Here is a 912,928-nt window from a genome sequence, read left to right as displayed (position 1 = left end):
CTATGAACAAAAATTTGATCACATCAAAGCGTATTTAAACGAAAAGAGGAGAAATATAAGGTAAACAAACCTTCCTTAAAAAATAGGTAGCTAAAAATGATTTTATTTTCATTCTTTGTGATGGCGATAACGTTTTATTTTTCTTTACGTCCTTTTTCTGCTTCTAATCTTTTTAATGTGCTATGTTATCCGTGAACTGGTGCATCAATGGCAGTGAATAATAGAATATGGAGAATAAGTGCGACTATAGAATCGAAAGTGTGGTTGTTATTAATTCCATAGTTAACAAGTGCACATAATGTAGTTCCTCTCTTGTTGCCGATACATGATTGCAGAAGAAAGATATCTAAACAACCTTTCCTTAAAAGATAGGTAGGTAAAAATTATTTTTAGCGTTTTATTTTTCTTTGCGTTTTTTTCTGTTACAATTTTTTTAATGTGCAATTTTATCCGTGAGCTGGTGCATCATAGGAAGTGAATAATAGAATATGGAGGATAAGTGCAATTATAGGTATTTCTTATTCAATTATTTGTCTTACGAAAAGCACGTTTCATTGAGTGATTAAGTTATTTAGCTTAAATATATTCTAAATCATGACATTTATGATGCCTTGTTCATCAAAAGTAGTCATCTGCTACTCACCAGATGATTTAATTTCGCATTTTATTGGATATTAAAGCTGTAAGTAGATGTCTGTGCCTATCGAATCATTAAAAAATTTATAGAGGTTTTCCTGAAGTGGTATCATTCGCGATCATGACGAATAATCTTTCAATAAAATCGTCATTTCTAAATTCGTCATACTAGGCCCAATTCATGCTAAGGATCTCCACTTCATGCATTTTCTCTGGATATTGATATAGTTCCTACGTAATTCTATTGGGTGTATCGTCCTCTCTTAAGCTTACGTAAGGGAACTGCAGTCACACCTTATTCCTATTTCAAGAATTTGGTTGAATGATGTGAAAAATGATTAGTAAACGTGTTTTAGTATTTATCATGACAACCGATTAGATTGGTCTTTAGAGTATGTTATAACGCGTCGGGGGCCCGTGTTCTCTTCTCCGCTTTTTTGTATTTACTTTGAGGTAACCTACATTGAACTCCTAATTTTATGATTTTCAATCAGAGCAATGTTTTTCTGGGAGGAAATTCTTTCATATGCTCACGCTACGTCGCGTTTATTATGCATTTGGTCTTTGTTGTTTTATTGATCTGATGGGTGTGATGTTGATAGTATTTATCAAACTACACTTATCAAACTTGTTTATTAGAAGTAACAGAAGTACTATTCATTACTCGATAAATATCCAAATTTCGAAGAGTTCGATCAGAAACTGGTATTTCTAACTATGATTTTTGAAAAGTTTACTCGAGTTCTATAATTCTTTATCAATTAAAATGTAGTTAACTGTATTTCGTGTCAACGTTATTTTGTACTTGAATTGAATAAGTTATAAACTCTGTCAGACTCATAGAAATCCATTTTATTTTTTAAGTCCCTCAGAAAAACGTTCCTCTTCATTAATATTTTATTTTCATATTGTAACCCACGTACCATACGCTCGTTTTACTTGAAAGTGGAAATATTACTTATATCTAATCTAGCCAATTGAAAAGTAAAAGATCCGTGAGTAACAAGCGGCATACAAAAAGTATAAGACCTTCCATTGCGACCAAAACAAGGTCGAAGGCCTTTTTCGGGGGGTCTAGGGGGACAGAGCCCCCCTAGCGAGCACAGCGAGTCATATATAATAGATTGGAGAGGAACAAGCACTATTTAATCGCGTTTATGGATCTGGAGATGGCGTTTTACAACGTGAATTGAACTCAATACTTGTAATCCTGAAAGAAATTGTATTCTTTTACAAGAGTTTTGGACCTGTATTTTTTACGATTGGAGTTTTTTCAGGAGAATCATCCCCAGTTTATACAATAATCAAGTAGTGGTGATAAAATTAGGCACAGCCATAAAGTTTGCATCGAGAAAGCCAGACCTAAGAAGTGGGCATCCATGGAGAAAAAATTAGCATTCCACGATTTTCCGATGATATGGGTATCAAATGAGAGTCACATAATGATCCGAAGATTCTGGTAAATATGAGTAGGATAATAGGTAGATAGATATCAGTTGAAAATGAGAGCAAGGAAAACTAAGACATTAGAATGCAGCATTAGAGAAGGAATCAAGATTAGCACGAAAATATGAAACAAAAACTGGAAGAGATGGATGAATTCTTCTATTTGGGAAGCAGGACAAATAGCGATAGGAGAAGCAAGAAATAAACTATCAGCAGAATAGCCCAGGAGAAGAGAGCATTCCCCTGAAATAAATATCTACTTGCAGCGAGAAAATAAGAAAGGAAGCAAGGTAAAAATTTACTAGAACTTACATTTTGAGCATATAGCACTCTACAGAAGTGAGGCATGGGCAATGACAGCAGCGGTAGGCTTTTGAAATGCGGTGCTACAGAATAATGATGAGAAGGGTAAATAGAATTAGCAAAGAGGATGTCCTAAGAAGAGTAGGAGAGAAGAGACACCACATAAAAATCTAAATAAGGAGACGAAACAACCCTATCGGCCATATCTTGTGAGTAAATGGCAAGAATAACAACGAAAGGCCTCGAACAAAATATATGGAACAGGTAAAGAAGGATGTGAATGAGAAGAAATACTTATGTGTGAAAGGTTAAGCTAACAGGAGAATTGAGTGGAGAGCTGCGTCAAACCAATCTTGGAATTATTGACCAGTGATGATGATGATGAGATGCGAGGAGTTCCAGGGAAACGAATTGGCCACCTACTCTGAATACGTTAAAGTCAAACCCCTATGGTTCAATTTAGGGTGAGTTCTACCCAGACATTCTAAACCCACCTTCATTTGCAATTGCTGAGTGAATTAGCAAATAAAATCATTTCGACAAAAAAATTATATACCAAGCGCTACAACATATGTATTTTTTTTAACTTGGGAAGCAGGAAAAATGGCGATAGGAGAAGCAAGAAATAAATTATCAGCAGAATAGCCCAGGCGAAGAGAGAATTCCACCGAACGAAATATCTACTCACAGGGAGAAAAATAAGCAAAGAAGTAAGGTAAAAATTTCCTAGAACTTACATTTTGAGTATGGCTCTTTACGGAAGTGAGGTATGGGCAATGCGCAATGGACAATGCACCATAATGCATTCGAAACTGTAAGCTAATCAATGCTGTAACTGGAGTTAAAATACCTCCGATTAAATGGCATGCGCGTGAGAGTGGACTCACATTGCAGGGATGAGTTAAATTTAATAATGGGGAAGTTTGAGATGAGATTACTACTTTAATAGTAAAAGTGGCCGAGAAGTAAATCGGATACATTTACAGCAGAAGAATTAAAAAAGGGCATGGCGGAGAAAATAATAAATGAAATGGAAAAAAGTGGAAGAACGTGGTCGCATAGCGGGGCAAAAGAATTCCTAACGAAATGAAAGACCAATTACGGCGAAAAACCAAGACGGAGGGAGGTTTGGTGGAAAAGGCGGGGTGAGGAAATGGAAAAGTTTCATAAGGAAGGAAAGTTTCGGGCGCGAGGTACGCCAAGAAAAAGTTTCTCTCAGCCTGCAAGAGGACAATCCACATTAAAAATTAGGCTAAGACTGGAAGGATGCAAACCGAGTATGATGAGAGTCAGATTAGGTGGAAGGAATATCTGGATTATCTGTATGACAACGGTAACACGCCGAATAGGCTGAGCTTAAGGGAGAAAAGTGTCGTCGAGGAGGATAATCCTGGACCATGGATCTTGATCGCAGAGATCGAGAGATACCTTCGCGATTTGAAGGCTTAGAAAGCGGTATAGGTGGACAATACCACGTTAGATTTTCTGAAGAATTACAGGAAGGGTGGTAGAAGGTTTTTCTTACTAGTACGCATGATTTATGAGGAAGTGTTAGGGTCGGATAATTTTCTAAAGATAGTCCTAATAGCGCAAACGAGAAAAAGAAGAAAGCTGTAGAATGCATGCATCATAAGACAATAAGCCTAGTGTCGCATGAAGAGAAAGTGTGGGCTCTAAATAAACGAATCGAAGCGATTGCAAAGGAATATTTGGGCGACGATCAGTTTGGTTTCAGAAATGGGAATTCAACCCGTGGTGCAATATCGGTAATAAAGACTCTAGTAGACAGGAATTACACAAAATATCGTCTACATATAATGTGAACGTGTATGCCTGCTACATAGATTTTAAGAAAGCATTCAATAGAGTGGACTGGGTAAAGTTTTGGACATTCTTTACAAAGTAGTCTTAGATTGGAAGGAAAATTGACTCATTCGTAATCTGTATATGGTCTAGAAGGCGCAAGTCTGGGGCATATATAGATCTATTCCTCTTACGCAACATATCGTTTTTTTGGGGATAGATATTTGATTTTACGAATTAATAATTTTATATTTCTTTTTAGAATTTGAGATTTTGGCCAAAATTTAACAAATCTGACTAGTCAACGTTTCGTTTTCCTTATAAAACTTCATCAGGGCATAGACTCACCCCTAAAAAAATTTACGGAAAATGTCGATTAGATGGAAATGATATTTGATGGAAACGCAAAGTAATATTGATTGATAATTTCATTAATTATAATTAATCAATGATATTCTTTCGACAACGGATTCAAGCATGCAAACCCTATGCACTTCCATCTAAATAAGTACCTAATGATCAGGAAATTTATCCTTCGTCCTTTTGCTAAGGTTAATAATTGTAATGCACCTAGGGCAATTTTCTATGTGACCCCCGAAGAACACAATAGTTTTATAGAGACCAAAAAATAAAAATGTTTTACATCCGGATTGGCACCGTGGGAAATGCAGCATGCTGGAAATAATGTTTGGAATCAACTACTTTGTGAAGCTAATCATTTCACCATAATTTGAATCATTATGGGTTACGTTGAGAATGTTAGCAAGTATAATTAGATAAACTGAAATGGACTTTTAATTGGGTTTGACAAATTGCACATTTGATGACATTTCAGGGCATGTCTCACCCATTGTCAAATAACGAAAGCAGACGACACATTTATGCAACAACATAGTGACGCAGTTCATGACCAGGTGGAAAAAACAAATGAATATTCCATGAAATTAAACGATGATAAAGAATCTTCTCACTTTCCTCGTTCATTACCTTAATCAATCTAAAGCTCTCTGTGTCAATCAAATTAATCAAGCACACAGGTAAGTAGTAAGTATATAGGTGAACGTTATTAGATAACTTGGACGTTCGCCCTTGAAATTTACTCACTTCACGCACATGCACCATAGTTTATTGACACTTAATAAAATACAATAGAAAGATTTCCCAATAAATAAAAAATGTTAATGAAGAGTAATGTCTTGAAAAAAATCAGTGATTTTGAAAAATTATAAAACGAGAACTCTTAAAGTGATGATTTGAATTGTCATCAACTAACAATAAGTCCTTTTCCTTAGGGTTACAACCTTGTCGCGGTTGAAAGGCTTGTGCGCTCCTAGGAGTCCTAGTGCAGCACTAGCAGGAGCAATTTCCATCTACTCCCGGTAAGGACACCAATGGGCAGAAGTGTAGGAGCCACACAAAAGGTAGTCCACGAATAGGTGTCACGTGGATTACCTCAAAAGCACTGTTGAAATGGACATTGGACTAGAAAACTATCTGTTATTTGAAAAAATGGAGTACAATCAAATGACCCTCGGAAATTCATCGAACGGGAGGCGGCCTTTAAGGGCGGGTGTCATAGATGGTAGCGAGGACGACAAGGTCCCCGAGGTTCGAATCGTGCGTAATCCTAGCAGAGACTTATCAGCTACAGCATCGAAGAAAGATGAGAAGAAGACCCAGAAGATGGAGAAAAAGAAGGTATCAATAAACTGTAATGATCACGAAACGTTATGGCAATGATGAGAGCGGGTAAGGTAGTAAATTAAAAGAGGGAGAATAGATATTTTTAGACTGTGTGAGGTAAGATGGAGGGATAGTAGTGTCTGATGTAGTACAGTGGGGGAAAGAAAATTCAGCCATGGATAGCTTTCGTATTAAACGGAAAGCTGGTTAAGAGAGTGGTAAGTATGGGGGAGGTAAACAATAGGATTCTGCCAGTAAAAACTGTGGCACGATACCCCAACCATGTGAAGGTTCAAGAGTAAAAGTCTACTGGCAACCATAGGGATGAGGAATTAAATGGGACGCATGAACAACTCGAGGAAATAATTGCGTGAGTCTTACGTGGGTATCGAAAATATAGCAGAGATAGGGGACTGGAAGGCTTCAGTTGGGATGGAAACGAAATTGGGTATTTGAATTAGGAATACAAAACGGCGAAGGAGAAAAATGTTTTGTTAAGAATATTTCCGGAGGAACATGCTATTTATCTAAATTACATGCTGTAAACATCATTATGGACTTTATTTGGTATTTGAGGCTCAAGATAAAAGAATGTGGTGAATGAAGATAAAAGTAGGTGGTCATAAACTTGAGTATATGAATCTTTTCAACTTTTTGGGCGGCACATAAGGGGAAGATAGGCGCAACACTAAGACACCAGGGAGGGAATTGCTTTAACTAAGGAGGCGTTCATTGAGGGGACGGAGTTAATGGGTGGAGCATCATGTAGAAGTTTCAAGCAAAGGTTAGAGAAGAGTTTGATTTGGAGTACAGCGCTTTACGGTGCGGAAACTTGGACGTTGGAGAAGGAGGACGAGAAAAGAAAGGAGGTTTTGGAGATGTGGGGAGTAGAGGAATGAGGAAAGTGAAGTGGGCGAAGAGGAATATGAATGATGACGCTCTAGACATGATGGGCGATGATAGAAATGTTCCAGGCGGAGGAGACAGAGGGCTTGAATGGGGTGAGAGCTAATCAGAGAGAGATGCTAAAAACCGTGTTAGAGTCATGTTAGGTAAGCGACTATAGGGGATAAAGAGAATAAGATTTACAAAGAGAAAGAAATTATGCCTTAACTTGAATGAGAGAGGGAAGTCCATGATGAGAGCGTAGATGGCATCAACAATAGTATAATGAACTTAAAAAGAGCTAAGAATGGATTCCATCATCTACCTTTCGAAATGTTCACCTTTTCAATCAATTCATCGAAACTAAACTTGCCATGTAATCAATTAATTACCGTGGTTCCCTGAGAATGTTCAGCAAGTTATGGATTCATATAAGAGGTAATATAACTCTGATTCATGAAATTGCATTAAATTCAGTTCACATCAATCAGTGATTGAGCAAGGATGGTAGCCAAGGGTATTGAAAAGATTTTAAGCCTTAGCGTCTTGGCTAACTTTGATTTAAGAAACTAATGTACAATATGAGCTAACATTTATTCTCAATGAAGCCAGAAATTCATACGGTTCCATTTGATGTTAGGCCTAAAGTTAAAGTGGGCTTTCAAACTTTAGCAGGCAGTGCAATTGAACTTTTCGGATAACACATTTAAGGAAAACGAACAGCGCAGTTAGGACATCAGGATAAGAATATATTTTGCAAAGTTTGTTATTAAGAAATTCTACGGGTTAACATAGGTTTATGAGGAGCATTAAACCAGGAAATGTAACACATCGTGGGCGAAGAGGAGGAACTTATAGATTAGACAGAAGAATTGGACAAAGCGAGAGGAGGACACCGAGATACACCTACGACGCCGACGGCAAGCGAGGAAATATTAGAAAGAGAACATGGCTAATGGATAAAATGAAGAAAAATAGGCCTCGTTACGCATTAAAGGAAGTTTTTCGACGTTGGAAGGGACACAGGCCTAGGTTTTTAGTCAAATACTCCAAGTAAACCCACCGTAAATGATAATGTAATTCCATCGGTAATGCTAATTCCATCTTCCTGCATAAAGGCCCGAAATTCAATGTCATAAAGCGATTTACTCAGTTTTGGATCATTCGCTAGACATCAACATGGTTCGCAGACGACATCAACAATATATTTATGGTTGAAATAACCTGCTTCTTTTTTTAGATATCCCTACGAATGTGTCTATTTTCCTTCCGGTCACTAACCAATCTATTCCAACTTTTCCACTATATCAAAATTGTGATTGAAAAAATTTTCCCGGCGTCCTTAAAAATTAACGCGAATGGAGAAAATGTTTTTGATGAATTGCATCATCATGAGATTCTAAAACGGTCGCCAGAGCAGCTTGTATTCATGACTGATACCGAGTTTAAAAAAAATTAATTCTACCACAGTACGTCTAAAAATATTTTTTAATCCTAAATCACTAATTCCCTATTCTTAATTAATATCAACCTCAAGGAGATCCACCATGAATGTCGATTTCGGTTGGTTGATCAAATTTTTCACGATAAAAACGAGAGGAAGATGCCATTTCATCTCCAAGAATGAAAGAAGCCCATTCATCTACTGCGGCACCATCACTTTACGAAGATCATCGTGACCCACCGCGCCGGTGGGGACCTTAGTAATGGTGATTGACATGTGGTGCCGGGTGCCCACCATGGGGTCTCCCAGTTCGGCGGTTGGGGGCGTAATGGCACGGCCGTTAGGGGAGCGCCGCGCGTGCAGACGGCGAAGGACGCAATTCCGACGCACTCGGAATCGATTGCGGGAAAGAACCCGCGCGCGCGCTAAATGAATGACGCGTGCGGGTGGCTCCAACTTGGGTGGCACTTGGCGGCAAGAAGAGAAGACACAGGGCCTTCCCAAATTGAAAGGACACGGATGAATTAGGGACGAGGACGTAAGCGATGACTCTAGTAGACGAGCGAACTCAATCATCATCGGTGGCTTTTCCGACTGATGATATATTTTGCATGGTTTTGCCTAAAGTGTGTAAATAAATTGAGAAAATACAAAATACGAAATGAAATACCTACTGATTGCACGGACAAAGAATATATATTTCCATCAGTTTAATGTTTATTCGCCGGTTTTCAGTTTACAATGCTGCTTACAATATTCGGGGGTGCCGACATATAGAAAATATTGAAGAGGCCCATACCGGGGGTCTTGCCCCGGGAAATTTTATAAATAGTGAGTTTTTAAGTTTTTTTGAAGCATTTAAGAAGAGCCATATGATCAACATTAGAATCCTGAAAACTCGACTCTCGATTACTGGACACTCCTGGGAAAATCGACAAGCCTGGCACTTTTTTTCTCCCCCATAACGAATTTTTGAGAGGGCTCGGGCCTCCGCTAACATTTGCATATCAAGAGTATTAATAGGTATGTTCATAATATGTTGTTGAATTTATAACCATCATTTTATAACACAGATCGAAAATATAGCTAAGAATACAATTAAATATTCACATACGTGTCCAGGCACGTTAAATGAGTACCCTGTCAGCTATGCTGAGCACTGGCACGCTTCATTTAGAAGTAACCTCTGCAATTTTAACTCGTATATGTCCCTGTGATCTGGAAGAACCGTCATTTTTCTATCACACCGTTCATGAGAAAGGTTCATGTAAAAAGGCACACTAATATCTCTATCCTTCCAATCACTCTCGCATAATTGAATTTCCAACTTCAATTGGGATGCATAATATCATTCATCCTACCATCTAAGAACCAAGTTCCCCAACGCCGCCGCTTTCCCAACATCAATCCATCAGTGTTGAAAATTATTTTGTAACAATTAACTCTTATATTGAGCATTATCAGCGTTGGATCCAGGATAGAGACAAGGGAGGCTTGGGGATAACCTCCCAGCAGTAGTGGGGGTCCGCACAAAAATACCATTTTATCTATTTCAAATTGGATATCCACGGGTGGGTCAACCTAGCCCCTCTCTGGATCCGCCACTGTACATTATTATTAATTATGAAGTTGAAATTATACTTTTCTCTTATTTGCTCTCGTTTTTCAAGTTTTTTTCTGATAGCATTCGAAGGTTGTCTTATTACACATATTGTTTTCATCAACAACTTCAACATCAGCTTGTTACCATCCTAATTGTATCCCAATCAATAGGAGTTCCTCAATAAAGTTACACTTTTATACGTAATTAATTCCAAAACACAAATCAAAAATAACTGATAAAGTTCGATGTAAAATTTTAAATTATCAGCTAAAGTATTGTAATAGTATCAAGTCTCTTGAAACAACTTCTGTATAACAAATTGTTCATGTGCCCTTAACGTTGTACACACTTTCGCCGAATCCTTTCCTCCGAGAAAATTTTAAAGAATTAACCCTCAGAAAGGGTATATTTTTCACCCTTCAATGAGCACTTTCCTCGGGAGTACTTTGATTAGGGAGAGACATGAGTGAATGAACCCTCCAAATACACAGGTTGTGTAAGAGTTTTCATTTTGGTAGAGTTTTCGACAGCTGTGCCCTCAGTCCAGTCCATGCCCAGGGGTTCTTTTTTCTGTCCCAAAATGACACCTTCCACATTATTTGGATGCGTACATTTTTTAATAACTTTTTGGCCCACAAATAAATATTTATTAAGAATTTTAAACATAAAATATTTTTACATTCCTCTAATGCGCAATGGAGCGGTTTCCTATTATTTTTTATTGCCTAAATCGAAAGATTATTACTCTTGGATTACTTATTTCACGCATTTATATTTTTAAATTGCGATATCTATTTTTCGTGATTAAATGAAAAGTGAAAATTTTCAAGCGCGCGAAAACGCGACGGGTAAGAATGAATTCTGGGAAAATCGCCTTGGTGCGAGGCTATAATGCAGGCTGCTAGCACGTAGCGCTTGGATTAAATAAGGATTATTAATACCCTATCAAACGAAGGAAACTTTCCGACCATAGGCAGTTTTAATAGGTGATTATTAAGAGATGTTTCCCTAAGCTCCGTGCCTCATGCATGCATTGGTAGTCTCAGAGGATGTAAAACTCCTATCTACTCGTATAGAAACTAGGTCTCTGTGACGTCAAGTGGAGTAGCATCGCATGGGCGCCAATCAGGTCTTTTTCAAATGACGTTAAAATTGACCATTAACATTCGTCTAAACTGGGATAACTAAACCAAATAATTTGTATATTATGAATACACTAATGGTGGGTAACGAATCGCATTCCATGCCTTTCGTTTTCTTTTATGAAGGAAACTACCCTATTGTTCGCAACCGCTTATAATTTGAAGACAGTTACATATTAGATATAACAAATTATTATTTTTATTGCTGGATATTAAAAAAAAACTATCTTTAAAACTTTCCAATTAAATAATTTTTTGCCTCATTCATAAATAAATATTGCGAAATTTAGTTTTTTTATTTTAAAATTCATATCAAACTAAGCTTTAAGGTAAAAAATGTTCACCGCCATATTTCTTTATTATTGACACTATAACTAGAAAATTAACTTCTTCTGTACTTGTGTACGAAAAATTTAACATTACGATCAGGTTTCATGCCTAAATGCCTACGTAACGCATTACTTTCCACTAATGTATTGAGATTACTCTGAAAATGAGCGTGACACATTTAAATCTCTGGAAGGTATTCTATCATAAGCATGACGTAATTTCCAAAATTCCTCAGAAGAAAACTCATTTACCTTTGCCTGGATTTCAACTCGAATCTCCCGATTTTGCACCAGGTGCTCTACCATTTAAATTACCGGGGCATTGCCAGGCGGGGCGCGAATATGGGAGTTCTTGGTTCGTGTCCCGGCCAAGGCAAATGAATTTTCCTCCGTGGAATTTTGGCGCTCCGTGTGCACTTTCGGGTGACATCATAAAGATATGCTGCTGCCTAATCCGCAGATATTCTTGAATAGAGCTGATAACTTCAGGATTGACTCTGTGAAACCTCTCCATATTGGAAATAAAACAATAAAACTTTTAAGTTTCACTTGTATGTACAAGTGAACAAAACTTTATAAAGCTCACTTGTCATACAAAGTTTTATTCTTTTCTTTCCAATTCTAGAATAGAGTAATTTTGTACAACTGTGGTATTAAACGTCATACACGGACTTCAGAAATCAATAATTGTCGGTAAATTTAATGAAAAGCGTCTATTCTTTTTGTTTCAGGACTTTTGTAACCGTACAGTTTTGTAGAAGAATATTCGACAATTTATAGGTGGGCGTCCTTCCTATGCATGTTTATGAAAGGAAAACCCGGAAAGTTTCGTACAGATCTCGCATAAGGCATTAGAAGTTTAAAATGCATCACGTTTTCCGAGTCAAAATCCAAATAGAAAAACAGCTTAACAGATCACAGATATAATTTGTACCACAACACGGGAGGAATGTTGAAGTAAATCTTCCCGGCGCGTTTGCAAGGTAGCGTGAAAAAGTATAGGAATATTCTGGAACCATTCCCAAACAACTGATAACATCCCATAAAATGGGCTCAGTTTTAAAGGATGAATGGGAAGAAATTATTCTGTAGGGAAAGTTTGAGTGAGCAAAGGCTGGAAAATGGAGGAGGGTATTATTCCGCGAGAAAATTAGTGTGTTCAAATTTAAAATGGCGGATTAAACGAAAACCCCCATCGATAGTGTGCACAAAAGCCACAGGTGGCACAGTTGCATGATGATGATCTCCATCGCTTACGCAGCGCCACGATTCACATTTTATCGGCAAAGAAAAGAACTAGCTCCCCGGAAAGCTCATGTTCCCCAAAGGAGGCATACTTAAACGACTAATACGGGAGCACATACTTTTTTTAGCAAATACTTCCTCCGGCACGAGCCAATGTTAAAGGACAAACAGACTTAATCTATTAAGGTGAGATAACTAAACTTTGTAGAATAAAAAGAGAAAATCATCCCAAAATGTAGGAGATAGAAGAGGAAATAGACGTTATAAAGTGCTGGCTGTAAATTGTATCGTATTATTAACTAATACATAAATTATTTATATTTTCTTTGGTGAGAATACAATACTCAAAATTAGGTTTTTTTATAACATGGAGAGGAGCAAATAAATATACCGCATGTACTATATCATAGTCATTTGCAACAACAGTAAATTCAATTGAAACTAATACTATGCGAATTAGGCTGGGAGCCGCTAATGACTCATAGGCTGCGCGCTAGGCTTAGATTGCTTGAACGATTGAGAATATATATCTTTAAGAGCAACAAGGAGAACATCATTACAGATCCCCCTATATTTCCAGGTCCGACAGAATCGATAAATTACGAGTGTCAATTTGCCGAACGGACAGATATGGGAATTCCCGAACCATAAGGACTTCACTAAATGCAAATCGTTATTTTGTTTCAGCATTTGCTTTTATATGTAAACGGCTGGTGTCCTGACACCCCCTGCCACACACCTTTTAGGCGGATTGCGGGGTAGTATATCGTTGTAATGCGGCCGAATTTATAAAAAGAGCCGCCACGATATGGTAGATTAACCTGTTTTCTAAATATTTTGAAATTGTTCTAAATCCCTCGCGGACAAGAGTTCCAAAGCTCTTCATTCAGATGATTGTTACGCTTCTATTCATATTTTATAAACTCGTTATGAGAAGCTCCACCCTTTACGAGAATGGACCCCGTGTCGAACGCTGCAATGTCGGTAGCAATAAAAATCCTACCCGGTAGATGACCCGAGAAGACTTCCTGAGTAGCAACTGACGCTGATGTCGAATCTAAACTTTGACGGGCTGCTAACGCGGTAGGTGGCCCCAGAAGCCCTCGCTCATAAGGGCTGGTCGAATCAGGGGCGCAGCCAGGAATTAAGGCTAGGGGGGGTTTTACGTGCAACTAATACTTACTGGTGTGGGGGTATTGTATACCAACCAGGGTAAGCAGGAGTTGCAGGGGCCCTCCTTCAGAAAAAATTTAAGAATTATGGTTCAAAGTGGCGAGTTTTACGGCTTCCTGAGGGATATTTGATTAATCCTAACACTATTATATAAGTAATACTGATCCATAAAAGTAAAATGTATTAAACATAAAAATTTCTCTTAGCTCTGGGGGGGGGGGGTTTAATCCCCCTAACCCCCCCCCCCCCTTCGCTGCGCCACTGCACAGTGGGCTGAAATCGAAAAAAGCTGGACAAAAGTCCAAAATGACGTTTTTTGAGATAGAGACTTCAAACTTGGCTTAAATACGTATAAATGATTGCCAACTATAGATATATGTGCCATTTTACATCAATACGATCCGTTACTGAGATACAGTGGCCCAAACATGACCAACTTTTTAAAAACACGCGCGGTCTCGTTTTTCTTCAGAAACCTTTGAATTTAAGCAGGTGGTGTTGCATTGGCATGATTTTTATGGAATAAAAAACGCAATATTCCTATGAATTGATGTTTTGCCTATACTTTCCATGAATTTTGAAGATTTTGGCTCTCATGTGACTGGTTTTACAACGCAAAATGGCGGACCCGTTTTTCACGTGAAATTTGACATAAAGTAGACATTATCTTTCGTTTACGAAATATATAACTCAGGAAATTCACATCACGGTATAAAGTAGAGATTTTTTAAGAATACTAAGCAGAAATCTTGGAAAAAAGTCTGCGACGAAGGTAATGAGAGCGATTTTTCGATCGCGAGTCAAGGCTGAGCTACACGCCGCGGGACCCTGAGGTTCGGTAACCGAGGTCGATGTTTCAAGTTTTTTGAAACTTTATTCTTGAAAATCGTCATTTTAAGCACAGAACCTAGTCATTAATGACCTAAAACACTATATTGATGACATTAGCAAGGATTTTGGATCGACCGAATTGACCATTTAACGCGTTACTCGAGTGGAAATGCTTGGGATTGGATATTTGTCGGAACCATTCCACGTATAAGAAACATGCTTCGGGTATTGAATTTGGGTTAAAAGATTGAGTTGGCATGCTAAAGATAGAGAAAAACAGAATGTTTTCCCGAAATGCAGCTACCGTTACCCTTTTCCATTTCCAACCTCGCCGTGGTGGGTCGCGCGTTTTATGACGACGCAGGTATTTAACAGATTCTTCCTCAAGGGTTTTTCCCTTTTCTCTACAAAAATACGTTTCAACGGATGGTGTAAAGAAGTGAATCAGACGTTAATAACAGTCGTTCGAAAAGGTCTTCATTCGTGGCCTCTCTGGATTGCTTTCTGTTGAATCTCGGGCAGAATTTACGCATGTCCTTATTCTGGGCTTCTAATGCCTCTTCAGATAATTGTGCCGTAGGAAGAGTCAACTCTTTTGTAAAATTACTTCTATGCGGAAGCACCGTATGTACCGTGGTTGTTATGTAATACCATAGAGTAAGTATATATACGTACTTACTCGTAAGTATATATAATACCAGGGATACATCTTAGTGAATAACTCCGCAGTTCTCTGGCAGTAGTCCGAGAAAGCTGTATTGCTGTAAAGCTGACGGCGCAGTGATTTTCCAGCCTGAATTTTGTAAGGTGAGTTTTTTATTCCTTCCATTTCAAAGATGAGTTTGTTTTAGTACATTTTCAATGAATCTTTTAATTACTTATGAATTCTTACTATGTTTGCCTCTCAGTAACCATGACAATTATGATACGTGTTCTCTAACATATATTTCTAATTTTCAATTCACCTCACCTTTCGAGTGCTTTTTGACGTACTAATGGATTCTAACTATGTTACTCGTTTTGAGTTTCATAAAGAATTATTAGAAACGAAGGGAATGACATCAGGATAAAAAATACACTTGTTGGATTTTTTGTAGCGGAGATTAAATGTTGAGAGCTACGAGTCTGCTCTTGAAGGTGTCCGTGAATTACTTAAGTTGAGATTCTGGTCTTATTACGAAAAAATGTGGAGACAATATTGCTGGAACAGTAAGATTTTATTGCTACATATTCGGATCAACAGCTATGGAGATGAATGATTTGAAGGCAATATAGAACCGACTTGTAGGTGTGACAAAATATTCTTTTGGATTATCAACCTCACATTGCTACATCCGATTTTTGTAATGTGTGCTACACATATAGTACAGGATAATTAAAAAAATTGTTGGTAAGAAAGAATACAACAAAGCTGGAATCCAGTTCAATGATGAAAATGCCTTCTAATTACGGCCAACATTCTTTACATGCCCGAGGATATCTGAAAACACTCCTTATAGAGAGAAAAGTTAGATTTCAGAATGCTTTTAGAGGAAGGATGAGGGTTTATTGTTGATATTCCACTGTCTGTATCAGAGAACACGAATGACGGCAACACCGCAAGGCGTTTCTTCGATTCCCCAGATTTGGCCGCTGATTTGAAGGGTTATTGAGTAAATGTAGACTGCAATAGGATATGTACACCATGCACTGTAAAGCAAATGTAACATTCACGCACGTTTGCATATGAAATGGTTAAATACTTCATCTAAATTATATATTTTCATAGGAAAGTGTAATGTACCATCAGAAGAAAATTAATTCTTCATAATTACAGGTATCAATGTTGACCTAATCAAACATTTTTCCATCATTCTGAGGGCAATATCAAGTGGCATAACTCTAAATAATACAGCTTTCTCGGACTACTGCCAGAGAACTGCGGAGTTATTCACTAAGATGTATCCCTGGTATTATATATACTTACGAGTAAGTACGTATATATACTTACTCTATGGTATTACATAACAACCACGGTACATACGGTGCTTCCGCATAGAAGTAATTTTACAAAAGAGTTGACTCTTCCTACGGCACAATTATCTGAAGAGGCATTAGAAGCCCAGAATAAGGACATGCGTAAATTCTGCCCGAGATTCAACAGAAAGCAATCCAGAGAGGCCACGAATGAAGACCTTTTCGAACGACTGTTATTAACGTCTGATTCACTTCTTTACACCATCCGTTGAAACGTATTTTTGTAGAAAAAAGGGAAAAACCCTTGAGGAAGAATCTGTTAAATACCTGCGTCGTCATAAAACGCGCGACCCACCACGGCGAGGTTGGAAATGGAAAAGGGTAACGGTAGCTGCATTTCGGGAAAACATTCTGTTTTCTCTATCTTTAGCATGCCAACTCAATCTTTTAACCCAAATTCAATACCCGAAGCATGTTTCTTATACGTGGAATGGTTCCGACAAATATCCAATCCCAAGCATTTCCACTCGAGTAACGCGTTAAATGGTCAATTCGGTCGATCCAAAATCCTTGCTAATGTCATCAATATAGTGTTTTAGGTCATTAATGACTAGGTTCTGTGCTTAAAATGACGATTTTCAAGAATAAAGTTTCAAAAAACTTGAAACATCGACCTCGGTTACCGAACCTCAGGGTCCCGCGGCGTGTAGCTCAGCCTTGACTCGCGATCGAAAAATCGCTCTCATTACCTTCGTCGCAGACTTTTTCCAAGATTTCTGCTTAGTATTCTTAAGAAATCTCTACTTTATACCGTGATGTGAATTTCCTGAGTTATATATTTCGTAAACGAAAGATAATGTCTACTTTATGTCAAATTTCACCTGAAAAACGGGTCCGCCATTTTGCGTTGTAAAACCAGTCACATGAGAACCAAAATCTTCAAAATTCATGGAAAGTATAGGCAAAACATCAATTCATAGGAATATTGCGTTTTTTATTCCATAAAAATCATGCCAATGCAACACCACCTGCTTAAATTCAAAGGTTTCTGAAGAAAAACGAGACCGCGCGTGTTTTTAAAAAGTTGGTCATGTTTGGGCCACTGTATCTCAGTAACGGATCGTATTGATGTAAAATGGCACATATATCTATAGTTGGCAATCATTTATACGTATTTAAGCCAAGTTTGAAGTCTCTATCTCAAAAAACGTCATTTTGGACTTTTGTCCAGCTTTTTTCGATTTCAGCCCACTGTGCACTGGGTCGAATGGGTCGGGAACAATAAAGAGTGTCACTTACCTTCTCCGAACCCGGGGATTTGGGCTGCCAGCTGGTTTCGCCGCACCCGCTGAACTGCCTCTAAAGCCATAAGGAACCGAAAACCGTCCAGGCACAATCCGATCATTTCACTTTCAACTCCGCGATTGAAATGACCGAGGACATTGCCCAGCAGTAAAGCTAGGCACTAGGACTACTAGGACGCCTGGAGTTGGCAGGTGCGCGCGCAGCCTGAACATACTCGGCATCGCTAGCTTCGTTGGCGGCATGGTAAAATCCTCGCTTGTCAAACTGAAGTTCATGGGATCAAGTCCCACGACGTTAAAATACGTCAATGACTGTGCAGGGCATTGGGATGGCCGTAGCAGCGGGAGGGTGTCCATAGCTTCAAACTCACCTGGGAACGTTTGATACACACACCTTATTAAGTGGGCCTCTTTAAAAGACCTCCCTGAAGTATACCTTATTTTCAGGGACGCTCACAGAAAGGCTGTACCTACCTCGCAGGTTAGTGATAAATAAAACCTACAGGGGTGTAAGAAATATAAGGATTTTTAAAATGTTCTGAGAAAACTAAGCACCGGCGGAAGAGGGATGTAAATTACCTTTGAGGGGAATGCGCCATTAGCATTTGCGGCGATTCCCTCGCTAAAATCCCCCCGGAATTTATATCTGTCATCGGCGCGTGTCTTTAATCGTCCACTCATTTTATTTAAAAATATAAATGAAAACGCAAGGAGCTCTGTTCACGGCAATAGATATAAATATAAGGCTAGTACTTCTTACGAGGCTTTGCCTAATCTATTTTGTCAAGGAGAATGCACTACTTGCAGCGGAAGTGGATTATTACAGCAGGGAGTAACTACTAAGGTGAGGGAACAAATGCTCACTAACAATGATCGTCAATATAGCTCAAGTGACCGCATTAGATCGGCCGCAACCACTCTCATCGTGGTGAAAATGTCATCAATGTGGTCATACTGGAGCGAAGAGGTATAGTTTTGATGACTGCTCAACAGGTAGTATTTGTAAACGTCAAATGAGTCAGATCTATTGTCGGAAATAAGGGACCGTCAAATCAACTGACGGTTGACCATTGAAATATACAGCCTCCAATTGACAATTGACGCTCATTATATTTATGTGATTGACCCCAGTGGCGCCGACTCCATGGGGCCTGAGGGGGCTCGAGCCCCCTCAAAAATTTGATACGGGTGAGAGGAAAAAATGTGTCAGGCTTGCCGATTTTCCCCGGAGTGTCCAGATATCGATATTCGAATTATCAGAGGTCTAATGTTTATCATATGACTCTTCTTAAATGCTTAAAAAACTTAAAACTCACTACTTATAAATTTCCCGGGGCATGATCCCCGGTTTGGGCCCGCCAAATATTTTTCATGAGTCGGCGTCCCTGATTGACCCACAGGTGACGGTTCCAAATCTAAAAATCTGTACTGGCCGGGTCTAGTAAGGCATACGAGCAAGATTATAAATAAGACGGGAGGGGGAGGGCTATTCAAAGAGTTCAGCTACCCTGACTGAAAAATGAACCAACTTACGAAAATGAAAAGGAGACTTCGTTGATTTCCTCTGATTTATTTCGTCCGCAAGACATGTTTCAAACCATAGAGGTCATTATCAAGCACCTGATAGGTACTGATACTTACTTGATAATGACCTCTGTGTCGTATGGACGAGATAAATCAATGGAAATCAACGAAGTCTCCTTTTCATTTTCGTGTATTAACTTCCACATAGTTTAGCCTAATACCATTGAACGAAATGAACCTACTTCGCTTCGAATGAACTCCTTCAGAAAAGAAATTCTGGACATGGCCTTGCCTTAGAACGTGTCAATTCCAAACCTGGGAGCTGAATGGAAGCTAGGGTAAGCAAACACTTGAGCGACTGTCAATTTGGTCTCAGTAAAATAAAATCAACCCGGGATGGAATATCAGTAATGACGACTCTTGAGGAGAGAAACAATATCACCAGGTAGTGCAAGCCTGGTATGTGGATTATGAAGAAGCATTACCTTAATAGTGGACTAGGTAACCTTTGGATATTCTTTAGAGATTAGATGCAGATTGGAGAGATAGGCGACTATTTGTAGTCTGTAAAATGCCCAGACTGCCCAAGTGAGAGTACCCCAAGTAAAATCACAGTAAGCAAGGACGTTGGCCAAGGTATGACATGAGGCTGTCCACTATAGCCATTTCTTTTCAATTTTCACGCCTAGGGGATGGCAAGAGAGGCTTGGAATGATTTGGAAGCAGGGGTTGAAATAGAAGGGATGATGCTTAGTAAGGTCTGCAGATGATTGGGCATTGAATAGCCAAGTCAGTGGGATGGTTTCAAACTCTTGTGGATAAGAGTTTCGAGGATTATGGAATAAGGATTGATCACAAGAAGTCAAAGTAATTTGGTTTTGTATAGCATTGTAAACAAGGAATTAAGACCTCACACATTGAAGTGAATACAGAATCAATTCAAGATAAAAGTAGGTGGTCAGGTCACAAACTTAAGCGGGTGGAGCAGTTCAACTATTTGAGCAGCACACAACAGAGGAAAATGGATACAGCAGTAAGGACATCAGGAAAAGAATTTCATTCGCAATAGAGGCGTTTATGAATAAGAAATAGCTTATGAGAGGATCTAAATGTAAGAGTTTAAAGAAAAGGCTATAGAAGAGTCTGATTTGGAAATAAGCTCTTCATGGTTTGGAACATGGACACTACAGAATGAAGTAGAGAAAATACTGGAATATGAGATGTGGGTGAGGTAGGGAATGGAGAAGGTGAAGTGGACAGAGAGCAAGAGGAACGACAGTGTGGTAGACAAGGCAGGCTTTAGAATGTGGGTGGGCCGGGGCTCACTTTGGTGGGAGGCCCACTCTTTCAAGGTGCTGCAATTTTTAACATAATAACAGGAAAGGTGTTCTACTGGTTCCATTCAAAGCTAAATTAACAGCGCCAATGAATAAAGTTTTTTTAATCAGCAGCGTTTCACATTCATTAACGCCAATGTTGATGGATACATGTTAACAAAAATAATGACCCAGCTTCACTTTGAATCCCCTCATACAGGACCGTTTTTCTGTTTTCCGATTTTGTGAGATTTACAAGTCATACCTCCATATTGGAGGAAGGCTAATGCTGGGAGAGTGGCCCAGAATCCGTGCCCCTTAGGCCCCACTTGATCCGGCCCTGCTGCTAGACATAGTGGGGGAGGAGAAGCAGCTTGTAATGAGATAATGAGGATACATAAGGTTTGGATTGATCACACAGGAGATGTCAGAAAAAGTATTACAGGGAAGAAAGATAAGTAAGCATGGCAGAGGAAGGAAGATAATAAGTCATTAAAGAGAATGATGGGGATTACATCTTACTGTGAGTTGAAAAGGGAAGACCATGTTGGAAAGGTAGAGATGCTGCGGTAATCTGAAAAATGCTCCATGTAAATCTACCTTAACCAGCAGGATACTTTGGTAATAATATTGTACTAGTGGTAGTAAGTGCCAGGTAGTACTCAAGATCCTCCTTGATCATTTGAGGTACTCAAAGCACTCAAGGGGGGATTTAAACAATGACCCCTGATTGGGAGGTATTTCTTTACTAAGCCTTAGATCATGGAATACCAGTATTTGAGTACATCTAACATACTCCTACGGTTACCTCTCAAATTGAAATTTATCGAGTATTAATTCAAAGGAATTTTTCAGGGCAGAAGTCTAGATGAGTGTGGTTTCACCTAATTTCAATGATTCCATAGTGGTCATTCAGTGCCTGAATGTACTTACACTTATTAGTACTATCAACTGAAATTCAACTACTCACATTTTCTAATTGAATTAGTAGCAATCCTGCAGATTTTTGTATGCCATCCTGAATGAGGTTTTGGTAGCTAGATTACTTAAAATATTCAGTACATTTAAGGGGGCCCCTAATTTAAGTCTATACCATCACCATGGATATGACCATTACCATTTTGCTCATAGCATTTTTATTGATGGTACAGACTTTTTTCCTAGGAGTAAAAAATTTATTCACAGAAAATGGACAGTGAAAATGGCTCAGTAAATTTAATAATATAATAATTGAAGAAAGATCAGGTACTTTTCCAGCAAACCAACTAAATAAACTATTATTTTGGGTTTCCACATGGGTTAAAATATCCATGGTATCCAACATATTGAGGTACGTCACACTCCTTGTCCTTGGGGAATAATTTCTCTTTTCTCATCAACAGTCTCTGGTGAGGAGGAAAAAGTGGATCTTGCAGCAATGGATTCATGGATCTTCTCACCTCATCGGAGACCTGGGAAAAATTTTCCATTGTGCTGATTATCTAATATTTGCAATACTGGGATCACAATAGACTATCTCACAATAAGCGTAAGCAGAAATAATATGTAATTGGGAAATGCAAAATTTTCAGCGCTAAACTACTCTGACATTCAAACACACTGCAAGGCTGACCTACTATGAAAATAAAGGGTGTAAATGCCTAACTGTAACCAACTGAAACATTGATGATCAAAATATATTAAACTATAACCAAATGATCAAAATTAGGCTTAAAATAATCTCTCCCAGGGTAATTCGATGGAAGGAAAGAAGATACATGTGACAGGAGTAATTGTTAAAAATCTTGGTCACATCTAAATACCTATGTACATATTTTATGAAAAGAGACAGAACCGCTGCAAGCCTGGCCAGGATCCAGGACAAAAGATCTCTTTGTACAATCAGTTATTGGGACAGGAACCCTTAGGGATAAGGTTTATTTGAACATGAAAAGAAAACATTTCACACAATGAAGGAATGCATTTTACTTGTGTTCCACCAAATATTTGATCAAACAACCAGACAAATTGGCAGTGATTTGATACATATTTCCACTAGAAACTACAAACAAATTAAACATCATGGTTTGTTGAACAAGATAATAATGAGAGGTGGGATATGAACATGCATTTGAGAGGTCAACTAAGACAGCCAACAGAGAGCCAGCATCAACCTTCTTCACAAAAAATGAATGGCATTGGTTTTTTTTTCCTCCATTGCCAAAGGCAATTATGTATTAGTGACACAGACCACTCCAACAAATCATACTAGAATGCCCAATTAAAAAAAGAACTCACTCCCTAAATTACACAACAAATACACATTCACACACTTCTCGGATCATGTACAGACCTGACATACACTTACACATGAGTACCACACACATATATATATAGATGTCTGACCTCTAAACGATCAGACTCTCCTTTTTAATATACCAATTAACCATTACTAGCAATTAAATCTGTGTCTATAAGGCCTCATGGTACAAAATGTTGGGAATTTTCTTTAGGGATGTCAAAATGACATACATGACATCATTTTGTGTATTTTTTTAATTGTAGAAGGCTAAGTGATGCACTTAAAGAATTGAACTGAAAACACCAATTACCAAGACATTTCATACACTTTTCCCACTTGCAACACTCATTCTTCTCAGCTTTGAATAATTTAATCTGCCTTTGTCAATCACTTTTATACCCACATTTCAAAAATTTTGAAACGTCCACATCCACTTAATGTATTGAGTTGATGACAACACTTCCATTCATTGAAGACATGATGAAAACAGTGCCTTCCCATTTTAACCATCTAAGTTCAACGCCATTCTCAAAAATGAATACTTTGATAAAGCAATCACATGGATAAAATAGTTTAAGTTTGACTAAGAGACAGCAGAACATGAGATCCTTGAAAATTTACCGATTTAAGCTTTGTTAGTGTATACCAATTAATTTTTTTTAAGGCTCTCCGGCTATTTGTCGGGAAAATATTTACATATAACTTGTCACAAAGAAAATCAAACCAAGGCAAACACACAATTATTTTCAGTATATACAGAAAATTAATGCTTCAAACCCATTACAAGTGACTCAATCCCACAGTCGCCAATTGAGACTAACAATATATTTAGTGTCAAATTGGTGAAGCCAAAATTAAGAGAGGAATTTACCACCATTCCTCAAGTATTAATCTATCACCAAAATATTACTTAAAATATTCTCAAAACCATTCCACATTAAGACAAAAAATATATCACCAAATTATTTTTAGCTTGTGATTTTGGGTAATAAGAGTGGAGAAAATTAATTTGTTCATAATTAGAGCTGCAATTCATAAAACATTTTGGACCTACTGGTATTACGCTCAGCCAACAATGCAACTGAGATCATTACAATTCATTTTGTGTTTATACAAGAACAACACATATGATTAAGGTTGACATGATAAGGCAAACTCACACTTAAAGAGGTACAAAGACCAATTCTCAAACAGCCGTGAGATCTGGCCCTACTAATACAATAACTCTGGCAAATATTCTTGTGGCATATCCCTGGGAAAATGATCAAATAATGCCTAAAGAGAAAGGTTTTATGATATTAGGTAATAATATGTTTATATACTTAGGTGATCATGTAGCATTTTATATACTATCACAATTAGGCACACGTTAAAATGAACACCACATTACATCAACAGTTTCAACTAAAGGCATATTTTTCACTTGACCATCATTCTTTCCCAAAAATATGTCAACCTTTTTTTTTGCCATTACTAGCACATTAGGGCTCCCAATTCCTATAATGAACTTTTTATTAATGAAAGTTTATTTACAAAGAAGATTTGAGTTTTGTAGGATATCACATTGATGTACAAAAATACTTTTTCAATTAGCTAAGACATTTCAACACACAAAATATCTATATTTACAAATCCAATGATCAATTGGATCTAGAATGGTGTCAGGTGGTCCAAACATCCAAATTTACCCATGCCAAACAGCTTTTTTCACAGGACTTCAAAACTGTGGCAAAGTTAAATTCTACCAACACTGGAATCGATCCTTCTTATGCTCCTTAACCATGAGCAAGTATAACCTCAAACGAGGGGCAACCTCCCAGAGGAGCAAGTTTGTTCATCACTTGAGATAAGGTAGTTTTCCACCCACCATGCACTGCCAGCGCTTCATTGAAGGAATTGCTGACTGATCACAGCTCACTATCAGTCAAATAACCTAAGCATGTGGACTTTTCCCCACTCTCTCAAGATTGTTCCTTCTTGTTCCCCTGATCCAGTAGAATAATTTTTAGTACACTCTAAGACTTTGTATCACAAGCATGGGCTAAGACTTTAATAGCTAACAACATCCACTTTGATGCACTGAGTCTATTTTTTTATCTCCCTCATTTTTGAGACCAACTTATTACCATACTAATTCCTCTACCAAAAACCCAGTTGCAAGAGGCAACTTTGCCAAATCAGGCACGCATGAGCCGTCAAACGGGAACTAATCCCCAGACCGATGCTTCGATTTGCACCTTGACCGCCAGTCTTTGTCCTCACTCTCCCACCAATCACACACTCCTTCCTCCCTATCCTCGTACACAACAGTGCACTCTGAGATTTCTTTCCGTCAAATAGGGCACACGATTGTCCAGGCTAACTTGGGGCCATTCCTTCAAAAAAATATCACTTTTCACAATTTTCCATCACTTGTAACCAAAGTTCTCCACATTTGTCGACGACAAAAACTCTCCTTCAAAACAATTTAAGAAAAAAAAAACGCATTCCTCTTAGGACTCACAGACAAATTTAACTTCAGCCAGTGGCCATTGGAAACAGAGAGGGGCCAGAACAACTTTCACAGATTCATTCTCTCTTTTTTTCCCGTTTACGATCAATGCACCTGGACTGAGACGGATAAAATTTCCATGCGCTTCTCTTTCTCCAAGAGACTTCGATAAAAAAAGAGGAGGGGTACGCAGCATATGCCAAGTTTTTAATAAGCATACATACACGCGCGCACACACACACACACTTTTGTTACGAGGGCCAGACGAGAGAGGTACACACCATTTTCAACGGGTGTAGGAGAGGAGGGAAGATCAGAGAGTAGGAGTTTTTTTTTGTTATAATTTATACAAAGGAGAAGGACCTGCCCTTGTTTTTATAAAAGGCAGACCCTCCACACATGAGTCTTTTGAAATCACTCCCATTGGTGGGGTGAGGGAGGTAGTTCTGATGGATGGGCTACTGTCGAGCTAAAAAAAGAGGGAAAAGGAACAGAAACACAGAGGATCAGTCACACTAGCTCTCTCTCCTCACTTGTAATCAAAGAAACAAAGAAAGTGGCCTTCCGTTAGAGTTTACCAAAATGGCACCCGAGGCTCCATGGAGGCACCAGGCGCAAAATAATACGACACAGGCCATCACACTGCGGGCATAGCATTAATGAAGTAAAGTGATCCAAAGTAAGTGTAATAAAATGATAATAATAATAATTGCATCAAATTTAGGAGTTGACTTGGAACATCATCATTGTAAAGCTTGGAAATATAGTGAAAGGATTCAATTTATAACAATCCAGCATAATGATTTTTACTTAAATCAATCAAACAAAGCTACTTCATGATAGTAACTGAATGCATGTTAAAAAAAATCAAATGAGAGGATTATAATTCGTATGAACTACCTATTCCAGTACACATTACTGACTGGCATGCTCATTCAAAATTTTACCCCACTACTGTTAGCTACAAAAGTGTGCACTTCGTACAGTCCATGAATTCCATGCTCTACAATGACAAACAATTAGAAAGTCAAAGAAATAAAGATGCAAACTCAAACATATTAAAAATACACATTCATAATATGTTTACAGCTATTCCACGTCACAGAGTCACATTTTTTTTCAATCCCACAAAAAAATGCCACCTTTTTTCCAATTCAGCGAAAAATGATTCAAGTGAAGCATCATTCTTCTTGAATTGTTGATATCACAAAATATTACAGCAGTCAATGAATAAAATCCAACATTAAGAATAAAAACATAAAATATTACAAGATTTACACACATCATTAGACAACAAAGATTTTATCTGGCCTCGAAGTCACCAAAAATAATATCGAAAGAGATTACTCTAGTTCAAAAAAAATTATTGGAGAGATTACACAGAAGAGGAAGGCATGGACTGTATCAGAGTTAAAAAAAATCCAGATGCAACTTCACATTAGGGCACACGGCCCAATCATGACTGTATTCTTATTTGGTATTCAAGTGATTGTTTTGCTATTGAAGGAGTCATCCAAGTTGGGTGCAGAAGGAGGAGAAGATGAAAGTGGAAAAGAAGATCTTCATCAGTCTACACAGCACCCCTTGATCACTGGGGAGATGTCTCTCATGTTGGCCCTTACCTGGCAAAACTCTTGAAAGCTGCAGATTGGGGGTTTATGCACAAAGGGACCCTATTCGTGTTTAATTGCTCCGCTATAAACTTGTGCATTTCCTCTGAAAAAGAGAAGGGGAGAAATTAATGGCTGTGCATAACTTGGTCCCACAAAATTTCATAAGGACAAAAGCATTAAAAATGAAAGGGTAACAAGCATGAATTTAAGTTTAATCCATCTACGTGATCAAGTAAATGTATAAAACAAATTTATTTTATTTATGGGTATTGTTTATGAGCATCATTCCATACATAATATCCTAACATGTTTGTACTTAATTCAGTTAGTCACACTTAGAACTGCACAAACATGAATCGATTATTCCTACTTCACTCAGCTATAGTAAGTTATAAAATTATCAATTACTATGGGTAGGAAATTTCATAGATAGTTTCAGCCAGATTGAAATGGAATCTGTTCAAAAGACCAAAACCAAACAGTATGAATTAGTGCAGATATATTACTCAAGTTAAGGAATGCTAAGCCTCAGCCAACATTGATTAACTGCTACAAAATAAGAAATTATTCTCCAGTTATGGGGAATACACAAAGAATATTAAAAAAAAAAAGGAAACTTGAAATAAGAATTTGAATTCTGGCTGAGTCACTAAGAAACGTCCATAAAAAAGATGAAGGCCATGAGGCATCTTAGCAAATACAACCCCAGTTGCCCCTATGAACTAGGACATCTGCATGAATTTTCAGAAAGGAGCAGTAATCTGATTTCAATACAGCTGAAAAGCAACCTTAACATTAACGTAACAGCAGTTTAATAGCAGACCAGCAAGATATTCACTGACTATCATGGAATTGCTCTGAGAGGGATGACCATTCCCATGGGCTTCATGATTTCAATGCTGAATTTAAATCGGACTCAATTATTCTAAAATTAATGAGCATACATCAGAATTCATTACTGATTTTACTGAGAGTCAAATTAAGCATTTTACTATGGATTACATTCAATTAAATTCATAAGCAACACAAGTTCATTATTAAATTCCATCGTAAACTGCAAGTACTGCATCTGGCGCTGGGCAAAGCCCATATTAAGCAAAATGGTACATCTCTCAATCAGCATTAACATAAGTTAAAATACAACATAGACACCAAACGAAGAAATTCACCGTAAAAAATTCATTTAAATAGGCTGTGATTCAAGGCTGAACTTGCATTACGTACAGGTTTGCAGGGATTTACTAAAGAGAAGATTCACTATGAGGAGTTATGGCTCCCAGGTGCAGCTGGAATTATTCCTGTTCATTAATTGGGGGATCTGTGTTCGAATCCTAGTCAGCCAATTACAGTAAAACCCCGTATTTGCGTTATCGGAATTTACGTTTTCCCGCAAATTGCAAGTTTTTTTCTGGGTCCCGTCATATTTCCTATCTCTCCAATGTAAATAGAACCCTGTATTTACGCCGTGTTTTTTTCGTTTTCCCGCCATGTGCATCACGACGTGCCGACTAAAAAAATTTTTTTGCGTTGTAAAATATTTAATCGCGCATATCAGCCCTTAAAACTGTCTTTTGGCTTCCTTTCGCGCATTTTTATTTAAAAATCTAAGAGAGAAAGACGTAATGAGAACTATTTTCGGGAAGAATTTGAATGTGGCGGGACAGAACGCCACTAACGTCGGAAAGTTGAACTACGTCATCTCGTTTTCTGTCAGCGGCTCAGCGGCGAAAAGATTCACGATATGAAAGTAGGTGTATTGAGCAATCGAGCTACATATGTATTAATTATAATGCAAGAACTCCTGAAGGAATGTAGACAATAATCATGTAGTCGATAATTTGATACGAGAGTTTGAAAGGAAACCAGACGTGATAAATGCCGGAACTATATAACTTGACCGACAACTGGGATCATTTGCGCTGACTTCATTCAATAGTTGCGTAGCAATTATGGGTTAATTAAATACTTAAAAAAACTTATTTAAACTTGAATTATCCCATTAAAATAGCAGTGTATCGCAAACTATTGTAACTTTAAAAAATTATGAAGTCCCATGACAGGTTGTACTACGCACTTGATCGCCGAGGAGTAGGTCAGATACTCGTGTGTTGCCGAGTTACCCTCAATTCGTACGGGAAATACAATTGATCCTGCTTGAAAATGGAAATTCGAGGTGAAAAACGGACATTTTTAATTGACGAGAAAATGAAAATTATAGAGATAGTTGATTCCCACACCGGAACCCGCATCGATTCAAACGCTGGCGACTCGAATGTTGGGACTGGCAATCCGTTCGGATTTCCAGTTTCAACATTCAATACCGTGGTGAAAAATCGCGATGCCATTGTAAAATATGCAAACCAGTGCGGACATTTATCAAAAAAGAGAATATATGTGAAGAATTCCAGGTACGAATAAATAGAACGAATTCTAAAAGAGTAGTTTTTAGGTGCAAGATCATCAAATGTCCCAGCAAATGGTGTCATCTAAAGGCCTGTTTACTTAGTACATTAACCCGTACAAGTTAATGTCTAAATTATCAACACGAAAATGCATCGTGTATTCACCCAACTTGTGCGTATATGCACGAACAGAAAATAGAACCTGTTCAAATTTGGTTCATGCATTCATAGTCGAATTTAGGGGCAGGGGTTATCATCGGAGGATCTATGGGGGGGGGGGGCCCTCCCAGACACTTAAAAATATGCAAGATTTTTAATATGGTCCGGTTATCATTGCGTTCTTTTTGTATAACGTGGTATCATTGTGCACCCCCCCCCCACTCCAGAACAAAATCCTGGATACGGCATTGCTTGTGCCCCCCAGAAAGAAATCCTGGATCCGCCCCTGATGGTCATCATTATGTTCGCTTTGTTTAGTGTATTACTCAAGGAGGCTCAATCATTTATTTCAATAAGAATAACTTTGATATAAAAATAAAGAGACTTTTGTAAAGTCATTGTTATATCTTGTTTTTAATCTCAATTAAGACAAGATCTTTTGCCTGTCAGGCCCTCTGTGCCCCTCCCAGAAAAAAATCCTGGATCTGCCCCTGCCTACATTCGTACATGTCCCGTTCCACAAAAATCATTCATGCAAGCAGAAATTAACTCGTACTTGTTAATGTATCGTGTAAACAGGCCCACAGGCCCTTGAGAAAAAGTATTTCCCCACAAGATTGGGAATCGAAGATTCCACGGCATCTATAATGGTTGGTTGGACAGATTCAAAAATAGGTACAGTCTTGTATACAAGATGGTGAGTGGTGAAAGCAAAGATGTTAACATAGAGACAGCAACTCAGTGGAAAGAATCTGAATATATTAGAGTTCTGGAAGGTTACAGCCCAAAAGATGTTTTCAGTGCAGACAAAACAGGGTTATTTTTTAATTTTTGCTGCCAGCAAAAACACTGTGCTTCAGAGGGAAACAGTGTTATGGAATAATGCTTAGGGAAGAATTAAAAAATTAACATTTCCAAAGCCAGTATATGAATTAAAGTGAAAATTCTCTATTTCCCACGATTTGCATTTTCCCGCAATTTACACTTTTTTTCTTGGGTCCCTAGAAAAGTGTAAATAAGGGGTTTTACTGTAATTTTTTAGGATGGATATAATAATAGGGAGCTTTGATGATTCACCCTTTTACCTGTCTATTGACACAGTCACTTTTTAAAACTAGGCTTTGAAAGTAATAGGCGCAAGATTTCAGAAGGCAAAAAGAAGCAAGCTTTAAAATATTTTCACCACATTTCCCCAGGATTAACTGAGAATACACCAATCATCCAAGCATAAAAGATTACCTTTGACTTGCTGCACTGAGGTAAGTTTTCGCTCCCAATGGTCGTCAAACCCATGGGGTGCAACTGGCTCGAAGTCGGCAGTGTATTGTCTCATGTTTCCAGCAACTGTATAGCAGCACTTGCACATGCAGGAATGGTATCGAAGACGACCTTCATCTAAATACGGGTGGGCTAGGGCATCGACAACAGTTATCCTCTTGTCCTGAGAAAATATAAAATTGATTATTTAATCAGCGAGCAGGCAAATTACATAGAGGACAGAACTAATAATATAGGTTAGTTTCATTACTCATTAAAATTTTACATATTGGTGAAAAAAAACCTAAAATATAAATACATTTCCACGTGAAACAAATGAATGCAGATTTGCACAAAATGCAAGGCAAAAACATTTTACATTTTTATGCATCAATACAAGATATTACTAGTCATTTGATGGCAATTAAGTGGTAATTAAAAAGGGTAAAAAATACAACTACTTATATACCTTGGTGAAGAACAACAAATTTAATTTTTTTAATGTAATCAAATGGAAGTACATACCATCTATTTTACTTGATTCCACAAATTCAAATAATATTGAGCCATACAAATTTGAAAGAATAAAAACATGTACATAAAAATAAATTGCAAAGTTCCATGCAAAATTTAATTTTTAAGGAGATATTTTTAAATCAAAGATCTCCAAGTTTGTTAACATTGCGAATACAAAAAATAATAGACACAAATTTTTGAGCAAGGAAGATAATGAAGAATTAATCATTTACTCTAAGATCTCTTCACTAATATGTAAAGAGTGTAACATAATACAAAATTCAAATCAAAATTAATTTCATCGACTCACATGAGACTGATGCCGAAGGTAGGAAATCAAATGGAAAAACTGATACAAGGGGGAAGAAAGGGGTATTTCTCAGGTTTTCATTAGCTTTGTTTACTTTACACGACAACATTGCAGGAGATTCAACAGGAATCTTCAGGCAAGACAATTCACATATTACCTAATGATTCAAATGCAGGGAGATCTTGTATGAAACATTTATGAACAAAGTGGAAATTACAAGATTCAAAAATTCCACAGGAGAAAAATCAATTGCATTGACTGGGATTTGAACCCAGATCCTATGAATTTGCACCAGATTTTCTATCACTAACAAGGGATCTACTTCCTCTGCAGATTTCTTCTGGCTTCAGAGCACAAGATGGCTTATGCTGACAGATATCTATTTGAGGCCTAAGTTTCGGGAAAAAATTTTAAAATGCATTTAAATATAGTACCCCCCCTTTACTTTTACCACCGGCATTTTTGGAAAAAGGGGGGCACTATATACAGATAAATACCGTATATCATGTCAAAAGGCAGCATTTTCGACCACATAGCACCAATGTCCTGAGGCTATAGCCACAACTTCAAACATCAGAGTACTCATCAAGGAGCATTATTCAAGCAATAAACATGAACTAGCCTGCCACCACTGGGAGTGAAAATTTATCTTTATTGAGTAGCTCGCGAGCATACTTATTGTGCAAAAATTACACAGAAGAAAAATCATTTGCCTTGCGAGTAACTCCATGAAGGTATGCTGCTGGCCAATATGCCTCCTTGAGTTTAGATTTAAGCTATGCCTCCAGAACTGCCCTGCACAAAAAGCTTCATCCATTTACAAGAGTAGTGGAAGATAAAAAAAAAACATATTTCAGGGAAAAGGTAACTTACAGGATCAAAAACGAGCATCTGGCATAAGAGATGAACTGCTTCGTGCGTGGCCTGTGAGGAGAGTGTGTAGAGAGCCGTGAGGGAAGGGGGCTTGGGCGGACGTCTCATCATATGGACTCGAGCTCCCTCGCATGCTCTCCTCATGTCTTCCAAAGATGGTGTGCCCAACAGTTCCGTGATCAGCTCCAGCTGAAAGAAATAGCAGTGAAAACAGCTTAACAACATGAAAATAAAATCTTAATACATACACTAGAGATTAGATAATCCATCATTATGAAGAGGAAAGTCCAAAAAAATGATCAAATAAGAAAATGATCAATTTTTGGTCATTTAATTAACAGTACTTTAATCGGTTTCTGTGCCATGTGCTCTCTGCAATGCCCATGGAGGAGCTCAGATAATCATTCCTGAATGAGTAAAAAGCCCTAACATATTATCTAAAGGGAAGAAAATACACGTGTCATCATTTTCTAAGCTATAATGTACATAGGCAGATTTAGGGGATTTAGATTTAGATCTAGGGGGCATGCCCCCCACACACTTAAAAATAGACTAGATTTTTAGTACGATTATTATTATTATGCTCATTTTGTTTTGTTTATAATGGAGCCTCAATCATTTAATTTCATATTAATAACTCTGGGAAGACTGGCTAATCAAATGATGATGAAATAAGACTCTGCTGTACAATGATAAAATATTTCAGAGACACATTCATTAGAAAACCACATCATTAGGCCATTTCCACTAGAGTTTTTAAAAAATCCCAATAAAAATTAGAATTTAGAAGAATAAAATTAATATTAAACTAATAATCTTTCCCAATAAGAACCTTGATGTTTTCCTCGTCTGAACTACTTTAAAATATGATCTGAGCCCTGACTCAATTTTCATTCACCGATTTTTAAAACCTGAGAATTTAACCCTTGAATAAAAATTACAGTGGTGCTGAAATTAATGTGCTGCATAACTTTTTCATGGGAAAATAACAGAGACTCTAACTATCTACAACACGTTAAAAGAATCATGAATGACTTTTTAAATACCACAGACAATACTACATGTAATGCCATTAAACATTTGAATCGCCACAGATCTAGAATTTTCAAAAATCTAATACAATTGCAAGCAATTTTTTTAAAACTTGGCAAAAATAGTGTGATAAAAATGTCTCTTGTTACGCATACTGATGATTCAACAAAGAAGTTGAACTTTAACGGTCTTAGGAGAAAAACAAAAGGAGTTTCTCCGTAGCCATTCATAAACAGTACAATTAATATAGTAGAGAAAAAAATTTCAAATCCACAACTTTTTGGCAATAAAAATAATATTTTAAATTTAGGTCCATCAAAATATCAGGAACAAAAAAACCCACCTGTTGAATAGGACTCTGCGCTTGGAATAGTATTCTTCGGCCGAGAAGTTCGCCAAAAATACAGCCGACACTCCAAACGTCCACTGCTGCTGTGTAATGCCGTGCACCCATTAAAATTTCAGGTGCTCGGTAATACTGCGTCACCACCTCTTGTGTCATATGCTTGGATTGGTCTGGCTCTTCTACTCTCGCAAGCCCAAAGTCACAAATCTGTAAGATGAGAAAGTAGAACAATAGATATTATCATATGTGACTCTTTCATTGATTACATTTAACTTCCAGGCAAGAATGTCCCTAATGCAGTTGTCGTTGCCAATTTGTAGCTCTCTTTACTTTCTTAAGGTACAGTTAAATCCTTTTGAAAATATAATACACAATTTACAATCCTATCATTGAAATATTCTTCAGATGACAGCTGGGTTAGGATATTAAATTTCAAGATTTTAATTGCTTTCTCTGCTGTCAGCAGAGCAAGTCATTGTAGTATTGGAGTAAAATATTTTTACCACCCTCTTATGCCAATAAAATTATGCATATTCTACATCTAGCCAGTTAATCCTAAAATATTTAAATCGCCATTATGATCAAACTGAAAACCCCAGAATTTTCAATACATCATCCCTAGAGTAAATTCATGTTTACAAAAAATACTAGAGCAAAATTTTTGCCTTACACTGATTTTCCCATTATGAAAATTGTAAAAGAGAAATAAATTACCTTTAAATCACAGTTACTGTTCACCAGAAGATTTCCTGGCTTTATATCACGATGAAGTATCCTTGCTGAATGGAGATATTTCAAACCTAAAAATAAGAAAACAAGGTCAATATTTTTCAGACTGGTGAAACATTTAATTGTAACAGTGTTGCAAAGCATTATAAAATATAGATATTTCTATGACAATTTAAGTCCAAAATATGAATCCATTGTTATTTAAGACATGTCTTAAATATCCTCTTCACAGCGTTCAAATGTAAAATAGAGAGCAAGAAGATAAAATTGGTCGAAGAAATATTGAAATTAACAAATGTATGATAAGGAATAAATAGAGTCATCAGACACTGTAACACGCAAAGAATTTCTAATTTTATGGGGGTAAAAATTTTTTTCATAAATACCTCTTAAAATTTGGTACAGGAAGACTTTTATATGGTCCGCCGTGAGGTGTTGTGGAGATACAATAATCTTGTGGAGGTCACTTTGAAGCAATTCAGTTATTACATATCTATACAAGAGTTAAGGATCAATTTATAGGGTACACAACAAACATTTTCTCTGAAATACAATACCATAAATATATATAATTGTGTACATATCAAACTCAAAGCGTTTTTCTTCTATTATAACTGAGAAAGGAGATGATTGAGGAAAAATTTTTTTTCTCCTTTTTTAGAGGATTTCAGATTTTTAATAGGTACATGAAAAACCATGTTTTTACAATTTATTCAGAAGTCTAAATCTCACTTCTCATTGTTAGTGTAGAAAGGTCCAATTACACATAACCCAGCATATAATCAATATCTCGCATCCCAGAATGTATATAATTAAAGATATAGAATGCTATAAGGATCACATCGAAACAAACAAAACTCAAAAAGGACTTTTTAAAATATTTAAGCAAAAATGTTCTTATGACTGCTTATAAATAAAATTTATTGGAATAGCAATATGATTTTTAAGATAAATACACTGACATTTCGACCACGAAAAAGATACCAATAAAAAATTTTAAGTTGTTGTAAAATCTATTTCTTTACCAAAAAACAGTATAATAATATTTTTGATGCAAAAACAGAAGCAATTTCTGACAATATATTTTGCTTCCATGACACCACCGAAGTTTTTCCTGAGGGAAAACTCCAAGATCGATATATACGATAAATAAGTTAGAGTAATTGCTAGCCATGGTCATCATTGGACTTCAAATCAAGCAAGAAAACTCTAAGATTTAATGCAATTTTAAACTTGGCAGCTTGAATTTCAGCGGGAATTCACAGGCAAGTGACGTTTATGGAAGATGATGAGCATCGTAATGATTACCCTCCCCGCTCGAGGCACGCGAGCAGACGACGCTTTCCAATAGCTGGCGCCGCCCGTGGACGACTCCGTAAGCAATATGAGCCGACAGTTAATGACGGCCATCGAGAGAGGCCAGCACTGCTGAGTTACGAAGTCCGGAAGTCAGCTGTTCACCAGCTGTGCCCCCACACCACTTCGTTGTATCTCCCCCCAACCCACAAAGGAAGCCGAAGCACTGAGGCCAGCTGCAAGGTAAACGCTTGGATACTCCCCAGCTCCAAAGAAACGGTTGCCCTGCACTCAACACACAATTATTATTCCTTAACAGGAAGAAGTAAGATAGTACATCAATTTTACGAGAAAAACTTATCAATGCAAGTTCATTACTACCGAGTGATTCGAAGAATTGTTATTGTGAGTCCTCTGTAATTGGCCTCGTGCTGTTTTTGGACTGGATTAAATAAATAAACAAACAATCTACGTTTCTATTACCAAAGGGGTTCTATCTTCCTTCATACGAAGATTTAACCAGAATCTATCACGGACACAACCGTAGTACCTAAAGAGTCTTCGAATAAAGACTTGGTCCTTGTTAAAATTACATTAACCCTTACGTGTTAATGTCTAATTGTATGAACGCGTGAATGGACGCAAAAATTCACCGCTTTCACCGCTTAACCACCCAATTTGTGCGAATGCAAGCACGGAAAATGGAACGTGTTCTAATTTGGTTCATGCAACAGTAGCGGATACAGAAAAAACTCAAGGGGGACGTAAAAGATATTTTGAGCTACCTTTGCTTTTATCGTAATGCAAAGTTTAAGAAAGTTTAATTAACTGAAAATACGCATATACAAGACAATGCCATCTCATGATAAAAAAGTTACAATTGTGGTTCTGCAATGCTGGGCAGTGCGGGCGACCTCTCAAAGGGATACAATATGCATCCGCCACTGTCATGCAATGGTATTTTTTTCGTACCGGTCCAGCAACATCTTACATGCATTCTGACATTAACTCGTATGGATTATTGCACCGTCTAACCGTACCGTAAAATATTTCTCATCCATAATATTTTAGCCACATACCATACAGGACAGTAAATGTCATAGCACATCACAGTAAATGGCATAGTATAGCACAGTAAAAAGAAAAAATCTCAACATGAAGCTTACTGAAGCTCACAAATATACACGAAGGCAACTAATCCTGAAAGTGGCATTGAATCTCAGGAAGCCGTACGCATGGCTAGAGGAAAAGAAAAACATCGACCACAGAAAGCGTACACTCAAGTGGTACGTAGTTAAAACATTAAATATGATGATTTTATACCTTCGCCATCGAGCAATGAACAGGAAAAACACTGAAGAGGGAATACCAAGCACGGCAATAAAAATAAGAACATTAGCTATAATAACATTCTATTACGCATAAAATTAGAGAAAAATGTACACGCATACGCTCATTGAACTAGGATTTTCAGTCTAGTTTCTCTCAGAGCAACTTTAGTCTCTAAGGGAAGAGTTTCAGTATCTAATGTAAGTGAAAAGTAATCCTGTGCGGCGCAGGATCGGACAACCATTTTTATCACAGAATTTTCAAAATTTAAATTCATTCTAAGTTTACGGACTGATATTTTTTAAAGCTGAACATAATTTTATATATAAAAATAAAGGAACTTCTTAAACGTTTCTCGGGCTCTGCACTATGCGAACTACAGAAGCACTTATGCATTAAAATCACCGGGGAAATCTTCAATCATTTTTTTCAGGAGTTCATTTTCTTCGCTTTTACATCAGCTCTGACTGAATTAGACAAGAAATTAAACGTTCTTCCTTAGATCTCCGACTGACTTTAATTTGCGGAAAATAGCCAGTAAAATTTGAATTTCGCGGTCCGGGACAAAGGTTTTTTTTTATGCGAGTGACCTGAATATTAGCCAAATGACCTCTGAGACGCTTCACGGTAGAAATGCCTAGAGGACATTGGGCCAACGGCTTTTTTCCTTCATTTCAGGAGGCAGGAACTGCGGTCATAACTGCGGAAGCGGAGACTTTCTAGGCTCACGTTAGAAGCTGCGAGGATGACGAGGGGTGAGGTGTCGAGGTGAATTCAAACGGGTTGGCGTTCAACCGTTTGAACGACCTTGGATATTCCTTCTAAGAGTATGAGCACAAAAGAGTGACAGTGATTGTTTCCCAGAAGGACAAAGCACAGCGTCTGATGAAGAAATGCGTCGTGATCACCGCTGCTAGAACATGATTTCTGTGCGAAAATTCGAAAACAAAACATGCACCGAGTCACGGTAAAGATGCCAATGGACATAGCGTCTAGGAAAAAACAAATATATAAACATATAAATGGATGCTATTATAACGTTCACTAGGCTTTTACACCACTTGTTTATTGCATTTCAAAATAAAAAACAGAATTTATGATTAAAAGCGGATATTTCACTGTCGCAAGGAAAAATGAAGAAAAAACAAGAACTGTCAGGAACAATGCTATGTTGAAAAATGAACGATGTTAGCAGGGAGATACATATAAATAAAAAAGAAAATTAAAGGGCGGGATTAATTCGCTTCTAACTTTCCAGCGACAAGCACAAAAGATCGTACTTGCAATATTTTTCAGTTCAAACGGAAAATCAATTCCTCTGTCAATAAAAGTACCGTTAACGGAGAGGTATTTACTAAGCATTTCAATATTTCTCAATATAAATCAGAGAAATATTACAAATCTCGATTTATGCTACCATTTTGATGATAGGTTAACTAGATCACTAACAGGCTAGAAATAAAGATAACCCTTAACTCTAGCAATATACTGGTGTGATCCATTCACCTCGTATTTTCGTCCGTATTCGGGAGTGGTAAACATGGTCTATAACATAAGTATAGCTAAATCTGACTAATTTTTATTGGCCAACGATTTCCTTTATTAGAGGGAATAAAAGAAACCAAGCCTCAGTTTATCGTAATTTTCTTGACACTGCAACGCAAGCGCTGGATTGAGTAAAATTTTATTTCAACACCCTGATATAAAGCAATAATGAAAATGAAAAAAAACAACAGTTTCTTACCAGCCAGTTCTGATGAAACTACTATATACCCCATTTCAATCAATAAAATATGAACGAATTTATAGCGGAGTAATTCAAGTACGGTCATATTGATTTCGTCAAGAATCCAGCATTGAGCATGGTTCATCGTCCACGGTTCAATAAATTCAAATACCTACATACTCCTGCATAAACGGACTCATTCACAGAGGAATACATTAGGAGGGATTCATAAAACGCGAAGAGCTCAAAAATCTGTGAGGCAATAATTAAATAATGACTTAAAATGCAGAAACAGAAATATGCAGCGCAATAACTATAACGGTGAAACTTAATTAACATCCCCACCATCTTCCAAGAAAATAAGATTGAGAAGTCACGAATGAATTAAACGATTACGTGCGGGGAGACGGAAAGAAACCAATTTCGATCAATGGATGCTGATAGAGCATGAGCAAAAAGTCGTGCATACAATGGAAGTATAACTATCCACGTATTGGCTAACAGTCAAAATTTAGCGATGAATATGAACACGGAGCTTGACAAAATGCCAACTGCTGTACTTCCCGGGTTTTCTGTCGCGTATAAACCAACTTAAGACGGCATTTTGAGCTAAAAAGCAATCAAATTATCGTCTTCCATACGAATCGAGCGAAAAATTACTGAAATAAAATTGATTCGTATTCTTGCTGACTGGATTTTTCTGGTCGGACTATAACAGTTCACATCCAATACAGCGATATATTTCATTAATAATTATCCCTTAGATAGATAGAAAGATAGACCAAAACATAGCAAAAGGACTCATTAAAGGAAAAAAATCCACCTTCACATGAAATGAATTTTTCAATCAATGATGAGGAACATACTTTCAGGCATATATCACTCTTACAATGATTCCAACCATTCGGTCAAAAAGTGAACCATTATTTTTATGTAAAATATTCATTCAAAGGATACATTTCCTGGAAGAAGTCTAGATGAGGCGGCTGAAGGATGTCTAATGCAGAGAGGACCTGAAATGAAGCCAAAGAGACTAGGTAATTTGTTTGAAAACTTGGTAAACTTGTTTGAAAATTTGGTAAAATACGTTAAAATCAGGAGTCCCACAGAAGAACTTGCAATAATGATGATAGCGAATTTTCTCATGACTGAGTGGCTACATTACTCATAAAAACCTTCCACAGGTTTCATCACAAAGGCGCTATGATTGATATCAAGGGATGTTTTCCTACAATGAAACAAGGGGACAGGGAAAAATTTAATTGAAGGGATTACAGAAATGTCATTACTCCATGCGTTACTCGTTTGACTGATGGGGAGATATTTGATTGCATTCCATGTAATTACTACCTTATTAATCAAGGAAAAATTTATTTTTAGTAGAAGTTAAACGTCATTCATTTTTTACGACGTACTTAAAGTATCGAAATAACATCACGAGCCCATTTAATATGAGCAATGGAAGTAAATATCTTACAAATTTTTATTAATATAAATAAATATAAAAATTTTAGAATAAATTTATTTTTGTATAAGATTATTAAACAATGAACCTTTACTTTGGTGATACGTGGCTCGACAAGAAAAAGCAGTCGATAAGCTTACTTACGTTGTCGTGTTTGAAGAAGCACAGCATCTTTAGTTCCCGAAACACCCGTTTGGAGGAGACAAGAGATTGGAAGACATTCGGCAGCTTTTTCAAGGCCACCCTTCGCCCATCACGAGGGTCCGTCACCGCCCTGAAATCAGGAAAAAAATATTAATTAATAAACATGCGAAGACAGATGCTTGGAAAGGAAAAAAATCGAATCTTGAGATCGAAAGATCAACAAAAATTTTTAAAGGAAGAGCGAAATCGCACAAACATGGGTTTTAACTTTAACTGATGCGGCATTCATTCAAATACTTGGTTAAGACGAAAATACGTAAATTGAGTAAAAAATAAATTTATTCGAAAAATGTAAGCATACTCATTTTGTTAAGATAAGCACGCTGCCGAGACCTAGCAATAATTATTAGGTATCGCATGTAATCGACCCGATAAGTCCATATGGATAAAACGAATCACTCATAAAAATGATAAGTCCACACGGACTGTTTTACACCTGTCTTCCTTCCCCCGCTAAATATGTGAATGAGGAAGATTGCTACTATGTAGCGTGAGAATGCAACCGTAAGCATTTCTTCCCTGTTTAGACAAACGGCGCATCTTACTTCATCATATAGAACCAACAACACTCTTCTCGCTCTACACCTTTCCCGTCTGCCAAGCATCCAACCATCATAATGCTCAGCATTCCCTCCCCATAAATTAAAGATGCATTCAGACGTTACACCACCATTGGCGACATCTAAAAACTCTACTTAAGCATGCAAAAAAATTCCAATTATCAAAAAATCCATTTATGAATAAAGAAAAAGGCAACAACTTTCAAATCCGCATAATTTTAATGGAGAAGACTTAGACCTCCGTTTCAGTTCATTCAGATATTCAACCTGAAGTATGGTGTGCATAGGTGAGGATAGAGATCACTCCGGACTAAGCAATAGTGCATGGATAACACACATTCGGGGAAGGAGGGCAGTTCCTTTCCCTTGGCCTCCTCGAATTCCGAGGGTTTGTTTTGGGGTGTCTTAAGTCTTCAGCCCGGACCCCTCTATAATTGCTCTATCGACTTGGAAACGACGCTCTTCCTGGTACCAACTAATTGTACCATACAACATTGTCGAGGACTGAAACTTATCGTATCTTTTCTTTACCCATTAAGATTTAAGTCTCCATTTGAACATATGACATAATGATAAGAGGATTTCTTTGATTCGCACCCAGAAGTATTGACCCCCTTCTATGCTTCTTCGGGGACGAGGTAAACTTTTTCAGTCCCTCAAACGCGGAATCCGAAACCCCAAAGACTTGCATTGGATTCCTCGCATTAAGAAGGGAGGGAAGGTAGAGATGGATAGTGAGGGAGAGAGAAAGAGTGTGTGTTCCCATGGGACGACAAGTCGACCCTCTCCAGTTCTCTGAACTCCGATTAAAAGTCCGGCGGAAGCAGGGAGGTGAAGCTGGGACACATGGGAGAGGGGAGAATCGAACCATCGACCCTTGGGACGATGATAGAAAATATTCTCGCACATTCTACCCCCTCCTGCTCTTTTTCATACACCTTCCCTACGCACCACGTGACCGCCGGTTTACATTCCACGGATTCCTGGCCGGGGTGCGCGGGACGGTTTGGGGGAGGGGGAAGTGGAGGGAGTAACAGAAGACAGGCGGTGGGCGCAGAGGGAATGGAAGCTGGGGGTTCGGCTATTTCCATGGATTATTTTTCATATTCATTCAAGAGAGCTAAAATGTATCAATGTCGTCAACGGGCAACCAGAAATTCATTTCAATGTTCTACAGGTGAACAATTCGCCATAGTGAGTCAACAATCCGTGGAATGGTTTGATACAGCTTTGCACTCCGCTCTCCTCTGCGAATCATATATCTGCGATAGTCGATTGATCAAATCTGCGAATCTTTTACACTGATGCAGCATTTCTCCTCTTTTACATCCCCAATGACTTGCTCTATGAAAATCATTCGGAGCCGTCCTTCACCTATCTTCTCATCCACTTGCTCTTTGACGATTGTCTCCATGAGGCCATCATACGACCGAATAGGTTTTTTTCTCCTTCTTGGTTTTTTAAGAAAATTTCTCCTTATTTCCACTCTTCTTAGCACTTCCTCATTACTTACAGGGGCGATCCATTACATATTCATCATTCTTCGGAAGCACCACATATCGAATGATCCCACTCTTGACTTCTTTAATTGTAAAGCGACTATTTTTTGTGCTCCTTAAAGCACAATAAATTCACACATCTTTGCGATTCACAGGCACACCGTTTTTAACAGATAATCCAAAATGTGACATTCATGCTTTTTTATCTATTTTACTAGCCGATTTACATTTGAAATAATTTAAAATACGATTTACAAATCTCTTCTTCTATATTGTTAAGAGTTAACTTGGCTCGCATTTCACCCTTGATGACTAAAAAATTTTTTAATTATTTGACCAAAACTAAATAACATAATTAACTCCACAAGAATAAGGTGACAATAACAATAAATAAAATAGTATCAAAAGTAATCAAATGGTTGAGGTAGGATTGAATGAAACATGATACTCCAATGTTACTCCTCACTTCCGCAAGTCGGCTTCCCAAATTGATTTTTCAACCTCAACTCATCATTTGCATGTTACCTACCCTATCTTCCTTCAATGAACCTATGATTAACGGTTAACCAATACGCCATATCTAGCCGATTATCTTTGATGTTAGACAATAAAGGAACATGATTTGCGACGGCCAATCCTTTTTTGATAAATATCAGTGCTGGTGGTAGGCCGATTTTTGAATGCCATAGTTTGAGATGACAAACATATACTGCGAACAGTCGATAATCGCAAATTTTTGGTGATTTTGGTACGCGATGACCTTTGATTATCAACGCCACTTCAACGTCAAAAATTCGTTGATAATTGATGATCAGAGCTGTTGAACACGATCGACGATATCGTGGTTTATCACCAACTGATTGACCGATACTGCCAGGCCATTGAAAATCGATTGACAAAAAATGACCACAATGCGACTAGTTAGTAACTCTATCTTGGAAGGATTGAAATGAAGTATTCAATGCAAGTTATGAATATTCTTGTATGATCTTAGGTTTTCCCGGCGTATCAGTTGCAGAAAAGTTTCTCGGGTTTTCCACCGGTTGATGTCGTCCACGTATCCCGACGTTTCGATCCGCGACTTGCTGATCATCCTCAGGGGATCTTCCGAATTCGGAATTCGGAAGAGATGAGTTGATGGCGAAGCTGGTAGTATACATGAGCGGCAGTGGAAAGATACGACTTCTTAACTCGTTCAGGTAGATTGATTATTTCCAAACCAAATTTCTGCATTTTCAGCCATGCGCGTGACTGGTATCGCGTGATTTTTTATCACGTGTTCTTCAGAATTCGGAAGATCCCTTGAGGATGATCAGCAAGTCGCGGATCGAAACGTCGGGAGACATGGACGACGTCAACCGGTGGAAAACCCGAGAAACTTTTCGGCAACTGATACGCCGGGAAAACCTAAGAAACTTTTCTGCATATGAATATTCTTATTCTTTACGATGATCAACACTATTGGTGGATAATACAGACGATGATTTCGAGTATTCGAAACAGGGGTTAAAGGAAGGCCATAATGATATATAGCAGAAAGCTAAAGGAGGGTGGGAGGGTTGAGCGGCCGGAAAGAGGGATTGGGGTGGGGGTTGGTTTTACAAGCGAAGATGGGAGAGTTCACCACCTTAAAGAGGGGCTTGCCGGACGTTCGAGATTACTAGCATTCCGGGTGACGTCACGATTTCGCTCTCGAGATGGGCGTTGCGGCTGACGCATAGCACGGACAAGCGTGGAAAATGCGAGGCCCTCTGTGGGAACGGATATGACCTCCCCCTCTCTTTCTTACGCTCCAACTATTATCATTAGTGAACAGGAGATTCCTAAAGCGTGACTGAAGCGAAAATCAAAAGGAAGAAAATCACTAAGAAAAATCAGTTAACTAAAGCAGGCAAAAAAATACATGGAAACTTTATACGCAGTCACATTCCACACAACTTTATTTGCAAAACCTCGACAGGTCTCAATAGTCAAGTGTTATTCTCGAGAGCAAAGTCGAAGTTTAACCTTATGAAGTTGTGCGGAATGTAAAATGTCTTAATACACTTTTAAGCATGTCTTTGAGGTTCCATAAAGGAAACTCGCAAACCATCGAAGATAAACTTGAGCAGGTTTTGGCCGCGGGCAGGTGTACCATAAGTTACACATAGATATCCCAAGAAGAATGATGAGTTGATGGCGAAGCTGGTAGTATACGTGAGCGGCAGTGGGAAGATACGGCTTCTTTACTCGTTTAGGTAGATTGACTATTTCCATAGCAAATTTCTGCATTTTCAGCCATGCGCATGACTGGTTATGCGTGATTTTTTATCACGTGTTATATAGAAATCTATTGCGAAAGTATGCGTAAAATTAGTTAAATTTACATATTTATTTATTCGCTGATTACCAATTTCGCCATCACTAACGATGCCCTCTCACTAATGAAACCAGTAGACAACAAATTATAGGAAATTTCACAGCCTTTTCCGTATAATTATGTTCCATTAAAATAACTGAAATGTAAATTATGGTATATTTTGATTAGCTAGCACCCTCAAGAACCCGTAACTACTTACGCAACTTGATTCTCTCTAACTCGTATTTTCCGTCACACGGCACAATACATAATCATTTATATATTAGCCCGTCTTGAAAAAAAATCCTTCAGATCAGTCCGCGTCTTTGTTGCCCTCATCTCACAAGTAAACTACACCCGTTCCTTCCCTTTTTTGGAATAAATCCGTTTTTGAAGGATTTCATCATTCTCTATTATCATAATACCTCTCCTTACCTAATTCTCAAGGGATTACGTAACCAATTATACGATTTAACACTTAATCTCAGTGTACGTCATAAAATTCATTTAAAAATTTTCCATTGAAACACTATCTGGGTAATCTTCTTAGTATTTCAAGTAATTTTCGAGGGGCTCTGCATTAACTCCCGAGCGCTGGGTCTTCTAAAGGTCGCACAATTCATCAGTAATGACGTCAGCGGCACGTGTAAACGACAAGGGTTTAGCGCTTCTGGCGCTGGGAAAGGAAGCTGCCGTCAGTATGTATACCCAAAGGGTAAGGTCGCGATTAAATTTTCAAAAGTTCGATTTTCAGGAGCGCCGAGACTTCACTGCCCCGGCGGTGGTCCAGGGGGTTAATGTGGAAGTGAATACTGGACACGCCCTGCTGGAACATGGCACTGAAAGCGAATCGCAAAAAAATAGAGCCTCGTAATCAGGTTATAAAACTCGAGCATACGCCTGGTAGAATCAAATATTTAGAACAGCTGTACAACTACAGGATACGAATTTAAATACATCACATAAGGGATATTTGCGAGAAGAAATAATTTAAATGTAGGTACTTTCCGTGATTTCAAAACGGAGAAATTTAATTCAGCAAGTTGAAATGCTTCACAACACAAGATAGTTATCAGGACTAAATACAAGCATAATACATATTGCATTATCAAAGCTATACTTTATTTCAAGTCAAACTTCTTGAATTACTAGCCTTGTAGGTCTATAATGACTATTTCGATAATGGTTACTATGAGGAATTCCACCGAATAAAACGAAGCAAAAGACTCTGCACTATAGGTGGAAAGAAATTTTATTTGATTTCTTTAAATTTAAATTCTTTATAGAATAAAAATAAATTGACATCCAATTTTAATTTTACTTACGCGAATAGTATGTGCTTTCAATCATCCGCAAGGACCGTAATTAACGCAACGAATTATATGATGACAAGTTTGAAAATACAGTAAAACTTGTCCAATACCCTATCCAGAGAATGTAATAGAGAAGAAGGGTCACTTCGCCATGAAATACGATGTCAAAATTCCAAATATTTCGCATACCTTTTACCATAGATTCTTGCGCAGGCTGCTTAAACTTCTACTGTGCAGCGAACATGGAAAAATCAAAGGGAATCTGGAGTGATTCTACTTTGCTTTACATTTGTATCGTTAAACGTAACCTCAATAAGAATGAATAGTAGATAATAGTCACTACCTACTCCAAACTAAAGAAATGTGACCTGCGGGAGTAATAAGTAAGATTGATGTACCATGCACCATGCCAGCCAATCTTCATAGGTATATTACCAATAATTATTCCTAGGTATTTAAATATTTGTTGATAAAAATTTTCACGGGTATTACAGCTGTATTTAGTGTATTCGGGGGTACCCGCGGTGTTCTGATATTGCAGTTGCCCAACGTTTCAGTAGCCGTTGCTGGTCACTTTTTCTGAGGGAATCTATCTGAAGAGATTTGAATCTGAAGGGAAGGGATCTGATTCCACAAAAAAGTGACCTTTCGCCGAGGGAGAAGGGATCGCTTATTAGAGAGTGAAACACAATGAACCACGCCAAAATAAATGCAAAATTAAAAAAAGTAGCTTGGAAGCAATATCCACTCGCATTGAGGACGTGACGTCATCAAATTATCTACAAAAATATCTATGTTCGTCGTGAGCAGCTCGATAAGTAGACGGCGAGACTAAAAACGGAAAAAAATATGGCTATTTTCATTTTTGAAACACCACCTCATTGGTCACGACTACAATAAAAACATTGTGGACGCGCTCATTTGATATAAACGACCAACTGAGGCTATCTTGAAAGAATTTTCATCTGCTTACGCCACGTTAAGTCACGTTAAGTTGTCGAGAGCATGGCTTCACTCCCCCCTTCCCTCCCCCGACAACCCCTGCCTACTGCTAGAGCGAAAGCAGACCCGGGAAGAGTTGAGTGGGTGGGTGGTTTGAAGGACTTCAGCTTCCCTTACTAAGGTTGAGGCGAAGGACTTTGCTCTTCCAGTTCTTTTTAATCTCCTCTCCTCCATGGCGAACCTAAGAAGAGAAAGAAACGGAGACTGGATGGTAGGCAAGATGAGAAGAGGAGAGGGGTATATCCTCCCCATCCTTCGCAAACACCGGGAGAGGGGGAGGGGATAAGAGACGCATTTTTTTAATTCTGGAAAATCGACTCGAGAGGGAAAAAGAGAACGCTGTCCCACCCCCTCCCTCTACCCACCCTTACCCTAAATCATGGCATCGCTATTGAGTCCGGCTGGTAACGAACAATTCTCCCGATGGAATCCTCCAAACGGGGTCTACGAAAAGAAATTCCGTCCCCGAATCTTCACCGGATGATGTCATACAGTTGCAACACGTATAGCAAATGTGCTGGTTCACATTAGTGCAAATCCTCCGTCAGCAGTCTGATGGTACGTACGTAAACGTTCAGTTAAGCATCTGTTTCACCAAATATATCGACAATATGTGAAAAACAATATAAAATATAAATAATTTGCGATTATCAATAATGATGATACTAAATAAACCGATGTACCGAAGATGATTTTAATTATTAATTAGTGTCATTGCCTTATTTCTATCAAAATTGGTGAACGATTTCAAAATTATCCTGTTGGGCCAAGTGCTGTTGGCTAAGTATAGCGAGATCCATTCTTTGGAAGAGAGCAAACAGTGAAATTCGAGCCAACTCAACAATGAATATGGTTCACTGCACAAATTGCAGACCTATTTTCACACAGTAACGCAAAGTGCACAACACATATGATTTGATTCACTTCAAAAATTACCACAAACCTATAATGCACAATTGGCTTCATTTTGTTTATGTATTCCAAAAATTAATTCTCAAGATTGATTAAGCGGATTCCTGTGTTACATAAGTTAGACACGACTCTATAATACAAATTATTGCACAATTGAGGAGATGGGAAGCCAAGGGGTATACGTGATTTATTTTTCTAAACTGAGTAAGGTGCAGAAATTGATTGAAGAAATATACAAAAACTTGGTTGCCAAGGGATACGAGCAAGTCTTTTATCTGTGCTGATTATTATTATAGTATTCTACCGATTAAGGTAGGTTTCCATCGAGTATTCAAGAAGTGATCTGGGAGCCTCCCTTTCCTTCCAGCACTGCCTTCTTTACATCTGTGCTGATATCGAGTGGAAAATAAAACGCACTACTACATATCTAGTTTACATCGTCTCTTTTCTTTACCTAATTTCTGTACCTAACTGTGTTCAGAAAAAAATATCACTTGTACCCCTTGGCTTCTCATCCAAGTAGATACGTCTTTATTATACAAATTATTGTACAATTTATTCATTCGATTTCATAAAATTTCCCCTTAAAAACAAATTTTCCCGTAAGGAGTACGAAAATGAATGACGTGCCGAAATTCATTCAGCGGAGAAATAAGACGGGCAAATCTTGGGGGGAATGGAATCCGTAGTCGTCCGAACGTAACAAAATTCATTTAGCGTCCCACTCGCCCCCGCAAATGCCGAGGACTCGGATAGACGGGATGGGATGGGGGGGGGGGGGAAGAGGAGACAAGTGGAGTGGGGGGGTGGCCATCGCCCTGCTCGAAGGTCGCACATTTGAATCCCGCTTCCAGGAATCGGTCCCCGCTACGCCCCCGCGCAAACGCTTTGAGCCCAGTTCAATCATGTCGCCAACCGCGCGACACTAGAGAAAACTTTTAATAAAAAAACCAATGGAGAAGTCATTAAGGAGTGGAATGATTTGACCTAAGGAACAGAATACAAGTTTTTTTTTATTTAAAGTTTTTCCATACCCAACATTTTTTTTGCACAAAAGATCACTCGTCTTTTTGGGGCCAACAATGCACTACTTGAAATAACATTTGATGCTTTCCCGACGAATAATGTGGGTAACCTTTTCTCGGGATTCCCACCTGGATATATTCTCCATTTCAGCCGACGTTTCAAGCTCTAACTCGGGGCTCATCCTCAGGGCTGCTGAATGAGAGTGAGCCCCGAGTCGGAGCTCGAAACGTCGGCTGAACTGGAGAATTTAACCCAGGGGGAATCCCGAGAAAAGTTTACCCACAAAAGTACTACTTATTGCTGCAGGATATACATAATTTCAATAGCTGTCGTGCAAGTATTCAAAAGTTAAAGACATGGAGACTCAAAATAGATAGTGGATACGTAACTTCACTGAATTATCGTCTACTTAAAAAAACAATTTTCAGCAAGAATTCTCTAGTTCGTATTTTTCCCCTACGTTCTTGCTGTCTCCAGTTGCAAGATTCTCGCTAATTTTTTAATGCCATAAGTCTGTATCATTTCACACATGGTTGAGTTTAAATGGGTGTCACCGACTGTTATCCTCCTTGACATACAAAAATCTCCATGCTTTATTCGCAGAAGAAAATGGTACCAATGCGTATGAAATATTCCAGAAAAATCCAATAAAATGGCCTCACGCGTGAGGTGAGCGAAGACGAGAGAAATATATAAAACCTGGAGAAAATAATTGCAGTAATTTAGTAAACGCTCACTAATACCATAATAACAGAGCTAAAATTACAAGAATTTCCATGAAACAAAGTAATTTGGCTAATTCTATGCTATTAATTACCGCACATTAAAAAACTGAAAAAAGTAAAAACTTTCACCACAGTGACCTGGAAAGGTTAGTTGCAACTCTCAGACTTCATATTTACGAGCATATAATAATAATAAGGGGAAACTTAAGAGAAGCATTATGTAATTCTTCTCGGAAATTTATTTTCGTGAAGTCTCAGCGAGATTTCCACCGGTTCAAATATATGTACGTCAAGAATGTCAAAACAACTGAATACCATCAATATAAAGGTTACTTGAAATTAAGATACATGAACAAAGATAAAATTTACGATAGTTACTGTCGACGAGACCGTAAAAACTTATGATTATTAAGTTGCTCGTCGAGCTCTTTAAAAACTATTAAAATTTATCACATGAGCACGACTGGGTAAATGCATGTGTGCATGAAAGGATAAGTAATTACGAGAAAGACGGAAAAAGAGATCCCTACAAGACATCGGCAGAGTTCATCCATAGTGATAAAAACATTCACAGAAAAATGTGGCCTTGCATTTTTTTCAAATACGAGGATTAGTGACGCACCATCAAAACTTTCACGGTATTTACAGCACCCGTATCACAGTCAACATATTTATTGCTACTTCATGCCCGTTTAAGCACTCAGATAGTCTTCTCAGGGGTCAACTTAATCATCATCAACTTCAACTACAACTAAATAAAGATATTTTAACTCCTTAAAAGAAATATTATATGCATAGGGGGAAGAGTATTTAATGAATTGAATAAATATTTAATGAAATAGGAAATATAAAATATATACCTCGAACTCAGTTAACCATAAATATTATAGAATAATAATTTTGGGTTTTGTGAAATAGAAGATGTTCTCAAGATGATCATAGGAACAATGATTCTATCTCGTGATAGAAACATTGTTCCAAATGGATTTCCGTGATAGAAAGTTCAGTTGCTCATCACATCTTGTCTTCCTTTCTCATGATAATATTATAAAATGCACTTCGCTCTCGATTACTTCACGACTAAATTATACAGATTGGAAAACTCAAGACTCAAGTATGCAATAAAATTAGTGACGATACCAAAACTTGTGAAAACGGTGTTAGAGGGTAGAATGTTAGGTAAACGAGGTAGGGGAAGGAAGAGAATAGGATTTTTAGATACGAAATAGATATTGAAAGGGGGTAGGCCTTACAGTGAATTGAAGAGGGCAGTGATGGAAGGGAAGGGAGGCTCCCAGATTGCTACTTTAGTACTCCATGGAAACCTACGTTAATCGGTAGAATACTATAATAATCACCACAACTAGATAGGATTTTGGCACGTAAAATCATTTATAAAGCATCAGAGGAATCAAATTCTAGCCTTTGAAACTGAGTAAAAGGTGTATTTAATTAGAGGCTGAAGGTTAATTCTTAATATTGAGGGATGAAGAAAATTTTCCTCAGATCGTAATGAGGAAAGATAATGGCACTGCAGAGGCGTTTTCCAATCAGATAAAACGATTTCGATGAAAATAATGGGTTTATTTTCATTTCATTACGATGATGAGTTACTTTCCCTTTTTATACGGCGCTCGAATGCTCTCATCAACGTCCTTACTCTGACTGAAAGAGAAAGTTGCCAAAAGATAAGACGGGACATGAGACGTTCCAGGTAATGCGGGAGGAAAAATAGAAATAAAATATAGAGAGAGAAATTACCTCAAAATTGTGTCAATGCCGAAAAATCGGGAGCATTGAAAGCCAATGCCCATGCTTTTCAAGGTCAGGAACAATTGGCAACCTCTATATTTCTTTCACTACCTACATCCTCAACTTTACAAATTACAAAATGGTACAGAAAAAAAGGAACCATAATAACAAGCACTAGGGATGAACGGATCCAGGATTTTTCTCGGATCCGGACTCGGATCGGATCCTTGATTTTCGGAGCCGGATCTTTCGGTTCGGATATTTTCGGATCCAAATGCATTTTCAAATTCCTGACGCTGAAATTCCCCCGATGATTGTTCAATCTTTTGGGAAGAGTCACACTATATGCCAGTCGTATTTTGCGTTTTTTTATTTTCCACGGCTGAAATTCTCCTACGTAACCTCTGCTAGAGCTTTCAAATAAAACAGTTCATGAGTAGGACAAGAATCGCATGCGACGGCGCATTAGAAGACAGAATCGGAACTCTTTCCACCCTTATGGGGTGTTGCATTCACTGAAGCTAATATTTAAAATTTCGGATCTAGATCCGATGTCTTCCGCGACTTTTGATCCGATGTATCCGATGAAGGGCAATATCCGCGGGTATTTGGATCCGAGGTATCCGATCCGACCATCCCTAACAAGAACACAAATTTTAAAAAATAAGAGCAACTTATGCCATTCCCGAGAAAGTAAAGAATCATAATATTTTAGTTCAAATGTTTTAAGACTTTCATCCACTTGCGATGGGCAGTACTTTGTGCTATTTAAATAACTTTCAAAATTCAAGACTACAACATGCGAATCTATAAAACTTGGACCAAGGATAATTCAATACAAATTACCGGTAAAAAAAAATTAGCGCCACCATCGAAATAGAAAATGAAAATGTTTCTTGACAACCATTAATTAAAATAAATTTTTGATATATCACTTCGAATTTTATGCACAATGTACATACATGAATGGATACGTAGATTCCGGTTAATTGGGACATATTGGGACTTATACACTTTGCCCCAACTAAGAGGCTGCCCCGATTAGGCGAACTATCCTATATATGGGCATAAACAAACGTTGAAATGATAGAAAGAAGACTAAAGAATGTTTATAATGCAACATAAGTTTATTAAACTGTTAATTTGATTAACAAATCAGCGAGTTTAGTTATTTTATCATCGTTATTAAGAATTACAACAATTTAGTTAAAAATATTTTTCACAGCCTCGGGCGACGCTGAATGAATGTCTTTTACTAAGTCCTATTAAAGAAAAGTCCTATCCACTTGCGGATAGTATAACAACAAGAGCTTTCAAAATAGGGTAGGAATAGGAAAATTTGTGAAAAATAGGAGTAAATCGAAGGAGGAAAATATAAAAAAATAGTATTCTGAAAACAAAAAAATTTAATTTAGTCGCGAGTATAGAGTCTATGTCGCCGACTCATGGCCCAATAAAGCGGCATGCTGTCCCAATTAATCGGAGAATACTCTGGGATATTCAACTATTGGGTTCTGTTCTTCAAGATCTGCCCCAATTAAGCAGCTGCCCCAAGTCATAAACCGTAGATATATAAGATTTGTAATATAAATACGTACTACAAGTCTTTGTCCTTATGAATGAGTACAAATAACATTTAATCTACATTACAAGTTGAGGTATTTTTATGCATGAAAAAGGTGATTTCAAACAGTTCTTAATTGAAAGTTCAAAAGCTAATAACCTAATTTTACCTAAATGTAACTCCTTAAAATAAATATTAAGTAATTTTAACGGAATGATCATCTAATCTTTAACTAACCTATTTTGGATGGTACTCGAACACCAAAGCACCCCGGAGTTAATGCCTACGACGAGAGATTCACCATGCATTAGAGGGAGGCGGTGAGGTAAAAGCGCACACACATAAGGCACAGGATTAATTCCCCACGACTACGGAATCTCCCGAACTAATTATGCGCTCCGTCAGAAAGGAAATTAACAACATCCAGCCGGGCTCGTTGGCCACGTCGGACGGCGGAAGGCTGCCCCCCGCCCTCCCACACGGTATCTCCCGAAACCCGTCTCCCAGACTCGGCCGTAGCATCAAACAAATTGGCCCTTCCCAGTGGGCCATGGCCCCTATACCTGAAAACTCCCCCGACAAAAAAAAACAACCTTCGCTGCCAGCGTCTCGTGGAAACAAAAAGTGCGGGACCGACAAAAAAATCAGAAGACGACATTCCCCTGCCTCCTCCACGTGAAGTCCTCCCAGACCCAAAGTAAAATAAATAAAAAACGCACTGGAGAACGGGTGCTTCGAAAGTTTCGCTGGGTTGACACGTCGAAGTTGACTGCTCCTAGTCGACTCTTATCAGCTACAACACTCGAACAGTGTGTGAGTGGACAGTGACTGAGAATTTAGTACGAATCAATTGAGGATCGATCTATTGGTGGATCTGTTAGATATGTTGAAGCAGTTCAACTTAGAAAGTTTTAGGAATCAATGATTATTTATATAATGTAAATGTGAACGTTGATTTCGCTAATTATGAAAAGACCTTAAAATAAGCAAAATATTTTTCTATTAGGATAGCTCCCTCATAATAGTAATAGAAATACGTTTTAAGGGTGCGACGACTACAAGGTAACTTTCACCGCTCATGATTTCTTACGTGAAAGGAAGTTTAAGAGAGGTCTCCTGTCGCTTAATATTAATGGAATTTGAATATTCATATGTTCATGATATAGAGGATTACAGAATTGATATCATCTATATTATAACCAAGGACGGTTTGTACTTCCTTGTTGACAATTAGTCTCCTACGTAGACGTGAGTATTTCAAGCATTCTAGCAGAACGTGTCTCACAGTAGTAGACGGGAGTCGAAGCTATCACAGCTTAACAATATTTTCTCACAAATGAGAAGAGATGAAAATATTTCCCTTTCATCTCCGTCACTTCTTTGTTTCCCAACTATTTCCATAACGTAGCGTTCTGACACTCTTGAGACACTTGCGCTTGTAACAGTAGAGAGATATCGCTTTTAAGCTACTATCGTAGCAGTCAACAATCGACGCGTAAAGCAGGCTTTAGAGAAAGACGCGTGCGTGTTGGACTAAAACAGACCAGATCGGCCCAACGTTTTCAACTCCGGCTGAGATACGCACCTCGTGGGAGGGTGGGGTGAAAAAATACCTCCGCTCCCCCGTCCCATCCACCCCCTCACGTGGATCCAGTCTAGACGAGAGCACTCCCCTTTTTTCGGCTTCCTTGTACCCATCCGCAGAAACGCAGACGTAAGCCTCCCCGACCATTAGGAATGCCCGTCTACCACCAAGAAGGGAGAGGAAAGAGAGTCAGGGAGGGTGGTTGGGTCGATGTGAAACATATTCTCCACCGTATTTCGATACCGGTAATTCGTCGAAAGATTGTGCCGATTATTAAAATCATTATTATTACAAGCATTCTACTGGTTCATGCAGGTTTTCATGAATCATACGAATCAGCCAGCCCCTCCCCTTTCTCGCATTAAATTCCCGTCTTCAGCTTGGCTCTGACCGACGATTTTCAATTGTTCATGTATGAGCCTAGAATGAGGAAATACTGGACATGGTGAGTGAGGAGAGGAAGCTGCGATAGTAGATACTGACAAGTGGAGTGTCCGAAAACCGGGTCTGAGATTTCAATCAAACTTTGTAGTATTGTAGTCCATCGGGAGCTATCCACGAATAAGGGGTTATATAACCAATAAGTATTTTAAATAAAGAACGCATTTAAACAATTACGGGTCAAATATATTCCCTTAGTTATAAGACTATCTCAAGAAAGAGCCGACAATAGCCTGCTATTCATCATAATTTACATGATTTTCACTGAAAATGTTATTTTTCTGCGTGGAAATCTTTTTCCGCAATGCAGCAACGTCTAATTTTTCCCCATTTTTTCTCACGGAAGCCTACTTTCAATTATTCGTTATATAACCCCATCTGTGGGGTGATTCGTAGACAGCTCCCGATGGATTACAACACTACAAAGTTTGACTGAAATTTAAGACCCGGATTTCGGACACTCCCCTTGTAAGATAACAAGGGGGCGTGGATGGAATAAACTCACTGTCAGAGGGCATACCGACAACCGTGATATCGGAAAGGATTATGGGGAAATGGAACAAGATTCAGAAAAGCAGGAAGATCAATACGCCTTACGTCTTCTTTCTGTATAATTAAACCGAGGTAATCTTGAGCATGCGTTTCAATGTATCTATGCCCTTGCTACTAGATGATGGCAAACGAGAGAAAAAATATGTAATCCGACTTCGATAACGCACACAAATTAGCACCGATGCAGACAGACCCCGTTGCTCACTCTTCGCCTTCTTTTGAAGATGAGGTTGGCGTAGAACCACTCAACTACCGCCAACTGGATTGATGATGAGATTACGAAAGGGAAACAGCCACTGTTTCTTCCACGAGGCAGGTTATCTGCGTCAGACAGATTCCGAAACTGATAAAAAGGATCCCCTCGCTCGAGGGTAACCGAGACCTAGTCGATAACTAAGTGGCCATCACCTCATACATGCATATGCCTCTCTCATGCTCACAGATGCATTCGGTTGGAGAATGTTTTCGGGCGCCCGATGTGAAAACATTTACAAAGGCAGAACTCATCGGACCCGAATGCCAAAGATAAGCGAGAGGACATCAGCACGTACATTTACTAGTGAGAACAATGGGACTGAAAACTAAAAATACGCTCCATGACCCTATTTTAATGATTCCCTTAGTCATCTTGCTGACGTTTCGAAGCTATGGAACAATGTGTCATCTGCTCTGGCCCCCCTAAGACCGAATGATACCAGTCAACCACTTTCCACCCGCATAATTCGAGGCTTAAGTTGCTTTTCACGTAACCTAAACGAGAGAAATGCATCAAATAAACCCTTTATAAGTCAAACTCCAAACGAACCAGTAGTTTTACCTCGTCAAAAAATTCACCGCGTTTGTAGCATTCCCAGGTGTCTCATCAGTTACAATCCTTAAATCAAAAATGGAGTCGTTTAAGCAATGAAGAAGTTGAGACAAAGGAGAGAAAGGCAAAGAGAAACTTCGGGACATAGTGGCCAAGGAGAGATGAATGATAGAAGAAATAAGAAAACTCGAAGATATGGACAGAAGTAGTACAAACCAGGGAGGGGATGCTGAAAATGTTTTTGGAAGGAAGATGGCTAGGCAAGCAGCGAAGGGGGCGTAAGAGAGTAGATTAAAAGATAGAATGTGAGGGAATAGACATAATAGTGCACCGAAGAGAGTAATTAAACTTGGGAGGGAGGATAGACCAGAGTGGTTCTTAAAATACAATTTATGCAAAACTATAATAATTGGTGCCATACTTACAATACTTACATACTTACTTGTTACTAATATTATTGGTGATAATCTCATTAAGTAAAAAGGTAAATGGCATTAATTTTATTAAGTATAGAAGTGAATATAATTACCGAAGAAATAAATCAACTTTGTACCAATAAATATACTGTCATGTCCCGACAACTCGGTACACACGACTGAAACGGAGAGATTGATCCGAGTGGCTAGATCAACTCTCTGAGAGGGTTGCTGGTACTTAAGAATTGAAATTCAGAGTGATGCTAGTGGGAAAGAGACATTTATTTCAGAAAATCTTACAGACTCCAGGACCCTGGAGTAGCGTAACCTTCGGCAGCGAACGAGGTCTCTTCCCGCGAGGTCCATGGATGCAAGGGTTTATATACTCTTATTCCTAGATAAGGGCGGGGGGAGATCAGTATACGTTTCTGAGGCAGGGGAAGGAGAGTGGGAGAGCTTCTCCCAAAATGGGCCTTTTAAGTTGTTCCTGAGGGTTCCAGCTGCCACAATCCCTTTAAGCTGCACTCGTCTATCCCCCTCTAAAAGCAGTGAAAATATCTATGACCCTTTTTAAAACAGGATGCGTCTATTACCCCTTTAAAAGTAATGAGGGTATCTAGAACCCTTTTTAATAGTTTCTGTCTTGACAGGCAAATGATCCGTCCAGGCATGCACGTGGTCGGCCGTCGCGACGAACCCTTTTAAAGAAGTGAGAGTGATACATTTAACTGTCACTCTTCCCAGAACAGCTGAGGGTGGCCCTTAGTGTTTTCGTCTAGGCATGCACGTGCTGCAATTCATTACACCTCCCTTCATACCGAGAGAAAGCAACAAATACCTAGTTGCTTTCTCGACATCTTAAGCTTAACGCTTAGAGACAGCGCCTCTCGACCCTGGGCGACGGCCTGGTCCTGGAGAAGACATTATTTCATTTAAACAAACCCCCTCTTCACATTGGTCCTTATCTGCCATGACCTCGTTGGAAGTGTGTACCTTATTAACAATTTTTGGTCTGAATATAATAGTAGTGCATGAGTCACCGTTTTCACAAGACCTAAGAAACCTTGGGAAATAGACCTTACAACATTTACAGCAATAGCAACAGAAAATTAATACAATTACAATTAATCCAATAATTGACATAAATGAGAGATTATATACTCTCTCGGTCTGTTTTTGTTTCCATTCTTCTTCAGACAATAAGTTCTCTACCTCTTGCACCTTATGACTTGCGTATTTTAAGTCCTCTATATTATTCACAATATGATTCAGGTGAGTATCAATTTTCATAGAATTCACCGTTTCTACAACGTTCCCATCGAGACAACAGTCATATGACAAACTCAACGGCGGAATCACATCCTTGTTGCTATAGTTAGAGTTGAACACAAACTGTGATTGGATTAAAACTTTCGGTCCGTAGCCTTTACACTTCTTAAACAACCTTAGCTTTCCAGTTCCGTTAATAAGTACGTCCACTGGGTCTTGTTTCTCACACAAAATGGTAATGGATTCTGGTCTCCCGGACACATATAACCATTCATTATTGTCCAATTGAGTCCAAAGTGTTTGGTTGAGTATGGCTACTCTTACAGAACAATCAGATGGAATTTTTCTAATTGGCTGAAGCATCTTGGCTTCGCATTCTTCATGCAAGTGCGTAGACAGAATAGGATACACTTGTTTACATACCCTCCAATACATATTAATTTTCTTACATTTAGATAAATCACTCTCAGTAAGCTTAGAATAATATCTTTTTGCAATATCCATAAAAATATATGGTTTCTCTGGTTGAATAAATAAAAATTTAAAAGCATTCAATTCAGTTCTTATAGGAAATGGAAACACTTGATAAACATTAAATTTTATGTGATCCGTTAATGGTACCTTAATCACATACACAAGAACATTGTGGTTAATAAACACATCAAATTCCATAACATTTAATAAGGCACTACTGTATGCCACACTCATAGGGAATGGAAGGGATAAGTCATTAGGTATCTCATCCCTGCTCCTTTTCATCATCTCAATTATTTGTACCGGAGTAATTACGTGTGGTTGCAATATGCCCTGTTGAGCATTCACTATAGCGCTGACTATCAAATCGTAATCCTGTTCGATTTCATGAATGATGCGGTTCAGTTGCATCATGTGTTTTTCAAGAATTAAGGTGACTGACAATAGACGGATTTTGCCCTTTAACTCTCCGTCCTTTTGATCTAACTGATCCTCTACAAGTTTTAAGTTTCTTAACAGCGCGTCTTCGTTCTCTTGTACCTCCCTAATGGTTGAGTTTACCGTCCTTAATGTGGCTTTCACTACGGTCATTTGTTCCCTGGTTAGTTTTAATATACCAGTCTGTTCAGTTTCCAATCTATTAATCTTTTCAGTGTAATATTTTGCATCTGCCTCGTCCATCGTTCCGAACAAAACCTTGCTTAATTCCCCTATAAAATTAAGAGCACCTCTTTTCATTCTCAGAGGGCTTTCTTGATTACGTGCTAATCGATAAAGTAATTGTTTTTTATTACTAATGTCCTTAATCTTAATTGGTACATAATGCAACATCTGGGTGCAATCTGTGACATTAGTCCACGTATTATTAACATAAGTTTGGCAAAAACCTATCGTAAAATTAGCGTACTTAAGTAGACTTTCGTACTTAACATCTATATCTGACAAATTCACATATGTAACAACTTTCCATTCAGAGCTATATAATTGTGCCTCCCCTTTGTGTTCGTAGTACAGCCCGGGTGAGTCCTCTATTTTCTCAATTGAAAAATCAATCTCCTTGGCGCTATCAATGCTGGTAAACAGCAGCAGGAGTCCTAGCGCTACCTCCATTTTCATTCCTGCAATGGATTAATAGAATAATTTCAGCCTATTTGCATGAACCTTCATGAGTTTTCTTTTCATTTTAATAGTCACATTGACTCCATTTACGCTAATTATTTCATAAGGTCCCACCCATTGAGTTGATAGCTTCCTCGACCTCCCTCTTCTAACAGATTCGTCATAGAGGAGTACTTTGTCCCCTTCTTGAAATAATTCTGCCTTACTTGTCCTATCGTAATACTCTTTTGACTTGACTTTTGATTCCAAGAGACCTTCTCTTGCCTTCTTATAGCAGGTTTGCATCCTTAATTTGAGGTCGGCCAGGTAGTCGTCGTATGTGTAACACCTGTCCTTTGGCTCCACCTGAAAGCATCCAGGTATATTCGGTTTCCTACCGAACATCACTTCATGAGGGGTGAGCTTCGTACATGTATGCGGCGTTGTATTAAAGACAAATACCGCGAATTTGACCCATTCATCCCAATTGGATTGATCACTAGCGATGTAGTGACGGAGGTATTCGGTAAGCGTTCTGTGGCTCCTTTCCAGAGCGCCATTGCTCTGCGGGTGAAAAGCTGTCGTTTGTATCTTTCTTATTTTCAAAATTTTGCACGTTTCTTTAAATACTTCGCTAAGGAAATTTGCTCCCTGATCAGTTAGTACGGTTAATGGCGTACCATACACGAGGACGATTTTTTCTACAAAAGCTTTTGCAATTGACGTGGCGTCCTGCCTTTCCAACGGAATAGCCAACGTGAACTTTGAGAGTTCATCCTGGAAGGTGAGAAGATATTTAAATCCGCGCTGCGTTACAGGTAGCGGGCCCACGATGTCCAAACTGCATTTCTCGAAGACAAACTCGGGTGTTGAAGTTATTTGCATCGGCATTTTGGTCTTCCTTCTCGTGAGTTTATTCTTCTGGCATGCCACGCACCTGCGGATGTATTCTTCCACATCTTCCTTCATTCCCGGCCATGAGAAGAACAATTTCATCCTCTCATACGTCCTCTTCATCCCTTGATGGCCTCCCACCGGCGAATCATGGAATTCTTTCAATATTCTCTTCTTTCTCTCTTCCGAAATCCCGTCCTCTTCTTTTCTTCCTTCTTCCCCCTCGGGCAACTGCATAGGTCCTTCAGATTCCTCCCTTGACTTCTCCCCTTCATCCTCCGTGACGTCATCTTCACTCGTGCTGTCTTCCTCCTCCCTTTCATCGAGGAGCGACATCTGGTGCACTCTGCTGAGGGCGTCGGCGTTGGAGTTTAATTTTCCTTTCTTGTACACCACTTTGTACTCGTACTCTTCCAACTTGAGTCGCCAACGCATCAATCTTGACGTAGGGTCTCGGATGTTAAAAATCCAAGTGAGGGGCTTGTGGTCTGTTACAATCGTAAATTTCCGACCGTAGAGGTAAGGTCGAAAATATTTTGTCCCCCATATTATAGCCAACAACTCCTTCTCTATTGTCGAATAGTTCTTCTCTGCCTTATTGAGGGATCTGCTTGCATAAGCCACAGGCAAATCCTTCCCAATTTCACCTTGCGACAATACGCAACCCAATGCTTCATTACTTGCATCGGTCGTCAGGATGAATTCTTTTGAGAAATCTGGATATTTGAGGATCGGCTCCGTGGTCAGAAAAAATTTCAATTTTTCAAAACTCGCCTGTTGATTACGGCCCCATTCAAATGTAACATTTTTCTTGAGCAGCTCATGTAGCGGCTTCGCTATCTTACTGAATTCGGGGATAAATCTGCGGTAATATCCCGCTAATCCAAGAAATCCCTTCAATTGCTTAGTGGTTTTAGGCAATGGGAATTCTTTTACCTTCCTGACCTTTTCTGGGTCAGGTTTGACCCCATCTTCTGATATTACATGCCCCAGATAATTCACCTCTTTTCTCAGGAACTCACACTTATCCGGGTGTAATTTCAGGTTATTTTCTCTCAATCTATCTAAAATCTCCTTGAGCTTTTCGTTGTGATTCTGCAACGAATTTCCATGAATCACTATATCATCTAAATAGATGAAACATTTGATGCCCTGTAGCCCTGATAAAACAGTATTCATCAAGCGCTGGAATGTCGGCGGCGCCCCTTTTAAACCGAACGGGGTTCGAACGAATTCGAAGTGCCCGTAAGGACAGCTGAAGGCAGTCTTCTCCCTGTCTTCTCTTTTCAAGGGGATTTGATGGAATCCGCTTGCCAAATCTAGCGTGGAAAAGTAGCGTGCCTTTCCCAGCTGGTCAAGAATCTCATTAATGTTCGGAAGCGGATACGCATCCCCCACCGAGACGTCATTCAGCTTTCTGTAGTCCACGACAATCCTCCACTTTTTCTCTCCGGAGGCATCCAATTTCTTTGGGACGACTAAAATGGGCGAATTCCACGCGCTTTTGCTCGGGACGATAATTCCATCTTGAAGCATTTTCTTCACTTGCTTGTCAACTTCCTCCTTATGTGCCTCAGGTAATCTGTATGGCTTCACGTTGATTGGTTTGGCGGGATCAATCAGAGGAGTCGGTATTGCATGCTCTATAGCGTTGGTGCACGAAAGGGTATCACCTGGCAGGTAAAATACGTCTTGGTATTTTTCCAATATATTAATGAGCTCATTCTTTTCTTCCTTATTTAAATGTCCAATCCTCAAGGAATCCATCAAGAGTTGCTCCCTTTCCAATTCTGAGCCAGCTTGATATCCTTCGAGTGCGTTTACCTCTCTAGGATTAATTTTCTCATTGTCAACCCTTGAACTAAATGTATTACTCTCACAATTAATTTCATCACCATTAATTGGCATCAATTTCACGCTTGGCACTTCTATCTGTAGGTCCTCCTCATTCGAATTTACGAGGCTCGTGATGCACTCGTTTGCTACACTGACGGTAAGTGATGCCGCCATGTGTACCCCTGGATAAATCTCCCTCTTTTCTACTATGCCCTCGCCGTCTTTCTCTGAATGACACTTGACTATCACTTCACTTCTAGCGGGTAGTGTTATGTGGGTCATTCTTCTTGCTGGCGGGCAAATTTTCTCATCTGGTCGGGAGTCAAACTTGACGATTACGTCTTGCATGGTTATCATCCTTTTCTCATAATCAATTTTTGCCTGCATTTCGCACCAAAAGTCCTTACCCAAGATCCCATCATGCTTAAGGGTAAGATTATCATCTGCGATTTGAAATTTATGGGAAGCCTCTCGGTCCTCCGTCATTAGGGTGAGACTCACGGAACCTAGAGTGCTCACTACCTCCCCCGTCACTCCCATAACTTTCATCTTTTCCCTCGGGAAGTAGTCTGTTCCTCTTCTCAATAACGATGCCTTTACTATGCTGACATCTGCTCCCGAATCCACAAGGAAGGCAAGGCATTCCCCCTCACATTCCTTGACGAAAAACGACACCGTGTCGTCGGCCTGAAGGGCGTTCACCCTCTTCACTGAGGCAACATTTTTACCCTGCCCGTTTTCCCATTTTTTCTTCCACCCCCTAGGTCCCTCGTTTCGACTCTTGGGGCGATTATCTGGGTCACTCTTGAGCATTGGGCAGTCCCTCTTCAAGTGGCCTAGGCGATTGCAACTGAAACATCGCATTTCGTTCAACGCCCTCACACCCCTTGGTTCATCTACGCTTTTCTTCAAATAGCACTTGGATAAGGTGTGGCCTACCTTATTGCAGTTTTCGCACCTAATTTTCGGGCCTGTGATTAACCCTTTGCTGCCCCTTTCTTTCTGCGATAATATTGCACTTTCCTCTTCCAGCGCAATTTCAATAGCAGTTGAGAGAAGAATTTTCTCTCCGCGGCTTCTGACAATGGTTTGTATCCTATCATTACTCAGCCCCTGTATAAAACACGCCTTAGCCAAATGATTGACGAGAGCTATCGCTCCATTTATTTCTTCATTTGTTAAATCCCTCCTAGCCGCGTCTCTCAATTCAGTTTGCATCGTGTCAATGCGACTTCCCCACGAAGCTATTGACTCAGCTACGCCCTGTTTCGAGTTAAACATTTTACATGCGTAGTAGTCTAATGTTCTTTTAGTGGAGTAATTTTCCTCCAAAACACTTTTCACTCTATCCCAAGTGTCTGTTAGATCCCTTACGATCAATTTCGACCTGGCCTCGCCAGTTACTTTAGCCTTTACAAATTTTAACAGTTTTTCGTGGTTATCGGGATGGACGAGTTCAAATGCCACATCGACATTATCTATAAATTCCCGTAACTTCCTTTTATCCCCATCGAAAGGCTGTGAAATCAATTTAATTGCCTCCATAATTCCGCAGTATTCACTTGAACCTGCTCTATTGCTACTCTCGGCCATTTTCTTGGATTTGAGATACCAAACGACAAAATAACTAGGGTGAGGAGAAAGGAATGAGTGTGACTCACCAGTAGTCTATGGGTCAGCGATCCTGCAACAGCTGTTCTCACAGCTGATTCCCCTCTGCGTCGTCTGCGGCGCTCCTCCTCCTCGAATCCTCTTGTCGTCTCTGGCTCCTGCCTCTCTCTCTGCGGCGATCCGGCCTCCCTGGCGGTGCGGCGTCTAGGCAGTCCTTTCTCGTCGGCGGCAGCGTCTCAGCTCCCCGGCGAATCTCGGCTCCTCTCAGTGACGGCAGCGGGCCTGCTCTCCGTCGTATCTCGGCGACCCACAGCAGCAGCAGCGTCTCTGCTCCCCGTGCAACCTCTGGCGTCTCACGGCGACGTCAGCTCTCCTCCGCTCGCTTTTTCTATTCGAATCTACGTCAGTCTTCTGAACGCAGAATCTACCTAGCAATCACTGTACCACACCCAAGCACCTGACACCAATAACGTTTCTATGTCATGTCCCGACAACTCGGTACACACGACTGAAACGGAGAGATTGATCCGAGTGGCTAGATCAACTCTCTGAGAGGGTTGCTGGTACTTAAGAATTGAAATTCAGAGTGATGCTAGTGGGAAAGAGACATTTATTTCAGAAAATCTTACAGACTCCAGGACCCTGGAGTAGCGTAACCTTCGGCAGCGAACGAGGTCTCTTCCCGCGAGGTCCATGGATGCAAGGGTTTATATACTCTTATTCCTAGATAAGGGCGGGGGGAGATCAGTATACGTTTCTGAGGCAGGGGAAGGAGAGTGGGAGAGCTTCTCCCAAAATGGGCCTTTTAAGTTGTTCCTGAGGGTTCCAGCTGCCACAATCCCTTTAAGCTGCACTCGTCTATCCCCCTCTAAAAGCAGTGAAAATATCTATGACCCTTTTTAAAACAGGATGCGTCTATTACCCCTTTAAAAGTAATGAGGGTATCTAGAACCCTTTTTAATAGTTTCTGTCTTGACAGGCAAATGATCCGTCCAGGCATGCACGTGGTCGGCCGTCGCGACGAACCCTTTTAAAGAAGTGAGAGTGATACATTTAACTGTCACTCTTCCCAGAACAGCTGAGGGTGGCCCTTAGTGTTTTCGTCTAGGCATGCACGTGCTGCAATTCATTACAATACGATAAATCGTAAGGAATCGCTAATTCGTACATTTTATAGCAGGCAATTCATTGGGAATCCAAGAAAGTCAACATCGAACCGCGATCTCCCTCGCAGACCAGCCATCTCTCTCTCCATTCGTCGTAAAATCAAATCATTTGAAATTGATTATGAGGTAATTGAACCAAGTGGGGGGAGCGAAGGGAGTTAGGTGAACCATCAGCCCATTACTTGAGCCAGCGTACTCGGAATGCAAATGGAGTTAAATTACCTCAGACGAGACCGAGGAATAGTTTTTACCGAGTTTTGCGGATGATACACTTGATTTATACCCAAGACGAAGACTTAAAATCTATCTTAAATCCTTCAGTGCTGTCTTTGATGAAATCAACTAGTGTCTAATACTGTGTTTACAGATTTAATGACTGATGATTGCAGCAATTCGCTACGTATTTAGGACGGGGGTTGGCTCTTTTCCAAGTCGTAAAGAAATCAGCTGGCTATCGACAGTTTTTGGCGTTAATAACGAACCTGTAGTCCCGCCAAGATTAACCAATAAAGTCATCAACCACCAAAGTGGTCATTATGATAGTTAATACTGCAATACTGCGCATGGAAATAACTAAATAACTGACTCGCAGTTAAAAATCACAATGTTACTTCTATCATTGAAACTGGTATTACCTTCGATTACCCATGAATTTAAATATAAATTATAGGGTAAACTAAACATACGAAGATAAACACTCGACAGCGATTCAAGCAGATAATAGAACATCTTGAAGGCCAATCACAAGAATTGACGATGGCTCAAACTCACTTTTCCTGACGAAAACTATCTGTTTAGTATTGCGAAAAAAGATAAAACTCTACAGACTATTAAAATTTGACAAAAGTTTTTCTTCCATATTTGTAATGAAAATATAGCGGAATAGAGAGCAACGGCAAAGCACGCAGAAGAGAACTCATTACTCTAACACGGACGCACAACATTAATCTAACTAATGGCGAGAGAATTTTCGAAAAAAAAAAACATCCATATGGTTACACACGAGCAATCAAAGAGAATTTTCCAACGAAACGTGTCGGGTTCACCGTGTGGTGTCGAGTAGCAGGAAAAGTAGGGCGAAGGCTCACACCACGGCGGCGTGCGAAGCAGTTCATCGCTCGCAGGTGGGACACACACTTGGGAGGCTTTTTTCACGCATAACAATGCAACTGACATGTTATGTGATCCCCGCATGTTTCGACGTAAGTCGGAACCAGTGCTCCATAGATAAGCCAACTAGAAAGCTCACGGCATGATGCTTACAAGGCCGTGAGACGATTTTATTTTTGTAATCCACTCATTGAAACGATATGGAAAAGCACAGACACACATAGCGGTGCTGGTAATTGATAATGCAAATAACGAGGAAAAAACTGATAACTACCATGCCATAATTACGAACAAAAAAGAAAGAAAAGATTAAGCCAAGTGAGCGCATCACTTCGCCTCGAACGGGCTATTTTAGCAACGAATTACATATTTAAAAATTAAGCAATAATTTTGAAATTTTACGCCACATAAAGACAACTATTGCCAACCTTGGCTAGCATTTAATATTAGCAGATTTTATTACAGTATTTCTACATTTGAGATTGATGCAAACATTGATGAGAGTCAACTACAAGCCCCTCGAACAAATACATGAATATTTCATGGGCAAAAAAATCGCGAAAAATGGCAAAAAAAATGACCGTTCTAGATGAGGTGAGGCGTCTTCTTACGTTATAATGCATGAGGGTTTACACACGCCGTGGGAGGTGCTGGACATTACGTAAGAAAAGCGGGAACGGAGTCTGCGTGTAAGGAGCGCAAAAGGGGTTGTGCAGGATGAGATAATTTAATTATTCTGCCTATCAAGGTAAGTTTGCATGGAGTATTAACGAAGCATTCTGGCAGTATTCCCTCCCTTTATGGACTTCCCTTTATAATTCACAACACGTTCACTCTATCATTTTATCTAAAAATGGATTCTCTTCCTTTCTCTCCTCCGTTGATCAAACATCGAAACTGTTTTCAGTATCCCCTCTACGCTCAGTACTCGCTCAATTCAAAACTCCTGCCTCCTCTATAAACTGCCTCTTCTGACCCACCATGTCCAACACTTCGACGTTCCTTCGCCGTACACCCTCTCAATTCTTCTCCATAACCACATCTTGAACGCCTCCACTCCCATCTCATCCGGAGAGGAAGGGTAAAAATGGGAGTTCTCTTCGGAGGGAGAAGCCGTTGATTTCATTCAATTTTTTTCATTTCAGGTATCAAGACGCCCTTTCCCACGCCTTCGCGTGTAAGTCCTCGGGAGAGGAAAGGGTGCCCCGGGGGCAGGAAATCCAGCGGCCGGGAAGGGGGTGGGGTGGGGGCGGGGGACGAGGGGCGTAGTGGGACGGGGGTGGAGGGGCGGTGGTCTCCCGATCAGGTGCGGCCGATATTCTTTACCACACACAAGCAATCAGAAAGGCTTCAGCGAGCTGGGGTCACAATCAAGGTTACGCTCCCCCACCTTCCCGGACTGACCCAGGACGGGTAACCTCCGGCGCATGTCCTTCCACGGTTGGAAAGGGGTCGTCCAAATGAATACGGACACGTGAGGAAAGCGAATTCTACACCCAGGCGACACGCCGAGGGCAGCGATAAGGTGGAGCTCTTTTGGAGTACAAAACCAAAATGGCCTGGTCCTATAATGTCTTTTTATTGTTGATTAAATTATTCTAATATTTTATTGCTGATATTATTATTGAAGTGTTCTACCAATTAAGTCGGTTTCCATGAAGTATTTGAGATGTACATACTCTGCAGCCTCCCCTGCTTTCATTATCTTCCCTCTTCGATTCACAAAACGGCATAACCCATTTCATTCTTCTAAAAATTCGATTCTGTTCCTTCCTCTCCCTCGTTTACCCAGCATTCTTCCGCATTAAATTATTTTCAACATCCCTTCCCCGCTCAATACTCACCAGATAGTCATACTGAGGGATTCGTGAAGATTTTCGAGCTATTTTCCTACAGCTAACCTTGTTCGCGGCGCAACCCTCATTCTCATCTCCGAGAAGGCCATGTTATCCCTTAATGCTCTGATATGGGCTAAATTATTTCATTTACATATTTTAGATCATTATAATTATTACAAAATAAAAAAAACGTCCATCCATCAAAATAAATCGCGTGTCTCGTCTTTCGAATTGCATTCCGCTTCACTCATTGAGTGATTCAATCCGAATGTTGGTTTAGATAGGTGAGGGTAGAGCTAACCAGACTTGACAAGGCTACCTTGAACTTCAAAGATTTTCGTTCGGGGTATCCAAAGGCATCACACGGGATTTGACCCCGAGAATCTCCGACAAGAAGCCCAACCTCTACCAAATAGGCCACCAATTTATCATCTCCCAGGCGCAGTTAGGCTTCCGGATTGCCCTCCGCGTCGATTCATCTTCTAGGCGACAGTTTCGTGAGTGTTGCAGCAGGAAACTTCAGGTTGTGAATTTTATATGAAGATTACAAGTTTATGAAGAATTTGAGTTTTTCCCGGCGTATGCTCTGCAGGAATAGTTGTCGGGTTTCCTGACTGGTGTACTTGGGTTGAAGGTCATGGCGGACTTATTGTTAGTCATCGAAACGTAGGGATCTGTGACCAAAATCTACACCCGGTGGGAAACCCGCGAACTATTCCTCCATGATCAAAAAAGGCTATTCGGGCTTCCATCCGGGTGGTCTCCCTCCATGAGTTTATGAAGTCTGTATTTTGACTATCACCTCAAACCTGAACACGCCTGCCGCAACGCCAGCGGAACTGTCGTCTAGAAGATAAATCGACACGGAGAACAACCCAAAAGCCAATTTGCGCCTACTGCGCCACTCTGCCGAAGACTCCGTCAATATAATCTCTAAGATTTCCTTAAGGCACCCTCTGCCACACACCTTTGTTGCTACACAAATACATGACAGAGCCTTATTGGTAGTGTAAGGGTTGAAGGGGGTGATGAGAGTGCGGAGTAAGGCGTGGGGCGGTAGGGGGTGGGGTAGAGAGAGGGGAGCGGCACTGGTGGGTGGATGGCGTCGTAGAAGGGGTGGGGGGAGGCGGGGCCAGGTGGGGACAGGTGATTCCTGTGCGCAAAGGGGGCAGACTGGGTAAGAGAAAGAGAGAAGGGGCGGAGGAGCGGGTCGAGCGGGATATCAGCGGGCCGAGGAAGAGCGAGACAAGAAATTAAGAGAGCTCATCACCCCCGCCCGATCCGAGATGCGTAAGTTGTTGAGGAAAGTGAATCTAAAGATATTCTGTTTAAGAATTAATTCTATTAAGAATGCTACACAAGATACAATTTAATTCATTTTATTTTTATTTTATCATAGCAAAAAATTGTGATAGCCTTTCATTCCTTTATGTATCAAATTAATATAATTATATTTATTCATATTCCTGATGAAGGTGTAAAAATAAACCGAAACGTTGGCCGAATTATTATATAATTGTTAAATACCAAAACTCCAATGCACTAATGAACGTTAAAAAATGAGGTGAAGAGAAAAAAAATAAGAATAATAATAAATGTAAGAGCGTATTATGGAATTACCATGAACATAAATTAACTTCCTTATTGAATTCACCCTAAAACGTTTATATAAGGCTATAACAGGAATGATACCTATAATTGTAAGCCATACCTCACATGAGGACGGGAGGAAAAAATATCTTCTATTATTTTTTCCTTTGTTTTTGTAGTTCCTTTCTCGACCGTATATTTTTTCATCTTCCCCCAGACGGTCCTTAAGTAAGCCCTCGAGACGGGTAAGGGCTTAATTGTGGGGTGATCTTTTCACGGCTGAATTTAAAATGGTCCTGTCGATACGCACATATATTTTTCGTCCGTCCCAGACCGGAGTCACTCGGACCTAAACTAAAATAAGAATGGAGCGGTCGCTAGGCCCCCATGGTCTTCAGAGTGGTGGATGGAAACTCCTCCAACCCAAGGTAGAGCAGGGAAATACCAGAGGTACCGTGTAAATCTTTTTCGACCGATATCATTGGAAGTTAACGCGTATATTGAGGGGGTTTTGAGTCGACTACTAGATGAGTTGTCACCAACCGCGAATTAAAAGGGTTTACAAGGACCACCACTCGCGTCACTGACGGAAGAGCGATCTATATTAGACATGGAAACAAGTTTTAATCAGTGATGGGAAAAGTATTTATGTAAAATTAATCGGGCTCCATTACAATTACATGGTGAAATTTGTAATTAATTAAAATTACAAGCAACTATATAAAAAAACAAACAGTACGATTAGAATTACTTTTAATTTTACTCCGGTACTTGATGCAATCGCTGTCAATATTTTATGAAACAAGTAATAACAACAGGCAAACCATCATTTTAATTAGTCTTTAATGCAATTTCTTATAATAATATCTAAAAATTTTGATTTTGGGATAAATAAATATGTTCTACTGATAATTTACACCTGTGGATGAGGCTATTTTAGCTGGAACTGCCTTTCGATTACTATAACTTTCACATTTGATTACTAAAATGTATCGATTGTTCGCACGAGCTTTGGAGTAGACTACACTTAAAAATTACTTTTTCAAGAATGTATCGCTTACAAATAAATATCACCATAGATGTAATCGTAAAAAATTAATTCAATTACTTTTACTTCGTTAAATCACATCACTGGTTAAATTAACTTATTATTAAATTAATCAGGGCTGCTAATGGAAATATATTTTTGTGGCTCGCTATTTATCAGCAAAAGAACAATTAGAATGACACAATATCGGTTCTCGCAAAAGGAATGGTGAAGGAAAAAAATACATCCAATATTTGAATGAGAAATATTGTCGGCATATATTCTTTTAAAGCTGATATTAAGTATCGAAAACATTTAATTTCCAACAAAGGGGAGACACTAAAAAGCAGCTTGCTTCCAAGAGCCGATGCTATAAATCTCTGATAAGTCGCTCGCAAGTCAAACCGACCGAAACTCCCGACACATCTGGGTCAGGCCCGAAAGTGACAGTTATGTAATTTAATCTCCTTCGAAGAAAAATTAAAGTAAAACAGAGAGACTCATCGGTTGATTCCTACTCTAGGCTAGACTTTCTAGAGATTAGGACATCACTATAAACTAGGCTTTTGTTTACGTACATAGATTTGGCAATCCGAATCAGGGATGAAAGGATACCTCCATCCGAAGTGGAAGTGATGCATATAGATGAGCCCTCACACTTATGTAAATCATACGCGAATAAGATTCGGAAAATTATAAACCAACTAACATGTAATTATAATGAAGATATTTCCATAATTTTCATTCCTCTATTTTATCAAGCCTTAAAAAAACGTACTCTGGGATTATGTCTCTATATATATATAATCGTTATAGTCATTTTAACTTGAGCGACTTGCACTTGATCCAATACCGAGTTAACAGCTGGATTTTTTTCCCGCGAGAGACAAGCAGACAGGTGAAAGGACGCGCAAAACATGTGACATAACCTTCTCAGTCTCGGAACATGCCTACCGTTATTCTTGTCTGAATTTCATATTTTCTGGTTAATTAGATATTAACAAACAACATTAACGATTGGTGTGAATCATGCTTCTATATGATGCTTTCATCGGTTAAGAAGCACTGAACTTGTTGTATTCACGACATTTCACTTAGCCAAGTGGGAAAAATATTCAAACTTCGATGTATGGTATACAAAACCCCAGGACTGAGGAGGATAAGAAGACTCGAGAAGAGCTCACCCCCTTCGCCACTTCGCTACCTTGGTTTGACAAGGTTCTAACTGACCTTCAGCTGGTTTTGAGAAAACCTTGTCAAAGTTTTAAACTGCTCTATTTCTATTATTAAAAGGAATTTATTTTTGATTTTTGGCACATACACTAGTGATCCACTAGATACACTAGTAATTATTACTTTAAGAAAACATGTTATTTATTTTATTTTTTACATGTTTATATGAGTAATAAAATAAGTAAAATGCAGTTAATACCTTGTCACACCAAATATTAGTTTTTTCTCCTTGCAGTTGGAACTTTGTCACTGTTCTAAATCTGTTATTATTTTACATAGAGGAATAAAAATTGGTGAACACATAGAGAAACATAAACTTAGTTATCTTGAGTGAAAACACCAAATTTTGCAAAAATGTCGGTTAGACCCTTGTCAAACCAAGGTAGCGACTTATCTACATAAAACTCTCTCGAGCTTATTATTAACGCCTCGTAAAAACATGTGGGCGCATACTGTCCAGCTTTTCGGGCGATGGTGCAACTACAAGGCTGTAAGCCGATTCTCTCCGCACGGCCGAAAGGAAAAGAAACATTCACGGGAAGGTGATTTATTTTCCGTCTAGTGCACAGTCGAGGGTGGAAATGGCTGAGGCTTGACACGGACGCGTTCCCCTTGTCCACCCCGCGTGCGATAAGCAAGAGCTGCGGACAATGCCGTCTCGGCCGGACAAAGGAGCCTCCCCCCCTTATCGCTCACAGCTGATCACCGTCGCGTAGACCAGCCTCCATCGTTGCGATGACGCTCGCAGGAATAAGCTGTCGAACTCGAGCCATAAAAGCCGGCAGCCAGGCAGCCTTTCCTACGAGTTAGGGACATTCGTAAAGCTTTCCGAGGATTCATTTGCATGACAATATGACGATACCGATCGCAATAAAAAATATACGAAAAAGATCTAAGAAGTACTTTTCTCGCGTTTCAACAGAAATATGCGCGAAGATTTAATACTAAAATTCCCATTAAGACCACAAAAATTAATTTCTTTGAAGTCTAGAGCTCTCAATAGAAAGAAAAAAACAAAAATTACCTCTAACTAAATCCGTCACTAAAATTACAAAAACGATTCCTACCAGGAAATGTCACGAACAGAAACTTTACGATCTTATCCACCTCTATATGTTACCATGGCTACATTGAATACGTATAATAGGAGAGAGTTAACAAAGCTATCAAAATGGCCATACGATTTCAAAATACTTGCTTAATTTAGGAGGAATGTAAGGTATGTGGAAAAGAACCGTGAATGATTAAATAAAATACGCCTAGCAAACCGCTGACAAGTAAAGGAAAGGGACAGGTTCCGATCGTAAAAAATGTATGAGAAAAAATAAAAGCAGGCATAAAATTAAGGTTGAAAAAAATTGATATTGCTTAAATTCTTACTGTTATTAGGATTCCATAAGAATTTTTCTTCCCTATCCCTGAACAAAAACAAGAAAAATGTTAAATAAAATAATTAACAACACAACAAATATTATGTACCAAAAATTTGTATGGAAATTCATAGAAATGCACTGAATTTGCCAATCATGCGCTTCAACACGTTGAAAAGAATCCCTATAATTCCCCAGCAATAGAATATTTTGCATTTTCCTCCCTGCCGAACATAAGTTTTCCCGTCTGCACCACCTGAGAATGGCAAATGCAATTTAAAAGTCGAGTTGTCATGAAATTGGGCAAAATTCAATCAACAAGGAGAATTTTAACATCGCGCACAGAGGAATTTATTCGTCCAAAAGTAGACGCTAAACTTGGCACCGAGCGCAAAGAATAATTTAAAGGAAGTATGAGCCTCCACTCCAGTGACGCACGCTTTAACGAAAAAAATCGCGTAGTGAGGACAAATAGAAATAAATGAGGAACACAGAAAGAGATTTTGAATGAGGAAAATCGAGAGACTCCATTCAGCCACATTAAACAATCTCTACATCTGCTCATGCGCCTCTTGAACTTGGCGATATTACTCTAAATGGTAAACTTAAGGCAGTGCCACAAGCGCGTAGTCCAAAATAAATATAAAACTTCTTCGTAAAAATTATAGATGTCACGTTTATGACCTCGAGAGCAAGAAGACGTCCAAATAGCAATTCCGTCGAGTACGCGGAATGGAAAAAAACAAAGTTTAACATTTGCATCGATAACTGACAAATCCATAAACGTAATAATAGAAATTGTGATACGGCAATTGTGAAAGACTTTAGCTACACCACACGGAAAAGAAATATTGATATCTCAACCCTTTTTTTTTGCTGCAAAGGCTTAAATGCGACGCATTCGTGCAGCAACCAGTGAAATGTGCAGAAATTCTGTTTCTACGCTCGCAATAAAATTCTTATTCAAATGTTCATATTTTAAATACATCTATAAACTTATAAATAAAATAATTTAATTTAATTCAATCTACATTGAAATCGAACGAACTTTGTCCGAGGCATAAGCCTTCAAACTCTGTCGAAAGATTTTTTTCACCGGATATCTGCCTTTTATCCCACAGTCCTTGAAGCAGCACTGGGTCAACGCAAACGGACGCTTGTGTCAACACGACACCGTCCCCAATGCACAAACATTTAACCCCGCTCTCTCCACGCTGAATGCGTTCGAGAGAAAACGTCATCACAGAGAAAAAAATTACACTGCTCCCGCTCGCACTGAGCTTCCGGCACGTGCATCCGGATTGATTGTAGACGGACAATTGCGCGCCACGTTTATCAAACATTTGCGTCTTGAGCATGTCTTCGTTTCCATAGAGCGCCAAGCGGGCTGGGATGACAGCTGGATTACTCAAGGCATCGACGGGTTTGCGCGGCGGGTCAATTTGATTCCGGCCCATTTAGTCGCGTTCCTTATCACGTGGCCGCACAAATGGCGAATTACACGAGGAAACGCCGGCTGCCAAGAACAGGCACCCGATGCAAATTTTTCTCCATAAAAGTATCCTTCCACAGACTGGAGCGATTTCGAAGAAATGTCAGCAAGCTTAACACATAATTCCTACTCGTGACGAGTGAAATTACTTTGCATGAGCTTCTTGAAATGATTTGAACAAGACAAAACTTAAGCAGCAAATATAGACTGTATGTTCGGGGTCCCAAGATTATTGCAATGTTAAAATATTTATATACTTTTAAATAGGTACAAGCTTATTTTTTCTTTGATATACACATTTCGAGCGAGGGACAACTGAGCATGAGACCAACGACGCATACGAGTGATTTTGACCGAAACTTGTACAGGTAAAGCATGACTTTTTTTACCGAATTAGGATAATTTTTTCCACACTATACCACTAAACTGAAGTTTGAATGTTTATTCCAATTTTTTCCTTGTCATTTAATATATGATTGTTAAACAGTTTGGTATTTAATCGTTCTTTTACAATTCTCAATAGAATCCTTTTAGCTCTTTTGTCCACAGTCAACCGCTCATAAAATATTTGGTTTAAAATCAGACGCATGATTTAAATATAATAAATGACATTCAAAAGAGATTTAGTGTCTCGACCGATAAAATATGAATTTTTGAATGCAGTCTAGTGCCCATGTGAAATATCCGCTTAAATTTAAGAAGCATGTTTTACACATAAAAATGACATTCAAAAACACTACACACACAAAGGAAACACCAAAAGAAACCTACTTGCATGCACACTTGCATTGCATTCAAGTACCCGTAGCAAATATGCAAATTTTGGGGACTCCTGGTTCGATTGGAGGTCAAGGTAATAGCGTAAGTGGAATTTTTGCACTTCCAGGGTTATTTCCGAAGGATTCACCGCAGGCTAGTCTGGAGACAGAAGAAGTGTACAAAATTTTACAGAGAGAGCAGAATGGTCGTTGCCAACCTAACAAATTATAACAGCTTGTTCGAGAGATATTACGCCGCCTCGCAGGTGATGTCTATTTTCCTCGCCTAACAAATAAATTTGATAGCTTCGTTTGGTGGTAATTATTTCAAACCACAAATATCAATTTTTTTAATAATTTGCATGAAAATGTTGAACTATCTTTTTAATAACGCACTTACTTTTCCGAAGAAATATTAACTTCCCCTCGCAATCACAAAAAAATGAATTACCATAGTAGTAAACCATATAGCATTCGAGGTTACAAAACTAATTATCAGCAAAGAAATAACATATGATTGGGTGGCAAAGTCCTGGAATCAGTAAGCAAGGGAAAGAAATTGAGATTTCTAAGAAATCAAACAGCACATGACGAAGTGGTCTTACAGGCTTTGAATTACCAATATCTGGCTTAACCCATTCGAGTAAATAGACGGCGATTCGCCGGTTTGATACGATTTTCCTTAAGGTAAAGAGCCGGCGAACTGCTGGTAGCGTCATTGTTGTTGTTGCATGAAAATTGTTTATTCAATGAATATTATCTTGAAACTAAATATCATGCGCCAAAAAGACAACTAAAATTAACCTATTAAAATCCTATGCCTATTGTCACAAAATTTCATGTTCTATAAAATAATAGGTAAATGAAAACACTGGGAAAAATATAAAAGGTATTTAGGTTAGAAATGTCCATGAAAAATTAAGATGCGAATGGGTTAGCAATTCGAAAGTGACATTCTCGAGGGTATAATTTGGATAAAATATCAGGCATTAGGGAGATATTAAACATCTGATACAAAGAGTGACAACTAAATTCACAGTAATCAAAGCCTCAGTGCTCATGCCACAAAAGGGAGTCAAATTAATGCTCTAAAAACTTAGGAAAGAGAATAATCAGAGAAACCATCCACAGCAACCCACCAACAAGTATGACTTTCAGTGCTCCCTCATCATGAGTGAGCTTATATAAATCTTAATCCCATTGCCGTTCCATTTAAAAGTATTTTTTGAGTCATCCAATAGGTATTTCATTGCATAGCTTACTTCCTCTCTCTCTCTTTCTCTCTCATCAGACTTCTCAAACGTATCACTCATTTTCCTGGCCGTTCCAATCTTATGAAACACTCGACATTTGATTTCGGTCGTAAAAGTTCCTCATCCCGAATTTCTCTCCTATCTCCCATCTCAGAGAATCTTCAGGAACCCCGAAATATATGTCACTTATTGAATTCAACTCTCGACTGAGTGGTATGGCCGCTATAATATATATTTCTATTTGCAACTATACGGCCATATTCGGAGAAAGAGCCCTTCTTTTTTCTTTCAAATTTCTTTGAACCTTTCACGCAATATTGGCGATATAATGACGATTATTATGACGGTGAATATTATGGGTAAATTTATTTATTTCCCTTTATTGTTTACTGCATAAGAGTTTGAACAACAAGAATACCCGTATTTTTCCCAAAATCTCTTCAATGTATTGACCAATAAATAGAATTTGGCAGAGCCGGAAAAGAGAGCTCGGCAAAAATGGTACACCTTCTCATATCATTTTTTTATTTGCAACACAACGTCAATGATTTTTATTCTACATTATCTGACATAAACATTAAAACTATTTGTACGCGCGACTTCGGTATCTATATCAAAACAAGAATACACACAATGCGATCAATGCGGACTACGTGGGCGGGCTGAAGAAAAGAGTGTTTTCTCCACCTCCACATCTTTGTGGCAAGGATGGGAGAAAAAGGATTTGAAAAAATTATATGGGAGAAGAAGGGGAACAGAAAGAAGACGGCGGCAATTCGGTCGGTGAGGTCGGTTGGGAGGACGGCCCGAACAGATCTCGTGGGTGGAAGGGGGAGGGAGAGGGAGGTTTGGATGAGGGAGGGGAGGGTGGTCAACAGACAACACGCGTGGAGAGAGCAAAGGATGGACCGGGGGGGAGGGAAGGGGGCAAAAAAAATTGGGTGGGTGGGGGAAGGGCCAAAGAGTGGAATTTCCGTTGGCCTTGCTCCTCCGATACCACCCTCCCCCCTCTACCTCCCTTTAAACTCACCCCTACCACACCCCCACCTCCGCCTCCAACAGCCTCTCATCTCACGAAACCACACACATCCGAAACAAACGCGTGAGGCGCTACCGAAAAGCGCGTGCATTCCCCGCAAGCCAGTTCTGACATGTCTCCGTTGCTTATGTAAAACGCATTACCTTCTGAGAACCAAAGGTCACCTGCTATCTGGGTTCTTGAAAATGCGTAACACACAAACTTCTGCGTACGAATGTGCGACTCATCTGGTTCCACTTCTTTTAAATTCTACATTGGCTATGTAAAGTTACTGTTACTGTTGGCGTTAGTTATGTTACTGTTGGCGTACCCGCAGTAAAATCGAAGATATTTTGCAAAGAACTTAAAACTTCCTATAATCATATATTGCTAAAACATATGATTTAAAAAAATTAGGCATCACCTTCCTTATTTCTCTTTGTACCATTGTAATGGCCAACCATTCAAATTGATGGTATATATATTCGCCTCATATGTTATTGAGAAATAACCTACAATTTAACTCTTTGCACGCTTAACTTTTTTATTCTGTGATTTCTATGAGTATTTCATGCGCTTATTTTTAGGAAAAATTATTGCTACACTGAAAAATTCCGACTACCCTTTAAATACTCGGCATGATCGGACCTAGGTATGAAAATATAGAAAAATTCATCAAAATAACTATATTTTTCATTCTAATATCAATTTACGAAAGAAACTATAATTCAAGCTAAGAGTTAAATAACCGATTCTGTCAAGCTTTTACGAATAAGTGGAATAAATAATATTGAGTGGCTTTAAAATTATACAATTCAAATGCTAATATAACGTCGCTGTGTTATCTACCATTCCTTTCTCAAGCTCTTCATATTCATGCGAAAATGTTTCACGCTCGACGAGCAGCCACGGAATAAAACAATTCCCTTTTAATTAATATAATATTTATACAGATAATGAAGCGGTCCTTCCGCTTTACACGGAAAATGATAGAGCCATTAGACTTATCTCCCCAACCGCCGCCATTCCCTCAATTTTATTCTTTTAATTCGTTCCAGCATAAGGGATACACTCTTTATTTTACACAACACAACCTGAAAAAAATTTGGTGCAGCATTGATGGAATCATCATTTTGTATCTCAGAGAGCCATTTAGTATTCAAGCAAAAAAAAATAATTGGTACAATACCGCACAGATCAGGAAAATGTCCTTTCAGCGGAAACCACGCCATGAGTGCACTTACCTAATGAAAAAAAAAACAAAGTCATTAAAAAATAAGAAAGGTGAGACATAAAAGAAATTTAGAACCGTTACAATGTCACATTACTGAGGAAGCGAACAGAATGTGTAATAAAATATAAACATAATTGATTAATTAATTTAGAGATTTTCTGTAACTGCAGATCACAAAATCACCCTGGATGTGATTTACTATCAACAAAACATTAGGCAGGGACTTTTGATATATTATTATACATTAATTTTTTTATGTGTATACTCTTTACGACACCTTAAGCATTAGCTACACGCGCCCGCGAGGATAGCGCCAATTCACGCTTGCGGCTTTTTTACCGAACTTTAACAGTTTTGGTTTTCCTAAATATACACTAAAATTTTAGGATATTTTAACGCATTTGGATAACTTCTAGTAATTAAAATCACTTTAAATATTTTTCTCTTTCATTTATAAACAAAAATATAGCATACTCTTATTCGAGTTTCTTGATAAATACTTTAAATATTTTTTTCTCAAGGAATCGCAGACGACAATATTCTTGGCCGAGGAAAACGTACATAAATATAATACCAAAGTGTGCCACCAGTGATCTATACGCAGTAAATGCGCTATTTAGAATTTGTGAAAAATGCAGCAAAATCCCAGCTCAGCGTATAACTAAGGGTTAAATATCCAGCGCAGATCTAGCCACTTAAATGCACATATCATGAGATAAAGTCATTTATTCCTTCAGTTGCACCACTAGAAATGGGAAACCGCGCCTATAATTTACCAATGACAAACGATTAAATGGTTCCATAAACACGAAATGTTAAAAGGAACATAATACAGTCCTCACAGCGGCGTATCGCACTTAATATTTGCAGCAAAATCACTCCGAAGTCGTGCCCAGCATGAGCAATATTAAAAGTCAACAATGTTCCAATTCACGGGAAGGGAATACGGCAACAAACTCCTCAGGAACATAAAACTCATTCTGCACAAATTTATTTTTCCTGGCCCAAACGGGATGTTTAACAGAATAAAAGTAGCCAGGAATAGGGCGATAAATCTTTCCGAACGCACTCAAAAGTACTTAAAGCGTCTGATGTAAAGAGGTTCTAAAACCTCGCCTCGGATACCCGGGAAATAAAATCCCTTGATCCTTATATGCACTGCTCCGACAACGATAATAAAAAGCCCATAAGCGAGCAGTTAATTCTTTTTTGTTTTCATTCCAGAACCGAATGAAAATTTGTAGCAAAAATCACCGCTTCCACCCGCTGCATCGCTCCCCGCACTCCTTACCATCCGCCACGCTAATTATTCCCAAGAGGGCTCCATCGCTTCGTTAGCCTTCCTCCTACAGTATTTTGCCCCATCATTGTGACCGGCAATGAAAATACGGATCGTAAAGGGAGTGGAAGACCCGACAAAGTGCGAGGGCAAAGAAGGAGAGGAGCAATATGAGATAAAGAATTTTGTGGTAGGTATCCACAAAAATACTTCGCAGAGCCCAGCACCATTCCTTCCCATCAATATACCGTCCCATTTTTGTGTCATCCGTTTTCAATTTATGGAATTTCAAATTAGAGGTATGGCACAAAAAAAAACAAAAAACTCAAAACTTGGAGACTGGTAAACACTAAAGAAAAATTATTAGAAATAAAGGAATAAAATTTTGTAAGGTTCACTATTATTTTAACATGGGCACAACCCGGGTTTCGTAACGTAGTTACATCTTCTAGTGACCTACACATGTTAAAATAATAGTGAACCTTACCAAGTTTTATTCCTTTATTTCCAATATGGAGAGGTTTCACAATGTAAAGCCTGAAGTTATCAGTTATACAAAAACATTAAATATGATTTAATGCTTTTCCGGCGAATAATGTGGGTAAACTCTTCTCGGGATTCCCACCGGGTTAAATTATCCATATTAGCCATCGTTTCAAGCTCCGACTCGGGGCTCATCCTCAGGGCTGCTGAATGAGCCCCGAGTCTGAGCTTAAAACGTTGGCTAATATGGGTAATTTAACCCAGTGGGAACACTGAGAAGAGTTTACCCACAAAAATATTCCCTTAAAATCGTAATAGCCTCTTGCAGAAACATCAGAAATCGTTAGAACACCTATTACAAAATATTTCATGAGCTCATTCGATTAGAATGACACGTAATATTTCATCTCGAACTGTAACTTCAGCATAATTGCAAGTTTTCATCTTAATGTACGTTATACCATTGATTATAAAACTTGTGCCACAGTGAAACAATAATTGTAGACAGGAATACACATGCTTATCAACCTCACACGATTAAAAAATAATCTGAGCAAATGAAACTCCAACAGTGTTTCCAATAAAATGAAATTCAATCCGCGTAGGAGCTACAAATAAGTGCGACGTTAAGTCAGTTGAGACAAAAAACGAAGGATAATAAATAAATAAGGTAAAACAACGCACAAAGTTACATCGGGATTCGAACCACACAACCTTGGCTCGGAATGAGGACTGAGTGCAGCGAAACTATTCAAGGACGCCTAACCTTTCCCGTAAAACCGGAAAGCGATACCTCGCCATACTTGGAAGAGCAAATTATCTCGACTGGATCATCGCTCTTTTGGTACACTTAGTTACACGTGAGACCAAAGGCCCGAAGGTGGGCTTGAGAATGAGAAGAAGTTACAACTCACACTGCAACTTCAAGGAGACTTGAATGAAAATGCAGATGAATTCTAGAAAACCCAACTTCATGCCTTTCAAAATTATTTAACGTCGACAAGTACTTATAAGGCGATTTACATGTCACCATGATCAAAAACGAGGCTTCGAGAATGATTACTAGCACAGAAATAAACTCAATCATAGGTATTGGCAATGAAAATAGTAGTCGATTGAATCCAACACGAGCTTTTGGGAAATAGCCAATAGGAATTTACACACAAATATCCGCGAATGCCCAACTTGGTAGAAATACAAACAATTTAGAGTGCTCATAACTCAAATAGAAGGCATGAACTGGCTCAAAACGGTATAATACTTGACACCGGGAAAGAGTAGATAAGCACTAACGATTCTGTCGCTAATCCTCCTCTTAAAGTTTAAATTTATTTAGAGATAGCACACAAACTTAATGAAATATTGGCACCTGTTAATTACTACCATGAACTATTTTCAAACTTGAGAATGCTTACTTCATTGTAAGTTGCATACTTTTTATTCATTTCATCCTTGCTTTGCTCTTGAGGGCCTGTAACCTGAGCGATCAATAAATGATACTGCTATCACTATCAATGCCTTCAAGATTTCCAAAGCCAGGAAGCTCTCCTCCATCACTACCCGCCGTAAAAATCTCAGCTCAATAGTTAGTCACACACTCTTTCGAGAATCTCTGTGCTGCCTCCTGGCTATTTGTTGATTCACTTCGAAGGGAAACGACGTATTTGAAGGAAAAACGCTAGCTGTCAATACGAAGGAAATGATGCATCTTCTTCGGCCGTGCGGGAATTCGATTTTACTTGATAACGTCTGTTAATGAAGAATGTAGGTTGATGAACGAGCATATAACAATCCAAGAAGTTTGAAAGCATAACGAAGCCGTGACGAAGGGAATCAGGGAAAATGAAAACTAGCATATTCACAAAGCAAGTTTTTATAGCATTTTAATGTAAAATTGGAGAGCAGAATTTCATACTTTGATAAGCGAATACAATACCTCGAATCTCAACAGCACTTGCAAGTGGTTTATATAATGAACGAAATAGAGCCGATCCGTATGATGGACTAGAGTGAAAGTTTTCCCACTATTTCATCAGCAGCACCATACTGGATTAAACTGGTAATTCAAAATATCCAATTTATAACTGTTAAATCACCAGTCAGCTGGGTGTATCAACTCGCTGATTATGCTTAACGACTCAAAGGTGGCCGTTAACTTGGTCATAAGCGCATCAAACTAAGGGCTGTAATATCGACAATAACAACATTACATGGTGAAGGGTAAAAGAAACTGTTCCTAGTTTTTCAAGCCCCTTTCAATGGAAGGACGGCATTCTAAGGATGGCTAAGGGATGAACTTCGATGTTTTCACTTACAACATATGCCAGAAAAAATACGGGTCCCCATAGATCTCAAATCCATTAGATTCGGTAACAACTATTAAACGGGCGCTGCGTTCCAAATTAAAATAATGAAAACTTATACTAGATAAAAAGCAAAGTAAGGGGATAGCGATTCGTAGAAAGTAAAACAAAACGCGAGGAAAACGCAAGAAAAAAATTGATTGAAAAAGAAACAAGATTTTTTTCACTCGTTCATTCAATCCCTTCAAATCCTCCAGCTTCCTTCCAATTACAATTTTGCTTCGTCCTCCTTCACGTGAATATCCCCACTTCAAAGAGTATGTTTTTTTTACTGCCGAACGTAAAATCTGAAGCCAGCGTTGAATGATCGGGTGAGATCATCCGTGAGAGCACCGCCGCGCCGACTTGGCCGTAGTCCTCTGTGGCGAACCCCAGACGCGGTTTTCTGGCCACCACCACCTCCGGTACGAACTAATTGAACACCTCGGCGCAAAAAGGCGCAGCGCAACGCATCCGTGACGCCGCGGGCATCGAGTTGAGCCGCAGGTGACGAGGGTCAGGCGCGAGGTTTCCTTTCCTCGCGTCCATCTCAACACCGCTCACAGCAGAATCCAAAGAAGCCTCTCAAGGAAGCCTCGAGGGGAACGATAAAAATAAACAAACCTTAGAATTGGTTCCACTCTGGCGGGATCAAAGCGCGCGAACAAAGATGGTTTTGAGAGACGAACGAAGCAGGCCGAGAACATCCAGGGATTGAGTAAAAAGAAGAAAACACCGTCCATCCATTAAGATCAGTCAATCTCATTCCGAGAAAATTATCGGACCATGTCCGCCAATCCCGAGAACCAAGCTGTCTTCTAGAGACAAATCTAGTTTAAGGTAGTAGAGGGCAGTACCGACACGCTAGACCTTACTTATCTAGTCTTTTTACTAGAAGTATCACTCTTTTACAACATCATCATGAGATTTACTGGGCACAGAGTAAACCCTTGTCAATATTTAACTGTTTCAAGCTCAGAAATTTAACATCTGATAAAATGCTCAAGTAAAAGTTTCATATTTAAGATGCAATTAAACGTTGAAAAGGGTTGAGTCAACCCCTAACTCTTTCACGACGATAGCGTGAGTTTTGAACAAGCAATAAGACACGATAAAAGGCCGGTCGAGTGGGAGTGATGCATCCTCCTCACGTGGGTATTCACGGAAAATGGCAAAACCAATACTAAGCCTATCATCATCCCCGCTCGCCCCTGTTCTCACGGATCCAAAATGTGGCATGCAAAAATTGGAAAAAAAGAGAAAAAATACAATATTCATCACTATAACATTCAGGTGACGCGAAAATACTTCCTAACTACAAGCCTTTCATGTGAGTGATGCCAGCCTGTTACTGGCAAAATTAAGCAGACATCCTGACACCCTGCAGTACCTGGTGGACGGAGCGAAATTGATCAAGGCCACAGGTGAAATTGATCAGTCACATAATACGTCGCGACTTATCACGAACAGCAGATTATTTGATGGCAGCTACCCGAATTTCGCGTAATAAGTCCATCACTTTCGAAGTACGCCGTCAAAAGGACTCGGCGGGCGGGCAATTGGATACTGCCAAAATACTGCGGAGGGTATGATGGAAAAAATGTAGGAGGAAATTCAATTAATTAAGCGAAGAATGGGGAGCAAGAAAATAATGATTATGGATAGAATGAAAGGGTATTCGCATTACTGCGAATTGAAAGCGGAAGCATAATTTGGAATGGGAACAAGCCTGAGTGACTTATAAAATGATTAAACATATCTATACCGGTAGAATACTTATAGAAAAAATACTAGCATCCTTATTGACCATAACAAAACGAGGATATGACATCAACGGAAAAAAGTATTCTTCTACGAACAACAAGTTGGTCTAAATTTCGGCCAAAATCTGCCAACGACAGGAAATGTTTCATAGAGAGATAGCAGTACGACGGAAAGGACAGGACTTCCACATATTTTTTTCAAAATAGTTACCAATTGTTTCAAGTTTTATTCGGCAGCTGACTTATGTCAGGAGTTATTGAGTTAAAAATTGATTGAGTCAAACAATACCAACCAACAGCATGAGAGAAAAGTCTCCTCATTGAGAACTGTAATAGTAGTGGTGTTAACTAAATTTGCAAACTCATTTTACAAAGCGCATTGGCGCAGGAGGAAATTCTGGCAAAAGGCCTTTGTTTCTTGCGCGAGCTGGGGAGGATTGATAGGCAGCGTCTGTGATGTTTTGAATACAATGCCGCCCTCAGTTCCTGCAATCGGAAACACCGCTGACCTTTATCCTTGAATTAATTCTGCATGCGATAGGCCAACTGAAACGACTACCACCAAGCCACTGATCTGACGTAAATTAAATTCACACACCATTGGATGGAGCTGCCTGGTCCCAATAAAAACCGGCCCCGTCATTTCCTGGAGGTTGATGAGTAAAACAGGACCGTCATTTCACTTGACAGGCTTCGTAGAGAAGGACCCTCAGAGGTCACAATTTCCGCCGAGTCTTTGCTGCTGGGTGGTACTAATCCAACGAGTTCACGCCAACGAGAGTACAGAGTCCTCCCAAATTAGATTTTGTCCCAAGCCTGTTCTGGAGAGGTAAATAACGCAACTTTGACACAGTATTTTTATGTTGTCTGATTCACTTAACCATGTGCGAATAAAGAACATTTTCGAGGACAAGCATATTGAAGAACCCAGAAATAAAAATCAGACAAAGGGATCCATTATTTATTTTTGATTCTTAAATTTTAAATAAATTAATGAGATTAAGACGGTTGTGGTTGAAACGCATATTGAAGTTGCTGGCGAGCAAGAGGGAGGAACAGGATTCGTAGATAGAATAAGGAGTAATATGCCTCACGCATTGCAGAAGAATGAAATTCTGAGCTTGGACGGGATCGATTGCTAAAAAACTGGTATATTAATGTTTACATTAAACGATAAACAACATTTAATGATAAATTTACGCACAAGGTTTCCTATTACACGACCCACAACATATTCCCCATGAAACTGGAAAAGAATACACGGGAGCGATGAAGGATGTTGCAAAAAGTAAGATAACATTCGCGGGCATTTCGGGTAGGAAGTCTTCGTCCACCGTCACATTAGCTGACAGCCTCAACTGGCTCGGTGCCCTGTTCAGCGGAAGAGGTGAAGACACTCTTTAATCGATTCAGCAGAATCTACAACGGGCGCCAAAACTCTAATGAATACGGACCATCAATATAAACAGCGGTCGTCACGGGAGCGACAGACGTTCACCGGGCAACGCAGGGCGCATTGCAAATGGTCTCGGAAAGAACTTACGCCACGCGGAAAGATGGAGAAACAAGACTGTTCGGAGAGCTGTGTGATACATGAGGTCAAGCGGGATGACTCTTCCTCGCCATTCGGTCCAGAATGACATAGTTTCCGTCAATGCTGTCCTATACTCATCGCAAAATTTAAGAGAAAGACATTCGTCTGAGTTTGGCCACATTAATCACCCACTGAGATTTCACCAAAAAAAGGTTTTGTAGCTTATAATAAAATTACTTTTAAGAGCGAAATGAAATTCGTACATATTTCGGAGGAAAATCATTCAGATAAATAGCCCAATTGATCCAACAATATTACTTTTACGCTGAGTTATAAATTCAATCGTTTTAGGACTAACTTCCCAAACGTTCAACGTAAATAAGTAACAAAAACTCGGGTTTGAATGCACTAACATTGTGTAATAGTTCAACTGGTTTCATTTCATGAGGATGGTGACAATACGCTGACACCATTGGTAGGCAACATTTAAAAAAAAAATTAGTGTATTAAAGGGCAGCTTGTTTTTATTTCTTTCACAAAAGCACTTACTTTACCTACTAGTACAATAATGTATTAATTCAGCTGTAGTCTCGAAAATACTATATCCTCACCAACTCATAAATCTCTTTGACGATTCCAGCATGGGGATTTGACCAAATAAAAAAGGGAACATTTATCCTCGGTTCAAGTCGCCGGCCTCAACAGATCTCTATTCTCTTAAATTTTCCACCACGGTCCCAACATTTAACACCGCAGGCAGCGTTGTGCTTAGAAACTTCCAAGTTCCATACAAATTCCTAAAGGCACTGGTAATGGATGCACCACTTTTCGCGAGATCATCCTTTCACGCGCTTCTGATGCTAAGGAGGTCGGCTTCCTGCCTTGGCAACCCCTGGAAATCGCCGACAAAAATTCGATGAATTCATATCCGAATTGTATGACTGACCAAATCACCGCCAACACAAGACATCCAAACGCATCATTCCTGATTCACAGCCAGGGGCTGGTGAATTTCCTGTACAGGAAATTGATGTCACATTGTCACACTGTCGCTTAAGTGACACCCAGCAAATTCCGGGAGGAGAAAAGGATAGATTACACCACAGGGAGTGACAAGATATCATGACAAGAAGGAAGATAACCCGTCATTCCCAAGCACTTAAGCATCTTCCATCATATAGTATTGTAAGCAAATAACTGAGATAGTACATAAACTAAACTACACAGCGAATTAAAAACAGAAGTCGGAAGGAAAGACAAGCTACTGTAATTCGCATAATTTTACACGCAAACCTACCAAAACCGGCGGAATAATTTTATAATAATAAATAAAACTATAATTAACAATTGTACGAAAATTTCCGATTAAAATAATTTATTTTTTAAAATCTAATATTGTGTTCTAAACACTATTTTTTTTTAGGATGTCGCTACGCCATTGCGATAAGAAAGAAAATTTATTGGACACAAGCGTATGATCGAACTTTGAGATTGATCGAAAGCTAGAGGACCTTTTGAAGGCAAAATTACTCCTCCTCCCCGGACACGATAAATTGTAGACGGCGTTAAGTTAAAGGTGTTATTATCAACTCAAAACTAAAAATGATTCAACTCAAAATTAGAATATTTTTTATAGTGATTATCACTTACACGATGAATCACTAAAGCAAACACATTTATTTTGCAAGAAACATAACTTAGACTAATTCCTCACCAACGGAAATGTACCTCACGGATAAGTTTTACGGAAAAATGCTATGGAATACAGCTGAACAAATAATTGTAAACATTTTTAACAAAAAATATGCTACATATCTAATCAAAACGACAGGATACCATGAATGATGCAAGTGCCGACATTTGGCAAATTAAGGGAGAAGAACGAAAATGGGTCAAGAGACCGTTTACCCCGAAATTCGAATGAACCTTGCGAGATGGAAACGGGTTCACCAATGGCAACAGGCAACTAGAAAATGACGAATGTATGTCGCAACCCATCTTGACACGCCGGGATGAAGACGAGGGGAGGCTGGGAGCGACACCACTCCCCGGCTTTCCATTGCAAAGAACGTTTCAACGCGCAGGCGCGAGGGAAAATATATTCGCGCCAAAAAAGCGTAGGTAGGACGCTCGTATCGAGAGTTAGATACCGACATTGACCTCCATTACAAACTTTCGGGCACTCCAACGAACTAATCGATTCCCCATCTTTTCGGCAGCTACCCCGCTGTTAACTACACACCTGTGGCACCGGCAAATTGTAAAGGCGGGATTATTTCGATGAATTACCTCACGCTAAAATATTTGATGGCCCAACTAGAGGGGTCTACCACCACGCCGGCTTCGCTGCCCAATTCTGGACAATAAAAAAATACCGGCCGGCAGACAGCAGAAAAGTAGGCCAGCGGCGGCTTCGTAAAAAAAAAAAAATCGCCGAAAACAGCAACTTCCAACTTCACCCGGTTTGATGTCCCACTGCTCCCGAGGATTATATAACTTTCGCTTTCTTTTTTGTCATTTTCGGCTCTTTTCAGTGAGCTCACCGCCGCTTTTGAAGCTGCCGATTCACTTATTCAAATTACATTTAAAAAACTACCATGGCCCGCTCTTACCTGCTCAAAGTCAACTGCACAGAGGCCAAAGTCAAATTTCAAATACATTAATCGTAAAATGTAGCAATGTAAACTAAATAGCTATCATGCACCACTTATTTTACTACGAGCTAATACTATCGAAGCGGTTCGTAAACAGATTAAAGCGATTGATGACTTCAGTTTAACCCTCATTTAGAGCCTTCTCGAATACGACTTTGTAATATTAGCAATCTTTTATAATATTTGTAGTCTAAAAGCTAATTAAGTGTAGCTATAAATAATCTTTGTAGCCGTAATATATCCTGCTTCACTCCATTCAGTTAAAAATTAAAGTTTTTTTCCTTGTTCCCAGTATTTAAAAACATCACATTCTCACTTTCTCTCAGCCGTTCCTAGATTTTTTTTACCATTTTTTTAAGACAAGATGTGTGAGTTCACCTAAGGATAATATGAAAATTTGACACGAAAACCAGATAATTACTATATACATACGAAGTATTTATCATGGCTTTCCTGGCTTTTTCACAACTATGGCAGATGAAAATTACTCAATGATTTTGTAAAATATTGACCAGTAATATTTTTCTGCGTTCATTTCCAAATAGTATGGCCGTAAATCCACCAAAATATTTAAACAGTAAAATTTGAAGCAAGAAAAAAATTTGAAAATCAAACAAATGGCCAACCCAAATGAGAAATTCACAAGAAATATAATAACTAATAGCCTCAGCAATACAGCTGACTCGAGTCCTCATCTAGATCCATTCTTATCAAAATACAAAACTATTGATTTTAGAACGCAATCTGCTCCCGCTTGGACACAACATTTTGATAACCGTAATTATACTAGAACGTCATGGTTAATACATTCAAGAATTCTCGAGGTGGCTGCGCAGTACTCACAAGATGACAACAACACCGAAGCCGCAACCTTAATGTAGAAACGGAGCATGGATAAAGTTAGCTTAAGCCTGAATCACACGATCATTTTTTTCGTCGCGAAAGTGATCACTATCGCGATTACAGCGCAAAATGATCGTCGGCGGCAATTGTTTTTCGCGATCGCGATCGCGTTGAGGATTCCCATCGCTATTTTTCATCACTCGTCCGGTCGCTTTTTCCGTCGCTAAAACAGTCACTAAAACCCCATATCAGCCAATCGGAACGCATTCCCCTATGGAGCGATTGCAGCGCAACGTTTGACAATTGTGGGAACGACATAAATAAACAAACACGCTATATAATTTCGTGATGTGGGTCCTATGACAACGAGCTGTGATATTGGAAATGATGCGAAAAGCGACGGCGGGAGTGACCGTGTGATTCAGAAAAATGATCACAAGAGCGATTGCTTTTCGCGACGGGAAAAGTGATCTCGATAGTGATTACTTTCGCGACGAAAAAAAATGATCGTGTGATTCAGGCTTTATGTAATATATGTCAAGAGATTGCATTTAACTTTTGATACTCCATCATGCGTCTTAAATTTGATGGAAACAAAATGCCAATCGAAATAAACAATTTTAAAACAAACGCCACTACCGCCGTAATCAGCCAATCAGACGCATCACGTGACGGAAATAGCCATTTAAATTTTTGGTCGCATGCGCTGAAGCAAAAATCGCTCTTGATCACAACTAATCTGAAATCAGAACATTCATTAAGGGATCGTCTAGGGCAGCGGTCCAAAACCTGTTTTCTTCTCCCGTACATGGATACAACTAATATTGTACCCCCAAAAATGTCACGTGCACATTTTATTACATCATTTCACTACGGATAATGACACTTTTGGTTATAGATAATAGTACAAATAGAAACTTTGTTTTAAATACCCCATACATTCTGCATACATATTACCTGGTTAAGAGATACATAGTTCCTGCCGTACGCCCTTACTGATTATTTTCAGCGTGCCCCGAATGGCAACCGCTGGCCTAGGCTAAAATTCGCAAAAATACTGAAGCGGAGTCCAGAGACACGTCCGTACTCTCCCAAAGCAAGGCGACCTCGCGGCTTCAAAATGCTCAACTATTGTTCTTCGACACTTTTCTACAGGGAGAGAGAGCGAGAGCCACCTGCCGCCACCCTCGGTTTTGAAAAAGAAATGGGTCTCGCTACCGTTCAATCGAAGCAGGCCAGTCGCACGGAGAAAGAACATTTTGCGTCGAAAGCTGAGGCAAAATGCCAGCGGCTGGAACAGGATTTACAGTAAGAGAAACCAGATGAAACTGCATGTCAGCGGGGCCATGCCAATTTTACTATTATTACATAGAGCTCCATCCATTCACCAGAGAATCTAAATACGGCTACATTCACCAGAGCATGAGAAATATTTATTCCTGCTTCCACAGCGCTAAACTCAAAAGAATTTTTCACCTATGAGATTCCGAATAAAATTTGTTTTCGAACGACGCAGGTTGTGACGTTCTATCTATCATCAGAACTTGAATAACACTTAAGATAACTAATTTATTCTAAAATGTCCATAAAAGTATTGTTAAAATGTTATAACAAAGGCAGGAAAAAAGCAATGCTCTCCTACATAAGATAATCAAGGGTATATGAAAGGCTAAATTAACTGCAAAGACTTTGTAAAATGCAATTTAATCATGATATATCCCAGTTAAAAAGACAGCACTGTTAGTATTCTGTAGCATCCACTGATCAAATTGCCCACAGGAGCTCTAAGACGCAACCAAACTAGCCACCACACAAACACGATCCCTTAAAAAAACATAAGGAATACCAGTATTCATAGTAATGAGGATACTAGGGATTCTGTGTACGTAGGAAATGCATATTAAGGGGCGCTTCGCCCCCCCAATAAACCGGTCGTAACTTGTCTTTTCTGGTGGCGGATCGCTCCATCAAAACTTACGCTGCAACCTTGAAATTTCCAGATTATACAAGGTTCAAAATACATTTTATACTATTTTAAAATTTTCCTAATTCCCAAACATGAAAACTTTGCACCTGAGAAAATTTTTAGGCGAAATTTTGAAATTTTAGATAACAGAAAATGTTGACCATAACCCTTTTTATGTACCATGAAACTTTCAAAATGATAGCATAAGTTACCATTGAGCAATAAGCCATTTAAAAAAAGAGTGGGAGGTAAGCGTTCCCTAAAAGCAAATTGGTCAAAACCTATCACTTCGGCAGGCTCTAAAATTTCGATTCCCACACGGCCGGCTGCACCGTGAGGGAGTGCGCAGACAGCTAAATAGCAAGTCCACCAGGGCGACGAGAAATCGAGGCTTTCAAGGTGACGGCGTTCATAATTCGCGACACCTTCCACCTTCTCTTTTTCCCTTTATCCTCACTTTCGGATTCAGTGAGCATGCCAACCACCACATGACTAAGGCCAGGGAGCGACCTCCACCCACACCTCAACACCCGACCAACATTGCCAAGTGCCTCAAAGGTAAGACCAACGACCTTCACCTCTCATGATCCATGTGACCTTGCTCAAAGCGTATCAGCGCGTAGCGAAGGATGCATCGGTCTTTCAAATCCCAGGAAACTCATTTCCTTTGATAGAAATGGCTAGTGAGGGCTGATTATTTTTTAGTCGCATAGAAGAAACGATTCTTTAAGGTTAAGTACCACTCCCGCTTAGGATATCGAGTTCAGACTTTATACGAGACATTATTCGAGGAAAACGGATACAACACCAACGACATTAGGAACAAAATTGCTTTAGCAAAAGAGGCATTCGTGAAAAGGAACGCGCTAATGGGAGGTTCGTTATGTAAGAGTTAAAAGAAAATATTAGTGACGGACCTGATCTGGAGATTAACGATTTAAGTAATGGAAACATGGACAAACTTACACAACGAAATGGTATGGAAAAGAATGGAGAAGGTGCAAAGGACGGAAAGAAGAAGGCACGACGAAGTGTTGGACATGGTGGGTGAGGATAGAGGGTTTATTGATGAAATACGGGGGAGACATAAGGTATGAATGGAGTGTTTACTGTGCGGAGAGGTGATGTTGAAAACAATGCTATAGAGTAGAATGTTGGGTAAACGAGCGAAAGAAAGTAAGAGAATAGAGAATTTTACGTGGGATGAAAGGGAATAGAAGTCTTATAGGGAATTGAAGAGGCAAGGACAGTGCCAGAATACCTCTCAAACATTCCATGCAAACATACCTTAATCGGTAGAATACCATAATAATAATACTCGTTCAAAACTTAAGCTTTCATCATGAAATATTCAGGGAAAATAAATCATGCATACCAAATATAAAAAGTATCTCCACTGAAATACGGAGCCAAAATTATAAAACTTGAGGTACAGGTAAGTCCATGATAAAAACACAAATGGTAATTCCCACACTTTAACTCATAACTCAACCATGGTTTCAACATATTATGTCATTTTCAAGGATATTCCATTCCATTTCCTTGAAAATGGTATTACATGTTGAAACCATGGTCGGTAGTAGAGTTTTGAATTAAAGTGTGGAAATCAGCACTTGTGTTTTTATCATGGATAAATCGAACTTCCACCAAGTCAAGCCCGAATCGATTTCATAGAGGTAAGTGTTGATCAGGGTCAAATGAATATGCTCTGAAAATATTAAGACGATACCTTAAGATTTAGACAAATGATAATTCAGGAAAAAATATTGCCCGTGTAGGAGTGATGCCTCCACTTCACGAATGGGATGAGGAACTTGTGTGTTACCTATTTAACAATCACGAAGGTAGATGGTAATCTTTTCAAGTGAAAAGGGTAGCCGTCACTGAGATTTCCTCGAGTCATTCAGCCAATTTCCATTGCTTGAACCGCTAAATTAAAAAAATGCATTCATACTAAAGCTTGCGCACCGCGTCATGCTCCCTTTTGCCCACCTAGTAATGCAGATGCCTGGTAAGGGAAAATTATAAGCATCGACTTTACAACAAAGTTGATTCAAGGGCCTTGATGTCGATGATGAACATTAAAAGTCGGACATTTAATTAATTATCGAAAATGAGCAACTGATGAGGATCTACTAGAGTTGCGACAAACGTGAGCTTTGCTTGGAAGAAGGCGAGAGTCACGGTTTATTTTTCGTTAAAGAGTGACAAGGGTTAAATTGAAATATATACAGTAGAAGGTCATCGAAAAACTCTTAAATGAAGGATGATTGACGTGGTTGAGGCCAGCACATAAATAATCATTATTGAGGTTATCGAAATTTTCTTTAAGCATTAAGCTAAATACTCTTGTCACATCGTTCGAGCTCATTTTTCGATTACCCTCGGAACATTTTCCATGCTTCTAGCGTTTATAACACACCCTTTCAACGAATCAAGAAGAAGAAAAATCAGTCACGTAATCCGATCATAAGAATTGGAAACGCAGACAATTATGAAGATTGCGTAATCGGACTTAAAAAAAATGGTGGGGAAGGACAAGTGCCGAGCTTAGGAAGTAGAATGCATATGAGTCAGGGAACCGATACAAAAGGGCAAATTAAAATGAAACAAATTTATTTAAAAGGCTTTCGGAAAAAAATACATTATAATTATACGTATATCGCCAGCCTCGGCGGCGGCGGGGAAAAGTCCTCGCCTGCTTAACAAGAGGTCGTGGGTTCGAGTCCCGCCTGGGTAGGTTGCGCCTATCCAGGGCATGGTTGTTCCTGTACGCGTAATTGTTAAATATGTTGAACACCCCGATATAAATGGCCAATATATGCTGTATTCGGTGGTTTGGGAATAAAGGAATGAAATGAATAATGTATCTCAATTTTTCCATAAAAACTCAATTTTCAAGCCATTTCCACGACAATTAAGTCCTCATTTCCTTTCCTTTTAGTCCATGGCATGTTTTACACACTCCTAACGTGTGAAACGCGAGCCTCGGTGGTCTCCAGGAATGGAACATAACAATCGTGAAAAGAAGAGAGGAATGAAGATGAAAGCGGGGAGAACCAAGAGAGAAACACCAAGAAATAAAACAGAAGAGGATCCGGCACTTCGGGAGAAACGATTCGCGACGGATAAAGGACCATGGGAGCGATATAGAGGCAGAGCGTGTGGGATGCAGAACAGAGGAGAGGAAGCAGATCTCATTCACAAAGGAACAGGTGTTGAATCCCATCCCCTTGAGTCCGTCCCTATTCCATTCACCCCATCACCCACCCACTTCAGTCCATGTCTTTCGGGACGAGGAGGCCGTCGCGGCTATTTCCCCGCGAGAACTTCGGAGCGACGCTGACGTGGAATACTAGTCCATGGAAGCAGATGAAAGACGGAGGCAGAAAAAAAACGGGCATGATTACTTCAAAAAGGACTGGTGTGAGAAGAGGAGCGAACGAGGTTGAGAATTTTTTATTTCACTCCTCCTTTTGTTTTTCCTCCCCTTCCCTGCCATCTTATTCTTATTTCCCGTCCGACCTTATGATTTTCCGTATCCGCCGGAAATGCGGAGAAGTCTGGAATGTCGGGCGAAACTTCCCGGTATATGGTGCGGGTAAACCAACTGACCTGTCTTCGAATCGGCTTCTGTGATCTGCAGTGGAAAAACTTGGTTCGAATGATTATTATTATTAAAGTATTCCACCGATTAAGGTAGTTTTCCATGTAATACCTAAGAGGCACTTTGTGAACCTCCCCTTTTTTCAAGAATTTCCCTCTTGAATTCACTATAAGACCAACTCTCTTTCATTCTATCTAAGAATCCTATTCTCTTCCTTCTTTTCCTTCGTTCACCTTACATTCAAACCTTTAACATTGTTTTCAACATCGCCTCTCCTTTCTGTACTGGCTCAACCTTCCTCAGCCTTCTGTCTCCTCAGTCTCTCCTCATCGAAAAGCAGCCTCTCCTCACCCACCATGTCCAGCACATCGTCGTTCCTCCTCCTCTCCGTCCACTTCACCTTCTCCATTCTTCCGCACACTCACATCTCGAACGCCTCCAATCCTCACTCGTCCTCTTTCCTTAAGAGTCCACATGGGAAGGAATACCAAAACTGGTAAATGGTGAAGAAAAGCTCTTTCGGGGGTGGTCCTTTATACCCATTTCGGTAAAACCACTATTCTAACACGTCTGACATTCCATTTTGCGGCTTGACCTAGCTAATATCTCATCCAATCATAGCTGGAAAAATATTCAAGGATTTGAAGGAGATCGATTCTTCGCCAATTCGTTGTACCATAAACCAGGACAACTTTGCCAGGTTTTGAAAAATATTATCTCTGACGTCCTACCTAACGAACTAAGCAAAATTTGCACCTATGTTTAGAATACATTGGCGATATAATTGACACTCCTTACAATGATACCCGTGGCACCTTTACCTTTTCTGAAAAAAATGTCCAAGTTTTCTTTTAATATTGTAGTAAGTGAATTTTAAACATTCCACATTTAATCCTTCGAGTATTCCTATGTACTTTTCCTCATAATTCTCAAAGTTCAAAATTTATTTGTTTCCATTGTTTCCTTGAGTTTCCCACTGGTTATAAAGAGTTTGTACAGTTGCCTCAGCTCCAGATGATCTTTGCCAATTATGTTTTTAATTTTTTAACGTACAAGAGTTTACTTACGTTGACATTTTTTCACACATTAGACACCAAGACTAAAGGTTTATGATGGTTTCAAAGAATAATCGTACCTCAACTTTTAAGAAAGCAGTTGAAAAAGAAAAAAAAGTGGCAAAATTGTCCCGGTTTACGGTATTTAAAAAGATCAGGTATGTTCACAACTAACGCTTTCATGCAGCGAATCAGTCAAAACACTCCAAAAAAATTAAATATTTTCTATCTTAAAATGCGATATCATAATGTCACATCCGATTTATCGATGTTTTTCGGATATCCTTGTTTTCCGATTCATTACGCCTGATCGCACAGTCATTTGCACGAACTATCGACATTTCATTGACCTTAAAATCTATCGGACGAGTCTATCACAATGATTGCTCAACACGTTGCGAAGTTCAAACGTCAGCGGCGAGCGAAAACGATTATTACGATCCTCAGTCATACTATTTAATTTCACTGAGCCAGCCACCTCAAGCTACAATCATAACTAATCTCTTCGTGGAATTCGAGATCTAATCATATTAGGATAATAAAAGGCTATAATACACATAATCTCAAAATGGTTGCGATAGGACATTAGGGGAGTGATAGATATTTTATGAACTTGATTATTTATCAGAAATTTAAAGACAATCGTATAATGGATGTCTGAGAGGGTATCAATGATACCGCCGCAGTCGACAAGAGAGATTTATCTTCTCTACGCGAAGCACATTTTTTCATAACCAATGAAGACGCTTTTAGATGACAGCTGCCCCTTCAGTTACACCTGCGGTCCAGAAAATAAATTACGAGGAAAACGAATAAAAATCTTGATTCAGGTATACATGTGATTGTTTTTCGAGTTAGATTGTGTAACTTGCTCATGGCTAAACAAACATTACATTAAAAACTTAGTCGATGCCACACACCTTTATTAGGTACAACCTAAATTGACCGGAAGTTATACCGATTAAAACTGTCTGGAATCGATAATATTTTCAATATATTTATTTAACAACGAATATACCATAATTATGTACTAGTATGGCCCACACTTGAACAGGCCATGATGGCATATACATTATTTATTTATCACATATTGCGACGCAATTGCACACGATTGCAAATATAGATATTTAATTGAGAATAAGGAAAAGGGTATTATCCGCGGAGGGGTTGGGAGCGAATGAATTGAGGGTGGGAAAGACAATGGAATACTTGCGACTCACCTGAATAATCTCGATGCAGATACTCGATGCAAAGACGATGCTTATTATCCACAGTCTATATGTATTGATATCATTTCTCCGAATATATTCTGTGTGACGTCCTTACTTCATTTCAAGAACGTGAATACAAATTTCTCAGCGCGTAAACCATCTTTCCAGAAAATATTAATTGACAGTTTAAAATTAAGGTTGTTGAATTCGCGATTTGACTGATGACACGCTCATTTTTAGGCTTCAAAAATCCATTTCTAACATCTTAACGGATAGTAGAACCAACAGCAATTTAAATACAAAATCAAGTTCGTAAACCTTGCACATTTCAAAACATAACACCATGGGATGAAATTTCAGCTATATTTGCAAAACTTTATGCAAAAAATGTAAAACTTATTTTCCTATATTCAAAACCTACAAAGCATACGAACTAACTATATCACTGCAAAGAGAATCAGAGAGACCTCATAAATTGAGGGATGAGAAAATTCATACAAATCAATTAGCTTGATGAGTATGAAAAAAACTCCATTCAGAATATCACTAACGAGTGTTAGTAGAGAGAAAAAAGGACTGTCTCGTTAAGAGTTTCGACAGGAACGAAACCCTTTCCACGGGCGACGTCCGACTGTGACCGTCTCCAAGGTCGGCGGACGCACGGAGGGAAAAAAAGACACAATAAAACAACATCGACGACGGGAAACAAACGCGTGACGGGACGTGAATTCGGAAACGGCGAGAAACAGCGAAGTGTCTGCGCGTAGCATAGAGGCGCCTTTTAAATTTCGGATGGGGGAGGGGAGCTCAATTTTCTCGCCGCTTGGCAACGAATTCGCGCAGAGCGGCAGGGAGGGAGTAAAGGGGTAGGGGGAGTGAGTGTGGAAGGCAGGAAGGACGCGGGACAAGCGGAAAAGCGCACTCAGGGGACAAGACAAAACACCTGCTTGAAGGCAAGGGCGAGACTCCGGGGCAGGTCACAGAACTCACGTCAGGATTCCCACCCTGGGTTCAAACAATGATCCTGACAATATCCCTACGTATATTGTGAAAGGCTGTAAAGAGATCTTAGCTCAACCTTTATGTCAGTTGTTTAATAACTCTTTAAAAAGTGGGGTATTTCCCACAAAATGGAAAACTGCCAAGGTGTGTCCTATTTTTAATAAGGGAGAACGAAACGACATAAAAAATTATAGGCCTATAAGTATATTGTCTGTTTTTTCAAAAATATTTGAGGGTATTTTATGTAAGCGTATTAACTTTCTATTAAAAAATCGGATAAGTGATACACAACACGGCTTTATAGCTAATAGGTCAGTAACGACCAACCTAGCTATCTTAACTGATTATGTTATGAATTCCATGGATAGCGGTTCTCAGGTGGATGCAGTCTACCTAGACTTTAAAAAAGCCTTTGATACTGTACAACATAACATATTGCTAAGCAAACTGAAAAGTATTGGCATTGCAGGCTCTTTGTTAACTCTTTTGAGTTCATTTCTAAATGAAAGAAAACAATACGTAGTGTATCGAAACGTGGTGTCTGACAAATACTCTGTTGTATCTGGTGTGCCTCAAGGCTCGAACCTGGGTCCACTTCTGTTTTTGATATTTGTTAATGACTTGCCACAATGTATCCATCATTCAAGATGCCTAATGTTTGCAGATGATGTTAAAATATATAGAAAGGTGAACAACTTACAACATTGTCTCCAGATACAGTCAGATTTAAACAGTCTAGTCACCTGGTCTCATGAAAATGGTCTATTTTTTAATGTTGATAAGTGTTTTGTTTTATCTTTTTCACGGAGAAAAAATGTAATCAAATGCAATTACCATATGGAAGAATCCAAATTGAATAGGACTAACGAATGGAAGGATCTAGGGGTCACCTTTGATAGCAAAATGTATTTCACCACACATATATTGAATATTAGCATAACTGCATGTAAACTTTTGGGCTTTATACACCGTATGTCAAAATATTTTGACTCTGAGATGGTACTTAAGACATTGTATTACTCTTATGTAAGAAGTAAGTTGGAATATGGGTCAGTTATTTGGAATCCCTATTTAAAGAAACATATTGTACTGCTAGAGCAAGTTCAAAAGAGATTTTTAAGATTTCTATATTTTGTATTACATCATGTGTATCCGCTTTTCGAGAATTATGTCTGTTATAGTGATTTGTTAAGAGTATTTGGTCTCCATACCCTGCAAAATAGAAGAACCATAAACGACCTGCTATTTCTGCATGATGTCATTAATAAGGGTCAATGTTATGAATTGCTTAAGGAAATAAAAATAATAGTACCAAATGTTAATAGCCGGTTCAAAAGAACATTTTACATATCTAAGGTTAAAACAAATTATTGTTCCAATACGCCAATACGAAGGATCTGTGTACTATATAACAAAACCTTCAATGATTTAGACCTGTATCAAAAGAAAAACTGCTTTTTAAAAGATGTTAAGAATATGTTTCGCGACTGTGATAGTATTTAGTTAATATTTTTACCATTTGTTATCATGATTGTTACTTTTTTTGTGGCTGTGACCAATTTATTTTCTATTTTTTGTAGTTATAATCATGTATTGTTCGCCCTATAATTATGTACATGTTGGGCGAACATTAAACATAATAAATAAATAAATAAATAAATAAATCCATTTTCATGCAAGACCGCGAACGAAGGAAAGAGTAGGACTGTCAAGGTTGCCCAACACATCCTCTAAACCGACAAATTACAAAGAAAATATGAAAATAAATTAATAATTAACGTTATCACTATGATTGCCAACAGGTTATCAACCGATTAGGGTCGGCAAAAGTGAAACACAATGCCAGTCACCTTTCCCTGAATTAATTCCCATTTATAAGCTCCTCATATAGCCTTCAACCCTTCACCCTATCCATGAACCTTGTTCTTAATGTCACCATTATTCACCACTGAGCATCCTTGTAGGCAATTTATTATTGTAAGCTCCCAATCCATTTTTTCATATTATAACTAGTTAAAAAGGTTTACAATTGTTATCTGTCGTGACCAATATTTTCATAAGTCAGCATAAAACTGTATACATTAAAGAATGCTTCAGTAGACGGAGAGGAGGAGGAACTACGAAGTTATCTGGACATGGTGGGTAAGGAGAGAAGGCTTCTGGATGGGATACGAAGGAGGCAGAAGCGGAGAGGGGATATTGAAAACAGCGTCAAGAGGGAATAATGTTGGGTAAACGAGGGAGAGAAAGGAAGAGAATACGGATTTATAGATAGAATGAAATGGAGCATGCCTTTTTTTTTAATTGAAGAGGGAAGTCCATAAAGGGAAGGGATAATGTCAGAATACCTCGTAAATACGCTTTGCAAACCTACATTAATCGGTAAAATACTTTAAATTAAATGGTGACATATTGGAGATTCTCTTCCTCAGCGCGTCGTAACGTACCTCTTGCTGTTGAACAAGCCATACTGCTGCCATAAGGTTAACAATCAAAGGATCTATACTTTAGTTGTTTTTTAATGTGCGCACTTAAGCTTTGTTAGTATAGATTATCAAGGTAACACAAAATGAGCTACACTATATGCAAAGCATAATGTATAATTATCTTGGATGGTAGCCTCAAACAGGTTATCCTTCGCGGCTACCTAAAATTACTTAATTTTGCTATGGTCATGTAATTTGTGTGTGGAGTAATAAAAATTTTTAATATTTATTTATTTATATTTATTATTATAAGTTTGACGCAGCCCTCAACTCGATTCTCCTATGAGCAAGTCTTTTCACCCTGACGTAGTTCTTCTCTTTCACATCCTTCATTCGTTCGATTTATCTTACTTGAGGTCTTCCTTTGCCGTCTTTGCCATCTTTTTGCCCCTATATGACTGTGTTCATCAGGCCTTCCCAGGAAACGAATTTTTATCATTTCCCAAACGTCTCCAACCGCGTTTTTCACCCTCCTCCTCAGTTACATCCGGGAGTGATCCGCAGCGAGAGAAATGAGCTAAGCCACACAGCGACGCTCACGACGCGTGAGTCACTTCGGGATGAGGAGGCTTCGGGGCTATGCACTCAACATTTAGCTCACTCTTCCAACAAGAAAAGTTTAACCTAAGCTTAAATTCTATGATTGTATAAATCTTTCCTTGCACAATTAATCAATCGAAGAGTTGATAAGAGATTATAATAGAATGTAAATCAATTTATAACATGGCCGTTCTTGTGACAGTACACTGACTCAGTCAGTAATACAACCAGAAGAATGGTGAGCATAGGTGAGGGTATAGCTCACTTCGGACTAAGGGTAGCAGGGCCAGTTTTGACGCCAAAAACTGGCGTCAAAAACACTTGAGTTATTACTATTGTTTTTAAGTGTCAATATCTCACCATATTTCAAAATAAGGCCTTAAATGTTAGAGTGGGATGCCTAAATAATTAGAAGCGATTGAATTTATCTCGTTTATTCCTTTTCTTGGTGCATCCTGCAGGCGTGACGTGAGGTCTCTCAGAGCACTAATCAAATTAATTAGCAAATTTACAGAACTAAATAATAAGAAGTTTTATTTTAAGAGTGTTACATCTTTATTATACAAAAATATAAAGCTATCGATGATTATAGATATTTAAAAACTGTCATTTTGAAAATATTCTTAATTTCAAAAAACGCAGCGGTCTCTAAGACGGTCATCTCAGATAATATACGCAGCGGCAGCAAAACAAAGAAACCCAATAGACGAAAAGGACGAATCTCTTCCGCGTGTAGGGGACGCTACCTGCCGCAGGATAGTAGTAAAATATTTCCCACGGTGTTCCCCCAACAAGGCAAATTTTTACGAGCAAATTTCGGTGGACGCGGAAGGTGCTATCGTGGGAGGGGAATGGAGTGCAGGAGGAAGCACGCGTAACTCAGAGCGAAAGCCAAAAGTTTTTGCCCCGGTCGGGGCGTCACGCAATAGTCCGTGAAAAGCGTGTGACCGAAGGAGGACACAATGCATCTGGATGCGAATAAATTAATCACGAATGAGTATTCTTTAGGCGCAGTAGCAAAAAAGGAGAGGAAAAATGCTAGCAATATATAACGTATCAAACCATGCTTATCTGACAGAACTAAGGAGAAGCATAGTCAATAGAACACAGAAAAAAAAGAGAAAATACCTGATAAATTTGTTTGACTTTTGCAGCCACTCGCAGAATAAAAGATTTTTATGTAAAGCATTTACGCATAATGCATAATATTGAAAGGGTCTGTGGTACGGACAAGGAGAAGACAGTAGCGCCAAAGGTAGAGCGAAGAAAATAACCCGAAGCATTTAATACGAAGGAAAGAAAAAGTATCTTTGTTGAATAATACAAAGTTCGGAGTTACTTGTGATCGGCGATGGAATTTATGGCTATAAAGAAAAGTACTAGCTAGGACAGCTGCTCAGGTTGAGTAACAAAAAAATACTTTTAATAATATTCCTACGAGGAAGATTATAGAGTGTAAAATAAATACATAAGCGGACTAAACTAAACCCATGTGTACTTTCCACTCTTCAGTAATTCACAAAAATAAGCGAAGAATAAAAGAAACCGCGAAGTGGTTCAAGAATTTCACTAATTGTAGATTAGGACAATTTACCATTATTGCCTACCACGAATGACTTCAATGGATGAAGCATGAACTCCACCATGAGCATCACATGTGAGACTAAGTTTTCACGGACAGTAATTTACTATTCCGTAGATTCACTCCGTCAAATTTCCTGGCACTCCCGAATGGGCCCGTATTAAGCCACGAGAAATGGATGGATCGCTTTTTCATCATCATTTCTCAATGCTCGCCCTCACAACACTTTCAGGGGCAAAAACGCCGCGAGTCCGAGGAGGCGTCTAGGGAGATCGTCTTAATACTCCCCTCCCAGATCCAAATCGAGTGAAAAAAAAGCCGATCCCACCCCCCTTCTCGTGTTCACGATGCCTCGAGAGGAGCAATGACACGGCTATCGGATTGTGAAACAGGAAGAGAGACACACGGAGAAGGATGGCTGGGCAATAAGTCTTTGGATTACCGGGGAAAGGGTAAGAACAATGCAGGCGGATGAAAATTTCACTCGAACGAAAGAAAGCGTTGGTGGAGGGGGTGCAATTACGAGGGGTAATAAGGGCAATGTAATGGGCCGCCCGCCTCCCCAAATGATACTCCGCTTTCCGCACCGCCAACTCCACCAAACGCGCCGCGCGCACCGCACGGCACGCACGGGGCGGGAATAGAGGGCGCGGAACGGCAGTCATTTGTTCGGGGCCGCCCTCACCGGACAGAAAGGGAGGGGAGTGCAGAGGAGACAAAGAGAAAGAAGATTGAGAAGCTCAGCGTAAGTACTAACCGCATGAACAATATACTGTACGTGGAGGAAGATCTAAATATTAATTAAAAAAGACATTTTCAATGTTTTCAATACATTATAAAGTTACTTTTATTAAATTTAACTAATACCGTATGGGCCATGTTTGATCGCCACGCGTGACCTTTATTATTTCAGTTATGGGGACTCACTCTCTTATGCAAGCAACCTGGTGGGGTCCAAAAGGCACCCCCATCTATTTTCCATGTTTTAAAACTAAAAGGAAAAATTATAATGGAAAACCATTTCCGACTTGATATTGCGTATTATCTTGAACTAATAACAATTAGCCATTCGTTTGACTTTTTTTAAACAATTAATACAATTATATTCAATAAACCCATAATATTAGGCAAAAATTCAAAATCTGAATACTTCAGTCCGTAATTCATGAATCCCACCATTTTCTCCAGTAATTATGCTTAATAAGGAAATGAAGTTGTAATTGCGACAATTGCAGACATGAGCCAGATATGAAGGCAACAAAAACTAGGATGAACTTAAAAAATATGTATCCTGTTTTCCCAAGGAACACAACTTGAAAAATTGGAAGTTACAGCACACTTCTGAAATTTCCACGCATTAAGCCATTATGTATATTGATGAAGAGGAAAAATTTAAACAAGGAAGAAAGATACGTATAAGAAAACAGAAGAAGTAATGGTAAGTATATTCAGCAACGTAATATTATTCAAATTGTCGGTGGGCGAGAATAGACTGCGCGGGACACAGACTATACCTGCCGCTATACTGGACAGAAATCAAAAGTGTAAGAATGGATGATATAGAGAGAAATAAAATAGCTAGGGAAACAGGACCTCGGAAGGCGTTAATCTCGCAACTGACCCGAAGAAGGAAATGCCTCCGAAATTACTGGGCGGGACACGAGACTCGAAAAAAGGCGGTAAGGTGGAACACATGGAGGGTAAGAAGGGAAAGTGATACCCAAAGACGGCGTGATGAGAGAATAGCAGGATGAACAGGATAAGGTCAACTCATAACATGAATTACAAAAATATATATTTTAAGTAACACTCATCGTCATTGACTATATTTCAAAGACCCTGCATAACAAGTTATGAAATAAAATTCAGTTACACGATGTCAAAAGAAATTTTTCTGGACGCGAATAACTACATGAATATATTCAGCCCCTAGCTGGGAGTATGATCTAATATGGCTAGCTAGATTAAAAAAAATAATAGAAAAAGTTCCTAAATAATAATTCAACAATTACTACTCAACTGACACCTTATGATCACGTTAAGTGCCGAAACTGGAATCAAGATGCAAGTACCTATTCATTATGGTGTAATAAAAAACACTTATTAATTTGCTTCGAGATAAGGCCCCACGATAAGGTGACAGAGATAGTAAATAAATAGAAGGAAGGACAAAATAAAATAAAATTTAGATATACTTAGCAATGAAATAGTCAAATGAGCCACCGAAAGAATTATCTGCCATGCTGGGATGCCGTGCAAGTTAAAGGGTATTTCATGAGAAAAGTATCCACTATAGTATCCTGAGAAGTTCTCCTTTAAAATACCACTCCTTATGATTAATTTTCTACTTCGACATGTATTCAACCTCAATTTATAAAAGTATAACTGTGAGGAGAATATAAAATATGTAATGACACTGCGTAGGTATCCGGTATTCCAAAATGAAAACAACTTCCCGACAAATTATAGAAAAAACCGGATTCAAATTGTGAACAAATGAAACAGTTCACCTAATTCAGAACCAAAATCACTAAGTAAATGTGGAAGATATTCCAGAAAAACAAGAAGAAAAGCTATAGTCCGAGGAAAGAAGCAAACCGAACCATACCTTCGACATTCCCGGTTGCATGACCCACTCTAAGGCCATGAATATCGCTTTGGTGAACAAGAGGGGCAATTACTATTGTTATAGTTCTCGATAGAAAGTTGTCGAGCTCACGCGCGACGAGAGCGGGGAGAAACGTGAACATCTTTGAATCGAACAACAATCCCAGATAGAAATAAGTTCACCCAACGATCACGTTTAAGTCTCCTTTTCTACGTAATACACTTTTCGAACAGACCTCGAGCCGAAGAATTGTAGAGGAGAAAATTAAAGGGAAGGCTCCCAAAAATAACGATTTGGAAATACGAATAAAGGAAAAGCTCCCAATGCCAACATTAATTACCATAATCCATTCTAACTAGCACAGGGATAAAGGACCAAAAACTGTTGAGTCACCATTTTCGTGAGAGCAACTTAATTCTACATCAAATGTATCGACCAGAAGTTGCTATCAAGTCCCTTGAATGTGAAAGCCTTAAGTGCGAGGAAGCAGGCCATATTCACTTTTCATAACTTTCCCTCGATTAGAAGTCACGTGCAGCTCGTGAACATTTCATTAGCAACGAAATTATTTAATTACGTCATACAGGTCTTGCTTAATTTGTTAATGATCTACAACCGTTATTAACAGTCATTAGAACACCAACTCATGACGAGTTAATACAAAGAATAATCCGTTCCAAAAGAAATTAATGCCGTAAGATCAAGTTAAATAGCATAGTCATAGCATAATTATAGCTTAAATCTCACGAGTATTGCCATCGAATGAAAGATAGGCAGTGCACACTTATTATTGAACTTACAATATGTATGCTAAAATGCATACACGTGCATGTACATTCTACACGAGTCGCTGCAAGTACGTGTTTCAAGGATTTACGGAAAAGAGCCGTGAGGATGAGAAAAAGGGAGGTGTATTCATTAGTTTTTAAAATGAATGTCGTTACCAGATCACTCGTTCAATGTAATGAAAAAATCAACTCTCAAAACTCAACTGTTTGAGTTTGCATCAGAGGAAAAATAAGTGAGGTGTATTTTATAAATCAATAAGTGGAGCTCAGTTTACACACGTGCGCGGAAAGAAAAAAATCTCAAACTCATCCTATCGGGTTTGTTTCAGACCCCGTATAAATTAATTACAGGTCATAGCGTCCGACAGATATTCCTTATTCGTACATTTCTATTACTTGAGCATGCATACCAACTACCCTCATTCATTCCATAATAGCGCGTAGCACAATTAGTTACAAAAAATGGTATGTCAACGTAAAGCCGTTTGAAATAAATAAGCTCACACATGTATAGATTAGAAAATCAGAAATAAATTCCTACAATATAAAGTGGAGGTTTTCATAGCAAATAAATGAAGAAACTTTGGTAAATTGGACAAAACGTGTCGAAACTGAGGTCGTCAAAATAAAACCTACTTCGGGGTTCACCGAAGAGATTATTCAAAGACGAATAATAATTGCCAGTTTATGATGTCACTAGGAATTAAATTTGAATAATTTTTACAGGAATACACAGTGGCGGGAAAAAACCGCATCCGATATCAGGGGAATTTATTTTCCGAATCCAGTTTGATTCCAGGGCCCAACTGGAGAATGCGAGGCAGTTTGCTACCGTGACGATCTTGCCTAAAGGCGGATAACGTGAAGGCACTCATACATCGCGATACTAAATGAAAAAAGGGCAGTAGATAGAAAGGGATGGAGACTTTGGGGAAACAGAACGTTTGCCTCGCGAGGATTAAAAGCCGCAGCTTCCTTGTGAAAATTTTCCGCTCCACTCTTCACATATTTCTCGCCTTTAAAACAGCACAAAGTGAAACCCCCCCTTTTTCTCCTCAGTGCAACCTCCTCATCACTTGCCATTACCCCCTCCAGCACCCGTTAAAATTTCTATCCCACATTTAGGGAGAGATAGGACGGAAAAATGATGGGGGAAGAGAGAAGCGAGGATACGGCCATAAATAATGTTTTCGCCCCCGACTAAAATCCAACATCCCCGCTTTACATCGGTAGAGTGCGGATAAACAACCCCTACAGCCACCTCCCATCTTTAAAATTACCACCTCCACGATCCCACCCCTCACCTCGCCCCATTGTTCTCTCCCCATGGAGACGGACTCCATTGTCCCAGAGCCTCCGAAAACTAAAATCCTTTATGAGTCTCTCCTCGGCCCTTGCTCGATTCCAAAGACGCTAGATTTCCGGCTACAAAGGGTTGAATAGGAGCGCAGAGAACGTTTGGCTTTTGCGGGCAAACATCGACTAATTACTTTAGATCATCATTCGTACACACTCAAGTCTAATTTCTTTAAAGTCGAATTTCCACTTAAGAGTTTAGTGGAGTAGGCAAACGTCCCGAAGACTCTTATAGGGGAAGAACAAGCAGTAAGCTCTGTACATGAAAGAACAAAAGTGGATATTATTAATAAAGGATTAAACGCTATTCTGTACCCAATATCAATGTGATATTTCCTAAATTAAGACTTACAGCATAGATGAGACGTAAAATATAAATTAATCACTCTCAAATTAAACCGCGAAATTAATGAAAAGGAAAATAATGAAAAATTCAAATAGAGAGATGAAGCATTTAATAAAGGATACCGAATTGAAATGCCTGCTTTTAAGGGGATCCCCCTGAGTTAACAATGAGTAATCATACTTTAGGCAATGTAAGCAATGAAATTATGGACAATTATTGACCTGGCAATGCATTAATACTTATTTTATAAAATGATAGAAAATTTTCAATTTTATTAATATTTTTACATACAACTATTATTATAGGTATACTACCGGTTAGAGCTTGATTATACGAAATAGTTTGCGAGTCATCCCAGCCTGATAGAGATAATTTAATGTTACCTATCAGTCAATATATACATCATTCCAACAGCAGCTGGGAGCATTAATATGAAAGTCAAACGTCAATTCATATAAAAACATACAGTCCTTTTCCTTGATTATATTTCCGGAACTACACATGGTGACGGGGAAACCACATCTTTCTCCAAAGCTTACAAAATTATTTCACAGAAAAAGGACAGCAAGGGTCGGGAATACACGGGTTCGGAATAAACTTTTTAGTGGGACGTCAATTTGAGGGTCATACATAAAGAGCAAGTCGCAAACTTTATCCTATAACCAGGAAATCAAAGAAAACAGCAAGCGAGAGACTTCTTCAAACATCAAAAGAAAAATGTTTTAAGAGCGGCAAGCGGTGAAGGTCCCTCGCATCCACTAGTTTGAAAATTGTCGCAGAGGAAAACGCGATAATATTTCATCCGTCGCAAAAGCTGGAAACAAATTAAAACTGATATGTGAGTACGCGCACTTGAAAGTACTTACTTTTATATGGAATAAATGGGATGGAGAAATTCGGATATGACAGCCGCAGGAGAATAAAAACTTCTGAACTGCGGGCTTTTTTATCAGCAAGTACAACACCGAGAACGATTTCATCAACTTATTTATTTTTAAGTACACATATTTATGATTAAAGGTGAAGTTTAAACTTCGAGGCTCAGGGAACGGAGGCTAGGTATTAATTATATTGATATGAATTTATTTTTTCCACTTTTTGGACAGAGTAGGGAACATTTTTACTCTCCACTGTCGATCTAGGGTTCATGGACTAAAGCCTCCCCTCACTGAGGATAAACTGTTTAATGAACTACAAATTCCGGTGAAATTCAAAAATAGAGTCAAATTAATGATGTTGACAATAAAAAACATGAGCTATTATGTTCCGAACTTAACTTGAGTACACCCTGAAATAACAACTCGGAGAAAAAGAAGTGAGCGAAGTTGCGGGTTTTCTTAATCTGAAAACCTCATCCCAGCAATATCACGCAGCGTTCGCCAGCATAATGAGAGAGATTAAACGGAAAAAATTAAATATGCAGTTTTTTTATAAAAAAAAATTATGATTAATATAAAAGGGATTATGATAATAGGGTAAAAAAGGCTCAAGAGAATTACGCATTTTTTGTATGAAAATTGTCTTCGTAAATTCCAAAACTGGCAATTCTGGGGGATAAACGAGGCCGATCATTGTTTTAAGAACTAATTTCTATCTATAATTATTTGAATATTGGAAGAAGGTATTTAATTTAAAAAAATTCGGAAGCAGGGAGTGGGAAACACATAGTAGTTTATTTTATTCACCTAGATCATTACGTAGGTCTTGATATACATTTACTTCTGGACACGTCGTCGGATTAAAAGTCTAAGTGGTAATTATAAGTCCAGGAGTAGGTTTAGGCAATAGTGTGAGCAATATGATAGGAGAGGTGGGATATAATTGCATCGCTCACGAGAAGAGAATACGGAGATTAAGCTAGTAAAGAAGGATACAAAGTCAGGGTCACATAGGAGGTAGATTGAGAGCAGAAATAAAGGGCAAACAAAATTTCACTCACAGAATTTCCGCCATCCGCTAATTATATATGCATGCAATCAAGGCCATGGAATAAGTAAAAAGGAGTGGGGAGGGAGCGAATATGAACACCGACGAGGTTTTCCCTTCATTCCGGACAAGCGCGGGCTCGAGTAAAATGTCCACCCTTATCCAACTCGTACACAAAATGCCAACCCGGACACTACCGCGGGAGTTATTTTAACCCAAAATGAATGACTGAATAGAATTTTTGCGGCCGGCAATAAAACATTTCAGTTCAAAGGCCTCACTCAATGACTCGAATACGGCATCGGAGTTCGTTCCTTACCATCCAAAGCTAAATTCCATCACGTAAGTCTCAAAATTCGACGAATTAAGCTTGAGAGTAATAATACGTAGAGACGGTAACATTAAAATTTCCGGATGTATTTCAATTTTTACCACCAAATCAAAGAGTGACAGTATTGTCATTAGCTAAAAATAATCGGCTTGATAAATGACATATCGGAGCAGTTAATGAGAACTAGGACCAAATGTCACTCTAAAACTTTCCCTTGTGAACAAACGAATATGTTGCACGTCTGATGTCAACCTACTGTAATATTGGTAAAAAAAATGGGCATGACTAAATTGGAAAATTTAATGGAAAGTAATCCATTCATTTAAATGATTCTTAAAAGCTTGAATGATAATTTTCGGGTCAGGCACCAATCATTGAATAATTTCCACCATTAACTTTTTTCACAACTTTTAACATCCCTAGAAGTTACACTAATCCTGAGTTAAAAGTGCTGATATAATTTTTACATTGTAAAGCATAAACGAGATAAATAGTTCTCCAAGCTTAAAATATTGGTAGTCCAACAAGACAGCATTTCGGTGACAAATTTCAAGGGATAAGCGACAATGTCTCATGATGGTAAACCTGATTAATCCCATGCCATCTCAACACGTTTTCCATAAGATTCGATAACTACTATCTACGTTCTTATGACACAAGTACAATTTGATATAACAATTCTATTTCTTCAAACCATATAAACCCAAAATATAAAGGTAAATATACAATTATAATTGAATAACTAATTAAATCTAGCAACGTTTGATTATTAACACATAGATTATTGAAGATTTAAAATATTTCCTCTACCATAATTTACCACTAATTGTAGAAAAAATACGATTGGAATCATATCCTTTGCTATTCATTAGGTATTCGAGTGAAACAAATTCTGTACATTGCCGCACAGGTTTGAAAACTGCGCTTGAAGAAATAACCTCACGGAAAACGAGCTCACCTGCAAAAAATTAAGAGCACCATTACCAAAAAAAGAAAAAAAAACTAGATGGAAAAAGTTTTGACCGTACAACCTATCACCTGTCAATATTTCACATTGGAAAGGGCAACCATAATATCGGGAGTTATTTTATTGGTAATGTATCCATTGATGAATAAGCTGAGTCACGAATTTATATTCCGTTTGCTTTTCTGAAAGAAATTGTGAGAATTGTTACAAAGATCTTAGTCCTAAGAATTCTACAAAAATAGATGCGAAAACATGATTTAATACTTAGGAAATATTTGATGAAATTTGGCTTTCATTCGGTACTGCTATTTCAAAATGCGATTCAAACAAAGAGCACGACTTCTCAGGTATTCATCTCATTAAGATATGAGATATGATGTAGAATGACATTCAAATCTATTGATAAAGCATAAAAATAAATAAACTATAACTTCTCATGAGAATTTCACATAATACGAAGGATATGGTAGCTCGATTGAGCGCAATGCTTAAAAATGGAGGAGGAAACAATGATATTTTCTCATACGCTATAGGCAGAAAGACAGGTATAATGAAGTGTACCGTCACTTTACACAAAATATATTTCATAAGCGAATAATTTTAAACGTGATTGAATTCTTAAAAGCAACGAATACGTAAGAGGCACTTGAATAATAATTTGATAAACCTGAACCTGATTATCCAGAAAAAAACGAAGGTATAACTGTGCGAGACGTAAAATTATAACTTGCTACAAATCTAAGGAGAAAACGCGTCATCGAATGAAAATTTTGGAGTTAAAAAAAATTGAAATAATCACTCTACTGCACTCAGATAGAGACATCAGGAGAGCGATTTTTTTTTCAAAAATTACAAGGACGACATCACCTTTAAGATGTTCCACATAATTGCAACGAAATAAAAACGTATCCTAAGTCTAGCTCGATAAGATAGCTCAAGACAAAATTTCTACGATTGCTCTAGTTCGCCACCCCGCCGAGACCCGCCTTGGCGCCGCTGCACTCGCTCGATAGTCTAGCAGACGAGGAAGAAGTGTGTGAGACGGAAAAAGTAAAAAAAAGAGGAGAGCAAAATCCATGGAGGAGTCGACGGGGGTGGGGTGAGATGGATAGAAAAAAGTAACACGACTAAAGCTAAGAAATGGGTTAATGAGGGTAAGTGCTAAAGGGTGACGGAGGAAAAACTAGGCGGATGCTTAGGGGAGGCAGTAACACCCTTTTCATGAAGAGGCCTTCATTTTAGTCGGGGAAGGCCTTCTCGCATTTTTAGAGAGCCGAACACGCTTCTTCACCCATCGCATACCTTACTTCTTCGAATCTCCAGGCCTGGGCGATTAATTTGCGCCAAAAAGAGCATAATATCTATCGTTACACCTTCTGAGGTAGCTAACAAGGTATAAATGAACCTAGGTGGCGCGAAAAAATTCATCACAAGTCATCAACTGTTAACAAGGGTCACCATTTAGGGAGTTCACTCAATGTAATAAATTACTCGAATCGACGTTTAGTTTGAACAGACAACAAAATCTAAAAATTTACTCTAATAGACAACGTCGAGATTTGTTTAAAAATATTAACATTTACCTCAATCATTAAGAAAGCATTTTTTTAAATTAAAACTGAGCAAAGTAATTAGAGTATGCGAGGGATTATTGTTAGAAGGCATTTATTGACGAAAGTGAGTGCAGACTACACACAACACGATAGCTGACAAGACAGGGATAACATATATATATGGCTAAATTAGACGAATGAAAGTAAATAGTTGAAGTAAGAGGACATTAAATCTTAATGATTATATTCTAACTTTAATCACAGAATTGTATGAAATAAACTCGTTTCGATTTCTTATCAATATTCGCTTCGATTTACAGATCAAAAATGAGTAAATAACCTGAACTTCTACAACAACCACAAAACTTGGGATATGAGTACTTTATAATAGTATATAAATACTTCGCACGTCAAAAAGCCACGGCCAGTATTGTCCTCGTGTCGTTGTACGAGAAATGGAAGATAAAAATCTTTAAGAAATGACAATAAACGTACATTCTATATTGTGAACACGATTTGTCAGAGGAAAGGCTGAAGTAAATGCTTAAGCATCTCTGTGCCTCTTTTTTTAAATTAGTAGCCATTAGCGCAGTAAAATGTTGAAATCGAAAAATAGATACCGAGAGAGACATGAAGGAATCTTACGACGGGTGGGACAAAAGGAAAGCCTCAAAAAAAAAAAAAACTTAAGAAGAAGAGGGAACAACTTTATCGCCGACATAATGAGGCATGACTGCCTGATGAAGACAATTGTGAGAGGGTAAGTGGATACGAAGAAAGGGAAAAGGAGGCCAAGAATAGTTACATAGAGTAGATTACTATGGATTTCAAAGAGAAGAAATACGAAATAAGAATAGAAAAAAGAAATATGAAAAGGTTAGCTGAGAAGGGAGAGGTACATCAATCTTCGCGTAGCTGACTTGTGAACGCAGTAAAAGCCAAAACGAAAAAAGGGGGAAGAGGATACGATAGCAGAAAAGGAGACATAGCGGACGCCATACATAAGGCGTCGCTCGTCGAGAAAGTCGGGTGGGGGAGTAGTAATGGTCATTTAAGCGTCAAGATTGGAGTCGAGAGACTGGAAGGGGCTAAGAAGGAGGGGGTTGTCTCACGGCAGATGAAGGGTCCAGGGACTTCAGTTCAAGGAGGAGAGGAGACTAAATTAAGTCAGAGTGAAGGGGCGAGGCTGCGACAAGGAAAGGGTGGGATTCTATTTAACTCCTCACCAATTACCTCCCGGTGAGGAAAGCCAATCAAGCCTGCATAAGTTATCTCAATCTCCGGACAAATTACGACCATAATCGTATTTTTTTCGCTCAAACCAAAATTCCGATTTAAACCGAGCAAAAAATGAAAAAAATAACAAAAATCAATTCAGAGAAATAGGAGTAAACTGATTTCAAAATCATCAGCGTCACACCGTTCCAGAGAAAACCTAAGAAACCATTTCCAATAGATGATCGAGTGGCTTAGTGCGAGGTGAGCTCTACCCACACCTATCCAAAGCAACATTCGAGTTGAATCACTGGGTGGTTGAATTAAGAGTAATTTTTTTGAGAAGTTACAAAATTTTGGGGTAGGTATCCTTTTTTTTACTTTTACGCAGGATGTATAAAGATCGGATTGGGAGAAGGATCTCGCGAGCATTGTTCGATTGGTTTGCATTAGGAAATTCACTAACTAATTCCTAAGTAATGAGATCACGTTCACCGTATGGAATTATATAAAATACGAATTTACACCCACCATAAGCAAAAGAAAATAAACGAGCCTTGGTTGGTGGAAGTTGCACATTAATTCAAGTATCTAAATAATTATTCCAATTTTTTCCCCGGGTCAGCGCAGCCAGCTAAACAAAGCTCGAAAAAAGCAAAACAAGCATATATTTATCGAGAATATGTAATTAAAAGTTTCCTCAGACAATAAAATAGATTATAACTTCTTGATATTGAGAGAAAGGCGGTCGTTATCATAATAGTTTACACGCAACTCGAATACCTGATTTTGTTTTCAAACGTAGGTCACTACTCATTACATTTCGAGTTGACAACTGCTTTTGCGATATTTTTCGCATATCCAAGAAGCTGAATGAATACGTTTCTTCCCAAGCCAAAAGCATTTTTTACCTATCACTCAAATTCATGAAATTATTCGCGAAATCTGACCAGAGCAACCATTCCTAACATAGAGCTATTCCAAATTAAAGGCTTTTGAAATTAATCAAAACGTGCAGAAAATTTAAAGTGATAAAATAACCTAATATCCGGCACGTGTAAAAAACCCATCACCCTTGATTTACGACAATTCTCATGAATGCTCACAGTCAGCCACGGGCTCAAAAACATAATTATAAATCAATTCTGCCATCAGCTCGATGTATATGCTCCTGCGATCGTGCAGAGGCAGAGTGGCTGTTAACCTATGAAACGGCCCCACTTCAGATGGACCGCGGTGAATAACTCTTGCATTGGCAGCAGCTGTTCTGGATGGAGAGTCGGCACGTCGTGTTCAAGACTCTCCCTCTCCCCACCAAAAGTACCTGCTCCCTCAACTCCAGAGCATCACGAGAGCATTTTTCACATTGATTCCAAGCTTCGATAACGTAATGAAAACTATCACTGCCTCTAAATTAGGCGGACAAGGCAGTCGCAATGAGTTCATAAAGTTCTTTTCTTTGGATTCAGGCTATCCTAATGAATGTTTCAGCCTCGATTCTCATCATCCCTCTTGTATATAATTTTTTTTTATCAGTTAATAAAACATTTCCAAAACTAAACCTAATAAAAAATGACGTATCATTACAAGATCTGAGGGGGGGGGTGGAATTGCGACATAAATTATTTGAACAATGTTCATATAAAGTATTACGTAGTTCCAATGTTATCCTTCCTGGAAACTGAGATAATACCATTCAAAATACAGCCAGAGGGATTATTGCTTGCAAACACACTCGGAGAGGCCCGGACACTTATCAAGACAAACAGACGGGAGGTCGCAGCCTCGGTGAATGGCACTTGACATGGCCGCAAGTACGCGAGGGGCGCCTTGAATTAGACTCCCCACCGTCCTCCATATTCAGCGACGGGTCATACAGTCTGCACGGGATGGACCGACACAGACACATTGCCGCGTGCTCACATACGGGAACGAGCGAATCAATTTCCATGTCTGAGAGGCAGAAACAAAAGGAGGCGAAAAGCACATAACGGGACATTGGAGGCCGAAGAAGTAAGAACGCGAAATACCGAGGTGCATGCAACCCAGTAAAGCGTCACCTCATATACAATTAGCAGGGTATAACGTAGAAGAAAATGGGTTATGAATACTCGCATAATTTTATCCGGAAAAGTGCATTACGATACCATGACATATTTGTATGGTTTTCAAAGATACATCTGAATCTGGATAGCGAAAAAGGTAAAAAGATTTTCGGAATCGAAAGTGTTTTTTATTCAATCTGTTCCCTTTTCGTTCGACCCACTTCTAATTCAGGATGTGCTTAGATACCGATATGAAATAATCCTGGGAGAAAAAATCAAAAGTTATCATCTACTACAATTTAAAAAAAACATCTACAAACGTAACGGGTCTCTTAAAAGATACATTTCAAATTTAAATTTAATGCTAAAAATGTCGCGGTTACTCTTTCCAGCTTTGATGCTTCACCGCGTCACTTCCAGGATGGTCCCAACTTTTCTCGACTGATGCTGGTTACACTATCAACCTATTTACGGGAGGAACACATCAGATTCCCTGTTAAAAAGGACCAGAATTGGTCGGGAAATGTTCGAACGATCCTGGCAGCGACAAACACATACGTTTTTTCCTCAACATAGATGCATACTCGCTAAATATCCTTTCATCGCTTCCCAAAAGGGCTTTCATCATCCTTGAGAGACGGTTTTATTCATCAATCGCTTCGATTCACCACCACACGTCACATCACCGTGCCTTAGGGTGATCGGATCCGTTGAGCGGCATTCCCCACCGTGGTAAGTTCGCGCGCAGCCACCAGAGCGCGCGACGATTCCCGAAAGAAGACGGACGGGTGAATGGCGAGAGTACCGAGAGTGAAGGGGCGGCGGGGGAGGGAAATTGAGGCGGTGGAGTAACAGGGCGTGATGTACGGCGGGAGAGTACGTGAGCGAGCTATCGAGGGAGAGCAGCACGGCACGTGGGTTTCGCGGAGGGCGGGAGTGGGGAGGCGGTGAAGGCGGGCGGCGGCACCGCGAGCCGCATCGGACCCAACCGGGCGGCAGAGCGAATGAGGCACGGGAAACGAGAGGGAAGGAAAGGGATCGGGTGGAAGGCTCAACTGCAGAGCCTGTCCAGTCCGGTTAACACTTGGTGGCCCCTGAATGCGCAAAACCATGGTGAGTGGGAAAGTGGCTGAGGTGGGGGAATTTCGAAGAGCTTCGGACGACTCGAGCAAAGACTCAACAATTTGGGCATCACATTAGAGGAATACAGATACAGTAGTAAGGCTATCAGGTAGAGAATCGCGTTAGCAAAGGAGGCGTTCATGAACAGGAAGGAGTTTTTGAGAGGGTCGTTATGTAAGAGTGAAAATAAAAGGTTAGTGAAGAGTTTGATCTGGAGTGTAGCGCTTTACGGTGCAGAAACGCGGACACTTAGGAAGGAGGACGAGAGAAGACTCGAGACGTTGCGGAAACGTGGACACATACGAAAGAGGATGATAGAAGACGGGTGAGGAGAGGCAGCTTTTAGATGAGATACGGAGGAGACGCAAGGTATGGATGGAGGGAGTAATTAGCGGGGAGGGAATGTTGAAAACAATATTAGAGGGTATATTGTTAGGTAAACGAGGGCGAGTAAGAAAAGAATACGATTTTTAGAAAGGGGTAGGCTTAACTTGTATTGAAGAGGAAGTACATGAGGGAAGGGAAGGCTGCCAGAATGTTTCGTAAGTACTCCATGGAGACTTACCTTAATCGGTACAATACTGAAATAATATAAATAATGTAATAATAACTTTTATAATCATGGAAAATTGCAAGTGTTTATTTCAATATGGCAAAATTTCACTCAATCACGCTTGGATCTTCGGATAATTTTGCCCAGTCCAGTTAAAACTTGGTGGCCCCTGGATGCGCAAAACTGCAGCGAGCAGAAGGGAAAGTATCTGAGGAGGGGGAACTTCGAAGCACTTCGGACGACTCCACCAAAGACATTGAATGGAGTCTGGAGTATGAAGTCCCAAGCCAAAATGGCTATAAAAATACCAAGACAAAAGGGCGACACAGCTAAAGAAAAAGAGGGAACTATTCATACTTGTATTTAAATAAAGTTGTGTCCTTGCAACACAGAAATTATCAAATAAAATTAAAAGTTTCAATAAGATCAATTATATGCTAGATATCTATTGTTGTGTAATATGCGGCACGATATATTGGACGTTCTTAATATTAGATGAGACATTGTAATATTCTACAGGATTTATTGGAAGACGACGCGTTTCGTTGTTAAAACAATGCACTTTGTCACAACAACAACGCTTGATAATGTTGTTGAAACAACGAAACCGCGTCCTGTTCCAATAAATCATTTATAAATATTGCGTGGTCTCATTTAAATAATAGATATCTATTGTTAATGATCTGTTATTGACTTGCGACGAGACTTTCGTTGCTGATTCTGTGGTCATTCTATTTCCTCAGAAGTTGACAGTGTCGCAACGATTCTGGGAAGGTTGGGTGAACACAGATTCGCCGTAGTTATCATCACCATCATTCAGCACTAATGATATAAAAGGGGTTCGCATTCAGAGACGGTTGGCGCGGAGTACTCGACTGCCGGGCGGACGGCCGGTGGCGCGCGCGGGAAGTGGGTCACTCGGCCAGACGACTTTCCCCGCGCGAGTCTTCTTCCGTCCAAGGTGCCTCACAAAAAATAACGAGACTCGCCGAGGCAGGGTTCCGCGGGCATGACTAGGGTATCGCACCCGGGAGATCGACCAAACCACCCACTCTATCCCGCAAATCTCACAAGCCTAAAGGCTGGTTTATAAGCCGACATTGACTTGTATAGAAGTGGCTCAAAAACGATACTCAGATGGCCTCGTAAAACCAAGACGGTTTTTGGCCATGACAAAGTGCCTCGGCTCCGCTACTATCTGCCTTCCTTCATTTCCATTTCTGCTCCTAGTCTTCTTACATCCTTCATTACTTGATCTCTCCAACGCAGTTTCGGTCAAAAACAATACATCGCTACCATAATCAACACATGTATTTATCAAGAGTGACAATACATTCCTTGATGCCAAGGGTTGAAAAAAAAGACTGTGGGAAAAATTTGCATTAAGAATGGAACGTGATAAATTAAAAGGGGCCAAACCGTAACACTATTCTTTCCTTGCTTGGTAAACCAACGTTAACGTGATTTATCCATGATCGTTGATTCCTTCTATGTTCAAATAGAACTAATTAAACTCCACTTATTGATAAAATGAAGGTCACTCTCGTCCTGAATCGATTCGTACTCTCTCCTCAGTTAGATTTCATCATGAGGGACAAAATTAACCGACATAGCCAAAATATCGAGAAAAAATCATCAAAAAATATACCCACACCTAAGGACACTAATGAATAGTGAAGCTGGTTTATGACCGTAACAAATTTTAAAAAGTCCTCCTGCAACAACATCGAGGCAAAATTTATCCTGGAAAGGAAAATAGACTACTAAAAAGGAGTCTTAGGATTCATTCAATTCCATCCAGTTTATTCCTAAAAAAAAAGTTATGAGACAAATAAAAATATTTGATGCTCACTAAAAACGTCTCTTTTCCTCATCCATACCCACTCAGTATCTCTTAAGTTCGATGGGGGTATGTTGATGACATGAGGCAAACTCCTTAACCAAGACCCCTTCCAGACGTTTGCATACAAAAGTGTGTGATTAAGGATTCCCCCTCTGATAATGACGCGATTTCCATTAGTCCGACGACACCCGAGCCAACAATGCGACGACGCCAAGACGTGAACAAGATCGAACATCACTTAGGAATAAAGTCTCCAGGCTGGATTATCTTACAGCTCAATGGCGGGAAATGCGCCAACTTTTTTGGCCCCTTCCTTTTTCATTAGATAATGGATTTATGTCCAGTGGCTAAGCAAGGAGATGACACACGACTTAGCGCAATTTTTTGGTAATGAAACTACCCCAGTAAATCACGAAACGAAAATATATTTTATTATCACTTGCGTTCAAGGGAAAAGGACAACTGTTTTCGTAACTAAAAAATGAGCTTTAATTTTAAGACGAAGAAAGGCATAATTTTAATACAATCCCAGAGGAATGAGAAGAAAAAGTACTACTAGTAATACCCTAGTACCACGCATCGATAACAACATACGATTTCTTTCTCCAGATCAGCATTGCATCTCTCTCTCATCATTTTCTCTAAAAACTCCATTAGCCTCTCCCGAAAACCAGCGTTCCAATCATTTTCCTCTCTTTTCACGATTTCAATACACTTTTGCTACATGTCCTTTGATAGAAATTAAATAACTGTAGTACATGAGGTTCCGTTTTTTGATCTGTCACCTACTTCTCGAGCTATTCCCAGCGAGAAATCCACGGCTTTAACCCTTTCGCGGAATTATTAACAGTTTATTTTCCGACCAAGTTAGCTATATCATAAGGGAGCTGACGTTCTACCGTGTATGACATCATCATAAAAATAAAATGAGAGAGATAGACTGTAGAATAGATAGATTCATAAGGTCGTTATTTCCACGAGACTACAACAGCAGCGTCAGGCTTTACTAATAGTTTAGTTGACTTGTATTGTAGCATGCTAACTTATGTATTTCTTGGTGCATGTTTCTAAATTTTCCTAATATTTCTAACACCATATTTAGCATGTTCTAGCTTTATAGGTAGATTGCCATCATGAGTTATCGGAAAGTTATGTTTTTGCATGTATTTGGAAGTATAATTTTGAGCATGCATAACACTTTTATGACCGAGTGGTGTGCATGTGGGAATCCTCTTGTATACTGCATGCTGGTGATTGATCACCCCCTGTCAAACACCTTAGAGGTGGCTCGCAGGGTATGTTGTAGATGTAGAATAGTTCACGTCACGAGTTGTACCGAGCGCGTCACCGCGTCTCGAATTCTCCTCGGTTCAAGCATGGGACAATAGAGGCTAGCTGTTTACACTCTCGAGGTTCCTTCCTTCAATGAGCGCTTCCCTCTGAACAAGGTAATGAGCCGACAGAATAATGACGCCAATTACTCATGAAAATTGGAGGGCAACTTTCGCGTTTCCTTTTTTATTTTAAAAATTGAAGAGAATGGCTGAATGAGGAAGATTTTTTAGTCGTCACTAATGTTTCTCTTCCATTTACAACGAATCCTTTTTACGACTTTTGATTTCTAGATCTATATGATTGAACTATTCCATCTATACCTCTTTTATATAAACCTGCCTGATTTCCCCAGAGTACATACATAAAGCACGTGACCACTCTCCAGCACATTTTTTCTCCGCGACGGCAAAATCCTACACGTGGCAGTGGCTATGGACGAAAGACAGTAGAGAATAGATATAGGGAAGTCGCTTAAAGCGACCAATCGCACGGATGACACGATATTGACGTCTCCTAAAAACCCTTCCCCGCTCACGTGCGGCGCCACGGTGGCGCTTCCTCCCCCCACCTCCTCCCTCCAATTGAAGCGCCAACCGACTTGCAGAAACCAATCCCTTTAATTCTACCGCCGCTCCCGTGACAACCAGGGAACCCTTTCCACTACCCTCCTCGCAAAAGCTACCCTCGCCCTTTCTCTCACATCCCGTTCCGGAAAAGCCAAAATTAGCCCTCTTCAACGATTATTAGGCCCCAACAAAGGGAAGTAAATAACCTTCCCAGTTAAAAGAGGGAGCTTTTTACGGGTTGAGAATGGATCGACACACAATTTCCAATCTATAGCCTTAGAGTTATTAATGATGAGATGACGATTGTTTATCAAGAAGTAACGTTGGACCTTTCAAGTTAAGTTCCGAGGGTAAAAAACTAACCACCGAGGATTTAATGCGGAAAACACATTCATTTTGTGTTCCCACCGAAAGAATTAGCTATAGTTGCCGGCAAGCTTTTTAACCAAAGCATCGACCCATAAGTAACTACTCCTTTATTGGCCGCGTTTTCCCTACTCACATAACTTTTGCTTAAGAATGAATGTAATAGTAACACAATTATACCGAGAACTTGGAGAACCTTTACACGAATTAAGACCATAGCATTTAATAACCTCCTATACAAGGCATCAACTCTGTTTAACGGAAAATTCCAACTTTTAGAAGAAAAAAAACTTTTCTAAAACTAAATTTTTCCTAACAAATCAACAACATATTACGAGACGAATAAAATATCATATAGCATCTAAATGAAAATATTAACAATTATAGTCACGTAACAAGACAGCATTTTTTTTCACTATCGTCTTTCAAGTCTTGTAATTAACAGTCAAAGTATAAGTACAATCGGAGAGAAAATTTTGTATGCGATAGGAGAAATGAGTTCGTCACGCTTCAAACTGATAAATCGAATAGAACTTAACAGCGTTGAAAAGGGCATTAAAAATATTTCGCTAATTTAACAGAGAGGAACTTTCACAGCTCATCAACTCCGCTTCTATGAGCTTCCCATATCCATTTCTGAGACTAATCACCTCAAGCAACACGAAAGAGAAAGAGACACTCATCACCTAGCAATGTAATCTATTCAGTCGCGTAACATGAAGCCTGACAGCAACTCACAGTTCACAACTAAGGCCGTCCTATTCTCCCTTCCCTTCTGAAGAAATTTGACATCGAATTAATTTGTACAACAGAACCTGTATTCTCGAATAGAATTAATGAGATGAGAACCTAACTGAATGTCTCCAAGTCAGAGCAAGTGGCCAAGAATAGTAGTGCTGGGGTATGCTTTCAGTGCGAAAGCATACCCCAGCACTCTGACGTGAGAGATTCCTCCCTAGTAGGCAAAGTCTCATCGATCAGCTATCTAAAAAAATATAAACATGATGATTCATTTAAGGGTTTACCGAAGTAGAATAGACGGCCAGTGTAGTATTCCAAGGAGACAGCTCCAATGCTTGGCGCTTAATAACTGTCAGCATAATGTAAAGCCTGCCCCTTCCAAAACCGCCTACTCACATTAAGAAAGAATACTCCCCCGATCCAATAAATCAAAACGGCCAGGCGAAGAGGAGCTTCTATTCCTGAGGTGGAACGGCAACTAGTATTTTTTGCGTCCAAAGCCCTTCTTAGATTGACACGGAATTTCCCTTCATTCCCCAAGTTGGAATCACTGAAGTACACTAAAACAAAATAATTGCCTGTACTTACGTAAACAGCGGAACAAGCGAGGCAAATGGGTAGGTATTGGTTCGAATGCTTACCTGCAAATAAATAAAAGATAATGTTACAGCGTTATTTTAGTTTGTTTCCAAAGCTATCACACAAAAACACAGAATAAAAGCAATTCATATTAACATCATCAAAAAAGACAAACCGCATCTATAAACACAATGCATACTAGGGTTAACGCGAAGGTTTCTAGGGATGCAACTCACAGATGGATTATGTAGCGGCTGAAAAATCTACAAATAATTACTTAGATTGTGAGGTTTTTCTTCAGGAGCTTATAAAACAAGACAAAATAATTTCCCTCGCATGGTAACGAAGCAAAAACTTTTTGCCCTTTTGTGAGCGAACGAAACCTCACATCAACAATGCAATTAATTAAATGAACGCTGGCCTTTCCCAAGAGGAGACGGGGCACCTCAAAAACTTACACGCCCACAGCAACTTGTTTTTAAGCTTTAATTTTCCTGGTGCATGAATAATCCCGTCGAGGCTGGCCCGGCGAAAGAAGTTGCACACTTGACGGATTCCCACATCAAAAGGGTGTCGAGATTAGAGAACGAATGAGAGGCTTTGAAAGAAATAAATAATTGCTGCTCGCGCTTTTTCAGGAAAACTTTCCTTATTTCATCCATTAATCTGGAATTGGGCGGGGTAAGGCGACGAAGGGGGGTTGAAACAAACTACAGAAGCTCTTCGGCAAATGAGTCTCGGTCGCCTCCCACCGTGGTTGTTCATCGTACCTCTTCCTTCGACGATACACGGGCCCTCGTCAACAGGCCGTTCGAGACACGAATCTCCCCGATCAATGCCTGCCCTTATATATACACGTGCCCTCAAATCATCTAGAACCATCACCCACCAGGAGGGCCACAAGAAGAAATTTTACGATGGCAAGACCAACGGCAATGAAAATGACACGATCATTTGTAAAACAGCTTTCGGTGGGTGCACGATCAGAATTATGATGGAAAGATAATTTCTTTATGACAGACTAGAAAAAAGGACAAAATAGGCATGAAATGATCGTTTACTTTAAAGAAATGATGTTTTGCTACTACCAAATATTTCGTATATAACTCTAAGACGGATATTTCGTACAACAGAAATTATGTATGTAAACTTATTGATGTAATGTATAAAAATATAAAACATTTGTTAAAAAGTATGAAATAACATCGTGCATACAAGTTACTACCACGAAGTTATACCAAATACGGTTGAAAATATACATTAAGTAATCATGGTTATACTTGAGTATGCTTGAAGTATAGGCATCATAAGGAAGTATCAACTCCGTAATTTTCGACTGTAAACATTTTCAAATAAAATAAAAAAGAGATAGCTTAATAAAAATGTACTCAATTGTAGGTATAGGCGAAAACAAAAATGGAAAATTTCAACGAATTAAAAAGGAATTATAACGAGAACAGCCAATTTTATTTCTTAAGCAGACCTGTATCTAATGGACCTACGATACTTAAGTCCTTTATTTTCTAAATACTCCCTAGAATGAAACAATTCCAACAGTTAAGACTGTAAAGCAAGGTAGAAATAGGATATGCTTCTCAGGCGAGAATAATTATAACCTCGAACACGGAGGGAGACGATGAAAATAAAAGGTTATGCCATTAAGGACAAAGCTAAATTACTATATCAATACCGAGTTTAAAATATATCCACAGGTAATTAGAAGGTTTTAGATCTACCGTGTCACTAATTACTCGCAGAGGTTCGTACGGACGAATTAGCAAGGATACAGTAAGGCAATATCTTATTCAATCCCTGGCGTTCAAATAACTGGCCGAAGAGCAGGAAAAAGGGTGGGATCCTCAAGGTGGGTTAGCTGTAAAATTAGGTCTTCCGAAAAATCGATTCCGCGTTTAATTATGAAAAAGGCATACGCCGGGTAGCAGAGGAAAATATGGCACACCGGGATAGTAACTGTTAAGACGGACATCTTTCGGATAAAACTATAAAACCTCCGGCGATATGAACGTTGTAAGGAAACGGACCCCATCGTGGGCTAAAAAAAAGTCCTTCACTCCAAAATGCCACTATCTTCAAACAACTGCAAATAAAAATGGGAGTTCCAAGCAGATAAACGTCCCCAGAGGGCTGGACTTGAAAAAGGGATTATAAAACATAAATCCCACGTCCACTCCTTTTCATAAGATTCGAAACGCAATATGGCTTAAATTAGGGCATGTTGTTTCTATAGGCATTTAAAGTCACTGATTACAAAAATGCTAAATATCCAAGAAAATTAACATTGCGAATTTTCATCAACTACTGGGATCAAGTTCTACAGAAAAATCAATTTCACTCACATTTAAGGAATGAAAAGTGGACAAAAAATAACTGCCACGACTCCGCAATCATTTAATTCATATCAAATAAAATTTCAATTAAAAATGCGTTGTTTCTTTGACTTGTCAAGAACATGGCAATGGAGGCATTTACTGCCACGAAATAAACAACCAATTATACACTTGGACGCAAGAGTTATGCTCAGTATTCAAGCCTACGGTGAAATACGGTCAATATGTTTGATGCCAACGACTATCTACTTGTTACGACGTTGACAGGTAATCCAGTATCTCAAGACTTTAAGTTATTACCACCGCTACCATTGCCTAACAAAAGGGCTTGAACTAATTACATCTTTTTTTAAATTTTGAAATAATGCACTACAACATCTTAGAGTTGATTTTTATTTTTAAATTGACGATGTTTGATTATCTCATCTTTGATTCACGGAGTGTCACCGATTACTGATGAGTTCATCGATTATAGCAAATGGAAATGATATCTGACGTAAAAAAAAACGGCACCAACAGCTGACTCATTCAAGTAGTAAGTATATGTACTATGGATAGGAACTTAAGTGCACTAAGCAGCTTAGCAATAATTCCATCATCGAAAAATCTCCACTCCAAGAGAAGAGTGCGATGCACTTGAAGGCTCGACAAACACAGCCGGAATGGACTTGTCAGCAACATTCTTCTCACTTCTTAAGGTTGTTAACCGAGAAGACGGATGATGCAGCTCGTACGCTTAACTAAAGGTATTCATTCCAATATTTAGGAATGGAGCTTTTAACCGATCTTTATACAATCATCCATTTCCCCGACGACATGAACTGACGGCCCGCACTAATTCAATCAGCGATATTTGCATGGCGTTGATTGATGACGGATCGAAAGGAAACCACCACAACGACTAGCAGTTCACCTGATTAGCACTGGGATGGGGATAAAACTAGTCCTTCTCCCATTGGCAGGCAAGAAATCATTTAAAACTGGAGCACTCAGATTCGATTACGTAACGACTTATCAATCACCATAACCGATGGAATTTTCCATTCTTTTTCCATGTAATGGTATCATACGTTATTTTTATAAGGAATACATTCAGCAGTAAATTATGCATACAACTCTAAAGTAACTATATTCATAAATTGTTTGCGGAATTAAAAGAAACTGTGGATTATAACCCTATAATAATAGTAATAATATGCCCAAGAGCATTAAAATTAAACCATGATGCGAAAGAGAAAATAGAAATACAGCGTAAAAGGGCGATACTAGGTTATTTACCAATTTCTGAGGCAACACAGTAGCAGTACTTTTACGAAAAGAAGAAACTTCAGCAACACACTCAACATAATCCAAGACATTTGAATAAAATGCATTACACTTACATTGTTTTCAGTAATTTATTTTATTTCAGATATAATACCTGCCACAAAATATGTGCCAAAGAGCATAAAGTAAGTTAGACGATCTCTGACAAACGTGGTTATTAAATGAAATATATTTAATAGAGCAGTAACTACATAAATTATCTTCCTCATAAAGGTGGCACAAATAATTTACCGACAGAAAGTTCTTGATCCATGAACTTTGATAAGGAAAAATTTTCCAAATGCAAGACCAAGATGAAGGGAATAAGAATTGGAAAACGCATTTCCAGAAACTTTTCAAGCAAAAAGGTGTACGCTATCTGAAAAGAATACAATTCCCTCATAGGCAATAAAATCAGTCAGCTCAAATTTCCTTCTTTCGCATTAAGGCAGTCGAAAGACAAAAATGAAATGAAAAGAGCAGGAGCACGGGGAAAGGAACACTAACAATATCAATTGAAGATCAAGAAGAAGAAAGAAATTCAATTGAAGTGTTCAAGTGGATTTTTCTGATAGCGCATCACTTTCACTTTTCCGATGAAAGCTCTAAAGGAAGTTTGATTTAAAGGAAGAATATTATATAAGCAGCAGAATTAATGTATGAGCGTTAGGAGAGACATCGTATAGTACGACGTCAAAGAAGCTCCAATGAAAATCTAAGCGCAAAAAAGTGAGATAAAATTTTCTCCATATTTGTTGGAACTAATTAGGAAATACATCCAACGGATTCCGACATTCTGATATTGGTTTATGACAAAATTAGAGTTGGTGCTACGTAAAATTATCGCTTGAGAATGAAGAATAGGTTATCTTTGAGCCAAATATATATATTTACATTTCCCTTTCTTAAGGTAGCTCACGATACCATTGATTAAAATTGTAATACAACCTTGGAATATTGCAAGGTCCTTCCGTTCCGAAAAGACAAATCATGCAGTAATTGATTTTTCTGTCGGGATAAATCTGTTGTATTTTGTATTGATATCCTGGCGCATTGATTGTATAAAAAGAGCTATTTCACGAAATATTTCTCTTAGTAATCAGAGTCACCATTTTTTTAAACCACCAGATTCTCAAATTATTTAATTACATGCGAAAACAAAATTTTCATATCAGAGATACATATTAATCTTCAGAAAATTCTATTCTATATATCCTAAAAATGTCGATATCTTTTTGTTTTTAACAAATTTTTCGCAAGTTTTAAACTAGTAATACGCCAGGAAATCGTATATACAACTCGTGGAGTGGGAGTGGTGCTTACAGTTAAAGAAGTTGAGAAAAAGAGAGAGGCAGCATATGGGGGAGTAATAGCGGGCTTGCGTTGCTTCGCTCCCGGGACGTGGATTAATCTTGCGGCCACGTGGGTCGACAGCTCACTTCCGCGATTCTCATTGAGCATTCAGTCGCGGCTCGTCCAGGGGTCAGATGCGCGGGAAGACTTCGACCCCGGCGGCAAAGTGCGACGCGAAAACAACACCACCCACGCCATCAATGAGTCACGATTCATTAACGATCCTCGATAAAACTATTTCCTTCGGATTTTATGGCATTTGGTTGAGTGAACGATAATCCATCGCAACAGAATCACGACTCATTCGATTCGAATTGCAAAAGTGATAGGAAAGATTCCAAAATAAATAATTAGAAAAATTCGAATCTGCGGCATTTCTTTTCAAATCGCAATATCAAGCAATTTTCCTTGTGCTTGTGAGTTAACATTGGGAATTAATAATTTGAGAAAATGAATGAACATGCCTGAAGTGCAGTAATAGTGATAGGTTGCACTCAGCACGGGGATTTATTCTATTATCATACACGGCCTTGATTCTGAAACGAATCTCTTGATTTTAATCTAATTCTGCACGAAATACTTATGAAATCCAACACGTTTGGCGTCAAAATTTTCCAATCAAGATTCATCTCAGAGCGAAATGAAAATCTATGACTGGCACAGAGTTAGGATGCATATACAGTCATGAAATCCAAGAAGACAATGCAAAATGCTCAGCTAGGGGACCGAAAACATAGGAAGGTACAACAGAAAATCATTCTCGCTTATGATTTTTCATCAAATACCACGTTGAGTTTGGGTGGGGAGTAAAAAAATAGCATACCAAATGGAAGATCTCAGATTCAAATCCCACCATATTCAGCTTTTGCCGTGCAAGACTTCAGTTTTTGAGACTGACTGCTGTAGTACGAGAAGTTGGAGAATGTGTTGAGAGATAAAACGAGGGAGGAAAAGTATGCAAACTTGACATAAAAGTTTCGTGCGTAATTTATAAAATTACTAATTCATTTTATCATGATGAAATATCACCAACACAAGCCGCAAACAATTCCCCTCGTGATGCTTTAAGTTATATCAGAGGAAAGAATGTTGAATGTTCGGTAAAGGAGAAAGGGTACTCAGATGGGATAAATAGAGGCAAGGCAGCATGCTGAGCTGACGAAGGAAATAGTCGAATAATAATGGCCTACGGCTATGAACTCTATTATCGACTTCCGCTTGAACCAACCGCAGCCGTAAGATTACCTTCGACGATAATAATATTTCCAGGCGCCAATAGTCCCTTAAGAAGATGCTGAGGAAACGGTGATGTCAAGAATGATAAGGAGAGAAGGGTGAAGGAAATGAAAGGTGAGTTCCAAGAAGTGAGGATGTGAACTAGCTGGATGCGTCTTCGCTGTAGAAAAGGATGGACTGCGCTGCATATAGGTCATCGGGAGTTTGAAAAGAAATTATAACTAGGAACGGAAATTATTAAACATCACATGTAAATACAAATTTGCATAAACTCTTAGCGGGTGGTCCATCGTAAAATATTCAACAGAGCATACCTGAGCCATAGCTATACTTCACCCACCCTTCAGTCAAGGCCCTAAGTAGGAAAACCAAAAACATTCTTTTTTGACGCTTTCTTTAAATAATTCTAACTCGAAACAGATATGTATGCAACGTCGTGAAATTGAGACATACGTTAGTGTCGGCCGTATACCAGCAGTTTTCATTCAATCCCAACAAGTTTTAACGACTGTTTTGTTTTAGGAAAGGCCGTAGCAAATGTCTTATAAAATCAACAAATAAAAAAATGAATGTGTTGTCAGGTGCATGGGAGCAGATATTGTCATAAATATGAGAAAAATTAATTTATCTTGTGAACCATAACACCACAGCAAAAGTAGGCATAATCACCACGATCAAACAACATCATTCTAACGGATCAGAGCGTAGGTCACAAACCTTCAGGGTCACAATAGGTAGGGAAGCTCGGGGAAAAGATATTTCGCCTCATCATCGCTAGTTACCACGAGCGAAACCTTAAATTTTCTGTTCTCATAGAAAATAAATACCACCATATGACAGATAGCATTTAACAGTTTTTAGCAAAAGAAAATGTTCAGGTGGGACACATTGAATTGGTTAATTCGCACCTATTCAAGGCTTTACAGCACCTCTCCTTCTGACCACCAACCCCATGGAGATAGGTCATGAATATGCGAGAAGAGGGAAATGAAGGAGGCGGAATGCGTTTTACCTCGGGCCTGTCATCCGCCGGGAACGCAAATTAAGTCTCCAGAGTAGAATAACAATGCACGGCCGGCCATAGGGCTCCGGGACTTATTGAGAAAAATTCTGTAAGAAAACACGAATATCAAATGGGATAGGGCATCAAATATTCCCGCGGATAACATTAAAAGTGAGCGATTAACCACAATTAATATTTCACGATCGATCATTCATGCCTAAAGAAACCTTATTCTCATAAAACCAAAACTTTAAAAATACTGACATGAAAAACGCTTCGGCCTAACGCGAGAAAAGCTAAAAAAAAACTTGCGAAAGGATTATGTAAATCACAAAAATAAGGGCAGCAGTGCTAAATGCCAAACGATAGCACGCGGCACCTCAAGGCAATGCGTTTTAATGAACAAAGACATAAAAATTGTCTTCGCCATTCAAAAGAATTAATGACGATCACCATCAATTTATGGGTCGTGAAGTTCAATCACACTTTCCATCTAGAAAGTGTAACCTTTTCACTCCTTAACGAGTTTTATAATCCTAACCTATACGTTAGAGTGTAAAATTTTTGATCTCTTTTTGCTTTCCAAGGAACTCAATACTCCAACGCACAAGGTTTAGCTGATGCAAAATCGGAGACACGGGGAGAAGGGGAATGTGATAAAAATAAGGGACATTTGTCTTATTGATGAATGAGATCCTGATTCAAAATCGGGTGAAGACTTTGTATAGCCTCTTTAAGGAAATGGCCAGTGTGATCTTCACATGCAACTACCTTAGCATGGGGAGCGCTCTACCCACTCCCATGGAAACCAACGTTGAGCTTAAATCATTATGTTAGACTGAGAAAAAATGTCTACAATCCAAACAATTGAAGCTGCGAATTTAAAAAAATCAATACTCCATTCAGCAAAGGTTTGAGACCCACCACTTTTTCTCCATACATTTAAAGCTACCAATGCCATAATTTCGACTTATCAGCAAAAACATATATACTACTACATGTAATATCCATTCACGGAACACAAATCAAAGCAACGGCTCTATTATGCTCTAAAATATACATAGAAACTGTTCACTACAAACTCCTGCCGAGTGGCATTGCACCGTTTTGGAACTCGGGGACTATATTGCCAAAGGCAGAGCCAAAATTGTAGAAGTACTCCTGTAAAAGTCAGCAGCTACGGTTCTAACAACCGCACCACAAGCCCATTGAGGAGGCTTGCGCGGTAGTAGATACCGGGCGCCTAGGCCGCCGTCACCTCGGGCCGCGGACCAGGGGCTCCACACCTCGTGGGAGGATACGAAGCCGGGGGCGGCATAGAGGATGGAGATGAGGCATTCCTTGGAAGGGAAGCCGTGGGACGGGGGAGGAAAAAATGGGTGGGCGGTGGGAGAAATAGGATGCTCATCAATTATTCCGGAGATGACACGGGTTGCGTCATGAGCATAGCTGCAGGTGGCAGTCTTCGCTCCGGCCAGCCTCTCCTCTCCTATCACTCAACCCTTTCCCTTCCCTCAACCCTCTTCTTCTTCGCTTTCAATTGCGCGGACCCGTGATTGTTTGAGGTCGCAGACCTGAATGAATGCCTTCAAGTTCAGGTGCATCGACACACTACGAACGGATTTTTTAACCACTACCGCCTGCTAATCTTGAGCAGCCTTATCCGATAACATTTCCACCAAATAACCACGTTCAAACGAAAATTACATCGGAAAATCCTTCTGGAACGAGAATCAACCGAGGACTTTGATATTTTTGGGTCACAGCGCAGACAACTAATTTATCCAGGTTCCTCAAGTCCCACAGAATTTTTACCTTATTTCTGTGGTTCGATTCCCGCCCCAAGGGATTTTCCGATAGCGTATTAAGGTATACATCAACACCGTTCTCATAGTAGTTTCAAAATACATAATGAAAAGTAACGAAAACTTTGCACTTCCAAAGAAATATTTAATGTACGACCTAGGTTTCGACGTGGCACGTCATCATCTGATAGCATTTGTAACATATGATGATGGGTCGTACATTAAATATTTACGTGGAATTACAAAGTTCTCTTTCCCTTTCATTATATTAAGTACATTCCTTAAAGTAACGCCCGAAACAATTAATTATATTTAAAATACATCACACACTCGAGTGATTTTAAATATCTAACTAAAATTTTGGCGCCTCTCATGCGAACGGTAAATACTATGTTCCGATCGGTAGGGTAGATTAAATAGAAATATTCTGAAAAACCTAAGAAGATACGGCAGAAATACATCCGTCAAATAATTTATCTAATTATTTACACATCAGCTTTCCTTGCATAAATCCTTGAATTTGATGTGCTCATCGATATTAGAAGCATAGAAACGAATTTTATTTTTAATGAAGCATACCAACTCTGCAACATAATCCTGAAGTTAAAGCAGCAAATGTCTACCTCAATGTAAGCCAAATTTCGTAAAACGACTGGAACAGTGATGTCGATTTTTAGAGTAAAATGTTAAAGGAGAGGTCAACAACCGAACTGACCATGAATTAACCCCAAGGTGTGGTTGCAGGGGTCAAGCCACATTGGCTCGGTCCCCCATGCGCATTTATCTTTCGTTCAAATCTCAAAATCGTGACAAGGTATTGGATTTACCGCACTACGTCTCCCGATTCCGTCGCAAATGCCTCGAGTGAAAAGGTAGCGATGGGGAAAAGGCAGAGTTTCCTACGAGCGACGAGCACAAAATACCCGGTTATTACACCGCTCAAAGAAAGAAATATTCGCAAGATTAAACGATAAGTAAAAACGCAATTACATAAATAACACAGAAATTATGACCATTATGTTAATTACCTATTTTCTGTTTAAATACTAGCTTCGGTTACCGCATTTGCTAACTGCTAAAATAAATAACTCTAGAGTTTCTTCCTAGCTATTCCACACACTAGAAATCGAAATGAAAAATTGCTGAAAATTAACAGAAAAAAGACTGAAAAAAGCAAGTTATGCCCCAGGAAACAGGTAAGTAAGTGACCAATGTGTTATTCAATTTTGAAAGCTTCTTAAATTACATTAAAAAGTGATTTTCCTTATCTTTTCTACAGACTCAGAGAGGTCCTTGCAGCACAACTGTAGCTGTAAGTATTGTTTTCTTTTGAATACAGCAGGAATGTGGCTCACAAGAATTTTTATTTTTGATGCCAAAACGTAATAACGAGTTGATGAATAGCTTTCTACCTAATTAATCCTTAAGCTTGGGTGCAATTTTTCATGATACTTTATACAGGGAGAGGCAAAAATAAATAAAAAGTTAGGAATTCAAATCACCCCACTGCCTCTCAGTGATCATTGCATTGAAATAAAATACCTCCCCTCTTTCTCATCAAGCAATATCCTCTCCTTGCTCACCATTTCTGCAACTTTCTCGATTACATTCACAAAACTTCATATCATATAATCCATCCTTCTTGGACCACATATAAAAAAATACCCATATAAATTGAAGAAACAGAAACAATGTACCGTTATGAAATAGGATACCATTATACACCGCACATGCCGCACCTCTAAAGGGTAACGGATAAAAAAATAAGAACGGGGAAAACGGAATAAAAAAATTAACACGAGCGTAATAACTTGCATCCCAATGATCAATGTCCGGGACGAATCGTGAACCACTTCGAAGTCTTTAAAATAGAGGAAGTACCGTTATGCTTGGTGTGGGGATATGACAATATTTAATCCAATAAATTCAATTTAATTTCAAGAAAACCTACAATATTATACGTTTCCTAAAAGAAAATGTCATTTCTCTCCACCGAGTGGCGAGGTGATGGTGAATACGGTGACTGAGATGATGTTGGGTAAATAATTAAAAATAGAGAGGGGAAGGAAGACCAAATGGCCCATATAATGAAAAGTAACGATCATGAGAGGATTATACTAGATTCAAGTGGATTAACATGCTAAACTGAGCAATATGGCTTTCATGAGAACTCTATTTAAACCGTATATTCAGCTGATAATGCCATAAAATGCCCAAGCATTAAGATATTTCACAGATAAACCGTCACAAATGACAGAGGCCACAAATGACACTCTTTGCTCATTTCCATTTATCAATACATACAATGCACATGCCGCATCCCTAAGAGATAAATGATTAAAAAATAAGGAGAGCGGGAAAAAAGGAACAAAAAAATTAACACTCGCGTAATAACTTGCATCGCAATGATCAATGTCCGGGACGAATCGTGGACCACTTCGAAGCGTTTAAGATAGAGGAGGTTCCGTTATGCTGGGTGTGGGGGCATTTTTTCCAGGTGAGAAAGGAAGGTGCGGGGGAGGTTGAGATCACTCCTGATGGAGCCGTTCCGATCGACGCCGGACGGGAGTCGGACCGAACACCCACCGCATATAAAACCCTCCGCCGCGGATCGCCCACATTAACGACCGAGGCGAAGCGCGTCACGAGCTGGAACATCATCTCTCAATTCTCCATGCATCTTAAAGCGGCGTCACGACTAAATGCCCGCTGCCCTCCACGCACCGTCCCCGACCTATCTAGCATCCCATCCTCTTCTCCCACCGGTTCGATCTCTCCCCTTCTACACTCACGAGAGGGAGCCACCATCTGCCATTACCCTTTCCCTCCATCCATAATTCCTCTCCCTATATCTCTCCTTTCACTCAACGCCGACTCGTAAAAAGGGACTCTCTCCGAATTTACGACTTCGCGATAATGCGATACATCGACGGGCTGATGGGCGACGCCTCATTGCGACATTGCGTTTCGAAGGCAGGACGATATGCTTTGAGTGAGGCTCTTGGATTTGAGATATTCCACGCAGCATACACGGCGTCCATACCAGCATCGCCTAAATTGGGGAAATAAATATTATATCAAAACTGATCAAGACGATGGGGCCCATGAGAAATTTTATCTATAATATTAAATGGATCGAGAAGGAGAGGGATTGAATAGAATTGAATATATTAACTTTTCAGCTGGAGTATTATACACCCAGGGGCACGGTGGGTTCACTTAAGAAATTAAATATCATATAATAACTGATCACGGCGAAGGGGCTCCCGGGAAAATTTATCCATAACATTAAATAGATTGAGAAAGAGAGGGAAAGAATACCGTTCATATCACCTTTTAATTTGGAGTATAATGGAGAGTTGATTAAAATATTGAACACAATAAGCAAGTTGACATATAAAAGAGTTTACATAATCACACACATGCACTCTTCCTCGAAACAATTTGATCAGGAATATGGAGTATCCAAGGAGTGCGTTCGCCTGGAAAATTACGTTAATTCGTATGCCTCGAACGCCATTCGAATAATAAAAACAACATGACATGCTACGTAATACTATTGTACACACATGGCGATCTGGCACATTAGGACAAGCGTTGAACTCTTAATATTCAAATTTATAGGCCACGAATAAAATTAATTAATGACTTACGCTAAATAAATACACTAATCTTTATGGAAATGAAATGCCACGAAAGAGATGAGATAGTAATTGGGTCAACGAAATAGTCTCCGAACCGTAGTTAATTCGAATAGCGTCGGCACCAGTTACAAACGTGGGCATGTCAGCGTGGACCCCGTTAAGTCCATCCATTAATGCGAAACAAATATTTATTCGGATAAATTCAATTCAACATCTATAAAAACCAACTAAATTATGCATTTTCTAAAACAAAATGCCACCTCTCTACCAAGGGGCGAGGGATGGTGAACACGGTTATTGAGAAAATGCTGATAAATAATTAAAGATATTAAGAATAGGGAAGACTGCAGGGCCCATTGAATGAAAATAAAGGGAGCTTTAATGGTCATGAAAGGAATACAATAGTATTAAAGGCTAGAGGGTTATCATTCTATACATGGATTCCGCTGATAATGTCATAGTAGGTATTAAGGTATCAGTATTGAGTTATTAGTATTGAGGTACTTCGCAAATAAGCCGTAGAGGCCACAAATGATATTCATTGTTCATTTCGATTATTCACGTACATCACTACCATTTAAGCTTATCACTCTTACTGACCAACATCAGGTCTAGAGAGTCACCCTCATAAGCATTGTACCTTAATTAACCCGCAGATTATTTTAACAGTGCTATTTCGTCTCAAATTCTCATTTCTAGCCTATAATATCTATTAGTATCGAAGCTTAGCATTCGTGTTCACGAATGTGAGGGCATCAACCTTAACCTCAACAGTCAAAACGGTCCAGCGGCGATACAGCTGATCGCGTATCCGAGTCGTAAGAATGCTGGACCACCTTACAGCGGAAGCCATTAAGGAGGGAAGGAGCAGTTCATCAAGGAGTGCCAACGCGAGAGGAACACGCTTCCCTCAACCCCTTCTCCCGAAGATGAAAAAGGGAGGGGTGGGAAAAGGTGGGAGAGGACTGGAGGACAGGGGAGGCCAGGGCCGGCTGCACACATTCAGCCCCCTTGAGGCGACAAGATTTTTGCCACCCTCCACCCAAATTCTTCCCGTAAAAATCAGGAATTCTTTTTAAGCCATTTTTCATAAAAACTGGAATTTTAGAAATGAAAAGTCATGCTATACAATGTATATATACATGTATAGCATACATTTCACACTAGCACTTTATTTCCGACCAAGGTTCCGACAATACTTATCATAATTACTTAAGGTCATCTTTTTCTATGTAGAAAATTAAAAATATTGTATCCATGAGCGGAACTTCGAAGAAAATTTATCTCATAGCCGGTCTTTTAATGAGGAGTTTATAAAATAATTACATATATTTAAGAAAAACCAGAAATTATTTGAAAAATGGCTTGCATTTGTTTGTTTAAAAGCATTTTGGAATTATTCGGGTACAATGCACTCTTTTATGTAATATAGTCCATTATAATCGCTGCTAATATCATTTCATTTTCATAAGCCAAAAATCAACATAAACATGTCAATTTATTTTACGGGTACACACTAATGTCTCTCCGAAAAATTACAAAAGAATCAAAATTAGCAACTAAAACATAGAGTGAAAGTTGCGGACATTGAAGTTGTTCCTGTTCTTCAATGCCGAAGTTTTCCAACAATTAAGGCAAAAAAAAAAAACAGAATAATAAACAAGAGAGTCGCGTGCGTCACTAGCTTCCTTTCCGAAGGTGGACGTGGCGGAAGGCCATTCTAATCGGCAGGTGAGCGCGGAGACGTCCTTCCAGGATACTTTTCGGTGCTCGGCAGACGGCGTCTGCGTCTCCCACCTGCCGCTCGGACTCCGCCTGGCGCCCCGGGTTTGGGCTCCAATTGTGGCCGCCATCCACGGGATGTTGTTTTTTTTCGGGATTAAGCGAGCATCGGCGGCACGAGCGCCCGCGGGAGGCCAGTGGCACGTGTTGGGGGAGACGGTTCGTGAGCGGGCACCTGCTCTTCCGCCGGACCTCGAATAAAAGTACGAGCGGCATCTGCACACGCCTCGCCCAACCACACGGACCTTCTCGCAGGTTCTCCCAATCCCAGAGAGAAGGATGAGAGAAGGGCCAGTTGGGAATGGAAATCATTGAGAGACAGCCTTAAGACTTCAGCTTTATATATCAGAGCTCTATATTGAGATATTTACCGGAACCTAATGCTCTATTTTACGAGAAAATGAAGTACTAATAACCTTGTAATTTTTATGCGAAGTCGCTGAGTATGAAAAGATTAATTACGTTGTACAACATATAAAATCATCATTTTCTGGCTCTATTTCGTGGAACACTAAAAGTCCATTTAAAAAATAGTTTGCACTTTTCAACACTTTCATTATCTTTTTAATGCACAAAGGGTTTCCCACGTACGGCATAATCAGGTGCAGAGGAGTTGGACTTGTTAGTAAGTTATTGTTGTCGTTATATAAATTGATATTATACCGATTAGAACGAGAAGCGAATTTAAAAACAGATAAATATGTTGTCAAGCATAAGTAGACAACTATTTTTCAAATAGATTAGTGAAGTTGTACGTTCTACACTACATTGTTCCAGAGAACGGTTTCGACAAATTTGTCATGAAATAATGATATATTATTATTGCAGCAACATCGTAGGAATTCTATCGATTAAGGTAGGCTTGCAAAGAGCACTTGCACGTCAACTAGCATGTACTCCATCAGGACATAGAATATCCCCTTTAATTCCCTTAAGGCCTATTCCCAATCATAGTATTTGTAAATCTTATTCTCTTCCCCCCAATCATCGCCTACAAAACATTCTTCCCTCCAACCCGGATTTTAGCACGGATTATGTGTTTCAATGTACGAGGAATTGATAAACATGGTGGGCGGAGTGGAAACATCTCCAACATACCTATAGAGGAGGTAACTGGGAGAAAGAGAGTTTGATAGGGGCGAGTGGGTAGAAACTAGCGGGATGAAAATGCTAAAAAGGGCGTTAGAGAGACGGATCTTTGTAGGAAAGGGGGAGAAAAATAACAAGATTTAACGACAGAATGTAAGAATACCAGTCTTACTGTGTAACTCAGTTGCATTAGTTTCGCAATATTCTTCACATAAACCAAATTTAACTGGTAAAATACTCAATCGATAATTATACTTTTTAAGGCGGGTTTGCAAGGGACAATTTCGAATCACCCTAGCCACCCTTACTCCCTTCTGCTTCAAGGCTCCATTCTCAACGAGGCCTCATTTATTTTTTAAGATAGAGAATGGGCGTAAAGAAATGAAGACCGTCAAAAGAAAAAGGACATTCCCATGAAAAGGCGAACACGTTAATACCTTATCATATATGCCATCTGGATATCGGTAATAGGTTCGAGGTAATGGACTGGTACGCAAAAATATCATATGCTTTAACTCAAACGTAATCATCCAATCGAAACATGAAAAATATGGACCTACTTGTAATCATGATGACAGTAAATTATTTTTTGAAGCAAGGACATTTTAGTACAACGATGTAAAAATTATTTTTTTTATCATGCACTCGTGCTGCAATGGCGTCATACATAACAAATGAGTGAATGGACCCGTTCGATAACGAAAACATGCCATTGATTCAAGAGGACTTTATGAGGTAGTATGCGATCTTTTGTTTCGGATGCAAATCAACTCCAGAATCAGCATGCAGATTGGATTTTCGAGCCCGCGGCAGCTTTATTCGCAACGACCTCACTCGCTAATAATTTACTACAATTATTTTACTCCAAGAGGCTTAAATAAGAACGGTGGTCTAAAACAATGACAGCCTGACTCCATTATTATTCAACAAGCGAGTCGGCAGACCGCAGAAAGGCAGTCTGATCATTAACGATGCCCTTGAATACACCGCGTCGTGCGTAGGCAGACGTTAAACAAAAAAGAACATTGGCACCTCACATTGATTTCCTCGAGATGGACGAAGGTAAGAGACGAGAAATAACCGTCCCGGCGTTATTGCTTACTCTCGAGTCTCACCGTGAGGATAAACTTATTGAACGGGGGCTCAGCGATGCTTTAACTTCCACCCCTTCATCTCGACTGGACACATAAAAGCGGCCAGGATTTCATCCGGCGAGCATATCCGTTTATGGTCACGTCGATATGGGTCACCTCGTAAGTTACAGACATAAAAATAAAAACAAGACGCCTTCTCGTCTTCTCTTTTACATCACAAAGCGGAGGTTAAAAAAGGCGATGGAAAAAGACCATCCGTCGAAGAGCGACCGGAATAAATTCACTTAGGCCCGCAGACCTTGAGGAGAACTGCCCCCTTCGGAGCCGCGGGCCGCATTGTCGTCATGCTACCTGAAAAGGAAGGAATGCCCGGGACGAGAGATAGGACGTCAGATCGGATCCTTCACGGCCGGGTTGACAAATGGGTTTAAGAGAGGTCGGAGGGGGCGCGCGAGCGTGTGTTCGCGGTGGGACAGGACGAATGGAAAGAGTAGGAACTCCCCTGGAATAGATTCGGAGACAAGACGACGGGCTCCCAATTGAGACCCACGGAACTTAAAAATCGCTCGACAAACTCACAATTCTCGAGCACCTACGAGACGTCGCATCGTATTCGAGTCACTCCTTCGGTTGGCGCAGACGGAGGGGGTGGGGGATCGTGGAGGTTGAAAGAAGGATTGGGGGGTAAAAGAAGAAAAGGCGGTTTATGTTGAGGATGTCTCGAGATGCTTGCCTTGACGAGGCGAGGAGGAGGCGAATATAAAGGCATAGGAGGTGAACTCAGAAGGGCAGGTCCACTAAGGATTAATTAGGAGGGGGTCGTTGAGCCGCATGGAAAAAATAGAATTCTACTTTGTACGCAGCTCACTCAGTAAATTTTTTAAATTGTATACTTAAAGAAACCGCTGAGAAGGAGCATTACTGCAAGCGTAAAGAGACTTAAATCATTTTAATATTATCAGTATTGTACCGATTAAGGTAGGTTTCCATGGAGAACTAAAGAAGTGATCTGGGAGCCTCCCTTTCCGTCCAGCACTACCTTCTTCAGTTCACTGTAAGGCCTACTCCCTTTCAATTTATCTAGAAATCCTATTACCTTCCTTCCCCTCCCTCGTTTACTTAACATTCTACCCTCTATCAACGTTTTCAACATCCCCTCCCTTCTAAGTACTCCTTCCATCCATACCTTCCGTCTCCTCTGTATATCATCTAAAAGCTGCCTCTCCTCGCAAACCATATCCAGCACTTCGTCGTTCCTTTTCCTCTCCAGCCTAGATAATTGACGATATTATTATTAAAGTGCTCTACCTATTAAGGTAGTTCTCCCTAGAGTACTAAAAAAGTATTCTGTCAGCCTTCACTTCTTTCAAGTAAGTACGATAATAATAAGAAATGGATAGCCGCTGAAGGTGGGGTTCAAATAAATCACAAATCGCTGAAACCAATTGCTCACGGAGAGCCAAATAATATAAAACAAAGGACGAGCAAAGGCGAGGACTTGAGCGTCTCCGCACTGGCGATTGTGATTGGAATAGGACAATAAAAACGGGAAAGCAGCTACAAGTTGGGAAACCACAGTTCAAGAATTGTATCGTTCATAAAGACAACGTCTGGGCATTGTTAAAGCTTTTAAAGACTAGTCACTTCGACTCGCTCGTTGTTTGATGCCGCTATCAACGAAGTGAGATACTTCGACATTTATTCGCTCGGAGAAGTGAGCATCAATAAAAAATCCTATTGGCTACCCATGTTCTGAATAGAGATCTGCTCATGCGAAACACAAGAGAAACGCTGTAGCAGCAATAAATTATCAGCATCAATTTCTCCTCTCTTAAATTCTCACGGCAATGTTAACGGACATTCTGATCATATTTATTAAATCTAAAATGCCTACACGAATAAATTGTATCAATTCATTTAGCGAGAGTAAATCATAGAACTCAAATTTAAATCATAGACATTTAATCGACCATGGTTTAAATTTGGACTAAAAATTTAAACCATGACTAAACATATTACTAAATATCAAACTCAAATATTATGAAATACCACAGAAATTTACCACGACTCGTAGAGTTGGAATTAGTCACGGAATTCAAATTCTGACGACAATCATTGTTTAGGTCCGATAGATTGGCAACACTAAATTCCTTCAAACAAAAGAAGAATAACAAAATTCTAGCCATTGGTGCAAAAATTCTTTTTTTTATAAATTTATCCACACACGGATAAAATCTACCGTCATTAAAGGTAAAACCGTTAAAATTACGTCGACGGAAACGAATAACTAGCATTAAGCTATTTTATGTTTCAATGATAGGAAAAGTCCACCTTCATGGTGACGAAGCTGATTTGTCTCCGCAGGCAAAAAGTATTGAATAAGGGATGGAAAGTAATTTAAAATGCTTTTATTCACAGACGTCTCTACTCAATGGACCACACGTCGGTACCAGTCCATCCAACCGCTAACAAGTCAAACAAATGAAAATAAACCGGCCTTGAAAGTAAAAAGAGATAACCCACCCCCATCCACAAAATAAAAAGAAGCAGGGAGAGAGAGAGAGAGCGACCGCTTTTTCCTTCCATTAGGATTGAAACTTGAACGAGCGGTGGGGGAGGATAAAAACATCTGCAGCTTTCTGCCACAATGAGATAGGGAGGAGGAGTCGAGCGCAAAACGGCACGAAAAAAAATAATGAAAGGGATGCTTTGAGGACGGGGAGAGAATTTTCTGCAAACTCCGGAAAGGAGCGTGGGGGCAGATGAGATCAGATGGGATGCCATAAAGGTGTCGCGAATCGAGTGGCGGGCGGCCTGCGATATAAAAGGCCAATTGCGCCAGAGCGACCGCGCGGCCTTCTCCCGGGTGGAAGGCGGGGGAGGGAGAGGCGGGCGACCGGTCGACTAAGCAGCGGTCAATGGAACATTTCTATGAAACGCCGCGTCGGGAACCTTGAGAGGGATGTAAAAACTGGAATAAAAAGAAAGAGTGGCGGGATATGGGGAGGTGGTGGGAGAGATGGAAGAAAAGGAAGGGGCGGAGGGGATTCGACTTGATTTTCCTTTTATCATCCGCGATTGGTTTGAAGATGCCGTGGGAAATGATTTGTACGCCCGTATAAATAGGTGCTCGGTCCGGAGTCAAGGGAGCGGCCAAGTGATGGGTAGGTACAGAATGCGAGGGCGTGGAAGCACGCCGGAAATCCGAGAAAGGGGAGGGGGAGGAAAAGAGTTGGGCATTGGAAGACTGGATTCCCTCATTCACAAACCCACGACACTGGGAGACAATTTCAATGGCTACTCGTCCGGCGTCTATAATCAGAACCCGAAGTTCTTCGCAGGCAAATAAATAACATCCACATGAGAGTGCCTCAGTGAAGTTATCAAGAAGGTTACGCTTCATAAACAAAGGAACAGAGAATAACTATATGTATACGATTAATATCAGAGTACGAAACTATGAGAGGCTCAATTATGATGATGGAGAGGTCACAAATTAATTTTCACAGAGACTTCGAGTTACGCTGCGGGCAAAGCCTGAAAATTTTCTGAGACACTAAAATAAACCTGAATGCCATCGAAGATTAGCATAATACGTGGATATCATTAAAAATCCCTCCCATAGATACATTTTTCCCATAGCAACTCTTTCCACTTCACAGAAAATGTTGCCGAGATTAATATCGTCCAAGTCTTGAGCGACAGTTAGCTATCACAAGATATAACTCGTAATAATTGTCAAAGTGCGAATAATATCCTTTAACCAAGAATAATAAACGCTTACTGCATTCATAGCGCCCATAAATAAAACTATACCATAAAAATTCAACTGATATAATTGGTTAGAACTGCGACTAAACGTTTTTTTGGATGGTCTTCGAACCGTCAAACTGAAATACCCCATCATTCACATATAATAATGAGCTAATAGATGATCCCAAAAAAGTCGAGAAAAAGGCTATAAAATCTTCAAATAGAAACGAATTCACTCATTTACCCAGAATCTTATCACTGACGTTAGGAAAGCTAGGATAGAGCTGCTCGGAAATACTACAATCCATGGACGTAATCAACCGCAGGCGTCAAAAGATAACCTAGTTATTACTATCACGGGGAAAATAAACCTATCAGAAGCATATTTTTCACTTGGGTTATAAATATATTTTATGAGCATTCAAAAGGTACGAAAGGGACGTATAATTCCGGACGAATAAAGTCACTTCCCTTCTGAAGGTCGGCTATTTGCCTCTCGAAGCCGTATATCATAGTTTCAACGCAGTCACGCTCATAAATTTCATTCAATATCGAAGAAAACGAACTGATAATAGGGCTTGCTTCAGAATCCATTAAAAACACATCGCTGTTTATTTGTTCAAACCATGTCATAAATATTACTCCAGAATTTTTATCACTAATAATAGGGAAGTAAAAGCAAATAGCTACATTATTGCTCAAAAGAAGTATCACAGTTGGTGGTAAACAGAATTGCGTGGAATGGGCCCATATCTCCAAAATTACCACCAAATCTCATCCCATCTCCTTAAGAACTAAGTACTTGATTACACGGCCAAAACTCACAGAAGAACAACTAGGCCCTACGTTAAGGTAAGTAAGACGCTTTTTAAGTGATCATAACCCTAAAACGAGATGAAATGTTTAACAAAAGTAATATTTTAAAATGGATGGACGAACGTATTTGCGTAATGTTCATCCCTTACATTGTAACTTATAAATAAAGACGAATTACATCAATGCACTTATGTTTTTCAACATAATTAAGCCCAGGATTGCCGGATTCCAGTAATCAGTACAAGTCCTTTAATTCACATTAAATATAGGGGTTGAAAGGCCGTGGGAAAACCTCAACATTTAACCCTGAAGAAACTCTAATTTATGAGCTTTGGAATGATCAATATGTAATGGAAACTAATTTTTTGAACAGATTGGGGCACATCAGGTCAACCAGTGTCAATTTACAATCTCTACAGCAGTTGAAATCACAGTCACACTGACTCTGCGAGAAAATACCAAAGGAATGCATTTCACAAAAAAACTTACTCTTGATTTCACACACGATTCCTAACCTAAATTCTTATAACCTTTTTCCCCTTCATCAGCAACGGCGAAAATTATCGTAAGCTAAATAGTCGATATCTGTAAACCCTTCCATCGGTAAACACAACCACGAAATCCTCTACTACTGCGCCACGTGCGTTACCTCACGTCAACCAAGATCCCTTTACCGCCCCCAGGAGGGACACCGCAAGAACAGATGGAATAGGAGGTGATGTGAGACTTTCTGATGGAGGTTGGGAAATATGGAGGTATTAAATGCCGAGGGACTAGGAAATGGCGTGTAGTTGCAACTTCTGGGTTAAAGCGATACAAGGCGGCACTCGCAGACCAATAATGTAGATTACATGAAGGAGTAGACAAAAACTGCACACAACGATGATGACGAAGCGTATGTGCTCATTGGTATGACAAGGTTCTACCTACAACTCATTTTTTTAGAAGACTTAGCTCAACCTCATAACTTTTGTTGCAGAACTTTTGTACTCATGACTATTCATTAATACTTTTGTTTTCCTAATAGTTTTATTATTTTCTACAAGAAAGCAGGGAAAATATGTCGAACTTTAATTGAACATACGAGTTCTAACATTCATCCAAATCAATCAAAACTGCGAAAATAATCTCATTACATCGGCAATCCTTTCCTTACCCAAAAACAATCACCTAAACCACGTATAAGAGATAACATATAAATATAATTTTAACATTTCAACCAGCTTTAATAATGAGCCTTCAATTGAAATACGAGTATGTTTGTCCAAATCCATCTACAACCGCGAAAGTTATCGCGACCCATCAACGCCACCAGCGAATCCCTATCCTACCTCGCCGCATGCTCTAACTCACGTCGCACGAGATCCCTTTAACATCCTAAAGAAGGGCACCGCAAAGAGGGAATGGAAGAGGACGCGAGGTGGGGGGCGGAGAGAGATGCCGGAGGGTACGTCCAAGAGGAGATGGATGAGAGGGGAGAGGGAGGGATTACAAGGGCCACTCATATCGGAGGGGTCAAGGAAACGAGCCCCGTGCTCTTGAATCGAGCGCAGGTGGGCGGAGGGGGGTGGGGGTGGGGAGGGGGAGGTCTGATGAAACGGCGGCCGGATCATTGTGTCCTCCGCCGCTGCATGGACACCGGTGTTATCTCCGGAAGGTTTCGACCGGGACGCGCACGGATCGAAGAGACGGGACCGCCCTTATATTACCCACAGACACGAGGCATCTCCCGCCCCAATAGCGCTCCAAAGGTATCCAAATGGAGCCTACCAACAAAGGCCAACAGTAAATACGTACTAATCTCCAATAGAAATGTACATGCAAACTGAAAAGAATTAGCGACACAGGAATGCTTTTAGTATCACATGTAATGGCCGTGTTACGAGTTTGAGTGATGATAGCAAACAAAAATTTTCCCAACTAAATTTTCTAGAAAAAGTCAATATAAATCAGCACTCCTAATCGTGCCCATGCACATCGAATTAATTCGAGGCCCACCAGCATTCATCACATAAATAATTTCAGATTTTCCCACTGTCGTTTTAACTGACAAGATTTCATTGTGATGAAAAAAATACTATACAAAAATTATCATTATGCAACAGAAATCGTTATGATGAACACAAAAACAGAAGAAAATGTATGTAAACAGAGAGTAAATACTTCAAGTATTAGTGCTATGATTGTGTACGCACTTGATAAATCAACAAATAGCAGCATGTTTGAAAAATCGCATTAAATCTTAAAGAGAGAACTCAAGAGTCGTACAAAACGAAAAGATGTAATGAGAGGAGTAAATCGATATAAGATTGCCAACCGTGCCAAAACGTTTTGCAATCTGGCAGACTTTCGAAGTAACTTAGGTAGTTTGGGGAAGTAAATTAAGGATTGCCTCAAAGGTGGCATGAAAAAAATTAAAAGCAGCTGAATATGTTCGCAAGAAAGTACAGCAAGAATTAGAATTAAGTTCACAGATCACTTTGGTTTAGCATGTCTGATCAAAAAATCCAAATTCACGATGTCACTATCACAATAAGTAGAAGGAAACTAAGCAAGAATTCAACCAGTGCCGAGAATGCGAGGGTACAGACTACATGATACAAAAATGGCTGCATGTAAGCCGTGGATAAAATTGACAAAATAAAAGAAATATTAAACGAAATCAATATGGAGTAAGCCACATCTCGTTATCCACGCATCGGCGATCTTTCACAAAAGAAAGATCCCAAAACTTTCGTAATAAAATCGAAGCGAGGGCTAATCATTGGAAGCACATTCGCGCACACTCATTGCGAGTCTTGAGTTTGACTGTAAAAATGGCCGACGGCGACATGTGTTTGACAGATAGTTGAAGGAAAAAGACGCGACGAGCCGGCTGAACGTCTACTTCGAGAAATCTACAGCAAACTGCATGCCGCTGGGCCGAAACTGCAAGAGATGCAAAACGCTTACGAAGTCACGCACTGCACTGATGCGAAATAAGAGCACGATGCTCACGCTGCAGCGCGGAATGCACGCGAACTTGAATAACATTCCCTGACGCAGCAGGGGCCTATCAAGTAAGCCTAACGAATTATTTCCGGCTTGCCCTTAACTCGCTTATTCTGTCGCTTAAAAACTACACACGCATGCACCATGCGGGCATAACACGCTAAAATTACGTCATCATATCATTTCGTTAAATTTAACTACATTACAAGGAGCATCCGTCACAAAACATGGTAAAAATAGTTCTAGTGAAAATTTCAAAATCGCCATCTGAACTTCTAGTGCTCTACCGATCACTGTAGAATAAACAATCACAACATAATATTTTCGGTAATCTACATCATATCCAAGTATTGCCATTGATTCAAAATCGCGGGATTGTCTGAGCGCAGAAAAATGTACATAATAATTAAATTAGAAATACCATTTCCACGAAAACACTGATGGCCATATAAACATCACTTTCAAAAATTATTTACGAAAACTTAGAAACAAACATGACTTAAATTGTTCAGTAAGAGTATAGGTGGGTTATTATGAGCGTCAAAATTCGATCTTCAGGGTGACGGCTGTAACATATTGCAACATTTCCTTTTTCCCTGTCTTCGAATGTAGTAAGTTTTATCCTAGTTTAAAGCACACGCGTACTTCTTTATCTCTTCAATCACCAACTCTGTCTTACCCGCGACCCTCCAAAGTTCTTCCTTCTCACTGGCTATGTTAAACGCCTACTCATATAAGTTTCTCGCCGTCCTACTGAGGGAAAACTATGAAAAATATTCAAAGCCTCTCACGAAGAAAGGAAATTATGGGAACAGTCAAGGAGGACATGCACTAATCTCTATAATAATAGTCGAAATGAGTAAGTTAAAATTACTTTAGCACCTTAATACGTAGTATTACTTCTAATGATCTAATAATGATGAAATCAATTTCATCATCAAATATGCTCTCTCCATTAATGAGAGGAAATGAGCAAGTCGCTGGGTAGGTAGTAGCCTACACATCTAATGACTTCATATACCTTCTGACTTGCAAGACAGTCCCCACTAAAATGAAAGCTCAAATGAAAATCATAGTCGATAGAGTTGTCATGATAAACACAGAAAATAAAAACAATAAAGGTAATTCGACGTTCACGTGTATCAGACACCCCAGAGCAAGCAAGAAGATTCTCAGAAGAATCGTGATCAACTACTTACATCAAATCGCGCACATCCTAGTGAGGTTACATTGCAATCACTACATGAATAGAGGAAAATTTGAGCTGACCACATAATTCTCCGTTAATTCCATCACGGGATAGGTGAAACCGAAATATCTCAAGTTCCTATCACTGCTAACTCATGCGCGACTTTAAATAACTGTTGATTGGGTAACTGAAGGTTTTTTTTTTACAAACGTTAGCCATCCTCGAGATTTCAAGCAACTGAAAGTGAAGGCAACTCATCAAGTGAATCTGAATAATAACGGAAAAAAATCATTTTTAATCTTCTTCTCAATACCAGCAATATTTGCATATTTCCTAGACAAATTTCAATCTTTAAAACAATATGGCTTCTTTCATTTCTTTCAATCAATGAATGACCTCATTTTATTAAAAGAATAAATTTTCGACTTGATTAACTAACTTACGACGCACTTGATGCAAGAAACTCTGCCAATTGAACGTGAAATATAACTAATAAACTCGATTATGTCACGGTTGGAATCAAGTGAAGGGTAGTTCCCTTTTTTTATTATTTCATTCAGCAACACCAAATTACCCTGAACTAAAAATATAAGTCCTCATTTCAAAGCATTAAGAAGACTGCAGCACGGAATAATGTTTGCACAAGAAACCATCTCCGCCATAAACAGAGATCGGCAAGGCATCGTACTCAATGCAAATGGGCGTAATCACGATACATAAATGAAGCGATAAATTCTAGCAATGGCTCAAAACGAAGTCAAAAATAATAAGCAAAGTTATTTGAAGGATTCTTCTGGGAAGAATCGATGAAGTGAAAAGACATAAATATTCAAAGGCTCCGGATTTAAAGTACCTTTCAAATCAGACCACAACGGAAAGCAAATCAACCGATATATACTACCTGATCGAAAATATGTAGGCGAGGAGTAACACTTCGCACTTCACCACGACGAGGCAATCCAAAAGAAAAAAAAAACAGACGACGACCGAAGGCACGGGAAATACGCTCCTCTCCAGTCCATTGCACCCATTTTGTGACTTAACAACGCCTAATGATAATATCCGGAAGAGATAAAAAAAGACAACAGCAGACGCAGACGAGAGACGGGACAGGAGCGTTCTGAGCAAAGAAGGCATTGAGACGATGAACTTTTTCGCAGCGCATTAACCTCGATGAAAGCGAAGCAATTTGGATTATGACCGAACCACCTTCCGCCAGGCAAAAAAAGTGGCAATGCTATGCTATGGCTTAACTGCGAAAAAACTTGAGTAAAAAACATGAAAGCGCTACTTCAGCAATGAATCCCGGCATAATGGTATTATTACGTGCAACTGATAAATTCATAAATAATTTCAGCAAAAAGGGAGTCTGAAACGGAGGTTTGGAGGAACATAAAAATAAGAGTAATAAAATTTAATGCGTGATAGCTTCTTTTTTCATTTATCTCCAGCAGTCAATGGCGTATTTAAACACAAGTAGGCAGTTGAAATTACCAGTAAAAAAACCTAATTTTTATCTCTGTCATTTCCAGCCCAGAAAAATATAAAGGGCCAAACAGCTTGGTTTTTGACAAAGAAATACTGAAAAGCATGGCCTCATGATTTCTTTCGAACTCTTACATCTAGCAACGAGTTTTTTCTATGGATAGTAGCGCTTCAAGGTGCGGAAACATGGACCCCGACGAAGAAGGACGAGAAAAGACTTGAGGAGCTAGAGATTTGGGCGCGGAGGAGATGGGAAAAGGTGAAGAAGACCAAGAGGAAGTGCTAGACATGGTGGGCGGAGAGAGGAAACTTCTATACAAAATACGGAGGAGAAATAAGGTTTGGATGGAGCAAGTACTGATCGCACAAGGGATACTAACAACCATAAAACGCTCCTTGTAAACCAACCGCAACCAATATCTACACACTACCCCGCAATTCGCTTCAACAGGCATGTGGTCTAACACCAGCCGTAATCAAATAAAAAGGAAATTCTCTAACACAGTTCCGCCCAAGCATTAATTAAAATCCTTTATTCTTCAGGCAAAAAACGAGTTAGCATACATATACGTTCAGATAATTTTGACAGTTGATACAAGTGCAGTGCAATGTAAACGCTTACAGATAGGTAAAAAAACAAACAGAAATTCGGCCCTTAAGGGCTTCACTTTCACGTTTTAAGCATAGAAAGTACTTTTTCTGCCCCAAAAAAAACTCAATAGAGGGCCCTCAGTACTTAGGGCCCTTGGAGCACGGGTTGCCATTATGCTTAAGTAACCAAACGTAAAAACATGAATATAAACCTCATTTGGATCATTTTGAGACTAGGAAAACATAGCTTTTCTCAATTCTGAAAAATAAGGGCCGGCCTAATGAGGATCGTAAGCAAAAGATTTATTAAAGTTCAAATCTGTAGCCTGAAAGTTCATTAGGCTGCCCCTTTGAGAGTGCACTCTTACACCACTACCCTACAATGCCAACTGAGCAGAGAGGAAGGAAAAACTGCACTTGCGGTCGGGAGTCCGGAGCGAACATATCCGAACCTCAACGAGTGGGTAAAATGGAGTGGAAAAACTACAAAAGAACGCGGGGCCTGGCGGTGCAGTGGGAGATAACGCACGCGATGTGAAGCGATGCTCGCACCCACAAAAGCCTCGCTTATAATGCGGTTTGAGGCCGAAGGGAAGTGCAGCGCATGCAAGCGGTCCAGAACACCTGTTTAATGTGCAGGCCCACTTCCTTTTTTGTTCGCCGGGCAGATGCTTTTTTATTCTGCAAGAGAGGAGGGAGCGGGGATCTTATGCCACGGGATGGGGAAATAACCTGCTCCCACGTTGATTTTTGCTTTCGGTTCGATTTAATGGACCCTGCGGGATGCGAAAAGACGTGAGAAAGAGGGGGAGGGGGACGAAAGCCAGGTGCTGGACGGTGCTCAGCCTGAACTAAAAAAAAATAATAATTTAGGACACGAATGGTAATGAGATCGGACGGGGGTGGTCGCTTCTGAACCCCGCAGCGTCGAGAAAGGTTCGCAACAGATGAGTGACTGGAGTACTGCAAAAATGCCAATCATACGCCCTCGAAATTGAAAATCTCAGACCCAAACGGGAAAACAAAACTGCAAAGATACGTAAGAAAATATCCAATGAATTCCAAAGAACAAATAAATACGCAGAATAGAAAAGAGACATCAACTAGGGAATACTCCACGATGACAAGATATGTGGACGAACGTAATCATGTATTTCATAAAACTAAACAAAATAGTTTATTTTAATGCTAATAAAAATAACTACGAATTATTCTTAATAATCTAAAATGGATAATGAATGATCTAATGACCTTTTGAAAATGATTTAAAAAAATAAGTATCTATGGTGGAAAGTGAACTTAAAGTTACTTAAGAAAACTCACTAATAATACCTTTCTGGGAAAAAAGAAAGAATATATCGATCAACCTATAGATGGTTATCATCGAAATATAAATCCTCGTGGAATAGCCATGAAGGGTATTTGAAACCATGTTACCAATAGTAAAATGTCCACGAGGAGACGTAGACAATCGTTCTCCTGCGGCAGCAACAACACCACAAGTATCAAATTAAAATGTAAAAAAATAAAATCAAGTCAACATAATAACAAGCTTAAATCACCATGCGTAGAAAAATTTAAGGCACCATCACAGAACATATTTCCTTTAATATTTGTTCTGAATTGCTCCATTATTCAGCATTCAGAATATATATAACAAAATATAAAACTATATGCAGCGCTAATCATTTGATTGCAATGGCCGTAGTAAGCTCAAACTCTATTTTTTACGTTTACGATCACTAGTTTTACAATTTTTATGAATATCTTGGTTGACATTTATTATTTTATTTCTAGGTGATTTATAAAACCTACCAATATCGTTTTATTAGAGGAATGACCAAAATCACTACCCAGTGAAAGCAACCCAACAAATTAATTCAAAATTTTACCGTTACTAGCTTGTTAAGTGAGATACATAAAAATCAAGGAGAACCAAAAGTCTGATCTGAATTTCCTGGCCCAGTGGAAAAGTTTGAAAACGAAAGCCGACAAATACCCACAACAATGTCGGTGCAAGTGATACGCTCTTTACGTCAGCACGATCATGGTCAATTAGTTTGTCAAGAGCAAATAAACAAGGAGAAATCGTGCATGCCACGCGTTGGATCAGCGAAACTCGTTCATCTACAGGAGTAAGTCGGACCCTAATGCACTTTACCTGTTCCGAAGACTATCTCTTCACTTGAAACCTATCCATGAGGTGAATTGTAAGCGACACTTAATGCACAACATTAGTAAATTCATTGGCTCCAAATTCCGCAAGTCATAACATGAAACAGCAACTTGGATGAATATCTGAAAGAATCCGTTGAATGCTAAAAGGCAACAGATCATGCCATTGATATATTATTTTTTAGCTTTTATTTTAGAAAGAAGATACACATTTGCAATAAATTTCACTGATTTTCATTGTTTTATTTAGCGTTTAAGCCGTTAAAGATTTCACGTGGAAGCCGCAGGACACCATTTCAGATTGCATTTCATTTTTTTTTCTACCGCTCGGCATTCAACCCATCTCTCATTATCGTATCCATGAGCCAGTTCCCTTCCTCTTCAATATCCTTCCCTGACACAGTCTTACACCTCACCCTATTACTAATCACGCACTTCATTCGCAACATTAACTTCCTATCTTTCACTTTCAGCAATATCCTCTTTCCGTCCACCAAGCCACCGACGACGCAGACTACAAAACAGGAAGTATTGAGACCCAAAGTATTGAGACAAAACAATTTTTCAGTTCATCTTCAATGCACCCAGAGCCATCACGTCGACTATAATTTGTAAATAGATCTGTCACTGCAATATCCACTCTTAGAAAAGTACCCAATCAAAGAAACGTATCATTATCATTAGTCAACAATCCTAAGATTGGTTTGTCGCAGCTCTTCATTCCTCTCCTGTCCGTTAGCCTTTTCAAAGTGACACATTTCTTCTCGTAGATACATCCTTTATAACCTGTCCTACGTAACTAATTCGGGGTAGTCCCTAGTCCTTCTTACCTTCCACTTTTCCTTCTATGATTGTTTTCATCAGGCCGCCGCAGAGTAGCGCCAAAAATAATACAATATATTATGAATTACCACTCGTAGGAAAAATGCTCAGCCCAAATTACAGCCATGTGGATTTGCGCCGTCTTGGTATTCTTTTCTTCAATTCCTTGATAATTTTCCTATTTGTCCATTCCATCTTAATATTTCTCTACTTTCGCATTACTGCTTTAGACGTATTCTTACCTGTTTTCCCAAGTCCTATCCATAACATATAAAGAAAATGGAATTTAAAAAAGAACAAGAAAAAGGAGCAAATAATCACTTTAAGAAACCGGCCGGGAGGAAATAACTTCGTCGGAGGTCTTACTGTTACCATTTACAGTGAAGCATAAATCCGAGAGAGATAATAAATTGAAGCAAATCCCTGTACGTTCAGAAGGATTAGGCCCAAAGATTTTACATGGAACGGAGACGCGACGCCAAAAGAGAGATTTAACCTTGAAAATGAAAGGCAGCCGTTCAAGTTGCCAATGCACCCTGGGCACAACGTTCAATGCACCTGGCGCCATTGCATGCCGCCCATTTTTTTACTTAATTATCGTATAATTTGCGCATCAGTTTCAGTGCACTTTTCCACAGAGCCAGGCAAGGCCAACGCTCTTATTTAACTTTTTTTTCTCCGACGCACAGATCAAAGAAAGATTCCTACCGTCTGCACTATCGCTCGCATCATCACCGATAGCCCTGAGGAAGACTAAATGGCCGAAGGAAAAGAGAGGAAAACGAGTAATTGCCCTTGTAAGGCTCGCGTAGTAAATGGACACGGTCACGCGAGATAATTTTTTTCTCGCAAGTATAGAAAAGCTGGTACGAACGTTGCTTCTTTCGGTAAAATGGCGTTATAACTGAAGTCAACATGGATAAGAGAAGAGATGAACATGATTAAATTTTTAAGCCCTCCTTTTTTGCCCAAACCCATGAGTAAATGGTCGCTTGCGCGTCTTACATTGACAGGATGATTTCGCACTCGAGACGAGGTTAATGACTGCAAGGCAGGTTGTTATTCCTCCCTGCCTACCCCCGTTTCCCTGAATAGGATTCGAAGCGAAAGAAAGGGAGATGATTCAACTCAAGCATTCAACCCTTACCTAGATTAACAGGAGTACGACAGGAATAGGCAGAATTTATCAGTCAGATGGCTAATAATACGTTATTTGTCACGATAAAGGGAATGATAGTGGATAACCAGGCTCGTCCGACAAAACTAGAGGTACAATTTAAAATACATACAATTTAAACAAAATCCTTTTATTTTTCCATTTAAAATTTTTCTACGTCTGAAATTAAGCGTAATTAATGCTTATGAAATGCCTCGCGTTAGCATATACTGAAGAGTAATAAAGATGGCCTATTTATTTCATTGTTTTTACGGTGAAATTAAAGAAATCACGTACAAAATACACCCTCACCCTGCACTGATACTACTTATGCTAAAATACGGACGAGACCTGATTTGCATTAGAGTAAAATTAATAAATAATTTTCATCAAAGGAAGTTCCTTCGTGTTATTCATACACGGACATTACAGCTTTTTCATGCGTAAATGACAATAGGATCCTTAAAATATTCAGCGTAATGGATACGCGCCGTCATCTCTGAACGAGGATAACCCATTGCATACCCACTGGCATCAATAATAGCCAGGACATTGTAAGATTCAACAATTTCAGCAAGAACTCACAGAAAGCTTAACCTGAAGCAACAGAGAGAACCGCAACAAGCAAGCTTGATACCCTCGAGGTACTAATTGCAGCATTATACTGCAATTACCATTTCAAGCGCCTGGTAAGTCCTGTTCTTTTCGGATTGGATTTAAGTACGGTGTACAAAATGAGATTTACATATTTTAAAGTTTCAAAGGGAGATTAAATTTAGCTTATTCCGAGAACAGAAGAGCCGACCCGCATCGGCGCAGTGAAGACATCGGGGTTGCTTCGTTTAATCCGAGGAAATTCCGGACGAAAACGAAATAAAAACACTCCACATTCCATTACTCCACAAGCCTTTCTTTTTCTCCTCTAAGCGATTTTATTGAGATCACCCGTCCTTCAGAAATGACCATAATCGGAACCTCACAAACTTCCCTCCTTCCCGACGTGAATTCAATTTATCTTATCTGGCTATAGCACCGACGCCTTGTACTCCCAGGCCTGCAAGCCCGCAAGTTGCCGGGAAACGTGTTCTCCCAAGGGCATAACCGAGTATTTGGCGACTTAGCTTCCTTTTAAGAGGGTAATTGTGCATTTCCACTCGACACGAGTGAGACCTTGGCGGGTGCAACGTGCGAGGGAGATTTTCCTTGGGAGAGAGAGGACAGCGAATCGGAATTTACGAGTGGGGTGAGAAAGAGCAACGAAAGTGGTGGAGCGAACAAGAGACAGGCGTGGAGAGGAAGTTAAGGTCGTAAGTGCTTTGACTATCTTAGCCTTCTAGGGGGCAAAGCCGTCCCTGCCGGCAAGAAGAGGCAGTAATCATGCCGATGGGGGAGGTTTTTTTTAAGTAAGAAAAAATAATAAGTTTGCTTTATACAACATAACCTTTAATTGTCGACTAGTTACAATGCACAGTATAATTGTTACGGTGGTTTCCGTGGTAATTAAATTGATGATTGTTTTTAGGGTTAGTGCCGCATCGACTCATTTTTGGTAAACGAAATTTTCGGTTGCATTCCATCTGCTGCCTGCAGCTCCAAAAAAGCGGATCGAATTTCATCGGGATGTTTTGGACCCGAAGACGGGAGCTGGAATGCGCCCGAAACTGTTGTCCACAAAAATGAGTCGACGCGACATTAACACTAAAAACAATTATCAAACTGTATAATTTTCGAGGCTAGTGGTACAAAATATATTGGTTCTCGGGAAAGTCATGCAATACGGTTGGTTAATTAATTCAATATGTTTTGTACCACCAGTCTTGAAAATATACAGTGTATTGAATCTAGTCGACGTCTAAAGGTTAAGTTGTAGATAGCATTGTCATTTTTCCTAGCTTAAAATTGAATTCTGCAAGGATAAGGCCTCAACAATTTAGTGCATAAGATTATTTTTATCGAATCCCAACGTTCTGATTAATGGCATTATATAGTTTATAGTAGAGTCGCAGGTTGCATTTTACATCACCCTTGCTTACACTCTATATTCCGCTTTTTCGGCACCCTTCCATCAAATACGGTATTCAGTATCCCCTAGCGTGAATTCTTTCCCTCTCGGACTACTGACGGTTTAGAATAATTTCCTTTTCGATAAATCGAACCATCGAAGAAATATAACACGAAGTATTTCTCGCAAAAACAAAAATGAAAATCACTGAGATGGGATTGGACGTTCAAGGATTCACTCTTGCCAGGACGGTAGGCAAGCAAATTCCGCACGTTCAAGGAGCACACACGGAGGTTACCCGTCAGCCCGGAGAGCTCACCACCTCGCCTAGTGACACTCAATTTTCCATCGTGAAGCCCCCACCAATCACGAGAGCACGGTAATGGGGCCATAATCCTCGATCTCCCACCTGCAAAGCGGCGTGCCTTGGAAACGTGCTATTACCACCGCACACGGCGTACTGTGTACTCTAGAGAGGCGATGGATTTTCTGCTGGGGTATCCGCAAATTCCATTACGGGAAACAGAAAGTGATAACTGACGAGCACGAAGTTTCAACACAATAACACCCTTAGGTCAACGCCCAACACAAGAGTGCATCACGCCGAGGAGAACGAGATCCACTGCTCCTGAGGAGGAGTAGAGAACGAAGCTTGATTCAGAGAAGAGCGCCTTTGACCCGTATTTTCCAAATAATTTAGGGAAATGGTTAACTAAATTAATGGCCATGTTGGTATTCCAAACCGTACTACACAGTTCTCACATTTTGGTATCCTCTGCAGAGGAAAAATAAAAAAAAATACGCGCGTTGGTACTAGTAAGTTGAGGAAATTATTTAATATGCTGCTAAAAATATTTCAGAGAATATGTCGAAAAGATTCGCGGCAAGCATAATTATTTACTGCATTTTATGATCAATTAATGCTATATGAACATTTCCGTCATTGCTGGGCAATTGTTATACTCACTTCAATTTTTTAGAGACTCTCTGATATGAATCATTGATATTTATAAAGTTGACATTTATTGATTCAGTGTTGAAACCCATGCTGGTCAATAGACAGCTATTAGTGGAAACTTTAAAAGGGGAAATTTGTTAAGGATACATCCTCATAAAAATATTCATCATTCCTTGAGTTCGGTATATTCATTCCAACATATTCGCTCAATCATCCATGCACGGAAAATTCAGGACAGTCTTGAATTGGAATCATGCCGTAGTCAGAGACAACGCAGACAGGCATTAATCGCTCTTCCATGCAAACTACTGGTGTCCTAGCACCCCCGCCACAGTTATTTTGACGCAGCATAAAGTAAGTATGTATACTTAGACGCTAGGTAACCTAGTTTTGCTTTTTTTTTAATCGAATAAATGTATGAACGAGTATTTTTTCATGATCGGTAAGAAAATCTGAGTTCGTACAAGAAAGAAATTGGTATAGTAGTTGTGCATTGAACAGTTTCAGAGGAATCTCCTGTACCATAAGATAGTCAAAAAACAGCAGAAGGTAAAGGAAAACTTTTTCTCCAGCTGCAGTGACGACGTCAGAGAGCAACCAGTAGTCAGATGCCCGTTTAGTCCACCTGCTAGCAAGCCCGTCACCTGGGAGGAGCCGAGGGAGGAAGATAAGTTCAAGGTGTTGTGATGACAGCGACTGGACGGCGGAGGAAGAGATGGAGGACGGCTGAGAGTACATGCACGCGTTTGATGATGACAAACGAGACAGGTGGGGTGTAGCGTGGATTGATAGGGATGAGGGAATCGGGGGCCAAAAGTTCACAGCACCCTTCAGAGGGTGCATCATTCCTGCTCGACTGGTCATTTCTTTTTTCTCGGCCTTTCGCCGGTCTTTTTTCGCGGTGCACAATTTGTTTAAAATAAGGATGTATTCTTAAAAGTTTCCAAGCACACAAAATAAACCATGGTCAACATTTTCTTAGGTCTCAAATATGAAAATTTTCCCCTCCGCGAAAAAAAGGGTGCAAAAACGTATATTTTAGAAATTCAGCCAAATGTAAACAAAGATTAACTCTTAATATGTACCCACGTTCAAATTTTTGAAATTATAATACTAATAAGGCTTGTTGTTCTTGTAAATTGTCCATTTAGAACATATTGGGGTTATAGCATACAACAGAGATCATAATATTATTAGGTAAGAATTAAAGGATTAATAATTATTTAATTATTCTACGGTTCAAGGAAGGTTAACATTGAGAACGTTATGTTTTACCCCACATAGTCTTCCCTCTCAAATAGCACTTCCGTTTCCAATCCACAATTAGACCGACATTATTTATTTCAACCGATAAATACTAGCTTCTCTTCCTTCCCCTCCCTCGCTTATCTAACATTCTTCCTTCCAGCGACCCCATCCCTATCAGTATCCCATTCAAAACACGTTGAAAAAAGACGGGTAAAGCAGGAGTGATGCGTTCGCATAAGGGCATGATCACCTCTTACTATAGCAATGGGAGCTCAAGCATCAACAACAAAAGGTCTGACCATGATGGAGCGGCAAGGGCCATTGGCCGTAACGAGGAGCCGTCTCAGCTAGGTCGCATTGTATCTTCAAGCGCCAGGTGGGGATAGCGACACTGGACCGGAAACTGGCTAATTGTATTCCATTGATTACGACGCTTGCAATGATGGTCAGGATATCAGAGCAGGTGTATACGTTGCACAAGTAAATAACGATAAGTAAGCAAAACCTCACTTTTAACAAGACTATTCGCTCAAGGCTAAAAAAAAATTGCGCAATTGAACTGAAATGATGCAAATAAGGGCCATTTGAACCCTTTCGAGCGAGTGGAAGAATTACTATACTAAGATAACAGTACTAGAATTTTATACTGAGAGGGTATGGGATGCTGTGATAGACGTCAGAGAGCCAAGTAAAGGGAAGAGATAGCGGGAAATAGTGAAAATGAAACATATCATGAAAGGTATCTTTAAAGGCACGAGATAATGATAGTAAACCATTGGGTCATTTACTATAAGAATATGGGCATACGATTTGAATTTATCTAATTTTTTCCCCTTATTATGACTCCATGCACATAGAAATACCCGAGAGTCATTACTATAGATTGACGTCCCCAAAATTGGGCATTCCATCAGGTCATCCTACAAGATTCAAGGTCGATCATCTTCATAATTAATAAAAAGCATTCCTATTGCATACGTTACTTAATTATACCGTGAATTTTAAATTACCCACGCTTACATCACACAAGAAATATAGTAAGAATAACCATATAGACAGATTAATAATCGCCTACAGTGGAAGTAAATTATTGAACGTAATACTTCAAATGCTAGATGAGTAATAGCCAGCAAGATACCTTCACCGAGAGTCAAAACGACGAAAAATATTTGAAAAATTAATTCGCATTCTATATATTGCATTATTTTCATAAATTTCAAGGAGGAAAAGATTCCATTAAAAAAGCTGATTAGCAATTATAAAGAAGAATGACATGAGCTTCTATTTAACATAATTCATGCAAAAATTAGCAAACAAATGGCTCAGGTTTGCTTATTTCCGCCAAACAGATACAAACAGGATCGGATACAATTCCTGGTGTAATTATCTCCGCACGAAAATTTCCCACAATCCAATTTATAAAATAGCATCCCAGCGCGTGTTTACATATTATGGTCCGCTCGAAAATTTCCCTTGAGGTTAATGTTTTGAAAATTTTGGAAAGGATCACACACCCTTGGGCACCATGAACTCAGGAATGTACGTTCAACGAATCATAGCATCAAAAATTAACGCATTCAGAAGTTACTGAATGCAACCACCCCGCATTTTTCATTTAGAGCCTCGGTAAATCTTCACTTTGTGTTATTAAACTCTTAATACTCCATTTCGCCACAATGCCAGACGTTTCGGATAAATTTTTTGCGGGTATATTTCACATCAGACTAATATGAGGTTTCCGAATTAAATATTCGTTTTCGTGAGGTAATTCGTCGCCTTGAATCCTTTCTCAACCACTTTTTCACCCCTCATTTCTCCTACAGACATATCTTAAAGATGTCGAAAGATATAAAAGTATGCCTACCTTACAAGAAGAAACAATGAAATAAAAGAACATAAAATCAGTATGTCAGCACAATAGAATAAGGAAAATAAGTCTACATCGAGTCAATAATTGGATTGTAAAGGTCGAGTTTCATCCATTTGACGCCTAAAATTATTCGTTAAATTATTTGATATTTGGGAAGACACTTTTCCTTAAATACACTACGGTACGAATATGTCATCAAAAACAAAATTTAGTCTATCCAATTCCCATAGAAACCAGATGAGATAATCTTCATGAAGGCATTCAGAAAGAATAAATGGGGGGAAGGAAAACCAGTCGTGAGGAGAAAATAATAAAAACTATCATTAATTATTCCGGGCCTCTCATGATTCTAATCATTACCGTTTAGGCACAAATACTTCCCCAGCGCAAAGTTACAAAAAGGTTAGTGTCATGGTCGGCTGCGGCTCTTTCAGTCGAAGCAATGCACTCCTTAAACATATTCCTTCAATAAAAGAGCCGCGTCTCAGGACGTCTGAGCTGCCGTGACCGCATTGGGAGAGACGACGTAGTTCAGTTCACCTCCCCTTCCCCCGCAGAGCACCTTGGACTGCGGTCCCCGACCTCCCGCCTAACTCACGCCGATATGCAGTCGACTCAATGGACAGCAGTCTACTCCAGACCCGAAAGGACGTTTCCTTGCGCACGCCACGCTACTTCGGTGACTTGATTAGGGCGGGGTGCCGGCCACGCTTGGCGCAGCGGTGGCAAATAGGATTCTACTGCCACTGACTTTTTCAATGCATTTGTACCACGGATTGTTTTGTTTGAGGGAAGAAAAGTTTCTCTCCGAATGATTAAAGAGCACTTATCACACTAGACAGGGCGAATTCAGTCTATTTTTCAAAACAGAAATTACTCTTGCCAATATGCCTCAAACATATAAACTATGCATCGGAGAAAACACAAAGACAAAGCATTGAATTTTGAGATATAGGTAACTACGGATAAGGGTTTATTCTTTATAAACAGAAAATTTCAATGTCGTACCTTATGATGACAAAAACAACGTGATAAAAGACTGTCCACGAGTCTCTTAACGCGACGTTCTCTTAACGAAAACCACGAAGAATGCGGTAATTGGAACACATTTCTTTTTAGCTGATTTGCGAGAAGCCTGTGGCATAATGTCTTGTTTCGACTCCAGATAGCCAAAGTCGCTCCTCACCCAAAAAGAAATTTGAAAATGACCATGCCTAAACTCTGGTCCGCCGACCACTAGTCGGTACTCCAACGGTACCGTGACCTGAAACATTTGACCTAATGTTTAAAGCGAATATTTAGATTAATTGGCAACAAAACAAAGTCCCCGATAACAAAACCCGGCCCTTTCTCAAGCACGAATGTAACAGTATAGCCCTCTACGATACTTAGCTTTCCGGTGAAGAGGGAATCAAATAGATGTTACATTTAAAAGTGTATTCAATGTTGGACATCAAAATCACGGACAATGGCGACGATTATTTAGTAATTTATATAAAATCTCGTTTCTAAAGGATTTTGGTGCCTGAAGAAAGTCATTAGACAAAATGACGGTAAGAGTACAAGTTAAATCGTTAACAGAGTTCAACACTAATCAAATTTAAAATCTAAATTTTTTCGCATTCTACTTGAAGTGAGAGAAAATTTTTCATGCATATGATACGACAGAAATTAACATAGCGGGATACGATTTTTCCGCTACTTCCAGCATCATGGAGGAATAATAAAACAATATAATACCTCTCCACAAAAACTTTCACTTCTCTCAATATAACAGACAAACAATTTGGCCTAGTTCTCTCATGTCACCCAGAGACAATTGCAAAGATAATATAAAACCTCTCGAATGGAAAGACACGCCATAATTTCCATTACATGCTCTCGTCATTAGCATACGTAAATTAAAAACATCAAACGAAGACCAACATTGTACGCGCGCGCTGCCTGTTCAGGGCGTTAGCAAAGAAAACAAACCAAAAACAAACAATCGAGATAAATGAATCCGGTCGCATTATACAAACAATACTTCATAATACCAAACGAAAACAATTAGGGAACGCATAAAATACAGCATAAAGATAGGAAAAGGAAGAGACACGAAATCCTCCATTGCGGGAGACGCCCTTTGAAGTTAAAAAAAACGCTTACATAAATACAGAGTACGTTATTAAATTAAACCAGCTCACGGTGGAACACGAACAGTTGCTTTCACAGCGATCTCCAGACTAAACATATTCAAATTCAAAGCGTGAAGCAGTAAAATAAAATAAAGACTACAAGGATGCCGCTCTACATTAACTTGTTGAGATTTTGCGGGAGAATGGCTAAGTAATCCAATGACTTCGGTAACGTGAATAATCAATAAGAACTCTTCCCTTCATATTCCACGAAATCAGATCATTCTGACTCACAAGCAGAAGTTGCTTCATGAGAATTCGGTGACTAACCCAAGAGTCACTGTCCAGCTAATTGAGGAACTACTGAATCACGCCCAACATCAGTGATCCGTATCCTTCGGATGCCGGCTTCGAGGAAACAATGAAAAGGAAGGATCATCAACCTCTCTCATTCTTTCCTCGTCCACAGCCATAATAGAACTGACACAAGCTGTACAGTTTATGTCAACCAGAACCCCAAATATCTTTGATAGATTTCTTTCCAACCAGGATGAGAAAGTAACTGTCATCGAATATCACAGAAATATTCACTAACCTTAGATGCATCAGAAGACGAGAATCTACGTCTAACACACACAAACGTCTAACACACACAAACGTCTAATATAACAAACCCAATACCAAAACAATCATAAAATGAGCCAGATGGCCCGAAACTAGTGAATGAAATACTTGTCTAGACGTTATTCCATCTAGGGTAAGCATGGAAGAGTACATCCAAAGAAAAGGGACAGAAGAAAATTAATTACGAAAACATATTGGCACTGGCGACGAATCACCATAAATGCAATTCCTGAATGATGTAGAAAAAGCATTGTTGGTAGTGTTTGCATCAATTTCTACGACTCATATAAATACAACAGAACGAAAACTGAAAATGACATGACAATGTTCCTTACAGGCTTTACCTATGGGAACGCAATTACATGACAACAAAACCCGTAAAACGGAGTAAACTTCAATCAATTTCTTAAGATCCAAGGTCGAATACCTCCCTTACTAAAAAAAATCACGCGGGTCTCTCTTTCACGCATACACCAGAGTTTACCGCACCATATGAACTCGAGCACGAAGCGAGGGAAGACCTGCAGTCCCAGCGCCTCAAAAACAAAAGAATATACGGAAAAAGATGGGGGAAAAGAAAAAAATCATGGGAGCACGGAGAGCGCAAACCTCGCTTGCATGGAGGAGGAGGGGCAAGTAGGCAAGCAACCCAAAACGTGCCCTATCTCACTTTAATCGTGAGTCCCCCAGTTTCTAGACCTTTTTTTTAAGACCTCACAAGCTGCAGATGCTACGAGTTGAAATAGTAAGCGGGAGTAGGATAGCCCTATGCGGATATTACGTGAGCGACCCAGCCTTCGCCGTGGGCAGAAGGGGGTGGGGCAAGGAAGCGATGGGTAATGGGCAAACGGAGAGGTACCTTCCCAGAAACGAAGACTACTACTCTTTTTAGCCTACTTTTTTCCCACGCTAGCGGCAGCGGCCCTATCAACTTCCCTAGGATAGGCGAGCGCCTGGCACTACTGGCTTCCGTTCCGCGCCTAGCGAAGAGGTCACGGCGAGGAAATGAAAACAGCCCGGGTCGAGTTGGAAGTGATTGTGGGTCGCGACTTGAGTTGGGACCATCGCCACGCTAAGTATTAGCGCGCAGAACTAATACCAACAACAGTTCACCGGTTAAAAAGCATGGCTCCCTGGCAATTTTGCTGTGAATTCAATCCGTCAGAATTACAAAAAAATCACAATCAACGGATAATTTACGAAACAATATACTCAATGTGTGATCGGACGAGTCAATTACCCATCACTATGATGGATGGAAGCCAAGTGGTTAGGGTGCATGACTTTTGATTACGGACTTTGCACACGATCTAGAAGTCCCGGTTTCAAATACCGGAGACATCAAACGCACCAAAAAATTCTTTATGTGCGAGCTGTCACAAGAAAAGGAACACGCCCCAACCCTAATTGTATGAATTTCACAAGCCGATGGCAGAGTCCGGGGTGAACTCTACCCTCGCGTATTCAAAGCACTATATTACTAATGAAACTGTCCCTACTGCAGCAACATTTATTCAAGTGAGAATACAACCATCGCATTAAAATAGCCACTGTAAAGTACTTTGATTGACTAAGAGTGGCGTTGATACACATCCTCATGGACGTGGAGAGAGCTTTCATGCATGGAGGTAGCATGGAAACAATAAATAAATGGGACGCATTCCATTCTTTTCCATTCATTACAATTGGAGAGGCATTAATACCTGTCAGCGGGTTCCCCCTCACGGAATATTGTTTCGCGTCGCAGTGCCCTCTGCAGGTAACACGACCGCAGCCATTCGCACCAGAACACGCGACACGCTGATATGATTTACGCCCGTGGAGAGAGCCTTGGGATCCCAGGCCGTATACGACACGTGACATAAAAGCCCGCTCACGGAATTAGGAGGCAAGACATTCGGGCGCATATACATCACGTCTGCCGGGAAACATCACTTTCGCGATGATGGCAGTGCGCCATTAAAGAGAGTTGCCAAAAAGTGCTTTACGGCCAAAAAGTAGCCATTACCACACAGAGACACTTAATTAAGATAGGAACCATTTTCAGCTGCTAAACAATTCTAATGGCTTTTATTAATTTATAATTATTTATTTAAGCATTCTACCAATTAAGGTATGTTTCCATGGAGTACTTGAAAAGAATTTTGGGAGCCTTCCCTTCCATCAAGCACTTCCCTCTTTAATTCACTGTAAGGCCTACTCGTCGTTTCACCTCCTGAATACAATTGATAATTATATTCTCGGGTTCGGCACCGGGTAAGGCTATTTTGGTCAATAACAGCTTAAATCGATTCAACTTCCATGAGATAATCATTTTACTAACCTGCAATGAAAATGAATGAAGGTTTTCCGACTTTTTACATTGATCCTCCCAAATGCTCATTTCAACGGGGAAAAGAATGTAATTTTACTCTTTAAAACAGCCATTTTCTAACGAGGCCAATGTAACTCATCCATTAGCGTAATCAAGTCATATTTTATTCCACTGTTAATCGAGATAAGGGAATTTGACTAGAAAATTACCGCCTTCCGCTGCAAGAAAAATTCAAATACGATGCTGATTATTAGAAAATGTTCAGGAACATAAAGATCCATCATAGAATGAGAAAATGAGGACCAAATGAAAGAATGGAATGGAAGGAAGGATTACCGAATTGTTAGACTGATCCTCCCAATAATTTCTTTTAAAATGGAAGCATAACTTATATTTCACTTTTTAAAACTGGCCTTAAGTATTTCAAAGAAGCCAATCTGCTTCATTCGATAGCGGACAAAGTCTTAGTTTATTCTTCTTTACATTGAGATAGGGAATTTTACCAGAAAATTACCAACTTCCGCCGCAAGAAAATCTGAATACGACGCTGATCATTGGGAAGATGTTCCGGAACATACGGATCCATCTAAGACAAAGGCATGAAATGCATTATTTTTCCATCCACGATGCACGTCACACTTTCTGGCTCGGCGGAGGTGACTCCCGAGGGCGACCGGGCGACTCACTCCTCAGGGGAAGGGGGCGACACGTCCCGGAATCCACGGGAAAGGCCCTCGAGAACACATCCACATTCATTTCCACGGGCGTTTCATAATTTATGCTCCCCCGCCGAGCCCCCCCCCCCTTCCTCACCGCTCTCTTGTCTCGTAAGATAGAGAGAAAGACACACTTGCATCGCGTTCAAGTCACCCTGCACCTCTCACGGCTGCCCTCTGACCTCTCTCTCTCTCATACAAAGTACCGTCCACCCCTCACCCTTCCTATTCTGGTCATTCACTCGCAGCAGTAGGAGTGAGCCAAATACCTTTGAGTGTGAAAATTGTACCCGAGAACAGAAATTCGAATACACATACCAGTATTCGAGTACCCATTTATTCGTGAGTGTTGATGAAATTGTCATCTTCTTAATATGACCCGTTTTTTTTTCAAAAATTTTGGACGTAATAACGCAGAAAATGCAATATAAATGATACAGAAAAGTAACATTAAAAACTACTACAATAACCAATCGGATAATTTATAACTTCAATAAAAACGATTCCGAGGACTTTTACATTAACATGTAGCTGGAATACATTTAGAACGTGATTTACTATCACGAGCTGCACTTCTAACCTGAGTATTGTTCACGTAAAAAGCTATGCATCAAATAGTTGGAAATTTTTAACCGGAAAAGAGCCACTGATAGGGATACTTGCGGAGAAAGTCCCATTGAAGGCGAGTAAAATTAGGAAATTAACTAAAACACGATTAACCAAGTTAACGACCCGTATATAATCTACAGACGCGGAAGAAATAGAAAAAACTACCATTGGGGACGAGCTCGTGGATAGTAACTACTAGAGCTCGAGGTTCGCACGCCTCCTAACCACATTTCCGGCGTCAAAAAAAACTTTCACACTCTTCATCACAGTGCGTCAAAAATTAAAGATGGCCCGAGACTTGTGGATTCAACAAAGTGTACCCGTAAAATTCCCTTTCGAAGAAATTTCTTAAGTCTCGCTCAGCAAAGAAATAAATACCGTAAGTAAAACACAAATAAACAGGCTCGATTTCGAATTTTCTCAACGACTCCTGAATCAACAAAGCAAGGAGGAAGGACACACGAAAAACTGCTATCATACGGTCGGATTCTGGACAGAAGGCAATACTTCCAAGAAATTCGGGAAAAGAAGCCTGTTAAGGGTCAATGCGGGAAAAGGAAGCCTTATGAAAACAATTGGAAAAGTGGCACGGTGGTCAAATAGCGTATCCTTATTTTCCTAACCCATTCCCAGCCCAGAGCTGGGTCCATCCGACGCATCGCTAAAGACACCGTGATGGAAAACAACGGAAAGAGAGAAAAACATCAGACCCTATGTCACCCATGTATATTTATGGCCACCTCGAAAAAAAACGAAACGCTTTGAACATTTGAAACATAAGTATTTTTTCATTAGAATCGAAAATAATTTGAAAAAAAAAAATTTCCTTTTCATTAATGTGATTTTTGGCGCTTTTGATTGTACATGGTATTCATTTAGAACCCTTACGGTTATATTGCCTTTTACTACCTAAATGGAAAATAACGAATACATTAATGTAACATTAAATTTAATAATAATTCCATGTTAAGATAAATATAAAAAATAATAATTTAATATTAAAACCGACTTCAAAGAAAAATATTTTTAATTACACGTGTTACGCATAGTATATCGTAGCAATTGAAGTTTGGTCGAGTACTAGGACACTAAATTGCATGCTTAAAGAGAGTTACTTTACCTTCATAGTCAAAATGCTTTGAGTTTAATATTTTGGCTAGAGGGACACTAGAATTTCGAATATTGGCTCCAAACGGTTCACTGATAATCTCCGTTTCCAATTGCTGGATGTTAAACATTGCAATCATGTTTTCATGAAAAACAGTTATACACGTCCATCTGAAAAAAAAACTATTTCCCATCACTAGCCTTCTGAGTCGACGGTAGGGAGGATCCGAAGAAATATTTATATTCAGACAAGCTTTTCACCCAGATTAAATTGATATTTAACCAACTTCCAAGCAGACCAATCTTCAATAAGTCTAGCATCACGATTATTCGAACTAGCTACACATCTAAAGCCTCTATCGAGCTATCCAAATTCCATAGAAATAATATCCCGCCATAAAAGATATTCTAGCATCCATATCCATTAATACCCCTTGTGAGCAACCTAATACCGGAAACTGCCACGAAAGTGTGCATTCATTCAACTGCAGGGCCTGCCACTGGCTACGGATGGGAGTCATTCGTCACTGCACCGCTGGATTTCCACGAAGCCACACTCCACTTCACAGGCCCGCCTTCAAGGACAGATTCCACCCACTCCTTCCAAATCATCCTCGCTTCACCACCACCGACGATTGCCTCTATGATCGACACGCGAGGCATGGGAAGAAAGAAACTAAAGCCACCTTCCAAAATAAAAACATAGCCGAGAGGAGGATGTCGAGTTCATTAGCTTGATTAAGGACCGTCCATCGACCCAAAATATAATGTACGCTTTTACCATTGGCCCTTTCTCCTGCCGAGACGTTCTACCCCCGAGACAAGCCTTTTCCTTCGGTCCTTTCTCTTAACGCCACTCCTCGAATCCTACGCCTGCCATTTATAACCTAATGCGTGAGCGATGCACGTGCCATCTCCGGTGGAAGTAGCGTGAGAAATCTAGCGGTATGAATGATACGGCATTATCATTGAGGGCCATTCATCTTGACTGAAGGAAGTTCGACTTTTAAATAGAGTGTGACTGAGCGGTGCCCAATTCAGCAGGTATCTCCGTCTGCATGTTCCGGGGTAATTAGGATGAGATCACGGGTAATTTTGACGACGACCCAGTGTCGCAATTTCACATATGATTTCCGTGCATTAGTAGATGAATACTTGTACAGCGAAACAAATATCTCTCATCGGCCGATCGCTTAAAAATAATTTTAAAAATCTCAGACGCTGCCGCCCACACGACAAGTAAAAGAAAAACTCCCGAAATAGCGATTAAGCATTACATAGAAAGGATAAATAATATAGCGGGGAATAATTATTTTACATTCTGTCAATCATTAACATTGTATCACAACCATTAAGCCTTTCAAAAAAATTCAAGTTTCCACTCACTCGAAAATTTTATCTCATCACTAGAAATATCAGGTCAAGCATTAGATTCCTACATAACGTCCATGGTGATTAGATGGGTGGAGCCAATTACGTCCTAAGAATTTCCTCGCCTTTTCGTAGTAAGATTAAAAACTTCTATTTTTCACCGCCGATAATCGAAATTTCTAGTCTGGTTTACACGGCGAAGCTGCTTTAACAGTCGACTGTTATGCTCGACTTGTTCGACCCGTAAAACAGGATTTAGTAATAGCTAAATGAGGAAAAAATACGAACAAATTTATCTTTCAATGATAACCCACCATTTCGAATCCCGAAGTTTGAATTGATCTTCCTCCCTCCCTGGCGCCACCGAAAACTAAAGTAAAATTTATGATGATTCCTCAAAATATTTGAGATGGTTTTGCGACTGGAATGTGATAGAAACCGTCGCTTGAGGATTTATTGCGGTGTGACGTGTTTTCTGAGGGGGTGGATCCACTAATTCGGTGTCATCCATAGGAGGAAAATTCAGGAGGGAGGAAGTTTGTCCCGTTAAATATAAACAGTCCAAAAGTAACAAAACATGGTCTCCATGAATGCCGACCTGCCCGACCAGGCTACCAACCCTTCACGGGTTCGAAAGACTCACTGTCAGTCCAGCAGTGGAGTACGCGAAAGCCTCGACGTAAAAGCCAATTGTACTCTTTTACTGCTCTCCATTGTGCTCTCCCGTCGGAATAGCCAACGTCGCACGGATCCTTCATTTCGGGCGTTAAAAAGGAAGAAAATTTCCTGGTACTCGTGAAAAGTATCCTCGCTCCCGGCTTTTGAACTACGGCTATTTTCTCACACACAAGCTTCGTTTCAGAAGATTTAAACGACCAGTTTCTCCAAACGCAAGGTCCGTACGGAAAAGAAATGCCTCCTGGGTCAGGAGTCCAATGACATCATGAAGGATAAGCAATAATCCTCTCGCGTTACTTTGGAGATGGCAGACGAAGTTGGAGCATAATGGAGAAGATATCGCCCAGATAGCAAAAGTGGAATCGAACATCCCGGCAGTTACCGAGTCACGGCCGAGTCTTGAGTCACTGTGCGGCTGAGTAAAATTCAAACTAATTTTCTTTTCAGAAAAAAATCTCCAGCAATCGTAACAATCTATAATTTGTAAACGCATCCAATATGAAAATATGTAGGCTTCTCCTTATTTTCGTTAATCCTTATATTATTTATATTCTATACATTATTTCTTTATATTATTTTCAATATAAATTCTCCTTATTCTTTGAATCAGACGACACAGCCTGGAAAATAATTGTAAACGAATAATTAATAATTATACCACAACTGATAATTAATAAATTTAAATAAATTGAGGAACTTTTAAAAATAATTAACGATAATCTATATTCTGTGGTATCTCAATTTAATACGACCGAGAATTTAAATCCATTACGGCTATGGAGAGTCTGAAACGCCAAACCATCGCATGACTAAACCACCACCAACGGCCAGAATGAGGACATTAGACATTAATTTCAGATGAATGTGACTTCCCGGGAGCGCAAGATATGGGAATACTTAGAATTGGATACAAAATCTAGATTCCTACCACTCGGTGACAATTTTGTACTCTACAAAATTACTTGCAAGGAAGAGAATATGAAATTTAGATAGAATGAAAGAGAGTAGGCCTTACTGCGAATTGAAGAGGAAAGTACATGAAGGAAGGGGAGGCTGACAAAATACTTATTAAGTACTCCATGGAGAACTATCTTGATCGGGAGAATACTTTAATAAAATATATGATTAATCCTGAGAGAGAAAAAAAGGCATGTGAAAATTCCGGCGCGTTATCTACAGGTGAACGCTAAGTTCATACCTTATTAACCTCAGCGAAAAAGAAAACATTTTCTCTCAGAATTAGGGCAAAATTACCCCCTTTCCACTTCGGAGGAGACCAAGGAATTGCAGGCTGGCCACACCTTGACTTATGGACGTTCCCGGGATCACTTTGACATATGCTCGAGCATCTGACCTGGGCAGGTACCGCGAGCGCGGCACTCGCTACGAGGCTTTTCCAGAGGGAAGGGGTTTAACGACCGATAAAATTTCCCACATCTCGTCCGCGGGTACGACACAAGCATCCCGCGATGATTTGTCGCCGAGCGGGGACCTCAATCCGCATATTTTCACCTGACAAGGTACAAAGTAACAAAATAAGTACACCCAGTGCATACTTCCTCGGGTCACCGCTGCATATGAGACCTATGACCTGCTCTATAAGTTACGGCTGCCGCAAACGCTCGCGTACACGTGAAGTTGACGATGTTCAGACACGTCGAAGCCTTGCCAAGCGAGAGAGGAAGGCGGTTTACTCCTCCTTCAACCTAACTCATCGAGAATGACACTCTGGCTATGCTGTAAATAGATAACGGAATTAGTTGTCAGCCGCCAATAGAAGTATAACCGCGGTTTCCAAAACACTGGGATAGTATGTCGTAATGAGTCGATAGTTATTGACTGATGCCTTCTAATAATTCAATTAACAAATGGATTTTTTTTTAATGGCTCAAAATCGGTTAGAGACCAGACATTTTATGTAGTAGAAAACTAAAAGCTTCGCAACTTAAAAGTTTTATACTTCCACTGAGTATTAATGCAATTCATTATGGGATCGAAGTGGAGCAACTTGAAGAATAAATAATGAAGAAATTCAGAAGTACCTTTCATTCAAAAACGTTGGACGGCTATGCTGCTCATAAAAAGAATAGGACACGGTAGATAAAGTCTATTATAAATGAGTCCATATACTTAAACTAGATTTTCCACGCCCTGGATATCAGTATTTCACATTTCTAAAGCAATTAACCGCACTTTTGCCAGCGGCGTACCTTTCCTGAGTCATCCGCAACACACTTTCAGTGCGAATATTCCGCACAAGAAAAATCATTTGCATTCATCGGGATTCAAACCCGAATATCTGAGATGAGTTCCAATCCCGGTCAATGCAAAAGATCTTTACCTCTGTATTCTTTCAATTTGTTCAAATTAAGGGTAAGTTTGAGATCCATCCGCAGCATAGCTACCACCACAAGTTTGGAGGAACAAGAATGGGAAGGCTAGCACAGGTACACTTTTGGGGCTGGTCCCTTTAAAACGCAAGAACCGGAGAAGGGTGAGAGGATGCGTGAAAAGATAACGGCATCAATTTCTTTTCTCTCAGCTGGTTTATGTACGGTCACGTTCCCACTTTCATTCTTGAAGAGAGAAAAAAAAGTTTCAGGGTAAAGGGAGAAGGAAAGAAACAGCTTTTAAGATTTCTGCGGAAGATTGAAACTTTTACATTATTCTTCCCAAAACCTAGAAAATTTCCCACTCACGTACCCTATTTTCCCATCCCTTCTTTCGTATCCTTACCGCTTGCCCGAATCACGGCTTCTAACCTTGACTCCCCTATCTACATCTAGTCTTGCGGCCGCTTGCACCAACACGATCCTTTCCCTTCCGACGAAAACCCTTTTCGTAGCCTCCCCTTCCCCGCCCCTGCTTCCCTCTCGACGTAGAGTGTATGACTTTGCTTTCCTCCCTCGCCCTGCCCGGAACTATGGAAAGGAAACCCAACCACCATTTGTAGACCCGCTGATGATATCTTTAGCACAAGTGGAAGACTAGTTACGCTCGCTTACAGTGGAGATCGAGATATCTTCGGACGCAAACACGAGAGCGACTAGTACCCAATGAACCAAAAGCGGAAACCAATTCCAAAGAAAGCAATTAAGTTCTATCTTCCCCATCCCAACATGCCAGTAATGGCATATTGTACAAATTTTCCTGATATAGAACTACACCTTCTGGTCAAAGGTTACTTTTTCGAGTTTAAGATCAAAACAGTAATGATAAAAATGTTGCATTGAAATTAATTACTCCCAACTCGGAGCAAGAACTTGTTTATCTCCATAGAGCTTCAGGCAACTAAGGCTGCCGTTAATCCCAGCCGTACGAAGGTCGTCTGGCTGGCATCACCAAGCACGTAGACGAGGGTACCTGCCCCAATGCTTGATAAGCAGAATATTGTACTTGTAAATGGCTAGCAATTCTGCCATAAGTATAATGCATACCATTTAGAAAATATGCTTGATGAGTTGTCACGTTTTTGCCGTTAGATATATCCTCCTCGTTTAGAGTCTAATTCAGTTTAATATTAAGAATATGCTTGAATAACTCACGTTTTTGCACAGTTACAATTACAGATATCGCCCACAGTCGTAAGGAACAATTACTGAAACAAGCGAGGCATATTTTGTTTAGACGGACGTAACTTATCAGTTAATGTGGGTTTTTCTGGAAGCCAGGGCTTAGATATAAACCAACATAACAGAAGAACTACGGAAATTATTTTTTTTCTTGGGTAAATATACAACCCACTTATCATCCATTGGCCATGTGCTCATTCTCGCTCTTTTGCGTTCATTCAGCTTCTCTCTCTTTATCACTTCCGATACAAAGACCGGAAGCGATAATTAAACAGTGATGCGATCACACAAATCACACCACGAGTATTCTTTCTGGGAAAACTTCAATGACAGGATGGAGGGACGAAAATATCTCGGTAACATATAAAAAACCATATTTAAATTAGTCAAAATTAAATTCTGGCAGATCAAAATGGAAAACGAGTCAGTGCACTGAACTTTTGTGAATTGAAAGTTTAGTAAGGCTCTTCGTAGCCCGGAAGGCACAAAATAGTATAACTTTCAACTTTCAGAGTACATATATTCAATATAAAATCGCAGTGATAGGTATAAACATATAGAGAATGAGAAAATGGTATAGGTAAACCATAAATACCTCAGTTATGCATGTAACAATCATTTCCATTTCCTTCGCAACTGACAAAAAATTCTAAAGAAATTTCCATATGATGGCTCTATATCCTGCCCATTACGATGTAATAATCCATTTCATCGACGAGTGCTTACCTGAAAAGGACAAAAAATAGCCATTAGTATCTATATATAAAATACAACACAACGAATAAGTATAAGATAATACAAGAGGCCAATGCATACGATGCATGAGGGGTTTTGATCGAACTGCATTGCAACATGAAGCAGGAGTTGGGTCGGGGTCTTACATAAAGGCCAATAACCTTATTGAGTTAGGAGAAACATGGGACAGATAATCAACAATGGACATGATGTAATCAGCAAACTATAATAAGAGCACGGAATAATCATTTGGCATTATCGACGAGGACGCATAAAAAATAATATAAGTATAATTCTAATGTAAATGTAGATTTAATATTTTAGCAGCATTAGTACCTTAGCTGCTAGTAGTTAAGCAGTCCCAGATGGTGAAGTACTAAGGCATAACGTGAAGTCATTCCAAAAGACGGCAGGAAAAAGACAGCTGATACAAGCCGACGACCTCTGTAACCAGAAATGGTAAGCAACTTTTTTCAAGCACACAGCCTGATTATAGTCTCCCATCTTTTCGCTCATAAGAGATACCAAAAGCGCATTCTCCTGACATCTGATGAAAGAATACTCGGCTTTAGAACCACGATCCAAAACACAAAAGATACTTTTTAACAGCGCAGTTTACGACGTGCAATGGGAGAGAAAAATCTTATTGATGCATCCGAAATGTTTTAAGATGGCCAATCACTCGTATGAGAAGAAAAAAATACATAAAGGACATCCTTACACGCCATTGACCTCTTCCGACCCGAGTAGCACAAACACGCCCTTCAACGAGTTCGTTTCTTTCCAAGAAAGAAAAAATAAGAAAATAACAAGAACAATGGCTCTACTACAAAGAAAACGGACGTCATAACAATACAACAGATACGGGGAATAGGAAAGGCAATCCTCTTTAACCAATAGGCACACACTCCCTCGAAAAAAACATCTTTATAGTTCATAACACTACGCGAGTTTAAGGGTCAGATAGGTCGACGTCCTGAATTTCTGCTGAGTCGATCAGTGTTTTGTCTTTCTTAGAAAATGCCAGAGAAGAAAGAACTCGAATGACTCATCCGCATCCGACACTAAATACTACAAAATCCCAAGAATTGTGCTAGAAATTATGTAGTTTTTCTCTTGCCCCCACTTCCATAACAATAGAATTGAATACAAAGATTACGGCAATCTAATCTAAGGGAGGTTAATGAAAAAGAAGTGTTGGCCCAGAGGTATACGAGCCACCTAGCAAGTTATAGCCACAAAAAACTTCCACCACCATCGTGCCTCACATCACACAAGAGATTTCCCTATAGTTACACTTCAGGTTAAACAACAACTGGTTACGACCTGAATAACCCTGAGGTTAAGTATACTTTTGGGAGGTGACCATGGAGAATGAAAAACGAGCGGTATCACAAAACACACAAGTGGCAGAGATCAAGTCCCTTTGATGGAGACTGATTTTGATAAACGGACCCGATAATGAATACAGCAAACACTGCGGGAAATCTGAAAGGGCGGGGGAAGAGAGACATAATTGCTCAGTTTTCTCATTGAGACGGGGAGAAAGAAAAAAAGGGGAAAGAAAAGGCATGTGCATAAGCCTTCACAAACAAACTCCGGTGTACAGGTCCGGATAAAAACTAAATAAGAAAACATGTTTAAAAAATTGAGCGCGGATGGGAAATAATGAAAAAGAGGCGACACACGATCCGTCGCCTGACCTAATTCCTCACGTATTCACCCTCCAGACCGACATCCCCCCCACTCGCCCCTCCCTCCATCCCACCTCCCCCACTTAGTACGACCTCACCCCCACTCCACGTCACAATCGATATGGCCACACACCCACGCCTCCTTCGCCCCGCCACCATTTTCTCCGGAGACGCGGAAAAAAGGATTTTTTTCTTCTCCATACTCCCCCTTCACCCTTACCCAAGCCCTTCCTCTCCAGTCCAGAACTTCCTCGAGTGAGACGAGGAGGAGCTGAACGCGGAAGGGGGTAGCAGAGTAAAACCCTTCCCTACCGACTCCTCAGACTACCGTGGGGATGCGAGATAAATTCTCTTTACTTATTTTCCCTACGCTCCTGAGGAAAACCTCCGCGATGCAAAGGAAATCTGGACGAGAAAAAAAATCCTTCCCCTCGCACCGAGATGAATACAGATGCTGCGACCCCGGGACGCTAATGAATTGCGAGCGACTTAAATGTCTCGAGCCGAAGGACCCTCGAGTACTTTTCGCTCGAGACGTCCCGATCCACATTAAAAAACGCGATGAAATGTGACGCTCGTTCGCGGAGGTATACGCATTCAAGACCGTGAAGCAGTCACGAGAACAAACAAGGCGGGATTAATTTAGTATACGAGAGCAGGAAACGGAAGGATTAACAATGACTCTCCTCGCAGATGCCTGAGGGGCAAGCGATGGAAAAGTCCTCCGTGGAGAAATATACTTCAGAAGGGAAGGAAATTAGGAAGAAATAAAACACGTCTTACGCTTACATAGAAAGGTCAAAGGAAACTCTAACGAAAGCTTACTTTCATATGGTCAACGTTTGCCCACTTGAACACAGTAACTCAAAGTTGGAGGTGGTGGGGGCGACAATGATAAGTAGAATTTGCAGCATGGAATAACGCTTATGGCTAAATGCAGACAAGCAGACGACTCCTGAGCATGGCGAGTACCTACAAAACTACCTATAATAAGACTTCATCCAATGATAATAACTTTAGGAGATCGATTCTTTTAGCTTCAGCAGGTAGAATATAGGAATAACACACAACTCGCAGGTGACTGAGAAATATAGGTGAGCAATAATTTCAATGGAAAAATATTCTCCCGAAGGGATGGAAGACGGGAAGGGAATATTGCGGCTTACATCCATAATAGAAAGGTTGAGAATTTCCGATTAAAATAAAAACCTTCCTTTACTGTTTCACATAATCATTATGTGTAAGACGACTCATTGATATTAAACTATGAAATATTAAACCACAGTATTTTCGAATCAAGACGGGCTCAGAAGGCAGAATAGGTTATTGATTCAAAAATTCAGTGAAATATGTCGGATGGTTTGACGCAGCTCTACATTCAATTCTCCAGTCAGCTAATCTTTTCACATGTTTCCCACTATATCACTTTGAAATCATTCTTTAACTGTGCAACATATTTTATTCCAGCTCTTCCTTTTCCATTCCAGCCATTTACTTGACCTTTGATGATTGTCTTCATTGGGCCAGCATGGCTCAAGATACGGCCGATAAGGTAGTTTCGTCTTCTTATCAAGATTGATTGTAATTGTGAATTAAAGTAAACCATACCGTCTATAATAGCAATTTTGCGATATAAGAACTGTACGGCCATATTTCACATCCAGATACTGACGATTTCAAAATTAAGGTTCAGAAAAAAGGTAAAATGTGATTGCCGCTCTTCTTAGCCAGAATATCAAGGGTCCACCATCCACGTACGCCCTAAGCATGATCCACACTTGGCACCTTATGTCTCGATCCTAAATTTCTCCTTACGCGTTAACTATTCCAATAGAAAAGCCTCAAATATGCTCCATTAGCACTATCTTTTTTTAATTCGAAATCGTCCTTTTCCGAGACAGGAACGGCATTATTTATAACAGCATTATTTGCCACAGTATTATTGTAACAGCATTATTCGAGAAATATAAACAATATATTTTTTATGAAAAACAAATTTCAATCCAGTAACCACACCGAAGGAGTTCTGCATGGAAGATATTTTAAAAATAAATGCCTGGTTTTAAAAGTAACATAAAATACGATTTTTTTTAATACATCTCAGATGACTTCCCTTAATAGATTCCAATATACAGCGAATTACTACGTATCTTTTCCCTTCAGCTTCAAATTATACATGATCCATTTGATGTTAAAACTTCGTTAACCGCGATCTTATGATGAAAGCCCCAAAATGAAGTTAAAGAAGAAAAAAATCATGAGACGAATGACAGTGGAGGATTATCCCCTACTTGTCCGTACGTACGATTCGTGAACTACCGTTCGGGATGCATTAAGAAATGGCGGGAAATGACTGAGAAAGAGAGCTGAGAAAATGATCGTCCATCTTTGCAAAAGATACGACATCCCAACCCTCCCTTGGGGTGGTTGCCACGGGGGTAGACCCGGATAAAAGGAGAGGCAGGGAGGCTTCGCCAGAGAGTGTCTGAGCACCGCCTCTCCCAACCCCACCCCACGACCGTTTCGCGAAGAAGGGAGATAATTAAGACGACACTCGGCGAGAATTCGAAGGGGCTCCTCCGGAGAAATTCCCATTCAAAAGGGGGACGAGGCTTCGGAAGCAAGAGGAGGAGTCTTAAGCCCCCCCGTGGCCTAACAGTCTTCAGATCACCACTCGTTTTCCTTCGACTGCATGACCGAGAAAATTAGACGAGCAACTTGAAATTATTCCAAGAAAACTAACGTTGTGATTCCTGGATTGAGATTCTAGGAAAAAGCTGGAAGCGTTAGAGCAGATATCCAAAGATAAAAATGGCGATTAAGATACGAGTTTTATTTACCGAAATAAAAGCCATTAATCTGGATTGGCCATTCCGAAACACCCCTAACCCCTAAGAATAGTGCAATGGTTCATAATAAAGTAGTAGTTCGTTCAGTACCATGTAATTTTTTACCATACGGAGATTGTCAGACCAATTTGTGCCTTCCCCTGTTCGATTTTTAGCCAAATCAGAATAATGAATCACTTATTACAACACTTTAACCATTTTTTGTATACACAAATACATTTAAAAGGAAGGCACTTTCTTGAAATAAGTCTGCTTTCAAAGCATTCAAGTAAATGGCGTTTAAAGAAGGGCGCGCTCATATTCATCAGAATCGCCTCTCAAAAAATGAGCACAGGGGAATGACACAGCGAATGATTTCCGTAACAACGGTGTTTTACGAGGGGAGAATGGTTTGATACAATCTCCGTTTTGTGTCCCGGAACGGATCATGCTGACCGAGAAAAATTCTTCACCCGGGAACAAGGTACGTCCATTCTGCTGCCCACAAGACCATTTATGGAGGCTGGCTGACAACTGAAGCCTTGGAATCTCTCGCAGGAAGGATCATTCCATCCATAAGTCCCACGAAAGAAACATCCCTCACTCGATCATGGGAAAAATAAAAAAATGGGGGAACACCGACAGAAGACCAGCCGATTTGAAACCAACCCCGCCACATACCGCCAACCCAAAATGCCGAAAGACCCACTACCCATGAGAACCTCAAGCATAGAATTCATGACAATGGCACATGATAATGCTTCAACTTTAATATCGAAATAACACAACGTTGTAAGTTTGTACTCATGTAATAGGCGATCGCTGCGCCAAAAATATGTTACCCAAAACCTTGGTTGCGGATAGGAGGTAATATTTTCTTAGAAGACGTTGTTCACCTTCAGGACCTTCAAATAACATATACTGGGAATTTCTAGCTGCTAAATCCCGCCTCTTACATCTCAAACGCCGATTTTCTCTACGATCTCAAAATTCTGTTTTCATCCACCCTTCCAATTTACAACTCCATTATTTCCTTTCCGTTTTCCAACAGCCTTAAATTTATTTTATCCACAGCAGACCATTTCCAAACCATTGATGATTTCTTTCTCCTTCACACGTCTTCAAGGTTTGTACCATTTCATCAATGCATCATGCATTGTTTACTTCATTTTTCAATATTGCCAGATAATTTTATTTTCATATGACCGAAAGTTTTCTTCCAAACTAAATTCTCCAAAGCACTTATAAATATGTTCCTTTCCACAAAGTACACATGTAACCTCGTAAATGGCGAGAAATATTATTTTGATTAATTAATTATAAATAAAAAATAATTTATTACTTTTAATTTAATATTATTTTTTCACGGAATGTAAGGATAAAATGTGTAAATAACTGAGAATACTGATTTTTGTAATTAAGCTCGGACTCTCAAATGTTTCCGTAAGAATTGGTAAGGAGGAGAAGCGCGTGTAGACCAAGAGATTCTAGTAAACATTTACAAAAGATGGAAGGTATCCGAACACGATGTTCAAGATGTGCAATAGGTGCCCTCTACTGAGAATAAACCGCAATTATACTCGTCCCTCCTCAACTTCATCAAAGAAAAAATAAATTACACCCTTAGAGAGGTAGAAACAGACCAAAGAGAAGCCAATGCCCAACCACCCGCACTGCATACCGCCAACCCCAGAAGGACTGCCGCTCACGAAAAGCCTCGGGACTCGTGGAAAAAAGAAATCGCCCGCACCCTGCCCTCCACCCCACCCACCTGGAGAATTCGCACCCGCCGAGGGACAAGAGAGGGAGCCGCCGAAGAGGACGTGATCCGAATGCGAGGTTGGCCGAAGGGGGAGGGAAAAGAAAGGTTCCGCCCGGGTAGAGAACACCACCGCGGGGAGAAAACGAGATACGCGCAGATATATGTTGTAGGGATATGGGGGGCGTATTGAATTTGGCCCCTGCCACATTCCTCGCTGGCCTCAATGGCACCGCGTCGATGAAAGCCAGAAAAAAGAAAGAGATAAGACCAGGATGTGGCACGAGGGTTGCTGAGATGGGCGTGCGAGAGTTCAGGAGAAGAGGTTTGCTCCAGAATTTATATTAGCCGATTCATCGAAGTTCGCTGGATCGATTAATCAAGGTCGAAGTACAAAATAAATAACAGCGTCGAATATGTAAGCCATATTACAAAACATGATACTGAATGTAGACTTAGGCAATTACAAATATGTATCACTAAAATATTCCATATGTAGGTTTTCATGAAATATTTTGCGAACATTCCCAGTCTGCACACCTCACACACACAAACTTCTCTCTACGTGCCGATGGTAGGCATTAATCTATTAACAATCGCAAGCTACTGTAAACCGATAATTGAAAACGTTAATACAATAAATCATAAACTAACTTCTTTACTACCGTAAGCCGGTGTAAGATGATAAATGACAGTTTTTGATTGGACTCCTGTCGACATTCAATACTCGGTGATTAGCCGATTAGAAAAAACAAACCAAGTCCTAAATTTACCAAATACAAGGACACCGCCGAATCTCGTAAACATCTAAATACTTACCAATAACCATAATAGACGTCAGAAATGGTTCATGAAATTAAGCCATTGACGGAAAAAAATTAACTCGAGGTTTATCTCGAGGTGCCGCGCCGAGGAAGAGGCCGCTCAATAAGCAAGTAGCTTCAAATTGTTTAGTACCAATGTCAAGGGCTGCAACGTGAGTATATCGCTAATAAAATTTTCTTACATCGTAAAAACCGCGCATTAAATCACCAAATTTGAATCATACTAGTCTTTTCGAAGCAATTACCGACATTTAATCATAAATGAATGCGAAAGATAGCTTTTCCAAAAAAATTATCAGCAGGTGAAATGAAGTTTCGTGATGGAGTAATCAAAGCCCGACAGCAACTATGCATGTACCTAGCCATCATAACTAACAAATTCAACTGAGCGCACCGGTTACATAATGCGAGGAAGAAGGGAACGCAGGAAGTCGAAGGCGACACAAAACGACAAGACGAAAGCTGTAATGAAAGGAGACGTTAGGGGGAATGGGCTAAAGGTGTTAAGAGATGAAGAGGTTTCGAGAGGCTGAGGAGGGGGGAGGGCATAAATGAAAGAAGCGGAGAGGGGCCTCGAGAAGCACGCGAGAAGAGAAGAAGGCGTTTGGGCGCTGCAGAACGTTATAATAACAATAAAGAGCCTTTGGTGAGCAGGCGAGAAATTTCGCGCCCACTTGGAATAGGCGGCTGCAGACGGACGTCCATCCCCCCCGCCACTTCCCCCCCGCTGTTGCCGCCGCGGGACGCGCTAAGTGCGCGGAAGCGATCCGAATGGGAACAGCCCTTTGTTTCCGCCTCTCATACACTGCTCTCATTCTTCTCTTCCGCTCCAAACACTCACCACGCGCTACCGCAACGCCTGCACGCTCCTTTACAACATCACATTGCCCTCTCACGGACCAATGTGAACACTCGGAAGCAAACTTACATCAGATGTAAAAGTTATTATACAAAAGGGGATACTTGGGATGGCGGTAAGACTTCACCCTGGTTAACTCATTGAAATAGACTGCTAGGACAGCACCTCAAATAAGATAACTCGCACTGCAATCAGCACACAACAGCCCCCCAAAAGTACCAATACGATTCGTGATGGCTTAAGTGAAAAAAGATTTTTATATTTTATTTTATTTATTTAAACTTACAAGTTCCCAAAAAAACAATAAAAATATGTTCTTCTTTGGTCTGTGAGAAAATATACTCAAATTTTGCCTTACGTTTGCTCTCTCATTAGTAACAAATTAGAAAAAACAAGCTGTAGTCACATTATTAAAATTGATACGTAATTTTTAACTATGACGTCACTCAATAAAAAGCTACGTATGCGCCGATGGAATTTTTTGTTTAAGGTTTATCATAATTTTTTTAAGGAACAAATATTCGCTAAGAACGCCACGGGTATGAGGTTAGACAAGGTTTTTGGCAATCTGGAGGCATACATTAATTCCTTGCAAAATTGCGATACGATCTCGCAAACTACGGGATTCACGCCACGAGGGCCTCGCTAATGACGGCCTCAAATACTGAGGAGCAGAGGCCCTACCTCTAAATCCAAACGAGAAAGCGTAACTGATATGTTCCGTGAGTAGAGACATGGTTGGTTTTTGCAAAAATTAATTACGTCTTCGAGGGAGGGATTTGCGGAAGCATTTTTCTTCAGCCAGCGGAGCATACCGACAGCTGTGACTATTTTAAAGTCAAGAATTTTCTGTCAAAACTTCTCAGCGGTGTATAACAAACACTCAAGCAATGGTGAATTTCCTTCACTGATGATCAGCGAAATTATTGAAAGGTGTTTAAATTCATTGAAAATTCCCCATTTTTTCGTAAATAAACCTACTTGTTTTCATGCAGAAATCTATACGCTTCGAAATCGTAGACGATTGCCAAGGTTATATAAATTATTATTGTAATCGATCTAATTCTCCAGGTTACTTGTCTCTTGATACTTAATTCTTTGATATCTAATCCATAGAAGATGGCCATATTACAACGTAATGTTATTCCGACAGGCGGTCTGTAGGACATAGTGTGCTACGGATGCTTGCGGATACGGATGCTTGCGGATACGGATGCTTACGGATATTTTCAAATAAAAGACTATTATTTACGTATCAGCATATATGATGGTGACATTTCATTGCAAAGAAAGGCACCTAATCATTTCCATTCAGTCTCAGTCCCCAAGGCATCATACCGCCCTATTTATTTCAAGCATGCTGAGGAATTGACGGGTACAATAAATCGCAACTCGCCAGAGCAACAAAAAATGTATTTGACATCGATCATGATCCACCTATCGCTTTCCAATGGAACTACTACCAAAACATTCAGGGCATGGAGGATCCGGAAGCGATCGCAGCGTGACACCAAAAATTTTTCTAGCTAGCAGAGGAAAACAAAGGATTATAGCCCTTATCACCGTGACCAGTTGCCAATCCGTCCTCTTCTACGCGTTTGGAAATGTAAATTTTGGGGGAAAACAATGGCGGCCACGTCACAGAGTGCGGTCACCGGCGTCCATCCAGCCGCTCATCCCGCGTCAAAGAGTCGTCGGCCGGAGACACTTTTCAAAACACACCCGTGTCGCGTTCTAGGGACGAGGGCATTGCATATTACCGCTTCCAATTTTGCAGGGAGTCACTGGATCTCCGCAAATTGTTTACAGTCATCCAATCAACCTCCAGTACATTCAAGCGGTGAATAGCACAACATTTAGGCAGTAGTAGTACCATAGGGACCTGTCCCTAAATTAATTGAGCTTTTCCCAAAGCATTTTGTGAAGGGGACTTTAACACTTTGTTAGTGAATGTGGGATCATTTCTTTAGGAAAACTTTTTACGTTATAAATGCATATTTCAATAAATTTGAGTGAGCCCCTACATAAAAATAATATAGTTGAAGGGCATGGTTGACAAGCATTTGTCTCAGACTCCCAGATGTAAATTTCTGGCTATGTGCCTGGCAAAAATAAACATTATCTGGACAAAGTAGAATGAAGAGGATATCATCAATTAGGTCTACTGCAGGGTTAACGGAAGGTGGTAGCGACCAAATGCAAATTACGAATTTCCAATAATTTTAATTACGACAAAAGAAACACCATTAGTGTTAATGTCCATTTTTTGGGGAAATTTTGATATGTACTCACATAAATCACGATTTACTTGATATCTTTAACCCGCTGGCGGATAAATAATGTTAAATTTCCTATCTACCAATAGGACAACGGAAATAAATATAAAAATAAATGCAATAGATAAAAAGTAATTAATGCGTAATTATTTCCAGATATTATTGAAGGAACACCTAAAAAAAAGTGTGGGTAACAAGCATTTTAACAGTTTGACTAGGCGACGACGCAACTATTATTTTACTACGACGGCGCTATGATTCCCCGTTAAAAATCAGAGCTAATAAATGGAGTAAGTGAATGCACTAAAATTTATACTTTCTAGGGGAGAGGAGGGAATACAGAAAGACGATTTTAGGAGGCGAACATATGAAACGACGATAATACCCCCCTCCAATTCCCTAATACCTCAGGTATTAACCTCAGGTATTAGAAAATAATCGTAATCATTGACTTGATTTTCCAAATTCGAGGAGTCATACAAGCACATCAGTCAAAAATTACTTTGCGTTTCGTGTACACGCCACCAGTAAATTTTTTTCCTGAAAAAGAGTTTACCGATACATCTTTCCACGAGGAGGATAAGTAAATCCCACAGAAAACCATGAATAAATTGTAAACCAACAGAAAAATCGGTCTTCATTCAACCCAAGTCAGAAATATTCTGGTCTCTATTCATGTTCTAGTTATGCTTTCAAGTCAGGATGTACACACAAAGTTCTCTAAAGCAGAGGAGTCAGAATCAGAAACTTATACAACCTTCATATTACCACCCGCGCCACTTTCTCGGTGGACCAAAGGACTAAATCGGATATCGACTTCACCTCAGAAGAAGTTGCTGGGGCTGCAAGCAAGAAAAATGCGAGGGAGCGGCAAATCCGAGCGAAGCTATCAAACTTTTCTCGTGAGACGGAAGCGTTGGCAACCCGTACATCAATGCGAATATGCAAGAGGTAAAGGCGGGATGGGAGATTGCCTTAAATTTGAGACTGGAATGCAAAAAGGAGTCTGCGATAAGGCGTAGGTAGAAGATAAGATAGTAAGTAGATAGGCGCAGGTAGCGCAGGAAAGAAAACCGGGGATTCGGAAAATGTTTCATGTAAATTTAAATGAGCTGGCAGAAAGGGCCAGGGCGGCGGAGGGGTAAATTCTTCCACTGCCAAACGGAAGGTGGCGGGTTCGAGTCCAGTCTCGGTTGGTTGCCCCTATCCAGGGCATGGATATCCGTTAAATGACATCAAAAATTCGACGTAAAAGCCAAGAAGCGCTGTTTTCGGCGGTGTGGCAATAAATAAATAATATAAATACTGCAATGAAAGAGCAATTAGAATCTATATATCTTCTGCAGCCACATTAAGTATTGGAAGTAACGGATGATCGCCGTTGCAGAAAGAAATACTTTAGTATTAAAAACATTTCTGTAATTCTCTCACTCACAATCAGTGACTCCATCCGAAGGTTCGTTTACATAGGCTAAAGTAGAGCTTACATCGAACTACGCCACAGCCATGTGAATTTCACACACTCAGGGTTGGGGTTCAGTTCTTTCCCTGGGCCACCTCGTACTTAGAGGATTTTCTTTTTAGGGAGTCCGATGGCTTCACCGCGGGATTTGAAGACGGGACCCTTAAATCGGCACCAAAGCGCTCTACACACTACGCTACCAAGCTTCCCTTTGGCAGCTTACAATGATACATATTATGATAATAATAGAGCCATTAATACTAGAGTATTTTACAAAACTAACTGATAGACAGCAGATTGATTGAGCGGGAAAGCACGAGACACTTAAATAGGTGACAAAAGAAGAACAGTCACGAGTAAAGATGCGAGAGGAAGGCATAAGAGGAAAGATGAGGAGATAAGTTTAATAACGGGGGCGCCGGGAGATTATCCAGCGGTTTCTCATTTCATTTTTATTATTTTACCAGCGAGGCTCCAAGGGAAAGGATGAGGTAGGACGCGGTGGGTGAAATATGTTCGGCTCCTCGCTTGGCGTAATGACGCGCGGATTTTTCTGGGGACACCATTATAACGACATAGCTACGGCCAACATCTGATGAAAATGGGACAAGTGCTTTAAGCCTTAACTTAATAACACTGAAGGTGAGAAATTTGCTGTTGATGGCAATGCGGAGGAAAAAATAACCTTCACTTCTTTGAATGAGGATGGGAGTTCGTCTGGATAAATTTCTTTTTCTGCATGGAAGAAGAAGTTACTACAAAACTTGTGACAATGGGGATGGCCAAGAGAAATACACCCTCAGTGTGAGTCTGAGGAAACGTGTATATATTTGCCGAGCTGTAAATTTAGAATTGATTAATAAAATAATCCGTTACTGGACGAAATTAATTAGAGCACCAACGATATAAGGCAGTTTTTTTATTTTTGGGTGGTAAAAAAGAATTAAGTCTTCGTTTTAGGCTTATTATTTCGAGTGAAGTGAATAAAAAATCGCGGTAACAAGCAGAATCCTAATCAGCGAATTGAAAAATGTATAATTTCAATTTTCAAATTCTCAAATATTTGTCCTTGGTTCTATATTCAGATCCCATTTGAAGTCATATTGGGATCCCATTTGAAGCCATAAAAAATGTAACAGTATCTCCGGCTGATCTATTAATACATTTTTTCGAAAAGACTTTAATTTATAGATTTTTAGTATCGTTTTTCCATAGGTTCGATGATTGAGTTTTTCATTACCACGATGATATTTTAAAATATGTTGCGGTGATCTTAAACTTAAGTATTGAAACAGTTTTTTTTCATAGTGATCTCATATCACTGCATCGATAATTATAATATTCACGACGCTAGTATTTGTAACCTGAACTCCTGATATATTTTAAACGAAGCGAAGCATTAATTCGTATAATCCGCAACGAAAGTTCTATATCCTAAAGATTTTCCAGAAATTAACGTCACCTTCCTGGAAATCCAGATCCCTTTTATACTCTTCAACCTTGCCCCGTCAATGTCACCTACGCATTACACGCGACGCAATCCCCTGCGGTAGACAAGGGAAAAAATAGGGGACCCTCTCCTAACCGTCCCTGCGGCGCGGCGTGAAGAGTCCCGAAGGCATGAGAGAGGACCGGCGAACCAAAAATCGTGGGGGCATGTTAAGGTCAGCACGACGCACGACCCGTGGCCGATGGGGAAATCAGGCCACGTGACGGGCATAAATCTGCCGTTCTCCGGGGGAGAGAGAAATGTGACAGGAGGGGTATGAGAGGCGTCATAGACGAGTCTGGCGTGGGAGGACACCCGTCGCGAGCACGGACAAGGGAAGGCAGATGAAGAAAGACTACAAGGGTTAGGGTTCACGCGGGAGGAATGACACACAATGGTCATTCTGAGGAAGAAATAAAAACGTCTTTTACAAGTCCGGCACGATACAACGACGTCCCTTTTGAGTGAGCACCGTTTAGGTTCACCTTGGAGCATTTCATTCTGATGATCTCCCCACTCGATGAATGCATAGATTCCAGCTATTCGACGGGAATGCCGTCACTCATAATGGCATTAACACTTTTATTAATCGCATAAGAGAGCCGAGGAGAATTGTTCCTTCGTATTTATCTCCAAAGCACTCTCGAGGCTTAATTTGAGAAACCATAGCAATAAGCAATTCCCAGCGGATTCACGCGATGCTATCCTCCAGGTTTGAACGTCAACAACCTGAATGGAAGCAATTCAAGACCGACGCAGCATCTTTCAAAATACGATGGTGGTAATAAAATAGTGATTCCTCAGAGTAATGGAAAATAGGGTACTCAGATTAAAAGTCTAAACGAAAAATATCGTAAATAAATCAGCCAGGGAAATGTTACAACTTTTTTTAAAATAAGAATATACAACGCCTGGAAATTGGCATGTCTAACATGCCTTCATAAGGGATACGAATATAAAAGCAAGCACCATTCTTTGAGAATTTGAAAATTGAAACTATACATTTTTTCAAGGCGTTTTTACAAGATTTAGTTTTCTACCACGCATTTTTATTTACTTAACTAACGGATAAAACTGAAACGAAGAAAAAATCCTTCTTTATTACCGCCAAAAAGGGGTAAACCATCTCAAATCATTGATGCTCTAATGGATTTCCTCCAGTAACGGATTATTTTTTTAACAATAGTACATTTACTTCACGGTAATTATATCGAATCCTCAAATATATTAGTTGCATGAGAGTAGAAAGCACGCATAGGTATACGATCATATTGAGAGGGGTTGAAATAACAGTGGTGTCCCTACTGTTTCACGGAAACCATTACCAACTTCTAAAATGATAAGACTAAAAGGTTGACGTACAACTAATATTTTGGAAATATAAGAAATATTTGTGCCTGTAATAGCGTAATAATCCATAATACCTAAATATATATAGTGAGGTATAACTGACAAGGCGGACCACCAAACAATCCGTCAATGCGAGGCGAACATCTGTCGGAAAGCTTTTGGTAAAGCAATGAAATCATACACGGATCACAGTGATTGCTGAGAAGTGTTCAAAATTAGAGCAAAAAATTGCTCACTGAGCCGAGTTAAAAGCAAGGCGAATCAGAAATGTGAGACGCAGCTTCACGGCCGACGTCTCACCCTCGCCTCCAACTTGAAGGGGATAAGGCTTTTGCAACGAGCCCTCTACCCGATCGAGAGAGCGGAGTGGCTCCGTGGTTTGGGTGTCTTGAGACGATGACGATGGAGAGGACGGCTGGAGGGTAGGCAGAGTGAGTCAACGTCAACCCACAAACACGGAAAATCAAAATCAATAGTTCTCGAAACGGAAAATAGAATATTTTTGCACTCTTTACATTTACACTACGAAAGATTGAACCATTTATATCAATAATTATTCCGAATGAATAAAAACAACCTATAATTTTTCAGTGAAATTTCGGTGTAAATTACGAAGGTTGCTTTTATTCATTCAGCATGAATTTTCACAAAGTGAAAGCCGAATCAATCGAATTCAGTAATTATTCCACCATATTAAATCCTATTCCCTCCTAGATTATTTACTTAGAAATTTAACGCGAACACGAAACATGCGAATCATCTAAAATATATCTTGGTGTTTTGGAGAATAAACGTACTATTTAGGGTATTAATACCATAAGCGCTTGTGGTGTGCTGCGGGCTACTTTAAAATATTACCATAGAGTAAGTACTTACTCTATGATATTACGCGCCATCAAAATATTACTGTATCTTTCCCCTTAATACACTAGTCGAGATAGAAAGACAATATTAAATAATCAAGAAAATGCATACATCTGAAACATGATTTATCAACAACTTTAAATCGAGAAGATTTCTCGGGTTTTGCACCGGTTCAGGTACTCCATGTCTCCATCCAACGTTTTGATAAGCAACTCGTCCATCGTCTTCAGGGATTCAGGAATTCAATGTTATTTGGATTCAGGATTGAGGATGATATTGGGATTCAGCATTCATCACTGGATTCCTGAATCCCTGAAGACAATGGGCGAGTTGCTCATCGAAACGTTGGAAGGATACATGGAGTAGCTGACCCTTTGCAAAACCCGAAAATTCTTTACTTCTGTTGTTCGCCAGGAAAGAACCAAACACTATATAACTATAAATCGAATTTATCACAGTCCCTCCAATCACAGAATTTGAAAAGCGACAACGAAAAATGATATACGTATTGTAAAAGAAAAGTAACTACAGTAACGTGATAACGCATTAGAATTATAACAGGCAAAAAGCCCATTTATTATCCTATTTAGTCCACTTATTACCCCTCAATCACCGTTTCAGTCTCCAAAGAAACAAAACTGTGAGTTGGACAAACGACCAGCTCTGGAAAGAAGGAAGTTATCAGTAGCGAAACAGTCAAGGCAAAAAAGCGGTAAGCTTATGAAAGCGAAAGTGATGAGGTACATTGTTCTGGCGGGAGACTGCACGGATTCAATAGCGGCGGAACGCATCGGAAGAGCTGCCAAAGCTCCGCTCGCTCGTCGACCAAGTTGTGGATTGAGTTAACGTCTGAAGGAGGAGGGTGAGGAGCTGGGGGTGGGGAGGGGAGGTGGGATAAACAGAAGAAGTACACGTTGGGGTAAAGGCGCGCGAATAAAAAGAGATAAGGGAAAAAGAAAACTTACAAGGAGATAACGAGAGCTTCTCCTCCGCAGACAGTTTGCCGGGAAAACGGAAGATGGGCCATGATGAAGGATATTCTAAACATCGGAGTCCATTCAGGGGAACGCAGGCATCCGAAAAAAGAGCGATGAGCCAGTAAAAATGGATAATTGGGGATACAGTTCTTCGCGGCTGCTGAGACGCTACACTAGCAATACTTGAGCTATCAACATTACCATTCATAAAACGTACTCCGCATTTATTGGAAAAATTCGGAGGATTCATGATCACGCCGAATGATAACTAGAAGTAAAACAAAAAAATATTGAAACATTTAAGGGCGACGTTATAAATATGATAAGTCAAGATTTGGTTTAATAAGAAAAATAACACTCTACGTGGAAACTAACATATCGGACAATTTTTTTAACGTGAACTAGTAAACAAAAATGCTTTCTTCCTGGATGGCAACAATACTTGAGTCGAGAGCATTTACTTACTAAAACCCTACTCATGCTGAAGAAAAGAAATTTTCATACTATTACAAGATAAATTCAATGAACAATAGACGAAAAGGATTATTCTAAATACTGACGAGAATGATTTAGAGAGCCGCCGAAATATAAACACTTGAAAAACCAGCCCAGTCGAAATCCCGATAAGGATATCAAGAAAAGAAACACACGTCTGAATGCTTGAATATACCACATTTTACTAATACGCGTCAGAAAATAGTCCTTTAGGTGAATGCAACGTCCATCAGTTTGATGTGGTAATTTTTGCCTTGGCGTCGTTAAGTGAATATGGTTCGGATTCTCTACCAGGTCAATTCTTCCAATTCTCCCAACACTTGAGGCCAAGTTGTCACGATATACGGCTGTTAAGGCTATCGGAATGTGGCACAAATAGAAGGTTTCAATTGCTGAAGTGGATCTAAATTAACTTTAACTTAATGCTGTAGTTACGAAATTAAGGAAAGGAAATTCCCTGATGGAAATTGCCATTTTACCGACATTTTCTTCCAGCATTTTAACTCAGAAATCACACTTAGGTACCTACTCATATTGCACAATAGATTCGAAGATATTCCCTGACATTTCCCAAGCAGCTTTTAAATTCCCTGACGTTCCCGAATTCTCGCCGACTTGTAAAATCCCTTGAACGCGTCTTTCAATTTAAATTCAATAACAAATACAAACAGCGAGTGGATGTAAAACGAATAAGAGAGAGAGAGAGTTCGTAGGAACTGGAAAGAGTCCACAGAGGAGGGAATAATGGATGAAAGAGTAGACGGTCCGTGGAATTGTCTTTTGGAGATTCTCCCGCTCGAGGCGAGCAAAAAACGACACTCCTTCACTCGCCGTGTAGATAGGGGCCGTGAATTAGGGCCCAGTTGATTAATGAGAGCGCGCTGCTCCTGAGCCGAGCTCCATCACATGAAAAGCCTGGAAATGAAACGATCCGAGACCCAAAAATCATAATTCATTGAAAAAAGCACTTCCTCCAAATGAATTAATCAGTGGATTAAGAGGTGGATTTTTTTACCGCTCTCAGGAGAAATAAAAGTCCCACTCAACTCGCTGAAAACATTATATTTTCCCTGTACTCTGGACGCATAAAAAAACAGCGAAGGGCGAATTTTTCCGGGCTGAACCAACGTTGTAAAAGGTAGGAAGAAGCAATTCCAAGCGGATTTGGAAATCATCACAACACTTTCCGAGTACACGAAGGAAATAAATGCTTCTTACTCCGATTTTGCTGCGAATGAAGTCTGGCGTAATGTAGTTTCAAATGCTACAACACTAAAATCCGAGCCGAAGGAAAGAGTTTCCACTTAGAATACAATAATAATATCAATTAACCACTAAAATCACGTTGGAATACATTCCCACTAAAAATATAATGTTCATGGCCTTTTATTTACGCTACATGTCATGTTTTCCGATTCAATTTTCATCTCCACCACCTGATAAGGCATGTCGCTTCATTTCATACATGTACTTAATCTATTCTCATTCCTCCCCTTCTCTTATTTCCACACATTCTTTTTATAGCAAATTTCAGGACACTCATTCCATTACTCTAGATTTTACACGGGATAGCTTGTCTATGACTCTTGTGTGTAATTAACACGCCTTAGTCAGGGGTGAGATCTACCTTTACCTACCCAAACTAACCTTCGGGTTGAATCACTGAGTGAGTCAGCTTGTAGATTATTTAAACATAATGTTATAAAATAATCCATATATCCATTCATCCAACACCAATCCAAGCAGACCAGGCACTTAAAATTGGAAAATACATTCCTAGAGAAGTATTTACAACGTAAAATCACGATCCAAGATTTTTCAAGTCCTTTTTCTTTGATAGGGGTGTCAATAGATCCAAGTCTGCGAGGCAAGCATTCAAACCTTTTGAATCATCTGACAAAGGTGCCCTTACCGAGAGTAATTAAGAATTACACTCACCAGTGCAACTCCAGGGGTCATATGAACGTGCAGGCCTTACCACCGCGACAAGGTCGTTACGCAAAGAAAAGCCTTCCCACAAAAATGGATATTAATTCCAGCGGTACGCAAACGTGGCTGAAAGATAGGCGACCACAGACATTAAAAAAAGAAACAAGAAACGCGACGCCTCGGCTGGCAAACATCGAGAACGTGTAAAAATGCGAGGGAAACGACAATCCCAGCGGACCGAGAGAATTCTTTGATCAAAGCCGCGTGTTCGACGGAAATGACGGGCGAAGTCAAAACCGTGGAAAATGAGAGAGGCGATTGGAGGAAGCACTTCGTTTTACGGCGAACCGCGGAGAGGATTCAAAAATGAGAACGGTGAGGAGAATGCGCGGGGATATTAAGGGAACAGGAAGAGTACAAAGGAAGCAGGAGGGAAGACGCGCCCAAGATGAGGTGGCGGTGATGAGCGAGTGGGCGGACTTGGCAAGGGCCGTGAAATTTACGAGCAGTTAGGAAAAATACAAGGAGAGGAGCATGACAGCGGCAGAAGGGAAATGAAACTGTGACGAGGAGGGAAAAAGATGAATAGACACGACGATACACGCGCGTCCAGTCGGAAGTGGGGGAAGCTTTTCGCATGAAACTTACAAACTAGTAACATTCTCCTTTGCTTTTCAATTCCGAGAGTTAGTAGGTGTTAAGGAAGCGTTAAGGAGAAAAACTTAGAACGTACTTTGAAGCATTCCAGATTTTTAAGATTGAATAACTACAGTGGTTTGTGTCGTGACTTACTACACATGCGGGGTGCACAGATTCGAATTCGGGGGATGACGGAGGCAAGGATATTTTCCTAAGATTATCCCACCCCTACTTCTAGATGAGCATTTATGCATTATTATCTACTCCTCTGGGCTCATATGTTCAGGCATGGTCCCCTCATCATCTTTTGTAAAATGAAGCTATTGATAACAGGAGACCTCTTGATTAATATTAACCTTGATACCAAAACTTATATTCATAAAGTTGTCACCGTTAATTGAAAGCTAAAAATACCGATTCAAAGTTATGATTAGTAGGTATATATAATCACTTGTACCCTAGGAACGCTGAAAATGCAACCAAATTTACAGAACTAGGTCAGTTAACCATAGAACATTGGAACTTATAGTTCTGAATTATTACAAAGCCTTGAGTAAATTAGTAAAGCAAGCCCTCTATCACGATGGGTTCCAATAACGATGGAATCGGTGTCATTTGTCATTTTCATTAAGTGTGGAAATTACCATTTGTAGTTTACATTTTATCATGGATACATCGCATTTCCACCACATCAAGCCTGAAACGATATCATGGACTTGAGAGTCAGGGATAAAATGGTGTTTTCGGAAGGAAAAGGGAATAAACTTGGGGGGATGCTCTCTTTACTCTGCAACAGATACGCGAGCACGCGACGAATGCGTGAGCTGAGAGGGGGCGGGGTAATAATGTGAAAGAACACGAAAAGGAGAGACGGCAAGGACGAAGAGGGGGGGCGTGTGTACCCCTTCTCCTAAGCACCCCCACTCTTCCACAACCCCTAAACGGCGTGCAAGACCTTTTCCGCAGCCGTCAATCCCTTCCGCACCCGACTGTTGCGCGCCACAGGGGTTACTGGAGGTTGTACCGCGAGCGAAGGAGGGGAACATGAAAAGAGGCCAGAACGATTCAGGATTTAAGAAAAAAAAATATTTTCGTTCATCGTAAACCAAAAAACGATGCTTCACGTCGCACAGTGGGCCAAAATCCAAAATAGCTGGCCAAAAGTAGAAAAATGAAGTTAGCGCAAATCAGCCAAAAACAGTTGATATTCATTATTAAGCATGTACTCTATAATATAGGATACCATACAGAGCATGGAATACGTTAATATATTTTTTACAGCTGTTTAAAGTAGAGCATTTCGGAGTGATTTTTATCGACCAAATTTTTTCCGTTGAAAATAGCTAAATTTGTAGCTTCATTACAGTGTCGTTGTTACGAATATTGGTTTCAATGTATTTTTATCCATAAAATTGGTCTTCATAAAATGAATATGGACAGTGTTTGTTTGATTTTACTTGTTAATTCATATTGTTTATAATTTTTCAAAAACTGTGTTGATTTTTCATTGAATTTCATTTTTAACGGCAATTATCGTTTGTATATACATCAGAATACACGGAGTTATTTGCACTGTGAGATAGACAAAAGCATATAGAATAATGTCCAGAATGCAGTTTTTGCGATAACTTGCGATCCTAATTTTAACAACCATATTTCTGTGAATCCACCCCGGCCGCACGGTCCACTGTGGCGGCCACGAAACGGCGGCAGGACTAAGCGAAGAAAGGATATGATATCCGTGCATAAAGACTACGGAATACTAAAAGTCCAATGACATTTGTCACTTGAATACATATTTCATGAATAATTGTCATATTGTTTTTGCACATTATACTGTAAATGGCTAAATTCAACGAACATCTTATCGCAAATAACAATTTCTTGCTATATTGGTGACTGGCAATTCTACGATTAGGTCATTGGAAGGTTCCTCGGCAGAGTTATGGCTAAAATATATTTGAAAGGATTTTCTCAGAATTTCGGATTTCCCTAAAGCATCATGGGCAGGCTGCGGTCGAGGGGTTTAGGAAGGTCATGCACGTGCAGCGACAGGCGCCCACGCCGAATGGTTGAGGATTTGCGACCCTCCGTACTTACTGGCCCGACAATGCTGGTTTTACAACCTTACCAGTAATGACTCTTTTCTACTTCCCCTAATTCATCGGTAGCTACCCCATGTTATGCTTTTTACACTTTTTTGTCTTTTTTTGCCGACCCTTACGGCCACTTGTTCCGACAAATGGAATTCTTAGTTAGGGTTTTCGGTTGTTTTTGCGTACCACATCCATCAGTTGTCCTAGAGAGAGTGTCGAGTGAACATCCACTATAACACTAGATTGATCTGTTCAACGTCAGAAGCGCTTTAAATGAGGATATAGTTACCTACTTGTTCCTGAGAACCAAAGCCTCCTTGTACCCGCCTCCGTTTCGTTGTGACTTCAATAAGTGTTCGTCGCATCTATCGAAAAAGATTTTACTTTCCATTGTAGCGAGAAGCAGTTCGAAGTTAAGCAAAATTTTTAAAATGATTCCTAGTTGTAGTCCGCAATTTTTTTTTGCTACCCATGTAAGAATGATGATAGTTCGGTTTTCGATGGAACTGATTACCTGATATTTTTTTATGTCTTTTTGATTCAAGTTTTTGACAGTGAAATTATTAGCGAGTATTTCTTCAATATTAAAATTATAAATTATTATGGTCTCTGCCACTGGTTTACATTTATGTTGCATTGCACTCAACTACTTATTATTTGCGGTGACTTTATGGTATGTACCCTTATCTGACGGTTTTACCCTTGGGTCTTCGCGCGGAGGCCGCGTGCGGACGGTAACAGTAATAAACCTAACGGTTCGCGCGCTTTCCCACTTGTGTCCCCAGATTTGTTCTTTTACTTTAAACACGTGCAAATTTTTCCAATCTAGAAATTTAATTTTCCCAAAATAAGCCGTCTAAGCGATTGGCTCGCTCATTTCTAGCCGAGTCAGTTTCCTTTCAGTATTCCTTGTCGAATTGCCGAAGGACGTCCACAGAGTAGTTGCTCATTTATGGATACAACGACAGTGACTAGTCAAGATTTACATAGTGTCGTCTTGGCAAATAGAGAGGGAACTATTCACAAAGTTTTTATACATGGAGCGGGAATCGTGAAATATGACATTCTTCCTATTGGGCAGCTTTCCGAAGAGGCATTGGAAGCCTGACACAAGGATTAGAACATTAGAAGATTAGAAAAAATCGGGTAAAACATACCAGAAAAGTTGACTTTTTGACTCAAAATTTACCTTATGCCTTATTTTACCTTAGTTGATAGCTTTAACGTTGTTAGCAGTAGAAAAAATTCTATTTTTCCCTTGATATTTCCTGAGCAGAAGATAGGCGTGCCCCTGTAGAGTTTGCTTCCCGCATCACATTCGCCTATTTTAATTGTTATCGCCCTTCTAAACAACATTTTGGCCTACATAATCCTAAATAAGTTAAATTGCACATTTAAAATACACAATTTGTAAAATGTTTCGTTAATTTACTAATATCTTAGACTCTAGCGACTTTTGGCCAGCTTTTTTCTATTCTAGCCCACTGTGCGTCGTAACTACTCAGCCAATCTGCCTCGAAATCTCTAACACAGTTAAATCTCATTACTTCTACTTAAAACTCGGCAACCAGCCAAAATGGGCATGTAGCTGGAGGTGCTAAGCGGTTAAACTATAAGAAAATGCAAGAATATTAAGTGACGCGTAGTGAGAGATTTAACAGCCAGATTTGGACCAAGCATTCTAGTTCATACAACGCGTGTACCTATGCATTTTATATTCCGTAGGAACGCTTACATATCACCAGCATCAAAAAAAAAATTGATGTGGTAAACTTGAGTTTAGAAGATAGAAATAAAAAAACTAAAATGTCGAAAATGATTTTTCAATTCAGTACGGTAGCCAGAAAAATCATACGGTAGGTTTTATCATAGAATTCCGAAGTAATAACCACACCAGCTCATAGGGAGCTAATTTACGAAAACTGTAGTCGGGCACAAGGCGAGCTTAAATCAGTTTATGAGGGAGAATAAAGTGTACATATCGTAAAAAAGATGGGAAGAACACAGTTTTGGACAAAAATGATACAAATGGGCCTCACGACGAACTGAAGAAGGAAATTTAGCAAGCACCATGTGATGTGTTTTCAGCAAAAATAAAAATTTATGGATCACCCAAAAATGAGACTGACGAGAGCAGAGCTCACCACAGACTAAGCTACAGACATGTGGATTTTGAGGTTTTACACATTCATGGTAAGGGTAAAGGATAACATCTATCGAAAATTTTTGCTATGAGGAATCCGAATACCTAGCCCAAGATTTGAAGCCGGGACCGTTTCGTCCGATGTCAAGCTCTCTACCCACCAGATCGCCACACTCCGGGGATGGGTAAATAGTAGGATTTGAGAGCCAGGATTTACGCGGCTGCCGAAACGGAGGCATCAAATGACAACCTCTGCGACAATCTAAAGAAGACAACACGGCGAAACTCAACTCGGAAATGGTTTGAAGGTGACGTCCAACTAGCATGGATAATTGGATTTGCGAAGCCAGGGATTGCTGACAGCCGGTGCGGAGTGACAGACCGAAAAGACGCCACTTAAAATATTTTTAGCACGCATTTTGAGCCCAGGGGCTTCGTGAAATATTCAAATTGAAACGAATGTTAAAACATAAGTCTACAGGTTGCCATCTTTCGGCATTTAGCCCACTAATGAATACGAGCATCAGCTTATTATAACACATGACCGAAACAAGAGACTAGTTATAAAATAGCATTTACGCCGATTAAATTATCGGCAATCAAAGAAGTAAAGCATAGCATAACCTATGTATATACCATGGATAAAATTAAGTAGTGATCACCTAAAGGAGATTACCTTAGTAATACTTAACGTATTTCAATTTAGCTTTAAGGAGGAGCCAATAATTATATGAGTAACGAATTGTCACATAAAATATTCCGCGATGGAACTAATAGTCTCAGCATAATATAGGTGAGGATGACGAAGTCATATTCAAAACCATAGAGTTAGGTAAAAAAGTCAACTTTCCTTGTCCAAGCAGCGAATTAAAGGCCTAATTTCGATGTTTAACATCAAAGGATGTCATTGATGATAACAGTATTTTCTAGACAATGTTTGCAAAACATTAAATGAAAGGAATACGTCTAACTGGGAATTAAAGAGGGAAATTCTATTTGAGAATACGGGACAGGCGGGATGTTTCGCAAAAGCTCCATGTAAACCTTCCTTAGCTACTGGAATAGCTTTCATGATAATGTGTAAAACAAAGGCCGCCGAAGATCGTGGCGCCCAAATATTGGAAATATGAACAAAGAGGAGAGAATGACGTAAAGGGGAAAGCCGTTTAAGATCTGGATATGGAGGAAAATGGAGAAGACGAAGTGGAAGGAGAGGAAAGAAAATGGTGAAGTTCTAGACATGGCGTGGAAGGAAAGAAAACTTCTAAAGGAAATAATGAGGCAGAGAGTGTGGTTGGAGCGAATATTGGACAGGGAATAATGACAACCGTGATAAATGATAGGACGTAGGGTAAAATACGGAGGGGGAAGAGGATTTGGTTCATGGATAAAATGAAGAGAAACTAGCCAAATAAAAAAGTTCAGGTATAGGCCCCGGTATTTCGTTTATTTCGTATTTCATAAACTACCTTCACCAGTAACTATTACTATTATTATTAGAGTATTCTTCCAATTAAGATAGGTTTCCACCCGTAATATACATATTAATAAGAATATGTAAAAAGTTAGTATGAAATATAACCGCATAACCTCAATTTATCTCCAAGGGATGGGCAAATTCCACAGAGTAAATCATTTGCCTTCACCAGGGAACGAACCAGGATATTTCCTCCGAGGAATTACTGTAGCTCGTGTCCACTTGCGAGAGACGCCGTAAAGTTTCACCGCTGGCTAGTCCGCGGTTGTTTCCCAAAATCCCAACTCACAGAGGCGAAGGCTACAGGAGACGAGAAGCGACAGAAAGAAGCGTGGGATGGGATCCATCCTGGGGAACAGACGGGAGGACGAGAGCTAATGGAGCATCAGCACCCAGTGCCGGACAGCGAAAACCCAAGACTTGGTCCGGAGCTGCCTGCATTTCATGCACCCACCCGGGAAGACGCTAAGACTTCGGGCCGGCCGGGTAAGAGGGATTTTCCCACACAAAACACTTCAGCCACCGTGATCCTAATTGTTTTACTCCTCAACGAGCGAGCCGCAATCGCATCAAGAATTGATGAACAATTTTCCCGCCCTGCTTTTGTGACAAAAATGGCTAGCGGAATGTGCGATGCCATAGAAAAGGGAAAATTTGCCCACTACCCCAAAGACAAGGGATCGCAAAACTAATGAGTGCATACAGACATTCACGTATGACTTAGGAGTAGAAGCACTTATTCACCTAAAATCAAATACTTTCTACAAAAAATAGCAATTTCAACAATGGAAACATTATTTTATACGACTGATCATAAGGATTCAACTTCATCTGGATACGTTTTACGCAAAATAAAGACAGATAATGCCGATTCCAGAACTAATGAAGTGAAGGATTTTTTTCGGGAGAGACTACATCAATAGATGAGATACTTTTAAAATCATGTATGAAAATATTAGCTGAATGTTCACTCGAATGATTTTCAAAAATCTTGAAAATCAAATTCTTATATAACATGCATTATCCCACGCTAACAGATGCAAACGAGATGAAAAGATGGAGATGGTGAGGTCGCAGTAATAATTGATGAGTTAAATAAATGATTTCTACTAAACACAATCTATCACTTCCTTGTCAACCTTTGGACATTTGAAAATGAATCATAGCCATTCGAACGGGCTAACATGGCTTTGATCGGTGTTTGAAAATTAGAATTCTAACATAAGAGAATTGCGTGGAACGACACGCATCAAAGATTAACGAAATTTAATAAATTTCCTTTTTTTCTTTAGCGACATTAACTTCACAACTTAGTCACAATCAAGGTTCAACAGACACTGACATAAGTGAAAGAAAAAACATGACAAGTAATACCAGCAGGTTCACGAAGTATCGTCAATTCTCCGTCCATCTACATCTACACACACACTACAAGTGATATCTTGAGTATTTAGCAGGAGGAGAGTTCTTTTATCACCAACGTTCACAGAAAAATAGGAACACTGCCCATTTATGACAAATATAAAACACGTGCATATATACTCGGGTGTAGGAGCCCCAAAAAAGTTTGCTCACTGAGAAAATAACTTGCACATAATTACCGAGCCTTAGAAATACTCCCTCACTTTTTACGAACTTCCAATCTTGTTCAACGTCATTTCGCCTGCTTACCCTTCCCTGGATCTCATGGCGCCCTTCGGAACATTTAAGAGGCAGCTTCTTAAAGTCTTCTTTTCGAGTATCTTACTTTTTTACATAGTGTTTTTGTTCATATTTATAAAACTTACAGATTTGATGTTACATTTTCAATGTGAAGGCCAAAACGACTGTTTTTGTTAAATGAAAAAAATCAGCAAAAAATAAATTAAAAAAATAAAGAAGCCGAACGGGAGCAGCAAATCAAGTAGATTTAGCATCGGGTGCCACGTTGTCCCGAAAATAAGCGGAATATACACCGAGAGATGGATGATGTATTGGCGAAGGGGGGACGGTGAGGGGGCAGGGAGCAGGTCGAACGGAACGGTGATTCGGAGAAAGGCATTGTGGGAAAGAAGAAGGGTTAGGGCCGCTGCGGAATCTCGAGGTGCGAGCGAACAAACACGCTTAAATGATGAACGGCCGTAGGGCGGGAGATTGCGGGGCGGAGTCGGACGAAATGAGGGAGACTTGTGCTTTTCGGAGCAATTGAGTGGGGGGAGAGGGAGAGGATTGAGCCGAACGAAGACAAAGGAGCGCCCGGGGACACGAAACTGAGCATCATGGGAAAGGAAAACAACGGATTCCGATAGGCGTACAAAAACCGAACAGTGGAAGACGGATAACAGGACGGACGGAAGACAGCAATGGGAAGAGAATGGGAATAGTGGGAGAGAGAGGAAATTTTTGCTTCCGCGATACGCGCAAACGTTGCCACCTTTCCCGAGCACGTGATTATAGGCTTGAAATAGATACACACAGTCGCATCGAAATCTTTTTTTTTAACTTGACGCCATTTAGGGGTTTTAATCTTCATAGGATTAAAACCCCTAAAATTCCTATTCATTCATTTTCTTATAATACCATAAGAAAAAAGGCGACACGACTCAATCGGTCCCATGAAGAAACATAATGAGGGCCATATGAAGCCAATCGTCGAAGGACAAGTGGAGAGATTGAAAGACAAAGGGCGGCCCCGAAAGAGTTACATTGGAAAGGGTCATTCTTCATGCGAAAATATTCCTATAACAGCTGACATGATAGTTAACTGATACACTGTAAATGACATGAATAAAGTGACAAGAATTCAGTGAAGCAGACATGACAGTAAAGAAAAGTAAATATGACCTGGAGGAACCATGAATGAATACCGTAACCTAAAAACTTTCAGGCCCTAAATCAGTCTCGTAAAATCGGAAGGAAACAAGATGTACAAACATACGAAGAAATGTAAGTAAAAAATGAAGAAAAAAATTTAACTGCAGAAAATCGCAGATTTAACATCACACTATGGAGGGAAGAAATATATGGTCATTTCAGAAGCCAAAGGAATATCTTGATCTGACAATCGCCGTCAAAGGAAGAATGTTTCGTGGCGATAACACTCCTTTGAACTTTCCGACGACGTGAACACAATCGTGGGCGTAGCCGGAACAAGGCTAAATCCAGTTTATGGCCGAATTAACTTCAACGCTTAAGCCTGCCAATCAAAATGACTCGGACGCAAACGCAAAGCAACCTCATTAATTGCTAAACCCTTTGGGGAAAACGGAAGATGCCTGGCCGTAATCATAATGATCGAATCAGTCTTGAATGCAGGACTACCACGGCGGACGCTAAAGGGAAAATTTTCAAACCTCTAGGAAGGAGGAATAAAAAAATAGCAGAGTGCAAGGCAACGGTGGCGCAATCAACGTCAACTTCTGACATTTCTGAACCGCACCTAAAGACGATTTAATGAATTCGCGGGATGAGGGATTTTAGATGCGAGTGCATAGTGAGCATCCAAGAGCTGAGATGATGGCTCAAAAGCAATTTGGCGAGTGTGAAATGTGTCAGAGGAAAAAAAGAGGACCCTCGACTATAAAGAAAGAGATTTGAGATAAAAGCCATCTACTGTACTGAGCATAATCTCTGAATGGGAACGTTATTCCTGCAACCGATGGTGCGGGGTGGTAAGACAGCATGAAAGTGAGACACTTTTAAGGATTTTTACTTTTTTCTCCATTTCAGAAAAAAATTTAGAGAGAAAATTGTTATTATACCCCAAAGTTACTATGAGGAGTTCATACCCACAAGCGAGAAGTCAGAGATCGAAATTTGTGCCTGCACCTAATCGAAAAGCATCTAAATAAAAAAAAGTTTTTAATTCATATGAATTCCTATTTTTGCCTAATTTCATGACTGGCATCCATCACAAAGAAAATACTCGTCAATCAGAAATGACATCCTTAGAATGTAACGTGAGATCGTCGTGTGCGATCAGCTACTTAATTTCGCAGCAAAGAAAATCTGAAAAGGTAATAAGACTTTTGCGCAAGTCAAATTACAGTGAAGCGAATACATTCACCATAAAAATAAATTCCATACATTTTTTAACCATTGTAATCAACTGTACCTTTCCACTGGCGAATGTTGTGTTAACTCACTCATTTTGCCACCTTTTCAGTAGAGGACATGCTCAAAACTTGTGAAGACTCATGGATCACACTTACCTGAAAATAGAGAGAAAGTACGGTAAGTTTTCAATTTAATCACATTAAAAAAATTATGCATATAATTTCTATTCAATAGCCACAATGTCACGCTGAAGATGAAGAGAGAATGTGGCACATCACAATTCAACAAACACATTAATGAAAACGATTTTTGCGCAATACCTAAATTAAACCATCCCTGAAATCATGAAAAGACATTTGATAGGACATGCCATTACCAACGAACTATAAAAATACTATTAGAAGAATATACCAACATTAAAATCTCTCGGAATGATTCCAATTGCTAGAATAATTTATTATGAGTTCCCACAAATATTCTCAGATTTCCTTGACAAAACCTTGTGGAGGCAGGCTTTCTTCTGGTTTGCCTACCTACTGCTACTGAAAACGTCATCAGGACCAACGTTTGATTTGCATAAAAAAATCAACGCCAACTCAAGCCCGAGATATGCCTACCCAACCAAGCTTCAACCATCTATATCAGAACGTGGAGCATAAGAATCGCAAAACAACGTCAAAAAATCAAATTTTCATATTCATGCATTCCCTGATGAAATGTATGCATTTTCTTTGCATTCATTACCCCACTTCGGGAAATAATAAAAGGGATTGTTAGGATCGCTACAAATCACATTCGGTGAATGGAATCCATTTCAAGTCACAAGGCCCTCAGCAAGTACTACTGTCCTCTATAGTCTACTTAAGTTGGTTCAAAGAGCCATAGAAGTAAGCACCACGGAGATTATGCGATGCCCTCATTAGGATACAACGAAGCGGAGAGGCGGACTGAACTAACTAAAATCAGATAATACACAAAAACTATAGAAAAACACTTTTGTCAAAGATTCGCGATAGCGGAGAGTGAAATTGGAAGGTGAATATGGGCTACAGGAGTAATAAAATAGTCCATCGTGAGCCACGAACTAACCAGATATCACACCCATTTGACTCAAGCCTACATCATGTTTTCAACATAGAGAATAAATGGAATCTCTATTTATCCATTGAAGGCTGTAGCAGGGCTAAAAAGAGCCACATTTCTATTCGCACCAATCACTCGACTGCTCGTGACTCGACAAGAATCATGGCCGCGCAATGAATAGGTTTGGCCAAAAAAGGACAATGAAGATGGAGAGATACGTTGTACTGTATCGAGAAAGTTTTTTGGGGGGGGGGGGGGGGATAAGTCATTGATCGGAATCTAAACTGAGATAATGCAGGCCTGAATTGCAAAAGAGTCAGACACTTGCCAAACAAACCTTAAAGTGGTGCGGAGACTGTAGATGCTAATTGTTATCACGCGCGATCACGTCATGCATTACATTCGTGAACATCAAAGAACAGGTACCTTCCCAACACCATTTATAAGAGGTAATGCCATTCCATGGGGAAATCTCAAAGTAAACGACATCAGTTGATCTAGAGTTAAGTAGTGAGACAATTTGTTAGAGATCCATTGATATGCATTTATGAAGCCAGCGCCGCAAGGCTTAGGAATTATATGTCAGTGTTTTCAAATGCTATTCCTGCAATAAGGAAGGAAGACAAGTCGTATCAAAGTGCAAGATTGAAGTTACAGTTACAGCCGCTGTTATAAAGAGGCTTTGAAATGGATCTGATCCATCACTACGAATGGTCCTTCATAAAATCTAAGACTTCCTCAAACATTCGCCCGAATAAAAACTTTTAGGAGGATATTAAACTCAATTATAGTGATACTATAAAGCGTTGCAACCATAGTACCCAATACTGGCAATGAATATCGTTACCATCATTTAAATCATTAAGAACCTGTGAAAGATAACCAAAGCACACCATGAAAGTGTTACCTTTTGAAATATCAGTTAATGAATTTATGTCTTCAACAGATGAAAGTAGTTGCCATAGCTGGAGTATGAGAAAAATATGAAAAGTGCCACTCTACCAACCAGGGTTTATGCAGTCTGCGGTGCCTTCATGCCTTCATATCCTCTAACCTTCATTTTAACTTCCGAATTTCCTTCCCCTTGTAAGCCATACAGTATATTTGCATATGTCCATTCTTTATTTTTAGCCTCCATAATTCCACGAAGCACATTTCGGACGAAATTTATTTCATCAAGACGAACTACTGCCAGTTACAGTATATTTAGAGTACCATTGCGATAGTAATGCCGTGACGGAAGAAACTTTTTTGGAGCAAATCGAAGCAGAAAGATACAAAATATATTACCTCAAAATTTCCCTCATTTTCCCTATAAGTACTGTCGTTATGTCTCCATTAACACACCAACAAAACGCATAACGACGCCAGCGGTTACCCCAAGAGGCAACCCAACGCAGACTTTCCCGTGACGATTGGTCAGCCCGTTCACCAACGATCGCTATAACTTCGCATACAGCTGCACCAAATACAGGAGCAGTCATTTTTGCCTCATTTCTTTCAACAGGCGGGTGCACGGAGCACCTGGGCGCACTTTCCCTCTCTATCTCTCCTCAGATATCCATCCGATTAAGGTGACACGGGTCGGCCCCTTTGCTTGAATTACGCATGGACGGCGGGTCTGCAATGAATCAACGAAAGAGAAACTGAGGGGAAAAGATCCTTTGAAGTGAAACTTCTTCGCCGACGGTGCGCAACCTAAAGGAGTGCAAATGAATTTTAAACCGACGGAGGAAGGGTGTTGTGGAACACGCCTATAAAGCCACTAGGTACAACTAGGAAAGGTTTACTATTTTTTATAAATTCTAGAGTCTTCATAGCGATTTTCCAGTATTCATTTCTTGAACAACAAAACGTTAAGTTGAAGAAAAATTTCTCGGGATTCCCACCGGGTGTGGTATTGGGTTAATTATCCTGATACCCAATACCAAACCCGGTGGGAATCCCGAGAAATTTTTCTTCAATCTTTACGTCGGGAAAACCTAAAATCTTACATAAAACGTTAAGTTGCATTACCATCACCATAGACTACTTAAACTTCACCATTTAGAGAAATTCATAAACACCGAGGAAACAGAAACATGGCTTTCCCTTACGTTAAGCATTGAAATTTGAGTTTTGTTCAAATTTTCATTCGCATGCTCGCAGTTTCGACCGCATTGTTTCTTTAAAAAAAAACCTTGTGGAGGCACGCAGGATCACCGAAAGCTTGTAGTTTCAAGCATTTAAATACAAATTGAACTAATACTGGTAATAGGAGTTTTCAAGAGTGTATCCAAATATGCCAACATGTTGCATTAATTCGAAAAAGACCTCGAAAAGGCTAGGAGAGAAGTTTTCCAAAAGCTGTTTAAAAACGGATATCTTCAACATAAACCCAGTTCAAAAGGCATTTCATGAAAGAAATTTCAACTTAAAACTGATCCATGATAATTTAAGGCATTACCGTATTGATTCAAGACATATTTTATTCAAATAATTAACCACCAAAAAATTATTTCTAACCATAATTGTCTTTTGTCGTAACTACGGTATTTATCGCGAGCTTACAGCAAAAGGTAGCAGCTAGCTGTCACATACGATTACATGAACCTGGTTCTTAGGTTAAATATTTGACTTTAAAAAGCGGCCTCCCAAGCATGCTTGGATCCAGGTTAGAGAAATAAAAGCGGAAGTTACACATCTGCTCATCAGACCAACTGGGCACCTGAATTTTTTGTATGCTTATAAAATGTATTCCACCCGTTCGGCAAGAACGTGACGGTGAAGTAGTGGACGTCACGCAATGCATTCGGGCGCTGGCAGGCGCAAACAAATGGGCGAATGCGGGGTTGTTTATGTGATAACTTCCTGCGCGAAAACCCAGGTCATTACTCCGCCTATGACGCCCCCACCGGCAATACCTCTTATAATGCATCTCCCGTATCTTACGCGTCTACCCTTCCTCGAGGCCAATACGCCTTCACGCGGACCGTAACGGCGTTCTTCACTAGAACCAGTGGCGAATAAAGAAAAAAAAACTCGAGGGAGGGCGCAAAAGATATCTTGAGCTACCTTAAATTTCACCGTAATAAAAAATAATTAAGTCCAGTGGTGACGACCAACGCCGTTCCGGCACTGGTTAAGATAAGACAATGTTCAAATAGCACTTTTATTAATATTGGTGTCTCAAAATTTCAAATGTATACCTACATTCGTAACATAAACTGAGATTTTTGTAATAAAATGTAAATTGTTGAAATAAAATTGAATAAAAAACACACAGAGTAATATTTCACTCGAAAAAAGGTAAAGGAAAGTGCGTTCCGGCACTGCTAATTTTGGCATGACATCACTGATCGAGTCACATGCAAAGTTTAAGAAAGTTAAATTTAAACTAATAACACACATATAAAAGACAATATAAATATATCTTCAAATACATCTAATGATATAAAAAAGATACAACTGCCGTTCTGCAATGCGGACGGCTCCGTAAGGGGGGGGCGGCCTCATATGTATCCGCCACTGACTGAAACCAACGTAACCCTCTTGGAAACCACCCTTTTATTAAAAAAAAACACCATCTCCGCTCCCAAGATTTCTTTCACTCCTTACTTTTCCAAAGAGCAAAGCTTAACACACGACTAATCTCTCTGGATGAATATCACTTAAACATTTGTGATAATAAGGCGGACGGGATTAGAAAGTGGGGACATAGTTCCAAGAGAACGACTAACCTGAAATCACGGCGAAAGTGTCGTTGGAACGAAGAAAAATCAGCAGTGCGTGTTGCAAGACGGTTTGAAGACAAGAGCATCGGTATTAAAAATGGGAAAGCACCACATGAAGTTATCTCAATTAGATTCGTCTATTTGAAACCTCGCCGTTGAGACGGCTCTCCTGGGGCACTGACCTCGCGACAGGTTATCCCTCATGGATCAGTGACGAAGTAACACACTATTAATGAGTATAATCGTATTATGCTTTGATTTAATTAAACAATTGTTTGACGAATCTTTAGCATTGGCATTCCATCACTCGAGTTTCTTTGCGCATTAGTGAGTATGGAGGAGAAAAGAGAAAGTGATGTGAACGAAGAGAAAAATGCTAGGCATTGCTGGTTGAGGAATTAATTGGAGATGTTCTGTGTTGGTTATGTATGAGGACAGAGAAGAAAAGAAGAAAACTAGAAAAGGTGAGAAGGACGGAGAGGAAAAGGATTAAAGGAAGTATGGGCATCGTAGGCGAGGGCGGAAAAGGTCTCAAGGAGATCTGGAAGAGACAAATTTGGTTTAGAAAGAGGGAGTACTAAGCAGGGATGGAATGCTGAAAACCATGCGATGAGGTAGGATATTGGGTTAGCGGGGACAAAGAGAACAAGATTTATAATAGCATGAGCGGAATTTAGCTACAGTGTAGCGCTTACGGCGTGGAAACGTGGATTGAGAAGAAAGAGGACGAGAAACTATTGGAGGCGTTCGAGATGTGAGTATATAGGAGAAGGTGAAGTTGACACAATGTGAGATGAACGAGGGGATGAGAGAGATAGCGAGGAAGGAGAGAAAACTTCGGAGATGAGAAATTCTATTAGGCGTACAAACCTCGTCCCGCTTTTTATTTTGTCGTAAAATTTCGTGTAGGCAAATGCCACGAACCTAAGGAAGCAAACAGTTTACTTCATATATTTACAACTTTGCAATTTCACTGGACTTTTAAATACTTGCGTTTGATATTGGTAAACCTGCGCACAGAAAACTTGCCAAATTCTTGCCTGATAAGAATTAATATTCCTGTTTTTAGGGGTGGAGACCTCCATTTATTCTAGTTCAAAAAAGGTATCGGAAGTGAGAATTTTGGCTTTACACCCTGTGGGTCCAAGACCAAATCCTGAAAGTGGGAGATATTTTTCAAAGATTACCCGATTCCTTCTTGAATGTTGCATGGAGGACACCTTAAGCTCATCACTTCATCGGTAAAAATGGGACGTCAAGCCGCGGTCTCGCTGGCGCCTTTCTTTAAGAGCAGGTTAATAATGACGACGGTTCTCTCCCCACCATTCCTTACTTATTCCTTCCCTCATGGCGCAAATGACTTCAGCTATCGGTTGTCTCCACCAAATACTAAAATACCATACGAGTTCAAATGCTAATTACTAGAAAAATATCGGAATTTCCTCTAACGGGTAGTGCTCACCAGTTCATCCTCGCGGAGAGCTCCCGTGTAAAGACCTACATTTTTTTATTTACCCCCCCGCATTTCTAAATATGATCCTTCATCCTCGGTCAATGAGACAGTTGAATTTATATAATTCCTCAACTGCGATATCAATCTAACTTATGTCTCCCAGCTGACAAGCAGTGCCTTTTACCTTTGCCGTTTACCCACCCACACTCCATTTTCATCTGTTCCATTTATCTCCATCTTCTCTTCTTTTCGCCACTGCGCTCCCTCACCGATCAGGTGTTACAATCATTCTTCTTCGCTCCACTCCTTCACTTCCCCCGCCCCCTGCCGCCTTGTTTTCCGTTTCCTCGTGACGAAATTAAATCCCCAGACGCACTCCGTGGATGCTTACTCAGGAGCGCTGTCGGTCGGGGAGCGTGGAACTTGTTTGAGGATGGTTAGGGTGAGAAGACCCCTGAATCATGAGAAACAACGTATTTCCGACTGTGCATTCGGTGCATGTCCCTCTGGCGGGAAGTAGACGGAGTCGGCAGACGCGTAGGAGTCGTCGAGTCGATCCCTTTCGCTTATTTTTAGACGGATGAATAACGACCGCAAGGTTCTTCAGCAACAACATCTGGCCTCAACCATTGATCCTCGTTAACCTTTTACTTTTCCAGCCCTTGAGCACATTCCTCCCGAGGGCCCCGTCTCATTATTTGATCGGTTTAGCTTCCGGGAATACCGGAGATTGGGTGTTGAAACGGCAAAAGTATTTTATTTCGCCCGAGTAGAAGATGCGACTTCGCTGCCATGTTTTTCATTACAGGGTTTCAAAGCTGCGATTTTCACGGCTCGATTTTTTTTAAATATTCGCCATAAAATGATTCTATAGTTTTTTTTCCATTCCACAAGACAAACATCTACCTTCAGATGCGGTCAAAATTATCGCCGTCGGTCAACGACCGCAGGATTGGTTTGACGAAGCTCTTCCCTCTATTAACCATAAAACTACCTTTTCATGCAAACGTATACCACCATTCACTTGGTCGACTTATCTCATAAAAGGTCTTCTTTCCATCAATTTGTCCTTCCATGATTGTCTTCCTCAGACCATTATGCCTCGCGATATGGCAGACTTGGTTACCCCGCATTCTTCACATGGCTGCCTGAAGACTTTTCTTTTATACTAGCTTCTTAAGGATTTCCTCATCATTCACTCTGCCCATCCATTTAAATAAATAAAGAGTGGAATGTAGCGAGAGAAGTTTTCCTTTTGTGCCAGGATTCAAAGGAATAAAGCTTGACTCCCTTGAGCAATCAAGAAATCTTTTACGCAGCATGAAAAATAAGATGATTATTCTTATTTCTCATGATGCAATTGGGTGCGATGGAACTAAATTTTTAACGCCTGTTCAGAAAGTGGATCGGCAGAAAGGAAAGTTCACAATTCCCTTTTATACATTGTCTTTTCATCTCGAGGGCGTGCCAAGTTCGCTTTTCCGTCCCCGTCGCTGGAAAATCATTCTGTAATGGTTTCCATTGTCCTCTTCGTTGGAAATCTAATTGAAATGAGCATGAAATGTTTCAGGATTACCTATAAACCAATAACTTTGACTAATTGCTGATTTAAATGGAATAGAGAGCGGGTTCGTGCAACTTGATTGAACTTTGTTCCAGACAATAGCAGGTAATATCACCACTCTCACACGCTAGGTAACACTAATGCTTGATGAAGTGATGCATTTGGAGTCGACTGAGCAGGCGTTTGGAATCGAGGTAATTACACTCACATCTAGCTTCATTTTCATCCAGCATATAAAGCTACTGAACTTAATCATTATTTATCCGCATCTTGAATAGAAAACAATTTTGAAAGCAGTTTTTTGTTCGGATACTCGTATTTATAAGGTCAAGTTTTTTTTTGCTTGATGGTAAAGCATGTATCAAATCAAGTAGCGCGATGTAGAAATATTGCTTACATAGAACTAAGGAAGAAACGACGTGATTTCGTGTCAACCGTAAATAGAATTAGAGGAAAGTGTTGGAGATTAAAAATGACGGCTTGTAAAGACTGAAGCCGGGTGGTGGTAAAGGAGAAATGTGTGGGTCACTAGTTTTAGGCTAACTATACTCTCAAATACAGCAGGCAATCCGAATGAATTCACCATTTAAAGGATGATATATGATAAATTAAAAAACAGTTTATTAGAATTAAGATTCATATAGAAATAAGAAAATAAGATTTACTTAGAACTAAGAAAATAAGACATGGTTTGATTTAAAGTCTAGGGAAAAAGAGGGGCACATCTAAACTCTTCATAAGGACACGCGATCTGTTTTTTTTTTTTCGTTTATAATTTGGTCCATTCCAAAGGAGCCGAAAATTGCACATGTATACATTTACTCTTGAGGTCTGAACAACCTTCGCAGTCACCATTCGGCACGCTCCTCTATATCTCACTGAATGGAACATCAAACGGGGGCACGCCTGGGCTCCTCGTTACTGTAATCCCTCAGATTAGAATAACGAAGAGCAAGTCGATCTCTTCCTTTAATTAGGGAAACCAGGGAACGTGGGAGGAATTCACTGAAAAATGAAAGGCGGGGTGAGATATGTGGACAGTACGTACACACATACACTCACGTTGGAGTCTCTCGCCCGTAAATATTAATATTTTTTTTGTGGCCGACTGAATTGAGTTTTACGAGGCTTTCACTTCCCGTAGAGGATCCGATTTTCCACTTTGCGAAGCGGCTTCCATGAACATAAGCATATTTACGGGCGTAGTAACCAATCCGAAAAGGAAAAACGAATTTGAGGACCTCCAAAGATGAAAGTTCGGGCAACATGGTCAGCATATGAACAATTAATCAAAGGTCATTGTGGATTGTACCACTCGAAGTTGGAATCAACCATAGACGATAGGAAAGCGATAAAGGAATTCGTGTGAGGCGATTTATAAGATTCCGGGGAGATGGATAATTATCAGTTATATTAACACCGAGGATAAGATAATTAGGGTCCTATATCAACATTTAGATGTTTCCAGGATATTGTATTGGCTATAAAACGGACACACTAAAACCGTTTAATATTACATTACACATTTTAAAAATGTACCACACAACCATTAGCATCTCAACCGACTAACTAACAGTAAAACAACATTTTTAAATTCTTCTGGCACAAAAGCTAAAAAATGTTTTCGTAAATAGAAAATAACAGAAGCTAAATTTAGAGTGATATTTTCACTTCAACACTATCGATACTCGCGACAAAATTTATTCAGCAATGCCTAGAGTTCATGTTTAGAGTTTGAACCAAAGAGTTTATGCATAGAGTTCCACTTTTCATGATTAAATTTGATAGGCTCAACACAAATGTCATCCAATATTACACAGAAACATCTTGGAGAGCAATATACATAGCCATATTTCAATTCGCACATCAACATTATAGTACTCAAAACCTCCTTAGCACCTTAAGCAAAATGATCTCCATTTGTCACCCCTAAACTTCATCTCAAGAGCGGATACACTACGTACATACTACTCCATCACAACATCTTGCAAGACCGTATTTCCAAGGAGTACTCCCCACTGAAACGGTTTTGGGACTCAGTTCGGTGTGGACTCATTTCCGGAAATGACTGTTTCAAAATGTCTCCAACTTGCCTATTAACGTCACAAATACGTACTCGGGGGTATCACTGTCGGCTAATAATATGCGACCCACTGAAGTATCCATTGCCGCCTCTCCTCTTCATCTATTTTCAAAAGTATATCATTCTTCCGAGGCATAATATGCATCGCGAAACCTGACGAAAATACAGGGCCAGAAATAGCCCATCTCAGAGCTTCCTACGAGCCTACCACATCATCAAACCATTGCCTCATCCAAGAGTTCTAACTCATGTTCTTCAATGAAATCTTTTCCATTTTCTTCATACCATTTCACCTTGTATTTCCTTTCATTCCTCCATCTCTAACGGCTTTAACATATGCTCATTCTCCTTCCTCACGCTTGAATTTAACACACGATAATTTACTTTAATGCATTAAAAAAGTTAGCCTTTCCTTACACTGCAAGGGTTTCTTCTTCCTCGTAGTATAGAGCATCTTAAACCAGCGTTTCGCTTTTCCTTACTCAGACCTCCATCCTCTATCTAAAAGTAAACCACTACCTTAGTCCAGGAATAAAAAACCTGGGCAAAGCAATTTCACTGCTGTCACCTTGACGGATCATCCAAGGTCTCGGCATTGAAATAAAACATACTTGTCCAGCAGTTCATGCCCTCCACAGTGGCATAACTACCACATTCCTCATAAATTAACACACAAAGAAGTTTTTTCCCCCACTAAATTTCTCAGTTCATTAAAATGGTTTGTAGTGCTCAGCACGGCCACTTAAGACAGCTCCGCGAATGTAATACTCCGCTCGTATCTCAGACGGAAAAGCATGGGCTGTCGGAATTTTCGGGGCATTAACACCTCACGGGCCACGGGTCGCTTTTATGAGATTGTTCGGCGGGAGACAAATCGTTGACGGGCGTCGCTTTCGCGGGTACCCGCCAGAAACGAGATTGCCGACGGGTTGAACGCACCCAGGCTCACAGCCCGTATTCCACATACCTGGTTTCTGCTTCCAGGCACGGCATTTCTCGCATCGTGGAGAGAAAAGTCTCAATCAACGGACTCGGAGAATAAGTTTTAGCGTTAATTTCGCCGCATAGAGTTTTCATTCAGAGTGACAGAGAGAATCTTAGAACCTCACCATATCTCCAGGTCCGACGAGAATGTTAAAATAAGAGAGATATTTGGTCGAACGGATAAGAAGGAATTCGATTTTCCTCGAACAAAGAAATTTAATTAATCTACGAGCAACCCAGCAGTCACATAAATCCAACGTGAACTATTTTGCCTTCTTTTGTATACGGCTAGTGTCCTAAGATCACCGCTACACGCTTATTGAGTATGCTTGCGTGGGAGTTCGGAGATGTAGAGATTTAGTTGGCTTTCAAGAGCTACTTTCAGACTGGATGGTAAGTATTCGTGCGTTCCCAAACAATACGTGATTTTACGAGAGTTTAGTTGTTGAGAGGAAATAAAGGGATTAGGAGACGGCATATATAATAATTATTATTTTTATTATCTGCAAATCGAATAACATGTACAAAAATTCCAAATTTTTTTCAATATACTTATAAGGAACAATGATGATTTAAAATTTAACTCTGATCAAAACATCAAGGAGAGAATTATTTAATGCGAAAAAAATGAAGGATTCGCGCAACAACAGTATTTAAAGAAGAAACAGCAAGCGCGATATGAGACCACAATGATGCATCACATAATATAAATTGCATATACTTAACCTACGATATCATTATTATAACATAGCAGATTATCATATCACATTTTTTATAGCAAATAATTCCTAAATACAATAATATTAAACTAATTAGGAGCGATATGTGGCGCAGAAATCTCCCATTTTAAAATTATCCGAGAAAAATGTCCTGAATTTTAGAGAATGAACTAATGTAGAGATTCAAAATGGAATAAGAAAGAAAATGACACTTGCGTAAATCCGTATCCGAAAACACAACAGGCCTAATGGGAGTGGCAAAACAATGATGTTGCTATATTTTGGGTTGATCCTTATCGAATTCTATAAAAAAATCAAGGTGAAACACTATAAAGTGGGAAGTGAGGGAGAAAACCATCAGCAAACCATCAAACCTTATTGCGAGGTTACAGTCTGAGGATACTCGTCTCCTGAGAGAGGTAACGAAGCCCAGAACAAACTCGTTGGTAGACCGCTGGAAGCGAGACTCAAAATATCAGCGAGAAGTTGAGAGGGTGCTGGAGATCATAGCTCGTGAGAAGTGGCGCTTCAGGAGTGACGGGCGTTTAAAAGAAGGAAGAGGGACGAATATGATAGGAGTGACTTGAAAGCAAACGAGGGAGCCAACGCAACGGGAGAAGTTCTGAGCGCGAGACGGACGGGGCATATGCGTGGAGGGAAGTGGGGAGAGATATAAATAGAGAAACTCACGTAAAAGTGGAATGGGGGGAAGAGGAGGGAGATGTAGGGAAGGGAGAACTCAGAGGTAATAGGAAAGCCACACGCCTAGGGACGAGAGACTAAAAATACAAGGAAGTGGGTATTAATCACGTCGGAAGGTTTTTCTCAAAAAGGGACTCTGTTAAGAGGGACACCCACTCGACCGGTCGTATAAAATCTTAATTGATGAATACGAACTCAAAGGTTATCACCTACACACTTTCAGAGAATATAGAATCTCATGAACATATCCCATATTTCAATAATTTGCGTTTGAGAAAAGGATGAGGTTACTTATTGAAGTATTAGATCGATTAATGTAGGTTTGTATGGAGTATTTGCGAAGTATTGTTGCAGAATCCCTTCCCTTCATGGGCTTCCCTCTTCGATTCACAATAAGGCCTACTTCCACAATTCTATCTACAAATCCCTTTCTCTTCATTCCTCTTCCTCGTTTACCCAACATTCTTCCCTCCGGTACCTACCGTTTTCAAAATTCCCTTGCCACTGAGTACTAGATCCATCCAAACTCTTTATATCCTTAGTATCTCATCTAGAAAGCTTCCTCTCCTCACCCAATATGTCCAGCCTTCGTAATTCCTCCGCTTCTCTCTACGCTTCATCATCTCCATTCTTCTCCACAGCCACATCTCGAAGCCCTCCCGTCTTTTCTCGTCCTCCTTCCAAAGTGTCCATGTTTCCGCTCCGTAAAGCGCTACACATTAGATCAAACTATTGACTAGCCTTTTTTTTTAACTCTTACATAACGATCATCGAACTAGCAAACGTACACGTCCTAGTCATATTCCATGTACCTCTCCACTAGGAAACTCGTTTCCGCTAGTGACTCTCGAGTTCACTTCCCTTTTTTGCAAATTGTTTAAATTTGAGATACCGGCAATCGTCTAATGTATTTACCAAGATAAATTACATATCATAACAAAAATTTTGAACTAGTAATACGAAGCCAAAGAAGACTTGCTGAGAGGGAGCGATGCGTCTTCTTAAGGCCGTTTTATTGTTCGTTCTCATTGTCAGTTGCATGCTATGAGACACAGGAAAATTGCATCGTGTGAAGTGACAATTTGCCATGTCGACTTCATAAATGCAGGAATTCGCGTTGGAAATATAACTTTGGTTTTAATTGTTATCATTCACGCTGAACTGCGCAAAAGACTATACGTCAGAATGTACATACAATATAACTGTACCAAATGGCCTTTAAAGACTTGACCACAAATGCTGATGCACACGCGATTTACTTCACCATTCTCGCCCGAGGGACGGCAAGCTATTGAGTGGCTGACCTCATTACCGTGACCTCGTGAGCTGGAGCCGAGAGGATATCACGTCACGTCGGTGCAATTCAAATAAGAAATGCATACAGGCCTTCAGCCATCTACGTCCTTCCGAACCGAATTAATCTAGGCAAATGCGCATGTGCTTTTCAAAGCTTCTTCAGCAAAGGTTATAAGATGATCGTTCATCAAAAAATCAAGGCAGAATCAAAAGCGAGGACAGCAACCACACAATAAGCCTCATTTATGGAGATAGACTCTAGGACTTAGAATAAGGAAAATCCCAGGAACTTACTCTATTAAAATATCAAGGGCGACGAGGAACTCTGGCATGAAAAATAGAAATATTATTCGAGTTTAAACAATATCGGGTAATACGATAGTTAAATTCAATATAAAATTATTACAATATGGTTGAAATGTATTCAACGTGGAGCCAAAAGGTACACATGCTAAACACGAAGCTGAATAAAAAGAGAATACCTTACGAGCTTCCGGCTAAATACGCGGGTCAAATAATTATGAGGCATCATATATTACATAATGTGATCCAACGACTATGAGTTCGCTTACCACCGATGAAATAAGTTCCTCCAGCCAGCGATGAAATTTAAAGTTATCGCTTTAAATATGAGAGCAATGGATTTAATAACCACGAGTTAGTAATATGCCCTCCAAGTTATGAGAGGGAAGATCACTTATCAAATCTTATTTACTCCGTATTGTGCGTCAAAATTTAGCAAATCTAATCAAATAACCTTTTATATGAATCATAATTTTGACGTTTAATTCTGATAATGAAGAGTGATGAATAATCCTGTGAACTATTACATATACACATACATACATTTCCATTCCTTTTACTATAAAGAATACTATGTTGACTTTCACAATAATATACATGCAAATAAATAGCCGCATTTAGCATATTGGACCATTTTCCTCCAATCCTACTCAAATTATAGCAACATGCAGCATTTCATTGCATAGCAACATTCCCGGTCTCCAAAGAATTAACTGCTTAAAGAAGCAAATCATTATGCACCAAATGATATTTCGTTCCGATCCGGAATTAAGGTTACCTCGGTCTTTCCTAAATCTGACAAACGGGCCCTGGTCTTTTACAACGATCAGTCCTCAGAATCATTTACGCACGCAACATGAAAATTCATATAAAAAAATATTTGACTACCAATTTTAACGATTTTGGGTTATCTTGTTTACTGATGTACGACTAACGCTCTGGTCACCCACCGATCAAACACTTGCGATCCCTCCTCCAATGTCTCTCATTTTCCTCCATTCCCATAAATTTTACGCGCGTGAACAAGAGTAAAATCATTCGCCAAATTTGACACACCGAAGCACTCTCAAAGGTATGTATCCACAGGCCGTGATCTTCACCGTGACCCAAAGCGAACCCACCGTGCTCCACATTGGCGAGCGCAAAAACTCCAGCTGGATGGGAGGTGGCTGAATATTTCAGCGAGCGGACGGGATGAAAGCCGTGCGCGGGGCTGCGAGGAGGAATTACGAGCGTGTGCACAGTGGAGGGAGAGTGTGAAGGCAAACTGAAGCGAAGAGCACACAGCTAAGGAGCGGGTTATAAAGGGAGGCCAGGCGTGTAAGTCCGCGTGGCCTTGCCCCTCGACCAGCCAACAAAAAAATGAGCAGCTGCACGCAGAAATACGAAAGATAGAAGGAGGAATCGGCATTAACAGGGACAAACTAACATCGCCACAGCTTAAATCCAGAGAAAACTATTTGGATAATTCTCTTAATTGATTAAAGTATTCTACCGATTTACTATATGATAGCTGATGCCAATTGGAACAAAAAGTTTTAGTGAATGTTTAGGTCGAAAGCGTAACATTTTTTTGACTGCAGAAACTTTGAGTCAAGCGCTCTGATTGGTCGCGTGTTTGCTAAGTTGCTGGATGCTCTGGACAATTTATGACTTCGAATGCTTTGCCTGCATTTGACCTGTCTGATGTCTTCGCCTAGAGCATCCGACGACAGGGCAAACTCGCGGCCAATCAGAGCGCTTGGCTCATAGTTTCTGCAGTTTAAAAATGGTACGTTTTCGACCTAAACGTCATTAGTAATTTTAAGTCCAACTGGCAGCAGCTATCATTCAACGATTTGATCGATGTATTTTTCTCTTATATAGGAAAATCCTCCAAAATCGTAGGCAGATTAATGGCTGATGCCCGATTTCGCTAGTCAGTAGGCCCTTTTCGCTTCTATAGCGTTAAGGTGTTTTACCCCGTCCAATCCCTTCCAACCGTTTCCCTACCCCAGAGGCGTCGTCGGGTTCCTTATCGCGGCGGCGCCTCTTTCCTTTTTCCTTCCTTTCCAACCCCCTCCCCGGGTGATCGGGCGAATCAGCACAATTGCTGGGTCCCTGCCCCGGTACGTTGTATCCTCGCAGGGGTCCCCTCGGCCCTCATTCTCTGGCAGCAGTTATCCAGCGTTAAAAATTAGTGACATAATTTTTCTCCACCCTGTAGAACCCGGAGAGTGTAAAGAGAACTGATAAGGATCCATAATCAACGATCAGGGTATAAAGGAAGTAGATGAAGCGAGAGAAGTGGAGAACTACAGGTACGTGGCCTTGCCCCTTGGCCAGCCACCAAAAAAACAGAGGAGTGGCGCGTGCGGATACTGAAGGGAGGGAGGGGTGTGGGGACGGGAGATGAGAAGCAGGAGTGGGGGAAGGAAGGGGTGAGGATCCGGCACGAGTGCGCGAGGGATGCTGGGAAGAGGGGAGGCCCGCGTGAGTGGCCGCAAATGAAGAGTCAGGGGCGCAGAGCCGAGATCGAGGGGGTCGTGGGGAGCGGAGACACACACGAGGCGGCGGCGGAACGGATGAAGAGGAGGGGAAGAGAGAGAGATGAATAATCAGAAGGGATCGAGATAAAAGGGAGAGATGAAAGACTCGAGAAGAGAGCCGGACACGCGCATACGACACGAGGCCACAAATGAGAGAGGGCCGGGGAGATGTGAATCCAGCATGATTCGAGTTCCGACTCATTCTCCATGAGCATTATACCGGTGAATCAACAGCCGACGCCTTTTCTGTCCAGGGAAACACCTATTCTTAAGTATATATAAAAACCAGGACATGGCAGTGACGGATTCAGAAAAAACTCGAGTGGGGGGAGGGGGGCGCAAAAGATATCTTGAGCTACCTTTACTTTCATCGTAATAAAAAAATAATCAAGCTAAATGCAGAGTTTAAGAAAGTTTTATTGAAACTAATTATGCACACATACAAGACAATTCTATGTTATAATACAAAAAAATACGATTGCGGTTCTGCAATGTTCGGCAATGCGGGCGGACCCAGAAGGGGGGGGGGGCGTGCCCCCTGCATCCCCGATATTTATCCGTCACTGCGACATGAACATATAAAGCGGTACATAGTGTCACATCGTGGACATCCTTTTCATACATTGTTCAAAAAAATAAATTTCACATGCACAGACGCGAACATGCAAAAAGCGAATCAACAGCCAAAAATGATTTTTTAAATGTACTCCTAAACAGCATCCACATTGTCGATGAGCGAGACAACTGGCAAAACAGAATAGATAAGTAGAATATTGCCACACAAAAGCACAATATATTCGTAATATCCGCGGTAAAAGGACTTATTTCTAATATATATTAGAATAGGTGAACACATAATCATATACTAAATCACGATTTCTCCAAAGATTCAGGCATGCAAAAACTGTGGAGAATGGTACTGCGGTAGAGAAATCTGTGTTAGCTTGCACAATGGGAATGATAATTTAGCTGCAAGTGAACAAGCAGAAAAAGTTTAATCCAATAAAGCAAATGGAAATGTGAAAAATGAAAATCATTATCCTATACACAAAGTCCAACTGCGGAAGAAATAATTGCCCATTTATACTAGAAAGATCAAAATAGAGCATAGAAGGACACAAATTTGAAAGGAACAAAAAGACAGTTACATTTTGATAATTCCGATGAAGTGAAAGGGAGAGTTATGAACGAGCATGTGAAGAAATATAATGGGTAGGAGCTTACTCCGGGACTCGCAAACACCGGAGAAGAAGGCGATTGGGGTGAATAACGACGCACGTCCCAACAAACACACCGATAGGGTTCTCCACTAACTCGGAATCCAGCTCTGAGCTCGCTACGGCCAGGATTCGACGGGAAAACACAGGGGATGAGAAAAGCCAACACAATGAGAGGTTTGCCGAAAGAAATCGTGGGGACGGTTGAGGTGGGGATGGCGGAAAGGTTGCAAACTCGAGGTCGAGGGGAGGGGGGAAAGGGTTGATGGGAAATGGAGAAGCAAGCGAGGAAAACAAAAGCCGACGAATTAGGCGATGGATAATCGAGAAAAGAAATAGTTTACTCTCGATCCGCAATTCATGAATTTTCGATGGAGGAATATTTTTTTTTAATCCCTCATTCATACTTCCGAGACAAAATGAAAATTCACTGGCTTATGCCTATTCGATGAAGGATAAACTACGATAATGGGGACTAACAGGGAAAGCTAGAAAAATTACAGTATCGAAATCTATGTAATCCGCCATAAACAATAAATAAACACTTTTTATTGGGTTGTTTATCCAATGTTTATATTTATACACAATAAATAATGTGTACCAATTTTTAAGTAAAACTTCTGTGTGCCTCCATCTTAAATATTGTAACTTAACAGAAGTGAGGTTTAGACAAGTGACGAAGACATAATCGACAAAATAAGCAAATGGAATATTGAGAAAAAAAAGGTTTACAGTTTTACACAGGAAAAAAATTTTTAAATAAAAATAATACTGTAAGACACATTGAGAAACGCTTCTTCTAGAGCGATTTCAGTTGACCCTCCATAACGTTAAGATCCTATGTAGGAAAATGCTTGCTTAATACTTAGCAGCGGTTCTTCAAATAGTAATTTCAGTACCTATCTTCCCCATATATTAAGGACTACGTAACAACGTACCACAAATCTAACTAACAGACAGAAAATCATCAATACAGATTGTTACAAGAGTGATACTTGATGCATAACTCAAGAGTTCATGTATAACGAGAATAAACAAAATCATGGTCACTCGCTTGGGGAAAAAATCGAAAGAAAAGTCATTAAAAAAGAAAATAGAAATGAAAAGTCAAGAGAAAGAAAGGTAAGAAAAGAGATAAAGGTAAAAGGAGAAGAACCCAAGCCACGACTTTCTACACAGAAACTATGCCCACATCTTCCGCACACGTTCCCTTGAAAATGTTCTTCGCAATGGGGATCTATATTCGTCCTGATTTCCTGGAGAGAAAAAAAATACCTAACATTTCCGAGGGGCAGGGGTGCGGTGAGTAAACCACTAATCCATAAATAAGCGCATCCGAACCCCGATTAACGCCTTCGCTTTCGACCGCCGCCGTAAAATTTAATGGCACTAATTTCATCCTCGACTTGAGAGTTCTGCTCAATGGAAATAATCCACGAGAGATATCAAATCATCACGATTCTACAGTATCTCTGTGTTACATGACGAAAAGGAGTTCCCACTTCCACTCCTTACGGTTTAAAAACCAATACTTCATTTCAAACATCCATACATTTGATATGTGTTGGGATAAAAAATTCCCGATCCCCGGAATCATGAGATATTTTTTTTATTTAAAAAGAATACAAATTCCACATGATAATTACCTACTTTTAAAAGATTCAACACGCTTATTTTCCTGAGTTAGTTGGTTATGCGACGCATTTAACTCTGACGTACGGGAAATTACATCACTAATAAATAGTTTAAAAGTTAACAAAATAAATATTGTTTCCACTGCAAATGAAAAAAATCAAATAAAACAACGCCTTAAAAACTGCCATAAAATCAAGTTTCGTAGATTTATCCATATTTACTAGACAATTCTACCAAAAAAACTGAAATTTTATTTATTAAAAAATCATATCCCCCTTACGGATACACTCGCAACTTCCCGACCAACTCATGCCGTTTATCAACCTTTACTTGTTCACTCCATCAATAAAAACTGAGTGCGGAAGGGGTATGATAATTATAGGCCTTTAAGACATGTTGACCTCTTAATAAATCCATGGAAGAATAAGCCAAGACTCAAAATAACCTTGATATTTGAATAAGACTAGATTTAGATGAAAAAATTGCCTTAAAACGAGTATTTAACTAAAACCGATCGCGCATCTGGGTAGCTCCCTTGCAAAAGCCGATATTTCAAGAGTTCCAGACCCCTTAAAAGGAAGTATCCACTACACAAACCGACCGCTAAAAAGGTCGACGACCGTAGAAACAAGACGAAATAAAAATAAACAAAAACGAAGCGAATCAGCCCGAGCGACGTGTAAAGTAAATCCCTACCTATATAAGTGGTGGCAGGGGGGAGGTTTAAGGGGTAGCGAAAAGCATGAAGTGACACCGGTACCCCTTTTCCACGAACGAAAAAAAGATTTACCACCTTTTTGAGAGTGGGACGCTGTGTCCGCGAAAGAATTAGCGGCTGAAGGGGGAGAAGAGGTGGGGGGGCAAGAACGGACGGTGTCGTGTAGGAGGGTGTGGGAGGGGTTGGAGAGTCATGTGCAAACCGGCACTCAGATCCCACCACGACCACACAACAACGCGGCGAAAAAGAAGAGACGGGAGGAGGCACAGTGGGTTTTAAAGAATTCCTCTACCCCCTAATTCTAAGAATTCCCCTTGACTATTATCCACATCTGTAATATCAAACCTGTCCTGTAGGACATTTTCCCGGGTAATAGCATTTGCTACGAGTCAATGTGGTAATACGAGGCAATCTAGCGCTGAACATGAACATAAATACGAAAATTTGGCCTAAAATGCAAAAAATATAAACTTAAAAGTGATTGAAATGCTGGTTGGAGAACGTTTTTTTCGGAATAGATTCAACATTCAATAAATAGGAGCAGGCAGGAGTGTAGGTGAGTCCTAGCCTTCAAAACATTAGATCGCAGGGTCGAGTCTCGCCTGATAAAGTTACCTCTACCAAGGGCATGGGTGTTAATGATTGTAATCGTGTGGTTAATTCTTGATAATTCCGAAGTTACAGGTCTTAATGAGCTGTTTTTGTGGCACTAGAGAATGAATATAATAATATGGTCGAGTAATTTCTTATGCAACTCTACCTTTACCAAAGATTATCTGAAATAATAAGTTAGATACTTCAGATTTGAAAAATTCCATGGTGCTAACTCCTTTGAAGAACGACAAGAATGGTTGAGAAAGAATAAATCTTAGAGTTTTTCGCACGACTTACGATAAGTTTTAATCCTTCCTTGTCGTAGAAAGCTCCACAAAAATCCCGATCGATTTCATTTAAAAATTTTCCACGACGACTGTTATCGCTCACTTCGCAAATGTGCAAGCATATTCTAGAACATCTCTTCTGAATAGAAATCAATCTATAACCACATACTGCCCCACCTGCAGCCGCGAGGACCTACGGAATGGGATAAGAGGGGAAGCGACTCACCGACCACACATCAAGGCGGCGAAAAAGAAGACGGAGGTCAGAGGGGGTGGAAAGAATTTCTTTGGGCCGTCCGGCATGCGATCGGAACGCAAAGAGGGCGAGTCAGGAAGTGGAGGAGAACGTAAAGAATTGAGCGTCCGACCGAAAGAGGAGGGCGGACATGGGTGTAGTCCACGGAAGGGGCGAGGGAAAGAAGCACAAAAGAAAACCACATCTCCAGCACACGTACAGCTTCTCGGACAGACCGCAAGGGATTGCTGACGATAAGCATCACGGATCTGGCGAGCTCGGCGCACGACTACGGACCCTCGCCGTCGAAGACGCGTGCACCACCACAGAGAGGACAGGGAATGGGGGAAGAGAGGTGTTAAGGGGTCGCTGACACGGGCGGGAAACCGCGACATTACGATTGTGACTGCGGCGCTGTCCGTGGAGGAAAAAACCTTATCGAATCCCTTGAAAGAGGGAAGGCAAAGCCTCCCAGGAATTCCAACGTCTATTTTTAAGAGCGCAAGGAGATAAATGGCCGGTCGGGGATGTTGAGCACGACAATCTTAAAAAAAAGAAATAATAAAAGCAACCATCTTGCAGGTAATTGACTTCCTGCATCCCTTTTATCACCGCCACATGAAGTCAATATGCATTTCTGCATTCTTGGACAGTAAGATGCTGAATCGGAATGAATATGATTACTTTATCCTAAATTTATTGCTTATTTTAGTAAAAAAAACTATCCGTAAAAAAAGTAAACGCCAAAAATAAATCAATGATTCGTGAGGGTGGCGGCACTATCGGTTCATATGACTGATTTCAGCGATTATTCAAAATTTACTCGCTGATAAATCTGGTGGTCTTAGCATTCATCAGGTCTTCCATTAAACAAGGTACGTAATAAACGACATTGTTATTCCTTAAAAAATATAACAAGGATGAATTCGTTACTTATTAACATAGAGGACTCAAAAGAACGTAGAGAGAAGAACCTCTTGAGAAGAAAAAGAATTGAACACGCCGTTCCCGTACGACAAGCGAAAAAGTGCGAAGTTGTATTCTTTCATTTTCAAATAAAGGAATACCAGATCCTCGATCGGAAGTACCCAGTGCATCGTTAAGGCTTACACCGTCAGATCATCGTTCCCCATGGTGAATGCATTCGCTACGGAGAGAAACCAGAATGATAAGGGTCAACACGATTTAAAGACATGCTATAAATTTAAAATGAACACATTACATTACTCAAGAGAGGCCACATTCAATCTATTTCACAACCGAGTAAATTATTTACACTTCAAAAGAAAAGGCGTGAGAAATTATTAACTCTCGACAAGAATCACATTCGATTTCTCGCATTGGATGGGCTCTCACTAGGATAATCAAGACTAATGCACTCCCACCGGACGGAGAATGCACTTACAATAGACATTTTTGACGAACTTATCCACTCGGATCTCCCATTAAATGTAATGAGGCCGATTGAAGAGAGTCACGAAAGTTTGTTGACCCGATCGTCGGCTATAAAACATGACGCATTTTTAATAGAGATTCCTCGGCTCTCTGAGGGCTCCAGGCCAATCACGCCACGCCGTCACCCACGAGAAAAAGAGATATGAGCATCGTCGATTTAAATCTATCCACGCGAGGCGATGGATCCCCGCTGACTGCAAGAGCGCAGCGCGCCGGCGCGTCAGAGCCGGTAGATGACGACGTTATAATGGCCTCCTAGATTCGAGATGACGCGAACATGAATCGAACTCGAATTGAAACGATCAAGCATACAGGCCAAGAAAAAAAGAGTGCCTGTAGGCTTGAAAAAGTGAAGCATGGTCATTAAATTAAGTATTATACCTACTTGGCAGAGCAATTTTGCACAAATTCAAGCCACCGGTTTTGAGGTGAATTCTACATCATCATCATCAGATGAATTAGGTGAAATTTCGAGTAAAATGAAAATTGGCATAAAACCCAAACCTTCAGATTTTGATTGACACGTGAATTGTGTTATATAAACGAGATTCAAGCAAAGAATGAAGAGGCAAGGATAGTGTTTTAACTAATTGCTACTACATCATCGGGAAAATGAGATTAAATTCCAGGCAAGAGGAAAATAGAAATGTGAGCCAAACTATTAAGTTTCGATGGTTACAAGAATTTATCATACAAAAAAACATAAAAAAAAAGAAAAAATAGGTAATTTTGCCGCGCTTTGAATTAAAATTTTACCCCAAGTGCATTGATAGGCGACGGTGGCTTTCAGCATCTCAACTGTGACTAAGGAGGGAGAAAGAGTCACTGATCTCCACAAAAGTATTCGAATCCCTTCCATTAGATCGAAGTTTCATCGTCGCTGTCGTTTGGCGGCGTTGAACGAAGTAGAAAATGAACTCAAATAAATTTAAGTAATAAATTTACTTTTTCACTCCCAAAAGAAAATTGATCAGATTAAAACTATAAACGCCCCAGATCTCGAGCAAAGATGTATTCGTTATTAAAAATATTCAAAAGATTAGGACTCTGAATGCTATTTCGAAAATGGAATCTCAATTACTAAGTTCAATGGTCAAAAATAGGCACATCATGCAACGCTGGAAGTAGTAACGATAGCAGACCAGAGGGGTAAAATTAGATTGACACTAACAAATTAAGGGACATATAACTCGACCAGTTCCGGTCATTACTGGGGGCTGATTTAAAATAATAATTAAAATGACCCTGATAACATCATTATTATTAATAACATCATTAGCTTGGAGTCAAATTAATTTTCCACTGCCATGAACTTGAAAATTTGAGATTGCGAGAATTACAAATGCAAGCATATACTATTTCCGCAGATATTGATTTAAAGAGGAAAAACTGTCTCGACACACGAATAATTGGAACATTATATATGAGTCTCTAATAATTAGATATGATTCCAAGGAATGAAATACATTTCCGATGGCTAAATAATTGAAATTGGCCCTAATATCGATTAATTTACTAGTTCATCATCAAGAACATGCAAGGGGAACGATCGCATAAATAAACTTGCGATACTAATCCTCGCAATTTGTAAGTTCTGCGAAATAACGCCCAATACTTTCTTTATCTTATTCTCTAGCTTAACTCCCGAAGGTTCAAACTTGTCATGAAAATAAGGCGTGAATAAAACATTCTAGAGAAACGTAACACACTGCAAAAATTAATTAATAAATAAATAATATTTATTGCAAAAAATCCCAGATGAAGGTAAATACGTATGCATTGAAACTAAGGCCAAAAATTCTGCTTTTAATTCTTAAAGACCTACACTCCAAGATACTGATCAAGGTAAAAATTGAGGTCAAGAGAAAGAAAAAAACTCAATTACTGTGAAGTTGACATTTATCGTGAGCTTACAAAGTCGACAACAACAAGCTACTAACCACCCGAGAAGGTTTCACAGAGCGGATGGCTCCAGAGCTCAGCCTCCCACGTAGTAGTAGTAATGACGGCGGTGGGGATCGGCGCGCTAGAATATGTTCCCGCCCAGACACGCCCCCGCATCGCACACATCGCGGGAGATGGCGCATTAAAAACTTCGCGCGCTTTCGAGAAGCCATTCGCAAGCCATCAATCTCTCTCTCGGTGAAATCGCAATACCACATGCAAAGCCACACCTACCACCACACCCCCCCTCCACCTCCCTCCCCACACTTCCCGGAGGAACAGTCAAGAGCGTTCTAAACATAGGGCGCCACTCTCCTCTCCGCCTCGCTAGACGTAAAAAAAGGGCGGGAGTCGAGGGGAAGGACAGAAATAGAGAGAGGAAGGGAGGGGGGAAAGGGGAGTGGGCCGAGGATTCCCCACAATGATGATCTGTGGGAAGGAGCCGCAATCAGCAAAAGAGAGAGGAAGATTTTTGTGAAATTTCCACTTCATTAGTTGTCACCGCAGAACTGAATCATCACTATCTACTGGCGACCTCAGTGGCGGCAGTGCAAAGCCCTCACCTGCCGAACCGAAGGTCGCGGGTTCAAGTCCCGCCTGGGTAGTTTGCCTCTATCCACGATATGGATTTCCTTGGGCGTAATAAGCGATTTGGAAAAGAGACAGTTGTTTTCCTGCAGTGCTATAGACCATAGCGCTCCCCCTATATCGCAGACGCGAGCGGTAGAGGACCCCCCTAGGAGAGACCGTTGCGACATGGAATTAAATAAATCCTAAATAGACTTTTCAATGCGACAAATTTATTCAGATCACACGTTTCCACAGTTATTATCATCATCAGGTACAAATTATTACCTTTCTGTCGTGTATATGCTCAGAAGTTGATGATCCAGCCCCTGAGTACTGACGTATTTAACCAAAACGTAAATAATTTGTATCTTGAGACGGCATAAACCAGCCAAATTTACAATTACATTCCCAATTTTTCGTGCCCTATTCTCATGATGGAGTAATTTTACACAATTGCGCCTAGTAATTCATGCTTATTGAAGTCAATTTTTTCATACTTGGTCACACTACATTGACATTGAATTCATGGTCCCTAACTGAATATACATTACGCAAATGCCACGTTAGCTAATTTTTGACCAATCCTAAGAAATACATTAACATACATGTAAGAAGCGGTATAATGGGTTAAATAATATGAAAAAATATTTCATACTTTCCCGGCGAATTAAGTGGGTAAACTTCTCTCGGGATTCCCACCGGCTTAGAAACTTCATTTCCGCCGAAGTTTCGAGCTCCGACTCGGGGCTCATTAACAGGGCTACTGAATGTCGTTACGATAAAACCCTAGTCGGAGCTCGAAACATAGGCGGAAATGAAGTACCTAACCCGGTGGGAACCCCGAGAGAAGTTTACCCGGTTAAATCATATGTTTGAATGCAATATGAAAGCCGAGATCTCGTAGAACTACATTGGTGCTCGATTTTAGTGACTGAAATTCCGAGAACTGTACCGTCAAAAATTATTATTATTACGCTATTATCGCCTTTCCGAAAACAAAATCGATGGGCAAAGTTGAAATTATATGAGCCATTTTCACAGTCTTTATTTAAAAAAGTTGCATAAACTATCCTTGTACTGTGACTACGCCACTGTGGCGATGTAAATGGGAATAGCAAAAAAAACACATTTTCTGGCAAGGTACCCATTCCGCACGGGCCTGGAGATGGGTGTCCAAGGGCTGTCAGAGAGCCAATGACGATCCCCCGCCCTTTCGGCTCTGTAACAAGGGTCAGCGCTTGGCATGCGCGAAGAATGATCGGCGCTCGCGTTTCAAAGCTTTGATCCGATTCGAAAGGGCGCCCTTGACTTTGACTGCAGCTGAGTTTTTCCTCCTCCGGCAAGTTCAATCAACACTTTGATCCAGATCGAATGGCCCTCGATAAAGTACTGAGCCCGAGGAAATTACTGAAATGGCACGATTCGCCAAAGCAGCACTTGCCGGCCTCGGTGGCGACGGGGTAATGTCTTCGCCAGCCAAAGAAGAGGTCGCGGGTTCGAGTCCCGCCTGGGTAAGTTGCCCCTATCCAGGGCATGGCTATTCGTACACGTATAATTATTACATTTGTTGAACGCCCCGATGTAAAATAGCCATAATGTGCTGCAATGGGTAGTATTGGAATGAATAAAAAGCAAAAATATAAAAAAGAGCCGCTCAAAACAACTGCAATATAAAAATGCGATAACAAACCGATGATATTGCTAGCATATATTTTCATAAAGATTAGCACAACTGATTTGCATAAAAAAACTCGAAAAGGAAACTGACGATAGGAAACAGTGTTATATTGCTGAGTACCCATTTCTAATGGTGTTCGATTTTATCGAAAATCCTTGACTTTATTTTTTCCTGAATTTTCCGACGAGATTAGCGAATGTCGTCACTTTTCCCTACTATCCGATAATGAGTAGTAATAAATGTTTATGATCAACGGTCAGCTTCTGAAAATTTTACAAGTTACCATAAGAAATCGACTATAACACATTATTGATACACACGATCGAAGATTCCGGACTTCGATACAACGAAGAAGACATATATCGAACATTAGTACGATGCTCCTCCTAAATCTCTCTTACATACGTTTCTTGTAAAATGTGCAGCTGAACATCGGTTATGCAATGAAAAATCGTTTGATACACATCAAAATTAGAAGAGACCACTTCATTGTCGATTATCAAAAGCGAATACGACAATTTCGATTGATCGAGCCATCGAACGAGTCCAATCGAGACGGTGAAAATGAGGGTGAGACCTCGTATCGTAGGCCAGCACTGCCAAACAAACCATCGGCGAACACCCTAGACCCACTGTCGACCCGCAGCGGCAGAGAGCGCGAGGACTGAGAGGGCGATGGGGGTTGGGTTGGGAGGGGGGGACCTAGCTTTAGAGAGCAGCAGTGGGTACGGAAATAGGTGAGCGAAAGGGAAAGCTGAGGGGAGGCGGGGGACGGAGGTGTTCCTCCCGCTGACTCAGCCGAGAGGGGTGGGAGATGCGAGGGTGCGCTGAGAATGTTGGCGTTATAGGGACCATACAAGAGCGAAGGAAATCCATCCCGAGAACGGAGATGCTCGAATCAAAAAATTAAGTTGAACGACGAAATTTAGGTACCTAGGTTACAATATTACTTTTTATTTATTTATTTTCATCTACACGAAAACAGCTCATTTAAGGCCTTTTACAGCGGGGGAAATAACATATAACAACGACTTTCACAAGCAACCATTCCCTGACTCGAACCCGCGACCTTCGGTTTGGCAGGCGAGGACTTCACCCCGCCGCCACCGAGGCCGGCAATAAATATGCCGGCGGCGGCCGGCGTGATTGATAAATACATCATAATTTACGCCTGAATATTATAACTATTCATCGAAAACCGGGTTGCTTTATTTAAAAAAATCAGTGGTATAACTAAAAGTTATCCAATCAAGAAACCTCAAAATGGAATGCCACACAGTTAAAAATGAGTAAGCGAATCAACGAAATTGTTTGTTTCGCTAGCGTCAGCTTTGATCAGCCAGAATTGTTTCTCCTCTATAATATAAGAATTAGATACTACATGAATACAGTTTGGATAATATTTGAACACCGATTATGATGCATGTAGTTTCGCTGAATTGTAACAAGAAGGAATATCAACGGCACTTCGCAACGATGGAAAACATTAGTTCAATACTGTTTTATGAAAGGCCTCAACTCCCGAGAAAAAAAAGCACGCGACGAAAGTATATTGCTTGAGAACATCACGTAACAAGAACTAAGCGATGAAACGTTGAATATCTACTAGAGGAGTGGGCAAACATTGACTTAAAATTATATAATATATTAAAACGCGCACATTTTTATGAGAACGTAGCGACTGACGGAGCTGAAGCGCAGTCCAAAAATCATTAAATTAATAGTGACCGCAAATCACTAAAACGAAGAACCGAGGCGATTCTATGAAATGAAACGGGATCATAGCTGCAATAATAAACGTACATGCGTTAGACGGTGAGCACATCCCACTCCAAGGACAATACAACAGTTATAACTTTTGAGATCTATAAGTTCGCCGTAAGTGCTTCTTCACCTTCATCTCATTTGGTCGATGAAATCAATAGAGCCAGTCAATGCGAACTTAAATTTCTAAAATGATAGCCACTTTATAACCTCAACTTGATCTTTACCTCAATAACTTATTAAGCGTGCGAGTAGAGTGTAATAGGTGAGAGAAGAGCTCAATCCTAATGTCGTAGGTGGTGTGAGCATTACAATTAGGGTAGTTAAGCCAGTGATCTTTCGTGAACAACCTAAATTAAACCATAGCACTCTGGCACTGATTTGGCTCCAGAAAACTGCCATTATTTGCAAACCTCATTCATTGCTCAAATTACTGACGGATTATTTACAAGATCTTATATAAACGTATCTACTTGAAGAGACTCGAGGCTCACATTCACTAAATCGACACAAGCCTAGCTCCGATTTCAGAAGCAGAATAGATGAGTAATTTAGTTCGCAAGGGATTTAAGTTAAAACACCACTTTACTCGCTCGATGACTGCCATGAATTTATGCAGTGGGATTTAACTAGAGAAAATCTGCATAACCGCCACGCTGAAGAATGGAAGACGCGAGCAGGTCGTCTCATGCAATTTACTGGGAAGAGGAATACGAACGACAAAACGACCTGCCCGCTTTATTGCAGAGAATCTTAACGAGGTAATCTTGATCTAACACCGTGCGGGGGAATTCCCCATTAAATAATTCACAATTAACGCTTCTTGACGTCTTCCTCACGTCAAGGAAGCCACGAGTCTCGATGTTACAAGTGACCCACATGCGAATACAATTAACCGCAAGAGAAAAGGGTTCTTGCTGGAATTTTATGAGATGCATAACAGCTGCACGTGTTGAAATGCAATTTTTTTGTCCTTCCCGTTACCATTAGACATAAAAAATAAAGCAATCTTTTGATGACAAGCTCTTCCTCGTGAGATTTCAACGACGTTCAAATTGTTCCAAGGACTTCCCGTGGAGAACCGTTAATTAACGACTAAGACTATCACAAGGTACCCTCTCGTATGCCTATGCTTCTCATTTTCAAGGAGTTAGATGTCGCCTATCACCCGAGGCTCAACGTCTTCGCCATAATTATAACTCTCCGACAACAAAAGCCATGAACCATATCACCTTAAACAATGTATAAGAAAGCAACCTCCTCTGGAAGAATAAAAATAACATTATGCTATCACAGGAAAACACCGTACAAAATTTTTTAACAATTTGGAAATAGCGTAATACTCAAATAACAATCAATTTGTTTGAATACAAGAGTTTTCCGTCAAATCTTGTTCTTAGATGCAATAAATAAAGCAGCTTTAATAAATAAAATATAAAATGTAAAATGATTAACAAATTATTGGACGCTAGACGTTAGGGATACAGATGGAATATTGAACAGCATCTTAGTTCACTGGTAATCGACTAATTGAAATTAACAGCAGGTAAACGCGCTTCCCCTCGTGGTCTCGAACATTCGAAGCGCGAATAGAATTTAAAGGTAATGTAGTACTCTTTTTATAAATCGAAATTGAACGACGCAACAGGTAGTTTTCGATGGGAGGAAATATATATAGTCCTGCAGGTAAGCTTAACTTCAATTTTACCGAGTTAAGGCAGGTAATTAAACACAGAAAATATAATAAAGAGAGCTCTGTAAACGTTCCACCGCATAACAGGTCCAGCATTTAACACAAAAATAATTAAGCTGATACGATTCTACCGTGGAATTAACAATTAAGTCCTGGACAAAGACTTGCCTCATTTTTCAGAGGCTTTGTCAGCGCCTGAATCAGCAAAAAGCCATGAACAAAAGAAACAAAAGTAACACGTATTATCCGTTTTAAACAAAATTATCATATCCTACTAACCTCAAATAACATGTGGTTAAAAACAATGATTATAAAAAAGAGAAGATTGTCGAAAAAAGACCATGCACAGGGCATTAGAACATTTAAAAATTGATTCAAGTATTACAACACATACATCTGGAGGGAAAATTATTGAATCGATATAAACGAACATACATATGAGCAGTAGCCAAAACCATCACGCCACATCAACATACACTATCATGACAGCGGGATTTAACGAAAGATAATATTTCACTGAAGCAATACTTTCTAACCAGAATTTTTAAACTCCCATCAAAATAGAGTAGAAACAAAATTATTTTAAAAAATTCGTTTGCATTTTGCAACGAAATATTTTTTTTTAAAGATTTTTATAAAATTGGACTTGCCTCGCGCTCATTGAATGAGAAGGAAACTAGCGACGACGAAAAATGAAACAACGGAGGCTCGATACACCTCGGAAACTGCGGGAAACTTCATAAACATTTTAACTTCGGATTCTAAATTACACCGCTGTTTCCTCAGTGATTGATTCCGCTATCTCCAACCCTACTTTGCCTCAGAGGGTTGAAATTTTCTTCAAGAATTCACAGAATATTAATAAAGGTATAACAACCTATCCAATGAGTCTATCCTCAACAATTCCTCCGCATCCTCCTTACTCACGACCATGAGGAAGTGCCATACATTCCTCTCACCAGCCACTCCCCAACAATTCCGACGGAGAATCTCCTCATGGCAACACAAACTTCTTTCGCGCGTATAAACCCCCCTGACACCATCTACGCCACCTCCCAACTCCCCATCCTGGCTATCCATCGGGGTTACGTGCGATATCGTGCAGCGGTCGCACATACCGCCGTGGATTAATTGTCCACATGCATAATTCCGTCGTTTATCTTCCCACGGGAACTTACGAGCATGCCTTCGCTGGGACGTATAATGCTCCATGGTTCAATTGACTAATGGATCAGACATCACCAAAGCGTGGCAATCAATTGCTTCCGATTTTACGATAAGTAGACGGTCTGCATTCTTCTCCCTGTATCTTCCGAGCGAGTGGCCATAATTCGAAATGATTTCGCAAAAACTAAGAAATCAGTTGCAACTAAGACTGGCAATGAAACTAATTCCTTCGCATTGGAATTAAAGAAATAAAGCTTTGTAAGGTTCACTGTTGTTTAATTAAGGGCACGACCTGGGTTTCGTAACTTGGTTACATCGTCAGGTGACTGATCTTGCATGCATCATACATTTATACACAAAGTACACAAGTGACAGTGAGGACATCTATCGGAAAGGAAAAGGATTATTATATATTAGTTATAATTCCTTCGCTTAAAAAATCATATATCATGATTTAATTAGATAGAAAATTGCAGGCACGTCAACCATACAAAGCTAGTACATTGCCATAGCGGATCATTATAAAGAAATAACGCTCGAAATAATATTAGGCCTACCAGAATTATCACATTTTCCAGCTTTTAAACAAATATTAAACACCAATACAAGCGGATATTTGCTTAAAGTATACTCCCATAACTGAAATGAGGTTATTTCTAAAATTACAATGGCAAACCAAAATCAATACACTTTACGCATAAGCTTTTCATTTACAAGGAAATAATAATGACCCTCCTGATACGTGCATATCACATACGATAGAGTACATATATGTAGCAAAACGTGCACTAGTTCATTTTGAATTATCAGAAATTGACAAGAAAAACCAAATTAAAATTAATGAATTCCTCAGAAAAATATAACGAGCCACCATTTAAACTTTCGGGCAGTGGTACTCACAATTATTACACAAAATAATACAAGTATTTCCGCCAAGAATCGAAAGATTTAATCTTTTACCTAATTCTATAGCTTCACAAATACATTATGATATGACCTGAAATGACGACCTGTGCCCGTTCATACTCCAAAAAATATACCCAGACCTACGATAATCATAATAGTAAATTTACTCGAAATCACATACCTTAGTTTTGGAACAATAAAATAGGAACATTTTGGGGAATCAAAGAAACAATGATATGTCAAATAACGAACAGTTAAAGTCAAAAAAATTACTAGGAATGTCAGTGCAAAGACCACTTAAAGAGTTTAATTAAGGATAGTAAAGATCAAATGGCTTCATGACGAGCGCTCGCTGATAATAAAAACGCTAAGCACCTCTCGGGAGAATCACCGCGATGTAAATACAAGTGTGGTAGACAGGGTTTGAAAACAAAGTGCTGACAACAACCACAGAATAACGCGCAACACAAAGTACGGGGGAATATGATGAATGCGATCCCCACCTCCCGTCACTCGAATCGCAAAATCTCTCCATTCCTTCGACTCGTGACTCACCAACGCCTCAATCTTCCCACCCTTTTCCCCATCTCTCCGAAGAGATCAGTCGTAAAAACATCGAAAAGGGATCTGACGGACAAACACTACCCCCTCCCACTATTCTTAGCTCCACTATCGGTCGAGAGAGGGGGGAGAGTGGAGCGAGGATAGCGAGAGCCACTCGGCTAAGCGATCGTCCTTATGAGTATTTTAAGGCATTGAAGTGGGATATCAACACAAACGGAGGCGTGAAAAAGGTACAACGACCTTTTCTTCAAATCGAACTACCTTCAAAGTGATAAATCGACAAGACGAGCGTACTCAAAGAGGTTAATTCTGATTAGGTTGGAAGAAATGTACAGATTTATTGAAAATAATGATTAACATAAAATAGGGTGTATGTTTTATATTCTGAAGAATAGAAAATTTTTCAGAAGGATTCCAGCCTCTATTTGGCAGCCTGGGGAGACACTTGTTTCCTTGAAGTTAACTTGACTTAACATGGCTCAATTTCCGGATCTATGGAGATGAGGCCTTGTCCATGAATGATCGCACACAGACATTTTAACTATAGTCTTGGCGATGGATTGCGTAGCATTTTCTACAAATTTAAACAAGAACAAATACGATAGAAACACTTCTCTATAGCCTTTGCAACCTTCGAAAAGCATCTTTACATCTATTTAATGATTGCTAGCTTATCTATGGTTTCGGTAAGGCTCGGTGCGTGGAGAAGCTTCGAAAGCTTCGACATTAGCAAATATAAATGACACCCTATCTTAAAATTTTGAATGACATCCTTTGACATTATTCTGGAGACAACATTTTAATTTACATACAATTTTCGTGAGTCGAAACTATCACCAAAAAAATCTTCATCTTACTGAATACGACCATTTGGGCACAAATCTAAGGACTTTAGGACTTTACAATAATAGGTCGGGCTCCTTATAGATGAACTGCGAACTAAAAAACTGCAATAAACATGCTTAATGGCGAAAGCGTAGCTTCCGGAATGCAATTTACCGAAAAAAATATTGAGGAGGATCGTCTTACGGAGGATAAGATGGGAATGGTTAAGAGGAGCTGTCAATTTAGTGCAGCATAAACGAGATGCGATAGCTGGCTGAAACCTTTTTTTTTTCTCCCCGACTCGCTTCCACCTGTTCTTATCTGCCTCCCTTCATCTATCCCTCGAGGAGCTCGGGATGGCCAACTCCCGTAAAAACTCCGCCCCCCACCTACCCTTTCCCTCATCCTTCCAGGGAACGCTTTAATAACCGGCCAGCGAAAAAAATTACGCTTACGAAACGTGATGAGTCCCATTTAAACTGCCACCAAGGCGCAGGGCGAGCATTTCGACGATTTTTCTGATCTCGATCTTCACTCACGCTCGAATCAATCGACGCCCTTATCTTCCAGCCAACAATGGTCAGGAAATGAACGATAACCGGCTCGGAAATAACAGCAATTTGATAACAAGGGGTGAGGAACAGCCGTATGGTGATAGCTGACTACGTACCATTACACGAAGAAAAGGATGATCCATGAATTTCCTATTTAAATTAGCTTTATCCATTATTATCGGAATAATTTCCATCCACCTCTTGTGATACACAAGAGCTTATTATTTCTGTAGTCGGGAGAATCGAGGGACGCGGAGAAGATGAAAGTAGCCTTTACAACAAGAAATGACAATTACAAAAATGACCGAGAAATTACTAACCGCGGATCAGAGTCATTTTCATGTGTTTTCTCAAAAGAGAGCCAGGGAAAACGAAGTAGAAACTTCTTTCAAATGGCAAAAATCGAGTTTTAAATATTCTTTACATCAATTCCAACAACGGATTCATTCATGAAGCGTGAATGTATAAGTTTTGATGATACCTCAACGTGAAATTTAAAGCAACTGAATGCGCTATGTTGCCCAGTACTACACTTACTTCTACATTTTTTTTCTGGATTAGTAAACCAAATTAATTCAAATTGAAATTCAAACGAAAAATAATACAATTTTAACAAGTAAATTATGCTTTTTAAAAATCAAGAACCTTTTTTCCACTAGCATTCTTTTCAATAACGAAAAACTGAAGGAAAATAAACTGAGGTACAAGTAAAAACGCCCTAAATTACGAAGGACTGCCAGCACGCATGCAAAATCCCAAAAAAATTACAGAAGCATAACGTTTTCCGGAGTCTACGAACTGGGTGGGAATGACGAAAAACCACAATATCCCAGGGCCCGGAGATTAAGAAATGCCCAAGGACGAAAATTTAAAGGTAAAAGCCTTCGAAAATTCGGAGGGCCGTGGGAGCCGGACAGTTTCGTCTCACACACGGTCCGCAGATCGTGGACCACACAAGCTCGAAGGGCGATTGAAGCACACAATTGGACAGATCCACAGCGCGGAATATATCGTTCCCAATCACGCGATCGTCACTCGACCGGGGAGGTTCCCTCGCATACGCTTACGAAAGATTCCGAAAATTCAATACGGGGATACGAAGCCAATTGATACCACGGCCACCGAAGAGAAACTTTGGAGAGAACATGTTCTTCTCATTAAAATAAAGCCAGCCGCAGGGCTTTAGCGAAATAAACCCTTTAAGGTCAACTGTGGGATTTATGTCGGATGTACGAATGAATCGAGGAGAATTGAAGATAGAAAAAGCGATCACTGAAGAATATGCGTAATTACACAACTGAAACTGCAGAAAAAATGGAAGGGCTAGTTATATGATGGGATCATAAGGCCGAGAATAAAGACAATGTCTTACTTGCTTGCAATGACTTGCTTTAAATAAAGACAATGCCTTTATTTAAAGCAAGCAAGTCTTTAAGAGTGCAGGACGCTGAATACCGTAACAGAAGGAGGGATTATTATGAGAAACAAGAGATGGATGAGGATGACTCTATGGATAAAATTAAGATTAATAAGAATTTCTCCTCATAATTGACTGGACTACAAAATACAATATGAGAAAGGACAACTTTGGTCAATAGAGTAATATCGTTACGTTGCACTTCATGTCAAGCTACTTTAAACGGTAGATAACTACCAATAATAAATAATGAAGCAATTTTCCCGTGAAACCCTCGAACAAAATCCGATGTAACACCAATAAAACCTTGACTGAAAATAAAGACTCTGCACTTACCGTAGCAAGAACTAATCGCCCGCTTCGTAACTTGCTCGCTTTCGGAGTAACCATTCATCTTAAGAATTAAGCAGCATAACACCGTTCATGAACACTCACCTGAAAGAGAATGAAAACACAATTAGCATTTTTTGTCTCGTCTGAATAAATTTCTCTAACGACAGAGACGACCAAACGAGTTCTGAAGGATGGCTTTCAAAAAGAGAATAGCAAGTCACTACCACGCTCTCAAGCCCGCGGACGCGTCGGGAAGAGTTAAGGCCACCAATTCACTAATATCACTCTAAATGCATTACAGGGAGGCCATCATTAAGGGTAGGACGTAACTCCAGACGACGTAGCTCGGAAGAGATCCAGGAGCGGATGATGACTTATTTGCCAAAAGATGTTCACTAAGGGAATGAGGTAGTTGGGGGAGGGGTTGACGTGAGGTAACAGATGTCATCAGCCAATTAAAAGCAGTGGGATCGGAATATACTACGACACCAGTTAGGAGGGAGCCGAGTCGTTTTCTTTGACTGGAGTTCATTTAGAATAAACACGACGCGCCAGCACCAAAACAACCAGGATACCTCAATTACCGAGGTCTAATAACATGATCATCAACAAGGCTTTGGGGCATTCAAATTATGAAGCTGGAAAGAAATATTAAGCATATCATCAAAGGACCTATTCAGCAACGCAAAATGCCTTTTTTTTATTCTGTACCTCATTTGATACAAGTCATTATAGGTGGTAATTGGCAGACACTGAAAGCCTGACACATTACTTTTATGCATGATTCAAAAGAAGCTTGCTTAAGCTAAAAATCACATCTGTTTTACGTTTAGCGATATGAATTCAATAAAATATACCGACAAAGCTTCCTTATCAGACGGTGAGCATCAAATCGAGGTAAAATATGAATATAAAGTTAAAACTCATATATATTTGCAGTGATTAGTAAACAGATTTTGGAGAAATGTGACAGGGATATTTCGTCACTGAAAACTCAGAGCGAAACTATAAGTTCTTCACATCTCAGTCATGGAAACAAAAACAAACAGATGATAAAATAAGTAATTACAAACCATATTGAAATAAATACTAGCAATTTTAACGATTATAAAATGTATTACGAAAAATTCCACTCGATCACGCTAGAATCTTCGAATTTAATTAAAAAATAAATGTGCGTCACAGAATTAAAATAAAATATTGCCACATGTATTCAAGGAGAGTGGCGACATACCTTGAAATGTATAAGAGAACAATAAAGACGGTAAAAAGTTTTCCACGTAAGTAAGTGTAAGCTACGCAAGTATTTATAATTCCGGGGCCCTCACAATGGACATTTCATGCCAAAGAAAAGACTTATCGTAAAATATAGGTATAAAACGAAGTTAAATCATCAAAGGAACAACTCGTGTTTCCAATTGATCAGATGCATTAGCGCACTAGTCGATCGCCGTAATCACGATGAATCGCGAGCGGTAAAAACAACTACAGCAATAAATGGACAACAACAGGCGGCCTCGAACGCGTGAAAACACAGCGGTCCGAGTGAACCACGCCGCGGGGAAACAAAAACGCTTTCCTGGAGGAGGAGGAGGATAGGAGAAAAAATAAAGGCGAGGTGAAACAAGGGGCACGCGGGCAAGGAATAAAGCGAACGAACGGATGAGGAGACCGTGCGAGCGGCAACTCCACCCAAACGCCCTCGACACGAAAAAAATAAGAAACAAAACAAACGCGATCGGCGGAAAGAACGGGAGGAGAAAATACCATTAAGCGGGGAGAGAAAAGAGACGGATCGTCGAGGTGGTGTGGGAGGAAGGAGGAGGTGGGGAGAAAGAAAATTCGAAACGGCAAATGGAGGGGGGAGGGGGATGGAGGAGGATACATTTCTGACGTAAGCTCAACGCAACGATGAGGGCGTCGGCGACGTTTTATAACTTCATATATATTGGTCGGCGGCAAACGAGGGAAACTTCAGCGTCGGCATCGATAAAGGCAGAACAACTTTTTTCGAGCGGGAAGAGGCTGTCGCATTGCTTGGGGGTCGGGATCGAATAAAACGCGTAATACATAGGTACACCCAGCCCACGTATCGTACATGGGAGAGCTAAATATTTCAAGGGAGGAAAGTATTATGGAGGTGGAAAACCGAAGGGCCCAACCCAAGAGGTAGGAGGTCTCACAGGGCGGTATAAAGGCATATTGGAGGAGATGATGGGAGAAAGGCTAGAATTGGGAATGTTAAGGCTACGAATTATAGGCGTCATAAATGGAGGAAAAAGATTTTAAGACACTGAAGGTACGCTGAAGGAACAGTTGAGGAGATATAAGCTTAGAAACGACTTCGTGGTGACAAAAGTTGATAGGAGACGATCTAAATGCACTTAACTCAACCTTAATGGAGATCGCTAGCAAACCTAAAATGTCTCGCATTAACAACATCATAATTCTATATATTACACCATTGAACGTCCCTATAATATTTATTAGGGGGATTTGAAAGAATAAAAATACAAAACCCTTAGTAAATTTAATTAGACACACTAATTACCCTCAAAGTATGACTATCATAAATAAACTCCGTAAAAGCAATCACAGTTAATAAAAAAAAAATAAATGATCTTCTTTTCCTATAAAAATTCACATGCTCCCAAGAAGGCATGAACACTGGATATCACTAATAAACTACTGTCCGGCTATAAACGTATTTAAATAGACACAATAATTACCCTCAAAGTACGACTTTCATAAATAAACTCAGTAAAAACAATCACAGTGAATCCAAAAAAATAAAACTGACCTTTTCCAATAAAATTCACATGCTTCCTAGAAGGCATGAACACTGGATATAAACGGCTATAAACGTATTTATTTACTTCCATCATATTTACACAGCATTTTTCATATTTTGCAGACACCGCGCGGCTTTGTTTTCTATCCATAGACACTCTCCTCCTCCTTTTACACCATTCAAAAATCACGTTCCTTTCAAAGGTAAACTCTCAAACACAAAGCTTCAAATAATTTTCATAGCAATGCTAGTCTGTTGCGAAAACTACGAGCCCAAACTCATCCTGGTAGACATTCGCTAATGATTAAAGAATAAAATTAACTGAAATAGGTCGCAATATGTCGCTGAATAATTTACCGAATTAACTAACGCTTCTAAAAAAGTAATAAATGATACACTGAATTGTTGACGCCTTAACATTGTAGAATTCCATTTTAATCAAGGCAAAATAACAAACTTTCCTTTCTACAACTTAACCTTCGATCTTCGACTAGTTTCCATAAACTGTATCATGAATGTATTGACACTGGTCGACAATAAATATTAAGTAGTAGAAAGCAAAGTTTGCTATTTTTCCTAACTTAATAATGAATAAATTATATATTTATGCCCATTGTAAATAGGGGGATGTGATACCCTAGTGGAAAGAGCGCTTCGTTTATGAATGGAGGGTCCTGGATTCAAATCCCGAGTGAATCCTTTGGACAACCCTAACTAAAAATACTCTAATTGACGCCCTACCCGAGTGTTCGCGATTCACAAACCTATGTCTTACTCTGGGTTGAGCTCAACAATCACCAAACCAAATCAACTTTTAGTTCGATAAATTTAGCGAAAATTACTGTTAACGATTAATTTCAATCGTTAATATTTTAAACCTCTAATCCTATGGTGGAGGTAGGGTAGGGGTTCGGAGTGCGTGATGCGATGGTTCGCAAGGATGTAGTTGGAACGGGAGAGGGAGAGAGGGGGGAAAGAGAGAGGGAAAGAAATGAAGAGAGAGGGGGGATGGTCGAAAAAGCGATCGATATGAGGAGAGCACGTGGGAATCGCCCGTGGGAGCATTCGGGGAGGGGGTCGGTGGGGGTGGGTGGGGGCTAGAGGGGGAGGCAACGCACTTAGCGCGTAGGGTTGATTACTTCGAGGCCACTCCGGCCAATCTTCGATTTATAAAAGCCATTTCCGATACGAACCCCGAATTTCATGAGAATAATCGCCTTTAGTAACATGTTTCGCTTAGCGTTGGGAAAACACTGTATACGTACACACTAGTGTTATAATCCAAGGATAGGTTTACTGCTGCCCAACACTTCTCCCTATCCTTAGGAGTTCCTTTCGCCCAAGCTTTTCCTTCCTCATATTCTTCATGAGTTCCCGCAAGTGGGAATTATTTTCACAGAATAAGCAGCGATTTCATTATTTCCGAATACGGCTTTATCACAAATTAACGTCATCAAGATAATAACCCTACTCTGAGGAGTTGCGCACCTTCTGCAAGAAGCGAAATCATGGTCGGAAATAGTAAAATCAAGTACACAGCACTCTCTCATAAAAACAGCTTTACAAATGCTTCAAAATGATATAAAATCAAGCCAAATGAGATTTGATTTGACCGTCAATCGAAAAGCATTCACGCTGATATTTTTATAGGCATGAAGCCGCACGATCACTCTTCCCATCGCAACAGACATTCTCTCTTTTATAGTCTATGGCAATTAGGCAATGAATAAAACGATACGATAAAGTTTATCTTCCCTCATTCTAATCTATTCAATCTATTCCATTCGCATAATACATTCACCACTGATAAATTTAAATTATCTGGCAAACTAACAGCAAAAACAATTTCCGCTACGGATGATTACTCTCCTACTCAATCAGGTCACCAGAATACTTAGCACGAGTTGATAAAGTTATACAACCACAGACGCTCAATTATCTGCCGAAAAGGTATAGTATTAAGTGATGGAGTAAAAAACTCTTGAAAACTACTCCAACATTTATTTCCATATCAATCCTCTGAAAAATATACCGACATTGATGGAAAATAGTATGAAAGTAACGAAATCTACTCATGACACGACACCTGCGAGGGAAAAATAAACCTCAAGGAAATTTATAAGACATCATTTGTAGATAAATATATCGTGCATAAGGTGGGCTGGGATGGGCACATGATTTCTCACTTCTGAAAACTCGCTGTATGGTCGACCACGGGTTTTATAGACTACGATCGCTTTCCGAGCACCTCCGTGAGTCGAGCAGCACGATCGGGCACGAGTACATGAAAACTGGGACGTCGAACGTTTGAAAAAGGGAACGCGGGCCGAGGAGTAATCGTCGCGCGGAGGGGAAAAACATCGGAGGCACGAAGGCGATTAGCAGTACCGCTCGACCGCTCCAAACACTTCCGAGGCGTGATGGAATTAAAACGAGGACCCGATGCTGAGGTGGAAGATCTCGGTAGGTTGGGAACGAGACGGAGAGAGCCATCGGCCGGGAGACGAAGGCCCAGAGGGAAGGGTGATCGGAAGTGTGAAGACGTGATGGAGATAGAGTCCAGTTTCCGATTCGTTCCAAAGAAATGAATCCGCTTCAAGAACGAGAAGGAACGAATAAGATAGCGAATACGACATTTTTCACAACGGCAACACCGGTGGCAAGAACTCAAGAGTGAATTCCATGTGTACAGAAAAAGGAATTATTATACATGCCCTTAAATTTATTTAACGGAAAATAATGAGTTAAAGTAACTAATCGCTCGATATTTTAACTCTTTCGGAGAGAACTTCTAATTAAGACGTGACATAATCATACCACGAGGTTCAATATTAAATATTTTTTATGGTCACAAAATAAGTTCAACTTTTTACGTAAGGATGTAAACCTGTTTCGAAAAAATCCCAATGCTACGCCATGTTTACGCAGAAGTCATAATTTTTTCTTTTGATAGTAAATAATTCTCATTATTCTGAATGTAAATATCTTCATAAAACGAAAAAAACTGGCTTAAAATTAAAGATTGCAACTTAGGTAGATCAACAGTCTCAATAATTGCCGAGTACAGAAAATTCGAAAATAGGTTCAAATCTTTAACAGAGAAATGGTCAAACCAAACACTAGTTGAATCTACTTTAATAATTCCTAAATAACTATTGACAAAGGCCTATCTATCCAGTATGAATAACCCGTAGCAAGAGAAAATGAAGACTTTTTGAAAACATCTTGGAAAAAAAAGAACGAATCCGTGAACTCAATCCCTTTGGTGAACGAGACCGTAAGTACGGGTCCGGCAGAGGAGCGATGGGCAGCAGCCATCACTAACTGGGCGTGAGAAGGAGATATCGATGAGGCGTGAAGATCCGCGGATGGGCGTGCGGAGAATCTAGCACGGGTACGAGGGCGATCGTGGGCATTGGTCGGATGGGGGAACGTCGTGTTGCCGACGGTTTAAAGAAAAGGCAGGTTTAAAAGCGAAGAAGATGAATGATGGCCAAGCTCCAGGTGATCGACTGAATCTTTGGAAGGAGGAGAGAAACGACCACCAAACTCACGGACACATCGCCTCGGTTCAATCACGTTTCCGCTTAGAGCAGATAATGTTTTCATTACGTCCGTAAATTCCAAAAACACCTCGTTATTTGTGTAGATACTTTATCCTTCTCGATGAATTTACCTCATATTGCACTTTATTTGTGAAAATACATGATTGCGTGTCATTCCAAAAGGAATAAAATCGAAAGGAACCTGGCAGAATCGGATTAGATGGCCAATGAATCAAGAAGTTTTCATACTGACAGATTGGAGATGCTTGTATAAGCACAGATTTCCAATCGCAACATTAGGGTATGGGGAGGAAGAGAAAGGGGTTCATGGACAGTATGAAAAGTAATTGACATCATACTGAACTGGATAAGGAAATGTGCGGGAATTTATCATGCCCCTAACACAATAAACTACCAGTAAAAATATGACACAATTACGATGGTGTAAAACCTCTCAGGGATAACAAAGGACACCTCTCTGACTAAGTTATTTCACCCGACGGTTGGCTGGGATATGTGACGGTAGAATTCAACCCAGACTAACAATCAGCCAATTTCCCCGAGCTAACTCGCACCTACAAGACTTCACAGACAAATGACTTCAACTTTCTTTGATCTCACTTGAGTACAAGGCAGCGATTTAACGAGGTAAGCTGAGGAAAAAATTGAAATGTCACACGCTCGTTGGGAGTTATTCCTCCGTAATCGAAGATTAGTGATAAGTGAAGATCTTTTCAACATGACTATTGACCGAGTGACAAAAACAACGAAAAAAATATTAAGAGATAGCTGAAGCTGTTTCCCAAACAGGACTAAGGATGGTCCATTTGAAAAAATATTTTGAGACAGTTATGTAAGGAACTTCGATTTGTGATCTATGAATAAATAGTACAAAGGTGTAATGGATATCTACTCATTGGTAAAAGTAGGAGTGAAATCTTTGGTAGTTGTTTGGTAAATACGGTCTTCATAGAAATTTTGCAGAATGGACTTTAGCTGAATTGGAATTCACGGATTCGATTTCCCCCGACGATCAGCCACAATATTTCAGAGGAGACCACGTTGGGCGATTAATTGCAATACCCCACCATTTGAAGGGTGTATACCTACTATCATTTTGGTGGATCTCTTGAATATTATCGACAAAGCCACCCAACAAACGAAACATTATCTAAAAACCATAGTACGCCTACATACCTTCCGCAAGGCAAGGCAAATTCATTAATTACCCCAGAGCCTAAAATTTTCATTAATTTTAGGTTATGGGGTTCCAGTCTATTGAAGTGATTGAAGGGTAAAATCTAATTCCAGTGATTTTGCTCTAAGACATATACGCGCATACACAGCTATTAAGAAAACTGCCACCACATTGACCCGAAAACTGAAAACTGACACGACTAATTTTAAGAACCATGAGTGTGGTCCAACGCCATGCTATCGTCAAGTCCACGACGATACAATTAAAATGAGCTCCACGCAAATTTTGAAAGTTCGCTACTTGCCCAAATTTATGCTGAACCGATTCAGCAATGGAGGGAAAAATACGACTGCACCATTAAACAGCTAAGACAGGGTTAAATTTAAACATTGAAAACATGATTCAGAAAAATAAATCCGACAAGAGATCATTTTATCCAACCCCCAACTGAATTCGGTACCGATAGTGAGTAGATAGTGACAGATAAAATCAAAATCGAGATTCAAGCCATCCCGGCGTGTCACTCTGGAGAACACGTAGAATATCTGGAGCTGTCGACTTTAGCGTAAGAAACGTAGGATGGCAGACGAATGACATTCCATTAGATTTCTAGGGATTTATAGATGAAAAAAGGCAATACCATTCCAAGAATTCTACCACTCATGTAGCCATTCCAGGACTCTCTATCTTTCCTCTAAAAAGGAAAAAATGCACCCCATGTCATATGCGAGACAGAAACTTCTCATGAGGATAGAGTCACAAATTTTGCAGTCGCTTCGCAAAGCTTGATTAAACTATCATTTTTACGCTTTTACTTCCTCACATAACACAGTTCTTATTTTAAACAAAATATAGCGATTGAAATTACTATAATAGAATGACCACTCGACATTAAACAGATATTCCGACTTTTCCTGACTAAAATTTCAGACGTTTTGTAACATTTATTTTACTGAATGCAACATCCATATAATTGATAAAATTAAATTCTTTTAAATATCAGCCGCAAATAAAATGCAGAAAATTATGTCTGAAAACTTTGGCGCTTAAGAGTGGAGATTCGACACTAAGAGAAGAAATAAAAAGACAATTTTTGACTGAAATAGGGTAGAAAAAGACCATAACTTAACTCCAGTCATCTTCAAGACGAGATGATGATGAGTAAAATATCGAATCCTGAATTGTAATCGAGTCCTAAACCACGGGATTGAAAAATTGTCTATTTTCTTCAACTTCATCAATGTGAAAAAGCCTCCAAGATGGGAAGATAGACTTCGGGCAAGTCAGAGCCAGAGAGAGAATGAAAATGTGATGGAGGAAACGGAGGGTTCGTGGCGAAGGTGTAAGGGTGCCGTAGGACACAGCTATGATGTGAGCGGGCGCCGCGATGTCGGCTTAGGAAGTAGGTGTGGATGCTGCGCAGCGGACCCGGCATTGTTAGATGTAGGGGTGAGGAGTGTCATAAAAATACAGCAGAGGAGGGAAAGGTGGAGAACGGCAGGCCCTCCCCACAAACACCTTCAGAATTAACGTAGCACACGGGGGAAATTGAAGGTACCCTCACAAAATGGGGAGAAGGGAGAAAATTGGCAGCGCAAGATGAGATGAAAAGTGTTGACAAGGTTTCCAAGACGTGGTTTTCCTTCTTTTACTCTATCTCTCTCTCCTCCGAGAAGATCGGCATTTTTAATGCGGATCGATTGACATTCCATTTGCGTACCGCAGAGCAAAAGACACAGAGTTTTGAAAATCGCGAAAAAATTTATTTTTTAACTTAAGTGCCCACATTAAGTCAAAATTCTTCACTGATAGAGGTTACCGTCTCGATGAAACCCATAAAAATAAACAGGAAAGATAAATGCTTACGACTGAGAGCGAGGAGAAAACGCCCATTGAATTTCCAAAAGGGAAAAATCTTTAAAACAGACGAATTCATGAAATTGACCTGATTAACCTAAATCACACTAGCCTAATTATCCAGAGGGGTATGAAATGATTACGATTTTCCATACGCATAAGCTTAAAATTTATGCATTAAAATAGAAGAAATCTTTCCACACATTACTTTTAATATGCACAAGACATATGACATGACACTTTTTCAATGACATATCATCGGCTACAAGACGGATCAGTGGATTTTTTTTTCGAAAAAAAAATATGATAAAATTCCTGTTAAATGAGATAAAGAGAAAAAATATTTACATTGATGGGATCAGGAGTTGAAGTGTGACTAAGTTCCTGCAGCTTGTATTGCAGAATAGGGTGGTTTCCTATTATTTTTGATTGCCTAAATCGAAAGATTATTACTCCTGGAGTACGCATTTCACACTTCTAGATTTTTTAATGACAATATCTATTTTTCGCGATTAAATGAAAAGTGACAAATTTCAAGCGCGCGAAAACGCGACGGCTAATTCGGAATGATGGGAAACGTCCGTGTGACGTATTTCTGGTTCCCCCTTCCGCCTTGTGAGGTGACCTTGGGGCGAGGCTTGAGCGCTGATACGACGCAGGCTGCTAACAGGTAGCTGAGTACCCTGCTAGCAGGTAGCGCTTGGCTTAAATAAGGATTATTATTCCCCTATCAAATGAAGGAAACTTTCCAAACTTAGGTATTTTTAATGTGTGATTACTAAGAGATGTTTCCCTGACCTCTGTGCCTCATGCATGCATTAGTAATCTCAGACAATGTTAAAATCCTATTTACACGTATAATAACTAGGTCCCTGTGATGTTCCGAGGAAAGGAATCGCATTGGCGCCAATTTGGCCTTTTTTAAATGAGGTTAAAATTGATCGTTGCCATTCGTCTAAACTGCGATTTCTAAAGCCAAATAATGTGTATATTATGAATACACTAATGGTGGGTAAGGAATCGCAATCAATGCATTTCGTTTTCTTTGATGAAGGAAACTACCCTATTGCAGGTTTCGGCGGCGGCGGGGTCATGTCCTCGCCTGCCACACTAGAGGTCGCGGGTTCGAGTTCCACCTGGGTAGGTTACCCCTATCCAGGATACGGATATTCGCATACGTTTGATTGTTAAGTTAAAAACCAGATGTAAAAGGTTAATGGTGCTTTATTCTGTGGTAAAGAACTAAATAAAAATAGGTTGAAGGTGAGAATGAAGCAGAAGCAATGGAGGAAGTTTAGCGGATGAGATAAAAAGGTGTGATGAGGTCGCCATGTGTATTGTTAAAGGTAATGCTGCTTAGGGCACGTTTCCATACAAGGTGTACGAACCAAAATATTCTTGGACGGATGTTATTGCCTTTTCTTAGAAAAGAAATTGAAACAATGAATTTACTATATAAAAAATATAGAGCAAAACCGCTCATTCATACCCCTATCAAGTGGACTTGCACCGTTTCCGAATTCATTACTTACATTGAATTCCTACATGATTTCGCTCTTCATATCCCCCCTAGCTCTACCTTCATTCATCCCTTTCCTTCCCGACATTCACCCTTCGATTCCCGACATTAGCATTCCCAAGCCACTCAGAATGTCCTTCAGCCTAATCCTACTTTCTCCTTATATTTTCTCGCTTACGTGACGACACTATAAAAAAGACGGTAAAAACGCTCAAAAACCAATTGATAGCGTATTCTTAGCCCGCAAATCAGGATTTTCAAAATGAATAAGAATACCTTCAAGTCGGATAAATGCACATGTCCAAAAAGAATATTGTAAAAGAGAAAAAAGTTCATAAGTCGTTTGGTTGAATGAAAACATATATTCCAAAGTATTCTTACGCACCAACGTCGAAAATCCCCACGTGAGTACTTTTCTATTTAAATAGCATTTTTATCGGAGGAAACAAATTCTCCCGATTCAATCAAAACTACCTTCACCTAATGACCACTTTGATTACGCGAAATCGCCGGGAAAAGACTAAAAATAGAACAATACGTTAGAATTCACACGCAAGGTGAGCAACTAAAACTAGAAACAGCTACACAAAACACCTCCAAGGAATGAGGTCCTTTCACATTGCTGGGCCAAACACAAAAAAGACGTACCAAGGAAAGAAATTTTCGCGGAACCAAAAGAAGCCGCTCGCAAAAAAAAACGCCCAGTCAGCGATGAGCTTGACGTAAAAAAATAGGCGAAACAATTCGATACCCTAGGGTGAGATAATGCGGCATGAGAAGGCATTATTCAAAAACCAAACATTCGCGGAACGTGGGTTCCGTGAATTATGCATTCCGGCGCATCGCTCGGATGACGCGGAACTGCACGGACGGAGCGGAAGGACGTAAGAGAAGCATTGCGGTAAATAGGATCGAGGAAATAAAGGAGTCAACAGGAGGGACGGAGGGGGTAAGAGAGAGATGGGGTTGAGAGGCTATCCAGAAGGGAAAAGGGGGTTGGGGACTTTATGGTAGGATGAGGAGAGGGAGGAATAAGGGGAAATATCCACGCCCCTGTGAGTGGAAGGCGAGTCCATGCATTCACCCTTTCGGTAGCGGAGAGGGGTACCCCCCCCCCCTCTCCCCACACCACCAACCCCGGAACCCGAAAACGCCGAAATCTGGCAACATTGCAGACGTATCGAGCGGGCAAGGCGGCACTTAGGGGGTGGCTGGAGTGTGGGGAAAGGGGAACTGGGGTGGGGTGGGGGAGAGGAGGGGAGGGGTTCACAAAGGGATAGGGATGAAAGAGCACGAGCGGTATAGGGATAAAGGAAGTCGACGAGGAACCGAGGAGAATAGGGAATCCTAGAAAAAAGAAACGGCGGAATATTACGGGAATTTAGATCGAGCGTAAACCAATCTAGATCAACGGGCGTATTTTGCACACTAATTAGAAAAAAAATGTAAAGCTGGATTTACTTTTATACAGGAAGTTTTCTGCGAGTGATATATAAGCTTGAAAAAGTGTGCTTAATTCCCTTAATTAAAGATCTTGTAGGAAAACGTAAAATTAAAACTAACTTAGACATATAAAGAAATAATTTGGCATTAAAAAAATAGTTAATAAAAATTGGTGGGACGTTAAAAAACTAAAATTTAAGGAGAAACAAAATTGCGCAGCAATCTACAAGTATATCATTGTCTATAGAAGCAGGTAAACGATTAAAAAAGTAATTAAATAAAAATAAATTTAATTCCAAGTTGGTCATTTTTAATTCTATTGGAAAACCAGTTTGCTAGGTGAAAATTGATTCTTTAAATACTTATGAAATATCGCAATCCAACTCAAGAATGACACCTCCCCTGGCGATGGATAGAACAGAAAAAGTAACAGCAGAGTCAAAAGTTTTTAAATTAATCGCGAAACGGGTCAAATGTAAAAAACTGAGAAGATAAATATGAAATGTTCTTCTTTAACAAGAGCGAAGATTCTCTGGACAACATTAAAATCCATTGATGACCAGAGTCATAATATGAAATATTACCATTGATCTTTCATGACAGTAATACGCTAACGTATTTAACCGATACCAAGAATGGTATGCTCAAATTTTCAATTAAATCGAGGACATAAAGATTTAAAATTTTGTTCTTGCGTAATTATTTTCCGTTTACAGATATTAAACAACGAGCCCTCACAAATAAAATCACTATTTAATGCTAAAACTAATGCAAATTTTATGTAAGGTTTTCGTTAGTATGACAAATATGACAACACTTCACATCGTGTCACCTGTCTAGCTAACCAGTTACGGAACTCTACAATCATGAATTTCAAATTCATCCTAGTATTGTCACCGTAGCATAGATGTGCAAAAGAAACATTAGTAAATTAATCCACCTTCCCTGAGTCGTGAAAAATAAAGGCATGGAAAAATGAGAACTTAGTTTCCACGTCAAGTACGACGCGTAGGAAAATTAAATTTGCTAAGCGTCAGGAACAGTGTTATAACTGGGGACTAGCTTCAAGAGCTTTAACTCATGCATCGACGGGGAAGCTCAAAAACCTCAGAACGTCACGTCCCTTACCAAGGTTCTGAACTTTGATTAAGGCTTCGGCAAATGGCAATAACTAACACATCTCCTCAAATCTGAAACTGAGGGGTCGTGGGAGAGGTAAAGGTTGATGAGACAGGAGGGAGATTACTCACTGAAGATCGGAGGGGTAAGTTAATCCGACGAAGATAAGGAAAACTTGGTCAGACAACGATGGTAAGGAGAACACAGAAATTAGATGCTTATCACAGGGAATAGAGAGAAGTTACAAATGAGCCCTTGAAGTAATTCCATACTGCAGCAAGGTTAAGGCCAGCGGAAAACAATGGCTGTACGACCAATAGAGCACGTTTTTTCAAAATTAAAATTAAATCATTAAGTCTACCGTTGAATTGAAAGACAGTATCGTATCAATTAGCAAAATTACTGGCAGAGATTAACGTTTCCAGCTTAACGTAGTGGAACGACGATATTGGATTGAAATGAAATTCACTTTGTACGTTCCACACTGATCATTAAATACCGACCATGGTTTCGATAACCATGTCATTATGGATTATAAAAACTTAATTGATTATTTTCCTGCAACTGCAAAGGAAAGTATATTTACTGAATGAATTGCAGCAATAAGTAGTTTCTGAGAATTATTGAAGTAAATTACCCATTCAGAATACGATATCATACAGTTATTTTGCAGTCCTGTAGGGGTACCTTTACGTTCCAAAAATATGCTTAAAGTTGTGGTCCCATTGGATGTTCATAGGCGCAGATGTATGGGAAGAACAAAGACTTTAAATCGTAATCAAAGACAATTTTCAGAAACATGAGAGAGCTCACACACCTTGCGAAAAAAGATCACGAAAGGGCTCAGAGGAGGGACTGGAGCAAACAGTGGGGCGGAAACGTGGACTCGCACAGAAAAATAGAGGAAAGGCTGTAGGGGCAGCTTCGTTCAAATGAATAAATCCATATAAAACGCACACCATTTCGAATAAAATTAGAGCAGGTTCTATTTAACATTAAGGCGACGCACTATCGTCCGTTCAGCTTTGGGTCACACGCAGTAAAAGTCTCTCACACATTCTCGCGACAAATTTTTTCGCGACACAGTTTATTAAAGATTTAAAAAACTAAAGTGCTCCAAACGTGCTGCTGAGATGACTGATAGGGTATGGTTAGTGGATGGAATTAAGAAATAAGGGTAAGCGTGCCATGGTGACGGACATTTTTTGTTACTTCGTCTCCATTCTTCCGGTACTACCGCGCCGGTTTTTTGTTTTCTTTTATTATCTGGGGCCTTCATGATAGTATACGCCTGGGCTATAATCCACCAGATTGCAGTGTAATATTCAAATTCAACGGAAGCTGTCCAAATGATTAAGGAATTATTTCCCACTTCCATCTGTATTTTTTTCAACTAGAAAAGTCTCAAGTGGATGAGGATCACACGAATTCTGCGCTCGTGTAAAACCGACGCGGTAGTACCGGAAGAATGGAGAAAATGGAACCTCAATACCGCATAAACCTACGAAGTCATATCAATTGTTACTAATAGATCACTACCAATAAAAATCATGCACAAATGGCGATTTTAGAAAGAAATTCCACTTTAATTATAAGGATTGCACACAGAATTTTTTTCTAACACAACAGAGAAATGAATGCAGAAGACAGTCAAGGCGTGTTTACCACTTGGCCCAGCAAGCAAGAGGGTTAAATCATTTGTCGGACGGAAAAACGACCTTAACCGAACTCGCAATTGATGGTATCGTTATTGATTTGCCAAACCACTGGCGATCCCAACCAACCGATTGCGCTCATCGCCCGTGATCCCAGAGAGGCAACGGGACAACACGGACGAAGAGATACACTACCCGCTCCGCTTGAGATGGGACGGGGCTGGGGCTGGTGACTTTTCCCAAGGAGAGCGTGTTGCATCACGGCTAGAGGTCGGGGAATGGGATCTTGCTTTTATATTATCTGGGGTCTTCATGATAGCATACGCCTGGGCTATAATCTAACAGCTTTCCAGTGTAATACTCAAATTCAACGGAAGCTGTCAAAATGATTTACGAATTATTTCCCACTTCCATCTATCATTTTTTCAACTAGAAAAGTCTCAAATGGATGAGGATCACACGAATTCTGCGCTCGTGTAAAGCCAAAGAGAACGTTCAATAATCCAGTTGAGAAGAAATGCCAAACATTTAGCCTTTAACCACAGTTTATATCTACGAATGGCAAACCTTGCTTCAGTAGGGTATTAGTTCGGAACTGAAAAGGAATGGTGAGAGCAGCCTTTTCGACAAGTAAAAGAGAGCGCAAAATAGAGAGCAAAAATTTAAGGGTACGGAAAGGAAAGTAAAACGCACATTTAAAAAATTAACCTAGAAAAAAAGGTTCGACTTTGTATTTGCAACATCAACAACAAGAACAAAACAATTTAAGTGAGAAGATGAAAAGTCAAGAACGAAACATTACGAATGCTTAGAAAGATTATACAACTGCTTAGTAAAAATTCTACAGGCGACTTGCCAAGATAACTTTTCCTAAACCAATAAAATTCACTTTTACTAAATTTCCCTGGTAAACTTGAAGTTATGGATTAAACACAAAATTCTAGTTCGTTTTTACAGTTGTGTTGCTCTTTGAATTCATACCGACAACCGGACCAAAATCCGTGCCTCGATAACATCAAATTCAAGAGAAGCAATGAATCAATGGAATAACTATAGCATTTTATTTATACCGTTAATTCAGTCTCACTCACAATGCATAATTTATAATCAAAGCTGACTAGATGGTAGGTGGAAATCCCACTTAATGCACGGATACGCATATTTTCAAATTCTACTTTATTACAAACTTAAGGCGCACATTCAACTCCTGGCGAATTCGCATAAAATATGAACCACACACATGACCGGATAATATAATTTCCGAGAGGCTTAGAAGCATAGAGGCACTGCTCTCCAATCCGCGAGTGGGGAATTTCCATGAAATTAGGTCAAAGCTTTTCTAAATGGGCCGAGCAAAAGAGAGAAAATACGCTCCACACTCGGCTCTCACATTTCAACTGGCAAAAAATAAAAGGACGCCCTCTACGAGTCAAGAGATACCGTCCGTTCATTGATTCCATTTATTTCCGATCCGTCGCACGCGTAGTTCAAGTGGACAGCGTCCAGCGTGCACCCGAGAAATATTCCGTCACAAAAGGACACTGGAGATGAGTATTTCACCCGACAAAACGCAGGCGGGAAGCAGGAAATTGTAATCTATGACGAAAAAAGACAGAAATATTTTCGGCAACATTCGCCCCACTCAATGGTGGCAAATAATTTAGACTCGGTTCTAACGGATATAAACATTATGCTACCGTTATTTGGCCCTAGGAAAACATTTTGAGTGTAAAATGGTAAAAAGATGGGCTTAAAAACAATGAATACGACTTGTTCACTGGGTTGACTTCAATTGATCGGAGGAGATCTAGCTCAGGGCCTAAAAATAAATAAAAACAAAATTCAATTGTATTTTCCTCCTCACCTTCACCCATGAGGTGAAAAGAAACGAGATAATGCATATTATTTTAATATAGCATGGCCACGTTCCCTGAAAATTGACACGCTGCAGCGTAGCGCGCTGCATTGCTTAGAAAGGCAATTCAGAATTTAAAACAAGACCTCCAACCCGGTCACCAAACCCATTAAACTTTTTTAAGAGATAGTCCAGCAATACTCATAATCCGCGTAACGATTGATGCCTCAATAATATTTTAAATGCTTGCTGTATTGCAGTAAGGGGAAAGTCAACTGGGAGAAGCATCTTTAACCCTCTGATGATACGATAAAGGTTTCCACTGGAGGAGTCAAAATGTAACTGAAGTCGCATTGCATTCGATCTACAATACAACGTACAGACACACGTGAAACAGCGGTAATTTTTGCCACTATGATTAATTTAAATTAATGGATAATGATACCTAAAATGTATTTTGGGCGAATTTTCTAAATTCTGATCACAATGGCTAAACATATGAGAAGTAATAGAAAATATGTCCTGGAATAAACTCTCCCAACTCAAAATAGAAAATAGGGTTCCTTCCTTCGCGCCTTTAATGACGTGGTTGTGGGATCAAATATAAAAAACAAATAACCTATCCCTCGCCGTAGCGATTCCAGCACACTCCACTGAAAAGTTATGCACGGGCTTTTCGAAGGATCCACCCAATGGAAAAATTATGCAAATGAAACATAGGGCACGTGATTATATGGACCCGTTACATATGGGTGGAAGGGCTAGGGAAAAGGACAGATGTTAACAAGGAATACAACAAAGGAACAAAGGAGTACAAACGTAGACGATGCCTTCAACCAAGAGAGAATAGGAAAAAACAAAATTCAAGTAGAGGAAAACTGCGTGTCATCCAAAACACCATGTCGGTCCTCTTAGAATTCAAAGCGACAACCGGGTCAAAATCCATACTTCGGTAAGATCAAATTCAAGAGATGCATCAATGTAATAACCATAACCTTGAATCAATGACTCAATACATAATATTGAATCAATAATTCAATTTCCCTCCTGGTTTTAACCAAATTGTAGCCAAAAAAACAAGCAGCCACCATGACTTTACACTTGAAAACATTTGAAAGCCTCTATAAAAAAATCTTTTTTCAAATCCTTGTCATATTTACATGAGTATGGTTCTAAATACTGAAGCTGACTTTCTGTTTTGATTTTTTGCTTCATACATATTCGATTTATGTATAGCTGGCTAAATTGTTCCTTCCTTCATTCTGCGCTTATTTTTTTCTGTGAACAATACTCCGCTGCACCTCATTTCAGCTTCTTCAGGTTATCTGTTTCGTTAGGTAAATCTTTTCACTAGTATATATACTTGAATCAGAGATCAGGTATGTACGCCAGAGATTCATGTTAAATAGCAAAATATCCTTATAAAATAAGTTGATTCTACTAAGGTTAAGTACATGTAATTGCACGAAATGACCACGGGATAGCTAAACATCTTCATAGAAATAGTCAGTTACCCGCAAGGACACGCCTCAGCCACGTGGACAGAGGTAGCGTGCGTATGGCTTCGCTGTGTTGTGGCATTTTATGTCCGACAGCTTGCAAAATGTCGCTTCCCTTTAGTCATCATCTCAACGGGGAAGGATGACGCTTTGTTCGCAACCTTGTTTGAAGAACTCGGCAAGATATCGGGCACTACCTCAGGAAACAAAGTCAAGGATAAATGATTTTTCCCCATGAAATGCTTACATTTAAAAAACATCTTTCGGATATATTTTGCAACAACCCCGATAGACTAAAAAAATATGCACTTAAATATTAAAAATTATGGTCACCTTGGATTTTATAATGTTCGCATGTTCATGAGCTGACCACACTCTGCTTCCCTGACCGCACAAAAGCACTTCCTCTAGCTTCATTTATAGTTAAATATTGAATTTCCCATGCACTCGGCGAAGTAACCATCACATAGGCAAACATTCTTATTCTTCTCAATATATTACCAAGATGAAAAATACTCCCTTAAAAACTCCCGCACTTAACCCACCCCATCATTTCGGTTCCAATGTTCATAACAAATTCGCTTGTTCTCCACCCAAATACCGGCTAAATTACTTTCAAAATCCACGAAAAACCCCACTTTGACGCTTTCAATGAATAGTGCACGGGTTCTATTGCTCATGAACTTCCTTTCAAGAACTATTTTTGGCACATTTTTGCGATCCAGTATTTCAATATTCTGTGAAAACATTCAAATTCCTAATTATTTATTCCACTTATGATCTAAATTATACGGCGAATGTATGATCTTAGGTTTTCCCGGCGTATCAGTTGCAGAAAAGTTTCTCGGGTTTTCCACCGGTTGATGTCGTCCACGTATCCCGACGTTTCGATCCGCGACTTGCTGATCATCCTCAGGTGATCTTCCGAATGCCGTTCTTCGAAATTTTTCCAGTATATCGGGTTACACCTGACCTCGGATGGGTGTATATATAGTGTAAAATTTTCGAAGAACGGAATTCGGAAGATCCCATGAGGATGATCAGCAAGTCGCGGATCGAAACGTTGGGAGGCATGGACGACATCAACCGGTGGAAAACCCGAGAAACTTACCTATGCGACGAATGTTCTCGAAAGCTCAGCACATCACTGATAGAATACATAGAGCACATCATGAGATAGCACTTAAAAACGAGGATTGAATTGTAATAGAAAGGCGAAAGAGGAAATATATTCCAGGGAACTATCTGCGACATCCTCTTCGAGACACGAGAAGCAGGGGAACATCAAGAGGGGGAGATGGCTGGAGGGATGGAGTGCAGAGACAATGGGGTTGGCCGGGAGATTCTCCAATGCGCCCCTGATCTGAAAAGGGGGTTGCAAACAGCGCGAGAGGCAAACGAGTTCGATGGCAGAAAATTAATGAGAAACTTTTCCCGGAACTGCCCAAACCTCTGACTGAAAGGAAGGCTGAGCGTACACATTCACGCAACGGGAAAAGATTGGGTTTCCTGTAAAACGCTCTCCCATCCCATTACGGAGACGAGAGATGAGAAGGATCCAACCTAAACGCCCTGCCTTTGACTTCGAAAATCCCCAGGAGGATAATGGATATCACGGCAAGACACCACGACCCTTTGACGACACTCGACACTTGATCGGAGCCTGCAAATCAAACTCATCGTCATGGGAACGATTCCAAGGCATGTAGCAGTAAGGAAACGGTTCATCAAAACTTACATTTGGATTATAATTCTCTACGGAAGTGAGGTATGGACAATGACAGCCGCGGAGAAATCAAGGATAGAGGACTTTGCAATGTGGTGCTACAGAAGAATTATGAGGATCAAATGGATCGACCGAGTAAGTAATGAGGAAGTCCTGAGAAGAGTAGGAGAGAAGAGAAGCCTCGTAAAAACTTTTATAAGAAAACAGAACAACCTTAAAGGACTTATCTCGAGACATGATGGCCTGATGAATACGTCGGGGGTCAAGTGGATGGAAAAAACGGAAAAGCAATATCGCGAACAAAATATATGGAACAGGTAAAGAAATACAAGAAAAAGAAGAAATACGTAGGCGTAAAATAATTGGCTGATGCGAGAAGAAGAATTAAGAATAATAATTAATTAATTATTCTCGTAGAATTTGATTGGAGAGCTGCGTCAAACCAATCTTAGGGTTATTACGGAGGCTTCCGCGGTGAGTTAATTGGTGATTATTTTTCGGGTTCATTCCGCGTTGACTCATATTTTGCGGACTACAGTTTCAGGCGCGTTCCAGCTCCCGTCTTCGGGTCCAAATTTGGACCCGAAACTGTCGTCCGCAAAATATGAGTCAACGCGGAATGAACCCGAAAAACAATCACCAATCTTAAGGGTTGTTGACCAGTGATGATGATGACACCAAGTAAGTACTCCCAATACAGAATCGGGGATTGGGTTAAGGGAAGAAGTCACCTGAAAATAAGAAATTATTGGACGCAGGTTATTACTGAATAGCATACAAGGAAGGTGGCTCAGACTTGAAAAATTATCTTTCACACTAACCTATACCCAAAGAAAATCAATCAAATGAGTATTATCGTGACAATCAAAAAATCACTTTACAGGAATAATTAAAATCCGAGACTGATCATCGAATTAAATCATTTCTATGTTATTTTTCTGACTCAAATAATTATTAAAGTATTCTACCGATTAAGTTACGTTTCCACGGAGTATCTAAGAAGAATTATGGGAGCCTCCCCTTCCATCAAGCACTTCCCTCTTCAATAATACAACAGGTGACCCAGATAATACCTGGAAAAGAAGACATGTAACTGGTAATGGTGTCACAATGATAAAAAATCACATGTAAGTCATACCAGAGGCAAAAAAGGTAGTCAAAGCCACCTAAGAAAAAATAATAATACAAAATAAGTATTTCGCTTAAACAAACCATGCTAAGCTTCACTAATTAAGCGCAGTTTGAGAGGGATTAAACAGGTCAAAGCAAGCAGCGGTTCCGAGAATCCCAAAGACTTGAAACAAATTTTGAGGGTGAAAGAGGACAAGTTTAATCAAAAGAGTCCCCCAATGAAAACTTACAGGGGAGACGACGCTATCTGCCTCCTGCGAAGGCTTAATAAAGGCGGGAGACCACGTGGAAAACAATTCAAAATTCTTGCATAACCCAAGGGCCAGTCTCACCCCGAAATCGTCCGCATTATCTCTCTCATTTACATCTGACTCAAAGTTCCAACCTCAATAGTTTCTAAACAATGGGCTTTTATGTGAGCCGCCCCGCTACAGAGGGCATGCTGCATGAATTCTCGATAGTTCGGCCACGGTGCGCGACTTCATTGTTTGTAGCGGCATACCGGGAGATTCTGACTAGACGGTAGCCGTTAAAATTCAAGCCCCCTCCATCCCACATACACTACTTCACCGAGCGTACCGTTCCCTCAAAAAGATGATGAAAAAGTAACCTAAAAGGACCCGTGACCATCGAAGTGCATCCATTGACTGGCGCGCTTGATCTTACAATCGCCTTTCAAAGAGATCCACCTCTGTTCTTACACTCATTCTATCGCTCGAATGACAAATTTAACGTGGAAATGTACACTGGTTGAAAGGCCAAATATAAGGTCACGAGGTTCATAGAGACGCGATAAAAATTTTACAGCTGGCCAAACTGCCACAATTTTTTAATGGTAATAATCCTTCCTCATTTCAGTTTGATTCGAGATTGCTTACAGTAGCACAAAGAGTCATGTATCGAGAAATATTTTCATTTTTTTATAAAAAAACACCGTGAAGGATTGCGTTAACTTGAAAATCCCGCAGATGTGATATATTATAAAAAGATTTCACAAAAACTTTCTAAAAACATTAAAAGGTGAATTACTGATCCAGGAAAACGTTTTTAGAAAGATTACGATGAAGAAAATATTATTCCTTTCATCGAGAATAAAATATATTTAACGCAATTTACGATTAAATTTTACCGCACGACTAAGATATCGATAAAACTTCGGTAGTGGATAAATATATAAGCCTTTGGGAAAAAGCAACTTTATTTGAAAATGTTTCAGTCATAAATAGATAATTACTATGCGTCAATAGTGGACCCTGTGGCTTCTTGCTATCCTTGGTCCCCGTGCTCTCGGCGACGTTGGCGATCACGTCACTTCCTACTCAGTCAGATACCTTAACATAATACTGCAAAGAGTTTCCTTAAAAGCGTCATCATTTCCCCAATTCAGATGGATATTATTTGCGAAAAATATCACCGCGAAGAGAGTGCAATTGATATCATGCAATATTAAATATATTCAGCACGACTTTTGACGGAGACTTCCGCGGAGTGGTTAAGAAGGCGCAGCTAAGTTTCTGGGTAGTCCGCTGCTTGGCTTCCGAGTTTTCCTTCGCGTCGATTAATCTTCGTGACGACAGTTTCGCCGGCGTTGCAGCTGGCGTCTTCAGGTTTGAAATGACACACCGGCGAAACTGTCGTCACGAAGATGAATCGACGCGGAGGAAAACTCGGAAGCCAAGCAGTGGCCATATTTACCACGACTTTAATTTTAGTCTCCAACGATTTTGAAGTACCGATCACACCACCATCGCAATAAATTACGTTTTCTTTTGAAACATTACAGCCGTCTGCTTGAAAATGTTTCATTCGCAAATGGATTTCACCACTGACTGGCGAAAACATATCCTTGGGTTTAGTCTCGGCGATCACGTCACTCGCCCTCAACGTGACTCACTTCCCACGGAGCGAGCGGAACCAAAAGAGCGAAGGCGAAGAAGAAACAATGTGGCCCGTTGTATGAGATTACGGTGCAAGCAGAGCCGAGGTCGGACAAGCGAAACCACGGAACCGCTCGTCGGAGAAGGAAGAACATGCCTCCACACATAGGATACAAACGGAGCTCAAAGGACCCCTGAAAGTGGTGTAAAGGATGGGAAGCAAGGAGAAAGAAGAGACATGACGAAAGTCAAATTACAAAAATGAGATTTGCCCAATTAAAAGTTCAACTTAAACTATTAGTAAAATAAGACATTGCAATATTTTCGCTGAGTTTTATTATGGCACTACGCGTTTCGTCGTTACAAACAATATCATCAAGTGTGTGTCGTTTGTAACGACGCAATCTGTGTTGTTTGTAACGAAGAAACGCGTAGTGTCATAATAAAACTCAGGGGAAATATTGCTATGTCTAATTTTACTAATATTAAGAACTTCCATATCGTCACATCGTCCCAACATCATACAAGATATTCAACTAAAACCATTACGAAACAACTCTCTAATGGTTGCCAGTTAAACATTATATACTTATTCATTTTTCTCGCCCAGGCTTCGAACCGGGAACTCTCAATTGAGTATTTTTTTACCCTCTATGCTTACGTTGATTGGTGTCTTGGAGAGCAGGTCTTGAATGATTTGAATAGGAAACTGTTATTTCAGTATATTTATTTACGGAAGGCAGTCTCGATACAGGTGCTAGTAACTTTGAGGTTGCTCAAAGCTCCGAATAATTTGCACTAAAAGAATGTAATCAGCTATGGAGAAAAAATTTATATCGCATTATACTGAATATTTATCAGCCACCTTATACATCAGTTACCAACAATAGATAAAACCAAATAATTGCAAAAAACATATTATGAAGGTATGTAAATATACTGAAACATTGGCCAAACTTTTCATTTAAATTATTCAAGACCTACACTCGAAGACACCAATGCTTACGCAGCCGCACACTAAGCCGGCCTCGGTGGCGTCGGGGTAAAGTCCCCGGCTGCTAACCTAGAGGTCGCGGGTTCGAATCCCGCCTGGGTGGATTGATCACCATCCAGGGCATGGATGTTTGTGATTGTCCATCAAGTTAATTGGAAGAGAGGACAAGAATGTCCTAAATTCGCTTGAGAAAATAAGACGAAATAATAATAATAATAAAAATAATCAAAATAATAAACGTAGAACCGTTCATACAACACTGAGTTCTTCATCAAACTGGATCCCACTACCAGTTTCGCTCCATCTTCCTTCAATATTTACAAAAAGAAAAATTTAATCTTTGGATCACTTAATACTCCAATCGTTAACATGGTCATAATAGAATATAAAAATCCATAAAAATACCTAAGTCAGTTACCTTTCATGAAGATATGGCAAAATACCCAACTAAACTTCGCCAAAATGCCATAGAAATGTTTGAGTCTAAATTGGGAAAGGAGACTCCAATTATTCCCGAAGTCACTGAGGTAGAGCGCGACGTATATCCACAAGGGTTAACAAAACTACGTCATGTAAAGGTAGGAAAAGACGACATATATAGGAAAGAGATAGAGGCACGATGAATAACGCTCTCGCTTTACAGCAGTTGCCCCTGTGATCGCCACGAAAAAGAGGGCCGAAAGAATCCCCTAAAAAAATAAACTTTTTTGGGAGATTCTCAATTCCACAAATCACGTCTCAGGACGACATACTCAACAGGGATACCTTCCCCACTCAACGATGTTTATCCAGCGAAGTAGGGGGAGTCGGGCGGCTGGGATGCGTCGGAGGAACCGGGCCAAGAGCCTGTCGGTGGGAAGGGGAAGACGGACGGAAACGAACGCTACCGAAAGAATACAAAAAGAGTGATGAGTTGTACAACGGAAGGGAGGAGGGGCGCGGGGGGGCTTCCCGCGAACCGTATCCAGACGCCCACGTCTGCGCTGGCAGACGAAGAGGAGCGCGAAAATGAAGACACGCAAAACGGGAAATTCTTCGAGAAATTTATCGGAAACTGATTTTTAAAAGCCGATTGGAATGATTTCCGGTGCTGCCGATTCAACTCTAAAACTTCCCACACAAAACTACCCACGCTTTTAAAAATGAAGACAATATGGAAAGACATTGTAGATAATAAATGTTTAATGATATTTTTTCGTTCGATTTAAAATCAGAAGATTACCTGCAGACTTCTTTGCCATTTGGCAAAAAACTTAATTGTTTTTGGGGAAAGTAGACATAAAAATTCACAATATCCCCACTTTAAAGCATAAAGAGAAAAAGACGTATAATCTCCATACGCCAACCGCTGTGCATAAAAAAAATCATAACTATATCAAGGAAATGCCCTTTCATCTTATTCTAAAAAGAATGGCTTTAACATAATACGCTGAAAAATCCCTGAAGATAGCGGCCGAGTCAGATAGCGAAAATAAGACAATAAATAACATTTTAGCCTGTTTGGAGAACACAAAAAGGGTTTATCCGATTACATCAGGAAAATCTAAAACCTAAAACCTTTTTAAAATCTAAAACGTTCTTAAAATCCAAAACCTTCTTAAATGTACGGCTGTTTCATAGATCCTTTTAGATCTTTGGGATTATTGCTATCATCGGAAAGATTTAGTACTTAGTATAGTTCTGTCTTGGTGGCGAATTATTGAGTATGATATGATATGATATGTATAGTTACTCCATAGCAGATTACATTCTTTCAGTACAAACAATTGGGAGCTTTAGACATCCTCAAAGGTACAAGCACGTACAGCAATACTGCCTTCCGTTAATAAATACATGCACTTGCTATTATTTTTAGTTATATGAGACAATGCAATATTTCCACAGGATATATTCGAACAAGACGCGTTTCGTTGTTACTTATGAAACAACATTATCAAGTTGTTGCTTTAACAAAGATATGCGTCGGGTTTTAATGAATCCTGTGGAAATACTGCAATGTCTATTTAATTAATGTTAAGAACTTCCACCACATTGTGCCTCATACCATATAAGATGCTGGTATTGTAACAGTATCGCTGGTATTAGTAAGCGTATTCAAAGAACAAGAACAATAACGTCTAAGCGATTATCTGACGAAACAGAAGGCAAATATCAAGATTTTACCAATGATTACCACATTGACGGCCGATATATGATCCTTTCACTCGGGACGAACCGCTACCCTCCTCAGGTGTCACACTTCGATGGTTATTGCCCGCCTAAAGCGACGGAGTGAAGGAAAAGAAAAAATTGAGGAGGATACAGACGAAGCCGCCCTTTTCACGAGGTGGCGATCGACAAGATATCGACGAAATGATCCGACGACAGGCTGGGCGAGACGAACGCCGATTTGCATCCAGGAGGGGCTAATCCAAGGCGTAATACCCTGGGGGATTTGCGAAAAGCGGATCAATTCCGCGGTCAATACACTCCCAAGCCAATAACATGGTGATTTTCTTTCCGATCGTCAAAATACGGAGTCCGCTAACTTCTTCCGAGTAGGACCACCAAGCCTATTGAACATCATGGATCTATATCACTCAAAACTCAACCACTTGCATTTAAATTTATCACTGAATTATTCCCTGAGTTGTTAAAAACGTTGATTATTTGAGTAAAAATAGTAAATATTTTAGATGTAATATTTAATTCGTCTTTTCATGTCTATTCTATCGAATTCCAAATATGCAAAAAGAATAAGCTTATGTGTATGAACTGCCGATGACCTCATTTCCGGTAACTCAGGCGGAAAACTGGGCCACAAAAAGCAATAAATTTTTCCATCTCTCAAAGGTTACCTCCGCGTATCTCCTTCTGGTAAATATAAAAAGGTAATAATTAGAAAAATAATACATTATATAATTCCCGGATGAGAGCCTCGCTGAGAGTGGTACTGCAATGTGATACGACCCGAAACACAAGTATGAAGATCTGATGTCGCACGTCTATTCCACGAACTCAATTATTGTATTCCACTGACCATTACAAATGGTAGAAAAAATATAATAAAAATCCTAGCCGTATTTTATTCGTATAATTTACGTCCATTATGTGCAATATAGTACTACTCAAATTAAAATCGCATGATTCAAAAATATTGCAAACTAATGGGAACCTTATTAATGGATGGACCACGGCATGATACGAGGAAGGGGGGAATTATCGTTTAAAAAATTAACATTATCGTTCCTTTCAAGCCTTTTTCTTTCCAGTCTCAAAAAAACTAATGGGGTGACAAAGCGTGCTCCTTTGATTGGAAAGGAAAAATGTTTGATACATTTATCCGCATTCATAACAATCCCCAAATCGATATCAGAGGAAGGTATTTTAGAGCACTCCGCAAGCGGCTACATAAAACACTTCCTGCGCACATGGAGTTCAAACTTACGACACCAGCAGCTCCCAATGGAAGAGGGGAGAATATAGGTCACGAGAAAAGAGACTCGAAGCAAAGGCCCTCGGTGCGAAAAGCGTCGCGAACGCGAAAAACAGACGTCCTGGCGGAAAAGATGAAGACAGCATGCGCGGCATGGGACTTTATTCCGGATTCAGTAACCGATGAGGGTTGAGTCGAGGTGAGAAAAATCGCGAGCGTGGGAGCATCAGGAGACGAAGACACGAGACGGATTCGAGGAAGCAAAGGGATGACGGAGAGAAAATATCAAAAAGAAGGGAGAGAAACGGGAGAAAAATATGAATCCGAGCATCTCGCATTGAATGAGTCACATCATCCGCTTGGCGGCGCTGGCAGCGGCGACGGGCCGCAGGGATTGAAATCCCATGAGGTTTGCCGAGATAACCAAGTGAGTACCTCGGGACTCGACGTCTTCATCCGTGCGATTCACATCATGCCGCCGCCTACGGGAGCGAGTGGCAGACGGTTTTACAACATCGGAAACACGGGTGTTTTGGTAAATGAGCAAAAAAAGGGTTCGATTCGCCATGTAACTGTGGCGCGTTGTTATTCCAAAGATTTCGAAGACACTATAAAAATGACAAAGAAAGAACAGCTAACAACACGTGTTTCAATTGCCTGGCAATCATCATTAGGAACTTAACTTATCATTTGATATTCTATTCTATGAGATATCTCCCTCGAAAAAGTTGACATTTTAAACGTACGTTTAAGTGAAAGTAGGTATATTCCGTGCAGCTGCATTTAAGCACAATCTGCATCTTTAGTTTTGATGACATTCGCAGCCATGCGTTTAATTTTTTTTTTTGACGAGTTCATACTTCCGATACGAGTGTGCATGAATAACCACACGCGCTTTCATGACTTGGAAAGAGTATGAAAAACAAAAACTGACATAAAATATTCACAGGAAGTTTGCCGTATTTTAATGTAATTCGATCGAAATAATTGATCGATGGAAGTACAACATACTTCAAGTTCCATGCTTATACCTAGGATGAAAGACAAGCGATAGGTTCCGCATGTAGTGAATCCTTTTATGACGGAGATATGAATATGTATGGGAAGGGGCAGTGACTGGTATAAATGGGGGTTAGAAACACAATGAAGAATAGACAGGGATAGCGAGGAAAATCTTGGTATGGCAGATGACCACAGGAAAAGTAGAGAGGAGACAAGGACAAGACTGTTATCGCACGGTTATTTCTTCTAGTCGGTTTGTCTTCCAAACCAACGGAAAGGATTCCGTACCGATCGGTTAGAAATGTACAAATGCGGCCCCTGTCCAAAAATGCACGGTAGAAGGTATTGGAGCATCAACCTAAAAATGAAAATAGAGACGGAATAGGCTCAGTTGGTGATACCTAAGTCTTCAGCGGTCGATTTTAATATGGTTACTGAACCCCCACGGATAAAAATAACGACTAATGCTGTCAATTTTACTGTATCTACCCCTCATTTAATTTTTTCGAGTAACCGCGGTCCTCCGGTGATTATTTGATTCCCAGAATACCAATAAATATCAACGGTCAAGCCCTCACTATATCTCTAGGCAGTCGAGGTCTAATTTCACGCGGATTATCACAATTTTTTCCAGCTATTTTCCCGATTCGGCCAGGGGTTGGATCATTTCTGATCCTCTGGTCCCTTCGTCACCTAGAACGACGGTTTTCGTGTGGGAGGGTGAGAGATGAACGACAAAGAGGGGTTGTCAAAAGAGCCTCCTGATGCACGGCTCGAGAGGGAAAAAAATCTTGGCCGCGAGAGGAAATCTGCAGAGGCTGGGTGGATGAGGGAGGGAAAACTGGGAGGAAAAAGGGCAGTCGCCTCTCTTCCTGCTAAGGAAGAAGGATCAGTAGCAGGGTGGTGTGACCCTGGAGCCAAGAGGATAGAGGAGCCGGGAGGGCAGATTAAGGGGGAGAGCGGGGATATGAGGAAAGAAAGGTTAGGGTAGGGATACGACATCGGGGGGTAAAAACATCGGGTGAACGATGTTTCCAGGCATAGTCAACACTCACTCTATAATCATCGATATACTTAAACATCAAAGTTACGGTGCTCTACGAAACAGATACTTAATGGATACATTATTTATTGTCAAATCACCGAAAAAAATGCTATTTAGCCTTTACATCGGGATTTTCATTACATTTAACAATTAAACGAAAGAGAACTTCCATTCCCTGGATAGGGACAAACTACCCAAGCAGGACTCCAACCCGCGACCTTCGGTTTGGCAAGCGAGAACTTTACCCCGCCACTAACGAGGCCAGCAAACGTACGTTCAAAACTTAGCTCAGACAATACATATAAGAAGTATTTGGCCAGCTTATACGTTATGGAAAGTTCTAAATATTCCTCGGAAATGGAAGTCAACTACAAACACACATTTACTAGCCAAGGAAGATTGGTTTCTAATCTTGAAAATTATATCATACACTGAAATAATGAATTAATAAGTCACACAGAAATTAAATATATCCCTAGCCCCTAATCACGCATGATTGGGATTGCAATGTGTATTGTCAACAACCAAGAGGCTCTCTATCTGGATTATTAGGCCACTAAGTAGATTCAAACGAAAAAAAAACATACCAGGAAAAAGAAGTCTCCTCAATTGTCTACTCTCTGTTCGCTATGAAAACTAAACGCTTTTATGAAAAATAAACGTTTATCTCGTTTCGCACAATAAAAGTCTCAAAATCAGAACAAATACAAAACCACACCTTTATCTTCAACAATTAAGTCGGATATATCTAAATACCTTCAGTAAACATCGAGTATAACGATATGCATCGATGTCAACGTGGCATTCCTATAGCTAGGGGTGGGCAAATTCCCTTGGGTGGGAGAGAGAAATGGGGGATGGAGAGAAATAGCGGAGGGGATGCGAACTACACGGCCCCAGAGGCTGAATAAAAGGGGGAGGGGAGAGACTCTGAAAAGCGGTGGCATCTTCGGTTGCCATGGTAACTGCGCTCTTCTCTCCACCGGCTGAAGGATTGGGGCGGGGGCGGAAGATGGAGAAGGCCCTATCCGATAGTCTCCCCTCTCCTTCGTACCTTACCCCTCCCGGAGAGAGAGAGCACAGTCGCCGCCGAGGGGACCGTAAAGAGTACGTAAACAACCGAATCTTCATCCCCGATTCTTCTTTCTATCCTGGAGGGAACAAAATACGACCCCCCTGCGAGCTTCACGACCCTCCGTCATGCCCGCGGAAAATTTTCGGTTAACAGCAATCCAATAACCACTGTGGATTCGCGAAACGGGGAATCCAGCGTAGATTAAAAGCTCATTTAGGACGAAAGATGCGAATTGGAAGAATCCGAGTATCACGACTGAATTAACAGTCGGGAAGATTTCCGCAGTGGTTTCAAGGATCAAATTGTCAAAAGGTAGACATTTTTACAAGTAGTGCACCATGGGACGTGACCGCGGACTTGAATATGACACAGCAATTTTACCATTCTTTCCTGCTTTTACCCTTTCTACATTGAAATTCCCTCTTTAATTTAAAAAATAAGGCCTAAATATTTCTATTTTATCAACAGAACCTAATCTCATCCTATAACTGATAACTTCAGGATTCACTTTGAGAAACCTCTCCATATTGGAAATAAAGAAATAAAACTTTGTAAGGTTCACTATTATTTTAATATGGGCACGACCCGGGTTTCGTAACGTGGTTCCTGACCTGACCTGAAAGACCTGAAGATGTCACCACGTTACGAAACCCGGGTCGTGCCCATATTAAAATAATAGTGAACCTTACACATTTTTTTTCTTTATTTCTAATCTCATCCTCTCTCCTTCCATAAGTCCTTCCCTAAAAAACAGTTTCTGCATTACTTCAATCCCTAGAACTTGATGTATCTACATCCTCCGTTTCCTCTTTATCCCATTTCTTTGTTTTCTCTCCCAATTAATCGTATCCACCACTAACCCATTTGTGTTGCTACCAGAACACTGACGACCAAAGACATGAATTGAAACCATTCGGACGTCATGGCCGCATTAACATTGTTATGAAGGAGAAGCCCGGGTGGTTAAAACTCAAGATGTCACAGATTGGTGCTAGAAACATAACAGATAACATGCACTGCAGAAAAGATTAGGGGAAGGCGGGATTATCTCCCGCTTCTTCGAATTTCATAAAGAAGTAAAATAGTAAGAGTAGAGAATAAAAACCTATGGAAATAGATAAACACGCAAAGCTTTGATTGAGAAGCTGACATAAATTTCAATTACAAATTTGATGCTTAAAAATATATATTATAATGCTTTTGACAAATGTTAGACTTCCAGAAACTGCAATTGATGTAAGGAATGGCGAAATTCTATGGTGTACATCAAAAATTAACACAAGGTTCAATTGCAACTAAGCTAAAACAAAATAAACAGTCATTAGAATATATGTGGTCATGTATATAAATCTAAAAGGAAAAACATCCTCCACTAAAAAGACCGGAATCCTCAGAATCTAAAAAAAAAGCCCTTCGTAGATACACGCAGAAAACTGAATGTTGAATGAAGACAGCGGAAAAGATACTGCGGTTGAAATAACACGTACAAATCAATCCCCAGGGCCTAGCTTGAATTCCAGCGACGACTCTTGCATTCAATTCTACACTCACAAATGTAACCCTGAGGGAAAAACAGGTTATCAATTCGTGCGAGAAACAAACTTTACTTATATAAGAGGCGCCACCCCGCTCCGCAAATTTGCAACAAAACATAATGGCTACAGGCGTCCTCACTGTAAGTCTGGGATGTTTATGGGTTCTATACACATTGTTAGATTGCACTGTTTGTATCATAATGGATGAATAATAGGATACACATGTCCGTGATCATTAATCCACTGGGAAGGAACCTTATCCTGATAATGAGACCCCCTGCATCCGAACCATCCTTCCAGGAATAACAAACAAGCATCTAATAAACGCGTCCTGTCCGCGTGACTCTCCGAATGAATTGGTACAGGGAGTAAGGGCGGCCGAGGAATAGAAATTTATAGGCGAACACGAAAGCGTCAAGGGGGAAGCGAGATTGAAATCCCGGAGCAGAGAAGCAGCGGGGCTGGTATCCATTTCATATCCAGATTCCAGCGCATCAAGAATGGTTAGCATGTAGAATAATAGACTACCCACACGAACGCACACCCGATCAGGTCTGGAAAACGACCGTTGCACCTCCTCGCGGGTGACTTCGAGAGAGCACACGTCTTCGATAAATGTCTTCCATTCCGTGTGTGAAGGGGCGGAGGGAAAATTAGCATAATATTCGCATGAAGCGATCATATGAGCGGGAGGCAGAGCTTCTATGTGCGATCGATAATGCTGCCATCACTTCGGGAGATTAAAGTGGTTAGTCTTGGAAACGGAGAATTCATTGTTATTTTCAGGTGGTTACAAATAAGCTGTTCTACTTGAACTTCATCTACTGACAGCCGAAAAATAGGCAATTCGAGTTCTATTAAACGAAAACTTCATTTGAATTTACTCATTTGCAAACAATATCTTGAGGAATACCAGTCTAAGCATACGAAAAATGTTGATTAATGCTATATTGAAGCCACGTTTTAACTAAAAATTGATATAATACTCATTTTACCATAAGAAATAACACTTTCGAAGTATTTTTCGAGTTGATAGAAGGAAATTGCGCAAATATATTATGCTACTTACAAACGGCGCTACTATAAACTAATATGGTTGGAAAAATTGTCAACTTATACAGGTGAATAAATGAATGAATCGCACACATTCTGTTTGCCCAATTTTTTTTAACCGCGATGGTAGTTGTCCAAGATGGACATTAAAAAAGTATACGTAGCATACGCGAGAGAAAATCATTTCTTTTGGTCCTCGCAGTCGCGGGCTTATCTCCTCAAGACGAAAAAAGGTCAGTGCTTCACCTTGGTCAAACGCCCGTCTGCGGATGATCAATCGAGTCGCAGTCATCCGTAACAACCTTCGAAGCGATTCGAAAACCGTTAACGGGGGAGCATCGCTCTACAGACCGACGATGGAAAAAATTGCACTCCTTCGGAGAGCGTATATACACGAGAAGAACGGACTTCCCATTCTAATCACGAGGACGGATCGCGAGGCATGGACTCGACAATCGCGCGAACAATAACATCTTTGCCATTGCACAGCCCCCAGCCGTCTTCTCTGCCTCTTCTTTTCCCCACAGATCCGAGCGCAAACGCGGGAAATAATAACAAGCCGTCCGTGGAGACGGATGAATATCACGGCTGACAACCGACCAAGTGCGACAACCACGGAGGAAACAAGAATGACAAGAGAGGAATAGACAAGTTGGAGAACCGTCCAGCGTGTAAATCCTCAATCACACAATCATTTTTTTTTCTCCTTTAGAAAAGCTTTAAGGATAGCCTAAATTATCATTATATCTTGCACGGGTGGCTCCAGCGGTAGGGAGTCCTTCATGCCTTTTTCCATATAGAGCACGTCCCTTTTTCGTCTCTGAAAATGCCATCAAAGCCATAATAAACATTTAATTGTGATAATAAAACTTAACATATGTACCAACAACTAAAGAACAACTAAAAGATGAATTGAATAATTACAAGTAAACTAACTCACGTCCAGAAGGTGGTTTCTCCGCAGACCAATGAAGGCTCTAACGCCCTACCCAAGTGACGAAATCGTCAACATCACAAGTACCGGTTTGGGAAGATGATATAAAAATGGTAACAATTAAAGCCTCACACGCAACCAGTTTGAGCGGGCCACACAAATATCCTGCTTATGACAAGATATACAAACATTCGCGTGTCCGCGACCGTTAACGGATAAAAAGATATGTTGCTAGACAAAGTGATATTAGAAAACTGAATCCTTATCACTCCTAAGTTTCATGAAATGGGGATAGAAAATTTGAGGGATCGAACCGCAGACCACCACTTTGTAGCAATCACAATTTGTAACAATTCAAAGAGGCAAGGGATTAAGATTTTTCTCCATGAATTTTGCGAGCGTTCCTAGGCTTCATTTTCTGCATTAGCTAATTTATCACGATGTAGGAAAGGTCGCAGACTCTGGTTTTCATTGGAGACGACCCGGAAAAAGATGTAACGTGACCATCGCCGATATTTCCGCGGAACAAGCAAAATAAAAAATTTATACCATGACTCCAAGGACTGATCTAAGCAGCGAGCAAAACGCGGAAAACGGAAGATGACGACTTACCACTCGAAGTCATTCAGCTAGTGCGAAAAGCGGCCGCGGGGAGGGCAGCGGAGGGGGAGGCGAAGGGAACGCAGAAGAAAAACGAGAGAGACCTCAATTCAGCAGGAAGTAAGTGTGTACCATTCTAACCCCCTCCCTCCAAAACAAGCTTCGCCGTCCGTTACTTCCGAACGGATCTCCGAACTTTTCAAAAGCCCGCAACGAAAACTCGCGTCATCCTTAAACTCGGTGAACGACACTTCGAGATACGGGGTAATTCGATTGCGGTACGGGTCGAAATGGGTTGAGGGGACGCAATACTTTTAGGAAGCGTTCAATTCCACATCTGACGGACGGTGAAGAGGCACTTTGAGGTCTTTGTGCGCGGAGGTCATTACCAGAGGAGATCGGATAGTACGCAAGGTATAAAACCCATTGGACCCAATCCTTTTGGTGTGACACAAAAAGAATTGGGTCACAGCAGAAACATCCTTTATTATAAATTGCCAACTCGGCACTATTTCTACGAGCACAGAAAAGAGGTATAAGATATACCCAAAGTAAAGCGTGAATACGAAGGACCAGAAAATACCGAACGAGATCCATTTTCTTCTCGACTCGAAGCATCATTATGACAACGGCAACAGAGGGGAGAAGCTGACTATGTTTACCAATGAATCCCCAAGCCAAAATTTGTAACAATGAAACATAACGGTTCATACGGTGGTGTAGTCAAGGTATATCTTTTCTCGGATTTCCCCGGGTTCACGATTGACGTCTCTCCGCGTTCCGATTCGTACCTCGGCTAAATTCCCGGAGGACGATGAACAATTCGGACTTCGTAACTTCGGTTATCATGAATCCCTTCACCCAGTTTCAAACCCGAGGGAGCATCCATTAAATTCACCGTGAATACCTGCTATCTGAAGGCATGGTGGGTTTGAACGTTAAAACGTAACTCCAACACCAAAAATGAATTCTCTCTCCTAGTCTTGTAAGAATGAGGTTGGATCAACTAAAAAAAAACAAGGGTCTTAAAAAGAATTACTGAATGAAGCTACAACCAACCATGAAGCCAGGGTGATTGAACTCACCCTTAATGAAGAGCAAACATCGAGTGATTGCATTCAATCATCATGAGGGTTTAAAATACTAATGCGGGCAATGAGTGAGAAAAATTAACACGAGCTAAGCGTGGGACTGAACACGAAAATGCGTTCCGCACGACCGCCCTTTAGCACAAGCACGATCGTGACGGTATGCCTCGCGGCACGGCACATTGGAGCCGGTGTCTCAGAGACACAAAAGGGGGGGCTTCCAAAAGTCCGATAAAATGGGAAGGAAACGATGACACCGAATGCGCAACGAGTAAAGTTACGTGTACGGCGCGATAATCACAAAAATACCAGCGGCTAGAGATGACACAAGCAGGTGGCGACGGCCACAATACGTGCTGACGTCCACGTGAAGGAGAAAGCGAGTTACGATCACGCACACCAAACGGTCGTCTCGCCCACGACGGCCCGCGACCGAGGCGCTGAATTTCCAGTCTTTGAAATAATAATACCGAGGACAGTCACGAAACATTAAAGTTAAAAACTACATTCCTATTCACCAAACACATCCATTCATCCATGAGAGAGAGAAAGAAATGGCCAGTCCTCGTCTACGATAACAAATTACCAAATTAACCAAATCACCAAAACTAACCTCAGAGAACTTGGAAATATAAAGAATGCACTTAACTAACCAGCTCCATCTTTTCCACATCAAGAGGAAGACAACGAACAGGATATCGGGGCAGGTGCTTACCTGAAAGTAAGGAAAAGATAAAACTATTAGTGAATGCATCTAAAAATATATGCAGGATTAAAAAATAAAAAAAAGGGAAAAAGTCAATGGAAATGTTTCATGATTCATGAAAGTAGGAATAACTTAGTAATTTCATTTGAATTTACATGCTAACGTCATTTGAATGGTCATTAAGGTAAGTTTATGGTATATAAGGTTTTACCTTTATTGAATTTTATAGGTTAAAAAGTAATGTATTTATAACAAAAAGGCTGCAAATACATTAGGTTTAAAACGAAAAAAAAACAAACGGTTAACAAAAAAACTGCATTTTGAGAAGCATTACACGGCGGTGCCAAGGCTTGCCATTTTACACGCCCATGTAGATTCCGAAATCATGGTAAACATCGAACTAAAATGAGTTAAACTGGATGAATTATGCCAGAAATAAATCGATGTAGCGTGCACAGTTGTAAAAAATATATGAATAGAGCTATAATCAAGCCGATGCAAGGTTAGAATTCTCGTCACCCCTGTTTCGATAGAGACATTACAAAAATCACCATGGGATAGGCGAGGAATTAAATGAACTAGCTCCGTTTCTTGGGCAAACAGGAAAAGTCACGTAGAACGCTGGAAAGGTCACGAAGAAGGCAAACAGTTCTGAACGCGAAAAAAACTAACCTCAAGAAAAGTTAAGCAGACCTCATTAGATGAGGGAAGAGCAGAGTTCACAAAAAAAAAGATGGGGGCAGATGCAAATACAGGGAGGAGGACGGGAAGAGCGTGGAGGGGGGAGGGCAGGGAAGTTAAAAGAGAACAGACGTCGATTAGCACAAGCAGAAGAAACACGTGACGCGCGAAACTTTTGAGATTCCACGAGAGCGTGAGACAAGAGAAAAGTCGGAGGGAAGAAGCCACTAGCGCGTCCTCGGCGAAGACTCTTCCCCAACACACCGCGACAACTCGGCCTACTTCGCTGGTCAACATTATGAGAAACCTAAAAATTCGACGGCGGTGGCGACATTTTCTTAACATCGAATCGCCACCGCTAACGTTATATTCTTCCACTTCGATTCGGTTCCACCGCAGAATTATTCTGAAATTAAAATTATTCTAAGGAAATTTGTACAATTTAAAAAATTATTTTTGTACAAAATTTGTCAATGATCAATACGAAAAATGCATTGCAAGGGTAAGAAAATATCACACTACTTTTTCAAACTTACTCATTAAATTTAACTTAATTTCCCGCGATGTTCCCATTTTCCACAATTAAAATCAAGTGAACCCTTTATCTTAGTAAGAATTTTAAAGAGGATTTCAGTTTCTTTGCAGCGTTAACTATAACATTGCTGTCTTTGCAACTGTCACTTTCTTTGTGCATATTTCGGAAAGATCAAGACTACACACGGTGCCATGAGACGGTTTCACCTACACACAGTTCTCTGAGACGAATCAAGATGTTATCTACTAAGTGTACAATAAAAATTATTGGATGTAGTAAAAGTTTTTCTCTAGGCCTGGCCATCTTTTAAGGATTCTAAACCACCGTATGTCGTCCGGGCGCACATTTTGCGGAGTGCAGCTCGAGCCCGCTTCCCTGTAAATCATCTCGACAGCGCGAACTGGATACCAACGATTATAAATTGAGTTCTAATATCAAAGAAGTGCAAAATAAAAATTTAATATCGATGATCCATCATAGTACTTATTATCCCATAATACACCATAGTATACAGTTGGAGTTTCAATATCTCATTTTCAACAGAATTGCCGCGGCTTGGTTTCGGAGTTGGCCGCGTCCACCTCTTGAGAAATCGTGTGGATCCATTCAAACCACTAGAAATCTACCGATCTCTCAGCCTAAAATGAAAGCAAATACGATGCCGAGGACCCCGCTATACCCTTACCAGAGTCAACCTTCCCCCACTTTATTTTAAGAATACAATCAGAAGGTGAATAAGCAATATGGTATTTTAAACCCATTACGAATAACTTATAATATTTTCAAGATATAACATCTCACTTAACAACCCATTTTCTTGCAAAACTTTTCATCTTGGTACCGCGAGCCATCATCAAGAAGCAAAAAAATAATTTCCTTGGAAATTTAAACAGTAAAAAACTAACATAGCCAGTATTTCTACCATGAGAAAGTTAATTAAGTGACAAAACCCAATCATCAAAGCTGACGCCACTCTTCATTCTGTGTTAAGTTACCGTCGCCATCATTATTCTTGAAGCATTTCACTCGCTGAGCTTGCTGATAGCAACTATGCTTCAACAGCAGCCTCCAACAACTTGTTAGATACCACCACAATAAACATCGCTTGCGGTTGAACAAAGCTAGAGGCATACGGCTTTCCAGACGTACGCAAAGCAAAATCATCGCTTGAATCTACTCTAATTGTCACTTGAAGGAGACCCAATTTCAGAAACTAACATTTACATAAACTAAACATATTAACGATTATTATTATTATAGTATTCTACCGATTAAGGTAGGTTTCCATGGAGTGTTCAAGAAGTGATCTGGAAGCCTCCCTTTCCTTCCAGCACTGCCTTCTTTAATTCACTGTAAGGCCTAATCCCTTTCAATCTATCTAAAAATCCTATTATTTTCCTTCCCCTACCTCGTTTCCCTATAATAACGAAATATCCCCCAGTATAATCAGTGAAGGAATGAATGAACAACATCAGCGAAAGTAGTCAGCTTCTTCGTGAAGAAAAATATATCATGCCAAACATGCCAAAACAACATTAATCATGAGATACCACTCAGCTGAATAAATGAATAATAACGCTAACCCAAGCAAAATTTATCAAGAGATGCTAGCTTCTCTAAAACGGGGAAAAATAATGATGCCTGACCAAGCACCCCTGATAACGCATATAAGGGACAGACCATAAAAGCGACCACTCAGCCAGCCGTCCAACGACATCGCAGTTCTAGGTAAAGCTAAGGCATGCGGGATTACCAATACGACCTTCAGATGGAGATTAAGGTGGCGAAAAAGGAAAGTTTCAACAAAGACAAAAAGTGAAAAGAAGCGAAGAATTGTCTACAGTAAAGAAGGTCCACTAAAAATAGGAAAAGAACAAGAAAAGAATTAAAGATAGCATTAAACCCTAGTCGCAACCAGAAAAACGACGTATGCGAAATCACAGGAAATGTGTTGGGGAATGCGAGAAAGATGGTAGACGGATGGCATGGTGAGCTCACCTAATTCGCACAGTGCAGCGAAATTCGTCTAGATATGTTAAAAACTTAGCATAAATAACTGTACAACTTACGGAGACATTCTCCATTCATTCCCGATGAATTTTCACGGTTGGCTCGAGAATCTCGAAATCTCCGAACTCCACCCAAATCCACAGCAAAGTCCCACCTCAAAACCAGCTCCAAACCCCCCTCCAAATAATACTGTTGGACAGGAGCAAGCACTTATTCGCATGATGTAACTACGTCGAAGCACGTGGTGTCTTTAGTTTACTTTTTCAGAGGAAACTGCGGGAATTCTTTCATTCATACTGTACAAAGTTAGGATGGCAGCTCGACAGTGCTTGAACGATAAAAAAGGAAAATATTTTCGCACAGCCAAAAGATGCCCAAGACCAACGGATATGAGCTGGATTGAAAACATTAGAAATTGGTAGCATCTTCACACGTTACTTAGAGCACGTCGGAAGAAATACCAACCCTACACCAAACACCCTAGAGATGGCTCACGGTACATAACGCAAATGTGCCTTTAAAAAATATTAGCAGTTCCTCTAGGAGCGGGACAGCGAATTTGTGGGGGACGGTGGTCAATGGGGTGTCGGGGTGATCATTTGGACACAGAAAGGAGGAGGATGAGAGAGAGGTAGTATAGCTGGGTAGGAGGAAAATTGCCCCGATGGCACGGCGAGCAGGAGATAAGGGCGACCGGACGAGGACTTGATGCGATGGGAAGGGCGGAGGGGGCCAAGGGAAGGAAGGGCCGACCCCGCGTGGGAGGGTTGAGAGAGCAGGGGAAAAAGGTCGAGTGGATACAGATTGGGATTCTGCGGAGGCTCGATGACCAAATGCAGGAGAAGGAAGGACGCGGTCGAAAGAAAGGAAACTAGAATAAAATATCATATCTAGCATAGCAGTATCGCCTCCCCGCCTCTCACTTCTTCTCCCCATGCGCCCGAATGCAAATCCAGAAAATAATAGATAGCAAGTCGCCTGTGGAGATAAAGGAGGTTGAAAATATCAACTCTGTTGTTGTATATTTACAACCTCCTTGGTGAAGACGGATGAATATCATGGCGGATTACCAAGCAAGTGCGACAACCACGGAGGAAACGAGAATGGCGAGAGGTAAATGGACGTGTTGAGGAACACAACCAGCAAATGTAGCCAGGGACGGTTCAAGATTTTTTTGAGAGGGCTGTAGGAATCTGCCGGAGTTTAAAGTAGCAACTGAAGTCAAACATATTCTGTTGCTTAGTGAATCTGATTAAACAATACATGGATAATATGCGAATTCAACAGCATGAAATAAATGAATATTTGCAGACGTAAAAACATTTTGAGGCGATTTTACCTAGCGCTATTTTTAGGTAAAATGAGGATGGCAACAGCCCTCCTAGGAACCTCCCCTGACTAGAGCATCCCCCGCAAGTAAGATATTCCCTCTGTTTAGCGCCTGACTCACGCGTTCGATTTTTCAGCTCATTTCGAGGGATAGCTCCAACAATTCATGATATTATCGATCAAATATGAAGTTACCTTTTTAAGGGGCAGCGATCGCGATTTTTCCACCACTGAGTGCCCTACACATCCCTATCCACCTCTTCTGTAAACGGAATTCTAACAATCAGAGCAAAAAGATCACAAAGAGCGATTTTAAGCACCGATTGAATGAAAATTGTAAACATTGAGAGAAGCAAAAAAATGACTGAAAAGGGATAGCCAAAATTACCGGATTCTTCAGAAAAAAAGAAAAACAGCCAAAAGGAAAATAACTGAGACATCAAGGAGACGCGATGACCAAATGCAGGGAAAAGAAGGACACGGATGGAAAGCAAGGAAACTCAATGAAATGTGGAGGCAAACGACTTCTAATGCGCGTCAAAAGGAAAGACATTTACGACCATAGACCGTTAGCACTTCACGCTAAGCTTCAAGGAAACTAGGAAACGCGTGGCATTTGCAAGAAAAAAACACGACGAGGTTTTAAGTAGGAGGAACAGCAACATTCAGCGCGACAAGGACAGTCAGCCAATAACAAAACCGTGACAAGCATGGGAATGGATGAATTAATTGTAAAGCAAGGTTCTAATATAAATTGCTGAAGGACGCGATAGAATAGTAAAAATATTACAATAGCGTATGCTTGAAGGTTAATCAAACCGCATTACACAGATTGATTTCTACGCTAAATTATGAATAATTTCATTTATATTCCATTATGATTCGAGAACTTATTATTTTACTACCTAAGTATTACGTACCTACTGGAAGAAATACAGACGAATATCAGCGCGCTGGCTTCCAATTTTACCTTACTAAGAACTACATTAATTCTACAACATATTACTATTATTTTCACGAACTCCCTTCATCCGTTTCCTTCCTGAAGATTTTTCTATCGAAAATAGGCTAATCAGGCTTATGCAAAGAATAGCACTTTGAAATACAGGTAGCAATGTCAACAGAAAGAAGGCGAGAAGCGTGAAATGAGCGAACGCACACTAAGGCTAAAGAAAAAAGGTGACTCGGATCGGTCTCGTTGGTGACCCTACGACGAGGAACAGGTTGCGACAAGATGCGAGCGATAACGGGGAGGTCACAGGAGTTTTCCGGCGTGGGAAAGGGTCACCGGTGGAGAGGTACGGGCGAGCAAGACTTGGTATTTCTCTAGCGAAGGACAAGAGCGGAAAGCTTTGAAGCCGGTCCCCACGAGCAGGTGGCCGAGCCAAATGGACTGAGACCTCTTTCGGACCGCCAATCATTGCCCCCATTAATAGGGTTCTCATGAGTTTCCACACAATTCGTCCTCTGAATGAACTCTTCCCTTTAATCAATTATTATCGATCACGATCACATCGATTACAATATACCTTACAATCTTCTGAATCGACCACACCGTCTTCTCTTCATTTAAAATGGGATCGCTGAAAGAGTAATTTCACTAGATCTAACAGTCAGGCAGTCAACAACACTTCATGATGCCTTCTGACAGCAACGTCATCGTAAATATCGTGTACACGGTGACTGGGGAAAATCTAATCAGTTCTTAACGCACTAAGATAGAATTCTATTATAATTTAAGTGTGAATGAGCTCGAATCCATAGATATGTGAGTCAAGGCCGGTTGAACAAATACGTTTGGTCTGAGAGTAATGATCGACAGCGTAAATATCGTACACGTTTAATATTTTCCCTCCTATCCGAAGATACCTCTGCTGATATGCTTAAATAACTAAACTACGGGAAATCAATATTTTCAAAGAAGGACCATGTATTTTCAATGGCGAAAGTGCCATGTAGGCATCAGTTACGGGAACAGAAAAGATATACAATAAAGGGAGTAATTCTAGAGAATTAAAACAAATAAAAGGAGCAAAGTAAAAGGAAACAAAAGAACCCATTGGACAGAGCAGTGGCAGAAATAACCCCGTAAAGATGCCAATAAACGGAACGAAAAAATTTAATACTTTTAGTCAAAGAGAGAGAGGGTATCAAATTTTTCCTACTTGACAAGGATACTGATGGGATATAAGCAAATTTTTTACGTAACTCAGTACTTAAATTTAGTTTCACAACCGCGTTTGACTATCTCACAGTTAGGCCTACGCCGCAATGACAAAAACAAACCACCTAAAAGCGGGTACTAGTTTTTTCAAAACAAATGACATTTCTCACGTAGCTGGAATTGCAGCTTACAAATGAGGAAGAACAGGAATGTTTTCAGCATGTACACAAGAGGACCGGAACGGCTAAGAGCATCTAGTGACGTCGACTTTTTCTGTCATTAAGTTGTACACACTCAGCGGCGAAAGCCGTTGTTTGACTTCAAGTCTACGGGCAATGGGTTGGGAATGATTAATAAACCAGTATGCTGGAGAATCCATGTCTACTCGGAAATGGAACGGAGATGGAAGCACTCTTCAAGGACGGGCAAAAAAGCACGTGGAAGATGGATATTAGCATAAGAGAATTCTATCTTCACGGCTTAAACACGCCTCTCGGTGCAATTACAATGAGAAATGATCATAGAGCATGGTACCTCAGCACCTAAAAGCATGCCAATGAAAACTAAAGGAAGGTAAATTCAGCATCCTCGAAGAAGTCGAAAATCACAAAACTGTTAAGACAAAATGTGTTTCAAAATGATTACACCGAACCACTCAAGGTGAGAGCCATCAGTCTCATCGCCTGCTACCAAAGAAGGTCGCAGTTTTACTGTTAGTCCTACAAGCTTGAGAAAATGATAAACTAAACTGTGATATTATGTAATCAATCTTGCACTCACTAAGTTTCCATTTTATAACGTCAAAAAGATAGCAAAACTTCCAGCGTTGACATGGCTTTTGTAGATCAGAGAGGGTCCTTTTTGTTTGGCCAAGCATAAATAGTTTTGCTTAATATACCTAGAAAGTCTTAAAAAAAAAAGAACAAGAGAAGACTTTTTATATTATTTGAAGCATCTTGATTTGTCAACTAAGGGTGTACGTGGCGCCTTTTAAAGTAGTTGTCAGTGTGGGGACATGTACAAAAAAGAACATACGAAGCTTCTCCGTAGTATCCCCTCCATCCTCTTCCATTTCAGGCTCTGAACCTAACTTCCGTAGTATCAAGCCGCCGTTACATCGAACAAATCCCGTCCTTCGGCTAAAGATCAGTCCCAGGTTCCCGCAATGATTTGCCGAAGGGCTTTTGAAGGTCCGCTTCAGCAGAGACGCAGGTGCACTCTGGACGACGACCGAATACCAATCGATGCACGCACTTTCGACCTCCATCATCGAGCCAAGCAGATTTTAATCGTCGAAGCATTCGTAAAAGATCACAGAAAACCAATCCACATATAACGAAGGGCAAATACTTAAAATAGATGGCAATCAAACAAAAGCAGTATGCGCAGTCAGCTAACACATTCACCATAAATTCAATTAGAGATTACCTGAAAAAAAATAATGAGTATTAAAGTTCAAAAGACTAGGCATAAATTTTAAAATGTTAGTAATGAAAATGAAACTATACTACTCGAATGATTACACCAAATAGGAATACGTCGCTTTATGCAGAAGCAAACTATTTCCGCAGAGTATTCAGGACTTACAATTAGTGGCAAGGTACAAGTGCCCACACTTACAACTGCTTTACAAGGCGACACCTACACTCTTAGCCGAAAAATCAAGAAGATTCATGTCACCTAAAGAGTAAAAAAGTAATTCATAAGGATATTTCAATAATTCAGGAATAAAATTCAGGTGTACACATAAATGACAGAATAAACGGAATCGAATAGAGGACTCATCAATCCCGTTCTACAAGTCCTTTATCCTCACAAATAACCTGGTTACAATTTACGATGCCATCTTGAAATTCTCAAGGTGTATATAGTACACCGACCGAATATATTTACCGGCGTCATGAATACGAAAATAATAAATTCAGCTTTTTCTCGGAGGTAAACTTTTTAAGCTAAAGACAAAAACTTATGCTGATTAGGGTATTCTTTACATGCCAAGATATTTTCAACATGATAGCTTAAGTTTTTAAACAGGTAAAATGCTATAAACAAAACAAAATACTACCAGGCGAGGGGGGGGGTGATAAGTCCTCCTAAGACACTGCCATGTTCATAGTATCCTTCAAAGCAAGGTCATTGGCATGGAGTCTCCCCCTGAGCTGAGTATCGTTCGAATGGTTATCACGCGCATTAAGCATTTGGAATTCCATTGCCGCTGAGAATTCCACGTCTTTCGGCGCCCTTGACGCAATCTACAGGCGCTGAATGCCTCCGCACCGCAAACGGACAGGCGGCCGACAGAAGATCGCCTAGAAATTTCCGGACTAGATTTCCGCTCCAATCACGCGAGCCATCCACGCCCGTGATTGAGCCCTGTCCGCTTTGAGATTATCTACCGACTGCTACGAGCGGATGCAAACGGATTATACCTCTAACTCCTTACTCTCCGTTTGATTTCTCTGCTGATAAGAAATTCAATTGCGACGTATTAAAAAATACGCCATATAAACAGAAGGAATAAGACAGATTATTTACTGCGCAGTACTTCCACTAAGAAACATTGTTGTGAAGAATTATTATTAAAGTATTCTACCAATTAAGGTAGGTTCCCATAGAGTACTTAAGAGGCATTCTGGCAGCCTCCCCTTCCTGCATGTACTTCCCTCTTCAATTCACAGTAAGGCCTACTCCCTTTCATTCTATCTAGAAATCCTCTTTTCTTCCTTCCTCTCCCTTGTTTACCTAGCATTCTACACTTTAACACTGGTCTCTACATTCCCTGCCCGCCAAATACTCCCTCCATCCATAGTTTCTGTCTCATCCGTATCTAATCCAAAAGCTGCCTCTCCTCACCCACCATGTCTTGCCCTTCGTCATTCCTCTTTCTCTCCGTCCACTTCGCCCACTCCATTCTCGGTGACGAATAAATCTGCCAAAAAAACTTTAACACGATCCTCAAGTATGCGTTTCTAGTTAACCTGGCGAAATCAAGCACGGTTTTTAGTTATCCTAGAACCAAAATGTGATTAAGGAAATTTTCAATCTGTCCGAAATACCCTGTGACCCAAAGGAGGGCTTAGTTTCATCCTCCTAACCTCGTTTACCCAATTTCCACGATAAGAGAACGGTAACTCGATCGGCGGGACATCCTAACTCTCGTTTCCCGTCGCATATTCCCATTAACCTCTCCATTTCTTCACCACCCGTCGATATTACTTTCAGCTTGTTACGCGTCGCCCGTTAGCTCCCAAACAAAAACGCCTCCGTGCCCGACAATCGAGGAGAGGATTCAAACGGAAAAATTCTGGCATAGCGCCATAATTACAGGCCGTAAGCTCCCCGTCCGGGAATTTCCCAGCGTTTCCACGTGCTCATAAAGCCTTCGAAAGCGATACTGCCCTTCTCTTATATGCTCACTCGAAGCGATATCGCCCAAGGAACACACCGCGGGAGATCACACACAATAGGAATACGTGGCTTTTATGAGGAAGCCAACGATTTTCGTTGAGTGGTCAAGACCTAGTAGCATGGATAAAGTGCCCACACTTAATATGCTTCAAATAATGTAAAAAGTAAAAAAGTAATTTACAAAGGTATTTAAATAGTTCAAGAATCAAAAGTGAAATTGCAGTAAAAATTCACGGGAATGAGAAAAAAATAGTATAGGAAAATGTTCCACTTGCAGCATTGAGTATGACTAAATATATAAAATTACATTTCACTTACCGGAGAAGTTTAAACGGAACCAAAGTAAAAAAACGAGAAGTGCTAGACATGGTGGACGAGGAGAGGAAAATTTTAAGCGGATGAGGAAATATGAAAGAGACAGCAGGGTTGAGTGGATTTAGTATAACAAAGGGTTCGGATAAACGATTATAAAATAGTGTCAGAGGAGAAAATGCTGGATGAGCGGAGAGGGGGGAGAAATAGAATACGATTTATAGATGCAATGAAAGGGAATAGAACTTCTTGCGTCTTGAAGAAGACAGTTCAATTTGTGAAGAGGGACAGATTAGGATGAATCGAAAAATGCTCCATGTGAACAAACTTAAATCGAAATATATACCTTTAGAGGTAACTTATGATTAATATTACAAAGAAGACTACACAAGCAAGGTGCTAGGGTAGGGACTGAGAAAAGGGAGGAAATAGACCACAGAATAGGAAATTTCAGATAGATCGTAGAAATTTAATACTACCTTATTCGTCCCCCTTCCTCATAATTCATTACAACAGATTTTATCACATTGTTTGAAGAGGTCATTCACCAACAAGTGTTCAAATCCCGTATCACTCGTCCAAAATTCTATCAGTGCATAAACCCAAATAATTGTTAGGATTCGTGACGATCGAGCTGTGTCCAGGCTAAGATGCAGACGCGAAAATGAACTCCGATTGCATCAAAACTAAGCAACAGATTTTTTTAACCACATTTTACAACTCTCGTTAGATTCGGAGGCTATAAATGGCGAACGAGCTCATTCAGATACTGCTTATAAGCGACACATTTCTCCAACGCTCACTCACTCACATTACGACGTCAATTAAACTCCTCCCTCACAAGCATTAACCCCAGGCATGCTTTAACAAGAGAGGTAGAACCCCCCGCGGCATGAGGGTTGGTAAATTGGACCACCGGGGATAGAGATCCATGGCTTGAGTATCGAAATTAGGGGGCTAAAAATATGAGTGCGAGAGCACCAAGAACTTATAACTAGGGAAAATAATAAATCAAGACTTCCCCAAGTGATTCATCACATAGGGGAGGGATTCCCAAAGTTGGTAACGTCAAAATTTTTTAAAGTGATTTAATTCTTAAGTATACGCCTAAGCGTAGAATAACGCCAGCAAATACGCTCATTATTTTATTGCTCATCCGGTAATGAAAAAAGACCACAAAGTAAGTCCTATTAAAAAACTGCGTAACACGCACAACCGACTAGTCTCTACATCTTATTTTGGGTTCCGTCATAAAATGTACGAGCATAACTAGACATTTCACAGAAAATAAATAAAAAAGTCAATTTCTATAAATATTTAAATGTAATTTATAAAAGAATAACTGGAATTTCAACACAATTATTGATGCTGGAACGAATCAGTTATCGTTTGGAAAGACAATCACCTGAACACTATTTCCACACGCTGTTGAACACAGAATAATTATTTAAAAAATATTTTCCAAATTAAAAAACTGACAAATTGAAAGAGCAGCATGAGATGTCTGAAATTTCTCAAAATAGACCACTGTCAACATTTTAGATGACAAATATTTTCTACATAAAAAATAAAATTTAAAACGATACAGTGAGTATTTAACTATCTGCGTGCCCGAGTCACTTTCATAAGTATTCTACCGATTAAGGTAGGTTTCCGTGGAGTACGCAAGAAGTGATCTGGGAGCCTCCCTTTCCTTCCAGCACTGCCTTCTTTAACTCACAGTAAGGCCTACTCTCTTATTACTATATAAATAATACCAAGAAAAATTATTCATTACGGAGAGGAGGAAGGTGTTTTCAGTGTTTGGCGCCGCCGTTGAGATGAGGGGAGGCGCCACTGTTTGGCAGGTGGGGGAGGGGAGTCCTTTCATTGGTTTGGGAGCGCGGTGGGGCGAAGGACGCACGCAGGAGGGAGGGAGATGAGGCTTAGGAGGCACAGACGGAGTGACCCTCTTTCCAGGTGACCTTAACCCGGAGACGGTGGCGGGAGAGATAGAGAGAGAGAACACCCAACGCACAGAAATGTGGGATACTTGTGCAGGGAATGAGGACAGGAGGGTGGACATATGGCAGTGAAAGCATCTCCTCCGAGGGGCATCAAAGCGAGATATAAAGGGAAAATATGGCATGATGGCGCCAGGCGCACGCTCCGCGGTCCGACACGCACTCATCTGTAGCACAGGCAGCATCTCGTATCCTCCGAACTAATTACTCCTCTCCCAGCACAATGTCCAATTTGAACAACTGAAGCCGCGGGGAATCTATCGGAGAAGTCGCCCACTGACCCAGTAGGAGCGAATTTCCTTATTTTCTGGGATACATTTTCCTTACGTAATACGAGGAGATTCGAGAACGTCAGCCTCAACGTTTTCGAGGAAATCTTCCTTTCCTCCAGGTAAAACATTGTTTAAAAAACTTCTAAACGAAAGTTAAAATTCGAAAATGATGGCATCTACTCGGAAACTCGGACAATTTACTTCTGTTTCAATAAATAGGTAACATTTAGTTTCGCAATGTTATACTTACCATGAGAGAGAGAGAGATAAATGTACAAATCAAAGGCCAGAATCATCAACCAGCATCAGAGTAAAAATAGATATGCAAAAATAGACATTATGACAACTTCATTGACAACAGATCACACACTACGATAGAATGAACATTCTTAAAATCTAAATAAACAATTCCGAATCCCGCCAAATACTTTGAAAATGGCATGATTAAAATCAGATCCCTTGCAAATTTTTCAAGGATTAGTTTGAACACGGCAACAGTTCAAAAGGATCGAAAAATTTGATCGAGAGATGCATGTATTTTACAGCACAGCAACCAATTTAAGATACAACAGTCCAATTTATTTCAATGACCGATGATCCCGCCTCTCAAAACATTGAAGGGAAAGAAATTAGAAGTGAAGCCAAGCATCAAACAAGGGCGAACCTGACACCACGAAACATTTTCATTCCAACGCGCCCAATGAGTTTTCGTGTCAGTAATTAAAGAAAGCAAATGGCACAGCGGTTGGTTAATATACAGAGTGGCTAATAACTATCCCCATCACTGACGAGATTGGAGAGGGTGATCCACAATCGAATTCGAGAAAAGTTACCAAGTGATACAATATTGACACAAATAACATGCGTTTGAGACAAGATTCAGACGAATAAATTTCATAGGTAATCTTGTGTTTGTAGGTTAAACACCAATAGCGAGCCAAAATAGGTTTGTACTCGAGATTCAATCTAAAGTTTGACCGTGAAAAATAATTTATTTTTATCATAATAAAATAAATTATATTTGCATTTATTTAATAAATTTATTTTTATTGAAAAATGATTTAAGGCATACACGTAAGTTTAATTGAAGTATTTTCGTATTCTCCCCACCAGAGTTTTAAAGGGAGTCGTTGCTGAAATTTTCAAAAATATTATACTCCATAATACTATTCAGCTCCAATAAATCCAATATAAATTAACTCCAGTAACTCCAACATAACTTACCTCCATAACATTTCTTGCGGATAATTGCTCCATGTCTAGAGCTAAATTTTACGATGAATATGTAACATGGAATATATGTTATGTGCAATAATTATGGAAAATAATTTCATTTGGCACTACGGGAGATTTCGAATCAACAACGAAATAAGCACGCAAAACTAATGAAAAAGTATTTCTGAACATCTTCCACGGTAAACGTAAAGATAGTGAGGGATACATTTCGATTATAGGCCCTTTGCTTACACGCACACTTAACAGAATGGATCCACGTGATTAAAACATGGAGCTTTTTAATTAAGTTCCCGTCATAAAATAGTAGAGGAGGCAGCGCGAGAGGTAACTGCGAGAAAGTAAAACCTTGAGACAGCGAATTGACGAGAAACAATAATGCCTCTGAATTGCAGAGGCGTGCATGCATTTTCTCTCAGCAATTTACGCATTATTCATGCAATAAATCTAAGTAACTCCAGCTCATTGAAATGCGAGACGTTAATAAGTCTTCATCATCCTAACTGTGACCAGAGATTTTCCTAGAGAGGATGATTTGTAGCTCGGAGGAGGCGGAAATAAATATCGTCCATGAAAATTGAGCAATAAAAAGCTTATTGCCAAATAAATTACAAATTCCTAAGTAACTTCAAAGACATAATTACTTCTATGGCGAATTTATGAGGTCTATCGCTAAACCTGTTGGTAAAAATATTAATTAAAAAACGTAAAACACCCTATATCAGAGAGTAAAATATGGTGCGATGTAAATTTGGAAGCTGGTACTTTCACTATTCCACACATCATCTTACTTTGAATGAAAAGCTGGCTACTGCATCGTAGGATGTTGATTGAAAAAAAACGATACCAGCCTTTCACTAGCCTTATTCGGAAAAAAGTTCATTCGCGTATATATTTCTGAGAAGCCTAAAAACTTAAGATTGAGAATCAACACCCAACCCTTTGGCTTACCTTGCAGCTTTGCTCTAGTAAGAACTTCCACAAATTTCGACAAAAGATTAAAATGCAATATGGATATAATCATTAGAGACGGTCTACTTTAATGTTAGGCTCAAGTAGAAGATAACTGATAAATATCTAAACACTATCCTGAGTAAAATAGTGATACGAACCACGAACTCATTGGTCAAAAATCACACCCTCTAATTATAAATCTTTTTCCACAAAAATAGGACGGAAGCTAACTCAAAGGGATTTCAATGACAAATTGATTTAAACAACAGTGACTTTCCTCACACTTCATAATTGTGACCCTTTAGGATGCTTAGTTTTAAACTGTGCGTTTATTTCACTCGTGAATTCTCCCTTCATTCCGGAATAGAGGCGACGATTTTTCAACAACTAGCAGAACGAAATGGCGAAGGGCAAAGGGAGCCTGCTATCGAAGAAGGCCATCGAAAGGAGATACGCCTAAAAACTGGTGCCGAACGCGCCCATCAAGGGTCGGGTAAGAAGGAAAAAAGCGGCATGAAGCGGTGGAAGGCACCAGAAAACCGCATGACGTTCAGTCGGGTCCCACCCCTATGGGCTGCTTAACCTGTTTGTTTAGATGAGCTTCTCCACTCGCACCGAGCAGAGGCAGAAAAAAATACCGCGAAAGAAGAGCGAGGCAAGGATTATCTATGAGAAACACTAAGATAATATCATTCTTGTGAACATTTTAAAATACGTGCCCCTTTTTTGTCCTCCACCTTTTTTTTTAATGTTGCGGTAACGATGTAGACCTCCCTCGATACCTACATATTTTGGGAATTGCCTTTCAAAATGCTAATATTTTCATGAGATCCAATAACGAGGCTTCAATTTCTGCCTATAGAATCTTACAGCTGGAATGAAAAGGTCACTCAGACAAAAACTTAAAATAGGTACGTCATGACGGAAGAGAAATCGTAAAAATTTAAGTGCCCAACCACACTTTTTTTAGTAATAAGTCAATCAGAGCGGTGATTGAATTTAAAATACGGCACTTGAATAGAAACGACACACACCTGACTCGAACTTTAGAACGCAAAATACACTCTCTGATTTATACATATTATATATGATTTATGAATAAAACTTATATTTTGTGCACTGAAAAGCCTCACAGATTTTATATAAAAAACATGAACTATGAATTAAGAATAATAATGTAAACAACTAAGTTTTAATACGCTTTAGTTTTATCAGAAAATTTGTATCTTAAGATAATCCAAAGGCAACAATAATTGCAGTACCAAATGACACTCAGTGGATTAAAACACAGTTGCTTGTATCCTTATTTCATAATCTTAATTCGTTTCATTTATCTTGCACACGTCCGGACAAAACGATAAATGAAGAGAGAGATTCTGCCGAACGGATAGGTGTAAGAATTCGATTTTACTCCGAGTTTTTAAAGACTTCAGTAATTCCGCCTATTCAGCAACATTCCGCCTAGCATTTTATCACCCAACAGGGTTGCTAGCTCTCCTTAAAGCAAGATAACCAGCCACAATGTCAGAAGGCAATGTTCTAATTGTTTTGAACTCTTCTGTGTTCGCGTAAAATAATTTAGTTTGGGGATCCGTATATTTAGCCTATAAAAAATCCAACGAATTAAGGTGGTTCCACATTAAGCACAAGAAGAAAACGTCATAAGATAGTTCGACTTACAGGCAATCCCTTTACGTCAGAATACTTCTTAGGAGGCTTGTAAGAAGGTAAGGCATTAATTGTGCTATCTGAAAACGCAACATTACGAATATTATAATCTCGTAGTAGTATAGTTCTGAAAAGTAATCCCTTATCGAAAAAATCGCGACTTAAATCACTTAATGAACAGAATTGATGAAGGAATGACAACCATTACCTTGGAAATGTTAAATAACATTTGGACAGAAGTTGAGCACCGTTTGGACATTTGATGAGCTACTTAGGGCGCACATATTGCAATTTATTAATTACGTAAAAAAATTATTTAGCCGACAAATTCGAAAAATAAAAAAACGTAAACTGTAGTTATTTTTTTTTTCGTTAAAGCCATACTTTAAACTGCACCACCATTTTATCATAACCATGTATATTGATCTGTTTATGTAGGTACTAGTTTTTAATCGGTTAGTCAAAGCGAAAAATCCCTTGGGGAAAAAAAAACAAAAAATCCATGAGATGGTGGAGAACACCAAAGAGGCGTATGACGTTCGGCGTCCCCCACCCCTATCGGCTGAACCTGTTTGCGTAGAGAGTCCTTCTCGCAAAGAGAGGAGAAAAAAGTAGAAAGAGAGAGGAGTGAGATAAGCGTGGGAGGAAGATGAGGTGGGGTGAGGAGGCGAAGCAAGCAACACGATCCGGCCGGGAGGTGGGGGTGTGACGGTCGCTCTCCTTCCAGTGGAGGGATGGAAGGGGTGCAGAGTCCTTCACGACCCCGGTGCACATATACCTACACTCCTAGCTTTTAATCCCCTCCCACACCACTCCCCTCCTTTATAACTCCTTGTCCGCTTAAAGCGCAAACCCCCTTTCCCTACTCCCCTCACTTGCACCGCGCCATGTTCACCCATCCACCCACCCACGAATCGCCTCACACGCCGCCACGAGTGCACGCGGATGGAGCGGTAGTGCATCATAGCGCGAAGGGAATGCAAAGAGACGGAGGGGAAGCAATAAAATGCGGACGTGGACGGACGCCCCACATAGATACATGGACATACACGCAGTGGCGTAGTGAGGGTGGGGGGATTCATAAAAATTCCGCACAACCCTCACCTATAATAGGTTAGCAATCGAGATCTTGATATAAATTTTAGGTTCATCGAGGAAAGAGTCGACGATCCTGTTTCATTCATTATTAAAAGTGCTATTAATTCTGGAATAATTTTGATCATTCATTCAGCGGTGAGGTATTGACCAAAATCGTGATGGGGGAACAACGTTACGTAAGGGAGTGACAGGAAATCCATTGGTAGTAAGAAATGGAGTAGTCCTTGCTAGGACTTAAAAAGTTAAGAACAGAGTAGGAGGAGGAACAGCCCCTGGTAACTCATTATAAAAAGTATTATTAATTCTGGAATATTTTCTTTCATGCATTAGCGGGTAGGTATTGACGAAAATCCTGATGGGGAACAATGTTAGGTAAGGGAGGGATGTGAAATTCATTGGTAGTATGAAACGGAATAGACCTAGCTAGGAATTAAAAAGTGAAGAACAGTGTAGAAAGAGGAACAGCCCCCGGTAACTCTTGAATGGCTTCCCGTAATTCTACCGCATTGGTTTACCACAACAGTCTTTCATAATAATATAGCTAATTTCATTTATGGAATAAGTTCAATAAAAACATTATTATAAAATAATATTAATACATTGGGAAAGAAGCCAGAAGACCCCTGACTGCGGTAGTTCATAATGGTATCGAGAAATAAACTGCATTTGGAGATAGATAATCAAAATAGCACGAGTTCATCGTGGCTTTGAGAAATAAACTGTATTTGAAGATCGACAATCAAAATACGAGAAAACGAACTGCTCCAGCTGTGGTAGTGATATATGTGCCTATTTCCTACCTTTCTTCCCTACTTCCTCCCTCTGATAGCAGCGTTGCAAGCTCTGTATCGCCCATCACACAATGCCGATGGCGTTACTATCTCTCTCTCGCGGGGGTAAAAATTAGCATTCCATCTCCCCAGGCTTCCGATCGAGTTCACAGAGTTTATCCGACTCATCTACTGCGTCGTTCGAGAACGCCGTCCGAATCATCTTTCCCTCTAATCCATTTCTTCTTCCTGGGATCTCTGAACCTTCCTAACCCCTCGTTTAAAACTCGGCCGCGATAGATTCCCGTTACCGTTCCTGGACTGTGATCCCATTTTTCTCCGCCTCCCTCTTTTACAATAGAACAAGAGATTTTCCGACGAGCATCAAGTGGGATTGGAATCCAGTAGGCATCAACCCCTGTGGCGTCAATCCTCTTGCACTCTCTAGTGTATTCACCTTCCTCATGCTCCTCGCCCACAAGCATTCCTCGCAACATGGTGAAATTCTCAGAATTGGATGACAATACGCAAACTTCGTTCCGAAACATGTATTTGAACCAAGCTGGATAGACTGCGGTAGAAAGCTGATCTAGTCACAAAGGGAGAGATATCTGAATAATTTCTAATTGAAGTCATTGAATGACAATACGCTCACTCCGTTTTAAACATTCCCGAGAAAATCATCGACGCAGTCATACCAGAATAATTGCTTGATGATGATAGCGGATGAGAAAACGCTTAATTCGTTCTAAAAGATATAGCCAATAAGAGTACCCAGCGGAAAAAGCTGAGATAACCACAAACGCAGAAATTCCTATATCTTCCTCGTTTCTGACTCAATGCTGAAGCCGTTGGGAAAATAAAAGAATTTAAAACATTAACAGGGTTTCGTTCCTTATCATATTTCCCTCACTTAGTGAAACCCGTAAATTTGGTGAGTTGAGGGTAGAGCTCACGACAAACTACGGCCCAAGGTATGTCACTCAAGGAAGTTTCAGGGCAGAGGAGAGGATTTACCTTGGCCACCTCGCAGGAAAACCTTCGATCAGCCTTCGAGTTTCCAACCATTTAGACTACCACGATCCGCATAATATTTCTATCAGACGCAAATTCTATAAAAGCACCGTCCACCTCGATGAATGAAAATTAGTACGAATAAGTACAAATAAATGTAAAGATTTATTGAGATCAGGGTGTCCAGCCAATCAAAGCAGAAAACTCCATGCATAATTCCAGATTTTACAACGAAATTTACAAAATTCCAGGTTAATATTACGTGAAAATGTTTGCACATTGGGACAATCATGGTGTGAAAGCAGGAGGAGGATTAACACTAAATCAACACACGCTAAATTAAAAGGTATCCAATTTGGAAACCTACATGAAATCGAATATGCAAGTACAACATTTCGCCATCTGATTCCGTTTAACCTTTTGAAAAAGAGCACGACGGAAGTGCGTGAATTATTACTCAAGTTTCCGCAAGACGTTTCAAAGAAATAATTTTCCATTCCCACATCTCACGGCGCTAACGACCTTGAAGTCGGAGCACAATATCCTATTCCAAACCCTCCCGCTTTCCGCTTGTCTTCCGGCCATGTTCGCTCTGAAACTGCACCACAGCCTTACATTTTCCCTCACGTCTAAATCACTCCAATCTCACATCTCTCCTTTGCCCTAAAGGGAGTCGAAGCGACTTTTGTAAAGTATGTAAAAACTTGTGTAAAATTTCGAGTGGTCTTGGAATTAAACTAAGAGAAATGCGAAGAAGGAAACATCACTCCTGCATCCTCCTATCAGCCAATACAGTAGGAAACCCATCGTCTTCCCAGAAATTCAAATAATTTTCAAAACGTATACTTATGACGCATTAAAAAGATTCCGTTGCCGAATCCAAGATTATACAGCCATTTTAAATTTAATGCAATTTCTTTTTGGAACAAAACAATTTGGTAACCATATACAAATCAGTAATGAATTCGTAATAGCATACTTGCATAGATTTTTCGAATACTTCCATTTATGTTACAAGAACCGAACTATTAAGTTTATGCCACCATTCCAAAAACAAATTTTACTTTCACGTAAATGAGCAAAACACATTATGACTTACAATGTGTAATGAGAATATATCTGTAAGGAAAACTAATTGAAAAAGAGATAACGTTATTTGACGCCAAAAACTACCTCTAAATACTTAAATATTCCACGTATATTTAGATCATAGCATAAAATCTACATCAGTATTTCAGTGAGTGAGAATAAAGATATGTTGAGTTAATAGAAACGATATAATTAAATTAAACTTGGTTATGTTTACTTCTTAAAAACTGCGTCCACAAGCAAGTGAATTATGAACATATATTACAAATATATACAAAATAAGTATGTTAGAAACTACTCCTCATGTAGAAATTCCCTCCTCTTTTACCAGATTTTTTTCATTTCGTGTTCCTAAGCACATGCACGACGACCTCGATTCCCCAACTAAGCTTTATTCCTTCTTCTCCTTGCCTTCAACCTTCCTCCCATTTACTTTCCTGATCATGTCCCAAGTAATCCTCCGCGACCTCGAGGCTCATCTTGGCACGACAGCAGTCGAGACGGTTCAACGAGCGCAGTCCGCGGCAATGTCCCATTAAAGAAACAGAAAAGTCTCTGATAGCGGTCTTAGCTCCTTTGACTTACAGCCAAGACACTTTTAGACAACTTGGCCGCAAAGTTATCAAGGTGAAGGCGTTAACAAGGGAAAAGCAGTTTTTTCCAACACGACTACCGAAAAGAGGTCGGGCGCCCACATCTCCTCAACCCGCTTTATGCGATTATATAATGCGTTACTTCACGAGTTCTTTTACAATAATGAATGCTTGATTCTAGCCAAAATTTTGGGGGCAGCACAAGAGAATTTAAATAACAGAAGTTACGCCTTCAACTCAAATTATAGTGAGCCTCCATTCCATTAGCATGTATACATATTTAACGCAAACTTCCGAGGAGGCAGAGTCTCCCATAAGCAGGGCATAACGCCCGCGAAAAGTACTACAGCTCAACAGAGTTACTGAGTTGAGAGGCTTTGGGAAATGTGATTAGAAGCGAAGGATGCTCCCAAACCGCGAGTAAAACGCGTGAACCGGGATTGCACGAGCCCTGTAAATGCAACTACCTTCTCCGAGCTAGCGAGAAGCATTCAGAGCACCCAAAGTAGTTTTGACTCGCAAATTACTCCGACAGGCCATGAGTCCTAAGCGTCTAACTTGACCCTACACAAGTTCTTAATCAGAGCGGAATCAACTCGCATCACTCGGATCGTGTTGAGATGACGATGATACGGCGAAAGGAGAAATGCGTAGACGTAGAGCGTTATACGATAACATTATTTATGTCCATCATCACATAAACCACAAAAGGAAAATAGTATATAACAGTTAGCAATAATGCTGCCCTTAATTTTTTTAACTGCTCAATCAACAAGTTCATTATTACAGCAACCGAAAAATACTACTTCCATTGCTTTCTTTTTCAAATACGTTAAAGTTTACAGTATGAAATATGATCGAATATATGAATACGAAAGAAGAAGTTGTTGCATCTTCCAACACTATTTTACAAATAACGAAAATTCTGGATTATCTTAAAAGGCCTTTATAGCGAGAAAGACAAGCATCAACCTCACTCTTTCCAGTACACCCAAATGTTTACACTTTCAGATACAAACTTCGTGATATGTGTTGGAAGTTATACACAGGGACGACTTTTTAATATAAAATGCTTTCATTTACTTTGTAAAACAAAGATAAAATTATCTTGGCAACTGACTCAAGGGCAATTGACGCAGTTTAATTTATAATTTGATAGGATGGCATTTTGCTCTCTTAAATAATACCCATGCCGCCTATACATATTAATTGGGTTTCACAGTGTCAGGCAACGGCAGTAAATTTCAAACCCACATTCGTTACCGGGATCGAGGTAAAAATATACTAAGTGGAATTTTCAAAATTTCATCTCAAAATATTGCGCATAAGGAAATGCAGTGCACACCAATCATGAATGTGTGAAATTTATATTCTGGAGAGAGCTCTATCCTCACACAAACAAACTATCCATATGATCGAGACATTGAGGGAGTACCTTCCATGTCAGTAACATAAGCCCATTCATTATTTTCAGGCTCGTACAAAATCAACGCGAATTTAATTTATTATTATTGAAATGGAAACTGTATCAATGGGCGAGAGGATGCTGAAAAATGTGTAACACTTATAGAGATAACGAAATAGAAGGGGTCTTTTGTTAATTGAAGAGAGAAGTTCAATTTGAGAGAGGGGACAGGCAGAGGTGATTCGGTAATTTCTCCGAGTAAGCAAAACTTAACCGGTAGAATACCTTCAATAACCGCGATTTTTGGTAAACAGAAATTTACAAATAAGTTTGATTCAGAGGTTACATAATGGACATTTGACATATTGAAACGAAAGGTAGGTAATGCACTTTTCCACAATAATATTGTTCCACGTTTCAACAAAATTATTGTGAAAAGTGCAACTACCTTTCATTTCCATAGACCTTCGCGCGTTACTATCCACAAAGTAAAAAATGCCCTTCCTTGAACAATTAAAATGGTAGATTGAAAATCGCCGACTTTTTTCCAACTTCATTTCTAACCACATTCGATACCCAACCCTGTCTCCACACCCACCTCCTCCCACCCCCTCCCCCGCACCCTCTCAAGTCCACCCCGACTGCCCCCACAAAAGAAGACGACCTCCACGGGCAGAAAAGAACGAGTCAGCAGCAGTGGACGGGACAGTTGCGGAGGCGAGGGAGGAGGATGCCGACGGCCGATGGTTACTGCCCCGGACAAGAGGGGAGAAAGAGGTGAGTGAACCAACCCAAGGGGGGATGAGGGGTCTCCGGTGGCGGGGAGAGACGTATGGGGCTGCCGCGGGAGACAAGGACACGAACCCGCGCGGATGCAGACGCGCAACGACCCGAGAGAGATGGGATGGGGAGAGAGAGGCCTCTCCTCCGACGCAGTTCCATGCGATGCACCGCGGTGCGAGAGGTTGAGAGGAGATCTGTGGGGGGAGAGGGCACCCGTGGGTGAGGGTGGAGAAATTACCGAGGAGTACTAGAATCACTGCGCTACACCCTATCAAAACACTTCCCAGAACTTTTCCGTGGCTTCTTCCCGATAGATTTACCAATCGGCTCACGATTTTTTTTCATTTTTTAGTCGATTTTAATATTATTACTATAGTATTCTAGCGATTAGGGTACGTTTCCACGGAGTACTTACGAAGTATTCTGGGAGTCCCCCCTTCCTTCAAGCACTTCCCTCTTCAAGTCACAATAAAGCCTACTCCCTATCATTACATCTAAAAATCCCATTCTTTTCCTCTCTCACACTCTTTCACTTAAAATTCTACCCTCTAACACTGTTTTCAACATCCCCTCCCCGCAAGTACTCGCTCCTTTTGTTAATACAGTGTCTCCTTCGTATCTCATCTGCCTCTCCTCACCCATCGTATCCAGATATAGTTTGAAAAATAAAGAAACTCATATTTCTCCGTCTTTAGATCCACCGCCTTCTTCTCAAGATCAGCGTTGTGATTAAATTTTGATGGAGAAGAATGGACAAAGTTAAGTGAACGGAGAGTAGGAAGTACGACAAAGTGCTGGACATGGTGGGTGAGGAGAGGCAACTGCTAGATGAGATACTGAGGAGACAGAAGATTTGAATGGAGCGAATACTGAGCTGGGAGGGGTTGAAAACAGTGTTAGAGGCGGGTATGTCGGGAAACGAGGGCATGGAAAAAAGAGAATACGATTTCTAGATAGAATTAAGAATTAAAGGGAGTAGGAATTATCGTGTACTAAAGAGGGACGTCCATGAAGTGAGGGGATACTGCCACAATCCTTCGTAAACACTCCATGTAAACCTACCTAAATCGGTAGAGTACTTTCATTTATAATGTTTTTAACTCCAGGTTTTTTAGCATTCTCTCAGAGAAGAAGGCAGTTAGCATAAAATATTTCTTCTTCTTAGCCATCGTTGCGTTTCAATCCAACGTACGCCATTAAAAATAAAATAAGAAAAGGGAAGAATCGAATTCTTTTGGCCGGGTGAAAAACCCATCAGGCAGAGGGAATGCGAGAGCTGTAAGATAGAATGGGGGAGGGAACAAGAGGCCAAGCAAGTGAATAAATATCACTGCAGCAAGTATTTATTTCCCCTCGCCAGGAGGGGGGGAGGTCAAGCGTTACTTTATCGCTCCCGTGTCGGGCGGCGGACCGTCGAGGCTTCGCACAGCCACCACTTCTGTTTCTCGGACCCACCGATTGGAAAAAGTAAAAGAGAGGGAAAGAACTAAGGCGCCATCGCTTTGGCCCATTGACTTTATGGTCGCGGAACGCTTTCGGACACTTTTTTTCAGCCCGGCCCTGCATGTCTGTCACTCTCTTGGCAAGATAAGCAGCAATCCACTCGCCACGAAGCCGAACATGATGAACGAACATTCGCGGGAAACTGGGGTCACCGGGAGCCAACGCTGGGGTGCGAGGCTTCACCAATTAAAGCAACGTGTTTGTTTATTGTTGAAGGAACCTATGAGGTGTAAGAGACTCAGTGGATTACTCAACTCCACCTAAGATCCCTTCAAAGGAGAAGGCAAAAATAGATAACAAAGCAAAAACCCTAAAACGTAAAGGGATTCTGATGGAAGAATACATTTGAACGACAAAATATTCCCAAATAATACTTTGGATGACAGTTCTTCCCAGCAAATGGAAAGATGCACCCACGAGGAATTTTGAACAAGTATTTAAGGCTTTCACTGACTGAAAATGATGATTAATCGACCAGAGGATTCCTCAAAATACAAAACTGATACATCTATCTAAATGCCAAGAAATAATACCAAGAAAATTATTTTTACATTTTTTGAAAAGAGGTCAATTGATATAATAAATCCAAATTCAACGCAAAAAAGAAACGCGCTTACAAAAATTACGTAATGATGATAAAATTAAAAGTAAAGGTCAAAACTTGCAACACGAGCGGTATTCAACGAAAACATTAGCCCTTACTTAAAGGATTGAGATGACTCTTGGCTACAGCGGCACGCCATTGCTACAAACATAACTTATACTGTAGGAAAGTAAAATATTTCAGTAAGCCCTTTTTCGTTGGGAACTAACGCAAAACTTCTCACGTCTTTCCCTAGAACCAATGAAAAATATTGCTAGCCTTTTAACCAAAGATTAATAAATCTAATCAGTCTGCTGCACCTCATATTCAACCGTACCAAGAGTTTTGCTTGTCCTTCAAAAGTAAAAAGCAACACACAACCCTTTCCTTGCAAGGTATCAGTTTTCAAAATTCATGGCGAGATGAACAAGTAAAGAAGGAAATATACAGTGGAGATTTTGATTAGGTGAAATGGCTAGTCATGGCAAAGAGTGGAGTTGAAGGTATCCTTTTTTTTTCTCCGTGGCAGAAAGAAAGCGTCGGCGGGTCGGGGGGTTAGCGGGCGGGGCGGGTGGGGATTTTGCGGGCGGATGGGCCGCCAAGTGCGAGACAGGTGGAGATGGACACAGATAAGCCCTTCTTCTTCCCCGAGTGGAATCATGGGCGCAGGGCCTTACATCCCATTTAGCCCGACCTCTTTTCAACGAAAAGAGGCAGGGAAGAAATGGTAAAAAATAAGGACAAGCAAATGGAATGGCTGAGAGATGGAGGAGAAAAATGGCATAAAAAGGAACTTCAATTACCACACAGAAAAGCGTGGAAGTAATAAATGCGGTAGGTGCACAGAAAAAAATTAAAATACGATGCATATTTACGTGTAATTCACAGGGAGGCGACATGAAAGGATGCAATAGAGCCTAAGCCACCTAATGATTAGAAATAGTGAGAAAAAATTAACAGAATACAAAGATGATTCCCATTAATTACTATGCATTAGGATATAAATTTTTATTTTCTATTGATGCCAGGACAAGCTTTCTGAAACAGTTAAAAAATGTCCAATATTCCCACAGCTTAAGGATGTGACATTCAATCCACTTATTGTGAAAAATACATAATCAACTCTTTTACAGGAACGTGATGCATGGTTGATGTAAATTTATAATATATTAATACTATTCTAGAGATCACATGAGCACGGAAAATGCACCAAATGCTATTTTTCTACACTCAGAAGCAGTAAATATAGCAGAGTTTACAAAATACATCCAAAAGAGTTTCAGCGTAGACAATGTATTTAGAAGACTAAATTTTAACATTGCTTATTATATAAAAGAATTACACACCAAAATAACAACAGTATAATATTCTAATTTATTTATTAAATAATATTTTCCGTACCACTACGAAGATTAATATCAAAATGGAACGATGACTCATCCAGCTAACGTGACTTTCACCTTAGTCACAATGAATCGATCAAGTCCCTTGACCGCAAAATGACTCATGCCATTTTCGTGAGCACCTCCTACAAACGTGAATCTTAGACGTGTGAATCACAAGAAATTCTGGAGAAAGAGCCATTGGAAATACTACGTAGCGTCATTCCAGTATACATATTTAAGGCTCCATTGAAATTAAATAACAGGTATTTTAAAAACTCTATGCACATTTCTTGCCTCAACACCATTGAGGGAGTACGGTAACCGTTTAATATGAAAAGAAGACAAGAAGAAAAGAAATGGAACAAGACGTTACTTAAAAAATATACACCACTTATACAAAAATAAAGAGCTATATAAAAAAAATAAAAAAACTGAGCACCCAAATGGCCGCAAACTCACTAAGCCAAGGGGGATTTGAGGCCACAATAAATTATTCAAGAAACACAAAAGTAGCATAACAATAAAACTCAAATGGATATTCCCTCATCTCGAGCCACCGAATACTAAAAGGCCACTTTGACAGAAAACGATGGTTCACCAAAACCATCATCGACAAGAAAGCACGACCAGAACACCCTCAACCATGAAACATCTTAAGTGATCCGTTACCTCCATCCCTGAGTAGCCATAAAACACTTCGAGACTTAAAAAAAATACGAATAAAAAGATATCGGAGGGACGGAGCGCACACTTCGACGCCAACTCTATTCCTCGCTCCCGGACGCCGTCCCGTGACATAAAATCCTTGGGCCCGAAGACCACTTAATAGCGGTCTCCCACCTCGGACGGTCCGCCGACGTCGAGAAGAGAGAGAGAGAGGAATTCGGGCACGAGCGACCTTCTCGAGACCCCTGCCGCATTCCGGCGCGACACCAGCATGGCAGATGCGCGCTGCGGGGAAGCCTAAGAGTCCCACACATCCAGGGGCCAGACGATAAAGTACGCCGCATATCCAATGCGCTTCGCTTCATTGGTTGAACAAGATTCTACCTGCAAGCACGTTTATTTTGAGAGAGAGAAAAGACTAGCTTCTAAAAAAAATCTAAAAATTGAAAAAATACCCGAGACCCACTTGCATAGGTTTATTCTGCCTGTAAGCACGTTTATTTTGAGAGAGATAAGAGCTACTTCCAAAAAAAATAAGAATTGAAAAGAAAAATAACTTAAGAGCCAATTTTATACATTTAATAAATGACACAAATAATTCAAATTCCGTTCAACTAATTTAGAGAATTCTTTTATTTTCAAATTGAAATATGGGGAGTCCAAAAAAATAAAAATTTGAATTTCACTGCATTTAACAATCTTTGACCAAATTTTCAGCGAAAACCTTTCCAAAGCAACGACTTCCGACAGCGAAGATGAAATAGATATACCTCAGCACTAAATGCGAACTTCACAAAAGTTAGGTTATCTGAATGAAAACGTGGATTTTATCGAACCTAATCAACTGCATGGATTACACCATTCATGGAAAATATGTAACTAATTTTCCAAAAACGTGGGCAAAGAATTCCGGGCGACTCAATCAAATTGAAAGCTGTACATGCCTAGTAACAATAGACTCTTGAGTTACCCTTAACATGAAATGTCTAATATTTCACAATTTGGGGGAAAAACTGCCAAGTAACATAGAAAAAACATGGTTTCTGCAACAGTTTTAGTTAAGATACGATGGTATTAAAGCGAGTGAAACTAACAATCTCGGAAACTTGAAGTACTTATAGTTCTCTTTGCCTACCCTACCGACAAGGGTGCCCACCTTTTCAACACATCAGCACAAAATATACAGAGATTGAATTGAATGTAAACATTCTTGCCTAAGCCTCTTTCTAATTTCTCCGCAAAAACAATTCATTCTTGTCTCATCCACTCCAAAATCTCAGTCAGGGGATGACTATTAATTTTTTCACAGATGTGACGAAGAATGCCCGAATTTCTCAGTCCGGTGAGAACTTGGCTTAAAGAGGAATAAATCCTCAACTTTTATGGCCTTTCAGGCAACTTCTGGAAGACGGAACAAAAGAGCGTACGGCGAAAACAAGAGTTACGTAAAACTTGACAAAAGTTAAGATAAAAAAGACAGTTGATCACCTTCTCTGCATAAAAGAGTAACAAATTTTTTTCCAGCGCCACAGAAAACTGAGCATAACGATCGACGCAGGAAATAGTCAATACCAAACACGGATGACAGAATGCTATTTGAATGAAAAACAGTAAGCCCTAGTCCAAAATATATTTGTTTTCAGCGCAACTAAGACTTAAATAAAACAACAAAATCAAATTCTGCAAAATTCAATATTTCAATTCTGTGCCATGCATGGCATTATTTAATGGCAAACTTTCACTTCTTCTCACTCCATGGATTTTATCGCAAAATACGACCACCAGGTGGTAAAACAGCATGTAGCTCACTAAATAATTATCCTACATATCAGATAGTAGGAGGCAACGTTTTTGCCTAGAAACATTCGTAAGAGCTCGAAAATTTTATGGGAATAAAACATTCCGCTAATGCTTTTCTTTCTACCTTTCAAGCACTTAACGCAGCGCCTTTGAAGTTGGCACAACAAGCAAGGCGAGAGGTATTAAAACCTCAAGCGATTCCCTTCTCAACCCTCCGTAGCCTTTTAAGAGCTTCTTTTTCCTATCAGACGTCAAATAGCGTGAAAGCATTGAAATAATACCGAGCAGACGGGTGGCCGGCCTGGGCTATAATCATGCGATAAAAGAAACTAAATGAGAAGCATTACTCCCTTGACGGAGGATACAACGCACATATCCACAAATGACTGGCGCATGGAAATAATGGATTACGAGTAAAACCAACAAGGGCAAACGAGTTGCCGAGTAAAACGATCCTCAGAAAAATGAAAGCATTCACAGTCAAAATAACACAAGAATGAAGAAGCCTTATTACAACGATAAAACTCGTGCACCTCCAGAAAAAATATAGAAGTAACATCTCAAGGTCAGACGTTGAACTATATCAAAGACGAAGGAAGGAAAGGCAATCGAAAAAATACTACTCGCTATTTTCATCGCAGCTTAGATTTCACTAAAGAGGTAAATGCGTGGGAAATTACATGTGCAGCAAGAGATTTGGAATTTATTTATTTTTTGATTCCCCGGTCGAGACAAGTAGAGAAAAAATACTATACGTCGTTCTATAAGGATTTATCAAAAACTTCAAAAATCCCACATAATAAGAAGTATATGCGACATTGTGATGAAGTTGAGTAGGGTCAATGACAAGTTACATCGAAAGACACTAACCTTCCTCTCATGAACATAGTTTTATTTTCCACCACGCTTCGTCTTAAACCACACGACTGCAAATAATTTGAAAGCCGTCAACGACTTATCCTCACTTCATTATATAAGTGACGATGGCGTGCATGAGTCGACTGCATGTTAAAAAAAGAGTAAAAGGTAAAATTAACATTCGCTAACAATACCAAAATAAACATTAAAAATAAAACACAAGCAAGCTAATACATTAATTTTGAATCAAATATATAGGGATTTTTATAATCTCCCCAACATAAACACAGTTTGAGAGCTTTTTGAGGTGATTCAACATGGTGTGATTCTGTTTGATCACTTTAATCACAATAATCCGCCCAAGTTTTACGATAATCCCTAAAGTAAATGAGGTAAAACAACCGAATGTTGACAAACCACCACACAACCCATCTGAAGGAGAAGACAAAGTAAACTTGAAAAATGTTTAACATATCTACGCAATCCCTTTAGCCAAGGGCAAAGTCTCGATTTTCCAAGCAAAGAAAACGAACTTCCTCGTCTGCAGTCCCACATACAGAACCGTCCACTTTATCGAGGATCGCGACGTGGAAAAGCAGAGAAATGGAGAAAAGGATATGAGACAGAGAGAGAAAGAGAAATGGGACGGGGGAGAAGAAGTGGAATGAGAGAAAAGAAATGAGCCGAGAGGAGGGGGTAAGGGACTTCCCCACCCCCACTCCTACGCATGCCAATGACCGCGCAGGTGGCGCCTCACCTGCTCGGGACGGTCCGAAAATGAAGCAACAAAAATACGAGTGAGGCGGAGGGTGGGAGGGGGAGGGGTGAGTGAGAAGCGAGCAGACGGACTACGCGCACGAGATACGTTTGAGGAGGTGGGGGGAGTAAGGGGAAGGGGTAAATGGAGGGAGGGGGGGGCACGAGAGTAAAGGCCGCCACAAAATGAATACGATGCTAAGCGAGACAACTGTTCCGGCGGCGAGCGTCCCACTCACACCAGGAACTTAAGTACGCATACATAGGTATTAGAATATCATTGAAGTGCATCAACTCGAAGGTTTGGTAATCATAGGTCAGGGTAGAGCTCACATTAGACTAGGCCATGAGAAAGTGAATGTCACAGTTGAAGAGTGAATATCACAATTGTTAAAGGAGTCAGTTTTATTCTGGTGTCCTTGGAGACAACGAAAAAACGACTTTCTGACAAGAAAAACGTCAATTGCAAGGATTTTCTGTTGACGAAGTACTGGCTTTCGCTGCGATTCGACTCGAGACCATTTGGTTCTTTTCTTATTGCCTCCCCCACAAAGATTGAGTCAAAGTAAGTAACCTAAATAAGGATAATAACACTACGGCTGGTAAAAGAAGCTTGATAAAGCGTTGAGGTTAACATAAATCCATTATGTATTTTATTACATAGACCTACTAGTTTGCTCTGCTTAGTAATCCAGGGCTCTCAACCAGGGCAAAAAAACAACGATAACGACAGAATAACTCATGACACGTTACAAACCTCACAGTATGCATTAAAAAATCTTTCCGTGGAGGGGGTCAATTTTTAAATGTTTTTTTTCACCAATAAGGTGGATTTCGACCCGGTTTCGAACAAAGGAATTTTTAAACATATTCCCCTTCAAGAAGAGATATAATTTTAAACATTCCAAAAATTCATCGAATTCGCTTATGTTGTAACCGCGTTTGAAACGGATGGATCATGATATGTTGTTAACGATGAATTAATATACGTTTGAAGTTTTCATGAGGAAAAAGAGTACCGCTGAAATTTAAAAAATCCTTATCTCTAATATCACATTTTGGAATCCAGAATTCTATCTACATGATCAAGTAGATACTCTATCTATAGATCAAGTAGCAACCTACGGCCCAGGGGCAGCAGGCGGTCCTCCTTGAACATTTTCCTAGCCCACGAGTTTCGCCACACATTTACAAAAGATATTTCCTACAGCAAAAGTATTGAAAATCCAAAATAATCATAAATACATTAATTTCGCCTTAATTTATTCCAAATTTGACGGTTGAAATCTAATGTGCTGCCGGCGGAGTCATGATATCTTTCCGGAGATCATTTTGGCCAGCCACCCCTGCACTAGAGCATACTTCATGTTAACAACTACACTTGTTAAAATAAGCTACTATTTACTTACTACACGGCTTCTTTATTAACCCTATCGATTTCAACAATAATGTGTTATTTTCAAGGGATCTGAGCCAGCGGGAAATCGATCGGAATAATTAAAAAGCTGTAGAGTAAGTATAAAAAACTTTCTTTAAAGATATTTAATCTACGGAAATTCCACGAAGTATCACCTCCGTCCATTAATTTACGTTAATAACGTTTGCAAAGAGCTGAGACTACCAAATCAAATGTTCTGCGTCGAGTATTCTTTAAAACCTCTTCGTGAGAAAAGAGGAGAACGACCTGGCGCAAGTCAAGAAGAAAGGCGAGTGGTATGAGGGACGGTGGTGGTGGAGCACTTGGTCTGGGAGAGAATAAAGACGGGGTGGAGAGGGAGGGTATCTCCAAGGGCGCGTGCCGGGAGGAGGGGGGTCAACCTCTCAGGAGTCGCTCGCTCAAGGGAAATGGGGAGAATGACGGACGGGGGAAATGTGAGAGATTAGAGAGGCAGGGAGGGAGCATTTAAGCTCCTTGTCCAGACGCCTCGGAGACGAGATACGGCCGCGTAAAAATGCATGAAAAAGCGCCCGTGGTGGTCCGTATACGTGGGGGTTGACGGGGACGCGGAATGGGTGGCGATATGAGGAGACGCGTGCGTTGAGGACCTTCTTCCCGTGGAAGTGGGGTCACGGGAGGTCTCTATCAGCGGGACGGATCCTCTCGGTCGATGACATTCGGAGTCACTCCACGACTGGCAAGTGGCGATGTCCTCACTACCGGCTAAAATCCTTGAGTCATTATGAACTACTAACTTGGTGTACATGGCTTACAATGACCCTGATCAACAAGTAAAATTTTCCACGAATTACATATCAGACCGCCCATACGTACATACATCCTATACATTCCAATATCATCCATTTAATACAATGGTATCGCAATCCTACTACTTAACTGCAGTCCTCCATTCCTCTCTCCCCCAAGCTAGTTCGTTTTCCCCCTTAAGGTTCTTCTTTCCCGTATCCTACTAGATCTGTGCTACGTAATTATCTCTTGGTCTTCCTCTAGGAACTTCTCCAACAATTTTTCCTTCCTTTACATTTCACGTGTAACTGCTGCGTGCCATTACGTGGCCAATTCACCGTGTTTTTCTTTGATGTACAGTAATCCATATCGTCCTTTCTTCTCCTGTTCCTCTATATTTATCCTCATTTATAACCCGATCCGTCCATTTTACCTTCAACATCCTCATCCAGCACCAGGTCTTGAAGGGTTCTTCTTCCCTGATCACTTTTTCCCATGGTCCAAGATTCTAAAACAGAGTACCACGGCCCACACGAATATTTACACGTACTGTTTCCTAGTCTCCAGTATTGTGCTCTCCGGGCATGAAAGTTATCTCTTTATCAAGAACGTCGCCCATCGCTAATTTAATCTGTTACAGAAAATTTTGGGAAGTTCATTGGGCTATTGGGAAGACTTTATCAGCAAGATTCGCCGGTAATGCACCAAATCCTTCATCAATCGTCACCGTTCCTACCATTGAATCTATTAATAAAAAAAATATGTCCATATGACAGTTCTTGCTGCAAGGCAAAGGGAAAGGACTACCACGCAATCATGGTTAAAAATGCAAGGCAAAACCTATCTCCCATAAAATACCCAAATTATATTTTCCAAGTAACTGGCAAAATCTAAGCGGAATTACGATTTTTTTTGGATAAGACAAGGTGTACGCGCCGCAGTTCTACAAAAGGTCCTTGGACGATTTCTGTTTTTGGCTCAAATTTGTAACCTCGGAAGGCTAAAATGTCAACATAAAAAAGAACACAAGGCGGCCACACAATTCAGCAATAACTTTTCCTCCGCGCCAGCAAATAACTCTCACTTGCGCGACTCTAAGAATCCGCCGAACAATCAACTGCACGTCCTGCGCAATACACAATGGCCATGGGAAGCCGCCAAACGCCAAAGAATGGGAGCCTACTTCTCTTAGAAGAGGTAAAACTTATTACTCATTTATGACGGCAAAACAACATACACAGCTTCACCATAAAATTTCCAGCATAAATATTAAGTGCTAAAGAAGACAATAGAATGAAATTTAAGAGACAATGCGCCAACTATATAAGGAGCCGATGAAACAGCTGGAGGTCGAGTTTAGACGTATCGTATGTGAATTGAATTTTATTTTTAGGCAAATCCCGTTTGACACTGAGAAACTATTTTCATGACTTATGACAATCCTCATCCGAATCTTAATACATCCAATATTAAATCTTAGTCAACCTTTAACTCTGATTCAATTAAAATAATACGATATACACTGCCTACGTATGAGCTGGCTAAAATACGGTAAAAACACAGTTCTTCATAAAAGTTCACATTAAATCCAGAGGCAATAAGAAGAATTTAGTAAATTAAACGTATTTCGTATTTAATCACACTGCTGAGTCAATTTACTAAATTTTTCAATAGTAATGCGAGATAAAAAAGCCATTCCAAATTCCGCAATTCCACATTTATATTTCGCTAATGGGAATGCATTAGCGAAGTTACGAAATAATAAAATAATGGACGCAACGATATCATGTGTTTGAGCACTTGAACGATGTTAACTAAAAGAACCCGGAAAATACCAACAGTCTTCGCCGTCTTCGGGGGATAAATGAATGACTCCCAAGGCCATGATAATCACGCATGGAACAACAATCGAATGAGACGAGATTTCCCATGGAGGTGACAGTTTTAATACACCGACATTGCGAAACCAGCGCGAGCCGAGATGCAGAATCGAACGCAAGGCATCGAGGGAGAACGTTTCCGACGCTGACTGTACTGCAGCCATTAAAACAGTCACTTAAAACGACTGGGAGCGATGAAAAACGACGGGACAGTGGGGGATGGCATACATGAGGTCAACGGGATTATAACTCACCTGCTAGGTGGCGAGCGCAGGGGGGAGGGAGAGAGAGAGAGAGAGAGAGAGGTAGGGACGGGGAAATATCCTCTTTAGCGTTCATAAGCCTCAGGCCGCACTCCGGCTTCTTGGTCGAAGGCTTGCAACGCGCAAGCATACTCCTAAGCGGAACTGAGCGGATGAAACCAACGCTTGAACACCGCAGCCAACACACTACTCATCCCAGAGAGGAGGGGCAACATTTCATGCCTTGAAACTAAGAAAAGAACGATCCCAAAACCTGCAAACGACTTTCGCTAAAGAGTCGTAAGAAAATAAATATGAGAAATTATCCTTATGAAATACAGTATCATGTAAACTGCAAAATCGAAGACCTCGGATTTAAACCCTTGATTATCGAAAGACATTTCGTAGTGAGTTGATAGGTTGCATCAAAAATTCACGCATTAAGATATAATATGCGAAAAATGATCATAAAGTAAAAGTCGAAAACTTAGAGGATGAAAATATAATAGACAAAAGCGCTAATACGGTATGATTTAGAAAAATATGTACATCCTGGTATATCAATAAAACCTCACCCTCTGTCACACCATCTACCGACAGCTAGGGAGTTTGAATAAAGGTACGAAGTCAATACATTTTGGATGAAACATTATTATTACGAATTTGATGACGTTTAAGTCACAACGATAATTATTACCGTGAGCACTAGAGCTTTAAAATATTATTTGATAGAATTCCATAAAACATTCACCGAAACGGACAGCAGCTTACTTCTAGTCCCCTCGTTAATCCATGCCTCACAATTATACTTCTTTCGGCCATTGCTCTTACCTCAACGCATGTGCCACTTATCATAGCGGTAATGTTGCGGATGTTGCATAGGATAAATGAAAAAGGAATGTAGGCAAATATGCTTATTGCATGGAGCATAACTCAATCGTATTCGAAGAACCTTATTATTCTTTAATGAAATGGCACTGGGGAACACTGGCACATAGTTTTAAATACGCTTCGTTTTTTATTTATTTATTTACTTATTTAATTTATTTATATGCACACCACCGAAAACAGCATTATTCGGCCTTTACATCAGGGTGGTTTAGGTTTTTTTTTTATCATTGGGAACATGGTCAACAGAAGAGTTACAGTTAGCTCCTTAAGAATATTTTTTTAGGACCAAAACTCGAAATCGGGCATGAAATTAACTACTTCAGTGAAATCATTACCAGTTTTTAAGCCGATCCCTAATGGCGGATAAGCGCCACTTTAAAGAGCTCACGGTGCCGGCTGCACATACGTGAACGTGGGCAGATGCAACTAGTAGCATTTGGGACCAGATTAAAAGGCCAGACGAGAGAAAAAAGACACACACGCGAAAGAAGCATTTACCCAGTGGGCTTAAAAAAAAGAAAGAAGGTAGAAAGAAAGAAAAACATACTGCGTTCCCCAATCAATCCCAGCCGTTTAAAGGGCGGGAGATGAGGATAATTAGCGCGCAGAGCAGAGCCGTTTTAAAGGGCTGCCTGCATCTGAATGGCCTTGGGCCCCAGTCACGTGTTCTCCCACCCCTCGCTCGCACCCCCCTCCTCCCTCTCTTCTCCCACGCTTTAATTTGCCCGCCATGCGCTCTCCGGAGGGACCTTAATCGCTCATCTGACACATGGATACAAAAAAAAAGGACAACGCCACCTAGTCCCTCGAAAAAAATACGAATTTTCCCAGAAAATTTTCGACGGCAAGCAAGAGCACGTGTGTGAGAAAAACACCGCGAAATGCCACCTATATCAGGAGATGGTGTTCATGATTGATATTAAAATACCCCACCGGCTTAGTGGCGGCGGGGTTAAGTTCTCTCCTGTTAAACCGAAGGTCGCGGGTTCGAGTCCAGCCTGTGTAGGTTGCCCCATCCACGGTATGCATGTTCCTGTACGTTCAATTGTTAAATGCTACGAAAACCCCGATGTAAAGGCCAAATAGCGATTTTCGGTGCAGTGGCAAGAAAGAAAAATAAATTAAAATGCAAGAACTCTGAAGTAGAACGCAATTCCTACATGATATTCAGGGGATGAAGGGAGCGTGGCAGTCTAGCGGAAAAAGCGAAGGTTCCCGTGTTTCAATCCCGGGAAAAACCTTCGAGATTACCCAAGTAAATTAAATAGACCACTAAAATGATTTTGATTAATTTACACCCCCGAGTCTAGTAGGCAGAACGCTTGGCTGTTCAGCGAGGTTACAGAGATCAAAATCTTGGGCAAAGCCTTCGGACGCCCTAAATGAAAATCCTCTATAAGCGATATGACCCAGGAAAAGTAACTGCCCCTCGTATTCTGATCGTGTGCTATTCACACCTTTTATACAAATATTGGGGTGAGCTCTACCTCAACTTACTACCCTACTCTAAAAATAAATTTCGGGTAGAGTACTGAATGAGTGATGGGGGGATAAAGGTGGACTAGCGAGTAACTGGCTCTTCACAATGTTACTTAAACTTAAAAGCCAAATCTTCGATGAAAGTTAAATTACTTCAATTCACAATATCAAGGCAGTAAGCTTCAGATCGTTATTTAACCTAATTCAGTGCTCTCCTCTTAATGCTATTCAGTCTTCAAAAATTCGCAAAGCATGTTCTCAGAATACCTAATGAAGAAACGACAATCTACTGTCAATTAAAGTAAGTTGGCAATTGGGACAGAAACTGGAGCGGAAATAAAGATTTGGCCAAGGGTAATTGTAGCCGATAAGAGTTGGTCAGCGTAATCGCCATACCTGCATGGCCAATCGTTTAGTCAACTTTGGCCAATATGAGGAATTATGATTATGTTCAAAACAGGAATTTCAACGTTCAATATAACCGGAGTAATCCTCAAATGTCCCAATGGTTCCACGTACAGTCTATCCACGATAATTCTGAGATCTCAATAAGTGCCTCAGGAAACAAAAGTACAGAGTTGAGGGTAAAGGAAAATATTTTCGGCGACACATTCTATTTTTGGTACTTCCTTCTCAATCATCCAAAATTTGAGTACGATTAGGCAATGGTAAGGAGGTTCGAATGCATTTAATCTATTTTTAAACACAGCCCGCAGTAAACAGGAGCCGTTGTCGTTCAAAAAGATACTAGATGAGAATAACGCAACGGCGACAAAAAACATGCCTTACTGACTAGTTGCAGGTAACACAGGTTACGAAAAATACTCAATCGACGTATTCATACGTATCGCATTCTGGGAAAATTCCCATGGACCCAAGACAGGAATAACAATGGGACAGAGAAGAGGAGCAGACGCACGTGAAATAGGACACCGCTTTGGTGAAAAATTTCACAGAGAAGAAGCAGTTACGAAGGTACAAGAGATGCCAGAAAGAAAGAGGAGATTACCCCACAAACCGAACTTCCCTCCGTCTTCTCCAAGCTTCAATGAGCACAAAAGGAACTGCGGATAAAACATCAGAAAAGCAACCCTGGGCAGGTATGTGCATTCCTGATTCTGTGACCTCACCAAAATACCAGCCATTTAACGTGAAAACGCCGACAGCAACAAAGTAAACCAAGCAATGGTTTAAAAATTATTTAGCCTCATGATGAGAAGAATCTCAGCATCGACTTTTGAAAAAATTATCTGATGGAAACTCTGTAAGTACCTCGTAAAATCCAAGCAGTAATAAAAAAGTGCATGAGAAAGATGATGACTTCAGCAATTTCATGAGGATGCTCCACCACATCTCTTTAGGCTTTACAGTATCTTAATGCTAAGCATATGAACAGAGGAATATACAAGCATAAATTAAATAAAACAAAGATGCAGTGCTAATGCGACAAAAGGGTGGCTACAGAAATGAAATCTCACATAAAATCAGAGTGGTAACAGACCCTAGTTACACTACTATGGAAACAATGCAAAACATATTCGATTCCACAGCACAGAAACAGAAAATAAAAGGCCGTATCGGCTGTTTTTGAGTAATTAAATAAATAATTAACGAAATGACTGGTTAAAGCACTCGGAACTAATCCAGAGGTCCCATGATCAATTCCACGCCAGTGCATACGGTATTTTCCTAGCTGAATCATTTTCACATTTCGCTCCTCGTACTTCAATTTACGGATCGCAATTTACGAATAACCTACATTTCAGAAAGACGCAGACTCCTCTAGCTAGCGGGTGACGAGGGTGAAAAACGGGACACACTGGAGTTGAATGGGAAGTGGCCACTATGGGGGAGAGAAATATGCGAGGTTGAGCCAGGGAGGATAAACTGGAGAGGGCCGGAGTTTCACTTCTCTTCTCTCTGGCCGTCCTTGTGCTGTGCGAGACGAGGGCCGCGGGAGACGGACAGGTAGCAAGCAGTCACTCACTCACGCACCCCTCGGAAGAAAAGCACGGAGGAGAAGGAAGGTCCCAAACCACTCTGGAGAGAGAGAAGGCCCCGGGTCCTTTAAAGGTAAATGGGCGGAAAGGAATTGGGGGTCGGATGTGTGTGGGAGTTTTAAAAGTGGAGGAGGACCCCGAAGGGAGACTGGAAAAATGGAAGAAAAGATGGGATTTGGTGCGCAAAAGGAAGAACCTGAGGCGAAAAACATCTCCAGGGAAGGAAGAGGCCGCAGAGGTAACAAAAGGTGAGGTATGCAGGTGGAGGGAAAGGAGCCACGCAAGAAACACGAGAAAGAGCGAGAATTTAAAAGGTCTCCCAGAAGAAGAAAAAAGAAGACAAGCCAGCGCAGCAAACGGTGGTGGGTTGGGTGGATTGCAAAATACTGCAGAACACGTGCATTGATTTTCAATTAACTTTCCTTCTCTAAATCCTTATCCGGAGCCATTGTACACGGGGGTCAGGATTAAATTTTTAGGAACAGGCGAATGAAGTATCCGTTGACGCCGAAAACGTTCTGAACACATGAGAGACCAAAAGTTGCAAAGACATTGGATTGTTACTCACCCTAGAGTTAAAAATGTAGCAGATACTATTCGCACCGAATAAATTCTGTGTTGGATGGTATAAAATACTTACCCAAAGGGTAAAGCGTTGCCGAAATATGCACAACAAATGAAACTGGAATCATATGAATATTATACTTTGCATACTATTTTACAAACTAATTACCAGCTTGAGCAAAGCCAAAACTTTCCAAACAAAATATCTTACAAAATAGCAATTCTAAATATTTCCCCAATGATAATTACATGGTGATTTAAAAACTAACGCTTCAAGACTTTAAAACCAAAAGACGTTACAGTCAATTGCAGTACATTCTAAGCAACGGAAAAAAGTAGTTAACAAAATACGGACAGATAATATACTTCTTACAATTAAATATCCATGTAATCTGTGAAGTGCTGAGGAGTCACCAAATCAGGTTCCATACAATTACTGAGGATGAATAAAGGCTTCATATTACAAACCTTCAAACCTCCATCTTCAAAGCTTTCTCTCAGTAATTTAAGATTTAGGCTTCCAGACCCTACTTAAAGATTATTGGTCTAAAAATGATAGCAGTAAGTGGGACGCCTATCTTCTAGCCGAGCTTAACTCAATAGGGAAATTTACAGCCACCCAGACGATAGCGCGAGAATAAAAAAGAGACCTGATTCACAATGTACCACAAGAGAGGCCTTTAATAGATGGAATGACATCCGTTGGATTCGGGGCATGCCAAATGCGATTCCTGAGAGGAAAAATGATAATGATAAAAATGCAAAATAATAAAAATTAAAATATGACCTTAAGTACTATTCTTATTACATTCTTTCCCAAAAATAGGTGAGCTCAAAGGTGATCGCAACTTCGGTGACGACATGATATGCCGATGAAATGAGAGTTTTCTACCGTAAGTTACAGGGCTTGCTTTGTATGTGGATTGGTATTGTGATAAGACTGGATTCTGCAGAGCAAATAGGTTATGCGTTATTCTTATCCGCATTTTTTTTCTGCTTTTACTCTTTTTTTAATTCTTGAGAAAACTTCTTAATTACTCCATGGAAACCTACCTAATTGACAGAATACTCTAGTAACAATCCTTAAATAGCGCTAAAAAGTTTCAAAAAGCATTTTTAAGGTTTTAGAATTTAATTTTTGATAACCATGCACCATATTATTATAGTAAGAAATTTATAAGGAACGTTCTTAGGAATTCGGTAGTTCTCGACTGAAACTGATAGGGAATTCCATAAGACTTCTACGGAAACTGTACACAATTCTGAATAATTCCTTTAAAAATTATAACAATATTTTAAGGAACTTCTGCACGAAAATATAAACAATTCTGAACAAAGTGTTTTAAGCATTTTCTACGGAATTTGCAAGCGGGGGACCAACCCTGACCGTCACAATACCTATTCTAAAAAAAAACCTGAAATCACGGAGAACGTTTCTCGAAGTCAAGCTTGGAGGGCAAAACAATCGGGAAAACATAACTAAAACAGAAAACCTGTTCTTGATCCAATACAGAATCTTTTTCGTCATAAGCACACGAACATGAGTAGCCAACCGCAGCAAGGCCGAACGGGAGCGATTCGCGAGGACCGACACGGAGGCAGTGAAAGAGAAGGATGAAATATTTTCGAAAGCGAGACGTCGACTGGCATTGGAAGAATAGCAGGGAGGAAAACACACGGGCGAGACGAGAAAATGATCACGAAAAGTGAGAGGCACAAAAACGGGGGGGGGGGGGGAAGGGGATAAAAAAGGCATAACAGGCGGGGCACACCCGCCATCATCCTCTTTTCCAATAAAAATAACGAGAGCGGGGTGGAAATCAAGCGACCCCGGCCGCAGAACAAGGAGGCAGACCACCGGACGGCTCCCAGGCCAAGTGGCCGCTGCCGCCTCAGGCCACGCCGAAAACGCCGTGCTGCCCTCCGCAGCAGAGAACACAGCACCTGTCCCATACGGCGGCCCCCTTCTCCACCTCCAGCCCAAACCTCACTCTCCGCACGGACAAAAAAAGCACATGCCTCCCCCGTCCATTCCCTCCAACTCTCTCGCAAACCTAAAACTTGTTGGATTGGAGATTTTAGCGTTAAGGTAGCTAGCACCCATCTATGGCAAGCCTCAACAACTATATTTGACGATTGAAGACGGTTATCTACTAATAAGTGATTAACCCATAAAAAATTTCTGTCCATGCTCATATTATGGCCTCGATTACAAAATTGGTTATTGAATATCAATTTTTTTCGACCGAAGATTGTCGACTGTTGCATGATCGACCAATGGTATATAATCGATCAACAATCAACAATTTGTTGAACATTGGGAATGGGTGACCCGTCAATAGGTTCTCCAAAGACAATCGGAAGAAAAGTCATCGATTGTCTATCGAAAATTGACTCGTGACAATCAGCTGACCATCGATGAAGTAGAAATAAGAACCAAGTTATAGGCCTTAACATAGACCAAGTTATCATCGATGCATATGATTAATTATCGACGGGAGCTGCGACCGATCGAACAAGTTACCATCAACTCCTATCACACGGGAAATAGTCCCTGTGTTGCGAAAACCACTTTTATTTGGTCATTGACAAATATTTGATCTACGGCAATCAGTAAACCATCAGCTTTTTAATAACATGTTTGGCCTCGGCCATCGAAATCGCCATGATGGATTCCAAACATCGTCAACGAAGATTTCAATGAATCGAATAAGTCAGTGTTTAGTTTACACCTCCCAAACGGGAAAGAGCACCATACACTTCGAAAACTACCAGTAAACCCCCCACATACACGTCCTTTTCTCCCCACTCCACTCCCAGCTCATCCCCCGCACCCCGTCCCCCACTCCACTTTTTTTAAAAGGACCTCGAGTGGTGCCGACATCTGCAGCAGCTGGCTTCGGCTGACAGCGGCACCCGCTAGGGGGTGGTGCCGGAGCGACTGGCCGTGGTAACCACCGAAAGGCCTCCTCCGAACGGACAGGGCGAGGAGAAGATAAAAAGGCCGCTGAGGAAGGAGGCAGCAGGGCAGTCCCAGAGACTCCTCCCGGGAAAAGAGAAGACAGAGTGGCCAGGCTAACACATTCGCGGCCCGCAAAATAAATAAACAGCATCCCGCGATTTCCTCCACTGTAATCGAGGCAAAAAGGAAGAGAAATTTTGCAAAATATTCGCGTGAACTGTACACTTCGAGAGCTAAGCACTCGTCACGTACCCGTACGGTAAAAACTAAATGTTTTCTCTCTTTCGCTTAATTAAACAAAATTAGATCACTGTATAACACCATAGGAAAAGCCATTGGCGAGTCATTCCTTGATTTTCATCGAACGCCGAAATTTTGTTCCGATAAGTTGTCATTCATTAGTCATCATTATATTAAATATCATTATGTTAAATTTCCAAACGAAGTTTTTATCGGCAAATGAATTTCCATATGATTTCCAAATGATAGTCCATATACGATATGAGGCAAAACTAATCCCTCTTCCTCGAATACTTTATACTCCATTTATCTTAGCAATGCCCCAAATAAAAGGATGCAAAGTAAGAGGACAACTGCTCTCACACTCGATGGACCATGTATTATGTATAATAGAGTTATGTTTTCATCGAAAAATAATACTTACGGCCAAATTACTTTCACCAAAACCAGACCTATCTAATGGCTTCAAAATTTATGAATTTATTCAAGTAAAGAATAAACTTCCCAGACTTTTCTTTATTCCGTACCTATCGATGTTATCCCAGCCCAAAAAGCATAATTCCACAAAATTAATTACGCACAGGTACTAGGGAGGGGGAAAACCGAGAGTTCAACAAGCCAATACAAGACCACATGTTTTGACACATGGCGTTATTGACCACAGATTAATAAAGGTGACCTCAATAACCTCAGAACACCACTTTCATACCCTTGTCTCACCAGTTTGCTTTACCACTCAATGTTCCAATTTTCGCGGTCAGAGACCAAAATATCTGCCATACATCCTAGCCGCGGCTTTAAGAACGCCGAACGCCAACGACGGTTGACTTGCCCAACCCGAGCTCTTTTAAGCATGGAAATGATATGGAGAAAAAGAGGAAATATTTATATCAATAGCCTTCGTAAAAAAAATTCATAGTCCAAAATATCCGACTTATCTACAGGTTATAAAACAGTCATAGGCGAAAGTAAATACCAAAATCATCGAAGAACATTAATTCTAGTGGTTGGTTGAACGGCATTTTCTCCATTTGCTTCCTGGTGACTATCTCCTTACTCGAAGAGGTTATAAATTTTTAAATGTGTATCCTTTTGTCCACAGACTTCACTCACAGTCTAGCACAAACATTAACCCATTACTTCTATCTCTCAATAAAATAGGATGCTTCTGGTATCCATCAAGAGATGTTCCCATACGAGAAGAACAAAGCATGACTCAAATGTGAGGAGTGTAAAGAAATTTCCCTAGGGGTAGAGACGGGTGTGAAGATGAAGAAATTTACGAATAACTGATGTCTACCTGTAAGGGTCCACACTGGAAGTAACCTGACATTTTCACCATCGTAGCTGCAAAAGCTGGGGGCGGATTTTGGGCCCTTGCAAGGGGAAACATTGTGACCTGAAAAACCACGCTGTCGACACTAAACCGGCCTCCAGTCGGCACTCAAAAGAAACAATAATATGAAAGGGGACGGACGGAATAGGAGGCCGAAAAGCATACATAAAAAGGCACGGGAGCATTCGGGGTGGTAGCAGAAAAGGGCCCGTTACCATGGTTACCGAAGGGAAACCGCATCACGGCCGACCCCAATGCAACAAAAAAAGGGCCGAGGGACGGTCACTGTAAGAAAAGTTCGACTGTCTGCGTGCAGAGGGCGCGTCCTTCGCTTTGGAGACCCAAAAAATTGAACTACTGATCGAGTCAGGACTCCAAGCATCATCATTTCGTAAGAGGAAAATAGAACTGAGACAATGCTTCATTTTCGTGGAATCATCCATATCCACTAATAATATTATAGTAAATTAAATTAAGATCATGGCATCATCAAGGGAGGGATAAATAAGAATTACATCACTTTATTCTCATTTACTGACTGAAGTAACAAAATTGAGATTATTACAATTGTGATAATGGACGTATTCGCATTACCTAACTTACTGACCGGACAGGGGAGATCTTTGATTTTTTTATTAGTCACCTGATTCTCGAGTTATCGGAAACGAAAAGTCGTTTGAAACTATGCATAGAGAAGGGGAGTAGGAAGTTATTGATGTCATTTAATGCTAATTTCCAATCACCGAGGGCGCAAAGATGCATTCCTCCGCCACAGCTAGCCCTAAAAACTATGATGGCGGCACGAGTTTATGAGTGGTCTAATTTGACATGATCAACGAGTGAGTGAGAAAAAAGAAGGGTTGCGTTTTCACGGAAAAGTATGACCCAGTCTATTCAGCACGGGGAAGTTCAATATGAAAAGGGATATAGGATGGAGTGATTCGCAAAATGATATTCATACACTAACCTTTACCGGTAGGATTCTCTAATTATTATACATTGAATACAAAATTGATTGTGAATTGCGGTTAAGAAAAACTCCCCCTATTATCGATTTAAAATTTCCCTTTAAACGAATAAATTCCCACTCCCTCTACCAAGTAAAACGACATTGGCGGCATAGGTCGCGTATTTTTTTAGGGAAAATCACTCTATTCCCCACTGTGAGCAGGTTTCTTTTCTGACTGTATGGAACTTTCGAGCAAGTTGTCGAATAAAAAACAGAGAGAACCTCTTTACTCCGCCTTCGCCTTTCCGTCGCAAAAAATTACCCGAAAAATTGATTCATCAGAAAACCCTTAAGAGCATTTTCTCGCGAAACCCATTCCGCACATCGTAATCCACTTGCTCCATTTACGGATTCGAGCCCTGAGGCAGTCCTCCGCACACGAGCCACAAGGCAGTGGGGGTAAGAAGGGATGAGGAGTAACAAGGCGGCGAATACAGGCGAGCTCGTTTTCCCAGAACCATCCTCCGAAGAAAGGAAATGAGCGAGGCTCTTCTCCGAGCGGCAGCCCAAGTTGCCATGATGGACGACAAACGCCCTCATGGGAATTGAAGGCAAACGATGAATCTGAGGGGGGTCAAAAACTGGGATTCCCACGTTTTGTACAGGACACCAACGAAGCTTGGCTGGGAGCACGATGCAGCCGAGCAAGAAATTATTATTAAAGAATAGTACAAGTTCTCCAGTTAAAATTACTACCTTAACCTTAAGTGAAGGAAGTATTTTCTCCCAGAGAATTTAGATGGCAAGCCAGGCTTGTCCCCGGTTCCAACTTGTGCTTCCCTCTTCAATGAAAATATTGGAACGAAATTCTAGGAAAATATTTGAATAATTCCGCGGCGCTGTATCCATGATTATGTATGTATTATCCGAGACGCGTCCACGCATACTACTAGTAGGTAAAAGATGTCCAGAATATTTCTAGCTCCCTCTTAAAAAGTGTACTTAACTAATACGGGGAATTCATTTTACTCGAATCAGGGATCGCCATCTGTTTTTACCTTGCGAAAATGCGAATGCAAAACTGCTGTACATTACTGCCAAATACTGAATGCGTCATTACCATTTAACCGGTGTCAAATCATTATTATGGCAACTGACACAAATATTATGAGCTTCGATGACGGTAGAATTGACTGCTCCATTAGAGGTGTATGAGATGATGATTTGACATAATTCCTCCAAATGATTCAAATAGGTTTCCGGGAGGATAAAAATAATTCTATATAATAAACCTTCGTTAATGCGTAAAAACAACCAATTAAAAAACTACATGAAAACATGGTAGGGGTTTACTCCGGCGTTCCAGTAATCGTAGGAAACAGAATTATAACTCGGAACATTAGTGACGTAAATTTTAGCGGCAACGCAGGGTAAAGAATTTCACTGTAAACACAAAATTTTTCCAATGAATATTTAATCCTTCCATCAGTATTCCTCATTAAATCACCATAGATAGTTAGGACGTCATGAGCTCCAGTATCACTAGGCTAAAAATTAACCTCACCACTATGTTCGTTCTGATCAATAGCATTACCTTGTAAGTGGATTTTCACACATGACCACCTAGCAACAGGTCCGCGTACCGCAGCCACCGCACTTCTAGAACGAACAAACGAACCATTGAACACTCGGATATCCATAAACAACGAGACGACTTTGAGAAAAAAGCTCATTGAAATAAGAGGGATGATAGAAAGGTAGATCCCAGATGAAATGATCGCAGGCAGAATGTGACGGCCTTGAAGACCGGTAGCCCGAGGGTTTAGTGCTCTCCATCGTCTTCCCCGGACGATAAAAGGAAAAATGGAAAGTAATGAAAGAGAGGTAATGATATACTCTCTCCGATAGTGCCCTTGAAGTCCCCTTGACACACGCCGACTTTCCAGGGGAGCAATAACTCTCTCCATTAGCAGGAATCGACGGTTTAAGGGACACTATAAGCGTGGGGAACTCCGGGAAAATTTTTAGGCATGGCCTTTTGATGGAACAAGCGAGCCGGCCAAAGCCAACAAGACGAGTGGGAGAGGGAAGGGAAGTGTGGAAGGGGAGGGCGTGGGGAAATTTTGAAGATTTAATTCGAGAACTGCCAACCTCAGGGGGCGTCACGAAAAAAGGATCGCCCACAGCCGGTCACGAAAGGTAGCGAAGCACCTGGAAACCAAGGAGATTTTTCGATCCGATTTCTAGAAAGACCGGCACCAAGAAGTTCACACGAGTTTTGGGAATTGATCACCAGGAGTTGCTTCCAAAGATCCAATCTCTAACTACTTAGTATGAAGAGGATGCAGAGGACTTTACCGGAAGATCAAATCAATTTTAGTAAATAAAAAATAAAAGCGGTGTAATACTTAGAACCAAAATCCAGTTAATACCGATTTAGGGTTGTGAATTCCTGTTACCATTTGGTTCCGACAAGGTGAACAATACTGGCATCATAATACGTAAGGTTGATGCACCAATGAGACGAACAACGTTCCCGGAAGAATGGATCACAAGAGATGAAGAGGCAAAATACATTCCGAGAATAATTCAAATCAGGCAATCTTTCGCTGCATGTTTAGCCACATAATAACCTGAAAGTAAACATTTCTCCAATACCATTAAATAAAAATAATGAAGTTCTGCTTAAATAAAATGAGAAGGCATATTTAACCCCAGTGCCGAAAGTGAGCATATCCACAGGCTGAAATACCATTTCCGGCTCGTCGTGAAAGGTATCCTTCACACAGGTCACACATCAATTTTAGGCGGTTAAGAGGACCGGCACGGTGCACGGCGGAAGAGGATAGATGGCTCTAAGGCGAGTCGTGTGCGCCAAAGCACACGGCAACACACAAACACGAATGAGAGAAAAGCGCAATGTCAACACTTGCTAGGTGTTCCAGGCCCGAGCATACACTTTCCCATATCGCACATCCCTCTCCTACTCCGCCGATAAGCCCACGTGATGCGCGAAGATTAGGAGGGGAGAGTTGCGCGCGGTTGCCATGTTGCGCGGCGCGGGGGATAAGGAGATAAGGCTGTTGACGCTCCGCGGCGGCGAACGTGCGGCGCTGAGCCCGCAGGCGATGTGTTTGATAGCGAAGCGTCCGCGGGGCGGGCAAATAAAGCCGGAGAGGGCGTGAGACCGATCGCAGTCCTCAAACGCTCGCCATCGCACGCACAATCGCGCAGAGGTGAGAACGCGGACTCGTTGAAGAACCACTCATAATTTGCTTCCTCAGTTCAACATGTCAATCATCTCATCACTCAATGCATAAACGAAGTAGATGTTAATTTCGCGGACGGATCATTTTATGCCTCCACTATGCTCAGTCAAACTCAAGAGAGTAAATAAAAACAAGAGCGATTTTCGGCCTCCGCAAGTGCGAGCGACTGAAAATACCACATCACGTTATCCCTAATCCGACCTTGACATAACTAGGAATATTGCTGATTGGCTAATTGGGACGACAACATTTCTTTGCATATAGTCATTAAGATTGAAAATTATAATTTATATACATTGACTATCCAAGAAATAAGGAAAGGTATAAGGGTTTTAATTAAATCTATTTATACGTATTTCATTTCCTTTTTCCATTTGCCATAGTAAAACTGATACAATATTGTATTCAGCTTTTGGTAACGGCGCAGCCATGTTGAGCGCTGTCTACATTTACTCTGATCGACGGCACCCTGATAGGGCAATTCCGACTTATAAAGTTTGATGATACAAAATAAAAACAAATAAACCATATTTAGGTAAAAACATTGGTTAACTTGGAATAAGACTCATCCATTTTATTTAGCACCCTACCTGGTCCCATTCGCACGCATAATTTGCTTCCTCAGTTCAACATGTCAATCATCTCATCACTCAATGCATAAACGCTGCTCTATTCCTCCCGCTCCCTGCTAACCTGGTTTATTTCCCTAAATCACGTTTTTCAACACCCTGCCTCTAATAACTAAGAAATTAGTACATCAAGACAAAACTAAAAACTTTGGCCACAAAAGCGATGCTTGCCTATGAGAACAAAAATGAAGATCAAACTACAATATAATGATTGCTTTGACCATGAATTCACATGATGCGCTTAATAGCCATCTGAGTACTGAGGTTTAGTCTGGAGTGAGCTTCACCCTTACCTATCCTAACCAACATTCAAGTATTGAGTGAGTGAGTGCTCCACTAACTACGAAATACATCTAAGAACGTGGTAGTTACCAGAAAAATACAAGCTAGCGAACGGAACGAGATCTCCGAACAGATGCATAAAAACAGATAGGGAGATTCTACGAGGAGAACATAGAGTGTGAAGAACATCTGAACTCAACATAACGAATAGCAAGACTGAAAACGGGTAGAAAAGAATCATGAACCCACCCGTAACAGATTTGCTGCGCTGGAAGGCTGATGATTTGCACAGTTTTGAATTTCAAACTGGTCGGACACCAGGAAACGGTGTGCGCGTATCTCACTACCTCAACGAATGAGCCCTTCCGTCGTCTCTTTGGTTCTGTTTGACGGTCAACAGACGCAGCCATTTGGACGAAGAGCAAGGGACGATGCGAGCGAAGTGTTTCGCGGGGAGGAAAGGGAGGGATGAGAACAAGACGGGGAGGAGTGAGAGAAAAGAAATGGACGCGGGCTGCGAGTAGGAAGCGGATCGGTATCTGTCGACGGCATTTACGTCACGGATATAGACAAAACACAGGCCACAGACGGCTGTAACGCGGAATCGGGTGGGGGACGAAGCTAAGGCGACACACAATCGCCGCTCCACTTTCCGCACACATGCGGCTCCGCTTATCTCCCGGTCTCCCTCCGCCTGCCGCAGCAGCTTAAGCAGCCTCCTGTCCCACTAAATAGGCCCTGTTCTCCCACTCGAATCAACCACCCATCGCAGTACGGTCCCGAGTACGTTGCGTCCCACAAGCCCTTGGCTAACCCGCACTTGTTGGAACACGCCGAGTTTTGTCATTGACAGAGAATAACTTGTTTACGCTGACTTGTACACGGTATAAAAAATGTTTATCAACAAAATGAGTAAGGTAACTGCTACTCTTCAACATGTGGTGGTTTCCCCTCGCCATTCACATCGCAGTACAACAGCCGTTACCACGCCCGTTGCGAAAGTAGTGTACCGACCAATATGGTTTACACCTATAGCAGAAAGATTGGCAAGAATGGAAAAGGGTAGCAGCTAATAAAATATATGGAACAGGTAAAGAAGGATGTTAAAGAGAAGAAAATACGTGGGTGTGAAAAGATGACCTGACTGGAGCATAGCGTGTATAGGTACGTAAAACCAATATTAGGAACGATGACCAGGGATGATGATAAAAAATAAAAATTTAAATTATTAAACATGTGAAAAAAATTCACATTTTATATGGGGATGTCGATGTCAGCGCATTATCATCAGGTTCATTACCCACCCAAGACCTTATTTCGCCGATAAAGATTCCTGCGAATTGTCCCTTGATCCTGTCATTTGGTCCAAAATTGATGAAAGTCGCTAAAAAAATTCTGTTTTATAAGTTGTCAATAATGTCTCCCAGTCGTCCTAACCTAAATAACTGCCATGAGGGCCACAAGAAAAAAATTGAATTGCATTAAGATAGAATAGGGTCCATAAAAACGAATTTCTGCATATTATCGTCACGCTAAATAATGTAATATTACATCCTGTCCCTCTGCAATTGTATAGTTCTTACAATTGCCAGTACATCATATGTGATGGATATATGATAAAACAAATATGATGGATAAGCACCATCGCACGCATCGCACTAGCAACCCCGCTCTTCAGCAGTCCACAGGTAACACCATTCGAACGAACCGGAGGATTACCCCTTGGGATCTCAATTACAGAACAGGGATGATAAACTCCGGTTGCTGGGCGGAAACTTCCGCAACATTATAGCCTATCTAGTGGTCCCAGATTGTAAACAAACAACTTTTCTATGCGAGAAACAGAAGGATTTCTTTGTCACGCTTTGTTTACACAAAATAGGATATCACTTCTAGCCCCTATAGGTAATACGTCAAACTACCGCGCTATCTCCAGCAAAGCACATACGTGCCATTACGAGATAACGTTTTCCACTCTTCGCCCAGCAGAACATTTACCAATAAACACCAAGGCAATAACAGGCAGAGGGAAATGAAGGTTTTATAGTCACCGCTTTATAATCAATGGATGTATATATGATGATTTTAAACCTCCATCAAAACACCTATGTTAAAATTAATTCCGATAAAAGAAGTCATCTGGACAGGGAATCGAACCACGGACCTAATCCTTTAGCACCAGCTGGATCAGCAGTACTCAGCGATAGATAAGAGTACGGGAGTAGATGAGTGAATCCGGTGGACGTAGCGCTAATTGATACATTGCGTTAGATGCAACGGGTATGAGAATAGTTTATACACAAATCTACTGCCGTTGTATGTAATTACAACATGGCATGGGCATACAAAGAGACGATGTGTCAAGGATGATTGATATACCTCATCATAAATGACATTCAAAATACTAACGCCAAATAAAATGAAAAACCATGATAGTTCATACCCTACTATAGCTGGTACTATACCTTCGATGAAGAACTGGACAACCCAAAAAAGGCATACTTTAAAACGAATAATGAACCAATCATCCAGCGACTAGCAAATAGAACCTAAATCGGCGAAAACCGAAGTTGTAGTCTACGATTTGGAAACTAACAACGAAGTTTACGTTAAACACATCCAAAGATAAGGGATACGGCGAGTTTCCAAACAATGTCGAAATTATCTCACGTCCTTAAATGAATAAAGGCGAACAGATTATTTGACCACAAAAGAATTGAGGTGAAAGTGGAGTTAAAAATCCGAGTTCATTCGGTTGATACACCCGAAATGAAAAGGTTCTTGAATATTTCAAAGTATTTGTCTACGTAAATACGAACATAGAAAGCTAAGGTAAGCTCACATCTTTTGCTTTGAAAAAACCACGAAGTTATAGGTTTTTGTTTCATTTCGATGAAAATGTGCAATAGGAGAATTAGTTATATAATCATATATATTTCCAAGGGGAAAACGCTAAAATTTTACGGCATCACAATAATATGACAATCCCAGAAGAATACAGAATGAATTAGAGGAGTGGCGGGGAAAAATATATGAAAATGGTAAAATGGGTCAGACAAAGACACTTTATAGGGTTATTAATCTTAATTCATGGCAAATACTTCGAGCATATCAATTTGACTGGGAAACATTCGATGTAAATTAGGAACGAGAAAAAGAACATACGGATGAGGAAATGCACTGGTTATTTTTTCATTTCCTTGTTTCACTTCGAGAAATGTTCAGCATTATTACCTCTATGCAAACATTACAAATTCAATGGACAAAGCGCACAATATTACTCTCCTAAATAAGAATATAAGAGCATAAAATAGAATAAACCTTTCTCAACAGTAGTAACACATACTATACTTTTAAAAATAATTAGGTTAATCAACTGTCAGTATCCGAAGGAGAACTAACTCTAAAACAACTATTGTATTTTCCTCCAGTTAAAAAGCTGTAATTCATCCTTCCAACCATTTGTAGCGAACAAGAAAATAAACCAACTATAAGAGACACTTAAAAGCCTCTCGCAGAGCCCAAGTACATTTGTAAATAGAAATGCCAAGGCTAACGAATACTGGATGCATGCGGCAACGGGTGTAACTAGGAGAGCCAACTCCCATCCTTCAAAGCAACCCACGCTTGAATTCTAACGCCAAACGACGTCCAGCTGCCACTATCAGTTCAAATGTCAAACACCCGAGTTGACGATTATCTCCCGACAGGCGTTCAAGGCGAGGCACGCAATATATGTGAGAGCTTTCCTATCTCCCCACGAGGAATACACATCAGCGATAAAATACATTATCGACTTTCCTTTTTTCGAAAAATAAGGAAGAATAAAGCCGCAAGCTGTCTCGCCATCAGCTGCTGCTAAGCAATTCAAATCCAAGCCTTAGTTTCTTGCACTGGCACGGGCTGAAAATGGTATCTAAACATTGCATGCAGAGGCAATTTAATTAGGATTTGAGCGGATCTCTGATTTGTCCTTTAATTGAGGGCTAAGGCCGTTTTACACGGTACACGGAATTGCGCAATCTGACGTACGTGCGAAGGCGCAATCAAAATTGCGTCGTGTAAAGCTATGAATTGCTAGAACACATGCGAGAATGCGTGGATGCGAGACGGAAAAATATCCCGTTCTAATTTCGTTCATGCATTCGCGCAATTCCACGCCATTTTAGAAATTAATGCAGCTCTAACCTGCGCAATTCCGTGCCTCCTGTAAAACGGCCTTTAGAACAAAATTCTTAGCGGAGAATTATGCAGAACTAGAGAATGATTCCGAAATGCTAATATGGCAAAAACCCGAAGAATTCCTCACATGTGACGAAGGTGATAATAGTGAAAAGGTACTCTTTTTCAGATTACCAGCTAGTTTCCAAAAACTCTCCAGTGAAATTTAGAGGAAGCAAGTACTATATATAACAAGCAGTTGAAAGAATCCTTTCTCCTTCCCTGGTTCAGCTACAGGTATTCCAGAAGAACTCCGTATTTTGACAACCGATATATCTGCTTAGGGAGATGAGCATTTTTTTCTAGCGACTATTCACTGTGAGACATCACCTTCCCAAAATATAAAAATTTTACCTTCTGCAGATGCACGGTCACGACATAGTTAGAAAAACAGATAAAAAGTAAACGGTATTGAAAGTTTTTCCAAAGCGGACAACCACAACACATTTTAGAAGCGCCTATAAATATTATGAATGAAAGAAAATTTTCAGATGGCTAACATTAACCTTTCCTCGTAAGATTACAAATCATTAATCCTATAATACTGCAGTGAATCAAATAAAAACCCAAAAATCTGTCCCTAAAAATTTTGGATGATCCGTATCTCCACCTTTCACTTCAGAAAACTTAAGCACGACTACGAGACCAAAGGAAAAATAACATTTCTAGAATTGAAGGCATGGTTTCAAAACGGCAAAGTTCCACTTCACAAGACTTTGGGATAAACAGTTTTTGTGTATGTACGCAATGTAAAATGGGCTAATAAAGCAATAGCTCCGAATTATTTTCTTTAAATGGATATTAAATACAGAAACGTATCAATTGGGACAAATCGCAATGATGACTTTTGTATCTCCGAAAATACAAATAAAAAATGGGCTTGCCCCAAAACTTTTCTGAATGGACTTCTGCTCTTCTGAAATTGACAGCTTCAATTCTTACTAGAGGGATATTTTCCTCGAGATTGGAGGAAGACGATGAAACTTTTTTCGTAAACAAAAGAAAACTACCTCCGCAAATGTTATCAAATTACGAAGTGAAGTGTTGCTGGATACCCGCAACAGCGAGTGCTTGACTGGAATTCGTCCTTGCTCCAGTTGCGGGTGCTGGCACCCAGGACCGGGGCGTGGGTGGTATGGTGGACAGATGGGGAGGAGGGGGGGCAAGGGAGCGCTCGTCCACGGCTCACTGACTTGTCTCTGGAGAGAAAACGACGCACGGAGACACGACCGGTACTGTGAGGTCAGCAGGTGTAAAGGGAGCACGACATATTTTTCTACTTCGTGGAAAAAATTCATGGAGAGGAGCGTGTTTGTTCGTAATTTTTCAGTTAAGATGATAATACAGTGCGACGCGAAGGAAATAGCATCATTGAGTTCGTTTTCGAGCGACAAGCAATGGAAAATAGCAAAATCAACATTCGTTAACGGCATTCCAACGACAAACGAATAAATGAGATTAGCTGAAAATCAAGAAGTACTTTAACCAAATTTAACACTTGTCAATAAAAATAGAATTTCAATGCTACTACAATTATTTTGGCAATGAAATTTAAAATCCATAAGTCCTTTAGGGTTATACGGCGAAAATTGTGCATTTGCAGAAAGTGTGTTGATTACGGCTTAAAAATTAAATGACTGTATCATAATAAATGATCGTGATAAATTAAAAGTAAAATATGTCAAATGGGAATGGCGCTACAACCGCTTCGATCGGCGGGAGAAGGTTACAATTAGAAAATGTAATTATATACTAATGCGCAAGGTAATTAGCGAAATTTAACTTATTCATATCGAAGAATGTACCAGACAAGGAATTATTTTGTAAACCACATGTAAAGAAAACGAAGGATTTGGTCACGACAGAACCTCCGAAGGATATTCTCGGATGTGGAAATAATTTTATTTGACATATAATGAAATGCTGACAAGATTTAACTCCATAAAACCTATAAACATATTTAAGAATGTACGAGACAAGAAATTATTTTGTAAACCACATGTGAAGAAAACGAAGGATTTAGTCACGACAGAACCTCCTTAGCATATTCTCGGAGGGGGAAATAATTTTATTTGGCATATAATGAAATGCTGACAAGAGTTTACTCAATAAAACCTGAAAACAACGAGGTAATGGCATAAGTTTAAAACAATTGAGGCGTCTCGAAAAGTAGGCAAAATCCGTCCGGTTTAGCGGGAGTAATGCATCTTGTTACCTCCCAAACATCTTTACCGCATCTCGATATCCTCATCAAAACTGCGGATGGAGCAAGCAGTAAGTGGCGTGCACACATGGACTCGGCGTGCGTTCCTCCCTCAGCATTGGCCGACGTACGAGTGTAATTGCAGAGCGATGAACTCCCAAGCGCCAAGAGTGCCTGGCGCAACTCGCGGAAATGAGCCCGCGCCAGTTTCCGGTTTCTCGCGGCAAACGAATCCAAGGCCGCGAGCGAGCAACAGCCCTTGGGATAGTGATCTCTTCCATCTTGAAAAAGAAACATGACTATTAAAAAAAACTCCTGCGTAGCGCAAAAATGCTTTCCATGTACTACGTGCTTTTTACGGTTCTACACACTACTACCCTAGCGACGTATCTTTCACTTCCGTATCCACTTCAATGGAAGCCTTTTTAGGTTCAAGTTTTTTTTTTCATTTTCAAGGCTAATTGTAAGCTCAATACAGCCTATTCCATAAAAGGATGAAACATTCACTGCGGATTTGGCTTGGTAGCGATTGCCATGGTGGCAAAGCCAGGAGAAACCTTTTCCGACTTCTTGAAAAATAAAATAGTCATTCACACAGTCATAACAGCAAACACGCGTTGCGATAACCATTTAATTTTAATTAGACTGTAAATAAAATGCATTAGCCAAAGAAAAATCAGCGCGTATATTGGTCCCAATGTTTCATGTACTACATGGACCAGAAAAAAGTATGCAATCAGCGTACACAAATCCTTTTGAAGGCATTGAACGTAATCGCACCAACTTTAACGAGTGAACGATTTTATCCTAAGGAAGGATAAAGATTAATGACTCCAATGCTTTTCTCTTAATAGAAACGTAAGCACGCCGACACCTGCATTCATTAGCACTATTTCCCATATTTTATGGGGGTTTAAGTTTGTCTTCGCCTTGCCTAGCTCCACTCTAAACACGCTACACATTGGCCAAGGAATCACGTCCTCAGCTTCTCGTTACATTTTTAAGGCATCGTGCCCACTGAGAGCCTTTCCTGCGAGTCACTGACGACGTCGTGGTGCGGCAACCTTGGCTAATGACATCGTTAATACACCACCTCAATCATCAATTTCTAAGCTCCCCTCCACAAACACGCGACTAAGATCAATTATGCAAATCCTCACTCTCCTCCATCCCTATCTCCTGGAAGACAGATACCTATTTATTCACCAGTAATTAATTCATGCCTCCATAATTTGCGTGGCTGCAAAGGAGACCCTTATTGACCACTATATCTATTTTATTTAATGTCAAATACTTATCAAGCCCAATTTCAGCACCGCTTTATATCAACGCCAACGATATTAACATTTCCATTATGCTATAAAGTTAGGTTAACGTAGACAAAGACGGCATCAATAATTTATTTATTTTTATTTATTTTTTATCGCCCCCGAAAAAAGCTCATTTAAGGCCTTTTACATCGGAGGAAATAACAGCAAACGACTATCACACACAACCATTCCCTGGGTAGGGGCAACCTACCCAGGCGGGACTCGAACCCGCGACCTTCTGTTTGGCAGGCGAAGACTTTAACCCCGCCGCCACCGAGCCCGGCTAAGTTATTATAAGTGATACCTTCATTCACAGTAAATACAGAATATATTACATCGGCAACTAATGAACACACTACTTCCTACAATCCAACCTCTGATTAAGGGTACTGTAACGTCCATAAACCCTATCGTCGATTGAATAGGGCGTTATTTCTTCAAGATATGGCAATATATATCTCACCCGATACGGGTACTTTAAAGACAAAAAGTACTCGAAATTTGCAACACCTAAATGGTTCAGTATACACGAGTCTTTTTCTGATAGGCATTCCTAACAATGTTTCATAATAAGTCGAAAAAGCATATAAATGGGGTTAAGCCTATACACGCCGAAATTTAACATACGTATAGCATTTTCAACACATCAACCAACTTCTTAAGGGAGGCGGCAATACCTTTTCATCGATTGAGGTTAGGTATAACGAGTGAGCCACAGTGTTAAACCTGTGAACCCTCCACAGAAAAATACTTACAAAAGTACACAAATTGCTTGCGGATCGCTCCGTATGATTAAAGTTAAACAAGTCCTCTGGTAAATGAAAAAGGAATTGCGGATTCATTTACTACTCGCAGATCACAAAGGAAAAATAAATCCTCTTGCCATCTGCTTTCGAAACTACAAGGAAGCTCGCGACAAGAGCAACCGCTCCCCCCTCGGAATCAGATGTTTTATGCGGTGCGTCCGTGTTTTCAAGAAGGAATTACTCATGCCTTCAGATCCAAGGTTAATGCTCGGCGTCTCCAAACGGCTGACTTGATGACGCATCCAAGCGAGTGTGTTCTTGAAAATCCTCAACAGCTTAAATGCGACGGGGGTGGGGGGAGAAGGGAATGGAGAGGGAGGGTGGGGGGAGGAGGAGATTTCCCAGCTGTGAGGAGGAACTGGAGTGGCTGCGAGGAGGAACACGTTCGCGCAGACAAGACACGAGGAAGAAGACAATTCACTTTTATCGCGGGCGGGCCACAAAAAAGAATTCGAACGGAGATAAGTCGAAGAGTAAACGACCTGCGGGAAGCATTAAGGGGGACGTCATCGAATGATCGCCGATGCGTGGCAAATTAAACAGATGAAATGAGGGCATATCGACAAAAAATACGCATACTATCGATGCATATACTGCGCGCCTACAATAGGATAGCTAAGAGAAGGGTTCACTTGTACCGATAAATTTTCTCACACGGCATTTCAACTCTGTGTACCACGGAGTGAGCTTCCTTCGGCATTTACAACGACAGCACATAATTTTATCGATTAAAAAATAAACATTTAAAATACATTCACGCACGTTCAACAGCCGTGAAATTTCATCTAGTATGCATCGCTCTATACACCACATGGCAGTAATGAGAAATATGGTACAGAGTGCGGAGAAAATTTTACCAGACAATTTCAGTGTTTTAAATGAGTAAAACCATGCACGGTTACTACTACGGTTAAAAAACAAAAACTGGAAATAAAATAAACTCTCAGGTGCCCTTACGATAAATAAACAGTAGGTTTCAATTAAATCATGCCGACATAATTAGGATGAGGAGCAACTGAAGATAGTTTCACTGATATTCCGCACAATAGACCTATTTCGAAAGAAAATAATTTGTACCAGAAGTTCACTTTCAAAGCCAAGTACCTACATCCCCCCAAGCTTTTTAACATTAAGACACCAGAACCAGGTCTATGAATACCCAAGGCTACCCAAGATACTATCGCCACTTAAATGATAATGAAACAAACACTGTGCGAGAAGAAGGCAAAATTATCGAATTGAAAATACAATTCTGGAATCAGTAAACTGAAATACTTTATTCTGACAGTAAAGGCCATAAACACGCCTTTCACTTTTAAACAATGGTGATACATAAAAGTTTTAAGGAAATACAGAGATATCATGCGGTTCATCATAAATAAGAATATCATAGCAGATAAAGACTTTAATTCGATAATCTACCTCCATATATTCATTGATGAGGTAAACCATTCATCCCGCGACATGACTGAGATAGGTGCGAGCACGCTGCCGAAGATATACGTGCATTAACACACAAAGATCAAACGATTAGATAGCTGGAATAAACTGCCCTTATTTCTGGATAATATTAAATATATGGCTTGGAGATTATAAATGATAATAATTGTCGTAAAGCGCGGAAGGCTAGAGAAACGTGGATGAAAAGCATTTGCGAAGACGTGCAAAACAATCTTAAACATGGAAAAGTAGAGGCCGCTTATAGGATAGTGAGGAACCACTTTAAGGAAAGGGGCGTAAGATGTAATACCCCTAGGGACAAAAACGGAGAACTATTGATTGAAAACGAAGAAAAAGGGAAGAGATGGAAGGAATATCTGGAAGATTTGTACAAAGGAAGTCGCCTCAGAACGAATGCTATCGAAAACGAGAGGGAAGTGGATGCCGATGACATGGGAGCCCCAATTTTAAGATCGGAATTTGATGCGGCTGTAAGAGACCTCAGGATAAATAAAGCGTCTGGCATTGATGACATTCCTGCAGAACTAATCAAAAATTCAGGAGAGAAGACGTTGAGCCAGCTATACAAAATCATTAGTGAAATGTATACGACAGGTGAGATACCAAAGGATTTCGAGAGGAACATTATAATCCCTATTCCTAAGAAGAAACGAGCGGAGAAGTGCGAATATTTTAGGACCATAAGCCTTACTACACATGCATCAAAGATACTGACAAGGATCATCTATAGAAGAATAGAACGAAAAGCAGAAGAGTACTTGGATGAGGACCAATTTGGATTCAGGTAAAACAAAGGCACAAGGGAAGCAATATTGGCCCTAAGACTGCTCATAGAAAAGAGAATGGAAAAGAACAAGCCAACATTCGTTGCGTTTGTGGACTTAGAGAAAGCATTTGATAACGTGGATTGGAGCACAATGCTTGGAATCCTAAAGGAAATTGGGGTTCTTTATAATGACAGAAGAATCATCCACAGTTTATACAAAAACCAAATAGCCGTGATAAAATCAGGGCCCAGCTGTGAAGAAGCAAGAATTAAGAAAGGAGTGCGACAAGGCTGTACATTGTCACCCGTAATTTTCAACGTTTACATTAAGGAAATCAAAGAAAAGGCATTGGGAGTGAATATCCATGGAGAAAAAATAAGCATGCTAAGATTTGCCGATGACATAGCCGTTATAGCAGAAACAGAGAAGGATTTGAAAAATATTCTGGTTAATATGGGTAGGGTAATGAGTAGATATCAACTGAAAATAAGCACGAAGAAAACCAAGATCTTAGTATGCAGTAGAAGAGAAGAAGTCAAGACCAACATTAAAATAGGGAGGCAAAAACTGATAGAAGTGGATGAATTCTGTTATTTGGGAAGCAAGATAACTAGTGACGGGAGAAGCAAGAAAGAAATTATCAGCAGAATAGCCCAGGCGAAGAGAGCATTCCACCAAAAGAGAGACCTGCTTACAGCGGGAAACTTAAATATGGATGTAAAGAAACAATTTATAAGAACCTACATCTGGAGTATGCTCCTATACGGAAGTGAGGCATGGACAATGACCGCAGCGGAGAAAGCAAGGATAGAGGCCTTTGAAATGTGGTGCTACAGAAGAATGATGAAAATCAAATGGATCGACCGAGTTAGTAACGAGGAAGTCCTAAGAAGGGTAGGAGAGAAGAGAAGCCTCATGAAAACCTTAATAAGAAGACGGAACAACCTCATAGGCCACATCTTGAGACATGATGGCCTGATGAAGACAATCGTCGAAGGACAGGTGGAAGGCAAGAATGGAAAAGGAAGACCTCGAACAAAATATATGGAACAAGTAAAGAGAGATGTGAAAGAGAAGAAATACGTAGGAGTGAAAAGATTAGCTGATAGGAGAACTGAGTGGAGAGCTGCGTCAAACCAATCCTAGGATTGTTGACCAGTGATGATGAATAATTGTAGACAAGTACCGTTTCAAAAACGTTACTCCACCAACAACTAGAGTTAGAAAGAAAATTCAAAAGACATAAAAACAAATACCTACAATTCGTAGCGATAGGAGAAGCATTTTTATGAATATCGAATTCAACATAATTAATAGGGACCTTACATAGATATGAGCTCTATGAGTGAAAATGGATAATTTAGCACGCTCAATAATCAGAATAAATATTGATTAAAGGGTTACCTAAATATTTTTTTTTTTTTAGTTTCATTGAGTTTTGGTGTTTAAAGTCCTTATCCGATCGGCTGAGGTTGTAGCTGTCTCCTTGATCGAATTAAAAGTTTTGACAAGAAAACGTTCCCAGCACTTACTGATTCTCCAGGTGGTTTCATATCAAATTAGCACACTTGTGGGAAGGTTCAGCAGCTTCGCTCCTCAAAGCGTAAGGGCAGGAGACACTTACCTGCAAAAGAAAATTAAGGTACATTAAGTAGGTACATGAGACATAAAGTCGTAGTTAATAATAATTCAAGTAACTTTCTCGTTAAAATCCATTGGGTTAAAAAATGACACTGAATACAAGCATGAAAAGGAGGACGAATTATATCATAAGACTAATTAAACTTATTTAGGGACCCTCAACAGCACACAAAATTATAAACACCAAATTGATAACATGGTACAGCAATACCAAGTATTTCTTTACCCACGCAAAGTTATTAACAGGGTATTATCGGTCAAGTCAGATGATGCTGGTCTAGAAGCGTCAAAATATTTCGTTCCCAAATTTGCAGAAAACAGCAAAGCGAACGAATACGAGCAAACAGCGATACCGGGCACAAGCCTTGCCACCCCTGCACGGAGCGTCATCGCGTCAGCTCCCCCTTTTGAGCTTAATTGATAAAGCACACCCTGGCAAACCCTTACGCTCCAACCGAATCCCCGTCAACTCCGAGGGTCTCCACCGCTCCCTGCAGCCCCAGGTACCCTGCATCACCCTTTCATCCCCCTGGGAGTAGCTTTTAAAAATGGGTGTGGCAATTATTTACTCCTAACCTTACATCAGTCACATTGTAGTCCCTTATCAAAGAGTAAATGAAAAGCACTCGGATTTTTTAAGCGCAAATCTAAAGTTCTGAATGCCGAGAGAGCAGGAAGGAAAGAGCTACAAAGAGAGGTGGGATTATTTGATGAAAAGTGACACAATAACACAGGAATATATATGCAACATTGAGACTGGCTTCACTCACGGAAAAGACTTGATGGGCAAAAAAAGAGGTTGCTTGGGAAAATCCTTTCCATCCCTGACTTTACATCGCAACCTGAGTTTTAGTTAAGTTTCACAAAATGAAACTACTAGGATGACAACGGATAGCGCCGCGGACACACGCATTTCATTTGTCTCATTTACCAATAATTTTGCGATGTGTTTTAGTGGATTAGATCATACATGACTCTCGATAACAACCTATAGCAACACTCAATTCCTCGTTGCACATTTATTATCACTTGGGAGGGAGAATGTCTTCTACTAGAAACATAATTATGGCGCCATAATACATGAAAATGGCGAAAACACAGTTATTCCTCGACCTGCAGCTTTTAATATTTAATTTATATCCAGATCCAGTGGCGTAACTATGGGGGAGGATGAGAGGATAGATCCCCCCAAAGCCTCAGAGAAATTTAAAAAAATATTACAACTATTGCCTAGTTTTGGCATAAAATAACTCCTTTTACTTTAAGTTAAATTTTGAGTGCCAAAATGATGTGAAATGTACTATCAGATATGTCATTTTTCAAAACTATTTCCCGTTTGCCTGTCCCCACTCTAGGCTCCTTCATGTCTTCCAAAGCCTATTCCTAGTTACGCCACTGACCAGATCCGTTACAAGAACACATTCAGTACCTCACATACTGTGTCAGGCCTACCGTGATTTTCCCACGATAATATCTTCCACGCAAATATATGAAATAAGGTCACATGAAGTGTTGAATAAAACTGATACTTAAGCTCAAGATATCATCGAATCCATTTGCATGTGTAGTTAACACAAATAAAATAGGGCCAAAGATTTCCTCAAGATGTCCTGAACTAAAACCTGGGATCTCGACTAATATGTAGAGCGGGATAAAAAGAAAACTCTCATAAGCAGCAGAACGCTTGGACAGCTGAAGGAGGATTATGAAATATGCATATCGAAGAAACCAGGAGGCCATTTAAAAAAAGATTAATGGGGAATTAAACGAGAATAAAAAACTTTTTTTCATCCACGACGTGTCTGTAACGTAAGAAATGATAGCAAAGGTATACCTACACACCTTCGAATGGGAAATTAAGTAGTGTGCGCGAGCCCCCACGCGGAGAAAGACATGCGCGAATAAACTATTTCGTTTCGGCACAGCACACAAGAAGACCAACACCAAAGCATTATTAATTTGCCCCCGGCGCGCCCAGCGCGTCACGTCAGAGGCAGCGTGATTCTTATTTACGAGCCACCCCAAGACTTCCGCGGAGCCCGGTGACTCGCATGTGACTCACCGGATTCGCCCGCGAAATCCACGGAGAGACTTGATTTATTAATGCACTTGCATCTCAACCGTGAGGACGCGGAGCACACCGGAGCTAAAGAAAAACGTGTTCCGCGCATTTGCGATACAAGGAACGCGTCTGCAACTTATAAAACATCACGTGTCCGACGGGATATCTTTTTTCTGCTGCACAAGGGCTCAGGTATCCAAGACAAACGAAAAATGCAGCAGAGGAGAGGGGGTGATGTATTGCAACGTGTTCAAAATAAATAAATAATGCATACATTTTCACAAGGATGAAGAATAAGCCTTGTCTTCGTGAATTTCAGTGAAGCTTGGATGGCATAAAAGACAAAAATATGTATTTCACCTACCACGTTAGACTTTAATGCTAGTAAATATCTGCTTATATGAATACTGGCGTATGAGGTTGCAATTTCCAAGATAATTTTAGCCAATAGTACCAAAAGAAAAATAAAAGGTACAAAGCGTGAACGAATCACGTGTCTCTACACGTGATAACATGGATTATGCCTTTATCATACGAGGTATTCCTTAAAAATGACATAATATTCGAAGGTTAGGGATGAGTTATACACTAAAATGAAGATCTCTCGGGTTTCCAACCGGGTAAAGTTGTTGATGGGCACCAAGTTTCGAGGGCATAACCTTTCATCATCCTAAGTGAAATCCGAATGACATGTGCAGACAGACCATGTCTATCATGTAAAATCTCATTACCATCAACCGGCTGGCACCCGAAAAGATTTCATCACTATAATCCTTGGGGAAAAACTGCATTCATGCAGAAGTACACTATACCAGCATTTAATGGCGGCTGAAAATATTAGCAAAAAAACGACAGATATCGATCTATGCATGGAGATAATGAGGAACAAAGCAAGACCATAAGTGGCAGAAAAAGTACATTCCTTGCAAGTAAAAAAAAATATAAAATTGAAGTAAGCAATATTACTTATAATGCAGGGGGTAGCTTTGGAACACTACACTGGAGCTATGCTGAGCAAATGAAAAGTATTACCATTTCTAATAATGTAAGTGAAAGTGATAAAATATATATAAAGCATAGATAAAGAACTGCATCAATTTTTATTTGAAATATTTCTGTGCTTTCCTTAAAAATAATTCTATTTGGAATGAGGGAAGTGTGGGCGTTTCTGGTAAATAAACTGTCTTCTGAACTCACTTTTCATACCACTTCCCAACCTGAACAGTATATTTGTAGAAATCATGATTAAAGATGCAATAAAAACAACGAAGACTGAGACTATAGATGTGTATGGAGGATTAATACGTGGATATCCATAATTATTTACGAAAATAGAAATTCCGAACAACTGCTTCAGGAGAGATAAATGACGCATAGGGCAATTTGGAACGTTTATCCCAGCTCTTACAATTAGATCGCGCTGATGTCACCCATATAGTGACGCAGTTACAATTCAGTCACGCAAGCAAAATGACCGTTAGGATATCCCAGCCGGAAATAATAGAATGACCCCATCTCCCACGTCGAGAAATAAAACTCGTGCGAATAAAAATGAAATAATGGAAGAGAATGACGAAGATTCCTCACGAGCCTAATCCGAAACTGACAGTGATTCACTGGGGGAGCATAGTGCACCTGAAAAAAAATGAGCGGCGCCATTTACTATTAGTTGCATGGATGAAAGTAAAGAGAAAAATGAGGAATGTCAAAAAACCAAGTCAAATGCTTCACTCAAAAACGCAATTAAAGAACAGCCCCGAAAGCTTTCAGTTCCCTTTTTAACCTTTCATATTTATTTCCACCTCACCCTGAGCTTATATAATACTAGAGTCACGCAGCTGAATAACTGAAAAAAGTACCAAATGAAAAAAATACGAAGTGACCCCCAGCGAAAAGAAGCATACGACTTCAAATGTCTAACCAACTACCTCAAATAGTAATTAGCAGTGATATAAATTTAGGTAATATTTGAAATATTTCTGCTACAGCAGATTGTATTTAACTTGCCAAACATGCAAGTACAAATTTCTATAATTTTTCCTAAATGTCCGGTTATTGGATACCACTCACTCCAAGGTTACCACCCACTGTCTTACATAAGATGCAACAAGGATACTTTCCTCTTTAATCACACAGTCAAACCAATTATGCAAAAGACAACCTAAAAGCGATTGGACAAAGAAGTAGGGGCCACCAGACAACTAGCACACAAGAATTTAGGGTATAAATATCACTAGGTGAAGAGAACTGCAGAAATACCGTTTCCATGCGTGCAAACAGAGAGGAATACTTACACCATATAACTATTTTTCTAAGAAAGAAAACTTAATGACTATTTCGCTAGAGCACCGTAATATCGTCAGCCGATACCAATACCTATAAGCAAAGATTCAATGACCACGGAATCCAACTTATTCCAATGAGAACGAATATTTTAAAAATCTCCAATAAATGTATCGATTCTTCAATTAGTTACTGCTCAAGCTAGTTATATGCGAATTGGCCAAAAGAGAAATTCGAAAAAACCCTTCCATCAAATTCTAAATGCATTCATTTAACAAGACCACATTACATGGCTTTCTGTAAAAGATATGTTTCAGTACCGCCCTTTTCCTTGTCACTTTGCGAAAGAAGAAGTTTTTAGGTCATTTCCAAAGCGTTTCGCGAGGTTTCTCCGAGATTTCAACGCTTCGACGTGCGATAATGGGAATAGAAAGGGATCCAATTACACCGGGTGGCCTGTCACGAGGCGTGTTCTCAGGGTGAAAGTGAAAACGCACATTTCACTCAGTGCACCGACAAAGAGTCTCATTCTGCGGCGAGCATCACGGGCGACCGTGGGAAATGCGTTGCAGCGGGGAATGGCCAACGGTGAAGTAACAAGACCAAAGAATATACATTACCGATTTTTACCCACCAAATCGTAGGGAAACTCAGTCGTCAAAGTACTTGCAAGACATACAAGGTTCATTCCAACTTTCCATTTGCAATTTACCTAACATTACCCTGATTTCCACACCGAAGTTCTTGAATCTCCCTGGCATTACACCAATTTCGAAGTAGTGGTTGAGGGATTTAAAAAAAAATTAGTTAGGAGGGGAGAAGTCGGCGTTACCCCGTGTCACCCTGCCAGGATGGCATCAAAATTCTCACCTCGCCGCTCGAACGCGGTAAACCTTCGCGCGTTCATCCATGATTTCCATCTAATCACTACGTCTCTGGAGATTTTTCCTGGCCATGATCTGATGTCCCTGACCGGTAGGAAGCCTGATAAATTAAAGGCACTACACGATCAGGAAGAGATCTGTGAAAGGAAAGGACGCGTTCATACATAGGAAGGACCTTATGAGACGATCGCTGTGTAAGGGTTAAAAGAAAATTCTAGGGAAGATTCTGGAGGGTAGCGCTTTACGGTGAGGAAACATGGACACTGAGGAAGGACCAGAGAATACTGATGGCGTTCGGATTGTATGGAGAAGAATGTAGAAGGTGAAGTGGATGGAGAGTAGAAGGAAAGATGAAGTACTGGACATGGTGGGTGAGGAGAGGCAGCTTCAAGATGACATTGGATGAGACAGAGGCTGTGGATGGAGTGACCTCTTAGGGGGAAGAGGATTTTGAAAACAGTGTTAGAGGGTAGAATGTTGGGTAAACGAGGGAGGGGAAGGAAGAGAAAAGGAGTTTTAGACATAATGAAAGGGATTAGATCTTACTGTGAATTGAAGAGAGAAGTCCATGAAGGGGTAAAGACTGCCAGAATACTGCTTAATTACTCCATGGGAACAATTCTTAATCGATAGAATATTTTAACTATAATAAAAACCACAACACACTATGTACCTCTTCATCATTCCGCAGCAACCGCAAGGCACAACATGAACAAATAGTTCCCCAATCTTACATTTTTATATGTAATCCCAACTCAGAAAATGGAGGGAGTCCAATAAAGAATGTTTTTTCTACAAAAATTCTTGAAGATTCTTACTTATCTTAAACAGGCAGGCAATAAAGACTGAAGACAGAAAATAAGCTTAAGTACCACAGCATTTGTAGCCGACAAGTATGATGTTAGCGTTAAACTTAACATATCGATACTGCAAATCCACTTACTTAGTTGTTGATTTTTTCTTGATCTTGTTGCTTTTATGCTAAATTTTAATGGTCCAAAATAACTTGATCTAAATTGCTGCCATTAATTGCACAAAACTACTTTGAGGACGTTTTAATCGGTACTTGTTTGCTCTAACATTAAATACTAAGGAACTGCTTGTCATGCGGTCAAACTGTTTTACATACTATAATGAGAACAAAGTATTTATAAAACCTTCGGAGAGGAATATATTTACATACCCTCGGTACATGAAAATATCTATGAGGCCAGCACCCATTTAAGTCGCCAACTGTCAAGTCAGCCGCAGAAAGTACACCTTTACGAAATAGCATGAAAAAAGACCTTCATTTCGAAAAGGAGCCCTTAATTATGGTTGTCTTCGGCCGAAGCAGCCTTGGCGTAACGCGACAGCCGCTCATGAATTCATGGCCTCTGAGCAAAAAGAGGAACAACTTCAACCCGCAGAAACCAAGCTAGTCCAGCAGTTCTGTCAAGTCCGCAAAGGGATCCGCATCACAATCATTGTCCAGAATAGGAACATGCAGAGGAGAGGGGGGCGAGCCCTTGCGAAACAGGGGTCTTGGTCAATTTATTCAGGGCTATAGGGAAGGACGAGTGGGAAGACTTGCACGGAATAGGTTTCCCTCTCTTCTCGGTTTTCTTCTCTCGCGGCAGTAGCATTGGGAATGGTGGAAAGGAAATCCTTCGCATGTTTTGAGGCAGTTTCCCAAATCTAATAAAGTCCATCAGTCCCAAGATTAGATGTACCTCGCAAATGTAATTCGTAAAAACCAATTGCAAGATATTGGAAACCAGCGCAACTGAATGAATACATAACCTATTCCAGTATTAAGACGATTTTCTTTAAAAGCTACGCTTAATTGAAATAAAATTAAGTTAATATCTTCCCGCAGTGACAGTCACAGGTAATGTGCAGGAAAAATAAATCCTCTGCAATATTATTTCTGGTAGTTTCAAAATATTGCGACCATAAACCGGAAACTTACATCTCACGCAGGGGTTGAGTGAAAAAGCAATATACTGGATTTAAATACTGATCATCAGAAACATTATTAATCTGTGGCGTAGTGAAATAACAACACAAAGGTTTAAATAGTGATCACAAAAAACGTAGGGAAAACTTAACACATAACACTTTCATTGCTATTTCCGAAAACTCTAGTAATCGGTAAAATCAGTGATAGTACATTTACATACCAATAAATATGGTTTACTTTATTCACCTCAAATCCAAACACAACATTATGATGGAACTTGCCAAACATGGTACATCTCTGTTCACACACTACATGACTCCCTCATTTCAAATCGAAACTCCAACAAAGCTTCCTCATTTTAGGCACGACAAAGGCAGCAAAAAATAAAAATTAGGGTAAAGCTTCAATGCCAGCCAAGATAATTTATACCATTGTCGATGGTTCATCATAATGCAACGAACGGAAGGTAGAAATTTGGTACAATAAGTTCAAGGAAAAGCTCATTGCTTCAGAATGCTTTTCCCTCATCCGCGCTTTATATGCAAATTGACTAGAGCAGGCGGTGAAGGGGAAACCTTACCCTTCCTTGCACTTCCTCTCACCCTCCCCGCAGTCAACGTCAATTATCACGAGGGACGGCAGACGACTGAGCGCGAAGACATACAAGGGCATCTCACAGATTTATCCTTGACGGGACGGAACACGCGTTACCATCCGTGCCAGCGTGTGTAAGCGCGTGCTTTTTTGTACGCTACGGACTTAATAATAGGAGCAAAGCACCCGCGTGGAACAAAGGCATTCACCTGCCCCGTAATTTATAAAGTGGCGGAGAAAAAAATTGGACCGGAAGCGCCCACTAGAGTGGCCAATGGCGGCGGATAACGGAAATAAAAGGGTTCGAATGCAGAGCAATAGAGAGTACCTCTTCGCGCCTTTGACTTTCGACCAATTGAGTTGGAATACTACTATTGATGGAAGCTACGATGGCTCCGCTCGTGTTTGCCCTCACAGCGTCCTTTGAGCTAAACTAGAGCTATTACCACGATAGCATTGAGCGAGTATTTCACCTTTTCAATCAAAGCTTTCATTGCAAACCAATTAAAACTACAGTGGAGAGACTCGGGGCGACGTGCCGCCGCGGAAACATCAGGAAATTGTTGCGACCTTAGGCATTCACGCTCAATATTTTTGCGTCCTCCAAGCCGCATCAAAACAAAACGTCACTTCAATGAAACATACAAGAGCGTGTGAATTAACTCGTGAACAATAACCGCCATACATGGCTAAATTTCTTCGAACATGAGGTAGAGTAAGTTAACTAGAAGGGCGTAGATAACAATGCAATACTGAAGTATATGTGAGCGATTACTTGGGGAGCTATTAAAATCTCCTTGATCAACGCCATGCAACATTTATAGCAATAATAAATATTTAGAATATTGAATATAAAAGGGTTCTATCTAGAAAGTACTGAAGATGTGCCAAGAAAAGTGGGAGAAAAGAGAAGTCTTCTAAAAACCTAACGGAGAAAACGGGTCAACTTTGATGGCCATATTATGAGGCATGATGGCCTGATGAAAACAAGAAAGGAAGTGGGGAAGAAGGGCATTGGATGGTACCGAATGAGTAACATAGGGCAAGGTTATAAATGATTGTAAAGAGAAGAAATATGTCACCATGAAAGACTAGCGGATGGGAGAGCGGAATGGAGAGCTGCGTTAAACCAATAATAGGATTGTTCACTAAGGATGATGATGATTAAATATTTATTTAAATTTCAATCACTGGTGTAGAAAAACTCAAACTTTCATCCAGTAAAATCAATAATCAATGAAACCCGCACCAATTATTTTTACACTCGTAAATATTTCTTTCATAAAATGACTGAGTCAAGTGATTTATTTCACTTCCCAACTTCCGGATTATGGCCAGTAAAAAATGTAACATCGCCAAACGTTCAACATCATATCAGTGGCAACACGGACTAAAAGTAAGATTGAAAAAAAGCCAAAATCTTTGATCCAAAATATGTTTTAATTAATTGAATATACAAATATTTATCGAAATGATATTGAAGGGGAAAACAGAATAAATCGAAGTTGCAAGAGGCTCTATGATGAGACTTTCTCTTCATTATCCACGGGCGAATACGTTTCATGAAACGCGAAAAAATAAACAACACACTAAAAAACAACTTTTACCTATGAAATTAAAGCCCACGTTCCCATTCCATTCCACATGGAATAAATACCGGTACCTCGAATGTAATATTACTAATACGTTTCACACCATTCACAAAGTTAGTCAATTTTTGGACTATAATAATGAACTGGGAACGACTTATCCGAAATCCCTAAAGCGTCTGCAAAGGAAACCATTCCTAGGCAAAATGTGTCGTTATAACCGCAATCTTTAGCTGGGATTAAGAACTCGGACCAAGACTTTCTCCGGCAGGATATAGGGGTGTTTAACTTTTAAAAGGAGGGCGAAGGAGCCAATGTTATTTCGAGGAATAAAGCGACGGTCCCTCCGCCGGAAGCGCCTTTCGGAAGAATATAACACTAAGGAAGGAGTGGGGAACGAATTAGCTTGAAATTCCAGGCAGGCAACTTCACCGCGACAAACCCACCACCCCCCTTCCTTCAACCTTGGACCACGACGTGCTAAGCGTTATGACGAGAGGCTGAGAGAAATGGAAGGGAAACGAAGGGTAAAGGCAAATTGGACAAAGGAGAAGAGGTAAGACAAATGACAAGAAAAATCTTCAGGGAAAAGTTTATTCACGTAGGAAAGACTGTCGCGTAGCGAAGTAAGCAAAAGGGAAAGGCTTTCACGCAAAAGGGAAAAGGCTGACCGCGCATGTTACGTTAATTCAAGGGATAAACAAAAGCTAAGACAGGTATATTTGATTGGTAGAGGTAGATACAGGAAGGAAGGGAGGAGAGAAACTTGGCGTCTACTTAACCAACAAAAAGCATCACGAGGACACAGGCTAAACGTCCCGTGCGACGAAAGGGGTGCGAAGTACCCTACAAATACCAACCAAAATGGGACCCTATGAGAGATATCTGCCATCACTGGGATTTGAATCAGGTCTATAACCATGGAAAACTGATTTTCAGACACCAAGCTAACCCAATCCATGACAAGTTAAGACTTCACTACCCTTGTGAAAGCGAGATTTGATGTATAATCTTCTTCTAAACAGGCATACCTCAATAAACATGGGCTATCACTGAAAAAAATGCCTTTTCAGAACCACGATGGGAATTAAGAATCATGTCAAATTTTCATTTATAAAGAAGCTCAGCGACCAGGCTCAGGTTTTTCAAGGCCATTTTCGAAGTACTCATACTATCTCTTCGTCATGACACATCATCGAAGAACATTGAAACAGCAAACTTAAAAATAATTAGTTAAAAAACGATAAATAAATTAGATTAGGAGAGACTTTTACCACCGCAATAACGATGAACATTTATCTGCTGATATAAGAAATTCAATATTTAATATTTTATCCGAAAAGCTAAACCCACTCATCAATGAGGTTCATATCTTTCTGAGAATTGAAAACGCCGTTAAAATTGGTCGAATGGACTTAAAATTACTCATTGCCACAATGAGACATGACAGCACCATTCCAACGCTGGAAAAAAATCGTATATGAAAGGTCAAAACTTAGCTATAAATCACGCAGTTTTTCCATTGCAGCTGATTATACCAGACACATTGCTGATTAAAACACGAGCTTTTATACAAAAGACTAGTTTTTACCAATATAGTGCACACCTGTCTGAAAGACACTACATTCTTGGCTGATAATGAAGAGATCAACAAACTGTAGAAAAACCTTTAAATCTGCTCGACCTTCCCTCCATGGCCCGAGATATTACTCACCCACTTATTCGGTACCTACTCCCAAAATATAACTCGTAATTCGCGCTGACCTTAAATTACTGCCCTGTCTCTCTACGACGCCGTTAATTACAAGGAGCAATTAAGCCATTGCGTACAGTAGTTCTCAGAACTGCTTTGAGAAAGGGGTTTCACCACCAAACTCCCCAGCAATCGGACTCAAATGATTCGAGTTCGAAACAAAAAGGAAAAATGGGTAAGAAGAGAGCAATGATCCCCCTATGTCACTGAAAGAGTCATCGAGTAAGACGAATGACGACTTTTAATATTTAGCTCACATTCCACTCGAGGTGATAGCCATTCATTTCCGCAAGGTTATCTGGATGAGTAAGCCGTTGAAGAAACTACAAGATTAAACCCATGTCGAAGACAACTTCATACGCACAATATTCAAACTCCTTTTTCACGTCTAAGTTCATGTGTATTCATTCTTTGACATAAAGATTTCAAAGCGAATGCGGCAGAAAAATTACTTCGCGTTAGTTAGGGAAGATATCGCAATATCTTAAGCCGCGCGTTACCCCCGAGAAAGGATAAAACTGACAGCTTTTTCAATAGAGCCTATCTCTGCGAAAATATTTATAGAAAATTCACTGGCAATCACTATCTATAAAATAATTTTCTCAGATCTTTTCGGGAAGTATGAGAAATAAATGCCGAGAATATAGTTAAAACGATGACACAATAACGAGTAACAAAAATACTTACGAGTTACTAGAGTCGCTATAGAAAAGACCCACACTTAACTCATAGGCCGATTTTTCATGGTTCAATGATACAAAAACTAAAATCCTTACTATGTTAGTAAATATATATTAAAATAACCAAATCACAAAAAACTGGAAACTCAGTAAGCCAGTAAATCCAACAGAGAAGTCCCGGGGCTAACACGACTTCAAGCCAGAGCCCGTTTCACTGGGAACCAACGAATCTCGGTGCACCATCAAACACTTCAACCCGTCATGAAATCCATAGTTTTTTCTGATTTTTACTAGATAGAATGAAAGCATAGAATCACAAATCGCCGTTCCCACTGCCGCACGAAAAATTACAGGCCGAAATTTTCCGGAATGCAGGAACAAAGACGGACTACACGAAAACGAACGGATGCCGTAAATTTTCCAACCGCTGATCGAGAAAGGATTCGAACACTTGATCCCAAAACAGCGAGAAAACGTCGCCGACACCCAATGCAACAAAATCGCAGCTCTATAGCTCCAACTCACCCTCCCCTTTACCAGTCCCCATCCCCGAACAACCGACGGCCGTGAATTGAAACGGGGAACTCGCGGGGGGGAGAAAAAAATGACGATCGTGCTCCGAAAATACCCGCAGACTGCGAGTGAGGATTTGAACACGACGGAGCTATAAAAAGGACGTAGGGGAGTAAGTGGGACGGGGTGAGGAGGGAAGGGTGAATGTAGTACTGAGAGGGATTGGCGGATTTGAGGAAATTGAAGGCGGGGGAGGAGCATGGGCGGGAAAAGGGATCGAGTGAATGGGAGAGAGACTCCCTGATATGCGAATGGACGGCTTACGGGAGGAAAGCCGTTGAAGGGCGTCGAGGAAAAAGCCCGCGTCAGAGGCGAAGGCAACTCACCACGGTGAAAGGAGAGGAAGGATCCGAAAACGCGAGTACAATGTGACTAGAGGATTTCACAAAAGTTACGAAAATTTAACCATCAAATATAGCAAAGACCAAAACTATCATTGGTGGTTCATAAAACTGAAAAAATAAACTCGACAACATGAGTAGAATGTGACTCGAGAATTTCAATAAATATGGTGACACCATAAACCATTACATAGACCCAAAACTGCCATAGATGGTTAAAAAAAACTGAACAGTGGTAGTGTATCAGTGTACATCCCCTTCTTACACATGGAAATGGAACGTGAAGAACTTCCACAAACCATTTGGAAGTATAAAGCGTAAATTTAGCTTGGCTGTCTCATTCGCAGGAGTGATTGATTAATATTTACGGAACTCTATAGTGATGGACATCTGCTGATGACGACATAATTAGCTTTGATGAAACCTAGCCCTATTTTTAGATAATCAACGTATTGTGAGATATGTTTGCAAAAGAACGCTGACTTGCCAACGAGGTGTACAGTGACAAAAAATAATACCCACCATGAAAAATATAAATAATGATTACAATTCGTAAATTTACTACTGATGACCGAAGAAAGGAAAATTATATAACACGAGTACACAACCACAGGTATTTGAAACCGCCTTTAAAGTTGCTGCACTACATGGCTAATGGTGGATAGTGGCGTGAATTGAGAGCACGATCGGTTGGCAGAAATAAAAAAGAGGATACGCACGAAGTTTCCTTTCTCCTACGCTCTTTTGAAGATGAATACATGAGATTTCTCCCAGAAAACGTCATGATTTCGCGAGCAAACAAGACTCCAGTCAATCCAGGATGGAGAAAACGGCCGGCGAATAAATAGCCATCCGAGTGACGCCGGCTGATAAGAACCAGTTGAGCGTCAATCCAGTGAGAGGTAAACTCAAACGGTGGGAAGGGGGAGATAAGGACTTTGGGCCGAAATGGCAACGTTGTCGGGGGAAAGAGAAGTCGCAGGGGGTGTCCGGGAAAGAGGTACGTAAAGCGACCCCATGGGGTGATGGGGAGGAGGTGGGAGGCGGCGGAAAGGGTCAGGGCGAGGAGCGGAAGAGTTATTAGAGGGGAGGGAAAGGGGTGCGGGTCGGATTCGAAATGGATTGGGGAGCAGGAAGGGCGTATGGCAGCTGAAGGAAAGTTGTCGGGGGCAAAACCAAGGGTTTGAGCGTATAATCGCGGAGATGTATGTACACACAAACCGTCGACGAAATTTTCGGCCTCACCCTCCCTGAGAGAACCACGTCTATCCTACACGTCCCCCTTACTTGTCACTCATAGGGCAGGAAATTTTTTTTCCCAAAATCCATTTTCGCCGTTATTATGTTAATTTTAAATTCTTGTGAGCAATGAGATTCAATGAAAATCGATGGAAATTAAAAGTACGCATGGAAAGTCACGGCTGCATGCTTTTAAAAACGAATTTCTAATGAAAATTTTAATTATCAATTAGAATGCATACCGGAATTATTCACCTCACTGCCATTAGCATGCCAATAAAGGTGATGGTAATAAAATAGAAACTTTTACAAAATAGCAAACTAAACAATGAATGCAACCTTTCATTCAGATAATATTTTTATGCTGCATCTTGATTTTAACCCAAATATAAATATGAATCAAGTCAAATTATTTTATTAAGAAACGACAAAAACTAAAAGAAGTTTTTCAAAACAGGAGAAAGAGAACGAAGATAAAGATGTGATAAGAGTGAGCAGTAGCATTTCCCCGGCGAAATACACCAATCATGTCAAAAACCTTCATTTTCAAAATTGAAAAGGATTCGTTGGTAGGAGCTTTTCAAAAATTAATACCAAAATTACACTCACGTCTAGGATCCAAGCTAAAAAATCTTCAGACAATTAAAACGATTGATTACATAGACCACAAACCCCAGATAAATCGAAGGTGAACCCATCAATTCCCTAGCTCTCTCCAACAAAACTGTCCATTAGTGAGTCATCAAATAGCTTACGAGCGACGGCTTGGTGCGGAAGTATATTGAGCTGAACAGCAGACACCCATGATTTTATCGAATCGATCTCGGAGGCACGATAAAGAGGAGAGCAGGGCCCTCCGCATCCCAACTGTTGGCTCTGACAAAGAAGAGGGCTGAGGGTAGCCGATGGGCGAGGTGAGCGCGACAGGGAGGTGGGGGAGGGCACCCTATGGGGGTGCGCATACAATGAAGGACCCCTTCACGGAGGGAGGAGGCGAAGGAGGTGATGGAGCACCCCGACACGGGAGACGGAAATGATGGAGGGGAGGGGGAGGGCGTGGGAAATGATCGCGATAGCCGCCCGTTGGCTGTGCCGTGGAGGGGGATTAGGGTGCCTGACGTGATCGGAGTATGGATTCCCCCCACGAAGATCACCACGTCGAGTCCTGCCTCCTGAATGGATGGCAAACCCGGGCCTCTGTATCATCTTTCAACGCAACTTCCTTTCCACGTCGGATTCACTTGATTAACTGGCCTACAGTACGAGCACGCTGAGTCAATTGGGTAAATTAAAAGCTAACCATATTAACCTGGCCCAACAACATAAATCTAAAACCAGCAATATCTATCTTTTTTGTCTTAATTACCCCCGAAAACAGCACAATGAGGCCTTTACGTCGGGAGTTTAAACAATCAACAACAGACGATCACACACAACCATGTCCTGGAAGGGGCAACCTATACAGGCGGGACTCGAACCCGCGACCTCCGGTATGGGAGGCGAGGACTCATCCCCGCCGCCACGGATGCCGACATCATTATCTTCATTTACCATTGCAAGAACCAGCGAAAGGATTTGAGTGATAGCGAAATGCTTCGGCATAAATTGGTAAGTGTTTTCAAATGACTAGTAACAATATGCTTGGACATTATTGCGTACAAAACAATGCAATGTCCGCAGTGACAATGAAAGGTTACTTACACCATTGTCAACATAAATACAGCTTAATGAAATATTGGGGTTGAGAGTTCACCGGTGGCCCAATTTAATAAAACAGATATGTACTTGTTTTAATTGAGTCACTAGCATTCAGTCATTTTCAAAAATAGCAAGGTATTTAAAGTTTGATCCAGATTGATCTGTGCCCTAAAGGTATTTTACACCTCATTGCTTGGCTATCGTGAAATAAAGCTTTTTATTTCCACACATTTAAATTTTACGCCCGAGAGCTACTTAATTTTAACGTCAATTTAGTCTTCTATACGAGGTCATTTTTTATAAAATGTTTAACGTATCAAGTAAGCATATATCGTTGCATGCGCAAGTTCACCACACCACGTCGTCACTCAACATACTTTCATAAAAGTTCTCGACCGAAGGAACATTAACAACATTCATCATTGGTTTCACCACTCGTACTGCAACAAACGACAAGTAGTTCAAGATGAAGTGATTATAATATAAAAGGGATGAAGAGTCCACTAAAAAGTACGAAAAAAAACTGGCAAAAAAATTAATGAATTCTACGCTTAAAAAATCACCGATTTGAAAACTATATCTCTGCATGAAACAATTCGATTGATGATTCAAATAAAGTTGCTTAAGCAATAAATACATAATTTGGTTTCCTCGTATACAAGTATCTTTGGCAATTCAACCTCTTCTGCGCAAGTCTATATATGAGTGCATTAAACTGGACATACATAGGTAAATAGGCTTGTCACAAACTAGAAAGATTAAGGAATACTAGGTTGCTTAGTCACTTCAAGTCCTTCAAGGCGGCCACCATCTGATTTGAGATGTATAAACGTATAAGGCAAGCTTTGAGTTGGGTACAACAGCGCGGAGTATGTCAGATAATAAAACCACACAACTTTATAATCGTCCTTCACTGAGCCGGAAGTACAAGCATTCGAAGCGTAGATCAATGTCCTTGGTGTAGCCATCGATAGATAGTTGCGGAGCCAATGATGCGGGTACACAATAGTGAGTAACTCACAATCAAAGAAACGGAGAACAAAAGTAAGAGGCTCGCAATAAAAAACAGTCACTTCATGAATTTTACACTGAAAACTGTTTCATAAACAAGATATAAAATCTGTAACGATTCACACGATTCCGGTTTCAGTTCAGGGTAAATATTACCCTTTTCACAGATGAATAAAAATCTGAGAGAATGTGATATAATTAAACAGGATCAGTAAGAAAAACACTTTTACAAAAGAAAAACATACAAAAAACCAGAGTGATCGAGTAGCTACGATATCATTGTAACACTAGTTTCTTTCAACATAAGAAACAAACGACAGTCACTAAAACGTTTCAGTTGACGTAAAGGCTTGTACCTACAATTTTGAAAACATTTTTTAAACCGATCACAGATGTCACTTCCTCTCTGGATAGGCGATGACGTATTGATGAACGCACGATCCATACCGCATCCCCTTTAAAACCCCTCCGCTTCAAAGAGTACTTGTTGAACAGTTCGTGGCATAGCTAATGAGGTAGAAAGCATATTAAGATTCATTAAAGCTTCAAACGCACCACACTCATACCCATGACATTCAGTATCCGCCCACTCACGAGGGTATTAAAATTAACAGCCTTTACCAATCAATCATTTCCTCGGTGAGCCAAGCTGTAGGTGATGCAGCCACTCAAAGCGCACGCGAAGATACTAAGTTAATTACGTGAACTAAGCTAAAAGGAAGGGAAATGGTTGAAAAGGTGCGCGCTGCAATTGTTTTCGGATAAAACAGGGAGTAACTGCAGCGAAGGACCAAGATATAGGGTAAAAGTATTATCGAGAAGGAATTAGGGGATGATAGATTTGGAAATAGATTTGCGATCGAAAAGTCATCGGGATCATAAGAAGTACAGAACCACTAAGAACTGAGAGTAACGTGATTCAATCTAAGTAATCCACTGTTTAAGTTTTCATAGATGGCGAAGAGTTTATACCGACAGGTTAAGTCTGTTAACCATCAACCACAACTACAAATTATCCTCGCAAAACGATTTTCTCCACTGCTTCAATTAATTCATGAGCCCGCCATTCCCACTTCTCATCACTCGTTTCCTTCCTACCATTACTGAATTCAGCATCCTAAACCATGATCCATCCACCACCGACCTGCGATGGGAAATTTGAAGTAAATACAACGAGGAATACTGATACTACAAGTATTCCACCAGTAAAGGTTGGATGACAAGAAAATATTCGCGAAAGATCCCGGCCAATAACACACAACACATTGAAATTCATTCTGAAATGGTATACTCTTTATCCTATCTACCCCGTTCCCTTACTCTACCATCCAAATCACGTGATGTGGAATATGTTAGAAGACTGGTATGTGAAACGCATGCAGATTTATCTATAGTGATAAATGTATATATCTATCTGAGAGATGCCAAGCTTCATGGACAGAAAAGAAACGTGAAACATCTTACAAAACTGAGATAACTAAGAGATTTCCACGAAAAACCATTGAAGAGCTTTCGGTTTATCAGCCTCTTCAGACACATGGGAAATTAAAAAGGTATTTTAGTGAAATAATGAATACTCAGAGTGAAACTTGTACATGGATTATGAAGTACATAAAGAGGTAACTTACGTAATTTTATTTGAAGACAGACGCGATGAACTACCGATATATCGCATCCCTTTCGATGCATAAGATAAATTTCCACTTCTCCAACCTCGTGTCGGGCAGCCGCCTCACTGATACCTTCTCTAGTACGGCATCCACGTAATTAACCCAACGCGTTGCATCCTCTCTCTTTCAAGGATATCTCTTCCCATTCTTTATCCGATGACTACTATATCTATCGTTATGATCATTAAGTCTATCTCCTCTGTTTAGATTCTCCCGCGAGCCAACATTTTCTGCAGACAATTAGGCGAGCATTCATTGGTGATTAACTCACTCGTTTAATCTTCATCAATCTTCTATTATTTACCGCACTTCCACCCAGATTTTTTTTCAATCTTTGGAATCTGAGCAGGATCTAGTGTGTCTCGTGCAAAGACGGACGTTCCGAGTAAGCAAGGGGAGGGGATGTACACACTACAGGCGTCGGGCACATCAGCGTCGATGCGGTTAAGGGGGGGAAGGGAGTTCCGGTCGGATGAGGGGCGAATAGTTAAAGCGTTGGGGACCCTGAAGTACATGGCTCGGCCTCACGGGTGGTCAGGGGGGGGGGGGGGTGAAGAGGGATCGGACAGCCGACAAAGCGGGGAAAGGGAGATGAGATGACCATTTCTCCCCTCGGCCGGGGGGGATCAGACGGAGGATATTGCCTCCACTCGAGGGAGCTCCAAGAAATTACCGGTCGCGCCCAGATCGCCCCGAACAATTCCGGCCGAATCGGAGGACATCTCACGATGACGTTTTCCGAGATGATTTTACTTCACACCCGGGCTGAAAGCACGCCTCGGCTATTATGAAGGAGTAAACGCGAAATTCCAACAGCCAAAGCTGATAATAGTAGTTCGGCTAGCCATGAAGAAGTTTGACTAATAGTGAAAACATGAATATTTTAAACTCTTGGTGAGAAACTAAATCTTCGCTTTCAAGATATTTGCTGAAGATACCTGTAGCAGACAATGTACTGATGTAGTGAGAAATATGACGCAAAGGTACTTTTATAAAATAAATCCTATATCAAAATTATATGGACATCACCGAAAATGATGAAAGGCATTTATATTTATCTCACAGAAAGCGATTTCGAAGAATCCAATTTAAAACAACGATTCTCGAATAGCAAAACTGTACCAGCACCCGGTAAACCTACTGAAATTTCAATTTGCAAAACCTGCAAAATTTAATGAAACGCTGTAAAAGTATATTTTAAGTTGATTTTTAAAATTTAGTTGCCCCCAACCCATTAAAGTCAACTAAAAACTTCGTAAGGGTGCGCTAACGACTTTGGCGACTCTAATCATAAGACAAACAAAATTCTTATCCTTTGCTGGGAATGTTTTGTCAATTTACCGTCCCAAAAAAAAACTAAATCAAAAGCGACCGAGATGTTCCAGATGATCATATTCGCTATGGTTAAGAGTTGGCAGAGAAGGTTAAACCGTCATCCAAAATAGGAAAAACGAGAGACCGCAATTCAGAGGGGCAGTTTTTATGATAGTCCTCTTGGATTGACGTCTAGCTAGCCCCATTGGATCCTTGGTCCAAACCATAGGTGGACATATATATTTTTTCCAACCTTCCACTAGCACATACTCCCCCTGTATTGAACACACCGAGGATGCGTCGTGAGCAAGACCAGATTACGGGATGACTGAGGATGCGACTTTTTTCCTCCCTTTCCTTCGCTTCCACTATAACAAGGGGTGGGAAAACACATTTATGTGGGCGGCCGTGAGGGTCGACTAAGGATGTGGCAGATGGCCGAGGAGGGTTGCAGAGCTGGTTGGGGGAGAGGGGATGGGGTAAGTGCAGGGGAGACTGGAAAGTAGGAGGGGGTGGGATGTTTGGACGGGATGCGGGGAACACGTGACTGGTTTCTGGAGCAGATAGGAGTCCTATTTGGGGAGAGAGGGCTTGAGAGGGTGAGGATGGACCGCGAGGAGGGACCAAGGTGGGAACGAGGGAATAGAATAGTATAGAAAATGATTCACACTGAAATTCACTTCACCTTTGAATAATGAGCCACAGATTATTATCGTTAAGTCAAAAGGGATTATTAATGCTAGTATCATAAAACAGCGATTGCTCGCATTTTTTTCCTTTTTCCAGTAGAGAGCATTTATTCTAGTTTACCCTCACGAGTATAGAATGATTTACGAATCAATATTCACGACAAAATTTAGGAAATGAATTCTTGGGTTTTGTTTCGCTGCGAAAATAGCACGGTACAAATTACGACAGCATTGCTGCCTAAACTCATGGCGTGACTGCTTCGCTAAATATATTACAGCTATAAAAATAATAGCGCATTATTCAACTATACTCAGTGGAAATAAAGCAGTACAATCTCTCTAAGTTCTAAGATTTAATGACGACATAAAATGAGGTAGTCCGAGACTTTGCTTTAGAGAAAACAATTTTTGCTATTCTGAGACAAATATGCCCCATAAATCATTACATATCATTGGAAGATGAACATTTTTTGCAAAATAAATACCCCGAATACACTTTAATATTAGAGAATTAAAAAAATAGAAACCAAGTGCAATGTGCATTAGAATGTGCCATCGTTATAATAAAAAAGTATTAGCTGAGAGTAAAAAAACCAGATTCCCCTTGTAAGGGCATATGAAAACCTTGTTATCACAATATTTAATTAATATCTGAAATTAAATAATAGCAGTGCCGTTTCTTTTTTAAGTGCCGTAGCATTTACTACTATTTTAAAACGATTTTCCATCAAAATAATAATCTAGAAGATTGTTACATTTTCAGATTTTAATATTTCATACTGCACTACATTTAGCATGGACAGAAAGATCGAGCATGCAGATGCTCAATAACTTGGTGAACATGAGAAGTTCTTCCAAGCGGAGTGTTGAAGGGAGGAAAACACGTTGAGTGGGCAAGGGGACATAAGTGGGGGAGGAGATTTTAGTAGGGATGCAGACAGACAGTCTGCGACTCGATGCGGTTGGGAAAGGAGTAGATGGTAGGGGTAGGGTGGCGGATGGGCGAATTGGGCCTTTAAGGGCCACGAAAACTGAGATGCCCCGTCCTGCTGGTGGATGGGGAGGGAACAGTGGCTACAACCGGGGAGGACAGCCGCATACGAGTGTTAACAGTGGGAAGGGGAAGCGAGTGGTCGACACGTGAGGAAAGTAGCACATGAGGCACCCTGAACTGGTCAACATCCGCATCTACCCCTCAATCGACGAGCTACCTCTACGGTGTGAGTGATTAGAGAGATTTCGCCCAGAAGGGAATCCATTTCCATTCAATTGCCAAAATGTGCTCCTATCCTCCTCGGTCCCGGCTAATCATATATAATCGTCGTTTGAATTTTTCACCGCTCGGTAAAGTGATATATCGTTATTGCAACTAATTCAGTGCTTCCTGACAGATCAGAAGCATGATTCACGGAAATCGCTAATGCTGTTTGATTACATTTAATTAACCAGAAAACATTAAATTCAGAACAAAAATGAAGGTAGATAAGTCCTGGGACTGAGGAGGTTATAAGTAGCAGTACTTTAACGAACACTGAAAAAAAATCTTTCCATGTAGGCTTCCGCAGAGCTTCTATTAGTGCCAACGTTCCAGTTGGCTTCAATTCACTTGGTGAAATATCATGCAGAAAAATGGAAAAATGCGGAAGGGAACCCATAAGATTCACTGCCTATAGCTGATTATCAATAATATACTATTCATTTTTTCCGAGAAGTGCCTAGAAAGTCCAAAATTTTTACATACGCTCATATGGCGATGCTGATCTGTGCATATGACAACTGTTCATTACAGCTAGAATGAAAATGCCATCGAGACAAATAAAACAAGGGAAGTTCGTAGAGCCATGATATTCATGATAAATTAAAATGTTACAAACGATACCACACTACTTATTGAGTATTGGCAAATACATTAAAGATTGAGAGCGGGGACGTTGAAACTATCACCTTACCCGAGAACGACTAAAGGCCAAAGGAGATTTCACCACAAATTAAAACATGGCCAAGAGTTTAGACTATTAGTTCATTAATTAACGAATATTGCCAGGTATAATACCAAATGTTCACCGAGGGAAATTATCAAGATTTGTTACGCGAAAATCCATGAACTTGATTTTTAGCTTAATTAGGGCTAAAAAAAGTTCCACAATCACAATTGTGAACATTTATATAATATCCCAACGCATAATAAATGCAATTAAACAAATTGAAACAAAAATAAAACAGGCCACTAGGCGGAAAATTAGTTATCTTGAAATATTGTACGTTATATAATGGAAGTGTGATAAATATTTACGATATGTTTCCGTAACCTAATTACAAGCAATTGTCGGTTTTAAAATCATTGCAAGTTGAAGTTATTTGAGTCATGAATAAGTTATTTTTCACAACATGGCAATTTAAATTTCATCGCATCAATTAAAATCACACGAAAGCCGTTAATTAAAAATGAAGTTCTTTTTTATTCACTGCAAATGAGAAATTGAAGAATCAATTACAAATTAACGCCGATAAACTCCACCCCGACCGACGCGATCAAATACCAACGACGGCGAAAGTGGAACAATTACGCCAGGGGGGAGAGGCCTCTAGACTACGACACGGTTAATTAGTCCTCTCCCCCTCCCTCCCGCCCTCCGTGATATCAAAATAGGACAGGGTTACGATACCCCTTTCACAAGAAGCTGATGATGGTACCCTCTTCACCGGGATGCGGCGCGTGGAGGCATCAAGGTCTCTGCTCGGAAATGGAATATAAAAAAAATAAGATACACGGAACCCTCATTATTTGGCTAAGCATCCACCTCACATCGGAGATCATTACGATAAGAGCTTAACGAAAAGTAGGCGCGGCGGTGAGGCCCAAATGACGTTTTCAAGCCGGTAAGAGCCAGCAGAAGTAGCGAAGCGATAACATTTCGGAGCGTATTAAGTTTCGAAAAGGGAGAATATCAATTCTAAAACTCATGCACGTTTAACAACCGAGGCGTGAAGATCCACTTCCGAAAGCCGTGAAAATTAAATTGATAATAGGAAAGGAATAGAATTTCACAGAGTGCCTGTATAGATAGGTTTCTATTCCCGAAACAATTCGATCACAGCTAAGATCACACAAGTTTTCCTCGATATCTCACATTAACTTATACAACTTCTTTTATTTATAGAGCGCGACCAAAAAAAGAAGAGGAATAAGTAATTGTGTGATATCCAGGAAAACTTATAATGGAATGCCACAAAGCTAATCAAAAGTTAGTGATTTTAGATTACACACTCTAAATTCGAATTTACTGATAAGTTACATCAAGACAATTCACATGCCACTATTACATTAAGAACAATACTCGTACATAACTACTCACTTGTCAATGCTAAATTATTTTATCGAAATACTATTGACATTATAAAATATTTCAATTTTGACCTAGTTTATCTCTTCCCTTTCTAACCACCACTCTCCGTGTATTAATCTAGTTGCCGAATAAAAGATTGGAATTAAACACAATAATGACACATTACTTCCAAGGAGAGTGTTAATGCCTTTTTTATGAATATTGTGATGATCGTAACATCGCAATATTTTACGTCAATTGTCATTAATTTATCATGAGATACGCCAAGTGGATCCATACGTGGGAAAAGATTTAATGTTTTCATACTACAATTTTCACGGTAATTAATTTCTGGAGCCTTTCCCAGGATTGACAACAGAAAAACGGGAATGAAAAGTTGGGATATCGCAGAGCTAACGACGAATGTTTTGGGGCCATTGCCAACCCCGTTACAGCACCGAATATCATCGGCCTTTTAGCGCGTCCTTGACAAAATTAGAACGCCTGATAGATACGCCGAAGTCAAAGCACTCACCTGACGAGAGAACTGGGCCGATGGGGAGGAATATGTCACCTTAAATTATGATAAATATCCCCACATTATGAGCACAACAGACAGTAGCCTACATCGCTCAACGGTGAATCAGAAAGAACACGGAAAAGAGCACAGAGATGAGCTAAAAAGCCACTATCATTACAGGTGATCCCCCAATACAGCAGGCAAATAAACTCCCCAGAATCGTAAAAATCAATATTTTATCTCAAGCTATCTTCCTTGATACATGTTCGAGTCATTACCTTGGTTCCTTGACGAGGAACACATCCAACCTAACCTCGCAGTTTTATTTCACTTTCTATTTAGCTAAATGAAAAAAGAAACTTCCATACCATAATGATGATTTGATACCGTTTCCATTAGCATAAGTCGATATAAAAACAGCCAGGCTTTCTAATAAATATTAACTTCACATTTAGGATACTATATTACAGGTCATTTCATACCCATTCAGGAAGCTTTCTTTCGACACACAAGAAGTTTCAGAATAAAACCATTAACTCATTTGCTGAACATTATATATCGATTGCATTGCACCAGAAAGTCATTTATACCGATCTATGTTCTTCATCGTACCACAGGACATTCTCAACGATAAATCTTTCAACTTACTAGTAGAGAATACGATTGAAGAACCTATAAAATTTTCCATCGGCCATCAAAACCAAGATGGGATATTCATCAGAAGCGTAACATACGCATTGTATGACACCCACATAGATAGTTACATTTATTGCTCCACTCAATAATAGCAAGCCGATATATCTTTCCATTCACAAAGGTACTTAAACCTGATATCAGATTTAAAATGAATGAAGAAGGGAGTAGGATACCCATAAATAACATAGTACCTATATTACCAATTCGCGATATTATAAAAATGTTTTTGAATAAATTCTTATTCATCGCTATAAAAAGAAATATTTTGTTTGACGAACTTTTGCCTGAGCGGTGCCAACAATACTACTCAATAGCTCATAAAGATAGTTTCAATACAACTATTATTTGACTTGAAAACATCGTGAATTGCAATCAGCCACCCCGAACACTGTTGGTAACATTTCTGATATTTGATATCTCTAATCCTGGAATTCAATTGCGATAACTTAAAAACTATTGACCCGAATAGTGACTCAGCATAGCATACTCGCCTTGTCATTCCTAGGCAATAAAAATATTAAGACGTAGAAGCTATCAAAAATGCAAACTTTTACGAGAATTCCCATTTCATCATCGTCAACTCGGCTACTCGACTACAAAGCATGAAAATGAACGACAGTAAAATCCATCCAAGCGTAGTTACTCTGCTCTGGAGCTCTATCTCGAAATTTCATTCCAATGTAGATTTCCCAAAATGCTCTTTTAATAGATGAACGGACCCTCGAGACTTGCCTGAAGCTACTGGAGGGTATAAAATGTCAAGGGGAACAGCAGGTAATACAATGATAGCCAATTAAGCTGAAAAAAATCGTTGTAGATGTAATATCTTTTTCTTCTTCACTGACGCAGTACTTAAAATGTTTTGGCTGTTAGAGCAAATGAACAAAGATTTATCTAAATAAAAATCTAATATAAGCCTCAAAAGTACCAGAGAGACACCAAGAATGAGCATCAAATTTTTTGCCGCACAATTCAAGCACTAATGAAATAACACTTGGAAATAGTTCTTAAAAAGTTGTGATTTACATAAATTCATTTACTCTGGAATTCAAACCGATGCACAATCATTGCATTACATTAATGGAAGTGAAGAATGAAATAAATATTTGGCCATAAATAACGCAACTACAGACAAAAATTGAAACTAACTACGTTTAGGTATCAAAACGCCATTTGGTTTCTTCATCGATTCTTCAAAGGAAGCACGGGTGGAATAACTCTGAGGTTTCTTGATTTAATTTTTTAAGTCTGAGAAATTTACTATGATTACCGATAGAAAACTAAATTATTGATATATATGACGCAGTGTATTGGGTTAAATAGATTGATGCTAGCATACCAACACTTACCGTACATGTTTTGGGCTACGGTATACGGTCCAACCACAACCAAAAAGGACAGTTTTGAGAAAATCATCTACAGCATCTGCTCCTCATAATCCAAAGATGGAAGACACTTACCTGAAAAAGAAAATAAAAATAATGAACAAATATGAAATTAGAAAACTTATTAATTTAAAATTTTAACAATCATCGAGCGTTACAAGATTTAAGGGAAAAATCGAAGCAATCACATAGGCCTATGAATATATGGAAGATAGAAAATGAAACAGTCAATTTAGTGAAAGCATCTTCGAATTACGTGTAAAAAGGAAAACGATCCGGAGACTGTTGGTAAATTGAAAAAATGATTGTAAGTACGGCAACTTTTTTATATAAGGCGGTAAACGCGCTAACAACAAATGCGAAGACATGAATGATCATGTTACCTCCATTTTTATTACCACTGATTTCTAAGAAACACTTTGGTAAGTATTTCTTAGAAATACTAGGAAAGTGAAGTAAGATAGGTAAAAAAAGAGAAGATAAAATCGATAAAAGTTATGCTCCTGATATAGAATATAGTAATTTATTTTTCCTAAAATACTACAATCCCTTTTAAAAGTTCCACAGCCTAATGTTTTCCACATTAGACAACAGCGGAGGCGCGACGTGTTCTTTGACGACCAAAACCGAGCAGTAATTCGCTATGATATAATTTCGGATTTTATTCAATGCACAACGACGTATTTTTATTCCGGATGAGAGAAAGATGTTCTCCGTTGGTTCTCAAGTTTCGTCAGCGCAGCCACGCCGGCACCGAGTTTCTATCCACCTTTGATTCCAATCCGTGCGTGACCATCTCTGAACAATACACCCAGCTACCATTCGATAAGTCACTAATATCCTTCGCAGTAACTCCTCCTAATACCCAACGGAGCAGAACAAATTCAGACCATGAGTACTGCGACTCAACAGGCACCGAGGTTGACCTTTAAGCAATAATGTGCTGTACGTCAGGGGGAAGAGTTGACGCAAAAGGAAGTGAAATACGACGGAGTCACTTGGGAGAGCAACTAGGTCGACCCCAAAAGACTTCGGGCGGTGGTAGGAAGAGGAGGAGGGCGGGGAAAAGCGGGAATCCATACGGAAAGTGGAGGGAGGGCCAACTGAAATTCGCTGGGAAATTGGGAGATAGAGGATGGCGGTGGTACGGAATAATGAGTATTTTTACGGGAAAAGGTTTACCAGAAAAATTCGGAAGAACACACAAACATGTACAAAGGCGGGAAGTAGGTAACTGAGTTACCGGAAACGATTACATTTTATAATATTTCCACTAGTAGATTTAAAAAAACGCAACTGTTCCTCGTAATCTACTCGATAATTTCTGAAAATTGTGGTTCCTTTCTCGATCTGTATCCCCCAGTTCAATTCGCGATAAATTTTAGCCCAAAATCGCCAGCGTCGTCTTCCAAGTCCAATTTTAGTGGGCCACACGTATACCAAACTGATACCATTACTTCAGTATGAATTATTGGTAATATGGTAGAAAGATTTTATTGGCACTACAAACAGTAGCATAATCCCATAACTAAAACACCATTCAATCGATTTCCGTGGCTTACTTACACCGTTCCGATCAATTCATTGAAATTAGTAGTGATTTAAAGGTAACTTAATGAAGTCCTTTTCAAAATTTCAATAAAAAGAAAGAAAAAGTTCAAAAATGAAAAGAGAGAAAATGACTAACCGTAGCTTCTCTTTCTAGTAATCTATCTATCTCGGAAAACGTAAATATAGTGAGACGGGAAAGAACGACGTTTTGGCCATGGAGCGCATGCATAGCATCTCCGGATGGCTGAATGGGGTGGGTGGGTGTGGGGAGGTATTTCTTTTTTCAAACCGTTACGTAGTTTCTCACGAGCTCCCAGACTGGAGGGGAAGGAGTAGTTATCATACGAGCAGCAGCCGAGGAAGCGGGTGCACCAATCTATAACGCGTCGACGAGCTAGCCGAGGGAGATGGGGAAGGGATATTCACGGAACGGAATAATGTTAACGGACGGGCATAAACGTGAAACGGTATTACGGATGAGAATGGCCCACGCGGTGCCGAACGTTAGGAATGGAAGGGGTAGAGGAGGCATGCTTTCACACCGAGAAGATGAGACCAGCTATGTAAGCATATCACAAGTCAACGAACGCCATTCTTTTCGGTCGGGTAATCTACAGTTCAAGTCCAACATTTACATAGAACCCAGATAGCCACCTCGAGAGTATTCTGCAGGGGGTGAGTTTTCATCGAATATGCAAACATATGATAAGCTTCATTTGCATTTCGTAACTATAAAAAAATTGTTCAACACGTGCCTAGTTAAAGCCGGGTATTACCTAATCGGCAGTAGGTAGGTATGGCTTCGACTCCCAGTCTAGCCAAATATTTTTTTCCATGTCGAATTTCACCCTCAGTGAAACTTTGCACCCGTGCAAGTACCTGCGCACAAAGTTACTTGTTATATGCAATGCAGCACATTACGATACCTCCACTGCACAAACGCTCAACAATCGCCCACCGAATCAAATCCGCTTATCTAGAAGCCTCGAACGCTCGTCTCCGAAGCTTGAAGAATTGGAGGTGAGCGTTTGTGCTTCGGCTGCAACCAGCTGAGCGCATTCGTATTGTTGGGATCCTAAATGAGGGGATTTGATTCGGTGGGCGATAGTTGAGCGTTTGTGCAGTGGAGGAACAGAAGACTACGCAACAAATGCACTTCTATGGGAAGCTAATTAAACCCACAGTAATGAAAATAGTAAGTTTATTAAGGTAAGCTTAGAATGAAAACAAATGAAATGAGTCAGGGTAGTCAAATACATGAAAAAAATGATTACACGGAAATTAAATTTCCAATCTTATCTTTCGTATTGCCTCATATCTCCAAATGTTATTTATTTTTTTCCTGATCACTACGCACGGCCTTCCTTCCTTCATTTTGATGTTCTCTTCCTACACCTTACAGGTTTACTTACTAACCTTTCCAATATGAAATTCTTTATCTCCATCTCCACCCCCTTAAAACCTTCACACGCCTCATGCAAACCTCTCTGTCCACTAAATTTTCGTCTCTATAATAACGTTCTCGTATCGTCCGCCACGCCTAGCACTTCCCAGCGGGTATAGAAATGAAAGCCCGCATTGCCAAGCAAAATACTAATTTTATAAAACTAATGCGATGGGTTCAAATGAAACAAATTTGAAGATTCTTAACCTTGGTACGATCCAACCGATGGGTTCTAAGAGTCATTGTCAGGGATCTGGCTGGGGTGAGGGCCCATTCTGTTGGCTACGGAGGCCTCCATGCTTACGCTCTGCAGGTCTCCTAGATTTTCGCCAATAAAAATGATCGTGGATTCACATATTATGTATTTTTTTACATGATATCTGGTTTTCAGGGCGATATTTTCGATTTCTTTCCACGATTTCGGATGGTGTTCGGACCTTAAAACCACACTCAAAAACTGCAAGCGATAATAAAATCGTGAAAATTCGTATTCACTAAAATCAAGGGCCTCTACTGTGGAGGAATGATGACAATAAATATAAAACTTCAGGGGATCAATGACTACTACATATAAGATTAAATACCAACTTGGATATTAACTTAAGTCAAAATCAAATTGGATAACTTGAAGATAAAGAGTTTATACACGTTAAAAAACGAAAGGTAAGCATTTTTAAATGGCCAATAAATTTTTTCCAAACGCTTTTCCTCGGCTTGAACATTTCACTTATTCATAGGATAGCAATCAGTAAGGTAACATAAATCCGGGTTTCTATACCCCTTTGAAGCCATGTAAGCTTATACTCGTTTTATCTGACCTTGCCTGATACTTTCACCTGGTATGCACTTATTTCTCGGATTTTAAGAGGCAATTCCCTGTTCTAGTGCTACTGAATTCAAACCAACAATGTTAGCTTTTCCGATTCAAGCCTTGCTCAGAGCTATTGGAAATAATTACTCACCACCGACTATCAGTTAAATATATTTGCATTCGCAGCGTTTACTTCTTTAAAATGTCTTGACGAACGTGCCAAATTAGCAACACACCGTAAACCTACATCATTTTGCATATTTACATGTAGAAAATAACGAACCCTAACGCACAAACAAAGGCCTTGTCGCCTTACCGTGACGGTTTCGTTCCTGACAGTTTGACTCCATTTACAGGATGGCCTTGTGGACGCTCACTATAATTGACTAAGACACTTTTAAGCCTTTAACTTTCCATAGACATGATTGACACAGTGGTATTTGCTGAGGAAACGCGATCGCATCGATTGGGGTGGAAATGTGGGCAACGCCTAGGCGTAGAATGTGACCAAGACTGCTGATTACATCAGAACGACTGAACTTTGGACTTTCAAAGACTAATGACCCAGGAGGTTGATATTTTTCAAAACTACCCGCATAGCCTGTAATTGTGATCGGTGTGCTTTAGGGACGGGACATGTATTCAAAGAGGGCGTAAGATCCGATTCCACAGCGCTAATCAAGCATACCCGATCTTATCCAAGTTTTAAAGGTTCTTCAGCGAGTGTAGAATGAGCTGCATGCTCTGTGCGCACTCATTCATAATTGCTAATGCTAATACCTCCACTCATCGTCGCTGACATGCTTTTGGCGAGGATGGAAATCTATAGGGCAGAAAATATTCAAGAGCACGTCCATTAGCTGAGAGGGCATCGAGGTTATTTGGAACATGGCAAAGACATGCTCTAAATGGCTTCGGCTTGAAACCATAACCCTTGAATAAGAAGTCATTTAATTAGTCTTCATTTCACGATCGTAATTGTATGCTTATATATTCAAGAGGGTGGGAATTTATTCATTGCCGTATTGCGCACTTAAGACAAACACGGCTCCATCAGAGTGAGGAGAGAATGAATTTGTATTGTTCATGAATATGCATAGGTCACAAATTCTAGTTTCCACTATTATTGTAAAAAGGGATAAATTCGCAATTCGATGAGCATATCAAGACATAAAAAAGCAAATATGCACCAATGATATTATCACGAATGAGATTATATATTATGAGGTAAACAATGCTAAGAACTAACGACCACACCACTGTTCAATATCCAAGGCATGGAAGTTTTAATCGAATAAAGTAACCTTTGAACTCCAACAAGTCTACTCGTTTGCCGAATATACGCTCTCCGCAAAATTCATTATCCACAGCATGCTTTTCTCAATCAAACAAACACGCCAGCCCATGATGACGGGAGGACGGCCAAACACCTTATCCCGCATGACCCCAATACCGAGGAGTAGCGTAATATGCCAGTCAGGGATCCGATACAGGTCATGCAAACACGCGTAGGTTCTCCTAATAAGCACGAATGAGAATGGACGAGAAAATTCAAAGCGAAATGGTCAGAGAGACGGAGAACGCTGTTTTTCCGCACCGCCAGTGACAACGTCAAACGCCCAGAATCCATTACCGAGCCGATAGGGCGGCAAAATGCCCTCACGCGCGGTCCTGCTCGCTTCATTAGCGATCGACAATGGCAAATGCTTCACCGGCGACGAGTACGGTGACGTCAGCCTATCCCGGCGCCGGAAACTTCGCGCGCCCGCGAACGCGAGTAGCGCCACACAAACGAGGCCACGTGCCTACGAGACGGGTAGGCGCATGCAACACGAACCCTTCCCAAAACTTTCCGCTGAGTTGGGGTAAAACAGACCTATGCGTCGCACTGATGCCGATACCGGCAACTGGTCCACAACACGACGCAAGAGTTTGCCCAGATAAGATCTAGAATCTCCAAACACTTGCTTCATCAAGATACATCCTCATTATTTTCTGCGCTATGGTTAGCACCCGTTTGCTCGATCATTGAACAATTCGTTGGCCATTGTCGTGGAGTACGGCGCGTCGCCGCACACCACAAAAATTACCTACGGTCGTCGCCGCCATTTAATGCTGCAGTCGGCGCACTAATCTAGGCAGCGCAGTAACAGAAATCTGAGGCCAAAATTGAAACCAACAGACATCTTATTCATGTTGACACTACTTTGGAATCTAGAAAATATTATGGATATAAATCCCTGAAAAAAAGTTTCAATCATGGCCTGATACTCCTCCAGAGGAATTTACTGGAAATTACATTTTCAATTGAAATAAAAAAGCACTCCTATGCTATCGACAGAATTATACTATAATTGAGGTATTTCCTATCACGAAAATGTGCATGGGGAGGTGGTAAAACACGATCGCGATTATTATTATCATGATTCCATAAGCGTAGGAATTTTTCGTAATTTCAATTTAAGTTGCATGCTCAGAGGCCAATTATCGCAATTTCCTATCCTGACTTAAGAAAATGAAAAGTACTAAGCTATCCAAAACTTCTACAGACTTTTAATGACTTCAACAAGATCAAATCTGTACTGCAGTATTATTCAAGGTGGCCATTGCCAGTCAATTTTAATCGGCTCATTTGGGTGATGGATGGGATTTTTGCAGTTAACAAGAAGGCCGGTGAAATTTCTTTAAAATCCCCGCCCCGCAGCTTAGTCAGGGCTCGATCAACCGATAAAATTACCCGAATACAATATAGTTCGCCAAACTGAAACACTTTTTATGAGTCCTTTACCCTTTTTTCGGCTGTTATAGCCATTTTCAAGGTAGTGCGTCATTTTCGACTGCATTACAACGAAATCTAGTCTGCAATAATCACATATCTGTGAAATACTAATAAGTCGAGTTATTTTGCTATACCTAGTGGAATTTCACAAAATCGTGCCCACAACCATCAAGACTTTCGACGATGGGTCCGCAGGGCATCCAATGAAAGCAAGTCAAAACATGGGGGTGAGGAATACATCATGATTAAATACTGTCGCGTACTTCCATTTCCGAAGCCACGCGTAGGTGACAGCCGAGAGGGATTAAAAAAAAAGAAACGAAACAAAAGCAACGCTAGATAGTAAATCGGAAAGACGTAAACAACGCTTTTAAGTGAGTGAATTCGGGACGATAATTTGCGAAAACGGTTAACGTCCAGAGAGGCACTGCGACCATCAATGTTGCGTGAGCTCTTCACCCTTTCCAAAACCTTTTCCCAATCCCGAGTCTTCCGCACTCCATTGAGCCAGTGCGACCGATTCGTGGAAAAAATACGAACCAAATCCCGCTGAGGAAAACCACATCAATCCGGAATGAAATGACTGTCCTTACCATTCATAGAAAAAAGAAAGATCTGCGGGCAAAACTTTTAGCGTACTGATTACTCTGACAACAAACTTTTGAACCTTTCACAATCACACGATTACAAAAGATTAAAGAAAGGCCATAGAGCAGGCATTTATTAAAATCCGAGGCTTACTTAGGCAAAAGAGGTCTCATTGAGTTACACCATTTACCATTCCCCACAACTTCAGCGGTAATATATCAAAGGAAGACACTGATACCTGAAATTTTTATCGATTCAATTTTTTTGACATATTAAATACTTAAAATAATCATTAGTATTTTCAAATTCATTAAGCCACATAATGAAAAACAAATACATGTAAACATTTTTCACAACCCAAGTCATTACAAAAGCGAAAATATTTCAACTAACTCAAATGGTTGCAAAAGAAAGAAAATAGGCCAGAACGGATGCAAAAATCGAAAAATATAAGCTAGAATCATCTCTTTTCCAAAATAAAATTCCTCATGAAAAATCTTTATCGAAACCATTAAAAATATAACGGTTAAAGAACTTCATTCCATTTTCAAAACATAAAAAGAAGCAATTACCTCAGCTAAGAGATTTTATTTTATTTTCCACGAGAAGTAAGTCACGTTTTATAAATATGATTGCTGACCTACACATAACAGAGACAATACTCTCATCCATGACCAATTAATAGCATGCCATGCAGTAGTCGGAAAAAATTGGCAAAGAGTTATTAGTGATCATAAATTCGACAGTTTAATGCTTGAGAAACAGCTCAACAGGTAACAAATTCCAGCAATTACCGTTGCGCAAAAGATGAAATGGCAATGGATAGTAATGAGGAGAATTTTATATACAAAATATACGTAAGATAAGGAATCTGAGACAGCACACCTGTAAGTACAACGAGGAAAACGAAGCGACTTTTACAGTATACTTTAACGACCCGTCAACTTTTAATGAGTACTTAGTTTTTTCCGAATCCCCGCGCGCCACTTAAAAAAAAGGAGAAGACACTTCCCCGGCGGGAGAACATTAACGACTACTGAGCATATCCACCGCCCTCCCGTGGTCATTTCTGCGAGCGTTTTTGTTCCAATATTCCTTGGCGGGGTCACACCCACCTCTACCGACGTGAATGCAAGCACGCATGGATAGCAGATATATACCTCCTGGTGCGTTGCTTTTTTTCTTCCACTAGGTTCGTCTGCGAAGAAAAGGGGCGCGGTTACTTATCAAGTACCATGGTATTAAATAAACAGGGTGTCCCATTTATCTTGACCACCCGAAATAACTTTTTGTCCAGATGCAAATTCAAAAATGTGTCCAGCAAATGTTCATTAGCCGTCAGAGGGACATTGATCAGCACGATTGCCTTCCTTGTAGCTATATTATTTACAAAGATATGAACAGCGGTATGTCTTTTTTAAATGGTACCCTAGACGTGGACGCGGTTGTGGTCCCGGGCTCAAAGTGACTTTTGTGTTATGTTTGAACTTGCTTGTCATTTGTTTACTGCTAACTCCAGTAAGTAGACGTGGTTGTGGTCCCGGACTCAATGTGACTTTTGTGTTATGTTTTGACTTGCTTGTCATTTGTTTACTGCTAAATCTAGTAAGTGGACGAGTTTCTTATGTTTTCATAACGTTGTGTTTATGTTAATGGTCCACTGTGCAACATTTTTGATTAAGTCTTTAGGAGAGGAAATGAATTGCCGAATAAAAAATATAGGGTGCCATTTAAAAAATACATACCGCTGCTCTATCTTTGTAAATAACAAAGGTACAAGGAAGGCAATCATGCTGATCAATGTCCCCCTGACGGCTAATGAACATTTGCTTGACACATTTTTGAATTTGTATCTGGACAAAAAGTTATTTCGGGTGGTCAAGATAAATGGGACACCTTTTATATCGCAAAGTAAAGTTAAGGCCGGTTTAGAAAAAAAAATAGCAAAATGTTTAGTTTTTATACTACACGTAAAACTTGCTTATTTGCTCAGAGATATAAATGAAAAAATTAATGCGTTCTTAACGTCATCTATTACTCTTCTAACCACTATCAGTAAACCGCCGCGTCATACACACCGTATTAAAATTAAACTGACCTGATCCATAGCTGCTTTTATATCCTATCCAGAGCTTATTTTTTCATTCCATACTTTTAAAAATGTTAGTGTTTCAAGCATGTCATTCTTCATCCCGAGATTTCACCTTCCGTAATTCACGGTTTGCTTTTATTAAAAAAGGATGACAATCGCATAAAGTAATGAATACGGCACTGCGCGAACGAAAATTTTCACGCTAACTGATGATCGAACTAACTGACACGATTTTCCCGTTATTTTAACAAATCCCGAACAATATTTTATTCAACGAACGCCACCATTGACGTAAGGGCACTGGAAGGTAAGTGTTACGTCAGATTAATAGATGATTTTTTCTATAAAACGGCCTTCACGCGTAAATTTCGTGAAGCGAGGACAGGAAAGGGGGCAAGGTTCAAATATGGGAGGAGGAAGGAGAGGCCAGCGTTGCACGAAGTGTGGCACGGCTGTCACAAACAAAAAAATGAAAACCATCGCTCGGGCGGCGGCTGATTCAACGCAGGAAGGAGGAAATGGGGATTATACGGGGATTAAATGGACGTCCCGAGAGGAAGAGACGACGCAAGGCACGCCCTACAAAAACTCCCCTGCACCCTTTCATCCCCGTTTCATTCACTCTACGCACGAAGAGGACCCAGTTAGAGAGGAAAGGAAGAAACAACCACCACCTAAAACAGCGAAACGAACGGAAAAAATTGGAACTATTGTAAAACACTACAAAAATGAGTACGAAATAAAACATTACAGCGATCGGAATAAAAATCATAGCCCCTCCACGTGAATAAATCAATGGTGATTTGAAATTTATAAAGAAAACGGCCAACTAAAAAGTTTAATTGATGTCGACGGCTTTCGGGAGCAGCTGCGTATTGCGCTTTGTAACGCGCAATTTCAATGAATCTCGCTGCGAAAGCCTACTTTCCAAGCTTAAAAGTTTAAGTACGAGCAGGGTCTCTTTATACCATGATATGTTTAGGTTTATTTTACCGCGTGAAAGGTAAATATCCAATTTGTAGTAGAAGAAGAGAGTACACTATGCATCACTGTACACCAAAGAAGAATACAGTGTATGGGTAACATTATGAGAGACAGCAGTTACGTGGGGAACATAATGGAAGGAATAATTGATGGTAAAGTACCGAGAGGAGGACCAAGAGATAAGTATCTGGGACAGATCAAGAAGGATAGGGGAAGATCGAGGCTTCGGCGGGTAAAAGAACTAGCTTAGGATAGAGAGAAATGGAGGGCTGCAGGACACCGATATTAGGAATGCAATACTGTGTATGTATGTAATTTGTAGGGAGGGGTTCTACTCAGCTAAGCCTTAGAATCATACATCATAAGTCATGATTAACAAATAATTCTACCGCAAAGGACTTACTTCTGGGAAGAACATCCAAACGAGCAGCGAAAAAGCATATTTTTTTATTCTTTCCCCACCGCAAGTGGCTTAGCTCTAGCGTAAAGCATTTCGGGGAGAAGAATTAAAAGGCAAGAAATAATTCATCCCATAAAGCTCGAGGAGGGAAAGATGTTCTCCCACAAGGTCGTTTACGGAGCTTAAAAAGCAGTCGCCTCTAAATGAATTGCTCCGCATACCCTGATATCCCGTATTCTTCCGAGGCTTGCTTTACGGTCATAATGATAATAATACCAAGCAGTACTTGGAAAAACTCCTTGCATTCAAGGCTAGACTAAGTATAGACGTAACTGTCCTATTCCTTAAATTCTTACTCAGGAGAACCAAGATCTTTTTGATAGCCACCGTCAAACAATCAGGAGCAGAGGCTTTTTCGCCGTATCCATCAAATATTAAGTAGGCATTTCCGCCATTAACATATCGGGTAACTAAATCTGAAATATAGTGCTGCATAATAAGAAATTCGCATCTATGGGTTAATGTAAGCTATATTTGTTGCGAAAACCAAAAAAAAAATAAGCATTACAGGAGGTCAATCATTGGAAAGGTAATTGTCAGTCAAACACCTCTAAAGGAAAACAGCGAGAATGTAAACTAGTTCCCACGTGCGACCCTTTTAGACGAGACAAATGTACAATTACTGCATTGCAGCCATTCTCGCAGTTTAGAATGCCTTAGGAAATTTGGAGCGCGAGTAACTATTTCGTATCACCTTCGTATGATTGCTCTCACCCTACCAGTCAATTCACACGATGCGATTTTCACTAAAATGCCCTGCGTTAACGCCCTAAACGTAGCAGATTATCTATCAAAACCTAAGTAATATTTAAAAACTTCTATACCTGTATTATCCACAGTCTAGTTCAACTTCATCAAAAAGAGTTCCATAAATTCACCTCCATGAGTGTTGAAATTCTAATTTAAGTTTAAATTAATTAATCCGCAATAATGTTGATGAACATTAAAACCCGTTCATGATAATTAATAATAATAATTCATCGCATCACGTACCATATTGCATTAAATACATATCGCACAGTAAAGTTGAATTTATCAAAACCTGTAGGTGGAGTACTTAAGTACCTTAATTTAAGCCAGAGTTAGCGATGGAAGCTAAAATATACAGCGGAACATCGAATTTTGGGGAGGAAATAGAAGGCATTGTAAAAAAAAGAGGCCTTGGGAGGAAAATGAATGCATTACGGAATATGAGGTCAAAGTGGTTAAGCAACAGCACCCCGAATGGGCAGTCACGGAACGGCGGTGTTAAACGGAGAAAGGCGACGTGGAAGAGTGAAAGGGAGGAGGAGCCGAAGGATGAAAAGAAGATCGTCAGGAGAGAAAATGTTGGGAAGGGCAAAGCAGAGCGAGGGCAGAACGGGACAAAGGTGAGGAAAAGGGCGGAAAATTCAAGAGGGAGGAAGGCCTTGGTAATCCCGCACGGGTTAACACTAAGACGGAGAAACTCAACGGAGCCCGAATGATACCATAAATTCCGAGGAAAAACGGGAAACATTAAAAGGGGCAGGGAGTATACAGTCTTCTCTGTTCCATATTTTTTCCAAATTAGCGAGAGTATGCAGGCGTTAAATTAGGCCAGGGCGAGGTGGATGGCTAAACATTTGCCTCTAATTAGACACGTGTACGGGCCATTTATATTTGGTAAAACAGCTACGCTATTCTGAATCGCCGACAATGAATGAGAAGTACTGAAAAAATTCATTTCATTACACCCAGGATGAATAAAACCCGTATTTCCTTACGCACAAAATAAAAAACAGCATTGCACTCTTCCAAGTAATACAGTTCCATAAATACATGATCTACATGAAATCCCACTAAACGACAAATGCATTTCCACGAATAGATACATAAAATAGTATTCTTCCTCTTCACACAGTGCTTCACTCATGGGATAAAATACAGACATGGAGATATTCAATTTGCTTTATCCTACATCTAAAATTATAGAAAGTAAATAAATAAAAGCCTCAATCCGTATCTTCAAGAAATATCACAAATGAAGTTCTCTAGGTACGACTTCACTTCCAGCACCACTATAGGAAAAAGCATTGGCAGTGGGAACAAAAACAAAAAACGCATAGCGTATAGAGAATTCGACTTTTCCAATGCCGTTTCATTAGTATTCCCACGGAAATAATATCGCTCATTAGTACATATCATTACCGTGCGTAATGCCAGCTATAATTAGCATTATGTGAAATTCGCATACAATTTCAACAGGACATATTTGGATACGTGAATGTGGTATAAAAATGTTAATATATACTTGGAGACTTATTGAAAATATTATTATTCATTTAATGCCAATATTTTTTTCCTTAGCAAAATAAGCCATTAGAGAGGAAAAATGGTAGATCATTTACAATTTTTTGGAGGTCATCGATAGCATTCACCCGCCATCAGCAGGTATTAATTGGATGGGCTAAATCTTATGAAAGAAAGGCAAGGATAATTACCGTAACATCTGACTTAGACACGAAAAATATTCACATGGTTACCACTACTAAGCTAGTATTCCAAAATGTATTCATACATAAATAAATAGAATTTTAATTCATTTGAAAATAAAAAGTAACCACTAAAAAAGCTCGGTTTCAATCCGGGAAAAAATAATTCAAACTCGTATCGCCACGAATCCAAAGGGATCATGCCGGACAATAGAATAGAATGACTTCTTTTGTCCTCCGTTGAAATGAACGGGGACATCCCGCCTGGATTAGCGTGGCTCGGCCAGAGCCAGGGGCGGCAAGGGGCTGCGTGAAGACATTGTATGCGCGATGATTCCTTCGGCACGCGATGTGCCCTGGGGGTAGAGCCGCGGGAGGGAATAAGAGCAGGCAGAATCAGGAGGGGGAGAAATAGGTACTAAGAGTTCCTAGGGGAGGGGGAGAAGAGGGAACAAGTCATGGCTGAAATTTCGCCGAGTGAGAGACACTTCCACAAGTCCATTAAAGTCACGCAGTCGTGTGTCCTCATTAAATAGGCACGTGAACGTCAGCGTCAAAGAGGCCCCCGCATACGCTTCAATTTTAGGCCGAGGCAAAGAGTATGACTACTTCCGATTTTAATTAGATGAAATAACTATCACCTCTTCCGGATTAAAAATAAATAAACCGAGGGAAGATACCGGAATCACCTCACTAGACTACGCCAGCAAGTTCGGCCCCAAACGGCTCAACCAAAACCATATGGACCGCATAACTGTAGAATTTTAATTATTTTCAAACTTCACAAATTTTAACTTAGAACTTAAACTTTTAAACAATTAGTCAAACTTAAGTGCTTGACGAAATAAAAAAACATAAAATATAGCATTAGTAATTTACCTACTCCTATCAATACTTCGATTATAGAGACACTGAAAATGCGTTTAACGGACACTTAAGTTTCCCGACCTTGAACATACACAACAAACAGGGGAAAGAAATAAGCTATTGAATACACAAGCTATAAAATATTGTTCAGCATCACATTTAAATTCGATTAGAATAGATTAAAATCGCGCATTATTATTTCAAGGGTTAAAAAAAACATACGGGGGAACTATATTTGCTGTAATGAAACGAGAAATGAAGCGAAATATGCATAGTAAATATATTACCAATAATTCCTAATATATGCCAAATAGGTATTATGTTAATAGGAAAAAAATGTAGCACCTATAAATTTCAACTCCCACAAATACCACCAATGGTTATAATATTCAGGAACTCTTCCAAGAGCATTTCGGCGCTTTATTTTAGCAAAACGAATTTCCAAGTCGTGCGCAGAAATAGCAAAAAGTACTTCATGTTGTAGTTTACTGGCAGAAGTAGCAGAAGAAATACCCATAAACTCGCTGGATACACCTTTTATAGGTGTTTAGTATCTTATGAAAGCAGGTTTCAATATACTGATCACCACCACCAAACTTATTCGGCCTTCACAAGATTCCACACCCTAGTTTAGCGCATCTCTCTTTATTTACCTTCAGCTACGACCTTGGCCTCGACCAAAACGATACTCCTTGAAAGGTTTTATTTTTCAAAAAAACTCCAGGAAATTAGTTCCTTAAATGAGCCCTATCATCTCCGTATCTTATACTCTCATCTGCATAAGCCCTCTTCATTTAAAATATTTTTCAGTTTGGTTACTGAATAAGGTACTGCCTTCATTTTTATTATTACACAGGTAACGTCTACGGGAAAATGATCGACTCTGAAATTTTGCACCGATTGTGAAAAACAATTCTCCTACGACTTTAATGCGTCGACGGCAAGAATTACGGTTGAATTCCCAGCATGGGCCCGCACTCCACACGCCGGCGAGGGAAAAAAAGAGGTCACAAGAGATAAAAGAGCAGCAATGGAGTCGTCTTCGAGCAGCATACTTAGCATTGAATAGTTTACGGTTCCCATGGCTCCGACAAGGAGATGCGTAATGCATGACGTCAGACGGCAAAACGCCGAGAGGGAGAACTGAATGAAAGGAAGACGAATTTGAGAAGTTAGGAGAATGCAGAACAATGCGAGGTGCGAACACAGAACATAAGGGACGAATTCGACCGACCCAGTAGGCAAGGGTAATGCACATGAATGTAAAAAAAAAAAGATTGGAAAATAACAATTCCCGAACAAATTGTAATAAAACACTCATATTATAAAATTTATTTTGACAGACTACCTCTCCTCACCAAAGAAAATGGACAGCCACAAAAGAATAACCATGACGTTATAATCGAGCAGTGCAGATTTCTCGGGTTTTACACCGGGTAAGGTACTCCATATCTCCTTCCAATTTTCGACAGGCACTCGCCCATCGTCTTCAGGAATTCAGGAATCCAATGCCATTTCGTCCATGCCAGGGGAGCCTGCCATGCCTGTCTGTCAGATATTCTTGAATCCTTGAAGATGATGGGCAAGTTGCTAGTCGATACGTTGGAAGGAGATATGGAGGACCTTACACGGTGCAAAAAACCAGAAATCCTCACTGCTATTGTCCGCCCGGAAAGAACAGGACATTACATCACGTAATCATCGATTATTCGATAACGGGTCGACTTCCCACTTCCAAGAACTGACAAGCCATCCGGTTGATGAGTTCACAAACATATTTAACGATTGATATCATCACAAAGAATCGTGCTAAAAGAGCAAGAAACTTTTATAAGGTTTTCACTTCGAACGAGTAAAAGATATATTAAATTTGGCCAAGTTATAAAACAGGAAAATGAAATGTGGATATTAATTACGAAAGTAGAAATTAGTAGTTTACATTAGTAAGTACTAATCCAAGCGTAAAAATACTGCAATAATCCATACTAGAGATTTACAGGTACCATAATAATAGATATTTATTTGACCACATTAAAAAAATACATCGTCGTGTGCATCTATGTACGTAAGAATGTACAACCACCACAATGTCCTCGCCTACCAAACCGAAGTCTGCGGGTTCGAGCCCCGCCTGGATAGATTGGCCCTTCCAGGACATGTGTGTGTGATCGTCTGTAGTTGATTGTTTAAACTCCCGATGTAAAGGCCTCATTGTGCTGTTTTCGGGGGTAATTGAAATAAATAAACATCGGTAATATCAATGGAACATATATCAAAGAGAGAGAGAAAGGGAAAATTTATTTTAAAAACACAGGAAGTAATATTAATGTACATAAGCGTAACTAAATTAATAGTAATGAAAAAATATTGAAATAGAACCAAGAAAGAAATTTTGAGCGGAAATGAAGATTAAACCTCCTCAAAGGGAAAGACAAAGAAAGCAAACGGGAAGGAGAAGACAAGAAAGGATATAAGGAAATCAGAAATTTCCTGAGAGAATTTTATCAATGGTCATCTGGCGGTCATTCAACCATTTAAATGCTTGATGAACATGGCAGTCGATAGCCAGATGGAAGGTTTTGGGCTAATGCCCGATGTCTGCCTCCAGGCACAATGAACCTAGCCCGAGCCACTTCATTTGCTATGCGAGATTTCGTATAAAACACTGCCGATGAAAGTGAAACTTCAAGTCTCCTAATAGCTGAAATACGTTGAATTATGGTTCTCGCGGCAAAAGAGGTGTCCACTGGGTGTCATTACACAATGATCAAAGAGTTGAAATGACTTCGAAAAGTTATCTAAAATGCACATTATAGCCAAAAAAGCGGCGCGGACATAAAATAAGGAATAGGTCAGATTTATAACTAATAATCGTTTGTCGTGAATTATTATTGGTTGAGCGAATTCCCTTACATAAGTTGAGATTTCTCAACGACAGCATATAGATCAAAGAAGAAACCGCTGAAGGAGTTTTCAAGAGAATAAAAGGCGAAACACCTATCTGGTCGGTAAAATGCTTTTTAAAAGTATCATATCCAAAGTAACCATAGTTCTAGGATTTTCTTGCGACGCATCACTTGAATTTTGAAATCGAAAGATTTTAACAATGTAAATAAAATCATCCGCTATAATTGCGACAAAAAAGGTCAGCAGAGAAATCTCACAACAGGTGAATAGTAAATCTGGATTTAATACTTCTTGCTTAGCATCAAAATGATACCGAGCGGGCAGCTTAGGGTACGTCAAGTCAAAAAAGGGCAACAGTTATCGTATTAGATTCAATATCGTAATTCAACAGAAAACAGCGACTCAACGTCGAATTACACACACCAATTGATTGCTAAGAAAATACCTTATACTTTCCCTTCTGACAATTCATAAAAGCGAAATGAAGCTGTTTTAATATTATTATCTGTAATTTTTCTTAAACCTAAATCTTTTTCAAGCATATAATTCGTGAGCAAACTATGTAGAAAATAATATCATAAACGGTACCCATTATCACATGCAACGATTGAATTTCTGGGGACTTAACTACAGGAAGATATGAAATTTTCCATGGAAGAACGATCATTTCTATGAATATAATACAATATCTATTGTCAACACTTAATTTAGGGAGCATTACAAATAATAAAATTTACCACGCATTCGCACTAGTTACGCATGAAAAATGAGCATCATTGCCATTCAGAAGACTTGCTAAAAATGGGTACACTCAGATACACAATGTTACATCCCGAGAGTTGTGAATGGGGGCGTGGTCATGCTTATAACCAAGATCATCGCCACGCTAACGAGGTCTCGAAAGAGAGTAAAAGGAGTGAATGATACCTGCACGGAACGACGGACCCCTGAAAGACCAACCAATCCCCGGGATGAATGGATGAACCCCGTAAATCTTCACGGTAAAGAAAAAGTGGCACAGAAGACAGACAAAAAACTCTCCTCAGGGCGCCATTCTCAGAGGCCGGCAATGAAAATATTTTATGCGCGAAAAGCCGACACACGACCAGGCAACTCGCTTCCCTTTTTAATACAGGATAACCGTGGAACTATAACTAGGAGAGTTGAAAAAGAATGTTTTTTGAGATGAAAAATATTCAAACGGAAACTTAATGCGCGCGGACTCTCTCTCGCTCCAAACTCATTTTTGTCTCTTTCCGTAGGGAGCGTTTTACACCCGACTGCTGATCGGTCGGCTGAAGCATACCGTGGGGTATCTTGAGGACCTGAAGGCTAGAAAATAAAACAAGCGCGTAAAAAAGCGTAGTGTCCCTCAGTTTTGATAGCTCCCTCGTGATTTTTTTCCTTGATACTAAATAAATGCATCTTATACCACACAAGCGCACATGGAGCCAATTCACAAGCGTACCTACTAATATCCTATTTTCCACGAGTTCCGTTCAACTTCCGAATGGAAATCTAAATGAGGCAAAATTAAATAATAAAAAATACTAAAACATGGTTTGGAAGAAAGAATCAAACTCATTCTGCTTGATAATTCAGATTACTTATACATTTACAACTTTTTACATTATTCAATCCATAATCCTTTTACCATTACAACAGATATTTCACCGACCAGGGTAACTTAACATGCAGCACCTAACTAACACTAGCCTATTTTTCATTCAGCATACGCACAAAAAATCACTTTGATGAAGCAGTGCATTTTCAGGAAAAGATTCGTTTATCAACATACACATTCGATTCCATACATCAAAATCCCCTAACCACATCACGCGACTGATGCCATATCACGCGAACGTCATTTCCATTTGCGAGCAGCGTGATCGCATGGAACGAAATTTATGTACTAATTCATATGTAACCTCATCTGAGTCCCTTTTCCGGCACTGATGACGACTAAATTTTAAAGCGAAAGGCTATCACCGAGCGATAAGAAGTTTGCCTAATTAGAGGAAGCCACAACTTCCTTAGCAAAATTATCACCGAAATTAACACGATGAAAGGATAAAAATCTCCTTCGTTAATAATCCTATTTCGACAGCGTCTATGCCGAACCCGATAGCCTCCCTGTAATTTATCGTAGATTGGGACAAAGAATAGGGAAAAAATGGATTGCACTCCTTAGAAAAATTTAAGGAGTAGGAGTTGTTCCGATGATTACTGCATACACGATTCATTAAAGAAAAATCTGCCACAACTTAGAGATCAATGAACAATTCGTCTCTCAAATTTTACCACGCAAAATACTCTTGGTGCGTACCTATCAAACTTATCAAGGAAACCTCGCATTTTAACTAGGGAATTTGTTAACATAAACACAGCGAGTATCTTTCGCATGAGTGATGATTCAAGAGGAGGAAGTTTGGGGCCCCATATTAACCGCTCATTCGATCAAACAAGGGATAATAGGTTTCGCATATAGCTAGTGTCCTTAAAATATAATATAGTTTATGACCCCAGTCACAAAAGATGAGAGAAGGTCAAGAAGAGGGGCTATTAAGAATGATGGGAAGGATAGAGCAGGGAGCCAGGTCACTTGACCCCAAGGGGGGCGCGGAGGAGGCGGTCCAAGAAACGGCGAGGGCAGATTAAGAACGAGAGCGGGAGGATTCGAAGAAGTAGCTTTAATAGGGACAGAGAGAATAAGACAGGCCTCAAGACTACCAACCGCAGGGCTTTCAAGTGCGGACTGAAGAGAGACACAGCTAACGAGGGCAGATACACATCCCTTCCAAATGAAAAGCCCTTGTTAACAAGAGTGATTTATTTATAATCCATTCTCAAGATTCTTTTGGGAGTATTGCCACGCCAAAATAAAACGAGAAAAGGATTTCTGAGGTGAAAAATTACATAATTTCAGGCCAGTATCTCATTTAAAAAAACTTCAACGAATTATAGTTTAAAGCACTACCTTATGCCTTCTTTCAATGCAAATTTACTTCCAGAAAAGTGCACCGATAGTAAAAACGCAATGGCTGCGGAGTTCGTTCGTATATTTTTGCGGTGTGACATGTCAGTATTCATGCCGATGGTCTCTATGACGCAAATCGGTTACAAAGCAATTATAAATTGATTTCCAAGAATAATAACATGAAAAACTAACATAATATTAAACATCGAGTATGCATCCCCTTACTGAGAGAGATCATTCTCGGCGATTCGCGATCTTTTTTCAGAAATCTCGGCGTCGGTGCGCCGCGTAGACTATTTTCGGTGTCATAGGGCGCCCACCCCTAATAGCTTCTCAGGCCAAGGAAATTTTAAAAAATCATCAACTGGAGACGCCAAGCTGTACCCGAGTATCTATTCTTTCACATCGCAAGAACATAATTTCAACCATAACTTTGATTAAATGATAATATAAAAATACTTTTTCCTATTCCACACTTCATTTTAAATAGTACGACCCGGGTTTCTGCATATCATGCTATCAGCAGGCATATCTGCATATCATACGCAGAAACCTGGGTCGTACTATTTAAAATAAAGTGTGGAATAGAACAAATTATTTTTATTTTATTTTATGATGAAGCAGTTCCACAAAGTAACGCCGGAAACCGTGACTTATATTTGATTAAATGCCTCATTGTCAATCAAATAGGAAATCAGCGGAAAGGGTCGAGCAGTATATTAATAAAGAAACGTATCTAGTAAAGAATCAGTCCCAAAAGTACCGATTGGAAACTCGTAGGAGACAATGGATTTGAAGATATGAATATAGGTATATAAATTTACATTAACTGAGGGAAAGTTTAAAATAAAATCTCTCCTCTTCCAATTAATCTCCCCTTGTTTGAAAATCCTCTTTTCGCCCTCCATGCATGATATACAATCGCAAACTCGTAACAGGATTAGCACGAAAATTTTTTCATTGACACAACTAAACTGGATTTGATCGGCAAATTCCGAACACCACCCAGAATACGTAAAAGCAAAATTAAGTCTCTCGACTCCGAGGCAGGGGTTCACGGCATGCACGTGCCATTCATCGAATTCGCTTCATTTCTTTGGGGACTTTTATCGTTTTAAAAAAAAATCATGCACGAGTTGTTTCTCGAAAAAATGAATCCGCGTAGGATAAAGGGATGTGCAGCAACACGTGACACGAATTTCAAAAGGCCTGCCTCATCCGCGCGATTTTAAAGAACTCCCAACGCGAGGGAAGTCCCGTGAGGCAGGTACCAAAATATTTTTTCCAAACAAACGCGCCTCGAACCCGCTTATATTTCTCGACAAAAATGGATCCTGCGCCGGATGTTCCACTGGCACCCAACCTCAGCCCGTGAGAAAGCGGTGAGAGTGAAAATACTGAGCCGATGCCTAACAGACAGGAAAACGTGCGAATTGTGGGACGCTTTTTGCAATCTTCTATAATCCCCATCACATCTCGCGCCGAGCTAGCGCCACGGTAATCCTGTTTATCGGCAAAAAAAAGACTAGCCACTAATAGCCGTGAACACTTTCTTCGCATCTGATGTGCCCTCATGTTTTTTGTCAGCTGCACGAGGATGTATGGAATTCAAATGTATACCTTCTCCAACCCCTAACCAGAAGCCCGTTATTCCCATGACAATGAATCTATACCCGCCAAGTAAACGCCTAATTCGAATAAATAATGGTTAAAATAATGTTTTTAGCATCAAGATATTCAAATAAAGAGCAACAGGCAATAAACAGAATAACTGAAAAAATTAATACATAATAATTTAATAATTTTTCGTTTTTCCCAGCGTTGTTGCTCCACCAAAAGTTATCTATACTACCATGTTCTTCCCCTTAGTCCTCGGAAATGTCAGCATTGTAGAATTGAATCGGCCTTTCTCTAGAGTAGTATTCAACCTAAAGTTGGCAATGCAACCGAAACGTTGCGTCTTCCACTTCAAGAAGACCAATCGTAGGGGCAAAATCCAAAAAACTTGATTTCCATGAAATAAGTACAGCCTACTATAGAACTTCCAGAAGTCATACTTGCCGGCCCATTGTTATGTATTAATTTCTTAAGCAATTTTTTTTATAGCTTGTAGCTCTTTATTTGAATATCTTGATATCAAAAACATTATTTTAACCATTATTTATTCGAATTACACGTTTACTTGGAGGGTATAGATTCTTGGTCTTAGGCATTTGATGGTCTCGGTGGCGGCGGGGTAAGGTCCTCGCCAGCCAAATCGAAGGTCGCAGGTTCGAGTCCCGCCGGGGTAAGTTACCCTTATCTAGGGCATGGGCGTGGGTGAATGTCTTTCTTTATAAAATGTTAATTCCCTCTGTAAAGGTCGTATATGTGCTGCTTATGGGGTAATGGAAATAAATAAATACTTCCACACTAATACTATTTTAGAGCATCCACTTCGCCCCTTATAAGGACGCATCATTTCCGTTGGATTGGTCATTTTCGTGACGTATATTACTCGTTTGAAACTTACTTTATCATCACGGAATTTTATGGTGTGCAGAGTAATCCCTAATTAATACATCCCAGCTAAAAAAAAATTACCTCAGAACATTTCCAAACAAGTAACTTTTATGCTTGAAATACAACCCGATGCTAACAAAATTCTTCTCTGTACGTACTCCGAAAATTTGAAGATGATTATTATTAACGTATTCCACTCATACAAGTGGATTTGCATGGAGTATTTAGGAATTATTCTGGCAGTATACCATACTCATATGGACTTCCATCTTCAATTCATAGTAATACCAACTCCCTTTCATTCTATTTAAAAATCCTTTTTTCTTCCTTCCTCTCCCTCGTTTACCCAACATTCTACCCTCCCCTTATTCAACATCCCCTCCCCGCTTAACAATCGCTCCATCCAAACCTTCTGTCTCCGAATCTACTCTGGAAGTTGCCCCTCCTCACCCACCTTGTCCAGCACTTCGTCGTTCACTCTCCTCTCCGTTCACTTACCCTGCTCAATTCGCTACACTACTCCGGCCTCAGTGGAGATAGGTTTAGTCATTGCCTGCCACTACAGAGGTCGTGGATTCGAGTCCCGCCTGGGTAGGTTACCCCTATTCAAGGTATGGATGGCCATGTACGTTTAATGATTGAGTTAAAGACCCCGATGTAAAAGGGCAATGGTACGATAGAGAAATCAATTAAAAAATTCTTCTCCATGCCCACATCTCGAACCCTGAAGTCTTTTCTCGTCCTCCTCCCTAAGAGATAACTTAATTTTTAAATGAGTAATTCGAAAACAGACAAAAAATCCGACCGGAGTGATATGTCCTCTTACGGCGATCATGATGAACCCTCCCCAACATTTATTCCCTACTCAAGTTTTCGACGCCCGTATCCCGCTGACTTGGCGGACGTCGCTCCGCCCCTTGGCGGGGAGTGAGACGGGCCAAATCCCCGTGATTCAACCACGAGGACTCGACTCTCTCACGCGCCCCAGACTGCTCACCCGCCACTCCACGCGAATGTCGGAGTCAAGGACGAGATGACGTCACGGGCATTTCGCCAGAGAGCGTGGCGAGCATGAATAAGTGAGAAAAAGCCTCTTTAAGGAAACGGCGGGCATGGAAATCATGGGCGAAGTGCAACGAGAGGGAGGAGCGGGAAGAGTGAACGATGACCCCCGAATCGGAGGCGGAGACCGCGGAAAACTTTCGCAAAACAAAACCCAATTTCTGTTCGGAAGGACAACGAAGTGATTGATGCTCGGTAGAGCTCTTAAGACCGTTTTACACGGCACACGGAATCGCGCAATCTGACGTACGTGCGAAGGCGCAATCAAAATTGCGTCGCGTAAAGCGGTGAATTGCTAGAACACATGCGAGAATGCGTGGATGCGAGACGGCAAAATAGCCCCTGTTCTAATTTCGTTCATGCATTCGCGCAATTCCACGCCATTTTAGAAATTAATGCAGCTCTAACCTGCGCAATTCCGTGCCCCGTGTAAAACGGCCTTTACTCTCAATTTCGAACTGCATTTCGCTTTCCTATAAGCCTACTTTCGGTTTTTCTTCACGCTGAACACTAAAATTTCACTATGCGACTCGGGTGCATTAGACTTTAAAGTGTTTTACTTCGCTTAACATGCTTAACTTGGTGGAATGACGTTATGAATCTACATTCACATGACACCCATTCGGCATATCAAATCACCCACCATACAATGCTCTGTAAAAATACACAAATATGCAAATCAATTAATAACTGCGAATGTACCACAAGCTTGGTAACTTTCATCCCATACATTTCGGCTCACTTTCGCTGCGTCAAAAATAAAACTCTAACCAGTCAAAACGTAAGAAAACGTTGACACGGTTTAAAAACTTCGTTTAGTATAAATACAATTATCAAATCGAAGGAGTATTATGTTTTTTGTATAATTACAATACTGAATTGAAGCGAAACATCAAAAATGTACCGAAATCAAAATATGGTGTTTTCTTTCAGAAGCTACAACACTAACTTTGCATACATGGCTGCGATTAGATGTCACCAGGAATCGAGCATCCATTTTGAACCTTGAGTAAAACGAGGGAATGGTCGCGATTGGATAGAGTGCGGCGGCGTGTGTGTGTGTATATAAAAATGACGGGCGTGGGAGGAACCGCTGGGATCACGTTGAATGGAAGACTGAATGCATTAAAGCCAATGACTTACGGGCACTCAGCATGTCTGCCCCGTCCCGGAAAAAGTGAATGGGTGACGAGGGGAAGAGCGGGAAAGGATGGGGATAAATAAAATTATATCTGTCTACGACGGCGGACGCCAACCACAGCGGCAACTTCGCGCAATGGAACGGTTCACTTTATGGGCCGCCGCACCGGATTCGCCATTTTTTCTCAACATTGGAAAACGTTAGGCCATTTTAATCCGCCCCCCATCCCCAGACAGTAAAAAAAAAATAAAAAATGAAAACGGAGACACATACGGGCGGAGTAGATACATTATTGCCCTAATCTCCGCACACTTCTAAGTTACAAATTTAAATGTGTCCCAAATATTTTCAGGTTGGATTCGAAGCGAGCAGAAAAATGTATGGGTGTGTATTGGCCTTTTACGATCCCAATGCTAAGGGCCTTTATTACCAGGAATGAATCAAAACAAATAACCTTAAAACATTCTGTACACACATAAATGGTCGTTTATGACTTTTCGAACTAGTATTTTATGCTACTATAAAGACTTACAGAACAGCGAGCATAATGTATACACTACAAAAAGTATAATCTCGATAGATTTCCTCATTTGAAAATCAAAATATGCTACATGTGAACCAGAAAATCTCAAGCGGTGAAAATGATGAGAATTACAACCGCAGTTAATTTTATTCTTGAATGAATAATTTAATAATAGCATTAGACCGTATTTGTTTACTATAGGGTAAGATTATCAACCGCGCTTTTGTACTCCAGAGTCCGTTGATATATTTATAACGGTGGTAACAATGCAAAATACCAAAGCGAAAACATGATTACATTCAAAGTAAAAAATGTTATGGTCATTAAATGAGATACAGCTGGAATAGATCATTTATAAAAAAAACTCAACCGAAATAAATAATTCAAAGCTACCGCGAGTGTGATACAAGAAAGTTATTATCACTTATGTAATATATATGACGAAATTATCTAATTTAATTTACATATGATTTCCATCCAAAAATATTACACGGTTGAGTAAGCAAATCATCTATTGACAACATCGAAAATTTGCATAATATGCAAGTCAGCCCATGAGAATGACCTAACTCTTTAACTGCGACCCATTATTTCGATTGGTAATGAACTCATCACGACATCAACTCTACGACAGCATTTCAGCTCTTTTTATAACTCTATCAAAAACTAACTACGTGTTCAAATATTTCATTAAAATTTCAAGCGTGTCGAATAGATTCTACTGATTGCACGTTTAACCTACGTGACAATTAGAATATTCCAATGCGGTAGTATTTTAAGAATGTCCTGAAGATATTTCAAGTAGACATCCAGCTGATCCTCCCAGGTCTTACAGCTCCCGAATAGATCGGGGATTAGGACCACCACTGAGGGATGTGGGAAGACCTGCCCTACCCTACCCATCCCATTTAATAAGCAACACCTTTGAATGGAGGCCAAATGAAAAGGTAGCATTCGGCGTGGAGCGGTTGAGAACAAGTGAGGGTGACGAGCAGGAGGTTCAATGGGTTGGCAGAAGCGGCGGCGGAAAAAAAACGTACGGGGGAGAAAGGTGCGGTGACAGTAGGTTGGCTCGATTGGCTCTCGGGCCGAAAAAGGTCCTGAACGATCGCATAAACCACGACACGGAATAAGACTGATGAAGAATATTAAGCCGAGAGAAAGGTCCGTGAAAAGGTAACTGCATCCAGCCCAGCCACGAAACCGTCGACGACTACACCGTTCAGCATAAAGTTAACGACATGAAAAATGAGAAGGTTAAGCAAGGTATTCAATAAAAGGTGAAACTTGGATGGGACTTGCGTTAAGGCGAGATTTACTGAATATGATGTCGCATAGAAATCAAAAGACGGCCTTGGCTTGCGAACATAGAATTCGAGCGCATAATAGCGCTTGTGTGTACATACACACACTGAAATAACTAATGTATCAGCAAAAACAAGACAAAAACTGATTCCCCTTAACATTCATATCCCCTATAGACTTTTTTTGTACATCGTACAACATTCGTTGTGTTTGCTAGTCACTTCGAGGAAACAAGCCAACAGTAGGTTTCGTCATGGAGTTCGAATAAAAGTTACCTTTAACGTTACCCTAAACAATAGACATGAAAGCGTATAATGATTACCAAACGATGTAATTTATTATAAAATGGATGATCGTAATTCCCTCACAATTTAGGTATTGAGATCACAAGACTGTTTTTAGCAGTTAACAGGAAAATAACACTAAAACTGGGAAATTTGGAAAAGAAAGAATACGCAGTCAAGTTAGCTGCTCGATAACTTTCTTTAATCAGGAGGCACTTCTTTAATCAAGGACGCAATAACTATGGCAGCAGAACTGAAAGGTGAGTTAAAATGAGCTATAGAATAAAACAAAGACAGGAGACGAGGAAAAAAGCAGCTGGAAAACTCCCCAAGGTCCTCCAGCTGAACAAGCGCCAGAAATCTAAGAAATAACCAGAAAAGTTATGATAGAACTGTGCCAAGGTTAGGGGTTCTTTTTGGAAACATAAAATATGTACTATTTACGGCATCAAGAGACAAAATTACACAAAACCTAGCTCATATTGGCGATAGCCATATGGAAATTTACCATCAAAATCAACTTATCAAAGCTATAACTGTTCTTCGACAAAATCTGAGCATAAAGTTAAGAAGCAATTAAAGTTTAAAAAATAGTACCTAAATACAACCTTAAGAGTTACTTTTTCAATTATTTAAAGATAGGATTTTTAAGTTCAGCATTCTTTCGGGCTGCATCCGCGTCCGTTGTCGAAGAACCACAACAGTTTCGCCAGCTCTCCTGCCAGCGTCCTCAGGTGAAGGATGAAGTGAAGCTTTTAGTCCTCTCTTATATAGTCAATTTTTGGCGCCAAAAAGTAATCACCGCGGAAACCTGCGTACGAATAGGATTTTTAAGTCCGCAATTAAAAAAATGATAATTCATCAGCGTATTTAGGTACTGATAAATACGAAATTACTTAGGTAACATTGAAAAACAGAAGAGCGTTCAGTGATAATAAGGAAACCGCAGTATATTCCCCTCACAACAAGGAGAACTACTAAAATTCAGCTAGTTTGACACTTGATAAAAGTAAACTAAAAAAACAAACTTAAATTAGCTACGATCACTACGTGAATAATTTAACGATTAAACGTTAACGCTCATAAAAAAGTAACGATTAAACTGAACGGTAAACTAGGTTGATAAAATCTTCACGATTCTCTTCTAAATGTCAGTCTTAGCCCAGATGACGATGTGGAAGTTTCTAATCGAAACGTTGGCCTTTAACAGCTTCACCCAGTGCCAAACCAGAGAAGATTTTATCCATAGTGTTCGCCGGGAAAGCCTAAGATCGTGAAACAAGGTTTTAACGATTACATTTAATCGTTAATTTTCAAATCGATAATCCCGAGTATGCATATGTGTACCAAAACACATGCTTGTCGGCATCAAAAGAAAAACGAACGCATCAGATGAAACCAAAACGAAAACAAAACGACCAAACAAGCATTATGGGAGAGTATCGAGTGCGGCCCCTGCTGTGAAATCATCGAGCGACATGAACTTGTGCCCGTTCAATTGGACAATAGGGTCCCATACATTTGGGGAAACACTCGATCGCAGCTGGACCGCGAAAGATGACAGCGAACGGAGCACGGCTCGGCATTCTGCCCGCCGTACACACCATTACGCAGCTTCCTGCTATTCAACTTCCCCCGGCACCCTCCTGCGCTGCCGCGGGCCACTTCCAAAAATCATACCGTACACCTCCTCCTCTGCAGGACCCCATTACTCCCGCTCAAACGATCGCATTTCCTCTTTTGCCCTGACGTACTGCTGGTTTAAATCTTACGCTACCATGTTGAGATTTCCGGTATACATGCAGAAGACTTTAGCAGGCTTATGTATTCACCATAAGGGACTGGAACGATCTATTTGAGTACTTCCCGAAAAATTTACACAGTTTTAAGAAGCGGTTGAAGAAGTAGGGAGCAAGGGCTTTTTATAATGTTTTCTATTGTTTTTTCAAATGTTTTCTCTTGTTTTTTCAATGTTTTCTATTGTTTTCTTTCATCATATGTACATGTTACCACCAGGCCAATGGCCTACTAGTAACAATTTTAATAATAATAATAACTCAAACAAAAAAATTGGCTCAGAGAATTTAAGGACCTCAGTTTTTTCGATTCGTCTGCTAAATGAGTTCTTGGGTCCCCTGCCGGGTATAAGAATTGATAGGCATTTAACCCTTGCGCCCGTTGGGAAACCCGCGAACTTTTCTAGCTTCAGAGAAAATATTTAGGTAAAATTTAAATATTTCAGTTACGAGGAAATGTTGATAAGGGTCCAATCTACAACCCTGAAATTTACTTGATGATCGTGTACGTTTTAAACAAGTAATAAGATAAAAAAACAAGACAAAATAAGAACGGTTGATCACTAGTGATGCGTCCTGTTAACCTCCCCGGTCTTGGCGTATTATATACAATACATCACCGCTTAATTTTTTCCCCGCTTGGCTAAGTGAAATGCGGTTATTGCAACTATTTCAGTATTTAATGACCGATGACAGCATCATATGGAAGCAAAGTTCACAGATAGAGCTAGCATTGTTTGTTAACATCTAATTGACCAGAAAACATGAAATTCAGCCCAAAAATAACGGCAGATAAGTTCTGGGACTGAGGAGGTTAAATCCTGCATAAATCCCTTCCCACTTGCCCCGACAAACCCCTCCAGAAACGACGTACCCTCCAGCCTACCACCCCACTAGCAATGGAACACTAAACCAAGCAACCATCCCATCCATCCCCTCCCGAAAATCTCCATTCATCTGCATCTGAGAGGAGTTGTAGTAGCAGCCAGGAATAGGGGTGGGGGGGTGTGAGAGATGATGGAAAAAGACCCCCTCCGAGTCGCTTAGCAACCGTCCACGCGCTACCCAACCCCCATCATTCCCGCAACCCAAACCAAATACGCCTCCCCCTTCAACAGCATCCCAGCCAGAAGCGTCACACACTCGCTAAACCACCCCTCTTATCCCGGAGTCGTCTCTCGTACCCTTTAGCCGGCCCCCAGAACACGTGCAAAGCCAGCGTGCATCATCAACCCGCCTTATACCCCTCCTCATTTTCTTTTTATTTTCGGGGTCGTGCGATGACGTATGCCGGCGGGAGAGCACGGTCGGGATGCTGGTGGGCTTTGGCGGGCTCCGAGAGATTTCCTTTGGCCAAATGAGCTTTGCCGCCGCCGACACGGTCCTTAACCTTTCTGGGGGCAACATTCGGAGCGGGCAACGACAGAAAGTGAGTAATTAAGATGGAGGAGTAGGAATAAGCCCACGGTGGGACCTTAGGGGACAGCATACTCCCCAATTCAAGTACGGCACGAAGAAAGGTGTTTTCACTAGTCATCGTGGTAAGGCAGAAGGTCTTACTAAAAATATTTAAAAAAAAAACAAAAAATAAAACCGAACAGTAACTTTCATTAATTTTTTTATTCATTCCATTACCACCGAATACAGCACAAATTGGCCATTTTACATCGGGGTGCTAAACAAATTTAACATTTAAGAGCAACAATTCCCTGGTTATGGATAGCCACCTACCCATGCGGGACTCGAACCCGCGACCTATTGTTTGGCAGGCGAGGACTTTACCCCGTCGCCACCGAGGCCAACGATTCAGCTCATTTATTCGATATATGAACGAGATAACATGGAATACTCCGTACATCTAACCATAGGCAGACAAAATCTGTACGAATTTTGAAAATTATCCAGACAAATGAGCCAAAACCATCAAAATGTAACATGAAAATCATCCTTCAAATCCCAAAAATTTTAAAGTCATCGGAAATACCGCAGAGATGATGCTAATAAACTTCAGAACTAAAATCCCTAATTTTCTTAGTTTTCAATACACTATACCAATTCGCACGGGGGAAAGGAATATACGGAATAAAGATAAAATAAAAAAGAAGGCGATGATACTCAACACTTTTAGCAGAGGCATAGGAAATGAAATTGATTCAGGAGCTAATAAGGGAGGGATAATAAATCGAGGATTCTTGAATAGGATCAACTATTCCGATATTAAGGTTAACGTAGAACATAAACGTTCCTTCAGACTTATTTAAACTAAAATTAATTCCCAGAACACCCAATGATAAAAAGCAAATTAAGAATGAAAGGGATGCGGATCACAGGCGCTTAAATTTGGATTAAATTCGGATAATCTGATTACGGATGGGGAGGTCATAAATTGCAAACCTGCCAAGATTAGGACAAAGACCCAAGCTTAATACCACTTAAGCGATATCCAAAAGGTGAGATTTTCCATCAGCTAAGGGAGAAAATAAAAATACGGAGGGTAAAGCGGGATGAAGCTATCAGACTTCGCCGACTTCATACCCAGCGGGTAGAACTGACGGCCACGGTTAATAAAAGTCGAAGCGTAATATACAGCATGGCCGCCAATTCCCTCTCGATCTATTGAATCGCCTGCCTAGTTAAGAAGTTGATGGGGATCTGGGGAAAACCTTCGCGATATTGCCTCGAGATACGCTGATACGCCACCTTGTCCTAATCAAATTGATGCCCGTGTACACAAGACCAATCCGGACGCAAGCAGCAAATTCTACGAGCGCGTCATTAAGAGAGGAGAAAATGCAAATCTCATCCTTAATTGAAACACGGGGAGAGTGTGACGGAGCATTGTCGTGGACTTGGCTGGGCGCGAGGATTACAGAAGGGGAAAATAAGACCCCCAGACGCCATTTATACCGGAGAGACCAGGGGATCGGGAGGAGTGGTAGCAGGGCGGGGGTGAGGTGCAGACACGAGCGGGTTCGTTGGGTTGGGGCGGGTTTAGCTGGGAGAAGTTGACGGGGGGGGGTGAGAGAGAGGGTATCAAACCAGCAAAAGGAGACGGGGAGGATGGTTGGAATGAGTGTGGGGGGGGGGGAGGAGCAGGGGGTAAGTTCGTGGAGCACGTGGTGGTTGGGCTGGGGGATGGGGGAGGCTGTCCCGGCAGTTGCTCGCCCCCGCCCCCCGCCCCATAGCGCGCTAAAAGCTTTGAGATGGTTCATCCCGCGTGTTCGTGAGGACGGCACGGCCGAGAAGGAATCGCACGGCAGACGGGGTGGCCTGATGAAAAGCAGGACTCGTGAGTGACGGAGGCAAATGAACCGGCCGGCGGCGGGGTGAGGAGAGTCGAGCAGGTCTGTCTAGGAGAGCGGAGGAAGCGCGCTGATTAGAGGTCGTCCACACGACGTAGGCAAGCGTATCAGACTTAACTGGGTGGACATTAGTCATATCCATGTCAAAAAGTAAGAAACACTTGCAACCATACCATAAAAAAACATTTCAAGAACTCCATAACCAACCGATTGTTTGTAAACCCTTGACATTAGCAATAGCGATGATATCGAGAGAAATTTACAATTCCTTCTTATTACTTGTAACTTTGCACTAGTTGCTGAAGCTGTGATCGGTTGCGTTATTAAAATACTTAGTGTGGAAAAGTTGCCAATGTACTACTTTTTCAAACCGCACTCTTTCACGACTTGCAATTACTCGGAGTAATGCTTCGACAGGTCCACAAAGGAAATATCATCATTCTTGACCTCCCCCCGAGCCAAGATCCTATGTATTTTAGACGAGAACCTTCGTAGAGAATATTTATGGTGGGGGGCCAGATTCAATTTTCGTAGACCACCAACGAATCACCGAAATTTTCAAATCTAATTAGCCGTGACGAATGATACGTACGGTCATAAAAAAGGGATGCTCCAAAGAAATAAGCAACTTAAAAGCAGCAAGCGGTTCAATAAGGTATAAATAAGAGCCGTATGGCGCCAGGCATTACTACGTCACAAGCTTGCTTTTTGTTTGGCCTGATTTTTTTAATCCCATTTCTCCGTTCATCACCTCTTCTCTGTACCGATTTTAGCAACTCCTTACCTCATAAGTCTCTTTTAACCACCTAATTTCTCTCTTATCTATTGCTTGTGTTTCCTTCCGATACTGCCATCAATTTTTCCATTTTCCCTCACATCTAAATCTCACACGTCCACAGCTCGTTCTTGACTACTTCCACGCAGTCCGCGTGTCTGAATAATACGACATCAAATTATTTGTTGAGCGTTGCAGCTGTCCCGGTAAACTATGTTCACCCCAACCAACAAGTCAACAATTTGAAAAATACTCTGCGCATTTGTCTATGTTGTGAGTGTTCAGGTTTGTCATGTTACCGGATGCTCAGGACAACTCATTCAATGCTTTGCCTGCCGGAGATCGCGATCTATTAAAAGCATCCGGCAACGGCAATCTCGCGGCCAATGGGAACCCTTCGCTAAAAGTTTCCGTAGTTAACAAAGGGTGCGTTATTGACCTAAACACCATGGGTAATTTTGATTCCTACTGGCATCGCCTATCTAGAGCTAAAATTTCGTGACAAAATTTCCTCCACCTGTATATTAAGAATGGGATATATAGCAATTAGGTAGCGCGCAAGTAGTCACGTTCAGGCTCTCGCCAAAATGCTGAGCTTGGAGCACACGTCTACGAGTTTGCGTTATTTTTGGGCTCCACGCACCCTTCTCACACACAGTACCCTGGTCATCCAGTTTCCCCATCCACCTTACTCCCCCACTCAAGAGTCTGCCTTCGCCATACGGCCCATCTCCTCAGTTCTCCTCTCACATTTCCCCAAGGCAGGCACGAGGGTGAGGAATTCGATTAGAGTCGAGGAATAAGGAACGATAATTCATCGCAAATCACGTTTTGATGGCCGAGGATACCCTCGAAAAGTCTACCTCCCACCCTCCATGGACATTTTAACTCGATATCCGCTTTTCCACGTCCACATTATTACCACAGGCACACTACGGGGTTGAGATGGGAAATGCCGTGATAGTTATAATGTCATCAAAACATAGACGAATTGCTGTGCGTAACCGGGGATATGTAGGACTGGGATAGGATATCACTGGTTTAAGTCATATAAATTGTCATATTCCCCTTATAATAAGTCATATTTTATTTGTATTTCCCGAGATAATGGTGTTAATTTCATATTGCAATTTCGCCAGCAGTACTCTCAATCCGTAGGTACTCCAGAAACCCACTCTTTCGTTATACTTTTTCCACAGTTATTATCCACTTTTTAAGAAAACGGAAAATTATTCAAAGCGTTTAATGGTGAATGACCTGCAAACATGGCATCAATTTAAAAGGCTTCTCTTCTGATGTCAATGATGACACCTCAGTGAATTCCTCTCATCAGCAGTTAAGATCACCGGTGAAATAAATATGAGCACGTTTCCCTAATCACTTCATGCACTTTACCACAAAGGTGTAGGGAAGACAACACATGTATCTTATGCAAAACTAAAGAAATCATTACAGAGACAACTACAGGATCTTCATCAAATCTTCTGGTATGTTATGATCTGCTAGCTTTTCGAGCCATTGCTTTGGTCAAACCAAGCACTACATAAAAAGCAGCCACATTCAAGATGATAAAAGTTTGCAACCTCTCGGACTTCTACTACGCAATTTCGAATTTCAGAAAGCGTGCAAAAAAAGGATCCCCCTTACATCATTTCAACATTTTGGATACCAGGCTAGCTGCAATAGCGAGATAAATGACACATTCCTAGGTTTATTAGAGATGGAGTGACATAATCGCCTCTCTTTTATTCCGACGCACGAAACTCGATATCAATCTCCATGATGTGATTTTATCGTCCGGGGTCTAAATCCACTAGATGCCCCAACTACTCCGTTCCCCTGCAAACAAGAAGATTTGTTGCCAACCACACCCGCAAGGGAACTGAGTGGAGGGAAGAAAAGAAACGGAGACAAGATAAAGAGAGATCGCCTGGTATCTTTCGCCCACTTCATTCCCCATGATGCTTTTTCCTCATGGCGAATACACCTCCCTCTTGAGGCCACCCTCTCGCCACATATTTTCTTCCATTAAACCAAACCTCCCACCGCCCACCCGTAATTACGATGGCGCATCGCGTCGGCGAATTCCCGCTGAAAATAATAAGCGAAAGCCCTATCTCGAGACGGAATGTGAGATTGAAAAAGTACTCCCTTATTTCCCCTTCGATTACCTCAGCGCTACACGCACACAAGACCCGACAGAAGAATACGATAGTGAGGAGAATCCTTGTTCTTCTTTTAGTATCTCCTTTCCAGTACCTATTGTTCACACAAAGATCTCTGGTCTGATTTATCCACTGAGCCCATGTGCTATAACCCCCAAGATTCTAGGAAAGGCGTCATCCTCATTTTCTTTTAATGACGGCTAGAAATTATTTATTCGGCGTGAATTACACACCTAAAATGACACCAGACTATTATCGATTACGTTTAAACGTTTTGCCACATTTAACATTGATATTGCCACAATATAAATTTGATCCTACAGCATTTTACAGTATTCTAGAATATACCCATAGGTACATTTGATTCAATTACAGTCAATGATACTATTTTCTTAATTTTTCACATTCAAATAACTAATTAGAGAATTCCTGAGCTGGCCACCGGGAGGTGAGAGTTTCCTTCATAATAAATCTTTACGCTTGAACCAAATAACCTTTTCAATATTAAGTTTTAATTACAGGCAATGAAGAAAATTAGCACAAAAAAGCACCCTACTGGAAAGGGAAAATATATACCAAACTTAACCACTGAAAACAACTGAAGGCAGGACAAAAGAGCGGGGTATAGGCTAACGACTTACCGCTCGAAAAAAAAAGACCGAAAAGAGGAAACACTGACGAATTGGAAGGCAGCTTGGCTCGGCGGCGGACACGAAAATGCGATAAACACGGCAACGAGCAACGTTCGCTGAAAACTAAAAACGGGAGGAGGGGAGGAAAGGGTGAGCGATACCGCCGTCGCTTCGGCACCGCAAGTTCAGCCGGGGGAGCGCAGGAAACGCGTCGTTGAGCTTGACGACGACAATCGGCCTCGTTTGTTTCCTGACGATCCGTCACGAGTTGAAAAATAAAAAAAATACAATCAAAAACCCTTCGAAGGCGACCAGCGAGCCTTTTTCTCTTTATTTTTCGAAATCATTCGCTTTTGCAGGCAAAGCGGACGAAGAGAGGGTATGTATGGAGAAAGGGGAGTGGGAGTGAAGTTCATGAACCTCGACATTAAAAAGACGAGGGAGGGAAGAGAGAGAAATTCACTGCCCTCCCGCACTCATTCATTTGGCGCTGCTCCCTCTCCCTTACTTCGCAGAAACCGCCAAAACCACCTTCCCCTACCTTAGCGTCTGGACTTCACCCGCACGCAGTAAGGACAGCCTAGGGTTAACATGCCTGGAATCAGGGATTTCGATCAAATTGTCAACCCTGAAATCCTGGAGATAGGGTACACAAATCCCAGCATAATGGAACATCACTTTATTTTGTAACTTAAGGAGGGATATTACAATTAAAGGTATTGTATACGTTAAGGTAGGTTAATAGGGAGGCAGAATAGCAATAATAATAATAATTTTTTAACATCGCCTCCCCGCTTAATAATCGCTCCAAACAAACACTCTTTCCTCTATACCTCATCTAAAAGAACCACCCTCGCCCAGCATGTCTATCCCACAGATAAGAAAAAAAACTTTACACTTAAAATTCAGGAGATAATTAAGGTAGATAAGTATGAATTTTGTGTATGCATATTTCATACTTGAATCAATGACCGTTGCCTCAAGGACTCAGAATGCATATGTCATACGTCCCCGAGAAGACAACAGAGCCGGTTTATCGATATTTCTTGCGCGTCAAGTCTTAAAAGGCCAACGTTCCGACCCCGATGCTGGAAACCTTCTCAGGGAAAATCTGCTTTATAGCGCATGGAGTTTAAATTGTCATAGGCGGGAATAAGTCTAATAGAGACATTACTAGACTTACATTAACCGCTAAAGTTTTAATAGACAACCTTAATCTACATTTTAGCTAATGACATATCAATTTTCTCGGGGATCCCGGGGGCTAGGGAGACAGCAATCCTGTGATTCTAGGTTTGAAAAATTCTCCGGAGATCGTAAAACGCAATCCCGACCGTCCATCAACAATGAAGTCTTTCCAGACACCCCCTGCCACTCAACCTACCCACATACACACACATGGAACGGAGAGGGTGACGCACCACGACTCACGGATCACGGAGACGACTTCGATCCGCCAACAGCGCCCACCCTCACCACCACCCCATCACAAACACACACCTACCCCTCTCAACGCGGAGAAAAAACACCTTCACCGACGTCCTCATTTTTTTTCCTTCCCTACCGACTTCTCCAGCGCCAGCCAGACCGGAGGGACTTGAGACGAGCTTTTTAAAGGGTGGGAGCGGAGGAACAAAAAAAATATAGATGGCGAAAAATAAAATACGCATACATAATCGGGATGCAGGGAATTGAATCGGGAAGTAGACTGATTCCACGAAGACGGAGACGAGGGAAAAAGTGGATGGACTTAAGTGGCGAGGAGGGGAGAGGAGGGGGGGACCGTCTCGGGAGACGGCTGCGAGATGGTGGAAGGAGAGTCCCTGGAAAGAAGGAGAATTCCCGCTAACGTCCGACGCTCGACCCGCAAGCTTTGCTCAAGGAATGCCCGACGGACAGCGCGAATTTAATATACACTAGCAAAACATTTTAATCTCAAATTAAGATGATGATTCCGAGTACCTTTGGAATGAGTATTTTACCACATGTATGGGACTCTAATAGAAGCTGTAGCATTTTTAAGGGCGGCGAAAAGATAAATTTTACTACGTAACTGCACATTAGAGAGAAAATACATTCGAAAGAATCCGTACGCTTCTGCATACGTACACTTCTTATTAATCCTGAACGAGCTTCACAATTCCAAGTCAGAGAAATCGGCAAGGAAAAGCACAAGAACCTCAGCTGATTTTAAGTAGTGAAGTCAACAATCATCAACGCAAAGGAAGCAAAAACATTTTGCCATATCGATGGCTAAGTTCTAACAACACGTATCTCAAAAATAGCAATTTTCATGGGAGCATAAAAAACTATTAATTTTTTCTAATTGCACGGTAAATTTAAAAACCACAAATCCATAAAACTGAAAAAGAAGCATACATTTGCCAACAAAGAGTTGTTCTTGGCTTGAATTTTTATTTAAAATGTAATTACATTTTGTTTAAGATACCTGTGTCAGACCGGCCAAATTTTGAAATACGTGTTGTTAGAACTTAGCCATCGATATGTACATTTATACTATTAAACAATTATTACATGAGTAAATTATGTTGTAGTTAAACCAAATAATTTAAGGTTACCACAAGCGGGAACAGAATGAAATGGAAAACCATATCTTTCACTAGCTTATTTTCTACTAATTGAATATAATTACTTCATATCCCATGAATACCTGCAACGGTACCGTGCCGAGAGATAGCCTCTGCTTTACAAGGAAGTTCCACTCTATTTATGGGCCTCCACAAAGCACATCATCTTCAAGAACAGATTGATGTATTAAATTCACCGCAACAACAAATGAATGATCACGATAAATGGGCACTATATCCACGAGTTAAGAAGCAAATCTATATTACTACACCGACAAACGTTGATGAAAATCGATCAATGGAAGGAAGGAAATGTATAAATATCCTCCAATCACCATCAGAAATCTGGAAATGGTGCTGCCATGATGAAAAGGAGAAGCCAGGAATAATCGAGACAAAGGATACGCCATCGACACCCATTTCTTGATTAAAGCCGGCGAAAAAAGAATGGAAAAACTGGTAAATGCAAGGAAGAAGCGAAGAAACAAGAAGAAAATCATAAACTCGCTCACTCCATTCCATATGTCGTACGTTGTTATGAAAGAGGAAGGTATAAAGTGGCTTAATAGGCTTCAAATACTTTTGGAATAATATTTAATATACATTCCCACGACAATTCTCTAAATTGGTTTTTCTACTATCATCATTAGTGCATCAGCATAATACTATAACGTAACTAATGTCGGTAACCGAAAACAATACTAAGGAAACTTTGAGCGACTTACGGGACAAATTAAGAAATGATTCACTAAGAAAGAAGTGAATCGATACACAACAATACGATACACAACGATACACGAAAATATCTTTCACTCATCAAGAAGGAAGAGAACCACAGGGGAAAGAGATTTTAAGACCTAAAACAAATTCTTCAGGGAATAATTTTATGAGAAAACACCACGAAACATAGGTCCATTTCAACTAGGGGAGGCAAAAAAGTCGAAAATATTAATTTTTCCGAATTATCTTATCAAATAAACATCTTAACTAAAGTAGCTACTTATAATACAGGTCCGCATTTGATATAATGCAAAAGTTGAATTATTCAATCGCTAATGCTAAGTCGACAGGGAAAATACGAACTGAACCACAACAACAAAGAAAATCTGAAAAAAACTACTCATCGTTTCCATTAAACGTGACGAAAACTTCAACAAATATGGTAATATGTTTATTAAATATGGAAAGGTTAAAAAAGTGACAAAATTCGCCACAAGTAGACACACGATAAAGACTCCACTGATATTGTGTCATTGTCTCCTAACAAAAGAATAAATGGTCTGGGTAGTATTCCTAAAAGAGGGCTTGCGGGGAGTTGAGAGCGCCAATGCGGCTCCAACCGAGGGCTTCGAAGAGATAATTCCATTTGAAGCACGCTTTCCAGCAGCACGGTGGAAATGTCGAGGTTAACAAAACCCTTACGCCTCCTCCAACACGGAGAAAGAAATTATTTCCTCGCCCCCACGCGACTCTCTTTCCCGAACCCTAACCTTATTTCCTCCCGCTCCGCACTGAGGCGGCCCCTGCAAAGCCGTGAAGGGCTCAGGGCATCTTCCGCAGTCACCAACACGGACAGTGGGGGGAGAACTGCGTGGGGGCAGACTAAAGGTCGCGCTTTGAGGGTTGAGCGAATTCGGGGAAAAGATGAAGAGAGGCGAGGGGGATGGAGGAGAGAGATAAGGGAGCCCATGACCTTGATGAAGGGGGACGCTGCGCGGAATTTAAGTTGAAGAATGCAAGAGGGAGGAGGAAGGGGAAAAAAAGTTAAATAAAAGATCAACGCGGAGGGAGGCAAGGTTGGAGACTGAGAGAGAGGAGAGGAGGTGGGGTGTGATGGTGAGGAGAGGGGTAGGGTGTGCTAAGGGAGCGCACTTGGCCCGGGCATCGCCCCCTTCTCCACACCCACCCCTCACCACCCGAATCCCTCATACCTCCGCTCACCCTTCTGCGCGAATTCTCGGAGCGCACAAACGCAGACGATCCCGAAATACGGGAGTTGGAGGAAATTAATACTATAACAAATGATCGACCCATAAACCACAAGTTAACTTAAAAAGAAAAACAAACTCCCGTTTGAGTACAATTTTTCTATGAAACAGATTTTCCGCGAATGAACAGGGTTTTCATGTTTCACGTCGGCGACTGCTCTAATTGCACTCTGCTGTCAGATAAAAGGTTTAGATGATGAATAAAAAATCTAGACACGTATACTTAATTCATTATCTATAAATTATGCACCGAAATTGACTGATTTCAATATCTCTATATTAATCAATCAACGGACACTTTGGAGGCAAACGCCGACGGCTTCGAGTGATAAATGGAGGAAAAATACTATTATAACAAGTGATCAACACACAAACATTACTTTAAAAACACGTTCCCAAAGAAGAAGTTTTTTTGTGGACACCATGTTTTGCACGTACGTTACCACGAAAAACAAAGGTATTGAAGCAAGAAGTCATAATTACAACTGTTCAACCCCTTATATATCTCCTTATGAGAACGTTTCTGTATTGGAACTTATTTTTACATCATTTAGAAAATAATACTTCAGGATCATACTTGTATAAACTGTCGGTTACTGCAGATGAAAGGTCCACAAAAAGGTATAAAACGAAACAATCAACTTGCACAAGTTTAAGATATTCATCATAAATTATCAAAAAATTTGGTCTCAAAATACATATAAAGAAATGGAGATTATTCTCCGTTTACGATCGAGCCCTGATGAGGGAAAACTTCATTAGTGACAAAAGTCTCAGGATAAACAAAAGTCTGCAAACTTGAGGCTCCATAGTAGATATTCCACTGACAGTGGGTACTATCTCCGAAAAAGGTGCTTCAAATCATAAACATTTTTTAAATCCATTTTAAGGCTTTAAAAATATTTTAACACCACCAAATTAAAATTAAATAACGGAAAGTTCGCAAATTTCTTCATACAAAATTAGTAGGTTCCACTGATTCCTATTTGAAAAAGCACATCATTCTATCCCACGTTTATTCATTTTTTATCATCTTAACTTTATTTCGCAATTTCCACCGAAAACTATAAGTGTAATGACCAGGAAAAATCCGATAAACGTAACGGATACGCGAACAGACTTCTTGAAGTCTATCCACTTTGTGATCACGATATAAATGTAAATAGGGACTCAGGTCCGGGGAAAGTTAACTTTGAAGGAAAATCATACACTCTCTCAAAACGTGTACCGTTTCCCCGCAAGCATTCCAACGGAATGCCGGCGAAGCCTCTGAACCCACATCTTCTCTCATCTCCGTTGATGCTTAATGCATGACTTCATCTCATTTAATCAAGCGAATGCTTCTTAGTCCAAAAATCCACGTGCATACACATCCAATAAAAAACTCTCCGCCTACTCCCAGGCAGCGTTTGGGGAAAGAGAAAGGAGAAGACGCAATCGAGCGAAAACTAATAAATCTCCTCCTCAGACGACGAAGACCTACGGCGACTCCACAGAATCGGCAAAAAACATTTTCGGGAGCGAAAAACCGATCCTCTTTAAATCTCAGAGGTAAAAAGCGACAGGCATATCGAGCGGATGCTAAATTTAAAGAAATAGCATTTTAGCAGGAGAAAATAACAATTACGCTGTGCAGACCTCTGCTCCTAGAATTTAATTATAAAGAATCCAAGCTCGAGCATCCATGAGCATAGCACTAATGAATCTGTAACTATAACATGGTAAAAAAAATTTAAAATTGGAAAAAAATATCTTTGAACGATTAAAAAAAGAAAAAATCGATAAGTAGTAGAAGTCCTCAGGTTATCCATAAACAGGCATCCATAATTTTAAAGATAACTAAAAAAGTAAAGATAAATAATAATGCTTACAGTGAGATGAAAATAATTACAAAAAAAATTTATAAGATAGTAGAATCAGTAACTCAGAACATATGCACAACAAGACAGACATTGCAAGAGGAAAAAATCATAAAACATAACTAGCATAGAATATTTGTACATAGAAACTTAACCTGGGAAAATTATTATATGAGGTGATATTATTTTCAGATATTTCCTAGAAAATATGAAAATTATTTAAATGAACCCGTTTTAATCTTTTACGTATAATATTCAAATGAATGTAAATCATCTCTTTCTATCTAAATATTTACTGGTTCGTAGAAATGGATTAAAAGCACACATTACTGCAAAAAATGCGAATTCCTACGTGCTTTTCCACGCCATGGGCAAGGTTTAAAAATGATTAATCCACGCAAAGGAAAATGAGCGCGGACTCTCCTTGCTTCGGGGACCCTTTCTCTCTCTCGTCCGCCCAAACCTTCATCAGTGTTAATCCACATCATACGGGCTTGCGTCCTTTTCTGCGGGTCCTCCCAAACCTGGCCTCCCTGACCCGACCATTAAACGTAATAATCCCCACATACCTTCACCGCTGCAGCTCAAACAAGACACAATGTAGGGACAAATAAAGTAGGGTTTCATCCTCCCCGCAATCATTTATTCGAATGAAAATAAAAGGAAAAAATAAGGCCTCCAGCGGAGGAGAACCATCAAAAATCCCACTTTATTGTCTGAGCAATGGGCACCCACACAAAAATATTCTCGGACGATAATGCTTCTCGTCTAATCTCTTCTTTTTCGACTACCCTCGAACTAGACAATATCATAGAAACTAATTAAAGGATTCGAAGCTCCCAACTATAAAAAAATAAGTCTTACATTTGACCATATCACACTATGGGTAGTGATAGTGACAAAAAATAGAACAAATTTTAAGAACTTCTTGTTTCTAAAAAGGTGCGCATTAACGAGATAGAGGAATGATATACGAAGAAATTACTCAAGGATATTTTCTGCAAGGCAAATGGATACTCAACTCATTTCAACAATGCTAATTTATAAAAATGACAACTGAACGGCAAGATTTGTCCTAAGCTATAAGACATTACATTAAAAGAAATTACCCGAAAAGTTATTCAAATTATAAAATTTATTCAAATGAAGAAAATATAGCTATGCTGAGTGAATTGCCATATGAGTCCACACACAATTTGATGAAGCCAACTCTCAAAGGCAAGGATAGCAAATCTGCTACTTACGCTTCATTTGTCCTGTAGAGCGTAAGATGGCATTCAAGCATCGACGGCATTGACCTTTCCATGATAAAACATTTTTCCTATTTCATCACCTACTCAAATACCACGCAGGCTGTCCACATTTAACGATCCTTGACCATTTACAAGGTCAAAGTTTCATACTCTCTAAACGTTTGAATTATAAACAACTATTGTTTTGAATACGTTCAAATCACTGATTCAAATGTTTTACGAAATAAAAAATGGTAACTCGACGCAAATGTCAGCCTTGATCAAGAATTGCACGAATCGAGCCTTAATCCTCTAAGGGCCTATATGTCACCTCTATCAAAATATATTTTAAAGATTAGATTTTCTTTATCCTCTTGTTTTGACCTTTTTTAATTAATGATCGAAAATTCCTGGAGTATAGGTCATATAATGCAAAAAGTTTTTGCCAACGTTTTGGTTTATTTATGATTACTTAGAGGTCCAATTTTAATGTACTAAAAAAATCCGCACATGGATATCTAAAAAACAGCTTCATATTTTTTTCCCAGGGTGCATCATTTTATTAAATTTCCCATATCACTTCTCGCTTGCACCCAATGCAGGAGTTAAGCACTATGATGGCGGCATAAAAATTAAAATTCGCGATATTACCTAGAATTGCGCTGAAACCACGCCATAATTAGGTTGCGAATCATAATAATGCTATCAAACCTAGATGCATAACTTCCAAATAAAAATACAAATACTGAGGAGAAAAAAAAAGGCCAAACCCATTTCAAATGATAGAATGAAAAGTAAGCCGATGAAAGGTTCCGATACAGGACGTTTAGTGAGGAATAAACTCAGGAAAGCGGAGTCAATTTTGGCACCGATTGAGCGTCATGGAACTTTCCCGTGGAGCGATATTCGATAAAGTGCGGGCGTAGATTGGCTGACTGTAGAGAGAAAGAGGTGGAAAAGGCAGCCACGCAGCGTGACGTGATGGAACGAGAGCGAAAAATGAATGAGGGCAAGAGAAAAACGATGCGCGAATGGACGAGTGCGTAAAAGGAAACCATTGGAATGAGAAAAGGGTTGCTGCACAAACCTTTAACATTTTCGGCATTATTGATACATTTTATTATTTATTAAAGTATTCTACACATTAAAGTCGGTTTCCATGGAGTACTCAAGAAGAATTCTGGGAGCCTGCCCCACTATCAAGCACTTCCCTCTTCAATTCACAATAAGGCCTACTTCATTTCATTCTATCTAAAAAAATCGTATTCTCTTCCTTCTTCTCCCTCGTCCACCTAACACTGAACCCTCTAACACTGTTTTCAATATCCCCTCCCTGCTAAGTACTCGCTCCATCCATACTTTCTGTCTCCTCCGTATCTCATCTAAAAGCTGCCTCTCCTCACCCACCATGTCCAGCACATCGTCGTTTCTCCTCCTCTCTGTCCAATCCACCTTCTCCATTCTTCGACACACCCACATCTAGAATGCCTCCAGTCTTCTCTCGTCCTCCTTTCTAAGTGTCCACGTTTCCACTCCGTAATGCGCTACACTCCAGATCATTGTGAGCCCATCACAACCGGTATAATATTTAATTGATAATAATAATAATCCATTTTATTATTGTCACTTAAATATCATACCGGTTGTGACGGGTTCACAAGGAGCATTTCCCGAATTACCCAAGCCTGTCTCCCATCCGAAGTTTGACTATCCTTTTCCATTCACGATCACCATTACATTCTATCTGTAAGTCCTGCTCTCTTCCTTCCTTTCCCAGCAGTCTTCACATACTCTTCCTCAGACGCGGCTTTTACCATTCTCTCTCAGCTTAGTACTCGGTCCATTGCAACAGTGAATATATTAATAATAAGCCCTGAAACAGAGATGGGAAAAGTAAAGAGCTTGTGATACAGACCGAAGCCAGGGTCTGCATCACAAACTTATACACCTCCGTAAATTTATCGTTCACTATTAGGAGAGTAATTTAAATAGATACATAACGATTAACCAACGCCCACAAAAATAAAAAATGCATATGCACTACTAAAAGGTAAATAGATACATTGATTAAAGAAAGAAATACAGAATGGGAAACGGGACGGGAAGCGGTGAATAATAGAGCCAATCCACCCTAATGCGTACATTTAAGAGTATTACCAGAACTAAAGCACCCATACAAACGCACTGGTTTGAGAGGGACCCGCTGAACATCCTAGGTAATCCCATACGCGTCAAGCCCACCGAAAACTTTCAGGCTAGGAAATCGCCGATACGCATTGTGCAGTACGAAAGGACCTTTCACTTCAGCCCATCCCGCCCACAGACTCTCAAATACGGTCTGTCGCAATCAGATAGGGATTTTCCGTAGCATACTGGACAAACGACGCAATCTAAATCCTGAACGTACTAACAATCCCTGAACTAGGACAAATACTGTTATTTCCATAATCCTCTTCCACCTGACGTTTTAGAAGCAGAACTCTTAGTGAAGCTGAACGTCCTCCCATAGCCCACGGGCCGACTATCGTACTAAGCCCACGGAAAGCACTAAATAGAGGACGCTGATTACGCCCAAAATATTTTACGATTGCACGCGCAAATATGAACAATTTCTACTTCTAAAAACAGCGAAGCTATCAATAATCATTCCCACAGTCAATAATGAAGATAAAAAAGGCAACTTATTAAACTACTTATCCTATGATTGAGTGGCCTTCAGACAGAATTTCTGCGAAAATATACGGTTGATGACTAACATTATAAAATCATAGCCTTATGGGATGAAAAACAATTGTGAAGTGAAATCCTAAGGTGACCTAAAAATTGACAACTTGAAGAGTAATATATTTTTTTATTAATTTATACACGCAGAATTTATTATCGAAGCGTACACTTCCTAAGCCGAAATTCCTGATTAAACTTCACAACTTATGTAGTAATGCCAGACGTATAATAACCAAAGCATTCCTTCCTAAAAACGATATCTGGACGGCTCTAGCAAAGTCAAGTAAACTATATAAAATATCACGATTTTTAAATATAGTCTCAGCAACAATACTGTCAGCAAGATAACACTCCTTCCAATCCAGTAACATTCACGAAATACTCCAAGCATTCATCCGTTACGACCTCAATAAACCTCATCCTCCCATCAACGTTGGAGGCGAATCAAAAATCACTACTGAAAAAAATCGAATTCAAAAGAGATACAAACAGCAGCAAACAGAAAAAAAACGGGCGCATCACTCAGGTACACGGAACAAGTGACTCACACAATCCACCGAACTCCGGAATTCCCAGGATTAAAAAAAAATGAAGGAAAACCGCGAATTTTGACCGATCCGCAGTCTCAAATTCTTTCGCCCGTCTACTTAGTGGCCCACGCAAATATTTCCCGCAAATAATTTATCACCTCCTTCCGCGGATACTTCATTTTTTCCGGGTTCCCCCGATCGACTTCTCTCTCCTTGCTAAAAACCCATAGCGGCACGGGGGGAGGGGTGGTATTGCCGGGAGGGAGGGGGCGTGTGGAAGCACTCCATATCCGGCCACCCCCACAGCCGAACGAAGGGGGCAGAAATATAAAGCAGAAACCCCCGGAACCCCTTCCTTTTCCTCACCCCTCCTCCCCTTTCAACCTTCTTCGGATATTCCCACCCTCCGATCCACCCCTCCCACCCCCGACCTTCCCACCCCATCCCACTCCCCGATGACGCGTAAAACAGCGCCGCAGGGGATCGATATGGGCGGGGAGCGGCGCGCAGTCCCCGAGAGCGCCTCGCTGCCGGCGGACCCGGCGCCTACACACAATGCATACGTATACTCTACCTACACGTGCCTTCCGATTCTATGTTTACTATAGGAATAATTTACCAGCCCTTGCTCACTATTTAGGCAAAAGAGTGCCTTGACAATTATCATTTCAGAATAATTAAATGAGAGAAAAACGATAAGAAACTACTTAAATGAATATGCTAACTTATTGTTTCCAAATATATTTGAAGAAAAAGGAAAAAAATATGGAAGGATTCTTTCGATTTCATAAACTTTACCAATCCCTTATGGGCTAATTCTTTTAGTAAGTACTCTTGCGGGCATTGCAACTCCGTATTTACTAAACGAATTGCATACAAATCTTACGCACTACTTAAACAGCGGAGTGGCTTGAAAATAATAACTTCGGACGACTTAATTGAGACACGAAACGGTTAGATTACACAAATACATTAGTTAACTTTAATCCACGTATAGTATAAGTTTATTCAGCTGGATTTTCTCTAAGCGAATCCATCATGAATATTGTATATGACTAGGAAGGAAAGGATTCCTTCCACTGAATAAAACAAAATTTATCTGTTCCCCTTGATCCGATCCTTCTAATGAAAGACTAATGAAACCAAAATGTTAGGGAAACTATGACAGCAATTTATTAGTTTTTATGATTATTTGCTTGAAAAATTAATGATTTTTATTTTAGTTCCATGTCTTCTACTAATATCATTTTTCTTCCAAAGGAAAATTTGTTCATAGCTTTTGCTTTGAACAAAACTTATTTCCGCTTCTAGGGGGCAGTTGCTCCCCCCTACGTTGGGTACGCCCATGTCCCTGGTAAAACCTGGTGCATAAGGTAGCACATGCATTTATGCGTGTAATACGGGGTGAAGTGCATGACGGGGACGAAGTAGTTTAAGTGGTTGATTTCGCTAGCTAGGGTAACATCGGGGGTGGGTGGGTCAAAATGGTTGAATGAAGTGAAAAAAGGAGGGGGAGGGGCGGGGGAGACGCCCAAAGTCGCCAAACCGTCGCCGCTATACCGCTCCCTCCACCCAACCCCCTAATACCAAGCCACCCTTCCAACCTCAGACTTTCTGGAGCAGCTCCCAAACCACTTGCCCCCACTCCACCTTCCACTAGACTAGTTGCGACTTGGGTAGCCCGTCTCATCCCTGCTTCATCCAATCCATCTCTTCTATTCGCTCCATGAAAACCACATCCCTCTCGCCACGACCCGTAATTTCCCTCACTGAAACCACCCAACCTCAGGTCAACAAATCAAGAGGTAGTATACAATGCAGCATGGCACTTTATCGATGAATTATTCTAAATTATATCATTCGTGCCTTATTCCTTGTTCTGGGGCAATTCTTCACAATCCGATAGAAATTATTTCACTGATGCGACAGCTTTACGAGTTAATTTCTCCCAAAACTTGTAAAATAAGCAAATTTGTAGCATTTTTGCAGACGAATAACAGCTGCTTGTAGATAAAAAAACAGCTGAAAACCAACTTTGAAATGTAAAGGGAATATTTCTTTCGCTTTGCTTTCATTTTTCTCTATTTCGGTGATAAGATTTCTTGCACCGAGATATGGGGAAAATACATTTCCACCACACAAAGTTTTGATACCTATTAAGCTTTGCTTGAATTTCTAAGGATAATTGAATTAGATAGTACAATTAATTTTTTTAGGACCATTTAAATCATGGCCACAATGATCTCCACCAAAAGTATCCTGAATCGTACATTAATGTAATTTAATGTTAATATATACTACTGGAAGTTAATGTATCTCAAAACCCAGACGAAATAGATATAGAACATTGAATTGCTCCAGGAATTCATATTGTACACGAATTAATAAAATCTCCTGCGTTCATTTTCCCTTCGAATCTTTTTATTGTCCTCTCCAGGTACTAGTTCAATACCCTTCAACCCTACCTCGGGTAAACGCTCCTCCCAATTCCATCTCCCAAAATCCATATTTTTTCTACTTTTTCAAGAAATAAGAACTCGACAGCAAGCTAAATTTGTACTCAAAGCGGATGTTACTGAAACAGTCTTTTTATTCCAAAAACTCGCTCATTGTTCCTTCTGGGAAGGAACTCGTAAGGTACTCAGAAACCAATCAAGGGCAAAGCCGAATGCAAGAGAGAATGGAGTTACCAGACTAATTTTAATTAAAAATTTGAAGAACTTCGCATTCAAAATTTTAAGTTTCTTGCGTCAGTAATGAGAGCGATTATGCAGAAGTAATCGGTATGCCGAGCACTAGTTATTCCTCTTCTTACAGCCAAAGAAAACTCCCAACAACTTTCTCGAATTTAATAATAAAATAAATTGAAGGTTAATAATGCCTTAATGAATGCCATCTCCGAAATTCTTTCAGTACCAAATATACTTCAGATAATTGAAAAGCATTCGAAAGGACTCTGCCAGACACCAATCCATACATTATCTTAGTCAATTATCACAGCATTTTTCCCAGCCCCCAGGTTAATACGTCATCGAATCTGAGAGAGAAAATGGACATCTAAAACATAATTATGAAGGTTTCCAGTTACTTCCGAGGGCATCTATTTTGTTGACAAAACGTTGGTCCATTACAGTTGAGACCCCGAAACTCTAAACACATTTAAACGAAAGCCAACATACTTAACGCACAAAGTAGCTGAAAACTGTAAAAAGCTTCATGACTAAGATGTTGATCCTCTAAAAAGGACGGAATAAATAGAATAAGATATCCTATCGATGAAAATTGCAAATGAATTTTTTCGGACAACTACAGACACCTTGTGGATGAGAAAAGATGACGATGGTAACGGAAGATGACGACGGTAACGCGCACGAAATCAACGCAGCGCATTGACGTCAAAGCCCCAGTCCATCGCGCTCGGTAAAAATATGATGACCATGGGAATGAGATAGAAGAATGGATCTCGCAATTGCAGCGAAATGAGAGAAAGCCAAATATCAATCCCGTGGCGAGTGGAGCCAAATTTCTCCTGGAATCTAGAATTACGTCACACGTAAAAGAGGCCGACTGGCCACAACTACGTAATGACCGCGCCACGATGAAAATCAATTATCCTCGATAACGATCCGCAAAAATTTCGAAAACACCAATTAAACAAGGCATCGCGTGTTTTATCTGATGTTCCCGGAAAATATGGGGGCAAAGGGAATTACGGCAATGAAAACCCCATCGCTGGGGTAAGAATCCCTGGCGGCTGAGAGCGAAATTGTGGTCGCGGAGCAGTTGATAATTGCACGGCTCGTAGGAAGAGCACGACGAGTCATGCTCAAAAATCCATTAAGATTCTCCTTCTCCGCACGGCTGAGACCGAAACAGAGTCTGAAACATAAAGAGGGAAACTCCTGAAGAAGAGGAAACAGTACTGAAGGAGGTACCACCTTAAACGAGATATGCACTATTCACTTTCGTAAAAATGTCATCATATATACGCTTCCCAAAATGTAGCCTAACAACATTCGCTCCGAAATATTGAAATTTCATAAGCAGTGAGCACGTTTCGTGAAAAGTCAGCTTAAAAACAGGAAATTTCAAGTAATCTCACAAGTATTAGAGCACAAAAAATGTAGTTTGCGGCTAAAATTAAGTTTAATAAATACAAGCGGTTTGAGATATGGCATGAAGTACACATCGTGATTAAAATGAAAGGTAGCCACTTCACCAACGATATACTACTTTTCGCGAACTTAATAAACTTGTAGTGTAACTGATGCCAAAATACACTTACACGGATATCATTACATGCGCAAGGACCACTATCACCCCGGCTCGTTACCTTTGTGTCATTTAATTTCTAGCGTTAATTAGGCATGAAGCCCCTATCTCTTCATTCTCCCCAAGATCCCACCTTTCTTCGTGTCCCTATCTCATTTACCAAGCACTCTTTCCTCTGACACGGTTTTCAGTGTCCGATCAGGCCTCCATACACACTCCAATCCGTCTCCTTCTCTCCTTAGCTTTCATCTCCTATCCCACTATCTTTAGAAACTCCTCGTTTCTTTTTCTTTTCTTCCATCACACTTCCTCTTTCCTCCAGGCCCACGTCCAGAACGTCTATGGCCCTTCCCATCCTCTGTCCTCATCGTCCACGTTTCCGACCCGATATAGCACAGCATTCCAGTTCGCACACTTTGTTAGCCTCTTATTTCACACAGAAACGAATTCCTATTACTATTTCCTACTCATGACGCCTATTTTCCCAACACTGCCTTCCTAATCTCCCTATCCGGTAAAACTATAGGAAATCACTCCACAGTATAAAAAGGAAACAATCTTGGTAGAGTTCGCATTTTTAACACTATTAAGCAAACAAAGCATCATCCTCGGTTCAGTGGCGCAGCGAGGGGGGGGGGGGGGTTTGGGGGGATAAACCGCCTCCCCCCCCCCCCCCCAGAGCTCGGAGGAATTTTTAAGTTTAATCCATTTTACTTTATTGGATGGATATTACTAATAGAAAAGTGTAAGGGTTCACAAAATATCCCTCAGAAAGCCGTAAAATTCACCAATTTGAACCATCTTAAAATTCTGCACTTTATTTATCTCGCACTTACCGATTATCCTGGTGGGTATTCCTTGCCCCCACACACCCCGGTACTAGTTGCACCCAAACCCCCCGCCCCCCCCCTCCCCAGCCTCAATTCCTAACTGCGCCCATGTCTCGGAGTATTTTCCTTATTCTTTCCACAGAAATAAAGGATACCTTAGTAGGAAGGACGTCAGAAAGAGAAGTGTTGGCAAAGGAGGCATTAATAAATTAAAGATCCAGAGTGTCTCAACATTATATGATGACTGGAGCTTGCAAAAAGATTTCACAAAGTGAAATTTGTCACGTGTTTCCGATTCCGCACAACAGGGAAATTTGTTAAGCAAAAGAGATGACAACCCTGACTCAGCCATCATGCATCACCGCCATGTAGGAGCTCAGTAGGGGTCAAATAATTTTTTTCCTTCCCTTCAGCCACCGTTTCGCCTTGATTTTCCACCAATGGAATTCAAGGCTAACCCTTTTTTCCCTTAACTCCCCCACTCCCTTCAAAGCCGGCGATTCTAAAATTTGATCACGGCTGGCGACGCGCGGGATAATTGCCGAACGGAAACCGCGTGGATCTGAAAATTCGATTACTTCATTGCCGTCAGTCGACATCCACTCACATTCACCGGAGTCCTTGCGAAGCGGACTCCCACTGCAATTCGAGGCCACCGCTAGAGTAAACTTACCTGAAAAACAAAGGAAAAGACAAGCGTTAGAGAAGGGATAAAACAGAATAAAGTAGAACAAATCAAATATGCATTTAACAACGGTGTTGTCAGTAGAGAGATAGAGGTGTTAAAACCCATTTAACAATTAACGATAAAATAATCAAGTCTTTATAGTAAATATCAATTATCATAATTTATTTACATAATTCAAAGTGATTAAGCCTCGTGCATAAAAAGGTATTGGATAGTAAAAGTACGTAATACGCAAGACGGAGTACAGCTGAAATAAATTCGTAGGCAACCGATTTCGTAAAAGGCTAGCCAATTCATCAAGACCTAATACCTGTACATAATATTTACTCTTCTCAGCAAATACGACCACCCCTTCTGGCACATATAATTTTAGAAACACGATCCGTACCTTCAGACCAAAGGTTGGGCGGTTATGGCGTGAGTTGAGAGAACGGTTGAGTAATGGGTGGGGAGGAACAGGATGGATTATAATTGGGTCGCATTAGATTAACACAAGGATAGACAAGGATCGGGCGGGATATCGCGAGCGGCGAGTTCCTTACGAGCGAAACTCCGGTTTCGGCGGGAGTTTGCCAACTTCTCCCGACTTCCGGTTTTTCCGCGTTCAGTGGTCTTGGTGAGATATGAGCGAGACAGCGGTGGATGTAGGTCATCAGGGGGAGAGGCATAACTAAATAGGAGGGGCAACGCCGGGAAAGTGTCACAGGGAGGGGGTGGGAGATACTGGGGGAGGAGTGAAAAAGCCATGAGGGAGCAGGGCGGGAATCAGGGAAAGTATTTCGTAAAATAATGAAAGCGAAAAAAAAACACATATGAAAATTTTTTCCCGTTATCTGGCATGACACACTTTTCGAGAACCTGCAGATGTCTGCGTCCCAATGCCATGGAAACAAAACAAAGTACCAGGTGGAGGGGAAAGGTTATATAAACGGACCAGACGTTGACAACGGCTCCACATAGATTCCGGACAAGGAAGAATAGGCTCTATAAAATAAATGCTTTGACAGTTTTGTACTTACATTTTCATTCGATAATGTCTTTATAAATTTATAAATTTCATTTCCACAGACAATTTCAACAGGGCAATAGATATCGTCATCACAATCGCACGTATTACGAATGCTATATTTCATTCACAAGTTATATAAACGTATATTTTTACAATATTTCGCCAGATTGAATAAATGGCAACAAATTAGGGCATTGATTCACGGTTTTATTTCAAAGAATGACTCCAAATTGAATAAAAACAAATACTATACTCTCGATTGATTATGTGGCCAACAAGTACTAACCATCGTACTATCATTGACATGGGAAATGGCGATTATTTATCAAAACATTTGAATTTAATAAATTGAAAGAGAATAGAAATACGTTACTGATGCTTTTATTCAAAGGAAATAAACCCACTGACATAAAACTCATTGTAAAGTACGGCATGCACCATTAATAGCATTGCCAACACGTGTTAAACTACGCACTAAACCGGTGATTACAAATAACCGTGCTTTCATAAGGTTATGCAAAGCATAGCTAATCCGATCATATTACGAGCGACACACCGCTGAGAGGAGAGAAATCCTAGAATCTCATTTCCAACTCCCAATTTGTTCCCGATATAATGAGAAAACGATGGCTACCAGCAGCCAGACATAATGGACGAGCATTTTTCCTCTCAACCCCACGATACAATTCATATGACCTTCCTCATTGTACTAACATACCAGGAGGTAAATACCTATGATCAACGGCAATTTTTGGCTTCTACGCTTGCGAAATGGGTTGAAACGGTAAAATCCAAGATCAAGAGATTTGAGCGATGATTCTGATTGGCTGACTACGACATCAGCATTAGTTTTCATGTTTATTTATTACGATAGCAAATTTATTTCCATTAAATTTAATGGATTTTTACTTCCTTCAGACTTAATGCTCACGAAAAGGGAGAATCATTATGATTTCAATAAATCAATTCCTAAATATGTATTGCATTTGCCGACTTTTTCCATTTCTCAATATAATACTGACGTTGGGGTTTAATTGTTTGCACTAGCTTCCCGTTAATGCGCAGCCACCCTAGCATTTATGCAATCCGATCGTACATACCAGTACCGTAAAATTATAGCGCATTCGTTTGGTAATTAACCGAAGTCCTCAGATTACTAGGCAAACCCTCGCACCACGTCCAAATTCTCGTATTAGGCATCTGATTATCTCTCTGTTTAGATAACTTCGATCCGATGTGACCTAAGAGCGAATATTCTCATCGTGTAAATGTAAAAAACGTTGCTTAATTATAGGGAAATAAACGACTTTAATGGTAAGTTTAATTGGTAAGAGGACACTCCAAAGCATGGTCATGATCATTAAAATCGCCACTAACGGGGATGGTAACCTCCGGTGAAAAATTGAAGCAGGCAGCATTTTTTACATAAATTCAAGGAATATAATTAACACTCGCTTGCGGCGTGATAGAAAAAGTGACACGTAAATCGGACGGGGCGAGAGTGGCCTCAATGGGGCACTGCGAGGCCGTGAGGAGGAGCACTCGCAGAGAATAAGTAGCGAAATTGTGCATAACTTCCAAACAAATAGTATCCCCGATATTCACTCAGTGACGACTGCAAGCGTACAGTTCATTATTTACGACTGCGATGAAGGCATAAATGGGAGCGCCAATTTCGGCACGGGCCTTCACGGACGAGAAGATCCATTCACTCACTGGAAGAAAAATTGAGCTCACACTTTCGGCACGTGTCGCTAAAAAGAATTCCACACGCAAATTAAGGTAGCCGTTTTTTTACGAGACAGAGAAAAATATCTTTGGCAGGAAGGGAATGTTTATCGATAAGAGCCATCATTTTTTTTACATTAATGAAGTGCGTATGAAACATGCCGATAAATTTATCTTCATCGCCCGAAAACAGCGCATTAAAGGCCTTTTCGGCGATGTAATGTAACTAAAAACAACTTTGGAGTATCACAAACATTCATGTCCTTTACAGGAGCAACCTACCCATGACCTGCGGTTTGGCAGGCGAGAACTTTGCTCTACCGCCACCGAGGCCGGCCAATTTCTTAGCTTATTTACCGTATAATTAGTGTAATAGCACTTTTTTGGTGTTTACCACGCTTATTTTGCTTTATTAGGTTACCAACCTTACTCCTAACTATGTGTCGTCGACCTAAATTCGGACAATAGTTCCACATACATATTTAGGTAGCTGCTCTAAACGAAACGAAAAGAACGTACATGGAGAGTATTCCTTCTTACATGGAGAGTATTAATCGAGAAAAACTATCGAAAGTAAACCATTATTCTTTTATAAAACAAGCACGTAAAAACAGGCGACTAGCCAATTATCCAAGCCAAAAAGCACTTTTTGAGTCCGTCTCGAGCATAATTTGCAACATTAAGATTCCAAACCTTAAGCCATCATGATCTTACATACTCGTCCTGTAAAATCACCCTTTAAATCTGTGAAAGATAGAAAGTCTTTTAACATTAAAAAACGGCATTTTATGCTTACTTACTTTAATAAAAATATACCTATATAACCAATACACGTGTTTCACCACTTTTCCTCCACCACGAAATCCTCGAAGTCGGAAGTGGCCCACGAAAAGGAACTGCTCCCCTACCCAAAGAGCAACTTCCCACGCTTGTAGCTTTAATCCGGAGCGAGCTTTACCCTCGCCTAGCCAAAACAAACTTAGGGCTGAATCACTTGGTAGATTATGTTAGATCATGGTAAGCTTATCATAACATGAAAATGGCAGAAAGGGCGATAACCAGGTTCGGTTTAATTGCAATGAAGAGCGTAATCCAAAAGTTATTTTCACTTTCAGCACGATGCTTCATGCCTATCAACAAAAGAAGCACGCCGTCTCCCACCGCGCACATCCCACACCTATTTTCCACGGCACGGCTGAGGAGAGAAAAGCCCGCAGGTACGCATTCATCACGGGTGTTGCGCAGGCAAGCACTCCCGAGACGATGAGCGAGACAAAAGAGTGGCGAGACCGAGGCCAGACAATTGCGATGACGAAGGAGGGCAGCGCGAAACGAAATCGCCCAGACCCGATTGCACGGCCGCCGAAACGATAACCCAAATCCACCCACTCCTCGCTCTCCCTCTCTCTCGACCCAGCCTCATCCTCCGGGTGTTTCAGGGACAAGGACGCCCACGACCCGGCGGCTGCTGCGAGAGCAATTGCGGCGGCCGAGAAGGTGTCGCTTGGCAACCCTTTCAGTCTACAGGCAATTAGAATGAAGTAACTGTCACTAAACCACGCAAGCTTTGAGTTTCCAAAAGAGAGGTAGTTAAAGGTAATGCTGCGATAAACTTGAATGCGAAACCTGCTAAAACCGGCGAAATTGTAAAGGGTATTTTGTTTACTTTATTTTTTATTCATTTCCAAACCACTTAAACCAGAGCTATTTGGCCCTTACATAGGGTTTTCCATAGCATTTAACAATTAAAAGTACACGAACATCCGTATCCTGAATAGGGGCAACCTACACAGGGGGGACTCGAACCCGCGACCTTCGGTTTCGCTGGCGAGGACTTTACCTCGTAGTCACAGAGGCCTGCATGAAATTTCGTTAACAAACACCCTACGGAAGAGGTAATTTGATAGCTATATATATAAATGTGGGAAGGATAGGACGGGGTGGTCAGTAAAATACTCCATGTAAATCTACATTGAACGGTAGGCAACCCAGTGAATATTAGGCAAAAAGAATAATGATATTAGCACCCTTGTGTTGGTTTATGAAGCCAGTTGGCCTATCGCAAGCTTCTCGAATGAGACTAGGGAAATAAATTTACCTGCCTTCATCTTAAGGCAATAAACGTCGGATTTTCCTGGCAGCAATATTTCAATATATTGCCATTTGATTGGTATGAATCTATTCTTCTTTAAATAATTATACTCTACAATAAGGCGATCAGCCAAGGAACGCTTGCAAATTATGTTTGCACAGAAGCAAAAGTCCCTCTCCCAATAATATCTCCATGGAAGTAGGAATGAGTTTGTGAATCGGGCGCCTAATGAGGCCAACGTGGGTGAAACGAATTTCGGGCTCCCTGAAATGACGAATAAAAAAGTCGACGTAATAATCATAACACGGGCGACTCGTCACGCTCACTTTTTATCCACCAGGTGGGAGTGTAAAACACCTTCAAGTAAAGTCGCAGAGGGAGTGAGATGAATAAAATGAAGGGCAGGTAAATTGCCCAGTATTTTTACCTCCGAGCAAAAAAAAACTTTTATTACAATTAGCATACCGGTTAAGGAAGGTTTGCAAGGAAAGAGACACACTAATGTTACTAATTTCTCCTTATATCCCTCATTCCCAACATAAATATCCTTAGTTCGGCAAAATGACGGCTAATGTTTCATCACCATTGGTCAAAAACTCAAAGATTAGTTTGAAGTAGCTCTCTACCTAACTCTCTTGTCGTATAAGAAAATTCACGTGCTAGAAATAAAAATCACTGCAAAAATGGAGATTCGATTACTTCCTAATTTATTTATTATTAAAGTATTCTACCGATTAAGGTAGGTTCCCATGGAGTGCTTAAGAAGAATTCCGGATGCCTCCACTACCATCATGCACTTCCCTCTTCAATTCACTGTAAGACATACTCCCTTTCATTCTATCTAAAAATCCTATTCTTTTCCTTCCCCTCCCACGTTTGGATATCATTCTCCCTCTAGCACTGTTTTCAACATCCTCTCCCGCTAAGTACTCCCTCCCCTAATTAATTAATGTTCGGAAAAAATTCAAGAATTTTCGCTTTTTAACTTCAAGAACTCAGCATTTCAAGCCTAATACGCCTTTGATCTATTAGTTTGCTCATGTCTCTGTGTTTATCTGTTGTAGCGAGGTCTACGCAGGACCAAGTCAGATAGCCTAGAAAACAACACAATTCACCGAGAAAACAAAAGATCTGCAGAAAATCGACGATCAATATCTTCTCCGCACGTTGCGAAAGGCCGTGCAAACGAACATAATGAGTGTAGCCCACACACGCCTCACAAAAACTAGGTCGCGTCAGATGGTAAAAATAAGATCACAATCATAAAGTTGAGGGCCGCAGACATGCGTTGGCGGAACTTACGTTCGACGTTAATGAAGAGAGGAAAGATTAAAGAAATAGAAAAATCACAGCACAAGACAGAAATAGGATCTGCTTCACAACCGGTAATTTTTTTGCAATGCGATACTAATGCGATATCATCAAGGCTACAAGGCGCTCACAAAAACTGCTCGCAGGATTAACTCAAGTAATATCTACTTATGAGGAAAAAAAATTAAGGTTCAACGATTAATCTCTCTGAACTTACTCAGATTCAAGAAGAAAATAGTGACAAAATTAATCAACTATCTCCATCAAACGGAGTCAGGAAGGTCGCCAAATCAACCGTGCGAGATGAAAAGTAATTTTCTGAGGGAACGGGTCCACTTCAAGAGGAAGATTGGAGATTTTTAATAAAGGATCGAGCACAATGGTTGGTGAAAATGAGGAAGACAATGACAAAGATAAGTCAGGGAGGATTTCCTAAAAATAAAAGAATATAACCTTGGAAGAAGAGACGTCGAGAAAAAACTAAACATCGAGTGAACAATTCCATAGCAGTCGCAGGATGGCGGAAGGGGTCACAACGTAGGAAATACCTCCGAACGAGATGTGCACGTAAAGGTATGTAATTGCACAGAAATTCGTAAAATAAAAAGTACCTAATAGTAAAGGAATTCCATCAAATAAAGTCAAGTCTCGAGAACGCCCGAGAGCATTTTTGAAATCTACTAGACCACTCCAGGTTCTCTCTTACGCTACTTCAATTGAAGAGCATATTTGTCATTTCCTATTAATTCCCTTAAAAGCTATTCGCTTCATTTGATATAGTCCAATTTTTTCTCATCCTTCCAACTGCTATGTCCAAAAATTTAGTTTTCTATAATTATAATCGGATACATTATTGGTAACGGTACGTTCATGTGAAAGTAAGCAAGAAGTATGATATCACTAACCATTCATTCTCAATTATAAGTAGGTATTTCTCCTTATAGTTATGCACATGGCGATCTGTATTCTATCTAATCATTAGCCCTTTCATTTTTTTTTCTTTTAACCGATACCCAAGTGCCCATAACTACGATCTCCATTACATGAACAACATATATTCTCCACGATACACAGAGTATTTTGAAACACACTCTCTCCTGTATAATGCTCACCATTCTCTGCATCTGTTCCCTTCCATATCCAACGTCCTCACTAGATCATCTACTCTTTCCACTCTTATCCTGAACCCAATTCCTCTCTCAGTTCTTTTCCAGGAGAGAGAAAAAGAATGAGACATTATGACGTAAACAACGTGCTTTTGAGGGCAAAAGAAGATAGTCAAAGCCTCTTCCCACAACGAGATACTTCGTTCACTATTTTCGTCCGACGGTCGTGGACGGAAAAACGAACGCTTTAAATGAAAAAGAGAAGAAATGAGAGGAAGGAGAGTGACGGAGAGAGGGGATGAGACAGGGAATAGGATTGGGTGGACCGACCTTCTTTCACTTTCGCCCTATCCTCCTCCCGTGCTGTGCGGCGATGATGGGCTTTGAATGAAGATGAGACATCGACCGCAGCGCCGCCACCTCATCGTGGGCGGGAAACGCTGATAGGAAAAAAAAGAAGGGTCGGCACAAAAAAGGGGCGGAAGGGAGGAGGGGGTGATGGAATATTTTTCGCACTGAAGGAAGCATTGGAGAAGAACGAGACAAGGTCCGAGGCAAGGTGACAAGAGAACGTCGGGGAGAGTAATTAAAGACGCACGAGCCGACACAGATTTTTTTTTATAATTTCGCCGATTGAAATATGACGTCGGGAATCGCAGAGACAAAAGGAGAGGCGAAAAAATCCATCCATCTATCCCCTCAATAAATAGCCAGCCATCCCTGTCAAGAAGCCTCTTGTTACTGATTCTCTTACTAATCGCACTTACAATATAAAAATTACATACAAAACGATCGATAAAGAATTTAAAACAGAAAGACGTGAAAAAAATTGACACACACAATATGAAGATTGATGATCATTAAATTCTATAACAATGAAGCATATGCCGTATCCTGAAAATAAAATATAATAGATGCCAAATATTAAAACATTAGAACTTTCTTTGCCCTGTTTCTGTCAGTACCAATCATTGAATTAGCAAAATATTAGCAATGGTGAAGCAATGGTGCAAGCCTTGGTCACCCTATTATCATTAATTGCATTAAATAACATTTAAAATATTTCCTTCGCATATACTTGATATTTAAAATTCGCTTGTTAAACATGCACAACTTATCGCGCAATCCACAAGTATTTATTTATTATGAAAATCTTTCCAGTAAAAATCAATTCTTAATGATTTCTAAACCAGCGTTATTCGGCCAATTGCATAATTAGGCAAGAGGAAAGAATGAAAAAATAAAATAGGATGAAAATAAGACAAAATCCATTAAAAGGTGACATAGAAGTGAAGAATTTTGAAGAGGGGATGATCGAGCGTCCAACGACACATGACCAGAAGGAAAAATGAAGTGGCATCACCGTTATACGCCGATGTGAGACAAAATGATAACTGACTACAACAACCGTCTTATTCAGTTCGAACGCAATTAACTTTACTTGATAGTACTAATACTATAAAATTTCTAACTTTTTTGTATAAGATATTAGAATTGGAATGAATCTGGCAACGCAAAAAATAACCGTAACCAATAAATTAATAAAATTTTCCCGGAAAGAAAACAACCCGTTTTCACCCACTGTATCGATTCTTCTGCCATACAATTAAGACCTGAAATCGGTCGTCATCTTCATTCCGAGATCAAGTTGACGTGAGCGCTTCGACCAGAAATAAAACTAAGCAATTCCCTCCGCCTACATGAAGCCATTCGTATTTTTTCATATGATCGGGAGAGGAAACTGACATTACCTCGTAAGCCATGGGAGAAGTCAAAGAAGGCCCATTCCCTCTTGGCAGCCAGCGTCGTTATACATTCCTCAAGACACGCGAACCAACGACGTAACGACTACTTTAACGCCCGCCTCACTCAACCGGCTCCCCGTGCCGATGCTCAAGGTGAGAGGACGGACGTATCAAGTGCCTACGCCCACTCCACACATGCTTACGATCGACAGAAAATTACGACAACTCGACGAGAATCAACTGGAGCAACGAAGCCAACGAATCCTTTTCAACTCCCTCCCTTGCGTAGTCATAACGAGCTTAAAACTCGATCCCCGGTCTCAAGTTTCAGCGGGGGTATAAGCGACACCATGGATAGAATATCTAGATATAACTCTTGCACCCAAGAGAAGAATAACGACAGCATGAACCACGAGCCTAAAACGACTACGATTTCCCCCTACCATATCGAATGAGAGAAAAAAGATTGGAAAAGGAATAGTTGAATCATAGTCGAGCATTATCCATGAAAATAAGGAATCCTCACCAATTCCCATAACAATAAACGAGGCCCTGAATTTAAAGTCACGTTCAACGACAGTACATTATCTAAAAATATACAATTATATTTTATCGCAAGATTTCAATAAACGACTTAATCACTATTAGAATAGTGATTTCACATGCACATTTTCCCGCTAGATGCATAGTTAGCTAGAAATTTATCATAAAATTCTAGCAGATGGCTGCCTCCGGATGGATACTATTGACTGAAAGATATCAATTTATAAAATACACTTAAATATATGTAAGGGCTAATTTTGGCAGAAAAAAGACCAAGCATATTTAATTTTACCACATAATAACTAAACGAACAAGTGGCACTTTTTCACTGTAGGCAGTACAATTATGTATTACCTCATGGATATATAATTAGAGTTTCGCAGGCTAGTAAAAATTCCAAATACAGGAAAAGTAACAGTGTGGACAGAAATCTGGGCAGAAACATTGGATTCCAAATCTTAGAACACGAGTATTAGAGGGCATTCTTTAAATATAGATATGCGTATAAATGGCTTATGATGATGTGTAGAGGGTGACGCGGCTGGGTACAGACGTATCCCGCAAATTTTGTAAGAAGGAAATAAAATGCTTCCCGGGATTTAAAAGCAAATCCGGAATCATTCAAACCTATGAGGATAAACGGTAAATTGGTGACGTAATAAAATGAAGGTCTTTTACCTCTTTCAAGTTGAAGAGAAACGGCGTAAATCCCGCCAAATCATACCGAGAGGCCGTTGAACTAAATAGCTTATTTAGGGCATCATTTTGTCCCACAAATCTCAACCGCATGAACATGCGTAATAAGAATAAACTCTCACACTGGTAAACTTAGTTTTAAACATATCAATTAATGCTGAACATACCACATAATGTTAGGCAACTTAAAAAGTCAGCAGCATTTCATTTGAAGATTATTCTCGCTTCATTATTCAATCACTTTCTACGCGGATACGCCCGTCTTAGCCGAGAATGAGGTCACTCATAGGTGCTGGCAGTAAAAATTAATTATAATGAGAAAAAATACCTTAGTGAAATGTAAGATTTCTCTTCGAGCAGATAGCAAACGGATAGCCTGCTGACGTGTTTACATTTCACATCACCCAAGATATGGACAGGAGGAAGGAATATTAGAGGACAACTACAAAGCTTAAAATACGAGTAATACCTCACACATACGGAGATTTTTTGTGGAAAGTTGGAAGTCGCTAGTGAACCGGGAAAAGAAAATGCTCCCCCTATACAGTTGATGAACGGTTTTTACGGGTCAAAGGCTTAATAAGAGACAAAATTTGTCGTCCCCATTAAAGCAAAAGCAAAATACACTTTTAATACATTGAATGTGAAACAATGGCGTATGCCCCTAATACTAGTAATAAACATCTTAATTTTTACCACATGTTAACTATTTTAAGAAAACTCATTAATTTATCCTAAGTATTGTATTTTAATAAAACACCAATAGCGTTAGCGCGGAAAAATCTCATCGAGAGAGTGACAATGATCTGTAAACAGAATGATTAACGGGAGCGGATGCAAAAGAAAAACAAGAAAATGAACTCATTGAATGCGATTATAAATTTTCATCCAAGACGACGCATGCTCGTTGGCTAGCGTTTGGACCCGCATCACATCAGAGGCCCTCAATTCCTCTGGCAAATCCTTCAGGGCCGAAGTGGATTTCGTCCTAAGGGAGAAGCAGGTGTCACCATTATCGCCCCTGTCATGACGCCAAATCTGGTTGGCCGAAGACGGGAGGCTATAAACGGAATGTCGAACAGCAGCGGTCAAGGCAGCGCAGGTGGACGAACCCTTGTTAGCCAAAGCCGTGATGTTAGCAATCATTACATAGAGCCTCTCCGTTTTTTCCGCGGGCATCTTTTCCAGCTACCCACGTATCCGCGGCTGGCTTGAAGACCAAATGAAAACATTGGAAGGATCAAAGAGTGGATATTTCTGACATTCATTCAAAATTTGACAAGGATTTGCATTTCATTTTTCAAATTAAGCATTATAAAATGAGGGGATATCTAAACTTCACGAAAATAAATTTAAAACTTTAGAAACAGAGAAAGCATCAATTTATTTATACGAATAGAGATGTTGATACATAAATTTTATAAGAGTCAATATAATTTTTTTTTCGCATGGATCCAGAAGACTGATAACCTCCAAGAAAAAAACGAACAATAGGCAGCGATGAATAAGGATAAATTAGGCAAATTATCAAGGATGCGTTCTGAATTAATGCCCAAAAAGTCTAGAAGGAACCGCTGAATCAACCGAAGCACACATCTAGAACAGTTCAGCAGCGCAAGATCGCAGACTAACAAGCACATCACGAGGGAATCAAATTGACACATTTTTTGGCGAGACCAATTCATTCGCGTGAAGGTTGGTACACTTTTAATCAAGACATGCAACCATAAAGGCTTACATGAGCTAAGTAGAAGGTTATTTCTAAAAATACACCTCGTGGAGAGAGTAAAAAAGCTTTCATAAATCCACCCCATCTACGAAAAAGTCGATGAAATTTCGGCAGGCCTCGAGCAATTTAATACACGAGCGAGATTACGAGAAGAGACGGAGCAAAGGCATCACCCTTCAAAAAAAAGGACCCAGGGGCACTCCCCTCCACGGGAAAAAAGGCAAGGGCCGAGGAAGGGGGGGAAAGTCGACGGAGAGTATACATTAGCAATCCGAGGGAAATGAAGATGGGTACATTTTTCCCGAGGAAACTAAGGCAGAGCAGACTCGGAGAAAAGGACGAAATAATAAAAACACGAGGAGAAAAAAATGGTTTGAGGAGGCGAGAACACAATAACTCTTCGGCATGAGCGGAGAAGTTAAGAAAAAAACAAAACAAGTAAGGTAGAAGGGTACACGTAATGGAGACACAAACCATACGAAAAACCAAATATATACGCATAATGAGATACACAAAAAAAAATAATTTCCAAAGGCATGCTTTCCTGATGTACATTCGATGCTTCGATGACATCGAAATTAACAATGTAATAGTGCGCTATCACCTGAATAGCGGAACTGCAAAAACTACAACATTTAAATGAAGCCGGAAAAAACAGCTGACGACATTAAGTTGAAATAATATTAATTAGTAACTTCCCACACAAGCATTTTTTACCCAATACCTTACATTCCGATCATGGCTTCGGCTTCTAGTTAAAATAATTGCCCATTATTTACATTTGGATAAAAAATAATGCAAGTTAAGCCATCTACCCTTTTCAAATACATAAAGTTAAATTAAGTCTCCTACCTAACTCTGAGGAAGGTGGTAATACGCCACCGAAAATTTAGTACTTACTGTGAGTGTTTTTTATCTTTCTTTTAGTGTGTTCTGTGATTCTGCCCAACCTAGGGTTTTTTTACGTTAAGTTAAATTAAATGTATTAATGCACGACTTCGACGCTAAATACATCGACAACGTAAAAAGTAGAACTCAGTATGGTTACCGGTTTAAGTATCCAGGCCTCAATTCCATGACGCCGTAAAGAGAAAGAATAAAGCACTATGAGATCTATGGCTATCTATGTGATCTATGATCTTCTATATGAATTAACGAAACACATAGAAACACGAAATGAACACAACAGAAAGAAGAATTCTAAAACGGGGGAAACAGCAAAAGCATATCGGATGCAGCCTCCTCCTTGATATTCTCCACCCCCAGCTCAACTGAATCACGTAGACAGGCCAGCGACCCAGAGAATGAGCGCGGGATGGGTACGCGCTCATACTACTCCCAAGGTCTCCTCAACCTCCACGCTCACACATGAGAGCGAGGTCCGTGCTCCTGGTGCAACAGAAAACACACCACCCCAGAGCGATTTGTCCCGCGAGGAGGGGCGGGCGAGGAGGAGCAGCGGGCCCCGCGGAGAGGAGCTGCTGCCGAGAGTACACACACCGCCACCCCCGACGGTCGTTGAACCAGCGACAGGCAGGGGGGAAGGCCCTTTAAGCAGCGGCAGCATATCGCGGGGCGGGGAGGATGCAGCCGAGGGAGACGCGGCAACAGGAATGACAGCGGCCAAGTGGGAGGAAGGTGCGAGTTGCTGAAGAGGAATATGTCGAGTGTGTTGCGGTGTGTGCATGGCAGAAAGGAAAATCGAAAGAAACCCCGAGGTTGCCTACGACCGAGGTTAGAGAGACAACGGTCCCGTTGTCGTGATGATACTGAGACGATGATCGGGAAGTAAATACGAGGAAATTCACTGCTGTGCCCAAAACTGAGACAACCATTGTTACAAATCGAAGATTTACATGATAGGTGAGTAAATTGCACATAGCACACATTTAATAAATCTAGAATATAATAATAGCAAGATATTAACACCCCATATGCAAATAAGGAAAATTCTTGCGATGATATAGTGAACCTGAAATAGATATTTCAACTAGCACGACCACTTAAAATCTGTACTAGTTTTTATCAGTGCATTGGAATCAATCAATAGTTGCATAAAAGTTTCATTGAAACGTTAACTCTGCTGCAAGAGATCGCAACTTTGCCATTGGAAATCACTGAATGATATTAATTAAGCAGCGATCTAAATAAAATATTTATTAACAAGGGTGGGTTAGGTTAAAATTCATGCGCAAAAAAAGTTTGATCAGAGTACTTTTTTCACACAAACATAAAAATGGAAATTTCGCTCCCCAATAGAATTGAGAAATGTTTTATAACCCGTCACGACGTACCCAGTTGCTCAAGGGTTAGCATAATTTGTCATTTTACCAACGATGATGTCAATCATGCACAGGTGCACGTGAATATCTGATTTGAGTAGCTTGAATTTATTCGGCAGCTTGGATTGAAAATTGACAACATTGTTGACAGCCAGCGATCGGTGCTCGGAATAGAAAAGAAATCCATTATCGTTGCGCTTTATCAGAAATATTTTGGAAAAATATACCACTTAGGAAATAAATAAGGTATAAGAAAACCAAGTTTAATTATATCTAAGTAAATAAGTTTTAATTGCACTTTTAAAACAAATTTTTGCTCCAGAAAATGTCCAACAACTCCGACCGACTGTGCAACTGATGTCATACAAAAGCCTTGTAAATAATTGAAGAGACAGGGGCGTATTTACACGGAATAACTCATTGATTTTTGACAAAATTCTCAAACATTTTTTAAGACAAAAATAAGGTGACTGAAGAGAAAAAGTTACCTTATGCCTAATAACATATTTTGGAGAAATTGAATTATATTGTGTATCAACGGCTCTGCCTAGGAATATCTATAGTGACCACAAGTTATGGTTGGAAGAACGAAGACCAATCCATAGGTTACGTCGATTTCTTGACAATTCACAGTTCATCTCTAACGTGAGTGTGGTGGAGGTGCTGAAGGGCGGGGGGCGGGAGTAAGAGGAAGACGCGGGAGCTGTGGTGGGGGATGCCGGGGGTTGGTTGGCGGGGGTGGGCGGGGGAGCGGCGCCAGTGCACGCACGACAACTCCACCTTCCGCACGGGTTAAAAAAAAGTGTTGGGCAGGAGTTAAGAGGCACGTGGAAAAAAAGAGAAAATAAGAGGCGACTCGTGTTGTTTGAACGACTCGGAAAGATCGTTGACTCACATCCCCCCATCGCCAGGGAGGTTTGGGATGAAAGAACGTTACATTGCTAGGAGGAGGGAAAAAAGCTACGACGCAAATTTCCTTTTCACTAAAAGAGCAAAATAAACTATTGCTTAAAAAATTTGTCATCAACATTCTATCACACGGAAATAAAATTTAAATCCCACATATTTCTGCAGATTCTTGGGGCAATGATGGGTATCCGAGGACAATAAGATTGCAACTTGATAACAAACGTTATTCCGAAAAACATTAATATCGTGTGACATAGCAAATACCGTGATAAAAATAATTAGGCACCTAATGACATTATATATGGAATTATTAGTAAATTGAAAATGGTCTACAAAAACGGAAAAACTAAAGTCAAAATATTTATTTGAAGCAAGAACGGCTTTATTCTCGAATTCATCTGATGCTAAAAAGTGTTAATTTTATAAATCAATTAATAACCAATTCTCGACTTTCGAAAACTATGAATGACCAAAAATGACTTTCGATGACTATGAATACTGTAAATAAATTTATAACTTTTTAACATCCAGCTAAAAAAATTTGATTTGAAAACAATTATTTGAAATATTGGAGGTATTTTCTTTGAGTCACGCAATAGCACAACTTCCTAAAATAGTTCCAAGCCAGAGGCAAAAAGGCGTCTGAAAGAAATACGGGATCGTTTTGGTCAGGCGTCGATACTTCCTCTGCCTCTCTCCTCGTGGGTGTTAATTAGTGCGAGCTCTCGCGGACGAGCGAGCATGTTTTTTAAGCCACGCTCCCCCACGGCATTTCTTCCGATCAGCCGAAGATCTTGGATTTCATCGGTGAGAATAATCTGGTCGGGAATGAGATACAAGATTCCGAATCCGCAAATCCAGCCCTATAATTCAATTACAGTCCTTCACTTGCATTTAACACCAAGCAATGCTCGATTTTACTCCATATCCGGGACAATATCATGGAGATAATACTTTGAACCGCAACACTCCACAATTAGTCTTTATTTCAATAAACATCAACTTTTAAAAAACATTGTTTCGTGTTCAATCAATCCATGAAATCTTTTAGAAACAAAATTAACATCTAAATAACATTTGAGCATACAAGGGCCGATATAAGCTTCAAAAAAGCGTCCTATTACAGCCATAACGTGTTACTTTGACGCCTTATAACTACGTAGTGAACAGTTGGATAAATCTTTTTACTACACGAATCACTGCTTTATGATAACTTTCATGCCACCAACAGTAAGAACTGTTATTCTGAATAGTTTTGCACGTAATACAAATAAACTTAAAGGATGATATGAATTAAAGGGAAATTCGGAGAATTCACCTCGAAGTTATGACAGTTTAAATTCAGGTGAACATGATTTTAGCGCGGGTAAAATTATACGTATATGAAACACGAATACCGAGCATAATGGGTAAAAGGTGCGGAATAACGCTAGAGGATAAAACATAAAACATTTATGAGCATGTTAAACAATAGATACGATCAATAATTGCTTGCCTATAGCTCATAAGTTTTACAAACCAACCTCAGTATCGTATAATGGGAATTGCAAGTTGAGTACCTTTGGCCTCAACTTTGTGAAAATTCAATAAAAAAAATATTCAAGACACTTTACGCTAAAAATCTTTATTAAACAACCGGTTTCACCAGATTTAAGAAATAACTGTGCATAATGTTTAATTTACAACACAATGCAAGAAAGGAACTATTAAACTCGGCCTTCATTGTCAAAGATTCTATTTCGCTGGGAGGAACATGCAAGTCGCAGGGAGAATAGCTCCTATGGTCTACCAATTGGTCAAATAATGCCAAATTCTATTGAAATCGACGAATTTAGCTAGCGAGAAGCACCCCTTGAGGTGCGCCGCACAAAAAATAGAGAAACTATTTCCCCTGAGATAAGGGATGAGGAAGTGGTGTCCAAGTTAACGACGACGATTTAAAAACCTGATAGGTAAAGAAGGTCAAGTCGAGTCGATCGCTGTGAATTCAACGACACGACACCTGACGAGGCCTAAAAAAGCAATGGATTAGGTTTACGCCAGCTCTTATTTGCAGTTATCTTAATTTAGATCCCAAAAAAATATACCTTGGATCGAATAGAATCCATAGATAAACATCTAACGTACCCTGCTACCTATAGAAACTTCTTCCTCTATATTTCTATCTTTCCCGACTTTTTATAGATGGCCAATCCTTTTCCTTCCCTGCTGCTCCTATCCACAATTCCACCTCATGGTTACAGATCATTTCATTATTAAATAACTTCACCCGGGAAAGCAACAGATCCTATTTCAGGAAAAACAATATGAGGCTACAGAAAAGAATGCAGTCCATGATCGATACTAGAATATGAATCAACATTCAATTTAATCTTCATTTTTGGAAAACATTGTCCACGAAAGGATGAGTTCAATAACAGCAGCCCTTACCATCGGAAAGCATCATCATTACCTATTGCCATGAATAGTAATTTTAAAGGACGTTATTACGATTTCAGTCTCAGGCAATAGGGGACTGCGACAAATAGAAACACATTTAATAAACTAAATTAATACTTATGCATAGACCATCCTATCGATTATAAATAAAGAAAATAGCACATTTCTATTATCCATTTCACCCTTACAGTAAGGCACCGTCAAGCTCAGTGGCGGGTTAATAAGAGTTTGAGATCAGAGGGTTTCATTGAGCAGAGTATCTCATCACTCCGTTATAGCTAATTGTGGTAATCGGAAGATACTCTGCGTGGCGGGAAAGGAGGCGGGACGCTACTTTTCCCGCCCTAGGGTGCGTGGGTCCAAGTAGCATTTCTTAGAATTCGGACCACGCCCGAGGGTACTCTACCCTTTCCCGCTGCGACCCCTTTCCCTCCACCCGCACCCCAAGAAAATAGCTATATAGGGCAGAAATTGTGGCCCGCGGTGGACAGTTTTTCGTGGCAGTACAGCAAGTGCGGAGTGCTTGGGCAGAGCGAGTTCGTCGTTCGGGGACTGCTACGACTCTCCTCGGGGGACTCTTCGGGACCTAGACGCGGGAGCTGCGGTAGATCTCGAACGACGACTCGAGTGGGAATCGAGCCGGGTACAACAAGATCCACGTACATCGGCACCGCCTCTCCCTACTCGCCGCCACGTAAGTTCTCTGCCCAAGCATTCCACCTCCGTGCGCGCCAGCCTCAAATCCCTCCCTCCCCGTGCAAGTGCAAGAACTGAATAAGAACGAACAATAAATACTGTGTTAATTACTCCCAAATGAGCATTTGATTCGCTCCCCCTTCGGGACCTTATCCAGACCGAAGACCTACCAGTAGGTAGCAGTGTCGTCCCGTCGCGACATAATGACAAGCTAGGAACTCAGGATTAGGGCGGATAGCATCAGAGACATTCCTGAAAAAAACATCATGAAATGAAACGGAAGGAAAGGAGTTTCTGAACCATAGTGAAAATCCGAGGGGGGTCTCCACGCTTATCATTCGAGGGTAAAGCCTTCCGTCATACATTACCTGAGGAATATTTTCGTCGCGGACCAAAAAGAAACAAGAAGTGCTAATTAACTCCAAACGAGAGAAAAACAATCCTAAACTCGTCTCAAGGAAAACGAATCGCCTAATTTGCGAACGGGAATTGGGTAACCACACATCGGACAATGCGAGACGCACAGCCTTGGATGCTTCGCATAGTTAGGCACAGGAGATAACGCCGGGTACAACCGACATGAACTAGCGCACCTTAGGGCAGGGATGAGAAGGACTACGGATGCATGGGCTGCGGCCAAGCTATGATTTACGATGTTCTGAGAGGCAAGCCCACATCAGATACCCACATCGTTCTCTCCCACTACTGATACATCAATTCCCATCACTCGCTGCACTCAACCCACCGCCATAACGATGACACTAATTTCACAGCGAACGGAAGATAACGCGTCCAGACTATGCGGCGCGTCCGTTTTCAGCGGGGGCTTCCATCTCCAAGAGCCTTTGGTTTTCGGTCCCACACGCAGTCACACCTCGCACGCACCAGAATGATTAATGTCGGAGCCGAGCGGGAATGTTTCCCACTCGGCGGACGAGAGGGCTTGGCATTCTACAGTGAAGCCTCTCGTCAGAATTGCGAGTGACGCGAGCTAAGTGGTCATTGCGCGGACGGGCGTGATTTCTCCGGCGATTAAGGAAAGAAGGCGACCGACAGCTCCGGATGCGGTTGCAGAAGAGCGATGGCTCACTCGGGAGGAGAGGGACGGGATTATTCGCGACTTTCATTCCCGGGAGATCTCCTAATTCGAAGGATGGACGCTCTGCGAAAGAGTCAAGGGATAACAGAGCGCTGAAGGTAGATGCACAATAGCCGAAACGTAACGCCAACATTTATGTTTAGTGATTACATTTTTAACTAAATCCATTTATTGCGTTTAGCATACACGGTCATTCTAACCCACGCTAATGAAGATGCAGATATTATTACTAGGAAATGGAAAAATGTAAAGAATAAAGGCCACTTAATATAAATAATCGTAAAGAAAGTCATTTTGCTTTTTCAACATGGATATTTATTTTCAACCGACCATCATTTTGTCATATGGTAACAATTTAAATTTTTAACACATCACGAACAAACTACTCGTAGTAAGTAAGGTACGCTCATTCAAATTCTGATTTCTTCCTTTTTCCGCTAACTAAGTTTTAAAGAGAAAACGTTTTCACTATAATCATAAAAAAGAATAATAAGTATACAAAATCAATGCTAGAAGTAAAACAATACTACCGAAGGAAGGGATGGGGAGGATAGCTTTAGATGGTTTAGTATATGGTCTTCGTTAAATTCCAGGTGCCATCAAAGCAAAAAAAAGAATTGTATTGAAAACTGGGTACCAAATAATTGGGCACTTTCGTAGAGTGGTCTTTCTTACTGCACAGAAATCCACAGGTGATTAACTTTAAACTATCACAAATTAATTTCTTGAATTAGCCCCGATATAAAATCTTATATTCATTTCTTTTGCACAGAAACCGGAAAAATTAGGAACATACACTAACATAAGTATAATGATTGCATATCAATATACCCTCTCCGAGAGGCTAAGTACGAGGGTCCAAACGGGGCACGTAAAAACTTCGGTAAACCCAAAACGCTATTTACAATACTAGAATAGCGACAAAATAAGGACTCAATTCACCCATCAAGCTACTATAGTAAAAAAACTAACCAACGGAATGGACTGTTGAGATGAGGAATCGGAAGACGGACGACCAAAGGGAAAAAATTGCAAACGGTGAGATTGCTCGGGATGGGAGATTGGGAGGTGCTCTGAAGGAGGGGAGTACGGGTGAACGCAATGACTGAGCGAGAAGGGGAGGGCAAAGAGAGGCAGCTTCTGGCTGCTGTAAGGGGGGAGAGCGGCGAGGGTGACGGGAGGGAGGGGGGGAGGCTTAAGAAAGCACATTCACTTTCCGAGGATCGTTTGGGGTAGGTCGGGGGGGAAAGTGAAAGACCGCGGCCGGTGGGGAGGGTGCATGGATGAGAAGAAGGGGTGGCGAGAGAACAGGTGAGCCCAAAGAGGGTTGGAGCAAACACAGGGAGGAAAACGGCTGGAGTGAAAAGAAAGTGTGAACCCATCCATGCTTCTCCGGGAAGCATTCGCGGCATTGCTGCCCCAATGACGTGATCCGCCTCATGTATTCAATCGAATTCGACTTCACCTAGGGAAGTTACCTCATATCTATTACTCTATTTTATCTATTACTCTACTATCTATTACTAAGAAAAAATAGGGTGGTAACAGGGCTTATGGATAATGTCCACAATTTATACATTCCAGTTAGGATAGAATAAACCGGTATTTTTTAATGACTGAATTTTCCCGTCAAACTCAAGCTATTGTCAAGAAACTTTCTGGGTAAGTTAGGTAGATCCTGTTCAAAATTTTCCTATTTTTCAAATTAAGAAAAATAATTAAAAGTAAAGGGTAAAATTATCAAATTCAAATTACGAGCAAAGTAAGTTTTCACTCAATCACTGATTCAACCCGGAGGTTAATTTTGGTAAGGTGAGGGTAGAGTTCACCATCGACTAAGCCACAGACACGATCCTCCTATCAGCAGCTCAATGCTCGACCCAGTAGACCACCATGTTCCCTTACTCCAATTGAAGCATACAAGAAAATATAATTTTTAATATGAATGTCGCTCGAAGTAGTGAATTGACGGTGCAACACTCCACCCGACGACTGATAGAAAAACTGTAAACTTTGAACGCACCTACATTTTATAAGAGTCGAAACCTAAAAAACTTATATGATAAATAGAGGTGCTAAGTTTTTCTCCATGATTTCGATCTCCTTGAAGAGTAGGACGCTTTTGTTTAATTCCTGCAGCGATCTTCAAGAGAATGATTATGATTTTTTTCCCATGTTTTATCACTAACGCATATGGCAAAGAAGAACGCAGTAAGTTTTCCACATCATGAAGCACAGAAAAAAGGGATATAAACAACGGAGCCACGAACAGGAGAAGGTCTTAAAGGAGGATCAACAGACAGTACCTCAAGGCTATATTTAAGGCCAGTCAAGTAGGATACTCGGCAACAGTTTAAAGACACTGGATAAATGGAGGGATCCAGTCAGCCAATCCAACTTCAAACAAGTATAATCCAGGACACTAATAATGAATAGTCACTCTTTAAAAATTTGATTTAATTTATATTGTAATACATGCAGATTTGAACTCAGGAATGCTCTGAGGAAAGGGGAGGATTTTCTGAGCGCCCTCACGATATACTAACAAGGAACGTCCAACATCCACTTGGTATAAAATGTATTCAATTAGGGTACCTTGAACCTTCCCGCAAAATTAAAGCCTATATAACAATAAACGGAAATATAAGGGCGGCCATTATTAATTTTTTATATCCTTCATTTTGACGGCCCAGCCTTATCTTCAATCACACCAAGAACAAAGGTTTTGAGCTTTTAGTCCCGTGAAATCTGAGTAAATGGCCACCGCCCTCAGGGAAGCTCATCTAAATTCACTCTGCTTCCGCTGGCGAGCTCCTTTAAACCAGGGTTAAGCAACTGATTTCACGCACGTTTGAACAAAAAAAACTTAAAAAAAAAAAAGAACGCCGCATGGTGTTTCGAACGAGGCAAATGACTTCGAAAGCAAAAACAAAAATGAAATTATGAGAAAGAAAGCGGAGTGGACAAAAGATTAAGAAACGGATACGCACGGAAAAAAATGACTAACGCCTTCCCCAAGCACGAATCGAATCACAATTTCAACGGTACGATGATTTCTTATTCTCGCACAACAAACCTCTTCCTAGACCACTGTCCTTTCCAAACGAAAAAACAATGGAAATGCGAATAGCACGGACAGCCAAGACAAATGTGTACTGCAAATGGGGCATTATTACTGAACGTCCAAGTTTTCTTTAAATACGCTACTATTTAATACTTTAAATACGTTAGTCTAGTCTCACAACGGAATCAACCGTTACCAGGAATTGACTTAAGAGTGACCATAGGTAGAAATAGTCCAGGTGCCTACATATATTGTTCTTCAAATAGGTTGTAACCCGAAACAGTATTAATATCTTTGCGATTACGACAATGGCATAATAAAGACAAAGGGTGGCCTGGAGATTTCTCTAAGGCACCAAATTTTACATTTTTTTTGCTAACAAGACAAATTTCGCTGAACTAAGAATACAATGTGATCCGCTAGAAAAATACATAAAATGATTGAACTATTTGCCTCTCAGCAAACTTCAATGAATTTCCCAGCAGCTGAAATAATTTACTTCTATAAAAAGAATGCATACAAAAATCTTAAAATATACATAATACATTGAGACAAGAGCTACGTATAACCAATCGCAAGACTTTTGGCCAATGGTAGAACCTTTCATTCAATTCTTTCAGCAGTCAAAGTTTAAAGTTAAATTATATAACGCCAAATTTAAGAGCATAACTGATTGACTGGAAATTAACAAAAGCAACATGTCGAGTGTGAAATTTCATCGAATTTTTTTCCACGTTTGCCACAAATAAAATGGGGAATTCAATTGAAAAGTAGATATGTCAAAACAGCAATCGCACAGTGGCATTATAAAGGAGGGTATAGAGAAAAGGCCAAATCCAATTCCACGGTACGCGAATTTATGCATGCATAATAGCGTTAGTGAATACACGAACGTTGGTTCGGTCACGTAGTTTCACTAACATAAGTATCACACTCTCTCCCTACGTCAGAGAAGTAGAAAAAATACCTAAACGGATCTCACGGAACATTTAACACCGGGGGATTTTTCTGCTCCCCATTACTGCGTTCAAAGTGAGACAGAAATAAAAGCGGAGGAAAGAAAGAGGGAGAGAAATTTTCTCTGGGAAGAGAACAATGAAAACCGTTCCTGGGATGAAACAACGTGATCCACCAATAAAGAAATTCGACCGCGGCAAATAAGGGAACGAAAGAGGAAAAGGAGTCTAACACAGGAGGAGATCCCTAAATGTCTGGGAGCCTTTCAAGAAGCGACCATGCGCCACCCAGTATACAGAACAGTCATTTTCTCGGAAACTCAAAACTGGGCATCCGATGTATACCCAAAACTGGGTATAAACGCAGTTTCGTCGACGGAAACATATATGGTTGGTTAAAGGATAAGCTGATAAAATGAAACGTGGGCACGGCGGCCTATTATTTTCGGAGTAATTATCTAATTCATGCCGAGTCAAAATATGTTGCTATATTCAAAAAGTACAGTCAGCCGACTCAAAATGCTGAAGAAGGTCAATTAAAAATATTTTTCCTAAAAATTAGTCAATGATATAGCTAAACTCTTATTTTTAACATGCTACGTAAGTGAATTAAAACTTATCAGCAATTTCCTACAGATACTTTTATTCTTTCCTACAAACACTCTTCAACGATAATACGAAATGCTAATGAATCAGGTCGTGTGAATAAAAGTGCTCGTGGAAAATTGCTAGTAAGTTTCCATTCACAATACGTTTATATTACCACCAGATTATGCCTGAATCAACTCTCTACAGTTGTAATTAAGTACACATTTGTTTCAGATCACTAACTCACGGTGGATCACTTAAAGAAAGATGATACTCTAAAGGTACTCTTAAGGCCAGGTTACACGATCCATTAAACACGTACGGGTTAATGTCTAAATGTATGAACGCGTGAATGAACACGAAAATACACCGTGTAACCACCCAACTTGTGCGAATGCATGAACGGAAAATAGAACCTGTTCTTTAATTTGGTTCATGCATTAGTACATGTTCCGTTCCGGTCCACCAAAATCATTGACGCAAACGTACATTAACTATTGCGTATTAATGTCCCGCGTAACCAGGCCTTAAAGTTTAATTTTGGGGTCGATTTTTTTTTTAAATTAGTTAGCGACCGACTCGGATTACCCACGCAAGTACAGAAAAGGTAAGAGGACTGAAAATAAGACAAAGGGAATAAGAACGGAAAGAGAAGAGAGCAAAAGGGTGAGAAGATCCATCACGCATCATCAAACCGCGTTCCACCCGGGACCTTAACGCACGCTCACGTCCGCGGGGTGGATGAGCTGCACTTGCTCCAACGATGAAAAAAAACATCCCACTCCCACACTCCATATCACATCCAAGTCGAAAACTTGTGGAAAATAAAAAAATAGGGAGAATAAAAAAAAAGAACCGCCCTCCCCATTTAATCCCCACTACTTCCACACCTGCCCTGCCTGTCCTCTCTCAAGGACCCTTCCCAACCCCCCACCCTCCCCACCAAAGAAGGCACCTTTTGTGCCACCCCCACTCAACCCACGCGGGGCACACCTTACCATTAACCCTCCACAACCCACACTCGACCGAGAGAGCATTCCCTTCGGCTACCCTTACGCTTGCTTTCTCCCCATTTCTTCCTCTACCTGCCCCTCCCCTACCAGCTACCTCCCCTCCACTAGCCCCGTGCACTTCCCTCCTCCCCCCTCCCTCCTCGGCGTGGAGTGAGTGAACCGGCTTCCACGGCGGCGACCTTGGTTCTGCCGAAGGAGTTCCTTCCCCCCCTCTTTTCCCCCCCTTTTGAAACGCACCCCGGCAGCACACACACTCCGCCCTTATCTCCCTCCTCCGAGGCAGTTCGTCCTCCTTTCCCACCGTCCAAAGCACTCCCACGCCCCCGACGTCTCCACCAAACTCAGTCAGACTCATTTCCACGGCTGAAGACATTCCCGAACTGTGGTCCACTATGATTAAATTATAGCAATGATCTAATGTCAAAGTGATGTTATCATTATTCACTGAATGACCGTTCTGGTAAATGAAGTTGTACCTGTCCAAAGGTATGAAATAGGAAAATCTATGCTAAATGATGCCGAGTTCTCTTCATTACGTTTAAACTGTTGTTCATATAATTCAAGTATTCTACCGATTAAGGTAGGCCTCCATGGAGTACTAAAAATGTATTATGTAAGCCTCCCCTTGCTTCATGTACTTCCCTCTTCAATTCACTACTAGGCCTACTCCCTTTCATTCTAGGCCTACTCCCTATTTAAGAATTATTTTCTCTTCCTTCCCCTCCCTCTTTTATCCAACATTCTACCCTCCATAACTGTTTTCAACATCCCCTGCTCCTAAGTACTCCCTTCATCCATACCTTCTTTATCCTTCTTATCTCATCTAAAAACTGTCTCCCTTCACCCACCATGTCCAGAACTTCGTCGTTTCTCCTTCCTTTCCGTCCACTTCACCTTCTCCATTCTTCGATTAACCCATAGTTACGTCAAAACAATGTTGTTATTCACTGAATGATCGTTCTCGAAAATGCCGATCTCGATGGGTTAAAGGGTGAAGACCTCGTCCGCCAAACAAGAGGTCGCGGGTTCAAGTACCGCCTGGGCAGGTGGTCCCTAGTGTAAAATAGGTGTCAAAGGCAAATATAAGCTGTTGCTAAAAAAAAGTTGCAATCGTCCAATGCGATCGAATAGGAAAATCTATGTTAAATCATGCCGAGTTCTCTTCATCACGTTTAACTTGTTTTTCCTGTTATTGAACAAAATCTAACGGTTGAGATAAGTTTGCATGGAATATTATGAATTCAAAGGGAAGTAATAACTAATTCCATAAAATTGAAATAAAACGTTCTTTCCTCCATTTTAAGGTACTCCACATCACAATCCAATCGCTAAGCGTAATCTAGTTTGATCCTCCCATAGGGTGGGGGCGATGATAAGCCTCCGTATCCGGATTACAAAGTTGAAAATATCTTAGCTCTCAACCGTAAAGTTACGTAATGACTACGCCGATGCTATGCGAATAAATCCTCCTATTCCTCATTTGCAGGGGATTTCCCAGCATATAAAGAAGTTGCTCATAAAACCCCCTTCCTCTCAGTTCCCAGCTCTTCCACACCATCCATCAATCATAGTCATGCTTTGTTTTCACAATGTTGTCGTCGAAACTCTGGATAGTGTAAAAAATTATAAAAACTAGAATTTTATGAGTAATTCAGATGACAGCAATTCAAAAAATGTTTCCTCTCGGACAAAATGGCGTGCAGCGTACTTCTATGAATGACAAACGAATTTCCATTAAACAGCAATAACTGTTCTTCATGCGGCTAGCTTATTTGCGTCATCGAACTATAAACGCAAGAATGAGCGCCAAAATGCACCGCGTATCCACCCAAATTGCACGGATAGATTAACAGAAAATAGAACCAGTTTTAATTCGGTTAATAAATTCGTACATTTTCCGTTCCGCTCCACTAAAATCGTTCATGTATTTAGACATTAACTCGTACGGCTAATCTATCGCTTAAACATGCCTTGATATGATATAAGGAGTCTCGAGTGAGAGTACGATTTAGAGCATATTCAGACCTAAATTGCCTGAAAACACTGAACTTGTGCCATAAAAAGTCCTAACTTTTTACGCAAAGTTCCTCACGCAACAAAACAGGAATATCTACCAGATGATAATCCTGTCATTGATGTATAGCTTATTTTGAGATGTTCAGACACACTTCCTCGGTCATTCAACCTCGTGATTGGCCTCATTCTCCACGAATTGGTCTCGCATGCAATGGGTATTAAATTGATAATGAAGTAACTTAAAGGAGCCAACAATCATATCCATTTCCGCACTCACAATCAGATTTCAATAAAACTTACTAATGCCATACGCAGAATTACTATCGTTTTAATTTATAAGTAGGGGAAAAAATCTCAGACGCGACGGGAAGGTAAAAAAACAATGATTCCAATGCTTGTAACCGAAGAATACAGCAGCCGACAAAACACAAAGAGACTAATTTAATTGGAGATAGGAGTCTAAAATATTATCAACCCTTTCACTAAAAGATGACGACAAAAAGAATCCAACGGTATATAAAAGCAGTCAGAGGTCGGGGAAAATCTGAAGAAAAAAAAGGGCCGTCCTTTTGACACGGTGACGCAAATACTTTCAAATTGTCACATTTTAGGCTCGAATAATGACCCAAAACGTCGTAATAGTTTACTTTTTTTAGGAGGGGAGAAAATATGATGCCCTCATGTTTTCACGCTCGCAGCCTCACTTGACACACTCCGAAACCGGTCTTCGGAGGAGCAGAGAGAGTTAGGAAGGGGGAGATCTATCTTTCCTTGATGCCTCCACCCCCTTCTTACTCGACTGCCTGCCCAAACACTGCTCGCTACAACCAAAAGGAGCCCAATCCCGCGGCGTAAGCCCCTCGCCCGTCCCAAACAAAGACTGTCTCGTAACACATTAACCCTGTCTCTTCCACGCCCATTAAAGGGAGAAGAAGGAAAAAAATTCTACCATCTTCCAATATAAATGGTAAAGAAAAGTGAGGGTTGCGAGGAGGGGGTGGAAAAGGAAGGGTTGTAGGAACCAAGGGAGGACTTCGGCGAGGAGAGAAAAAAAATGATATGGGCACATAAAAAAATACTGTGGAGATGATTGGGGAGCGAGAGCTTGGAGAGGAACAACCATCAAACATGGACGGAAAAACCTCCTCCAAAATTGGGCATCTTTTGCTTTCGGCCTATACTCGACTCTGTGAGGACTTTTTGGTGAAGATAGTGGGGTAAAATGATCGGAAAAAACTACCACAAGACATGCATACAAAATGTGAAATAAGCAGTTATGGTCACTTTTACCAAACGGCCGAAGCGTTTTCTCGGGAATATGAAGTCTTCATCATTTCCTCTTCCAGCACAAGAAGTCTTTACCCTGAGAGCGAGACGGGATATATTTATTAGACTCTCATCTATCGCCTCGACCCTCAATGGAATCAAGGTATACTCGGTACTGAACGATGGTAAACTGAAATTTTCGTGATGTAAAATGATTAGAATCGGGGTGAATTAGAAGCATAACCTTCGTGTATGGCGTATGTAACGCACGGCGGCTTCGGTAGCGGCGGGTTAAAGCCCTCGCCAGCCAATTCAAAGGTCGTGGGTTTGAGTCCCGCTTGGCTTAATTTATTTTTATTTTATTTTTTTTATTTTAATAAAGAGATACACATACAGCAATACTGCCAATTTAAAGTGCACTTATAACAACACATATTAAATAATTAAATAATAATGATTTGATTACAAATTTAAATAAAATAAAAAAGAAAAACAAACATTTATCCGGCTATCTAGTCATTTATGTGATAAATATGTTAATGCCCGATGAGTAAAATTTTTAAGTGTCAGACCAAACGGATCAATATCACTGGGCAGAGTATTTATTAAAAGGGAAAGCCTATGGAAAAGAGAGCGCTTAATTACAGATAGCCTGGGTGTAGGAATGTGGAGTAAAGAAGTAGATCGGGTGTGGCGGGAAGGTACTCTAATGTTGAGGAAGGAAACAATGTCAGGACTGTCGAAGTGGGAGTTAAGGGTATTATAAATGAATTTGATGTCTGATTGAAGTCGGAGAAGGGATAAACTAGGGACGGATAAAGAGGATAAAACTGCACTAGTAGGTGACTCGCGGAGATTTGGGTTTCTAAATTTTACAATTTTTGCAAAAAAAGTTGTAACACTGTTAAGGGTGGCAAGATTAGTGGGGGCAGACATTGACCAAATTGGGGAGCAATAATTGATCACCGGAAGAACTATGGTTGAGAAGTAGGATTGGAGGGCCTTAGTACTGGAGATATCCGTGAACCGGTAGAGTAGTCCTAAGAGTGACATGGCTTTAGATTTGATCGCGTGAATGTGTTCAGAGAACAGAAGTTTTTGGTCCACAATAATTCCAAGATCTTTCATGGATGACACACGATTAAGAGGCAAGAAGTTAATTGCATAATCAAAAAGGATAGGAGTTTTCTTCGCAGATATTGTCATTGTGGTGCACTTCTTAAAGTTCAATTGCAGCCTCCAGAGAATGCACCACTCTGTGGTCTTTTTTACGGCATCCTGTAGCATATTACAGTCTGCGAGATTATTTATCTTTTTAAATAGTTTGCAGTCATCAGCATAAAGTAATGTATTGACTTGGGAAGAACGGACAATGGGGGCAAGGTCATCAATAAATAGGTTGAAGAGGTAAGGTCCAAGAACGCTACCTTGAGGCACTCCGGAGGTAACGTTAGACCAGGAAGATGAGATACCAGCGAGTATTACTCTTTGGGATCTGTCACGGAGGAAACTGGACAAGAGACTGAGGAAGTTGCCATAGATATTAAAGCGGGAGGCGAGTTTATGGAGGAGAAGTTTATGGTTAAGGGTGTCGAAGGCTTTGGAAAAGTCAAGAAAGATGGCGTCAAGTTGGGACTTTTCGGCCATCGATTGTACGGCATGTTGCTGAAATATGGATAGGTTTGTAAGACAAGAGCGACCCGGAAGAAAGCCGTGCTGATCAGGGGAGAGAAAGGGAGAAGTAAAGTAGTAAAGTCGGTTAAGGATGATCCTTTCACAGACAGAGGAAAGAACGGGAAGTATTGAGATGGGCCGATAATTAGAGACGTCATTTTTAGGGCCAGTTTTATGGATAGGAATAACATTTGCTATTTTCCATTGTGAGGGAAATATGCCATAGTGGAAGCAGCGATTTAAAAGGAGGGCAATGGGAATTGAGAGAGTCTGAGCACAGTTGCGAACGAATATAGGACTGAGACCATCAGGGCCAGGTGAGCGGCAGAGGGGAATCTTAGATAGATATTTTGCAACTTCCTTGGGATCTGTCCGAATTTCTGAGAGGCAGTGGCTGTTGACAGGGGAGAGGGAAAAGTCGTCTGTAAGTGTGAAATTTGACGTCGGTGCTTGACTTCCGGTGAAATATTCAAGGAAGAAGTTTGGTCTGTCTGTTCCTACGGCACAGGAATTTTTGAGTGACACAGCATCGGGAATTCGAGGGATATTACGGCGTTTATTGAGAAGGGTCCAGAATTTTTTTGGATCTGAGGTTATGGAGGAAGACAGTTCAGAGATATTCTCCTTATAGTCACGGCGTATTAGGGATTTAGACAGGCGACGAAGGTCCGAGAACACTTTGTAGGTGTTTTCACTGGGGTAGTCTCTACATAGATACCAAGCTCGATTTTTGTTCCCAAGGGTATGATAAGGGCATAATTGCCCCTAAACAAAACATAGATGTCTGTTCTTATAATTGTTAAATGTTATACAAACCCATTACAAAGACCAATTAGCGCTGTTTTAGATGGTGTAACAATAATTATTTTTTTTAATAACAGCAAAATTCATCGAATGCAACATATACCTGAAAATCGATGCCATCTGATATTCAATGAGTACCTACCATCAGATCCGTATAATAACCAAAATTACAGTCCCTAAAATATATACTTTATTACACCTTTCTGGCGTTTTGCATTAACCGATTACTTTATGAAATTATATGAGCATAATCATCACATCAAACAACAAGCCAGAATTTAAGATTTTGTCCCTTCTCCGCGAAATTTATAATAAAATCAAAAATATTTATTTCATTTCATAAATCTCATTCATTTTTTAAAGTAATGATCTTTTAGGCAATATTTCTTCACCTGATACACTCTTATACACTCATACAAATTTCTTACGAAACCACCCGTTCACGGTGCCTGAAAAGGTGGTGTGAAGAGGACGACAATTATTCACCTCGGCCATCCCTTTGATACCTCCAATAGTCCTTCGAACGTCACAGTATGTGCGCTCAAATTTACGAAACAAGCAATACATCGTTCAGCACAGGGGAATACCCTTAGCATCATCCAGACCCGCCCAACACCCCCACGGCCGACCACATTCACTTGTTTCTCATCTGTAGATCAGCCTCCCTCGCCTTCACTCACGTCCCCCCCCCTGCCCCGCCGCACCTCAACCCCACTCTCCCTATCCAGCCTCTCCCGCTCCTCCTTACGCTTTAACGTCGCTTGAGGCATCAATCGACCTCGAGGTCTCACGCACCGAATGAGGAACGGGAGAAAAACGAAACGCAGAGAAAGACTGGGTGAAGTGGGGAAGGGAAATGTGAAGTTGAAAAAAATAAAATAAAAAAGGAAAGCGAAGGGGGGGGGGGGGGGGAAGTGAAAAGAAGAACACAGTCCGTGTGAGTCTCAACCCCCTCCCCTCCCTCTCCTCTCCGCTCTCTTTACCCTCCGACCCTGAGAGAGGAGAAAAAGAGGTTCGTCACCCTCCCTCAAGGTTGCTATATCAAGCAGACGGTTTGTGTGTGCTAAGCCGGAGCTATCTCCGAGACATGGCTAGCTAATAAGTATAAATAACGTGGCTGCGCGGTACCGAAAGCTGATGCCAACAATGAAACTGCGTGATATCATTATCATTATTATTTCATTGGAGGTGATCAAATGGTTAATTTAGGTTAAAATGGAGCATTTTTCATGTACGCTGGCCTTTCATCCCTCCTAAATTGGTCTTTCATCCCTCAAAATTGGTCCATCTCAGATCACAATAAAGCTAATTCCTTTCTATTCTATCAATAAATCCTACTCTATTCCTCCTCCTTCCCGACTAACCTAACACTCCCCGAACGCTGTTTCCAGCGCCTCATACCAGCATAGCACTCTCGGAGGTCAATGTGGAAACTAGAAATGAGTTAAATGATCAATAATAATGGTATTTTAGTATTCATTCGAAATGAACTAACATACTGCTAAAAGATAAACATGCTATCGACTGGATTGGCCAACCAGATGTCTTTACAGTCGCGGAAAGGTCGGAGGAGGGAGGTGAGAAGATAGATGAGTGGGGCGATTTTGTTTTTAAATCCCATCTGCACGAACCGAAGCCAAACCTCGCTCGTTACTATACTATAAGACACCGTAAAAGGATAAATTAACATGTACGAGACGCTATCGCATAAACGCGAGAATAAACGCATAGATGCACCGTGGAACCGCCTAACATACTCCAATTCATAAAAAGAAAATATAAACTTTTCTAATTTGGTTCAAACTATCGTACACGTTCCGTTCCGGCGACCCAAAATGGTTCACGCACACACACACACACACACACTAACTCACGCCTGCTTATGTTTCGTGTAACGAGGTCTTTACACTGAAGCGATTGCTACTTATGGATAATTCTAGCTTCCCCTCTTTGAGAGTAACAACCGATTCAAAATGGTTTTCCTCGGGGTAGGGGGACATGCACTGGGGAGGGAAGGGGCTGATGGCCGCACTGGGACTGGTTTCGATGACGTGCAATTAAAAAGATTCCCCTCGCCAACACCCAAATTGGCCCCAACCACTTTTGCCCACCATATAAACCTCCCTCCGCCGAGCCTATTGTTCCAAATAGTCCGCATATTTGGAGAGGGGTGAAGAATTTCTCCGACACCGACGCCGGCACAGGTGCAAAAACTTGGGAAGCTGCTCGGGAACACGGTAGAAAGGGCTACATTTAGCGTCTAAATATAAATGGCATATTAACTAACCAAATATACTGTGTTCTATTATGTACAAGGAATGAAAATACCCCTAAGGCGCCAGGACAATAGGAGTCGTCTAGAGGATCGAGAATCTAGTAGTGTAGGCCTATGAAGTGCTACGCTTTCGCCATTTTCCACTTGAAATATTCCAGTAATCGAAAGCAACCTGCTTTGAATTTTTAAGGTAAATTTAAGTTGTGGAGTGACACAAATTACCAAGAGATAACTTCTCTCATTCCAAACGAAATTTGACTGAATAAATAAGTCAATCAAAGAGTTAATACCTAATAACCCTCTCGGCAGAAGGTGAGGTACATCGCAATTGAAGCTTCTCCACCAATATTTGCATATAAAGGACAAAGAAGAAACCTCTAAAAAAGTATTTTCTACTTTGTGTAATTGAAAAAGTATTTCAAAACAACGGAAAATTAATATAATTCACATCTACAACCATTCAGTGACTTAAGTCAAGCTATTCAGTTAGGGCTCCAGGACTATTTAGTATAGGAATATTTCTACGAAGGCTCGCGCGTAATAACTTGCGAGCAGTACAAGAGTCATTGATCTCGACATGAAAAAGAGCTAAAATTCAACAGCGAAGCGAGGGATATTTAATAATGGAGCAAATGAGCTATAAAGAGTAAACGAGGATATGCGAGCGGGACCATAAAAGGTTCTGAAGAATGCTCACCAGATTGATAGCTATTAAGAACAGCCCGAGGAACAATTAACGTGGGTTTACGACATCGCTTCCTTCCACACCTTGCATTAACTTATTCTGAGGATGAGGATAAACGCAATCACGGCTCCCACGACCAGAATGTAACCCGAATTTAAATAACTGACAAAAGTTTGTAAGCTACTATCAAGCAGATGTTCTTTAAATCCCAAGGGCAAGTCTGGGAGGAGAGGCATCAGCACCTCATTGAGCAGGGGATGTCAATTCCAGAGCATATAAGGCAACGGACGATTTCCCAGAACTGCGTCAGCGTCACTGGAGATGGAATCCTGCTACCTGATACGGCCGCCGTTAAGGCAACACGCCCATAAAACTGAGGAGAAGGATTATTAAGACGTCTCAATGGATCAAGGGCCATTTTTTCCATACAATTTGCTGATACGAGTATTACTCCACACATTTTCGCGCAGTATAAATTAACGAAGCATTTAATTGACGTGCAATAAAACTTAAGTCAAACCGGAAAATTCACGGGATATCTCTACAAAATTAATTCCGAGGATAAAAATTCGATCACAATGAGCCATAAGTGACGATACGGAAATTGGAATGACCAATAGAGGCCTTACATAACCAATATGAAACCAGATCTAAAAATACAAAGTTGTTGAGCGTGGAGCTTTTAAGGACTTATTATTAATAGTGTTAAGTCACAGCCATAGGAATACCATTGGCACAAAATTAATAATTTGACATAATAAGGCAGTAAATGCGCGCAATTACAAACGAAAAAATCTCTTTAACATTCTCCAGTGTTAATACTATATTTAAAGGTCCCTACGTGATTCTTCAGAGTCATGGAAAAACTTCAACATCAGCATTCCCATAATTTCCATAGCAGACCATCTCCTGAGGGGCTGGCTTCTTGAAAAAATTGCCCTATCATGATCAGATTACGCAAGTGCACGGAGCAGAACGGGAACGACAGCTAGCATGCACGAATGTGAGACACGGACGGTCGCGGACAGTGACGAGGGACAAAAGGAGCGAGGAGATATTGGGAGGAGGAATGGCTTGGGAATTAAGAAGAGCCACTAGCTTTCGAGACCTCGCCTTCGAATGTCCATCTGGATATCTGCCAGAGATTTTAATCCATAGACCCAAAATATATACACTTCGAGCTTAACAAATCTCCAAAATATTCTGAAATAATTTCGTCAAATCTATGCTAAATAAAGCAATAGATAGAGTACGAAACTCAGGCTTTTGCGCTTTAGCGCATTAAGAGTAATATAAATGAGAATCTCGAGGCAATATCATTAAGAGTATCTCAAAAGTATTACAAAATTGATATGGTAACAAACTTTCGTATTGCCCTACAGCCTATACTAAAGGAACTTTCGTCGTATGGAGGACATAAATGAAAAATAATTAGAACTTCTATCCTGTGCCCAATCAAAATCAGATAATAAACAGTTTTTAATGAAATAAAAATTAACTAATCCCACATTGAGAAAAGCGATAATAACTTATCCACGAAAAAAATTTATTATAGTGATAACATAAGAACGTAGATGGAAAATACTAAAATAAAGGTTGCAAATAAGGGAAGGATTATACAGCATACTGAAACATGCAAGAAAAAGTCTAAAACCAAATGCAAGCAGAACTTTAACAGTAATGGAAAAAAATGGAACAAAATAAAAGTTACTACTAGAAGATTGGTTAAACGTTGATAAAAACCATATATGTCCAATCTCAATGATTTCCAACTCAATAAATTAAAAATCGTAAGTATCCATAATCAATGATACTTATTTTAGCGCTTTTCCAAATATATTAATAAAACGGCACAACCTCATGACCCTGATCAAAGAATCTCTGGAAAATATATTTTTACAATGTAATTTGTTTTTGTCTTCTAGACTAGTTTGGTTTCACCTAGTAAATTAATTGAAGCGGCGATGATACGAAATGCATTGCGCGAAAATTTTAATAAAAATATTTTATAATTCCCCATGATAAAGCCTGAATCAACTCTCCTAGCACCTCTCTCTTATCCCTATCTACCTGTCACATTTATTCGGTTTAATAAGCACGCAACAGAGCAGTACAATAGTCTATTCCAAAATAAAAAGTAGCAGCAAAAATTACAAAAAGACTAAATCTGTAACAATTCCCATACACTTCGGTAGAGGGGACTTGAATCACAGGTAGTGGATGAAGTGTATTGAAGGGGACAACTTGATGAGAACGATCCACGGACAGGAAACGACGCCCTGACCCTTCCGTTTGAGTAACCTACTAAAGAGGGTGCCCGACCACCACCGGTTATACACTCCTCCATCGAGATGAGGCCATCTATGTTCAGAGAGGATGGAGAGGCTTACAAAAAAATCATAACTCGAAAACCTTCTACCAGCAGTTTCGTTGAGACGAGGGAGACCGAAACCGCTTCCCCTATTCATCGTGGCGAGAGGAAAGAAGAAGGAAACCCTGTTGAGGAGTCCAGCGCACGCATGGGACGAAACACCGTCTCCTACTCCATCTACCACCGCCACAACCCACGAGACCACATCCCCCTCCCCCCCCCCAATCCCGCTCCCCACCCCACCCAAGTAACACCCGCACCTCTACGCACACATCGCCCCACCCACTTCCTGTCTTCTCAATTCCTTTCCGGTCCTCTCTCAACACGAAGGCGACCCAACTCGCAGGCACGCAGGGCCCCACTGACAGTGCACACCCAAAAGCCAACTCGGGCTGTGAGCAAGCAAGGAGGCAGGGACAAGAACACCTTTCCCGCTACCCTTGTTTTTTCCTGTCCGTCTCTCAAGAGCCGCGCAGTCTACTGAAAAATTTCGTCGGCGAAGACCATACACGACGAGTTTCACTCGCGCCGTGCATTCGAGTTACCACCCCGTAAGATGAAAATTATTTCAATAAATAAAAGACTAAGATTTAAACAATATTTCAATAAAATTTTCCACAGTTTTTCGCATTGCTTCGGGCCGTTACGAAGAGTGCCGACTATGCTACCGCCAACACGTAATCAAAATGACACTATGTCATAAACGAATATTAAATAACAATTTCAATACGTATTGAAATTTCTATTCAGAACGCTTGTCTGGCATAATATTCTGTTTATAAAGGAATGGACTATCACTCCCGGAAACGGATTTAGTTTGCGAGATTACTGGAGTAATTAAAATCAGATATCACAAGAGCGGCTCAAATAATGCCAGTTCAGTGCTACCTTATTTCTACACCCAACAGGGGAAGTACAGTAAGAGGCATCTTAACTAAGAAGATTATTTAGTCCGTGATAGTCACCAAAAATAATGTATCCCAGGACACAAAGTATTTTAAAGGCAATCTAATAATTAGGGCATGCAAAAGTCTACGGATTCACCAGAATGAATAGACTCATATCTCACAAAATGAGAATTCCACACAAATTTGATGAAAATATAGCATGATCATGACACAATCTTCAAAATGCAAGCAAAAGATTCCATCTTGCACTCAGACCTAATATGCGGCAAAAAAATGAAAAACGTCCTCGCAGAAAGAACGCAATGCCGTTTTTGTAATGTTGTTAATGATCGTTTACCTTCATTAATATTTACCATCGATTTCTCATAATTACATAACTCCATTAAGATAGATAATCACTCAAAAAAATGGCAATATAATTGAGACATTAATCGCCTCGTATCAAAACTAGCAAATTACCCACGATCTGTTCAGTAATAAAAACTGAAATTGAGATTTTTAAGAGTTTTGCTTTCGGTTTTGGAGTTACAGGGAGTATAGCAAGCCTTACAGTCCTTAAACCCCCCAGTCTCTCGACTTCCATTCCCCTAAGCCTTACCCCGTCAGACATCTATCTCCCTTTACCTCCATTCACCCGCACATCCGCCTAGCCCTCCAGAATACTGAAAATGATTCCAGCAGATGGAATGTAAAAGCAAAGACCACGCAGTATCGCAGGGGATAGAGTCGAGGAAAGTACTACTCCATTAAATCGGTAAAATACATTTTGAGGAAAACTATCTTGATCACTACTCACTCAGTGACGAAGGATCATGTTCCACATGGTTTTAAAACCCGTCCTTCAAGATCCATCGATCGTGAACTTCATGGAAACTTTACGTCCTCAGGACGACCTTGGAAATTCACCGGAGGCTGGAGACATTGATCTACTTCAATGCCGCAAATCTCCGCGCCCTCCCCCGCGCACTTAATGAGGAAGAGAGCACAAAAAAAACAAAGGAAAAGTCACACGCGCGCAGTGTGCGGACCGAAAAGGGAATGAACACAGCTCATCGGCGAGAGACGTCGGCGAAAAGACACGCGACCCGACGTGATGAGACTCCGACACGAAGGAGAGAGAGAGAGAGAAAAAACGTCGAAGATTCTTGAAACCGGAAAAAAAATTATCGCGGTCGGAATAGGAAAGGATCGCGCGAGTGGAAAAATCTTGAAGAGAGCCCCTTGCATTGATGGACAAAGATTTGAGCGACGGGACCGCTTCGGAGGGCTTAAAAAGGACATACAAGTGCAGTGGCCGCCTATACTCGAGATGTGAGCGCAATTCTAAACTTTGGAGGATAGCGAAGCGAAGAAATTTTGGGTTCATCCCTTCCGAAGGAAATGCGGAGGGAGGAATACTTATGATCGACATCGTCGCATCTACTTGAGAAGCTAAAAAAATAATAGCAGCAGCTTCGAGGTAATGCAGGAGGATACCTTAGATGGGTACTGGTAGTTCCAATAGAACGCTGAAGTGGAGTGAAGCACTCCCTAGCATTCAACACAAGTAGGCATCACTGCGATGCTATTAGTTTCCAATACGGATATAGAGAGAAACGGGAGGGTTCTGAAGTTAAATGGATGCTAAATTGAAGATTGGCACGACCTTTAATAACCGTAGCCATTCAAGGGGACCCTCCATAGACTATAGGCACCGATTTTCGCCAACAGCAATTAAAAGTATAGTTTATTTAAACAATGTTCATACCCATAGTTGTAATAAAACGAAAACATTATGACTACATATTGTAACGGTTCAAACCGCGAGAGCCGCCCGCTCGCCTCCCGTTCGGTATCTCCCCGTACATGTGATTGTTAACTCTCCACTCCCCCAAAATAGAAAATTGCCCCTACGGAGACTTACCGTATCCGGGCTTAAAATCAAGTTCCCCAATTGTTCGTGCCTGCACGCACACTCACTTACAACAGGATCTAAGGAAATCGTGGCAATAGCAAAACAAATAACTTCAATGACATCCCTTTTACAATTGATTTTAATAACTGAACTACCATAGGTTCCAAAATTTACACTGACACTAAAGCATTCCCAACACACACAATAAATCCCCGTTCCAAAATCCATCGGCGTCACCTCCAACATGAAATATTCACCTTCGGCTTCTCCTTCCAAAAGTACAATAGCACTTTCTCAATGATTATAAAAAAATTGATGTTTCCAACAACAAAATGTACCCACGCTCTTTAGCGAATAAGCAACGTAAAAAATAGTGACATCAAACTTACAAAAAGAACTTTCCATGCAAAGCAATTATAAATTGGGCGTTACTGTTCAAATGGCCACCCGTTTTGAACTCGGGCTCAATGATCCGCCAAGTGACACTAACATTCAGAAAGTATGCTCAAACTTCACCACGTGCCGCACTTAAGTCTTGCAGGGCCGTGACTAAAACCAGCCAACAGTAAATTCACTAGGGCCTTATTGTGGGGAGCACACTTGGGACTTTCAAAGGGGGGAACCATCTGGACACCAAAGGATCTATTCGGGCTTTGGTAATTTCCAAGCTTACTTCCTTTATCCGATGTTCTCGCCACCCCTGAAGAGCTGTCCGCGTATCGGCCTCCACCACGTGCCGTAGCTTGGCTGCTGCTGCTTGTCACCGCACGCCACTATGACTTATCTTTGTGTCGCACCGTAAGAGAGAGTTAGCTATCCTTCTCGTCTCTTTCTTTTATAAACTCTGCACTACCCACAATCACCTCTGGTGCACCTCAACGCCCTCTTTTTTCCCCGGCCGTAAGGCGGGTTTTCAAACGTATTCCGGGAGAGAACTACTGCGTCGCCTCTCCCGGAAATCCACTCTCACACCAAGTCACATACATAAAAAAAAATATACTACAATGGAAAAACAAAATAAACCCTTTACATAAATTCAGGATAGAACTCCGTGAAAAAAATGCTAAAAATGTGAGTGTGCGCGCAGACGTAACCCCCCCAGCCGCGATGTTTTATATGATGCGTCGGGCCGGCTCCGGTCCGTACCGCTACAATATTAAGTATAACATTTTCACGAAGTCTATATCACAACCATGATACGAAAATTCACTAAAACAACTCTGAGAGTTCGCTATTAGCGATAACTCTGTGCCTTAACCAATGACACAAAAAAACCAACAAGATAAAATTGACGGTAGAATAAATCGCCTGTGACGCGCACATAATCTCTGAATATCGAACCCCATGCTTATCCTGGCCTTCTGAAATGTCATCAACGGACACTACGAACTACACAGAATACAACACTAAAAAATGCACGTACATTGCATTTTCCATTAATACACGTGTATTGACTTTTTTCCAAAATCGATTCACCAGAGGGATATAGCAGAGACAATACTTGATCGCCGCTTTCAAGCAAAAAATTCGGCAGCAAGGCGGCAGACATGAGAAAAAAATAAAACCACCATAAATCAAAATGAGGCGGTAAATTAACTTTGAAAATGACTCAATCAAAGACCGTCGTTGTTGAGAAAATTACGTCACAACTGCTCCTAAAAACAGAACGGGGATGAGGGCAATTCTCTGAAAACCTAAGACGGGGAAGGGAAAATGGGACGGTAGGCATCAGAATACGATTAGACTTTATTTTCATATTTTCCCGGGTTTCACTGATTTGCTTCGTGCCTATGGACGACGTTTCACATGAAAATCCTGCAAGCAGCTTCCGGCCTCCTGTGCCGCCGGCGAAACCATCTCATTAGACAGTGACATAGACGAAAAACATAAAAAAACATAAAGAATTCTTTCGCGATAAACATCGCAAGGAAGTGGAGTTTTTTGGCTAAGTCGATATACTTATTACCGAAAAATATTTCTGTGGTCACAATAGGGCCCCACTCGCTCCTTTTCTATTAATTGACGAGGATTTTCATTACCTGTACAGTAATGAGCGAGTAGAAGCGATGACTACATTTTTTACTGAAGCTTGCCGGTGGGTTGTCACCGAGACTTCAGATAGACAAGCAACGCGGGTAAAATTCGAAACGCACTTCGAGGACGCATACCAAGTGCGCTATCAAATATCGCTTTTTTGCAAACGGATTACTTACGTAAAATCGATGAGTTATCATTTTGAAATATTCAGGGGCGACAAAGTAGATCGTTGTAAACATTTGCCTGCATCACCAATTCTAAAATTTCACCTCTTACCTTTAAATAATTTTCTCAGATGAATATTTTACATTTAAGAAAAAGTCAAATGCTGAATGGAGTTTACTCCACCAACCCTGAGATTTTCAAGATAATAGCGTAAATTTACGCGAGACTCCGCCACTAAGAAAAGACTGATCGTGAGGGAGGTATGCGTCCTCTTAACAGGTCTTCAACCTTCTACCACGCCTTGGTCTTCGTCTAGAAGTCTCCGCCAGAACTGGAACGGATGGATAGGTATGTATTTTGGAGGAGGCGACCGACAGCCGAGGGAATTTTCCCCATAAAGTAAGGGTATGGAAGGAATGGTGGGTGGAAGAGAGAAACCCAGCGTCGGCATAAGCCCGCTCTTAACTAAAGGCTCCAAGTGGACCACGGCTTAACTTCCCAACCGACGGACGGAGTTTGGCGCTTGAAATGCCCTCCACACAACATACAAGCAGTGATGGGGCAGTCTCCGAAAAATTCTCTGCAACCGTCGGAATTTGAACCCGAGCCCACGAGGTGGGAAGCCAACACTCTAGCCCAATCCCCCTGAACGGATAGGCTGCGTGGCAAATAGTATAGAGGAGCTAAGACAGCCCTTCCCCAGCAACCCATTATCACCGCATAGCATTTCAATCCGAACACTCCCTACCAGAGGAAGGGACGGAGCCTCTTCCGGATCAACTGAGGGTTGCCGCCGCACCAGTGAGGGAGAGGGGGTGAGTTTCGGGAAAGCCCCACACCGCAAAATTTAATCAAGTGGCTTTTTCTCGCATCGTCATGAAACGGGAGCCTCGACGGCATTATCGCACCACCACCCCAAACCGTCGCCCGCCCGTTGTGGCCGCGTAATTGAGGCGCGGAAGTGAGAAAGGGGACAAGTACGTGCGACTCATACTCCCAGGCGGAGGGGGTTGATGTGTTCGAGCCAAACACCAAGGAAGCCAGAGTCCTTAATCAATTTGAGCGAGTCAAAAGCAGCCGCCGACAATCAATCGAGAGGGGATGGAATCGGGGAGAAACGGGAATACATTGGAGAGGGGGAAATACTTCCAAGTCCACTGTTTCTCTCCCTCCGTGGTTTCGGGTTTAATTTTTATATGGCTGGAGAAAATGAGAAGAGCAACGAAGGGGTACAAAAGAATAGTGGAAAAAGTCCAAAACCCGATTCCGAGGCCAGAGGGTGAAGAGTTCACGATGAACTATCGAGGTATAATGGGAAGTCAGGGAAATTCAACCTGAAGGATATAACTGGAGGGAATGAGTGTTGTAATCCGGTTACGCTACTTCTAATGCAGAATTCAAAGATGCCAAATATTTGACGTTAGCGCATTTAATGAATGCATCACATTATCAAATAAAAATATCCCACACCTCTCTTGATTTTAGCCATCAATCATATCTTTAAAAAGCAAAAGCACTCGAATCGCGCTAAAAACTTTTATAATAAACGCCTGAACAACTACGCCAAACCCGATTGAGATATTTAAAAAATCTTCACTTCGATTAGAGTAACAATTTAAAATCACATAAATTAATTCCACTCACTTTCCTATATTTTGGGAACAAAGGGACTACCTATGAGGACTCAATACACATGTCGGCATCGGTGGAGGCGGGTGTAAGTCCTCGTCTACTATACCGAGTGTCGCGGGTTCGAATCCCGCGAGGATAAGTCGCCCATACCTATGGTATGGATGATTGTGTGATATTATATTGTTCATTGTTGCAACCCTCGATGTGAAGGCCTCGTTGTGCTGCTTTCGAGGATAATTGAGATGAAAAAAATAAATTCAAAGCAAGTCAAAGAATAACTAATATACAAATGTTCAGCTTATGCTAGGATTCGGCAAATATATTGAATGAAATGAAATTCCGCAAAAAGGAGAGTGAGGTTTATCTCATAATTCCATTGATAGTTAGTTGTAATTTTTTAAACGGAAGCTCAAATAAAATACCAGGAGAACCTTGTTGCACAAATTTTTCATTCATGAAGCCAAGGCGATGACAATCGATAACAAACACCCATACATATGCAGCACATAAGAAAACGCCATGGTAGCTGAAATGGCATTGTAACGTCAGCCGGGATTGCGTCATCCAGTTCCACGAAATGCACGAGGCATCAAGACAAGGAACTCTCCAGAGAATAATGCCAGCACATAGGACGCGACGACGTCTTTCAGCCGCATGGCTTGTTACTAGGACGGAGAAAATGCCACTGGGCATTTTCGCCGCGACGCCTATTCACAGCGACCTCACGCGAGTACTCGCAAAAGGCATAACCAGAGTGGATATTCCCTCGTCAGAAAACTAAATTGGGTTAGAACTTACGCGAAAGTATTTGTTCATTGTAAGTAAAAATCTTCCTAAAGACAGAAGAAATATCGATTCAGCGACATTATGATATCGAAACTATAACAAAAAAGAACACAGATCACGGTTGAGATACAAGTAAGTTGAGGAAAAACGAGCACATCAATGTGTGGTAGTAAATAGTTTCTAACAAACGCTTGGAATAGATGTAAGGTAATTTGAATGGAGGATCAAGTACATAATTATTTTCAAAAGAGAAATGAGAAATACTATGCAAAGTAAACCTTTATGGGAAAAAGCTTAAGTTGATTTTCTTTATATCCTTCCAATTATTTCAATTAAATTCTTTCTACCACTTTCAATTGAACTTTTACACCAAATAAAAGATATTTCAAGGTGTCAACGACTTCAATAAAACGCTAAGAATAAAAAAAAGTTTCATACCTGTGACCCATGCTCATTTTCGAGTCTTCAAACGCTTTCCGGTAAAACGACAGAGAAAGGAAGGAAACCTCGAGGCGGACTTGAGATTATAAATAAAGAAAAACAAGATATCCTCGGTATAAAGAGAATAAGTAATGAATCCCTGGGGAGGAACGGCCGGAGATGACAAAAGAAAGCAAGATAGCGCTTTGAGGGGCGAGTTACAACGAGAGGCCGTGAATAAAGCCCTACCCTCTCCGGCCCACGCGCGGTAGCATGCATTTAAGCGAGTTACCCACCCTTTTCCAAAGCGAGAAAGAAGGCCTCCACAGCATCCACGTCAGAGTTTACTGCTCCGGGCGGCGGCGGAGGATCTCCGCGGGGTGGCCGACACACACACGCCTGCGACGTCCAACCCCGAGAGCCATTACGCTGAACCCGCGAGCTTCTGCGGGGGCCATCGGCCTATCGATCCCACCCAAGCCGAAGGTCAAGGCGAAGGTGTCACCAGGGGCGAAAGGGGGTGGCGGGGAGGAAGGGGGGCGCGAGCAAGACGGAATCATCTACATCCCCTTTGTACGACCTGCAAGCCGCGTATAGGGTGTTTGGAAGGTGATGGGCTATCTTCAACTACAACAAAAATACTGCAAAGGAAAAGAATATAAAAAAAGGGATCATTTTTAGTTTGAGGGAGGTTTTCCACCAGATATGGTACGTATACATGGGATATATTTCAAATCACTGGGACCTGTTCCGCCCAGCCACAACGAAAATCCATCTTCCATTCATAATAAGACCAATTCCCTATATTTCTACCCATAAACCCCATTCTCTTTGGAATCATCCACACCTCCATTACATGCGAGCCGCGTATGGAGTATTTGGCAGGGGGTGGGGTATATTTAACTACAACAAAAATACGTAGAGAAAGAGCAAAAATTATCCTAACTTGGGGATCTAATCAGTTCGATGAAGGTTGTCTACCTGATTAGTTATTTAAGGTTAAAAGGAAAATTTTGCGAATCACTCGGCTTGTCCCTCTTCCTGAATTCGATTCCATTCTCTTTTCGACATATTTTTTCATGAGTCAGACGCAACTCGGATGAAAACTTCTAGGTTCCAGCAGATAAATTACTCCCGACAATACGGTCCAGACCTATGAAAGCGATACTTGACCACGTGACTGCGAATTTCGACTAGGGTTTCAATGATTTAACTCAAGGCTTGACCACAATTTCATGATCAATATAATTTCCACACTCAAACGCACTAAGCGATGACATCACCACAAAGATGCAGTAAATGGTTTTAGAAAACCACAATGAGATTGAGCACTCTATTCATATCGTAACAACAACACTCAGAACAGACAAAATGGGTAAACAAAGATGTCGAATATAGCATCCCGGCACAACTCTTTATCTATCTACCACGAAATGGCGTTTGATGAGAAGAGATTGAAAACATGGAGGAATTAAAGGTTAGTCAACTTCTTCGGATAGGATTGCGGACAATAAGGTGGATATTGAATTCGCACTGTAAGACGAAGACACCCTTCAAAATCATATTGATACTACTACGAGAGAGATTATACCAAGGACGAGAATAGGACTATAATAAGGCCAAAGCACTGGTCAAGAGAAGTGCAGTCAACGTACATTATCGCGCGCCGAGGATTAGTCAGCGTATTCAAGCCGGACGCGGGATGAGTAAACACAATCGGATCAATATTTCCCACGTTTAACAAGTCACTCACGCGTACGGATCGTGATGCATCAAGGAGGCACGATCGCGGTTATTTTTTCTCCTTCATAATCGACGGGAGTGAAAAATCGTGCAGCTGTCGGCTCATAGCCCTTCCGGGGATCAAATGCACAACGCGGGAGATAGTCACTGTCACTTCATTAGGATCTGTTACGCTCACTTCCTTCTCTCCTGGGAGCTAATCAGAGAGAGAACATTGTCAAGGGAGGTTATTTCATCACGAAGCCCGAAAAATGGTAAGTAAAAGGAGTTGGTGTATGATTTTAGAAGGGAATTTATCTTACCAAATGCCTGAAATATTGCCGTTTTAATATACCTCACGTCTATATATATAAATAATTCTACCTCACGTCACAAATGGCGTTATATAACGGCGATAAAAGATACCACTAAGATACCACTATTTCCGCAATCTTTCTAATTAAATAATTCTGTTCGACATTCCAATTGACACAAATTTGAGTTGATCACATGAATTGAAACCCCTTCTGCTTAGCAGATGAGATATACTCCAAAAACTTGCTTCCTATCGAGAATCTACAACGAGAGGAGTGATTCAGAAAAAAAGTTCACATATTTTGTGAATGAATAGATGAAATAAAAAAAACAATGATTAGTGGTACGGGCACGTGGAACAATAAATTTTGAAATGGAATCCAGATGGAAGACGAAGGAAAGGCAGACCAAGGAAAAGATGGATACAAGAGGTACATATAGGAATAATCAGGAGGCATGCAATGGGGGGACTTAGAACGTCATAAACCTATGCATACATATCATTTCTGTACTCTCTAAACAGATGTACCAATTATTTCCAAAATTAAATGGACAAAAATTCGATCAACATTAAGGAGGACGATAATTCATACAGTAAACCAATGTCTGCCTCTAACCAGAATCCTTGCGCAAAATATTGTCATAATTTTAGTCACACGAAGGCAGAAAAGGATATCCGCCAGGAAAATTTGCATTGTTTTAACCTCATCCGACAATAAAAAAAAAAAAACAAAATCCGAACGAATAAACGATTCATTGAGGAAGTCATGATTCGAAAAAGTGGAAACATACGAAGCCTGCTTCACCGGCAGGATGAATTCCAAGGGCGCCATTGGGGTCCTCTGACCAACGACATTGTCATCGCCTACATGGCAAGGAACGACTGGCCAGATTTTCGCGGGCAACCCTTCGGCTCATGGGGCTAATCCCACGCGGCGTTACCCCAGACGACTAGACGACACCCGGGGTAATCGACTTTTATCGGGCGTCACACCGTCGCCCGCCAGCCGAACGATGCAATCTCGGCGAGACGAGACAGAACTGCCGATTTTCGGAAAGGATCGAATGTATTCTAGCAATAAGAGAGATTCTAGGGTTAAAAAAAGGAGAGAGAAGGAGACGATGAAAGGAGAAAGGATACAAGACGATATTGGAGGTAGGAAATCGAGGGCACTTGCCTCGTTAGGGGTAAAAGAGGGGGAAACAAAGGCATAATGAGCACATCGATTGGTTTCGTCATCCAGCGTTACATCGCAGACCGGGAAAGAAATTCGATGAAAAATGGCAGTTCATCAAAATCATACGACTTGTTCCACTACCACTAATAATATTAGTAAGAAATCCTACACCATAATAGCAAATCACTAAATCATAATAAAACATCAAACAAATGACATAATAATGCAACGCTACAAATTGATAACCATGCTGATCGACTGGCATAAGTGATATCCACTGGTGCCAGTGGTGGATCAATGGGGGGCTAGAGGGCCCCCCTTGGGTATCCAATTTACACAACATAGGATGGTAATTTTGTTCAGCCCCCACTACTAATGGGAAGTTACCCCCAACTTATCCCCCTCCTTGTCCCTATCCTGGATTCGCCACAGTTTGGTACTGATCAATTTATTTCCATCACTGAAAGTCGATGGCAAAAATCGCCAAAATAGCAAGCCCATTCTGAGCACCACACCTTCCAGCTTGGGCCCGAAGATGAGATGATTCGACGTCAGAGGGCATCGGCCCATCACGGAGTGGAGGGGAAGGAGCATACAAGGAGGGCGCGTGTCGCAGAAGGAGACAATGAATGAGCTGAGAGGGTGGAAATAGGAATTGGGTGGGCAGAAGGGCGAGGATAAGAACACACTACCCCGCAAGCTGCCTAAAAAGGCGTATGGCAGGAAGTGTTAGGACACCAACCATCTACCTATAAAAAGCAAATTCTCAAACAAGATTAAGACTAGCAAGTCCTTTAAGGTTCGGGGGAAAAACGAATTCCTACATCTACCCGTCCGGCAAAATATCTCCCTTAATTTATCGATTCTGTCGGAACTGGAAACATAAGATGATGTTTTTTGTGTCACTCCTAAAAATGCCTACTATCAATTGTTCAAGCAATCTAAGCCTATCGCGCAGCCTCTCTAGCGGCACCCAGCCTAATTCGCTTAACGTCTGGGTAACGCTTCTGTATAAAGGGCTTGGTGCGACCCCAAGGCTCCGTGGGACATGAATTTCGCTCCAAACGCTCGACCGTGGAAGATCACAAAGTGACCGAGGAGAGAGTTAAAAAAAAAAGAAAAAGAAGGTGGGAAGACCGCGCGAAGATGCTGAAGGGAGGAATACGATTTATCGGGCAAATTAAAGCCCGCGAATAAATCAAAGGCATGTCCTTTTAAATCCACTTCATGAATTTTATGGCACGTTAATATTTATCACAATTGAGCTCCGCTATCTCGTGGAGGGATTGAAATACGGCTATTCAAGAATCACCACCCCTCTTTCACCGCTCCCCCCACCAGTGAAACCGGCCTGATGGCTGATTTCCCACTCGCTGCCTTGTTTTACGAAACGCGATGTCGTAAATTTAATTATCCTTCCGCCCCTGGGACTTGCGATGCGTGACTGCTTTACCCGGTAGGAGCATTTCAATTTTAACACTTCGACGGACGGATTCACTCGCTGCGGATTACATCAATTGGCACAACCACTAATGTGGAGAAAAAAGGAGGTGATTTCGACATCTTACAATAGCCGATAGCGTCCTGTGCATCTCCGGGACACGATATTCAATTCTCACAGAGCTATAGAATAATACTTTCATGCATCTTTATACGACGATTTCTATAGTACCTCTCTTCCCCAATATCGAATTGCTTTTGTCGAATTGTGCAATAATGGCGGCAGTGCCCCGCAAGATTGCTTCAAGTTATAATCAGTAGATAAATAGCCTGAAATGCAATTCACATTGCAACTTTACAAATTAAAAAAGCATTAAACTGAATACTAACTAAAAATAAGATTACAATAGATTTATCCCTATTACAAATAAAACATTGTAAAGGTAAAAATTTTAAAATTTTGAACCATATTACATTAAATAATTGATAAATGGAATCCGTAAACAGCAATCTTGATAAGAAATAAGGCAATATAATCGAATATTCCCACACTGAAATTGAGTTAATGTCCCATACGAATTTCGACCTGCGTTTCCGTAAGAGTGATGCATACCGGTTAGCACACTCCCGGTCTCTAGCAAATGGTCCGTAATTCTGGAAAGGTGGTACAAGCATGGGTGGAAAATTAATCGTGGGAAAGAGCTTGAGACATGCGTACCAATGGACAACGGCACGCGCATTTGAAATTAGAGGAAAAGTTGCAAGAAACCGGAGATTGGGAAATTCCCGTCCTCCGTGCGACGAGGTGATTACTGACGAGGAAAATCGTATTTTCGCGACATGATACCCTTGCAAAATAAAAACAACCATTTAGGTATGTTGACGATTTTAAAGTGTAAAGTGACCTACTAATTATAACAAATCCATTAATTGGCTGAATATTTCGCGATAAAAAGGTAAAATACAAAAAAAGAATTTCCATGATTGAAACGGAAAAAGTATTTCCATGATTGTTCTAAAATGGCTCACTCATCTGACCCTGAAAATTATTCCATTCACAGTGAACTCCACAGGGTAAAAATCATTACAAATATGAGATATTCCGCGAACTTTTAACGGTGTTTGACACTAAATTAATTTCATTCCCGAAATTTCAGGGGTATAAAAGACGTAAAAGGAACATTAAAATGTATAACGATGGATAATAATCAAACACGATAAACCTAAATTGCTTGACACTGTTTATCCATTCCTTCTCTACCATATCCAACACCCATATCTACTTCACTCAATGATACAAAATCGCTCTTACGGATGATTAAATATGATAATTCCACGATAAGAGAACCAAAGAGAGAGCAATTAACTTATAAACAACCTATTTTTTCGGGAAAATTGCTAATTACTTTAAACAACAAATTAAAAATTGTAAAATGAAAATGACAAATTGCGCTGTCTGCGGCAGAGAGGACAATGAAACGATTTTTATTTTATTTTTTTTTATTTTATTCCCAAACCACCGAATACAGCTCATGTTGGCCATTTTACATCGGGGTACTCAACAAATTTAATAATTATACGCACACGAGATTGAAGAACACTAGCTAAAAATAAATGAAAGGTGTCGCTACCGCCTCAGTGATAGGGGCACAAAAATTCCATCCGCCTCAGTGATAGGGACACAAAAATTCCATCTCTGATTAACAATTATGCCCATTCAAAGTAAAAGGAAAAGGAGAAAGGACAACATCAGAAAAAGTGCACAAAAAAGAACTTTACACTAAGTCCTCCGCGACGCAAAACATGGTTGATAGAGCGTATGATCACTTGATCATGGTAAAAATTAATCACAAAAAAGTGATCGGAGTAATAAAAAAATCAAAAGACACCAGTCCACCACAGCTCAGTTGCTAGTGGCAGCAAAGCCATTTTTTGCGGCAAACCACTCGGTACGAGTCCGTGACGAACAACTCGGAGATTACGCTTGGCGCGAAAGGGTTGGGTCAGGGAATCGCGAAGAAAATACGTACACAAGGTTCTGCCAGGAAAATGGAAAAGGGAAGAGTGTAAGAAACCCATGAAAAGGAGGAGAAAATAAGAGAGAAGGGAGTGGTCCGAGATAAGAATGGGAAAAGAGTTGAGGCCATCCTTCAGTGGAGAAGTGAAGCCACACCAGATGTTGCAGCGGTTGCACGCATATGGAGGGATATAATGCAGACGCGGGGGAGAAGGGTGGTAAGAGTGGGCGTTGGACGGTGGCCACGAGGGGCAATAGCCCCTGGAACAGAGATGAGCTCAAGAATGAAACTCCAGGGAGTGGGGAGGGAAGGGAGGGCGAGTGCAGAACGAAGTACGGACGGGTAATTGTGGTAGGCCATGCACCAGCGTTCTCTCCTTCCCACTCCGCTCAAAAGCTCGAGGATGGCTCGCATGCTATGGAGGCGAGAGAGAGGGAGGGAAGAAGGCAAGGCCCTTTTAACACTCCGCCCTTTTCCGAGAAAAGTGAGAGACCACAAAGGACTTACACACCTTCTAGGTTGCTGGGAACGAGGTAGCCCTATTGACGCCACCCTGCATCAATCCCGGATACCGCGGCGAGGATTGCTTTTTACCTCCTCACTAACCATTACAATGCCACAGTTCAGAAGAAAGTGGGTAAAAAAATCTTCCGCTGCTGGATAGATTTGCGAAAACGATAATAAAAATGAGTGCAATCACTCGAGGAATGAGCCTACAAAGGAGCCCTCAATTTAGCCTTATGATTGACAATCAACACCTGAATTTAAAAAAAACGGGATGTAGAAAAGGAACGCCTTGCTCAGGTCAATGCTCCATCGGATATTGTTTAAACATAGAGAATAATTTAAACAAGGAACAATAACTCGATAAGAAAGACGGTTCATCGTTTTGTCACGGAAGCCATGAGAATTTATGAACACCTTGAATGCATCATAAAACCTGGAGTGTACGTCAATAAAAACTATTTCACTTAAGGAGAGAGAAGATCAATTTATAAAGAGAACTCGATGGACGAAGATGTCAAAAAGAGAATAATATAGAAATTATGGGAATGAAAAGATGAGTGTGAGGGTAATAAATTGCATTTACATTGCAAGTGACGTGAAAGAATTGATGCTGGGGTGCGGATTTTTAACATCGATGCGTTTACTGTCAAAACACGAAAACTGTACAACAACCTTGCCTGCACAATAACCATATAATAACGAAACTTACACGTTAACTAGTGTTGACTACTGCACTATAACAGGAGCAAAACTAATTGTTCAAGATAAATTTAATTTAAACAGAATTTTCAAAGTTTTGTTCACTTGATAAAAGGGCTCTAATCATTACAGGGGTTTCATCGTGATAGTGAAAAATATAAACTCAAAATAAAAACTTAAAACAAAACCTACGTTACCGAAACATCATCCTCCCTTACACGCATATACGTCATTAATAAATGCTGATTTCAAAAATGACATCCTTTTAAATAAAGTCTTGGATTAACAAACGTAATAAAGGATTAACAAAATCCAAAATAAGTAACGTAAAATACCCAATACCTATGAATGAGTCAATCTAGTAGGCATGGATAGAAAGGAAGAGAAAACCGTAATAAGAAATGAAAAAGAAGGTACAACGAGGCAGGGGTAATTTGTATAATGATACATGTAAATCTAACATCATGTTAACATTCTTAAACAAAAACATTCATTTTAGTATCATAAGCGGAGCATGTGACGGAAAGTTAACGAAAATGACTTTCACTTCGGTTCCGTGTGGAGCCTTCTTAATGAGATGGAGGCATGGTGTGTCACCTTAACGCGGGGTGATTGCGCGGAGAAACCTCCACCTGCGAAACATCCGTCCCACCCTTGGTCCCGAGCGGAGAGAAAGGGGTTGAGTGGCCGCCCGGCCTCCACCCCCGACGGATCAGTCACGGGTGGAGGGCGGAGCAAGTCAAGCAAACTGGGCGGATGACTTGGTCACTTATACTCGACCCTCGCAAACACACCCACCCAGAGAGAACTTGAATGGCCCCACGTCATCGACCGGAGAGAGAGAGAGAGAGAGAAGAAAAATACCCCCCCAACTACTTCGAACCCTTCAGCCGTTCATTATAAGACGCATCACTCCGGGGAGACGATCAATCGGGGGGAATGGAGGGAGCGAGTCAAACCACCCGGGCGCCGAATAAAACAAGCGAAGACACTCGCCCGATGAATGAGGACTCGAGTCGATCGAAGGCTTGGATATAAGGAGCCCATTCGGGGAGCCCGAATATCTTTCGTCTTCCCACCGAGCGATGCACATTATTAATGAGAAGCTACGACAATGTATGGCATGGGAAAGAACAAGACCCAATCCCGTGAACGGCGACGATAATGCATTCATATCGACTAATTTGACAAGAAAATCTTCACTCTTCGAATAAGAATGCTTTTTAAAAACTGATTTGGGCGATGAATTCACGGATAAAGAAAGCGATCTCACTTTACGTTATCTGTAAAACCTAATTAAGCTGTAAGAACTCTCTACAAAAGACAAATGTATCTCATCACCATAGAGTGTCATTAAGTTTTAGTTCCGTTTGGCTATATTTTTCCTAATTTTGTAATTAAATTCAATTCAAGAGTAACGACTGAAGGTTTAATAGTAGTTTCAGGCTTGGCTCGCCAAGTAAGTTAATAATTGCTAAATAAGCAGGAAAAAAATGAGTGTACTATCAAAAATGTAATTAAGAGGGAAAAAATAAAACGAAGTTACAATAAGAACAAAAATGTTATACAAATAATAATCTATAGCATGAAAATGACGGTGTATAGAGAAGCCTTCTCACGGGAACATCATTGCCACAATTTTTAAAGCTGGAAAAAGAAATATTAACATTTTAAGAACCTATTATTTAAGTACCATTAAAAGAGATCAATCCCCTATTCCCACACAGCAAGGTAAAAATAACATTTTTCCCTATTCCACGGATCACGGAGTTAGTTAACCGTTTCCGCGCCCCTGAGAACACGCAACATCCACACCTTATACCTTCTCCTCTTTTACCTCATCAAACAATTTACACGCCTCACCCTCCACTTCTCCGTAAGCTTTCCGCTCTGTCCATCAAACACACTCTCCATCCTCCACCGTAGTCACAACTCCAACGTCTAAAGCCACTCTCATCCTCATAGCAGTGTCTACGAATCGTTGAGCACCGTGGACTCTCATTGTAATTAGGTTTGACATAAATTAAAATCGAAATGGAAATGAAAACCAGGCGAAAGAAAACTCCAGATAACTTACTATTTAATAAATTTAAGTCCGAATGATATTTAACAAAGATCCCGCGAAAAAACGTAAATCAACACCATATGTATAAAAAACGTATACTAGCTACAAAAATACAAGGATCACTACCTAAAAATATAAATTACGAATTATAGAACGAAACGATTTTCTTCCATCATGATTTGGTTCTCTGATAAATTGAATTACAAGAGAGCAATACATTAAGTGTCGTCACTCTGTTACACTTCCGTATTCGAGGACGTGTTATGAAATATATCATAGCGATGTTCCCCAGGGAGGCTAAATAGCATGTCACCTGAAATTTCAAGGTAACAGGAGAGCAAAGGGGCAGAGAATAGAAATATCGCTGCAAGGGAAGAAGCATAAATGGATTCCTCAAAAAAAGAAATAACACGACCATCTTGTTCCCTACCGGACTCTATTCATGTAACAGGTAATCTATTTTCATCTACTATTTTCATTCCTTTTCCATACGTCATCGCACAAAACATTTGACTATCTTCACGGTGCTAAAGTTAGGTCAACCTTTAACTACAGTACTGAGTGCAACAAGAGTTCTTTTCATGGCTATACTTTGTGGAATAAAGATATTACGCTAAAAAGATTTCATTTTGTGTTTTTTACCCTTTCTTTTTGTAGTAAATAGGTATCGGCGATAGCAAAAAACTCCCAACAAAGATTAAAATAAGCTTGTATCAGAAAATTACAGCAATATTTATATTTACAGAATGCATTGACTACTTCAGCCCGAGACATCTGAGAAAATGACTGTGGAGTTAGATGGGTGGATCACGAAATCAGGGGGGTTACAATGAAGATTGGGGCAAATAGCTGATCAGAGAATAAATGACCGTGGCGAATCGAAATCCGGCACGAAATCGAGTTTTTCATGGAGCAACGAACAATCGGCCACATACGAGAGAGAAAGATGAACATGAGGAGGACTGGGGAAGAGGAGACAATTGCAGAGGGAGTGGAGCAGACGGTCGTGCGGCAGTGGGTGTGAAGGGAGGATGGGTTGCAGTCGATGAAGGCTAAATCTGTGGAAAAACCGGATTGGGAGAAGAATAGCAAGTGATGGCGGGGAGGGAAGTGGTCAGCGCACGCTGGAGACGTAACCGCAAAGACCCACGGGCGAGGCGGAGAGGGAAAGTTGAAAGTTTCATCGCCAATCCCGTCACCTAACAATAGCCGCATCGGGTATAATAGGTCAGTACTTCAAACTAAACAGATGTAAATAATTGATAAAACGAGGCTGGAATGTGTGGAAGTTCGCATGAACGGAACGGCAAAAAGTTTTTGCAAGTATATTTAACCGTATATTGGCATTTAAGCGAGTTTTTCTTTCTCGCGAAAACTTTTACTTTTGTAATATATGTACTATCACACTGAAAAAATGTTTGCATGGCCCCGAGTCGAAATTGGATAAAATAACATGTACCCAGTAAGCGAAATTATATCATCATCAAACCTAGATAAAATATTACTGTAGCCGTACATGTAAAACAATACAACATTACTTATGATCCCCGCCTGTCCCCAGCCCGGCAGTGAATTTCCTCCCTAAACTCGAGATAACGCATAATACTCCTCCATCCGTATCCGTTCTATCCGTAGACCCTACCATTTTATTTCCACTAGATGAAAATTTGTGTGTAACATTGGATCGGCACTCGGGTTATAATGACTGACAGCGGCAAGAATTACAGGGATGTCTTCGGGGTCATTACGAAACAGTTTCGCCAAAGATAACCAGCAAGAAACAAGCATTTTTTGCATACGACGTTAGGGCAAGGCTTCTGCTTATACGGGAAACTTGGAAAAATGGGGAATTACTGAAAACCACATTCGCATCAACGCATGTTACTTTCACTTCACAAAAAATACTTTCTTAATGAATGGAAAGATTTGTTTGCAGCACTACACTATTTTTCAACAGTAAATTTTAAATTAAGTCAACAGGATAACACACAGAAGAGCGAGCTAGCAAAGATTTGATGGGATTTTGAGAGAGAATAAAATTCCTTCAAATCTTCAGAATCACGAAATTTAAAAGAAAAACATCATTTTGGAATTTCATGTGATAACAAAACGTAAGACTTAAGGAAAAATAAAGGTATTAAAACAAGGGCTATAATTTAAAATAATCGGAACAAAAACGCTTACTTATCCCTGATAAAAATAAATGCCCGGGCTAAGGGCATAATTGAATAGAACGTTAAATAAAACCATCAAAGGAAGACGGAAGATTCTCGACAGCTTGAATGGTTAACCACCGAAGGATGTACGTACGAAATGGACGCATCTCTACGGGACGAAGCCGTGAGAGTAAACAAATTGAACGAGTCGGTTTCCAACATCGGTAACGCCCTCCACAGCATTTAATCAGCTCGCACGAAATCGGCTCTGGGATCCGCAGGGAAAAAAATGACAGCCGCGACGGACCGAGGTAGCATGGCAGCAAGCCAGAGGAGGGATGATTACATCTGGAGGAAACAACATGTACCATTGGTGGTGGTAAGAGGGAGCCCTCGGCTCTGGGCGAGGAATGCCACACCTTTTCTCCAACAATACGAGTTAAAAACTTCGAACCCAACATCACTCTTCGCCTGTCCTCGCCGAAGAACAATAAAATAACTGATCGCCGCTAAAAAGTTTCCATTGGGCAACTTTGATTGAGGCGATTAACATGCGCGTATAGGCGGCCACACCCAGGGGTAAATACAGTGGGTGACCACGATGAAATGCCCGGCAACTAGTACATAAAACAGGGATTTAATCAAGAGTAAAACAAACGGAGTGACACGATTCTAATGAGAGTTCAAGGAGTTGTTCCACTAAATCATCTCCTACCATCAAAGAACAGTACGGAAATGTATTCCATCGCCCACGCAAGTAACAGACAGATAAGTTATTTATTCTCCGTTTCAAACCTAATTCAATTTCGTGCTGGTGCTTGATCACATAAGAGTCCCGAACTACCTAAGAATAGGCACTTGGAGATACCCCATTACATATTAATATATTACATTCACTACTTTAAGCAAGATATGAAATATCTATGATTGTTTTCTTTTAGTAAAACCTGCATTTTTACAACATTTTACACAGCTAATTTACAAAACTCATTATAGATTATTAAGTCTTAAAAAATTTATTGACTTGCCCAAAAAAAATTAGTAACTAATTTTGTGCCATTCGATGATTCGAAATATGATGACTGATGGTTGTACTGGAAAATTAACTTACCGGAAATTTGGGGAAAAGAGAATCGAATCCAAGTAGATTCGAGCAAATGGCAGCGCGTCTTATTTCAGCCTTGATGTATGCGGCTTATTATGAGTCAATTACTTAAATACTTACGCAGATTAAGCAACCTACATGAGAGCATTCTTATTAACTTCAACCGCTGACGTTGAAATGAATAACATCACGTATTTCAAGGCAAATAAAAAAATTTGAAATCCGTACCACTCAGGCTGTTGGATGGCAGTTCCATCACACAGAACTAACACATCGATAGGCACAAACAGCTTTTTTAAATAAGAAATAACTTGGATAAATACTTTTTAATGGGCCCAAGGAGCCTTATAAAGATACTTGGAGCCAGTCAAGGAGGAACATGGCCCATTGCAGCAGTCGGCTCCGACTTTTATCACTTCATCAAGCAGTCTTAAATTAGATAATACAACGAAGAAAAACAAGCAAAGGCTTCCGGCAGGCTTTCACCGCGGCCACATTTGACATGAATTGGCTGACGGAAAAAAGGTTCCCCAAGAATAACGATCGGGCGTGCAATGAATCGAACGATTATCTGCGACATTAAGCTCCACCCAACATGACGTTAAAAGAGCTTAAATCTCAGTCAAACAACTAGGACGCTAATGGCCTAGAGAACAGAAGCTGCTTGGGCATTGTAAAGTCATGACTAAAGAGAGTTTCAATGATATTCAATTAAGACGCACATTGAATTAGGGGCAAAGGGCGTTGCGCAGTAAAAAAAAATGCATCACTATTTTCAAAGTCTTCAGATCTTTCATCTACTAAAATCTCCACAAATGGAACCTGAACACCACCTTTAATAGAAATGACGAAAAGGAAGCATTGCAAAAGCCACATAAATTATACGCGATATAATTCTATTTTTAGGTTTTCTATCTGCGATTCAGTGCTTCTATGTTTTATCCGCTTCGGTCCAGAAACTCGAGTTTCCATTAGTTTCGGTAGTTACCTTTTAAGTGACTGGTTGCCGTTTAAGTGACGTGTCCATCCCAGTAAAAAAAATAGAGGCCAGGAGTAACCGATAAGAAGGCAAACCAATAACAACTTGGTACCTTTAATACGATGTCATATCATTATAGCAATGGATAGTTTAAGGAATTTAAGTCTCCTTCCACACAAGGCCAATTTTATCCCAATAATTCTTCTATGTGATGAATTCTACATTTAATGCAAATCAATAGAAATTAACATGTCCGGTCCATGTTAAAAATCAAAATGAATGAAATTCGCTGGTCAGCGTGATCGCGGCTATTAAAATGCCGCAATGGAAACACATAGAAAGCCTAATGACTACTTCAAACCCTGACCACAAGCACAGAAACTAAAAGTAACTCTTCCATGTCCAAGGGTCCACTCCTAGTTGTCTCTCGGATACAACAACTTTTCCAACCATTCCCCTGACGCCCTCAAGTCAGGAGGTGACAGGAGGATGGACGAAGATACTATTAACACCGATACATAAAGAGACACAAGGAGCCGCTCAGACAACACGTCCTATAAGAATCCTATACGTGAAATTCCTAAACGAAAATATGCCCGAGAGAAAAACTTACCATAACCAACACTGGCAAGGGAGGGGAGAGAAATAGCAATGGAGCTTACCTGGAAAAGAAAAAAAAATAGCATTGGAAACAGTTTCAAAACTCATGCACTTAACTGTCATATAGCTCGAATATAAGTTAATCCACATATAATGACATGCAATCTAATAAGCATGAATAAAATCGAGGAGACCAATCAAATAAACCAGAGGATGTGGATACATCCAGTAAAAATAAAAATATTTGTGGAATTTTTCCATCACCTTAAGGAAATAAAAAATGCATTGAAACTAGTTGTGAAATGAAATTGAAGTATATGTGGAAAATAGCCAGCAACCTTTAAATTACCTATGGCCAGTAAAATATTTTGTTTGCAACATGCTAAATAAGGATGATAGTTTTTAAATCACGCCGCATTTAGCTCATGATCTGGAAAACACACAAAGCAGAGCAAAGAGCATATTTACATGTGGTCTTGTCAAAGAACCCAGATTCAGCTACTAAAAAATTAATTAAATATTTACGAAAATATACAAAAATACCACTTATCATGAGCTTTCTAGCAAGAGGAAAACATTAAAAAGATGGCTCAGCCGGCCAGGAGAGTGGACCCCTGCCTCTTCAACATGATTTGAAAATAATTGCCCTGATTTAATAATCTTCGGCAAATTATTTGTCCATTACCTAAAGTAACTGCCAGCATAAATCCCTTTGACGAGGCCAAAATGGCAAAAAAAGGAAGAAATGAAACCACTTTCAAAGGAGAAGGGGAAACACTTTTGCAAACCTGAAATTCGAGTTCGGTTTTATCGACGCTCGTCCAGTTCACACGCAAGCAAGACGAATGAAAACATAAAAATTGTTTAGGTGAGTATAAGATATCGATAGGCGCCAGCACATGGCCTATATTGGGATCTCCCAGGAGAAACCAGCGCTGAAGGAGGTCGCACCCACGAAACAAAAGGGAGCTTGTGAAAGAACACACGACGGAGAGCATTGTAACAAGATATATTCTTCAGCAACGGCTCCTCGATCAAAGAGAAGTAAAACAATGAGCCTTCCATCCACAGCTAGATACGGCCTTCTTTCAAGTGGAATTGAGAAGAGGCTTTTGCACGACGAAATGTGAACTTTGATCACCCATCCCTTCGTCTCAATGGAGGTTCATTCTAGCTTGATTATTGGGTTGGGTGCTACGCAACTTTTCTACTGTACGGCTACGACAGTACCAAAATTCTGAGGATAAGATTAATTCCACAATATAAAGAGTACTCTTCATTAAATTATTCATATAATTATTAATATGAAAAAACCCAAATGAAACTGAAGAAGGTAATTTGCAATTCTAATCCGACGAAGCAGAAGAATTTTTGACTCTATAGCGTTTGATAAGTGCACACTGAACTTTCAGTACAGTAAAAACATTAATAAAAACTGAAAATGGCGATGCATGAGTAGCCAAGGTCTACTAAAAAGCCATTCAACATAACAGTGCAAAAATAATCGCGGTAAAATTTTTTTTCAGATGCATCCTTCAAAATCTATCAACAGAGGCGAGCCTAATCTCTACCTAAACTCCTATACCTGGATTTTACACGAGTTATTGCACGCGGAAGAACGATATTAGGATTCATGGCCTGGAAAATGAAAGTCATGCGAGGTCAGTCGGTCAAGACGTGGCTCATTGATCGGAGAACAGGCATGGAGAAATCAAAGTGGGCCACGAGCCATCTATTACTATGCATAGAATCGATAACACACCAGGTGCGCGGAAATGAGAACACCTCACAAAAAACGGCAAGGATTAAACTATTGCACGAATAAAGATACAGTAGATTCCGGTTAATTGGGACATATCGGGACTTGTGCACTTTGCCCCAATTAAGTGGCTGTCCCAATTAGGCAAACTATCCTGTATATGGGCATAAACAAACGTTGCAATGATAGAAAGAAGACTAAATAATGTTTATAATGCAATATAAGTTTATTAAACTATTCATTTGATTAATAAATCAGCGAGTTTAGTTAATTTATGCCAATTTAGTCAAAAATATTTTTCATAGCCTCGGGGGACGCTGAATGAATGTCATTTACTAAGTCCTATTAAAGAAAAGTCCTATCCTCTTACGGATAGTATAACAACAAGAGCTTTATTAATAGGGCAAGAATAGGTATATTTGTGAAAATAATAGTAAATCAAAGGAGGAAAATATAAAAAATAGTACCCTGAAAACAAAAAAAATTAATTTCGTCGCGAGTATAGAGTCTATGTCGCCGACTCATGGCCCAATAAAGCGGCATGCTGTCCCAATAGAGCGGAGAATACTCTGGGATATTCCTCTATTGGGTTCTGTTCTTCAAGATCTGCCCCAATTAAGCGGCTGCCCCAAGTAACCGGTGGACCCATTAAACGGAATCTACTGTAGTAAAAAATATAATATACCACCTCAAGGCCGTAAAGCGATTTATCAAGAGGTGAATCGGATCTCGATGGCAGGAATGGGCACGAGAAGTGACATAGGATTCAAACGAAGGAGAAAGGATGTAAACATAACGAGATAGAACACGGAAAAGGATACCGGTAATAAATTACGGGAAACTACGTCCTAAAAGGTGGGCATTAATGGTTAATTTTTTCCAGATCAAAATTCCAACTATGCATCATCTAAGAAACAACCGAGATTTGTTGAAGCACATGCTTATCAAAAGGTTTCTCCGTAAGAGACAAGTACTAATAGTATTTATCTTCCATTGATGTTTTATGAACATAGTAAATTATACATGACGAAAAAAAACTCTACAACGGTAAGACGACAATGTAATCCGCTGAGAACAAATACATTCTACATTGTATAACGCAAGAAAAGAGGGTACGATTACGAAGTTTAAAGGGAACTTGCAACCATTAAAAAAATAAGCTCCAGTGCTGTAACCCGATGGTTAGTTGATATACATAAGATAGTGCCTACCGCAGACAAATAAAAATAACATATTGCTAATATAGGCAAATTCAATGCAACGCCTCGAAAATAGCACCACACACAGATATTACTAGGAAGAAATCTGGGCGCAACAATCACAAATGTTCTCTGAGAACAATAGGCACTGGCATTTAAAGCAATGACACACAACTCAAGAGTAACAAGATAATCGACACTTTCGTTTGCGTCGTTAATTCTTTTGTCTATGGCATTTTGCTTCTGTAATGGCTGGCGTAGCCAAGACGTTGGCACGTCATCTCAATTCACGGTGATATCGAACAATAAAGCGATTTCTTCTGACGTTGGGCAAACAATAGATACTCAGGACAGTTATGAAAGTCGAGAAAGGACAGGGGAATAGAAACCTAACTATAAAAAGTTTTAATGAACGTGGAAAGCAAAGCAAGGGCAGTAACACTCACTTCACCCAAAGTTTATAACTGAAGGAGTGCAGGTAAATTTCTCTCACTCATACAAAATAAACTATGACATAAGCAAATAAATGCATGTCCGGTGAACTTTTCTGAGAGCATTAAAAAAAAGAGGTACATAAGTCTCAAAATTGCGGCCATAATGCAAAAAACATAATTCAAAGCTTTCCTGAAGATTCATTTCAATAATTCCTGACACATTGAAAAACGAAAATCAAACAAACTATTTTGAATAAAATTTCTTGAGATACGAAAGGTGGCTATCGTTACAGTCTCGGGTGAACTTTCTCATTTGTCTAAGTGGACTCAACCAAAAACTACGGCCAAAGGAGGTGAAAAATGCATTGTAAGATCACGCGGCTACAAAAATATAAAAATTGACATGAAAGCGATTACCGGGACTAACAAGAAGCATGTACGTATTCTTCCACCGTATGATCAACATCCGATAACTGACCCTACAGATCACCGCTTCGTTTGTTTTCGATTTTAAGGCCAAATTCGGTTGATTTTGAATACTTTAATTAATCAGCCCCTAGAACATAATGAATTCACAGCACGAAAATCTAACTTATCATTTACAATTTGATATCATGGCAGATCAAGAGAGATGATGATAAACATGAATGTTACTTGAATAACTTTCATGGTAAAAAATAATCCTTAAATGAGAAAATAATATCGTCGAAAAATTATAAAGTCATGAAGTCGATGAACAGACTGGTATTTCGTAATTTTTCAGGCCTACCGCTTGAATAGCAGTTAAATTCACATAAATTACCAAGGAAATTCATGTGTACTCGTTCCAAAATTTAAGCCACCTTTAGCAAGCTGAAAATGAAATATAATGGCAAGAACCAAAGACCCTAATGAAGATGATACCGAATGCAAGTAACGTATAGGGGAGCATTCTCTATACTAGGTAATGAATCACTTATTCTGGGCTCAGTCAGTGGAAACCCTAAACGAAATTTACAAATAACGCGTAGCTTTCCATGGTTTTCATACTTACAAGTTATAAAACATTGAAATTCATGAATAATTAGAACCAAAGGATATAACACAATTTCTCATGAGTGAATAGGGATTATTCGGTGATAACGAAGCCTTCCGAACACATTAGGTTCAGAGGCCGATTATAAACTTCACAGATAAATTCCGAGCACAACACCCAGGATAACTGAAAATCATAAAATGAAAGATGGTAATAGGAAGGATAGGAAGAGAATTGCATTAGCAAAGGCGGCGTTCATGAACAGGAAGGAGCTAATGAGAGGAACGTTATGTAAGATGTTATGTACAAAAAAAATGTTTAAATTAAGGGCTAGTGAAGAGTTTGATCTGGAGTGTGGCTCTTTACGGTGCGGAAACAATTAGGAAAGAGGACGAGAAAAGACTGGAGGCATTCGAGATGTGGGTGTGGCGAAGAATGGAGAAGGTGAAGTGGGCGGAGAGAAAGAGGAACGACGAAAAGCTGGATATAATAAGTGAGAAGAGAGCGCTTTTTATATGAGATACGGAGGAGACAGAAGGTATGGAGGGAGTACTTAGCGGGGAGGGGATGTTGAAAACTACATTAGAGGGTAGAATCCTAGGTAAACGAGGGAGAGGAAGGAAAAGAATAGGATTTGTATATAGAATGAAAGGCATTAGGCCTTATTGTGAATTGAAGAGGGAAGTGCTTGAAGGAGACTACCAGAATGCTTCTTAAGTTCTCCATGGAAACCAACCTTAATCGGTAAAACACTAGAATAATAATAATAATTACTAGGAGCCCTCGATATTATGACGCTGCGGGCAACAGTCTTTTAAGAATACTAACACATCCCGAGCGACTCCACAGCATAGGCGGTGGCGGGCCACCCCTAAGTCCCTCGGCGGGAGGAAGATGGCAATGGGCACTCCCTCGTCACTTCCCGTCCGAGTGGGCGGGATGATGACGAAGAAAGCAGAGTGAATGGGCTGGAGGCAGGACGAGGTGTGGCGCTGGAGGTTACGCGGTCCGAGGGGAGAGAGGGGCGCCAGGAGAAGAAGAGTGATTTGCAAGAAGGGGACATTACGGATGCACGTACTTTGCAAAGACGGCCATCCACATGAAAACACTTGGGACACCCACGCGACACTCGGAAAACTTATTCTTATAGGTATTCAACCGGATGAGGTTGGTTTACATGCAGCAGCCAGACCCCCTGCCCACATTGAATTTCTCTCTTTAGTTGGGCATTCGGCGTATGACTCAACATTCTATCCACAATCCCCGTTACCCTCCTTCCTCTTCTACACTTGCCCAACATCCTTCTTAACACGTTATATGCATCCCTGTCCGTAGAGTACTTTCACAATCCAAGCCCTCTGTCTTTCCAAACCTCCCCTCTAAGTTACCTTTGCTTATCCACCAAGTCTAGCACTTTTTACCATCCCGTTTACTTCACCCTCTTCTCAGCCCCCCCTCACGTAATGTTTAGAGCGACGCTCCACATTACGTTCTTCGTCAGTCTCTTATTAACACTCATACACCACAATCCACATCGACACATCCTCACATCGACTTTTTTATACTCATCCACGGCTATTTTATCAAGATTACTATTCTTCATAAACTTACTGCTATATCAAAAAATCTTCTAATGCACGATTCAAAAAGTAGTAAAGCTTAATAGATTCATTTTACTGAACTCAAACTGTTATCGCAGTTAAGAGGTAAGCATGAGAATAATGATGTAAAATTTTCATAGAAGTATGCATTTAAGTTCATTCGGAACCCCTGAATGATAGGTACACTGCCCCTTTTACGATGTCTCTATTAAGCGAGCATCTAATTTAAAGACCTCCTCACTCCCGTTCTTCATGGTTACATAAAAATTCGGCTTTATAATTTATTTCTTAGACACCCCTCCAGGACTAATCGCTTAAGATTTCGCACAATTTTTTTTGTTACTAATACTCAAACATGGATCTTGGTCATCTACAATGCACGACTTAACTGTGCAAGTTTAGCATTCAAATTCAGATGCATACATCTCGTCGTATAACGATATAAGTACCATCATGGAGGCATTACAGGTTTACGCAATGAGAGATTTGAGTGGGCCCTGAGATATGCATCCATTAGCACCACTGATATTACGACTTGAAGCAGGAAGGAATCGTAGGACTCAATTCAACGCCTCACGCAAGGTAAAACGCGGAGAGTGAAAAGCCATGGTGGCACCTTGGGAATCATGATATGAGTGCATTCGGGCTGGAATGAGCGAGAGGTGAGAGTTTATAACAAGAATAAGAGGCTGTAAATGAGAAAGAAGGAGGGGGCAATGGGAATATAGGTTCAACGAACGCGATACGCCGTGTTTTCCGGAGAAAAAAATATTACGAACTGCAATCACCATCGACCGGAGTCAGCTGGTAATGGGGTGGCGGGAGGGGTGGAGAATGGTATACGCCGTGGAGTGGGGAATGCTCAGGAAACAGGACGGAAGGAAGGGGCTCAAAGTGGAATCAGCGCTCAATCCGAGCATCAAACGCCAATCGAACTGTATCCCTCATCATTAGAAGCACTCAATTACATTAGAGCACATAAATGTAGAGAAAGTGAGGTAATATTTTAAGAGTATTACGATTCGCGAATCACTAAATAGATGCGACTACGCAAATCGTCGAAATGCAACTGGGTCGTCGTTGGACAGCAAAGTTAGCTGCACGATGAAAATATTAATGCTGGATGGACAGTCGGTTCTAAAGTAGGTACTAAATTAGCACTTTTGACAATGATCGTGCCGAAAGACTTGAACAATAATATTTCACTCGTCCGAGTCCTTAAAAATGACAAAAATATTTGTTGTAAATATAGCGATCCCGGATTTTTGGCATGTGCTTTCGTAAATTAGGGTTATTTTCTAAATTGTCTTCCTTTCCCGCAAAACATAGTACGCGTCTACCACCATAATTTACTAATAATTGAAATTCTAATCCTAAGATAGTGAAAACTAAAGAAAACTTAGTAATACCACATAAATATTTAATGTTACGAACTAGGTTTCCACGTGGCACATCATCCATCGTCTGGTACGGATACATAGAAGGTAGAGAATCCCTTGCAAAGGCGGATTAAGGGGAGGGGGGGGGCACTGGGGCACGTGCCCTCCAGACGCTTGAAAATTAGACAAAATTTTTTATGCGGTTATCATTAAGTTAGTTTTGTTTTGTATACTACGGAGCCTTAATCATTTAATTTCATATTAATAACTTTTAAATTGAGGCTTTGACGTTTGACAGCAGCAGAGAAGTCAATAGTGGAAGCATTCGAAGGGTGTTGCTACCGAAGAATGATGAAGATAAAATGGATTGACCGTGTAAGTATCGACGAAGTGCTAAGAAGAGTGATATAAAAGATAAACCTCCTGAAAAGCTTAAGCAGATGACGGGACAACTTAGTTTGCCTCATTTTGGGGCATGATGGCCTGATGGAGACTATCGTTGAGGGACAAGTGGAAGAGAAAAAGGGCAAGGGATGGCCCCGAATGAGTTACATAGGACAGGTTAAAAAGGATGCGGAAGAGAAGAAAGACGTCGCTATAAAAAGGTTATATAGCGGATAGGAGAGAGGAATGGAGAAATGGAGAGCTGCATCAAACCAATGTTAGGATTGTTGACTAATAATGATAAACTTAAATATTAAAATAAAGAGAATATTTCGCACGGTAATTTTTGTATGTTGTTTTTAATCTCAAATACAAGCCACCATGTTAAGTTAACTTGCAGGAGAGGGGTGGCAAGGATGATTCGCAAAATTTTTCACGTCTGCTTGCCACCCCCGGTATAGTAACTATACAAATAGTAATACCGTACCCCATGTAAAGGTGGATATGAGCCAGCAGATCGAGAAATCCTGATGCCCAGACGGAATATTCGTTGAACCCAGTATTGGAGCATGTCATATTTAAACATAATATACTTCGGGAAAGAGAGAGAGATGAAAAGGATCGAAGATGTGACGGACATGATAGGTGAGGAGAGAAATATTCTAGAGGTGATAAGACGTTTAAGTGTATAGGATGGTATAAGATGGAGCGAAAAGCGATTAAGCGAATAGGGAATTATTAAAACTGTATTAGAAAGAAATCTTTAGGCACCAAACGATCACGAAGTATTGAACCCCAGCGATAGAATCGCCTCCGACGCCAACTTTCGAACGATGTGGTACTTGTGTACTAGAGCACTCTAGCATTCGAGCACCCACCCCAATTCTAATTGACATTGTGAAAGGGAGGAGTAAAGGGCACGGGTAGTGGCATAGTGTGGGGGACCCGAACCCCCCTCGAAATATAAAAACACAATTACTTTTCTTTATCATAAAATAAAACAAAAATATTGAAAACTCAGGAATTTACAAAAGATTTGAAAGAAAAGTTTTTTAGACTATGAAAAGTGTTAAAATTAGTTCAAAACCCTCTACTCAGTACCCTGTTTTTCAAATATTTCCCCCCCTGATTTTGGACCCCTCTTCCCCCGAACGAAATTCCTGGCTGCATCACTGATTGAACCACAGCGAAAGGCTCGCTTTTGACGACGACTTCCGAACGATGTGGGACTTGAGCATTCGTGGTACACTGGTATTCCCATCCCATCCCCAATTCTAATTGACTTTGAGAAAGGAAGGAGTACAGTGTAGGGGGGAACGACCACAGACGACAATCGACGATAGATCCACTTTCCGCGAGAGAGAGAGAGATATCCGTAAAGTCTGCCTGGGGAAGAGGAGGAGTAGGCAGTTAGGAGGGGATAAAGGAAAGGGTATACACGATAGTAGAGGGAGGGGGTTGGGTCGTTTCACGGATGGCCGGCGACGCGCGGCCGCCCGCCCCTTCTTCGCGTGTCGCCACCGAGTCGCGGCCCCGGGAGCTCTCGAGCGCGAGTGCCGCCCGTGATTCCAAACCCTTCGGCCGTCAGCGTCGACCAAGAAGACGCGAGATTTACACCCGAGGCCCGTGACGAAGGGCAATTACGGTGCCACGGCGACTACTACTACGTGCCCATCACGGAGAAAGAGGTCCGCTGACCCCGACAAGCGGCGGAGGGGCAACTAACAATCGGGAAATGCCTCGAAATTGCTCGAATTCTGCAATCGAGCAAAGAGGGAATGGGAAAGCGGGAGGGAATCTGAGGATACTTCCCTGTCTCCGACCGAGCGCATGAACACGGGCAATCCGGATATACGTGCCCGCCAGGAAAAATATGTGCAAAAGGTTAAGTCGAGAGAAAAGAGTTTTAAAAAACACAATGCTGAAACATTCCACTCGGAGGAAAACAACAAAGTATCATACAAGAGGGGAGATTTAAAATGCGATTATTTCAAGGGTACCGCCGCGCCGCTATCGTATGGAAGAATCTTTGTATGGAAGGACAGTTGTAGGAAAAAAAACTTGCCACTTAAGAAAGAGAAGCATTACCTAAAAGGAGAAATTTTTAATACATGACCATTCAAGAAAGAATGTCTCGGTCTTTTAGCCAGTAGAAAATCGAGGAACAAATTCTTTTTACGACAGAGAGAATAATATACGCAAACTACCACATGGTGCTCTCTTTACGGTCGAAATTCCAATAATCTGGATACATTTCATGATGTAATAGTTAATTGCTACCTCTAAAGCAAACACACAATTAATGAGGGATAGCAATGCATATGAAGCCTGGGAGTAAACAAAAACCATAGGACAAATAATGACAACAACTCTTAATGAGTATATTTCACGTTTCAACACTAAAATAATTATTCAGAACGAAATGACTAATATTCACTGACGTAAGAGATAGAGTCAAGTCAAATTGTAAGCCGTATATAATTTCTGGAGGGAGACTACCAAAGTCTGCATCTCAAAAACTTTTGGGTTGATTAAACGCCTTGAGTTCTCCACACACTATGGCCATTTACCATGAAAAAACTCGCACTATCTCTACTCCCTCATAGAAAACCCCTAATATAATATATTATAAATTAAAAAAAACTCGTTAATAATGAATTATATGCAATAATAATAACCGCAGTTTCGACAAAAACATACTGCATTAATCTCCAGCAATGTAGCAATCATCCCGCTGAAGTAAGCATAAAAAATAATCGAGAAGCAAATGGATCACAATGAAAAGCATTAATGAGGACCTGCGACGTATAAAACAAGAATAATCTCCCAAGTCTAACGATACTTATCATCCCGCATAATCTAATTTAATCGAGTAATCTCAGCATGTAACAGCCCACATATTTTTTACGTGCAGAAAAAATCAAAAGAAACGTCACGATACTTCCGTAGGGAAAGGCGGCTAAACGCGGAGAAAAACCAAAATATATCAATCAACGCTAAAGCAGGTATTAAATTCCTAATTCTAGGGCAGAGGTCATGCTGATTTTAGCCACCGACGGTAACGAAACAACGTAACGGCCGCCACAGCTTCATTTCCTTTGACACACATAACTACATTAGCTCAACGAAGGCAAACAAGCGCGCAAGCGTCTACCATAGCAAGAGACTACCCTAGACCTTGGCGAAATATAGAAATAGGTCTTTAGGTTGTCCTAGGTTGAGAGAGAGATCTTACGCTGCAGATGGGGGAACACGATAGTAATAAAGAGATGGCGTATTGTACCCTAGGGCCTAATTCGCCGTGGACACATCGAGGAATCTTTCTATTGTGAACACGGCAGAAGCCACAAATGACATCTAAATACCCACGGGCTATAGCACCCACGCGGGCATTTCCTCTGAGAGAAATAGGAAAATAATAAGACCCACATATTCGCATGCTTTGGGCACGAAGTGGAAAAGTCCCATCGTTATCATTGGGATCATAATGGTTGGAAATACGATTAACGCAACTCCTTCATATCTCGTTAAAGAGAGCATAGATCTGAGACAGTAAAAAAAAAACAATTAAAAATTCAGCTTTTCGAAATCACGTCCACTATTACATGCAATATATATTGCGATCGCATTAACAAGGGATAGCATACCCTGCAAAAAAAATCGTTGCAAAAAAGAGAGCCAGGAAATGTTTAGGCATAAGTACTCGTAAACGGAGGCTATAAAAGAAAGTTCTCTAGCCTACGACAAGGTACACTAGTAACGCCATCCAAAGAGCTCGTCCTTTCACGCAGAGTGAGAGTTTAATTTCACTGAAGCTATTTAACATGCCACGGCAGTACTTCATAGATTCTGCAAATAATTAACCTGTAAACAATTATAGCTATATTGGCTACAACGAGGATTTCTAACTCCATTGATTAAGGAGCGGTATTAAGCCCGTATGGTATATTAAACCTTGAAAAAAATCACGTTGAATTAGGGATAAAGTTTTTGTCATTCGTCTGCCTCGTAGAAATTCAACTTATACCGCACGACAATATTAAATCCGTGTTAATGAAAAGAAAAAAATCCAACACTAATGCGTCACTCTCATGCACAAACAAAGAGAAAATTTAAGATCTGTAAGTCATAGCTAAGCCTGATATATCTTAACCTAACTAACGCACGTAAAGACGTTATTGAGACAGCGTTGAGACTCATGGGAAAATCTTATGACTATAATACTGATATCAGAGCGGGGTCATTCACTGTAAGATCCGGAGGAGTTCCGAAGGGAAACAAATAGCACCTTCATTTTTTTTAAATGTCTCACAATCAAGCCCACAGAGCTTTATGTATACATCTGATCAAAACTTTCACACTCCGAAAGTTTTGCGGGAGGATACGCGAGATTTTCCCCTCAAAAGTGTCTAAAAAAATCCGAAAACGAAAACAAAACACGGAGAGGCACTTCTGAGTGACGGGCGAGGCGAGTTTCGCGGAATAGCCCTCTCACTATCACGACACGTGCACATAAACAGCTGGATCAAGAGGATGAGAAGATGAAGAGGCCGGCGCTGATGGGAAAACCTCGTAGGGGAGATGGTTATAGCGAGGCACAGTAAGGCCTCGTTTCCACTAAGTTAGCCCCAGAGTAATTCCCACGGGCTAAGGCTAAGACCGGCTATAATTTCTGATGGATACTACAGCCAGGGCCAGCAACAGCTTCAATTCCAAAGATGCTTGGCAAATCATGGTTGGCAGTAAAGCAAGGGTGATGGGGAAAAAGCTAACGTAAGTAGAGATGACTTACAATTAGTCGGCCAGTAATGAATCATATTAATACTCGCATCACGTCGAGCATCAGATATAGGACCAAAATACACCACACAATGTAAATAATTTATTGAAAAAATATAATATTCCACGTTCGACCAGTACTTACGGCATCGAGAATGAAACGCACCCAAAACCAGCTAAAGGAGAAACAAATTTAAATGTAAAAAATAGGTATCAATATATGTACTCCCAAGATGTTCTCCAATAGCATTCCGCGAATTTAAAATTTCGATTTAAATTATATAAATAGATAAATATGCCATGAGTGATAATATAAAAACCTGTGCTTCCGCCACTGGTACTAGAACTATGCATATATTATTTCTCTTCACCGTCACCAGCAAAAACTACAGGAAAACACCTAAAAGACGTAATGCAGTAGCAGTTGAAACAAGGTTTACACGAGATGGTAGTCTAGTTAGACAGCATACTATCGAATACTAAAATTCATAGACTGGTTCCTCAGCTAGCGTATCTTTTAGGAGATATTAACACGCAAATATACATATACATTTATACTAGAATCACTAATCCTCAATTGTGATAACCAGTCCGCGTTTCAACTTCGAGTGATGTCTAGGTGCAGCATGCACGATCAAATTATCCCATAAAATTCCTTTTTAATAATAAATAAAACCAACCTTTATTCCGGCGTAGTAAACCCTATATTTGAATCTATGGATAGACTTATATCATTAGTAAAGTTGGCGAGTTTTGGCTTTCTATGTCACTGTACTTGTGTTACATTCCTGCTTTGCATCGACAGATGCATGCTTGGTAGAAGCTCATACCAGCTGCATAAAAGAGTAGAAGTTATTTTTATAATAATATTCTATTTATAACTACGAAGTGTTTATGAGGATTAAATATCACGTATTACTTGCTGGTGATTAGCCATCCCCGACAAACGCCCTGGAGGTGGCTCGCAGTGCATGATGTTGACCATACAAATTCCTAGAACTATCACATCGCCGATAGTCCTAATCGAAGATTATTTGAAAGAAGCGAACGATCAAACGAGCCTAAGTGAGTGGAAATAAGAAGGGAGTCCGAAAACAAAAAGGGGGAGGCTTGAATGAAGAAATCGGGAGACGATCCCGATGACTATTTCAGTTTTGTTTACGAACCGTCCCCCATCACCACCCCTTGCACCTCCCCTGCAGTTACCCCACCCCTACCCGTGACCCTCCTCTTCACTCCTTCCCTTTCCATCGTCCATTGGAGAGAGGGCTTGCACCTCACACCACCCACGGCTCCTCCCTGCATATCTTTCCCCTCCCAACAAGTTCATCGGAACTTGGCGGGTTCACTGCTTCCTGAGCGGAGGAGAGGAAGAGGTGAGGGGAGTTTAAGATGGGAGTGCGAGGATCTTTTTTTGTGAAAGAGGGGGAAAATGCTAAATGGGATGAAGGAGAATCGCCAGAGGAAAGAAAAAGCTGACGTCATGACGCGTAGATTAAAAAGATAAGAGATTAGGGCACGGAAAGGACACTTCTTTCGGATCGAAGAACTAGGAGAAAAATATGGTCAGATCAAGCTAGCGGAAACAAATGCACAATCCTGGTAGATTCTACATGCATTTACAAAATTACACATCCAAAGCAGCTATGCACATAACTACTTGAGAATACACGTGTGCCGACTACACGCTTTGCTATATACTTTGACATCTTTGGGTAAGGAATATTGGTTTCCAACCAAGTGTTCGAAATGTTTGCGCTAATAAAGTTTATTAAGAGTATATAATTCACGAAATCAATACAAATATACTTCACCACAATCATTTTCGCTGTCTAACATTTTAGGAATCTTGATAATTAGGAATTGTAGGCGCAGGTGGCATGATATTGTCTCGAGTGCCATGGATTGTTGCCCTTGCAATAGATAAGTCTACGAAAGTTTGATATTGAAAGGCCAATACACCTAGACTCGGAAGATGCTTCTAAGCATCAGCATTGAAATATTTTCATTTTACTCCAAAGAGTAAAATAAAAATATTTCAAAGCTGATGCCAATAAATTCACAGTCCGTAATCACGTACCATTTAAAACAGCCTTCCTTACACAATAATGAGTGGGTATGCCATTAACTCATTATTGGTATGATATTTCCAAAATATGCTCTCTGAGACAGAAAATTTGATATTCTAAGAACGTGATCAAGAGTTTCGAGAAAAAAGCTTCTTCCTCCACGCATAAGTTTCGGTAACATTCGGTATTTGGCGTGTGACTAGGACGTACAGAGAAACCACTGGTACTCTGGCATCACTTTGCGCGGAATTATAGTGAGTATGGAGAGGCTCGTACGAAGACAAGATAACCATGTTGGAGGGAGACGTAAAGAAATTCCGAGAGGCTGACCACAGACAACATTAGAATGCGCGCCCGGAAGAGGAGGGGGCAAGTGACAAGGAAATGAAAGCCAAGTTCGAAATGCGACCGACTGACGAAATAGGGGAAAAAAACATGCACGCAGTGAAAGAAAGTCAACACTGAATTCCTGAATCCACTGGAGGTAGTAATAAAGAGCGAGGAGACTAAGGGCACTATGTAAACATAAAACGAGGAGTCGGTTTATTTCAGCGGGAATTCCTCTCGCAACAGTAACGACGCAAAGAAGACTTTTAACCGGAAGATCTTACAGGAAAAATCCACATCCTAGATAAATAGGTAAATCTTACGCGACGCAAAAAGCTCGTTGTCACAGTATCATCGATAATTGGCTATCACTGCACACTTACACAATAAATTCGTTTTAATATGGCTAACAACGAATAGTGCGGGCAAACAAACATTAATTAATTCTTCTGTTAATCATTCATTCTCGTCACTTAGATTGCAAGGGTTTCATCATGGACAGCAACTTAACCCATGTAATAGAGGCCGCTTTTCATTTTCTCCAGGAATATAAATCGTTTTACGTTCACTATATTGTGGGATTTGAAAATCTACGAGTTATTTTCTGGTAAAATACCGCGAATAAATATTCGAAAACTCATCTGTAAATATATTTTTGAAATGAAAAATTAACAGGTCGATGATATAACCTATCACTTCAGATTCCTTCCTAGAGCACTTGGCAGCAATACTCGTCACACATTCCCCTACTTTCGCCATAATTTTTCTCACTGTCAACGGACTTATAACCTCTCTCCTTTTACCTACATCATTGGAACAGTCATCTAAGGTTTCCACCCTTCCTCCGCTTTTTCTTATGCAGGCAGAAGATACTTTATGCGATATTGATGATTAAATTTGAAGATACTGCATAAATAAAAGCGCGAGATGCTTTTAACAGGATCTAGCAGAGGCTGACCTCCACCGAAAGGAAGTGATGCTCCCTTTCCAATCGACAGCGATCGAAACCGCAAATTTGTTTAAATATACGAAATGCAATTCAAAATTGTTACTTTCTACGATTACCAAGGCGTTAAAGATCATCAAGCAAGCGATCAAGTATTTTTTTAATTCCCACCGACACAGGAGGGACATAGAGGCACATGAATATAACTGTACAAGAATAATGGAAAAGAATTCCAAGAAAGGTGGCAGAATGGAAGCCCAAAGGCAAAACCAAAAGATAATTCAATCGTGTATGAAGCTTGGACGCGGAAAATTTGGGCGAAAGAAATGTTTAGAGCTGGAGCAAAAATCTGAACGCAAACTAAGGAGGGCAAAATATTCCACTCCTCAGGAAGAGGACGATACAGATTAGATAACCTTCGAGCTAACTCACAAGGTCACGGTGTCCACATATGACACTCACTTAAGGCGTTTCGCAAGAAGAAAAGGAAGACAGCGATTGAATTACACCGGGGGCATGGACGTAATCGCTTACGTCTACAAAAAGCGAACAAAGGCACAACTGACAATAACCAAGAGCTCCAAAAGTAGAATTAACACAATGAAGCGACATAAAGCTGATACGAAGACACAATGGCACGCCAGAAGGAATTATATCGGATTATATTACAAATAATACAACGGTTAAGGTAGATATAAATAAAATATTGTGTTAATTACCCTGTCTTGTCCCTGCTTCAGCAATTAGTTTTCCTATTCAATTTGAATAAGTCCAATTACCTTTCACTCCATCAACGAAGCTCTCCGTAACATGTGCAACAAGAAATGACAATCAAGGTTCCAAATTATAATTATCACTGGGAACCATGCGTATACATGCGAGCGTGGATGCGTATATGCATTATGATGCATATAAGCATACACACTCGTACAATTGTGGGACCAAAAAGCATAATGTCATCAAAACTCCACAATAAGCTGTGGCATTATTGACGCTAATGGCAAAGAAAGAAACTAGCACCTGAAAAAGAAAACCTAACCGGTAGTCCAAAGGTAGAATGACAGTTTGAGTATTTTCATTTCCATCAAGGGAACAAATAATTTAGGCACAGTAACTGGGAGGCAAAATAAATTTCACAGCCTCCATGTCACTTTATTGGGCCACCTAATGGCAATAAATTCAATAATTTATTAAAATTTTGAAAAAAAAAACCATATACATAGATATTATGAATACAAATACATTCTATATCCTAAGGGGATCATAAAATTATAATCCCATTTGAGAAATTACGAGAGACATGAAAAACAAGTGCGGCAGTCACGAGGGAAATTAAATGCCAAGGAACGAAACAAAAGAAAAGGAAGATTGGATTACGCAATGAAAGGAAACATAAGCCACCACTTCGCGCATGCGCTTTTCCAAGCACAACTAATGGGAACAGGGGAGGGACTGGACCAGGCACTACGGGTCGACGTAACTCCCATGACGCTCGGCTGGCATATCAATGATATCCCAAGTTTTTAATAGCCTCTATCTCCATCACTCGCGTGAAAAAACACCGCCTAGGGCTTGATAAAAAAATGTCTGCGCCCAACATGGCAACGCCGTAACGGCAACCCCGCCTAACAAATCCTCCCTCATTTTTTCCGACGCCCGGGCTCCTCTTTTACCAGCTTTGGGTTCCTATTGCCGATGCAACCGACCCCCAGAAGGGCTCTCCCCTATGTTCATTTCTCCCCTTCCCCGGAATCGTCACCCCCCACCCCTTCCCAAACGCCAAAGGCACAGGGTTCCCCTCCCCTCCAACTGTTGGGCAGGCATAATTGTTGAGGGACTACACTATGGTTTGGTGGCAGTGAGTGTGTTGAGTTGAGCACGAAGTCCGTTATGGAGGACAGGGCTTTGAGGAAGGAGCCCAGGGGGTGGGGGAAGCGGTGGACTCGGAAAATAAGGCAATATGCTTGACTGAATTGGACACGGTTCCTCGCAGAAAAAAACAGCAAATGACCACAATTGCAAGGGTCCGTTGAAAACGCCTCAATGAAAGAGACACGAGGCTACAAAAACTGAATAAAAATGTCTATGTGATAGCGTAAGTCGGAAGTGAAACAAGAAAACAAATCCTCCACACACATCACTTCAACCATGGCCGCTGAACTTCTAAGAAAGCTTTATTTATATTAACATAGAAATGTATTCATGATTGGAAAAATGTCACAAAAATGAAAAAATAAATTTTTACTGGCAATATTTTTATATCATTATTTACGATACTTAGTCTGTGAATCCACAAATCATGAAACATCAATTATATCGAAGTCTTGTACCTTTACCGCATTTCATAGGTAATACCTGTACAAGCTACACGCAGCCACTGGTATGCAATTACGAATAAATAACAGGCACGTACATTTTTTCTGCTAAGACTCCATAGACAAGCAAAAATGGTAAAATTCACAATGAAGAGGAAACGAGAGAAATAGTTTAAAAACGTCACACTATAGATCAGCATTCATTCATGTCAGTAAAAACGAAAATAAAAATACGATACCTAAGTACAAAAGGAAAACAGATGATCATTAAAAGGAAAAGGATAGAAAGAGAAGATAGAGTACGCTAACGACCACAGGATTAGATATTCCTTGGCGTCAAGAAGGAAGACCGATCCAAATATACACTAATTGTAAGTTATAAATAAGTCAACGAGAAAATACTGTGATTGTATATGGGGTATCACGAGTTCTATTGAATAAATCACTATCATAAAGGGGCATTTCACATACCCGAAGTAATAGAACTATCCATGATAATCGTAAAAAGTAAACCATTCCCCATTCTTGGTTGAGGGTAATTATTGGGACTTCCGGTTAAAAAAGTCCTCAGACAGGAAGGTACGATGTAATGCTTAAATTCCCCATACTTAACGTAATACTTAAATGGACATCAACACTGGTGTTAGATGGAAATAGGACTCATTATAGAGGAAATAGACCTTTGCTTATCAAGGCGAAATTATTAAGATTTACCTAATGAAATGTGACTGAAAATCCATCCTGCGTTATAATCGAATTAAAATCAGGAATACGGTAGCAGGTTTCTGAGAGGATATAGAAAACCAGCGGCTCCCAAACTCAGATTCGAGTACTATCGGTGTACACGCTTGGGGGATAATTTTAATGGGAAATGAATAAAATAACCTATACTTGGGGCCACACCCGCAACCAAAAGGAGAAAACAAAAATAAACCTTTTAAAAATATTCATTGGCCAAGAGATAGGAAACGACTGCATCACATATATAATTACAGTTTGAGTTTAAAGCCAGGGGGAAAAAGATATAATTTTTAGTCTATCAAATGTTGAAGTGACAATATATGTCAGAGCGGTCCAACACTCGTTAAAACTGAGTTCGGAAAGTAATGACGGCGCGAAATGCATTACATGGGCCACATTAAAACTTGCCACTCAGTCATATTAGAATGCGTACGACATAAGCGATCACGAAACTACGGGCGCAACAAAATTTAATCAAACGGAAGTCAACCGGAGCGCTCTGGATACTCCCCATGTCACCACATTGACGCTGGCGGAAAGGAAGGGAAGTGGCTCATGGAGCAGATATTAAAGCCGTGTCCCAATTGGCCATTTGGCTATGCCAATTCCAGGATTTAGCCATGACGCCATCTTGGAAGGATGTCCCAACTCGTTAGCCAGCATAAGGGAGGGAATTTAGGCAGCTAACGCGGCCGCCAGATTTAGGCATCGAGGAGTGCATCCTTCGCCCCACTTTTCCCATGATTCAAAGCGTGCAAAGCGTCTTCAGGAGAAAGGGCATCATGGCTGTCAACAAGGGATAGTACTTGTTTGCAAGTAGTGTTGATATTTCGAGACTTGTTCGAATAATTATTAATTTTTATTTTGTTTATAATAATGAAATTGCGTTAATGGAAGTGTAAGAATTACGGAGAAATTAGTTAAAGAGAAGACGGCGTTAATTTTAATGCTAATTAATGTTTATATGCTTCTTGTGTATGTATATGTTATTTTATAACTTTTTATACCGATCACATGTTATCTTTTGCTACCGTTTACTTTTCTAACGTGTTAAATAATGCTTATTGATGTTTATATGCTTCTAATATATTCTTAATTATGTAACACTATGTCTAAATTCTTATTTAACACTTTTTGTACATTAGGTTAACACCCGTAAGAATAAACAATTATTATTATATGTTATTGGACAAAGTCCCGAAATTGGAATCGGAATAAGTAACAAAAATTAAAATGTATGGTGATTAAAAGATGATACCGAAACCTGATTTTTGTACGTAAACCATACTTTAAATAAATTTTGAAAATAAATCCCAAATCAGACGGTAACCGTTTGAATAGACTAAATAGACCTGTTCTAATAATACAAAACTAAAAATTAAATTGCTAAAATATAAGGAATTCAAAAAAGTACTTGGTTGAGAGACTATTTAAATATTTCAAACCAATTAAAAGGGATATACGTTAACATTTCGCCACAAACTTAGCTAAAACCTCTTTAACAAAACCATACGGAACTAAAAATACGAATTTGAAAGTATACCCCTACTTTACTATTACAAAAAGGTTGTCTAAGATACTAAAATTATGATTAAATACTCTTCTCCGACATCTAATACTCTAAATCACATTTTAACAATTTAGGGTGGGTTTTGTTCATCATTTGTTCAAATCATTCCGATTATCTCTTGTTTTGCATTGGCCTAGTGCCCAGTAGATGGCAGCACCTCCGTAAGGATGTCCCAATTCATGCTCCCTTGTGGTTGGCTGCCCAAAATCTGGCTGGCTAAATACATGATGCCTAATGGCTAACGAGTTGGGACACGGCTTAAACTTGGGCGGCAACCGACGGAGCAAACGCCAAACGACAGGAGAAAGTTTAGACGTTATGGAAGCATGAGTTGCCTTGGAGAGCTTAATGCGATAACGGTTCCTACCCCTTCCAACACAACCGGAGCTTCATGCACTCCCTTGGTGCACCCATCCCACCCCACCCTTGTCCCACGTCCCCTCATGCATATACGCCTCCTTCTCCTCCTCCACACACTCTCGGGTATGCCCGCACAAGAAGGTAAGTCAACAGTGCAGAAGCTCCCGCAGGGCCAGGAGGTGTGATGAATTGGAATTGCTATGAGTAAGGCACACAATTGCAGCCTCAGAGGAGAGCGGCGAGGACTTCTAAGTTGTGTTCGGTGGTCGGGTCCGGTAAAAGAGTGTGCACGGCTAACAAAAGGGAACTTGGCGGAAACAAAACTAAGGCTCATTGTTATAACAGAATGCTATATTCCTTCCGCAGTTAAAGATTTAACAACTCTGACAATCACATAAAATTATATGTTAACTAACAACGTACCCTATCACCCACTTATATCTATATGGGCCGGGTTTTCTTGTGCTCCATGTAGCTTTTGTAACTGATTTTAGTATCTTTCATGTTTTAAAATACCTGTAAGTATTTTGAGCACATAAAAAAAGCTACAGAAAATGCATACCAGGCTCCATATTAATTTTTAAGTGCAAACGTACAAATTCGCCAATAAATCCCTGGCACTATTCAGTATACCAGGCAAAATAGGCTGACTAAAAGTGCAAAGGCTCTCTTAATCAAGGAAAACAGAAATTTTGTTGACAATGACACAAATCTTTTAAATCGTACAACAACAAGAGCGGGATGCTAGAGTGAGACTTTGGAATGATAAGTAATTATTCCATAATTCCGTTCATGTATACCTTCTGAAATACAATCAGCAATGGTAACACATCAAGTATGTAAATCAAAACCAGCACTAAGCAAGGCAAATGGCCTTGAGAATCCGCACCGCACCACGTCCTAGCAATGGGCGAAGGCCGTGAGTATTGAATCCCACTTCATTAAGAGGAATGGCGTGAGGAAAGGAAGACATTCGCAAGGGGAAATTCGCGACATAAAAACAATGAACTGAATGCACAAATCCGAGGAAAGAGTAAAAATTATCAGCTTATGCAATGTATGAATTAATCAGCAGCCAACAATGCGATGACAATACACAGGCTTCGAAAATCTAATACATAATACGATAGCAGAATAAATATATTATATCCGAAAAAATACATTAAGGCTTCGATATAAACGGAAGGGCGACGTAATTCCAAATTTTATAACTGAAAGGGTCCATCTATCACAAAATAGGAGCGACTATTCACATTGCGATGCCTTACCATAACATCACCAGCAGGAGCGTTAAAATTTATTAGAAGAAATGATAATTGCTAATTTTTCATTACCTTTACTTCCTCACTCCGCTAATATAAAAACCTAAGAATGGTCCAAAAATTAAAAAAAAACACTTCCTTCTATCGTAATAATAAACGAACACAAAGTCAAGTAATAATACATGACACGCTGAAAAGTAGATTGTCTCACCGGAAATACTCTAACCCAAATTAGGCCGCAGCTGACCACGGTATTTTCTGATAATTCGATATTAAAAATATTTTGACACGCAATTTTACCGATAAACAAATAGGTAAAAACGAGCTAGACAACGTAAAAACTTAAAACATCCCCGAGTTCGTAATCATCTTTCAGGGGAAAGTACAAACATATTTTTCCCAATATAATCAAGAATAGGAAAGATAATAATGAACTGTAAGACCATTAAACATACAAGGAATAATTGTCAGTATGAACTTTAGATCATATCTCTAAAGCCTTAATTAATTTAGTTTCCAAACCAAATACAAGAACCACCATCCAAGTATCAATATAACCATCGTCAGATATATTCGAGGACGAAGGAGTGGGGAAAACGCTCACATCTGCACGGCCCTGCCCCTATGGTCGACAGTCTCGAGCCGATGAGAAGTGGAAAAATACACAGAGCACGCATCCCATGGCCACATGTTAACCCGTAGTTCTCAGAGACAACACGTACCACCCGCTTCGTCCGAGGAGGGGGAAGGCTTCCCCCCTTCATGAATATCCCTGGATTCACGCTTGGTCTACCTTCCAACCCTTTCTGAAAAGCGGAATCTACAACAGGGAACCCTTATCCGGAAACCTATAACCTAAGCCGTTTTGCCCCACGTCTTCCAACCAGTGCTTCACAGAAAAACAATCCACTCTTATAAAAAGTGGATTTATAGTGGCGTCATAACGAGAAAATGAATGACACGCGAAATGTTTTCACACCAGCAACACTTTTACAGGAACGAAGCAATGGCATACGATATTTGGTGTGATATGTAAATCAGCTCATGAATGTTTATTGCTATAGAAACAATGACACGAGCTTGGTGAAATCTATATCCTACCATTTACGCGCACAACACATTAGAGTGGTAGGTAAATCTACATGCCATGTATCTCACGGCATTTTGGGTGAACAATATCGCCCAGAGTCAAGCAACCCACCAGAAGAGTAATATGTTGAGGTTAAGCACTTACACCGAACATGCAATACGCTGCATGTTACATAGTTTTCGGTGTTAACACGATGATGCATGCACACACTGGCCGGGGTTAGTTCTAACTAGTCATGCACCATTCATTCCGCTGCGATTGTAATGACAATATGTACATGCAAAACAAACTGAATCCACCCATGTACTGTTACTCAAGTAAATATCGATCTGTCACGGATATTGAAGATACGACTGGGTGATTTTGGGTACAAAATGAACTGATCTATTATGCTATCTACCAGATACCAGTACCAATATGAAATACCAGCTAATAAATCATGAATTAGTTTTCTCTCAGGAAGAATGAATTTGGAACCTCTCCGTTCACGAATCCTTTTCCCAGAAAGTTTTTTCGTCGTATGATATCTCTATAGCAGATAATACGATTCTCACAAAATTTTCTAGATTCCTTTGCAAATATATATACTCACACCTCACTCATAAAAATATTCCTAAGCTTACAAAGACGACAGGACAGGCACATGTAAATTTCCTCAATATATATATATCACACATAATGCCAAAACAACTATAGGATTATGCAAATATAGAGAGCAGAGGCTAACCTCGACACGAGAGTGGGCGGTGAGACGATGGAGGGGGCGGGAGAGGCGCCGGTGGGTAGGGCAGCGCGGCAAAAGGATGCAAAGGCGCAGCAAAGTTGAGGAGCAGGGCGCAGGCGCCCGAAACCACGCGAGGAGACCCACCTCCGCCCTACCCTCATCGATTCCGGCCGAGGGAGGGATGGGAAGGGTTGCGGGGGTGGAGGGAGTCATGAAGGGGGAGGGGGTACCGGGGACTAAATGGAATTGGAAAATTCAGAGGGGGTGCGTGATGGGGAGGCGCTAGGGAATGAAGACGCGGGATACATTTAAGAGGAGAGGGGGACAATAAAAAAAAAGAAAATGGAGTGAACTAGGGAGAAAATGATTCGACAAATCTATGCAAGAGCTGGTGGGATAGGTGGGGAAATGGGGGAAGAGATCTATTTGCAAATGACTTTCCGCGTTCAGCATGGGAAACAAGCGAGGGCTCCTTGCGTTCACTTTCACTTGTAAGCGACGACTATTGGTAACCCCCGGGAAGACAAGCAAGTCAATAGGAGAAAATTCCCAGGACACGGAAAAGGCCCGTGTGCATGCTAAGCCGCAACGTACTGTACTAGAAATCCTAGCATTACTAACATCTCCTGATAATGTGGTGACGCCCAGTCATGAAATTCTCATTGTTTTTACTTCCTGAGTCTAACTAAAATATGTTATTTCAGATAATATGAGGCAGGGGCCGTCTGGCCAGGACGGCAATCGCCGAGTGCCCCGAGATTACGGGGGTTCCCACACCGCTAGCGCCTATCGTGAAGCGTATATGAAAAGTGTAATAAAAAAAGACTCATATAACACGAATCAAAGTTTGTTTGCAATTATAACATTCTACGTATTCATTGGTTATTTCACACTGTATGCATACTCAATGTAAAAATATTATTTAAAATAAAGGTGACATAAAATAAAAGATTTATTGTTTTAGAGGATTTATTACAGCCTAATTTCACGGAAATTCTAAATAATAGATAGTAGAGCCATAATACATTATTAAATTTCATAAGTTGTGAAATTCTCACTTTACGTCGTATTTTCTCCTACGAAATTTCTATTTTGATTAACTTTTATAAAGTTTTTAAGGGCCAGAATAGGGTAAAAATCCATCTCCGGGCCTGCAATTTCCTAAGAGTTGCTGGGGGAGGACCCCGGTAAGGGGGGTCACCGTCATGAGCCCCACCCGTGGGCCCCAAATCACTCCAGACCGACCCTCATAGGTCACCTGGTCAGAGGTGACCAATATCAAGAAGCAGTAAGTAATGATCAATGGCGTTAGGGTAGGACCTGGTAAAATACGTTAGCAGAGAGGCTTTCTATTCTTTGTAGTTACACCAAAATAATAACGTGAATTACCTTTAACTCAAGCATGGAGAAGGCATTACTTTGAGAGCGAGGGCAATATCGTTGCCATTAGCTGATCGTTGACAGCATTTAATATAATTATCAGTTATGGGGGCTGACTAAATAAGCCAGGATTAAATGAACCCACATCTATTACAAACTGGCATTTTTTTCCAAATAAGGATGAAAAGGCCTCCTTAACTAATTATTTTAACCGACACCCAAAATCTGAAAAACTCGATTCATTGCAGACGGAAAAGAAACGTGAAACATTTTATCATTTATGTATTGTTACCTGGCCACTATAAAATGGCATATGCTGTATGTGGTTATATTTCTTTAAAATAAAATAAAAAATAAAAAAATCATATTCAAATAACAATAATTCACATCAGACCACACTCATCCAGTGGAAAGAGACATAGTGAAAAACACATAAAGAACAACAATGCAAACTCGTTTTACTGGGTTTATAGCCACACAAAATGTTAGGGAATGGGAAGCTTAGAAAGCGTCAAATAAAGTATACGCTAAATAGACTTCTCTGACTTGACAGAGTAAATTCAAAGAAGAGTTTTTCTTAGACGACATGAAAAACATCCTTCGTTTATCGTCGTATTACGGTAGACCCGATCAAGAGAAGAAAAAAAGAATGACGTAGACAGCAACACAGAGAGATTTAAAATGACAATCTTTCTCATAATATCTGCAAAAACAACGGTGTCTCGATTAATGAAATTAATGATATCACTCGCTAGGATGCCTCGTTGCATGTCTATTTTTATCCATTGTGCTTACCTTGCATGGATTTACTATAGGAAGTAATAACCGCTGCCATGTTTTGCCATTTCATGTCAGTGCACGTATTTATTGTAACTATGCATAATATTTTTATGAGCGAGTGGTGAGCATGTGGGGATTGTCTCGCATGTTACAAACCGATGATTGCTTACCCCTTCCCAAAAATCCTAGAGGTGCCCCGAATAGTGTCACGTAGATATACATGAAACGAAGAGAAAGTGTAAGGTGACTTCATGCGATCGAATATTGAGACGAAACTTTGATTTCACTCCTTTAACCGAGATGAAACTTTGACGTGCAAGCTTCCTTGCAGATATAACAAGGCAAGGACTGGAGAAGGAGATAAAAAGTCAATAAGAACATCAAATGAAGGGAAAAAAAGACTAGTCAGTTTTGACGATGGTCGAGATACGTAGCAGACTAGCAATGCTGTGAGCAAATTGGCTCGCAGACTGAAGGAAGACGGGGACAGGGGAGAAAAAAGAAAACGCGAGCCATGGGAAGGAGATTAGGGGTGTAGAAACAACGGTAGAGGGGGTGGAGAAAAAACGGGATACAGAAACAAGAATACCCCGTAACTCCTATAGCAGGAGACGGATTTCTTCCTTAACTCTCAATGGCAAGGAAAAAATCTACCGATTGTCGTGGAATAAAGATCTATAAATATGTGTGCTTTATTTGTTCAAACCCCTCCCCCAAAACTTGCCGCAGTTCTTTTTCTATCGATTTGTTTCGAAAAACAAAATTTTCCCCGTTGGATGTACTATAGGTCAATAACAACAACAAAAAAATCGCAGGTTCCCTTCGCGATGACGTCACGATCCGGCGTGGACCCAGCCTTGGTGGTCACGACCAAGCAGAGGCTGCAGTGGGCTGGCGAAAAATAGAGTGCATATGGGTAGGGCTAGAAAATTGTAGGAACTGGAGGAGAGAATGGTGCCTCTACATTGGTAGGGTAGTCGCTGTCAGGTTGGCAAAGACATCTTTCATATGCCTCATCACAGCAAAGGTCCTCTCGCACGACCGCCAAACACACATACTACCGTGCGAAACCAATCTCGTGCTATGCCCAATACATTCTCTCAACTACTCGGATAGGTACAGATGAGATTTTCAATGGGATGAAAGGACAAAAAAATAACTCCTTAACGTAAGCTTACAGTTGTTAGGGAACCTACTTGAAAGTTCTGGTGAGACCATGAATCCCGAAGACAACAGAAGCAGTCATACTTATGGGTTTTGTGGATTAACAGTGAGCATGTAGCAAACAGGGAAGCGAGTCAGAGTGGAAAATTGTATTCCTGAAAGTGGCAAATTAGAAGTCACTGGAGTCAACAATAACTAAAAGAAGAAGTGAATTATTCGTTCATGAACGAAGAAATAATCGCCATCACATCGAGTGACAGTTATGAAAACCACGAAACAGTTTATTCGTTTAATCCTGTTTATACATTTCAAATTACAGTAAAGAGACGCATATGTAAGAAAGAATGGGAAAAGACAAAAATGAATTTTAAAAAACTACAAGAAAAATTATGATGAAAAATACCACGATACACAATAGAAAGCAAATTATGTAAATTAAATATGAAAATTTCTTAGCCGAAAGACGTCTTTCTTGCCGGTAGGAAAAGAAAACAAATCTTCAGAAACAGCTCATGACAAAAGTATTTAGACTTTTCGATGACTGGATCAATTCTGTGCATTGGGTCAAGCAAAATTGAAAAATTGACAGATGCTATCACTCCCTCAATTATTATTGGAATGCGACTTTTTCCGACATTACCGAAGGTGTATTTCATACGACCTCTCTAGCAACATATTCTTTTAGAAAGACATGGGTAACGAAAAGAAAAAGCTAGAGGACATTGAGTACGCACATCTTACCCCAAAAATTGTTGCTCATTGGAATTGTGTACAGGCATTGTGGGTAGTAGGAGTGAATGCAAGCGATGAAGGACCGATCGTAGAGAAATGGAAGGGGCTGAAGAAGCGCTTCCAGCAGCTCTAAGACTTGGGGCGTTGAAAGCGAGGGTATGCGGGACCAGAGTGAGGAGAGGAGGCGGAGGGCATGGCCATTACCAAGGTCAACTACTCCAAGATGCTACCGAAGGAGGAGAAAACGTCCATCAGAAGAGGCAGGACTACTCAAGCTGTTGTCCACAGGACTGAAGCCCTCGCTATTCTTATGATCTGTAAGCTCAATCACCAAGCCTGTCAATGAGGACGAGTCGGCTCCTGTTCGAACGGAAACAGAAGTCTCCCGAAGGACTCGAGGTGATCGAAGGCCGCAAGATTTTCATTCCTCTCACGCGCAAGAAAGAAAGAATGTATACGTCCGAAAGGATTGAAAGATAACGAATGAAAACACGAGGCATGCAAAATTAAAGTTGAAAAAAAATGAAAAACACTTATACATAGATAACGATGTGTACAAAATATTCACGATGGAAACTCAAATGGGAAATGGGTTATATTACAATGGCCAACAAATACATAAGATGCTTCACACTTTAATTTGGCAGAAGATGAGTATTTTTATCAAAGATAAGTATGATCTCCATTGATTATGTATCTCATATTGGCAACAGAACGAGGGTGCTCAAGTCTGAAATAGATCACTCATCTTACAGCCTGAAAAGCCACCAATATGTTTATCCAAAGGGATTTAGTAGTTTAAAATTACTATAATTCAGAGGAATAATGCTGCGCACTGCTACCTTGAGAGTCTCTTGAGGTTCATATCTCCATAACAACAATTTCACGCGCTTAAACTTAGAGTAACTATTCTTGAAAAGTAGAGTGACTAGTCTTGAAAATGGTACAGTGTAACCGAAACTAGTGGGCAATAAAGTGTGTGTTTTGTAGAAAAGCTAAGAAATTTCCTTCCAAACATTATTTGATGTCTGACTGGATTTGACAAAACGTTTTAGTTTCATAGTTAGTGACTGTTTGTTTTCTTTTTTTTCCATGATATTACCAAGAGTTGTTTGAAAATGGAACAGGAGATTGCTGCGAAGGAGACGAGCACTCAAGAATATCTCGATATCTAATGAAACTGTGTCTGAAGATTTAAATAAGTAAATTTTCGTTAAAAAATCACGAGGTCACAATCCCTTTCGAAACACCAGTAATTTTTTGATGGATCAAAACGCGATAAGTCAAGGGAAAAATAACCTATTGACTTTTTTAAGCTTTTTAATATTTAATTTGAATTTGGGAAAATGATAAGAGACCTTTCTTAGGTATAGCTCATCGCTGTCACTACCCATTACCTAAGCTTTTTAAGTCTCAGAAAAACTTGCAAAATTATTTATTTATGTACGTACAAAATTCGTCAGATTTCATTCGTTTTTAACTCGAATATTTAAGTGCTGAGGAGTCCACCATATGGACTTTCATGGGGCAAGTAAAACTTATGCGCAATTTTTTAATCTAGCATTAAGAAACAGCGGTTATCAGAGAACCGAATGGAGCAAAAATCCAACTCTCTAGCCAAAATATTTCATCCAAATCACTTTGACCATGAAGGTAAAAAGGTTAAGGTAAATCTCTTCAAGCAAGGAATATAGTATCCGAGTACTCGAACGTCCCTTGTTATGATAGACTAAGCCCAATACGTTTTATTTCGCAAATGGTCATTTGAAATCGGTTTCAATATTATGTAAATATTTCCTTTTATGTTCATGAATGCAGATAAAAGGCAATATAGTAGCATTTAAGGTGCAAAATTTACAGCATATATAATTAAATGAGTCATCTACAAAATTAATAATGAAAAAAAAAACTTTTTCTATTCCACGTTTTTTTTTTCTCGGGTGAAAAACACGTTCTTTTCAAACTTGTTTTTTTTCATTCTAGCTAGCATTGAAACAATGTCATAGGATGCCTCCAGAGCGGGCGCGCCAGTCTCCATTGAGTATGACTTCAATGGCATATTCAAATCGCTAAGTCTTTCATAAGTCTGTTTCGGAGGACTGATAGTTGATTATGAAGTGAGTGGTGTTTTCAAGCAGCGCATAAAATTACAAATGTAACAATAAAATGAAAATCGATTCAAATTAATGGTAATGGACAAGGCGGGACGGTACAATCTTACTATCCGAAGGAAATTCCCTAAGCATAAGAGACCAACGTATCAGCCAAGAAACTATAGGAACACCATATTTTCATCTTACATTGTGCTGAAAATGAATCCTTAAGCCATTTAGGTAGGCCAGCGACTAAAAACCAACCACGATAGTAAGTTAATCGGAATAAACAGTAGAATGCAATATCTGAATTTCAAGAAAAAAATATATTTCCATTTCTAATGAAAAAACCTTATCATGTATTTGAATCGTTTTAAATGGTTCGTTCTTTTCGAGATGCTAATCAAAAGATATTATACACATAAGTAAGTAAATATGGAATGAATGGAAATTTATAATTCAAATCAAATAAGGCTACCCAAAGCAGCATTATTCACCACATCCTCGACATCATGAAATTTAAGGAGCTTAAAATTACCACCGAGGTGAATTACCCCTAATGAGATGGTGGGATATAAATATATAGGTAACACCACAGGCAGTACACGTAAATGATTCTTATATTCGTTTCTTCAAAGAAATTAACTTCAGATAATACAATCTCAGCACATTGGTTCAAGAAGGGACAGAAACCAATGGAAGAGCTATATCAAGCCTCGTTTTCACAGTATGCTTATACTACTTTAAGTAAGAAGAATCATTTACCACGGTAAGAATGAATGGAATGCAAGGAATTAGAGCGGGATTTATCATGAAAACGTATGATACACTCACGCGAATTGGAAAGTTACACATTGCAATTAATAAAGGCATTATGTCCACTTATATACTTGAGCTCCGGCATGTTATGCACTAGCATAAACAAACTGTTATTATACACAATAAATAACTCAGTCAAGCGCCGTACGCAAACGACCCCAAAAAGACATTAGGAAGATAATGTAAAACGCCTAGCCAACAGAACTGATAGCATGAGCTCTTACACGGAATTTGAGCATTCAAATTCCTCTCAACTAACCGGGGGAGAATATCAACGATGGACCGTTCATTATACTTGAACCAGAACCCGACTGACATGTTCAGGCATCACATTTTTAACCATGACATATCAATGAAAGTTCTACTCGACTTCAATACTGGGAAATCCCCCATGGTAAAAAAAGAAAGCATACCATACGACACCGAAGGCTCCATAACCGATGGGCCGGTCCGGTTGAGTCACATCCTGGTTCGGCGTAGTCCCCGCTCCACCCGGAGGAACCACTCCTGTCTGTGGCTGATGGGCACCCCCGCACGGCGCCGCCTGTCCCCCCGATGGATTCGCACCCGGCTGATGCGGCGCGGCGTGGTAATAAGGCTGGGCGGCAGCGGCGGCCGCCGCAGTGGCTGCGGCCAATATTGCCCGCTGATGGTGGTGCGCGGTCGCCGCTCCACCACCTCCGGCACCAGGACCTGCACCCCCGCCGTTAGCAGCTCCGCCCCCGGCCGATGCACCCACGGCCGCGCCTACACCAGCGGCTCCACCACCGCCGGCCGCTCCCCCGCCCTGCATAAGTGACATGGATACCGACATGGACAGCACCCTCGAGTGCCTGCTGGGCCCCACGACCGCCATCGGCTACGCAGGACGAACGCGTAAAATGTATCCTTCGCCGTCGTCTCCGTTTTTCACTGATTTCTCGGATATCACTCGGGGAGCTACCGGGCAAGCGGTTCACTTTCCGTACCGCTGCCTCCAAACGCCGACACTTGGACCGCCCTTCAGCGGAAGTTAACAAGGAATATGCAGGCGGCTTTTACAAGGTCTACAACCCTGAGGTGACAGCTAACGACTACAGCCGCCTATTGAGAACAGTGTTCGTGACCGGATAGTTAACGAAAGTCAAAGGTGATCACGACCGGTACATGACTTCCAATGCTGGCCGTACACTTGGATTGGTCGTCAACTGACTGCCGTTAATTGAAATATGCAAGCGATGGACCTGAGGTTTGTTAGGGTCATTCCACTCTACAGATGTATTGTTAATAGGCGTAAAATCCAAGATGTGAGCGTTCCTCAAAAACCGTTGACAATGAGGACAGTTCTTAGAGAAGTCGTTTTCGTAGTAATACGAATGAACTCTGACGAGAACTCAAATCCAAACTAACTGAACGATATCCAAACGCCGTATTTCACTCAAAAGAATAATCTTCGTGATGAGTAATTGCACAAATACTTTATACTGCTTATGACACTTGGTAAGCACTCATCAGAAATCAACCAACGACACAAAAACACATCATAGGCTGTTTTCTTCATATACTGGCTTATACCAATTCCCAAAACATTCCTGCTGATTTGAACTGCTATCACAAACACGATTAAAAAGATGAATTAGCTGTCCAGACGAGTAGTGGCATTTAGGTTGTTAAAATGAACTGCCGAATCACGGGAAGTTTCTTGCAGAGGTGTATCCAAAATTGAGTGTAAAAGAGGATTCACATTTGTAACTAATGCAGTAAATAACACTGCCCAGCAACAAAAAATCCTTGATTCTATAAAATCCTCATGGGCAGCACAAGAAATAAAAACACTAGTCCTGACTCCCCACGCGAACCTGCCTAACCGAGGGAGAATCAGGAACTGCAGATGCTAATGCGATGGACGGGAACAGCTGCACAACAGTAGTCACGTGATGACCCATCATGCCTTACGAATCAAACAATCGAAGTACGAAATTCGCACCAATTCAAACTGTCTGCTTCTTCACTAAACATTATTAATGTACGAAATTTGAAGGAAATTCCGCTGGTAAAGTACTTATTTTCTAAAATATTAACACTTTTTTATGAGGGAAATGGATAAATGATTTTTATCACCCATGCTATCTCAGATTTGCTGTCTGTGCCTTCACGATTTCGTATCCGTGTGTGACTAGTCGTACTTCGGCTAGAGCGTTGTAAATTTTGCAATGTTCCTTGGCCGTGCAATTTATCTTTTTTTACACTATTTGTTAATAATAGGGAGTAAATGAAATGCCAAAATTGGAGTTTACCCATTTATTTACAGAATTTTCAGAGGCCGTCGTGAATAAATCTAATCCCCAAACTAGCAGAAGGCCTTACATTTCACACTGTTCTTACCACAATTATTTGTACAATGACTCGATAGTACTCTTCGTACACACAATTCATTTATCACAGATTCATTCAGTTTGATATATTTTAAAGCATTAACCATTGGTCATGTTTAGAATCGCTTCTGGCTCACTTTATTGTACAATACTTCTCAGGGCTAAAAGCAAAATGAAGACTAACATTCTTCGAAATAAACAATGAAAGACACTAATTATGTACAAGCATATCTATAAAACTGTACGAATAAATAACAAAATTATAGTTGCTGGAAAATGATAACAAAAAAATGCCAAGTAAAAATTGTGTACATCAACTAGCAATGCCATCAAAGAAATCAAAACTTATGTAATATTTCTTAACCAAAACTCATATTTCAACATATAATTTTTTTTATGCAACAGATAAGGCAATGACACCTAAAGCTCATGAAATGGTGGAATAAGCCTGATTTCAAAATGACCATGTTACCCTGTTAGATCGATTCTACTTTTAAAACCACAATTTGCTTCCTTGGTGACAAAAGATACAAAATGTCGTAAGTTTTGAATAGGTAACCACAGAGTACATATTCCAAAGCTGTTACAAATAGCTAATTAGTTAATAATTCACTGACTTAACCATTTCACAGACTTGACTAGTGTCATCCCTTGATATACTTTCTCAAATAAAATATTACAAAGAATACTATTACTCTCCAATTTTTCACATCAATGGGATAGAAAAACATACACTTTGTTCCATACTATAACCATTAGCGAAACTTTGAGACCAAAATAAATAATTTTCATCATAAAAACAAATGATTTTCCTACAGCATACTTAGCATTTAAATTTCCATTGCCTTAGTGTATTTCTGAATTATATCAAGGAATACAAAATATCTTTTACGAATAACTCATATTCATTTCATTAATAATTCATCATCATAATTCATTTCCTATCAAGAATATAAAATATAACAATATTGCTTATAAAATTCTCTCCACCCTCACATCAGAAGAAATATGAGAGGTACTTCAAAAAATCAAGTTAGGCAACCATAAAGAATTTAGACCTAACAACGAAACTTTAATTTTGAAATGTTTTTTTTTAAATAATCAAGACTAAAAATAATTTCATCTCAGGAAAATCACACATCATATCAAAGTGTTTTTCACTTGAAATCAAAGGCGTACGCACTAACAATGCTTCATTGTGGATACAATACAACACATGATCACTTCACATATCTACTTGAGCACAAATATCTGACCTGGGCTATTTAGGAGGGAGGTTATGTACTCATTTCATTTTAGTGCTGTCACCCATGATCAGGGAAACACTGAAAAATAACTACAGAATCAATATTACACACAAAACTGCAGCCACCAATCAACACCATCCAATGCTTTGGCGTGCTTAAACCTCCACTAGAAACAGAACATGATCAGTTCCAATTAGGGCAAATTCTTGAGACTAAATTTTGAAGAAGTATAGATTATCTAGCCTCATAATTAAAACAACTAATGCCATTACCTTCTTTAATTTAAAAACCATTGTACGTTGATTTCCCTGATTCATCATAATGATGCGAGATGTCTTTAGTCATCGCTTACGACAATTCAAATCCTGTATGACTGGAAACTGCATAGCGTAGCTTTTCTCTTAGAGTACTCTTCCTTTGATAGTTGGGTAGTTTTAGCAGGTTGAAACAAGTTGAGGACGTTGGTAATCGATGCTGTGGATCTTTTTTCCTGATCGTGAAAAACCCACGTATAACACTGCCTGTAATAAAAAATATGAAGAATAATAATTAAACCAACAAATACAAGTAAAAAATAAATAAATAAAACAATAAATGGGTTGAGTGTAAGAAATAATTATAAATTATTTCTTACATTCAACCCATGGTTGAGCAGAAATAACTGTAGGTGTAAATATATCTTCCTTCCACCATGCCTTCCACTTATTTTGCAGGATAAAACATATGTATTTCCTCAGTTCCTACAGTACATCATGCATCACTTTATTAAATTACTAAGTAATATTTTTTTTTAATTTAAAACATCCATAAAAATTTTTTGGAAATATACATGGACAACTAGTATGAAAACATGCTGAATTGAAATGATAGTTGCATTGCCTCAATTCACCCAATTGATCCCTAATAATATAAATATAACCACCATAAGTCATTCAGAAAAACAAAAACTCTACTGAAATATGATTAAAACATACCAATCGTATCACCAGTGTCTTCGTCATCACCAACTTCCACACATCTGATAGAGAATGGAGGTTCAAGGTGGGCAAAACCAAGGAGAGGTGGCTTGGAGCAGCTTGTCACAAACTTAAAAAGAAATGAAAAAGTTAACTATGAGTCAATGTAGCCTCGAATAGGTGATTTAAATTTCATCCTACACTATCTTCCTTCACATGCAATTAATATGTAACTTCTTAATGGTTATGTACAACATCAAAGGACAAGAGAAGTATTCATAGTCTCACAAATGCATGTAAAACTTGGTGAGAATAAAGGAATGTCTTCTGCCATCTTCCAGATACCAACAGCATAGATGCAGCAATTATGATGTAAACACAGAGGTTGTCAAAGACTTCTAAATCTCAAATATGAGCGTAGAAAAACTATCATACCAAGAGTTGGTCCACACAGCAAATTTTTAGGTCTCAGTCATTTTCCTAAATCAATCCTGTCACAATGACTGTTAGTTCCACTGATACTAAGCATTAATTTGGTTTAAGTGGCTGGTATTAATCAACAGATGTGCACTCACTAAGAGTATTGAATTATTTCCAAAGAAGATATAGCCTGAGTTATCTTTTCTTGGGCTTGCCACAAGGTAAGAAAATTAAAGGCAGACTGAGAAAAGTTCTTAAATGATATTTGCAGGAAAAGAGTTGAATTATGTACAATACATTGCCTGATCGACTCTTCATTCCATTCCTGAAAATGTCAAAAAGGAAAATACATCTAAAAAAAGTGTTATATAAACATTAACAAACCTTTAAAAATAAACTCCTTTCTTCATCAGTAAAATCTTTTTCAAGAATATCCCACAACCAGCTGATAACACGATGTGAATCATGGAACCCTCCATAATACTGGGTATGTTTTCGAAGGTCACGAAGATCAAGAGGAGCATTATCTCCAGAGATCAATCTTTGGAGCTGTGCAAAAGAAAAACAGTTATGCCACTATGTCTATAAAAACAAAGGAATATTTTTCATGGATGGATTAAAATCATTCATTAAGGAATTGATTGATATAATATCAAATTGCCAATTTCCAACGATAAAATAAAAATTAGAAACCATTTACAATTTGTATCATGAAATAATTCACACAATGAAGCCAAATAGTTTAACGAGCCTACTTTTTACTGCCCTCAAGCTGATACCATTGAAAATCAGCAGTGTAAAGAAAATTTTCAGCCCATCATAAAAATGATAGATACCTCAGGAGTGGAGAAGAGTGCAAGCCAATCTGGATTGATGATTGAACGAAATCCACGGATAAAGGCAGCAGTCTGATCCTTTATTTGGGTGTGCATACGGAAATGAGCCATTAGATGAATGTAGTTTATTCTATGAAAAAGAGAGATTTTGGAGTTTTTATTAGATCAGTGCATAAGAGGTTTTAAGAGGCAATAATAAGAGTAATTACTGAAACATGAAAAAGTTTAGAATCATTAATAAATTTTGGCAATTCAAAGTTTGACTTCAAAGCTGTAGTTCAATTCCAAACTATTCAATGGATCAAACTATCTAACAACATATAAGCTCAGGTGGTTCCCGCATGGTACATTCTAACACATTTAACATTCATCAAGTTCTAAACAAATACCTGCATGACCCCAATAAGAATCAACACTCTGAAGAAGTTCTTTAACTATTCACACAACTATTGTACAGACTCTTTGTGTTCTAAAGTAGGCCTCTGACAAGAGCAGTGAAGGACCTCATTTCACAGTGAGAGATTCATCTAGTATGGGTCTCCGTGACAAGCATGGTTTCTTACAAACTCCAGAAACACAGGGATGACGAGCATTTGCATGTTATTTCTTTGCTTCCTTGCTTTCCCAATCTTTCTTATTATAATGCAAATATATCAAAAAATTATACATAAGATAGGTATTTCTGGATTCACAAAAATTGGTTTCTATATTATGAAAACTTATGTTAAATGGGATATCAATCATTCACAATTTTCTTGGCAGGAAATAACATGACAAGAAATTTACCACTCCAATACATTAATGTATCCAATATCATAGCAGGCTGCCATCAAAATGTAAAAAAATCTTGCTTTTTTGTGGAGTATTTAAGGCAAGAACTCCATTTGATCCTCAATCATCAAATATTTAAAGCAGATTTTCATCACTTTTCATATTAATTTGACAGCACAATCTCTGGTATAAACATAATTTTCCAGAGTGACTGCATTAGTCTCTCCTCTTACATTTGTAAGAACAGAAGGAATAACATCAATGCTTATCAATATAGAAATACATAACAGTATGTACGAAGAAAATAAAAAAATGCTTTACTAACTTGTTTTCATTGGTCACCAAGATAGCTTTACCACCAGGAACAAGTTCATGAGTGACAATTTGGCCCATGCAATCTTCATCCACCGAAAAGGTTAGGTCAAGTTCAGAGACATCTCCTTCGTGATGCTTAATGAAAGTTAAAGATTTGCATAATTCTCGATCCAAGGATGGGAGCTCATCAATTGAGGAATAATACAAGGCTTGATTGTGAGTTCCGAGCAGCTGACTCAAGAAAAATGATGCAAAAGGAACATCTACAACGATTCCCTGAAATTTGAAAAAAAAAATCCTAAATAAAAAGTGTACATTTGCAAATACATAATCTATTCATATCTAAATAAAAAATTTTGAAAAAATGAATAACTCATTGGTATAAAGATATGCCTTTTGCCCACACATTACCGAGAAAACAAAAATTCAACCTTAGTTTAAGTTCAACCTTCCTATACCTTGAAAAACAATACATAGAAGGGTTAAAGGTTTGGGAACATTCCTGGATTAGGGTTCTTTGTGGCTGACAATATAAAATCTCATTTAATAAAGAAAATCGTAATAGTATATTAATAAAACTAAAAAGTAAATACACATTATTTTTTCAACATTTCCTCAAATTTCCACAGGGGAGAATGATGCCTCGGTAGCTTAACTGACTAAAGCACTCGACCGGAAATCGAGGGATTTGAATAACGGTCAAGGTGAATGATTTTTTCCTCGGTGGATTTTTCACACAAGTTTCACAATCATATGTGTGACTCATGCAGCTAAAGCCTTTAACACCTTTCATTCAGAGTAATCAATTCAGATAACATCTGATTAATGGCAAAATAGGGAAGCCACAAACAGGCAAATTTCTACTCAAATCTTAAATACACACTCTACATGATCACTGCCTATAGACTTCAAATTGAACAGATCAAGGCAAAAATAATTTTTACAGAGAATTGAATGAAATAAAAATTGCAAAGGTAAAGTAATAAAAATTTAAGGCCAATGACTTTTTAGGAAAAGCTAGACCAAATTAAACAATTTTTTTTCACTACATTGTTTTTCCAGCTAACAAAGTAAAATACATTACGGTGTAACAATGACACAATCCATACTGTAATTGGTGCACAGTGGGGTCCCTATCCTGGAAAATTTATATTTATAAATTTAAATCCAAGCACAAATATACTTTGATGGTTTTCATGAATACGCCATAATCAATTTAGCATACCTATTCATTATGAAAATTTGGATGGCTATTCGGGCAGCACATTGATCAAAAGACCTCCACCATTATTATATCACAAAGAGAAGGGCAATGGCAAAGGAGGCCTTCATTATAAGGAAGGGGTTGAAGAGAGGAAGATTTTGTAACTGTGTGAAGGCTACAAGAGAGTATGACATGGAGTCAAATTCCAATCAAAATGTTCATATTTTCACTACCCCTCAACATTTTTTCCCAGACTATAATATAATTTCACTGACATTTCCATGACTTCCAATTCCTGATATTTATTTCCCTGATTACCCTGCCCTGTATAAACCCTGAATAATACGTGGACAGAGAAAAGTAAATGGTAAGTGAGGAGAGGAAATACCGAAAAAGAGAAAGTGTACATAAAGTGAGTATTAAGATGACAGGAGATACAGAAAACCATGACAAAGGGGAAGGTGTTGGTTAGGCTGGGAGTGGGAGGAAGAAAAGAGGGTTAATAATTATAATGAAGAGCACTGAGCCTAATGATAAACTGAAGAATAACATGCATATATAAAGATTATGATAATTAAGGAATCATAATTGACTTAGTGAAATTGTCACCTTCCAGGCAAACCGACCTTCTCACATCCCTATACAACTCTGCAGGGCAACTTTGTAAGCAATACATATTACTACTGATAACTGAGTAACTGAAGGAGAAAAATGATTCCAATAGGTGTATTACCTCTGTGATACCAGAAAAATACCAACTGGTGTCCTCAGCAGTGAATAAGTTAAAAATGAATTAACATTTAAAGCATTCTAAAATTATTCATATTCAACAGTATAATTGATCTCAACAACAATAACCATTAAATAATAAATTTGTGTAGATATACAAGACAATGAATAAAAATTAAAGTTCACCCATTCCAAATACATACATATAAATTTCACAGCCTATCTTCATCTTTTGAAGGCAAATTATATTCAGCCAATCAAAAAATTAATATCCATGATAAATCAAAATTAGTATTTTTCACACAAAGAGACATCGGCCAGTAGTAAAATATTAACCTACCTCATAAACTGCTTTTCCAAGCATCCGACCAACAAAATCAAAAAGTTGAAGGTGATTGTCTTGAAGGTATGATGTGGGAGATGGGTACAACCTCTCTTCACTAGTTACTCGGAAAAGGTTTAACGATGGATTAAATACCCGCTTTATTGTTTCTTCTAGAAATTCTAAAATTAAAGAGAAATAATTATTATGATACACTCTAAAAATCAATTGATAGTACAGCAGACACCCAATTATCCGCCTGCGGTTTATCCTTGAATGATTTTCACCCTCACTCAATTTTTTCCGCTATCTTTATTTTTTTTAATCGGACGCAAAATCATCGGAATTACTGCATTAATGCGGGGATACACCAGGCTTATTATTTCCGTTAGAGTCTCCTTCATAAAATGGAAGCGATCGTGTGCTATCTGCATTCACGGGAGTATCGTGTTTCTGTTTTCCAAGCTTCGCAGTGCACGACCGCGCTCCGTGATCACAGATACAGGTCACGCAGCAGTTGCAACCTGGGCAACATGTGTGAGACGTGAATTCATGGTGTGGTGCTGACAATGTAGTTTCTGATGTCGAGCTGTGGTTTTGAAGCATTCTTGCAAACCACTTTTCTGTATCCATGATCACGCAGCCACGGATGTGTGGTTTTCGAAACCAGTATTAATAATACGAGTACAACCATGATATTGCCGCTAAAAAGATCGCGAACTGGCAAAGAAAGCTCACATTGAATGCGGGAAGCACTCTAAAATAACGGAATAACTGCATAAATAATAATATATTGTTTGTTTTAGGTAAATTATGAACATTGCAAGACATTTAAGTGAAAGTTGGGTTATTTGTGTTCTCCGATTGTTCGCGCCGTCCCTCCCTATCATTAGCCCCAATAATCCGGAGTGTACTTACTAAAAAATTATATTTAAAAAAGGCAAGTTCTATAATACCAAGAGGAATCAAGATCCATAAAATCCATGAGGATTGTTTTCATGCATGTATCTATCATGCATCTCTATGAAGATTAAGTTATTGATCTATATACATATTTATTTCTCCTCATAATACCCTTCCTTAGGTGGAAGAGGGGACCTCTTAGTCTCAACCTCGCCTGAATAAAGGCATTTTATTATTATTCATAGAATTATTGCACTCCATTACAATCCACTACCATGACTTAGCATTTGCTGAAAACATTGCTTGTGAAGAAAATAAAGTTAAACACTTAAATTGCATTATTTGCACTACTTTTCTTTAAAACTTTGGTCCTAGTTGTCATTACTCAATGAATTACAACTGAGTTTCCAGCAACATACCTTTACAGAGACAACTGCAAGTGCTTTTATACAGCAAAATTACACAGAGGAAAAATCTTTTGTACCAGGATTCGAACCCAGACCTTCAAAATTTGCATTATGATTAGCACTTAGGTTTGTCCCTCAGTAGAAGTTACTCCTTCATATCCGTCTCAAAAAATATTCTTAACCAGCTACAGGTAACCATCCATCACCCCTCATGAAAACCACATCTCCATTGATATAAGCACTTCTAAAATATGCACCTACAAAATATATTTAAGGAAAGCAGATGATTCATTGTCCAAGGAGATCAAAGAGAAGGTATAGAATATATTTACGAAAAAAATAAAACTTACACCCTAGAGATCCATAAAGGGAGATAATCAGATATATAAGTTTAAAAAAGGTTAACCCACAGGTCACTGTCACTCACTAACTGAGGTACCTAAAGAGATATGAAACTTTTTGGAATCTATGCACTGTAATATGCATTCTCAACAAATATTTCACACGAGTAATGTACAAATCAAAGAGTGGATATCAACCTCCTTCTGTATGATATTTTATGGTTTGCATGATTACAAGACAAATATATTCACAAGATTTTTAAATATGTACATGCCAGGGATGCCGGCTTATAAAAAATATTGGGGGTGGCCAAACTGGGGATCTTGCACCAGGAAATTTTATAAGTAGTGAGTTTTAAGTTTTTTAAGCATTTTAGAAGAGTCATATGATAAACATTAGAACCCTGATAACTCGAATCTCGATATCTGGGCACTCCGGGGAAAATTGATGAGCCTGACACATTTTTTCCTCACACCCATAATGAATTTTTGAGGGGGCTCGGGCCCCCTCAGGTCCCATGGAGTCGGCGCCACTGTACATAGCTATGGAATACCAAAAAACTAATGCTTTAAAGATAAATTTAAGGCTGCAATGGCAAAGGAGACAAGATTGAAGTAACCCTTAAATTTAAAATTGGTAGCAGAGAGATATAAGTAACAATGTTTGTTGCATTGTAAATTATTTCCAAAATAAGGAAAAGATATATGTATCATGAGAGAACAAATACAAACTCTTATTTGGCACAAGAATGTTTGGTGTTTAATTTCAATTAACATCAGCTGTCTTGAATTCCTATTGCAGTAGATTCTCGTTAGTATGAACAACCTTATTACATTACAAAGTTCCAAGTGTAAGCACTGGCATATAAGTGGACATACACTACGCTATGTAATAACCCTTGTACTACGTGTAAGTTCTCCTTGAGCTCTCTGCCCGAGAGCGTAAATCATGGTTCTTTCATCAGTAAGAGATACTTCAGTATCCCAGCAAGATTGTCTGATAAGCTTCATTCCTGTGAAATCATTGTACCCACTCATTACTGCTTGTGAATTGGCAGTATTCAGGAAGATATCAACCCTCAATTGCATCATGCTACGAAGGAGTTTGTATTTCACACATGGATACAGTAAGTCTTCTTACAAATATCCGACAAAAGACCTTTCAGTGTTATGAACAGTCAAGAAATTTTAACGTGCCCGAAATTTCAAATTTAGCACCTTTTGAATTGGCCAAGGCGACATGGTGTGGCAAAGAGGAATTTGCATTTTGGGCATAACCATGGAATCCTTTAACCTTTTTGATCTGAATGACAAAAATATGCGGCAGGACTTTTTTGACCTGGGAGACAAAAGCCATAAATTTTCGTCAAAGATCTTTCTAAACGAATACTGAAAATGTTTCCTTGTCCTCCCCCTTTTATGACGGTCGCGGGTTCGCAAAGTCTTAGTTTCTGGACTCAACGAAGCGGGACTTAGGCCATACCCTCAAAATCCAAGAGCAGGTGCCTGGTCCCTTTGTCTTATATTACCCCTCTTTGTGGAAAGGGACTTCGGTCTTTCAATTGTCCATTCAGTCAGTTTTCGAAATAAATATTTGTTCCTTAATATTTATTTGAAAGTGGTATTTCTTATTTGGATGACATTAATCCCATTAATAATTTCCGATTGTTAATTAACCGTTTAAGCCAGTGATTCCAGCCCACCAAATACTTTGAATGCCATTGATCTAGTGGCATGTTGGTCTTTCAAGGTCTTTCTTTGCTTACACCATTCACCATTTAATTTCTTGGCGTTAACTTCCATTCAGACGTTATTTACTAATGTGTTCGTCATTCCCCGACATATCTCCTTATTATATATTCATCATTTGGAAATGACAATCACTTGTGGAATCACCCGCATTCTTCTATTGATAAAATCGAACGAATGTGCTCATTTTTTACATAGTTACACGAAGTTTAATTGCTTATAACATTCATATTTCTCTGAAGCTATTCCCCTGCAGGGCTACAAGTGTGAGATATTGAAGATACCAGAAATTGTGGCGAGGTATGTTTTTTGTGATAATTCCTAAAAGAAACGTTCTTACAAACTTCGTTATTACAAACCAATGATCTTTTAGACCCCAGAAGTTTGTAATACCAAGTCTTCTCTAGATGGAGCTATTTACTAAGCCTTGGACCATGAGAGGCAAAAAATTTTCTGATCTACTACCTTTGAAGACTCCGTCCTGATCAATCCCAGCTTCATCCAAACCTTGCTCATTGATGAATTTGACTCTTACAACTCCCTTAAGTGCTTGTGAAGGAAGCAAGGCAAGTTGGCGGTATCCATCTTCTACTATACGTGTCCTGTTAAACAAATAGAAAATGATAAACAGTGCAATGAATACTAATACTTTGAGCATTATGGAAGTTACAGAAATATATAAGCACTTTATTATAATTTAGCAACATAATTTCATGCACATATGATGCAAAATCCTGAAAGAAGTAAAAAAAACTAACTGTTAGAATTTAGGTAGTCACTGAAAAATATGTAGTAATTGAGTAATGTTAATCATTTAACTGAAACAGTCTAACCGTGATATAGTTTCAGCTTTGGTGGTTACCCTAGATCAATGATGTGAGTGGGAAAATTTTTATGCATGTATGAACACATGGTAAGTATTTTATAATGCATTATTATGTAATGGCTTTATATGACTGCCTGAATATAAAAACCATGACTCACTGTATCAAATGATTCATTTAGTAAAAGTTGGTAAGATGCTAATTTTTTTTTAAGAAGCAACTCAAGAATGGATGCATGTTTTGAAAAACTATATGGCATATCAATAAATGCAGCATGATGGAGCAGAAGTGGCAAATTAATTAATTACAGCTATCTTAAGATCTCAGCTTTAAAGTCTTATCAGTCTTAAATATTTAAATTCTTCCTTAATTAAAAAAAGCATACCTATGTACAGTGATGAGAGTTGAGTGAGGAGAGGCACATGCTGATTCTGTTAGACCATAGACCATCTTCTCATTGTTGACATACTTCCGAAAAAGCTGTACTCGCTCCACATGAGGAATTATATGCGGCATCTTTTGTAGCAATATCTGGGGTAACAAGAAGAAAATAGAAACAATTTTAATGTGAATGCCATAATTTGTCAAGAGAATAATTCTTAGATCTCCATAAACTCAAGGAATGAGACATCAAAATCACCACATTAGACCCTCGTTAATACGAACAATGTTATTTTGAAGTTCTCATTATTATGAAGCAAATCGTTGGTCCCGACGAAAAGGCCTATCCAATCTATAGTAAAAGAAACGTTATTACAATATTTTTGCTACCACTAAATAACGATCTTCTGTCCCGGTCCCGGCAGTTACAAAATGAACTTTAATGCGAAGTTCCACGAATAAGCAATGGCATTAAGGTGGATGTACACTACGCTAAGTTTTAATAATTGCGCCACGTTTAAGTTTTCCTCGTGTACTTCTCCCAAGAGCATCAATTATGGTTCTTTCTTCAGTAAACACGCACCATCATATAATAAGCTTCATTCCTGTGGAATCATGGTTACCCACTCATAACCGCTCGCAAATTGGACGTATAGTTAGTCCTGGTCCAACACACACAATCTATTTACAAACTTTCAGAGATACAAGCATTCAAAAATTTCAAATTTCGAATTTGGCACCTTTCGATTTGGCCAATGCAACGCAGTGTGGTGTAGAGGAACTCGCACTTTGTCGCACACGGAGAGCGATTTTTTTCAGCTCAGGCTGCATCGCATGCCCAGCTAGATCAGTTTGTCACAATAAGGTAGTTTCTTTCACCAAAGAAAACGAAAGGCATTGATTGCGATTCGTTACCCACCATTAGTGTATTCATAATACACAAATTATTTGGTTTTTGAAATACCGGTTTAGACGAATGGCAAGGGTCAATTTTAGCCTCATTTGAAAAAGGCCAGATTGGCGCCCATGCGATTCCACTCCATGTGACGTCACAGGGACCTAGTTTCTACACGAGAGGATAGGAGTTAAACATCGTCTGAGGTTACCAATGCATGCATGAGGCACAGAGCTCAGGGAAAAATGTCTTAATAATCACCTATTAAAACTGGCTAAGGTCGGAGAGTTTTCTTCGTTTGATAAGGTATTAATAAACCTTTTTTAAGCCAAGCGCTACCAGCCAGCAAGGTACTCAGCTACCCGCTAGCATCCTGCGTCCTATCAGCGCTCAGAGCCTATCCTCGGTGAAGTAAAATAAAAATTCTGGAGAACCATAGAAATATGTAGTGCTTCAGCAACGGGATATTTTACAGAATTTTTAAAGCATGAAGTATTGTTCACTACTGCTTTTCTTACTAGCCAGGCCTGTTCTCGACAAAATTCTGGGGAAAAATTGTGCTTGTAGGGGACCAATCCTTTCTAGTGCAGTTTTCCAATCTCCACGTTCAGAATAAGACTGCTTAAATACCTAAAAACCATAGCTACAATAAAAATTTCTCCTCCGGCCTAGGCTTACTGCAATTAAAAAATAAGTTGAAAATGGGTAAAAACTATCAAATTGAAGACGACAAATTATATCGCCAGGATGGAGCCTCAAACTGTGGTCTCCATGGTGAAAGGTGATGACACTAATCACTTAACCACCACACCTTGTGGAGTGAAGGCAGCTATTTTTAAATATTGTACACTATTCTAAATTTATTTTTACGTACCACATGAAAAATAATTAATTACAACCCAAGTGGGGTCCACTCAATAGAGTCACTACCCATTCCAAGAAGCGTTCGGTATTTCAAAGGCCATAAAAAATATAGCATTGAAAAAGGCATAGCAAGGTATGTAGTCTCCCCGTGTATGAGTGAGGAAAGTGCGTCCTACATTTTTGATACATTTCGTACACAATTATTTGGTTCTACATAATTCAGTTCTGCTCATCAAATATATTAATTAATGGTGAGCAGCTATTAAAAAGTAGTGAATGTTCATTAAGTACCACCGAGTCCAGACTTACAAAATGTTTATCTAGACATTGACACCAATGTTTATCTAGAGTTCAGGTTAGCTTAAATCCAATGGATTTTTTGCCTTTACATTTTAATGCAACTTATTGCTGAAATTCCACATTGAAGCAGATAGTTATAATTCATTAGTGAGTAGGCCAATGCTCATCGCAGGATAATATGTACTTTCTAAATCCCAACCCAAATATTTTTATAATGATGACAGCAACCTACAGAACTGCATACTTTATGCATTTTCTCCACAAAGAAACACTCTCACCATGGTATTGTGGAAGCTGTATCATACCAAACCAAAAGGACGGTACATATTTTAAATCACAAGACTCACCAATTTTTGGGAGCATTATAAAGCATTAATGATTTTTTTGGCTGACATAGATATGTTTGCCTTACATATTTCTTTTACACTTATCGTATTCTATTCCTATATCCAATCATATTCTGTTCTGCTTGCAGACTTGGCTTAAATTTACATGGAACCCAGAGAAAATTCTTGAATTCAACCACAATCAAAGCAAAATAATTCCGAATTGGCCATCTCGTACCTGAGTAGCTTTCTTCCCTCTTTCCAGGTCATTCATGAAGGTAGAAACACGCATGTCCTTTAACAGCCAAATGGAAGAGTCACTTACATAAGTTCTTCTACAATCTCTTCGGTATAATACCATTAAAAGAGTGTGAGTAGACTTGAATAAAGCATTGTCGTTTAAAGTTTTCAAATCTGAAGGAAGATAAAGAGATATTGGAAAATATTAGCCAATTCTACAAAGCACATAATCAGGTATATCTGACATATTAAGTAAATACCAGTGATGCTAACAATAGGAATAAAGAACATAATGTAAAATGTCCAAGTCAATCACTTGCCTTCAAAATAACCACATACATATATAAAATTCCCTCAGACCTCTTAGTTCAGGTTAAAAACTGAAATTATCAAAAATATTTTATCCATGTGCAAGCATAAGAAGCCTTCCCTATAGCACAATTGTGAGCAGGGATATTTTAGGCAAGCAAGATCGAGTGAGCAATTGAAAAACATCTTGAATTTTGAGCAAGATTCGAGCTAGAGATTAAGATTTTCTTCCTAATTAGAGATTTCATTCCTTAAATCTCGGGTCATTTCTATTTCTCAACCAAAAATATTCTATCCATACCATTAATTTGCCATTTATTACTGGTATCTTCAGCACAAATACAGTTTCAGCATTTTGAATTTGTTATTAAAAACATTATAGGGTATGAAATATATTGAGGTGTATCAACTACCCTCAATAAGACAAACTATATAATGATAAAAGGATTAATAAATAAGGATTAGAATTAGGGATGAGTGGATTCCAAATGTCGATTCTCGATTCCACCGATTCTTGGGCACCGAATCGGAATCGAGAATCGATCGTCTAAAGTCCATTCCGATTCCATCGATTCCATGTTTTGAGCATAGACTATAAGATTGGGGCATAAAGGCTGCCACACACCTAAGCTGCCGCAGTGTCAGCCTTGCCCGCGTGGAGCATATGCCCGGAATGCCGGTGCTGCGATGAACATACCTAAGTGGTCTCGGAAACATGAAAATGTCGGCAAGAGCAACAAACCGACGAACCCTGAAATGGCGCGTGTTCATGAGCAGCTCTCAGAGAAAAAAATTGGAAACCACGGGATCAGGAAGCAATGCATGCGTTTTTCGTACTTTTATAAACTGCTGGTAACAGCAAATCAAATTATTGCGATTATGAATCACCATTAAAGAATTCATTTGGACCACCAATTTTAACATATAATAGATCGAAATATATATTTTTTATCTTCAAATGATATTTGAAGTCTGACGATAATAAAAGCATGCAGAGAGCGAGTTTTCCTGTGAAAAAAAAGTTTCTTATAAACACGCGAAGAGAGTGGTTTTTTTAATATGACTTATTTTTTCATAGACTAACACGTATCTGCGTCAATAATAAAAATTTAGACTCATTCGCATTTGTATAGCCCAGTTTCACCAATGCGACCATTGAGAAAGTTGATTCTTGCTTGGTATTAGCCGCTGCGGCCTCCACGCGGACTCGACAGATTGCGTTCGGCCCGCACTCGCCAGGCTGCTCTAGTATGTTTGGACGCAATGAACGCTACATTATTGTTTAGCCACCACGGCCAAACGACAATGTAGCCACCGCGGCTATTTTTACTTTATTCCATTCAATTCTTAGATTTTAATGACAGCAAGGCGACAGATAAATCAATACCCCACCAATTAGTAGGAATAAGAATCGATGGAATCAGAATCGAGAATCGGGAATCGATTTGAAGGAATCGGAATCGAAAAAAAGAGGAATTGACTCATCCCTATTTATAATATATTAATATATAATTTCTATGTATATATTAATATATATTAAAGATAATTAATTATATAATTAATATATATAATAAATCATTAATTATATGCATAGAAAATCCAAAGAATACAACGGATTAAAAATATAAAGTATTATTCTACTGAACATATTTTCAAGTGAATAATGACTATTGGACGTGGAATTGGATTGAAGCAAGGAAAAATGGTTTGAATGCAAATTATTATTCAATACACTAAAAGGATACCAAAAATATCTAATTTACCTTCAGCATACTAGTACTTGAAAAATAAGTTTCAGAGTGCATAAAATGCAAAATAATCGATTTAATTTCTTTCTTCGATTCTTCTTAATTCGAACTTTTTCAATATAATTTTCTAGGTAACCAGCACAGTCTATGTTTGATTGAAGGGTGTTATTATGTTAAGAGCTTATGGAAAATGTGCAAAGGATCATCATAAAATGAGTACTTTTCCATTTGTTTGACACAATATTCTGCTCACTATATTGATGTAGGATCTATAAATATGTACCGGTGAATACATGAACACCTCAAGATATGCAAAATTTGAGAAAAATCGTAGTTATGTATTTGAAATAGATGCATTATGGGTTGCCTATTAAAAACTGAAATCCTCCCTCACAATAATTAAATTCCTTCAATCTCAGTTACAAGGAATCATGTAAGACAAGTTATCAACCATAACACAAAGAGGTCTAAGAGCAAATTTTGAAATGGGCACTGAAATTATATTTTACATATTAATACAAAAAGAGTAACTCCTAGTACAGAGTAACATATAGCTATGTACTACAATATATGACCATCATATTAAAAAAATACATCAATATACATACCAAATAGATTCATCAACACCCCCTTGTACAAAAATTGGTTGAAAAAACTACACATGTTGGCAAAGTCCTCCAATCTGAATGGTTTCTGATGTTCATACATTTCCAAGTCATCCAAAATTCTGCATAAAAATAAATTCAAACTCAAATTAATGCTAGAAATACACTAATTATACATTCATAATTGCATAGAAATTATTATTATGATCATAGCAATAAAAATTAGGGTAGAAATAAATTGGAAGAACTGAATATAGAGTCATTCAATAAATTTGCCACATCAGCCCTCTAATTAGCCACAAAAATTTGAATACAAGCCACAAAATGAATGCATACATTACACACAAAAACATTTTCAATAGTATTCTCTACATTTGACTCTTAAAAAAAGTCACTCATAGCATAGCACTGATTACTACATGAAAATTACATATGAGCCAACTATGAAATGGTTTATTCTTTTAAAACCCTCAAATGGGTTCTATGTATACGACTAAAATTTATTAACGCATGGTTTTTTAAGAATAGCTTCTAAATGAACCATAAACTATGTCTGAAACCTTCAGCAGTTAGATTTTGAGAATTTTTGACCATTTTTTGTACATAGAGCTTTTATAAATATCTTACTTTTATACATTTGGAAAGGTTTAAAAGCAACTGGATACCTATCATCTCAGCAAGTACGTGAAATCCATCACCATAAGCATTGGGCTCAAAGGTCTATGCCTCATGTATTGGCTTACATCAAACACAATGTGGACTCTATGTTTCCACTTAAATAAGACTAAATTATATCCTGACTCTTAATTAACCAAGAAGTTATTGCCTATATTTGAGCCAACTTCCTAATAGTGCGAGAATATGACAGAATATTCAGGGACAAGTTTTTGACGAAGCAATGACACTTCATCATTGTTGATGCCAGCAATAGGCTATCTCTTATGTTTATTTCTCAATCGGTGAATGTTAAACAATACAGACGAGTCACGTGCAGCACCAAGAGAGAAAGCTATTCGAATAAATTGCTAAATGAGAGGCTAATGTCCATGAATGTTATAATTTCCATGAATATTACACTGCATATAGAAGTCTACATTCGTGTACATTGTAAGGGTTAGTCCAATTCAGTGGAAATAAGTGGGGCAGTCGAAGAATCTCGCCCGTCGACACCTGGTATTCGCTGAGACAGAAAAGGAACCAGAGACACCACATTTGAAGGAGCATTGGTGGCATTTGAGCTTGAGAAATGTGCAACTATTGTGTTCCAAAGGAACCAGGCAGCTGCCCTATGCCACACGAAGTTGAGTTATAGAGGGTTCATTTCCAAGTTGAGGAACGTGAAGAGATGATTTCCTATGGTAAATAATTGACAGGGTTAGAGATTGTGATGTTAATGATAGTATAATGAAACTTTTATAGTAGCAATATATCAAGAGAGTTTTTTGATTAAAAAAATGCTCTTTTCTATGAATGGTATTATGTAATGGAGATATTGTTTTAATTATTTTTAAAATGTAATACATATAAAAATCATTTTGCAATAAAGCTTAGCTCCTGTAATACATGAATTCATTTTTAAATTGCATACCCACTCTATTTCTTGGTTTTTCAAATATGGACCGTTTATAACTTCAACGGGAGAGTATTACATTAAATCCTATTTATATCCGTTCTAATGGACAGTCATGTCTACAAAGAGACAGAATATGCATAGAAATGTGTAAGGCGTGGGATTCACTGCGAGGAAATAATCAGAAACAAGAAGTTGCTTGATGCAGCTTCGTTTCTGAAAGATTTTCTAAGGAAATTAATGACGTGGTCTTGGCTAATGATATTTTGTGCCATAAATGGTGTACTAGTGTGGCTTAGGCCGTTTAACTTGAGGAACATCATTGTGCAATCTTACGTATGTACGAAGGCCCAGTCAAAATTTCATTGCGTAAAGCGGTGAATTGCTACAATGCACGAGAGAATGCACTGTTGCGAGATGGCAAAATAGCCCTGCTCTAATTGCAGGCTCAGATTCACACAATTTCAACAAATGTTTTTAATACTAACCTGCACAATGATTTGCCCAGTGTAAAACGGCCTTTATGCATATTCAAAAAGACAATATACCAATTATCACCGCTTCTGTCATATTCGCGCAGTAATTAGGAAATTAAAGCTTAACAGTATGGTTATAAACAAATTATGATTACTTTACGAGTGATAGGCATTGTTTATGTTAATGTTTATTCTTAATCAATAATGTTAGAAACTGATCAACAATCAAATCAAATATCCTCCTGGAATACATAGATGCAAATGGCACAAAGCAGTTATTCGTGTTTTTGACTGAGTTGCACCAATTTTAAAAACATGAAAAAAAATAGGATTACACTTCGAAGTACCTATGTGCAACAACATGTATTTTTTTCGGCATGTCTATTGTTTCCTAAAATTTTTAATTTAATTTTGAAAATTTCAAACTTATGTAAAAGTTTGGTTTTCAGTCAAAAAATTTTGAAAAAAATCAAGATGGTAGAACATAACAGCATATGCACTTAAAAATCAAGAAAACGATTTTAAAAAAATAAAAACTTGAAATATGGTTAAAAAGCAAAAAATTGTGTTTCAATTTTTTTTGGGATTATTTTCCATTCTCGAGGCCTGAAACTTTGGGGAAACATATTATTTTGGATGCACTTTAAGTGTATATTTTTTTTTGCTTCTCAAAATACCTGGTGGCACTTTTCACCATCTTAACCTGCTAGACCCTCTAGGGCATAATGAATTTACATTGACACAAACAGCCATTTTTCACTTGCCTATAGCTAACAAAGAAATTTCCTTGTTAGAATGTTTTACTTCCTCTAAAGAAAAGAACCTCCATATTTCATCAAAGTTTAATCTTTTCCACAGGGGATTCAAATTTGTTCGGACAAGCTTGCAAAAACAATCAATTCGTGGGTCAGGAGACACTTGCCAAATCATAGGTCATCACTTTAAAATATCACGTTATCATGGGAATGTAAACTCCTTCCTTTAACAGATAGCCAATATTAGAAGATAAATTATGATTGGTGATGAATTTATGATTGTCCCTTTAAAACTGCAGAAATTAGATTCCAAAGCAACGATCATGACACTAAAAATTGTTAACAATTCATAATGAGTTGACGTTAATATTATTTCAATGTGTACTGCATATATGGTTTGGAAGTTCCTGAAAAGTATTCAAACTTTCTCCAAAGCTGGTCATTCAACACATTGTAAATGCAGAATGCAGACCACGCGTTCAAGGATGTTTCACTGCATTATTAACATGGTAGCTAAACAACATAAAAAATTAAAGAACATTTCCCTCCTAGAAACCTTCACTAAAGCCAGGGGCCGATTCATGCCATTTTTTGGTGGGGAAGATGGTTCACTGCATTCTGTAGCACCTTGCCGGTATGCAATTCTTCAAGGTGATACAAAATGAATTTGTGTAGACAAGTGGCTTTTAGATATACTCCTATCATCTTTAAATATTGTTAGTTGATCCAGTAAAATAAAAACTCACATTTTGAGAGCCACCATAATTATCAACATCTTTAAAATTTTCCTAAGAATAGCAGGGGTGGGAGGGATGCCCCCCTTGATCCACCAATGATTATAACCAGTATTTGAAACATTAAAAAACACTAATAGACAATAGGTAGGAGTTATAACCGCAATGACAATTCATTTTTTTTAATTGCTTTAAAATATGTGTATAAATGAGAAAAACCTAATGGAATCTGAGAAAAATACTGTTAAAACCCTAAGTCAGAAAGGTATGATAGAAAAAATAGGACAAGGGCTCTGTGGCACCCAATAATCTATCTCCGTACACACACAAATCCATATGAGGGTTAATGATATAGTAATAATTATTGGATTATTATTAAAAATTATACAGTCTATAAACAAGTGTATAGCTACCACCAAAACCTGAGCCACACATTTAAAGTAAGCAATCAGTTAATTTAAAAATACGTACGTTACATAGTGTGTCATACAGTCACAGAAAAGAATAAGCATTTGGAATTCAGGAGCTGTTCCTTTAGTGTTAACAACAAGATGATCCAAAAAAGCTTTCAAACCGCAGCCTTGGCCCAGAGTGCAAAGAAAACACCAAAGATGATACAAGAGTCGCTCCTGGTAACATAGCCCTGCCGTGAAAAGAATGAGTAATAAAATATCACAAGTATGATAATTCTACATAAATAAGCTAATAAATTACTGTTCTAAATAGAGTAAATGAAATATTTGTTGTGACTTTATTGAAAGTCAGATTTATAAATATATTTCACTTTCAATTAAATTAGAACTCACAAAGTAAAATATCCCATAAATAATTAACCTACATAAGTTCAACAGATTCAGGCTTCAATTGGTGGAAGTTAGACATATTTAAGTAAATGAAAGGTCGTAGCACTTTTCCACAAGAATTTTTAATTCTTACAACGCGTTTCAGCTCACTGAGCCATCATCTGGTACAAGACGCTTGAACACATGTGAAGATCCCTCTCCTCTCTCAAGGGTATAAAAGGGATCTTCACATGTGTTCAAGCGTCTTGTACCAGATGATGGCTCAGTGAGCTGAAACGCGTTGTACGAATTAAAAATTCTTGTGGAAAAGTGCTACGACCTTTCATTTACTTAAATTAACCTACATACTTATTTATTTCAACATGCATTGACCCAATTACTTTCCAAATGTTTTTGGCTGAGGTAAAGATATTTCTCCAAAATAAAGACCATAAAGAAACCAGACCAGTAAGAAAGAAGACCATAAAATCTCTTCCCATTTACTTAACTGGCTTATAACAAGTTCTGTACCAGATAATATTTTCTCCTCAGATTCTGGTCGTTCAAAGATCTAACACACCAGAAATATGGTTAAATCACTGGTGAAATTAAAATTGGATCAGTAGAGAGAAAATTCTGCTTTTACTATTTCATTAAATATATAACCATTAAATAGCAAGTTACTATGAAGAATGACTGTTTCACAGCTTCTTCTGCACAGTTCAACAGTATTTGGCAAGATGTCGAGGTGAAAAACATAATAAACCAAGATATAACTTTTTGGTGCAGTTCATTCCTTTTAATTGACTAAGGCATATATACCTATTATGAAAGAATGCATCAAAACACATTTTTAATTAACCATCACCATAAAAAGTGGTAGACAGAACAAAAAGGAATTTTATTTCGAATTAATAGCCTTGCTGGCAGACAGTTATCACGTCAACGAGCATTCCGATTTGAGATTTTTGTCCAAATAGTGGCAGATATTGCCTGTTTTATTTATTGCTGACCAAGTTAATAGAATATGATAGGCAGACATGTAACTCATTTTTAAAAAATCGAGCATATTCCAGAGCAACCAAATTTGCCAAGCATGCACATTACCTATTTTACAAGATTTCTATTACTGTATTCTGCCCGACAATAAACCTTTTAAAAACTTTTAACAAAATAAAAATTAGATCATCTAATTCCATTAAATACTGCAACAACAAATTGCATATCCGCATACTCTTTAATTTAGAAATTTATTTACAAAAACAAAATTATATGTTATGCAGTTTTTTTACTTACACATGAAGATATCTCCTTGGTTAAAAAAATTATCTACATATATCATATCTAAACGCCACATGCCTTAATTATTATTAATTTATACTTTCAATCTAGTCCCGATTTTATTACAATTTTGTACTTTTGCACTAAAAATAGTGCTTCGTGCATAAATCTGAGCTGCTTCAAATACAAATAATAGTAAACCATATGCTTACCATCCAAAGAACATCTTACTGGAAAAATAGTTCTTTCGCTAATTGTAAGCAGTTTTAATTAAATTTTAGCTTTTGAAATTCCGACACATTGCAGCTAAATAAAGCAGTCAGTTAACAATGGGAAATATATGGATATTTTGAAGAGCTATCGCCATAATATGATTGGCGATGGATCTTACTTTCAGAAAATTATCATTTATCTTTCAACATTTTATAGGAATTAGATATACATATTTAAATAATTTATAGAAATGGTTTAAACATATACCAATCCTGAGAAAAAATATCATGCAGATTATACGCTTAACATATTGATCCCATGCTTGGTCAGCTGGTTGTACTTTCAAAAAACAATGTAGTGTACACAGATTATTTGAAGGGAAAGAACTAATTCAAATTTTATGAAATTGATTTTCCATTTTAAAAATTCCTATCCAGCCTCTAACACTTCCGTAAAAACAACTTGGTTTTAGCCCACAAAAATTTCATTCTATCACCGACTAAGGTTTCAACATCTAGTGCCATCTGAGAATATAGATTTTAGAATCACAACACTGTGAAAGCCTTTGTCTTCACAGCCCCTTGTGACTTTAAACAGCTCCCAAGATTGAATTAACCCCTCAAGGGCGGCAGGCATTTAATTAAATCCCATCTCAGCGGCCGGATGAGATTTAAAAATCTTCGCCTTTTTGGTATACTATCATTCAATAATTTATATCTTTCATAATATACGATCAGTATCGTTGAAAATTTTTGTAAACTTGCGTAATATAATGCGCTACTATATAATAATTTTTCAAGCGATTTGAAAAAATATTTATTCTTTTACGTATCTCTTTTTATGAACTAATGAATAAATTTTCAATTTTGAAAGATTTTTATTTGGTTTTGAATAAGCTACGAGGTCTCTAACATTCCATGCATTTAAAAAATACAATTACATGATGTAATTTAGTTATTTGGGGTTGAAAATTTCATAACAGATTGGATACTTTCGATAGGATTACCCGTTTCGCCTACTTGAAAATTTACCACTCCGCCCACTTCTCTGACTTTTTTCCATTATTACCGTATCATTTCATATAGGTAATCACATGCTAATGTTTCAAACGTCAACATCCAAATATTCAAATGATTTACCTTAGAAAATCTGCTCTGACATGAATTGAAACAATCCAAACATAATCCCACAGCACATTTTTCACAACAGTACACGCAAACTCTCCATTTCCCATGTTACGCACAAACTGCACACCTCCTTTGAGACTTTGATTTCTTCCCAACTGCAGGAATTGTCTTAAGGAAATCAATTTTTGTGAGTCTTGGTACTAAATTGTGTAATGAGTGACGGCCAAGTCCAAACAGTTCGTATGACGTTGGATATTTCAAAAATATTATCTCTCCCAATGGCACGCGAAATGATAAGTCAAATTTTTATATGTGTTTTCCCTGTGAACAACATATGAATTTAGGACTGCCTCATTCAATAGTCTCCTAAATAACTTCATACATCACTTGTAATGGCGTTTTCTTTCCATTACGTATGAATGCAATAACAGGTCCTTGAAATTCACCCCACCAATGATTTTACTATAGCCTAACACACAAACAGACTTCCGAGTCTCTTTTTTGCCTTTCAATACTATTCCCGGGTTCGTAGGAAGTACACCCGATGAGAATTTCAGCACACTGCCTGAACGAACACCACACAGCATGAATGACTCTGGTGGACTGAAGCTCGTGGTTTAGAAGCTCCCTCAAGAGACGAGAAAATATCTCGAAGGGGCCCTGGTATACGCTGACTGTTTAGATGGAATCTTATCTTCGTTGATTACTGTCCAGAAAAAAAAAATTTTTAAAAATCCAGAGCAAAGCACATGGCCCCTTCGCTTAGGACGCTTAGGACTAACGAGGCGGACCAAACACACTTGGGGCTCGAGGTGACGACAAACAAGAAGACGGAGAGATGGCATTGAGCTTAGAAGATACCGTATCTCAAGCTAAAGTAGCTGACCCTTCTAGACGTCTCTCAAGCAGAATAGGCGGAAGTTTTCATGATAGAACAGCTGAAAGAAGGCGTTGAGTTTTTGGACCGAGTCGTCAAGGCGCTGGTTTAAAACGGAATTTTATCGAAGCATTTTTTAAAAATCTTGAAGGCATAAAACCGCTATGAATATTTTATTGGAAAGGAAAAACATTTCTTCAAAAGATAGAGCAATTAGTTTTAATTTAACATACAATATCTGGCGGAGAAAAAATATTATAAACAGTAGGTCAGGAAGCGTACTGGGTACGCATGACGGCAGCATACGAAATTTAAAGGGCGCGTACTGGGCACGCATGACAGCATTGAGGGGTTAAGGATTATACAGCCAAACCTCCCTTTAGAGATACCTCCCATTAACAGAGTTTTTTAGATCTTGGAAGCAGAACAAAGACCATTATGGAACAATCACCTCCAAATCGAGGAAACTCTTAATAATGGATGCGGATAGCAGAAAATGTGTATTTTTGCACTAATAACCTTGAATAACAGACAAACTGCACGCTATCCTTTGAAAATCCCCCCCCCTCCAAAACACAAACACCATTTTTTGAAAGCTTATTGCTTACTTAGAACTTATCCAGGAAAAAACATAGATCAAATTGAGAAAAACACCTTGCTGGTCTATTGGTTACTGGCTTATCATAATCACCCCATTACTATAAACTTGGGATGAGCCAGTTCTGTTCTTTGGTGACAGACATCATTGAATTTTCTACAAATGAGCCAAAGTTAGGGTTTGTTGTCTTTTAGATGATTTTTTGCTAATTAGAGTATCTATTGAATGATACTTATTATAGTCATTAGCAATTGAAAATTCAGCTTTTATAAGTGCTTAATTGAGAACAGAAACTGAGAACCACAGAAATGAACCGAACCGGCACAAGAACAGAAAAAAATAAGAACCGACCCATCCCTGATATAAACTTAATATTTTCCCTTTCCAACGAAATTCTTCTAACTGCATGATGAGTAGGAGTATTCTCACCACTTCTATCATTATTAAGTCTGCAGCATGTCAGTCTATCTGTGTCAAACGCTAACTTCGAGGCCCCCTACCTTGCACCCGCGATGGCGAGTCTCACGAGTGGCAGGAAGTGAATTCGTGGACTGGAGTCGCAGTGGTTCACCTGCATTTAATGTGAAAATAAAATACAGTCTGCCACTGGGGTTACCCACTAGGGCTGCCCACGTTCACCATATCATAGCGACAGGAAGGTAAGTCACGGCTGGAGTCGAAGTGGTCGGTCCAGTGGCAGTGAATGCAAACAACAAAGTCTTGACCATAGGTGCACGTCGTGCAACAAGTAAATTTGTGCCATGATGACACATGACACAATGCATGCTTTCAAAAATACATTGCGTAGTTTGCATTTGACTCAGAATCTCTGCACCCACATTTTAGATTTGATCCAAGTGCTGTAGCTCGACAATGGGTAAAGTTGTGGGCAAAAAACCTGGAAAAGCAGCCTGCCTCCAAAACAGGAGACAAACCTTGGCAAGCCATTATTAATTCCTGTCTCCCCACTGCAGTGGATCTCCTTTGCAAAAATTTAGCAACCAGCAACAGGTTCAATACTATGACAGGCGACAGCGCCACAACGATAGCGACAAGGCAAAAACTGCTAGCACAGCAGAGTCAACCTGGCTGTGAAACAGCTAGGTTGGCACCTCTCTATTATAAAATGTGCTTCTATAGGCAGAACTAAACACCAAAATCATTACAAGTATGCAAACCAACTACAACATCAATAACTTAATACAATCAATAAGTGATAATTCACTGCATATTTCCTACACGTACTCTTTGTGCAGTTGACTATATTTAACACAGATCTTGTAATTAACACACACTAATCACTTCAAGAGCATGAAAAAGAGCCTATAATCACCCCAATATTTAGGAATATGGAGAAGAAAGATTCCTGACATTCTCATGGCATTGGGAATTATGCACATATTTTGGTAAGACCAAAAAAAATTGGATCCCAGAAAATATCATGGACCACACTTAACCAACATTAAATGATCCTAACTAAAAAAATATCTCTTTACAAACACAAGATTATAGCACTGAAGACTTACCTAGTTACTTCTTACAACTTACAACTTCAATGCAAGAGCTTACCTGTCAGTATATCCAACCGTATTTGAGCTAGAGTAGTCAAGGCTGTCTGATAAAGTCCACAGAGGAACGCAACTTTGGTAACTTCAGGAGCCCCCAATTTCCTAAGGGGAGTTCTAGTCACAATCCCTTTACCCTGCCCTGTTGTCCTTTCTAATGCCCTTCGAAAAAAGTTTCCGGCACCAGAGGCAACTGCTGTGGTTAGTGTCTGTTGATCATTCACAGTTTGGGATGATGACACAGGAGATGGGACAACATCCTCATCCATGGCTAAAGCTGGCAAATCACGGAACATAACAGACACCATTGGCCCACTCCAAAGAAGATAAAGTTGTGCTTTGATGTGGACCATAGCGTCATGAAGATCCATGTCTGTACCTCCACAAAACCAACCAAGCACAGGATTCCAGTGAACCCAGTTGGAGAACTTCCCAGCAACATACTGGCGGCAACTATCAAGTAGGCTTGTTATTACAAACTGAAAAAAATTAAATGAATACCACTGAGCTAAAAAACAGCACTGAAAATTTTTAAACCTAAATCAACAACCTATCCGATAACGTACTTATTATACAAATGCATTTAGAAATGACGAGCAAATAAAAGTGTAACTATTAATGATGCTGAAACACTTACAGTAAATGTAGGGAAATATATTTCAGGCAACGTAGTTTCTCTTTCAATGTAAGCCATATGGATCAAGTTTGCAAGAAGGCAAAGGGCATAGTTCACCTCCAGCACATTGAAAATAATTTTCATATTCTGTTCCACACTTAGAAGATTTAAACTCTTCACAAGCAACCCATGACTTGTCATCGTTGTGACGCACTGTAAAAGATGTGGAAAAAGTAATAGGTTATGACATACATCATATTGAAAATATTTAAATACAAAATCCCCTTCTCCCAGTTAAAACATATACTATTTTCAGCTCAACCAGAGGCCTTGAAAGGAAGATTACTGCGCTTTTCAATGGTCAAGAATAGATAGTTAGTGAATCCTACAAGGGCCAATAATTGGACAGAAAAAAGCAGAAACTACCTTGGATCTGTCAGGCTCTCTTGCATACAAGTATAAAGACATTGCAACTCAAGTTCTGTGACGCTATCCCCCGTCAGTTTCATGACTCCAGGCTCAGTCTGAAAGGTACAGGGTTAAAATCTGGCAACCAGCATATATTCCCCTCTCCTTCTCTTTCACAATGTAATACATACTCAGTCTACTTCTATTCAAGGTCTATGCTTCAAATCCATAGCATCAATAAACCTGAGATGTTTGAGAGTTTGTATCAGAGGATGGCCTAACAGGGAAAATACGTCATTTTTATGAATTATATATGCAGACTTCACTGAATTTATTTATTTCAATACCACCACTGCAAAAACACTCAACAATCGCTCACCAATTTAAATCCGCTCATCTAGTACTACTATGGCTACTAGATGAGCGGATTCGTTTCAGTGCGCGATTTTTGAGCGTTTGTGCAGTGGAGGTATCAATTTATTTCCAACATCCCCGTAAATAACACTTGACGGCCTTTTAAAACTCTCAGGATTTCTAACATGAAAAATGCACACCAAAAACACCCATCCCCTGGAAAGGGGCAATCTACCCAGGGGGGAATCGAACCTGCGACCTTTGGTTCAGTATGCAAGGACTTTACCTCAACACCAATGAGGCCTGCATTTCTTGGACAGGAAATCTCAATTTTATTAAAATTATGTAGTCCCTCCACTACAGTCTAGCCGGCGAGAGTTGTCCGATGACAGTTGAAACGGAAGGGTGGGAATCCCTACGCCAGCACAGTTTGCAACCAATCGCTGTCCCCCAAATGCACCTCATACCCTCGCCTAGTCATACAACATTGTCACATGCATATGAAGCACTGAAATAAGCTTGAGCCACCAAAACAAGCCCTCTCTTCGAATCACCAAAACAAGGGATTCTTCCCTTGGATCCTTCACGCTCGTCATTCCTTCTGGCTCCTTTCTTCAGGAAAGCCTCTTGTTTACAGGTGAAGTGGGCGCTTCCCTTTCTTACCAGGCAACCTTGACCCCTACCCCAAAATAGACCCTCCTGCCTGTCATTGGACAACTCTTGGCGGCCAGACTGTACATCAAAGCTTCTAGTTTTGATTTAACAAAAATTATTAATATTTGCTACAATCTTAACTGAAAAAATAAAATTGATGACTCTCATCAACTCACAGAATCATGTGTATCAGCCTGAATGTTGGTTTTACCAGGAAGTACTTTATTTCTCCAAACATAGTCCCCCTCTGAATAGTGTCCCCTCTAATTTTGAGGTTTCAGTTTTGGGAAAAAATTTTTAAAAATTCCTTTGAATATAGTCCCCCTTTACTTTTACCATGGGAAATTTTGAAAAAAAAGGGGGGACTATATTCAGAGAAATATGGTAATCCATGAATAATCGTACGCAAGATCCACAGAGAAAAAATCATCCGCCTTGACCAGGATTCGAACCCGGATCCCCCGATTTCCGGTCAAGTGCTTTAGCCAGTTAAGCTACTGAGGCATCATTCTTCCCTGTGGATATTTGTGGACACTACCGGACAAGGTGTTGCTGGACTACAGAGCATATGATGCCACAAGCAGTCCATAAGAATGATGCCTCGGTAGCTTAACTGGCTAAAGCACTCGACCAGAAATCGGGGGATCCGGGTTCAAATCCCGGTCAAGGCGGATGATTTTTTCTCTATGGATCTTTCGCACGATTGTGCATTGCAGGTGACTCTTTTTACTCCCTTAAAAGTTACCACCGTGGCTAGTCCCGGTGCTTTAATATCTATGTATAGCTTAGTGATATAAAAACAAATAAACATAAAATGATGAAAGGTGAAGTATAATTAAGTGGCCAGTCTTTTTCTACTTCAATTCATTTTTGAATCTTGGGTTTTTCATTGTTGTATAAAAACTTACTGAGCTGCACATAAAACCACAATTCCCACAGAAAATATTAATTGGCCAACAATCCCGATACAAAATCTGATAGAAAGGTTACAAAATTCAATCCTCCATGTGAATGAATTTTAAGAAGTAAATTTTGCACTTAATGTGTCTGAAAAGTCCAGTAGTTACACTCCCAAGAATTGACTGTAAATTTTCATTAAAGCTTTCATGGATGGTTCAACTGAGTAGACATAAGCCTGCTCCATGGAAGTACAGGCAATAAGACCCTAGTTGTAACCATAAATATTGTCATCACAGATGAACACATAAGAATTGAACCCGATTATACCAGTATTAAAAACATAAAATGGTAGGTAATCTGTTTAACATACAGATCAGCTAGATAAGGAAAATAATGAAACTGAGTGAGAGTGCATACCTCAGGAGAGAGATTCTGCAAGTGCAGCACAAGACCCGGCATACAAAGTATATGTATCAGGAACTCTGTAAGAAGTTTATCAGAAAAATTGGCAGATATGAGGGGTCGCATGGCCAAGGTGAATGCAGCTGATAGAGTCACATGCCTCAGATTTACTTTAGACCTCCCCAAGCCTCGTAGCAGAAAGCCCTGCAACAGAAGGTAAAAACTTGATCAAATACAGACATGAACCATGCAAGATGCTACAGTTATTTTACAAATTATTAACAGGAATTTTTAATGAAGATGGATGTTGTACACTTTTCTAACTTCATGTTCATTAAAGACTACCACAATAAATATAAGATTCTTTGAATACAAGGCATTATGGGCACCGTTATGTGTAGATAGATGAGTTCATGGTGAAACAGGAGATATCAGATTTGCCACATCATGGCCAGGCAGAGGTTAAGGAACAGTGAGAAAATCTCAGTAGGAAGTAAATGGCAAGGAGATGGGTAAAGAGAAAGAACCTTAGGGTCAGTATGCAGATAACATTTAGTAAGATTGAAAGAGAAGCATGCTGATGAGATCTGGTTAGCCAGTTACTGAATGCTTGGAGTGAGAACCAAGCACCACTGTCATGTGGGAGGCCAGCATTACAAATTTTTTCTTTCTTAAATGAAATATTACTCCTACAACACACAGCATGAAAAATTAGGAAAATCAAAGGTGTAACTTCATAATTAATAATTAGCTGGAAAATTAAATATTATTATACACTTTATTAAATTTGTTACACTTCATAAAATAATCAATTAATTATCTTTCCCGATTCAAAAACTTTAAAATGAGCCATTTCATTCTTGCTATCTTCTTTATATCCAGAGATATAACATCTAATACAAAGATGCTTTTATAAAATTGGTGGTTTCCGGCAATACTTGGTGGAATTAGCTGAACATTTGAATGAACTTAAAATTTTTTCACAGAATTTTATAAATCCTGTGGCAAAACGAAGTTTAAGTTATTCATTCAGAAAGATATTTTCGTGAAAGTTCAGTTTTACAATTTTACAATATCTTGTAAACCATTGCATGCATTACAACATGACTTTGGGGTTTTCATTTTCTAATCAAATGAACACCATCTGCCATATTTGGTCAAAATCTGTGAGCCAAGGGGCAACCACCTAGTCGAATTTCAATGGAATGACGAAGATAGGATGAAAGTGAATAGGTCTTACAGGAAACTGAACATAATTGAAGAAAAAATTATATGTGTTGCAGATATTGAATTCCACCAAGCACTTATTTAAGTTCTTTATTGTTTGGGGGAAAAACTAATTACTAAACCTAACCGTTCAACAAAATATCTCTCTTATGTCATAATTTATTCCTGACTTAGAGGCTTAATAAGGTTCTAAGATGATGTTCTCCATGTTGCTTGGGAAGGTATCCATTGTGAATTGCTCAAGCAATTTCACCTTAGCAAATAGCCCCAGAGTCTCCATAGGCTCTCAACCTTATTACTGTAACATCTGTGTAAAGCTCTGTATTGATTGATTGATACAAAATTGTATGAAAGGTTGTAGCAAGTTGTCAAATTCTTGAAATTGAGGGTTAAAGAAAAAACTTCTTTTCGATTCACCTGATTTAAGAGCACACTAGAAAAAACCTACCTTCAATGTGGCATAAAACCCATTGGCAAATAAATGCCCCATGATATTTGCACACAGCTGATTCATCCCAGGTCTAAGGGCAACCATTGCAGCATTGGTGGCAGTTGCACCAATTGAAGAAGGCGTTTGAAAGAGCACCCATGATGCTGTGGATGTGAATGAAACCAACGTGTGCAGCATGAGCAGTGATGAACGTGCATCGGCAGACAGCTCAGGTCGCAGTTTTGACAAGTACTCGCAGCAGCCTGATGCGAGGAGTGTCTTGATGTGAGCAATCCAGGCCTTTGCATGCTCTTTACTAAGCACCACCCCGACATAGCTAAATCGTGCAGAGTCAGATTCTAGGCTGAATATAAGGTACCTGATGAATAATAATTAAGAAATATTATCAACACCTTGGATACATACTTTTATAGGAGAAAAGGTAGGGAAAAACAAACTACAGAGTGAAAATAATAGGAAAAGAGAAGCTTGGGACGATGGGACAAAATGGAAATGTGTATTGTATTATGTAGGCAAAGGTGAGGTCATCATCTGGTAGAACAGAGGACTAACAAAAAAAATAATAATGAGTATGAAATTTATAATATCAAATTGACACGGTTTCATTAAAATAACATTGATTTCAATCAACATTTGATATAACCACAACTGGGCATGGCATCCTAGAGGGTTATTCTGTGTTTTCTAATTTGGGCTTAAATTCAGATGGTTTCACACATTCAGCCATATACAGATGTTGTTTGGAATTCAATGAGTGGCTGCTCACAGCTCACGAGTAAAGGCTAACACAAAGGCCTCATTTCCGCAGAAACGGTTCACTTCCATCATGCAGCCACTGTAGTCTCGAGCAATGAATGACTTATTGCAGATCCAAGATTTATTTGAAGATCTAATAGCTTTTCAAATGTGCCGATTTTCATTCAAAATTACAGAATAACCCCCTTGTTAGGCAGGCTGCTGGCCTGTAAATTTAAATGGACTTAGTTCAAATCTGAAATAAAACATAAAATACTGCTTATCATACCTCGTGTCACCTTAGTAATTAACGCTGGGGCATAAATCTATAGGAAGACCTTCAACCAAGTTAACTTAAGCTGAATTAAGTATTATTTATTAAATAACATATTAAATTAAATAATTAAATAACAAATATATTAAACTAAACAATTATGTAAATAGCAAATGATACATGGCATTCCAAACAAAGTTAAAGAGTCGGTAAACTAACTCATGGCAATACTAATTACTTGTGTTAATGAATGCAGAAATCTAGGCCTTCACACTACAGTAAGCTATTGTCTGACTTAGCTCTCATTTTTACACTGGATTACATTAAGAGAAAAAACATTCATTTTCAAATGAAATTAAAAACTTAAGTAAAAAACAGATACCGTAATGGTAAAGCTACAGGCAGGAAAAAGTGTCTTCACACTCTTCATGAACTGTAAAATACCAAAGAAAGGAAATTTTGTGAGAGAGAAAGTAAGACTGCCATGTACTTTTCAAAAGTCTATTGATGTACATTTCTAATCAAAATATGGAATAGCCCCACTATGGCCTTGAGTGAGAGCACCACTATAAAAGGCTTAGATAACAACCCAAATTTTACAATGCTGCAACTCCACCCCATTTCTTAAGAGGGCTCATCCACGGATGTCTTGACCCAAACAAATAAGAACCAAAAGGGCTCACTAAAGGATTAGACAATCACCCTAAGAGATACACAGAAAAGCTTGTTGGTAAATGGGGATTTATTCGTAAGGGGTAAACTAAAGATCATATTTCAGGGCATGTTTTCAAATCCACCATGTAAATAAATCGCTTATTTTGGATTAAAAAATAAAGAAAATTTGTCTTATTGAGACAACACTCGGAAGAGTAGGAATAAATTAGTGACTTTAACATAAAGATTAGAGAAGAAAAAGATGTTTGGTATGTGTCAGCCTCCACCATTATATCATAAGGCTAAAATTATGCTTTGGCACTAAGCAAAACATTTAATCCAACTCAAACTGAACTCTAGTTCTAACCCAGAGGTTACTCTGTCACAAGATCAGCTTTGATGAAGTTTCCTTACCGTCCACTAACTAGCCAAGTGAGTGGACTCAAAATTTCAGGTCCCCTCCAGCAGGCTTTTCATGAGTTCAGCCTTTCACTACATAACAGTGGTTCAATGTTTTAATATAACTTTAAACATATCATCATCATAAGTCAACAATAGGGTGGTTTCCTATTATTTTTTTATTGCCTAAATCGAAAGATTATTACTCCTGGAGTACATATTTCACGCAATTAGATTTTTAAATGACGATATCTATTTTTCGCGATTAAATGAAAAGTGAAAATTTTCAAGCGCGCGAAAACGCGACGGCTAAGTATTAAAGCCGGGAAATCTCTCCGCGTGACTATTTCTGGTTCCCGCTGCCGCCCTGTGAGGTGACCTTGAGGCGAGCTTAGCGCTGATACGACGCAGGCTGCTAGCGGGTAGCTGAGTACCCTGCTGGCTGGTAGCGCTTGGCTTAAATAAGCATTATTAATACCTTATCAAATGAAGAAACCTTTCCGACCTTAGCCAATTTTAATAAGTGATTATTAAGACATGTTTCCCTGAGCTCTGCGCCTCATGCATGCATTGGTAACCTCAGACGATGTATAACTCCTACCTTCTCGTATAGAAACTAGGTTCCTGTGACGTCACGTGGAGTGGCATCGCATGGGCGCCAATCTGGCCCTTTTCAAATGAGGATAAAAATGGACCATTGCCATTCGTCTAAACCGGTATTTCTAAAATCAAATGAATTTTATATTATGAATACAGTAATGGTGGGTAACGAATCGCAATCAATGCCTTTCGTTTTCTTTGATGAAGGAAACTGCCCTATTCTAAGACTGGTTTGATGCAGAGCTGGAGAGCTTTCTCCATTCCTCTCTCCTATCCTATAGCCTTTTTGTTGTGACATATTTATTCTCTTTTACATCCTTTATAACCTGTCCTATGTAACTCATTTGGGGCCATCCCTTGCCCTTCTTCCCTTCCACCCGTCCTTCAAAGATTGTTTTCATCAGAACATCACGCCTTTTAAACACGTATGCTATGTAAATAATTCTTCAAAGATACCTTCAATTTAAGATGATGCAGGTCATATGCTCGGGTCAATGCTTTCTTTAAGATCCTCACCACTCAAAGGCTAGGGGCCAGATAAACTAGGTAATATCACAATTCACAGTCACCCTCGACTAAAACATTCACTGGAGACTCTCAATCACAACATTGCCAATTTTATGTAATGGTCTTTAATAAAATAATCATTAGATATAAGTACATGAATAATATCCAAGATAAAAGGAAGTAATAACCTACATAAACTATGCATTTAAATTAAACACGGGAAATGTGAGTGCTTCAGTTATCATAATAATTAAATACTTTAAATGGCATCAAAGCTAACTGGAATTACATGCAGTTAATAATACATAAATGCAAATTTCTGAGGAAAAAAGCTGAAACTTGACTAACAAGTAAGTAATGTAAGTAATTTCCTGCATTAACATTAGTCCTGAAGCAGAGCACATAAGTCCCTAGGCAGAAGGCATTCAACTTGATATAATTGAAGCCAGTACACACCTTTAAACGTGTAAAAATTTATGACACTTCAGTAAATGAAAATTGCTGCGTTGAAAATCACCACTAGCAGTGGATATTATTTGAAAAATCCTCATCTCCATTTTAGTCCAAAATAAACATTAAGGAGTTTAAAAAAACATAAAAGGTGCAAAATGGCTCAAAAATATTAATACCTACACAGAATTAAAAACAATCTAATCAAAGGAAACTTCAGCCAATAAATGTCAAGGTTGTAAAAGCAATTATTTCAACAAAAAACAGAAAATGGCATAAATGGTAAATTTTGCCTGTATTCTGGGAATTTCTTAAAACGTATTTTCAATGAACTTGCACAGACAATTATTGTTTCCATCATGATTAAGCTACCGAAAATAGGAAATGAAAGCATCCCAAAGTGACGTTGTCATTACATAATGACATTCACTGTCTACTTCGAAATTAAATTTCCACTGGCAGAATGTTGAACATAACAACCTTACCTGATATTACCTTATCTTACTTCTGGAAAAATATAATTTTACATTCATTTGATATATATTTCCACTCAATTGACAAGTAAATAAGTTCCTTGATCCTTGGCATAAAATTTAACCACACAAGCTATTTTAAGGATTACTTTACCTGCAAAGCTTTTCAAATCGAATTTTATCACGTTCCTTCTTCCAAACGAGAAGAAATTTGAGGGTGGTTCGATAGACGAGAAGGGCAGGTTTCAAAGATGCCACTTTATCATCTCCAATGTCAGCAAAGAGTTCATCAAACTGCTCCCTGTTACATGCAGAGAAAGCTGTGTTAGATCTAGCTTGCAATATCCACCATTAGCTCTGCCAATACAGAGTGAAATCCTTGAAGATGATTCGTGACGTAAACCGAGCACTTACAATATCTTCTTCGAAAATCGAACACGATCTAACCAGCCACGAACATGAGCCTGAATACAGGTTGCAGCAGTTTCCCTTTTTTTCTCTAACGCCCTTTCTTCCCTTGCGGCTTTGGTCTGCTCCAGAAAACTTCCTTTCGATGACTCTGGTACTTTGTTGAACATTTTTTCTCAAGCATCGACTGCTCAAGAACGACTAGGAGATTCCTAATATGAAAGAAGGGAGAAAACAAGGGCAAAAATAACATGCAGATCATATTGAACTCGGCTTTCCCTTCTAAAAAGAATATATAACGAAAAAGCTTAAAACACCGATCGTTGGTCTAAAGGCCTTAAAGGACCTTTAAAGAGAAATTATGAAAGAGGAGATCAATCAGTCAAGAAAGCCATTTCATTCCCCTATCAAATCATATCAGTTTCAAATTTACATACTTACATTGAGAAATAATTTTATACTTTTTCATCTTGGCAATCGAATTGCTGAAGCATTCCAAACCCAGTCCAGCGGAGAGCAAAAACATTGCTCTTAAGATTTGACATTTGTTACATCAGTTTGGGCACGCTAAGCGACATTCATTTTTTAGGAGTTTATTTTGTTTTCGAATGTATGCAATCCTATTGGCTGTTACTGCCGATGCCACCATTTTGCGTCAATGTTAGGCGTTCAATTTGAATGTAATATTTTGCTGGTATAATGGTTATCGTCGTTTCGACGATTTCTGTCGGTCAACTGGGAATAGAAAAATACACTAAAATAACCGTTGGATAAATTAACGGTGCAGATCCTCAAATACTTTTTCGATGATGGTCCAATTCACATTTTATGCCAAGTTAAGTGTCTAGAACAGTGCATGTCTCAAGAAGATTTTTCGTTCTCCTCGGAGATTTCGAAGGTATTATTAGAGTAGAGGACCATTTGACGTTCATTTGGATTTTCCTCTGTAGTAATTAGAACAAATATTAGCGAGGGAGAAGTTGCCCCACCATAATTGCTCACAGTACCTAATGACTCTGGGGGGAGTGGCATATTGACTTTTGAAATATTATAACAATGAAGGTATGTATAACATTATGTATAAAAATGTTGCATTAGGTAGAGAAAATTTCTCTCATATAAGGAGTTTTTCAGTCTCACAATGATTTCATTAGCAATGGCTTTTTACCTAATGCCCATTTGTAGGAAATGTTGATTTATCATTTCTGTCAATACATATATTACATTCTTTTGTGCTTTCTTTTTTCTAACTCTCCTTGTAACTAAAATAGAAACATGATAAAGTGTATACCCTTTAATGGAGTAATCTGGCAGTGACTCCTTCTTCATGGATTTACCTCATCAATAGGGTAGTTTCCTTCATCAAAGAAAACAAAATGTATTGATTGCAATTCCTTACCCACCATTAGTGTGTTCATAATATACAAATTATTTGGTTTCAGAATGCCCAGTTTAGACGAATGGCAATGGTCAATTTTAACTTCATTTGAAAAAGGCCAGATTGGCACCCATCCGATTCCACTATGATGTCACAGGGACCTAGTTTCTATATGAGTAGATAGGAGTTTTACATTGTCTGAGATTAATAATGCATGCATGAGGCACAGAGCTCAGGGAAACATCTCTTAATAATCACACATTAAAAATACCTAAGTTCGGAATGTTTCCTTCGTTTGATAGGGGAATAATAATCCTTATTTCAGCCAAGCGCTACCTGCTAGCAGGGTACTCAGCTACCTGCTAGCATCCTGCGTTGTATCAGCGCTCAAGCCTCGCTCCAAGGTCACCTCACACGCCGACAGCTGAAACCAGAAATGCGTCACACTGACTTTTCCCATCATTCCTACTTAGCTGTCGCGTTTTTGCACGCCTGAAATTTTTCACTTTTTGTTTAATCGCGAAAAATAGATATCGTCTTTCGAAAATCTAAGAGCGTGAAATGCACACTCCAGGAGTAATAACCTTTCGATTTAGGTAATAAAAAAATAATAGGAAACCACCCTATTCACAATGAGGCCTACACCCTAGCTGGCACAAATCATAAAATTTCTCGTTGGCTGATGGATGCCATTCTGATGCAAAGAATAAGTTGCATCCTTTTGCCTGGATGCCATCCATATACGCCATCACTGCTGAGAGGGTGCGGTAGGGTGACACCACCATGCGTAGAAAGATGCATTAATAAGTAGGGTAAGTACTCCTTCATTCTCGTCTAAAAATCCTATTATTATATTTCTTCTTTTCTCTCACTTAGCCAACATTCTCCCATATAACTCTGTATTCCACATCACCTTTCCGCTCAAAACTCACTCTATCCAAACCTTCTGTCTCCTTCATAGCTACTCTAAAAGCTGCCTCTCCTCACCCACCTTGTCCAGCACTTTGTCGTTCCTCCTCTCCATCCACTTCACACTCTCCATTCTTCTCCATACCCACATCTCAATCACCTCCAGTCTTCTCTTGTCCTTCCTCAGTGTCCATGTTTCCGTACCACATAGCACTATTCGCCAGATCTGAATCTTTGCTAAACTTTAGTTTTAACTCTTACATAGCGATTCTGTCATAAGTTCCTCCCTGTTCATGAATACCTCCTTTGCTGATGCCATCAATCCTCATCCTGGCGTATTTATGAAATCTCTACCTAACCTCATAAGCAACTCAGAGATTATTGAAAAACTGGTGTTTTTCTAAGCCAAACCCATGATAAAACAGGTAAAAATTTTGCTCACTCAGCGACTGAAAGATGCCGGCCAAATCTTAGACCATTGACAACAAATGAAAGATATGTTTTGCTTTCATGTATACCTATGCGTACAAATAATTGAGCTAAATTGCGGTACAGTAATTTTTAACGTTGGATTTTCTTTTCAAATCTGTCATGCAGCAAACTCAGGTATCCAATTTTAGGCTATGCAACCCTCAACGAAAGGGGAGAATTAGATTATGCCACCCACAATTGAAGTCGAGAGTTTTGCATTCAATTTGTAAGACCTATTTCCTGCAGATTTTGGGAAATACTTAAAGATTATGGTCTTAGATTTGTGGAAATACGGTAGTTAAATTGCTCTAGTTTTTTCCTTGAGTCTCGTATTCCTAGCTCATGATACTTTACAAAACCACACAACTTTGGTCTTCTTGTGATAAATTTTCATGCCATATAACTCTCAATGTTTGAACGCACCTACTAGAGCCTGCAATCCTCTAGCAGACTGGCTAATCGGTGCCAGATCATCATTGAACCTTACTGATTGTGGCGGAGCTCTTAATTTCAAGTGCCGTCACCAAGGCCTGCCACCTGGCTGAGGTTGTTGCCCTGGGACCCTGCCGCTGCCACCAGGGTACGCGGAACCTAGCGCCAGGAAGGCGCTGCAAGAGAGAGACGCTGACAAAACGGCAACAGAGATGAACTGTCATGTGTGAGAGACACTGAGCAAGTGTGTCGCTTACCATTGCAATAAATAAACTGGAATACCCCAAACCCCTTCACTGATTTAAACATCATCCCCCCTATGGTAACTCCAGTTTCCAACTCATCCAATGCCTCTATCACCATCTCCTCAATGTACACGTTAAAAAGCAATGGCGATAGTGTACAGCCTTGCCTCACTCGTTGGGCAATGCTTTCCCACCCTAATTTTCCAACTGCTAACCTTGAGCACTCCTTTCCTCCCTTGAGCACTCTGGGCCAGATAAAGATTATGAATGAGTCGCCTATTCCTACAATCTAGGCCTATTTTCTTAAGAATGTCAATTAACTCTACTTAGTCTCTCAATCAAATGCTTTTTTCCAAATACACGAAGAATTACAGGCCCTGCTTTTATTCTATAAGGTTCCTCTCTGGGGACCTCATTACAACTACATATTGCATCTTCAGTTGATTTGCCTTTTCTGAAACCAAACTAATCATTTCCCTAATACTCGTTTGCCCTCACCCTCCATTTTTGTTAAAAATCCTTGGTACCACTTTCACTGTGTGCGATACAAGGCTAGTAGTTCTATAATCTGCATATTCTTATATAAAATAGGCGAGATTTTTGAAGCAATTACTAATAAATTTTATATTTTAATATAAAAGTTATAAATATTTACACATTAATAACTTCTATATTAAAATTAAGAGTACATTCTTTAGAGTAATTGTTGTACGCGGATTTTGATTCCAAATACGAGAAGACCATTTGCCTGTCAGATCCTTGTGCCCCCCAAGTCCTGGATCCACCCTTGTTCGGAGTAGATGGAAGACATGGCTTGCCCTCTTTTGGTGTCCAACGGTGACTTTACCTTGATGTACAGGGTGCCTACCTCTCCTTTCTTCTGAAACAATTCCATTTCCTCACACCATCTTTTCCACTAAACCTGCCACACCCACTTAGTTTCTCATCGTAATGGATTTCTCATTTCCCTAAACATTCTTTTGCCATGTTCTGTGCCAAAGTTCTTTCACTTCCTTCTGTTCTATTTCTTTTGCCATTTCTTCCATGATCCACAGTTACTTTATCCTTCCACTGTCAATGTGCCCAATTGACTTCTATGCCATTTACGCTATTCCTGTATTAATCTTATGCCATACCTTTCCTCTGCAGTAGGCCAATCTCCTGGATACTATCATCCACCATTTCCTGGTTATCTCTCAGCTCAAAGTCTCCTTCAGAGCATCTACGTTACATTTCCTTGTCTTTCTGGTTTTCCTGTCTTTCGACTCTTACATTGCATTTCATGAGAACGGCTTTGCGACCTGAATCCGCATCTGCTGCAGGGAAGCTGCACAAGTTTTTCACAAAATTCCTAAACCTCTGTATTTTCATGATGTAGTGTATCTAGCAGTGGCATAACTATGGGGGAGGGGGGGATGTATCCCCCCCAAAGCCTCTGAGAAATCAAAAAAATATACGAAAATCTTGTCTGGATTTGATATATAATAACTGCATCTGTTAAAGTGAAATTTTAAGTGCCAAAATGTAGTAAAATGCATTTTCAGGCATGTTATTTTTCAAAACTTTTCATGAAATCCCTGAATCCTGGGGGGGTAGCCCCCACTAACCCCCCTCAACCCCCCCAAAGCCCCCACATCCCCCCCCAAAGCTCCCTCATCCCCCCAAAGCATATTCCTAGTTACGCCACTGGTATCAAGTACCTAATTGTTTTCACTGGACTCTTCCTCGAGTACATCCATACTTTATAATGATTGTGAAGAATTAAACCATGTGTTTGTAATGATTAATTCATTGCTCCAGCAAAATACTACCTTTCTTTCCATGGTCATTCCCCATTCCTAATCCCAATTGTATTTCAATCTGTCAATTCCTCAACCTGACTGAGGAGTTCACCTAAATCACACACAAGCGTGCGCTTCAGCATGTTAAGTCCCAATCAGAAACAGATTCGCAGCCAATAATTCTCTTGTAAAAGAGCTATACCCATGCATTTTACCCTTCAAGCGAAATATTTGTTTTTTAGAGTCACTGCAGTGAGAGAGTTAAATTGTGATATTGCTCGGCAGATAAGTCTACCTCTCTTTGTTCTTGGGGTGACAGAAATGAAACACATTTTCAACTTTTATAACTATTTATTGAATACACAAGTACATAATGACATCAGCAAACTTAAAGGATCACATTGTGTTACACTTAGGCTGATTGAGGAAGAAAGAGTTAAAACAACATGCAAACAGCTGCTCAAAATAAATCCAGGTCAGGCATGTGGTATGTTTGTGAAGCCTTTCTTTTCTTGCAAAAAACACCATCCAATGCCACCATAACTTTCAGTTCCAGCTAACAACGAAACAGAACTTCATGCTTAGCATATAGCACCTCATCATTTAATAATGTTCACATATTATAATCAATTACTATAAGAAGATGACTTAAGTCTTTCCCAAAATTTTCACTTTTGCCAAATGTATGCCCACAGTAAAATTTACAGTTTCATGTTTTGGTGGGATGTTGATTAGCCAATGATTCAGACTAAAGTTCACCTTCATAGATGAGTTGTAAATAATGTAACCACTTCACCCTCTTGAATTAACCTTCTTGAAATACAGAAATATTATTTATAGGTAAGAACTTGTTCCATCAAAAGCACATTTAAATAAATGCGTCCAGGGGGTGATAACTAACTTTTCACTTGATTATCTTTTGGTGTGAAAACGCACAACAATATTTCTCAGTAGTAACAGGACCAACAACTAATGCTTTAAAAGCTGACATTTACTAGCAACAATTGCTAAGTCCACTAAACCTTATGGAATTAACAGTGCAAATGGGATGATGATATAAATTATCTTTGGCACTTAAAATACCACTAAATTTTGTTGTAAATGCACATGCTAATGTTAATTACTCATAAAAAAGGTGGATTAAATATGTATTCTTAAACCTCCATACCCAAAAGGAAATGCATACATTCATCAGTAGATACAAACAATACTTCATGGTTCGCACGATTCAGATCAAACAAAACTCTTCATAACCAGAGAGAGAGATGCCATGTACGAAATTTTCAGGATTACAAAACAAAAAAGACCAAAAGATCACTCATAATTTTGATATTCTGGAGTCAGAACAAACATTTTTGACCTGCAACAATGTGGCACCTTACATTTTTGTGCATAGCCGAAAACATTTCCATCATAATGAATATTCAGATTTCACAAAATTTAGATTAACTTTTTGGATTTCAAGGAACGTTTCTAATGCTGGAAGGAGTGAAAATACACCAACTACCCAAGAAATAATCGGGAATTCCAGAAGAAAACATCAAAATTTTAAATTAATAGGTAGTGGTATCACAAATATCATGAGCTCACATTTTTCAAGGTTCAAAAATAAAAAAAATGCTTCAAGATTCGCAAGCAACAAAAAACTAGAATATTTTAGTCCTTGTGAGCTGCCAAGGATAATTAAAATATGATAAATATGCAAAGGGGCCAAGCTAGCCCACGCCTTTTGCATAAAAAAAATGAAAAATAAACAGTTTAGTGATATGGGCCTTAAAATTAAGAAATAAAATTACTATAAATATTTGAAACTAAACAAGTGAAAACTCGTGAATGCAAGAAATATCAAAATACACGGCCAAACGCCCATTCCACAATGATCATGCAATTAGTGATTGTCCAGTTTTATCACGGCATGCTAACACTGCAAATAAACTAAATCCCAACTATGGTCTCTTGAGTGAAGTTTCAATGTCATTATGATTAGGTACAGAAGCAATTAACAGGCAGTCACACCTGTAGATTAGGAAATAACCTTTTTCATAGCAGTAATACAATATCTATTAGCAATTACCAGTAACATACTTCTTCTCAATCATAGGTACATCTACTAATGATAACTGTGTTGATTGAGAGCTATTAATTCTATCATTGCATCAGAAAGTATTCTGGTAATTGAAAGAAATGATAGGTTTCTACTAAATGGGATAGGTACTGTACAAGCTGGATAACCAGACCAGAGGTGTTTAAGATCAAACATCAATACACTTCATTACAGTGTTATGATATAAATCTTCACGTAGGTATGCAAATTGACATTTTGTGATTTTAAAGTATGCCATCAATAACACAAGAAACTTATTCGATACACAAAATAAGACATTTCATTTTTATGGAAAGCATGAACAACTTATATCAAAGGTTGACTAAAACATAACAGGTAATTAATGTTTTAATTAGAATCAATTAGCCCCTGCAAACGGTATGCTAGCTCGTAAGTTTTAGCTAAAATGGAACCTAACTAGAGAATTAATGCTCGATCCATTGATTGAAATTCCAAGTTATAATTATAGTAACATAACATCAAATGCCTTGAATTCATAACTGATTTCTCAAGAATTAAATAATGCAATCAATTCCAGTAAAATGAAACCTGTATCATGGTTTGGGGTTTCGCCATTATATAAATCAACAAATATTTGTCTGCTGATGGGCCATAGACTTTCAAATCTCCTTGGTTGATACTTATGAACATTTTATGAGAGGCAATACCTATAATTCCAAAATTCAAATTGCTCAGGAAGATTAATATTGATAATTTTCTTATAATTCCACCGAGAAATTTGCTTGAGATACTATGAAAACAGTTTTCTTCATTACTATTTAACAAAAAATCCACATTTGCAACTGTACAATCACATATTGGTTTTACATGGAACAGCTAAAACTAACAATTACACATATTTTTATTGCATTATTATACTAGTGTAATACTTTTTCTGCACTACATGTATAACAATATTGGGTTACCAAGTTTTACGCAGACCTCCCATAACCTATAATGATAGTTCATTAATCTACAGATATGAAAACGTGCCATTTAGGGTAATACCTGTCACCAAAATGAAGTTAAGATTTTTTTGTTTGTTCAATCTGTTTACTAAAGTCATAATACTCAATGAAAACTTTTTTTTTTGACATTTTGATCACTTTATGTGGTCAGAAAATGGAAGGCACTTCACTACTTTTTTGAACACATGCAAGCCAAGAGTTCTGATGATAATGGACATCCATTTCCATGAAAATTTTCTGGTTTTTATTTAGCAGTAGGACAACCTATTCCTGAAAACATTCACATGATAGGCACAAGTTGATGAATGCTATATAAACTGCTTTGTGTCCACTAGGCATACAAATTTTATGCAAAAATTCATTTATCAAGAATATGGCTGTCTACAAATTCACTGTATTATGATTTTAGTCACTATTTCATTTTTTTAAACTGATGAAGTAAGCAAAGAAATTTCAAGGCCACTTTTTAAAATTTACTTGTTATCACTTAATGTTTTGTCTCGACATTTATTTTTTTATTCAATCTTGGCATACCCCAATGGCAGGAAGGCATTAATTCATCCTAATATTAACAATACTTTACTATGAATATAAATTTTGTACACTTTCAAAATGAACAAATCACAAAAATAAGTATTGGATTTTTTGTTCCTCACACAAGTTCAAGCTAAAACTGACTAGACTATACTGGCATTTACAGGGGCATAATAAGTCTGATACATTTGGCAAAGTGTAAACAGAGAATGTTACACATCAATGATTACTAAACAACGATTGACACTCACTAACTTGTATTGATTATAGTGATTAGAGGAATTCATGGCAAAATTGGCTATCTTGGTCTTTCCCATTCGGCATTGTTTAGTTCCATGGTCTTTTCCCAAACTCCATAGTGACACACATTTACTAGAAACTTGCAAGTAGGTAACCAGAATGCTGCAAAAACTCACTTGACATCTCATGCACATATACACACAGCACAAACACACTATATGCAGTTTCTAATCAATTTCCCACGCCTATTCAGCAAGTGATTTAATCAGCATCTCTGTCAGACACAGCAAACTACCATGTCTGCCCCACAGAAAAGGCTTCATGAAACTCCACTCACTATTGGACAAAATATATATCTTTTAAGTATTAAGTATTTATATATTTCATATAAATCTTCCCAACTTTTAATATGACCTTTCTCTCACTTGGTGAGCATGCATCCTTTGGATTTTTAAAATCTACATATAGAATCACAATTTCATTCTTTTCTTAACTTTCTTTTGTAAAAATATGCAAGCAACACACACATTCATACTTTAGTGACGACCTCATATATAATGTTCTTAAATCTCTTTTTTTATCAAGTACATTATCACTTAAAATCAAGGGATAAATTCAAATAGACTAAAGGTTTCTAATGATAACTTTGAATTACACATTAATTCAGACGATCGTAACAGCTATGATAGGAAAAGACAGCACCAAAATTATTATGAAAAGTTTCAAGGTACGCCTCATGTCACAGAATTAATGATTAGGTCTGTATTTGATTATTTTTTCCATTGGCAAAAGCAAATTTGAAAAGCTAACTACAACACCATCATAGGTTTTAATTTAGTTCTTTACATTCACTGAATTATTGTACACACCTTACAAGATATTTACCTATATACTCGTGAAGGAAATGGACAATACTTGATAAACTGACAGAGAGCAAACTATCTTTCAAATCATTTAACCTCATGAGCCTCCAAAGAAGTGTGTTCTGATACATGTTGTACTTGATACATGGAAGCCACAAGTATGAGTTCTTGAAAAAAAGGTGATTTACAATAGAGTTAAGTAGTTTAAAAGATCATCGCAATCATTTATATCCATGGGCTTTATGCTCACCAAAAATCCAAGGAGCAATGAATCAGCCAACGCCCTGCCTCAATCACAATTAAACAAGTCACCAAGTTCGAATGGGTAGCAGAGATTTTTTAATTTGATAACTAATGTGATATTCCATGCATTGAAATGCAGTTTGCAAAAATACTATGACTTAAAGAAGAGTTTTCCGTACCAAAAAAAATGTAGCACTTACTGTCATTCCTTAATTACCTGGCTAAAAAGATAAGACAACTATAATAAGCAGTAAATAATATGGAGTGTTGCACAGTAATCGGTGCTTCTTTTTCAATGTCACATAACAAATAATCTCAAATCACTTCAGATTCACCATAAGAAAACTCATAAATAATCAGATAACTTTGCTACAAACTCAAAAATACTTATAATATACAATCAAAACTCAATTAAAAATTATATTGACAGCTCATTCATCACAATTAAGTGGAATCGATCAGTTCAGTTTGGGATAAACAACAACGTTAAAGAGCCCTGGATGATATCCAGCATCATATACTGCTTTGTAGATTATATATGAAATACAATGTGAGATTTAAAAACAAAGCCAAATAGCTGTGATTAATAAGCTATTTCAGCAAATGTTTTAGGTGCATATGTTAAGTTCTACACAACAGTAATTATAATCCATTGCACATGGAAAACATTTGTTAGTTCAAAGCAAAAATGTTACATATCATTGCTTCCTTCAAACAAGGAATGGCTTACATTGTGAAAACACTTAAGCATTTTTAAACCACCAGTACTTACAATTTAGGATAGGGCAAAATTAAACAGTATTGCACCTGCATGCTATGGTCCTATTTCTGTAATGTTTCTACATTTTAAATACTTGCCAGTATTTCAAACTTTGAAAAGTAGACAAATTTAAAAGGCTTTACTAGGCTGAAACAGACATACACTATGATATATCACACTGAAATAGCCCATCATATATTTTTTTCCTACTTTTTCAAAAAGATTTTCTGGCAAATTCATATGCATTTCCTATAGTTCATTTTCTTATATATATATATTCATTTATTTATGTATAAACTGTGAACCACACTGAGAAAAACAAAACAATCAACTCAAAATGCTGGTCTGGGCCTTTGCCAGTCTGACGGCGGGGAAATGGGAGGCCAGCCAAGCATCCACCGCCCATCTGAGGGGAATGGGTATCCAGGGCTGGCTCGAGCCATTGGATTGCATTCCCCACCATCATCTCACTCGTTATGGCCCTCGGCAGCCAACTGCTCCATCTTCACCTGAACAGGCTGTAACTCAGGGGGAGGTTCCCTGGACATGACCCTATCATCGACACCTACTCCACTGCTGCCACTTCCGTGCTGCTGCAGGGGGCTCTTTACAATCTCATCGATATCCTCCTGGAAGAGATTCTCTGGACGCGGTGTGGCGTATGTTGCTCCTGGTTTGTACGTCATACCACTCACTCCTATTCCTCCAATGCCTCCAATGCTATTCCCGACGAGACCCCCAAGGCCACTGCCAAGACTTCCTAGGCTGTTGGCCAATGCTGCCATGCCCGCGGTTGGATCAGGTTGCTGCTGTTGCTGGGGGGGTGGGGATGCCTGCGGAGCCACTGGAGGCGGGGGAGGGGGAGGGAGGGCCTGGGGGCCCATTGCAGATGCGCAGAGCTGTTGCCGCAGACCCTGGGCCACGGCGGCTACAGCGGCTGCAGCTGCCACCGACAGGGTGCCCGGCTCCGGTCCATTGGAAGAAGGTACATTTGGAGGAGGAGGAGGATAATTCTGTGGAGATGGAGGAGGAATAGGTTCCTTTATGAAAATAAAGGAAAAATAGGAAGGCAATATCAGAACATGATTCATGTTCTTTTTTCTGATAATGCTTAAAGGGGCATAAATGTTGGAAAACGCTCCACAAAATACAAGGAGAAATTAGAAAACTGCAAATGTTATGCAGTGCTGAGGGGAGAATTGAATGCTTATGATTTTAACATTTTAATCAAAAACAACTGTAACTCGGAGACTACTTACATTAGTAATGTTAAGTAAAATACAAAAGGTATTAAATTGTTTAATCTAAAATTAAATAATTCACAGCCCATGTTTCTCAGTAAATCATCCCCTCAAGAGCAAAAATCATCATTAATATCGAAACAGTTGAGATAAGTGAAGGCCATCTGAGAGTCCTTTTAAGTGTGAATATGGATGTTTTAGATAAACTCAAAACCGCTTATAGTGGGAAAATCTATGCATATTCAGTATTTTAAGCGTTTCAAAATACTGAGAATGTGTGGGACAAGTCAAGAGTGAACACCTCTAGAGTTTAAAGTTCAGGCTTTGCTCTCTGGCTATAGGCACAGTGCACATGACTTGGGCTGCTAGCCACATAATATGCTCAGCAGTCCAGACCATCTTGTCCGGTGTAGTCCACAAATTTCCACAGAGGGGAATAATGCCTCTGAGGCTTAAATGGCTAAAGCACTCGGACAGAAGTTGGGGGATCCAGGTGCAAATCCTGGTCAAGGTGAATGATTTTTTCTCTGGGGAATTTTTGCATAGTTTGTGCATTTCGGGTGACTCCTTAAAGATATCACCGTAGCAGGTCCTCGAAAAATTTGTGTGAAAAATTTAGTCAAACAAATGAGCAGTCACTCTAATCTCAAGACTACATGAATATACACTTTGAGGTGGCCTGGGGTTGGGTAGAGGCAATTTGGGGGACCAGGCATTTGAAAAGCACTTTTGAATTTGGAAGTCGAAATTAAAAAAAGAAAGACTAACAGCAGCTGCCTGGACTATTATGCAAATTGCAATGCTATTTAGTATATTGAGGTAACATATCCTTTTAGGATACATACACTCATATCATGCATTTCTGCAATATCTCCCTCTTCTAATTTATCAGCAATCATGGGATAGTTGTTAAATTTTCTTATGAAATATCAAGACGAACACTTGTATACCAAATTTATGTGGAGCTTATACACTTAAACTAGGAACACAAAAACTTTTTCCAGGGCAAGACATATGCATAAAACATATAACAAAATTTCAATTAATTCTAAAAACTATTTCATTGCGGAACACCTTCAGTTTGGGATACATTGAATTAGCTTCATCATAATCATAAAATTACCCTAAAAGTTAGTCTCAATAGTTGAAAAAGTAAAAAGGAAATTTATACATTTAGAGGAAAAATTTGCAGGTTAATAAGATCATAAAAATACATTGTCTATGACCATTGAGTCATCACCAGGCCCTTTTTCCCATGATAATTGTGCTTCACGATTGATAAACTCCTGGTGAGAATAAATTTAAATTTGCTCAGGGCAACACATTTTTAACCCCTGGCAAATAATTATACATAATAAAATTGAGAGGACTAATATTAAGGGTAATTATTATAGACCAATTTGTACAGAGTAAAGATGTACAAACTGGTATATTAAAGCCACTAGCCCTTCTATGGGTTCTCCTTCAATTTTTCTCAGTTCCATGAAACTTTTTAAAGAATAATAATCTCAATGTTTTCAAGCTCAGTGCCCTGCACTAAAAATTCTGTTCTGCCATTTAACAGGATACACTACACACAACACACCATACAAAATCCACGTCTAGGCTGATGCAAATTGGATTATTGTGAATAAACTCCGGCTTATGATTGGGGCAACAAACTAACAGTCGCCCGATGAAGTATCTCAATAGTGTATCAACAATTCTACTCCCAGTGAATTTGTGCACATGTCCTGAGCTATCTCTTTGATTAAAATACATCTTATGAAAAGTTAGATGGCTCTACATGGTAATTGTTACCCAATTAGGAATATTAACTTTTTCACATGAAATCAGTCAGCAGGGAACCTTTGCAAAGTCATTTTGTGATAGTAATTTCAACACTCATATGCTTTGAAAGGAAAGCATGAGACTGATAATCTTCATTAAAAAAGCTCATCTATTGTTACCACATGCAGCCCCAATCTCCTATGATTGTTTGAGATACAATAAAATGGTAAACGAAAATGTATCTGGCAAAAAAATGACAGAGATGTATTGTCCATAGATTACAGTCTTAGAAGATAAGATGGAACCTCCACTGTTAACATATTAAAAAAGAGACAATCTTCACTGAATTAAGCTATTGAAACTATATAATATAAGCAGAATATAAGCTAATGAAATGATGGAACCTTTGAGTTATTGTCCCACAAAAAGTAATGCCATAAGATGAAATTTACCTATAAGTGTAGAATTGCCAAAGTTTTCTCAATGGTTAAGAATGCAAACCACTGATTTATTTAAATTCCATGAAACACAAATTTCATTTCCCTCACTTCCATATCATGTTAAACCCATGTTGCATTTATTATACAAGGACACAAAATAAAAATTAGCATTATTTGATGAGTACATTCTGTTTTTAATGACAAGAACTATTTATGGAGATGTAAGATTAGTATTTTATGGATTCAATGCTACCACATCAGCATTATTGCTCATGAATATAGAAAGAAGGAGAGATCGCCATTAAGGGGCTAATGGAAAATAATTTCACTGAATATACTACCCAATGCTTAAGTATATTACTTTACCTGAATGCGAGGAGGGTAAGAAAGATGTGCAGATTCTTCCTTCACGTGAGTTGTATCTCTGAATACCACTGCTCTTATGACTCCACGAATATGGTCATCTGGCCAGTTTCCAAGCAGAATGCGCTGGGGTCGCCCTCTTCCTTTGGGGCGAAGATCTGCAAAGAAAGGATAGCCTTAATGAAGCTGTGTAGCTGTCATAAAAACAAAAACTGCAGGCTAGAATTTTAATTTTTGAAAAAAATGAGAACAAAATAAATTTTTGCCCAGAAGTGCAGAGGAAAGAGTGCTTTAAAGTCATGGATTTTTTAAATTTACCATAATAGTATGTCTCAGCATTCAAATGTTTCAAATAGCTATGTCTTAAATGCACTAGGCATCACGCTTGCATCTTTGGGCATATTTTTACGTATTTACTTCAAACAAATAATAAATTACTATCATATATCTGGATTTTCAATGTTAAGTACATATAATACCTAAGTGATAAAAGTAAAAATGAGTTGGTGGAGTTCAAAAGTAATACCCAGATGTTTCATTAATTTATTTAAAAGACACAAAGTACTCTGTTATTGAACATGCTGAAAGGTGGAATCTTTTGTGATAACAGGCTGGACATTGATGTTAAGTTGAAAAGCAGGGAATATCAAACAATCAATTATCAGTGATTGATGGAGCTTAAAAATTGAGGAAAGGAAAAGTTTGAGGTGTAATGGGTTGAAGATCACCTTTGAAAATAAAATCTGAACCTTGTGATGCATTCAATCTACAGATCTACAATAGGTGAGATTAACAGCTTAGTTTTAGTATGAATAAAAATTACAAACTGACAGAATTTGATTTCACGTACTGTTTGTTATATTTTCACGAAGCCAAAAATGACCTTTAATCATCACTCCAAATTAAGTCAATGTAAAAGTTCTTTTTCAAAAATAAAATTAAGTGGCTTTACTTTTAAGTGATAACTTAGGTTTGTATAATTTTGGATAGTAATTTTCACTAATGTACTTTTTTACAGTTTGAATTTCCCCTTAAAAAGAAGGCAATATTTGTGCTATAGCTATCAATACTGATGCCTTGCAAATGTGCATCTCTGTGCTTGTAAACCAGATTTATTAAAAATAATTACATATGCATGGACACTTGGGCCTGAACACATACAATCTAAAAGCATTAGTGTGAAAGGGGATTGAAGTTTTATGTAATTATCCTTCCTTAAGAACATGACCCCCTAATTATCACAGAAGTGAATTGCTCATGTTTCATACACCTTTCGAGAGCATATTTTGTAAGACTTCAAGTACTAGCTGTATTATGTAACAAAAATTTTAATGAAGATTTCTCATGGTGTCCTCAGAAAAATAATAAAAATGCTTTGAACTTCAGAGCTGACTACAGATGTGACATGTTAAGATATTTTTCATGGGAGAGAAAATGGACAGAGAGAAAAGTTTGGGGTGAGACGTAATTGCTAAGACTCACCAGATCCTCCATCAATTGATGGGCCAAGCATATTGTGCACACGGTTGGCATACAGCACAAATGTTGGGTATGGAATATCATACTTTCGGGCAGACTGGGAAAGAGACAGGCCCTCCTTCAGCACTGAGAAAATAGCTTCAGCCATAGTTTCAGGTCTCCATGATTTCAGCGGTCCACGCTCACGGAACCGAAGGTTGTGCACGAGACTCTGGTTTGTATTCCAGCATTTCTGCCACATCGACTGTAGCTGATATTGGTAGCTATCTGTAATGAGAGATATATGAGTTACCACCTGTAATAAAATAATCTAGCAATTTAAATTGTGACATTAACATTGAATATTATACAAATAATTGATCTATGCCAAAAATATTAGTCTATGATGAAATTATAAGTACACAAGAATTATATTCTGTGTATATACAGAACTATTCTGAATTATAGGGTCTAATACAGAGTAGGATAATCATCAGAAGAGAGAAATGCACATCCTTCTTGGTGTTTACATTCTCACCAATAGAAATGGACTTCAGTGTTTTAAACCATAATGCAGAGGCGGGCAACCAAAATAGGCTACACATGACACAGAAATTGATATCATGTAATCTGTATAAAGAATAACTGTTAAAAAAATACTTTAGATTGTAAGGGTACCAAACAAGAAAATGAGGTGGTAGAGTATGTGGATGTAACATGTACTATGGGGTTAGGGGAGCAGTAAACTGTGACTGAGGGAAGAATATCACATAAATGGGAAAGGGTGGGAAGAGAACATGGTAAATGTATGGGGTGAAGAGTAATGGGACTTATTGTGAATTAAAGAGGGTATTTCACCATGGTAGAAGGGACAGATGGGATTGATGAGTGAATAAGTTTGTCTTCTTTCATAGTAATAGTAGAAATAATATTTTAGAGGAGCTTAGCCTATCTTACGCATGTTTAACTGACCATAGAATTATCTGTCAATATGTCGTTAACTAATCTCCACAGTCCCTTCCCAGCTATTTCTTACTTATTCTCCCTTTGTTGTCTTCCGCTGACTGTGTCCACAGCTGTTTTCATTCACTCTTAGATATGTACTAGGGTTGTGTTCACTGGAACAAAATTTTTACATTTTTCCACATAGTTTAGTTTACCGTAGCAAGGAATCAAATTACCCACATTAAAAACTTGCATTGTGGTGAGTTTCCTGGCATCCATACACATATCATCAGAATATGTGGCATCGTGTATGTATTTGGGATTTGAACTGGTGAATGGCAATTGAAGCATGACTAGATGAATAAATTTCTAACATGTACTTCATATTCTTGAAATAATATTTTCAAAATTGGTGGATTGCTGGTTGAAAATGACTGGATTATAGTAATTATAATCAAACAATCACAAGACAACTAGTAGTGCTCACAGAGTACATAATTGGATTTCCATGACGACTCCCATTAATCACCTGCAGAAATATGCCAAACGCTTTTCCAGCCTTTTAAAATTTTCTCTTGAGGATACAATAAGCCACCAATCAGCCTTCTAATCTACCTTCTCTCCCTATGGAAGTTCATTTTCCAGTGAGTTTGGTCCTTCATGTACGTAGCTTTTATCAGCATGTCCTCCATCTTTTGCACATTCCTCTTTAGCCTGAGAGCACATTATCATTTTATCTCTGGTACTAGTTGACTAGGTTTTCTTTTAAAGTGAGATTGGGTTGGTTGGCATCTGGATTATTGGCTTGTCATACCAAATATCTGCAGATTAAAATTCCGATTGAACAGGATATCCAAGTCATGGTCCCATTGGTGTCTTCTGTTAATGTACAGGATCACAAGCAGCTAATGTATTGGCCAGCAAGTAAGACCCCAAGTATTTCTGGATATAAATTTTGAAAAAGGCCTGGGAGTGATTGGCCTGAGAGAAGGATTATGCTGATGCTGGGTTTTACTCAGCCATATCTCCATTCCCCACATTAGTTATGAGAATATGCAGAGTTAAGAAACGACCTTAGCTGATAGATCAATTCTGTTTTTAGGATTGCTGTGACATAATAGTTGTTTTCGAGATGAAGTTCCTCCTCCTGCCATAGAGGTACATATCTCTAAGTCAAAGGAAATTATCACAGGGAATGGAGCATATATATCTTTGCCCTAAAATTTCCTTGAAGATAGGAGGAGAAACATTACTCGGAAAACAACAACTACGAGGCAGCAATCCAGATAGCAGAATGGAAGTCAACTGCTCGTCATGGAAATCTCAAAGCCAATTACCTTATCTATTAACATTCTCTTCTGATACTTTAATATCAACCTTCTTCACAGAGCCCATATTTCTTAAGGATTGACCTCACTTTTCATCTTCTAGTTTTTTCCTGGCAATTTTGCCAAAAGTTAAACCTCCTACCCATCATAAATTGGTCATGGTCAACACTAATATTCACTCGCATAACTCTTGCATTGGTCTTGATTCTCCTTTCCATCAAGAGTTCCCTTAGTTGAAATTTTACTTTTTCTCCAGGCATCTTCTACACGCATCACACATGGGAGTGTAGCTGAATTGACAACTGCATTCACTTCATTGCAAATTTTTTCTGGTTTTACAACTCAAATCTCATTTCCCTAGTCTCAACTGCTCCATTCATAGCATTGAAACCCTGAGATACGTTTGTATCCCATCATTTCCCGATGCAGTTCCTTCTGTTCCCAGATGTTCTTCTTCCACGTTTGCTGTTTTACCTGCCTCGTGTACTGAACTCTTGATTCTCAGATACTACGCTAAGGACCTTATGTTGGCTAAAGGACTACCATGTCTTCCTCTTCTGAATGGCTGGGAATAGGGTAGTAATTCAGTAACTACTGTAAAAATTAGCTTTCCATTCAGATTTGTCAACAGGATTTTCCTATTACGTTTATACTAACAGTATTTTGTCACTCTTCTTTCCTCTTCATCGAGCATGAATGCCATTCACCCAAAATTCCCACTCATAATTTATCATGCACCACATCGTTTTGCATTCATCACTCAAAATCTTATCTATGACAACCTATTTTGAATTTTCAACTCATTGAAAGTCTTTTCTGGCACATAGGTCTCTCTTTTTGCATAATTTAAAACTTCTCTTCATTCAAAAACACTAATTTACGTACATCATTTCTCATTCTCAACCCTGTGTCTGCAGACAGATTCAGTCTTGTCAGCAGTGTCATCAGGTTAAAAGATGTTCTCATGCTAAATTCTCATAAAGATAACCAAAACCCTTAGAGCATTCCTATTTTGTCAGCAATTCACTCATGTAGGGGAGGGTTATTGAATAAGATCAACAGCTCAACTTCAACTCAAATAAAGGTGTTTAAGAATAACGTAATATGAGGAATATGGAATTAGGGATAGAGGCTCTATATTGTGAAAAATTTGTTTCCTGGTGAGATAAATGTGCTCAATGATCATAAGATATGTTGGTTGCAGTTCACCAAGGATAAAATTGGAATCAAATTGGATTCATAGGAAATGAGCGGAAAATGAGTAAATTATGTGATTATTATCGATTCCCATCATAAATAAAGGGGAACATTAACATTAAAAGGATGATTTAAGTCTAAAGATAAGTTTAAAGTACAATAGCTTAACATCAAGTGATTAAACATTTATTGAATGAATTCGCATTACTTAAAATTGGCATAATTATTATTTGTTTGATATCTGCAGAGTCATAAGTAAAAAGTATTTAATATATTATGTGTCACGAAAATACTTAGATTTGTTAAATCTCAGTTTCCTGATTTTATAAATAAATTGTTTTAGATAGTAGTCCATAAAATAGATAAATTTTCTTTCAAGCAATTTTTATGGCTCTTTGCAGTATTTCCAGATCTTAAACACAATATTGATAAAGATTCATGCTTATACCATCACATTATTATTTTTGATGGGGGACGATGAAATTCAAGACTGACATGAAGACAGCCACTAAAAAGGGAAAAGTAAATCACCAGAATAATCTCACATCAGTTGATGAAACTCACTTTTATAAAGATTAATACAGCTAACACTTCAAAACAATTGATTAACAGGATAAATTAACCAGATCAAGGCTAAATATCAATCAATTCAGGATATAGTCTATTCTACCATCAAAAATTGCAGTTCCATTACCAGAAAATCTTACGCCTTAATTTTCAATCATTAGACTGGACCACAATTTGGCAGTATCCTCCATTTCCAGATAGATTATTATGAAACTTAAGTGATTTTGTGAACATTGATGGATTATGAAAAATTAGTGATTCTAATCTATTCTCAATGAAATTGCATATTTCAAAGTATATTATACGCAGGATAAAAAAGGGAAACTTTAAACTGATAAGAGGCAGCCAAAAAAAGGTAGCCAATAAACAAGTAGTTTTCAATGTAGTTAACTCTCATTAATAAATATCTCTCCCCTATGAGAAAGAGCAGATAGCAATAAAAATTCAAATTGTATAACATGAAGGAGCTAATAATGCCATAAATAAGCCAAATCAGAGTGATTTTAAGAGAATGAAGAGAAAATACACTTGTAATGAAAAAGGGATGCAAGCATTGCCGCATTCAGATCTTCACCAAAATTAAGTGAGACATCTCATGTGAATAAGGCAGATTTCAGTAGCTGCAAGTTTTCATACTTTTGCCAGCCATAACAAGTAAAAGTGACACAAAAATGGTGGGATGGTTCTTTAATTTTTTCCATCTAAGTTGACTTACTTACAGCTTCATGATCGCTCCTGTGCTGAAAATATCTGACACAATAATACAATTTAAAAATATTTATGAGGACTCATAACCTCTGCTTGACCAGTATTCTTTTTACTATGTATGCATTTAGAACTGAAGCTATCACTTTGAGTAGAGCTTTGTCAAGATCTGTTTGTATCTCAAATTTGAAAATTTTACCACAGTGTTTTCTCAAATGTAAATTTTTTAAATTTGAGATTCAAGAAATGTTGAAAATTTTCTTTTCATTTACCATGAAAATTTCTAAAACTTACAGATGATGATAACGTAAGTTTTAAACATGTGATTCGTGACAAAAAAGATAAATTATGACTGGTCAAGAGGGAGTGATGAGTTCTTTTAGAATGTACATGAAAATCACACAAGTCCTACCATCAAAGTGGCACACACATAGCAACCAAAGGATAGCCTGGTAAAAATATGCCAAGGAAATGTTAAAATGCATATAAAAAAGGTAATGGTTGTATGCAAAAGGCAAGAAATAGAGAAATTTTAATACAAGCACAAAGTTGGTTAGTGCTGAGATAAATCCATTAAAGAATAATTATTTTAAGGAAAATACATCATTATTACTATCTTATTGTTAGTATTAATTCAGGCGAAAAAAAACATGCATCATACTTGTAATATGTCTTCTGTCGCATTTATTGAGTGACTGATCTAAACTAGATGTGATGAAGGAGTTCAGGAGAGGGCGTTGCAGATGGTAGTTGCTCTCTAGGCTACCGCCAAGATTGTCTGTGCAAACAAGGAATTGATGAAGAAAAAAATGAGAAACAGTAATAAAGACACATGAAAAAACATTATCATAACAACAAACATCTGTGAAGGACAAGAAACGTCAAAAACATTTGTAATTATTTGAAAATTCATGAAAACATGCCCATTCAACATTCACCCTTATTTTGCTGTGGCCAAACTTGCAAAATAGAGAATGATATGATAAAAGAGAATTAATTGAGAAAGCTTATGTGATTAAAAGAGCAAGAACCAAAGATCAAAAATGTTGCTGGTAACAGTTGGGCAAACTTGACACTGATAAAATGACAAGAAAGAACATTAAAATCAGTTACCCGTAATTTGATAGGTAATTGATTTCTGATAGTCATAAATTTTAAACATGCTTTAACAATAAATAATTGTAATAGCTGCCAAAATACTTAGGCAAAATAGTAATATAAATATAAATTCCATCAGCAAAAAAATTGGAGACAATTTTAACTGGCACAAGATGGGACGTGAAAATGACCTGCAGTTAAATGAAAACGCATGGATTGCGAGCCAGGAAAATGAAAGTAACAAACTAACTTGAGAAATTCAAAGCTAATGAGTGTTTACCATAAGTCCATGGCAATACTATAATTAAAAATAGCCAAAAAGCAATTAGCTTCTCCAAGAATGATCAGGATGGTGGGAACCCTGCTTCCGTAGAACAAGATAGTCACCAGCTGGCTCTGACTTAAAAACATCTAATATTCTTTTGCAATGGACAGACCATATACAGAGTATTCCTAATTGATACTTTCTTACCAATTAAAGGAATGTGATGAAATGAAACTATCCTGAAAAAAGATGAATGAAAAAAAAACAAAATATGCAAGTGACTCATCCTCACATACATACATACATGCAACATTTAATAGATTAACTGTTGAATAAACAAAGAGAGAGAACCTAATCATGAGCGATATGACTTAAAATGCATTACTGAATTGGATGATTTCGGACCTGACTACATATAGGATTCTTATATTATAAAACCGTTCAATTTCCTTACTTATATCCAAGTGACTGAGACTCACTTCAGAAAAAAATCATTTCCTCCTAAAGTACCTTCAAATTTAATGCACAATACTTCTTAATTATTACTTGAGAATTTAATTACTGAAAATACATAATTAACATTCTAGCCCAAACCTCTATATTCTATATTTAACATAGGTATTAGCAGCTAACCATTCTGATATAATTTGCAATTACATTTTTCAACTTAACAAGAAACCCTACAACCAAAATCTTCCATTTTCTAAATAAGAGACGTAAATATGTTCTTTTTGGGAGATGACTTTTAAAATCATGTATGAGATATGCCAAATTATAAAAAAGAATGTATCTCCACCTTACAAGACAAAAAACAGAAATCCTATACATGACTCATGAGCTGATCCTAGCACATTATCTGGTCATCATTTTAAATACCTATTAATTGACATAAAGACTTCTTCAAAATAAGTTTGGATCTTGTTCTTTCAATTTGACCAACCGATTAGACATAAATTTCTGCATGATTTCCGAAATAAATAACTACAAAATTGGGCAACCTAATTGTATGACTAGCACCAAGTACTGCGGTAAAAATTTCTTCATCATGAGTGAAGAAGGGAAGGTATATCCGAGACAAAAGGGAAATATTGAGTAAGTATTTTTCTGAGGTTAAAAAAAGTATGCAAAATTAGTCATGAATCGATTTAAACTAAACACTTCAAAGGAAAAAAAAGAAAACATGCTAAACAAATACTACAGCCTTTTATAGAAATTCATTAACTGTAGCAAAATGAAATACGTATATAGGATAACTTACACTGCACAAAAAGAAAAATTTAGATAGCATAAATAAAAAAGAAACAAATCTATGTTCATAAAAGTTTTATTTTTAAGAATGATCATGACTCAAAATCACGGGAGTGACATTTGAATGGCTGATAGATGTTATTTAAAATGGAATGACAACTATTAAACATTTATTACATCATTTGGCACTTAATAGTAAAGTTCAGCTTGTGTTTGGTAAATTTCAGTTCATGAAATCTATTATATGAATATACTACGTTACATATAAGTAAAGACTTAACAAGTACAGATTTACTTTAAAAAATGCACAATTTCGGCATTTCTCAAATGTAAACCACAAGAGAACCTCTCAAAAAAACCCGCAATTACAAAAATAAACTGCAATCCCATATATTTTTGCCACAAAAGACAATAATCATTTGTAGGAGGACTGCAGTCTTAAAAAAATCATAAGAAAATTCTTTTTCTTCACCCCAGTCATTTTTATATTGGAAAATTGACCATCTGTTTGAGTATTTAGAGAAAGATTTTCACAATTTTTTTAAACACTTCTTCTAATTAAAAAATTTGGCAGGAAAATCCTAAAATCACAGTTAATTGTCACACTTTGTTGACCCCTGAATAAAAGGCGATGAAGATTACAAAAATTGTTGCCAAGAGTTAAAATAAATATGCCACACAAACAAATAATCCAGATGCAACCAAATAAAAAAAATAGAGAAATATTATTTAGACTATCAATGACAACATTTTGAAAAAAAATACATGCTAAATAACTTTTGTAGAGGATAAAGTTCACAAATAAAAAGAGACAAGCAGCAATATATTAAGACTACAGGAACAATTGTTTACCCACAATACATTAACTCACTCTTAACCTCTCTAAAAGAATGAATCCCCAAATCAAGAGGAAAGTATTAAGAAACTTAATGAAACTAGGTTTTAAAATAAGTCAGGAATAGTTGATACAAGCTGCCAATTTTTCTATTTCATTTCACTGAATTTTTTTGGGACACACCAAATAATTAAGGGACTCATTGTCATGATTGTACAAATCTCTAGCAGATGCATATTCCTCATGGCACATAAATGTCTATTTCTAGTAGTCACAGTGACAAAGAAGCACTACAATAGCTAGTCAACCGTTGCGATGATGATTGAACTTCTGCTAATGTTCAATACCAAAAACCCTTAAAATTCGTTAAATTTCAACAGTTACTGAGTAAGAAGGGATGAGCTGATTATGATGAGAATGACTGTTATGGTTCAGCAACTGCGGTACCAGCAACTAGGGCAAGGGGAAAGGAAACAAAAATCATGTGCTTCTGCAATATAAAACTTCCAACACATAACCTGCGCAAAGCAATACTAAGATATAATATTTACTATGAAATTGGAAATGTGACAAATGTCAATTTCTGGACCTCTTTGAATACATACTCAGGATATAAGGTACAATGTGAGAAGGCTACAAGGTGATTGCTGTAATTTAAATAGGGTCACTTATGAACGAGAACTCCTCCGTCTTGGCACAGTCAGGGATTTCTGGATTAGCATTTGGGTCATATAAAATAATATTTTCATAGTGTATATTGTCTTCGGTAAATATGTCTTGATGAATTAAATACACGATTCTTTCATCTGCCAAATTTCAAAGGAAAAGGATGGAAATACTACTATGATGATACTAGGCATGAAATTCTAACTGAAAAAAATTATTCTAATGGACCAGGATTTTAACCAGGATCTTCCAGTGGCTGGTCAGGTATGCTACCAGTTACACCTCAAAGACCACTTGGAGATCTGGATTTGCAATCGGGTCATTAAAAAAATATTTTAACAGTTCATATTGTTTTCGGTAAATACGACTAGCACCTGTCACATGACAGAGTGTGAATTCATTTGTTTATGCAATGCTACGGAATTAAATGATGACTTTTTAGTGCCTTAGTGTTGGATGACACTGAAAAGTCAGAATGATTTTAAAATTATTAAAGGGGAAAAATAGAGAAGTCATCCCATAAAGAGAGGAAGAGCGAGCTGAGATGGTAAAGAGTACTTTCCTCAAACTCAAATACCAATGATAAACTGACATCAAATACCATAATTTTTTAACAGAAGGATAAAGATATAATTCTAAAACTTGAACAATATTAAGCCAAACAATTAAAATCAAATTGTCCAACAAAAAGAAAATATCTGAAAACTACATCTGTACTAGACATAATTCACAACTTCAATATACATGCCACGTCCAAACAAGGCGATTGCAAAATGCCCAGAAAATGAACATAACAAGCTGAGAAACACCAACAATAATGTAGCACAAAGATTTATGGTAAAATTTTACCAGGTAATGTGATTCCTAAATCACAATTCCTGCATATATAAATTAGCACTCGACAATGATGCAATTCCAATTGAAGTCCACTACTATTTTGTTCCATGATTCAGAATTTTTAAAAAAGAAAAATAAAAAAAATGTTCACAACTATCACATTCCCACTCATTGACCCATCGTGAGCATATCTCTGCCTGAAACATGGCTTAGCATAACTGTCCTGACATATTACAGACGCAACACTCACTTCCAGGGTTGAATATATGGTCCACATAGTTGGTAAACATGCAAGATTTATGAAATCACTAACACTCATGATCATTCATGGAAGCATGGTGAGCATATCAATCACATTAAATGAGGGATCTTAAAGTATGAATAGTGTCTACTTAAAGTATGCAAACTGAACACTGGCATAAGTATGTTCCGACTTTGCATTTCCTGAGGTATTTATATGCAATTGGAATATCACTGAGGCAGGATAGCTTCCCAGAACTATTTCAAGGAAATTTTATCCCCCACCAATCTTGGCACTTAGATGCAAGTTAGAAATCTTGCATGAATTCACCCTACCACAGATGATGAGCCATGAAAATATTTTCTCTGAGAGTTCATAGGCACTAAAATTGCCTACTTGATAAATGGTAGACAATCAATTCATGGCAATATAAAGGCACCTACAAAATAAATGCTAACAGGAATGTTACACCAAAGAAGTAATGATGCATGTTTTAAAACTTGCAGCAGGAAACTGGAAGCTATACGAAGTGAATTTGAGCTTAGTGGTTGCATGAATATGCAGTAGCCACAATCACTTGGGGAAATACATTTTGTTCTCCAAATGGCACCTAGCAAAACTTGTATAACAAACTCAATAGAGTAAATTAATATCCATTAAAAGGAGTTTGAAAAACTATGAAAATATCAAAAAGTGCTCAAAGCTTGAGATACATGAATGTAGACCCTTGATGCAACTTCTGGATATCAACAGCCCCATGAATCCCATTTTACAATGACAAAAACAATCCAAATGATGAGCATTCTCTAAATTATGAGCATTTTATTATCGCAGATAAAAAAATTGCTGCCATTTTCACGGTGCAAAATATTCTGAGGAATTCTACACCATAGTGAGGAACTTTCTGAAAATAATTGACATATGACAATGCTAGTCCAGTTGCTCTCCATCTGCTGGAGGTGTAGAACTGGGATCAAAGTAAAGGGACACAATGCCATGTTTTTTACAGAAGGCCCACCACCATCGAAAACCAGAGAGACCAGTGAAATGGAAATCTGGGTCGCGCTCCTGCCTCAATTTTTCCACAAAACTAACCACTGCTGCCAGTGACTTTTTCGTCCTTCGGTTATAGGGCAGAATCGAAGTCTGACAACAATATTCTAAAACTGCCTTTTCCTCATCACTAGTTAGTCCTGCTTCTTCCAGCACCATCATTCGCTTTGACTTTCCAAGAATATTATCATACAAAGTTCCCTTAGGAATACCGAAACGAGCAGATGCCTGGGTGAATCGCATCTTCTGAGTGACTACGGCACGTATTGCTTCCTGAAGTTGATCTTGCGTCCAGGCGGGCGCTTTCAGTTTCCAGAGAGCTGGGCAATCTAAGAAACACAAAAACAAAAGAGGAACTAAAAAAAATCTACTGTCTATGAGGATAGAAAGTGAAATTAGAAGGGCTTAAGGAAAATCAACAATACAAAGTAATGTTTGGTATTTTTCTAGCAATGAAATAAAAATATGGTAGAGAAAAATTAGAGAAAGAAATAGCAGATAAAAAGATAATGAACTGAATGTAGTTGGAGATTCTTAGCCCTATCCTTATTCTTCTTTGCCAGCTGGATTTTTATCCTGGATATCTGATAGTATCACCCCATTTTTAAAAATTATTTTAGAATTCAAAATCTCCTCCACCAATTCTCTGGTTCAACCCCATTTACTTCAATCAAACAATACCTTATATGGTTAGAAATTTTATGCATTTCCATATGTTTGCTCTTGACTTCATTTAAACAGTTGTATACTCTTTAGATTAAATCCTACACAGACATTTCTAAATCACAATTCTCTCCCAGAGTTATCATTGGATGAATGAAGCCAGGTATGGCTCATAATTTTACTTCCAAGGGTAATTTTAGTTTCACTTTAAACGATTACAGTTGAAAACATTGAATTGCTGGGAATAATTTTGCATTCACATTATATTACTATATCACAACTTCAAGACACAATCAGCCAGATAATACATTTCACAAAAAATTCAGTTCCCTGATCTTACATACTCAAAAACACAGTGACCCCCAGTTATCACATTGGCCAGATCAAGGCGTAAAATAATAATTGAGTATAAATATAGAATACACATGCAACAAATTTTCAGGTAGACAGCCAATGCAAACTTACACTTCCCTGACTGAATATTTCAATGTGTAAAACATAAAACTAAGCTGAATAAAGCAAATATACAAATGAATAAATAAGTAAACAAACATCAATTAATGAGCAGAATGAACTACACATGTATTTGAACTTTATACTTGGTAGCACAAATATTACAGGAATGTTCAAAAAGCTAATAGATGCTGATATTTCTAGAAAATAAATATTTAAGAAAGTCAATTGCTTACATTGTGTAGATAGAATTACATGTAAAGCTACCAAAACCAAATAAAGGCACTTGAAAATTTTATTCACTAAATTCATAATGGTTTAATTTCTAGCTTCATAAAAACTTAAATTTGTATTTACTCTTTTAGATATCCAAAAAAGAAAATTGTAAGGTACCAATTATATAAAATTTCCAATGATCAATTCTGCTACACAAACAATTTAGAATAATTCACCAAGCTCTGTAAAATCAAGTCCAGTAATAGACATTAGCAAGATCATTAAAATTAAATCCAAATAATACAATTTAATAGTAATAAAACAAAACAGAAAAAAAGAGGATTAAAATATCAAGTACACACTTTATTACTAAACAAATTAATGTCACTTAACGTCAACAACACCCTAATCCTAATATTTATGTAGTAACAGAAATAAAGTTGGTAGTTGAACAGTAACCCTTTTCAACAGAAAAAATATTTTTTTCTTGTATTATCTGAACCACTATAAATTATCCCTACAGGTGACAAAGTATTTAGTTCGTTCTCTATGAGGACTTTCATACTCAGGCCCAATCTAAAAATTTTAAGCATGATAAAATCAAAGTATTTGTTTCACTTCACCACACATCCATTTAGAAGTACTTGAAATTGCCACAATATCAAATCCTAACCAGTAACACCACAAAACTATTGGCCACAGCACATGCTGTGTTATGATTCCAAAAATAACGTTAAAATGTTAGATGAGAAAATGGCAGGTCAAAGACAGAACACATTTCCGATGGACCACCATAAGGACGTTAGTAAGGAGAAGAATGTAAATAAAATTCTAAAGAAAACTCCTCTCAGGAATTTAAAATGCAGTGAGGGATGAAATTCACCAATTTTACCCAAAAAGAAGATGAAGGACTCACAGATAAATACTGATGAAGGGTAAAGGATGGATTACAACAAAAATCATAACATGACAGCTGATCTGTCACCAAAGACAATAAGAGATATAGGCTGTAATCAAAGGAGTTAGGATAGAGATTTCCGTACATATGCAATTAATTTTACCAGTGAATGAGAGAAACAAATATACAGGGAGAAAGGAATCATCTAATAATACACACAGAAAAACTATGCACACACACTTGGGGAATTAATAAAGCGAGCAAGTCAGAAGGCGAGCATTGAATAGAGAAAGTGGGTGCCATGTACAAATTTAACCCTTCCCTTTCCGAGGACTGAACTGCTGGAGGGAATTGGATGCACGGGGGGTGGGCTTTTGGAGGCAGCGAGGGGTATGGCATGAGAGTGGACAGAGGGAAATACAGCACGAGGGGTTCTTATGTCTTTCGGATAGGGACTCGTGGAAGGGAGGTGGGGGGGTCAGGTGAGGAGGGTGGCCTACCCGGTAGGATGGGGTCAAGGGGATGGACACTAAAATTGATTGGAGGCGGTGAGGCGCCATAAACAAAGTGCCACTGTGAGTTATGACCTCTTCCTTATCGCCACCTCGAGGGCGGACGGGGGCGAGCCGGCTCCTGGACGGGGCCGCGGTCGGCGCGGAGAGAGTGAAGGGGCGTAAAGAATAAGGCTCGAGTGCGAAAGGCTTGGATTGCGAGAATCACCCTTTGAAGAAGAAGAGAAAAAAAAACGAAAGAAACCAACGGCGAGGGAAACAAAAGAACGACCCTTTGGCGTCACGTAACCACGCGAAACGCGTGCGGGGGTTGGGATGGGACGCTGAGAGAGCTTTTTTTTGGGGGGGGATTTAGGGACAAGGGAAAAACGAAAATGGGGAACGTAATGAGGGGGAGGAAGATCTTTTTCGTGGGAATGGAGTGAGGGAGTTTATTTTTACGCTTGTTCGGGAGAGATTTAAAGAGGAAGGGGGAGGGGGCAAAGGGATCGGGGGTGGTGGGTTCTGGAGAGGAGGTGGAGGAATGGTTGGCGTCAAGTTCACGCACGCGAAAATCGGCGATGCAGCGCCAGAGGGTCAGAATTTAAGAAGACTGGCGTATGGCAGGGGTATAATGGGTGGGAGGTTGCACGTGTTCAGGATACTAGGAGGATGTTTGCAGATTCCTTGACAGGATACGTCAATCAGATTGACGCGAGAGGGAGGTCAAGGGTGCGAGAAAGATTCTAGTGTCGATGCTGTGTCGACTAGATGGAATTCCAACCCTTTCGTCGTCTCGGCATTACCTGAGGTTAAATGAATCACCGCTAATACATTATATGAAGACATTTATATATTTTCTCCATGAAAAAAATCTCAAGGAACTTGGATAACCATTTTTACCCAAACAATACACTGATTAGGGAGTGATTTAGACATAACCTCTCGAAGGTTATCCTTCAATTAGCATGCTTCTTCATGAGAAATTATAAAGCCATATTCTATAAAATTTCTATGCAAAAAACTATGGGCAATTTTTAGAAGAATTAAAATACAATTTCATACGATCATATTTTGCTCCTCAGAGAAAATCACAATTTTTAATGCACCCTTTGCTTTTCCTTGGGATTACTATTACAGAATAACCATTATGAATCCATGAGGAATTTAAAATTCTCAGGAGAGGGTACTGACTTAGGGAAATAAGAATAAATCTCTACGCACTACTAACTACGCACTACTGACTAAGTAGTTATCCAATTTTTGTGCAAACTTTTTCCAAGAACGCAAACAGAAAAAAACAGGGACAACCTTTTAAGATTTTGTTTTGAAATTTCAAGTGGCAGTATATATACGCGCATTTATCAAGATAAAAACACCTCAAACGGTCTAGCGCATACAAAACGAAGCCCTAAGAATGTGTGAGATAAGTATGAAATAAGAATTGATATTAAAAATAGTGGATTTAATCCCCACCAAATATTCCATCAACGGTATCGCTTGTTCAATCGATTTTTGGGGATATGTATTCAACCTGGATGGAGGCGTTAGCCTTACCTCCCTTCCTACTTGAGCGCATCGGCTACTTAAACATACATTCACACGGAGAAAAGGCACACTAGAGACACAATACATACAAGCATATGCGAGACACTAAAAATGCAATGAAAGATGACGTAAGAGGGTGAATAAACGGAGGAGAAAATAAAAAGATGATGAGGCAGCAACGATGTTGCTTGTATACACGAGTGCGCTTGCTTGGACAAGGGCACTACAACGTATTTTTTTTAAGGGATAGGGGAAGGGATACAAGGTGATAAAGGATTCGGAGGGAGAAGTGAGGGTGCGAAAGATTCACCCAAACCCCTAACCTCGACCCCGAAAACACGACAGTTTTTTTTCTGTCTTTCATCCCGATAAATTTCACGTTCACTCCAAAGTCGGAGTTCATGAAGGTTTTTCGGTCCCTTTCGAGAACTTACCCGTGATGGAGGATGTAGAGGCACCGAGCCATGCGTGGGAAGTCTCCAAGAGCTTTGCCTGCAGGGGAAGAGAAAGAGAGAACAAAACGTCAGTCAGCGAAACAAATCACGAACAAAAAGGCTAGAGGCTAAAATACGCATCACGAAAAATATAAAATAAATGTGAAAGGGTAATGCGGCGGATTTCATTTTTTGACTGTTCGAAAAAAAATGGTCACCAAACACAGATGCACAGACATACACACGCAAGTTGGAGAACGAAATTCTGGCCAAATGTTTGGGTCTACCGACATGCCAATCACGGGTGTCAAACTCACGTGAGCTCTAGGGCGATGCGGTACTCTGGAGCTTTGACAGTCGGGACCTTACGGGCAATCGGAACGAACAGCGCTTTGCATGCACACAGATGCCTTAGCAGTGCTCGAATATAAATGGGCTAGGCCAAATTGTAAATTTTTAGTTTGTAAGACACACAAGAGAAATGAATTTCAAAAGCCAAGGGGACAGGTCCATACTAAAGCGAATTCGAATAGCTAAGGTTTTCCCGCGTTTAGATGGATATAGTAATAGCCCTTGCTCGTGTGAAGTCCACACTTTATGCACACTTTAGAACTGTGACACGGGAAATCGAATATATTTGTTTTATATCTTTACTCTTTATCATCCCAGAAAAGGATAAGGTCCAGTTATACCAACGTTTTATTTACTGTGCTTGAATCGCCTGACTGCAAAATTCAGCGTTTCCGTGGTACATGAGAAAGGGTAATCAAAAATAAGCAAGAACTAATTTGATGAAACTTTGAAACGTGAAAATATTATCATCTCATAAAGTCACTTCACAATGGAGATCTTAAAAAATAGTTTGAAGAAAATTTCAAAAATCATCATGAGATTACGAACTACATAGCAAGAGAAAATTCTTCACGAAAACTGTAAAACAGATTTAAAACTAATATTTTTAAGTCTAGTAAACCTACGGAAGATTTAGATCGTTTAAATAGATCGTCTTCACTGAGAAAACGTACCAAAATCAAAGGGAAACTCATTCAGTGTTTCATCCTTTTCCGGAACTATGCACGAACGATACGTCAAGCGCTGTTCATATCTGAGATTCGGCCATAGAATCATCACCAGCAATCTTCCAGCGAGGAAAGCAACACGCCGTTTCGCATTACGAAGCTAAGGCGTCTAAATCAGGTCGAACTCCCTCCAACCATTCTTCCACTCCCCTCTATAAACCATTCCACTGAAATATCCATCCGGCCTTCCGAAACAAGCTAACCGTTGCCCACGTTCACGTAATACGTTCCAGGATCCTTCAAACCTCCACTTCTCTCTCCTCCACTCCTCCGGAGAACTCGAATCAGTCGTCTCGAAAAACGCGAGTTAAATATTCAAAACGCACTGCTTACGATTCCCACACCCTGAGCACTGAAACAAAAAAAAAACAACAAAAATAAACGAAAACACTTGCGAAAAAAATAAACAAAAAATCTTTCCCTTCGAGTTGCACCCGTATGAATTCGCTTCACCTAACCCCCACAATATTTCGCCCCCATTCCACTCATTTAAAAAGGAAAAAAAAAGATAACCACCCCCACTAACTACTCACCAACACTTCCTGCTCGCTTTTTTTCCCTATTTTACACATGAACATCCACGCGAAAAAATATAGAAAAAGCACGATGATGATAATAAAATGAAAAAAAAAGAATGATTCAACTTCCCCCTTCTCGTGCATTTCCCCCACCGTCCCTCAATTTTCTTTAAAGCTATGGGACAATGCAAAGCTCGCCCCCTCGACCGGAAACAATGGGAGAGACGCGCGCGCGAAGCATTATGGGAACTCGCGAAGAGGAAGGGAAGGGAGGAGGGGGAGAAAAAATAACAATATGAAGAAGAGAAGCGCTGGGTTGAGAGATGTGGAGATGTGTGTTTTCCAGCGACGAGCACAAAATGAGGTGGGAAGATACTTAATTATTTAAAAAGGGGGATTTGTTATTTTAATGACACTTTTACGCCCGCTTTGAGCGGAAAAGAAATAAAAAAACACACAAACAACGGTGCATATATAAAAGAGGGGAGGAAGTAACGCGACAATTTCCTTCAGTTTTTCTTTTCTTTATTTTTTTAATAAGTTGACGTTAAAAGGCGTCACACGACAGCGTCACTAGCTGGAGTACTGCAGGATCTCAAGAATGCAGTAATTTGTCATTCGGTCGCATCCTTGTTTGCACGGCTTCAATGCATGATTTAAAGCCCGCATGACGTGTCCGAGTGCCTGAAAGCACCACGCAGAACGCTTACATTAGACCTAGGAGAAAGCAGAAGAGGAGAAAATGAGAAGCAGCCGCTCCATTCTACCAAGGAGTTCAAACACTCATGTAATTCTTAGACCATTATTTGGCTCTAAAGAAATCTTTGCCTAACCTTTAAAATAGTGGAGATTATTACCAGCGGTGATTTCAAAAGTTACACATAGACACATACACACATAGGTGAACCTACAAATAATTTTTTTCTGCCAGAGGTAATTTCAAAATCCATATAAACTTAACTCTTCAAGTACCTTAAATTTTAATTCCAGTCGTCAACTTGGAGGGAAGTGTTTCAAGGAAATACGTCAATGCATAAAAGCATTGTAAACGTATTTTAGCAGAGATATAGCTTAAATTAACGCCTAGTTCTTGCGCACGTTTCTACGTAAGCAAAATAATTGGCTAACATGGAAAGAACTCTCATCATGAAGTCACTAGAATAATGAGTTATATAAATTGAATACAGAAAGAATTTTATTGGCCAAAACAGTGATGCATCACAATATTTCCTCCTTCAGTCAAACGGATTCGATATTTTCTAGTAACCGTCGGTATACTTTGGAAAACCCTCGGTAGAATAGTTATTAAGTAGGCACTATATTGAAATTTATTAGAATATTTTTAGAATAGAAATATATTTAAGTATGTAGACGCTGTTATCAAAGAGAATGCATTTTTATACAGGCATATAACAATATATCCCAGGTTAAGCTTTTGGACATAACCAAATAAAATTTTCTAATGTAAGGACGAGGTGGACTAGGGAAATAAACTGGCCCCCTACCCTTAATGCAAGATGGCTGCATGATAAAAATGCCTGTGGCTAAGTCAGGGGTGACCTCAACCGTCGCATATCAAAACCAACCTTCGGATGGAATCGTGAGTAAGCGATATTGTATATATTATAGTATTCTACCGATTAAGGTAGGTTTGCATGGAGTATTCAAGAAGTGAAGGAGCCTCCCTTTCCTTCAAGCACTGCCTTCTTTAATTCAGTGTAAGGTCTACTCCTTTTCAATCTATCTAAAAATCCTATTCTTTTCCTTCCCCTCCCTCGTTTCCCTAACATTCTACCCTCTAACACCATTTTCAACATCCCCTCCCCGCTAAGTACTCCCTCCTTCCATACCTTCTGTCTCCTCCGTATCTCATCTAAAAACTGCCTCTCCTCGCCAACCATATCCAGCACTTCGTCGTTCCTTTTCCTCTCCGTCCATTTATTAAAAATAAATAGCATAAATCAAAATATTTATTGCAAAAGCCGATCGATATTAATATTTTCGAGTTCTAAACGAAATTGTTGCCTTAGGGCCAGTTTCCGCAGTATAAATACCGGAATTCTCATAGAAATGGCACGCCAGAGCTCTCTGGATGCGAGTTACGTAGCGCTCTCGAGCTCACTCGTTCCGTCAATTGGAGACCAGCTGTGCGGCCGTCGCTCGCACGCACTGAATCAGCCACACCATCCCACTGCCCGGCTTACGATAATAAACCATCAATTAGCGCAATAAGAAGAGCACTTCGAGGGCAAACAGAGGAGCGATGACAGCACTAGAAAGATATGCTCGCCCCACGTAATTTATGTATCAATTCCAGGAACTCCTCGAGGTCAACAGAAATTTCACGGATAAAAATTACATTCCATCACGTGCAATTCATTTGATCCCGACTAAAAGAACAACATCTATGAAGGATGAACACTGTAATAATATTTATAAGAACATTTTCGTGGAAAGAAGACGCTATTTTTTCACCGTACTCGAGAATTCCATGATTATTATTACAGTAAATTAACACTTAAGATAGAAGAAGGGATCTCTAAAATAAGGTTATCTAAGAAATATGGCCCAGAAATCAATTAATCCTGCTCAGCCTATGTACAAACTCATCCATAAACCCAGGTCTCCTCCAACCCTTTCCCCATATACATAACATCCTTTTCCGTATTGCGAAATTCAGCATCATGTCTACAAATGGTTCATCCACACCATCTTCTTTTAATCTCAGTCAGTATTTTTCTCCCCCGCCACATCAAAAGCGACCTCATTTTCGCATCTACACGCTTGTGTGTAATCAGCTTAAAAACGGCAAACCAAGAATAACAAAACAATGTCAACACCCTAAAATACTAAATGATCGTAGTTTTTCCCGGCGAATCGAATGAATAAAATCTTCTCGGGTTAAGCACCGGGTCAGGCTTTTTGGCCTCAAAAAGCCTGACCCGGTGCTTAACCCGAGAAGATTTTATTCACCCTAAAATACTGTTTGATGAGACCATTTTGTCCCGTTGAAAATGAACGATGGTGTGTAATTCAAGCATGTAGAACGCAGAGGGGTTGCATGAGTAGCCACTGGGTAAATATGAATAACAAATAACACAACAAAGGCCTACAACAAAGATAGAGTGCAACAGAAAAGAAAAAAAAACTTCAGCAAGAATGACGATTTCAGCATACATCTACTGGTAATTTGCTAACGGAATGAGAAAAACGTAGTATTTGACAAATAGCATAACTTCATTCGCTAAACTCAAGCGCATCGATTTATAGAGCATTGTCACGAACCTTGACACGATCAGTAGCATCAAGTACATAATGAAGCCCAAATCAGCGAAACGTATTTCGGTCGCTTAATAAATTAATTATTGATATATTAAAATTTATTAAAATATTAAATATAATGTATTAAAATATTTGGACCATATTATTTCACACAATAGTGAATTTCACCAAGGCTGGCCTAAAATGGAAAAAATAAATGTAAGTCCTTGCTCAAGATAACTGACAAATGGTTGGGGTTCTAACACCCTCCAACTCACGTCAATTTGACTGCAGCGGGGCACAGAATAATTTGTAATCGAAATCCGCTCCGTGCTACATTAAGGAGATTCGCTAAAGTTAGATTCACGGCTTGCCTACAGCGCTCCGTTAATTGTCCCCGAATGTGACGGGCACCTAACGAGATCGAGCCCACCACACATCACGTGCAATACGCGATAACCAAACGCTGTGCATGCGACTCTTAACGATATTTCCTCCTCAGCGTTCACACTCTGGATTGATTGTCTCGAACGGGGGCGGAGGCACCGAAAAACGAAGCGCGGTTGACGAAAGATCGGTGCCGATTCGTCGAGGAAGGTGAAACATGGGGATGGGAGGCATTAATAGCAAACGAGGGTGCACCTTTCTGACGCCTTCAGAAGTCGACAAATGGAGGAAGCCGGGGTATTAGCGACGGAAAAAGGAGGGGCCAATTAAATACACAGCCAGCGAGGATTTATCGAAAGAGGGCATTACGCCTAAGGGAAGACGGCAAGGGTGGCTAGGAAGGAGAACTCTTTGAGAGGCAAAATGAGAGATACTGCAGGGAGGTAGGAGTAGGCGAACATGGGGGAATTTGGGCAACCATGTTTATAAGGTGACGAGGGGGTGACAATTCAAGGCATGGGGGATCAGGTGGGAGGGTGCGAGTGGAAGGGGGGGGGGGGGCGAGAGAGAGGGTTAAAATGTCATCACGAGTTCCTCCACCCCCGGGCCAGAAACATGTGAATAATAAGAGTGCGTGCAGGGGAGGTAATTCTTTTTTTTTTAGAAACCGGACGGAGACGAGCGTACGTACATCCGAGAAAGGAATATTTCAACCTCCCCGAGTATTCTCGCCAATCCGAGCCACTGCGCCGTCGCCCACCTTCTTCAACCCCCGAAAAGAGGGCAGGGGGATAGCGCAGAGAACATTTTAACATCCTTGAAAGCAAATAATAAGTCCTCTCAACAACTCATTGCACGCTGAACTCACTCCTACGCCTTATAGATGCATATTTATGCATGAAACATATGCATACACCATAATCTTCTCTTTATTGAGTTACCACACACCCATATCATATGATTTCTCACAAATTTTCAGCAAGTAAGGTTCTTTACGAGAGTAAATTTCACTATAAGGTGGCCTGTAAGATGTTAAACACATACTTAAATGTACGCAATGAAAGTTCGTCATGAGTTATGGAGCTTAATTAACACCGAGAACAATTTATAAGCAATACACATCATGCCAGAGAAGAAAAATTCCAACGCGATGCGTGAAGGCGTAAGAATTATTGCCGTGTAAAATATCCTTTGGAAGGTCATTGTAAAGGAACGCCACGAAATCTGACCCCAATGACTTTCGTCAAGAGCGTTGCTGGGATTAGATCCTATTGGAATCTTTCCTTCGCTTTTTAGGAGCCATATTCGGTTTGGCACGCATAGGAAAGCGTCACTATCCCAGGTTTTTCTCGACGGAATCGCACCACATCCCTCACGGCACTAAATGAAATGAAAATAATACATCTAAACCGAAAAAATACATAAAGAAGGGGAGGAAAACACATGATTTTTATATTTGGGAGAGAGAGACAGAGAGAACGGAAGGTAAATATTAAGAGGTGAGGAAACGCAGAGGAAAGAGGAGGTAAAGGAAGGCTCGAAGGGAATGCAGCGATAATGAGATGGGGAAAATATAAGGATGCACGAGGTTTGAGGGTGGGAGGGAAATGAAGGGGTGGAAGGGTCACGTGACACGTCAGGTGAGTGGGAGGGACGGAAGAGAGGGTGGGAAGTGGGAAGGCAGCAGAAGGGAAGAAAAGGAGGAAGGAGCGTAAGCGTGCAGCGTGCACGGGAAATGGCGCGAATGCAGCGAAGGAAGGAGTAGCGGAGGGCACAGAAGGGTTGAAAAGCATTACAATATGCATACGTGCACACACGAATTAAAATATTTTTTTTCGTCGTTTCCGATCGCGAGGGGTGAGGATGGGACGTGGAAATAAAACACGAGGGACGGTGGGGGGGGGGGGGGGAACAAGACGAAAATATATGGGCGATGGGGAGAGGGGAAAAAAACACTTACACGAAAAAAAATGAAGAGACAAGATGGATGCACATGCAGGATGAGGCGTGACGTCACATTTTAAGAATGCATGTCGCGGTGTTTGTAAGTCTTGAGTGAAGGGAGAGAAAGGACGGGAGGAGAAAAAAACGAGAGTGAAGGGAAGAAGGAAAACAATGACATACACGTAGGAAGCCCGAACCAAAATGGAGTGGGAAGATAGAGGGTGAAGAGAGAATGGAAAGGGAGAGAGGAGCAAAAATATGAGGAAAAAGATAGAAGGGGGTGGAAAAAAATATGAGGAGAGGAAGACGATAAAACTGAATAAATAAATGAAGAATATCCAGAGACGGGCGTCGCCCATAGTTTTTTCGAGGGCCAAGGAAGAGGGGTGGGGGAAGGCCGGGGGTTGGGAGAGGAGGGGAAGTAGTAGGGTGGAGTGGTGGGGGATAAAGGGAGGGTAAGCCTGGAAGGGAAGGGGTTTGGACGAGAAAAAGGGTTATTTCGATAATCAGTGATTGACGATCGAGCTTGGACTAATAGGGAGAGAGAGGAGGGGCCGAATTTTATTTCGTCCTCGTTCACCCCTTCCTTCGGTTTTACGGCGCCTACCCCAAGAGGCACAAAACTCCAGTCGAAAAAAAAGGCAGTCACAAACATTTTCGGAGGCTATTGATCACCCTAGATACGTACGACTCAGGTAAATAGGTTCGGGAGCTTTTCATCTTTTTATTTCGGCTCGGTAGTGAGAAGAGAAACTTGGCCGTTTACCAATCGTTAGGGTGAAGAGGGAATAATGTAAACACAGCGCCAGGACAAGTCCGCATCCTTCACATTGCTTTCGCCCGGAAGAGAGACAGTGAGCATTGCGCACCATGAGAAACTTGAAAATTAATTCGTTCGGGATTAGCGAATCCTGAGTTTCCGCTTCAGAATACGAAATCTAGTAGAAGGAAAGGAAAAATCCATCTCCATTTTCGGAGGAAGAGTCATTGCTAATTCAGCAAATTCCAGAGAGAGATATTTTCATGCTTTCTAGTGCCTGACCACTCAAACTTCACTCCTAAACCAAAATATCATTCTCACCATTATCTCTAGCCTTCAACTGCCCGTGAATTCTCACGCTCAAAAATTCTTTACGTATGCAGCTGCATGAGGTCTGAACTTCAAACCCTGGTGAAGTCATAAGACATGGTGGAATAAATCTTCGCGCTGGATAAATATCTTAGACACCCCCAACGACAATCCTCGCGGTGCAAGGTCTCCCAGGGAGAGGAACTGCCCCCTACCCAGAATGTGCGCATTTAACACTCCAGTGGCTTAGTCTGGGTTTACCCTCACCAAAAAAAGGAATTTCAGGGTAGAAACATATGGTACTCAATTAGGATGAGTAATCGAATAATTATGATGGTAACCCTGTAGAAACCCCCAAACGACAATCTTCATGGTGCGAGACCACCCAGAGAAAGGAAATGCCCTCCTACCCTGAATTTGTGTTATTTAAACTTCTGTGGCTTAATCTGGGTAGAGCTCTACCTTCACTTTTTAAAAGAAATTCTGGGTTGAAACCTAGAATACTCAAAAGACAAAAGAATTAATGAGGGTGAGAAATGATCCAGAGTGGATCCAATTTACTCTAGATAAAATGGTAATTTTGTTCGTACCCCTTACACAGCTGGGAGATTACCCACCTTCCCCCTGCCCCACGCGCCCCCTTGTCTCTATCCTGGATCCGCCACTGATCTAAACAGAAATAAAATCATTTAAATGGGGATGAAAATAGAATATTTACACAGGACGAGTACAATGGCAAGAAATGCCATCTTAATAAAACGCATCAGCCCCTCTTACCCCCCCCCCCCCCCCCCCGAAAAGTAGCTTAACGGAAACAACAGCAACTAAAGTGCATTCAACTAGATGAAAAACAAAAAAAGTAAGGGCAAGAGGAGTTGAGAGGAGGTGGGAGAAGTCACACTTTCGCTCACTCTTGAGAGACACTTTCCTCCGCCTCCCTGAATGAAAGGGGAGTGGGCAAAGTGCATCTTGAGTGCGCCGGGGGAGGGAAAGAGGATGATGCGGGCGAAAGTCAAGTTGGGGCGTCGGAGGCGAGAGAGAGAGAGAGAGAGAAAGGGAGATTGGCGCACGCTAAACCACTGCCACCGGCGAAACAGACGAAATGGGTTCCAGGCAGGGCGAAATGCAAAAATTGGGTTTAGACCGCTACAATTCCTACAGGGACATACCCCTCACAGGGTTAAAAATCGAGTAACATTATATTAAATGTAATAGAACTTTTTCATGGCAAGAATGGGAAAGAAAGGGCTTGGATGAAAAAAAAAACTGGAAAAGTTTATGGATGTGAAAGAGAGGAAATGCTTTGCTGTGAATAGATTATGGGCTCCAGTAGGAGGGAATGCAAAAGTTGGATTTGGACCACAAAAATCACTAAGTGGACACAGCCTACAGAAGGCCCGGTTACAAATTCGAGTGTTATTATATTAAATTTAAAACACCAGTTGTATCGCAAGGACGGAAAAGAAAGGCATTGGGTAAAATAAATGGAAAAGTTAAAAGTCAATTACGGATGTGAAAGAAAGGAAATGCTTAGGTTCGAATAGATTGTGGACGAAGTAAGTGGAGAAATGCTTCAAACCATCTATAGATTGTTTGTCAGTGATGATGAGAATGAGATCGGTTATGGTAGCTTTATTTATTTAAGTAATTGGTCACATACAGCATTTTTGCCAATTTATAGGGACGCAGTAACAAACCTAATTAATTTGCATAGAAGATAACAAAACTTCACCCCTTCCCCATTCTTACGTTGTATTTCCTTCCGAGATAGGCGTAAAACATATTTATCTTCCATCAATCCATGAACCATTCTCTCGTCTTCCCTCTTTCCTCCTTATTCTTTTGCCACCTCTCCTCCGACTAGAAGACCATCCAAACCTTCTGTTGCCATGTCTATCGACGGCAGCAGTTACATCGATTGTAACTCTCAGGGTTATTTTCCTGTTCGCCCTTTTAACCTTTTATATTCTCCTCTACACCAATATTCCGAATGCCTCCAGCCAACCACGTAAATCATTTTCACGTAAAAGAAAATTGGAAAATAATTATACGATGCAGACGACGATCTTTCCCCACTACACCAGAGAATTTTAGCAGTAATTTGTGATAAAACTGATATAGGGAGGTGCTCTTAATTTTAGACGAAATTAGTCGAATCACACTTCTCTGAAATCTGAGCTAAACGATGGTCAAATCATGAATCACATAAGTGGTGTGAAAAAGAGAGGTATTTAGTTATCAAATGAAAGCATTTCTAAAACAAGTTGGTAAATTAAATTTATTTCGGATACCGTCCTCACGCGCCCACACTTATTTAAGAAGAAAGGACGAGGGGAGATAGGAGTGAATGACAGGAGAAGGAAGAAATAGCTTGGGAAGCCTTATACGTTATGTGCTTTTATTCTTCGCTTCCACCACCCTCGCAACCCTCCTCCTTCGCCGGGAGCGGAGTGCAGTGCATTTCACACGCAACCCACCCACGTGAAAACACAAAAAAACAACTCCACTCCCTCGAAGAAGAAATAAGAATATAAAGCACGAATAAAGGAGAAGCATTCGACCTCGGCACGGTGAGCGGGAGCTTCGGTGACTGGAGGCGGGGAGGAGGGGTAGGGCGAGAGGTGTGACCTCTGTGCCGGGGGCCACACCCACCCACCCACCCCCGTCCCCTGCACCTATATCCTCCTCACCCTGCCGACACCTCCCGCGGGGGCCATCATTAAAAGTGAAACCCCCTTCTCCGTGTGGGGAGCTCGGATTGAAAATAAAAAGACGAGGCGAAAAAAATATCGAAGTAAAACACGCTTGGTAAAGATTAGGACAAAATTAGCGGAAAAGACTCGAGTACTATGACTAAATAGGAAAAAATAAACTTCTGCGAAAAAAACTATGAAAAAATTATATGAGGCGACGGATTTTATGATAATGAAAAAAATTAGAAACAAATGATCAAACACTCCAATAAGTATAAAACTAAATAATAAGACGTGGAAACAGGCACTTATTCTAGGGGTAGGTATGTATGTAGGTACGTACGTGGTACCATGTTTTCTAAACCTCAGAATTTGTTTTTCAGAAATTACAAAAATACTCTATTCTTATTATCCTCATAACACAGAAAAGTGCAACAAAATTCATAATTACTGTTCTCGTTAAAATATTTCACAAATCAAATCAAATATTTTTCCATCATGCCATCACGATGATGAGATCAAGGTGCTTATGGCACTTTCAACTTTTGGAAACGCAGGGGATGATTCTCACGCTAAACCTAAGCCTCCAGTATTCGTTGTATCACGCCTAAGCAGAGACGAGAAAATATGATGAAAAAAGAATATAAAAAATAAGCAAAATTATTCTGATAGGTATGAAATAAAAAAGAATATAGAGTGAGACGGCCACATTCAATAAAAAATGACGAAAAATAACAATAAAGATAAGCATTAATAATTTATTTTTGAACAAAAATTTTTCCCACCACTCGGGATAACCACGAGGCCTCCCTATCTCGTGTGCATACTTCTTCCACGCGGCGGCCATAAAAATAAAATAAAAGCACACCTCCGAAACAAAATAAAAAAAATAAGATTAGCGAAACGAAATAAATTAAAAAGAGTGGAGAGATGTTGCGTGATGGCTCTTTGGCCTCCACAGCTCGCGGTCTCCCGCACTCCATCTCTCGGCAATTTATTCAATTAGAGAAACTCGCTTTAATTTTTAGGAAAGTCGGGCCCCGCCGTGGGTGTGGGTGGGGTAAGGTGTAGGATTAGGCGGGTGGAGCGGGGGGAAAGGGCATGAGATGAGTCGAGAGAATCATGGGAAGAGCTTTCGGGAGCGCGGCAGGTGGGGGTGTGTGTAGGGGGGGGGTGCGAGAAAGGAGTCAAAAGACCTTTGTGATTTATGACTCCAACTGTCCGGTGTATATCGTTCTGGAAAATCGGGCCGCGCGATACCAAATGGGTGTGTTCGTCTTTCTGGGGTAGGCGTATCCCCCGGACTGAGCCGCCGGCCGCGGGTGCTTCTGGGACCGTGGGGAGGAGGCAGAAAAAGTTAAGGGGGTACGGGCGGTGGAGAATTTTTGCAAATGGGACGGACTCTCCTCGCGAAACTATTGTTTATTGCCCCGCTCCCGGGGTAACGAAAGCGATTCCCGGGGTTTTTCGTTATTTTTTTTGTTGTTGCTATCGGAAGATCGAGATATTTTCCTCTCGGTAACGCATTTTGATTGGTTGGATTCTCCCTCAGAGAGAGAGAGAGAGAGAGAGAGAGAGAGAGAGATATAGAGAGAGTAAGAGAGAGAGAGAGCTTGAACAGATTATTTCTCCCTCCCACACCCACCCTTTGACTTTTTTAAAAAAATTCTTTCATTTACGAAAGTTTCAGGCGAAAGAATCACCGCCGTCCGAAGTAATGGGCAAATTGAATTAGTTCCGAGCTTGACGTATCCTGCACGCAAAAATAACGCGAGTCCGGGAAATTTCTCGTCCGACAATGAAATGCGGTAATGCATTTACCCCCGTGGTATAAGTCACCCAGAGGCTAAAATTGTGCCGACTGCGGCATTGCACACGTCAATATGTCTCCTGAAAGCTACATGGAATTTTATGAAAGGAGGTCGGAATACGCTGTAATTAAGAAAATATATTCTGTTCTTCCTTTAACGTAAACAGGGGTAGTAATAGAGGTTTATTCAAATGGAGGCATAGGGATCTCATTATTTAATGCAGCTTAAAAATTGAGTTAAACTTTGAATTATAAGTACAAAAAGGAAGTAAAGCCGAAAAAATAATAAAGTATCGGATAAAAACCAAGAATTAGCTAGAATTCTGATGACAACCGAACAAGTTACAGAGAAAATTATTTTAAGTTGTATCCACATTTAACATTAAATTTCAGAAACTGCACCGGATATATTAAGTCAATTTTTTATGGATTCATGAAAATACGTTAAGATATTAGATAAAAAAATTTTGACATTCATCAGGTACTAATTGAACAATTTTTATGCAGCTAGGCCTGCGCATTGAAGAATATACGATAAATTATTCTACATTTTTAAAGATCAAACATTTTCAAACAATTAGGAAAAAGATTCCGTAACGGATATAGCCTTTCGGGACCGTAAAAAAACACTATATAAAACTAGCAACGCAGTAACTCAACAGATAACGCCGTCGGCTAACGTCGTCAAAGAGGCAATGTCCAATCATCAGTCTCCTTCTGAGAGCAGAATTCCGTAGGTCGACAGAATTTTATTACCAATCAACGAAGAGGTTCAGTCGAAAGGCAAGACTTAAAATTACTATTTCAGAGTTTCGAATACCTCCGGCACGCCCCGGTGACGTCAATGACACCAAAAAAACTCTTCACTCACATGGGATCTCATGAGCCATATGGAGTAGAAAATAGAAAAAAAACAAGCGACTAAATTGGGAGATAGAAATTGATCGTAAGACAAAGAAACAAATTGGGAGTAGTAGGATTGGTAAAATTACATTTCTCGACAGATCCACAGACGACATACCGGCAGTCTCAGAGTTTGGAGTGGAGGTCAGACAGACAGACGACTGCTGAGGGCAAATACAGCGACCAGGAGCCCCGGAAGACAAAATGTAAACTTTGAAAAGTGAATTATCTCATCGCCCTTTGGGCCACTGGAGAAAAAAAGAAGCTACAGGAGGCATGATGAATATTAGGGGAATATAGACGGAAGTGCAGCGACGATGGTCACGAATATTGGAAGTACAAATAAAGAGCGCTTCCGAATTTAGCAAAAAAAAGAAATACTTTTTCGGGATGTGTGGACATCGAAGGGCAAAAGATGTCATATTAACAAAAGTCTGAATGAAGTCAGACTATACCCAAAAAATAAACGAAAAATTTTCATTTATTGAACCGGGGAGCTATCTCCCTGTGCGACTGAAAAGGAAAAGAATGTGCGCATCATTGATTTTGAACGTGTACCGATTGACTTTTCATTTGGGTCAAAGTTTTGAAAAGTTTCCTCCCAGCGGGACACAACTGAAATCCCACGGACCGCCCTCTGTGGCTAATTGTGTTTGTTCAGAGCGAAGGAGCTGCATTACGATTGGGACGTAATTTCCCTAAAAGCATCTGCGGACTGCCGGCGAATCTCCCGCGGACTTCCACTTGGGAATCGCCTGATGAGATAACTTGCACTTATCCACGAATATTGCACTCTGTAATACAATGACTACGAGCTGAATCAACACGAGCGTCGGCACGATAATGATCTGGCTAATCAGGTCGGGGACGGTCCTTCGAGAGAAAATAAATACTTAATTATAAACCAAAGAGAAAGCGTAATGGTATCGAATATGGGAACTATTTAATTAGTAAATGCTAATGGAGAAGAGAGAGATAAAAGAGTGAAGTATCAGAGGAATAATTTTGGCCCATGTAAATTGTACAGTGAATTCCCAGATACCGGATATGACTTCAGTTACGCTCCAGCATCAAATTAACAATCTAACTCAACCCGACCAAATATCTACTTGCGTAACTACCTTCGAAAAAAAATCGTAGAATCCACAAGCCTTAATGAATTTTTCCTTTTGACCAACATCAACATTCGTTTTTTTTCTGAAAATGTAGCAAAATAAAAATATAAGAGAAATTTGCATAAAGGAATTATACAAAGATCGGAAAATATATCCTTTATCAAAAGAAAACTTCTGGTATTGCATAACCAATTTTGTCCACGGATAATGACTTCTGACAAAGGTATTAGAAATGTTGCATTGTGCTAATGGGGCAATCCAATTTATTCGCAATGAAACGAAAAGTACCCAGAGATGACTCCCCAGATAGCAGAGGCATCAATTACTTCAACTTTTCAACCACATGATTAGATTAAATATCATACGGTAAGAAGCACTTTTTTCTCTATATCCCGACGGACGACCTGAGTAAAATAATATTTCCATGGAGCATTCAATTTTGTGTCTAAAACACTCAAACTTGTTCAGTTACTGATGGGAACTCGGTGTAATTCGAGTTTATCGGAAATGGAATCCGATCGAAGCCGATCACTACAAGGTAATCGGATAGAAGATGAATAAAGGGAAAATGAAAATTAAATCCACGAATAAAACATTTATGCAAAGAGCCAGTCCAAACAATAAAGACAAGAAATCACTCATTTGGAGAAACGAGAGAATGGCAAAACCACCTTTACTGAGGCGCAGGTTTTTAAGGCGTTGGTGTACGCTGCCCAACCAACTCATGCAGCAGGCGTCATTCACAGACTTCCACAGAAAAAAGATTAACACATGAATTCACGCACAAGTAGAAGGTCTCGAGGCGGTGAGGTCTGGCCTTATAGCGGAGGAATACAGTCGAAATGCTTTGGGCCTGGAGCACCCAGAACGAACACAAATAATAATAATAAAACTGATAAATTATTACCTGGGCATAGGGGTGGAGGGCATGTAGTAATTTTCTTAACACGAAAATCGCGAAACATAAATATGTACTCATTATTCTTCAGGAAAACATTGCCAGGCGGGAAGAGGGCTACAGGGGGGAGGGTATTTGAAACGACAAAAAATTATTATCATTTGCGATTTCAATCGGAGGACTTCCGAGAAATGGAAACACAACTCCAAAAGACTGAACGCAATTTCCACCCAACGGTTTTTAACCTTTCGAGTGTACATCTCGGAAGTCCTGGGGAAGGGGGGAAGAGAAATCCCGAATTTCCACCAATCCGATTCTTCATTTTTCCGCTTGCTCGTGCCCCCTGGGCAAAGCGCACCGACGTGTTTTTTTTGTTTTTTAACCTCTCTCCCGAAAAGCGTGCAGACTCACGCAGAGCTTAATGCTACTACTTTATGTTTTTTTCCTCTTCCTTTATTCCCTATTCTATATTTCCCCCCACACCACTACTACAAGAGCAATGTCGAACGAATCAAGAATTATTTCAGGTCAAAACAGGGGCGGGGGCAACCCCCTCCATACACCCCATCCCGTACGTAAACCCTTGCGCCCTTTTAACCCACCCTTCCCACAATTCTCTCTCCGACTCGCCTCCCCCTCAAACCCCACCTTCCTACAACACCCCCCTTTTACCTCCCCCCCCAAAGCTTTCGTTTCGCTCCCTTTGTGAAGATATCCACCCTTTTTCCACAAAGGATGAGTTTACTTTTTATCCCGCGATCGGGTAAGGGAGGCGCTGGCAGCCGCCACCGGAAGGGATGGGTCACGCAGAGGTGGGAGGGGGGGGCGGAGACAGGTGAATCCGCGAGAGGAAGGGGTGGGGGAGGCGAGGAAAAGGAATGGGAAGGTGGGATGGGGAGGCAAAGAGAAAGACGGGGGAGGGGAGCGGCACAAAGTAAGCCCAACGGTGGGATCTGCACGACCACCACCGCGGCACCACCTACTTTGCAAGGTATAACAAAAGCGAGGCGGCATTGAGAACAATAAATAAATGAAAAACGAAAAGCGCCCGAGAGAGAGATGGAAAGAAAGCAATCCGCGCGATCAAACAGGCGAAGAGTGGAAGTGAAGGGAGCGGAGAGTAAAAATGAGTGAAAGCGTGCATGAGGGATAGTGGTGGAGGGAAGAGAAGGAGAATGCGTGCGACACACGAAAATAAAAAGGGACGGACGGAGAACGAAAATCGAGAAAAATGCAGGCAGGGGGTATTTGCCAATCGGGATCGCCCGTTGGCGGGGACCTGCAAATATATAAAAACTCGCGAGCTAAAATCGGGAGCACTATCCTTTGCCCGTCCAATGTCAGGCAGGTCAGGAGACCACCCACGCTGTTTTCGCGACCCCTCGAGCTACCTCCACTCAAAGATCCCTCCAAAACTCCCAACCGACAGGAATCAAAGCTTCTTAACGATCACTGGTAATGACAATTACATTTATAACTTAAGGTACCACGGTCGACATGATGGTACTGCTGCATTACGTACTAGTGAATGACTTGCAATTTTACGCTAGTTAGAACAATTTAATGACAACTTGTTTTACATAAACTGTATTATTTTCAAGTCGGACTTGAAAATGATACACCATATCTGAAATTGTCATGATTTAATTGTTTTATAAGAGCGGAAAATCGTAAAATCATTCTGTTGTACTCGTTTACATACACTCTGCGCTACACAGACAATATAGTTTTCGTTCATGGTGGGATATTATTATTACTTGAAGCCTAAAAAACAAAAAGAACACCTAATATTGGTTTCAGCACACACAAATAGTAGTATAGAGGTGGTAGTAATTTAAAGCTTGGAGAGTGTTTACATGCAGTTTCAGTCAAATATTGAGAAAGATAATTTGAGCGTTCATCAGCGATAGCTTATTTCCGCAAAGCCTGGCTGATACACTTTCATCCAAACAATTTGAGCATATTCTAGTTTAATGGAATATCCTTATAGATAGCAATAAAGCTGCCGATTACGTTTTATTACATAATTCTTATTTATACTAAAACCTGATTCATCACGACGATAATCTATGATTTAAATGGAAAACATAATGGGTGGGTATAGAGAGAGTTGAAGGATGGCATACAGAGAAGGCAGAAGCTATTTATGGAGCACATACTGAAGGGTGAGAAAGACTTTGCCGAAGGACTTGACGGTCAGCAAATGAATTAAGGAGAGGGAGAGCAAGATAAATTGATAGGTTGGAAAGGGTGTTATGCCAAATAAGTAAATTCAAAGCGGGAAAGAAAATGATCAATGAAATAATCTTGATGTATCGTTTTCAAAGGGAAGCTGGATAAGCCGTCATCGTTATCACTTGTGAACAAACCAATATTTGTACATGGGAGGTACTTCTATCCCGTCGAATTATATTCGTGAAGTCTTTTCGGGATTTTTACCGGTTTAAACCGTCGTATATCAACTTTTATCATGAATATACACCGATTAAAAGCCCATGGTTATCCCAAAAAGACTTCAAGCAAACCCTAATTTTTATTCAACACATCTCTCCACTCAGATCTTCTTTCAGCTAATCTTTTCACCATCCACACAGTTCTTCTCTTTCGCATCTTTCATCCCATGTTAACGGAGGTCAAAATGGCGAACGATCAATTCCTTTTTTGTTAACATACCTTCAAGGCTGAAAACAGCAATTTCCCAGGATGCGCTCTGGGGGGGACTCAAAGTGTACCCCTGGCAGAAGAAGCAAAGTGTCAGATGGAATGAACTGAGGATATATTTCTTCATACGCAACTGTTTCAAACATTTCATCCGAGGCATTCCATTACCGTCCTGATCCATACTAATAAAATGATTGAAATTTGAACAAAAATTCTCCGCGTGGTAGGGAAGTGATAGATCGGCATGGATAAATATCCTAATAGGCGAAAGGACCGAGGTAAGGTCCGTGGATCTATGCAGGCGGCTGGGAAGAGATCCGGAGGCGGGAAACTTTGAGGAAAGGCTCAGTGGGGTGGGGAGGGTGGGATGGTGCATACAGGGGGGAGGGGTGAGTCGGCGCAGGAGGGGAGGGAAGAGTTTGATGAGGCGATGGGGAGGGGGGACGAGATATCGTAATAAAGGCACCTTGACATCTCCACCACCCCGACTCCATCAAAAAGCAAACTCAAAACGAGACTATAATCAAATAAAAAAGTTATTGATAAAAATATAAACGGAGGAAAATTCCGACGGATCATGACGGGCGATGGGTGACAAAGGACGACTTCCCATCACTCACCCTCCAGGTCTCCTTGCCGACACTCACACCGCCGACAACGCCCACACGTCGGCTCCCTCCTTCCCACACACAATTTCACTCAACCTAACCAGCATCTCCCAACGATCTCATCTTTCCCTCCGAACCGCCCTAATATCGCCCCGACACTGTATTTCCCGTTCGAACTCCATCTCGCAGCCAATCAATGTATATGAGCGAGCACACAATGCAATGACCGACAGAATTTATGGAAAAAAAAAATTGGACAATAAGATGAAGGGCTACGTTCGAGAAGAAAATAAGGTCTTTAAAAATATAGAGGCAGGAGGAGGAGGAGAAAAATTGAAATATGAGGGACAATGACGGCAACTTGGGGTTTTAGAAGAAAAACCTCGACACCTGATAGGACAAGAATCGATTGCCGAAGAATAATAAGGCCAGCATTGTACTCAATAATAATTTATTTCCTTTACCAACAGCAATAGTGCCACCAAAAAGCAGAGTATTGATAAAACCATTTCCTGGCAAATAAATTTTCTCAATATGGAAAGAAAATTTAACAAAAAAATACATATGTTAGACAATGCTGTGGATGTATAATATTGCAAGCGATGCGGATTAACTTCTAAGACTTAGTTTTTGATGGGAAATTATACGATTAGGTTGGATCATCATGCGTAATAGGAGGATACACTTGAAGATCTCTTTCAAGGTTTTTGGCCTTAACGTTAAATGATGAAGATGACAGTATTTCCGAAGTAAATTTTAGAGAATACTGAAACGGATTAGTTCATACCCGTTATTAATTAAAAAAAAGTAGACGAATAATGATACGAAAAGTTTTTAGGAACAGGAAATAATTAAGCACTTCATTTCAACGAGAAAAGTTGATTATTCTGATTTACATTTCGAAATATTCCACTGTATTCGAATTTTCATCTTGGAATACGATAAAATTCCTAGTTTTTCCCAATCCTTCGAGTATCGATTGATATTCAGGCTTAATATGAATTTTCCATACGTTCGCTTCTATAAAAGATGACCTAGTGTATCTACTTGATTTCGATGCATTGGAATGTTTCCATCTGAATCGCGTCCATACCCAAAAAGTCGAGTTATTTTTGTACTCCTAGCGGTGGAGGTATTTCGTCCGTTTTTTGTAACCTCAAAATGAACAACTCTTTCCATGGCAATCAGTAATTTTTATATTTCCAGTTCTAAGTAAGAATATACGAACAGATGCGTATTTTGCGCGAGGTTCGGATGGGAGAAAATAAATTGTTTCGACTGACATCACCTCCGGCACCAATATCCTTTTCGAGATTAGCTTTCGGTCAAACCTTCCAGAAATAAAAGCAATGGAAACATTAATTGAAGACTACAAAGTGAAAAAAATCACCAGAGATATTCCATTGATTAAAAATTGAAATTACTAAGAACCGATTACTTTTTTCACCGGACTCTAACGCAATCAAAGATACAAGGACTTTTCGGACGGCAAATGCACTTTTTGGGCCCGGAGATTTTTCTATCGGAACGCACGCGCGAGTTTCGATATAAGTCACTGCGGAGATGGGAAAAAAAATTTGGCCAATATTCCCAGGCCTCCCCCGTAATCAATCTGCTGGCCGCATTATTTCCAGGGAACTGTTACCTGTAAGCAGTGGCCTCCGCTCCTCCCCGAATCATTCGACCGAATAAAGTGCAACGAATTTAGAGGCACGTACCGAGAATCTATATGTTCGTGAGAGCCACGTCCTCCGGGCGAAATTAATACAATTTCTCCCTTGAACGCTGCGAAAACGCGTCGTTCGGATGAAAAGATGAAAAACACCGGGAGACATTCCATCCCATCAATTCGGAGAGGATCTTCTCTAAACCTGTCCATCCCGGCCCGCAACAATTGAAGCTACCTCAAACTATGGGAATTACTTTAGATGGAGAAAAACTGACCATAAGCAGAGAAAAGTACACCCACAAGACAACACCACGGAACTTCACTTCTCCTACTAGTATAATATTCCACATGGCGGTTTACCAGGGGTTTTGCTAGTTTTCCTAAGGTCTCGGGGGAATCTCGAACCATACGCCCTCCTAGAGTTGATAATGCCCAGATAACTTTTACTATATTTATACTAAATGCTTACATGCAAAATGCATTAATTACAATTTATTGACAAACCCTGAGGAGGAATATTTCCTGTAAACGAATCCTGATCGTGTAAATGCATGAAACCTCTACCATTAATTTGCAAATATCCATATACGCAGCCAGAAGAGGATATAATGATATTTTGACTCTATGAAATGCCTAGGAAAACAGTAGTGGCAACAGCGGAAAGAACAAAAAAATTGAGGATTCCTTATTCGATCGTGAAAAAAATTTCACGGATGTGCTCCATATGAGCCGCGGCGATGGAAACCAAGTCTTCAATCAGAAGACTGGGAGCAGCAAAAAATTAGATTAGATGAAGAAAAACTCAAATCACCCCTGGGGAAACATTTTCAGTCGCGGAACGCACAAAACGGAAAAATATAAAGCATTCCATTTCTGAACGCGGAAAAAAATGTGACGGGCATGCATGGGAACGCGGATGTGATCCGTGTGTGTGCCTTGGCGATCGCAACCAAGTCTTCAATCAGAAGTTATATGGGTAAAAGTAACGGTCGTGATTGAAAAATAATGGATGGGAAATCGAGTCACAGAGAGAAGGGGGCGGGGAGGGTGGACGCGGGGGAGGGAAACAGATAGAGAGAAAGAGAAGGGCGGCGTGCACACATATTCCTACGGACCGGGAGAAAGAGAAGAAGAGGAAAGAATGATTAAAGGAACACAAATATTTTTCGCTCGGCCACGTATTATTAATTTTCACGGAGGCCATAAGGGATGGGAAGGGTGGGGAATGGTTCTGCAGGAGGTGGAAAAAAAATATAAATTGGAAGAGATTGGAATCGGTCGTTGATTTGATCTCGACCAGGCCATCGGTTTCCTTGTAATTCTCGTTTCAATTGGTTTCAAGAGGGAGTGTAGAGACGGGGGCAGAGGGTGGTAAGGGGTGGGGAGGGCAGGGGGGGGGCAAGAGAGATAGTGCAGGGGTTGCGGAGTGGACGTGGATATAATAGAGAGATAGTAGAAGTGGGAAGAGAGTGGACGAAGTTAAAGGTGTATAGACTTTATATGTGGGGGAGGAGATTGACCGTTTGCTTGCTAGCTGCTGCCCTCTGGGGGGATGAGAGGCGGAAGGGTTTCCACTGGGGTGGTGGTGTGTACGTGTGAGAATTGTAGGGAAGGGACCCCATGAGGAGGTGGGAGTTACAGGACGGCCGAGTCGAACTTTTTGCCGGATCGAATGAATCATGATGCGGGGTGCTGCCGGGCAAAAACGTGCAAATTTGTCGTCTGGAGGCATTTGTAATAAACGAAAAGCGGGGGAGTCCCTCCGAGATTGTCCACCGAAACATAACATTCCTCGTATAACTCAATATACTGCCATACTCCCTCGTCCCCTCCATCTCTCCACGGCAAGGGTAAGATGAAATTTTTTCCAATTTACTTTTTTTCGGTACCTCGGTTGAATCGATTTCTATGACGATACGGAAAACGAGGATATCTAAAAAATACATGTATAAACGCTGTTGCCTTAATGCAATTCCTATGACCGCCCTACTGAAGGATTGACGTTTGTTCCGCGTCCGGCAAACAAATCATAGGTGATGAAGTCTACCATCTACAAGATTGACTCGTTTGTCTTGATTACTCGCAAGATAATGTCGAAATATCTACCGGTCGATGGGAGATGGAATGAAGCTAAAGGCAGAAAGGCGATTCTCCTGATGTACCAGTACTATCTAATATTGACCATGTATTCTAATCACATCACTCCTCAAAAATTAATCTGAAATACGAAATGAAGTTGGGTGGTTATGATTTGCCATTGATGACTGCAATTGATGACATCCAATGCTATCTGAATCATCCGACGCTATAAATCAATTCAGGCACAATTTTTTTCACAAAATAATGCCGTTTCCGTTCAATGCATTGGGCACGTGGTATATAACTAAGTGCACAGAGGGGACGACCGATATTATCCGAGTACTTAAATATATCAGGAAGAGTTTCATGAGGAAATGTAAGATAGAAATATAATATACTCAGTTAGTTTAGGAAATGAAACTAGCTCGTATCTGATCTCACGAAGTGCGTGCTAGGCTAATTCAGAGAGACAACGGATAGGTACGTGCCATGAACTCGCTGCACCCTCCTTCCTACTCTTGGATAATTTTTATGCCAAAAGGATGCAAATAGATTAATGTATTACACCGCGACGAAATAAAAATAATCACACTGAAATTTAGCTGATGAAAAGGATGTTTCCTGCAACAAATATCGTAGAACTGAGAAATGATGAATACACATTGGGAGTTAATTCACTCAAATTAAGCTACGCAGAGACAATTTAAAAATACGAAACCGAATAGATTAGCATGATCCTCCAAATTCCTTCTAATTAACTCCTGTAAAAAGTTGTCAGCGTCCGTCAACATTCGCGAACTAAAATGAAAGGACGACGATACAAAAGGTATGATGAATTCGGGAAAAATGCCTTCTTTTTAAGAAATTATAAAACAAGAGAATACAATGAGAGCCCGGGCAATAATATGCTGGTCTCCTTTACGAACGAAAAAAAAACTCGACGGGGACAAAAGAAGGGCGATTAGTAGGGGGAGGGAGGAATGAGAAAGGAAGTCACTTCGTCAGGGAGGGATATGGGCTCACATCATGTGACCTGCGATCCCTTATTATATAAGGTCCCATGAAACCCTTCCTCCCGCCGCGGGAGATGATGCGGGGGGTGGGGGGGCGCGGTTGGCGCTTGCAATACGTAAGCGAGGGTCGCCCTCCCGATGTCTCCTCCACCGACACACAAACTGACTCGCGCCGTCCCGGCAGCGTTTTGGGGACCCCGAGAACCCAGTCGCAATGGGATCGGTTTCCGACCGAAGGAGCGAGGGGGAGAACGAAGTGACGGGCGTACGAGAGGAGGAGGAGGCGAAAAGGGGTCCGAGGACATTTTCAGTTTCAATTAAAACACCTTTCATTCGCCGCTTTCATCGTCACTTTCATGAAAAATAAAATAAAAAATTGAAAAAGTAACCAAGCCCCCCCCCCCTCCCTCTCCTGCCATACACTCTCTCGCAGAACAACCCTTTCCCTACCACCCCCCTCTCCCCTTCGATTCCCTTAGTCCGTGCACCCCGATGCTGTTATACCCCACACGCAGGCACACACACACACCCTTGGGCCTTCCCTTTTCCGTTCAGGGAGATTGGCCGACGGGAGCACAAGCAGGGGAAATGGCGAAGATCCCCAAGCAGTTCGCTTTTCAATTCATTTTTCGTTCCGAAGGCCGACTCGGAGGGGGATAATGGGTGTGGGCCGACGCAGGACCCACACGGAGTGAACGCACCGTTTGCGGAGTTTTCTCCCGGGTGGAACAATTTCGAGTAGTAACGAATTTCCACTCATATCATTTTTATGTTAGGGCACTCGTCGACTTGGCGTGTGCGCGTGAGAGTTATTAAAAAATGTAAACGAAACGGAAAATAGAGATCGTAGGGGAAAATGGTGCCCATACCGAAGAAGTTCAAGAGGTGGTTATAATCTAGCGAAAGAAGAAAGGGGTTAAAATTCGGGAAGAAAACGGAAATACGAGTTATATCATCAGTTTAATTCTGTGGAATCACATGTCGTGCTCGAGAATGCCTTCCTCCTCGGCAAGATTCCACAACTTCTTGAAATCCTTGATTCAACAACAAGAAACGTGATAATCGATTATACGAATTTATTTATTTAAGTCATGTGTCAATTGCTGTCGGATTAAGACGGGAGTCTACCTGGCAAGTGCTGTATTTATTAACAGAAGAGCGAGTTGAAATTTGTTAAGAAAAGACAAGGTAGGAGAGTGGTAAGTCTTACGGGGAAGTCATAAATGTCGAATGAAAGAAAGATGGAGATACAAAGTTCATATCGCTTGAGCTAAAGGATAAATGCGGGAAAGATAGAGACAAAAAGGTATCATGTTGCGTTTTTCACATTGCAACCCTTTCTAGAAGATAGCCCAACAAAAGTGAATCGCAGAGAATTTTTTAACTTAAACCATGTAAATCAGACTGAGATCGCCGTGTCCGATGACAATGGAATTCCATCAAATTGCTGCTAAGGTCACTGTTGACAAATCCCTAAACAAGAATTGTGCTAATATGACTTTTACATAATAGCAAACGGAAAGGTAAAAGAGATAGCTGAGATGTGGGGAACAGGTAGCACCTGCATTACTGTTTTTTCCCCATAATTAGGAAAAATAGCAATCAACGAAGTACAGGTTGGGAAAAAATACGAGGGGAGATGGAGGCAAAGGGAGAAATGGAGAAGAGGAAAATGAATAGAACGAGAAATTTCCTCCTCGTTGACTTTCTCTATTTCGCAGCCAGGGAGGGTCTTCCCAATGCCCGTCCAATTTCACTTAAATCGAAGTGGCGCGATTACTTGGGACGAAAAAGGGAAATTAATTCCCGAAAAAGTTTCCACCATCCCCTTCCGATCGATTCGAATGTGGAAATTTTTCGTTATTTTTTATTTTTTCCTCCCCCCTCTAAAAAGGCAGCGAAAGCCGATTACAATCGCCAGATACGAAAAAGGAAGCTAATAACACAACCACTCAATAAGAGGCACACGATAAGCCCGTTAGAATTCTCGCGCCGAGACCAAAAATAAAGAAAACATTTTAACTGAGGCGATGAGTCGGGGATTAAGGGTAGAATTCTCAAGCCGGAGGTCGTTCACGTTTGTTTTGCTTAAAAAAATATAATTAAGAAGCCTCACTACAAATACCCATATAAGAGACAGACTAAGGAAGTAAGTTCTTCCTCCTTACGAGCGCGGAAATTAGAGCAGAAGCAGTAAAACTGGGACGTATGATAAAATTAAAGGTGAGTTTAACGATCATGAGTGTATTGGACAAACATTTCCAAAAATATCTACAAAAAATAATGTAACGAAGAAACTTAATGCATTATGAAAGTAAGGTAAATATTGGAAATAAATAAGCACACAGAAACACACATTTTGATAAAGGTTTACAGAGAACAAAGGAAACGTGGCTCTCTTTCGTAGAAGTTTTTCTTAATCAGCTATAAAATGTTTAACCTACAACCTACGCAGGCTGTAATGAAAAAAGTAGATGATAATGGTAGAATATACCTTGTTTAAAATGTTTTAATTACTTATTTTGAAAATAAATGATGTACTAAGCTCTAATCCATGAGGAATATTGCCTCTCTCAAATACTTGCGGAAAATGATTGGCCACCTTTCACACGTGAGATTGCAGAGTCATGCCCTATAATGTTTCAAAAATAATAAAGAGTATTGACGTGAGGTCGTATGAAGTAAAAGGCACCCTCTTGAGTGGCGCAACTACAGTACCGACGACAGAAACTCGGGATGCTGCAAGAGTAGAAAGAGTTGAAAATGGCGAAGGTCCGCGAGGCGGGTGCGAACGGGGAAGGGACCCGGAAGGTAATGAAATCAGCCCCTGGAGTTCTATGATGCCAATTGATCAATCGCATGCAGAGGCGATCCATGATTGAAACCCGAAGCGAAAACAAGGTCCACGTGACAGAGACAGTCCCTCTTATCCGCGCATGTGTTTAACGCATTCAACGAGCCCGTATAACAAAAGTCCACGGACGCATCATATATTTATCCGCCCGACACGATGATACACACGGACACACAGAGGGGGGCGTGCCCCTTTGCGTCAAAACCCGGGGTCCGCCACCCCCAATTAAATACACGTATGCTTCGATGCGAGTGATCCGACGTCTCGCGAAATAAAAACCGATATATCGAGAGGACGGGATGAGGAGTTTTAATTTGTCGTTAATTTGCGACTCGAACCCCTACCCCTCCCCCCTTCCCGCCGGCCAGTCCCCGATAGCCGGATGGCCTCGTGGAGCAAATGAAATTAGCCAAGGAATGACAAGTGTCAGGGAGGGAGGATCGCGTTGTCACGCCGACCCATTATTGCATACATCCTCAATTTATGACTCGTCGAGATACAAACACACCGGATTGGGGAAAGAACTGAGGAGAGCAATAAAAAAAAGCGGGAGGGAGGCAGGATCATGCGGGAAGGGGAAGGAAAAAGGTTCGTTCGTGTCCCGGAGCATCTTATCAAATCTGTTTGTGAGTCGTTTCATCCAAACGCTCGATGGAAAAGTAGGGATGAGAAACTGGTATGAGAAAATATAGGCGAGTTATCGAATGGATGGAGAATGCTGTTCAACCAATACGCAGGAATAGCCTTTGCAATTGAACCAAGAATTTATCATGAAAATAAACAGTCGATATCGGCAGAAAATGATTAAAAGTATACGATCAATTTATTTAAAATTTCAAGTACTTGGCAAGAGCAATTATTTTTTGGTGGATATATTTACGGAGGGAATGACGCCTTGGTAGCTCGACTGGCTAAAGCCCTCGACCGGAAATCGGGGGATCTGAGTTCGAATCCCGGTCAGGGCGAATTATTTTTTTCTCTCTGTAGAATTTTCGCACAATCTGTGCATATGATTCCGTGAAGTTATCACCGTGGCTAATCCCTGTATACTTAAATTTGATATTTTTTCATAGAAAGGTCGATTAAATATAAAATAAACATAAATTAAATCAATATCAAACATAAAATCATATTATAACTGCCAAAATTACATTTTCATCATCCGAAAAAAACCCACTTCATTGTGGTGGTGAGCACTCTCGCATATGCTCCAACACATCTGAAACACACGTATTTTCAGGCACGCAAACAATATTAAGGAGGAATCGACTGCGGAAGATACGGAGAAAAAATTAAAATATTTCGCCCACATGTTCCATCTCGTCAAGATGGCTGTAACGACTCCGCTTTTTTTAATTACGCCAACAAAAGGGAGAAAAAAGACAGCACATTATCGATTCGGAATAATGCTTACCGCATCCAATTAATTACTATGAAGAGGGGATCGCGAAAATTTTCGAAAAATTAATCCACTTTGGCGAGAGGAGAGGAGGGTAGATGGAGAGGAAAAAAAAGGCGAGAGTAATAAAAACTATGACCATCACACAGTTTTTTCCCCGTTTCTTCTCCGCTTAAAAATGCCAATTTAAAAAAAATAAAAGCTTATCTCCCCCGTCCACGTTGTAAGGGCGTAATTGGGATTAAACGTGCGATGGAATTCGATAATAAACAGAGTAGCGTAATAATTTATGGATTTATTGTTCTTTCCGCGCAAAACGGAAATTCCTGAAAATTAAGTATATGGATTAGGCGGCGTTCGGCGGTGATCCTCCCGATAGCCCGCAAGGAAAGGAAAGAGTGGGTAATCCCGACGGCAAAAACCTGCCATGGCTCGCTCATCCGACTGGCTCAGGTGATCTCGGGGAAAACGACCAAGATAGGGCAAACAAAACGATAGCGGGTCCGAGGAACGAAATTGAGAGAGCGATACGGGGAGAGGGGGGGGAGGGAATAATGACCAAGGGACATGATTCTTGATGAAAGGTTTTAACTGTGATGAGTTTTGTCCAGTATTTTATGAGAGGGCATCGGATAAGGGAGTGGGGGTGGAAATGGAAGTTTCTGAAGGGAAGGGGGGGGGGGGGATAAATCCACCGCGTTAAGGTAGCAAAATTCATCAAGTCGATGAAACTTCGGGCACACACCCACCGCATCATTTTCTCGTACTTTTCGACTCGCGCCCACATTTTATCCCCCTCCTCCCCCAGGGGTTGCCTGCATTATATATGAGCTCCTTCGCGAGGAACCGTGAGCCAGGAACCAAAGCCGTGTGCCTCACGCGGAAAGACACGTAAATCCGTACATGAGTAAAACGTTGTTTTCGGATACATGGTGAATCCAAAGCATTACCGAAAGTGACATTGAAAGAATCGAGCCCGGAAAATCATCCAAATATCTCATTTTTAGAAGCTTCTGCAGACCATTACACAATTTCTTGTAGGTAGTAACAGCATGAAAAATAAAACGGATATGATACTAAAAGATTTCGAAAAAATTAAACAGATGGTGCTTTCGGATTAGCGAAATAGTCATGATATCTTATATCAAATAATGAAATGAATGCGTAACTCATAATAATATGATTGTATGCGTTAAAACGCTAACTTCGAATTATCAGTCAAGAGTGACTTCAACATAGGATATGATTTATTATTATAGTTTTAGAAAATTCCAAATGTATATATATCCACTAAGACCCACGGATTTCAGAACTAATTGGCCACTAAAATACCACCAGCACGGATGAAGCAATCAAGAAAAAAATACCATTCAGCAGAATTACAATGCTTTCGCGGAAAATTTCGCCATAATGTTAGTCTCGTCGGCCTTATCACCGGGATAAAGAGGCAAATGAATCAACTGTCAGGAATGAAGATAATTTGCTTGTCTCTTCAGCAAATTTTCGACGGTTTTAAATGAAATTATCGAGGCCCGTAACTCCCTTGTCCTGCGTGCACAGCGCTGCCGAGCATGCTCCCGAGTCAGTTCACGCAAACAGAGCACTTGTTCTTGTCCGCCCAACGGCCATTAGCAGACAGGAACCGGGCACGCCCAAAGTGGAATTAATACGAAGAAAACGAGTAACTACTATTTTTGCTTGAATCGGAGGCATGATGAAGAGTTAGATCGATCTAGTTCGCCCAATCACTCGACCTGCCGTCGATACGATAGCCTAACGACGGTAGAAAAGTTAGTGCAAAGATAGCAGTGCAAATGATTACATTACGTTTCTAAACCAACCTTAGGAACGGAATATGATGAAATCTTAAAGTTTTAATCCAAAATTACAATATAAAAAGCATAGCTATGCTTAAGATAAGTACACAGATTTTAAGTAAATGGCTCATTATGAGGTTAGATTGGCAAAGGAATGGCACTCAAGTAACTTGAATGAATTGTGAGTGAAGTACGAATGAATTGCAGCATAATTTGTAAGAGTAAACGGCGACGAAAACTTTCATTATCTCCACAGAGTTTGAAAGTTGGTTACCGTTTCGTGGATTACTTACAGATATGAACTTCTCCGAAGATTTGAGAAGTTCCATAGGTGGACTTGAACAGTTAGTTTCTTACGCAATCAAATAATGCTGAAATTCACTTTCAGGATGTTTGCCCACTTTCATTGCCGCAGTAATAACACCTTTTTTAAAAGAAAGCTGGAGAGAACTAACGAAAGAAATTGGCTAAAAAAACTTACGAAAACTAGAGTAAAAACTTCACAAGATCTAATATTTCAAAACTGAGCAATCAGTAAGAACGTAATGTATATAACTCAAGAAGCGCAAGATGCAAATCCTTATACGGGACATCGAAGGCGACATTTATGAAGGATAAACCCGCTGAAAGCAATGGGAACACAGGTGGTAAAGGACGAGGACCAGACAAAACTGGAAGGGAGCTCTGATTTCCTTGCAAATACACGTGTTTTTCCCTCCCTCGGCGTGAAGAGAAAGAGGAGTGGAAGGAGACATAAACAAAAGACAGAAAAAGATAATAGGAAAAGAGAAAAGAAATAAATAAACACATTAATTAGGAACGGGTTAGGGGCCAACCGGGTCATTCACCACAGACCGGGGAGAAATGGACTTACTCGTCCGGTCGGAGAAGAGGTTAGACCGGGGTAACAATCGGGGAGAGAGCTGGATGGTCGCACAACAAAATACGTCGGGATACGCGAAACAAACTCTCTCGGGGTATTTTTCTTCAACCACCACCACCGACGACGACCCCTTTCATTGTTACCGACACGATTTTTTTTCGGAGCAGCAAGAGCAGATATTTCTACGAGAGCCGAGGTCGAATGTGTGTATAGGGCGTACGTTAAGAGATGACAGTAGCGACAGAACAGGAGAGAAAGAGAGAGAGACGGCCGGACGACAGGGAATTTGTTCTCGCGCGGAAATACAAGCGAAAAGCGTTTTCCTAGGTGGTCAAGGGTGACACTGGACTCTTTTTAAGCATCCTGGCCGGACGTGTGAGCGGAAGGGAAGGGAAGGGAGGGAAGGGAATGGAAGGGGTAACATTTCTCTGGAATAAGAGAGGAAGGACTATACATATATATGTATATGTCGGGGAGGTTGAGGGGGTGAATAGGAGGTAGTGGCACGGGGAGATGACAGAGGACTAATTGGCAATGAGGAGTGCAAACACAGGAGATGCAAACAAGCGGACATAATACGCAATGCCGCTCTCCTCCGGAAGATTTGATGTCTTTAGCGATTAAAACCAATTGAAACGTTTTCTGAATTATATTCCCGCTGTCCTCTCTCCCTACGTAACGCGTCCCCCTTTGCACCTCACCCCTCTTCCTCCACTTCCCTCCCCATATTATCCAATTTAGATTAACGACTTCCGTTAATTTCTCCCACTCGCTCGCGAACACACACACAAACACGCTCGGGAGTCGGAATATACGCAGTCAACAATCCTCCAACTCCTCATCCACAGTAGTGTCCAGTAGTCCTTCCTCCAACCCCCACACCCTTTCCAATGTGCCTCCCTCGACTTGTGAGTTACAGCTCCGATGTAAAGCTCAGGGTGGGTGGGTTGGGGGGAGGGGGGGGGGTGAGGAAGTTGGGGAAAGCGGCAAAGCATGTTGCCGGGGAGATGATGTCTTTTGTTTTTTTTCCCCGTTTTTGCCGTCATTCGTCCCATACCTCCTCCTCCCTTTTCCTCTCTCTTCCGGGCGTCCGCTTGGACAAATTCATTTTTCGTGAAGAACAATTGGAAGAGAAAATAAACACGTGCGACAAGCAATTTAGATTAAGGATTTTGTTCCGAGGCGCGTTTCTACGTCGACACAAACAAAAGTACTTGCGGCAGTCGAGGAAGAGTGATTAAAAAGAGGAAAATGGATGCCAAGAAGCTGGATTGAAAAGTTTCATTGATATTTTAGCAATATTTCACTTTATATCTCACGATTGGCATTAGGTGAAAGAGGAAATGGTAACGCCAAGTCTACGAAACACTAGTAAGATTTATTACACTCTTTAAATGATATAAAATTCTCAAAGCTAAAGAAAAAAGCCGATGGGAGTTATTTTTATAGACCCTTTTGAGCGTGGTTATTGATCGTGCATTTTATTATACTAAGCCTCTTCCAAGGCTAAATAGAATAAATGGAGATTTTTTTACCCTGAATCTAAGATCAAATAAAAAAGAACAAAATTGCATCGAGGCTGCTACATTTTCTTGAAACACATAGGAGGGCCTTTTCTTATAAGCAAACTGAGATGAGCAGAGCCGTAAGAGCCAACGCAGCAACTTGGCTCGGTGAAAAAATTAGGAAAAAGAGGATTACCTTTCTTTAGCAAACAGATAATTCAACTTACCTACGTAGCACTGTAAACCCATTGCTAATTGTCTAGCAATCGTGTAGCTGTTTCTATTCATATCAGATGTGATAGGATATTACTCTAGATAATACCAATGTAATTTTTTCCTTGATGGAATGAACTTTTTTTCCCGTTTTCTTGACAAATCGACACAACTTTGACGCATTATTGCGAACTGATTGGCCAAGACAAAGAAATACTCCCGTTATGAGGAAAAAGCACGACAATTAGAAACCTATAGATGAACGTGTTTACAGGTAAAACTGACGAGTTTAGAAAGGAATAAAACAAAATAGGATCAAAGTACAGTGGTAGTCACGCAAATGATAGAATGCCGACAAAAAATAAAGCGCAAAACGACGATGAGTGGGTACGGGAAGTGCCTGCCCCGACGTGCTCTTCCAGAACTGGAGCACAAAGGGGAAATAGATGTACTCACACGATTTGGTCGCATACTTTTCCGAGCGACGGAAGTGGGAATAGGCGGGTATGAACTGAGAACACCCAATAAACCATGGCGACAACGGCTGAGGATCAAGAGGAGGGAAAACTCTCGCGGAAAAATGTGGCTCAGACCCCTGCCGTGAAGTTACGGACGGCGACAAGAGGGGGGGGGGGGCACGGAAGTTAATACCGCGAGTTTAGCACCGACTCCGCGACCCTTCTTTATATTCAATATACTGGGGCCTTGCAAGGAAGATGGAGATGGTACAATAAAAAACCCGTGCTCCTAAATATTTCAAGAGAGGAGGAGAGAGACATAAGAGAAAAAAACCAAGTTAAAAAAAGTGAACGCTGCTCATAGAGGAAGGAGACGAAGTGCGGAGAGTCAAGGAGGGAATGGCATAAAATTATTTTTTTTGCAAAAAAATAGAATAATAAGGTTCCTTTTTTCATTCATAAAAAAGGAACATGGAATTCAGGCTGTGTTGACCTGCCCCGAGAACACACAAAGAAATATGAATTAAAGGCAAACGGACTTAAAACTCCATCGGAACTTCGACAGTTAGAGAGCTGGGGGAGTGTGGGAGAGGTTTTGGTATTGTACTGCAAATGGCAGAAAGGGTTGAAAGAAAATTGAGGGGGGAGAGAGCACCCCGAAATATATAGCAAGCGAGGGGGAAAGGTTAGAGAGGAAGATGGGGAACTAGATGGTTTAGGAGAAGAATAATGAAACAGGTTGGGTGGAGGAGGGTGCGAAGTTTACAGGGACCGTCCACCGTTCTTCCTCCTCATTTATATCCGACCCCCCCCCCCAAAAACCAACCCTATTTCGTTCAAACCCTCCCCCCCCTCCCTCTTCGACGACGAAGGGCGAAAATCAACATCCACCAATCAGAACTATTAATAAAACAAACAAGATACTGCGAACGAAAAATCCTTTGCTCCCACTTTTTCCTCACTTTGCGCGGAAAATAAAAAAAGAAAAATATACGACGAGAGAAAGGGCCGGAGGACGGAATGCGAGCCAAAGATGAAGTGGGCGAAAACATGCGAAAATAAAGCAGATAAAGAAGAAATTCCGCGAGGGTGGACGGTGGGGGGGAAGGACGAGAACCAAATAGACGGGGGAGGGCGATCGGAAATTTTTATTTCCTTCGTGAATAACAAGCGACGAATGCGTTCTGAGTCGATTGATTTTCGGGAAAATGAATCATCCACTGTTGCCTGTGACTATCTGCTCCTTCACTACTCTTCACCCACCAGCCATGTTTTCCAGGAATGGGGATAGTGGAGCTTCATCGCTCCCTGACATTTTTTTAGGTTTCCTACGAATACGTATCAATGACATTAAAGTTGAAACTGGGAAGGACATTGTTTCACATTCAGTTTTCCATGCAACCACAATAAATATTTTATTCCATTGTAACTCACAACGTTTCATAACCTACACTAAAAATATCAATACTCGGAATAATGTTATAGATATATAAATATAAATGGGGGTAATTATATCTCACCTTAACCTACGGAATACCTATAATAGCAATTATCTTATCATATTTTAAGAGGAAGAGTCGAAGGTGATTGAGCCGGATCAATGAGTGAGGTGAGGAATTTGTTTACGTCTCTTATTATGGAATGGTTTAAAATACTCTCGATTCTTTCTCGTCAGTAACTCGAGAAGAATCAGAGAGACTTGCAATCTTAATTTACGTTCCCTTACACACGTGACTTCTCTGAACCTTCCACGGTATACTCTATTTTCTTCTGTTCTTCTTTTTTCATCTCTAATCCCTCGCATCCCATCAATGGCCTTCTCATTTCCTTCTCCCTACACGTGGAAGCAGTTTTTCTTTAATCTATTAGAAATAACAATACAAACATATTTAACAGTAACACTTATTTATAATTTTTGTTGCTGTTTCTTTTATTTGTAACTACCGACAGAAGGAGATAATTAAAAACTAAACATCACTGCATCAAACTAGGCTAGCCCCGATACAAATTTTCGGTGCTGTGCCTGTCGTTCACCATCCATTGGAGCGATTCGGACCAAAGCTTACCCCTTGTATTCCTCCCGCCTCTTCCCCGCGACCATCCACGGCAGAGGCCCTGACCCCTAGTGCACGCGCCCGGGGCGAGAGACTACATTTCGGGGCATACGCGCCCGGGACGAAGGACGATCCGACGATCGCGCTGCAGCCCGATGCAGATCTGACGATTACTAGAGGAACAACACGCCACCAGATTACGCGGGGTTAATTTTGGGCGGACATGGCCGAGCCCTGCCTCGCGACACGAGTCGAGAGGGACGGAAGCGCAACGATTCGACCCCGCGTGTCTCGTGTTTACGCACTATTCCGCCACGAATTACGCCCGTGGGCGGGGCCGATGCGACGAAATGGGAGTTAAATCGTCAGCCAGGGAGCAAAGGGAAGAATAGCGGAGATCAGGTCTATGGTACCAAAGCCACGGGATAGGGTAAACAAATTAATTTGTTTGGATAGAGGGGAGTGGCGACGTAGACCAGTTGAGTAAAGCGTTGAGCCATTGACCGGAGGAGCCGAGTTCAAATAAGGGTGAGGCCTCCGAGTGCACCCTCGGCTAAACACCAACTTCGCATGACTATCACGACACCAGATTCTCTCGAGAATCTAACGCGACATATACTGTACTTACTGACGTGGGTGAACATTCACCTCACAGCCCAGAACACCCTAAGCGTGTGAGTTTTACTTCGACCTTTAAATTAACAAACTTTACACAATGGACATGTAGCATGGGAAGCGATGCATCTTACGATAGGAATACTGAAGAAATAAAGAAAATTAGACTACTGATTGTAAAACTATCCATATCTCATCGGAAGTTCTTAATTTAATCGAGTCGCACACTTAAAAAAAGTTGTCACTCTCGAGATATTTTATAATTTAAAATATCATGGAATATTTCAAAAGCAGTTATTGTTAATGTGTTAATGATTAAATTTTATTTAGCACAAAGAATCAATTTCTGCAAGAAACTACGTCGTCTTTGATATGGTAGGTATCTTCTCTTTTATCGAACAATTTTTTCAACCGGTAGATAGCTGCTAATTATTTTAATAGCACTTTGAGTCCATATTTCATACCTAGGCGCTTAAACGGCTCACATAATTTTGAGTAGGAGCTGACTTTGGCTGCTTTTTAGTAAACTCCCCTTAACCTCCATAATATTCTCCAATGCTCCGCTAAGACTGAAAGTAAATATCCTGCTAAATACCAAACTATTCGGTGAAAATGATATGTGATGATAGAGCCAAAATCCACGAGAATAATCGGAAAATGAATAGATAAGGAGATATAGGCATTTCTGTGAGGGCAAAAAGATAGAGGGGTCCAGCACACTCCTCAAAGAAAGGTATGGAGTAGAATGGATAGAGATTAGAGTGAAAAGAATCCCTGATCATAAAGAAAGAAGAGCTGGGATACGCGGGGGAAGGGAAATAAAAATACAATTAGGCAATCATTGTCATGGAGTCGAATGAAGCCGGCTGCTGAGCCGGGATAACAATGCCTCTTGCCGCTTAAGCGCGAGTCGGGGAACACGGGATATTTTCGCTCCGCGACAAAAGGGAAATGAGAGCATACAACAGAGACATTGAACGGGAGGGTTAGTAAAACTAGACGAGGATATATTGGCAAAAGGACAGAGTAGGGAAAGCCCACAAGGGAGGGGAGCGAACCAGTCCGTACCGAAGGGCATTTTGCGGCCGGCTAAAAGAGGCGGCTGTTTATGCTTTTTTCCACCCGCCGCCCGGCCCCCATTATTCCCAGCCCGGGGCGCAACTTCCCGCGGGCGAAACAACACCACATAATATGGTCGAGGCTTGAAGGGGTGCGCGGGGGAGAGCGGCACGGCACATCCGCACAAAAAGGAAAAACTTCTCCACGATGCAGCTGAGACTATGGCCAAAACTGACCGGAGCCACTCGGATAGCCATCCTGACCGACCGAACCTTTCCCACGTCCCGGAGCGTAAGATTTTTTCCCCGGAAAACGTCGCATCTTTTTCGGGAAAGGTGGTGAGGGCATAAATGCGGGCTTGTTTTTGGTAGGGGAGGAGGGAAGGGAGGATATTGGTCGAGGATGCCCACCGCTGAAATGATGGAGAGAAATTTGCATACTTTTTGCCCGCCCTCACCCGCCCTCTGGGGGTGCCTAACGCGCCCATTCCCCCCTCCCAATAATGGGGAAATCCGGGCAAAACTCTCGGCCATATCTCTCCGGGACGCGGCGCGGGAACGACCCGGGGCGCGGCGGGCGCCGCAGCCGCCACCGGTGGGCGTAGGCAGCGGCGGCGGCAAGATTTAAGTGTCGTCGGAGAACGTTTTTGGGACGGAAACCGCACGGGATGAAGTTGGGGGGGAGAAGTCGCTTTTACGGCCACCGCGGGCGGTGGAGGCGGTTTTGTTAAGTGGCTGACTGCGGCTCGTTCCACGTCTTCCGAGGGCGGGCACCGACAAGGGTGGGAGGATAGGAAGAGAGAGAGAGAGAGAGAGTGAGTTATCAGCTCAAAAGGACGTTATTAACTCCCAAACACGACCTCTCGAAATGCATGCGAGCCCTCCTCGTTTTAAAAGACTTGGCGTTCAGGGACCGTTGGCCGTCCTTCCGACGGACACAGCAGTAGTAATTGAAATTCGCGCACATTAGCGACGGCTTGTTTGTTAAGGTAAATTGAATCAAAACATCTTTTTCAATCAATCATCAACTACGCGTAAACTCGGCGGGAGATTGAAAGTAAATGTGTATCAGGCCATATCGTGAATTACATTCTTCCATTTATGCATTGCCAAATAGTCCAGTTGACGAAAGGTGGTAACGTAAGCAAATTTGTGATTGGGCGGGGCTCGGGTATTTTCCCGTACGCCGAAATGCGATCGCCGCATGAGAATATCACGTCTCAACGGACAACATCTACTCAATTTCTAATAATTGACTCCGAATTACAGAAGCAGACCTTTTAAGGGAATAAATTCATTTATCGTGCAAATACGATGTGGCTCTTGCCGTTCCCATAAACATAAGGGAAAGAGGACGCCATGGGAAGCTGGACAGAAGCAATAATAATATCTACTTCCTTACCAAGAATTTTCTGATATAAGAATACACATGAGTTAAAAATTATTTTACAAATGAAACAGGACTCTAAGGATAAATCCCAAAGGCTGAAGATAATTTCTACGTTCCCAAATAAAGAGGAAATAGGGGGATTTTAAATGGAATAATAGAACTGTGAAGAGAAAAGAATAAACTGAAACAATATTTACGCAAATTACTTAGATTAATACAACTTGATACCCTAGGAGGTCTCTAATATGCATAGCAGATGGAGTAGTTGGAAAATCTCTCGGTACAGAAATGAAGACTGCAAAACATTATTTTTTGTTTCATATTTATCCATTGTTACTTATCTATTCAATTTTATATTACAGTTAAATTGTCATCGCAAAGGTGAAATTGGCTATTCTTAGATTTTTTGCAATAGATAATTTATCATGATTGTGAGAGCTAATACAAAGTAATAGGGAAATTGTACAAGGGAAGCTACAAAAAATCTAGGCACTGAAATAGCATCTCAGTTTGATGAAAATACTGCGTTAGCGGAGGAAGAAGCAAAAAAAAGCGAACAGCGGTGCGCATAAGTACAATAAGAATGCATTTGACCCAATTCACAACTGCACGAGATATGGCGCATAAGGGAATAATGGAACTGCTAACTTAACACGAAATTCCCTTAAAAATGATATGGGTATAATTTTCATCTCCCGCAACTCCGTCTAGAAGTTTAAAGAATAAAAAAAATGAAAACATGAGCGCCGTTGGTCTTACTTAATATGAAGAATCTTCAACCATCAAGGAGTTTTGCATTCTATCATTCTTCCGAGAGGCTCCGTCTGAGCATTCTATTTTTGCGAAGAGGGGGTGAGGTAGCGAGGGGGGGGGGGGTCTGCGGAGCCAACCCAATCTCCCTTCCCATTTCTATTACCTCGTCCGACCATCCAGTCCTCGCTGCCCGCCGCTCCATCTCTGTGCGGGTTCTACAACTACTCGCATCCACCCTTCAATTGTTCCTCCCCCCTCCCGCCGCCTCTCTATAATTCATGAGCTCACAACGTAGGGAAGCTAGCAAAGAACGATGGAAGGTGAAGGTGGTGGGGGAAGAGGGTGGGAAGGTGGAACGGAGGAGGGTTGGTATGAAAGAAATGGGAGAAAAACACAAGAAAAATGGAACGAAATGAATAATTCTTTCCAAAAAATGATAAAAAAAGAGAAGAAGAGTAACCCGCGACACGAGAAAGCGAGAGAGAGAGAGACGGAAAAAGAGGGAGAGATTCTGAATTATTTAGATTGAGCCAACTTTTTAATGCATGTAGAGAAAGAAGCAAAGAGCCAATTTTATTTTATCATTAATTCAGACAAGTTTTTCCCCACCTATCTGCCAAGTTTAAGGGCGGAAAAATTGCTATAGCGCTCCCAGGTCTTTCTTCTTACCTCCGCAAAAGTGGGATGAAAAAAATTGGAAACGACTGTTTGCGGGACTTACCGAACTGTAATGGCTTTACGACACTAGTTGTCTTTCCAAGCGGAAGATTGATGGGTACTCGGGACAATCTGAGAATGCCACGTTGCCGTAAACGAAAATAATTTGAAAGGAAGGTATGACAGATTCGGGGCCATATTTTTTCGCCGTACACTCTGGGAACTAGAATAAAAATAATTGACAAAAACTACTGGAGCTCTTCGTAAGCAATATATTTCATACTTTTCCTAAATTCAAGTATCCTCCTTCACAGTACCCGAGAAAATCCGATTTTACAGGGAAAAAAACAAGAATAAGAATAAGACATGGTAAAAGATATTTGAAAATATATACGGGATACATTTATAGCAGGAGAAATGGCACCCGAGTTCTGGCACTGAAGACGTTTTGCTAATACTCAATCCTTCTAGTGATTTATAAAAGATAAAATTGATACTTGAGAAATAAACAAGACCTCAAAAGGAAATTAAGCAATAAATCTAAGACTAAAAGCCTACTCCAAAGTTCACTTATAAATTAATTCAACTTAGTAGAATAAAGGACTTCTACGGAAGAAATAAGCTGTATCCATGACTAATAACTATGGCAAATACGAGAAAGGCAAATCTAAAATTAAAGTTACACAAATTAATTCCTTGGAAGTCACAATAGTGATAAACGGAATAATAGTTACGAATCAGGGCGGATATGTACCCATGATTAGATGAGGAATTGCTGAAAAGTCTAAAACTATGTTTCATCATTCAACCACTGAACTGCTCTCCCAATTTCAGACTTCCACGTAAACCCCTCACATAGACAACATCCGACCAACGTATGAAAGGGGACATTCGAGCTACTCCTAAGTCCACATCTATTTCAACTTTGGCCCCGAAGACCAGGTAGAGAGTGATACATGGATAACCATTTCAAACCCGAAACCTTAGTCGTTATGGGAGATAATCTCCGCGCACGGAATGCGAGAACTTGATTGGAGCAGCCTCGGGGATGGAACATGATCGTACGTCTGACAATAACGGGGAGGGAGGTAAGTTGGGTTGCATCACTACAGGGACTGGCGCCTCGGAAGGAAAAAAAATCCGGCGTGCACACACCCGATCTTGCGGTGGGCAAAAATCATAAGACGGAGGGAGAGGGAGCCACTTTGCATACGCGGGGTTGTGAGAAGGGATAAGCAAGGAGAGGGCCGATGTACGGGAGAGGAGGAACAGCTGGGAGGATCGGGCACTGGCGTAATGCGGTGCCTTCTGCGGGGGGAGAGAAAGGTAGGGGGGGGGGGCTGCTGCTGGAGTTGGCTGCTCGGGAGGCCCTCTGATTGATTGAGGCCCATTTGGGGCATGCTCTAGAATGGCTGGCGATTAATGAGGCGTCATGCGCCGGGCCGCCGTAGAGAAATGGGAGGCTGCTTTGCTACGGTTCTGCCACTCCAGCAGAGAAGGGGGAGGGGTGAGGTTCAAACTGTGTTTTGCTGGAAGGGGTCGTCTCGGTGCAGTGCATTGTACGTGTTTTCCCGGCCGTCACTGCGTGGTGCGTGAATTTCGTGCAAGTGGATGGATGGGGGAGAATACGGACGTGGAATGCAGCGGAAACGGATGACGATGGGAAGGCCGAACGTGATGACCAGCGGCGTTCAAAGACTCACCCAACAACTTGACTTATTTTCACGCAGACCAAAACGCGAAATTTCCCACAGAATACGGAGAGTGTTAAAAGTTAACTAATAATACATTCGAGTATAACACAAGGGGTGAAGGAGGGTATAAAATGTTTACTAATGATGAATTCGAGTTTAGACCAAGGCGAAAATGCGAGTTTACGCCCAGTAAAAGGAGTACTTTGAACTATTCTGAGAGGTACACACCGGTATAAATAATAAGCTCGCCTCCCAACCCAAAATATATTCGAAAAGGATGACACCAGGCTCCCTTCTATTTGTCTCAGTTCTATATTTGCGCTTAATCAAGCCTAGTTACCCCCAGTTAAGTTACTATGAATGACGCTTAAGCGGCACGAATTTGCGACCCAAGACCTCGACATGAAGCTGAGAGGGTTAGCATTTAAGTTAGCCCGCTGCTATTTCAACTCCCTCTCTCGGGACAGAATAAATGACGACGCGACGATTAATATTTTTTTCGGCTGAGCGCAGAAGGCGATGATTGGAGAGGGAGCTGGAGAACATAAATCTTTTATTGGGAACGAAATAAATACAGCCAAACCCCCCAAGAGAGAATCCGAAGAGGGAGTGCCTCAGGGCCAACGCTTAGGTCTGCCGCTGTTCTCGCTCCCTCCCGGCGGCGCTGTGCTCCGCCAATATCACCAAGCGACAGGTTTATTCCTGGCGGATTTTTAGATTTACGAAGATACGACGGGTTGAACTAATACTAAAATGGCAAATCACATCACGGCTTGAGACAATGGTAGAAAATATTCGCGAGAATTCGACTTAACGACCTTTAAACTCATAAGAACATGGAATTGATGTTGATTTATGGCGAAAGTTATCATAATTTAATTCATAAAAGAAAAGACAGAAAATACTTAATTGTTTAACTAAGAGTAACTAATGATCGGATCTCTATTTTCCTTAAAATTTACAGTTTTTAGACAAAATAAAACGGAAACAAATGAAATTTGGAGCACGATAATAATTTCACTACCAAAAGTGTCACACAAACATGCACAACACAAATAAATTAACAGCATGTTTCAAAGCATAAGTTTTGTTAAAATTACAGAAACTGCAAGGTGAACCATGCAATGAAAGAAATAAAGAGTCAATATTAATGATGACATTAGGGAATGTTAAAATTTTCAGTCTAAAGCAAAATATAAGTTAGCTTGACACAGAACTTGAACAGTAGTAGAACTTCGAAATAATTTGAAATACTTCATCGTTAATATAATTACAGGCATATCAATACATCCGAGGATTGCCCTCAATAGGCCTACATTAAAACTAGCTTCGTCGATTTCTTTCCGAATAACACATAAGTTTAGTTTTACACTCCGCCAGTTGTGAAAGAAATATAATTAGGAAAGAAATTATAAGATAATCTGCCAAAATATTACGCGCGCTCATAAGTAACAAATGCTGTTTATCACAGCCAGAATTTTCCCAGAAAAAAATACCTCATTAGTATTTTATGAATGGCATTTATTTTGGCCCCAAAACTGATGCCAAAAAACTACCATCTAAAGTTTCCGTAACTGCGAGTAACGCAATTAACTATCGCTCCTCCCAAAACCCCTAAAAACCTTACACGAAGTTTCAAAGCGAAACAGCACAGGGCTGTTTGACTTATGATCAATGCGCTTCAAAATTTATTGCTTTTCACGGATTCTCCTAGACTACATAAACAAGCATATATCACAATGCCCCATATCTCGCTTAAGTTTTTCTCAGTGCTTACATCAAAGCCAGCACGCCACTGGAAAATTCCGCTGACCTAATTCTATTATTTCACACCCTAACATGTTTTATTGCACAGTTTTTTTCCATTTCCTCACGGAGTTTTATTTTTACCATTGCTCACATACCCCCCCACGCTCACGATCCGTGAGTGGCAATGCAGGAATAAAATTATTTATTTTCCGCTTATATAAAAAAATGTGAAAAATTATGAAAAAAGTAAGGATGCAAAACGCAGGCGGGCATTATATTATTCGCGAAAGCGTAATTATGATACGGCAGCGTCCTAACAATGGACGGTCGCGTAATGAAAAAACAGAGACGAAGGAACGTGCGTTAATAACACGGCTTTAGCATCCTCCGCGTCTCGTCACATTCATATTCAAAAACAAAAAAATAAAATAAAACAAAACAAAAACGACCAACCCCATCCCTCTCCGTTCGCGCGGATGCAGTGTGCTGCAATTTATTTATTTAATTTTTTTCATGCACAAACGTCGTCCAGCGTTGCGGAGTTGAAATTTATAGGGGATGCCCTTTTTGTTTGGTAAACCTCGCAGACGCCGCTCCCTTTCTTGGGAGAATTAACCACTTTTGGCTAAGTTGCGAAATGCGAGAGGCTGCGAGAAAAAGAGGGGGAGAGAATGATGTAGAAAAAACGTGGCAGTTATTTACACAATTAATGACTCAGCTCATTCACATGTTATTTCAAACGCTCCATTCTGAGGCGTGTCCTCGAATACGGAATGAGCACGATGAACATGCACACAATGCAACCCGCAGAATAAGGAGATTATTATTTTTTTCCTCCCCCCACCCCCCCCGTACACAATCGATCAAATGTGCTTACGTCGACAGGACAATCCCATTTTGAGAGCGGAGCACACCAAGCAGTGCGCACACGAACGCGACACCCAACGTGAGCACTCAAAAGGACATGCACGTAAGACGAAATATATATATATGTGGGACTTCCGGGTGGGAGGAAATAACTCGCGCTTTGTGGTATTACTCCATCACAACTATTGCTTGCATTTGACAATGGGATATGAGGTGGATTTCATCAAGGCCTTCTCCATTCATCCATTTTTAGCTCACAATACAGGGAGGAGACTATTCACCCTTTACCCATTTACAATACCACAGGACTCCGATTCGCAAAAAGTGTGCAAAAACTTCCAAAAGTTTATTCATTGGTCTATATCTTGATGTCTATTGTCATAAAAATATTTGTGCACTGACAACTATGTTATTTTCATTTATGAAACAATAATAAATATTTATACAACGTTATTAATATTATAAATAGAATTTTTTTTCATAATTATTTGTAGAAATAAAAAATACTTAACTAAGCCGCAATTACATATAACTTGATTTTCAAGAAATGATGAACCATCACATCATTGGAATGAGTTAGCGGCGCTAGAAAGGCAACACATGAAGAAGAAAAGAGAGTCACGGTTGAGTACCTAATTACTGGAAAGTGTGGTCTAAAGAAGCCAATCGAGAGAATTTTGTTCTCTGTTTTGAGTAGTCACCTAATGCAATAATAGCTTACACTTTTTTTCATCCGCCATCGTCCGATGGAAGGAAAACTTTGCTCAGTCGTTCGGTCCTTATAGATATTTATATTATATATTTATTTGATTATTATAGGCACCTAATTTTCGCGAATAGCAACTGTATGGACACCTTATTTCAACAGTATTCGTAACGATAATGTTAATAACTCCCACAAACTCTGCACAGAGTGTATGTATAAAATTTCCCTGTCGTATACAGTATATTAGAATTATGTAAACACAAATCGTTACACTGAACTCTGAGATTTCGTTAGTCGCGAAAAGTTTATTAATTTTTTAATTTATTAATTACCTTACATAAAACTAAGGAATCAAGAACGTGGCATGATACCAAACTCACACATGAACGATGGTGATGAGTGCTGCACCGAGCAACATATGGTTACTTGATATGTATATACTATGATGAGCAAACCGATAAAATAAATTCTAAATATCTCGCGGTTATTAGTAGTATGTAGAGTGGAAGGAACACAAGATTTAATACACAGGTTATTCAGTAAATCTCAGATTCATATTAATATTTTGAGCCGGGGCAGCAGCACCCTGGAAACATCCATGCCTGCACCCCTGCCTGATATTTCAGATCTTTATCAAAAAGCTGCCCTCACTGGCAAGCGTCACCCACGGAGGCGAGGGAAATGCTACGCTAGAAAGTGACGTGGAACGCAGATTGTGATAGAATTGGGGGACGGCGTGGGGGATATTTTTTAAGGGGGACAGGGACAGAGAGAAGAGCTAAGCGGAGGTGATGATGAAGAATAGCGGAAGGGGTGAAGGTGGCACATGGCCCAGGTGTTCTCGAGAGCCTACTCGACACTAACGCCACGCTGGAGGTTCGGCACACTCGCATAAATTCTTGATTACGGCATCTTTCCTTGCACTCCACAACGTTTACACTTCTTTCACTCGAGTTTGTCTTGGGCGGCAATCCTCCACTCCAACGTCTCGTCCCCCCCTTCTTCTCCCCCTCTCCCACACATATTCCCCACGACATGATACACACGAGCACACACATACGGAGAAATATGTATATATCTCGCATACATATCGCTGCTTTTGTTATTATCTGGTCTCATTGTGACTGTTTGCACTGCGCGACAAAAGGAGGGAAAAAAATCAGCGATGAATTTTAGAGGAGACGGCAAGCTCCGCTGCTACCATCAAAACTGCTGCGCAAACACGCGAGGAGACATATTAATACACCTTATACAAATGCACCAGGCAAGGAGGATGGAGGTTGGGGGATGGTGGGGGGGGGGGGCAGAAAAAATGGGGCCAGTTTTCGCAGACGATGGGATAGCAGACTGAGACAAAGAGATCGGGATACAGAGAAAAGTGGGATGCAATTTTATGAAATAAACGCTCCTTTTTTTCCTCCAAGCTTCGGACGGTTCATGAATACCTCCAGCTTATTTATAGGTCAGCACGAATTTTTTATGAGTCGGTAGATGGGGCATACTCCTGAGAGGTATGTAGAGCCTCGGGGATAAGCGTAGGAGCGCGCGGCAAAAAAAATGGCCCGAGAAACGGACGTAAATGGTATTTACTTCTAACACTTGTATAAGTCGCCATTGCAAATTCCTGCCGTCTAAAAAGGAGCGAAAAAGTATGTCAACATCGTGACTGCACCCCTTTGAGAAACGGCTAGGGCCTCCTCGCTTTCCTTTTTTCTCAAACGCAAATTTTAATATTGTACAATGCTCTTGAATACAATATGCAGAGGAAAAAAATCTATCACCCGTCGCAGATACAGACGTCATGCTTTTTGAGTGCAATAATGCGGCGTCAGGAACATAACAATGCCAGCTGAAATTGCCTTGAACCAACATTGGAAATAATGCTGCGTTGGACTGCAACAAAAAGTTTCAGCATCTATGGGAGAATATATATTATTTCCATGCCGTTATCTTGTGGGACTACTTTGAGAGGATGGAAATATTTCGTTTCTATATCAACATAGAAGGCTTAGAGCAAGTTTAATAGGTAATGCTTTTCTTGCGATGAAGTGACCCAGTTCTCCTATTCAATTTATCGAGGGTTAAAGGAATACGAAATAAGGCGAATATTTCAGGGAACGAATGAAAAATTCTCGGGAATAAAAAAATACCGCGTAGACCGAATCCACATGAACTTACTTGACACATTTCTATGCGAACTGAGTGATCGCTATTCTGTATTTTATTCCTATCGACGCTTTTTCCCCCTTCCTTCAAGAGCAACCGGGTTGGCGGTGACGGATTTGCAGAAGGGATCGATTCCCTAACTCACGGAATCGACGTGGAAAGAAACTCTCGCGATACTCCAAAGAAGGCCGACGCGGAAAGTATTCGGCACAAGTTGGGGATTCATCAATCATTTCCCGAGACGCGAGCGGAGGAAGTTCGAGGCACGCATAAGCATCCGCTAAGTGAATGCATGCATGCATACAAATGGTGGGGTGGGGTTACAACTACTGCAGAAAAGGCGCAACTTTAGAATATGTGCTCTCGTTGCACATAGTAATGTTCGCCATCCATCTGGGCAGGGTGAATCAAGTCCGCACGGCTTCATTTACGGCATGGGAGAAGCATTAAGAAGCTCGACGACTATTCCTTATTTAAGGGAGTACCCGATGTTGCGTGACTGATACACATAACTTGTACACACCCTTCTAGGGATTTCTAATTATGCGAGTTTTGTTCAGCTTCAGCAGCAGTCACGTCCACATTTTACATTAGACCAAACGCATGGAAATTAGATGGAAACTGTAAGTAATAACATCAACAAACTGTATAAAATATAATGCTATTACTTCAATGCCAGCTAAGTACTAACAATACCCCAGATTTGAGGACAAATCAACACGATAAATTCCCCATATCTGATGATAAATTACTTCCAATTACTATTTTCTTAAAAATTAATCAATTCCCCCGTAAAGAGCCTGCCTTTTTACTAATTTTTCATCTCAGAATGCTACCAGACAAACCCAAACTCGCCCTAGAAAAATACCTCAGCGCTGATCCTGCATCCATCTGAGTATACGTCAAGGCAATGAAATTGTACCAGATTTATCTCCACCTATCCTTCCTCACCTTCCTCTGAAGGAGAAAAAAAACTATGTTGTCGGTCGCCTCTTCGAAATATCATACAGAGCCAGAGATATACCACTTTTATTAACTCTTGGGCATAAAAGTGAGATGAGGGCGATTAACCGCCACCCATGCAGAATTTTAGGAATGAGAACTAATAGTTCAGGAAACAGGGAACTTAATTTCACAAGCAATGCAAAATAAATAGTTTGACACACAGTAACACGTACCGGTGAAAAGAAAAGAAAACACTAAAAGAAGAGATTCGATGCAAAAAAATCAATTGAACTGATTTAGAATTGAAATCGTACCCATTAATTTCCAGCATAGTAAAGAAGCAGTTAAACCACAAAGCCATCTGGAAATTGGGAGACATGTCTTCGAAGCATTCTCAAATCAAATGGTTTTCTTCTCCGGCGACTACATTGGTGCATAAAATCCACCCTTCTTTTCACCGACGTCGGATCCTGAGCATTTGGGGACTGGTGACGTGAGAAGTGACGCGCTGCAAAGCACGGAAAGCCAGGTGAGCAGTACATGCGTCACTGGGGGGTTTAAGGGGGGGGGCGTGGGTGGAGGGGGAACTCCCGAGTCCACTCGAGGAGAAAGAGGGATGGGGAAGAGTTCTCTGGGGGGGGGGAGGGGTGGGCATCACCTTCGATGGAGAGACGGAGCCCATCTATATATACACATTAAACTTGCAACGAACTAATGGCCACATAAATGCATTATAAGCAATTCATGAATGAAGAGCAAGGAATGGCGGTGGCAGAGGAAGAGGGGCGCATGGCGCGGAGCGGGGCCAGGGGCAGCTGGATGACGTGGGGAGCCAATGGTGGCTCAGCCGAAGGGCCCTGGCCCAACTGAGGCGATAAATACGCAATGCCTTCTATTAATCACGCATAAATCCCGCCAAATCGCGCACTGAGGAACCTTCAAAGATAAACCCATGAGCACTGCTAGATGATTGCGAGCACCATTTCGAGAGGAAGCCGAGGGCTAAGCAAGGGTCCGCAAATGTGAAAGGCTTTGGTGCGCGAGCCGGAGACGAGTTGACAGTGCACAAGCGACTTTGTCCAAGACTGACTAATGAAAGCAGGATTGAGAGTGGAAGATTTCCCTGCTCCCATGGCCTACGAGCCACCTATAACCACATTGTCCACAGCTACAGGTTAAAGTGAGGGGGAATTACTGCCCTAAGGTATTGATGTAGGAGGGAAGAGCGAAGGTAAGCAAGTAGTATGCACACTGATAAGATACGTAATTCCGACAAGAGAGGGTGAATTGGTGCGCCATACAGTATGCCAAGAGGATAAGCGAGAAGATGAGGAGAACATAGAATTTCAATACTGTTCGGGGAAATGGCAGAAATAATTTCAACTATGCATAAAAATCATAGAATATTCAAAATCCTGATCATCTGCACTTGAGGCACATCAATGAGACTGCAGTGCGTAGGTGGAAGCGTAGAAGAAGAAGAAGAACAGTAAAAACAGGCAGGATTTAGCGACAATTTTATAAAAATTAGACGAATTTATGGAGCCTAACCTCTCTCAGTATTGAATCAAGATATAAATCAGAGAAAGCTCAGCAGAAAAATACAAAAAAATGCATACGAAAAATTCCCTAGTCAAAACAAGAGTGAAAAGTATAGCACACTGATAGAATGTTAGTTCTTCATGAAATTTTGTGTGGAGATAACTTTTCATTTTCTTTACATTTTCCAAGAATTATTTCAAAAATTATAACATTAAGCATAATGTGTTTCGGCTCGTTACAAATCCTTTAGCATAAGTACACTTTAACTCAACCACTATACGAGGCCTGATACAACTAAAGTCCTCATTAAACACATATACAAATTAAGAGAATCGACTCACAAGTATTTTGAGAGGGAAATAAATTTAAGGGAAGAAATAAGGACATTTAGTAGAGCATAAAAATTTTTCTGCTATCGCACTTCAACTTTTAGATGACGTTTACTGCGTAGAGCCCTGGTGGTGTACAAGAAGCATACGGAGACCTGGGAGGGGGCAAGTTTTTTTTTTGGGGCTTGGAGACGGGTATGAAGAATAGGAGGAGGAAGGGGTAGGACACCAGGGACTAGGAGGGGGGAAAGGTGGTAAGGCAAGGGGAAAGGGAGGGAGGCAAGAAGAAAATGACGCCTGGCACACGGGATCATTAATCTAAATACATGAATTATGAAGAATCTTTGGGAAAAATTCAGTCCGTGCGAGGCTGGCGGCATGGGGGTGGGAGAGAGGAGAAGGCTAGCGCTGAACAGGACGGGGGAAACGAGAAAAAGAGACGAGACGGTGGGTAGAGGGCGCTGGGCGAAATTGGTCGAAACTGTGGACAACGAAGAGAAAAAAAAATAGTTCAGGATCCTCGAGTCCATTTTGTCCGCACCTCACGCCTCTTAATTAACGTTCGTCAACGCACTTTTCCGAGTCTTCAATTTGAACAAAAGACGCGCCCGGAGTCATTCAGAGGAGCTCACTCGAAATGAGAGAATAACCAAAGATCTAGGTTTGAGCATCCCATGCGATTATCAGGGCGTGCAATCCAAACGATAGGACAGGATGGAGGAATCTACGTCGACGGTTCAAATAGAGTATGACACCTTTGCAGTTACAATGCAAAGCAGACCCTTTAAAGCGGAACGGACTTAAATGTGCTTAGTGTAAATTTATTCATTGATCCATGGATTGACGAAGCTAGTTTTATTACTGAAGCATTTACTAACGAGTATATTCAGAAAAAATTTTCGGCAGTACATGGCAAATTGTTTCAATGATTTTTTAATCTGTTTAACTTTCACGCGATGAGAAGTCATGCTGAATTACCTACAAATAGTTATCGTAGTTTTGATTTGCATGGGTAAAGACACGAATTCACGGATAAGAACAAAACCATCGCCTTACAGATCGCAATTATGAGATCAGAATATTTACGACTGCAACCACATTCTCTAGTGCCGTTGAGTGACATATATTTGCGAATTAAAACGCCGGGGTAGCATGAAAATAAGGCACTCTTCGAGCCAACGCCCGACAAACAATAGGAGCCCCTACGTAATTACCATAAAACCTTTATCTCCTCCGTATAACTAAAGAGCAAAATGCGATTCGGAAAGGAATGAGAGCAATGATAGGCGAGGGAAAGAACAGTCGATCGCGAGGAAAGAATTCCCTTCAAATCGCACTCGAGCATAACTCGGAGTGGAATTGCGGGCCCAGGAAGGGGCAGGAGATTATATATATATATAGGTACGTACGTACTACGCCTTGCCGAGTGCGCCGGGAGAGGTCGACTTGTGACGGGAGCGGAATTAATATTTCTTCATTCATCAGCCGGGGGAAACTAAGAATAACAGTATGAGCGCTCGGCGGCACAATGGGCATTCCGATGGCGGGGTCAAAAGGTCGATCCGGGGCTCAACTGGGACAAAGTTAGTCATAATGTTAACGACACAATTCCGCGGGCCTCTCTCTCTCTCTCTCGCCGGCGAGGGCCATTAAAAGATCTCACGGCTTGATGGGCTCAATCACTGAATGCACTCCGCGACGGATATGAGCAAATGAAGGAAGCGATGTACTATAGAGGCGCGACGAGAGAGAGGCTGACCGCTACACACGCCAGGACATCAGGCGACAATGCTTGGATGGAGTATAAACGTCGGACGCGCTCGAAGAATGTTCATTGATTTTATCACTGAGAACGGGCAGTACCTACCTACTTAGTTTATCTATTAAGGAAGGCATCATGTGTACGCGGTATTCAAGCTACAGAGATCTCGGTTTAAGGCCGAACATTCCGCAACGGCGTCAAATTCATCAATGACGGCAAGAGGGAATAATTCTTCGATCCATTGTGATATTGGTTCTTTTAGTTAGTCGGTTCGCCAGAATTTTCGGGGAAACCGAAGTAGAAGATATTTCCTGAGCACGTAAGGAAGGCAGGTAGTGTGCATCATCATCGTTTCAGACTGAACATAATGTCACGATACATAAATTTTAAGAAAAATAAAAATTTTATCAGTGTAAATGACAAATAAAAAGGCAATCCTTTCGACAGGAATTGGAATCAATTACTTTAATAGAGCCACACTCACACGTAAATTTCACGTACCTATAGATTCGAGACCTTTTTTCGAAACATCTGGCTTCACATTGCTGAATCAGACGGAAATCTTACGGGTAATTCATTACAATTTTGAGCATGAATTTGCCGCATTGAAATTCAATAACATAGACATAAGATCAGCCGTTTCTATCCACAAAATAGCAGACTTGGATAGGTCTGAGCGGTAAGCGGTATGTCGGATAGAAGGTTCTAAGAAGGAACTTTAAGTCCGTAACATATGGATATTTTACACAAAAAACGTTATTTCTGCCCGTAAATCAACTTAAATCCTCAAGCGAACACCAAATAAAAGCGACCGGATATTATAAAAAAAGGAACCGCACGACCGCGGGGAAGGAGACGATCAGCGGATATTCTTAAGGAGGGACGAGGATCCATTTATTGATTCCGCTAATAAGGCATTACAAAATAGATGGAAAATGCGGAGGAGCCGGAGAGATGCGGAGGGAAGGAAAGGGGAAAGAAATGATATGCAAATTTTACGGATTCAAGGATGCGGTGCGCTGGCGGCGGCGAAAAAGAGAGGGATGAGGGGGGAGAGGAATTTGAGGGGAAGGAAAAGGAGGAGGGAGGAAAGGGGAGGGGGGAGAGGGAGTGGAAAAGGGATTAATAAAAACAAAATCGCATTCTACGTTGCCCCATCCATCACGTGTGCCAACATATGGCCGAGGAACGGGAGCTAGGAGGAGGGGCGGGAGAGGAAGTCGGGGTGGGGGGGGGGGTAGGTTAAGGGGGAGGGGAGGTAAGGAAGTGCAAGGAAGGGGGGAGGAGGGGAGGTTTAAGAAATGGACTGAAAGGAGATGAGACAACGTCCTCCTTAAAGGGACTTGAGGGAAACGGTCTCGATGGGAACTGGACAGACGACTGCAATGTTGGCAACTTCGCGCCAATGGAAAATGGACCGCCGCAATAGGACCCTGTGCGTAGTAAACTACCATTAGTTGTCAAGATAAAACTCTAGATTATACTCGAACAGAAGGTTACTGAACGCCCATCCAAAGATTGATGACCTCCCTCGACGTTCTTTGGGGATGTCGTCGCGTTGCGAGCTAGTTAACGATGACCTGATACACAGAAACCTTCGAACATCCTCAGTTGCAACCTCCTCAATTTAATTTCAAGAGATTGCGGATGAAAAATATTGCGCTACGAGTTGGTAAAAAAAATAAATTCAGTGTGGTTCCTGCTTTGTATTAAAACTTTTTTTTTTCATTACCGTATCATATGTCACAATATAAAATGGAAGATCATTTTCATTTCACACGAAAGAGTATTCCATGCAGTAAATTATTAAGGTATCTTCACACCTAAAAAAAGTACCACCACAGTCTAAATGAGAATAAGATATCGTGACGTCAACAATTTTTCTGATGGAAACAACACTATAGCATGCATTTATACTTACAATCACACATCAGCATATATTCAGTCGTTGGATTACCACTTTACTTTAAAGAAATTGGACCGGAGTGTTTCTCTCGGGATGACAATGGAACTTACCTACAAAGAAAAAAACAGGAGTCGATTAGATTTTAATGCATAAAAGGCTTACAAGAATATAAATTACTTAGACAAAAATACTATGAAAACGTGAAGATGTGTCTAATGTAAGTCGCTAAGCAGATTTTTAAGTTGATATCCAGAGCGGAGCATAAGAGGATAATCATCACTTGGACCAATAGGTATCAACAGCATGGGCAAAGTATTCTTCATGTGTTTCTCTCCCAATGGAAAGAAACTGGGACTCAGAGAAACCGGCTGATTCCTTCGAGCCAAGCACAAAACCCAAGGAGGGAATCTACGCCCTCCTCGAAAGATTATGCACGGAGGACAACCAATATGTGAGCATTGAAATCTCACCTGCAAGACGAGGGGGTTTAAAGCTAGCAGAGGGGAAGATTAAAAGAGTGACCAGAAAAATCCCAATGAGGCCGAAATAATGTTCAAAATACGCTGCTCCGTTGGGTGTAGGAACTATTGTGCAGGGAATAACGCTATGCTCAACAAAGGCGTTTCTCAAACCTTACTACACACTTTTATTCAAAATATTATCGAATGCCAACCAGATTAATCGTTCGGCCGCCTCAACCACATTGTTACCCACCAGAGGCAGAATGACAGGAAACGAAAGGAGAAGAAATGAGATCCGAAAACCATGAGCACACGGCACGCCCCGTAAGTCGGGAGCATCAGAATGAGGAAGAGACACAATAAAATAACAGCTAGGAAGACATGAAATCTGCCCGGTGCCAACCAAGATTTTATCACACAGTGACAGTAAATGGTGCCAGGAAAAAAAGGAAAAACTAGCTCTCGGCTTTCCAACCGGGTGAGAGAGTCCATTACCTCCGTGGCCTCCATGACAACGTGGCCAAAAGTCATGCCTCCGAAAGTCGGACGTAATGAGCTTTCTCACGCTGTTGAAAATCCGAAAGCACTTTATCCTATTAATTCACCGGGAAAGCACCAAATCATTCAACACATTTTCGTACTTTTATGAGGGTTTTGGGCAAGGATGGGATTCAAGCAGTATAGGTGACGCCCAGTCAAAATTACTCTATGCGGGAGCAAAGAGATGTCTTCTAAAAACCTTACGCAAAAAACTTAGCTGGACACATGGATATGAGGCATGATGGCTTCATGAAAACAGTTGCAGAAAGGCAAGTGGAAGGGGAGAACCTAAAGTGACGGCCCCGAATGAGTTACATAGATTATAAAGGATGTAAAAGAGAAGAAATACGTCACTATGAAAAGACTAGCGGATAGGAGAGAGGAATGTATAGCTGCGTAAAACCAACATTAGGATCGTAGACTAATCATGATGATACTCTGCGAGAAATAACACCCGAAGGAAGGGCAGAAGAAGAAGACGGAGTAGAGCCGACCGAATGGGATTCGATCCCGAAAAAAAAATACAAATAGGGCATCGCGATGCAGCTTGTGGTAGGGCACAGGATTGGGAGTGCCTCACGGACCATCCCGCCGCGTATATTTCCGGTCCTATTTTATCCGAGACGGGGAGATGGGTGGCGGTGAGAAGCTAAGATGAGGAAGAAGACACTGAGGAGGGACAAGACAAGAGGAAGTGCCATAGACTGAAATAGAGCCAGACGCGCGGATCGTGCGTGCGATGTGTTGTGGCATGGGATGTGCAACGCCCTAGGAGTGGTGGGAGGGGAAAGGGGTATGGGGTCACTGAGAGAGAGAGAGAGAATAATATCCTTTATATCCTCCCTCTCACCCCTCAGTCAAGGAGGAGGTTCGACGTGACGATGCAGCATGATCGAGAGGGCAACGTCTTACAGATGCAAATATTTTTTTTGTGCGAATAGAATAGGTTTATCCGGCGCTGGATTAGCCGCCATTTCCCTCGCGGGGCCGGGACGGAGGTTCGCAGAGGGGGAAGGGGATGAATAAACGCACGAAAAAAAACACAGTGAGAGCGAACGAAACGGTTTAAATCGTCCTGATTGAGCAAGAGGATGTTGCGGAGAACAATTAAAAGTTGGGAAGATGGATGATGAGGTGGAGTTGGTACGCGCGAAAAACTGTGCAGTACCCTCATAGACGACTTATTCCACAGCCGACAAGAGGAGAGGAAAAAAAAGCTTCATCCAATGAAGCAGAAGACGGGAGAAAAATGGATTGTCACCGTTGCACGCAGTTCCATTTTGCATTGTTTCACGCGAAGAAGTACCATCTGATGATATGTCGTAGTCCTCCGTGGCATTCTTGCTTAGATGATCTGTCCATCTTACGGGTTCTCGCCGCGTTGTTTGTCATAGGGTGACAGAAAACGTGGCAAGGTTTCGCCCTATGACAAACGACGCGGCGATAACCCGAAAGATGAAGAGATCTTTTATGTATCGTATACGCGATAATACAAGTAATATATGACCTTCCGTTACACTAGTTGGTGGAATAAAAATAAATATATTCTACTTTTCTTAGCTATTCAGAAATTATCCTCCGCCCAAGGCTTAAACTGCGTCAATAAGACATCTACCGGTTCCATTTCGCACAACATCAAATGTGTATTACGAAAAGAGGGAAGCTTCTGGATAATTTTCTTGAGAGGCATCGAATTTCATTTACCAGAACCCTAAATAACACAGAAAATAAATAAACCCCTCAACTGGACGGAAGAAAAAATTAGTTTGTCCGAACTTAGTCATAAAATCAACTTTAACGAAAAGAGTAGGTACCAGTAAAAGAGCTGCGGATTATCCGAGATAAATAATGAGTGATGCCATCCATATAGGCAGGTACTGACACAAATTTTACCGAAAGGATCACAAGAAAGGTTAATTTCACCAGGCAGATAATTTCATACCAAAAAAACATACCAAGCACCTGACTGAGGAGGTCGAATATATAATGGTTTGCAATCTGAGCCGTCATCTCCACCTGAAGACACCACCTGCAGCGTTCATGAAACTGTTTTCATGCAAAAAACACATACAAGGGATGCCTGCGAATACATTTTGAATATGAATACTAGCATTTTATAACACAGTAAATGCGAGGTAAGAGCCAGGAAAATCCCACTGTCCCACGACAGTAGGGAAAAATGTAGTCCAATTATAGGCGGGCCTCGAGCGTGGAGAAGTTTAAAGAAACGGCTGTTTTTGAAGGCATCCCGTCAAAACAGCACTTGCAACTGATCACCGAGACGCATGTTGGAAGAAATTTATATCGTAAGAGAAGTTAGCGCAGGAGACAGGAGTCGTTTGGGAAGGCGAGGAGATGGATGGCGTTAGTTTTGCGTTCGGGTTTTATTCACGAGTCTGCCGATGACAAAAGAGCCGCGATGCACGGGGAACGCTTCGGGAGAGGGTGGGGTTGCAATAACTGGCGTATGTGACCTACTCTAGCGGAATTTTGCGACGCGCAGATTTTGTGATACCTCTAAGCCGGGTTCTGCTTCAACGGAGACTGAACGCTGCACTGAATTGCTCTGTCAGTGCTGTGTGGTAAATGGAATTAATCCGGGAGCCGAAATTGACAGGATGCGTAAGACAAAGTTTAGCTCGAGGAACTGCTTTGAAATAACAAAAGGATTCAAAGTAAAAAGCTGAGACTTCACGAGGGCGGACTGAGGATACTAGAAACAAGATAAAATAAACGCATTAATGAACGAGTTTTCCGAGAGCATAAAATTAATCATAAATGGCTCATAATCACACGAGTAATGAGGAAACAAGCAATAAAAGACATAATATGGCGGGATAGACATGATCGTATTACGCATCAATGAAAGGGTTGATGACCAATGAGTTTATACTACTCATGAAAATTGAAACTTCCACAATTTATTATACCTGAACCTTGAATGATGACTACTCCCCAGATCCAAGTAAAAACATAAAAAATAATGAAATTCCACCACGAAAAAAACAATTTAAGCGACAAATTTGACAAGAATATAATTATTATTGTATAGCATGTAATTCATGAATTACTAATTTCATAACTTTAAAGCTTAATATAATACAGTGACTTGTAGTTAAAGTAAGATGTTAACTTATTGAATACTGAGTTGAAAGGCACGATTTTTCATTTCGCAAGTAAGGTGGAAACTTTCCACAAAAATACACTTTTAAACGAAAATGAACAGTCCTCAAGAAAGCGACTCGATGAGAAGATAGCGGCTCCCACACTAAGCCAATCCGGAAAGGGTGCAGCGAGAACGTTTCCTCTCCTCGAATGCGAGGCACACGGGTGTCCCGATCGTCGCCAAGTTTTTCGGAGCTCATCGCAAAGGGTGGAGAGATGCGGAGGGGTTGGACGTCTGCATCCGTCCCCGTGCTAACTACGTAAATAAATAAATGAGACGGGGGGATTTGAGGTGCGCGACGAGGGGGGAGGTGTATGGTCGGAAGAAGGAGACCGGGAGGGGTGGGGAAGTTAAATAAAAGAGGGGGAACAGGAGCCGTTGAGGGGTTGATACAGGCTTAAACCACTTTCGGCCATCAGCCGCACTCATCAACTAAGGATCAAACTTATATGGTCAAAAGAGGTCATCCATGAGTAAAACAGATTTTACTGCAAAAAAATTGGAATGATAGCACCTTTTCTGTTTCACAAGTTATCTTTGCACTGCTGACAAGATTGTAAATAAACTTTATGTCTCTCAGAATAATATCCGTTATTGTAAGTTTGCTGTCACCAGTCAGTTAAATTTTGTTCGTTGGCAACTCCGCCACTGGTATTTGTTTTATTTCTCAGAGTTGCCTTTATTCCACGTATGATTTGTTGTTCGTAAGTAAACTTAACTTAGTGAAAGTGGAATAAAATAGAAAAAAAATTAAAAAAAATTCATTCATCATCATTACATCACTTACTAGACATAAGTTACAGCGAAGAAAATTTTCATAAAGGGCTGGTTCAATAATATTATATTATTGTCAATTTTGATCGAGCTTGAAAAATAAAGAGACCTGCAGTTTTCCGTTCCGCCCCCTACATCAAAGGCGACTCGCAGGGAAGAACAGACGAACTTAACTCTTTCGCAGATATGTTAATGACGTCGCGAACTCACGATCATGTCGTTTATCGTCCTCTCAACTAACCTGCCAAAAAATCTGAAGGAGTCGACGTTTCGTCACGGATAGCATGAGAAGCAGGCCAAACAAAGGCAAACATACGGAACGCTAAATTTCAAAAACCCAATAAAGACGATCAAATATAATAGGTGAAATAACTCCTTAGGTGCTATATCTTTTTTGGCAAAAAATTGACCAGGTAAAAAAAAATAACGCTAAAGTCATGGGAAATTCGGCAGTTCTGATCTCAAGACTCCATCTCATTAGTCAAAAATCCTAATATTGATAAAAAAAAGATCAGGTAATGATGAGTTTAAAGCAATCAGAAGACATGTTGTGAGCTGTTTAGTAAAATTAGAGGGGGAGATGACACGATATTTTGTTTGTCATTCGATATGTTGTCCCACGATATCTCTCCGAAAAAAGTCGAATCTTAAGATTGGTTTGACGAAGCTCTCCATTCCTGTCACCTATCCTCTAGGTTTCCATAGCGACGTATTTCTCCTCTTCTACATCCTTTATTACACATCCTATAGATCTCATCCGAGACCGTCCCTTGCCCTTCTACCCATCCACTTGTCCTTCTATGACTGTTTTCACGAGGCCATCATGCCGCCTCAGGACTTCGCCGCGAGGAAAACAAAAACGAAGATGTGCAGCTCTCCCGCTCGGGAAAGAGAGGCGGAAACGGAAAGTGGGCTGGAGGAAGACGTGTGGGGGCGCGGGCGTCCTCAGCGGTTGCCCACCGCGCCGAATGCGTCGCTGCGTGCTTCGCGGGGGGGAGGGAGGGAATGACGGGCCGGCCGAGGAAGGGGACAGCGGCGGCGGCGGAGGACAAGACGAGGTGGCGGTGGACCCCGCCAACGGAGGACGACGGGGGTGGAGGGTCTCCGGAGGCTGGGGGGGATGGGAGGGGAGGGGAAAAAGTGGTGGGGGACTGGAAGTGAGGGAGGGGGGGGACGAGGTGAAAATGTATAATGCAGGAGAGGAATGGCTGTGGATACTGAGTGACCTGCCCACACACCAAAAACCCTTCGCGCTCTCTTCTCCAAAAACTCACCCCCTCTCCTCCTCTGTCTCGGATCCTCCCTTTTACTCCTCTTCGCTGCTGTTTAAAAATTCCCCTTGGACGGGCAAGGGGAAAGGGGAAAAAGGGGCGATGGGGTAGGGAGGGCGAGAAATACCGGGTTAGGGTGTATGGCAGTGGTAATCCATTGGGGAGGAGAGGAAAAGCTAAGAGAGAGGACAGTGTGAACGTGTTTGTTCGATAATATTGTACATACTTCAATAACGTGAATTCCCACATTAAAAACATAAATAAAAGCATAAGAACAGTACAGGTATTCTTTTCAAAATCACTATATTCGTGGGTGCTATCAGTTTCACTAGCGAAAGAAAAGGAATTTCAGATTCTAAGGTAGAATAATATTTCGCATCGCATAAAAACATTTTAAACAATTAAAACCATGCAGAAGTAACATGACATACTTTATACTGCTTATTCTTAGATTAATTCCATATGATGATCTAGAAAGACCTGGCCAATGAGTTTTTCGACGACATAATAAAAGAACAGTAGGCACGGAGAATCTTGATAAATGGTAGAATAAATTTAAGCATTTAGCTATTCACGAAGTCATAAAATATGTAATCCTTTATATTTTTTCAACTTTTTTAACACGAGAGGGCCTTCGTTATAATCAAGTTTCGCCAGATAATATATTTAGAAAAATGTTCTTTCGCGGAATTTTTATACGCTATTTAACGAGCAGTGTTTTCCAAATTTATATAAATATCTCGTACCGTTACTTATAACGCGAGAGGGTTATGCGGGAGGATAGGAGTGCAGAGAGAGAGATTAGGTAAACGGGTGGCAAGCGGTGCGGGCGGACAGGGGTGGCCAGCGGTGGACGGGGAGGGCGCCACGGCCAGGGGTGGGAGACGGTGATGCGAAGGGGTTGAAAAATTGGAGGAAACGAGACAGTGAGACGAGATCCAGGGGTGGCGGTGGGTTAGCCAGGGATGGGGGAGGGGGGGTAGAGGCGAGAGAGAGAGAGAGTGCTGATAAATAGTTGCATGAATGGAGGTTTCAAGAGATTGACGAAGGCAGAATATTTATAATCCTTTTTATTTTTTCAACGGTCATTTTTAAGTCGTCGGGATCCCTTTTCGGGGGTGGGGGGGGGGGGTTTCCCAAAACCCTGCCTCCAAACCCTTCTAAAAACCCCCGCACCGCCGACTCGTCCACCTCCTCCCCGGGCCCGACCGCGGTGAATATAAAAATATTACAGAGAGTGACAAATGATGGGAAGGTAACGCATGGAAATCAACTTATTTCCTTGTAGGAGAGAGAGAAAAAGAGGTGGCGCTCACTGTATTTTCTGCGACAAATAAGGACTCCTTTTATTTCACCAACGTCCTAATGGCACCGCGGAGTTCTTTATTTTTTTTTTCATTGAATATAAGACCCGATGAATTATGACGCCGATTCGTTACTCCTTTCATTCAACGACAGTGATCTAAATTAATTGCAGGGGTCCAGTAGTTGGGATAAGGGTATTGCTGGGGCTACTAGCGATTCATTCGCACGAAACTCTTTCCATCATGGTCTATAAGATAAACTGTTGATTGCGCACTATAATTTAAGGATGATATGCGCTAGTAAAATATCTTGAAAGTGCAAAAAATCTAATTTTCTCGACGCACTGCGTTCACCTTCGGGAGTAAATGATAGAGAAGTACTGCGACAATCATCAGGCACCGGAGCTAAATATAGCCCTGAAGTATGTGAAAATATACACAGAATAATGAGCTGCGTTCGGTGGGGCAGTCTCTCACATGATAAAAAGGAATCAGATGAGCTTTATCATCTGCATCCGCGGAGGCCTTAATCTCGAGAAGGTGAGTTATCCAGGGGTCACAGCACGTATCTTTCTAAATGAGCCGGAGAGATAATTCCAGCCTCTACTGACATCGGCCGGCGGTCATAAAGAATAGATAAAAAGGGACCCAAACCTCCCCTTCCCACTCTCGCCACGCGGAAAAAAAATATATATACCCATACGAAGCGGTGGATGGGCGAGGGACGTATAATTTTTTTTCTCGGGGCTTTACTGCGGAAAGATACAAAAGCAAAAATAGCGCGCGACAACGATGATATCGCTCGGGAAGGAAAATTAAGGATGACACAAATTATTTCATTCGGTTTTAAAGGACGGAAAGGGGCGCATGAATTTTTAATAGCCGCGCGAGACTACTTCCCCCAAATGCTTCAGCATGCGTTAGCGTCGAGCCGGTGGTGGAAGTACTTCGTTCAAGAAAAATACAGGGTGCCTTTCGAGTTCATAAAGAATGAATCGATTTCGATTGTTTAAATATTTAAATATGAAAAAAAACATGCAATTAAATTTGCACAAAAAATTGCTCATCGAGCTTTTCTAAACACCAAGTACAATTCGTTCCATGTATCTCCATTGAGATAAACGGAGTATCCTTGTGATTCTCAACTTCATCTCACATCGGCAAGGCCTTTCCCAATCACTGCTTGCATAACTGCTCTCCTCGGTTGAGTGGTTCAGCCAGGAAGAGGACCAAGCAAAAATTGAGGAGTTTATTTTTATAGTGGGGCCCTGATCGATTAAAACTTGTTTAATGTTTAATAGTAAAGATTTTTTAGAAATATCAGCATTCTCATAGGGATACCTAACAGAAAGCATGTGGCGAGGAAGGAAATTATCGGGGATTCACCGTCCCCATATATTATCAGGCTTTCATAAATCCACGTAGGTCTCTGAAATTTATGCAGAATAGACAAAATTATTATTCACACACTAAAATTGTTTCATCAGTAAATTCATATTTTTCAAGTCACAGCTATCATGGCTCACAATATAGCAGTACTTTCACGGATTGGAAGACCGAATATTTTATGTCATATACTTATTATCATACCACCGAAATCAGCAATTTACTGGTCCTTCGTGGGGTTTCCAACATGTTCACAATTCAACGTGCACGAAAATTCATGCCCTGGATAGGGTCAACCAATCCAGGCTGGCCTCGAACAAGCGGGCATTGGGTTAGCGAGGACTCCACCCAGTTGTCACCTCGGCCGGCAAAATTTTTAAACGAATTTTAGCAAAAAATTTTCAAACTTACAAAACACCGAATTCAAATGAACAGCACCGAAATAGATTTCTAGCTACACGTCGGCCATGTAGAGATAGAAACCAGACGGACTAATATACTGGTGCGGTGGCTCAAGGGAGAGAAATGCGGAGAGAGAGATAGGGAAAAGGAGCACGTGATTATACGCCATAGGGGAGCTTCCTAGCGCACTTGGGGTGAATCGTCTTGGTGGGGATAAGGGAGGTTGCACAGCCAAGGGGATGAATGCAAAATTGGCACGGACGGGCAGCGGGAATGCGGCAATAACTACAATGTATTATACAACGCGCGTTGCACAAACGCCACAGCCGCTCTCCCGGTGCATAATGCGGCCATTTACACGGGGTTAAGGTGCCCCCGCGAATACGAGACCGGAAGGCGGCAGGCGCGAGTTTTGCATCCATCGACGCGAACTTGGTAGCCCGACGGATATTTATATATTTACATTTTTTTGCGCCGCGGCGGCGATGACGTCTTCAGGGTGGAGGATGGATGGCTTCGAGCAGTGGGGTGAATATCCTTCGCTCGAAGGGGAGGTTAGGGGAGGTCCGATGGTTGGGGGTGGGGGAGTGCAGAAGAATAATGAAAAAAAAGAGGAGACCGAATATGTGAAAAATGATCGGTTTCTTGGTTCAATTTTCCAATATTCGGGAGCGCACTAGAAAAGAATTGAAGATACCGAGCATGATTTTAATCCCTGATTTAGGGCCAATACGCACACTAATCAATGCAAAAAAATGCAACGATGCCAACTCGAGGGGTTCTTAGGGTTTATGTGGTTCATCAGGAGATTTTTCATGATCTAAACATTGCCTGGAAAACATCTCAAGTCCGGGATTTGTTGGAACATGATTAATATGATAAAGAAAGGACTCCGAGAAAAATTCGAATCTCGTTTCCTGTATCCGATGCAGATCAATATGAGAGAGAAAATCCTTCCATAGAGCGTTTTGTGATTTACTTATCTGTTTCCTTGGTAATCATATTATAGTTTCTGTCCTCCTTAAATCCGTCCTAAAGAAGCGAACCAATACGTAGGTGGAGGAAAACGAAAGAAAAGAAAAAAGCAAAGGTAGAAAGGAGCGAGAAAAAAAAGGACAGGGAACACCAAAGGGTACGCAACTGTAGAGGTATGGGGTGGAGAAGGGGGTTTGAAGCGAGGAAACGCGGAAAGAACTTGAGAGAAAAAGGCTGAAGAGAAGAAGTACAAGTGGAAAGCAAGACGGAGCCAAGCGATGGGCTCCAACACGGAAAATGGAGTTTCGGCAGAGAACGCGCGAGGAGAAATGAGAAATAAGGCTGGAGAAAAGATGAAGTAATACCGAAGGACTGAATTCACCACACACACGGTAAAACAGAGAACAAGGAGAAACCTAGGGGCGGGTTTTCTAGGATGAAAAGGGGCTGGCAAAGAGGTGAAGGCCGGGAGGGAGGGGGAAGACGGAAGGTTAGACTCTAGCCTAGAGGCCGCTAGAGGCATAGGCGAGTCCAAGAAGGCAAAAGGGTTCGGAGGGCGAGAGGAAAAGCGAGACATGCACGTAAGATATCATGTGCGACACAGAGCGCGAACGGGAGTCAACAGCACTATGGGGTGAGGGAGAGGAGGCGGGGGGTGAGTTTTTAATGGGCGGAGAAGGGAGGGGGTGAGATAACATATGGAAAAGGAAGGCAGAGGGCTAACACATGTACGCTGGAACACATACAAGCGCCCTCTTCACAACCCCCTCATCCCACCCCCACGAGCCCTCCTTGCCCCCAACCCATCCCCCACCCCTCCTCTGCCTCACATCCCTCGAACCCAACCCCCACCCCCACGCGGAACCCCCAAGCACTCGTACAAAAGCCTTATGCTCACTCCCTCACACGTACATGTATAAAATATGGACTCAAAAAGTCGAATTTTTTATTTATGCATGGCTTGGAAGCCGCAAGGTTCATTGCAGTGAGCGGACTCCAAACAAAAACACTGCAGAGAGGGTGGGTGGGGGGAAGAAAGGGCGGGGAACGGAGGGGTAGGGTTGAGAAGAGGACGAAAAGAAAACGTTGAAGGGGTGGAAGGCGAAGAAATCAGCCCCGGATGCCACGGCGAGAGGAATGGCGCCCGGAAGAAGCGGTGAACGCCTAGACATAGACACATTATTTTCATCCCTCCGTGCAATGTGATCAAATCATCCTGATTTAGTTTAAATAGTATGTTAATTAGATTATTTCCTTACTCCCTCAGCTAAGCTCTCCTGAGTAATCATCCCCAAAGTCTGATTTATTTTACAAAATTATATCGGATAGATTCTTTCACAGAACTTCGTAAAGCCAACGTCGTATCCTAACACCAGAAATTAGACCCAAATCTCGTTGCAAACACACACTCTACACCCATCTGCAAAGTACTTTTCCCAAAGTGCACAGATAGATAATGATCCCATGGGTCTGATTTTATTTCATAAAATCATATCTCTCTGATTCTTCCAAGATAGATAACAAGAATCTTTTAGCATTACATGTTTTCCACCAGAACAAAATGATGGTAATAAAAATTTGGCTATAATATAAAACCTTCTAGTTTCCACTTCCTATCTGCTGCTACAACTATAGCTGAAATTTACATCCAGGCGTCTAGAAATTCAAGCTAAAGACGGATAGAGAACATAAATTCCATACAAAATGCACATCTTCACCTCCTCCAATTTATTTCTTTCGTTTATTTCCATCAGGAGCGCGTATTTGATCGACGGGCAGAATATGTTTGAGTCGGAAAAAATGTACCAGATAACTGTGAGCTCAATCAAAATAAATAATTTCAAAGTTTTCAGATAGCATTACAGCAATTTAAAGACCATGATTGAAAATAATTGACAGAATAAGTTGAATGAGTAAATGTGAAGCATATTCCGAACAGCTGGCTTTAAAAGAAAACTAGAGGAATGGGAAAAGAGAAAATGTCGGCAACGTTGGGTCCAGTGCATAATCGGCCCGTTTCAAATATTACCGACATCTAAACGAAGTTATCTGCCAAGGAGCCAGTCTGCGGGAAAGTGGGGCCCAATTATAGCCTATCACGTGCGAAACTAACCTGGAAAAAGGACATGTATCGCGGCGGAACGTCCCTGAAAATGTATACTTAATGCGGAAGGAAATAAGATTAGGAAAATTTGGAGACCGGGAAAGAGGAGAGAGATTAAGGGAATGTATAGTACGCATATATGCTTTCGGAATATCCAGGCCATTAAAATTTTAAATAACGTCCCTCGCAGTATCGGTCTCGACCCTTTTTCCTAAGTCTGAATCACCAGAAATTGGCGGGCTTTCCGGGAAGGGGCTTAATCCAAACTAATATAACATCTACAGCAGTTATGAGCGGCAGAAAATACCCCTCCGATGGACTTTGGAATTCGAAAAAAATTACCAAAATGAGGCCGAATTAAGAATTGATCGATTCTCTCTAATCGCTCGACCAATCGAGATAACGGGATGTTTAACAAAATCACGATCTTTACACTAATGATTTAATTAAATGTAGGAAGAATTAAATGAAGGAAGAAGGGATGACTCGGGCGAGGAGAAGGGTACTGGCTGGTAGCAAAGGTCGAGAATTTCTGAGAATGAAAAGAGTATCCCCCGCGAGAAAACATCAAAAAACATCAGCGTGCGTAATGAAGGGAAAGCGAATTGCCAATAGAAATCGTCATGAATTTTAAGCGCCACGGTTCGGAGAGGCCTGAAAATATTGGAATCGCAAGCCTACGTTAAATAAGATTTTACCCCGAATGATGCTCATAAATGAAAAAGCAAATGTGTATAGAAACTTGATAAAAACAGTCACTGCTCTTCAGGCTTGACACTTTTTCCGGAGAGAACGCACCTTGATCATAGCATTCACAAAAATCAACAATCAGAAAATACATGAAATAGAGAAGATAACGATAAATCATGATCAAAATGCATGAAGAACTTAATTAGGCACTATAATCTCCGCCATGCATAAGAAATGCATCGTAAAAAACAAGGTTATATAATAGGTGTGTGAGTTCCACCTAGGTTTCGAAGTTAGTTTTCACGATTTCGTGGTCAGAAAATCACAAGCAATCCTCGAAACAATTCCTTGCACTACGCAACTATACAATACAGCGCAATATTAGCTCCAAATATCGTTATCGAAGCTTATTGGCGCAGAGGTAAGAGCAGCAAAACTCGAAATCCCGTGATAACGGAATTTCCGGAAACTTGCATCCCAAGTGCCTCACGAAATCTCTGGAATATAGATTTTGTTGGAACGAAAACGGTATTACACCCGACTGCATTGGCCTAGAAGAGTAAGAATTTTCGAAAAAAATGCATGATTTAAAACGCAGAACGATACAATTCCGCGATAGCTGATATGCTCCCCCTGATATCATAAACCGTGAGGGGTACCCGCAGCCCGAGGGAATTAATGATGGAGTTCACCGTTGTTCGATTTTGTTCCGTTCACAATCGTCTGGATGAAAAATATACGTGCTCGTGGCAGCATTAACTTGTTTTTATAACAAAATGTTGCCGGGGAAACAATAAAGCCTGGCAGACGATCGCAACGCACATTCGATGAAAAATCTGAACAGACACCGCCAAGTATGAAAAGCAGAATTTCCATTTCCACGCAGGAAATACTTCCTCTTTCCGACACAATAGCCACCACACCTTCCTCGCAGTAATACGGAGAACGGAAAAGGGAATGGGGTGAAAGAAACAAACCTATCGGCATCGCGCCAATTCAACCCGAGAACCAGGAAACAAAAGGCAAATATAAAATGCGGGAAAAGAGAAAAACATATTCGACATTTCTGAAACGTATAGTTTTGTTCCTTAATTTGCAACCGTAGCCGCCAAATGCTCTTAGGCATTCTCGATTTCCTAGAATGCTGCGTGGGTGCATTCAAATAGCAATTTCGAGCACTTGAGCCTAAAGTATTTGGTTTATATGCCCTTTGTCTAACTTTGACGCAGGCACGTTATTACGGCTCAGGACTGCGTACAGGAGAACTATATGGGAGAGGGTGAGGACAATATAATCGACTGAAAAGTGGCAAACTATAGTCTCCAACTAAAGAATGAAGAGGTTAATGGAAAAGGTGAAGAATCGCTCATGTTATGGATACATTGCACATAATGACCCCCAGGACAAAGAATGAATCTGGATCCACAAAAGTACACCTGTAGATATAATTTCCATATGGCAAAATCACTGAAAATGATCCTAGAACCAGTGTGGGTAAGCGGATTTGATTATAAATGGGACAAAGAATAAAAATTGACCATTAAATCGGAATAAAATAACTATCAAGGATAAAGTAACGGCCCTCATATATAAGTGAAGCAACTTCATTTACTGAATTATTACGGAAAATGTGATACTATGAATAATTATCAATCAATGTTATTCCAGAACGTGGCCGTAACCAGACCTTTGCGGCAGCACTGTAATGGATTTAATCACTAAGCACAGATAATATTGTGGTCCCCTTCTCATTAAATGAGAAAATTAAGTAAAAACGAAAAGTAACTAGCAAGATAAGGGAAGATCCCAAATTGGTCAACAAAACAAACAGAATGAGTGAAAGAACATCCCCACTGCTTTATGAATGGGATTTGTCCCAGTCACTCACTACTATAATTTTTACTACACAAGTTCACGACAGTTTATGAAGATACTACTAATATGAAACGATATAACTAGACCTTTACAATAAGCGGTAAATTTCAGCCGAATGAAGACGAAGGAAATCCTCCAAACTACAGGCAAAATTGTCGCTACTCATCAGTTATGTGCAAAACTTCCGCAAGGGAGATAGTTCATGCACTTCTGACAGTTTGCCACCGAAAATAGGGCTTGCTGGAGTACAGGGCATCTAGCTACTCGCCACACGTGCGCCTCGCTCTGGGATAGCCAAGCAGGGCATCTCCGCGATTGGATTGGGGTGAGATTCGACACGGGATGGGGCCAGCCTCAAAGGCCTTTGACGAGACGGTATCTGCTCCCGCGCAACTGGGCGGTCCTCCGAGGCACGGGGTCATGTCCGCCCGCGAAGGCACAAGCTCATTAGCGGCGAACGGGAGATGGCGACGGGGACGAGACACTCTGCCTCGACTGAAATGGACCGTGTCCGGTGCAAGGGTGCGGCGTGGGTGGCGCCGCGCGAAGGTGCATACAACAAAGGGAGATGCGGCGAGAAAGGGACGCACGTGTGTATAGGCAAAAAGAAAACGCGATCAGAGGACAGCGTCGGACTGGCACGAGAGGATGAAGGGAGTAGGCAAGGGAGGTTCTGGGAACTTACCCACAGTGGGTTGACGAGGGTGAAGAGAGGGGCGATTGAAGATTGCGGTGTATGATAGAAAAGGTTTGGAGTAAAGATAGGGCGAGTCCAGTATTTCAAGCTAATTCTAAAAAATCTTTGCTTAACAAAACGACGCAATATACCATAATAAAGAGTAAAAATATGTATGAAATCGAAATCGATTTTTCAAGAGGAATATAAGGTCCCGATGCTCCGCACCTTCCATTTTGAACCGCATCAATGAGTAGTTGGTATTGTCAGATGAGTCTCAGGGAGGGGGCGAACTGTTTTTTTTTTTTACACCCATCACTTAATCCTTCTGAGACATCGTCGACCAAAAATTTCCTCTTTATCAGGTCGGCCGAGAACTAAGCTATGCCTAAGTTGCATTATCGATTAACAATCATATGTAGCAAGAATCATGCCGATGACATACAGATGATATCAGACGAGAAACAAAATTTGCAAAACACATGAATAAATTTGAAAACCCTCGTGCTGGACCCGGGTGCGAGTCCAGGACAGGTAGTTAATTTTTCATCCGTGGTACTATTACAATCAAATAACTTCGTGAAGTTAAACCGCTTTCTCGCAGATTATTCTTAAATTTTTAATGCTCAACAGAATTCTACAGTCGCAGAGTGACAATGGAAAGAAATGGTCTCGTTCACAGTTCGGGCTCCGGAAGGGGTGGAGAGGCAAAGAAGGGTCCTAATTCACAAGCCGCCCGCGTCTATGGACACTACCCTTTGGGCACGCTCTATCACGATCAATAACCGCTTAACAACCAAACTCATTTTCTTTTCATCGAATTGGAAAATAATTGAATTTGCGACGGAAACGATGAAATGTTGCCAACATCCTCGCCGAGTTCAAACGGGTGACGATGCAAAAAGGGTTTCTCGTCCTCTTTTTTTTAATTCCCTAATTTTTCTTTTTTCGCTCTCACAGAAGGGAGAGGGAAAAAAAATTCGCGGCGGTAGAGAAATCAAATAAAACCCAGGAATGTCGTGTTTTCCTTCCATTTCTTTCCTCCTCCACCTCCACTCAGCTCCTCCACCCATCCCTGTCTCCCTCAGCAACTCCCTTGGAGTTAGTTCTCCTCTCTCCCACCCCTTCCGTCCACTCCAAACTTACCCCCCTCCCCTAATCGAAACCATTCCCTGCTCAACCCCCTTGCCCCCCCCAAAAGTCCGAATTTCAACCTCCCTCCCATTTTAACCCTTCCCAAACCGACCAGCCGGTCCCTCATACGCAGCACCCGATCGGCCTCGCTGAGTGCGACTTAATCTGCTTCCATCCCCCAAGCAAATATAAAATTAAAAAACGTCCGCCAGGTTAAAAACGATAAGAAATCCATGTTTTAAAATCTGCTCCTCTATTCCGCTCCCACATCGCCCACTCTCTCACTCTTTCACCGCCTCTGCCGACCCGGATATAAATATGATACGGACATGAGCATATTTCATATTTATATATTATTAATCCCGGATTAATGGATTGGATTTATTTTCTACCTTTACCGTTCCGTGGCTGGATGAAAAGGCAGCTCGGAAAGGACATGGATGAGTATCCATGGACCGTAGCGAAAGCATGTTAGCGAAAAGACCTCTGGAAAGCATCACCAAGGAATCAATACTCACTCTGAGCATAAACTAAAACCACCACCAAATGTTCGTCTTCTTTGGATATCCAGCAGTGAATTAATGGTTACTTTCACAAGATAATAGTCAAACCTCTATCTTAAGGAGTACATACAAAATTACTATACTATAGTTTGCACGAATGCTTCGACCTCTTTGTATTGAGGATTGCCAACATCCTCGCCTATTGCAAAACACTAACTTAAGCCACCATAAGAAACAAGCTCAATTACAATCAAAATATAATCTTTGCCCAGCTCAGAGAATTTAGGAAGCAAGAAAAAGACACCAAGACACAATTACGCTGTAATGCGTTTAATAAAACCCCAATAAACACATAGTACTGACTCAGCCAATACAATATGAAAAATTTCTAATGCAATTAAAAATCATGACATGTGAATTAAACAATTAGTAATATTCTAAAACCATTCTATATTCTAATTAATTTTCCCAATCGGTTTCAACATATATATGCCATTAACAAGGGGTCCAGTAATTCAAACGGTGATATTAGTGTCAGAAGAAAGGGTGACTGCCATTTTTTTACATTCAGGACCTTTAATCACGACCATGGAAGAGAGAAAATACAGTTCATGGGCCCAAAAAGGGAGCCTTACCGAACAGTTAACCCCTTTACGAATCGGTTAAGATGCGGCGCGTAGGGTGTGGATGAATATGCGACAACTTCACGCGGGGAGGGAGCTTAGAAGATGGGAAGGGACCATCCATCTCGTCCCAGAAGGGAGTGGGGGGAGATGAAATATTCTTTTCATTAAATTCCGAAGGTGGCCGGAATAATGAAAAATAGCCGCACGGCGGAGGTGGGGTTGGGGGGAGGGCATTCTAGGCTGGGGAAACTCTTCCGCACCACTCCGACTGGACAGAGCTTGATGGGCGCAGGGGGGGGGGGGGACGCCAGGAGTCAAGGAGAAGGGAAAGAAAGGGGCTGGGACGTAATGGAGGGGCGAAATGAGACCCTAAACCCACACACACGTTCGAGAGCAGAGGTGCCGAGGACAAGTGGGATCTTCCGAAAAACAAATGAAGTCGCACAGAGCGTGTCACTTTCCTCCCTCCGTTCCGAGATTATCACGCGTTCCCACCGTCGGCACGGGAAGGAGGGAAGATGATGAAGCGATGAAGTATGTGGAGACGGGTGAAGTTTTTGTCGCCCGCAGGAAGGAACACACTGAACTGCGCGAGATGGAATGATGACTCCCTATCCTCAGGAGAAGAAGGGATATTACAAAAGACGTACTAAATGCGGTGGTTAATGAATATAGAGGAAGCCTACGGACGTATATTTTCGAATTTAAAACTTACACACTGATAAGATAATTATGAGTCGCCAGCAAAGTTGGTTGATTACTGGACACCTACTAAAGATTAATTAATTCAAAAAATGTACTTCTCTCCCATTCAGATTCATTAGTTTCTTAGAAAACATTCTGGCCATACAAGACTGGGCATTCCATAATATTGGTGACCCACATTCAACGGTGCGTTAACATTTATGCGTTACAAGGTGATCTTGAATGATTTGAGATTTCTCGGGGAAATTGAGCCCATAATGTTTAAGATGACCAACTTTTGACAGTGGCACTTTAATATTTGGTCATATTACTCCGCATAAAATTGAATAAATATTAGAAAATTGGAGAATTCTATCGCTTTTAAGTTGCGGTACAACTAGGTTCATTCAGGACAACCTATTTCATGTAATAGAACTGATAATGCGATTGGCCGATACCGACTACATCTCAATTAAAAAACACTATTATTATTGTATTCCACCGATTTAGGTAGGTTTCCATGGAGGACTAAAGAAGTGATTTGGGAGCATCACTTTCCTTCCAGCGCTGCCTTCTTCAATTCACTGTAAGGCCTACTCCATTTCAATCTATCTAAAACTCCTATTCTTTTCCTTCCCCTGCCTCGTTTCCCTAACATTCTACCCTCTAACACCATTTTCAACATCCCCTCCCCGCTAAGTATTCGCTACATCCATACATTCGGTCTCCTCTGTACTTCATCTAAAAACTGCCTCTCCTCGCCAACCATATCCAGCACTTCGTCGTTCCTTTTCCTCTCCGTCCATTAAAAAACACTAGATATGTGAAATTTTCAGTCTCTTTATTAATAACGAAAAAATCAACTACGCCCATACCGAGTCAATCAGTTTCACGAAGGGTTGGGTGGCGAGGAAAGAGAGAGGATGGGGTCAAAGCAGGTGGTGACGTTTGACAACTGATGCTTTTGTCACCGGACGAAAGAAAGGACACCGGTCAGAAGGAAGAAAGAATTCATACCAATACACGGGTACACATTTTTACGCGATCGCGGCTCGCCAGAGTTCTCGCCGGTGGAGAAAATAATAATTTTCCCTCCATCCCTCCCATATACCGAAAGCGATGCGGAGAAGGAATTTGGTAGAAAGAGACAAGAGGGAGAGAGAGAGAGGAATGAAGAGAGGGTACGGATGCTTGAAGAGAGAGAGGAGAGACAGCGAGAGGAGAGTTTAGAGCAGATTACGCCCTTCCGGAGAACAAATATTTGGACCGAATCCCACGTTCCAAATCGCCCGACTGCGGATGGGTTCGGCTACGGAGGCGTAAAGAGGCTTAAAAGGTAAAGAGGGGAGTGGTCGGAGGGTGGAGGGGAGGGGACCGAGACATACGGGCGGGCATGATGACGTGAGGGGGGGAAAGGGTAGGAAAGAACCGAGCGCAGAGAAGCTTGGGCCGTCGTCGCTTGAATGCGTGGACGAGAGGACGGAAGGCGTCTTTACAAGCGCAAACACACGTTTCATTTATTTTCACGTTAATCGCTCCGAGGATTTTGTCGTTTTTCGGCAAAAAAAATATGAAACGCCGAGGAAATAAAAACGGAGAGTGGGGCGGGGGAATGGAGCCGAAGTTTTTTTTTTTAAGGGGTCAGTAAAAGGAGACGAATCGCCCGCCTACGTGCGTGTCAAGTGATCAATTTCAGCGGAGAGGAAAAGGTTGGAAAGTGAAGTTTGTTGTGGTGCGCGCGCGGAGCGGGCGATCGGAAGGAAACCAGTCGAACGACCGCATTCAGTGAGGCACTCAGAATTATATCTTGACGCCGACGACAAATATAGACACGAAAAACTTCCTCTTGTATTTATTAATAATTTATTCCTCAGCTCGGATTATGGGAAAGCGGGATAGGAAGCGTGTTTGCACGGCGGGATTTCCTCGAGAATTTTTATGACGTTTGTCAGGATAAAAAAATATGTAACTTGCCGGAGGATTGGGAGATAATCTTCAATTTACGCCCGACGCACTAAGAGCTTAGATAAACGAACACAACATGTGCTAAGTTTTAATGTTTAGCCACCACCCGGCGCAAGGGAACCTCTAAGTGAGTCAAAAGGTGCGCAACCACAAGGGGCTGTATTATTATTTAAGCAGACAGTTGCCTTTGCACTAGGAGTTCGAGCCTATGAAAACTTCGAAGTAAAAAGATTTTGATTGTCATGCGCCGAATATTTTATGGGCTTTGATGAAAAGATCATATCTACGAAGATAAAAACTATGGAAATCTTATGAAAAACAAAACGAGGTTATCCTCACAAATGGTGGGGATGAAAACATAAAATGACTATGTGGTTGAGGATAAAAACTCAGCTGAAAATAAAAGAGTAAATTTAAATAATTGATTTTTTAAACATGGGTATATTAAATTCAGTAAAGTTTCAACTGAAGCGAATCATAGACAAATGAAAAACAAATACAACGATAAAAATAACCCAAGAAAAAAATAATATAATTCCTCTCGGAAACTGAAACGCGATTTCACTTAAAAACGGGAGCAGCTGAGCGGCAAATATTTGAAATAAAACTTTCAAGAAAGCGTTATTTTACTGGCCTGGAACCCCCATTTTCCCATTACTTTCGACCGGGACGCCTGCGGATGCTTTCAGACTTCCAAAATAAACGCTCACATTTTGTAGAACATAAATAAGCCGAGAACAAAATACATTGGGTGGCGGGGCGGATGAGTCCTATTTCTGGCCCCCGAGGGGATAGAAGACATATGCCGAGATATGCGCGATGAAGGGGAAGTGAGGGATGGGCCAAGGACAGGCACCAGCCTCCGCGGATTCGGAGGAGGCGACTGACTATATATAGAGGCATGAATATGCAGACGGCTGTCGAGCCATTCGGAAACCTTCGAAAGGTGAAGCGTCCTTTAACCCCAATGGCAAGCAACACACGATCGTCACCTTGCTCCCCCATATATCGAAAAATAACGAACCCCTCGACCGAGACAACTGACACCCTTAAAAGGCCCACACAATACGCGTTCACGCCTGCTCCGGGTGAGAAAATATCACGTCCTTGGTTCACGGCAACGAAGTTGACACATGTCATACGCGTGAATAAACTTTTACCGAAGACATCTTCCCGAGTATTCTAAGTCTAAGAATCTGTGGAAATATATATGCAAACGACGCAATCCGAAATACCATTATATGGAAAATGCTGGAGTAGCCATCACCAGAAGGGTGATAAATTTCATCTTCCATAAGAAAGTTCCTTCAAATAATCAGTGGAAATTTAAGCACAAGATTGATATTGACAATTGGAAAGGAACTTTCTAGACTACGCTGAAGTATCCCCGGTCCAATCCACTTCATCTATGTAGACTCAAGTTCCTCCACTTTCGAATTGAATTACAGTGGTTTGAATAGCTTTAGCGATTTTCACGCCTTAGAATAATCAAAATTACGAAATGAAAAAAGGCTAATATTATCTTTTTCAAGAAAAAAATCAATTGAGCTGTGATATTGGAAGGCAATTTCAAAGTAATCACGATTGGTTTAAATTCTCCATACGATACAACTTTGAATGAAATAGAGACGAAGTCACTTTAGTTCAATTGAAAGTGAGCATTAATGAGCACGACATAATGCCTTTGAATACCAACATTCATTTACCCAAACCTTAAGTACCGGAATAATAAGACGATATGATTAGGTATTCCTTAACTATTGGAACCACAATTCATAGGCAGACAAAACAGCCTCACCAACTTATGAAAAGGGGCGACAACTTAAGCTACTGAATGACGATAACGGGTTTGAGTGAATGATCACATTAGGCTTAAGAAACACCAGCCTAAAAAGTAACGTGTTAAGTACAGTATTTAACTGCCTCATGGAGCATTTTTTGTGACTCTCGAGGGAAACACAAACCCAGAGATCACCGAATAAATTCAATTCCTTATTAAGGCGGAAGCTACAGTTATTTGATCACGGAAAAATTTCAAATTCAGGCGACAGCAGCCGGAAAGCTCCAACTTTGCAATCGCAATCGGTGGAGAGGACACGCCCCGCGGTGCAAACATGCCGCGCTGGTAACGACGCCCACGGACACGACAAAAATTTTTCACCAACGCGAGCCTCAAAAACAGACACCCGGAAAAAAACCGCTGAAGGGGAGTGGGAAAGACGAAGTGTAAGGGAGTAGTGGAGAGTGACGGAATTCACCCGTAAAACAAACGAGCGACGACGTGGAATATCACGGAAAAAGGAGAGTATAAATCGAAACGAGGAGAGGAAAAAAAATAACATTAGGGCGACATGGAGACTTTTCCGAAGACGCGTCCAACTGGCCGCGAATAATAACAATGATAACGCGCGGGATTCCTCAAAAATTTCGGCGACAAATCAAAAACGACTCGGGAGCAAGCAAGCGGGCCACGCGTGCGACAACATGGTCGCCGGGCGTAAAAATCAACAAAAGTCGAACGCTGCGCGCGTGAAAAAGATGTCGCGGGGATGATAACATTCCCGGCGCCGTCGGAAGAAGGGGAGCGGGAAATGGGGAAGATGGAGGGGAAGAGGATGGGCGGTACGTGAAGAAACAAATGAAGCGGCGGATGCGTTCTGCGAAGTGCGTAGCCGAGGGAGAGAGGGCAGCACCGTGCGCCTGCGGATAGGAGACGATGTACCGGGTGGTTAAGAAATGAAAATAACACGTACAGATATAAAAAAAATAAGGTAAAATAAGAGAAATGAGCCCAAGAGGAGAAAAGTACCAAAGATGGCCAATGTTTTGGCAGAAAATGAAAAACATAAGAGTGGTTCTGAGACAATTTTTTGAACTGATTTATCATGACAAAGGGAATTATAATAAGGATGGACCCGAAATTTAGCGTAAAATCTTATCATTTGCATCCAGCATTCTCGTGAGTACTAATGCATACGTAACAGAAGAACAATATCCAGGACATATTGTAATTAGGGTTAAGAGACTGATAACAGTTATTGACAATGCATCTTGGCAAATATGGAACAAGTAATTGAAACGTTCATAATTAACTCATCACAGCTGGACATAGGAAGAAACCGACTACGATGCCATTATAGGTGCAATATCGTGATTAGCTGGCTAATACCAATCAACGAAATGATATTTCAAAGGTGGAACATGAAAAACGTTAGATGAAAAAGATATTATAAAGGTTTTTTTCTTCAATATAAACTGCATAACTAGAAATAGCTTCGCTTACCACCACCCTTATGCGGGTGCGTGGACAGAAAAGCCGAGCAGGAGACGGAAGAATGTGGGTGGAGGAGGTCCAACGCGTCGTGGGGTTGGATGGATGGAAACGTGTAAAAATATATAAGTATGTAAATAAATGGTGAGCGAACGCTTTTCTATGCATATATACATTAGACACACACACGGGCACATCTGGGGGCATAAAACATACATTCTATGCTTTAGAGGGGGAGTGTTGGGTGCCCGGCACATTAACAAACACTCCTCCGCCCTTTCTTTTATAGTTCCTACGCACCCGCGGAGCACCGAACAACACCACCCGACACACCACCCACGACTCCAACCCCCTGTCGCTGTCCCCCGAGTCCCCGCCCCCCTCGTCCCCCTCTGCATCCCCGCCAATGTTGAATAATATATGCGTGGGAAGTGGCGCTCGCCTCCTTTTCCACCACCATGCAACATCGCACCAACCGCCTCTCTACCACCCCAGCAACTTTTCTTTCCCTCAATAGGTTACGTGCAAAGTTCTCCTCTAAGCCAGACGTGGACATTTCTCAATTTCTTCAAAATATTTTTCCCATATAAGCGTGGAAATTCATGCTCAATCTATTCCGCTTCAACTCTCATTGTCAGACACAGTATCATGCATTCAACTAGCGTATGGTGATTCAAGGCGAGAAACATTTAATGCATCAGAACACATCCGACTCGATTTTTCTTTTATATACGGAATGAACAATGATCAATGTGAAAAGCAATAAATTTATAATGCTATTCTTCTCTCAAAACGAATATTTTCCCTCAAATCCAGCCATAGATGTATTCCACCATCTTAAAAGTATTTTCTTTAAGCCCCACACCAAGAATTTGATTCGAGCATTGTAATGAAAAAGTACGGAAACTTTGGCCAAACTGCACCAAACACGAACGTTTTATTATCTTCTATTATTACTATCATTATCACGAAGTCATGCTATGCCTGTACCCAACCATTCAATGCTATGTAATTGCATTTGAAGTTTAGGCCGTTACCTATATTAGTGTTTCGAGCCTTGTTTTACAATATCCATTTTCATCTTCAACACAATGTGTGACCTAGTCACCAATCTCTTTCCTTCCTGACAAGTTCGGTATCATGTGCCAACGCATCAACCCATAAGAGCAGTATGTTTAGAGATCTGTATCAAACAAGAAATCTACGAAAATTAGAAGTCAGTGATTACCCAAATAAAGGAAGTACGATGAAAAAAATACATAACGAATTATTACGAATCAATGATCAGGAAACTTTACATAAGTGGAAATTAAAAAAATATTATAAATATATCGACGAACCAGAGTGCGATAACACTTACCACCTGATAATTCCATCCACCTCATATAGTCATAAGCCTGAGTTACAAAGAAAGACAAAATTCGCTGCTAACTCAGAAATGGTTTCATCTTTGCTGGCTGTGAAACAAAAGATGGCAAGAGGAGTGGAATTTTGTGAATACAGATATTCGTGCTCAGTTTTAAGAATAAGTAACAGGCCATTCCACGACAGAGATGCACGAAGGCACGCGCGCCACCATCGTGAAACATTCAAAAGAACGCAACGATGCGTCGGGACCATTCTTTCGAATTAAGATAAACAAGCACACGGCGGAAAGCTCTCGAGGAGGCATGGAGAGGAAATGTGCTTCGGATGTTCCCAAACTCCCGAGGAAGAGAGAGAGAGAGAGAGAGAGAAAAAAATACCCATAAGCCCTATACTATATATACATATATAAATGCATAAAAGGATGGGGAGAAAGAAGAAATAAACTTCACCCGATCCATTTCAACGCCAGACGTGAAATTCACCCACGGTCGTTTTATTCAAAAGAATGAAATTTTAATGCGGGCTCGAAAGAGAAAATAAATAAAAACCATGAAAGCAATGTCGGGAAATATATAGAGGAACCACCACTACCCCCCACTTGCTCCCCTCAGGAAAAGTCTTATGAATAGTTTAGGTCGGCCAGGCCGCGTGCGCATGCCCGCGTGCCTCCATCAAATTTTCATATTTGCCACGTCTCGCACTAATGTGGAAACTGCTCCGGGGGCGGTACATAAAATTCCTTCTCCATCCGCGGAGGAAATATCGCCGATCAATGGCTGACGGTTCACGACAGTTTGAGTGCCCTAGGTGCGGTGCAATTCCATCGCCCAACCTCCGCCGCCGTCTCGCCGCCCGTAAAAAGGCCGCGGCGGGGAGGGGTACGTAACGTCACATTAGTGAGGTCTTTCCCAGCCAACCCTTTCCGCGAGTTGGGTTCCGCCACGGCTCTCGCCATTACAGTCGGGAGAGAGTTGGGTCCCCTCGCAAGCGACTCCTCACTGTATCCCTCGCATGCTGATGCCACCAGAGGGAAAATCTCATGCATTGGTTGCAACTTTCGCACCGAGTGACAATCACCCACTAAGCTGATTATTATTATATGAGTATTCTACCGATTAAGGTAGGTTTCCTTGGAGTACTTGAGAAGAATTCTTGGATCCTTCCTCCCCATCAACCACTACCCTCTTCAATTCACAATAAGGCCTACCCCCTTTCATTCTACCTAAAAATCCTATTCTTTTTCCTTCCTCTCCCTCGTTTACCAAACATTCTACCCTCTAACACTGTTTTCAACATTCCCTCCCCACTAAGTACTCGCTCCATCCATACCTTCTGTCTCGTCCGTATCTCATCTAAAAACTGCCTCTCCTTACCCACCATGTCAGCATATCAAAATAAAATCTAAATCTAACCTGTTACTGGGCATGACGTAAAAGAATTGCAATCAGATTTTAGCCAGTGGATTCAATGACGCGAGGAGTTTAATTTGGCCACAATAAGAGAAAGACCAGGTGGACAAAAACATAATGAATAACGCAGTATCTTATAATTTTCGCAAGACAACAGAGACCTTTGAAGAATTTTGCAAGAACTAAACGTTTGCCACCTAAACAAGACGAGGAAGGAAAATTTGAAAAAATAAACCAACTATCAATCGAATTCATGGACGTTGGAAAAGAAATCAAAGTAAGAGGCAATGGTTAAACATTCATCGGACTGAAGTCTACGATAGGTACTGAATTATTAAGGTTCTTAAAAACGATAGTATAAGATGACATATCCTGCTGTGATTACAGGATGTAATGTGCCAGTATTTACATGAAATATCGCGGCGTAAAAGCATGCAGTCCCTTCTGTAAGCGCTCCATGGCTCGTGGAAATTATCTCCGGCCGAATAGGTGTATTTAATTGTATACTTCGGGAAGAGAGGAAATTATGACATCACACGACGCATTGGAAGGAAGAACGTTTGTCTAGGAAAATAACAACAAAGGAGTCTCAAGTCGGCTTCTAAACGCGCTGTCACCCAACGCTCATTTCAATGGGTACACAAATTCTGCCACTCGCGTCGCTGATGGGAAAAGCGATCCGAATTGCACGGAGAAATAGGGTGTAATCAGGGCTGTCAACCACAATGGATGTTACCGACGATGTTTTCTATCAAATTTATACATTTTTAAAGCTATTACTCTCAATTTTGAAGTATACTCTAAAATATTGGAAAGAAGTGGATCGCTCCACACTCATCACCGTGGTGCGGAGATTTTTGAAAGCCAATTATAAATGGACCGAAGTAGCTACAGAAATGAACCTTCTATGGGATGAAATGGGGTCTCCTCCACATGGTTCCATTGCGTTCGCCGATGGGCACTCGTGCGTTGCCAATAACATAAGAGAAGCAGAAAGCGAAGGAGAGGGAGTAAATAAAAACACGCCGTCTTCAACCCTTGTACGCGCATATATTTTTATCATGGGGCACAAAAGCGGCAGGGACGCCGTCGCGGGTTCCGCCGGCGAATAAATATATTTGTTTTCCCACCCCCACCACCGAAATCACGCACGGGTACACCCACACACGAGCAAATGCACAAACGCCCGTGAGTTTTGAATATCAATCACGGGAAATTTCAAAAGTTCCTATCAATCAGGAGTCCTTTATGCATAATTCAGGAGGAGGGAGACAAGGAGAGGAGGAAAAAAAAAAGGTGAAGGGAGGGCAGAGGGACAAAAATGGAGGCTGGCACTATCTCCAGGAGGGAAAAAAATACAAGGGAAGGCGAGGAGGGCGGTATAATGAGCGAGCGGACGCCGTGGACGGCCATCGATCATTATCAAAATCAAAACGACTTGGCAAACAGATGCGCGCTGAGGGACGATGCCCACGACTCGCCTCCCGGAGAAAGACCTCACAACCCTTAACCAGCGACGTGCGGTCTGGGAGACCGCCGCCTTTCTAAAATTATGAATATTTTCAAAATTGCTACTTCAAAATATCTATAATCCTCGTGAGCGTACCATTTTTGTATGATAAGGACATAGCACTCTTTAAATTTTACGTTCTTATAATTTCTTTCTGAAAATTTGCAACCGAAGTTCAGTAGCGGCCTGTGAGACCTCACGTCACTAAATTGGAAAAAAAACATTTAACGTGATGCTGGTGGGAATAACTCAAAAAGTTGTTATAAACAATTCCTAGTGATTTTTCAAGAATAATAACAATAATAATTAATTAATTGTAAGGAAGCACTTTTAGCTGAATAACGTGGATAATTAAGTACTTAATTAAAAAAGTACGAAAACAACTCAAGTGTTTTGTATCAGTTTTTTGATCCTGTTTCAATTAACAATTTTTACTGAAAAAGTTGGTTCGAATTGGGATTGCATAATATTAAATATAAGTTTTATAATAGTTGAGAAGTCAAAGAAAAATTAAACAAAACAACAAAAATGCTGTTGCAACGTTTAATGAATTTTTGTTTTATTGCGGTCTCCCAGATCGCACATCACTGGTAGTGTAACAAATATTTCACGTCACTGTTTAAGGGTTAATGAGGCTCTTCAGCGACAGCGCGATTCAAATTTAATACCTGCGCACATAAAAATTAACGAAAATTTAGTTAAATACGACTAATTTCACATAGAACTTCCTTTAGTATAATAGAGAAAATTATGCCAGTTAAACTATAATCTACATCAGTCAGTTAATCGGAAATGGCGTCATATTTCTAGCCTACTATCCAAATTACTATTGTATTTTTAGTTAACCAAACGTATTTTGATTCAAGATACCGTATTAAATATTTTATAACTAAGGAATTACTACAATGAATTGCCTAAGTTGACTACTATCATTTACAATAATGGACTTTAAATTTACTACTTACTTGTTTGATAATGTTATGTGGAATCTTATTCTATATTTTTTAAATGACACGATTATTTTCCCCTTAATTTAAAATTCCTAAGAATACGTAATCAGAAATAGCAAAAAAGTAAGGAATATTAAGAATATTCAAAAAAATATCAGCTACACTGCTCCTATGCTGAATCTACAAAAGTGCTACCCACATAAAGGAAACCATGTGTCCCAAGTTCATTGTGCGAGCATTATACACACCGCCAACGATCCTTGCCTCACTCCGCCAATATTTTTATCGAGCAATGAAAGACACAAGACGTAGTAGCATCCGCATCGATAGTTTCGCAGGTAAAAATATATACCTACGTCATCGTCAAACATTTGGCCACGGTAAAGTTACATAATTTTTGTATTTTCTTCATATTAATATTTCATCATCCCCGCCACGTCGAATGCGAAGGAATCTATTTTTTCTATATGGATTACGAGGGTGAAGAAATAGCTCCCCTCGAAAGTATGAGGAGAGAAAGGGGAAAAAGTGTCACGGAATCGTGACAGCGATGTCATTCTCCGTTTCCACGGACCACACCACCCCTCCAGGGGTAAATCGTCTCCCGCAACTGCTTTCACAACATCCAGAAGAACCACCTCCGACAACACGTGACGACACCAACTCAAAGACAACCGACTCCTTCCGTCCCTCACCAAAATATCGCCGGCACTCCGATCGCGCGGTTCCCATGACACCCAACGACGGACACCTTCGTCTCCGTCACAATAGGGCTTGGCGAGAATAAAAAAAATTCTCGAGGGCCATCATTAACGAGGGGAAAGAATGCGAGACAGACACGAGACGAAAGTTGCGAGAGGAGAATGGTGTGTGCGTGTGAAAAAAATTGAATGAAGACGAGGAGAAGGTTTGACGCACAAGTTTGCGTGGTTGTCAGCGCGGAGACGAGATGGCGGTATAATCGGGAAGAGAGAAAGAGAAGGCATAAGGTTGTGTAAAAATACAATGCCTACGGAATGGGAAAGAATAGATAACTATTTTAACGATACCTTCACAAATATCGGTACCGGCCTGAAAATAAATGAGAAAATTATACGATAAAATCGAGGCCATGGCTACCAAAACATTCCATGCCGAGGCTGCTAACATATTGGTAACATCAATGATCCCGAATATCCTCATTATATGCTAAAATTATCAGGGTTTCACTTGAGTTTGCGATCCAAGCCTTCCCAGGTGCAAGTTGGATATTTTTTCCTGAAAAGGCAGCAGAATTTTATTGTTATGCCCATTGCATCGTGGAAATCGTAATTACTGTCAAATACTAGATATACTATACCAGCTGGGCGTTTGAGAAGAAATCAGGTACTATGACGGCAAGGTTTGATAAATAGGCTACAGTGAACAACATGGAAAATATATAGAACAGATACGAGGACAGGTGGGTACAAACAAGGACACATGAGGAGGGCAGAGAAGCTTGGAAAGATGAGGACAACGAAGAATGAGAATTGGGAGGGACGGGATAATAGGAAGAGGACAAACAAGAGATGAAATGGCGAGGAAGGGAAATTTATTTTATTTCCATCCCGAACACATATTCCAACATCTTGAATGTTTCATCCCATTTCTGTCCCGAATGCGCAAGCTATTAAAGCTTTAAACAAAACCGTGGACATATGGGGTCGAAAGGAAAGAGATATAAATTTATATGTACCCCCGTCCACTCAAAAGGGCTTGGCCGGAGGAGATATGATGCTGAATAAAATTTAAATGGAGTTCAGATCTTCCGAAATTCCCCCGCATGTTTTAGAGGGAAACATGAAAAATCTTGATATTTAGGATGAGTGGATTGTAACCCCGTCGAAATGTGGATACGTCACTTCTCCATCTTGAATATACCTACTATATGAGCACTACAAAACAGAAACCAAAAGAGGGAATCTAATGTTTAATTAAATATAAGGCATATGCGGCAATATTACAATGACATTTATTCTAACATTAATAAATCTGCAAAGAAATGAAAAACTGCTAAAAAATTACTTTCAAAAAAGGATGTATTAAGAAGTATACCTATGTGAAGTAAGAGAGCCTGGGCCGCGATATATTCAAACGGACATTGGTAATGGAAACAATGAACTGCAATGGACTCCTCTAAAACAGCAAACTGACAAAAATATGCCGAAAGAAAAGAGGAAATAAAATGAATGGTGAAAAGAAATTGCCCGATCCCTGCTTGAATGTTGTGTGGAGGACATTTCAACGGCAACACTCCGTCCGTCGGATAGGGCGTTAAGCCGTGGTCCCCTTGGCGCCTTTCGTTAAGAGCAGGCTAATGCCGACGCCGGGTTTCTCTCCACACTTCCTTACCTACCCCTCCCTCATGGCGCAAATGACCTCAGCTATCGGTCGTCTCCTCCAAATACCATACCATACCATACCATACCAGAATATACGGCAGATAGATCTTGACTTCAACAGTCAACACTGTAGGGTGAAACTAAAACGCACATCACGGTGATGGAACGGGACGCAATAGCAAGACCCACTCGGAAGCGAATCAAAGAGCGAAATGGCGATCGAAGACAAGATGGCCGACGGCGCCGGTCAGCAGCTCGAAGTTGGATCGCGAGTCCGAACGGGGGAGTGAGGAGGTGGGGAGGACGGTCATGTGGGGAGGGAGGAAGAAAAGATAGGGCGACGTATGGACGGACGCATGGGGTAATTGAAAGGAGGGCGAGGTGGGGGAGGAGAGAGAGAGAGAGAGAGAGATAGATAGAGAAACAAAGAAGGTGAAAAAGGGAGGGAGGGGGGAAGGAGGAAGTGGCAGGGTGGAAAGGGTTTAAGTAGGGGAGGGGAGGAAAAGGGGAGGGGGGGAGAAAAGAACTGAGGAACGCCCAGACCGACGTCATATGACAACAATGAAGTGCCTTTATTGTTATTTATTCATCGCATGCATATCTAATGAAGCGAGAGTACAGAATAGAGAGGGAAAAGAGAAGCAAGAGGGAACGGGGGGGTTTGAGAGGAGGGGGGAGGGAGGGCCTGAATAAATTATGATACACTGAAAACGTCTACAATGTCCAGAGGTTCCCCCTTTATGCCTCCCTAGCATTGAAACGAACGAAAACGTTTACCGGACCATCTAATCACTGCATTGTTAGAGATAACTCGTGCATTTTGATGAAGGTTGAAGTTTCGGGACGCTGGCTGGCTGGGGCGGCGGAGAACTAGGAGGGAGGCGAGGCCGGCCCTTGAGAGAGTCAGGGCCGGGTGAAAAATTCAACTCCGACGGTATGATTCTTGACCCCACGGTTGGGAGGCGGGAAAAACGGGGGAAGTCGCGTCAGCAGTTCACATGAATCATTTCCGGAGATCTAGGTAGTTGAGAGGAAAGAAGCATGCGAGCTAGGGTGCAGTTGCAGAAGAAAACGCAAGTCTGCATTGAAAAAATTATCTCGGGTTCTCCACCGTATGATTAATTTCATCACTAAAAATGTTTCGATGCCTGACTCTAGCATCATCATCTGCGAGTCGATTACTTTAATGTCACAGATGTCAAATCTATTGTTGTAAAAACGTAGCCGTCAAATAATTGACGATTTACCACAGGAATTACACAGACCCATAGGCGGATCCAGGGGGGGGGGGGCACGGGGGCACGTGCCCCCCCCAGACCCTCAAAAATATGCATGATTTTTAATAACGTCCCATTATCATTGCGTTCGTTTTGTATTACGAGGTATCCTTGTGCCCCACCCAGAACAAAATCCTGGATACGGCCTTGCTTGTGCCCCTCCCAGAAAAAAATCCTGGATCCGCCCCTGCACAGACCCCAATTGACGATTGACGTATAAGACATATAATTGACCCACAGAGCTTAGTTACCGTCGGCAGCGATGGAAGAGGTGACTCCAGATAATTTCATACACTACGCGCGCCGGGAAAGCACCAGATCTTATTTTATCTATGTAAGCAGTCCTTAATGAAACGTGAACCCGTTAATTACAGCGGATAGTTAACTAATCGAGGGTTCCATGATTCGCTAGGAATTCTGAGGTTGGTCAATCCATGCGCGTGGTTAATAACAATACCGACGTATAAGTCTGACCACGACCTGAAATGATTTTGAATTAAAAAAAAAACGAACGCTTCTATTATCACGCTGTTAATATACCGATAATGATGGTATCATACTTGAATCCAATGGAATGAAATACTGGAACAGCGAGAAAATAGGATAGGATACAAATACCGTCTGATTTAGAAAAAAATCAAGAGATTAGAACGGTATACAAGGGTTTAATCTGAGGCAAAGGGCGGAGAGATAAAAGCTACTGGTAACAATACACGAGGAGATAAATTAAGGGTATAATGGCAGAGTAACCAATTCAGCAGCCTGAATTTATTAGATTAGTCCCAAATTCTTTGATTAAATGCATGTCTTTATACTGCTTTGAAGTCATACATGCGTTAACATCGATTTTAGCTGCCAGAAGCTACACGTGCAGAGCCAAAGCGAAGTCCCGATTTACAGAACTATTCTGGGAATGTATCAATTATGCCTAAACAAAGGTAAATGTCGAATACGAATAATTCCAATCCAAAGTCGTAAAAAAATAGCGAAAATGCAGAAAAAATAAACATAGAGCACCTTCCCAGTAGCGAATTTCATCTCGGAGAGGCAGTTCAAATATTTATTATATCACATTATACGAAAGATAGAGGCGCGAAGAAAAAGTTACGGTTGGAAGGAGCCTAGGAGACAAACTTTGCAACATTATTCATAGATTTAGAACTAGAATTCAACCAGAAAAAATAGTAGCAAATGGTTTTCATAGGAATCAAATCATACAAGTTAAAAAAAACTGCAATGAGAATGTAAAGTGAGCAGCATGAAAAATGAAAACACTAGAGAAAACAGGATAACCTAACAAACCGACTAGTATAATATTAAGATCAGTGGCGTAACTGGGAATATGCTTTGGGGAGGTTTGCCACCCTCCGAGGCATCGGGGGGTCCGGGAAAATTTTAGAAAAATGACCTAACTGGAAATAAATTTTACATCATTCAGGCACTAAATATTTAAATTTAATAAGATGCAGTTATTACAAGTCAAAAATAGACAATATAATTAATTTTTTTATTTCTAGGAGGCTTTGGGGGGGATCTATCCCCTCTTACCCCCATAGTTACGCCACTGATTAAGATAAAAGATACTGGAATAAAGGGGTGGATCTCAAGGGGCATCACCTCACGCATGACCGATTAAGAATTTAATCGAGTCATTTCTATCCATCACCATCACCAGCCCACCGAGAGATTCCTCTTCTATTCTGATGCGGTATTGCAATTTCTACGATTGCCACACCTAGTTTTAATGCGTTACCCCAACTATCGAAGTACCGGGGAACAATGCGCACCAAAGTAACAGGGAAAAAACGGAAGAAGGGAGTCGGTGACAGGGTTAAATCTCGACCCCTGACCCATGCACCCCCGCTGTCCACAACCCCTCCCGATGCCAGTGCCACGAAGTTTTGCAATGACGATTCACAGTTATGCGACACCCTTAACTACCCCCTCCTCGATTTCGTCCCTCCAAACACACGGCGGCACCCCCCGCTTGCACCCAAAACCATCCCAGATGCAAAAAAAAGATTTTTACTCCGGAAAAAAAACCGCTCCGTGCCGAAACTAAACCGATGGTTTGGGGGAGAGACGGAAGGGAAATGGCAGAGGGGGTGGGCGAAGCAAGGGGGAATGACGGCGGGTCTTTTTTTACGACTGGGAATAATAATAAAGACTGCGCTAGTTGCAAGCATTTTGAAAGTTTAAAGACCGGGGCGGCGGAGCGAGAGAGAGGGGAGAGGGAGAAGACAACAAACTTCTACATTACGAGAGCTCCTGAAATGGCGTATTGCTGCTCCGAGACAAAATCGTTTGCGGCCCCGACGCAGAATTACGTATATAGTGGCGCACCCATTCCAATGAATACAACCCCCACCACTTTTTATCCCCCCCCCCGGTGTGCCCGAATCGAACGCATAAACATCCGGGGTACATAAATATTCGCACACGGCATCGTTCTTTAAGAGTACTATAAAAAAATAATGTAATAAAAAACAGTAAAAAATAAAAAATATATCTATGCACACACGTGCAAACATGGAGAAAAATCGCGAGCGCCACACCGATATTAGATCCTTCTCGTGTATCCCTCGGAACCCTAGCGAGGCACAAACATATTCCAGGGACTCGGGATCGGATAAGTGAACCTGAAAAGGAAGGAAGGAGGAAAACAGTTCGGTGGGTGAATAAAATGATATGCATTCTCTCATAAACGGCGGAGATATACGCGCATTGATATCAACGTCTCATCGCCAAAGGTCCCTCCTAAAGGCTTCGGGAAAGGGGCCTCGAAAATAATGGTTCAAAAATTTCTATTTATGGCGGAAAAACTAAAACTACAGCTCAATCTACGTGGGTACTGTCACGACAGAAGCGCGTTTTCAGCCGTAATAGCTAACCTATTGGCTCTCCACAACCGGCCATTTTATCATTAGCAATGAATTGTTCCGGCATATGATTGTGTTCAGAGAGTAGTATTGTGTTTGCATGAACATGTAACTTAAATCTAAGCATATTAAATTTCAGCAGGAAAAATCCAATCAATATGCACAAAAACTGCCCGAAAAAGTCATAGTAATTCAGTGAATTACATTCTCAATCTAATTTATTTTCCTTTATTTTTTAAAATCAAATTTTTAATCTCCTTTGGCGTCATTTTAAGTTGCAAAATCGGGAAATATAATTCTCATTCTTTTCCGCACAAGGAAATACATACACTTTCTACACCTATAATATCGCGTGCGCACACGAAAACATCTGCCGGCTGGAGACCTAGAGGTTTTTTTTTCGCGTCCAAGTACTTTCGTGTCCCCTCCCGCTCCATCCGTGGGTACACGCTCTAGATTCCGCCATAATATCCGCGGCCCTTTGCATGGATATAATATGCGGCGTCGGACGTGGAGATATTCCTATCCCACCCTCCACGACTACCACCCCATCCCCATCGTCATACGAAGAAAATCCACGGCCGCCCCGCGGTGCAACAGTAATTTGAAAAAGTCACCCATTCTTCTTTTTTTCCCAACTATTTCTCCTTCCTTCTCCTCGAGAAATGCAGACGACCGAGAGGCAGATGCGAGGGAAACTTTTTTAAATCATTTCCTTTTTAGATTTTTTTATTTGAAAAGAGGAACTTATGTGGTTGAATCGAGGAGATGGCTTCAATGCAACAATATGCGAAGCTCGAACCGGAACATTTCGAGGGAAGAGGAGAAGAGTATGTATATTTTTTTCCTTCACTCCTGCGTGTATCCTGGCTTCAAAAAGGGACCCGGGTCACCGGAAGAGCAAGCAGGACTCTCGCGTGTTAGCGAGGAATATTGCATGGCGGATATGAATAAATTAGAACCGAAAACCTGAAGACTGGGTGATGTCTTTTATTGCATCAATGATAGGCACTCTCATTCCCTCACTGAATTCTGAGGTATGAATAGTCACTTCTGGGCAATCCTTTGCTTTTAAGCCTTCACATTACCAAAGGGGCGACGAGATTACCCCAGGTACCTTTTTCATTTGTATTTCCGCTGATTACCTTCCACCAGAATAAAATTGAATATAACACAGAGCATTAACTGGCACAATCATTTATAATTGCCGAAATTTGACGTCCATAACCTAATCATTATAAAACAGACCAGTTGGGTGGCTTAATTTTTCGGAAAAGGAGATTAATTATAGCAACTCAGGTACTCAAACGGAAATGTAATTGTTAAAAATTATACGCGCTTTCAATTTTGACGATTAAATAACAATAAATTTCTGCGATTTGGATTATTTTTTTACTCAGCTGGGCAATAACATTTAAGTAAAATACCAAAAAGCATCGAGATGTATTTAAGATATCGCAATTGATTTACTACGGCAGCTGGAAAAGAAGGGGGTGATTTTCCCCCAAAAATGTTATAAATGGGGTTCATTTTCACCAAATGCAGTAAAAAAGAGGATACCGCCAAACTTACCCATACATAGAATTTGAATTTAATTCTGATATATATAATTCGATAAGGATACTATCATACATTTTCTCAAGTTACTCTTGAAGCCACTCATCAATTGGGACCTCCTTCCATCATTTATGTCTTCAAATAATGCTTGGATAAGCATTTTTACAAACTATACTGCTTTACTCAGAAATGTCATACATAATAATAATAGCAGCTGGTCAAAATCGGGCCCCTACGATCAAAAAAGGAATAAATTACGCTTTATTCCTCCGGATGCTGTGTGTAAGATTACAAGGTACTGGATACATAATGCAGTAAGTACTGATTACTACGTCCTGGATAGGTACTACTATTCCGAGGCAGCAGGAGCATATGAATAGCGAGAGGACGATTCACGTGGTTATTCTGTGAAGGACTCGCAAGCACCCTCACAAGTGTGGCAGCTTATCACGCACGGTAAATGATGATGTCGGACCGAGAAATAAATAAAACAAAAAAATATAAGTACTCAGAACACACCACCTTCGAGAGTCAAACGCCCTGCACACACACTGCTTTTTCCCTTTTATTTCACCCTCGAAACCCAGAGTAGGCGGAAATGCAAGTGCACGCCGTTGGCTCCTTTCTTGCCATTGAAGCACGCGAGGAGGTGGTGACACGGGATCGCGGCCAAAAGGATTCTCCGTGCCGTGACAGCCATTTGAATGACGGACGGCGACGGCCATTTTATAATTCTTTCGACGCTGGAGAGATGGCGCTGGGGAGGAGGATGGCGGGCGGTCGCGCGCGGGAAGACTCGGCGGGCATATTCCGTCTCTTTCTTCTTTCTGCTTCCTCCCTTCTAGTTCCCTCCTCATCTTTTCACCCCGAGCAACACCGAGCGAACCCGTACGTTTCTCCCCACCCTGACATCCCCCCTCACGAGAGAGAGAGAGAACTCATAAACCATTCATAGCATCTCATTACCAACTGGCCGATGGACTCCGTGCCCGAAAAAAAGGGTCTCTCTCTCTCTTCCTTCCGTGCACACGGGTTTTATTTATATTTTTAATGAATAAGACGAACGGAGGGCAAACACAGTCGCAAGAGGTAGACAATGCACCGTGGCGCTCCCAGAATTTATGGTTCCATGCATTTGTTAGTTAGCTGCCACGATGTGAAAGATTGCACTAAAGCAAACCTGACCCTTTTCCAAAGGTATATTTTTCCCACTGTATATTCATACGTTTTTAGAAATTATGGTACCTTAAGGGGGGAGATCAATTGTTAAAACTCTAGTCGATAGTAATTGATATTTCCACCCATTTCCATTTTTATTGGTCCGTTATTTTTCACTCGATATTGATTAAGAAGGGTTACCGGGAGATTTCCTGCGATAGTAACTTTTAGCCGTGAATAATGTATTAACAAAGATTTTTGCTGGAGGGCTGTTTCAGAGAAAATTAAGGAAAAAAACTGTTATCAATTCGCTCTTCTACCAGCTAAGGGTTCAAATGCCAGGTCCAATCAGAGCCTCGATCCCAAACTAAGAAATGAAATCCGTTAGAAACGAGAAGGTTAAGAATGAATAAAACCGACGAGACACCTGAATGATTCAGCATTTTAATGCGCCAAACCGGTACCGTTCGATATTTTCAAGTTCACATGTATAGGTAGAATAGGATAGTTCGTAACTGAGAGTTCATCAAACCTTACCAACAACAATTGTATGTGATCTACGCCACTGCTAGTAGCAAGAACCTACAATAACTCAAGAAGCATGGAAATACATAGCAAAAAAATGTTCTAGAAGGTGCAAAAGGAGGGGCGAGAGCTGCGCGAGTCAAAGTGGAAGAAAACATCGGGAGAGGTGAACCTTGGAGGGATGCAGGGATCCTTCCGTCTCTTAAAGGAATAAGGGCGACCTCCAACCGGATGAATCACCATACATTTTTTTTCCTCCCCTTTTAGTACGCCAAGGCGCCGCGCAGCGCCAATCGCCACGCGGCGGAAGGAAGGCGAAGCAGCAGGATGGCGACCCGCGCGCCCGAAGAACGAACGTTTTCATTCACTTTCTTTGGCGCCGCGCGACGACGCCGGGCGAGGCCGCCTTTTGCAGCGGCAGACAAGAGAAAAGAAGAGTAGTAGCGTAGAGAGAGAGGGAGGAGGAGGTAGTTGTCTTAGGTCAGTCCAAGAAGGGGCTCCACCCCGATCCATAGAAAGAGGGGAGGGAGGGAGGAGGTGGGGGCGGAGGGGAATTTGGGGGTGGGACGGGTGGCAGAGGAGGAGGGAATCGTGGAGGGGGGAGGAACATACAGACACGAAGAGGTGGCTCGCGTCCAGGAAGGGAAAAAGGCGGCGGCCGAGAGATTCTTATTGGACGAGGTGACCAAGAAAGTAGAAATGTGCTCGGGGGCACCTAAGCCATGGGTAGAAGATGGAATTGTCCTCCTCGACAAACAACATTCGTTAATTAGCGGAGCAAACCGGGGTTGAAGATGGAGTGGCGAAGAAAATCGGCACCGTCACGAGGACACAAGAGAGCCAAGAATAAATGTTGACGTCCCCGGAAAGTCTACGCGAATCCCACAAGGAAAGGAGAACCCAGGATTTATTTTTTTCTCCACGGACTTCTCCCGCAAACGTGTGCTTCGCATTCCGGTACGTCCCGCTGCCTTGTAACGGGGCGAAGATGCAATAAGCAGTAATGACAATATCTTCATAACAGCACACCACTAACATCCTCAACAACCTCTAGCCTCGAACAGAATAGCATAAAACAATCAGCAAGGCAAAATATACCAGGATGCGAGGGGAAAAATAACTACGGACACCACATCAGCTCATCAAGCAATAATAAGAGCGTCTTACGAGTGTTTTTAATTTTTCTTTCATCACGTCTCGGACGACTGCTTAGCTAGTTACACCCACTCAGAGGAAAACGCACCCTAGTAAATAAGCATTCCCAACGCTTCTTTAACTTATGAAGAATTAAAGTAAATATAAAATAACAATTACTTATATTTCCTAAATCTCTTATAAAATATATTTAAAAAATTAATTAATAGTTTCCATGCACTACCCGAGCTTTCAATGAATCTTTCTCGACAACACTGAATACTCCATTAGTATGGGTACGAATGGAAGAAGCAAAAAAACGGGTCGCGAAATAGATGCTCAGGCATCGTCATCGGGAAGGACGAAGCAGTGACGCGCGCGGAAGACTTCCAACGAATAGAAGTCAGTGGAGCCGGGATGCAGCCGAACGGAAATAGAATGGACCGACACGCTCTTAAATATTGCCAACCCGCGAAAACCCATTCATCGGAGAGGGAGTGAGTCAAGGGAAGAACTGCAAGGCGCTGGAGAGCCACTGAAGAGAGAAGAGGTGCACAGAAGGAACCAAATTACAATGCTAAGTAGGCATTCAAGGATCACTAAAGAATAATTACGCCATTATTCCATTCCTTCCCGCAACAAGTTAGGCAACGCACAAGATTTCGGCAACCTTTACCCTTAATTGAGTGCAACATTGAATACTTGCAATTATCAAATTCAGAGGACGCGTCATCGGTTTTTAGACGGTTAACAAAAGCAACCACGGGGCTCTTTAGCAGCAGGAGCCAATGACAAAATCTAAATCAGGTTTGCTGGCAATGAATATAGCGGAAAATAACATAGGAAATTATTTATATTAAAAATGTATGCAATGGCATGATTCATTAACACACAATGTGCGGTTCTTTGTCCACAGATTTTTCGATATGCATCACTGTCTTTTGGTGATGAGCTGTAAATCTTCGCGGCCTTAACATTACATTGCCTCTTCAACATGCTCCATCCACTTTTCATCAAAATTACCCACATAAAATCCCGCAAGCCGCCTAAAATAGGTGTGTGGCGGGGGAGTTTTAAGTCACCAGCCGTCGACAAACAAAAAGGTAATGCGCGTGTGAAGTTCCGCCGAGCATTTACGAAAGTACTTCCTTGTTCAGAGGAAAAACGAATCTCTATACCTACCCGTTCTACAAAATACTTATTTTATATATTTTATCCGTACAATCAGCATTACAAGCATTTTTTACATTTCAAATAGAAAGGGATAACTTAGGAATCCCTTTTAAGCATTGCCTGCATTGGGATACCTCAAAATTAATTCCAAATTGAATTGAAAAAAGTACCTAAACTGAGACAGTGATACGAACCATAAATAAATACATGAAAAATGTTTGATACATCTTTATCTCTCTATAATGACCGTTTCTGTCGCACCAGGAAATACATTCAGCTTCTAATAGGTTTACATTCTAAGACTTCTTTCCCCAAGACAAACCTACAACAATCAACCCCAACGGACACTAAACACTCGATACCCTGACGACCTCCGTAACTCTGGCCATCTTTCACCACCGAGGAGCGGGCGACACCGTCGAGGGTGACGAACTATGCATGCAGCAGATGGGAGGAGGTGGGGGTTCCAGGATGAGGGATAGCGCAGGGGGAGGGGAGCGGAGGGGAAAGGAGCCTCCTCCGTGCAAAGTGCAAGAAGAGGAGGAGGAGGAGGGGGGCAGTGTGGGGTGAGGGGGGGGGGGAGCTCATTCCCGACATCCTTTGGCCCTGCACCCGATTCCTCCGCGTCATGCATATTCATGCATCCGGCCTCACCCCTCTCTCGCGACATGAGCCCCCACCAAACACTCCCACTTGTCGAAACCCCCCCCTCTCTCTCCCTCCGCTAAAACACAAACAACCCCAAGACTTCGCGACGCCAATCCTTAAGGCCTTCCCTTTCCCCTTGAAAATCCCATATCTTACGAGCATCGCTTCCACCCGCGTGAGGCAGGTGGAAAGAGAGACGGAACGGACGGCTTCGACACCCGAGTCACGAGGGTGGCCACCTCCTTCTCATCCAGCGCGGAGCACAAAAGCATCCTGTCAGAGGAGGATACCCATGATCAGCAGCGGATCTAAGGGAGCTATAGCCCCCCTTGGGCATTCAACTTACACTAGATAGTATTGTACATTTGTTCGGACACCCGCTACTGCTGGTAGGTTAACCCCCACTTAGCACCCCCCTTGCCCCTATCCTGGATCCGTTACTACCTATGATTAATACTCATCATCAAGGGCGTACCCAGGATAAAAACTAGGGGGGGGGGGGGGACAAGCCATGGTCGTTTCAGTTGTAACATTTTAGCATGGAAAAGGCGAATGAAATCGACATTTCAAGAGTATTATAACAGCGCTTTATTAGCTTTTAAATTATGTGATTAAAAATATTTATTTTTAAATTTCTATGTCTTAAACTAATATCACTTTTCGTGGGTTAAAACAAAATTTGTTGAAAACTTTCATTTCAAACCACCACTGATTTTCCTTAAAGACTCGTGCGATTTTTGCTTCTAGAGAGGGGGGGGGCAGCTGCCCCCAGCTGGGTACGTCCATGCTCATGATATTGGCTCACCTGACGTAGGAAGGAGGAACTGGTTTCCTCTCTGGTATCAAGGGTTCTTGGTTCGAGTCCACTCGTTCACATGACATAAGTCGCAGCGAAAGGATATACCTAGTGTCTCTCACCCCTTGTTGTTTCAACCTTTTAGTTTATCCGTATCTCCTCCTCTTCCAGGAACGAAACGGATTGTGACAGTGCGTCAATGCGCGTCAAAATTGAGTTACTAGTGTCTTATACAGCATCTGTCCCAAAGATCACCTAAAACATTCTAAAAAATATATAATAAAATAAGAGCAAATAGCTGCTGATCCTAGTGCTTGGATGCTTTCGTTATATTTCACGAAATCCACCAAATAATGTACAATATTATTATACAGTATGATCAATATCTGGATCGTTTAAAAGAGTTTTATAGATTTGATTTGGTCCTGAATGGATTTGAGCATCAAGGCAGGTTGCATGGTTGACATTCCTTCCTGCAGAATATTATGACGTGATCGAGGAAATCGTGGAACAAGACCTAGAAGACATAGAATGGTGCCAAGAGTCGAGATAGAAATAGGAGGCGTTTCGACTTAATGCACCCTCCCGGCGGAGACAAATAAACGCGGGGCCGTCCCTCCCCTCTCCTCCCCTCCCACATGAGGGGAGTTATAACCAACGCAACCAAGGCAACACCCCCAACCCCCTCCATTCCACTTCCTTCCCAACTCTTTTCCCTCCACTTAATTCTCCTTTGAATTCGCTTCATTACCATTTCATGCTTCCAACATTGTGAGCGCCGTGCTATATAGCGACCTCTTCTCAACTACCTCCCCTCCTCCCCACAAGTTTTCCCGTCATTCCTCACCCCGACACCGTAACCAGCCAACCCCCTTGTCCTCTCCCCCCCTTCACCTCACCACCCCGTAAAGATTTTCCTTTCCGTAAGAACGGAACGACTGACTGGCAAGAAAAATTATGGTTGAGACTGTTTCGGAGATAAAATTTCTACAACGACCACAATGCTTCATCGAAAGGATCAATTTATCCATTATATTTATTGATGAAAGGAGAAGTGTCTTCATCTTCTAAAATTAAACTGAAGGAGCGCCAAATGTCAATGCCCAATTCCAAACTGTAAACTGTAGCTAGTGATGAACAAAATAAAATTTCCAATACATCATGTTTGAATTCTAACGCTCTAAAATGAGAAAATAAAATAAAAATTATCCAACAGGACTCGAAGATGACGGCCAAAGAGGATACGAAATAAATGTTACTTACCTTGACGATAATCAATGTAGTTATAACAAAAAATTGAAATATTTGCATTAAAATTTGCCGAGATTCATACCAATCAATCCTTTCCAATCCTTTAATTCGGTCAGATCCTCGAAAGGAGACAATGACAGACAAAAACTAAGTCAAATAAGGGAAGTAAGCATGCAAGCAAGGCTAAGTAAGGGGATAATAAGAAAAACCATCAGTTAAATACATCGACTACCATCTCCTTTATCTGCGAGAATCTAGGCACGCGAAGAAAACTAGACGAGAAAACAGTATAAAAGTGATTCGTCAAAATTCGCTCCCCCTTTTCCAAAGACGCCACTCTGCTAAACACAATGCTAAACTGAGGTAGAGAAAAAAAATATATGAAAGAATTTCCGCCGCTCTCGAATTCTAAACCCCCAGAAGACTCCTCAAGATGCGTCGAGCGCCCCCTTAACCCCTTCGGTTAAACATTCCCACCTTCCTCCTTCCCCCCCTCATCCACGCGCGGCGATTTATCGAACCTCCTCCCCACACCCCACCCCAACGGCAACATCAAAGAGCCGTAAAAACTCGGGACAAGGAGAAGGAAACGAAGGGAATAGGAGGAAAGGTGGAGAAGGAGAGGTTTGTGGGGTGTGGGCGCGGGAGGGGAAGTGTAAGAGGCGTCTGCGTGACCGATTTTATGCCGACTTTGTTTAAGCGAAGGATTTATGCATGAGGCTAAGAAGCTGACAGGGAGAGGGTAGCTCAACGTTAACGGAGCATGGGGGGAAGGTGGCATAAGGGGGAAGGGATTTCCGGTCGAGGTAGGGCGCGGGGATGGAATTGTGGAAATAGGAGAATAATAGATACGACGATTAATGAGTAGTTCCGAGCGCGGCGCCCGCCTGAAAATCAATCGTCGAGCAAGGACATCTTCGAGGAAAAAAAATATTCGAAGCCCTGCCACGGCGCTAGTATCTTTCCTTTTTTCGCCGATTCAGGAATTCGGGCGATAAAGGAGTGCGGAAATATTCCGGGCGTAATTAATTATGCACGGGCCGCTGTGCGAGTTAAGCTCGGCGATCCGAACTCATGAGAAATCATCCATGCAGGTAAGGAATAGAGGAAGGAACGAAACAAAAGTCAGTCAAGTCCCTCCCCAACAGACGCACACTGATTGTTTAGGACAATAAATATTTTACGCCAAATTTATCAGTGACATCTATTGATCTATAACATATATACCTAAATATATTCACAACACTTGTTTCACCGAAACACTCTACTTAGGACATAAATATGAGAAATATTTTTAGGAATGATATTGCAATACTCGACGGAGAATGGGAAACTCAAGAATACACACTTAACGATACAAGACCCTGGAAATTTATGCAGATTCATTCCCTTGCGGCAAACTGAATAAATCTTGTGATTTTGCTAATTACCTGAACTAACTTACTCAGTCGAAGTTGTCCTGAAACAAGAAAAAAATACTCGAGAAATTTCCGCGAGCGGAAAATAAAGTTTGTATTTCTCTCCATCACTAGAGAGAATTCTTCGTCAGACAAATGAGTACATTAACGAGATAGCTATCCATTCGTAGACCACTGCTCATTCCCTTGCGCATAGTATTTACCCTTTCGCAGTTAGGCGTAGCAAACCTTCTTCAAAACATAAATACATGGCCGCTCGGGACAAGGTATCCCCTGGGTTCATATTTGTCGAAGGAACTAGCTACTGCCCAGCAGCGCCGACTGGCAGTCGCACATCACACAAATGAAGTAAAAACTTTCGCCTCAAGAGTTTGAATAGGCAGTAAATTCTACCTGCCACAATTTAAACACTGGATAGGATTTCGCCATTTCCAAGGGTGTATTTTTTTCCCCCACACGGAGGTTGCTAATCGTCATAAGCGGTACCTCAACTTTTTCCCGCAGTAGACTCGCCGCACCAACCCACAGTCCTATGTGTGTGTATAAGTCGGGTGGAAAACTTTCCGGCTATCAAGGGGACACCAGAGTTGGGCGGCGAAAAAAAAGAGTGAACACTCCGGTAGGGTACGCAGCTAAGGAAGGAGCCGAGATGAAACTACGGGGCTAAGAGGACAATGACCCGTTCCACGTACGCAAAGAGCGTAATAAATATAAAATTCCAACTTGTACACGCAATGTTTAAAAAACTACATAGATGATACCCATCTATATTTAAAGGAATGCAGGGTACGTGACATTATAATAGGTCAATGAATTTTTATTTCAATAAACACTTTTCAAGTAATTTGATCTGCCTGTCGCGTGGTTATCAATATTTTACTTCATTTATAGCATCAAAAATTCGTCAGAAAAATTAATTCGCTTGTTAATTAAAGAGGAATACGGTGAATTTCCTGGCTACGTTGGAATCAGTGAGAAAAAGATGATTTCTATCATAACTCTCATACAACGGCGTAGCCTAAAATCCATCATTAATCACAAAGGACTTGTCACTACAATTACAGTCCACATATAAAATAGGCATGGACGAGTACTATCAGGAGTTCTGACGAAATATGAAACTTTTCACATACACGTCTCAAAATGTCCTGCTTAAAAATTCAAATTTCTAGCAAATATAGCTGATAGAGTTAGTGTGAAAGTCATATTTTAAATACTCTTGAAGATACTATTTAAGGTACAAGGTATTTTGGTAGGAACAGCGTTTCGGAAGGTAGAGGGGAGCCCCCCAAATAGAGACGAACTTTTACACGCACAAGATAGATTTGCAGGCGTGATAAGTGGTGCGGAGGTATAAAAAGCAACGGGGCGAAGATTTGGGGTGGAGAAGGTGGGAAGAAAACAGTGAAAGGGGGAGAACAGGACGAAGAAACGAGGATAAAAGGAGGAGGAGGCAAGAAAGACAGGGGTGGGAAAACTTCTGCGGGAGAGAGGAAAATTAAGGAAGAGGTAGACAGGGAGAGAGAGAAAGAAGAAAAATTCCCTTCTCTCCCTCTCCAAACTATCGTGAAAGGTCAAAATAATTATGCTTAATTAAGAAAAGTGGATTCTCTCATGGTTAATAATTCTGAAAAACGATTCATACTCCGGTAAGACACGAACAAAGTTATCATATAAATTACGGGCTTTATACTCTCCTTGGCGCAGTCTTGTGACGCGTGTGCGAGGGATAAACCCAGGAAATGAGGGGAGGGGGAAGAGAGGAGCGGATATAGGGAAAGGGTGGGGGGTGGTGGGGAGGAATTATAATTAATTCATACAGAACGACGACAGTGGAGGAGGGAGGTTGAGAGGTGCATGCATATTAAATTCGTATTAGCGAAAAAGCCATTAAATTTAACAGAATTTTTTAATAATTTAAAATAAGCGCGAAATTATTTCCTGCCCCTACCGAGATGATACGAATATACATATTTTTTCTGTGGTATACATTTTTTTTTTTAATTTTCTGCGCGCGCCGTCCGCTGGAAATAAGGTCACGGGGAATATTTCAGGCGCATACCTCATTAAACATACGTGCGAACGTTACGATGGGACCGGGGTAACAGGGGTGCAGGGATGAGGGGACGGAGGACAGGAGGCCAACCAGCCATCCGCGGATTAAAGCGGGCAAATAGATAAGAGATGACGCCGGGACAGTATGAAGCGTCGGGGCGGGCAATTTTGCCCCACCAGAGCAAACAAGAATAACAATACCGCAGTCGCAAATACACACATATTCAGCGGCCTCATCCGAGAGGAACTTTGACGAAAGCGACGACGAAACAGGAAGCAATAACAGTCATAAGCCGAGGGGGGTACAAATACGAACCGAAAATAAACAAAACAAACAGTGTTGAGAGGCAGTTAAAATGGACCGGCCCCACGTGATGCACACAAAAGGTGGAGGTATGGAGTACAACATAACGCCGGGCACGAGCGGAAAAATTCGCATGAAATATTACTCCGCGCGAAAAACCCCCTCTTTTTCCTCCCCCCCCCTTTAACCTAAAATAAACCACGTCTCACGTGAAAACGCTGACAACGGATGCTGAGAAAATGCCCGCGCTGTAAAAAAATGCGGGCAGAAAATATGATTTTCCGAGAAAAAACACGAAAAAAATATAACCCCAACAAAAAAATGTGTATATGTATTAAAGGGGGAGGAGGAAGTTATGCAAACTGGACCATTAAGGCTAAATCATTTAGGATGTGTGTGTGGTGGGTTAAAAAATTGCGGTTCAGGAGGCGCACGAAAACAACCGTGGACCTCGCATAAAAACAGTTGGCGCATGGACGCCACATTATTCTAGATTAATAGCCAGAGCCCATAAAGGATCGGGCATTTACCGAGGCGGCCGCTCCGTGGCCTCAGAGATCACAATTCCGCCACGAAAATAAGTACTCGCTCCGCGCTCAATGGCACAATTTATCTTCCTCCGCGTCGCATTTCCTTGCAGAAATAATTTCGCAATCAAGCAATTGAGGGTTCGTTCGATCACTTGAGAGGGTCAAACTAAAGGAGAAGACAGGGGGAATCTCACCCCGAAGCAATTTTTTAATTCCCAAGAAGACGAGAGCTCATGCATCACGACATCAACAGTTCGTTTACATCGTTACATGTCATTGATATGATAATACGCCGACAGATGGCCTGTTCATCACGAGGGACATAACGAGGTGATACACGTTAGTCTCCAACCCCAATGAAAACTCGCAAGGAAAAAACCCGGGATATTTTAACGGCCGATTTATTCACGAACACGTGGACCCGGATAAACATCATGGGAAACGAAAAAGAATTCAGCGAATCATTCACTCGGGGCCTGGTTTCCACCACTCAAACCCTACAGATATTCGGCCAACGATATTCCAGATGATACGAAAATAACAAGCTTCACCAACCATCGAGAAATGAGGTTTAAAAGAGCAGATATATCGTAAATTGATCATTCGAATCGGACATAGACAATTAAGCGAGTGGCCGTGGTCAAAAGTAAGGGACACAAAAAAGAGACTGCCTGACCCTCAAACTTGAATTCTCGAACGACCCGAAAAAATTTTCATTTCCTTTGTCCCGTCCAGATAATTTCTTCATTTCAGTCGCGTTCCTCAACTACATAATTCTTCATGCACTGAAATCATGTCTGCTATTTCATTTTCATTGATCGCACTAATGACCCGTAGGGATATCTACGACCTTTCTTTCATTTATACACATCCTCCATACTAAAATAACTATACGAAATACTCCAATAATTTTACCAAACACATTCTCACCCGCACCCATACCTTCCATCACAAAATACCTAAATCCTGTCCCTCTCTCCTAGATATCATAAGTTAAGACTTCCAAAATTGTTAAACCCCATTTCGTCTGCCTAACCTGCCACGCCACCATCAAGAGCAAGCAAGGCTCCGAAAAGCCTTCTGCTCCTAAATGCCACATTTAAATAGTTTTTTTAATAATGCTGCAAAGTTTTAGTTTCAGACATTCAATGTAAGGGATATTTTCAGATTTTTTTGAATAATTAAAATATGCAAATGTTCTGAAAAGATTTTTCATCCGCGCTTTTATCCAGAAAATAATAGATAGTATTCTTACACCGCATTAGTTACGCTAGCTGTAGTTCGTACAACAAAATTTTACCATGGCAGAGGTAACAAACGCAATTTCAGCGTAATAGAAACAAGGTATCAGGGTCTCCCTTATTACTCGTTAAGAGAGGGGGAAGAGGGACATACGGATACAAATAAAAGGGAAGACAAGACTCCGAAAGCACGTAAATGTTTATCGCGGCCCGTCCATCTCGACTCATCCCTTACCCATAACGCGCGCACAACAAACATTATCGCATGATGGACGGCGGTGCGCAATGCCGCACGGGGGAAAATAAAGCCGGTCCGCATGTTAAAAGAGGCAAAGAAGTGTGGAGGAGGTCACGAAGACGGACGGGGAGGAAGGAGAATTGGGAGGCCAAGGAGATAAGGGCCATGAATGTTGGCCGGCGGTTGGAGAGAGGAACCACCCCTCTGGTGGGCTCGCATGCTGGCTCGCCCTTACGTCCCGAGAGCTGGCGACCTGTCAAGACCACGGATTTAGTGGCGCCCTCGCCCGTCACTCCCTGTTGCCTCCAATCAGGAGGCGCCGACCGATGGGGAAGTGGCGCCCTCCTCGTGGAGCGCGCTATTTTCGCCGGCATTGACCAAGGCGCGGCGCGGTGCTTCTGAACGGTGGCCTACTAAGGGCTAAACTTTCACCAAAGCTTCGAAAGCCTTGTTCACAACAACATAAATTGACTTAACTCGGCGCAACTACGGCGTTGACACTAAAGAGGAGCGGCTACTGGTTCACAACAACTTATTGCGGGGTAACTTAACTTGGAAAACACGATAAAAAATTAAAATGACAATTTTCTTAAAAATTGCTAAGAAAATATTGCCATCAGACACGAAAACTCAGCATATTTTAAATTATGAAAAGTATTATGTATATTCAAGATGCAGGGCAGCTTTCGAAAATTTCCAAGACAATTGACAAACAACACATTTGCTTCGAGATTTTCATTTCCCGTGAAAAATATATTTTTTTCGTACCTCGGTACCCCTAAAACGTACTTATTTAAATATTCGCTTATAAGGCAATTTCTAACACTGGGAATATCAAATTGGGGAAGTAGCGCCTTCCAGCAAAAGTTCAAATATTAACCGGCATTGACCTCAAGGCGGTCATTTTGAACAACGGCCAGCTAGCGGCTTAACTTTCACTCAAGCTTCTACGAGAGACGTAAACAAGAAATAAACGCCTAAGGTCACAACACATGACCGATAACTATTGCACGAACTTAAAAGAGTGTTCCATCGAAGGAATACGAATACAATTCTAACACTTAACATCAACTTGTCGCAAATATAGTTTAAAAAATGAAGTTTTCACGAGTGACATCCTAATATGTGTCATGATTTAATAAGGGTAGTCGGTAGATTCCACAATGTAGAGCAAACCGCGAACATTTCTTGAAAATGGCACTATTTTCGTTCCTATGTGGAACGACCTCGGCTACTCATTGATATGGTGACTCATCACTTCCAGCAACACGAATGGTGAGTAGGCAAAGAAAACAAACGAAAAAATAATTAATGATATGAAAATTACTCTCTAGAACAGATGGCTACTGGAGAAGCGATACCGATACCCGTTCTAGGAAAAATCATTTAAGGCTGGGATTTCCCCATCAGAATATCTTTAAAAAGAAAAAGAAATTGGAAAATCCCAAGCCTGGTCATTATTTCCAACCGTTCAACGGACCCATTGGGAAATTAGTAACATCACCGGAGGGGAAAAACATCGCCTCCCATTTCAGATTAAATTTCTACATAGAATGATGACCGTCGGGTTAAGTTCAAATTCGAAATGAAGGCAATTGCGAAAACTATGCGACTCGATTTATCTTAGCGGACCTCTACTCCAACCAAATTTTCATTTCATCTCAGGTCAATTAATACTTGTATTCAAGATAACAAATCAAATAAATACGATTTTTAATCTCCATTTATGACGGAATAACTGCAGAACACGGCAATTACGAAGGATATGGGATATGAAGGGAAGATCTTGGCTTAACAAAGCATTAGTGACAATAATTTTTCAAGGCTTTTCTCATAGGCCGTACATAAATACAAACGACTACTAAACTCACGATTAAGTATTATAAAGAGTAAATATTTTCACTATCGATTCAAACAACCCTGTCATAATAACAGTCCGTCTACTTTAGAGTACTGTATTTGCAAAGAAACAATGACAAGCAATTCGGATTTAAATATTCTTCTCATGCACAAAACAACCACTAATTGGCTAGCTAACAAAGAAAATATTCCAACAAATATTTTAAGCAGAGAAAACGCGATCGTATGCGTGATTCGCATAAGGTAAGAGATCAGAAAAAGGAAGCGACGACATGTTATTCCATCATAGAGCATATAAAATTTCCATAAAACATGGACATTTTTATGGATATTTCTATGGACATTTTTACTGACATATCAATGGAAATTTTATGAACATGTCAATGGACATTTTTAGACGTGTATAAGTTTCGATCTTTAGTTGAGGTCATGGTTTTGGGCACCTGATACCGTCCAAACAATAATCCCAAGTACTTTCTGCCGGGTCATTACCGCGGGCCTTCAGTTAACTACGCTTTGAAGAGGACGGGAGCCAAAATAGGAGAATCAAGGGAGAAAGAGGTCACGACGGCGAAGGAAAACGGACGAAACAGAGACTGAAGTCGAAGGTCGAAGACAAAAACATAATCGTTTGCAGCCACGTCCACGGAGGAAAACGAGCTTCGAATGGCCGGAGCAGTAATATGCACGCACAAGGCCTTCTACTCTCCTCTGTTAGGGATGGGGAGAGATTGTATGGAGGGGGGGAGGAAATAAGGGGAGAAATTCAAATCCGAAAGGCGAATAAGGGAGTGCGGAGGGAAGGCTCGTGTGAGAGGTAGAGGGAGCTTCGAGAGAGGGAGGAAGATGGGAAAATAAATATGAGGAGAAATATGATACTAACTGTTTAATTTCCCTGCTCCCGCCCCCGCCCTCGTCGGATGCCGTGGGGAGGCGGCACGCAAGGGCGGCGGAGTGTGTGGCGGGGGCTGTGGCGTGGGCGAGCCTCTTGGTTGTCCTTGAGGGATGAATGGACTTCTTTTGTGCTCCCACAGCGAAGGGAGCGAGAGATGAGGAAGGAGATCCTCTACCCCTCTCGTATGCATACGGATCTCCAGCTTTCCTCCCTCCAGACGGCATAACAGCCAGCCTCGATGGACCAACGGCCAGCCTCGCTCAAACACTTTCAAGTTTCTACGCCTCGCCACTCCGAATGTCTGCTGAGATTTTTTTCGATCGCTTAAAAAAAAACTTTCCTTCAAGAAACGCAGAGCTCATACCCATCATCTCAATTCATTCCTTACACAGCGTTCGTCTATATTGGACGAGTCAGAGGGAGTTACAGTGGATATATTTATCGATAATTTCCTACGCTCAAATTTTGCAAGATTATGGTAAAAAAATGGCAAATAAATTAAAGTGTACTACAAAGTGGAGAGTAAAAACAAAATAAATGAACTTATATTAGAATGATAGGATACTATTAACCCTGTGAGACTTCTTTCAAAATTATTGAAATGTATAATATTCCCGAAATACCACCGCCTGCAATGGAAGAAACTGAAATACATGCGCTACTACATCTGCTCCAGTTCTAAATGTTTTAAATTAAGATATTTTGAAGACTACCGGTGTAAGGTGAAGAATGCATTGCCTCTATCTTACAGAAGAACGTGTAAATTATTTTATCGCATTTATCGATCTTAGACAATATTTATTTTTTGTACTTAAGTCCATTTGCCTTTACTACCAATAATAAGAATTTCAATTATTACCATGCTGTCACAATACACAGAGTTCAAGTTAAGGTACAATATTTTGAATCCTAGTACCCAAACCTCAATTTTCATAGCCTTGTGTTCCCCTTCTTCCATTATATTTTCATCTTTTGTTGGGCATACAAATATCCACCTCCACCCAATAATTGGTTAATATATTTTTTCGTCGCGTTCTTTACCTAATAAATGTGATTAACCCCAACCCAAATCTTTGAACATTCTTTCAATCCTGAATAGTCTATTCATTTACACAGCTTTCATATTCTTTGCACAAATCAGAAAGGATAATGACAATGGTTACCTCAGCTTAAATGGAAAAGTGGCCATTGGCACCACAGTCAAATTGGATCAAATAATTTCGTTCACGTTTTAATGAATTCGTTACCAGCCACACGGCCATTCCCCACTTCCTCCGTTACGGTAGCAAACCTCGTCGAACACTTAAATTGCCCTCGAAAAACCCAAACCTGCTTCCACCCCTCACCTTCCCTTGGAACTTCCTTCCCGTCAGCCCTCCGCTCTGTTTCGTTATCTTCTGCACCACGCACTTCCCTACCATTCAGCCATAACGTTTCTCCTCTCGATCGGCCACTCAAAAGGAATAAACCCACGCCGCGCTGAGATTTCGAATGACGGACATGTTAATCCGCTGAGGTTCTCATTTCCCGCCCACGTCTCAATCGAGACCAGCTAGCCCCAATCACTTGGAATAACAATCAGACTTTTTCGCCAAAGGAGAACATAAATTGAATGAGAAATTCATTCACATTAAGCCTACAAATGGCGCTACAAGTTGCGACGCAAAAACACTGGAGTAAGAATTAAAACATGATACGTTCCGAATCATGACTTCCCTTAAAAGTTCGTTCCCACCACTAGTTACTGGCGGGCTACAGATGCACTTACACATTCCAAGTACGTACGTACTTTTAGGAGTAACACCCGCTCTCGTGCATACGCTGGGAGCATCGTATTGAATGCAATTAACAACGAATTACGAACAGAATAAAGGAGAATTAGTGTACATGGGGAAAAAGAGTAAAAAGTTACAAATACATGGACCGGAGAAGAGCAGGTAATGGACACTTCGAAGGTCACATACTAACTAATTCCCAAGAGATACGCTCATTCGAATTACCTCTTGTAAGCTGATGTTGCGTCTGCTAATTTTCATGGAGGCTTTTGTATGAACCATTGGCGCAATGTGAAGTAAGTCAAGAAGAAGCAAAACCGGTTGAACGACCAGACCACCCATGTCTGCACAGACTATATTTTGAAGACAAAAGCCGCTTCACAACACAACCACGAGAGCACACCACGGTCGCGAGGCCCACACAGAAATTAGTGGCCACCTGGTTCAAGGGAATAAAGCAGATAAGGAGAACCAGAAGGAGTGTATTGTAAGGAGATGCGAGCTTACTACGCAAGAAGTAAGGGCGTTGATGGCCAGAGCTTCGACTGAGTCCACAAGAAAACAAACACGCGACTCCTTAGGCGCATCAGCAGAAATTAAAATTTCGATAGCAAAGATACCCTTGTGTCCTTCTGTGCTTTCCCTCCTGCCATACCGCGATCGCTAAGTGGTGAGCAGTCACGTTCCTGAGCGCCAACCATAACAAGAACTTCCCCCCATTCCCCAAGAATACCACGTGGCGAGTTTGCACGTCCTTGTGACCGGAGGAGAGAAGTCAGCGTCCGTTAATTTCAGGCCGACCGAGATTATAAAACCCCCATCTCGAGACAAGGGACACAATGAGATCACTGTGCCGAGTCGAGTATGGCGATACGAAGATGAGGAACGCCGTTTGTGGAGGCGATTAAGACGTGAGCACAAAGGAATTCTATCATGGACCATCATGAGGCTGCAGATAACGAGGAAAGATCTGTTTGTTGAGTTTGGCCCCGCGCTGGTCAGAGGGGAAGAAAACTACAGCCGTGGAGAATATCAGTCGGTGCAAAGCGGCTATGGTCCATCTGGCAACAACTTCAGCTCAATGAGACACTAAGGGGCGCAGAATAAACAGACTCGGTGAATTTTTGCGTCTCAAGTGCTACAATGAATCTGCTGACCGTTGAGAAGAAAGAGAGATAAGGCCTCAGTAGAATGGCGATCTTTGATTTCCTTCCGACGATATGAAAGAGATAAGGTCGCTGGATCCAGATGGCTCCCCAAACAGACCGCAGTGTCTATTCGTTAAAAAAAAAGGCAGATAGCTAGCTGCTCCTGGCAATGAGTAGGCGACACACCCTAATGTACACATCCATTGCCCAATCTAATCTGAAATAGAAACTACTTTCCATGCAAAATCCAGTCCTCTAGAGACAAACGTTATTAGTTCTGACCGGAAGTAGCCATTACTTTATTCCTCGTACATATTATTCATCGAATTCTACATTATCCCTTTTATATGAGGGCATCAGGGCCTGATATCAGAAATCATTTTTCAACTCATTCCCAAACTAACAATTCATTACACAGGATATGGATTTCCACCATCACGGATATAAAAAATACGCTTTATTTTTGCCCTATATAAAAATGATTTAAACCATATCAAATGCCTCCTATACATTGCGTGGGTTACTTTATATGACACAATACATGATTTACTCACAGTCTCCAAGTGCAAACTGGCATTCACTGATTCAACATCAACATGCGTCCCAGAACCATTCCGCCAAATACTGTTTTGAACTTACCTGTTGAGAGACAAGAAGATAAAATTAGTAAGGCACAAAGGCAAAATATTTCATGAACATAGAAACATTTTTCAAAAGTCATCAGAGATAGCGGTTCCACTAATATTTATCTAGCAAACTCCATAAGCTAAATAAACACATTACATAGAAAAATTGAAGACGCGAATGTTAAATCATGCGAGAGAGGCACCTCTGAAGGAAGGCAAAATTGCCTAATTTGGAAAAATATTCGATACGCTAGAGCCATGAAAAATAATAATAAACCACGATTGAACAATTTTAATTTCATGAGAAGTGGAGAAAAAACTAGATTAAGCACAACGTATGCATTTCCTCAACCCACGGTAAACTGAACCAGTTAACATTTAAGAAGAATTTAGGTGTTTACCATCAAATAAAAAATAAAAGTAAATTTTTGTATAATGAATATCAAATTTAATTTTTTTGTTAAATCATGCATTTCAATTTTTGAAAAATTATAACGAAATAAATTGCGAAATCCGAAAGGATAGGAAAGTGGAAAAGAGGGAAGATGAGTAGACCTCAAGTATGGAATCGGCAACGGTGAAGAGGCGTGGCCAATTTGAAAATAATTCGACCCATTCCACCATTCCAATCCCTTCACAGAAAGTTCAGCGCAAAGGAGAGACTTATAGGGAGACGAAAAGCGAGAGGACAGGCATAAAGTCCCCGCCTACACGATCGACTCGACTCATCCTCTGTTCGACGAAAATCACTCATGCCCGACATTCATCCGCTTTTTCTCTGGACGCGCATATGAAACTTATTCGCGGGAGAAAATTGCAGAGACTGTTCGGGATAGATGGAGAGGGTGGAAAAGGAACAGGGGGAGAAAATGTTTAAAGTTTCCACGGAGCGAAGGTATGGAGCCGGAAGACAAAACGCTCCACGACTCCTCACTGGTATCCCTGCTAAGTTTTATCAAGTAGTAACCGTCGTGGGAACAGGGCTCAAGGAAAAAATATTGACTCGTAATAGTCGAAATGAAGAAAATAGCCAACCTAGAACCCACAGCCAGACAAGGAGAAAAAGGAGTACGCCATGATAGAAACGTCATACCAACTTGTGTTCTCAAGTTAGCGATGGTAATACGGTCAGCCGCATGCTTAAAACGAGGACGGAACGCCATCTCGCAACAATTTGGAAAGAGAACAGTAAGTATATGAGTTAACTTTATTGCAGAGGTAAAAACACATCATTGACTCGATTTCCGGCAATGGAAAGCATAAAATGTTCACTCCATAATCCCGACTTTCTATCCCAAAACAATTCGTCGAGCGCCCTGAAGCTTGACTGCGCTTCGGTGGTCCGAACGTCTATATACCTCACTGAGGAAACAAGAGGAAATGATTATGAAACCGGGGTCTAACCGGCGAGTTTCCACCAAAGAAAAGGAATGGGTGAAAAACGAGTGCATTTAAATCCCCTCAATCTAGAGATAAAAGGGACTTGAGGGACCTAGGAGTTCGGCTAAATCTTTGATCAACTGCAGCGAGACAGCGAAATAGAAATTTCAGTTCTAGTGCATTAGGGAGATCAATGGGAAAAATGAAAAGATTCCAGTACCCGCGACTAAATCTTGCTTTCAGGTTAAACGGAGGTTGATTAATACATCAAACATCAAAGAGCTCAGCGCGGAGTAAACAATTAGAAAACGAGGTACAATGTGAGGCGATGGTCTTGATTCGTTTTGAGTGATTATCTTCATACCAGCGAGCAAACTGAGCGCAGGATCAAAGCAATTATTTTTCACTGCAATGAGTTCCCTCCGATCAATTTAGAGTCGCAAATGTCTCTCTATGCTATGCTAAATCCCTCTCCATTAACCCCAAATATTCAATTATAGCTCCAACCACAGAGAGAATAGACAGATGAATTTAAAAGCTCATTCTGATAAGTAAGCGGTTCATGAAAATTCCTAATGGAAAGAGAAGAAAAACGAATTCTAAGGCCATAGTGCAGCGGGGTAGCCAGGAATTTCGTTCGGAGGGTGGGGTCCGAAGTCAGGGTGGAAACTTTTTGAAAAATAGAGTACCTAGGTACTTAGTAGAGGGTTCAAAACTAATTTTAACACTTTTCATAATCGAAAAAACTTCATTTGTCAAAGAAATCTTTTGTAAATTCATGATTTTTCAATATTTTGTTTTCTTTAATGAAGGGAATAAATTGTGTTTTTATACTTCGAAGGAGAGGGGGGTCCGGACTAACCGGACCTCCCCCCTCGCAACGCCACAGCCGTAGTATCAGTACTATCGGTTTTAAAAACCCCGAGAAAATATTACGCGTATAAAATACATAGAGACAGTATACAAGCTCCATTCCTTAATGGCAACACAAAAATATTAATTGAATTAGTAGTTCGGCAATTAGGAGTGCACTATAACAAAACCCCATGGCTGTATTTCATATGAAATCATTGCAGTTTCAAAGGTTATACAAGAAATGAATTCATTCATTTAAATAACTGACATTTAACATAAAAACTTTTTTTATACAGCGGCAAAAAGGCATTTATGGTGATTCTAAAAGATGAAAACGTTACTTGCGTGTAAAGATGTAAGGAGACTCAGCGGATACAAAGGGAAACGAAAGAATTCTGAATAATGAAGCGCCAGGAATTGAAACAACATAAGGGAAAAATATTCAAGGAAAAAAAGCACGATAACCGTTGTCGGAATAAAATGTGCGAGTAATCAGATAGTTCACGAAACACACACTGGAGTGCGGTAGGTCGTCGAGATAGCGATACGACAAACTTAATGAGGTGGGCCACGGTTTCCATGCAAATCACATCCATTTACATAACTTTGCATGCTTCACCATTTTGTGCATATTAGCATCATTTGTACGATTTTTCGAAAAATGCGAAAAAGGAGGAACGGAAAAATATTACTCGCGGAAAAAAACAGTTATTATTTTCGCAATTTGAGCTCGATTTGCATTTTTTCACAATTAAAACCACGACTGCTTTCATGAAAATTCATGCCAACCTGGGTTTTTCAGGGGCTTTAAGCAGCTCAAACTAAAAACAAACAAAATAAAAGACAATCCTCGCCGCGCATCCAACAAGTTTCATGCACTCGTTTCGGGAGGAGTGAGCCGTTTTTAAGGACGAGAAAGGTGAACGAAGATTATTCAATATCTGCCGCATTATCAGTCTAACCCCTCCGATAATATTTCTACTCTTCAGTGACATCTCCCGAGGAGTCGCTGGCTTCGATTCCGATTGCATCAGCATGTTTAGTCGCATTACGGATTCATAATCAATGAAACCCGGCGGAAAATAAGCTCCCGCATTAATTTGATGCACTTTGATAACGGATTGCTCCGGATAAACCTTTCACAGGGTTGGCCGGGATCGAATTTACAGCATCACTGTGTCAAATCAAGGAGTATCGTATGACATAAACTCATTACTTTCAATAGTGCAGAGCAAATTAAAAAAAAAAATATTATTGAAATTTTAGCGCTTTGCCCACATAAGTATTTTCAGAAAAGTCATCGTCAGGACAGCTACCGAAGAGATCTAAAATTAAACATAGATACTGGAAAAAATGGGGCTTAAAACCAATACAAAAGGGCAATAATGCTTAACAGATTATACAAAATTGATCGCTAATGTCACGCGCTTATAACCTAGAGAAAATTAATATTTTCGAAGTGATACATAACATGATATCCAAATAGTACTGAAATGCACCTTAGACGATGTCGTACAAAGCTAGAACAGAAGTCATACGATTGAAGTCATTCACTCTATTCGGCCTTGAAAGTTTTTCCTTCATCTCAATTCATTCTCCTCATGAGGGAACAGCTCAGTCCTTCATCTTACAATTGATCTAACGAATCTTTCATAATCTGAGTGCTATGCCACGTGTTCATCCATATTATCTTTCTAGTCTGTCTCTCCTTCCACTTCTCTAGAAAATCCTGCTCTCTAAATGTCAAGTGTAATTGACAATGCTACAATACACATCTTGAGGGAGCCGTTAAATTTAAGGGAAGTTTTAAAATTCTAAATGAACTATTCACTTCAGATATGACAGATTTTGTTTCCCAAATCGTAATAAATAAAATACACATAAAAGTTAAATTATTCAGAAATATAGATAAAATCTTGTAAAGACGGAGCATATAGATGGAGCAAAGATGAAGCAGAACACCTATCACATTTTTTTCTAAAGTGTCTAACCATCAAAAACAGACTAACTCTATTCCAACGATGTAATACAAAAATAACAAGAGAATTAAACGGTCAAGAAAAATTACAAAAACATTAAGCCATAGAGCATAGTACTCTACAGTCAAGATTTAACATTACCATCCTTTTTAAACGCAATATCCGTTCCTGTACAGTATAATTCACAAACGTTACAAAATATCAAGCCATCAAGAGAAGCTAAATGGCTACGAAAAACAACAAAAATTGCAACCACGGAACATAGCAACAATCCAATCACATTTTTTACATTCCTTTTCAAACACAATTACTCCATTCCTGTAATGTATAATTTACAAAATACTCTCATCAACGGTTATAAAAGGTTAACGCTGACGGCTAGTTCTCGGGCAATTAGCGGTAGCGGTGCAATCACTGCGCGGGAGAGTTTCATGATTTAGGGCGGAACAGCGCCCGCCTCACGCCGAAAGCGACTTTTCATCGGCCAATATTTTTTCGAGCGCAAGGAATCGCGATTACCCGCATTAAATCGGACGTAAAAGTGTTAATCATCTAATATTCCAATCGTTCACTTGATGGCTCCACTGCCTACATAACAAACAACACGGTTTGTGCATGAGGTGGAAGCCGAGGGAGGAGGGGGTTAAAAAAAAGCTGAAAAATTTCACGTCGCAAAAAGAAAATCGGAAGCAGCAAATGAAGGGGAAAGCGCGCAGAGAGGAGAGCAAAATCAACACAAAATAAAAGACATTACAGAAAATAACACGAGCAAATAAAAAAAAAACACGACACCAGACTACGCGTCGTTCATCATTTTTCACACTCATTAATCCATTAACTCTGGGGAAACTCTCCCCCCTACCAAAAACACCTCTCCCGGGCCATTAAAGAGCGCATCAATCAATTCCGATGCGAAAACAAAATAAATAAATGGGTGAAAAGAGGCGAAAGAAACTAAAAAGAAAACAACTAAACATCATTCCGCGCATATACATATTTATGTAATATTCCCTGGATTCGTTTCAGACAATTTCACCATTTGCTCCCACTTTATTTTTCGGTCGGGGCCGGCGTGGAGAGAGAGAGAAAAATATTGAAAATATATAAATAAAAAGGCCGTTATGCTCGCGCTCAAACACATTCGCGGGACACATATCACCGCGGCACAACCAAGTCACACCCGTAACCGCCCTCCCCGCAGAAATCGACTCCGCTCCGCGATTTTATCGTCCGATTTCGCGCCACGGATTAAAAAAAATCGAAATCAAAACAAAAACAAAACGAAATAATTGGCGAAGCGATTCGGACTGGGGCCTCCCGTGACGAGAATGAAAACGAAAGCGCACACACACACTATGCTCAGGAAATTCGTACCGAAAAACACACATTTATATCGATATACATATACATGCATTCATACAATTCAGGGAGGGGGACATAAATTAGGCATTGATGCGGCGGCGCCGAAAACATTTATTTCGTAAAAATATAAATTTATTAATAAAAAAACGAAAGCGTCGAAAGGGCGCGAGGAGATATATGTATGCGAACGTGACGTCGACACATTAGTGATGGAGTAGTGGGGGGTCGGGGAGGAGGGGGGGGGGGGGAGTAGAAACAAAAAGCAAGTCCCGGCAATGGTTTCAAAGAGAATAATCGACCGTTTGCAATCACAAACAATATGATAAATAAAGCTGTTATTAAAACTGCAGCGAAAACCGAATGCCTGGCTTTGAAATAAAGTGGAGACGGGAGAGTGTTGGAAGTCGGGAGGTTTTGGAGAAATGGGGAGAGGGAATGCTGGGATTTCGACACGGGGGAGTGGAGTGGGGGAATGTTGAAGGGAAGGGGAAGGGGAGAGGGGGGGAGACAGAGCTCCGAGGAGGTGGGGGAAAATATGATTGATAAATTGGCGCGAGCGTATTAACAATTAAAAAGGCCCGGAGCGGCAGAGCCAGCGCGGGAGGTTGAAATTCGACTGGAACTCGTGGAGGGAATAGGGATAGAGAGTTTTTTCGCAGGGGCGATGGATTGAAGGGGGGCTGTATATAGAGTGGAGGCGGAGTAGGTAGGCTGTGCCGCCCTGTAGGAGGCGGGAGTAGGGCAGGGGGTGTATTTATGCGGTAGAGAGGTGGCATGAGGGGAAATAATGTGTGGGGGAGAACCTGGGGTGGGGATAGGAGTTTTTTTCGGGGAGGAGGGTAGTAGGGGGGGATTCACGAGAGATGATGCGGGCCCGGAAGCATTATAACCGCTATGCCGCATATTAAAACGGGCCGAGTCATAATTTTCCACGGCGTAGATCACTTATGACGCGTCCCATGTTTTGGACCCATTAAATTACCTTGTATAAAAGCCAAACGATGAGGTATGCAATGAATCCCGGATCCGTCAATTTCGGTGTGTGTTGCAGCGGTGGCCATTGAAAACAAATTCCTCACTCACTCCGTCCCACCCCCACACCACCGCGCCCTTCCGCTGACACGCTCGCCCCACACCCCCTCTCCGCGCCACACACGCAAAACACACGAGAGCGGCCTCTCTCGTGGCGCCGGCGAATTAATTGCCATTTCAATTTCAGGCAGGGAGTCGCGGCCATAAAAATAGCGGTTTGAAGCCTCTGCGTCGCGCTGCCAATAGATGCAAGGGGGGGGGGGGGAGGGATGAGACAGGAAGTGGACAAATAAGTGCAGGATGAGAGGGCGCTATTCTGCGTTTCTTTTTTTTTTATTCGTGCGTCGGGATATTTTTTCCTTCAGGAGCACACACAGATTATTCTCACAGGAGAGATGTAATGGTATACACAATGGGGCAGGTTGCTCCTGACGGATATAATTATACTTGTTGTCTGGTTATTCGGGTACGACCCCATAAGAGGGCGCCACTTGTTCACTGTAGACATCTAGGCCGATTAGTAAAATTATTAGGAAAAAAACACTTGGTTAGTTCCACCAAAATTTCCTATGTTATGACCGCTTTCAATATTTGCCGTCAACCATCAGACCTGCACAGTTTGATACTAGTAGGTTCATGTACAGTAATTGTACAATGACTGTGGCATAACCATTTATTTTCTTAATAATGGTGCAGGAATTCCACCTAATAACTGAGGCGACCACCACGCTCATCAGTAAAATTACGCTGAAAAGCGCTGTAGACGGTGGATATAAACCCATCGCTGTCAGAAAACTTAACACCTACGGGCTATACCAACATGACTAACCAACCTAAAAGTAAAGGATGTCAAAGTGGTATCAATACAGCAACTTAAAAAAGAATAATTATTCCCTGAAAAGTGAAAAACCACCTGGATTTCAAAACAAGAGTGAGTGGGAACACAAAACCATAATAGTTGAAAGGCAAGATCAATTTTTATCAGATTTATCACGAAAAAGAAAATGAAGTATAAGAATCAAATTGAAATGGACTTCTCTCCATCCCACTCACCCACACCTCTTTTAGGCAGAGGGTAGACAGATTATAATAGCGAAAAGAGAGAAAATGGCGAAATAATACAGACTGCAATAGTTAGACTGGAAATCTCGACCTGCCACTTTCGACGTACCATGGACCTACGGTAGAATACTGAGAAGAAAATAAAGGGTGCACGAAGAGAGAGCACGCAATTTGAGAAAAATATTTCCCTGTAACGAAAACCGTCGAACGCGGTTCTTCGTAATGGAAATCCAATACAATCCAGAACATCCCAATCCACGTTTAGGGAGTAAGGTGACCTATTGGAGAAAGCATTGGGCTAATGGTGCCGGGTTCTAATTCATGGTAAAGCATTTGAATACCTCATGCAGAAGTCGTCAAGGAGCAAAGAGGCACAGGGAATAGAACTAATGCCCCTACCCTGAACGCGTGACATTCAGAAGCAAGTGGCTCAATCAGAGACGAGCTATACCTCCCCAAATGGTTGTCAACCAACGGGTTGAAATACTGTGCAAGCAAGAGTAGCCCACTTCCAATAAGGAAAACGGCAAGAGGATATATTGTAGGAATAGTGAACATTGTGAGGATGGGTTCGCCGAAGAGACGGTTATTTTAATTGGATCGATTCATAGGTTTCCACATCACAGGGGAAGGAGGCAGAATTGCACCCTGAGGCCAGGGCAGGAGAAATCCCAGTGGACCAGTCACCCTGAGCGTTCTCCTTCGACGAGAGTTGGGAGGAGATGAAAGGGGTAGGGGGTGGGTCATGCCCGCAGGGTGAGAGGGGGTGGTTTATTGTCCACCCCACCCCCTCGACCGTTGTAACAACAGGATGCCAGGCTATACCCTCGCGCATAAGCCGTCAGGCACACAAATAGAATGTATACAAGGCTGCTGCTGCTGCCGGTGCTGCCACAATGATGCAGCGGGTTGGAAGCCAAAAGCTCGTGCATAAGCGCTCCAAAATAGAAATGCACACAACGGAAAAATACGAGAGAAAGAGAGATGGGGCACCCTTTTCTCTTCCTCATTTTTTATTCATCCGAAACTTTCATAAAGAGAGTAAAAAAATTTTTAGAGGAGACGAGAAGAGAACTTTACGACCCGGAGGCGTCGAGTGAAAATAAATGGCTGAGATTTGGGGGGGGGGGGGGGATGGTAAAACGCCCACGCGGCATTTTTATAAACCCATCATATTTTATTTTTTTATTTTCGTCTTCGACGAGAGAGACTCGCGTTCCTGGTCCCGCGAAAAGGCCTCGACGAAAGCGTGGAAAGAATGACCGATCATCATCGTTCCCAGTAATGGATCGACACTCGAACACAAATCATAATGGATTTCCTTCTTTTTCACATTTTTTTCGTGCCTACGGCGTAAGCCTAGCGCGGTAAAACATAAAAGATAGGGTCTAAAAGGGCAAACTAAGCTCTGTTTTTGGAATAAAGAATTCTTAAGATGCGGCATCAAACTAACAAATCCCACAAATAATTTTCAGTTGAATTTAAAGAGGAAAAGCTACAGATTTGGTACAAACTAGGGAAATTTCTCCATGCTAAATCAGAAGCTATGTCTCGGAAATTCATATTACTTGCTAAGCAACCGGAAGTAGAATTTGATTTAGCTGTCAGACAATGCAGTAAATGATAGTTCAAAGAACGAAAATATGTCTTCCAGTATTTACAAATCTCATAAGAATCCACAATATTTCGATTCCGTTTCAAAAACAGGTGTTCCAATATCAAAATATTGCGTTCAGCATCATGATTTAAGCATAAATACATCTTTGTTGGAGCCATTGAAGCATCATTACCAATTGTCTCAGCAAATTATTGAAGGCATACACTTTTAAAAGTATTTATCGTTACAATTTGCTTTATTGATTCTGTTACCGAAAGAGATAACACAAATATTTTCTTTTTCTCTACCAGTATTTTCATCCGCCCCGAAAACAACTGATAATAAGTTTCACTTCAAGTCTCCTAGTTTGTAAAAAAATCCTTACGATTTCTGTTCAAATGAGTTCATTTCCCTGTTGGAGATCCTTTAGAAGAATTAATTCAGGTAGTAGAGCTAATGCCTTCATTGAATAATTACAATGTTTTGAATACAAGCAGATAATTTGATCTCCTTCCGCAAGTAAGAAAATAGATATTTTAGAGAAATAATACTATCTTTCCTTCACGTTGCATTAGACCTGCAATATGCCATAGTTTATTGATAAATTAATAAATTAATTTAAGCATTATATCCTGATTTTGTCTTCGATAAGTGTTGAAAATTAAAAGGGAAAAACTAATATAGAAATGTTAGATTCCTCACCGCGAAACAAAATTCGACATTAAGAGATTGGGGAAAACCTTGAACAAAACTACTCAAGAAATAGTAAGTTTTGACACAACTGTAATGATTGACGACTCTAAGGCAAAAATCTGACGAAAGCTACCCACGGGGAAAATCATCACAACAAGGGCAGCGGAATAGTTTTTATCTTTCATCAATTCGTTTTAAAACCTCTCAGATTCATTACAGTACCAATCCCGCTATCTTCCTCTTTCCGGAATAGAGGATTCGAGGAATGCACATCTTTTTGCTCTCATGATTTCCAGCCATGACGACCCGGAAAAGATCACGTATGAATAAGACGTAAGGGACGAAAAAGTAAAGGCGATAAAGTGAGTAGAGAATGAAAAGAGGATTTTCTATCTTCTCCCACGATGTTCCTTCTCCAACTCCACCCCTGAACTCTTTTTCTTTTTTTTACGGCGGAGCACTCAGCTGCAAAGCGTTTCTATGGCGCGAGATTGCCTCTCGCGCTGACACGAAATGGCGCCCAAAGTCGTGCACTAAAAGCGGTGCAAATCACGTGCCTTCCTCCCTCGAGAGGAGAGGAGGAGGGTTTGGGGAAGGGGGGGGGGGGGAGTGGTTCCGGCTCTTGCGCATACGCGAGCGAACTCCGCGCGAACGGGCAAAACTTTTGAAAAATACATTCGTTCGCGGAAGGAGGAATCGCGCGGGTAGGGGGGACGCGCTCGAAGGGGAGGGGGGGAAAGAGGGGTAGTTGGAAGGGGGTGTGAGACAAAAGCTGGCGAAGGAGTGGGCGGGGGAGAGTTGGGGTGAACAAGCGAGGAAGGGTTGCTTTTAGGGGGGGGGGGGGGAAGGAGAGAATTAAACCCGGACGCGTGAGATACCGCGCCGCCCGCGGGGAATTACGAAACCACTACGGAGCGGTGGAGGGACCGCGGATTGAGGAATCTATTTCGAAGATTTTGAACATGCGCCGCTGACAATGGATGACGGAGTGAGGTGTGGAAAAACGTCACGGGTAAGGAATCGCAACTGTGTCATAGCGATATGGGTGATTAAATATCATAAGCTTTCCCGGCGAATACTTTCGATAAAAAATTGTCGTGGTATGCCAAAGTTTCAATGAGAAGCTCCCTCATCTTCAATATGCGAGATAGCTTCAGGGAAAATCTTCAACCAGAGATTCGTTATATGACAAAGATGGTAAACTTGTCACCGAAAACATTGAGAAGGCCAACTCGTTAAATTCCCACTTCAAAAGTGTATACACTACAGACAATACCGACTGTAATTTAAGCACCCTATGTACAGTCACTTTCAAAAGTCGGTCCCCATACCTGGCGCAGCCGTCTCCGTTATTCTCCGAAGTCGACCTTCGCGTATTGCTTACACGTTCCTTATCCACTGGGGATCGATTCGACTTGATCAGGTAGTACAAATGGTGCAACTTGACTACTTTAACCGTCGTCAAGAGCCCCACGCACGATTTCAGAGGTAGGAAGGCCGCTTGAACCTCCCCCCCCCCACACAGCCAAACAATTCCACCACCGAAGAAAGCGGAGAAGAATACATGGGTTTTTCCGGCAAGTAACCCATCGCACGAGGAAGAGAGGAGACATCTGTGTAGTTTGGTAAACTTATACAAAACATATTGTGCAAATAAATTTTCGGAGCATTTCGAGCATGTTACTCCAATATTTTTTCTTCACATCGCCTGGTGAAAAATACGTAAATATATACGCCTATGTAAATATTGTCATTTGCGTCACGGTTACCATCCGTCATCGCGTTCATCCATGCCGGCGGTTAAAGATTTTCAGACATTTTTTCAATGTTTACAAGTTAAATAGCAGTCACTCCCCAAGTAGTAGGTTATTCGGACTACAAGTAGTGCCTACATTTTGAATAACGCAACTTATTCCCATACTGTGAATAGAAAATCAGAAGTAGTTTTTAAATTTTTACCGGTCAAAACTACCGGTACGGCAATTTTTTATGGGAGAAGATAATTTTGCATTATTTTTTCGAATAAGCAATTGGATTGTCATTAAATTTTATTGAATTGCTTTTAAGGTAAACATAAATTTTCACTAAAAGAAGCAGCGAGATGTTTATTGGCATCAAGTGAAATGGTAGGCTGTCAGACCATAATGCGTCGTAGGAAGTGTTGTCCTTTTGTTTATGGGAAATACTCTTACATTAATATTGTTCATTTTTTTAAGAAAAACAGTACAAGCAACATGTGCGTGGAGCTATGATGGTGAGTCAACCAGTTATGGTGGTCATAGAAAAACATCATTTACCTGCCCTTCTGAATTGAAGATTTTACGAATCACCGTGCCTGCGCCCCTCCCAACTTGAACTTACCCCTTTAATTAAAAGTGACGCCCATTCGCATTAGGCCCTTTCATTCTAACCATATCCTTACTTTCATCCTTCCCCTCCCCTCTTACCAAAAATCTCTCGACCATGGATAGCACTTCTTCTTTTTTTCCTCTCCATCCTTCTCACCTTTACCTTTCTTTTTTATACTCACATCTCTGATGCCTTCATTCTTTTCTTGTCCCTCTTTTGTCGTCGCCTAAGTTTCCACACCGTCAAACGCTACATCCCAAGCAGTATATTTGGCAGCTCATAAGTTTAATTTGTATTAATAATGCAGAAATAGTCATTAGGTACCCAACACGGTATATTTTTATCGGATGAATATTATGCGTGCGTAGTTTAGTGTCAGTAGGAATATGATCAGTATTTGTTCGCACGTAAGACTGACTCAAGGTATTCATTACATGAGTGTAAGTTCTATTTATGATGTAAAACCACTTATACATAGTAATCTGTAGGATATTGCCCTGCATGATATCAGCAGGCGCCAATTACGACTGGTTTTAGCAGAAAAAAAGAAACGAAAAAGGGGGAAGACTTAGGTTAACCTCTCAATGAAGGGGCAAAGATAAAACATATAGAATAAATGTGCCTTTAAATGGTAAGAAATAGGCACACAAGTCATGTAATTAATGCTTCCGTTGGTATTTTCATTATAGAAAATATATTTATGGTAACTATTAAGACATTCGAACTTCCGATGAACATAAAGATGTCGGTTAATTACTTCCTGATACCTCGAATGTATAAAGCATTATTTAAATATTTGTTCATATCGGATATGTTAGTAACGACTGGAATAAATATGATACAGAATTAAACATTACAATTTAGCGCACATTAATATTTTTGATTTCTCGCGCGATGAGACACGTAGAAAAATGTAGTATAAACCATGGTAAACATATGTATCCTAAGAAAATGGTTAGGAATAATGAATGCGCCAAACAGTGTGTTTGAAATACTTAAACATAGAGCAATATATATTGATGGTGTTGGTAATAATGTGTTAAAAGTATAATCTAGAAGGTTATTTTGTAGGAAACTTTTTTAATACTCTTTCAGACGTAAATTCCAATTTTCGTTTCTTCCTCATATGTGCGTTGCGACGCAGATACGTCTCGTTATTTTTTAGTGCAAGACAGACTACTCGGAATATCCATCTCAGAATACTATCAGGGTGGGAATCCCATGACTGAGAACATATGCTTCGCCTTGTGTTGTGGCACTGGGAGTCGGGGAAGTCGTGAAGAATTTAGGAATAGTGAAGAATGCCTCGGAAAGACTTGCGCGGACGGAGAGAGTAAGTCAAACTGGCCCGTTCAAGACACAGAAGGCATAGCCAATACCCGAAGTTCGACCTCCGAGAAAAACGTAGTTGCTCGCGCTGGCCGTGGGAACCTACTTTTGAAAGTGACTGTACCTACTGAGGAACCGATGGAAGACATCTCTATACAACGCGATGGGATAACTAAACAACTTCAATCGATAAAGGATAGTAAATCTCTGGGTCCGGAGGGAATACTCACGCGTGTCTTCAAGGTGTTAACTCCACAAATCGCACCTTACTTCGAGATAATATTGAAGAAGTCACTATATGAAGGAAATTTACCGCTAGACTGGAAAATTGCAAGCGTTACACCGGTATTAAAAAAACGGAGAACATAATATTAGAGCCCCACCATATTTCCAGGTCCTACAGAAGCGATAAATTGAGATATTTGCCGAACGGATAGATATGCGAATTCCTTTTTCCTCCGAACCATAAAGGACTTGAAGTCGTAACTTCGTTAGAGCATTTCCTTTTTATATTAAAATGGATGGTGTCCTAACACCCCATGCCACAAGCCTTTTAGGCGGCTTACGGGGCTGTATGTAGATGAAAGGTAAATCTTAGTCCTGATAACGAGGAAGGAGTTTCTACGCGAAAGGTTGGCCTTAAATAGCCTTACCCAGCGCTAAACCTGAGACGATTTTATCAATAGCCATATGGATTTGCTTAACCCTTAGTCTGAATAAAAATGAATTATCATTACCTGGGCCGCAGAAATTGATTACTATTCAGAATATTTGAGTCATCGTATTCCGAAAAAAACCACGAACCGTAAGACGAGTGTCACACGCAATCCCAACGATATTTTTACGGAATTTCCTAGGGATGTACCTACCTGATCATCGTTTCAAAATTAGGATCCTAATTTATGGGAAATAAGAAAATATTTTTGAAGAAAAATTCCGACTGAATGAATGTGCTTGGAGTAGGATGACACACCTGCGTGGAAAACCAATTTACCAACCAATTCCCTACAGAATAATTCCCCTGAATATCTTGACGCGTACCCGCAAATTGATATACTTGAGAGAAACGTGATTCAGGTTGACACATGTCCAAATGATTACATAGAGGCAAACGATTCCTTGGAATGAGCTGACACTCATATGACAGGCAGAAGTCAATTATCGCGACCAAAATCGATCATAAGCATATTACGCAACTAATTATGTAAAATGATGCTGTGCGACGTATGCCATGATGATACCATCACTCCCCGCGATTTTCACAATTGCTTGCTTAGCTGTAAAACCATAGTTAGTGAGTTAGTATAGCTGCTAAAAGAAGAGTAGATAAATGAAGAAAGATGGTTCAATTGGATTAAATTACAGGATGGATAAATGATAGTGAACAGAATAAGAGAAGAGGGATTATCATTGTTATCAAGTGTCATGAAGGACATCACCCAGGTTCTGCCTTAAAATTCTCCAACCAATGATTCTTCCTCAAAACACACAAAATGAAATCGAGATTATTATAGTACGCGCAAGCGGATTCGATCGCAGTAACATAACTGCAATCGAATACAGGTACCAGCTGAAGGCAACAATCAAGTCAGCCATCACTGAGATCCCTACTATCACGTTATCCTCGCCAGCAATTTTTGATATATACTTATTACAATATTGGTGGGTATACATTATAGGTGGTGGTAATTGACAGCGTGGGCTAAAAATTTACTTATAACCCGATCCCACAGTAGATACGAAGTCCTAACTATTCGAAACATTCTCAACGACAAATTTAAAACTTCCAACAGGATAAAATGATCGATCGAACGGTTGTTTTGAGTGCTCAGAAAGCAGGCCACAGAATATGATTGATTTGTTGCTTTCTACTTTTAACTTACAGAGTACTAGTAAAATTCTTAATTATCAGTTTCATCTCCTACCGGATTTTAGATCTAAATACAAAAAGATGCCACGCTCTATGGAACAAAACGATAAATGTAATGCTCACCATACCCAACATATATTAGTATCAGCATCAAGGATTTTTTTATAAGTACGATACGTCACAGTATTAAGTCTTTTTTCTTTACCTGTTGACATGAACCACCTCTCGATGGGGAATGACGTAAATAAGGCCTCTGAGACACGAAAGAAATACATTGAATGAAAGAGGGAACGAGAGAGAGAGAGGAAGAGAGACGTCCGTAACTGGAGGAGGAAAGCACGGAGATTCATCGGTCCACAGATCCGCCATTTTGTTCTCCTCGCAAAAATGACATCGTGGGGGACGGGCACCACATCGGGCGAGGAGCGGAATGCGCACGAAATAAAAATAAACATGGGAGAAAAGATTTTTTCTTTCAATCAAGAGAGAAAGAGAGTGAGACTCCCAAGAAAAATGAAAAAATAAACAAAAGAAGAGAGCCGGGCACAAAATAATAACGGAAGGAGAGCGAGGAGATAGAATAAAAAAAAGAGAAGAAATCAAGTCCCATCGAGTTAAATTCCCACCTTAAAAAATTACGGGGACACCTTTTATATTTCTCCCTTTTGGCGCGAAATAATCCCAAGCAAGGCTTTTATCGTCTAACGCAGCAAGGCAAGCAAGCAGGCTGGAGAGGATGCGGGAGACATTTTTTCACTATCCATCATAAATTACCAACTCCTTTTCATCGGGCTCGCGAAGGCGTAATGAGAGCGAGGCAAAGACCGGGAAAGAGATACAAGACCGAGGCAGAGGTTGGTGGCTCCCTCTCCCGTGCGCCAGAGAAAGGAAGCAGGGAGAAGAAAAAAATATAACATCTGCCAGGTGCACGCTTTCCTAAGAATCGTTATGCGTTTCTTACGAGCCCGTGCATTCTGCTTAATATGCTCTCCAAACCACTCCAAAAACTCTACTCCTCTCCGCCCACTTCCAACACCACCCACACTGCAAAAATCCTTCCACCAAACCCTCTCGCTCCAAGTCCCAGATTCGTTCCCCCCGTCCGAGTCGCAATTCCCCAGCCTCTTTCGTGCCATCCACCCACTTCTTGGCCCCTTTCAACCCAACCCACCCGACCAGTCGTCCTGTCCAACGGAAAGAGATCACACTCCATCCACTTATTATGATATTTTGCCTATGCCCTTAACATTTCCCTCTTTCCTTCGAACAAACCGACCAAGTTCTCGGAGACAGACACATATTAATTTATATGTACAGCAAGGTTATTGACGATTACTATGATATTACGGAAAATAAGACAACCCTAGTCATAACTGGGCATAGATGTTCGTGTACGTACGATTGTCAAGTTATAAAAGCCGATGTAAATGGCCAATGGAATTGCTTTCTGCGTTGCAGGAATAGAAATAAATAACCGTGAATTCAATGACTAGATAATGAATGGCATAATGGATATGATAAAATTCAAATAAGATTTGACGTGTTGAAAGGAATTCATAGTTGTAATGACGATCACTGTTTGACTAGCAAATGTTGTTAAGCCATTGTCGCTAAAAATGAAGAATTGATTATGTTCACTTCATTGCAATAATAGCTATGCCTCATTTCCATACGGTTCAACGTGAATACAGTATTGTAGAGTATTTCACAAGGGTTGGTATTACATTGGCGATGTTACCGCGGGTTCCTTTCAGTACGAAGACGCTGCAAACCAACGCATTAAGATTTTTCCTCAAACTTGCAGTTGTGTTGTCAGGCCAGCCATGTCGCACGTCAGAGAATATCAGAATTATTTATTCAAAGACGAAATGATGGCCATCAAATGATTGGCTTGGCATAATTTATGTTTGTAAGAAAGTTCAAAAAATAAAAACCATTCCTTGAACATGGTTACTTCAGTACCTATTCCGCCAAAAAACTGTATGCAAAACATTAATATAATTTATGAACTTGGAAATCCACGTAAATCTAGGTGTGTCGATCACAAATATTTACATCTGTTGATAATAAATAATTAAATTTAAAAGTAAATTCTCAAATGCCATTTAGGCATCGCAGCTACATATTTATTAATTTTATAATTTTTCGTGATTAATATACTTCCTGTACTTATTCCCACGCCTTAAGAGACCGATTTTTCATAAACGTGGCTTAAGTTTTATGGTAACGGTTTTCAGATAGCATGAGATCACCTGATGATAGCATGATATGCAGAAACTCGGATCGTACTATTTAAAATAAAGTGTGGAATAGAACAATGTATTTTTATTTTATGATGAAGCAGTTCCACAAAGTAACGCCGGAGACCGTGTCTTACAATTAGACTTAAAAAATTTCCATTAATTTTAATGTCGTTGACCCTGGTAAAACGTTGGAGACATGAGCGAAACAAAGTTGCCTTCATCTCATCCTTTGTAAAATACTCAGTGCGTCCATTCCCCCTTGATAACTTAGCTAATTTTATCCCTCACACTCTCTCTGAAGCAAAGACGCGGAGCACTAACTGGGTGGTCCCAGCCGCGCAGGTCCATGAAAGAGAACAGCCCAGCCTAAGATCTCAATTGCGCCCGAATAAAGTCCTCAGCCTATCTGCACAATCAATCTTAGCCCTGTTCCCCAACCTCCGCGAGTCTCCGCCCACAAAGCCGAATTCACACCCGCTCCCTCTGCCGGGGCCATATGTCGACGCAACTCCATTCACTTCCTCGAGAAGCCCGCCCTATGGGGAAAAATAATAAATCCACAGCTCCCCCATCTCTCTCTCAGTCACTCAGGGCTGGGCAAGCAATACCCCTCCTCGCCCCTTCAAAAACCTATACGGTGAGTCCCCGTGAAGCGGGCATCGTTTGGGTGGGAGAGGAAGATATCCCAGCCCGCACAAACCAGCCCACTCCTAATTTTCCGGCCGCAAGCCACTTCCCTCGCCTGCTCGAAATGCTACACCCTTCTCCACGGACCGTAAGGCTCGTGCTAGCATTCAACTCGTTCCCTCAAAACCCATTCCCCATCCCCCAATAGTATGAGGAGGGTGTCCTAACACTCTTTGCGCGATGGCAAATAAAAATAATAATAAAGGAAGCATTAGAAGAGGGAAGGGACCAGGTTTATTTTTTCGCAGGAGAGCAGGGAAGGAGAGACGAAGGGCATATTTCAATTAGACTCGAGAAATGATCGCGGGACGATTTTTGCCGCGAACACCACGACGCGGACAAAAGAATATCGCATCCGGCGGCGGTGGCGATGGTGGTGCCATCTAAGAGAGAGAGGCTCACGCCACGACGCGGCGGGTGGGAGAGGATCGGGATAACAAAAGACTGGCGAGAAAGCGGGAAGAGATGACGGGGAGATATAAAAGATAACAGGGAATATAGCGAGAGTGCGTGTGTGTTTTATTATTGTGTCAGCGACGAGTAGGGAAGGGACAGAAAATCAAGAAGGTGCCGGAAAGCCTGCGACGGAGAGGAAGGAAGGGAGGCTGGAATGACGCTGCGAAGAAGGTGATGAGAGGAAAAGAAATGCGTTTGTCTCAGCCGCACGAGAGGATTCTGAATCCACGCGGATTCCCTCTGGCAGCTGCTCACTCTCCTGCGTGGGTCATCACGCTGAGTGAGAAAAATTGGCGACGAAGAGATGACATTTACCGCGTCCCTCCTAATGTGTCCGAGACGGTGAAAGGAGGAAAAATGGATGCAAGGTATATTCCTCCGTAGAGCGCAAAGCCTAGGGACATGTTCATCCTGCGATACATTTTTAATTCCTGGGAAAGAGAAACTGCTGGGCGAGAATCTGTGGTGATACTCATCATGTCACCAAGAGTTTGTGGCAGCATTTGTCAGAGATTACGGGCATAGTCAACACTAACTGAAGTATTTGATATGAGGAAACACTACACTATAAATGCATTGGCGAAGATAGATTTTCTTTGGACAGGGAATGGGTGGCTCTCAATCAATTTTTAGACTATCATTTTTCAACTATCTTCCACAAAACACACAATATTGTGTAATTCGTTGATGAAGCATACATCCTTAAGTCACTAAGCCATTAAGGATGAGAAGGCATGAACATTTTAAAAATTTAAATAAAATTTTATCAATACCTTGTTCATTTCCGTTAGTCTATCTTCGCCTGGGAAGTTTCATGCATCAGAAAGTTATGATCAGAGCACTAAAGCAAAACTCAGGAAGACTAATCGGACCTTATCAAATAATTATTCTTTGCTATAGAAATAGTAGTAGAATAGAAACACAGTTGCAGCATACAACGAGCATGAATAAATATGACTCATCTTAACGGGGAACTGAACATTTCATAATGCCCCTCACGAAATGAGGAGAAACGACATATCCACTGTTTACAATTAAGAAAGTAAGTTATACTAATATTGGACGGTTGAACAAAAAGCAACATTAAGAGTTACCTACTACACTTCCAAAATAAGTTCTTCCCCACCAAATTTAGCGCTGCGGTGTCGAGGTAGGCAATACAATGCAGATTTGAGCCAAGGTCTCTATTTTGGCAGCGCAGTAGCTTATAAAGCCGGCGCCAAATTCACGTAAACAATGAATCATACCGTTGCAAAATTTTTGCTAGAAAGTAGCACATGGTAGGGATATAAAATAGATCCTAATCATTTCTACATATTCCCAAGTACAGACCAAAATTTCGAAAGCAAAGAGTAGTTTTGATATTAGATTATTTGGTGTTTGAACACAACTTTTGTGTCCACACACAGGCGGTCAACAACGGAAAGATAAACTTAAGGCTATACGGGTAGACAAACTTAAGGCTAAAACGATTACTTAAGGCTAAGGATTACTTAAGATGGCCTGAGGCTAGGTAATAACATCAATAATGGTATCATTAAAGGAGCCCTAAGAATTAGGTACAATGGTAGGATGGTACGATGGAAGGAAGCTGCTCAATGAAGCCAAAAAACCCTTACAATCGGCACGCTCCCTACCCAAGCCTTGTACCCTCACTCTCAGCCTCTACCCTCACTCGTGGCAGTGGAAGACAAGCGGCTTCGGCCGAAAATATCAAATTGAAACTGATTGAGGGTGAAGTGGTCTTGACTCGTCGTATTGGGCTGCCTTCGGAGAGAATACCACATTCAATCACGGCCAATTCGACAAAAGCAGCCACTCAATGGCGTTTTGGGACGGGGAGGAGGGGGGAGGGGGGGGTAGAGGGTAGAGTGCCGCCTCGTGAAAATGGACTAAAATAAATCGCGACCCGGTCGAGTGTTCCCCACAAACACGTCCTCCCGCGGAAAATAAAAGCGACCCACCCCCGCTCCGACACCACCATCATCCGATGCCATCCGGATAGGGAGGAAGTTAACAAAAGACATCTTTCTCTCAAAAAAAAAAGACCCTTAGAAGTCGCCCCCTTTCCAAACCTCCCTCATGAGCCGTGTCATCAACTCCTGATCTCTTTCATTGCCTCTCTTACCCTCTTCAACTCCAATTTCCCTCCAATAATACCACCCTCCCCACCAGCTAGGCATTGTATTGAAAAATAGTGGTTTTTAGTAATTCCCAGTCACGATAAAAAAGACTCTGCTATTAATATATAAGCATACTAGACAACACATACATGGAATGAAACTTAATGTTGAATTTTTTTACATCCAATAATTTTAAAGAGGAGAGAGAAATTATAGTACTATGCGTAACTCAAATACGAATTCCGAAATTCAAGCTTGGCAAAGATAATGGAAGAAGTTCGACGAAACAGCTGCCCACGCAAGTTTTCAGAATGAATCTTTCAAATATAAGATAATTTATTCGCAACATGCCGCAACAGCTGTAGGTAAGCAAATATTTCTTCCTGGTAATGGTAGCAGAAACTTTTAAGGACAAAAAAAGGTATTTAATAACATATGTAATGACTCAACAAGAAGGGTTTGTTTTTATAGTCTGATACAAGATTTATCGTTAGCATTGAAATATCAGATACTCGAAGAAGAAAATTTTGGTACGAAAATTAAGGACCTCGAATTTATCAACAAGGACCTCCTTCCTGAGAGAAAAATGATCACAAACACACAATGCTTGCAATGAAAACATAAATGAATCGTATTACGTTTACGCTTTACTTTGCATTTGACAGTTAACTTGATGTGATTATATGCCGAATCTATCAATATTCGAATTACATAAGTACCATGTCAATCCTGTAATCTATATCTCACAAATGCAGATAGATTATGAGCGCTGTATATATTACAGGTTTTCAAAAAGTCGTGCTACCAAGTAAAAAACTACTCTACGTTTTTCTCTGTTTAACCAAGTGCTAAAATTCCGAAACCACAAATGAAGAAAGGAAACAGTGACCCCACATATAAACGCAACAGAACTCATTTCTTTAACACAAAACGTGAGAGAGAAAGGAAAAAAATCGATTTAAAATGACTGACACGCTTCAAAATTAATGTACATTGACTAATCATAAGCTCAGTTATTATCTCACCGAGTCCCATTTATTATTTGAGGGGAAACTTTAATTTCCCTAAAAACTGAAATTTATCTCTTCCCCATCACATCCTTACCCCCCGCAGAGCTCTACCCTATTGTGCTAAGCTTCCCCACTACTCCTGCGGCCGGACTCCCCGCCGAGGAAAACTCGAAGAACGTCTATATTTAGTGGCACGGGCGTCGAATCACTGGGTGAATCACGAATACCCCCCTTCCATCCGCCTTCCACACGCGGGGATAATGCACTTCCGCGTGCTTGCGGCCGCGCGTGCCTCTCTATCACGCGTGAAGCGGCTCACGCGGGGGCGATAGTAATTTCCCAAAGAGCGTCGTCGACGACAACTTCTTCTTCGCCGGGCGACCGCGCGCTCGTCAGCGGGGAGGCGAAAAAGGCGGGTGGCGGACCGAGGCACTCTCGCGGCGGGGGTTCCGATATCGCTAATAAAGCAGCAGCCTCGCGAGACGAACGAGTGCGAGGGAGTTAGAAATGGCACGGTGCTCTGCGGTGCCAGCTTCACAGCGGGTGGTGGCGAAAACTCCCGGACGACTACTGTACGGACGACATTAGCCCTCGCCGAATTACGCTGCGCTACACTTGAAAGCTGTACAGAGCCAACTACTCAACGTTTTCACTCAATGGTTATCCAAATTTCGACAAAAACCTTTTCTCCCTACGCCTCAAACCGCTATATACTTATCGAATAATCTTCTACGGCTACCCAAGCTTTAAAGCTTCAAGGTAATTATGCAGACTGACGCTAATCTCGTGAAGCCTCTCCCTATGGGGTAAAATAACGATGGCGAAGACGCAATAATGAACACGGTTCGACGAGCGAAATACGTTTCGATTTTCACCCTCACAGCAGGCAAGAGAATCATTTGAAATTGGCAAATTAAAATTAACCCAAGTTGTCGCTTGGTTTGTGGTCACGAACTTACAGAATCAGCGATGGCATTTCCCTTTGCCATGAGCGCTGACTGAAAATCATGTTTGTATCCTGATAAACCCCCAAAATTTCACGATGAATAAATACAATTTCGGACCGCCTTTAATGGTCAGATTTTTATTACTTGGACATTAAGGTAACTGATTTGAGCCATCGACAATACCCAGGAATCAAACGTATTACTGTACACAACTTCACAACCTCCATTCTCTCTCCCAGAGCATCAATTATCCTAACTAACGGTTTTATAAATGAGAAAACTAATATTTAAGGATAACGTATGCCTAACGGGAATCGAGAATTACAAGAATTTAATCAAAATAAATGTCAGTTAACAAATTAATATACACCAATAACTGTGGCAAGAAAAAAACAGAACGAAGAAATGGCAAGAAAAAATGTAAACGCTGCTGTGTTTTAAAAACTAATCCCTCATGGTCACGCTGCCATTACAGTCGATCCTCGTTCCACCGTACAAGGGCCTGCAGACATAGTATGGCTATAAAAATACCAACAGACGGAGGAGCTAAGCTGGATATTTTGAATAATCACAAAGAAAAACCCCGGGACATTAAAATTTCACGCGCCCAAAAGGAAAGACCCTAACGGATTTCATAATTTAGGGACTTCTCCCTCCGCAGAACATAACAGGATCAAAGCGATCCTTTCTGAGAAGCTCGGATTCACGGAATTTCCCACCTGCACTATTTCTGTACGAATTATTCACAAGCATTTCGTCATCGACTGCGAGAAACATTCGCCTCTATGAATAGACATGAAAACGGGGCGCAAAATCCATTAGTTAAAACTCGCGCACGCGTGCACATAGCGATCGCGGCGCGAGTAAACACGGAAATCTCGCGGCGAAAAACAAGTGAGTGGGGGGGGGAGAGGAGGAAAAAAAAGTGAAGTGCGCAGGGCGTGCGAAGAACAAGATGGCGGACGAGAGATGAAGAGTTGGGAGCACGAAGAAAGGGGATGGGGTAGTGGATCCGAAAATTATTTAGTTAATTGAAATTGCTTGGGAGTACCTCCCCGGAGGGTGGGTGGAGGGAAAAGGAGGCAATCTAACACGGATACCAAAATTTTCGGCTCCCCATTACTGGGGAAATAAAGTGATAAACCCGTCATCGCCGTGCCCGCCGAAATCTGTTCGGTTGGAAGAAGTGGAGAAAGTTAGTTGATTCAGGGAGGAAACATCGAACGGCATTAAAGTAGCCTTGAGAAGAAACTTCGTTAATTTGCTAATGCGAAATTCGGAAGGGGCATTAATATTGAAGTTGGTTTAATGTTGATATTGAGGGCGGGGGAAGCGATGACAGTGTCGGAATTGCACGGAGCGTAGTAACATGGCGGAATGGTGGATTAACGGGGAGTTATCTAGTGGAGACTGTAATGAAAGCTATTTTAGGACCAAAACATCTATTGTCGCGAACACAAAATTGGTTTTTAGGCACGGCACATACCAAGAACAACAAGACGAAATATGATAGTTTATTCATTATAAGCATAAATAAAATAAATGGTCGCGAAGTTAAGGAACAATGCGACACTTCACTAAGCAGGGCATGGCAGTCATGTTCATCACTAACAAGTTGTGAGGTTTACCTTACGCAGAAGTATTTCAAAAGAAGCACCAGCAAAGATTTATGTGAGTATATGATAATACTTATTGTCGAGAAATAATACCATGAATAACTGAATCGAATAAATGTTCTCCAGAGCGGGAGTGGGAACAAAGGTATGTATACCGGCGGGGTTTAGTCTTTGCCTGCCAAACAATAGGCCGCGGGTTCGAGTCCCCCCTGGATAGGTGTTCTCAATCCAAGTCACGGTTGTTCGTGCAAGTCTCATTGTTCAATTTGTTGAACATCCCGATGTTAAATGGCTAATATGAGATGTACTCGGTGGTATGGGAATAAAATAAAATAAATAATATATGATAACAAATAGTCCTCGGAAATGCGGTTATTCTCTGCTGAAGTATGCGATCCGTGGTTCGATGCTCTCTTGGAGGGAATTTTTGGATAGGGGGAATATATGGATTAAGTCTCACACGACAGGCAAATTTTCAGCCGGAACCTTCATCCTCAGCAACAGTGTGTTTCACTTGACTCAAACTGCGTTGCCAGAAGGCAAGGAGTACTGCCATAAATCATAAGTGTTTACTCCATGCTGGCAAGCTTGGTTCGTTTTCAACATCGCAGCGCGTCCACAACCCCTAATTAGGTATGCTGAAATTAATAGCACGGCTGAAAATTTATGCCTTCCCTAGGCAAGCCAGAGAAGGACGTGCGTGCCTCACGATTCAGCAATGAAACCGAACTTCGCACCACGAGATCGTCTTCATAATTTACAGCAATACGAGTTTTGACACTGACGCGCACGGAGCCACCGGAATGATAAGACTCTTCCCAAGACTGTAACGAATAAACAGATTTATCGGTGAGCGCCATCAAAAAAAAAAAGTTTGCTGCAACACACGCTTAATAAGGAAGATCCGAATATAGAAAAGATCGATTCGAGAATTTGGAATTTTTTTTTTTTCCGATAGCATTGGAGGTGGGGGGGAGGCGAAGTTGAGGGGGTGAGAGAGGCTGGAGGAAGTGTGGAGGTCACACGAATTCTGGAGGTGCACGACCGGAGTGTAAATCTGAATGCATTGCGACACAATGACAACGTTATTGAAAAAGAGTCGCGGCGGGTCTGGGTGAATAATTTCGGACGAGGCGCCTTCGATTAAGGCAGTTCGGGGAGGGTGCGGGACAGACGGATCGCGAAAGGGTGGGTGGGTGGGGTGGGGGGCAAAGGGGAAGATAAGGTGGGTTCGAATGTCGCGGGTCAACGCCTTTCACGAAGGTCACCGCCGCCCCGGCGGAATCTTATGAAAACTTCCGACACCTTATTGGATGCTCTGATCGGGAGACGTCAGGGACGCACACGAGTCTATAAATAAACCAGAAGGTGTCACCATGGCACCGGATAGTTCTCAAACCACATATAGAGGGGCGATTTTAATAGGCTCAAGCGGACGAAGGAACCTCAGAAAAAGAACTGCTACGGAGGGGTTACATTGATGGGATAAATATACTATCGCACAATGGAAAAAAACAGCAGAAAGAGGGTTTGGAGAAGTTCGCTTAACAGTATCGGATAAAAGATATTCAGAGGTTATGGACTTCGTCTACTTTTTCATGGTGATTGTGTCCGTTTACAGGGATAAGGAATTACGGATGACCTAGGTCTGGTAGTTCATTAATTCCACGCTAAAATTATACCATAACACGTTTTAGAAGTTATAATTTCGTATTAAACCACTGCAAATTCACAAGTTATGAGAAATCCTTAACCCCAATTATTACTGTCAATCACGAATATTATTTTCATTCCACCCATCGTCGTAGTTGCACATTTGCAGAAGGCATAAAATCGAGAAAATTCGTCCAACAATTGACAACTATTATACTTAAGCCACTTAGGTCGCCTTAAAAACATAAAAGTACACTCACTCATGACGCAAATGAAATCAGTTTATATTCGAGGACTGGGACAAAGGTTTACAAGGGAGGAGTCACATTTATCTCCGTATAAATGCAAGGAGATTCACGAATAACTCTACCCCAATACTAATGGCCATTCAATTCAGTTCTCTTCACGGCTTGCAATTTTTCGTTGACACATTCGAGGTTTGAAATGGGCGATGGAAGTAACGTTGTTATAGGCTATCGAATCACGTTTCTCATACGTTATGCTACTCAGTAGCCCGCTCCTTTATTATTTTTTCTCGCTGAAATACAGATATGACACTTAAAGCCTTTATTGCTCTAACATTTTACAGACTAAAGAAATATATTACCCCTAATTTTAAATATACTGCAAATATATATTCAATCGATCGAAATTTTCGCTACATAGACGAGTTTTTTTTTAATAAACTGCCTAAATTAAACTTTTAGAAGTTTCAATGTGTGAGTAAGCTCCCTTTAGTCGGGATACCACCACGAAAACCAAGTACAAAGCGTACTAAAATCACATCACCATACGTCACGGCAGCTGGATGGAAGCTCCCTAGAACATGGGACACGCCAACAGTCTTAGAGCGCTGAGGGAGCAACGAGTGGCGCTTGAGAACGCTTTCAGAGGGCTGCTTCTACGTTACACGAGAGGAGTCATGGCGGAAGAAGAAGAACGAATTGTGGTGAATTGAGAATGAATAAAGCGACAGTAGCTCAGTTAGACGAGGGATATATGACTGATCGTAAGAGCTACGCGAAAAGTAGTCTTTCATATAAACCGAATCGAATAGTCTGAAAAAAAATCGAATCATATGAAATATTAGCGAAGACTTGAATCAAGCTAAACGGAATGGCGCCCAAATACAATAAAATTCAAAGAATAAATGAATGCACACGTAGGGTTAGTTGGAGAAAAGATTGTTACTCTGCTATAGAGCACTCATAGAAAGATATACTACGCACTTCTACTCTTACTGCTGGCTCCAAATGTAAAGGAGAAATTGCCTACAGCTAATTTAGGCATGTGCCAGCTATGCAAATATATTGCATGTCGAAGTCGAAGGATTGCGATTACCTGTCGAATAAAATCAAAGTCGATTCGACAACGAATCATTCAAAAGCCTCCGGCTACCGACCTCTCACTTCCCGCGCGAAATCACGGCGACTCCCGCCAAAAAAATAAAAGCAAGGGCTCCTTTTCCCGCCATTTTCTTTACGAGAGAGGGAAAATGGGTTAAGAGGGGGCAATTAAAAGTGAAAAAAGAGGAGGGTGAGCTGGTTTGTGTGCGGGAGAGAGAGAGAAAGAGAGAGAGAGAGACAGAGGGATAAGATAAAAAAAGAGAGGGAAATTAGTGGCAAGCAAAAAGAAGGAGAGGAACAAGAAGCCAGAGGCTGGAACGGTCCTCTTCCCTGAGGAGAGAGAAGCTTCACTCGTGTTTAGGAGCTGAGGCGAGGCTTGAGAGGGATTCCTTGGACTCCGTAGAGTGAGAGAGATAGGGGAGGAAGAGAGGGACACACAGAGACGTGGGGGAAAGGAAGAAGGGGGATGGGGGGGAGGGGTTTGCACGCAAAGGACCCCTTTTAGATCGATAGCTCTTTGGCTTCGCCGCGTTCCCTGTGTAGAGCGGTAGTGTGGTTTCCAGCTCTCCTCTAAGGGGTTGAACAAGGAAGGCGGGGGTGGAAGAGGGGGAAAGGGGGGGTACAAAGGCTGCTTGGAGCGTGGAGGGGAAGGGGGGCTTTCCTTTGCCAACACCTCTCCACCCCCAGCAGAGCCACCGACAGCGAAGAGTGGACTTCTCACATCTTCCACTCCACACACAACGAAACCGCCCTGTCGTGGCGTCGCCAATCCACTCACATCACTCCTTCCTCTTCCTTCCACACACATACCCTCTTATTAGAGCGAGAGAGAGAGAGAGAGAGAGATCGGGCGATACATCGACGTAAAAAGGCTATCCTTATCCGATAAGGACATAACTCGAAGAAGGATTTCCTGCCAAATACACACCTGATAGAGGAACGGCTAAGAATTTTTTTCGAACTCATTTGCCCTTTGCTTCATTAAACTCTTCACATTTTATGCAACCCAACATATAGGAGACAATGATGAAATTATATCCCTAATAATGGCGGATTTAATTTTCTAAAGCTCTTCATGGTATACTCGCGCGTCTATACGTATAGTGTGCGTGTGACTGCAGATAATTGGAGTGCTAAAGCCTGAGGCGAAAATAACTGCTAAAGAGGATAAAACTGTAACTGCAGACAGTTAGTTGACCTGAGGTGCTAGAGAGGCCGAAAGAACGCAGCAAAATAGTCAACGTAGGGGCTTAGGGTCAAGGTAGAGAGGCAGAATTGAAACCAAATTCATAAACAGAATGCTTTTAATAGGAATACTTAAGAAGTAATCATATATAATCCGATAATTATAAGACAAACCTTGGTGCATCTTGTAGCTTACAGCGCATAACCTCGAAAGGAGCAAACTTGTAACTCAGTGTAAGTGATGATTTCAGACTTAACTGCGTGAAACCATTCCATTATGGAAATTGACTGAAAAACTTTGTTAGGTGGTTTTTCAAATATATTTGTGAGCATAACAAAGTTCGTTCTTTCATTGGTAACTTTGTACTTCAGTATGCCATTATTATTACATTTACTCCCACCAAGTGAATCCATTAACCATGCACCTTTTCAAGCTTACTTAAGGAGACCATACACGACACATTTTCGCACAAATGGGGTCGATATTGGGCACTGTATATCGTGCGTCACGAGCTAAGAGGCCAAAGATTCCTCCCACCACACCTGCTGCCGCTTCTTCCTGGTGGGCATGAGGTCGTGCCCCATATACTGGGGAAGATGGAGGGTACGGGGTGAGCTGGGGGGGAGGGAAGATGAGGGGGAAGGAAGATGAGGGGGAGAGGACAGACTTCCTTGTCACCGAAGGAGCAGGGCGAGGTTAAAGACGTCCCTCTCCACGGGCAGATACGCCTCGGGGAGGCAGGGAAGAATCGACTGGCTGGGAACGAATTTTGCCAAAATGAAACTCACGTCGGGCCTTGCACGCTGTCACCCGAGCAAAATGAGGACGCATTTCACAAATTGACGGAAAGAATTACCGAAAGCAATTAGGTGAACACTAACTTTCGAGCGGAAATTTTTTGGGGGAGGCTGAAGAGAGCAAGAAATCGATTATCTTTATTTCCACCCACCTCAGAACTCAGCACACGGAGGGGTTGATGCCAGTGACGTCATGGCAAGATTAACAGTGCCGGAACGCACTTTCCTTAAATTTTTTAGAAGTGATATACTACCCTGTGCTTTTTTATTGCAAGTTACTATTTATGTTTTATTACATTTTTTTGTTTTGGTAACCAATGTATATATTAGAAATCTTGAAGCAACAAAATTGATGAAAGTGTTTTTTGAGTATTATCTATTGTTAACCAATGACGGAACGGCTTTGGGCACTTCCGGGACCATGTCACCACTGGTTGATGCCCGAAAAGTTTGACTCGACAGCCTCAGGAGAGGCGAGAGAGTATTATTGGGGCAATGACACGTTTTAAGGGAATCGAATAAAACAATCGAACATGGAACAACTCGACTGTTGAATACGCACTTAGCGAAAGGTAATCCGCCCTTTCAACCCGGCGAGGTGGCTCCATCGGAAATTAACCCCATGGAATAAAAAAAAAGAAATCGGGAATTAATGCTGGGATTAACAGGGTCAGGAAACTTCACACAAGCACCCTTTTACCCTTACCGCTCCAAAAAGGGAGTGAAGACGTAATCCTTTCCCCATCCGACGATTAAGGGTCCCCGACCCCGTGGTCCAGGGGTTGCCTCGAGTGTCAGGGGCGCGGTTAGCGGGGCCAGGGATCTCGCAGGGATGAAGGGAATCCGCTGGGGAGGGTTTCCCCCACGGGGGATGCGTCAAAGAGGGAAACGGGAGAGAGGAACATGAACGCAAACAAGAGTGTGATACGCGCGTCAGAAGATCCAGAAAGAGAGAGATTCTGTCGGGGATATACAAACCCGGAAAGAAATAAACACGGAGAAAACCTCGAGAAACAAGATTGCCTTCCCCCACTACACGTAATGAAACACAAACACACGTTCCCACAATACATATAAGGAAACCTTTAAAAAATAATGATTAATTATAAAAATCATGGAAAAATTCGTCAAACGGTTAAATACATTGAAACCTAAATCATTTATTACTTTGAACCGTATCGCTAGGTACTGCTGGTATGGTATGGTATTGGAGGAGGCGACCGACAGCTGAGGTCATTTGCGCCCAGAGGGAAGTGGTTGGTAAGGAAGGGTGGAGAGAAACCCAGCGTCGGCAATAGCCTGCTCTTAACGAGAGGCGCCAAGGGGACCACGACTTAACGTCCCATCCGACGGACGAAGTGTTGTCCTTGAAATGTCCTCCACACAAAATTCAAGGAGGGATCGGCCAGTCTCTGAAAATCTTTGCCACCGCCGGGATTTGAACCCGAGCCCAACGGGTGGGAAGCCAACACTCTAGGTACTGCTTTCATGATGGAACCTCAAACGAGTTCTGGACAAGATCAAACTTCATTTACTGCTCCACATTTTAATAAGGCAAACCTTTACAAAAACGACCGCTCGGTATACCATAACTTAGTGTACCTACTTAAATTTATCCCAAGTAAAGTCCCCAGGTTATTGCTATCAAAACAGATATGCTAGAAAATTCCCAAGTTTCACCTAACTTAATGAATGGAACTCGTATATATTTAGGAAGAAAATAGCAATTAATCGCTAACTGCCCAATAACAGCCAATATCAAAGTTGTGACCACGTTAAGACCACGACCTACAAGCAAACCTTGATTGATTGCCGAAGTCTAAACTTTCCACACATTATTTTACCCAATGGAAATATTTAAATGATAAACGTCCTCTAACTCGATTATAAAGTTAAAAAATGTGTAATACTAGGAGTGGCAACAATAATAATAGAGCTTAAAGAGATTAATTCTACCCACAAATGATGACATAATGGCAAAGTGGTGAGCAATCTGAAGCAAAATACATTTGATGTAACGTCCAGTTTTTAGCGAACAAGAGAAGTGTATATTTTTCGTGTTTCACAACGTGTATGAGAAGTGGAAGATCTTACTCCCTGTGAGACCTGAGAAATGTTCAAAGCAAAATACATTTCATATAAATTATCATGTATTCTATGCAGTAATAATATCAGCTGGGAAAACATGAGACCTACCCTTAAAAAGGCTACCTACATCCAGCACAGAAGATACAATTTTAACAGACAGATTCAGAATGTCTTTTTTTCCACGATCAATAAGAGATTATAACGGCAGCAACAGAACTCTTAAATAGATTAGATGACTTGTAGTGTAGCCTAATAACCTATGTAAAACATGTATGCATGTTTCTTAATTTTATTATTATTTATAACAGCATATGGTAGTGTAATTGTTTAGTAGCATGCGTGACTTTTTTGGACTGTGTGGTGTGCATGTGGGAGTCCAATTGCATGCTGCATGATCACCCTCTGCCAAACACCCTAGAGGTGGCTCGCAGGGTATTATGTAGATGTAGCTTTACAATCGAGACAGGAGCGTTTCTATCCACGCCGCCGAGGTGCCGTTTGACGAAGCACATTTTTTTTCGGGAGCAAAACAAGGGGTTCATCGGTCCTCTTTAACGACTTCCCCACGCTCACTCCTTCGACTTCGCCCTGACCCACTGAGGGAAAATAAAAAAAGAGCCGCTCGTATGGTTTCCTCGACATTCGGGACCTGTGGAAAGGCGCGCGAGAGCGGCGGATGGGATCGCAGGGGAGGAAGTAGAGGCTCTCGAGAGGAAGGAGCTGTATCAAAGTGGCCACCACCACGGGGAGAGGAGAAGAGATGCCGAGCCGCCTTTTGAAGTGAGTGAACAGGGGAGGGGTGCCGGAGGGAGCGGCAGGGGAGGCTGGCCGGGTGCAGGAGGGAGGAAGCGGCTCTCGAAGAGGGAAAAGACACCGCTAGAGATGAGGAGAAAGACATGCGATACATCGATGCTACGCATTAACAAAATAAACTCATGCGCACGCATAATGAAAGGGGGAGCTCAATAATTATAATGGAGTACATTATTTTCATTTTTTATTTTATTTATTTATTTAAATTACCCCCGAAAGCACTGAGAGCTTTTACATCGGGAATTCAAACAATCAACAACAGAAGATCACTCACACTCATGTTCTGGAAGGGGCAACCTATCTACGCGGGACTCGAACCCACGACCTTCGGTGTGCCAAGCGAGGACTTTTCCCCGCCGCCACCGAGGCCGACAAGATGACAAAAGTCCACCTGCGGGGATCGAACTCGCAACCATTACTTTCGTAGTCAACCGCCGTAACCACTGACCTGCCGCCGTCTTAGAGGGGGAAAAGACACCGCCAGTGATGAGGAGATGACCACGCGATACATCGATGCTGATTCAACACCGAACAAATCAACGTCATGCATACGCACAATTAAAGAGGGCGCAATTACAATGGAGTACATTAGTCCTTACCACCTTATTGACTCATTGACTCAACCCGAACCTGGTTTTGTGGCTATTTACATTAGACATTGCAAAATCGTCCGCTTTTATTTTCCGCTTCCTTTACAGGCGAACGCCGCGTTTCGTTGTAAAAACACAAGATTCTTAAGTGATGTTTAAGTGCAAAACGATATGTGCCGTGATCAAATAAATTAAGAGGAATATTTTGAAATGCGTTACAGGATTATAGTCTCTAGCTTCTTGAGTCGGAGATATTTTTGTCGCCCTTAACAAGTCCTGCGGCTAGGCCCGGAGGGTAAGATTTTCCGCGGGGGATAAATTTCCAAGGAGAATTTCCCTAGAGGGTTGGGGGTTCTTAAATAAAGCCACAACAAGTTGACCCGACTTGCTCCACAAGTCATGAAAGTATCGATCATAGTCGGACACATGTTGTGCTCACGACGATACATATCGACATCGATGCTCAAGACCACATCTGAAGAAGTTTACGCTGGCACGCACGGTCGATACGGAGAGCGCCGTCTTGAGCATCGCTGCGGGCCCCTGCCGCGAGTGATCCGGAGCAAAAAGGCGAGCGGGGGGAGCAGGTTGACGTGGGCGGGCTCAGGGGAGTGGGTGCAGGTGGTGGAGCCGGGAGGCGCGGGGTGCGGCGTGCGCTGCCGTCGGCGGCGGCACTGGGGAATCTCCTCCTTCCGAGCATTTACGGGCGAGAGTTCCCGGAAAATGGCTCCGGAGTCTGGGAAAGGAACGATAGCGAGCGGGACCCTCTTTACGCGGCTCAGAATTCCTCAGGTTGCGTGGGAGACCGCTTCCCTTTCCCCTTCCGACACCCCTCCTCCGAACCCCCCCCCCCCCGAACTTTTTAAAGCTTTCTCTCTCTCTCGCCCACTTAAAGCGAACAAAATGAACGGACGTTAAAGGCTCGCTTTGACCTGATCCCGAGAATAAGATTCGTGAAATGTTACACTCATTGATTTCAAAAGCGGAAGGCGATTTTTGGTTAAACATGCTACCATAAATAGAATATTTTCTTAAAGACCTACACTCCGAGACGCTAATCAGCTTTAACAGTTGAAGTCAATAGAAAATAAAACTCAACATTTTCTCAAAATATGCGATTCATTATTCGGCTTACCAAGGAAACTGGACGAATTCGCGCCATCTTCAAGTACCTACCCATTATGAGGTATCAGAATCTATAAATTCCTCGCAATAAGGAGGAAAATCAGAATAAAATCACCGATTAATTATTTATCGAAAACTACCGATTACTCGAAACTGCTCAGGGTGATGGAAGTTTGAACAATGAAAGTAAGCATTTCCAAAAAAATAGAATCATGTAAGACATGGATACACTTAAATAGAAACTTGTACGTGGTGGGAAAAGCTAATATGAATACAAGTTAGATAGTGGGTGTGGCGAGAATATGAAAAATGAGCGAATCCGAAAGTGTTTTGGGCAACTCATTCCAGAAGAAACGAGAGGTGAATATTACCGATGGAATATTTTAAAAGGTAGTAAATGCTATGTAATCATATGTTGGGCGAGGAAAGAATTATTTTCTGCCTGGTGGAACATTCACAATTCACTATATTGTCGCCTGTCTACGAGGAAAAACAAATACAAACGAATTGGTCGCGTATTTTATTTATCCGTCGGAGGTGCTGACGGATATCAACCTTTTATTTCACAAAGTAAATGCATATAGAGCATATATCGATATTGCACATAATGCGAATGAAATTTCTGAATGGCTACTACTAGATTAAATTCGCAAATGAAAACACTCATATATTCCTACATTCTTAAGTCAAGAGCACAGCTAGCGCCACATACCTGAGGGGCAACTGGACAAACAGAATAGAACTCGCATATAACATCTCATTTTTGATTCACAGAGGAACTGCGGGGGACTCGCTAAGGGCTTCAAAGAATAATTACGCGAAGGCTATCCATTAATATTCATTGAAAATATTTGCATAATATTAAGGAAAAAGCTGATTTATTCTAAAAGATTCTCACGACTCGACGTAAAAAAATTCACCGGGTTAAAAAGTCATATAGAAAATCCATAAAATTATAAAATATATAAATTCAGATGATATTACCCTTAAGCAAGCACTTAAGGGTAAAAACTATTTAAAAACATACTTAAAGTTGCAATCTGATATGCTAATGCAACGATTTCCACGAGAAAAACACTTTGAATAATACATAATGATATGAAGGGGCACATAAAAGCTCTTAGATGTAAATGATCCTTTCATAATTTATTTCTTAAATGACATTTACCGTTTAAATATTCATGAGAGATCTTGATCTACCGCGAATAAGACAAGCGAGAGTCAGAGCATAAAATAAGCACTTTCGAATAAATTTCTATTGCTGGGAAGTAATAAAAGAAGTTACAGTTCGATATAATAACAATATTAAAGCCATAGAAAGCCTTTACAGGAGGAAATAACTAGGAAACAAGCCGAGACTCAAACAAGCATATCGCCCACTTTCAATAAAAAAAAACTCGTTGTCTTTTACATTTGACGGCCCAATGGAGGCTATAAAACATACTTAAAAGCGTTCCAATCTTTAAATTATTCCAATGTCATACGTTCTAACTGAAAACGGAGGTAATCACGGAGGAATTTGAAGTGGATAATCGTTAGGACTAGATAATAACAGCATTAACAGATGCGTAAATAAAAATTGATACTTTGTATCGATCTGATATTCTATCTAAAAAGTTGCTGTAATTCTATCCCCGATGCAATACTCTTGATAGATACTCTTGATGGATATTCTCAATAGATTTATTCAACTCATCAGCATACACTAGACCTTCTACTCTCTTTACTCCATCACTTCCCACGAGAATCTAATATAACCATTGTATTACCTCTAATCTTTTTGATTAAATCTTCTTCCCTTCCACATGTACCCCCTCCTCCATACAGAGAAGTTTATAATCAAGAGTGAAATTATTTAGCACACCACTACAAAGGAAAAAGACTGGCACCTTTATTAAAGACTACGAGGCAATTTTCGAGGGCAAATTTCTCCGGTGATGATGGACATTTTGAATGTAAAAAGAAAAGCATAATAAACTAAAAGTAGAATTGAAAGGAAACAAAAAAAAATAAGAATTCAGCGCTAAATTCGGGTCCAATAGAATGGAACCGAGAAAGTAGAGGAAATGATCGAACGTGCAAAATGTTATGGAAACTAAACCGGGTAAATTGCAAAAAAATTCACTCCTACAACTGGACTTAGGACTTGGCGCGCAAATATTTAAGCACCCAACTTGCCCAAATCAATTTTACATATACTTATATGTTTCTATGCATAATGCGTCCTACACGTGAAACTAGGCAAGCCGTAATCATATGCTATTCACAGCGATTTCCAGATAGTTTCTAGAATACGAAACCATATTTTATGATGAATGATATAGAAAGATATCGTACTGCCCACTAAAATTTATTTGACACCTCACCTACAAGTGTTTCGACAGGATTGCAATCATCATGTACATTTATGCATATTTTATGTTTTCCGGCACTGGGTGTGCGTACATTGCCCTTTTTCAATGAGGAAAAATAAACAGTAATGGATAGGGACTCGCGATCGGGCATACGGAACGCCATCTCAACACTCAATCGAGAGTCGCCGCCGTCGCCACCATCGACCAGCCTTCCAAAACCTTCGAAACCCCAGTCAACCCCACCAATATGCCCACTGATTAGACCGTCGCACACAATAATCAACTGGAAACAGAGAGAGAGAGGGTTTGGAAATAAAATAAAACGAGGCGGGGAACGACGCCCAGGGGCAGAGATAGAGAGAGACCCCCCCCCCAAAAAGGCCGAGGAGGATCAGGCGGCGAAGGCCACAATTGCCGACCACCCTCTCGGGCGACGATACAAGCAGAGAGACGGAAGAAGAATGCACTCGCCCCGGACGAAACATCTACGCCACGCATCGACGCAATGATGATAATAATGATCACGGATCGTAATTGCGCGGTGCAAAGGGAGGTTATTTAACTCAAGAGGGCATTGGACGATCGGGTTGCATTGGCTGAGGGATTTTGGGAACGGGAGAAGGGTTTCATTTTCAAAGGGAGGCGAACAGGGATGAAAGGGGGATGAAGGAGGGGTTGGGAAAATGGACCTAAAGGGATGACTTCGAGGTGGTTAGCAATGTCGACGAGGCATGGCGCCAGGATGATGCACAAAATGGACGAATCGCGTCCGACGGTGGACAGGAAAAGGCAAGTATCCCACACTAAAGGATTCAAATCTAAGGAAAGGTGGAGAAAACTGACGACCGAACCCTATTTCTAGCTTAAATACACTAATACAACTTCGCAACCGTCCGCGTGACTGCGTGCAAAGTCGCTTGTTTCATGCAGTGCTTCCTATTTCAAAAATTTCAAGTCACTCACGAGAGTGATGTGAGTCCATGTTGGAATTTCGTTGTTTTTTTCCTTAATCTCCATTTTGAAATTCTATTTTGTGATCTGAGGTCTCCCGAGGGTTCCCAAGATATCACCTTGACAGCCAATCATCTCTATTCTACTTGACCTCCACAGCTTCGGGAAAATAGTAAAAACTACATAATGGCGTTCACAGGATACTAGCAACAGTGCATCTTAGTGCTATCAAGTAAGCCTATGCATATCGCTCCAACGCAGCGAGTACTTTGGAAAAAAAAATCTTCACTAATGCCTTACAAGTCCGCAATGAACGATTTAATATTGTTGAAGATGAGTGAAGGTAATTCATTTTAAATTGAAAATCGCATCATCCCTCACGACCGATATACGCAAAGTTTTGACAGCATTGATTTTGCAAAAAAGAGGAGCAAGCACGAGTTAAAACTCCTCATTATTAGTCATAAAAGTATACGGCTGGAAAGCCCCTGAAACTACCTACCATTTCCTGGCAATATTGTTCAAGAGATGAAGAGGCGAATAAATAGGCTGGTTAAGAAGAAATCTAGTATTCTGAAGTCGTACGCAAAGGAAAGAAGACAAGATCGTCGTACCCATGAGAAGGGCCGCCAGTGCACTCTGTGGGCCTTCAAGAGAGAGAGAGAGAGAGGGTGGGAAGATGGTTTTTGCGAGTCGAGGAGGGAGAAAAGGGGTCGGAGAAACGGGGAAGCAATGGCTTTTTATCAGAATGGCTCCACCATACGACGCTCCGAGCATGAAGGCAAGATAGGGTTTTCGGGAGGATGGAAATGATAAGGACTTCAGTGAGAAACCATGGCAGAAGGAGAGAGAGAGAGGTTGGTGAGGAAATGGCACGAGGAGGAAGGGGTAAAGTTTTGATGTCGGAAGGGGAGGAAGGAAGGCAATGGACGCAAAAGGGTTTGGGGGAGGGACTGCTTGGCTAAAGGGGATTTTCCATTTCTCGGCGAGATGTGTGCGGAGAATAGGAGAGGGTTGAGTGGTGGGAAGTAGTGAAGGGGGTTTTTAGTAAGAAAGGGGTGTTTGACGGGGGTGAGAAATACGTACAAGGGACGGAGATGGGGTTTCCAGGGCCGGGAAGGAAGGAGGACGGAGGGGGAGAGGGGCATGAAGGCGGGTAATTAGAGAGGTATAGAAATATGAGGGTTTTACGGAGGGGGGGGGGAGGGTAGTGGGGTTGGAGACGCCGGGTATGTGGGTGGTTTTGGAAGGCGAGCGGGGGGGAATTTTAAGGGTGGGGAAAATGAGGGTAATATGGATCTAAGAGGGTAGGGGGATGACTCGGCAGGAGGGAAGGGGGTGGGGATAATGTGGGAGGCGTGCAAGAGGGTGGTTTGGGGGGTGGGTGGTGGTAGAAACAGCTTCGAGGGAGGTCGTTATGATAGGGTGGAGCGGTGAGGAGAGCGGAGGAAAGGACCCGCGGAGAGACGAATGGGGAGTAATATAACTAATTGGCTCGGGGAGAAGGAAAATTAAAGGAATTGCTCTTTCCATTATAAGAGAATGATAGTCTCCGATGACGCCGGCGAGATGATTACTTCGGAAACATATAAAATAATGCCTTCCTCCGAGATGCTCGTACCCCCATGGGTTCTAATTTAAAAGGGTGGAGGAGCATAAGTTTCCTCCATTCACCAAAAAAAAACCACCACCGTTTTAACGATTCGAGCGTAAGACGAAATGTAATGTGGGCAGGCGCCCGGGTCGACTTTTCGAATATTCCCGCAAAAATGAATGTTTTCTTTCCCTCACAAAGCGTTAAAATGGGATGGGGTTGGTACTAAGCACCTTCTCCACAATCCTTTCCTCCTGGTTGCGATAAATTAGGTACTTTGGTTCTCCTGACTGCTTAGTACAAATCTCTGAGAGGAACCCAAGGGTGCCAGCGACGAAAGCATATTGGAGAAATTATTCCACCAACGAATTGGATCACGTCCTATCTCTGTAAACAATTCTTTACCTGCGGAAGAAAATTACTGAAGCAGGACTTATTATAAACCTTATTTATTCCTGGAAATCTTTCTGGTCACTTTATTCTTATCCTCAATACCATGGATGACGAAAAAACTGGATATATATCAGGCTTCATTACAACAGTTTCTCTGGATCGAATCTTAAAAGTGCTCACAATAACAGGCCGATGTCATTAGATGCGAATCAAGAGACCGGTTACAGTCACCTTGAAGCAGTATTTTTAAATTTTATGAACGAGAAACGTCCAAGGAAAGTAATGCCAAAGAACTTAAACTAAAAATTTTACGGAAAAATATTAGCAATGTTTCAGCCGAATTAACGGCACCCCATCACAACTTTACCGGTTAGGTTAACGGTGAAAAATACTTGTGACCAAACTCGATAGGTGAACAGTCAATATTATCACTATGGGGATTTCAGGAATACCCAGTTAAGGTAGTTTTCATGGAAGACGAACATCCAATCTATCATCAGCTAAATTGCACCACCCACTTTACGTGAACGCAGCGGCCCGATTGCATGTTAACGCTTATATGAATCAACTAACAGCCTTTGAAGAGCATGTCTTGATGTTAACGAGGGAGAGAATCAAAAGATTTTCAACCGAATAGATAAAACAACGGATTGAATTGACCCATATAATTGAATTTGTCCTCCCCGTTACTGAGCCCGATCTAAATGTACATTGGAGCGAGCAAGGGCCAATTATGAATGGAAATTATGGAATGCAGATCAAAGTCAAATATTGGGACATCAGGAATTCGCAGAGACATCAGTTGTTAATGTAAACAGCGTGCATCGGAGAAAAATTCCTGTGAGACGACTTGGTCAACATTAACGAAGCACCAATATCTATCTGCATGCTGGCAGCGAGCGTCTGTGTTTACCTCTCCTGTCGTAAATCATAACAGCTGCCAAACTCATCTTGCAATTCTTGGGTTAAACGGAACTCACCCAGGAAAATTTAGACGCAAAATACGCGTAACAGGAAATAATCTACGCCGGTGAAACGTCAATTATTGCTAGATATTAAATGAAGGATTTTTAAGATTTTTTTATCGGCTAAAACTAACTAGGAAAAAATGACTAATAAATTTTCAGTCTATGCCTTCGCTTCAACACTGCCTTCGCAGTAAGGCCGTTTCCGACAATGACGTTCTGAAATAGCTCGCCGCATAGGAATGGTTTACGGCGCTACCCTGGTACTCCAAGTCACGTGACCGATTTATTTTTAAGTCCCGCGCGAAATGATTCACCCGATCATTTCGCAAGGGATGCTTCCAAAGCAAGGCGAAGCTCCCCACAGGAGTTCACAGCCAATCCGGCACACCGCCGGGTTTGTTTTGGCAGCCGCTTACAAAGAATATGCCTTAGAAATAAACTCAAGATCCACAGAAGGATACCGAGGGATATGCAAAAGCACAAGGCGCAAAGGAATAGAGAGCAAGGCGCCACGCTGATGTATGGCAGCTCTTCGATCAACGACTCCGCGAGAAAACACTCGCGCAACGCAAATAAGTCATCTCTGGCGGTGCGGCGCCGCGAAGCACAGCCGTTCACCCAGGAGCCTCAGTAGAAACATAGGGCATTATTTAGGATACATCAGCCCGTGACATGTGCGTAACCTACATAAAGGAAAAGCTAATATTAAGTTCAAAAGCTTAAATCACATTTTGCACCACTCTTATAAAGGTGCACATGTCAGAATGGAAATTTAAGCATAAGCGTGAACGAAAAAAAATTATTAATGCCATATACATAATTTTCATCTAAAAACTGTCCTTTCCTGTGGAATGGAATGCAATTCGGTAAATTAAAGAACAGATTCGTGAAGAAGAGGATTGAAAAAATCGGTGATGACTGTTTTCATCATTTCTTCATCAGCACGATTATTTTTATTTCAAACAATGATTCCCAAAAGGGAAAAAATATTCACGGTACATACTGTTTTCGTTTGTCAGCAATATTCGCCGAACTGACTGAAGAGAAATTATTCCTTCAATCAAATTTGTATTTGCATTATACATATCAACACAGCAGCAAGAAATGAGGCTGGAAGACATAAAATAGAAACAAGTAGAATACGATGTTTTTGGTTTCACTGATCACCCACTCGTTATTCTCTCCACACGCATAAATATCCATATTATCATCATTATGGAAAAGGGGGGCAAGATGAAACTTCCGTTAACTAGGAATAGATTGTGCATGCAGAGTGGAACGTGCTTTAGAGAAAATTACTAAAACCATTATCTGGTTAGCTGAGTGTCCAATGGAGATACATACTACATATGGTGCATAGAGAAGTTGTGATAGACAGAGAATGGTAGGTCTTGCGCAACGAATGAGAAACGAAGGGAAAAGACACGCAGAGAAGATCGAGAGAATGGGAATTGTTTAGGCGGAGATGATAAGCGAATGGAGTTAGAGAAGTTTGACGCGATTTCCGAGGGTTCAGGAGGCTAAAAGAGGGTTAAAATCGGTACAGTGAGGGGGAGAGAGGGAGAAAGAGAGAGAGAAGGTAGAAAAAGGTTTTGCATAAGAAGGAGGGGTGTGCCAGGTTGGAGAAGATGGGGATGAAAGAGAGTAGAGGTCGCCGTTGAAACGGGGGAGCCAGGGCTTCGAAGGAGAGACAGTTAAGAGAGAGAAAGCAGGGGAGAGAGGCTCTTGGGTTGGGTCGATATTTTATGTTAATTATGCCGAGAATCATTGATCGGCAAGTACAATAGACCTCCCTTCTGCCGCCATCGCCCTTCCCATAATTCCATCTGCTTCCCTTCTTCCCCTCCCCACTTCAACCCATCCTTTTTCTCCTCCTCCGCCCATTATCTTCTTCCTCCACCGCTCTACCTCCACACCAGCGATGCATCCTCACCCTCCACCAACGTCATCATCTCCTCCTCCTACGCCGCACGCACCGAACCACATGCCGCTTTATTCCATAGTCCCACTCCACATCCTCCTCCACACAATTCAGCACATCCTTCCTTTTCCTTTCCCTTTACCACCCCCATCAAAAACCTCCGCCCTCACCTACCTCTTAAATGCTTTGTTCCCCGCGATGGTTCCCTACGCGGTCGCGGGTAGCGCCACCGTCGGGAATTTTCGGCCGTCTTCCCGCCGAACTGCTTCGTGAAAACCCGCCTTTACCTTCCCGCCAACCTCCGCCACTACTTTTCCCTCGGTTTTCGCAGTCTTCCACTCCCATTCCCCAATGAGAGCGAGGGGGGAAGGATTGCCAAGTGTTTCTGGTCTGGCTCAGGGATGAATGTGGCTTTTTGAGACTTAATTTCGGCACAGTAAAACGGGATTACGGCTGCTTATCGCTCGACGCATAACAAAATGGCCGCGTCGAAGGAGCCCACTCGAGGAAAGGGCGTAAAGTCTCAAACGCCAAGTGAAGAGGGAGAAGAGGAATCCTCCGCAGCCGGCTGGGTCCGATCCGGCATCGAATGATGCTCGGAGAGGCAATAGGGTTAAAAGATTAAGCAGCGGCTCCACGCGACGACGCGAAGGTTTATATTCACAAAATCAGGCTGAAGAAAACCGTACGGTGCGATATTATGAAGCTACAGGCGAACGTTTCCCACGCTAACAACAAAGGCCTAATTGTTCCCCGCATTAACAACACTGAGATTGTGAGAACATACAGAATGAATTGCAAACTCGGCCGTTTACTGGACTCATCTGGCGACCAATCACATAATAACTATGAAAAGTATGATTTTACTGCTGAGAACAAAATTCACTAATTCATTATTAACTTTGTTGTATTCCATTATAAGTTTTCTTGGATATTTCACTATTATTTATACCACTATTTTTGCAAAAGTTTGAAATATGAAATATTCAAGAAAACTTGTACTGATGTGAGCTGATTCACACGAATCTAGTCAGATAATGGTGGTATGATAAATCTAGCACGAAGAGGGAGGCTGCGAAAAATGATTAATTTATTTTTGTTCCGAAAGTCTGAGAATACAAATGCTACAAAGGAAATTCAAACCATGCCAATTGATGCTTACTTACAAGCTTAGTAAATGAGGCGTTTGGAAATGGTTAGCAACATTTATATCGGATACTCTAAATGATAGTAAATCAATCGCTCGGGGAACACGTGGAGAGATGATATGAATGATTAAAAATAAATTTTTAAACATTCAGATCCTCTCGTGAGCAAAGGGAGATTTTTTTATTTACATACAATGGTGTAGTCACTCATTAAAGACAGCGATTTTCTGAAGCGAGTCAGAAAAAAACTTCCATGAATGATAAAGAACAAATTACCTTTAACCCAATATGCATAATCTAAAAAGAGAAAACAATTCTATTATACCAGTAAAATATAAGCTAACATAAGTGACACTGGTTCGAAAACATTTTAAACGCACAACAACAAATTACTCATTCCACGCATGGAATATAACGAAATTTATCACATTCTGGATTAGCATAAATTCCTATTTTATGATTCTGCACCATGCACATGCAGGTTTACATATCCACGAGCATTTTACGACTTCGTGATTCCACGATCCCCAGAGGAGCACCGCACTGAGAATCGAAATTGGCCAATGAGTTAAAATCCCTGGAGGATAAGAAATTTCCCGCAAGGCCCAAATGCAGGCTTCCTCCCAGAAAGTATGTACGAGCACTTCATTTTGATTATCCCAGTGCGCTATGGAGCATGAGGCCATTTCAATTAACAGGCTCGTCCCTCCGCCTAAATTAAGATGGATATCCGGGAGTAATCAGGATGTGTATCTACAAAGCAATAATTATGGAGCAAGTAAATACGGAAAACCCCTCTCTTTCGTTTCACTCGAGGAAAAATACCCCAACATGGCTTCCCGGATACCAATATCCTAAATTCGAATAAACGAAACAAAACTTTTCCGAGAGAGGATATGCTCCCCAATCTTCCATTATGACATAATGGTTTCTTGACCAATCCTAGCCTAAATAAGACCCGAGTCGCGTCACCACTAAAAGCTTATATTCAGGATCCAAGCATCACGGAACATGCTTTCAGGAGCATCCGTTCCACCCACCGAAGCCAACCAAATCCTACCCCACCATCATCATCATCACGAGACCGCCCACGGGTTTCCATTAACTGACATAAAAATTGCCGGAAATCAAAACTACATCATAATCCCCCGACCACTAGCATTTCCCTTCCCCCCCTCCCCCGCACGCCTCCTCCCATGCAGCATGGGGAAACCTATTATAAAAAAAAGAGACTCACGAAGATCGTCCCGAACTTAAAAATCCCCACTCCACCGCGGCCTTCACGAAATCAGGCCCCATTCCATTTCTTATCCCGTAAACCCTTCCTTCCCCCCATGCGAAACCCTTTGTATCCGAACCACCCACGCGGACAAAAAAATAATAATAATAATGCTCCTTCCAGTCTCCACTCGGAATATTTGGGGACGACAAAGATGTGTGCGCGAGCTTATATGCGTGCATGCATGTGTGTCCCACATTATCAAGTCAGCTATATAGCTCAGCCCCTCCACGCATCTCATCCAACAATTTTCCCTCAACAGGCATTGTTTTAAGAAGGGGGCGGGGGGGGGGGGAGCCGCGAAGTCTGTGGGGACTCTATGTGAGGGGCAGGAAGAGGGGAACCAAGAAATCTGCTTCCCGCTCCGAGGGGCCTAATTTCGCCACTTAAAGAAATAAGACAAAATAGCTGCTACTCCCACTCTCATCAAAATCCCCAATTCCCTTAGAACCCAACCCACAATCTCACTCCCTCTTCGCGTGCTTTTTTTTCGTTGCATTTTTATTTTTCTATTTTAAAAAAAGACCTCAACTACTCCTCCTCACCACACATCAGCCACTCCCCAGCAAGTAGCGTCTCTCCCCCACCTCTCCCTCTCCCCTCGCCATTAAAAAAAACCCACAAACCACAACTGCTCGGTCCACGATTCCGTAAAGCCTCCTAATCTCGGGGCTCTCCCTAACCGGAGACGCCACTTAGCCGAACCTTCGAACGCGGTTCGCAGCCAACGCGAGAGATGTTCCACGAAATGGAATCTGACTCCGTTGAAGAGAGGAAAAAAGACACTGTGTCTGCATTCGTTATCACACCACTGAATTTGATTGCGGTACGTTTATCAACTGAATATTTTCACTCCTCAGATTGAATATTCCCGGAATTTAAAGATTCTTTGTCAACACTGCTAAAAATAACAGGTGAACTATTTTGGCAAATGCAGATAATAAAAAAGAAATCCATATATTTCACAGAAAAAATCTCAGTAAATGTAGGGAGAAATAATTTAGAGTTGAATGCGTTAAATTGTTTTTGTACTAATCAGAGCCACAAAGACGATGTACCAGAAGAGAATTTAATAATATAAAATTCATGAATGCGAGCAGTGTACTTTTATACTACTTATAGGCAATGAAACTGATTCCTTTCAACGTTATGCATGCCAGCCGATGGCAGGGAGTAATGAAGCTCTAAGTCACATAGAAAGCTAATTCCCAATAATTATAAAACTATTTTAGTAAAACAAACCTCTGGCCTGTATTTACAATCAATTTCTACATATCACAACCCTTTATTATTCACCTCCAGCAAAGTGAAATGAAGTTGTGCTTAAAAAGAAATTCATAAATGTAAGACACTGGGCAGAAAAGAGTCGGAGAATCGACCATGGAAAGAACGTCCGATGAAAATTTTAAGGATGTGAAAGGGCATAAGAAAAACCCACGGCGGATACATAGGAAGCCGGGAATGAAGCAAGATGGAAAAGAGAAAACCTACAAGAAGAGCAACAGATACATATGTACATCACAGCGGCCGAGGCACTCGAGATAGTACTCTGTAGCGGAGGATGAATAAGGCAGACGTTCGAGTGGATTAAAACATATAATTCGCGCTCCGCAAGCGAAATGAGCGTCCAATTGCGACGGCGCGGCGCCTCGCGGAGTATGAAGTGGACGCATTAAGGCCTTTTAATGCTTTCACGAGAAGAGGAAAGGAGGGAGGCTGGAGAAAGAAGTCTTTCATCTGACACGCACTCCATCTACCTCACGGCGCCTCTCTCACCCAAGAATGACGAGACGGGTGCGGGTGCCGTCTTCGGGGGGCGGGCCCGCTCCTCCCCCGCGACTCCAGACGGCCGACGGCACCCACCGCACCCGCCCATCGGCACCCGAGGGATGCTCCTTGATGCCACTCCTAAAGGCCACTTCCGGGCCTTCACTCAAAAACTTCTGTCTATCCTCCTTCCCGCCACATAGATCTGGAGTTCCTGCATCTTCCGATCATCTTCTTTCGCAGTTCCAAACGTTTCAGGAATGCGGATTTTTGCATTAAATATTGAAAATATGCGAGTACATTGTTTCACCATCACTTAACCCAGCCCCACACATTATTATAGCATAAAAGTCATCGTGCCTCTGACTATCCCACGGGCTCAAAAGTGAGAGGCTGAGAAGTTTCTAAAATAATCTTTCACCCCGTCACTGACGGAAACAACTTTGGGCCATAAACAAATTGAGCAATCATAATAAAAGTTCGTACATCGAAATTTACACGGCGTAATATTACTCAGTAAATGATTTCAGCACAATCAATATTCTAAAATGTTTTTCCTAACAATACCAATTAAAAATATTTACTGTTATATGTCGAATCGACGACAAAGCCAAATTCAATTCTGTGTTTTCCTTCAGTACAAAACATGTAATCAGGAAAAACCCGACAGAGAGTAGCTAGAAGGCAAAGGAAAAGGACGTATAAAGTAATAAAAAAATAAATTTCCAATTAAGTATCAATCACTCTGAAAACTAGTACTCACTCGGATCGAATAAAATTTGAGGAAGCCACTGATAGTAAAAGATCCTATTACTAACCAGTAGTACTCGGTAGTATCAAGAGCAATAATGCTTCACGGAGATAACCACAATGAAACGCAGCTCTGAATGAGCACAAACGTCGCAGCGATTCTCAGGACGGAACGCAAAACGGCATACACGGGATAAGACGATGTTGAGGTCGACATAACCGAGGGGAAGAGTGGGGAGAAAGGGTTTCCGAGGTGCGGCGCGGGTGCGGTCTCCGCGGTCGGAAGAAATCTCAGCAGAGCGCGCGGTTTGAGCACCGTGGGAAGGGAGCGGCAGGGGATTACGCCGCGCTCGAGTCACGACGGAGGCGCAGCAAGCGGAGGATTAGGGCGCCGATTCCCACAAGAGCCGCGCCGCTCCGCCGGTCGAAGACGTACGGCCGCCCAGCGGACTGCTGGCATGGGATGTGGTGCGCCTAGACAGGCCACAGACTGCGCGAGACGGTTCCCAGGGCCTCGCCAACTTACCTACATCGCACCAGACTGAGGGACGCACCCAATTTTCATCGAGCCACTCAAACAGCGACACAGACTGGCTGCTGCACACGCGATGTCAAGATAATTGAAATGAAAATGCCGAAAATATTCCACTTTTTAATAAGAGAAGAATTGCCTACGTCTTCCAAGAATGCTGAACAATATTTTTCATCGTGAATTGCACCGGCAAAATGCTAATTTATAGACTTGAGAAAATACACCTTTTCAACATCTTTTGAAAATTTTCAACGTGCCTTTAAAGCCTTTCTCCACTTCTGTACAGTAGTTCCACCTTCTGCTCCTCTTATTTTTATTGCATAACAACTATCATCCTTCATTTTATCGATAAACCCTTTCCTGATTATAACCTACTCCCTTTCCCTCATGGGTGAAATATTCACAGGACGGAACTAAACAAAATTGTTAAACTGCTACACGGCAAGCATTACGTCAACAAATAATCAGCGCTATCGTAAAACCCTCGCGACTACATCTAGCTTCCAAGACAAATTGTAGCACAGAATTACTTCCGGGACTTATTGTGGCAAGAAAAAATCCATCAGCCACAGTGTATTCAAATGAAAGACGGAATAATATTTTAAAACTAATTCATCATAACTCAGCTACGTTATTTAATAAAGCCGCAGTATGACAGTACCATTCAGTTTTATATTTGATCTTTATAGGATGGCTAATTTCTCTATCGTGACATGAATCCCCTCCCCGCTAAGTACTCTCTCCATCCATACCTTCTGTCTCCTCCGTATCTCATCTAAAAGTTGCATCTCCTCACCCACCATGCCCAACACTTCGCCCTTCCGTGAAATGAGTAGGATCCTAAAAACAGTAGCAAAATGCATGGTCCTTGTGCATTGACGTACTTGACCATGTATTTGTTAAATATTTTATAGCCTACGGTACAGGAAATAAGAGCATGGGGACGGAAAGGACATGGCAACAAAATCGAAGCCAAGGTTGTCGACAGCCCATCTGGTATCGGGGTGGGAAGGAAATGGCATAAACTCAAGTGGACTCGGATGATGAAGGGACAATGAAACCCAAAAACGTTTCAGTCTTTGGTCGGAAGGAGAGCGATTCCGCTCACGCCCCTGCGAGGGCGAGGGGGAGCGCGTAATCCGACACGAGACAGCCGAAAGGGAAAACGACGAGGGATATCGAAGGCGCTCTCGCACTTAAGTGCGAATCAATAGAAATCCCGCGCGCGCCCTCCAAGAGGCGAAACGACACTTGGGGCCGATCGTCGAAGGCTTTCCATTCTCGCCGTGCGCAAATGGAACGGAATGAGAGGCGAGAGAATAACACGATTCGTACGAAAGGGACCGTTGAAGGATCTCGAAAGCAGGGCTGCAAAGAAAGTGGGGATACAAATTCTCCAACTTCTCCAGAGTTCCCATGTGCGCGCGAGGGTTTTTCCCCGGACCACTTGAAAGTGATGTTAGGCAGGTTTTTCCGCATCAAACTGAGCAAAACAATTAAAAACTGATTTTATAGAAGTATAGCCGAGAATAGTTTAGCTACATCTGCCGTACGTTGTACGGCGACACAACTTCGCACGCGCGTATTAAAATTAAAGAGGAAAACGCAATTTGAGACATTAGAAGACAATATACGGTTTTGGATATCCATAGTTTTGCACCATCAGAGGACTGAAATGAAACTTTTGGAAAATTTTTGAAAGGATCAATGAAAGACTGAGCAACCATCTTCTGAGTTGAATTTTGCCGAAAATATTACAATCGATAATTCCTAAGATAAAAACGGTGACTAAAAGTCAGTTCTCCGTTTGCTTCCTCAAAGAAAATTACTGACAACCAAACGCAAAGATAAACTAATCATTTTTAGGTAATCATATAATTATGATTCACCTGCGAAATAAATGATTACACCCTATAATTTGTTTACATCGCCAAACCGCCACGGCCACGGTATGATCTTATAAGTGATAGTACCAAAATTTGGGATAAATTTTCCACAAGACATCTCAACAATAATGAAACAATAACTGTAAGTGAGGAGACGTAGGTTCTACGCAACTGTAATAGCATTCAAGCGTCAATAGGAAAAAAACGATAATTTGTTACCCATGATCATATCACGCATACCATGCCGGATTTATTAGGTAATACTAAAGCAGGCAGTTCAAGAGAGGTTTTTTTAGTACAGTATCCACACTCCTGAAGAGTTTTTGGGTTCGACAGAAAGTGTTTGTGGGTGTTAACGTGTCGTGCCGCGGTAAAAAGGGTAGACACGGCGGTGGATCGTAAGGTGGCAAAGGCGGTATTATCAGTTGATGTGAGAACCGAAAGGGAAGGAAGCCAGCAAGAGAGGGAAATACTTCAACCCCAGCCCACACAGACACACATGCAAGTACGCGAGCAAATAAATATTTAAAGAGATCATTTTTCTCGCATTCGCAGCGAGGGAATATATATAAATCTTTTCACGAAAATGCATTCCCTTATTTATTTTTTTCAACAACCCTGGCGCTGAACGTGGCGAGGAGTTAAAGAGAGAGGCGTGTGGGGGGGGGGGGGGTTGCGGGCCGGAAGAGGACGTGGGAGTAAGAACGGAGAGAGATAGAAGGGTTGAATGGGGCGAAATTAAAAAGCCAGCGAGTCAAAAGGCGGGGATCGAGGAAGCTGGCGGCGCGAGGGGATGGGGATGGAAGACGCTTGGAGCTGGAAACGAGTGTGGGGATGCGAAGGCAAAGAGAGAAAATGGATGAGAGGGATGAAGATAAAACAGAAAAAATACATAAATAAAAACGTTCAAATATTGATAAACATAAAAAATTAGTATAAGAGGAAAAAAAAACTTTACACAAATAAGCGAGGATTTTCCAACTTTGGCGCGTGAATAGAGGGTAGCGCCAAAACAAAAGACTCGAAATGAAGGGGTGAAAAAAATGGAAAAAATACTTAAAGAAGAATACAATAAAAGAAGTACGAATAAGATACAAAAATGGAGTATAAAAATATACATAAAACATTAGGTAGCAGGCATTTCGAAGATTCGGAACGTGTCGAGGGTAAGGAATAGTTAAAAGAATATAGGTGATGGTTGGGAGGGAAATAAAAGAGGTAAAAAAAACTTTTAAAAATATATAAATAAAAGGGGAGCGAAAATAATGGCACGAAATGAAGAAAAAAATATGGCATGCACCAAAATAAAAGGGGAGGAGAGAGTGTGAAAAAATAATGCATCTTTCATTCCTCGGGCGAGAAGGAAAACTGTCGGGCGGAGCCGTTCAGGGCCGAGAGTGCGTAAAAATACGATAGGAATAATGCGGGGGGGGGGAGAAAGAGGGTTGGGGGGGTGTTCTCCACAACATGCCGAGGCCAACCTCTCCCCACCCACCCACACGTATAAAAATCCACGCCGCACCCCCGACCGCGCCTCAAGCGCCAGCTCCATAGCCACCCTTACTTCAGCCGCGCCTTCACCCACACCACGAGAGACACAAGGCTTCCGCAAAAAGGGACAATGAAAAAAAAGAGAGACGGGTAGGGAGGGAATAACGCACGGAGTGATATTGAAAAAAAGGATTTCTCCGAGAGTGTGGGGAAAGTCACTTGGGGGATGGAGAAAAAATAAATAATAAACACGTAAAAATATATAAATAAATAACTTTTTCCCGAGTCGGTTTCCGTGCGCGAGAAAATTAAAAAAAAAGGAGTATAGGAGTCAACGTGAGAGATGGAAATACCCCCTTTTCGCCGTCTCCTTTATTTCCCACCCCCCACACCACCGGCGCTCTTCCACGAGAGGCTCTTCTGCTACGTTTCCTCCGACTGATCTTCAAAAAAACCGCCGGTGAAATATGTATACAAAGATAACAACTGGCGCGCCAAAAACACCGTGAAAGGATTTATATCTGCACGCCGTACATATACTCTCACACATTTTTCTTTTTTTATTTCACAGCCTTTCGCATATTTTATTTTTCATCCGTCACACTGAAATCTTGGCGAGCGAAACTCGCAGTCTTTGCGATTTCAAATTCTTAAAAAAAATAAAAATTACGGAAAAATACCGCCAATATATTTTTTCTCTCCCTCCCCACTTGCCTTATGGAGGCGTTCGGTCGAGGAATTTCCCCCAGTTTTCCTTTTCACGGAAAGCGACGACGGAATGAGCGATTCACGATGGGGATTGCTTCGGTGTTTGGGGGCGGGAATAATAAGAAAAGCTTCCCAAGATTTCCCGCCTCCGCGAAGAAAACATATCAAACGGATGAAATTCGGTTCCTCAAGTGAGCGAGAAGCGGAGGATAAGGGTTTGGCTTTGGGGGAAGGGGGAAGACTTACTAAAAGCTGCGACCGTGTTAATGTGTAAAAAATAAATAAATGGAGACGGCGGAGTTGGGCGTGGAAGCGAGAGAATTATTAAAAGAAAGAAAAGAAAAAATGATTTCCCGTCGTACCCGGGGGAGAATGAAGAAATATATACGCTCGCATACAACGATCATCTCTCTCTCTCTCTCTCTCTCTTTCTCTCTATGCCGCTCTCTCGAGAAGAGGCACACAGGAGCTGGCGACGAAATGGCGCAAAAAAATTACTAACTAAGCGGGACAATTGAATGCATAAAAATGCCTCTTACGACACTCCACCACGGGTGATGTTTCGATACCTCCACTGCATAAACGCTCAGCAATCGACCACCGAATCAAATCCGCTCATCTAGTACTATAAGAGCTATTTAGATGAGCGGATTTGGTTCGGTGGGCGATTGTTGAGCGTTTATTCAGTGGAAGTATCGGTTTCTCCACAGTCGCCCACTGGGACCGAGATGACCTAGAAGGAAACAGGATGACAGATTCGGAAAACCTTGGTGTCGCCCCAAAGGAGGAGGATTCAGCAGAAAAATACGTCCACACCTTATCCCAATTTATAATTTATTTCCAAATTCCCCGTAAACAGCGCACAAGAACATTTAATACGTGAGGACCAATACTAACAATGCACTTAACAAGCATCCCTGGATAGTGCCCATCTATCCATGCGGATTCGAACCCCGCGACCTAAGGTTTGGCAGCGAGAACTTTACCCAACCGTCACAGAGGCAAGCCTATAGAGGGATCGAGAATAATTAAAAAGATTTTATTTGTCTCTTTTTAATAATTTAAAAAAGAACTCACAATTTCAATAAACTCACCGTTGAATTTTTAATAAAAAAACTGAATTCATACATTGAGTTTTCAATATATTAAGGCAACAGGATTACTACCCAGTGCACAGGCTTTCAATTGATATTCATCGTGGCCATGTATGTGACTAAAATCGTTCTTCACAAAGCCCAGGACCTACTTCTATCTTAGTGAGTCTTTTGCTTAAGTAAGATACTCATGGTAAAAATATTTTTCAAGAGAAAAAAACATTCTAAAAGTGCCCATGCAAAATATACCCTAAACTGAAAAGTTTTCTTCGTTTTAATCGCAGCCATAACTCAGAAATAGAAAAAAATCAAATAGCCAACTAAAGTTTCTACAAATAAACACTCGAGTGCAAGAATGCAAAAAATGAAAATATTTGCGTATTAAATACCACGAACGACGTAAGGCATACGGATTTTTTTCAATGCGTTATGTGTGCAACCTGTGAAAACTACTATTCGAAAAAGTAAAAACCAAGCACTTGTTGAAGGGAGTATTTCCAACCTATCTCTCAACCATAACGATAAAGTGGCCACAAATATGAATTCATCACATTTAGAAGTCAGTCAGAGAGGCTCAACTCAGCCCACACGCTTGAGAATGAACGCAACACTCAAGCAGGATAGAGTGGTACACACCTGGACTGAATTAGTGATAATCCTCACTTTCCATCGAGTGCGCGAGTGGCAAGACTAAAGGAGGGACGCAGGCCCACTTGTTCCTCAAGCCGGCGTGAAGGGGAGACGCGGGGTGCGAATTGAAGGATACGCCGGAAAATCCTCGCGGAGGGAAGGGTGTCTGTCCCCTTTTATGCGAGTGCTAGAGTGTATTCGCATGCGGAGATGGGAATAAAATAAGTGAGTGAAAGAGGCTGGAATGAAACAGAGGCGCGGAGAGAAGCAAAGTGAGTCGAGAGACAGTCAGGAAGGCATTCTGAAAGGGAAGGAAAGCAGAAGAGAGGTGTATAATGCGGGAGGGAGCATATAATACCTGGGGGGGGCGAGGGAGACCCCCGCTAATCAACCCCCTTTACACCCCCTCCGAATACGAGTCGACGAAACACTCTGCGGAAACGGGACGCTGCCGTGAATTATTACAATTATTATTATCACTTCTTCCTCCGGCGACGACGCTTCTGCGCTTTCAGAGCATTATCCCGCCGCGGAGCTTCCCTTTTCATTCCCAGCATTCCGTCCCACCCGCCCCGCGGACCGTCGACATTTCCTTTCCGACCACCTCCGCAGAACGGGCCACAAAAGGCGTCGGTGTCCTCCCCGACTACGACCGCCTCTTAAAAAACACGCTCTCGCAAACCACAGCAGAAGCCGGGAACACTCCCTCACTTCACCCTCCACACCCTCTTCTCCTCATCCCAGCATTTCCATTTTACACAATACCCTGCGAGCCACCTCTAGGGGGCTTGGCAGGGTATGACCAATCAGAAACGTGCAGCATGTAAGACGATAGCTACAAGCACACCGCACGGTCATGAGAATATTACGCAATTAGTGAAATATATATTCATACTCATCCAAAGACAAAACTTGGCGATGGTTAGTAATTCCTATAGCAAATAATTCAAAGTTAGAACTATGAGAAAAAACATGCAATCAGCCCTCCTGGCGAGTGACGCCATAATTATATTGATTCAGACACCGTTACTATCCTTAATAAAACTAGGGAAGAATAACATTTTAAAACTCTCTGTTTAGCAGTCTATTTATTTTATTTTCTCCTTGCGACTACGTTTACCATAGTACGGCGATAAACGTAGGATATGTTTCACGTCGACTTAGAAAAAATATTCTCCGAATTTACTCAATGAAATTAGCCTATACTTCGATACACAATTGTATAGTCTATTCGCATCCGTTTTGAATTTAATGGCGTTCGTCCGTGAAGTATGTGTTATTTTACTCCATTCTCAGCTGAATTAAGCTTCACCTTTTGTCGCGATGGTGAGAACATCACAGTTGCTCAATGCTGTCTCTCTCTGTTTTAAATTTTATATTCGGAACCCTTACGTTTCACTCGCCCTTCATCTAAAGTCCTCTCTCTTTCCACCAACACCAACTCGTCCTTTCCGACTCTCACCATCCCAGGATACAACACGCGACCCACCCATGTCTTCTTCTCCCCCAAACCCCTCGACACGGCGCGCCGTTCTCTCTCTCCTCGTCACATCACTCCCTTTGCATCCTTTTATACACATTCACGGCACCGAGAGAATGGACCGTCTCCTAGTCCCTTTCAATTTCTCCATTACGGACGTCGCGAGCGGTGGTGTTGGGCAGGAATGCTCTCCCTCGCCAACTCTTTTTCCTCCGACCGAAAAGAGAGGGAAAGAAATAAAAAAAACAAAGCCATCGTCGAATAAACATAATCCCCATGCCTTCCTCTCCCCTTGAATTTCCTTACAGCCGTTGAGAGAGAAAGGAGTGAGGTTATCCAGGAGTTCTCTTCCTTCCTTTTATACGCGGCCAGCTCTCCTCTCGGATAAGGATAATATTCGCGAGCAGACCTCGGCTCTAACTTCCCCTCACAATCTCACCAGCTCTTTTCGCCGCCGTTTCAAATTATTATTACTTCTTTTTATTTATCCTTGCGTTGTCAACCTCGTTGTCCCATCCGCTTCCTCTTTATAGCAGGATGACTCCTCTTCCTCCCTACCCTGATGCAAACTCAACACACTTCCACCATTCTCTCCGCAGTTTCACCTTGTCACATACAGTACAATAAAATTCCGCTCCCCACCTCCACCGCTTTGTTTTTATTCACCGTGGCCCGAGCTGATGTTTTTCTTTATTTATTTATTTATTCTACTCTTACGCCCTCAAAAACCCTTCCCTCCTCACAACGCCAGCCACAATCTCTTTTCTTTGCCACCGCGTGTCGCTTCACTCGCTTCGTCAGTTCGGCCGCGAACTACGTGGTTTCGCGAAAGCCGCTGAAAACGAGGCGGGCGTGCGATTTCTCCGAATCCCCACGCCCGCGTATAATAATACTAATAATAAAATTTAAAAAAAAAGCGGCCAGGTTGTTGCGGAGAGGTCGAGGGGGAGGACAGTGGTGGGAGGAGGAGGAGGAATTTATGGTGAAAAGGTGCGAACTTTTTAGAATAAAAAAAAGAAGAATTCCACGCGCTTCTTAAATTCATAAACCTTAATAACGTTCGCGGGGCGCGCATATAAGTCTTGTCGACAACGAGAAGGGAATGCCACGTCCTTTATATTCCTTTTTTCTACCCCGTCCCACTTGTTTATTTTCCTACTTTTTTTTAACGCTGGGTCGGCGGAATTGCGTTGGAAAATGCATCAAATAAATGGGAGCCTCCTTTGCATAAATTGCATTTCGCGCTGAAGTCCACATTATGTGAGCGAAAATCCGAAAGATTCTCGACCTAAGCAAATTATGGCCGCTGCAACAGCAAAAACTTAACGTTATACGGGAATACTTGACGTGGAATATTATAAATGGACGATAACTATGATTATCACGTGAAAATTCTCTATGGTGAGTGAGACGGGAAAAAAATTGAAACAGTAATCTTGAAGGTTTAAAAAGAGAACTAATTTTTGGCGCAATGTGTAAATCTTAATACCTTTCTTAAACTCTCTTACTTAGGGGTATGAAATGCTTGAAACCTGTATCTGAAGTCAAACTGTTGGAGATTCCATTCGCAACTATTGCATTATATCTATGGGAATATTAACCTCTTGACCAAAAAAAAAAACAAAGGTTTAGCTTAATATTTTTAATATCCGATCACTAGGTCGAATTAGAAGAAAAAAATGAATGATATCTTACAAATCATACAACTGGCATTAATACAAGTAGAATTACTAGAAAGTAGGAAAAAGGTAAATCAATGAAAAAGGGAAGTAAATTTAAGAAGTGAACGCGATTTGTAAGATGCATTTGACGGATGGACATCAAAAGGAATCCAACGGCCAATAGAAGTGAGCAGTTAAGGACAGTCTACGTACATTATTAAGGCATTTTCCGGGATAAATTCAACTCCTATCAGCGTATTCACATTTCGACTTACAAATGATGACTTCGAGGTGAACCTACACCTATATCACTTTTTGAGGAGATATATCTTCAGTTGTATTGATGACAAGGTAAAGATATTAGCACAAGAGTTATCGTATCGTTACATAACACTTTCCATATCCCTTCAAACTACATGTCTACTACCATTGTGAGTCGTAATCACATACAAAAATATTTGTTCTTATAGTTAATCCATTCCCAAGATAAAAACTTCGTAGGTTTAAAAATATTTTAATACCCTCGCTAGGCCATATGGAAACACTGTTTAACTAAACACCAAGGCGATCATGAATAAATATCTTTTTCCCTTTTCTTGCGTTCAAATCTAAATAATGAAATTGTTGGCTTCAAAGAAATGCAGCATAAAAGTAATATTCATTATTTTTAAATCTTGAGTCGTAAAGAAACAATAGTTGAAATACATTCATAACCCTGCAAGCAATTGATCGCTTGGCGGGAAAAGTAACGAATACTTATCGATGAAAATTAGTTTCTCCAATCGTTCACGACTGGTGCCACTTCAAACGACATCCTCCGTCAAACAGAATTATTTCAAGCAAATACAGAAAAAGACGCATAAAATCGGTGCAACGAGACCGGGAGACATTATTAAGGCAGCAATCCCGGGCTCCAACCATTCACAGTGACTCGACTCGGCCGCTCAAAAAGTCGGTAAAGCAGATAAGAATATTGCCGTGCTTCTTTTGAACCGCGTGCCTCGATTACCTTGATCGCTGCGAAGTGAAACGATTACGCAGACGACAAAACAAAGACGGAATTGAAATGATTAGAAAATGAGGGGAGCGAAAAAAAGTTCATATACAAAATCGGTCAGAACCAAACGATTTTTAAGTAAAGAGTATGTATAGGGTATGACCAGGTGGGCTGGACGGCAATTACCGAGGGCTCCGAACTTGGGGAGCCCCCATATGGCTCGCGTGCATGAAAGGTGTAATAAAAATACACAAATTACTTGAAACAAAGTTTTTTTGCCATTATTAAATTCAAAGTTTTCAATAGTTGCTTTTTTTACAACGTACTCATTGCAAAACCATTATAAAAGCATAAATAAAATACAGGTGTCAGAAAATAACAGAGAACCTCTTGCTTTTTTGAAAGGTATATTCGAAAAGGCTTTAGAGTTTTTTTTTAGATTTCATTGCAGTTTCAAGGAGCAAATTCACTGAAATTATAATAAAACCATTATTACCAACATTATTAAGTTTTATAAGCTTCAATTATCACTTATCATAGAATTTTTTCAAACGAAATTGCTATTTTTATTAACTTTTATCTAGTTTTTAAGAGCCAGAGTAGCGTAAAAAAATCAATTTCCGGACATGCAATTCCCTAAAATTTTCCGGATGAGGAACCCCGTTCCCCGTGAGGTAAAGGGTAAGATAAAGGTTCCAATCACCTCAGACCGCCCCTGGTACAGAGACAAATGCATGGATGATAAAAATAAGGGAGTAGGAATTATTAATTTTTTAATGCCACTGTGGAAAGGCTCCCTCCATCTATGTGGTCAAGTCTTTTTAAAACCTCTGCTTCATGGAGAGCGGCGGAAGCCGATTGAGGTGGGGGGAGGAGGGGGGGGGATGGGTTGGGGCGAGGAACGCAACAGAAGAAGCCCGAAGCGATAAGAAAAAAACCTTTTCAATATTCCCCCCACCCAAGAGAGTGGGCTTCCCCCGCCCCCCATCCTCCTGGAGAAAAAATATTCAAGGCTCACTCACTCTTTCTATTCGATCCTTTGATGTCTCTTCGAGAGGCCATGCCAAAAGACTTTCAATACAGCGTTTTATTATTTCGCTCGAGAATAATGTAAACCGCGGGGAGGTAACAGAAAAAAAATAAATCGAGAAGAATAAAAAAATACAGGCGAATCGCGTTAAAAGTTAAAATAAATAACAGCAGAAATAGATATTTTTTACCTCTAGAAATAATGAGGAGTGGATAACTTACGCTGGGTGAGCACAAACTCTCTTCGCAGGAGACATAAATAAATAAAGGGCAATAAAATAATTTAACACACCAAAGATAGCGATGATAATGACGACTCGAATAATAAGAATAATGTTAAATACTAGCGAGAGAGCGGGAGAAAAACATATTGTGTGATTGAATTATTTTTTTTTTCAACAACGGCGCAACGGTCTTGAGCAGCAGACAAAAGAGGCACGGAGAACCAAGAGTTATTTATTAAACAACACCAAAAAGTTATCTCCCGCTTTTTTTCGATAAATATTAACACGAAACTGGAAAATGTGAAGCCTCCTTATTTCTTTGCGCCGTGGAACAAACAATAATGAAACCACAGGCCGAAAGCCGTTTCATTCGCGCACCGAAGGGGAGAAAAACTTAAGCTGGAGTTTTGATATATACATAAATTGAAGAAAAAGTGGCAGTTGAAAGTCGAGGCGAACAAAGAGGCGCAAAAATGCCATGCCTTCAGGAGTTTTCCCAGCTCTTCTGTGCTCGAGAGAAGTTTCATATAAAGTTTAATTATACAATCTCTATTATAATTCACTCGCTCTCCAGAATAAAGGATATTCTGCATGAATACAAAGGCTAAATTAATTTTTGGTTTTTTTTGCTACTCGGTGTAAGTGGTCAACAAAGAAATACTATACTGAGCCAGTTAGTGATACATATCCCTGTTTAGTTTAAGAGTAAATAATAAAATATTGAAAAAAATATAGCTAAAGAATTAATAAATGAAAAACTAAATTTTGAAAACTAACTGTTAAGAAAAACTTCTTGAGATTTAAAAGCGTAAAAAAGTAATTTCATTTAACATTATTATTCATTATTGTATCACTATTGTCATGGTAATAATGGATATAAAGATATCATAAAGTTGATGCGAATGTAAGCTGCATCCAAATATCATTGGAAAAGAGTTCATGTCAATCTGTACTTGCGGAATTTGCGTGCAATTTCAGCAGGAGTACTTTCTGCCATGGTAGTGAGTATGTTCTGCCTTCAAAGCTTACCTGCAAAAAACAAGAGAAAAATTTTTTACTAAATGCAGAGCACAACATATAAAATTACCCAAAGTATGCTCTAATACCAGTACGTAGTCATAAAGAGTATTCTACACTTTAGACAAGAGATCCAGATCAGATTAAACAGAAAAACGTAGATGAGACCAGCATGTAGCAAGGAAACTGTGAAGTGCCTCGCATGAAAGATTTCCTGCATTTCTAAAAAGGAAGGAAAGCTTTCAAAAGAAACTTTAGTTTTCAGATTTCCGGCTTAGTTAAGAAAAATAATGAAGCCAACAAAACATTAACGCGATATGAAATTCTGTGCATTATGGTACACATTTTTTCCAAAACGATCCAATAGAACTTTTCTTCGAAACTATAATATCATTCAGAGCTACGCTGTAAATTATTAAGCAATGAAATAAAGAAAAACCACGAGGCTCATATAACTTCTAACATTTAAATTCACTTTCAACATTCATGGGAAGAGGGCAAAGAAAAGAGGAAAAAAGAAAACATTGGCTAATATAGATTAAAATTATACATTTATAATGAAAAGACAAAGCGATATGAATACAGGTACGAATATGAGACGGGATACTCCAAACCTCACATTGCGTGACCGATAGGCTCCCTGACGAGAAAATTCGTTCTGAATAATGTTTCAATTCGGGGAGATCGAGAAAAGATACGAATTTTAGGAATAAATTTTTTGACATGCGAGAAAGGAGTCGTAATTTCATCGACATAGTATTTTACATACGTTACCATTACAAACACAACGGCATTATCTCCCCCATGGGATACCATCTTAGCGCAAGGATAACAGAGAAAATTATACCCTAACAATTCCAGGAGGAAGATACATTCGATTAAATTGCTCTGGCAGTCCGATTTAGGTCTAGCTACTAATAATCACGAGATAAGCACGAAACTCAATTTTCTTCAAAGATATAACAAAGCATATATTTTTTTACATGTGAACCTTTCTAATCCCTCCAAAATCAGTGTACCGGAGGATTTTAAGCAGATTTGAGTCCATAAAATGAAAATCAAAACAGATAAAACGTAAAGCAAGCTATGCAAAACCTGAGGTATCTACGTGACTGCTTCACTCAGCATAGTACCCCGCTCGCCAAGGAATAATAACGGAACAAAGAGGTAACTAAAGTGAATACGTACATGCATATGCATGTACGAGATCGTGGATAGCGTGACTATTGCCATTAAAGAGGTGTTGTCGGGGGAGACAGCCCCCAACGGCCGATCAAATGAAAATGAAGTAGGACGCTACCGTGCCTAGCCGAACGGCCAAGACAGAGGCATTGTAGACCGTCCTCAATACAGTATTAACCTCCATAATGTAAAGGAGACAACGTGAATATACCTACTCAGCAACGTTCCGATTCGGCATTCCCTTGAATATTCTTGTATGGGAACTCGTTTACACCATAACTTGAAAAAATTATTACGATAAAAAATATAGCACTAACTGAAGGATTTATCTAATCATAGAAACGCTCGCCGGTCAGGATTTTCTATTTATGGCGGGAGGGGGTAACAAGTGTGTGTTCTACGTTTCAATAGCCTAGACGGTCACTATCTGAAGGGGAAAAGAAACTAGCAAGGGTCATTATCCAGAGAGAAATGTTATCAAGGGTTGTGAAATATCACTGCCCAATGTATGACGAAGTGCTTGAGCCAAAACCAGCCATATACCAAAGGTAAAACTGAGCAAAGACTCATTATAAAAACAAGTAAATGAGTTGGATTCTTATTTGATCAATTAAAATGATACGAAAAACTCTAGGCATAAAAAAATTAGAAAAAATATCGAAGAAACCTGAGGGCTACATTCCTCTGAAGAAGTAACTAAATGGCATACGCAATGATTTTCGTATTGAAAAACAAAAACATAAAATCGGAGTCGACAACCTGGCTAGCATTACAGCTACTGCACTGAAACAAACACTAATAGCATTGTGTCTCCGTGGAAGTGCAGCGCATAGAGGCCGATGCGTCTTCAGAAACCACAGCCCGGATGACGACCATGGGCACCAAGACACAGAGAGCAAAGAGTGGTGGAAAATTACGGAATAACAAAAAAAAACTCCCGAGCGTCGAGCGCCGTACTTCGTCACGGGATTGGGACGATGGAGATAAGTCACGTGATCGGCTACTATCTACGAGGACGTCACGTACTCACTCTCCAGGATACGAGCCGTGGCTTGAAATGGCCGCGAAGGCGAATATCGGAGGCACCAGTCGATTCCGGGCTGCCTCGGAAGACAAGAAACTTACGCGAGACAGAGCGGGTGAATAAAAAAGAAATCGCGCAATGAAGGGGAAACGGGGGAGAATCCGGGGTGGAAGGGGACATTGGCAGCGTTCTCGATAAGTTGTGGAGCGCCTTTTGTCCTTCGACTTCAGGGAGGACTCTCCCATTCAAGGGAGGGAACTATTATGGATAACACGAAAGGAGAATGGCCTCTCAACACTCACCCTCAACAAAAAGATAGGGACTCCGGTCGCAAATTGCCCGTGTTAAAGATACTGCCCTCACGTGAATACTCCAAAATAGAAGTCAAGAGGAACCCCGATGCAGTTGGTATGCCCACCAAGAGAAACACGTATCCATTTAATAATATCTAAAATGATAATATATAAAAAAATGATATCTAAAAAAATAACCTCTAAAAAAATGGCATCCGTATCAGAGGAAAAATTACCTTTATTTTAATGCCTAAGCCTCTTAATACCTTATTTCAATAATTAGGAACAAGAGAAGCCCGCAAAGGAATCGTCCATAATTACACGAAGAGAATAAATGCAATAAAACTTTAGACAGTAACTCAGGCAGAAAAACAAAATACGGCAAAATTTGTGCAACTATTTCCACTAAGAAGAACAGCGTATAACGGATAAAGTGTAGGCCAAGTGCAAAAGTTAATAAATTTAACTCTATGTCATAAATGCAAGATCTGTCAGTCCCAATAATTACACGAAAGTCTTACGATACAATGTTACCATCTCGTTGAACTGTCAAGAATATTAAGAATCGCCGGATAATTGCAGATGGCTAAGAATTCATTTCTATGTTAGCTGTTTAAAACTTTCACCAAGTTGGCAAATAGGTTTGTGATGTAAAAGTGGTATGTAATCAGGAAGCAAGCGCAGGATATGGTTAGACAATCAAACAAATCAGCTCAAAAGAAATACGCACATTGAATCCTGGGCATAGACAGCAACCAAATATTGTATTCAAGTAAATACCGCAACAAATGTATCACTAGCATAAGATATTTGCCAAAGACTACTAAGATAAGCTCGATGTAAAGGTATAAAACAAAAAATACTTCCAGGGAGCAAAGACTTCGGAGGGATAACCTTTGAATTAACACCTTCGAGATCCGTTTATTTCTTCCCTTCCTCTAAAATTAACGGTGAAAGTTAACCAAAGCCTTTCTTAGCAACAACGGGAAGTGTGCGCGGTGGTTGCGGGACAAATAATGAGAATCTGGTGGCAAGAATCCCACTCTCCATCCTTCCCGTTTCAAATAAACCTAGGGGAAAAAGTTTCTCCCGAAGAAAAAAAACTGATAGATAGGGATAGTAGGGGGAAGAAAGAGAAAGGCGAAAGGGAACGGTGTAAAAAAAAAGTAAAAAGAGGGGGAAGAAGGATACGGGATCGGGATATAAAAAGCTTCGAGAGAGAGAGAGAGAGAGAGAGAAAAAAAAGAAAGAAAAAAGTTCTTCCCGGGGATACGCGCGTATAAAAAGGGAACGGGGGGGAGGGAGGTGAGTGTGAGATAGAGAGAAGAGGGCTTTTCTTAAGTTTCCGAGAAGTCAGTCTCCCCGACCTACCGCAACTCTCCGCGGGGACACGAGGTCGAAGAGGAGGGAGGAAAGAGGAGGTGGGGGAGCCGTGGAGGCGGGAGAGGGCGGTGGGAAGGGAAAGAGAGAGAGAGAAAACGAAGGCAGGAAAACTGCGCGACCCCTTCCCGAAATACTAGTGCCGCACACGCCCACCAGATGACCTGCCCCTCTCTCTCTCTCTTTTCCCGCCGTTTTTTTCCCGCCGCCACCTGTCGAATGCGGATGACGGAGCCGGGCGAAGATACCCGAACGACCGAATCCAAAAAACCGAACGTTTCGGAGGGAGTAAAAAAAAAAAAACGAGGAAAAAAAGAATAGGGGAACTTGGTCGGAGTGCGTTGGGGGAGGAGGGATGAGAAGTGATAGCGGGAGAGGGGGTGGGGGCGACATCCAAACCTAGCGACGCCCTCACGTTCGAAGGTCGTTTGTGGAAGCTCCTTGACTCTGGTTCCCTCTAGGCGACCGACCTGCGAAACTGTTTGCGAGCAAAAGATCCCGACTTCTCCTCGTTCCGAAATTCGAAGAGAATCGCACCTATTATCTTTTGTCCTCAATCTAACGCAAATATTATATTTATATTTTATATATTATTTTTATATAAATACAGTGTTTTGATGATATCGATGCAGAGATTAGATAATCATGACTCTCATCCGTAGAGCATATATTTTTACGAAACACTGCGATTAAAATTGCTTCAGGAGATTATTATTGTAAAGACTGATCTACAGCGTGTTGTGTAGGTTCGCTTGAATACTATTTATGTTTGTTAGAGCTTTAAGGGTCTCTAAAAGGGTTACTCTGAGAGACGGGTGACTCTGACGAGAAATAAAAATAATTTCAAGGACGTAACGTATAGCAACACGAATAAAGCTACTTAATTCAAATTATGGCTTTGCTCTAAATAAATACTCGTTTTACCGTCGAAGAAATAAAATTTTTGGCAAGGCGATCAATTTTGATGTAAAAGTTTGATCTTATCTAAGCCACGCACAAAAGCAAATCAAAATTATATACGAAGAATGAACATGAATGAGGCCAAGAGTGTGCACGTAACTACAAGTTTGCCTCGATGAAGACATAGCAATTATTACCGGAATAATTTTAATTTCAAAATGTGTTCCGTTTCATATGCATCGTTTTCAAGTGTTCCATATGCAAGAAAGCGTGTTATCGAGAAAAATTCTTTTGAGGCAAATCGAGATGTCTTCATTGAACGTTGACATGGCACACCACATTCTGAGAGAATCATTTTGCGAATTATGAGTGCTTGGGAGACCCCATGACTACCCCAGACGAATTTCGGTGCCAATACCTCGCTAACCTAAGAATAATGGCTGCTTGCATCACGCCTACCACGGATAAAATGAAATTTAACAGGAGAATACTGGGCCATTCATGATTTTCAACACCAATCTCTCCAAACAACCATCCTGCCCTATCCATTACAGGAGGTATCAACAACGGCCACAAACATTTTATGGGAGGAAAAGAAATCTTGAGCATCGCTGACCTGAAATCGACGCGAGTTGCGTGAATCATTGCGGATATTTCACTCAAGAAATAAGTGAAGGGGAAAGAGAGATGGGGGGGAAGGCACTGACGAAAAATTGAGAGATTGCATTCGAGACGTTTCTGGGCAAAGGAGAAGCCCCGGGCGCTTAAAAAATTGTAAACCACCCCTTGCCGAAGGATTTAAGAGCGGGATAAACATTGATCTTGGACGGAGGGAGGAGGTGGAAATGAAATTTCGAGGAAAGAGAGGAATAAAAAAGGATGGGGGCATCCGGGATCCAGAGGAAAGGGATTAGGGTAATTTTTTTTATTCATTCCACCCGATTCGACGCCACTAAAAAGATTTCTTGAGGGCGGAGGAGGAGAGTCTCGGGAACAAGCGTTGGAATAAAAGGAAGAAAAAAAAGGAGGAGTCGGTGGAGGAAGTGGGTCGAAAAAAAAATACCCATCCAATTAGGTGACGTTGGAGAGGGAGGGGGAGAGATCAAGGGGCCGCGGAAGTTGCTCCCCTAACGATCCAACAATTAAGGGGCCGCACGAGAGCGACGCAGGCTTACGAGGGTTCTTTTTAAATGTGTCTGGAGACGAGTTTTCTCGCCTCGAGAGAGAGTTTATGCAAAGACCATCACATACAGAGAGAGGCGGCTGCCGGCGCGGCGGGCCGGAGCACATACTCAAGCAGAGCTATATGTAGGGTTTTGAGACCCTTAGGCTTGACCTGGAGGAGGCGGAGGCATTATGGGTAGTACTGGATCACAGAAAGGATTCTTGGTTCACGCCTGTGACAAGTGCACATTCGGTGAGAAATCCAAAATCATTTTAGGCTGGGTTTAGTATTTCAAATACGGCTTTCACAGGATACTTAATACTATGGATGGTCGGATCGGACACCTCGGATCCAAATATCCACGGATATTGCCCTTCATCGGATACATCGGATCCACAGTCGCGGAAGACATCGGATCTGGATCCGAAATTTTAAATAATAGCTTCAGTGAATTCAATAAGGGTGGAAAGAGTTCCGATTCTCTCTTCGAATGCGCCGTCGCATGCGATTCTTGTCCTACGCCACTGGTCAGTGGTTTATTCGAAGATTTTTCCTATTTTCATTTCCAAACCCAAGCGTAACAGTTTAGGTCCTGAGCATGTAAAGATTAAAAAAAAAAACAACTTGAAAGCCTATAAAAATTATTTTTATTTTATAAAAATATTAATGAAAATCTGATTTAATGATCTGTATGAAAATCTAAGAAGTATCCCTTCGAGTGTACGTACCCAGAGTAAACTTGAATAATTACTTCGTTTTATTGCAGGAATTTGAAAATGCATTTGGATCCGAAAGATCCTCCGAAAAAATCCTGGATCCCTCCATCCCTACTAAATACTCAAAATCAATTTAAAATTACATCGAATTAATGGAGAATCTGAGTGAATGACTTGAATGGATTCTTCACGGGTTAGCATTCCAAAACGAAACGCCGGCCAACGACAGGCAGACCCGGGCCCGGTTGAAACCTGAGAATAATTCATTTAAATCGCATTAAGACATTAAATCAATGAATATCGAGACCATACACTCACGCATAATTCATTAAAGCAACTCAAGTATGGTAGTTACTTATTTTCTTCATTTCGGGGGACACTGGCTCCTTGTGGCCCCATAAATATGCCCCTACACAGCCCAGCGAATGCTATAAGCACACAAATAATATCTTCGTGTTGAGATAATCTCCACTCTCCAGGGCATCCAGGTTGATCCAAAGAATGGAATTGGCCCGCAGATGATACGTGGAATCCCGAGTGGCTTAAAAAGCTTTGTCCTAACGATTCATGAAAATTCGTGAATTCATGAAAATTTTCAGCACATTTTAGAAAATTATCTTACATATTTCCGCTTCCTTAGTTCTGACGAAATTAAAAAGAAACAGAAAAATCGCAGTACTGGAAATACAGATGCTTCCCAGCATATATAGTAACAGTGCGAACCACGAACAATAAATTTCCATTAACAATAATGTGGATTAGTCCCAAGACTGCGGCCTAAACATCCAGGGCTTAAATGCGGCACCAGGCTAAGAGAAATATTTTTTTCGTCCACAGGATTGGAGAAAAATTTATCGGGCGCTATGACGGCAATGTATGGACAGGTCTTGGCGGTTGATGGAAGCAACGGAAGGCTTCATGTGATCGACCGAAAACAGTTTCCGGCACTCGCGTGCCAAACATGAAGCTAAAGTTGAGCAACGAGACCTTCGCGTGAGCGCCATGTTTCCCAATTTTCTCAAACGATCGTTTTCCATGGCTGGGAATATCCCCACGCAGTCCTTAGAATTTGGAGTGAAGACAGGTTAGGAGCTTCGCACTCAGATAAATCAAAATAACTAGTAGGAGGAAAAATACACTACATATACCGATATGGAGAAAATTATGTCAAGAGAATAATGCCCCTAGAAGAGAAGCAATGGATAATTCCGATTAAAAAATGAGCGGGAATCTCTTCACATATTTCTGATCTATTGATTGAATACTGTAACATAAAATGGCATGGGATTGTTCCGAGGTCGCGACATCAAACAAATCACGCAACGAACTACGAACAGCACATCTTTTCTGGCAGACAACTCTGAGGGGGTGAATTAGAAAATGATTGGTCCAAATATCAACAGCTTTGTTTGAATACGTCAGCATTCTTTAAAGACCTCGAAGCCCTGATTGACGGGTTACTGCTGAATTCTGTTCTCTACCCAATCTTTGAGATGCTTAGACTTATAAACCTTTGAGGACTTTGGACTATTCACATAAAATTATGACTGGCAACAAAGAGATATCTACCGAGGGACCATGTAGAAGTGTACACATAAGAAGGGCCCCTCCCAGCCCAAGCTTCTGGGTAAGGTGGCGACAGGAGGAACCCGGCCTACAAGGAGACGCGGCCCCTTGGGATACGGGGGCGGATTTTTCCGCCCCCGGGCCCCCCGCCTCCTCCCCCGGCCAGAGGCACCCACCGCGACGCCTCGTGTTTGTCGTCGTCTCCCGGAGGAGGACGTCGCCGTAAAGTCGGACGGAGTCTCCGCAAACGGAAGATATCCCGCACGCGGTGACGTCAGCCGGACGGGAGACAGTAATTATGCTAATGGTTTCGATGAGGAGACGAAAGGGGGTTTCGAAAAACGAGGCCCTTTGGTGACGCTCCAGCGGGCGGGGAGGGAAACAAACCAAGAACGAATTTCAAAGTGCGAAGGAGAGTGAGGCAACGCTGTCGGTTAGAATGTAAACTGACGGACTGCTCGAGATGGGAGTCTAACTGGGGAGAAAAGTGATTCCGGAGGAAGAGGTGGAAGTTTGCCTTTGGGAAGAGGTAAACCGGGGGAGGAATATATTGCTCCCCGCTCAAGAACCCCGAGAAGAGGCTATTCCCCTCTTTCGCAGCGCAAGTATGAAATAAATTTAGTCCACGTGCACAAACATACAGAGAGGGAGGTCTGGTATAGTGAGCACGTCCGCCGCCGCACAGAAGGCAGTCGGACGCTTTTTACCGGGTGCAACGCTCGGCTCTGCTCATGCCTATTTTCATTTCGCCCCTTTAAGGAAGCGAGGGATAGTGGGAGGAATGAACCGCCGGAGACTCCCTCACACACTCCGCTATATCGCAAATACACGCCCAAGGGGACTGCATAGAAGAGGCCCAATTCCATCCGGTCAAAACAGCGGTTCCCAACCGATGGTACACGTACCTTTCGAGGGTACGCGACGAACCAGTCGGGGATACGCCGAAAATAATCGGTGATGGCGGACTCCAGGAACTATTGTAACGTCGCGTCGTGTCCATGATTCTTGGCGTAATTAATTATGCACTGATGTTTAAATTTTTTTGTTATTTGTATGCACATTTGTATTTATTTTGGTGTTTTGGAGTTGAGGGCGCTATGGTGATGAGGAGTAAACTGGATTGTTAGAGAGAGAGCCATTTTGGATGGAGGGGATGAAATAAAGAGCTTAAGAGTTTGTCAGAGAAGAAAAAGGCTGCGACATCACACTATGCATCTCTTAACCAGGAAATATGTGCACATATTAGGAGTTTCCATCTTTTACAATTATTTATAACTAAAAGTGTCACCTACCAGTAGAGAAATGTGCACGTAACATTTTTGGGGATACAATATTAGTTATATACATATGGAGGTATTTGGGAGAAGAAAAAGATTGGGAACCGCTGCCATAGAAGATTGATTTCTGTCGCCACTTCGGCCGCATTTCAATCGGTTTTCAAAAATTTCCGCGGCGCGGTGATGAGTGCAATGCGATCCACTTTTTTCCAATATTTTGCTGTAAAATATTTCCAACTGCGATTAATAGCATTGAAAAAGTTATGAATTTGAGAAATCTTACCATCATGTGCTTTAATTTCGGTTAACACCCATTATCATACCTTATTTCCCAGTGAAACCCGGATCACATTGTCCGTCAGCGACGCGAGTGGCGACTTTTGTAAACCCATTAAAATTCGCGGTGAGTGACAACACATTCAGGGGCCGACTGGATGATCCTCATTTTAACATTCGTGTACGCACCCTTCATTCACGGAGTTTTCGACGTACTGGAAGGAAATAGGAAAATTGAGAAAGGCCACGAAGTACCGTCGCTCATTTTCGCTAAAAAAATTAGAACGTGATGGAACGAAAATAACATCTTTCATCTCCGTCAAGGCGAAGCCATTTCCTCCCGTCAGATCAAAAACATGATCGGTCTAATTCACTCAAGGTCCTTCGGCGATGAATGCACACCAATGCAAGTGCGAAACATTAATTGGATTACAGTTCACTGCACGTAACAGTCCAATGAATCACTGCACTGCCACGAAACTACAAAGGGAACTTGGCCCGCGTAACTAAAAATATATTATGAATGGAAGGCGTGAAAGTATTGTCTTAGAGATTACAAAGAAAAAAATAAAAGCGAGCATACAAGGAAGTGCAATGAAGAAGAAGACATGTATGATGAAATTAGAACAGAACACAAATCCCCTTCAGCCAATCCGAATATCTCAATAACCGTTATAAAAATTATCATATCACCATTAACAGCACTACAGGCTCAGTTTACGTTTTTGCGAATAATTTTACGGCGAAAAAAGGACATTTGATAGGACTATATATATTGCAATGGGACTAGCTTCGAAGCGGAAGATAAGCACGCAACCTAGAGTGACTGGGAACAACGACTGGTGGTCAAAAAAATTACATTTCACAAGAAAAAGTCAAGTTTTATGCACACCGGATGCACATTTTCGTCAATTGGATGCCTCGGGAAGACTCGACCCACATGAAAAGCTCCCTTCCTTGCGTTCACTTCCGAGGCAACGAGGAACAATGCATTTCAAGGCATCCCGCCCCCAACCACCGTCCAAATGGCCCGGAAAGCAGAATGCAAGAGGATACACCCTTGGATTCCGGGGCAAAGGGGATGGGGAGCGGCTGCTGCTTAGCCTTTGAGTGCATTTTAGGGAGGTACCTACCCGGGGTGGGCGAAGAAAAAAATAACACGGTTGGGATAATGGAGGGTCTTGGCCGGAGGCGCTGCGGGCCAGGTGCGGCACTTGTTGGAGTCAAGGGGCTCCTTGTTCTTTCGCAAGGGGACGTCGAGTGTCTCAAGACAAATTCGGGAGGACAAGATGCGGGCGGGCAGTGTGGCAGAAAAAACTGTGGTTTCTAGGCGCAGTTTGGAGACAAAGAGGAGCAGTTTGCTTGCAGAAGTCGTCTGAAGTGCCTCTCAAGCACTCACGTCTTAGTGAGCGGTTACTCTAACTATCCGAGTTCGGAATGGCTCCAGTTGTAGCTTTTTAGGCTGTATTCGCGTCTAGATGACATTGCTTACGTATGCAAATGACATAACGTAATAGCGATGACGACCGATAAATTATGGAAGACGAAAAACCCAAAATTTATACGCTATTGCGACTAATAAGATACATTATATCCCAAATCAATCCCTAATGCCATGGTGAAATGGAAAAACGATCATTAATTCCTCAGAATCGTCGCCAGAATAACTTTTTCTGAGAACAATCAAAATAAGGTTAGGAATTATTAGCAGAGAACAAAATAATGGGTAGGTAAAGGAAATGCAACGGAAATAAAAAAATGATACTATATTGCGAATGTATATACAAAGCACGGCATTCAAAAATAAGGATGATAAGGCATGATACTAATAACCAAGGAGCAGAAACATCATAGTTGGCTTTCGAAATGGCACAACTACGTAATGACTAGTACCTAAGTAATATACCAGTTACAAAATACGTAAATTTTCGTAGATCCTCATCAATAACGGATTGTGGAGAGGATAAAAAAGGTTTCAGTTGAAGTAAAATATTAAGAAGACAGTGAAACCAAGCATGAGCGTCACATGAAGCTGATGCAAGTAGGATATTCATAGCAAGCCATTCACTGAAAATATACAACATTTCCTCAAAAAACAATCGATAAAACGAAAAAAGGCTTCAAACATAGGAAGTGAAGGAAAATTATACGAGACAGCACACAATTTTCCGGAAAATCGCAGACGAAAACACATGATCGGTGGAAAGAAAGCCAGCAACCCAGATTCATTATCTTCATGAAATCTCAATGGAACTGCAATCGAATTACCGAAACAATTTGAAGAAGCTACAATATAAAATCTTAGAGACACCGTATTCGCATGACGGGGTGGACCGCGGAGATGACATCACACGTTCGTTCATAGATGTCACTTAAGTTTCTAAGGGGCATAATGAGAACCAATCACACCATCCTCACTGCCTATACTTTCCATTTGGAGACGAGCCTCGACCAATGGGTATTCGGGGATTCTCTGGTCTTTCGCCATGGAACTGAAGAAGTGGCGGAGGGGATTTAGTTATCGATCAGACGCCGGCGCCCGTATCCCCCGAGATAATTCGATCATCGAGGAGGAATTTCATTACGAGGCTTTGTTCAACGCTCACACCTGCCGACTAAAATGGAATCGCACCACGAATAAAAACGGGAATAACTACGTTAAGCGGAGGTATCAAAGGATTGATTAGCCCACTACTTACTTTGACGCTCCCAAGGGAATAAGCACTTTGAAAGACTAAATAAGGGTAGATGCAGTGCGTGTCGCGACAAAATATGCTAAGGGACAGAGCGGATCCCCTAGCTGGGTTGAGCAGAGTACTTGAACCTCAGGGGTAAGGCAGTTGAAAATCACATTACGACGCCTGAAATCAACAGAAAAACTGAAAAGGAGGTGGTGAAAGAGAGCCTCTTAAGAATTAATGACTTAATAACATCAAAGTCAGCCATAAATATAATTTTGTATGAGAGTCATCAATTACTTTATAATCCGTGTGTTTTATGCTAGCTACCGGACTGCAGCGGATCAATTCAAATAATAACTGAAACTAAACAAAAAATTATTTTTCTGAGATGACAGACTTCAAACACATTATTTTTACAAAGTTTCAAACAAAACAGAAAAAAATAAATTGTATTTTATCCCGCCCTGCGTCGAGAATAATCACTGCACCACCGTTGAATTAGTTCGCAAAAATGGTAGCTAAAAGTCATAATTTCCAATGAGAAATACTAATGAATACGATGAACAAAATATTTCTAATTTTGGATTAGGGGAGATAATATTTGGCGCCAATAACTATTCTTCTAAAAGAGGAAAGAATGCTAAATAAAATGAAGCTACGAAATTCTCAGAAAAAAATGGCAGAGGAATGGACGAACGAAATGTATTTAATTTAATTCTAATGGCACAAGACTCATCAAATAGAAATGATGAAAATACTCGTAAACCAAATGAAAGTTTAAATTCAGCTTAAGTACTTTAGCATTGATAAGATGAGCTATAGGAGAGATACCTGCTCCGGTGTTTAATGGAAAGGCTCCAATTAACATTAACACGAGCCGCTACAGAGAAGGTGGGGATAATATCGCAAACTCTACAGGACGGGTTGAATGTACACGCGGATGATCACGAGCACGAAAAAAAATCACGCTTAAAAAAACGGCCAGGGCGACCCCCGCCTTGAATCACTGGAATGCGATAAGCATGAGGATGGATGGATGGCCCTTGAGCACACTTCATATATTTTGCCCCCTTCCTCATCGACGAGGAGACGTGGAGAGAATTTCTTCCCCACAGGTGAAATGCGGAACCACTCAAAATCATGAAAAGGCACGGCATGCTTACATATTTACAAATTAAGCGACGAAAAAAAGCGACAAGCACATTGGAACGCGGTTCCGCGGAGAGTTATCATAGGCGTAGAATGTTAAGGCTTACCGATTGCGGATACGTTAAAAAAAACAAAAGTACTCGTGCAAAAGCCAACGATTCAGCATTATAGACCGTACTTGTTCTCTTGAGTTTAATCTGTTCATATAGGGTAAATATTGAGGAGGGAGACCATTTTAGGCGAACTGCGGAAAATTCTATACAACGAGCCTCTTACCAATCTTTTTCGCAGTCATTGGCTTCAGATTTGTACAGCTATAAATGAGTTTGCCGCACCCACATTATTGACGAGAAAATATCATTAGGACATAGTTATTGAAACCCATCAGGGTCTATCTGCACCTAACAATTGTCAGGGAGCCATCGGGTATAATCGTGAGCTTCTTAAAAGTAAAAAATGTTTTGCTTGCTGATACAACTAAAGAGGACGAAAGAAAAATGAACTTAACAAATTTCAAAGCCATGCAAACCCCTTAAAAATATCTCCTCGCTGCTTTTCTTTGACAATAGGGTGGTTTCCTATTATTTTTTTATTGCCTAAATCGAAAGATTATTACTCCTGGAGTACGTATTTCACGCTTTTAGATTTTTAAATGACGATATCTATTTTTCGCGATTAAATGAAAAGTGAAAAATATCAAGCGCGCGAAAACGCGACGCGTAAGTAGGAATGACGGGAAAAAGTCCGTGCGACGCATTTCTGGTTCCCCCTCCCGCCTTGTGAGGTGACCTTGGGCGAGGCTCTGAGCGTTGATAGGACGCAGGATGCTAGCGGGTAGCTGAGTACCTTGCTGGCTGGTAGCGCTTGGCTTAAAAAAGGTTTATTAATACCTTATCAAACGAAGAAAACTTTCCGACCATAGCCAGTTTTAATAGGCGATTATTAAGACATGTTTCCCTGAGCTCCGTGGCTCATGCAAGCATTGGTAACCTTAGAATATGTATAACTCCTATCCTTTCGTGTAGAAACTAGGTCCCTGTGACGTCACGTGGAGTGGCATCGCATGGGCGCCAATCTGGCCTTTTTCAAATGAGGATAAAATTTGACCCTTGCCATTCGTCTGAATCGGTATTTCAAAAACCAAATAATTTGTGTATTATGAATACACTAATGGTGTGTAACGAATCGCAATCAATGCCTTTCGTTTTCTTTGATGAAGGAAACTACCCTATTCCTACAAAATACCTCAATTCCAGCTGAAAAGATGCAAATGCAGAAAAATGTTCAAAGAAACGATGAAAACAACTAATAATAGCTTCTCCTGGATGATAAAAAGGTACAATTCAGCATAAACCCGTTGCTTGCGCAATTAATTTTCCAGGGATACAAAAAACGGATGAAAACTCTAGCTCTTCAACGTGAAGGACACTTAATAACACCCTCAACGGACACAAATAAATGAGATAATGTAGAGCGCGTACTACCATCAAGCGTGTGGAGGAAAATAAATTCCCAAAACGAAATCCAATGCCACCGATGTTATACGAGTGGAGAAAATACGAGGAGATATGCGTGAAAGAGAAAAATTAAGCCTGTTAGCGATCTGGAGAAATGCACGCGGTGACAGCGAAGAGAGGCCGCACACCGAATACAAGTCAAGGGTGAAAAGAGAAGACGAGAACACATTAAATTCGAATTAACGAGAAAAATCAACCCCTTCAACCTATCAGCTTTTTTTAAAATGAGTGCCCGAATGCTACGGGCGTGGCATTTACCACCACGACCACCTACTCGAAAGCGTGCGAGGAAAGGGTATTTTTTTAATCTGAAAAGGATCATAAAAAGAATCAAATGAGCTCACTCTTTTTTCTTTTAAATATATACATACGGGCGAACGAGGGCCGCGGCAGTGCACCGGCGAAGGGATGTCAGGAGGGTGAGGAGGGGAGGGGAGGATTTAAAAAAAGATATTCACCACACAGCCAGAGCACTCGACGTCAAGCGATTCCGAGTGCGCGATGAATATAAATGGAGGGATCTCGTTGAAGCGGAAGGTAGGAGGCATGCAGAAGGAGGATGCTGTGAGGATCGCGAGGACAGAGATACAGAGGCGATGGGTAGGACGAGGATTTTTGAAGCGAATGAGGCGAGGTTTGTGAGAGAGTAGAGGGGGGTTGTGTGTGGCGAAAGGGTTTAGAATACGCGCGAATAGCTGGCGAGAAGTTTTGCGAGGGTCAAGTGTGAGGCGCATGCTTATCATATGTAATGCCTGGACGTGTTTCTGGGGGGATGGAGAGAGAGGTTGAGGCTTATGCATACGCATCCGAAATGAGAGTGGCCATTGAGAGGAGAGTCAGTGACCACTGGGTCCCCTCTCACCTTCGCTCTCTCCGTAGCACCCTGTTGATTCGCCGCTCGCGTCCATCATCGGCGTCGAGGGGCGGACATGCGAATAACTTCTTTTATTGCGCGTTTTGCTCGTCATATTTTTTACGGAACGGTCGGCGGTAACGCCGCGACAATGGGATAATTGAGAGGGTGAGAAGCTAAGGGGTACAAATGATTATTTTCTACATACGGTTAGATACAGAAATTGATATAAGAAAGATACAAAAACTTGAAGGCTAAAAGATACGAGTGTTTCTGTTTTGTGCTGACATCGAGTGGAAAATCAAATGCACTACTAAATATCTAGTAGATCACCTATGCTTTCTCTACCTAACTTTCTATATACAACTCTGCGAAGAAAAATTCACTCGTACCCCTTCGCTTCTTGCCCCCTAAAATTTTATTTTTAGATACACGTGAGGGAAGAAAAAAGCGAAACGGTTTTACTATAGGCATCGACAGCATTCGTGACTCCGGATGACGGAGAGGTTGACGAAAACGGTTCCGGATTGGGATCTCCCGCGACATGACGAAAAAGAAAAGGCGTAGGGACTTAAAATACAAATTACGGCATCATGTTCCTAGCTTTCTTCGTGAAAATACACGGAGACACATAAAGGCATGGCTCATAACAAGTTTAAAATGATAGACAAATTAACTGTGTAGCAGTTCTAGTTCCGTACTACCACACATAATTGCTTTCAAAAACATCCATAAAAATGGTAAAAATAATAACATAAAAGCCTATAAAAACGCCGTAACTACAATATAATACAAAAAGGCGGCTTATATAAGAGTAACGGATATATATTTTGAAATATCCCTCCCTTAAAATAACGAGCGATTAAAAAATAAAAGTTCTTACTCTAGAAATCCAAAGCTGCTTGTCGATGTGAGCAACACCACAAGGTGCTGACACTTGCTATAGAAGCCAATTTTCTCTCTTTGCACTGAAAAATAACTAATTGCAGTCATGATTTTTTTTCATACCCATTAATTCCAGTTTCTGCTTTTCAACCCTTCTCTCACTTGAAAATCGAGGCTAAAAAAAGGTCGCGTTTCCTATTCAAGACTCGGAACGACCGAGTTCCGCAGATCTTCCTCTTTTCTACATCTTGACCCCCTCCCCACCGGCGTGAATAGCTACACTTTTCTGCCTCATTGAGGCGCCTGACTCGGCTAATTACCCACACCACTGCACCGAATCACCCTAAAAAAATAAGTGCCCCTCCCGACCCGCTGCGCCGACCCACCTGCTTCGTCCCGATGATAAAGCACGGCCGTGCCCTGTTCCTAACACACGACAAGTCCCAGAACTGAGCCTTGGGGTACACCCTTCCCCCTTACCCTCGTTCCTCTGGGAAGGCATTCGGAGATAAATAACCACTTCGCTCATGGTCGCGAACGCAAAGATGGAAACTGAGGGTGTAAAATAGAGGACTTACATTTTTTCGAGTGTCACTGAGGCACATTAAGCAAAAATTAAAGAAAAAACTGAAAGAATAAACTAAACCGGTCATTTATACACTCTACCCCATCGTGGGTAGGTACCTGCCTTTATCCCCAAATAACTCAAGTTTCTTTTTAAATTACGTGAGCTCGGCAGAGACAATTAAGTTGTTGACACTTTGGAAGCCAATTTATGGAAGAAAGAAGTGTTGCAATGATGTCCTCTACCTGTTCATGCCTCTAATGTCATATTTTTCGAGCAGTTGAGGATGTGGAACTCTCGTAAGTGCTGAATAATAAGTAGCAAGTAACTTTTTTCAGGGTATTTTCACTTGATGGCGACCCGGATGATGACTCAAGGCATGAATACGACAGTGACTCGCACTTCAGCCCACAAGAGACCTCAAGAGTAAAAAAATAAACAGACTAAATGGTTAAACGTTTAATGTAAAATGTCTCCTCATCTTGGCGAGCTTCCACAGAGCCTTTACAATCTTCAACGCTATTTCGGAATAAAACAATCTCCGGGTGAGTAAATGAATGTTCCACATTTGAATTCACGCATAAGCAGAGCGTACGCTGGGACAAAAATGAGTGGGTACACAGGAAGAGAGGCTGAAACTGACAGGGAAGAAATGCCGGGGTACTAGAGATGGCATTATAAGAAGCCGTATCTTCAACAGTGCCCCCTTTTTTTCAACTCACCTGCCAAGTACCGATTTTATGAAACATGATGTGAAAGACTACACTCAAAAGCTGAATGAGCTCATACAGTTGCGCTTCTCAGAGAGGATAACAAGGGCAATCCACCACAAATAGGTAGGGCAAAAATTACAAAATCGAGCCTCTTTTTTAAAATTAGATGGTGCTCATAATTTATCTGAGGGTTCTTGTAAATTACAATCGCACAATGCTGAAAATCAAACATACTTTCAATGAATACATCATACAATGTACTTTAACCACCCTATATTAAATGTCTCTCCACTTCTGGATGACCGGACTGAATGATGGAATCGTGAATTTATTTGATGGTTATAACAATATTTTCTTGGGATAAAAAAATCCAGTTCTTCAATCGTTCAGTCAATCAGCCACAGTAATTGAAAAATATGATTATCAACTGACTTAATAATACATCCATCATTAATTTTCTTGTAGACGAATAGTTGCTATAACATCCTCGACTAAATAGTGATGGATGAAACCCATACCAGGAAAGCTTAAATGCCCTTCATCCCAAAAGAAGGAAATAAAATACTCAACGCAAATAACGGAACTTGAGAACAGATCAATTTGATAGGTTCATTCTGCAGAAATGTAAGGTGGTGAAACAATAACAATCCCGAATTCCATAAATAACTTTAAGAGATAAGCTCGACAATATAATGGAGGATTTACGGTAAAAGGGAAAATAAATGAGCTAGAGTGGTTCAATTTATCGTCTGAACAGTAAAGCTTATTCAAAACAAATAGCATATCTATTTCTCTAAAGCAACTTGAAACGTGACACTCAAAGGGAGACAATAAAAGAAAAGGATTTAAAATCTAAAAGTCTTGTACTTACGAGATATGGATCAATGAAATTGCGCATAAAGTAGCACATAAGATACTAAAAATTCTTCCGGAAGCCGTTAAACGTCCAATCGAGCAAGAAGGTTACGAAAACCACTTCATTAAAGCAAGGTGAACCACCTCCAGAGCCCGAAAGGGACTTCAAATTAATGATTTCGGACAAAATGAGAAAGAAGAAAATCAATGATTGAGTCAACTTATTACAAATTATAACAGGGGGATCTGCAGGAACACGCGATAAAACTTTATGACCACCATTCAGAATGGGTCCTCCAGAACTTAGTTATTCTTCCGAGTGGAACGATGCCGTTACAAATGCTAACATCGACGGAGCCAGCATTATTCACTCAATTCAGCTTCATTACCACTCAGGGCCGTTTCGTGGAGGCGCAATGCCTCGTGTGGCAAAAATAAGCACACGCCCACAGCTGACCACCTACGTCAACTGTCGAGGCGGCAGTCGCGTCGTTATGACTCAAGAATTACACAATTTCCAAGCTTCTCGTGGAAGGAAGGGACAAGTTCATACGCACTTATCACAAAAAACAATTGACTCTTCACATCATATTTCTCCCAAGGATTCATTAATAAGGACCGTTTTAATAATACAATTCATCATATGAATTTTCATGCATGACTTATAAATTTAATAATAGTATAATTTAATAACTAGTTAACTTAAACAAATAAAAATTAGTGGTAGGCTAATTTTCCAATTTCGAAGTACTTTCTCAGGAACAACGAGAGAAATTTTTAAAATAATCCATTTAAGTAAAAAAATAACAAAACGAGGGAACTGCGTAGCATTATTTGAGGATACTAAATTCTTTCCAGCTAACATAAAACATTAGTTTATTCCACTATAAAGAAAAAAACTTCGGAATGGAACTCATTCAATGCATTTTTCTTCCCTCACTTTGGCTATAACTTTTTCTGTTCAAGCTTTCCGTAAGCAAATATTTTGAATTTAGTTCTCCACCATGTTTCAGCTTGTCATGGGCATTGGGCATGCTTGCGTTCAATGCTATCAAACCTTTTCCCGCGCAATATATATTTGAGTGTCGTAGCCAAACTGTATGCTAATGGGCGCCGAAACTCGTTTTTGTTTAGCCGGCATCGAGTAAATATTGGTTTCGTTTGCACGTCATTGCATCAACTTTTGTTTAACGGCTCAGCGGTATTTTCTCTTGCTATTTATACGAGAACTCGAGTATTATTTTACGATCTTCTGGGTCAACACGGAGCTAAATAAGCATCGACGGTAAACTACGCTAAAAACTGTTGGGGAATCAATAATACGAGCATGGGAATCTTCGGACGGCGGTGTACAGAGGCATTAACGATACCCGACAAAATTTCACAAATTATACTGGAATCGGAGAACGGTAGGGCGTTTGGTAATTCAATTTAGATCAAATGACCGGAATACAGCGAAACTCTCTCCGCACGGGATAAAAAACACTCCCGGGCGATGGCCAACTAAAGCTGCGCCTCCAACTAAAAAAACGGGATTGGAGACCTTTTTCGGAAACTTAGAACTTTTTCCGGCGAGTCTTGCGATTGATTTCAGAACCGCGCGAAGTAAAAGAGTTATAATTTGATTCATCAAGATTTTAATGGAACACAAACTTAATTTCCATGAAGTCTATCAAGCAAGCGACAAAATCTAAATTCGAATAACACATTCTCCGCGATAATTACACGCTTGGCGAATGAATTCCGTTCTGGACGTGTTCCGCACCGCCCCTTTCTCTCACCCGCGGCGCTAGTTGTCTCCCCATTCGACCCTGCAATCACCCCGGCGAAGGCAGTTCAAAGAAATCATCAACCCCACTGGTGCAACCATCGATCGAAGCCGGCAAAATAAATAAAATGAAGCCATCGCAATACATCCAAGGGAAAAGACGATGGATGACGCAGTATATGGTCTTCCAGGTTTCGCAACCCAGAGAGTTAATGAAGAGGCAAAATCGACGGGAGGAATTGATGCAGGAAAAGGGCCTTGGTGTAAAGACTCCCGTCACCTAAATTGGGTTCTGAAATAAAGCAGGGCTCTTTAAAAATCATCACCAAAACACTATTACTATTGGATTTTATTCCCCTTTTCTAGTGTGTCTAAACTCTCCTAGAATACTATTCAACACACATACCAATGAATTTTGGAATTCTGACCTCGAAATGAGAATTGAACGAATTTTATTTTATATTTCATCGGAATGATTGCATGATATTTGAAGATACAACACACCTAAAACTAGTCAGTGGCGTACATAGGAAAGTGACTGAATTAGGACGACAAAAATAAGAAAAACTAATTCATTCAAATCAGTCAAACTGTAACCTATGACACCTTCCGCGACGAACAGTAAGTATTTGGTTGGTTGATGATAATTCACTCCATGTATGCAACATTCAGGGTGGCCCCGAATATGGTTTGGTCATTACATCAGCTATTTGTGCATTTATGCAGCCAAAGGCATGCGAAGGCCGCAATATTTATTGAAGCTTCCGAGTGAAAAATTCACACTGAATTTCATGTTAAAACACCAGTTTTCACCCTACTCTCCAGACTTATTATTCTAGGGCTATAATGAGCCATTGAGAAAACATTTTAAAATATTGCGCTTGAAAAAGAAAATTTGAGGAAAAAAATCGGAAAAGTTTTTCACCACGAGTACTGAAAATATGTATGGATAAAACGAAATGCACTCCATGCTGCGGTGGTGCCTCGTTAAGTGACCCTTGCCACTCGCGAAACTCGAGCAAATCGCGGAGAAAGAAGAGGGGTAGTTGGTGGGGGGCGGGGGGTTTGGTGAAAGGGTCCAATGCACAAGCCCCAACCTCCTCCCACAAAACACTCCAATCTCCGCACGCTTGTCAAACGAGTATTATTATGAATTCGCTAGAATTAACGCCGAGAGCGCCTCCCGAGGCCTCGCGCGAGATGCCGGGGACGTGACGAGGAGCCTTCATGTGCACATTTTTTCGGCCCTCCAGAAATTCTTTTTTTTTTTTTCGCTCGCCCGAAGAGTCGAGAAAAAGGGTTAAGAGCAGCGGCGGTTGGGAGCAGGGGTTTTGCGAGTGAGAGAGAGAGAAGCCCTGGGAAGTGAGAGGGGGGGCGGCAGATGGACGGGATGAAGAATCGCCGCATTAAAGATAATTAAAAGAGGTTGGGGTGAATTGAGCCTGTGATGAGGAAGTGATTGAGACGAATGGGAGGGTTTTTAGTGGGGTGGGGTGGAGGGGCAGCTTGGGAGGTGGCGTAGGGTGTAAAAAACTGAAAATGGGAAAGGGTAAGATGGGGTTGGAGGGATTAGGAGATGCACGAGGGATGACGGCTGCGAAGAATGCAGATAATTGAGAGAATCAAAGGCGCAGGAGGGATGGGGGAAAAAGTGACCCAGTTGACCCATGGCCGACGAATATATAAATACATATATAAACCCCGAAGCATTTCAGTCCATTCTCTGAAACTAAAACGAAGCGAATCCAAAGTATCTTTCAACACGAATTACAAAAAAATCATACACTCACTCAATTGAGAGTTCTTTACAGAATCATATTTTCGGTTCGGTTAAAAATAGGCATTAGAAAACCGACACTCTTCGTGGCAGAAAATTAAAAGGAAAATAACGGGAAATATAACCGTAATGCAGCAAAAAAATTACTGATGAGGGATATGAGAATAAATAGATTGTAGTATTTAAAGTTGGATCCTTTAAAAGACACAGGAAAGCTTCATTATTTCATCAGATATCCACTTTTGCATTAAAAAAATAATTATTATAAAATACACTCTTGAGCAGGATTTTCGCATTTTTTAATTCAGGTTCGACACAAAGCACAGGGCGAGTTATAAGATTCCTATTGACCTCGGATTTTTTTAAGATAAAAGCCTAAGAGAAAATATTCCAGTACCTACTACAATTTGCATGTTGTACAAGATGGAGTCTTAAACAACCAAAATTGAGCAATAGCGAAGATAGAATGAAATAATTGCACCCTCCCTATACGATAACTTTATACACTCACTTCATCAATCGCCCAGAGATACCGCGCAAAATGCAATCCTTGAGGGAATACCACGTGATTTTACAGTCCTCACTTTTTATCCTTGGAATTACACGCAGATTTTTAAAAGCTTTAACTTCATAACTTAATTAAAAGCTTACAATATTAATAATAGAAATTTAATTAATATTGAATTATCACCAACTGCGGAAACATTATAAATGATGCCGTATAGAGATATCAATCTCAACTACACCAGACAGTGTGGGAGCAATCAGTCCTGTAAAATTGATTACCTTATTCTGCACTTCAAATTGGTCACGTGAATAAATTAATATAGCTATGGACCATGAATACATTAATCAGGTGGCCATTTGCCGTTTATTACAATTGCCCACGTTCCATTTATTCCAGTTTGGAACGTCTCCATGGGGAATTTTCACACAAAAAAGCTCATTTTCACGCGCACTCACCGCTGTGGTAGCTGTTTAATTATCCCGAGAAACTATCAGCTAGCAGGCTCGGAAATTTTCTATCGTCGAAATAAACTATGCATTAAATAGCGGACCAAGTATTTCAGGGCATAGTAATTTCGAGGTAATTCTTAACCATCTCCACAGTAATACGAAATTAAAAACCTTAAATCGTTGAGATCAACTAATGAGAACCACCTAAGCCTACCCAGGTACACCCATGAATAGCACGATGTAATGGATAGGTTCCTCACAGAATTAAAAACTTGTCAAGAAGACCACCTTGGAAGATCTGATTATGATTACAAAAATGGCAAACAGGCTTAATTTTAATTTGATTCATACATTTGCAAGTTCGTTCACTCATAGTCTTGCCATCCTAAGATTGATATACTTCATCCGTCCTAATCTCCGTTTCCCAATCTAGTCCAATCAATATCTATACGAAGTAAGAAGTGGTAACGATGATGAAATAAAAACCATTGATGCATAGTTAAATTTGACGAAAAACCACGGCGAGGAAAAAATATACGATCCGAGGATTTTTCAACGAATCGCGTAAATATTATTTGCACAACGAAAACGCGTAGGACTATGCCTCATGACCTTCTTTCCCATCACTGACGTCAATAACTCTAGCGCGACGAAATATTATCGCGAAACAGACGACTAGCTCCGCCATAATGGGATAGACTGAATAGGTTCCGCCGAACACTACCCCTCCTTCGACAACCAAACCATTTTTCCCGAACCATTTAACTATCCCAACACAGCCACGCCCACTACTGTATCCCCATCTTTCTCCATGAATCCTATGGAGTTATTCCCCCAATAAAAGTTTATCTCCCGTCCTTCGCAAAGCTCCTCCAAGAGGATGGAGAGTAGAGAGGAGAGGAAGATAGAGAAACTGAGGAAAGGGAAGCCATTCGTCGAGGAAGAGGAGAAGAAGAAGAAGAGTACATGCACGCAGAGGATTGAGCGAGGGGCCCTGAACGTCTCAAAAAGTTTTAATGCCCCCTGGGCCCGCCATTGTAATAATGACAATAATAACAATGAGAGTAACAATATTAATAATCATGATAACAACAATAATAATAAGTCAACCTTTACTGCCCCGACCGGAGGAGGCAGATACCGTTAATGGGCGGAAAGGGAGGAGGCGGGCGGGGTGGGGGTTATGAGGGGAGGGGTGGGTGACGTTAGAGAGGGGAAGGGAGAGCCTTAAGTTTGGTAGGGGGAGTGGGAAGGGGGAAGGGAGGGAATGGTGGGGGGGGGGGCAATTTCAGTGCGAAATGGGAGAGTGGTGTGGGGGTGTATAGGCACTGTGTTGGAAAGCCCTAACAGAGCCCACCACATCCAACCCTCCCCCCCTCTCTCACCCTATTATTTCCCCTACCGATCCCTCCCCCTCTCTCCAGAGCCCCCTGACCGCGTTGCCGCACGCAAAAGCCCTTCCTTTCATGAGGGACTCTTCCCAAGGATAAAAAATAGACCCACCCTCGCCAACTCCTTGCAATATCGCAAGCCCCCCGCGACTTCTGCCGTCCAAAACTGCCAACTCCCACCCCTTATGCTCCCGCCCTCATTTCGTAAACTCTTACGCATCCCGCACGCACAAAAAACTACCTTTCTTCCTCCTCACTCTTAGATCCGCACCATTGCCGAGTCTCCTCGATTCCTCAAGCAACTAACGCATCCTCGCGGACTCGTCTCGTGCCAGTCCTCCTAGCGGCGGCGGGTGAACGAACCGTCTCTAGCCCCTGTGACAAAAAAATGCCGGACTGGAAGGCAGGGGCGACGTGAACAGACTTAAAATATTTTCATCACAGAGGCGGTAGCATGCAAAAAAAAACACGGCCCGTCGATTCACGCAAATGCATTCACAGAATGGTTCATTGAACTTTATTATGCTCTCACATTGGAACAATTGATCTGGAGGCTAACAATAAGATAAAATTACAGAGGCAGATTGCGACAAGGAAACAGGTAGATTTGATGGGTAAAGAGCCATTTTCTAGTCTTAAGGCCTTAGGAGATTTATTCTGGTTAAATACAAAAATATTTAGAAAACTATCCTTTTTCCGCTGATAAGGCGCGAGTTACTCCGCCCTCGAAATAGGTCACAGAATTAAGAAGATTTAAATGATAATGAATAATAAGCAATTTTTAATACCAAACATATCCAGACCTTATATCAAATTTCCCACAAAAACCAGGCTAGCTGAGGATACAGAGGCATATATGATCTCAGTTGGGCATCAACAGCCAAACCTACAGCCAAATACGATTTAATATTAAGTTATGTGTTTAAGAATATATCATCATCATTAGAATGCGGATACATTTAAAAATATTTTCATTTAATCTCAAGGGAACGAAGCATGGTAATAGCATATGAAGTCGAAATAATAAAAAAAAACTAGACAAGCCTGTATTTCCCACTATTTGATGGAAAACCAAAGGAAAGAGTAAAAGAGAAAAATGTTTCAATTACTTTTGAATTTGCCATTAAAAGGGGATGAGATGTTTTACATGAACCACTACGGCGTATTAGGTCGAAAGAAAAAATATCATAAGTATCCATTAATTTCGTACGTGAATTCCGAAAGGTCACATGAGATAATCCACGATAAAAAGAAGCAAATATCTAGTACATTCACTGGAAAAAATGCGACTTCTGCCAATACTATGTACTAGCGATCAGATCAGGAGATCAGCGAAAGACTTTCACAGGAATTCCCGAAGAACCTCATCCTCCATTAAGATGAGATTACTCTGAAACGCACGCGGAAATCCATTCAGGAGAGCAGAGAGGGGTGAACGTCCATTTTTGGCCCGCTTTCGTCGGGATTCACTTCCCGAGGGAGTGTGTGCGAAGCTGGGCGAGGAAGAGGCCGTTCCGAGCGGCTCGTAGCGCCGCAGATTCCGCGGAAGAGACGACGCGGGGAAGCGACGACCCAGGCCGGGGAGTGCGCTGCGCGACATCCCGGGGGGAAATGCTTCGCCGTCATAGAGCCAGTACAATAGGAAGCGACTCTGCGCTTCGTATAATTCTGGCGTCGAGCCACTACGTGGAAGCATGTCTGCGTCGGTCACTGCACAAGCCGTTTTCAAGAGCGGAAACATTAAAATAATATCACTATGCTAAGGACGGAGTTGCTGTTCACTAGTTATCGAGGAATGTATACAAAATTCATTTCAAAATTGAATTTCGCCACGATATCGTTCGCAAAATTAAATGTCACTACATGCATAAATGGAAGGAACTAGCATTGTAAATTTTTCCAATTAAACACAAACTTGAGGTAAAGACGGGAAAAATAATGCCCATCCAACCTATTTTCCCATAATTATGGTGGAGGAAGAGCCTAGCTACTCCAATGCTCAACCTCAATCCGCAACTAAACTGAGTGTGCCTAACGTCCGAGATTTGGACACGTCATCGCTCGCAAGAACTGATCATTGACAAGTCTCAGTTCACTCCTTTTTCAAGAAATGCCCTTAACCGTGAAAGAAATAGCGAGAGTAAAGTCATTTGCCAAATATTTTGCATGCAAATGACGGTTGCGGCCTTATTTAGGGAGAAACACTTCAGAATATGTAATAAAACTTATCGAAAAACTACCATATTGAGTTGAGGTATTTCAATGCACTATTGACTTTAAGAAGGGATACCCACAGCGCCATCACTTCAATAATTTGCGTTTAAGCATAATCATCCTTATCCATACCGCAGGGCAGTAACAACATCCTCATCGTGGTAAAATACTATTTTCCGTAACTTATTAGCTACCGATTAAAAGTTATTTCACAAGTGCGGAGGAAGATTATACCAAAGATAGGGTGACCTAGTAGAAACGTATGAAGAACCGCAGCACTTTTCAAAATGAACACGCTAAGAATATCAGCTCCTATACGAAGCACGTTCCATTGATAACGGAGAACTCCCACGACTACGTACGATACACCAACCGTATATTCCACCCACGGCTTCATCAATCGAAAAGTCACCTATTTGGACTCTGCCATACCATTCAAACGGACTAACTGCCTCATAAACTCAGGCCTTGTACACGAGATACCGCAAAACTTGAGGTCCACCACCGATCTTCCGAGGAAAAAAAAAAAAGATCTGCATGCACCTCAAATGACGACGGCAACAATGGTCCCGTAGCAAACGGCAGTTTCACTTCCACGGATGGCTTTTATGCCAAGAAAAATAGTAAGCGACGCAGTTAAGGGCAAAAGCGTCGTATCTACCCTCAGCCGGCCGCCGTGGAGGTTCAATGCAGAGAAAAGATCGGGGCCCTCACCTTTCCCTATTCCACTCGCCGTGAGTCGAACGTCGTTAAGTCGCAAGTGCGATACAATGGAGACACGCCGTGGGAGGCGAAGGGGGGAAACTTTATTTCCTAGTTTGTCTGGCGGAGGTCGTCGACACCGACACCGCCAATTGAGAACGAATGCGAGCGGCATTAGTCTCCTTCCGACAGCAGATGGGAGAGAAAGCATAATGGGGAGGCGGCCTGTTGACGGCGATCCAGCCCTTGCAGCAAGCCCAACTTGTCTTCAAGCGGGTACAATTCGGATCCTCCGTGGGTTCGACGATATTTTAGGAAACCGAGGGAGAAAATAAAAGTCTTCCAATACGCATCGGATTCGAAAAAAGGATCGTGGACGCCACCAATGCCACACATGCTTAAACAAGTTTTTCGACGAAAAAATATTTCACGACCGCAGTTTCCGTGGACCAATCTCAAATGGCAATGAACGGCAAGTTATTGCCAACCTCATCTTTAAAAATAGCCACCTTAAAAGAGCCATATCTTGGAAAGACGTTTTCCAAACTTTTCTATTCCCTCTTCAATCTTATGGCCTCAGGTTTCACTTCGTAAAGGAAATTACATTCACTACAGAATATTATATTTTTTCTATTTTTCTACAAAAATTTCAGAACACCCCAGAATATTTTGTATTGCGACTGTGCCCTTTTCCATTAAAATTGAATGGAATGAAAATGGGAGTAGAAAATTCAGAAAAGTTAAATTTCCGACTTGATAAAAATAAAAAATCTTCATAGAGCAACGTTTTTCCATTGCTCCCACGGGACTAAGCAGCTCCGAACAGCCAAAGAGTGTTTGAAAACACAACCGTTCCAAAATAAATACTAGACTGCTACGGTATATAGCCAACATATATCCATCACTACGTTTTACGTTAAATAATGAGTTACGGTACTCAAGGAAGTGAATAAAAAGAATGGCGATGGAGAGTCTAATATGCCAAATGGTGGAGAGCAGTTATGAGCTGGATGACTAAATCATCTTTCAAAGAATAAAGAAGCAAACTGCAGAACGTGAACTCGAATTTTACAGAACATTCTTCAAATGGAAATAAACTGAACAACTCCGACGCATAAAAGCCACGTTTAATACTTCACATAACGCACTTGGAATGATACAAGAACGTGTAATTCACTTACAAATTATTCATCGATTTTAATAATAAAATTACAGCGCAATCAAAAATAGTGTGCGGCTATCTCTTCACCTAAGCAAAAAGAGATACATCTACCGAATTGCGCAACATAATAACGGCTTAAATTAAGCTTCACATGCATACATATCTATGAATGCAATATGCACGTGAATATTACACGTCGCACTAGAAGTTCCCCGTGGCCAACGCCTGCTTGTTACTCAGCCCGTCTTTCCGGGAACACCTTATGTCCACACCCATTGCACACCCACCACCGTTTGACCTCCATACTCACGAACACACACTCAAGAGCCGTTCCCTCGCTGCTCAAACCGCCCCCTCGCCCCCCAGACTCAAAACCCCCCTCCGCCCATTCCAACAATAACTACGGTAATGGCAATAGTAATAAAAATAATAATAACTTTTCCTTTATGTTCCACGTCACGGTACCCGACCACGCTCGCTTCTTTTGTGCCGTGCTGCTAGGCAACGTCGGGGGGGGGGGGGGGGGGGGGGAAGTAAGGGGGGAGTGGTTGGGGGGTGGGAATTGAAAGAGAAGGAAGGAAAGATGGGGGGGAGGGAGGTTGGATGGCTGCGCCTATGGCTGTATGTAGCTACGGGCACACTCCCCGGAGCTGAACTCAAATGCTTCAGACATCGTGTTCACCCGTTACAACCTTCCTCACCCACGCAAAATAACACCGTTTCCCCGCAGGGGCCGGCACGAAACTATCTGCGACCAGTAAATCGATGAAAAAATATAATCCACTCGACTGCTTTGTTTTCAGTTTCACGCACAAAATTAGAGAAGAGCAGGGACCGCAATTAAGTGCACGTCGTTTTGCCTTCACGATCGAATGTGAGCGGACAAAAGATAATAAAGATGAACATAAAATATTGATAGTAACGCAACGCAAAACAATAACCCATTTTAATGGTTCTCTGGCTTCACGCGTAAGAGCACCTCAAAAGCCGATGAAACTTACGAGACAACATAGGTTTCTCAAAGTCCAACGAAGCATTAAGATTCTCTAACAACGATTTAGTCATTCCTATGTTCTAATAACTTCGCAAATATGATAAATGCGTGATAATTATTAATAAATCCGAAGTAAAATTTTTAACGATATGACGCCATGAATCAAGAAGAGTCACTGGTGGTCTGGTCACACATTTTATAAGTATTTTTCTATATCGCTATTAATCAAACCATCACCGATATTTTTAAAATAAAAATGGAATGATGATGGTAAAGATTAACATCGATCACTACACATTTTCTTGCCAAAAACGATCTACTGCTGCACATTTTCTGACGTAGAGAGATGTGGCATTGCATCGCGGTACACGGTGAGCTCTGGGGCTTTCCATTGAAAAAATAACTAATTACGACGGAAGATTAATAATTAGCGAAATAAATGACTTTACCATAGTAGCATGCTAATGAAAACTGATATCCTGAGTATCAGTTTTACATTTTTCCACATTCAAAACCGACATCAGTGTCCATTGATTTAAGAGCAGTGAGCCAAACGTCACCCATCCCGCCACAACGCTGGACCGCTCACATCCGTCACTGCTCGCAAATTTACAACCCAGGGCACGCGAACGGATTCGACCCATGGACCAGGCCAGATCAAAAACCATCGCGGCTGCACTGGGCGAGGGCAGACCCGGGTCACGGTCCACCCGATAGGCGAGTGGGTCAGGGCGATCGGCGAATCACGAGATATTTCATACGCGCGGCGCGGAATCCATTAAAGCGGTGCCGCGTTTGACGTCGCGAGGCGGAGAGCGACGAACACATTTAACGCGAAAGCCGTGGAAAGGAGGGAAGGCGGCAGTGAAAGGCCTTCTCGGATGGCGAACCCGGCACTTCGTAGCTGGCGACACGGGGAACGCGCGTATTAAAAAAAAACGGACCCGGGAGAGGATGGATAAAAACAAATTCCTGCAGAGGCTCTGCGGAGCTCGCACGAGCAGTTTTTACCTTCCGCCCCACGGAGCCATCATGGCGGACATAGAAAGAGCGAGATAGACGTGTGTATGTACGTACGAGGAATGGGGAGCAGAGAAAAGAGGGGGGACGTTATAGTAATGCTTGAAACGGTAAAGGGGGAGTGTCGGAATGATGTTGAGGGGGGGGGGGGGGGGGGGGGGGGGGGGGGGGGGGGGGGGGTGGGGGGGGGGGAAAAAACTTTTTCCCCCCTTTCACAATCTCTCCGAGCGGACCATCTACCCCTCCGCACGTAACGTCCTTGATAATAATACTTATAATAATAATAACAGTAACCGTTGCAATAACTTTTAAGCCGTTTCGGAGCGTAGGCTGAAGAGTGGAGTTTTTCGCATCAAGCGGCGGGGTAGGGCGGTGGAAAGAGATGAGACATAACCATTACGCTGGGCAGGCCATGAGCTCCCAACCCACCCGCCCCAACCCAACCCCCGCCTCCAGAACAGAGAGCAACCCGCCACACCCCACCCGTCCTTCAAAACGATCCCCGAAGCAGCTTACCCTGGGCACTCCGGAGAGGGTTACGGGGAGGAGAGAGAAAGCTGGCATGAGCGGAGGTGGGGACGAAATTCTCCTCCTGAGATAAAGACCAGCGTGGATGGAGGAACTCTACGTGGAATATCCTAGGGGAGGGATGGCGTTAACACCGTAGGAAAAGTCCAAGCGAGGCGAGGGGTACGGGGGCTTTATAGGGTGGACCTTGAGCTGAATAGGGCGTCCAAGGGGTGGGGTATGGGGGTTGATATCACATCGCCAGGGTCTGAGCGGGGGATAACGGCTTACAACAGGGGAAAAGGGTATTTGTTGAGCGGGCGAAGGTTGAGCATTGAAACGGGCCGACAGAGGGAGCCGCCACCGTCCAACATAGGCGGCGCCCGCGAAGGGCAATCACGATTGTGTTATAGTTTTACGAGAATGGACTAATTAACAAAGGTGGCGTCCCGGGCGATAAGAATGGACTCGTGAACTTTTTGCCCTTTTTATTATGTTTTTTAACGGGGCGAAAATGAAAGTCAAGGGAGGGACCGGGTCGGATGGCAGCGGTAATATCCCAATTTTCAACCCGCGGGTACTTCTTCGTGCACCGAATGGTTTACGCCGCCGCCTCCCGCAGAGCGGAAAACGCCAGCAAGAGAATATTCAATCCCATTGCAGCGGTCGATGTTAATGAACTTTTTACGTGACGAAAGTTTAAATCGCCTCTAACAACGTTATTGCTGTGGAAATTGAAATTGTCAACATTTTTGCGCAACATTACCTGCTATATCGAGGCAAATGTAATAACATAACTCCAAAATCATAAATCCCGTCTTCATATTGACATTCAGTAATAATAATAATTATTGAGCAAAGAATGTAGAATATTCCCACCTAATATCGGAGGAAATCGCATAAGCACATCTATATCCTAATCTCTAGGCGTGGCTATATCATGCTTCACTTTCAAATTTCACATTTTTTAAACCATTTACATTAACTTCTGAATACGAGACGGTAATCGAACGATATATGAGATCGTATTTTCATTCGTGTCATAAATACCTTTCACTATGATCGAAAACTAGAAATACTTGCCCTCCACTCGGCCAGATGGAGAAATGAATTAATCTGTCAGATTATAATCTAAACCGCGTAAGAGGAAAGACAGCAGAACGGAAGCATTGCGTCATGAGTCGTACATCATTCGAAATAACTGCAGCAAAGTCATCTTGAAGTCACCATAAGGCGCTTAAATATTCCATCGCCATACTGAAAATATGACCTATGATTCCACTCCAAATAAGATAAACAGCTTGAATGACTTTCGGTTCAAAAATATTAAATCAGGAAAAAATTAGAACTGCCCATTGAAAGAACGAGAATTTTATGAGAACCGACTTCTAATTACTGAGACAAAAAGCATAAACGTCGTCTACGTCTTGGTTCTCCGTAAGTAAATTACAACCTTGATTATGCTCAAGGGCAGACGGTAAGCCAAAAAGTCCTGTTTAAATTCTTTCGAAATCTTAGGAGCACAATCTGAGTTATTAAGAAAAATGAGAATGCACGAGAATAGCTTACAAAGGCATGACATATTAGTATAACAAGCGGGTCGAAGTAACAGATCGTAAATACGAAATAATTTCGTCATCATGGAGACGAACGCCCTCGATACTTACAGCAATCGTGTTGGAAACCAATATAGCCTACCTATAAGAAATCACCGCCGGGCTCTAAGTGTTTTGTTTACAACAAGAGGAAGGCGCTAAACAGCCCAGATGCGATGTTCGTGTACGCTTTTATCGAGGCCAAAGGAAATACTTGGTGCTAATTGTACGATAAATGGAGGAGGCGTCTGGATATAAGCATATTGTTATCGTGTTTTTCAAGAATAAGTTTTCCATAGTCGCTCGACGGGCACAAGAAAAGCCCACATACGGGCGCTATTTAGCGCTCTCGCCACGAAAATTATCGCGGCCCCTCAAAAGAGCCATATTATTCTAATGGAACATATAGGAGGAAAGGCAGGGGTGGTTAACAGCCCTGCAAGATGCATTCTAACAGCTTGAATATGCAAAGAAAAGAGGCGAGGGTGCAGTTAAACTCACTATTTGCCTTAGAAATAGCTTCCCTCTTAATTATTCACGGTTTCCGCGTGCATCACTTTCCAAGCATTAACAATGGCGTATCCTTATTCGTACTCGGAGCCAACACACTCGGCAAATAATTGCGCACGGATTTGCAAACTCCAGAGATGCCTGGTAACCAAGATTTTTTTGCCTTCCAAGGCATTACTGGCGCGTTATTTATTGTGCAAATACCTACAAGAAACATTTATGAGATGACGAAAGCATTTTATTTCCATAATGTCATTATTGGAGGAGGCTCTTTCACCGGAGAGAATGGGTGATGTTTCTTCATATCATTGCAGACAATTGAATCCAAAATTAACGCGTACGCAAGAGAATTTTGCTCCACGTTTAAATGACTCATAATAAAGCCTAAGAATAAGTATTGATTAACGTATTAAAAAATAGTTCTTACTTTGAGGAACGATATCTTTGACATAAAACTTTTGGGTACCTTACATGGATATTAACGCGGATTTGATAAGAAACGTGACTTGAGCGAATCCTCACTTGAAAACGTAGGCTATGCATAATATATTCACAGTAAAAAGAATAATCAGTACAAAGGTGCTTGCCATATTACTATTTTTTTCACTGGCGTTTTCAACGTCGTATTTTTATATCTACTTCAAAACATGACCTAGCCTTAGCAAAATGGACTTTGAGGTTGATCCCGGAGTTGAAACATGACATAGACATGAGGAATAGATAAATATACAAATTAATCTACGCTTTTATTATCCTCTAAACGTTTTTCTATGCATCTATCTATTTCACGCAAGAGAGCTTAAGATGAATATTATATACGCAGAGCAAGAACGATGGGGAAAACTTATCTACTGAGGAGGTGACACCAGCATATAAATGGGATATTTACAAAAAAAAGGAATTGTAGTCAGAGTGCTAAAAAGCTACAACCCGAAAGATGAGCGAGGGTAACCTATATGGTGGCACTACCCCAGACCGAATGAAACATTAGATTCAAAAATGGTTTCCGCACGGTATGAAAAGCCACGATAGGTGAAACAATCAAAGGGCTCCTCCAGACACTAAGTCCAAGATATCAACCATTGAATGATGAGTGAAGACTGCTTGGGGGCAGAGAGGCGACCGCGCTCATGCGGACGCTGATATCTGCTGGTGATGTTTGTCAACGCGGTTGGTCGGACAACGGAATGGGATTCAGGAAGATGGGAATGGGCAGGAGAAGAGAAGGTCGTTGATATGGATTTGCCCTGGCTCCATTGGCGTACGCAATGAGGAGAGGTCGGTCTACATGAGGTAGAAAATAAGTTGAGGTGATATACTATCTTGTCCATTAGGCCAAAAGAAAGTATCGTACGGGATTTTTAAATTTATTAGCAACCCTTTTTCTAACTCCTCGCACCCGATGCTTTGTGACTCACGCTCTAATTTTCAATATTTCCAAAGAAATATTGCCGATCATTTTTTTAATAAATATATTACAGCTTAATACCTCACACAATCACATAGTTCTGCATCTTACGTATTAATTACTTGTTGTGTACAGAGCGAACTATTTTACAAGCTCTGATAAATAGTAAGTATTGCAATTGCTTCATTGATATGCGTATGAACTGGAATGTTTCCGTAGAGATTCGAAAAACCGGATAGAGGAAAAAGATGAACATATTATCGATTTTATGATGAGAATAGGTGATGGGGACGGGTTTATTGAGCGGTTGAAGAGGTCGGTGGAGTAATCTCCAATGATAGGTCTGTTTGGCACTCCAAACAGCACCCGTGGCACCGACACTCTTAAGGAATGCCTCGCACGCTCAGTCACCCATGCTATAACCCGAAACCCTTTCGGCGCACACCATCTTAGCCAACAACCCACGCCATCCACGAGAGATTCCCCGTCACCGGCTCCTTCCATCGTCATCCCTTTACCAAAGGCCTCCTTTCCGACTCCCTCGGATCGAGAGGTTCCCAACACAACGAGCCTAATTAGCTCGTCCCCCTCCAAGGGACGGTTGATTTAAGCTGGAGTGATTGATACATCTAAAGCTTGATATATCGAAATTTTTAAACAATACAATACATCGATAAATATCAGACAATCGTTCGATATAAAACGACGGCATAACGCGCACACGATAAGTTTAGAGAAAACAAATCTCCAGGAAAATCAATTGTACTGTCACAACGCCTCTAACTAAGAGATGTCGATATATTTAGCAATAAAATCCAGCCATAAGTACAGAAGTGTCTTTAAACCAAGCTTGTTTATTCAAATAATCAGGAAATACAACAAAATTGAAGGCGCAAATAAGGTAACACTTCCCGGGCTACTTAGATGAAAGACACCAACTAAACACCAAACCGGTATTACATCGAGTTCATATACTAACTCGGGGGAGGAAAGCGATGCCTAAGTTTATACACCTATAACCTAGAAGGCTTGACTTTTTCCGTTTTAATTAAGGAACAAATAAATATCATGGATTGAATGCTCTATGGTTTCCCATCAAAATATATCGCCACGCTAATATACGATGAATAAATATAGGTCACCCAATCAATCAATCAATAATAAAATGTTAACCAATAACCAGAGCCAAACCAGAGCCACTTCGATTGAAAATACTAACTCGCGGGAAGACAGCGATGCCTAGGTATGTGCGCAATTAACCTAGAAGGCTTAAATTTTAATTAAGGAACCAATAAATACCATAGATAAAATTCTCAATTGTTTCCCATAAAACTTGCCACACTATCAGACGATAAATACATGTTGTCATAAATCGATAAATTTACACCCATCTGAATCCCATCCCTAGACCCGACACCCGTGAGAGGATCCCGAGGACGGCGAGCCTAATTAAGGGGCCGGGAGTGCGCACTTCCTCCCTGTCCCGCAGACATCCTCCCTCAGCCGAACGCCCGCCCTAGCACACCCCCGACACTCGACTGCCGTGAATAACCAATCACTGGGCGATGGGCTGGGGGTGGAGAGGGGGGAGGGTTCGTCGGAGGAAATCGGCGGAACCTCCTTAGCTCTGTCACCGCCACCCACCGCACTTCCACCGCCCAGCCACGTCCGCTCCTTAGAAATCGACGCCATGGCGGTGGCGGGATTTACCGCCGACCGGATTTCAGAGAGTAGTAGTAGGACCTTAGCCTACGCTCCCTGGAGGGGGGGAGAGGGTCGCACCATGTCTCTGCCGCACCTCGGGGGTGCAGAACGCTATACCACGCCTAATAGCAGTGGCAGCGGGGTGAAGACATCGCCTTCCAAAACAAGAGGTCGCGCGTTCGATTCCCGCCTATCCAGGGCATAGTCGTTCGCGTACGTGTAACTGTTGACATGTTGAAGACCCCGACGTAAAAGGCCAACGTGTGCTCTTTCCGACGGTACGGAAATAAAATAAATAAATAAAATTAGAGACGGCGAGAAGCAAGGCCTATACCGCCCCCTGCACGAAGAAGATCGAATGCATTAAAGTTATAACGTCCAGTAAAATAATATATTAAAATCATGCGCACATTTTTGTCGTCGTTAACCAAGAGATATTTCACCACGATATAAGAAAAAATACTACACTCGCATAATAATAATGCCATGAGAGAGAAGATTAATTGCTTAGACGCCTGCACCGCTCATGGGTATGTATCAAATATGGAGTCTTACTGCGGTGAATCAAATTGATAGATAGGAGGGCAAATTATCATTTTCGACTCTTTGAAGCAACCATTTGGGTCTCCAAATGCCAGCAAGACTAAGCAAAGCTTCAGAAGAGGTGTATTTTGAATCACCCACATCATAACGCATTAAAATATAAAAAATAAATTTCACTGATTACGAACTGCAAATATCCAAAACGTACGGAGTCTCAGGTAAGAGGCATTAAAAAAGGGAATCGGTAATATATTTTCTTTTACTCAGTTTCTTATCTCGCACCAACACATGAATAACTTGATTTATTTCATACCTAACCAGCTGCTGTACGAAGAGCAGAATTGCACATCAATAGTTTTGATAGATATGTGATGATTACATAAAAGAAATGTTTACTTAAAATAAGCAACACGAGTGATATTAAACACAATACACTATAATTGATAATTGTCGATAGCTTATCTATCTGATAATAAGTCAGATCCAAATTACTGCGGACAGACTTGTAATTTTTCCGCGATAAAATATATTAAAATAAAAAATTACATTCTACGATGGTTGTGAATCAAAATTGCACTTCTTACAGAGAAAGACATTCCCTAGAATATTAAAGTGAGGATTTCCTCATCGCAGTTCAAAAGAGCTGTTATAGAGGTGAATGACATAATTCTGATCCGCCGCTAATTCATCCACAGTTATCGCGACCTTTTCAAGGGGGGTAAGTACACGGAAAAGGCGGCAAAACGGAGACTAAGTAAAGATTCAACGGGCGGCGAAGGGTTGGTAGGCCCACTGTGGCTGAGGGGGACAGGAGGTTTATGACGAGTAGAACGTCGAACCCTCCAATATGGCTAGACGCAAGAGCCTCAGGAGAGAAGAATACGTAGGAAGATTAGGCAAAGTTTGCATTCACAGGATCATCGAAATTAATAAATTATTGGTTCACTGTAAGTTCTGAGTATTGAAAACATCAGAGAGAACTATTATTTCACTGAATGATGTCACGGCATCGGAAACGATAATACGTAAGCCAGAGCATAGAAACAACTATTCTTTTCTAATTAAAGACCAAAAATGGCATTACATTATCAGTAATCTAATTATATTAAACTTCCACCACTATATATACGGCATGAATAAATTAAACCAGCTTCACAGATTATTCCACGAGCTGTAGAACACTATTCTCGGGAACTCAACATAAGAGAACTAAGAAGGAAAAAATACGTACCGCAAGTAAGTTATGGGAATAATTTAATCATTCAATCAGTGCTTTAACCCAGCAGATGGACTGTTAGAGGGTAGAGCTCTCATCGGATTAGGTCACAGGTGTGTGCATTTCACACATTCACGTTAGCATTTCTTTCCGGTGCCACCTAGAACTGCGGGAAATTAACATGGGAAAACTTGAATCTTATCCCAAAGTAATGAACCCTAGACCTTTCGGTAAGCAGCCCATGGATATACCGTAGGGTTACCACGCCTTGCACGCGAGCAATTAAAATATTTAATTATGATCTGCCTCTCTTTCACTCCACGTTGAGTTTCAACTGGCACATTCGCGAGGCGTTGCACGTAAATGTTGCACGGATATCGAGAAAGCATTTAAAAGCGGGGATTGCAAGCGGCAAAAGAGAGGAGTTGGGTGGGGGTTTTTTCCGCGAAATGAGGAATTGAAAGGGAGCGAATAAATGAAATGATTAACTCGGGCGATTCATCATGTGGCCGGCGATCGCCGTGACGTCGGAGCGGACGCAAAGGACACCCACCCGCGGTGAAGGGAGGCATCGGTGCGGGGCAAGAATAAAAAATAAACAAATGAGCGCGGAAGAGTGCGCATACGCGCGTTCGGAGCCGAAACGTTTGGTGGCGGAACGAAGAGGAGACCTTTTAATTATTTGGGAGGAATTTTTTTAAACGATTTATTATGCCATAGGGAAACGAGCTCAGGAGTGATGACGTCAAGAAAAAAAAAGCGCAGGAAAACGAGGCGTTTCAGGATGTGATTGTCGAAAGGGATAGTGAAAATGAGACAATATAGGGTTGGAAAAGTTCATCATGGATTTAACTTTATAAGGCATGGACACACATGATATAGGGAGGAGTATAAGAAAAGAAAGAATTTTAACTTATGAAAATATGCCATCTATTTCCACAATCTAAATAATAACTCAGGTCGAGCTCCTTAAGATCTTAAAAGGCGGAGAGAAATCCTCCAATCTTTGGTGTAAACAAGCAGTGGTCTGTATTCAACGGCTTGAGGCGAGATATTGCTAAGCATTGTGAATGAAAAATTTAAAAGTTCTGTCTTTCATTTCCGCTTCAACAACGTCACCACAAAACTAATTTCGATGCATTAATGCGTCATCCCCACGTTCCACTCAGAATGCGTAACAGTGCCTGAAGACGACGCATTGACATCTCGAAAAAATAATAGATGTATGGTGACGCTATAAAAGTGAATATAGGCGAAAAAAATGTGGTATTGTGCCAAGCAGAGACCTATTTAAAAATAAATGTAAAGAACTCTTCTTTATCTCATTATTTTCCCGAAAATAAATACACAATTGCTTGCGATAGTGGCTGAAATCGAATTGATCGGCACCTGTGTTTACGTTGCTTATGCAGAAAATGCTCTTGTATAGACTAGGTATATTCAAACGGTAGGTTACCCAATATAAAAAGACGAGGGGGGAAGAAATTGTCAGAGAGTAACAGGGAATTCAGGGCGAATGAGAAGAAGAGGGGGAAATGAGAGGAGGTGATCAAAGGAGAAAAGGGAAAGGAAGGATTGGATGCGCGCGGTTAGGTGGAGAATGGAGAGAATGAGAGAGACGGAAGAATGAAAAGGGAAGGGGGAATGAGCGATCGGAATGAGGTAGGTGACGGAGACAGGGAGGGAAGTAATTAACGACTGGCGGAATAATAAACGATCACAAAGGGACATAAATTAATGCATTCCGGGAGACACACCCTCTTCTGCACGTTCGGCTGGTTAGGGCGAGTGATGCGAGGTGGGGTGGGAAGGCCAATGCGGGAAAGGAAAGGAGAGGATCGGTTGGCGGCGTGGGACGACGGGGGGGGGGGGGGGGGGAGGGGTGCGCGTGAGTTAGGAGGACACCAGGGAGACGGCGGTGAAAGAGAGTGCGGACGGGAGAGAGGCGATTGGACGAAGAAATTCGACGAACAAGTGAAGACAGACGAGCGGACGCACAATTGCAAGGGGACTATCACGGATATTACAAAAGAGGATACCCTTAACTCTGCTTCTAAATGTGTTGTCACCCACCGCGCGTTTAAAATGAGTTTGCAAAATTCGCCACTCGCGTCGCTGACGGACAAAGTGGTCCGAGTTTCGGGAAATAAGCTATAAATCATGGTGTTCATCGAACTTAATACGCATAATGATGTTATTATCAAATTCATAAGAGCTCTATGCTATTCGTCGCAATTAAAAACACTATACTGCAAAACATTGGAAAAAAAGAGGATCGCAATGCACTCATCACCGCGCCACGGACGTTATGAAAACAGATTAAAATGCTACCGAAGTTGCAACAGAAATTCCTTCTATGGGATGGAATTGGGCCTCCCCTATGCAGTCTCCTTGTAGAAGGGTGGAGAAAAATTGGGTCGCGAAATTTCAAACCAGGATAGCTGATGCCACTAGGACCCAAAATTAACAATGACGTTTAGGTCGAAAACGCACCGTTTATGAACTACAGAAGCTTTGAGGCAAGCGCTCTGATTTGCTGCGAGTTTGCCACGTGGCCAGATGCCTTGGATACATCGCGATCCACGGCAGGCAATGCATTCAAAGTCATGAGTTAATGGCCGCGAGTAGCAAAATCTCAGGATGAGGAATTTTCGCGAAATGTGAAACCTCAGATTCCAGTCAAATGATTTTTACGTTTACATAGTTGTGATATCGCACACGTGATAACGTTAATCACACTCCATTGGCAAATTCTGTATCCCTTATATCAATTCTGCCGTGATATTTTTTGGAATATTTTAAAAATTAAAAAAATACGTAAAATTACTATCGCGAAATCGCGAAAATATAGTGCCTCTGACGATGGATGGTGCCAGGTACATGCAGCCAAATATAGAGCGTAAATGCATTTTCGCAAATACAGAGCCTATCCGTAAACTGGAGACCAAATAATGACTCCTTACCTTTTCCTTCATTTGTGAAGACAGGAGAAGCAAGTGACTCAAGATATCGCTCCACGAAACATGTTCCCTGGAACAAGGAAAGCGTCCCAGTCCCTAACATGAGAACACGGAGCGAGTTGCCGACGAAAACTAAGGAACAAGTCTTTCCGCTGTCAATTGAAATCAGGCTGGGTCTCGTAAAGAAGTGTACATCATGATTAAAGGAGAATTAACTCCTCCGAAGTGTTTATGAACCCTTCCTAGATATATTCTTAACAGCAGTGCTCAGCAGTGCTCAGCAACGACAAGGCCACATTTCGTGTCTGGGAAAAAACGGCACAGGAATTTGCGAAGAAACATCAGGCGTCACGAGGCACTTAAGTTGGCCAAGTCTAGCGCCTCCCCTACTTACAGCCATTTCAGAATGTCACGAGTGTCAATAAATCAGACCTCGTAAGCGTAAAAAGCCACGGAAAGAGAAGGAAGCTCGCTCTTGACTCGTAAAACTTCACACCAAGCCTCCACAAAATGCCTTCCAATGCAAAGTAAATTGCTTTAGAACTTTAATTTTTCATGAATTTCACGCTTCCACAAGTAATAAAAATGTTAAGATACGAAAAATGCAATTATTACTATTATGAAATATGAAATTAAAATTTGGCTAAGATCGCCGCACTTGATAGAAATACCAAGACCGATATCTCAGGAAGCAATCAAACGAACAACTTGGAATAAGAAAGAATTTAAAAGTCCAATGGTTCTTAACAAGTGTTTTTGCATGGCATAAAGAAACCAGATGGGTGAACTTCATTTTACATTTTAACTTTCAAAAATGTCATATAAAAACATATATCAAACAGTTTTCAGGGTTAATCCTACACATTCTGTATAAGAATATACGAAATAGCTTATTATAACCTGAAAAAAGAGTAATTACACCTTTCTCCCACCTATTTTTTTCCATCTCATGGTGACCGCTCTTCCACCGAGTAGCGGGAATCACTGAGGCAGAGAGAAAGCCCTTTAAGACTGACATTAAATTTTTGGAACAAAACGAAAATAATGAAAAATTACTTGAAATTAATGAACGACTTGATCCGTAACACACGTGGAGAAACATTACTGATGTAATTAGTTAAAGAAAGATACTGATATATGCCCGAAAGCTAATTATAATCATCAAATATGGCCCCCAAAACTTCAGTCCGATTGCCGACAGAGCCCTCAACATTAAACCTCGGTAGTTTCGTATTCCTGGGAGGAATTTGCCGACGGAAAGGAGAAATATTAATTAATTTGGCAGAGAACCGACGAGAGGAGGAGTGGCCAAGAGGTGGAACGAAAAAAGACCAGGGAGATATCACGTCTCTGAGCGGGAAAACGTGAGGGGGAGGAATGAGTCGGTACGGGCAAGCAGGGCTGTGGGGGAGGGACAGGAGTGGGCAAAGGCTTGAGGAATGATGGGACACTGTATAAGTACACACGGTATATTGAGATAAGAGACACCTGCAGGCGGAGACTTGTAAGGCCGACGCGAGCGTGGGTGGAGCTCTCTTCCTCTTGCAGCGGGCACAGGAAGAGGGGTGGGAGATGGCACGTCCCAGGCCGGGAAGAGGACGGTGAACGGGCAAGGGAGGGGGGAGTGGCCGGTGCATTTCTCGGCAATCCTCGCACGCCGCGTCTTCAACTTGGGTCATCTCCTCAATACTTCAGTAAAGACGTCGGCCTCCGATGTGGCGGCGATGACTTCTCGTCCACCATACCGAAGGTCGCGGGTTTCTGTCCCGCCTGGATAGATTGCCCCTATCTAGGACAAGAATATGCGTAATCGTCAATTGAAATAAATTATAATTGTTTTATAGCTGCAGTTAAAACCTCCTATGTTAAGGCCTCATTGTGCTTTTTTCGGGGGCTACTGAGATAAAATACGTTCTCAAAAAGCGCATTTATATGAAAACTTTGGCGTATCCATCGTAAAATGTTCTCGGGATCGTCACCGGGTCAGGAAATGCATAACTGCCGACTCGGCCGTCGTCCTCGGGGTTGTGATAACGTTGTGGCAGTTTTGATTCATCAATTTAAGTTTTTTGGGGCGCTTGATGCTTCTAAAAATCCTGAGAAGACGGGACAACTTGCTTGGCAGCAGCATGAGGCATGGTGGCCTAATGAAACACTTGTAGAAGGACATGTAGACGGGAAGAACAACAAAGGATGGCCACAAAAGAGTAGGACAGGTTATTAGGGCGGTAAAAGACAAAACATGCGTAACACTATTAAAAGGCTAGCGGATAGGAGAGAAGAATGGAGATCTGCGTCAAACCAATCATCGGATTGTTGACTTATGATGATGATATTGGGGTGCTGAATCCGGATCTGGGGTTTTTCACCGAATATTCATGAAGTGGCATTGCGGAAAATGTAAAAACGGAAAAAATTGGTTTAAAACTCGAATGCTTCCAACATTTCACATATATACTCTCAACTCAATTTGAAGTTTATGAAGTTTCCGACAGATTCTCATTCTTCAACGAACCGAACAGAACCCAGCGACATTACAGTGCCATTCATTGGCGTCGGAGATGTCTACAATTTGTTTTAAAACAAAGAGACTCACGGTGGGTCGGCGATGATGGTTTGGGAATACTTCCATAACAAGTGCTGAGTTATTCCGGAGTATATTCAAATTATTCTAACAGAAAAATATTGACTCATTACTCTCATCACGGTACCTAGTTCGAGTAAAAAATAAAAATGTCGAATCGAGCATAAGGAAAGATGAATCCATTTAAAATATAATTTGGGCAACAATAAGCAATCCCTGTGAGATAATAAAGAGCTCAAAGTCTACGTGAGTAAATGTTAGAGGTCCGAGGCTGGGAGCAAAGTCTACACGAGACCCAACTCAATTAGATACTTCTGATTGTGACACTTTTTAAAACTTTACTTCACAGAGGAACGAAGCGGACATGATAGTTTGAAAATGCATGTATTTGTGTAGTCAGCCTCTTGGTTATCCTTTACATCCTCCATGCATAGGACCAAAGACTCTCGCATTCTGCGGTGTGAATGAAAATGGTCGTGTTTTTCATTTTCACAAGGGCATGCATTCTTTTCGCGTCGGGCCAACACGCAATCGCCGGGCTGAAAATATAATGCAAGGCTGGGGATGATTTCGTGCCCCTTCTTAACGATGCAAGATTACTCCCCACGCCAACCGAAGCAGACGAACTTAAGAGCGAAAGCATGGCCGTAGACATGCACCCCAGAGTAACAGCCTTTGATTTACCGCGAAGGAAAACCTAGAGGGAAATCGCTCGAGTTTTATTAACATTATTCGCCACAGAGCCTTAATACATCCGTAATATAACAAGCGCGCGGGCAAATGCGTGTCGCTACGATGTGTTTGATTTAATCTAAAAAATAAGACCTGAAATTAATGCCCAATCGTACAAGAATAATGGTAATATTGCTGTTGTACCCGCTATTCGTCAAGGTCTATGCAGATTCATAAGGTGGACAAATACACGATAAGTATGCAAATCATTAGAAGCGATGGGAAAAATAAAATGCATGTTGTCACCGATTTATTGGACATGTAGATATCATCACTTGCAGAACAAAATTCCGGAACGAGCATGGGCATAAAGACAGGAAAACAATCATTTGACAAATGATTACGATTAAGTTTATGAAATCTAACTACAAGAATACCTACGCATGAAATAATATTCCCTTAAAATACTCTCAGCATATGAATCATGCAAGGGGCCTTTCTAGCTAATTAATCGCTGATAGGCAATGGACATTTAAAGTTTTGATTGAAATGATAAGAATTCAGAATGAGATCTTGAGATGCGATACAGGAAATAAAGATATGATTTACTAGCTTTGATGAATGATAAACGGGATCTAACCAAATTGCTCACCATTACAGCTGAACAATAAACTCGATTTTATCGCAACCAATAACTTGGGTCAAGAAGTAAAAAAAATAGACGGAGCAAAGGGGAATGGGTAGCAAACGTAGGAGGGAGTGGCTTCATGAGTACGACGAAAGAAAATGACTAAAAATAGTAAACCTCTCCCAGATATTTTGAACAAGAATAACTTCGCTCCGTCACGCGAGTTTGAGGAGGAAACCACACCCCAACATTCAGATCTCGGGCCACACAAACGTATCTTTGAGAAGAAAACGTAGATATAAATAAAAGTGAAAGAGAAAAAAAGTAACACCACGACAAGAAAAGAGAGAAAGAGCAACAAGTATAAGGGACCGAAGGCATGAGAAAAGAATGCAAATTCCGACCGAGGACTTCGAACGTAAAAATTTAAGCCTACTCGAACACAATGTCGGACCCGCATGTACGAGTACCCCTGGACGACCAATCGTGCAGTAAAGGCTACGAAGCGCTACAAGACCATGGCATTTATTCTCGCCGAGCTGCGTTCGCCGAGAGAACAATCCCGCTCACCAAAATCATGTCGGGTCAGAACCCGACCCGACTAAAACACACACCAAATCCAGAGCTTAAACGCTAAGACGACCTTTTCACATTTTCCTCATCCTTTAAGCAATGACAGCGACGAACATGGGGTCGCGTTCGCATACAAACCCCATGCCTACATGCACCTCTTGCCTTTGTGCACTTGGTCATTCTACATTCCCGTGGTGGTCTCCAGAGGTCGCCTTCTCACGTCACCCGTCATGAGTGACGTTCGGGGGGCCTGATTGTGGAACGAAACAAAAGGTGGCGCGCGCATTATGGTATGGGCTGACGCAAACAAGCGAGGGCAGGAAAAGTAGAAGCAGGAAGAGGGAGGTAGCACTATAAGCAAGGAAGGACATTGACTGAAGCGGCCCAAATACATCAAATCCCTGTGATGTGAAGGAAAGTGGACGGAAGCTAAAGAGATAATACTCTCAGAAAACGCGGATGCGAGACAAGGTAAAACACATGGAGGAGGTGAGTTTCTGAAAGATTTCATCAAGGATGAGGCCAATACCGCACGAAAGGCGTAATTAAATAGATTTTTAAGTTCGGTAATAACACGAAATATTTATACGCTTGAATACAGCCAAAACACAGTAAATAGCTATCTATAAATAAAAATATGAAATAAATATGATAAATACAGAGCGGAAATGTGAATGAAAATGCAAAAAAAAAGGTGGAAGGAACGAAGTTTTAGACTGAAATATCCATGAACCATCATAAGAAAAAGTGACCTAGCTCAACCTGAACTAAAAAAAAAATTCAATTGAAGAAAAACCGGGTACTTCATTTGAATAGAACATGTACCACAGAAAACGAAGTAGGGCCTTCTCTGATAACACATGCAAGCACGACCCTCGTGTTTCCTCTCAGGTGGAAGTGCCTACTATGGAATTCTATATACATACGAATCAACCACTATCATCGGTATTTATTAATGAATGTACCACCAACTTACTGGCACATACTTTTAATTGGTTTTCCATCACCTGAGTGAGGTCATGCATATGCTAAACGAGTACGGACACGAGGGAACATTTTCCTACGAAGGGTGGAACTCAAGCTGACCTGGGAGTGACTCCCATCAACCCTAAATGCGGATACAGGTACTCGCGCGGACGAGGGGATAGCGCCGCGAGCTTTACGGACTACGGACGAACGCCTCGCCGAGAGAAAGAAAGGAGTTGATGCCTGCCATTCTCCGCGATGGGGTTAGGGCAAGCGTAAACCTAACTTTCGCAATAATGGCTCAAGGGCGAGAGCGGGAATGAAGAAATCAGGTTTATGGGACAAACTCTAAACCTCGCCAAACCTCACCCACACGTGCACGGGATAGTGAACGTGTACGATATCCCTGCTCGCCAGCGTCCACTGACATTGCACATACACACCCCACGGGGGGCTGGCTACTTTAGTGTGCTCGCGCAAACAACCCAGCTTCAGATCGACAACGATCCACACTAGAGCTGTGTCGTTCATGAATGAATCGTTCAAAATGAACGATTCAATTGCATGAACCGAATGAATCGAATCCACGTTTTCCTCTCGAATCGTTCAAAATGAATGAATTGTAGGAGAAGATTCAAATCCGTCGAATCCAAATCGTTCAAAATGAATGAATTGTGGGGGAAGATTCAAATCCGTCGAATCCAAATCGTTCAAAATGAATGAATTGTGGGGGAAGATTCAAATCCGTCGAATCCAAATCGTTCTTCAAATCCGCCGAATCCAAATCGTTCAAAATGAATGAATTGTGGGGGAAGATTCAAATCCACTGAATCATGGCCACCTCTAATACCATCCGTCTACCCTTCCTATAACTCAATTAATGGTATGACAAGTGTAAGAATATCCTTCGTCTACCCTTCCTTGGGACTTAGCATTTATTGCTGAGGAAAGCATATCCTGAAAGTGTCTCCTCAGCTACTTTCACCTGCTTAAGAGCTTTGAGTTCTGTACAAGAACATAAGCAGTCTTTGAAAGCAAAGATAGACGGGCTGCACAACTAATCTTTAAAAGTCCCCCAAGGAAAGCAATAATATACACAATCAGTGGCGTAGCCAGGGGTGGGGGTTCGGACCCCCCTTCCCCCAAAATATTTAAACACTATCATTTTCCTTCATAAAAGAAAACAAAATATTGAAAAATTATGAACTTAAGAAATATTTCTTTAACAATTGAAGTTTTTTCGATTATGAATAGTGTTCAAATTAGTTTAAAACCCATTACTCAGTATCCTGTTTTTCAAAAATCCCCCCCCCCCTGGTTTTGGACCCCCCCGAACGAAATTCCTGGCTACGCCACTGTACACAATAGTTTCTATAATTGTGTGAAAAAAGCTCATTTAGAAGTTCTTTCATTCATATTTTTAGGATGTAACCTATCTGCGTGGCACACAATGAGACATCACGAGTTATTTTCTGAAACGAGATAGGTATGGTACGAAAGATAATCTCATCTAAAGATTTTGTAGTATAAGTTCCGTTGAGAAGCATTAACTTTCAAGTACCTCAATAACCGAGTTTTTAAGTTGCTACTTCATTATCCCCCAATATGCGAGTCCGATTCAAGACCATGAGAAGGCTAATTTTTTTCTGTCTTATAATTTTAGAAATCACTGTTACAACTCATCCCCATTCGTTTAATTTAGTTGCTTGGCGATTTTTTAAATTTTCATGTTAATTTATGGATTTTTAGTTTTTATATTAGTTAATTTTTTGCTATTTTTATTGTTACACCCAGATTTAGTATGATAGTATTCACTCATAAGATTTGAAATGCAGTAATCGACAGATTTACAAGGATTCGAGGAATCATGGATTCGAGAATCATGGATTCGAGGTATGGATTCGAGAATCATGGATTCGAGGTATGGATTCTAGAATCAAACGGTTCATTTTGAACGATTTAAAGAACCGAATCATTGCCAAGAATTAAATCCCATGAACCGAATCCACAAAATGAACCGAAATTCCCACCTCTAATCCACACCTAAGGAGGCAAAACGAACAGCGTATAACCCCAAGTAGACTCACCCTAACACCATTTTTAGGAAGGAACTATACTTCGCATAACTGCGTTCACAAAATTATGAAAACAGCAATCTTTTAGTCTAGATAATGCCAGGGCACAAAAAAAAACATTCAGGCTATCCTTAGGATGTAAAATCCGATGCGTTTCTAAATCCAACTTTCAAAAATTTTACGAAAACTAAAAATTATACTGGCTGCAATATCCGTGGCTTTTTCAGCAGGATGATATTGAATAGATCGGTACGTATTAACTGCCTTAAGCTTAAAAATTGTGAAAATAAAAATGCTGAAATGTCTCTGTAATATTTTGAAATATTGATGAAAAGCAATACCAGGAGAAGCATAAACATTTTATATAGCCTGACTCGGACTAGCTCAGATGGTTTTTGAAAGAATATTTTTAAACATTAACTGTGACGTCTAAATGATATAACCTGCGCTGAAAAATACACTGAGCACATCTATATTTCAACGATATTTTTAAAGGTCTTACTCCCATAACCCTTAGCTATAAAAATATATTGGGAGATAGAGTTCTTCTACTGCTATTTCGGCGACAACGTGGAAACCCAATAATTTCAAACTCGTGTTTTGATAAAACAGCAGAGGAAACATGGGATTGACACCCATGGGGACAAATACTTATGACCTCTATTATGAAAAATATCATTGCAGATAATCCAGATTCCCGACTTATTTGTTCATTATTATAAAAAACTAAAAAATACACCTAAACCACCGGGTGGGGTCAAAATGATAGGGGCACCGATCTCGGATACTGCCGAATCTTACACTCCACGGCACGGTCCGAAAGGGTCCGCTAACCTGCAAGAAAACATGAACAGGACAAGCACGCACAAAGGAAAAGTGACTTAACGATACCACAATGGCATGACATTCCTCGTTGCCCAAACACTCAGGTGACCTCCCCACGGTCAGCACGGAGGGGTAGGGGGGGGGGGGGCGTCCGCCGAAACTCACAGCGACTGAACACGCCTCGAGCAAGATTGAGTCAGTTTCGCCACTGTCACGTCGCGCCGCCCAAAGATTGCACGGAGTCCCCTCCCTTCCCGTGTTCCAGCTAATCTGACTGCGCCTACGACCAAACATCCCCGGGTCAAATCCCAACGGCGCACTTTTACTCCTCCCCGAAAATCCATCCAAACCCTCGCTTGAATCCCTGGCAATGGCGAATTCGCCAAGGGTCGAGTCAAAGCCACGGGGCTCTCACACATATATCCATCCACCTCCGCCTTTCCTTTCACCCATCGAAGAGTCAGCCGTCCGCCAAATCTCCCCAAACATGCCAATACCGACTACCCTAGCGGGAATGGCATGCGGAATTAGTACAGAGTGGAAGACAGACGGACTGACACATGTGAGGTGAACACGGATACGAGGAAATGGAAGGAAAATTATTGGACCAAAACATTCCGGGGACGAAATAAGACGCGAAGAATGCAAGCTATTCTCGCATTAGCACAGAAAAGGCTTACCATACCCAAAAATTAGTACATTTACGAAATAATTAAGATCCTGCTCCTATCTAGAAAACACCATTTCACAATAAATACATATGGCCTCAAAAAGTATGGAAAGACATACGGAAAACTGCACTGAGCATGTTTAAGTTAATCATAGACTACGGAGATAATTGTATTAACAATACATATTTCTACAACATCGCGAAAATAAAAAAAAATCTCTTTAGATTCAACCTGGATGCCAAATAAAATAAAACACTAAGGGCTGGTTTTATAATGCCTGCATAGAACTAACCATAAGGTGATAAAGCCTTTAACTTTACCAAAGTTCTGGCTAGCGCCTGTGCAAGATCAGAATTCAAGCTACCAGAACTTTCAGCCGCTGCCAATTGAAGTTGAGGGCTGTATCATCTTATGGTTAGCGATTATCGGACATTAAAAAACGGCTCTAATAATCTCAATGAAAACAAAGTTTAGATGGTACGAACAAATGCTAAGAGCATACATCTATGCTAATTTCACAGTCATTGGGAAGAGTTTACTGAGCAAGGAGCTTTATTTTAAAGGTTACACACGAAAGATGACATTAGATACATCCTCGACGGCCGGACGATCATTTTTAATCCACAATAAACCGTAAGTGTCGGCTGAGAGAGCGACTTTTTCACCCACAAAACCCTTTATTCGTCCCCTCCCCACACAATAACACTCGCTCGCCGCCCCAGAGCCAAAACCGCAGCCTTTTCCCCACACGACTTAATTCCCCATTTCCTTGACACCACTCTTCGGGCCCGCTCCTTTCAAAATCTCCCAACCTCCCCTCCCACCAAAAACGCACGTATAAACCTCCGGGCCGGGACGCGGGAAATATTCCGACGCAAAGACCTGTGGGGGGAGAATTGCGGAGAGGGCTGCGAGCGAAACGCCCGGACTTGAGGGAGGATAGTGAGGTAATCAGAAACGGAGGACAGTGGCAGGATTAGGGATTTGACGCGCGCGAGGACAAGCTCGTATGGGAAGAAAGAACGGGAGAAAGCAGGGGGAGAGACTCACACGTAGAGTAAGCGGAGGCTGGGATGGAAAGACGAGGGGGGCGACGTGCACGCGTTATGCTACAGGAATTCGGAGCCGCCGCGTCAGCCAATGACCGCCCGGGGGCAGCACGGGAGGGCATGGAGGCGGAAGACAAGGACAGAATAGGCCGGGGAGAGGCAGGGTTAGGAGCCGGGATGTACAGGGCCGCTTGTGTTGGAGGGCATTTCACTTTTTCTCCAACTCCAAAACGCGCACACAACCAAGGCTACCCGAGCAAACCCCCCTCCCCCTTCCTCTAGGCCCTTACATCACACTTTAGCGGGATAAAAACCTTCCCATTCCCGTCTGCATGCTTCCTCCCAACACCCTCTCCGCCCCCCTGACCGACCAAGGGGTTTGTCCCATAACCGCATAAACATACACAGTGGAGCAATGCATTGGACGGAAAAGGGGGTTTTGAGGGACAGGGGGGGCGGGGGGTTGGTGGGGGTACACGCAACCCGTCCGATCCTACCACCCACTACAACCCTTTCACCTAACCCCCTCTCCCCCCCCCCCCCCCCCCCAAGTCCTCACCTCCTCTCTACAACGCGGTTGTTGTTATGAGGGTTCAGAGGGTGATAAATCAAACAGGAAGAGGGGGGTGCAGCGGGAGGAGGGGTGGGGGGGAGGGAGATAGAGCCAAACGCCTCACCCTCCCTTCCCATTACATTCCCCACCCTCCTCCCACTTCCCGGAATCATCCCCCACCCGCAAACGGAACACCCATCACCGACCCAGCAGTGACATCGCAAACAATGCCGGCAGTAAACCAGGGAAAACACACGCAGGCCGAGCTATTCGCGATTAACGTGCCGGCGGGAGAGAGGGCGCTAGGGTTGGTGGGTGGGGTTGGTTGGTTTTCGCATGGAAGGGAGCGTAATGGTTCGTGAGGTGGGGGGGGGGTGGAAGGGAGAGAGAGAGAGACGAGAGTGTGTACGCTGAATGCGTGGGAGATGACACCGACGCGACGTGAAGAGGGGGAGGGTGTGTGGTGGGGGGTGATACTCGGAGGAGAGGAATGGAAGATAGGAAAGGGGCAAAGGAGGAAGAGATGAGAACGAACGGAAGGAAGAGGAATTATACACGATAAGGATCACTGCAGATATGGCTAACTTAACCATACTTGCATAAAACACCCAATTTTACCCAACGTATTTCGTAAGCGTATTTCTATGGAAATCCTAAATTCTGACTAAATCCGAGATGGAAATAGAGAGATACAAAATAAAATAAAATACCAGAAGGATGGACGATTTGGGTAACAGATTATAGCGGGCATTTGGAATCCTTCTCATATCAATATAAACTACTAAACTCAAAGAACCCTGACAGTGACCATTTAAAAAAAAACCTAGCTCAACATTTATCCTTCGGCACAAATTTCTATGATCGAATTTGGATTTTTACCGATTAACTTTATAAATGGGCACCACAATACACGAAATTATGGACTAAATAGGCTAGATAGATTAAATCAGATGCGTTAATAATTGTGAAACAAGCAATTTTTTAAGAGGGTCTACTCCGCTCACCTTGAGAATTTCAAGACGATAGAATAATTTTAAGTGAGTAATCTGATGGCAAGTAACACCAATCGAGAAGATATGAATCCTCTTAAGAACGATATCACGTAAAAAAAACCTACTGCTGGATAAAAAAAGAAGCTGGTAGATATTTCTGTGTATAAAAATAGTTGAGATAACTTCCGATAATAACCCCAACATCCTGGATTTCGTTAGTCGGAGAGTTCTCCTAACCACAAATACAAAGAGAGAATGGAGAAGGACCATGGAATGGGATGAGGAACAAAGCAAGGGGCGATGATGATGATGAGAAGCAGTTGAACGGGAAACGAGGCGTGGGAAGAGCGGTACAGAGGAGGGAATCCCACTCGGAGTCGCGGGCCTGCGTTGAATGGTGGAAGAAGGGCCTTAAGAGAGCCTCCCCGCTTAGATTGTCCCGTGTCGACACTCTCCGGGACGGGGCGGAGGAAAATCTATGAACACAACGCGCGTACACGGGCTTGTTCTAGAGGGTGGGTACAAGCGAGGAGGCGAAAAAAAGACAGAACAGCGGAGAGCGACGGGCGCAACAACCCGCTAACACATCTAGCAGCGAGTTGAGCGAAGGGGGGGGGGGGTGCGGGTGAAGGTTGTCGGGCGGTGCTCTTGGGGGACGCGTGGGTTCGCGGGAACTCTGACGGCGGGGGAAAAAAGACAGGCCCGCGTTCTTCGGCAGGACCGAAGAGGATTACTACTTAGAGGAGGCACCAATCCTAAACAAGCTTGATCTATTTGAGGCGCACTTGAATCGGTTTCCAAAATTGTCCGCAGTGCGGTGATGAGCGCAGAGCAATCCATTTATTCTATTTATTTGCCATAGATTATTTGTACTCGAGAGAAATAGCTTCGTATAGTTATGAATTTCATAGATATTATAATCAAGAATGTTAATTTGGGTTACCATCCCTAACTTTAGCTTATTTATCCATTACCATTCATCCCATGCAGGAGAGTGTGGAAGATAATCCTCTCGGACAACTGTAACATTTTTAAAGCAAGAGTAGCAAAGACGAATAAAATCGGTCAAAGATTTTCACGCGATACTTGCAGGAAAAAAAATGAATCACATTCGATCCACCATGAATATAGGTTCCTCTAGGAACTCGACGAATCGATTATTCCACTTAGCAAATTCACAAAACATTAAAAACAACACTCAAATATCATTACCAAAGATTTCAAACAAAAATGCAACATTTCAAACGAAATAGTAAATAGCTCACCGACCAAAAGACCTCGAAAATAAAACTAGTGAATAATACGATAGCATTGATCAACTGTGATGCTCTCACGATCGCGACAAAAGGTGAAGCTTAACCCCTTGCGCTGTAATGACGAGTTTAGCTCGTCATGAACTTGCGATGCCAAACCGAGCTATGACGGGAGTATCTCGTCATCGGATTTTCATAAGTTTAGCACAATTTTGAGGAACAGTATAATTATTTTTTAAGCTTAACAATGTTAAAACATTCATAGCATACATATATAATTCATATTTCATGAAACATGATGCATTGGAAGTATTAAAATGATTTCATTCGAGTATCGATAGCTATTGCGATAGCGATAGCTATGTTCTACACGTTTAATAATCAAATTTTATTTCGCGGTTCTATGTTGATTACAAATTAAAAAATATCATTTCATTAACTACCATTTAAAAGAGAACCACAGAAAAAAAAAATTAGAGAATTAGAGCACGATATTCAGAAAATTAATCGTAGTGGAAGGGGTTAATTTACCTGAAAATATAGTAAAATATCACACAATACACGGAAGAACGCCATTAAATTCAAAACGGAGTCGAATAGAGTAGGTATACAATTCTTGATCAGAGTGAAGGGTAGTTGGAGGACGTACTCTGAGGCGATCATAGAAACACGCGAGAGTATCTTTGGTGGGGAGGCATGGGGGGACACTGGAATCCTGTTCACTCAGAGCGACCACACACCGAGTTGGATCGATGGCGCGTCGCTCTTTCTAAAAATTGAGTGATTAATGACGCCACTGAATAACTGTATTTATGCATGGCCGAGAAAAGGACTGGGACATCGAGGGCTCATTTGTTTGAGAAATGAGCCCGCCGGGATGCCTAGAATACTTTACATCCACGAATGTCTATCTGGGTTCCGCCCCATCATTTATTTGCAACATGCGATCAATATAAACCCCCTCGATAAATCCGCTCCCAAATTGTATTCATTTAATGAATGCTTCCTGAATTATGGTCATCCCTGAACTCCACGTGCATGGCAATTCAACAGTGCTGCAACATGTTGGGGACCGTGAAGGTCAAAACCATTCCTCGGACGTGGCAAGGATGCGTGCATACATGACACGTACCCATGTCATTATGCACGAATTGTTCGGGAGGAATATTCTGGAGCGCTAGATATTGGGAATGCAAAATTTTGGAACGCTTACGCATATGGACGTGTTCTGAACCAACCTCAGCTCATAATATATAACAAGTAACTTCAGCCATCAATTGGGAAAAATATCGGATACCCAAAACGTAAGATTCCATTAAAATTTCTCCTTGATTCAATTTTTAACCCTCATTTTCAAAGTGTAGCAATTATAAGTATCATTAAGGCTGGCTAAACCATGACAATGATACTTCTGACAGCAAATAAACTAATGGGGAAAATGCGGAAGAAATTAACATACCAACCGGACCAAATATCCGATAGCACCTCGATAATCGTCTGGAGAGAATTTTGGGTTTAAAAATCTCCAAACGAAGGGTATAAAACTCTCAGAAAAACGTGCCAATTGCAGCTCAAATAACACCTCACTCTCATGGGATGAGAATGACGACCAATTAAGCAGCAGGCCTGCAGGTGGGAAAGGACCCATTTTGAAGAAACCGTAGAGGGTGCGAGAATAATAAAAAAAGACAGCTACACGCGGTGCGTAGACTGAGCTCTGAATGGAGTGAATGGGAGAGAGAAGAGTGGAAACGTTTATTAGAGAAAAGATTTTAACGCGGTCGGGATCGGATCCGTAAACGACCGGACGAACGAGGAAAAACGAGAGAGAGAGGAGAGGACGAGGAAAGGGAAGGAGAGAAAGGAAGAGAATGGAAGGGAGGAAACGAAATATATTAGAGAGAGAGAGAGAGAAGGGACGTTTGGTGATGTCGGGTGAAAGGGGCGGCGAGAATAATTTCTCCATTTCAGCTCTCTCTCGGACGCGGCTCAGCACATTAACGCGCCGTAGTTTAGGACGGTGTCCGCTGTCTGTCTGACACCGCAGTTTACACGAGTCCCGTCCTTGCTAAATCCTCCCTTTCCTCCCACACACGCACCGCCATGCTCAAAACCCCCCTCCACACCCCCGAAATTCAGAGAGCTCTTTTTTTCGCTCTTTAACGTCCGCAGAAAGGGTGGGGGAAGACAATGGAAGGGGAGAGAGGGTAGGGATGATAGTCCCAGACTTTGCCGGACTCGTGGTTGTCGGGAAAGGGGGGGGAGGTCAAGGCGGGGGTGGTTCCTGTGGGGCGGTCACAGGAAGGAAATGTGGAGGGAGAGGCAGGAAGAGGTATTCCGTGGTCCAGTGGGCTCGTGTGTGCGTGTGTTTGAAAGAGCGCAAAAGAGTTTTGTGCTGGTCGGATGGGAGCGAGAGGGGGTTGTGAAGGAGGAGTTTTTAAGCGCGCGGGAATTGAGATCAACAGTGGATGAATGAACGATTCAGCGTCGCGAGTTGAAACGGAATAGAAAAAAAGAACGCACTCCCGCACTCACTCTTTTTAACGAAGGCCTGCTTAAATGAGGATGAGTGAATAAAATGGACATTTGACTGAGCAAATTTCTGGGCATGAGCGAGTTAGCTTCCTCCACAATGAACCGACTCGACGTGAGAGCGGTTCTCAGTCGCCATGAAGTCTATTACCACATGTTTTACCACACTAAACAATTGTACCTATCGTAAGAACATTGCATGCTATCTTCTATTGCATAACGATGTGCATCTCTCTCGTATACAGGCAAGGGTTGTTAAAGTGTAAGCTTATTATAGCTGATAAAGTGATTGTTTGATAAGCAATCGCTACTCAATGGTATAAATACACCTGCAAAAGACAGTTTCCATTTTATAAGTAATCAGCGAAAAATGAGATGCTGAACACCAACTCCAAAGAATGAAAACATGTCCCAAGCAAAGGCCAAAAAACCTTTTCGTAATCAAAACTACTTTATCACTAAAGCAAATAGTACATGGAGTCAAATAACGCCGAGAGATATGATGTACAGAAAATTATAAGACAACAAAGTAAGCTAAAATTAACACAAAAAGTTAGCCATAACTTTAAATGATTACTTCGAAAATAATTTCCTCGGAATAAGCTCGAAATTTTCAGATATAATTTAAAGAACTAATCGATAGCAGAAAATGTTTACGAATTGTGAAAGATAAGAAAACTAGTACGTAGGATGCTTTCGCGATTTACATGCGATAACTAAATCGGTTGAAGTGTCCAGCTGGCTTTGCATCACACCAAATGTTTCAAAATTTGCATGCATCAAATATATAAAAAAATTACATACGAAAAAATGATGATATAAATGTTTTGAATAAGACAGGTAAATGCTAATTAGGATTTCATTTCATTGTTTATTTGATGAAAATTTTTAATACTAAGGGTAGACGCGAATTTTGACGAAAATGTTATCTAAACATGCTGAAATTTTCAAGATGATAGCTTTAGCTCAAGATGATGAATTCGTCCCGAAAAAAAAAGCCGGTAAAGCGGGTAGTGATGATTCTTCTTAAGGGGTTGAAGGGGGAGCAGTTCTCGAATCACTGCGGGAGAAAAATAGGGAAACGAGTTGAAGGAGAGATAAACACCAAAACTCAAGAGGGGCAAGGCAGTCGAGGGAGAGGGTTTTAGGGGATGGAGGACAGTGGCGGGGATGAGGAGAAGGGAGTTTTATGCGAAAAAAACACCCCGAGAGAGTCGAGAGGGTGTTGGCCATCAATCTGGCCGAGAGGGGACAATAGGAAAGTCATTTGCGGGCGAGCGGCGCTTGTAGGACGGGGATATTTGGGAAGGACGCGGGTGACAGGGCCGGCGAGAAAAACGCGGTGATCCGGTAGTTCCGGGGAGGGGGCGGGGAGGAGAACGAGGATGTGCCGTGCGTTAAGGGTCGCCGAAGCGGCCGGAACATCCGCCTACGGTCCGCCGCAACAATGAATGGGTTATCCGAACGAGAAAAAAAAGCCGGTCCTGCCCGCCGCCGCGCCGCGGAATCACTGCCTCGAATAATCCGCGGATTTTCCGCGAGAATTACAGAATTAAAAAGACGAAAAAAAATAAATAAAGGGAAGAAGCCGACTTAATCTTTTTTTTTTTTTAACCTTCCACATTTTCTTCTTCATCTGGAAATCCATTCCTGCGTACGTGTCCACTCGAGTACATTCATTTATTTATTTTTAATTTTTTTTTAGCTCTTCTCGTGGATTTCCTACCCGCTTAAGTGTCGTCGCTGGTGAAATGTTGCTGGGTGTGTTACGAGTTTTGCCGGGAAAGAACTAGCCCCGTTCCTTGTCAACACGCGAACAACTTCAGTCGCAATCCTCTACAGAAAAGGTTACACGAACTTCAACCGCCATCAGTATTACGGTCGAAAAAATTCCCCGCCGACTATATTTAAACGATTTCAGGAGAGGAACCAATCTTAGAGCGCATAAAACTCCAAATAAGTAATAAGGGAAACTAATTTCCCCTTTAGAAACGAAAAAAAACATAAATTATGATCAAAACAGAGCCTAGGAGAGCATAACTTATAATAATTCAGATCACTATCGCTTTTTTCAAGCAATAAAATTCACCTCTTCCGACGGTATTTCGCCATTACACGAACAATGTCCTATAAATTCATTCGCCTCTAAAAAAATGAACTCGGCCACCTTTTTTCTAAGAACCTTTTCTCGAGGCACTGACGGCTTCACGTTCATGGGATATAATTTCTTGAAGGGAGGAAATATTATTAAAACACGGGAACAAAAAACCATTACTCTAAAAACTTTAATTTACTCCACGGCTGGCCTAGGCAGTAAATTTGCTCGAGAGGGCGTGTTATAAGCGGTGGTTGAAAATAGAAGTCTGCGCAAAGGGTAGGCTAAAATATTAAGTGCACCTTTGCACGGTTATGACGCAATAATTAACGGACGAAGAGGGATTGAAAATGACAGGTTATGAGACAATGTTTCGTGCGAATCCAAATGAAAAACCGGTTTCTTTCAATGGTTATGGAACATGCACGCCTCCATCTAGTCACAAAATATACACGCGCGACTCCGCGAAAAATCAGCTTTCTCTACGTAATTATGAAAAAAATACCACTTAAGGTACATAAAAAAGTTCCCTACATGAAAGCTTCCCCGTATAATTTTAGGCTTGGAAAAATTCTTTATCGCATTTAAGATATAAAGGAATAAATGGATGAGAGTTTTTGCAGCGTCGTGATTTTCTCACGACGAGAGCTACTTCGAAGTAAGCGCTGGTGTTGGGCGCAAGGAAGGATTGCTCTCATTGGAAGAAAAAACTAACAAACATGGCTTACCATGTTCGGAGATTCAGTCAGAGTAATAAATGAGATAATGTCCGAGTTAGAAAATCTCAAGCGAAAACCAGTTGCATCGATCAATGTCTCTACATTCAAAGCACGAGGCGATAAAATTTACTGGTAAAGTAAAAAAAATTGAGCATTATACGAGGAATTCAAAATTATTATTGATTACTAGTTCTGTGAAAGTTTGACCTGCACAAAAGACAACGAATTCAACTCTTAAGGAACCTGAAAACGGCTAAGCAGGATTGTCAAACCAGGTCGAATAAATAAATCGGTCATAACACTGAAATTAGCTGAATTACTCCGAGGAATTCGGCGCACATTCACAACTATGTACAGATCAAATCCGAAGAAAGCGAACATTTGGCAGGCCCACAAAGGTGTATATATGAGGCACGCAGAAAAACAAAACACGAGAGCCAGGCAAAAGCTAATACGTTTGTCGACTATCGACTCGGAGCTCATACAAACACGACACTCGAATTCGAACAAAAAAATTACCCGGAGAGAATACAGAGAGAGAGAGCAAAATAAATTTTTTCCTCACTTCGTTCAATATTAACTCTGCCATCATGACATCGCGCCTAGACCTCAATTTAAACAGAACTTCGATAAACAAACCGAAAATGAGCAGAGAAATTTCTCGCCATGGCAGTGCGTTGGCGCGAAAATGTATTATTATTATTATTTCAAGAAGACGTGCGACCGGAAAACATGCGCTCTCTAACAAACAGAGGGCGAGGGTATACATGCATATGTCTGAAGGAGAGTTAACTCCCTTGAAAAGGCATGAGCATTGATCAATGGAATTCAAAGCCGCCACAACAGACGCGACGGTATTTATCACACCTGCCGCGGAGAAAAAGAATGCATATAAAACGGGTCTTAGCTGGAACGCAGTAGAATGCAATGAAAATCATCTCTCCTGTTCCAGAGCCAAGAGACATGCATTAAGGAAGGGAGAGCATAATATACTTAATTCTATTCTATATCCGTAATGAAAGAATAAAATCCCATTATTGATAATGGTTTAGAAAATGGAAGGGATTTACCAAAAGCATAAGGGCGAATATCATATTAACACTTAGAAGTGAAACAATACTTCTGTGCATTAGTGGTCGGTAACTTCACGAAAATGAGGGGAGTAACACTGAAATGGGTACTGTATGTATTCAAACACAAATGGCTGCGGTATGAAACACGAAAATTATAAACTCTAGATATATATTGGACGAAGGCAATTAATTATTTCCTATATTCAACACTACGAAATATGAGGTGATATAAATCTGATTTCATCAATTACGTCAAAAGTATAGTTTCGTGCTGATGAGTTTCAAGAAAAATTCTTCTCCATTCATTCTTATGCCAAAGATATGGGATGGAATTTGGAAGAGGTGACTGACAGCTAAGGTCATTTGCGCCAAGGGTGGAGAGAAATCCGGCGTCGGCATAAGCCCACTCTTAGCCAATGAACGGGAAATCCTGGACATGAAGTTACTTGAAACGCCCATCAATCGATCCAGCATTACCACAAAATAAATTAAGAAAGTAATTTATTAACCTAAAAAATTATTGCGATAAAGAATCACACTAAAATTATAACTAACTAGAGAAATGTAATCGAATTAAAGCGCTACACCACGGAAAGGAGACGATGAATAAAATTCTGAAGAATCCTTTTTGTCACCGAAATCGACCTTAACAATCTCGAGACTCCCAATTATAACTGGCGAACAGCAATTTATTTCCACGGGCATTTAAAATTGATTTCGGAGAATATCCGCTGGGATTTTATCAAAAATAACATATATAAATTTTTTTCCAAATTCCCAAAGCAAACCCGTTTGGACAGGTTTTCATCCAATTATCCTTCCTTAAAGGGAACACGTAAAAACGGACCCGGTGAAATAATTGCGCCAAAGAATTCCTTGACATTATAAAACAAGATGAAAATTCCCGAACAACGTAATAAGCCCCCTTTTTTCCTCCCTGCTCCCAAAACTCAGTATGGGCAAAACGCTTTCGGCTAATCTCAGTCATTTGATGCATGGAGAGATTATTCTATCGCGAGGAGTCTCTCTCCTCCCCCTCCTCCTCCAGCGTATGCCCCTCAAAACGACCCGGCCTTTTATTACGTAAATAATTCCTCCAATATAATAATCCCCCCCAAGTCATATTAATGCCGGCGAGATGTTAGCGCGACTCGGCTCCGGAGAGAGGGAGAGGGGAAGAAGACACCTGAGGCCGTGGATATATTATGCGTCTCTCGACCCGAACAATGAACGGGAGGGCAAGTCCTTGCCTTATCCTATCGATCTCTTAACACCACCGTTGGGGGGGGGGGGGGGAGGGGTTCGAGAAGAGGAAAAGCCATCGCCACTCCACTCGACGGAGTTGCGGAGCTGCGACGAAGGACAAAACCAACCACTTAAACTTAAGCGACATAAGCCGCGGAAAATTTTTCAATCCAATACTTAACGCTACGGTGGACTTAGAAGCGTGTTATACGGGCTAAACTCCTTCTGCAACCCTCGAAGCTCCCCGAAGGCCATAAAGTTTCCAAGTAGATTGAAAGGGAGGGGAGAAGGATGAGGAGGAAAAAGGTGGATATGGAGGGATAGAGGTCACCGCAGGGGGGTCGGGGACTCCGGGAGGACATTTGCGAATAAGTATTTCAATTACGACGACGGGGATCTAATTTGGAAAAGACTACGAAGTCTAATTGGGTCATTTTGTAACAGATTAATCGCCTCGGGGCCCCGTGAGGACATTCATGGACTTACCTCCAGAGCGTTAGCGTCACTGCCGATTTGGGCAACGTTTTTCCATGAGATTTCCCCAAGTAAGACGCACAGAACTCCAAGGTAAACTCATCTGTACCGTTACACGAGGGGCTAAGCGGAGTGGCGGGCGAGAACTCTGGTACTTACCTAAAGAGGGAAGAGAAAAAATTCATTAGTGTTTGAAAATTAATTCACATTCATAATTTTATATGACATAATATCATCTTAGGCAACTTTTACCATGAAGAGCTAAGGTGAATACGATTTGTTTAACCAGCAATTAGTGTTAAAAATTAATTCACATGAAGAAAGCTTCGATTAAGGTACATTACCATTTTTAAAGAAGTAATGACGCGAGTACAAAATAGTAAACAATAAATTAATAAGCATAAAAATCATAAACGTTTTCAAAGAGAACATGATCGAGGAGCTCGTCCAATACTAAACATAGATAACACAGAAACTAGCGAAACACTCTCCTTCCCCCTAATCACTACATCAAGAAGGTGGAACTGTTATGCCAAATTTCATGAATTCAACTCAGTTTACTTAGCTTATACAAGGATAAGGTAGGGGACTAGATACTCTGAGGCTACACAAAAATCATGGGTTAAGTGAACAGTTGAATATGCGCCTTTCAGAGCAACACAGAGGATAACATAAATTAACCTTATTCTACTTCTGGCCTAAAGGAAATAAAATACTATGAGAGATATTTTTTCGAAAGAATGCATCCACATGGGTATTGGTTTTTCCACCGACATTTAAGGATCGCAATATAAATTTATCCAAAATCCAAACAACCCCAATCCCAAAAATAACGACAGCATTCTCTTTTTCAGTTTATGGGACAGCGCTCTAAATCCCTCATTACATGCGCATTCAATCAGCTTGCAATATACTACTTAGATGTAGGAATGGGATACCTTTCGAGGCTCGGCATAGCATGTAACATCGGGCGATACGGAAGAATTACCTGTTTCCACCGTACAGCGAATGACTACGGTGACACATGGGCCAGGTTTCAAAACCTCCCCCCTTGTTTAACTTCCGTCAATTATCGAAAAGGGACGCGAACGTAACGAATGAGGTGCGGTGAATAAGGATTATGGAGATTGGGAATCGGGAGATGGAGTGGGAGCTATGCCGGGGAGATGACGACGACGCTAAAAGGCTAATGGCATCCAATTTGAAACGATTAAAATGTCAAAAACACGACGGATGCTCGTCCGGAAATAGAAAGAGAATTATTTCCAAAGATGAAAGATGAGGCCGGTGCAATATTTCTCGGAAAAATTGAATAAATGAGAAGCCGGAGGACTCGGATACCGGAGGGGGGGGGGAATCGAGTCACGGTTACAGCCTATCCCCGGTCGGTATCGCCGTTAAACATGCCTCGATGACCACGCCGAAATCTCCAATGCATAAACTTATTTAGATCTCTCCCCTGGATTTTTTTACAGGGAAGTCAGGGCCAGTGGTTGGCGGTACATTTCAAAAATTAAAAGAGTACTGAGTGGCTGCAAATATAGCGATTTTTCACAAGGAAATTTAATCGCACATTTAATTTTAACGATGGAAATTTTCGAGTATATTGCAAACACATTACCGCGAAAAGAGTATAAATGTATCAAATGCTATGCGAGGGAAGTCATCGTTGTTGCCTTGCACCTATTCAAATTTAAATAATATCGCAACAGGCGACAATGAACCTCAGAGAACATACATCAGGACATAGCCATTTAAAATTTCTCTTATTTATTCCATCATAAATACGCCCATCTATACCGCCATAAATGTGGAGACAATTCATTTTGGAGGAATTGACGAAATAAAACACAACTAACATGTATAGAGCTCTCTAAAAAAATTAAAGCGCAGTATAAATAGCTGGAAAAACTGCGACCTAATGACACTTTCTTCAGAGAGATTCTAATTTTGACGATCTTATCATTGGAGGGGAGAAACGTACTGATGAAGTAACCAAATACTAGATGTGCTTTTTTGCCAGCGACAGGGAGAAACTCCAATGTACGCTCACATAATAAGCAAAAACTTAAAGAGGAGAGGATGGCTAGAGGTACAGGAGTATGTTCCAATCCGGCAATGCCAAGGGAACGCAACGACAACGTGCAGAGGGGCTCACTTGATTTCCCACAGCAGTGTAGAAATTTGACCGAGCCACTCACGGAACTTGAAAACAAAAATGAGCGGACAGGGGCGGCGAACAAGGGGTGCGTGTAGAACGAGGTTGGAGACCGACAGCGGAGGCGATAGTTTTTCGCCCGAGGAGACGGACACCAAAGCGGGGCCCAGGATGGTACCTTGGGGGATCGATGCAACCAAACGAACACCACTCTGCGCCCGACACACGCCACCGCTTTGTAAATGAGCGCCCGGGGAGGAGTAAAAAGGAAGAGCAGACACGGGGGGCGAGGCTCAACTGTCGGAAGAGGGATGTCGCGCGCAAGGGCAGTGGTTTATGAGGAGCGCTCGTGTCAGACGCGAGGAAGAAAAAAAAACAAACGCATTCGAGACGTGATATAAAAAATCTATACAAATAAAAGAAACCATACGGTTACCTCTTCATTAGAAAACGGCCGCACGGATTCCGATACGCTTAAACACTAATACAGATTTTTTTCTACAAAAAAGCTTAGTTTTTGCATCAAAATACAGGAATATCAAATTAATTTTTTTAACAAGAGTTTCCTCGAAATTTTACATTTTTAGCATAGTAATATTCATTTTAATAATGAAAACACATGATTATATAGAATATATTTATAAAAAAACCAAACATATAGGCTGCTCCATTGGCCCACGTCAATTAATGTAGTAGATGATTACTTGCGCGGCTTTAAGAAAGTTTATAAAAAATGATAAAAAGGCTATTACAGAGACATCCGACACGGCCATTAAATATTTTTTAGCATTTAAATAATGGGAGGCGGAATAAACTTTTCCTGGAAAAATGCTCGATACGTCGAATTAATATGCATTTAATATTATCTTGGAAATGTAGTAACTTGAAATTACATACTATTGGGTTTCCCTATAAGCTTCTTGACTAAAATAAATTATGTATTGTTGCTCTTTTCCAACAAGTAACCTAGTAGGTACTACATTTTGCAAAACTAACATTCACGGTCGAAAGAAACGGAGAAAAAATTATCCTTAATAAAGTTATGCAGTGAAATTCGGTCACAAGTAACATAAATCCGTTCAGATAATTATTAAATATATCTTACAGCATCCGACTTCCCTTACGATAGAGGTCGAACAAGCAAGTACACACTTGCAACTGAAGTACAGGAGAGCACAATCCTCGACGGCCTGAATGTTTAAGTACATGAATGGGAAACGTTCCGAGTGCTCCCAAACACGCACGCACATACAACCATAAGGACACATCCCCCGAACACGGCGCACGCTTAACAGCCGCCGAACTCACGGACGCTCGAATAGCTGCACAGGCTAATGCACGCGGCCAGTTTACACGCCTCCACTGTCGCGGACGTCGGTCACGCACGAGCCCCATCGCAGAGCGTGAAACACATAAGCAAGAGAAACTCGTCTAGGCGCACAAAACACGCCCGGGCCCGCTCACGTAATTTTTTCCCCCACCTCCACGGTCGCAATCCCCGTCGCATATTCCCAATCGGCCACGGCGGTTTCGGATGGGAACGAAGGGAGGGAGAATGGTAGGTGCCTCAAAGGAAACATTAACAAGTGAATGCGTGATGGATGTACGTTGACCCAGCTGGATCCAAATTCCGCAATATAGTGGGAAATGGAAATTATTATTATTAAAGTATTCTATCGATTAAAGAAGGTTTCCATGGAGCATACGAGAGGCATTCTGTCAGCCTACCCTTCCTTCATTTTATCTAAAATTCTTATTCTCTTCCTTCCTTTCCCTCGTTTACCAAACGTTCTACCCTCTAAAACTGTTTTCAACATCCCCACTAATTGTAAGTACTCGTCCCATCCATCGTTCCTAAGTGTCCATGTTTCCACCTTGTGAAGCACAGCACTCCAGATCAAACTCTTCACCAACATTTTCTTTAAGCTCTTACATAACGATCCTCTAATAAGCTCCTTCCTGTTCATGAACACCTCTCTTGCTAATGCAATTCTCTTCCTGGTGTCCTTACTACTATATCCGTTTTCCCCTAATTTGCTGCCTAAATATTTTAATCGAAATGAAAATGAGAAAATAAACTTTTATTAATAGATTTTCTTAAAATTCTGATACTTCTCCTGGCCTGAAGACCAGGAAACAGTACGAGAAAACTTTTGTATGGGCAGAGAAGGTTCAGAAGCTTGGACGGTCGGAAAAAGAGATCAAAAAAAGAATAGAGGCCTTCAAGAACTGGTGTTGGAGGAGGATGCTACAGATGAAATGGACGGATAGGGTGAGCTACGAGGAGATGCAAAGAAGAATAGGGGAAACAGCATGCACACACAACCAATGGTCGCAAACACACTCACTAGCCGAATCACCAGGGGTAGGGCACAAAACCCGTCGCCGGCGAAATGAGATGTATGTAAAGCAGCGGTAGAGGATGGAGAGGTTGTTTGCTTCCTCCCTCGGCAGCAGCAGCAGCAGCAGGTAAATCCCAGCGAGACTGTTATCATTAAACGGGTATTCCCCGAGCAGGGATTTCAATGCCGATGTTAACAAGGCCATCGACCGAAAGAAGCACTGCGCCGTTCTGGTCGCGAGGAATAAAACGAAAAAAAATAATAGTTGCGCGTCACATCGATGAAGCCGAAACTATACCGGCGTCAGTTTTATTCCCCGCGGTGTGTGCGCGCAAAAGTGAAAAACTCGCGACCCGATAGACGGAAGCTTCTTGGGAGGGAATAAAACAACAATGAATGAAACAGAGGGTCGCTCACTCAATGGGAAAGTGTAGTGTATTCTCATATGTGTACCCTGGTATCAACAATATAATTGCGCTCATCATCTACATTTATTCTTCACTCAATAAGATAAACGATCAAAATATGATAACTTATGTTTTGAAATACCATGGAGGCATCAATATATATTACTATAAATATACTAAGAGCCAACAAAATAGATAATCAGAGGAAAAACATTCCAAGGCCATTGGAATCACTTCGATTAAAATAAGGAATCGAAATGTAGGTCTCCATTATGCTGACGACTGTGCAGCAAACGAATAACACATTTTTCTTTTCGAATAACACGTAAGAATTGCTTAGCCTCCTCGCATCTAAACCCGTTTTCAACTCGAACGGAACATCACAAGGTGTAATTACAGCAGGAAAGCAGTTGTTTACAGATGATTCACAAATTGATAGAAGAATAAAACCCACGTTATTGAGACCTTTCTCTCTCATCCTTTCTCCAACAAAAAAGGAAACTGCCCAGCGACTCCTTTTCCTCAGTCTCTTGTCAATTTTCTCTCAAATACACGAATTTCGGAGAAAAGTCTGAGGATTTCCCCAAAATTACCTTAACCAATGCATTTTCAAAACAGAAACGGTATTGTCCACTCTAACACTCCGTAAAAATGAAAATCCTCTCGTGCATACCGCCTCATACCTTAAAATATTTCTGCATGATAATCCCCATAAGAGAGATAAAACCGATATCTGTCATTCTTAATGGTAGGGGCATAGTTAGGTCACCAGATGGAGAAATTTACTCGATCCTCAAAGGAAGTCATCCTTGAATTCCGAACGACACATGGAAGACCCGCTGAGGGATGGGTTTTCAAAGAATCATCCATTAATCTAACTCGGATCGATCCTACGCCGATAATCCACGTCGAAAACGCCAATTTCGAGACTTCAAACGCTCATTCAGCAGGGCGTCGGAAGAGACTCGAATTGATATCGACAGCTCTGAAGGCGAATCCGCCGTGAAGAGGCGGTATTTCAGGAGAGGCGCTCGGCGGGCATTGTCGACCCGACAAGGAGTGTTAAAAGCCCAACCTCGATGAGGATAAAGAATAGGACATTTCGGCGCTCAGAGAGGAGGAAAAAAATTGAGGAACGGAAGAGCTTATGTCACACATAGAAGCCTACAGTTAGCGTAAGTGGAATTATCAGCAGCTTCCGCGGCGTGGTCCTTACGATCGAGGCTGATGAAATAGCTTGGGTCCTTGGATACGAAAAAGGCAAAGAAAAAAAAAGACGATGCCTTAGTAAACATAAAAGGAATATCTACATCACACGAATAATAGTGTAGGAATTACCGTTTCCAGGACATAACGCCCCAAGCAATAATGAATAATTTTATGCAAATGTTAATTTGAGAGGTGGGAAAAATTTCGCGATCCCTACCAAGTCATCATCTAGTCGACGATGGATGGAAGATTATAAAATGAGAAAAGTACACTCCCAAAATGGTTTGAAAGAACCACAAGTCAAGAGGACTTTTAAATTTAAAAAATATAAGGTTTCCCCTAGATTCGAAGCATGGGCCCTTTCAGTTTGAAGCCAGATGTACTACACATAAATTCATCATACCGAAAATAATTGAATTAAGATGAGAGAATCGATAAACGGAGCAAGTTGCCAGACGGCCAAAGTGATGAGAATTAACCGACCACTATGGTATATCCACGTTTAAATGTATGACAGATGCAATAGTTACAAGTGTTAGTCGTGAAATAAAACCTCCGAGAAAGTCAAGTGACCTGGGTAAAGAGTTTATGAATGTGGATTTAGATCCAGGAACTTCAACGTTTTAACGCAAGGTGTCGTTAGAGGGCGGTAAAGAGGGTGAGCGATAAGAGGGAAGCGTCAGAACAATGAAGGACTGATACGAAAGGAATTCCATCGAATTGTAAAACGATATGGATATGAATCAAGAGTAAACGAGGGTTTTGGCAACAAATGAACGAAAACGAGGACGGCGAATGGAGAGAACGGAAATAAAAAAATATGCCAAAAAAATCGTCAATTTTAGCCCTTCTCCTAGGGGCTGATTTCAGTGGCGTGGGATATATTGTTTTAGGAAAACGGGATCGTCGGACAATGAAAAAATTAGGATCAACTGTTTCGCATCGCCGAAGTTACGGATGGGAGTGTATAAGCTGGGCGATTAAGTCCGCAAAAAAACTGAATTACCGTCCTGAATTGCCCCCAGAAAATAGCAATTTTTTCAAGGATAATTCATCCCTTACCAATATGCAGAGGATTTGATGATCTCCGGACTAATGCCGGAATGACATGTCAAGCGGGGAAATTCGGTACTATAGTTCGAAAGGAAGACGGGAGAAAAAAAATAAATAACCATGTTATGAAAGATGTGCGGAAAAGCAGAAAAAGACCCATGCATTCGTTGCCCGATTGGCGACTGAAACATTTAGATTGGCTGAAATATTTAAATAGTTATTCAGCGAAAAATGCGGACGAAAATCCAGAGGCTATCCAGTTTTGAAGGACTCAATACTATAAATTTTAGATAGGCATTATTGTTTTCCTGGATGAGCAAAGTTTCATCGCCACATCACGGACATGACACCTGGGATATATCTATCGCAGCGCATTAAGATCATAGTTATTCTATAGAGTACTGAGTAATCAATCACCGAGTTTAAAATCAATATCAACATTGTATTGTGCATTCCTTGAAAATCCAAAACTAAAATGACACATATAAAAATAATTTTTTCCCGCTCAATCCAAGTTATATAATTAAAAATAAGAAATACGAAAGTATTATCATGAATTTGAGATTCCACTACTACCAAAAAGTATAGCCAACGAGCACAGGTTTTGTATTGCATTCAAAAATATTACACGTGTGCTCAAAAAATAGTAGCTACGGAATTGATGAAAAGATATGAATACGAGCATTACAAAAATAAAAAAGTTCGGCATTGGTAATGCATGACGCAAATACTGATATGAATGCCACTAACATTTGCACATGCCAAAGGTTACAAAAAAAGAAAAAAAGCAAAAAGTAGTCATAAAAATGAAGAATTTATTAGCTTTAGTCATCTTAAAAAGTTAAAAATTCATTCGATAGAAGAATAGCCCTCAAATGAAAGGCAATAGCTATGTGTGCACATTCCAAACCAAACATACGACAATTAGGGGTAGATTATGATGCAAATCCAATTACCAGCCGGGTAAAATCACGTGACATGTATTTGCGCGAGAGATTTTTATCGCACACCCAAAAGAGAGACCCGGCAGGAGGAAGTGAAAAGATGGATGATAAACTAAACCAAATTTTTTTAAAACGAAAATAAAAAGACGAAAACTAATTCAAACATTACTTTTTGTGCTTACAAAACTAATCCCATTCTTTCTATATTTGAAGATTGACCAATAAAAATGACGACTCTTTCGTTTTTTTTTTCGACCTCTTGTTTTAATGGGACTTATGGGCAGAACGGATTATCATCTTCCAATTGGCCGCATGATCGAGCGCCGCCATTGTTCGATGGCACGGCAGAAACGTTAAAAATTCAACCGGTTCGTCAAAAATTGTACGTTCAACCTTATCTAAAATCCACGAACCCAACGGAAAAAATTACGAAAGCCGATCCTGAAATATTTAAACGTGATGGAGTGGGGGGAGAGTTAAAAAAAATGATAAAAAAATTGCGTTATAGATTAGCGCCCGAAAATTTTTCAACCCCGTTCGATCGTTGGACACACCCACCCTTTTATTAATATTTTAACGACATTTTGATTTTTTCCCCCAAAACGGCAACAGGGAAAGTTAATTGGGGAATTTGAGGAATTCTGATTTGATTCGCGGCAGTGAAAAACCATCAAACGTGAAACGACGACAGCTGAAGCTAAAACTCGGTTACGAGACAAAGAAAGAGCGCTCCGCGCTACGCTTGCCACATAATCTGAATTGAGCCGCAGCGCCTAATCCGTAGGCTCTAATTTCCTAGCTTTCCGCGAATCACAACTGCATTAAAAGCCACCGCCTTCCGCATCACCTCTTGGAAAGCAGCGATGCTCATCCGGACGTGGAAACAATGACACAGATGACGTCTCCTTCGCTAACGGTAAGTTCCTCGAATGCTTTGGATAATACCGTCGAGGATAAGAATTTCTTTTCATCCCAAACGTCTTGATGAGGAAAAATTACGAAATAAATCCCAGTCAAACTGAAAACAGATATTTTAAAAGTTATAATGTTACATGAGTATTTTGACACCATTTAACCTACATTCTGCAGCCTGACTAAGAACCTCTTCATGCTCTCCTTAATGATAACTTCCTAAATTCTGGAATTCGAATTAATTGTTTACATATTTTGCTCAGTGTCTGCAAAAATACTAACGACCGTTAAAATAGAGGTTTGCCATTTTTTTAATAAAAAGGTAAAAAAGCTTATAATATTAGATAATGAAGTTGATAATACCTTCAAAGATATTTTCTCTCGGTATAATCAATATCTCCAAAGATTACCATAGCTGTGGGGAGACTTCATGGTACGTAGTAATTTTTACGTTCAATAGCTTACAAAAACACGGGTCTAATTCTTAAAGAAATGGACAAAAAAGCCATATTAAGACGCTATAAGAGGTATGAAACAACCAACTCGGCAGGACGTCACCACAAACCTACAGGACACCAAAACCACAGGATAGTACCGTAAGGTTTTCGACAGGCCAGTATTCTCGGATTTGACACGACTTCGACATGGCACATGCTTTAGAAATACGTACTAAGCTTAAGCAGTAAAATTTCAGAAAACGAGGAAAGTAAATCATCATCACTCGCTTGGTTTCTGAAGTCTGGTTAAAACAGGTAATGCTAGAATCCTCCCTCGACCAAGCAATGGAGGTATGAATATCATAAATTCAAAGCAAAGTCAGGAAAACCTTTTCCTTCAGGCATTTGTACTTAATCAAAAGACGATTTAAACCATGTTAGAAATTAATCAACTTTCTTAAACCGTATAATATAATCTAACCCATTGAAAAACTTAAGCATAAAAGTGATGATCACCCGACAGCGAATAAAATCTTACAAAACCACCCACCATTTCAACCACTCTCTCTGCACGCATTTCGGAGCCCATCAATCCATTCCATGGCGATCCGACGCAGCATTCGCAAACGCGGGAATTTTCATTTGCGCCAAGTCACAAAAATCAGTCCTTACGTGAATTTTTTAAAATTAGAGCGACAGGCCCCGAAATCAGCAGATGGTTCACTCAGGAAGGACGTGCACGCAAGCCAAATGAAGTCGAGGGACGAAATGAATCCCACTCGTACGGGGACAATACAGCGCGCTTGTAAAATTCAAACGAAATTGCCCGTGGATCATTGTTGCCCAACACCTTTCACCCCCCCACCCTTCCACTCCCCCCGCGAACCAAAACTTCGAAAAAGCTTAATGGAATATTTGAGCGATTCCTCCGGTTTGACATGCGACCCTACGGCTACGCTAAACATGTTCCTGCACGCTTGGTGGAAAAAAAATCGAAAGATAATCACGCCGCATTCCACCGTAAATGCGGATTAACACCATTTCATAAGCATTAGCAGAGGGGAACTTTTCAACCAATCAGGGCGACGGGACTCACTCGAAATCCAAACGATTATCCCCACTCGGAACCAAAGCATCCGTCGAAATTACCATGAGGACTGAATTAAAAGGGATACCACATTAAATGAATAAAGAGAAAAGGAATAAAAGATATAATGTCTGCGGATAAGAAAATCATAAACCGAATCTTAGGAAGTGGTTGGGAAGTGAGTAAGAGGTTCAATAAATGTGCATAAACCAAGGAGTTACACGATCAATATTTTTTAATGCATAATAAACCACACAATACTTACCTGTATACTTTATTACTGCATTGATTTTAGGCCCTAAAAATATAATTTCTAAATTGTGTAATTCATACTAAAAGCTGAAGATATTTCTTAAGCATTTCTCGACGTGACTGATACAAAACATAAGGAAAAAGTATATTTTTGATGAGTTAATGAATAGTCTTCCTTTTTGTGCCCCGAATCCTGTTTCCCGTGTGCTGTCACTGCATAAAGTATAATATCAACTATTCATTTATTTATTTAACAAAATGAGCAAATACATCATGTAAATGTCAACTATAGTTAGTAACGCCATGTACGCTGATGGAATATACATAAAGTCCTAATCGTAGACATAGTAAACCACGTTTCGAGTTACGTATAGGTAAATATCATAAAAACCTTTTTGACTGCTAACGTAAGTAACGTAAAACCCTGTAACGTAGGAAATAAATCATGCAACTGAAACACCACATTTTCACCATTGTAGGTAGATGCTTAAACTATACGCACAAGTAAAATGACGAAAATACGGACAAATACCTCAATGGCCGCATAACTTCTTAGCAAGCTCCACGCAAAACAAGCTAGATCGATAGAAACGGACCAACTAGAGATGAGAAAACATCTCCGAGGCGGAGGAGGAGGTATGGTAGGAGTCTATCTTCGAGGTTGATTATTTATAGACGGGAGGGAGAAGACATTTTCAAGAAAACTATCATCGAGACAAGTGGAGGGAAATGATGGGAGGGGAAAGGTGAAGGATGGGATGATACCGAGGGTACGGGAGGATGGTGATGCTGCTGCGGAAGATGGGTTGGGAGGAATAGCGGAGGGAGGGATGGAGGGAGGTTAGCGAAGTTTTGGGATTAAAGGCAGGTGGGCCCGAGGGGTCCTCGGCGATGGAGGGGGGGATCCAGGAGGTGGGGGGAGTCATCCCGTCTTCCCCTCCGCCCCCCTCCCACCCAACTCCTCCCTCCCCTCAGGAATTGAGTTTGAAAGCCAATCCCGCCCGCGTTATTGGGTTGACAATGGACCATTTATTGAAAGCACACAAACCAATTCCGCACGAAATGAATATTGAAATGGGGACGGGAAAAATCAAGCTAATATCATTACTCCAGGAGTGTAGGAATGGAAAAAAGAGAGAGGGAGAGAGAGAGGACAAAAAATTGGAGGAGGAAGAAGTAGATACAGCGGGGGTGGGGGGGGGGGGGGGTGAGCGAGGGGCGGAGAGGGTGCGTGGGGAACGAATCATTAAATTTCAAAAAGTATTTCCTCCCCTCCAACGGCTGCCAGAACACGTGCACGACTGTAAAAAAAAGCGAGCGACGCACGCAAAAAATATAACGGAAAGATCGCATGGAAAAAATTCGCGGGAGATTGATCCACTAATCAATGCAGTGATATATTCTCGTCCCTCCCTCCTTTCGAGGAATAGGTGGGCTGGGACTACGACGTCGAATAATGGGGCTTAATTGCCCGGGTGGACAAAAAAACCGTAAACAAATGGATTTTTCGGACTAATAGGAGGTGAGATGGGTCAGATGGCGCGAGCTGAGGACGGAGAAGCATGAGGAATTCGGGTAGCATAATATCAAATGTGTTCTCTCCCCTCGTTGAATATATTTTTCAATTATTTCTCCATGCGTAAAAATCCTTCAATTCTTCCGTTTAAGCCACGGAATATTTTTTTCCATGCTCCAGGAAAAGTTCTTAAGAAATTTGATTACTTACGGCATAATATGGAGGACTCAAAAAAAGTGACAAACAGATACTTCCTCGCACTAATCTGAGCATGCGGATAGTATTAAGGATCCGGAACGGAAAATTTTAATCCATTAACTTATTAAATACTAAGGATAAAAGCGCTATTTGTTAACAATTTCCATAGTAAGCGAACAGAGAGCATTATTAAGCTGATACTTGTATTAGGTTGGGAACCGATTCACATTTGGGGGCAAGGCGTAAGGCTAAGATTTTTTTTATAATATACAAATGTGAATAGAAATCTTTCAGCGCGATGCAGTCGACAATACTGTCGCACAACATATTTCCATACATAAAGGGAAAAGTGTTTCCGAACGGAATAGCTAGGGGATTCATTCATCATAAGGATAATAAGAGACCAAACTTATACTTCATTGAAAACAGAAGGGTACACCTTAATTTGTAAAATATGTTTTATCTTTCAGTTAAACTGTTTTGGTCTAATACACCCAGAGATACACCTATTGAGACGGTATGCAGTTATTACGTAGACGAAGAAAAAAATGCCGTTTCCTATACGACTATCAGTGTATTTTTTTCCAGTGATTCCACCCCGCGTCAAAATCCTATACTTTCCTCCATTCCAACCGCCTCCTTTTTATCCCCATACGTGGAAGGGAGTCGACACCCTCCCAGCCCTTGAGGGTGGCAGAATGGAAATGCAAGCGAAACACGCAAATCAAATTCCTAAGGCTGAGAGGAGAGGCCGGGAATATTTATCCTCGTTCTGGAACACCCCCCCTTCTCCGATCCCTACCCCACACCACCCGTACATTCCCACCCCACGTCAACCCCCCCCCCCACTTCCCCGCCCCCCCGCACCCCTCTCGCGCGGAACCCGCAATCGAAGCGTCTTCCACGCATATATGCAAAAACAATGCGACGCCAAATTGAAGGAATGGAACGGGGCGGAGGAAGGAATATGAAATATAATCATAATAATAACAGTCGTTCCTTCTCCTTCGGATGGCAATTTAAAACCACTTAATCTCCCCTCGGGGGCTCCGCGTATTTTCTTTATACATTCGCAAGAATCTCACCGGGAAGAATACTGCAAATTGACTCCGCGAGTGAAGACATTGTACGAGAGGGGGAGGGGGAGGGGAGCTCGAAAACTTTGAAGGATGAGTTATTAGAAGGACATAAAAAAACGTATCCTTTGAGTTTTCTGATTAGACCCACGAGCACACAAGATTATTATTTTATTAAGTCAATAGAGAACGGTTTAGGGTACTCATTTAAATCACTAGAGAAAATATTCTATCAACATTGCTATCACTGATATATCACCGTTTGATGGACGCATTGGTGTAGACTATGCATGGAAGAATATTGGATATTAGCTTGGCTTGAATATTTATATGGATAAGTTTCTCAAAAACCATGGCTCCATTATTTGCAAGCCGAAGTATTTCTAATGCAGCAAAACATAACATTTTTATATTGAAGGTCAGACAATACTAAATTGCAAATATCTATTTAACCATGGAAACAAAAAAATAGTGTATGAAAGAGGCAGTTTCATAGATTACAAGCCGCGAAAAGAGTTATGTCCAAAACATTATTATACAAAAGATTTTTGGATTATACAAAGGATCAAGTAATTATAATCTGCTGCTTCACGATTTCGGGGAATGGTCAACAACGATTTTCACCTTAAACGCGAGTCTTACATGTTTGCAAGACAATAGTGAATCAGGAATAGTAAACAACTAAAAGCAGTAGTTTATAATTAATTATGAAGTCAGGTTTACGGCCTTAAGATGTCCACATCCATCCCATGCCCGTAATGTATACGCCGGTAGAGCCATGATTAATGGATCGAATTTAATCAATAATAAAGGTCGCCAACAAAGTTTAGACTCGGCTTCTCCGAAAAGGATCGTTCAAATTCCCTTTGCTACCTAAAATTCCGTTGAATTAAATGTAGAACTATGGGATTTCCTCGCTGGCTTTGTTTTGGTTACTCCCATACGATAGGGAAACCATCAAAAGTGCTTAACTAACTGAGAAAATTCACAGGGCTTTCACGACAAAAACACAATTGCTCGAGATAAAAGGGAAAGAGAGCACTTTACAGGGAGTGGGTACAGAGAATAAATTGTATAAAAGGGTATGTTACGCAGGAAAGCTAACGAAGAAAAAGAGTCGAAAATAAAGGCAAGGTAAGAATGAAAAAGCGTGATTGGCAGAAAAAAAATATATCGACCGAGAGAATTTGGCACCCGAGAGTCAAACTTCCCATCCCCAGCCACCTTGTTACCTTCTATCCCCCCCCGCATCGACCAGTATTCCAATGCTTTCCGACGTAGACCAGGTAATCTTAGATTCAACCGCCGAACACTATTGTTCGAGTCCCAAAAATCCACAACTTCCCAACATATTTTTCAAAACCAGCTCCTATAACGTCCAACCCAATAGTCTAAACATTTTACTTAACTGAAGTCTTCCACCGGAAACCCTAACTACAGAATTAGAATAATGACGACTAAGGATTATTTTAAGAAAATATATTACACAATGAAATAATTCATAGCAATTCATACTATTTTGCCATCCTCAACACTTTTTACATTTTTATCAACAGCAAACATACCCTCAATACTTTTATTAAGTACAGACGATAATTATCATTTGCAACCACTTGTAATGTATCGTAACTTTAAACCTCCTTCTCACTCAATGATGCCAGAGTAAGGAAATTGTAACATCGTATAAGAGGAGGGAGGCATAACTCTTCCTAGGTATAGTGCTTAGGCCAGATAATTATTTTGAAATCTTCCCTAAAATCCCACACTTTTAAGTAAGGCCTAACAGAAATCAATCCCACCACATGGACTTGATACACAAAAAATGCATGGTTTACCACCATATTCCTCAAATTCCAACCCGCAAAGACAGATCCCAGAGAATACGGATATTTTCATGTAATGCATAACGCATGACAGGGTGCGATAAGGCGAATAATACCGAGGAAACGCGGTAACGAGAAAAGTGGGAGCGAGACAAGAAACAAAACACGGCGAGGCGCATCAATAAGGAGGATGATGTCAGAATTTCCTCCATCACGCCCCGCTCCAGCAATTTTTTTCTCACCGCGAATATACATTGCCTCCCCCGAACAGACGACCCAACTCCAAGAACACCAACGCCACCCCGCAAGAGGAAGCCCCCGTAATTAATCAGAGTAACACAACGACGGCGTATATTGTATTTGGAACAATTACGACCAGTCATACTGGCGGGGAGGATTAGGGGTGCAGAGAGAGAGAGACCCGCTATAGCAGGGGAAGATCCCCTCACTACCCGTCACGGGGATCGGTGACGGCGTGGGAGGGACAGGAGTCAGAAATGAAATATATATTCATCGCAGGATTAAGGCTGTGTGGCGTAATTATGGTGAATGACGCAGGCAAGAAGATGAAGGAGAGAGAGAGAGATTGGCGGTATCAAAGGACGGGGCGGGAGAGCAGACGGGAGGAGCGAATTTCGCGGCGGTGAGTGCGTTTCGGATCTCGATGAAAGAAATCCACCGTTTGGAGCGATTGAACGCGACGTGACGCACGAGCGGGGACTTTCGACTGCTGGGAAGGGTTGACGTGCTGGGAGGGAGGCTTATTTTTTTACCACAGAGAAGAAAGGAGTGTACGAGTGGCTGGAATAAGTTTTGAAAGAGAAGGAGACACGTAAAGAGTAAATCAAGGTAGGAAGGGAGACAAAGCGATGAGGAGGAACAAAACGGAGTGGTGAAGGAAAAGAACGGAAAGAAGCGGGATGGGATACAGATTACTTCACATTGGAATATCATATAGAAGTGAAGGATGAGTGCCGCGTGGGAAGACGGGACGGAATGGATACAAAAAAATGAGAGAGTTGAACGAATAAAAAAACGACTGTCGCGGTGTTTTCGAATCATTACTCTTGCCCCAACCCCTCTTCATCTTTTTCAAACCTCCCACCACCTTCTCTACTGTTCCTCTTCGCCTCTCTCATTCCCCGGGAAACACAAACAAAAATATTAACGCTCGCAAAAAGATGAGGATAAACTTGTCGCTGCGATCGTGGAGATTAAAAAAATGAAACATATAATGCGAAGCAGCTTCTTTGCAGTTTTTAACGTTTCCCTCCACCATACCGCCCACCTTTTTTCGTTGGGTGGGGAGCGTTCAATGACTGAGGCAACTGCGATGGATTCCGTCGGTGTAGTTCAACTTTTTCGCCGGTAATGTGAAAGAAAATGGGGAGTGGAATACACAGAGGGCTTGCTTAACTCTTTGAGCTGTCCGAGACTGGTTGGGATCAAACGGGAGAGACACCTTTGGAGTAAGTCCCATTGTGCCGTTTTTAAAATAACATAAAATGATTGTAAGGAAGGGTGCCTTTTGATCAAAGGGGATTTAGATAACAATTTGGCTGAGAGAGGTGCATAAACTCCTCAGAGAAAGGGGCAAGGGACGAATAAAGACGTGAATTCCGTAAGTACAGCAGGGGTATAGAGGAAAAAGTCAACCCCTGTGTAAGATTGAATGCAAACCGAGCCTTTGAAGTAATTCGTCCGTAAAAAAGTGCTTCACAAAGGTATAGAGGGATATATCAATACCGCCATGAGAATGTTCATACGATATTACATCTTCCACAGTTTTTACTTCGAGACACAAGGCAGAATTTTGGGTATGCGACAAAGTGGGAGGAAGAGAAAATGGTAAACCATGTTCGTACCATGTTTATTCGTACCATGAAAGGTAACTGATTTTCAACCGAACTGAGAAAGTGAATTCACTGAGGGATTAAGGACCGATAGGGGAGATAAGTAAAAATAATGCCACATATACCGTGACTTATTAATTATTACATAGCCAGCTAGTTCACTCACTAATACTAGTAATAACTGAATATAACGAATCCTATTCGAAACGAACACAAATCCTAATCCTACTAGAATACATCAAGGTGATAACCCATCCACAAAAAAGGCAGTCTTCCGCATGCAGTAAGACCTTTGCTACGGGGAAGGGGACATTTAAAACTCTAACACAAGCTCCGTACGAGTAACCTTAAAAACAAAATAAATAAAAATATTTCCGTCATTACATTTTCCACCCGACATTTTCCGCGATGAATAAAATCGCTCCGGGGTTAAAAAATCAATACTCCCATTAATCCAAGCCGGGGAGTGGGGAGGAATAAAAATATTACGGAACGGAAGTGCACGCTAAAACTTAATACGATACCAGAGGGAGGCCGTGAGGGAAGAATAGAATGCAGTGAAGGGAAGCAGGGAAGGAGGAGAGCGCGGAACAAGCAAGGGGCTTAATTTAAAGCAGAGAAGATCAGAAGACGAATGACAAAGAATTGGGAACTATGCACTCATCAGGAGTAGCACAAAATATACTCGCTCTGAAAGATTCCCATTGTGACTTTTGATAATAGTTATATTGCAATAAATTTAACTTTATTTCATTTTCCAACCAAAACTCAAGCGCTAGTAATGAAATATATTAAGTTATCTGGTCTATTCATTGCTTCTCAATAACCTGTGGGCGATTCTCATGGCGACTAATCTAATAAAATATATTTTAAGATAATTTTAATTTCATTTCCTTTTTCACTGAAAACAATACCGCTTGTAAACGTTCTCTTTGTTTGGCTTCTTCCTCACAACTTTATCACAAAAAATTACAAAAATATGGATACAATAATGTGTGAGGGGTAGCCTAAATTAGAGATTTACTTCCCAACACTGCAAGTGGAGGCTGCAAGCAATAGGCAAGCTGATCCAAGTCAGTTAACGGATTCGCAGACTAAAGAAGTCTATACGGTGTTATCAAATCGAAGAAGAAGTGTAGTTGAGCTTTACCCATTTTCCGCCCAATGTCACACAATCGAAATTTCATTACTCAGCGATAGTCATTCAAAACATTATTACCCAGAGACACCACAAAAATATCCATAGCATCAGTATCAGCGGATGAAAAAATCTTGAACTAAATAATTTTAGCCACCGTGCTTGAGCACTATGATAAGACTACATAAACTTTGGCTAGGTAGTTTTTTTGCTCTGGTATTACTGTGCGGCGAAGGGAAGGAGAGACGGATTCGGATTGGAGAGGTTGGCAACGCCGAAAATACCCCTCACCCCCATCTCACGACACCCCCCCCTTCCACCCATCCCTCCACATTGCGCTCTCGTTAATAATGCAGCTACTTGAGTGCATGCAAAGACGGGGTGGGGGGAGGGAGGAAGATGTAAGTAGAGGGGTCTGGAGGAAGGAGAGGAGGAGGAGGGGGAGAGGGCGAAAGAATAAGCATGGGGAGGTGGGGTGGGTAAAGGGGAGGTGGGAGGGGAGGGTATTCCGTGTAATGACGCGGCATGGGAGATGGGTGGTAGGCGGAGAGGGGGTAAAGCACATGATTGGAGAGGGAGAAGGCAGACAATGGGGGAGATGATATTTTGCGACGGTGATCCTCCTCCTCCTTCTTGGTCATGAACCGGAGAAAGTAATCGGGAAAACCTGTGCAGAGAACCGAAATCGACGCGGTTGGCACCGCGGAGATATGATTCATTTTTACGCGACGAAGTTTGGGCGCCCATGTTGCAGCGGCGAAAGTCACTCCGACGGGGCTCAAAATATCTCGGCATATATAGCGAAAGTGCACTCGATTAAATATAATGCTTGCTTATCAGGACGGAAGACTGCACCTCATGGATATCCCGAAGTGGTCTTTCCACCACTCCGGTTTTGATGCGATTTCGTCTTGATAATTTGCCTCATGGAAGGTGAATGCAACGAAGTTTGTACCGCGTAATTTAAAACGCTAAATCATCCACTAAGATATCAATTCATTCAAACAAAGGCTCCACAGAAAAATGGTACGAATCAACCACGCGAAATGCAAACTCTTGTTCGAAAATGCTGAGGGTAATTTACATGTTAAGTTGATACGTGAAACACTAACATAAACTCTGGAAGTCATAATGGTATTTCCTCAAATGACAGCCATACATTAAAACGAAAATTTAAGGAACAAATGAGCATGGGTCCTCAATTCAGAGTACATGTAAATAAGGGCACTCAAAGTGGGTGCGCCGTAATCAAAATTCGAGGCAAACATTGAAATCCGCAGCTGTTGTTATTTGTAATCTTCGTTTGTGTTTGTTGGTTGTCGACCAAATATTTATTTATGCCCTCCCTGAAACAATACCCTTCTCATTTGATGTTCATTGAATGAAGTGCCTGAGTTTAAGTCATATTATTCATTTACGCTAAACCAGTGTCTTCACAAGTATAAGTACTTTAAGTCCATGTTAAGAAACTAACAGCAACTTCATTCTAACAGCGGGAAATGTACAAAAATTAGCAAAGCAAATTTAAAAATAATAATATGTTATCATGAAATGCAGATAATATTTCCTTTTCTTTTTCGCGAGCATAAGATTCATTGAAATAAAATTTTCAATCAATAAAGACAACATTTTTACAAACGCTGCAATTGAATAAAACCCAACGGACGTAATAACTAAACTCGGATTTTGCCATTTCAATTTCGTTAGCATGCGCAAAAACTAAGAATCGCTGCGGTTCCATTTACTCTGAGGTTCTCAAGTGGATGCTCGAGTACTCGAGTATCTACTCATGTACTCCAACACCGATCCCAGTTTTCGCTCACCGTCTGGAAACGCGTATACCAGTGCTAGAGTAGCTACATTCGGCGCACTCCTAGTGCGTGGTACATCGCAGGATATATGATAGGGTGCGGATGCGGCCATAAGTCGCAAGGGTGGTGAGAGAGACCGTGGGGTGAGGAAGAGGGGCGGGGAGGAAAATAAACATGTTGAAAGAGTGGCGGGGATGGGAGGGGAAGGTCGGGTGGGTTAGAAGGTCGGGGGTAGGGCGAAAGAAAATGGATATATATTGGAGCGGGCCGAAATATAATGAAAATATATCGAGGGGCGTGGAAAGGTGGGGTCTGGAATGAGGAAAAAAGCATAAAAAAGGGGAGAAATGATATAAAAAAATGAGGAAATATGATATAAAAAATGAGGAAATAAATGTACATATATATATAAAAGTTATATTCGGCGTTATGAGAGTACCCTCGGAGGGGAACCTTCGGAGCAGGCTCGGAAGTTATTTTCTGACCTGAGGAAAAGCAACATACGCCGCGACCGAAGATTGGAAGCCACTTTTACTTGCGAGCAGGAGGCAGAACTCCATGGAGGGGACTTATCTCCTGGAGGGCAAATCATCTTGGCGACGCTCCAATATGGCTACATCTTACGCTAAGTCTGTCCTTCATCACAATCACGGAATTTGGCCCCCATATTTAAGCCAACCTGGTTGGAAGTTCCGTATCAATATCATTAAGCAAGGACGATGCCATCAAATTTATCTATATGCAATATTTGAGGATCCAAGCTGAAAGTAACAAAGCGAAGCCACCACTTCCAAAACACACCCGTTCTTGAAGGCAATAAGGACTTCAGCGGTCGTTACCCTACTCCAAAAAAAACTATACCATCTCTTTTTTCGAAGCTAAAATTAAATTAAAATTTGTACTTCATACTATCCAATTTTGGTGTGTTGCACCACCTGAACCTTTATATCAACGGTAAAATACTACATATTAAACTCTACCGTGTATTTGCTACAGTATATATAAAAATTCAGCATTCATTAAATTACTAGAAATAATACCAATGCAACTAATAGGACTAATACTACTAGTAACTACTACCACAAGTAAATTAATCACTGAAAACAGTTTTGAGCTGCAAAATTGATTATTTATACTTTTTCTATTACTTGAAAATTAGACAGAGTAAGTAAAAATGTAAAAGAAATTCTACATGCTCAGAATATTCTACGCCCTGGAATCACGCATCCAGAGCGCACACACCAAATAATTGCCTGTTGCTGGGATAAATCTGCCCATTACACCTGCTAACGAAAAAAAATAATAGGGCGGAATTATCTAGAGACATCTTATTTGAGCAAAACAAATAATCCGCATTTCAATGAGATGAAATAAGTGGATATCACAAATATTGGGCTTTCAATCAAAACTGAATTCATGATTGAATGAAAAGCTCCTTGAGAAAATTATATTTACTCTATAGATATGCAGGCTCCAATATCCAATTAATATTAATTTGAGTTTCCCAGAAACTGTATGAGATCCATTTGTTTACTCATATTGACTTTCGATAAGCAAATACAGCAAAAGTAGCACAATGAAATCACTTACGCCATCTTCAAATCAATGAATCTGTAGTTGCTGCGGGTATTCAGGAATATATATTTGTAAATAAATTATATTTAATTTAAATCAACCGGTAAAATTTTTCCTTCGTACCAGCAGAACTGCCCATATAATCAATTATGAAAAGAATCAATAATAGGAGTTTCCCACTCGTTGAAAGCAGAGAATTCTGAGCTATGAATTTCATGCTATACAATCCTATATAAATTCAATAAACTAAATTCCACATTAGCTCCTACATCGCATCTGAATGAATTATAACACCAAAGTTAGTAAATTAGAGAATCACATAATTCAATTCAATGGCAATTGGCAATTACCAAACAAAATTATATTTATGTAATTGGAATAGGCGACCGACAGCTCAAGTCGTTCAAGACATGAGGACCGGATATGATACGAAAGGTAGTTCGAAATCTGCGGTCAGTATAAGTGTAAGGGTGCCAGCGGGCCACGGCTTAGCGTCCCATCCGACGGACGAAGCGCTGTACTTGAGTATGCTATCCACTTAGCACATACGAATGTACCAGGATTCTTAAAAAATAAGCAACAACGCCAGGAATTAAACCCAGACAAATGATATGGAGAGCCACAGAAAATCCTCATTCCGTCTACCGAAGATTCAATTGAAACTTTGCTATGAACATGAGACACCTTTTCAAGTTGATGTAGCTACTGGTTTGAGGCTAAGGCTATTCAAGAAAAGATAAGAAGAATTATAGCTTCCACAATACACCCAAATCAATACAAATCATAAGTTTCCTGAGGCTTAACAGCGCAAAGGAAGGGAAGGAGAGTTGAAGGAACTTCTTACCTTCTCAACACTGCGGAAACTTTCCCCTTCCCATCGACGAACTCTAGAAGGGACATTCATTCGTAGGTACAACAAGAAAGTTTCCTCAATCCACGACTCCCAGTCGCAAAACTATTTTATCAATTTCTTCATCACCCCAATTGAAGGGAGTACAATATATATATTGATGACATACTGAAGTTTCCACTCATGGACATCGCAAGAGAGCTCAATCAGAGGTAATCCACAACCTCTACCGAGATCACACAAATACTACTTGACACACAAACTTCGCTGACGAAATACATCACCCATCTAGTTTCAATGTAAAAAATAGCTTGAAATTTTGCTAACGTCTTTATACCTCGTTAATTACCGCCGTTTTTTTCCTTCAAGGTTTACTTTATACCCTTTCCTTCCTAATGGATTTAGGCTACACCATTCCCCAGCTTACTAACAATTCCTTCACCTGATCATCTCATCAATATCCTCCTCTTTATTCTGCTTCACACCCAAAATGCAGATCCCACACGGTAGGGGCCACTGTTCAGTGCTCAATCAGGAGCTCACTTCTCAGTTTGCAAGTTCCTGCAATATTCAGTGTTACAATCCACAGTGTGCAATTGATCACTTTGATCTAAAAAGCTTTTCTGAACAGTAAACAAATAAAAGCATGTAATATGGCAACACAATTCAGGCCCAAGAACATTAAAGAGTCAAAAAGACGAGAAATGTCTGCACCAAGAGGCTTCTGGAGCATTGAATTGCTAACGAAGTTTAAATTCCAATCCGTAAATTTTCCAGAAGACTTTTTCACACGTCAATGAACGCGCTTGAACAGGATACAGTTTATTTATGCCCAAAATTTTCGGTTAAGCTGAAGAAATTTCAAGGAAGGCGCAGAAGTCCCCGTGTACGAGCCTCATTTGAAGGACAACTCGACCCGGTTCACGAACTGATTCGTGCATAATGACGCGAGCGCACTTCCATGACGTCCGAAAAAGATCAACTGCAAAAGGATTCGTTCCTTGAAGAATGAGACGCGACTCCGCCGCATTAGGACGAGTGGGCGGGGGGGGGGGGGTACAACCAACGAACGCTTCCCCAATCAAAGAACGGGAAGGGGCAGCGACGGACTTCAAAGAGCGCCACAACTTTCAGCACGGGAGGAGGAAGAAATAAAAGAAAAGCAGCGGACGCCACTGAAAGTTTCAGGCGGGCGACGTGCTCGACCAAAGGATCGCATAACAACAATCTTTCGCGGCGCGCGCTCCATTATTCAGCGGCGCACTCTATTAGGCTTGCACACAGAGAGGCCCGGAGAGCTACTATGTACCATCTCTTGTCCAACGCATCCCTCTCACGACCAACCTAACCAAGCATGTACCCGCCTCCTCTCTCTTGGACACCACTTGCCAGCATATATATTCTATGAGAGAGGAGAACGGGCTAATCAATACCTACTACGGCCAGTGGCGTCGGGGGCAAGTAGCAGTAGGTATGGGGGGGATTCGCGGGGGGCAGGGTGGGCCAAGGAGGGGGGCAGACGCGGGGGCGGGGGTTGGCGGCGGTAGATCGACAAAACCACCGCGGCCCCATGCCTCCGTAGTGGACCCCTCCCCCCAAAAAAAATTGCGAGCGATAAAAAAAAGCAAGGGCAAGGTTTTCTTGCGAGGCGGGCCAGGAACACGCCGCGATGCGAGCGTACGAGAATATACACGTCGAGGGCGCACAAGAAACCGAAAACTTCTGGTGGGAATGTAAATAATGTGTAAGCCGTAGGAGAGCAGACTTGCGGTGGTAAGAAACGAGACGAGGAGGGCATCTACCACTGATCCTTCACATCCCAACGCATCGCGAACACAAGAAACCTCACGTACGTTAAACTTAAACACACTGCGCGGATGCAGGAGGAAAAATAGAGAGTTTTCCCATTATGGAACAAAAAAATTCAAACGGCTGTTATTGCCATAGGCTTCAGAAGCAGGGAAATACGCGCTTTTATCCAGGATTCATGATGATGAACATTGAGAAGGAAAGAGAGCTCGTGAAAAAGTTTTATTTTTCTCGACTGACATGCCATAATTTTACAGACGGGGACATTTATACCATGCTAAAATTCGATCAATTTTAAAATTGTAAAAAATTTTTCTTCGACGTGAAAATAAGTTTTACCCCATCACGCGCAATCAAGTACGTTAAACTGTTAATTGCAGCCTAAGAGTCGAGAATAAAAAATAAGAAAACTATCTTAAGAACTATTTTCAATAACGATGCGCGTTTAAGATGCTTTAATCTACGGTCATATTGATAATTTTAGCCGGAAAGATACAAGACGAAAAGTATTACAACAATTTGGATACGGAATTTTCATTTTTGTATCAATACGACATAGTAACAACTACGAAGACACCTGATTGAGAGGAAATTCATGTGAATTGGCAATAATTTTGTTTTTACAGCTGGAAAGTTACAAAAATTTAACAAATTATCATAAGATCACATGATTATTCCGAACTCAAAGGATAAAAAGAACACTCTGTAGTAAGAAACTAATATATGGTAGGAACACGACGGATTCCGATAATTTTTTCTCCTGCCAGACTCGTGATCGATTGGGTCTACCCGGAGGATCGAGTCAATGATTCATCCGCATGATTGAATCCTGATGCTAAACGCATTTCGGGCCGCAATTATTCAAGCGAGACCCGACGGCTTTCTCTCGTCCGCCAACACGGAGAGCCGGCCTCTTGACAGCCATCCTCTGAAACAATACCATATTCAGGATACACCACCGCAGAGGGGCATTAGGTTATAGCCCCGTAATGGACCTTAATGGTCCGTTAAAGAGATGATTATGAGGCGAAGATTATGCCAGACCCTATCCGTGGGCTGATGGAAGGAAGAACCACTCGACGATGGAGGAAGAGGACGAGTTTTTCCTCAAGATCACGGGAAACAAAAGCCCGCGGGTTAAACGAGGCGAGGCGGCGAACTCGTGGGGATCAGCTCAACCAACCCCGCTCTCTGCGGTAAGGACGGAAAGGGGAGCGGGGGTAGTAGCATCTATCGTGTTTGCTGACAAAGAATGAAGCGGTGCGTCACGAATTACGCTAGGATTAATCAGCCGCAACATATCTCATGGGACTCCACAAAAAAAATCGATGAAGCGAACATTTTTTCCCCCAGAATCAAACCAACGATGAAATTTTTAAAATGAACCGAACGAAATGAGTTTTTTCACGTTAAAAAAAATAGAATTTCAAAAAGGGCCACGCGAAACATAATAATCATAAAATGAAACAGCTTTTCTGACAGAAAATCGAAAACTTCGACCTCAATAAAGGGACGTATGCACGAATAAAATATAGAAATGAAACATTAACTTCAGGAAACGACCGCAGGCATGACGAAGGTGGCACGGGGTAGATAAAATCAGTGAGTCGGGAGTTCGCTTCGTTATAAAAGTATGATATCATGAGAAAGGATGCAGGGCCACGGATTCCACTCCACCAATGAATATAAACGAAGGCAAAATGTCTGGAGAGAGTGCACCGGAGCACAAATCATGCATAACAGAGAATTTAGTTCGGCACGGCGGGCAGTTTGAGGGGAAGTTTCTGTATGGGAATGGCGCATAAACTTAAATGACCAAGCGGTAGTTCCCCAGAGGTCCATTTCAGGAAATGGTGATCAGGGAGGAGCTTAATGGCTTCACTCCACCGCCCTAGGCAATAAATCGAGTAAGATAATCTGCATTATGTTTAATAAATAATATAGTGCACGCCGGGATAAGAGGCACCGATCGAAATTCTACCCTTCACTATGAGAGAGAGGGTTTTGAAAGGCGAGCGCGAATGGTCACGTCCAAGGTAAGAGGCCAGTACGTACCTAGATTCGGATGTCTGTCCATAAATTAGGCGAGAGAAGGTATGGCCCGAAAAGTCATACCACAAGGGCATTCTACTCGACCAAGACCTCAAATCGGAATTGCTGGGTCCGCACTAGCATGCGAGATGCAGCCAGAAACCGATACGCTTATTTCGCCATTTACGAAAATGGTTAGATAACAGAGCGGCAAAAACAGGTTACTTTTAAACCTCTTGGACAAAAAGGTCAGTGGAATTGAAAAGATTTTATTTAAGCACATTTAATTAAAGAGTTCAATAATTATAATCTGATAATGATACGGTTATAATATTCATAATTCTGATTCTAGCCATTACGTCGGCGTGATACGGATCAAGAACGAAAACGAAATGAGAAATATGAACACCATTAACATATGGATAAGTCCATTTTACGATTCAGTCTTCGGTTTGGCAAGATAACGAATACATATCCAGCATAATATCAACAAACCCAGAATCTAGATTTAACAAACTATTATCAATCTTCTCTTCCATGCAATAAGCATATGCACTATTCTCTTCCATACATTTTTTTCCTATTCTATCGTGTTCTTCATAAATAAAAATTCCACGGTCAGATAAATACATGATAACCTGTTTAATTTAACTAATACATGAAAATTATTATTTCTCTCTCTCTACGCGATTGTAAATGAAAAATAGTTTGAATAAAAGAGATTACGATTAGAAAGAGTATTGGTATGAGGAGGACTATGGGAGACGCAAATGATCGTCTACATCAAAACAAAACTGCATTCCAAGAGAGTTAAAAAAACCTCGGTTCCTAGACTGATACTTCTTCATTGAAATTGAAGTCTTCGCAATGAGCGGACAGCGAGATATTCACTGGATACAGCAAGAAGCACTACTCCGAGACTTGACCAATGGAGTACTCGCAAAGAGGAACGAAGGGAATGAAACCTTCTGACAGGATACGTGTCGGTCATCATAGTGCGATGTCTAGAAGCTTCGCTGGCGGCGAGGAGGTCGGCAGGACGAACAGTGGGATAGTTGAGTTCGGGCGGCGTCAGAAGTTGATGTCTAGAAGCAGGAGGGATATGATAAACGCCGCATCATAAAGCATTTTGAAGGCAGGGCCCGGATGGGAGGGAGTTAGGGGAGGGGGAGATGGATGAGGAGTCATGCGGGCAAATGGGGATCAGGATAAAACCCTGGAGAACAAGAAAGAGGGGGAAGGAGGTGGGGGGCGGAAGGAATAAGGGTACAGCGAAGGATTTGAGACGGGTGTAGCTAAGGGTGTGGTCCATGAGAAGTAAGGGCATAGAATCCCGAAGGAAAGAATAGCAGTAAAAGTAGAGCCAACTACCAAGCAAAGCAGAAGGGCTTGTCGGCAATAATGTCCAAAATAACACCAATACATAGTACTGACCTTTGCTGTTGACCAAAAAATGAAGTAAATACATGCTGTAGGATAATGCCGTACATCGTTAATGAGTGCAAATGAAACAAAATAAACAAATAATATAAGATACGTTGGCGACTGAATGTGATTTTTTTTCAAAATAAAAACGAAACACTAAATCCAGGTATTAAAAATCTTTAAAAATGGTATAGGCATTGGCAAAAAATGAAAACAGAATGATAACTGAACATAATTCAAAACATTAAAGGCCGAATTATTATCATTTCCCATTCATAGTTTGAAGGATTGAAAACAGAGGATTTTTTACACCACCACGATAATGTGATTATGAATTTATACTGATTTGAGGACATCTAATTCATATTCTTCATCAATAGGTCCTATAATTTGAGAACAACAAATATCGCCACATTTTCGGCCAAAAAATGTCCTCATGAGATTATTACAAACGAAATTAGAGAGGAAATGTAAAACAAAACTAATTCATTGAAGAAATATGAATTACATAATCAAAATGGAGAGGGTTGACATGTTCGAAGCATCCAGCAATACCCTGCAAAATTCCATTGCACTACGGTTTTTTACATAAATGAACCTGTGGAAACAAACACGACCCCAACACTACAATTTAACACTCTACCTGAATCTAATTAACGAGCCTTGGGAATCTGACGGAGACAAGGGAGAGAAGCGATCATGTTCGAGGAGTGGAGGCCAAGTCTTCCTTAGTACGTAACAGGCTGCAGGAATTGGATGCCTTCCAAGTGGAGAAGAGTCTGTGGAGGATTCCGTGGACGCGATGGTGTGAGGATAAGGTCAACACCTCGGACGGACACGAGGGAGAGTTAGCGCGAGACGGATACCACAGTGGTGGACCCAAACCGTAATAACAGAGAAGGGTAGCATAAGGTAGAGAACAGTAGATGAGAAGTTAAGAAAATTTGTTCAATTAATACATATTCATGAGTCAAATTCACGGATAAGATTCAAATTTACAACTTTACTCAGATTTAAATGTTGAGATTGAGAATGTAGGCAAAAAACCTAATAAAGCAGAAGAAGATGTTCAGAGAAATTAATTTCAATGAAAAACGGTAGACAAAGAACGTATACCAAAAAAACTCCTCTCAACTAGTTCCTCATTTTCTTGGTCTGGGACGTGAATCCATTCCTACGATACGATTCGAAATTATATTCAATGTTTTGCAATGCAATAAACTGTTATGTATTTCCCACAGAAACCAGGAGTTAATGTCATATCCTACGGTAAAAGAAACGTCCAGAAACCTATAAAAAGCGACACTGTAAAGGTATAGAATATATTTTATGCCTTTTTATTTATTTCAATGGTAAATGCATGGCAAAATTTTGCGGCATACAGCGCCATTATGTAAATTAATGAATAAAAAGTATCACGGAAGTACAATTTTACTGCTTTGCTCATGCCTGCCTATCATCCTAACCACCTACGTAATATCAATCTGCCTCTCACTACCAAAATAGCGTAAAATTCCATCCACTTGAAGAATCTGCCGCCGCATATTCCCGGAGCGATTCCTCCGTTCCTCCATACTGTGGTCGGTGACATGACACCCTTCCCACACTCCCATGCGGCCACTAGCAAGGCGATACACAGGCGCAAAAGTCGTGGGCCTAACTTCATTAGGAGGGCGGGCGAGCATACGTCAGGAGGCCGGGGCGAGCGTCGGGCGATGACCAGGAAGAAGTTGTGGGAGGGAATAAAACCCTGATCCCTGTCCAAAAGCCCTCTCCAGAGCCCTCCACGAGGGGTGGAATTTCCCCGGGCAACTTTTGAGGCCTTTTGGACAGCGGCATGTTCCACGCTTTAAAAGGGTTATGGCCACCGAGCCAGCAGACACCCCTGTCCCTCCCCCCCCCCCCCATCTTGTTCACCGTAAGAAGAAACTCCAACGCAGGGGTGGGTCGGAGGAGAGCGAGGCTTTTATATAACCCCTTTCCGCTCGTCTTTTTTGGACACGCCAAATACCACGTGACCTCAGATCGTGAAGATGATTGATAGAGGTCTGATTCCTCCCCAGGAGTAAGTTTTTCCAAATTCCCCAGCATAGTTCCCTTCATCTCCATTCCCCGTGCAATAATACAGAATACATATAACCTTGCAGCATGGCTTTCCATCGATTTTGGGGTCTTCTACGCCCTAGAAATGGACGGCGGACATATAGATATATATCTCATAAAGGCAGCATCTAATGCTAGCATTTTAAAAATCGCAAAAATAGTAAATACTATACATTTTTTATGCCTTAAGCTACTGATTGTAACTATGAGTTTGAATAATATTGAGCAAATCTGTCGGAATTTGATGAGAATGAAAAATAAAGATTCCCGGAACTAATACTAACTCGAAGTAAAAAGAAGAGTAGCATTACTTGCGCACTGAAAGGGCCCGATGGATGAAATCGAGATAAGATAAAGGTCTTGTTAATAATTCAGGCACACATAGCTTCTGATAAAATTTTGTAAGGCAATGGCATCGTATAGTATGATTGGAAAAACTTTCCTCAAACAACCTGGAGCATTTAATGTCAACATGTAATACAATAATTATAACAGAAGGCTTATAGCATATAGGCTTTTGCAACATTTCCCTAAGCAAAGGTATCATGATTAAAAATAATTTTAAGCAAATAGGAAATATAATCACAGGCTTCTAATATAACTGAATAGAGAGTGAGAATTTTAGAAGCAATATTTTTGAACCAAACAATCTAATCTTGGCAAGACATGAAAGAATATCAGCTGCAACATAGAAAAATATAATAAATAGAAAAAATAATTCATATCCTAAATGCTATTCAATTACAGTAGGAAAACGACAATAGGTGCTATAAAATACGGTTAATTATGTTCAATGAAACGTTTGCTAGATCAAAATCAGGACTTTCCACACACACGCCAGAGCCAAAAGTTTTTAAATGTTGAAAGATAACAGATATAATATGGTACGAAAAAGAGAAATTATTACAGAGAGCAAATAACATTATTAGCGTATAAATGACGCTAATAACGTCCAACGAAGCTCTCGCTCGACCAAAATTAAGACTCGGCCCCATGCAAGGCGGAGGGAATGAGAGCGTGAGAGAGAGAGAGAGAGAGAGAGAGAGAGAGAGAGAGAGAGAGAGAGAGAGAGAGAGAGAGAGAGAGAGAGAGAGAGAGAGAGAGTGAGAAATATTTCCCTTTCAGCCATCTCTTCTGATCTTGCTCGTCGTGCGCCTTCATTTCCCAAGACTGTCGGACCGGCTCGCCGCACGCATGTATGCCCCATCGATCCTAATTACACGGGCTCAGCTGGGCGTCCGCTAAGAGGCGGGACGGGGATCGATTTGTTAATTTCGTTCGAGGGGCGAAGGAGGAGGCTGTGGGGGAGGGTTGAATGTGGAAGGCGAAGGAAGGCGCGGGAATGGAGAAGGGGGAGCAAGGGCGATGCTGCATCTCCGAGAGACGAGGACTCATGCCGCGACGAAGACGAAGAGTCGGTTCGCACTTTTCAGACCTCAAAAAGGAACAAAATCGGTGGAAAAAACTTCACATGCTGGGAACGGTTTCGAAAGATCGCATCTGAACTAATGATTATAACATTTACGTAATTCGCCAATAAGATTTCGAAAAATATTCACGTTAATTTTAGTCACGCGTGAGGCTTTTATCATTGTTGACTTCATAATAACAAAAGGTGGTAAAAAATATAAAAAAATAGTAGTAGGAATCAAAAGACGGGCCAGAATACTCATCACTTAATATCATTATGAAATGATTTATTAGGAAAAAACCGCAAGTATAAACCCATTACAGTTAATGCCCAAGCAGAAAACCCATGCATATGATTTATGACGAAAATAACACTATTCTGTGAAGCCATGTGCTACCTCTACCATTTCATGGAAATACCATTCGATGCAATACACGTGACATTGCTTCATGATTCGCAGCTGGATGACTCTAATACGAGCAAATAGTGGTCGAAACGAGTGAAAAGCATATTCAGAAGATTATAATGACCGCGGAAATCGCGAGAATTTGACTCGGAGTCGCACACGAGCTGAAAAGCATACTTCTTTCCCGCAGCGGGGACGCGCACGACAAACGGGGCAGATTCGAATGGGGAAAAAGGCGTCAGAAGAAATAGTGAGGAAAGAGAAACACACGCCTCAAAAGAGTCCCCATGATGCGTGATTTAGCGCGGCACGAGGACGACAGCACGATCGCCATCGGAAGACGAGCGCACGACCGCGTGAATTTTCGCGGCAGGGGCGCTCGCAGGGAACAAAAACGCAGCGAAAAGCGGAAAAACTGGAGAGAAGTAATCACATGATTGCGTCGCGCGTAAACTCGTGCAAAAGTTTTGAAGTATGACGGCATTTATTTGACGCGAGAGAGGGCAGCTGGTGAAGCCGGAGAAATGTAAAAAAAAAAGCATGCCGAACTCGCTTTACTCGACGTGCGATGAGCCGCAGGGATGCTTGGGAAGAAGGCACCCTGCTGACAGGCTAAGTGAGAGACACCTACACTGGCAAGTCACGAGTTTACACGCATAACTGATGGATACGACGCGAATATGCCAGAAACGAGATCAACCATCGCCCTGGGAAGGATTTACTTTTCCAAACCAAGCCAATTAGCTCCCAAAAAAGAGACATGAAGTCGTCATGCAAGAGCTCCCCACGGGGTATCTGTTCCCAATAAATCGAGTTAGCCATAATAATCAATCGAAAAAAAAGGATACGGACCGGAATGTTTATTAGGGGCCTCTTTCGAGAAGCTCTGTAGAACGAAAAGCGCCGATTGCCACGGTAAGGCCACGACTTTCCGTAGCAACTGGCTGTTATTGTACGGAAAGAGTTGTAAAAAAATCCGTAACAGACATCCAGATAACGTTAGCGTTGTTTACTCATGCCACCCTAGTGAATACGCTAATAATTCAAAATTAACTTTTGTCATATTAAACCTCCATCAATGATACATTTATAGGAGGAAAATTATCTAATGTTTCTCTTATCCACCTCTTTTCAATAAAATTATACATAATTAAGTTCATCATCTTGTTGATAAAAAAAATAATACGAAATATATTGGGCGCCATCTCACAGTTTTGCTCAGGAGGAAAGAAACCAGCTTCAGAGCCTAGACTTCAGCCTAATTAGATTTAGAAGAATTTCTAACAATTTCATGCTGCCTCCCAAGTGTTCACACCTACTACCACTTTTGGAGCTATCTCAATAATTCAAGCAAGAAATATAAACTAAAATTAGGTTAAAGCAAAGTACGAGTGTGCGCAGAACTTCATTAAGGAAGGTGAAAAATATTTTCTCTACCTCTTAATTTCCCAGGCAACCTTCAACGACTAATTGACCTCCTCCATATAGCAATTTGTTTTAAATTGGAGGCTACTTGTCGTGACCAGCATATTTAAACATGTACGAGTCCAATCTGAAGCCCAACGCTTCTCTCGTCGTATTCCTCCGACTGGACAACATCTCCGATCTCACCCTTCAAGAAGCGAGAGCACCCATCTGCGACGAACGCCACCCTTCCAAAAACCATCCGGGAAACCCTCGAACAACCCTCTCCTTATCAACCCGTGCTACCAAACTACTACTTTGCCACACCTCCCTCCGCCTAGCAGCAAAACCTCAACGAACCCTACGCCAGGCCCTGGAACCCCACCCCGAGAGCACACATCCCTAGGCCCACACACCCAGGGCCCTCTCTCTCTCTCCAACCCTTCTACGATTCCCTCCCCAAAGTCGACTCCTACAGCACACTCCTTCCCTATCAAAACGAACGCACCCCTCTCCCATCTACCCTTCTCGAGATCACAAGAAACCCACCCCCGAAAACCAGCCCCAGTGCTCTTACCTTCCCTCCTCCCAACCCTTTCTCCGCCCCTCCATATCTTCCCTTCCTCACCTCCCCGCACTCCGCCTCCCCAACGACTTTGAACCTCTTGTTTATTTAATCGATCCGCCAAGCAACCCATTTAACTCCATCTTCCCTCGCGGAAGGAGCAGGGGCGAAAGGGGTTGGCGAGAGAGGTGGACGCAGGGGGCGGAGAGAGAGGCGTCGGAGGCGGCGGAAGGGGGCGGAGGAAGGTGTGCGGAGGAAGAAGGGTGGGTTTGGTGGGGGAGGAGTTGAAGGAAGGTGGGTGAAAGAGCGAAAGGGAGACGGATGGAAAAGGACTTCGATGCCGAATGTGCGACGACGGAGGAAAAAGAGTAGCCCAAGACAGAGTCCATTGGGCAACTCAACTAGACCGATACTACAGATTCAACTGAACCGACTCAACTTCGATGGAAAGGTCGGATGTAAAAGGCCCGCGTTTCCTGATTACTCTCATAGAGTGAGTAGCAACGCCTTCTATGATTCCCTCCCCGAACCGAATCGTGCAGCACTTCCTCCTCCCAGCACGCGTGATGATTCCAAGGGATCTTTTGAATTACACGGTTCACTGCTAATAGTAAAATATGAAGGAAGCTGCTGTGATATATTAGCTACAATACACCCTCAAATTCCACGTTATTTCTTTATCTAGAGATTAAAAATTCACGGTGTTTTAATATATTATATATAATCTTTACCAGATCTATTCCAGACAGGAGAACGGCATGCAGAGCGACTTCAGTCAATCAAATAGAAGTTCCAACCGGTAGAGTGAATTATTTTTAAAAGCTTTACACGTTAAAAAAGCATCTATCCATTGCATTCCAATATGTATAACGTTTTTCATAAATTAATGCTCACAATCAATTAGGGTTTTCATGCGTTGCGCAAAGCCGTATTTGTACTCCTTTTGTAAGCAGTAGAGAATGCGCAGGTGCAGGAAATGAGGGTGGAGTAGAAAATAGTTAGCGCGCAGAAGGACAACAAAAGGTGAGCAAGGGCCGATATAGGGGCAATAGCTCTGAATTCTGGAGAAGCAAGCAAGGAAAGACCGTGGGAGGGGGAGAGAGAAGGAAATTCGGTGTAGGGAGAATTAACGAAGGGCGAGGAGGACAGAATTTCGGGGAAACATCCGCAACACTCGAGAGCCGCACGCAAAGATGCTTCCCCCGCACGATTTCGTTCCCATCCGAACGTACACATTGTGAAGAGGGAAGAGGGTTTGGAGAGGCACGGAAGCGTCGAAGGCGGAGACGGCGGCAGATCTGGCAAGGCGGGAGAGAGAGAGAGGCGTTGGGTCGCCCGACGCGGTGCTGTCCTGGTGGAGGTGAGAGAGTGACGACTCGGGTACGAGAAGCGTAAAGCGGAGCACGGCACCCCGAGAAAGTTGGCAATATCAAGCGAATCGGGCGTGATGTAGTGGAAGCTCGACAAATTGAAATGAAATGTAGTTTTACTTTTCCACAATAATGTAATTCATACGACGCGTTTTAGCTCACATAGCCATTATCTAACGCAAGATCAGGGAGTTCATGTACCAGATGATGGCTTTAAGAGCCTTAATTCATCTTGCGCATTAAATAAGTGTGGAAAAGGGCAATTGCGTATCGTTTCAAAAGTTGGCAATGCTTAAAGAACGAGACATATGGGGTGGAATTGATACAACAGAATCAAAAATAATTCCATCCTAAATGCCATTATAATGCCGTAACTATTTCCACCTCAATTCCTTCAAGAGACATGCTCGACGGTGAAGTCAAGCAGGCATTTCCAAATACATAGCCAAAATTACTGTACCTGATTAAATTTCTTTCTCAATTAGGAAGCCCCAGTTTTCCCAGCTTGGGTATGTTCATTTATTGCACCGTAGCAGCTGAACGGATGCAATATTCCATAATCGCTTACACTTGTATTAATTGCAATGTTACCTAGAAAGCCATTTGCTATTTTCTCCAGTGAATTTCCGAGCATAGGGAAATATACTTATAGACGCATATTTTTTTGCAACGATAAAACGATTAAAAAAATTATAATACTATAAGATAACAATTAGGACCCTTGCACAGCATAGCTACATGTAACATGATATTTTCTTCTTATGCGATAACTGCGGCCGAGTTAAAAAAAATGCACGAAAAATTACTTTTACATCTAATAAAAACTTTGTGTTCTCATTCATAACATATTCGACGAGATGCATTTAAAAATAAGAGCAAATTTCATGAAAACCTCAAAATACTATTAATATCCATACGTGGAACAATGCATTTATTGCCTCAATATAGTTTTCATTCTAGAAACTATATTCGCTAGTGAGAAAGATTTCCTTGTGGACCCGCCCCAGATATTTCATCCGTTTCTGTAAACACTATGGCGCACCACGTATAGGGAGTAAATACTGCGAAGCAAATCGATTGCATCCCCGAACCTAGCACGTGGCGAGGGACAAGGAAATCTAAGGGAAGACGTGGGGAGTGGGAGGACGGACGGATACTCAGCGGAGCGAAGCCGGAAGGGTGGCGGAGGGACGGAGAGCGGGCAAGAAGCCGGAGAGGGAAACGACGACGGACAGCGGAGGGCGGAAGAGCAAACACGGCCAAGGAGGAGAAGGAGTGAGGGGAGAGTCATTTACATCCCAAATTTACATGGCGTTCGACGGAACCGCCGCTTGGTCGCCATGGTAACGGCAGCGGGCTACCGCCGAGAAGGACCAGAGAGAGACGGGCAAGAAAAATCCCCCCAACTTATCACCGCACAGCATCCACGCACCCCGCTCTAAGGAACCGAGCATCTCTCACTCAACAGTCAAGACCTCAACTCAGTCCTACGGACGAAAATCCTCGGCCGCTGGAGCAAGGGAAGCAAAAGAAAAAAGAAAAAAAAACTGCCCATCTTCCACGTGCCTATCCGCCTAAGGGTCTGCTGCTTCGTGCGGTTAAATCATTCTTTTTTTCTCGCGTTTCCAGGTTAGCACCAATCCATAAGCGTCTCCTGTAATGCACGCTGCCTTCACCTCTCAATCAGTTTTCTACCACCAGTATAATCAAATTCTCAGGTTGGTCTAGCCCCCCACCTTGGACATCCAATTTCCACTAGATAGAATGGTAATTTTTGTTCGGACCCTCAATACTTCAGGGAGTTTACCTCATACTTAGCTCCCCCTTATCACTATCCTGGATCCGCTACTGGTCTCCGATTGTTTCCCCTGAGGGCGAATTTATTACCGCACTTTCCACGTAGGTCACCTCTTTAAGTGAATGGGAGAGCCGAATATTTTTACCGAGTACTCAAGGGATGCTTCATAAGCATTGCGGCCCGGACACACAAGATTGCAACCAATTTTAAGTCATTCGACCCAAGCTGCAAATTTAATTTACATTTTCTTCTGTATGATCGAGTCGCAAATAAAAATAAGCTATATCTTTTTGGTTCCCCGTGGATAAAAAAGTCTGCCCAAGACATTTAAATAAAAATATCTTTGAATTCCCAGCATCATTAACGTTGCCATTTCCAGTCCAAACATGATCTGAGAACCCAGAAAATTTTCACATAATTTTGATTCATATAATACACAAAAATTAAATAGAAGAAAAAGGAGATATACAACCAAACCAGGCACTGAATCGAAACTGATTTCCCAGATTTTGTATTTTCTACCGCAAAACTCTATTTTTAACTTACAGAGCGGCTACGTCTGTGTATATCAGAACTATCTATTTCACAAACCAAAATGCACATTTTCTCGCTATCATACATCATTTACGCACAATTATATGTATTAAAACAAAAATAATAAAAAAAGCATTAATACAAGTATCACATGTTAACGAGCTTCTGTGAACGTACCGCAGCTGGGGAAATGCCACTTTGCTCGGACGTCCTCGCTTAATATCTCCAATAAATCCAAATACGCCAGCTCGCCTACGGAGGGCCAACCGTCACAAACTGTAATACTCAGCGTCGCTTCAAAGCCTAATTTGGATTAGGGAATATTCCGCAGGCAACTTAGTCAATCAACGGCGACGTTTGATGCTCGTTTTTCGCCCAGAGATCGGACCTTGCGACGGCAGGGACGCTCATTTCGATTGCAATGCAGTCCGCACAGTCGACGACCCCGGGGCCATTGATACCTAACCCACCGCACGCCGTCTATTTGTTTAAGAGATAATCGTGGGAGAACCGCCATGGCGTGACTGCGTGCTCTCCGCCCGACTACGTGGGAACGTCTTGTACTTCGACAACACTGTGCGCGGGCGGGTCGGCTCGAAGAGTTACGGCGGTTGTAGAAGAAGATCCCCATTGAGGGGGCAAAAAACAGGCGCGAAAGATTCTGCGCGTAAATTATTCGATCTCCACTTACCAGTCAGTTTCTCGCTCTGTATCTTTCGCCCCTCCAAAACAATTTCTAAACCGAGCTGTGGCTACAGCCGGTCAAACGATCTAGTCACGACGCTGGGACTCCCGCCAGGCCACTTACGATGCCTCCACATTTTGCGCGTGCAGCAGATATTTTGAAGGAATATTGAGGCAAGGGCGCGTCAAACTACCGCGTAACTACCACATACAGTAGAGTATAAGTAATGAAATAAAGTAAGAAGTAGTATTTGAGTAATTAAACTAAAAATATTTGTAAAAACTAAAAAAAATGGAAGATAGATTCCATCTATTTTTGCGATTGAAAATATTTATTCCAGACCTCGAACAAAAAATTAATTTCGAATTCATGCTCATTCGTGTGATAAGCAACTATTTTTCTAGGTTTCTAAGATAAAAATGATGCGAAATAATGCTTAGATAAAACAGGAGGGATCTAAATCAAAATTACTATAGGAATCATTTCGAGATTATCAATTCAGTTTAATTATAAGCAGAATTAAACATTTATGACCCACACGAGGAAGCAAATATTTTTTCCCGGAATAAAATGTGTGAACAATAAAAATTTCACGACTAGACTATAGGAATAATAGGCACGAGACTTACCGGAATAGTAAAGAGGCTAAATGTCCATGGCACGGGATTACATAATAAATCTTCATAACGTATAATGCATTATCTAGGTAAAGGTTCCTCGCAGGTGGAGGAAAAAGTGGACCGTCGCATTTTAAATGAAAACGGAGAATGGAACCGTAAATTCCATTTATGAATATAATAAATATAATCCACTAAAAAAATAAAAAACATGATACCGTCGCGCCCAGGAGAATTAATACGGGCTCACAATCGGGACACAATAAACTCCAATCACCGTATATTCAAGGGAGACTTATTATCGCCGTAATTATTTTTTTGAATCAAAAAGTGTATTATAAACGACGACGAGCCATATTTCCAAGCACGTAATTTGATTTAAGAAATGCTTCCATAATATCCCCGGGAGGTGAATAACTTTGTGTTCGCCTCCTCCAACACCTTCCACGCCTAACCCCCTCCGACAACTCCTTCCCCATCTTACCAATAACACCAGCCTCCCCCTACCCCACTTCTCCACACTATAAAAACGGACGGGTTGAAATATACGGCCCTGATACCTACGAAAACTAGCTCGCAACATGAAAAAGCTCTCGTCAGGGACGAAGAAAATAAAGATAAATACACGACGCAATATTTTTCCTGTCATAGACTCGCGGTGCTCGCTATCCCAGGAGCCTAGATGCACACACTAGAAAAAGTCTCTTTCCCCCTCTAGTCCATACACAACACCCCACTCCATGTTCCACCTACTGCCGACTAAATTTCTCATACTTCTCATAACGTTCCTGCTGCAGCGCTTCCCTGATCTTATTCTGTACAGGAGAGGTTTTTTCATCGCTCACCATGTCTTCTCGAGGAAGTGCCGATGGAACGGTGCAGTCGGTTATCACGTCAACAGATTTAAGGAAGGAACCACGAACAGAGCCTCCGATAAACCTTTACGGAGTCACTCGAAATGGTATTCAGTTTAAAATGTCAAACATGAATGCGTAGACAGAAAAAATATACATCTTGATGTGAACTAGAACTATGATTTAATCTTCACTGCATAACAGTGACAAAATCCACTGGGAACACAATACACAGGCGAACGTCACCTACAGAAACACAAAGGATGATATTGTAGTTCGGAACGTTTCCTTATCAAATTAAAAGCGGAATACTGGAGGGTGGAAAATCATAAATCCATAGCATTATTAATGTGGCCACCTTTTTTGCTACTAATAATTAAACACTTACTGATAATGTCTGATAAAAGTATCCTCATAGAGATGAAAATGAAGATGCGAATTGTAACACGAGCATTCTAAAACAGTGATTTCTAACGCTTTTACAACAGTAAAGGGACATTTTTACACTTACGGATTCAACAGTATTAGGGAATTCAGACGTAACCTATAACTGGGTATATGGTGGCGAGTATTAGTGCTGACAATATATACATGATGAGATGAAAAATAAGATTGACTGGTCATGGCATCTCCAGCACTGGCTTCGGAATACTCTTTCTTTCCTTGACTCAAAGACGAGTGTCACTCCATTATTGCCTAGCACCGCCCACCCACCTAAGAGGACCCTAGACAAGGAGAGATCACGGCGGGCGGAATGAGGAGGGTATACTGCTTATGCAAAACGGTCTAGGGCGATCCGCAACACAACTTCTGACACCGCCTGCACGACACGACTCCTCCGGAGACACGAGGCGATACCGTAGATTCGTGTTACCATGGGCGCTGCATCTCCATATTGAAGGATAACTGAGCTACGCGTCACTAAACTATTAACGTTGATTGAATGTTTTTTTGATGAAATTGGACTAGCTCAACTCTAATGAAAACATTGGAGAAATATTAGCTTTCGATAATATTTAACAAAAATATTCCTTCCTCCAATGGAAACTACTCAAAACAAACACTATACTAAGTAATTAGTATAGCGTTTATAGCATCTTCACCTCTTACATTCTAACATCACGAGAAGAAAACAGCTGAAAAGACAAGTAAAGTTCATAACTACCATCAAAAATCGAAACAACTTCAACATCCACAAAAATTATCAAACTCTTGATGAGAAAGAAATGCTCGAAAAGTAGCGTACGCAGAAGGTAAATAGTCCTCATTTCTTAATTTATGAATCTTCTAATCTCATGACTGATTGTGAGATTTGGCTGACGCAAAGTGTTTTTATGTCAATGCAGTACAGGGTTAACGAAAAAAGTCAGAGAATTCGCACATTTAAAAAAAAATATCGCACACCAAAACGTCAATTTGCGTTGGCGCACCAAGCATCCATCCCTCTCTTAGCTCATCCCCCTGTGACCTTGCACGCCCCCTGGCAGCCCCGCTCCCCGCAACTCTCGTCTGCAAAGCTTGCAGGGTGGTTGTAAGGCGACGACGAAGTTCAGGGGGGAGCGGTGGTTGAGGTCGGCGGCTAGTGGGAGAGGGACTACAAGGTGGCGAGGGAGAGACTACTGCGGCAGATGGGCCCGCTCTCGTAACACGGGAAAGGCGGATATTCGGATCCCTTGGGAAGGCAGACGGCACAAAGACGGAGAGAAAGGTAAGGGGGGGCCCTGCGTCTTATATTTTTTTTACGTCGAACTGTGCAGTTGAAGGTCTAACGCGACGATTCCCCGCACTCCTTCAACGCTGACGAGCGAATCGATGATTGGTTCAACCAGCCCAAACGTTCTTCTCCCCATCTCCTCGGCAGCTGGGAGGCATCAGATGAGAAGTAACGCGCGTTACGTGCCAAATGGGTGGATGAGACGAAAAGGTGTGAATGCAGAAGGTGATGGAAACCATAATCGCCATCCGAACGACCCATAATCCTTAACATTTACATCCAGATTAACTATTACCTAAAAATATCCAACGATAAACGATCAAAGAATGCTCACCGCGAAAGCATGAAATCATACATCTTGCTTTCTAGAAGTTAGGCTCTTATACACGATTGTAATTTCTTGAGTTGATGAAGGATGGGCCACTGTGAAATGAATCCTGATTGATAATCGACGAGTTACTATTTATTTTGCGGGCTGTAGAAGCAAAAATATGAGTAATTTACTTCAGTACTCCAGCATGCTGGTAAGAAATGGACGAGTGACAAATTCATACACTAATTTGAGCGAAATATATTCAAGTTCCGCAAAAAATTGAATGAATTTTATCCTACGGAGTTTTAATAACAATATTAAACCGTCCCTATTACCTCGAAGACTACAGGTTATTAAATTTCTCGATAACACGTGAGCCACGAATTCACAAACCTGTAAGGTTACTGCAGAGAATCCGATTCAACAGCAATATAGTCGAGTGAAATTGTACACGCAAAATAATGAACAAAATTAACCATCACAGATCGTAAGGCAGTCTTAGAACTTGTTACAGGGAAAGCCAATTTTGACGAATTCACGGCACGGCTATGATAGGAATGAAAATGTAACAGTAGGTAGCAAAATGAAAGAGCCTGATCATGGGCAACTGCCCCCTCCCCCCAGAAGCGAAAATAAATTTACTTCAAAACAAAAGTTATGAACAAATTTTCCTTTTGAAGAAAAATGATATTAGTAGAAGACATGGAACTAAAATAAAAATCATTATTTTTTTCAAGCAAATAATTATAATAACTAATAAATTACTGTCATAATTTCCTTAAAATTCTGGTTTCATTAACATTTTCTGTGCAAAAAAAGTTACAACTTCAAAGACCATAGCTAGTTTCCCTCCCCCCGCCCCCTAGTTTTGATTCAGGATACGCCCAGGAGCCTAATGGAAAATTATTACGATAACGGAATTTGGTATAATTTTTAATTGTCGAGGACGTATTTCGTGGAAGAGAAAAACTTAGATCTATTCCTTAAAATATTTCGTGCGAGTCACAGCCGAGGGAGACGATGGAAGGCAGACAAGTCACATTTGAATGAGGTCGAACCACACAGCCTCGCCCATTCACCAGCCTATGCCTTGTCCTAAAAATGACAGCGTGAAACTTTTATCACAAAGAATGGCAAATAAATGCTTAATGCCCTATGAATATTCCCGTTCCGCGGCGCAAGACGGCGCGCGTTAAATAAATGGCGACGCTAAATTGCATAAAAATTTATGCAGCCATGATTTTATACGACATTAAGGCGATGCATGGTCGGAGGACCAGCGCTCCGCGACACTCTTTTTTTTTTAAATATCCATCGCGTACTCAAGCTATTTTCTCTCATGATGGCCCCATGAAAAATGGATGGAAAAGTTTACGTACGTCACTGGTGTGGCTTTAATCTCAATAAAATGCCTTTAGGACGACGGATATGTTACTCCAAGCAAACGTGATCCTTAATAAAAAACGAGGCATTATTGAGAGACAGAACTTTGGAAACTGAGGCCATATGGAAATAAAAATATGACCCAACACCGTCGAACAGATCCTTTTCATTCATATAATGGCGGGAATAAAAAAAGGAGCATTTTTACAGCGCAACACACTAAGCTAAACCTACCTGTCACAAGGAATCTAATACACCTTAGCGGATTAAAAAAAAAAGAATAATAATAAAATCGCAATCAGTTCAGACTGATGTTGAATTCATAAAGTTATTACGCTAGCGCTGTTTCCACCGAGACAAAAGCGATTATACTTTTTTATATTCCGAAAAACATAAAAGCTTAAGGGTGCATTCGGGAGAATTCCGAGCCAAACCTTCCGTGAAGGGAAACGCTCAACTCGGAGCCTTTAATCCAAAACTCCAAAAGAAATTACGGCACTTATGTAAACGAACGCATAAATTTAAACCGCGTATACTATAAAGGCACTCCTAAAAGGAGAAACTCCTCCTGTAACCCATTTCTTCTAATGGCACAGAAAAACAAACAGAAGCCCGAAAGGAAGTATTCGGTCTCTGAGAACTAAAAGAGAGGGGAGGAAACGAGAGGTGGTGGGGGAAGAAGAAAAATGCTGCTAGCAATAAAAATAAAGGGAATATTACGGGGGGGGGGGGGAGGGGAGGAGAGGGGAGTTACTGTGGCGGTTTCGTCTCCGCGCTTTCGAAGCACGGCACCGGCGAGATAACACAGATAGGACGCCGGCAGAAGAGAAAAGAGCCCTCATCCGTCAAAATGGCCCATCGCGCGAAAACCTTCGGAAAAAAAACTTAAAGACACGGCCCGAAGGAATATGAATAAAAAAAATTGCGCTTCGGCGGTTAAAAAAAGGAGGGGGAATATAAAGTTTACGGACAAAGTATGGGAGAGGCTGGAGGAAAGAGGTGGGGGCAGACTTTTCCAAGATGAAGGGAGAGAAGCGGGAAGGAGTCGTGCCTGCTCTAAGCAAGGGGGGAGCCGGCGCCATTTTTCAAAGGCGTCACAGAGTACACAGTCGAGGGCGCGCTGGTCTATGCGCGGCTGTGTGTGTTATTCCGTCGGCATCGGTGTGAGGTTTCGCCGCGGCGTTGGTGTTGTGGTGGAATAAAGATGGATGGGGCTTCACTAGTTTACTCCCTTCCATTTTCTTCTCCGACAGGTGGGACACGGGGCGGGGGGGCTCACGAGAGGAGTGTGAGGGGAAAGAAAACTTCTGGAAGAGAGGGCAATCCACGATCAGCTGTGTTAATCTGGCTGGGAAGTTAATGCACCAGGAGAGGAGGAATTGCCGCAAAAATAAGGGTGACGCCCCAACTGTCTCGTGAGTGTAAAATTTATCTAAAGAATAAATCAAATTTATAACACGTCACTGAATGAAAACACGAAATAATAACCTGGTTTTCCTGATTAGCGTCAAAAGCATTCTTTCTCGCAAAAAGGTAAAGTGAGACCTTCCATTCGAAAAAAAAGCCATTCACAAATAAAACTTCACAAACCAATCACATAATCCCCTCCAGAATATTTTAAATAAAATGTAAAATTATCGGTTCTCACCGGCAAAATTTCATATTTTACAACTACTTTACCATGAAAGCAAGTTGTCGAATCTCCCTCAACATACATCAAGGATAATACTTTGTCTTCATTCCCTGTGTTGAGAGGGGAAAATCAGCTCCACCCTGATTTTCAATATATTCAGCCCGCCTAACAGTAACATGCATCCTGAATGGATTTCACTCAACTTTCGAGAATTGAAAACGTATATTAAAATATTTTCACGAGCGAGTCAACTTATTTTTCGTGAACTGGAAAAATTCTGGATAATAATCGTGCATACGCTACAAAGAACCAATGTCCAAACCGTTTCATGACCAGTGATTGAAGAGGCCCTCGTAATAGACAGAAGTGGGCAGAGTCTAAAAGAGTCATACGCTACAAATAATATTACCGAAACCGTTTCGTGATCAGTGATCGAAGAAGCCTTCGCAAGAGTCAGATGAGGACAAAGTCTCAAATAGTAGGACAAATAGGACTAAAGGAGGCACAGGGGGTGGAAAAAAGGTTCCCGAAAAAGAAGAGTTAAAGAAATGAGACGAGGAAGCAAAGAGAGAGGCGGAAGTAGGCGGCGAAATGAAGAGACTCGTCGGACACGAGTCGTGGGTGCCTTTGGAAAACAAACAGGCGTCTCCCGCAAAGAAGAAGGTTTCGGCGAGTGCAGCTCGGGGAGGAGGGTGTGGGGGGGGGGGTTAAGGAAAGGGTGCGGGAAAAGGGAGGGGGAGGGAGAAGAATTAGGGCACGGGATGAAGGGTGTAGGGCTGGAACCAAAGGCCTCCGCGGACGACGGGAGATGGAGGAAGAAGAAAAAAAGAAGAAACGGGGACAACAAGCAGTTGGGAGAATAAAAACGTAAATAAAAACGGGCGAGCAGAGAGAGAGGACGAGACGATAATAATCAAGAGGACGATCGGGGGGGGGGGAGATGAGGGGGTTGGGTTGGAGGGTTGGAAAACAAACGGTGTAGAGGGGGGAGGGGTAAAGGGGTCGCCGCGACGAGGGTGGGGGGAGGGGTGGTTAGGGGGAGGAGAAAAAGATGAAAAACCAAAGGCGCATTTTAAATGTAAATTCTCTTTGAAAAAGCTTACGGGGAGTTGGAACGGCATTTATGAGAACGTCAAAAGAAAACAAAGCTGGAAAGGAGCTTAAAACTTACTCTTCAGGAATGGGAGTATGTAAATTAGGCGTCATAAGAGGATATAAAAAATAATTAAGAATTTATTTCCAACAATAGGAGAAAATACCCGGCGATTCAATTGTGGTCGTCAGGGGGAAAATTCGTTAGTAAAAATATTTTTATCCTTGCGCAAAGAGAGACTGCGCTCAGAGACAGCAATGTCACATAAAAATGTTATTCGTCCGAACGTAACCGAAATGCAGGCCATTGTTTAAAATACGAGAGCTTAACTTAAGAATTAAAATTTGGCCAGAAAAAAATGGACGGCTTTCCAAGTCCGACGTAGAGAACGAAAAATGTCATCACGAATAAATTGGTTTGCATTTTTTGCTTCAATTAAAAGAAAATGACTTCAAAATCAAAATCCCGTTTTAATAATTAGATTCGAAATAATAATGGGCATGCAACGGCAAGTATAAGACATTTTTCACATCGTAATTTCATTCAGATGAGCAGAGTTTAAGTAATTTCATTCGAGGAATTTAAAGGTATCCATTCAGAAATTACTACAAAGACAAGGATTTAATGTATAACTAATTGGAAATGAATTAAAAACTCTTATACGAGGTAAATTAGAGCGATTAATTTCAATTTTTAAAAAATCTTCTTTTTACGTCGAGGCTGTTTTGAAGAACAGAAATAATTTTAGCAAAGCCTTTGACTTCTACAAAGAACGTTTTGATGATATAGCAACGAATGGAAGTTTTTTACTACAAGGACATTGCAAACAACATTAGAGGCAAAAAATATAAGGTTTTCTTTTTGCTAATATAATTGTTGAGATTAATCACCGTAAATTAGTGAATCAAATTCCAGAAAAAATTGACTAAAAGACTCCTGAAGAAGTTACAGAAAGAGTACAGGGCTACGTTGCATAGACTGTTCAAATCGCAGCCGGTAATTATGGCTATAGATAGATCGAACTTTCATGAAATCCATTGAATTTTCTATGCCAACAGTATCTGTCGATAGTCGTCGACTCACAGAAATGGCTGATATCGAGAAGTCTGAAAGACAACCAAAATGCCTAAAAATAAAATTTTCTTGTGTAAAAAAATAGGAGTTAAAATAATTTGAAAACAAGCCAAGACAAGAATACAATAAAGGACCACAGGTAGTAGTATCAATCTTTAACATCAATATTAGGCATCGAAAATGTACAATTTCCGACAAATGCTGAACTAACATAAGCGATGGATCGATAAGATACGACAATCATCTAGAGTAATATACGAAATTAGATATAATTAAAACGGTTGCGATGGCATTGACTTCCTTCTTGATGGCCTTCAGGCAATGAATTAAGAATCAGGAGACGGAAAATGACGAAATTTTCATTCTTTCCAAGCATTTGCAGAGTTGAAAAGGAAAGTATACTTACCACGAGCGTAGACTGCAAAAAGTCGGAGAAATTTTCTGAATTTTAATTCCTGTGACATGAATACGGATTTTTCGAAATACATCGGTAGTGTGGCACTCCACGGAATAATTTTATCCCAAGAAATTCGAAAGAAAACTTCACCCTCCAAATACTGGCGGGGAGGAAAAAGCAATAAGGACTGGCCGGTAAGAAAATCAAGGAGTAAAGACAATCAACCGTTATCATCAAGAACAACCTTCGAAAATGTACTGTTTTCGACAAATATTGATCAACTATAATCGATAAGATACGACAATCGACAACCATGGATAACAATGGGCGAAATTCGACAGCATAGGCACAGAAATAGATTTTTCGAAAGGCCGTGGCACTCTACACACAATAATTTTAGTCAGCGAAATTTGAGAGCAAACTCGACCCTTCAAATACTGTAAGGGAAGGTAGGAGCAAGAAGGGCTGACGGACGGAAAGGGAGAAGCCGGCAAGAAGAGGTTCCCATTGCGGGGGGTTGGGTGGGAGGGTGAATGGGGTGAAGTTGGGTGCGGTAAGGGAGGGACGTGGTGCAAGGAGCCGGGACACGGTGTTTGCACAGCGGCCATCTTGGGGAGCGGTCAGGTACACGCCGAGGAGGAGCAGGGAGACGCCGCCGACGGACCTCGCTTCCTCGTCCTCGGCGAGAGCGGTAATGGAACGTGCACTAGGGCAAACTGAACGGAGAAAACACGGCGACGCCACCCTTTTGTCGGACATTGAATACCGTCACGCACCGCCGAGAATTATTTGTGCTTTTTGCTCACCATGCCACGCTAGCAGTGCCAGTATCCGCGGAACACAAAAGGAGGTTGATGCATTTTGACAATAAAATATCGAGTACTAGCACGAAGAGTATTACGAAATAATCACTTTCTTCAGCCTGACTCGAGTGAAATCGGGACAGATAATTAAGATTTTTTTCCACCAATAGTGGCGCCAGACACAGTCTAACACAGAAGAACGCCTTCAGAAAATGAATTTGGAGTCGGAAAATGGAAAATAACGAATTTATTTTCCAATCGCTTACAGTGGTGGAAAAAGTGTACTTTCCACGAGAATAGGCTGGAAGTGGTCACTGAAATTTCGAGAAATTTTCTGAATATTAATGCTCTCGTATGGATAAGGTTAACTATATCACCAGCAACAAACAGACCAAACAAAATAAAACAAGTCAACAGAGTGTAAAATTATGACCTTTACGTATTCCGGAACCCTTATTATATTCAACCACACAATTTGATTTCTGTTATTTAAAACTACATAATTATGACAATGGGAACTGGAAAATAACAAATTGCAATGCATTGTGGAATTGAAGTTTGCCCTAGGAGAGAGAAATGAGTATTAAGTTCGTAAATACTGAGCTATCCAAAAACTTTGCTGTGCAAAACAGAAGGTTTCAGCCAATAAAACCACTTCTCAGGTACATTCAATCTTAACCAATCTTGAATGATATGTTTTGAACTTGGTTTAAAAATTATTCTCCATCAAAACAGTGAAAATATTTTAATTGTGAGTTGTAAACTTGCGTGATGCATCAACGACGGTTAAACAACACTTTCCGACACCCTTTGCAAATTCAAAGAATTCCCCTGCGAGGAGGGGGGCTGCTTCCGCGGGCGGTGGATACACAGCTCCCCTCCGACACCGCAGGCACCACGGGCGAGAGGAGAAAAAAGTCTGCCGGACGGATCCACGCTTTGTCCGCGGAGGCAGATGCGGATCGGCCGCCGAATTGAACGACACGGAGAGGGGGGGAGGAGAGAGAGAGAGAGAGCGAAACACGGCACCAAACTATTTATCTCGACGGGACGCGGGAAAGAAATCGAAGGATGAACTTCGGGGGGGTTTCCGATGGCCGGCCAAGCAGACTGAAAAGCCGCGCGCCCTCTCCCGGCCATCGGACACACAATTGTACACAACGCGAATTGGCGGAATTTAATTAATCTAGGGTAATTAAATAGGAGGGCATAGCGGGATAAAATATGGAATCCTGTTATAGTGGTCCCTCATTCAATATGCATGCGCCCCACATATATATATCTATCTCTCTCACTCCCGACCGGAGAGCGCGGATATATAAATTATGAAACCCCGACATCATGCAACATTCAATTTTAATCGTAAATAATTTGATTTCCGCATTGTATTGTTGCACGGATAAGCGGAGAAATGGTCGGAATTAGCGGAGGGTGGAGTTTGGCGGTGGTAGAGGAGGAAATGGAGTAAAGAGTGGAAAGGGGGAGGAGGGAGGAATATGTATAAAGGACATTGCAGCGCAAAATACTTGGCTAGTATGCGTGAGGGGGGATGGGAAGAACGGAGCGGAAAGTCTACTATTGGATTGCCGGCATTATGCCGGATAACGGCCCTCCGATAATGAGAATGCGGGTCCGAAGATACACTTTCAAATGCAAAGGGACCCCACGAGGACGGCCGGTTATGAAAATGGCAGCGGGGCCCCGTTAGAGAAATAATCATTCGTTAGCTCCGAGCTATAAATAACAATTAGGCCCTCACTTCCGCGTGACTCCGCCATTGTTTGTTCAATTCGCTCACGGGTGAGGGGCGGTCTGTGTGTGTACGCCGGCCATTAGCGGGCTTTTTTTCACGGCTAGACTCTCTCTAAGGGGAGGCGGACTTTGCCGGCTTTGCGTATCGAACACGGCGCCCGGGTGTGCATGCAGGCGGGGAGAGGAGTCCGGCAATCCTAAGCCGGAACACACAACGAATGGTTTGATGCAGGAGAAAGCACGGCGAGATAGTAATAAGCAGCACATAACATATGTGGTGACATTCTGAATTACTTCTTACGCCTCAACTGCAAATGCAAAGGAATTAACTAATTATTTGTGTAATAAACAGATGAAGTTGGTGGTATCCGGCGATACTTAGTGGAATTTACTTATAATTTTGAATGAATAACTTAAACCATGTATATTTCACAGAATTGTGTATTAAATCACGACCATGGTTTGGACGGTAAACGTCATCTTCTGGTTCAAAAGATAACGTTAAGTGTGAAAACCATCGTCGTTATTAAATAAAAGAATTCTGAGGAAAAACACGGTTCAAGGTATTCATTCAAATAAATAATAAACATATTATTTTCAAGAATGAACTTAAGAAAATATTGTATTTTCTATAAATAGGTTTAAAATTCAACAAATTTGAAGTAAAACACAAAGTATCGTTAATGATACTCTACCGGGCTTCCAGCTGGGTTCCATGCCGAAGCTTCTACAGCTTACTGCCATATGTTGTCGTCCTCATGGACAGAGTACCTAGATACACATTAGTCCCGATGGCAGTTGATGGCCATCAACAATGAAAGACATACAATGGACTTCGACACTTGGTACACCACAGTCCATGAAAGTCGTTGAATAATAAACGAGACAACTCATCGGTTCATTTTTTTCCAAGATATGCGGATGCCAAAAATAGTCTTTCGAACACGTTAAAATATAATTGGCTAGTAATACCAAAAACATTCGCTCATTATTACTCCAGAAGATATGTAAGAAAATACTGGGTGAGCTGTAAAAGTATTCCGCGACGTTGAGAGTGTGAAAGCTTCATGTTTTCGGGTATTCATTCGCATCGTTATATTTTATAACAACAGTTAAGCCTAAGTTCCATTAGACGCTTGCAAGACAACGTATCACTCCGCATCACTTCGACTTGAAGACGTCTACTGGAACGCAGGCAACGCTTTTTTCACAAAATATAGCATAGAGGCGAAACATACGGGAGAGGAAGGCCTAGAGAATAGCGAAAAATGATTGAATTGATACATTTTTTTAAGTCTCAGTCCATCAACTCCACGCGGACGAGCGGGGCGTGAGATTGCACGGGCGTGTGCCGAATTGAGACCGTTCGAAAAACAGGTTCGAAGTGATTGCAGCCTCTCTGGAGCAATGAACGGAGGGCGTCCGAGAGGCTGCAGCCGTCGCCGGCAGCAGCAGCAGCTCGGCTGCAAGAGGAGGAGGGATCGCCTGCTGACTCGAAAAACACGGAAGGGGGGAGTAAACAGGTCGGTCAGACGGCCGGACAAAAGCTTCGGGGCTTCACGAAAAAAATCTTGGCCGACAGCAGCTGCCCCGTCCCGGAGGGAAAATTTCGGGGGTCCAGCATTCGCATGTTTTGGCAAAGGGGATTGTCTCCAACCCCTCCTTCCCCCTTGCGACGCCTCATCAGGCCACTCTTTGCCGACGCAAAGGGATTACGAGGGAATAAAAAGAACCCGCACCACATCGCCGGAGTGAGCGGGCAAATTAAGCGACCAAGGCAGGCTGCTGCTTTTTGGCAGTCGAGCGAAGGGTTGAAAAGGACGGGCGAAGAAAGAATAACGCAAGCGTCCAAGTATGGGATGAGCTGAGGTCACGCAGCGTTAACTTTTTTTCATACACAAATCGGGGAGAGGGGGCGTGGAGACATTTAGTTGTAATCCCCATGGAAACATGGAAGGCTGCAATTAAAATTAGCGGGGAAGTCCGAACTAATGAGCTAAAGCCTTTTCCAAGACCAGCTCGACGGACTCCAACAATGCAGGGAAAAGAGGAATCAGAAAAACCATTCGCTTCGTATGAGGATGCAAGATCGCATTCTAAATTTAAGTTCGAGGCGTTATGAAGAGAAATGCACTCACATCTAGCGATTATTTTAAAAACACATATGTACTACTTCCTTACGAGCGATACCTTCTAAGAACCAAAGTGAGTGCGACGGGATTTAAGACCAGAAGAAAAAAACGCATAATCTAAAAAGGACGATTAAAGGGATAGGCGAGATTACCAGCATTAGGGTGTTCTTTCAGGTACCGCGAGAGAATAATACGAGTTAATCAGCAGCCATTAATCTATCCGATGGAAAGCAGTTCAATGGACTCGTAATCCTTCTTTGAGAACAGATCAACACGATGGATCGCAACTCCTGAGCACTGTTTTCTAGGCAGCCAGAGAGAAGCATGGGCACAACTACCTGAACGTACGACAATCAGATCACGGTTAAAGTCATCAGTGCATGGCACACCAGGCACTAGAATTCCTGAAAACACTTCGCATGGCAAATGTATGACGGCAAAGAATACTCGAGGCGTAATCACATCCAACCATCAAACATGAAAGAGTGAGACCACGATTCTAATATTCCAGCGCACAAGAAAATTTTTCAGCAATGAAAACGCCAGCATCAGGAACAAAACCGTTTTAGTAAATTCTCAACTTACAATTAAAATCATCATTAACGATACAGCTAACTACATAAAAACTTACAGCCCGAGCCATGAACCTAACTACCTCTTGATGCCTATCAAGATGCAATGCAGAAGGATTCTCACCATTAGGATCATGCATCTCCTATCGCGATAACCAGATACCAAGGAGGGAATACCACCAACTTCTTAGGCAGGGGTAATCCTGGAATTACGAAGAAGGGTAGGGGGCAGCGTAAGAGGATTTCAGCAAAAGATACAAGTTTCCTAGAAATGCGAGACGCCTCTGAGATATCTCTCAGCATCCTCCTCCCCGGCTAGACACAAATTTTCCTCCCCACCGCCACGAGGCCTCTTGGGCGTGATGCGAATGCGGGATATATACGTATGGCATATTTCATTTCGCCTTTTTTCCCACATAAAAACCCGGCGTTAGTTTCAGGCCGCTTTCACACACACACACACCCCAATGGCTCAGGGAAGGCCGGCCTCATTAAGGGTAATTTGCAACGTAATTAAGTCGATCTGTATGCAGCGACACCCCGCGAGGCCCCCATCGTCTTGTTTTTAGCTTTCCTTTGCAACGTGCGCGCACCCCGACGCCGCCGCCGCCTCCTCGTTAGCCACCGCCAGACGCCACGTTCCCAGCTGCCTTCCTTCCTGCATCCATCCGCTTCGGCCCAGGGGTCAGACATCTCTCCGCGTGAATCTCACGCCCACAGCAACGGCCCTGGCCATTAATTGGCCACCTGAATATCTTGGTTGAGGCCACTGAGAGGTAAAAATCGGTAGAGGGCGCGTCGTAAACAAAAAAAAACCCACGTTATAAATGTGAGACCAACATTAGAGCCGGCGAGACCACGCGTGACTATGGCATTTTCACACGGCAACACCGGCCCTGGATCGCTTCGAAGTTCCTCCACACAACCGAAAAGTACTGACGAGTTACCCTACGGCCACTATTAAGGCTGGTACAAACTGGATTCTTGCGATGGTATTTCACATAATGGTTATAGTTGAGTAAAATCACATACACTATTTATATCCATTTCGACATGACGTCACAGATACCTAGATAGGCTTTTAAAAAAACTATTTTGTGACTTTTAACTCCGTAACTGATTTTTAATCGTAATATTACTAAATTCCAAGAGGTGGAGATGCAGGTGATAACTAATCCATGTTTATCTTCGTAAATAGATACCGTCCGAGTTGTAAATCATCGTTTTGAATTTGGAAGCCTATTTTTTCGGACTACCAAGCCGTATTCCAGCTCCTTGAACGAAATCTGATTTGCAACTTAAAAAGAAACTTCTACAAAGAAATGAAAAGATGAATGCTCCAAGAAAAAAATATATAACAAGTAGCTGACAACAAGACTCAAGTGAGCTCAGGCACCCAATCATTAACTCTTTTTTTCCCCCGGCCTCTTGCATAGGCAGCAACTTTTTAAAGACGACTAAATTACGGTGACACGATCAGCTGCCAGGCGCGCGGATTAAAAGAAAGAAACATTTTCGCCACAGCAACGATAATGGGGGAATTTTTGAAGGAGGCAGAGACGCGAAAAAGACTTCCTGGCCACCGAAGCAGGTGAGCGATTTGACATTCGACGGTCGAAATAAAAGTTAAAAGCGTCTTCCCACAACGCGCATTCGGATAACAACGGGCCCCCCCGAGCTTTCGCGCGACACCTGGGTACTTTGGCGAGCGTTTGGGGAGCGTAAAAAGAATGGAGAGGAAGCAGCGATCGAGGAATTAAAAGTGAGGAGGGGGCGGAGGGCATAAAAGGCGCGAAGGAATGGGAGGAGGAGGAGGGCGAGAAAGGGCCGTAAAAATGAAAAAGGGCGAGGGAGGGAGGAGAAGGAGTTACTTTCTTCCGTTGTAGAATTACTCCTCCCGCGAACAATGACTCGACGATATAAAAAAAAAAGAAACGGCGCGAGAGAGGCAAAGTTGTGTGACGAGAATATATACACTTATATAAAAATTGACTCGGGCTTGCTTTTTGAATGGGGACACCACTTAGCATGTCGGGTGAGCTATTGCAAGGTATGGAGATGCTGAGCACGCGAAAGGATCAGATAAAACAGGAAGGGACCCTCGAGAGAGAGGAAAACGGCAATAACTTGATAAGCAGGATGGTAGTCAAGAAACGCTTAAAAATTCTAAAAAAAAAACATCCGGGTGCAAAAACTTTCGAGAGCCTAAACAAACGGGCAGATGGAGGAGGATCTGAAACGACAAATTCACGCGCGGACAATACCTGAGAAATGAGGCACACTCGGCCAGAATCTCCCCAAGATAATGACACACGTGTAAGGGAAAGGCGGTAAAAGAAACACTCGGTAGGAATTACAGCATGAGGAGACGTTAAGTGCCAGACTGAAAGTAAGATATCATGACCACGGTGGCAGAAAACAGGACGCCACGCGGGAAATCTCGCAATTATAATTTTACGTGCGACACGCAACGAAATTCGGAATGGACAATGGGCACGAAGGGTATATTCCGTCGGTAAATCTCAATATACTGTGAAAGAGTGGAGCGTTTTTGGGAGTAAAATGAATTTAAAAAATTAATACAGAGAATAGTCGCGAAATCTCTCAAAATGTTCCGTTCCAAACAAGTTAGAAAGTTCAAAACTCTTGGTTGAGCCAAAGACAGGGATTTTGGAGCACCAGCTCCATCGGACTAGTTTCTTAACACTTATTGCCATTTTTTATAAGTTCATAGTCCCAGAAAAATATGTTCCTTACGACATGATAGAAAAATATGAGTAATTATGATATGGCAAGAGAATAATTTATCCAAAATATCTCACAAATAAGCCTTGGTTCTCTCTTAGTAATGGAGGGACCACAGAAATTTACTTGTAAGAGCAATGTAATAGTCGCAACAGGGAATTCATGCAATCCAATATCCTTCAATGCCCAAAGCACGCGCGCGTTGGATTAAAAAACAAATTTCACAAATTATTATAAGGAAATAACCGTACTAGTCATCGCCTTGAGAGAATACAGTTTATAATGAAATATTTCAGGCCTTAGAGGCAGATTGCAGCAGTAGAGCCTTCTCGAATTTTACACAAGGTCGAAGACCACAAACTTTTCGACATTTTGCTGGAAAAGCATTACAAAGAGACGCGGGCCAAAATGGATATTTCGACCCTGAGTAATTGCAACGAAGACTACACGAAGTAGTTTCCATTCAACACTCAGACATGCTATCAAATTGGAAACCATTTCCGCGACTAGCACAATCAAACAAAGCCGTCCACTCAACTTCGAAGTAAGCGAATAATCCGTCACTTAGCAATTAACGCGCATGGTGCGGGACTATAGTGTCTCCGAATAAGATCCATCGCTTCTGAGTGACACGAGAGAGGGAAGGGAAGAGCTCCAAGGAGGCCATTGGCTGCGCGAAATCACTTTTTACGCGATGAAAAAAGGATTGATGGCGAGCGAGTATGAGCCCGCTGGACGCGAGAACCATATAGAGAAGAGTAGTGAGTGCTTTTAGGGAGAGGGGACACTAAGACGAAGTCGTGGTTTGGGGCAGTAGTGAGTGCTTAGGGGTTACTCGCTCATTATAGCAGAGAGGACGGGAAGTTAAAATGAAAGCAGGGTAAGAGGGTAAGTGGGGGGAATTATCTCCGCTAAGGGGGCCTGAGAAGAGTAACTTTAAAAAATGTGGAATATAGTATATTAACTCCGGAAAAAAATAAGAGAAGGGTAGGGAAGTCCAGCTTCCCCGCCGCGCCGTCCGAATCTCTGTCCGCGCTCACTCGTAGTCTGCACGAGTGTAGTGCACGTTCCACTCTAGCCTCTTCGGTTCCTGTATTTTTTGTCGTGTGGACACAGACTGGGGTTAAACCGGGACGGGACAACTCCTCAGAAACGAGACTCGGTTGGACGGGAGGTCACAGAACCCGAGTTTTACTGAGAAAAGGCCAGTTTACAGAAAAAATAGCAATAAATTATTCGTAAAGAGCACCTAGTCTGAAATCTCATCATCCCTACAACAGTAATCTGTGCTCATACGTCAATGTCAGCGTCCGTATAAAATGAAATGAATGGTGGAGCCTGATACTTTAGCGGAAGTCCATTCTAGGATATGAGGTAAAGATATTTTGCACTACTCAACATTGATAATTATTTAAAAATGAATCAACATTTTTCACTACTAAAGAAGTCCAGATGATGCTGGAGTACAACGAAACATGTTGACTCGTATTAAAAAAAAATATATATTTGAAAAAGTGCAAAGTATCTTTACTTCATATCCGTTCATATAAAACATTGCGCCTTTGACTCGTATCACCACGCAGGGTATGGATGAGTGATTACCCAACTTTTCAAATGGCTGAGAAGACAAATTAGAGCAAGTACAAAGGATGCATGACTTGGTGAAATGATTTCACTGTCAAAAAACCTCCTAACTATTGCGGAACGGCAATGGAAACTCGAGCTCCAGTCTCCATCTCGAAGGGATAAAGAACTTGGGAAATTCTCACTTTCGTTTTTCCTCCAATACCACTCAAGAACCACATACATTTCAAGGAACAGGCCATTAAACGAGAGTACTAAAGAACGTGGAGATGGTCGGAGAGAAGGCGATACAATGGAAAAGTTAAACCATTATGACAGGACACTCGATTGTGACTGACAAATACGCGTTTCCAAATTATCCCAACCGTTTTGCTTTGGATACTGCCCAAAATAGTCCAATTTTACATAAAAAACGATCAGTAAGCATAAGTTTACAAATTGATGAAGGATAGCAGCATGATGCTGAAACTATCATTGCGTAAGCTGTATTTACTGCACTACCATAGTAAACAAACTCGTAAAAATTCTTGCTAAGCCTCCACAAATTTTATTTTGAATAATAGGATGAATGGGTTCCACCCACTCATCTCCACAAATTTGCGGTGACCATATTTTTTCTAAACACGAGGCTTGCAAAACGAGTACCGATAAAGGAAGAATAACAATCCTTATCTTTCGCATAAAAAACTAATGTCATAAAAATGCAGTACTACCAGGTATATAATATTAACTTTGAAACTCGGCTCAGCCTAATTAAATCCTGAACACTTCTCTCCTCTCTGTTCTCTCCTAAGGGCATAGAATTAATAAAAATCTCAGTTTCACGACATAAAACAATGATACTACGTATGAAGTAACGAAAACGAGGATTATAGTGATCGATAATTAAAAGAGGAAAAAAGTTCTCCTTACAAGGAACCCTTCGCTCACATTTTGTCCTGATGAAGCCTCTGGACAACGGCATGAGCTATGTTTAAGGGCCAGACAGAAAAATTCGCAAAGATCGCATTTTGAATTGGGTTGTGTACGATCGGAGGCGAGATCAGCCACAGCGGGAGGATACGGAACGTCAACCTAGGGATGGGCCGAAACCTTTTAACTCTGAATTGAGGACCTCGGGGTAAAGTCCGCGGGAAAAAAAGTCACAAAAAAGTTATTGCGACGGGTGTGGAGTGTACTAAGTCAGTCATTGGTGTGGGGCAGGTTGTGACACGGCTAGGCGTCACGGGAGGCTTTCTCGAGGGCCGAGGTGGGAACAAAGGGGGGGGGGGCGAAGGGAGTACCCCTAGGGGTGGCCGATGGGTACATAGCACTTGACTCCCTCGAGCAAGCAGCAGTGTGGACCCCCTAAGTGGTCCGCCAAGGGTCCATTACCCCACCCACCGCCTGCAGCACAACAGCACACAGCAAAATTATACCTTCCTACCCTTTCCTTCAAATCTCACTCAGCCACTCATCTCTTTAAAAAAATGAAAAATTGGTCGAGAATACGAAGAAGAAGACAAAAAAAATCCGTGAGGAGGGTAAGCTCTTAGTGAGGGAGTCGGGGTGAGGGGGAGGATCAGTGTGCAATTGGCCATTATTACCGCATGAGTTCGTTAGCATGGCTTGTTACCGCAGGTCCGAATTAAGTGCGCGTTAAAAGTAGCAGCATTAGCGGGGGATAAGTACGCGAGGAAGTGGGGGAGGGGGGGGGGGCTGAGAGTGGTTCGTTTTCCCGATATGAGAAAATGCGGAGGGGGGGGGGGTACTTGGAAAGCAAACCTTTTTATTCTTCCTCTTTTCCTCAGACCACACGTTGTCCCCCCGCGGAGCTGCGGATTTTTCGCGGAAATTCGACGGTGACGGGATTATTTTCCTTCGGGGCAGGGAGGGTGGTAAAGCGAAGGGGGAGGGGGGTGGGGGGCACACACAAAATGCCTTCCCACTAATTGTATCCGTCGCGTACTACTCCACGGCCACGAAAATGCATTTGTTAATTTTTTTTTTAATTGGACCGTCTAAGCCACATTTTTTGTCCTCACTTGTTCGCTTCTTCGGGAGGCGGGGGATGTAAATATTTGCTCGCGTACTTCCCCGAAAAATTCCCGCTGAGGTTAGGAGGAATAAACCTCGTGCTGAGACAATTAATTTGAGGCCAAATATTATTTTATATTTTTTAACGCAGGACCGCGAGATTCGAGAATATTAAAAATGCGACGCACAGCATTAAATACTCCCAAGAAGCCCTGAGCGGTGGCTTTTTTTTTTTGCGTCGCAACTTTTCGTAAAAAAAAAACGTTGCCACGAATTTCTTCCCTTCTCCGCACCGTGGCAAATCATCCACGGTGATAAGTGGATGATGGAACGATTCAATTTAAAAAAGAGGATACAGCTTGGAATCTATCGTCAGAAATCTCATGATATCACCTTAATTACTCAGAAATATTATTTTCGGCAAGGATATCTCATGCTAGACATACCAATCGGTATGACTAGATAGGTCGAAAATTTGCACGCCAAAACCCAAGTGAGCCCATGATAAGGAAAGAGGATTCAAATAAAAATGAAACACTGCTGTTCGCAAGATTCGTATTACGGATGTTATGAACACATGGTTAAGTTCCTACTACCTAATCTAATTTTAGGGTAGGGACGCGGTAATACCAGTTTTTAGTCAATATTTTATAGCCTTGAATGATTATCGGCATAAAAATTGGCTTTGACTTGAGTAAATAATACTTTCTATCCAATAATACATAATAACCATCCTCACTAGATATACTATTAATATGCAAAACAAAATTTTGCGGAGGTCTTACGAAACAGGGATTAACAGACAGATAAAAGAATTGCTAAGAAACAAAAACGAAGGATATGCAAGTTTTTAAGCAGGTGTGTAAGCGTAAATTGCTAAAATTAATCATGAAAATGGTACAAGAACCACATTAAGAGGGAATATATTTTTAAACTGAGAAGTTTGCTGCTGCAAGGTTTAATACTTAAAACGTATGGCACCAGAGGCGGTAAATACATCATAAATGTACTGCGAAGTCTTTAGCAGCCAAATAGGCTAACAGTCGTCGCTGACGAATATAATAAAGGTATTCAAATTCTTGTGAACAGGATATTGGTCCAAATAATTTTGGGAAAACCTACTTCATGTCAATACAGGCCATCGCTACTGCATGGGTTTTGGCTTTGGGAAACCTGCACTTAGACCGACGGGTATTATCACCTCCACAAATTTCACGAAAGACTCCTCGCCCCAAAAGTATTCGAAAAATGATTTCGGCGGAGACGAAGGTAGTGACATGATCGTTAACTCCTCAAGAACAGAAGGGTATTCGCAAGAGGATGGGAAGTGTGGCTATGCGGGGGCGGAAGATATCTGGATACGATAGGGACGGAAGGGGAGCAGCGAAGACGGAATGGTAGTGATGTAAGGAGCGTCCCGCGAGGCGTGTTCACCGTCACCGGCACATGCCACCGCAGGCACCCGCCTGCACAGACAACCCGGCCCCCGGCGCCACGCGAACACCCGACCAACTCGCTCTCTTCAACAAGGAATGGGTTGTCTCTAACCTCCCTCCCCCTCGCCTTCGGCATTCCAGCAACCCCCGAGCAACTACGTCCCACGGCGGAGTCTCAGCCGACGAAGAGCCGGCTTCCGCGCCCACCGAGTCCCACGGCCGATCCGCGTGGATGTTCTCAAGTCGAAGAGATTCCCATACATCACGCTGGTCTGGGCTCCGGCTCACTACTTCAGCCGCGAAAAAATAAATATTTCAAGGAAATATCTGCCCAAAAGAGCATAATATAGATTTTTTTAAATATTCATATTTTACCATCTAAAGTACACAGTGGAAACCTACCTTAATCGGTAGAATACTTTAATTATAATTATTTTGCCATCTAAAAATTGAAAAGCACTTCTGCATTCCACATGAACACGCAAAGCACCTTAAAGGAGTAAACAGATATTATTTAATCGACAGGGCTCTATTAGAGGCTAAAAAACATCAAATGATGCTCAATAAGATGAGGAGTACCCTCAAAATAGGATTGCCAAAATGAGATTAAGAAGGGGAAAACGAAATAAAGACTGATAATTGAATAATAAATAGTGTTAAAGAGTAATAGTGGAGCCCGGGAATTTTTCTTGGGAACACCTTTATGAGATATGCAGTAAACCGAAAGTCTCCCATGTATTTTATGGTGCACAAAGAAGTATCCTGAGAAAGGCAAATAAAATATTCTATGCCTAAAGCAGAGGGTTAGAGGAGAAGATGGAATTAAAAACGAACAAGGATGCCACTGACAAGTTTGCCGTTAGCTGGTAAGCATCAACACGCAGCATCTAACTTTCGCTCGCGGGCATCTTCGCCTTGGGATCACTGGAGACCTGGCGGAGGCATTCGCTGGAGACAGTGTCCAGTAATCGATAGACACGTTGTTTGGCGGGAGAGCAAGACGAAGGCGAATGATCCCAAGGGAACGCGGGCGTTGGAGCAGGGCAGACTCCTCCAACGGAGCACATGATATGTGACACAAGGACAATGTACTCTCTCTCACGCTCGCCGGAGACAAGGGAGAGTATGGGCGGGCATTACCCTCCACTACCACTCCCTATCCCGCAGACAAAACGGTTAACTCCGCCACTCACTATTGAGGCCCAGCCAACCGAAAGACGCCGAGTCGCATACCGATTCTTGCACACCTTGGCGAAAGAAAATATTACCATTTTTTATCGAAGGTGACGAAATGTTACTTAAATCACACGGACTAATATTTGAGGCCAAATATTATTTTCCGTTTTTTACGCAGGACCGCGAGATTCGAGGACATTAAAAATGTGACGCACAGCATTAAATACTTCAATGGACCCCTGAGCGATGACTATTTTTTCGCGTAGCAACTTTTCGTGAATTCTAAGGTAAAAGAAGAGCAATAGGATTTAAAAAATTGACCACTCATTTCTTCCGATCTCCACGGTGACAAATCATCCACAGTGATAAGTGGATGATGGAACAATTCAATTAAAATAGAGGATATAGCTTTCTAGATAAAATTATATGCATAGAATATATTATTTAATAAGTATAAGAAATAATTTACCAATGGCACACCTATTCCATTAAATTATCAGTGGACAAGTAATTTCTCAAATAAAAACGATCTTTTTTTGCGAAAGCACTGCATGATACAGGTAACTTCAAACGCAGCCATAGGCACGGGCGTAAAGTTATATACATCAAGGATGAAATTCTCCATGGAAAAAATCATTTGGCTTGGCAGGGATACCTGACCGTCAATCGGGAGATCCGCGATCATTTTTTGTTTCCATTTTCGTAAATTTAAAAAGAAGTAATAGTATGAAAATACTTATTTTTAGTACACAAGACCCTAATCAAATTGTTTACATTAGTTTTATATTATTTAACTAACGCAGACGAATAACAATTTTCTATGAAATAATATCAGCGCCATTCCATACATAAATCTTTCTACTGGCCATAACTTCGTGATAGACATGTAGATGAATTCGTGAATCTACCATTAACTGAAGTTACTACAATGAAACATAACACACATTTTGATTCTTTTGGTATTTTTCTATGCCAAATAAAAGGAATGGCTAAAAGCTTACTATCCAGAGAGGAGAGCAACTAAAGAGATATTAAATATAAATTATTTATTACTATTATATATTTCCGAATGTTTAACAAGAAGATAGTTACACAAAACAGAAATCTGATAAGTGTTCCCGGTATGATGTACCCAAAGTTCTGGTAGCTCAGAAATAGATATAAATAAGAGAATTAAAAAGAAAAAAATCCTAAGTATTTAATTCATATTCTTCAGTTCTGAAAAAGTTTGATATTAAGTAACTGATACACAACTTCTCATTCTCGACGGTTGTGAGGAGTATGGTAACATCATGACGTTTGAGTTATTTGGAAACTTTTATAAATCTGTAGCTCTCTCGCTCAAGAATGCATATTTCGAAAGCTTCAAAGCCTCTTGTGGGAACTATTGCTCGCGAATTGAGATGCTGGAGACTGGAAGGCTATAGTCCCTAACAATGGGGAGATACTTTCTTTTAAAAAGAATATTCAGATGAAATCATTCCAATTCGGAACACCTACATTCAAAAAACATAAAGCATAAAAGCAGATATTTAGGAAAAAAATTCGAGAAATAGACTAGTCAAGACATATATTTTACATTTTCCAGAGCACCATGCAACGTTTCAATATCATAAATACGTACGTTTATCGGTTTAGGGTAGCCATTCGAAATCCAAATATTATTCGGATCTATGCTCTTGAATGTTGAACCCACTGTCTTCAAATTTATTGACAGACTAGAAAATACGATTACAAAGAAGTTTGGAAGGGTTTTGGAAGTAATCCTATCAACACAGTAATAGAGTACGGAAAAAGTTTAAGGTTTTATTGGACGTGATTTTCCGCCAGTTGATGCGTTACTTATATACAAAGAGGACAAATACAAAGAAAGATAAATATATAATCACAAAGAACTCTAGATAAAACAATACTACTACAACTTAAAACACCTACTATACATTTGTACACTGCAAGGTGAAATATTAGAAGTGCGAGATAGTTATGAGCTCAGATAATTCACGATTATTTCCGCAAGTATCAACACTGTCACTAAAGATTTTCGTGGAATCGTTTCATAAATATGCAATCGATGCAATCATATCTCGATTAATTGATTTATAATAACATATATTAGCTATTTTGAAACTTGAAAAGAGCCATAAGAACGGTTAAATGCAGGAAGATAATTATCACCATAAAACTAATACACTCAAACCAGATACGTCCTCGGTTACGCCATTCCGTGACTTCGTGGAAGAGTTTATAGCTCTCTTTAATGACATTGCCTGGTACTTTTCCACGAGCACTTATTCGGATAAAAAAATCAGGGTGTACTCAGCTGCAGCAGTGAACGCATATGAAGCATTGCGACATATCTATGCGGGCTTAAAAACCTGTCGTGCATTGTGGGACAAGAAGAATGACGCACACTCACTAGAGAATAAATTATGGGATGCATAACTTAAAAATCTACACCGCGCATTGGTAAAAATGATGCATTTGTTCATTTCACTTTGAGGCCGATATACCTACCCATCAGGGAAGGAATAGCGAGGACTGAGTGATAGGAGCACTTGGTTTGAAATGCGAGAGGCTCCATCGGATGCGTACGCAAAGGGATCAAATTTAGCCTGACGGATTCCAATACAATAGTTGGGCGAACGTCAGATATTTGATATGCCGTAGTCATCTAAATTACGCCAAAACCCACCGACATTGAGCGGTTACGCCAGAGAATACTAAGTTAACCAATTTACCGTAGAGCATGAAGCATATAAAAACGAAATCTATCAGCCATTGGAGACAGTGACAGAAGAAATCTTGACTACAGCCTGGATAAAAGGAAACATGGGTTTCGTATCAAGAATGCTTTGAAAAAAAAAGAAAAGCTATATCTATTGATAATATTAGCGGAAGTAAGAAAAGAAGTCCTGCCTTTTTATCGTGTACTAGTCCTATTTGGGAATCCAGGAATTGTTAGCAGAAAACGTATTTTTCTAAGGAATGATTGTATCCCTAAGGTCTCGGTGATCATAGATCCGACTCTCAAGAAAGCTATGTAAATCGCAATACAAAGTCAATATTTTGAATAATCACTCACATTGTTATAAAGTCAATAGGTAATCCAAGAAAATCAGCTTATATAACCGGCACGAAAGTTTTACGCGCAGCCTATACGGATACAACCCCAATCGTACTTTTGGCATCACATAACGAAAATCTAAGGCATCAAATTAAAACGTTCACGTGGTCACATAACCACGCATACCTCTCGGCCCGCGATAATCACTCGCAACTTCCCCGCGACAAAGGGACACGAACCGCGGCCGGTGCGACGGGAGGCTCTCTCAAAAGTAAAATGAAATAAAGAAAGTGAAATATTCAGCCCAACCTCGGAAGACCCGCCTTCCCCCCGGCCCTATTGAAACCACGGCGCCGAGACGCCGCCGGACGGCCGTGAGCCGAGATAGTAAGAGGGAACAAAAACGAGTCGACGCCCGCGCGAGACACAAGGGACAAGAGCGGAGATATTTTACAGCATTACATATAACTTTGTTCGCTCCCCCCTTACCGATACGAGCGCACACATTCCGGGATATCCCCTCGAGGGCGGAAGACAGAGGAGGAAGGTTTTAGACACAAAAGGAGGGAGCGGTAACGGAAGCATCAGGCGCGAATACTCACGTGATTTTTCGTGCGCGCGAGGTGTGGGGGGATATCATCCACGGCGCGGGGATGGGGAGGGGGGAGCAGGGCGGAAGAAAAGGTGGAGAGGGTGGAGGGAAGGAAACAAGAGAGGAGCGAAAAACAAAGGAAACGCGAAAAGATCCCAACTTCTTTTTTAATTCGTCGTCCGCCCCACCCCGCGACCCCTACAACCGCCGCCACCTTCTCCGAGTCTCCGCGGTACAACCGATATTCCTCTTCGGCAAGATTAAGAAAAAAATAAATCAAAAATAATAATAAACTGATGAAAAACGTGGAAGATTTCGTCGTCTCAGTCATTCTCCCCTCCCCAAACGCAAGATGCAGCATTCATATTTTTTTCGCACACCTGAAATACCGATCGCATATCTCGTCCACAGCCCTTCAAAAACTATTTCCAGTTGCCCATTGTAACAAGTATTTTATTCACACATGAATTCCTCGAGAAACACTCTCAAAATACTCCAGAACATTCCAATAAGGAGACCAAGGGGAAGCAAGGAGGGCGGATGCAGCAGATATCAAGGGAACCCGGATACTGAACACAGTTTTGGGTGGAAACACACGAGAAAATATGAATGAGAGGAAAGTATTCCGGACGCCACAGAGAGTTATATGCACGATTTCGAGGTCAATGCAACGAATATTCCATTTCTCCCACAGTAATATCTTGCTACACACATGACTAAATGTCTACTAGTTTCATGAGAGTTAACCAAATTGAGGGATATAAGCATTTCAAATAAGTCTCTATAGATATTTTAGTAAGGGAAAATCTTGGGAGTAAAACAATGCGAAGCTCAGCAACGAAAATAAATTTATTATATACCAGTTCAGAAAGACATGAAAACATGACTACATTTGAATTATTAAATACAGGCGAACACGAGGGAAGCAGTTTTTCAATGTTTTACATTTTCTTAAGAAATTTTAAGTTTCAAATAAAAATTATTTTAGTCAAAATTTAATGTAAATTACAAAAAACACCCATGTTTAGTGAATTAAGTGAAATTTCGAAATCCGTCGACTTTCATTATCAGCAAAGTACTGGAGATCAATTCAATATTAACCATAAGTCTTTCGCGTGTACAAATACATCCGTAATCCAACATAAGTTCTGATTTAAAGAAGAGATAAAGGGCTAACTCACGACTCATACTAATTAGAATCCCCGAAAGGAATGAAAATATTTTATTTAAATGAACCATATCATTTCCCAAACATTTATTATGCAGCAAGAGGAACCAAGACATTACCGCAGTCGATTTTCAACCTTCTTCACAATTTTTTTCGGATCTTACGATCGACTGATAGGGAAAGTGTGTAAGCTGCATTTCTCCTTCATCACCACTTAGCAACAATCTTAAGATTGGTTTGAGGCAGTTCTCCACCCTATTCTCCTATTAGCTACGCTTTTCAGATCTACGTATCTCTTTCCCATTCTTCTTTACCTGTTCCATATATCTTTCGAGGTCTTCCTTTTCCGTTCTTGCCATCTACTTTTCCCTCTTTAATGTCTTCATCAGGCCATCGTGTCTGAAGATTATGTTGCTAGGTTGTTTCATTTTATTATTAAGGTTTTCATGAGGCTTCCCTTTTCCTCTCACATTCTTAGAACTTAAGCGTCCTATCCATTTGATCCTCATAATTCTTCTGTAGCATCACGTTTTGAAAGCCTACCCTTATGATTCTCCGCTACTGTCATTGTCCATGATTCACTTCCGTAGAGAAGCATACATTAAATGCAAATTCTGATAAATTGCTTCCTTACTCCTATGCTTAGCCCTTTTAGTGCCAGCCTATTTTTTCCGGCATACTGAAAAATGCCAGGGTTTTTTTTTGGCGAATTTGTAGGTTTGCGCCCAAAAATTTACATAAAGCCTAATAAGCATTTTCAGAAACTATTTTTCTTGTTAATTTGCTCCCAAAATTTACGGGTATGTTAAAGCATGACAGATACTAAGAATAGTTACTAAAGCTACATGAAACAAAAATATAAAAGGCGTGAGCGTAAAAAAACCGGCCGTAGATCGGCCCAACGCGGGTTAAATTTTCCGCACTAACTTATACATGTGTATGATAAATAGAATGATGGTTGGAAAATACGAGATATGCACTAAAACGGGGGCATATGGGAGGTGCCGTGGCAATGGAATGGGCATTCACGAGGATTAAGCTAGCCCACCTCGCGAAGCAGCCGTGATCACACAAAAGATGCACCCTTCAGCGGTGGAGTCAATATATCGCGCGGGATACGTGCGGGGGAGGTTGGGGGAGACGAGCGGAGCAGGAACGGCAAGGCTGAAAGCGAGGAGAGCGATAAAAAGGCACGTGGGAGAGACGGAGGCAGTGCCGTGCAAACATGCAAACGGCGAGAGGTTACGCCACCGTACATTCAGACGGGGGAATCGAACGTCAGCGAAATTATCTCCCTGGATACGAATATATGAATGCGGATCAATAAGTTACATTTTAAAAAGAAAATACCGATACCGCTCGCATGGGAACCTCGATAAACGAGCCGAAAAGCAGAAACTCTCAGTCACAGCAGCGTGCATTCAGAAAACATAAACAACTGTAGGATGGGGATTTGGTTCACCTAACGCTCTGAGCTGTCTAAAGCCCACAAGATTGGATTTACTGACAATAGCTGAGGAGAAAGAGTGAAATCTATTGCCTTAGAAAGGCTACAAAAATACAGGATTAGTAGCACTCGTAAAATTCTGGGTATCAGAGCGAAAAGCATTTCTCCAACCAGGTAACCAAACGACGAAATTCATGCGGACGTAAAATTACTTACCGTCCAAAATTGCAAAGTTAACTTAACCAAAATGTTTAAGTTAACTAACCAATATGAAATTGAGAAGCTATAATTTTTTACACTTTGATTTCTTTAAAAAGCAAAAGTAAACAAAACACTCCTGCTAATAAGGATTTTTTTATCTCTAGATAAAATCACAATTTGAACGAATTGTGAAGATTTTCTACTCACTCACACAGGATCAATTTCATCATAGGACATCACAACTGCAAGAGCAACTCACCTGTAATGAACAAAAGAAAAATAATTAATATTGTGCAATGAAAAAGAAAAACATAAATAACACCATAAAAGTACAAATACATATACTGTAGTTCTCCGTCAGCAAAGCCACAGGGCGATCGTTTAAAAGGTAATTGCATACATAGAACAGCATGAATGGGAGTCTACGCATTGAAAACAATTCAACATAGACAAGCTAATATCCTCTGAACGTAGCGTAACCTCAGCACAGAGGCAACGTTTCCTATCCTCGTACAAAAGTCTATTTTCGATCGTTCCAACCTCTCTAATGCGATCGAAAAAGCTCCAACCAACGGAATTTTAATGATGTAGTGGAAGCATTCATATTTCTACCCCAGTGATTAAACGTTGCTTTCACGACGATGCGGGGGAAAAAGGGAAGAAAAAAAAAAACGCGTAGCACTTAAATGCACAATACCTTTTCAGCATATAACGGCACATCTCAGAAATCTATTTCCACATAAAAATTTTCATCCAACTCTTGAAAAACGAATATGCCTGAGGATCCCACACACATCGGCAACCCATGCCATGAATTTCATTTCATGCCTACACGCGAACGCAGGCCCACCAGCAATACCTTAGTTGCGTCGAACACTCCGTCAGCAAAGCTGAACACTGGTTACCAATTGAATAGACAAATGCACCTGATACGAACATTTATGAACAATGGGCATCTAACTTAGAAGAAGCTATTGACTATCAGAAATTCTTTGCTTCCGAAGGAAAAGTTAAAAGATTTCTCTTTCCTGATATCATATTGGAAAGTCTGTACTGTACAGCATTCCTTTAGATTCTTACCTTTGCGGTCATTATTTTAAATAGTTTTATTTATAGGTTGGAATACGGTGTGACGAAATTCGGGTTCCAATTGGATTGGATCGTGAATCCAACGGGAATGGCCTTTGCCAAACACGTTCCGTTATCTAGTCAACGCAATTTTAACGCTGCCAGAATTTTTATGAATCCTGGGCGTGATGATTAGGGACGCATGTTTCGACGACTGATTCGACCATCATTTATATCGATTGTTGACGAGTTCACTTCGTGGAAATTCGTCGTTATAATATACAAATAGCTGTACTAATTTTCCACACTTTTTTATTCGCTCAACCGGTTTCAACGTCTACACGTCATTATCAAGACCTGTCTAAAGAGCTTCAGAGTTGTGTGAAGAGCTTAAGACAGCTCTGGATAATTACGTATTAACGTTGAAACAATATTATCCTTGCACCAGTTTCTACTCACTTCGCATCCATCCCAGCGTAAAACTATGAGCCGCCATCATAGGCGACTCGAAGGTCCTCACAAAATTTCAAGTATTGAATATTCCGTTGAAAATCGCAAAGGACATGATGCAACATGGGATATTTATTCCCATATCAAGAATTTAACGATCCCTCCATCCCGATTGCATATTGGAGTGTCCATCCCTTGCTTCGAATCGCAATGCCTTCAGGGTCTCTTACCCCTTGTCCCTGGCTTACTGGTTGGGAAGGGTACGTGAGTGGGGCATGGGGGGAAGAAGATGAAAAAAAAGCAAGGGGTGAGTGGCGTGCACGTCGCCGGGACGGCACTCTGCCTCGCTACCCCTGGGATCGATAACAAATGGTGAGCGCATTCACTCATTCGCCCGGATAAAAACATACCTACGCGCGCAATGTCTAACGGCCGCCTTTATCTCCTGCTGCAGATGATTTGAAAGGGAATGAATGCACATATCTACAACGTCCTCCTCCCGAACTTCCACGTGGCAGGGGGGCGTGCGAGGGTTATGGTCCCCCTCCCCACCGCCCACATTTCAAACTTCCCTACCCACAATCCCACCACCTCCGCCACGCCGCCAAAACTTCTCCCAAAGCCAACCGACCTTGCACTCACCCCTTTTCGGCGTCATTTTTAAGCACCTCGATGCCTCTCAGCCTTTTGTGTGCATAGCTCACGTTTCTCCCACGGGATGCACAGCTCGAGCTCAATTGTTCAGCGCCCAGTGTTTCTCTTTCTAGCCGTTCCCTGCAGAACCTAAACTGATTTTTGACGCCCAAAGACCTAAATCTCATGTAATAATACGCGAATTAACGCTGTGCGGCTGGTATTTATTTTGTTTTAGTAGTTTAAAATATACATAACATAAAGAAATCGTTTTTTTTCGTCAAATACTGATTGTTTCAGGTCTGATCAGGAGATAACGATGGACATTCGTAAAGAAAAAAAGGAACTATATTGCTCCATCAAATTCATTCCACGGGCACGACGCGTTTCACGACACCATGAAATCAACAGCATTTTACTAGTAGATTGGGTAATAACAAGTCTTAATCGTACAGCGCCCAGTGTTTCCCTTTCTAGTCGTAGCCAACAGAGCCTACGCTAATTTTTGACGCCTAAAGACCTAAATCTCATATAATACGCAAAATATTACAATTAATTTTGTGCAGCAGCCATTTATTTCGTTTTAGTGGTTAAAATAGACTTATTATTAAGTATCTTTTATTTCCATCAAGAATTGATTGCTTCAGGTCTGACTGGGATTAACGATGGACTTTCATAAAAAAAGGACTTAGTTGCTCCGTCAAATACATTTAACAGACAATACGCGTTTCACGGCACTATAACAAGATAAACATCATTTTAATATTAGATCAGGTGAGAACAATTAGGTAAGATTTTAGGCGAGAAAAGGAATATATAAAAACTATTTGTCCACCACACTTCTTTCCTATTCAAGAACTCCGCCTAAAAAATCATGTGGCCTAGGATTGAGCAGGAACTGTCTCCATCACCACGTGGCGATATTCGTCAAATCAATGTAATGCATTAAGGAACTTTGCATGCTCGCGTTTTCATTTTCTATTCCTATTTTTTTTAAATGGAGCTAGGGAGTTGTCTTGCGCCATTACTAACGAATGCTTGTTTTAGGGTTATTCCATTGCCTCCTCATTTCTAAATAAATTCACCTACCCTCATCGAATCCTTGTAGCTTTTCGTTCGTTTCCCTCTCCAAACATTATCATCGCTTCTCATTCACATTTGCAATTTAAAAGCCCACTGCCTATTTTCATTCTCATTTCATAGTGTTCAGTCCCGCACAAAAGAATTCAGAACACCATGTTTACGAGTGTTCATCCATCTTTTCTCCATTGGTTTTCTTAATCACGATTTTTTCACACAATATTGCAATACACACTCATCCATTCCAAATTATGAATATGTCTCTAGCCCATAGGGTGAGATAATTCTTGTAATTCAACACGCTGGGTGCACGTGATTTTACAAATTTGAAGACACCACCATTTTTATACAATCTGGAGATAAAAGCAAACTTTTTGTCCAAGGCTTCAGCGTAGCTTCCCAGTATCTGGCTCGGTGCATGGACTCGTTCGCGGTACCGAAAACTCTTCGGCGAGTAGACGAAGATCCCGCTGATCACCGATACCCATCCAAATCCATACCCTATAACTCAACCCTACCGGCTTCCTCCCTATCCCATTCCCAAAACCCCTTCAAAACTTTAACGAAACCCCTTAAAAAAAAATCCAACCCCCCTTTTCGGCCGAGCTTCCAAACGCTATACACACCCCCTATACTTCCACCGCGGTCCATTATGCAATACGTGATACGCCTCCCTGCAGACGAACTCATATATATAATCAAGCGAGGAGAGATGAAACGGGCGAAGAGAACGCATTTCGTGTATCGGAAGGGTAGAGAGCGAAGGGGGTGAAGGAAGATGACGAATATGGTGACGCTTTTGTTTTTTTTCGTTTTTCATCTTTTTTTTTTAAACCCCCGCGATCAAATAAACTTGAAAGGATAAATAAAATATGTGTGCACGTTTTTGTGCGAGTATTTGCCTGGTGCGTACGCGATTTTTCAGTGAGCACGGATTTAAAAAAAATAATAATAAGAAAGATGAAAAGGAACGCAGCGATGACATGTGAGGAGAGACAAACCATCTTTTTACGTACGTCGAAAAACATTTCCATTTTCATTAAGTAAAAATATGCATACAGACACACACATGGCCGTTTCACGTGTACACAGCCATGCACGTATCTACATGTGAGCGTATTTATATGTACATATCTCTCCAGATGAACAGGAGAATCGACATCTTTTTGGATATTTTTTCATCCCATGCCGAACACGGGAGCTCGCCTTATAGCGTATTATGGAGAGGTAAGATAAAAGGAAGGAACGGACTGGATGGAGAAGAAAAAAGATACTGAGTATACAAATAATAAAATATAGGAAGCACGGGAGTTTTCCGCGCTTTCCACCGAATAAAAAATAAACAGAGATGCATGGACGTCTTAGAATATACCTGAGCGACTGCAAGATGTCGTATTTGCAGAGTATGCATAAAATATTTGGATTCCTTCAAGAGAATGACCGTAGGAGAAATAAAACTTGAAGCGGCGAGTGCTTCACTTGCATTTCCAAAGAAAGTCAACAAAAGTGCAAGGAAGAATGGCACTCAGTTTGATAGGCTTGGGGCAATAAAAGGATGGGTACGTCACTCAAATTGATGATTGATGGAACACTGCGCTAATAGGATCTCCCACTAAGCTACTCACGTGGGTGATTTTACTGCCGTGGACCGAAATGGAAGTGCAGAAACAAGGGAAAAGATATGAAACAAATGACTCAAGAAAGAAGAATCATGGGCGACTCGAGAAAAAAAATGAGTTTATGCACTTCCTTGGGAAGCAGTCATTTCGCGAAAAGCTATCTCAACAAAGGTGCCGGAGGCTCGTGCAGGCAAAAAAAAGACGTAAAAGCTGTGAGACCTCAGCGTAATTGCAACCTAATAAAAAAGGTATCCCAAACACCTGTCCCTTGAGCAATGGAGTGAACGAAACGAGATGGAGGAACGAGCTGAGGGCACAAAAAAGACCAACGAATCAAAACCTTAGACAAGGAACGCGCCAGCTTCTTCCATCTCGCAATAAAGATGTTCTGAATGCAAGCAAAAGTTAAGACACGTGGATACCGTCAACTCACGGAACATGAGCGTGATCACGATAAAGACATCCATTGCCAACACAATGAACTCCATTTTTGCTTTAATTAATGAACGTCGTTTAACTATAAACTGGTTGGGAGAAGCGTTATTCCGCAATTTTCGAACTCGGACAGTGGGATTAATAAAATGAACGTATAAGATAAATAATGCAGCTGGACGATTATGAAACTAGGTAATGACAAAAAGAAATTCATTGGAGTGGGAAAAAGAACTACTTTACAAGTCGCAAGGAAACTAAATATTCACTAGCACTGAATACGACAGAGATTAATAGTTACACCGTCAAAATTCTTCTGGCTAAAATGATGAATTTTATCATCTCCGTATTGGTCACTAAAAGAAGGTTAGCTTTTTGTTGTGAATATAAAAAACTGGCAAAAGTCGTGAAAATTGACATGTTTAAAGATGATTGACGACTCGGAGTATAGATCTGAGAATAATATGCAAAATTGTTTGCCTAAAAAGTTTCGAAATGGGCATTTATTATATCTTCTTCAGGGCTTATTTTCACAAAAGTGTTAACTGATTGCATACCACTGTATTCTCAGATCTATATCCGGAGTTACGTTAATCATCATTAAATAACTGAAAGCAAGAACAAAATCGATTTATTGCCATGTTGTTGAGCATAATATACATGGAGCGACAAGACATACATTTATACAATACATGGACGTAATTATTCGGATACATCGGAATTATTCAGTAAAAATATTTTATCCAAGTACATTAAAACTATAACTCTAGTCTGAAGTTCAAGACCATAATAAGAAACTGATTGACTACCTTTCAAACGTCCTGTGCACTTAGGAAACGCTTAGAAATGTTCCGCGCGGTGAGCGCATGGTTGAGAAAAATTTCCCCCCTCTAACACGCCGTGAAAAAAACGCCACTTTTTTCATCACATGTTGCTCCCGCCAAAAACAACCGCCAGATTTCTTTCTCGCATCGCAACCCGATGATCCGAAATGAAAGCGACAAAGCGGTGGGGGCGCTAGGAGGTGAGCATGCGAAAAACGGAATTTCGCGCTGCTGCTGCCGGCCGAAATTCAGGCTTCGGTGACCCTATCCGCCACGAGGGAGAGGTGCAGTCATTGACCAAAGCTGTGGATTATTCCGGACGGAAGTGCGTTCGGTGACGGTCGCCGGAATCCCAGTGGGCGAAAAAGTTAGCAGGGCCGTGACTGAAGCGGGCGCGATTCCTTTTTTTTTTTCATTTTCGCTCGGTGGTGAGGGCGAGGATCGCTACTTGGCGAACAGAATTTCAGGAATTCCGCGCCGAAATCCTCGCATAGCCAAAGCCACCGATCGATGCTCGCGGGATAAGAGTCAGGCGTTTTTCGGGCATCGTGCCACGTGCAATTATTCAAATTTAAATGAGGTGCTAGCTCTACCCAAATACACGGGTTATATATACGTATACATTTTTATTTATATGTTGATAATAGGTACTAGCTATGAGAGAAAACCCTTAAGCCCCCAAAGGGGCCACGATAATACTGAACACCTCTCAATGCCTAAGCATTGTTCGCCCTTCTCCTATTTCTAGGATTAGAAATAGTTTACCAACAATCCACACAATACACCCAATCGATCGACTTAAAAAAATCGATAAATTACTTAAATGCATCAAAATTAAAAATAAATAGCTTGAAAGGTAAATGTGGATAACTTCCATGGCCATGTGAGTATCACACGTTACGTGCAGGAGGGTGTTACTTTCCCTAGCACACCTAGAATCCTTTCGTTTTAACGAATAGGAACTCACTCTCCGAATATTATACTAAATACTTGATTATATACTGCATGATCTCACTCAATCAAATGTGAATGTATCATCGTCGAACTTTCGAAAGTTTAAGAAAGCAGTCGTGCGAAAGATCCACAGAGAAAAAATCATCCGCCTTGACCGGGATTCCAGCTTTGCGAGAAGTCGTTCAACTTAAAATACAATAATCTATCTGCTAAAACGCGAGTCCCAAAAATCTGTTGCCATGGCTCTATGGCCACTATCTACAAAAAATTTACCTATATAGATATTAAAAAAAGACGTTTCGGCCAGACGTGTTTCGCGCGAACGAAGCGCGTCAAAAGGCTTCCTTGTTCGGAGCTCCGCTGAGTGCTCGCCCAACCCACGTCTCGGCCGTGCGGTGACCTTTGAAATAAGAGTGCCTTTGTCCCGTCCCTTGAGGGCGGCTGGCCGACTACAAGGATGCAACGGGTTGTTAGGCACCGCACGGCGAGGTTACTCCAACTCAGAGGTCCGGCGCACCACGGCCAAGAGGCTTCCCTTTGTACACCCAACTCGCAGTTAGGGGTCTATCACGCGTGCGGGCACTAGAGAGTCATTAGCGAAGATGAGGCCCCTGAATCAGCTTTAGGACATGATCGAGCTAAATAAGCCAATTACGGCGAAATTGCCGAGGAGGTACGAACTAACTCGGATGAATTAGATGAGAATATGACCGTGTAAATTAAGTACTTCAAATTCTCCATTGAGCAGGGGAAAACTAGAAAATATCCTTCACAAAATTACAAAAAAATATTTCGCATAATTTCAGAATATGAAAGATAACAACACATTAAAATCGAAAAAAAGTTGGAATTAAGAAAAAAAAACCCAGAGCAGCTGCATCGTTTTATATATTCCGTACCATCACGATGAAGTTTCGGTATTGGTAAATCACGAATAATGCAAAGAGCGATAAATTAAAACAAAAGTAATTCTGGATTTTTGGGGAAAAGTTCATGAGTTCTATAAATTAAATCTCAAGGATACGCATAAATTGATATAAAAATTGCACATTATACACGGTCTGTTTACTTATGCTATAAAAAAGTCAATACACATGTAAAGTGGTTGCAGTCCTTGAGTGAGAAACCTCATCAATGATAATTTCCTGCTGAATTTTAACGATTTAGAAACTTTAAGCGCACAAAAATACTATTCTCACACATATTGTACATAATTAAAATATGATAAATTGTTATTTCTTTGTATCAACTCAGTACGGCAGAGTGGGTAAGAATCGAAAGCATTTTCCTATCGCGTAAACATCATAAATTACAGTCATATTATGCAATGAGCAGGACTTTTTTTACGCTTTGATCGAAACGCTGAGGGGCATCCGTAGGCCATGTCGCCATAGGACGATCACAGGGAGAGGGAGACGGAGATAGAGGCGTGCGTAGAGGCGACGGATGCTAGGCTATCTCCGCGAAGGAACAGGAGTAGATAGGGCAGGTGAGGCTCAGGGGGGGTGAGGGGAGGCGCCCCGGGGCCGGCGGGCGCCACTCCAATTTATTCATGGAGTGCGGGCGGCATAAACCGACGAAATTGGATCGGCCCGATGTGTGTAACGGGAGGCTGCGCTGGGGAGTTTGATTTTTCCCGATTCGCGCCGCGGGAGAGAGAGAGAGAGAGAGAGAGAGAGAGAAGCCCGACGAATATACACCACGGAACAACCCTTCCCTCACATACACACAGAGAAAAAAATGGATACGTGTCCCCCACACTCCAGCACCTCTGCCACAATTCGACGCTTCCGCAGACCGCATCAAAACGGAAGGAATACTGTCACCGCGCGAACACGTTCCGAGAGAATTTCGGGGCTCCGGCGTGTGCGGTCGGGGGAAGCCTCGCTGCAGCTCTCCCACCTCTACCGGCCGAGATAAAAAGATGGTTTCGGGCTGTGCTACTCGCCAGGGTGGCTCTCGGAACTAGCATTCCCCCGTCGTTACTGGAGCCCTCCCTTCAGAGCAAATTCGTGGGGACTGTATTTACTGGGCATCTTTCACATTGCCGCGGAGGAAAGTAACATTAAGATCATATGATATTTATTTAAAATGGGGAGTGATAGGTGGGCGGTTAAAGCGCTGGGCTACGCAGGCAACAGGATTACAAAAAAACGATACACTTTTCGGACATACCACCTTAACCTCTTGCGCAGAAATGACTCTTCTAGCTCTTCATGAACTTCCCATGCCAAATCGCGCTATGACAAGTGTAGCTCGTCAACAGATTTTCATAATTTTAGCCATATTTAGGGGAACAAAATAAATATTTTGAAAATTTAACAATGTTTAAACATCCATAATTTACGTAAAGAATTCATATTTCATGAAATATGATGCATTGGAAGGACTAAAATTATATATACTAGTAGCGATAGCTGTGTTCTCGATGTATAATAATCAGTCTTTATTTCACTGTTTTACGTTGATTACAAGCAAAAAAAATATCATTTATTTACCAAATATTACCTTTAAAAGAACCTTGTAAAAAATAAATAGAGGATAGGAGCACCATATTCAGAGAATCGAGCGAGGAGGTTTCACTTGCCAGCCAAGCTATTCTGAGACATCAAACTAAAACTCACATCGCTAGCTACTTCCGATCGCCAAAATTTCGAAGAAATCGTCGGTGATCCCAGTCAAAGAAATGGGCAACTCACCCTCAGCCTTCACAGTTAAATGAAACTACTTTGTACTTTCCACGAAGCTTCTTAATTACCCCGATCGAATTCAACGACGTCATTTTCAAGGGGGAGCCACCAAGCCAACATAGAGTGACTAAAGAAACACGATACAAATCTCCTCTACAAAAGACTTCTCTTACATCGATGCCCGGACCAGCCCACAGTGAAAAAGCCTTCGGAATGTAACTTTTTTTCCCGGCGTAGAGTTTGAAGGAATGATTCTCGGGTGTGGTTTTGGGTAATTGCTACAAACGTTTCGAAGGCAGAGAGTCTGCTATCGTCTGCAGTGGTAGAATGTGGAGTCAAATTATTGTCGGTTTTTGGTTATTTATTTATATCCTTGAATGCCCTGATTGGTTCTTTCTCGATTGCTTTGTTCGTACACAGTGATTGATTATAATATTCCACATAATGCTTAGTGTAAAGCCTTTGCCTCTATTAATATTCTTTTCATCTAGGTAAATTTCAATCGTTTCTCTAAAAATACGATCTCAATAATTATTCGTGCGGCAAGGAACCTTCGTATTTCTGAAATTTGCTACAAGGCCAAGGTACAATCAATGCCCTGCCACCGCTGATACCCAAAACCTAACCCGATGGAAAACCCGAGAATTATTCCTTCGAGTCTTCGGAATTTTGAGGGAAGCTTAGCAAGAATTGTTTGCTAGCGTGATACGAAAAGTTATCTTTCTCAATTAACATGGTAAGGGGAGGTTTCACCCAGACACGCCGATGATATTCGCACGCTCACAGATGAACGCCCTCAGAACCCACGAACTAACTCACCCACACACACGCGCTGCAAATGCACAACTCCTCCATTATCAGCACACGACCGGTCGCCAGAAAATCCCTTATTCCGCACATGGTGCACAAGCAGCGCGCCCCGGCGTATACATATAGCCACTCAGCAAGGGCATTGTGCGCGGGGTGGCGGAGGAGCAGCAGCCGGGTGAGGCGGTGGCGTCGGGAGCATGTAAATGCGGGTGGTGCAGGGCTTTGCTGCACGCGTAGAGAGAGGCCTGAATATGATGCGCCCGGGTGCGGCGGCATGGGTGTTGGGTGGAGCGGGAGGCGGGGGTTGGTGTATAGAGAGAGAGAGAGCACTGGACACGGTCCATTGATTTAGTTAAGGCTTAGGTCTGCACTTTATGTCATCTCCGGTTTAATCAAACGATGGAACGGCGATAACGAGGCTTGGTCCCCAGGGCGACAGGGAGAGAGAGAGAGGATTGGGGGGGGGGGGTCCGAGACCATAGTCGGCTTTGTACGGAGCGGAACCGGGTTCGAGGAGGGAGCCCCTTTATGGGTGAAAGTTATTACGGGAATAAAAGTCTCGGAGATTGATCGAGGCCTATTGTATGCGATATGCACGTCGGGCGGGCATGAATCATTTGCATGGCCTGGCTGTCCGTGATGGAGAGTTTCTCGGTGCACGCATAAATTGCGGTATTAGGAATCTTGGCGGGCAGAATGGGTTCACGTGCAAGCACCACCAGCGAGCCTGTACTAGATGGGTACTCATGAGATCAAAGACGGGAGTGCAACTTACGCAGCGGGGGAAGTAAATAAACCGGGGCGTTTGCCTTTCAGCTTTCTTCCTCAAGACTAGGGATGCGAAATATTTGTTCCAAAAAAGGGATCATATGCGTGATCGCAGATAAAATATTATAATAGAAAAGTTATCCACAACTAAGATTATATATAGCAAATTAAAATAGCTAGCTACAGATAAAGAGACTCTTGGTAATAAATTGAGCTCATACAATTAACCAAAATGGATCAACAAGATTTATCAGCAAAAATAACACGTTGTTATGGCATTAGGTTAGAGGCAGCAGTAATACAACAGTCAATTAGAAGTAAAACGAATATTACACCTCGTTTGTACAAGATCTAAATGCACAAGGGATGTTATCAGAACGGAAACGAAAATACATCCTTCGGGACAAGAATTCTCTCAAGCAAGATTGGAAAAAAAGAAAATTATAACTTCAAATGGCCATGCATGCTACATGCCAATCGCTATCACTCTTTAGTCTAATAAATGATACAGCAAAGTATACATCCTCCCACTAACTTTTCTATTTTAGACAAAAATATCGATATACATATTATCCGAAGATCCAAGCGTGAAGGAGTGTAAATTTTCCATACTGAAATAAATATTTGCGAATTTCCACGATTATAATATTTATTCTCGACCTAGGTTACGACCCTTTTTTTCCTTGACGATCAGTGGAGTTATTAGGAATATGCTTTGGGGGGATGGGACGGCCTGGGGTAGAGTTCTCCCATTCCTAGGCAACGGGGGGCCGGGAAAATTTTTGAAAAGTGACATGCCTGGAATTACATTTTACATCATTTTGGCACAAAAAATTTAAATTTGAGCAGATGCAGTTATAAAAGTCAAAACAAGATAATAATTTAAATATTTTGTTTCTCTAAGGTTTTTGGGGGGGGGATCTATCCCCTAATCCCCCCATAGTTACGCCACTGTTGACGATGTCATAGTAACATCGAAACCTAGGTCGGGAGTAAATCTTATAATCGTGGAAAATTCCAAATGTTTATTTCAATATCGATATATAGACTGGAAAAAATATTCCGCTGCACCGGCGAGCGGGATGGGAAGATCGAGCTCACACAACGGCGAGATAATGGAAGGACGACACGACACGATAAGAACACTGAGATGGGGTTAGAGAGCCGTTTTGGCGATGCAGTTAGCTCAGCTAAGAGCAGACAAATGGAAGGGGTCAAGGAGGAGGAGTAGATGCACGGATAGTCCGATAGAGAGATGGAAGAAGAGAGAGAGAGGATAGGAGGAAGACATGGAGGGAGAGATGAAGCCAGAGAATAGGGGATGGAGAGAGAGAGAGAGGATTGCGGTGTGCCATCCAAAATCCCTCATTTTGCCACCACCTCCCTCAGCGCCACCTCGCCCCTGCTGCGTGGTGCGGCGGCAGCCATTGTGATGCATGGCTCGTATGAATAAACATCAAATAGAGAGAGAGAGGGAGAGGGAGGAAGGGGGGGAGAGTGGATAAATGGCATTCGCCTGTTCGCATTGGGGACGAGCGAAATGTTCCCTCGCCCGCCAAAGGAAAAACTCTCTTTCGGGCGTTCGGGGCGCGGAAGAAAAGAAGTCTGGAAGTTTTAATGGCTTGAATTGGTAAGCATGTGTATTGGCTCCGAATTGTACGTGCGCACGTTGCTGGCTAGCGATGTTTTTGGGGCTCCCGCAGGAGAGCGGGGGGGAGGGGGTTGAGTAGGGGGGTGGGAAAGGATCGAGAGCGATATCCACACGCGGGGTGGGTGCTCGCAAAACTAACTGGGGGGGGGGGGGGGTATTTCGCAGTTGGACGAAGCGGCGGAGTTAGCATTTTGATGGTACAGAGTGTTAGGGGGGGCATGGGGGGGGGGAGAGGAGAGGAAAATACATACAAGCAGGAAGGGCTTTGCTGTGCACGGGAAGAGAAAGAGAATGACGTATGTAATCGAGTCCTCACGGTAGGCTGGGCCGAAAATACACTCCCATTCGGATTAATTGTTGAACCGGAAAGATATATGTTAAAACCGATAATCTCTCAATGGCGCCGGAGCGATAAGGGCCAAGGGAGAGAGAGAGAGACTTTCATATAATAAGTATTTCTTTCGCGGGGCCGCACGAAAGCAAATCGCGTCCACTCGAGTGACCCAAATACAGTAATTTGGGCTGATAAGCGCGGACCGAAATTATTATTACGGAAAATCGCCGCAATCTGTCCGCAGACCCCGGTGCGCACTTTGGCCGCCCAAAGACGAAAGGGAAAAAACGCGGCTACGCCGACAATATAGTATTTCCCGATCCACCGGCATTACTTGTAATCCGTGAATTATCCTTTTTATTATTACGCGGAGATATCAAACGCTTCAGATTAACCACGCGCGACAAAGAATAATTCGGCCCAAAATATAACGATGTCGTTCCCGCAGGAGTAGCAATGTGTTTACGGCCAGAAATCTATTATCCGCGGGAAAACATCCCTGTTAATGACAGCCCGGAGGAATATTGAGATTTAAAATACCTTACGCTTCGGCATACAGCCACAACCCTCAATGGATTTTTTTGGTGATTCTCAGACTAAATCCACTCTCGACTCCACCAACGCAAAGAAATTGGGGAGTAACATAACGAGATTGCAAAGCGAGAGAGAGAGAGAGAGGTTCCTGGACTTGATTTTTTATTTGCATCCCTTCCCTTGCTTCATAGCCTCCCGCTCCAACCAATAAATTGATTATAAAAAAAAGGAGAGAGCCAAATGGAAATCGGTACGGCAGGACACCAGGTGAGTCAACTGACTGCGTTAAAAGAGGCGGGAAGGAAATAAAAAGATGATCGGGGAACACAATCGCTGACTTACGAGCGCGAGCAAGATAATTTTTTTTTCGAAACGGAATCCAATACGGCCAATCGGCCAGGGATATTCCGCGCACCCCCCATATCTCCGCGGGAATTTCAGCGATATTCGCGCGCAGACACCGGCGGCGACGACGAGGAGCTCGTGCTTTTGTCGTCCGCTCCCTGCGCAACAAACCAATTTATTTGCTCGGCCCGAGGGGGAAGGTGCGGAGAGGGAAAGTAGTGGTCCATGAAGGATGAATGGGTTTTGGGGACAGGGCAAGGATCCAGGGGAAACAGCGGCCATAGGATATGTGGGGGGGGGGGGGGGGAGGCAAGGGAGAGGACAAATTCGACGAACACCGGCAACCGAAGAGGGACATACGGGAATAAGAAAAAATTAATGGCTTTCATTACCGAGAGAATAATTTGGTGGCGATTGGGCGGATGCCGGCAAAAATGGAAGACAAATTGGAAAAAAATCGTAAAAAAAGAAACATTCTTTCCTATACGAGAATCATTCTCTCGTATACATGATACAAGGCGGAGTAGGTGCCCCACAGGAAAAATAATAATTCACACCAAAGGGGGCTTCTTCTGTGTCGGTTATTGGAATCAATGTATAACGAACTGCGCAATCTTTTTGGGCCCTCACTTGGAGCGGGGGGAGGAGTTCCCACCACCCCCAGAAGTCTCCCTTGCCGATTACAGCGCCTCCAATTGGTATACTTTCCACCTAACACCTCAGACGAGGGCACCGCATAAGTCTCACTTTGACTGGGCACGGTGAGGCAAATGGGGAAACACCGTAGGAGGCTGTGACGCCCTCGAAAATGAACGGCAGGTGCGTAATTACGTAATTAATGCTTTTCCAACAGAATTTCTCTCGAAAGGCTGAACTCGAAATTCAGCTCCAGCCAACAATGCTTCACCTGCATGTTAATCTAGCCGACTATGAGATAAGTTCATATTTTGGATCTAAGAGCCACGAAATCACAACTCTAACGATGCTTATTAATCATGCCTTTCGGAGAATCAAATTTAAACCCGCAAATTTCAACATGATCCTGCGCTTTTTAAGTATTTTACAGATTATATTTTACCAGTATTTAAGATAAATTAAATTGTTTTCCGATCTTTTGAATCGGCTGTGTCAAAAAAACTAGTAACTTCTGGATGCATTAGTTGAAAGTGAATTTACAAAGACTGTGAGTACAAATATTGATAGGTGTGGTTGAAAAGAATCTTGGTGAAGTTTCGGTGACTGATACACCCTATGTATTCGAAAGCCGGCCTACAGAAAATATCTCAAGATGTTGTCTAACCAGTGTACTTAAAAATATTCAGGTCTCCCAAGATGGGAATACATGACCACTACCTGAAGGGCTTGTCTTCGACAAATCACATAATTCATACCTAGTCCTGGATCTAACACAGAACAACTGAGGATAATGCCCTATAATGGAACCAATACATGATATTTGCAATTATTTTTGCCCTCTAAGATGGGAATACGAGACAAAAATCACCTGAAGAACAATTCTTTTACTAAAGTAAGAATACACACTCGTCAGAATTCGCTCGCAGGAGAGAGGTAGCACAATTTAGGGTATTAGTATACTATACAAACCAATCAAGGATGGTGGGGGGGGGGGGGGCAAGGATGAAATCCTATGGAAGTACCTATCAATGATACATGTTAACATAAATTTCCCTCAAAAGAGAATACACGACATGTAGCACCTGAAACAATGCACATCTTGTACACGTCTAAGACTGCATAACCATATAAATTCGTGGGCTAAAGAAAGGATAGCACAACATACTTATGGTGTGATGATGAGTAGGAAAACGGGTTGATATTCATGGCAGGATCTGCTCGTTTGGTGGAATATCATGGGGCCCTGCGACGCCTCCGCGGCCCTGAGGTTTGGGGGCTTATAGGAGGGTGGGGACGAGGGATTATGAAAGAGACAAAAACGGAAAACAAATCGAGCGAAAAAAATCACGGGGAGGCGTGGAGAGGAAGCTTCGCTGGGAGTGGTGGTTGTGGCAAATTGGCGAGGACCGGCCCACACCACAAACCCTCCAAAACTCACCCGCCAACCTCCCACATGAGCAGAATGGGAATAAAAAAAAGGGGTGCATACTTAGGCAGGACACGCTGTCCGAAATTATCAACCAATCAAATAAATGATCCCCCCCACACCGCCCCCACCCACCGATCAATCATCGAATCAATCAGATGCGCGCTCAATAATTCGTCCGATCAATCAATTTGCAGGGTGAAGGCTCCGTAGGGTGATGAGCACGAGGCTGGCGGTGGAGGGGGGATCAAAAGAGGAGAAGGCTGAGCTAGGAAAGTCGTTTGAAGTCATGTGTTAAAAATGTTTGCATAAAGAGATCGCCCACCGTGACAAAATCAATGATCACTGTAAAAAAAACATTGTGTTTTCAATAACCGTTCCTTCCACGAAAAAATAGCTTTAAATTAACACACAGATATATAAGGTCCTAAAACTCGCATTTATGCCTCAAAAAGAGGCTCAAATCTACTGAACCGAACCATAATACCTCTTCCCTCTAAACTAAATATTTTACTCTAAATTGTAGTTATAACACATTCCGTGCGTCAATCCATAAGTTGGTTCGGGTAGGTAAAGGTAGACCACATTCCGCACTATGCCACAGCATTGTGAATGCTATACAATTCTGGGAAGAGGGACATGGATTTCCCTTCTCTGGGATATCTTCCCTAGCGAGGATTTCAATTGGTGCCTTCCAATGATATCATCTGGATTTCAAGCTTGGTCCCCTGGATCAGCAATGAAAACTTCCACCTCCTAGCCCTCCAAATTATAATGATTTCAACTGAAACTACGAAGCAATCGATAAAAATAATCAATCGCCCCCGCAAATCATTCTGTTTAATTCTCCGAATTTTTATTGACACATTTTTTAAGGAAGAATTGTAAGCAAGTACTGGTGAGTTCTAGGTAAGCCGAATGAAGTAGAGGCTGGAGTCGGAATCCGCGAACGTGAGCCGACGCCGCACTGATGAGTGGGGACAGTATCGTATAGTTTCACGGAGGGGCAGTGGAGGGGGGGGGGATGCCGGAATGTGGACGAAGGGAATGGTGTGACGAGAAAGAAGCCTCATCCGTCCGCTGCGGGGCAGAGACGCGGACCGGAATTGCTCCGATGGATATCCCATAATAACGTAATAAATGCTAAGTGCACAAATGCTCAATTCCGAGGCAATTCATTCGGCGGGAGAGGGCCCGAATATTTCCGCCCCCCACGTCACGAAATATCCACCGCTGCCGATATGCACGACCCACGGGGGAAGGGGATGGGGGCGTAGGACGTCCAGCAGGAAGATGCATTATTACGCCTGCTCTCATCCCAGGGGAGGAATAGTGTCACCGGTGGGGCAGAAGGGACACCACGCGACAACCACGACGAGGGGGTAGGGGCAGCCGTGTAAGCTGAATGAGGGCAGGCGCGGGTGGTGCGGGCTTTTTCGGGATCGAATCATATTGCAAAAGGGAATAAAATATCATTTTTCTACGCCAGCACTTTTCCATGTGCGAGGTGCCCATTGGCCACACAAACAGCAAGGAGAAATTCGCTTACTTGTCTAACTTAACTCACTGCTTTCACAATTTCTGTTTCATATTATCTTGGGCATACAATGAAATTCACGTCTCTTCATTAAAATATTTATGTCAATAGTTATGAATGATAATCCCAATGACATGAGAACGAAAAATATTAATGAATATTCGATGAATGCTGGTGAAAAGCAGATGGAATCGACAAAGAATATTAAGATATAGACTTCATAATTCGATTTCAGGTTCATGTGAGCTTTCATCAAAACAGTTTCATAAAATACGAAGACATTAAGCATTCCACCTTGGAATTCGAATATGGAAAACCTATTTACGATGACCCCTAGTACAACAATGTACATCTAAACGACCAAATCTAACGAGAAAACTATCACACAGCCTCAAATGTATCTATAAATACCGAAACGAAGTCTCTACTTTCACATTGCTCTTCGTTTTCATTCTATCACATCACCCGGCAGAGGCGATAAATGTGGAGTGACCGCTGTCGGCCTAGAAAACCTCTCCCTATACTTTTCAAAACGATACCACGTGCACTAGGACAAGAATTGGTAAATTAGCCACCGACATTATACACACGTGCGGACTTCGGGATTTCATTCTCTCATCAACAGCGAGAAATAAGTATACATCACGTTCTCAGGCTTTACTTGGTGGAGCCACATCACGATATATAGAATAAAATCACTGGGTGGTTTCCGGAGGGTCGGCCGCAGCGAAAGGGTTAAGTTCCACAGATATTTCTTTCAAGGTTTCCACTGCAAAAGTCATTATCGAGGAAGTCAAGGCTTACCTTGGTAATTGAGGTAATAAAGGTGCACCTATATTATCTTGGTAATGACTTTTGCTTTCTAAACCTTGCTTGGTACAATTAAGAAATATTTGTGGGACTTTGGCTAAGTGATTTTATTATATATATATCGTGAAAAAGAAGAGGTTAGGATACTGGGGAAGGAGAGAAGTGGTAGCGATGAAAAAACCTATCAATTAGCCCCGAACCGATAACGAGGAGGCCGTGTTGATATTTTTTTAAGCCAACCTCAGGCAGTAGTCCCCCCCACACCTATGACCCACGTTGTACCACACACACGAACGAATAAAATCCCGCCATCTCCGAGACCGCGCGCACCTCACACACAATACAGAGGAAGCAATACCCTTCCCCCACCTACCCATGCCGCTTCGCCATAAAGCGAAATTGCTCCCTTTCCGTCTATTCATCCACGTAACGGCCGGCCGAAACTCAATCTTCTCGTCATCTGTCCAGTCGCCGGGAGGAGAACGGCCAAGTTGGTGCGCTTTGAATGGCCAATCAAGGGCTCGCGGAGGAACGTTTGCCGAGGTGGGGGTCGCCAGCGCCAGGGGGCACTGTCCCCCTCCAAAATGGAGGTGGGAGGGATAAAAAAGAAGTTCTACGACCCCCGAATCGGGGAGAAACAATTTCGCGACCGGACCGTCGTTACCGACTTGGCCATCCCAGGTAATGTGCACCTCAAGTGATATTATGACCCGGACACTCGCGTGACGGCCTCACGGGTAAGTGAGAACTTGCGACATAAGTCATTGCCGAGCCCGAAACACAGCGCATTGGACGAAACGTGAAGCGATGCATCTGTGATATGACCGCTACGGCAGCGTGGTATAACTGCCCGCAGAAGGGAGGTGATAATACTTAAAACGCGAATTCCTCAATTACATACACTCAACCACGATACGCATCACTTCCAGGAAGTTTTTAATGCTCATGTTTATGTGCGTACAAATATCTACATGAATATCAAATCTCATCATCACTTGTAGTTAAAGATATACAGGTAAATGAATTCTGCGGAATTTAGGCAATGATTTTTATAACCACAGTAACAATAGATAGCAACTTAAAATAGGTTTAATCAACGCAAATGTTGCTTCACTGTGCACTGCTAGTCCTCGTACCCTCTCATGAATAATGACAAGATATTTCATTTTTTAAACGTGCAGTCAGAGGATTTACTTGGTTCATAACTATCTTCTGCCATAACCGTAAATTACAATTCAGCAGCAAAATGTAGCTCTTCCTGCTCCCGATAAATCACCAGGGAAAACCTATCGTGAATAAGATCAGAACTTAAAACATAAATAGATACTTGTCATCATTTACTGCACAAGAAATCGACCGTTCAGACAGATTGCCCCATACAGCATGATGTTCGTTTCTGCGGTCAAGAAGCATAAGAATATTGGTGAATAAGACGACTAAAAACATCGTGAAACACAGCTCACAGTGCGGGTACTGCACATTCGCACAAAAAAAAAAAAAACGTTTTCCTGTGAACATCTGGCAGCAAAAACTCCATTTGAAGCGATTGTGGATTTAACCCTCTCAAGGAAGTCACAAATAAAAACACAGCTAGATCCTCACTAACGAAGAGGAGTTAGCGAAAAGTTTCAGGCTACAAAAATAATAAAAAGAAGACTGCACCCCGTAAAAGAGCAAAGTAACGAGAGAATGAGAGGCAACCACCAACGGGACACGGGAGGAGGTGAACTTTTTCGCGATGCTCCGAATCTTATAAGAGCGCCGTACACAACCGCTCCAAACGATCTACTTTACTACCGATAATACTACTACTACGTTAATACTACCGCTGATGCTACTACGGCTTGAGTTAGTAGCGACACCACACGCTCCCCTTGCGAACCGGCGGGGAAAAGAACTTCCCTTTCACTTCCTGGCGGGAAGAGGGTAAGAGGAGGGGGGTAGGGATACGACCCTGGAGAGAAAGGGCACCGTGCCCTTCCCCCTTTTTTATTCCCTCCCACGCCCCCTCCTGATCCCTCGACTTGGGGTGAAGGGCGGGAAGGCGGATAATAAAAAAAGAAAGAAGGTTAGGGGCGGATGGATTCCGTTGCCTCCCCTTCCCCCTTCCTCATATCCCGCCACCGCTAACTCGTCTGGGGAGATTTCCCCCCTCTCCCTCTTGCCCCGAACGGCTCCTCTTCCTCCTCGTGGCGTCGCCGTGCCCGAGTGAAGGTGCAGGACCTACCTCACCCCGCCCTCGCACGACCTAGGTCCGGATTCGGGATTCTTCCTCTGGGAGACTTCACTACTCCCGAGTGAGCGGGGAGGACTGGTTCGATTGTTATCGATGCATCGAAACATTGCGGATTGCATCGATCACGATCACCGGTTTCGGGATTCTTCTTCTCAGAGACCTGACTCACGAATGAGTGGGGAGGACTGGTACGTAGACTAGTCCGATTGTCATCGATCTATCGAAACATCGCAGTTTGTTTCAACCATGGCCCTTATATAAGGACCCTGGTTTCAATATCTAGTTTCACTTGAATGGCATTCAAGGCAATCAGCGATGCTGGTTGCGAACAAGCATTGATGTCATCAAAACTGGCACATGGACTGGTTCGATTGTTACCGATGTATCAAAACATCGCGGATTATATGGTTCACTAGTTTCACCTGGATGGCAATCAAGGTAACCGTGCGATGATGGTTGCTGACAGACATTGATATCATCATTACAATTACCAATATATACTCCTTAATCATGCGATTGATCAGGAATTTTATCAACGGTCAGTGGATTGATCACTTATTTGGCGATGACTTTCAATTACTGAGGGCCATAGATGACCTTTTATCGATATATCATCAACAAAGATGGAGAATATCGATAATCGACAATATTCGAGTGTCAAAGGTTATCATTAATGCCGAGCCTTATTTATGAGCGAACAATAAAATAGGCGAATATTTTCGAAAGTCAAACAGCCACCGACAATACAAAGGAATCATAATAATATGGCCCTAGGGATCGGAAACTCGTGCAACGAATCACACCACATAATCTTCGCAATCGAAACGCGAATGACAAATCGTCCGATCAAGCATGCCAAAATAAGACTAAGAAAGCGCATGGATATGCGTGGGTGGGAGGCGAATCTAAAAGCGGCAAGGGCGCATGTGGGAACGAGAATCGACTTTCGTACGGGCTCCCACTTTTTTTTCACCGTTTTCCTTTATTTTTACGCCCTCCCCCGCCGAGGTTACGACGCTCACGATGACTCTCCGCTTCTCAACGCCTCTTCCTCCCTCCTCGCCGACCCCTCATCGAACCATTCTTCCCGAACCCACTCACACACACACACACCAGTCCTCTAAAAAGAAGAACTCCCGCCGATTCGGCAATGCCGCGGATCGAGCTGGCAATAAGGATCTGCCATCCTTCCGCTCTCCTGCGAAAAGGAGTGAAAGGAAAACGATACGGCGGCGACGATACGCTCGTCGCTTACCATTTGTTTCTTTTTTTTCCTCATTCTTCCCATCGCCGCTTTTCCTTTTTCCCTTCCATTTCCCCACGACTTAAAGGAGCCCCATCGATGAGACGACTATCGCGGATCCGCAGTCAAAGGATCGCCTACGACACGAAATGGCGCTCTTCAAGAGCGGGGAAAGGAAAACTTCCATCCACACCTTCCATCGACTCTCTTTGTAAGAGATCTAAATAAGCTGAAAGGTAAGTCTACCGTAACAATGATCATTCAGCTCATTTTTCAAATCGCTCATAATTTGAGTATCATAAGATCTAATGAAAAAATGGCATGATATTTCACTCACGAAATTGACGTGAAAACATTTTGTGCGTAAATTCAAAGATGGAACGCAAACGAAGAGAGCACGCGCGAGAAAAAATAAAATGTTTGCAATCAAGGATGTCACATCAGAGACTGTTAACGTGCAATGCTGTCAACTTGGAATTTGAAAAAGTTTAAAAATTAATTAACGAGTACTGTAGCCATTTCCGCAAGAATATTAGGAATTGTGAGCTAAATAAAACAAAATTGCAGAAATAAAGGCATGAAAAAGAAGGCACTATAATTACAACAGTAGAGTTATATTTGTAGCCTTCCAAAATGTAAATAAATGAGGTATTGGTGGAGCCGTTAGGGGCTAAGGCTTTGATTCCTAACCTCCAACAGAATTCAAATAATGTTTTTCACACATAATGGTTAATTATAAAATAAAATCAATTACATTTAAAACGCAGAAAATGGAAACTGAAACACTAGGAAACGGGATTTTAAATCGAACAATTTTGCAAATTCAACCACGACAACCTCAGAGCCCTAAAAACGTTTAGTTATCTACTACCGCAACAGACATCCAGTAACATAGCTCACGACGAAATTTTCTCCATAGAATTCCCAGACGATATCATAATCGAATATTGCACTGCCGTCTTTACGTCACGTATTCTGCCTTTAAATTTTTTAAACAATCTTTATCCATTTAATAACCTTTATCAAAAACAACATGGCAACCTCTTTTTAAACAAACAATAAACAATCTAAAGCATCAATCAAGAAAAACATAAATTAAGATATAAATTGATAAAATCCAAACCACATGACAAACAAAATTAAATGAATAAAGTCAAATAAAATTTTCTCCATAGAGTTCCCAGACGATATCATAATCGAATAACATCGTTCGCTCAGCTTTTGTCTCTAGGAATCCAAGTATTCACAAACTTAAATGCGACACGCACGTAAGAGAAGGTGAGTTGCACAGGCGAAGACGCCGGGAGTGAAGGAGCAGCTCGCCGTGAAGTCAAGGGCGACACACACTCTCCGGGTCCACAACATTCCCTCACGCCTGGCCGCGCAACGGAGAGGAGCGGGAAAGCCAGAAAGAGTGGGTCGAGTGCGTGAGACGCGGGAAGAGGGAGAAAGAGTGGCCGTCGGATGAATGGGAAGGAGCGTACTCGGCTTCTTTTTATTTTCCCTCGGACCCGGATCAAACAGAACTCATTAGCATTCCACGCGGGAGGTCGAACGGGCGGCGCAGAGAGAGAGAAGAAAAAAAGGCGGGAGGAGGGTGCGATGGCCGCGAGCAGCCCGCCACCTATCCGAGCCGCCCCAAGGTTGCGGTCTGGATAACAAATGCCTCTCGCCGCCCGCCACTCCGATACGGGAGAGGTGGTGGTGGTCCACGGGAAGGCGTTGGCCCGTGGCGATGGCCGGCGCGCTCACGGCTCCTGCGGTCCAGGGAGGCGCCCGAGAAGAAGCGGACCCGGAAAATGAAATCATCCGGAAACGATGGAGACTGGAGGGCTTGCGACGTCGCGACCCGTCAATATACATATACATTTCCAAGCAATTATTCATATTGGCATTGCCGTCTTTACGTCACGTATTCTGCCTTTAAACTTTTTTCAACAATCTCCTACCTTTATCCAAAACAACATGGCAAACTCTTTTTAGACAAACAATAAACAATCTTAAACATCAATCAAGGAGCACATACATTAACATATAAATTAATAAAATCTAAACCCATATAACAAACAAAATTAATTGAATAAAGTCAAATAAAATAAAAAGAAAATGAAGTTTAAAAGTCACGGCGTTACTGGCTTAAGAATCTCACGGAAGTCCGGTCGAAAATTCTGCGTATCCAGACGTATTGTTGTCTTTCCACTGTTGTCTTACATTCTTTTTGGTCATACAGAGTACACTCATCGTGATTATTTTTCATTGGATCTCGAATAAGAAAAGGTTTCCTTTCATTTCCTTTCCTTTCAAAAGGGCATTATTTTCTCACAAGTCAATTTTTCATACTAGAGATACAGTAATTGACAAGAGACCAATTGCAGAGATAGAATTTTCACATGTGAAATATAGAGAAATATTTAAATTCGTCAGCTCGATACAGCCTAAAAATTATACTACAACTGTCATTATGATAGCACAGAGTTAAACAAACGAAACGTCAGGAGAAAAGGCAAAATACGACCGGCCATACAATAATGATGGGTTCTCAATAAGTGAGGAATACTATCGCCAAGGAATATTGAAAGACATGAAAAACCGAACCACTTTATTTCAACTGAGAAATCAGGGCATGAAGCATTAAAAGCATTAAGCTCTCTCCATCACTGCGCGGTGGTAACCTAGAGCACACTTGAATATGGAATAGTAAAAACACACCAATAACTAAAGCACGACTGATGAATCGAATCCTAATCTAATGATTCGAGCGAATGTCAAATTCAATGATTCGATGGGATTAGATGGAATAAACATCGATGCTCAAATCCAGGAACCATCTATAAAAATGTAAATGATAACAAAAATAAGTGTGATGCTTGCAGAAGAATTATATAGACATACACAACCGCAGGCAGTAATAAAAACGATCACCAAATGGTTAAAATTGATACATCCTTTTCATATGTTACTATTCAGTCGGATACCTTATAGATAATTAACTAAATTAATTTGTCTTTTCGATAACTGTACCAGGGAAAGAATGGACTCAAACACGCAGCAGCATTTCATAAACTTCAGAATGAATTTAAACCTCCCATTTGGTGATTAAGCATCTCTAAAATTGAAACGCTCAGACAATAGAGTTGGATGCCATTTAAATAATTTCTCCATCAATTTTGAAAATTTTTAAGCAAAGCCTTTTACGACCGCTTGCGGAAGTATAAATCGGAGCAGAGATTTCCATAATACTTAGTTTCATCAGCACCTCTCGCAATTCAGCGGAGATAGCGAAATTAGATTACGACTCAGGATAAGGATGGAACTCATTATTTCCCAACCGCTTCTCTAACTCACGCAGCAGGTATATTTTAATACAAATTACAAACCTGTTCAATGGGTTTCATAATTCAAATTGCTTATATCCAAGGCATAAAGCAATTTGAATAACACAAAATACAAGATAAATTACGCAAAAAAAATACCGTGCTTAAAGAAATATCACATTTTATAATTTACATACATAATTTAATACGGAGGGAACGGACTAGAGAAACAGCTTTAAAGAAATGCAAAATAGGAATGATGATATGGGGTAAAAAAATGATATAATACGCAGTTCCCACCGATACTTAGCAGAAAAAAGAGCTTACCGCACAGGTGCTCCTCCTAAAGACCCCAATGAGTAAGCAGTAATTGCATGCACATTTACTATTTACCCAGAAATATGAGTTGCGTGAGCAAGCAGGTGTTTGGTGCATGGTAAGTAATTTGTCTCCTACCTGAAGGAAGTCTCACATGACAAAAGAAAAAGATAATGGGATGGAATTTTTTCAAATTACGACGACGGAAAACTTTACGAAAAGAAAATAGACAAAAAAGAACCAGCTGCTATACATTAACTTCAGGCAAACGAACGACATGTTTACGATCCAACACATGCCTTAAGTACTGAAAATTCATAGGCTGTGATGTAAGGGAACAGAATAATTTCATTGAAAGATTTAAATATTCAGAGAATTATTGATTGAAGATTTATTCAAACGTCACGAAAAAATAGACAAAAAATAACCTGCTGCTGTTCACTAACTCAATGCAAACGAAAGAAATGTTCACGATAAAACACATGCTGCAAGAGCATACCGATGTATGTGATGGCTTACAATGTAAGGGAACAGAATAATGCCAATGAAAGATTAAAATAAATAAAGAGTTAAATGATGAATGATCTATTCAATATTTAATGACGCTTCTTCGCTGAACAAATTTTATTTTCACAGCTGACATAGAGCTTCGTATACTTTGGGGAGCTCCTTTAGCAAACGCGGACACAAAAAGCATCGTGAAATCTTAAAATGCGCATTCGGAACTCAATACAAATAGGTAATCAGAATAAATAACCACACACTCCGAAAAAAGGTGCTTTATTTGCCCCGCTCTAAATTTCTCCAGATTAATCGGAATTTTTCAATTAGTAATTTCGTGGAGCAAATAAAAAAAATGAGCCAAAAATTTGATTAAAAAACCGAGAAGGACACGAGGCTAGTCATAAATTGAGTATAAAGGCAATTTAATTCATCGGGTTCGCTCCCCACACCCCATGCTTCTTGAACGGCGACGGTCGCAAATGCATGCAAATAATTATTTCGCGGCCACGCGGATCATGGACAAACAAAAGGAAACAGGGAACTACTGGAAGCGGGACCTCCGTCAATAACATCGGATATTGCGCATTGATTATGAAACAAGAGAGAGAGAGAGAGGGAGAAACAGCAACATATATGAGGAGAGAGAGAGAGAGAGAGGGAGTGCGAATTGAAGAGAACACTTGGAACAACAAAGAAACCCTTTCGCCATTCCCGCCAACGCCGAGCGCCCCACCACCGACGAAGGCTCGAACAAACAAAAGCTCGACGCCAATTCGCCACCAGAGGCGCTCGTGATGGCTGCACGGGCGACGTTTTTTAAGTCTTAGGCGGAACAGAAAAAGGGATAGTGACCGAAACGAAACTAAAGCTCATCCCAATAAATTCTCAATAGTTCGTCCGCAAAGGATAAAAGTTGGAACGAAACGAAATATAATTGAACGCAAAGGAACTGAACCACGAATATGAATACTTGCTCTTCGTCGGAATTCGAGTCTGGTTCCTAGTCTTGAGAGAGGCTACAACGCCGTTTATGATCTTCACCCGCTTTTAAAGCATTTATGTATCAAAATAATATTGGCTTATTAAATAATTTTTGGGATTTTAACCCTATATATTCATTAGCAGAGACGCAAGTACCACCAGCAGTACAGCGGACGTCTTCAAGCCATATAAGTGTAGGGGGGAGAAATTGGCTTGTGAGAAAACCTACTTCCAACGATTGGCCACCAAAGACTCGAGCTTCCACAGATGATAAGCTGACGGAACTATTGTCCATGCAAATGGACCAACGCGCTTAAAAACCCCGAAAATCACTGCTGAATCTTCAACCCGCCACGAAAGCCTCCACGACCCTTTGTGTAGGAGGTAGAAATAATAGTATAATATCGTTTTCTCAGGAAGCATTACACCCAAGATTAGGCGTTTTCTGCAAAATATGCAAAAGGACGAAGTTAGAGAATCAGTAATTCTGACAGAAAGTTTCGGCGCCCTCTTTGGAAAAAGATCCAGCATATATACTCGTGGGAATCATTTCGTTCTGATTACCCTCTACTCCTCCACGTCTATCGCGCTGTCACGGGGCTATTGACTGCGGGGTGGTTTTGATCCGACGACAAGATGGCCGAGAGTCGATTGGTAAAGAAGGCTACTCCACCACAACGTAGGGTGAGAAAGAATATACAGAGTGGGAAGGCGGTTGGAGAGGGTTGGTAGTATTGGCAGAACAAGAGCTGGAGGGGGTTGGAGCTCGTGGAGATAATAAAGAAAAATAATGAAACGAGAGGGGAGCAGGGAGCGTTGGATGAAGGAGCAGGTGGCTCCACAGATGTCTGACGCCTCGCACCCGGAAGAGGCGCATTAAGAAAATAATAATGTGAAAAAAAATAAAGTGAGAAACGAACGAGGAGGCAATTCATGATGCGAATAAGCCGTGGCAAACGCGGAGGGGTAAAAGAGGGGGAACAAAAGAATGAGTTATGCCCGCAACACACGACGGATGCGGCGCTATGCTAGGAAACTCAAGTGTACGTGTGCTATGTGTTCAACCATACTCATCTCCACGCATACCGTTCACATTTTTTTCTTAAGGCAGTGGGGACAACTAATGCCATAGATATTGGCAATGAGAAACAGGTAAAAAAATTCTCAATTTTTATACATAAATTCTAAGTTTTGAACTCAAACTCAGCAATGAGATGAAAATTTTAAAAAATAACACCAGCTGCTCAACGCTTGCTTTATAGTAGCAGTCTTTAGGTCACTGAACTACAGAGAGGAGAGTGGCCAAAAACATTTTCCAATCCACGCACCAACTTAATAAATTAGGCGCGTCAATTTCTGTTTGCCTCAACCGGTATTCGAACTGGAGAAGGCGCGAGTTTCAGAATAATCTTTGCAATAACTTTGTCTGCACAAGCGTTTGACTCCGCGTAAGTTTATGGTTTGGTGGCCATCGATTTATTAATAAAGGTATCCAACCAGTTTATCTAGGTTTAATTGGAATATTTCGCTAATCATTCCGGAATGCCTCCTTTCCATAACTTCACTAAAATATTTTTAATGGATTAATTTTGATACAATGTATGCATCAAAACGGTATCGATTCAAACAAGTTAATTTACGTGCGACTTACACTTAATTTAGGCTTGTAATGGTATGCCGACGTTTGGGAGATTCCTGGGGACGCATCAAGAGTAATTCTCCAGCCTAGAGTGCGCGTGGCAGCATATTCGCCTCGTAAGAGAGACACATGAATGGCGCGTGATAGTTAGGCGGCAAGACGCATGGCCTCGCCTCCGGAACGGATAAGGCGACGTCGACGCAAACGTCCCGACGCTTGACGTCACGGCACGCTCACGAGCCGAGGCTATATTATGTTCCCCATAAACCTCTCCCGCCTTCCTCACTTGTCTTCTCTGAGAATTATGTTATCTATCCTCCTTCACTCCCCCCCGCCCGCATGACTGCGACAGGGACCCCCTCATCACGGCAAGGCACTAAGGTAAACACACGGCGCGCCCTGCCGCCAGAGGGCATCCGGTTCTCAATAAAACTTTGCGCGCTCACAAATATGGCGACCGCGCGCGCCCCGCGGGAGATGGCGCTGGGTGTGAGGGAGGATATTAATCGCCGCGATTATATTTAGTGAGCAGCGGTGAAATATGAGCGTCCAGGGATGCCACACCACGAGCGTTAACGGGATGTAAACGGGCGCTCGTCCATTTTTTTAACCAATTTATTTATTCATTTGTTTATTTATTGCCACCAACACAATGACGCTGCGATGAAAATAAAAGGGGCCTCTTTTAAAAAAAGGCAACTAAAAACGATGATTCCACACGATTAACACAGAATCGGACGGTATCGGCAGTTTTCGCCGAACGAAAAACCTCCTGAGTTGGTTTGTATTTAAGATACAGACCTCTAAGAGTGGCACACTAAACAGCAATTTTATATCGCATTTTATATTTTTGCTCATTGACTCAAAAGAATCTATTCCTAGCTCTCGATCAACATTGTCTTCCAAGTTTAGCAAAAGGAATTGCCTATTTTGGATTACATGGAGAAAGAAGACTGTGGATTGTGACGGATGTAACGATTCATTTTTTTATGTTGTAAGAAAAAAGCAAGTAAAGACGTTTGATTATACGGGTAGGGAAAATATTTTTTTAATAATACTTACAAGGGAAACCTTTTCGGCTGTGTTTAAATGGAAACATACGTTCCGAAATTGATATTAAAATTCACTCACTACAGTTCTATAATTCTGTCCGTTCACATCATAATAATCATTCTGAAGAAATCAAGAGATAAAATTACACATTGATATCCACGAGAGCAGTATGTATACCTTTTCAAAGTGCTCTTATTTGTGGCTACACCTCCAAGCCGCCGTTAAATGTGCCACGCAGCGTGATAAGATACACAAAAGCGTTTCCATGGCAGAGGCGATGATAACCAGATGCTTTCAAGTGGGTAAGCTATTGCGTTCGCAGACCTCCCGATGGAGTTTTCAAACACTTCATCCATTCTTCGCGTCGAGAAAACTATTAGTCATTTCATTTATCCCTACCTAAACGCATAATAGAATTTCTCCGAGCTGAAGTGTGGGTAAGAGGTAGACAGCAAAATTGCATTAAATAAGAGCAGCCTTTATCAAGTAAAAGCGCAAATTGATGGTGCCTAGGGAAACAAGATTACTGAAGGAAGTATATGAGAGCTCTTTGCCACAAGTACCCTGTATTTCCTCTCCCAGAAAAATGGTTGAGATCTGCATTAACACTGCTCAGAACATTTTGCCAATTTTCAATTAAAAAAAAATTAAACAATCCTCGTAGAGGACATAACTAATTTATTCCATAAAAATAACATTTTTATTTCCACTTAGATAAAGCAATTAATGCCTATATAATTTAATGGAATTTTAGATTCATCAAATTAGTAACGAAATGATGAATACATTCAATAGAAAGACAAAAGCAGGAAAGGATTCTATTGCATTTGACGTAAGACTTTATGCTTTAAGTAACAAGAAATATTCCAATGTGTTTTCTAGAGTTGAAAAAGGGTATTATTAATGATTTCTACACCTTTTTATGGGTGAAAAGAAGGAAATCCTATACTTTAAAACATAACACCCACACCTATCACCAACTTCTGTAAGAATATCCTATAAACGCGATCAGTAAATAAGTGGTTTTGACCGCCAAATGTACCCGTACCAGGTTCATCGTTTCCCTATCTCGAGAGTAACATGAATGAAAGAACTGACGAGGAGGAAGCTGGTGTATCTTTGGCACTTCTCCAAGGCGTGCACGCCAGTAAAATGCTGCTCGGAGTCCGAATGGCGTCATCTAGAGAACTATATAGACCAAGTCGCACGATCGATGTCCCTTGAACGTCTTCGCCGCTCTGCCGATCACTCGTTCAACACACATGTCCGCACGATATTTCTCAGGCCCGTCACCAACATTTCCAACGATTCAGAGTGCGCGGAATGTATGCTTTAGTTCGCTGGGTGGACGTCAAGAAATAAGCCGGCAGGACTCAACGACGCGATATGGTTCGGTGACAAGTTTCGGTACGAAGGAGTCCAATACCTTTTCTAAAGGGCAGTCACCGTCACTTTATTTTCCGCAGACTCTTCGATGGGCAGCAAATTTCCGACCGGGACTCACTGAAACACATTTCCGCGAAACATGCCAAAAATTCCGAAAACCTAAAATGTACCAATACGAGGCTGCATCACTGTTTCCTTGCACTCGCTGATGCCTGGCGAGACGGCGAGAAATATTGAAGTGTTTGCAGCAATAGACGACAAAATACTACCTGAAATTGACTAAAAAATAAAAATTAAAAAGAAGAACTTTGTGCTTTCACATTAATATTTTCACATTCAATTTAATTATGAATCGTTCTCACCAAGTTACGCCTCAAACAATCAAAAAATAAAAAGTTAACTGAAAATATCTATAGAGCAAATGAGTGAGCTTTCAATTGCTACAGCAGCCCTACTCAATGGATTTGTCCAATTAACATAAATTATGATTGCAAGTAGAATGAAGGATTGCGTAAAAGAAAATCCCTAACGTGAAAAATGATGTAGGGACTTCGCCAATTCCTTTAAGATTCACTTTTTAAACTATGATGCTTAATTAATGAAAAAGGAGAACCACCTTAACATTTCGAGCATTAAATAGATCACAGACTTTATTTCGGCGAGGCAAACATCTTATATATACTCGTCACTATGAATCATAATTGTTACAGCTCTACTGCACTAGCTTTCTCAGTATAGGCATACATTTTTGTGCATGTGTCGGTTGGAGAACGAGACCATATGCTGGAGACTGAGAGAGGGTTGATGGCTATAAAACCACAATATCAGAACCCATGCGTTATTTACTAAAAACAATAGGCAAAACTAATTAAAGAAAATGACCAGCTACATGACACGACTTTCTAACGAGGTATGCTTAAGATCAAACAAAGATTCATACTAAAACTCATTCATCTTAGAAAGAGTTTTATTAAAAGATTGAAGAAAAGAATAACTTTCAGAACACTTCTGTGGGTCGGTACTGACTACGATAAACAGTATCCGGAAAAAAGAAAGTAAAAAGGTAATAAGAGACAAAAACGTGAAGAGGAAAAGACAGAGGTCTGAGGCACAAAACGCGACCGCTCTGTGCAAAAATAACTCGAATAAAGGCGGCAAAGTGAGCACAACGTTGACGCCTCAACACAACCCGGAAGGGGATAAAGAGGGAACGGAGCGAGCCACAGCCATTTGGCTGTGAAAGCTTGCAAACAAATAAAGATGCAACGGCCTGTGTATATGAGTGTACGAGGGGAGAATGCAACCGGGAGAGAAAAGTGCGAAAAGAGAGCGAAACACAAGAAGAGACGCCGAACGTCTGGAAAGAGAGAAAGAAAAGCGCGGCGACTCGAGGAAAAATACCCACGCCGACATTTAACCCTGACAACCGTCTCAGAATTAAAATAAAGATTGAGGAGACCGAATGATGTAAAAAAATGTGGAGGGAACATCCCGTTGTGTGTGTGTGTGTGTTAGCCGGGTTTGAAAGAAAGAACACGCTGGATCTTGGCGAGTGCTCCATTCTCCGCAGAAAACTCCGTCCCCATTGAGACAACTCGGACGGCATCCAGCGACGCCGGCGAAGCGAAGTGGAGAGACGGGACGCTCGGAGCCGAAGAAGACGGAAAGAGAAGGAGGACAAAAGGCGAGAGAGGTGGTCTTCGAGCCAGAGGAGTGCGAGAGCGGGCAGCTAGTGATTGAAGGAAGTGGGAAGAATCTCCCCTGGCAACAAGCTTCAATGAGAGGAGCCGAGAAAAATGGCTTTGTCACTTTTCTCTCTCGCAACGCACATCTTGCGGAATTAAAGTCTTCTCGGAGAAAAGCTTTCTCACAAGTTTTAAGGGGAGTTAGCATTGGAAGAATTAAGCGAGAAAAATAAGAATTTTTAAATTGAATCACTCGAGTATTCGACTGTTGGGCAACGAAAAGGCCGAGGAGCACCTTTCAGTGATAAATAAATTTTGCTTACGACCAGATATTTTTACTCCATTGAAAATTACTGAAGGCCGTTTTATCAAACAATATCATTGAATATGGGCCTTTTATAACAATTTAATACCCCTACACACAATGAAACTGTTTTCAGTAATCTTTATTAGGATATGGATACAGCAATCACATATGGCAATACAGCTTCCAAGAGAGGAAAATAGTGTGCTAAATTGAAAGGTTACGAAATAGAGAGCATGTATGACACTTTACGATGAGTGTTAAAAAGGAGTTATTTTTGAGTTTACTATTGCATTTCCCAGGCAAAGGTAAAGAGTTGTCTACAAAGAATTATGCTCCATTTCTTTAGCTAATGATAGAAATTCATTCATAAGTGTAAGATTTTAGTGGTTTCCAAGCTTGTCTAAATTGTTCGAAGTTATACGGAGGGCTTAAAACAGTAAAATACTACCAAGTTGGAAATAAAATATGGAACAAGATTATAAACTTGCCTTTAGGTATTTGTTCTTTCCTCGAAAAATTAAGTATTTCAAAGATACTATGCTGTAGTATACGCCTCTTAATTTTTAAAATTCACAATATGCATTCTGACACTGTTGTCCCAACATCCCCAAATCCACGCCGAGCGAGGGGGCAGAGATAGAGGCAAATAATAATTACTCCGAAAATCATATATAATCATTCCAATCCATCAACCATCAAGTTGAAACATAAGGAGAAGCATGCCTCAGCTGTGGTTGCAGTAACACCTTGGGACGACGAAAAGTACGTTCGCTGGCAGACCATCAAGTCGTGGAGGGTCTGCAAGTGTTTGAGGGGGGTTGGCGACCCCCGCTCACCCGCCACTAGCGCGGCCGAGTGGATGTGAATGGCGGTGAACGGTCGGCGGGCCGCGGGGAGGCGGCGTGCGAAGGAGGCGGCTTGAAATGTGGCCGCGAAGACGTGTGAATGGACGAGAGGGGGGGGAAGGAAGGGTGAAGGCGGGGGTGGGGGTAAGGGATACGTCACCACCCAAGGGTGCCACTCATTGCGGACGGAAGAGGGCTGCCAACCGCGCCTGCATCGCCAAGAATGGGTAAATGCAGAACATTGGCAGTTGGTGCGGGCAGCAAATATGAAGATTCACCAATCAAGAGATAGCTAAAACAATCTTATAGCTACATCCTCAAGCAAAAAAAAACAGATGAAGCCTTCAACGTCCAACGAGCCAATAGCCAATTCACCATATTTTTGAGACCATCCAATTTTGCATGCCCCCGTGTACCTCGCCGCCGTGATGGAGTACCTGTCCGACGAAGTCCTGGAATGAGCAGGCAACGCTACCCATGACAACAATATATAACCTTCGATGCTACCAAAGCCATCACTTAATTTTTCCCAATGCACAGGTACATTATTGAATACACGTTCACTAAAAATCGAAGCAGAAATCCCAAAAATTTGTAAATGGGAATAGGTTTGGGAATAAGAATTGTCTTAGACGAGAGAATTAAAATGATTAATTACGGCTGAAGTGAACAGCCAGCAGATATGGCATTCTAATTTGAACCCACCACAAATATTAAATTGGTTAATTATTGAATTAGTAAACCAGATAAGAGGAACGGAAAGGTGGGCATGGAATAAAGTGAAAAGTATGTATAGCATGTAAGCATATTTTCGCAGTAAAGTACAAATCGCTATTACAATACCATAAGACGCAAAGGATTCTCTAGATAACAATTCACCACCCATTTTATAGTTTTCTGACGCTGTATTTGCCAAGAGACAGAGCAGACAACTATTTTATAAAATCACTGCCTTTCTTATGCAAGAAAACCTCTCACAATAATAGTCGGATTAAGACAGCTAATACATCACAGGAGGTTTTGTAATTTCCAACTTTTGTGATACAAAATTGACTAACTGGAAGAATTAAAATTCATACTTCGACGAAAGCACGTGTAGGTAAGATGCCAGCACAATACTATGTTGCATCATTAGCAATCATTATGACAATTATCGACGTTACATGGAACAGTTTCCTAATGGCAACATTTCACATCTTCTTTCCACCATTGGCAACTGGAAAATCTATGAGAACTTGGCAAACATTTAAAATCTGACACGCCAGATAGCGACGCAAGCAATTTATTACATCAGCTAATCGTTCTTGTACTCATGACAAGCAATCAGTACCTACCTGGTTGCTTCGTAATTCATTCATAATGCATTCGAGCCAAGTACTGTCTCTATAAAAAATTCTTGAATAACGACTTCCAATAATCATTAGTTTGATCGTATCCTTCCTTCCACGCTTCAACGAT

At 40.8% G+C, this 912,928-nt stretch overlaps 3 protein-coding genes and 1 non-coding gene across 5 annotated transcripts; 1 reads left to right on the top strand and 3 right to left on the bottom strand.

The window, feature by feature from the left end:
• Positions 1-21,778: 21,778 nt before the first annotated feature.
• Positions 21,779-509,471, bottom strand: LOC124159417 (serine/threonine-protein kinase NLK2). 2 transcript variants are annotated; one of them, XM_046535220.1, is made up of 10 exons: positions 508,010-509,471; positions 40,593-40,722; positions 39,941-39,996; positions 35,019-35,125; positions 34,618-34,703; positions 33,901-34,110; positions 32,526-32,714; positions 30,809-31,010; positions 27,018-27,111; positions 21,779-22,074 (listed from the first exon to the last, which is right to left on the bottom strand). In XM_046535220.1, the coding sequence occupies exons 1-10, from the start codon at positions 508,450-508,452 to the stop codon at positions 22,059-22,061; spliced, it is 1,533 nt and encodes a 510-aa protein (XP_046391176.1). In that variant the 5' UTR covers positions 508,453-509,471; the 3' UTR covers positions 21,779-22,058. The 2 variants fall into 2 exon arrangements, with proteins under 2 accessions (XP_046391176.1, XP_046391175.1); XM_046535219.1 differs by lacking the exon at positions 21,779-22,074 and adding an exon at positions 22,571-25,864.
• A 390-nt stretch (positions 509,472-509,861) lies between these two features.
• On the bottom strand, positions 509,862-546,699 carry LOC124159416 (ubiquitin-protein ligase E3B). The gene is made up of 18 exons (XM_046535218.1): positions 546,574-546,699; positions 546,139-546,344; positions 545,879-546,025; positions 541,630-541,990; positions 539,970-540,158; positions 537,258-537,449; positions 536,625-537,099; positions 530,649-530,820; positions 526,646-526,764; positions 523,979-524,154; positions 521,360-521,505; positions 520,616-520,752; positions 516,769-516,932; positions 514,506-514,771; positions 513,410-513,539; positions 512,958-513,122; positions 512,172-512,283; positions 509,862-511,718 (listed from the first exon to the last, which is right to left on the bottom strand). Exons 2-18 carry the CDS (start codon positions 546,300-546,302, stop codon positions 511,546-511,548), a joined length of 3,288 nt encoding a protein of 1,095 aa, XP_046391174.1. The 5' UTR covers positions 546,303-546,344; positions 546,574-546,699; the 3' UTR covers positions 509,862-511,545.
• Trnas-aga lies at positions 539,251-539,323 on the top strand. The gene has a single exon. It is a non-coding gene; the product is annotated as a tRNA-Ser (tRNA).
• Positions 546,700-551,679: 4,980 nt separating the features above from the next.
• Positions 551,680-632,041, bottom strand: LOC124159764 (protein bric-a-brac 1-like). Its single transcript, XM_046535678.1, has 6 exons — positions 632,006-632,041; positions 578,021-578,078; positions 567,736-567,852; positions 562,357-562,620; positions 560,878-561,032; positions 551,680-558,100 (listed from the first exon to the last, which is right to left on the bottom strand). Exons 1-6 carry the CDS (start codon positions 632,039-632,041, stop codon positions 557,528-557,530), a joined length of 1,203 nt encoding a protein of 400 aa, XP_046391634.1. The 3' UTR covers positions 551,680-557,527.
• Between the last annotated feature and the right edge of the window lie 280,887 nt (positions 632,042-912,928).

This window comes from Ischnura elegans, chromosome 5 (genome assembly GCF_921293095.1).
Source record: "Ischnura elegans chromosome 5, ioIscEleg1.1, whole genome shotgun sequence".
Taxonomy (NCBI): Eukaryota; Metazoa; Arthropoda; class Insecta; order Odonata; family Coenagrionidae; genus Ischnura; species Ischnura elegans.
The sequence above is the reverse complement of the archived record's forward strand: the minus strand, read 5'-3'. Positions and strand labels throughout refer to the sequence as shown.

What these genes read in the sequence shown, in the direction of transcription:
- LOC124159417 (XM_046535219.1), bottom strand. Translation starts at nt 508,452, where the DNA reads ATGGCGGTCGTGGGGCCCAGCAGGCACTCGAGGGTGCTGTCCATGTCG. An exon ending in GCTTCTTCAAACACGACAAC is followed by an intron (nt 39,997 to 40,592) that starts GTAAGTAAGCTT and finishes GCTTCATTTCAG; the next exon opens with GTCCTCTCTGCATTAGACAT. An exon ending in AGATGCTCGTTTTTGATCCT is followed by an intron (nt 31,011 to 32,525) that starts GTAAGTTACCTT and finishes ATATTTTCTCAG; the next exon opens with GACAAGAGGATAACTGTTGT.
- LOC124159416 (XM_046535218.1), bottom strand. Translation starts at nt 546,302, where the DNA reads ATGTTCAACAAAGTACCAGAGTCATCGAAAGGAAGTTTTCTGGAGCAG. An exon ending in CGATTTTCGAAGAAGATATT is followed by an intron (nt 546,026 to 546,138) that starts GTAAGTGCTCGG and finishes TGCATGTAACAG; the next exon opens with GGAGCAGTTTGATGAACTCT. An exon ending in GGTGTTGATGAATCTATTTG is followed by an intron (nt 524,155 to 526,645) that starts GTATGTATATTG and finishes ATCTTCCTTCAG; the next exon opens with ATTTGAAAACTTTAAACGAC.
- LOC124159764 (XM_046535678.1), bottom strand. Translation starts at nt 632,041, where the DNA reads ATGACTTTTGGCCACGTTGTCATGGAGGCCACGGAG. An exon ending in TTGTCATGGAGGCCACGGAG is followed by an intron (nt 578,079 to 632,005) that starts GTAATGGACTCT and finishes CTTCCCCTGCAG; the next exon opens with GCAAAGCTCTTGGAGACTTC. An exon ending in CTCTACATCCTCCATCACGG is followed by an intron (nt 567,853 to 578,020) that starts GTAAGTTCTCGA and finishes TTGTTTGCACAG; the next exon opens with ACAATCTTGGCGGTAGCCTA.